Source organism: Ambystoma mexicanum, chromosome 14 (assembly GCF_040938575.1).
Source record: "Ambystoma mexicanum isolate Mex_15411 chromosome 14, UKY_AmexF1_1, whole genome shotgun sequence".
NCBI lineage: Eukaryota > Metazoa > Chordata > Amphibia > Caudata > Ambystomatidae > Ambystoma > Ambystoma mexicanum.
This window is the reverse complement of record NC_090940.1, coordinates 79,960,738-81,114,170: the sequence shown is the minus strand read 5'-3', so window position 1 is coordinate 81,114,170 and position 1,153,433 is coordinate 79,960,738. Positions and strand designations below refer to the sequence as shown.

Here is a 1,153,433-nt window from a genome sequence, read left to right as displayed (position 1 = left end):
ATGCAAGGGCTTCAGTCCTGAACGCCATCGGCTGCAGGCAGACGTATGCAAGGGCTTCAGTCCTGATCACATTGGCTTCAGGCAAGCGCATGCAAGAGATTCAGTCCTGAACGCCCTTGGCTGCAGGCAGACGTATGCAAGGGCTTCAGTCCTGAAAGCCATTGGCTGCAGGCAGACATATGCAAGGGATTCAGTCCTGAACGCCATTGGCTGCAGGCAGACATATGCAAGGGCTTAAGTCTTGAACGCCATCGGCTGCAGGCAGACGTATGCAAGGGCTTCAGTCCTGAGTCCTGAACGCCATCGACTGGAGACAGACGTATGCAAGGGATTCAGTCCTGAACGCCATCGGCTGCAGACAGACGTATGCAGGGGATTCAGTACTGAATGCCATTGGCTGCATGCAGACGTATGCAAGGGTTTCAGTCCTGAACCCCTCGGCTGCAGGCAGACGTATGCAAGGGATTCAGTCCTGAACCTCATTGGCTGCAGGCAGGCGTATGCAAGGGCTTCAGCCCTGAACGCCATTGGATGCAGGCAGACATATGCAAGGGCTTCAGTCCTGAAAGCCATTGGCTGCAGGCAGACGTATGCAAGGGATTCAGTCCTGAACACCATTGGCTGCAGGCAGAGGTATGCAAGGACTTCAGTCCTGACGTCATAGGCTTCAGTCCTGAATGCCATCGGCTGCAGGCAGGCACATGCAAGGAATTCAGTCGTCAATGCCATTGGCTGCAGGCAGGCGTATGCAAGGGAGTCAGTCCTGAAAGCCATTGGCTGCAGGCAGGTGTATGCAAGGGATTCAGTCCCGAATGCCATTGGCTGCAGGTGGGCGTATGCAAGGGATTCAGTCCTGAAAGCCATTGCTACAGGCAGGCGTATGCAAGGGATTAAGTCCTGAACGCCATTGGCTTCAGGCAAGCGCAGGCAAGGGTTTCAGTCTTGAACGCCATTGGCGGCAGGCAGATGTATGCAAGCGCTTCAGGACTGAATGTCATTGGCTGCAGGCAGACGTACGCAAGAGATTCTGTCCTGCACGCCATTGGCTTCAGGCAGGCAAATGCAAGGGATTCAGTCCTGCACTCCATTGGCTAAAGGCAGACATATGCAAGGCATTCAGTCCTGAATGCCATAGCCTGCAGGCAGGCGTATGTAAGGGGTTCAGTCCTGAAAACTATTGGCTGCAGGCAGGCGTATGCAAGGGATTCAGCCCTGAACGTCATTGGCTGCAGGCAGATGTATGCAATAGATTCAGTCCTGCAGGCAGGCGTATGCAAGGGATTCAGTCCTGAACGCCATATGCTGCAGGCAGGCATATGCAAGGGATTCAGTCCTGCAGGCAGGCATATGCAAGGGATTCAGTCCTGAATGCCATTGGCTGCAGGCAAGCGTATGTAAGGGATTCAGTCTTGAAAGCCATTGGCTGCAGGCAGGTGTATACAAGGGATTCAGTCCTGAACGCCATTGGCTGCAAGCATGCGTATGCAAGGGATACAGTCCTGAACACCATTTGCTGCAAGCAGACGTATGCAAGGGCTTCAGTCCTGATCGCATTGGCTTCAGGCAAGCGCATGCAAGGGCTTCAGTCCTGAACGCCATTGGCTGCAGGCAGACGTATGTAAGGGCTTCAGTCCTGAATGCCATCGGCTGCAGGCAGACGTATGTAAGGGATTCAGTCCTGAACTGTTTTGGCTGCAGGCAGACTTATGCAAGGGCTTCAGTCCTGAACGCCATTGGCTGCAGGCAGACATATGCAAGGGCTTCAGTCCTGAAAGCCATTGGCTGCAGGCAGACATATGCAAGGGCTTCAGTCCTGAACGTCATTAGCTTCAGTCCTGAATGCCATCGGCTGCAGGCAGACGTATGCAAGGGCTTAATTCCTGAATGTCATTGGCTGCAGGCAGACAATGCCGGGATTCAGTCCTGAACGCCATTGGTTGCAGGTAGGGAATCAGTCCTGAACGCCATTTGCTGCAGGCAGGCGTTTGCAAGGGATTCAGTCCTGAACACATTGGCTGCAGGCAGGCGTATGCAAAGGATACAGTCCTGAATACCATTGGCTGCAGGCATGGATTCAGTCCTAAACACCATTGGCTGCAGGCAGGCATATGCAAGGGATTCAGTCCTGAACGCCATTGGCTGCAGGCAGATCTATGCAAGGGATTCAGTCCTGAACGCCATTGGCTGCAGGCAGGCGTATGCAAGGGATTCAGTCCTGAATGCCATTGGCTGCAGGCAGACGTATGCAAGAGCTTCAGTCCTGGATGCCATCAGCTGCAGGCAGACGTATGCAAGGGATTCAGTCCTGAACGCCATCGGCTGCAGGCAGACGTATGCAAGGGCTTCAGTCCTGAATGCCATTGGCTGCAGGGCAGACGTATGCAAGGGCTCCAGTCCTGAACGCCATTGGCTGCAGGCAGACGTATGCAAGGTATTCAGTCCTGAAGCCTCGGCTGCAGGCAGATGTATGCAAGGGATTCCGTCCTGAACGCCATTGGCTGCAGACAGACGTCTACAAGGGCTTCAGTCCTGAAAGCCATTGGCTGCAGGCAGACATATGCAAGGGATTCAGCTCTGTACGTCATTGGCTGCAGGCAGACATATGCAAGGGCTTCAGTCTTGAACGCCATCGGCTGCAGGCAGACGTATGCAAGGGCTTCAGTCCTGAATGTCATTGGCTTCAGTCCTGAATGCCTTTGGCTGCATGTAGACATATGCAAGGGCTTCATCCCTGAACGTCATTGGCTGCAGGCAGACTATGCAAGGGATTCAGTCCTGAATGCCATTGGTGCAGGCAGGGAATCAGTCCTGAACGCCATTGGCTGCAGGCAGGTGTTTGCAAGGGATTCAGTCCTGAACGCATTGGCTGCAGGCAGGCGTATGCAAGGGATTCAGTCCTGATCGCCATTGGCTACAGGCAGACGTATGCAAGGGATTCAGTCCTGAACGCCATTGGCTGCAGGCATGGATTCAGTCCTGAATGCCATTGGCTGCAAGCAGGCGTATGCAAGGGATTCAGTCCTGAACGCCATTGGCTGCAGACAGGCGTATGCAAGGGATTCAGTCCTGCAGGCAGGCGTATGCAAGGGGTTCAGTCCTGAAAGCCATTAGCTGCAGGCAGGTGTATGCAAGGGATTCAGTCCTGAACACCATTGGATACAGGCGGGCGTATGTAAGGGATTCAGTCCTGAATGCCGGTGGCTGCAGGCAGACGTATGCAAGGGCTCCAGTCCCTAACGCCATCGGCTGCAGGCAGACCTATGCAAGGGCTTCAGTCCTGAATGCCGGTGGCTGCAGGCAGACGTATGCAAGGGCTCCAGTCCTGAACGCCATCGGCTGCAGGCAGACCTATGCAAGGGATTCAGTTCTGAAGCCTCGGCTGCAGGCAGACTATGAAAGGGATTCAGTCCTGAATGCCATCGGCTGCAGGCAGACGTATGCAAGGGATTCAGTCCTGAACGCCATCGGCTGCAGGCAGACGTATGCAAGGGCTTCAGTCCTGAACGCCATCGGCTGCAGGCAGACCTATGCAAGGGATTCAGTTCTGAAGCCTCGGCTGCAGGCAGACGTATGCAAGGGATTCAGTCCTGAACGCCATTGGCTGCAGGCAGACGTATGCAAGGGCTTCAGTTCTGAAAGCCATTGGCTGCAGGCAGACATATGCAAGGGATTCAGCCCTGAACGCCATTGGCTGCAGGCAGACATATGCAAGGGCTTCAGTCCTGAACGTCATTGGCTTCAGTCCTGAACGACATCGGCTACAGGCAGATGTATGCAAGGGCTTCATCCCTGAACGTCATTGGCTGCAGGCAGACTATGCAAGGGATTCAGTCCTGAATGCCATTGGTTACAGGCAGGGATTCAGTCCTGAACGCATTGGCTGCAGGCAGGCGTATGTAAGGGATTCAGTCCTGAACGCCATTGGCTACAGGCAGACGTATGCAAGGGATTCAGTCCTGAACACCATTGGCTGTAGGCATGGATTCAGTCCTGAATGCCATTGGCTGCAGGCAGGCGTATGCAAGGGATTCAGTCCTGAACGCCATCGGCTGCAGGCAGACATATGCAAGGGCTTCAGTCCTCAACGTCATTGGCTTCAGTCCTGAACGCCATTGGCTGCATGCAGATATGTGCAAGGGCTTCATCCCTGAACGTCACTGGCTGCAGGCAGATGTATGCAAGGGATTCAGTCCTGAACGCCATTGGCTGCAGGCAGGCGTATGCAAGGGATTCAGTCCTGAATGCCATTGGCTGCAGGCAGACGTATGCACTAGCTTCAGTCCTGAATGCCATCGGCTGCAGGCAGACGTACTCGAAGGGATTCAGTCCTGAACGCCATCGGCTGCAGGCAGACGTACTCGAAGGGATTCAGTCCTGAAGCCTTGGCTGCAGGCAGACGTATGCAAGGGATTCAGTCCTGAACGCCATCGGCTGCAGACAGACGTATGCAAGGGATTCAGTCCAGAACGCCATCGGCTGCAGGCAGACGTATGCAAGGGCTTCAGTCCTGAGTCCTGAACGCCATCGACTGGAGACAGACGTATGCAAGGGATTCAGTCCTGAACGCCATCGGCTGAAGACAGACGTATGCAGGGGATTCAGTACTGAATGCCATTGGCTGCATGCAGACGTATGCAAGGGTTTCAGTCCTGAACCCCTCGGCTGCAGGCAGACGTATGCAAGGGATTCAGTCCTGAACCTCATTGGCTGCAGGCAGACGTATGCAAGGGCTTCAGCCCTGAACGCCATTGGATGCAGGCAGACATATGCAAGGGCTTCAGTCCTGAAAGCCATTGGCTGCAGGCAGACGTATGCAAGGGATTCAGTCCTGAACACCATTGGCTGCAGGCAGACGTATGCAAGGACTTCAGTCCTGAACGTCATAGGCTTCAGTCCTGAATGCCATCGGCTGCAGGCAGGCACATGCAAGGAATTCAGTCCTCAATGCCATTGGCTGCAGGCAGGCGTATGCAAGGGAGTCAGTCCTGAAAGCCATTGGCTGCAGGCAGGTGTATGCAAGGGATTCAGTCCCGAATGCCATTGGCTGCAGGTGGGCGTATGCAAGGGATTCAGTCCTGAAAGCCATTGCTACAGGCAGGCGTATGCAAGGGATTAAGTCCTGAACGCCATTGGCTTCAGGCAAGCGCAGGCAAGGGTTTCAGTCTTGAACGCCATTGGCGGCAGGCAGACGTATGCAAGGGCTTCAGGACTGAATGTCATTGGCTGCAGGCAGACGTACGCAAGAGATTCTGTCCTGCACGCCATTGGCTTCAGGCAGGCAAATGCAAGGGATTCAGTCCTGCACTCCATTGGCTAAAGGCAGACATATGCAAGGCATTCAGTCCTGAATGCCATAGCCTGCAGGCAGGCGTATGTAAGGGGTTCAGTCCTGAAAACTATTGGCTGCAGGCAGGCGTATGCAAGGGATTCAGCCCTGAACGTCATTGGCTGCAGGCAGATGTATGCAATAGATTCAGTCCTGCAGGCAGGCGTATGCAAGGGATTCAGTCCTGAACGCCATATGCTGCAGGCAGGCATATGCAAGGGATTCAGTCCTGCAGGCAGGCATATGCAAGGGATTCAGTCCTGAATGCCATTGGCTGCAGGCAAGCGTATGTAAGGGATTCAGTCTTGAAAGCCATTGGCTGCAGGCAGGTGTATACAAGGGATTCAGTCCTGAACGCCATTGGCTGCAGGCATGCGTATGCAAGGGATACAGTCCTGAACACCATTTGCTGCAAGCAGACGTATGCAAGGGCTTCAGTCCTGATCGCATTGGCTTCAGGCAAGCGCATGCAAGGGCTTCAGTCCTGAACGCCATTGGCTGCAGGCAGACGTATGTAAGGGCTTCAGTCCTGAATGCCATCGGCTGCAGGCAGACGTATGTAAGGGATTCAGTCCTGAACTGTTTTGGCTGCAGGCAGACTTATACAAGGGCTTCAGTCCTGAACGCCATTGGCTGCAAGCAGACATATGCAAGGGCTTCAGTCCTGAAAGCCATTGGCTGCAGGCAGACATATGCAAGGGCTTCAGTCCTGAACGTCATTAGCTTCAGTCCTGAATGCCATCGGCTGCAGGCAGACGTATGCAAGGGCTTAATTCCTGAATGTCATTGGCTGCAGGCAGACAATGCCGGGATTCAGTCCTGAATGCCATTGGTTGCAGGCAGGGAATCAGTCCTGAACGCCATTTGCTGCAGGCAGGCGTTTGCAAGGGATTCAGTCCTGAACACATTGGCTGCAGGCAGGCGTATGCAAAGGATACAGTCCTGAATACCATTGGCTGCAGGCATGGATTCAGTCCTAAACACCATTGGCTGCAGGCAGGCATATGCAAGGGATTCAGTCCTGAACGCCATTGGCTGCAGGCAGATCTATGCAAGGGATTCAGTCCTGAATGCCATTGGTTACAGGCAGGGATTCAGTCCTGAACGCAATGGCTGCAGGCAGGCGTATGTAAGGGATTCAGTCCTGAACGCCATTGGCTACAGGCAGACGTATGCAAGGGATTCAGTCCTGAACACCATTGGCTGTAGGCATGGATTCAGTCCTGAATGCCATTGGCTGCAGGCAGGCGTATGCAAGGGATTCAGTCCTGAACGCCATCGGCTGCAGGCAGACATATGCAAGGGCTTCAGTCCTCAACGTCATTGGCTTCAGTCCTGAACGCCATTGGCTGCATGCAGATATGTGCAAGGGCTTCATCCCTGAACGTCACTGGCTGCAGGCAGATGTATGCAAGGGATTCAGTCCTGAACGCCATTGGCTGCAGGCAGGCGTATGCAAGGGATTCAGTCCTGAATGCCATTGGCTGCAGGCAGACGTATGCACTAGCTTCAGTCCTGAATGCCATCGGCTGCAGGCAGACGTACTCGAAGGGATTCAGTCCTGAACGCCATCGGCTGCAGGCAGACGTACTCGAAGGGATTCAGTCCTGAAGCCTTGGCTGCAGGCAGACGTATGCAAGGGATTCAGTTCTGAACGCCATCGGCTGCAGACAGACGTATGCAAGGGATTCAGTCCAGAACGCCATCGGCTGCAGGCAGATGTATGCAAGGGCTTCAGTCCTGAGTCCTGAACGCCATCGACTGGAGACAGACGTATGCAAGGGATTCAGTCCTGAACGCCATCGGCTGCAGACAGACGTATGCAGGGGATTCAGTACTGAATGCCATTGGCTGCATGCAGACGTATGCAAGGGTTTCAGTCCTGAACCCCTCGGCTGCAGGCAGACGTATGCAAGGGATTCAGTCCTGAACCTCATTGGCTGCAGGCAGACGTATGCAAGGGCTTCAGCCTTGAACGCCATTGGATGCAGGCAGACATATGCAAGGGCTTCAGTCCTGAAAGCCATTGGCTGCAGGCAGACGTATGCAAGGGATTCAGTCCTGAACACCATTGGCTGCAGGCAGACGTATGCAAGGACTTCAGTCCTGAACGTCATAGGCTTCAGTCCTGAATGCCATCGGCTGCAGGCAGGCACATGCAAGGAATTCAGTCCTCAATGCCATTGGCTGCAGGCAGGCGTATGCAAGGGAGTCAGTCCTGAAAGCCATTGGCTGCAGGCAGGTGTATGCAAGGGATTCAGTCCCGAATGCCATTGGCTGCAGGTGGGCGTATGCAAGGGATTCAGTCCTGAAAGCCATTGCTACAGGCAGGCGTATGCAAGGGATTAAGTCCTGAACGCCATTGGCTTCAGGCAAGCGCAGGCAAGGGTTTCAGTCTTGAACGCCATTGGCGGCAGGCAGACGTATGCAAGGGCTTCAGGACTGAATGTCATTGGCTGCAGGCAGACGTACGCAAGAGATTCTGTCCTGCACGCCATTGGCTTCAGGCAGGCAAATGCAAGGGATTCAGTCCTGCACTCCATTGGCTAAAGGCAGACATATGCAAGGCATTCAGTCCTGAATGCCATAGCCTGCAGGCAGGCGTATGTAAGGGGTTCAGTCCTGAAAACTATTGGCTGCAGGCAGGCGTATGCAAGGGATTCAGCCCTGAACGTCATTGGCTGCAGGCAGATGTATGCAATAGATTCAGTCCTGCAGGCAGGCGTATGCAAGGGATTCAGTCCTGAACGCCATATGCTGCAGGCAGGCATATGCAAGGGATTCAGTCCTGCAGGCAGGCATATGCAAGGGATTCAGTCCTGAATGCCATTGGCTGCAGGCAAGCGTATGTAAGGGATTCAGTCTTGAAAGCCATTGGCTGCAGGCAGGTGTATACAAGGGATTCAGTCCTGAACGCCATTGGCTGCAGGCATGCGTATGCAAGGGATACAGTCCTGAACACCATTTGCTGCAAGCAGACGTATGCAAGGGCTTCAGTCCTGATCGCATTGGCTTCAGGCAAGCGCATGCAAGGGCTTCATTCCTGAACGCCATTGGCTGCAGGCAGACGTATGTAAGGGCTTCAGTCCTGAATGCCATCGGCTGCAGGCAGACGTATGTAAGGGATTCAGTCCTGAACTGTTTTGGCTGCAGGCAGACTTATGCAAGGGCTTCAGTCCTGAACGCCATTGGCTGCAAGCAGACATATGCAAGGGCTTCAGTCCTGAAAGCTATTGGCTGCAGGCAGACATATGCAAGGGCTTCAGTCCTGAACGTCATTAGCTTCAGTCCTGAATGCCATCGGCTGCAGGCAGACGTATGCAAGGGCTTAATTCCTGAATGTCATTGGCTGCAGGCAGACAATGCCGGGATTCAGTCCTGAACGCCATTGGTTGCAGGCAGGGAATCAGTCCTGAACGCCATTTGCTGCAGGCAGGCGTTTGCAAGGGATTCAGTCCTGAACACATTGGCTGCAGGCAGGCGTATGCAAAGGATACAGTCCTGAATACCATTGGCTGCAGGCATGGATTCAGTCCTAAACACCATTGGCTGCAGGCAGGCATATGCAAGGGATTCAGTCCTGAGTGCCATTGGCTGCAGGCAGATCTATGCAAGGGATTCAGTCCTGAATGCCATTGGCTGCAGGCAGGCGTATGCAAGGGATTCAGTCCTGAATGCCATTGGCTGCAGGCAGGTGTATGCAAAGGATTCAGTCCTGCACGCAATTGGCTGCAGGCAGGCGTATGCAAGGGATTCAGTCCTGAAAGCCATTGCTGCAGGCAGGCGTATGCAAGGGATTCAGTCCTGAACGCCATTGGCTGCAGGCAGGCGTATGCAAGGGATTCAGTCCTGAACGCCATCGGCTGCAGGCAGACGTATGCAAGGGCTTCAGTCCTGATCACATTGGCTTCAGGCAAGAGCATGCAAGAGATTCAGTCCTGAAAGCCATTGGCTGCAGGCAGACATATGCAAGGGATTCAGTCCTGAACACCATTGGCTGCAGGCAGACATATGCAAGGGCTTCAGTCCTGAATGCCATCGGCTGCAGGCAGACGTATGCAAGGGCTTCAGTCCTGAGTCCTGAACGCCATCGACTGGAGACAGACGTATGCAAGGGATTCAGTCCTGAACGCCATCGGCTGCAGACAGACGTATGCAAGGGATTCAGTCCTGAATGCCATTGGCTGCAGGCAGATGTATGCAAGGGTTCCAGTCCTGAACCCCTCGGCTGCAGGCAGGCGTATGCAAGGGATTCAGTCCTGCACGCCATTGGCTGCAGGCGGGCGTATGCAAGGGATTCAGCCCTGAACGCCATCGGCTGCATACAGACGTATGCAAGGGCTTCATCCCTGAACGTCATTGGCTGCAGGCAGACTATGCAAGGGTTTCAGTCCTGAACCCCTCGGCTGCAGGCAGACGTATGCAAGGGATTCAGTCCTGAACCACATTGGCTGCAGGCAGACGTATGCAAGGGCTTCATCCCTGAACGTCATTGGCTGCAGGCAGACTATGCAAGGGATTCAGTCCTGAACGCCATTGGTTGCAGGCAGGGAATCAGTCCAGAACGCCATTGGCTGCAGGCAGGCGTTTGCAAGGAATTCAGCCCTGAACACATTGGCTGCAGGCAGGCGTATGTAAGGGATTCAGTCCTGAACGCCATTGGCTGCAGATAGACGTATCCAAGGGATTCAGTTCTGAACGCCATTCGCTACCGGCATGGATTCAGTTCTGAACAGCATTGGCTGCAGGCAGGCATATGCAAGGGATTCATTCCTGAATGCCATTGGCTGCAGGCAGGCGTATTCAAGGGATTCAGTTCCGAACGCCATTGGCTGCAGGCAGACGTATGCAAGAGTTTCAGTCCTGAATGCCATCGACTGTAGGCAGACGTATGCAAGGGCTTCAGACCTAAACGTCATTGGCTGCAGGCAGACTATGAAAGGGATTCAGTCCTGAATGCCATCGGCTGCACGCAGACGTATGCAAGGGATTCAGTCCTGAATGCCGGTGGCTGCAGGCAGACGTATGCAAGGGCTCCAGTCCTGAACGCCATTGGCTGCAGTCAGACCTATGCAAGGGATTCAGTTCTGAAGCCTCGGCTGCAGGCAGACGTATGCAAGGGATTCAGTCCTGAACGCCATTGGCTGCAGGCAGACGTATGCAAGGGCTTCAGTTCTGAAAGCCATTGGCTGCAGGCAGACATATGCAAGGGTTTCAGCCCTGAACACCATTGGCTGCAGGCAGACGTATGCAAGGGATTCAGTCCTGAACGCATTGGCTGCAGGCAGGCGTATGTAAGGGATTCAGTCCTGAACGCCATTGGCTACAGGCAGACGTATGCAAGGGATTCAGTCCTGAACACCATTGGCTGTAGGCATGGATTCAGTCCTGAATGCCATTGGCTGCAGGCAGGCGTATGCAAGGGATTCAGTCCTGAACGCCATCGGCTGCAGGCAGACATATGCAAGGGCTTCAGTCCTCAACGTCATTGGCATCAGTCCTGAACGCCATTGGCTGCATGCAGACATGTGCAAGGGCTTCATCCCTGAACGTCATTGGCTGCAGGCAGATGTATGCAAGGGATTCAGTCCTGAACGCCATTGGCTGCAGGCAGGCGTATGCAAGGGATTCAGTCCTGAATGCCATTGGCTGCAGGCAGTCGTATGCACTAGCTTCAGTCCTGAATGCCATCGGCTGCAGGCAGACGTATGCAAGGGATTCAGTCCTGAACGCCATCGGCTGCAGGCAGACATATGCAAGGGTTTCAGTCCTGAATGCCATTGGCTGCAGACAGACGTATGCAAGGGCTTCAGTCCTGAACGCCATCGGCTGCAGGCAGACGTACTCGAAGGGATTCAGTCCTGAAGCCTTGGCTGCAGGCAGACGTATGCAAGGGATTCAGTCCTGAACGCCATTGGCTGCAGACAGACTTATGCAAGGGATTCAGTCCTGAACGCCATCAGCTTCAGGCAGGTGTATGCAAGGGCTTCCGTCCTGAACGTCATTGGCTTCAGTCCTGAACGCTATTGGTTACAGGCAGGGAATCAGTCCTGAATGCCATTGGCTGCAGGCAGGCGTTTGCAAGGGATTCAGTCCTGAACGCATTGGCTGCAGGCAGGCGTATGTAAGGGATTCAGTCCTGAACGCCATTGGCTACAGGCAGACGTATGCAAGGGATTCAGTCCTGAATCCATTGGCTGTAGGCATGGATTCAGTCCTGAATGCCATTGGCTACAGGCAGGCGTATGCAAGGGATTCAGTCCTGAATGCCATTGGCTGCAGGCAGGCGTATGCAAGGGATTCAGTCCTGCACGCCATTGGCTGCAGGCAGGCGTATGCAAGGGATTCAGTCCTGAAAGCCATTGCTGCAGGCAGGCGTATGCAAGGGATTCAGTCCTGAACGCCATTGGCTGCAGGCAGGCGTATGCAAGGGATTCAGTCCTGAACGCCATTGGCTGCAGGCAGGTGTATGCAAGGGCTTCAGTCCTGAACGCCATCGGCTGCAGGCAGACGTATGCAAGGGCTTCAGTCCTGATCACATTGGCTTCAGGCAAGCGCATGCAAGAGATTCAGTCCTGAACGCCCTTGGCTGCAGGCAGACGTATGCAAGGGCTTCAGTCCTGAAAGCCATTGGCTGCAGGCAGACATATGCAAGGGATTCAGTCCTGAACGCCATTGGCTGCAGGCAGACATATGCAAGGGCTTAAGTCTTGAACGCCATCGGCTGCAGGCAGACGTATGCAAGGGCTTCAGTCCTGAGTCCTGAACGCCATCGACTGGAGACAGACGTATGCAAGGGATTCAGTCCTGAATGCCATCGGCTGCAGACAGACGTATGCAGGGGATTCAGTACTGAATGCCATTGGCTGCATGCAGACGTATGCAAGGGTTTCAGTCCTGAACCCCTCGGCTGCAGGCAGACGTATGCAAGGGATTCAGTCCTGAACCTCATTGGCTGCAGGCAGACGTATGCAAGGGCTTCAGCCCTGAACGCCATTGGATGCAGGCAGACATATGCAAGGGCTTCAGTCCTGAAAGCCATTGGCTGCAGGCAGACGTATGCAAGGGATTCAGTCCTGAACACCATTGGCTGCAGGCAGAGGTATGCAAGGACTTCAGTCCTGACGTCATAGGCTTCAGTCCTGAATGCCATCGGCTGCAGGCAGGCACATGCAAGGAATTCAGTCGTCAATGCCATTGGCTGCAGGCAGGCGTATGCAAGGGAGTCAGTCCTGAAAGCCATTGGCTGCAGGCAGGTGTATGCAAGGGATTCAGTCCCGAATGCCATTGGCTGCAGGTGGGCGTATGCAAGGGATTCAGTCCTGAAAGCCATTGCTACAGGCAGGCGTATGCAAGGGATTAAGTCCTGAACGCCATTGGCTTCAGGCAAGCGCAGGCAAGGGTTTCAGTCTTGAACGCCATTGGCGGCAGGCAGACGTATGCAAGCGCTTCAGGACTGAATGTCATTGGCTGCAGGCAGACGTACGCAAGAGATTCTGTCCTGCACGCCATTGGCTTCAGGCAGGCAAATGCAAGGGATTCAGTCCTGCACTCCATTGGCTAAAGGCAGACATATGCAAGGCATTCAGTCCTGAATGCCATAGCCTGCAGGCAGGCGTATGTAAGGGGTTCAGTCCTGAAAACTATTGGCTGCAGGCAGGCGTATGCAAGGGATTCAGCCCTGAACGTCATTGGCTGCAGGCAGATGTATGCAATAGATTCAGTCCTGCAGGCAGGCGTATGCAAGGGATTCAGTCCTGAACGCCATATGCTGCAGGCAGGCATATGCAAGGGATTCAGTCCTGCAGGCAGGCATATGCAAGGGATTCAGTCCTGAATGCCATTGGCTGCAGGCAAGCGTATGTAAGGGATTCAGTCTTGAAAGCCATTGGCTGCAGGCAGGTGTATACAAGGGATTCAGTCCTGAACGCCATTGGCTGCAGGCATGCGTATGCAAGGGATACAGTCCTGAACACCATTTGCTGCAAGCAGACGTATGCAAGGGCTTCAGTCCTGATCGCATTGGCTTCAGGCAAGCGCATGCAAGGGCTTCAGTCCTGAACGCCATTGGCTGCAGGCAGACGTATGTAAGGGCTTCAGTCCTGAACGCCATCGGCTGCAGACAGACGTATGCAAAGGATTCAGTCCTGAATGCCATTGGCTGCAGGCAGACGTATGCAAGGGTTTCAGTCCTGAACCCCTCGGCTGCAGGCAGGCGTATGCAAGGGATTCAGTCCTGCACGCCATTGGCTGCAGGCGGGCGTATGCAAGGGATTCAGTCCTGAACGCCATCGGCTGCATACAGACGTATGCAAGGGATTCAGTCCTGAATGCCATTGGCTGCAGGCAGACGTATACAAGGGTTTCAGTCCTGAACCCCTCGGCTGCAGGCAGACGTATGCAAGGGATTCAGTCCTGAACCACATTGGCTGCAGGCAGACGTATGCAAGGGCTTCATCCCTGAACGTCATTGGCTGCAGGCAGACTATGCAAGGGATTCAGTCCTGAACGCCATTGGTTGCAGGCAGGGAATCAGTCCTGAACGCCATTGGCTGCGGGCAGGCGTTTGCAAGGAATTCAGCCCTGAACACATTGGCTTCAGGCAAGCGCTTGCAAGAGATTCAGTCCTGAATGCCCTTGGCTGCAGGCAGACGTATGCAAGGGCTTCAGTCCTGAACTCCATCGGCTGCAGGCAGACGTATGCAAGGGCTTCAGTCCTGAGTCCTGAACGCCAATCGACTGGAGACAGACGTATGCAAGGGATTCAGTCCTGAACGCCATCGGCTGCAGACAGACGTATGCAAGGGATTCAGTCCTGAATGCCATTGGCTGCAGGCAGACGTATGCAAGGGTTTCAGTCCTGAACCCCTCGGCTGCAGGCAGGCGTATGCAAGGGATTCAGTCCTGCACGCCATTGGCTGCAGGCGGGCGTATGCAAGGGCTTCAGTCCTGAACGCCATTGGCTGCATACAGACATATGCAAGGGATTCAGTCCTGAATGCCATTGGCTGCAGGCAGACGTATAAAAGGGTTTCAGTCCTGAACCCCTCGGCTGCAGGCAGACGTATGCAAGGGTTTCAGTCCTGAATGCCATTGGCTGCAGGCAGACTTATGCAAGGGATATAGTCCTGAACGCCATCAGCTTCGGGCAGGTGTATGCAAGGGCTTCAGTCCTGAACGTCATTGGCTTCAGTCCTGAACGCCATCGGCTACAGGCAGATGTATGCAAGGGCTTCATCCCTGAACGTCATTGGCTGCAGGCAGACTATGCAAGGGATTCAGTCCTGAACGCCATTGGTTACAGGCAGGGAATCAGTCCTGAATGCCATTGGCTGCAGGCAGGCGTTTGCAAGGGATTCAGTCCTGAACGCATTGGCTGCAGGCAGGCGTATGTAAGGGATTCAGTCCTGAACCCCATTGGCTACAGGCAGACGTATGCAAGGGATTCAGTCCTGAACACCATTGGCTGTAGGCATGGATTCAGTCCTGAATGCCATTGGCTGCAGGCAGGCGTATGCAAGGGATTCAGTCCTGAATGCCATTGGCTGCAGGCAGGTGTATGCAAAGGATTCAGTCCTGCACGCAATTGGCTGCAGGCAGGCGTATGCAAGGGATTCAGTCCTGAAAGCCATTGCTGCAGGCAGGCGTATGCAAGGGATTCAGTCCTGAACGCCATTGGCTGCAGGCAGGCGTATGCAAGGGATTCAGTCCTGAACGCCATCGGCTGCAGGCAGACGTATGCAAGGGCTTCAGTCCTGATCACATTGGCTTCAGGCAAGAGCATGCAAGAGATTCAGTCCTGAAAGCCATTGGCTGCAGGCAGACATATGCAAGGGATTCAGTCCTGAACACCATTGGCTGCAGGCAGACATATGCAAGGGCTTCAGTCCTGAATGCCATCGGCTGCAGGCAGACGTATGCAAGGGCTTCAGTCCTGAGTCCTGAACGCCATCGACTGGAGACAGACGTATGCAAGGGATTCAGTCCTGAACGCCATCGGCTGCAGACAGACGTATGCAAGGGATTCAGTCCTGAATGCCATTGGCTGCAGGCAGATGTATGCAAGGGTTCCAGTCCTGAACCCCTCGGCTGCAGGCAGGCGTATGCAAGGGATTCAGTCCTGCACGCCATTGGCTGCAGGCGGGCGTATGCAAGGGATTCAGCCCTGAACGCCATCGGCTGCATACAGACGTATGCAAGGGCTTCATCCCTGAACGTCATTGGCTGCAGGCAGACTATGCAAGGGTTTCAGTCCTGAACCCCTCGGCTGCAGGCAGACGTATGCAAGGGATTCAGTCCTGAACCACATTGGCTGCAGGCAGACGTATGCAAGGGCTTAATCCCTGAACGTCATTGGCTGCAGGCAGACTATGCAAGGGATTCAGTCCTGAACGCCATTGGTTGCAGGCAGGGAATCAGTCCAGAACGCCATTGGCTGCAGGCAGGCGTTTGCAAGGAATTCAGCCCTGAACACATTGGCTGCAGGCAGGCGTATGTAAGGGATTCAGTCCTGAACGCCATTGGCTGCAGATAGACGTATCCAAGGGATTCAGTTCTGAACGCCATTCGCTACCGGCATGGATTCAGTTCTGAACAGCATTGGCTGCAGGCAGGCATATGCAAGGGATTCATTCCTGAATGCCATTGGCTGCAGGCAGGCGTATTCAAGGGATTCAGTTCCGAACGCCATTGGCTGCAGGCAGACGTATGCAAGAGTTTCAGTCCTGAATGCCATCGACTGTAGGCAGACGTATGCAAGGGCTTCAGACCTAAACGTCATTGGCTGCAGGCAGACTATGAAAGGGATTCAGTCCTGAATGCCATCGGCTGCACGCAGACGTATGCAAGGGATTCAGTCCTGAATGCCGGTGGCTGCAGGCAGACGTATGCAAGGGCTCCAGTCCTGAACGCCATTGGCTGCAGTCAGACCTATGCAAGGGATTCAGTTCTGAAGCCTCGGCTGCAGGCAGACGTATGCAAGGGATTCAGTCCTGAACGCCATTGGCTGCAGGCAGACGTATGCAAGGGCTTCAGTTCTGAAAGCCATTGGCTGCAGGCAGACATATGCAAGGGTTTCAGCCCTGAACACCATTGGCTGCAGGCAGACGTATGCAAGGGATTCAGTCCTGAACGCATTGGCTGCAGGCAGGCGTATGTAAGGGATTCAGTCCTGAACGCCATTGGCTACAGGCAGACGTATGCAAGGGATTCAGTCCTGAACACCATTGGCTGTAGGCATGGATTCAGTCCTGAATGCCATTGGCTGCAGGCAGGCGTATGCAAGGGATTCAGTCCTGAACGCCATCGGCTGCAGGCAGACATATGCAAGGGCTTCAGTCCTCAACGTCATTGGCATCAGTCCTGAACGCCATTGGCTGCATGCAGACATGTGCAAGGGCTTCATCCCTGAACGTCATTGGCTGCAGGCAGATGTATGCAAGGGATTCAGTCCTGAACGCCATTGGCTGCAGGCAGGCGTATGCAAGGGATTCAGTCCTGAATGCCATTGGCTGCAGGCAGTCGTATGCACTAGCTTCAGTCCTGAATGCCATCGGCTGCAGGCAGACGTATGCAAGGGATTCAGTCCTGAACGCCATCGGCTGCAGGCAGACATATGCAAGGGTTTCAGTCCTGAATGCCATTGGCTGCAGACAGACGTATGCAAGGGCTTCAGTCCTGAACGCCATCGGCTGCAGGCAGACGTACTCGAAGGGATTCAGTCCTGAAGCCTTGGCTGCAGGCAGACGTATGCAAGGGATTCAGTCCTAAACGCCATTGGCTGCAGACAGACTTATGCAAGGGATTCAGTCCTGAACGCCATCAGCTTCAGGCAGGTGTATGCAAGGGCTTCCGTCCTGAACGTCATTGGCTTCAGTCCTGAACGCTATTGGTTACAGGCAGGGAATCAGTCCTGAATGCCATTGGCTGCAGGCAGGCGTTTGCAAGGGATTCAGTCCTGAACGCATTGGCTGCAGGCAGGCGTATGTAAGGGATTCAGTCCTGAACGCCATTGGCTACAGGCAGACGTATGCAAGGGATTCAGTCCTGAATCCATTGGCTGTAGGCATGGATTCAGTCCTGAATGCCATTGGCTACAGGCAGGCGTATGCAAGGGATTCAGTCCTGAATGCCATTGGCTGCAGGCAGGCGTATGCAAGGGATTCAGTCCTGCACGCCATTGGCTGCAGGCAGGCGTATGCAAGGGATTCAGTCCTGAAAGCCATTGCTGCAGGCAGGCGTATGCAAGGGATTCAGTCCTGAACGCCATTGGCTGCAGGCAGGCGTATGCAAGGGATTCAGTCCTGAACGCCATTGGCTGCAGGCAGGCGTATGCAAGGGCTTCAGTCCTGAACGCCATCGGCTGCAGGCAGACGTATGCAAGGGCTTCAGTCCTGATCACATTGGCTTCAGGCAAGCGCATGCAAGAGATTCAGTCCTGAACGCCCTTGGCTGCAGGCAGACGTATGCAAGGGCTTCAGTCCTGAAAGCCATTGGCTGCAGGCAGACATATGCAAGGGATTCAGTCCTGAACGCCATTGGCTGCAGGCAGACATATGCAAGGGCTTAAGTCTTGAACGCCATCGGCTGCAGGCAGACGTATGCAAGGGCTTCAGTCCTGAGTCCTGAACGCCATCGACTGGAGACAGACGTATGCAAGGGATTCAGTCCTGAACGCCATCGGCTGCAGACAGACGTATGCAGGGGATTCAGTACTGAATGCCATTGGCTGCATGCAGACGTATGCAAGGGTTTCAGTCCTGAACCCCTCGGCTGCAGGCAGACGTATGCAAGGGATTCAGTCCTGAACCTCATTGGCTGCAGGCAGACGTATGCAAGGGCTTCAGCCCTGAACGCCATTGGATGCAGGCAGACATATGCAAGGGCTTCAGTCCTGAAAGCCATTGGCTGCAGGCAGACGTATGCAAGGGATTCAGTCCTGAACACCATTGGCTGCAGGCAGAGGTATGCAAGGACTTCAGTCCTGACGTCATAGGCTTCAGTCCTGAATGCCATCGGCTGCAGGCAGGCACATGCAAGGAATTCAGTCGTCAATGCCATTGGCTGCAGGCAGGCGTATGCAAGGGAGTCAGTCCTGAAAGCCATTGGCTGCAGGCAGGTGTATGCAAGGGATTCAGTCCCGAATGCCATTGGCTGCAGGTGGGCGTATGCAAGGGATTCAGTCCTGAAAGCCATTGCTACAGGCAGGCGTATGCAAGGGATTAAGTCCTGAACGCCATTGGCTTCAGGCAAGCGCAGGCAAGGGTTTCAGTCTTGAACGCCATTGGCGGCAGGCAGACGTATGCAAGCGCTTCAGGACTGAATGTCATTGGCTGCAGGCAGACGTACGCAAGAGATTCTGTCCTGCACGCCATTGGCTTCAGGCAGGCAAATGCAAGGGATTCAGTCCTGCACTCCATTGGCTAAAGGCAGACATATGCAAGGCATTCAGTCCTGAATGCCATAGCCTGCAGGCAGGCGTATGTAAGGGGTTCAGTCCTGAAAACTATTGGCTGCAGGCAGGCGTATGCAAGGGATTCAGCCCTGAACGTCATTGGCTGCAGGCAGATGTATGCAATAGATTCAGTCCTGCAGGCAGGCGTATGCAAGGGATTCAGTCCTGAACGCCATATGCTGCAGGCAGGCATATGCAAGGGATTCAGTCCTGCAGGCAGGCATATGCAAGGGATTCAGTCCTGAATGCCATTGGCTGCAGGCAAGCGTATGTAAGGGATTCAGTCTTGAAAGCCATTGGCTGCAGGCAGGTGTATACAAGGGATTCAGTCCTGAACGCCATTGGCTGCAGGCATGCGTATGCAAGGGATACAGTCCTGAACACCATTTGCTGCAAGCAGACGTATGCAAGGGCTTCAGTCCTGATCGCATTGGCTTCAGGCAAGCGCATGCAAGGGCTTCAGTCCTGAACGCCATTGGCTGCAGGCAGACGTATGCAAGGGTTTCAGTCCTGAACCCCTCGGCTGCAGGCAGGCGTATGCAAGGGATTCAGTCCTGCACGCCATTGGCTGCAGGCGGGCGTATGCAAGGGATTCAGTCCTGAACGCCATCGGCTGCATACAGACGTATGCAAGGGATTCAGTCCTGAATGCCATTGGCTGCAGGCAGACGTATACAAGGGTTTCAGTCCTGAACCCCTCGGCTGCAGGCAGACGTATGCAAGGGATTCAGTCCTGAACCACATTGGCTGCAGGCAGACGTATGCAAGGGCTTCATCCCTGAACGTCATTGGCTGCAGGCAGACTATGCAAGGGATTCAGTCCTGAACGCCATTGGTTGCAGGCAGGGAATCAGTCCTGAACGCCATTGGCTGCAGGCAGGCGTTTGCAAGGAATTCAGCCCTGAACACATTGGCTTCAGGCAAGCGCTTGCAAGAGATTCAGTCCTGAATGCCCTTGGCTGCAGGCAGACGTATGCAAGGGCTTCAGTCCTGAACTCCATCGGCTGCAGGCAGACGTATGCAAGGGCTTCAGTCCTGAGTCCTGAACGCCAATCGACTGGAGACAGACGTATGCAAGGGATTCAGTCCTGAACGCCATCGGCTGCAGACAGACGTATGCAAGGGATTCAGTCCTGAATGCCATTGGCTGCAGGCAGACGTATGCAAGGGTTTCAGTCCTGAACCCCTCGGCTGCAGGCAGGCGTATGCAAGGGATTCAGTCCTGCACGCCATTGGCTGCAGGCGGGCGTATGCAAGGGCTTCAGTCCTGAACGCCATTGGCTGCATACAGACATATGCAAGGGATTCAGTCCTGAATGCCATTGGCTGCAGGCAGACGTATGCAAGGGTTTCAGTCCTGAACCCCTCGGCTGCAGGCAGACGTATGCAAGGGTTTCAGTCCTGAATGCCATTGGCTGCAGGCAGACTTATGCAAGGGATATAGTCCTGAACGCCATCAGCTTCGGGCAGGTGTATGCAAGGGCTTCAGTCCTGAACGTCATTGGCTTCAGTCCTGAACGCCATCGGCTACAGGCAGATGTATGCAAGGGCTTCATCCCTGAACGTCATTGGCTGCAGGCAGACTATGCAAGGGATTCAGTCCTGAACGCCATTGGTTACAGGCAGGGAATCAGTCCTGAATGCCATTGGCTGCAGGCAGGCGTTTGCAAGGGATTCAGTCCTGAACGCATTGGCTGCAGGCAGGCGTATGTAAGGGATTCAGTCCTGAACCCCATTGGCTACAGGCAGACGTATGCAAGGGATTCAGTCCTGAACACCATTGGCTGTAGGCATGGATTCAGTCCTGAATGCCATTGGCTGCAGGCAGGCGTATGCAAGGGATTCAGTCCTGAATGCCATTGGCTGCAGGCAGGTGTATGCAAAGGATTCAGTCCTGCACGCAATTGGCTGCAGGCAGGCGTATGCAAGGGATTCAGTCCTGAAAGCCATTGCTGCAGGCAGGCGTATGCAAGGGATTCAGTCCTGAACGCCATTGGCTGCAGGCAGGCGTATGCAAGGGATTCAGTCCTGAACGCCATCGGCTACAGGCAGACGTATGCAAGGGCTTCAGTCCTGATCACATTGGCTTCAGGCAAGAGCATGCAAGAGATTCAGTCCTGAAAGCCATTGGCTGCAGGCAGACATATGCAAGGGATTCAGTCCTGAACACCATTGGCTGCAGGCAGACATATGCAAGGGCTTCAGTCCTGAATGCCATCGGCTGCAGGCAGACGTATGCAAGGGCTTCAGTCCTGAGTCCTGAACGCCATCGACTGGAGACAGACGTATGCAAGGGATTCAGTCCTGAACGCCATCGGCTGCAGACAGACGTATGCAAGGGATTCAGTCCTGAATGCCATTGGCTGCAGGCAGATGTATGCAAGGGTTCCAGTCCTGAACCCCTCGGCTGCAGGCAGGCGTATGCAAGGGATTCAGTCCTGCACGCCATTGGCTGCAGGCGGGCGTATGCAAGGGATTCAGCCCTGAACGCCATCGGCTGCATACAGACGTATGCAAGGGATTCAGTCCTGAATGCCATTGGCTGCAGGCAGACGTATACAAGGGTTTCAGTCCTGAACCCCTCGGCTGCAGGCAGACGTATGCAAGGGATTCAGTCCTGAACCACATTGGCTGCAGGCAGACGTATGCAAGGGCTTCATCCCTGAATGTCATTGGCTGCAGGCAGACTATGCAAGGGATTCAGTCCTGAACTCCATTGGTTGCAGGCAGGGAATCAGTCCAGAACGCCATTGGCTGCAGGCAGGCGTTTGCAAGGAATTCAGCCCTGAACACATTGGCTGCAGGCAGGCGTATGTAAGGGATTCAGTCCTGAACGCCATTGGCTGCAGATAGACGTATCCAAGGGATTCAGTTCTGAACGCCATTCGCTACCGGCATGGATTCAGTTCTGAACAGCATTGGCTGCAGGCAGGCATATGCAAGGGATTCATTCCTGAATGCCATTGGCTGCAGGCAGGCGTATTCAAGGGATTCAGTTCCGAACGCCATTGGCTGCAGGCAGACGTATGCAAGAGTTTCAGTCCTGAATGCCATCGACTGTAGGCAGACGTATGCAAGGGCTTCAGACCTAAACGTCATTGGCTGCAGGCAGACTATGAAAGGGATTCAGTCCTGAATGCCATCGGCTGCACGCAGACGTATGCAAGGGATTCAGTCCTGAATGCCGGTGGCTGCAGGCAGACGTATGCAAGGGCTCCAGTCCTGAACGCCATTGGCTGCAGTCAGACCTATGCAAGGGATTCAGTTCTGAAGCCTCGGCTGCAGGCAGACGTATGCAAGGGATTCAGTCCTGAACGCCATTGGCTGCAGGCAGACGTATGCAAGGGCTTCAGTTCTGAAAGCCATTGGCTGCAGGCAGACATATGCAAGGGTTTCAGCCCTGAACACCATTGGCTGCAGGCAGACGTATGCAAGGGATTCAGTCCTGAACGCATTGGCTGCAGGCAGGCGTATGTAAGGGATTCAGTCCTGAACGCCATTGGCTACAGGCAGACGTATGCAAGGGATTCAGTCCTGAACACCATTGGCTGTAGGCATGGATTCAGTCCTGAATGCCATTGGCTGCAGGCAGGCGTATGCAAGGGATTCAGTCCTGAACGCCATCGGCTGCAGGCAGACATATGCAAGGGCTTCAGTCCTCAACGTCATTGGCATCAGTCCTGAACGCCATTGGCTGCATGCAGACATGTGCAAGGGCTTCATCCCTGAACGTCATTGGCTGCAGGCAGATGTATGCAAGGGATTCAGTCCTGAACGCCATTGGCTGCAGGCAGGCGTATGCAAGGGATTCAGTCCTGAATGCCATTGGCTGCAGGCAGTCGTATGCACTAGCTTCAGTCCTGAATGCCATCGGCTGCAGGCAGACGTATGCAAGGGATTCAGTCCTGAACGCCATCGGCTGCAGGCAGACATATGCAAGGGTTTCAGTCCTGAATGCCATTGGCTGCAGACAGACGTATGCAAGGGCTTCAGTCCTGAACGCCATCGGCTGCAGGCAGACGTACTCGAAGGGATTCAGTCCTGAAGCCTTGGCTGCAGGCAGACGTATGCAAGGGATTCAGTCCTGAACGCCATTGGCTGCAGACAGACTTATGCAAGGGATTCAGTCCTGAACGCCATCAGCTTCAGGCAGGTGTATGCAAGGGCTTCCGTCCTGAACGTCATTGGCTTCAGTCCTGAACGCTATTGGTTACAGGCAGGGAATCAGTCCTGAATGCCATTGGCTGCAGGCAGGCGTTTGCAAGGGATTCAGTCCTGAACGCATTGGCTGCAGGCAGGCGTATGTAAGGGATTCAGTCCTGAACGCCATTGGCTACAGGCAGACGTATGCAAGGGATTCAGTCCTGAATCCATTGGCTGTAGGCATGGATTCAGTCCTGAATGCCATTGGCTACAGGCAGGCGTATGCAAGGGATTCAGTCCTGAATGCCATTGGCTGCAGGCAGGCGTATGCAAGGGATTCAGTCCTGCACGCCATTGGCTGCAGGCAGGCGTATGCAAGGGATTCAGTCCTGAAAGCCATTGCTGCAGGCAGGCGTATGCAAGGGATTCAGTCCTGAACGCCATTGGCTGCAGGCAGGCGTATGCAAGGGATTCAGTCCTGAACGCCATTGGCTGCAGGCAGGCGTATGCAAGGGCTTCAGTCCTGAACGCCATCGGCTGCAGGCAGACGTATGCAAGGGCTTCAGTCCTGATCACATTGGCTTCAGGCAAGCGCATGCAAGAGATTCAGTCCTGAACGCCCTTGGCTGCAGGCAGACGTATGCAAGGGCTTCAGTCCTGAAAGCCATTGGCTGCAGGCAGACATATGCAAGGGATTCAGTCCTGAACGCCATTGGCTGCAGGCAGACATATGCAAGGGCTTAAGTCTTGAACGCCATCGGCTGCAGGCAGACGTATGCAAGGGCTTCAGTCCTGAGTCCTGAACGCCATCGACTGGAGACAGACGTATGCAAGGGATTCAGTCCTGAACGCCATCGGCTGCAGACAGACGTATGCAGGGGATTCAGTACTGAATGCCATTGGCTGCATGCAGACGTATGCAAGGGTTTCAGTCCTGAACCCCTCGGCTGCAGGCAGACGTATGCAAGGGATTCAGTCCTGAACCTCATTGGCTGCAGGCAGGCGTATGCAAGGGCTTCAGCCCTGAACGCCATTGGATGCAGGCAGACATATGCAAGGGCTTCAGTCCTGAAAGCCATTGGCTGCAGGCAGACGTATGCAAGGGATTCAGTCCTGAACACCATTGGCTGCAGGCAGAGGTATGCAAGGACTTCAGTCCTGACGTCATAGGCTTCAGTCCTGAATGCCATCGGCTGCAGGCAGGCACATGCAAGGAATTCAGTCGTCAATGCCATTGGCTGCAGGCAGGCGTATGCAAGGGAGTCAGTCCTGAAAGCCATTGGCTGCAGGCAGGTGTATGCAAGGGATTCAGTCCCGAATGCCATTGGCTGCAGGTGGGCGTATGCAAGGGATTCAGTCCTGAAAGCCATTGCTACAGGCAGGCGTATGCAAGGGATTAAGTCCTGAACGCCATTGGCTTCAGGCAAGCGCAGGCAAGGGTTTCAGTCTTGAACGCCATTGGCGGCAGGCAGATGTATGCAAGCGCTTCAGGACTGAATGTCATTGGCTGCAGGCAGACGTACGCAAGAGATTCTGTCCTGCACGCCATTGGCTTCAGGCAGGCAAATGCAAGGGATTCAGTCCTGCACTCCATTGGCTAAAGGCAGACATATGCAAGGCATTCAGTCCTGAATGCCATAGCCTGCAGGCAGGCGTATGTAAGGGGTTCAGTCCTGAAAACTATTGGCTGCAGGCAGGCGTATGCAAGGGATTCAGCCCTGAACGTCATTGGCTGCAGGCAGATGTATGCAATAGATTCAGTCCTGCAGGCAGGCGTATGCAAGGGATTCAGTCCTGAACGCCATATGCTGCAGGCAGGCATATGCAAGGGATTCAGTCCTGCAGGCAGGCATATGCAAGGGATTCAGTCCTGAATGCCATTGGCTGCAGGCAAGCGTATGTAAGGGATTCAGTCTTGAAAGCCATTGGCTGCAGGCAGGTGTATACAAGGGATTCAGTCCTGAACGCCATTGGCTGCAAGCATGCGTATGCAAGGGATACAGTCCTGAACACCATTTGCTGCAAGCAGACGTATGCAAGGGCTTCAGTCCTGATCGCATTGGCTTCAGGCAAGCGCATGCAAGGGCTTCAGTCCTGAACGCCATTGGCTGCAGGCAGACGTATGTAAGGGCTTCAGTCCTGAATGCCATCGGCTGCAGGCAGACGTATGTAAGGGATTCAGTCCTGAACTGTTTTGGCTGCAGGCAGACTTATGCAAGGGCTTCAGTCCTGAACGCCATTGGCTGCAGGCAGACATATGCAAGGGCTTCAGTCCTGAAAGCCATTGGCTGCAGGCAGACATATGCAAGGGCTTCAGTCCTGAACGTCATTAGCTTCAGTCCTGAATGCCATCGGCTGCAGGCAGACGTATGCAAGGGCTTAATTCCTGAATGTCATTGGCTGCAGGCAGACAATGCCGGGATTCAGTCCTGAACGCCATTGGTTGCAGGTAGGGAATCAGTCCTGAACGCCATTTGCTGCAGGCAGGCGTTTGCAAGGGATTCAGTCCTGAACACATTGGCTGCAGGCAGGCGTATGCAAAGGATAAAGTCCTGAATACCATTGGCTGCAGGCATGGATTCAGTCCTAAACACCATTGGCTGCAGGCAGGCATATGCAAGGGATTCAGTCCTGAACGCCATTGGCTGCAGGCAGATCTATGCAAGGGATTCAGTCCTGAACGCCATTGGCTGCAGGCAGGCGTATGCAAGGGATTCAGTCCTGAATGCCATTGGCTGCAGGCAGACGTATGCAAGAGCTTCAGTCCTGGATGCCATCAGCTGCAGGCAGACGTATGCAAGGGATTCAGTCCTGAACGCCATCGGCTGCAGGCAGACGTATGCAAGGGCTTCAGTCCTGAATGCCATTGGCTGCAGGGCAGACGTATGCAAGGGCTCCAGTCCTGAACGCCATTGGCTGCAGGCAGACGTATGCAAGGTATTCAGTCCTGAAGCCTCGGCTGCAGGCAGATGTATGCAAGGGATTCCGTCCTGAACGCAATTGGCTGCAGACAGACGTCTACAAGGGCTTCAGTCCTGAAAGCCATTGGCTGCAGGCAGACATATGCAAGGGATTCAGCTCTGTACGTCATTGGCTGCAGGCAGACATATGCAAGGGCTTCAGTCTTGAACGCCATCGGCTGCAGGCAGACGTATGCAAGGGCTTCAGTCCTGAATGTCATTGGCTTCAGTCCTGAATGCCTTTGGCTGCATGTAGACATATGCAAGGGCTTCATCCCTGAACGTCATTGGCTGCAGGCAGACTATGCAAGGGATTCAGTCCTGAATGCCATTGGTGCAGGCAGGGAATCAGTCCTGAACGCCATTGGCTGCAGGCAGGTGTTTGCAAGGGATTCAGTCCTGAACGCATTGGCTGCAGGCAGGCGTATGCAAGGGATTCAGTCCTGATCGCCATTGGCTACAGGCAGACGTATGCAAGGGATTCAGTCCTGAACGCCATTGGCTGCAGGCATGGATTCAGTCCTGAATGCCATTGGCTGCAAGCAGGCGTATGCAAGGGATTCAGTCCTGAACGCCATTGGCTGCAGACAGGCGTATGCAAGGGATTCAGTCCTGCAGGCAGGCGTATGCAAGGGGTTCAGTCCTGAAAGCCATTAGCTGCAGGCAGGTGTATGCAAGGGATTCAGTCCTGAACACCATTGGATACAGGCGGGCGTATGTAAGGGATTCAGTCCTGAATGCCGGTGGCTGCAGGCAGACGTATGCAAGGGCTCCAGTCCCTAACGCCATCGGCTGCAGGCAGACCTATGCAAGGGCTTCAGTCCTGAATGCCGGTGGCTGCAGGCAGACGTATGCAAGGGCTCCAGTCCTGAACGCCATCGGCTGCAGGCAGACCTATGCAAGGGATTCAGTTCTGAAGCCTCGGCTGCAGGCAGACTATGAAAGGGATTCAGTCCTGAATGCCATCGGCTGCAGGCAGACGTATGCAAGGGATTCAGTCCTGAACGCCATCGGCTGCAGGCAGACGTATGCAAGGGCTTCAGTCCTGAACGCCATCGGCTGCAGGCAGACCTATGCAAGGGATTCAGTTCTGAAGCCTCGGCTGCAGGCAGACGTATGCAAGGGATTCAGTCCTGAACGCCATTGGCTGCAGGCAGACGTATGCAAGGGCTTCAGTTCTGAAAGCCATTGGCTGCAGGCAGACATATGCAAGGGATTCAGCCCTGAACGCCATTGGCTGCAGGCAGACATATGCAAGGGCTTCAGTCCTGAACGTCATTGGCTTCAGTCCTGAACGACATCGGCTACAGGCAGATGTATGCAAGGGCTTCATCCCTGAACGTCATTGGCTGCAGGCAGACTATGCAAGGGATTCAGTCCTGAATGCCATTGGTTACAGGCAGGGATTCAGTCCTGAACGCATTGGCTGCAGGCAGGCGTATGTAAGGGATTCAGTCCTGAACGCCATTGGCTACAGGCAGACGTATGCAAGGGATTCAGTCCTGAACACCATTGGCTGTAGGCATGGATTCAGTCCTGAATGCCATTGGCTGCAGGCAGGCGTATGCAAGGGATTCAGTCCTGAACGCCATCGGCTGCAGGCAGACATATGCAAGGGCTTCAGTCCTCAACGTCATTGGCTTCAGTCCTGAACGCCATTGGCTGCATGCAGATATGTGCAAGGGCTTCATCCCTGAACGTCACTGGCTGCAGGCAGATGTATGCAAGGGATTCAGTCCTGAACGCCATTGGCTGCAGGCAGGCGTATGCAAGGGATTCAGTCCTGAATGCCATTGGCTGCAGGCAGACGTATGCACTAGCTTCAGTCCTGAATGCCATCGGCTGCAGGCAGACGTACTCGAAGGGATTCAGTCCTGAACGCCATCGGCTGCAGGCAGACGTACTCGAAGGGATTCAGTCCTGAAGCCTTGGCTGCAGGCAGACGTATGCAAGGGATTCAGTCCTGAACGCCATCGGCTGCAGACAGACGTATGCAAGGGATTCAGTCCAGAACGCCATCGGCTGCAGGCAGACGTATGCAAGGGCTTCAGTCCTGAGTCCTGAACGCCATCGACTGGAGACAGACGTATGCAAGGGATTCAGTCCTGAACGCCATCGGCTGAAGACAGACGTATGCAGGGGATTCAGTACTGAATGCCATTGGCTGCATGCAGACGTATGCAAGGGTTTCAGTCCTGAACCCCTCGGCTGCAGGCAGACGTATGCAAGGGATTCAGTCCTGAACCTCATTGGCTGCAGGCAGACGTATGCAAGGGCTTCAGCCCTGAACGCCATTGGATGCAGGCAGACATATGCAAGGGCTTCAGTCCTGAAAGCCATTGGCTGCAGGCAGACGTATGCAAGGGATTCAGTCCTGAACACCATTGGCTGCAGGCAGACGTATGCAAGGACTTCAGTCCTGAACGTCATAGGCTTCAGTCCTGAATGCCATCGGCTGCAGGCAGGCACATGCAAGGAATTCAGTCCTCAATGCCATTGGCTGCAGGCAGGCGTATGCAAGGGAGTCAGTCCTGAAAGCCATTGGCTGCAGGCAGGTGTATGCAAGGGATTCAGTCCCGAATGCCATTGGCTGCAGGTGGGCGTATGCAAGGGATTCAGTCCTGAAAGCCATTGCTACAGGCAGGCGTATGCAAGGGATTAAGTCCTGAACGCCATTGGCTTCAGGCAAGCGCAGGCAAGGGTTTCAGTCTTGAACGCCATTGGCGGCAGGCAGACGTATGCAAGGGCTTCAGGACTGAATGTCATTGGCTGCAGGCAGACGTACGCAAGAGATTCTGTCCTGCACGCCATTGGCTTCAGGCAGGCAAATGCAAGGGATTCAGTCCTGCACTCCATTGGCTAAAGGCAGACATATGCAAGGCATTCAGTCCTGAATGCCATAGCCTGCAGGCAGGCGTATGTAAGGGGTTCAGTCCTGAAAACTATTGGCTGCAGGCAGGCGTATGCAAGGGATTCAGCCCTGAACGTCATTGGCTGCAGGCAGATGTATGCAATAGATTCAGTCCTGCAGGCAGGCGTATGCAAGGGATTCAGTCCTGAACGCCATATGATGCAGGCAGGCATATGCAAGGGATTCAGTCCTGCAGGCAGGCATATGCAAGGGATTCAGTCCTGAATGCCATTGGCTGCAGGCAAGCGTATGTAAGGGATTCAGTCTTGAAAGCCATTGGCTGCAGGCAGGTGTATACAAGGGATTCAGTCCTGAACGCCATTGGCTGCAGGCATGCGTATGCAAGGGATACAGTCCTGAACACCATTTGCTGCAAGCAGACGTATGCAAGGGCTTCAGTCCTGATCGCATTGGCTTCAGGCAAGCGCATGCAAGGGCTTCAGTCCTGAACGCCATTGGCTGCAGGCAGACGTATGTAAGGGCTTCAGTCCTGAATGCCATCGGCTGCAGGCAGACGTATGTAAGGGATTCAGTCCTGAACTGTTTTGGCTGCAGGCAGACTTATACAAGGGCTTCAGTCCTGAACGCCATTGGCTGCAAGCAGACATATGCAAGGGCTTCAGTCCTGAAAGCCATTGGCTGCAGGCAGACATATGCAAGGGCTTCAGTCCTGAACGTCATTAGCTTCAGTCCTGAATGCCATCGGCTGCAGGCAGACGTATGCAAGGGCTTAATTCCTGAATGTCATTGGCTGCAGGCAGACAATGCCGGGATTCAGTCCTGAATGCCATTGGTTGCAGGCAGGGAATCAGTCCTGAACGCCATTTGCTGCAGGCAGGCGTTTGCAAGGGATTCAGTCCTGAACACATTGGCTGCAGGCAGGCGTATGCAAAGGATACAGTCCTGAATACCATTGGCTGCAGGCATGGATTCAGTCCTAAACACCATTGGCTGCAGGCAGGCATATGCAAGGGATTCAGTCCTGAACGCCATTGGCTGCAGGCAGATCTATGCAAGGGATTCAGTCCTGAATGCCATTGGTTACAGGCAGGGATTCAGTCCTGAACGCAATGGCTGCAGGCAGGCGTATGTAAGGGATTCAGTCCTGAACGCCATTGGCTACAGGCAGACGTATGCAAGGGATTCAGTCCTGAACACCATTGGCTGTAGGCATGGATTCAGTCCTGAATGCCATTGGCTGCAGGCAGGCGTATGCAAGGGATTCAGTCCTGAACGCCATCGGCTGCAGGCAGACATATGCAAGGGCTTCAGTCCTCAACGTCATTGGCTTCAGTCCTGAACGCCATTGGCTGCATGCAGATATGTGCAAGGGCTTCATCCCTGAACGTCACTGGCTGCAGGCAGATGTATGCAAGGGATTCAGTCCTGAACGCCATTGGCTGCAGGCAGGCGTATGCAAGGGATTCAGTCCTGAATGCCATTGGCTGCAGGCAGACGTATGCACTAGCTTCAGTCCTGAATGCCATCGGCTGCAGGCAGACGTACTCGAAGGGATTCAGTCCTGAACGCCATCGGCTGCAGGCAGACGTACTCGAAGGGATTCAGTCCTGAAGCCTTGGCTGCAGGCAGACGTATGCAAGGGATTCAGTTCTGAACGCCATCGGCTGCAGACAGACGTATGCAAGGGATTCAGTCCAGAACGCCATCGGCTGCAGGCAGATGTATGCAAGGGCTTCAGTCCTGAGTCCTGAACGCCATCGACTGGAGACAGACGTATGCAAGGGATTCAGTCCTGAACGCCATCGGCTGCAGACAGACGTATGCAGGGGATTCAGTACTGAATGCCATTGGCTGCATGCAGACGTATGCAAGGGTTTCAGTCCTGAACCCCTCGGCTGCAGGCAGACGTATGCAAGGGATTCAGTCCTGAACCTCATTGGCTGCAGGCAGACGTATGCAAGGGCTTCAGCCTTGAACGCCATTGGATGCAGGCAGACATATGCAAGGGCTTCAGTCCTGAAAGCCATTGGCTGCAGGCAGACGTATGCAAGGGATTCAGTCCTGAACACCATTGGCTGCAGGCAGACGTATGCAAGGACTTCAGTCCTGAACGTCATAGGCTTCAGTCCTGAATGCCATCGGCTGCAGGCAGGCACATGCAAGGAATTCAGTCCTCAATGCCATTGGCTGCAGGCAGGCGTATGCAAGGGAGTCAGTCCTGAAAGCCATTGGCTGCAGGCAGGTGTATGCAAGGGATTCAGTCCCGAATGCCATTGGCTGCAGGTGGGCGTATGCAAGGGATTCAGTCCTGAAAGCCATTGCTACAGGCAGGCGTATGCAAGGGATTAAGTCCTGAACGCCATTGGCTTCAGGCAAGCGCAGGCAAGGGTTTCAGTCTTGAACGCCATTGGCGGCAGGCAGACGTATGCAAGGGCTTCAGGACTGAATGTCATTGGCTGCAGGCAGACGTACGCAAGAGATTCTGTCCTGCACGCCATTGGCTTCAGGCAGGCAAATGCAAGGGATTCAGTCCTGCACTCCATTGGCTAAAGGCAGACATATGCAAGGCATTCAGTCCTGAATGCCATAGCCTGCAGGCAGGCGTATGTAAGGGGTTCAGTCCTGAAAACTATTGGCTGCAGGCAGGCGTATGCAAGGGATTCAGCCCTGAACGTCATTGGCTGCAGGCAGATGTATGCAATAGATTCAGTCCTGCAGGCAGGCGTATGCAAGGGATTCAGTCCTGAACGCCATATGCTGCAGGCAGGCATATGCAAGGGATTCAGTCCTGCAGGCAGGCATATGCAAGGGATTCAGTCCTGAATGCCATTGGCTGCAGGCAAGCGTATGTAAGGGATTCAGTCTTGAAAGCCATTGGCTGCAGGCAGGTGTATACAAGGGATTCAGTCCTGAACGCCATTGGCTGCAGGCATGCGTATGCAAGGGATACAGTCCTGAACACCATTTGCTGCAAGCAGACGTATGCAAGGGCTTCAGTCCTGATCGCATTGGCTTCAGGCAAGCGCATGCAAGGGCTTCATTCCTGAACGCCATTGGCTGCAGGCAGACGTATGTAAGGGCTTCAGTCCTGAATGCCATCGGCTGCAGGCAGACGTATGTAAGGGATTCAGTCCTGAACTGTTTTGGCTGCAGGCAGACTTATGCAAGGGCTTCAGTCCTGAACGCCATTGGCTGCAAGCAGACATATGCAAGGGCTTCAGTCCTGAAAGCTATTGGCTGCAGGCAGACATATGCAAGGGCTTCAGTCCTGAACGTCATTAGCTTCAGTCCTGAATGCCATCGGCTGCAGGCAGACGTATGCAAGGGCTTAATTCCTGAATGTCATTGGCTGCAGGCAGACAATGCCGGGATTCAGTCCTGAACGCCATTGGTTGCAGGCAGGGAATCAGTCCTGAACGCCATTTGCTGCAGGCAGGCGTTTGCAAGGGATTCAGTCCTGAACACATTGGCTGCAGGCAGGCGTATGCAAAGGATACAGTCCTGAATACCATTGGCTGCAGGCATGGATTCAGTCCTAAACACCATTGGCTGCAGGCAGGCATATGCAAGGGATTCAGTCCTGAGTGCCATTGGCTGCAGGCAGATCTATGCAAGGGATTCAGTCCTGAATGCCATTGGCTGCAGGCAGGCGTATGCAAGGGATTCAGTCCTGAATGCCATTGGCTGCAGGCAGACGTATGCAAGAGCTTCAGTCCTGGATGCCATCAGCTGCAGGCAGACGTATGCAAGGGATTCAGTCCTGAACGCCATCGGCTGCAGGCAGACGTATGCAAGGGCTTCAGTCCTGAATGCCATTGGCTGCAGGGCAGACGTATGCAAGGGCTCCAGTCCTGAACGCCATTGGCTGCAGGCAGACGTATGCAAGGGATTCAGTCCTGAAGCCTCGGCTGCAGGCAGACGTATGCAAGGGATTCCGTCCTGAACGCCATTGGCTGCAGACAGACGTCTACAAGGGCTTCAGTCCTGAAAGCCATTGGCTGCAGGCAGACATATGCAAGGGATTCAGCCCTGTACGTCATTGGCTGCAGGCAGACATATGCAAGGGCTTCAGTCTTGAACGCCATCGGCTGCAGGCAGACGTATGCAAGGGCTTCAGTCCTGAATGTCATTGGCTTCAGTCCTGAATGCCATTGGCTGCATGTAGACATATGCAAGGGCTTCATCCCTGTACGTCATTGGCTGCAGGCAGACTATGCAAGGGATTCAGTCCTGAATGCCATTGGTGCAGGCAGGGAATCAGTCCTGAACGCCATTGGCTGCAGGCAGGTGTTTGCAAGGGATTCAGTCCTGAACGCATTGGCTGCAGGCAGGCGTATGCAAGGGATTCAGTCCTGAACGCCATTGGCTACAGGCAGACGTATGCAAGGGATTCAGTCCTGAACGCCATTGGCTGCAGGCATGGATTCAGTCCTGAATGCCATTGGCTGCAAGCAGGCGTATGCAAGGGATTCAGTCCTGAACGCCATTGGCTGCAGACAGGCGTATGCAAGGGATTCAGTCCTGCAGGCAGGCATATGCAAGGGATTCAGTCCTGAATGCCATTGGCTGCAGGCAGGCGTATGCAAGGGGTTCAGTCCTGAAAGCCATTAGCTGCAGGCAGGTGTATGCAAGGGATTCAGTCCTGAACACCATTGGATACAGGCGGGCGTATGTAAGGGATTCAGTCCTGAATGCCGGTGGCTGCAGGCAGACATATGCAAGGGCTCCAGTCCCTAACGCCATCGGCTGCAGGCAGACCTATGCAAGGGCTTCAGTCCTGAATGCCGGTGGCTGCAGGCAGACGTATGCAAGGGCTCCAGTCCTGAACACCATCGGCTGCAGGCAGACCTATGCAAGGGATTCAGTTCTGAAGCCTCGGCTGCAGGCAGACTATGAAAGGGATTCAGTCCTGAATGCCATCGGCTGCAGGCAGACGTATGCAAGGGATTCAGTCCTGAACGCCATCGGCTGCAGGCAGACGTATGCAAGGGCTTCAGTCCTGAATGCCGGTGGCTGCAGGCAGACGTATGCAAGGGCTCCAGTCCTGAACGCCATCGGCTGCAGGCAGACCTATGCAAGGGATTCAGTTCTGAAGCCTCGGCTGCAGGCAGACGTATGCAAGGGATTCAGTCCTGAACGCCATTGGCTGGAGGCAGACGTATGCAAGGGCTTCAGTTCTGAAAGCCATTGGCTGCAGGCAGACATATGCAAGGGATTCAGCCCTGAACGCCATTGGCTGCAGGCAGACATATGCAAGGGCTTCAGTCCTGAACGTCATTGGCTTCAGTCCTGAACGACATCGGCTACAGGCAGATGTATGCAAGGGCTTCATCCCTGAACGTCATTGGCTGCAGGCAGACTATGCAAGGGATTCAGTCCTGAATGCCATTGGTTACAGGCAGGGATTCAGTCCTGAACGCATTGGCTGCAGGCAGGCGTATGTAAGGGATTCAGTCCTGAACGCCATTGGCTGCAGGCAGACGTATGCAAGGGATTCAGTCCTGAACACCATTGGCTGTAGGCATGGATTCAGTCCTGAATGCCATTGGCTGCAGGCAGGCGTATGCAAGGGATTCAGTCCTGAACGCCATCGGCTGCAGGCAGACATATGCAAGGGCTTCAGTCCTCAACGTCATTGGCTTCAGTCCTGAACGCCATTGGCTGCATGCAGATATGTGCAAGGGCTTCATCCCTGAACGTCACTGGCTGCAGGCAGATGTATGCAAGGGATTCAGTCCTGAACGCCATTGGCTGCAGGCAGGCGTATGCAAGGGATTCAGTCCTGAATGCCATTGGCTGCAAGCAGACGTATGCACTAGCTTCAGTCCTGAATGCCATCGGCTGCAGGCAGACGTACTCGAAGGGATTCAGTCCTGAACGCCATCGGCTGCAGGCAGACGTACTCGAAGCGATTCAGTCCTGAAGCCTTGGCTGCAGGCAGACGTATGCAAGGGATTCAGTCCTGAACGCCATTGGCTGCAGACAGACTTATGCAAGGGATTCAGTCCTGAACGCCATCAGCTTCGGGCAGGTGTATGCAAGGGCTTCAGTCCTGAACGTCATTGGCTTCAGTCCTGAACGCCATTGGTTACAGGCAGGGAATCAGTCCTGAATGCCATTGGCTGCAGGCAGGCGTTTGCAAGGGATTCAGTCCTGAACGCATTGGCTGCAGGCAGGCGTATGTAAGGGATTCAGTCCGGAATCTATTGGCTGTAGGCATGGATTTAGTCCTGAATGCCATTGGCTGCAGGCAGGCGTATGCAAGGGATTCAGTCCTGAATGCCATTGGCTGCAGGCAGGCGTATGCAAGGGATTCAGTCCTGCACGCCATTGGCTGCAGGCAGGCGTATGCAAGGGATTCAGTCCTGAAAGCCATTGCTGCAGGCAGGCGTATGCAAGGGATTCAGTCCTGAACGCCATTGGCTGCAGGCAGGCATATGCAGGGGATTCAGTCCTGAACGCCATTGGCTGCAGGCAGGCGTATGCAAGGGCTTCAGTCCTGAACGCCATTGGCTGCAGGCAGACATATGCAAGGGCTTCAGTCTTGAACGCCATCGGCTGCAGGCAGACGTATGCAAGGGCTTCAGTCCTGAGTCCTGAACGTCATCGAATGGAGACAGACGTATGCAAGGGATTCAGTCCTGAACGCCATCGGCTGCAGACAGACGTATGCAAGGGATTCAGTACTGAATGCCATTGGCTGCATGCAGACGTATGCAAGGGTTTCAGTCCTGAACCCCTCGGCTGCAGGCAGACGTATGCAAGGGATTCAGTCCTGAACCTCATTGGCTGCAGGCAGACGTATGCAAGGGCTTCAGCCCTGAACGCCATTGGATGCAGGCAGACATATGCAAGGGCTTCAGTCCTGAAAGCCATTGGCTGCAGGCAGACGTATGCAAGGGCTTCAGTCCTGATCACATTGGCTTCAGGCAAGCGCATGCAAGAGATTCAGTCCTGAACGCCCTTGGCTGCAGGCAGACGTATGCAAGGGCTTCAGTCCTGAAAGCCATTGGCTGCAGGCAGACATATGCAAGGGATTCAGTCCTGAACGCCATTGGCTGCAGGCAGACATATGCAAGGGCTTCAGTCTTGAACGCCATCGGCTGCAGGCAGACGTATGCAAGGGCTTCAGTCCTGAGTCCTGAACGTCATCGAATGGAGACAGACGTATGCAAGGGATTCAGTCCTGAACGCCATCGGCTGCAGACAGACGTATGCAAGGGATTCAGTACTGAATGCCATTGGCTGCATGCAGACGTATGCAAGGGTTTCAGTCCTGAACCCCTCGGCTGCAGGCAGACGTATGCAAGGGATTCAGTCCTGAACCTCATTGGCTGCAGGCAGACGTATGCAAGGGCTTCAGCCCTGAACGCCATTGGATGCAGGCAGACATATGCAAGGGCTTCAGTCCTGAAAGCCATTGGCTGCAGGCAGACGTATGCAAGGACTTCGTTCCTGAACGTCATAGGCTTCAGTCCTGAATGCCATCGGCTGCAGGCAGGCACATGCAAGGAATTCAGTCCTGAATGCCATTGGCTGCAGGCAGGCGTATTCAAGGGAGTCAGTCCTGCACTCCATTGGCTAAAGGCAGACATATGCAAGGCATTCAGTCCTGAATGCCATAGCCTGCAGGCAGGCGTATGTAAGGGGTTCAGTCCTGAAAACTATTGGCTGCAGGCAGGCGTATGCAAGGGATTCAGCCCTGAACGTCATTGGCTGCAGGCAGATGTATGCAATAGATTCAGTCCTGCAGGCAGGCGTATGCAAGGGATTCAGTCCTGAACGCCATATGCTGCAGGCAGGCATATGCAAGGGATTCAGTCCTGCAGGCAGGCATATGCAAGGGATTCAGTCCTGAATGCCATTGGCTGCAGGCAAGCATATGTAAGGGATTCAGTCTTGAAAGCCATTGGCTGCAGGCAGGTGTATACAAGGGATTCAGTCCTGAACGCCATTGGCTGCAGGCATGCGTATGCAAGGGATACAGTCCTGAACACCATTTGCTGCAAGCAGACGTATGCAAGGGCTTCAGTCCTGATCGCATTGGCTTCAGGCAAGCGCATGCAAGGGCTTCAGTCCTGAACGCCATTGGCTGCAGGCAGACGTATGTAAGGGCTTCAGTCCTGAATGCCATCGGCTGCAGGCAGACGTATGTAAGGGATTCAGTCCTGAACTGTTTTGGCTGCAGGCAGACTTATGCAAGGGCTTCAGTCCTGAACGCCATTGGCTGCAAGCAGACATATGCAAGGGCTTCAGTCCTGAAAGCCATTGGCTGCAGGCAGACATATGCAAGGGCTTCAGTCCTGAACGTCATTAGCTTCAGTCCTGAATGCCATCGGCTGCAGGCAGACGTATGCAAGGGCTTAATTCCTGAATGTCATTGGCTGCAGGCAGACAATGCCGGGATTCAGTCCTGAACGCCATTGGTTGCAGGCAGGGATCAGTCCTGAACGCCATTTGCTGCAGGCAGGCGTTTGCAAGGGATTCAGTCCTGAACACATTGGCTGCAGGCAGGCGTATGCAAAGGATACAGTCCTGAATACCATTGGCTGCAGGCATGGATTCAGTCCTAAACACCATTGGCTGCAGGCAGGCATATGCAAGGGATTCAGTCCTGAACGCCATTGGCTGCAGGCAGATCTATGCAAGGGATTCAGTCCTGAACGCCATTGGCTGCAGGCAGGCGTATGCAAGGGATTCAGTCCTGAATGCCATTGGCTGCAGGCAGACGTATGCAAGAGCTTCAGTCCTGGATGCCATCAGCTGCAGGCAGACGTATGCAAGGGATTCAGTCCTGAACGCCATCGGCTGCAGGTAGACGTATGCAAGGGCTTCAGTCCTGAATGCCATTGGCTGCAGGGCAGACGTATGCAAGGGCTCCAGTCCTGAACGCCATTGGCTGCAGGCAGACGTATGCAAGGGATTCAGTCCTGAAGCCTCGGCTGCAGGCAGACGTATGCAAGGGATTCCGTCCTGAACGCCATTGGCTGCAGACAGACGTCTACAAGGGCTTCAGTCCTGAAAGCCATTTGCTGCAGGCAGACATATGCAAGGGATTCAGCCCTGTACGTCATTGGCTGCAGGCAGACATATGCAAGGGCTTCAGTCTTGAACGCCATCGGCTGCAGGCAGACGTATGCAAGGGCTTCAGTCCTGAATGTCATTGGCTTCAGTCCTGAATGCCATTGGCTGCATGTAGACATATGCAAGGGCTTCATCCCTGTACGTCATTGGCTGCAGGCAGACTATGCAAGGGATTCAGTCCTGAATGCCATTGGTGCAGGCAGGGAATCAGTCCTGAACGCCATTGGCTGCAGGCAGGCATATGCAAGGGATTCAGTCCTGAACGCCATTGGCTACAGGCAGACGTATGCAAGGGATTCAGTCCTGAACGCCATCGGCTGCAGGCATGGATTCAGTCCTGAATGCCATTGGCTGCAAGCAGGCGTATGCAAGGGATTCAGTCCTGAACGCCATTGGCTGCAGACAGGCGTATGCAAGGGATTCAGTCCTGCAGGCAGGCATATGCAAGGGATTCAGTCCTGAATGCCATTGGCTGGAGGCAGGCGTATGCAAGGGGTTCAGTCCTGAAAGCCATTAGCTGCAGGCAGGTGTATGCAAGGGATTCAGTCCTGAACACCATTGGATACAGGCGGGCGTATGTAAGGGATTCAGTCCTGAATGCCGGTGGCTGCAGGCAGACGTATGCAAGGGCTCCAGTCCCTAACGCCATCGGCTGCAGGCAGACCTATGCAAGGGCTTCAGTCCTGAATGCCGGTGGCTGCAGGCAGACGTATGCAAGGGCTCCAGTCCTGAACACCATCGGCTGCAGGCAGACCTATGCAAGGGATTCAGTTCTGAAGCCTCGGCTGCAGGCAGACTATGAAAGGGATTCAGTCCTGAATGCCATCGGCTGCAGGCAGACGTATGCAAGGGATTCAGTCCTGAACGCCATCGGCTGCAGGCAGACGTATGCAAGGGCTTCAGTCCTGAATGCCGGTGGCAGCAGGCAGACGTATGCAAGGGCTCCAGTCCTGAACGCCATCGGCTGCAGGCAGACCTATGCAAGGGATTCAGCTCTGAAGCCTCGGCTGCAGGCAGACGTATGCAAGGGATTCAGTCCTGAACGCCATTGGCTGCAGGCAGACGTATGCAAGGGCTTCAGTTCTGAAAGCCATTGGCTGCAGGCAGACATATGCAAGGGATTCAGCCCTGAACGCCATTGGCTGCAGGCAGACATATGCAAGGGCTTCAGTCCTGAACGTCATTGGCTTCAGTCCTGAACGACATCGGCTACAGGCAGATGTATGCAAGGGCTTCATCCCTGAACGTCATTGGCTGCAGGCAGACTATGCAAGGGATTCAGTCCTGAATGCCATTGGTTACAGGCAGGGATTCAGTCCTGAACGCATTGGCTGCAGGCAGGCGTATGTAAGGGATTCAGTCCTGAACGCCATTGGCTACAGGCAGACGTATGCAAGGGATTCAGTCCTGAACACCATTGGCTGTAGGCATGGATTCAGTCCTGAATGCCATTGGCTGCAGGCAGGCGTATGCAAGGGATTCAGTCCTGAACGCCATCGGCTGCAGGCAGACATATGCAAGGGCTTCAGTCCTCAACGTCATTGGCTTCAGTCCTGAACGCCATTGGCTGCATGCAGATATGTGCAAGGGCTTCATCCCTGAACGTCACTGGCTGCAGGCAGATGTATGCAAGGGATTCAGTCCTGAACGCCATTGGCTGCAGGCAGGCGTATGCAAGGGATTCAGTCCTGAATGCCATTGGCTGCAGGCAGACGTATGCACTAGCTTCAGTCCTGAATGCCATCGGCTGCAGGCAGACGTACTCGAAGGGATTCAGTCCTGAACGCCATCGGCTGCAGGCAGACGTACTCGAAGGGATTCAGTCCTGAAGCCTTGGCTGCAGGCAGACGTATGCAAGGGATTCAGTCCTGAACGCCATTGGCTGCAGACAGACTTATGCAAGGGATTCAGTCCTGAACGCCATCAGCTTCAGGCAGGTGTATGCAAGGGCTTCAGTCCTGAACGTCATTGGCTTCAGTCCTGAACGCCATTAGTTACAGGCAGGGAATCAGTCCTGAATGCCATTGGCTGCAGGCAGGCGTTTGCAAGGGATTCAGTCCTGAACGCATTGGCTACAGGCAGGCGTATGTAAGGGATTCAGTCCGGAATCTATTGGCTGTAGGCATGGATTCTGTCCTGAATGCCATTGGCTGCAGGCAGGCGTATGCAAGGGATTCAGTCCTGAATGCCATTGGCTGCAGGCAGGCGTATGCAAGGGATTCAGTCCTGCACGCCATTGGCTGCAGGCAGGCGTATGCAAGGGATTCAGTCCTGAAAGCCATTGCTGCAGGCAGGCGTATGCAAGGGATTCAGTCCTGAACGCCATTGGCTGCAGGCAGGCATATGCAAGGGATTCAGTCCTGAACGCCATTGGCTGCAGGCAGGCGTATGCAAGGGCTTCAGTCCTGAACGCCATCGGCTGCAGGCAGACGTATGCAAGGGCTTCAGTCCTGATCACATTGGCTTCAGGCAAGCGCATGCAAGAGATTCAGTCCTGAACGCCCTTGGCTGCAGGCAGACGTATGCAAGGGCTTCAGTCCTGAAAGCCATTGGCTGCAGGCAGACGTATGCAAGGGATTCAGTCCTGAACGCCATTGGCTGCAGGCAGACATATGCAAGGGCTTCAGTCTTGAACGCCATCGGCTGCAGGCAGACGTATGCAAGGGCTTCAGTCCTGAGTCCTGAACGCCATCGACTGGAGACAGACGTATGCAAGGGATTCAGTCCTGAACGCCATCGGCTGCAGACAGACGTATGCAAGGGATTCAGTACTGAATGCCATTGGCTGCATGCAGACGTATGCAAGGGTTTCAGTCCTGAACCCCTCGGCTGCAGGCAGACGTATGCAAGGGATTCAGTCCTGAACCTCATTGGCTGCAGGCAGACGTATGCAAGGGCTTCAGCCCTGAACGCCATTGAATGCAGGCAGACATATGCAAGGGCTTCAGTCCTGAAAGCCATTGGCTGCAGGCAGACGTATGCAAGGACTTCGTTCCTGAACGTCATAGGCTTCAGTCCTGAATGCCATCGGCTGCAGGCAGGCACATGCAAGGAATTCAGTCCTGAATGCCATTGGCTGCAGGCAGGCGTATGCAAGGGAGTCAGTCCTGAAAGCCATTGGCTGCAGGCAGGTGTATGCAAGGGATTCAGTCCCGAATGCCATTGGCTGCAGGTGGGCGTATGCAAGGGATTCAGTCCTGAAAGCCATTGCTACAGGCAGGCGTATGCAAGGGAGTCAGTCCTGAAAGCCATTGGCTGCAGGCAGGTGTATGCAAGGGATTCAGTCCCGAATGCCATTGGCTGCAGGTGGGCGTATGCAAGGGATTCAGTCCTGAAAGCCATTGCTACAGGCAGGCGTATGCAAGGGATTAAGTCCTGAACGCCATTGGCTTCAGGCAAGCGCAGGCAAGGGTTTCAGTCTTGAACGCCATTGGCGGCAGGCAGACGTATGCAAGGGCTTCAGGACTGAATGTCATTGGCTGCAGGCAGACGTACGCAAGAGATTCTGTCCTGCACGCCATTGGCTAAAGGCAGACATATGCAAGGCATTCAGTCCTGAATGCCATAGCCTGCAGGCAGGCGTATGTAAGGGGTTCAGTCCTGAAAACTATTGGCTGCAGGCAGGCGTATGCAAGGGATTCAGCCCTGAACGTCATTGGCTGCAGGCAGATGTATGCAATAGATTCAGTCCTGCAGGCAGGCGTATGCAAGGGATTCAGTCCTGAACGCCATATGCTGCAGGCAGGCATATGCAAGGGATTCAGTCCTGCAGGCAGGCATATGCAAGGGATTCAGTCCTGAATGCCATTGGCTGCAGGCAAGCGTATGTAAGGGATTCAGTCTTGAAAGCCATTGGCTGCAGGCAGGTGTATACAAGGGATTCAGTCCTGAACGCCATTGGCTGCAGGCAAGCGCATGCAAGGGCTTCATTCCTGAACGCCATTGGCTGCAGGCAGACGTATGTAAGGGCTTCAGTCCTGAATGCCATCGGCTGCAGGCAGACGTATGTAAGGGATTCAGTCCTGAACTGTTTTGGCTGCAGGCAGACTTATGCAAGGGCTTCAGTCCTGAACGCCATTGGCTGCAAGCAGACATATGCAAGGGCTTCAGTCCTGAAAGCTATTGGCTGCAGGCAGACATATGCAAGGGCTTCAGTCCTGAACGTCATTAGCTTCAGTCCTGAATGCCATCGGCTGCAGGCAGACGTATGCAAGGGCTTAATTCCTGAATGTCATTGGCTGCAGGCAGACAATGCCGGGATTCAGTCCTGAACGCCATTGGTTGCAGGCAGGGAATCAGTCCTGAACGCCATTTGCTGCAGGCAGGCGTTTGCAAGGGATTCAGTCCTGAACACATTGGCTGCAGGCAGGCGTATGCAAAGGATACAGTCCTGAATACCATTGGCTGCAGGCATGGATTCAGTCCTAAACACCATTGGCTGCAGGCAGGCATATGCAAGGGATTCAGTCCTGAGTGCCATTGGCTGCAGGCAGATCTATGCAAGGGATTCAGTCCTGAATGCCATTGGCTGCAGGCAGGCGTATGCAAGGGATTCAGTCCTGAATGCCATTGGCTGCAGGCAGACGTATGCAAGAGCTTCAGTCCTGGATGCCATCAGCTGCAGGCAGACGTATGCAAGGGATTCAGTCCTGAACGCCATCGGCTGCAGGCAGACGTATGCAAGGGCTTCAGTCCTGAATGCCATTGGCTGCAGGGCAGACGTATGCAAGGGCTCCAGTCCTGAACGCCATTGGCTGCAGGCAGACGTATGCAAGGGATTCAGTCCTGAAGCCTCGGCTGCAGGCAGACGTATGCAAGGGATTCCGTCCTGAACGCCATTGGCTGCAGACAGACGTCTACAAGGGCTTCAGTCCTGAAAGCCATTGGCTGCAGGCAGACATATGCAAGGGATTCAGCCCTGTACGTCATTGGCTGCAGGCAGACATATGCAAGGGCTTCAGTCTTGAACGCCATCGGCTGCAGGCAGACGTATGCAAGGGCTTCAGTCCTGAATGTCATTGGCTTCAGTCCTGAATGCCATTGGCTGCATGTAGACATATGCAAGGGCTTCATCCCTGTACGTCATTGGCTGCAGGCAGACTATGCAAGGGATTCAGTCCTGAATGCCATTGGTGCAGGCAGGGAATCAGTCCTGAACGCCATTGGCTGCAGGCAGGTGTTTGCAAGGGATTCAGTCCTGAACGCATTGGCTGCAGGCAGGCGTATGCAAGGGATTCAGTCCTGAACGCCATTGGCTACAGGCAGACGTATGCAAGGGATTCAGTCCTGAACGCCATTGGCTGCAGGCATGGATTCAGTCCTGAATGCCATTGGCTGCAAGCAGGCGTATGCAAGGGATTCAGTCCTGAACGCCATTGGCTGCAGACAGGCGTATGCAAGGGATTCAGTCCTGCAGGCAGGCATATGCAAGGGATTCAGTCCTGAATGCCATTGGCTGCAGGCAGGCGTATGCAAGGGGTTCAGTCCTGAAAGCCATTAGCTGCAGGCAGGTGTATGCAAGGGATTCAGTCCTGAACACCATTGGATACAGGCGGGCGTATGTAAGGGATTCAGTCCTGAATGCCGGTGGCTGCAGGCAGACGTATGCAAGGGCTCCAGTCCCTAACGCCATCGGCTGCAGGCAGACCTATGCAAGGGCTTCAGTCCTGAATGCCGGTGGCTGCAGGCAGACGTATGCAAGGGCTCCAGTCCTGAACACCATCGGCTGCAGGCAGACCTATGCAAGGGATTCAGTTCTGAAGCCTCGGCTGCAGGCAGACTATGAAAGGGATTCAGTCCTGAATGCCATCGGCTGCAGGCAGACGTATGCAAGGGATTCAGTCCTGAACGCCATCGGCTGCAGGCAGACGTATGCAAGGGCTTCAGTCCTGAATGCCGGTGGCTGCAGGCAGACGTATGCAAGGGCTCCAGTCCTGAACGCCATCGGCTGCAGGCAGACCTATGCAAGGGATTCAGTTCTGAAGCCTCGGCTGCAGGCAGACGTATGCAAGGGATTCAGTCCTGAACGCCATTGGCTGGAGGCAGACGTATGCAAGGGCTTCAGTTCTGAAAGCCATTGGCTGCAGGCAGACATATGCAAGGGATTCAGCCCTGAACGCCATTGGCTGCAGGCAGACATATGCAAGGGCTTCAGTCCTGAACGTCATTGGCTTCAGTCCTGAACGACATCGGCTACAGGCAGATGTATGCAAGGGCTTCATCCCTGAACGTCATTGGCTGCAGGCAGACTATGCAAGGGATTCAGTCCTGAATGCCATTGGTTACAGGCAGGGATTCAGTCCTGAACGCATTGGCTGCAGGCAGGCGTATGTAAGGGATTCAGTCCTGAACGCCATTGGCTGCAGGCAGACGTATGCAAGGGATTCAGTCCTGAACACCATTGGCTGTAGGCATGGATTCAGTCCTGAATGCCATTGGCTGCAGGCAGGCGTATGCAAGGGATTCAGTCCTGAACGCCATCGGCTGCAGGCAGACATATGCAAGGGCTTCAGTCCTCAACGTCATTGGCTTCAGTCCTGAACGCCATTGGCTGCATGCAGATATGTGCAAGGGCTTCATCCCTGAACGTCACTGGCTGCAGGCAGATGTATGCAAGGGATTCAGTCCTGAACGCCATTGGCTGCAGGCAGGCGTATGCAAGGGATTCAGTCCTGAACGCCATTGGCTGCAGGCAGACGTATGCACTAGCTTCAGTCCTGAATGCCATCGGCTGCAGGCAGACGTACTCGAAGGGATTCAGTCCTGAACGCCATCGGCTGCAGGCAGACGTACTCGAAGCGATTCAGTCCTGAAGCCTTGGCTGCAGGCAGACGTATGCAAGGGATTCAGTCCTGAACGCCATTGGCTGCAGACAGACTTATGCAAGGGATTCAGTCCTGAACGCCATCAGCTTCGGGCAGGTGTATGCAAGGGCTTCAGTCCTGAACGTCATTGGCTTCAGTCCTGAACGCCATTGGTTACAGGCAGGGAATCAGTCCTGAATGCCATTGGCTGCAGGCAGGCGTTTGCAAGGGATTCAGTCCTGAACGCATTGGCTGCAGGCAGGCGTATGTAAGGGATTCAGTCCGGAATCTATTGGCTGTAGGCATGGATTTAGTCCTGAATGCCATTGGCTGCAGGCAGGCGTATGCAAGGGATTCAGTCCTGAATGCCATTGGCTGCAGGCAGGCGTATGCAAGGGATTCAGTCCTGCACGCCATTGGCTGCAGGCAGGCGTATGCAAGGGATTCAGTCCTGAAAGCCATTGCTGCAGGCAGGCGTATGCAAGGGATTCAGTCCTGAACGCCATTGGCTGCAGGCAGGCATATGCAGGGGATTCAGTCCTGAACGCCATTGGCTGCAGGCAGGCGTATGCAAGGGCTTCAGTCCTGAACGCCATTGGCTGCAGGCAGACATATGCAAGGGCTTCAGTCTTGAACGCCATCGGCTGCAGGCAGACGTATGCAAGGGCTTCAGTCCTGAGTCCTGAACGTCATCGAATGGAGACAGACGTATGCAAGGGATTCAGTCCTGAACGCCATCGGCTGCAGACAGACGTATGCAAGGGATTCAGTACTGAATGCCATTGGCTGCATGCAGACGTATGCAAGGGTTTCAGTCCTGAACCCCTCGGCTGCAGGCAGACGTATGCAAGGGATTCAGTCCTGAACCTCATTGGCTGCAGGCAGACGTATGCAAGGGCTTCAACCCTGAACGCCATTGGATGCAGGCAGACATATGCAAGGGCTTCAGTCCTGAAAGCCATTGGCTGCAGGCAGACGTATGCAAGGGCTTCAGTCCTGATCACATTGGCTTCAGGCAAGCGCATGCAAGAGATTCAGTCCTGAACGCCCTTGGCTGCAGGCAGACGTATGCAAGGGCTTCAGTCCTGAAAGCCATTGGCTGCAGGCAGACATATGCAAGGGATTCAGTCCTGAACGCCATTGGCTGCAGGCAGACATATGCAAGGGCTTCAGTCTTGAACGCCATCGGCTGCAGGCAGACGTATGCAAGGGCTTCAGTCCTGAGTCCTGAACGTCATCGAATGGAGACAGACGTATGCAAGGGATTCAGTCCTGAACGCCATCGGCTGCAGACAGACGTATGCAAGGGATTCAGTACTGAATGCCATTGGCTGCATGCAGACGTATGCAAGGGTTTCAGTCCTGAACCCCTCGGCTGCAGGCAGACGTATGCAAGGGATTCAGTCCTGAACCTCATTGGCTGCAGGCAGACGTATGCAAGGGCTTCAGCCCTGAACGCCATTGGATGCAGGCAGACATATGCAAGGGCTTCAGTCCTGAAAGCCATTGGCTGCAGGCAGACGTATGCAAGGACTTCGTTCCTGAACGTCATAGGCTTCAGTCCTGAATGCCATCGGCTGCAGGCAGGCACATGCAAGGAATTCAGTCCTGAATGCCATTGGCTGCAGGCAGGCGTATGCAAGGGAGTCAGTCCTGCACTCCATTGGCTAAAGGCAGACATATGCAAGGCATTCAGTCCTGAATGCCATAGCCTGCAGGCAGGCGTATGTAAGGGGTTCAGTCCTGAAAACTATTGGCTGCAGGCAGGCGTATGCAAGGGATTCAGCCCTGAACGTCATTGGCTGCAGGCAGATGTATGCAATAGATTCAGTCCTGCAGGCAGGCGTATGCAAGGGATTCAGTCCTGAACGCCATATGCTGCAGGCAGGCATATGCAAGGGATTCAGTCCTGCAGGCAGGCATATGCAAGGGATTCAGTCCTGAATGCCATTGGCTGCAGGCAAGCATATGTAAGGGATTCAGTCTTGAAAGCCATTGGCTGCAGGCAGGTGTATACAAGGGATTCAGTCCTGAACGCCATTGGCTGCAGGCATGCGTATGCAAGGGATACAGTCCTGAACACCATTTGCTGCAAGCAGACGTATGCAAGGGCTTCAGTCCTGATCGCATTGGCTTCAGGCAAGCGCATGCAAGGGCTTCAGTCCTGAACGCCATTGGCTGCAGGCAGACGTATGTAAGGGCTTCAGTCCTGAATGCCATCGGCTGCAGGCAGACGTATGTAAGGGATTCAGTCCTGAACTGTTTTGGCTGCAGGCAGACTTATGCAAGGGCTTCAGTCCTGAACGCCATTGGCTGCAAGCAGACATATGCAAGGGCTTCAGTCCTGAAAGCCATTGGCTGCAGGCAGACATATGCAAGGGCTTCAGTCCTGAACGTCATTAGCTTCAGTCCTGAATGCCATCGGCTGCAGGCAGACGTATGCAAGGGCTTAATTCCTGAATTTCATTGGCTGCAGGCAGACAATGCCGGGATTCAGTCCTGAACGCCATTGGTTGCAGGCAGGGATCAGTCCTGAACGCCATTTGCTGCAGGCAGGCGTTTGCAAGGGATTCAGTCCTGAACACATTGGCTGCAGGCAGGCGTATGCAAAGGATACAGTCCTGAATACCATTGGCTGCAGGCATGGATTCAGTCCTAAACACCATTGGCTGCAGGCAGGCATATGCAAGGGATTCAGTCCTGAACGCCATTGGCTGCAGGCAGATCTATGCAAGGGATTCAGTCCTGAACGCCATTGGCTGCAGGCAGGCGTATGCAAGGGATTCAGTCCTGAATGCCATTGGCTGCAGGCAGACGTATGCAAGAGCTTCAGTCCTGGATGCCATCAGCTGCAGGCAGACGTATGCAAGGGATTCAGTCCTGAACGCCATCGGCTGCAGGCAGACGTATGCAAGGGCTTCAGTCCTGAATGCCATTGGCTGCAGGGCAGACGTATGCAAGGGCTCCAGTCCTGAACGCCATTGGCTGCAGGCAGACGTATGCAAGGGATTCAGTCCTGAAGCCTCGGCTGCAGGCAGACGTATGCAAGGGATTCCGTCCTGAACGCCATTGGCTGCAGACAGACGTCTACAAGGGCTTCAGTCCTGAAAGCCATTTGCTGCAGGCAGACATATGCAAGGGATTCAGCCCTGTACGTCATTGGCTGCAGGCAGACATATGCAAGGGCTTCAGTCTTGAACGCCATCGGCTGCAGGCAGACGTATGCAAGGGCTTCAGTCCTGAATGTCATTGGCTTCAGTCCTGAATGCCATTGGCTGCATGTAGACATATGCAAGGGCTTCATCCCTGTACGTCATTGGCTGCAGGCAGACTATGCAAGGGATTCAGTCCTGAATGCCATTGGTGCAGGCAGGGAATCAGTCCTGAACGCCATTGGCTGCAGGCAGGCATATGCAAGGGATTCAGTCCTGAACGCCATTGGCTACAGGCAGACGTATGCAAGGGATTCAGTCCTGAACGCCATCGGCTGCAGGCATGGATTCAGTCCTGAATGCCATTGGCTGCAAGCAGGCGTATGCAAGGGATTCAGTCCTGAACGCCATTGGCTGCAGACAGGCGTATGCAAGGGATTCAGTCCTGCAGGCAGGCATATGCAAGGGATTCAGTCCTGAATGCCATTGGCTGGAGGCAGGCGTATGCAAGGGGTTCAGTCCTGAAAGCCATTAGCTGCAGGCAGGTGTATGCAAGGGATTCAGTCCTGAACACCATTGGATACAGGCGGGCGTATGTAAGGGATTCAGTCCTGAATGCCGGTGGCTGCAGGCAGACGTATGCAAGGGCTCCAGTCCCTAACGCCATCGGCTGCAGGCAGACCTATGCAAGGGCTTCAGTCCTGAATGCCGGTGGCTGCAGGCAGACGTATGCAAGGGCTCCAGTCCTGAACACCATCGGCTGCAGGCAGACCTATGCAAGGGATTCATTTCTGAAGCCTCGGCTGCAGGCAGACTATGAAAGGGATTCAGTCCTGAATGCCATCGGCTGCAGGCAGACGTATGCAAGGGATTCAGTCCTGAACGCCATCGGCTGCAGGCAGACGTATGCAAGGGCTTCAGTCCTGAATGCCGGTGGCTGCAGGCAGACGTATGCAAGGGCTCCAGTCCTGAACGCCATCGGCTGCAGGCAGACCTATGCAAGGGATTCAGTTCTGAAGCCTCGGCTGCAGGCAGACGTATGCAAGGGATTCAGTCCTGAACGCCATTGGCTGCAGGCAGACGTATGCAAGGGCTTCAGTTCTGAAAGCCATTGGCTGCAGGCAGACATATGCAAGGGATTCAGCCCTGAACGCCATTGGCTGCAGGCAGACATATGCAAGGGCTTCAGTCCTGAACGTCATTGGCTTCAGTCCTGAACGACATCGGCTACAGGCAGATGTATGCAAGGGCTTCATCCCTGAACGTCATTGGCTGCAGGCAGACTATGCAAGGGATTCAGTCCTGAATGCCATTGGTTACAGGCAGGGATTCAGTCCTGAACGCATTGGCTGCAGGCAGGCGTATGTAAGGGATTCAGTCCTGAACGCCATTGGCTACAGGCAGACGTATGCAAGGGATTCAGTCCTGAACACCATTGGCTGTAGGCATGGATTCAGTCCTGAATGCCATTGGCTGCAGGCAGGCGTATGCAAGGGATTCAGTCCTGAACGCCATCGGCTGCAGGCAGACATATGCAAGGGCTTCAGTCCTCAACGTCATTGGCTTCAGTCCTGAACGCCATTGGCTGCATGCAGATATGTGCAAGGGCTTCATCCCTGAACGTCACTGGCTGCAGGCAGATGTATGCAAGGGATTCAGTCCTGAACGCCATTGGCTGCAGGCAGGCGTATGCAAGGGATTCAGTCCTGAATGCCATTGGCTGCAGGCAGACGTATGCACTAGCTTCAGTCCTGAATGCCATCGGCTGCAGGCAGACGTACTCGAAGGGATTCAGTCCTGAACGCCATCGGCTGCAGGCAGACGTACTCGAAGGGATTCAGTCCTGAAGCCTTGGCTGCAGGCAGACGTATGCAAGGGATTCAGTCCTGAACGCCATTGGCTGCAGACAGACCTATGCAAGGGATTCAGTCCTGAACGCCATCAGCTTCAGGCAGGTGTATGCAAGGGCTTCAGTCCTGAACGTCATTGGCTTCAGTCCTGAACGCCATTGGTTACAGGCAGGGAATCAGTCCTGAATGCCATTGGCTGCAGGCAGGCGTTTGCAAGGGATTCAGTCCTGAACGCATTGGCTACAGGCAGGCGTATGTAAGGGATTCAGTCCGGAATCTATTGGCTGTAGGCATGGATTCTGTCCTGAATGCCATTGGCTGCAGGCAGGCGTATGCAAGGGATTCAGTCCTGAATGCCATTGGCTGCAGGCAGGCGTATGCAAGGGATTCAGTCCTGCACGCCATTGGCTGCAGGCAGGCGTATGCAAGGGATTCAGTCCTGAAAGCCATTGCTGCAGGCAGGCGTATGCAAGGGATTCAGTCCTGAACGCCATTGGCTGCAGGCAGGCATATGCAAGGGATTCAGTCCTGAACGCCATTGGCTGCAGGCAGGCGTATGCAAGGGCTTCAGTCCTGAACGCCATCGGCTGCAGGCAGACGTATGCAAGGGCTTCAGTCCTGATCACATTGGCTTCAGGCAAGCGCATGCAAGAGATTCAGTCCTGAACGCCCTTGGCTGCAGGCAGACGTATGCAAGGGCTTCAGTCCTGAAAGCCATTGGCTGCAGGCAGACGTATGCAAGGGATTCAGTCCTGAACGCCATTGGCTGCAGGCAGACATATGCAAGGGCTTCAGTCTTGAACGCCATCGGCTGCAGGCAGACGTATGCAAGGGCTTCAGTCCTGAGTCCTGAACGCCATCGACTGGAGACAGACGTATGCAAGGGATTCAGTCCTGAACGCCATCGGCTGCAGACAGACGTATGCAAGGGATTCAGTACTGAATGCCATTGGCTGCATGCAGACGTATGCAAGGGTTTCAGTCCTGAACCCCTCGGCTGCAGGCAGACGTATGCAAGGGATTCAGTCCTGAACCTCATTGGCTGCAGGCAGACGTATGCAAGGGCTTCAGCCCTGAACGCCATTGAATGCAGGCAGACATATGCAAGGGCTTCAGTCCTGAAAGCCATTGGCTGCAGGCAGACGTATGCAAGGACTTCGTTCCTGAACGTCATAGGCTTCAGTCCTGAATGCCATCGGCTGCAGGCAGGCACATGCAAGGAATTCAGTCCTGAATGCCATTGGCTGCAGGCAGGCGTATGCAAGGGAGTCAGTCCTGAAAGCCATTGGCTGCAGGCAGGTGTATGCAAGGGATTCAGTCCCGAATGCCATTGGCTGCAGGTGGGCGTATGCAAGGGATTCAGTCCTGAAAGCCATTGCTACAGGCAGGCGTATGCAAGGGAGTCAGTCCTGAAAGCCATTGGCTGCAGGCAGGTGTATGCAAGGGATTCAGTCCCGAATGCCATTGGCTGCAGGTGGGCGTATGCAAGGGATTCAGTCCTGAAAGCCATTGCTACAGGCAGGCGTATGCAAGGGATTAAGTCCTGAACGCCATTGGCTTCAGGCAAGCGCAGGCAAGGGTTTCAGTCTTGAACGCCATTGGCGGCAGGCAGACGTATGCAAGGGCTTCAGGACTGAATGTCATTGGCTGCAGGCAGACGTACGCAAGAGATTCTGTCCTGCACGCCATTGGCTAAAGGCAGACATATGCAAGGCATTCAGTCCTGAATGCCATAGCCTGCAGGCAGGCGTATGTAAGGGGTTCAGTCCTGAAAACTATTGGCTGCAGGCAGGCGTATGCAAGGGATTCAGCCCTGAACGTCATTGGCTGCAGGCAGATGTATGCAATAGATTCAGTCCTGCAGGCAGGCGTATGCAAGGGATTCAGTCCTGAACGCCATATGCTGCAGGCAGGCATATGCAAGGGATTCAGTCCTGCAGGCAGGCATATGCAAGGGATTCAGTCCTGAATGCCATTGGCTGCAGGCAAGCGTATGTAAGGGATTCAGTCTTGAAAGCCATTGGCTGCAGGCAGGTGTATACAAGGGATTCAGTCCTGAACGCCATTGGCTGCAGGCAAGCGCATGCAAGGGCTTCAGTCCTGAACGCCATTGGCTGCAGGCAGACGTATGTAAGGGCTTCAGTCCTGAATGCCATCGGCTGCAGGCAGACGTATGTAAGGGATTCAGTCCTGAACTGTTTTGGCTGCAGGCAGACTTATGCAAGGGCTTCAGTCCTGAACGCCATTGGCTGCAAGCAGACATATGCAAGGGCTTCAGTCCTGAAAGCCATTGGCTGCAGGCAGACATATGCAAGGGCTTCAGTCCTGAACGTCATTAGCTTCAGTCCTGAATGCCATCGGCTGCAGGCAGACGTATGCAAGGGCTTAATTCCTGAATGTCATTGGCTGCAGGCAGACAATGCCGGGATTCAGTCCTGAACGCCATTGGTTGCAGGCAGGGAATCAGTCCTGAACGCCATTTGCTGCAGGCAGGCGTTTGCAAGGGATTCAGTCCTGAACACATTGGCTGCAGGCAGGCGTATGCAAAGGATACAGTCCTGAATACCATTGGCTGCAGGCATGGATTCAGTCCTAAACACCATTGGCTGCAGGCAGGCATATGCAAGGGATTCAGTCCTGAACGCCATTGGCTGCAGGCAGATCTATGCAAGGGATTCAGTCCTGAACGCCATTGGCTGCAGGCAGGCGTATGCAAGGGATTCAGTCCTGAATGCCATTGGCTGCAGGCAGACGTATGCAAGAGCTTCAGTCCTGGATGCCATCAGCTGCAGGCAGACGTATGCAAGGGATTCAGTCCTGAACGCCATCGGCTGCAGGCAGACGTATGCAAGGGCTTCAGTCCTGAATGCCATTGGCTGCAGGGCAGACGTATGCAAGGGCTCCAGTCCTGAACGCCATTGGCTGCAGGCAGACGTATGCAAGGGATTCAGTCCTGAAGCCTCGGCTGCAGGCAGACGTATGCAAGGGATTCCGTCCTGAACGCCATTGGCTGCAGACAGACGTCTACAAGGGCTTCAGTCCTGAAAGCCATTGGCTGCAGGCAGACATATGCAAGGGATTCAGCCCTGTACGTCATTGGCTGCAGGCAGACATATGCAAGGGCTTCAGTCTTGAACGCCATCGGCTGCAGGCAGACGTATGCAAGGGCTTCAGTCCTGAATGTCATTGGCTTCAGTCCTGAATGCCATTGGCTGCATGTAGACATATGCAAGGGCTTCATCCCTGTACGTCATTGGCTGCAGGCAGACTATGCAAGGGATTCAGTCCTGAATGCCATTGGTGCAGGCAGGGAATCAGTCCTGAACGCCATTGGCTGCAGGCAGGTGTTTGCAAGGGATTCAGTCCTGAACGCATTGGCTGCAGGCAGGCGTATGCAAGGGATTCAGTCCTGAACGCCATTGGCTACAGGCAGACGTATGCAAGGGATTCAGTCCTGAACGCCATTGGCTGCAGGCATGGATTCAGTCCTGAATGCCATTGGCTGCAAGCAGGCGTATGCAAGGGATTCAGTCCTGAACGCCATTGGCTGCAGACAGGCGTATGCAAGGGATTCAGTCCTGCAGGCAGGCATATGCAAGGGATTCAGTCCTGAATGCCATTGGCTGCAGGCAGGCGTATGCAAGGGGTTCAGTCCTGAAAGCCATTAGCTGCAGGCAGGTGTATGCAAGGGATTCAGTCCTGAACACCATTGGATACAGGCGGGCGTATGTAAGGGATTCAGTCCTGAATGCCGGTGGCTGCAGGCAGACGTATGCAAGGGCTCCAGTCCCTAACGCCATCGGCTGCAGGCAGACCTATGCAAGGGCTTCAGTCCTGAATGCCGGTGGCTGCAGGCAGACGTATGCAAGGGCTCCAGTCCTGAACACCATCGGATGCAGGCAGACCTATGCAAGGGATTCAGTTCTGAAGCCTCGGCTGCAGGCAGACTATGAAAGGGATTCAGTCCTGAATGCCATCGGCTGCAGGCAGACGTATGCAAGGGATTCAGTCCTGAACGCCATCGGCTGCAGGCAGACGTATGCAAGGGCTTCAGTCCTGAATGCCGATGGCTGCAGGCAGACGTATGCAAGGGCTCCAGTCCTGAACGCCATCGGCTGCAGGCAGACCTATGCAAGGGATTCAGTTCTGAAGCCTCGGCTGCAGGCAGACGTATGCAAGGGATTCAGTCCTGAACGCCATTGGCTGCAGGCAGACGTATGCAAGGGCTTCAGTTCTGAAAGCCATTGGCTGCAGGCAGACATATGCAAGGGATTCAGCCCTGAACGCCATTGGCTGCAGGCAGACATATGCAAGGGCTTCAGTCCTGAACGTCATTGGCTTCAGTCCTGAACGACATCGGCTACAGGCAGATGTATGCAAGGGCTTCATCCCTGAACGTCATTGGCTGCAGGCAGACTATGCAAGGGATTCAGTCCTGAATGCCATTGGTTACAGGCAGGGATTCAGTCCTGAACGCATTGGCTGCAGGCAGGCGTATGTAAGGGATTCAGTCCTGAACGCCATTGGCTACAGGCAGACGTATGCAAGGGATTCAGTCCTGAACACCATTGGCTGTAGGCATGGATTCAGTCCTGAATGCCATTGGCTGCAGGCAGGCGTATGCAAGGGATTCAGTCCTGAACGCCATCGGCTGCAGGCAGACATATGCAAGGGCTTCAGTCCTCAACGTCATTGGCTTCAGTCCTGAACGCCATTGGCTGCATGCAGATATGTGCAAGGGCTTCATCCCTGAACGTCACTGGCTGCAGGCAGATGTATGCAAGGGATTCAGTCCTGAACGCCATTGGCTGCAGGCAGGCGTATGCAAGGGATTCAGTCCTGAATGCCATTGGCTGCAGGCAGACGTATGCACTAGCTTCAGTCCTGAATGCCATCGGCTGCAGGCAGACGTACTCGAAGGGATTCAGTCCTGAACGCCATCGGCTGCAGGCAGACGTACTCGAAGGGATTCAGTCCTGAAGCCTTGGCTGCAGGCAGACGTATGCAAGGGATTCAGTCCTGAACGCCATTGGCTGCAGACAGACTTATGCAAGGGATTCAGTCCTGAACGCCATCAGCTTCAGGCAGGTGTATGCAAGGGCTTCAGTCCTGAACGTCATTGGCTTCAGTCCTGAACGCCATTGGTTACAGGCAGGGAATCAGTCCTGAATGCCATTGGCTGCAGGCAGGCGTTTGCAAGGGATTCAGTCCTGAACGCATTGGCTGCAGGCAGGCGTATGTAAGGGATTCAGTCCGGAATCTATTGGCTGTAGGCATGGATTCAGTCCTGAATGCCATTGGCTGCAGGCAGGCGTATGCAAGGGATTCAGTCCTGAATGCCATTGGCTGCAGGCAGGCGTATGCAAGGGATTCAGTCCTGCACGCCATTGGCTGCAGGCAGGCGTATGCAAGGGATTCAGTCCTGAAAGCCATTGCTGCAGGCAGGCGTATGCAAGGGATTCAGTCCTGAACGCCATTGGCTGCAGGCAGGCATATGCAAGGGATTCAGTCCTGAACGCCATTGGCTGCAGGCAGGCGTATGCAAGGGCTTCAGTCCTGAACGCCATCGGCTGCAGGCAGACGTATGCAAGGGCTTCAGTCCTGATCACATTGGCTTCAGGCAAGCGCATGCAAGAGATTCAGTCCTGAACGCCCTTGGCTGCAGGCAGACGTATGCAAGGGCTTCAGTCCTGAAAGCCATTGGCTGCAGGCAGACATATGCAAGGGATTCAGTCCTGAACGCCATTGGCTGCAGGCAGACATATGCAAGGGCTTCAGTCTTGAACGCCATCGGCTGCAGGCAGACGTATGCAGGGGCTTCAGTCCTGAATGCCATTGGTTACAGGCAGGGATTCAGTCCTGAACGCATTGGCTGCAGGCAGGCGTATGTAAGGGATTCAGTCCTGAACGCCATTGGCTACAGGCAGACGTATGCAAGGGATTCAGTCCTGAACACCATTGGCTGTAGGCATGGATTCAGTCCTGAATGCCATTGGCTGCAGGCAGGCGTATGCAAGGGATTCAGTCCTGAACGCCATCGGCTGCAGGCAGACATATGCAAGGGCTTCAGTCCTCAACGTCATTGGCTTCAGTCCTGAACGCCATTGGCTGCATGCAGATATGTGCAAGGACTTCATCCCTGAACGTCACTGGCTGCAGGCAGATGTATGCAAGGGATTCAGTCCTGAACGCCATTGGCTGCAGGCAGGCGTATGCAAGGGATTCAGTCCTGAATGCCATTGGCTGCAGGCAGACGTATGCACTAGCTTCAGTCCTGAATGCCATCGGCTGCAGGCAGACGTACTCGAAGGGATTCAGTCCTGAACGCCATCGGCTGCAGGCAGACGTACTCGAAGGGATTCAGTCCTGAAGCCTTGGCTGCAGGCAGACGTATGCAAGGGATTCAGTCCTGAACGCCATTGGCTGCAGACAGACTTATGCAAGGGATTCAGTCCTGAACGCCATCAGCTTCAGGCAGGTGTATGCAAGGGCTTCAGTCCTGAACGTCATTGGCTTCAGTCCTGAACGCCATTGGTTACAGGCAGGGAATCAGTCCTGAATGCCATTGGCTGCAGGCAGGCATTTGCAAGGGATTCAGTCCTGAACGCATTGGCTGCAGGCAGGCGTATGTAAGGGATTCAGTCCGGAATCTATTGGCTGTAGGCATGGATTCAGTCCTGAATGCCATTGGCTGCAGGCAGGCGTATGCAAGGGATTCAGTCCTGAATGCCATTGGCTGCAGGCAGGCGTATGCAAGGGATTCAGTCCTGCACGCCATTGGCTGCAGGCAGGCGTATGCAAGGGATTCAGTCCTGAAAGCCATTGCTGCAGGCAGGCGTATGCAAGGGATTCAGTCCTGAACGCCATTGGCTGCAGGCAGGCATATGCAAGGGATTCAGTCCTGAACGCCATTGGCTGCAGGCAGGCGTATGCAAGGGCTTCAGTCCTGAACGCCATCGGCTGCAGGCAGACGTATGCAAGGGCTTCAGTCCTGATCACATTGGCTTCAGGCAAGCGCATGCAAGAGATTCAGTCCTGAACGCCCTTGGCTGCAGGCAGACGTATGCAAGGGCTTCAGTCCTGAAAGCCATTGGCTGCAGGCAGACATATGCAAGGGATTCAGTCCTGAACGCCATTGGCTGCAGGCAGACATATGCAAGGGCTTCAGTCTTGAACGCCATCGGCTGCAGGCAGACGTATGCAGGGGCTTCAGTCCTGAGTCCTGAACGCCATCGACTGGAGACAGACGTATGCAAGGGATTCAGTCCTGAACGCCATCGGCTGCAGACAGACGTATGCAAGGGATTCAGTACTGAATGCCATTGGCTGCATGCAGACGTATGCAAGGGTTTCAGTCCTGAACCCCTCGGCTGCAGGCAGACGTATGCAAGGGATTCAGTCCTGAACCTCATTGGCTGCAGGCAGACGTATGCAAGGGCTTCAGCCCTGAACGCCATTGGATGCAGGCAGACATATGCAAGGGCTTCAGTCCTGAAAGCCATTGGCTGCAGGCAGACGTATGCAAGGACTTCGTTCCTGAATGTCATAGGCTTCAGTCCTGAATGCCATCGGCTGCAGGCAGGCACATGCAAGGAATTCAGTCCTGAATGCCATTGGCTGCAGGCAGGCGTATGCAAGGGAGTCAGTCCTGAAAGCCATTGGCTGCAGGCAGGTGTATGCAAGGGATTCAGTCCCGAATGCCATTGGCTGCAGGTGGGCGTATGCAAGGGATTCAGTCCTGAAAGCCATTGCTACAGGCAGGCGTATGCAAGGGAGTCAGTCCTGAAAGCCATTGGCTTCAGGCAAGCGCAGGCAAGGGTTTCAGTCTTGAACGGCATTGGCGGCAGGCAGACGTATGCAAGGGCTTCAGGACTGAACGCCATTGGCTGCAATCAGACGTATGCAAGGGCTTCAGTCCTGAACGCCATTGGCTGCTGGCAGACGTATGCAAGGGCTTCAGTTCTGAATGTCATTGGCTGCAGGCAGACGTACGCAAGGGATTCTGTCCTGCACTCCATTGGCTTCAGGCAGGCAAATGCAAGGGATTCAGTCCTGCACTCCATTGGCTAAAGGCAGACATATGCAAGGCATTCAGTCCTGAATGCCATAGCCTGCAGGCAGGCGTATGTAAGGGGTTCAGTCCTGAAAACTATTGGCTGCAGGCAGGCGTATGCAAGGGATTCAGCCCTGAACATCATTGGCTGCAGGCAGATGTATGCAATAGATTCAGTCCTGCAGGCAGGCATATGCAAGGGATTCAGTCCTGAACGCCATATGCTGCAGGCAGGCGTATGCAAGGGATTCAGTCCTGCAGGCAGGCATATGCAAGGGATTCAGTCCTGAATGCCATTGGCTGCAGGCAAGCGTATGTAAGGGATTCAGTCCTGAAAGCCATTGGCTGCAGTCAGGTGTATACAAGGGATTCAGTCCTGAACGCTATTGGCTGCAGGCATGCGTATGCAAGGGATACAGTCCTGAACACCATTTGCTGGAAGCAGACGTATGCAAGGGCTTCAATCCTGATCGCATTGGCTTCAGGCAAGCGCATGCAAGGGCTTCAGTCCTGAACGCCATTGGCTGCAGGCAGACGTATGTAAGGGCTTCAGTCCTGAATGCCATCGGCTGCAGGCAGACGTATGTAAGGGATTCAGTCCTGAACTGTTTTGGCTGCAGGCAGACTTATGCAAGGGTTTCAGTCCTGAACGCCATTGGCTGCAGGCAGACATATGCAAGGGCTTCAGTCCTGAAATCCATTGGCTGCAGGCAGACATATGCAAGGGATTCAGTCCTGAACGGCATTGGTTGCAGGCAGACATATGCAAGGGCTTCAGTCCTGAACGTCATTAGCTTCAGTCCTGAATGCCATCGGCTGCAGGCAGACGTATGCAAGGGCTTAATTCCTGAATGTCATTGGCTGCAGGCAGACAATGCCGGGATTCAGTCCTGAACGCCATTGGTTGCAGGCAGGGAATCAGTCCTGAACGCCATTTGCTGCAGGCAGGCGTTTGCAAGGGATTCAGTCCTGAACACATTAGCTGCAGGCAGGCGTATGCAAAGGATACAGTCCTGAACACCATTGGCTGCAGGCATGGATTCAGTCCTAAACACCATTGGCTGCAGGCAGGCATATGCAAGGGATTCAGTCCTGAACGCCATTGGCTGCAGGCAGATCTATGCAAGGGATTCAATCCTGAACGCCATTGGCTGCAGGCAGGCGTATGCAAGGGATTCAGTCCTGAATGCCATTGGCTGCAGGCAGACGTATGCAAGAGCTTCAGTCCTGAATGCCATTGGCTGCAGGCAGACATATGCATGCGATTCAGTCCTGAACGGCATTGGTTGCAGGCAGACATATGCAAGGGCTTCAGTCCTGAACGTCATTAGCTTCAGTCCTGAATGCCATCGGCTGCAGGCAGACGTATGCAAGGGCTTAATTCCTGAATGTCATTGGCTGCAGGCAGACAATGCCGGGATTCAGTCCTGAACGCCATTGGTTGCAGGCAGGGAATCAGTCCTGAACGCCATTTGCTGCAGGCAGGCGTTTGCAAGGGATTCAGTCCTGAACACATTGGCTGCAGGCAGGCGTATGCAAAGGATACAGTCCTGAACACCATTGGCTGCAGGCATGGATTCAGTCCTAAACACCATTGGCTGCAGGCAGGCATATGCAAGGGATTCAGTCCTGAACGCCATTGGCTGCAGGCAGATCTATGGAAAGGATTCAGTCCTGAACGCCATTGGCTGCAGGCAGGCGTATGCAAGGGATTCAGTCCTGAATGCCATTAGCTGCAGGCAGACGTATGCAAGAGCTTCAGTCCTGAATGCCATCGGCTGCAGGCAGACGTATGGAAGGGCTTCAGACCTAAACGTCATTGGCTGCAGGCAGACTATGCAAGAGATTCAGTCCTGGATGCCATCAGCTGCAGGCAGACGTATGCAAGGGATTCAGTCCTGAACGCCATCGGCTGCAGGCAGACGTATGCAAGGGCTTCAGTCCTGAATGCCATTGGCTGCAGGGCAGACGTATGCAAGGGCTCCAGTCCTGAACGCCATTGGCTGCAGGCAGACGTATGCAAGGGATTCAGTCCTGAAGCCTCGGCTGCAGGCAGACGTATGCAAGGGATTCCGTCCTGAACGCCATTGGCTGCAGACAGACGTCTACAAGGGCTTCAGTCCTGAATGCCATTGGCTGCAGGCAGATGTATGCAAGGGATTCAGTCCTGAACGTCATTTGCTGCAGGCAGGCGTATGCAAGGGATTCAGTCCTGCAGGCAGGCATATGCAAGGGATTCAGTCCTGAATGCCATTGGCTGCAGGCAAGCGTATGCAAGGGATTCAGTCCTGAAAGCCATTGGCTGCAGGCAGGAGTATGCAAGGGATTCAGTCCTGAACGTCATTGGCTGCAGGCGGGCGTATGCAAGGGATTCAGTCCTGAAAGCCATTGCTGAAGGCAGACATATGCAACAGCTTCAGTCCTGTTCGCATTGGCTTCAGGCAAGCGCATGCAAGGGCTTCAGTCCTGAACGCCATTGGCTGCAGGCAGACGTATGCAAGGGCTTCAGTCCTGAACGCCATTGGCTGCAGGCAGACGTACGCAAGGGATTCAGTCCTGCACCCCATTGGCTGCAGGCATATGCAAGGGATTCAGTCCTGCACTCCATTGGCTGCAAGCAGACATATGCAAGGGATTCAGTCCTGCACTCCATTGGCTGCAAGCAGAAGTATGCAAGGGATTCAGTCCTGAACTTCATTGCCTGCAGTCAGGCATATGCAGGGGATTCAATCCTGAATGCCATTGGCTGCTGGCAGAAATATGCAAGGGATTCAGTCCTGAACACCATTGGCTGCAGGAATGCATATGCAAGGGTTTCAGTCCTGAACACCATTGGCTGCAGGCAGACATATGCAACGGCTTCAGTCCTGATCGCATTGGCTTCAGGCAAGCGCATGCAAGGGATTCAGTCCTGCACGCCATTGGCTGCAGGCGTATGCAAGGGATTCAGTCCTGCACTCCATTGGCTGCAAGCAGACGTATGCAAGGGATTCAGTCCTGCACTCCTTCGCGCCTTGAAACACTTGTGTATAGGCGCGTTACAAATGCCATATCATATCATATCATATCATTGGCTGCAAGCAGACGTATGCAAGGGATTCAGTCCTGCACTCCATTGGCTGCAAGCAGACGTATGCAAGGGATTCAGTCCTGAACTTCATTGCCTGCAGTCAGGGATATGCAGGGGATTCAGTCCTGAATGCCATTGGCTGCTGGCAGGCGTACGCAAGGGATTCAGTCCTGAAAACCATTGGCTGCAGGCAGAAATATGCAAGGGATTCAGTCCTGAACACCATTGGCTGCAGGAAGGCGTATGCAAGGGATTCAGTCCTGAACGCTGCTGTCACAAGTCTAGGCAAAGAGTACAGGGCAGATGCTATCTCTCACTGTATGCAAGTAGATTAAGTGAGATTCCGGAGACAATGTTAGCATATAACAGATTAAAGGTACATACCAAGCTGTTAGTTGAAACAGGTATTCACAGGAACTGCAGGAGCAGGCTGTAACCAAAGAGACACAGAAAAGGCACAGACAAGCAAGTACACTGGGCAATACGGATTGATCAGAAATAAGGATGTACTGGAATATGATAAGGGGTCTCCAGGGATTAAGGAAAGCCCATGGGATAGGTACCAGCAGATTACTCTTAACAACAGTCATACAGCAGCGTCATGACTTGGGCATGCTAAGGAAACTGTTGTACTCAGTGAAAGGGTAAAACTGGAAGACCATATACTGAGGCAGGTACGACTTCAACAGACTAGGTGAAGGCAACAGAAGTCTTCCCTTATCTGATCTGAACGGAGACCAACCCAGGGTCGCACTGTAAAATGGATTCAAGTGGAGACACTACAGTGGACCAAGATGTATACAAGTAGAAAGCAGTGTTGAAAGAAATAACCAGGTAGAAGATTGGATAGGATATCAGAAGCTAGAACAGGCAGGTTACAAGGCAAGGAGCCCGAGGAACAGGGCGAAAGGCAGAGGAGTGTGGCAAGGCTGCCAGGCAGGGAAGCCCAGAGGAGAAGGTCAGAAGGCAGCGGAGTGCGGCAAAGCCATCCGGCTGGAGCCCAGAGGAGCAAGGCGGAAGGCAGCAGAGTGTGGCAGAGCCGGCAGGTGGGATCCCAGAGGAATAGGGCAGAAGGCAGCGGAGTGCGGCAGAGCCTCCAGATGGCATATTCCTGCTTCAATCTTTCTATTTGCTCCAACGTTCTTTCTTTTAACTTACGCAACTCATTAGGAACCCAAATGTCATCAATAATTAGAGCGAGAATGTCTGGCTCAAGGTGACATGGGTTATCTGAAGATGAAATGTATCCCTCTCTTATGTTTAGCTCGTACAGTATGGCATAGTCGTCATTTAAATCCATAGATTGCCTCTTTAGAGCAAATAGCTGTTTCTGGATATTTTCCAAATCAAAGACGTCCTCGGGGGACTTAGCTGGTCTTTCTTTAACATAATGTTTATTGGTAGAAGGCTCAGTATCTGCTGTTATCTTAGCATAAGACTCTGAGGTTTCAGAGTAGATCTGTGGAACAGAACCAAGTCTAGAGACATGAGTGGCATTGTTGCGACTACAGGCTTGTTTGTCAGGAAAATGTATAGCACCAACATAAAGCATCTTGGAATCTTGCTTCATGATGTCAGCCCTAACACACTGAATGCCCCTAACACAGGGCAATACTTTACAGGTTCACTGGAACAGTACACAGTAGGAAGACTTTTCACAGAGGTCTACGTTGAAGCCTCCCAACCAGCCCTTGTCTTGGAGGGGCATGCCAAGGACTGGGTCAAATACCTATTTTCTTCCTGTAACTGTTCTGTGGTCATCAAGTCGGGATTAGCAGAAAGCACAGAGTCCCATCCCGGTGTGCTTGGTTTAGCAGAAAAATTTGAAAAAAAATTAGCACGGAGATACCCATTCTCTTTGAGGACGGTAGCTTCATTATGGGTAAAAGTCTCAAGTAACTGGGTGTTGGCAGTTTGTTTTTCTTCAGAGGCATCTTGGATCGAACAAACATTGGCCGAAGAATCAAAATGTTATTTTTGGTCAGTCAATCTGTCCGAAGTCTAGGTGGAGAGTACAGGGCAGAGGCTATCTCTCACTGTATGCAAGTAGATTAAGGGAGATTCCGGAGACAATGTTAGCATATAACAGATTAAAGGTACATACCAAGCTGTTAGTTGAAACAGGTATTCACAGGAACTGCAGGAGCAGGCTGTAAACAAAGAGACAGAGAAAAGGCACAGACAAGCAAGTACACTGGGCAACACGGATTGATCAGAAATAAGGGTGTACTGGAATATCATAAGGGGTGTCCAGGGATTAAGTAAAGCCCTTGGGATAGGTACCAGCAGATTACTCTTAAAAACAGTCATCCAGCAACGTCATGACTTGAGCGTGCCGAGGAAACTGTTGTACTCAGTGCAAGGGTAAAACTAGAAGACCATGTACTGAGGCAGGTACGACTTCAACGGACTAGGTGAAGACAACAGAAGTCTTCCCTTATCTGATCTGAACGGAGACCAAACCAGGGTTACACTGTAAAATGGATTCAAGTGGAGACACCACAGTGGACCAAGATGTATACAAGTAGAAATCAGCGTTGAAAGAAATAACCAGGTAGAGGACAGGATAGGATATCAGAAGCTAGAACAGGCAGGTTGCAAGGCAAGGAGCTCGGAGGAACAGGGCAGAAGGCAGAGGAGTGTGGCAAGGCTGACAGACAGGGAAGCCCAGAGAAGGGCAGAAGGCAGCGGAGTGCAGCAAAGCCATCAGGCTGGAGCCCAGAGTAGCAGGGCAGAAGGCAGCAGAGTGCGGCAGAGCCGGCAGGTGGGAGCCCAGAGGAGCAGGGCAGAAGGCAGCGGAGTGCGGCAGAGCCGCCAGGTGGGAGCCAAAAGGAGCAGGGTGGAAAGCAGCGGAGTGCGGCAGAGCCCAAAGGAGAAGGGCAGAAGGAAACGGAGTGTGGCAGAGCCGCCAGGTGGGAGCCCAGAGGAACAGGGCAGAAGGTGGCGGAGTGCAGCAGAGCCGTCAGGTGGGAGCCCAGAGGGGCAGGGCGGAAGGCAGAGGAGTGCGGCAGAGCCCGAAGGAGCAGGGCAGAAGGCAACGGAGTGTAGCAGAGCCACCAGGTGGGAGCCCAGAGGAGCAGGGCAGAAGGTGGCGGAGTGTGGCAGAGCTACCAGGTGGGAGCCCAAAGGAGCAGGGCAGAAGGCTGCAGCAGAGTGGAAAGGGAGCTGCAAGCATCAACAGCAACAGGAATCAAAGGCCAAAATAGGATTTCCAGGAAAGGTCAAAAACTGGTAACAGGAGCACCAGCACGAACTCCCAGTGGAAGCAGTTGACTGACAACTGCTTCTGTTCAAAGTGAGCCTATAAAGGCCCTCCCGCCAGCAGGCTAGCAGGGTGGAGCTGATTGCAGACTCTGGCAGCTGTGTTCAATTAAGCCCAGCCCTGGCTTCAGTAGCCTGCAGCAGTATCAGCAGTGGTTTCGAATCAAGTGCTCTCCAGCTCTCTGCAGCCTAGCCTGCAGTAGCTTGGAACAGATGAATGCAATCAGGCCCTCTGCAGCTCTTAGTAGCTTGCTGCAACAAATGTATTTAGTATGCCTCCTCCAGCCCTCTGCCTTTTGGACAGCATACATGTCCCAGAATGTATCTGCTGGTTTAACCCAAAAGCTGGAATGGAACATGCAATTAGATTAGTCCAAAACAGAAGCAGTAAAACAAGGAAATAAAGGCTGAGACGCATGTAGCAGTGCTGGGTGGCAGGCGAGTAGGATCGTGACAGCTGCAGGCAAACGTATGCAAGGGCTTCAGTCCTGAACGCATTGGAAAATGTTTTATTCATGTATGTAACCATTTCTTGCTTAAATTATGCGCCCAGATGCCCCAGGGCAGGGTGCGTAATATAAATAAACAAATACAAATTGGCTGCAGGCAGACGTACGCAAGGGATTTAGTCCCGAACGCCATTGCCTGCAGGCAGGCGTATGCAAGGGATTCAGTCCTGAACGCCATTGCCTGCAGACAGGCATATGCAAGGGTTTCAGTCCTGAATGCCATTGCCTGCAAGCAGTCGTATGCAAGGGATTCAGTCCTGAATGCCATTGGCTGCAGGCAGGTGTATGCAAGGGATTCAGTCGTGAACGCCATTGCCTGCAGGCAGTCGTATGCAAGGGATTCAGTCCAGAACGCCATTGGCTGCAGGCAGGCGTATGCAAGGGATTCAGTCCTGAACGCCATTGGCTGCAGGCAGACGTATGCAAGGGATTCAGTCCTAAAACGCCTTTGGCTGCAGCCAGACGTATGCAAGAGATTCAGTCCTGAACGCCATTGCCTGCAGGCGGGCGTATGCAAGGGATTCAGTCCTGAACGCCATTGGCTTCAGGGAGGCTTATGCAAGGGCTTCAGTCCTGAACGCCATTGGCTGCAGGCAGACGTATGCAAGGGCTTCAGTCCTGAACGCCATTGGCTGCAGGAAGGCGTATGCACATAATCAAACACCTGGAAGCACTTCTCATTGCTCAGACATTACAATTCAAGCAGAGCCACGTTGTTCAACCAATGTTGTGCATGTCATGTGTAATGTGTCCAAACACTTAAGCACAACAAGCCTAATAAGTGAAACCCAGTATGAAAACAACAATGCTATTCTAAAGCTATCCCAAAATGTTCTATTCAAAGGCACACCGTTTAAGAAAGAAAGACAATGCTTTTTCGCACCTTCTCTGCGCACATGTATAATGGTTTTACATTTCCAATGTTTCAGCCATCCTCACGTTTTCCAACCAGAATGAGTATCAGCATCTTCCTGGCAGCCACATCCTGCGCTCAGCCTCTGTTTCATCATCTTCACTCTGTGGTCATCAGACCAGTTCTATCTTGCATGCGGTCTCAGATACACGCTCCTTGCTTCCCATCTCTAGCAGCTCTGTTTCTGTCTGGTCCGAAGTTTGCTTCCCATCTCTAGCACCTCTGCTTCTGTCTGGTCCGAAGTTGGCTTCCCATCTCTAGCAGCTCCGCTTCTGCCTGGTGCAGAGTTTGCTTGCCATCTCTAGCAGCTCTGCTTCTGTCTGGTCTGAAGTTTGCTTCCCATCTCTAGAACCTCTGCTTCTGCCAGGTCTGGAGTTTGCTTCCCATCTCTAGCAGCTCCGCTTCTGTCTGGTCCTAAATTGGCTTCCCATCTCTAGCAGCTTCGCTTCTGCCTGGTGCAGAGTTTGCTTCCCATCTCTAGCAGCTCTGTTTCTGTCTGGTCTGAAGTTTGCTTCCCATCTCTAGCACCTCTGCTTCTGTCTGGTCCGAAGTTGGCTTCCCATCTCTAGCAGCACCGCTTCTGCCTGGTGCAGAGTTTGCTTACCATCTCTAGCAGCTCCGCTTCTGTCTGGTCCGAAGTTTGCTTCCCATCTCTAGCACTTCTGCTTCTGTCTGGCCCGAAGTTGGCTTCCCATCTCTAGCAGCTCCACTTCTGCCTGGTGCAGAGTTTGCTTCCCATCTCTAGCAGCTCCGCTTCTGTCTGGTCCGAAGTTTGCTTCCCATCTCTAGCACCTCTGCTTCTGTCTGCTCCGAAGTTGGCTTCCCATCTCTAGCAGCTCTGCTTCTGTCTGTTCCGAAGTTTGCTTCCCATCTCTAGCAGCTCAGCTTCTGTCTGGTCCGAAGTTGGCTTCCATCTCTAGCAGCTCTACTTCTGTCTGGTCCGGAGGTGGCTTTCCATCTCTAGCAGCTCTGCTTCTGCCTGGTCTGGAGTTTGCTTCCCATCTCTAGCAGCTCCACTTCTGCCTGGTCTGGAGTTTGCTTCCCATCTCTAGCAGCTCTGCTTCTGTCTTGTCCGAGGTTTGCTTCCCATCTCTAGCAGCTCTGCTTCTGCCTGGTCTGGAGTTTGCTTCCCATCTCTAGCAGCTCTGTTTCTGACTTGTCCGAAGTTTGCTTCCCATCTCTAGCAGCTCTGAATCTGTCTGGTCCAGAGCGCGCGCTTCGGGCTGCCCTGGCCTTCCCAGCTCTTCATTATCGCCACTTCCAAGCTCTTTTATGCGCCTCTTAACCCTCAATTGTCTCTAAGTCATCAACACCATTGTCGTTCTCCATTTCCAAGCTCTCCCTCTGAAAGTCTTCAGGTGGCCCTAACTTCCCAGCAGCATTGCTTGCAAGTCTAGTATCCAGGGGTGTTAGGTCTGGAAAAGATCTGGTGCTGCGCTAATGTCGGGACTCGGGGATAGCTAGCCTTTTGGTTTTAGCCTCTGAGCTTCTATCCGGGGCTGCAACCAAAAGACCTGAGGCTATAGCCCCCTCCACTCACCCAACCCCCTCTGCTGGTGTCCCTGCATCCTTGCCACTGCTTGGTGCTTCCCTGCCTCCTGTCTGCCATTGGTCAGAGTTCAGCATGCGCACCTCTGCTGCCCATGCCCCTCCGGGGTCTGTGCCAGTTCTGCCTCAGATCGTCCTCAGGTAGCAGAACCAGCACCACTAAGGCCAAGCAGCGGCAGCTTTTAACTTGCCAGACCTTGGGAGACAGCCTCTCTAGTCACTTCACCTTCAGCTCATCGCAAGATTGTGGTCTTGAAACTCTGTTGCCACAACATCCGTTTCCTCGGCATCCAATGGGTGGATCTGCTCCTCTGCACGCCTGAGCTCACTCTGCTTCCATGTGCAGCATTTCACAAGGACTCCTGGTCCATTGGACCCACCCCCCCCTGGAAATGCCCGAGCTCCTGTGCAAAGCCAGACCTGCTTATTCAGTGCGTTTAATAGGCCACTCTGCCTTCGCCTGTTGCATGGTGCCTGTTCTAGGCTGGTGGAAGTGCCAGTTCCTGCCTGTGACCTCTTAAGTGGGCACTGCCTGCTTCTGTCTATTCCTAGATATTGGGCCTCATTACAAGTCTGGTGATAGCCCAGCGGTAAATCCACTGAGATACCGCTAAAGGGATTTGCCGTTACCACCACCTGGTCGGGCGGAATTACCGCCAGATTACAAGTGGTGGTAGGCGGGTAGCCCCCATTTATTGGAGTCCATAGGGGATTTTGGTGAAATTACCACTAGCGGTAACTGCGCCAGCTGGTAATTCCACGGATTTGGCCCTTTTTGGCTGTTAACACTGCATTACCGCTGTTTTTGGCCACACCATCAAACTCGGAATGTGCCCCATTGTTCCAGAATGATTTTGTTGTTGTCTGTTATAAGGTATATGGCAACCCTAGCTCATCTGTCATTAGTGATCCCCCTTCTGAGGGGGAGGGGGACTAAGGACTAGGAGTATAAAAGTCACCACGGTGAGTCATTTGTAATTTATTTTGCCAATGGTGTGCATAGTCGTTCTTTCAATCCTGTGTGTGTGTGTCTCTGTTTGTGTGCGCTGTTTCTACGCGTGGTTATTATTTCCCTAGGGTGCTGCAGCAAACAATGCTCTGTTTTTTCTCAGCTGTATGCAAAAGCTAAAAATTACTACCCCCACGCGCCCCCCCATTCCCCCATTAGGGGCATTGAAGTAGCAGCAAAGACAGCCTGCACCTGGAATTGCTGCCTGTTTTAACCCTGGCTTGATTAGTGGCCTGGTGGAAGTGCTAAGTGCAGTATTTTGTACGCTACCGCATACAGTAATTACCACCAAATTATGAGGACAAATGTTAAATGTTAAATGTTAAAGGTATTTGTACCGCGCACCGTCACCAACGGAATTGGTCCCCAGGCGCTCTGGCGGATCTGTAAATGATAAGGTGGGATGGGTTAGTAAGGTGAAGAGGGAGTAGGATAGTGAGAGGAGTGGTGTTCTGTTGGCAGCTTCAGCTCGGTATACACCAGATACTGAGCTTTGGTGCAGGTATTGGATCGGTGGCAGTCCGCGTGTGCTGTTGCTCCGGTTTATGTGTTGTTGCAGTCTTGTGAAGTGCATGCGGCTTGTGGTGCGAGAGATGGTTGTGTGAGTTTTGAGTGAGATAAGTATGCAGAGTTATATATTGGTTAGTGGGTTACCTGACCTTTAGCATGCTAATATTCACAGTTTTCTCTAAGTGATCACAGTCTTATCTAGAAGCGGCGCAGGCCAATGTTCACAGTTCTATCTAGGTGTGGCCATGCTAACATTCATAATGTTATCTAGGAGTGGCGCAGGCTGGTGTTCACAGTTCTAAGTGTGGCACATGCTAATATTCGAGTTTCATTTAGGCGCGAGCATGCTATCCTTCAATCAAAACCATTCTAGATGCGACGCAGGCTAATGTTCACAATTCTATCTAAGTGTGGACATGCTAATATTCACAATTCTATCTAAGTGTGGGCATACTAATATTATGGCACTCTATGTTATTGGGAGGTAAGATAGAGTGGTGGTGGTTTTCTGGAGCAGAGTGATTGCTCTACTCCCCACCCATGCCACACTCACAGTTTTTGTTGGTGTCTGTTGACTGCTGGCTTCACTGGCTTCCCCTGCGGACACCTGCAGACACATCTTGGAGCCGCCGAGGTCAGAGCCGCCCTTGGCCTTGGGGCCCTTAGCCACAGGGGCTGCCGGGCAGAGGGCTGCCCTGAAAGGGTCGCTTATGACAGCCAGATAGTCCAATCAGGGAGGTGGGAGGGTTGGGGAGGCGGGAAGAAGCACACGAACAGGGACATGGAGGCAGGGGAGGGGGCTGGGAGATGGGCTGCACACGGACACTGGGCCACATGGAGGCCTTTAAAATAAGTACAGTGTGGCCCAGGAGGGCCGCTGAGGGGACTGCCAAGCCAAACGCCGCGTTTGGAATGGCGTTGTCCCACGGTGCAGCTGAACTCCTGCAAACATTGCTGGCCCTGGAGGACCAATCACGGGTGGGGAAAGAATTTGGAGGCGGGAAGAGGGACGGGAAGAGGAAGGAGGGGGTAGGGAAACAGAGGCTGCACGCGGGCCGATGGGCCCACGGAGACACGGCCCAAAAATTTAAATGGGCCCGGAAAGGGTCGGGGGCACTACAACTCCCCTGGGAACGCTGCGTTTGGAATGCCTATTTTTTTTTAGAACACCGGTTTTTACCTCTACCCAATAGGAGTGAGTGCCATGAAGTTTTTGCTGGGTGCTTTTTCCAGTACTGAAGTGAGGGACGAGTACTTTGTTGCAATGCAGCAAAAAAAAGATTTTCCCTGGGAACAATCAGGGGCATATCTGATGCCCGCCATCAGACCAGCTTTGCCATGCAAAGCACAAAGGGCTACGAATTGACTCTTTTGTGCAAAGCTATTCTACAGCAGCAGGTTGCACTACCACTGTACTCCATCTCCATCCTTCTCAAAGTGAGGGTGCAAGCGTGGTTCCAACTGCCAAACTGGCAGACTTTTACTAATCCAGTAGATTTTCAGGACTGGCGCTCGGTTCTTCAGTGTGGTGGTGAATAAAGCCACTAGACCAAATCTTCTGCTGTATGAGCAATAGCCACAAGGTGGCGGCCGCCTATCAATTATTGCGAGCCGGAGTGCAGACCCGATCACGCTGTTCCTGGTGTATGCATGACGCATCGCTCGGGCCAGCTTTCACATTACATGACTTGGAGAAATGAATATAGGGGGCACGTTTTCTTTTTTTTCTTTTTCAATAGACACGTTCTTTGGCATAAACAAGCGTTGAGCCCTTCTGTTTGTGTAGCATCCTGGTGATGTGCGGATGTGCAGGAAGGCAGCAGCAGGGTGGTTTCTTAAACAATAAGGTGCCTGGGGGAAAGCAACTAAAATGCACCCCCGCCCCACATATGCAGCTCACTGCCACGCCTATGCCGCAGAGCCTGCCCCACCGCTCAACCCTGCATGGGGTCGGTGTTTCACTGCTCTCCACATATCCCTTCCTTGATTGTTGTGCCTGTTTTTCCTTCTTCTCTTTCTATCACATCATCACTCACTCTATATCTCCTATTGTTTTATTTTTGCCCACTTCATGCCCATTTTGTTCTAGATATTACCTTCCTTGCAACTCTCTCCCCCACTTTCTCTGTCCACTGGCCGCTCTTTCCTGGCCCTCTTCGACTGTCCTTTCTCCCCCACTTTCTCTGTCTACCGCCCGCTCTTTCCTGGTCCCCTTGCTTTCTTGCATTCTGCTCCCCCACTTTCTCTGTCTACCGCCTGCTCTTTCCTGGTCCCCTTGCTTTCTTACATTCTGCTCCCCCACTTTCTCTGTCTACCGCCTGCTCTTTCCTGGTCCCCTTGCTTTCTTGCATTCTGCTCCCCCACTTTCTCTGTCTACCGCCCGCTCTTTCCTGGTCCCCTTGCTTTCTTGCATTCTGCTCCCCCACTTTCTCAGTCTACTGCCCGCTCTTTCTTGAGCCTCTTCTACTGTACTTTCTTGCATTCTCCCCCACTTTCTCTGTCTACTGCCCACTCTTTCCTGGTCCCCTTGCTTTCTTGCATTCTGCTCCCCGACTTTCTCTGTTTACTGACCACTCTTTCCTGGTCCCCTTGCTTTCTTGCATTCTGCTCCCCCACTTTCTCTGTTTACTGACCGCTCTTTCCTGGTCCCCTAGCTTTCTTGCATTCTGCTCCCCCACTTTCTCTGTTTACTGACCGCTCTTTCCTGGTCCCCTTGCTTTCTTGCATTCTGCTCCCCCACTTTCTCAATCCACTGCCCGCTCTTTCTTGAGCCTCTTCCACTGTACTTTCTTGCATTCTCCCCCACTTTCTCTGTCTACTGCCCACTCTTTCCTGGTCCCCTTGCTTTTTTGCATTCTGCTCCCCGACTTTCTCTGTTTACTGACCACTCTTTCCTGGTCCCCTTGCTTTCTTGCATTCTGCTCCCCGACTTTCTCTGTTTACTGACCACTCTTTCCTGGTCCCCTTGCTTTCTTGCATTCTGCTCCCCCACTTTCTGTGACCACAAAAGTGATGGGTGGAAGGTTTTGAACAAATCTGTACCATTGGCAATGCTCTGGGCAACCTTCCACACCACCGTTTTTTAGCCCGTCTGCGCCATTGCAAAAGGGGTCCAGCCATATGCAAATCAGTCAGGTACTGCCACCAATGGCAGATATTTACTTCATTACGTATTACAAGCTTTACACACATTAAATCAGAGCACTGGGTATCAGCCTCCTCAAGCACATGCTTACGCGACTTTAGACCCATATTAACATTCCTCCGCGCGGGTGACCTCTTTTACCTTTCTTTGCAGTGATTATTTCTGGATGCTAATGCCCATGTATCTTCTAAGAAAATAATATCGCACAGTTTTACAAAGTTTTCCCAGCCAGGATCTTTCTTCTTACTTTCCAGCAGCCCTGCAATGTTCCAGGTTGTAATAGTTTGTGTCATTGCTCTGTTGGCAGTATTCTTTTTTCCATAGATTGGATGTCATTGGGTACATTGTCTTCAAGAAGTGGTTCCAGAGACATATTACTTAAACATGGTATCACACCATGTGACATGGAAATCAAAGGGTGAGACTTGCTTTTAGGGTCAACTCCGCCATGATAACCTTGATGATCAGTTTCCTGCATGGTGGAGTGTGGGAGCAGGGTCAGACTCCATGAGGGCGTAGAGGAGAGCTTCGTTGACAAAAGCTAGTACTTAAACTCCCCACAAAAGATCAACTATGGGGGAATATCATCGTGGACAAATTGTTCAGTCAATCGGTATCCTCAAGCCCTGATAGAATTTGGAACCTGTTGTTGAACACCAAAGGCAGACCGTTCCCCCATAAGCACCCTGCCCCCATACCTGCGCAGATGCACCAAAAGGCTTTTGGGAACTTTTATAAGTGCTGAAAGAGATATTGCTCCTTGAAATTTGGGAAGAGCACAGACCCAAGGTAGGCACCACTGGAATACAAACTTTGAGGGATCTCTTCAGCAATCAAAGGATCGCTACAGATTAACACCACACAATCACCTTCCAATTCCTCCCAAAGTCCAAAACAATAATCCGTCTGTGTCTAAACCTGTGCTTGCCCTCACGCTTTACAAAAATGTGCTAGGAAGTCTTTAAAAAGGTAAGATAGTGGTTCAAAGAAAAGGAAATGTAAACCACAGTTGGTTTTGGATAGTCTTACCAATGGGTGTAGTTCTGCCAGTGCACGATAGTTCAATTCAAAAGGAGAGCCCTTGGAACCTTCCACGCAGGGCTCCTGCAGCAAATTAACAAAGTTCACAATATCCCCGGGTCTCTTGGGGTTCCCTTGCCAAGCTTGGACTGTTCCAGTTAAAAACAAAACAAATACGCAGTTCTTGTCAGGCCTCTCGGGGTACCCTTCCCCAAGCTTTACAAGCCACTCTTACACAGTTCAAAAGTTCAACAATGTATCATGTACAACTCTTGGTATACCTCTCAGGGTTCCCTTCCCCATGCTTAGGCCCCTTCCGTCTTTTAAAAAACAAACAAAGTTCTTCTGGTCAGGATGTACCTTTTGTTTCTTACACAATTCTTCTGAGGCCTCTTGGGGTTCCCTTCCCCAAGCTTATGCCCCTTTCATCTTTAAACAAAGTTCTCCTAGTCAGGATGTACCTTTCACTGTACAGTTCTTACATGGTGTAGCATCAGAGACTTTCAAGAATGCTGGGCTCTTTGCTCCTCCCAAGCACGACCACTCTGACCTTTAACCCTTCTCCTTATTCCTTGCACTTCCTTTTTAACCTTTCACCTTCAGGCGCTTCCTGCACCCCTTCTTGCTCTCCTTTGTTTCCTTTGCTTTATCGTGCACACTTACACTTTTCTTTGCTTTATTTTCTCTGTATGGTTTTGCTTGAAAGCATTCCTCTTTACAGTGTGTACACTTGCACCCATTTGTTTGTTTCTTTCCAACCTTTCCCTTTCATTGGTTTCCTTTATTTCACCATTCACACTTGCATCCTTTCCTTCACCGTGCACACTTGCAACCCCCTTTGGTTTCTTGTCTTTATATGATGCCACTCGCACACTTTCCTTTCTTTATCGTGCACACTTGCACATGTCTGCTGGTTTCTCATGCCTCTTGCATACTTCACATGCTTTTACTCTGCTTTACTTTCTTTCAGCGCCACTAGCGCCCTTTCCTTCTTTCTGTTTTCCCTAGTTTCATTATTTCATACACTTTCTGTACTTCTTGCTTTCTCTTTCTTTCGTTCCATGCCGCTTTGCAAACTGTGTCTTTCTCCCGCTACACTCCAGTCAAGCGCACGTTCCCGCCTTTTTCTCTCTGACTTTCACAAAACTCACCAGGTTTTAGTCTTTCGCTAACCCGAGTCTTCATCAGCAGTTCTTCTGTGGTGTAAATAAGGCCTCTCCTCTACCGATGCCAGGGCTGTCTGGAAGAATGCAGACTGGCATGGAAAAGGGAATGAAAAACCCAAGGAAAAACTCCTGTGGGAGTAAAAAAATCCTTGGTGATGTTGATGTGCTGGAGAAGCTGGCTGGTTGGCAGGAAGGACCTCAATAGAAGTCAGAGCAGAAGTCCTCAAATAGGTGAAGGGTGAATAGCAGGGTAGTGCCAAATACAGGCTAAGCAGAAGACAACAATTACTGGAGGCAAAAGGATAGGGCGGTCCCAAAAGTAGGCTGAACAGAAGCCCACGAATTACTGGAGGCAATGTTGATCAATAGGGTACACAGAGCAGAAAGATGCGAGGAGGCACGGTAGGCGCGATAGCAGGAGACAAGGAAATACAAGGAAAGAAGAGTGTCACAAAAGGAAAGAGGGAGTGTTACCGCAAGGGGAAGTTGCAACACAAGGTGTTGTGTCCGGGCAAACGTTTTGTGTGTCGGCAGGCGAGGCTCCTCCCCCGAAAGCTCATAACCAGATTCGAGAGCCGACGCCATGTTGTGATTGGCGGATCTGGTCAGGTTCCTGGTTGTCATCCTGCACGGAACGCCATGTTGTGACTTGCAGACCCAAACTAATTTAGTAGTTGCCATTTTGCGCAGCGCATCTCAGTCTTACTGGCATTAAGGCAGAGATCATTGGTGGAAGACCATTCCTGATTTGCGGCCAGACAGTCTGGTATGAGAGAAGAAGCAGAGGTGGCTGAGGGGAGGCTGAAAGAGAGCTGAGTGTCATCAGCATAACATTGAAAATTGGAGTAGAAAGTAGCGATGCAGTGGGCAAGAGGTGCCAGGTAGTGGTTGAAGAGCCAGAGAGAGAGGTTAGACCCCTGGGGAACACCACAAGTAGAGAGAGAGAGAGATAGAAGAGAGGAAAGACTAAAGACACCAGTTGGACCTGAGAGGGTCGGTCGGTGAGGAAGGAGGTCAACCAGGCCAGGGCCAGATCAGTAATACCAAGATTGTCCCGGAGATGATTGAGTAGGATGGCATGGTTGACTGTGTCAAAAGCAGAGAATAGATCAAGGAGAATGAGGACAGAAGAGAGATTGGAAGCGTTGGATGGTTCCCAGGTTCTTTCGGAGGTTGGATATCCTTTCCAGTTTATGAGGTACTGTAGATTTCCTCGAAGGAAACAGGAGTTGCAGATTTGTTCAACTTCATATTCCCATTATTGTGGGGTACAGAAGGAGGTGGCAGAGTCCGATGATATGATGAAACATCTGGCAGAACAGGTCTGAGGAGGGATGAATGAAACACAGGATGTATGCAATGCCAGAACTGAGGTAGTTATAGTTTGAAAGCCACTAGGTTTATTTTCTTGGATATCATAAAAAGGTCCAAAGTGTCTAGGGGCAAGTTTGCCCCTGTGAGGATCGGTTGGCAGATATTTGCTGGACAACCAGACTTGATATCCCATTTGATAGGAAGGGCCTGGGGTTCGATGTTGATCGGCATAGTGTTTGGCACTTTTGTGTGCTGCAGCCAGGTGTGGCAAGGCTTTTCTCTGTGTTTCGTATAACACTTATATGGTTTCTTCAACAGCAGGTATGGATGAACTGTGAGTAGGAAGAGAGGGAATCCAGGTGGGGTGAAATCCATAGTTGCAATAGAAAGGTGTCATACCTATCAAGCTGTGTAGGGAATTATTGTACGAGAATTCAGCAGATTGTAACAAGTCGATCCAATCATCTTGCAAGGCACACAAAATAAGGAAGGTTTTGCTCCAAAGTTTGAGTGGTGCGTTCCCTGACACCATTGGATTGGGGATGATAACCTGATGACATGGAAGCTGGATTCTCAAGCTTTTACATAAGGCTTTCTAGAAGGCTGAGGTATATTGAGATCCTCAATCAGAGATAATGGATTTTGGCTGCAGAAGGAATTTTAAGTCAAGGTCTAAAGTGGGCCACCTTGGAATGATAATGATAATGATGTGTTATTTATATAGCGCCTTAATCCGAATACGTGTCCACTGTCACCATGATGATGGTGCAGCCCTTTGAAGGAGGTAGATCAACAAAAAAATCCATGGCTATAGTTTCCCATGAACATGATGGTACTAAGGGTTGTAGAAGTTTACCATCAGGTCTTTTTCGAGGTGTCTTGACTTGTGCGCAGATCAAGCAGGATCTAAGTACTGTTGTACTTGAGGACGTAATTAAGGCCACCAGAAGTGACACCGGATCAGGTGTAAGGTGGATTTAATGCCTCTGTGGCCTGCAAGTGTAGAGCTGTGACACATCTCCAGTACTTTGTGCTATAAAGCCTCTCTAGGCACATACAAAGTTCAGTCTTGGAACCATGACACAGAGTGGAATCCGTTTCAGAGTACGCTTGTTGAATTTCTTGTAAGAAGGTTTGCCCGAGACCCACAAAGTTCATGTGAGGAAACATTTTCTCATACGATTCTACTTTTTTAGGAGATAAAGAATCCATACATGATAAGACATCAGCTATGGTGTTTTCTGACCCGGGGATGAAAGTAAGGTGCAACTGAGAGAAAAAATATGCCCAACACACTTGATGGCTGTTCTGACACTCAAATGATTGTAAAAGGGCAAGGTTGCAATGGTCGGTTCTCAATTCTGTTTCTTGTTTGGCTACTAATAAATGATGTCTCCACTCTTTACAGGCTTAGAGAGGCACAGCTCCACCTCACTGATGAGGCCCGACTAGGCCAAAACACGTGTCTGGGGTCGCTGTTGGTATTCTTGGTCAAAGGAGAATTACCTACCATTTCGGTGCTGGACTACCTATGGGTGGGACAAAGACGGATATGTGTATGGACATTTCTCCTCTGTGGAAAGCATAGTGAGCTGAAGCGTGGCTGAGACCCTCCCGGGGGCCATACACCCAATAACAGGTCAATGGCCATGTTCTAACCGGTAGAGGTTTTCCCAGACCTCTTTATGCAAATTCTAGGTAGTTTGGGTTCTCACCCTAAGTTATCAGGGCAATCCAAGGGTGGACCTCTTGCTTACTGTGCTAGAGAGGCACAGCTCCACCTCACTGATGAGGCCCGAATAGGCCGAAACACGTGTTTGGGGTTGCTGTTGGTACTCTTGTTCAGAGGAGACTTGCCTACCATTTCAGTGCTGGATTACCTATGGGTGGGACAAAGACTGAAATGTGAATGGAAAGTTCTCCTCTGTGAAAAGCATAGTGAGCTAAAGCGTGGTTGAGACCCATCCGGGGGCCATACACCCAAGAGCAGGTCCATGGGCCATGTTCGTACCGGTGGAGGTTTTCCCAGACCTCTTTATAGAGAAAGAAAGGAAGGCATCACATGACCCACCTCACAGCCAGTGGTACAGTCCTCAAAAAACACAGTCAATAATCACCACCTAAGATGATGGATGAAGACAACCCGACAGGGTCACACCTGACAGTGCCCTTCACTCCAGCAGCGGCCATACCCTCAAGATTACAAGGCAGCCTTATCACACAATTACCCACATACTTTGATCTGTCAGAGACCAGCAGTTTGGGCCCCCGATGGAAGAGATGGGTCAGGGATTTCGAGGTGTACATTAAGGCCATCGGAACTCTGGAGGAAGACAAAAAACACAGCCTCCTCACACTATCCATAGGCCCCAACTTAAGAGACATTGTGGACAAATTCCCAACGGGAACAACGGATACCGACACCAATCTCAAGACAGCCCTCATTGAATATTTCACGCCGCACACCAACGTAGATTACGAAAGACACATTTTTCACACCACCAAACAAATAAACGGGGAATCAATGGACACATATGTCATGCGACTACATCTAAAGTTAAAACATTGTGATTTTAACAACTACTCAAATGACGAAGCATGGAGGTCACAGATTATAGCAGGATGTGAGTGCGCCGACTTCAGAAAGAGATTGCTACAGAAGCCTTGTTCCCTGGAAGAAAGACTGCGCCTCACACGGTCAGACGCAACATTGGCATCTCAAGTGGAGGGGCTTAGTGACATCAAAATCTCCCATGGAAAAGCCAAGAACATCCACAAACTAGACTTGACACAAACAAGCAAAGGGAACAGTGAACCATTTTGCTACAGGTGCGGATATGAATTCCCCCATGAGGGCGCCTGCCCCGCCATTGGCCAACAATGCTCGGCATGTGATGGAGACAACCATTTTAAAGTGGTATGGTGCATGTACTGCAGCCAAGCAAGAGGTGAAGGCAAAGGAGGAAGATTTTCACATGGCAGGGAGAGACAAACACAAAGTCCCCCAAGGACGTCAAACCAATCTTACGAGCCACCTCATCGATGACACATAGAGGACAGTGAAGAAAGGAAACCACAGGAAGGACATTGGGGGTATGGAGATCAAGCAAATCAACAACATCCAGATTGAGGAGAAGACCCAAACGATATGTGCGATACCTCGTTGAACAGTCACAGATAGACAGTAGATCCAGTGCATCATCAGAAGAAGACTCTAGGACAAAGGAAAGACCCAGAGAAGAGCCAAAGAAGACAGGATGCCTATATGCACTGGGCAACCCGAAAGCAAAAAACAGAGCCCAGTTTTGCTCCTCCAGATAAGCGAAATGGCAGCTGAATTTCTAGTAGACACTGGAGCGACCGTAAACATCATAATGAAAAGGTCTACAACAGTCTACCCCATTCCCTGCGCCTCCGACCAGCAGAGGTACACATCTACCCATATGGATCGAAAACACCACTGCCATGCAAAGGATATTTTATGGCAATATGCAGATACAAGGTGCAGACAAAGAGAATACCCATGCATGTTCTAGAAGCAGCAACAGACAGTGGCTGCATCCTAAGCTTTAAAGCTGAAATTGACATGGGTCTCATGCATGTGGTCTACAGACTCATGGCAAACAAATATCTAGACCCATCTGCAAAAATAAACAACTCTTCCCATCATTGTTCAAGGGTTTAGGTAAACTCGAAGACCGACAGATTGCTCTACATATTGACCCACTTGTATCACCAGTAGCTCAACACTACAGTGGAATTCCAGTAAACATACAAAAACAGGTGGAGGAAGAGCTATACCAGCTAGTAGATGCAGACATCATAGAGCCAGCGGAAGACACTACACCGTGGGGATCACCCATTGTCCCAGTACCCAAGAAGGACACCTGTGACATCCGAACATGCGTGGACACTTGCGACGACGAAACAAAGCATTACTAAGGGAATGACATCAAGCCCACCACATTATTGTCATGGTGCACCTGCTAAATGGTGTTATGGTATTCTCAAAATTAGCCTTCAACAGAGGATACCACCAATTTGAACTAAGCAAGGAATCGAGATACATAACCACGTTCGTCACCCACTTAGGGCTTTACAGGTACAAACGCCTCAGTTTCGATGTGTCCTCAGCCGCAGAAATCTCCCAGGCAGAAATACATAATGTCATAAAACATATCCCCAACTGCCTGAATTACAGTGACGATATCCTGATTTTCAGACAAGATGCAGAACAGCATGATAACACTTTCACCCGTGTATGCATGGCACTGGAAGAAGCCCACCTTACACTGAACAAAGAAGAATGTGAGTTCAGAAAACACACGTTTCGATTTTTTGGACACTTATTCTCTGTGCAGGGCATGACTCCAGATCCTGAGTAAGTAACTGCTCTCACTGAGGCGGAACCACCCACAAACATCTCGGATCTACGATCCTTCTTAGGGTTTGCCAGCTGCTGCACACGATATATTCAAGACTTTGTGTTTGTAAGCGAACCACTCTGAGCACTCAGAAGCAACAAACAATCTTTCAGTGGACAAGGGAGTGACAACAGGCATTTGAGAAAATCAAACAGAGAATAGCAAACGCCAAAAACATGGCCTTTATGTGGGGGGTCGTTTAGGCCCCCCTCATACATTCAGCACGATGTAAACCACTTGCTCGCACAATAATGGGGAAAGCTTCCATTTGCTCGTAGGCATGCTAACAGTAGAAGATGCAGGGTTGTTGTGCGGGACACTTGGCCTTCCATTTTGTGTACCCTCGACTCCAACTTTGGACTAGGCCTCACTGCGACAATACGAAAAGGCTTCTCTCCCCTCTGCAGCACCGCGCACACCGCGCTCAGGGTCCCCACCATTTTTCACTGTGGGCCTCATTACAACTTTTGCGGAATGGGTTAATGGGTGCCACTAATGGAGGCAGACCCGTTAAACCCATTCCGCAAGATTACGAGGTTCTCTCGTGGGACCCGGGAAGGACTCCTGGTAAAACCCCTATGGGGGCTCAAATGGGAATGGGGAAGGTCCGGGCCGGGTTCCCTGAAGGAGGAATTACGGGGCCCTCCAAACTCAGAATGGCCCGGTAATTCCCCATTCAGAGAACCCGCACCCGGTTTTGGTGGCAGCCATGCCCCTATTAAGGGCATGGCTACCGCCAAAGTCGTAATGAGGCCCTGTATCTGAAAGCTTTGCAGCTCCATGCTCCATGCTCATGGATGAGCCGGAGGTAATTGTAACAAATACACCAATGTAACCCTTCACTCTTCCTCTGAGATCACTGTCCTGTGTCTGAACCAGCCTGAAACATGACTTTTAGTCCGTCCATCTCCACAAACCTGCCTGTGCCCCTTAAACCCCGCTGTTGGAAAATTACTGCCACTATAACCCTTTCTCCCCACATGGTATTCTCTCGATGTACCAGACGTGTGACCCTGCTGTGAAGCCCACCCCAGTGTGCCCCCAACTAACATCAGTCCTCTGTCACAGTATATTGCACCCTAGAACTAACAAATGTCAGAATTTCTTATAGCCTCTTTGATGCACCTAGACCCACCCCACAGCCAATGTTATCTTATGGAACAAGACCCTAAGCCTGGTACTTCATATAAGTCCCAATGAATAATGCTGTGATTATATGTGCACGATTTTTACATCTATGATGATATACTAAAAGGAACTGTAGTGACCATTATTTAGTGCATGTCTAATGGTAGTATCTCACGTTAGCTTAGTTAGGGCCCGCCCTACCTCACTGCGACCTGACCCTCACCCCGCCTGGACACTGACAGATGGACCTTGTGACGCTCACCCTCCCGCCAACCAAGCAGCCAACCAAGGAGGAGTAGCGCCTACATCTACCTATACATTCTGGTCTTGTGTACAATCATAATGAACTTTTGTAACATTCATATCTGACATCACTGATGACGTTTTCTGCCTTCTTAATCAATTGTAAGTGTGTTGTTTGCCATACCGTTCTCTAGATGCCAATTTTACATAAACAAAACTGAACTCTCACAGCCTGTTCTCTTAGTCTCATTCCCCATTGGGGCGTGTCATATTCATTTGTACTTGCACGTATAAGTCGGGGAGTAGGCCTTTACATTTGGTGACCCCGACGTGATTGGGACAGGTGCCCCGAGGCCCTGTGCCGTGCGGTGAGATCCGGAACACCCCCAACAAAACTATCTCCTGCGCGGTTGACCAGTTTGCGCGCACAAACAAGAGGTTCCACGGGTTCCCATTTTCCAAATACCCAACTGAAACTGCTCGCCAAGGCGGGTCACGGCTTGGTTGGGGTGCGGACCAGATTTTGGATAGACCGTGAACGGTGGCTCTCGGACCACCCTACTGAGCACGTGAGTACTGGTTGCGAGACTCTCAGGGGAGGAAGGAAAAATTGGCAAAGCGGTATAGAAAAGTAAAAGGGATAAAATAAGGGAAAATAAAAACAGAAACTGAGGGTATAATTAGGTTTGTGTGAATGTGACTGAGGCTTTTTCTTACCTATCCTTTATATGGCCATTAGGTTGTTGTGGAAATAGAAATAAAAAGAGTGTTACATGTTGGTTTGTCAGTAAGTATCTATGTATCTGTATATTGACAAGAATAAGGTCTGATGAAAAAGGTTGGTAAATAATTTGTGATTCATTGTTGAAAAATAATTTGTGATTCCTGCAGAAAGGTGTAAGTAAAAGAGGTTGTGGAAATTATTTGATGTTGAGAGTGAAATAAGGTTGAACAGAGGTGGTATAGAAAGGAGATTACTCGGTAATTGACCGTGTGTAATTATACAAAGAGACGAGGTCAACACAAGTAAGAGCAACAAATACGGTATTATGGGAGGGACTACACCATTAGCACATATCTGTCAACATCTTCTTTTGTATAGTGACAAAATACAGAAATATCATGATCAATGGGTGGTGGAAATAAAAGGAGAGGGTGGATCGCCTATATGGTCTGAAGGAGGGTCATTCGATAAATGTGTATTGGATCCTGTGCCAACACATCTGCTACGTAAATACAGGGGAAAGCAATTGTAGAACAGAAGGGAGGTACTAGATTTATGGTGAATGTTCGAAGAGGTAGTGCCTAGCGGTGAGGTAAGTAAAGACACAGTAACCGAGAAAGAGAAGGTCCCGGAGGGGGGAGAGGGTACTGCAGGGGAATAATGCACAGTAACGGCAAGAGAGAATGACCTCACTAATATCTACCCATTGTTGACAAGGCCTGCAGGGGGCAACAGTGAGCCCTGGTATGTGCCAGCGCCCACCACACCAACTACCCCGGCAACAGCATCTGCCACCGCCCCACCACCATATGAAACAGGAGGGTTATACAGGCCAACTAGTGCCCCTCCAGTGAACTTGGCATGGCTAACAGGAGACTTAGACAGACAGCTCACACATGCACAAATGGAAATAACACAATTAAGAGCCCTGTGTGATAGAGGCCAGATGTTGCCAGGGGGAGGGGAAGTACCACCATTGACAAAAGTTGACCTCACCCCTCCACCAAGTGTCACGGGGGGATCCACACCATCCCTGCCGCCACCGGCACTGATACCAAAAGGGCAGGAACAAGAGTGGCAATCAGGAGAGTTCCTGTCCCATTTCAATGGTAAACCTGTAAGAATAATAAGGCCAGCAACCCCAGACAGCCAAAGAGGGGAGGGGCAAGGAGAAAGGGAGTCAGAAGAGGAGATAGAGGAAGCACGGAGTGACCTAGATGAATATGAAGAGGGAGTCGCGGCAGTGGGATCTCCACTGCCATTCCCATTCCACCAAGAAGATGAAAGGGCCGCGCCAAGGTGGCAAGGAAGGTTAAGACAAAGAGTAGGGAACATGCTGGTGAGTAAAACAAAAAAGGGAACGGTAAGTAAAAAAGGAGGCAAGGCGAAACTACAAATGCCGCTGATGCACAAGGGAGCAGGGAGACCGCATTGCATACCATGGGCACAAATGGACAAGAATGAAACTTCTCCCTCCACGTTCGGGTGGGGCGGGGAAGTGGATACATGCATTTGAAAAAAAGACAGCAGGGGTGCCATTAGCTATAGGGGATGTGAAGAGTTTACTGGTGTTCGCCGTTGGTGACCAAGCAGACGCAGTGTGGGTGAAGGCAGGTTTCCCGGGAGTTACAATGAACTGTGACCGCCATGATAGGTCATCATTTAATAACGTCAGAGCACAAGTATGGGATGCATTGCGGAGAACTCTTCCAGAGACTCCAGATTTACACTTAGTGATGCAATGCACTATAGGAGAGGAGGAGGAGCCTGCGCAGTTCATCCTCCGGGTGCAAGACTTGTGGAGATCTGAAACAAGCACGACGTGGGACCAATCCACGGCCTTGTTCTACTTTATAATTAAAAAAGGGCTCCCGAAGGAGGTACAGAAGGCCTTGGATAAAATAGCTGGGATAGAAGCCAAAGGTTGGCCAGAGATTCAGAGTATAATTGTGCACCATTGTAGGAGGATCAAAGAAAGAGAAAGAGAGATAGTATACAGAAGGTTGGTAGACGAAGTGAAGTTAGTACAAAATAAATTAGTGAAATTAGGAAATACACCAGCAAGGATGGCCGCAATGTGGGCTGCAAATTGACAGGAGCAATGGGACGGAGAGGATCAGTATGGAGGGCCCCAGTGGCAAGGCAGGCCCGCAAGAGGACAAGGTGGGTACCGCGGATCGAGAGGGGGATTTGGAGGAATGGGAAACAGAGGATTTGGAGGGCTAGGCATGAGGGGAGGAAAACAAGGGTCATGTTGGAATTGCGGGAGGTGGGGACATTTTTCGAGAGAGTGCAGGATGCGACCAATGGGTTATTACCAAGGGCAGGCCCCCCAGGGGAAATGAGCAGCAGTATGGTCACCCACACCCAGGCAGTCCCTTTGGATTACCTATGGGAGGGAATGGGCAGAACGAGCAGTACTATAATGAGCCACAGCAGAGAGAACCACAATTGCAACAAAGGCAACAACCACAGCAGAGAGGTATGCAGCAACAAATGGCAAGGCAGAACACTATGGGAAATGCAAACACTAACATTTTTGCAACGTCTGCAAACGGCGTGCCGGCACCTTTTCGCGGTGCAGCGGTAGTAGGGGAGAATGTATTCTCTGTTCCAGGAACGGAGACATATGCAGACTAGGACAGCCCACAGAAAGTACTTGCGTGTCCAGTCCTATCGACTACCCTACGTGCAGAAGAGGGACCACTAGTGGGGGCGGAGATAGGCAACAAACAGTTCATCTTTATGGTGGACTCGGGAGCTGAAAAATAGTGTCTCATGAAAGGGCGGTTCCTGCTCTCAGGAAAACATTTGGAAATGCAAGGGTTCTCTGGGGCTATTTTAAAAGTTTGTTACACAACCGATCTTGACATAACGGTGGGGGGAAAAACGGTGCGAGCACCTCTACTATATCATGAAGACTCGCCAATAAATTTGTTGGGAAGAGACCTCCTGAGTAAATTGAATATGACCATCTCCTTTACTGAGCGGGGAATAGTGTGTTCCACCCCAGGAGTGTGCCCAGTAATGGCAATGCTAATGATTTGCACAATGACCAATGAAATTGCTGTAAGAAGGGTGCCCATAGACATGGTCATGTTTGTATACGGTATCAGGGTACTTGCCAGAGAGGTGCCAGAGATAACAAGAAAAGAATGAAAATTCCCTTTTTGTCTTCCAGCCAATTTTAAATACAGATGTTGTACCAGGCATGATTTTGTCTATTGATCTGGAAGGGGTACGGGTTTCGAGTAAACGTATCGCAGTAATAGAACTGGACACACATGGATGTGAATGGAGAACAGTATTGTGCATAGATCCAAATATAATGTTGCACGATTTAACTGATGAAGAATTGTTCACTGACAATGAGAGTGATGGGGAAATAATGGAAATAAGTTACCATGTGACATCATGATCCAACACAGAGAAGTACACAACCCCCTCATGGCTAGTGTTAATGTGCCACCCACCATATTTGAGGAAGATATGGAAAAGGCCCTGCCAGAAATATGGACCACTGGCCCCCATGTTGTAGGGCTGTTACAAGAAGTCACGCCAATCAAAATAAAATTGAAACCAGGTGCAATACCCCATAGAGTAAAACAATACCCACTATCAAGGGAGGCAGAGGTAGGGATACGAGAAACAATAAATGCATTACTACAACAAGGGATAATAGTGTCATCCAACTCGCCATGTAACACAGTGATTTTTCCTACCAAAAAAACAAAGGGTGGGGCTTGGAGGATGATCCAGGACCTACGCCCACTTAATGACATCATACAGAAAGAGTTTCCATTAGTACCTAATCCCGCATCCATTTTGTGTAGCATACCTAAAGATGCTATTTGTTTCACAGTGGTGGATTTGAAGAATGCCTTCTTCTCGATACCACTCGACCCAAGCTGTCAGTACCTCACAGCGTTCACACTAGAGGGCAACAGATATGAGCACTGCAGGTTACCCCAGGGATATTGTAAAAGCCCAAGCATTTTCAATAGAATTTTGCACAAAGATCTTGGCAAAATTGATGTAGAGAGCACGATAATACAGTACATGGATGATTTACTCGTCTGCAGTAAAAGTGAAGTACAGTGCAGGGTCGATTCGATAACATTGTTAAATTTACTAGCCAGAAAAGGATACAAAGTGGACAAAGGTAAACTTCAATATTGCCTAGCAGAGGTACTCTACTTAGGACAGCTAATTTCAAAAGACGGGAAGAGAATTTTACCAGATAGAGCAGCAGCAATACGCCACCTGATGATACCAAAAACAGTGAAGGACATGCAAACATTTCTCGGCATCTGCAATTACTGCCGTGCCTCGATACTTGATTATGCAGCATACACACGCCCACTGTTACAAGCCCTAATGGAAGCGCAAAATAATAATGTTCCATTGAAGTGGACAGATGAGATGATGACACAATATTTCAAATTAAAGGACCTTATTGCACACACACCAGTTTTAGCTAACCCTGATTATGATCGGAAGTTTTACTTGTTCTCACACTGCAATGGCATTTTAATGACTGCAGTTTTGACACAGAAAACATCACTAGGTCACAAGACATTGGCCTACTACAGCAGTACACTAGATTCAGTAATGCAGGGCCACTTCGCATGCGAACAAGCTCTGGCTGCAGCAGCCTTTGTAATAGAAAACAAGCGCCACCATCGTGATGGGATGCTCAGTGACATTATACGCAGACACTCACTATTTGCGATTCTGAGAACGCAAAGGGCAACAACATATGAAATTATAATATCCAGCCCAAACGTTCATGTGGTTAGATGTAAAACAGTAAACCCAGCTATATTCATTACCGAACCATGCACAGTAAAAGACATGCAGGTGCATGATTGCGCTACATATGAGGGAGAGGAAGATGATAATCCCAAAGCAAGTGAAAATGCACTACAGGATGGGGAAATATACTTTGTAGACTGGTCAGCATCAGTAGACAGTGAGATGGGAGAAAAGCACGTAGGGGCAGCAGTTGTAAGAATGGAGGAAGAAGGGTATGAGATTATTGTGCAGAAACGCCTCCCCTCTCATTACTCGGACCAAGCAGCGGAACTGACGGTGCTTATTGAAGCGCTGAAACACCTGTGTATAGGCGCGTTACAAATACCATATCATATCATATATCATAAAAGGATGTGCTGTTACAATATACTCTGACTCAGCATATGCTACAACAACAGTACACTCAGAGTTGTCACGTTGGCGACGAAGAGGGTTTCGAAGGGCAGATGGTTCACCAGTACAACATGCAGCCATAGTAAATGAACTGATAGAAGCACTAGCAGAACCATCAGTGGTAGCATTGGTGAAATGCCAAGCACGCACCAACAATACGGATGCGATCTCATTGGGAAACGCAGCAGCGAAAGACGCTGCATATTTCAATATCCCGCAAGCAATAGAGTGCACTGTTAAAACGCCCAGTACAGAAACACCAGAGGAGGGATACTGCCATACACCAATTGCCAAAATAATAGAGCTGCAAAAACATACAGCTATAGAAGAACAAGAGTTATGGGGGAAGACAGGTTGTAAACAGTCCCCGACATATTTAATATGGAGACAGGAAATAACTGGGAAGGTGGTAATGCCAGTGGAGTTATTAGAAGTAGCATTCCAACAACTACACTTCCCAACACACGTGACTAAATAACACATTGCAGCATAAATACAGGAGCATTGGTTTGTTCCGAAATTTGCAGGAACACTTGTCAAAATTCACAGTAGAATGTACAACGTGCCAGACGTACAATTCAGGAATGACAGTGAGGACGCTGTGAGGAAGGCTGCTACGTCCTGTGGGCCCGTTTAGAGAGCTCCACATTGACTATGCGGATATGGGGGAAAGGTGTAAGGGAGCAAGGGATCGGATTGTGATAGTTTGCCCATTCTCAAGGTGGGTGGAAGCTGCACCATGCCCCCTCCCGGACGTGAAGTGTGCCGCAAAGTTCCTAGTGCGGGAGGTGTTCTCAAGGTGGGGCATATGTGATGTAATAAGATCAGACAATGGCACTCATTTTGTAAACAATCTATTTAAGGAAGTGACCACCTTACTGGGTGTCAAGCACAAATTATGTTCGATTTATGACCCACCGGCGAATGGATTGGTAGAAAAAATCAACGGCCTACTCAAAAGCAAACAATCAAAGTTGTGTAACACGCTTAAGAAAAACTGGGTGTATTGGTTGCCCCTAGCACTGTTCCAACTCAGAACGCAACCGAGTAAAGACCATCATTTGAGCCTGCATGAAATAGTGACGGGTAGACACATTCATACGCCACTTTCCCCAGTAAGAGGAGCCTCAGACGCGCACAGAGCTGCCACAGTGCTGGGGGATGAATTTAAGGAATACCTTACCCAGCTGACGCGCGCAGTGCATAGCATAGCGAGACAGATCACACCACCATTTACACAAAATGCTGAGACAGACACTACAATGCCAACACAAGACAGCCCAAAGGGTCAATTAATGCCAGGTGAAAATGTGTACATGTGAAGGTTTGTGCGGAGATGGAACTCTCCAAGATTTCATGGGTCCTACAAGGTTATCTATTGCACACCCACTACTGTTAAGGTAAAGGGATTGAAATACTGGGTTCATCTGTCAGATGTGAGAATAGCAATTCCTCAATGTCAACAAGATAATAGTAACAAAGTTGCGAGTGGATAAAAGACAGGTGTGCAAAAAACAAAAGGAAAAACATAAAGGACAAAATTAAGAGTGGTGAATAAGAAACAGTTCATAACAAATGAAAAGAGAAGTATACAAATAAGGATACATATGTGTATATAAAAAAGAAGTAGGGCTCTCTCTGTTTCTCTCTTTCTATCTGTCTCTCTCTCTCTCTCTTTCTGTTTCTTGCATTATCGTGATTGACATTATGCACGAAAAAGTGACTATCATTATTAACATTTTCTATGATGAAAAATTGAGTTTATGTTGATACAATTTAAATGAAAGTAGTAGAATAGAATAGAAGTGTGCACACTAAAAGTATCATGAATTAAATAGCAAATAAGGTGAAAACTAATTGTGATGACAATTAAACAGAAATTAATGTGAGTAATAATAAAATGTATGCATGTCACTTAACAATTTTATATCGCCCCTCCAGGTGGAAAAATGGCAGAAAGGAGGGCATTTACTGACAACACCACAAATTTAGATAGTGATAGGGTAGATAGTAGAATAAAGAAATATTATAATTTAGAGTGTGGCCTTAAATATGCAGCAATATTGTTTTCTGTGATGTTATTTTTTGCAGCGTGGTACTGGACTGTGGCTTTCATAATTAAGGATATGAAAGAGGGGGAGGGGGGTACACCTGATACGAGAGGGCTCAACGCTCATATGGGCTGGAGTTAAAACTATGTGGAAACATAATCACGCTGCAAATAGCAATCTTACTACGTTGCATAAAAATCGTGCTACCACAGCCCCACTTTTTTTACTTGCTGCTATTAAATCAAGTAAAGATAACGAGACCAATCAGTATGATGGGGATTGCTCCTGGGACGGTGAGCCTGACCTGATAAAAACTAATGTTCAAACAACCACAGAACCTACCTCACAAGGCACTATAATGCACTTTAATCCTGCTACTACATTTACACAAGAAACTCCTGAACCACAGGCCTGGCAAGCTGCTAGTGAACCCAATGACACAACATGGGCAGATGTCTTTCCCATAAAGTAAAGAAGGGTGAAAATGATACACAACAGGGAAGGGGGAGGAGGAGACGGAAAAGGGGGGTGGCAGGGAAAAGATATGATGTGTACCATGGCCTGGTATTAGATGAAATTGAAGACCCCCGCCACCCAGACCAGTCAAACAAATGGTACTCAGACATGAGCGCAACAGCAAAACAAGCCACAAACGAGAGCTGCTATGTTTACTCTCTCATACTGCACACACCAGGCACACCTAAAGTACTTGTACCTCAAGATGAGCCCTTGTCAGATGCCCAATGTTTAATTCATCTTGTATTACGTAGAATTCGGAGCACCTTCCAGTCACACACAGTTACAATACAAATGCTGCAGAACGAGAAAACCTGCACGAGCAAGCCGCAAGGAGTGATTTGCATCAAAGAACCATTTTTTGTCATCAAAGGGACAAGGCTTACAGAAAACTAGTGGCATGACGAGACGATAACGTGCAAAGCTGAGGCACTACGAGGACTAACTGAAGAAAACTTTCAATGGGTCAAAGAAACGTGTGCTCGAGTATGGTCCCAGCATATTGCAAAACTTACGTGGGTTACTGCTCTAGAGAAACCTATCAAAATCCAGAAGGAAATTCTGCATGAACTTTGTTTTCACGGGGAAGGAAAGGTGCAGATGGGTTCCAACAAGCAATGCAACAAGACAATAATCATCCCAGATATGAAAAAAGGTACAGCCGCGCTCATGGACATGTACTGGGTGTGCGACAAACAAGCCTACCTGCCTCTACCAGCATCATGGAAGGGTACTTGCGCCCTAGCCACCCTTTATTCAGCGCTAAAGGTGATTTCAGAAAGTAATATCCAAGGGGGGAGAGGCTCGACTGGCATATCGGCAGCAGGGCACTCGGCTGGCAAATCGGCAGCAGGAGATTCGGCTGACACATCGGCAGCACTCCAACCAGCAACCACAGAGCCTTCCACATATGATATTCTGTCTGAAAATGAGCTACAAGACAGAGTGTTCCGCAAAAAGATGTCATCAAACTATATCTCCAGCGAGTCATACAACCTTCTTGCTGAGATTCCTGCAAAATACAAGTTGTTCAATTCAGCAGAAACTTTCTTTGCCTCCCTCCTAACGCCAGGACTTCAGGCGCGAACGAATGCCAAATGGCTGAAAATAGTGTGCTGGGAACTGATCCAACTGGCCAACGACACTGAAGAGGGGTTCAATGTGATCAAGGTGGAACTTCGCGCCTTGCGCCTAATGACAATGCAGAACCGGTACGTCCTGGACCTTCTCACAGCAATGGATGGCGTTGTTTGCCAAAAAATCAGGAGCGCATGCTGTACATTCGTGAAGATGCGAATAATGGAACCCTCTCTCACGTCATCTCGGCAGTACACAGCTTGGGGGAGAGAATGCTGAAGGAAGGAGGAATAGAGCCGAGCAACTATTATCATGATGAACATTTTTGTTCCAGTCGTCGTTTTTATTTTACTATTTTTCTGTGTGTGCCAACTAGGTATCCGATGCTGTGCAAAATCAATGCCTAGTTCAACAATGATGATGGTAACAATGGGCAAACAGACAACGGTACCAACCATGATGGATGCACAAATACAGACTGGAGAACAAAACCCACCAAAATACCACATGACAGCTGTCTATCGCTAACATGGGGACGGGGTAGATAGTCTATATCACACAACAATTAAAGAACCACAGGAGCTGCAATTGTACAGGGAAGTGTGGGTGGACCTGGATGGGGATGGAAGAATATATATGACATGCACCCCTGATGAGTACGCAAGAAGAGGGCAGAGCCTGGGAGGCGTATCTAGGGCTTGGATGCCAATGAAGCAGTAGCAGAAGCAGAGTATTATCGGAATGAGAATAATAATTAAAAGTAGTTTGTTACTTTAGATGTAACGAAAGGGAGGAATGTGTGGGAGGGAGGGGTCGTTTAGGCCCCCCTCATACATTCAGCATGATGTAAACCACTTGCTCGTACAATAATGGGGGAAGCTTCTATTTGCTCGTAAGCATGCTAACAGTAGCAGATGTGGGGTTGTTGTGCGGGACACTTGGGTTTCCATTTTGTGTACCCTCGGCTCCATCTTTGGACTAGGCCTCACTGCGACAATACGAAAAGGCTTCTCCCTCCTCTGCAGCACTGTGCACACCGCGCTCATGGCCCCCACCTTTTCTCACTGTGTCTGAAAGCTTTGCAGCTCCATTCTCACGGATGAGCCGGAGGTAATTGCAACAAATACACCAATGTAACACTTCACTCTTCCTCTGAGATCACTGTCCTGTTTATGAACCGGCCTGAAACATGACTTTTAGTCCATCCATCTCCACAAACCTGCCTGTGCCCTCTCACCCCCGCTGTTGGAAAATTACTGCCACTATAACCCTGTGTCCCCGCAAGGTATTCTCTTGATGTACCAGACGTGTGACCCTGCTGTGAAGCCCACCCCAGTGTGCCCCCAACTAACATCAGACCTCTGTCACAGTATATTGCACCCTAGAACTAACAAATGTCAGAATGTCTTATATCCTCTTTGATGCGCCTAGACCCACCCCACAGCTAATGTTATCTTATTGACCAAGACCCTAAGCCCTGGTACTTCATAGAAGTCCCAATGAATAATGCTGTGATTATATGTGCACGATTTATAAATCTATGGTGATATACTCAGAGGAACTGTAGTGACCATTATTTAGTGCATGTCTAATGGTAGTATCTCACGTTAGCTTAGTTAGGGCCCGCCCTACCTCACCGCGACCTGACCCTCACCCCACCTGGACACTGACAGATGGACCTCTTGACGCTCACCCTCCCGCCAACCAGATTGACCCAAAAGAAAACAGCATGCGCCACATTGTCTCCTATGCCAGCAGGAACTTATCAAAGTCAGAGCAAGCCTACTCACAAGCAGAAAAGGAGATCCTCGCTGTGGTGTGGACTTGTGAGTATTTTCATCTTTTCCTATATGAAAACCATTCACTGTGGTCACCGACCACCAAGCCTTACTCTTCATATATGGAAACTCTCAATCAAAAATGCCCCCCAGAATGGCCAGATGGGCACTAAGGCTCCAAGATTTAAGTTTTTGCATCATGCATCGCCCAGGGATGGACAACAATCCAGCAGACCTCCTATCACGATACCCTGGCAAGGAGTCCAGCTCACACCCTCCATACCGGACCAATACATACACTACATAGTGCATGAGAGCACACTGAGAGGTCTAAGCTCTATTCACATTGCACATGAAACTGAAAATGACCAGGCACTACAAGTGTCACAGGTTTCCCCCCTACTCACCTGTCTTAGTTGTTTGTTGGAGTTCTTCGATGGAGTCTTCTTCGTAGAGTTTGGGTCTTGTATAACCCAGTGTGCAGGTACTCGGGTTCCAGCATGCGTTCAGCGTTCCGAGTCCTGGGAACGTTCAGATGTCCGGGAAGTCCGAGGAAATCCAGGAAACAGCGAAGAGTGCACACGGAAGACGAGTGCACGGAGATCCGGAATGCACGGAGGACAAAAAGGAGGGGGAATGAAGGAGGGGTAATTTAGGGGAACCAGGAACCAGGAATAAAAGGAAAAACACAAGCGAACTACGGCAACACGTCTAGCCACGGCAAGTGGTAGCGTTGAGACGCGCAGGGCCGTGGGGGCATGTCCGCTTTATAGAACATAATGCGTACGGCGCAGAAACTAGTAAACAGTATTCCGCGTTTGGTGGCCATGTTGGGAGTACTGATGAGTGCAAGCCCCTATGGGTCAGGGACCAGGAAGTCCAGAAAGGACATGTCCGATGGTTCATGACAACAAGTCATCTTCAGATGCCCAGAGACGGGACGATGGAAACGAGCCAAGCAGACGAGAGAAATCACAAGTCCTGAAACTCATCAGGACATCAGCACCCTGGTGGCTGTGAGAGATGAGCTGGCTCAAACCGAGGAAGAACTACTATTGAAAGGAACCAAGATAGTTATCCCTCAGACGCTGCAAACAACTGGCACATGAAGGACACCGGGTAATCGTGTGCACAAAGAGGATGTTAAGGCAGAAGGCATGGTTCCTACAACTTGACTCCCAAGTAGAAGAACTGCTCAAAAAATGCCCCACATGTGTAGTCATCAATCCCACTGCGCATGATGGACCTCCCCGACAAGGCCTGGGATGAGATTGCTATAGACTTCTTTGGACCTCCAGAATGGGGAGAATACATATTTTTGGCCATAGATGAATACTCTCGGTTCCCGGATCTACAGCTGGTACCATCCACGTCAGGCTACCACACCATACCTGTGCTATACTGGATGTTTGCCATCTACGGAATACCTCAAACAGTAAAATCAGACAATGGTCTTCCCTTTACAGGACAATATTTCAAGGTCTTGTGGAGTACATGAGTTTTGCATACAGAAGAATTACACCACTCTGGCCACAAGACAATGGCACTTGAGCAACATAACATCAAAAGAAACATACAGATTGCACGCCTGACAGGGGAACACATAGAGAAAGCCCTATATCAACTACTGGGGGACTATCGCAAACACACCCCACAGCACAACTGGGAAAACACCATCTGAGGTAATATTTGGAAGAAACATACGCACAAGAATCCCTTATGTTACGAGCATGTATGAGAGATATAAGGGAGATGCTGAGATGAGGGAACGTGACGCAAAAAGTAAGGAGAACAAAAAAGGAGAGCGGGTGAGAACAAAAGAGCCCAGGAAAACAATTTTAAAGTAGGAGATATTGTGATATTGTGCCAGCCGCAAACCATGAAACATGTGACTGCATTTGACAAAGAACCAATGACCGTAAGTCATGTGAAAGGATCTCTTGTCTCAACTGAAGGAGAAAGAAGAGAATTAACACGAAACTCTTCACAATGCAAAAGGATGCCAGGACTCATCCCAGCCAGTTTGTCGGTTGCAGAAGCAGAACCCCAAGGGTGGGACCATTCCTACAAGGGTGATGGTGAAGACTCCAGTGAAGAGTAGACCATCTCACCTGAGAGAGAGAAAGAGAGATGGCCCTTTATCTCTGCATGAGACAGAGAGGCCACAGAGGGCCAGAAATAGGACCCAGAAACTCATAGAAGAAATTAACTGAAGTACATTATGTTAAGTAAAAGGGGGGTGACATTGTTGAAGCCCATGTCCTTGTCACGCAGAAAGGGACAAAGGCTTATGGGCAAGGGATGGGGCGGGGACGGGAAGTTCAGTTAGACTGGAGTTGTAAGGAAATAAAGAAGTACATATTATCCCTCCTCTTGTGTCCACCTCTTTCTGTATTGCTTGCGGCGTAGAGGGTGGCCGTGTGGGCCATATGCATCAGTGGGACCGAGATGGGGCGGATTCTACACTTGGGAGTAAAAAAAATCCTTGGTGATTTTGATGTGCTGGAGAAGCTAGCTGGATGGCAGGAAGGACCTCAATAGAAGATAGAGCAGAAGTCCTCGAATAGGTGAATGCTGAAAGGCAGGGTAGTCCCAAATACAGGCTAAGCAGAAGCCACTAATTACTGGAGGCAACAGGATAGGGCTGTTCCAAACGTAGGCTGAGCAGAAGCCCACAAATTACTGGAGGCAATGTTGCTCAATAGGGTACACAGAGCAGAAAGATTTGTGGACGTGCGGGAGGCGCGATAGCAGGAGACAAGGAAATACAAGGAAAGAAGAGTGTGACAAAAGCAAATAGGGAGCGTTACCGCAAGAGGAAGTTGCAACGCAAGGCCTTGTGTCCTGGGGCAAACGTTTTATTTGTCGGCTAGCAGAGGCTCCTCCCCCGAAAGCTCAGAACCAGATTGAAGAGCTGACGCCATGTTGTGACTGTCAGATATGGTCAGGTTCCTGGTTGGCATCCAGCGCGGCTCGCCATGCTGTGACTGGCAGACCCAAACTACTTTAGTGGTTGGCATTTTGCGCAGCGCGCCATGTCTTGGTTGAATCGTTGCTCTTGTTGGTTGGCGAATCGAACACCACCTGTTGAACAGCGACAAAGGACAAAACCGGGATCTAACACTGGCAACGTCGCGTTGATAGGCGGCCTCCCTCTGGATATGCAGGGTTAAGGTCAGGGTCTCACCACATGCCCCTCAGACACCCTTGGAACCGGCACAGGTCCCAAGAGAACAAGCACTTCACTGACCATTGCCAGCAGGATGCAGGCTGCGTCACTCTGGCTCCTTGGAGGCACGGCTCCTTAGCCATGCTGAAGCCACTCACAGAAGCCAGACCAGCGGCTCCGACCGCCACTCTCCCCAAGGCTTCAGCTCCTGCTGCTCTCTCCTCCTTGACTTCTCTGGTCCAGACAGCATACCCAACTTGCTTGCTGCTTCTGGCAGAACTCCACCTTTTATAGTGTAGGGAACAGTCAAGTTGAGTCAGGTGTGCACAGTTGGGAAAAAGTGCCTGACCTTACCTGTCTCTATTAGTGGGACACAATAGTGGTAGTTTGTAGTAGTAGTAGGCCATGTCTTGTTTCCCAATGCTTTTCCTATGGGTAATCCTCATTGATCTTAGTTGCATCTTCCTCGTCTCATTGTTTGTTGGAAATGGGGAGGGGGATATGGGACAAGACCAATGAGGTTTCTTGTGGGGCAATGGGTAATATGATGGTTGATATTGGGGAGAAGGGGAACACCCAGCTTGATTTGTATATGTTCAGGGCAATTCCCTTTTCCCCATTAAATCTTTCGTTATTGGTGATTTGTCATATTTGGACTGATATGGATAAGAGGTTCTTTGATTTGAGTTGGGGAAGGACCCGTTGATGTTACAGCCAACCAGAATCTGGTTCCTCTGGTTCCCATATTTCCCCACCTTTGTCATTTTATTATGATTGGACTTCTCTTCCTTATTTAAGAGAGATAGACCGCAATATCCTATAAAAGTGTCTGGATGTCTTCCTTACCCCCTGGCATCCTAATTGGATACCGCATCTCGCCTGAGTGTCTCCCGGATTTATAACCCCAGAATCCCCAACCCAGTTGATCCTCCCTCGCTTGTCCACCCCCAGGGTTGGGATTCTAAAGTGATGGCCCTCCCCTGGCCACCTGAGAACAGGAACTTCTGGGCCTATCTGGGAGAATACCCTCAGGTTACTCACTAGGACAGCTGCTAAAATTAGATAAATGCTTGCTTGAGAGTGCATGCTTGTTTTAGTTTCAAAGTACTTATAGCGAAAGGCTTTGTATAACACAAATCAAACACATACATCTCCAATTTTAAAAGAAAATGCAGTTTGGCACAGATTGCTTTTCCACTCGGTTTTAATTTAGGAACTCCTTGCTTTGGCGTTTTGGTAGATTTATTTGAATTGGCTAAGTCGACCAGCAGGGCTTCAACCAGGAATACACTCCCGCCCACATCGTCAGGAGTCAGTACCACAGATGGGCTAACTACAATGACGGTGGGCGGTGGAGTAACAGCAGGAGCACAACTACCGGACACTCTACATGGGTGATCTTGCTTTTTTGATAACATATTGAGTTTCTGTTGACGGCTTAATGTCTTGTTGCTGTACATAAACGCATGATGAAATGGGGCGAATAATGGTACCCACGTTTTTTTCCAATATTTCTTATTCACCGGATTCGCCACTGCGCTAGATTCGCGCGGTGATCTACAGGACTCACCACTACACGCAACATGGCAATACCCACGCATATTCTTATGTATAATCAGTGACTGAATATTGATCTTTTTTTCCAAATTGTCACATTTTGAGATTAACGTTGTCAACAAATTTTCGAGAGCATAGAACATGTCATCAGAATTCATGCTGATATCATTTGGGCTTTTCGTCTGGGCTTCACTTGGATCATGTATTGCCTTGGTGATAGGAAAAAGGATAATAGGGTTGTTTGTGCCCTCCCCGTCCTATACGTGCAAAAGAATAAACAAACACTCCCCGGACAGGGAATAAGGCAAAGAGAGCAGGCTGCGAGAGTTCAAGGAAAAGTTTATCAAGATCTCTGAGAGCGCTCTGACAAGTTATCGTTCCATTACATTTTTATACAGCAGTATGACGCAATTAACATAGGATACTATGTCGATCCCGGATTGGTCAGTTGCATGCTGTCTCAGGTGTGGGTGGCATCTCTTCCTCCGGGTTGGTTGGTTGGCGGGAGGATTGGCGTCAGACATCTGTGCTCCGGATGGGTGAAGTTCAGGTTGCTGTGAAACACGGTGGTCACTAAATAAGCTAATATAATTCATTCTCCATAATGCATGCACTAAATATTAGTGGTTCAAAAAGACTGTCAGTAGTTTATCATGTCTTCTATAAAAGTCATTCAGGCGCCTATATTATCTATGGTATTTAGATTTACACAAGTCATAGGTTAAGGGTCTTGACTACTATAATACAATGACCAGAGTGTATCTTACATGTGCAAGAATCTCAGGTATGTGGTATATGTTAGTACTGGGCACGATATACTGCAGCAGGGGTCTAGTGTTAGTCAAAGGTTTGCCGCGTGGGCATCACGGCATGGTCAGTGGTCTGGCACATGAAAGGAATATCTTACAGGGACACAGGGTTAGAATGGCAATAAGTTTCCACTGGCGAGGGTAAGAGGGCAAGGACACTTTGGTGGAGATGGACAAGCTATGTGCTTAGCTCTTGTTGGTTCACATGCAGGGTAGTGATCTCAGAGGAAAAGAGATGTGTTACATTTATTATTTGTTGCAAGCACCTCCGGCTTCAGCGTGAGAATGGAGCTGCAGAGTTTTCCAGTCAGAGTGGGAACAAGGGTGGGGGCCATGTGCTCCGAGCCGGGCTGCTGTGAGGAAAGGGAGAGAAGCATTTTGTACTATCGCAGTGAGGCCTGGTCACCAAGATGGGGTCGAAAGGGGGTACAAAAATAGATGCCCTGTGTCCTGCTCAGTGGTCCCATCTACGCGAATGTAACCCAAAGTTAACATTGCATAAGTGCAAGGGGCGTACCCACTACTGGAGGCACTTGGTCCGAGTTTTGTACTGAGAAGTGAAGGCTGCGAGGGGCCCACACAGGGTTCCTCCCAATATCAGTAGAGTGGAAAGTAAAGTGAGATGCCACGGGCGGTGGGCATTCAACCTTTATGTGTTTTACTGTATCACCACAAGAATCTTGCGATTTCCCATCTCCCAGTGGTACTCGTGGTTTGCTAGGGGGGGTAAAATACATGGGAGTCGATACCACCTCCATGAATGATTGTTCTGGGTCGAGACCCATGTATTCAACCTCCAGTTCATCCAATGACATCACAGATAGATCAATGGGGTAATTCGCCCTTTCCGGGTGGGGGACATGCAGCAGAACTTTAGCAAGACCAGTATCGCATTCATGCCCCACAGGTACACTAGTACATCGAGCCGGTGAGAAGATATTAGCTGTAGGGTCAGGTCTGCTTCTCCCAATACTTCCAATCTCACTGCCAGATAGTTGTTCAATTGCGACATTTCCTTCGCAAACCACGTTGTTAGCTATAGGCATATTAAGAGATAGACCACATAACACATCACTCAACAGTTTGGAGCTCACACAACCCAATTCTGTTGACAATTCGGTGACAAGAGCCTCTTTTACAGAGTTTAAGGCTGTGGCATCCATTGATGCGACTGACGCTTTGCTGTAATATTCGATAATTTGCTCACACATGGGTATCACTTTCTTTGGATTAGTTATGATCTTTGGGATGCATATCCATCTATTGCGAAGATTTTTATGGAGAGCAATCTCTTTCTCATATGCATCCATACTGATCACGCTACCACGCGCCAACGTGGTAGACGCAGGCCAGAAAAGTTTGGAGGGAGTATGGAAAGAGGGAGTCAACACGACTTACGAAACTCACAAGATAAATACAAGTGGACATACAAGCCCGAGAGCCCCAAATGGGAAAGCAGATTCAGGCAGAAACAACGCGGTTGTGTTGGAAAACGCTGCGGTTTTTCTTTCCGAGTTTCTCAGGCTCCTCCGAGCCGGAGGAGCCTGAGAAACTTGGAAAGAAAAACCGCAGCGTTTTCCAACACAATAACGTTGTATTTATGTTTGGGGTCACTTCAAAAGCGACCGCAAACATAAATACAACGTTTTTAAAGCTGCAGATTTATTTCTAAGTTTTCCGGGCTCCTCCAGCCCGGAAAACTTAGAAAAAATAACGCAGCTAGTGCTTATTTTTAAAAAACAAAAATAAATAGCACTTACCGAGATTCAGCTGCAGCTTTCCTGCTCTGGTCTGCGGTCCCCGTCCTCCGCCTACAGCACTAATGAAGGGAAAGCCACCGAGCAGTAGATTTTGTTTACTACAGCTGGCTGGCTTTTCCTTCATTAGTGCCGCAAAAGCCAGCACAGGCGGGGCATCCATTTCACAAAATGGATGCGCCCATGTGCTTGCTTTTGCGAATTTTGAGCTTGAATAGCTCAAAATTTTACATAGGAAGTTTTAAAACGGAGAATGCTAGTATTTTTTTTTATGTTGCCTATCTATTTTTTAAATAAACATTTTTACTAGACCATCCCTTTAAGCAGAAAAATCAGCACAAGGACAACCTTACTCGTGCAGAACACAAAGCTTTAAAAGATCTCGAAAATAACACTTCTTTTGTAGTAAAACCTGCTGATAAAGGAGGGGGGATTGTGTTGTGGGATACCAATGCATACAACATCGAAATTGAGAAACAACTGGGCAACCAACTCTGCTACCGTGATTGGCAGGCAATCCCTCTGCGGGACTTGCGGAGGAAATCATGAGCCTTATGAACCATGCGTATGATCAGAAATGGATCTGCAGAGATGAACTTAACTTTTTGACTAGACCTAACTCCACCATTCCGGCGTTATACTTACTACCAAAAATGCACAAGAATGCGACCCACCCACCAGGCCAACCAATTGTTTCAGCAATAGACTCATTGTTAGAGCCTCTCTCTATCTATGCAGATTCGTTTCTGAGACCTTTTGTGGCCAAGATGAAATCATATATACAAGACACGACAGCTATGATTCACACCATTGCCAGCTTACATCCCCGTGCCAATGACATTCTGGTTAGCCTTGATGTAGAATCATTATACACAAATATCCCCCAGGATCATTGTATAGATGTACTACATCAATATCTTGAGAAAAGGGTTGATCTCACAGTGCCTTCAAACTTCATCATTGAATGTGTGAGGTTAGCCTTAACAAAAGCCTTAACAAAAAACTGTTTTCTTTGTAAAAAAAATGTTTTACCAACAAAGGCAAGGTACATCAATGGGGGCCACATTTGCACCGGACTTGGCTAATTTGTATATGGATCATTATGAAACCAACTTCATTTATGCGGCGACCAATCCGTTCCATGAGCACATCAGCTCATGGCACCGCTATATTGATGACGTCTTCATGCTATGGCATGGGAGCCGAGATGCACTTGATCAGTTTCTTATGTGGCTCAATAGACAAACTCCAACCATCAAATTTACCATGTCTTTTAGTAGTGAAAGTATAGCCTTTCTTCATCTGACAATTTTCAAAAAGGATAATCTTCTTGGCACCACACTTTTTAAAAAAACCACAGACAAGAACACGTTACTACTTTTCAGTAGCTTCCATCCGTCTAGCCTATGGGAAAACTTACCTTATGGACAATTTCCTAAGAATACGACGGAACTGTAGTGAAATTGCTGATTTTAAAACTAACAGTCAGGAACTGAGCGAAAAATTACGTCATAGACAATACCCCCGGAAGATTATTAAGAGATCTCTGAGAAGAGCACGTAATGCCAATCGTGAGGTCATCCTGCAAAAATACAAAAAACCTAAAGATGAGAGAATCACATGTGTTTCTTCCTTTTCCCCCCTAAGCAATGATCTAAGGAGGGTAATACTAAAAATCTGGAAAATTGTTCATACTGAAGATTTCTGACCAAATTACCCAAGATTTGCCTTCAAACGAATGCCAAATCTTCGAGATAAACAAGTGCACACCCATCCGACTAACAATAATGAGACACCAACTCAGCCCACACTATGGGGCCTACCGCCAGTAAGTGGACATTATGTATGCGGACAATGCTCAGTCTGCCACTTAACCAAAAACCTTAAACAAATCGACCTTAATGGCCGGATGTGGAAATATCGATCTTTTTCAAACTGCTTGACCAAATGGGTGATTTACGGGATCAGATGCCCTTGTGGGCTGATATATGTGGTTAAAACCATTAGGCCTGTAAAGTGCGAATTTGCGAACATCGTTCAGCTATCCGAAACGGTACCCCTGACAAACCGCTTGTGGCCCACTATGCAGAGGCTAAACACACGTTTGAAGATATGTTCTGGTTTGTCATTCAAACTACTAAAGCCCACCCACAAGGTGGCAATAGGGATTTGTCCCTCAAAAAACTGAAACAAAAATGGATTTACAATCTAAAAACAGCCCAATCCGGCTTAAACATTTCCGTGGAATGGAATTTGTTTATCCACTAATGGCTGATACACACACCAAAGTCATAGCTGACTTAGACTTGTCCCACACATCACATCTCGATGAATATTTTATGCACGACCCAAGATGGTAGACACTAATGGTGTAGGGTAACACTATGTGAGATATCATTATCCAACAATAGATGAATATTGTATTTCATCTATCGATGTGTTGTTTTATTTTTATTTTTTTTTAATAGATGGGCCTCCACTAAGCGAGGCGTTGTTTCTTTATAATCAAGGTTACTAAGAACAATTAATAAAATTTGATAATTACAATACAGACACAACACACAGTGGTAGCCATATAAGTAATCATTTGAGGGCTTTCTTGCCCTCACAGGGATCACATTGCTGCCTTGTGTTTGCAATCAACACATGTATTCACTCCAAGATGGCCCCCCCTCTTGACCACAGGGGCCTATAGAACTATACTGGCAGTCCTTCTTTGAGGTTTATAACCTCAGACTATCAGGTTAGTCCACTTTCTATTTCGACACCACTGGGCTCTGATAGAAGTGTGCAGGCAGTCCCTCCTTGAGGTACATGTTATTGAAGCTGTGCCCTGCAGCGGTAGTTTTTCACTGCGTGAACTGACACATAAGGTAAGCTTCTTTTGATTTTATGACACACACGGCTACCCGACAAATAACTAGAGGGCTGACCGTCTCCTTTGGCTCTTTCTGCCCCCATGCAGGACTTGATTCCCTGGTCTGGTTGACAATGCGAGCTGACATTTAAAAATAACTAAAATAGGAGAAAAAAAGCAAGATAGCGTTTGGGACATTCTTTGTGAAGTAAGTGCTGAGTGTATGTAACCTACACACTTTTTAAATTAAACCAGCACAGAACTGATATATTCTTTTTTTTCCTTTATAGATTCCATGTTGCATTATGGGACATGTAATGCCCAAATGATTACATAACCTATGCTCACGATCAACACGCCGTGGGGGAACTTATAATTGAATTGAGGTCCACGCCAAACGGTAAATATTTAACTTTGATATACCGTATCGTGATTAGTATCCCTTGAAAATCGTATTATTGATTGACTAAAAACATGTATTGATCTACAACTGTTACTATTTGGACGGACTTGTCGGCCGCCATTATAAGATTGACTAGTGCAATCGGCTCACTCATCACACCAAAAGAAATCACCATAAGGTTAGCGAATTGGCTACTTCTCTGTATTACACTCACACCACGGATACAAAGGTTTTTACTGGTATTGAGTAAATCTTATATTTGCTTAAATTTTTTATTTACTGTATAGGTGACTACACTGCTACATATGCGTCATGGTGACAGTGTAACCGCCCTCTTAACACACTGCGTCCTGAAGACGGGTCCTGGGACACTACTGACGAGCCTTTGACTGCAACAGTGCTGCCCTTTGCCCCAGAAACACATCAGATTGTAGACGCCATTATACCATATTTGTGTATAATAGTTATGTGATTCAGTCACACTATTACTAACATCACGCTAAATTACCAATGTTGATAGATTGTAAACATTGTGATGTGAACTACAGCCATAAGTGTGAAGTGTTGTTTTCTCTTCATCTTGTCCATTACGGCTTTCGTAAATGATGAACACTCTATATGGCTTTTTATGTTGTTTTTACTGTTATGTTTGGAGTAAATATTGATTAAAATATGTTTAAGATAACTTTTTGACTGCGGTGGTAGACAGAATTGTATGAAAATTCCACTGTGAGGATAATTTCTGATAAGTAGCCTTCCCCTTGGGTGTGTTAGAGGTGGGTAGCTAGTGGTTAATGTACTCTCTTGTTTGATGTATCCTTCCTCATATACCACAGCCCCCTTTACAAACAATTGAGGAATCTTGTGTGCTGACAACATTTGTTTACCGAGATACCAGCACAGAAAGAATTTATAATGGCCTTACTTGAATTCACAAGTAACAACTCTTATTTTCGATACAAAGACCGCTACTACCTTCAAGTAGCTGGTACCGCCATGGGGGCCACCATGGCTCCATCTTATGCAAACTCATTTATGCATAAATTCGAGACAGAATACATACTACAGAACCAACAATGGCAACAAAAGTTAGGCTTGTGGATCAGGTACATCGACGATATTTTTGGAATATGGAAAGGCACAGAAGAAGAACTGTTAACATTCTTCCAATACCTCAACAGTAAAGATGCACGTATTCAATTTACACATGAATATTCTCAAGAGAACATCCATTTTCTGGACGTAAATATCAACAAAACCAACACAGGATATCACACCACCATCTTCCGTAAACCGACAGACCATCACAATCTACTCCAACGTTTAAGTTTTCACCAACCTAGTCTCATCAAAAATTTGCCATACAGCCAAATACTTAGAGTGAAAAGACTGGTCAGTGACCCAGAGGACTATGATAGTGCAATCAGAGAAATGGGGAAAGAATTTCTTGATAGAGGATACTCAGAGCAAGAAGTAAGTGAAGCGCAGTCACAAGTAGCTACTCAAAGTAGGGAAGATCTACTGAAAGTGAAAACCAAACAAGATGTTGCCCCCCGACTGGTATTTGTGTCCAAATATTCCCGACAGAGCAATCGCATTAAATCCATTATCAAAAAACAATGGAATACATTGTTATGCGACCAGTGAGTTGAACATTTGTTTAAGGAGGTTCCCACATTCGCATTTCAGCGAAGCCAAAATCTTAAAGACAAGCTCGTTCAAACCAAACCAGCAACCAAGAAGAAGATCACAGAACGAATTGGTACATTCCCTTGTTTGAGTTGTAGCAATTGTGGATACATCATGAAAGGGGAATAAGTGAAGCACCCATATACAGGAGAGACAATAAGACTCAAGAGCTTTGCTACGTGTGACTCTCACAATGTTATTTACGCCATTAAATGCCCGTGTGGTCTTTACTATGTGGGCCAAACTCTCAGGGTGGCCAAAAGCAGATGGAACGAACACAGGTCTTGCATAAAAAACAATAATCCCAATTCAGCTGTGGCCAGACACTGGCAGGACAAAAAACACAATTCAGCCCAGATACAATTTGTAATTTTGGAGGTGATGGAGAAAAGAGACCTCCACGAAAAATTTCCAGAAAAGGATGGACCAGAGAGAAACATTCTGGATTGATCGATTGAGCTCCTTAACACCAAGGGGGCTCAATGAAGAAATCAATTATATGTGTTTTTTGTAAACAATTATTGGTTGAAAGAAACGTTAGTACACTGCAAATAGACCAATGTGATTGTATAGTATCTATCTTGTAGATATATGTTAACTATGATATTAGTAGCCAAACTGACTCTACTACAGACTTTGTGAGCTTTACCCCAATTTTTCCTTTTTCTTTTTTCTTGTTTTATTTATGATTAGTAATAGCTAAGGTTGTACCGTGTTTAAAGTGCATTACTACTTAATTCATTCTGTTCCACTGATTACTACACATTTAGCCCACTACATTCTGGCTTTGTATTTTCTAAATACACACCTCTCCCGTCGCACGTCATGCGGTGGTAGAAATGTGTGTTCTTACAAAAACTTGGTTTTCACCATTTAGAGCATTTCATTATAACCACTTGGCTTATTCATTAAATCGGTAGCATACCCCAGCACACCTGTGGTGCTTGCAGGCTAAACGTTAGTTTTTTCACTTACATATTAGTTTGACTCTACGTTTCTTTCCAGCTCTAGATTAAGCGTCCTACAGAACATGGTCTCCATGGAGACATCCCCGCCCCAGGGCGCACACCCGGGGGTGGGGCGCGAGGCGTAGGTGCTCCAGCTGGACCACGATGCCTCACATCGTCTCCATGGAGACCTACAAAAGGAATCTGACGCCGGCACGTGCACGCTTGACAGCGGCTCATTCGGCTAATGTTTCTCGTGCGAACAAGACGTACGTTAAGAAAGGGGTCTGGGAGAAAACACTGGCATAATTTTAGTGGATCCAACAGTCTAGTCAAAGTCTGTTCTTTTCTCTACAGAGACTTTATGAGTACTAGCCAGCACATACATAAGAAAATTACAGTAACCCAGGTAGGACGAGCACCTCAGTTACATTTCTCCATTTAAAATGCAAACAATATTTACCACCATGTCAGCTAACTGAAAATGTGTTTTCATTTTGTTTTCTGTCTACTATGGGGCGCACTGATTATTTCTACACAAAATGGTATGTGATTCTTTATTGGTTAAATGTTTACTACATGGTTTGTTAATACGCCTTAAATGAAAAAGCATATGTTTTTTATGGAAAATTAGACATATGGCACTAAATTACTGCCTACATACTGCCCTGAAGAAGGTTAAATCCGAAATACATTGGCAATTAAGTATTATGGGTAACTTGGGATGAAAACTCAAATCTTTCATGAACAACGTTACTGTAAAGAAAATAACAGGAATATGAATTAAACATATCCCGTTACTAAAAATCTATTTCTTGATTGATTTTTTATACCCTGAGCAATTTTGGCATAAAACGTTTTTTATCTACTATTGATAGCAACCTTATGGGGCAAACTGAGAAGCGCCATTCCTAACAAGGTGTTTTTCACTTTGTTTTTTTTTTGTTTTCATTGTTTAAATGCCTGCCATTCATGTGAAAGGGACTTCTGTTTGGGGCCTTTAAATACACCCCACGTGATGGAAATTGAACTGGTCTCCTGCAGTTCTGCAATTGCTTAAAGAGGACTCAGTAAACATGGGTGTTAATGCTGTCAACCTGCATATTAGCTACATATATAATGGTGGTCTCGGTAAAGAAAAGTGATGTGAAGCTCTGATCCTGCAGTTTGTAGGTGTGCTCTATATGGTGCCTGCAGCTAACAATGGTGTCATTCAGTGGTTGCAGTTCCACACCCCAAGTTAATAAAGGGTTTTGTAAAATGTGGTAGAACTGCCACCATTCCACCAGCGGTTCACCAACTAGGACAGTCACCCGCTGAGTATGTTTAGAAAGTGTATGTGTTATGGCTTTAAAAATCTCAGTAGCTATGTATGTGTCAGTGGCATATCCTACTATTTGTCTACCCCACAATTCCCAAGTGATAAGTATTGTCATTCTGAAACAGAGGGGTGGGGGGGGAGGCAATCATTTATGTCTCAGCAAAGTTTGTTTTGTTCGTTATGAAAAAGGACGAGTGTGATCCTCCCATGTGTGTTACCCTTTTAAGGGGCTGTGTCCCTCCCACGTGTATTGCCCTTTTAAGATGGGCCATGACTGTGCCATGGCCCAAGCTAATAAAAGGAGCCTCTGCAGGCACGTGTTTCAGAACGACTGCAGACTCCAACAATGGAACTCCTGTTATCTGTCTCTCATTGTGGGCTTGCAGGCCTACACCGTGTGATCACGGTCCTGCGGCCCTGGCCTGCAGGCCCCACGTCGTGTGTCCACGGCCCTGCAGGTGCCTGCTGGTCTGGGCTCCCCAGACCAGCCTGGTGCCCTGGGTCCAGCCCAGGCACCCACCATCCAGGATGCTACCGGCATCCAAGGTGCTCCGGCACCCAGACCGTGCCCCACAGTCTCACAGTGCCCTGCCCTGCATCTACCTATGAGTCCGGTTGACCCTAGCACACCAGCATGGTGCTGGGCCCCCAAGCACCAGTGAGGCTGGCAGCATGACGGCTGCCCGCCTCACAATAGAGCTATCCTGCCGGTTACCTCATTTCATCAACAAACATCAAAGAAAGCAACCATGGGCCCTTCGGAAATTCTGCCATTGCCAGCTCCACGAGGTCCCATTGCTCAGGAGGCAGTAGACCCCAGTGCTCTTGGATTTGACGTTAGTTACTGTCTTGATGACCCCCTCCCCCCTCCTCCCCAATATGGCACTTCCCTGTTAGTCGCCTAGGGAGGAAGCATCCCTTACCCCCCCCCCCTCCCTCCCCACGCCCCCCCCCCCTCTCCGTCCTTAAGGCTGTGCGTGTGTGCTCTCCAGGCCTCCCCTCTGCTGCTGCCTTGGCGAAGCTGTCACTTCGCTTCCCTCCGGCAGTGACTCACCCCGGCTCATCCGATGTAAAAATACATCCCTTGACTCACTGTTCGTCGTGTGGCAAGAAGCACCGGGATGTGACAGCGCCAGGGACGCGGTGTGTAATCTCGGGCCCACTCAGGGCCGACGGGAGGCGAAGTGCATTGTTGCTTTTAGGAAGCGTGCATTCTTGCTAAACACACAAGCACACAGAAGACGAGGGAATGGGCTGTTGGCCTCCGAATTTCAACCACGTGATTTTAGCGGGACTACGGTGGCAGTCATTAAACCCACTTGCAATTGCAGGTGGAAATATGCAAGCCCCGTGTCACACTACACACCACACAGCTTCAAATGTAGACTGTCATTCCCTGATCCCTAATTCACAAGCGGGGGCCTGGCCATTCACATTTTATTTGAAGAATGCACAGTATTAAATGTAAAATATTAGCCACAAGAAAGCAAAGTAGGGGGGTCCGCTCGCGGTGGAAAAGCCACGCGTGGCTATGATAGCTCAGTGGGTCGATCAGCTACTGAAGTGATCTGCGATTAACCTGTTGTGCAAGGGTGAACATCGCAGCACGGCTTACCCAGCCTTTCATCCTTTCACAGGCTATAAAAATAACCCTAATTTGTGTTGGATGTTAGCAGATCTGTAAAAAAAAAAAACGTTGACAAGCACCGACACCGCGCCCTGTAGATTGGGTATAGGGCTGCCACCTTTTCAGAAAAAAAACAGTGACAATTAGTTTCATTTTTCAAAAATATTTACTGAGCGACACAACGATGCAAGGGAGTCCAAAGTCAACAAGGAGGGCCGAGGGAAAGGAATGGGAAATACGAGGAGGAGGTTCTCTCCCCCTCCCGGATATAACAAAAAAAATTGGGTGTTTTTGCAGCACACTTTTTTAAAATAAATTGTGTTCCATGGGGTCCCAAGTGAAAAAATACACTACATAGAAGCATTTTCAAAATGCCTTTTCCTACAATATATGTGAAAGAGGGGTTGACGGGGCACTCCTGAAGTAGAATATTTGTAATTATATTTAAAGAAAACACTGTTATTTTCAAGGTTCAGGGGAGGGAAAATGGCCCTGTCACAGAACCACCATAACATACAAGCACAGAAAAAAAGAGGATCCAAGACAGAACCCTCCCGTCCCCTGCACACCTTCAAATCCCGTCACTAGACGGTTAAATAATTATTCAATGTAGAATTCACATGACATTTTTGCATTGATTATCTAGAAGAGATTGAAAGCAAACAATGCTTTGTGCATTTTATACAAATCGTCAATGATTTAATCAAAGAACACATATAATAACTAGGTTAAGTTCAAATGTGGGTGGCTGACGCGTTTCGAGATTGCTCTCTTCTTCATGAGCCGAAAAAACTATAGATAGAGAAATAAAAAAATAAAGGGGACAAATAAAGCTCTGTAAGCATATTGTGTGTAGAGCCAATGCAAGACATCAATACACCTGAACCACCTAAAGACAAACAAATGCTGTTGAAAACACGGAAGACTGGGACATTCCCCTGCCTGTGCTGCACACATTGCAACAATGTGGTGAAAGGAGAAACAATCTCATATCCGTGGACAGGGAAGAAAACCAAATTTAGAGACTACGCAACCTGCATGTCCACAGGAGTAATCTATGCCATTAAATGTCCCTGCGGCAAACTCTATGTGGGCCAAACTACAAGACCAGTTAAAGAAAGACTGACTGAGCATAAATCTAACATCAGATGTAAGAATACGAAATCACTGCTAGCGAGACATTTCACAGAAAATAACCGCACTGTGGCTCAATTCAAATTCCAGGTCCTTGAAGTAGTTAAAAAACCCTATAGGGCAGGTAACTATCAAGCAATGTTATCCCGTAGAGAAAAGTACTGGATACATTACCTTGATACATTGATCCCGAGAGGATTCAACGAAAGAATTTTCATTTAAATGTTTTGTGTGAAGTGTATTTAGGGCATCAATGCATGCATGAGCCACTCGCATCCCCAAATCTCATAGTCTATTGGCACCCTTCCTAACCACCTCTTCAGTGATGACCGAAAGATATGTATGGTTGCTAGTACCTGGTATCATCTTAAAACTGATGTCTATACATTGATGGGATTCCTGGATTTTACTGCATTATGTTTGGAATAGATGGGACCACTTACTTTATTACCCCAACTCAAGGCTCTGCAGAGCTCGGGAGCGAGCATTGACCAATGTCCAATGTTTCTTTTGAGATACTATTGTACATAATATGTATTCTTGACATTCTGTTTTCTATCGCAGTCTGGCGATGATTATGTATCGTTTTCCAGTATGGACTTCTATGTAAATTCTAGGCCACGACTAACACGTAATGCTTTCCCCACAGGATGACTGGTCCTTTTTCAGTACCCTACAATTTATGGAGTACTAGAACCTTAATTGAGTGCAAATTTGGTCTTCCTCCAATGTTCAGCTTTCACAAACAATTTTTTCTATTCTGGTCTATACATTCACCTTCCCAACTAATATAAATCCACATTAGAATACTTACCTGTCAGCTTTCCCTAGGCTTTTTTATGCACTCTATTGAGTTCCCCATTACTTCTATTCATTCCAACATGGATGCCGCTGTCTGCAGGTATGAAGCGGCTCACAACCGCTTCTCCATGTAGTCCGTAGTCTATTTCTACTGACTAGGAGGCCTCAGAGGAACTGAAAGTTAGGCTTGCGCGCCGTGAGCTTGGTGTCTTCCCCATAGTGAAAGTGAGAAGTCCCCAAATTACATCCGATCTCCCAAAGAGAGTCAAAAAAGGACACAACCCAGAAGGGATGAGACCAAGACCAAGTGCGGGTGCAAGTAAAAAAGAGTCTATCTAAAATAGGGTAAGCAAAGAACTAACTCTGCAAACTCTGAGAGCGCTCTGCGATTAACACGATACAGCATAGGTTTGTTACAAACTGACGTCATCAATGACGGGGGAAACTAGGGGGCACATGAGTAGATGGGATTGGATACTAAGGGCAGGTCAGTATAGTTGCTATAGGGCCGGTGCTTCATGATTGGGGGAAGTTCACATGGTGCTTTGGTGATGCTCCCCAGGTCAGCTGGTTAGCTCATCGGGTTGGAATGTGGTATCGGATGTCGTCCCGAGTGATACATGTTGGTTATACTAATATTGCTAACATTTGCCCTTGTGGCCACACATACTTATTCATCTATTACTACAATTCATTGTGTCCTGCAAATCCTAGAAAATCGTTAATCTAACATCATAAGAGAAATAACACATAAATTCAGGTGCTCTTGTCGTGGGACATAGTTTGAGGGTGCCTTCACGGGGTCTAGTGTTAGATCTACTGATGGACAGTTAATAGCATGTTATTGCACCAAAAGATACATCGTTCTTGGGGTCTCACAGGTTCAGAGTGGGTACTTGGTCTTTGGGGCACAGGCCTGGCACTTCAAAGAGGGCACTGGGTTGGGGGGTCTGGGGCTGTATATCATGAGGAGGTTCATTTGTTTTATAGGGTTATGTAGATGGATGGGTTTTTCCAGCTTAATGAAGCGAATGTAGCAACTATAGCAAGAGCGGTCATTCTGTCACGCCTTGACTACGGTAACACCTTACTGATAGGAGCCACGAAGAGGGATATACAAAAGTGTCAGGTCATGGAAAATGACGCAGTTCGAGCAACCAAGAGAATCACAAAAAGGGAGCATGTGACTTTAGGGAGAAGATCCCTTCACTGGCTAAGAGTGGAAGTGAGAGTACACTTTAAGGAGATGACCATAGTTCACAGATGTCTGTATGGAGAAGCCCCGAGATATTTTAAGAAGCAATTTTCTTTGTAACTGCCTCAAAGACACCTTAAATCAGAGGATAAGGCTTATCTGAATATTCCTAGAGCTAAACGTGTGCAAGGGCGGGGGAAATCCTTCCCAGTGAAGGCAGCAAAATGCTGGAACGAATTGCCACTAACTCTACGACTAGAAGAGAACTACCGGAGTTTCAGGAAATCGTTGAAAACCCAACTCTTCCAATAATAATCTCATTATCTTTCCGCAGACCGCCCTCTACAGCATATAATATTATGCGCACTGAATTACTCCCGTGCCCCGATGCCTGTGGGCTATTGGCGCGTTATAAACAAACACATAACATAAACAAATAAACACATAGCTGTAGGGCTCATGGCTCATGTCATGTATACAATAATGACTGTAAGCTTTAACTGCTGGGTATGGGGTTAGGGTCAGTTTATCTAAACACACTTTCTAGTAGTGTTCTTGCCTGGTGGGTGAGGAGGAAGTGAGGGTAGGGCACGCCTAATGCGCAGCTCTGCAGAGGGTGGGAAAGGAGGGTTCTGTATCTATAACACTAGGCCTTATCTAAACCTCTTTGAGTGTGGATTCTAACACATATTCATTACGTTATAGGTATAGCATTTATAACAGACATTTACATCGTCGTTGATACATGTTTCAGTGCTCATATTAATATTGTGCTTAAAGGATCATATGTGTGTACACATGTGTATTTTACATTAGCTAGTGCCATCTACTACCGTCGTCTGTTTCCACATCACACGATATACAACATAATACATTATACATTAGGTGAGTACGTTTTAGCAGCTGATATTAATTGTGCCACATAAGAACATTGTTCATATAAGAAATTATGGGCTGTAATTTGCTCAATTATGTTATTAACCAAAACGTGGAGGGGCACTTCATGGGACAGAACAGTTCTTGAATGCTTTGTCGGCGGGGGAATTTACAACTGCACACTAAACATAAGGCACTGGGGCTGAGGCTCAGGCTGGATGGTACACAACAGTGAGTCTCTATCAGTTGATCATGCAAGATTAAGGGTTATGGGGGTCATATCTGTTATGGTCAGAGTCTGCATGTTTGGGAGGCAGATTTGTAGAGACAAATGACTTTCTGCTCGACCAGGCCTTAAGCCGGGCCATTCTCGGGTCAGTGAGGTAAGGCGGAAAGTAGAAGATACTGGGCCTCATTACACGTTAGGCGGTAAGGGAATAACGGTACCGGTAAGGGATTACCGGTATCGCTACATTCCCTAGCTAATCACGACCCGGACTGGCCGTTATTAGCGCTAAGAACGGTGCCACTAATAGCAGCCAGTCCGTGGGCGCGCGACCCCTCAGGTCAGAAATAGCAGCATGGCGCTAATAGCACACCATTACAAGGCATGCGGACATACAATAGCGGCATGGTATTGGCCGAAGAAGCCCATACCGGCATGGAGGAAATACCAGCATCGCAAACCACGCGTTAAGAGAGCTGAGTAGTGTCCCCACCTGCCACAGGTGGCCACAACAGCACAGGTGGAGGCAATGGAGACTGGGGCAGCAAAAAAGGAGCACACCACACCCCTTCCCACACCCCTTCCCCTTGCAGCATTACATGGGCTGGAGGACTTGATTGCATTGCAGCACCAACAACAACAGGCAGCACAGAGGAGACGCAGGGGGAGGAGTATGGCGATACTGGCTCAGCAAGCCACACCAGTGCACCCAGCCATACCACAGAGACAGCCAGTAATCCCCAGGATTCTAGCCATTCCATTCAACCTAACCCCTGGGCAGATACACACCCTGTGCCGCCTGGACCGGGATACCATCACCACCATGGTGGACATGAATCACAATGACATAGTGAGCCACATAGACATCCGTACTGCCATCCCCCCTCTACTGAAGGTGGTAACTGTGCTCCACTACCTGGCCACAGGCACCTACCAGCATACGGTAGGGCAGATGCATGGCATTTCACAACCAGTATTCACACGCACGGTGACCCAGGTGCTCGATGCCCCCCTGAAGCACACCAGTGAACACATATCCCTGCCACGGTCAGCCCAGGAGATCTCCAACGACAAAGTTGGCATCTATTCACTGGCATGCATCCCAAGTAGCATCAGGGCAATCAACTGTACCCATGTGGAAATGGTGCCCCCACATCACATTGAGGCTGTCTACCGAAACAGAAAGCATTACCACTCCATCAATGTCCAAATGGTATGTGACTAAAAAAAAGAGAATAACACATTGTCGTGACCGATACCCCTGATCAAACCATGAATCAATGGTCCTGCGGAACTCAATGATACCACGCAATATGGAGCGCCATGCTGGACAAGGTTTGTGGCTACTTGGTGAGTAGCAGGGCAGGCACATGGCAGTGTGATGTGGGGTGTGTTTGGGGGGGAGAGATGCATACTCCAACTGCTTGTGGACTGTCGTCCGTACAATAAAGGGACATACAGATGTACACCAATGTCCACCAACGCAGCCCACAATGGAGAGGACACGAAACCACATGCAAGTAGTAAACTGCACAACAAGACATCAATCCATAACGCAATACATGTCACATCTATCCGTGATCCGCGTCGTGATTGAGCAGACATTTGGCCTTCTGGAGACACGGCTCTGGTGCCGAAGCTGGCCGGGTGAGGCTCTCCTGTACGGCCATGACAAAGTGCCGAAGATAACCATGGCATGTGTCATGCAGCACAATATGTGTATCAGACGGAATGTGCCTATGCCCCCTGACATTGACATGCAACCACCTGATGAAGATGATGTTGATGGGGATGAAGATGGGGGGAAATGGGCTGGCAGGACATGCAAGAGGCGATGGCCAGGAGGGAAACGATGTGTGTCAGCATCTGATATATCAAATATTCTGAGAGACAAGGGTCAACTCTTTTGGATGGAGATGGGTATTGTTGCCCTGCTGTATGTGGTGAGGCGCACAATGGGCCCTGTCCCCAATAAAGTACACATACACAATGATGAAGACCAAGCCTGTGTTTCAACTTGTCAACAGTGTATTATGATTAATTCGTGAACAAAAAGTGCATGGCCCCAACTGTGCAAACACCCTTTCCCCGCTCCCCCCACAACACTCCCAAAAACAGCCTTTCCCCCCTCCCCACAACACTCCTAAAAAAACCTTTTCCCGCCTCCCCCCACAACACTCCCAAAAACACCCTTTCCCCCTCCCCCCACAACACTCCCAAAAACACCCTTTCCCCCCTCCCCCACAACACTCCCAAAAACACCCTTTCCCCCCTCCCCCCACAACACTCCCAAAAACACCCTTTCCCCCCTCCCCCACAACACCCCCATGTGTGGCTTGTAGTGCGTAGGTGTCCTGCTGCACATGTGCCAGCTAGTTCTTGCTGGCCCTACTTCTCATTGTGTCCACCACCATTGGGAGGTTGGGATGGCGTGCACCTCATGGTGCGCAAGGAGCAGCGGCGGGGGCTTGTCTGACGTGAAATCGCAGAGGAGGAGGTGCCCTGTTGATCCTGTGGTGGGGGGATATTGTCGCTCCATAGCGTCCGTTATGCATGTGAGGACTTGCCTCAGTTGGGCCATCTCCTCGCACAACCTGTTTTTGCAGGCATCCATGCCTTCTCTTGTCTGGCTTGCATTCGACCTAACCTCCTCCCTCAGACGGGCTGCCTCTTCCACATGCTGGCAAACCAGCGCTGTAATTTCCACCTGCCTCTGGCTGATGGTTGACAGGTCATGGCGACTGCGTCCAGCTCTTGGGGTGGCTGCTGCGCCCTGGTCCATGCGACGGCCATCAGATGAGGACACCTGAGGGCTCCAGCGCCCTTCCACCGTGTCGTTGCCAGATTGTCCATGGCTACTTGATTGCGATGGTGGCCGTGGGCTTGGCTCAATGGATTGCGGGGGGCTGGAGGTCTGCCTTTGCGTTTCAAGGTCAATGGTCTCCTCCACGTCTGACAGCGGCACAGTGGCTGCTGCCTCACCAGTGGAACTGGTGGCAGCAGAGAGCGGGCCCTCCGTGCTTGTTTCCAATGACGGGGGGAACACTGCCGTGGGTGCAGCAATTGTAGCAGCCGTGGCTTCAGGCCGTGTTGAACTGGCGCTCTTGCTGCCTTTACCCCTCTGCTGGTGCTCACTCCTCCCTGTGCCCCTTGAGGTGGTGGCGGTGTCCCCCGTCTCCTGTGTCCTGGCCTTTTTCTTGGCTGGGGGAGCATGTGTCACAGTGCCTTGTTCATCACTGTCTGTCTGTGATCCTGTGGGGGACAAAAATAGGGAATATCATCGGTGATGGTTCTATGTGCCTTATGCAGAATGATTACGTCATGCCGCTCTATGCATTGGGACCTCTTTAGTTGGGAATCCGGTAATGGGGATGTCGGGTGGGTCATGCATGAATGGGTCTGTGTTGCACGTGTATGTGGTGATGCGTGCATGTGTGTGTGTTGGGGTGTGACACTTACATTGGCAGTGTTGTGTGCATATATGTTTGTGGCTGGATCCATGGGCTGATTCTGGACTCAGATTTGGGGGGCCCCTCACCCTTCACAGTGCATTGTTTAATGTGTACACTCACCTCCATCTGATGAAGTGGGCGCACCGCTCCATGTCTCCGACTCCCTCGATGGATTCCACGCCAATTGTGCTGGCGCAGGTCTGCTCCCACTCCCGGAGTTTGATTGGTGAATCAGCGCCACCTCCTGTGGCCATAGCCAGGTTGCGATTTGCAGCCAGTATGCTGCGGACCCAGAGCCGTAGGTCGTCCCACCGCTTTCTGCAGTCCTTGACAGTGCGGGTGGTGGTGCCACCGCACTGACTTTGTGGGCCACCTCTGCCCAGATGTCCTTTTTCTTCACGAGGGTCTCACGCCGCATGTCATTGGCGAATACAACATTGGCATTTGCGGCAAGGGTCTCGGTTAACATGATCAGCTCCTCGCTGGTGAATTTTTCTTTGCGCTGCCGATCCGCGCCTTTCTTGATGGCCTTTGGCATTGTCAGGGTATCCGGGATGATTTGGTGTTGGAGTCGTGTGGAAACAGGTCCTGGGTGCTGAGGATGGCAATGGATTGTGTTTTTAAAGATGGCAGCCGTGCTCTTTCCCGTTCCTGTGCGATGACGCTATTTCCGGTTCCGCAATTTTACGGTCACCACTAATAGCGGTGAATGCTAATAGCGGTCACCGCTATTAGCGGTGACCGCTATTTGCATGTAGCGGGAGGTCGGAAGTGCTATCAGCGCTTTCGTCGATGCCGGTAAGGGACTTTTTGGGGTCTTTTGCATGGCGGTAGGGTCATTACCGGCATGGCGCTGTGCTCGTGTCCGCGTACTCGTTATGCCACGCTATTAGCGGCATCATGCCAAGCTGGACACGTTAATAGTGCCATGCCGGTAATGGCCGGATTTTACCGGATAACGTGTAATGAGGCCCACTGTGTAAAGCTTGTTTACTTTGCATGCCCAATGCCCCATGAGGACCGGACGGCTACAGAGGCGACAGAGGGGAGGAGGTGGTGGGAGGTCACTGGCTTACTGTGCCTGGCTCAAAGGGGAGAGCTGCAGCCGCGCTAGCTGACTGTGATGTTAGGCCTGTTATTGAACGACAAAATGGAGTCAGTGGTCACACAAAATGGAGTCATGATTGGCTGTCATCAGCGTTACTTATAATTAATACACTTCATTGGTGCGGTTCTCCCACAGGTGCCCTGTGCCCGTGGCCACAAGCCCAGGGCAGTAGTGACGCAACCATGGAATGTACGTGGGTTAGAATGGGTGGGGGTGGCTCATCGTCCCCTCCTCCCATACAATAGCAACGGTCTCTAGCAGCAACCCACACAGCAGGCTACCAGACAAAGCCAACCGCGCTGGATCGACTGTCTATGTCATCTCGGATTGGGCAAGCACCAAAGTGAGTCTCTGTGACCGCGCCGCCTTTTACAACATAAATATACTGTTCTTAAGACCATACACCTGCTTCTTACACACATTCCCATTTTATTTTTAGTTCAAATATCCCGATACGAGATGTTCTTTGGTTCATCCAGCTTCAATAGCCCTTCCACGGCTCCAACGTGCTTACCATAAAGATTAGGCGTCTTGCCTTCCCTTTTTTTCCACAAGGGTGAGTTTCCCATACTTGTTACTTTTACCATGCTGCCAGATCCTCTAGCCTTACACGAGCTAACTCTAGACACTTGATTACAGAGAGCTGGATACTAAACATCCACATATGAATCGCTACAAGTGACTGTTCCCATATGGGCACTCTCAGCCACAGACATTTCGTGATTTGACTACACACACCGCAGATGGGTATTTTCTCTTAAAGTTAGGAAACTTCGGCGAGTCCAATATACCTTTTGCTTCTCTATTGGCCAAGCTAACCCTGCATAATATGCTCTCTTTAAATTGGAAAGTGAACATATGTCCAAACATTTTCAAGTAATCTACAAAGTCTCACATAGTATGAGCCGGATACTCAAGTAGTAGAATATCCGCATGACCCGTCAGTATGAGCCGGATACTCAGGTAGTAGAATATCCGCATGACCCGTCAGTATGAGCCGGATACTCAGGTAGTAGAATATCCGCATGACCCGTCCCTGTGTTTACCATAACTGTGTTTTTTGATGGCTTAGAATATATCTAAATATACATCAGGGCAAATTGCGGTCTCTTCCGACCGTAAAGCATTCGTACCATCCCTAACCGTAGGGTTATAATAGTTCACAAAAGACGGTTACTCCAGGGAACAATTCTACATTGGGTTTGATTACCCTTTTTATTTCATTTGATTGCAAAAGTCCTAACCAAAGGACGCTGGATAGTAGGTATATCCTGTAGAAAAAGGAGAGAGACAAACACCCGTTGAGTCTTAGATTGCTACGAGATTGAAAAAATGTTTTCTTCGTGATGTCATAAACGTCTTGTGACTGGCATGAAGATATTTCAGAGATATTTGGATTTCCTGTTGACCTTTATTAACCCAAAAAAACCCAAAAAAAATCTATTTCATGCGGGTGATTGTCTACATAAAAGAATTGTTAAAATACCAAGTGATGAGAGTCATCACTTCGATAGTGATTTTTTGGAAGCTATGCAATGCTCCTTATGCACTTGAGGTGCTAAAAAACCCATAAGTAACTGGGTTGTGATCTTTCGTATTAGGATCCCTCCTCTTTGTTCAGGAGTTATCTTGTGAAGTTGTGGAGAAGCCACAACTGTCAGGTCGACCGGTTTCGATGGTTAAAGGATGTTGTGAACCATCTTCTTCAGGACAAGAAGTAGTTTAGATGGTGGACTAATCAAAAACCACCCTCGGGTGTAGGGCAGTTTGTGCACACCACGGCAGGCTCTATCGTAAAAAACCTGCAGAGGGGGACAAAAAGGGTAGGGGAAAAAACATTGCAGAGTGAAGTCATCAGATATCTCTTCTAGCAATGTAGTATCATACATAATGACATACCATGCTAGATCCAGTCTATATAGTTATTATTACTCAATCTAAATGCTCATTGCATAAAAGAGCATAGCCCCATCTTTGGGGGGGCTGAAATGTACCGCTAGAACCCTAAATCCCAAGTTGGGAGAAGTGGATGGTGTTAAGGGAAAAACAACCACATCACCAATGAATGTGGCGTGAAAGTGAAAACCACAAGGAGAATACTGTCCTGGGGGGTGTATGTAGGGTGCCAACTCAGTCTATTGCTAGACAAGCGCTACCGGTGCTTGGGGGGTAACGGCAATGGCCTGATGGACAGACATGCCCTGCCTATGGTCAAACAATCCCCAGCATATGGCCGGAAAAACATAAAAGCAAACCGCCGTTGTGAGTTACTACGGCAGCTGGACGAACGTATCAGGATGAAACAGAAAGTAAAGAGGGGGTCGCTCAAAACCATGCACATGGGAATGGTGTATAATATGTCCATGGAGTGCCTTCGTGTGGCCTAAAGTTAGCGGTCCTCTGAGGGAGGAAAAAAAACTGCTTACCGGGTATTCAGTATCAGAAACAGCTGTCTGCTGGCGCGGTATTCGCCGTCTCTATGAATCGGAGGGAGTGCAAGCCGCTTCCGTGTATCTACCTGAGGGCGTGGTGTATAGACGCCAAAGTTGGAATCACATCTATCGCGCCGGGATCCGTGCGTGCGTCACCATTGGCCACATCGAATGTCTATGGGTGTGGTCATGGGTGTACGCAAGTCACGTGATCCTGCGGAGGCGTGCCCAGTTGTAAAGATAAACAAGCCACGTAATCGGGCTGTGTGGTGCCAATAAGTCTAAAAAAATGGCATTTGGAAAGGCAAAGTCATAGTGACTTATTGCGTGAGCTGGGGATAGATCACAATGGTGAATATCTGGTGGAGAAAGAAAGGTGGGCCCTGTCTGTGTGAGTGAGCATCACTGTATAGAACTGCTCAAATTTGGTGAGGGCAAATGAAGCTCGGGGGCTAATGAAAGTAAGAAAACGGGGGCTAATGACAATGGGAGCAACATTTGCACCAAGTCTGGCAAACCTATATGTTGACTATTTTGAAAACAGGTACATCTACCCGGCCACCAACCCTTTTCAAGAAAAACTTCTCTTTTGGCGTCGCTACATAGACGACATTTTCATCATCTTCAGAGGGACGGAGGAGGATGTCATGGCTTTTCATGACTGGATTAACAGACAGAATTTGCATCTACGGTTTACAATGGAGAAGAATAGAGCACAGACTCACTTTCTCGATATATCCATTGAAGCTTCAGAGGGAGGATTAATTTCCAAAGTGTACCGAAAAGAAACAGACAAGAATGCTTTATTAGCATATTCCAGCTATCATCCGCAATCTCTGAAAAACAACCTTCCTTTTGGACAATTCCTAAGATATAGGCGTCTATGTAGCAGAACAGACGAATATACTCACCAGGCCAAAACTCTCAAGAATCAACTAACACAACGTGGGTATCCTAAGAAGATCATACGAGACACCTATAAAAGGGCCAAACATATCCCTCGTTCATGTACTCTTGAGCAACATCACAAGCCATCAGAAGCAGGTCATGTCATTACAGCAGTATTCAGTTACTCGCCTGCTATCAACAAACTCAAGAGAGGGATAAAATCTTTATGGCCAATATTGAACACAGGTACCTCAGACATGGCACTCCCACGTTTTGCGCTCAAAAGGAGACGTAATTTGAGAGACGTTCTTGTAAATACAATCCGTCCGGAGATCAATACAGCCCGGACTATGCAAAATGTCCTGTGGAACCAAGCACAACCAGTGGGACATAGCCCGTGTGGACAATGCTCTATGTGCACCCAAACTGTTCGTAGCACTACAATCGACATTGGCTGGACTACCCTATGGGTTCAGAGATACTTTACAAATTGCAACACTAAAGGGGTGATATACATGATCACATGCCCATGTAAGCTAAGGTACATTGGCATGACAATCCGGGAAGTGAAGAAAAGAATGATTGAACATAAATCATGTATTAGGACCAAAAAAATGACAGCACCAATGGTTCCTCACTTCATGACAGAGGGCCATACATCAGAGTCATTCCAATGGACCATCCTTGAGAAGATTAAACGACCGAAGAGGGGAGGGAACTATCATGCAATGTTGTTCAAACAAGAACAGAAGTGGATTTTTCGCCTGAATACATGCAGTCGAGGTTTAAATGAAGCCATGCAATGGCAAGAACTTGCAGTACTTCAACTCTAAATCCACCTCAGTTTGTATTCCACATCTATACACTAGAACATGTGTGACTTGAACTTGTTGTTCACACCCTTGTGGCCCCCCTTTAGCAATTTTCAAAATTCTCTTTTAATTCAATATATAGCTCAATATACAGTTTCAAAAGGCACGACAGGATTTTGTTGCCAACATCCCCGGGTTTTCTCTCCCTCCGCCCTTTTTTTAAATTTAAACATCCTGTGCAACTCTATTATGAACGCACGTCTTGGGTGGAGAGTCATCTTCATTGGAGAGGGCCTTGCTCCCGTTTAGTGTGCAGACTAGTCAGGACTCTGCCCCCCCTTCACTTCCATGTACTTTTCACTGTGCCCCGCAGTTTTTATTTCCTTCTCCATTTTGGGCAGCTCAATACAGTGTTGTCCATTCACCCTGATAGGGCATTTCTTTTCCAATAGGACACTAACCATTGCGATCTATCCCCCAGGGCTCATGCATGCCTTAAAGGCCACAAGGCCCTTGCCTTCCCTTATGGTGCTTCCACGACGAGGATTTTCCTTTCCCATTCCAACACGACCTGTGCAATCCTGCTACAATTGTGCAAACCTGGGTGAAGAGTTTTCTCCACTTGAGAGGGCCTGTTTTCATTGAGCGTATAGACCAGTCAGGCACCTGCTCCCTCGTTTTTTTATTTTCATTAGCCCCCGTTTTCTTACTTTCATTAGCCCCCGAGCTTCATTTGCCCTCACCAAATTTGAGCAGTTCTATACAGTGATGCTCACTCACACAGACAGGGCCCACCTTTCTTTCTCCACCAGATATTCACCATTGTGATCTATCCCCAGCTCACGCAATAAGTCACTATGACTTTGCCTTTCCAAATGCCATTTTTTTAGACTTATTGGCACCACACAGCCCGATTACGTGGCTTATTTATCTTTACAACTGGGCACGCCTCCGCAGGATCACGTGACTTGCGTACACCCATGACCACACCCATAAACATTCGATGTGGCCAATGGTGACGCACGCACGGATCCCGGCGCGATAGATGTGATTCCAACTTTGGCGTCTATACACCACGCCCTCAGGTAGATACACGGAAGCGGCTTGCACTCCCTCCGATTCATAGAGACGGCGAATACCGCGCCAGCAGACAGCTGTTTCTGATACTGAATACCCGGTAAGCAGTTTTTTTTCCTCCCTCAGAGGACCGCTAACTTTAGGCCACACGAAGGCACTCCATGGACATATTATACACCATTCCCATGTGCATGGTTTTGAGCGACCCCCTCTTTACTTTCTGTTTCATCCTGATACGTTCGTCCAGCTGCCGTAGTAACTCACAACGGCGGTTTGCTTTTATGTTTTTCCGGCCATATGCTGGGGATTGTTTGACCATAGGCAGGGCATGTCTGTCCATCAGGCCATTGCCGTTACCCCCCAAGCACCGGTAGCGCTTGTCTAGCAATAGACTGAGTTGGCACCCTACATACACCCCCCAGGACAGTATTCTCCTTGTGGTTTTCACTTTCACGCCACATTCATTGGTGATGTGGTTGTTTTTCCCTTAACACCATCCACTTCTCCCAACTTGGGATTTAGGGTTCTAGCGGTACATTTCAGCCCCCCAAAGATGGGGCTATGCTCTTTTATGCAATGAGCATTTAGATTGAGTAATAATAACTATATAGACTGGATCTAGCATGGTATGTCATTATGTATGATACTACATTGCTAGAAGAGATATCTGATGACTTCACTCTGCAATGTTTTTTCCCCTACCCTTTTTGTCCCCCTCTGCAGGTTTTTTACGATAGAGCCTGCCGTGGTGTGCACAAACTGCCCTACACCCGAGGGTGGTTTTTGATTAGTCCACCATCTAAACTACTTCTTGTCCTGAAGAAGATGGTTCACAACATCCTTTAACCATCGAAACCGGTCGACCTGACAGTTGTGGCTTCTCCACAACTTCACAAGATAACTCCTGAACAAAGAGGAGGGATCCTAATACGAAAGATCACAACCCAGTTACTTATGGGTTTTTTAGCACCTCAAGTGCATAAGGAGCATTGCATAGCTTCCAAAAAATCACTATCGAAGTGATGACTCTCATCACTTGGTATTTTAACAATTCTTTTATGTAGACAATCACCCGCATGAAATAGATTTTTTTTGGGTTTTTTTGGGTTAATAAAGGTCAACAGGAAATCCCAATATCTCTGAAATATCTTCATGCCAGTCACAAGACGTTTATTTTTTTTAACAAATTTGTTTATTGGCATTTTTAATAAAATCTTTTACATATTTCCATATTGTGCCTTATTCTCATGCAAACCAAGATATATTTGATTTAATTTCAACTTTAACTAACGATAACAACCGTCTCCTTATGGTGTCCTCTTGTGTGGCTCATCACTTCACTGAGGGGTCGGGGTGTTGTGGGGAAGCATTCATATTGTTAACAGGGTGTGAGGGGGAAGCTTCCCAGAGGTCTGTGGTGTCTCTTGGTGGCTCTCCTCTAGCCATCCTTTATATCTCTCAGGCATATCCGTGCTAGCCGCTGTTTCAGGGGGGCTTGTCATCCGACGGGAGAAGCATATGTCCAATGAGTTCCTTCCATGCTTCCAAGGCTCCGCTGGACTCTTCAGTTGATCTGGCCACGCTTTCTTCCCAGGCCTTGGTCTCAGCCGGGAGCCATCTTATCATTTCTCCATGCCATGCTTTGTATTGTGGTCTGGCTGTTTTTTTCCAGGACATGGCTATGGACCGTTTGGTTAAAATGCATGTTATGTCCATGAGTCTGGTTAAGTGTTTTATCTTGGCCAATCTAGGGTAGGTTCCCAGTAAGCACTCCTCTGGCGTCCATCTATACTTGGTCATGCCTGCTTTCTCGCATGCTTGTTTCACCTTTCCCCAGAGTGTCTTTGTTTTGGTGCATTCCCACATCATGTGTATTAGGTCTGCTTCCTCCTTGTTGCACCAAGTGCAGTTCGGTTGTGTCTGTTTGTTAAATTTGGCTATCCGCTGCGGTGTTAGGTAGGTTCGGTATAGCGTGTTCATCTGTATTTGCCTAAACCTGTGATTTCTCGACACCTCCTTGGGGAACGTGAGCGCCCGGTTCCACTCCTCCTCTGTCATCTCCCTGCCTATATCCACTTCCCATTTCCTTTTCATGTCCGCGCTTCGGGGATTAGGTGTGTCGTTCAGTTGCCTGTATATTTGGGATATTGGTCTACTACCCTCCCCCAGGTTATATAGCAGTGTTAGTAGTGGGTCTGTGTCCGGTTCTTCGGGCCATGTCTCCCATTTGCTTCGCGCAGTGGCACGGGTCCTCTGGTACCAGAGACACTGACCCGATTGTATGCCCTCTCTATCTCGCAGCGTGTCGAAGTCCTTGAATGTGCCTTCTTCGTATAGGTCTCCCCAGGTGTAGACCCCTTCTCTTTCCCATAATCTGATTGTCACAAGACGTTTATGACATCACGACGAAAAAAATGTTTCAATCTCGTAGCAATCTAAGACTCAACGGGTGTTTGTCTCTCTCCTTTTTCTACAGGATATACCTACTATCCAGCGTCCTTTGGTTAGGACTTTTGCAATCAAATGAAATAAAAAGGGTAATCAAACCCAATGTAGAATTGTTCCCTGGAGTAACCGTCTTTAGAATATATCTACCCATAAGGAGAGAGTGATCTCAAATTTGTCAGAAACTGCATACAGTATGTATTGATGTCTTGCATTGGCTCTACACACAATATGCTTACAGAGCTTTTTTTCTCTCCTTTATTTTTTTATTTCTCTATAGTTCAAATGTCTTTTTCGGCTCATGAAGAAGAGAGCAATCTTGAAACGCGTCAGCCACCCACATTTGAACTTAACCTTGTTATTATATGTGTTCTTTGATTAAATCATTGACGATTTGTATAAAATGCAGAAAGCATTGTTTGCTTTCAATCTCTTCTAGATAATCAATACAAAAATGTCATGTGAATTCTAAATTGAATAATTATTTAACTGTCTAGTGACCGGATTTGAAGGTGTGCAGGGGATGGGAGGGTTCCGTCTTGGATCCTCTTTTTTCTGTGCTTTTCCTGCATGTATATGCCAGCATTGTCACTGTAAAGCGCACTGCATGATTCCTGTGGGCACACTATGCCAGCACTGGCAAACACATGATCATGACGCCTCTGCCCACAATATAAGCAAGCAGTGGCATTGCAAGAACACACTCACGTTGGCATGTTCCCAAAAAAAGCCAGAATGGCCATTGTAAGAAGACAATAATGTGATGCTAGGTGTGACTAGTATTGCTACCGTAAGAACACTCACATGTGTTGGCTAGGCCCAGTGACGACGCTATCAACATGTTTGCATGCTGACTATGCACATATGTGCCAGTATTACCACTTTAAAAACACACTCCCAGTGGCTTGCAAAATAAGTCGCCACTTTGAGAACACAGTGACATTGGCTATGCTTAATAAGGCCATTTTTTCTTTTAACGTATTCATCCTAGTGTTAATATTGCGATGCTGCTATTGCAATTGGGCGATGAGCAAGTGGTTTGGAACATTTTTCGGGAATTATCTATTTTAGTAGTAGTTGTGTTTTGTATTTTAACTGTGCTAATGAGTTTCTATGGTATTTTATCTGTTTCGTTTAACGTTTGAAACTATATCACACTATACGTATATACAAATAAATCAATAAGACCAATATTGGCACTGAAAGAACGCCGCCACATTGTGTTCGCAAGTCCTGCGATGCCAGTTAAATAACACACTCACATCGATTTTGCACAACAAAGCCATTATTGCACTTTAAAAAACACGCTTCTGACCCTTCCCAATAAAAATAAGCCATGCACTGGCACTATTAATACTGCTGCGAAAAAATAACTCCGCATTTCCCTGCAGCAGAGCAAACCCCCTCCCTAGGCGCACCCCTGTACCGCAGGCAGAGGCACCCCTTTCAACTCATGACACCTACCCTCTGCCTGCCGGCGCTTCCCAAAAATCAACTTCCCTCGCCGCGCAGCGGCTCTGCACCTATCCGTGATTCACTCGCATGCAGCCGCAGCACACACCGTGACCTACGCACGCAGACACACACATACATACATGCACGGGTCTTTTGACAACTTTCCTCTGCTCTGCAGGGGGCCTGGCCTGAAGCAAGTCAGCCAACCTGCAGTTCAACCAGGTGAACACCAGAGAGCGCAAGAGGACTGAGGGCAGAAAGCAGGGGACGGTGTCCATCAACACCTCCCTCTGAACCTTGCAGCCTGCGCCGCCCCCCACATCTACCCCCGCCTGCGCCGTGAAACCTGCGCCCGCAAAAGCACACACGTAAGGCAGGGTTACGGAAGGCAAGAACGTTAGGTTCTGAGAAAGGGCGGCATGTGATGTTATTAGCATTAATGCCACGCGCCGCTGCCATTGCCATGGTCTCCATGGGCTCAGGCGGATCCGGAAGAGAGAGGGTGTCTGAGGTTAGTTGGAAGAGAGGGAAATGCAAGATAGCATGGCTGTTGGGTTAATGTGTGCAGATCTGTTTCTATGGGTCATGTGTTGGAAGCACACGGAGATCTGTGCACAGCTGGAAGCCCGCGGTGCTGGAATGCATTGGCTGGACTGGGTTATGTTGGTTGAGTGTAGAGGTGCAGTATCCTGTTGTTTATTTACTTATTTAATTTATGTAGCGCCCAAACCCAGAGGTATCACGGCAATTGTACAGAGTAAGTGAGGACATGGTGAGACAGTGAGCGTACGTATTACATAAGCGTGATACGTATACTTGTTGAATAACCAGGTTTGAAAGAGTTTTTTGAAGACATGGTAAAATGGTTCATTTCTGATGTGTCGGGGAGGCCGTTCCACAGGGTGGGCGCAGTGACAAAGAAGCGGGTGCCCCCCGCTCGTTTGAAATTTAATCTGGGCGTTGACAGGGCGAGGCTGGCGGAAGAACGGAGCGGTCGTGCCACTGTTTTTGCTGAAATGCGGGGGACAAGGTAGGAGGGGGCGTTCCAGTGCAGAGGTCGGTGAGTGATAGCCAATGTTTTGAATTCGATTCATGCTTTTATAGGTGGCCAGCGCACCTCCCTTCTGACGGCAGAAATTTGGTCAGAGAGTTTTAAGCTCAGTGCCACTTTAAGGGCCTTATTTTGTAAGAGTTGAAATTTGGCAAGGTTTTTGGAGCAGGTACCTGAGAAGAGCACATTGCAGTAACTGAGGATACTGTCAACGATGGCTCGTGTAAGAGTTAGGCAGTTCGCTGGGAAAATTAATTTCATACTCAGGGGTAATGAGCTTGTCCGTGTAGGCTTTGGCAGACGCAAGTGCATTGACATGGCAGGATATGTTGAGTTCGGCATCAAGATGAACACCAAGCGTTTTCACATACTTGGAAACCTGGGTGGTGCTTCTGTCGATGAGGAAAGAGAAGTAAGAGGGATTCAGGGTGCTTTGCCGATGTGAGGAGCCTACTATGAGAAGTTCGGTTTTCTCATAATTGAGACAAAGGTTGTGGCAGGCCAGGCATGCAACGTCATTGAGCTGACCGGGCTGAAGGCCCCCCCTTGAAATGTTAGCTGAGGGGCAGGGCTTCCGTGCTGAGCCTTTAACAGTTCAAAAGATCAGGAACATAGTCCCGTTGGCGCATTTTCTTTTTTCCGAGGCAAATCTGCTCGGTTCGGATGATCAAGCACTGCCCGTTTCACCGAATCACAGCCCCCCTGAGAGACACAGGCTGTGTCCCTGGCTCTGCAGCCACCCTGAGACACACAGGCTGCGTCCCTGGCTCTGCAGCCAGTGCCATAATGAACTCAGCAACAGCTTTCTTTTGTCAGCAGCAGCATAGCCTGTCTTATGCATGATGGTGAATTTCCAACCGAAAGCCTACCAGTCACTTTGTAAATCTGTGACAGTTAAAGAGAGCAACACAATAAAGCACCCTTTGAAAATGTGTTCACACCCATAACGTCTAATAGCTTGATGTGCTAAAAAGTAAAGTTTGCTTTGATGTCCTTAGTTGAATGTTCTTAAAACCACACATAACAACACACTGGAGGATTCCTACGAATCTCCAAACCTAAGTGAGCTTATTACACAACTTTTTTTATTGTGTGTCTTAAAGCGCTAAAAATAAAGTGGGCAAATAGATATTTTGCCTTTTGCATCTTATAGTTTTGCATTCAGGATGTGGAAAATAAAAGGTACACTAGTATTATTTTGGCTCAACATGCTGCTATAAGGATTTACATGTTGTCATGATACTTTACTATGCAATGTGTGTATTGTGCAAATAAACTCTATAGGACCGTATTATTGTAGTATAAAGAGATGCCACCACGCTATCTATGCCAGTTTACAAATGTTCTTTAATTGTCTAGTTAGAGTTCTTGACTCAGAAATGCTTAAACATAACAGGTGTCCAGTGTTCTTGACACGTGTTTCGGTCTGTGGCCTTCTTCGGTACTGGACTAATGTACACAAATTGATTGTTAATACTGAACATAAACACCAAACCAAAATTGTTCAAGTCAAAAGCAGTTAATCATGTATCAATAGTTCGATCAATGTCATCCATTTACAATGATAGACACATCATATATATCATCATGATATAAGTTAAAAATGAAGTAGTGCATTAAATGTAGATTCCATAATTCCAAAACAAGAGACAGAGATTAGAGGTTTTGGACTAAGGTACGATGTGTTGGGTAAAAAAGCGAACACAAAAAAAGACAATAAATTAAGCACACACGAGAAAATCAACATAGAAACGTATATTCACATATTAGAACATACTTATAGAATTTCTAGAATGTATCTTTCTTCCTCTGTTTAGCTAATCTAAACAGCAATTCATATGTCTATGTACCAATCATTCATTACCACTTAGTATAGAGTACCTTTTATTTAAATAGCCCATGCAAGAGATGGTTGTTACTGTGCTGACGTAGTTTGTTGTTAAAATGTATACTTTGCACTTGCTTGTTAGCCTGTAAGTGGTCATGCCATAAATAGTCATGTTGATCTGTGAAGTATAGTGAACTAAGATTGGTACTCATCACTTTGGTTGTTAAAGGTGCGATCGATAGCACAATCGTTCAATTTTCAAGTGTGAATCACCTTGTCTGCAATTGAAATCAAAACAAGAAAGTGCTACTCACGTTGCGCTATGTGACTCTGGTTAAATAATGTTTCTGCATGGCATACTTGGTGCCATTTCATCCTTGTTAATTCAGAGATGTTTAGCTCTCCCACTTTTACATGTTGCTATCACTTGCTTGTATTGCGAGTCAATGGCCCTTATGTATTATTTGGAGTACTTTGGTTACACTTGGAGAAGCTGTTTTAATGATATGGTAACTTGTGGGAAAGGAAATAAACTATCTGTTATTGGGGTACTAACATTTCAAAACTGTATCGTTAAGTGAGCTGTAATTCTTTCCTAATTTACTGGAGACTAAATGATTTTAAAAATGTGTTTGTTTGGATGTAACCGCCAGTTCCGCATCATAGGTCGAATACTATCCAAAAGAGAAAGTGAGTCGAAATGATTAATTAGTATGTTGCAGCTGATCTTAGATCATGTATTGAATGCTATCCTCTACATCAATATTTACCCGTGCCAAGAACTGTATTGTCAAGCTATATTAGCCAGCATGATTGAAAACAATCATCTATTGTACAAAAAACACAGAGTGCTTTCTTGCGTTAGAATACGCTAACTTCTTGTTCTGCATCTACTGAAATACTTCTTTGACACAGAGCACCGTAAAAATTATTTTGTATAATGCTGCTGATTTTACATCATAAATCAACGCTATCCTTTGCATCAATATTTGCCTGTACCCCGAGCTAAAATATGTACATACCTTCCCTCACAAAATGAGAGGCAAAATCAGATTCAAACCCCTTTGCAATTGCATAAATAACACTCGGAATTGATAAATAATTGATTTACATGTGCGGTCGAATAAATGAGGTAAACATGAGTTATAACAGTATCAAAGATGTGAGAACACTAGCAAGTACAATGCAAGGTACCAACAAGGGGCATACACTTCAAAAATCAACTTTGAAGTGACAACACAGTGCAGCCGAATCACACGCATAGAAATTGCCGTTTCTTACTTTCATGGGTTTAAATGTCAAAACGGTTTGAAAAATGGGTGAAATAGACATAATCGGAATGCGGTTTTTATGCTAAATGACAGATACACATCACAGGGATAATATGAAAGTGAAAGAGTGACTTTAACTTAATGACAGGATGAGATTCTCAAGGGGAAAGTAAATTTGGTTTTAAAAATAAAAGCAATTAAAAAAAAATTGTTTTGGAAAGGAAAGGAAAAGTTTCACTTAAACTAGATTTAGTGGCTAGAAAAGAGAAACGCCACCCGTGGGTAGAGAAGTTATGCTGCAGTTGTAACCCTTCATGGAGTATGCCTCTTTTTTAGGGAGAATTAATTAAGTTAATCAAAATATTACTAAGGACTTACAAAGGACAGAAATGAGTGGAAGAATGGTGCTAACACTGGGAAATCAAGGACAGGATGCACAGAGAATTCTGACCGTTTTAAACAAGTGATCAGGGTATTGATTGGATTACTTAGAGAGTGGAACAAAGAGAAGGTATCAAGATGGGGTATGCTATGTGTTGATATGGGTTGGGGTGATACTCACATTAGCACTTGAGTTTGGGATTTGGGACAGCGACCAGGTTTCTGGACACCAAGGCAATATCTGGTCACTGGTCACTGCGGCTGGGCTCTCCTAGGAGGAAACATCTGGGCTTGTTTGGTCACTGGATAGCGAGGGTACAGCTGGCATTCAGGTAGTGGGACAAGAAGCCGGTCTGGTCACAGGATACTCTCAAAAAGGGTACCACAGCTTTCCCCCCTTTCTCCCCGAGTTATTAGGATTTTCAATGGGGTTTATTTTTGGATCAGTGGTCCTGCCTGGATAGGGTCAGCTATGCTCTAGCCTGGCAGTGGAATCTTGTAGAGTGAAGATGGAATATCTGGATGTGCAGGTGCTGGAAAATTCAGAAGAGTGGGTCCCTTGTCTCTGTGAGCTTTCTCCTTTTATAAGGTGGGTGACATCACAGGATCATACAATGGGGTCAGCTTTGGCTGGACATGCCTCTAACAACGGGATAGGTCAGCCTATGTATGTCGCCTCCTGCCTAGAAGCAGATTGGACTGAAGGAGAGGACTCAGTTTTATGGGGTGTGTTGTTATGAGGTACAGAGCCATCCCACAGTCAATTTTGCCAAAAATCAGTCATGACATAAATCGCACATTTTTACAGTTGTGGCACTCTTGCAAATCACATAGACAAATGACATATTTCATACCAAGCCTAACATTCTAATTCACAGGTCTGTAGGACATTGTTTTGTCCTTCTAATAAACTTTCGCCATTTTTGGTGGGAAATGTTTCACCTACAATTCTATAACTTTATACATGTGTACATATTATCATATAGCATGTTTGCATTAATTTTTAACGTTCCACCATGGATACATTCCCCCCGATTTACCTTTTTCTGCTGTTTGTGTCCCCTACCTCCTAGGAAAAGCTAAATTTGTCTTGTTTTAACGCCCGCAAAATCATATTTAAACTGTTAAACTTTTGCATTACTGCGTTGTCTGGTTGCAGAAATAAAAATCCAAAGTTTATTAATTCAGAACAGTCTTTTGCCCCCAAATGGGCTAGCTTTTGTCTCCCATATAAGGAAATACTTCCAACCCCCCAGCAAATGTCAGGCACTATTCCTGTAGGGCCATGGATTTGCCTATGAAGCTCCTCAGTTTAAGTTGAGGGGAGGTGCTGCTTCAAAAGTCACACCCAGGTGTCCCGGAATCTATTGTATCAGCTTGAAGCACTGCCACACAGTCTGATGAGCGTATTACATTCTCCCTCTTGGTCCATTCATAGTTTTCAAGGGGCTGGTCCCCTTGGGGGAAGGCAGATCCTGTTCCCATAAAGCAAATGTCCTTTGAAGCCAGGCCAGGGAAAGACCTGTTCTGTGACTTCAGCACAGTAAATGCATTTATTTATTTATTTCTGAACAAGAAAGCAAATCTGTTGGAATTAAATATCCCATATATGTTTACCAACAAAAACACCATCACATTCTGTGCAAAGACAGGGCCTTAACTCAACATTTCACTTTTAAACAGCATTGTCTTTGTTTGTCAAAAGCACATTTTACACGTGGGTTAATTCTGCTGGGGTGTCACTTTTAAATGTGTCCTTCTCACATTCATTTTCTGAATCTTTCCAGAGCCCCAGTCATGTTTCTAATGCACAGGCATCTGTCGAAATAAAGATCCCTTGAAACCGACATGAGCTAGGAGAGAGAGAGGGTTTTTTTTATAAAGAATTAAGTTGTGTTATTTTGTTGCAAAGTAAAGCGTTCTGTGCACTGCTTGAAGTGAAGTTTCTTTGTTATTTCACAGATCTTGCCTGATACATCCTGTCATTCAGTGAGAAATGCTTTCTGTTGCTGGAGCACTATCTGAATATGGCTGGACATAGCTGGGTCTCACTGGAACCAACTGTGTACTGTTGAACAGATGAAAAAGAGCATCAGGCGCAGTCACTTTAAATGTAAAATATTTCCTTTTTCAATGGGAAATTTTGAGCTAGCAGCAAATCAGCGCTGCTTTTCAATTCTTTTCTTTGGTGCACATAAGGAAAACACTGGCAGCCATTCTCGGGGTGTTCCATGTTCCCTCTTGCTCAATAGGTGCTTGACAAAGACAGCGCAGCCATCATTTGTGTAGCTGCAAAACGCAGTTTCGATGCGAGGCAATGGTGCTCAATAGAGCCAGTGCAGCCATTCTGCTGGTACTGCTGAATTGCAGCTTGGTGATGGAGGGGAATTTCACTGGGTTGGTAAATGTACACCACAAGTGAAATCCACAGCGGCTCTTTATGGGTGTTTAAATAGACTCGCTTCTACTTCCTGATTTGTTACAATTTTGATTTGGTGTTTATGTTCAGTATTAACAATCAATTTGTGTACATTAGTCTAGTCCGAAGATGGCCACAGGCCGAAACATGTGTCAAACACACTGGACACCTGTTATGTTTAAGCATTTCTGAGTCAAGAACTCTGACTAGACATTTAAAGAACATTTGTAAACTAGCATAGATAACGTGGTGGCATCTCTTTATACTGTACATATCGAGAGTGTAGTGGGGTCCCTCTTTTTGCCCGCACACGCTGGGACAGGTGGTAATAACTTCACTACAAAACCACATTACTATACACAGATTATGTCGCACTAAAATCTTCCCGAACCATCCCACACGTTTTTTCCCCATCAGTATTATTGTAGGACCTGACACAAAAAACGAAAGTATTTGTTCCAAGTAAAGCGTGGAAGAAGGTGGCTGTGCCCAAATTGCAGAGTTGGTAAATATCCCTGCTTCGCTGTTTAGTGTAAGTTTGTGATCCCAGGCACATAATGTAATCTCACCCTGACTCCAACGGCATACATTGGAGTGCTTATAAGTGATTACGTTTACACCTTGCCAATAGGACAGTTTTAATAAGTGTAGGGACAAATTGGTGTACCCTAGTGCTGCTCTGCTAGTGGCTCCAATACTGTCACATAGAATTGCATTATTGCTGCACTGACTCTCCCCCAGTCTCGTATCACTTGATTTGACAGGCAGACATAGTCTCACCAGCAAGTCAGTGCACCAGAGATTCTAGGATAATAGACTAACTGTGGTAGAACCAACATTACATGTTCTCCCCTGTTGCTCCCAGCCACGGAAGTTGCCTGGGCCGTCCAGAGTACTGCCCAGACTCTGCTATGTCCTGTTATGCTATGATATTGAGTCTTTCATTGCACACTATATGCCATTTTCACACTTTCTAGGACCTTCAGGATCTGCAAGAAGTGGGTGTTTTCAGACTTAAAGGAGAGAGTTAACTGATTGCAACATTGAAGCTGCACTAGAAGGTGTCCAGTCATACTTCCAAAAAAAAAGTTTCGATATACAAAAGTTCCTAATACAAAGTTTCGAATAAAAAAGTTTCAAATGCATTTTTTTCATGTTATGTTTTTTTTTTTAGTTTTGTGTAGAAAAAAAGTTTATTTTAAAAAGAAAACGGGGGGTTGGGAGGAACCCCCCCCCCATTAAACAAAAAAATGCATTCAAAACATTTTTTTCCGATGCTTTTGTGTCGGAACTTTGGTATGTCGAAACTTTGACTGTCGAAAATATCACTATAAACCGCACTAGAATAGTCTAATTACAATGAGTAAAGAAGTTAGATGCCCCCACACATGTACATTTGCCACTCCTCCACTGTCTCTGAAGTTAGTGCCTCTTTCAACATTTGAAGGGTTAGCCCCTGCCTAAATTTTTGCCTAGGTGCACCCCTGGATGTGCGCACTTACATTTTGTTAGACAGAGAGGTATGGGAAGCGTTTCCCGAAACTGGCTATGTTAAAGTTTTACTGTGTTTGTTCAGAAAAATGTACTTGAACAAACGCAGTAAAACTTTAAAGCTGCTACTTTCAAGAAAGGCATCCATCGCCTCTCTGCATATTGCACTTTAAAATATACTATTTGATAGTTGGTTCCCATTCCAGACCATGGGGAGGTAGAACAGTGGGGACGGAGCCTCCAAGTTTGCCCTGCCTATTTTGTGAAGTGGCCCCTTCCATCACCACTTAGCCCCGCCCCCCGAAATGTAGGTTTCGTTGCGCCTCTGTGGAAGGCCATCCAGTTCTGACTGACAATGTAGGTCTGGTTAATCGTTTTGATGTCCTGAGCACAGTTCCCTGATATCGGCAGTAAAATGTGCGTGTCATCAGCAAAAATGGTGTAGAGAATGCACAAGGCATTGAGGCTATAGAAAAGATGTTTGGTATAAGTGTTATAGAGGGCAGAGGAGATGCAGGAGCCCTGCGGAACTCTGCATGGGACAGGGATGGGGTCAGCAGTAGAATCACCTATGAAAACCCTGGAAGTATGCTCACTCAAGACTGATTTGTTCCATAGGGAAGCCTGCTTGGAGAACTGGAAGTTTGTCAGGAGGTGTTGGCAGAGGACATTGTGATTTACGAGGTCAAACGCTGCTGAAAGGTCCAGGAGGAGCAGGATGGCAGTGTTGCCAGAATCTCAGATGCTGTCAAGTTGGATTTTGAGTTCCAAGAGTGCTGGTTCAGTACTGTGTTTGATCTGAAGCCAGATTGTCTGGAACCTAGAAGCTGGTGTTGTTCGAGGTACGTTTGGATCTGGGAGTAGGAAATGCGATCTAGGATTTTGAGGAGGAAGGGTACTGTAGTGATGGGTCGGTAGTTCGTAAGGAGGGTGGGATTAAGGGAGGGTTTCTTAATGAGGGGGGAGGTCCAAGCTGTTTTTAGGCAGTTAGGGACATCTGTTTGATATGTTTGATATCTTTGGGGGAATTATTCAAGTTCAGAATGCCAGTGACTCAGTTCGTATGAGTATAGTTTGTTTGATTGAAGATAATGAAAGGGGCTAGTCGGGGAGGATTAGTGAGAGGCTTTGCATGCTGTTTGGGATAGCCAACTAGTGTTGGCATGACTGCATTGCAGAGTGGTTGTGGGAGAGGCAGTATGGCATTGCCATTATGGAAATCTCAGGCATTCACTTCACCGTCATTGGTATGATGGTTGGCAGGCTAAGCAGCTTCTCAAACTTCACTCCAAATTGCTCTGGTGCTGTGTTCAGTGCGGATAGGTGGGCCTTTTGCCTGTCACGGCAATGCCTGTCACTGCTGTTTCTCTGGCGTTCCTCAGGGGATTGAAGCAGAGTTAAGAATTCCAGGTTTTTTTCCCCAAAGTCCGCTCTACTCTGCCCAAAGGTCCTCAAACCACTCTCCCACGGCATATAAAGCCTCTGGCCTGAAATTAATCCCCACACCCACTCACCTGGTGTGAAGGTAGCTCTATAACTTCAGTTTCAGAATAATGCTGAAACCCTGCAGGGGTTCTTCATGAGGAACTTGATAATATGAGGAACGGGCAAAATAAAAGGTGGAGTGTGGATTTCTTAAAGTGGAGCACAAAGCTGGGGTCACAATCCACTCACCTAAAGGAGGTTCTGTTACTGAAAGAAGGTGAAGAGAAGCATGCTGAAAACAAAGGCTGTGCGGTGAAGGGGGTGGCAGGGGTAGGAATGTAATCCCACAAAACTGCATTCTTGTACTTGCAGTATCTCTGGCTCCTTACTGGGTACTGGTAACGAGCAGATGTCATTGGACATTTCTGCGTAGGATTTAGAAAATGGACCGTGGCAGAAGGCACTAGAACAGATGGTTCCATCACAAATCAGAACACGATTTGTTACTCCACAGGCAAGTATTGGGAAGGCTGCTCCCATCTGGTGTCAGATTGTGGCCCTAGCTATAGCAGGAAGGAGGGTCGTCAACGACAGAGCAGGGTGTTTCATTCCTCGGCCTAGGGGTCCCCAGTTCTTAAAAGAAGCATGCGTGCACTGCGGAAGTGCCTGACGAAGTGTGTCTGCTGAGGTCTGCTGCTCTACCCTCTTCGTTCTGGACATTGTGCTGAATTCATTTGGCCCCGCCCCGCCTACCTTCACCTAATTCCTTAAGTATTGGCGTGCTCGCACATCTGCGCGCGCATACTGCAGAAGTGCCTGACGAAGGGTGTCTGCTGAGGTCTGCTGCTCTACCCTCTTCGTTTTGGTCATTGTGCTGAATTAATTTGGCCCCGCCCCACCTACCCTCACCTGATTCCCTAAGTATTTGCGTGCTCGCGCATCTGCGTGCGCGGACTGTGGAAGTGCCCAATAAAGTGTGTCTGCTGCTCTACCCTCTTCGTTTTGGACATTGTGCTGAATTCATTTGGTACGCGCACTCTGTGCTCTCCAAGGACTTACATCTGAAGATTAATACTATTGCAAACTTTTAGTGTATAACTAGCTGTTTTTAGCTTTTTTTTTCTGTTGCTAGGCCCCGCCCCGCCTACCCTCACGTGATTCTTTAAGTATTGGCGTGCTCGCGCATCTGCGCGCGTGCATTGCGGAAGTGCCTGACGAAGTGTGTCTGTGTTCGTGAGCCGCGAGCTGTGCTTTGCTTTAGTTTATTATCCTGGCCGTTGTGCCAGACTCCCTCCCTAACTCTACCCAGTCTTACCTTCATTATTACTCTTTGCCTGTTACGTCTTATAGCTAAAGATGCAGGGAGAAGCAAGATGAGTACTCCCCTGTGCGAAAGAGGGAACCCAAGGAAAGTGACCCAGAGAGCCCACAGTACCACAGAGAGGAGAAACTAGACCTCCTGATTCTGGGAGAGACTACCAAGCTCAAAGAATCAGGGAGCACCTAGAGGACAGGGAGTGAACCACAAATAGTAGCAGCTCGGAGTCTGAGAGCGTATGGACTCAGGTGCAGCGGTAAAAGAAGGCTGCCAAACAAAAGAGAACTCTCGTAAAAGACCCAATTCAGCAAATAAAAGTTATCAGAAGCTTCATGACTCCCTACCACAAAAATGCAAAATACTCAGTGTGGGAGCATCTGGAGATGTATGACCAGATGATGAGGTAATTTGGCATTAAAAATTATCAAAATTCCACAGTGTTTGTCAAGTGGACATTCTCCCCGGAATACTCCAGCTTCTTTGCTGGGCTGGAAGATCAAGATCATTCAAGATGGTCTACCTACAGGCGGCCATCTTGAAATAATTCTCTCTGCACAGGAACCCTCAGGAGGCTCGCAAGGTGGCCTACAACCTGCAGTGCGGAGAGAATCAGGCACATAGAGAGTTTGTGCAGGAACTGAAGCAGGCCTTTGCCCAGACCTCTAGAAGGGTGTGCACAAATAGTAGGGAGTTTATTAATACATACTTCCATGCCTTATAACATGACCCAATTTGTTAGGGACTTCCATGAGCAAAGGGCCCTGGATTGGGTAATTGAGCAACTACTCAGATCTATGAGATCCAAAAGCCTGTTGAAAACAAAAACAGTCCCAAAATTCCTATACCATCCAACACACCCGCTGCTGCCAAGGTGGCGGAGGTGAAGAATACCCCATTCTGGATTTAGAAATGGGGGGGCAAAACACTCCTCCCTCTAAAAAGCCAAATGAGAGGCAGAGGAGACCCTCTGGTCAATCCCAAGTGGGTGGTAGCCAGGCAGGGTGTCCAACAAATGCATCACCTGACTCTGCCACCTACATTAGCCCGAGGTACAAGGGTAACAGACCCATCTTGGAGTATGTATGGACTCCCCCGGCTAAAGGGGGGGGATCCAATCAGGTAAGTACGCCCCCAGGAAACTTCCCTCCTACCCTCCCTCCAAACTTCCCATGAAACATCCCTCACGAGGGAAGTACTATTCCACCCTCCAATTTAAGTTTCGTCCCTAGGTACCCTCCAAACCCCAACTTCCAGAATAATCCTCCTCTCTCTCCCCGCTTTCAGGATTCTAGGCCCCCAAATCAGGGAGAAGGGAGACCAAGGATGGAGCGCTACCAGGGAAACCCTCAATACCCAAGCTACTCTGGGGGAAGGACAGCTAAGCAGCAAAGGTATGACTCTAGACCCCATACCAACCAGAGAGGATGTCGCAACTGGAGCGCTAGGTCCAAAGTCTGACCCAAGACCTGAGTCACATGTTGAGGGCTCAGCAGGGCCTCAAATGAACATGGCTGCCCAGAACAGCTCAAACCCAGGGTCTGGTACCCCAGAGCAATGACGGGGTGGAAACCCCCAACAACCAACAGGGTCCAGAGGAGGAGGTCTGAGGACAAGGGGGATGCAAAGCCCTAGAGGAAATGTCCTTCCTTACCTGAGAAAAAACCCTATTAACCTCTGAACCTGAACCCAAATCTCCTAACCCCGAAAAGCTGCAACCTATGGAACAGAGGGTGAGTAGGAGAAACCAAGTGACAAACAAAACCCATTTCGTGGAGGAAGTCTGCATCATCCAGTTTGAAAGGGAAGAATCCCTGGAGGATTCAGGGAAGAAAATCTTCTCTTTCAGGGATGGAGGGATTCCTCCCAAGGAAAAATTGGTCCCAAAAGAGCCTAACTCAGACTGGGTAAGTGTGGGGACTGACCCAGAACCACCAATCCCTGAACCCCAAACATGTCACCCAGATGACTCTGCAACCAATGAGGGATCCTCCCCCCCGCCCCCCAAACCGGTCCAAGTGACTGTATCCAGGAAAAGAGGAACAACAGAGAATCAGGGAAAACGAGGATTCAGCAATCCCACAAATATCTGGGTGCCAATTATTTTTTTACAGATTCCCGGACTCCGATACATAACACTGCCCAAGATCACACTGTGTTGGAGTTAAAAGTAAAGAAATTAACTGCCAGATTGGCCCAAAATGCACATTTCCTTTGCCCCCTTTAGGAGAGGGAAGGCAGGTGTTCGGCCTCCGCCGAGGTATAGGGCCAAGGTGCATTTTCAGCGCTGGTGGATACAGGATCCGAAGCCACCCTTCTGTCCAAAAAGTCATTTGACCAAATTAATTCAGGAAGGGGGGAGAGTCTCCAAATTCCCTTCACACCTCTTCCTGGACAACTCCGAAACTTTTATGGAAATTACATTTCCATCGAGAGGACTGCAGATCTGGAGATCAAAATTCAGCGACATAGGGTGAAACACCTGGTAATAGTCGTCACTCCAGAAGGCACAGCTTGTTTCCCTGGGAATGACCTCCTCCAGAGGTTGTCACCACTGATCAACTGTGTGAACAAGGTCCTCTGGACACAGACTAACCGGCCAATAAAACTAAAACAAAGCACAAACTACATAAGTCTAAATGGCATATGCCACATGATTGAACAGCGGTCTGACAAAATCCAATTCCACTTTAGGAACAATCAAGTCCCTGACATCACTGTAATCTCTGTAGGAGAACAAACTGGTGATGGGAACCCTTCTCCATTATTGAAAATCAACCTTCCTTCCAGTTTCAAGTGGCATGCCATACTGGAAGGAAATACCCTGAAATTGTATACTGATCCACAATTTGAAGAGGACCCAAATCCCATGACAAAAGTTGATGAAAACCCAGCTCTGAGTTTGGCTGATATTCAGAAAAAGGGTGAACAGTTGTTTTGCCCCATTCAGGTAAATGAGGGGGGGGGGGGGGTTGTTCTCGTCAGAGTATGCCTGAATAATGGAAAAAGCTTCATCAGCAAAGCATTATTCAGGAAACTCCCAAAAGATCAGACAATTCCCACATTTAAGTTGATTAACAAGTGGGAAATGGGCCTGGAAACTCCAAATTCCAGACATCTCCTGATCTCCTGCTTAGCAGGTGCATGCTAAAAATGTCCATTGGTGACAAAAGCATAGATCATAATCGTTGGGTTGTGAGAGATGTACCCTCTGCATTTTACTTAGGCAGTGACATTCTCAATCGATTTGCAATTAATTTGGACCTAATCAATTCCAAAGTCTGGTCCCGACTGGGGGGTAATACCATGGGCTTTGACAATCCTGAGAAAGCATTTTGGTCAGTCCAATTGCTGCAGCATGCAAATGAAGTTCAAACTGGAGAAGAGGTCACCATCCCAGGACTGGTCTGACAATTCACTGTTCCCCTAAAAATTATGCGAGGACAGAACCTCCAAAACCCGGACGCTTATATAAATTTAAATGATCACCTCCAACAGCAAGGGTTGTATTTGAACCCGACACCACTAGTTGACCTAGAACACGACACCATTTGAATATTGGTGGATAACAGCGACCCTAGGAGTATCAGTCTGGGTGCAGACACCTTTATTGGAATGGCGGTTGATGTCCAACATTTTCCATTGACTTGGGGAATGAGATCATGGGACAGATTCCAAATGACTGTTACCTCTGTGACGATGAAATACCTCCAGAAAATATGTTCACCCGGCAAGGGGGGATTTCTTGGTGTACTCTTACTGCCCTTATGGGGGGAAGAGGTAACCTGTGACATTAGGAAGGATGAGGTGGTATTTCAAGTCAACAGTGACTGCCTCCCCTCCTTGAAACCTCCTGTCCAGGCCAACACCATAACAAGAGATCTCTCCACGCAACTGGAGAACACTGCAGAAATTGCAAAACCGGAGGTATTTCTGGGCTTCAGGCAAATGGTTGAGGAACAAATCAACCTCGCTGATGCCTGTGAGATCGAGGAGCAAAAGCAGAAGCTGAAACAGAAGCTGAAACAGGTGTTTTGGGATTTTCAAGAGATGTTTGCTGTGGACTCGTATGACTGTGGTCGCGCCGAGATACATTCCACCTCCATACCAACGGACCCTGGAATGGCTCCTGTATTCGTGAAGCAATACCAGTTGCTCCTTGCATCTATGGAGTCACTCACGGAGATTATAAAGAACTTAGAATCCCGTGGGATAATTCGTCCAGTCCACAGTACCTTTAATAACCTGGTACTGGGGATACTAAAACCCAATGGCCAATGGAGACTTTGCGCAGACCTTAGGGAGTTAAACAAATGGGTCCACATGTCCTGAAGGCCTCTTCCCTACATCGATCAGGGAATGGCCCAGATCCAAGGGTCAAAGGTGTATACCGCCATTGACCTGACCAATGGTTACTGGACAGTACCCGTGAGTAGGGAAGACCAGCACAAGCTAGCCTTTACCTTCGGGGGCAGCAATACACTTGGACCTGAACCCCCTTTGGATATATACACTCCAGTAACAAATGTAACATCTTTCTGCCCAAGGCCATGCCCGACTTGGGTGAAAGGGGAAACCTGGCCTATGTAGATGACGTTCTAATCAGAAGCTCAACTGTGGAGGAACACATAGCTGAAATACGCTATGTTCTGTGCCAGTTGAAGGAAGTCAGAGCAAAAATGACCTTCCAGAAGGCACAATGGTGTAAGACCCGCATGAACTTCCTATTGCATGGAATCACCCGTGAGGGTCTCAGTCCTCAGGCGAAAAAGGTGGAAGCCTTATTAAAATTAAATGACTGTATGACTCTGCATGAAATAAGAAGCCTTCTCTGTGGACGAAACATTCAACGATTGTGAAAAGGCACTCCTGGCAATGGTGTGGGCATTAAAAAATGACCGCCTGTTCATCCAGGGGGAGTACATCATTGTCGAGACTCCTCACCAGCCTTTGCAATATCTCCAAAGTGGCCGAATCTGGGCAGGGAATGTGAGTAATTCCAGAATTACTTCCTGGATTCTCACCATGCAAGGCTTTCCTGTGGAGGTCAGATATGGGCAAAACAAAAAGAGTCCGCTCGCGCAAGGTTTGGCCGACTTGTATGATTGTGCTCAAGAAAACTGTCTCAAGGACGAAAGTCTAAAAACCAAAGACAACATGGAGGCATACCTGACTTCCTTGCACAAAGTCTATGAGGAAAACACGTGCCAGGGGATACCCACAGTGTATGTGGATGGGTGCTCCTACCATGTTGACAACAACGGGGAAAAGGAACTGGTGGCTGGCATTGGGAATGCCTGGGTGAATTGATGCCCCGGAGCCCTCTGCTGGGTACAAGATCGGTCCCCGAAGTAGTCAGGTGGCCGAGTTGATGGCGGTACATCAAGTCATCCTCACTGCCGTGCAACACCAGCTCCACAAACTGGTCATAATCACTGATTCAGATTATGTCTGGAATGGGTTCGTGGTACACCTGATTAATTGGAAAAACCGAGGCATGCTGTGTGCAAACGACAAACCGCTCAAGCATGGGAAATTAATACAAGCCATTGATGATCTGTCACCTTTAAGGAGATGACCATCTACTGGAAAAGATCAAGTGTCACTCTAGAATAGAGGGACCAGACAAAACCGGAAATGACTTGGCTGACCTGTTGGCCAAAACTGGAGCTATCCATGGGGATCTCATAAAGATCGAGTTCCTGTTGGGGGAAATCCAGGTAGCTGCTGTCACCAGGTCCCAAAAACTTGCCCAAAATGAACTCTCAACTGCCCAGTGGAGTAAGGAAACCCCGGATGCTGATTTAATTACGGCACAAAAGGGGGATCCGATTATTAGGACATTTTATCAACACATTGAAGACCCGTGAAGTTTCCTCTGACCTAATCCAATTACATCAAGAAAGTGGATCTCCAGGGGTTGATTACGTTTTCCAAAATGTTCCGAATCCAAGACGGTTTGTTGGTACAGAGATCCATCTCTGGATGTGACCAATGGGTGGTACCTACCTCATTCCGAAGCCTGATGTTAAGTCATGACCATGACACAGCCAGAGCCGGTCATAAAGGGTTTCATACAACTTTGGAAATATTGCGAGAGGTCACATACTGGCCACACATCGGCCAGGACTTCGACCTATACTTGAAGGGGTGTCCTGTGTGTGCACAATTCCAGCCAAGTTCCCTCACACACCAAGCTCCCCTACAGAAAAGGGGATGACACTGCCTTGGTCAGATTTACAAGTAGATTTCATTGGGCCTGTGATTCACTCCTCTACAGGAAACAAGTACATGTTAACCGTTACATGCTTGTTTATCAAGTGGGTGGAATGTGTTCCGGGCCCAAATTGCAAGGCAGAAACAGCAGCTGCCCTGATGATCAATCTCATCTTCTCATGTTTCGGCCTTCCCCAAAGGATTGAGTGGACTGAGGAAGTCACTTTACCAGTAAAGAGAAAACTCCACATTGCCTACTGCCCAGTGATAACAATCGTGGGCATCCTAAAGAAGTTTGTGCCAGACTCTGGGCCTAGTTAAGACATCAGACTACCGCTTGTCCTGATGGCCATCAAGTCTACACCATCTTCTGTGACAAAAATGTCTCCATTCCAGCTAATGACTGGATTAAAAACGGTGCTACCTCAGCATCTGCTCTACAGAACTCAAGAGCAGACCCTGATCAACATGTCCACGATACATAAATACATTGAGAATTTGTGATAAAACAACTTCAGCATGCTTTTGTGTACGCTCAGCGAAATCTGGAAAAGTCAGCAGAGGGGATGAAAACCCACTACGATTTAAAGACTACTAAGAAAGAATACCAAGTAAGAGACGTCTACTTGTACAAGGAAACAGACCAAAGAGAGGAAGTTCCACCCCTCCTGGCACGGCACTTTTTAAATTGTAGATACAATCTCACCTGTTGCCTATAAGATCTGCATCCCAAAAGGAGAACTGACATAAGGAAAATGGGTCCACATTAATCAATTGAAAAGCTGTCATCCCAGGCATGCTTTGCAACTGATTGATAAGCCAAATGAAAGTCAAGCAGAGGGACCATCTGAAGAATGAAAAGGAAGGATGAAAAATCAGATGGAAATGCCGGAGTGCTGCTACGCCACAGACTGGGATACAGTCCTTCTTGTTTCTAATATATATAAAGATTAAATATTAATATAAATAAATATAAATATAAATAAATATTATATATATATATATATATATATATATATATATATATATATATATATATATATATATATATAACGGGGAGTAATTTACTTGATGTAATTGTATAAATGCAGAAAATAAAAAATAAAAATTGTTTATGAAATAAGAAGGTCATGTATAACTGTAGGTTATTGTCTTAGTAAATTCTTTGTAAATCTTCCAGGAAAAATGTGTGTAAAAAGTGCCATTGGATAGGGGCCTACCTGGCATTATCAATGGACAAGCAGCAGTTCAATCTGCAAAAGTAGGAGGAATCAAAGAATCCTGTGACATGGAAAACAGGATTTTTCAATATTGAAAGCAGAAATGGGCCTGCACGTGTTTGCAAATAAAAACAGCTTTAAAAGCAAAATGGGAAAATATCAGTGCTCACAGAAAAATGTCAGGAAAGCAAAACATGATGTGTGGGCTGACCAAAGCAATGTATATTATGTCTCACCCACAAAACTCCAGTGACATTTGAAGAGACACTTAGTCTTCAGGAAAACCTGTTCCGGGCTGAGGGCAACACTTTACAAAGGAAAGCCCCACTTCAGCCTGGATGTCGCATCTCACATCTAATAACCCCACACTAAAACTTGGCCCTGCTAAACGCGTCTAAACTTAGTATCCTCCAGACCTGCTGACTAGGGAAGCATGGACTTCAAAAGAAAGCCATCATTGGCTGGAGCAAGACTAAAAGGTGTTAATCCTTATTGCACACACTTCAAAGAGCACACACTAACTTCAAAGAGACTCATAAAAACCTGTGGTCACAGGCTGGCCCAGGGGGACATATGGCTGTGCGGGATGAAGCAGCCATCCCATTTGCTGAACAGGAACACTCACAATTAATTTAAAAGACTATTTTGTTTTTATACCCTTTTCTATGTAATTTCTAGGCGGTTCTGTGGATATAAAATGCATCTACCTTTGACTCTGGGAACTGTAATGGCCAGTTAGACTAGGTGTTTAGCTGATCTGAACATGTTACAAATGTGAGAGTTTGTGAAAAGGTGGCAAATGAAATTAGGGGCATGCTTGATAACTTACATACTCATAACCGTTGTATATTTTATGAAAACAACAAAAAGGTGACTGATGGCCATGCTACATCATATGGATTTGGCGGTCGGCTTATCTAATTCCCCGTGATCAGCTAAAACAGAAAATATGTTTAGTATGGCAGTTGCTAGTACAACCATGAAGTTGTGATACATAACTAGTTTTTGCCAAAAGTTGAAAGGAGAACAAAGGATGATGACAAATGGGGAAAGACAGATGTTGCTCCAAACCCCTAAACCAATCCTGACTAGGGGCAGAGAGAGAGAGGTTAACTGTCCAATACTAGCAGAAGGGATTATTGCAGGGTACATCCCCTAGATTGTAAAATTGGTGATGTCAGTTCTGCTATGTAAAGGGGACTGCCCTAGGACTGGGGGACAGACAGAAACTGGGGAGACAGAAAAAGGAGAAAGACAGGAGGACGGATAGAATGCTGCTGAAACTTACCATCTTTGAGAGTGGAGTTACCAGACCCCTGCACTATCTTTCCAGAGTGTCCTGGGATGCAGCTGGCTTTCCTGAACCATAACCAAAGGCTTGCTATGTAAGTAGCAATAACCCCAGCCCTAAATTGCATAAGCCCTTCATTCTTGTAGCAGTGCATCCAATATTTCCCCATTGAAAATTCCCCATTGGAAACCTCAATTGCCAGTGCATTTTAGTCATCTCCCCATTGAAGAACCCTTTGCTTACCTGTGTAGTTCAGTCATCTCTCCATAGATATTGATATTGATATTTTATTTCTATCGTGCTCGTACACAAGTGTTTCAGAGCACGACAAGGCAAGGGAGGGGAGGGGAACAGGGGAGAACAAAACAGCGATCTTACTAGGCCCAGTGACATTGAAAATGCGCAAGTGCATGGGAGAGGGGGAGGGGAAAAGTGCATGGAAGGGGGAGAAGTAGAAAGTGCGAAGCAGAGGAGAAACAGATAAATAACAATACACGAATAATAAAGGCAACAAACAGTGGTAGTGCAGCCAGCAATTTGCAAGTGCTAGGATTAAGGCAGCAGACAGGGTAGGTCTGATAAGTGCAGGAAGAAAAAGGGGGGCTGTATGGGTACAGATACAGACCCCAGTGCAAGGGGGGGCCCGGAGGCAGTGCGGGAGGGTGGCAGGGTGAGCAGGTACCTGGGCTCGGAGGACAGAGGGGGGCCAGGTGCACGGTGCCAAGAGATAACATATCAGCAGGAAAGAGGGGGAGCAAAGGCAGAAGAAAAGAGGAAGGTCTGGAGGTGCTTCCGGAATCGGAGATGGTTCTCCTCAAGTTTTAGAGTGGCAGGGAGGCTGTTCCAGATGGAGGCCACAGACAAAGACAGAGATCTACCCCCAGCTCGTTTCTTTGAAAAAACGACTGACCCTGAGGGAGTTGGAGGTAGAGGAGCAAAGAGCTCGAGAGGGGAGGTATTTGCGGAGGGATAGCTGAAGGTATTTTAGACCCAGGTCCCAGAAAGCCTTGTGGACAATGCAGAGGGTTTTGAATTTTATCATTGCATCCACTGGGAGACAATGAGAGATTTCAGAGCTGGAGAGATACGATCCCAGGGCTTGAGGCCAAGGACACGTCTCGCAGTCCTGTTCTGGATTAGTTGCACAGAGCGGAGAGTAGAGGCAGGTAGATTTAGAAAGAGGCTGTTATAATAGTCCAAGCTAGAGAGAACTAGAGCTTGGGAAACCATGAGCTTCAGGGGGAAGGAGAGGAAAGGCAGAGTACCTCTGAGGAGGTGCAGTAGGAAATTTGACTTTTTAGAGACCTCAGAGATGTGGGTGGAGAAGGAAAGGGTGGAGTCAAAGATGACCCCGAGGTTCTTAGCCTCTCAGGTGGGGGTAGGAGGAGGGCCAAGCGAGGCCGGCCAGAGAGTGAGGGGAAAGGATGGTGAAGGTGTGCAGATGAGGAGGATCTCTGTCTTGCAGGCATTCAGACAAAGATCATTGTTGGCACACAAATCTTGAATGGCAGTTAGGCAATCAGAGATGAGAGAGGGAGAGGAGGTCGCAGAGGGCAGCCTGAAAATGAGTTGAGTGTCGTCAGCGTAGCACTGCAAATTTGAGCAGAAAGTGGCAATGCAGTGGGCAAGAGTTGCCAGGTATTGGTTGAAAAGCTAGGGCGAGAGGTTAGACCCCTGGGGAACATCACAGGTAGAAAGGAAGATAGATGAAAGGAAGGACCCAAATTGGACCTGGGAGGGTCGATCTGAGAGGAAAGAGGTCTGCCAGGCCAGAGCCTGATCAGTGATACCCAGGTTTTCACGGAGACGGTTGAGCAGGATGGTATGGTTGACCGTGTCGAAGGCAGAAGAGAGATCGAAGAGGATGAGGACAGAGGGAATGTTAGAGTCAAGGTTGGAGAGCAGATCTTCGGATGTTCAGGAGAGCAGTTTCCGTGCTTCTGGCAGCTCTGAAGCCAGACTGGTGGTCATGGAGACAGCCAACAGAATTGGAATGAAGGTTAAGCTGAGAGATGGCCAACTTTTCCATGAGTTTGCCCAGAAAGGGTGTAATGGAAATTGGGCAATGGTTAGCTGGACAAGAAGGATCAGCTGTGGGATTCTTGAGAAGAAGATGCACAAAGCAGTGCTTCAGAGTGGAGGGGAAGGATCCCGAGGCAAAGGAGTGGTTGCAAAAATCCGCAAGGGCTGGAGCGAGGGTGTCAATGTGGTCCTGCGTGGTTTTAGAGGAACAGGGATGAACCTGTTTTGATGAGGATTTCATAGATCGGACTTGTCTAGCGACCTCGTCAGAGGAGAAAAGAGGAAAGGACGAGAAGGATGGTGGGGGGTGGCTAAAGGAGGGTCAGCAAGCACAGATGGAGAGGGGAGAGGAGGGGTGTGGGTGGAGAAGGTGAACAGGATGTCATGGGTTTTTTAAATGAAGTGCAAGGCAAGGGCATTGCAAAGAGCCTAAGAGGCAACAGGAGGGGTAGAGACTGCAGCAGGGTTGGCCAGCTCCTTGCAGATTTTAAAGAGTTCGGCCGAGTTGTTAGATGCCGCAGAGACACAAGCTCGAATGTGGACTCTATTCTTGGTGAGGACAGAGAATCGGTATTGCCTTTGTAGCAGGCGACAGGCCAGTTTGTCAGAGGATGAACAGGAAGTCCTCCATTTCCTCTCAGCCGCCCTACAATTACGTTTAGGTGTAGCTAGGTCAGAGTCATACTAGGAATTGCACTTGGCTTTGGACTTCAAACGGATCCTCATGACAGGGGCAAGAGCATCAAGCGTATCAGAAATTGAAGAGTAGAGCAGAGACAGGGCTGTGTCAGGGTGTGTGACAGCCAAAGGTGGAGTGGGGGGGAGAAAGTGATGGGAAAAGCCTCAACTGACACATGCTTCATGGGCCGGATGTCCGAGAAGGTAGATGGCAGTGTTGAGGTAGGCTTGGCTTGTGGGGAAGAGAGGGAGAGATGAGAGGAGAGGAGGGAGTGATCGCTCCAGGAGAGAGGAGTGGTCAGAGGGATGTAGAGGGGGAGGTCAGAGGAGATCAAGACATCGAGAGTGTGCCCTGCAGAGTGAGACGGGCCAGAGGGGAGGATGGACAGGGAGAAGGAGTCGCAGAGGTCACGGAAGAGTACAGAGGAGGAGCAAGGACAGTCTAAATGTATATTGAGGTCACCGAGGAGGAGGAGTTGAGTGGTAGAGGCCAGAAGGGAGGAGGAGAGGTCTGCCCACTCAGAGAGAAATGAGGTGATTTGACCAGGAGGCTGGTAGATGGTAACCACAGTAAGAGAATGGGTAGGCGAGAGAGAAAGCCTACAGACAAGGCATTCAAAAGAGCAGTAGGTCTGAGTGGGAATGATAGAGGCAGGAATCCACTCAGGAATATCAGGGCTACCCCCACCACCGGACCAGGAGGATCTGGGTGCTGGGAGGATCTTGTAGCCATCAGGGTGGAGAGTGTCAAAGCTCATGATAGAGCTGGCCGTGAACCATGTCTCAGTAAGACCAAGGACATCAAGGTCTAGTTATTCAAGGAGGTGGCAGATGTCAGAGGAGTGTTTGACAGCAGAGCTAGAGTTGAGAGTGGCAATATGAAGAAGGTTGCCAGCCTTAAATACCTTCTGGGGAGGGGTACAGATAGAGGTACGCCCTGCAGAGGAGAAAGAGCCCTAGGAGGGGCAGAGGAGGAGGAGGAGAGAGAGGGCAAGGTAGCCAGGGGGGGAGAGGAGGGGACAGCAGGAGATGAGAGGAAATTGATGAGGCGAGGGAAGCGCCTATCAAAGAGGAGGAGATTTGCCTGAGGGCTTTGGACCATGACAGTGCCATTTAGGTAGACATTAATGATGACTTTAGAGAAGTCGAAGGAAGCCATGAGAACTTCCCAGCGAGTGCCATCATTTATGGGAGAGGAGGAGATAGGGCAGAGCACAGAGACCATATGAGGAGTCCATAGATCTGGCAAAGGATCGACAAAAAGGATGTCGGTGAGGGTCTGTCTGGCGGAAGCATTGGAGTAGGTGTCGGTGATAGGAAGACCAGGGTTAGAGGCCAAGATATCCTTCTTGAACTTCTTCCTACCAGACTTAGTGAGAATGGAAGGATAGTCAATGGAGAAGCAGTTGGAGAAGATAGGAGAAACAAAGCGCCATTGGGGTGGAAGCGAGGAGAGGATGGAGATACTAGGGGGGCTAAGGCAGGTAGGTGTGGAACAAAAGAGAGTAGTGAGGTCACTGGGCTGGCAAGTTACAGAGAAGAAACAGTATACAAGCAAAATACAGAGAATTTCGCAATGGGCAGTGTCACGGCTCCAAAGTCCAGGTGCAGGAGTGGCGCGAACCAACCACCCCCGCTGCGGTCTAGGCACCTGCAAGGCAAGGCTTACACAGGCCGCCGAGACCCCAGCAGGGAAAGAGGGTTAGGGTCTCGTTGGTTGGATAGATCTCGAACAGAGGGAACCGGAGCGAGGGTTAGGAGAGGGGATGTGGACAGGCAAGGGAACACATGGGAGAAAATGACAATAACAAAAGCACTAACACTCCCCACACACACACTCTGTGTTTTACATTACTTTGTAAATTCAAAAGGCTAGATTCAAAAGGCACTTACCTCTGTGGTTGAGTGCTGGCCTCCTGCCTGCGCACTCTCAGGTCCGGAGCTCGGAGCAGTTCAAATGCTGCAAAAGAGTTTCAGTATTAGTGACCTGTGTTAACTCACATAGGGGTAACACAACATCCACTCTATCCACAGTGAGGGTTGGGGTAGTGCTGGTACATGCACATGCACACTAAGGTACGCCTACTCGCAGAGCTCAACAATACCCAATCATTGGGAGTGCATTCAGAACATGTGACCCAAGTTTGCTGCATGTGGCTTAATGGAAATGAGATCCATTGTGCCGCCAAAGTTTGCCGCACGTGGTCCAACTGTTAGACACCCCGTGTTGCCAAAGTTTGCCGCACGTGGCTGCGATCAGGAAGTGCTCTCCATGCTGCCAAAGTTTGCCGCACGTGGCTGACAATGCGTTTTTACACAAGCGCTACGCGCGTTAGTCGTGATGGGTCAAGGTCGCCATAAGCGGCGTTGGTTAATACTGGACAAGCGCTAATAGGCACTTAGCTTTTGCCCCTAGCAGGGGACATACGTATGGTTGGGCGGTGCCCCCTGCGCGAGCCCCTCGGCGGAATCCCAATGCTTCCTGGTTGGTTCTGTACTCTCCCCCAGTGGCTGCGCTTCTAATTCGTTCGCTACAATGTCGCTGCACTTATCTGTGTTATGCGAGGGGCCGGAATGCTGGTTCCTTGGGGCGTGGCCCCTCGCGTGATCCCCGTCGGCAGGAGCTCTGCTGGATGCGTCTGTTCCGGTCGGGAGCTTTAGCACAAGCCCCGTGCCTTCATTCTTCGCGCGTGCGTGAGCCCCTCCCAACCTGGGAGTGGAAAAGTAGTTCCTGGCCCGGAGGCTGCTGGGAATTGTGGTCCGGTGAGCCGGTTGCCTGCAAAAGGGACAGAGAAGCCTTCTATAAGGCTGGCAGCTGTTCCTTTGGGGTTGTTTAGTTTTAGGGCTGGTTCTTCTGCGTCCTGGACTTCTTTCTACGCCCTGACTCCCTCTGACACCCCCCCTGCACCCTGACAGGCAGCAAGATTAGATTTTTTTAGAACGAAGCAAAAACAGTAAGATTTGACTTTTTAGCACAAAGCAAAAACAGCAAGATTTGACTTTTTAGAACAAAGCAAAAACAGCAATATTTGACTTTTTAGAACAAAGCAAAAACAGCAAGATTTGACTTTTCAATCTTGGAATCAGATGTTAGCAAAGGGTTTTAGGAAGCACTGCGCATCAGGATGACAACATAGGAGTAACAAGCAGAAAGAACAGTGATAGTCAAATTCGTTAGGAGTGAGTCCATAAGGAGGGAACTAACCCATAGTTCTGGAGGAGGCAAAGTCAAGGCAGTCTGGATTTCTTAGAGGAGTGAGGTGGCAGCATCATTGTGGTTAAGGTACACGGAGGACCTCAATTAGCGTTCCGGAAGCAGACAGGGAGCAGACAGGGGCCTTAGAAGTGGGCCTTTGCTGAGAGGGCTGGCTGAAGTCTGCCAGTCCCTGATTGGATGGAAGAAAACACTCAGCAACCAATGGGAGTGCAGCACATGGAGAGGTGGTGCAGCACAGCCTGCCTACACAACAAAGAAAACCACGGTGGCCATCTTGGAAGGGCCAAAAACAGTCAAATAAGCAGGCAACAGTGGGAAAAAAACTTGTGCTTTCAAAATAGAAAGACAGCTCCAGGTATTAAAAAGCTTAGAAAATGGCAGCACGATGAAAATGCCAAATAAAACAGTCCTTTCCAACACTTATATGCAAATTTTGTTTTTTTCTTTTTCTTCTCTTTTTTCCAATTTTGATTTTTCAGGTTCAATAATTCCCCTGGAGGTGCAGTAATGCACAGAAACTGCACCTACCTAATGGAATGGTCAGCAGCCAGGCAGAAGAATCTCTGTGTATGTTAGCATATCCCCATTGCAAAATGCTGAATTTGTCTGTGTAAATCCCTAGTGTATTTTTGTAAGTAAATCAATGAATTCCCCATTGAATTTCATGGGATCGGGATTGGTGGAATTAGAAACCAGCAATCTTTTTCCCAGTGTTCTTGTTAATTTTTATAGTTATAAAGTGTTGCCCGAAAGACTTAATCCCATTGTGATCTGAGAAAAGAATGTATCCCTGTGTTTAAATTAGGCCCTGATAAACGAATTTCCATTTGCCACTGTCATTCCTCTTGGCATTTGCTATCCTAACTCAAAACCAATTTTCCGTTTGTGAGATAACCCCTTTCCCAGAGCATACCTGTCATTTGCAGCTTCTGTAAAAACGAATTTTCTTTTCCATTGAAATTGAGCTTAATATCCTAAAAAACGATGTTCTCCTTGTGTGCTGATTAGTATTCTCTAAAAGCTCTGTCGGTCGTTTCTAAACATAAGCAAGCAAATTCCTTGTTTTTCCATCTCTTTCCCCTTGCAGTTGTGAGAAATAATTTTAAAAAACAGTCTTCCGTTGGTGCTCCAAAAACGGATTTCCCCCTGATTTGATGGCTCCCCATCTTGTTTCTGTGGGCACCACACCAAAACCGATTTCCCCCTGTATTCTTACTCCCTGCCACTGCCTTCCATTCAAATGAATCAAGTCCAATTGATGTTTGGGGGGTTCAGTGTTGCAGGGGGATTGCTTAGCGGTAGTGCTTTCATTGTCTGGTAAAATGTTCTTCTTCTGGTCTAACATAAAAAAAGGGAAGTAACTGTGACAGTATATCTTAACCTGGTTGTTTTGTTGAGATTATTGCATTTTGTGTTGCCCCAACATTGGTGGCTGTTGTAATTGGTTGATTTTCCTTTGACATATAAATAATAAATTAATAAATATCTTGTTGGTACACATCGGCCTGATTCCTGGTCCATTGTGACACGGGGTGTTTGTGGAGGTTGGGTGCGAGGCTGGTTGGAGTCCTACTCAAAAAGAATCTGTGGTATACTAAAAAAATAAAAAGTGTTTTATTGTGCACCACATTCATTGTAGGGGAAGGAGTTCCCTGGCTTGCGTGTGCCGTGTAATAAACCGTGACAATCAGTGTCCGTTCAGGAGTTACTTCCACGGGTTCAGGTCCATCGATGGTACAGTTCAAGGCCGGCAAAGCCGCACCTGGCAGGCACCAAGGACCACATCGGCTCAGTCCCTTGATGTTGGGGCAGGCAGTGAGACGCAAGTAGTAGGGCGTCCAGTTTGCACCACATTCAGGCTCAGTCACTCCCTTCTGATGTTGGGGCAGGGCAGCGAGATACGGGTAGCGGGGCGCATAGGCTGCGCCACATGATGCTAACAGGGCGTGGGGTGACATGATAACACTCATGCCCGTTTTTGGCCATGCTCCCCCAGTCAGGAGTGTCACTTTTATACAGGGGCACAGGAGGGCGCACTCGTGAGGAGCTGCAATCCTTACCTTGCCGGTTGCACCGCTTCTTGGTGGTGGCTGTCAGGGCCGCATGTGTTGGTTGGCCAGACACAAGTTGTTGGCTCAGCTCAGGGGACCGGCAGGTATCTCACCCAGGCGGACATTGGCCTGGTCCTTAGATGGTATGACAGACAGGATGATCCTGTTCCTGGTGCAGCACCAGCCACAGACGTTCTCCCCCCTTTTCCCAGGGGTTGGCATTCCTCATAACTGGCCCATAGTGCAGGAGTAGCACCTGGATGGTATGGCAGGCAGGGGACATTAGTGGCACGGTGTCAAGGCCACCTGTAGGGCAGGCAGGGTGACTTTAGTGGCAGGGTGTTGGGGCCACTTGCAGGACAGGCAGGACGGCATCAGTAACAAGGCACTGAGGCCACTTGCTGCATGGTTCTATCTCCCAGGCAGGTGCTCGCACACCAGTGGTAGAGTGACACTGGTAGCAGGGTGTTGGGGCCACCTTCCTCATTCAGCTCCTACAGAGCTCTTTAAATGTGACCACTGTACAGCCCGGGATTTGCAGAGGGCCATATACATTTGTTTCTATTGCCCCAACATGGAGTGCTGCTCCATTCACCTTGCTCCCATGTCAGGAGCACAAATACAGCACAACCGAGAGGCCGAGATCCGAAGGGTCTCATATATTGTATTTTTATTATAGCGCTGTCACGCAGCGCTTGATTCTTTTTGCCCAGCGCCAGCTAGGCCCGGCATTCTTCTGGGGCTTCCTTTCATCTTTGCTCCAGCATGGGGCACTGCATTAGAATCACTGCCAGAGGCCCGGGAATCACGCAGGGGATGCATTCTTGATTTGCATTGCTCCGACACAGAGCTGCACATTTTATTACCGCCATTGGGCCCGGGATCAGTGCCGGAGGGATGCGGGCGGCCAAACCTACGTCATCTTTATCGTCACTCCGGATTGGAGCAACGATCAGCTACAGCCCGACAGCCCAGGATCACGATGGGGGCTGCCGGCACACACAACTAACACGCATTGTCGGTGCCACATACGGGGTGGCGGCGGGCACTCGACTCTTCCTTTGCTTGGCAGCGATGCCGCTTTCCTTCCCCTTTGCCTTGGCAGCTTCAGCTCACTGTTGGGGGCACAACTCCTTCCTTATGCGGTCACACACTGTACCTTTCTTCTTCTGGCGGCAGATACCGGGGCGATGCAGGCTGGCTCCCTCCCTAGCTGCACAAGCACCCTCCTCGCAGAAGGCTGTGGCCAGGTAGGATCCACCGGCAGGGCTCCTACCGTGCCACTTCGCTTCTCTTTCCCCGGAGGGGGCAGCACAACTCTTCTTTTTCTCGAGCCAGAAGCCACGCGGGGGTGCGTGCCAAGGCTGTGCCAAATGTGCAAGGACATCCCTTCTCTTCTCCACGGCAATGACTGCCACTCCTCCCTCCCCCTTTCTCCCTCCTCATTCTTCCCACAGGAAGAGAAAAAAAATGAGGGATAGCAATGGAGCAGGGACACCGCAGGGGTTCCACTCCCTCGTCGCCATTATTGTGGGGCTGGCAGCAGTCAAGCGACCGGCCTCACTGGTGCTGGGGGCCCAGCACCATGCTGGTGTGCCAAGGTCACCTGGATTTATAGGTATTTGCAGGGCAGGGCCCTTTAAGGCAGTGGGGCACAGCTTGGGTGTCGGAGCACCTTGGATTCCGGTAACATCCTGGAGGGTGGGTACCTGGGCTGGACCCAGGGCACCAGGCTGGTCTGAGGGGCCTAGACTTGCAGGGATCTGCAGGGCCGTGGTCACACAGTGTGGGGCCTGCAGCCCAGGCCAGCAGGACCAACCATGATCACATGGTGTAGGCCTGTGGGCCCACATTGAGAGACGGAGACAACAGGAGTTCCATAGACGAAGTCTGCAGCCGTTCTGCTGCATGTGCCTGCAGAGGCTCCTTTTATTAGCTTGGGCCACAACACAGTCATGGCCGATCTTAAACGTGCAATACATGTGGGAGGGACACAGCCCATTATAAGGGTAATACACATGGGAGGGTCACACCTCACAAGCTCCACGTGGCATTGCACCTGCAGCAGAGATCTTTGTAACCTGTGCGTATTCAATTTGGATACAGCAGTGCTGACTCAGTCATCATGCAGTGGTTCAGAAAACGAGAGCTTCGGGAGGCAGTGATCACATGGTTAGTTGGGGCCGAACCACGGGGTCTCGCCTCCGCCTGCCTCTTGGGGCTGAACGCGAGTGGAGCCAGGAAAACAGCTGCAGCACCAGGAATCGGTTTGTATGGTGGGGCTGGGACTCAGGGAGATAACAGAGGGTATGTGCTAATAAGAAGAAATAAGGGGCTGGCGGCACTGAAGCGGGGGTCATGGTGGGAATTAGAGCAGATATCTAGTGGATGTTAGCATGTGGATGGTGGGCGGTGGTGGTGGAGCTTGGAAGGGACTGACACTGATATTTAGTGGATGATGGCGTGAAGAGGCGGGGTAAGGGGAGAGAAAAGGGGATGGCAGAGCTGGGGGTTGGGGAAGCCTGCACTGCAGAATACCACTTACTATGTTATCTTGATTTATACCGCGCACCGCAGCTACCCAGAGGCAGTCTCCAGGCACTCTACTATATGAAGCAACATGCTTCAAAGTCGCCACTACTCTCCGCCATAACAAGGAGGATGGAGACTGCCTGTCCCATCCCAGCTGACCAATGAGGGGTGGAAGGGCGGTTGGTTAATCTGGCGGCATCACTACTGTACATCCTAACATCACACCAGGGTAGAGTTTCTGGTTTTCGATTTTATTTTCTGGGCAGGCACCTCAGGCAGCAGGTGGGGCACATGGTCCGCCCCTGCTTTGGGCAGGCACTGGCCCGAAACGAGGTTCAGGCCAGAGCCACAGTTTTGTCCCGGGCTGGCTCGAGCCTCACCTGACTCGCCCCATTCTAGATAAAACAAGTCCTTTTGAATAGGATAATACTTGTCATTAGGCCGCATGACAGTATTTCCATTAATTTGCTATTCCAGCCAGGGCACGCTGAAGATGCATAGGGGCCCATTTCAAAATGTTGGGGGGCTCCTTTGCAGACATCTGGGAAACCCATTCCTGAGGCAGCTGTGAGGTACATAGATTGTAATGGGCACATGGGCATACCTTCGGAACGTCCTTGCGGCTACATTCAGTTGCAAAGGCATTTCACTTGTTAGCTGCATATTCTGGACAATCTTATCTCTATCCTTCTAATCCCTCCCTCCCCATCTCTACCCCCACAACCCCTTCTATTACTATTAGGCTTCTAAATCCACGCTCTTTTCGAAACAAGTCTCATACAATTCTAGATACCTGTCATGTCGCGTCGCTGGAATGTGTGGAGGTGAGGGTGGCTAGGGTAGGACTGTTATGTTACGCTTCACACAGGAAACACAGCCAGCGTTCTAGTCCTTCTCCCAAGATGGCCACCCACTGTTTATTGCAGTCCCTGACCGGCAGCCCACTCCGTTGCAACTCTTCCTCTCTATGGGTAAGACACTAGCTTTTTGCTTTCCTGATATGCTTCTTTCCCTCTTTGCCTTTGCATCTCTTTGCTCGTCACTTGCTAAATTTCCTTCCGGTCGGAGCTTCCGCTTTTTCTCTACCTTCCACAGAGCCCCTTCATAGCTCCAATACGGTTTTCTTTGCTCCATCTACAATGGTAGCCACTGTAAAGAAGGCATGGTATCAACAGTAAGATAGACACAAGTGACCACAGTTCAAGAGTGTTTATTGAACTTCTAAAAGGGTTTGAAAACACCTACCTAAGCCTAAATCTACAGATTGGAGTAAGCTACGATCATCAAATAATAATAACGCAGTCCTCGTAGTGTCTTGTCAAAATAAAAGGGCCTATATTAATACACCTATTGCCAATCCCTATCTCTAAATACAAATAGTGTCGGAAACAATGTTACGAAAAAGAAAGAAGTGTTCACAAAATGATGGATGTTCAGGCCATTGGCCTCCCTTCCCCACGTTTACAGCACAGGACAAGGCGGTACACTTGAGCTTAGCACAGTCTCTGGCTTCTCTAGCACAAGGATACCGTTCAATCATTAGCATCAGGGCCTTCCGTGCCCAAGTCTCTTTACCTTTCAAAGTGTCATCACTCAAAGGGCCTGATGTGAAAAAAAGTAATTTTCCTCTTTCAGATTATCACAAGTGCTCAAGTTCTTTGGCGATTCACTATTCACCTCGGATCCCCCTCAGCCGGGCTCAGATCGTTTCACCACAATGTTCGAACATTGGTTATGTATCTAATTCCTCATAGGTTAATCTTTCTCGGCCGACTAACGGTTCACCCCGGATGCCCCTCAGTCGGGCTCAGATCTCGGATCCCCCTCGGTTGGGCTCAGATTCCTTTTGACACAATGTTCATAACTTTACACAAACTTGCTTTATCCACAAAGCTTTTGGGTGATCTCCCTCTGCCGGGCTCGGACCAACTTGCTTTACGATTTCATCAACTATTAAAGACTTTTCGGATAGGCATTGGGTTTTTGCTTGACCCGTTGCAGGAGCACTTTGATTTTACATTTCTCTATCACTCTTCACATTTGCCACCCCTCAGCTGGACCAATCGGTCTACGGTATTGTATCTTAGCTTCAAAGTTCAATCACTCATCCGTTGATTAATTGTGTTTGCGTTGCTTGCCACAAATGCTTCATACACTTTTCTCTTCAGTTTTGATTATACAATGTTGCCACTTGCAATATTGGCTTACACACAGACCAGTATGGTACCAGTCTCCCCATCTCACCAGCTGTGCTGACTTCACTGGTGATGCTTTGTTGTAGGAACCCAGGACAGTACCACAGTAGTACATTATTCTATCCATCTTAACTATCGATGCGGTAGAGCCCCAGGTACCTCCGACACACAATGCAGCTTTCTTGAGCCCTGATTCCTAGACTTACATTTCTTATTGGCAAAGGTTCCTGAAAGTAACAGTCTTTCAGTGAAAAGGTCAAGAGCACTTCCCTCCTTGCAATCCTCTTTGGTTTTGCAGTCTTTAGCCTCGTGTTAAAATGCCATCTTGGAACCGCTGCTTCCATATGTGCTTTGCCTTGCTCAGAGTATGCTCTCGTGCTCCGCCTTTTATCCGTGTGGGGAAGTGTGATGGAAGTCAGGTATACATAATGATCAGTAATTGCCTGACCATTATATTGGGACATGTCATGTATACAGCTCAGGTGTTAGTCTGTTTTCTCTCTCCGTGAGCTGCCCATGAGAAAGTGTTTGTGTTGGGAAAGGGATGGGGGTGTATTCCTAAGTATCCTACCTGGTAGGATGGGGTAAAGGTGTTAAAGGGAAGGTTATACTGCATTTTGCCATCGGGTGTCCCACTTCCACTCCCCGAGCACCCCTCACCCAGGTGATTCTCCTCCACTGGTCCACACCCAGGAACGGGATCCAAAAGCGATGGCCGTGTCCTGGCCACCTGGATGACCTATCCCTAGGGACTAGCAGTAAGACACCTTCAAGTTTCTCACACCGCCCAGCTTTCCTTCAAGGACGCCTCCTGCTACAATCAAGGAAGGGTGCCACTGCCTCCGGTGTTTTTTCTGCCACAAGGATTTTTCCCCTCTCGGGTTGTCTTCCAGTGGTCCGCCATATTTGGGTTGTTTCCTCAACCAAGCCCGGTGGCCTCCAACAGGGACATACCGTATCTCTACTCCGGCAGTCGGACTGCCAAAGACACAAAGATTAAGAAGAAGAAATTGCCAGAGGCCTCGCCAGATTCTTAAGGTGAGGACACTAATTCTTCTAAGGATGACTTTGAGAGTTTGCAACGCCCGAAGATTGCCAGTTTGGAGCAGTACCAACAGTTGGTAGCTGCAGTTCAAGGGCTCACACATGAGATGCAAAACCTGCAGACCGAAAACGCCACATTACGGCAGCTTTTGGCAACCAGGGAAGATCAGCAAGGCAACCTTCCAGCTTTTTCCTTTCCTTTTGGGAAGCATGATTGGTCCCCTCGCAAACTCAATGAATTCCTGGATGCATGTACGGTATACTTTACCTTTAGACCAAGGGTCTACGACTCAGACCGGGCGAAGGTGGGGTTTCTGGTCTCCAATCTTGTGGGCAATGCTGTGTCATGGGCAACTCCTTTGGTCACAACTGCCAATTTGGCTCTTCTGGACTATCCTGCATTTGTTCACCTGTTCAAAGATAGTTGTGAGGGATCAGAAGTCCTTTATTCAGCCTATGAGTCCCTTTTGGATGTTCGTCAAGGGTCCTCAGACATACAGTCTTATGTAACGACTTTCCAGCAAATTGCAGCAGAAGCTGGTTGGCCAGAATCCGCTTTGCAGACTATTTTTCAGATGGGACTTAATGATGAAATAAAGGACACCTCTCTCTCAGGATTTACTCTGTCTCTCTCTACCGGTGGAGTTCTGGATGATGGAAAAAAAAGGTGGAACAACAAAAAATTAGAGGTACTCCTAGCTTGCCATCCCCTCGCACCTCTCCGGCGGACATCAGTCTTACAGAGGAACCTATGCAAATCGGTACTGCTTGGGGGCTCTTGTGGTCCTCCTAATGCAAGAGGTGATGCAACCTGTGTCTCTTTATGTACTATGGGTCACATAATCACCTCCTTCGCAATTGCCCTGAAGGGCTTTCTCCTCGGCAGGGAAATGAACCACCCCAGGCCTAACAGGGACCATGGTTCGGGGATTGGCAGCACAGTCCCTGCTATATCACTAAGAAGGCTCAGGAGCTGGGTGATAATCGATTGATGTATTAAGAGTCCTTCTTCAGATCCGTCAAAGAGCTCCTTTCAAGGTCTTAGCCCACCAGGACTGCGGAACAGTAGGTCACTTCATGGACATTACCTGGGCTGAAGAAAGAGACATGCCTAGAAAGGATAAGACGGAATCAGTGCTTGTTGAAGGCGTAGATGGTTCACCCCTGGTATCAGGGCCAATACTGCAGGACACCCAATCCATACAGATGTCGATGTTCATTCACAAGGAGAAACTTACCTTTGATCTTATCCATACTGTGCATTTGCCCATTATATTGGGGATTACATGGTTGCGCAGGCACAATCCCCTTATTGATTGGTCTTTGAATACCATACTGTTTCAGTCAGAGTACTGCTCTTCCAACTGCAAGCCACAAGGTAAGGTGGTTCGAGAAGAAGTGGTGCCTATAGACCTGTCTACTTCAGTGGTCCTGTGTGTACCAGCCAGATATAAATCAGGGATGTTTTTGAAGAAAAGAATCCCAAGGAACTGCCATCACATCGGCAAGAAGACTGTGCCATAGACTTGATACACAATGCCCCAGTACCTTTTGGCAGAATGTTTTCTTTGTCTCTACCAGAGAAGGAAGCCCTTAAGGAATACCTCGCAAATAACCTCCAAAATGGTCTAATAAGAGAATCCAGGTCAGCAGCCGGGCCGCTCTATTCTTCATTCAGAAGAAAGGATCAAAGGAACCGTGTATTGATTATCATGGCCTCAACGCTGTCACCGTTCGGGACCGCTGTCCTATGCCCCTTATTAAAAACATTTTGGAGGCGGTTCAAGGAGCACTAGTTTTCACCAAGTTGGACTTATGCAGTGCCTACTATCTGCTGTGCATCCGCACGGGAGACGAATGGAAGACCGCCTTCAGAACACTTTTGGGGAACTTTGAATACCAGGTTATGCCCTTTGGGGTGGTTAATGCGCCTGCGGTCTTCCAACGATTCATGGATAAGATTTGTGCTAACATTCTCTTCCATACAGTCGTACTCTACTTGGACGATATTCTGTTTTTTTCTCCCTCCACATCAGTCCACTTTCAGCATGTGACTGAAGTCCTACACCATCTACGTCTACATAAACCTCTGGTTAAACCAGAAATATGTATCTTTGAGACTACTTCTGTTCCCTATTTGGGATTTATTCTCCCTAAAGAAGGGATCCTAATGGGCCCCCAAAAGACCTGTGCCATCATGCAATGGCCTACACCTCAATCGGTCAAGGACATACAACGCTTCCTCAGATTGGCAAATGTCTATCTAAAGTTTATAAGAAATGTCTCTGACATTGTCTTACCAATTAAGGCGCTTCTCGAGAAGAACATACGCTTTCAATGGAATACTGAAGCAGATCTAGCCTTCCAGCAACTGAAATCCAACTTCTGCTCCTCTCCCATCCTTCTGCAACCTAATCAAGCAGCCACGTTTATTGTGGAAACAGATGCCTCAGCTGGAGCTATAGGAGCTGTACTTTTGCAAATGGGTACCGACATGGAGGAGCATCCTGTTGCACACTACTCCTGGACACTTACCGCCAGTGACAAAAACTGCTCTGTTTTAGAGAAGGCATTCTTAGCAATCTGACAGGCCTGTATGGAGACGTGACATCTTCTACAAGGGGCCACTCACCCCTTTGAGGTCCGGAAGGATCATCAAAACCTACGGGTAGTCCAACTGATGGATTGCCAACATTCCAGGCATGCTAGATGGGCATATTACTTTTCCCAGTTGGATTTCTACATTACTTATCTCCCAGAAAACAAGAACATTCTATCAGACGGTCTCTCCAGGAGTATCAGGTATACACCAGAAAGGATCACCGCTAAAGAATACCTGCTACCAGGAAAAAGGTTTGGTTTTGAAGTTAACATCTTTTTACGGGACGTCAAGAATGCTTCCAAAGGCAACCTGCATTCACAACGTTCGGGACCACCGTTCCTTCTGAAAAAGGAACACGGCCTTTGGTTTTTAGACAATCAATTGTTCATGCCTACTACAGAAGACATGGCCTCAGAACTGCTGGACAAAAGGGCGTAGCAGCTACACTTGATCTGGTTTCTCACTCCTTCTGGTGGACTACCATAAAGAAGGATATACAAGACTACTTTTTTTCTAATCCACTTGTGCCCAAAGGAAGTACTCAACAGCTCAACCTATGGGCCTCCTTCATTAAGAACCTCCTTCGCAAGGACCTTGGCAACAAGTCTCTACAGATTATATAGTTGACTTACCCCCCTCCAGTGTTTGTACAGCTATTATGCAGACCATCGATTTTTTCAGCAAGATGGCACACTTCTCTCCCCTTCTTGGAACTCCCACTGGTCCTCAAACTGCTTCTGTATTTCTCTGTAGCATCTTCAGATTACACGACTATAACAGACTGTAACATCAGACAGAGGTCCTCAATTCACATCATTGTTTTGGTCTACCTTGTGCAATCTTTTGGGTATCCGTAGAGCTTCATCATCTGGCTATCATCCCCAAAGCAAAGGGCAGATGGAGAGACTGGATGTAAGAGAACCAGGTCCAGAGGTGTACAGGGTCTCCCGCATTATCGATTGCAGGTATTTTCGCAGAACACTACATTACCACATCCATTGGAAAGGTCTCTTGGAAGAAGAGAGAACTTGGGAACCATTACATCACATCCATGCACACTTTTTGATACAACGGTTCCATCACAGACATCCCTGGAAACCTGGCAACCCCAGATTAAGGAGGGGTCATACTGTTATGCTGCGTCGCTGAAGTGTGTGGAAGCGATGGCGGATAGGGTAGGACTGTTCCGTTATGCTTCACACTGGAAACACAGCTAGTGGTCTAGTCGTTCTCCCGAGATGACCACCCACTATTTATTGCAGTCTGCGACTGGCAGCCCATTGGGTTGCAACCCTTCCTCTCCTCTACGAGTAAGACACTAGTTTTTTGTTTTCCTGATATGCTTCTTTCCCTATCTGCCTTCGCCTCTCTTTGCTCTTGACTTGCTAAATGTCCTTCCTCTCTGAGCTTCTGCTTTCTCGCTACCTTGCACGGAGCCCCTTCATCGCTCCGTTATGGCTTTCTTCGTTCCATCTACGAAGGTAGCCCCCAGCCTCCCTTCAAGACACCTTCTGCTACAATCAAGGAAGGGTGCCACTGCCTCTGGGTTTTTTTCTGCCACAAGGCTGTTTCCCCACTTGGGTTGTCTCCCAGGGGTCCACTGTCCTTGGGTTGTTTCCTGAACCAATTGCAGTTCCCTCCAACGGGGACAGACGTTATCTCAACTCCAACTGATGGACTGCCACGGATACAAAGAAGAAGAAATTGCCCAAGGCCTCACCAGATTCTTTAGGCGAGGACACTAAGTCTTCTAAGGACGACTATGGGAATACTATCTCCATCTTAACCTGCATTTCCTCTGTATTACTGAAATGTGGAGTTCTCCCTGAGACACAAGTACTTCTGCCTCTCTTTCTTGCTCTTTAACTTCTCTCACTTTCCTCATACCTCTAGCTGAAGGCGGTGGAAGAGGCATTGTATTGAATTCCTCCTACAGCCACGCCCCTATTTACAGACACTTCCTCTTTTTCCTCATTCAAATACCATCATATTTCCTTCTCTAAACCTCATTCTCTTACCTTTCTTATTATATTCCGCCATCTCCTCTTTTTGCAACAACCTGGACTCTCTTCTCGTCTCCCCTTCACAGCCACCTCCTTCCTTCTTGGTGACATCAATCTTTATCTTCTACCTACATACATCTCCTTTATATCCATTACTCAACTCCTACAATCTTACCCAGCTTCCTTCCCTGCCTTCTCACATTTTGTGTTCCTCCCATACCTAATGATTTCTTCTGTTTCTCTCTCCTCTTCTTTTACCTCTCTTCCCTTTCCAGCATCTGGCCACTTCTTTCATTTACCTTTTCTCCTCCCACTCATTCGAACCCCCATACCCATTGCTTTCATTTTTTCTCATCATAACCTTTCAATATTTAACACTTCAACCTTCATCTCCACTCTTTTACCTGCCCGTCCCCACACTCCCTGGCATTTCTCTCCTCTCACCAAATGGCACACTTTATTCTGGCCTTGTAGCAACTAATGATTCTCTTTATCCTACAAGGCGATTCCATCCTTCGCAAAAGCCCTGCAACCATGGCTCGCTCCTTCTCGCCTATCCCTTCGCTCTTTTCTGCACCAAACGGAGCAGCAATGAAAAGAGCACCCACCTAAACTCAATCGTTTCCTTCTTTCTTCCTTGTACTCCTCTTGCAATTCTTCTCTACTTCTGGCAAAAAAGATGCACTATTCTTATCATATTCCCATCACCGTCGTCATGAAGGGAAATCTAATTCAAAGTAAAGATGCAGAGCGAGGTGTCATGTTCAAAACAAACATGTAAACTGCAGCCTGCACACAGCATTTGAAAAACACATGTGCAAGCAAAGTGTACAATATTTTCAAGTCCAGTCATATCAAAAAAATAGTGACAAGGCCCTAGCTAAACATCTTAAGTACAAGAAAATATCCTGCAACTCTTAATAAAATGGATGAACCGCTGTGTTTTTGGTAAAAATGTAAAATCTAGAGGCACAGAAACATGTAGCTTTAAAATTGGCAATTGCGAGAAATCAACCTGAATCAAGCACCAGCTATAGGTCTGAACTCTGACATCGTATTCCAATTAACCTGCCCCAGATATAAAACAACAGAACTGATCTGCCTTGTCCTCTTTCGGGCGTTGAAATTTGACTGAAATTCAGCAATAAAGATAATGACGGTCTCTCGAACTAGTCCACGGGAAGGCCAAAATTACTATCAATTTTAAGGTGGTGTTTTTATGGCCTGTTGGGCCATATTGGCCTTAAGATAATGAAAAAATCATGGGAGTTCAGCTTGACCAGAGGGTCTGTTTGGCCTAATCTGCTATTCCAATCTCCCAGGCTCCTGAAGGAAAAAGAAATGCCTGGAAAAACAGTGTTTATCTAGGATCTGCCAGGCCTTGGAAACTACAAAGACTTTAAAGACCTTACAAAACCACCAGACACTGGGTCATAAATCCTATACTTCCAGCTCTGGATCAACAGCAAAAATACTCGACATCCTATAGTGGGCAGAAAAATGAATGACTGCATGTAATGTGTGTAAAAAGAGAAAAAAGTGTGTGCATTGGGATTTACTATTTTGCTCATAATTCTCACAGGGAATGTCGTAGAAAGTTAATATTTCTCTTGAAATATTCAGTTTAGGTGCTCTATTCGGTGGTATAATAAATAAATAAATTGTGTAAGGCAATTGTCAGTATGAAAATTAGGTGAATTTGCATTTTGTTGCACAGAAACGGAGCATCCCAGGGATACACATATCCAAGCCTCCGCAGTCTTGAGCTGGTTACTTTGAGACGGGAAAATAATTTGTTTATAAATGTATAAGTGAGTTAAATGAAAATTTAAATGATTAACCAATTATGCTATCATGCATTGTTTCATTCGTGCCAGAGAGAGAAATCTGGTGAGCCGATTTGTAAAATGGTCATATGTGTGGAACTTACTATTTTACAAAGTTAAATGCAAGACAATTCTGAGATGACATCACATTAAATGTTAGGGAAACTGTGTGTAGAGGTTACTCCCATCAGACTGCCCCTTCAGTAATATGCCTAATGGCCACAGAGGGGTATGTCTACTGTAATGTCACTTTTGAATGTCACTGTCCAATCACATACATTGACCAATTAGAGAGGGTAAATAAAAGATTCAACACACCGATTTGGGAAAGAAATACACAGACAGACTCACTCACTGATGGAGAGGAAGAAGAAGATTTGATAATAACAAGAAGGAACAGGAATAGATTGTTTTTTCTGGACCCAATGATGGATTAATAGCAGAGACTTGTAAGGAACTCATGGTGGCAACAGTAAAGACAGACACAAGTCATCACAGTTCAAGTGTGTTTATTAAACTGTATAGGTAGGTTGGAAAAAGTCCTAATCTAAATCTAAGATGGGAGCAAGCTATGACCATCGAATAATAATAAGGCAGTCCTAGTGGCGTCTTGTCAAATAAAAACAGTCTATAATAAAAAATACCATAGCCAATACTTACAGCTAAATACAAAAAGAGTGTGGGATAATGAACACAAGAAAGAAAGACGTGTTCATCAAATGATAAGTCGGGATGTGGTAGTTGAGGGTCTCCCTCCTCCATGTTTTTAGTACCGGACAAGGTGGGACACTGTCGAGCTTCCCCAGCACAAGACTACATTTCTGTTCTCAGGTATCAGGACCTTCAGTGAGCAAGTCTCCTTTCTATAAAAAAAAAGTCTCTTGCTTCCGAGGACCTGATGTGTGAAAAATAAAAGAAGAAAGTTCCTCACTGTATATACGTTGGGTGATGACTTTTCACCCCTGACTCCCCCTCTTCCGGGCTCAGACCCTTAAAGGTTCCTAGCAATATCATGACCTTTGGTGGTTAAAACTGTTGCTTCTGAGGGCTTTATATGCTCAAAATAACAAACAAAAGTTCCTTGTGTATTACACCTTGGGTGAGGATTTTTCACCCCTGGGTCCCCCTCTTCTGGCCTCAGACACTTCTCGAATATCAGCCTCCCTCATCGGGTTCACTATGGCTTGTATTCAAAAGATTACATCTTCTATATTGACTTGTCGTTGGGTGATGGGTTTCTCATCCCTGGATCCCCCTCTTCCAGGCTCAGGCCCATCTCGAATGTTTGCCTCCTGCCGTCGGGTTCATTGTGGCTTTTATACCAAAAAGATCTCAACTGTTGCCTTCACAAATCCTAATGTCTTTTTCATCAGTTCACTGTGGACTTCCCTCTGTCGGGTTCACTCTTGTCAACACAATGTTCATTGGGGCATCATGCTTCACCCCTTTTTGTCAGCATCCCTCTGTCAGGTTCATTCTTGTCAACCATACAATTCCTTCTCCTTTTCTTATTATGTGGGATTCGTCTCCCTTAGCTTTTCATTTGCGTTTCAGTCAAAGACTTTCAACTGTACAGGGCGTTTTGCTAGACCCCTGTACGACCATTTTTACCTTCTTTTTCCGGCTCTCCTACGGCCTTCTGGTTTCGGTAGTTTCAATAGTAGGGGAATTAAGCACAGTTTCCTGAGTGAGCACCCACGTGGTGCTGAACCCCTCTGCAGCTGCTTTTCCCCTGGAGAGTAAACAGTTCTTTGATTTTTCTTTAATATGCCACTTTCAACTTTCGTTCAACACAGTTTGGTTTCTTATCGGCTCTCCCCTCGACTCACCAGCTGTGATGAACCGATTGTGTTTTCTTGTCTCTGGAGTCAAGGACGGTACCACGGTAGCAAGCGTCTTTCCCTGGCTTGGTTATCTGCAGAGGCGGGTTCCATGTACTGTTGACATCTACTGCAACACATGCTGGCTATTGTTTGTGGTTTTATGATTCTCTTCACAGAGGTTTTGCAGATCTGGTTCGGAAAGGGCAAGGTTGCTTCTCTCCTTGTCGCCCCTTTCGGTTCTCACTGCCTTTCTCTTCCTCTTAAACTGCCGTACTTGGATAGCTGTCTTGTCATGTGATCTGCCTTGCTCGTAGTGTGCTCTCATGCTCTACCTTTTATCCCTGAGGGGAAAGGAAAGGGTATCAGGTATGTGTTGTTATTATCACTATTAATTGCCTGACTCTGCCTGACCCTTGGTTTGGGACATATCCGGTAAACGGCACTGTGGTTAGTCTGTTGTTTTTAACAGTATGGGAAAGTGTTTGTGTTGGAAAATAGGGGGTGGTAGAGTTTCCAAGTACTCTACCAGGTACGATGGGGAAAAGGTGTTATATGGAATTGTAGACCCCGTACTAGGAGGGTTGGTAAACTCAGAAGGGTGAGATTGGTGGGGTTTATGAAACAAACGGGAATGACCGGGATTATTATTGTGAAATTAACAGGGACGATTGTGGGAACGTAATGTTTTGTTAAAATACCCTTAGAGCTTGGAAAAGAATAAGCAGAGGGACGTGGAGAAGAATGATTGGGAATATTCGAGTAGCAAACAGGAAAACAGGGATTCTGTGAGTTGTGGTTTTTGAGTGCAACGGGGTTTCGGCTCCTAGGGGATTTCTCAAACATGGAGGGGTCATCGGATTTGGATAAGGGAAATTCTATGGGTGGAAGGGAGGTAGATGTGGAACAACCTACAAAAGCCACAGGGACTTCGTCCTCCTTGCCTTCGTCCCTTTCTCTGGTATAATACAGCTCCTCACCTGGGGCATTCCCCCGAGCATAACCCCAAGCTCCCCTACCCAGGTGATCCACCCTTGCTCGTCCACCCCCAGGGTTGGAATCTGAGAATGCAGCCCTTCCCTGGTCACCTGAATAAGGGATTCCCAAGGTCTACTTGGGAAAACGCCCTCAGGTTTCTCACAGACTGTGATACCTACCAGTTATTTAAGTCCCAGGCCTTCTTCAGTGAAAGAAATAGCAGAAAGGATGTGGAGAAGAGCTGATCCCATCTTGCTGATGGATACCCACCTATTCCTCGAAGGGGAGAATGTAACAAGTCCTTAAGAAGTTGCCCACCTGTTTCTGAGACAGCCAAAGAAATTCATATGCGGGTATAATATAAAGAGAAAATAGTCCTGAGGGAGCGAAACTATAAAGGGAATTATATAAAAACCTGGCCCTGTTATTTGTCAGTACTAAGGAGTGGGAATATATAAATTGATTTTGCATCCGTGAAGTTAGGGAATAATCACTTTGCTCCACAATACCACGTTGTGGGCTGAGTTGCACCTAAAATAAAACTAACATGAAACTAACATACTAATTTACCTTATCCATTTAACATATAAATGATTCCCATACTAACATTTAGTGCAAACCAGTCCATGCTGGTTATATAAACTTGGCTTGGTGCAGATTGCTGGAAATGCATTGTAGTTTGGAAATGAAATAAACTAAATGTGCAGGCTTAAAGCTGCGCTGTGTCTAAATGGGGACATGACAAATCAGAAGTGTGTCATGTGAGATCCGTTCTGCTAAAGACATTGCATTGTTTAGAAAGCTTTCAGAGCAGGAAGATAGCACTGAGATGTAGCTATTATTTCCACTTCTAGGCGGTGAGGATGGACATGTTCAGAACATTCTTGGATTGGCTGACAGACAAAAAAGGCTTGCAGCAGAAAGGGCTCGGTCACTCACTCACTCACTGGCTCAGGAGTTGGCAGCTGCCTAAAGAGGGCTCGTTCCAGGCACTTTTCCTCTGGCCGACTTAAGGAGCAGATAAAATGGTAGAGGCGAAAAGGGAGTGGATGTCACACGACTGCCTGATTGGTTCTTGTGGAGGCTTTGGAGATATAGACGTCATTGATCGAGCACATCACATTCCAAGCCAGTGTATTTGCTTTTATTGTATTTATATAGCGCCTTAATCCAAGGCGCTTTACAGTTTAACAACAAGAATACACCAAACATAGAAGAGTAGAAGCAAACAATATACATGAATTAGACTAAAAAACAATATGCAGAACAATTTGCATATGAGAAGGAGGGGAAGGGGAGGGAGGTGAGGAAGGAAGGATGAGGGAGAGAGATTGGGGAGTAAATTACAAACTAGGAAGAGGGGTCATAGGAAGGAAGGGGGAGAGTGAATAGAGCGAAGATGGGGGTACTAGAGGGAAAGAAAGAAAGAAAGAAAGAAAGAAAGAAAGAAAGAAAGAAAGAAAGAAAGAAAGAAAGAAAGAAAGAAAGAAAGAAAGAAAGAAAGAAAGAAAGAGAATAGGGTGTCAGGGGGGATGAAGAAGGAGTGATTTCAAGGAGAAACGGAATGAAGAATAGGTGGGGATGGAGCGGATAGAAAGAGGCAGGGAGTTCAAGTGTAAAGGGGCAAGGAGCTGAAAGGAGCGGAAACGAGAAGAGGCATAAGGGGGTGGGTGAACAGAAAGTAAGAAGAGATCAGCGGAGTGAAGGGAGCAAGAGGGAATGTGGAATGAGAGAAGAGATGAGAGATATGGAGGGGCAAGGTCATGGAGAGATTTAAAGACAAGACAAAGGAAGTGAAATTTAAGTTGAGAGTGGAAAGGAAGCCGGCCTAGGTTGGAAAGTGAGTTAGAGATGGAGTCAAGGGGAGAGAGAAGGCAGAGGGTGTGGATAGCAGAGTGGTAGATGGATTTGAGGGGGGCAAGGTGGGAGGCAGGGAGGCCAAGGAAGAGGGAAGTACAATAGAAGAGGCGAGAGAAGATGAGGGAGGAGATTAAAAGTTTGGTAGCATGAAAGGTGAGAGAGGAACGGACTTTACAGATGTTAAAGAGATGGTAGCGACATGCACGAGAAGTAAGGGAGATATGATGCGAAAAAGAGAGGGAAGGATCGAAGTAAATGCCTAGATTACGGGCATGGGTGGAAATAGGAAGGTTAGAAGGGGGAAAATGAATGGAAGAAGGGGGAGTGGGGGAAGGAAGTGTGTTAGAGGCAAAGAATAGTACTTCAGTTTTATCAGTGTTAAGAGAAAGATAGGGAGATGACATCCAGTTTTTAATCAAAGAAGCATGCTTTGACGGTCTAGATTCCGACTGTCATGGCCACCGCTGACGGCTTTAACTCACAATTCAGCCAGAGCTTGGCGCATTGCAACCCACAATTGCTGCTCCCCCCGTGCTTTGGGCTTCAATGCTGTTTTCAGTTCTCTCCAGAGCCCAGTCTATGCTCTGCTTTCTCTCTCGTTCTCTCTCTGTGCTCTGGCCTACCTTTCCACGCCTTTGCTGCTCGCTTGCTGCTGGCTCTCTCTCAGAGCTCTGCTCTGCAGCCTCTCTCCATCGGCTTCCTTCGCAGTGTCTGCCTCTACACAGCGCTGTTTTTTCTTCACAGCTCTCCCGCTCATCTTCGCAGTTTCCCTGCTCTGTTCTTTCCTCTTACCACCCTCGGGTCTCCCGTGAGTTTGCCTCAGGATTCTCTTGCTGCTGAGTTCTCTTACCTACGCTCCCTTGTGAGCTGGGCCTTTCCGCCTTGGAGTTTTCCTCTTTGGGGATACCCCTCTGTGGCGCTCAATTACCCACACCTCGGGGGCCAGTATTCTTCCATCCATCCAAAGTCTCCTCTCTACCAGTTAACCTCAGAGAAAAACCATGAGTATCTTCTTGGGGGTCAACACTTACCAAGGATTATATTTCCTCTATTCAGTTACCTGTGATACCCATCTCCCAGTTGCTACATCTTTGACCCATATGGAGCCACTACATCAAGAGGTTTTTTTCCTGCCTATCAAGGCTTTTTCCTCTTCATTGGCTTTCTCAAGAAGGAGCCCCTAGCTGGCTTCTTTATAGAAAGCATGCATAGTGGCTTCCCTCCGAGGGAGACCATATCTCTTGAAGAAGAAGGCGAAGGAACAAGAACACCCCAACCAGCTCCAGTGAATCAGGTGAGGAGGAAGGGAGGTTGTCGGATATAAGCGATGATCCGGGGGATCATGATAGTGGACCAGATAAGAGTTCTTCTGTCCGACAACAAGATGGAGGTCGCAAGCAGTTTAAGACATACACATGATTAAAGATTTCTTTGGTAAATTCAGTCAATTTGAGGAGCGAGCTGATGTGCGAATGCTTACTGTTAGATAGTATAGAATAGGGTAAGTCATTCCATTTGTAGGTGCTGCATAGTGACATTTTAAATGTGGATGTAAAACTGTGTTCAAGTTTCTCAAGGTTTTGCTGCGATAAAACTCAGATGTGACAAAGGCCTGTGCTCTGCCAATTTTTGTTGCGGCGTTCCAGGCAAATGGGACTGAGTGTTTTGAAACCCATTGCAGGAAAGGCTTTGCTTATGTTTGAATTACAATGTGGATGCACATGCCATTCTGTGTAACTTGCATATTTCTAACTTCTGATAAAGAGTAACAATTTGAAAAAGGTGAATTAGCCTCAGTGCACTTATTCTGTGCTCAGCCTTATTGGGTTGGTGTACAGAGAGATGCAGAACGTGCAGTAAAAAATATAAAAGCAAAGTTAGTCATTGTAAATTGTGTTGCTCAGAGAGGCTCTGAATTAATGTTTATTTTTCATTTGAATGGTTAATTTATTATGGGATGCACGCCAAAAGGGCATAAGGTGGTATTGTAAATAAGATATCATAGGAGGGGATGTGTTAATTGTTTAGAGTGTACTAAGTCCCGTATTTGATTACCATTAGTGATTCCAGTAAAAGAATAATTATCAGGCGGAACTCTGAAGCAAGGCCCACCACTATACCAAAAATACCACTATACCACAAAGTACCAAAAATACCAACCAAAATACCACGCGATATCAAATATATAGCCAGAAAGATCTCCAAAATCTTGGTGCGTTGGCCAGGAAGTGGTAAAATAATTATTGGGCATGGCCTTGCATCATAGAGCATAACCATATTGTGCACTCATTCTCTGAATTAGACCTGTGAGGTAGTGCAGTACTGTGTACTAACTTGACTCTTGTTATAGCGTTATTGGCAATAGTACCACCATGTCCCAGATTCAGGCTGAATATTCTGAATTATCAGATTACCTCGAGGTGAAGCTTTATGCTCACGCAAGCTGGTCATCTGAAAATTTGACAACATGGAAAAATAGCATTAGCACAGAAGTAGAAAAATAGGCTTTGAAGGTATTTTTGATGAAGGAAGTATTGTGCAGGTGTGTCTCCTTAGATTGTTCTGTGCGCCAGAACGCACAGAGGAGAAGAGTTGCATCATCAGATTGTACGCAAAATGTTGGTTTCTGCTACACAGAGCCATAAAGATGCAAGGGGAAGACAGTGAGGTAATTTGCAAATTACAGTGTAGTATGGACAATGAATGTGATCAGGTGCAGCAATTGAAAGCAAAATTAAAGCAGAGAGAGCTAGACACGGTACTGCAAGCCAAATGTAGCAACCTTGCTGCTCAATTGGCTCAGAGAGATAAACAACTTAATGAGAGTGAGCAAAAATTAACCCATTTAAAAACAATATTGGATGATATAAGGCAAGATAAACCCCTTATAGAAGATAACAGTGAGAAAGATAAGCAGTTCCATGCTAGGGAACAGGAGACATTTAAATCACTCGATGAAAATGAAAGAAAAGCTAAAGCACTTGATCATTGTCAGACACAGATCAATGCATTGCAAGCAATAATCAATAAGGTCAGGGATGAGAATTCTGCTCTCTGTCATGAAGCAGAACAGCTTCATGGACAGTGCAAACACCTGGAACAGCAAATATTTAATCTCAAATCTCAGGAAAAGGGAGAGTGTACTACATTGGCTGCAGCTGACTTTAATCACAGCTCTAGCCAAGGAAATGTACCAGCAGCTGTCCACATGAGAACAGGAATGAGCGATGAAATGACACCTACCAGAATGCACCATGTAGTCCTTTAAAAATTCTGAAATCTATCAAGACGTTGATTAAATCAATCAAAAGGGCAAGGGACTGTTGCATGGAAGAACATTTAGAGGCAGTTCATGATATCTTCAAGGCTCTTCAGATTCCCAGGGACCAATATGGACGGTATATTCACCTCACTCTAGATGCAACATCTGCTAGTATCATTTGTGGTCTCAATGAACAAGAATATTTGTCATGGGCAGAATTTGAGAAGGAGATTAGACACCAATTCTCACCCTATCAGTCTGAACTGGAAGCCATGAAAGCTGCATATAGTATGGCAGCACAGCAAAATGAGTCCCCTCGCCAGTTCTTTCAAAACTTAAAAAGAGCATTTTCATGTTTTGATGTGACCTTTAACCCTAACTCAGTAGAATTTTAAACTGCATACTTTTATGGGCTCCAAAAAGAAACTGGCTCTGAATTAATCTGTGAAATAAACAGGGAAAACCACTAGAATTGATAATAGAACAGGGAACCAAACTGTATGAAGTGATATTTGGTCAGAAAGGGGAATAAGAGGCAAAACCAAAGTCTACAGAATCCAAACCAGTGATTTTGGAGCTAAAGTCTGTAAAGATGCCGCTAGAATCAGCCCAAACTCAGGCAAAGAACGACATGACACATAATCAAAGGGGTGTGGCTACACAGGGGACATCACCCCAGACCTCTATGTTCCAATCGATTGATCCCAGCGACAGAAGTTCTTACATTAGTCCTAGATACCTTGGTAGTTATCCCAGGGTGGGATTTCGTCATGATATTCCAGGTCTCCATTTCTGAGAAATAGGTTTTATATGTAATTATGAGCAGTCATTTTAAGTCATCATGTATTGTATTATTGTATATTGTATGTGTTTGATGGATCCTTTTTTGATCCGAATAAACATGTTGTTGACTGACTGATATTCCAGGCCTAAGTAACAATCAAAATCAAATGTACACGGGCCCATACCTGACACTAGGGGCCCCAGTAGATTTGACTCTAATACAATGGTGTATGATCACCAAGAAAGGGCAAGATATGTGGATCGATTCATTGAAAATGGAAATTAGCATAGGGGACAGTTCCCACCAAATGAAAGACAAAATATGAATTATGTACCTTGCCAATATGATCAGTCCCCAACACAGGTTGACCATGTTCAAAGGATGGTCACTCCACTTTCTCCACCTCCTGTGTCACATGAATTCAGGGGTAACACAAATAGAAATCAATCTCCTGAAATATTTCAAAACAGGCTTAATCAGGGAGAGTTTAATCATTACCGGCCCAGACAACAAAGAGAGGAATTCAGAGACATGGACAGGTTTCAATGCTTAGAGATCCAAGTCAAATTGTTGTCTGAACAGATAGGAAAATAATGTGCAGTTCAAAAGCAACAGCCAAGTGAAGGTGCAGAAGGTCATAGGAGTGATCTTGTATGTAGCGACAAGTGACTAGCTAATCAACTCTGCCCTGATGAAAACACAGATGACTATGAATAGCCTTTGAATAAAAATACTGAATTGCTTGCTGATTTAAAAACAAGAAAACAAACTAATTAAAGTGAGACAGGGAATTATAACACACAGAAAAAGGGAATGTGGTTTAATTTGGTGTGTAACCAGACCATTCAGGTGTGTGAAGATGAAGCGAAAAAAGGGAAAATTAACAAGGAAAAACCCAAAGAACAGAGAAGCAGATTTAAAAAGAATATCCAATGTGAAAATGAAACACACAATGAAGAATTAGGATCAACAGATGGGTTATACTTACTTGATAATCTAAATACTATTGATACCCCCAACGAGGAAAAAATTGCCCAAAAAGCAGGTGCAGGTCAGTCACCTGAGGAGTATTTTGAGCCACGATGTTCCAAAGGACAGAAATGACAGGCTCCGTACAAAATGCAGATACGTGTCACACACCAGAAACTGACGTGCTGTCACGTGACACTTGTGAAAATACACATCCAATAGGTTGCAATGTGGAAATAAGTAGAGAGGACCAAGACAATGTGAAAGGCACAATGAGAAATTGGGGTGTGAACAATAGTGGTCTCAAGTCAGTGGGGCAGTCAGTGACTACACTCCAAATGGGTTCTGAGCCCAGGAAAGTAGACAAAGAAATTCAAAATGAAATGGGCAAAAAGGTGAGTAAAATTTAATTTCATATGCCCATTTGCCTAGCAAAAAGTAAAAATTATCTAAAAAATGTAAGCCCTGAAATTAGTAAAAGAATTGCATTTTTATGTGTACTAGAAGAGGTTGAGGGTAGGGACTATGCTCCTATCACTATTGAAGAAAAATGTAATGCATTTGCAATGATTGACACAGGTGCCCAAGCAACAATAACATCAAAAGAACTGGTGAAAAGTATCCATGAAGAGAGATCCCCACACCATAATGTAAAGGTGAGGCAATGTGAAGGCCCTGTGCACAATTTAAATGGGGAAGAAATACCTATCGAAGGTGTCACTGAGGCTGACATAAAGATAGGGAAGCATGGGATGAGACAGGAAGTGTTGGTCACACCCATTAATGAAATACCCTTCCTCATAGAAAAAATTGCCTCAGGAGATTATTGCCCCTTATTGATATTGTAAATGGGTTATGGTGGTCCTTAGCTAAAAAGCCATTGAAACCTAAGAAAATAATGACCCAAAGCAACAGTGTAAAAGAATTTCACACCGTTGCGAAATCAGAAAGTGCAGTCGAAGTATATCTTCACACAATGGCTGTGTGTCATTCTCATGTGTCAGGATGAAGAAAAATACAAACCAAATATTACGCCAGAGTTAAATCAGGAAAAATGCATTTCAACAATTGACAGAGATGAGATCCCAAATTTTAAAATAATAAAACAACAAATCTTTGGCCTAGATGACCCCGAGTTGGGACAAAGAATTGTACGAAGATGCATGCTAAAGATTACATTTGGCTCTAAAAGCATTCATCACAATGTGTGGATCAGGAGCGGAACACAAAATAAATTCTATTTGGGAAATTACATCATGCACAGAATGTGTATGGTATTAGACTTCTAAATCAAAAGGTCTGGTCCAGATTGGGTGGAGCTGCACCTAAATTTGAAAACAAGAGACACGCTTATCATTATGCCCAAATGACGCCATATGCAATTGAGCTTCAAGTGAAAAACAATGTTAACATTCCCGCATTTACCAGACAATTTACAGTAGCATTAAAATACAGAAAGGGACAACAGATAACAGATTCTGATGCATTTGTGTGCCTAAATGAATGCATAAAGCAGCAAGGATTAGAATGCGAATATACAACATTATTAGTGATTGGGGATGGACTCATTCAAATCCTGGTGGACAATAAAAGGTGTCAAGACATTCATTTGGAAGAGAATACAGCATTAGGAATGGCAGTACAGAAATCTTACTAGACTGAGTTCAGTAACCCAGTGATCCGGAACATCCCTGAAAGCTATGCGACTGCACAGGGTGAATTACCAGAATACTTGGAGTCCAAGCCTCAGGGAATCTTTAAAGCTCCGTTTGAGTACCCTTATGAGCCAAGTGACATGGTATGCAGTCATCAGGATTATTGTATCCTATTCAAATTGGTTGAATCTAAAAGAGAAAAGCAGCATATTGAAGTGGGGGTCAATATTAAAAAATATTTGAGTGTAGCAACTCTCCAAAGAGACACTGCCACACGGTAAGAGGAAAGTACAGAAGTTGCTCCTTTGCAGGATTTCCCAGAGTTTTCTAAAATGGTAGAGGAGCAGATTCAAGCTGCAGATGCTTGCACAAATGAAGTAGAAAAAGACCAATTGAGGAAAATATTTATGGAGTTCAAACAGGTTTTGTTAGAACTCTCACCAGTTCCTGGTCTGTTTGGCAGCGCTGGATGCACAGACACCCTACAGGCATCTTCGCTCCTTCAAAATGGCGCTATCTAAATGGAACTTTCCGTAGATCTTGCAGGCTTTCAGCTTTTCTCAAGATGGCTGCCGCTGCTCATTGCCAGGCAACAGAATGCCTAGCTGGGACTATATCAGCATGCAAACAATTCTGCCTGCTGCGTTGCTTCGTGCTCCTTTGACCTCGCCAAGCCCCCCTATGTTCTTTTGATTCCTTCTAGCCTTGGCTTCTCCTTTGCCTTCCCTGTGTGCTACCTGGCTTCCTAGTCTTTTGGACATTTTGCTTCCTTGTGCATCATTTTTCCAGTTATTTGCTTCGATATGCTGGTCGGGCTCCTCCCCACCAGCTGCCGATTCCCATGCAGCTTTCTGTACGGCTTCGCTGGGTTGTGCTTCTCCCTATCACAGCTGCTTCACTTACCTGGTTTCCGGCTCCTCTGGTGCTAAGTGCTTGGCTTCGCTGGGTCTGGCTCCTCCCTTCTCGCAGCCATTCCACTTACCTGGGTTCCGGCTCCTCCAGAGCTCAGTGCTTGGCTTCGCTGGGTTGGGCTCCTCCCTTCTCACAGCCGTTCCACTGACCTGATTTCTGGCTCCTCCGGAGCTCAGTGCTTGGCTTTGCTGGGTCGGGCTCCTCGCTTCTCGCAGCCTATTTTCCATTTTGTGATCTGGCTCTCTCAACACGCTGCCCTTACTTCTTTGAGCAAGATTCCTTTTCCTTAAAGTTTTCCCTCTGCTTCTTTCCTTTTCCTCCTGGGAGAGCTTTTCTTTCCTTTCCCTGGTTTTCATCTTCCTTCTCTGTTTCCTCGAGTTCACATGTTCCCCCTAAGGATGTCCACGCTGGTACTATAGATCATTACTGGTTTACACATCACGGCCAGACTTTTGGAATCTTTGACACAGACTGCTGCACTCGTTGAGGTTTTTTTTGCTGCTGTGGTTTTCCCCTTCTATCTGGGCAGGGACTGGTGATTACTACCCCGTTCATTGAAATAACGAAGGGGTGAGTGGTCACTTGGGTTTTGTCACATACCTCAATCTCCATCGAATATATTCTTCTCATACGGATCAGGTCAGTCATTTCCTGTTTATTGCATGGTTTGCTATAGTGGTCGCATTGTCACAGTAATTGTCACAGTTTTTGCCAAAGATGCCTATGACTATGGGCTGACTGATTTGCATGTTGCCACACTACCAGAAGGACATTGCAGGGAGCCGGTATCTGGCCTGCAATACAGGTTTCCCATGGCATGTATGGAGTCACTGGCTGAAATAATGAGAGATTTAGAATCTGGAGGAATCATTAGGCCTATTCATAGTACATCAAATACTCCTATATTAGGTGTGCTAAAACCCAATGGCCAATGTAACTTGTGTGAATATTTACAAGAATTCAACAAAAAGGAACCTGTTTCAAGGTGGCCCCTTCCATTTACTGATTAGGGCCTTTCACAGGTTCACGGGTCAGGGGTATTTACCACCTTAGATCTTACAGCTGGACACTGGTGTGTGCCACTAGCTGAAGACATTCAACATTTATTTGCATTTTCATTTGCCAAATCACAATATGCATGGTCCTTGATCCCTTTTTGGGTATGTTAATAGTGGGAGTGAGTTTGGGATATTCCTGACCAAGGCGCTCCTGGATGCACCTGAAATAGTTTACGTGGATGATGTGCTAATCAAAAATGAAGATTTGGAAAGCCATTTCAATGAGATTAGACATGTACTCAGTCAGCTACAAAAGGTTAGGGCAACAAAAGTATCTTTACAGAAAGCACAGTGGTACAGAAAAAGGGTAAACGTCCTGGGCTGTGAAGTACCGGAGCATGGATTAAATACACAAAAGAAAAAGGTGGAAGCGATTCAGAAGGTAAAAGACCCCAATAACTTGAAAAGTTTAAAGAGTTTGTTAGGAATGACAAATTACAGCAGAAAGTTTATTGAAAATTATGCAGAAATTAAACAACCTTTGACGAGTTTACTGAAGGAGGGTGTACCTTCGAAATGGGAAAAGGAACAAAGTGAGGCAGTGGCCATGCTAAAAGGGTGTCTAATGAAAGCACCATGTTTGGCATTTCCAATGAAAAACCAGGATTTTCTGATTGAAATAGGATTCACAGATCAATGTATGTCAGCAGTGTTATATCAAAAACATGATGCAAATAACAAAACCATTGCATATGCTAGCAAGGAACTGTCACATGTAGTTATCAAATTTACTGAATGTGAAAAAGCACTTCTGACCACTGTCTGGGCATTACAACATCTGCGTCCCATAATTCAAGGGGAGCGAGTGATTGTTGAAACCAATCACCCTCCTCTGTAATTTTTGCAAAGTAAGAGGATCAGATCAGGGAATTTGGCCCTGTCAAGCATCACTTCATGGACATTGGCACTTCAGGGATTTCCAGTAGAAGTAAGATATGGACAAAAAAAAGAGCTCAGTTGCTCAAGGGCTAGCGGAGTTGCATGATTATGCAGCTGTCTGTGCATCTGATGACACAGAGCTAGAAACAATCTTAAATGAATTTGAGCAATCCCCACACAAGGCTTTCAACAAAGAAACATATAAGGATGTATCAATTGTGTATGTAGATGGATGTGCATACCACATAGAAAATTATGCTGAGAAAGAACTTGTGGCAGGAATAGGAAATGTGTGGCTTAAATGCGACAGCATTCCAACAGTAAGCATGAGGATAGGCCCCAAAAGCAGTCAAGTTGCAGAATTGGCTGCCATTTATAAGGCAATATCTACGGCAGTAGAAAATAGACTTAAATAAATAGTTTTAGTCACTGATTCTGATTATGTGCAAAATAGTTTTGTGGAGCATTTGCCTGGCTGGAAGATGAAAGGCATACTCACATATAACAAGAAGCCACTTAAACATGGCAAGATGATTCAAGCTTTAGACAAAAAATGACCCGATAATCCATTGGAGGAAAATACGTGGTCATTTGAAAACACCAGGTGAGGATAAGGAAGGAAATGATGAGGCAGATCAACTAGCCAAAAGTGGAGCTGTAATGGGGGAATTGTTATCTATTGAACACCGTTTGGTGAAATACAGGTAGATGCGATAGCATGCTCCAAAACTCTGCAAACAGTTGAACAGCCTGTGGTACAATGGAGTTTCAATAGTCCAGATCAAGACTTGATTAGGGCACAAAAGGACGATCTTATTCTAGGCCCATTTTGCAACCATTTGCTAGATGCAGAACAACATCCTCTGAATGAAGAGGACTGCAAAGGGAAAGAGGAATTGAGGGTGTTTTATTAGAAAACAAAAAGAGAATTAGGTTACAATATGGACTGATGATTAGAGAATCCATGACAGGCCAAATCCAATGGGCAGTGCCTTTGTTATTTCAGGGATTGATGTTACATCATGCCCACTATGCCATAACTGCAGGCCACAGAGGTTCACAGAAAACTTTGGATATTTTAAAAGATTATGCCTATTGGCCACACATGCCTCAAGATGTGGAACTCTACACCAGAGGGTGTTTAGTGTGTACAGTTTCAGTCTGCATCACCAGATCATACAGCACCCTTAATGAAAAGGGGTTTGACTGTCAGGATTAGGGGTTGGGGCAGAAAGAGACCCCTTGGGCATGGAAGATGCTGAGGGTTGAACACAAGTAAAGGAAACTACATTTCCCAGTGGCATTGGGAAGGTTTGGTAGGTCTTAGGTATGCACCTCACTCAGCTGCGCCTAATGAGGCTTGGAGTATTTACATGCCGGCCATCTGTGCTCAGGTGCAGAATTTTAAGCGTTTGCACGGGCGGACGCAGCGTGTATTGTGGAGGAAGCAGGTTGGAGTAATGGAGACAATGGAGGACTGATGCAGGACGAGATCTCAGACCCAGGTCCCCGCCCCACCAGTTGCACACCTGCACTGCCCCCCTGGCAACCCTTGCACTCAGCGACTGTTATTAGCACTTGACACCTGATGTCTGCACTTACCCTTGCACTGCCACCATCTGGCTACACTTTTACTGTCTTTATTTATTTTACTGTTATCCTATGTACTGCACTGCCCCTCCTCTTTCCTCCCACACTTTTCCCTTTCCCTGCACTTGCACAATCTTAATGTCACCTGGCCTAGTAGGATCGTTTTCTCTGTCTACCCTCCGCTCCCTTCCCTTGCCTCATCGCGCCTTGAAACACTTGTGTATAGGCGCGTTATAAATGCCATATCATATCACGGTTTGCTTTGCCAATAGGCCATGCATTTGTCCATTCATTGGGGAGACACCCTTTATATGTTTTCATACTGTTTGCTCAGTGTTTCATCAGTGTTTTTTGTGTATCATCATGTGTTCATGCTATGTGTCTAGGGTTTTCTGGGCATGTGTCGAAAATAGGAATTGAAGAGGTACAGGGTGGAATAGGGTTCAGGAGTCAGGTCAGATCAGGATTTGTGCAGGCATAGTTTGTTACGTGTGTGTGTTTTTATGATACTCACCCATACCTATTCAATTACCTTACCCTACATCTCTTTCTGGTTTTCCTACTTTCCCCTTCCCTATCCACAACATCTTCCAAATCCCTCTACCCCCCTTCCGTATCCACAACTTCTTCCCTAATCCCTCTACCCCATTGTCTGCCACGTGGTTCCCTGTGACTTTGACATCAGGCGCTCATGCCAACCAAGGTGGGAGGGTCAAATCCATTCGGCTTCTGTGGTTCAGGGGAGAGTGTCGATACTCTCTTCCTCACATAGTTTTGACATTACACTCCCATGGTCCAATCTGCACATAGATTTTATAGGGCCTGTGAGGAGATCAGCATGGGGAAATGGGTACATGTTAACAGTCATTTGTTGAATGTCTAAATGTGTGGAGTATATTCGATCTCCAGACTGAATTATTCAAACAGTGGCCCCTTTACTTGTGAATCATATTTTTTCAAGATTTGGTTTACCTCAAAGAATAGAATCAGACTGTGGAAGTCATTTCACTAGTGCAGTAATGACTAGAATGTGGCAAATCTTGGGTGTAAAGAGGAAGCTACACATTGCTTACCGGCCCTCTTCTTCACGGGGAGTGGAACGGTGTAACAGATCAATAGTTGACATGTTGAAAACGTTTGTAGCGGAAGCAGAATCTAGTTGGGATCTGCGGGTTCCACTGGTACTAATGGCTCCCAGGTCGACGCCATCTAAATTAACAAATATCAGCCCCACTAAATTTTGACAGGTAGGAAAATGTTTTTGCTGCAACACTTGCTGTACAGAACAAATGAACAGGTTCACAATCCATGAATATGTGGAAGAACTGAGAAATCACATGCCATATGCTTTTGCATTTGTGCAGCGAAATTTGGAAAAGGCTGCTGACAGTGCACAGTCATATTACGATAGGAAGACATCTGTGTGAGAATATAAGATAGGAGACCAGGTCTACAAATTCAACTTTGGGAAAGGTAAGCATAAAAACTCGAATTTCTTGCAGCATGGCACGGGCCATATAGAATTGTAGATAAGGTTTCACCGGTGGTCTACAGAATTGCTAGAAAGTAGGGAGAATAACAGTTTGTCCACGTTAATCAGATGAAGCCCTTCCACCTGAAACATGAGGTGAAAAGTCTAGAGCGCATTGAGACTAGCAGGTAGTGAAACATGTGATGGTATGAAAGTAAAGAGTTGACATATTAAATAGACTTACCATAGCAGGTGAATAGGTGTAAATGGTTTGAAGATATTAAAATAGGGTTTTAAGGGCTAAAAGGGGAAATAAATATCAAATTAGTTAACAAAAGTATAAATAGGTATCTAAGAGAAAGGGGCATTGTAAATAGGTAAAGGCTTTGTTAATTTGCACTATTTATGTTAGATGTTGTGTTAAGATTGGTTGTGTTTGAAACAATTGCCTGAAAAAGTGCTGTGTTGTATTAGTGTGTTTAATTTATGTTATTTGTAGACGGTCTTAAAGAGAAGTTTTCACTGCATTGTATGGTATTTTGTGTAGAATGTGCCTTTGTGTGCATAATTAATTTTGATTTCAGATATGCAAATGAAAAGGGAAAAGTAAATGGATTAATGTACTTGATTCTTAAGTTGTCTTTTTCTTTTTATCTTAGAAAATAATTAATGTTTCCGTTAGCGCTCTGGGAGTTCGAGTGCGCTGGATCCCTGGAAGCCCCCGATCCCTGGAGGATGCCACTGGAATGGAGTCCCCTGGAAAACCAACTGAACCGAAAAAGGGGTGAAGATGATGACCCCAAAAGAAGTCCCACCTACATAGCATGGAAGTTCACTTCACCAAGAACAGTTTCCTGAACAAAATCCGACTTCACAAAGGATAGAAGTCACTTCACCAAGAACAGTGTCCTGAACATTTTTGACTACACTGTTAAACATCATATTTTATTTTATTATTTTTACAAACATTGATATTTGTATCAGACTGAGGCCACTGGCAAACTTGTATGGACTTATGGTTGTTTTGAAATTAATAATATCTTCCTTTAATGTTTTATGAAAACAAATACAACAAAAAAAATCTAAAAAACAAATAGATCACCAATCAAAAGAGGATGACATATAAAGGTTATCAGAAGATTATAATATAATGTTTTTATTAAAATAGCACAAAAAGAATTATAATAATTTAAAAAATGATTTAAAAAATAATAGTATACATATATATACTGTTTTGTGTATGAATGTCATCAATTACATGCTGTTTGATTATTATAGCTCTATTTGATAGGATTAACTGTTAAGATCAAGGTAAAATCATGCCCAAAATCACACATCGATTACGTGTTGAAGCTGGGATTATTGCATTTTGGTTTTTTCCTGCAGTGATTTTCATTGTGTCCCAGCAGAAAAAAAGGAGGCTGTCCAGGGAAGTGTAATAGGGAAATTCTTTTCCCTATTCTGAATTTCAACAAGGGCAACTCCACATATCATCCACATTTTAGCAAAGGTTTGAATATTAACTAGGGCCAAGGGTGTGCGACTAATGTTGTGACTCAAGGGTGTGAGACTCAGACTGAATCTAATAGATGCCAATGTTGGGAATGCACAAAACACATGCTAGAAAAATAATCACTTTGCTCCATGATACCACGGTTGTGGGCTGAGTTGCACTAAAATTAAAAATTACATGAAACTAACATACTAACTTACCTTATGTATTTAACATGTAACAGATTCCCACACTAACGTTTAGTGCAAACCAGTCCATACAGGTTATATAAACTTGGTGCAGATTGCTGGAAATGTGTTGTAGTTTGGAAATTAAATAAACTAAATGTGCAGGCTTAAAGCTGCGCTGTGTCTGAATGGGGACGTGAAAAATCAGAAGTGTGGAATGTGATATCCATTCTGCTAAAGACATTGGCCCTCATTACGACCCTGGCGGAAATCGAAAAACGATGGCGGAAATGCAATACCGCCATCGAATAGCGCTCGGTGCGACTATGACCCGTCACCGCAAAGTACGAAGCCATTAGCGACACCGTAGTGAACGCCAACGCTAACTGCACCAAGCACGCACGCGCGCGCCATGCCAAACCGTAAACACCACCATGGCGCAAGGGTACGCCAATTCCGACCCTAGCGGACATGTACCTAACGCCATCAAGCATGACGGAATGTACCATTCCGCCATGGTGAGAAGTACGGCATCGCGAATCAACCGTAAACGGCCCCACTGAGTGCCTGTACACCGCTCCCTGCCCACAAAGTACAACTCCCCGTAGGTGCAATGAAGTCACAATGCAACCAGTGAAATGTACAAGTCACCCATGCATGCCAACGAACAAATGAAACACAAGAGGGGCCAATGGGAGCTGCAGGGCACAGATGGCACGAATACAGAAGCCATCCCAATGGACATGACCACAGTCCCCCACCAAGAAACGCACGCAAACACAGGCACCTGTGACCAGCAATATTCCGAAAATCACATCATTCCACCAGTCCACCTGGCTGACCGGCATCTGTTACACAAAACCCAATCCCCCGCCCCTGAGCATGACAACATTCAAACAGTCATATTGGCAGCCCCCATCCCTGACCTCACGGGCTTCGTAGGCAAACGCGCCCAGTACAGTACCACGCAACTAAACTCCGAAGCTGGAACCCAATGCAGATCTCCTCACAATACATCGCTCCCCAAATAGGAATATGCCACATCACTTGCAAAGAAGAACGCTACACGGGCCAAATCAGAATAGAAATTTAATGCACAACAAAATCACCAAGCCCATACAGCCATCAGGCCATGAACTCCAAAACACATTTCACCATTGTGGGCTGCATCCGCAAGAAATGACCAGCCACTACTTGTGTGACGCCCTGTTCCATCATGGTACACAGAGCCACATTCACGTACGAAAAGGCAACATGGAAGCGCACAGAACCGCAGGGCCGTCCCAATGGGGAGGCACTAGTCCAGCTGAAAGGCCGAAATGTTGCTCCGAGCCACCAGTACTGCGTAAGGGCATGTGGCCCATTGGCGATCGTCCCATAAGATCGTAATGCTGCTCCACTGATTAACACGAAGCAGCAGGTGTCGGGAGTAAAACCCATCTGCAGGAGTGGCATACAGATGGCAGTGGCAAAAGGGGAGGAGATACCTGTCAACCAAAAGAAAAGAAAAAGAACAGAATGGCCATCAGAACTACATTCCAACAACTCACTTCAATGATCACACTAAATCCACAGCCATATGCATGCTAGCCCACTCCAAAGGTTCATCACCACCCCAAAACCACTTGCGACTCATAACTATCTATATCGAGGTGTAAACACCATCACAAACGAGTGTACCTGTGCATGCGTCTGTCAAAACAGAATCCATCAGATGGGATTGGTAACGTGCATGGACACAAGTGTCTGAGGGCGCGTCGAGACAGGGAGGGCTCAACAAGGCCAGATAGACGATGGTCCCACTATGGCAGCCCTGCATCACATAGCGTAGGGGAGGCGGATAGATCCCAAGAAGCCCTGTACATGGCAAACTCTGTATCAAATCACCTGCCCATGCATCCATTCATCATTCCCTCATCCCGGGATTAAAACGCCTGAATATTTACTCACATAACATTAGAAATATCCATTGAGTCTGTGCGTTATGCAGCCTGCAAAATCCACAGTGCCCCAGCCCGTAATTCCAGTGTAGTGAAGTAACATGTATTTGGGAACGTCCGGCCTCTTCGCCCACGTCGCCATTGCGCATCCCAAACCATTCATATCAATCATTGCATCCTCGCCATGGCCCCTGTCCCAAGGACATTGAACAATAGTACGTTATATTTGCAGACAGACCTGTGGGCATTTCCTCGCCGCCAGCTGAAAACCGAAAGCGCCGCCCTTCGAATTCCTCATTTGCAACATCACGTCGAAGAGGCATCTGTGGCCGTTTGGAATCACTAATTAATCCATCGAGTGCGGCTGTGTGTGAAAATGGCAACTGCCTTCACCCACAAATGGGACGCCCCGCCCGTCGTTGCAACTCGGTACAGTGATGCATGAGGGTCCACCGTTACTCGAGTACTACGTTCCACTGACCCTTCACAAGTCTGTTCGCGACTGCACAGATAGAATGTGAAACAATGGGACCACAGCAGAATGAACATATCAACCAATGTTACACGGCCATCGGGTACAAATACATGATTGCAATAGCAAGATGCCATTCCCCGAATTGCAGCGTTGTGTGCGGGACGTGCTCGGCCAAAGGGGAGAGCAGTTTGCACAGGTGGAATGAATCACCACAGGTGGAGGCCATACAGCCTGAAAACACATAAATTGCACACCCAGTCTCCTCCCACAACCACACCGAAATGCTACCGGCAGGACTCGCGATGTTGGCCCTGGGGGACATGATAGCACTGCAAGTACTCCAACTCCAAGAAGAAGACGAACACCAACTACAACCGGCCGCACGGAGGAGACGCAGGAGGAGGAGGAGGGCAAGGCAGGGCCAGCAAGGGCCGCCAGCACAGCCACTACCACCACGCAGGCAGCCCGCAATCCCACGCCTCCGAGCACATCCGTTCAACCTCACTGATGAGCAGATCCACACCCTCTACCGTCTGGACCGGGACACCATAGCCGCCATTGTGGACATGACACAGGCTGACCTTGTCAGCATGATAGATAGCCCAACCGCCATCCCACCCCTACTGAAGGTGGTGTCTGTACTCCACTTCCTGGCCACAGGCACCTACCAGCACACAGTCGGACAGTTGCATGGCATTTCTCAGCCACTGTTCTCACGGACACTATTGCAAGTGCTCGATGCCCTCCTGCAGCACGCAGACGACTACATCTCCCTACCACGCTCGGAGCAGGAAATTACCAACACAAAAGTGGGATTCCATGCACTTGCCGGCATACCGGGTTGCATTGGTGCCATCGACTGCACCCATGTGGAATTGGTCGTCCCACATGCCATGGAGGCCCAGTACCGCAACCGAAAACAATTTCATTCTCTGAATGTACAAATGGTGTGTGACTCCAACAGGATCATTACACATTGTTGTGCCAGATTCCCTGGATCAACCCATGATTCTATGGTCTTGAGGAACTCTACAATACCACGCTACATGGAGCGACACGCAGGGAACAGATCCTGGCTACTCGGTGAGTCACATTACATGCATGATAATGTGGGGTATGTGATTCGGCAATGACCTGGCAGGAAGGGGGGGGGTGTGCGTACGTAGCAATGGCATTCCACATCATACGTTTATCGTCCACATACAGGTGATGCTGGATATCCACTGAAGAGATGGCTCCTCACACCAGTCCGGAACCCACGGGACCAGCATGAGGAGGACTACAACCATGCCCACTCACGTACCCGTGTAGTCATTGAACAGGCATTCGGCCTACTGAAGGGTCGTTTCCGCTGCCTCAGCAGGTCTGGCGGGGCACTCCTGTACCGCCATGAGAAGGATGCAAAGATGGTGATGGCATGTGTCATGCTCCACAACATGTGCGTACGTAGAAATGTGCCCATGCCCCCTGACGCAGAACTGCAAGCACCTGATGATGGTCATGATGAGGGTGGGGATGTGGCAGCACCTCAAGGAGTCTGCGAGGCACCGGAGGGCCGTGACATTCGTCAGCATCTCATTGATGTATGCTTCTAGCACTCATGCCTGGTGGCTGATACATGGACACGGGACTCGTGGCACTGTGTGTGTCTGGGACATGCACAATATGGACTGTACGCCTATGATGGCCTAGTACACAAAGATCAATGTCCACACATCTCATTGGTTGATCGTGCACTGTTTATGGCATATGTGATATCATGTTGAACACCCTTTCGACCCGCCACCCAAGTGAGCCCAACACACCCCCTCCACCCTCCTACCTCCCCCCCGAACACCAGTGTCCAAAGATGCTCATTGTCAGTGGGCAGTCGCTATTGCAAGCCCCCTCTGCGGGTATCAGGGGCACCCCTGCCTGTGGAGCGCAGGTTCCTCCCAGATCTACGTTGGGGGCTGCCCTGGACGGAACTTGCAACGGATGATGTCTCTGCCTGCTCACGTCCATGCATGTCCCTAAGGGTTTGCGAGAGCTCAGTGAGCACACGGCGCACTGCGGCAAGTTCGGCACATACGTCCTTGGACGTCGCATGCAGTTCCCCCCTCAGGCTCTCGGTGCTTCTCTCCATTTGTGCCCTTAGTGTCTCTGTGCCTCTCTCCATTTCTGCCCTAAGTGTCTCAGTTGATGTTTCTATGTCTGCCTTAGTGCCCCCACATTCATCGGCATGGTCCTTGAGGAGCGTGGCCAGTTGCTGCTGTTGCACGATTAACTGGTCGAGGGACTGTTGCCTCTGCTGGGCCATGGCCATTTGCGGGGGTGTCACAGAGGGGCTGTTGACCTCATGTTGCCTTGCCACAGGGCTTGTGGGGGATGGCCAGTCGTCGTCTTGTGGGTGCCCCTGCGTGGTATCCTCATGTTGTACGGGATGGGACAGACAGGGGGATTGGGACAGGTCATGGATGGATCTGACTTCGACATCCCCGTCTTCTGTGTCGGAGCATGCTGCCATCAATGGGGTGTCACCTATGGTGCTGCTGCCACCAGAGGCAGTGCCTTCTGTGGCATCCGTTGGGGGGACCTGTGGTGGTGGTGGTGTGGGCATGCTGGCTGCTGGGGTGCCTGTTGATGTTCCCTCCTCTGTGCTGCCACCTGATTTGTGCTGCTGCCGTGTCTTGATGCGTGCAGCTGAGGTGGAGGGTCTTTGGCCGTTGGTCTTGGCCCTCTTTGCAGGTGTGCTGGTAGGGGTGTCCTGATGCTCGTCGTTTGGATCGGACCCTGTGGTGGAGTAAAGGAGGGCGAGGGTTATTGATGGGTCTGTGGGAATTGGAATGGCATTGTATCACATGCATTGGGGTGGTACCTGAGGGTGATTTGGGTCGGGGCCTTGGAGGTGCTTTCATTTGTGTGTGGAGTGAGGGTGCAGTTGTTTGGCAGCCTGCAGTTAGGGTGTGCCTGCTGCACGTGTAGTGCGTTTTTTAGGGGTTTTTAATTATTTATGTATTTATTGTGGGTTTTAACGTGCGCTATCAGGCCGATGTGTGTGGACGTTCTCCTGGACATGTGTTTCTGTTGCACTATGTGGACACATGGTACTTCACATGGATGGACTTTGTGGATTTGGCATTGTTTTATTTGGCCCACCTACCTGAATCTTCGGATGTCTGCACTCCTTTCTCCATCCCTCCGACTCCCTCTATGCTCTCCATTCCGATGGTGGAGGCACAGATTTCTTCCCAGGGGGTCAACTTGATGGGTGATTCAGGGCCTCCCCCGGTGGCTGTGGCAATGTTGCGGTTGGCAGAGAGTATGCTGCGGACGCGTATCCGCAGGTCGTCCCAACGCTTTCGGCATTGCTGTGGGGTGCGGGGTGCGGTCCCCACCGCACTTACCCGCTGTGCCACCAGAGCCCATATGGCCTTCTTGTTTGCAAGTGCCGTCCTGGTCATTTGCGTGCAGAAGACGACGGCAGCATTCTCCTGGAGGGTCTCTGTTAGCACGGTGAGTTCCTCACGGGAGAAGTGGACCTGCCGCTTGCGGTCGCACGCTTTCTTCGCTACTTTTCCCATTTTTCTTGGTTTCGCTAGGGTGGATGACGGGTTGGGGTGTGTCTCTGGGTAGTGTTTTTAGTGGTTGTGTGGTTTTAGTGGTTTTATAGGTGTACGGCGGGATGTTTCCCGTTCCGGGCCCATGTTTTAACTTCCGTTTCCGTATATTTCCGGTCACCGTACTTTCCGGTAGGCGCACACTGCGGTGTCCGCTGTGATGGGTGGCGGTATTGCACCTAGGGCGCCGTACGGCGGCGGTGTGGGCCGTTTTGGGGTCATTTCCGCCATCGCGGACTTTGCACTTCCGCCATGCCGTGGTGCTCGTGCCCGATGGGTCGGAATGGGCCGCACTTTGCTCCATCGTGCAATGGCGGAAACGCTATTTACGCTGTGGCGGTCCGGTCAGTCACTTTCCGCCAGGGTCGTAATGAGGGCCATTGTATTGTTTAAAAAGCTTTCAGAGCAGGAAGATAGCACTGAGATGTAGCTATTATTTCCGCTTCTAGGCGGTGAGGATGGACACGGTCAGAACATTCTTGGGTTGGCTGGCAGACAAACAGGGAAGTGGTTTGAATGACATACAAGGTCTTAGAAAAAAACCTGCAGTGGAAAGGGTTGGGCCACTCACTGGCTTGGGAGCTGGCAGGTTTCTAAAGAGGGCTTGTTCCAGGTGCTCTTTTCCTCTGGCTGACTTCGGGAGCAGAAAGAATGGTAGAGGGCACATTCCAAGCGAAAAAGGGATAGGACCCAAAAAGAGTTCTTCTGTCTGACAATTAGATTAGGGTCGCAAGCAGTTCAAGACATACATACGATTAAAGATTTCTTTGGTAAGTTCAGTCAAATTGAGGAGCGAGCTGATGAGTGAAGGCTTAATGTTACATAGTATAGAATAGGCTAAGTAATTTCATTTTTAGGTGCTGCATAGTGACATTTTAAATGTGGATGTAAAACTGTTCAAGTTTTTCCAAGTTTTACTGCGATAACACTCAGATGTGACAAAATCCTGTGCTATGCCAATTCTTGTTGTGAAGTTCAAGGCCAATGTTCGCAAATAGAATGTTTTGAAACTCATTGCAGGAAAAGGTTTGCTTATGTTTGAATTACAACGTGGATGCCCATGCCATTTTGTGTAAATTGCATATTTCTAACTTCTGATAAAGAATAACAATTCGAAAAGGTGAATTAGCCTTTGTGTACTTATTCTGTGCTAAGCTTTCTTGGGTTGGCATACAGAGAGATGCAGAATGTGCAGTTAAAAAATGTAAAAGCAAAGTTAGTCATTGTAAATTGGGTTGCTCAGAGAGGCTCTGAATGAATGTTCATGTTTCATTTTCATGGTAAATGTATTCTGGGATGCAAGCCAAAAGGGCACAGGGTGGAATTGTAAATAGGATACCACAGGAGGGGATGCGTACATTTTTTAGAGTGTACTAAGTCCAATATTTCATTACCGTTAGTGAATCCGGTAAAAGAACAATCATCACGCGGTACTCTGAAGTTAGGCTCACCACTATACCAAAAATGCCACCAGACCGCAAAAATACCATGGGATATCAAAAATATAGCCAAAAAGATCTCTAACATCTCCCAACACCTGCAAACAGCATGAATGGGAAAGCCATTGAGTTTCAAACTCAACACAGAGCAGAGAGTGGAACGCCATTGCTCTGCGGATCCGAAGCACGAGAATGCTATGGGGCCAAGGCCAGAGAGTAGATGGTGGTGAGACCACGGAACAAAATCCGTGTTGGACCAGGGATCCACAAAATTACACCAACACCATTGTGCGTGCAAAGCTACAGGGTGTGCAGTCCCATAATCAAGTACCGGAGCACTAAAGAGTGACGAGAAACCAGGAAGAGAGAAGGCACTGTGAGAGAGCAGGTGCCAATGAAGGAAAGGCACCAGCGGTCCACAACATGTCAGAGGAATTCAGAGGAGCCAGACTCCAGAAGACATTCCCTGTTAAAGATAAAGGTAACCAGGTGAACAGGAGTTGTGGGTGACCTCACAGAGGGAACAATTATACTGTGCAGCCTACTCATCTCAGTGTTCATCATGAAATCAATTTAAGCTTGAAACAAGTAAATCTAAATTGTGATAATACTGAAGAGTGCATTGCTGCAAAGCTGAACATAGAGAGAGGATAACCAGTAATCCCAATACTTGGGAAAAGGCAACCAAGCTTAGGTTCAACCTGAATCTGATGAATAAAAAGTATGATAATATGTAAGAGCAAATTACATAAAAGCTACACATCAAGCATGTCAATGAGGTTCAAGGACATCTACGCAAACATCAACTGCTTGCCAAACCCGAGAAGTGCCTTTTTGATGTGACCTTGGTCCCTTACTTGGGATTTATCCTATCCAAACAAGGAGCCCAAACGCACCCACGCAAGATAAGGGCTATTTCACAATGACCTGAACCTCGATCCATTAAGGATGTCCAACGGTTCTTAGGGCTGGCCAATTTCTACCGGAAATTGATTCAGAACTTTTCGGATATTGTGCTACTCATCACGGCTTTGCTGAAGAAGAACATTACTTTTATTTGGAGCACTGAGGAAAAAGCAGCCTTTCAAACACTCAAGGAATTCTTCTGTTCTTCTCCAGTCCTCAACCAGATCAGACAACACCTGTCTTCCTGGAGATCGATGTCTCAGGGGGAGCTTTAGGAGCGGTGCTACTTCAAAAGGGTCCAGACCAAGAATAACATCCGATGGCCTATTACTCACGCATGTTTACTCCCAGTGAAAGGAATTACTCTGTGTTGGAAAAGGAGCTTCTGTCCATTCCCCAAGCCTGGCTTGAAATGGTATCATCTTCTCCAAGGTGCTTCTCATCCTTTCGTGGTATGAACCGATCACCACAATGTATGCGTCCTCCAACAGATGGAATGTGAGAACTCCCGACATGCCAGATGGGCTTGTTGTTACTCACAGTTTGATTTCATCATCACATACATCCTTGGCAAGGACAACATAGTTGCAGATAGTCTCTCCCGTAGCTATAGGGAAGATACCAAGGAAAGACTTTTCTCAAACAAGATTTATCTTAGAAGCTAATACTTTTGTAAAGGACGTCCGTGAATCTTCCAAAAGGGTGAAGGATTTGCCACAGGGCATCAATCAATCTGCCACTGAGCTACATGACGTACTTGTCTTCCATGATAATAAGCTGTATATTCCAAACAAGGATCTCCAAATGCAGGTCATGTCCTGGTGCCATGGCAGCAAATCAGCAGGCCAGAAAGGGATCTCAGCAACGTTGGACTTAACAGCTTGTTCTTTCTGATGGCCTGCTATCAAGAAGGATGTGTGAGAATATGTGATTTCCTGTCTACGGTGTGCCCAAAGTAAATATTCAACTGCAAAACCCTTAGGACTTTTGCAACAAGAAACCACACCTCGGGGACCTTGGCAACATGTGTCGACAGAGTTTATTGTAACTTCCAATGGATTCACAACTATAATGGTTACTGTGGACATATTCAGTAAGATGTCTTTTTTCTTGTTTAAGGGGTGTTCCCACACCCCCTCAAATGGCGAACGTTTTTCTACAAGACATATTTAGACTATGGTCTTCCAAAAACCATCATCTGTGATTGAGGGTCACAGTACACTTTGTTGCTCTGGTCCACCTTGTGTAACCAAATAGGAATCCTTTGAGCATTAACCTCAGGCTATCAGCCACAAAGTAACACCCAAACAGAAAGACTATACCTCAGGTTTTTTATCAATAAAGAACACAACAATTGGGCCAAACTATTGCCCATAGAATATTTCGTTTATAACAACACCAAACCTTCTTTTCCACCTATGGATATCATTCCAAACATCTTCCCATGACAGCCTATCTACCGTCCAAGGTACCATCAGTGAACGTCCTGCTTGAAAACCTGACACAAGCTCATAAGTAAGGTTTTCAAACCATGGAAAGGAGCAAGGAGAAATATAAGACCTTTGCAGATCAAAATAGAAGAGAAAACCCTCTCTGAGATGTTGGAACTCTGGTTTAGCTCTCAACCAAAAGTCCTCCCAGGTGGATAAGTTCATCCAAGTTCTCTCCTCGCTACCTAGGTCCCTATGAGATTGTTTCTAAGATCAACCCTGTAGCCTTCAAATTGCGGCTTCCAAAAATGATGCATCACCTTCATCTGGTTTTTCTTCTTCTTTGTTAAAGACCTACCTACCTGATAGGTACGGCCGAAAGAGAACAAGAACCACTGTACCCGCCAACACAGAGCCAGAAGAATACCAACTCTCATGCCCCATCGGTATTTAGTCCACTGGAAAGGATATTCAAAGGCTAGGACATTGGAACTAGTGCAGAATAACCATGTTCCGCAGTTACTTTGACAATTTCATCTTCGCAACCCCGGAAAGTTTGGAGGAGCCAGGTTAAATGGGGGTAAACTGTCACATTGTGCCAATATAGTTTATGGAGGCGTTGGCGACTACCTTCCTGGTTGGTTCCATCATGTTCCCACTGAACATGTCCCTGCGGTCTAGTGTTTCAACCAAGATGGCTGCTACACTATTTCAACACAGCACTGACGTGGCTCGGAGCATTGCAACCCTCGTAGTTAGCTTGCCTGGCTAGATACTGTTGGTTACTCCATTCAGGTACGCCTTCCCCTCCTCGCTTCCCTCTTTCCTCTGTGCTCCTTCCCTGGTCCTGCCTTCTACTCTATGTGTGTTTCACCACATGGACTGTCTTGCTTACTCTCTTGTTTCTTGCCCGGTCATTCCTCATTCTATTTTCCCTGGTACATGCTTATCTTACGCTGGAAATGACATTCTGCTATGGAACAACAAGCAAGATATTCAGGGTTTATTTGTGCGATGAATGGCCTTTTCCCCATCCAAGCTGTCTTCCCTGGGATCCACGCCGCGAGGTTCTTCCCCAACTGGGCACCATGGCCTCCAAGGAGACAGACCCTATCTCTTCTCAAAAAAAGAAAACAAGGAAGAAGAAGAAGAAGAAGAAGAAGAAGAAGAAGAAGAAGAAGAAGAAGAAGAAGAAGAAGAAGAAGAAGAAGAAGAAGAAGAAGAAGAAGAAGAAGAAGAAGAAGAAGAAGAAGAAGAAGAAGAAGAAGAAGAAGAAGAAGAAGAAGAAGAAGAAGAAGAAGAAGAAGAAGAAGAAGAAGAAGAAGAAGAAGAAGAAGAGTGTTACGTTTCCCACGACACACCCTGTTCCTGCCAGTCAACCTACAGGCACACGTACTAACCCCTTTACACTTCAAAACAAGGGTATCCCACGCAAACATTCTGGCATACGGAGGTTGCGGCTTCTCACCCGTCATGCCAGAACATTGTCTTTTGGATCAGGTGTTTACCGGCCTTCGCATCGCTGGCGTCTACAATGGAGACATCTGCTGGCCCGCAACGTTCCATATTGTCAACGAAGATCTACACATAACGTGATCGGGCCAAACGTCACGTGACAACAACACCTCACGTGACTGCATCACCTGACGCACGTCATATGACAATTCCAGCATCAGGTGACCTTCCCTATTGGTTTAAAAGGCGTCCTGAAATCGATAGCGTTGCTTCACACCTGTTTCCCTTCAGGACTTTACGGCGCTTGTTCGCATGCTTGAATCTCGTTACTACGACCTCGAATATTGTCTACTTGATTGCCTTATCTACCGGATTGCTTTGTCTACTTCTTGCTTCTTACACGTTACTAGACCTCGGACTCTGTTTACTGGATTGTTCTGTCAACCCCTGGCATTTGTTACCCGACCTTGGTTTTTTGGAATTGGACTGTCTTACGGATTTCGTTTTTGGATTCAGTGACTTTGGCCATTGGCCTCCTGCTAGGCGTTTGCCTGACCTACATTACCACAAGCCTCTTGTGTGCCGCCATCCAGGGTTTGTATACCACCCACCTTCCACACCGAGAAGCTCACCAAGCCCTCTGTCCCGGGTTTCACTGCCTTTTCCATCAGGGTGCCACCTCCCGTATTTCTAGGTAAGAGGTGCTTTATCTCCTTTCTGGGTATACCTTGTAACAATCGCACATTATCTGATAACCACTCATTGCCTTACAGCGCTCAAGGGGTCCTTCTGGCAGTTCCCGGTTCCAGACCTGACGGCTCACAAAAAAACCTGTGGCCTCAAAGACTGCACAGGCATTCTATACCAATTGTCTGTGTGGTACTTGGGGACTGAGGCATTATTAATCTGCACGACCATCAAGATCTTAACAGTCTGTGAAGCCTTCTGGTCGTGCTGATTATGGAGGCCTCCGCCGGGGACCCTGTGACCACTTTAATGCAGGCTGTCGCGGCCCTTAGGACCGACATGGCCGCTGCCACCTCTGCTATCCACCATCGTCTCGACGCCTTACAAAGCACACACCAACCACTGCCCGCTGACGCCGAGATTGGGGATCCCAACCCTCCTGTTCAGCCTGCCCCTACTCCAGCTCCTGCTCCCACTCCTGTGTTACTCCCGACTTCTTTTCCTCTGGCTGCCCCAGAACGCTATCAAGGCGATCCCCGTAAATACCGTACCTTCATCAATCAATGTAAACTTCACTTCTTATGCAGACCCCAGGCCTTCCCTGACTCTGTTACCAAGGCCGCCTTCCTTCTATCCCATCTATCTGGCGTGGCAGCCACATGGGCAAATCCATTCTTGGAGAACGACCATCCTGTTTTATACGATTTTGAACTTCTAGTGACTGAAATGGCGAAGGTGTTCGATACTCGTTATAGGGCACAATCACGAGACCTGGAGCTTTTAGAATTGTCACAGGGTAAACATTCCCTAATTGAGTACATCACTCGGTTTAACCAACTCGCCGCAGACATATCCTGGCCAGAACAGAAAAAGGCCATTGTCTATTACAGAGGGTTATGCAATACCATGAAAGATGCCCTCGCCGTGGTTCCATCCCTTCCTTCCGTTTTCTCTGACCTGGTCGATCTCACTTTACAGCTAGACGCTCGTAGAACCGAGCGTAAAACAGAGACGTCCTTTTCTAGCCTGCCTCCTCCGGGTTCGTCTGCCACTGGCGCTGAACCCATGCAAATCGGTGGCATTTGAAGTCCTATAACCCCAGCTGAGCGAGAACGCAGGAGAACCAGTAACGCCTGTTTTTACTGTGGTATAAGTGGGCATTATGTAAAAGAATGCCCCCGTCGACTTAAAAACAAGACTCCGGATTTTCCGAAGGCTCGCCCTTGAGAGCGGGGGCACCGGCGAGCCCATCACTGACCCCCACTGAGCCCATGTTCGGCTCCATCAGGCCCATAGTGGTCCATGCATTGTTGAAACCCACTAGGGACATTGTGCATGATGTACGCATCGTGATTGACTCAGGGGCCACTGGCTGTTTTATAGACATCACATTAGCTCATCATCTCAATCTGCCCCTGGTTCAGAAAGAACATCCTGAGCATGTACAAGCAGTTGACGGCACCTCCTTGTCTTCTGGCCCGATCAGATACCAGACTGCTCCTTTGGAAGTGGTGATTCAGAATACCCACAAAGAAACCATGACTTTCGACCTTATCACCACACCCCAATTCGGCATTATACTCGGTATTCCCTGGTTAAGACAACATAATCCCTTGATCAATTGGGGAACTGGGCAGGCAACGTTTGAATCAGACATATGCCAACACTTCTGCTTAACAGAACCCGACTCACTAACTTCTCCCTCCACTATTCTTGGGGCCATGGCTTCTTCCCGACTGGAAGACGTAGTGCTGTGCACTCCAGCACATACCATGGGGGCTGTGTTGACCAGCATTCCTGTTGAATATCACGACTATGTACAGGTTTTCGACAAAGCTACGGCGGAGGGTCTACCCCCGCATAGGCCTTACGATTGCCCCATTGATCTGATTCCTGGCGCACCTATACCAAAGGGCAGGATATATTCTTTATCTCCGTCTGAAGAAACGGCTTTGAAAGATTATATCCAACAAGCCTTACAGTTAGGCCATATCCGTCCTTCTTGTTCTCCCGCTGCCAGCCCTATCTTTTTTGTGCCCAAAAAGGAAGGCCACCTACGTCCATGCATAGACTATAGGCGGTTGAATGCCATCACTATAAAGAATAGGTACCCTATTCCGCTTATATCCACCCTGCTAGATAGGCTGACGCGTGCTTCCATTTTCACTAAGTTAGATCTAAGGGGGGCGTATAATCTAATCCGTATGCGCCAAAGGAGACGAATGGAAGACAGCATTTTGCTCCCGACAAGGGTTGTATGAGTATACGGTAATGCCCTTCGGGTTATGTAACGCCCCTGCCACCTTTCAGCGCTTCATTAACGAAGTCTTCTCTGACATCCTTGACATATATGTCGTGGTGTATCTGGATGACATACTGATATTTTCATCCTCCCTTCATCGTCATGCATGTCAGAGAGGTCCTATCTCGCCTCAAAGAAAACACCTTATTTGCTAAACCAGAGAAGTGTTTGTTTCACTCGAAGGAGGTGGACTTCTTGGGGTTTCATATTACGCCCGGCGGTCTTTCCATGAATTCATCAAAAGTCAGAGCCGTTGTAGAATGGCCTGCCCCGACCACCATAAAACAACTCCAAACCTTCCTTGGTTTTGCTAATTTTTACCGGCGTTTTATCGCCGGTTTTTCTGCCATTGCTTCCCCACTCACGACCTTAACCAGCCCTCTTGTTCCGTTTTCTTGGACACCCGACCATCAGAAGGCGCTTGATACCCTCAAGTCTAGGTTTACCACGGCTCCGGTGTTGCAACACCCAGACCCAGAACTCCCATTTATCCTAGAAGCCGACGCCTCCTCTTTCGCATTAGGGGCAGTTCTTTCACAACCTTGTCCATCTACCGGCCACCTACATCCAGTCTCTTATCATTCCCGGAAGTTCACATCAGCCGAATCCCATTATACGGTAACCGAAAAGGAATTGCTAGCCATAAAAGACGCCCTCCAGACATGGCGTCATCACCTCCTCGGGGCAAAACATCAGACAGTGATATATACTGACCATAAGAACCTGCAAGATCTAGCTACATTGAAGTGCACAAACAGCAGGCATGTGCGTTGGCATCTATTTTTTGCTGCTTTCGATTTCATCGTGAAGCATAGGCCTGGCCTCTCCCATGATAAGGCGGATGCACTTTCTCGTTCCCCTGGGGGGATTCTTTGCCTCTGTTTCCTGATGCAGTGTTAGAAAAAGGTCACGCCATCTGTGTATGCACGCCATCCCCTCCCATTCTTACCACTATCAAACACTGGGTCTCCCAACACCCCCATGCCTTAACAGAGTGGGACGTTCTACTTCAGGAGGGGTTGCCATGTATTCAAGGTAAACTTTTCCTCCCCACTAGTGAGGTTCGCAATCAGGCACTCGCCTGGTCTCATGACGCTGCAATCAACGGTCACCCGGGGCAAAAGCGCACCCTAGAATTGCTACAGCGCTGGTGCTGGTGGCCTTCAATGAGGAGAGATGTTAAGAATTACGTTAACACTCGTTCGATCTGCGCTCAATGCAAACCATCTAGAGGGCGACCTCTGGGATTGCTTCAGCCACTACCGGTCCCACCCAAGCCTTGGCACACAATCTCTATGGATCTTATCACTGATCTTCCCCGCAGACGGGGTTACAACACAATCTGGGTTATCGTTGATTCCTATACAAAAATGGCCCGCTTTATACCTTGCACAGGAATACCTTCTGCCCCCACATTGGCCCGTCTATTTTTCCAATCCGTTTTCTGTCTCTTTGGTCTCCCACAGGTTATTGTTTCAGATCGGGGTTCCCAGTTCACGTCCTGTTTCTGGCGTGCCCTTACTGGACTACTGGGTATTGATTCTCGCTTCTCCTCCGCCTATCATCCTGAAACTGACGGGCAAACTGAGAGGGTGAATCAGGCCCTGGAGCAGTATTTACGCTGTCTTACTCTCCAGTACCAGGATTCTTGGCTTGACCTACTCCATTTAGCTGAATTCGCATACAACAACTCATGGCACTCGTCTACTGGTTTTTCCCCCTTTTACTCTTTGTATGGCCAACATCCTCGTACCCTTCCCCTTCCTGATTTGCCCTCCACCACTCCTGCTGCCGATGCCTGCGCTCGCAACTTGGCCACAGTCCATGCCCAGACTCTTATCCATCTACGCGAGGCTCAGGTGGTAATGAAAGCCAAAGCGGACAGGAAGCGGGTGGCAGCCCCTGAGTATCGTGTGGGGGACCGGGTTTGGCTCTCGACTCGCCATTTGCACATTCCTGGATGTCGCAAACTGCTGCCGCGTTTTGTTGGCCCCAACAGAATTACTAAGATCCTGAATCCTGTGGCTTTTCGCCTTTCCCTTCCACCTGCTTGGCGGATCCACCCTGTTTTCCATGCCTCGCTCCTCAAACCCTGTCCTGCCCCTACCCGAATCAATGCCCCTCCTGCCTCTGTTTCTGTCTCCTCTCCCGATGAGTATGAGGTCAGTGCCATTTTGGGTTCTCGTTTATTCAGGGGTCGTCTTCAGTATCTTGTGGACTGGGTGGGTTATGGCCCTGAGGATCGCTCTTGGATCCCTTCCTGTGATGTACACGCTCCGGTTCTGGTTGCCCGTTGTCGTAGGGATAACCCTTCCAGCCCACGGGGTCATGGGCCTTTGAGGGGGGAATCTGTTACGTTTCCCACGACACGCCCTGTTCCTGCCAGACAACCCACAGGCAAACGTACTAACCCCTTTACACTTCAAAACAAGGGTATCCCACGCACACATTCTGGCATACGGAGGTTGCGGCCTCTCACCCGTTATGCCAGAACATTGTCTTTTGGATCAGGTGTTTACCGGCCTTCGCATCGCTGGCGTCTACAATGGAGACATCTGCTGGCCCGCAACGTTCCATATTGTCAACGAAGATCTACACGTCACGTGCTCGGGCCAAACATCACGTGAGGACAACACCTCACGTGACTGCATCACCTGACGCACGTCATATGACCATTCCAGCATCAGGTGACCTTCCCTATTGGCTCAAAAGGCGTCCTGAAATCGATAGCGTTGGTTCACACCTGTTTCTCTTCAGGACTTTACAGCGCTTGTTCGCATGCTTGAATCTCGTTACTACGACCTCGGATATTGTCTACTGGATTGCCTTGTCTACCGGATTGCTTTGTCTACTTCTTGCTTCTTACACGTTACTAGACCTCGGACTCTGTTTACTGGATTGTTCTGTCAACCCCTGGCATTTGTTACCCGGCCTTGGTTTTTTGGAATTGGACTGTCTTACGGATTTCGTTTTTGAATTCAGTGACTTTGGCCATTGGCCTCCTGCTAGGCGTTTGCCTGACCTACATTACCACAAGCCTCGTGTGTGCCGCCATCCAGGGTTTGGATACCACCCACCTTCCACACCGAGAAGCTCACCAAGCCCTCTGTCCCGGGTTTCACTGCCTTTTCCATCAGGGTGCCACCTCCCGTATTTCTAGGTAAGAGGTGCTTTATCTCCTTGCTGGGTATACCTTGTAACAATCACACATTATCTGATAACCACTCATTGCCTTACAGCGCTCAAGGGGTCCTTCTGGCAGTTCCCGGTTCCAGACCTGACGGCTCACAAAAAAACCTGTGGCCTCAAAGACTGCACAGGCATTCTATACCAATTGTCTGTGTGGTACTTGGGGACGGAGGCATTATTAATCTGCACGACCATCAAGATCTTAACAAAGAGAGTATCTCAAAATGACTCTCCAGATTCCTCATGTGAGAATGTAGAAGTCCAACTTGAGGGTGAGGGTGAAGCGAGTGAGTGCGATCCAGCATTGGTCGAGCAGCATGAACCATCTAGCTTTGAGACCTCATGCTAAAGAAGCCAGTGATTGTGCTACGTTCAAATGAACCACCTTGTCCCGTGCTGAAAACGTGGGAAGGGAGGCCAACGGCCTGAACATTGCAGAGTGCGAATAATTGTTTCTTTGTGTTTTACACTACTGCTAAAACCTTGTTTGAAACTACTTTGTTCTAGTGTATTTTGCCTACGCTGCCCCCACTGCATGCAAGTTAGTACTTGCTTTTGAAGCAGCTTGCACCTTCTGTTGTTCTGGGTTAACTTCCAGCCTGGGTTAGCTTCCAGCCAGAGAACTACATGTCCCAGCTGCCCGAGCACAGCACAAATTGGGCTACCTGTCGCACCTGCGCTGGCGTACCTGCAACACGTCGATCTTCATCGGTCCGTGCAAAGCCGTGACGGTGCAACGCCTCTCTGAGTAAACTTCATTCCAACTAAATGTGGTAAGATCAACTTCTGATTTTATACATTATTCTGGGTATACCAAGATCCCAACATGACACTGTGTACTAGCGTATGGGTTACCTTGGTAGCTGTCACCAGGATCGGTGATATCCTCGCCAGAGAACGTAGAATCCGATTCACCACACTCCCCTAACTCCTCACCTTCGTCTCTTCTTCCTGTACCCTTCTTTCCTTTACTTCTTGGTCGCTCCTTTTTTTTATGTAGGTAGGGGCGCCCACGGAAGGAAGCCACCGTGACACCCAAAAGGGTTTCTGGTGCCTCCTCCAGGGAACGCTGGGAAGGGGAAAAAGCCAAAAGGCACAAAAAACCCCTAAGCGACCTGTGTGACTCTCCTAAGGAATGAGCTGGAATGCTGGGAGAATGCAGTCGGCTGAAGCTGAACTCCGTGGTAGAAAGGATGAGGCTCCGGAGGAAGGTAGACAGTAAATAGTACGGAATCTCACAAGGAGAACCAAGTCCATAGGTGGAGCACATATGAATGGGCAGTCCTTAAACAGGCCGGGATCTGGTACACGGGAGATCACAGAGGAAGGTATCCGAATCAGAAGAATCAGCAATCCAAGAAAACAAGCCTAGGTTGGTACACAAGGAGGCAGGCAGGAGGAGAAAAAAAATAGGAAGGGGAAAAATAAGGAGGAAGGACGGAAGCAGAGAAGGGACGGGAGAAGGAGGGTGGCGAGGAGAGAGGAAGGGAAAATAGAGGAAGGAAAAAAAAGGGGCAGCAGGCAAGACAAGGGGAAGAGGACAAGGACCCGATAGGGATCGGGTATACAGCAGCGAGTGTGAGCGAGGGAAGAGCAGGCAAAAAGCCAGACAGCACTAACGGAGGAAACCGGAAGCGTTGCAATGCGTACACAACCCGGAAGGAGCTGTATTTATACTCCGGGCCGCGTAAGCGCGCATACGCACGGGCAGAGCTGCAGGTGGGCGTGACAGGCTACCAACGTGCACAGCAGAATAATGTCCGCGCCGCCAGCGGTTCCACAGGCGCCAAGAGCCGCATGGCATGACAGTATGCCCCCTCCCAAGGGATCCTCCCCCTGGTTTGCCTGGATGGTAAAAGTGGAACTTGCGCAACAGTGTAGGGGCAGAAATATGGGAGATGGGTTTCCAGGAATTTTCAGAGGAGGGGAAGCCCTTCCATCGTACAAGGTATTCTAGTTTGCCTCTACGATACCTGGAGTCGCATATTTGAGCTACCTCGTATTCTTCCGGAGGGGAATCCTGAGGAACAGTTACTCTCTCAGCTTGACGCCTCCAGGTATCAACATGAAAGGGCTTAAGCTGAGATGCATGGAAGACAGGATGAACTCTGTTCAGGCTGGCAGGGAGTTTAAGACGGAAAGCCACAGGGTTGATCCTTTGTACAATCTTATAAGGCCCTAAAAACTTCGGGGATAGCTTGGATGGATGGGCCCAACAAGGTAAGTATCTCGTAGAAAGCATTACTCTGGAACCAACCTCCCAACCTGGTACGGGTTGACAATGTCTGTTGGCTTGGGACCTATAGCGTTCCTGCGCTGCCTGAAGGCTTTCGCTAGCCTTCTTGTGTATCTCTCTAAGGCGGGTGAGTGAGGAATCTACAGATGGTATATTAGTAGAAAGACAGGAGACAGGAAGAATAGACCGGGGATGGTAGCCATAATTACAGAAAAATGGACTAACCCCTAGAGCTGAGTGCACGGAATTGTTGTAGGAGAATTCGGCCAGAGCCAATAACGAGTGCCAGTTGTCTTGTTGGGAATTAGTAAAACACCTTAAGTATTGTTCTAGAGTTCCATTTAGCCGTTCAGTTTGTCCATTAGACTGGGGGTGAAACCCCGACGTGAGAGCTCTTTCAATCCCCAGCCGCTCACAGAGAGCCTTCCAAAAATGAGAGGTGTACTGACTTCCCCTGTCAGAGATGATCTTAGAGGGCATACCGTGCAGTCTAAAGATGTCTTGGAGAAATACTTCGGCCATGTTGGCTGCAGTGGGAACTCCGGACAAAGGGGAAAAGTGAGCCATTTTAGTAAATGAATCAACCACCACCATTATACATGTGCACCCCTGTGAGATGGGGAGATCCACAATGAAATCAGTAGAGATTGAGCTCCAGGGGCCGTCAGACACAGCACATGGTTCGAGTAATCCAATAGGTCGTTGACGAGGGGATTTACTTCGGAGGCAGATGATACAGGATTGAACATAACGATCCACGTCCTCCCTCATTCTAGGCCAGTAGAAGTGACGATGAAGGAATTCCAGGGTGCCTGTACCGCCCCGATGACCAGCAAGTTTTCTGTCGTGACACCAGTTCAAGGCCATCTTGCGAAAGGCAGGCGTGGGTAAGTAGAGTCTACCCTTGACCAGATAAAAACCATCTCTAATCTCGTACGCCAAGCCTTTGGGATGTCTCTCTACTTCAAAGCGCCCTCCCGATTCATTTTTTACCTGACTGAGGAACGTCGAAACCATTCCGATACTTCTGGGTCGGGGAAACATGTGTTCACGAAGAGACTCGGAATCGGGTAGGTAATCACAACGCCGTGAAAGGGAGTCAGCCAACACATTCATCTTTCCTGGGATATAAGTGATGAGAAAATCAAATTGGGCGAAGAAGTGAGCCCATCGGGCCTGTCGGGTGTTGTAGCACTCGAATTGCCTCAGGACTTGCAGGTCTTGTGATCAGTCCGAATTGTAAAGGGATACCTGCCTCCCTGAAGGAGATGCCGCCATTCCACACAAGCCGATTTCATTGCTAGTAATTCTCGTTCAATGACAGAGTAATTTCTTTGACTGGCGTTAAGTGTCTTCGAGAAGTAGGCGACAGGATGCTCTACTCCCCAAACCTCTTGGAGAAGGGCAGCTCCTATGGCAGCAGCAGAGGCGTCGGTCTCCAGGATGAAGGGCAGCTCCTGGTCAGGCTGTAGTAGTATGGATGCAGCACAAAAGGCATTCTTAAGATCCCCAAAGCTATCCTCAGCCTCAGCTGACCATCTGAACGGCTCAGAAGATTTCTTGAGGAGAGTAGTGATGGGCAGGATCTTCTGGGAGAAATTGGGAATGAACCTACGATAGAAGTTCGCCAGACCCAGGAATCTTTGAATTTCTTTCACTGAAGAGGGTGAAGGCCATTCTAGGATGGATGACACCTTGTGGGGGTCCATTGAGATACTCTGACTGGACAAGATATAACCCAGATAAGGTATGGATGAAGCGGAGAACACACATTTAGCAAGTTTGACTGATAAGTGATTGTTCTTAAGCCTACGGAAAACTTCCTTGACATGTTCCTCGTGTTCTTTGGCATTGTTGGAAAATACTAGAATATCGTCAAGATACACTAGAGTTGTTTGGCACAATAAATCGGAGAACAGTCTGTCCATAAACCGTTGGAAAATAGAAGGAGCATTAACCAACCCAAATGGCATGACCTGATACTCAAAGAGCCCGAACGGAGTCCGGAAGGCAGTCTTCCATTCATCTCCTTTCTGTACTCAGAGAAGGTGGTAGGCGCTCCTTAAATCAAGCTTGGTAAACGTTGTTGCACCTTGGACGGCTTGTAGGATATCAGTTATCAAAGGCATCGGATAATGATCCTTAACAGTGACTTTATTTAAGCCTCGATAATCAATGCAAGGTCTTAGGTCCTTCGAATCTTTTTTGGAAACGAAAAACAAGGAAGCTCCAGCAGGAGACTTTGAAGGTCGGATCAGCCCATTAGCCATGTTATCGTCCAGATAACCTCTGAGAAATTGCTTTTCCTCCAGTGACAGAGGGAACATTCTGCCGAATGGTACTAAAGCTCCCGGAGTTAGTTCGATGCAACAGTCCTCAGGCCGGTGTGGAGGTAGTTCAATAGGTATCTTTTCTGTCACAACCTCTGTGAACTCCCTTAGGTAATGGGGCAAGCAATGGACAGACTTGGTCTCACAACTATTAGATGTCTTTACAGTCTCAAATCTTGGCTCGGGTAAACACTCAGCTCTACGGAATGAAGATTGAAAATTCAATAGATTTTTAGACCAGTCAATGCTGGGGTTGTGCTTGCGTAGCCAGCAGATTCCCAGAATGATGGGGAAGTGCGCGGCTCTGATGATGTCAAACATAATTCTTTCTGTGTGCTGTTGTATCGACAAGGTGAGTTCCTCGGTGGTGTGGGTGATCATGCCTGAGATCAAGGGCTCACCATCCACTCCTTCAACCTTCTGGTCTTCCTGTTTGGCATTTCTTTTAAGACTCTTTTGTTTGGCCCAGTGAGTGTCGATGAAGTTGCCAGCAGCACCACAATCCAGTAGAGCTAATGTGGTCACTTCTGTAGATTCTAGTTTGAGGGTAACAGTCAGCACCATAAGACGAGAGTCTTCAGGGATTTCGGGAGATGACACAGATAGAGAAGCGTAAGGACTTGGACCAGCCCCTCGGTAGTGAGTCCCAACACTTACCGAGGGCGAGCCTTTCCCGGCCTTCTGGGTGGAACCTCTGGACAGTCTCGTAATATATGAGTAGAAGCTCCGCAATACATGCACAGGCAGCCGTCCCTGCGCCGTTTGTGTTCCTCAGGGGTGAGCGGAGCACGCGCTGTCCCAATTTGCATGGGCTCCTCTTTGGAGGAGCGTGAGAAGGGTACAGAAGGAGACGGGTGTGTTTCCAGGAGAGGGGGAGCATTTGTCCTGGTCTTTCTTCTTTCCATCCGTCGTTCGGTCAGGCGGAAATCTATCCTGAGGGTAGCTGTAAGGAGTTCCGCAAAGGATCCAGGTCTTTCTATCCTGGCTAACTCATCCTTTAAGTCTTCTCTCAAACCCCGCCGAAAGATTGCATATTGAGCCTGCTCCTGCCACCCAGCTTCAGCTGCCACCTGTTTGAATGTTGTAATGTAGGTTAGCAGATCCGAATTCCCTTGACGGATGTCCAGCAGATCTTCTGAAGCCAAGTAGGTGCTTTCGGTACGTAGAAAGGTTTGTTGCATCAAACCCTTGAAAGCATCATAATCCTGTAAGACTGGATCCGGCAGGTTCACCAACGGAGTGGCCCATGCCAGGGCATTACCTGACATGTGTGTTATCATAAACCCCACCTTGGCATGGTCCGAGGAAAAGGTCTGAGGGCGGAATGAGAAGTGTAAATAGCACGCATCCAAAAACTCTTTTACCTTTTTTGGAGTGCCATCAACCTGCCTGACACAAGGGGGAACGGTGGAAGATCGGTAGAAGGTCGTTCTCTCTCCGTTATCCGTTGCTGTAGGGTGGCATTGGCAGCCTTGAGATTCTGCATTTCCACATTTAAGCTCTGGACTGCTGCTACAAGTTCCTGTACTTGCTGTGGCGTAGCCATTTCAACTTCAATTTGGCGTTGCAAACTGTCACCAGGATCCGTGATATCCTCGCCAGAGAACGTAGAATCCGATTCACCACCCTCCCCTAACTCCTCACCTTCGTCTCTTCATCCTGTACCCTTCTTTCCTTTACTTCTTGGTCGCTCCTTTTTTTTATGTAGGTAGGGGCGCCCACGGAAGGAAGCCACCGTGACACCCAAAAAGGGTTTCCAGTGCCTCCTCCCGGGAACGCCGGGAAGGGGAAAAAGCCAAAAGGCACAAAAAACCCCTAAGCGACCTGTGTGACTCTCCTAAGGAATGAGCTGGAATGCTGGGAGAATGCAGTCGGCTGAAGCTGAACTCCGTGGTAGAAAGGATGAGGCTGCGGAGGAAGGTAGACAGTAAATAGTACGGAATCCAACAAGGAGAACCAAGTCCATAGTTGGAGCACATATGAATGGGCAGTCCTTAAACAGGCCGGGATCTGGTACACAGGAGATCACAGAGGAAGGTATCCGAATCAGAAGAATCAGCAATCCAAGAAAACAGGCCTAGGTCTGGTACACAAGGAGGCAGGCAGGAGGAGAAAAAAAACAGGAAGGGGAAAAATAAGGAGGAAGGACGGAAGCAGAGAAGGGACGGTAGAAGGAGGGTGGCGAGGAGAGAGGAAGGGAAAATAGAGGAAGGAAAAAAAAGGGGCAGTAGGCAAGACAAAGGGAAGAGGACAAAGACCCGATAGGGATCGGGTATACAGCAGCGAGTGCGAGCGAGGGAAGAGCAGGCAAAAAGGCAGACAGCACTAACGGAGGAAACCGGAAGCGTTGCAACGCGTACACAACCCGGAAGGAGCTGTATTTATATTCCAGGCCGCGTAAGCGCGCATACGCACGGGCGGAGCTGCAGGTGGGCGTGACAGGCTACCAGCGTGCACGGCAGAATAATGTCCGCGCCGCCAGCGGTTCCACAGGCGCCAAGTGCCGCGCGGCATGACAATAGCCTTCATTTGTTACTAGCAGCCCTAAAAGTGAGCTGACTGGCTATCGTGGAGAAATATCTCTCAATGAGATTAGAGCCTGCAGCCGCTCTGCTTTCAAAGCGTTCTCCTCCTACTCTCCCACCCCCACTGCCTTTCACATAACTCCATTATGGGGCCTTCTGGAAAAGGTCTCCCTACTGAAACGCCTCCTTCCATGTCACAGCCAGAAGCTCAACACCAGCCTCATCCCTTGCCATCTATATCTCCACCTAACAATCTGCTCCTCCCATCAGTTACACGACAGACTGAGAACGAAGTAACCAGTCTGCTACATGACTAGCTAATCTTCCCCACACCTCTGGCCATAGAACACACTGCAGACAATAATCTAGGACCCCCTGTGCAGCTGGTCAGAACTCCAATAGCTAGTCCTCCGGAAAAAGCCCCTACCATTGAAAGACAAGCAGTAACAAATCTAAAATACACTGTATTAAACACACACTCTCTCCCAAAAGATACGGCTAACATCTGAGATTAAATTATTGAGAAAGACTTAGATCTTTGTGCCTTACTGAGACATGGATCAACAAATCCAGTGGCCTAATAATCGCTTTAGCCTCACTTGCAGGCTACACCACGATATGCCAGAACCGCACCTCGGAGAGGTGCAGCCATTGTTGCGAAAGATCTCCCTGTTCCTGCACTAACTGTGAAATTCTTCATGTTAAAATGACGCCTGCAGAGCATAGTTGTATTAACTTTGTGTTAGTATACCGCCCCTCCCTATAGACATGCCTTACTTTGAGGACTACCTTGTTCAAATCCTTAATAGACTACATGGTCCCAACTGCTCTACCCTGTTAGTAGGGGATTTCAATAGGTGGTGTAATGAAAGTACTGACAGCCAAGCTATTGCTTTGGAAAAATCATTAAACATCATTAACTACCATGTGCTCAATAACACACCTACCCATAATAAAAGGTATTCCCTTGACTGAGTAATGGCTACAAATCTTTAAGTCAATATTGTGGATACTCTTCCCTGCATCTGGTCCGACAACTATTTCATCTTTTTTGATATCTTTATCCAAAATCCACCATCTAAAGTAAGAACCCAGTGAGAATGGTGAAGAACCGTAACTTTAAGAAAGCCACAGTGAAAGACCTGGAAGACTGCCTGGATGATATCATGACTGCAACTTCAGACCTAAATACCCTCACCCCAAGCACATGAATGGATTACTTTACCCAATTGATGTGTACCATGTTGGACAAAGTAGCCCCTATCAGGAATAAAGTAGTAAGAGGCAATGCCTCGCATAAGAATTGGTATACCCAAGACCTAAGAATAATAAAAACAGGGAAAAGACAAGCTGAGTCAAAGTGGCTCAAATGCCCTACCGAAGAAAATAAAACTCTATTGAAGGCTCTAGGCAAAGTGTACAGATCAGCCATTTACAAAATGAAAAAAAGTCTACAATAAGCAGATTGAAGAGGCTAGCAATAACACCAAAAAGCTCTTCAACATTGTCAAATCCTTAGAGAAACCAAGTACTCTTTCCATGCTCATCGATCTTACTGACCAAGAGTGCCTTGAAATACAATGTGCTTTTCAAGCTAAAGTGGATAATGCATGTTCTAGAATTAAGACTGAACCCCCTAAAGACCCGCAAATGCCTTCTCTCCATCGAGGCTTAGACACTGAAGATAAAAACTGGAAATTCAGTTTCACACCCATCACTGTTCTAGACATGATGAACATCCTGTCCTCTTTGCGCCCTTCCCAGTGTCTGGAAAACATTGTCCCGCCCAACCTTATGTTGGATCATAAGAAAATCTTTGTACTTTTCGTTTGTTCGACTGGTTAATTCATCATTTGCCAATAACCAGGTCCATGATACCATTAAAAAGGCCACCATTACCCCACTAATCAAGAAACCCGGCTTAGATCCTAAATCCTCTAACAACCTGCGCCTCATCATAAATGGCCAGTTTCTTCTAAAAATACTAGACAAATGTGCCACCACCCAACTTCAAGCCTTCATTGAAACATCTAATATCCTGCACCCCAGGCAGCCTGGTTTTTGGCCCCACTATGGCACAGAAACTGCACTTCTGGACCTTCAAACCCATATGTTGGGAATCAGTGACATAGGTCACACCGGCATGCTGGTCCTATTGGACCCATCAGCTGCATTCAACCTCCTAGACCACGACCGGCTGCTGCTAACCCTAGAAAACACTGGTCATTGCAGCTTAAAGACCATCAATGGATTCAATCTATCCGCTCACATCGCTCCTGTATGTTGCAGCAATGCCACTTCACCTCTCACCGCCATCTCTTGTGGGGTTCCTCAGGGAGCGAGCATGTCTCCCCTAGTATTTAATTTCTACATCTGGCCTTTTTGCGACCTTCTAGATGAACTTAAAGTATTTTTCACTAACTACGCTGACGACACCCAGTTGGTTGTTGAACTTGCAGGAGATTACCATCAAGATGCAACCCTACTTCAAACCATCTACGGTCGCATCGAAGCCTGTACGAACATCAACTGGATGTGTCTCAACAGTAATAAAACCGAGCTATTCATATTTGGTTCTGAACTCTAGATCCAAGCTTGACCCCATATTTCAGTCCTTCCACATCCATGCATGCCCCATCCACGTCTCAAAAGTGTGTTAAGACTTTGGGTTTCTATCTGGACTCTCTACTACAGAAGCAGTAGTCTTAGCTGCCATTCAAAGGATTAAATCTCTTCTTCATCTGATACCATCCCAGTAGAGATTATGAAAGAAATTGCACCAGCATTCTTAGAAGCATTAACTACTGCTGTAAATGACTCATGTCAATCTGTGGTTGTTCCACCCCAGCCGAAATCCGCTAGGGTTGTTCCGCTTCTTAAGAAGCCATCACTTGATCCGACTGTCCTTGCTAATTTCCATCCTATCTCTCTGCTTCCTTTTCTGTCAAAACTACTCGAATCCTTGGTTGCACCCCTACTCTCTTCTTTTCTCCAAACCTGTAATGTCTTTGACTCTGCACAGGCTGGTTTTAGACCTGGCAGAGGCACTGAGAGTGTGCTTGTATCCGTCCAGGATGACATGGCCAGGCTAGCGGAGTCAGGTGGGGTGGGGGCCCTGATCTTACTAGATCACCACCCCATCCTGTTGTCTCGTCTTGCCCAGATAGGAATATCCAGTCAGGTACTGGCCTGGTTCACCTCATTCCTGGCAGATTGCACGCAGATTCTCTCTATGCCACCCTTTCTTTCTACCCCTTGTCACCTCACTTGTGATGTCCCACAGGGTTAGTTTCTGTCTTCAATCTTGTTTAACATCTATATTTGGGCCTTGGTGTGCCTCATTCGCTCCCACGGTTTGAATTGCTACTCCTATGCCGACGACACCCAAATCCTTATCCGCCTTGACCAGGATCGGGATGAGGTATCGTCGCGCCTCCAGGGTTGTCTGACTGCCGTTGGGGAGTGGATGAACTATAACTGGCTCAAACTGAATGGAGACAAGACGGAGGTCCTGGTACTGGGGTGTCCCCCTGAACCTTCATGCTGGGTTTCTTCTTTCTCGCCTTCTACTTTCGGTCCCCTCCCCACTCTGGTCATTAAAGTGAAAAATCTCGGGGTCATTCTCTCAGCCTCTCTGTCTATGGCGAACCAACTTGCAGCAGTCTGTCAGGCAGGCCATTTCCAACTTAGGGTCTTCAAGAAAGTGCTCCCTTTTATACCCGAGCCAATCCGCCCTCCGGTGGTTGCGGCTCTGGTTCTATCTCGTTTAGACTACTGCAATTCGCTGTATTTAGCCCAATCCAAGGGTCAGACTGAGCGTTTACAGTATATTCGAAAACCTTGCCGCCCGGATGGCCACAGGCACCCCTGATGGTGCACATATATCTCTGGTGCTTCGCTCCTTGCACTGGTTGCCTGTGGACCAGCGTATTAGATTTAAAGCCCTGTGCATAGTTCACAAGGCTCTCCGTTCTCAAGGCACTGGATTCCTTCAGGTCAAAGTCACTCGTTACCACCCTGAGTGCCTGCTGCGATCCTCCTCTGCGGATCTTCTTATTGTTCCTAGGTTCCGTCACACGAGGATAAGCGGTCGTGCCTTTTCCATAGCTCCTGCCAACTTATGGAACGGACTGCCACTATCTATTAGGAAACTACCGAAACATCTGGCCTTTAGAAAAGCGATTAAAACTGCGCTCTTCTAGGTATTGCCTACTACCTTGTTGACACCCAGTCTGAACTCTGCTTCTCTCTCTAGCGGCATGATACCCTTGCGTGACCGTCCGCTTACGAAAACAGTACCTTTTACCTCAGGCTTCTGAGGAAACTCTGCCCCTTTCTGACTGAATCCAACTGCTCGTCGGTGGCTCGGCTAGTCATTCTACTGAGACGTGACTACGGAAATGCGCTCCTGATTGAGGCCCATAACAGGAATATCCAGGCATTACAAGTGATTCAAAATAATGCTGTCCGCATTGTGAAAAGGAAATCTAAAAGAGATCACATCTCAGATAGCCGTAAAGATCTTCACTGGCTCCCTGTTGCTGCACACCTAAAATTCAAAGCAGCCTCAATAAAGCCGTAAAGCCCTAAATGGCACACCTCCGCCATACATCAAAGAGCTTGTCTCTCCTTACGATCCCCCAAGAAAATTGCGCTCATCAGCATTAGCACTGGTTAAAAACCCTAAATTCAATTCTGCCAATAGTTTAGGTAGATCTTTCCCTGTGGTGGCTGCTAAAGACTGGAACATCCTCCCCCTAGATCTCAGACTTTTGAAGGAATTCAATAGGTTTTGTCGGAAACTGAAGACCATTCTGTTTAACTAATTCCCTGTAATGACTCTCCTGCTGTCCTGATCTCCTTTGATCTATGTGTTTATGTTTCAGCACCCTGATGCCTGCAGGTTACGGTGCCATACAAATAAATAAATTAAATAAAAAATGTAAACTATTGGATTATCTCAATTTACTTAATTCCTAGCGATTTTGTAACCTTGATACTAAAGATTATACCTTGTTTTCCTCTCCTCATCAATCCCTATCGAGGATATAATATAGTTTTATCAATGACTCATTAGCTTCTACAGTAATTAATTCAGAAATTGGTTGTGTAACTCGCTCTGATCATGCCCTAGTTATTACCACACCAGAATGGGAACATTTCCTCAGTGGTGTCACTAGTGTTGGTGTTACCCCCTCCTGACTTTCTCCAAGGTTGGAACCCTAGTGACGCCACTGACCCCAGTTACGCCGAAGGGGGAGAAAAACCCTAGACGCGTGTCACTATGTACCATAGTGAAAATACTGCAGATGAAGTGCGCATCACCAACCTGAGGACACGCAGCCAAAGACATGACATGTTGTCCAAAGCAAGCAGTGGCGTGGGAGACTGTAATCAAATCACACTGTAGCATTTATAATGGAAGAGCAAAGGCAGAGCCGGAGACTAAGCAGAGTCTGCGGCTCTGCGGCAGGGCATACATTTTGTTCTTGGTAGGTGGGGCGGGGTCCTGGGTAGGATAACAATCGCAAATGTTTAGTTTGAGCTGAAGTGGCATCGACCTAGCTGGGAATGCTGCATAAAGAGTGCCTTTGAGGACTGCCCTACTCAACAAGTACAAGAGTAGAAATAATGCAGAAAGCCAAGTCTTCACTAATGCGGGAGACCGCGGGCCATGCAGGAGGTATGCCAGAGAAATAAGGGGGTAGGCCAGTTCTTATGTGGTGTGTGTGGAAGGAGAGATGTGTGAACTTCCTGCAGCTAGCCAAGCTGAGGTATTGCCGATTCGGGAGGCACCTGAAACGACAGATAGGGTACATATAATGTACAGCGCTTCTTCTGTAAGCAACTTATGGTGGCAAAAGTGAAGGCAGACACAAGTGATCACAGTTTAACGGTGTTTATTAAACTGTATGAATGGGTCAGAAAAACGCCTCATCATAACGTATATCTGATGGGAGCATGCTATGAACTAATAATAAGGCAGTCCTAGTGGCGTCTTGTCAAATATAAAGGGCCTATCCTAAAAAAAAATATTGCCAATCCTTACTGCTAAATTACAAAATAGTGTGGGAAAATGTTCACCAGAAAAGAAAGAAGTGTTCACAAAATGATAAGTCATGATAGTATAGCTGGGGGTCTCCCTTCGGCACATTTTCAGCACAGGACAAGGCGGGACTCATGAACACAATGCACAAGTGGGCTTCTACAGCACAAGGTTACAGTTCTTTTCAGCGATATCAGGACCTTCGGTGGCCAAGTCTCTATCATACAAAGTCTCTTGCCTCGGAGGGTCTGATGTGTCAAAAATAACAAAACAAAAGTTCCTTTCCGTAATCTTTTACGTTAGGTGATGATTCTTCACCCCGAGATCCCCCTCAAACCGGGCTCTGATCCTTCTTGAATGTTAGCCTCCCTCCGTCGGGTTCACTACAGTCTTTTACTCAAAATGTTTTCACCTCTAGTTTTTGCGAGTCTCAATGTCCTTTTAAACAACCTTTCACTGTGGACATCCCTCAGCAGGATTTGCTCTTCTCAACACAATGTTCAAGGGGTTATTATGCCTCACCCCAACTTGCAGGCATCCCTCAGCCGGGTTCACATTTACCAGATACACAGTTCACTTTTCTTTAACACCTTGATGGATTCACTTCCCTCAGCTTTTCCCTTGGCAACCCTCTGTTGGGTTCACATAGCCATTCTAACACAGTTCATGATTCTATCATCTCATCAGAAAAACTGGGTTCCCTTTCCCTGGCTTTCTTTCAGCATCCCTCTGTTGGGTTCACTCTAGACCCCTTAGGTTCTCTTCTTACCTAAGCCTGGGTCTCAGCCCTCAGTCAGACTTTACACAAGACAATTAATATAATGTTCTCGGGTGTGTTACTGGTCACCCTCATTCGTAGGCATCCCTCAATCGGGTTCACATTTGCCACAACATGTCAAAGACTTTCAATTGTACAATGGCTTTTCACTCGACCCTTGTATGACCACTTTGACCTCTTATGTCAACCTCTCCTAGGGCCTTCTGGTATTCGTAGTTTCAACAAAAGGGGACCAGCGAGAATCTTTCGAATGAGCACCCACGTGGCGCCGGACCACTCTGCAGCTGGTCTTTCCATGTGCTTTAAAAGTTCTTTTTTCATAAATTCTTTCAAATCGTATCTAGTTGCCGTTTGCAACTTTTGCTCAACACAGTTCGGTTTACTATCGGTTCTCCCTCCAACTCACCGGCTGTGATGAACCACCTGGCATTTCTTTTCTCGGGAGTCAAGGAGGGTCCCATGCTAGCAAGCACCTCTCCCGCCTTGGTTATCAGTGTAGGAGGGCCAGTGCACCATTGACATCTGTTACATCACAAGCTAGCTGTAGTTCCCAGTCTTATGATTCTTTTCACGGAGGCTTCGCGGGTCTAGGTCGAAAAGGGCAAGGGCACTTCCCTCCTTGTCGTCCTTTCAGTTCTCGTCGCCTTTCTCCTCCTTTTGAACTGCCGCCCTGGAATAGTTGCTTCCTCGTGCATTTTGCCTTGCTCAATGTGTGCTCTGGGGGGAAGGGAAAGGGCTGTCAGCTGTGCATAGTTATTGTCAATTGCCTGACTCTGCCTGACCCTTGTGTTGGTACATGTCAGTTATACCGCTCTAGTGTTAGTCTACACAGTGTAAGAAAGTGTTTGTGTCGGAAGAGGGATGGGGGTTTAGAGTTTCTACGCATGCTGCTAGGTAGAATGGGGAAAAGGTGTTAAAGGAAGGGGATACCGCGTCTCAACCTTCGGTGTCCCACTTCCACTCCCCGAGGACCCCTCATCCAGGTGATCCTTCCGCACTGTTCCACCCCCAGGAACTGGATCCAATAGCGATGACCAGTCCTGGCTACCTGGATGACAGATCCCCGCAGGACTAGTAAGTGAGACACCTTCAGGTTTCTGACACTGCACACAAACCAACGCAGACAAATGAGGCAGTGGAGACCACACACACAGAGCACAACACACGCATGAACGAAATAAAGTGTCACCAGAGGACAGGGACCGGTCCCACATGGGCTCACTGCACACGCAATAAGGCTTCCATATTAACGCTTCCATATTGCTGGAGTAGTTCATATCACACAGCACAGGAACTACTGTGAGCAGACAACTGGGGCAGTCCTGGTCCCGTAGAGCATGCACTCACGTATGCAGACGGCTCAAGTATTCTAGAGGAAGGTCATGCTTAATGTCGTGGCCATGCCATGGTCACTCTTAGCTGGCCCTGGAGAAAACATGGAAACCATGACTTGCCAGGGGTGCTTGGACACAACACCAGAGTGCTCACTACTCCACCTCCCACAGCTGGCAGTAAAGCATGCAACTCTAGTAGCCCTCAAGTGCTGGCAAATGAGCAACCTTGGGTAGCGAAAGAACGATTCTGATAAGCAGTGGTGTAATGGAAAATAAATTAGCTTATGATACTACCAATGTCCTTTCTTCCGACCGAAGAAGCAGCATTTTGTCACCAGTGACGGTGGGGGAATATGCAGTGGTTCTTAAGAGAAACAAATAAATAAATAAAAACTTTTCGGGTCCAGTAAAGGCAGTACAAGTGGGATGGGGGGTGGGGGTCTTTGAACTTGTTTTGTAAAAGGGTATTTGTTGAAGGAAATGGGTCTTTTTGGGTATGAACTTGTTCTCGCAATGCATGCACACTTTACTACTGGGCGTCTGCTTTGCCTTGGACCTATCAGACCATTAATGCTCCCCACACAGCACATCAGGTCTAATCAATTCCCGATTTGTCATATAACACTTTGTTCTGGTGTTAACCTATTTGGCAACTAAAGGAACCATGACATTTGGTCAAGTGAGCTATGGCAAAGTTGGGATCAGAACTAGTCTCCTGGCTCCTAGTCGACAACTTAGCCAATGTCTCATAAGATGACAGTATTTGTCCAACTTGCGAGCAAGCACTGATGAGACTCTTTTCTCTTGAAAATGTTGGCTATGTACTGAACAGCATTTAATGGTCTTTTGAGGAGGACCTGTGTGAATGCATGGTTGCAACACTGCAGCTCAGTAATATAATGTTGCTGCTCACTGGTGTAAATCCTGCAATCTAGATGCTTCAAACTGTTACCAAGTCATGTATTTGTTGCCAAATGCACAAGTGTCCTTTTACCAGGGCCGGCAGAGGCACAGCTTCTACCTCTGGCCATGCGGGTGGCACTGGGAGAGGCCAATCGTCCCCTGGGGGTGTATGTGCCCCTTTCCTGGGAGTGTCAGCTTCTACCTTTAGCCATGCAGGGGACACTTGGGAGAGAGGCCAGTCTTCCCTTGGTGGGTGTGTTGGGGACACAAGGGAGAGGCCAGTCCTGCATGTGGTGACAGGGGGCTGCTTACCTGGCAGAATTATGGGGGAATTCTGGATGGCAGGCCGATTATGGCCAGAAAGGATGAGTAGGGCGGCTTGGCATAGTGGTGTTACTTCTTCCTCTTGACCCTGTGCTCAGCCCTTCCTTTTCCTCGGCTACTGAGCTGCACCTGACTGGTGCCAACCGCTCAGGCTGCAGGGCATCCCTCGTGACCGGTCCCATCACCAAGGTCTGGTCCATGGTGGTGTGTTGGGGTGCAGAGAGTCTTGGCGAGAGGAGGCTCCTGACTCGCCAGCAGGGAGAGGAGGTGGTGCCCTCGGTGGTAGAAGAGGAAGGAGCTGGGCACATTGCAGCAAGTGATGATACATTACGTTGTGCTGCTCTGTGCTTGAGCTTTGTGCACAGCATCTGCAGAGCAAACTGTTACAACTGTAAACGTTTACTCTTTGCTTTGCAGATGCTGACTGCACAGAGCAGCATGAGGTACATCACTTGCAGCAAGATTCAGGCTGCTGCCTGGCTACTGACCTGGCTCCAGGGCTTACAGTGTACTATGTACTTAGTTAGCAGCACTCGGCTCGCTCGCCTTACAAGCTGTGTTGCAATTGCTAGTGCCTGCTGTGCACTGCATGGTGTCACCCCCTGAAATGGTGTCACCCCGTGCAGTCCGCACCCCCCGCACTCCTCTAGTGATACCACTGCATTTCCCCAGACCATCTTCTAGGTGGCTGTTTAAATCCTTTCTTATGAAATATGCCACCTTTATTGAAAAAAACCAAAAGGTTTTCATTTCTACCACATTAATCACATTAATCACCCAAAACATACTTCTGTTCGTAATAACTGATGCTTTTAAAGTGGCACTGCAGGGGTTTATTGTTCAATTTGTAGCATCAAAGAAAATACAAGCTGAATTTATATCCAACACCCTATTGGCTTCCATAAAAAAAACTTGAAATCTCTTATTATAGTAAACCAGATCCCAACATTTTCAAACCCCTTCTAGGTAAACATATTGAATTCAATAAATTAAGCATGTATAAAGCGGCTAATTCTCTACTTTGATCTAAAACTAAATTTTACAGTGGCTCTAATAAAGCTGGCAAAATACATGCCTTCTATTCTTAAAATGAAAACGAGAAGCCCATCATTACTACTATTACTGACCATGACGGAGGAGACTTACCAAAGAAAATGGCATTAGTAAAACCTTCTTAGAATTTTATTCTAACCTACACTCTGAAGATCCTGATATTAAACAGCCCGATATCAAATCCTTCTTTGATAAATATAAGAACAATTCTCCAGATCATATGGATTTTTCTTCCCTAAATAATCCAATTACTCTACTTGAAAAAAAGCCGGTCATTTCAGACCTTAAATTAAAAAAGCTCTTGGCCCAATGGTTTTTCAATTGACCTTTACAAATCATTCATTGATATACTCTCTCCAAAGCATGTTGAACTCTGCAATCACTTCACAGAGCTGGGAAGTAGCTGTGGGTCTCCCAAACCCGATACAGTCCCCTCCCATGTTAAAAACTATAGACCGATCTCCCTAATTAGTTCAGATTCAAAATGGTTTGCAGAAATCCTTGCTAAAGGACTAGAGATCTTTCTTCCCAAACTCATTTATATTGATCAATCTGGCTTTATCAAAGATCGTTTTGCATCACCTAATACTAGACTGCTTTTTAATATTCTTTCTCATTCCCAAAAATGACGGATGACTGGATGTTAATGTTTGAATTCATTAACTTTATTAAAATCCTTTACTCCACGCCTTCTACCAGAATTCATATAAATAACTCTTTGTCTCAGTCATTTTGTGTAACTAGGGGTACTTGTCAAGGATGTTCTCTTTCGCCTTTGCAAAATATTAGATCTAATGAAAGCATATCTGTTATCCATTTAGGCAATAGAGATGTCAAAATCTCTGCTTACGCGGATGATATCTTACTTTGCTTATCTAATCATACCTTGTCTATTCAAAATTTAATTTCCACCATTGCTGAATTTTATCTTGTATCTGGATATAAGGTAGACCGTGATCAATCTGAAATTATGCTTGCACATTAGCTAACACTCAGTTATTTGGGATGATTTGGCATCCTTCTTCTATTTAATATCTAGCCTTGCACTTCTCAAAAGATAAGTCAGATTACTGTCACTCTCAATGGTAACATTATGCTTAAAAAAGCTAAGAGTGTGATATCTAAATGGTCACCATTATTTCTATCCTGGTGGGGACGTCTTGATTCCATAAACTTTATGCTCAGCCCTACAATATCCTTATAAAATTTCTTTGGAATCAAAAAACAACAGGAATTGCAATTAATAAACTGAAACTTGCCAAGCATGTTTGGGGTTTAGATTTCCTGATTTCTTGTTATATCACAGAGCATTTGCCCTTAAACAAATGACCTGGTTCTTTCACTATGAAAAACAATTACTCTATGCTCCCACATGGATTAAGATTGAAGCCGAATTAATTACTCCACTCAATCTTGACCATCTTTTAATAACATCTTCATCATCAAATATCACTTCGTACCCCTCTTTACATTTTTTCAAATCTACTTGGGGCAAACTCTCAACTAACTACTTCTCTCAAGCTCACCTAAATTATTGTAGTTTAATAAATCTATATCTACCAAAATAAACCCTAGTATCTTCAATAGATGGTACTTTTTAGTTATAACATAAATAAACCACCAATTCCATAACTTTCTTGAAATTCCTTGTCATGGCCACAGGCCCCAGAACACAAAAAGCACACCATTTAGTGATGGAGGCAAAGGGTCACTTTACTCACTTATGTCCCTTTGGGACCTATAAACACAGGGGCCCTGGTTTGACTCAATCCTGGCGCCTTTGGTGCCAGGCTCATATAGAGATGTGAGCAGGAACACTTTATTTCAGTGCAGGAGTGCTTTTACTTTATTTCAATGCAGGAGTGCTTTTATTTTACAAGAACTTTCCAGGAGCTGAAAGACTTTATTCCAGAGAACATCCTCATGTGCTGACTCATCAGGTGTGGCTCCCTAGGCCTGGTCTTCATGTGCTGACTCATTGGGTGTGGCAGGCAGGCTGAACCTGGTGGGCGTGGCTTCAGAAACTCAGCTATATAAGCTGCTCCATCCTTAAGGCCGGTGCTTCGCATTACTGTGCACTTGCGTGCAATGTGACGCTCACCACCGCATGAACCAGTTTACTTACCTTTGAAACCAGGCGTTCTCCTGCATACTCACTGACAGGAAACCGGTGCTTCATCGCTTCATCTGCAGACTCATCTCCTGACATCCAGTGATCTTGATACTGACGCCGCAGCACCGCTCTCTGCATCCACGATCCTGGACCCTGTGAAGAAGAAAGACAAGGTTAGAACATCTGTCCTAGGGCCGCGCTGCATTTGAACCCCGCGCGCCCCCTAGTTAACAATTTACCAGCTACTGTACCGCTGCAGCTTCGTTCCTCATTCCCTCCGGTTGTCGCCTCGAGCTCCGCAGCTTCTGCCGGGCCGGCAACATCACCTGCAAGGGAAGAAAGCAAAAGAGCAACATCAAAAGTGGAACGGACAGCAATATAAGACAACAAACTTTACAATGCAACAAAAACAGATGAGAAAAGACAAAGGCAAACAGGAACAATTACCTGAAGTATAGTGGCTTAGTCGAAGCAGGACTGGACTACCACTTGCAAGGGACCAGTGAAGGAACTCAGTCCAGATCATACAAGTGCCCCTGCCAGAAGCAGCAGGACGGAGTGCTCGCCAAAACTAATCAACAGGTGAGCTTTCCAGGGACAGCGCATCCCATGTGTACCATGGTTTGGGAGAAGGGGTCTGGAAGGGGATCAGGCGCACGAGCTGGTATACTCACGCCCCCTATTCTCCACGCCGGAGCAGTCCCGAGCAGCATCACCTATTACCACCAGTCACCACATAAGCACAGCGGGCGAAGATGGACCCGAGCGACCTCACCCCCGGGAGGGCTGCAACCTTGCCCTAACGCCTCCACAGAGACCAGGTGAGCGTATAATGTGAGTGATTCGGACTTTACTTTTCACTCTTCTCTAAATCTTTTTTTACTTTAACTCGGAAATCTACTTCGCCATTACTAATCCTAATGCCTAATGAATACACCATTAGAGCCACCAAACTATGTTCCTTTTTAAATGAAAGAGAAGATAGAAGTTTGTCCATTACCACTATCATTAGGCAATAGGAACTAGATTGGAATTGTCAACCCTTCCCTGATCAATGTACCAGTATGTGGAAGATGTATTATTCCGATTCTATTGCTGCATATTTGATCCAAACATAGTTCTTCATCCTGTATTGTGCTTTTCTTACACCCTCTAGAATTGCCAAACTATCATCTAACTATCCCAATAATTGTTGGTCATGTCAAACTTCCAAGCTGATTTTTTACATTTAATTTATAATTGTAAATGTGTTAGCTCTTTTTGGTCCAAAATATGGAAATAATTCTCAATTATTTTTCATTTTCAGGATTCATTATTGTTATGCAATCTAATGATCGGATCTAATGTGAATTTCTGTATGCAAAATATTGTTTCTTCTAATGCATTTAATCTTTTTATTTGCATTGCTTTTCATATCATCACTTCTAATTGGAAACATGACAGCAAGCTCGCTTACACTGCATGGTGGAATGGTTCTTTGTTCACTCAACCCCATTTTTTGTGCTGCTTTTTTGCCAAAGAAATTCATCGAATTACACCCCACCCCTTATATGCCCTTACCCCCCAAAAACTCCATATTTGATGATTTTTTCGGCAAACTTTTCCAGCAAAAAGCGGCGGGGAAAAACAGTTGATGGATGAACATCATACCAGTGGAATTTCATCTGCTCTATTCATTGCATTGAAAAATGGCATGCTTTACTACTAATAATCAATCTTGATAAGTTTAATAACAAGTGGGATATATTTAATCAATATTGTAGTATTCCTTTATACTATTTATGAACTTACCCTCCCTTCTTCCTCTCATGTCTTGTCTGTCTCCCATATCCGTCAATAGCATCCATTTAATAAGATTCAGACTAGTAACTAGTTAATATCTCATTAATCTTTGTTATTTAACTATTTTAGTTAAAATGTGTTTCATTATATCATTTCTTTTAATGAATTCACTTGTCAAATTATGCTGTCAACTTAAATATGTACGGATGTGGTTTATAATGAAATAAAAATGATTAAACAAGAAAAACTTGGATACGCATTTTCAATGGTTTTAAATGGCAAATCAGTTTTGGATGATTGATAGGTGGAACTGGAAAAGGTGGTTTCATATTTTAGACAAGGCAGACCAATATTGGAATGTTGGCCTACTGGTCTGGAGGAAAGGGTTTCCCTAGTCTTCACAGGAGGATGAGTAGTTGTGTGATAATGGACCATGAGAATATTAGATTTGGGAGGGTTATTTTCAAGGGAAAATGGGTGATACCATGTCTCATCCGCTCAAGCCATGACATCTTCCTGGAAGTTGTCTCCCCCCATGTGATCCTCCATCATAAAGCCACCCCCATGGTCAAAATCAGGTAGCAGCTGTTGTCCCCTGTCCACATGGAAATCAGTGAAATCAGTGCTGATGCCTTCAAATTCATCACATACCCTTTCCCCAATGCTGCTGGTTCTATCAGCACCTATTCAAACATGGGAAAAGAAGTCTACATTGCCCAGTTCTCTTCCTTTTTGGTGTTCTACCATGAAATGAAACAATAGGGCTGCAGGTCTAAGAACCAGCGCATGATTTGTGCATTGGTGTCCTTGCAGAGGCTCATCCATGTAAATGGAGCGTGATCTGTGACCAATCTAAACTTTCTGCAAGTTAGGTAGTATTTCAGATAGGTTATCACCCACTTTATTGCCATAGGCCTCCAATTCAATAGTGCCCTGAGATATCATCCATATATACTCCACAGAACGATCCTTAAGGCCAGAGGACTTGGTCCATTAAACTTTGAAAGGTGGCCAGAGCCCTGTGTAGTCCGAAAGGTAATAACATGCACTGAAAGAGCCCAATGGGGTTGGAAAACATGTTTTTCTCCTTGTCCTCTGAATTAACAGGGACTTGCCAGTATCCCTTTCTCAGATCGATCGTGGAGAGGAAACTGGCAGCTCCCAATCAATCAGATTGTCTATCCTTGGCATAGGTTAACTGTCGATTTGGGAGCCTGTGTTTACCTTCCTGAAGTCAATACAGAATCTCCACGACAGATCTGGCTTGGTAACAAATACTATTGGAGAGGACCAAGGGCTCTTAGAAGGTTCGATGATATCAGTTCTCAGCATCGTTTCTACCTCCTCTATGATGATATTGTTTCTAGACTCTAGTATCTAGTAGGGCTTTAAATGGACCACTTTCCCCGGGGATGTACAGATTATAGTGTAATTGCCCCTTAACTCATCCTGGCTGAGTTCTAAAGACATCAGGGAATTGTTCTAGGAGGTCCAACAGATGTTCCTTCCGGTTTTGAGGTAGGTCGGAAGGAATCAGGCTGTTCCTATATGATTCGTCAGACAACAGACTGGTCAATACTACTGTGGTATCTTTAACAGGGTTCTCCCTCCACTCCTTGAGGAGGTTGCGATATTCGATAATCATATAGTCCTGTTTGTTCTATCACTTCATAGGGACCATTTCATTTAGACAACATCTTATTTTCAGATGAAGGAAGGCGAACAAGAACTTTTTGTCCAATGGAAACTGACCAAAGCAAAACTTTCCTGTCATGGCAACCTTTCTGATGTTCTTGTGCTTTCACAATATGAGCTTTAACTATTGTCCTGCCAGTAGCCATGTGTTCCTGTAATCGTTTGGCTGTTTGGTAAAGAGGCAAGGTGGCTTTCTCTCACTCTTTGCAAGTCTCCCACAGCATGTCAAGGAAATCCCGTGGTTCTCTGCCATATAATAGTTCAAATGGAAAGAATCCTGTTGAGGATTGTGGGGTCTTGCAAATGGCAAAAAGGACCTAAGGTGTCATGATATCCCAGTTTTGCCGTCAGCTTCAACTTACTTCTTTAAGATACATTTTAAGGTCGTATTAAACCATTCTTCTAATCCATCAGTCTGTGGGTGGTAAATGGAAGTTCTACGTGTTTTTATATGTAGAGTTTCCTTCTGACATTAGTCTGCTTATGAAGGTAGTTCCCTGGTCCATTAAGATTTCCTACGGGAACTCAACTCGTAAAAAATATGGGATCAAATGTTAGAGAATTTGCTGGATCGTTTTATTGGGTAAAGGGGATGTTTCAGGATAGCTTGTTGCATAGTCCACTATTACTAGTATGTATTGGTTCCCTAGTTTTGATGGTTCAAGGGGCCCAAATATGTGCATACCTATGCGTGGAAAGGGCACATCACTATTTGGTAACGGTTGTAATGGAGCTGGAAGGAGCATCTGAAAATGTGTGCGTTCAAGGTACGGCACCCAGGTATCTGGTGTCAAAAATTCAGCTATATCAGCCTTCTCGAGCTCTGCACTCCTCTGTCCAAAATCTGTTGGCTGTTCACCATGCTACTTGTGGGGACAGCCATTTCTCTACTAGTGGGCCCGCCTCTAGAACTCACTTCCAGCTGAAATGTGGAACATCTCTTCTATCGCTGTTTTCTGCTCAAAGCTGAAAACGTATTTGTTTCAATGAATCAGGAACTCTGTGACTATACTCTGAGCAAGTAAATTAACATCTGCGGCTAGATGCAGGTTCCTACTTGGTTCCGTAAAGATTTGCATACAATAAATTTGAAATTAAATCAATCAAATTAGTCTTCTGGCATAAGGCACAAGTAAAGCAAAACCTTTTTCACATCGGCATAGATCCATAATCAATAAAAACAACTTAACATGTGTGCTTGGGTTTTAGCCCTTCCCAGGTCACCGCCTGTCAAATCGGAGTGGCAATCGATAACAATTATTTTGTGACTTTTGGGCACCATTATTTGGGACCAAGGAGTACCATTGTGACCAATGTCTCCTCTATATAGTAGTCCAGTTTTTAGAAGAAAAAAATGCCTCCCCTTTCTCTCTGCCCTACTCCTAGGGTAAACCTGAAGGACAGGTTCTGCAAGGGATAATTCCTTTGGGCAAATTCCAAGTCCAGAATCATTTCAGCTTCTTCCCAAGGGCTTTAGGTGGGGTTGTCTCAGATGTAGTGGGGAAATCTATATCTGCCTCCCCAAAGCCTTTGCTCCCCCTCTCAGTTTTAACAGAATGTTTTATTTCCTTTATTTTAGGAAGTAGAGCACTCTCTAGAATCCCGAGGGCTATTTTTATTCCTGCCTTTACTTGATATGCCTTATTTCTGCTGTTCTCAATCAAGACTTTTTTGCCACTTCTATAATCAGGATCTATGACGCCTGCTAAGACATCCAGGCCATATCGCCAAGCTAGGTCTAATGAAAGTTCTGGGTGGGGGCACAATGATCAAATCAGTTGGTATTATTTGTTTATTTATTTTCGCATTTATATGATATGATATGATATGATATGGTATTTATAACGCGCCTATACACAAGTGTTTCAAGGTGCGACGAGGCGGGGGGGGGGGAAACAAGGGGAGACATACAACGATCCTAATAGGCCAGGTGTCATTCAGATCGCGCAAGTGCAAGGGAGGAGGGGAAAGGGAGAAGTGCAAGGGGAAAGGGAGAGGGGAAAGTGCAGTACAGGGTAATAGCATACAGGAAAGTAACAAGGGCCAGCTAGTGGCAGTGCAAGTAAGTGCAGATAAGTGCTGGGAAGGAGGGGCTGTAGGGATACAGACACAGTCCCGTAGTGCAGGGGGTGACAGGGAGGCAGTGCAGGGGAGAGTGGCTGGGCCAAGGACCGAGAAGGTGAGTGGCCCAGTTGCAGATTCGTTGCAGTTTAATAACTTTAGCAGGGGAGAGGGGGAGAGAAAGCGGAGGCGAAGAGGAAGGTTTTGAGGTGCTTCCGGAACCGGAGATGGTTCTCCTCAAGTTTCAGGGGGGTAGGAAGGCTGTTCCAGAGGGAGGCCCCTGCAGCAGAGAGAGATCTGCCACCAAAGCTCAACAAACCCTTGGGCATCAGGGCACAGAAATTACAGAACTGCATGGTTACTGAATGTCATCACAGTCGGAAGGTCAGACTTTTGGGTAGAAGTGGCTCATGTGCAAAAAGTAGAGCCTTGAGGTGGTTCCTGAATGACCAACAGAATTGATCTGCTCTGAGTGCATGGGCAAAGAGTTCCAGTATTTGGAGGCGATGACACGGAACCTGGATCCGACCAATCTTTGCCAGTTATATCGAGGGGTGGTCAGCTTGAAAGTGTTGGCAGTTCGGGGGGTCTTGGGGATTGCATTTTTAAAAGTGTGCGTGACAAGTAGGCAGGGGCCATGGTGGAAAGGAATTTGTGTGTGATGGATAGAGTTTTTAAAATGATGCGCTCACATATTGGGAGCCAGGGGGCCGTTTCCTGGCAGTGAATATGTGTTCCCGCTTAAGAATGTTTGGTGTGGCTCTGAGAGCATGGTTTTTTATGACTTGAAGCTTGTTAATGATGCAAGAAGAGGTGCCTGCAAATAGGGCATTGCAATAATGAAGCCTTGAGCCAATGAGTTCATGGGCAATGTGTAGGCAGCTGTCCCGGCATAGAAAGGGTCTGCTGGCATTGATTAATTTTGTGGTGTAGGCTGCTGAGGAAGCAATGGCGTTATCCTGCTATGTTAGCAAGATGGTGCCATCAAGGTAGACGCCCGGGGTCTTTATGTTGCTGAATACTGGGATGGAGATCCCCTCGATGGTGAATGAGCTAGAAGCTTAGTCAAGTTTGTTAAGGCCCGTTTGTGAACCGATGAGAAGGATTTCGGACTGAAATCCATGCCTTAATAGTTTGGTATACTGCTTGCAGCATGTCTCGAGTCAGATGCATAGTTACCAGAGAGGGGGATGAGAATCTGTGCGTCTTCTGCATAGTTGGCGTATGAGACACTGTGTTCATCCAGCAGATCGAATAGCGGTTTTGTAAATATGTTGTATAATGTGCGGGAGATGCAGGAGCCTTGGGGGACACCAGAGGTGATTGGGGTGGGGGTGGCAGCATTGTCTGCGAACACTCACATGGATCTATCAGCCAGGAAAGAGAATATCCAGTCAATGGCCTCCAGTGGGAGTTTAGCTACTGTAGACAGGTGCAGTCACAGGATTTGGTGTTCGACCATGTCGAATGCGGCAAACAGGTTGAGCAGCAACAGGACTGCAACCTTGCCTGCATGCTTGATATCGGTTAAGTGATTTTTCAAATCTAATAGAGCAGATTCGGTTCCATGGCCAGGTCTGAAGCCCGATTGGCATAAGCCCAAGATGCCGTTTGCTTCAAGGTTTTGTTGAATCTGGAGTTAGGTCGCTCGATTGAGGATCTTCAGAAGAAACGAGACAGTGGTAATGGGACAGTAGTTAGTGGGGATGTCTAGGTATTGGGTGGGTGTCTTCAGCAATGGGAGAACCCATGCTTAGTTCAGGCTAGAAGGCACTTGACTGGTCGCGAATGATGAGTTGATGAAAGAGGTGATAAAGGGCATGAGTTCTTCAGTGTAGTCTTTGACGATGGTGCTTGGACAAGTGTCCCCTATGCAGCAAGTGGGGTTAAGATATTTCACGAGTACAGAGACCTCTGCAACATCCACAGAGCAAAAGTGGATAGGGGCTGGTTGGGTTTGGCTGCGGGCACTGGGGTGTACAGTGAGTGATTGCCCAGGGCGGTCTTTTTTAAGAGGATTTTTTTTTAAAACTCAGTCTCCAGGTTGTATCAACTCTCCCCTACTCTTACATAAATCAAACCCAGTGGAATGTTCTCTAGCCACTGATGGACCGGAAGTTCGGTTGCCAAGATTCTCAAACCTGAGGATACCCCAGGTTGTGTCAACTGAGGCCAATCCCATTTCTGACACCGAGGAATGAAACTCGGACACAAGTTGGCCATGATTTTGGTTAAAGACTTTTATTGAAAATAAAAGGCGTTAGAAAAATGCCTCTCTGACCCTTCTATAAGAGGAATTTCCCTACCTAAACCAAAATCTAAGGATCAGGTTGTGTCAGAATGTCTAAAGCAAAAACTGTCCCATGTCCAAAGTTCTATTCTGAGCCTCACACTATAAACTAAATTCTAAGATGAAGATGAAAATGTCTTTAACCTTGGTGGTTTAGAAAAGTGTTCTTGAAAGAAGAATAAATGGCTTCAACACAAAGGTTCTTCATAGATAAAGGTCCTTGTTCCAGAGGGTAGTTCCCTACCCCTGGATTCCTCTTGACTCTCTGAGGTTTCCCACACAACAGTTCCTTGTGTCTTTCTTGAACAACAACAACACTGTTGCACAAAACTGACTGGCTTTGTAGTTTTGACTCTCTCAGGACGCCTTGTATATTTTTCTGCCAGGATTTTGCTCCTTCTCCTTCGATTAACAGAATTCCTTTTCCTAGTCCTGATATTTCTTCTTATGGCTTCTGCAAATCTTGCACACTTCTTGTGATAGCTTGGCATACTCTTTTGCCAAGGTTTCTTGTGTCCACACACTTGTATGCACCTGTAATGATTCTTGTATTCACACATTTGTAATTGACTGGTATACTCTCCTGCCAGGACTTCTCTTCATACGGGATATCTGCCCTCTTCCAGAGTTGCACATATGCTCCGTTGGATGATGTAACCTCTTGATATATTATCCTGTTCAGGCTTCTCATGTACTTGCAATTCAATTCTCCCCTTTTCAATAAGTTCTTTCGCTTTTTGCCTGTTACTTTAATTGTAATTATTTGCATTTGGTGCAGCCGCTCATATGCCCCGGTGTACCTGCTGTCTCTGGGTGGACTCAGCGGCTCTTGTTGGCATTCATGAATTCTCCCATGGTCAGCCGGAGAAGGTTCTCTGTCTGTTTTCTTTTCACGACCATTAACTCTTTGTTCTGCGGCCTCTCGCAGCTTCTGCTGACACCTCTGCTTCGTTCCAGGCTCAAGTAAGTGAAGTTCCTTCTGTCACCTGCGAATGCCCAGAAGTCTATCACAGCTCCTGGCATTCCTGCAGTGTGGGCTGCTTGCGTAGCAGCTCAGTTCCTTTTTATCAGTGGGGGGTTTAGCTCCACTACACCGGTCTTAGCCTTTCGGTTTCTAGATCCTCGCAGAGGTGCGGCTCTCTCCCGCCAGCAGCAGCTGATTTTAACTCTCTGCTTCTGCTTTTTAAAATTCCTGGGCATAGGTGTATGTGAGCAACCGCTAGAGCACTCGCTGGGCTTGTGGTCCCCGTTGTTCTGCATTGCTTGATCACTATTCCTTGTCCCAGTTGTTCGGTAATTCTGGTTATGGTTTGAAAAGCTTGGATAAGCATTTTCAATGGTTTTAAATGGCAACTCAATCTTCAATGATTGATAAGTGAACTGTAGAAGGTGGTGTCATAAGTTTCACAAGGCATACCAATGTTGGAAGGTTGGCCTATGGGTCTGGAGGAAAGGTTTCCCCCAATTCTTCACAGTAGGATGAGTAGCTGTAAGACAATAGGCCATGAGGGTATTAGATATGGGAGAGCTATTTTCAATGGAAATTGGGGATACTATGTCCCACCCGATGAAGGTTGTCTCCTGCCATGTGATTCTCCCCCATACAGCTGCCTCAAGGGTCAGGTAGCGGCTGCCGCCCCCTGGCCATATGGGAGGAGGTCACCGCTGGGATATCAGTGATGGGTCCATTGGATTCCTCACAATGACCAAAGACTCAAGAAATGTGTTGGTGGCCTTGAGTGATGCTGGATTCGCAGTGAGCCAGGAAAGGTAAAGTGAAGTTATGTGTGAAATGAGTTGACAGCAGAACGTATGATGCCTGCATTCAATATTGTTGAGGCATTTGAAAAAAGGCCATCATTGCCCCTCAGCAGGCAAGAGGTAGTGTCATTCCAAAGTCAAATAGAGTTCAACATCAAATGTGTGGCATTGAGGAGATGATCAAGGGATAGCTTGCCGTTTGATTGCTTAGAAGACTGTGTACAAGAATTTGATGGCATAAAGCAGGACATTGCTGGGCTCTGAGGCTTGATGAGTTTCAAGGAAAATGCTGAAACCATCATCTATGCAGACATGAGCAAGTTTGGGCTTGGAGATGTTTTAAAGCAAGTGTGATATGGGAAGGAAAGGACAATAGCATATACATTGAGAACATTTACATGCGGTAGAAGAATGCTACTCTGTAACTGAGGAGACTTTTGGTTGTTGCAAGATGTATGGGTAAGGACATTTTTGGTCAGACCCAATCCTAAACCTCTGGTGGTAATGTTCGAGGGGTCAATGACGTCCTGGTACATTGTAATCCAGTAATGAGTCTACAGGGTTTGAACTTCACAATAGAGCATGCTATGGTTAAGAATCTACGTGGGAGCAGATGCCCTGCTGAGGAAACCAGCACAAGATGTTAGCATGAACATGATGTCAAGAATCGTGTACCAAAAAAAATAAAAGAAGTGTTTCAGGATATGAATTGTATAAGAAATAAAGGTGACGGCTTAGGTGACTGACTGTATAAAGGACAGAGTTGGAATTCCTGCACCAGAGACCGTCAAGTGTATAAGAAGGTGTTGGGAGCGTGTGAACAATAGTTGGTCTAACAATTAGCAGGATATGAAGTCTAGACGATATAAGGGGGTGAAAAATCTTTGAGAAAGTTATGTTGTTTTAAGGGGTAATCTCCCAAAATATCGAATCAAAAATGCTGAATGCGCTTTTAAGGCGCATTCAGCACGAGCGAAAAATTACGAATCATATTATAACGAACGGGGGCTGCTGGGCTGTCCCCTAACCCCATGTTGGGTATAATGTGACTTGTGAGCACCTTTCCACGCTTGCACTGAGGAAATCTATGGGTTCTTTAAAAACATGAACGCCAGAAAGACTTAAGTTTGCTCCCTCGATTCCCACTCTTGTGTAGTGACAAGTGGGAATACAGCGAGCTGAGAAAGAACATAGAGCGGCTACACGACATGAAAAAGGTAAATATATGTGGTTGTACGACCATGTGGTAATGGTTTAGCGATTTTGGACTAAAATTAATGTGCACAACTTCCTTGCATCGTAAACATACAGGGATTCAACGTTTTTGAGGCATTGTGCCTGGGCGTTAACTGATGCGTTGTTTTCGGATACAAAATTTCAACATAGAACTGTTTTAAGGCAGCAGACTGATACCACCTGAAGAAATGTGTGAGATGATCGCCAATGTGGGACACAAAGGACATCTGCGAATGTCAAAAACTAAGCAGTTGGTACAAGAGCATTTCTAGTGACCTTCAACGGAAGTCATGATATAAAGGATGATTGATGGGAGTGTGCGCAGTGTTAAGAAAGAGATAGAATCGTGGTGGCCAGAGTGAGCCCTATGTTAGTGTCAGAGACACTGATGATACAGTGGGAGGAGGTGGGTATCGATGTTAAAACAAATGGCTCCTTAACTTAAGGCACCTTCACCATGACCCACAAGACCGGAAAAATCCTATTGCATCTCAAGAAACCAACACTGGACCCTGATGACCTCAGCAACGTCTGCCCCATCACCCATCTTCCCTTTCTAGGTAAGATCCTTGACAAAGAAGAAGCCACAAAATTCTTCCAAAACATTGAAGCCAGCAACCTCCTTAAGTCCTACCAATATGGCTTCAGACCCAGATGCAGCACAGAAACAGCTACCATCCAGGTGATTGACAATGCCCTTAAAATTATCGATGGCCATTTTTGCCTTCCGATTCTCCTTGACCTCTTGGCAGCATTCGACACAGACCACCAGACACTCAATGACAATTTACATACCCGCATAAGGTTCCACAGGTTCAAATCATGCCTTGCCATCAGTTCATGCAAATGGCTTCCTCCAGATCCCCAACTCTACCCATCACCTGTGTAGTTCAAAAAGGATCCATTCTCTCCCCCGTGATCTTCAATATTAACATGGAAACTCTTTGACCGCTCCTCGTTCATCTCAACATCCACCAATATGCAGATGAAACACAGCTCTACCTCAAGACATCCTCCATTATAGACACCCATGGTCTCAAGACCTGTCCCACATTGATCCAGTTGTGGATGTTCAATGCTTACCTGAAGCTTAACCCCTCCAAGACTGAATTTTTACTGTTGACCAACACCACTAACACCCAAACATCCAGACATGGCTCTCTGCTATGAACCTGGAGGGCTTCACACCCCAGCTGGCCACCTGAGCCAAGTCCCTTGAGTGCAACAGCAACATCGACAGACACTTCACCTTCAAACACCACATAGCAAGAAAGACACACATGGCTTGGTATCAACTTTCTCTCCTGCAGACAAATCAAGCCCTTCATCCCAGAAAACAACTTCAGATCTGTTGTCCAAGCCATGGTCCTCTCCCACCTGGATGGTGACAATGCCCTTTTTTAAGGCCTTCCGGCAACTACCCAGCACCCCTGAGATGTGTCTTGCATGCTGGAGCACGCCTCACCAAAAAAAGCTACTCTTCACTGAATGGCTCCTCCCTAACAACTAAGCATACACACCCTTGATTTCCCACTCTAGCTGAGACTGGGTGACCTGCTCCTCACTCTTCCCTACCCCTATTGCTTGTAGATCCCTTAATAGCAAACTACCCGGCTTCACCCTCACATTAACTCCCTGCACCCTTTTTTATCTGCGCCCCTCAACATGTTCTTCCTCTATGACTGTAAAGTGCTTGGTTTCTTCCTGAAGATATATCTGTACGCAATACACTAACAATATTACACTGTGAGGAAGTATCACACAAATGCCAATAGCTGTGTAGAATGCTTTCAACATGACTCAGATAGAAGGTGGCAGGATGGTGGCAAGCAAAGATGAAGGTTGTGTGAAATCAGGGATGGAGCGGATTTTCAATACAGGCTGGCTTCACACTCTTTAAACAGATTTTCTCCAGCTGTGGTGCTCAGGAGGGAGAAGCCCAACATCAAGCTGTGCCAAGTTGCAAGGGTTGAGCTGTTGTGGTGGCTTTGCTCTGAACGGCAGAGACAGCAAGAGTCATGTGAGAGCGAAAGCTAGATTTGATAAGACCATTCATGCAAAAGTTAGGCGGTTACACTCCTGGAAGGATGGTCACATTTAAATGTCCTAATCATGCAAGTCTGAGTGGTCCAGAGTCTCCAGTCCGTAGAAGTCCAAGGAGGATGTACGAAACGTGCTGAGGATGGAAAAGGACAACGTACGAGCAGCCGCTGTGAGAAAAGTACAATGAAATAAAAAGACAATTTCTCTTGTATCTCTGCTTGGGAGTGTAACTGTAAATGTTGTATATAAAGACGAGTGAAGCGCTTTTGCCTTGTTCTCCAGTGATGCTCCTAGAGTTGCTGCCACCATTCGTTTCTCTCCAGCTCTCCCTTCCTTTCCTGGGCACGACTTCCTAAAGTTGCATATTGGCTCACAGAAAATGTTGGGATATGGGGATTTTCACTGGTTACATAACAGAACAAGTTTGGGATAGAAGAGAATACATGCATTTCTCTGAACCAAAGGGAAAGTTTTGTCTTCAGTGTATGTATGGGGTCAGCATTTTTCAGGCCCTGCCATAATGGCACACCCTGGCACTAAAATGGCAACAGCTGGTCAATTATGGTAGTTCCTGGGCATACTGTGGCTTTCCCTGGCAAATGCCAAAAGAGCCAAAACGGTAGGCTTTACTGATACCTGTTTTTAAGGGGAATTTAGGTGGGATGGACACAGTATCCAGGCATTGCATCAAATACATATTATCGAATGCAAAAGTTTTGGAAAGAAATGCATCGAAAAAATGCATTTTTTTGTAGGTAAAGGTTTTTGATTTTTTAACTATAATGGGTTTTAAGGGGTAAAAAACAGGGTTCGGGGGACCCCCCAAATCAAAAAATAAAAAATAAAAAAAATGCATTTTTCCGATGCATTATCTTTCGAAACCTTTGCATTCAATGCTTTTGCATTCGATGCAACCACTAGGAACCGATGGGGACACATGTTTCTAAATCAAGGGGCTGAAAACACAATTGGTTAAGACATGTTTACACCAGGAGCTTATTTACAGTTGCAACTAACCCATAACATTAATAAGACTACATAGAAAATAACAATGCATCCTTAACTGCACAGAACTAGCTGAGAGAGATCTGTGAGGGGTCAGAAATGTGTGGTGGACAACTTTCAGATGCCATTTTATTAAATTCAAAATGTCAACCAAACGCCTCACTTGCCCTACTATAATGGTGCCTAAATAAACTAAGGCAAATACTCTAACATAACATTTCTGGCCCTCACACTTGTACCTAAATAAAAACAAGAAAATATATGGCAATTCACATTGTCAATGTTAATATTCACAGCACTTTCAAAGTCCCGGATTGTAACCTGAGCAAATTCCCTTTCCCCAGGATTTCAGTCAAAGTCAATTCTGTGGTGAACACAAAACAGCAAGGAAATCCTGGGTTGAAACAGAGTTGCAACACAGTTAATGACAAAGTCGGGATGTTAATGAAAACAATGCCACTACTCAGTTCAACATAGAAAGGATTCCTCTCTTCGGGAAATCTAGGAATTATTGGTCAGGATGATCTCTTTTGAAACTTAAATGCTTCACAAAACACAAATAGGTTGAAATTGGCTTCTCTTCGTAGGGCTTCTATCTCAGCACCATAAAACAAAATAACTTCTTCTGTTTCTGGAATGCCACAGTGTTTCTTTCGCAGCACCATAAACACCAATGACTCTCTTCACAGTGATTCCCTCTCAGCACCATGAAACGAAAAAACGTAAGAATATTCCATTTCTACCGGAGTGGTCCACACCTGGTCCTCTACTTCTACTTCTGTCTGGTCCACCCTCCTGCCAGACCTACCTCCTACAATGATACACCATGTAGTTCCACTTCTTTGCTTCACAGTGTTTTAATTGTACTGCTTCTGAAGTCTCACTCCCACTGATACTTCTAAAGTTGGTTACTTCTTTAACTTTAAACAGCTTGAAACAGCTTTGTAGCAAAGACAATATTTATACCAACACCCTTTTAACTCTGCCAGAAAGGCAATGTCTCTTTCTCTTCTTAACGCCAGCTTTCTTCTAGGGCCGTTCTTCCCCCACTCTCAAGCCACCAACCAAGTACTTTCAATTTAAACCTCTATTGGCTTCAGCAATGTGAGTTCATGACTAACTATTGGTTCTTTTACATTATAGTAATTAATTTATAAGCTCTACCTTCTGAGATATATTAGTCCCTTTCTTCTGGTAGCAACAGTTATTTCGTAAGTCAAGAGAGAAGGAACTGCAGCCACGTTGTTGATACCAATGCACTGAATTTAGGCAAACTTTATTGGTATCAAACAGAGTATAGGATGGTAATCTGAATCCTAGTAAAGAAATGTTCATCTGCCAGAAATAACACATACACAATCATGGGTAAAAGAACAAATGTATTATTATTTTTCCAAAGAAATTAGATTTGAGATATAAACTGAAGTCATTCATTGCATTCTATACACATGTTCAACTCAGAGTAGTAATACATTTGTCATTAGCTAGAAATATTGGTATGAGACAATAGTGTGGGGGAGCCACACTTAAATCATGGAGAGAAAGTAAAAGAAGACCAGTGTGTGCAACTGGATAAATAAAACCCAGTGCTAAGGAGGTTGTGAGTGGTCAAAGAATTTGTCTCAAAGGAATTCAGAAAGTAGAGAGTTCTGTGAAGTTTAAAGACAGAGAATCAAGCATCTTTTATCAAGATGGACAAAGTAGTTCAGCAGTTAGAGGCTGGAAGGTTCACTTATGTGATTATAGTTCCATTTCCTCATCCAGCTGTCATTCACATTTTCTTGAAAAAAAATTCAGAAGCATAAACATTGCCTACTAAATAGCTAGAGGTCAAAACACTTCCTTATACTATGTGCTTAAATGTTAGTTCTTGGAAGTGGACCCCCATTGGGTCTGCCAACGCGGTTAGGGGAAACGGGGCATTGAACAAAGTTCTTGACAGATGTCCACAGCTGATGAGGGTGGGCGTGGATGTGTAAACCACCACTGTCCCCTTTTGCTGTCGCGTTTAGGTGGCACAAGAAGGAAGTGAAGCCACCTTCTTCAGGGCGTGATTATAGGACCCCGTAGGGAGTAAATCGGAAAGAAAATTAAAGAAAAACCAAATTAGTGGGTTGTGTATGGGTGGAAACAAAAAATGGGCATGAGTCAAATAAATAATGTGTTGTAAAAAGGTCGGGCAATCAAAAGGTAACCCCAGTAAACAGCGGATGAGTCTTACCGGGAGGGGTAAATGAACCCTGGATTTCAAGGCTGGTCTCTGACGCAGTGGTGGAGGCAGATCGACAGGCCTGGCAAAATGCCTGTCAGTAGTCCTGATTGTTCAAGCAGGAACGGTCTTCTGTTGTTCAGTGGGCTTAAGTAGCCTCATAAGCTACAGTGCACTGAAAATCAGAAAAAAGGCAGGGCGGGATGGTGGGGCAAAAGTGCACACACAAAAGGGAAAACAGGGGAGGGGGGAGAGAGAGGAGACACACAATAAGTATGTGTAAAGAACGTGTAAGGATTGATACGTTAAGGCTACAGGTAGCCTGACGTGATATGAAGTACAAAAAGTCCAAGGGTGTGTGAACTGGGGGATGGGCAAAGTCTCTGTGGCACTTACCCGATGTCTAGATATGTCTGGTTCAGGAGGGGGCAAACGGGGTCCCTCTCTTCGTGGGGTCTTCATTCCCCCGTGTCTGCATGCACCCGTGTGGCCGATCAAATTACCAAATGGCGGCCATTCCTGTTGCAAAAATCCACAAACCGGAATGCTGCGTTATCTGGAACGACATGGAGACCCAAGTCACCATAAATGGGCAACCAGTTCTGCAAATGTTTCCAGTGTCATGCATGCTAGCACATCGAAACCCGATGTGCGGGAAGTAGAGGCCATAAAATGCTAAAAAACACACTACCTGGTGTGCTCGAAATGTTACGTCAAATCAGGGTATAGGTGCAAAGTGGCAGGGTGGCGGCGTCAGAGCATGCTGTTCTGTAGTCCAACGGCACGCTAAATGTACAGATGAAACGCTGCAAGAGCGTAAGAGTATTCACTTTCCCAATCCTCTCCAAAGGTGGGCGTGGGTACTATGAACGCGATGAGGCATTCTCGTTGCCATGGCAGACTAGCCCTAGCATTAGCGTTGCTAGGTGACCGCGCATGGCCAAACGGTTTGGCTACACGGTGTGCCATCTGTTGTCCAATGAGAACCTTGCTTCGTCCTGAGCGGTAGGGTGTGTGTTGAATGCCCAATCCACTCTCTCTCAGGGTAGCGAGCTGTGCCCGTTGTCGGCCTTTGTCCTGCAACAAGCGTGTGTACAGGCGGATCTGCTTAGGAAGCAGAGACATTAGGTAGCACGCACAGCAGTCGTCCTGGTGTCCAGACATAGAAATGCGAGGAGTGTCCCATAAGTACAACTTCAACATTAGGCAGCATCAAAACAAACATCCTGGTATTTAGACATAAAATCATGTGGAGTGTCCCGAAGGTACAACTTCAAAATTAGGCAGCATGCAAAACAAACATCCTGGAATTCAGACATAAATTATGTGGAGTGTCCCGAAGGTACAACTTCAAATCATGGTGTGTCGTATTGCGTTACTTGGGTAGTCAACAAAAAGACCTATGAAGTTATAATAATTATGGACACAGAAAAATGCTGGATATGCCACAAGTATAGAAATTAGCTCCAGATCACGAAAAATAATCCCAGTTGTTGTGAGGGGGAGGGGGCGACAGAGATCATGTTGAGACCTCGAGATATAGGTTAGAAGGACGGAGGTAGGTGCTGCTCATTAAGCCCCCTACTCACACTGTCCAGCCTAAATATCCACCTGCATTCAAGGTCCAGTAAATGTCGTTGGATATTGGGGCCACTGTTAACTCTCTCTAACACCCACCAGAGTAAGTCATCTGGTGAATGCCCAGCCGTGAGGTAATGTTCCACTAGGGTTGAGGAAGCATTCTTACAGCGTATCCTGGATCGGTGCTCTGAGATCCGGATATTAGCATTGTGCATGGTCTGCCCCACATACCGAAGCCCACAAGGGCATTCGATACAATAAATTACCTGATTCGATTTGCAGTTGGTGAAATGTTTAAGGGTCCAAGTCCTGTTCCCAATTTGGAATTGTTGCATTTTCTTGGTGTACTTGCAGACTGCAGGAACCACATGGGTGGTGGCCTGCTATTGCTCGCAAATTCCAAGGGCACGCTCAGGGAGATTCTCTAGTGAACATTGAATGTACTAGGTACTCCTGCAAATTCTGGGATCTTTTGAAGGCAAACTGTGGCAATGGTTCCTCCGGTAAATTCAATTTTGCCAGCGGCCAATATTTCCAGATGATGTTTCTAGTCCCAAACGTATGGGGGCCATGCGTGATCACACAAGTCTAGTTTCCTGTTCATTGTGGGGAGATTCAGGTGGGTTCAGAAGAGTTTCACTGTTAGTGAAACATGCCTGTTTCTTGGATCGAGATACACATTTCCTGGGGTATCCTCTGCGTCTTAATCATTTCCCTAAATCGGATGCATTTTCATTGTAGTCCTCAATAGACGTACAGTTTCTCCGCAACCTTAAAAATTGCCCATAGGGCAAATTTTCTTTGATGTGTGTTGGATGGTTGCTCATAAAGTGCAACAGGGTATTACGGTTGGTTAGTTTCCGAAATAGGTTGCATAGTTTCTCGTTAGTATGACTGATATTCAAGTCTAGAAAATGGATGGTTAGATTATTGTAATCCATGATGAAGCGAATGTCCGCGTCACAAGTGTTGAGCCAGGAGAAAAAAGCTGTAAGATCTTCCTCACTGCCATCCCAAATGAAGATAATATCATTGATGTACCGTCGCCACCACTTGACCTGGGGCAACCAGGCAACCAGCCAGGGATTCTGTTAATTGAAAATGTATTTCTTCTCATATGCGGCCATGTAAAATATCGCCAGACTGGGGGCAAAAGTTGCGCCCATGGCGGTTCCTTTTATCTGCAGGTAGTATTGGTTGTTAAATACAAAAAAGCTCTTGCAGAGAGCAAATGTTAATAGCTCAATGATGAAGGTAAGTGGGACCCAAGATTGTAAATTAGTCTCAATAAGGTATTCATATATACAGTCAACGGCTGCCGTCTGGGGAATGCTGGTATACAAGGGCTTGATGTCCATTGCTACCAGGAATTCATTTGCGGGATCACAATCTAAATTTTCATAGACCTGAATAGTGTGGTTCGTGTCTCTCAAATATGAATCTGTGGTGATGCGTATGGGTTTGAGGAAGGCATCAATAAATGTACATAGGGGCTCCAAGATGGAACCGCACCTGGGCAAAATGGGCCTTCCTGGGGGGTTTTCGGCATCCTTATGTATTTTAGGTAATGCATAGAGGCATCATGTTCTTCCTTGTGTGGTTGTAAGGAAGGGTGCCTCTTTTTGAGTAGCCCAGTCCCTCTCCAAGGCAAACAAAACCATTTCTGATATTTCTAATTGCATACTTTGGTGGGATCTTTTTTGAGGGCTCGGTAGCTCTCGTGGTCATCTAACAGTAGCATGACCATGGTCTTATACTGTTCAGTGGACATAATGACAATTCCGCCCCCTTTGTCTGCTGGCTTGATGATTAAGTCGTGGTTGTCTGACAGTTAAATGCCTCTCTCTCTGCCTTGTTACAATTCTGTTGTAGGGTTATTTTTCACCCCGCAAGCTTCGCAACATCATTGAGAATGCAATTTTCAAACGTTAGTAAGTCACTAGGTACTTGATTGCCGGCTGGGGAGAAAGACGACTTGGGATGTAACCCAGTGTCTGGTTCCGATTCATTTGCATCTGTATCACTGAAGAAAGTTTGAAGTCTGACCGTCCGTAAGAAGCGTCATATTTCCACCTCCGCATTGTACCAGTCTGTGTTAGCAGATGGCACAAAGGAGAGGCCTTTGGGCAAAACAGAAATGTGTGCCTTTGTCAAATTAGTCTTGGCCAAGTGGAAAATTGGAAGGTCCCCTTCTGTGGTTAGTGCAGTGGTTACCTCCTCCTGTGTCTTGGTCTTCTCCGATTGCCGTAAAAGGGCATGCTCCAAGTCGGAGGTCCCCATCCTCCCCCTTGCCCGCCTCTGCCTAAAAAAGGGGGTCGGTGGCACGAAAGGCTGTCCTAATTGGTTGTATAGCCCAGGTCAGTAATTGTATCCCGACCCAACGTCAGAAGAGTTACTACTTGACCCCGAGAAGTTAACCCACTTCCTTCTTGTTCCTGATCTTTGGGTAGGTTACATTCGGTTTTAAAGTCTTTGATATCTTTCTGCAGCTTATTAGTTTTTCTAGTCAAAGTATTTGACTTAAAGATTTCAAACTGTTTATTGATATCCCTTAGCTGATCTAATGCATTGGCAATCACTGTGCTTGTTGACAATTTGGCTTCTTCAGCGTCTAGTAATTTCTGAATATCAGCGCCAATCCTTTGTGCTGTTGAAATCGTAAGGACCATGAGGTCCCTACTACACTTGGTCGCTAGCTGAAATTCGTTGTGTATTCCTTGTCATTAAGGAACAAAACTGGTTTGTTCCGGATTATCAGGCCTCCCGGTATAATACCTGCCTTAAGGTATTCCCGAAGTGCCGATGAAGTTCAGTCCGGAAACATTACTTTTTGAGCTTTAATAAATCCTCTCCAATGTTGGTCGGTAAATTAGAGGGGTTAAAAAAGGAAGGTCCTCGAGTAATTTCTTGGATTTGTTCCTCTGTGTAATTTAGTGTTGCACTTTCTGCCATTTTACAAAACTCGTCATCCACCAGACCAGGGAGCCAACAGGGACTGGCATTGAAAAAACACTCTATGACAAAAACTTTGAAACAAAAAAGGGGATTGCCCAAATGTATATTATTTTCATACGTATGTAGGGGACTTGTTTCTACCTAACCTCACTCTCTCGTGTCCTAAACCCAACTAAAACAACCTTGGTTGTTGAAACCTTTTCTGTAGTCGCTTTTGAATGAGGGCAATGCTTGTTCAGCTCTGGGCTTAAGGTAAACCTTGTTTGTTCTCTTTGGTTCACAATATTGAGGTTTAACACTTGTTTTCACAGGATACAATGTTATTGCGGCTTTACTTAGGTTGTGTCTTTGTGTTAGAGTCCCTTCTATGTACACACAACTATTAATGACTTTGTTAAAGCGGTATCTGTAATTTATAACGTTCGGAAACCTCTTCCAAAGTGTATTTCTCTATATGCGAGTGCTACAATTGTTACACTCCATTGTCTGACACATTCCAGTCGGCTTCAGTCAATTTCACTCCTTCATGAATGAAAAGCAACTGGTCACAGTTGCCCGCCTGCGATGCCTGAAGCCTTGGGAGCACGCAGAAACACTCACTGGCTTCTCGGCTTCTGTCACAGGCTGCAGGACTTCTACTACAAATAATTTCTCGATCAGGCATGCTTCTCACATCAAGGTGCCTTCGGTCCCACAACACAGGCACGTAGGTCGGATCACCACGACCCCCTGGAGCATGCCAGCCTCCAGTCACAGTTTGCTGCACGCTTCCCGGTGCTAACACTACGCAATCAGGTTCACATGGGGGAAAACCTTCGAACCTTACACTTCCCGCTGCACAACCTCTGCAATCCAGACTTTGGGGAACAGGACCAACTCAGGACTGGTAACTGGAATAAACGGATGGAAAATCCTGGCATCCTTCCGTTCCTCCAACTTCTGTGGATTCTGCCAGCAATGTGCTTTCTTCTGCCACTTTCTCCTGCAGCAGCTGCTTCTGCTGCTGCTGCTACTGCTACAACTGCTACTACTCCTCCAGCCATGACCACAACTAATGGCCTGCACCTGAGGGCGCTTCTTAAGCTTCTCAGCCTCCTTTAGATGTGAGCTCTTAAGCATAATTGCCTGTCCTTCAGACCTGTATTGCTGTTCTGTTCAGCCCTCTTCTTTGTCCCAGTACACTTGGGATTATGGGATTTTTAGGTCCCCAATGAAAAACCTAAGAGTTCTTTACTCTTTCTGTTGTCAATATGCCATCAATGATGTGGGATTACAGGAAAATGTGTGTAAGGAGATTTCCCAGTCTACCTGACCTGCTCCCCCCTTGTGATCCTCCCAGAGAACACTACCCCCAGGGTCAGGATGTGTCTGTCTTTCCCTGGCCAAATGAGAAGGGACCCAGGGCAGGTTTGTGGGGCAAACCATGGATGATTCATCACAGATCCCAATTGGTGTGTTGCGTGTGGGGAGGGGCAAGTAAACCCCTTCCTCACATCCCAGCCCTCTCCTAGCTTCACCTACAGTGCTATCAAATAGAACTAAAAAGGGACTGCAAAAATTGCATTATCTTATAGCGATGTCATATCCTCTGAAAGATTCCTCTGATGTTGCACTTGCCATATGCTAATGAGCACTTTCACTTTTTTGTTAGTATTTGTCCCCGGCTTGCGATTCACCTTTCTCATGTATGGAAGAACGCAAGGTTTAACATCTGTGCTCCAGAACCTGAATAAGGTCTCTGGGGGCATATCTAAAGTAAACACTCACTCATTGGTGAAAGCAAACTTCTTACCCAGGATTCAAAGGAACTATCATTCAAGAAAAACAAGTTATTTTTCATTTTGTCTGGAAATATTCAGAAAATTGTAACAAACAGATGTATACAGGTTTGTTCATACTCAACTCAAAACCTAGAATTACATCAAGGAACCAATCATTAACTTGAAAGTTAGTCTGGTTAATGCCTCTGCTTCAGAGAATTGTGCAGACTGCATGTCATAGATTATGATGTTATATTATTGGGCATTTGTATAGTGCCTTTTAACATTGGTATGATTCCAAAGTGCTGTGGGTTGAACGTCCTCAGGGACCGTCGTCCAGGTAAGTGGAGCGAGTAGTGCAGTAAAGTGCTTGGAGGCACTTGGAATGTGTGAAGTCAGGGTGGATTAAGTGATGTGTGTCTGCATTCAAGTGCTAGGCATGGTGCGAAGGTTGTGTGAGATGGAGAAATGACTTTCCGTAATGTTCCTTCTATGGATTCTTCTCCCACAGATCCTCATCTGATAGATATCCTCATCCAGCTTTGCAGCTTGGAAAATTCTTCGATAGAGGGCATAAAGTAGACCTCAACTCGGCCATCGATCCACCTTGCTTGGTGCTCGATTGTCAGCTCCGGGCGTGACGCCGGGCATCGCATATATACCACATCACTGTGCCCCATACCTCAGTTGCCCCTTTTTTCCTTGTGCTTGATCGCTGCAGAGGAAAACGATGGGAGAAAAGGAGAACCAGCCAGTTAAAGTTTAACAATGACAACATCCCCATGAGATGAAAAACAACTTGAAAAGTTTTCCAAGTACCAGAAAACAGAAACATGTTTTTTTTTTAAACAGGAAGAAAAAGAACATGCGACTAGCCAGATAGAAGCGGTCACCCCAGGGCCATCACCAGGTGTCCCCTCACGTTAGACAGATGCACCACAGCCGCCAATGCTTTCTGAGCAGGGATGGATGGGAGGGATGTTGAGGAATCTGCAGGAGAAGAATCCATACAAAACGTTACGGTAAGTAAATGGATTACCTTACTCCTACATCCTGTCCTCTTTCCTCAATACTTTTGGGACATTCCGTTCCTGTGGGACGGGACCAGAGCACTTTTTGTAAAAAAGCATCAAATAAAAAATGTGTCCTTCTCTTCTTATGTGGGGTACCGCACGCGGCTGTAACCTCACCCTCCTTAGCTACGCCCCACGCATCGCCCTTCAGTCCTTTTCTCCACGCAGTCAGGTCTGGACGCACTTGCATCACCGGGAAGACCTTTTTTCCTTCCCGTTGTCCTTCTCTCCTGCTCCGTCTATGCCGGATGATTTGGGATTTGCTACTTGATCCTCTTGCAAACGTTGCTTCGCTAGGGCGGATTCCCATTCTCTCTGCTTGGAGTGTCTGGGACCGGATCACCGTTGGGACTCGTGTTTCTACTGCGTCTCCCTTTCTGTCAGGGCACTTCAGCGTCGTCTTCGTCGGTGGGAGGAGATCTTCCAGAACGTTCCTCCATTGCATTTCAAACTCTTCATCAAAGGAAAGAAGAGACGCCCGGTAAATTTGTTACTTTTCAGGGCTCCTCGGCTGGGGGCCTCCTTCCCAGGGTACTCCAGGTCCGGGAGGGGCTTCAAAAGCTCTGCTACCAGGGTTCTCCCTGAGGTGCTTCGCAGGCCTAATAGGCATACCAGGGTTTTCTCGGAGGGTTTCCGCGAAGGTCCTGCCTATACCGTATCACGATCCAAGGTTCACCGATCAGGTGCTAATAGCCAGCAGAGTCGTGCTGAGGAGTTGGGTACCGGAGTTCGCTCAGAGGTCTCCTTGTCAGGAGCTTTCCACGCAAACACCGGGGTGTGCCCCGAGGTCTCTGTTGAGGCTTTCTGTACTGAACCATGGTTCGAGGCCCCTCTCGGGGGAGCTATCAAGACCGAACTAAGTTTCGAGTTTCCTCTTAACGAGACTAAGGTGTGTACCAACAGAACTGAGAGGCCTGTTGAGACCTTGTCTGTGAGGTGGATTCCTCAACTTTCCCGCGCTCACGGAGTCACCGGTTCTGTTGAGGGGGCACAGGGAGTGGTCGTCGACCGGAACTCCTCTGTTACCGGCATTGCTGAGGTTCCTCCTTTGGAGGCTAATTCAAGGGACAGGATGTCCAGTAAACATCCAAGGCCCCAGAGTACTGGCTCTGCCGAGGATCCTTGTGTCAAAGCTAAAATTTCAGTCAAGTCCCCTGACCAGTCTGTGGAGTCAACTGCCTCATCTACTCATGTGACACAGTTCTCCTCAGATGTTCACAAAATTTTGGATTCTTCCCTCACACCCACGCTCTTGACGGCGGGTGCTGGGAATCTTCTTTTCGGTGGACAACCTTTTCCACGCGACTGTGTGAATCCATTCCGCCCTTCCTATGACCGGCGTGCTCAGATGCCACTACCTCATTCGGTCTCGCCCATTGGTCTATGTAGACCCGGTTGGTGGCGGGTCCTCTTGGCAGCCCTCCTCATTACGTTTGTGGGGTTATGCTCCTCATGAGAGGCCTCTGACCACTCGAGCACCTAAGGTCTCGGCAGAGGATGCCTTTTTTGGGAAATGTCCTAGTCTAATGAACTCTGATCCCATACTTTAAGGGCCTCTTTAGGGAAATCTGCCCTCAAACTCCTTTTCTTGCCCCGGCAATTCCCGTCACGGCACCTGTCGCTCCGGCAGTAGCACCTGCTATGCCTCCCGGATCTCCTCCGGCTCTTGTGCCTCTGCTTCCTTTGACGCCGGTGGACAAGATTTCAGCAGAGCGTGATGTCAATATGACGCCGGTCACGTTGCAGCCGGTGGATCTGGATGCTATAGCCAACCCTTTGGCAGATCAGGACAGTGAGGACCAGCCCTGCTCTGTCCGAGCATTTCACGACCGGGTACTGGATATGATGTCACTCCTTGACATACCAGTGCCTGAGGCACCCGCTCCACAGGAAGGGGTGCTTTCGGGGGTGCTAACTTTGTCTCCACTGGAGCGCACCAGCCTGTTCCTTCAGAGGGACGTCCTGGTTGAGGCCCGCAAGGTCTGGGATAAACCCCACACCGGGCTGCACATAAATAAAAGGATTGAGGCCAGTTACAGGCTTCACACCTACGAGGAAGTAACCTTGGCAATGGTAGCGGCCACCACTCTGCAATCCAAGCGACTTCCGCAGCTGTGGCTCAAATTCTGTCCGAGGAGGACAAATTGCTTGATTCCTTGGGCAAGAAGATTTTTGCCAATTCGGCGCTGCAATTGCGTCAGGCTAACGCAGAGCTCATTCTGGCGGTGGCGAATATGAAATTGTGGAGAGATTTGGCAGACTTCCAGGGGTTCATTCCTGTTGATAGGCTAGAAGACTTTAAAGGCGGCTAGTCAGACACCAGGGTGATGGCGCAGGATATGCTGCAGGTTGCTGTGCACCATGTTCACACCTCGGCTCGTGGCCTCATGCTGGGGGTGGACACCTCTCGTCAGGCTTGGCTTCATGCAACAAAGTTTTCGAAGGAGGTCCAAGATAAAGTTCTGGACCTGCCTTTTGATGGCAAAGAGTTGTTTCATTCTTCAACGGATGACGAGCTCACCAAGACTAAGGCGAGCACGCAAACTGCCAAGTCTTTGTCGCTGCTCGTGAAGACCCCAGCCAAAGCTCAGAGATCTGGGTCCCTACCTCGATCCTCTTCAGGCTTCATAGGGTTCCAAAAAGGCAGGTCGTGCAGGACTGATCCTCCGTTGGGTAACTCCCACCGGAGGCAGCAGTGTGGCCGGTTTTTCTCTCGGTCGTCAGCCTCCTCTTCAGGGACAGGTAGTCTCTCCACTGAAAAGTCTGCAGAATGATATTTTTTGGCGCTTACACAAGACTCTGGTGGGAGGACGAATCTCGTCTCATCTGGAGGCGTGGCAAACCATGTGTTTTGTCCATCGCTCGGGAAGGCTTCCGCTTGCCCCTCCACCCTACCCCACCTTTTAATCCTCCCTTTCAGCAGTCAGGGACGCCCTCCCTCAGAGTCGAGGTCCAGAAGCTTCTAGATCTCAAATCGGTGGAACCCACTCTCCTAGTGGAACAAGGGGAGGGCTTCTACTCTCGTCTGTTTACGTGGCAAAACCCAACCAGGCTGGCCTGCGCACCATTCTAGACCTTTCCCAGTTCAACCTTTCTCTTCCCCAAGAGAAATTCAAGATGATTATGCCCTGCCAAATAAAGTTCTCTCTTCAAAAGGGCGACTGGCTCAGCGTTGTGGACCTTCAGGATGCTTATATGCATATCCTGATTTGGAGTCCGCATCGGAAATATCTGCGGTTCTCCTTGAAAGAGGAGCACTACCATTTTCGAGTGCTCCCTTTTGGTCTCAGCTCGGCGCCATGTGTCTTCACGAAGATGATGTCAGTCATCGCAGCCTTTTTAAGGCTACAGGGTATTCATGTTTATCCATATTTGAACGACTAGCTTCTGCGCAGTGCTTGTCCAGTGAAAGCCTTGAGCAATCTTCAGTTTCTCCTTCAGCTGCCGTTCAGTTTTGGGCTGTCGATAAACTGACAGAAATTCTCCATGACAATCTTTCAGGACCTGATATTTCTGGGTTTCCGTTGGGACACGATCGACTGCAGAGTGTATTTGACAGTGGACAGGATGACGGATCTGTTAACCACGTGTCAAGTCTTCATTCAGCCGGAAAGCATGTCTGCCTGGTGGTTCCAGAGGCTTCTGGGCCTCATGGCCTTGTGCGTTCTTGCTCTTCCCCTTGCGCGTCTCAAGATGCGACTTATGCATTTGGCTCTTCGGAGCTCCTGGCTTCAGGCAGTGGACCCAGACACCAAAATGGCTCCTGTTCCACCCTGCATGATGAGAGATCTCCTATGGTAGTCTTCTTACAGCAATCTGTCGGTGGGTGTGCCTTTTCAGGAGCCCTCCCCTCAGCTGACCATTACGACAGACTCCTCCCTTATCGGGTGGGGTGCAACGGTGGATCATCTTCAGGTTTTTGACCTATGGTTGCCGCAGGACAGACAATTTCACAAATTATCTGGAGCTCCTGGCGATTTTCCTGGTGCTCAAAGCTTTCAAGCCAGGGAATATGAACAAAGTGGTCCGAGTCTGCACGGACAATGCGGTATCCATGTTTTACATCAACAAGCAGGGGGGGTACCAGGTCACCTCCCCTTGTAGATCTAGCCATTCAGATTTGGGAATGGGCCATTCAGCGCAGTGTTTGGCTGTTGGCGGTACACATTCCGGGCCAGCTGAATGTAATGGTAGATTCTCTCAGTCGGCGAGCAGTGGTCAGCTACGTGTGGGAGCTGAACACAGAGATCCTCTACGACTTTTTTCGCCATTGGGGCACTCCAGTAATGGACTTCTTTGAGACCTCATCGAACAGGAAACTTCCTCTTTATGCTTCCAGGAACGGGCCCGGAGCCTCTTCCCTGGGGGATGCTCTCGAGATTCCTTGGCACAATATGAGGGCCTACGCCTTCCCGCCTCTTCCTCTGATTCACCCGGCGCTATGTAAGCTCAGGAACACGTCGAATTGCACTCTCCTGTTCATAGCCCCGTGGTGGCCAGCCAGATTCTGGTTTTCGGAGCTTCAGCATCTGTCAGTCTGCTCACTGATCAGGCTTCCGCTGATTCCCAACCTGCTTCACCAGAGTGATCAGCAGATGTGGCATCCCTCCCCACAATCATTCAGCTTGGCGGCCTGTTGCCTGAGTTCAAATCATTAGAAAGATTCAATTTGTCCGCAGATAATATGCGTATCATTCAGGCGGCTAGAAAACCTTCGACCAGGTCTTAGTAGAGGAGCAAATGGCTCAGTTTCTGTCACTGGTGTTGAGCAAAAAAGCTGGACCCCAGAGAAGCTGCCATCGACACGGTGCTGTCCTTCATTTCCCATCTGGCAGCTTCAGGCATGCATGTTTTGTCTTGCAGGACTTATTTGTCGGCTATTGCCGCTAACCTGTCTTCGGACTCTTGCTCTTTTTCTTTGACAAACCCTGTCATTAAAAGGCACTTTGCAGGTCTATTGGATCTGTATCCACCTGTGCGTAACCCGCATCCTAAGTGGGATCTGAATGTGGTTGTTACTGCTTTATGCCATAAACCCTTTGAGCCCATGGCTACGGTGGATTTGAAATTCCTTTCATGGAAAATGGCTTTTCTGATCGCAGTGACTTCGGCAAGGCGTGTAAGCGAGCTTCAGGCCTTGTCGGTAGAACATCCATTCCTCACCTTTCACAAGGATAAGGTTGTCCTTCGGACCAATCCTTCTTTCCTTCCAAAGGTGGTATCCTATTTTCATCTGAACATGTCTATTTCCTAACCAGTTTTCTTTCCAAAACCGGCCTCAGATGCAGAGAGGGTTCTGCATAATTTGGATGCAAGGCGAGCTTTTAAGTTTTATTTGGACAGAACATCTAATCTTCGGAGCTCTTCCCAGCTCTTGGTGACCTTCGGCAACCCGAGAGGAAAGCCAGCCTCGAAATCAACTATCTCCCTATTGCTTCCTGTATCTCTGAGGTGTATACCATTCAGGGCCTTCAGCATCCGAAGGGAATTCATGCCCATCTTGTGCGGGACAAGGCAGCTGCCATTGCCTTCCAAAAATATGTTCCCTGGGAAACCATTGCCAAAGCAGCTACGTGGGCTTCCCCATCAGCTTTTGTGAAAAATTACTGCTTAGACCTGAGCTCCAGGGCTGATGCTCAGTTTGGGCAAGCTGTTCTCAAAAGCCTCTTTCAGTAAAGGAGTTGCATCCATTCGTTATCCTGTAAGGAGTGCTTGGTAATCTCCCAAAATATGGAGGAAAGGGAACGGGACGTAGGAGTATAACACAGTTACTCACCGTAGTGACTACCTTACTCCTAGTCCATAGTCCACTTTCCTCCATACGCCCGCCCACCGCCCCCTCTAATAAGTATCCTCTAGTATTGCTTAAATGGTCTCAGACCTGGCGATAGAAAAGGACTGAAGGGCAATGCGCAGGGCGGAGCTAAGGAGGGCAGGGTTGCGGCGTGTGCGGTACCCCGTGTAAAAAGAGAAGGGCACATTTCAATTTGAAGCTTTTTTACAAGAAGAGCTCCAGTCCCGTCCCACAGGACGGAAAGTCCCAAAAGGATGGAGGAAAGGGGACTATGGACTAGGATTAAGGTAGTCACTACGGTGAGTAACTTTGTTATTCTCCCGCAGATTCCTCATCTGATAGACTCCCCAAGCAGTTACATCATGGAGGCAGGCAGAAAGTCTTATAGTAGCAGATTTTGCAGCTCTGCCAAAATGCACATCAGCCCTGTGGGCAACGTCCAGACTATAGTGCTTGGTGAACGTGTATAATGAAGACCATGTGGCAGCACAACAAATATCCCTAATGGGCACTCCCCTCTGCATGGCCGTAGAAGCCGAGACCCTCTGGTCGAGTGCGCTCTGATGTCGGGAGGGAGCTCCCTGCCTGCAGATTGATAGCACTCTGCGATGCAAAGGATAGTCCACTGGGATAGAGTTTGCTTTGTTACTGCCAGACACTTGCAGGCTAGAGAATGGGCCCTGAACAGTTGGTCCGACTTGCGAAACTCAGATTTTCTAGCAACGTAAAAGCTCAAAGCTCTTTTTGGGTCCAAACGATGGAACCGCTCCTCTTTAGAAGGGTGTGGTGGAGAGTAGAAGACTGGCAGGTCTATGGCTTGAAATAGGTGAAACTCAGATACCACCTTCGGTAGAAAGACAGGCCTTACTTTAAGTGAGACCTTTCCAGAACAAAATTGCAAAAACGGGTTTGCAACACAGAGCCTCTAGCTCGCTAACCCTCCTGGCTGAAGTAATCGCAACCTAGAAAGCTGTCTTCAGGTGGGGCATCCATAAACAACAGGAATGCATGGGCTCAAAAGGAGCAACCATCAAAAAAATAAAAACTAGGTTTAAATCCCAATCTGCAACAACAAAAGGAGTTGATGGGAACTTATTCACAAGCCCCTTCAGCAATTGGGTCATAACCGGGAATGTAAAGAAATAACCTAAATCCGGGGACCTATTGAACACAGACATGGCCGCCAAATATACTGGAAAAGGATAGCTCTTGTCCTGAGCTATCTGTGGTAACCTGAAGGTCTGCTGAGGCTAGTGATAGAAGGAACTCCACCACTGTAGTGGTGGGGCAAGAGATGGGGTCAATCTTGCGTTCTCTGCACCAGACCTCAAATCTTCTCAACCAGCACGCATAGAGAGATCTGGTAGATGGTCTGCGTGCAGACAGCAACACCTCAAGCACATCCTCAGAGAGGTCCCAGCCCTCATACATCATCCTCTCAAGAGCCAGGCATGTAGGTTGAGGGATTCCGGGTTCGGTGGGGTACCTGACCTTCCGACTGGCTCAGGAGATCTGGGCGCTGAGGCAACCAGTGAGGTGGACAGATGGTCAGATCCAAAAGGTTGGAGTACCAAGTTCTCCTTGCCCAATCTGGGGCAATAAAGATCATGGTTGCTCAAAATCTCTTCAACCTCCTGAGAACCCATGTAATGAAAGGAATAAGAGAAGGTGTGGTGGAGATGAAATGTCCAATCCACCAGAAACGTGTCCCCTAGCACACCTTTCGCTGGGAATTCCCTTGAACAAAACTGCTTGCACTACTTGTTGGACTCCGTGGCGAACAGGTCCACTGCTGGGGTACCCCATAGAGAGAAGACCTCTTTTAGGACTTCCTGGCACACTTCCCACGTGTGTGAGACCATGCTCTGCTTGCTCAGAGCATCTGCCAAACTGTTCTCTGTCCCCGCCAAAAGAACTGCAGAGACTGGGATTTGGTACTCCAGCAACCAGAACCACAGCTGCATCGCCTCTCCGAAAAGGGGGACGGAGCACACTCAACCCTGCTTGTTCAGGTAGTGCATGGCCACTGAATGGTCCATCAGAATCAGGACATACTTCCCTTTCAGAGACAGGACCGAAAGCCCCCAGGGCCAACCTGATGGCTAGCAACTCCAGCCTGTTGATGTGCTTCCATTGCTGACCAAAGACGGATTACCTGCAAGTCTTCGCAGTGAGCACCCCAACCCTTCAAAGACGCATCCGTGACCACTCAGGCCTGAGGCCACGGAAGCCAGAAGGGTTCTCCCACCAGTAAATTGCTGCAGTTGGCCCACCAGCCAAGGTTGTCAACCACTGACCTGGGCATCCTGATTGAATCCTAGAGGCCTCTGAGATACTGGACCACTGACTTCACAGGAGCGATTGAAGAGATCTCATGTGCAGCCTGGCCTCTGGCACCATAAAAATACAGGAGGCCATGAGGCCTAAAAGGCAGAGGAAGGAAGCTGCTGGTAAGGCTGTGTGGTTCCGGGACAAATTCACCATCTGCGCGATGTTGTCGACTCTCTACTTGGGTGGGAAGGCCTTCCCTACCCGGGTGTCTAGGACAGCTCCAAAATCTCTGGACTGGCGTCACATGGGACCTACAAGTTCAGGGAGAAACCCAACTTGTGCAGTAGCAGGCAGGTGTCCTCTAGGAGACACACGACCTGCCCTGCCAACATCCCTTGGATCAACCAGTCATCCAGGTATGGGAATACATTTATTCCAGATCTCCTGAGGTGAGCTGCGACTACTGCCATGAGCTTGAAGACCCTTGGAGCGGAGGTCAACCCAAGCGGAGCACCTTGAACTGATAGTGCGTGTCCCCTATGAGGAACCCCAGGAACTTTCTGTGCTTGCAATCTATAGGCACGTGGACATAAGCTTCCTGCAGATCTATTGACACCAGCCAGTCCTGCAATGTCAGAGCGCAGATATTATTCTCAATGTCACCACCCTGAATTTGTCTTTCCTCAGGAACTTGTTCAAGTCCCTGAGGTCCAGAATGGGTCAGAGACCTCCTCCCTGCTTTGGTACCAGGAGGTACCGGGAATACCAACCCAATGCGCTTTGTTCGGGAGGAACCTCTTCCATGTCACCCTTCAACAACAGGGCTCGAAGTCCTTCCTAGAGCTCTTGTCCCGGTTGGTTTGGAGGTGGTGGGGGTCTGTGCAGTGGTTTCCTTAAGAAGGGCAGACAATAACCCCAACTGCACGAGCTCCAGGGCCCAGGCATCAGAGGTAATATCCTGCCATTGGGGCCAATGCTCTACCAGCCATCTAACAACCATTAAGTTGTGGGAGGGGAAAACAAAGTGGCTTAGAGGGTGGAGCCACTCCTGCCGCCGGGAGCCTCTCTGCACCGTACAGAGTGCGAGAAATGGTTCTGCCCCTGCCTGGCTTGCGGGAGCTGTGCCTTCCTGCCATAAGGCACATAGCGCCTATAGCCTCTGCCTCTAGAGGCAAAGCTGAAGGCAGGTTTGTCCGGCTGCGCAGCTAGGCCCAGCAATTTTGCAGCTAACTTTGACTCCTTACATTTTTGCCGGGAGGAGTCAGCTTTCTGACCAAAAAGAAACTCCTTCAAAAGGCATGTCCAGCAGCCTGTTCACGACATTCGGAGAGAAGCCGTAAGATCTCAGATAGGCTTGCCTCCTTAGGGCTACCGCCAATGCCATCAAGCAGCCAACGCAGTCTGCCATGCCCAGACTCGTTTGTAGCGACTGCCTGGCCACCCCCTTCCCATCTTCCACCAGCCGTGAGAATCCCTCCCGCATTTCTCCTTCATTAATGTATTGGGTCACCTGCTCCACAGCCTTCCACAGGCCGAAAGAATACTTTGCGAACCCACAGGCATGCTGCCAAAAGTAAACACTTTCTTAACAATTGTGTCCAACCTTTCACCTTCTCTGTCCAGGGGCAGATTTGAGGTAGAGGCTGCAGGTCTGGTGGAGATTGTGGCTGCCTGCACAACAAGACCTTCTGGAGAAGGCTAAGAGCCAGAAATTATGGATCTCCTCTTCCCGGCCTGCATTTCTCCACCATAGCAGAGCTGACCAGGGAGAATGGAGCAGGGATGCTGCCACAAGGAGACAATGGGATCTACAATTGCCATATTCAGTGGCATATTTCTTTCTGTAACCAGGCCCTCATCCAAGATGTCTTTTAGGTTATAGCCCTGGGTTGGCACTGCTGTGGATTTTAGTCCAAGGGTGTCTACCACCCTTTCCACCAGCGACCCAAACATAGCATGGGTATGTGGGTATGGGTGTAGGGCTGACCCTGCTGAAATTCCACATCTGGAGATGTGTCTAAGCCACTGGCCTCGTGGAGCCCTTGTGCCAGTGGCAAAATATCTGCCTGATCGGCAAAACAAATCGACACCTCTTGACCCTGTATACATAGGATCGATGTACCCATGGTCATCTCCCTGGTCAGCGCCAAAAATGGATGACATGGAGCCAAAGAATTCGGTCTTGGAGAGCGGGGCAAAGGATTTGGTACCGAGGGTCGGTCTCTTGATGTCAACAGAAAGGCCACCGGCGTCGCACAGGGTGTAGGCACCGAAGAGGCATCAGGGATGTCTGCACCTCAATGCTCCCAGGAAGTTTCCGGCATCAACTGTTTATGTGTCCTTTCCCGCGTTGAGCCCAAAGGCTTCTCCGACGTCGATGGCGTCGGCAAAGGGGCTTGCATTGGGGTTGAGAGTGCCGAGTGCTGATAGTGCCGCAGAGGCTCGCTGTGCGGGGGACATAGCCACACATGCAGCTGCCTGCTTTTCAAACATACAGTTTACTGAAGAGAGGATCCAGAGGACATCATTTTTAAGATATCCAAAACGTTTATTTAAATTGATACAAAGTCATAAGACGCAAGAAATCATGAATTAATCTAGAGAGCAACAATTCAATGCAGGTAAAATCACAACTGTGACAAAACACAAGGAAATAGGTGACTATTCATTCACACCCATCAAACAGACAATCTACCCAATACATTCATCCATATACAATTCAACATTCATATTTACACAACACACTAAATAAATATACAAACACAGTTGTGAAACCTAAATCGTAGTAGCATACCCATGACAGAGTTGAATCATTGCTTCCCTCCATCAGGCATACACTAGGCTCCACTAGGCTCTCAGGACAAGAGCTATCCTTTTCCAATTACCTCGATCGACTCTGCTAGACTCGTAACCCAAGCACCAATAGCAATTATGTACCTATGCCATGACCGCCTCTGATAATCACCCCCTCCAGATATGCACTGCACTATCGTTGATGCCCATGCTCCTTAATCTTACCCATCTGGAAATCAAAGCAGCATTTATGTTCCTTCACCTTGACCGAGCCGATTCATTGCCTTCCTTCACCAGGGATACACTGCGCTATGAGGCCTAGAGATATTGTCCTCCGATTATTTGGACCGGCTGTGCTCGTAATCTAAGCACTAATAGCACTTGTGTACCAATGTGACAGCTGAGCTTGATAATTAGTACATCCAGATATGCAATACGCTAACAGGCAAGGAGATACCCATCTTTGCAGATCTTACTCACCTGAAAATCTCTGAGCGAAAATTCATACCGTGGGCACTGGCTCCAGAAAGTCGGAGATGGGTAACTTCTGGCTTGGGCCTATTGAGGGAGTGCCCATATTGAAGGGCTACCAAGCCATTTCTTGGATGTGGTGGTAAGTCGTTTGGTCAGGGCGGTCCCTTGAGTTTTTAGGGAAAGTGCCAGGTTTTGAGTTCCTTCCAGAAAGCCATGTAATCTTGGCTGTGTCTGATGCGTGGAGGTAGTGAGTTCCATAGAGTTGCCGCCAGGGTTGAGTAGGCGGTAACTCCAATCCTGGCCGAATTTGCAGGACACAACCACTAGGAGGGCTGTGCTTGACCTTAGGGTGCGAGTTGGGTGGTAGGGCGTAATTGTTTCTGGTAGGTATTTGGGGCCTGTTTTGTGCACCACTCAGTGTGTGAGGATTTTGAAGGTGGCTCTACTTCCAATTGGGAGCCAGTGTAGTTCAGAGGGCGGGTGAGATGTGATCCCTTCATTCCAGTGTGAATAGCATTCTGGCAGTCAAGGTTTGGACTCTTTGGAGTTTGCTTAGTTGGTATGCCGGAGCACCCAGGTAGAGGGAGTTTCCATAATCAAGTCTGGACATGACAATGGACATAATTGCAGCCAGTCTGTTGGGGTAGTTGAGGTAAGGGAAGATGCGTTTCAGAAGCCTAAGGTGAAAATGACAGGATTTGGATGCATTGTTGATTTGCTGAGAGTGTTAGATTCAGGTCCATTGTGAAGCCGGAGAATTTGACAATGATGGTGGTCGGGGGGTGGGGGTTTGGGGGTTGCGGGTTTGGGGTGGACCGAGTGAGGGTGGCCAGGGAGTCTGTTGGGCAATGGAACAGTTTTGCCACATATGATCTCCGTTTACCCTGGGTTTAGAAGGAGATGGTTAGTCGTCAACCAGTGTCCAATGGCAGTGAGACATGCTGCTTGTCAGGGCGAAGGTCAATTTAGGAATTCTCAAGATGATTTGTGTGTCATCCGCATAGTTATAACATGTGAGGTTGTGCGAGCGGATGATCCTGGGCAGAGGGGTAGGTAAAGGTTGAAGAGAAGGGGTGAGAAGCAGGTTCCTTGAGGTACCCCAGTGTTCACTGGTCCTGCGGTGGAATGAAAAGGGGCAGGACAATGAGTTGCTGTCTGTTAGTGAGGAATGAGCCGAACCAGGCGAGCGCTGACTCTCGTATTACTAGAGAGTGTAGTCTGTCAAGGAGGATCATGTGATCATGTGGTTAATGGTGTCAAATGCTGCTGAGAGGTCAAGGAGAATGAGTGCTGCACTTCCTTCTGAGTCTGCATTGACTTAGAGGTCATCCCAGAAAGAGATCAGTGTAGATTCTGTTCCGTGGCACGGACGGAACACTGATTGCACGAGGTCTAGGAGATTGATTAATTCCACAAAACCATTGAGTTGTGAGTATGCAGTGCGGTCGATGAGCTATGCCAGGAATCGGGTTGTTGGAAACAGGCCTGTAATTAATTGGTAGGAGAGGGTCGAGGGATACTTTTTTGAGCAGAGGTTGTACATGACTGGTTTTGAAGGCTTCTGGGAAGTTGCCAGAGGCGAGGGAGTCTTTAAGAATGGACCTCGCCAATTCTCCTGCACACGTGGAGGTGAACGTTTCTTTGGGGAGAGAGGCGCGACAAGGATTAAGTTACTGACTTGTCACTCCGGTTCTCCAGCATTGGTTTCTTTCATAGAATCACATGCTATGAATATTCCCAGTCGTCAGGCTGGGCATCCTCAGTAACATAGCAGTTTAAACTTCAACTGAAAACTTTCAGGTACGTTTGTGCTCTAGTACAATCACTATGGGTCATACTATGGGAAACACCTCCCTTAACTCCGACACAGTAGAAGCTGGTGAATGTATGCACTGATCTCCAGGTGGCTGCAAGGCAGGTGTCAAGCAGCGGGATTTGGGAAAGGAAAGCAGTAGTTGCAGCCACTGCTCTGGTGGAGTGAGCCCAGGGCCTGCCGGGAAGCAGCCTGCTGGCCTGTTGATGGCAGAATGAAATGCAGGCTCTAATCCATCTTGAGATGGAGGACTTCAAATTAGTCTTCCTGGGCCCAGAAGGTCCAAATGAGACAAACAATTGATCTGTAACACATAACGACTTAGCACGCGCCACATAGTACTTGAGGGTGTGCACCACATCGAGCATGTGCAGTGTTCGCTCCACTGGAGACATCCGTTTGCCAAAGAATACAGGCAGAACCACTTGTTGATTGAGATGGAAAGAGGACGGCACCTTAGGCATAAAGGTTGTGTTAGTATGTAGACTAGCTTTGTCCTTGTGAACTGTCAAATAAGGCGGTCTGGAGTAAAACACCTGGAATTCTCCCACTCGGCTTGCTGATGATATGGCCACCAAGAACGCTGTTTTCCAGGAAAGATGCTTAATGGATGCTTGATGCATAGGCTCGAAAGGCGGCCAAAGAGCCTTGCAAGTAGCACATTTAGCTCCTATCGCTGCAGCTAGGCAACGGGCAGGTGGGAAAGACTGAAACAGCCCACGTAAGACCTCTTTCACCAGCCAATGGGACCACAGGGTTGGCACTCCTGCGGATCAGTTGTCCCTGAAGATTGTTACCAGGTGCACCTTAATTGAAGAATGCGTCAAGCCAGACTGAGCTAGGGAGAACAGATAAGGTAACAGATCTTCCATCCAGATGGTCTGAGGTTGCAACTGATGGTCCCTGCACCACACCTGAACATTTCCACTTGTTCTTGTAGCACTTTAAGGTGGAATGAGCCAGGACCTCCTGGCATACTTGCAGAAGGAACAGAGCTCTAAATTCTAAGAACAAAGGAGCCAGGCCGTCAGATTGAGCGTGGCCGGGACGTGGTCTAGCACCACCCACTGGTTCCTGTACAGGAGCGTCTGGTGTGAACGTAGCTTGAGAGGAGCCGCTGACGAGAGGGCGAGGAGGTTGGAGTACCAAAACTGTCTCGGCCGGTTAGGGGGCACTATTATCAGTTTGCACCAATACAGTCTGGAGGTGAGTAGGACACAAGGAAACAGAGAAATTTGGGGAAATACATACAGAAACATGCCCTCCCATGGAAACGCAAAGGTGTACCCCATGCTCTCTGGATGGGGGAAGCAGCTGGCAAAGATCTTGCAGTGACTGTTGTCATAGGTGGCAAAGAGGTTGATATCCAGAGTGCCGAACGTTTGAAACAACAGGTGAAGTGCATTCTCGTGCAGCACCCTCACGTGGCAAGAGTGCAACTCCCTGCTGAGGGAGTCTGCTAGAGTGTTCTGAATTCCTGCTAGATTAAGGGGAATGAGAAACATGTTGTGCTGTAAATCCCAATGCCAGAGGGCTTGGGCCTCCCTGGAAAGCTGTAGGAACCTTCTTCCTCCTCGCTTGCAGACATAAAACATTGATGTTGTGTTGTCGGTGTCAATCCAAACCACCTTCCCTGCCAGGAGGGGGATGACAGACTTCAGGGCCCAGAAGATTGGCCGCAGCCCCAGCAGGTTGATGTGCTGGCACTTTTCCTCCTCGGACCAAAGGCCTCTGGTGCGTTTGTTCCGACAGTGGGTGACCCATCCTTCCAGTGAAGCATCCGTCGTGCACCAGATATTCCCTCACTGACCACCACCGAAGGCTCTGCCTGGAAATCTGTGTCAGAACAATGCGGTAGTCCCAGGACCCTGAGGCTTGTATCCAACGGGCATCCAGGAATTGCTGCACCGGCCCCATGTGTAGCTGGCAGTGAGTGATCAACAGGATGCACAATGACAACATCCCCAGCAGAGATTTGTAATTGCGGACTGGGGTCACCAGAGCACTGCTGAGACAGCGCACCTTTTCCAGAAGAGCCACCACCCTCACGTCTGAGGGCCTAGCGGTGCAGGTTTGGGCATTGAGTCTTGCTCCGAGATAGATTGCCTGTTGTAATGGAACCAGGCGTGACTTTGGGAGGTTTATGGAGAAACTCAGTTGCTGTAGACACTCAGTGGCTGCGGGGTTGACTTCTGCCAGCGGGTAGGAGAGGGCTGAAGAACCAGTCTAGATACAGGTATACATGAAAGCCCCTCCGCTGCAGGAGCACCACCACTGGCGCAAGGCACTTGGTAAACACCCGTGGAGCAGAATGCAGGTCGAAGGGAAGGGCCTTGAACTGATAATTCACTCCTGCCACCACGAATCCTAGGTAGCGTTGGTGTCAGCGACGAATAGGGATGTGAAAGAGGTCAGGGGACGCCAAGAAATCTCCTTGCTGCAGTTGAGACATTAACTGCTGCAGTGTGACGATACAGAAAGTTTGTGTCTTTAAGAATTTGCTGAGCACCCTCATATCTAATATGATCCTCCAACCTCCTGACTGGTTCTACAGTGACTTCTTCCTTACCAGGAAGTAGCAGGAGTAGACTCCTGTGCCCACTTTGTCCTTTGGAACCTTCTTCACTGCCCCTTTCTGTAGCAGAGCTCACACTCCCTGCAGCAGGAGGTGTCGCAACTTTTCTGGCTTGTGTGTGGGAGTAATGTCCGGTGGATACTCTATAATCTCCAGCGAGTGGCTCTGCTGGAGGAGGGATAGCACCCATTCATCAGTTGGGATTTTTCCCCATTCTTTGACGAACCTTGACATTCGTCCTCCTACCGGGGTGCTGAAGCCGGCGAACCCAGGACCAGGGCTGGTCATTGTTGTTTGCCGGACTGGCCCCAAGATCGGGCGGAGACACAGCGGAGCTGCAAACCCCTGTAGGATTAAGACTTCTTTTTATACTGGTCCCCTGGTGAGTACAGGGTCTTGTATGAATCGGAGGACTGGTATGTGGAGCAGTTATCCCGCAAAGTTCTACCACAATGCCCTTTCCCAGAGCGAAAGGACTGGTGTCGTTGCTGAAGCATGCCCAGGGACACAGACAGTTTGCGTGTCTGTTTTGATGGACGGTCAAGAATCATCCACCTTCTTCCCAAATAGGTCAGTTCTGTCAAAGGGCCCTGGACTGGACATCAGTTCAAAAATCCATGGCCTTGAGCCAACCTTGCCTGCGCAGAACCGCTCAATTTCCAGGCTGGCGAAAACCAGTATCAGCGATATCCACCGAGAGCGTGATGGTATGGTCTGATGCCAATTTACCCTCATGGAAGATGTCCATGCCTCCTGTTTCTTGTCATCCGGCAGAAACTCTTGTAAGGGACCCATCTTGTACCACAGCTCGTGATCATACAGTGTGAGTATGGCCATTGCATTTGCCAACTTGATAGTCGTGACTGCGGCGGTAATAACCTTAACCTTCTTCCCGAAGGCGTCAAGGCATTGTTCCCCCTTGTCTGGAGTGACGGAGCAGGAGGACGATGGATTAGCTGACCTTTTTCTGGCAGCAGCAGACAACAGAGTCTGGCGTGGGTTGGGGGCAGAGGCAGGCAGGCAGGCGTGCTCTCCGTGGCCCTGTATTTTTTGTTGAACCCATCCATTATTAGCGGGATGTGCCAAGGTGACCAAGCCATCCTCCCAGATGTCTTCCAACAGTGGGGTGGACATAACAGATTTTCTGCGCTAATACAGCAGACTGCCCTTGAACTGCTCCTCCACCATAATGTACGAACATCTTGGCCGCTCTCAACATAAGCACGTGGCAGGCACTTACCTCATCAGGGGGTGAGTTCCTGATCAGAATATCATCCAGTTCCCCATCACCTGTGACGAAATCCTCAAATTTGTCAGTGTGGGACGAATGTGTGGAAACCACGTCCTCCAACTGGTCGGCATGTGTGTCCATCCCTGTATCCGACAGCTACTGTGGCCTTGACCGGTGTTCACTCCTCCTGGGGAGAGGGGGGGTGATGAGGGTGTGGGATGTCATCTTCTTCCCTCGAGGGCCCACGGACATCTACGTAAGTCTGTCTAGGAGGTACTGGGGTACTGGTACCTGGGCTCGTGCAGGCAGCCTTTGTAGCAAGTTGCTACCAGCATGGTCAAAGTAGACAATGTCTAGTGACCTGTCTCCTTGGGGAGGCAGCAATGGAGCCGGCTGCATTAAAGGCAAATTGTCCTGTGCCTGAGATGAATACAGAGGAGGTGAAGGTGGCAGTCTGATCAGGCTTGTCTCAACCCGCGGGGAACTAGATTGCCTGCTGCAAGGTGATGTCCTGCATGATGACGAAGATGACGGTGACATGAGGGCTTCTTCTTCTGTGTCCTCTACACCCTCTGATGAGGAAAAACGTGGCTCTGGTACGATAGTACCTCCTGGTAGCACGGCCACCCAAGGCCAGGGTATGATGCCCGTGGATGAGCTGTCAATGCAGACACTGTACTGGTCTGCGTGTCAGCGACATTTGTAACAATGGCAATAGTAAGAATCCTATCGGGAAAAAAATGCAGTTTTTCCCGTCTATGGGGTCATCGATGGCGGGCATCACAGCAGTCGACGTGGTTGCTGTCGACAAGTCTCGTTGACAGAGCAGTCATGGTCGTCGCTGTTTGACGGTCTCATTGGCGAGGTGCCAGTGGATGGCATTGACGGCCTGGGAGTAGACAACCTGGAGGGAAGCTTGGTCATCGACGATGAAGTACTTGCTGCCGATTTCGAAGTCTATGTCAACGGGTTATCTTTCACTGCCAAAGAGTGGGCACCAGATTTAGATGTGAATTTGGCAGATAGAATTGCTTCATTAGGGTAATGGAAAAGGCCTTGGCTGTCCTTCCCTGCAGACACCCCCAAACACTGACCTTTGGTGAAGACCGGTCCTTGTGAGATTATCTGGGTCCGTCGTCAGAGGTTTCTTTATACTTCCTCTTGCTGGTGGCGTGAACCTCATGCAACCTAGACCTCTTACTCAAGGTGACTCGCTGAGCTGTCCTGCCTTGCTGTAACAAGGAATGGCTCTGTACAGACACAGAGTCAGAGGCCTCGCCAGCATCCTTGTGCCGCACAAAGAGACAACAATGATGATCCCTCAGCGTCTTGTTGGAAAACGATTGGCAGATTTCACAGTCCTGAATGACGTGATGAGGATGAAGGCAGTAGAGGCAGTGTTCCATGTAGACATTTTTCAATCCACAGCTGGCACAGGCCATCCTCGTCGCTTCGGCCATGTGGTAGGCCCAACTATGCAGACAAAAGTTTGCCGAAGATTATTGGCGGCAGGAATGATCCAGCACCTTCGCCACCAATGCTGGTCATCGAGTAGACATCGAAAAAGATGAAATCCTTCATCGAAATTATGTTAAAAGTCAAAATTCTTTTGAAGATAAGTTGAAGAGAGAATATTTGAGGACTACTTAGAAACGTGTGGTAAATCTGAAGATGGCTGACAGGGGAGGAGTTAAGGGAGGTGTTCCTATTGGCTGTGAGCAGTATGACCCGAAATGACTGTACTATGTGAGATGGGCATGGTAACAAGAGATGACACAGACAATAGATATAAAGTTTCAAATGTTTTATTTCAAATATCAGGATGGATTAAGGCCTAACTTGTTCTTTGGCTAAGGTAGGGAGTTCTTCTGCCTAAATAAAACTAAGGGAAGTCTGTGTTTGTAAGTCCAGATCAAAAGGTCTGTGTGTCAAAAACCTATGCTTATTCTCCCATCTAGAAAAAGTCTTGGTATGGGATATTAGTCAACAGAATAGTGTTCAAAAGTAAAGTCTGAGCTGTTCTCAACTCAGAGTTCTTTCTTGGATTCCATTCCCCATGTTCAATACAATATCGTTCACACAAAAAGGAGGTCTTGAGGTTCCCTTCCTCAAGACAGTGGCTACCAGGTCTTTCAACTCTCAGGGTTCCGTTACCCAAGATTTCACAGCAGTACTTAAACTGCTTTCTTTCGCTTAATCTTCAATACAAGAAAACAGTATGTCTACTTGACCCACCTTCTGACTTGCTTTACCAAATATTTCACAGTTATTCAGGAATCATTTTCAATGTCCTTTGATTATCATAATTTAGGGGTCTCTGGTCTAGGCGCAGTTGCCAGACCACACGGTCCTCCCATCACAGGTTGCACAACCATGAGTTCCATTAACACTGTTTGCGCGCACCCTCAGCGAAGTACCTTTGGTTAAGTACTTCTTTGCCCGCGTAAGATGCTGTGTCTGTTTCTGGACGTTGTTGACTCGGATTATTGTATTCCTGTGTCCTGCTGAGTGCAGACATTTTCAAAGTGACAAGCAACGCCCACAACAGGGCTGGACTTGACCCTGTTTGCATAAGAACGCACTCGCCCACGCACCCTCGGCGAAGTACCTTTGGTTAAGTACCGCTTTGCCCGGCGTAGCTGAGTGTAGCTGTACCTTTTGATTTCATTTGTTAATTGCTAATGCTGTTAAAGTATACAATACAAGTTTTTGCTTAAGTTAAGTGACTTTTGAAGTTTTTATATATTAACATCTATGTTTAATCATTTATATTCTCTAAAATCCGGTATGTCTGACCATGCCTTCATTCATCAAAGATGGCAGTCACAGGCAATTTGCACGCAATGTGCAGAACGCATACTTCGACTATGCCAACTCCTAGCCTTAACACCAAAAATACCTCAAACACATTAAACGCGACTATAAATGTGAGTCAATTAGAGTGCCTTAATGCTTCCAATGCGCATTCATCTAACAATTTATTTTCATCATTTGGAAACACACGCTTGCCAGGCTTCTTGCTTCCCCCTTTTTGCAGCTTTGAGCGCTCCCTTTGAACCGCTCACACTAAGGCTCTCTCCCATAATGTTGTTTCCATGCCGCATTTGCTTTCTGACTCTACCTTGCTCGCGGCTGATGGTTTAAGGAATACAAAGTCTACTGAACTTCCAATACACATACCAAACATTAATAATGCCTTTTGTGAAGCTCATGAATCGCCGAATGATGACAATATATCAATTCACGTGATGCAATGTGCATCACCCATATCTATTTGCAGTGATTCTGCACAACATCAGAACGACATTTCATCAATAAGTAGCGTTTCCGACGATACCTAGCAGTATGTTCAGCCCACCCAGTGCCCACGTTCCAAGACATTCCCAGAGCAGCTTCCTTTATCGGCGACTCCTATGATATTAGAAATTACTCTTGCTGCCATGCACACTACCATTCTGAGTGTTTTTAAATTACTAGAACGGTTGCATGAAAAGACCTCCAAACAGAATCTTCAGATTGACTCCATATGTGAATGGATGGCTGCTTTAAAAAGCTTGCTCCCCGCTCCAAGTCCCTTGTCTTGTCTAGTACCGATTGTTATTGCAGAAGACCCTGTCATTTATCCTATGGTACTGTTTCACCTGAGATTGTAAACGGGTCAAGTGATGCTGCTCCTGAGAAGGAAGTACCCTCTCCACTTGCATCCCATAGTGCTGATCCTCCTCTTAACCCTCGCAAAGGCAAAAGGGATATGAAAAAGAAATTGTTCCACATCAGTCTTTGATGAGAGAATCTAAAAACATGGTTGCCCCTAAGATACCTAAAAACTCTATTGCAACTTTCTTTAAAGTGGTATCTACAAGCTCCAATACAGAGTCTGACATTACTAAGAAAATCTCTTTGAAACCACAAGAAGTTCCCGCAGCACACTCAGTAGCTGCTGCAACTCACAGTCTGCACTACTCTCCATTAAGTAATCTTGTTAATGCCTTGGGAAACCCTATCGTAGAGACTTTACCAAAAATCCAACTCACCTTAACATTATAGCCGATTTCCAAGACTGTACAAGTTGGTACTGCTCATGATTCCATATACAATAAGGGCCTCATTACACGGACGGCGGTAAGGGTTAACGGTCACCGTTAATGGCAACGGTGACCGTTAACCCTTACCCCCGTACTACGAGGTCCCTTAGCGGGTTGGTGCTTTAACGCCTGCTTTTTGCAGGCGTTAAAAACCAACCCGCTAAGGGACCTCGGAGCTAATTACGGCACCGCAAAATTGCGGTGCCGTAATTAGCGCCTTCCCCATTCCCATAGAGCCCTATGGGGCAGAAATGGGAATGGGGAAGGGCAATGGCGGAAGGGGGATTTACCGCCCCACCAACCTTGGAATGGGGCGGTAAATCCCCTTTCCGCCAAGGCGGTGCCGGTATTTTACCGGCATGAGCCATGGCGCTAATAGCGCCATGGCTCACCGCCTTCCGTGTAATGAGGCCCTAAGTCTCCTGTTTCTAATGATCACTTTGCTCACATAAAATCAACTATTGACGAGTACTTGAATTCTAAAATTTCAGTGACGAATGCCCCTTTTGGAAAAGTTTCCCAAACATCATCTCTGGACAATATGAGAGAAATGGTTGACAAATATTTGCAAAACAAGCTTGTTCCTATTGTTCCATCCACTTTGAACTCATCAAATGCCCCTTCTAGAATTGTTCAATTTGTTTCTCCTCCGGTTTCTTCATTTGATGTTGGTCAACCTGTGCACAAAAACACTGTTAATGATTCTTCCCACTCTAATATGTTTGCACGACAGATAAAGAATATTGTTGACGCTTTTTTTGATAAACAAGTGAATATGAACTTGGGTATTACCCAGTTGGCTCCAATGATCGATGGTTTGGCCCATATTCCTTCATACCAACAAACAATGAGATCTGTTGACCCTAATATCAAAGCCACTGACTCCAACCTAGCTCCATGGACAGCCAGGTTGTTAGGAGCCACAAAGTCTGATAGACTGCCTTCTTCGAGGTCCCATGATTCAAACACCAGGCCAATTAATAAGTTCACCGAAAGGAAATTGCCCCAGTCTTTAAATAATCCTGCCTTAAATTGTCATTCTTGTTATGAAGTGCAGAGGAGGGAAATTTCCTTTATACAATCTCAACAGACAATGTATATTAAATATACTTAACAATGTTGATACTTTAGAGAATGTGACTTCAGATGACATTGATCTTGTGGAATTTATAGCTGGCCCGGACCTTACCGCAGTGCGATTATGGATCCCCTCAGTGATAGTGGCAAAAACCACATGGAATGCCAAACTATCCATTTTTAACATAGGATTCCTCATCTCCCAAGATCCTGACAGTTCCCAAACATTGTTTGTTCCTATGATTCCGTCATTAACTGGGCCAAATTCATCCATTTCTCAGACACGTACGTATCACTCAACCAAAAATTCTATTATTTCATAACCACAAAATGCACGAAAGACTAGTTCTGTAACCTTATGTAGTTGGAATACGAGGGGGTATGTACATCTTCAGACTTTCATTGATAAATGTACGCACCCCTATGATGTTCTGGTCTTCCAAGAGACCTGGTTGATTATTCCTCCAGTATGGGACAATTACACTATTTCTCTTGTACCTGCTTTGAGAGGAGACAAGGGACGACCCACGTCAGGCCTTTTGGTGGCCGTCAGTTTAAGCTCCGGCTTTTCTATTGAACCTTGGGTTATCTTTGATAACTTTATACAACTGGTCAAATTAACTGGTTCTTGTGGCGATATAGCCCTATTCAACATCTACCGTAACCCATTGAAAATTGCAAACCATTCATTTTTTCAAGAGCTCTCTGATATGTTAGAGATAGTTACCCTTGCTAAAGACATTAAAGCAACCATACTAGCTGGCGATATTAATATGGACTGCATAAAACCAAAAAATTATGTTGCCATACAGGCAGCCCTGACGTGGTCCGCCTTTATGTCGGAACAAAATCTCAAAATGGTCAATGGAGCTGTGCTAGGAGATTTACCAGCTGCTACTACATGGCACAGAGATAAACTAGTCAGTATGATCGATAGATTTGAATCTATTTCAAGATATCAATTCCTTAGTTATTTTGTCTCAGCTCAACAGTGATCACAATCTGTTGTCTCTCACTTTTTCCAGGCCAGTCCTGCCAGCAATTACACATAGACAATGGTATTGACAACTACTTATGATTATCCGAGCTAGAACCCGGTTTTCTTGGTCCCCTAACAAGCTATATGATCTCAATAACCTTGTTGCCCATTTACCATTCAACAGTACGAAGATGGAATATACCCACATTCTTCAAACATTTCAAAACAATATTTTAATTATGAAGTCTAAGCCAATAAACCATTTGCATTCTTTCGATATTGAGTTGCATAACAAGAGGGCCATGTATTGAAAAGAACGTAAGACACTGCTCTCTTCTTCTTTCATATATCGATTTGATGCTCTGGAAACGCCAAATGTAGATATATGAATTGGGTGCGTGCATGTAGATCCACTCTTTTCCAGCACGATGGTGAAATTATGCTGAACACTCCTGTTTCCAAAAACTCGGCGGGAATTTGGAAACTTCTTAACTATGCAAACTGTTCCAACCAACTTGGTTCCCAGGCAAACAGAGTACAAGAGGATCAATGGATCTTGCACTTCTCTAAAATGTATGCTGATCCCCTGTTTGACAATTTTTATATACCATGCAGACCAAGATCAACTGGCTCGTAGACTGCGATATCAAATCCATCATTTATTATATAAAACTTGCCAATGAATCTAGGCCGGCTGGACCAGACAGTCTAAGTAATAACATGCTAAAGAACAATCCGGAGCAGTGGGTGGGAATTCTGTTACATCTATTCCAGCATATACTAGCTACAAAGAGTCTACCTACTTCTTGGCACAAGTACATCATTGTGCCAATCTTTAAAAAAGGGAATCGGTCTCTACCAATAAATTACAGACCCATTGCTCTACTTGATTTTCTGGGAACATTTTTTGCCAAATTTGTACTCAAGAGATTTCTGTGCCTGGACATTGCGTAATCACCATCGAGTTCCTCACCAATCGGGTTTCATTGCAGAAATGGGAATGACTGTAAATCTGTTTTTTCTTAATGCATTCAAATCACAATGCAATTCGCAGAATCAACTGGTCTACTTTGCCTTTGTAGATTTACATTCAGCATTTGACTCGATCTCTAGAGTCATACTTCTGACTAAACTTTCTAGAGATGTGTCCTTCCACGCTTTCTGATATAATTTACAGTTTCATTCTTTTACATCTGTCCAAATCAGAATTAATTTCAATGGTTTACTCTCAAGACCCATTCCTGCTTATTGGCCTCCGCCATATTTAACTATTTTATCCACAACATAAAATACACTTTTGAATCAGTGATGTCTGACTCTCCCAGAATTAATGGAGTTACGATAAAGGCCCTCATGTACGCAGATGACATTGTTTTAATATCAAAGACTCCTTGTGGATTGTAAAAACTCTTATCAACTTTTGAAACTTACATGGTTGAAAACGAACTTAAAGTAAAAACTGCTAAAACACAAGTGGTTATGTATAATCCTAATCGTGGATGCCACATCATGAAGCAATGGACCATTGATAATGTAAAACTATTAGTTGTCCCAGCTTACACATACGTGGGTGTTATTTTTGAAGCCATACCTAACTCTACCAAACATCTAAAGCAGATTGACTCTAAACTTATATCAGCAACCTCTCAGGCTCACATTCCCCTTGACCAATGTAGTCCAATTTCGTGGTTACATTATGAATTGGGCATCACCTCTTTATCTGCAATTTATCATTGTAGACAATGTGCATTCTTGAGAAAGTGCCTCATTGCAACTCAAATAGAATCTCTGTTAAAAATGCTCTCAAATTACATGTTTAGTACTGGACATCCATTTTTACAAAAATGGTTTATTTCTACATATAAGATTTTGGTACATGCAGACATCACCATTGACCTTTTAATTTTAAATGCAGATAAAGCTAAACAAAAAATGTATCAAATGGACTGGATTGACAATCAAGTCAAATGTTTGACCTATAGAAATGCATTTAGCCAATGTTTTCCACCAAAATCAAGAGGGGTCATGGAAAAATAGCTGTCCAAATCGCCATCTCTTTATTATAGGCAATTGATTTTGCGCTTTCTTTTTCACATATGGAAGACTAGAGATTTGCTGTGTTCTTGTAAAATTATTTCCATTGCCCAGAACATGTGTCACTTTTGTTGTTAACTTGGTACTCCCGAATCATTAGAACATCTTATCACACAATGTCCCTTGTTATATACTAGGAGACAAACACATTTTTAATAAATTGTGTTCCACATTCGCCATTATGGAACCAAATCAATGTTGGGCACTCATTCACGGTTCTTCTTCTTTAGCTCTCCAGACCGCAACTGTACATTTTTTGACATCATTACAATTAAACATTGTTTGAAAACCTTTGGTCTGATGGACTTTTATGTCTATGATACATTGTCTTTAATATTGACATTGTTTTCCATATTGTTAAGTCATAGTTCATTGATTTTTGTTTGTTTTAGATAATATCTTTTGTAAACTTGCATTGGCTTATTTTAATGTTATATTGTGTTTATATTTTGGTTTCTTTTAAAATGTAAATTGTAAAATATGAATTTTGAGATTTGTATAATTGTATGTATTTGTATTGATTTTTCTTTAAATGTATATTGAAAAGTTGATTGGATTTAACTAAATCAATAAAAACATTTACATTAATATTGTTTGGCCCCTTTTAAGGTTCTTCTGCCTCAGGCTTCTGACTTTTCACACTTGTATGCACTTTGGTTATGATAACACTCTTCTGTTAATGAAACATCATTCTGTTAATTATTAGACTCTACGGATGCACTTTGCTATTTGTAACACTCTTCTGTTAATGTAACCCTCTTCTGTATCAGTCTTGTTTTACCCTACTTATGTTTTTTTCACACTGTTAGAATTCTTAAAGCATTGTTCAATACTCCATATGCTTTTTATTTTGCTCACGATGCTACTAACATACAGTCTGATATTCAATAAGTCTGTGTGACTTCAAATATTCGGTCTGTGTTTAATACGCTGTGATTTTATTCAAATAGCACTTGTTAACTTCCAATGTTCAATCGTTATTCAATACGCCATGATCATATTCAAATAGCATTTGTTAACTTCAGTTCGGGGTTCAATGTACTCCATTAGTAGTTTAAATTCTGTTCAATATTAAACATACTCAATTAGTAGTTTCAACTCAGTTCAGTATTCAATATAGTTTACATTCACTTGGACAGTAACTTGACTGTGTTCCCAGGAGTGCTCTGGTCTCCCTGTGTCCTCTGACACTGCCAGCGGCTGCTCCTGTTGCTCTCGCTCACCTTCTCTGTGGTGGGGAAGTACATTGGCATTTTCGTCGAGCACGTCCGATTGCACTTCTTGATCTCCGACTTGGAAAAGACGTGGACCGCGTCTCCCCTGCTTCTGGTTGCTTTTGCAGCTCCAGCTGCATCCGGGTCTCAGTACGGGTGGCGTCTCTCTCTCTATCTTTAATTTGGCAGCCCAGCTGCCTGCCTTTGAGTTTGAGGATTCTTGGTCCTGCACCCACCAGCTGCAGGTGCTGCGGGATAGATGCCGGCATCCAGACTTTTGAGTCTCTTCCCAACACAGTGTCTCTACTCCTCATTCCCCGCTCCTGCTCCTCCTCCTGGCCTTCCCCTTTTATACAACTGAGCCCTATTAAGCGGCCGCAGGTGTGAGTTCTGAGCTTGTCTTGCCTGACCATACTTAATCCAATTAATGGGACATGCCTGACCTTCAGTACTGGATGTCTTCCTACCCCTCTTCTTCATCCCAGTACTAGAGTGGTGTTTGTAATAGGAAGTGTGTATTATTACTAGTTGCTTCTTCCTCTGCTGTGTACTTGGTGGGTATTTACAGGGTAATCTAGGACATGAATGAAAATAGCCTCTCTTCCCTCAACCTTCATGGGCTAAATCAGTGTTAGAAAAGGGGGGATACCATGTCTCACCATCCGACCCCCTCTCCCCAATCCTCAAGGACTCTCCACCCAGGTGATCCTCCCTCGCTTGTCCCGCCCCAGGGTTAGGATCCAAGAGCAATGGCCTTTCCCTGGCCACCTTAACAGAAGATCCCTGGGGAGTGGTTGTCAGAGTACCTTCATGTTTCTCACAACTCGAGCATAAATGTGACGGAAAGTTTTCAATTTAAGTTTAAACTGCTCTATGTTACCAAGGATTCCAAGCCTGACGACGGGGAATATTCACAGCATGTGAATATATAAACGATCCAATGCTGGAGAAGGGTCGAGGTGGAAGCCGGCGGGTCAGCTGTCGGATAGTAGTTTCACAAACCTCTTGCTTGAGATAGGGTTGTAAGAGCCGAAAGAAGGGTTCTTGGGGGGGATGGAGAAGGGTTGTTTCTTGTAGAGCGGGCGGACCAGTTGGAGAGTTTGGGGTTGCGGGCGGCCGTTCTGTCTAGGGTTGTTTTGTGGAAATGTTCAGAGAGGGAGTTGCAGAGTATTTGCGAGGAGGCATTCGGTGCTGCGGTGCAGGGTGTGTTCAGGAATTCTGTGATGATCTCGAGGAGCTCTTTGTTGCTGCTACGGCAATTCCGGATCCTTTTATAAAAATAGCCTTTTTTGGCCTTTCGGATCTCTGATTTGTAATTTGTGGTCGTGGGTGAATACTGATTTGCTTTGCAGGGTTCTGGAAGCTCACCATTTGCGCTCAAGGGAGTGGTTATGGGGATTTATTTATTTATTTGCATATGGTTAACCAAACCTTTGCAAAACCAAACACACAAAATGTTTCACTACAATTCAATACAATTAACACTCAAATTACTAAAAACCTTCGATAGAAGATGTAAAATCTTCAAATTTAGAAAGATATAGCAACAATTTATTACGTACAGTACACGTTTAAACATTTTAAAACTGCTATATCCAACTCAGGCTCACAGCTACTTAAAATCCTTACCCAAAAGCATTCGGTCATGAGGCAAGGACTCAGGTGGTCTTTGTGGCAGCGCTGGAGACACACTGCAATGGTTTCCCTATTCACCTCCAAGATGGCGGCCGATAGCATTTGCAGGAGTCCAGTCCTCCCACTTCCATGTATGCACTGAGCTACGCCCCCTGTGCAACTGTGATTCATAGGGAACAACAAACAGAGGGACTTTGCGTAGCTACGCTCACCAGCAAGCATATTGTGAGTTTGCTCCAAGAGAAATTGACTTTCATTCTCCTTTCCTTCTACTGTGCCTTTCTAACCCTAGAATTCTATTCCAGGCTCCATCTCTAGCACATTTAGCCCGATTGATCCCCGCAGCGGAATCACCCAGACACTACAGTTCCGGGTAGGATTCCGCATCCGCGTTCCCTAGGCAACCCGCGCTCACACACTCCTTCTAATCTCCTTCCTTGTTTTTGCGTTCCCAAATTAGCAGTTACGTTCCTGCATTTACAAGTATCCTGTTCGGTACGCCCAGATTGTTATTGCTGCCTTTCTGCGCAGTACCGCTTTGAATGCTAATGAGCTCCATGATTAAAACCCAGCAAAACCAAACTCCTTCTTGCATCCCCAGACAACAGGTAGGCAGAAAGCTCCTCTCTCCACCTACGAGCTTCCTTCCTCCGCTTACTTTCAAGTCATGCTTGTTCAATCTTTTCTAAACAGCTTCCCAGAGGGCAGTCTGTACTATCAAAATTGCACGCGTCCTTCGCCCATTAGAAATCCTTGCCTGCGACTACAGAACCCTCGACTCTCAATACAAGTAATCCAGGGTAATTATAAGCTCAGCTTGACATTACAGGGAAAGGGGATTCTACCACTGTGACTAATTCCCTTCTTTCTTGTAGTTTCACAATCCCATCTCAACTCTGAAGAAGACACTGTGTAATCAGACTGCTGAAACACCATAGCCACCACACGTGAGGCGACACAGGGTTTTATTCCCCAGAGTGTTCCCCTGGAAACCCTGCTCCTCCCTAGCTATCAGCAGCTGGAAGAAACAGGCCGACCAGGGGGATTCTCATATCATCTGCTGCTGCATCGACCCAGGTCAGTGCTTAAACCTTTACTATTATCAGTCAATAATTGTCTATGCATTACAGTTAGCTACACCTAAAAAAAATAAACACAAAACAAAAAGGAAGACAGCACCATGGATCAAATGCAGCAGTTGATGGCCACGGGTTCAGTCCCTAATCACAGAGGTCCAGACATTGAAACAGGAAAATGCGGTACTATGCCAACAGATGGTTCGATCACCACAAAGCTCATATTCCTCCGGGACCCTTGCTGTAGTAGGTTTGATGGGAACCCACATAAATTGAAGGAATTTATTGAAGCCTGCACTATCCAGTTTACGTTTAAAGCCGCCTTTTTTCCCCACTGACAGAGATAGGGATAGGGTTGGCCACTCACCTCACTGGTCCAGTCTTGGCATGGGCAACACCCCTAGTCATGACTAACAATCACATTTTAGATTCTTACATTCGTAAACAGTCTCAAAACGATGTTCGGCCGGCAAGAAATCACAGTGGCCATTCAAGAGGATTTATTGGACTTTAAGCAGGGGTCCCCGGATGTGTTGTCTTACATCACCCAGTTGAAACAAATGGCCGCCGACACTTCTTGGACTGATGAGGCATTAGTAACATTGTTCTGCAGATGGTTAAATATGGACCTAAAGGACGAGGTCTCCCGGGTACCTAGACCACCCAATCTCACAGAGATGATTGCATTAATCATGCAATTAGATTATCGTTTGCGTGAAAGGCTGGCCAAAAGAAGAAAGTATAGATCCCACAGGCCCTTGTGAGAACCCACTTTGAACCCGGTAAAACCCTCAAGCACAGGAAAGACTCTTCCACCTGAAGAACCCATGCAGTTGGGCATAGCACGTGGTCCTCGGTCTGTCGGGAGGATAGCTCAGGGGCAACGTGCTCGCCTTGGAAGCAATATGGCATGGAGCAACACAGGTTCGATCCCGGGTCCGTGCTTAGAAACCTCTGGGTAATAAGCGTGTTATAAATAAACAATCATATCCCAAAGAGCGGGCACGCAGGCGAATGCTAGGACTCTGCATGTATTGTGGGGCCAATGATCACTTGATCCGTGAATGTCCTGTAGCCCCCTTAGAAAAACAGGACACCCCAGCACCCGACTGTAGAGGGAACCAAGGATCAGGTTGGGGCAGACGGCTCCCCATCTACTAAGTTAGCATTTCATAACACGGACCTACCAGAAGCACTCATGGTGGTGATCTTAGTCACATTCTCATGGGGAAAGACAAGAATTGTAAAAATACCAGCTCTCATAGACAGTGGGGCCGCAGGTAATTTCATTGACAACAGATGGGATCTCTAACATGGAATCCCTCATTCATCAAAGAAAGTATCGATCCCTGTGGAAAGCGTCGACGGTAGTCCTTTGACCTCTGGCCCTGTATGTGTATTCCTGAGAGATTGGTCGAAGAATTTAATAAAATCATGACCACTTCCTTGGATAAGATTGCACCTGCAAAACTAAGACCAAGCAAGCAGAAAGCCCATCTAAATAACTAGTATACATTGTTCCTAGAAAATGTAAGACAACAGAAAAGAAACCGCGAGGCTACCTGGCTTAAACATCCTTCTGAAGCCAATAAACTCAAGCTCACCAAAATCTCATCTCTATATAAGAAAGAAATATGCCTAGCAAAACGGACATCCTTTGACTCACACATTTCTAATGCCAAATCCAACATAAAGGAACTTCACTATTCTAAAAGAAATAGAGACCCCAATAGCACCACCTGACACTAGCATAAAAGATAAAAAAATGGTGTGAGGACATCCAATCTGCCCTAGCTAACAAAATAGCCACACTGCAAAATAAGATTTCATGCAAAAGAACTACCTTAAATGATCCCCCAGCCCTTAGTACCACCAACAATAACAGCAGAGAAGATTCTACGCGATTCAATTTCACCAAGGTCTCCATCCAAGAAGTGGAAAGAATTATCCTGTCCCTTAAACCCTCGAATTGTCAGGGAGACTTATGTCCTGCACAGCTTATTAAGGACGCTGCCCGTGATCTATCCCCATTCATCACCAAACTCATTAATGCATCCTTCAGGACAGGCATCATTCCCACTAACCTTAAACAATCATGGGTACTCCCACTTTTAAAAAGATCCACCCTCGACCCATCCACACCCACTAATTATCGACCCATTACCACTGTGCCTTTCGTTCTAAAAATCCTGGATAAGGTAGCATATACTCAAATTCAAAAACATCTGGAACAACAACATCTGCTAGGAGCCAGACAATCAGGATTCCGTCCCCAGCACGGCACAGAAACTGCCCTCATCGATTTGAAGACCCAAATCGACGAGCTTAAAGACAGGGGGAAATCAGCACAACTCCTCCTCTTAGATCTCTCAGCTGCCTTCGATTTAGTCGACCACACCATCCTCTGTAACCATCTAAATACCGCAGCTCACTTCTCTGAGGAAGCAGTGATCTGGATCAGATCCTTCCTAAATGGCAGAACAATGAGGGTCTTCTCACCACTAGCTGCCGCAGACCCCATACCCATCACCTGCGGCGTGCCCCAGGGATCATGTGTCTCGCCTACACTCTACAATATCTTCACAAAGCCCCTATTCGATGATCTGGATCATCTCGGTATCACCTACACTAACTATGCAGATGATACCCAGATCCTCCTCCCGCTTTCTGGGGATTATGAACAGGATTTGGCCTTGGTGAATAGAGTGTATATCATCATCCAGCATGGATGGCCACACACGGTCTATGCCTGAATGACGATAAAACTGAACTCATTATCCTGGGCACCAAACCTAACTTAAAAAAAACTAGGCCCCAAATACGTTTCATTTATCATTGATGGCAATACAATAAAAGTAGAGCATGAGGTAAAAACACTTGGTTTCTACCTAGACTCCCACCTGTCAATTCCTTAGCATCCTCAACAGCCTACACGTGCAAACTGATCCACACTGGCAAACCATTCCTATCTGAAAACAGCTGTATTATCCTAGCTAGAGCCCTCATCCTGTCTTGCCTGGACTACTGCAATGCCCTCTACCTAGGATCATCTAAAGCCATCACTAAAAGAACCCAAATCTTACAAAATAATGCCCTCCGAGCAGCCTTAGGCATTTCTAGAAGAGACCATATCTCAGAGACCAGCCGTCAGTATAACTGGCTGCCAACCCACGACAAAGTTATCCTAAAAACCCTATCATTGACATACAAATCTCTCAACAATGCTGCACCTATTTACCTGGCTGAGAGATTTCACAAACAAACCTCCACCAGACCAGTAAGACTTGCCAACAAAGATCGTCTGATTGTACCTAGCTTCAAACGGTCCACAATTGGAGGTAACAGCTTCCCGGTGAAAGCGTTTAAACTATGGAACACCTTGCCCCCTAGCATAAGAACAGATCAATCTTACCACAAGTTTAGAGCCAATACCATCACATGGCTAAAATCCAACAACCAGTATTCCTAACCACTTACGACCCTGGACCCTAATACTCTGACCATAACAGCGAGTATTTACCGCTTTGCTAGACTCCACTCTACGTATACTACCCTGGGAACATATGCTCTCTCACTGTGCACCTTGCGTTTAAATATGCAATAGGCCTTCTTCTATATAACTATCATTTGTATATATCCTACACAACCTCATGCTTTCTCACCGTGCTTGCAAATATGTAAATATGTTGTCTTGTATATAACTGTCACTTGTATGTATTCTGTATAACTGTGTGCAACTAAGCTTCGCATTTACGTATATCTGCTGCGCCCTGTTACCCCCGGGTATGATGCGCATTACAAATAATAAGCAAACAAACACACCAGTTTGCTGCTGCATCGACCCAGGTCAGTGCCTAAACCTTTACTATTATCAGTCAATAATTGTTTATGCATTACACATTCAGTATTAAACAAACATAAATTTGCCACAAAACGATTAAAAAGGTTAAAAGGAGGCTCAGACATAAAAGTGCATTCAATTACAAGGTGACGAGTTGTTTCTACATGCAGGGCACAATACCTACAAAGACGCAGAGAACGTTGAATTCCCTGTCTAGCACCAATAACTTCTCTACCAGGCAGTAGGTTCAGTTTGATGAGCAACATTTCAAACCTATGCTGCCTCGAAGGATGTTGTTTCTGGTAAAAAGGCATCTCATTAAAGGTTCTTACCTTGTGATTTAAATAGTAAAACAAATGATAATTCATTACTGAGGTTCTGTTCTTAATCCAGTCCCAAGCTTCTCAAGATCTAAATCATGTTCAAACAAAAGCTTTACAGACTCCTGAAACCATTCAATCAACACTTTACAATTGTTATGAAGCAACACAGAATGTAATTCATACAACAGGCATTTGTCAGGAGGTTGCCAAAACGCTTGGGGTTTAGAGTCTTCCAGTGTGGGGTGAACCATTTGGGGGTAGTTCCTTTGCGGGAGGGGGCAGACTTGGAAGGGGTTAAGGGAATGAGCGAATCGTTTAGCCAGGAGTCGAAGAGCTCTATGGGTAAAGGTTTATCTGTGGTGGGCAGTGGGGGAGGCGCGTTGCAGTGCCTTGGCCAGGATTGGTAGTACTTTGACCTTGTTCCAGCACTTGAACTGAGATGTAGGGGTAGAGGAGGAAATATGGGGTGATGCAGAGATAGATAGGTATGGCAGAGTGGTCTGTCCAGATGAGGGGTGGACGTGGAGAGGAGGTCGGAAGAGCTGAAAATGGCGTCGAGTCAGTGTGCGTGGGTGGGTCCTGTGATATGCTGGGTGAGATTGAGTGCCTCTAGGCTGTCAACCAGGGGTAGAATCATGGAGTTGTTGGGCACGTCGAACCAGATATTGAAATCTGACAGTAGGGTGGTTAACTGGAGTGGCCATTAGTGAGTCGCACAGGCTGTTTGCGAAGTGTCTGTCGTATACGGGGACCTGAACATGAGTAGGAAGCTGTGTGAGAGAGTAGGCAGGAGAGTTTGACTAGAAGGGATTGGCAGTTAGCTGTGCTGGGTGGAGGAGATAGAAGTATGAGGTTTGTGGAGGATGGTTAATGTGTCTCCTCTAGAAGGTCTGTTGTGGATGAGCGAGTAGCCGAGAGGTAATGCTTTGTGAGTGATAGGCTTCAGATCGTCCGAGAACCTGGTTTCCGTGATGAAGTTAAGATCAGGCTCCTCTGAGGTTAGGAAATCATAGATGCTGCATCTGTTTTTGGCCACGGAGTGTGCATTGAAAAGGAGGCAGGTGACTTTGTGAGAGGTTGTGGGGGCGGTGGTATTCCAGGAGTCTGGGTATGGCAGGGCTGTGATGGCCGGAGTCGCTGGTAGGTTGGTGATAGTTATGGGGGAGATGGTCGATTTGGTAGGGCTGGGTAATTGGAAGGGTGGATGTGGTCGGGAGGGGATACTGTAATTGGGTGCATAAAGAGTTGTGGGTGGTTCGGGACCGGAAAGAGAGGGTGGGCGGTTGCAGGTCTACGACATAGTAGTGGCATGGGATGGGCAGTATGGTTGGTAGCGAATGGCTCGTAGGATTGAGGCGTGGTGGTGAGAGGTGCTGAGTCATTCAGAGGAGTCTGTCTAGGAGTTGTTACGGATTGGTGCACGGAGAGAGGAAAGGGAGAGGATGAGGGTTGAAGGAGAGGGTAGGGGGAGAGGCTGTCTTCATGGAGGGAGACTGGTGGTAGAGGGGATGTGGTAATGGGGCTAGGAGAGAAGAGGTGGATAAAGAGATGCAGGGCTGGCGAGGCATGCAGAGTTGAGGGTGAGGGGCGTTGTCTACCTGTGAGTTGTGGGCGTTTGGGTGTTGAAGGAGTGTGAGAGGTCTGCGGGGGAGAGGGTTGAGGCAATGGTTCGGGAAAAGGCAAGACGTGTCAAGCTGAGCAAAGGGGTTGGCCTTCTGGTAGTGAACGGTGGGATGGAGAGGGTGGGAGGTTGGTGGGCAATGGTTGCAGAGGGATTTGTGGTCAGGGCGAGGGAGGTGGGGGTGGTGCCAGAGTTGGAGGTAGGCCTGGGAAGGGGAGGGCTCGGATTTAAGCTGTCACAGCATCCCTGGGATTCCTCTGGGGTGGTTTTGGATACAGTGCAGGACAGGTCGAGAGTGCATTTGAGAGAGGATGTGTGGTTGGGGGCGGGAGGAGTGGTTTTGGAGAGTGTGGGACAGGTTGAGAGTGTGGTAGGTGGGTACGGGAGGTGAGAAGGGGCTTTTGGGCTCAGGGGGGCTCCCCTCATGTGATAGACTGAAGTATGGTAGTCCCTGGGGTTGTAGCTGTGAGGGCGAGGGCCAGGGGCGGGGCGAGAGAGGTGCAGGGTGTGTTCCCCAAGGTAGGCACAAGGGTTGAGCTGGCGATGGGGAAATGTTTTTGTGAATGCTGGAGGGCTCCTCTGGTCTGGGAGTTGTAAGCTGGGTGGTGGGAAACTTTGGGTGGGAGAAAGTCTTCCACCTGGGGAAGTGGAGAAGGGAGGTGGGAGAGTGGGAGGTGGTGGGCAGGGGTTGTTGAGAGCGGCATAGGAATCAGTTGTTTCTGGGAGCACCAGAGTGCACTTCTGGTCTGAGAATTAGAGGGTTGGCTCTCAGAGGATGTGGGAGACGCTGTGGGTTCGGAAGTGACAGATAGATCAGCGGGGGTAGTTGGGAGGGGGAAAGCAGTGGGCAAACCTCTGGTCTGAGAGTTGAAGGCTGTGTGGTGGCAGCCATGGGCCAGTATGTGTGTGGGGCTCAAGTGGAGGGTTCAGAGGTGGAAATGATTTGTGGGGTGTAGCGTGGGTTCAGGAATGGGGGTGCGAGGGTAAAGGATGTAGAGTAGATGGGGTTTATTCGGGAGTGTCTGAGAGTCCTTGTGTACGTCAGTAGGGTAGTGTGTTGTGAGAAGCGGTGTGAGGGATTCTGGGTGCATGTGGTACTAGGTTCAAGAAAAAGGGTGCAAGGGTGAAGGAAGAAGAGTGGATGGGGTGCATTACCGAATGTATGAGACCCCTTGTGTATGTGAGAAGGGAGGTGTGTGTGCGCATGATTCTGGGTGAGTAAGGTACTGGGTTTGAGAATGAGTGGTCTAAGGCGGGTGTGGTGTACTCTGGAATGCCTGAGAACTGCTCCTGTATGCGAGTGGGGTGGTGAGTGGCAGTGTGTACGCGAGTAAGTCTGGGTGAGTGCGTTACTGATAGACGGGAAAGGGGTTTGGGGGTAGAGATCTTGGCTTGAGTGTGTGCTGATCGCCATGGTCGTATAAGGGTGTGGCTGGAAGTGGGTGGGTTGGGGAGTCTGAGGTTGAGATACTACCGTAGATGGGAAGGCTAGATGTCACTGAGGAACAACTATGCCTTTCAACCTTTGGAAGGAAGAACACAAGTCTATCTTCGGTACAAAATTACAGAGTTGAATGTAGTGAGCACTGTATAAAGGCAAGTTATATAATGTTTTATTATAATCCTGCTGAGGAGCGCATTGGCCAGGACATTGGCACAGGTCTGCTGTGCTATTCGAATATGAATCAATGTCTTCCAGGTCAGCAATGAATTTAAAGATTACCCATCAAGTTGAAAAAGCATCCATCAGTCGAGCCCCCACATTGCATAAGGCTGAAACGAAAGACCAAAAGAAAATCACAGAATACCACGGAAAAAAGAAAGCATGGCTCAAAATGTTTAATTCATTATTGTTTTAATCATAAGTAACCACAGGGGGGAAAACATTAAAACTGAAACTGTTTTATTATGATATTGTTATTTGATATGTCAAATTACAGGGGTATGATGTAACAAAGTTACAAACTTATATATGCATATTTACATTATATAGGCGAAAGTAACAAGCTATAATCTCATACATTAAAAGGAAATGCACCAATGGCAAAGGTTAGAAACAAAATCATACTTCACTTGGTAGTAATAAAAAAGCCTTTTAAGATTTTAATGGTAATAATATACAAGTGAGGCACTTTCGAGGTCACTAAGATGAGGGACCAATGGCACTGTGCAAGAGGTGAAGGAGGGGCAGTGTTTGTTATGTACCGTTTACACAGCTGCATTTAACACAAATAAAACCATTTACACTTTTGCAGAAGAGAAAGATTTAGGAGTCTCAAAGCTAACATCTGTTGCTGTTTTATGTTATACAAGAGAAAAAAGGGGCAAAATAATGTCAAGTTATGTGCAATTATATGTGAGAAAATCCTACTGGGGCAATGACTTGCTTTGTGAATACACGGTTCTGGACTCTGTACAGATGTTGGGGAGCAGTTGGGTTAAATAGTCTGTCAGCGGAACAAAGCAAACAGCATCAGATGGCATATATTGCACCACTGCTGGGAAATTTGACACAGTGTAGGTCAGTGTTACATTGCACTGGGGGATCAGATCAAAAGTTGCATTTGCACTGAATGACCGAAGGCGCGTTGCACCAGAGTCGGTCTGTGAAAATGTCTGCCACAAATTACCCAGCACTGCAGTAATTTATGTAACAAGTCCAACAGGTTTATTTATCAGGCTGCCAGAAAGATGATTTCAAGTGGATGCTGGTTAGATTAGCATTACAGTATATTGTTTTAGGCCGGTACTCGGGGGAACGCTGAAAAGGGTGCACAGAGGTATGATGAGTGGAAATATGAGGAAGCACTTGCACGCGACAACACATGATTTACACTTGCACACCAGGTATCTGTTGGAGACTTTCATTCATGGTGAAATCTAGGAGCCACAAATGGGCGAAGAATTCAATTAGTGCACAGGAAGTGTTACTAGATTCAAAATGGGTGAATAGAAACTCTTGCTAGATTCAAGGAATGAATGCACTGGAACTGTTGCTAGATTGAACAAATGTGAGCAGAGGAACTCTTCCTAGATTCAAGAATAAGGTGTAGAGAAACTTGCTAGATTGACGAAATGAATGCACAGGAACTGTTGCTAGATTCAAGAAAGGGGTTCAGAGTAACTTGTGCTAAATTCAGGAATTAGTGCAGAGAAACTCTTGCTAGATACAACGGAGTTGTTCCTCTGCCACTGCAGATTGGGAGGCCAAATGTTTATTCACTGTGTGCTCTGCGGGGGAAACACTGGATCTCGCCAAGCAGCCAAAGAGAAAATGCCCGGCAGGCCATGTGCTATGCACGGATCTTCCAAAGAAAATGGCCAATAGGCCTTAGCAGTCCAAGCGCTTTGAATCAAACCCATTTGGTTTTCTGGCAACAACGTGGCATCACCTTAGTCCTATTGAAATAACACTTGGCTGCTTACTTAATAATTTAAACAGCTCCTTCACCCCAAGGAGCCAAGAAAAAGCCTTAATTGGGGTGAGGAGCACTGGATAAAAGAGCACGGGTTGGTTGTTGCATTGTTTCAACTCAACTCTTCTTTGCGACGTGGGCAAATAGCCACCTTGCTTCACCGACTTAAAACTTGTAGTAGTGGTGGTGCTCACCCAAACATCAAGCAACAAGACATAAGGACTGCAGAACTATAATGGATGCATGCTTGTGTGCTCCGCTAGAGGGTCTAAATGCAATTCGCTGCCACAGTCCGCTCTTGCCTTCTAGAACGTTCTTCTCCCGGAAACAAAGCATTTGAGGTCCCTCGTTTTGGACAAACTGCCTCTCCCGCCAAGAGAGCAGGCCATTCTTCGGGTGAGATTTAAAACTATGGAAAGGTTTTGTGGGATCTGCCCCTGTACTTAGCAAAGCTGTTGCTCGGGTTGGTTAATCCTCTGCAATTACCATCAAATTCAATATATGTGTGGGCGCTTCTGTATTCATTTATTTGGAGTTTTATAATGCACTACCACTATACAAAGTCCCACCAGAAACTAAACTGCCCTTCCCGCAGAGTTACGCAACATCATCTTCCTACCCCCACTTTTTGCTGGTCTTTGAAAAAGTAAAAGGACGTCTCTTGTCATTTAGTTTCATGGGGAAACAGCGCATGTGAGTTGCGCAATGCCACATTCCTGAAGAAAAGAACAAACTACTAGAAGCCCGGACGAAGGGCGCAGGTGCTCATAAACAACACCATTACAAGGGTGGAGAGAGGAGTTACTGTCCCTGAGCCACAATGAGGCCCAAGCTAAGCTCGGGCTGAACCCCGGCCCTGAAAGTCAGGGTAATCGTTATACTAGTAACTCACTTCCCCAGAAATCCATTAGCAATTGAATAAGGGCTGGCAGAGTACTAAAAGGAATGGCTCGATCCCATGCACCTGTTATGGCAGTGGGGGATTGTTTTCAGCTCTTTAATGCCTTTATAAAGTTAAAGACAAAGCAGGCTGGCTGCTCACCAAATGATGTCTATTTACATTGGAAAATTTGACATAGGAGGTTTGATGTCTGGAATCAAGTGGACAAATAAAAGTATAATTTTAAAACAAGATAAAACCGAAGGTTCAAAGTAATAAAGTGAAAAGGTATGTAGTTCGTGCACGGACACCCATAGGAACTGCACTGGGAGGAGACCAAACATAAGGGGATCTTGGAGTTAGAAGATGGTTAAGAATTCAGGCATTGAGCAATGAGAGAAGGCCACAGAGAGACATATTCACAGGGACATATATGTTCTGCAGGGGGAGGCTTGAACATCAAAATATGTTTACACTGAAGGAAAGGTGCAGCTGGGGACTGTGAAGAGATATTCAAAGTTCTGAAGACATTCATCGGACAACCAAACCACAAATTGCTAATAGTCCCACCAACCAATGCCTTGTAAAAGTAGCAGAACATGTTGCTTACCAGATGCCTCAACTATATGCACCTTAGGTTCTCGCTGCTGCCTTTGAGTGAACGGAATCCTATATGCTTGTCTGTTCCTGGAGGAGGTGAACCCGAGTGGAGCACTGAAGAGGCCTTAACTATTGCAAGGTGGAAACTTGGATCAGCACCTTATGGGCAATCAGAGGGACACCAGTATCATAACCACCATTAGCCCATGACCAACTAAATGTGTCATAGTAGTATATATTGTGCCAGCACTTACGTTCACTGTTTCTGGAAGCCATCTGCAGCCTACTTCACAATCTTTAAAACTATAAAATATACATTAGTCAGCAATAAGGGTGTGGCAACACTTATTGCATCCACTTATCATAATCCACAAGATACACAGGACAGTCAAGAACACGAAGCCTTCCCGGCACTAGAATGCTGTGGGTATTGCATCGCCAACATCCAAATCTACTTTACAATCAGCCTTCTGCAGGCTTTGTTTGCAGATCTGTCATGAGGAAACGCTTCGAAGGCCACAGCTGCTTTGCGTTTCAGAAGACATCCCGTTTGTCAGAGCACATGACGGACTGTGGATCGCATGATCAAGGTGAAGGCCAAATTCCAGTGTGTCGTTTTGGGGGCCTTAGAAACACAGCATATGATGCCAGAGGAGAGAGATTATGGCAGAGCTCAGATACGTGTTTCAAACTATTTGTGAACGTTTGCGATGATGCACAAACATATAATGCTTGTGAAATAGAATGCTGTATGTTGAAATTAATTTGAAACAAACTAAAGCCATCACATCAAAACAGTGTGGTATCTGTACTTTTTTGTTTAGTCTCTATGACATATTTAATTCCTGGCCTTAATATGCTAAAGAAAGCCTGCAATAATGTTCAGTGCCTGGTCCGGTTTTTTAAATCAATTCCTGTGTGCTGGTGAGAAATGAACTTCAAGCTTGTATATAAATTACAGATGGGTAGCAATACACTATGGGGAAATATTCCATGGAGGGGCTCCGATGGACCTCTGCTAGACGAGAAGCAAACTTGGGCGGTCCATGAGGTCACTGGGAATTGAGGTGCAAACACCCAATAGTTGAAAGCTCCCCATCTATACGTTTATGCTGTGTATGCCCCACGAACCTGCATTCCTTTTCCACCCCTCCTGCACTGCCCCCATGGGCAAAAATTGCAAAAGGTTTAGAGGGCAGGTGCGTGGGAAATATATAAAACATTAAAAATACTAGGATCCCAGCCTTCACTGCTTAAAAGTCCCAAAAAGGTGAAGACGACACTGGCAGAGAAAATGTTGTATCCTCCTGCTGTGAGATCACAGTTGTGGGTTATGAACTACAAAATCCTCTGCCAGGATGCCATAGTAGGAAGGGGGAATAGTGGCATCTGATACACAACACATGAACCTCCCGTTAAAGGTTACAGTGGGTAAAACCCTGAGCATGTTTGCAAAATATTTAGATTGATTTTTATCCTACACCTCTTCAGATGTAACGTCAATAGAACCACAACTGACCCTGCCCCAAGTAAAAGAACGCTTTCATAGTGATGGCATCACTGTTCCAGTCAATGCAAAATCGACTGTTCCGTGGAGTCCACTGTCCTGTGCACAGTTGACTGTCCTCACTAGCCCAGACAAGTTCTATGCAGTTAATGCTTGCATTTCAAAGTCCGAGGATTTCTGGTATTTCCTCATCATAAATCATCACACCCAAAAGGTAAAAGTAATGTACAAATATTTAGAAGAACAAAATACCATGTCGCTGGAAACTTTTAAAGGTAGAAAGATTGCGGGGTTGTTCAACACAGCACCTTTTAGGCAAAGCCCCATTCCACCGAAAGTTCATTCCAATCTAAAAAGGATGTAAGAGATGAAAAGGTCCTTTACTTGTACTTTGAGTTGTCAATAATGGGTACCTTCACTCAATTCATAAATACGGAACAGCCGTGCTTATTGGATAGACCTTGCAACACTTTTCTTTTATTAACTTTTGTAACTGCTGTCAAACTGCCATTATATTATCTGTGCCTTCAGAAAAAATACATGGAAGAAGGAACTATCTAGGAATCTACACATCCATAGAAGAAAACACCCTCTCACTTGAATGCAGCCAAGCTGCACCAGTATCCCTTCAGTAGTCAAGCAACAGTTCTAATCCTATGTATGTTTCTATAAAACAAGACGTTAGTATAGACCTATTAATTTCACCTGGTTTCAATCAAAAAGTGGGAAAGTTGTTTGTGAATTTAATGAGCACACCCAGTATGGAGCACTAAGATTATAGGTAAGTAACTTCTCTTTCTCCATTATGGGATCTTCATTAAAATTAATGAAGAACAAGCACAATATCACAAAGTCGCAATGGCCATCTGAAGAGATTGTGTGAAGACGATGGTGAAGGCGATGGCCTTCGTCGGCTTCCTACCTTGCATCCAAATCCAATCAGTAGTGCATTGTAAACTTTGCGGGCTAGGTTCCACGTTGCAGCTTTGATTATTTCAATAATTGGGATATTCTGTGGAATGAGTCTCTTCTGGAATGAGCTCCGAGTCTACCCACGAGGTATTTCTTAGCTTTTTGATAGCGTGTATAGATGAATGTCATTAATGATATAGAAATAGATTGGTTTGAAGCAGATAGCCCTCTGATGAATGAGCCACAGTTGTACAAAAGGTTTTGAATCTCTGCTTTCCTTTGTTCTATCTGGACAGTATGAGACAGCCCATCTTTCGTTTGTCGTTTGAGGAAATCCCTGAATGAATTTTGTTTACGTGAATGTCGATGATTACTTTTGGTCAAAATTTAGGATGATTTCTCCACAGAGCCTTATTCCAACAAATTGCACTTGCCTTTCTGGCCGAGATAACCGCTACAAGAAAAGTGGGCCCTTTAATTTTTAAAGTACGTTTAATGGTAATGACGGTCTCCTTAATAGAGGGTAGGCGTTCTTAAAGGTCTCCAAAAAATCTTCAACAGAAAGGTAAATTAAAAAAAAATAGGGAGATCCTCAGTAAGCAGTGAACGTTGCTAAATGGATTTTTAAATGGGTGGCGGGGACGGCCCATTTTAGGCCGATTAAGGAGATATAATACAGCTTTTGCCTCTTAGTGGGGACATGTGCTTTCTGCAGGCTCCATAAGAAGAATCATTTCCCCACTAATGCACACAATCCTCTAGTAGATCTCCTTGCCTCATATAGGATGTGCACACAGATCTCAAACAGCGTTTTGTGCCCCTACTGTGTGTGCTCACAAACCGTGAGGTTGAGCTAAGCGATGCCAAGTCGTGGTGGGACGCACTGACTTAACAGGCCTGGGCTGCACAGAATCTGGTGTGTGGTTCTTAATAATACAAAATAAAAATACAGATGGACCAGGTCCCACCATTAGCATCGCCAGCCTGTGCCATTAGAATAAATCCTTATCCAGCCGGTCATGGGCATTCTGCGTATAGCTTTCAAAAATGACACGCTTATGCTCTCCACCTGAAAGTTCTGCTCTACAGAGATGCAGAAAAGTTCCTTTGCCAAAGTCAGACAGTCTGGGACTGCTATGTCAGGGCTCTGCATCCTATACCTCTCCCCAGTTTATTCGGTCCATATATTGCGAGTGTGACAATTTGTATAGCGTCCACTGCGAAGTGAACTGCCTCGAGGCGTTGGTCATCAATGTAAGAGGAGCAGTGACAGAAAGGAAAAGGGGTCAGTGAAAAAATAGGCAAGCTTTCAGCATAAATCTAAAGTGCAAGTGGTTGGGCTCTAACCAAAGGGAAATCGGGGCAACCGAACCCCGAGTGGAGCAACGAACTCCAGGGATAAGGAGCCACAGATGAAACGATATAATGATTTTAGTATCAATGTGATGCTATGCCCGTTTGGATGACGAGAGTGCTTGAGGCGTTGTCTGGTAGAAACGTCTTTAGAGCTGGGTGCACTGCCTTCCTTTCCAGATGGATGACGTGAAAGGTTTTCTCTTTATCCGACTACATTTCTGAGCAGACATCTGGCCCATGTGTCCCCACAAGCCTTCCAATGGGGAATCGGCCACCACTGACACTGTTCCTAGAGGGGACAGACTTATGTATCTGTAAAGCAACAGAATGCTTTAAAACGGAGACAAAGTTAAAGAAAATGAAAATGAGCCATATATATTGGTTGTTGAAATGTTTAACTTTCGTTATAAAGACAGTGTGTTCTTAGATCCCACCTATGAGTGGATGGAGCAGCAGAGTGACGTATCCCTAGCAGCAAAGTCAGATAATGATAAAACTCTTGACATTTCTGATTATTCCAAATTAAGCGCAAGCGCTGCATGCACAAAAACAGCAAAGGTACCCAACATTACACTACGCTGATTAGTGATTAGGGAACTTTTTAACATGGTTGTGTGTTAAGAGTATGCGGGTGAAATAGTTCTACACCACCATTTCCCTATCGAGCCAGCCTTTCAGTCCCATTTCTTAATAAACCACATATGCTAAAATAATTTTAGAATATCAAGGATAATATGATTTTGTCATTAACTAAATAGCAAAGCTTCCCACGTATCAAAGCGTCTGGATTTTTGCAATGGGAAAACGAGCACAACATCAGAAGGAATAGACAGAACATACAAACTGTCCACTGTGCCTTAAAGTTAATGAGAATCTTGAGAATTAGTGCATTAGGGTGGATCTCCTAACACAGGGTTCTGCAACCTTTGGCCTTCCAGATGTTTTGGACCACGACTCCCATGACCCCTTACCATTGACTCCTCGCTAGAGATGAAAGGGTTTGAAGTGTGAAACATCTGGAGAGCCAAAGGTTGCAGACCCTTGTCCTAACACAACAGTGCATCCTTCATGAGAGTAATAATGCAGGCTGAAACGAGCATTCTATTATGTATACTTCTTCAGAAGCGATACATCACTGTGTATCGAAATCCAGGCTACAAATCTAAAATGCAGTGTATTTATTTCAATAATTTTAAATATAAAACAAAGAGTTTCATTTTTATTACTAAGTTCTTGCTGAAAATAGTCTCTAACCTCTGCCGGGCTGCCGGTCGGAATAGCAGCTTCAAACATAAAAACAAACAAAATCATCTTATGCTGCTGAAGTTGTGTTCATAAAATCACCTCATCTAGCCAATTTTTTTTTCAAATCTATTTTTTTGTTTTCAGTACAAAACTAGAGCGAACTTTCAATTGTCACAACTTCTATAGTTCTCCACAAATGCCCTTCTCTTCTTTTCAATGTGAAATACTTCAACATGAGCTATGTACACAAAGTTGTCAGTTCATCCTGACATAAATATAAATGCTATATTTTAGGGTAAGCATATTACACAAAAGAGGGGATAATTTACAGATAGCTATTTACATTGGTAATATGTTTGATACGTGGGCTACACAATGACAGTAATATACACTGCAGAACTACCAGTACATACACCAATACATAAAATACATTAACTAAACAAAAAAAAAACTTGCATAGAAAAAGCACTGGAAAAATAGTGGATTTTTCGCCTTCAATTTGTTATTGAGCAAAACAAAATGTGGTTGAACATAGTCTCTCTCGCTCCCTTTAATGGTTCCACTCTGCCAATTTCTCATTCGACTATTAAAATAATGTGTTTCAGTAAGCTGCCAGAAGCTGGTTCACTCCTGAGGAATTTCACAATACCTTTTGTCCTAAAGGAGATTTGTATCGTTTGTATACTCCTTCAAATAAGCTCAGCTTTAGTTGTAAATTTGTCGATTTGAGAATACCCAACCAGTTGGCAATAACTACGATATCTGACAATGTATTTTTTTTCTCTAAAAAGTAATACTATTTTGCCTCCTTATCTGAATATGTACATCACGCAGGGTAAAAACATCAACACTCAAGATGTGGCAGCACCACTGCAGGAAAAAATTAGCCCTCTAACATGGCTATACTGGAATTCATAAACTTTAGAAAAATGAAGATTTTTTTTAAAGTGTATGCTTCTAAGGAAGGATTCGCTGCGGATAAATACAGGAAATATTTGTTATTTTAAAACAATGCTATTTAATATATGGGAAGTAGACTTAAACATTTAATATCACAAATATACAAAAGGACTAATTTCGGAAAATGTATTTCACCAATAGGCGTTCTAGCGCCTATGTTAAAATGTATTCAAAACACACTGATATTTCTGCATTGGAATTTTATTTCCTTAAACGACTGCGGTTGTTCAGAGTTTTGGTAATCATTTCTGGTTAATTTGGTGAATCTACTTTTTTTAATTTATGTTCATTTACCAAATTTGGCAGTTTGTTCATAGAGGGGAATTTGCCCCAATTCCAAGTTGCTGTAAATGGCAGCAAAAATTCACAAATCTTAAAGGGACTGGTTTTGACGTCTCAAAAAGACACCATACAAAAAATAGCCTTGATGGGTTAGGGGAAAACAAATTAGAAGTCACTATTCATGGGAAATGTGAATATTTAAACTTGCAGAGGTTACCGCTTTATTTGTGGTACAGGCTTTTCTTAATTACAAATCAATATTGTAATGCTATCCTTTGAAAAGCATCGGTATCAAATTATTTGCCCGAATAGACCAGTTAGCATGGTGTCCAGGTTCTTTTCAAATGATGAACATGAGAACTAATGTGAAATCTTGTAAATCACATAAGGCTAGGCCAATCCTAAGCAGGAACATTTAAAGGCTACCGCTTTCATATGGTTTTCTGCATTAAGACTGATGATAGAATCCACTTGGAAAAGATGTATGCAGGCTGCTTTTCTAAGGAAACGTGCTTTTGAGATGATGTGAAGAGAACAGTTTTGGGTTTACGTCCAAGATACGTCATCCTCCAGGGGGTTAGATTTACTCTTGGATTGGAGGAATCTAATGCGGTTATGTTTGAAACCACTGTTTGTGGGAGTTTGGTAGTGAGGTAATAACGCAGAATTCCGGAAATACAGCTTCTTCCTTTTGGGGCAAAGTAAAGGATCTTGGAAAGCATCCCATCTTGATGGGGGCCTCTCTAACAAGAGCTTGTGTTTTCTCTTTTGCTGTAGCACAAAGTAAGACCATCCCCCCAGTGTGGTCGTCATTCCTAAGGGTGTTGCACATCACTAACTGTGGCCCCGAATTAAGGGAGTTGTGTTAGTGTGAAACCTCTGCTGCAATGATAAATATTAGTTTACTGGCAATACATCCGGGTTCTGAACATTTGTCACACTTAAGTAAATACTTTCATCAAGTCAAGAACATTGTTAGTACCCAATAATCTTTAATGTGGTTGGCTAGTACATTTTGCTGACTGATATGAATCCGAACATTCATTTTGAAATAAAGGTTAAGTTATCCATGGCAATGGAGATTAAATATATTGAATGATGTTAGGACAACACAAATCAGAACACTTTTCTTGGAGAAATATTTTCCTAACTTGATTTGTGATTTTAAATATAGGTTTAAAATGTATGGATTCATTATGTTACATATTTGTATAGAGGTGCTCCCTTTCATGGTGACTCCAGGTGAGATGTACTGCAACTTCCTGATGAAGTAAAGAGGAGGCTAGGTCTTGCACCTCACAACGCCTTAGATGTTTTATAGTCTCTCAGATATGGAAAAAGTCTGAATCTATTTCAGGTGTGTATGATTTTTTGTGCATCACATTGATATCAATGCATGTGTTGCAATAACATTTCCTTTTGTGATAATGAGCTGTCATAATTTCATCAATACTTTCACTCCCCCAATTCTGAATAAACAATTTAGGAATTGTGAGAGAAAAACAAATGCCCTCAGTGGTGAAGAAAATGGGAGCGGCTTGATGAACACATTTTGGCCAGATGTCAAAGGAATTCCTTCTCAAGAACCATGATGAGTTACAAAGTCACTTCGCGTTCACACAAATACCTGTGTGTGCACAAATAAATGCATGTATGTTTTCTACACATAGCTCATCCTGATCTTTTCATCTACACCAAATGTTATACATCCATTCAAACTTGTACTATAATGATCCAGTCAGAGGAGTGGGGTTAAAAAAACAATGCTGCATGCTCGTATTCTGAGAAGAGTAACGTTCCGCCACTGGATTTGTGTGACACATGCTTTGAACCTGAATCAGCTTTAGGTGAATAGTATGTCTTATCGGCCGATGCTGAAGTGGAGATGGGTGGTTTATTAGAACCACCAGTTTTTAAAGAGTTCCTTCACGGTTTACAAATGGAGGACAGCGTTCACCCATAACAAGATCTATCACGAGCTATAAAAGACGCTGCACTTATTTGTGAAATTGAAGACGTTCGTAACTACCAACAGACATGATGTCATACAGAATCTCAAGTTTTGGCAACATGAAACGAACATGTGAGGATCACTGACTATACAATAAGTGTTAAAAGCATACCTCACTTGCATACAAAACTTTCTAGGGAAAGAGACAAACGTACAGTGTAAACCATGTAAAATAAGTAGTAAAAGCATACTCCAATATTACGTCTATTCAATGTATGGATTTACAAACTGCATTTTTCAAACACGGTTTAAATCGTTGAGCCACCCATTTTTCCAGGTCTGATCACAAGTGATGTTTAAGTGCAAACCAGTCTTGAACTGCAACCGGTCATGAACCTTAAGAGTTTATCCCAGGCAATGCTAAAAAGGAGATCACTGCTAATGAATACCATTATAACTGTGCAAAATAAACTATCCTTATTTAAGTGTTTTGGGGTATAGTAAAGTAAAATACCAAACTTGAAACTGGTTCGCCAGTCAGCCCATGTTTAGTTCGTCTCTTAAAAAATGATGATTCACTATAGTTTGTGAACAAAGCGGGAGGTCCTCTACTGAAAAAGAATAAAAGCTAAACTGGTTTGTTCTTTCTGCCCTAGCCCACTCATGAAAACCTCAATCACAATAAAAATCTGTAAGCCCTACTAGAGGGGAGTATCCAATTGCATATCAGTCTGCTCCTGTCCATGAGGGCAGTCCAGCCCTAAATGCCAGGCAAATTGCTGTGGAGTAGGGAGGAACAGCAGCAACTCACTGCTCTCCGTGGCGAGAGGGCCTGCAGCATCTCACTCATGACAACCAATGATGGTGTTGACACTTGCTCAGAGATGTGCCTTACATTACGGGCTGGACTGCCTTTGCAGGCACTGCAAACATGGATATTATCCACGGGTATGGCCATCAATTCAAAGAACATGCTATTTTAGTTTTTTGTTCGTGCTCAATTGGGGATTTCAGCCAAGATTTTGAATTGCTTGGTGTTTCACCCTAAGGAAGTAGAGTAATCCAGGTGTAGACACCTTGCATACTGATGACGGCCAAGGGCGCAGAAACTCTTTTCTGTGGCTGCAGTTGGCACTCGCACAGAGATGTTTGAACCGGTATTTTGGAACAGACCACACTGGGATGGGACAGCCATGGAAATGGATATTCCGCTCTTGTAAGGAAGAAAGCTAAAATGTGGGAAGAAAAGACACGGTAGGGTGTGGACTATAGACCAAAGAAGCAGCTCTTGCTTATTCATGTGCGTTACCTCTCATTTTTTGGACTATAATTTGAGTTGGAGGTCTGTTGAGAACATGCTAGGATCCCTGCGCCCCCCCAATTAACAGCAGCCAATGTAACAGGCAGAATATCTTCTGTGTGCAGCTCAAGAGTCTGCAGTGGGTCCAGAGAAACGCTGCAGCGGGACAAAGAGAAAAACTCTAACGTCTTATTGGCGAGTAAGCTGCAGGCATGACGGATTGCGTGTAATGTTTTATTTAACCTTGTCTTTCTTTGTGATGTTCCCTTCCATATTTTGAGCTTGGGCCCAGCGAACCAGGCTAGGGGAAAGGAGTGGACAATGGTGAAAGGGCGTCTATTTGCAGCACATGTTATGTTCTTATTCTCAGCAACCCTACAATTTAGCGCACATGGTTATTTAGGAATTGTACTGTTAGGGAAGTTACAGATTTTAGAACCCAGCCAGGCATAGCCATCCATTCATTCATTCATTCATTCATTCAAAATAACAGCATGCGAGTCCTTTTCAATAAAAGAAAACGCGGAATAGTTCATGCCATGGGAAACCCCCCACAAATGACAGACAGAGGACTGCCATTCACCAAAGCGGCGATATAACCAAACAGATTTCATGAAATACTGCTCTCCCCTTTATGACGCATTGGCATACACAACATTGCGGCGGGGTCTAGCTACAGTGGGTGCATTGTCTCTGTACAGTAGGAAAGGGTACACCTTGCTAAGTGCTGGTTGGAACGACGTCGGAGGGAAACCCCGAAAGTGATGAGATTGCTGACTAAGCATTCGCTTTTTATTTCTTTTTGCTATCATGTTGAAACTAAAAGGCATATTTATATAAAAAATAAATGTTGTGTTCCTATTAAGAACATTTTAGACAGTTGTATCTGTGTTTTACAAAAATGATGACCTCCATACCGCTGAGCCAAACATCTGAAAGGTCACTAGAACGGAGCAATTGGCTAGAGGCATAGTAAATGAATACAAATATTGTACTGGGAAGCAGTGTACCTATTTGAAATAGATAGTCGTCACTGGACACCTTGGAATGTGGGTTTGCAGGCCTGGCCGTGGTCTACATTAGTGGCTGGACAACGAGAAGGGCAAACAGAGGGGAAAGGAGCGGTTCAATGTGGGTTCATTTGTACCGTACATTTAGTTAAATATAAACATTTGTTAATTATACTTAAAATTGCTTCCAAAAACCTAATAGCTAATACATGATTTAGTTGCTGTTTAAAACCCATTTCCTTTATCCATTGTCAAGTACTCGCTGCTTTCGATCTCATCCTCATGGCACTAGCGCACGTTCAAGGCCACTTCCACGTTGACAGCAACAGATCGTTTTTTTCTCTTCATTTTTTTAAGCGCCACTATCACCTGGACACTGCAAATGTACAAAAATGCAATTAAAGAATGAATCCCTTTTAGTATGTTCCCAGACAATGCGCGTTTTCTCTTTTGCCAACAGAGAAAAAAAGATGGCTTCCATCGCAATCCTTCTTCAGAGCCTAAAACGTGAAGCCTGGTGCCCAAAAGTGAAAGTTTAGCATAATACAGAACACCAAGGTCCAATGGTTCACACGACTTTCTCGACGCACCTCGGCTTTTCTTACACCCGGTTAAGATTCCCTTTCTGTTTCGCCCAAAAAAGACGCAGAAAATCCAGGCCTGTTTCCGCCTGGACCAAGGAAAGACATTTCAACTCCTGACTGGCAGGGTGGCCCTGGTCATCCAGCAGCTTTGTGTTTCCCCCCGCAGCACCCGCATACTTCACCGCAGTGGTGGCACGCTCTCAGTGGGAGGTAGCAGCACATACAGGGCGCGATGAACGACAAGGCCACCAAGGCTAGCCACCGGAGGCAGAACTTGTCGTCGCCAGTGTCACACGAGCAGGGGTCGGAGAAGTCCCCCTCGGAGTCCGACATGCAGTGGTAGAGCATGCTCTCCGCGCACAGCATGCAGCTCACTTGATAGATGCACCTGCGGATGGGGTCGGGCGCATCTTGGCACTTGCCCCGGCTGTTTTCCTCATGGTTGAAGCGTTCCTGGCAGTAGATGCACCGTGACCTTTCGCCGTCCTCTTTCCTGCGCTTGGACTTCTTGAGCTTTAGCAAGGACGGCTGAGTCTTAAAGACAACGGACCCTTTGGAGTCTTTGATAGAGTTCAGCTCTGTTCCATCTACGCCAGAGTAGAGATAGTCCGATTTCTTCTGCTCATGCTTGGACCTTGGGGCGCTCGGGTCCAGGTCCTCCTGCTCCAGCTCATTTTTCCACATGTCAGGGTGTCTGTAGTCGGCATACCGCCGGATGATAATGTCACGAGGATTAATTCGAACTATTTCTTCTTCGTCCTGAAAGCTGACATGCCGAGTTGACTTAAACGGGACCTGTAGAAAAAAAATGGAGTCTTTAAACTTAGCTGATTACACCTAGAATATAGGTATGCACATGATTAAGGCATGGAATATATATATATATATATATGTATATATATATATATATATATATATATATTGTTTTTTGTTTTATTGGTTAAACAAGTCGACGTTTTATAATTTTCAAAGAATTAGGTACGGTCAATCAGCAAAATTAAAAACAAGAGTAGAATAAAAAAAAGCAAATAAAAAACAAAACAGATTAAAACATCACAAAGTGTTACAGAGAACGAGTTATAAAAAGAACACTTCCGTTTTCCATATTCCCAAAGGAATTTCAGATATAACGGACCCCTCAGAACCACTGCTAAAGTTTCAAAGAGACCAGGAATACCACCACTGCATTAACCATTGATGTGAGGGTCCTGGACAAACGGCGGTACCAAATTGAATCCTCTCTCTCAGTACTTTCTTCTATAAATGTATACAAATATTTAGTCCGAGCCTGTACCAATGCAGGACAACCCATCAACAAGTGCCGAGTTGTTTCTTTGGCCAACGCACTCTTACTAAACCTACAATGGGACCCTGCCTCATTGACCAACCCATATCTTAATAGAATCTCTCGATTTAGCCTAAATCTTAGAATGCAGAACAGGCCCCTCAACTAGCATATATCAATAAATCGGGGGCCAGGCAGCCCTGCTTTTTATGATCCAATACAAGATGGGATGCAACGGGGTGTGTATGGAAATCTGCAACTGTATGCGCCCAGTCGGCTTTAAAGAACAGTGTTTTCACCCCTTCAGGATACGCAATCAGATCTTTTTCAGAGCAACCAACCTCCGGCCATGCCACATATGCACAATCTTTTATTTCCACCAAGGCACTTGATCCCCTCCCCTCCGCCACCTCCCCAAACATCTCCCACAGAGACTTTCCTGCAGGAATAAGTGACTTCCTAAAAAAAAAGAGATATATTGCCACAATGCCCTGGCTTTAAGAGAATCCAACCCCAGTTTGTATCTGATACTAGAATGCGGGACGGAAGGAGGGAGACGCAACATGCGCCCGAGTGCTTCCAGAATCAGTAAGTATTCAATCAATCTGGGATTATAAATCTCCATTCCATAGACTAATTTTGGAATAATCTTGCCCATATAGAATTGAATGCAAGGCAACAAGGAAATCTTGCCGAATCTGGCACCCACATGTTGCATTTGCGTAGCAAGCTTTACTGCCTTAGAGTGAAGCCATTCCTGAATCTGAGTCAAAGAGGATTTGGGTGTGATGAAAAAACCTAAATAGATCAGACTCAATTTTCTCAACTGGGGTGACTTGTGTGTTCCAGCTATAGGAAGCTGGCCTCCGCCTATTTGAGAATTCCATAACTTTGGTGTTATCTGGATTCACCTTCAAAGCATTCTCACATACAAATTCAGTGAAGGCATTGAGTACCCGCTGGAGGCCCACAGGAATAAAACCAAAAATAAGAAAATCATCTGCGTTCCCTGTCCACACCACCTTGTTTTGAGCTATCTTGGGTGAAGCCAAATCCGCAGCTTGTAAATGTGGGCCCAGATATGCCATGTGTACATTGTGGAGGAACGGGCCAGGACACACCCCAGGCTCACTTCTCTAAAGGTTTTAATTGGGCGAGATAGCTTGAATAGCTGTTTCCTTGTGTATCCCTATCAGAAGTCTTAATAACCCCGGAGGAATTCCCCATCTCTGTAGCTTACTCCACAAAAGGGCTTGGTCTACCGAATCAAAGGCCACAGCCAGATCTATTGAGGCCAGGTATGCCGGTCGCGCCCCCTGAGCCCATGCCAGTCCCTGTAAACATTTCACCAGCACGCCATTTAGGAGCATCCCCATTCCCTTCTTAAAGCCTGTCTGCCATTTTGGCAGTAGACTAATACTGTCGCCCCAACCCTCAAAGTGTTCGAGGAGTAGTATAGAATTTTTTTTTAGAATCCGCTGGAATATATTTATATATATTTAAACTTATAAGCAACACAACATTTTGCCCTATTTCCGTACTCTTCTAGCCCACTCTCTTAAGCCTAAAGTGGCCGTCTTCAGCCCTAGGATTATTCTTTCCATAAAACAGCACCCATAGTAAAACCCCCGAAACCAACCCTCATCCATCTTATTATATTTACAACAAAAGGCGCTATATAAACGACTACTACTAACGGGGAGCACAAACATGTCTTAGAAGGTTGTGCCAAACAGCATGCAATTGTCCCCTGCAACTTACTTCCTTTCAGAAACAGCCGGAGCTACCACCAAAATGCTACTCAGCGGTCTGTGTGAGGCAGGGGGCAGTGACACTCATACCTCCACACCTCGCACATGCGGTCAATTGTAGGGTGCAGGTCACAGGTAGGTACTCCCACAGCTGCTAGAATGAAAGGGTGGGTAGGGACGCCGTAATCTAAAGAAGATGGTTACAATCTTGAGGGCACTTTTCTCCTTAGGAAAAACAAATGGGGTTTGGTGTAGTTATCTGTAAGTAGACTTTCTGGAATTCGGTTAGGACTGACATAGCCTGCAAACTCTCCATGGAGATCAAATCTGCTTTTCAGTGAAAACAACGAAAATGCACATTAGGTTTATTCTTTGTGTGCTTTGCATTTGCTGCAATTTCTACGGGGGATAGGCCTGGAGCAGAGAGGCTTTAAACGAGCCTGCAGGGGACATGCCCCGATTGTTGCTGTGTGCCCAATGCATCTACTTAAGTTTGTCACTCACATATACACTCATCTATGGGAAAGGCTGCTGCTGGTGTTTTTACTTGTTCTTTCATTACTTTATGTCCCATACTTTCACAGTACTAACATTTCACATGCTTCTTTTTCAGTCACCTTTGCCCCCTCCCCCAAGCATTGCACCCACATTTCTCTAATGCACCCCTCATGCTCTGACAGCTTTAACTTCACATGGGACACATATGGCTTCACCCTATATTTAAGGGAAGACACTGCACCAAAGGTAATTTTTTAGCCACTCCATCTCCTTTCCAATGTTAATGAAGAGACTATGAGTAATTGAGGTTAGTGCCAAATGAGAAGATATACTTAGAATAAAAGCAATAATGTGGTGGTATTTGAAACAAAAGACATTTCAAATATCACTTATTTATACCATTACCATCAGTCGTACAGCCAAGTGGCGTACCTGCCATATTTACTACCTAAAAATAGAAACCCCCGCAAAAAATATTAAAATCACTCCTAACTAAAAAGGAGAATACAACACAAACCCATAGAAGCCTGTTCCCAGATACAGCTCCACAGATGTTAGGATTAGTGGTATCAGCAGAGCAGTGCCACGGCAAAGCGCGCTATTATTATGGTCCGATTTGAAAAGGAACTTTAAGGTCAGCATTAGGCTTTTAGATTGCAGGGTTATTCAGGTGCATAGAAGAACAAGTTACTTCTTACCTGGTAACGTTCTTTCGATGGGATGTTCCTCCGATGTATTCCTTATCTTAGATAATTCGTCTCCAGCTTGCTGGCTGGAGACGAATTATGTAAGATAAGGAATACGTCGGAGGACACAATGGATTACTAGAAGTTAAACGATTTAAATATACCCCCATTTGCAACAGCAAACTTTATTTTATTATTTCATTTTAACCCCAGCTTCAAAAAACAGGCAGTAAATTACTCGAATTTCTAAATCTTATCTGGAGCCTCTGGTACCACTATTATTACAATGAGGCCCTGAACCTCCAGAAAACTGGGAGATTTATTGACTGCCATTAAGTCTAAAACAAGAGGGGAACGCCCTACTGAACTTAAAACTAGAAAGACACCCGATTAAATGTTACAACATTCTAGTCATCCAGGCAGCCAACAGCTAGAATTGTTTGCCAGGAAAAGTGGCTGCCAGCTCATCAGAGGGACGCTTTGCGCAGGCTTTTGATGCGCTAACGAGGGCTTCATTATAGTGGTGGCTGCTGTTGCACAATAGGTAGACCCTCAGCAATGCCCTGCAGGTGAAGGTATTCAATGCGTGGGACTCCGGTTGCAATTTATTTACATTTAACTTCCCCTTAGCAATGGGAACTGAAGCTACAAGAGCGTAATGGGAAGCGATGTAATATCCCAAATTCTTATGCTACCAAGGGGTTGAGTTCAGGCCACATTGTGTGTGGCTAGAAATTGTTTTTCCTGGGCTGCATCTCTGAGAACTAATGTTCATGATTGGAATTCAAGTATTGGGATGAGCTTCTCTGGTTTGAGTCCATCGGCTGCCTTCCATTGCTTCATTTATCGAACCAGTTTCTTCCACCTGCCCTTCAGTATGAAAATCATAACACCAGATGCAGAAATTATAGAAGCTGCTCCCCTCATGGTATTTCTAGAGACACAGAGGTGGGCACCTTTACCTGGCTATGGAAATAGGCTCTTCTAGAGTTCAGATCTTCAAACGGTGAGGGCCTGATGGTCGAGCTTCTATAAGGATCATCGGTAACTACAGAGTTGTGTCGGAAAAAGTGTTCTCTTGTTAAAGAGTTGGAAGGATTGTCCATAGGTGCCTGAAACGGAAATACAAAGCCCATGTTAGTCATCATTCGAATCATACTTCCACATATTAACATTCTCAGAAAAGGTTCAACCACCCAGTAAACAGCAGCTAACCCATAGGGAAGATCTAGCATTTGTTAACTACCTTAATTTCCCATGGACGAGGAGGGGGGAAAACACTATATTTCCCATAGCAAACTGCATCAATGGGGGCGTAAATCATGTAAGAAAACAGTGTTTGGAAAACGACAGTCAAACTGGGATGTATAAACCACAGGAAACTGCCATATGTTGCAACAAACACCACAACAAGGACATGTATTTGATATATTTTCTTTGAAGTGTCAGGATAGTAGAGCACACTACATGAATTCTTTCTGGAATTCTTCCTTAGTTAGTCCCCAGGTGACCGTTCTCTATACACGTCTTCTCCATGGCTCAGTCCCCAGGTGACCTTGTTGTCTTACTCTCCCTTTCTTTGTTGCCAGGGCCTCTGCCCACTCTTCCTCTTACTTCTTTGAACCTTTCTTTCTTTCCTCGCTCAGTGTGTATGCCCTTCTCAGACATCCCCTTGGGCGAGTGCCATCAAACTTTCTTTTTCTGACCCTTATTGTGCATTCTCTCTTCTGGTTTAAAGGCTCTGTCCTCTTTTTGGCCATTCTTCCTTTCTCCTACGTTAGTGCCATCACACTTTCTTTCTCTGCCCCTTATTGGGAGTGCTCTCCTCTGGTTAAAGGACTTCAATCCGTTCTTTCTCAGTCCTCTCCATGGGCATTTTCTTTTTTCTGAATCATGGTCGCTGCCCTTTGTTTCTCTTGCATTGGCCTCTGCCCTCTCCTTTCTCAGAACCTTACTCGTCAATGTCTCTGTCATTTGTGGTGTTATGGTCTAGATCCCCGTTTTCTCTGCCCCATGGCCATGCCTCGCTTCACCTCCTTTTTGGCCAGGGCTTCTGTCTTCTACCCTCTCTTTGGCTGAGGATTCTGCCTCCTTTCCCTCAGTCCCCTCCTTGGCTCAGCCGTACTGGCTTTCCTTTACTCCTATGTCACTACTTTCTCTTCTCTGCTTCACCTGTGTCTGTCAGCTCTCCTTCACTCCTCCGAGCGTGTCCACTACTCAGTACTGGTCCCTCTCTCCAGACCTTCCATGATGCATCTCCTTCACTCCATCAAGGGCATTTAGCGGGTTCAGGCTCAATGGCGAGAGGATTGCGAAGATCATATTCAAGTGAGTGGAGGCCTTCTACTTTAGCCATATTACACAATTGTTTTTTCTATGTTATAAAGGATCTGCCTCACCCTTCAAGTCATTCACAACCAGTCCCGGTCCAGGGGAACCTTTGATGGTCCTATGGAGGATGGGGTGTCTTGGGGGAGGGAAAAAGGAGTGGACAGTAGACCATCTATGGTAATATCCCCTGTTGGCAGCTTTCTAGGCTAGGACTAGACCTACGAAAGCAATGCTTGAGGCCTCATTACCATGCTTCTTACCCAAGGTTCTCCTCAGGAATGGGCAGTCACCACTGGGCCCCCACCCTAGAGCCTGCTCTCTTGGTGGATGTTCTGGTGGCTAGTGCAATAAAGAGCTTCCTCTTGGTGTGAAGCTATCATGACCCTACAGATTACAGACTGGAAAAGTTGTGTTGGACGATGCAAGAAAACCTACACCTGTGACCTATGCTGTGCTGCCTGAAGACTTTTCAAGAACTTTCTTGGGCATTTCTCGCCAAATCCCTTATTTCACAAAGTCTCTCCAGGTGGTGCATTGGAGGTTCATATGCATCCCACTGAACAGCAGGCCCTCTAATGCCCCTACAGTGGAGTCTGGGCTCAGACCGCCAGCCATCTTTTCCACAAAGTCAAGAGTCTAGAATCCTCAGGTTCAGTGTATGAAGGGACAACACACCTCTTACTGTTGTCTTGTCTCATAAGGTTAACATTGCCGACCTAAATGTCTACCTGAATCCTAGAATGAGTGCCCAGCCCTCTCTCGTGTGTTCGTGCTCAGTTAGGAGCAAGTTACTTACCTGTAACTGTTGTTCTCCAGCATGGGTCTGGCATGGATTCACATGCTCATGAATATTCCCCGTCGTCAGGCTGGGGATCCTCAGTAAAGATAAAATCAGTTTTGTTTCTGAACTGTCTTTCTACTAGTAACCAATCACTGGTCTCTGCATCATACTGCCCCCAGCCAATGACTGCCCTCTACCTAAGCCCCTCCTCTGGCAGCCATCTTCAGATTTGGTAGCACGTAAAGTGGCAGTAGGACCAAGTGAAGAGCCGCAGAGGGGTAGGAGGGTGGGTTTGCATGTGAATCCATGCCAGACCCATGCTGGAGAACAAGAGTTACAGATAAGTAACTTGTTCCTTCTCCAGCATGGGGTCTGGCATGGATTCACATGCTCATGAATATAAGAATACATAGCAGTACACACATGCACAACCAGGGGAGGTGGCAAGGGTCAACATTAAGCATTTCATTAAGCAACTCTTACCTCCTCACCAGGCCCACCTTCAGGCGAACAGGTTGCGCAGCACTGCCTGGCCGACCCTGGACGCCTCCCTGGAATCCCAGTCAACGCAGTAGAATCTCGTGAAGGTGTGCGTCGACCTCCACGTAGCAGCCCTGCAGATGTCCAGCAGGGGCACACCAGACAAGAACGCCGTGGTAGCAGCGATCGCTCTGGTCGAGTGGGCTCTCGAACGGCCGGGCAACGGTCGGTTAGCCAACCGGTGACAGTGCACGATTCAGCCGGAGAGCCATCTGGAAATGGAAGCCTTCGAGAGGGCCTTCCCTTGGTTCACAGTGCCAAAGTTCACAAACAATTGTGATGTCTTCCAAAAGCTCTTCGTGCGGTCCACGTAGAACTTCAGCGCTCTAGCTACCTCCAGCGAGTGCAAAGTCCTCGCAGCCGGCGACGAAGGCGATGGGAAGAACACAGTTAACACCAAGGGCTCGTTGAGATGGGAGTCCGATGGCACCTTGGGCATGAAGGAGGGGTGCGTCCTCAGCACCACCCTCGTCTCGTGTAAAGTCAGGTATGGAGGTTTACAGGAGAGGGCCTGGATCTCTCCCACTCGTCGTGCGGAGGTGATGGCCACAAGAAACGCAGTCTTCCACAAGAGGAACTTCAACGGTGCCGAATGCAGAGGCTCGAATGGCGGCCCCATGAGCCTGCTCAGCACCACATTGAGCTCCCACGCCGGGGCTGGAGCCTTCACCAGCGGGAATGATCGGAACAATCCTTTCATTAACTCTTTCACCAGACGATGGGACCACAAAGATGATCGTCCTGGAGTTCTGGTGTAGCGGGAGATTGCCGCTAGATGTATCTTGATGGAGGCGTGCGCTAGCCCCACTTTGGCCAGCGACAGTATGTACGGCAGCACCTGGGGGGCCGTAATCCGCAGAAGGTTAATCTTCTGTGCACGGCACCAGACAGAGAACCTCTTCCACTTATGTCCATAGCACTTGAGAATCGAGGACGCCCTGGAGTTTGCAAGCACCTCCTTGCAGTCCGCCGGGATATCGTACCCTCCAAACTATAGAGCTGCAGGAGCCAGGCCTGCAAGTTCAGCAACTCCAGGTCATGGTGGAGGATGGCGCCTCCTTCTCTGGTGAGGAGATCCGCGTGCGTCGGCAGTTTGACTTGGGGGGCGGGGGCGCTGACATGTCCAGAAGGTCCGGGAACCAGATCTGTCTTGGCCACGCCGGTGCAACGAGGATCATCCTGCACCGGGACCGTCTGAGTTGGTTGATGAGTCGCCCATGCTCTCCGGCTGGCGAAACCTGCTGGCGAACCTCCGACACTTAGTGATCGTTGCCGTCGCGAATAGATCGATCTGGGGATGACCCCATCATTGGAATAGCAGATCCACTTGATCCCGTCGTAGTTCCCACTCGTGGCACGAGCGCAGCTCGCTGCTGAGTGAGTCGCCGATGGTGTTCTTTATTCCTGCCAGGTGGAAGGGTACAAGAAACATCCCTTGGGCGACGGCCCAGTGCCACAGATCCTGTACCTCCTTGGATAGGGCTGGGGATCTGGTACCTCCCTGCTTCCGGATGTAGAACATTGTGGTGGTGTTGTCGGAGAAGATCCTCACCACCTTGCCCTTGAGGGACGGAAGGAACGACCTGAGGGCCTAGGACACGGCCCGGAGCTCCAGTACGTTGATGTGGAGTGACCTCTCCTCCGGGAGCCAAAGGCCTCTTGAGTGGAGATCTCCGGTGTGCTCACCCCATCCCTTCAGGGAGGCGTCCGTCGTCACCGTCTCCTGATGTGCCGGGGTCTGGAAGTCCATAACCGCCGACAGATCCGGTGGTGGGGCACCCACGCGCATTGCTTGGCGGAAGGTCTCGTTGAGCGAGATCCTGTCTTCGAAGCTGCCCGCCGCTTGCATCCAGCAGGCGTCGAGGAACTCTTGTAGTGGCCGCATCCGCAATCTGCGCAGGTGCACTAGGAAGATGCACAAGGACATCATGCTGAGAAGGGACTTGATGGACTTCACCCTGGCCACGTCCGTGGTCACAGCAGCTGCACCTTTCCCATGATGGCTTTCGTCCTTTCCTCCGACGGCGAGGCCAGTAGCGCTACTGTGTCGAGCTTGGCTCCCAGAAACAGTGCGACCTGCGACGGAACCAGGTGGGATTTGGCAAAGCTGATGGAGAATCCCAGATCCGTGAGCAGTTGGACGGTGTTTGCTGTGTGCTCGATGGGGAGATCTCTTGTCTTTGCTCGGATGAGCCAATCGTCCAGGTAGGGGTAGACGTGGATCCCCTGCAGGCGCAGCCGCACCGCCACTGGTGCTAGGCACTTGGTGAATACCCTGGGCGCCGACTTCAATCCGAAAGGAAGGGCCTTGAATTGGTAGTGCCGTCCTTGGACTACGAATCTGGGAAACTTTCAATGTCCTTTTAGAATGGGGATGTGAAAGTAGGCATCCTCCAAGTCCAGCGACGATAGAAAGTCACCTTCCTCCAGCTTCCCCAGCACTTGCTGGAGGTTGACCATCCGGAACTTCTGGGCCTTGAAGTACTTGTTTAAACGACAAAGGTCCAGGATGGGTCGCCAACCGTCGGTCTTCTTTCTTACAAAGAAGTATCGAGAGTATACTCTGGAGCCTCTTTGGGACGAGCTTGATGGCTCCTTTCTTCAGCATCGCCCTTACTTCCAGCAGCAGTTGTGGGACGTTGTTTTCCTTCCTGGCCACGGCTGGAATGCGGGGGCACTTCTTTAAAAACTCGAGAGTGTGCCCGTGGGCCATGGCATCCAGCACCCATCGGTCTGTGGAGATGGACTCCCACAAGCTGACAAACTTCACCAGCCGGCCTCCCACCGGGGTGCTCAGGTAGGGGCCCGACGCTATGGCCGGTTCAGTCCTGCTTGGCAGCGGCCTGGCCTCCTTGGCAGCGGCCTGGCCTCCTTGGCGACGACGACAACGAGCTCCTCCTGACTTGCCGCGTCCTCTGTAGGCCTCCTGCGACGAGGAGCGGGCCGCCTGGCGGTACGTCAAGGAGCTACCGCTGAATCCTTTGGAGGCACCTTGCTTGCCTCTGGAGTTCCGAAAGGGTGGCCGTCGTTGCTGCAAAACCCCCAAGGCCCGGGCCGTCTCCGTGTCGGCCTTGATGGCCTGCAGTGATTCGTCCGTTGTCTTGCCAAACAGGTTATTCCCGTCGAAGGGCATGTCCAAAACTCTGGTTTGCACGTCCTGGTGGAAATCGGTTGCCTTGAGCCAACCACGCCGTCGAAGACAAACACTGTTGCCCAACTGACAGAAACCAGTGTCAGCAATGGCCACCGTTATGGTGTGGTCCGACGCCACCTCTCCTTCCTGCAGGATCTCCAGGGCTTCTGCCCTCTTGTCGTCCAGGAGGAAGTCCAGCAGAGGAGCTATCTTAAACCAAACTTCCCTGTCGTAGCGGGCCACAATCGCTAGGGCGTTGGCCGCTTTAATCGTCGTCGCCGCCGACGAGATGACCCATCGACCCATGGCATCCAGTTTCTTCCCCTCGCCGTCCGGGGTGGGGGTAGGTTGAAGTCAAAGCCGCAGCCCCCACTACCTTCTTCTTGGCCGCCGCCGAGACGACCAAATCCAGGGTGGGCTGCGCCCTAAGGCACAAAGGGGCGGAATCCGGGACCCGGTACTTCTTCTCATACCGGTCTCTCTTGGCAGGGGTCGTGGACGGATTCTTAAGGAGCAACAGCCCCTCGTCCCAGATGTCGTCAAGTAACAGGACCGAGAGAACCGTCTTCCATTTGGCCTCACACCGTAGATGGAGGAAACCTTCCTTCTTCTGTTCTTCAGGGCAGAGCTCGAAGAGCTCGGATGCCCTGGCAATCATGGCGTGAAAGGAGCCAATTTCATGGGGCGGGGAGGCCCGAGGGGGTGGTGATGAAAGGCCAATCCCGTCGTCACCACCGTCGTCATCCGTCCCCGTCGTGGCCGTCTTTGTACCCGTGTCCTCCCTAGGATCAGGGGAAGGAGATTAAGGCTGTGAGGGCCGCGAAGGCTGAAAGGGCGGGGCTGGGGGGGTGAACTCTCCTCCGCTTGCTTGGAGGGCTCCCCGATGGGCCACGCTCCGCTGGATCATCCGTTGGGGGTAAGGGCAACCTCGTCCTTCTCTCCATACATAAGGCCTGGATCGCCATTAAGATGGCTCCCGAGTTGTCCTGTGGCTCGGGTACCGGCTGCGACGGGCGCGACGTTTGGGGAGTGGAATCCCCCGCCCCCACGGGAACCCCGTCGGCACCACCATCGCTCTCTTCGTCCGCCTCGTCGGGATCCCTCCCGTGGGACCGGACCACCTCGAACTTCTTGAGGATCTTCACGACTCCAGCCAGCTCCTCTTCAGAGGCTGTATCAGGGTCCGTGATGGCCACCAGCCCCCCCCCCCTTCTTTTTCCACCGGGGCTCTCACGGGGGTCTTATTGATGGGCTGAAAAGAGTATTCCCTCCGCAGTGGCAGGGAAACTCTGGGCCCCGAGGTCGCCTCCACTGGGGGAGCCTCCACAGGCTTCGCCAGGGCCGCCACGACTCCCTCGATAGAGGCCTTAGTCAGGTGAATCAAGGCCTTCCCGACTTTGGGTGCGCTTGAGGCCTTCACCTTGGGGGGAGGGTCACCGCCTCGCTCCCACTCGGCTGTTTCCGTCGGGATCGACCGGGGCTTCTCCAGAAGCATACCCGGGTTCTCTGATTTTCTCTTCCCGGAGCCAGAGTGTTGGCTCGTGGTTGATGGTGTCGGTGAAAGCGCGCCCTGCCTGGCAGACGATGGGCCCGACCGTTCGGCGCTCCCGGTGCCCGCGGACTCGCTGTGCTTAGCCTTCTGTTGGGCTCCCATCGCCAAACGCCCTCAAAAGACTTAGAAGACCACTCGGACCTCTTCTTCTCACCTATCGCTGGGCTCTTCCCTTCCAGCCAGTTGGTGAGGCGGATCCGCCTATCCCTCATGGTCCGCTCCGACATGTTCTTGCAAATGCACAGTCCTTCTCCATGTGCGTTTTGTCTTCGTGAAGGCAGTAGAGGCATCTAGAATGCTCGTCCTCCTTGAACACATTCTGCAACCCGCATCCAGGGCAGTTCCTAAACAGCTTGGATCCGGGTGTCGAGCTTCCTTTGTCTTGGGCCATGTCCACGGGGTAGGCCTCAAGGTCTTCTGGAAGCCTCCAAGAAGCGTAACTCGATGAAAACTTCGCCCTTGAGGGGCGTAGAAAATTCCGAAACGGATCCCCGTTGATCGGAAGCAGAAACGGTGGAGCTTGAGGCTCGATTGACCGAAAAAAATGAGATTAAACTCTTTGAAAAATCGCAAAACGCAGTAAAAGCTCGAGAGCTATAGCACGAGGACTCCCAACACTTGAATGTGCGGTAAAAATCAGAAGATGGCTGCCAGAGGTGGGGCTTAGGTAGAAGGCAGTCATTGGCTGGGGGCAGTATGACCCAGAGACCAGTGATTGGTTACTAGTATAAAGACAGTTCAGAAACGAAACTGAAACTGATTTTTTCTTTACCGAGGATTCCAAGCATGACGACGGGGAATATTCATGAGTACGTGAATCCATGCCAGACCCCATGCTGGAGAACTTATAATATTTAGTGTGCACACAGAGTTGTGTCCTATAAGTCAGATTCCTCTACCCTACCATTCCCTATAAGGCTTGTCTATGCTAGATGTCAATCAACTGATTTGCTCAAGTCAACTATTATCCTAGGCATCCTTTATATTTTAATTTGATATTTTGTATTTGTATATTGTAAACCTTGCATTGCAGGGGAGTGGTCTCTACATTGAACAGGCATACACTGGATGGCTCGTATTAGGCAGGTACTTCACATTGGTGAGACCAGTTGTAAAGAGAATGTCCACACAACATATTAGTTGAACATGTATGCATCTTTGCTGTGCAGGAAAAAGGCAATGCATAATTACAGGATATTGGCTATCTTAAAAGGGTAAAGTTCAATATCTGAAGATGTGGCCCTGCCAAGACAAGTTCACCAGGAGACTTCAGAGTTAACCGGGCCTCTGACACAACGTTAACCAAATGCAGCTAGTGTGTTCCAAAGTTAATGTTTATTCTAAAGGGAATCAAGGCCTCCCACAGAAATCAATGTGTGCAGTGTTAGGACAATATGCACACGATTTAAATTATTGTAACTCAAACAAGGTGTCAGAAAATTTGGAAAACTGTTTGTAAATCAAAGTTCACCAGCTGTATAATTCTGATGGTAAAAGAAGAAGACCCCTACACAGGAAGGACTGTTTTAAAGTTACCAGATGTGGTGACTAGCCATAGACAAAGAATGTGATGCAAGGGTACCATGCAGCGGTCCAGTAGCCAATAATAACCAGGTTACTCACCGTAGTGACCACCTTACTCCTAGTCCATAGTCCCCTTTCCTCCATACTTATAGACATCTCTCCGTCCTGTGGGACGAGACCGGAGCACTTTGTAAAAAGCATGCAAAAAATGTTCTAAAAATGTGTCCTTCCTCTCTTTCTTGCGCGAGGCCCGGCACGCGGCAGTAACCCCGCCCACCTTGGCTCTGCCCCACGCATCGCGCATCAGTCTTTTTCTATCGCCAGGTCAGAGACCTATTAGCAATAACAGAGGAACCTTATTAGAGGGGACGGCGGGCGGGAGTATGCAGGAAAGGGGACTATGGACTAGGAGTAAGGTGGTCACTACGGTGAGTAACCTGGGTATACTCCTACATCCCGTCCCCTTTCTTCCATACTTATGGGAGATTCCCAAGCACTCCTAACAGGAACTACGGGTGGATGGAAATACCCCTTAGTGAAAAAGGTTCTTCAGCACAGCCTGACCAAACTGAGCATCAGCTCTTGAGCTCATGTCAAGACAATAATGCTTACAAAAAGCAGATGGGGAGGCACAGGTAGCTGCCCTAGTGATGGACTCCCAGGAAACATATTTCTGAAAAGCAATCGCGGCTGCCTTGCCCCGCACCAGGTGTGCATGAATACCCTTAGGAGGTTTCAGCCCTTGGACGGTGAAAGACTCCGTGATGCAGGTGGCGATCCACCGAGAAATAGTCGCCTTAGATGCCTGCTTACCCTGAGGGTTACCGAAGGTCCCAAAAAGTTGAGAAGAACTAAGCTCGGAAGTCCTGTCCAGGTAGAATTTAAGAGCTCTTCTGACGTCAAGACAGTGCAGAACCCTTTCAGCCTCCGAGGCAGGGTTCGGAAAAAAGACTGGTAGGGAGATCGACTGATTCAGAAGGAATTCAGTTACCACCTTCGGTAGAAAGGCTGGGTTTGTCCGCAGGACTACCTTGTCCTTGTGAAAGACCAAGAAAGGATGCTCCACTGACAAGGCCTGGAGCTCACTCACTCTCCTCGCTGACGTAACGGCGACCAGAAAGGACACTTTCCGGGATAAGTACTGAGGTCCACCGTGGCCATTGGTTCAAAAGGTTTATGGCACAGCGCCGTCAGGACTACATTTAGGTCCCACGGCGGATGCGGACTACGAACCGGAGGGTAGAGGCGTGTCGAGCCTGCAAAATGTCTCTTAACCACTGGGTTACTCAGAGAATAAGAACATTGGTCTGTAGAAAGATAAGCGGAAACCGCTCAAAGGTAAGTTCTGCATGACAGAACGTGAACACCCGACTCTGCTAGGGTGGACACGAAGGACAGTACCGTGTCAATCATAGCCACCCTTGGATCCAATTGCTTCTCCAAACACCAATGACAGAACCTGAGCCATTTACTCCTGTATTGGGATCTGGTTGAGGGTTTCCTGGCTGCCTGGATAATACGCATGTTATCCGTAGACAAGTTAAGATGCTCTAAAGACTTGAACTCAGGCACCATGCCGCCAAGCTGAGCGATTGTGGGGAGGGGTGCCACATCTGCTGTTCCCCTTGATGAAAAAGATCGGGAGTTACTGGTAACTTGATCGGCGGATACACTGACAGGTGTACCAAAACCTGGCCGGTCACCACAGGGCTATGAGTAGAAGCGAACAGTTCACAGAGTTCTTCAGCTTCCAAATTGCCCGATGGACTAGAGGCAGAGGCGGGAAGGCGTAAGCTCTTATGTTGTGCCATGGAATCTCGAGACCATCCCCCAGAGAGGAGGCTCCCAGCCCCCCTCTGGAGGCATACTGAGGAAGCTTCTTGTTTACCGCCGTAGCGAAGAGGTCCACCTCCGGTGTGCCCCAACGCGAGAAAATCCATTAGAGGCCCTCCGCCTTCAACTCCCACTCGTAGTTGAGCACTGTCCGCCGGCTGAGGGCATCCGCTGTGACATTCAGCTGGCCCGGGATGTGTACTGCAAGCAGCCAGACACCATGAAGCACGGCCCACTCCCATATCTGGATAGACAGGTTCACGAGAGGGGGAGACTTTGTTCCCCCCTTGCTTGTTGATGTAATACATTGACACCACATTGTGCATATGCGGACCACCTTGTTGGCAATGAGCGGTCTGAACGCCTTGAGCGCCAGAAAGATCGCCAGAAGCTCCAAATGATTTATGTGCAGGAGCTTGTCCTGAGGCGACCAGAGGTCCGAGACCTGAAGAAGATCTAACATCGCACCCCACCCCAGAAGGGAGGAGTCTGTCGTGATCATCACCATGGGGGCTGGGTCCCGAAACCCCGCACCCCCTGACAGGTTGTTGAGAGATGACCACCAATCCAGGTCCACTCTCATGGAATCCGGAATCATTATCCGCTTGGAATCCGGTTCCACAGCCTCACGCCAGGAACTCCGAAGAGCCATCTGGGTCCATCTCATCTTGAGACGAGCAAGAGGAAGAGCCAGCACACACGAGGCCATGAGGCCCAGAAGCCTCTGGAACCACCAGGCCGACATGCTCTCCGACTGCGCAAACATCTGACATGTGGCTAACAGATCCGCCATTCTGTCCCCGGTCAGGTACACTCTGCAGTCGATCGTGTTCCAGCGAAAACCCAGGAAAATCAGGTCCTGCGAGACCGTCATGGAAGATTTCCACCAGTTCACCGACAGCCCAAGATGGAACAGGAGCTGAAAGAGAGACTGAAGATTGCCCGCTGCTGCCAGCGGACAAGGGCTGCGTAAGAGCCAGTCGTTCAAATATGGATACACATGGATACCCTGGAGACGAAGATAGGCCGCAATCACTGACATCTTCGTAAAGACACGCAGCGGCGAGCTAAGGCCAAAAGGAAGCACTCGAAACTGGAAGTGCTCCTCTCCCAAAGACAAGCGGAGATATCTCCTGTGTGGGTTCCAAATCAGGAAATGCATGTACGCGTCCTGAAGATCCACAACGCTGAGCCAGTCGCCCATCTGCAAGGAGGAGCGTATCTGGCTGGGCGTGATCATCTTGAATTTCTCTTGGGGTAGGAAAAGATTGAACTGGGAAAGGTCTAGGATGGTGCGCAGGCCAGCCTGGTTGGGTTTGGGCACCGTAAACAGCCGGGAGTAGAAGCCCTCCCCTCGCTCCCCAAGGGGAACTGGTTCCACAGCTCTGAGGTTCAGAGGTTTCTGAACTTCGGCTTTGAGGGAGGGTGAGCCCGACAGCTGAAAAGGAGGGTTGATGGGTGGGGTAGGGGTAGAGGTAAGCGGAAGCCCGCCCGAGCGACTGACAAGACCCATCTGTCTTCTGTGATGGTCTGCCTCGCCTCCCAATGAGACACAATGCGTCCTCCCACCTGGGTCTCGTGCGAGCGTGGAAAACCCTCATTTAATAGGTTTATCGGTGGCGTTGCCACCTGAACCAGAGGAGGAGGCTGAAGAGCGGGAGAAAAACTGCGTCCGTTGTTGCCTACGACTGTTATTCCCCGCAGGGGTATCCACTCTGAGATTTGCGGTCGAGGAAGCCCCTAAAGCCAGAGGAAGGTCGACTTTGTGACAACAGTCTCTGGGTTTTGAAAGGAGCCTTAACCAGGACAGACAATGACTTAGCTGTCTGTGTGCTATCCTTCGTGGTGAGCTCGACATCTGTTGTAGAATGAAAGAGCTCCTTACCATCGAACGGAAGGTCCAACACCTTGTCCTGCACTTCTTTTGAAAATGTAGTGGCATGCAGCCACGCCTGCCGTGAGGAATCAACCACCAGCATAAGGCCCCGAGCCGAGGTGTCTACGTGATGAGCCGCAGCCTCCAGGAGATCCTGGGCCAAGACCCTGGCGTCGGATAGGCCACCTTTGAAGAACCTGAGTAGCCGTCGTGGACGAGGATGCTGCAGGCCTGGACTGCAAAGTCCACACAGTGGACAGCCACCACTGTGGAGGAGGGAGGCGGACAAGACGACAGGGCCACCTCTTCTGAAGAATGCAGCCTGTATCTTGCGTCAATTTTCTTATTGACAAAAAGTCCAGAGTGTGGCTTTTCCCAGACTCTGCGGACCTCGGCCAGAACATCCTTCTGCAAGAACAGGCCGGTACGCTCCAAGGGAGACAGGGTGAACGCCCCAGAAAGCACGCCCTCCTGCGGAGAGGGTGCCTCGGGCACCGGAACATCTAAGAAACTCATCATGTCCAGTACCTGGTCATGAAAAGCTCTAATAGAGCGGGGAAGGTCCTTGTTGTCCTGATCGCCTTGGGCGTCATCGGACAAGTCAGGATCCTGCTGAGCCGTGTCAGGCGCTGCCTTGTCCACCGGGGACAATGGAGGCAAAGGCGGAAGAGTCGGGGAAGGCACCGTAGGCAAGGGAGGCGCCGGCGGAACCACCGGAGGAACGGGTGGAGCCGGAGGTGCAGGTGGACATATCTCCCTGAAAAGCCCTTTGAAATATTCCCTCATGGGGTCGGTACGCATAAGCGTTTGAAATTTACAGAAAAAGACATCCTCCGGGGACTGTTTCGGAACCTGAGGAGGCCTCCCATGAGGTGGACAAATCCAGGGACGTAACAGGGAAGGGTGCCACATAGGCCCCTCCGCCGACGTATCCACATAAATCAAAGGTGCCGACCCCGCAGGCAACGAAACATTGTGCGGAAGAGGCATCCGGGCGTTCCAATCGTAAACTGGCCGATAAGGATGCGCACAAGGGACTCTATGTTCACCCAAGGGACCAAGCCCTACACCTGAGGCCGATGGCGTAGTTGTAGGGTTAGCACCTAAAATGGCTGCTGCGGTCGTGGCGGGAACGGGCGCCATTTTGTCCTCATCTGAGGGGAACTGCGGCACGTGAGGAAGTGAGGCAGGGGTCCCCGTCGATGGATCAGGGGTCTTAACTTTAGCCTTAACATAAGGAACCTCGGCAGAGGCCTGGAATGTTTTTGTGACATACCAACCGCCAACTCAGCCTTCGAAGGAAGGACCTCGGCACTGCCGGTAAAAGAAGAACTTTGCTTCTTTGCCCCCTCAACAGGTCTGGTATCACCGCAGGAGCGGGAACGGTGAAACAGCTTTCACCGACAAGGCCTTGTCAGGCCTCTCAGAACTGTTGGTAGCTTTAGCCTCTGAACGAGGGACCTCGGACCCAGGTCCGGTAACAGCCTTATCTACTCGGGCCTCGAACATCCGTTCGGTAACGACGAGCCCACCCAAGGCCTCGGGGCGCACCCCGGTCTTATTTTTGAGGGAAGCCGACAGAGAGGCCTCAGAGCGAGCGCCGGTACCCCACAACTCAGTAGAACTTGGTCTACAAACAGCTCCCACAGGAGGGGCCTCGGAGCGTACTCCGGTATCCACAGGCCCCTTACGGAGACCCTCGGAGAAAACTCTGGTAGAATTATTAGGCCCAATGGGCACCTCAGGGCGAACCCCAGTGACAGAGCGATCAACGCCCCTCCCGGCCCGAGAGGAACCCGGAAAAGTATCCCCCGGCCGGGGTGCTCTGAAAAGTAAAGAATTTACCGGGCGTTTTTTCTTCTCATCGATGAACGCCTGAAAATGTGAAGGAGGAGTTCCCCGGAACACCTCCTCCCACCGCTCCAACCGACATTGAAGTGCCCGGACCGAAAGGGAGTCACAGTAAAAACAGGAGTCCCAACGGTGATCCGGAGCCAAACACTCTAAGCAAAGAGGATGGGGATCCGCCCTCGCGAAACGACAGTGACACGATTAACAATCTGGAAAGTCTAGTTTGAACGACAGTGTCAGGTTTCATGGGGTTTGGTTGAATGTGGTGGAATGAGTGATTGATTAACATAAATTATGGTTTGAGCCTTAACTTTTAGTGCAGAGTGTGGAGAGCTTCTCAAGCCAATAGGGAGACTTCAAAAAGGATCATTGCTTGGTCAGAAGTAAAAGAAAGGCATTGTTAGAACATTCTAAACTGCCTTTCATTGTCAGCAGCCCAGCAGGAAGGTCTTATGTTTGAAGCTCTGAAGATTTAGAAACTTTAGCTAGGCCCTTGTGCCTAGGATTTGTTATTTGGATCAGGAAAGTGTTGGAGAATTCAAGAATAAAGTCAGAAACGTTCCGGTAAAAGAAAGAAGCAAGTTAAGTGACTTTATAATTTTTAACTGAACTTTGTAAAATTCAAGAAGGAGTTATATTTCTATACAATGTATTAACCAGTTCCTGTTTTCTTATTCTTTGTTTAAAGAATAGTTAGTTTTGTTCTTAAAAGACATTATTTTTGGATTTCTTGAACAGTACTCTTATTTAATGAACTGCGCAACATATTTAGCGCGTGGCAAGTTGGTGTGTGGAAGCCTGTTCATTTTTTCAGCGTCATGTGTTTTTTCGGCCATATAGAAATTATTGAGCACTGTTCCTTCTTACGGTAACAGTGTTTTCTTTTAACGTCGGGTTAGCGCTAGAAATCTTACACTGTCTGCGCAAGTGACAGTGTTATAGATACGCGATCCTGAAACGTTATGTTTTATTTACTAACATTCTAACCTGGCGCGCGTACCTCATTAAGCTGCCTTTTCAAGGATCAGTGTCCGGAGCTCAGTAATTTCCTCTTTCCTACTTTAACAAATAAAATGAAGGAGGGAGAAATACTGATCTACTACGCATGCGCATATGCTATTTTCTAACTCTATTTTCTGTTCCTATGCGCACACCATTTTAGAAGGAAAAGAAATATCTTCAAGCATGCGCATAACTCTAGTCAAGTGAACGCTTCCTTGAAGAGCAATATTTTTACGCAAGCAAAAGATCCAATTAGTGAACACTACTTTCTTTCCACATGCACAAACAATTCTAAAAGGAAGAAGCAAGTGTGTCATATTTGGAATTTGTGTTAAAGCTAGAGATTCACACAAAAGACGGACCTAGCATTTCCAGATGGGCGTGTGTGTGTTTTGGAATTTGAACTGCTAGAAGATTAATTCATGGAACTGAGAGAGTGAGCTAAAGATAGCAGTTTTCCAATTCTGAATTGAAGAAGTTAGTAATAGCCTCAGAGACTATTTTTTCTTCAGTAAGAAAACAAACACTTCCTCTAAGTTATCAATAGAGGATATTCAGGTATGGTGGCATGTTTATTTACTAAATTCGATAAAGAGAAGTCAGAGCCTAGGAAAAGAAAGGTTAGTGACAAGTGTATTTGTTGTTATTTTATCTACAGTTTAAGAGATATAAAGAAGCGGAGCAAAACCTGAAGTTTATTATTTTGTCCCATTGTCCCCCTTTCCCTTGGGGAAGCTCTCAACTGAACTGTTTGTTACCAGTTAAGAGGTTAGCATCCAAAGGGGACTGTGGGGGTTCAGCAGCTTCCGCAGACAACATCCTGATTGAAGATAAAGCCTGACAGTATGAAAGGCCAGAAAAAATAGTCTGCCCAAGCTGTCATGAACCCCGAGTCCTCAATGGAGGCGTTAAGTGTTTTAGTCAGGGAATTACAGGAGGAATTAAAGGTGGCTTATCAAGAGAACAAGAATTGAGGAAAACGGGTAGATGAGTTATGTGAAAAGATGGCACAGACTCAGGGAATTGGGAGAGAAGTTTCAGAAGAATTCCCCCTGGAATTGGTAAGGGCTGGTGAGGAGAGAAGTGTAGGTAGAGGTGACGGGGCAGAAGGAGGTTTTAGGGCATTAGTTATGCCAGTACCTTTGGCAGCTCCAGAGCGTTACTATGGTGATTCCAGTAAATTTCAGACATTTTCAACTCAATGTGAGTTGCACTTTCTTAGTCGGCCAGAATTATTTCCTTCTGATGCTTCCGGGGTTACTTTTATTATGTCTTATTTATCTGGAGAGGCTTCTACTTGGGCAGGGTTACTGGTCAGACAGTATAGTTTGTCTTTAAAACATTTTTCTCTTTTTATGGAAGAATTTAAGAAAATGTTTGATAAAAGACGAATCTCCTAAGAAGTAGATGGAGAATTGTTAGATTTGCGTCAAGGAAACAGAGACTTGGTCACGTATATCACACAGTTCAGGTCTTTGGTTTTAGAATCTAAGTGGCCAGAAGGTAAGAGGTCTTCTCTTTTTTATCGAGGTCTCAAGGAGGAGTTGAAGGATGCCTTGTCCAGTGTAGTTCAGCGCCCTTCCTCTTGTGATGAATTGATTGATTTGGTGGTTCAGTTGGATTATCGCATAAGTGAAAGGAGAGCAGAAAGGCGTCGCTGTACTCAGGGGGAGGTAAGGTCAGTCCTTAGAGGAGATTGTTCAAAGTTTGAGGTGGGTAGTAAAGAAGTGAAACCAAGGGTAAATGATCAACAGATTAGAATAAAAGGTCCTTTATCTAAAGAGGAAAAGGCTAGGAGGTGTGAAAATAATGTGTGTTTATATTGTGGTAGGGGGGGGGTCACTTTTTAGGAAATTGTCCCTTTACACCCAAAAGATTTTAATCAGCCGGTGGAAAAGGACAGCAGATTGCAAATACTGTTCAGTCAGCGGTTCCACACATAACTGTAAATGTATCCTTGTATCTGAAGGAGGAAAAGAAAGGGTATGGACCGGTAGTGATTGATTCAGGGGCCACCGGGAACTTTATGGATTGGGAAATAGCTAAGGCTTTGGGAATACCACTTGTGAGGAAGGAAGTGGTGGAACAGGTTCGGGCTGTAGATGGAACTTCTCTTTCTTCAGGTCCTATAACTCATAAAACTGGTGTCCTGGTTATGGATTTAATTGGAGGTCATAGAGAAGAAATCTCATTTGATTTGATTGATACACCACTTTTGAAAATAATTTTAGGCATGCCATGGCTTACCCACATAATCCTAAAATTGATTGGAGTAGGCGAGTGGTAGAGTTACAGTCTAGTTTCTGCTTAGAAAACTGTTTTTTGAAAGGTAATCCTGGGAGGGAAGAAATACAAGGTTTGGTTTCTTCTTTTCTGACAGACGCAGGAATTACAGGCCATAATATAGGAGCGGTGCTAGGACATCTTCCGGAGTGTTATCAAGATTACAAGGAGGTGTTTGATGAAAGGAAGCAGGAGAATTACCTCCACATGGGAGTTTTGACTGTAAAATTGATTTGGAGCCCGGTGCAGTTTTACCAAGTAGTCGAGTGTATGCATTAACGGAAAAGGAGAATGATTATCTTAAAGAGTACCTAGCAGAAAATTTGGCTACGGGTTTTATTCGCCATTCTCAATCTCCAGCCGCATCTCCATTATTTTTTGTACCAAAGCCTGATGGGTCTATTAGAACATGCATCGATTATCGAGCTGTGAATAGGATTACAATCAAAAACCGGTATCCTCTCCCTCTAATTTCGGAAATCTTGAATCAGGTCCAGGGAGCCATGATTTTTTCCAAACTTGATTTACGTGGTGCCTATCATCTGGTGCGAGTCCAGGAAGGTGATGAGTGGAAAACGGCATTCAAAACCTGATTTGGTCTTTATGAGTACCTGGTAATGCCTTTCGGTTTATGCAATGCACCAGCTGCCTTCCAATTTTTTATGGATGAAGTTTTGAGAGATTTTTTAGATATATTTGTGGTAGTATACATCAATGATATTTTGATTTATTCTCAGGATTTAGAGTCTCACAACATTCATGTTAGTAAGGTTCTACAAAGACTCAGAGAATCATTTGTTTGCTAAATTAGAGAAATCTCAGTTTCATACGAATTCTGTGGAATTGTTGGGATACATTGTTTCACCCAAGGGGTTGGAGATGAATCCGAACAAAGTTCAAGCCATCACGGATTGGCCAACACCAACGAAAGGAAATTCAAAGCTTTTTAGGTTTTGCAAATTTCTACAGAAGATTTATTGAAGGATTTTCTCGGTTGGTTACTTCCATAACAAAACTTTTAAAGAAAGGTGCCAAATTTGTGTGGTCTACAGAGGCAGAAGAGGCATTTCAAGAATTAAAGAACAGGTTCAGTTCGGCCCCTATTTTGGTTCATCCAGAACCATCTCAGCCTTTTTAGGTAGAAGCTGATGCATCGAATCTTGCCATGGGCGCTGTTCTCTCTCAGACATCGAGATACGGGACAACTTCATCCAGTTGCTTACTATTCTAAAAAAAAAATCTACGGCAGACCAAAATTATACAATTTCAGATCGTGAATTATTGGCAATTAAGTTTACTTTCGAAGAGTGGAGGCATTTTTTAAAAGGAGCAAGACATACAGTGACTGTTAACAGACCATAGAAATTTGCTTTTTTTTAAAAAAAATCAGCCAAGACTCTCACACTAAGGCAGTCAAGATGGTCATTGTTCTTTGCTGATTACGATTTTGTAGTGACATTTAAGCCAGGTAGGCTTAATGGAAAGGCTGACGCTTTATTACGTCAATTTCCTGGAAGTGAGATGGAATCAGAGAAGGAGATGATATCAATTATCGATCCATGTTGTTTTATTTCAGCCGGAATACAGAAAATTGAGGATGTTGAGGAAGAAGTTCGAAAGTCCATGTCAATAGCAGAGATGGAGGAGTGGGTCAGAAAGGATCCAGTTCGAAAAATTGAGAAAGGATTGCCGTATTTTGAAAATAAACTTTACTTACCTATTTTGGAGTTGAGAGAGAGAGTAATAAGTGACTGTCATGAATCTATGCTGTCCGAACATCCAGGTTTCAGAAAGACACTAGAGTTGGTTAGGAGGAGTTTCTGTTGGGAGAAGATGCGTCAGGACATCTTAAATTTTGTAAAGACCTGTACTGTTTGTGCTCAAATGAAGAATCAAACCGGAAAACCAGTTGGTTTGTTGGAGCCGTTGCCCATTCCACCTCGTCCTTGGCATACAATTTCCCTGGACTTCATTACAGATCTTCCTTGTGACAAGGGTTGTACATCTATTTTAGTTGTTGTGGATCTCTTTTCAAAAGAGGCTCATTTTGTTCCAATGGAGGGAGAGGTTACTACAGACAGTTTGGCCAAAGTCTTTTTGCGGGAAATAGCTAGACTGCGTGGTCTTCCTAATCAAATTATCTCTGATAGAGGTCCTCCATTTATTTCAAGATTCTGGAGGGTTTTTTGTAAGAGTTTGGGAGTGGAAGTAAGGTTATCATCCCGAGACCAATGGACATGTAGAAAGGGTGAATCAAGAACTGGAGAAGTATTTGAGGTGCTATCTACAGGCAGGTGAAGAATGGGTGGATTTGATTTGGCTTGCCGAATTTGCTTATAGTAATTGTGCTAAAGATTCAACTAACATGTTTCAGTTTTATCTTGGAAGAGGTTTTCACCCACGGTTTTTAAGTTTTGAAATTACTGAAGAGTCAGCGAATCCTGGAGTTGAGGTTCGATTACAAATTATGAGGAAGAATTTGGAAAGAGCTAAAAAGGTACTTTTTGATAGTAAGCAGAAGTACAAAAGATTTGCAGATAAAAAAAGGAGATTGGGTCCTGAATATATGGTTGGTGACCTGGTTTGGCTTTCGACTAGGCATTTGAGAATTAAGGGTAAAAACAAATTTAGTCCACGTTTTGTAGGCCCATTTGAAGTTGAAAAGGTGATTAATCCAGTGGAAGTACAGTTAAAACTACCCACTTCCTTGGAAATACATCCAACCTTCCACATTAGTCTATTAAAACCTGTGATTCATTGGACTAGAGTTGTACCACCACCTTCACCAGTTCAGTTAGAAAATTCATCTGAGGAGTTTGTGGTTAAGAGAATTGTAGATTCCAGGAGGTTAAGAGGGAAACTAAAATATTTGATAGACTGGGAAGGGTTTGGACCTGAGGAACGTACATGGGAGGATGATGTGAATGTGCATGCACCACAATTAGTGGCAACATTTCATAGAAAGTATCCTTCTAAAGTTGCCCCTGGGACAGGGCATTAAGGGGGCAGGGGGTACTGTCAGGTTTCATGGGGTTTGGTTGAATGTGGTGGAATGAGTGTATGATTAACATAAATTATGGTTTGAGCCTTAACTTTTAGTGCAGAGTATGGAGAGCTTCCCAAGCCAAAATGGAGACTTCAAAAAGGATCAGTGATTGGTCAGAAGTAAAAGAAAGGCATTGTTAGAACATTCTAAACTGCCTTTCATTGTCAGCAGCCCAGCAGGAAGGTCTTATGTTTGAAGCTCTGAAGATTTAGAAACTTTAGCTAGGCCCTTGTGCCTAGGATTTGTTATTTGGATCAGGAAAGTGTTGGAGAATTCAAGAAGAAAGTCAGAAATGTTCCGGTAAAAGAAAGAAGCAAGTTAAGTGACTTTATAATTTTTAACTGAACTTTGTAAAATTCAAGAAGGAGTTATATTTCTATACAATTTATTAACAAGTTCCTGTTTTCTTATTCTTTGTTTAGGGAGTAGTTAGTTGTGTTCTTAAAAGACATTATTTTTGGATTTCTTGAACAGTACTCTTATTTAATGAACTGCGCAACATATTTAGCGCGTGGCAAGTTGGTGTGTGGAAGCCTGTTTATTTTTTCAGACTCGTGTGTTTTTTCGGCCGTATAAAAATTATTGAGCACTTCCTTCTTACGGTAACAGTGTTTTCTTTTAACTTCGGGTTAGCGCTAGAAATCTTACACTGTCTGCGCAAGTGACAGTGTTATAGATACGCGATCCTGAAATGTTACGTTTTATTTACTAACATTCTAACCTGGCGCGCATACCTCAATAAGCTGCCTCTTCAAGGATCAGTGTCCGGAGCTCAGTAATTTCCTCTTTCCTACTTTAACAAATAAAATGAAGGAGGGAGAAATACTGATCTACTACGCATGCGCATATGCCATTTTTGAACTCTATTTTCTGTTCCTATGCGCACAACATTTTAGAAGGAAAAGGAATATCTTCATGCATGCGCATAACTCTAGTCAAGTGAACGCTTACTTGAAGAGCAATATTTTAACGCAAGCAAAAGATCCAATTAGTGAACACTCCTTTCTTTCCACATGCACAAACAATTCTAAAAGGAAGAAGCAAGGGTGTCATATTTGGAATTTGTGTTACAGCTAGAGATTCACACAAAAGACGGACCTAGCATTTCCAGACGGGCCTGTGTGTGTTTTGGAATTTGAACTGCTAGAAGATTAATTCATGGAACTGAGAGAGTGAGCTAAAGATAGCAGTTTTCCAATTCTGAATTGAAGAAGTTAGTAATAGCCTCAGAGACTATTTTTTCTTCAGTAAGAAAACAAACACTTCCTCTAAGTTATCAATAGAGGATATTCAGGTATGGTGGCATGTTTATTTACTCCATTCGATAAAGAGAAGTCAGAGCCTAGGAAAAGAAATGTTAGTGACTAAATTTTATTTGTTGTTATTTTATCTACAGGTTAAGAGATATAAAGAAGCTGAGCAAAACCTGAAGTTTATTATTTTGTCCCATTGTCCCCCTTTCCCTTGGGGATGCTCTCAACTGAACTGTTTGTTACCAGTTAAGAGGTTAGCATCCAAAGGGGACTGCGGGAGTTCAGCAGCTTCCGCAGACAACATCCTGATTGAAGATAAAGCCTGACACATAGACAGACTAGTAAACGATCGCTAGCGAGAGCCAGAGAGGAAAAAGGGAAGAAAATCTTCCAAGGATGCAAGTGCGTCCAGTCCCGAACGAGCGGAGAAAAGGACTGATGGGCGATGTGCAGGGCGGAGCCAAGGTGGGCGGGGTTACGGCCGCATGCTGGGCCCCGCGCAAGAACGAGAGGAAGGACACATTTTTGGAAACATTTTTGGATGCTTTTTACAAAGTGCTCTGGTCCCGTCCCACAGGACGGAGAGATGTCCATAAGTATGGAGGAAAGGGGATGGGACGTAGGAGTACAGGATGAACCTGGGCTTCCTCCAGTCAAAAGGAGCTTTTTGTATGCTCCTACAACTTCAGTTCCTTAACAGTAGGCTGCTGGCTCTAAAGGATATCAGCTCTTTAGATGTCAGGCAGCCCAGGTCAAGCAAGAAAGTGTCTTCTGGGAGTAGAGGTGTCTTGTAGGGTTGTAACCTATCCGATCCTGCCGGGTCAAGGGGAGGGAGCTCATGGCTGCCTATGGTCTGTTGAGAAGGCTGGAATAGGTAGATGCCAGTGAGCATCGACATCAGTGAGTGTGTGATCTTGGGTAAATTGGTAAAGCAGATCTTCCACAGGTCCTCATTGATTTAGGTTTGCTTCTCAATGCTTTGGGACTCGTCCTAGGGATTGACAAGGTTTGGGGTCAGAATCCTGACTCTTAAAAGTTGTATTTATTTATTGGTTGCTTGTTAGGCACATACAGTAAAATACTGTTTCAAAGCGCCCACAGGGGGAGGGGAGGGAACACTGCAATGAAATAAATTACAAAACACAATATTTAATAAGAGCAGTGGAGGGGAAAATGATGAAAGGACGAATCTACTATGCCTTGTGAGTATTCAGAATGTGCAAGTGCAGCAAGGAAGAGGGCAGAGGGGGTAAGTGCTGGGGAGTCTGAGCTCAAGGGTGAGCCATAGATGAAGTGCTTGGGTTTATGAGTGCTACACGGCCTGGAGCCACGTTAGGTGCAAGTGTGAACCTCCAGGGCGGAGGCAGGGCCAAAGCAAGTGCTGAAGGTAGACAAGAGCTGGGCCGATTGAGTGAGGGAGGTCGGGGACCTATGGATGCATAAGGGGCCCGGACACCAATCACAGCAACTGTGGGTTTAGCAGAGGGGAGACGAAGGGAAGGAGGAGGTAAAGAGGAAAGTCTTGAGGAGCTTTCAGAATTTAAGAAAGTCCTGCTCAAGGTGCAGAGGCCAGGCTGTTCCATAGGAGGAAGCCAGCTGAGGAAAGAGATCAACCACCTACCCTCTGTTTAGCCAAATGCTTTGCACACAAAGAGTTGGTGCCAGAGAAACGTAGTGGTCTAGAGGGAGAGTATTTAGTGAGATAAAGTTGAAGATAATGTGGTCTCTGAGCCGAGACAGCCTTGTGGATGATGCACAGGGATTTGAATTTAATCCATGCAGCAACCGGGAGCCAATGAAGACTTTTTAGGGCAGAAGAGATGTGGTCCCTGGGCTTGAGGCCAAGGATAAGTCTTGCTGCCCGATTCTGGGTTAGCTGGAGAGGTCGCAGAGTGGAAGAAGGTAGATTCAGGAGGAGGCTATTGCAATAGTCAAGCCTAGAGAGAACCAGGGCTCGGGTAACACCGGGCCTGTGGGGGAAAGTGAGAAAAGGGAGAAATACTTTGAGGAGGAAGAGCTGAAAGTGGGACTTCTTGGCAATGTCCTGAGTGTGAGGTAGGAAGGAGAGAGATGAGTTGAAGATGAATCCAAGGTTTCTGGCTTCGGAAGAAGGATCAGGGGGAGAGCCCAAAGAGGAAGGCCAGAGTGAAGTGAAGAAGGAGGGAGGGAGCAGGGGACCCGATGGGAAGGATAACAGTTTTACAGGCATTTAGTCAGAGATCTTTGGAGGGGCACAGGACTGGATGGCAGAAAGGCAGTCGGGGATGATGGAGGGCGCAAGAGGGTGAAGCAGGAAGTTTGAAAAGGAGCTGTGTGTCTGTTGTCTGCGTAACACTGGAAGTTGGAGGAGGAGATGAGGCATGCAGGGTAGATGTTAAAAAGCCAAATGGAGAACATAAAACCGTGGCGCACACCACAGATGGAGAAGGACGTACGAGAGGAGAAGGTGCCCAGGATAACTTGGGAAGAGTGGTCAGTTAGGAAGGATGTTAGCCAGTACAATGCCCGTTCCGAGATTCCAAGGTTATCGTAGAGCCTTTGTATGAGTTTAATCTTAATATGTTTTTATTGGCATTTATATAAGTACAACCAAGCATTTCAATTTTGCATATCCAGTTCTCATTACGTATTGTGTTAATGCATTGAACAATTACAATTAACAATAAACAAACAATTTCCTACACATGCTTTACTGTGAGCTAGTATTATCAGTTGGAGCGAACAAGTCTTGGTCCGGGGTTCAGTTTTACCTTTCCACCCTGAGATTTCAGGATGGTTACTGTCTGGTTGGGTGCGTTAGGGTGACCGCCCAGTCAAAAAATTAGCGTCTCTTGTCTTAACAGACACGCTCAGGGGGGGTTTTCATCGGATGGGTGGAACATGTCCCAGACCAGCGCCTTCCAGGCCGTTAACTTATCGTTTCTATCGGGATCTGATCTACTAGCCCCTTCCATCCACACCTTTGTTTCTGCCTCAGCCCAGCGTTCGAACTACCTGCGCCACTTTACATATTGTGGCCCCCCCAGCAGATTTCTCAGCCATGGCAATAGTTCTCTTGGTCAATATGCAAGCCATGTTCATAAATTTGATCACATGTTTATGTTTACTGATTCTGGGGTATGCTCCCAGCAAGCATTCTTTCGGTGACCACTCATATCTTGCTATCCCCGCCTCCCTGCCGGGCTGCTCTATGTGCACCCAGAACCCACGTACATGCTCATATCCCCAGAACATGTGCATCAGGTTTGCATCTCTACTCGCACACCCCGGGCATTGTGGACTCGCATCTTTATTGAACATGGCAATCCTGTGCGGGGTCATGTATGTGCGGTATAACACATTCAGTTGTATTAGCTTGAAGCAATGGTTTCTGGATACTTCTTTGGGGTACCCCAGTACCCTCTCCCATTCCCTCTCTGTTATCTCTACGCCCAAGTCGCTTTCCCATTGTTCTTTCAGTGTTGTACCTTTAGGGTTGGGTATATCTATTAACATGCTATATAGCCTTGACACCGGCCGCCAGCCATCACTCAGGTTATACATCAGGGTTACCAGCGGGTCCTCCGGTGGTTCCTACGGCCAACTTTCCCACTTGTCTTTGGCCGCTTTTCGGAACTCTTTGGTACCAGAGAAACTGCCCGCCCGGCACCTCCTCCCTCTCCCGCAGTGAGTCAAACTCCCTGAAGACCCCATCTACGTTTACATCGCCCCATGTGTATATTCCCCATCTCTCCCACTTACTCGCTACCGCCATGTCTGTGCTGCCTTTGCATGTATCCACTACTATCGGCAACTCCGGTGAGTAGGGGTGTGCGGGTTTCAGTAAGGCTAATGCTCTCCTCCATATCTTCGTTCCCAACACTACCATGAATGGGGTATGTTCTAGGCCTCCTTGCGTTACCCATAGCAGTTCTTTTAGTTTGATGGGAGCCACTAGTTGTTGCAACAGTTCAGGTTCTGAAGTGTGTTCGTCCGCCAGCCATTTAACCACATGGCTTAGCTGGGCTGCCAGGTAACACCTTTCAAGGTTCGGGAGTTCACCCCTCCCTTATCGTATGGCAGATATATGGTTGTGAGCGAGAGTATGTCGGGCCGTGCCCCACAAAAATCCTCGGAGAAGCGCTTCCAGTGTGCGGAAAAAGGATGCCCTGACATAACAGTGCACATTATTGAAGTAATACAGGAATCGTGGCAGAATGACCATTTTGGTGATGGCTACCCTTCCCAACAGCGACAGCGGCAGTTTAGACCAGAATTTCATTGATTTCCTTATACCCTTCACCACCATTGCCGTGTTACGTTCGTGCGTCTGTTCTGGAGTGTGTCTTATGTTTACCCCTAGGTACTTGAACAAATCCAGCTCCCAACTAAGTCCCACCAACGGTAGTTCAGCTATACTCTTCCCCCGGAGCCCAGCTATCGGGAATATGCAGGATTTGGTTCTGCTGAAGCGGATTCCCGACACTTTCGCATAATTATCCAGTATATCTAGGATCACTGGGACATTTAGATGCAGGTCTCTCACGTATAGTAATACGTCGTCTGGGTAGAGCGACAGCAAGTGACCAATTTCTCCGACCCGGATACCAGCATCCAGGTATTGCTTCCTAAGGTAAATTGATATTGGCTCCAGGCCAAGCACATACGGCATTGGGGATAGCGGGCAGCCTTGTCTAGTCCCCCGTTTTATGTCCCAGATCGATGACACCATCCCCCCGGTTTTTACCCTAGCTCTTGGTCCCTGTACAGTATTTGTACCCATGTGCGCCCTGAGGCCTACGGGCATGTGGCACGTTATAAACATTTAAATAAATAAAATATCTAATGAATTTTCCCCCAAAGCCGAATTCTTTCAGTGTCGCCAGAAACAACTCCCAATATATGGAATCAAAAACTTTTGTTGCGTCCAGGAAAAGTATAGCATATTTTGCCTGGGATACAGCTGTCTGTGTGAGGATATGTTGCAGTCTGCGCAGGTTCAACTCAGTGCTGCACCCTGGTATTAAACCGTTTTGATCGCTGTCTATTAAGCCCCCCATTATTCTACTTAGGAGCTTGGCTAATATCGTGGTCAGGATCTTAACATCGCAGTTCAGCATTGCCAATGGGCGATAGGAATCGCATTCGTCCATTCGTTTCCCAGGTTTGGGTATCGGTATGACTAAGGTTTCTCTCATGGATTCTGGTAGCACCCCTTTGGTGTACACCTCTTTGAACACTTCGAGCAATACCGGCATCAGAACAGCCTCATATGTCTTATAGAACTCCGGGGGGTGGGGGGAGAGTCCATCACTTCCCGGCGTTTTGCTTGACGCAAGTGATCTTATTGCCTCTGACACATCTTCCCCCGTTATGTCTGCCTCCAATGCCTCCCGCTGTGGTGGCCCTATTTTTGGGAGACCTATTTTTTCTAATGTGTCTAGTATTTCCACCTGAGACACTTGCTGATCAGGACTATAAAGGCGGGAATAAAAGTCCTGAAATATATAGTTAATTTCCCGTTGTGATTTGTGCACATTGCCTGGATGTTCCCTTCTACACAGCCACGCTAGTAGCCTGCTTGGCCTGTCACCCTCAGCGTGCGCTTTGGCGGTTTTCACTGTGTAATCAAATTTAGAGAGCCTTCCCCATGCCTCTTGGCAATTCCCTCAGCTGTGCCAACTCTAGCTCCTCCTCACGCGTCCCTTGTATATGAGATACTTTGTGTTTTAGCTCCAAACCTCAATGTTTTCCGGATGCCTCCCGCCCCAGCATTAGACTGCCCCCTCACCACCACCTTCATTGCCTCCCAGATTGTGCCCCACCTCTCGACACTGCCCACGTTTCTCTCAATGTACTCCTCTAGTTTGCCCCGCAGTTCTTCCTTGAAAGCCTGGTCTGTTAAGGCATCAGGCGCCATGCGAAACAATGGTATGGGTGGTCTAGGGCCCTGTATTTTCCAGGTCATCAGTAACAGCAAGTGGTCTGATACCAACCTGCCCAAGTACTGTGCAGATTCTATATGTGTCAGTTGATCTCTAGCCACTAACAAGTAGTCGATCCAGGTGTGAAGGGTGTGTGGTTCGGAAAAGTAAGAATAACCTCTATCTGTCGGATGCAGTTCCCTCCACACATCCACCAAGTCCAAGGCACCGATCAGCGTGTTTAGTGCCCCCATTGCTGCCTCGTTCCTAGCTGGTTGTTGGTTTAGACCTGTCCGGTTCCCAATCTCTCACACAATTGAAGTCACCACCCCATATGAAAAAACATTCTCGACTCTGGGCTAACTTGGCCCCCATTACGTCTAGATGTTGCGGGATCCCGTTATTTGGGGAGGTACAAGTTTATTATGCACACCTCCACTTGTTCAACACATCCCCTTAATATCAGGTTAAGGCCTTCTCGATCTACCACCCAGCTCAGCAATTTGAAGGGAACCGCCGGGTGTATCCAGGTGAGGGACCCCCCCCCCAAGCATATTTGGAATAGGAAGCACCATAGCACTGCCCGTCCCAGTCCGCTACCACCGCCAAGGATTGCTGTGTCAGGTGGGTCTCTTGTAACATTGCAATAGCCACCCACTTCCTGTTGCGATAGGATTTCACCCGATTCCTACGTAAGTATGTGCCCAGCCCCCGAACATTCCATGTCAATATCTTAATGTCATTGGCCATGTCAGTGTTTGAGGACCCCTCCCCCCGCCACTCCCTCCTTTTGCTCCCAGTATCCTAGCTTAAGTTTTTCCAGTTTCTCCACATCCCGGACAACCGCGGTTCCCTCCCATTCACAACACAACTCATGCGCGCAGTTTTTGGCACATCACTTGTTACGTGCAGGATTCAGAACATTACAAACTACAAACCAAACCAAAACTCTGTGCTCAGCAGTCACTTCCCAACTGCGGCACTCGAGCACCCCCGCATCTGCTTGACCCATCCGGGCCATGGCGTGCGGGCTATGTGGCGTCAGCAACTGGCCAACGCCGGACAAATTGTAGGGTATGTGTTCGCCCTGGTCGAGGTTCCGGCCTCGCTCCTGCCGTGTAGTAGAACACAGTACTCCTCTGTTTAGTTGCTGCTCACCCCAGGCCCTTTTATGCTTTCGTCATGCTCCCCACCCCTTCTTCTGGCCGGCCGCTTCTCATGGTATTGACTCATCCCCTTCAGCCAGATTGTTATGTATTTGAGGTTCAGTGTCCTAAGCTTTGTCTTGATTGGCACAAACGAGTTTCTTGTTCTCTGCACTGCGGGTATGTAGTCGGATATATGGCTATGTTAGCGTTGTCGCGCCGGATCATCCCCCCTTCTCTAGAGAACTTCAAGATGGTCTCCCTATCGTGGAAGTTCAAGATTTTTGCCATCATTGTGCGAGCTTGGGATGGTCTTTTTTGCAGGGATCTATGGGCCCTCTCCACTACAAATTCCTGTGATAGAGCTCCTGCCCCAACTTCATGCAGTATCAGGTTCTCGACAAAGTGCGTTGGGTTAGATCCTTCTGGAATTCCCAGCAATCGTACATTGTTTCGCCAGGCTCCCCCCTCCGCGTCTTCCGCCTGAGCCTCAAGTGCTGCGTTCCTCCTTTCCAGCTCCGTCAGACGCTTTTCCAAATCTTTGGTGGTTTCCGTTGTTTCTTTCAGTTCAGTTTCTGCCGAGGTGACTCTCTCTGTGAGGTTGCGGACATCTTGCTGCATCAGTTGCACATCAGATTTGACCTCTTCAATTTTTTAACTATGAAGGATCAATTTTTGTATCTATGAGGGATTGTAGGGAAGAAATTGCTTCTAGCACCTGATTCTCCTTGGTGATAGTCTCTTTGGATGCTCGGCTTGTGTTTCTGAGCCACCCTGTGGCTGCCCTTTAGACTTAGCAGCGTTGAAAGAGTCTATGATCGTGGGGTCCTTCTTGTTTTTAGTTGAAGGCATGTTCGCTGTGGCTCTTGGGAGGTCACTGGGATGTTGACCGTTAGGTGGTTGTACTATTTCGTGTATGTATCCCTCATGTGGAGGGGGGCCCTCAGATCAGCTCAGCAGCTTGCCACCAGGCACCCGGCCCATGTATCTCGGTCTTTATGCTTCACTTTTGTCAGCCATGCTTCGTGCAGGCCTGGCACCACTGTACGGAATCAGTGCATCCCTCTGACAGTGTTGTTTAGCTTCCCTACCGTGCCCAGTTCTCTGCTTGCTTGGTCAGCGTGTTTGGGGAGGTGTCTCAGTGGTAGCGTATGGTGGTTGCTGTCTAGATTGTTCACCTCCGCTTACTGGGTTCCTCGTTTTGCTACCCCGGTACCCTGCTTTTTATTGGGCCTGACCCACTGTCAGTTACCACCACACAGGTCCACCAACAGTAGGATTACTGTGTCTCCGTGTTTTTTCCTCTTTCTGTAGTGTCCTGGACTCCCACCCCAGGTCTTCTTCCGTGTTGTCCTCCGGGTGCCACTACTGGGGCCCTTTAACTTTGCGTCTCCTCCGGGCACCACTGGGTTCCGTAGCCTGCCTGCTGCCAATTCCGACTGTTCGTCGTTACCTCCAACCTGCGTTTCCTAGCTCCCTTGCACGCGCGTTGTTTGCAGCACTCTTCCGCTAGTCCCGTCTCCAGGCAGCGCCTCCTCCAGGCACCCACAACCTGCGGGTGCCCAGAGGAGGCGCTGCCTGGAGAAGGGACTGCTGATGGAGGGCATCCAGAGTGTGTCCAGTTGAATAGGTTGGCCCAGAAGGGAGAATGGAGAGGGAAAAAGAGGGGCAGATGTCAGTGAAGAGAGAGCCAGGGGAGTCCACTTGGATGTTGAAATCATCCAGGAGGAGGCTGGAGGTGGATGAAAGTAAGGAGGAACAGAAATCAGCCCATTCAAAGAGGAACAAGGTGCTAGTGCCTGGAGGCCGGTAAATGGTGGCAATGGTCAGGGTGGAGATGGGAGGGTAAGATGGAAGCAGGAACCCACTCAGGGAAGATTAAGGGAACCCCCACAGGGAATGCTTGTCGTTCATGAAAACATTCTGCAAACCGCAGCTGGTGCACAGCTTGAAGAGGGAAGCTCTGTCCTTCTAATCCAACATGATCCGGCGTGGTGTAGGCCTGATGGAGAAACACTCTACAATTTCTGCCCTTGAGCGGCGATGAAAGATGCCAAAAAATGGCTCCCCGTTAATCGGATGGTTAAATTAAGGAGCACTGAGGCTCGATTGAACCGAAAACAGAAAAAGCTTAAAAAAACACAGAAATCTCAAAGAGCGAAACATGAGGACTCAACACTTGAACGTGCAGTAAAAATATGAAGATGGCTGCCAAAGAAGGGGCTTGGTGAGAGGGCAGTCATTGGCTGGGGCAGTATGACCCAGAGCTCAGTGATTGGTTTATAGGAGAAAGACAGTTTATAAACAGAAGTGAAACTGTTTTTTCTTTTACTGAGGATTCCCAGCCTGACGATGGGGAATATTCATGAGCATGTGAATCCATGCCAGACCCCATGCTGGAGAATTATATCTTTCATATGTCGGGCCACCAACCCTTCTCCAACTGTGTTCAATGTCCCAGCTCCTTTGTGTGGGTTTTTGCTCTTTACTAACGGCATGCGGCATCCGCTCTGAAGCACACCAGCATCCCAATCTCCTCTGGGCATACCAGTCTTCTCGGGCAGTTTTGGCAGCCCTCGAGTTTCACCGTTTCCGCTGCTGTTTGTCTATTGCCTGGGAGCACATCTGTCAGCCGTTCTGTTCACGCCTGGCCTCCTCCTTCGCTCACTCTTCCGCCTCACTTCCTTGGAAGCTGTCCTTGCCAGCTTCTTCGCTCAGGTCTGCAGCTTCCTTCCTGTGTCCCAACCAGCATCGGGAGGACTGACCCTCGTTCTGTTAAGGTGTTCCATATTTGAATGTCCGGGTACCTGTTAACATCTTCCAACGACTAGAACGCAGCGTTGGTTTGCCACTTCTAGTGATCTTCATCAATCCATCCCTCTTCCGTACTTGTTGTTTCAGTGTTATTAAAGGGAGGATGATGTATGTAAGTCCTAGCATTTGTTAACATCCTCCAATGATGAGAATACGTTTTGGGCTTGCTGCTTCTAGTAATCTTAATTTCCCCCTCTCTCTTTCTCATCTCAGAATTAAAGGGGGAGGTATACATATAAGGTGGCTGACCAGTAAACAACACATTCTTTATCTGCCCTACAAGAATGGGGAGGTGAAGGAGTGTTGTTAGGTGCTATGAAAGAGGGGGATGCTATGTTTGACCTAGCAAGTCTATCCCACTCCCATGAGCGTTGTCTCCCCTCATGCGGTCCTCCCTCAGACAGCCTCCCCCAGGGTCACGGAGCATTTGCCTTTCCCTGGCCACATGAGTAGAGACAGTGAATTTGAAATATTTATAAATGCGCACACAGCGAACTTAATCGCATCCTGGCGCAGCTGGTAGCATTTATAACTAAAAGCTAAATCATACTGAGAACAGGTACCACAGAATTTGGAAGTTAAACTGGACAATCATCAGACATATTTAAATAGATAAGTCTTTAGACCTGCTCTAAATTTCAGCAGGGAGGTTGCCTGTCTCAGGCACAGCGGAAGACTATTCCATAGCCGGGGTCCAGCCACTGAGAAACATCAATCACCTCTTGATCTATAATTTGTCCTTGGAATAACAAGACAAAGTTGATCTTTAGATCTAAGAACTCTGGTTGGTTGGTATCGCTTCAGTTTCTTAGTCAGATAGGTTGGCGCCAGCCCATTCAGGCATTTGTAAACGAAGCACCCTGGTTTGAATTAGATCCGATCATCCACCACCAGCCAATGCACTGATCGGCAGAGACAAGAAGTATAGGTGTTTTTGGTTGCACCAAAAACCAGTCTTACACCTGCATTTTGAGCCTTTTGGAGGTGATGGATCTGGTTGGAACTCCAGCCAGAAGTCAATTGCAATAGTCTAGGTTGGAATTGACTAAGGCCCCAACCACCACGATCCGTAGTTGGTACATAGCATAGTGCTTGACGCAAAAGGCGGATGTTGTAAAAAACTGATTGAACCTTGGCAGAGACCTGGGCATTACAGCCCAGGTCACTCTGCCAGATACAACCAAGATTCTTCACTTTCGAGGAATTCTTAAGGCTAGTACCCGGAAACTGCGGCAGAGGAGGACTTTTGTTTCCTACAAGGAGATGCTTTGGACCAAACGGTTGGAGAGGAATGAGAAAATCCATCTTAGATTGGAATCCCTGATGCCTAAAGAGCTGGTTCTATCCGCGAGGGTGGAGTGGTCGACAGTGTTGGAGGCAGCAGAGGATAAGTGATTACAAATGTCAATAAATAAATAAAGAGTGTTTTTTTCTTTTTAAGGATAAGTGCAGCACAGCCTTCAGAGTCAGCTGTTCTTGCATGTATGCTGTGCGATCTAAGAATTTGGCAATGAAGCGGGAGTTTGAGATATGGCGGTAATTGAGATTAGGTGGGCTTTATATGAGAGGTTTTGAAAGCCTCGGGAAAGATGCCTTTAGTCAGAGAATGGTTAATTATGAATCGTGCAGCGCTGCCTGCCCAGGTTTACTTATTACATTTATAGCAGCGCACCAAACCCTCAGGCATCAGGCCGCTAGTTACACTAAGTGCCAAGTCACATTCTTAAAAGTGCAAGACCACACATACAGGTTACAACATACAGGGGGTTCTTAGTAGCATAATCTGGCAAGCCATGCCTCATGGTGCGGGGCTACATCAGGTATACAGATACATAAGAGACACAATTAGAGTAAATGCACAAACTGGCAAAGCCACGACCGAGACATACAATGTACGTCATTAGGTAGGGTGCAGACAACGTCGATAGACAGCAACATGCTACATAAATGCCAGATTTGGACCGTACACAGCAAAATGCAGCATGTAAAACAGATAGGGTAGGTTCCAGGTAAAATCCAAGTGCAGTAAGGAGCTGCAAAAGTCAAAGTAGGTGGCTTGCAAGTCGGATGTGTGCACCATATGGAAGAGCCTGCCCTCGTAGAGCAAAGGGCTGCTTCCAATGTGCGGACAAGCTAGGTAGGTAAAGCAGTGAGTAAAACATTAATTTGGGCTCCAAGTTAGAAAGATGGTCATGGATGTCGAGGCCATTGGGAGTGAGGAGCATGGGCGCCATCTGCTTAGTAGATAAATGTGGCAGGATTGATCAAATGAAAGGTGGGAAGCAGGTTAGGGAACATGCAGTTCAAAAACCTGTGATGAGGTGAAGGATAGTCGAGATCTAGCTTTGTCTGCCGCAAGGCTTGCACAGAGGACAAAGAAAGGAGGTCTTCAAGAGTAGGCTGATGATGGGCTTGTTATGAGACAGGCTCCTATTAATAAAGCAGCAATGGGTGTGGGCAGATGCGAATGCCGGCAGCCACGCTTACCTGGCATGCTATGAATGAATGAAGTGCGTACGCAGCCGATGGGGCACATGCCCTTCCAATGTGCAGGGGTGAGCGACAGGTGAGGGCTGAGTGTAGGTGAGGCGATTGTGGGAGGCTTATGCAGTTGCAGACAGTGGCAATGCAGCGTACACATACAGGAGGTATTAATCTCCTTACCTTCAGTTCGTGGATGTTTGCACAGCAAAGAAGGTATGAATGGGCAGGATACCCTGACGTAGTCCTTTTGTGCATGATGGAATATTGGCAACCAAAATGTATGGACAGAAGAGAGATCTAGTCTGATGCACCCTCACGTGCCCGGACAAGCCCAGGCAGGGGTCTGAAGCCTTCTATGCTGGCATTTGATGTCAGACTGAGTCGGCTTGCCATTGGTGTGGATAGGATGTTCTTAAGGAATGAGGGGGGACAGGGATCGCCATGTGAACCAGAAGGGCGGCATTGGGATAGTAGTTTCGGGAATTCAGGATGAGAAATGGGAGTGAAGGAGGAGAGGACCATCAGTGTGGACAGAGGAGGGGCAGAGACAGGACAAGGAGGAGAAGAGCGGGGTGATGAGTGATGCTAATTTGGGATGGAGTGATGTCTTTCAATAGCAATGTTTTAAAAGTGGCTCGGCACGGCATCGCAGTGTTTGGGAGTGGGGGGAGGGAGGCGTTGAACAGCTTGAAGTCTTGAATTTTGCGATGATCCAGCGGAGTTCCCTGCTAGGGTTACGGGAGCTGGATATTTGGATTCCATAGAAAATAGTTTGGCTTTTCATATTCCAATCCTATAGGCCCTGGTCAGTCTTGCCTAAGTGGTTCTGTTTTGAGTCGAGGGGTTAGCCCTCCAAGTGAACTCCGGGCGATGGTAGAGCTCAATTAAGAGTCGATGGTATGTCCCGATATGCGAGTGTGCTGCGATATCAGTTGGGTCATGTTGAGAGCTTCCATTTATCGATGAGTGGACGGGACATAGGGTTGAAGGGAACTTCAAACCAGATGTTGAAGTCTCCTAATATGGTGAGGGACGGGTGCAGTATCAGAATGGCTGATACAGAGTCACTAAGGAAGTCTGCAAAGTTTCTACTGTAGCCAGGATGTCTGTAAAGGAGTACGAAACTGTGGGTGAAAGATGGAGAGAGTTGAATTGTTATTAGCAATGATTTGCAAACCGTGTTGCATGGTTGTTTCTTGGTGCATAAGCCTGAGAGGTGTTGTTTGTAGGGAAAGGGTAATCCTCTGGCTATGCTGGACCTCTGTGCACGGTCAGGGTGTAGCCGGGGGGATCCTTGTGTCCGACAGGTTCGTAGTCATTGGAGAACCAGGTTTCAGTGATGAAGAGGATGTCATCAGAGATGAAGTCAAAAATGATGTGTTTGTTTTTGGAGCTAGATCTGGTGTTGACGAGGATGCAAGAGATGGGAGGAGGTTGTAAGGTGGAGGAGTGTTGGGTAGAGTGGGGTGGAAGTGGCAAGGGCTGTGCGTGTAGGTGTATTGGGAGAGGAGGGGTAATGGGGCAGGGGTAGAGTGACGGAAATAGCTGATGGTACTTGTTTCTGGAATGTCTGCGTGCAGTTCTATTCTGAGATGTGGTAGGCGTGATTTGGGATGGGAAATGTATATTGGGGAGAATGGGAGGTGGGTGTAAGATGGAAGGAAGAGGAGCGCTGGGCAGAGTGGGATGGATAGGGGCGAGGAGTGTGCGTGTAGGTGTGTAGGGAGAGGGTGAGGTAAAAAGGCAGAGAGGGTCAATGGTCTGGTTTCTGGAACGCCAGTGTGCAGCTCTATTCTGGGATGTCTGAGATATGGTGGAAAAGAAGCTGCCTGCTTTATATGGTGGGGGAGACGCCTGGTGGCAGGTGGTCTGTGTGTGTACTAAGGCATGAGAGGCCCCAAGGGAGGCAGGTCAGATGTGCGGGCAGGGGTGGAAGAGTTCAGGGATGGCATAGGTGGGGGAGACCTTGGAGTGGAAATGTCGCTGTACGAGTATCGCTATGTTTTCATGTCAGATGTGATACTCAATACAGCTAGAATTTAGAGCAGGGCCTGGAAAGCAGCTAGGATTAAAAATATGAACAGTGCCTGAAAAAGCAGCTACATTCAGAGTAAGAAAGGACCTTAAAAAAGAAAAAAAAAGAAGCTAGAATTAGCGCATATGCAGTACCTAAAGTCTACCAGGACTTAAACAACACTGAGTCTCTGATTTGGGATACACTCTGATCCAACAGTGGCTATGTAGTGGGAATAACCTTGATGAAACAGAAGCTGTATTGTGATACCTCACCTGGAATTACCAGAAGCTAATTGTAAATTCAAACCTGTTTGCAACACTCTACGTATTGTGGGAATAGCCTATATTCTAAAGAGGCTCTGCTCCAGCATTTCACCTAGATTAAGAAGTAGCTATGTTTCAGAAAACGTGCCCTGATTCACCTAGAGTGGAAGATCATGCGCAGCAGAATTTGACCCGGCGGCTAACCAGGAAACACAGCTAGGTACAGCGTAATGGCAATTCTATCAAAGTGGGATACAGTACTATATTAGGTTCAGGTATTTGTGATCTATAGAAGTGGTGGTGTTTTCTGAAGCACAGTAATGGTTGTGTTCCCCACCCCTTCCACCTTACCTGGTTGTAGCAAAAGAGTTGGTCATTTTCAGGCTTTCACGGGTGAACAGGAGCAAACGGGGGATGGGAGTTGCCCTAGGGTGGTGCCTTTTGGCATGTGGCCCTTAACCGGATGCCCAGGCAAGGCTGCCCTGGGGCAATCGCAGAAGTCCTGGAGTTACAGATACGTGGGTGGAAGATCCACCAATCAGGAAGGGGAATGGGCGGCAAGGGGAGTGGCGGGAGGAGGGTCTGGATGGAGGTGGATGCCTAAGTAAGCAAGTGAAAACAGAAGCCTGGCTGAGGGTCAGCAGGCAGCAGGCACGCTTACCAGAGTGGAGTTAGCTCTCCAGCTATGATAGTTTTACAAAGGTAGCGGGCGCCCCTCTCTCGCAAGAACAGACATGATAACCTGTTCAGTGGTTATTAACCACTTGAGAGTTCGCAGCCACTGCTTTTACTCACTGTGCCTTTCACAGATGGGAAATATCCAGCTATGATGTCTACAATGGAGCCGGTAGGTTTGTTTGATTGCAGCAAATAGCCATTTCATTTTTTTTTCACATAAAATTGTTGTTTTTCTAAAGATTTCATGCGCACAGTCGTATTTATCCACATACTGAAATACAGATCCAATGCCATGAGATGTTGATAGGGGCATGTTATGCAAACTAGGCTATTGAATGGTTTCCTTGGGCTAGCTTTGGCCAGGCCTGGGTCCTCAGAACCCACCCCCAACAGCTTGTAGACATTGCATTTGCCAATGGCATGCGCCCAACAAAGGCACCTGTAGAAGGCAATGACCTCGGCCTGTGACCATGATCAATGGTCACTTTTTCTGATGCATGACCATGCCATAGGAGCCCCATGCCACCCGTCGTGGGGATTAGTCATTTTGGCCGGATGGGTGGGTTGATTGATTGCAGGGCCTGGCATTCACTTTTGGAACTGGGCACCGCTTTTTGAGAACATTCTAAATAGATTCTTCCAGCGGCTCAGGTTGTAGATGAGAGCAAGCCTTCACCCATAAGAAGTTGAATAGGAAATGCACGTTTTGGGACCTCCCCTGTAATTTGACCCCCACCTACTCCTTGACAGAACGTCCTGAAACTTTACAAAAATATCTAGAGTTGTCTGCATATATTTTAGTGAAATTTTCATGAAGATGTATAGATCACTGTCAAAATTCTGAGCATCTCAAAAAAAGCATTTCTCAGAGTCCAGCTTAAACATAACTAAAGAGATTCTTTCGCACGCAGTAACATACATCAAATGAAAACGCATGCGTTAGGCACGGTTACATTCACCAATGACGAGAACTGTTAATATAAGGACTTCTACTACCACAAATAAAACATACACAACAAGGAACAAGTTACTTACCTGTAACTGTTGTTCTCCAGCATGGGTCTGGCATGGATTCACATGCTCATGAATATTCCCCGTCGTCAGGCTGGGAATCCTCGGTAAAGAAAAAACCAGTATCAGTTTCGTTTCTGATCTGTCTTTCGTAGTAATAACCAATCACTGGTCTCTGCGTCATACTGACCACAGCCAATGACTGCCCTCTACCTAAGCACCGCCTCTGGCAGCCATCTTCAGATTTGGAAGCACGTGAAGTGGCAGTATGACCAAGTGAAGAGCCGCAGAGGGGTAGGCGGGAGGGTTCGCATGTGAATCCATGCCAGACCCATGCTGGAGAACAACAGTTACAGGTAAGTAACTTGTTCCTTCTCCAGCATGGGGTCTGGCATGGATTCACATGCTCATGAATAAAGAATACATAGCAGTACCCACATGCACAACCACGGGAGGTGGCAAAGGCTCAACATTAAGCATCACATCAAACTCAACATTAAGCAATCTTACCTCCTCACCAGGCTCACCTCAGGCGAACAGGTTGCGCAGCACTGCTTGGCCGACCCTGGACTCCTCCCTGGAATCCCGATCGACGCAGTAGAATTTCGTGAAGGTGTGCGTCGACCTCCACGTAGCAGCCCTGCAAATGTCCAGCAGGGGCACACCAGATAGGAACGCCGTGGTAGCTGCGATCGCTCTGGTGGAATGTGCTCTCGGACGGCCAGGCAGCGGTCGGTTTGCCAACCGGTGACAGTATATGATACAGCCGGAGAGCCACCTGGAAATAGAAGCCTTCGAGAGAGCCTTCCCCTGATTGACAGGTCCAAAGTTCACAAAGAGTTGTGACGTCTTCCGAAAACACTTCGTGCGATCCACGTAGAACTTCAGCGCTCTAGCCACATCCAGCGAGTGCAAAGTCCTCTCAGCCGGCGACAAAGGCGACGGGAAAAACACAGGCAACACCAAGGGTTCGTTGAGATGGAAGTCCGACGGCACCTTGGGCATGAAGGAGGGGTGCGTCCTGAGCACCACCCTCGTGTCGTGAAAAGTCAAGTATGGGGCCTTGCAGGAAAGGGCCTGGATCTCTCCCACCTGTCGTGCGGAGGTGATGGCCACAAGAAACGCTGTTTTCCACGACAGGAACTTCAACGGGGCCGAGTGCAGAGGCTCGAACGGAGGTCCCATGAGCTTGGTCAGCACCACGTTGAGCTCCCACGCCGGGGCCGGAGCCTTCACCGGCGGGAACGATCTGAACAGTCCCTTCATGAACTCTTTCACCAGACGATGAGACCACAAGGACGTCCGCCCCGTGGTTCTAGTGTATCGGGAGATCGCAGCAAGATGAATCTTGATGGACGCGTGTGCCAGTCCAGCTTTGGCCAGCGTCAACAGGTACGGCAGTACTTGGGGAGCCGTAATCCTTAGAGGGTTAATCTTCTGTGCGTGGCACCAGACAGAGAACCTCTTCCATTTGTGTCCGTAGCATTTGAGTCGAGGACGCCCTGGCCTTTGCAAGAACCTCTCTGCAGTCGGCCGGTATGTCGTATCCTCCAAACTCTAGCGCTGCAGGAGCCAGGCCTGCAAGTTCAGCGACTTCGGGTCGTGGTGGAGGATGGCGCCTCCTTCCCTGGAGAGCAGATCCGCGTCCACTGGCAGCTTGATTGACGGGGACGCTGACAAGTCCAGAAGGTCCGGGAACCATATCTGCCTCGGCCACGCAGGTGCGACGAGGATCATCCTGCACCGTGACCTCTTGAGCTGGTTGATGAGCCGGATCAGTAGTGGCAATGGAGGGAACGCGTATAGGAACAGGCCCGCCCAGGGGAACGAGAAAGCATCGCCCATGCTCCTTGGCTGGGGAAACCTGCTGGCGAACCTCCGGCACTTGGAGTTCGTCGCCGTCGCGAACAGGTCGATCTGGGGTGTGCCCCACCGTCGGAAGAGGCGATCCACTAGATCCTGCCGTAGTTCTCACTCGTGGCACGAGCGCAGCTCCCTGCTGAGTGAGTCGGCGATGGTGTTTTTTATCCCTGCCAGATGAAACGGCACCAGAAACATCCTTTGGGCGACGGCCCAATGCCACAGGTCCTGCGCCTCCTTGGACAGTGCTGGGGACCTGGTTCCGCCCTGTTTCCTGATGTAAAACATGGTGGTGGTGTTGTCGGTGAAGATCCTCACCACCTTGCCCTTGAGGGACGGAAGGAAGGACCTGAGGGCCCAGAACACTGCACGGAGCTCCAGGACGTTGATATGGAGGGACTTCTCCGTCGGGAGCCAAAGGCCTCTCGCGTGCAGATTTTCGGTGTGCGCTCCCCACCCTTCCAGGGAGGCATCCGTGGTCACTGTCTCCTGGTGGTCTGGGGTCTGGAAGTCCATGCCCGCCGTCAGATGCGCGCGGGTGCCCCACCACCGGACCGCTCGGCGGAAACTCTCGTCGAGTGTGATCCTCTCCTCGAAGCCGCCCGTCGTTTGGATCCAGCGCGCGTCCAGGAACTCCTGCAACGGGCGCATCCGGAGCCTGCACATGGGAATGAGGTAGATGCAAGAAGACATCATTCCGAGGAGGGACTTGATGGACCTCACCTTGGCCGCGTCGGAAACCAACATCCGCTGTACCTTGCCCAGGATGGACCTGGTCCTTTCCTCCGACGGGGAGGCCAGAAGGGACACTGTGTCGAGCTTCGCTCCCAGAAACAGTGCGTTTTGCGCGGGTACCAGGTGGGACTTGGCGTAGTTCACGGAGAATCCCAGGTCCATGAGAAGTTGGACGGTCCTTGCTGTGTGCTCCACGGCGAGCTCCCTCGTCTTGGCTCGGATGAGCCAGTCGTCCAGGTAGGGGTAGACGTGGATCCCCTCGCGGCGCAGCTGCGCCGCCACCGGTGCAAGGCACTTGGTGAATACCCTGGGTGCCGACCGTAGTCCGAAGGGGAGGGCTTTGAACTGGTAGTGACGCCCTTGGACCACAAACCTGAGGAATTTTCGGTGCCCCTTTAGGATGGGAATATGGAAGTAGGCATCCTCCAAATCCAACGACGACAGGAAGTCTCCTTCCTCCAGCTGACCCAGGACGTCCTGGAGGGTGACCATCCGGAACTTCTGCGCCTTGATGAACTTGTTCAGACGTCGCAGGTCTAGGATGGGGCGCCATCCCCCCGTCTTCTTCACGAGGAAGTATCTCGAGTAAACTCCGGAGCCCCGAAGCATCTTTGGGACGAGTTCGATGGCGCCTTTCCTGAGCATCGCCTTTACCTCCAGGAGAAGCTGAGGGACGTGAAGCTCTTTCCTGGCCACGGGGGGGACGCGCGGGCACCTTCTTTGAAACTCGAGCGCGTGGCCCCGGGCTAAGGCGTCCAGCACCCAACGGTCGGTGGAGATGGACTCTCACACGCTGACGAAGCTCGCCAGCCGGCCTCCCACCGGGGTGCTTCGGTGGGGGCCCGACCCCACGGCCGGTTCAATCCTGTTTCGACGAGGCTTTGCCGCCTTGACCTCCTTGGCGACGACGGCGGGGTCCGCCAGACTTGCCTCGTCCTCTGTAGGCCTCCTGAGACGACGAGCGGGCCGCTTGACGGTAGGTGGAGAAACCGCCGCCGGAACCTTTGGAGGCGCCCTTGCCTCCGCTGCTCCGAAAGGGCGTCCGTCGTTGCTGCAGAACCCCAAGGGCCCGGGCCGTCTCAGTGTCCGCTTTAATGGCCTGAAGGGAATCGTCCACTGTTTTCCCAAACAGGTTGTTCCCATCGAACGGCATGTCCAGGACTCTGGTCTGTACGTCTTGACGGAAGTCCGTAGCCTTGAGCCATCCACGCCGCCTAAGGCACACGCCGTTGCCCAACTGGCGAAACCCAGTGTCGGCGATGTCCGTCGCAATAGTGATGGCGTGGTCCGACGCCACCTCACCTTCCTGTAGGATCTCCAGGGCATCCGCCCTCTTGTCGTCCGGTAGGAAGTCCAGCAGGGGAGCCAGTTTGTACCATAGCTCCCTGTCGTAGCGGGCCACGATAGCCAAGGCGTTGGCCGCTTTAATCGTCGTCGCTGCAGACGAGATGACCTTGCGTCCCATAGCGTCCAATTTCTTTCCCTCGCCGTCCGGTGGGGAAGTCGATGTGGAGGCCGCACCCCCCCCGCTTTCTTCCTGGCCGCCGCGGAGACGACGGAGTCCGGGGTAGGCTGCGCCCGGAGGCACAGGGGGGCCGCGTCCGGGACCCGGTACTTCTTCTCGTACCGGTCTCTTCTAGCTGGCGTCGTGGAAGGGTTCTTGAGGAGGGCGAGGCCCTCATCCCAAATGTCGTCCAGTAGAGGCACCGCGAGGACCGTCTTCCTCTTGGCCTCGCGCCGTTGATAAAGGAATCCTTCCTTTTTCTTCTCCTCAGGGCAGAGTTGGAAAAGCTCGGATGCCCTGGCGATCATGGAGTGGAACGATCCAATCTCGTCAGGCGGAGAAGCCCTGGTGGGAGGTGACGACGGTAGATCCTCGTCGTATACCTCGTCGTCCGTACCCGTCGCTGCCGTGTCAGTCCCCGTATCATCCCCTCGGGTGGACGGGGAGGAGGGCTGGACGGGGCGCGACGGCTGAAAAGGAGGTGGAGGGTGAATCCTTCTTTTCTTGGGCGGGGGAACACCAGAAGGTCCCGGTTCAGGATCCCCCGACGGGAGAGGTTCCTCCGTCGGCAACGGTAGTCTCGTCCTTATCTCTGAGCATAAGGACTGTATAGCCAACAAAATGGCCGCCGAGTTGTCTTGCGGCGCTGGCAGAGGGGAATCCGACGGGCGATCAGGGGCCCCGTCGGCACCCTCGACGATGTCGTCGTCACCTGCGTCGGGATCCATCCCGACGGGCCGGTCTTCTTCCACGCCAAGGCCGTGGCTTAAGACCTCGATCAGCTCTTCCTCCGAGGTTGAAGCCGAATCTACGACGACGCCCTGCCCCCCTTTTTTCTTCCCCGCCGGGGATTTCACGGGGGTCCTATCGATGGGCACAAAAGAGGACTCCCTCCGAGGTGGCAGGGAGACTCTGAGCCCCGAGGTCGCCACCACTGGTGTAGCCTCCACAGGCTGAGCCAGGGCCGCCGCGACAGTTTCGATAGAGGGCTTGGCCGGATGGATTAAGGCCTTCACCACCTTAGGTGCGCTCACCGCCTTATCCTTGAGGGGGGGGGACACTGCCTCGCTCCCCCTCCGATGGGGCCTTTGAGCTCGACCGGGGCCTCTCCAGGAGCTTCGCCGGGTGCTCGCCCTTCCTCTTACCCGACCCAGAGCGTTGGCTCGTGGTTGAAGGTGCCGGGGAGGGTGCGCCCTGCCTGGCGCCCGTAGAGCCCGACCGTTCGGTGCTCCCGGTGCCAGCGGACTCGCGGTGCTTGGCCTTGTGTTGGACCCCCGTCGCCGGGGCGTCCTCAAAGGTCTTAGAAGACCGCTCGGATTTCTTCCTCTTCTTCTCGCCTGACGTTCCCTTCCAGCCAGTTGGCGAGACGTTGATGGCGGTCCTTCATGGTCCGCTCCGACATATTGCCGCAAAACGCACAGTCCTTCTCCACGTGCGTCTTGTCCTCATGTAAGCAGTAGAGACAAAAGGAGTGTTCGTCCTCCTTAAAGACGTTCTGCAGCTGGCATCCAGGGCAGACCATGAACAGCTTTCCGGGCGTCGAGCTTCCCTTCTCCTGGGCCATGTCTGGGCCTGAGAAGCTTCTGGAATCCTCCAAAAGCGTAGCTCGACGAAATCTTCACCCTTGAGGGGCGCAGACGAATCCGACACGGGTCCCCGTTGATCGGATGGAGAGTCGGTGGAGCTTGAGGCTCTTTTGACCGAAAAAAACGAAGTTTTTGAGAAAAAACATGAAAAAATAGCACTAACGCTCGAGAGCAATAGCACGAGGATCCCAACACATGAACGTGCGGTAAAAATCTGAAGATGGCTGCCAGAGGCGGTGCTTAGGTAGAGGGCAGTCATTGGCTGTGGTCAGTATGACGCAGAGACCAGTGATTGGTTATTACTACGAAAGACAGATCAGAAACGAAACTGATACTGGTTTTTTCTTTACCGAGGATTCCCAGCCTGACGACGGGGAATATTCATGAGCATGTGAATCCATGCCAGACCCCATGCTGGAGAAATGCAATATGTACTCACACACCATTACTTTACAACACTCCCTTTAACACTAGCATTGTGTAAGGGACTTAATATTTCAGTGAGGGTTGTAAATCAGTGGTGCAGTGTGAGTGAAGATTTAATTTTGGTGTGATGGACTTTGTGCACTTTACATCTGTTCCAAGTAGAGGCCAGATGTATGCTGAAAAAAATGAAAATAAAAGCAAACAATTTTCGGATTTCATTTTCGGTATGCGAGAAACCCAACATAAGTCTTGCTTTCAGTCCTTCACACATTTTTTACACCTTTGTTTACATGAATTTTCCTGTATCTCTATGTGAGGGAGTTTTACCCTCCAATCGTACTTATGGTAATTGTTTATATGCAATCCTTCCGTATCTCCCATTTCAAGCGTTTTACCCCCAGCTACAATTAAAATGTGATATCATGTATTTGTTTACATGCAATGTCTCTGTCTCTCTCAGTGCAGGAGATTTACCCTAAGTTGCACCTGTAATGCGATGTAACTAATTTATTAACATGTGCTGTGTCTGTATTTCTCAGTATCAGATGTATACCACTACGTGTTGCTGCTATATTTCCGGGTTAAAAAAACAGAAAAGACATTTAAAAAAAATAATATTAAAAGAGGGCATATGTAATGCACAATAATGCAGGACCATGATGTGTCGAGACAGTCAACAAAAATGGCGGAAGATTACATTTTCACTTTAATAGCAGGACTTCAAACTCAAACCCAAGGGCACTGGAAGCTCACAGGGATGGATGTACTGGGACTACAGGCCTAAAGGAGGGATAATTGATTCTAACAATATACAAAGCCATAACATCAAACACATACACCAGAAGGTGGCTAATTTGCACCACACAACATCTCTCTCTTTACCTCAAAATGTAATTTTGACACGCTGGGTGGACGGCTTTGCTCTGTTAGAGGACTCAGAATTTGGAATGTCCCCCCCTGGCTTCCTTCAAGTGTTTCAATTTTCGTAGCCACCGTGGACAAAGATACCTAAAGAAAACGTAGGCACAGTTAAAAATAGTGCAATGATGGAAAACTATTATTTTTGTTTCATTTAAATTGTATTTGTTTTAATCTTGAACAAACAATCCAATTGAACAAAAATAGATGGCTCCAACATTGTGCAACCAGACCCATTGAATGACATGTTTGTAGCAGATAACACCATCATCAGTTTGTTTTGGGGGGGAGGGGTAGTCAGATTTTGAAAACGCGTCACATTAAGAGAGGAAAAAATAGTAGACAGCAATGGGAAACCCACAAGAACATACATGGTATCCAACAACCACCACAGAATAGCCTTTTATCCAGACTTATGTGGGGTCCTGGCCATAATGTTGCTTAACCAGCAAGAACCTGCTGTTAAATAGGAAGATGCTCAGCTGCAGACTCCATTCCCTACAGGTTCACCAGAATACTGCACGCCAGTAGAGCTATCCTCATTCCTATCCTGTATGATGAAGACAAGATCATACTTTAAAAGGATGTTATTTTGCCTCATAACACTACACGTATCTTTTCATGTGAATCTGCATTTGTTTCCTGAAAGCCTCATGCACTTTGGACCCAGCCTTCCTTATATATGCTAAAAAGTCCTCTGAACCCATGGCTACGAGTAACATTAAACGAGCCAAGAGAATTAATTTCTGGAGTGGTTGGGCGGGTTAGTGTCAAATCAACTCGAAGGATTAGCAAGTTCCAAGCTCTTTCCCTTCCTTTGACCTTTGAGCCAGATACTATCTTTTGTAAAGACAAGGATGTTTCTTCACCCAAGACTTCAATCTATTTTCCATGTTGCCCAGAATATCAATTTGCTATCATGGCTTATGGATTAACAGAAGACTAGAGACCATTAAAATTGTAATGTCAGATTCACCTTGTTCACCTCAAGTAAGATCAAGTTTAGTGCAAACATTTGGGGTACCTCCAAAATCTCCATAGGTACGTGGTCAGGAGTACATCCTCCCCTTGACCCTACTATATGTCGGCTTCTCCCTCCTTGTCAAGCTTTGGCAAATAGTCTTTCGGACCTCTGATCCACTACTACAAGAACTGCCATCTTTTATGGGTGTCTTCTCTACTCTTCTCTTTTTTCTCCAAACTCTCCTCTTCCTCTCTTGATTTTATCCACCCCCTTCTCTTCTCCTCCTCCTTCTCTGCATCAGGTCCTCTCTGCATGCTCCCCTCTTCACCGTCAGACTTAACTCGCAACCCCCTTTCCCCCTGTTGTTGCACTTCCCTATATAATAGCAAGGCTGTGGCCGGTAGCGTAAGCCTAAGATTGCGGTCAAGATATGTGAGCAGGAGGATCATGTGTGGTGACTGGGTAGGGCATAGCAATCAACAGTTTCCCAGCTGGTTTGAGGTGTCAATGTTAGAAAGTAGAGGTTTTCCATCTTGGGAATAGTTCCCCCGCAGGTCCCAGTCGGCTGATTCCATATGAAGGCGGCCAAGCTGTCAACCTCCCGTTCTTTTCTTGACATGATTTTGGTCTCCTTCTTGACAACCATGTGTGCCTGCGAGCTGAGGTAAGCAGGTCCCAGGCAAGTATCGATGAAAACTATTTGCAAGATTGTTTCTTGCTAAAATACAAGTATCGTTATAGTCCATGTACGGCTTGCCGACACCTACGATGCAGGCTCAGGACCAGTGCAACTTTCACTCCTCCAGCCACTTGTTTCAGTATCTGTAACATAATTCACAGGCCATAATTAAGTTCTTGGGGATGTCAGGAACCCCTTACAGATGGATGGAATTGGGAACATGTGGGATACTCCAAATACTGCCTCTGAGGACTATATCATAGACGAGTGGTGCTACCCTTTCCCCAAAGTCACCCCCTCCAATCTTTTAGCCTCACGTGTGTGATATTGTCAGATACCCTTCTACTTTTCAGAGGGCAAGAACTCTGCATAACTTGGGTGTTTGGAGATCTATCAAATTATACCCAAAGCGTACAAAAGATATTTCTAATTGTTTTTAACTTATAATGATTATGCTTCTGGCAAAATACGCAGCAAGGCCTCAATTGCTCTTTCGTTTGTTTCTTGCATTATATAGAACATGTTATACAAAAGTGGGAATCTTTCCTGGTGAGATGCTTAGCTCACGCAGGGTGGGACAAGGCTACTAATGTAGCCTAACAGCACCAGGTACATCACAAAACCATTGGTCAGAAAGCAAAATGGGCTGCATTCGTTTTTATCAGATGCACAATTTGGTCAAATGAGAATCTTTGGATTAAGTGGGCAAATATATAGGCTGCTCCATCCCCTCCCCAAAATCAATATTCATGCTATCAAATCTTCTCATGAGCTTGTAGGCAGGAGGACTGCACATACTACTACTAGGTTAAATCACTGCATAGTAGTACTTTCTGAGCCAGTGATGCAGATGCAAATTAACTTCCAAGGTTGTTCCATGATGCTTTGTCGTCATATGATACTAAAGGGCTGCACACGTAGCAATCCAGGTCCTGATGAAAAGATGGGAAGGCTGATAATTCCACCCATCTCAATACGCTGAAGTATTTGTCGACCTGCAAAGTGTACAGAATTTGGTGGGAAAATGCAAGGGGAAATATATGTAACAATACATAAAGAGGTGCTGGTGACAAAACTGCAGAAGAAAGAAAACATTTTATGTAAGTGAATTGCTGAGTGAAGAATGAATGAGCTATGAATGGTGGTGGCTTAAAAGACGCCATCATTCTGCTATTTTCATTAAGTAAAGGAATCGTTTTAGTAAAAGATTAAGAAACATTTGAAGCAACCAACCCGGAAGCAGTAAAATAGCCTCCTTTGGATCAACACGGTTGACGGCCCAGGATCCTAGCTCATTAAGGGCAAATCCCAATTGTTGGTTCTTAGAGTTACCAATAAGTGTCCTTAGGAGCCTGGGGACTCGAGACAGATCCAAGTTTGCTCACACCTTTGAGTCATTCCTTTGAAGCACAACCTGTTTTTCTTTTCACACCAAATGATTATGCTACTTTACATACGAATGGTGAAAGAATTAAAAAGGAATACATTTTTGGCTTCACACTTTGATTTATCGATATGTATTTGAAGTTGATCCTTTACATTTCCAATTGCTGAATGATTGATTTTATTGAATTATTAATAAAGCACAAGTTTGCCTTCAGGCCTCTTAGCGCTGGAGAAAGTAGAAGTAAATTAAATGGTGTGTAAGAGGCACAAAAATAATAATGAGAAAACATTGATATAATTTAAAGAAAAAAAACGTGATACATAGAAAGAATGCCCAACTGGATCAATAAATGGTCAAGCAGAAGAGTGATGCTCCCAATGTCATGGGCCACAAGGACATCCTGCTGGGGTGCTCAGTCCCGCCAGACCCTACTTGCCTGCAGCTTGAAAATAAGGTGGACAACTCTCAAACAGTCCAAGGAGGAGGAAGAGCCATCAGAGTGGCATCCATACGCTGCACCGAATCGTTGGATTCATTTCATGCCGGAAGCCCAATCCCAGACCAGTTCTATGACCGGGTCTGGACCTTGACCGTCTCAACCGGGAGCAAGAGGCCCTTACAGTGTGTTTGCCAGAGCCAGCCCTACTCCAGAGGAGGGGTGAGGGAGTTGGAGGGAGGGCAGTGTATGTCTCATTATAGGTAAATGGTACCACACTCAATCACCCAATGCCAGCCGCACCCCATTCTGGTCAGTGTTCTCTCTTTTCCTTTTTAGGACCACAGATCCCAGAAATTCCTGCTAAAGAAAAAGCCAGGGAAAACAGCCTATGAGGGCCAGAGTGGTGCTTCTAGAGGACATCACGAATTTAGTGGCTGGAGGAAGATGAGGAATCATTCACAACACCCAGATGCCCCCTCTGAACACCCATAACTGCGGCTATCAGAGCACTCGGTACTTGCCTAAACATGTCCCAAGCCAGTATCCACCCCCGGTCCTGTGCCCATCACATGTAGGTCACTGAGCGCATCAGGACCAGTGCACCTATTGTAAAGAATGGGGTCACTGGGAGTACAACTGTCCTCAGTAGATTCAGCATCAGCAGAACAAGACCACAGCCCTGTCTGCCCAGAACAAATCACAGCTCCCAGCACCATGCTCGCCTGGTCCCTTTCAGCTCCCCGCTTAGCCTAGAGCACAATGCCGGTTCTGGGCCAGAAACCCAGGCTAGATCCCAGACCAATCCCCCAGCCAGTAGTAAAAACAAACAGTCAGGGGGCCTCTTCTGGCACCGCCTTGCTGGACCCAGAAGATGTAACCCTGGCACCCCAACTCCTTGCCCCAATATCCCCTTCCCACCCAGCGGCCCCTATGGGACAGCACAGATAGGCAAAAAGTGTGCCAGGATGCTGCCGGATACAGGAGCCACCTTCAGCACACTGGGGCTGGGGGGAGGTCCCGGATTCCCCATTGTCCGGCCTGACTGTCACAGCTGTAGGACTAGAGGACATCCCATCTAAGGTGCCTGTATCATTGTGGTGCACTGTGTCCTCTGGCCCACTACATCACTCCACTCGACCCTGTTGCTGCTGTCCTAACCTTTTGTCTGCATTCTGTTGTAAATTCTGTGTCCCTGGCCCATCCACCCCAGTTCTCCTGTACAAATTCCATTAACAAAACTGACACCATTGGTCCACACACTGCAGGCTACCCTAGGGATGAAATAGAACGCACAGTTTGGGGAAAAGAGAAAGGAAGAATGGGGAGCTTCAAGTTGGCAAATGTGGGCGCACAGACAGGACAGGACCGGGAGGGTAGCTCAGCGGCAACGTGCTCGCCTTGGAAGCAACACGACACAAAGCAACACAGGTTCGATCCCCGGGTCCGTGCTTAGAATCCTCTGGGTATTTAAGCGCGTTATAAATACGCAACTAAGACAAAAAACTATTAAGCAACTGAAAAACGAACAATTCCTGTAACAGCGCCTCGATGCCCACGGGCTGTCTGAGCGCTTTAAAAATGCAAATAAGTTGGCCAGATGCTTTGCCCTTTGCCGTCATGTGCATGAAAAGTATGTCCAGCAGCTTTGCTGGACTTTCTATTTGAGAGCATGGTGGCAAGAACACTGCCTCTGCCCACTGCATCCCCACCTCTGTGAACAGGTTGCTTTTGACACGGACTGATGATTCAGTTCTGACATATTTGAAACACCTTACTTCAGTCATGAGACAGATCTACAGCCAGGTCAGCGAGGCACAGCCTGTGCAAAGGCAGCCAAGATTACATATAGTGCAGGAGGGAGAGCTAGGAGATTGCATCCCAAAGAATGGACTATTTTCCACCAAAATCTGTCCTCAACCCCGCTCAGCAACTCTGCTGGCATGGGAACAGTCCATTAGATATTTCTTTGGACCCTTGAACTGTGATTTTATTTGACCTTAATATTTTGATAGCACATTTTGTATTTTTTTAATGTTTTTGAATAATTTCTGCCATTTTTTAACTTTAATGTTATATTTATTTTAATAATTGAGTTTTCATTTTTTTCATCTTTCAATTTGGGATTTTGTTCTTGAATTGAATTTATTTTAAATTGTTATTTCGGCATTTTCTATTTTAATATTTTCAACATTTTAAAAATAATTGTACATTTCAATATTTTATATATTTAGTTTGTCTCTTAATTTTGGATTAAGTTTTAAGCTTTAACTCTTGAAAGCAAATAGTTTTCCCATTTGTTTTGCTTTGGCATTTGTGAGTTGCGATATTTGGAGTATTGTATGTTTGGAGTTCGAACTGCAATTAAGGAGTAACAGTTCCGCTTTTGAATGTCACCTAGTATCTCAATGCGACCATCATATGTCTAGGGTGTACCAATCTCACTTTGTTATAAGTTTATTTTATTTTACATTTTCTGTTCCTGCATAAGAGCCTTGCCTTTCATCTTTCATTTTTGCACTATGCCATCGTCCTGTCTTTATGTACTGGCTTTGAACTTTTCATCTGCTTCCCAAGGAGTTGGAAGACAGATACCCTGACTCATCTGTACACGCTCTGCTCCAACTGGGTGTTCTTGCTCCCCATGGGTCCCCAAAGCCAATCTGTAATGTCTGCCATCAGCCAGTTCATCACACTTGCTCTGCTCTTCTCTCCTGCGTTAACAGACTGCCTCTATATCCACCATTTGGCGGCACACAAACTCCTGGATCTCTGCCCATATGCCTCCCCATCAGGGCGCAGAATTCCCGCTCCAAGTCGTACCTGCCATCATCTCTGAACTATTCCTCTGCCATCCCGGGAAGCCCAGTGTACACCTGGAAAAAGCAGTTTTAACTGTACCATACTAGGACACCATCCCTGTGTGCGTCAAGTGAGAAAGATAAGGGGCAGAAAATGTGGGCAGCACCACCAGATGCCAGTCCACGGTGCTCGGGTCGTACGAGTGCCCCTGCCTATGCAGCAAACTAGACAGCCTCTTCCTGCAAGACTGCCTTCTACCTTACACTGCCTGCCGGGTATGGAAGATACCTTTGCCTGAGTGCCAGCTGACAGACACCTGGTTGGCACCTGAAGAACTCTTCTAGATCTGTGGTAGCAAGGCCTAAATGCAGCTGCCTAATGTCTGGAGCAGCAGCTGTGCCCCGTTGCTATCAGGGTCACAAAAGAAAGCCACCCTGGAAAGATCCAAAATGCCCGTCACCTACAATAAGCCTAATGAACACTGACACTCCTGATGGACGCACAGCTGTATGGCACCGCATTAATACCCCCAGATGGATGTCATGAGAGTAGGTTGGGCTAAATATTGGTTGCAAGCAATTCTGGAAGTGGTGGTGAATGAAACGGTCTTACTGTGAACATTGGCCGCCGAGCAGAGGGAGTTAAAAAATTGCCTCTAAAAGAAAACAAAAAAAAAAAAAGAAAAAAACCACATATGATATTGGCTTCTGATGGCAGAATGGGTGGATGGCAGAGTGGGTGCACTTATTGGATTAGAGCAGTGTGTATGTGTTGCAGGCTTCTCTGACATCACTTAATTGGAGCCACCCCCAAGGATACAGCCAAAGACTTTCTGAATGGAATAAAAGACTGGTTCAGCTCCTTCTGGGGAAAATTGCTTTCACATATCTTGTATGCTGTTGGGGGCAGGGTTGCTTGCACTAATTGTCATCTGCAAACTACTCTGGTGCTTCCCATCAAACTGTTGCCAAACTCTTGGACACTACTTTACCATGGCTCATATCCCCCTCACATCCTGGAATCCAGACTCAAAGCAAGAACTTTCCGGATAAAGGAGTGGCGCTGGTCATCAGCCCAGTTGATGTGCCCATTTTCAGGAGCAGAGGGGAGCTGTGGAAATGACAGTTTCTATGTCCCCTTTTATTTGCAATGTAGTACATTACTTTTAATGTTGCCACTGTATTCAATGTATTGCACAACTTCATTTTCCAAAGTATTGGGTGACTTATTTTTCTGAAATGTATGTTCCTCTGTGTCCCCTGCACTCTGTGGGTGGGGGGTTGTGGACCTAAGCCATGATCCCTCAAAAGAACCAGTTATATCTGTTGCTCAGCTACAGCCTGGAACCCCTTTCAACTCGTCCTCTCACTCGCCCCACCCTATTAGTAATCTCCCCTTTGTCTTGGCACGAAGCCTCACTGAACCATGCAAAACCCGTTCCACTTATTTTGTCCATCATGGTTGGAGAGCTCTGCAAAGCAACTTGTCCACACAATGGAATTATCCTGAGTCACCAAACTAGCCCCTGTTCTGGGAATCTCCTCCATTCCTTAGTCCAACAAGTAACGTCCCCATTTGGCCCCAACTACCCAGCACTGTATAATTTCATCTCCCCATACCCTACAATTAACATCCCTTCTGGGCTCAAACTGCCAACTCCACTGACCTGGGAATCACATCGAATACCTGAAAGTGTGTGTCCCACTCTGCATCCCAAATCCCCTGGAAACAACACTGGCAACACTTGCCCAAACAAACACTTGCCTGGGTGAGAGGCCGGTCCTGCAGTGGGAGAGAACAACAGCCTTATATAAGCCTGTGGAGAGAGGACTGGGAGTTCTCTCTTTTTTCCTTGGCTGCTGGCAGTGTGGTGTGCTGACGTGGGTAGGGGGCAGAGGTCCTTCTGGTAGGTACCCTTCCCCCTGTCTGGCCTTATCCTTCTCCTCTGGTTCCCTTCCACCCCAACCCTGCTCTATTTTTTCCACCAGTGGGTCTCCTGACCTCTGTCTCTTCTTCCCTGGCTTCTCTCTGCCGGCCTCTCAGTCTCTGTTCCCTTGTACCTTTGTCCCCTTTCCCCCCTGTGCCCCTGTTCCCTCTGTCCCCCTGAGTTCCTGTGTCTGCCCCCCCTGTGCCCCTGTTCCCTCTGTCGCGAGTCCGTGTCTGCCCCCCTGTGTGTCTGTTCTGCTGTGTCTCTCTTTGTGCCACTCTGCGCCGGCCTCTCTCATTTTCCCCCTCACCATCGCTACCAGCCCCCCCCCTTCTCCAACTCTTCCCTTTCTCCCTTGGTGTCCCTTCCCCCCTTTGCATTCAAGGGCACTCCCAGGCCCTAGGTTCCATGTCAGTGGGTGTGCCTAGCTAGACCAGTGTGTCAAAGGTATCCTGCTGACAATGGGTTTACTCCTCTTCCTGTAATAAATGTGCTCCTGGTTTCTACAAAGACTTTGGTGCCTTCATTGTGTTCCCACTTTTCAGTGTAGCTTACCTGTTATTACCGGAGGGGAGGGGGGGCAGTCCGTCTGCATACACAACACATCCTCATCGGGTCTGTTGACTACCCTAGTCCAAAACTGTGGCCCTGTCTGGGGTCTCCCTCACGGCCTCCCCCATTTTGGCCTGCCTCCCACTTCCACAAAAGTGTTAAGGGTGTGTCCTGCTTTGTGAGTGGGGCGGGATATCAGCTGGGTCATGCTCAAAGCCCCCAAGTTATGGATGAGTGATGGGTCACATGGTTGGAGGGAACATTAAACCAGATGTTGAAATCTCCTGATATGGTGAGGAAAAGGTGAGAGATTATGATGGCAGACAGGGAGCTGCTAGCCAGGATGTCTGTAAATGAGTAGGAAAAAGGGAGATGGATTTTTATTAGTACAGATTTGCAGTCAGTGTTACAGGGTTGTTTTTCAGAGTGTAGAACTGAGAAGTGTGGTTTGTGAAGGATGGCTAATCCTCCAGCTCTGCTGGACCTATTATGAATGATAAGGGAGTAGCCAGGAGGGAAGGCCTTGTGTGCAATGGGTTCGAAGTTGTTAGAAAACCAAGTTTCAGTGATGAAGAGGATGTCAGGGTTTTCCTCAGTGATAAAGTACAAAATTATGTGTTTGTTTATGGAGACAGGTCAGGTGTTTACGAGGATGCAAGAGAGCAGGAGAGGATTGTGAGGGAGGGTAGCTCTTGGAGTGAGAGTAGGGATTGGAGGGGGAGGGTGATCTAGGAAGATATGCACAGGGTTGTGGGTGGGGCGAGAGAAGGGGTGTGGGAGAGGATCCACGGTGGGGTGGGTCCAAAGAGGGCAGGTTTGGGGGAGTGGAAAAGAGAGATTGGATGGGGTTGGGAGTTGGAGGGGGACAGCAGGGTGTAAGGAAGGGGCGCCTCTTTCGGGGCAGAATGATGGAGCGATGTCATGCAGAGGAAGTGGCCTTTGTGTTCAGTGGGCAACTAGAAGCCAATGGAGTGTGTGTGAGTGTAGGAAGGGCTTTTGAAAGTGACATGTTAGCCAAGGCGGCCTGAGCTACACTTAGGGAATGGAAATGTGAATTTGGGAAGATGGGAGGAGGAATTGAGCGGGAGGGAGTTGGAGGGTTGGGAAGAGGGGGGTGGAGTGGGCTAAAAGGAGAATGTGTAGGGGTGAAAAGAGGCGAGGCACGATAGAGGAGGTAGGGTGTAGAGGGAGATAGGGCTGAAGCTCTAGTTTCTCGAACACCAGCGTACAGCTCTATTCTGGGAAGTGTGGGATGCACTAGGGAAAGGGAATTGTGAGGATGGAGGATGAGAGGAGGGTGTAAGGTGGAGTGATGAGGAGATTTGGGTAGGTTTGGGAGGATAGGGGTGAGGGGGTGCACGTATGGGTGATGGGAGAGTGGGCGAGATGGAGAGGCCGGAGGAAAAGTGCTGGAGAAGGAATATTTGTCAGGTTTCTGCAGCACCAGGCCACAGCTCTATTCTGGGACGAGTGAGGCATGATGGGGAGCTAGAGTAGCGTATAGGGCCTGGAATGTAGTTGGAATCAAAGGAAAAGTGCCTGAAACATGCAGCTAGAATGAGAACAAGAGCAGTGTCTGACAGAAGCAGTTGGATGCAAAAACCTGAACAGAGCCTGAAAGAGAGCCTGAACGTAGCTAGTTTCAATGCAAGAATGGTGCCTGACCAATGCAGCTAGAATGAGACCATGAGTGGTGTATGGCTAAGCTGTTAGATGCATAACCTGAACAGAGCCTGCAATTTCCCCCTGTAATTGCGCGATCTGAATGACACAAGGCCTAGTAAGATCGTTTTGTCCTCCTTCTGTCATCCCTTCCATGTCTTGTCATGCCTAGAAACACTTGTGTACAGGCGCGTTAGAAATGACTTCTCATATCATATATCATGTAGCTACAGTCAAACAAGAGCAGACACCGAAATGCAGATCGCTGTAAGCATGCAACATTAGCTGAGTGTGAGGTACCTCACCTGGAGTAGTTGGGGGCTATCTGCTTTTTAAAAACTGTGTCCAACAGTGTAAGTGAAAAGGGATTCGCCAAGGGGCTACACTCCATACAATTCACCAAGAAGTGTATATGGCTATACCGTCACGAGCATGCCCTAATTAACAAGGTCTGCAACCTTTGGCTCTCCAAATGTCTTGGACAATTCCCATCAGCCCTTGCCCGCATAAGCAATAGGGAGGGATCATAGGAGCCCTAGTCCAAAACGTCTTGTGTAGTTCTTCCTCATATCCATTACTCTTGTATGATAGAATGTTGTATTATGTTATTAATCTAACAATACCATGAAGCTGAGCACACGTTAACTTCCTCTACTACACATACTTGACCAAATTTGACCATCTTCAATTGTCTAACCTTTCCAAGAGCATTTAGATATTGTAGCTGAATTATTAAAAGGAATGTGAAATTAAAGACTTATCTATGAGACAGTCTTGGCATTTTGTGGGGGGTGCGGGAGGGACGGGAGACCACTCATTCTCACAGCAGTTCTTAAGTGGGTTCTTTTGGACATAAATGAGAGTTAACTGCCTGTAACATTGAAGCTGCACTAGAAAAGTAACATTCAAATGTGTAAATAATGCTCATGAATATTCCCCGTCGTCAGGCTGGGAATCCTCGGTAAAGAAAAAATCAGTATCAGTTTCGTTTCTGATCTGTCTTTCGTAGTAGTAACCAATCACTGATCTCTGCGTCATACTGACCACAGCCAATGACTGCCCTCTACCTAAGCCCCGCCTCTGGCAGCCATCTTCAGATTTGGTAGCACGTGAAGTGGCAGTATGACCAAGTGAAGAGCCGCAGAGGGGTAGGCGGGAGGGTTCGCATGTGAATCCATGCCAGACCCATGCTGGAGAACAACAGTTACAGGTAAGTAACTTGTTCCTTCTCCAGCATGGGGTCTGGCATGGATTCACATGCTCATGAATAAAGAATACATAGCAGTACACACATGCACAACCACGGGAGGTGGCAAAGGCTCAACATTAAGCATTACATCAAACTCAACATTAAGCAATTCTTACCTCCTCACCAGGCTCACCTTAGGCGAACAGGTTGCGCAGCACTGCTTGGCCGACCCTGGACTCCTCCCTGGAATCCCGATCGACGCAGTAGAATTTCGTGAAGGTGTGCGTCGACCTCCACGTAGCAGCCCTGCAGATGTCCAGCAAGGGCACACCAGATAGGAACGCCGTGGTAGCTGCGATCGCTCTGGTGGAATGGGCTCTCGGACGGCCAGGCAGCGGTCGGTTTGCCAACTGATGACAGTACATGATACAGCCGGAGAGCCATCTGGAAATGGAAGCCTTCGAGAGAGCCTTCCCCTGATTGACAGGTCCAAAGTTCACAAAGAGTTGTGACGTCTTCCGAAAACACTTTGTGCGGTCCACGTAGAACTTCAGCGCTCTAGCCACATCCAGCGAGTGCAAAGTCCTTTCAGCCGGCGACGAAGGCGACGGGAAGAAAACAGGCAACACCAAGGGTTCGTTGAGGTGGAAGTCCGACGGAACCTTGGGCATGAAGGAGGGGTGCGTCCTGAGCACTACCCTCGTGTCGTGAAAAGTCAAGTACGGGGCCTTGCAGGAAAGGGCCTGGATCTCTCCCATCCATCGCGCGGAGGTGATGGCCACAAGAAACTCTGTTTTCCACGATAAGAACTTCAACAGAGCAGAGTGCAGAGGCTCGAACGGAGGTCCCATGAGCTTGGTCAGCACCACGTTGAGCTCCCACGCCGGGGCCGGAGCCTTCACCGGCGGGAACGATCTGAACAGTCCCTTCATGAACTCTTTCACCAGACGATGAGACACACGTCCGCCCCGTGGTTCTGGTGTATCGGGAGATCGCAGCAAGATTAATCTTGATGGACGCGTGCGCCAGTCCAGCTTTGGCCAGCGTCAGTAGGTACGGCAGTACTTGGGGAGCCGTAATCCGTAGAGGGTTAATCTTCTGTGCGTGGCACCAGACAGAGAACCTCTTCCATTTGTGTCCGTAGCATTTAAGAGTTGAGGACGCCCTGGCCTTTGCAAGAACCTCTCTGCAGTCGGCCGGTATGTCGTATCCTCCAAACTCTAACGCTGCAGGAGCCAGGCCTGCAAGTTCAGCGACTTCGGGTCATGATGGAGGATGGCGCCTCCTTCCCTGGAGAGAAGATCCGCGTCCACTGGCAGCTTGATTGACGGGGACGCTGACAAGTCCAGAAGGTCCGGGAACCATATCTGCCTCGGCCACGCATGTGCGACGAGGATCATCCTGCACCGTGATCTCTTGAGCTGGTTGATGAGCCGGATCACCAATGGCAATGGAGGGAACGCGTATAGAAACAGGCCCTCCCAGGGGAACGAGAAAGCATCGCCCATGCTCCTCGGCTGGGGAAACCTGCTGGCGAACCTCCGGCACTTGGAGTTCGTCGCCGTCGCAAACAGATCGATCTGGGGTGTGCCCCACCGTCGGAAGAGGCGGTCCACTAGATCCTGTCGTAGTTCCCACTCGTGGCACGAGCGCAGCTCCCTGCTAAGTGAGTCGGCGATGGTGTTTTTTATCCCTGCCAGATGAAACGGCACCAGAAACATCCCTTGGGCGACGGCCCAATGCCACAGATCCTGCGCCTCCCTGGACAGGGCTGGGGACCTGGTTCCGCCCTGTTTCCTGATGTAGAACATGGTGGTGGTGTTGTCGGTGAAGATCCTCACCACCTTGCCCTTGAGGGACGGAAGAAAGGACCTGAGGGCCCAAAACACTACACGGAGCTCCAGGACGTTGATATGGAGGGACTTCTCCGTCGGGAGCCAAAGCCCTCTCGCGTGCAGATTTTCGGTGTGCGCTCCCCACCCTTCCAGGGAGGCATCCGTGGTCACTGTCTCCTGGTGGCCGGGGGTCTGGAAGTCCATGCCCGCCGTCAGATGCGCGCGGGTGCCCCACCACCGGATCGCTCGTCGGAAACTCTCGTCGAGTGTGATCCTCTCCTCGAAGCTGCCCGTCGTCTGGATCCAGCGTGCGTCCAGGAACTCCTGCAACGGGCGCATCCGGAGCCTGCACAGGCGGATGAGGTAAATGCAAGAAGACATCATTCCGAGGAGGGACTTGATGGACCTCACTCTGGCCGCGTCCGCAATCAGCATCCGCTGCACCTTGCCCAAGATGGCCCTCGTCCTTTCCTCCGACGGAGAGGCCAGAAGCGACACTGTGTCGAGCTTCGCTCCCAGAAACAGTGTGTCTTGCGCGGGCACCAGGTGGGACTTGGCGTAGTTTATGGAGAATCCCAGGTCCGTGAGAAGTCTTGCCATGTGCTCCACGGCGAGCTCCTTCGTCTTCGCTCGGATGAGCCAGTCGTCCAGGTAGGGGTAGACGTGGATCCCCTCTCGGCGCAGCTGCGCCGCCACCGGTGCGAGGCACTTGGTGAACACCCTGGGTGCCGACCTCAGTCCGAAGGGAAGGGCTCTGAACTGATAGTGACGCCCTTGGACCACGAACCTGAGAAACTTTCAGTGTCCCTTTAGGATGGGAATATGGAAGTAGGCATCCTCCAAATCCAACGACGACAGGAAATCGCCCTCCTCCAGCTGACCTAGGACGTGTTGGAGGGTGACCATCCGGAACTTCTGTGCCTTGATGAATTTGTTCAGTCGTCGTAGGTCCAGGATGGGACGCCATCCTCCCGTCTTCTTCTTCACAAGGAAGTATCTTGAGTAAACTCCGGAGCCCCGAAGCCTCTTTGGGACGAGCTCGATGGCGCCCTTCTTGAGCATCGCCTTTACCTCCAAGAGAAGTTGAGGGACGTGATGTTCTTTCCTGGCCACAGGGGGGACGCGCAGGCACCTCTTTAGAAACTCGAGCGCGTGGCCCTGGGCTAGGGCGTCCAGCACCCAACGGTTGGAGGAGATGGACTCCCACACGCTGACTAAGGCCGCCAGCCGGCCTCCCACCGGGGTGCTTCGGTGGGGGCCCGACCCCACGGCCGGTTCAGTCCTGCTTCGACGAGGCTTTGCCGCCTTGACCTCCTTGGCGACGACGGCGGGGTCCGCCTGACTTGCCTCGTCCCCTGTAAGCTTCCTGCGACGACGAAGGGGCCGCTTGACGGTAGGTGGAAAATCCGCCGCCTGAACCTTTGGAGGCACCCCGTTAGCCCCCGCCGCTCCGAAAGGGCGGCCGCCGTTGCTGGAGAACCCCAAGAGCCCGGGCCGTCTCCGGGTCTGCCTTGACGGCTTGCAGGGAATCGTCCACTGTTTTCCCAAACAGGTTGTTTCCGTCGAACGGCATGTCCAAGACTCTGGTCTGCACGTCCTGACGGAAGTCAGTAGCCTTGAGCCATCCACGCCGCCTAAGGCACACGCCGTTGCCCAACTGGCGGAATCCAGTGTCAGCGATGTCCGTCGCAATCGTAATGGCCTGGTCCGACGCCACCTCTCCTTCCTGCAGGATCTCTAGGGCATCCGCCCTCTTGTCGTCCGGTAGGAAGTCCAGCAGGGGGGCCAGTTTGTACCACAACTCCCTGTCGTAGCGGGCTACGATAGCCAAGGCGTTGGCCGCCTTAATCGTCGTCGCCGCAGACGAGATGACTCTGCGTCCCATCGTATCCAATTTCTTTCCCTCGCCGTCCGGCGGGGAGGTCGACGTAGAGGCCGCGCCCCCCCCCCTCTTTCTTCCTGGCCGCCGCGGAGACGACCGAGTCCGGGGTCGGCTGTGCCCGAAGGCACAAGGGGGCCGCGTCCGGGACCCGGTACTTCTTCTCGTACCGATCCCTTCTAGCCAGCGTCGTGGATGGGTTCTTGAGGAGGGCGAGGCCCTCATCCTAAATATCGTCCAGTAGAGGTACGGAGAGGACCGTCTTCCTCTTGGCCTTGCGCCGTTGATAAAGGAAACCTTCCTTCTTCTTCTCTTCCGGGCAGAGCTGGAAAAGCTCGGATGCCCTTGCGATCATGGAGTGAAACGATCCAATCTCGTCGGGCGGGGAAGCCCGGGTGGGAGGTGACGACGGCAGATCCTCGTCGTAAACCTCGTCGTCCGTACCCGTCGTGGCCGTGTCAGTCCCCATATAATCCCCACGAGTCGTGGACGGGGAGGAGGGCTGAACAGGGCGCGATGGCTGAAAAGGAGGTGGAGGATGAATCCTTCTTCTCTTAGGGGGAGGGCTCCCAGAAGGGCCTGGCTCCGGGTCCCCTGTCGGGAGCGGTTCCTCCGCTGGTGGTAACGGCAGTCTCGTCCTTATCTCCGAGCATAAGGACTGTATAGCCAACAAAATGGCCGCCGAGTTGTCTTGCGGCACTGGTTGAGGGGAGTCCGACGGGCGGTCAGGGGCCCTGTCGGCACCCTCGACGTTATCGTCGTCTCCTACGTCGGGGTCCCTCCCGACGGGCTGGTCTTCTTCCACGCCAACGCCGTGGCTTAAGACTTCGATCAGCTCTTCCTCAGAGGTCGAGGCCGAATCCACGACGACCTCCTGCCCCCCCTTTTTCTTCTCCGTCGGAGGTTTCACGGGGGTCCTGTCGATGGGCATAAAAGAGGACTCCCTCCGTGGTGGCAGGGAGACTCTGAGCCCCGAGGTCGCCACCACTGGTGTAGCCTCCACAGGCTGAGCCAGGGCCGCCGCGACTGTCTCGATAGAGGCCTTGGCCGGATGGATTAAGGCCTTCACCACCTTAGGTGCGCTCACCGCCTTTCCCTTGGGGGGAGGGTCACTGCCTCGCTCTCCCTCCGATGGGGCCTTCGAGCTCGACCAGGGCCTCTCCAGGAGCTTCGCCGGGTGCTCGGCCTTCCTCTTACCCGAACCAGAGCGTTGGCTCGTGGTTGATGTGCTGGGGAGGATGCGCCCTGCCTGGCGCCCGTAGAGCCCGACCGTTCGGCGCTCCCGGTGCCAGCGGACTCGCGGTGCTTGGCCTTGTGTTGGACCCCCGTCGCCGGGGCGTCCTCAAAGGTCTTAGAAGACCGCTCGGACTTCTTCTTCTTCTCGCCTGACGGGCTCTTCCCTTCCAGCCAGTTGGCGAGACGTTGATGGCGGTCCTTCATGGTCCGCTCCGACATATTGCCGCAAAACGCACAGTCCTTCTCCACGTGCGTCTTGTCCTCATGTAGGCAGTAAAGACAAAAGGAGTGTTCGTCCTCCTTAAAGACATTCTGAAGCTGGCATCCAGGGCAGACCCTGAACAGCTTTCTGGGCGTCGAGCTTCCCTTCTCCTGGCCCATGTCCGAGATGGGCCTAAGAAACTTCTGGAGTCCTCCAAAAGCGTGGCTCGACGAAATCTTCCCCCTTGAGGGGCGTAGACGAATCCGACACGGGTCCCCGTTGATCGGATGAATAAACGGTGGAGCTTGAGGCTCTTTTGACCGAAAAATCGAAGTTTTTGAGAAAAAAAAACATGAAAAAAGTACTAACGCTGGAGAGCAATAGCACAAGGATCCCAACACTTGAACGTGTGGTAAAAATCTGAAGATGGCTGCCAGAGGCGGGGCTTAGGTAGAGGGCAGTCATTGGCTGTGATCAGTATGACGCAGAGATCAGTGATTGGTTACTACTACGAAAGACAGATCAGAAACAAAACTGATACTGATTTTTTCTTTACCGAGGATTCCCAGCCTGACGACGGAGAATATTCATGAGCATGTGAATCCATGCCAGACCCCATGCTGGAGAACTTAGAGGACCCCATACAGGTATGTTTGCCCCAACCCCACTTTCTCGGAAGATAGTGCCTCTCCCAACATTTTAAGGACTCGACCCCTGTAATTTTAGCATAGGTGCACACCTTGTTCGGTGTCCACCATCTAAAAAAAGTAGGAGGATGATGTCCACCTGCGTGGTTCCTGTGTTTAGTTAACTATTGGTTTGGGAGTAAAAAGGAGTTGTGCGCAGTGTGATGAATCCGATGGCGTCATCATTCCTTGTACAGGTGTGGCCTCTTCCCATGTGGCCAAGGAACGGCAGCCGCTACCTGATTCTGACACTGGAGATGGCTACATGAGGGAGGGACACCTGGGGTGGGGGAGGTGACCCTCAGGGGGATGGCCTGGCATCATCGGATGAAAAGGCATAGCCCCCTTTTCCTTTTAGGAATATCTCCTCAATTCCTCATGCCTTTATGGCATACTGCCGTAGACCCCTTCAATCAACCATAAAACCTGCCAATAACATCTTTCAGTATTCTGGAATGAAATACGCCAAACTGCCTATTATTCCCATTTATATGGAAACACTGCGATGCGGGGCTCAACAGAGTAATGAAGATCACGGAAGCCGAGAAGCCCAGATGCTCTAGAGGTTGAGAGTGCATGATAGGTGTAAGGACCGCTGAGCCACTGTGGAGACCGTGGAGCTGGAAGGCTCTAGAAGTCTGCAGAGAAAGGACAGGACGACTGCAGAAGCAGGTTCGCTGTGCTGGGACCGTAGTGGGAAGCGACGAGAAGTCTTCCCGACGGCCACAGGAAACGGAAAGCCGTTCCACCGCCGCCCGAACACAGAGAGAGACTCAACAGCAAAACGGGAGCCTGTGACGTGGAGACGTGGATGTCGGAGAGCTGCTTCACGGGTACCGTGAGAGGCCCGAAGAGAGCCACGAAAAGCCAGTCGGTCTTAAAGAAAAGAGCAAGCAAAGTGAATGAAAGGGGTGTGAGATCCAATATTCAGGCTTCCTGAGTGGAGGATTGGGAGGCTGTCTGTACGAGGAAAACCCTTTGGATGATCTGCTCGATTTACCCCTGGAGGAGCGAAAAGACGAGCAATGCTGCTGAAGAGTGCCAAGGGAATGAGCCGTCTCCGTATACATCTTCATGGCTTGAAGGGATTCGTCGACTGCCTTCCCAAACAGATGTTTCCCGTCAATGGGCATGTCCAGCACCTTCACCTGAACGTCCTGCCGAAAATGTGTAGCCTTCATCCATCCTTTCCGACGAAGGGAGATGCTGTTTCCTATCTGCCGGAAACCTGTGTCAGTGATGTCCACTGCCACCATAATGGCATGGTCCAATGCCACCTCCCCTTCCTGAAAGAGGGCGAGAGCTTCCATCGCCTTGTCATCAGGGAGGAATTCCAAGATAGGGCCCAGCTTGTACCAAGGCTCCTGGTCGTATAGGGCCAAGATGGCCAGTGCATTAGCTGCCTTGATCGTGGATGGCGCCTTGTAAATCACTCTCTGTCCCGGCAACGGTTGTGACCTCAAGCACTTGGGCGCGGAGCCCGGCACAGTATATTTCTTCTCCAACCTGTCTCGCTTGGGTGGAGCCATGCATGGGTTCTTCATAAGGGCTAGGCCTTCCTCCAAAATTTCGTCCAGGCAGGGCACCGCCACGATCGTCTTCCTCTTCCGACTCATTACTGATACAAGAAGCCCTCTTTGCTGGTTTCTTCGGGTACCAGAGTGGAATGATCCCACCTCGTCTGGTGGAGAGACTCTAGGAGGGGCGTCCAGGTGCAATGAATCATCGTCTGGCATGACGAAGTCCTCATCTTTGCCGGTTCCCGTGGCTGTTGCGGCTGTGTCCGTACCAGTGTCCGTGTCCGCTGGTGGAGTCGGGGCCTGACGTGGTGGAGGAGACTGATGTGGAGGCATCTGATGACGCCTTCTCTTTTTACGCGGAGGGTGGTCAGGGGCCTGCGGCACCACCGGTGCAGGTGCTGGTGGCAACCTCTGCTGGATCTCTGTCACCAGGGTGTGGAGAGTCGACAGGATGTCCATGGGTATGTCCCGTGGTTGCACAGGGAACAATGGAACGCTAGGACCTGCGCGGCTATCGTCCTCGAACTCTGGAGTGCTGTTTTGGGGTCTCCTTGCCCCATCCCTTTTCTGCCCCGAGGGTTTTGGACTGGTGCCTGCAGCCTTCGCTGCTGCCTTGGCGGCCGTGTCGGGCTTTGGAGGTAGGGAAACCCTTTGGGTCGTAGGAGCCACCCTCGTGGGGTCGGCACCTTCTGCAGTTGTCACAGTAGGTGTTGCCGGAGTGGACGACTTAGATGGAGGAGCTCGATGGCAGGCTGGCTCTGGAGGCTGAAGGCAATATTGATCGCAGCCTCTCCAACCCGGGACCTGCATCAGCGGCGAACCTGGTGGAATCAGATTTGTGGTTCTGGGCCTTATCTTGGACCTCCACGGATGGGGCGACCTCAAAGGACTTGGATCTCTTCCCAGAGGGAGACCGCTCTTGAGACCGGCCAGTCCTGCTGGGAGACTGGGACAGGGGCCTTGTTTGAATTGAGCCATGTCGCCAGCCTGCTATGCCAGTCTTTCATAGTCTTCTTCGAGAAGCCCAGACATCTTTTGCACTTTACCTCCTTGTGGTCCACGTGTAGGCACTAAAGACATTGTAGATGTTTGTCCTCTACGAAGACGTTTCGTAGCCCGTATTTGGTGCAGGGCCTGAAGAGGGTCCTTCCCACCCTTTTCTCCTCTGTTTTGGTTGGTGGGCGCGACGTAGGTCCAAGACGGCCTTCCAGAAACTTTGACGAATCTTCACCCTTGGCGCAAAACTTCACCGACAATGAGTCTCTGTTGCCGACCAATGAAGAAAGAGCACACAAGTTCTGGTGGAAACAACAATCGAACTTTTCTGTGAAAAAACGTGGACAAAATTTACAAAAAGCTCAGATATCAATTCGAAGGCTCCCAATACTGAAGCGTGCGGCAAAAATCTGAAGATGGCTGCCAAAGGTGGCGCTTAGGTAGCGGACTGTCATTGGATGGGGGCACTATGACCCAAAAGACAGTGATTGGTTTAGATGAGAAATACTGTTTTAGAGTGAAAGTGAAACTTTCTTCTTTTACAGAGGATTCCCAGCCTGCGGAGGGGACTATTCATGAGCATGGGAATCCATGCGAGACCCGATTCTGGAGAGTAAGAACTATCAAGTATGCAATTGTGAAAAAGTGATTCATATGAGAAAGTCCTCGCAGGAGAGTATACCAGGCAAATTCAAGTTTGCAAGTGTGTCAAGTGAATCACATGAGAAAGTACTGGCGGGAAAGTGTACCAGGCAAAGTCAAGTTTGTAAATGAAAAACGTGAACCACATGGAAAAGACTGACAGGAAAACTATACCAGGAAAAGCTACGTTTGTGAGTCAAATTGCAGTAAGTGTGGAAAGCCCCTGGCAGGGGAGTAAACCTGGGGTCCTGCGAGGCTGGAGTTGTTTTGTTGAATATCGAATAAAGAATCCCAAGGAAGACTAATACCCTTAGGATTGTGAATATTTGAAAAGACTTGGGGAAGGGAGACATTCTTCCTAGAAGTGGATTGCAACACTAAGAGGAAGAAGATGTCCTCTTAGGTTATGAGGAACGTTGATTGTCTTGCTGATCTATCGTATTGGTGAAGAGAAACCTGGAGAAAGGAGCCCTTCCCTGAACTGTGAATACTATGCGTTGGGAACCTTTGTAATGGACTCACACCTTTCTTTGAACTTCAACATTTGTGCGATTCCAAGGCCAAAGACATTACCCTCAACACCTTAGAGTTACTTTTAGAATGGGAGGGCTAGAATAGGATTTCGGTTAGAGGAGATTTTTGCTTTGGACATCTTGACACAGAACAGACCCTTAGTTTTGGGTGAGGTAGGGAAATACCTCCTAGAGTAGGGATAGTGAGGCATTTTCCAACCCCCTTTTACTTTGAATCAAATGTTGTGACCACAATCATGAGTTCTCTGTGTCAGTCTCTCATTTATGGCTCTCCGCAATGGACAAATAAAGACATCCATGTGTAAAACATGGCAACTGGATATATAAAATCCAACATCATACTTTAATGCTTTGTGTTTGACGTGCAAAGCCACAAAGGCTAAGCCCAGCCTCTGCGACCCATGCAATCTCACATCCCATGTGAGCAGCCCAGGGTGAGGGGCTGGTAATTCTTGGCATAGGCCACTTCTGGTCAAGTCGGGCAGTCCGGGCCAGGTGGTCTCGTGACTTGTGTGCAACATCTGCATGCCTCCAGCCATGGGTCAGAGCTGCCCGAGCGCCTGCCCCCTCCTCGCACTGGAGCAGAAAGGCTGGAGACTGACTCTCCTGAGCCGCTCTGCTGCAGCACTCTCTGCCATATGACAGCTGTGAGAGTGGGTGGTGTGCGTGCGCTCAGAGGGCGGAGGAGAGCCTGAATGCACACCAAGGGCACAGGCCTTCCTATTCTTTCTTTGCCTTTATGTTTCTCCCTCTCCTTCCTCCGCAGGGGCCCTTACTTCTGCAGTCTTCTGGAGCCGGAGTGGCTCGCCCTCACCGCCATCAACTTCCACCAACCAGCAAAGGGAATCCAGTAATGGATGCGGGCGCTAGTCATGCTGCCAGATCCCAAACTCTGCCATGGGCCTTGGTGAAAGGCGGCGTTGTCTCCCTACTTCCCAGGCTCTCTTTCCTCCCTTGTTTACAGCCGTGGCTCGGTGGTGATTTATCTGTTTGACAGTTCAGTTTGCCATGGTTGCGCCCTGGTGCAGAAGCTCTACCACTTCCTCTGAGCGAAGTGCGGTCGTAGGTACTCATTCCATTGACAGCATTTAGAAACCCTTCCCCATAATGAGCATGCGCTCATTATATGCTGTGGAGTCCTTGCCGTTTTAGTTGCAGTATGTTGTGTCCTTGCAGTTTTAGTTGTACAAACAAAGTTTACACAATGGGCGCAATCTCTCCTTGATATTTGGGACCACTTTGTATTTTTACAGAGCACTGTACTGGCTGGAAGCTTATGGGGAACGTCAAATTAGGTGGGCGGAAAGCTAACTAGAGTGAGAGACAGCAGGAGGGTCGCCTATCACCAGCAGTGTTATGGCGGGTGCAGGGGACCTGCCATTTGTTTTTCTGGGGGAGGGGGGTTGCAGGAGTGTGTGGACAGATTTTTAGGAAGTCCCATTGAAAGCATAGGGACCTTTAGCACAGATAGCTTTTCCAGGGGGGGTGCCAAGGCCCCAGAGTGCCTTCAAACTTGGGGCCTCTGATGGCAGGGCATCCTGGGGAAACATGTTGGTTGTTCGGATCTCTGCAAGAAGGCGGGCTTCCCAATGTTTTCTAAGTGTCAATCATATGGTCAGGACTTTTAGACAAAAACTTAGGATTCGTGTTACTCTGCAGTAGATCCCATTCAACCTCAGACAACAACAGTAGGAGAATGTCTACACGGTTCCCTGCTACTGCTCATAGTGTTCCACCAAAGTGCAAGTGGGAAATCAGGAGCGCACTGCACAATGTCTCGCAGGGTTTATGGTGCATCTACTGTACAGGCAGTCTTATCCACCCTCAACACCAGGGTTTGCTCAGCAGAACCCCTGTTCAGAAGGTAGGACCGTAGTCACCAGCCAGAAGGCCTACTTGTAACAGACAAAAAAAGGAAGTGGCATGAGAGGACCATCTTTATACAACTTGTCCGAAGGGGTGAGGGGCTATAAAATCAAGAGATGTAATGGCGCTGCTTGCTACCAGAAGTCTGTCTTCAGGCTGGCACCTCTCACTTGTTTAGGACTGGGACCAGGAAGATTGGACGATGAGCTAATGAGATATCACAACTTAACATATCATGACATGGCTATGTCATGATGAGTGTAAGAGTCGATGGGTAGGTGTGACAGTGCAAGTGAGTCAGCATGAGTGTTCCTAGTACTCTGCCATCTCAAAGTGTGAATAAGGTAATTTGAGTACTGGTGTGAGAAACCGGACGGTATTCTCCCACCTACTCCCTCAGGATCTTCCATTCAAGTGGCCAGGGAACGGCCATCACTTTTGGATCCCGACCCTGCGGGTGGACAAGCGACGGAGGATCACCTGAGTGGAGAATTACGAGGGATTTAGAGAATACTGAAGGGTGAGACATAGTATACCCCCGGGCCCAAAAATACCCCAACCAACTCTTCCTCAGCCTTTATGGGGTATCTCCAATCTCACCCCATCTCCCCCTCCCCATATCCAACAAATACTGAGACGGGGAGGAGGCAACTAAGATCAGTAAAGATTGCCCATAGGAATAACATGGGGAAAGTAAGGGAAACCTACCCTACAACGAACTCAAGATGTCCCACTAATAGAGTAAGGCATGGCTTGGCATTTAATAGTGACCATTTACACCTGACTCCACTTGACTGTTTATTTCACTATAAAAAGGTGTGGTTTTACACAGATGGATGAGCGAGCAGGAGAGGCATTTTGGACCAGAGAAGATACAAAGCTGGGAGCTGCAAGAAGAAGGATCTAGAGAAGAGCGGTGTGCTGTGACGCCGGCCTGATGTGCAAGGAGGCCTGCAGCGTGGCTGGGGAGTCGTGTCTCCTGACAGCCGGAGCGAGGCAGCTGCGAGTCCTTGCATTTGCTTGTTCCCTGGGGTCGTGTGCCGGGCCCTAAGGTGTCTGAGGGGCGGGTGGTGAGACCCTGATTTCTACCCACAGCATCCCAGAGAGACCGTTCGCCTGCGATACGCTACCCGGTGAGTTTTGTATGACAGAGAGATAAACTAAGTATCGTGCATGTGGCTGGAGCGAGAAATGGAGGAAAAAGCAAGATTGGTAAACCGACACGAAGCGGGAGGCAAGAAGGACAGTTAAGAAACAAAGTAAAATGAGAGAAAGCGAGTGAAAGCAAGTAACAGAAAAGAAACAGTGAAGGAAAGTGACAGTTTAAAGGTGCGAGGACAAACAGCAAAGGAAAGAAAGTGCAAGGGTGCACGACCAAAGGCAGAAGTGAGTGGAAACAAACGGGTGCAAGAAGCACAATAAAGCAGGGAGGTGCAAGAGGCACAGAAGAAGTATAGAGTGGAAAAGAACAGCACAAGTGAGCACAACAAAGTGAAAGGAATAGAAGACAGTGCAAGTGTGCACAACAAGCAACTGAAAATGAAAGGTACAAAGGAAAGCGCAAGTAGGAAATAAACAGAGGGTCAAAGGATCAGCATGGTCATGCTCAGGAAAAGGAAAGAGCCTGGCGTTTTCAAAAGCCTCTGACTCTACCCCATGAGAGTATTGTGTGTAAGAAAAGCTATAAATAAGGAAAAGGCTCCTGACCAGCTCAATAACTGATATACTTCGGTGTGTGGCGTGAAAGCTGGAAGAGGCCTGTGCTTGGGAGGGGAACCTTCCCCAAGGATTGACTTTTTTGCAGACTTTTCATTAACCATGGCAAATAATATTCAAACTGCCTCTTAATTGCACCTTATCATTGTGCTTGCCTCCTCCTGGTTTGGCGTGCCCTGCATGACGCGCTTTGCGTGAAACCCACTTGGGTACATTGACAATCTGCTTTGTGTGCCGTATGCTGCCTCCATGCTTTGAGGCCCTCTAAGATGGGCGTCGTTTTTCTTGTACTGCCTGCATTCTGTTGTCCTGTTGTGGGCCAGCCCCTGCCCCCCTCCCATTGGCTGCCATGGCCCCTTTAGCCAGTGGCTGAAGCCTGGAGGCGGGAGCCAGCCACATCACCCAAGGTCCACAACGAAGGCCCTGTCTACCCCTGTCCACCACGGTACGCCACTAGCCCTCCCCTTATTATACCCCTTTGTGAACCCCTGCCAGTGTCTCTGTGTCCCCCTTGACCCCTGCCAGTGTCTGTGCCCCCCCTGCCCCTCGCCAGTGTCTCTGTGTCCCCTCTGCCCCCGCCATTTTGTGTCCCCCCTGCCCCCGCCAGTGTCTGTGTCCCCTCTGCCCCCGCCAGTGTCTGTGTCCCCTCTGCCCCCGCCAGTGTCATCCCCGTCCCTTCCTCTTCCCCCCTCTCCCTTTTCTCTCCTCCTTCACCCCCCCCCCAATCTGTCAAATCCTTGTACTACCCCAATTGCCTTCCGGCATTGAAATCCTTAGCCGGCTGTCTTGTCTTTCGTCCTGCCCATCCCCCTCCCTCTCTTCTTGACCACTCTTTGCAGTTACTCTTATCACTGGTCTTGACCTCCGATAACAGCTTGTCTGTCCCCCTTCTTCCCTTCTTGTTTTTCTCCTCGCCTCCCACCCCAGTACTATCTTGAGTAGCCATTGACTCTGGATAGTCTCTTGTTTTCTTCCTCACCTTCCCCTTTTCTCTCCTCTCCCCTACCTCCCCTCCTTCCCCTTCCTCTTGTCACTCTTGCACTGCCACAATTGTCATCTGAAATAGTAATGTTACTGCTAGTTTAGTTCTCCTTCTTTCCTCCCTATCCTCTCCCTTTCTTTTTTGTTCCATGCACTTTACTATCTGTTTATGATTTAATAGTTATTTTTCTCATTCTGTACTGTTTCAAGGACTTGTAAGAATGTAATTGTATTCTCCCATGTTCCCTCCCTCCTTGAAGCGCTTTAAAACACTTTGTGTATAGGCGCTATACAAATAAACAATCAATCAATCAAAACCCTAAGAGGCCTGATCAAATTGGAGACTTATTAGTTTAGTTTATTATTTGATAATGCGCCCCCAACCCTGGGGTAGCCGGGCGCAACGGTAGCAAGAATACTTGAACTTGGTTACATACAGTGGTACATACAGAGGGTACATTACAAGTTATTACAGTTATTACAGTATTTACAATAGAGATAAGAAATGTGGGTAATTCACAACACACTGGCAGTGGTGTAAAAGTCTATAGTACAGGTTTCATGAGGTTTTATTGGTTTGCTTTAGTGTTGAAAGGACTAAAGCGTGGGGAAGGGAATCCCGGGAAGCTTCAAAAGGAACTGTGATACATTTTTTTTGTGATGTTTGAAACTTGAATAAGTTGAAGATTGGGGAAGGGAACCCCAAGGAACTCAAGACATTGAAAGTATTTTGAATTCACGGGAACGACCCTGTGGCAAAGGTCTTGCAGGCAACCTTGTTTGATTGAACTCATTTTTGGTGAACTTCAAAACACGCATGGCAAGAAAGCCACCGGAAACCAACCCTGGTTTCCTATTTTTCTGTTGAACCACTACTTTTCAATTTTGACAGACTCCCTAATACATATTTATTATTATAGAGTGAGGGCAAGCATAGATTTAGACACAGACATACTTTTTATTTGGACTTTCAGACATCAACGGCCCTTACAAGCATCATTTCAGGGAAACATCCCTTTAGAGTTAGGGCCAGTTAGGTATTACACCAACCCTGAAACTTTAAATAAAGGTTTTGAAATCTTACTTTGAGTCTGTGTCTCTCGTCACCATGCCTGTCTCACACTGGGCAGACTAAACTGGTAACAGTGTAGTAAGAGGATCTGTTGGCAACCCGCAATTATGCGCTCAATCAGCATATTGTAAAACTAGTATTGATGTACTAGCTATACTTTATTGTGTACAGTGCTTCGTTGCTTCCTAGCGAGGTGTGTGCTTTAAAAATAACAAACACGTTAAATGAAGACTGTCAAACAAGAAATACAGCAACATTTATATTGTTAACAATGATTTTCTAGTGGTCCGAAACACTGAGATCTCCCTAGTTATTGGCAACCGTACTTAAATGCAATGCATGGCCAGTCAGGACTTAAGACTTCAAGTCTATGTATGTGCTACGTCAGTTCAGGTCACCTCCTGTGACATTAGAAACTCGGCCTCTAAGATCCAGGATTCTATGGTTCTCAGTTTACTCTCGTCCTCGAATGACATTGGAAAATCTGCCTCTCAACTTCCAGGATACGTTTTCAGATCAATCTCTTTTTGCAAATGTTGTTAGAAACTTTGCCTCCAAGTTTCAGGCTTCTCAGTTTAGTGTTTTGCGCTAAGTCCCAGGAGTCAGCGATTCTCGGCTCAGCTTCTATGAATTGGTGCTATGAACTTTTGCTTCTAAGTTGCAGGAGTTTTCCATTCTCAGCCCAGTCTCTTTCTCAAACAACGCCAGGAGCTGTGCCTCAAATTCAAGGTTTCAGTGCTTCCCCTGTCAATTTTGCTATCATGCATCCCAGCATTAGGGTTTGTATAACTGGCTAGCCATATGCTCTATGTGATTGGCCTTCCAACTAGATGATATCTCTGGGCATCCATGGCCTATTTTGTAGCCAGGCACTTCATTTACACCGTCCCGTTTGGTTTCTCTGGGAACCATATTCCAGGTGTCGTACAAGACCGGTCTTTCCTCTTCTCCTCACATCTGGGAGAAAAAGGTCCCAATCCTACTCGGGAAGAATCAGTTTGCTGAATGAATCTCTCGAAAGTTGGGATTAACCAGGAATCTAGGGTTACACAATGTCTCTGAGATTTTGAAAGGCCTTTAAAGCTTTGACCACCCAAAGGGCTTTAGATGGCTACTTCAGAGCATATTTATGAAAAGGTTGGCTTGGACTAAAAAGCATCAGAGATCATCTTCTGGTTGGCGGGTACCTCTGCATGGCTTGGAGTTTCGACACTTGAGCTTTTATTGTGCCATAGCGTGTCTGAATTTTGCTGGGTTCACGATCATGCCTGCTTCTCTTAGGGTATGGCACACTCAAAAAAGTTAGGTAGCTGTAACTACATACCTCCAGCATTGGTATTTTCCATAGATTCACATGCGGTTGAATATTCCCAGTTCAAAGGCTGGGAATCCAGAGTATGTTTACAAAGCACAAGAAGAACACAATCACATTGTGCTGTAGAAACACAAGACATTTATCTTGGTAGGGTTTTATTCTTAGTAGCCAGGTCTGACACATGTTTCAACCACAGTGTCTTCTTCATGGGATTGAAACAACACTTTATAAAATAGCACCCCCAGGGTGAACATAGCAAACTGATCTCACAATTGCATTATCCTGGCAGTGCGGAAAGTAAGATCTAATTATGCTCCGTGGAGCTTGCCCGAGCTAGTAGGCTCTGTTCTTCTTGTGTTTATTATTACAGGGCTCATGGGGCAAGGGGTTCTTATTCACACCATCACCTGCTGCTGTCATCAGTTCAATATTTTAGGATTTGACACAGACGTGCGCAGTGGTTCATCTCTAAAAACTGCCCCAAATAGTTCTCGTTCATATGTTTACAAAGCAGTTATACCTAGCAAAAAACTGCATTCACTTCAGTGATCCATCCACCTAATTTCACGCCTCTTATCCCCAACCACTGAGGTGGGTAGCCCTAAACTCCGCCCATGGGCGGGGGGGGGCGCATCCTCAGATTCTGGCAATGTAGCAGAGTGCACATAAGTCAATAGCCTCATAGAGGTAAAAACAATGGGTTGCTTGTGAATCTATGAAATACATTCATGTTGGAGAGCTGTAGAACCATGCAAGTTAAGTTGTTTTTCTTCAACATTGAATCTTTCATACATTGCATAGATGTGTGCCCATAGCTGCTCTGCAGACGTCTAGTGCTTGATGAATGGGTGACCTTCCATGTCGCGGCTCTGCATATTTCTTGCAGGTGAATACGGACAATGTTGTTGTGGCCACCACAGGCCTAGTTGAGCAAGCTCAGACTCTTTCCAGAAGAGGCCTTGCAGGCTCTTTGCAACAGAATATGATATATAAGCTGAAAACCATCTGCATACACCAGTTTTTTAGATTATCTTGCCAGTTTTTAGGTGCTGAATTACTATAGGGACTTTGAAATAGGAACTCTGATCCGGCGAATGCTTAAAAATAGAAAGCGCCGGTAGATAAACCCTTTACTGTGGAAACCTGAATCCCCCGATGGGCCAGATTTAGTAAGAATGATAGTACAAAAGGAGTTTTGAGATTCTGTTGCTGGCTTTCTTCCTTCCCCAGGAGACTGACTCCCTACTCACGGGATTCGGGTAGTGTGCATGACTCCCTTACCCCTGGCTTGCAGGTTCCACACAATATTTGCACAACTCCACGTTATGTGCCAGGAGAAGGACTCCATTCTCCTGGTACTGGTTCACAATAAGACTAGGGGAATTACTTCCTTACCCTGGCGTCTCTTGAATATGTCCTATGGGTTTGTGTAAGAAAAGGTATATGTCCCAACAGGAAAAGGATTCAAGGTATGGCAGTAAAAACTATTAACTGCATCCTGTCTCTCTGTATAAGCAAATCCCTCCAAACACTCTCCTAAATATGAAAGTGGTGTAGATTCTAGTTTTAGTTACTAGAGCATGGATCCTAGTCGACAATATTTGCTGAGCAGTCCAATTTCTTGAACTATCTGCCACTTTGTACTTCTAACAGAAAAAGTGCACAGATGTCAATGGACTTATCTTTGGCTCTCTGCCGAGGAAGTTCTCCTTGGCGCTTAGATCCCTTGTGTTGGGGTCCCAGACCCTTCTCTGGTGGTCAGTAGACTTATTACTGCCACTGCGACAAGGAAGTTCTCTTTGGATACTTGGTTCACTCTTGGTAGGGTCACAGACTCTTATCTGGTAGTCAGTGGGCTTGCTGCTGCCACAGCGATGCTTGCTTTACTGTTAGGGTCGCAGACACTACTCTGGTGGTCAGTGGGCTTATTGTTGCCAGTGTGCTGAGTGGGTTTTCCTAGGATGCTTGGGTGTCCAATAGCTACTTCATTACTGCTGGGACAAGGGCGTTCCTCCCTGATACACTCTACAAGTTTCTGTTCCCCAATAGCTCTATAGTTGCCACTGGGGTGAGGAAAATTGGGAACTACTCCCTTCCCCTGGCTTGCGGGTTCCACACAATCTTTGCACAACTCCACATTCTGTACCAGGAGAATGACTCACTTTCTCCTCGTACTGGTCTGTACAGTTCACAATGAGACCAGGGGGGAATGACTCCCTTCGCCTAGCATCCTTTGAATATGTCGCAAAGTTTTTTTAAATCATTCTCAGGATAATGACTCCCTTCTCTGGGTATTTGAAAGGTTCTTTTTCGTGTCTTTCAGCTTGATGTATGTTCTGCCACTCTCTCTAGGTTCCAGCAAAGTCCCAAAGCCTTCTCTCCTGGTTAATGGACTTATCTTTGCCACTCTGCCGATGAAGTTCTCAGTTCTCGAATCCCTTGTTTTAGGGTCCCAGACCCTTCTCTGGTGGTCAGTGGGCTTATGGTTGCCACTGCAATGGGCAAGTTCCCTTTGAATGCTTCCTTTTTGTTGGGGTCCCAAACCCTTCTCTGGTGGTCAGTGGACTTACTACTAACACTGCGACGAGGAAGTTCTCCTCGGATACTTGGTTCACTCTTGGTAGGGTCCAAGACCCTTCTCTTGTGGTCAGTGGGCTTGTTGCCACTGCGACAAGGAAGTTCTCCCCGGATGCTTGGTTCACTCTCCCAGCGTCCAGTACCTACTTCTTTACTACTGGGATGAGGGAGATCCTCTGATGCACTATACACATTTCAGATCCCCAAAAGCCCTATTGCACCATTACGCTGTGTTCCTCTCTCCCCGCCTCCACCGTATCTCTACCGGGTCTCCCATGCCTCCCTTTACCTTCCCGTAGGATGTGGTACATCACTGGTCCTTCCTGGAATGGGGTTCCTTGTCGGCTGCTTCCTCTGCTCTTATCATCCACTTCGATGGTCCTGTGCACCATCACGGTCCTCCGCTCCTTACTGTTTTGGCTTCGCTCTAGGACCCGACGGTCCGCGTTGTTGCGATCACGCCACTGCTTCTTCCCTTCGGCCTCGCAGTTGGGTCTGCTCCCTTCGAGCCCACAATGAACTCTTGCAGCTTGCTGCCAGCGTCCCCTGTACAGTCTTTCTTCCATCCCTCACTTGGAGTTCAAAACTACTGGGCTCCCGGCTTCTCTAGTCCCTCTTCTCTTTCCTTTTTATCGCTGGGACTCCGCCCCAGTGCAGAATCAACACCTACAGATTTCTCTTTGGCATTCCTCATACCTCTGGTGAGCCACCTTGTGGCAGTACTTGTTGAGTTGGTTACTCTTCATAGTTGCTGTGCTCTTCCTTGTTCTGGCAATTTGCCATGTGCTACAAAAATACATGTGCTTACTCTTGATGAAATGGCTTGGTATGGAAGGGGGGATAGGGAATTTTGGAAGGGACGTGGCTCAACGGGCTGTACCCTAGGTGATCGTCCTTGTCCTCAGAGGGGGAGTTCCTCCCCACGAGATCCTCCTGTATTAAATCACCCCTTGGTGTCACTATTGGGTAGCAGCTGCACTTCCCTAGCCTCATACGAAAGGGCTCCCCCCTGGGGAGAACTGATGAAACGTTGCAAATCGGAGGTGCATCTCTTGAGGTTCCCAAGAACCTACTGCGTACGAGTTCCCTCAATGAGCACCACATCTGTCCAAGGAAGCATCTTTAATTAGTGTAGTCATGAAAAAAAGGTCCCTGAAAACAGAGCTCCTGATGGCAGGTGTCATTTGGTTCTCCACTGCGAGAATGCACACCCGAATTACCATGTAAGAAAGTTATTGTTCCAGGTGCCGGAAACCAGTTTCCATCTAGCATCTAGAAATTCATGCAATCTCATGTGCAACTTGCAGTTCTGGATCAAGAGGTTGCAGCCAGCCCAGAAGAGATTTGAGATTGCAGACTGATATTGCAGGTTTTCCCTAACACAGCCACCACACTGGATACAATGGATCGAACCCTGCTATGTAAGGTCTCACTTCGCGGTGTGTGTTGAAAAGGCCTATAAGAAATACTAAGCCTTGGTAAGTCTGCAGTGATTACTTGTTCTACTTAATTGCAAGGCCCAAGCAGATCAGAGTGCTAGTAGTGACCGAGAAAAGCATGTTTGCTGCTTGTTAGGGACCCAAATCAGCTCATCATCCAAGCATGGATATACATCATCACACTTTCTTTGCATGTGGGCTGCAACAGGGAGAATCACTAAAGATTTCAAAACTGATTTAAGGCTGAATCGAAAAACGACCAATAGATAATGTCAGCCTTGAATTTCGAAGTAAAAACGCTTCCTCACTCCACCATGAATGGGCAGAGGAGAGCGGGGGTTGGGAATAAATTGTGCATCTGGAAGAGTGTCAGATTGCAGGAGACTCACCTTTTTGTAGTTGGGGCAGAATCATCTGCAACGCTCCCATGTGGAAAGTTGGCCTTGGGAGGAACTTGCTCTAATCAATGCAATATAAAATAGTTCTCCAACTACCCAACTTCTTTTAGACCAGAAAGTGGAATACAAGTATTGATCTACATGGGAAGTTTGTGCTCTTTCCACAGATTTTAGTGCCTGGCTACCAAGTAAGGACTGCGGGTGCAGGGGTGTTAGACTTTGCTTTTGCCTGCTCTTCCAGAAGCAATGTTGGGGCAGTAAATGTGTGTCTGGCACCAGTATTTGTGTCATGAAAGCCTTTCTTGGGACCTGTGAGATTGGCAAAGCGGAATTGTACCTACTTTCCTACTGTAATATGTTATGTTTTTGTATAGCGCACCGTCTCCACCGGAATTGGTCCCCAGGCGCTCTGGCGGATCTGTAAATAGGAAGGGCGGGTAGGGTTAGTCGGAAAGAGGGGAGAAGGAGAGTGGGAGAAGTGGTGTGCTGTTGGCAGCTTCAGCTCGGTATACACCGAGTGCTGGGCTTTCTTTGGTGCTAGTATCGGATCGGGCAAGGCCTCAGGTGCTGTGGGTGAAGTTTATGTGTTGTTGATGCGGTGTGGTAAAGTGCATGCGGATTGCTGGGAGAGAGATGGTTGTGTGGTTTTGTGTGGGTTTAAGTATGCAAAAGATTGAGGGTTGGGTTAGTGGGGTCTGTATCCTGATTCAGGTACTTATGGTTTCATTAGAGTTTTATACCTGTGGGTTGGGTTGTTGCTGGTTCCTCGTGGACCGACTCGCTTTGGTGGTGTTGCGCTGATCCAAATGTATCCTATTGAGTATAGTTTGGATTGGTCGGTGCGTCTGAACCTAATCTTCAGTTGTGGGCCGGGGTAGGTAATATCTATTCTCAGGTGATCTAGTGAGACCCTGGTCGGTTAAGGCTTTGAATGATTCAGGGTCGGAGTCGTGTTGATCTGTTGTCCTAGTGGATCAGTCTTGGTGAGCCTGTATATTCAGTCGTTCGTATCCTTCTGTCCTGACTAGTTCTTTGGTTTCCGTGGGGTGAACTTCCTTGGGACTATTGTGTAGTTGTAGTTTTTGTGTGGTGGGGCATTGTGTTTCCTGCTGTGTGTTGGTGGACAATGTGTAGTGAAGAAACGTTCTGTTTCTCACCCACTGGATTGGGGCTCGTCGTGCAGTGCTTCCTTTCCCTCTCTATATTTTGTCCTTAGGGCTGTTGGAGAATGTAATGGTTATGGTCATGGTCCTCTTGAAGATTGGTCCTACTGTTTTTTTTATTAGTTTTGTTATGTTTACTGTCTTTGATCGTATTGCGGCTGTCTCCCGTTTGGTCGTTTCGTATGTCGTGGGATATTTACCTTGGCTTTTCCCCATTGATTGATTGGTGTGAATTGCGGACGCTCTACGCTCGTTGATGTTTTAGTTATGTCAGTGCCCCTGTGACCGGTCTTTTCAGTTATGACGTGAAGAGCCAGGTTTTGAGTAATTTCCTGAATAATAGGTGGTTTCTTGTGTTCCGTATGTACTTTGGGAGGTCGTTCCAGGTTTTCAGGGCTTGTTGAGAGAAGGAGGATCCTCCAAGTTTTCTTTTTTTGTAGGGCTTCGGTTCCAGGCGAATGTCCATGCTTGATCTGAGCGTTCTTGTTGGTTGATGTAGGCCCAGTTTGTCTCTTAGGAACTCAGCGCCTTCGTTGTGTACTGCTCTGTGCGTAATGCATATTGTTTTGAATTTTATTCGTTGTTTTATTGGTAGCCAATGTAGTGTTTTCAGCGCTGGTGCGGTGTGTTCTCTTTGGGGTAGTTTCAGAAGTAGTCTGGCTGCCGCGTTTTGAATGTGTTATAGTTTTTTTTAGGAGTCGTTCAGGCATGCCTAGGTGTAGGCTATTGGCGTAGTCTACTTTGGACATGACGAGGGCGATGATGGTGGTTGTTTTGTTGGCGAACGATAGGAACAGTAAGATTCTCTTTGCAGCTCGCAGGAGGAAGAAGCAGTTCTTGAGGAGAGCGTTAACTTGTGGCTCTAGCGTGAGATTGTTGTCATCAGAACCCCTAGGTTTTTTACAATCGGCGCGGGTGCTGGGGTTGTCCCGAGTTCCCTTGGCCAAGGCATGAATTGGTTTTCTCCTCCATTTTTTGTGACTATCATTATTTCAGTTTTGCCTGGGTTGATTTTGAGGGAGTTGGAGTTCATCCAGAAGAATACATCGCAGAGGCAGTTTTCTAGCGTTGAGTTTCTTACCGGGTTGTCTTGTATTTTGAAGATTATTTGTGTATCGTCTGCGTAGTTGTAGCAGGTGAGGCCGTGGCTTTTGATGATTCTGATAAGTAGATACAGGTAAATGTTGAATAGTAGCGTGGAGAAGGATGATCCTTGTGGTACTCCACAGGTGGAATCTCTCGGGCTAGATTTGAAGGGTTTCATCAATACGCTTTCCGTTCTGTTTGTTAGGAAAGATTTGATCCATAGTAGGGCGCTGTCTGCTATTCCAAGTCCTTCTAATCTCGTTATGAGGGTGTCGTGGTCGACTGTCAAATGCTGCCGATAGGTCTAGGAGTATCAAAGCCGTGCTGTTGTCCGAGTCTGCGTTGAATTTCAGATCGTCCCATATTGAGAGTAGAGCTGATTCCGTTCCTCTCAGTGGTCTGAAGCCAACTTGTGCCTTGTCTAGTAGGCTGTGCTCTACTATAAACTCTTGGGTTGTTTTGTATATGTACGTTTGAGCAGCTTGGCTGTGTACAGGATGTTGGAGATGGGTCTGTAGTTGGTGAGGTCCTCTACGTTTCCCGCTGTATCTTTGAGTAGTGGTCTGATGTATGCAGTTTTGAAGGCTTGTGCCACTTTCCGAGTTGCGATGGAATGGTTGAGGACGTTCCTGTGATATTCCATGGTCGTTCCTCGTTTAAGAATCGATTTGTATATGACTGGTGGGCAGAGGTCTTCAGGAAACCCTGATTTATTGCTTTCCTTCACCAGTTTGACGAATGTCTCCACTGATATTTCTGGAAAGCTTTGTAGTTTGTTTGGGTGCCCCTCCTGGGTGTAGGTGGGGGTTGTGGTCAGATCAGATGGTCTGCTTTGTATGGTTTGTTAGTGATTTTGTTTTTGAAGTGGTCTGCAAGGTCATTGCAGAGTTTCGTTGACGGAGTTGGTGTGTCGTTACATCCCGGAGGGTTTTTGATTTCATTTATGATTTTGAAGAGCTCTTTTTGGGTATTTGGTGCTTCAAATATTTGGGTTATCGTAGTGTTTCCTCTTTGCTTTTTGTATTTCCTTTTTGTATGCCCGGTTGTGTTGTAGGAATTTCAGTTTGTTCACCGCCTCGTTTTGTTTTCTCCAATCAAGTTCTAGTCTTCGGTTTTTTCTTTTCATGGTGCTAAGTAGTGGGGAGAACCATCTTGCCATTGACTGTTTATCAGAAGAAGCGAAGGGTTTTTCTTTGGCGATGTTGTCATTAGTAGTTAAAATCCAGGAATGCAGCAGGATTACCTTTTTTTTTTTTTTTATTTAAAAGTTGTTTTAATCAAGTAAATCTTGATTTTTCAACATACAAAATTTACATGACGTATTTAAAATTAAAAGAAAACATATTATGAAAAATGAAATTAATATTAACAAAAAATTACGTCCATATACAAATTTACATAGTTAATAACAACAAACTAATTAAATACATATATATACCTAATCATTTTAAACAAAATAAGATCAATCGAAAAGCAAGTAATAAGATAAATCCTGTATCTAAAACTTGATTAGTGAACTCCTTAAGTGCGACTTTGCACACTAACTTTGCCTTTAAGTCCCAAACTATACAAAAAACTCAATATTGCATATCTAACAACTTTCAATTGACTATTAAATAGGAGAAACCAGCAACGTGTTTGAGACATGGTCATGTACCCAGTAAATAAATGTTCAAAATGCACAGTTCTTTTTGCTTGCAAACTTTGGCATTCCACACATAAGTGTTGCATTGTTTCAATGGCTAATTGGCAAAACCGACACAAAGCATCGTCTTTTCTGGTAATTCTGCGATGGCACAGAATTTCTTTTATGGGCCAAATATTTAATCGAAATCTTAAATAATCATCCCGCTGTCGGGAATGTGGGAACATCATTAAGTAACTTTCTGTTTCCCCATAGCGTTTTAAGGCAAATGGGTTTTTCTTAAACTTTTTGTATAGGAGACATGCAGATCTTGTTTTTATCCAGTCATCCTCCCATATCCGTTTTTTTGCCTTAGTTGGATTGCCTAGCAATAGTGCCATTGAAAATCCGATATTAATAATGATTTTTTCTGCGTGATTTCTCCAAGACACTGCAAATGGATCATCAGATCTTAAAAGATAAATAGCAATCATTCCTAACAACCCAGGATGATTAACACTTAATATGCATTTTCGATACAACGAGCATAGCCTCCACTTATAGATGGCATATAAAGACAGGAGTCCTAGCTCGTGTCGCAGGATGCAAATGGGTTCTGACAATGGGAGGTTGAGAGCACGCTTCCAATAGCATCCTTCCATAATGGCCCAGTATTGGTATGATTTTCCCAAGACAGCCTCTGAGCCGTAAAGAATTACCGGAATGAATTTTTGTCTGTAATAAATCAATAATGGTACTATTGAAAACTTACAATATTTACTCCTTATTAGTCTGCTTTGTGAGATAGCCGTCGTTAGACGCTGTTTTAGATGTTGATGATTCGCATTCTTATCTGGTGAATTACTTATGAAGACCCCCAAATAGATGTAAGAGGAAACTGAAGACAAGTTGACATTTTGTAAAGGCCATCTGTAGGTGGCTTTCCTTTGCATGCTTTTGCCAAACTGCATAACCTTTGTTTTACTTAAATTAAAGTTAATTTAATTTAAGTCCCACACCGTGGGAAATAAGCAGCGCTCAGATACCTGAGGGTTCGTAGCGCTATATAAATACACAAACAAACAAACAAACAAAGGCAATACAGTTCTTTTTGGTATAGGTATCCAATGCACACAAAAGTGCCCGTAATCCTTTGGGAGTCTTTGAGAATAACACCATGTCATCAGCATAGAGTAGGTATGTGACATTAACCCCATTAATTTTGGGTGGATCTGCCACAGTTTTACTAAGGTCTACACCAATATCTGAGATAAAAAAAGTAAATAAAGCAGAAGCTAGCAAACAACCTTGTTTCAACCCACATGCAGTCTTAATTGGATCAGACAGTAGTCCCTCACTAGAAAGTTTGATTTGTATCGAGGTATCTGTATGTAAGTCAATTATCCACTTGACAATTGACCAGGGACATTTTTTATCCATAAGTTTTTTAAAAAGGAGTTCACGAGGAACAGCGTCAAACGCCATTTTAAAATCTATAAAAGCTATATAGAGTGGCTGGTGTTGATGGGAAGCCTTCTGAATAATACTTGTAAGGGTAATAACATTTATAGTCGTCCCATTTCCAGGCAAAAATCCTGTTTGGAAGATGTCTCGATAGTTATTTACTTCCAACCAAATGTTAAATCTATTCAGGATTAATCGGGCGAAAATCTTCCCAGGACAATCCAAGAGTGCTATGGGGCGGTAGGCAGCTGGGTCATCACGCTCCCCTTTCTTAAATATGGGCAGAATGATGGACTTCTGCCACGATTTAGGAATGACCCCTGTCGAGATGACTTTGCTAAAGATCTGATGGAGGATCATTGCCCATTCTTGTGGGTGATCTCTAAGTGTGCTATTATGGAGACCATCCGGGCCTATCGCCCTCGAGCGACTCAAGTTTTTAATACATATCAGTATATCATTGGTGGTGATGGTAAAGAAATAAGACCAGCCTAGGGAGTAAGTCTTTGGAATCAAGTTCGAAAAGGACGATGCATAAAGCTTTTCACAGTAGATTTTCCAGATTGCATTTGGAATGGCATTTATTTGAACAGCGTCCTATGTTCTATGCGTAGCCTCATTTAGGCAAGCCCATATTCCACTAGTGGACTTCTTAATAATCTGGGACATCATGGTTCCCCATTTTGCTGATAGCACACAGCTCTCTGACCCTTTAGCCATGTTCTATAGGATGCTTTTAATTTTTTGTTTTAAAAAGCAAACGATAGGTTATAGGGACAAATTTTAAATTACGTAGGTCTCTTCGCAATTCAGCTTTCTTAGACTGTACTATTGGGTCAAAGGGATGACAATGTTTATAACGAACACTCAGGTCTGGCAGTTTTACCTGCTTAAACAAATGCACTACTGTAACATAACAGTCCGTTGACCCAGAAGACACAAGAAGGGCCGCATGAAACTGTTTTAGTCGATTTCTATTCCATCTCACTCGCGTGCCGCTGTTATTTACAAAATTTGGATAGGGATAGGTCTCAACGATAGACGAAATTACAGATGATGACCTTGAATATCGCATAGTTAACTTATTATGATCACTATGGTCGGTTGCAACCACTTGCATAGATTGTACACAATTTAAAAATGTCTTGTGGACAAAAACATAGTCAAGTATTGCCCGTTGTGACCCTCTACTCCATGTATACTCAGCAGGGATATCTCCTATGATGGCACCATTCAGCATCACAAATCCTCTCTCGTGCATCATATTTGTCCAGGTTAATTCATCATCAGTATGTTCAGTACAAGTTTGTGATAACAAATGGAGATTTAAATCCCCTACTATGATGGTTTGGCAAATGTTACCTTCAAAAGTCAGGCGATCGAGAATCGAATTCAGTGACCCAAAAAAAGATTCTGCGGTCATATTACCTCTGCTCCAATAAATGTTGACAATAACCAAGAGCTCACCACCTCTATGGAGTCTAACAATTTGGAAATATGAGGATGGAGAGACTAATTTTTCACTTACAAAGCCTGTTGCTTTCTTGATTGCAAGCAATAGACCACCACTGGGTCGACCTGTATGATGTTGTATGGCCGGTGTTATAATTATATCATAGGACGCCCAGATTGGGCAATCAACAAGCCAGGTTTCCTGTAAGGCTACCAGATCATAAGTTGCTAAATCTCTACTTGCGAGGTCAAATAAATGCTTATGGCCTCTCGTATTCCACGAGGGTAGGCTACCTGTACCTGCATTATATTATGATCTAGTAAGGAAGGCCTGGGATGCCACCATTCGTGGAGCAGACTTTACAACCTGATTCGATTCTTTATTCTTGATAGACTGATATGTTCTAATTTGAGCTTTGTCCATCACATTATTTGATATAAAAGGGTCTTGAAACAAATTAAAACCCAATTCATATAGGACTGTTTTAGATCGCCACAATATATTCATTACAATTGTCGATTGAAGATGGATTCTTGCTTCAGAAAGGTCATTTGTATTAGTAAATTCAACCAAGGTTATATCTGTTGATGATATATCAGTCAGGGACGGGATTTCACTGCATATGTTCAAAATGCTAGCCCGATTTAATACATATTTGGGATAAGGGTCTTCGCGACATCTAATCACTAGGCAATTAGACTTAGACTTGACTTGTAATTTATTACCATCCTTGAAATTCATATTGTGGGCTTGAGCATTTGTCTGGAAACAAGGACTTGATGGCATATCATTTCCTTGCGCTACTCGATTGCCCAGCTGTGCCGGACTCTTTAATAACTGGCTCACGTCAGGATAACGCAATAATTGCGTACCTCCGGCCCCTTGGTAACTTTGGCTGGCTTCGCCAATATAAGCTGCAATCGAAGATTTTATAATATCTCGAATGTCCTGGGTTTGAATAGCAGCTTCAGGCCACGACATCTGTTCATGTATTTGCAAGATGCCATGTTGTTGGGGCAAGGAAACACCCGATACATCTACTGATTGACGGGGCAGGGCAAAAAGCTCGGTTCGGCCAGTAGAGTCGACTTGCAATGGGAGAAAAGGGCCTAATTTTGTATTCACACCATTTTGTAAATGGGTTTCACTAGTTATTATTGTTTTTGGATTTTTCACTAAAGCAGACACCTTCTCCGCATTAATACCCTTGGTCAACATGGAACTTACACTGTTCAAAGGTTCGGTAGAGGCCCCGGGTATGTCTGACATGTATGATTTGATGGATGTTCTAATTTCCTCTCTGAGTGCCGCTAGATTCACTTGACTCAGAAGCCCATCACTCCCACCCGTAGGTGGCCTGGTCTGTGTGTCAACTTGTCCCACATTACATGATCCTACACCATCGGAGTTATTATCACTGGAGTCAAAATTATTTAATGTTTTTGGAGATTTAATCCACCGTGCCGAGTCTTGGGCACCCATACCAGTTGAAATAGTGACCAAATCGTCCAGGGGCCCGTAAGGCATGAAGGTTTGAATAGCTTCGATGGGGCCTGATTTTACCAAATTGACTTTTACAAGTTTTGCTGTTTGTTCACGTCTAGAGAGGGCTTTGATGAACTTACGGCCTGCAACCTGGGATCTGGCACCTCTGCCTTTCGTAAATAGTTTTCTGGAGGCAGTGGGCAGCGGGTCAGTAACTACCGCCGATGTTTTAATTAGATTCATCATAATAGGTTTAGATGAAAAAAATGTATTGTTTGACAATACTGTGGTAGGTAAGGTCTCTTTCTCCTTGATCAGATCATCAGGGTCATGGGTAACTATGCTATCAATACATTTGCTGGGATTATTTTGTACTGTATCTCTATTGGATATAGATGGATCAAATTCCGCAACCATTTGCAAGGCTGGTCGATTACAACCAATGGGATCTACCTCACACAGACTTTGGTTATTTTCTGTTTCAGCCAGCACACACACTTGTATACAATCAGCATTCATTGTGCTACATGAATCAGGCCGATAGCCTTGAACAGTCTCCACATTGGACCGCAAGGTCACTTGCTCAACAGGCGGTTTTTGTGAAAGCACCGCTATACCGTTGCTGCATTGCTCTAGTAGGATGGTTTGATGATTGAGCTTACCATCTAGTACTTCGTAAAGTTTCGCTAATGCAAGCAACGCAGTATTCATGGCGCTAAGAGTATTATTAAGCGCCGGGGCTTCTGGAAAAGAAAACCGCTTGGAGCAGTTCTTATTAATGAAAAAGTCAGACTCTCGATGGGGTTCCTCAAACCTTGTCCTTCGAGGTGTCGGAGCAATGAAAGAGGGCGATTCATCAATATAATTGGAGTTAGACATTTGATTATTGTCTGGGGGGGTTTGGTAACAATTTTCAGTAGACTTCACCACTCCTCTAGAATTGCTTACCTGGTTTTCTAACCCCATTGTATTATCTGGCTGTAATTGAATTAAATCCCCAGTATTTGAACAAATATACATAACATCAGCTAAGGGAGAGCTCGGTCCTCCCGAAGTGTTCATGAATTCCATGACTTCCACATCAATTTCCCCTGCTCGAACAAGCTCCTCATGGGCAGCACGCAAACGATGTTGGGCTGCTACTGTGCAGCAAATGGGCTCCAACATTGGCTGCGTGCACACATCAACCTGGGTCCGGGACTCTCCACCACCCTGAGGATCATCCAGAATACAGGCTGTCACAAGAGTCAAGTCTGTCACTTCGCTTGAAAGATTGGAAGTTACATGCACATCCGCGACAATCAATGTACTAGGGATTTCATTCATATTTTCGACTTCATCAACACCAATAGGTTTTATATATGTGCTAGTAATGGGCAAAGGTCCAGAAGTGTCACTCACACTGGCCTCAGCCAACATGGTCTCTAACCCAGTCTCCGAACATAGTGATTGTATTGGGGTCAAAAGTGTCGGAGGACTGGTTGACAAACACACATTAGACCCACTCTCTAAGCTGGACATGGTGTCTTGGGAATAATACAAACGAATATCAGATGAAAGTGACATTGAGCGCTGGAGATTATGCTTTTTGCGATTTAGTCTATTATTAATTTTATTCGCTGCCATCTCTAAGTTAAATAATTGGCCAGAATTAATTGCAGGCATGCCTGACGTTAATTTGAATTTTTTACTGACCGTAGTTGACATATTAAGTTGGTAAGCAGCTAATTAGGTAGAGCGAGAAAGCAGCCGCAGCACGCTTGCACGCGAGACAGCAAGACAGCCCACTCAGCAACCACTCTTGCTAAACGCGCGCGCTAAACGCGCAGCGTTGATGGTTTTGAAGAGGTTGCTGGGAAAGGGGCAGGCAGGAAGTCGAGAAATGACCCAATAATCGTCAATGACATGGACTGGTTACACAATGTACTATGGAAAAACAGAAAAAATAAAGAAAATGAGCCACTATTCGCTGGATAAAGTCAATCAGTTCCTTAGTAGACCCTTTTAGAAACAATTTGTACCAAAGTTCCAGTTCCACAGAAGCAAACAGAGTCCAATCCAAAGTCGATCTTTACACAGGGCACAGGATCAGCGTGGGAGACAGCAAGACAGCCCACTCAGCAACCACTCTTGCTAAACGCGATTACCTTTTTGTCCAGGTCATCTTCTTCCATGAATGTTGGGTATGGTTTGTTTAGCTCCAGGAGTTCATTCAGGTTGGAGTTTTTGATGGTTCTCCAATTTCTTTTCATGGTGTTTATTGTTTTGTCCGGTTGACTGTTTGTTGGAGTGGTCATTTTGATTACGAAGGGGATGATGAGGTGGTCGTTCCAGGGTATTTGAATTAGGGGTGCCGTGGTGAGGAGTAGTTTGTTCGCGAAGATTGCATCAAGTGTATGCCTTGCCGAGTGGGTTGCACCTTTGACTGGTTGTTGTAGGTTAATTGCTGCTAGTTGGCTGTTTAGCGATTTTTGTATGGTTATGGTTTCTCCTGTGAAACAGATGTTGAAATCTCTGAGGACTATCAGGTGATTGTGTTTGATGGCTAGGATGGGGATTGCTTCTGTGAAGGAGTCTACGAAGGTTGCATCGTAGGTTGGTGGTCTATATATTAGTATGAATTTCAGGTTTGTTTTGGGGCTTACTGCTAGACGTATGATTAGGGATTCGCATTTATCAATGTTTAGTGGGTCTTCCAGTTTGATATCCCGGTGTTCCTTGTGAATGATTGCCAGCCCTCCCCCTCTTTTGATTTTCTGTTTGATTGGACGCGTTTGAAGTATTCAGGCAAGCAGTTGTTGAGGGTGATCTTGTAGTTGTCGTCTAGCCAAGTTTGTTACAAATAGGATGTCGATCCCTCCCTCGCAGAGCAGATCGTATACCTTGGTGGCATGTTTGGACATTGACCTTGCATTGATGAGGTTGCAGCGGATCTTTTTGGTGTGATTTTGCTTGTTGGTTGTTCCTTGTTTTGGTTTGTGGTTGTTTGGTTGCGGTGAATCGTTATTGGCTTTGATTGTGGGTGGGTGAGGATCAGCGAAGGCTGCATCTTCATTGTAGGAAGGCATATGAGGATCAGCGGAAGCTGCATCTTCATTGAAGCGGTCTGCTAGATTGAAAGCTTGGCTATTCAATGGTGTTGCTTCTCCGTTTGTGCTGGTTAGGTGAAGGTCCGTGAAGGCTTCTGCTTCGTTGAATTGGTCAGTTAGGTTCATGTTTGGGTTGTTGGTTAAAAGATCTTCATCGCCGTTATGTCAGGTATGGCGCGAGTGTTGAGGGTGTCCTTCTGTTCTTGTGATGTCTGGGGTGATGAGGTCGGACTCTAGCCACATTCTTCTTGGGTGTTCCCGTCTTTTTTCTGGTTGTCTCGGGATGTTCTTTGTGTGTCTTGATGTCTCTGTGTCGTTGAGGTATCCTGGTTCTGGGGTTGTTGCGAGGTATGGTGTGAGATATAGGGAATTTTCCCTTTGGAATTTTGTTCACGTCGTTTTGGTTGTTGGCGTTGTGTTTCCTCCATTTGCGGTTGTTGCTTCGGTGGTAGGTTGGATTTGTGTGTCTGTGTCCAGTGCTGCCTTGTCTTGTGCCCTTTCTCGGCGTCCCTTTCTGGTCCTGGGCATTTTGGTGCTCAGTGCGGAGGCGCCGGTTGAGTAGTGTGCTGCTGTGTCTTGTGATGGGAGTGCTGGTATTTCTTCTTGTGTTGGTAGGCTTGGTGCTTTTTGTGCCGTCTGTACTTCGGGTGGGTTGGTTTGTGTATCCTCCGAGCGCTGTCTGGTGGGGTTTTGGTGCTGGGCGTACTGTTGTCAGGGGTGTAGTTCAAAGTTCAGTGCTCTCAGGAAAAGGTGAGGGCGGTAGAACTATTCTATCACGGTTTGGTCCTCCTTAGGATTATGTTAAGGTGGTTAAGCCAAGTTTGTGCTTGAGACTAGGTCTAATTGTGTTCTAGAGTCTCGTATGGTAGGAGGGACCCTAAGGAGTATTGTAATCCTTATGATGCAAATTTTGGGAGCAGAGTCCCTGCTAAATTTGGGAGACCTGCATAGTGGGAGAGAGGCCTATCAATGCAATCTGAATATCAAACAATGCAATTGTAGGGACAGAACACCTGCTAAATTTGGGAGACCTGTATAGTGGGAGAGAGGCCTAGCAATGCAATCTGAATATCATCCAATACAATTTGGGAACAGTGCCCCTGATAAAAAATGGGAGACCTGCATGGTGGGAGAGCGCCCCCCCCCCCAATGCAATCCGAATAGCACACATTACAATCTGGGAACAGAACCCTTGATAAATTTGGGAGGCCTGTATAGTGGGAGAGAGGCCTAACAATGCAGTCTGCTCTGGGAATGAGCTATGCACTCAAGTTGTACTTGCCATCAAGTCACTTCCCAGTCTGTCACTTGTGTAATCCAGTGTCCGGTACATCTCCAACAATGAGGGCACAGTCTGAAGTTAGCATTTATTGGGTCTCAATTCTTTTGCCATCTGGCAAGGATTTCAGCAGAGGACCTAAATAGTGCTAATACGAAAAACAGAAGAGTACTAGGGGGGACGTACGCTGCAATATGGATACATTACTAATTGTTAAACAATGGCTCAGAGGACCTTATGTCACCAAAGGAAGACTTTTAATGTGGATACACATGCTGATTAATTTCATGCACACTTGCACTTTAGGAAGGGTTTGTTAGATCAGGCCAAAATAGCCAGTGATTGTGTTGCTTCTACTGTGGTGGCCTCTGCAACCAGTACCTTGGTGTTGAAAGCATTTTGATGTGGAAAGCATGGAAGATATCCTGCGTGAACGCAGAATCCGCAGAAGGTTGACTGCACAGGAATTGGCATTCTCAACTTGTCCCATGTTCCTTGCTGCAGCAACATTCAGGCACGAGGTTTAAACTCTGATCAATCATGTATGAAAGGCTGCAAACTATATGGTGACAAAGGCCTACATGGTTGTTCTGCTGGTAAAGTAATTCTTCTGCCTCACACATTCATCATGTTCAAATGGCGAAGTAGAAAAGGTATCCTGGTTGAAACATCTTGCTCACTTGGCCTTAGATGTGACAGCCATTGCTCAACCCTTGTAGACAAAAGCCCACTCATACAGGAAGCTCTCGCAGATGTGGTTCTGTCATGGATGAGTCTGCTATGGATGAGGCTTACCAAAACGAGACCTCCCACGGACAAGGTTGTTATGGGACGAGGCCTAGAGTAATCCAGGCACCCTGTATAAAATGCCTCAATAACACATGACTTCCTTTAGATCAGGCTCCCACTGACAAGGGCTCTAATGGGCTCCCAAATACAAAGACCCCCATAGATTAGGCAATGTTGCAGAATACGCCCTGTCGCAAATGAGGCTATGCCACAGACAAGGTTCTGCTGTACACTAGGCTACATCATAGACAGAAACTGCCATAAACAAGGTTTGTCATGGACAAGGTCTCTCGTAGACGAGCCCTCTTGAGGAAGATGCTTCCCAAAAACATGGTTTCCCGTAGACTAGGCTACACATGGACGGGGCCTTTGCTAAGAGAAGGCTCATCAAAGACAAGGAATCTTGTAGACAAGAAATCTAGAAGATCTGAATCTAGTAGAGACGGAATCTAGTAGAGAAGGCTTCGCTCACAACCAGGAGTATGCTTACTGAGAAGGGTTGTCGATGAGGCTTCCGTGTGCAAGGCATCTGTTGACAAGCTATCTGCACATTGACGAGGAGTCTACTCACCTACAACTGCCATGCATGAGGGCCCAGCTGACAAAGATTCTCATGGCAACTGCCATTACTGCTGCTGATTAAACTGGAATCTAGCAGACAAATAACCCCTGGACGCTTGCTTGGTACATGGGCACAGCTCAAGGCTGGCCTTTGACCTAGCCCGATCAGGCTGGCACCTTTCATCCCTTTTATCTTCATCTCACATGGCAGACGGAGAAGGCTCAGATGTGATCTTTGGAGGGGCTTTGATTGCCTTTTACCCTTTTGTCCCCTTTTCCCTTTATCGCCCCTTCGATATGTGGAGGTTCCACAGGTCAAACCCCAATTTACTTCATAAGACCTTTGATAAAATAAAAGTAAACAGTATGATGAGGAAGAAAGAGCAGGTCACCCCCTCCGCCCCCCCCACCCCCAATGGATGCCCTCAAAAGGTTGGATAAACTCCCCACTATCCCTATCCGTACGAGGATTTTTCTGCCTAAAATAAAGCTAAATAAACACTAACAAAGGATCTCGGTGGCACACACTTATACATACAGTAACTCAATAAGATAATGCATGGCAGTTCAAATTCAATTAAAGTACAACATTTAAGTTCACAATATAATAACATTTTCTGCTTATGATCGGGGAGTATTTCCCTTCCCCAGATTCAAACAAGATTCTGTTACAGAGTTCCAAATAGAAATAAGGAAATCCTGGTTTGTAACAAAGTTCTGACCCAGTTCTTTGCGACTCCAACTTGACAACAAAAACTACCAATACTTCAGTGGTTCAACAAAAGGTCTTCCTCTTGTAATAGTAAGACTCAAAGTAATCCTCTTCACATAAACAAAGAATATTTCCTTAGTCCATCAGTATTAACATCAATTGTCTTCGTTCAGATGCTTTTTGTAAGAACCTATTATTTGGGAAGTTATGTAACACTTCTGCAGCAGTTTTACAGCGTTCTTGCTTCAGCAATAAATGTTTGTCAGGACAATTTGCCAACACGACTTCACAGCACTTCATCAACTTCTACCTGGTTTACTCCCGTGCCAGGCCTACTACTTCAAAGTTCGCTGCTCGGGTATACTCCCCTGCCCCAACAGTAATTTACAAACATGTGCCTCTGTGGTTAAGATCAGCTTACAATAACGTTGCCGAGTTCATTACTTTACAACATCAGGTTTTAAGCAATTCTTCAGGCAAGGGAATATTCACATTGGTGCTCTTAAGTACTCTCTGCAAGTTATGCTCCTCTCTTTCTGAAGAGCCCTTTTCAGAAGGTCACCCTTCTTGCCACTCTTGTTTCCCCACTGCGTTATTAACCAAACACTGACAAGGATATGGTTTTCTTCTGCTTCTTCTTTGGCAATGTGGCTTTATACCAGTTTGTGTTAGTTGATTCTTCAAATATGGGCAATACACTTTACAATCTTTGGAACTTTCATCAGTCCCCTCCTGACTTTTGCAATATCTGTTGGTTTTAGATTGCCATGCTTTTACTTTCTTTTGGCTTGGGTAATAGTTATTTACATTAGGTTCTAGTAGTATTGTCCCATTTTGTTGTTGGGTTCTAAATAAACACACATGCTTAAAGACAGTCATTTGGTTTTGCACAATGTTTTAATTTTTTTATTCGAGACTAAGTTTATTACAAAGCTTTTGTCTGTAGAAAAGGACAGAATCGACAGATTCTATTCCATAACACATCATTACAATCATATCTTTAAAAAAAAAAAGGAACACCCCGAAATAAGGCAAAGTTCACAAAACCAACTGTTGAAAATTTCACCAAAGAGAATATTGCTGAGTTGTCTCCTCAAAGCAGAAGGAAACGCCAAAAGTCTTGAGCTTCTTCCAAGTAAATATTGGCAATCAGTTTTCCCAAATGCCGAGTACTTAAGTCCGTCACACCTGTGCAGAAGAGGGCAATATGCTTTAGTGTTTTGCTCTTTCCCTTTTCGGTGCAAAATCAGCAATCCATGTTTGTAGATTGCTTTTAAACAGACAATCTGTTTAGTGGGATAAAGATTCAGTCTGAAGGCCATTTATTAGGCTCGGGACGCCAGTTGGGGAATTTGATCAAGCATTTTGGTATGGTGCCCAGCTGTTTGCTTTCCAATTTCAGAGCAGTGGGCAACTTTAGTCATTCTTGTCTGATTGGGTCTTGATCCAGTCCATCTGCCACATTTTCTGTTTTACCTTATTCTGGTTGTTAATTAGTTCTTTCTGCGTGTGTTTCCCATTTTTAGGGCTCCATTCAATATCCGAAAGGGATTGGCAGATTTAGGTAGCGCACATTTCCGATATAGAGCTAAGGTTTTCCACACAGTTCGAACCGGATGAAAAATCGCACCAAACCGAAACCTGATCATCGCGGTGGAGGTTCAGTAGTCTTAGTAGTTTCCTCCAGAAACATCCCAGGGAGTATAAAGAAATCCCTCCGCTCCGTATGTCAACATGGGGGTCACCTTCTGGTTGTAGAAAGCAATTTACGGCAGTAAGGAGACTTTTCCAAACTTTTCTGGATCAGTCTAGCTTGACCAACTAGGATTCTCACTTTTGTTTTTAGTGCCGCTTGGGGTGGTTAATCAGTCCTGCTGTTGTTGATCAATGTCCCTAGGTAGGTCACCTCACTTGTTTTCTTTAATGGGATTTCCTTTAGAAACCATTTAAAATCTGAAACTCTAAGCAAGGGCTTAGCGACGACAATCATGATGTTCGTTTTGGACATATTCACTTCCAGCCCGTTCTCAGACATGTAATACATTCAGCACCTTGAGATATCTCTGGCCAACAGGCGTTTTGTCAATGAGCACTAGTTCGTCCTCAAAAAGCAGTCTCGACAGAAATTGATCGCCAATCTTAGGTGGAAAGGTTCTAATCTTAGCCAAGTGTTTTCCCATAGCAGAGAGAAAAAGATTGAATAGGGTCGGCGCCAAAGGGCATCCTTGCTTCAGGTCGCTAAATGTGTTGATGGGACTGGTCAAGAGGCCCTGGGCATTCAATTGAATTTGCACTGTAGTAGATTCATATATCGTCTTGATTGCTGCCAGCAGATTACAAGGGCAGTTCCAGGCCTCCATTTTGGACCATAAAAGTTGACGGTCAATGCTATCAAAAGCTTTGCGCAAGTCCACAAAAGCCAAATAGATCCTGGTGTTGCTGTTAAAGGCTGTGCCTTTTAGTAGATTTAGCAGTAGCAAATTTAAATCGGTCCCGACTCCTTTAGTGAATACCATCGGCCTGGAATCTTCTTTTTCCATCTGCGTGATCCAAAATGTTTGTTGCTTTAACAGGAAAGCCCCAAATAATTTCCCCAAGGAGTCGAGCAAAGCAATTGGTCGATAATGTGCTCTGTCAGATCTTTTGCCTTGTTTAAAGATAGGAACAATTATTGCAGATTTCCAGGAGGAAGGAATTTCACAAACTTTTGTTATTCGGTTGAATAAGTCAAGGACGAGAAGTGCCCATAATTCAGTGAAGGCCTTGATCATAGAATTAGAAATCCCATCGGGACCAGGGGCTAAGAACGGATTAGACTTCTTGATAAGTAGTTGAATTTCTTACAGGTCAAGGGGGAAATTCCAGTAGGTATTTGACTTGGAAGTGAGAGTGGATGTTGTTGGTTGTCTAGGCCCAAATTTCCTGTAAAAGCTCGACCAAGACTGTTCAGACACCACGCTGGCCATAGAAGTGGAGCAATGAGCCACCGCCTCGTTTACCATTTGCCAAGTAGATCTAGAGTCTTTATTTGCAAGCGCTTTCAGCATGCGCACAGCAACTTGTTGAAGGATTGTTGCTTTATGGCACTTCAGCCAGTTCTTATATTTATGCTGTTTTTTTCTCCATAGTTGGATGTGCTCTGGACCTATTGAGCCACCAATGCGTCTTAAATCTTGTTGTAGAAGTTTCTTTGCTTGATTAAGCTCTTTGTCAAATACATGTTTGTCGCATTTGTTCGCATCACCAGGGTCTTTTGAAGTATGTATCCTAAACTCCTGTAGTAAAAGGAATATAGCTCACCTCGCCACTCGGATAGTTGTTCAGATAGGTTCACAGACAACTTTTTGAGGTCTCAATGTTTCAGTCATATTCGATTGAAACCTAAAGAGGGTTCAATGTGGATAAGACCTATATCTGGGTGCAAGTTAGAAGAGCCCATCCAGGACAGTAGTAGAAGAGAATGATTACTCAAGGACTTTGGAATGATCTCAAACAAGATACTTTCTGGAAGTAGAGCACTGGAAACAAAGAGGTAATCCAGAATACTAGTTACTTTACCATTAGACGAAGTAGGTATAGGAGGGCAGTCTTCGCTCCATTGTCCATGTAGGATTTGAAGATCGTATGAGGTCATCTCCAACCATGCAGTAGCTCTTTTATCATGGTTATAAATTGTCACGTTTTGCTGGAATAGGTCTATGGTCTTGTTTTTGACACAGGGGCAGTTAAATCACCCTCCATGATTATAAAATGCAGGTTATGCTGGTAGATGGCAGCGTCAATGGCGAGTCTCACAAGACTCATGAAGGCTGTAGTGGTTGTCCCCGTCTGGTTCCAGTATATGTTGAGAATAAATCCTCGCTGAGGTTTGTCATCCTGAGGGAGCGTCCAGTTAATACTAATAACTTGCAAGTAGGGACTAGGATTACTTGTTAGTCCAACTGACAGCCCCCTCCAGTTTCTCACGAGTGTCAGAAGACCAGAAGCTGGCCGACTTCTCGAGTCTTTATAAGCAGGGTTAAGGGGGGTGGTATATCCATCGAGGGTGGCTCATAGGAGAGCCAGGTTTCTTGGAGACAGACAATATCCAGATGTCCCGAGCACAGCGTGGTGTTCGCAGGCAAATGAGAATATCCCTGGGTGTTACAGAAGGCTAAATTCCACGTTCAGCCTAATTGTTTCCTCTGCTTTCTGATAGGTCGGTATTCAAAATAGACTTCGATGTCAGTTTAACACACACGCAAGTGTTTTCTAATCTGAAAACACCTGTATCGAGAACGCAAGCGGTCTTGGAGCGCTTCAGCGTCACCGGGAAAGTCGTGCGTGACCGATTTCCTCGCTGCTCAAAGGTACTTTGCATCAGCGGCTCCTCGCGACCCGGCAATCTGCGGATTTCAGTCTGCCACCTTCCTCGCTTGTACACAAAGCTCCTTTTCCACGGAGGCTCTCGGTGCTCGCCTGCCACTGTAGACAGCCTGTTGGGGAAGAAAACTTAATACACTTTTGCTTCCCACTGTGCAGCCTCTGCAAAACAGGTCTTCAGAGGGCAAGCTTTCCTCCTTCATGCGTCCCACTGCACGCCCTATATAATACAATGCTCCTGAAGGCAAAGACCCTCTCAGGACCGGCTACTGCTCGCTGCTCAACAGTGGTCCTGCTGTCTTCTCCCTCCTCCAATTTCTGCTGCAACGTGGAAAGTTCACAACTCCACCCACGGCCACTGCTCTGCTTCTTCTGCTCTCTAATAGCCTGCACCTGGCTTTTAAATGTTCCAGTCTCCCTCAGGTGTGGTTCATTCCCATTAACAAGCTGCACTTTGCAGCTGTGTTCCCCTTTAGCCCACTTCTTCATCCCAGTACTTCTGGGACTTGAAGTCCCTAATGAAAAATTGAGTAACTTTCTGTTTTGCCATAAGCCATTAGGAGGTTGGGGTCTCGGGGCAAACTGAACAAGTGGTATTCCCATTCATCCTGACCTACTCACCCACCTCATGTGATCTGCCCACAGACTCCCCCTGGGCCCTAGGGTCGGGTCAGAAAATGACTGCCTTTACCAGGCGACATGAGAAGGGTCCCAGTCCAAGATTTCTGGGGGAATCATCACTGATTCATCATACTAGTAGATGGGAATATTCAACAGCATTTGAAGCTATTAATGATCCAATGCTAGAAAAACATTGACGCTTTATGTGCGTTTCCGGGTTTGGATTGTGGATTAGAATGTTATAAGTATTCCGCTGCATACTCTCGATGCTCCTCCAGATAATGGCCCGTTATCAATCTAAGGTTGATGGAGCGCGCGATATGTAGTCCAAAAGGCAAGACTGCAAAAGGAACACGCTATTCCGTGTTGCAAAGGATGTTTTATTTTTATTGTCCTTGAAGCATAGGGGCACCTGCCAGTATTGTTTTGCTCTTTTTGAACATACTGATTTTAGACTGTCCTCATTTTTCAATTCAGTCTTGCATCATCCAGCAAACATCAAATTCTGAGATATTCACTTTCCTGGAGTTTAACGTAAATCCTCCAAGACGAATCTGATTTTGGAACTCGGGCAAATCGAGACACTAACTCACTACAGGATGTTTTAATGCATCCCTCCAGTCTTTAGCATTTTCTTTACTGTTTTCCAAATGACCTGCTGACTCGCTGATGGCAGTTATATCAATTAGATTATAAACGGATAACAGTAGAAATTAAACCTTCATATTCACCACAGGACAACGGCACAAGGCTCGGTGTAACTAGCTATCTAATATACAAATTGAGTGCTGTGAAGCAGTGGTGCATTCCGAGTTAAGGTTCATTGGAGAGTTTCCCAGCCTGTTAAGAGTAGGAGAGTCTTGTTTAGAAGACGCACTACATTTCCCAAGTTTCCTGAGAAAATAGTACTCCATGAAACATTCTGAACATGCTACATTAGTGGTCTTCAAACTGTGGGCGCAAAGGATGTCTGGGGGTGGTGGGTGGCAGGGAATAAGATTAGTGTTTTTGATTTTAAAAAAGGGACTGCTTTTAATAGAACATGTAAACAGTGTAAAATCTGCTTATATTTAAGAGTCTGGGGCTGTGATGTACATCCTTTGTTCCCCTTATGGGGGGTCAACCCTAAGGCGGGTGACACCAGAAACTATATTTTTACTCATGGGGGGCTTGGTAGGAAAAGGTTTGAATACCACTGTGTTACACTGTCCACTAATGTTGTCCTCTCACTGTCTTCTCCAGCCTCCCCAAAGCCCCCGCTTCCTCTTTCTTTGGTGTGAAACAGCAGGCTCAAAAACTGCAGTGAAACTGGAAGTGGCAAGACACTGCGGTAGCACTCAGGAGGTCCAACCATGGCCATTTGTCCCCTCCATCCGCCACAAAAACACAGACGGAATGCAATGACTCATGAAGGTTTCACTTCTGCTCCTGCAAGATGAGAAACAGATCTGCTATGAAGCGATATCAGGGTACTATGTTCATTACTCAGTGTACACATTTTGTGAAAAACCAAGTTGCACATTGCCAGATGTGTGCCAGCACAAACATCAAAACAAAAAAAGCCACCCACAGGCCACCGCTCCCCCCTCAAACCACCCCTGCCCCCCGTCGTGTGCTGCCAGCGGGTATAATGCTTGCCTCCACATCTAACAGTCTCAAGTCTGGTTTGGAAAATCACAATTCTCTGTCAAGATTGGTGTCAAACGTTATGCTTGTTTAGTGCTTACTTATCACCGACACAGTTCACAGCACAGTGGACTTAAAAAGTATGTTTTTAAAGACCGAGTATCCAGACTAATCAATGATTTTCATAATGTCCCCGAAGTGTACTTCCACTTGAAAAACCTTCAAGACCGTGGCCCTGCTTCCAAAGGAGCCCCAAAACGTGATGTGTTTGCCTCTGTCCGAGACAGGGTTTAGCGGACCCACCATGCTAATGTTAGGGATGAGTCAGGATCATTAAGCTTCCACACAGCAGCAAGTGAGCAACCACCTCTTGACCAGCGAAGTTTGTTGTGGCTTGCTGGCAAGCCTTCAAACACTGCACTACACACAGGCTAGGGTGGTCAGGGAATGCAGAATAAGTAAGGGCATGCGAGTTACATGTGGTGTGCCTTTTTATACAATAAAGGTCACACCTTTCCAGAAAAAAAGACCCTGCCTTCAATACACAGGGCACGTTTGTCTGTTTGGGCCTGTAAGGGCCTAGGGTAAGAGCCTCTGTTCATGGCAGGACTTTGCTTTGCTCACCCTTCACCCGACTCTGGCTTCTACACATAGGGATCTTTTTACCTAGTGACTCTCCATTCAGCACAGAGCTGCAATTACGTCAAAGGACCAAGGTACACACCCAACTACTCTCTACTCTAGCTGGACACATAAGTCTCTTGCACTACCACACTCTAGTAACCTCCCTCAGCACCAATGCATGTGCCTGGCCTCTTGGGTTGCTTACTGGAGCGTAGCCAGCCCACCTAATTCCTAATCTTGGTCAAATGCACACAGGCACTCCAAGCCTTTTTTGAGAATGTTTCCATACCTGAACGTATGTCCCCGACGGTGTTCACACCACAAGTCGTTCAAGCCATACAAATGGGAAAAGGTGCTATTTAAATGACTGCTACCACTTTACTTGCAATAATTATTTGACATTTTGTATGAGGGTCTGTTGTGAAATTCTGATCGTACTCTATACGTATGCTCACACCAAGCAATTTGTTTGTAGTTGTGTTCTAAGCAAATTGAATGTGTGTGTGTGTGTGTGTGTGTGTGGGGGGCATCCTATGCATATTCAGAGCATACTGTTTGTTGGTATGCATATTTCAAGCATATTGTCCATGTTTACTCACATTCCAAGCATACTGTATCTACATACCCTGTGGTGTGTGTACGCATAGTTTTGAGATTCCTGCGTGTTTCTATGTGGAGGGGGCAGAGTATTGGGGTGAATGAGTGTGGCTGTATTTTAAATATACTTACGGTCTGTGCTTACTCGGACTCAGAGCGTGTTGCGTGTGTGTAATGTGCTTACTTTTGTTCTGAGAGTAGTCCATGTTTGTATGCGTATTCCGCGTGTATCCTTCGTGCGTGCGTGTGTGTGGCGCGGTTATGCATAGACATTCTGAAAGCGCCGTCTGCATATGGCGCTTACAGCATTGCGTGTGCTGCGAGTTCTTGCGCGCGCGTTACTGTGCGTGAATGTGCATGCGCACTCTGAAGGACATGCATTTCTTTGCACTCTTGACCGACAGCGCACAGTGGGTTTCAAACAAGTGAATACCTTCAGTTTGGTCATTTGATTTTAGAAACATTTGCAGCATGATTCAATTCCAGATGTAGGCCAAGAATCGCAACAAAAAAATCAGTCAAGTTACAGATACCGATACCTGATCTTATTTTGATGTCTATGTAAAACCCAAAATTAAAGAAGACATTTTCGAGAGCATTGTTTTTTTTAACATGACAACGGCAATGAAACTTCTTCTATTCGGCATGTTGGTTTGCATGTGGCCGGCCTGGTTTTTGAGTCAATGATGTGAACATTTTTGGGAGATTGATAAATGTTTACTGGGAGTGTGATCACAAGGATGTTCGTGGGGGACACTACGGTTGGGGGGGGGATAAAACAGGCACAAGACAAGACAGCTGACGGGTATGGAAGAGACAATGCAAGAAACAGTAAGTTAGGGAAACCCAGATGAAGAACCATGGTTTGGCTCGTTTAACCCCCCTCCCTAAAATCTATTTAAGCTTTCTCGTCGCTCAAAACATGTTTTCGGTATTTAAAATTCTTGCAGTCTGGGGCCGGAGTAACCTGCATGGAGTGTGGGGTTGCGAACCTGCGTTAGAAGTGGGCACACCCTCATTTACATGTATTGGGGGAAAAAACACCTCGACCAGTTAGGACAGAGAAGAAAAAAGTGCACAACACTCTGGTGAATTAGATGACACTCTTTGTGAAGGCATGTCACACGATACCATAAAACGCTACTGTACATCGAAAAGTGAAGCCTTTATTTCTTCTTGCAGACATGAAATTGGGAGCTCGTTAAAAGTTACCTTTACAGAGAAGCCCGGGAACAATCGACATCCTGCCCGCCCGGAGCAACACACTGTAGACAATTCATATAAATCACGGGTCTCTTTTACCAACTTGGCACACGAGCTGCGCTGCGGTGTCCGGACAAAGGACGAGTCACTCAGAGGCTTCCCTGCAGCGAGAGGAGCGCCTTCGCGACACTCCCTTTTCCCAGGCCCAATGGCGTCTCATCTTTCCTAAGTCCCCGGGCGGGAAACGCGAGCGCTCGCTTGCATGCAACCCAGAGCCTGCTCTTAAAAGGTGCTCCAGAACAAGTTCCGAGAGGTACCAATAACACACTAGCGGGTAAAGCGCTGCAAACATTACAAAACCACGAAGTTTGACACGAAAAGTAAAGCCTTAAGTAAAGTCACTGCAGTGACGATGTGATAAATCTCCAGCACCACATGCCTGCGAAAATAAAGACTGCGAAGCAGAGCAGCTTTAGGGCAGGGCAAGCCGGGCTGCTGCCCAGGGCGCCCTGCCATTATACCCCCGCCATGACTAATAGGGCGCCACTCCAAAACGAAGCCTCGTTGCCTCCCGCAGCTGCTCCTCTATCTCCTCGTCAGGGACGCCCCCCCCCCCTCTCCCTGAGAGTCCCCGAACACCTTGCTATCACCAAAGACATAGCAAAACTGCTGCCCGCCAAATCACCCTCCTTCCAGATTATGGTGAAAGATGCTAGCACTGACTCTAGAGCCACTGCCGATTGCCCCGCTTTTGTGACCACTACCCCTAGAATTGTTGTGAAAAATGCTATTGGTGAAACTAGTGCCACTACCGATTGCCCTGCTTTTGTGACCACTACCCCTATGATTGTTGTGAAAAAAGCTATTGGTGAAACTAGTGCCACTGCTGATTGCCCTGCTTTTGTGACCACTACCCCTGTACCTACTAGGAAAAATGCTACTGGTGAAACTAGTTCCACTGCGGACTGCCATGCATGGGTGACCACCGCCCCTGTGACGGTACTGAATGAACTTGCTGTCACTAAACCTGCCAACCCACCAGCTTTGGTCAGCAGCACTGCACCTGCCCTGAAGTGTGCCTTAGTGAACGCCCGTTCTATCCCTGCCCACACTCTTGATGTACACGACCTGATCACAAGTGACCACCTAGATCTCCTCTTTATTTGTGAAACCTGGCTACAGGAATCATCCAGCCATGCCCTTTCCCTAGCCATCCCCAATGGTTACTCTATCTTTAGGCAAGATAGTGTCGGCCAAAGAGGGGGAGGTGTTGCCGTTATCGCTAGAGGCACTCTTAACATTAGAAGAATTCAAAGTGATTTAGGACCTAATGCTGAATATCTCCTAATCAAACTACAGACCTCGCCCACCTCCACCATAGCCTTCCATCTTGTGTACCGTCCTCCTGGCCCCTCTTCTGAGTTCCAAGAGGCTCTCATAAATGCACTGTCCAACAACATCAAAAAAACATCCAGGATAGTGCTATTGGGCGACCTTAATCTTGGCCTAAATGATAGTAACGATGCACAAGCATCTACTCTACAAAAAGCACTAACCACTTTAGGGTTCATCCAAACCATTACCGAGCCTACCCACACGAAAGGTTGAACGCTTGACTGGGTAGCTCATCATAACTGTCCCATCATTATCCCAGAGATTTCCCCTATCCCTTGGTCTGATCACTTCTGCATCAAACTCAACATTGCCACCACTACTGGGCCCACCAAACCCAATACAACACTGCCAGCAGCCTTCTCTAGAAGCTTGCGCAAACTCACAAAAGAAAATCTTCTTCCACATCTCCTAGCTCCTGCTCTCCAGCCTGCATTCCCCAATGATCCAAGCCTCCTCGCTAACGCCTTTAATCAAGTCATCACTTGCACAGTAGACACCATAGCGCCTCTCACACTTAAGAAAGCGAAGAAAACTAAGCATTCCAATGCTTGGTTCACCCAAGAATGTATGGAACTACGTTCATCAAAAAGGACCTTACGTGCAACCTGGAAGGAAAAACCCTAACGAAACAACCAAAACAGCATTTAAAAATGGTTCTAGACAATACAAAGCAGCCATCACTCAGGCTAAAGCTGCATCCTTCAATACGAGGATTCACAATGCCAAATCTGGGACCAAGGAAATGAACAAGTTACTTCTTACCTTGTAACGTTCTTTCGATGGGATGTTCTTCCGACGTATTCCTTATCTTGATAGATTACATTCCAGCTTGCTGGTCTCGGAATTTTTTTCGGTAGAGGGCGCTGCCGTTGACATCCCTCGAGCTGGTGTCCCTCGACAGCCCCCGCCTCGGCGCCGATGTCATTGTGCGTATCAATAGACTTGTGCAGCGGCCGTTGCTCAGTTCCATTTTGAAGCTTGAAATTAGCTGTGCATGAATTGGTTATTGACCTTGAAGGAGAATAAGCTGCAACTACAAGGGAAGTTTTACTGCGGGGATGGATGGGAGGGGCGATAAGGAATACGTCGGAGGAACATCCCATCGAAAGAACGTCACCAGGTAAGAAGTTACTTGTTCTTCAAAGGGATTGTGTCCTCCGACGTATTCCTTATCTTGATAGACTCCTATAGCAGTGGTGTGAAAGAGGAGGTGGGAGTAAAATTGGAATATTCCCCTTTAAGAATGAACAGAATGTAACACAGCTTTGCCAAATCTTGTCTCCTGGCTAGAAGAGGAATCCAGACTATAGAATTTGATATGTGCGGACGACCATGTGGCAGCCGCACATATGTCCCGAATCGGTACCCCTCTTTGGAGAGCCGAAGAGGCTGCGATACCCCTGGTTGAATGAGCCCTAAGGTGTTGAGGGGGCTCTTTCCCTGCCAATTTGTAGCATTCTAGAATGGCAAAAATAATCCATCTTGAAATGGTCTGTTTTGTGATTGGCAATCCTAATTTGTGTCCTGCATAACCTACAAACAGTTGGTCTGCTTGCCTTATTCTAGCAAGTCTGTTGATATAAAAACTCAAGGCACACCTTGGATCCAGCCTATGTAGCCTCTCTTCCTCTTTCCCTGGATGGGGAGGATAGAATGAAGGTTAAGGTTATTTTCTGAGTGATGTGGAACTCAGAGACCACCTTTGGGAGGAAATTAGGCTTCACTTGTAAAACAACTTTGTCTTTGTGAAAAATTGTAGGAGGAGGTTTGCAAGATAGAGCTTGTAATTCGCTCACTCTTCTGGCAGATGTTAGAGCCACTAGGAAGACTGTTTTAAGGGTGAGAAATTTTAATGAACAAGAATGGAGTGGTTCAAAAGGAGTACCCATTAGAAAATGTAAGACTAGATTTAAGTCCCACAAGGGAACTTGGAACGGCCTAGGGGGACAGACATTAGTTAACCCTTTCAGAAATTGGATTCTAGGGGTCATTTGAAACATGATGGCTCCTCTGCAGTGCGCTGAAAGATTGACAGCGCTGCAAGGTAGCCCTTAATCGTACCAACTTGAAGACCTGAATTCGCCAAGTAGAGCAAAAAAGATAACGCCATTGGTGTACTGCATGAAAAGGGTTCGATATTCTTTTCTCTACACCAGCTGCAAAATCTGTTCCCGAAGCAGCGGTATAAAGTCTTTGTTGCTGGCCTTCTAGCTGAAAGCAACACCTCCATGACGTCATCCGGGAGGTCCCAATCCTTGTATCTCAACCTTTCAGAAACCAAGCGTGAAGGTTGAGGGTACTGATGTCTGGATGGAGAACCTGATCTCCCTTCTGCGAGAGAAGATCCTCTCTTTGCGGAAGGCGAATCAGAGGGCAGATGGACATGTCCAGAAGGTCCGGGTACCACGTTCTCCTGGCCCAATCCTTGGCAATTAGGATCATAGTCTTCCGGAATCTTCTCAACCTCCTGATCATCTGAGGAATGACAGGGACTGGAGGAAATGCGTATAGAAGTGGAAACTCCCAGTCTACTACAAACGCGTCCCCTAGAGCTCCTCTCAGGGGAAATTCCCTTGAACAAAACTGATCGCACTTCCTGTTAATACTGGTGGCGAACAGATCCACTTGAGGGGTTCCCCAAAGGGTGAAGATCTCTTGAAGGACTCCCTGCGCTAGCTCCCACTCATGGGAGACTGTGCTCTGCCTGCTCAGAGAGTCCGCTGTTAAGTTCTTCTCTCCAGCTAAGAGAACTGCCGATATACAGATTCCTTCTTGAATTGCCCAAAACCAGAGCTGCATCGCCTCTCTGCACAGTGGCAGTGATCCTACGCCTCCTCTTTTGTTGAGGTAGGGCATGGCCACTGTGTTGTCCGTCATTATTAGGACATTCTTCCCCTGTACAGATGTCAGAAAAGCCTTCAGCACTAGTCTGGTTGCTCTCAGCTCCAACAGGTTGATGTGTAGTCTGGACTCCGATGGAGACCAACGACCGCTGATGGTCAAGTCATTGGCATCGGCTCCCCACCCCGTTAGTGAGGCATCCGTGACTACTGTTATCTCCGGCCGTGGTTGCCAAAAGTGTTCTCCTTTCAAGATGTTCTCCCGACAGGCCCACCACTGAAGGTCTCGAGCCACTCTATCCTGGACTTGAAGGAGATCTGACATTCTTCCTGAGAATTGCGACCATTGGGTTCTTAGTGCCCACTGGAGGGATCTCATTCCTAGGCGAGCCTCTGGCTCTAGGAAGATGCAGGATGCCATGAGGCCTAGCAACCTCAAAATGTCGAAGGCTGGTAGACGTTGGGCATTTTGAAACTTGGTGACCAACTGTAGAATATCTTGAGCCCTCACCTCTGGTGGCAAGGCTTTCCCCAAAGAAGTGTCCAGGACTGCACCAATGAACTGGAGTCTCTGTGATGGTATCATCTGAGACTTCTTTAAGTTGAGAGAGAAGCCCAGCTTGTGAAGAAAGTGGCAGACATAATCTAGCTGGATCTGAGCTTGTTCCGAAGATACTGTTCTGATCCACCAATCGTCTAGGTAGGGGTAGACGTGGATCCCTTCCCTCCTTAGACTTGCAGCCACTACTGACATTAGCTTGGTGAAGACCCTCGGGGCGGAGGTCAGCCCAAATGGCAGAACTTCGAAATTGATAGTTGCCAATTGTAAACCTCAGGTATTTCCTGTGTTTGAGATGGATTGGCAAATGGAAATAAGCATCCTGAAGGTCCAGAGATACCAACCAGCCCTGAAGCTGGAGGGCCTGGAGGATCTGAGAAAGGGTTACCATCTTGAACTTGTCTTTTCTGAGGAATTTGTTCAATTCCCTCAAGTCCAAGATGGGTCTCAGTCCTCTGTCCTTCTTTGGTATTTCGAAGTAGGGAGAATACCAACCATTGTTCTCTCCGCTACAGGTACCGGTTCTATGGCACCTTTCTCTAGCAGGTCTACAATCTCCTGCAAAAGGAGCAGGTCTGGAAACCTGAAAGAGTTGTTCCCCGGTAAATGACTGAGGGGTGTGTAGGAAGATCAGGCAGTAACCTTGGGCAACTGTTTCCAATGCCCAAGCATCTGACGTAATAGCCTGCCATTCTGCCAGATGTTGAATTAACCTGCCCCCTACTGGTGTCTTGTGAGGGGAGACCTCAGAGGGGTTTAGAAGCTGCTGACGCAGATGCCGAGGGTAAAGCGGCACCTGCTGCTGCGGTTTTTGTACCTTTTCCCTGTCCACCACAGGTGAATCGTTTCTGGCCCCTTTGAGCTGGCTGTCCTCTGCCTTTTCCGAATGCGGAGTGAAAGTGAAAGGACCTAGCCCTCCAGGAGGTTCCTGAGGGGCGATTCGGAGTCTGTCGGATTGCAGTCCCAAGAGATTTCGCTGCTGCCTTGGATGTTTGTAACTTCTCCAGGCTGTCATCAGCCTTTTTACCAAATAAAGAAGTGCCGTCAAAGGGCATGTTTAAAAGTCTGGCTTGTACATCTGGAGCAAAACCAGACTTCCGCAACCACGCAAATCTGCGGATTGTGGTACTTGCAGCCATGGCCCTGCTGATACTGTCAGCAGAATCAATGCCAGTTTGAAAGGACTCGCACATTGCAGCTTTCCCGTCTTTGATGAGGTTTAAAAATGCTTCCCTTTCCTCTCCTTCTGGGACACAGTCAGCCACAGATGAAGCACACTCCCAAAGTGTATGGCTGAATCTTGCAAGCGTGCAAGTGGCGGTAATAGATTTAAGCGCCATGCTACATGCCGAAAATACTTTTTTTGACATAGCATCAAACCCTTTATCGTCCCTGTCCTGTGGAATAGTAGGGTATGCAGATCTACTATTTGATGAAGTTGCTGCTTGTACAACCAAACTCTCTGGAGTTGCATGTTTGCTCAAGTATTCAGGACCTGTAGCAGATACCCTGTATTTGGCAGATAGTTTCTTGTTAATTGCAGGGATAACTTCAGGGGTTTCCCAATTAGCAGAGATCTTTCTTTGCAGAGCAGTATGAAAAAGGAACAGGATCTTCCTGTGGACCTTTAACTAAAATGTCAGTAAGGTCATCCTGCTGAAAAGAAGGTGTAGGTGCAGACCACCCCATGAATTCTATTATTCTAGCCATCAGAACTCTATAAGGGGTCTCAGCATGCTCCCCAGGGTCTGGTTTAGCAAACTCTACTCCTGGAGAAGTATCTAAACCACTTGCTTCATGTAAAGAGTCTTGAAGATCTTTTAACCTGTTCTCTTCAGAGATAAAGTCCTCTGGTATGGGTGTTGTGGTCCTTTGTAAACCAAAAGGTCTCTCATGGTCAGAATCCTCCCCTTCCACATATAAAGAGGACAACGCTCTAAAGTATCAGACCTAGTGTATGGTTTAAAACCCATTTCTAGAGCAGAGGGGGCCAAATTAGTGGTCACCGGTTGAGAAAACGTCGAAGTTGTCGACGTGGAAGTCAAAGGCTTCGACAAACCCGAAAAGGGTGTCGGAAAAAGTTAGAAGAGGCCTCGAAGTACTCGAGAAGATCGGAATCCTACTCGGAGTCGTCGAGGTTGTCGACGACATCCTCGAGGTAATGGCCGAGGTCCTCGACACCTCTACTGTCTGAGATGTAGTGACAGCTGTAGGTCTGTCTTTTATTGGCGTCGACATAGGCGCCGAAGACTGTGTCGATGCAACCGATTTATGTGTCGACGGACCCTTTGACAAAGGCGTCAATGTTGCAGATTTATGAGTCAAAAGAAAACTTTGACAACGACGTTGATGATGCAGATTTACTGCCTTTACTCGAGGGTTCATGACGCTCTCGGGTAGTTTCTTTCGCCGGGTGCAACGACTCGCAGCGTTTTGATTTTTCGGGTCTTTCACCCAGGGTATCACCTTTAGCCGTCTCCGAGGGGGTCGAAGATGCTAAGCATTTTTTTTACGGAATTCCTCCCACTTAGCTTGAGAGCTGTGTTTCGTGGGGCAGGTGACTCTTTCCGGGAAGACAGAAGAAGAAGAGGGAGATCTACGACGCCTCTTCTTAGAGTGTTTCGATCTTAAAGACTGATGGGAACAGCTTCGAGACCTTGAACGGGAATGTTTCCTGTGACGGCGAGGAGACGAAAGTCTCAACTCTGCCGAAGAAACTTTCGAGGGAGTAGAAGTTTTAAGAGTCTTACCTCTTTCAAGCTTCCCCTTACGCTCCTTCAAGGCTTTCGCCGTCATGGACATGCAGTCCTCGCATTCAGAACAGTGATGCTTCGATCCCAGGCACCACAAACAGATCCTGTGAGGATCCGTCAACGACATTTTCTTCCCACAATCATGACACTTTTTGAAGCCGGACCGTGGGGTCGACTGTTCGAATGAGGAAGCCATCGAATTCCACGATTCCGAGGCCCATGAAGCGCGGAAAAACGGAACTGAGCAACGGCCGCTGCGCGAGTCTATTTATATGCACGATGACGTCAGCGCCGAGACGGAGGCTGCCGAGGGACACCAGCTCGAGGGACGTCGACACGCAGCGCCCTCTACTGAAAAAATTTCCGAGGCCAGCAAGCTGGAATGTAATCTATCAAGATAAGGAATACGTCGGAGGACACAATCCCTTCAAACTTTGCAATATTCAGGGAACTTGAGACTCCTACTACCCCTCCATCTACCACCATCAAGGATGAGTCTTGGTGCAACACTATTCAAACTGCCATGTTAGACAAGCTGGACACTCTGCAAACTAAAATTCTAGCACACCAAAAAGCACTATTGTCCATCATAGACACACGTCCCCCTACTCCTCCGACCGCCATAGCTGAGGAGGTACCTACTTTTGACTTCTCTGACATGACTGAAGCAGAAGTTATAGATCTTATGAAATCTATCAAACCATCCAACTGCAAAGGTGATGCATGCCCAGCACACATCATTAAGGAATGCGCCCATGTCCTGGCTCCTTTCATCACCGCCTTCATTAACTCATCCTTCCGCTCAGCCCAGGTACCTACCTCCCGGAAGGAAGCCTGGGTCCGACCACTCCTAAAAAAACATCCCTTGATCCAATGGTACCAGGGAACTACAGACCTATCACTACAGTCCCCTTGCTGCTAAAGATTCTTGATAAAGCACCCTACCTGCAAGTTCAGAAATTCTTGGAAGAAAATCAACTCTTAGGTCTGCGCCAATCCGACTTTAGGCCACGGCACGGCACAGAAACGGCACTACTGGATCTCAAAAATCAAATCGATGATCTAAGAGATGCTGGTAGGCCAGCTCTCCCCCCTGCTAGACCTGTCTGCGGCATTTGATCTGGTAGATCACAATACCCTATGTCATCTTCTGTCCTCCACTGCCAACTTCTCCCCGAAAGCTTGTGAATGGATATCATACTTCCTCAAAGAGAGAGTGATGAAGGTGTTCTCAGACTCCTCGAGTGCTATCCCTAGTCCTATCAAATGTGGTGTCCCTCAAGGGTCCTGCATATAACCAACTCTCTACAACCTCTTCACTAGGCCACTGTTCCAACTTCTCAACGCCTTGGGCATCTCATATACCAACCATGCAGATGACACCCAGATGCTCATCCCACTGACTGGTGACTACCCTACAGATATGAATACTCTCAATCTCATCTACTTCACAATTCAGTCCTGGATGGCTGAAAACTGGCTGTGCTTAAATAGTGAGAAAACAGAACTCCTGCTAATTGGATCCACAGCCACACTGAGTAAACTGGGCACGCAATACAGCTAATTTACAATAGATAACATTCCCATTACTGTGTCCCAAGCCATCAAGACACTGGGTGTATACCTTGAACCTAGCATGACCATGGACAGACAGGTTAATGCTATTGCATCCTCAGCTGCCTACCATTCCAAACTGATCAATGCAGTTAGGCCGTTCCTGTCACAAGAAAACTGCATCACCATCGCGAGGGCCATTATCAGATCTAGGCTAGATTATTGTAACGCCCTCTTTGCCGGTACATCCCAAAAGAAATTGTCGAAACTTCAAGCAGCTCAGAATAATGCCTTGAGGGCCGCGACTGGTACAGCTTGCAGGGATCCCATATCTGGGGTTAGAAGGCAGGTTCATTGGCTGACCGTCAACGAAAGGATCCTTTTCGAAACACTGGCCATTGCACACAAATGCATCCATGGATTGGCACCCACCTACATAGCTCAGAGAATCATCAAAAAACACCTTCTAGACCTTCCAGATCTGCATACGTGAATCGCCTCTTTGTTCCTCATTGTGAAGGGTGGAATTATAGTCGGAGACAGGCAAGTGCTGAAACAATATTTATTCTGGCTTAAGGCAGCAGATGCTGAAATAATAACTATTAAGTCCTCCCGGTTAGCTTCACCGGTGTCTTGTCCTCCTGTAGTACAACGGCGTTAGGCCTGGCTTGGTCCTATCTCGAGCCGCTGTCCGGATAGGCCCACCACTCTGGTTCGCTCTCCTCTCTCCTCCCCATGTCCTGTGTAATGAGAACCAACCATTAGTCTCCCTGGGCGCTCTTTTATCACAGCTGGAGGTATCAAGCCCCCACCAATCACTGAGGGGTTGAGTTAACCCCCTTCTCATTGGTTCCTGGGACATGGTCCCACCTCTCTTAAGGGTTGCCATCCCAGTGTGTCGCTCTTCCCGATCCCCTGGTGGTGGAGGGCGGTGGTGTTGGCCATGCGGTTGTGGCCGCGATGCGTAGGGACGCATCCTGATGCTGGGCCCTCCCCCCCTGCAACGTGCAGCTCCGTCAGCGCCATGAGCAGCACGGGGCCGGCGAGCCGGGCGCTGCTCCCTCGTATCCTGGCGCCGTCGTGAACACTGCCCCCCCCCCGGACTGGGGCGAACAGGTGAGTGCCGAGCGGCCCCGCCGCGGCTGCACATAGCGGCTTCTTCCGCGGCCCTGCCGTGTCCACCCGTAGCGGTTTTAGCCGCGCGGCTAACCCCCGCGGGTTTCCCTTTCCCCTCACTTGCCGCGGACATGGCAGCGCCTCCCGACTCGTGCGGGCCGGCTACACGCCGCGGCCGCCGCGGCACCAGCCGAGGCGCTGCTGCTTCACACATCCCCACCCCAATCCCAGGCCGTTCGGGCCAGGGTGAACACCTAGACAGATAGTCAGCCACCAGCTGAAACCTGGCAGGCCTGTGCAACGTGACGAAATCAAATGGCTGAAGGGAGAGAAACCAGCGGAGGACCCTCTGGTTCGTGTCCTTATGTTGGGCCAGCCACTGGAGGGGTGCATGGTCGGTGTACAGAGTGAACCGGCGACCCAACAGATAGTACCGGAGCGAGTCAATAGCCCACTTGATGGCCAAACACTCCTTCTCGATGGTTGAGTAAGCCGCTTCATGGGGCAACAATTTCCGACTGATGAAGCACACCGGTTGCAGGTCCTCCCCATTCCTCTGCGATAACACAGCTCCCAGGCCCTGGTTTGAGGCGTCCGTTTGTAAAAAGAAATGTTTCTGGAAGTCCGGGCAACAGAGGACCGGGTTGGACGTGATCCTTTGTTTTAGGTGTGCTATGGCGTTCAAGGCCTTCGGGTCGTTGGTCAGGTTGGGATTCCCCTTGAGCCTCAATGCGTCCGTCAAGGGAGCGGCTATCGAGGAGAAGTCAGGGATAAATCTTCTGTAATACCCGATCAATCCCAGGAAAGCTCGTATTTGTTTCCTGTTGGTGGGAGTCGGTATATCTTGGATAGCCTGTGTTTTGGACAACTGCGGTTTCAGCACTCCCCCACCCACTATGTGGCCCAGATATTTGGTTTCATTGGTTCCCATCGTAGTATTCCTGGGGTTGATATGTAGCCCTGCCTTCTGTAAATCAGCCACCACTTGTTCTAGATGGTTCAGATGTGATTCCCAGGATTGGCTGTATACCACAATATCGTCCAGGTAGGCAGCAGCGTATCCAGTATGCGGTCTCAGTATGATGTCCATCAATCTCTGGAATGTGGCGGGAGCCCCGTGGAGACCAAAGGGTAGGACTTTATACTGATATAAGCCTTGTGGGGTGGAAAAGGCAGTTTTCTCCCTGTCCTGGGAGCGAAGGGGTATTTGCCAATAGCCCTTGGTTAAATCGAGAGTGCTTAAGAAACTGGCTGCTCCAAGGCCCTCCAGGAGTTCGTCCATCCGAGGCATCGGATAGGCTTCGTATCGGGACACCGCGTTCAATTGTCTGTAGTCCATACAGAAACGAACCGAGCCATCCGGCTTAGGGACAAGCACTATGGGTGATGACCAAACGCTGACCGAAGGCTCGATGATATCCATCCTTAGCATCTCGTCCACTTCGGAATTGATGATGGTTCGCCTGGCTTCGGGTATCCGGTAGGGTCTAAGCCTCACAGGTGGTCCGGGATCTGTTTTGATAATATGCTCAAGAACATCGGTTCTTCCAGGTAAGGCGGAAAAGGCGTCAGCATAAGGGGACAACCGGTTCCTGATGTCCGTCTTCATTTCGAGGGTTAGGGTGTCTCCCCAATTGACTGAATTCAGGGTATCAGGAACGGTGTTCAGGATCTCGTCCAGTTTGGCTTCCTCGATACATACAAAGGCGCCCAGAAGAGGCTCATTCCATTTTTTTAGAAGGTTGATATGATAGACCTTTTCAGGGGTGGTACGATCAGGCTGGTGTACCCGGTAGGTTACTGGGCTTAGTACCTCAGTGACCTCGTACGGCCCTCTCCATCTAGCCAACAGTTTATTGGTGCTGGTAGGCAGGAGTACCAATACCTGGTCCCCTGGGTTAAAGGTTCTCATACGGCTCCCCTTGTTATAGTTTCTTTCTTGAGTTGTTTGGGCACGTCCAAGGTTATCTTGGGCCAGTGTACGTAGTGCGGTTAGGTGTTCCTTTAATTCCTCTGTATACTCGGTTAAAGACACTTCTTCTGTGGTTTCCCATTCCTCTTTAACCAGGTCTAGTATTGTTCGAGGTTGTCTCCCAAACAAGAGCTCGAAGGGAGAGAAACCGGTGGACGACTGGGGGGTGTCTCTTAACACCATTAACACCAGGGGAATCACCCGATCCCAGTTCTTTCCGTCTGGTCCCGTCACCCTTCTTAGCATCTTCTTGATTGTTTGATTATAATGTTCTACCAGCCCATCAGTCTGGGGATGATATACTGAGGTTCTCAACTGGTTGATCTGGAACTGTCCACATACTTGTTTTAGGAGGGTCGACATAAAATTGGTCCCCTGGTCGGTGATTATCTCGGAGGGAATCCCCACTCGGGCAAAGAATGGAATTAACTGGTCGCATAACAACCGGGCCGACGTTCCCTTTAGGGGAAAGGCCTCGGGGTATCGAGTAGCGTAGTCGACTACGACCAGTAAGTATCTATAACCACGGCTGGCTGGTTCCAGGGGTCCCACTATGTCCATGCCGATCCTCTGGAATGGGATTGAAATGAGGGGCATTTTCTGTAGTGGTGCCCTTGCGGGTAGAACCCCGCTAGTCAATTGGCAGGTGGGGCAGTTCTTGCAGTGTTGGGCAACCTCCCCATAAATGCCGGGCCAGTAAAACCTCTTTAGTAGGTTTTGTTGGGTTTTAAGAGAGGCCATGTGACCTCCACAAGGATGGTTGTGGGCCAGTTGTAGCACTATAAGTCGGTGGCTCTTTGGTAGCACCAGTTGTTCCTTCATGGCGTCGTCGTCACCCTTATACCTTCGGTACAGGAGACCTTGTCGCAGTAGAAACCCTGGGCCTCTGGCTATGTTGGGTTCCCCTTCCCGGGCGGCCCTTTCTCTGGCCACTCGTAGGGTGGGGTCAGTTAGGGTCTCCCCCCTTATGGTGTCTTCGTTGCCTTCTAGCTTCCAGTCGATAGGCCGGGTCATATAACTGGCCTGACACCATGCCATCCGGGTCCTCCTCTTTCGGCCGGGTGGGGGTTCCTGGGAGACGGGGTCGGTTCCTGCAACATCGGATTTGGACGGGGACTGCCCCTCTTTTGTATCCCTTAATGTCTGACCGAAACCGGGGAGGTCGGTTCCGATTACCACCGGGGTTGGGAGACAAGGTAGGACGGCAACCCTCAAGGGAGAGGAGGTTTCATTTAAGTCAATCACTACATCCTTCATCGGATAACATTTGGTGTCCCCATGAATGCATCGGATAGGTACGGTTACGTTAGGTAAGCAGGGAGCGTTACTCACGGTTGGTGATATGGCGGTCTGCCTGCTGCCACTGTCCAAAAGTGCACGTGATGGTCTGCCGTCGACTCGAACGTCCACCACATATGGTCCTGGGACGCCGTTCTCGTCTATCGGGGTCAGATAGCCGATGTCCATGGGTTCGACTGTTCTTCTCCTGGGACAAAACCGGGCTATGTGGCCCCACTCGTTGCACTCATAGCACTGCGGTTGCTTGTAACCAGGGGTCGGTGCTGGGGCCTTCTCCTCGCTTCCTGGTCTCTTGTCTTCGGGTCTCCTGTTGTTCTCATCGGAAGGTCTCCATCTTATGGGTAAGGCTCGGTTACCCCTAATCATATGGGGGTCGGATATCGGGATGGCGATGCGGGCTGATACCCCTGTAGCTGGTAGTCGGAAGTGGCCTGCCTTCTGGTATGCCGATGCAATATCCACAGCCTCGGTCAGGGTGGGTTGATGGTGCTGTCTAACCCATTTCTGCATCTGGCCGGGCAGGGCTTCGACGAATTGTTCCAGAATGATTTTATCGATTAGGAGTTGGTTAGCGGGGTTTGGAGCCAACAACCACTTCTCTGCTAGGTCCTTTATCCTATAGTATAGCTGGCGTGGATTCTCCCCGGTCCTGAGCCTGGTTTCCCTCAGTCGGATCCGGTAGGCCTCATCGTCCAGGCCTAAGCGGTCTAGTACGGCAGCCTTGATCTCCCCGTACGGCGTGTTGCCGTTGGGGTTTACCGCCTGATAGGCGCCCTGCATCACCCCGGACAGTAGGGGGGCGACGTACTGACCCCACCGGTCAGGAGGCCACTGTGCGTTTCTGGCTATACGTTCAAAACTAGTAAAGAAGAAGGCGGGATCCTCTCCGTCCTTATACTTTTGTAGGAGGGCCGAGGGCACCAGTGGTTGATTTCTAGTGCTGGCCACTGCATCGGTGAGACGAGACATGGCCTCATGCTGGTTGTCCTGTGCGGTGGTCAATATAGAGCCCTGCAGCTGTATAGCTTGTTGAAAGGCTTGCCGATCCGCAGCTGCTTGTTGTGACTGCAGTTGTACCATCTGTTGCAATTGTTGTTGGCCCTCAGACAGGGTCTTTATCAACGACTCCATAGCGCTGTCTAAAAATCCCACCTTCGTCGCCAGTGTGAAGGGTGGAATTATAGTCGGAGACAGGCAAGTGCTGAAACAATATTTATTCTGGCTTAAGGCAGCAGATGCTGAAATAATAACTATTAAGTCCTCCCGGTTAGCTTCACCGGTGTCTTGTCCTCCTGTAGTACAACGGCGTTAGGCCTGGCTTGGTCCTATCTCGAGCCGCTGTCCGGATAGGCCCACCACTCTGGTTCGCTCTCCTCTCTCCTCCCCATGTCCTGTGTAATGAGAACCAACCATTAGTCTCCCTGGGCGCTCTTTTATCACAGCTGGAGGTATCAAGCCCCCACCAATCACTGAGGGGTTGAGTTAACCCCCTTCTCATTGGTTCCTGGGACATGGTCCCACCTCTCTTAAGGGTTGCCATCCCAGTGTGTCGCTCTTCCCGATCCCCTGGTGGTGGAGGGCGGTGGTGTTGGCCATGCGGTTGTGGCCGCGATGCGTAGGGACGCATCCTGATGCTGGGCCCTCCCCCCCTGCAACGTGCAGCTCCGTCAGCGCCATGAGCAGCACGGGGCCGGCGAGCCGGGCGCTGCTCCCTCGTATCCTGGCGCCGTCGTGAACACTGCCCCCCCCCCCGGACTGGGGCGAACAGGTGAGTGCCGAGCGGCCCCGCCGCAGCTGCACATAGCGGCTTCTTCCGCGGCCCTGCCGTGTCCACCCGTAGCGGTTTTAGCCGCGCGGCTAACCCCCGCGGGTTTCCCTTTCCCCTCACTTGCCGCGGACATGGCAGCGCCTCCCGACTCGTGCGGGCCGGCTACACGCCGCGGCCGCCGCGGCACCAGCCGAGGCGCTGCTGCTTCACACTCATACACAAAGAGTGCGAGCCGGTGGCTCCAGTTTCCCTACCTTGGCTGCAATTTACTGGAACACCCTCCCTGCCCAACTCAGAATGATTGAATCCCACACAACCTTCCGTAAAGCCTTGAAGACTAAGCTTTTTGTTTGACTCGCCTCCCACCTATCGCCATCATTTGAATATTGTACTGCTTACTGTACCGGACATGTAACCTACTGTAAACTATGTAACAGTATTAATCCACTGTACTGGGCCGCTATCCTGTAACCCTTAAGCAAGCCTGCATACATATTCTTCTCAGCGCCTCTATGCCCTTGGGTTGTAGCGTGCTATACAAATACTAAAAATAAAAATAAAACACGGCTCGGGGGAGTCTTTCAAGGTATCCCCAAGCTGGCGTGGTGGGAGAAGGAGCGGCAGGCGCCCAATTGAAATGAAATGCTCTCGGGAATGGAGCGCTTTTAATAACAATAGGTAGGGTGCCTGCCGTGCCCATTGAAACATTTGGCGCTACCCCCAGCCCCTGCGCCATGATTAGGGACCTGCAGGGGCGAGGTGCCAAATTTGTCATTTACTGCCCAGGGCACTGCAGCTTCTACGGCCGGCCCTGCTGGGAAGGGCCGATGACCTAACTTGGGTCCTTACTCTCTCTCATGAGAACTAAAAACATGCTGATTAACACATACCTACACCTCTCAGCTCACATGCTTTAAGTTACTCACTTGCCAAGTCACTTACCTGTCCATACATTGCAATGGGCTCCCAACCTCCAAAAATAAACTAGTTTTACCCGCTTTGGGTACCCAAAAGGGTAAGAGGTATGTGCCCATACTGAGAGTAGTTAAGACATGTCAAACATTGTTCCCCTGGTCAGCCTCCTCATGCGGTAACACACAAATTGACAAATGTCATTGTGGTCAGAAGGTTACACGAAAAATGAAGGACTAACAGGTTGTACTATGGCTTTATAGAATGGCTGATTATACATGTATTTCGATTATAGCGTTCTATGGTTCAAGTCCTTCGTCGGACTGCATGCTTCGTCACATTTTTCATACTCAACTGCCTCGGCTTCATTTGAAAGTGTATGTTACTGAGGCCAGTAGCCTCTGGGTCCTTTGTAGTACTTCCACAGTGGAATTAAATTGGATCTGGCCATCTATCCCTTATAAGCAAAAAAAGCTTCATACGCAGTCATTTCTGTGTGCAGCTATAGCTCTTAAGGCAGTCACTTTCCGTTCGAATACTGAAGGAGCTGCTAAGTAAGTGCTCTTATAAATCTGTTGGTACGCTCCACTAATCTATTGTATTGTGGAGGATAAATAGTGGTGCAATGACGTTTAATGTCTCTAACCATGGGTACTTTATAATATCCTTGGAGGTAAATTGCACTACACCGTCTTATTTCGGTAGGATGTTCTTCCCTTTGAAAAATACTCTCCAACACTTCAGTTTTTTCTGTGCATATATTGTCTGCAACATGTAGCGCTAACTATTTAGACATACGACATACAAGTAGTATGCCACATTGGTTATCATACTTGTTTTTTTGTCAGGGGATTCTAGGAGTTCAGGTCCTACCCTAGACCACCCTCCAGGCAGTATGGTCATCTGGTTTAATGGTCCTTGTCTTATCAGTCTTATCTCTGTGATACTGTGATAAGCAACCTTTTAGTGGATTTTCTAACTCATTGGCCATTCCTGGTCACCAAAGTGTGTTCCATAATCATCTGTTGGGCTGGGTGGCCGTAGGTGTCTTTGGTGCACTTTTTCAATCAGCATCTTTCCGATTCCCGATGGCGAAAAAAGGGGTGGTTCATTTAAATCAACTTGCTTTCAACTGTTCAATCTTGTGCCATCTTCTAGTAAGATTGTAGTTACACAGGTATGTTATTTTTTTTAGGCCAGGCTGTTATGAAGGTGCAAAGTGGTTTCATAAGTTCCTCCTCCTCAGAGTGGTTTGTTCAGGATTCTTGAGTAAAAACTCCTTTGCTTTCTCCTCCTAGGTTCTCAATGGATGCCACTGTGCACTCCCCTTCTAGGAAATCCAAACTCACGTCTTGTTCGATCGGTAAACACAACAGGAAATCTGCTTGATTATGGTTTCATTCTGCTAAATATTCCATCTGGAATGTAATTTGGCTGCTGAGCGACATCTTGGTGGTGCAGCCTTTGTTCCATTTGGGCCTCGCAGGTGTTATCAGCAGAATTGTGGTCTGTACACAGTTTACATTTTCTTCCCTAAAGGTATAGTATGAAATAGGATGTTGCCCAAGTGCACACCAACATCTCCTTTTCAATTATGGTGTAAATGAGCTCTGATGGAGTAAGGGTTTTGGAGGACAGACGACTAGTTGCTCTTCGAACCTCTTTGTTTGGGCGAGTATGACCCTACGCCATATGCACACGCATCAATGGTTACATAAGTGTCAATGTCTTTGTTGAACGATTTGAGAGAAACTGGTTAATGACAGCTCTCCTCATATCTCCAAAAGCACTTTTCGTATTGTCTATTCATTTGTATTCTTAGCCTTTCTTTATCAGCCATCTCAGTTATTTGGTCCAGGATGAGATGCACAAAATCAATTTGGCATAGTTTTCAGTAAGGTCCAGGAACTACCTTTGCTGGTCTTTGTTTGCAGGTCCAAGGCAATCACTGCAGCTTTGCCCAAGTCATGTTTAGGTGCAATACCTCTGCCCGAGATGCTTTATCCTACATAGTGTATACTTGCACGTATCCTTTTGCAATTTTGCTTTAGTTACAGGCTTGAACATTATGTCCAGTGTTTTGCTGCACTCCTTAGCATGTTCTCCATAAAAACAGATTACCATGAGTGTAGAATATATTTGGGACACCGTGCAGGAAACAGTGCATCATCCTTTGGAAACTGGCACGTTGAACAATAGTCTGTGCTTCCCCGCTGGGGTTTGGAATGCATTTAGACGTCTGGAGGAATAATGCATTTGGACCGGATTCCGCGTATCCAACTTCGTGAAGTGCTTAGCTTTTCTGAGCATGACCACTAATTCTGATATCTTGGGCAGTGGGTTTTCAGTGATGATCATTTTATTGGCTTGGTGCTTGCACTTTGAGTGTCCCTTTCGGTTTGAGTCTACACAATGGGTCTACTGCAAACACCCTGTTCCTTTTGCTGAAGATTGCCTTATTGTGTGCCACTATCCTTTCCCATTGATAAGTACTGATTTGATATACTTCTTCTGTCTCGCAGGGACCAAACTTCATTTTTAATGCCCTCCGTTCATGTCAGCACAAAATCCTAACTCCTACTGCAGTAGAGCATATCTTTTAGTTTGCTGTGCACTCTTTAAAGAGAATGTCACATTTCACGAATACTCTCCAGTTTTATTTCTGGTTTGCACGGCGTTACAGGTTTGACTTTCTCCTGCTTCTCGCATTCCATTAGTGTTTGTATAGTTAGTATTATCAGGTCTGATTCGGAGTTTGCCAATAGTTTCACCTACTAAAAATTGTATCTTCACCTAGGCAGTACGCTTTGCTTTGTTTTTTACCTCCAGTTTGTTGTACTGCTGGTACTTTTTGCTCATCATGCTCTGAACTGCAACTGCTGGGCGACATTTCAATTGTTCCAGACAACCTTTCTGATTGCATTGTGCCTGATCAGCGCATCTATAGCCTTTTAGTCAGTAAGTCGCCACCATTTTGTACTGTTGGTAGTTTGCACTGGAATATTTCCTTTCTGATATGATCCTTCTTGATCATGGCCTATTGACTGCGTTCGGTGGAGTGCTATATGAGACACTTTCAAACATTCTGTGCCCTTCTACTCACATGTTCTTCAATAAAGACGCCACCTGGCTGGCGGATTTAAAGTTAGACTCCGCCATTGCCGCTGTGTAATGAATTACCATTTACATCCATGGAAATGCCGACTACGCCGAGTCTCTTAAGAATAGCCATGGGACTGCGGCATGCTTCCTTTCCTTGCCCGAATTTAAACATTCTTTTTACCTTATTTTTTTATTTCCCCTTCCAAATATTTTCATTTGCAGTTGATATTTTCTTTCCTTTGGAGGGAAGAGACACGCCAAGTTGGCAATATTGTAGTAGGAAGTGCATGCACACATGAAATAAAAGACGGAAAGTGGTGCAATTGCTCTTTGGAATTCATAGGAGCGACGGCCACGGTGACTGTCCTAGAAGGTTTTTTTAATGGCAAGTCCCTTATGAAAAATCTAGAGGTGCGTCCCGGTTTAGCCAACATGTAGTAACTCCCAGCGAGCGATAGCCGAACAGTATTCATAGGCACAGCTACACAATATAGACACATTGATGACTCTTCAGTAGAAATGCTGGCTGATTTTGGGTTCACAAGCCTGGATGAGTAATTTATTTCATTTGTGTATGGTTGTTTTTGCAGTGCAGCACACATCTGGGGAGGTCCAGGTAGGGTGGAAAGAGGGAAGTGGTAGATGTAGCTGTCAATCGCAGCATAAAGCATGTTCCTGTTCACAAAGTGCACAATCGCATTTAAGATGAGTGCTGGTGGACAGAAGGCTATTCGACCAAATGAAAAGCGGGCGAGGCGCTCATGATAGATTAGAACATAGAGCTGTAGACCAACAGCACAGGCCAAGGAGGACCAGGGTTCCTCGACAGGGATCATCTGGAGGAAAGGGTATGTGGCTAGGAAGTCTTTGAGCAGTTTCTTGTATATGCCATCGTTTTTTCCCCCAATCTCTTCCAAGTTCTTAGGGACGTTATGCTAGTGGTTGGGTGGGATAACTGTAAATGTTTTTCCTCGTAAATCAATGGCAAAGCCAATATCTTTCGGTTGTCACGTATCAAGTGAGGCCTTAAATGCCAGAGTAATACCAATACCACCATTTGCCTGGCACAGTGACCACATGGTAAAGTAGAACATCCACATGTGCAGCTGCTACCGTCATGTGCCACCTCAAATGCCCCACTAAGGGACTACATGCAACTCCCAAATAGATAAATAGAAGAGTAGTCATGCATGGAGTCCTTTTGTAAGAGCATTTTGCCTGAAAGTATCTTCATCAAAAATCTATGAAGAAACTCACGATTTAAAGGTTTTTAAATCTTCTCTTTTTATAATCCATATATTTTACCCCCATAAGTCAGCAGAAGAAACAACTCTATTTCGGTAACTAACCTACCAACGAGCTGCTTGTGTTTCATGATGTCACAATTGTTTTAAATGTATATATGTTTAGATAGTCACAAAAGTCTTTTCGGCTGCCTTAAAGCAGCCGCTATACAAAACCTGGAGCAAGGAAAAGGGGGGCAGTGAGAACAAGGTTAAAAGTGGGAGAAGGGAGAGCAACCAGGCGGCTGCCAGCAGATATATACACAGAAAAAATGAGGGTTGTGCAGTGCATGGGTACAGAAAAATCACCAATGAAACTTTCTTCATAGCGGTTCCGAAGATGAGCAAAAACCCACTTGAGAGCAACTGGTTCCAATATAAATCATTTGCAAACAGTCAACTGGATGCTATGCAACGACATCCCATCTTCAGGTGAAAGATTTGAGACCGAAAAAGAGCTGTTATCTCGCAAGTGGCTCTGTGCCTGCTTCTACTAAATACAGTTGTGGCCTTGGGCCTTACTGAATACTATGGCCAATTCATTATGAACTTCTCATCCAGGATCAAACAGCTAAGGTGTCTGCCAAAGAATGGCCACAATTATTGTCTTAAACCGTTCAATGAACCACAATAGAATTCAATTCATACAATAAAAGTTTCCTTCATTACAATTTAGATGTATGAAAACCCATATGTCAGCAACTGGATCCAGCAAAATTCCATCAACTGTCCTGCCCATTAGCCATACAGAAAGACCACAGTCAAAATGTGTAATAGGTGTAGAACCTACATCCTATTATTGTATTAAAATGAGAATAACATGGTTCATTTAGGAATCTTCTTGCATGTGGCCGTTTTAAAAAAAAATACTAAATATGTACTAAAATGTACAGAAAAACCAACAGACCGGTTTGGCAGTCAGCTAACACGCATGCAGTGCTGCTGGGCATAGATCAATTTAACATAACAAGGAGGAATACCTGAACTACAGCATCAAGGTTCAACGGAGAGTGCTGCTGTGACGTACCACCAATGACTGCAATGGCACGAGTGTAGACACATGACCAAAGAACTGACATAGATATGTCCATACACAAACCGCATCTCCCCTATACACACCGTTTGGAGTATATAGTTGCAGTTGGGGACAACTAAGAGCCACAAGTTAAAAAGTAACACTGAGAAACAACAGGGGTTGGAAACAGAAGCCTAAGTACGAACTCCCAAAACAGACTTGTGTTCACTTCAACTATTCACAAATATTTAGGTGTGAAGACCTGTTGAGCGGAAAATGATCCACTCTATGGAAAGCTCTCCCTCCAGCTTCTGAATACCTATGGACTCACCTCTTCACACAATTATGTCTGCAGTCTACGTCACACCCCTTCCTTCACCCCCAAGGCATTCACAAATCACAGTGATGAGGCCGCCACACAGTGAAAACACTCTACAAACGGCTACAAAAAAACTTTAAAACACTGAAAAAATGGAACAGGGCACGTGGAAGACAATATGTTCCAAAGCACCCAAGAACAGCAACTCTTGGTGCTGTGTAACACGTACAGCCTGTGTCCGCATTTCCCAAAAGGGGATCTGGTGTCCTTTACGAGTGACTAGCAAAAAATGAAAGAAACTAGATCTCTGTGGCAACAGAGCAAGGTCAGAGACACATCTGCACCATAGCCGAACCTGGAATGTCCATTCATTCGCACAGGCAACAAGAAATGCCTTTGTTATGTGAAACTAAATGGAGAAATCTAGGACAAATGGCTCTTATTCTTGGTTTCTTTGTGAGGCAGGAAGTTACCTTCTGGGTTTTAGAGGGCGGTGCTGTGCAGAGTACTCGGCTAATAGAAGAACCCGTTTCTTCCTTGTAAACAGCTTAAGCCATAATACCAGGTTCTAAGGGCGTACAGGGATGTGATGGCTTGCGCCCCAGGTTAATGGGCCCGGCCCATTATCATCCGATACGGCACTTCCACTGTGTATTTATGTTATATTCTTGCATTTTGCAGGCCTTTATTACCCGAGGGTATTCCTAAGGTTGCTGATTACCTGCAAAATATAAGAATACTCGGGCTGCCCCAATGGTGCGCCCCGTGGATTCAATTTGTAAGGGGGAAACAGAATGGGCCCCATGAAAAAGAAGGCTGGGGTTAACAGACAAGCCCTTCTTTAATTTCCAAGGTATATGCAGCGAGGTGTATGCGCAGACAAAGATTAGATGGTGGAGTGGGGGTATGGAGTGCAGTATCTCTTGCAATGCAGAGGATTTGAAATGGGGAGGGTTCGGCAGGAGGAAGCGAGGAGGTGTTTATTTATTGGATATTTGTAAGGCGCCTATACAACAAATGGTGTTTCGTGTGGATCGGGCTAGGGCAGAAAAAGAGAACCCTAGTAAATACACCACTTGTGAACAGGTTCGATGCAGCATAGGCCTTTACTAGTAAAGCAGAGTCCTACACGCACCGACTGGCAGCAGCACGTACTCCTGGAGCCCAACCTTTCTTTTTTCGTTAGTTCTACAAACACGTTAAGTCGTCAATACACACTTCTGTGGCAAGGCTACATGACAGTATGAACCAAGAAGAGCCACAGCGGGGAAGGTGGAGGGTTCACTTGTGAATCCATGCCAGATCCATGCTAGAGAACAACAGTTACAGGAAAGTAACTTGTTCCTTCTCCAGCATGGGGTCTGGCATGGATTCACATGCTCATGAATACGAATACACAGAAGTACATCTACACAACCAAAGGAGGTGGCAAGGCACTACAGCCGCCCAGCAGATGTCAAGCAGGGGGACTCCAGAGAGAAACGCTGCTGTTGCTGCGATGCGTCTGGTGGAATGGACTCTCGGCCGTCTGTTGGCCAGATGATAGTGCATGATGCAGCCAGAGATCCACCTGGAAATGGAAGCCTTCGACAAGGCCATTCCTTGAATTACATGTCCAAAGTTGACGAACGGAGAAGTCTTGCGAAAACTCTTCGTACGTGCCACATAGAACTTTAAGGCATGAGCAATGTCCAGTGAATGCAAGGCCCTTTCCGTTGGCGACAAAGGATTCAGGAAGAAGACAGGTAACACCAAAGGTTTGTTGAGGTGGAATTCCGACGGCACCTTTGGCATGAAGGTTGGGTGTGTACACAGTATCACCTTTGAAGCGTGGAAATCGGGTAAGGCTGTTTGCAAGACAGGGCCTGAATATCCCGACCTGTCTGGCTGAGGCGATAGCCAAAAGGAAAAGTGTTTTCCACGAGAGAAACTTGAGTGGGGTCTGATGTATAGGTACGAAGGGCACTCCCATGAATTAAGTCAGCACAACATTGAGCTCCCAAGCCAGGGCAGGGACCTTCACCGACGGGAAAGTTCTGAAGAATCGCTTGAGGAACTCCTTGACGAGCCTGTGAGACCACAGAGAAGGTCTGCCCGGGGACCTGGTGTACCTGGATATGGTGGCGAGATGCACCTTGATAGAGGCGTGAGTCAGTCCCGCTTTGTCCAAGGAAAGCATGTATGGTAGCCGTGACACGCAGAGGGGTAATCTTCAGTCCGGCGCCACACAGAGAAGCATTTCCATTTATGTCTAGTACTTCAATGTTGACGAGGCTCTGGCCTTGGCCAGGATATCCTTACATTCTGTGGGTAAAGCATAACTTCCAAACTCTAGGGCTGTAGGAGCCAATCACCCCCCCTTCTCCGACGAGAAGGTCCGGGTACAGCGGCAGCCGCTGACAGATGTCCGGATACCAGATTTGACTCGGCCACACCGACTAGTATCATCCTGCAGCGACACGGATTGTGTTGATCACACGTAAGAGGAGTGGGAACAGCGGGATGGCGTACAGAAACCGTCCCTCCCATGGGAACAAAAACGTGTCCCCCATGCTTCTCGGTTGAGGGAACCTGCTGGTGAACTGCTGGCACTTGGCGTGAACAGAAAATCCACTGCGCCCTGACTAAGTTTCTACTCGTGGCAAGAACCTCTCGACTCTCGCTTGTTGAAGTGGAACTAGGAATATGCCTTGACGAACGGCCCAGTGCCACAGGTCCTGGGACTCCTTGGAAAGCACCGGTGAGCGGGCCCCCTCTTGTTGCTGGATGTAGAACACGGTGGTAAAGATCCTCACCACCTTGCCTTTCAACGATGGGAGACTTGAGGGCCCATAACAAGACCATGGCTCGAAGTTCCAGGACTGTGATGTGTAGGTCCCTCTCCTACGGTTGCCAGAGGCCTCTGGCATGCAACTGTCCGGTGTGGGCTCCCCATCCCTCTAGCGAAGCGTCCGTGGTGACCGTTTCCTGGTAAGAAGGAACCTGAAACGGAGCTCCCTGGACAAGATGTGGCCGTACACGCCACCACTGAACTGCCCGACGCAACTCCTCGTTGAGCAAGATCTTGACTGCAAAATTCCCCCGACACCTGCATCCACCTCGCATCCAGGAACTCCTGAAGCGGTCTCGTGAAGTTTGCACAGGATGAGGCTGATGCAGGAGGACATCGGGCCCAGCAGCGACTTGATGGACTGAACCGTCACTGTGTGCACCCAGGACAAGCACTGTAACTTACCCTGTATGGATCTCACACTCTCCTCAGAGGGCGACGCCAAACGCATCACTGTGTTGAGTCGGGCACCTAGAAACAGCGCGTCCTGAGATGGCGTCAAGCAAGACTTTGGATAGTTTATGGAGAACCCCAACTCAGTCAGCAGATGTACAGTCTTCGAAATGTACTCGCCTGCCAGAACGGGAACGCACCAGCCAGTCGTCCAGGTAGGGGTATATGTAGATTAAGATGTGCCGCCACTGGGGCCAGACACTTCGCAAACACCCTCGGGCTGATTTAGGGCCAAAAGGCAGAGCCCTGAACTGGTAATGCTGATCTTGAACTACGAACCGTAGGAACTTGCAGTGTTTCTTGTGAATGGGGATGTCGAAGTAGGCGTCCTCTAGATTGAAGGATGTCAGAAAATCTCCTTGCTCCAGCTGGCCAAGCACATGTTGCAACGTGACCATCTGCAACTATTGGGACTTGAAGTACTTGTTGAGACGACGAAGATCTAGGAACGGCCTCCACCCACCTGTTTTCTTTCGAAGCAGAAAGTATCTGGAGAATACTGGGGAGCCCCGGAGATGATGGGGGACATGTTCTACTGCACCTTAACATGGCCCACTCTTAGCAGTGGTCCATGTTGTTCTTGTTGCTGAATCAGCAGGATACGAGCACACCTGCATTGGAACTCCAAGATGTACTCCTGTCCAAGAGCGTCCAGCACCCATCTGTCCGTGGTGATTTTCTCCCACATGCCAACAAACTTCGGCAGCCGGCCTCCCACCGAGGTGCCTGGGTCGGGGCCCGTGGCCACGGCCGGTCCAGGCCTGCTTGGGGGTCGGCGTTCTGCCCTGCAGGCGGCGCCGCTGTTCTCCACTGCCTTGAGTGCGACCCCTGTACACTTCTTGAGAGGAGGAGCGTGGAGGCTGTCGGTACGGCGTATTATATCCTTTGGCGGATCTTCCTGGTTTTCCTCTGGAAGAGCGAAAGAACAACGGCCGTCGCTTCTGCAAAGTTCCCAAGGAGCGTGCCGTCTCCGTGTTGGTCTATCTCTTGCAAAGACTTGTTGACTGCCTTTCCGAAGAGGTTCTCCCCATCAAACGGCATATCCAGTACCTTCATCTGAACGTCCGGGCAGAAGTTAGTTGACGTCAACCAACCTGGATGATGCAGGGACACCCTGTTCCCCATCTGGCGGAAACCCATGTTCGCGATGGCCACTGCCACGTGATGGCATGATCGGAGGCCACTTCCCCTTCCTGAAAGAGTACCAGTGCCTCGACCACCTTGTCTTTGGGGAAAAAGTGCAGAATAGGACCCAACTTGAACCATAGCTCCAGGTCATATTGGGACAAGATGGCTACGGCATTAGCTGCCTTGATGGTAGAGACTGCGTATAAATTATTCTCATTGCATCCAGCTTCTTCCCCTCCTAGTCCGGAGCTACCATGGCTGCAGACGACTGGTTCGCTGAGCGCTTCCTGGCTGCTGCCGAGACCACCGAGTCAGGCGAGGGCTGAGACATTAAGCACCTCAGGGCTGAATCTGGGACCCTGTAATTCTTCTGCAGCCAGTCCCGCTTAGTAAGGCCGTACATCGGGTTTTTCATTAGCGGCAGGCCTTCCTCCCAGATGTTGTCCAGAAGGGAACAGACATGATTGTCTTTCTTCTTGACTCGCGCCGTTGGAATGGGAAGCCTTCTTTCTTGTCTGCTCAGGGGTTAACTGAAACAGTGCTGAGGCCCTTGATATGACAGAATGGAAGGATCCAACTTCGTCGGTTTGGAAGGCCCTATGGGGCTCATCTGCGTGCCGCGTCTCCCCGTAGGCCGCAATGAAGTTGCTTTCCTCGTTGGTGCCCGTGGTAGCTGTGTCCGTGCCCATGTGCGGGTCCAGGGCTCTGGTGGGGTCTTTTCATGACAAGGTGTTGGTGGTGTAGTCATCGGATGATGGCGAGGACCAGCACCCCCCTGTGGCCTTCCTCTTTCACAGGGGCGAGCTTAGCCTCAGAGGCTCCTCGTGTCCCGTGAAGGCATTGGTCCTGGAGGCATCCACTGCTGGATTTCGGGGACCTGTTTGTGCAGGGTCATTGGAATATCCAGCGACACGTCCCTAGGTGTAGGGGTGAACGGAGCCAGCGGAGTAGGGTTTGGGCTGGCACGCCGCCTCTTGCGAGCAGGAGACCCCTTGTGAGCTGTGTAGCAATCGTCCTACAGATCATTGTCCTAGTCAGTACTCGAGTAGATCAGCTCTGTTCTGTCTCGGACAGACCCCTGGTACACGTACCGGGGGGAGCTTCACCGGAGGGATCGTCTCTCTCTCCTTCCCAGGAGGCTGCTGGGTCAGCCGCATTTCGCCTCGGGGTAAGGCCACCCGTGGAGTGGCCGCCACCTCCTTCGCGGACTCACTCTCTTTCAGCACTATCACAGCAGTCGACTCGGGACCCGCATTACCGGCGAACCCAGCGACACAGAGCTTGGCATTCTCTTGGATCCCCGCGAAGGGGATGTCCTCAAATGATCTCGAAATCCTGCCAGAGGGAGTTTGCTCCTCGGACCAGCCGGTCCTAGATGAGGATTGACTCTGCCCCGCGGCTGAGTCACTCGCTGACAGCCTGCTGTAGCGGTCTTTTTTGTTTTTCTTCGAGAAACCATAGCACAACTCGCACCCCTCCTCATTGTGGTTCGGATGCAAGCAATATAAGCATTTATGATGCCGATCTCCCAAGAAGACGTTCCTTAATGATAATTAAGCAAAACACAAAATTAGCTCGGAGAGCAAACTTGAGGACTCCCAACACTGAAGCATGCAGTAAAATCTGAAGTTGGCCACCAGGGGTGGAGCTTAGGGAGAGGACTGTCAGTGGATGGGGCAGTATGACCCAGAGGACAGTGATTGGTTGAGAGGAGAAGAACAAGTTACTTACCAACTGTAACATTCTTTCAACTGGATGTTCCTCCCACGTATTCCTCATCTTATGATACACGTATCCTGCCAGCTTCGCCGCTTCAGAAAAAAACTTTTCGCTAGAGGGTGCTGTGCAAGAGGTCGTGGCGTTGATGTCCCTTGACGGGCTACGTACCGTGTCGACGTCACCATCAGTATAAGTAGCTTGTGCCGCGCCCGTTGGCTTCAGTTCTGTTTTTTCGGGGAAATGTTCGAGGAACACCCAGGCGTGCTCCATGACTGATACACACTCCTCTCAAGAAGGGTCTAATTTACGTAAACTGTACTGCAGGGTAGGATGGGGGGGGCGATGAGGAATACGTGGGAGGAACATCCAGTCGAAAGAACGCTACAGTTGGTAAGTAACTTGTTCTTCGAATGGATTGTGCCCTCCCACGTATTCCTCATCTTATGATAGACTCCCATTGCAGTGGCAATTTTGGAGGTGGGAGTACTAATTATTTCTCTCATGGAAGGAATGAAGTACCACCTTGGCAAATAAACCTTCATTGGAAGAAGAGACATCTAAGCAATAATGCTTGATGAAGGTATGCATTGATGCCCATGTTGCAGCCGAACCAATATCTGCTACAGGGACACCCCTCTTCAAAGCCGCAGAAGTAGACATCCCCCTAGTGGAATGGGCTTGAAGCCCATCCGGTGGGTTCTTTCCCACCAATCTGTAGCACTCAATTATAGCCAGAATGATCCAGCGGGATATAGTCTGTTTTGTCACTGCTATTCCCAATTTATGGCTTGTATAACCTACAAAATGCTGGTCATCTTGACGCAATTTTGACATTCTTGAAATGTAAAAACTGAGAGCCCTTTTTGGGTCCAAATGGACAGCGCAGCTCGATATCCTTTAATTGTCCCAATCTTGAGCCGCAGATTGGCTAGATGCAATAGGAAAGATAGCACCATTGGGGTGCCACATTGAAAAGGGTCCACATCCTTATCTTTGCACCAGTTACTGAACTTGTTCCGACACCGGTACAAAGATTCTGTTGCTGGCCTTCTGGCCGAAAGCAAAATCTCCATTGCATAATCCGGAAGATCCCAATCCTTGCATCTCAACCTTTCAGAAACAATGCGTGAAGGTTGAGTGTTTTGACCTCTGGATGGCGAACCCGACCTTCCTCTTCCGCAAAGAGGATCTTCTCTCGCAAGACGTATTGGAGGGCAGATGGACATGTCCAGAAGGCCCGGATACCACGTCCTCCTGGTCCAATCCGGGGCAATTAGGATCATGGTTTTCCTGAACTTTCTCAACCTTCTGATTACTTGAGGAATCACGGGGACTGGAGGAAACGCGTACAGAATTGGGAACTTTCAGTCCACCACAAACGCGTCTCCTAGAGCTCCTCTTGCGGGAAATTCCCTTGAACAGAACTGTTCGCACTTCTGGTTAACCGCGGTCGTGAACAGATCAACTTGAAGGGCGAATGGACTTCCTGAGCTAACTCCCACTGGTAGGAAACTGCTCTGCCTGCTCAGAGTTTCTGCTGCCGTGTTCTGCTCTCCGGCTAGGTGAACTGCCAATAGAGAGATTCCCTCTCGGATTGCCCAGAACCAGAGCTGCATTGCCTCTCTGCACAGTGGTAGTGATTCTACGCCTCCTCTCTTGTTGAGGTAGTACATGGCCACCGTGTTGTCCGTCATTATCAAGACATTCTTTACCCTGTACAGAGGGCATAAGGCCTTCAGCGCTAGTCTGATTGTCCTCAGCTCCAACAGGTTGATGTGTAGTTTGGACTCCGATGGAGACCAACGACCGCTGATTGTCAGATCATTGGTGTGGGCTCCCCACCCCGTGAGTGAGGCGTCCGTCACTACAGTTATCGCCGGCCATGGTTGCCGAAAAGATTCTCCCTCGAGGATATTGTTGTTGCAAGCCCACCATAGTAGATCCTGAGCAACTGCGCTCGGGACGTGCAGAAGATCTGACATACTCCCCGAGAACTGGGACCAGTGAGTTCTGAGGGCCCATTGAAGAGTTCTCATCCTCAGTCAAGCCTGTGGCACCAGAAAAATGCAGGATGCCACGAGGCCGAGCAACCTCAGAAAACCGAAGGCCGGTAGATGTTGGGCATTCTGGAACTTTGTTACCATCTGCAGTATGTGGAGAGCTCTCACCTCGGGAGGCGAGACTTTGCCCGAGGAAGTATCAAAGACTGCTTCGATAAACTGGAGCTCTTGGGATGGTATCATGTGAGACTTCTTGAAATTGAGGGAGAAGCCCAGTTTGTGAAGGAAGTGACAGGTGATTGACAGATGTTCCTGAGCTTGTTCAGAAGAACGCACTCTGATCAACCAATCGTCCAGGTAGGGGTAGATGTGAATCCCCCCTCTCCTGAGACTTGCTGCCACAACCGCCATCAGTTTGTTGAAATTCCTCGATGCGGAGGTTAGCCCGAATGGCAGAACTCAAAACTGATAGTGAGAACCGCCAACCGCGAACCTCAGGTACTTTATGTGCTTGGGATGGATTGGCACATGAAAGTAAGCATCCTGAAGGTCCAATGATACCAACCAGTCTTGGAGTGGAGAGCCTGAAGGATCTGAGAAAGGGTTACCATCTTGAACTTGTCCTTCCTGAGGAACTTGTTCAAGTTGGGTCTCAATCCTCTGTCCTTCTTTGGAATGAGAAAGTATGGGGAGTACCAACCCTTGTTCCTCTCCACTACAGGTACATGTTCTATTGCACCTTTCTCTAGTAGGGTTAAAATTTCCTGCAACAGGAGCGTATCTGGAATTTTGACAGAGTTGGTTCCCGGTGGATGGTCCTGAGGCCTTTTTAGGAAGGGAAGGCAGTAACCTTGCGCTATTGTCTCCAGTGCCCAAGCATCCGAAGTAATGCCCCGTCATTCTTTCAGATGCTGAGAGATTCTGCCTCCCACCGGGGTTTTGTGTGATAAAGCCTCAGAGTGATTTGGAGGCGGCTGCGGGTAAAGATGCCGTTCCGGGGGCAGGTTTTGTACTTTTTCTTCGTCCACCACGAGCGACAATTCTCTCGCCTCATTGAATGGCCTGTCCTCTTCCTCTACCAAAAGAGGAGTAGTACCAAAAAGAACGATCTCTCCAGGAAGATGAGCCCGAATAAGGTTTCTGAGGCTGTCGCATGGAGGCGCTAAGAGATTAGCCGCCGCTTTTGAGGTCTAGTTTTTCTAAGCTTTCATCAGCTTTACTACCAAACTGCCTCAAGCCATCAAAAGGCATGTTGAGTAGCCTGTCCTGCACGTCTGGTGCAAACCTTGACTTCAGCAACCACGCAAATCTGCGTAACACTGTGCTTGCAGCCATGGATCTGCTGATACTATCAGCAGTATCCAGTCCAGACTGGAGACATTCCCCCATTGCCTCCTTTCTTCGACAATATTCAGGAAGCCTTCCCTTTCCTCGACTTCCGGAATATGTTCAGCCGCCGCCGAAATGCAGTCCCACAGGGTATAGGTGAACCTGGCCAGGGTACAGGGGCCATTAGTTGACTTGAGTGCCATGCTACCCAAGCTAAGACCTTACGGGCCCAAGCATCCACCTTCTTATCCTCTTTATCCGGGGGATAGATGGATAGGCTGTTTGTCTTGACGAAGTTGCAGCCTTAATAACCAGACTTTCTGGAGTGGGATGCCTACTTAAATAATCAGGGTCAGAACTAGAAGTTCTGTACTTCTTTGCAAAATTACTGTTGACTGCAGCAATTGTATCAGGATATTCCCCATTTTTTTCTACTGTTCTCTGAAATACCCTATGGAACAGGAGAACGGGGTCCTTCTGGGGGCCCTGGTCAAGTATATTAGTCATATCATCCTCATCAAATGTGGGTCAGGCTCTACCCCAGCCCATGTATTCAACAACCCTATTTATTAGACTCCTGTACCCTGAATCTGCATGTTCTGCAGGGTCAGGTTTTGTAAACTATAGCTCAGGTGACGTATCAATGCCACTAGCAGAGTGAAGGGTGTCACACAGGTCTCTCATTTTCGATTCTGGATCGATTAATTCTTCTGGGACCTCTCTGGTACCATATTGTACTCCAAAATGAGAAACTACTTCTTCAGAGACACTTTCTTCAAATATAGAATACCTAGACTTAAAGAAGCCTGACTTAGGTAAAGGAGTAAATCTCCTTTCCTGTACTTGAGTTTGGGTCGAAGGAATCAAAGAAATCTTCAATGGTATCGAAGGAGTCTTCGAAGACAAAGGTGTCGAAAACACCTTTGGCTTCGATATCAAAGCAGTCGTCACTGATGGCGTCGACAAAGTCGTCGAGGGCTTCAACAACTTATGTTTTTTATTCGGTGTCGGGGAAACAATATTCTCGATGAATCTTGATGATTTGGCATCGACGCGAGACCTTCGAGGTTCGCCTTTACTACTGGATTTTTCCACAGTAGTTCCTGACTTCCCTGTATCGTCCAACGGTGCAACAGGGGTCTGGGTCCTTTGAGGCTTCTTTGAGGGGGTCGAAGCCATATTCTCAAAGACCTTCATCTTCCTTCTAAATTCATCCCATTTTCTTGGGAATCCGACTTAGTCAGGCATCGTACCAATTCGGTAGACGTATCAGAGGAAGAGGAGGGAGATCTATGTCTCCACTTAACCTTCTTTGAAGAGGAAGATGAAGAGTGTTTCGATCTACTGCGTGATCGAGACCTCTTGGAATGTTTACGGTGATCTGATTCTTCCAAATCACTCGATTTCCTATGTTTCTTTGACGAGGCCTTCCAGGAGGCCTTGGAAGCTTCTCGCCCCTCCGCCAGTTTACCTTTCGTCTCACGAAGGGCCTTCTCCGTCATCGACCGACAGGAGCCACAGTCGCCGGTTCGATGGTCTGAACTAGGCACCAAACACAAACGCGGTGAGGATCTGTAATCGACATCTTCGATCCGCAGTCGATACATTTTTTGAACCCTGTCTTGGGAGCAGAAGGGGTGGAAGAAGACATTTTCTTTAGAAAAGTTTCTAAGCGCGCCATTCTCAAGAGCGAAGCAATCCGAAAAACGGAATTAAAGCCAACGGGTGCGGCACAAGCTACTTATACTGATGGTGATGTCGACACGGTACGGAGCCCGTCGAGGGACATCGACGCCACAACCTTGTGCACAGCGCCCTCTGCCGAGCAAATTTTTTCAGAAGGAGCGAAGCTGGCAGGACCAATATCATAAGATGAAGAATATGTGGGAGGACACAATCCATTCCGAAATACAGTTTGAAAGTGAAACTGGTCTTTCTTTTACAGAGGATTCCCAGCCTGACGATGGGGAATATTCATGAGCATGTGAATCCATGCCAGACCCCATGCTGGAGAAGGGAAGTGATAGAATGTGAGGTGGGACACAGCATGTATGGCGTGATGTGGCTTATTACCCACCCACTGACTGCTGATGGCCTTGCTGGTACTTACGGCAATTCCCACCCATTATCTGCCCCCTCCCTGTCCAAACACACCCATCTATGGAATCTCTCTGAGCTAGATCAGTGTTTTTAAAAGGATACATATGTTATTTCAAAGCAGTCTAAAAGGTAATGGCTTAACTAAAGCTATAAACTAGCTCCAGGTGAAATACAAGACCATTTGCCAGCCGCTGCCATCTTATCGCTAAGTAGAACTATTTTGGCAATGCCAGCAAAATGCTTACCCCAATGCTCACACAAAAGTAAAAACTGATGGCTTTGCCAATGTTTATTTGGTTAATCAAAGGCTCTTAAATCCCCTTCTTTCACAAAATTTGCTAAAGAAAATTTAATGAAATGGGCAAAACCTATTTTGGAGAAGAATTGGTGTAAATCGGTCAAGAGTGGCCTAAACAACAGACCATCAATAATGTGCGCATAACTGGATAGGACATTTAACTTGCAGACTATGGTTCCATGAATACATGAATCCACCTTATCTGCCCGCTAAATAGGATTGGGAGCATAACAATCTATTGATGCATTTGTGTTTCTTTCGTGAAAAGAAAGCCTAGTAGCCTGGTGCAGAGATGGAGCAGACTACAGAAATGATTTTCCCACCCCAAGACTCATAATGACATTTGGCAACAACCATCATGCCTGGGTAAACTTTGACCAAAATCGCAGCAATTTATTTCAATATGTATACTAGTTTTACACAAGAAAATACAGTAATTTAGAACTCACCTGGAAAACATCGTCCGTCACATCAGTTTCACTGTGTGATGATGGGCAACCTATGAAAAATAAAACAAAAATGAATTATTCATCTTAGACCTAAAGATGCAGCAGCATGAAATGGAAAAAGAAGGAAAAGTGACTCATAACCCCAGATGTGCACCATGGGTACTGTCATCAAATTAATAAACACTGTATAGCTTTGCTTGTGAGCAGGATCTTCAAACACGTGTTCACAAAAATGTCATTTAAATTTCTGAAACCATTTAAATATATGTACATATGGGTTTATTTTCACTGATAAAATTCCCCTCCTCCCTCAACAAAATGCCTATATTGTACAGATTTTCCTAACTGATACGACCCCAGGAAGACAGTCCTCAATGTGTGATAGGGAGGTCCTGTCACAAAGAATCACGCTGACTAAAAAGAAGAACAAGTTACTTACCAACGGTAATGTTCTTTCGATTGGATGTTCCTCCCACGTATTCCTCATCTTATGATAACTCGTATCCCAGTTCTGCTGCTTCGGAACGTTTTCACCAGAGGGCGATGTGTTCGAGGCCGTGGAATTGTAGTCCTTCGAGGGCCGCCGTCGAGCGCCAACGTCATCCACTGTATAAAGGGCTCGAGCAGCGCCTATTACTTCAGTTCTGTTTTTACAGTGTTCATGGTCGCATCAGCTAATCAGGTCTTAAATCCTCAGGCTCTTAAGGAAATTAGAGGGCAACAGGCGTAAAATGTACGGAGGGGTAGGTTGGGAGGGTCGATGAGGAATACGTGCAAGAAACATCCAATCGAAACAACGTTACAGTTGGTAAGTAACTTTTTCTTCGAATGGATTGTGTCCTCCCACGTATTCCTCATCTTATGATAGACTCCCATAGCAGTGGTAAATTTGGAGGTGGGAGTACTAGAAATTTTAGTTATGGACTGAATGAAGGACAGCTTTTGCAAATAATCCTCCTTGATATGAAGTGGAATCCAAGCAATAGTGCTTCACAAAGGTGTGCATTGAAGACCAGGTGGCCGCAGCACAAATATCCTGTGCCGAGACACCCCTCTGAAGAGCCGTGGAAGTTGCCATACCTCTAGTTGAATGAGCCCTTAATCCATCTGGAGGCTCTTTTCCAGCCACTTTATAGCATTCAGAGATTGCTAGAATTATCCATCTGGGTAGGGTTTGTTTAGACACTCCAAGTCCCAATGGGTGCCCATTATACCCAACAAATAGTTGGTCACATTGTCTAAGATTTGCCAATCTGGAAATGTAGAAACAGAGCGCTTTTTGGGTCCAGTCTATGCAATCTTTCCTCTTCCTTACTAGCGTAAGGAGGAATATAAAAAGAAGGTAAGGTCATTTTTTGTGACAGATGAAAATCAGAAACTATTTTAGGCAAGAAAGATGGTTTGACTTTTAGAATAACTTTATCCTTATGGAAAATGGTGTGAGGAGGCTTACAAGGCAGTGCCTGCAACAGACTTACCCTGTGGGCTGATGTTATAGCCACCAACAGAATTGTTTTAAGAGTGAGAAGTCTTAATGGGCACGAATGTAAAGGTTCGAAAGGGGCACACATGAGAAATTTTAAGACTAGATTCAAATCTCAGATGGGCACCTGAAAAGGTGTCAGAGAGTATACATTTGTCAACCTTTTCAAGAATTGAATGACTAAAGGAACATTAAAATAGGATACCTCACTGAGGAGCGCTTAAAGATAAATAGCGCTGCCAAATATCCTTTTATAGTACGTGTAAGAGAAAAGAAAGTACTGTTGGAGCATTACAAAGGAATGGATCCACATTCTTATCCCGGCACCAGTTACTGAACTTGTTCCAACGACACTGATACTGGGAATTTGTTGCTGGCCTTCTGGCCGAAAGCAAAATCTCCATTACGTCATCCGGGAGGTCCCAATCCTTATATCTTAGCCTCGCAGAAACCATGCGTGAAGGCCGAGTGTCTGGACCTCTGGATGGAGAACCCGACCTTCCTCTTGCGAGAGAAGATCCTCTCTTTTTGGAAGTCATATTGGAGGGCAGATGGACATGTCCAGAAGGTCCGGATACCACGTCCGCCTGGCCCAATCCGGGGCAATTAGGATCATGGTTTTCCTGAACTTTCTCAACCTCCTGATTACTTGAGGAATCATGGGGACAGGAGGAAACGCGTAAAGGAGTGTAAATAGCCGGTCCACTACGAACACGTCCCCTAGAGCTCCTCTTGGGAGAAATTCCCTTGAGCAGTACAGTTCACACTTCCGGATGGCACCGGTCGCAAACAGATCCACTTGAGGGTTTCCCCAAAGGGTGAAGATCTCTTGAAGGACTTCCTGAGCTAGTTCCCATTCGTGAGAGACTGTGCTCTGCCTGCTCAGAGCATCCGCCGCCGTGTTCAGCTCTCCGGCTAGGTGAACTGCCGATAGAAAGATTCCTTCTTGCATTGCCTCTCTGCACAGTGGGAGTGATCCTATGCCTCCTCTTTTGTTGAGGTAGTACATGGCCACTGTGTTGTCTGTCATTATCCGGACATTCTTTCCCTGTACAGAGGGCAGAAAATCCTTCAGCGCTAATTCGATTGCCCTCAGCTCCAAAAGGTTGATGTGTAGTTTGAACTCCGATGGAGACCAACGACCACTGATTGTCAGATCGTTGGTGTGGGCTCTCCACCCCGTGAGTGAGAACTTTTAAGTAAACCTTTTGAGGCAAGAGGGGCCTAGGCTTGGGGAAGGGAACCAGAGGACCAAAGTAAACTACAAGAGACATTGTTGAAATGAGAGATGCCTGGACTTGGGGAAGGGAACTCTCAGGGGCCTAAAAGAAATTGTGAGTTCTTTTGGAACCAGTGGGGTCAGAGCTTGGTGCGAGGAACCTCAAGAGACCCAGAGACATTGTGAATTGTATTGTCTTGCTAAAAGAGCCCTACCTTGAAGATCCCAAGGACACCCCTTTTAACGTTATACTATTTTTCAAACTGGCAGAACTAAACCTGATGGTAAGGCTACCAGAATCCAGCTTGGGATTGCATTTCTTTTTGAATCACCATTTCTTTCTTTAAGAAGACCAACATCAGATTGGTTTTAAGAGTGAGGGCAAGAACAGCTTTGGACTTGGTCTTCTGGACATCGACGGCCCTCAGCATCATCAGTTGACGGAACAACCCCATTAGAGTTAGGGCCAGTTAGGCATTACATCAACCCTACAACGGTTTGTAATAAAGATTTTCAAACAGATACTTTTGAGTCTGTGTCTCTCTTGATACCATGCCTGCCTCACGTAGTAGGTAAAAATACTAGAGCTCCTTCCAACGACACTACATGTGCCCTGTACCACTAACATGTATTCCCAAGATAGGAGAGAAACAAGGGTCTGGGGGGCAATGATCACAAAAGCACTCCAAAATGATGATTTTCAAAAGGGGAACTTTTTAGACATTCACTTCTTTATTCAGTCCATGAACACTGTGACTTAACACGTTGTTTCTATATAATATATCTCTCTTTACTGAAGAAAATACAACAAACCTATTGTTGTATTATAAATCAATCTATAAACAGTTCATGAACCAAAATATGTACATAGACAAGACAAACCCGGAGTTAAATAAACTACAACATTTTGCATATATCAAAATAGACAGATAGCACTTACAAAGGAAAGAGGATGAATAGACCAATCTAAAAAGAAAGAACAGGAGGCAGGTTTTCCAGTGCATCTCCTATAATGTACAGTCTTCAATTCTAAATCATCATTTTAAAAAAATGTAATCAGTTTAAATCTGTTTATGATTAAAGAACAATACCTTGTGTGAGGTCTTCTATGGCTCTGCGAATGCCTCTATCAAAGGCTCTGGCGTCAGCCGGACTCTGGAAGGTGAGGCCGAACTTCTTGTCGTCGATCTTCCAGTGGTGAAACGTCGGGGTGACCTTGTTGTAGATGACGTTCTTCTGTAGCATACATTCCAGAACAACCTAGTTGGGATCAGAAGCAATCTTTTAGCCTCAGGATGAGAAGACCCATCTACACGTTGTAATCTATCAGGATACGAGTTCTGACAGAAGTTAAATAACAGGTTTGTTCAACCCTTATTTTGGAGAACACCGACATATCCCTGCTGCTCCTTATCCTAGCTGAGCCATTTAACAGAAGTTGTCAGTATATCATGTTCATCGCCACATTTATCCAAACTATACATGGTCAAAGGTCCAAAGAAAGGCACACATTTTCTTCTTAAGAGCACAGGGAGAAAATCTAAGCCACATGCTATTGTATTTGTACCTTGTGGATGACACTCTGAATGCTAGGAGGATGCTAATTATTTCTGTATACAGACCAACATGCTTGTAGATTAGCGCCATAGGAACCAAGTGGGCAAGGACAGCGATTGGGGATGAGGGAGGAGTACTAAACTTCTCTGCTTAGATAAAAGATCTAGTAGCATAGGATGAGGCTGTTTTACTAGTTGTATGACGTCCTCAAACGAAAATCTGGAAGCCACTTGGGAGTTACTAGAATCACCTCTGTAATCTCTGTAACCTGGGCTCAATTTACAGATCAAAGGAACTAGAGGGCAGGCATAATGACAATGATTTCTACGGTTGCTAAGGAAAATATCCCATAAGCCCAAGGAATCTGTTCTTTGCCCAACAGGATGGTAAAATGAATGCATTTTGCATTGTCCTTTGAAGCAAAGAGGTCCATTCTCAAAAACACCATGTTCAGAAGTTCACTGCCATTACACATATGTGACAGTTCCAGTCGTGGAGGGCATACATCCATAGGCTGACAAATATTTGACAAAGTATTTTGAAAGACCACCCGATGGCGGCAAGCCAACCAGTTGTTGCCAAAGGCCTACTTCCACATTCCCACTGCCAGCACGCTTAGCTATGAGAGGGAGTATTACCTATGATAGTTATTCTAAAACACAACAGCAGTATGGCCAAAGGAAGCAAGGACCTGTTTACCCTAGACCATAGGGAGGGAGGTATTTACATTTATGAAGATCACTTTACAATATGAGATGCTGATGTGAAGGGATGTGTCTGCTGGGAATTAAAAGCATGTGAACCTTCGATGATCCGACAGGAATCCACCACCGCTAGGCTGACAAATCTGCAGTAGGAGAGAGTACTGGATTCAGAGAGGGGAAAGAAATTCACACTAGCAGATGTGTTTCACTGCTCTAATTGTAGTAACCGGAACAGATGACCCTCCTGCTACTGCTACATGAAGTCATTCACACCACCTGTTTGCATACCCCAATGGAGGCTCAATCATTACAGACTAAACTAACTGGGAAGTATCCATGACAAAAACAAACAACTGGTACGATAATGCATGCAAAATAAAGTGGCAATAATATGAAATGCATCAATGTCTTCTCCTTGTCATAAGTATTGAAAATACATTACATTTAATTTAGAGCTCAAATTCATGTCCTTTTATAAAGGACACCTTGCAAGCATCGCATTTACAGTACTTGCCAGTTCTTCATACAATCACCATCAGTTTATGATACATTACTCACCGTAATCGTATTTCTGATGCTTGTATCTGCTTAGATTCACATGCTGTGCATAGGCCGACATCTAGTGAAGCTGCGGAGTATTACAGTTTGTTTTTCGAAACTCGAAAATGGGCATCGACCTAGGGCGTGCCAGTAATACTATCCCTAGTGCGACGTCCACTGTACCCATGATCCTTCACGCGTGTAGGACCCTCAGATTGTATGTTTTCTGACATGAGGTAGCATGAGGAGTAGTGCGAGTACAGAGTATCCAAGCAGATAAGATAGATAAGACTACAAGCATCCATGCACCTTCACTCAGAGGGGAGGAAGGGCAGGCGCATGTGAATCTAAGCAGATACAAGCATCAGAAATACGATTACGGTGAGTAATGTAACCCTTCTGAGGCTTGTGGAATCTGCTTAGATCACATGCTGTGCATAGATGAGCGAGCAGTAAGAAGGAGGTGGGATGTGAGAAGTGTCATGAGCAAATAAATGTCTTAGAACCGCTTGTCCCACTTGAGTATCTGTCTTGGAATGAGTGTCAATGCAGTAGTGCTGAGTGAAGGTGTGAATAGAGCTCCAAGTAGCTGCTTTACAAATGGTGTCAAGGGGTACATTTTCAATGAAAGCCAGAGTTGCCCCAGTGCCTCTTGTAGAGTGGGCCCTTGGCGTAAAAGGCAGAGTTTTATCTGAAAGGGAGTAACACAGCTGGATACATTTGACTATCCATTTTGAGATGGCACCTTTAGAGACGCGATCTCCTTCTCTGCCTGTAGCTACGGAGACGAAGACAGTTGATCTGTCTTCCTTAGCGGTCTGGTCTTGTCTAGGTAGTGTGCATAGTTTCACCTCAGCAGAGCTCTTGGGTTCTTGGAAGAAGGCCGGTAGCTCAATGGACTGGTTAACATGGAATTTTGAAATGAACTTAGGTGAGAACCTAGGGTGAGTTCGTAGAACCAGTTTATCCTTATGACCAGTAAAGAAAGGATCCTGCACTGACAGAGCCTGAATCTCGCTGACCATTCTTATGGATGTAATGGCTACTAAGAAGGCAGTTTTATAGGTCAGGTGTTTTAGACTAGCTTTATACATGGGTTCAAAGGGTGGGGCCCATGAGTTTAGCAAGCACCACGTTAAGGTCCCATCCTGGTGGTGGGTTCGAAATTGGAGGGTGGAGTCTCTTTACCCCCTCCATAAAGGCTTTAACCACTGGTACTTTCCACCACGACACCTTGTTATGTGAGGTGGTGTGGGCTGACAGCGCTGCCAGGTGTACCTTGAGTGAATTAAATACCAACCCTGCGTCTAGCAGGTGGAGCATGTAGGTGACAATATTGGAAGGAGTGCAATCAACCGGGTTGATTTCTTTATTCTGGCACCAAATAACGAATCTCTTCCATTTATCAAATTAACAGTGTCTTGGGTTTGGTTTCCTTGATTCCTTTAGGATATCCATACATCTCTGTGGTAGATTGAGATGGCCAAGCTCTATGGCTTCAGGAGCCATGCTGCCTGCTGGGATAGTAGGTTGTGCCAGCACGGGAGTCTGATGGGTTCGCACGTTGCCATCTTGCGCAGGTGCGGGAACTACGGTGGTCTCGCCCACATGGGAGCAACTAGGATGAGCGTCATTGATTCCCTGTGCATCTTGTTGACCACCTTCCTCAACAGAGGAGTTGGTGGAAAAGCGTAGGCAAACATCCCCGACCAGTTCATCCATAGAGCGTTCCCCATGGAGTCTGGCTGGGGGAACATGGATGCGAATCCTGGGCATTGTCTGTGTTCGCTTGTGGCGAATAGGTCTATAGTGGGGAAACACCACAGTGAGAAGAGGTCTCCTATGACAACTTTGTGTAGACCCCATTCGTGTTCTTTCGGGAGGGGGTCTCTGCTCAAAGCGTCTGCTAGTGAATTGAGATCCCCTGGAACATGTTGAGATGACAGGTAAATGTTCCGTCTGAGTGCCCATATCCAAATTTTCTGGGCAAGCCTGGACAGATTTGGCGAACGAGTGCCCCCCTGTTTGTTTATGAAAAACATTGCTGTTGTGCTGTCTGTTAGGATCTGCACTGACAGGTTCGACAGGTGGGGTTCGAACGCTTGAAGCGCTCTGGAGACTGCCAAAAGCTCTAGCAGATTGATGTGATTCTTGGCCACCGTGTGAGACCAGAGACCCTGAGCTGTTTGGTGAAGGAGGTGTGCTCCCCACCCTGACAGGGACACGTCCGTAGTGACCACAGCCTGTATCTCTGGATCGTAAAAGGATTTCCCCTTTGTCAGGTTCTCTCTTGTCCACCAGTGAAGACTTTCCACCAATGTTGGCGAAACAACCACTAGATCGTCCCACTGACCACTTGCCCAAGACCACTGTTTCGCCAACCATTCCTGCATGGGTCGCATGCGCAGGCGCACGTGGGGAACCAGGTAAATACATGACCCCATCATGCCTAGCAAACACATCGCTTTGCGCACCCTTATCTGGCGACCGGACTGATATGGATGAATTTGCAGTAGTATATTCCGAATTCTTTCCTCTGATGGAAAGGCCAACCCCTCTTGAGGGTTTAAGGTAGCTCCTAGGAACTGTTTGGAGGTGCTTGGCACCAGGCTTGATTTTTTCTGGTTGATTGAGAAACCCAATTCGAAGAGGAGGTCGATCGTTCTTTGGATGTTGGATCTGCAAATTACTGGGGTCTCCCCCGTGATGAGCCAGTCGTCTAGGTAAGGGTACACTGGGATTGCCTTCCTGTGTTACTCACCGGCCGGCGAGTAGACTGGGCAAGCGACCAGGATGGTTGTACTGGATGTTGCTTGAAGAGCTCGAGATGGAGCCTCCACCTGAGCCTCCTCTCTGTTAAGGGAAATAAGCTCTTTTTGGTGATATGACTCTCTGCTGCGCTTAATCGCAGACAGAGAGACCGATCACCCAAAAGAGCGGGGAGAACACACCGCCAAGGAACCAGCGGAAAGAAAAAGACAAATGGTAAATACTTGGTGAGAGAAAAGACCACCACAAGAAAAACCTCACAAAAGCAGGAAGTACCTGGGTCACCCACTCCCCTTGTAATTGAAAAGAACAAGAATGGAATTTCCCCTGTAAGTGTAGAAAAGATATAAGATTCTATTTTGACGGTTTCAGATAGGATATAATAAAGAAGAATTAAGGAGGTCTTACCAGAACAGGAATTGAAATAACCTAATCAATCCAGGCTAGAAAACAACGGAAGTACAAAACAATAAACAGGAAGGATAGTAGGGATGCTATACCCGGGCGGCACGTGGAGCACACTAGACACGGGTAGATGCACTTCTCAGCAAGGCGTCCCTGTGTGCACTTTTCAGAAATTAGTCCTTTTGTACAATCAGCAAAGCGTCCTTGTGTACACTTGAGGAAATAAATCCAAAACAACGGAATGGAGTCGGAATACACAAAAAGACACTTGAATTGAAGAAGGGTACAGTTCACAGTATACCTAAGGTGAAATATTGCAGGAGGCTACACAAATAAGGTAGCCATGTTTCAGTAGCTCAAATGTTCCAAATAGAAATTGGAACAGGAAGAACTCACCACCCTCGATTTTGAGAGATTGAAGCTGAGAACTTGGAGTCAGCTGGGAAGGTGAGGAAAACCAGGTGAAGGCGGTGGTTGGGTAATTCAGGACAGAAGTTTCTTTACGGGAAGAACAGCGAAAGGCAATCCAGTGGACAGGCAGCGAGGTCTGGTACACAGGCGGGCTAAAGACAGTACAGAATCAGGATGCAAGTAAACCGTAGGGCAGGCAAAGGTCCGGTACACGGGTAGGCAGAAGAATTGAGAAATCTCAAGGCAGTCCGTAAATGGAAAACAGGAACTGGTACACGGGAAGGCAATAATTAGGAAAGGCACAGAAGATGAAACTTCGGATGCCGGTTGCAACGTTAATCAGAAGCAGCGTCCTTCCCGCTGCAGTGCCTAATATTACCCAGGAGGCGGAGCGCCGTAAGCCCGTCAGAGCTCACGTTCCGCATACTCGGAACTACACGCAAAAGGTAGGTTTCCTGCGAGTTGTAGTCAAAGGCTGGGTTGTTGATACTTTTGATGTTGTTGACCCCAATCTCCAGGGTAACCGCCACCGAGAGAATTAAGGGGCTGAGCAATGTTGGATACTGTGGCGAAGCGTCACGACTTTGGTAGGTGCCTTGAAAGTGGTCTGTTTCGCCTGGCGTGATGAGGAGGCGAGCGGGTCATTCAGACCCCGATGTGACACTCTGCCTAGGCGTGCCGCCACCACCGCCAGTACCTTGGTGAATATCCTTGGAGCCGAGGCTATACCGAAGGGCAGCACCTTGACTGGTAGTGCCGACTGTCCACCTTGAAGCGTAAGAATCTTCTGTGCGCTGGGAACATGGAAATATGAAAATAGGTATCTTTCATGTCCAATGTTGCCATTTACTCTCCTCTTTTTAGGAGGGGGATTACCTCTTGGAGTGTAGTCATGCAAAGTTTTTGGGGCTTGACACTTGTTTGCAGGGAGTAATCCAAGACTGGGCACATTGTTAGATCTTTTTTTGGCACAAGGAAGTAAGTTGAATAAAGGCCCTTGTTTACCTGGTTGCCTGGGACGGGTTCTATCGCGTCCTTTGCAAGAAGATTGACAATTTCCTCGAGGAGGTTCTTTTGGTGGTCCAGGGAGTGTGTTTTTTGTCTTGGAGAGTGGTTGCGGGGACGCTCCAACAGTTCGATGCAGTATCCCGTGGACACCGTGGAAAGCACAGGTGATCCCTTCCCATGCTTGGGTGAAGGTGGAAATGCGCCCCCCTACTGGGGATGCATGGGAAGGGACCCTGAGCGGAGCGACACTGTTTGCTGGGAGGCGTACCGCCTCTACCTGGGCTGCCTCTCCCTCTACCACGGCCCCTCTTGTTACCTCTGGTGTAACTTTGGGTAGTCGTGCACCCCACAATGTACCCTGCCCCTGTGAGTAATTAGAACCCCTCTGGGAATTTTGGGCGCATGAGCGACGAAAATTCTCATTCCCTTATTTGGTTTGTGGGTTTGTTAGTTAATTGTCCCAGCGACCTTAGGGTATCGTATTCTTCTTTGGCAATTTTGAGTGCCTCCTCTACCGCTTTCCCAAACAAGACATTCGGTTCCACCGGCATGTCGATAAGAGTAGCCTGAGTCTCGGGTTTGAACCCTGACTGTCTGAGCCAAGTGTGTCTCTTGATGACAGTGCTCTCTGCAATGAGCCGGTCTGCATTATCTGCTGCATCAAAGGTCGCTTTCAGAATGCACCCGGACACCGATCTACCCTCCGATGCAATCTGGGCTAACTGGCCCTTTATTGGTTCTGGTGCGTAGGCAATGAGGGCAGCTACCTGCTCCCATTGGTGACAATTATAACTTGCCAACAGAGTGGTGGAATTTGCGATTCTTGCCTGGTAAGCGGAAGTGGAAGCCACTTTCCTTCCTAGACCATATATCCTCTTGCTCTCCTTGTCTGGGGGAGCTTCAGATAATGCTAAAGGAGTCCCCACTCTTCCTGGTGGTAATAACTACCAATGAGTCGGGCTTAAGCTGCCCCTTATGTAAAGTGGGTCAGAAGGGGCAGCCCCGAATAATTTTTCAATTCTGGGGTTGACTGCCCGTGTGAGATTAGGGGTGAGGAGGGAGGGGTCAATTCTGCGTTGGATAGACTTCAGAATTGGTATGGCTTGGGTAATGGACTTCTTGTCCCCCATGATTTCCTCTGCAAAGTCCCTTTCCTCTTGAGCCCCTTGAGTGTGAATCTGAAAGTGCTCTGCAGCTCTAGCTAAGACCTCATTCAGTAGTGGCTGATTATCCACAGGTGAGTCATTTACTGGTGGTTCTTTGGGGATAGGTGAGTCTAGATTATATGCCTCTGCCTCGTCTTCCTCCTCCTCAACCTGGTCCTCGTCGTCTCCATAATAATCAACCCCTGCATGGTCGTCCAGTATCTGTATGTCTGGATCCTCAGCATACTGATGGAAAGGTAGAGTAGAGAGTGGGTCTGAAATTAGGCCCTGAGCTGGAGTCTCATTGCGAGGTCTCTTATTAGGAAGCTGAGGGTCCTTGGATCCCAAAGGAGTAGAGGTGTCAGGGGTATTCTGATAGCTCAGAAAAATAATCAGAGTTTTTCTCATAGAAATTAGCCAAAGAAGACATTCTTGTCATCACCCTGTCAATGTCATCAGAGCTCCATTCCCTTGAACTGGGAATGACCACTTCTTGTTGAGGCTCCTCTTCTCCCATGTCATGTGGGAGGGATAACTTCAGGTCTAGTGACAGGGTCAGGGGTCTTAGATGTAACCTTATCTGAAGATCTATCTTGTCCTTCTGGACCTGGGGTACAGATGTTTTCCCTGATTACTTTTTCTGCTGTTTGTCCCCTTTTCCAAGAGTAGAGGAATGTTTCCATGAATGTTTGGCCTTCTCAGAATCTTTCGACACCTGGCGCCAAGATTCGGTGTGTTCGGAAGGTTCTGAAGCTTTCGAGGGCGAGAGTCGAGACTTGGAGGCAGACATGGAAGAAACTGCCGGAGCCGACTTTAAGCGTGCTGCTTGGGGATAGAGGTCGGTTTCGTCGTCCGACGACCATACCTCTGCAACTTTGGGGAGCGAGGCACCCATGGCAAGCGTGGACGGTTGCCGTGTGTCGTGAGGCGATCTCAACCTGGAACGCCCAGAGGACACCGTTTCTGTGGACTGCTCTCTTTGTGCCTCTTTCTTCCGATGACTCGACACACGTGTCGAGTCTCGGCTGGGGTTAGTGTGCTTAGGTGCAGTACTGTGTCTAGCACTCATGTCGCCTGGTGTGGTCCCCATAACTGCCCCACCGGACAGTCCTCCAAGGCCGGGGACTCGCGCTTGGGTGTTTATCAACGCCCCTGTGCCCTCGCCGTCCGATACGGCGACGTTGCTGCCATCACTGAAGGAACCCACTGCCTCCATGGCCTCGAGCTGCCTGGCGTAGTGGGCCCAACGTTTAGTGGAGCGGTCCTTTAGTGTTTTAGCCTTAAAAAGTTTACATGCTCTGCAGTTCGCTTTGGGGTGATCCCTGGGCAGACAGAGATTACAAGTGTTATGCTTATCCACCCAAGGAAACATGCGGTTGCACTTGGGGCAGAATTTAAATGGAGTACTCTCCATATGTTATTCTATGGCAGCGGGCAAGTATATGTAGGAAATAAACGGGTGTGAATATGTCCACCCCCCACTCTCCCTATTTGCCGGGCCGAGGCCAGAGGCCTTCCGAGGCCCAAAGTCCGTTGTGCAGTCTTGACGGCTATTCGTTCTTCTGACCGGCGTCGATCTTCGGAATCTCGACGTGGGATTTAAAGAACAGGGAATATTAGATGAATTATGACAAAAAGGCTGAAAGCCAGGGAACTCTGCAACTATGCTTCCGACAAGTATGGCAGAAAAAAACAATCTGATAGTCCTACACGCGTGAGGGATCATGGGTACAGTGGACGTCACACTAGGGATAGTATTACTGGCACGCCCTAGGTCGACGCCCATTTTCAAGTTTCGAAAAACAAACTAATACTCCGCAGCTTCCACTAGATGTCGGCCTATGCACAACATGTGATCCAAGCAGATTCCACAAGCCTCAGAAATATATATACGGAAAATCTGTTTGTTCCTCATACAATTCCACACGTTACACCAATCAGCAATAATTATTACACAGTGACCTTTAGGACCCTCCAGATGTCACTAGCTACATGACATTTGTACTTCTTACTCCTTTCCCCGAATTTCAGGCCCTGCACACATGAGATAATTGCATGAGTGGCAAACCATCAAGGTGGTCGTAGAAGGACCAATCGGAGCTCATTCAAGCATCTTAACGCAAGGCACACAAATAAAAACTTGAAAACCAGGTTTCAAGGCCCTAAGATGCACCGGTTGCAATATATTTGCACCGCACCGTTCTGTTCCTTATACAATTCCACAACGTTCCAACAATCTGTTAGGACCCTCTGGAAGTCACTGGCTACATTACATTTGGACACCCCACCCCTTTCACCAGATTGCAGCCTCAACAGTGCGTTGTAAGTCACTAAAAGCGAGGAACAAAACTGAAAGGTCCCTATTGGACCTGAAAAACCACGTTTGAAGTTCACAGGACGCACCATTTCTGAGATATTCTCACCACTCTCACCTTCCCTCCACGTCTGCTCTGGGTTATGTAAGCCATGTTTAAAGGCCCTAGGATTCACCGTTTTATTTGCAGCGCAACGCATTGCACCACGCCACATTGAAGCAACAGGTGGGGAGAGCGCACCGGAGGTCCCACTATGCTGCAGCACGCCAACTCTCGCTTCCCATCTACATCTGCTGCGGGGTATGTAAGCAAGCCGCACGTGCCCATTCTCAGGGCAGTTTACATTAAGCCAGGATCACAGATTTTTAACAATTGATGAGTGTTATCATGTCTGTCAACAGAACGCATGCAGAGTATGGGTACTTTCGCTGGTCATACATATTGTACCTCTTTATTCACATACGAGGTGCAGCAAGGGCTCATACAGCAAATGGTCCTTACGGTTACCTGTAGCTCTCACAATAAGCAGCCATACAGATAAGTGGTTTACCAGCCGCTTTCACTTCCTATAAACTGGCGAATACTACCATTAAAACGAAATGTGAAGTAAACTTATTCCCAACAAAATATAGGAAACAGCCAACACATAGGAGCCTAGCACCTGCTTGCAACGCTTAGCCCAACAGAGATGTTTGGATTAGTAGTACCAGCAGATCAGTACCAGAGGAACATTTGCTAATAGTAGGACTACCTGAACTGAAGAGAAACTTTAAGATAAAGTCCATCTTTCAATGCGCCTGAAATACTAGGTGCAAAGAAGAACAAGTTACTTACCCCTGCTAACGTTCTTTCGACTGGAAGTTCCTCCAGCATACTCCTCATCTTATATGATATGATATCTTCCAGCTTCAGCTGCTTTGGAAAAATAATTTCAACAGAGGGCGCTCTCCGTCTATGTGGTCTACTCAATGTCCCTCAAAGGCTTCCATCCCTGAGTCGAGGTCATCGTCGGTGTATATATAGCACGTGCAGTGCCCATCGGCTTCAGCTCCGTTTCACGCCTTCCTCATGCAGAATTACCAGCCTCCGTGAGTCCTAGACAGTACTAGACTCTGAAAGAGCATAACGTGTAATGCCTGGAAATTCTACAATGGGGTAGAGTGGGAGGGGCGATGAGGAATATCTGGGAGGACCATCCAGTCGAAAGAACGTTACCAGGGGTAAAGTAACTTGTTCTTCGAATGGATTGCATCCTCCCATGTATTCCTCATTTTATGATGGACACCGAAAGCAGTGTTAGGTTTTGGAGGAGGGAGTACACATTTTCAGTTTCAAGATTTGTCATGGATCAAGTATAAAACTGCTTTCCCAAATCCTCCTTTCTGGCTAGAGGGTAAATCCAAACTGTATAGATTCGTAGAAGTATGGATGGTGGACCAAAAGCTGCCGCACAAATGTCTTTTTTTCAGCACCCGTCTTTGAAGAGCTATGTCCCTTGTGGAATGGGCTCTTAGGCCTTCCGGGGGATCTTTCCCGGTCACTCTGTAGCACTCTGAAATAGCCAGAATTATCCATCTGGACAAAGTATGCCTTCTAACTGGAACACCCAGTTTGTGTCCAGTATACCCAATGAAAAGCTGGTTGTCTTGACGTGGCTTTGTCATCCGAGAAATGTAAAATGTAAAAGCTCAAAGCCCTTCTGGGATCAAGCCTACATAGGCATTTCCTCTTCCTTGACAGAATGAAGGGGCGGAAAGAAAGTTGGAAGCACAATTTTATGGGCTTAATGGAAATCCGACACAATTTCTGGCAAAAAAGACGGTTTAACCCTAAGGACAACTTTATCTTTGTAAAAAATGGTAAATGGAGGTTTACTAGATAGGGCTTGCAAATCACTCACCCTGCGAACTGATGTTAACACAACTTACAGAATGGTTTTCAATGTTAGCAGTCTTAATGGACATGAGGGGAGTAGCTCAAAGCGAGCACACATCAGAAATTTTAATAACAGATTAAGATCCCAAAAAAAGGGGACCTGAAAAGGTGTAGGAGGGAACACATTAGTGAGCCCTTTAAGAAATTGTACAATCAATGGTATTTTGAGATATGATACCTCTTTCGAGGTGCGTTTAAAAATTGAAAGCGCCGAATAGTATTCTTTAATGGTCTGAATCTGGAGCCAGAGATTAGCCAAATGTAACAAAAAAAGACAACACCAAAAGATGTATTGCATTGAAAAGGGTCCACATCCTTTTCCCTACACCAGCTGCAGAATATGTTCCATCGGCAGCGGTATAAGGATTTCGTTGTTGGCTTTCTGGCCAAAAGCAAAATCCCCATTACGTCCAGAAGGTACCAATCCTTATATCTCAACCTCTTAGAAATATGCGTGAAGGTTGCAAGTTTGACCTCTGGATGGAGAACCCAACCCTCCTCTCGCAAGAGAAGGACCTCTCTTTGTGGAAGACGTATTGGAGGGCAGATGGACATGTCCAGAAGGTCGGTTACAAAGTCCTCCTGGCCCAATCTGGAGCAATTAGGATCATGGATTTCCCGAACTTTCTCAACCTCCTGATTATGTGAGAAATGACTGGGACAAGAGGAAATGCGTACAGGAGTGGAAACTCCCAGTCCACTACCAACACGTCTCCTAGAGCTCGTCTTGGGGGAAATTACCTGGAGAAGAACAGTGCACACTTTCAGTTGACACTGGTCGCAAACAGGTCTACCTGAGAGGTTCCCAAAAGGGTGCAGATCTCTTGAAGGACTTCCTGAGCTAGTTCCTACTCATGGGAGACTGTGCTTTGCCTTCTCAGAGTGGCCACTGCCGTGTTCTCCTCTCCGGCTACTTGAACTGCTGATAGGGAGACTCCTTCTTGAATTGCCCAAAACCAGAGCTGCCTTGCCTCTCTGCACAGTGGTAGTTCTCTTGTTGAGGTAGTACATGGCCACTGTGTTGTCCGTCATTATCAAGACATTCTTTCCCCGTACAGAGGGCAGGAAGGCCTTCAGCGCTAGTCTGATCGCCCTCAGCTCCAAAAGGTTGACGTGTAGTTTGTACTCCGATGGAGACCAACAACCGCTGACTGTCAGATTGTTGGCGTGGGCTCCCCACCCTGCGAGTGAGGCAACCGTAACTACTGTACTCTCCGGTTATGGTTGCCAAAAAGGCTCTCCAGGGCCTGTTCAGAAGACCACCCCCTGATCAGCCAATCGTCCAGGTAGGGGTAGACGTGATTCACCCCTCTCCTGAAACTCTCTGCCACCATCAACTTGGTGAACACCCTCGGACGGAGGTCAGCCAAAATGTCAGAACTCAAAACTGATAATGAGAACCGTCAACTGAGAACCTCAGGTACTTTCTGTGCTTGTGAGGTATCAGCATATGAAAGTAAGCGTCCTGAAGGTCCAATGACACCATCCAATCCTGAAACTGGACGGTGTGAAGGATCTGAGAAAGTGTGACCATTTTGAACTTGTCCTTCCTGAGGAACTTGTTCAAGCGTCTCAAGTCTAAAATGGGTCTCAATCCTCTGTCCTTCTTGGGGATTAGAAAATAGGGAGAGTACCTCCCTTTGTTTCTCTCCGTCACAGGTACTGGTTCTATAGCACCTTTCTCTAGCAGGCTCAACATTTCCTGCATAAGGAACGGATCTGGAACCTTGAATGAGCGGCTCTTCGGTGGATGATCCAGAGATCCCTTTAGAAAGGGAAGGCAGTAAACCTGGGCTACTGTTTCTAAGGCCCATGCATCTGAAGTAATGCCTTGCCATTCTTTCAGATAGAGTGAGAGTCTGCCTCCTACCGGGGTCTTGGGGCTTAAGGCCTTAGAGAGGTTTTGAGGCAGCTGAAGCAGCGGCTGATGGTAAAGTAGCCGTTTCTTGGGTGGGCTTTGCACCTCTCCCTAGTCCACCACGAGGGAATCTTCTCTGACCCCCCCCCCCCTGACTAGCCAGTCCTCTCACTCTTCCAACTGAGGAGTAGAAGTGAAAGTACTTACCTCTACAAGATGATCCACTGGGAAGAGGATTGTGGCTGTCTGATGGTGGCTCCAAGAGACTTGGTCGCTGCCCTTGAGGTCTGCAGCTTCTCTAAGCTTTCGTCAGCTTTGCTGCCAAAAGCTGGGTTCCGTCAAGGGGCATGCTTAGGGCCCTGGACTGCACATTCGGTGCAAAACCTGACTTTCTCAACTATGCAAATCTGCGTATTACTGTGCTTGCCGTTATGGCTCTGGTGATGCCATTAGCTGAGTCTAATCCTGATTGCAGCGACTAACACATAGCCTCCTTGCCGTCTCTTACAATGCTCAGGAAGCAATGCTCAGGAAGCAGTCTCTCTCTTCCCCTTCGGGAATATGGTAAACTGCCGTAGCTACACAGTCCCACAGGGTGAATGTAAATTTTGCTATAGCTTAAGTGGAATTAGCGGACTTAAGCGCCATGCCTCCAGCAGAAAATCGCTTTCTCGTCCAATCGTCAAAACGCTTATCATACCGATCTTGTGGGATGGTAGGGTATGCAGTCTGTTTTGAGGTTGACATCCCTGCCTGAACTAGGTTTTCAGGTGATGGATATTTTGACAGGTAGCTAAGGTCTCTACTAGATGGTCTATATTTTTTGGTGAGGTTTTTGTTCATCGCTGGGTTCCACACTCAGGATCCTCCCAATTTGCCATAACCCTTTTCTGGAGAACCACATGAAAATTAAATATGGGATCCTTTTGGGGACCTTTATCCAGGATATCTGTTAGGTCTTCTTGCTCAAACGGTTTGAGCAGGTCTGCCCCATCCCAGAAAATCAATGACTCCAGTCATCAGATGCCTATAAGAGGCATCAGCATGATCTACTGGACCCGCTTGTCAAATTTCATGTCAGGTGAAGTGTCGACCCCACTTGCCGATTGCAAATTTTCTTATAAATTATTTATCCTGGATTCTTCAGAAACAAGGCTTTTTGGGACATAGGTGTGCTTAATTCCAATCCAAATGGTGGAGTATTGTGGTCTGAAGGTTCGTATTCCTCATACATTGATGATAAAGACTTATTCTATCTTTGGTAGTGGTTTGTAAGATTTCTGAATTTCCTTATGCTTGGAAGGTAAAGGTGTTAATGGTATTGACAAAGGTGTCGATCTCGACACTAACGCTGTCGATGACTTTGATGTTGATGGCGTCAACTGTGTCGATGCTAAAGACGTCCACTTTTTCGACAACTTTTTCTGTCAATCTTATCTTCGACTGACCTCTCGAAGTTCTTGACCCTGGACTCTAAAGAGTCTGACGATTTCTGGTTGCGTCGAGATCTCAAAGGATCTCGAGGGGTTTCCAGCTTACATAACAGTGTCGAGGGCGCGCGGGATGTAGCTTGAGGCCTTTCCCTTGTCCGTCTTAGTTAGCTCGACAGGAGCATGGCTTTTTACCTTCTCCTTCGAGGGGGTTTGAGCATCTCTCTCGAAGATTTTCAGCATTTCCTGCCTGAACTTTTCTCACTGTGCTGTAGTAGAGGATTTAGTTGGACAGGTTAGATTCCTCTCCAGGGAGGAATTATATGAACTCAAAGTTGGCGATGTATAATTCCTGGTCTTCGACTTTCTCAAAGATGAGGAATGATGGGACCCGCTCCCGGCACGTGAGTCTTTTTTTGATCTTTTCCTTCGAGGAGAGTCACCTCTCCACTTGTTCGGATGATTGTTTCTTCAATGGAGTCATCAAAGGGGATTAAGTAGGGGGTCTACCTGCCGCTAATTTCCCTTTATGCTCTTTCAGAGCCTTACTCGTCATTGAATGACAGGATTCACAGTCCGCTGTCCTATGCTTGATGCCAAGGCACCACAGACACACCCGATGGGGGGGGGGGTCCGTGAGGGACATCTTGGTGGCGCAGGTGTAGCACTTTTTGAACCCAGTGTTCGGGGTTGAAGGTGCCGAAGACGAGGCCATTGAGGCCATTTCTAACAGAATAAACGGAAGCGTGTCGTAATTCTTAGAAGCGTTACCTATCGCGGAAAACCGAAACTGAAGGCAATGGGTGGTGCATGTGCTGTATATACCGACGATGATGTTGACTCAGGGATGGAAGCCCACGAGGGACACTGAGTCGACTACATCAATGGACAGCGTCCTTGGTAGAAAATAAATTCAGAAGTAGCTAAAGCTAGAAGAGATCATATCATAAGATGAGGAATGCGTGGGAGGACACAATCCATTCGAAGTATAGATTACAAAGGGGTTTTTGTTTTAGATTTAAAGTAAGATGTTATTTGCCTAAAATATACCAACATTGGAAATGGGAATTACTTTTGTATTCCCAACTTCCTGGATAAGAGATGATGGGAAATGCGAGAGGGCACTCCATTGCTGTTTTCAAGGGAACGACTATTCTTCAGGGCCATCTGTGGGTAATCTATCATTGAATTGTATAGGTTGTGTGCATATCAATAGGGATTACAATTAATGTCTCTAGAAGGCTGGTGCAATTGTGGTCTTATTTTTAAAAAAAGCTAGGAAACAGATTTTGTCATTTTTACTCCCTATGGAAAGGGTTATCGCGGAACATATAGTGAGGTTGCATGGCAGACATGCAGGAAGGGAGTGATGCTGGAGTTTTGCCTGCTGGTGCTATCAAGCTCACTGAAGGATGGACAGACAAGAGAAATGGAGCAGGGATAGGAAATATAGAGCAATTATGGAAGGAGGGTCTGGGAGTGGCCTGTCCACTAGACGATTGCTGTTCAGAGGTTGCACGCACAGTTCATGTTTCTGTACTCAGTAGTTGGCCCTTCGTCAAAGTCCATGCATGGCTGAGAGGTAGGGAGAAACACATGCACTAAGGAACAATGGAAGGTAGTTCTTACTTGCACTCTTAAAAGGACCATCCCAATGACGTGTCTATCACCTAATGAGTATAGAAAGTTAGTTAGGAACATTTACTTGACTAAAGCTGTGCTGCTTTAGTACAAGCATGGCCCACAATAGCATGTGAAACTCACAAAAAGGTGGAAGTAGAGTGTCACTTAAATGAAGCCTTAATCCTTATGAGATAATTATACCACATCTCGTTTCCTTTATATGAAGCTGGGTTAGTTGCTGCATGGACTAACACCCCAACTACAGGGATCCGTTTGAGACTTATTCTTGTTATCACAGTGACATCTACAGAAGTGACAGTTTATCACCTAATCTAGTAATGGGCCAGACAATTCCGCCAGAACATTCCTGGCAGCACAACACCGGTCCGACACCCAAAGTAACAAAGCAGACAATGCACCTTTGAGACACCCAAAATCTGAAGGCGCCTCATGGTCAACTAGGATCAGCCCAGGAGCGCTTGTACCTTAACAATTCCAAGAAGGACAACCATACCCAGCCACTGAGTGCCCTGTCTTTCTCCTCTTAAGCACAACAGCGTTCCCCCTACCCGTCATTGATTATGTCATATGAAGACTACAACCCAATTACTGAAACTAAGAACCTCCCGGTGGGATACATCAATGCATGGCTGCATCAAAAAATGCCAATAGCATTAGAATCCTTGCTTGAATGTGAAAATCTATTATGTCCATTGATCACTGAAAGGTTTGGTTGTCCATGATTACACTTTTCTACATACACTCATCCGTGATCATTTCTAAATCTTGGTGAAAAAACAAGAGGGGACCAGGTCTGGCATGGACTAATCCAAAAGAGCTCAAATGTTACATGAATGTTGACGCCTCCAACTGCTTATATGAATCACTAATAGCAGCATTGGCTTGCAGATCATAAAAGCACCGAACTCTAGCACTTTGCTCATTGAAAAATGGCTCAATATGGTGGCCAATGCAGCAAATTCTTCCAATAAAATCCTGGTGCTGGGAGAATTTGAATACGTGGATAGAAGACTTCTTGGCTAACATGATAGACTAAGGCTTTGCCCCAATTCATTCAGGGCCCACCCTCTCGCATGACCATATGTTAGACGGTCTGTGCTCCCTAAATTGATATTTCTGACATTGCTATTTCTCCCTTACTCTCATCAGACCATCAGAAGCTTTCTACGCTCAAAGGTCTGCATCCAAAGTCCTCTAGGCCACACATTTCCAGTTCTATAATGGGGATATGTGGATGACACTGAAGACACTTCGATCTAAAGATGGCCTTCAGTATGTTTCTTACTGATCATACAAACTTGGGCCTGTTGCCAGAACAGATATTTTGCCCTGCCCTCAAACCTATGGGGAGTCTAGGGGCATAGTCGAGAATGGTACCCTGATCGGTGATTGCTGAGCACTTCTGGGAATAATCTGCATAAACACCACACTGTTCCAACCACTTTCTAAGCTGCAGTTGTCTAGTTAGCTTAACGGGCAATGAACCCAGTGTGACAGTCGTGAGAAGGGAATAGTTTCTTACCTGTAACTCCATTTCTCCAGCATTGGTATCTTTCATGGATTCACATGCTTTGAATATTCCCCGTCGTCAGGCTGGGAATCCCCGGTACATTATATAGACCCTTTCCCGTAGGAAAACTTTTTCGACGCTTATGCGTCCTATCCACCTCGTTTTGTATCATGCGTGCCCGTGCCGTCAGGACGTCATGATATAAATACAGGCCCCGCCCCCGCGCTCCCTCAGATTTCGGCCCCCAAAGTAGTGGGGGAACCGGTTTGCATGATCAGGGGAGGCAGGTGGGCGCATGTGAATCCATGAAAGATACCAATGCTGGAGAAATGGAGTTACAGGTAAGAAACTATTCCCTTCTCCAGCATTGGATCTTTCATGGATTCACATGCTTTGAATAGATTACATAGCAGTACTACCCCCAAGAGGAGGTGTGCATGCAAACCCCTATACATTCTTCGCAAAAGGCCGTTCCCTAAGATTATGTATACATCAGTAATAGTTTACATAGGGAAAAACGGACCACATACAGTCATAAATTCCACAGGATGCCACCCCGCAGCCGGGGCTTACCTTACTGGAATAGGTGTCGAAGCACCGCCTGTCCCATCCGGGTGTCTTCGGCATGTTGCTGCGACAGGCAGTAATGGCGGGTAAAGGTGTGTGTAGTCGCCCAGGTAGCCGCCATGCAGATGTCCCCTAGAGGGACTCCGGCCCACAGTGCCGTCGACGATGCCGCTGCTCTAGTTGAATGAGCTCTTGGCCGTCGTAGAAGAGGCTTCCCTGCCTTGGAATGGCAGTACGAGATGGTAGATGACACCCATCTTGAAAGTCCTTGCTTTGAAATGGCTTTTCCTCTAGCACCCAACCCATAGGCCACAAACAGCTGTCTCGTTTCTCTGAACGGTTGCGTACGATGAAGATAAAACTTGAGAGCCCTTTTTACATCCAATGTGTGTAGCATGCGCTCCGCTCCCGAGCATGGCTCCGGAAAAAACGTAGGCAACACGATAGAAGAGTGTTTATGAAACACCGAAGGAGCTTTTGGTATGAACTGTGGGTTAGTGGCTAGGACTACCTTGGTCTTGAAAAATCGTAAGTATGGTGGGTCCACCATTAGAGCCTGAACTTCTGAGATACGTCGGGCTGAAGTGATGGCCACCAGGAAGGCCAATTTCCACGACAGAAACTTCAGAGACGATGATGACATTGGCTCAAACGGAGGTTTCATAAGAGACGTTAAGATCAGATTGAGGCTCCACTCCGGTGGAAATTTCTTCTCTGGAGGGAAACTCCGAAAGAGGCCTTTAAGGAAGTGCTTAATCAGGCGGTCGCTGAACAATGGTGCCGAGTGCCGTCGACGAGTAAACCTGGAAATGGCTGCTAGGTGTACTTTTATTGACGACACCGACAGGCCCATTTGAGCTAATAACAGCAAGTATGGAAGGAGCTGTTCCGGCCTAATCGATTGCGGGGCCAAACCTGGTTGATCCTCACACCATTGACAGAACCTTTTCCATTTGTACGCGTATGAGGCGTTTGTGGAAGGTGCTCTTGCCGCTTGCAGGATACGTCGACAGTCCTCCGGAATCGTTAGCCGACCAAATTCGGCGAAGTCAGGAGCCAGGCCGTCAACTTGAGGCTGTCCGGGTCGTGATGCCAAACGACACCCTCCTGTCGAGACAGAAGGTCGGGGGTCTTCTGGAATCTCATCGGTTCCGCCGCCGCTAAGTGTAGTAGGTCTGAAAACCACACTTGTCTGGCCCAGTATGGGGCCACCAGAATTACCCGACATGGGTACCTGAGGATCCATTGCAACGTCCTCCTGACAAGGGGAAAAGGAGGAAATGCGTACAGGAATTTGTTCGTCCATGGGAATGAGAACGCATCCCCCAGTGAGCCCTGCTGAGGCCATCTGCTTGCGTACTGATGGCATTTCTTGTTGTTCTTCGTTGCAAACAGGTCTATGGAAGGGTGTCCCCATTCCTTGAATACTTGTTGAAGTTGTTGGTCGTTCAGCACCCATTCGTGAACTTCGTTCATTTCTCTGCTGAGGGCATCGGCTTCCACGTTTTTCACTCCTGGTAGGTGAAATGCTAAGATTTGTATGTTGTGTTGAAGGGCCCAATGCCAGATTTTCTGTGCCTCTGTCGATAGGGACCTGGAACGTGTCCCTCCTTGTTTCCTCAAGTAGAACATCGTAGTGGTGTTGTCCGTCATGACACGCACCACCGAGTCCCTCAGTTGCGGAAGAAAAGACTTCAGAGCCCATCGCACTGCTCTCAGTTCTAGCAGGTTGATATGCAGGGAGGACTCCTGCAAAGACCACTGGCCTTGTACCTGTAACATATCCAGATGAGCTCCCCATCCGCTCAGCGATGCATCCGTCACCACCGTCTTTTGGAACTCTGGTTCCAGTAGAGGCATCCCTCTCGTTAGGTGAGTAGACACTTTCCACCAGCCGAGTGCTTGAACTAGTTGTTCGTCGACGACCAGTCTGTCGGACCAGCGACCTCTGCTCTGTGCCCAACGGTCCGCTAGAAATTCCTGGCAAGGCCTCATAAACAGACGGCAGTTGTTTATTAACGGAATGCAGGACGACATGGTCCCTAGCAGGGACATGTACTTGCGCACAGAGACTCTGGTACCGCCGCTCCATTCCGACGCCTTGTTTTGAAGTTTCTGAATTCTTTCGCTGGATGGTTTCACCAGGCTTGTGTGCGTATGAAACTCCGCTCCTAGAAAGACCAAGGTCCTCGAAGGCTCTACTGAGGACTTGTTGAAGTTTATTGCGAAGCCCAGTTCCTGTAAGATGGACATTGTGGCTCGTAGACTGTCTCGTGTTTGTTCCTTGGATGACCCTCTGATTAGCCAGTCGTCTAGATATGGATAGACATGATGACCATCCTTCCTTAAATGGGCCGCTATAGGGGCCAAGCACTTGGTGAACGTCCTGGGGGAGGACTTGAGCCCGAACGGGAGGACCTTGAACTGAAAATGCTTTCTCCCGACGACGAATCTTAAATATCTCCTGTGTCGTGGGCGTATTGGGATGTGAAAATAAGCATCCTGAAGGTCTAGTGAAGAGAGATAGTCCATGGGTTGCACCGATCTGATAACCTCTTGGAGTTTTAGCATTTTGAATTTTTGGCTCTTTAGCCACTTGTTGAGTACCCTCAGGTCGAGAATGGGCCTCCATTTGCCGTTTGGCTTTTTGACAACAAAGAACCTGGAATAAACTCCTTGGCCTTCCTGTGCCACAGGAACTCTCTCTACCGCCCCTTTTCGCAACATAAGCTCCGCCTCTTGTCGTAGGATTTGGAGGTGGGGCTGTGTCGAGAATAAAGGAGGAAGACGCGGAGGCTTGTCTTTGAATTGCAGCGCATGACCCATGCGAATCGTGTCTAGGACCCATCGATCTTTGGTGATGCATTTCCATCGGTCGAAGTGATGAGAGACTCGACCCCCCAGGACGTTCCGAAGGCCGTCATTGGTTGCTGGTTTGCTTGTTCTTCGTTGACGACGGACCTGAGCCTCGCCGCCTGGAGGCTTGATAGTCCCTGCTTCCACGTGCCGACTGGGACGCTCGTCTGAACCCTTGTGAAGAGTACGAGGGCCTGTTAAATCCACGGTCCCTCGAGGCTCCAAAGCGGGAGTTTCCAGAAGCACCTCTGAAAGGGCGAAAAGAGCGAAAATTTCTACCCGTTTGAAGGGCGCCGAGGGACCTAGCAGTATCCGTGTCTTCTTTCATCCCTTTCAGCGCTTCATCAACCTTTTCGCCAAACAGGTGCTCCCCTTCGCATGGCATGTCCAGGACTTTGTACTGTACTTCAGGACGGAAAGTAGTACATTTGAGCCACGCTTGTCGACGAAGCACTACTCCATGGTTGATTTGTTTGAAACCAGACTCTGCTAGGTCCACTGCGATATTAATAGCGTGGTTCGAGGCCTCCTCGCCGTCCCGCACCAGTAACATAGCTGCTTTTCGGTGTTCGTCTGGCAGGTGTTCTAGGATAGGGGCTAATTTGTGCCACATTTCCCTATCATATCGTGACACGATCGCTAAGGAATTGGCTGCTCTTACTGTCGTCGCTCCGACCGAGAGCACCTTCTTTCCAAATGCGTCCTGCCTCCTAGCCTCGCTTTCCGGTGGCGTTGAACATTTTTGCTGGACCCTGGCCTTCCTAGCTGCTGCCGCCGACACCACCGAGTCAGACAAAGGCTGTGATGTTAGACATTTTGGAGTGGACTCCGGAGCTTTAAACTTTTTCTCGATCCGTCCCTTTATGGCTGGTTCCGAGAACGGATGGCGCATCGTTTTGAGACCTTCTTGCCACACGTGGTCAAGGATTGGGATGGCAAATACCGATTTTCTCCTTTGACCCATATGGTCAAAAAGGAAACAGTCTTTCCTCTGCTCCTCAGGAATCAAGCCGAATTCGGAACACGCTTTCCCCATCATTGCATGGAAGGCTCCCACATCATCAGGGGGAGATGGCTGTGTCTGGCTCCTCGTAGACTCCAATTCTACATCCGAATTCCATGTCGGGTCCCTCGACGGTGACAGGGAGATGTCTGACCCAGAGTCATCATGTATAGAGTCGGACTCCGACAACTCACCCTCCTCCTGAGCTCGAGGACGATCTTTTACCGCCTGGGGAGCCGATGGGTGATTCGTCGACGAGCGAGCCGTACAAGTTTGCTCGTCGACGGAAGGTACAGACAGAAGTGACGATGACGTCCCAGGTTGAGGGAACTGGGTATCCAGCCGCTGTAGTAGCTTCTGAAGAGTATTAAGCACATCCAGAGACAAAACTGTCTGGGGGTTCAGCAACGTGGATGATATAGGTACCATACCCCCGCTCGCACTCGTCGCCGTCGTCGTCGACGTGGAAGGCCGTAAGCCTAAATCCAATGGCTGCAGAACCATGTCACCTTCCCCTTCCGCCGAGCAGGCCGTGTCTGGCTGCAGTAAGACCTCAGGGGGGATCGGGTCATAGACCTCAGGCAGCCAAGCCATAGACTGAGTTTCCGTCGACGAAGGAATCCCAACCGCTGCTGCTTGAACGGTAATAGGCATCGTCAATGACACCGAGGTCGACGAGGAAGTCGTCGTCGTCGAGCCTTTAGACTTCGTTGTCGATTTTGATGCCGACTTCCCGGCTGAAGCTTCTCGACTCACGGAAGACCTGGGACGGTCCCCTGAGGAGGATTTAGACAGCGCCAGCCTCTCCGTCTTAGATGATGAGGAGGAGGAGGGCTTTTTATGAGATGAGGAGGATCCAGCATGTTTCCCCTTATGCTTGTCCTCAGGGCGAATTTCTGCTGGCCGCACCTTCTTCGATGGAGGCTCCGACTTGCTCCTGGAGGCCGTGGAGCCAACTTCCAAAGCCGGGTAGGCACCCGCTCCGTCATTAAGCCAGTCGACCAGCCTTCTTTTACGGTCCTTAAGGGTTTTTTGGGAGAAACCCTGGCATATCTCACATGTATCCGCCGTGTGGTGCGGGTGGAGACAGTAGATACAGTCCATGTGGCCGTCTCCTTCATAAACCTTTTTGAGGCCACAGGTTGCACATGGGCGAAATAACGCCTTTCCAGACATAATTCTCCAGATTTGAACTTCGCTTACGCGAAACAGACAAAAAAAACAATCTAGTTATCACTAGTAGTAACACGAAGATCCCACTGCTTTGAAAGACGGTTGAAATCTGAGGGAGCGCGGGGGCGGGGCCTGTATTTATATCATGACGTCCTGACGGCACGGGCACGCATGATACAAAACGAGGTGGATAGGACGCATAAGCGTCGAAAAAGTTTTCCTACGGGAAAGGGTCTATATAATGTACCGGGGATTCCCAGCCTGACGACGGGGAATATTCAAAGCATGTGAATCCATGAAAGATCCAATGCTGGAGAAGGCATGGTATCAAGAGAGAGACAGATAGAAAGAGGTCAATTTCAAAACCATTATCTACTAAAGCTCCTGGGTTGGTGTAACGCCTACCTGGCCCCAACTCTAAAGGGATGGTTCCCTTAACTGATTTTTCTAAGGGCAGTCAATGTCTGAGAAGTCCAAAACAATAATCCATCTGTGTCTAAACCTATGCTTGACCTCAATCTTTACAAACATGTGTTGGGAAGTCTTTAAAAAGGGAAAATGGTTCAACAGAAAATAGGAAACAAAGGTTAGTTTCAGGTGGTCTTCTCACCAGGTGTAGTTTGGTCGATGTCACAAAAAATGAGTTCAATCAAAAAGGGCTATTTGTATGACCTCCGCCACAGGGCCCTTGCAATATTCTCAAATACTTTCAATGTCTTTGGTTCCTTGGGATTCCCTTCCACAAGTTTCAACTTGACCAAGTTCAAACACAACAAAAGAAATAGAACAGTTCCTCTTTCACCTTCTCTGGGTTTCCTTCCCCAAGCTTCAATTTCTTCAATATCAAAATTGTTAGGCCTCTCAGGGTTCCCTTCCCCAAACTTAGGCCGCTTCAGATTCAAACACAAAATTCGACTCGTCAGGACGTACCTTTTTCTCTTTATACAGTTCCTTTCTCAAATAACATTTGAATGGGGTAGAATCAGAGGACTTTGAAAACGACAGGTTCCTTTGCTCTCCTAGCTTTGGCCCCTCCCTGTATTTCCTGTACTTGCTTTTCTTCTATCCTTTCAACCTTTTGTTATCTTTCACTTCACTGTGCCCACTGGCACCTTCTTTGGCTTTCTCTTCTATCACCTTGTTGTGCCCCCGGCACCTTCCTTTGATTCACTTTACTTTTTTGTACCCTTGCACCTGTTTTTCCTTATCGTGTTGCTAGCACACTCATTTCGCTCTTGCACCTTTCCTTTACTTTCGGGTCACTAGACCCTTCTATTCACCTTCATGCCTTTCTTTGAAACAATACTGGCTTTCTTTAGGCCTAAGCAATGCTTGTGTTTCAAGTATTTGTTCTTCTTTACAACATGGGTCCCAGACATGCGGCTCCCACACCCCTTTTGCTTTTCCTTATAAATTGGCTTCTAACTATAAATACCACAATGCCCCTCATCCTATGGACAATAGTGGACTTTAAGTTAATAAAAGGAATATTTTCTCTTGCTTTCCTGCTTTGTGTCACTTTACACTCTTTTCAGTTTCATGCCCAATCTATCTCGTGCTTTTCATTTTGTGCCGCTTTACAGTTTGTGCCTTTCTCCTGCTCAGCTACAGTCATGCGCACGCTCCAGAGTTTCTCTCTCGTTGACTTTCACAAAACTCACTGGGCAGCATTGCATTGACAGGCGATCCCTTAAGGAAACATGGGCTGAGGTGGTCAGGGTCTCACCACCTGCCAGACACCCTTGGGGCCGGCTCTGATCCCAAGGCAACAAGCATTTCACTGAACGCCACCAGCAGGATGCAGGGAGCCTCACTCTGGCTCCTTGGAGACACTACTCCCTCGCCACGATGCAGCCCCTCACAGACACCGGGCCAGCGTTTCGGCACTGTTCTTCAGCTCTTGCTACTCTCTGCTTCTTAGCTTCTCTGGTCCAGATAGCATCTCTAGCTTGCACTCTGCTCCTGAAACAAATGAGACTGAGAAGGCATCCCCTGCTGGACTCAGCCACACAGCCTCCCTTCTGCTAGGCCAACTGCTGCTCCCTCTGCTCTCTCAGGAGTCTCCTTTTATACACCTGTGTTGTATCAATGGGCTGCAGGTGTGTGGTCAGGGCTGGGTTTGTCTGACTTCCAATACTCCAATTAACAGGACATGCCTGTCCTTCAGTCCTGAGTGAGTTCGTTCTTAAAGGTGCAGTGTACCTTTTCCTTCCATACTCTTCCTTTCTGACAATCTGTAGGGGAGAGTCGAAGAGTCAGGTGTGCATAGTTTTAGTCAAGTGCCTGACCTTGCCTGACTCTATTAATGGGACAGCATACTGGTGGTATGTAGTAGGCCTCTTTTGCATCTCCATGTTGCTCCTGATCGCCTCTTCCTAGTCCCAGCACATGATGGAAACGGGAAGGCGGGGAAACGGGATGAGATTGAAAATACCCCCTAAAGGCTGAGGGAGAGTGTGATGTTGTATGATATCAAATGAGTGGTGCTTCTTTTCTTCTGATGGGGAGTATTGGGGTAGTTGTAATGAATGGGTGTTTGTTCCAGTTTCCCTAGTCTTAAGAGTCTTATTAAAGGAACATGACCGGGAAGGAGAAAGTTTGGTTTACAGAATACCCACTAGGTTTTGAGGGAACAGAGAAAAGGTTAGCGTCATGTTTTGGAAAGAGGTGTGGTTTACCTCTAGATCTGGGGTTATCTTCCTTCCTTTTGAGAGAAAGTCATTGGGTAAGATGGGGTCTGTAGGACAATATCCCATGAAAGTAGAGGGAGGGTAGGATGGAAAGGGGCAAGGTATGGGGGAGTACTAGGTCTCACTTTCAGGCGCTCTCCCCTCAGTCCCCCAAGGACCCCCGGGCCAGGTTATCCTCTCTCACTTGTCCGCCCACAGGTTTGGGATCCAAGAGCGATGGCCTTCCCCTGGCCGCCTGAACAAAGGATCCTCTGGGATTATTTGTTTCTCACACAGTGTAAACATGCAGACGGCCACCGTATCGGCGCCGACATCATCATGCCCATAAATAGCCACGCGCTGTGTCCGTTGCTCAGTTCCGTTTTGTAGCATAAGGAAAGTCATGCCTGAATTGGTTATTGACCTTGAAGGAGCGCAAGCTGCAACCACAAGGGAAGTATCACTGCGGGGATGGATGGGAGGGGCGATAAGGAATATGTCGGAGGAACATCCCGTCGAAAGAACGTTACAAGGTAAGAAGTAACTTGTTCTTCGAAGGGATTGTGTCCTCCGACGTATTCCTTATCTTTGATAGACTCCCATAGCAGTGGCATGTAATTGGAGGTGGGATGAGAATGTTATGTATCCCTTTAGGGATGGACCGAATGTAATACGGCTTTGGCAAATCTGGTCTCTTGAGTAGTGGAGGAATCCAGGTTGTAAAATTTTGTGAATGTATGTGCGGACGACCATGTGGCAGCCGCACATATGTCTCGGACCGGTACCCCTCTTTGGAGAGCCGAAGAGGCTGCGATACCCCTGGTTGAATGAGCCCTGAGATTTTGGGGTGGCTCTTTCCCTGCCAGTTTGTAACATTCCAGAATGGCCAAAATAATCCACCTGGAGATGGTTTGTTTTGTTATGGGTAGCCCCAACTTGTGACCCGAGTATCCTACAAACAGTTGGTCTGGTTGCCTGATCCTAGCCATTCTGTTGATGTAAAAGCTGAGAGCTCGCCTTGGGTCCAGCCTATGTAGCCTTTCTTCCTCTTTCCCCGGATGGGGAGGAGGGTAGAACGAAGGTAAGGTAATTTTCTGAGTAATATGAAATTCAGAAACCACCTTTGGGGGGAAATTAGGTTTCACCTGTAGGACAACTTTGTCCTTGTGGAAGATTGTATGTGGGGGTTTACAGGAGAGAGCTTGTAGCTCGTTCACTCTCCTAGCAGATGTTAGTGCTACCAATAGGACAGTTTTAAGCGTGAGAAATCTCAGCGCACAAGAGTGAAGTGGTTCGAATGGAGTGCCCATTAGGAAGTTTAAGACTAAATTTAAGTCCCACAGGGGATCCTGGAATGGTTTTGGAGGATAAACATTAGTTAATCCCTTGAGAAATTGTACCACTAGAGGAAGTTTGAAATACGATGGTTCCTCCGTAGTGCGCTTGAAGATACAAAGCGCTGCGAGATAGCCTTTTACAGTGCCAACTTGAAGGCCTGAGTTTGCCAAGTAGAGTAGAAACGATAACACCGTTGGTGTACCACATGAAAAAGGGTCGATATTCTCTTCCCTACACCAGCTGCAAAATTTCTTCCAACGGCAGCAGTATAAAGACTTTGTTGCTGGCCTTCTGGCCGAAAGCAACACCTCCATGACGTCATCAGGGAGATCCCAATCCTTGTACCTCACCCTTTCAGAAGTCAAGCGTGAAGGTTGAGGGTTCTGGTGTCTGGATGGAGAACCTGACCTCCCTTCTGCGAGAGAAGATTCTCCTTGAGTGGAAGATGGGATTGGAGGACAGATGGACATATCTAGAAGGTCCGGGTACCACGTTCTCCTGGCCCAATCCGGGGCAATTAGGATCATGGTTTTCTGGAATCTTCTCAACCTCCTGATCATTTGAGGAATAACAGGGACTGGTGGGAATGCGTAAAGGAGTGGAAACTCCCAGTCCACTACGAACGCGTCTCCTAGAGCTCCTCTCGGGGGAAATTCCCTTGAACAGAACAGATCGCACTTCCTGTTGGTGCTTGTGGCGAACAGATCCACCTGAGGGGTTCCCCAAAGGGCGAAGATCTCTTGAAGGACTTACTGAGCTAGCTCCCACTTGTGGGAGACTGTGCTCTGCCTGCTCAGAGCGTCCGCTGTCAAGTTCTTCTCTCCGGCTAGGTGGACTGCCGATAGAGAGATTCCTTCTTGGATTGCCCAAAACCAGAGTTGCATCGCCTCTCTGCACAGTGGCAGTCATCCTACGCCTCCTCTTTTGTTGAGGTAGTGCATGGCCACCGTGTTGTCCGTCATTATCAAGACATTTCTCCCCTGTACTGATGGCAGGAAAGCTTTCAGCGCTAGTCTGATCGCTCTCAGCTCCAAAAGGTTGATGTGTTGTCTGGACTCCGATGGAGACCAACGACCGCTGATGGTCAAATCGTTGGCATGGGCTCCCCACCCCGTGAGTGAGGTGTCTGTGACTACTGTTATCTCCGGCCATGGTTGCCAAAACAGTTCTCCTTTCAAGATGTTCTCTGGATAGGCCCACCATTGAAGGTCGCAGGCTACCTTGTCCGGAATTCGGAGATCTGTCATTCTCCCTGAGAATTGCGACCACTGACTTCTCAGTGCCCACTGAAGAGATCTCATTCTCAGGCGAGCCTCTGGCACAAGGAAGATGCAGGATGCCATGAGGCCTAGCAACCTCAAAAAGTTGAAGGCTGGGAGACGTTGGGCATTTTGAAATTTGGTGACCATCTGTAGAATACCTTGAGCCCTCACCTCTGGTGGCGAGGCTTTTCCCAGGGAAGTGTCCAGGACCGCTCCAATGAATTGGAGTCTCTGTGATGGTATCATCTGTGACTTCTTTAAATTGAGGGAGAAGCCCTGTTCGTGAAGGAAGTGGCAGACATAATCTAGCTGGGCCTGGTCCTGTTTCGAAGATACCGCCCTGATCAGCCAATCGTCCAGGTAGGGGTAGACGTGGATCCCTTCCCTCCTTAGACTCGCCGCCACTACCGACATCAGATTGGTGAAGACCCTCGGGGCGGAGGTCAGCCCAAATGGCAGAACTCGAAATTGATAATGAGAGTCGCCAATTGCGAACCTCAGGTATTTCCTGTGTTTGAGATGGATTGGCACATATAAGCATCCTGAAGGTCCAGAGATACCAGCCAGTCCTGGAGCTGGAGGGCCTGAAGGATCTGAGAGAGAGTTACCATCTTGAACTTGTCCTTCCTGAGGAACTTGTTCAATTCTCGTAAGTCCAGGATGGGTCTCAGTCCTCCGTCCTTCTTTGGTATGAGAAAGTAGGGGGGGAGTAGCAGCCCTTGTTCCTGTCCGCTACAGGTACCGGTTCTATGGCACCTTTCTCTAGCAGGTCTACAATTTCCTGCAAGAGGAGCAGATCTGGAACTTTTAGAGAGCTGTTCCCCGGTGGATGACTCTGAGGAATGTGTAGAAAGGGTAGGCAGTAACCCTGGGCAACTGTCTCCAATGCCCAAGCATCTGACGTTATAGCCTGCCATTCCGTCAGATGGTGAGTTAACCTGCCCCCTACAGGTGTCTTGTGTGGAAAGACCTCAGAGTGGTTTGGGGGCGGCTGATGCAGATGCCGAGGGTAAAGAGGCACCTGCTGCTGCTGCGGCCTTAGTACTTTTGACCCGTCCACCCCGGGTGGATCTCCTTTGGCCTCTTTGAGCCGGCTGTCCTCTGCCTTTCCCGAATGCGGAATAATAGCGAAAGGACTTTCCTCTCCCAGAGGTTCCTGAGGGGCGAAAAGGAGTTTGGCGGATAGCAGCTCCTAAAGATTTTGCTGCTGCTTTAGAAGTCTGCAACTTTTCCAGACTGTCATCAGCCTTTTTCCTGAATAGTGAAGAGCCGTCAAAGGGCATATTCAAAATTCTGGCCTGTACATCTGGAGCGAAGCCAGACTTTCGCAACCACGCATGCCTGCGGATTGTTGTACTTGCCGCCATGGCCCTGCCAATACTGTCAGCGGAGTCGATGCCAGTTTGAAGTGATTCGCACATGGCATCTTTGCCATCTTTAATAATGTTAAGGAAGGCTTCGTTTTCCTCTCATTCGGGTATGCAGTCAGCCGCTGATGAAGCACACTCCAATAGTGTGTGACTGAACCTGGCGAGCGTATAGGTGGCGTTGAACGCCATACTACAAGCAGAGAAGACTCTCTTCGCCATAGAATCGTACCTCTTGTCATCTCTATCCTGTGGGACAGTAGGGTAAGCGGTCCTACTGCTAGATGAAGTTGCCGCTTGAACCACCAGGCTCTCTGGAGTCGGGTGTTTTGATAAGTATTCAGGGTCAGCAGCCGCTACCTTATACTTGGCTGACAATCTTTTATTGACCGCAGGGATAACTTCAGGAGTTTCCCAATTAGATGTAATTTTCCTTTGTAAGGCTGCATGGAAGGGGACCACAGGGTCCTCCTGTGGACCTTTGTCTAATATGTCTGTTAGGTCATCCTGTTGAAAAACAGGTGAAGGCGCAGACCAACCCATAAATTCAATAATTCTTGCCATAAGGGTTCTATAGGGTGTTTCGGCATGTTCTCCTGGGTCTGGTTTAACAAATTCCACTTCTGGGGAAGTGTCCAGCCCACTTGCCTCATGTAGTGACTCCTGTAGGTCCTTCAGCCTTCTTTCCTCAGAGGTGAAATCCTCTGAAATAGGCAGTGTGGTCCTCTGCAAACCAAATGTTTCCTGGTCAGAATCTTCCCCCTCTTCATAAAATGAAGATAGTCCAGGGTACTCTGACCTCTGAAATGGTGTAAAACCCATCTCTAAGGCAGAAGGAGCCAAACTCGTCATTATTGGGCGAGAAAACGTCGATGTCGTCGACGCCAATGTGACAGGCTTCGAAGGCGCCGAGAACGGTGTCGAAAAAACTGGAAGGGGTCTCGAAGAACTCGAGAGCATCAGGATCCTACTCGAGGACATCGACGACGGTCTCAGCGTCGTGCCGGAGGCCCTTGGAATCACCGTTGGCTGTGGAGTGGCCTTAGTCTTCTCTTTCATCGGAGTCGATGTCGGCGTCGACGATGGCGTCGAGGAACCCTTCGACAATGACGTCGATGGCGCCAATCCGTGCGTCGAAGCAATCTTCGACGACGGCGTCGAAGACGGTGCCTTCTTACCCGGTGGCTCGTGGCGCTCTCGGGTGGAATGTTTCGCCGGGTGCTGCGACTCGCGGCGTTTTGATTTTTTGGGTTTTTCACCCGGGGTATCACCCTCAGCTGTCTTCGAGGGGGTCAAGGCTGCGTTCTCGAAGACGCTTAACATTTTCTTTCTGAATTCCTCCCACTCAGCTTGAGAGCTGTGTTTAGTGGGACAGGAGACCCTTTCTGGGGACACAGAAGACGACGAGGAAGGGGATCTTCGACGTCTCTTTTTTGAGTGTCTTGATCTCGACGAATGGTGGGAACTACTTTGAGATCTAGAATGGGAATGTTTTCGACGGCGAGGAGACGAATGCCTCGACTCACCCGAAGAAACCTTCGAGGAGATTTTGACTGAATTACCTCTCTCGAGCTTCCCCTTGCGCTCCTTCAAGGCTTTCGCTCTCATGGACATGCAGTCCTCACACTCCGAACAATGGTGCTCGTTCCCAAGCACCACAAGCAGATCCTGTGTGGATCCGTTATCGACATTTTTTTACCGCAGTCTCGACATTTCTTGAATCCGGATTGCGGCGTCGTCGGTTCCGATGAGGATGCCATCGAGAACGAGAAGGTATATTCAAGTAGATATAGTAGTTATCCTGACTGAACTGAGCAACGACGTTCCGTTTTTCTGCGCTTCGTGGGGCCTCGGAACTGAGCAACGGACGCAGCGCGTGGCTATTTATGGGCATGATGACGTCGGCGCCGATGCGGTGGCCGTCGAGGGACATCGACTCGGCGGATGTCGACACGCAGCGCCCTCTACAGAAAAAATTTCCGAGGCCAGCAAGCTGGAAACGTATTATCAAAGATAAGGAATACGTCGGGAGGACACAATCCCTGCGAGAGGTTTCAAGAGGAGGATGGGAAAAGCCAGGTTTCGAGGGCTTTTTTCAGGAATGCCAAGTGATTGTCAATACTGCAGATGTGCAGGGGTAGAGAGTTCCAGATGATTGGCGCTTGGACGGAGAAGGAGGATCCCCCCCAGTATGGTGGAGTTGTAATGTGGGACAACTGGGAGAGATGTTGTACCAGATCCGAATGTCCTTGAGGGGCGGAAGCGAGTGACTTTGTCTTGGAGGAATTCCTCTGGGCTGGTGTTGTGGATGGCCCTGTGAGTGATGCACATGGCTTTAAAGGTAGTGCGTCGACCAATAGGGAGCCAAGGGAGGACTCAGTGTAGGGCTGATGTGTTCTTTGGGAGGTAGGTTAATGAGCAGGCGGGCTGCAGCGTTTTGGATTCTTTGTAGTTTCCTTAGCTGAAACGCTGGTGTTCCTAGGTGAAGGCAATTATTTGATTTATTTTATTGAGCATTTGTAAGGCGCGTTATACAACAGAATTGTGGTTCAAAGCGGCACAAGTCTAAATGGGAAGGAAAAAGGGGAAATAATACAAATGGCAAAGCAATAAATATACAGTTGTAGTCTTACTAGGCCTTGTGGCATTCCGACGCGCAAGTGAATTGAGGAGAAGTGCAGGAGATGGGGGTGGAAGGAGAAGAACAATGGCAAAACAGTAAAAAGTTTGCATAGTCTAAGCGGGAGAGGATGATGGAGATGGTGGCAGAGAAACAATGTGGATAGGTGAGTTATGGGAAGATACACCGGAGGATGCGTAGATGGAAGTAAAAGGTTCTGGATACACAGTTGATGTTTTGGGAGGGATAACAAATCTGTATCCAGTGTGCATCCAAGATTTTTCACTGAGGTGGTGGTTGCTGGTGGGGGGGCCTAGGGATTGAGGCCAGGGAATAGGTTGGGGGAAGGAGCTCTGATGACAGATCTGGACAGTTGGAGCCTGGCGATTTTAAGGATAATCTGGGTGTCGTCTGTGTAGTTGTAGATGGGTGAGATTGTGGAAGCGGATGGGTGCAGGCAGTGGGTTCAGATAGACGAAGAGGAGGGGAGATAGGCATGCTCCTTGTGGGACCCCTTTTGGAGGAGCATGATTTGTGAGCGATTAGATATGAAAGGCGAGATCCAAGAGAGGGCAGTGTCTTTGATTCCTAATGAGTGTAGCCGGTCTAGGAGGATGGTGTGGTTGATGGTAACAAAGGAGGCATTTAGGTCAAGAAGGACGAGTACAGCGCAACCTTCTGCATCCGCTGTTCTTTTTAGGTCGTCCCAGACGGACAATAAGGAGGCCTTTGTGGTATGTAAGATGGACATCTTTGACTTGCCTACTCCATCACTCTTTATTTTCCACACGATATGAGGGATGTCAGTTCAGCTATCCAGTGTCGGGACTGGCGTGACGTATTCCACAGGAGTTGTTGCTGATCTCACAGACCCTCACCAAGAGTTCCCTGCTCAACTTAACTAATATATATAGCTGAGAAGAAAACCCCAAGGAAGGGAAAGGGGTAGTGGAGAAAACAACAAACAAGAAAACTGCAGACTCTCAACCTCCAGACTGTCCTTGGAATCTGTAGTGAAAAAATATGTACCTGGTTATAATTAAACTGTGTAACTAATATCTTTCGGAATAAATGTTACTTAAGTGAAAGACTTTTACCTGCTCAGCCTCTGATAACTGCTTAGATGCTGAATTATTCACTTTAGACTTTTAACATGTGAAAAATGAGTTTCCAGTTTTTTTCTGTACAAGAAATTATGAGTTCAAAGGTTTGACTAAATACACACAATATTAAAAACTGGATACGTTATGTAACTGTGCATTTCAACCAGAATGAGATTGTAGAAATTGAATACTCTACTTATCTTTTGCTTATAATTATGAGCAGCCAAAGTTCTTTTTGTTTTCTACTTCTGTTGAATGAACTTTTTGTTTTCTGCTTAACATCTCTTCTGGTAAATGCATAAGTAATGTCACTTAAACCTGAGAATAAGAAACGCTTTTAAAAATTGCTGTCCTCTTTCTTTTGCTCTGCTTTCATTGTTCATAGTGAATCATTTAGAAGGTATCTTGCCACTGCAGCAGTTTTAGCAAGATGATAAAAGTATATGAGAATTTATTTGCACGTAAAATGTATAATCCGTGGAAAAGTAGAATGTGCGCAAAACAAATCCTCTCAAAGACACGCGCACAAGAAAACCATGCACTACTTAAAAATAATGTTCAATTTACACGCGCCTCTTTCTTGCGCTGCCAAAATACGTAGCCTCGTGCTTGCGACGACTCAAAAATTCCCACGCTTAAGAAACACGCGCATTTAATTTTTCCGAACTCGCGCTCAACTTTAGATGGAACACGCGCACATAAAACACACGCGCTTCTCTCTCGCGCTGCTAAAATAACGTTACCTCGCACTTGCGATGGCTAAAAAAATTCACACGCTTCGAAACACACGCATTCAATTTGTTCCGAACTCGCGCTCAACTTCAGATGAAGCACGCACTTGAAAAAACACACGCTTCAAGTCTTGCCAATGTATAGAGTAGATTAAGCAGTAGCTGCCGACCACAAACTTCTCAGCTTCAGTCTCTTTAAAATATAGATTCAGTTTCTTATACTTTTAAATGAACTCTGATCTGCTAGTGAGATATTACTTCCTCTGATTATTTGTATTCAAAAAGTAACGCTCCCACCTGCAGTCTTCAGGAAAACAATTTCCTCAGCTACTGTTGATTTCTTACTTCTAATGCATTCTCTGGTCTCTGGATAAGGCCTTAAATTAAGGAAAATTTTAACACACAACCTGTTTCTGAGATTCTAGGGAATGGAGAGGGGACAGGCCAAATCTGTTTGCGGGAGAAATAGGGAATCCTAAAGCAGAATACTGCAAAGACGGCTCAACAGGTTAGGTGACTTTCTGAGAAGTTACATGTTTGGACTTGCCTATAAATCCTATGGCTTTTTTCCAATCCCTACTTCTAAATGAGCAGTAAAATGTATTGTTTTGACCTCAGAATGGTACACTTCCTCGCTTCACTTGGTGTGGGTAATTCTGCATGTGTAGCAAAAATAAAAAGTTGACTCTGCCTCCATAGCAAAACACAAAAATTGGCAACCCAATGCGTGGGCAAACATGACGAGGCCGAAGATTCAGGTTCGGGGACACCCCTTACCTACAGCCGGGAAAACCAGTTTGAGGTAGCTGTATGGTATAGTGCACAGATAATAATTGAGATGTTTCCTAATGCAAATTTCAATGGGGATTTCCCTGGTTGCATCATGAGCATCACCTTGAAGTTGATTATAATCCAAGCACATTCACTGCCCCCAGACAAAGCGCTGAGAGAAGGTTAAACCATGCCTGCAATAATTTGTGTTCGGAAGGGGGACTGGGGGTGATCGTTCCAGGCCCCCCCGGCCCTTTCAGATGAGGCATAGGCCTGTGAGTGTGCAGTAGGAGCTCGACAGTTACAGGGGGGAGGAGGGTATTGCTAGGGGCCATAGTGCGGGGAGGGTGGTGTACACTTTTGCTTTGGTATGCATGGGGAACCAAACGCCATCTTAGATAGTAGCAGCCATATTGGAATAGAGGCCTAGTTTTACGCTGAGGTCAGGGCCGCAGGCCTGAGCCTCACACACAGAAATAAAACGTATGAATGAAGGAATAGTTTGTAACCTGGGCATTGGTGTGAAAGGCCAGAGCTGCAGAGATTCATAGACCCTTCAATGTTTCACGTTACCAACATTTCATATCCCAGAAGGAATGCACCCTCCAAGGCCACAGGGGGCTTGAGAGCTCTCTGTGAAAAGCGGTCCCACAAGGAGTGCACAAGCCTCTGAACTTCCCTCTCCTAAGTAATAGCACCCAAAAGCCTCCGTCCCAAGACCCCCAGCATTCCAAGGTACCAGTCAGTCCCAGAACACCAACCATAAAACTGTTAGACCCCCAATCGATCAGGAAAGATCAGAAAGCAGGGACCAGTTGCCTTCACCATAGGTCACATAATTTGTGCTCAGAGGTGCTGTGAGGGGTAAAACAACATAGCTAATACTAGAGTGGGAATCTGGATGGGCGCCGACGTGTCTAGAATCAAGTTAGTGTCTGCGATGCAATGGCCTTAAAGTATCCTCTTAGCCCTTGTCTGCAGTACCTGGTGCACATCAGGTTAGAGATAGAGCCTGCATTGTTTTTCTTCGCCTCATAACCAATTAAGTGTAGCTTCATGTCTGATGAGGCACATTAAAGAAGATGGGCAGAAGTGGCTGGGACCAATGGCCTGGAGCAGGTAGCCTATATACCGACCATCTAGATTTGTACATTATGTAACTTCACTCATGACGCTGTGTGCCTTCATAAAGTGTTGCTCATACTGATTTTTGAACATTCTATGGCAGCAAAGTTCTTTGCTGGTGCACTTCTATTTTTGTGGAAATAAATCTTTGTTCTCCTTCCAAGAAGTGTGCTGGGCCGTTTTCCCAGCGTGGTGCATTTTTTCTGCTGTGAGCTTTGAAGGGTTTCTCTACAGTTGGCACCTTGTAAAGAGCTCTTTTGTCAGCAAGCACACATTTAAATTGATGCAGCCAGCCTTCAGTAGTTGTGAAGACTGGTGCTCATTCCCTCGTCAACCCATGTGTGGTTGCCCATTTCAATTGAAAACTTGAGCCAGACATGCTCCGTTTTCGGATTCACATCGTAGCCCATGACTGCATGAATTCTAAAGGTATCCGCCAGGCCATTTCCCTCAGACCTGAAACTGAAATCGCAATGTTTGCACAGTTTTGAAATGTCCACTATCACTTGGGGCGTGGAAATTCACTGCATTTCACACTCACGGGACGAATTGGGCCAGAACGCTCTGGCAAAAATTGTCTTGAGGGAGCACTGTCTCATGTACACCCTTTTGCTCACCAGGACAGCCCAAACTCAAGCAGTTAAACGGTCCCATTTATACCTCGTGCTTTGCACACATGTTACTGTTATGGGGACTATTTTGACAGCTGAAATGAACACCATGCCAAGTGTGCACACTCATGCACGTTTGGATTATAATTACAGTCACGTTTGATAAATTGGTGGCATTCTTTTTCGCCAAAATGTACTTTGTTGTTATGCAAAGCAGCCAGCATCCTATATTCATGGCACCCACAACACTGCCAATCCGCCCCACCTACTATCCCCTTCTCTGCGCACTGGGACTTCTCCCAGTAAATTCAAGCACTGCGCTCGCGTAACATCAGCCAACGGATGGATCTATACAAAGTAAAAGCAACACGCGTTTCGTTTTTGTAATCAGGCGTCCTGCACGCGCATCTGGCCTCATTGCCGGAGAGTGCTGCTTTTGAAAGGCATTACGCCAGGGTAGAGTTGTTATCATAAGTGGCGCGCGGAGCTGCAGGGCACGCGCCGAGTACTTCCTGTGCCCCGCCGGGCAGCCACAGCACGCCTCCGCTCACCGCAGCCGCGCGGAGAGGGTAATTATCCCGTCGTGTCCTAGCCGAGCCACGCCCTGGGTACACCCGACACCTGTGCCACAGCTTGCCTGCCTTGCGCAGATATGTGCCACGCAGTAAAATAGCCGCCCCCCTCCCTAGTTACACAAGGCGGGAACAGTGTTCCGGAGCGAAGCCGGAAGGATTACACGGAGACATCCGCCCCTGCGCTATCTCCCTGTTACCATGGCGACCACATAGGTTTCCAAGCGGGCCTGTTCACTCCTTAACAAGACTTCACTAAAGGTCGGAGCTGGTTGGGATCTTTAGCCTACTGTGATCTGCTCACACGCACAGCTTCACGTGCGTCCAGGCCGTGGAGCATGTTGAGGTTGCAAAGAACATTATGCTATTGAAAAATCACGAAACGTCGACTCGGGCAAGTAGGGCTGCAGTACACGGAGTTTACAATAACGCCGTCCCTTTTTCCTCGCCACCCGCTGACAATCTGCGAGTTCCTTTCACCCAGAGGTAATTTCAATTCCATGCCACAAGCATAATTTAGCTCTATTTTTCCCTTTCGCATTTTACTCTGAAATCTTCGGCAGATTTCTTTAACCTTAGATTTTTAAAACCTGTGCTTCCGGCTGACTGCTGAGGCGGTCTCCAAGGCTTGCTGCTAGAGCAATATTTTGTTCCTGTTCCGTCGCCCACGAATTATACGTGTGTTCTCACAGAATATAAATCCAAACTAGCCCATTTCTGCGACCAACTCGCGCACAACAAATACCCACACTCACACATGCCACAAAAAAGCAGGAACTTTTTCCAAAGCCCAGCACTGGGGAGCCTGAGATTTGTTGGATAGAGTAGAGCTCGGCGGCCTAGCTGAACACGGCCCTAGACCGCAAAAAGATGCGTAGCAGACCTTCTGTTTCCCCATTCACAAAACCCATACGTACCAACGTTTTTTTCTCAACTGTGTCCCATGGGGACTATCACCGCAGTTTAAAAATATTTTTCTAACGGAATTGCTAAGAGTAAATGAATATTGCTGGATATCGGATAGTCCTTTCTGTTGCATGTCACCCCTTCGGGGGGACATGGTACCTACCAGTTGGTGTGTCATGGTCACATGGGGTAAACATATTACCATTGAAATAAAAGGGATGAGCCGCTTCCGGCTCGTTAGTCGATCCAGACCGGACTCCTGTGTCTTTGTGCACCATGCTGGTGCAGCGCAGCGTGCCGTGGGCCCACCACGTGGACCGGCACGAAGACGGTGCCCCTGCTGGGCAACACCGCCTCTATTTAGTGGTAATGCTGTGTGATCACGGCGATCGCTGTGACCCGGCCTGGGTGCCCCCAGGGTCGGGTCTGATTGGTGTGGGGCTCCGATGCCCCAAAGCCCAGGGGGCTTCAGGGCACCCCTGCGGTCCACCAGGAGTTGAATATCGCATCCGGTGATCCGGATGCATGAGGGTGCCCCCTCTGGTCCGCCCATTTGCAAGGATGCAGATCGGGCGGGGGGTTGGTGATCCAGGCCCCCTCAACACTTTCCACCGAAATATTCTAGAAGGGGATAATTTACTGCTCCAAATCTAGTCCTAGAACATTTTGGTAACGTTTTGGATTATGGATCCCTGTGAGAGGTTTCTGGGGAGACTTCTGAGAGAACACTTGACCTTAGTGGGCACAATCCCATTCAAGAAATGCTGGACCAGTGTTTATTTTTTTTCTTTCGGGTTCTGAGACATGTAGTCGAAACCCACTGTGTATAGGCGCATTATAAAAGCCCAAGAAATAAAATACAAATTATAAATCCCTCATTAAAGTCCCACAGCACAAAGGGATACACCAGAATGCACTACCGTCTCCTGAATGGAATGGGGTATGTATACATAAATGGCATTCTGTTCCCATGATTTCTGCAATGCGAAACCCATACCTGGCATCTTCTTGCCTCCCCACCTCGCATAACATCAAACTTGTACCTGGCATCACACTTTTGGCAGGTACGGCAAAGTAAGAAAAAATGATCTACCCAGGATCACACACTTTATGGCCGGAAGACAGGATCCGAGCACAGACTGTACTTTAGGCACTTCACTACATATCATTGCACTTCCAGCTGATATAAATATGTATCTTGTTGCATGCAGATGCCTTGAAAACTACACATACCACATTATAACCCATTGTAAGAAATCTATACCACCTTTTATACTGCATACATCACACCACAGTGGTGTTAAACCGCAGAGCAATGTGGCTGTAGAGCAGCGATATTCAAACTGTGGGGGTGCCCACGCAGGGGGCCGCAAATGCATCCCTGGGGGGCCGTGAGAGCCCAGCATGAAATGTAAAAAATTAAAATATATATATATTTTTTTTTAGCTTGGAAGAAATGGGCAGGGGCGGCTCACATGGTCGGGCTGAAGCATGAAACTGTCTGAGGCACCAATGAAAAAGTGTCCTTAGTTGTAAATGGATATTCATTCCTTTAGTCAAAGGCTGTTTCAATAGTACCCAAGGAGATGCTTTGTGTTAAAATGTAAGTAAATTGTGATATTTAAAGAATATTTCTTCAGCAACAATTTTGACTGGCCCACATTATCATTTTTGGTACAGACATTGCCCTATTGCTCTATAGGCTAATGGTGAGGGGGCATACACCCTGTGGCCCCCTCACCCATTATGGAGTAGCTAAGGAGCCAGCCCAGTGAAACAGTGAGCACTCCCTCAGCTGCTTTTTCCAGCAGAGGGAGTGCACTTGGGCTGGCTGAACTGTCAAAGGGAAACACTATTTCCCTTTGACAGTTGAGTTCCCCAGCCACACATGCTCAATGGGCCATGCAACGCTGGGGTGTTTTGCTTCGCCAGCATTGCATAGCTCATTGGAAATGCTGGCTGGGGCACTGCATGTTTGTATGTGCGACGGGGAGCTCCTGCGCCTCCTCGCACATACGGACAGAGCAGCCTGGAGCAGGGCATTTCAGCACCCACACACAGGTCAATGCTGAAGACACATTTATGTTCATATTTTTAAATTAAAACATGTGTATGGATGCATGTTTGCTTGCGTTATGAGTGAATGTATGTGATGGATGCTCATTTGAATGATCGTGATTGCTGTATGAATATATGTGTGTGTGTGTGTGTGTGTGTGTGTGTGTTAGTTTGTTTTGGTCCATTGAGCTCATTTTGGCAAGTGGTGGATAGAGGGGGGAAGGAGGGTAGTACAACAAAGGCATTTAGAAAATGCGTAAATGTCTTTGTTGCACAATCCCCCTACCCACCTGCCAAAATCAGCTCTCCTTCTGAGGCGCTGTGGAGCTCAAGGGACAGGTATTGTATTTTTTTTACTGGATTTCTATCATAGATGTCCAGTCAAAAATACTATGCTCTCCCCCTTGGCACCCCAGTGCCTTGCATACACACATAATCATGTTGATTGTGTTAGGCCCAGTGGCGCCCAGGGGACAGGGTTGGTATCTTTTTACAGGATATCTATCATAGCCCAGCGACTGTGATGGGAGCAGGTGACGGTGCGCAATACATACTGTCCATTTGGCATTTTTGGGGGGGCCCGGCCTGCACAAGTTTGAAGACCACTGCTGTAGAGGCAAACTGCAATGCCAGCCAAAGTGGCATCCAGATGGTTCAATTAATACTGCAGTAGATAGTGCACTGAAACAGCACTACCTCCCTCACTACTGGGCTCCAATGTCACTTGTAATCAAGCAGGGGTAAACATTTCAAGTTGCAAGCAACTAGCCAGCGATTAAAAGTTACTTGTGTCTCAATTTTACACATACACACAACTTCTTGCTTGCCAAGAGCCATTCATCACTAGCCAATGACTACCGATAAGTTACAATTTTTAACCCTGCCCTGAGAGTACAGGTAGCCTTTTTAGTGCCAAATGAATGCCAGTTTGCTGTTCCGATTCTTTAGGTGTACAATTTCCATAATTATTAACTATAGTGAGAAAAAAAGGTTAGCTTTTTGACAGCGGTCTGCACTATTAAAGCTGAAGACACCTTTGTGTATCTCTGCTGTTACACTTTATAAAGTATTCATAAAAAGATATTTACATATCACGTATCCATGATAGTTACTGACTCAATTGGAATAATAATCAATGTATTTAGCTCTATGGCATTTGTTATCCATTTCAATAAAGCATAAGCGTGCATATGCTGCACGCTAAACACGCTCATCATGTCCCCAAAGAAAATTATGCCAACTGTCCTGCACCTGGGTGCTAGCCCGAACAGTAACATTGCTCACAAAAATTAAAGGGAAACGCTTTTAGCCGTGTGCCAGAAAGGGGTGTGTATAAATAGTCACAATTGAAAAGGTTTTGGCACTTTGCATTACACTCTGCTTAACATGCACATTCATTCCACTGCCGCTGCTGTCCTGGCGTCCTTTTCATTGTATTCCGAGATATAACGCACCTGGTTGTTTGCGGGTGCAGGGGTCGAGTTAGTGGGTGTGAAAGCAGCATGCTCCTTGTTCATTGTATCGCTTTCTAACCAATTCTACCGAGCAGTCTAGCACAAATCTGCCCAGTATCTGGATAATTCCAGCCACAGTGAAATAAAGCCTGCAACTTCAGGAACTCTACCGTCATAAAACCAACTTCATCAATGACTTAGAACAGACATCAATGACACCGAAAAACATGTGCTTTACTTACAACCAAGCATCAAACATGCGTAGTTTATGGACTTATGCAAGCTTGGGGTTTAGCAAACGTTTTCACCATTATACCCCCAATGTTATAAAATGTATATATTTCATTTGCTTTTCCCTTACAAAGAATTTTCATTACATTAAAATGTTGCAATAGATTGGCTTGTGGCAATGGTTGTTTCTTGCCCAACTTTCGGACATGTGTATAAGGCAGGACTGAAATGTGCTGTCTTGCAGAAATTGGAGCCAGGGTCTTATAGACACCCATGTGACTGTATAAACTAGTTGTGTACTGTACAAAGTAAGGATTGTTCAGAAAGCAATGGGAGGTGTACATACGCCCCTCGGCAGGATGCATCCGAGGAGGTCTGCTCATGTTTTGCGTAACCAGAATGGAAGTGGATATCAAAGAAGGTCTAAATGTGAATGAAAAAGAAATGTTGTGTTTACAGGAGGCAGGACATTGGGTAGGAAAGCCTAGTGAGAGTTTCTTAGGTTTTGAATCTGCCAGCTGACTAGTGGCATATACAAGTGAGGCGGTCTGAAGGGATGGTAAGGGTTACAATGGCCAGTTTCTGGTTAGTAGGATACCATGTTTCCATATCTTGCAAGAAAACAAAGCTGTCTCAGGTTGTCATCTAAAATTGATGCATGAGCCTGGTTTCTCCGACATACCTTGATAAAACGTGGTAGTGTGAAAATGTGTCTGCTTTTTAAAGTTTCCATCAGCTTTTTCAAACTTTCAAACTTTCACAGTTTTATATGTGGGCTTTCCAATATCCCAATGCATGTTAACGTGTGACAGTCTTACATTAGGAAAGAAACTACTGAAACAAAAGGTATGCACAATATCACAAACAAATACAAACCTTGCATACACGATAATTCTCGCTGCTCAACAATTCTTAACAAGCAAATTCTAAGATTGAAAATCTGAGCCAAAAACTGCCATGATAAAGACGTGAGAGGTTGAGTGCCAAAACATTGTAGGCAAGAAATCCTTAAATCTATTCCTACCTCACTACAGCCTCAATCAATGAGGAAATCAAGGGAGAAGCATGCACGTGCAACAAAATCTTTGCCACTTCCCCAAACTAGTCATTTCCTAACATCATTTCGCAATTTGGCATCTTAGCCAGAGTATGAAATAGTTGTAGAAGAGGAGAAATTGGAGCCTTAGCGGGTGTGAGAAAAGATACATGGCAATCAATTTTCTGAAATCAGGCAAGGTAGGGGAGTTTTTAGAAAGCTATCGTTCAATCTCCTTGTTTGAGCTGCATTATTTCAAGTGTGTGATCAAGGAGCAGAAGGGAGGCACAATTCTCAACAAACGAAGTGCCAATTTCCATGAGGAAGAAATTTAATTCAAACAAGAAATCCTGAACTTTTATTAATATCACCACAAGACTTCTGGGTAAATCATGAATAGCCATTAATAGAAATCAAAGGTTTTGCTTAAGAGCAATGCCGCAACTTTGTCATAAGGGTTAGGTGGATTTAGTAGTAAGTCAACAGGAACCAGGAAAGTTGAATTATACCAAGCATTTGTATAGGACAGATAGGAGTTCTGCTTGCCAAATGAAGTTATCCCAGTCAATCATCAGTTCCTTAAACTGCACAAACTGGCAGGGTTTAAGAACAGACCAATGTTTGGATATATCAACCGTACATATGTACGCTAACACTCACTGCACATGCGATTAAGAGAAACTGCATGCTCTAATGTCCCCCATGGCACAAAACCCACACCCATAGGAAGGCAGTGACCCTGATGGCCGTATGTATTATCCAATGAATGACTGTGAACCTTAATTACAATCCAAAACAGAAAAAAACAACAATGCAAAATATGTGTCTATAGAGCAGGGCTTTTAGAAACTAGGCGCTTAAAATACAATTCTAATAATAACAAAGACAGCGTTTGTGCTCCCAACGCAAATAAACACCCTACAATGAAACAACTTTCCTTCCGTTCCAACTCCCGGTTTAAAACCCAAGACAAATAAATAGAAAACCACAGTGTTTTGGAAATAAAGAAATGTTTGGACCCACACCAAATTTAAGTGTTGGAGAATTGCATACAAGACAGGGAAGGGCGCTATTCTTCTGTCAAATGTTCAAAGGCTTACTGATAATACTTGGTGGGTGATCAGGTCAATCGCTAGCCTTGCTTGGTTTTTTGGGCGACTTCCATTCTAATAAGTTAAAATGTTAACATATACGTAAATCACATTGCATTCATGTGTGTCCTTCTATAGCTGCTGTGCCAGGCACCATGAAAAGATTTTAACTTGGTTAACAAAGTACCAAAAATATGTTCATGTTCTACGACCAACAAACCAAAGGAGAGGGCAAATGGTTAAGTTGCCCCATTTCCATGATTCTTAACTTGGATCCCAGGTGCATGTGTACGGGGGTGACTTTTCATTTTGTCAAAGCATTTCAATCGGACGACAGATCCACATTAATGTTATGTGTTCATGAAAAATAAGCAATAAATAGCATTTGCTTTATTCAAATAAATGTTGACAGTATAGTTTTAGTTTGGTCAAAAACAAGTGAAACGGAACGCATGGCCAGCATAAAACAAGTTTTATTTTATTTTTTTATTGTTTAAAGCGCAGACCTGGCTTGAGAGAAGCTGCGCGCTGTACAGAGTGTGGGTAGTCACCACTTGGACTGACATCTTTTAACAGTAGCGCAGTACTGTGTGTCCATTGGAATTAGTCTTTGCCCAGGTGTTGTTGAGAGCCATGTTTTGAGAGATTTGAGAAACTAGAGAATTGTGGGGGCATTACGAGCCACCACCGGGATCGACTTCCAGAGGGTGGGTGCATTACAAGAGAAGGATTGTTTGCAGATCCTCTCTTTGTGGACGCGTTGTGATTCAAGCCGATTGATCGATTTGCTGCGAGAGGAACATTTGCCACCAGATGAACAAGTTACTTCTTACCTTGTAACGTTCTTTCGATGGGATGTTCCTCCGAAGTATTCCTTATCTTTGATAATTCGTCTCCAGCTTGCTGGCCTCGGAAATTTTTTCAGTAGAGGGCGCCGCGCGTCGACGTCCGCCGAGTCGATGTCCCTCGACGGCCACCGTATCGGCGCCGACGTCACCATGCCCATAAATAGCCGCACGCGGCGTCCGTTGCTCAGTTCCGTTTTGTAGTATAAGAAAAGTCATGCATGAATTGGTTATTGACCTTGACGGAGCGTAAGCTGCAACCGCAAGGGAAGTATTACTGCGGGGATGGATGGGAGGGGCGATAAGGAATACGTCGGAGGAACAACCCATCGAAAGAACGTTACAAGGTAAGAAGTAACTTGTTCTTCGAAGGGAGTGTGTCCTCCGACGTATTCCTTATCTTTGATAGACTCCCATAGCAGTGGCATGTAATTGGAGGTGGGAGTAAGAATGTCATGCATCCCTTAGGGATGAACCGAATGTAATACGGCTTTGCCAAATCTGGTTTCTTGACTAGTGGAGGAATCTAGGTTGTAAAATTTTGTGAATGTATGTGCGGACGACCATGTGGCAGCCGCACATATGTCTCTGACCGGTACCCCTCTTTGGAGGGCCGAAGAGGCTGCGATACCCCTGGTTGAATGAGACCTATGATTTTGGGGTGGCTCTTTCCCTGCCAATTTGTAACATTCCAGAATGGCCAAGATAATCCACCTGGAAATGGTTTGTTTTGTTATGGGTAATCCCAACTTGTAACCTGAGTATCCTACAAACAGTTGGTCTGCTTGCCTGATCCTAGCCATTCTGCTGATGTAAAAGCTTAGAGCTCGCCTTGGGTCCAGCCTTTGTAGTCTTTCTTCCTCTTTCTCCGGATGGGGAGGAGGGTAGAACGAAGGTAAGGAAATTTTCTGAGTAATATGAAATTCAGAAACCACCTTTGGGAGGAAATTAGGCTCCACCTGTAGGACAACTTTGTCCTTGTGGAAAATTGTATATGGGGGTTTACAGGAGAGAGCTTGTAGCTCGCTCACCCTCCTGGCAGATGTTAGTGCTACCAATAGGACAGTTTTAAGCGTGAGAAATCTCAGCGAACAAGAGTGAAGTGGTTCGAATGGAGTGCCCATTAGGAAGTTTAAGACTAAATTTAAGTCCCATAAGGGAACCTGGAATGGTTTTGGAGGATAAACATTAGTCAATCCCTTGAGAAATTGTAACACTAGAGGTAGTTTGAAATAGGATGGTTCCTCCGCAGTGCGCTTGAAGATTGAAAGCGCTGCGAGATAGCCTTTTACAGTGCCAGCTTGAAGGCCTGAGTTTGCCAAGTAAAGTAGAAGCGATAACACCATTGGTGTACCACATGAAAAAGGGTCGATATTCCCTTCTTTACACCAGCTGCAAAATTTGTTCCAACGGCAACGGTATAAAGGTTTTGTTGCGGGCCTTCTGGCCGAAAGCAACACCTCCATGACGTCATCAGGGAGGTCCCAATCCTTGTACCTCACCCTTTCAGAAGCCAAGCGTGAAGGTTGAAGGTTCTGATGTCTGGATGGAGAACCTGACCTCCCTTCTGCGAGAGAAGATTTTCTTTGAGTGGAAGACGGATTGGAGAGCAGATGGACATATCTAGAAGGTCCGGGTAACACGTTCTCCTGGCCCAGTCCAAGGCAATTAGGATCATGGTTTTCTGGAATCTTCTCAAACTCCTGATCATTTGAGGAATAATAGGGACTGGTGGAAACGCGTAGAGGAGTGGAAACTCCCAGTCCACTACGAACGCGTCTCCTAGAGCTCCTCTCGGGGGAAATTCCCTTGAACAGAACAGATCGCACTTCCTGTTGGTGCTTGTGGCGAACAGATCCACCTGAGGGGTTCCTCAAAGGGCGAAGATCTCTTGAAGGACTTCCTGAGCTAGCTCCCACTCGTGGGAGACTGTGCTCTGCCTGCTCAGAGCGTCCGCTGTCAAGTTCTTCTCTCCGGCTAGGTGGACTGCCGATAGAGAGATTCCTTCTTGAATTACCCAAAACCAGAGCTGCATTGCCTCTCTGCACAGTGGCAGTGATCCTACGCCGCCTCTTTTGTTGAGGTAGTGCATGGCCACCGTGTTGTCCGTCATTATCAGGGCATTTTTTCCCTGTACTGATGGGAGGAAAGCTTTCAGCGCTAGGCTGATCGCTCTCAGCTCCAATAGGTTGATGTGTAGTCTGGACTCCGATGGAGACCAACGACCGCTGATGGTCAAGTCGTTGGCATGGGCTCCCCACCCCGTGAGTGAGGCGTCTGTGACTACTGTTATCTCCGGCCATGGTTGCCAAAACAGTTCTCCTTTCAAGATGTTCTCAGGATAGGCTCACAATTGAAGGTTGCGGGCTACCTTGTCCGGAATCCGGAGGAGATCTGTCATTCTCCCTGAGAATTGCGACCACTGAGTTCTCAGTGCCCACTGAAGAGATCTCATTCTCAGGCGAGCCTCTGGCACAAGGAAGATGCAGGATGCCATGAGGCCTAGCAACCTCAAAAAGTCCAAGGCTGGGAGACGTTGGGCATCTTGAAACCTGTTGAGCATCTGCAGAATATCTTGAGCCCTCACCTCTGGTGGCGAGGCTTTTCCCAGGGAAGTGTCCAGGACCGCTCCAATGAACTGGAGTCTCTGTGATGGTATCATCTGTGACTTCTTTAAATTGAGGGAGAAGCCCAGTTTGTGAAGGAAGTGGCAGACATAATCTAGCTGGATCTGAGCTTGTTCTGAAGATACAGCCCTGATCAGCCAATCGTCCAGGTAGGGGTAGACGTGGATCCCTTCCCTCATTAGACTCGCAGCCACTACCGGCATTAGCTTGGTGAAGACCCTCAGGGCGGAGGTCAGCCCAAAAGGCAGAACTCAAAATTGATAATGAGAGTCGCCAATTGCGAACCTCAGGTATTTCCTGTGTTTGAGATGGATTGGCACATGGAAATAAGCATCCTGAAGGTCCAGGGATACCAGCCAGTCCTGGAGCTGGAGGGCCTGAAGGATCTGAGAGAGTGTTACCATCTTGAACTTGTCCTTCCTGAGGAACTTGTTCAATTCTCGTAAGTCCAGGATGGGTCTCAGTCCTCCGTCATTCTTTGGTATGAGAAAGTAGGGGGAGTACCAGCCCTTGTTCCTGTCCGCGACATGGACCGGTTCTATGGCACCTTTCCCTAGCAGGTCTATAGTTTCCTGCAAGAGGAGCGGATCTGGAACTTTTAGAGAGCTGTGCCCCGGTGGATGACTCTGAGGGACGTGTAGAAAGGGTAGGCAGTAACCCTGGGCAACTGTCTCCAATGCCCAAGCATCTGACGTTATAGCCTGCCATTCCGTCAGATGGAGAGTTAACCTGCCCCCTACAGGTGTCTTGTGTGGAAAGACCTCAGAGTGGTTTGGGGGCGGCTAATGCAGATGCCGAGGGTAAAGAGGCACCTGCTGCGGCTTTAGTACTTTTGACCCGTCCACCTCGGGTGGATCTCCTTTGGCCTCTTTGAGCCGGCTGTCCTCTGCCTTTCCCGAATGCGGAATATTAGCGAAAGGACTTTCCTCTTCCAGAGGTTCCTGAGGGGCGAAAAGGAGTTTGGCGGATTGCAGCTCCTAACGATTTTGCCGCTGCTTTAGATGTCTGCAACTTTTCCAGACTGTCATCAGCCTTCTTTCCGAATAATGAAGAGCCGTCAAAGGGCATATTCAAAAGTCTGGCCTGTACATCTGGAGCAAAGGCAGACTTTCGCAACCACGCATGCCTGCGGATTGTTGTACTTGCCGCCATGGCCCTGCTGATACTGTCAGCGGAATCGATGCCAGTTTGAAGTGACTCGCACATGGCATCTTTGCCATATTTAATAATGTTAAGGAAGGCTTCCTTTTCCTCTCCTTCGGGTATGCAGTCAGCCGCTGATGAAGCACACTCCCACAGTTTGTGACTGAACCTGGTGAGCGTACAGGTGGCGTTGATGGACTTCAACGCCATACTACAAGCAGAGAAGACTTTCTTCGCCATAGAATCGTACCTCTTGTCATCTCTATCCTGTGGGACAGTAGGGTAAGCGGTCCTACTGCTAGATGAAGTTGCCGCTTGGACCACCAGGCTCTCTGGAGTCGGGTGTTTTGATAAGTATTCAGGGTCAGCAGCAGCTACCCTATACTTGGCTGACAATCTTTTATTGACCACAGGTAAAACTTCAGGAGTTTCCCAATTAGATGTAATTTTCCTTTGTAAAGCTGCATGGAAGGGGACCACAGGATCCTCCTGTGGACCTTTGTCTAATATGTCTGTCAAGTCATCCTGTTGAAAAACAGGCGAAGGTGCAGACCAACCCATAAATTCAACAATTCTTGCCATAAGGGTTCTATAGGGTGTTTCGGCATGTTCCCCTGGGTCTGGCTTAACAAATTCCACTTCTGGGGAAGTGTCCAGCCCACTTGCCTCATGTAGTGACTCCTGTAGGTCCTTCAACCTTCTTTCCTCAGAGGTGAAATCCTCTGAAACAGGCAGTGTGGTCCTCTGCAACCCAAAGGTTTCCTGGTCAGAATCTTCCCCCTCTTCATATAGTCCAGGTTACTCTGACCTCTGAAATGGTGTAAAACCCATCTCTAAGGCAGAAGGAGCCAAACTCGTCATTATTGGGTGAGAAAACGTTGATGTCGTTGACGCCGATGTGACAGGCTTCGAAGGTGCCGAGAAAACTGGAAGAGGCCTCGAAGAACTCGAGAGGATCAGGATCCTACTCGAGGATGTCAACGACGGTCTCGGCGTCGTGCCGGAGGTCCTTGGAATCGCCGTTGGCTGTGGAGTATCCTTGGTCTTCTCTTTCATTGGCGTCGATGTCGGTGTCGACGATGGCGTCGAGTCGATCGACCGATGCGTCGAAGAACCCTTCGACAACGGCGTCGATGGCGCCGATCCATGCATCGAAGGAATCTTCGACAACGGCGTTGAAGATGGTACCTTCTTACCCGATGGCTTGTGGTGCTCTCGGGTGGAATGTTTCGCCGGGTGCAGCGACTCGCGGCGTTTTGATTTTTTGGGTTTTTCATCCAGGCTATCACCCTCAGCTGTCTTCGAGGGGGTCGAGGCCACTTTCTCAAAGACGCTTAACATTTTCTTTCTGAATTCCTCCCACTCAGCCTGAGAGCTGTGTTTGCTGGGACGGGAGACCCTTTCTGGGGAAACAGAAGACGAGGAAGGGGATCTTTGACGTCTCTTCTTTGAGCGTCTTGATCTCGACGAATGGTGGGAGCTACTTCGAGATCTAGAATGGGAATGTTTTCGACGGCGAGGAGACGAATGCCTCGACTCAGCCGAAGAAACTTTCGAGGAGGTTTTGACTGACTTACCTCTCTCGAGCTTCCCCTTGCGCTCCTTCAAGGCTTTCGCCGTCATGGACATGCAGTCCTCAAACTCCGAACAATGGTGCTCGGCTCCCAAGCACTACAAGCAGATCCTGCGTGGATCCGTTATCGACATTTTTTTTACCGCAGTCTCGACATTTCTTGAAGCCGGATCGCGGCGTCGTCGGTTCCGATGAAGATGCCATTGAGAACGAGTTGGCATATTCGAGTAAATATAGAAGGTTATTCTGACTGAACTGAGCAACGACGTTCCGAGGCCCCACGAAGCGCGGAAAAACGGAACTGAGCAACGGACGCTGCGCGCGGCTATTTATGGGCATGGTGACGTCGGCGCCGATACGGTGGCCATCGAGGGACATCGACTCGGCGGACGTCGACGCGCAGCGCCCTCTACTGAAAAAATTTCCGAGGCCAGCAAGCTGGAGACGAATTATCAAAGATAAGGAATACGTCGGAGGACACAATCCCTTCGAAATGTTGAGATTAGCAGCCAGGTATGCTGGTGTGCTACTTGTGACTGCTTTGTATAGAATACATGCAGTCTTGAACAGTATCTTGGCTTGGAGTGGAAGCCAATGTAGTTCGCGTAGGATGGGGTAATTCAGTCAAATTTCTGTGCTCCCGTAGTAAGACGTGGTGGACTGCTTTTAGGGGAGCCAAGTGAACAGCTGGGAGCCCTTTCAGGAGAGCATTTCCCCTCATCGATGTGCGAGACCACCAGCGCCTGCACTACTGTCCGGACGTCATGCGGCGGATGAAAGGTTTGATTTTTCAAAGGTAAGAGATTCTGAGCCAGGCTATTTCGGCCTTCTTGGCTATGTGTTTCTGGAAGGACAGGCTGCTGCCAATGGTGAAGCCTAAGGATTTTGCTGAGTCAGAGTTGTGGATCAATTCCTTCTAGGTGCACATCATAGGTGCACATTGAAACCTTTTGACTTGAGATTTAGCATTGCCATCAGCCCTGATTTGAAAAAGACACTGGTGTGTCGAAACACGTGTCATCCGTAAAGGGCACCTTCAATTCAATCTAATAAATTAACCAACCTTTCACAAATACCCAGTGTGACGCTTTTTTGAAGTGTGGAGAAGTCCATTCGACCTTCAGGTCTGTATGAGGCTAGCTAATCGCAGACAAAGTATGTCCTGCATGCTATTTACTCTCATGTACATGGAGTATCGTCCTAGTTTTCTATCCTTCTTACCAATAACATGTACCTTTTAGCCATGGCTTAACGTATTTGATCTAAAATGATTCCTTGGATTTTTCTTAAGATGTGCGCTATGTAACCTTCCAAAATAGATAATGTTTAACTTCTATTATTCTTTCATCATTAGCCTACAATACAGCATTATTTAGGATCAATTATTTGAGGTAGGTTGATGGCATCAACATTCTTGTACAGTTTGATGGAAATCCAAACTCAATGGATCACCAACTATTAGCGTTCTTTTGAATACTTTAAAATGGAGGTGTGCATATTTAGTAAAGGCACACTTATTCAGTGAGGCCATTAGGCCTTCACCACCATATAGAACCGTCTATCTTTTGAATCTTCTTTTTGATCAATTCAACCAAATAAACATGCAAATGTTTAATATAACCAGGGTTTGAAATTGAGGGGAGCTATTTAGCCCTTCTTTGTAGCCTAAAAGAGCTTTGTTATCTTGACACCAACAGCTGCCAGGAGTACCATTTGGCTGAGAGAGGAAGGAAGCCTGAAGCAAACTGAATTTATCCCCGTCAACACCTATGTGAATTTAAGTCTGTGCATTTTGGGCAATCTACAAATAAACATGAGGAAACATCTATATGACATTTAAAGCATAAAGGGTCATACATAATGTAAAAAAATAAAGTTTGCATCTTAGGCAGAAGTTAGATTTGCAGACCTATGTACGAGCTCTGTGTTCCCGAGTGGTAGCTCCTGGTTTCTCGTTAATGCTGGATACCCAGGAGCTTCTTTTAGACCCTTCTTATCCTATCTTCATTTTGATCCCTTTGTATGTATGTAGGGGGGTAGGTGAGGCAGGGGAGTAAGGAGGCTTTAATACTTAAGGAGGGGCTTAATGCTTTAATACTTCTTTTAACTAAACGGCAAACAGTGGCCACCAGCTAACCACTCCAAAATGGGATAACTATCTTTGTAAATAAAAGAATGTGTAAAAACTTAAACACTGTCATTCAAATCACTGTGCTCTCAGTAATCCCATTTATTCCTATTGCACCAGCCCCCCAAAAAACAGGTTTCACACTGTAGCCGACGTGGGACAGATGAGGTTTGATCAGAATGGCTTTGCTTAGATGTCTTCTGGCCTCAGCATGTAGTAGGGTCATAGAAAATCTGCAGGACAGAGCAGGTTAATGGTCGTAGCTGATGGGCGGTATACAGATCCTGGTGGGAGGTGACAGCCTCTCCACAACGTTTCCCCTAGTTTAGGAAATCTTTGGTATTTGCTGCCAAATTCTCCTTTCAGGCAAGACAACATTTGGCTACCACAAAGGCCGGAAGATGCCCACATGGTGCTCTGGCATTTGTTGGCCCACAATGCTTTTCAATACCACCCCATACCATACCCCAGACAGGATTCCAGCATCCCTACAGAATATGGGTGTTTCAGCCACTTTTAGTCCCTAAAAATAGGCAAATACTCCCCAAAATAAAACTAGAGAGTAAAAATATTCCAACATAAAATAGGAAATAGAATAGACCCTTATTTATATATTTTTATGTCAAAAGTTTGTTTAATTCTGGATGATGTACCCTTATATAACGCCCCTCTCTTTGAATTCCCCTGGTCTCACTAAACCAAGAAATAGGTTTGTTTTGCAAATTAAAAGATTTATTTGAAGAATTGAACAATATATAGATTACACTTTTATGAATATGAATAATATCTGAATGTCACACTTACGAATATGAACAATGATCAGCAATGGGTAATATTACAATATCAACAATCTCTTTAACCACTTAGGAGTAGGAATAGGAATATTAATCTAGGAGAGAATACTTTGTATGGGTTCAAGAGAATGCATTGATGTGAAAGAATGCAACACAGAAATAAACTTGATATCAATTTAACCAAACACAATGTAATCACTCTTTCCCCCTGTTGTTACTCACTCCCCCCAACATGCACTATGGAGATATGGAATGAGGGCACACAGGTATCAGGAATAAGAATCAACAATGCAGTTCAATCCCAATTCCCCCAGCAAGTTTAGAGAGAACAGGTATGATTTTAAAACAGGTCAATTGCTTTTAAATGTGGTTTGAATTGAATGGGAAAAATGCTAAAAAAGATTTTAATTCGCTAAATGGGATTCAGAGCTAGTGAGAGTGGCTTGGGATAGGTTCAGGTCAACACTAGCAATTATTGTAGAATGATTAGCAGATGCAAAACGAAATTCAGAAGTTGAAATCAAGAAATAGCTATTTTTACATGTGGTGAAATTGAGCCAAATGCGAAATCGCAGCAACTTTTCCACGTGCGGGAAACGCGATTACGGAAAAATATAAGGAATTGTAATGTTGTTTTGGGTTCGTTTGAAAGCTGAGATGTTAGCTTCAAAATGACATTTAAATTTTGTTTCTAGGACGTACGGTTCAAAAGGTAGAGGTTTTTGTGAAGGTAGATTTTTCAGAAACAGAGTCAAGATTCAAAATGAAAGATGCGCTTTAAAGATTGGGAACCAAAATGGAATTATAAACTAAGGAGCTATGAAAGTACAAGATACCCAACGGGACAACCACCAGAACAGGGCAGCATCCGCTCTGATTGCTGTGTGCCAGGACACTTGACTTTCTTCAGAAAATATCAGCACACAGATGATTATCGCTACAATTATCACAGACTATATAATGAGAAGAATTCAGGATGGACACAAGATTCTATAATGCAGTTCTGGATAGGTTGAAATGGATTGAATAGGATTACTTTAAACTAAGAGATGAGTACGGACAGTTCTAGACTAAATACTCACTCCTATGGCTTTGGAATGGAATGGGCCCGTCAAAGATCTGGTCATGGGTTTGGACTTCATTCGCCACCGGACAGGATCAGGGCACCTGGACTCTGCTCTCAGCAAGGCACTCTGGTCTGCGCAGCCTCTTGGACTGGATCTGACGGGTTTCTTCTGGGTACAGCTCTGCTCTATGGGTCTGGATCTTGGTTCTAGCACAAGGTTCTTAGCTAGAAGCAAAACAGCTCAGCCAGGATGTTGGATTTTATGGTGCCCCCTGGAAGTTTAGGGGTTAAAATCAGGTTTGCAAGATTTTTAAAGGCCTGTTGAAAAGGGCTCAGCTTTTTGTATTAGGCCTCTGCTTTAGGGTTCTAGAGTCTGGATCTGGAGTCTGGTTCTTCCTGCAGGGAGCTTCGCCAGGGGATCCGCTGATGAGTGAGAAAGTGTGTGTCTGTGGGTCCTCAACAGTCCCTATTTATCCATTTTCCAAAGTTGGTGGGGAGGATGATTGTCTATGCCCAACCCTCTAAGGATCTGATAGGTCAGAGAATTCTCCTTCTCCTGATTTGACAAGGGAACAGTGTGTCATCATGTGTCATAGTGATGCTGCCATTTACAATCTAGAGAAGAACCTCCCCTTTGCTTTTACTTAGAAAATATATTTTTCCCCAAAAACATATTTCCCATATGCACAACTTGTTAATATTACATATACACATCACAGATTAATGAAGGCATGCCTCTGTTCAAGTGCCATGTTCCTAGGAGCTTCGGTTCACAAATGACAGTTTTTTCACGCTTTTGGTTGGTTACACATTTTCGGATCTCTATACAATTTTTTACATATACATACCATCTGGTAATACTTCTGTAATTTTTCATGTTCCTAGCACCACCACAATAGCTACCATATTAAAAACGTTCGTGGTTCAGTCTCAGAACATCGCACAGATTCCAGATTAGTTTTATAATGTGAGGGAATTTTTAATTTTAATAATCTTTAAGTTTCATATTTTTGTCAGTACCATACAATTTGTTATAAGTCTTTTCCTTAAACATATATTTAGTCCAGTTTTAATCCCCATTTTCAGTCTGGCCCGCCTCCAAGATCTTGGCTGAGTCAGAAAGTCACATGGCCTTCTTCCTGCCAGGGCAGTTTCTATTGACGCCCCAAATTATTAGCATTTCCATTCAGCTCAAGGGAGCCCTTTGTCTGCACTCAGAGCAACAGGCCAGGGTGCCCCTCCCAATTCCTTTTCACACCAGCCTGCCAGTTTCTTAGCAGAGCAGAGGAAAACAGATTCCTTTGTTTAGGGAGGAGGTGTGGAAAGTGTTTGAAGCCCAGTGTGGTAAGCTTTAACTTTAATTTATTTATTTATTTATATTTATTTTGGTTGGTCAAATTAATTTAACCTTTCAAAACAAAACTTTTCTAGAAAATTAATACATTAAAATACATTATTTTCATTTACAATGACCATAATATACATTCTCATCACAAATTCTCAAAATACATAGATGAGCAATAATTTCAATTTAGTAAAAACTTTAACTTTAAACACAATGTCTGAAATTGTCTTGTCTTAAAATATAACTTACATTTTTAACAAATACATCAACCAAGTTCTTACTTCAAGCCTTTTTAGAATATAGTTTTCAATTGTATCCACCTCTTAGGCTTCTGATAGCAAGTCTTTCTTTGGCATAGTTTGAGTTAAATGTACAACTTTACACATAACATGTTTTAAATCGCCAGCTTCTGACAGAGGTGAGTAACAGTACTACACCCATTTTTGACAGATTTCTTCCAGCTCAACCATCCTCAAAAGTGGACTTTGTTCTGATAACATATACTCCTGCTGACATTATATTTAGGTGGATTCTTGAAGTAGAATGATGTTCACCTCCCAACAAGGAGGTTGGATCTTTTTGGGTGGTTTGTGAGCCATGAGTTTTGCAAATTTGACAGCCAGGGAAAAACAGATTTTTAAAACAGCTCGTGTTTCTTTTGCAATGATTTTGCTCTGTGGGCTGCCAAATGATGGGCTTTGGCAGTGGTCTCCTGTGTTCCCACTGACAGGCAAAAGTGGATGGCGGCCTATTTTTCAGGTTTTTACTGCGCACTTTCTGGTGATTTCTGGCGAGCAGCATGCTTTCCGGCGGCCATTCTGATGTTCCTGCTGCAAGCAACGCACAGTAATGTTGCAGGGCCTGGACTAGTGGGTTGAAACATCCCACAAAGCTAAATCTAAGATGGGAGCAAGCGTTGACCATGAAACAAAAAATAGGCAGTTCTAGTGGCGTCGTGTCAAATAGATGGGTTTATACAAAGAAAAACATATTGCCAATCCTTACAACTAATACAAAAGAGTGTGGGATAATGTTCAGGAGAAAGAAAGAAGTGTTCACAAATAATATGTCAGGATGCGGTAGCCTGCGGCTCCCTTCCCCACGTTTTGAGCACAGGGTACCATAGGATCTTGGAGCACAGTACACTCTCGAGCTTCCCCAGCACAAGACGACAGTTACGCTCTCAGCTTTCAGGGCCATCAATGGCCAAGTCTCGTTTCTCTTGGGCACTGACCCTTATTCCTCGTGTCCTTGGGTAATAGCTTTCCCCACCCCCATGATCTTCCTCTTCTGGGGTTGGATCCTCAAAACCAGTTCCTATCAGTATCAGGGCCTTCAGTGGTTTTGCCTCCTGGCTCTGAGGACCCGATAGGTTTTCAACAAAAAAGGATTGCACTTGAGATGACTTCACTTCACCTCTGGGTCCCCCTCTTCTGGGCGCCAACCCATCTCAAATATCAGCCTCCCTCGACCGGGTTGACTATGGCTTTTCTCCTTCACAAATCTTATTGTCTTTTCAATAAGTTTGCTGTGGACGTCCCTCTGCCAGGTTCACTTTTGTCAACACACTGTTTCTTGGGACTTTTAGACTTTGCCCGTTTTTACGTATAACCCTTTGTTGGGTTCACTCTTGCTGTTCACAATTCCTTTTGCTTCAATGTCTGAGGGATTCACTTCCTTTACTTCTCTCGATGCAGGATTCCCTTCCCTTGCTTCTCTCGATACAGGATTCACTTACTTTGCTTTCTTTATAATGTTGGTCAAAAACTTTGACTGTACAGGGATTTTGCTAGACCTCCTGGATGACCACTTTGACTTGTCTTGGCAGTTCTCTTTCGGCCTTCTGGTATCTGTAGTATCATCAATACAGGATAGACCAGGGTTTCTCGAGATAGCACCCATGTGGTGCCGGCCCCTCGGCAGATGGTCTTTCTTTATCAATTTTACAGTTCTTTGAACTTCTTTAAATGTGCCACTTTGCAACATTCATTCAACACAGCCCAGCTTTATTGGTTCTCCCCTCGACTCACCACTTGTGATGAACTGCTTGGATTTCCTTCTATCTGGACTAAGACCGGTACCACTTTAGCAGGAGTCTCCCTCGCTCCGGCTTATCGGCGTAGGAATGCCCTGTGTACCGTTGACATCTGCTGCAGGACTGCATAGCTCTTGTTCTCGGGCTTACATTTTGCTCCTTGAAGGTTTTGCGGGTTTGGGTCAGAAAGGGCAAGGTCGCTTCTCTCCTTGTCACCCTCTCAATTCTCGCTGCCTTTCTCCTTCTCTTGAACTGCCGTGGGTGGATTAGCCGACTCATTGTGTGGTCTGCCTTGCTTGTATACTGTGCTCTCTTGCTACACCTTTTTATCCTTGTGGGTACGGGAAAGGGCCATCAGGTGCGTGTGATTCTGGTCAATTGCCTGACTTTGCCTGATCCTCGTATTGGGACATGTCAGATAAACGGCTCTGTTGTTGGTCCGTTCTCTTGCGTGTTGTGCGAAAGTGTATTGGAAAAGGGGGTGGGTGGGCAGTGTTTTTGAATGTCCTAGATGGTAGGATGGGGAAAAGGTGTGGAAAGAAGGGGGATACAGCATCTGATACGTCGGTGTCCCTCTCCCACTCTCCGAGGACCACCCCCCCCCATCCAGATGATCCTCCCTCACTAGTCCACCCCCAGGAACTGGATCCAATAGAGATGGCCATGTCCTGGCCACCTGGATAACAGATCCCCGAGGTTTAGCCAGGGAGACACCTTCAGGTTTCTCTCAGTAACTAGGTACAAAGGAATACGTATTACAAAACATTTCTGTTTTTCAGTTAAAACATTTTTACTGACTTATAAACTACTCCTATTGGGAATAAGTTGTTACCCCCTGAAAGAATCGTTATACCCCCACTTCAAAATCTTATCTGGAGCACTGGATGCCAGGTTATACCAGAAAAGACAACTGGAGGACAGTCGAAAGAAGGTGAAACCCACTTTGAGTGACCTACGCTCAAACGCTTCTAGTGGTAAAAAATAGGTTTAGGACAGATCCCACAACAATTTAGGGTTCCAAGAATGTTCAATATTGTTCAAAGTAGTGCGGCACTGCAAGATGTCGCAAAGGGAATTCTCCAGGAGAGAGTGTTCAGCATCCAAGTCCATAAAGTATCTATGATCGAATCACCATAGAAAGGACACCCAGCCCTTTTCAGAACAGCACCCCCAATGCAAGAACTGGGGAAGTGTGTGTACTGTAAAACCAATACCACCTCTGTGATTTAAATCAATTTCACTGGGTACAGTACCACCCCATGGCATTGTCGGATGCTCAGCACACAGCCGGCAACAGAATCTGTAGGCTAATCCAAAACAGTCCTTGATGAAGAATGGATTATTTTGGGAAGGCACAGTCTTCGCCTATATCAATGGCTAGAAGTTGCCATGAAAAAGGCCAGAGGTTCCCCCAAGCAGGCTTGGATTTGGGTTTTTATTTGGCGCAGGTAGACACACAGAGCAAACCAAAAAGCCCCAAGATTAAAAAAATGTACAATGCTGTTGATTATGAAGAATTGGGATTGCAAGACTGTTGAAGTAAATTGACCAACTAAAAAGATCTTTAATGTTTTTGTAAAGAAGGAGTGATTCAATGTGACGAAAAAGCAGTGGAAGTGGGTTTCTGGCGTTAGGTGCCTGGGCAGATAAATGACTAGCTGGTTAATCAAGATGAAACAAATTACTTTCCCGTGGTAACGTTCTTTCGACTGGATGGCCCCCCCCACATATTCCTCATCTTATGATATCTTTGTTTCCAGCTTCAGCTGCTTCGGAAAAATGTTTCTCTCACCCTTGGGAGCTGTGCGTTGAGACGGTTGACTCAATGTCCTTTGAGGGCTTCCATCTCGGCTGACGTCATTGTCGAGTACCAACGAGCAATACAGTGGTGGGGCATGCGCTCTCATCTCACGCATGGTGCTCCATTGCAAGTCCCTCCTTACCAGGAGACGGTCCACAGATGCTTCTCTTGAAAGTTGGGAAGCACACACCGGACAGTTGCATGCGAGAGGCCTCTGGCTGCCAGAAGAAAAGACTCTTTATATAAACATCCTGGTGCTTCGGCCCATCTTCTGGACCCTCAAGTCCTTCCTGCCGTTGCTAAGAGGAAAGGTGGTGAGGATCTTCACAGACAACACCATCACCATATTCTACATCCGGAAGCAGGGCGGGACATGCTCTCTGGCTCTCTCCAGGGAGGCCCTGGGCCATTCGTCAAGACATGCTCCTTGTCCCTTATCACCTAGCGGGCACCAAGAACACCATTACAGACTTGCTCAGCAGAGAGCTGCGGTCTTGCCACGAGTGGGTGCTTCGCCAGGACAAAGTGGATCTTCTATTTCACAAGTGAGGTCAACCCGAGATCAACCTCTTTCAGATGGCAATGAATTCCAAGTGTCAAAGGTTCTCCAGCAGGTTCCCACAGCCAAGGAGCATGGGGGATGCGTTCTCGTTCCTGTGGGAGGGTCTTTGCCTGTACGTGTTTCCACTGTTCCCACTCCTGCCATGAGTGATCAACACAGTGTCACTGCTGGATGATACTTGTCGCATAGGCATGGCTGCGGCAAATGTGGTATCCAGACCTGCTACATGCATAGGCGGCTCTGCCAATCAGGCTGACACCTCATCCCAATCTTCTCACCAGAGAAGGGGGGTGGCGATTCTACACCACGAAATGTCGCTGATCCTCAGGCCTGGGCTCCTGCAGTCCTAGAATTTGGGCATTATTATTTACCAGCGGAATGTATGGACATCCTGGCCACAGCCAGCGCCTCTTCAACTTTAACGTTTTACGGCGATAAGTGGAAGCTGTTCCCAGTGTGGTGTCGCGCTCAGAAGATTACCCATCTGCGTGTCACAGCCCAACTGCTCCTACTATATCTGCCAGCCTTGGCCAAGGCTGGACTGGCCCACGCCGCTATTAAGGTGCACATGGCCGCCATATCCCGTTACACCAGGAAGGCCTTCCCTGCGGTCACAAAGGCTTGTTCCTCAAGGGCCTCTTCAGGCCTTTTCTGCCAGTGAAGGTGCCTGCCCCAGCTTGGGAACTCAATGTGGTCTTGACTAAACTCATGGGGCACATTTGGAGCCGATGCATCAAGCCCCACTCAAGTTTCTCCAATGAAAGACAGCTTTCCTTGTGGCGATCACCTTGGTCAGGTGGGTTGGAGGGATCCAAGCCCCGTCTTGCAAGCAGCCGTACTTGCCCTTCCACGCTTCAAGTGTTGTGCTGCGTACACAACCCACCTTTATGCCAAAGGTGCTGTTCGAGTTCCATCTCAACGAGCATTTGGTGTTGCCGGTCTTCTTCCCAAATCCGTCATCACTGGCAGAGAGGGCCTTGCATTTGCTAGACATTGTTCGTACCTTTAAGTTTTACGTGGCACGCACAAAGGGGTTTCGGAAGACTTCTCAATTGTCAATTTTGAACCTTGAATTTGTGAATCATGGGAAGGCCTTGTCCAAGGCTTCCATCTCCAGATGGCTCTCGGGCTGCATCATGCACTGTCATGGCTGGTCAACCGACCTCTTCCAGGCCGTCCAAAAGCCCATTCCACCAGAGCCATCAGAGCAACAACAGCCCTTCTCTCTGGTGTGCCCCTGCCCGACATCTGCAGGGCTGCTACGTGGAGGTCCATGCACACCTTCACGAGATACTACTGCTTGGACAGGGATTCCAGGGAGGATTGCCGGTTTGGCCAAGCAGTACTGCACAACCTGTTCACTTGAGGTGAGTCTATTCGAGGGGTCAGTGTTTTACTTCTGTTGAGTGTTGTCACCTCTAGTGGTTGAATATATGTACTGCTGTGTAATCTTTATCATGAGCATGTGAATCCATGCCAGACCCCATGTTGGAGAAGGAACAAGTTACTTGCCGGTAACTTCTGTTCTCCAGCATGGGGTTGGCATGGATTCACATGCAAACCCTCCCGCCTTCCCCTATGTGGCTCTTTTTGGTTCATACTGCCACTTTATGTGCTACCAAATCTGAAGTTGGCCACCAGGGGTGGAGCTTTGGGAGAGGACTGTCATTAGACGGGGGCAGTATGACCCGAAGGGCAGCAATTGGTTTAGAGGAGAAATTCAGTTTCCAAGCTAAAGTGAAACCGTTTTTTCTTTTACAGAGGATTCCAAGCCTGACAACAGGTAATATTCATGGGCATGTGAATCCATGCCAGACCCATGCTGGAGAAAAGGCATATCCTGCAGCGCTTCCTGCATTATGAAGGTGTTTTCATTTGTTTGTTTAATGCAGCTTAAAGAACTCAACGGCAGCCCTACAGATAAAGGGTGTATTGACCACTTTTACTCCCTAAAAATAGGCAAATACACCGTAAATTACTACCAACAAAAAATAGTAGACACGTAGGACCTGCTTTCATCCACACAGCTCCATTGAAATGTTTTGACCAGTAGTGCACATAGTACCACAGGAAGAAACTATTGTTACTGCCTGATTGAAAGACAAACATATATATTTTTAATGTGTATGAAAAACTAGATGCAAAGGGTTAATTATTACTAAATATTTCAGTTTTCCAATGGAAACATGTTTACGCACTTATAAAATACTCTGATTGGGAATTGAACTTGCAATGTTACTCCACAAAAAATTATTTTACCCCCAACTTTAAAAAACAGGGAGTACAATATTCTTGCTTCAAAATCTCTGGGGCACTGCTCGAGGGTATCAAAGCGCTTTACATATACCAAACAAGAGGTCATCATTCAGGAGATACAATGAGGCTTCGCAAAAAAAAAAAATGAATGAAGAGAAAGATTAGAGGAATTAAAGAAGAAAGGGAAATGTGAACAGGAAGGATGGCCTAGGAGAAAAGAGCAGGTCACAGTTGGGTATTTGCGAATACGGCAGCTTTACAATTTTATGGGACCTCAAGATGGTAGGAATTTGTCTGAATGTCTACTAGTAATTTCACATTTTTGCTACAACACCGGGAAGGGTTAATTGGTTGTTGTTGGGAACCGGTTATACTTCTAGCAGTCTTCATAACACACTGTCATCAGGTATTGGGCCTCAGTATCCGATATCCACATTTAAGATCTGTAGTTCGGACCAGATTTTGCGGTCCCAAACAATTGTACTAGTTGTCCTTTTCAGCTGATAGTCCACAGGTACGGTGGTCCCTGCTAATACCTCTTAGGAGAGTGCCCTCGTTCTGAAAGGTCAAGATGCCGGGAAAACATGGCTGCTTCAGGATAACCCTTCGATGTTGCATCTCTGATGGCAGTACACACAATGACCCTCTCCATAGAGAGAGTACCCTGTCGGTGAAAAGTTCCCAAACCTCTGAAAAATTAAAGAGCTAATATAAGGTTTTCTAGAAATGTCTTTAGTAGAATTTTCTTCAAAAACGTCAAGGGAAATAGCAGCTAGTAAAGAGGACTGCCAAGACATGAATGTGCTGTAAAAGATCTGAAGATGGCCTCCATGGGAGTGTTCAGGGTGCTGGCGTCTAATTTCTCCAAAATCCAAAAGGCCTGAAATGATGTTGATAGAGCACTAAAGTGATTGCAGTTTTTGCTAAATGTATGTAAACTGCTTTGTTATTTGTGCCCCACGTTTCCCAGCCTGTTAACGGGGAATATTCCACAACTTGTGACTCTATGAAAGATCCAATACGAGTGAACTATAGGAGAGACACCCCCACTGGTAATCCATTACCAAAAAGAAGTGAAGGAGTGACTTTGTTACTCTCCTTTCCACTCTTGTCCAATAAAGACAGGAATTATGTTGTGGGTAAACAAAAAAATGCACGTGTGGCAAGCCGCTGTTCTGTTCTTAGGTCCATCAACGTACACCCAGTTCTCCGGTGCCTTGATTCCCCACGTTTATTTGAATGGATAGGGAGGGACAACACTGTTTTCCCCATTAAGCTAAGCGCCCACACGGCTCATTGCCCCAATTAAATACAATTAAAGTATGCACAAAATAAATACACAACTACCGCCTGGTTAAAACGATACTTCCTATCCCTGCACACAATTCACAACCCCCATATGTGGCAACATGTGCCATAATGCAAGATAATAGAGGCACCATTGGGATAACTAAATAACTGCACAAAAGCATATGTGGGAGGGTCTATGCATACAAGTCAGAACGTGCCATTGCAAACGAACTCTGTTCCTTCCAAGACTGCCCCACACACAAGCCCATAAACACACTCACCCTTAAACCACAATAGCACAGTTAATACATTTTGCCATACACCAGAGAGCCTGGGAAGCCACAATGCCCTTGGGGAACTACACAACCACCAAATCGCATCCTAGCAGATTAATTCCACTGATGCGTAACACTGCTCAGACCTCCTACATGAAAAAGCAGATGCAACCCTTTCACAACTCTCACCATTAGACAGACACACACACAGTCACTGGTAACTATAGGGGTCCTAAAACCATATATTGCAGACACCATGCAGGCACGTAAAACAATTGCACCGGAAATCATGCGAGACTTTGGGAAACCCCTACTGTGAAAACAACACATATCAGACCTGCCATAGACAAGATCACGAGTCTCAGCTAGACCATTATGGGTGGCAAAGAGCCACTACTCCTTTTTGGGAGACCCTAGGTCCCACGAAGCTGTTAACTCTGCATTATAGAGCAACGGTCTTGCTCTCGCTCCATAATGCAAAGTATTTGCATTTTCAACTAATCTAAATGTATTTGGATTCTGTGAAAACGCAAAGGATTGTTCTCCCTGTCATCTTGCATAGTGCAGTGCATGAGCCAGGGCTGGAACAATTACAAAAGAGCAGGCGTCAAGCAGAACAGAGCACCAGTGGCTACATACTCTGATGGGACACAATGAAGGTGCCCCTTTCCCCACCTCTTGCTGCCAGTCCAGTGCTGAGGGTGGAATCCGAATGCTGCCCCCCTCACTTGGACAGATTGAAAAGCAGAAAGTGAGGGGGCTGATAGCAGGCTCCCACTGTTGACCCCCTCACTCCTGCATGCTGTAGTCTGCCACAAAGAGGGGAGCTTCTAAGCCAGATAGAAGAGAGGTCACTGACAGGAAAAAAGAGAATTACAAAATATAAAAAGTAATTGTGTTTGTGTAACTGTATATGTGTGTTTATTTGGGTGTAAGTGTGGGGAATGTAATGTATTTATTTTTATTTATTTTAGCATTTATAAAGCGCACTAAGCCCCTCGGCATCAATGCGCTAAATACAATCAATAACTCAACTTGACATAACAATCATTAACACAGCTTAAATGGTGCAGGAATCAGTCTTGTGGGGTGTGTACGGGAAGCGTGTTTGGCAAAGAGGGATGCATCGACCACCTCTAGGACTCTTGGGAGAAGAGCAAAGTTTTGAGCTGCTTGCGGAATGCCCAAGAGGAATGTTGAAATCTCAAGGACGGCGGCCGGGCCTTCCAGTTCTCGGCAGCGATAATCGGGAAGCTCGCCCTCCCAGCTCTTTGGAATCGGAATCTTGGGGTGTTGAGGTGATTTCTGTGGGACGAACGGATAAGTCTGGTGTCAGAGGATTTGATGAATTTGGATGCATGGTATCTTGAGGCAGAGTTTGAGATACATTTATGAGTTCTGGGCAGAGTTGTGCAGCGGATGCGCCCTTTGGTAGCCAGTGTGCATTTCTTCTGGCTGGCGAGATGTGTTATTTTTTTGCAATGTTCAGAACCTTGGAGCATTGTTCTGTATGATTTGAAACTTGAGGTGAACGGCAGAGGTGCCTGCGAATAGGGCATTGCAGTAGTCTAGTCTGGATCTTATCAGTGCCCTTGCAATAGTGAGGCAGCTTTCTGAGGAGAGGAACGGTCTACAAGCATAGATATGTTTTGTAGTGTGGGCTGCTGATGAAGCAATGGCATTGACTTGCCTGGATAGTGAACGGTTGGAGTCTAGATATACACCCAAGGATTTTGATGCTACTGGCTACCTGGATAGAGATGCAGAGTTCGTAATTGAGGGGAGCTGGGAAGTATTTAGCTCCTGCTCCTAGCAAAGTAGATTAGCTTGATCAACAGCTGATTTTTTTAAGTTGAGTAAGGCTGTTTACGTCCCGTGGCCTGGTCAAAAACCTGATTGAGGCAAGCCTAGGAGGTTGTTGGATTCCAAGTGTTGTTGGATCTGTGGATAGGCTGCTCTGTTCAATATTTTCAGAAGGAATGGTACAGTTGTGATGGGGCGGTAATTAGTAGTGACATAAGGGTCAAGTGTGGGCTTTTTTAAGAGCGGTAGAGCCCAGGTATCTTTTAGGTTGGCCGGCACAATACCTGAGGAGAAGGAGACATTGATGAGGGAAGAAATGAATGACGCTAGAACTTCAGTGCAGTCTTTGATGACTGGGGCTGGGAAGATGTCTCCTTGACATCTGGATGGCTTGAGACCCTTTATGATGGTTATGACATGACTTTCTGAGACAGGTTTGAACTCAAATAGAGGGACATTGAGCTGGTTGACTTGGGGGTTTCAGGTCAGGGAGGTCATTGGTGGTAGGCAATTTATTTTTCTTTTGCTGGATTTTTCCTTGAAGCATGGATAATTTGCTCACTAAGGCATGTTGAAGGTCTGTACACCAGGTGGTATCTTTGGTACAGTTGTTGCTGGGTGGGGCTGGGGATTCTACTTTCAGCAAAATGGAGAAGAGCTCTCTGGTGCTAAAGTTGGCTTTGGCAATTCTGCCATTGTAGGTGGTGCTTGTTGCTTTGAGTGTGGCATGTTTGTAGGCTTCTGTTGTGGCAGTAAAGTGGGTTTTGTTTAGCTGTTTAGGGTTTTTCTCTAGGAGGTTTCTGCTATGCGTTTCGAGGTGCAGAGTATTTCCAGGCCTGGGGTGAACCATGTGTTGATGTGAGCAATGGGTTTGGCTTTTCGATTGGCCAGCGAGGCTACCGTGCCAATGGCAATAGCCAAAGTTTGGTTGCATTTCAGGATGGTAAGGTCGCTGATGGGTGAGAGGTTTCAAAAAGGGCAGAATGCTTGCATGGGTAATGTTTCTGGAATTTCTTGTTGGTATGGCAAGCAGGAGGGAGGGCTTGATGTGCTCTGCCTGGGGTCTGGGTAGCTGGAAGGTGAAAATAGTGTGGTCTAACCAATGTCAGGATGCATTGGATAGAATTGTGATGCCACAGTTTAGGTCAGCCAGCCAATCTAGGATTCAGCCTTGATTGTGGGTAGGAGTTGTGATGCGTTGTAAGAATCCAGCAGCATCCAGGGTGTTGGCTAGGGTGAGGGCATTAGAGTAGGTGATGTTGTTGAAGCCTAAATTTAGGTCCCCAAGTAGTATGCTTTTAAAGGTGGGTTTGGAATTTGTGGAAAGGATAAGTGAGATGTCGTCTTAGAAGGAGAGTACCGGGCCCGGATCCCGTAGATCAGGTGGATGGTTGCTGTGGTTGTGTGTGAGAGAGTACATTTGAAAGTTAGTATTTCCCCAGATTGTATGGCGTGGGTGTTGCTATCTCTGATGGTTAGGGAGTTCTTGGCTATAATAGCTAAGGTATCGGTGACAGAGCGCATAAAATGTGTTTTACAGGGAACTGCTGGCATATTTTATTGCACAATGGCAGCATGAAAATATATTTTACAGCGAAAGGCTGGCATGTTTTGTTTCAATACTGGCAGCCTGAAGACAAGTTTTAAAGGGGAAATACTGGCATTTACTGGGCACAGGCAGCACGAAAATGAGTTTTACAGGGCAGGTTCGAACCTAGGAGAGCCTGGTTAGCTTGAAACCCAGAGCTACTTTTGGCACCCCAGCCAAACGGTGTCATACACACGCATGTGCGACATTAACATTTCATATATGAGAATGTTAATAATAACCAGGTTACTCACCGTAGTGACCACCTTACTTCTAGTCCATAGTCCCCTTTCCTTTGTCCTGTGGGACGGGACCGGAGCACTTTGTAAAAAGCATCAAATGTTTCAAAAATGTGTCCTTCCTCACTTTTTACGCGAAGTACTGCACGCAGCAGTAACCCCGCCCTTCTTAGCTCCACCCAGTGCATCGCCCATCAGTCCTTTTCTATCGCCAGGTCAGAGACCTTTAAGCAATAATAGAGGAACCTTATTAGAGGAGACGGCGGGAGGGCGTATGGAGGAAAGGGGACTATGGACTAGGAGTAAGGTGGTCACTACGGTGAGTAACCTGGTTATACTCCTACGTCCCCTCCCCTTTCCTCCATACTTATGGGAGATTCCAAGCACTCCTCACAGGAACTACGGGTGGATGGAAACCCTCTACTGAAAAAGGTTTTTCAGCACAGCCTGGCCAAACTGAGCATCAGATCTGGAGCTCAGGTTCAAGCAGTAATGTTTACAAAAAGCCGATGGGGAAGCCCAAGTAGCCACTTTCGCGATGGTCTCCCAGGGGACATACTTTTGAAAGGCAACAGCAGCTGCCTTGCCCCGTACCAGATGTGCATGAATCCATTTAGGAGGCTGGAGACCCTGAACAGTGTAGGACTCCGTAATACAGGCAGCAATCCATCTGGAGATGGTCGCTTTGGAGGCCTGCTTGCCCTGCCGGTTACCAAAGGTCACCAATAGTTGAGAAAAACTCCTAAATTCAGATGTTCTGTCCAGATAGAACTTAAGAGCTCTCCTAACATCCAGGCAATGCAAAACCCTCTCAGCTTTCGAAGCCGGGTTTGGAAAGAAGACAGGCAGCGAGATTGATTGATTTAGATGGAAATCAGAAACCACCTTTGGTAAGAAAGAAGGATTTGTCCTGAGGACAACCTTATCCTTGGAAAAACCAAGAAGTGATGCTCCACCGACAAAGCTTGGAGCTGACTCACACGCCTTGCTGAGGTAACAGCGACCAAGAAAGACACCTTCCACAAAAGGTGCTTAAGATCTACCGTAGCCATTGGTTCGAAAGGCTTATGGCACAAGGCCGTAAGAACCACGTTCAGATCCCACGTCGGATGCGGTATACGAAAAGGAGGGTAAAGACGCATTAGACCAGCAAAGTGCCGTTTAATCACTGGATTTGACAGTGAAAAAGAGCACTGGTCCGTGGATAGGTAGGCTGCCACAGCCGAAAGATAAGTCCTGCATGACAGGACATGAATGCCAGACTCTGCTAGATGAGAGACTAAAGACAGCACTGTGTCAATCGTAGCCACCCTGGGGTCCAGCTGTTTGGCTAATCACCAGTGACAGAACCAAAGCCACTTGCTTCTATACTGAGATCTCGTTGATGGCTTCCTAGCTGCCTGAATAATAAGCATGTTGTCAGCAGACGGGTTGAGATGTTCTAAAGATCTGAACTCGGGCACCATGCCGCCAAGCTGAACGATTGTGGGAAGGGGTGCCACAGCTGTCGATCTCTCTGGTGAAGCAGGTCGAGAACCAACAGAAGCCTGATCGGTGCACACACCGACAGATGTTGAAGCTCTGAAAACCAGAACCTGGCCGGCCACCACAGAGCTATGAGCAGAAAAGAACAGTTTACCGCGTTCTTCAGCTTGTAAATCATCTGATTAATCAGAGGCAGAGGCGGAAAAGCATAGGCCCTCATGTTGTGCCATGGAAACTCGAGATCATCCCCCAGAGAGGAGGCTCCGAGCCCATTTCTGGAGGCATACAGAGGAAGTTTGTTTGCCGATGTTGCGAAGAGGTCAACTTCCGGAGTGCCCCAACACAGGAATATCTGCAAGAGGACCTCCGCTTTCAATTCCCACTCGTAACTGACCACTGCCTGACGGCTGAGGGCATCTGCCGTGATGTTCAGCTGGCCCGGGATGTGAACTACTACCAGACAGATACCATGCTGAACCGGCCATTCCCAAATCTGAATGGCAAGAGCCACAAGAGGAGGAGACTTGGTGCCCCCCTGCTTGTTGATGTAAAACATGGACACCACATTGTCCGTGCAGACACTAACCACTTTGTTGGCAATGACCGGCCTGAACGCCTTGAGCGCCAGGAAGATCGCCAGAAGCTCCAAATTATTTATATGAAGGAACTTGTATTGGGGCGACCAGAGGTCGGAGACCTGAAGAAGATCAACGTTGCACCCCAACCCAGAAGGAAGGAGTCCGTCGTGATCGTCACCATCGTAGCGAGGTCTTGAAAACCTGCACCCACTGACAGGTTGCTGAGAGATGACCACCACACCAGGTCACTCTTATGAAAGCCGGAAACGATATTATCTTGGGAGTCCGGATCCACAGCCTGACACCAAGAACTCCGAAGAGCCATCTGCGTCTGCCTCATCTTGAGCCGAGCAAGAGGAAGAGCCAACATGCACGAGGCCATGAGGCTCAGAAGCCTCTGGAACCACCAGGCAGACATGCTCTCCGACTGTGCAAACATCTGACACGTGGCCAACAGATCCGCCATTCTGTCCCTAGTCAGGTAGACTCTGCAGTTGATCGTGTTCCAACGAATCAGTTCACCGACAGCCCAAGGTGAAACAGGAGCTGGAGGAGAGACTGAAGATTGCTCGAGGCTTTCAGCGGGCAAGGACTGCGCAGCAGCCAATCGTCCAAATACGGATACACATGAATGCCCTGAAGCCGAAGATAAGCTGCGATAACTGACATCATCTTCGTAAAGACACGCGGTGCCAAGCTGAGGCCAAAAGGGAGCACTCGGAACTGGAAATTCTCCTCCCCCACGGAAAACCGTAGACATCTCTGATGCGGATTCCAGATCAGGATATGCATATACGCATCCTGGAGGTCCACCATGCTGAGCCAATCACCCTTCTGTAAAGAGGTCTTTATTTGACCCGGCGTGATCATCTCGAATTTCTCTTGGGGTAGAAAGAGAGATTGAACTGGGAAAGGTCTATGTTGGTGCGCAGGCCAGCCTGGTGGGGTTTGGGCACCGTAAAACAGCCGGGAATAGAAGCCCTCCCCTCGCTCCCCTAGAGGAACGGGTTCCATCGCCCTGAGATCCAGTAACTTCTGAATCTCGGCTCTGAGGGAGGGCGACCCCGACTGTTGGAAGGGAGGATTGATGGGCGGGGTAGGGGGGAACGGGTAAGCGGAAGCCCGCCTGAGCATCTGACAAGACCTACCGGTCCTCAGTGATGGTCTGCCACACCTCCCAATGAGACACAATGCGTCCTCCCACCCGGGTCCCGTGCGAGCGCAGAAAACCCTCATTTAGCTGGTTTCTCTGTGGCAGCACCATCTGAACCTGAGGAGGAGGCTGAGGAGCAGGAGAAAAACCAACTCCGTTGCTGCCTTCGTGGGAATTTCCAGAAGGTCAACCCTGCAGGATTTCCGATCTAAAAAACCCCTGAAACCAGAGGAAGGCTGAGTGTTTGACGACGATCTCTGTGTCCTGAAAGGGGGTTTTACCAGGACAGACAAGGACTTGGCGGTCGGAGTGCTGTCCTTAGTTTTGGTCAGCTCCACGTCTGTTGTAGAATGAAAAAGCTCCTTGCCATCAAAAGGCAGGTCCAAAACCTTATCCTGCACCTCCTTAAAGAACTTGGTGGCGTGCAGCCAAGCCTGACGAGAGGTATCCACACCAAGCATAAGGCCCCGGGCCAAGGTGTCAACATGATGTGCCGCAGCCTCCGACAGATCCTGTCCCAAGACCCTGGCGTCTGACAATCCCGCTTTGAAATCTTCCAGCTTTTCAGCGGGAATAAACTCCTCAAACTCCGACAGACCTTTCCACATTTTCATATTCGCCCCCGCTAACACCAGTTCTGCATTGGCTTGACGCAGCTGCAGGGCTGAATTCGCGAAAATCGTCGTCCTCCCAAGGGAGTCGAGAAGCTTGTCCTCTTTGGCCAGAACCTGAGTAGCCACCGTAGAAGAGGATGACGCAGGTCTGGATTGCAAAGTGGCTGCAGCCACTAGCGTGGAGGAGGGGGGCGGACACGATGCTAAGGCCACTTTTTCCAAAGAATGGAGCCTGTAACGCACGTCAATCTTCTTCTTAAACAGTCCAGAGTGTGATTTCTCCCAGACTTTACGGACCTCGGCCAAAACGTCCTTCTGCAAGAACAAGCCAGTACGCTCCGAAGGAGATAAGGTCATTGCCCCCGAAAGCATGCCCTCCTACGGAGGGGTTGCCACAGGTACTGCAACATCCAACATACACATGTCCAGCACCTGGCTGTGAAAAGCTCTGACAGAGCGGGCTGGTCTTCGCTGTCCTGATCGCACTGCACGCCGTCTGAGAGGTCCGGATCAGGCTGAGTCACATCCGGCACCACAATAGCCTTGTCCACTGGGGATAACAGAGGCAGGGGTGGAAGAGTTGCGGGAGGCCCAGCCGGTAAGGGCGGCGCCGGCGGAGCCACAGGATCCGCAGCTGGGGCCGTCGGCGTAGGCGGGCATATCTCCCTAAACAAGCCTCGAAAGTACTCCTTCATGGGTTCGGAACGCATCAGCTTTTGAAACTTGCTGAAAAGGTGTCCTCCGCCGACAATTTTGGGTGCGACAGGAGGAGGCCTCTCATGAGTGAAGTAATTCCAGGGGTGTAAGGGAGAGGATTGCCAAGAGGGCCCTTCCCCACTGGTGTCTACATAAATCAAGGGCGCTGATGCCGCAGGGAGCAAGACATTGTGCGGTAGAGGCATCCAAGCGTTCCAGTCATAAACTGGACAAAACGGATGTGCACAAGGAAACCGATGTTCACCTGAAAAACCACCCCGTACAACTACGGCCAATGGCATAGTTGTAAGGCATGTATCCAAAATGGCCGTTGTGGTCTTGGCAGGAACAGCGCCATTTTGTCAGCACCTGAGGAGAACTGCGACACATGTGGAAGTGAAGCAGGGGTCCCCACAGGTGGGTCAGGGGTCTTCATTTTAGCCTTAACACAAGGATCCTCAGCCGAACCGGTACTGTGTGGCCTAGAATGTTTCTGTGACATGCTAACAGCCAAACTAGCCTTCAAAGGAAGGACCTCGGCACTGCCGGTAACGGAGGGATTACGGTCCAAAACATCACTCCGTGCTCCCTCAACAGATCTGGAATCACTGCAAGAGCGGGAACGATGAGGCACACACCTCACTGACAAGAGCTTAACAGGCCTCTCAGAACTGTTGGTCACCTTAGCCTCTAAATGACGGGCCTCGGATCCAAGTCCGGTAAAAGCCTCTCCCCAAGATGCCTCAAACTTACGTTCAGTATCAACAACCTCAACTGAGGCCTCAGTGCGTACCCCAGTGGTTTTACGAGAAGCTCCAGCCAAGGAGAACTCGAAGGAAGCTCTGGTACCCAATGCCTCAGTAGAACTGGGCCCACAAACAGCCCCCACAGGAGGGGCCTCGGAATGTAATCCGGTGTCAATAGGCCCCTTACGGAAAGCCCTCAGAGAAATCTCAGGTACAGTTTTTAGGCCTGGAAGGCACCTCAGCCAAGCCCCGGTAATAGAGCTTTTGGGGCTCCTCCCGGACCGGGACGACCCCGGGAAGAGATCCCCCGGCCCGGGTGCCCTAAAAACTAAACTAAAGAACTCACCGGGCGTTTCTTCTTCTCATCGATGAAAGTTAGAAAATAAGCCGGGGGAGTATGCTGAAACACCTCCCACCACTCCAAACGTTGAAGTGCCCGGACCGAAAGGGAGTCGCAATAAAAGCACAAATCCCACCCGTGGTCCGGACCCAAACCACTCTAAGCAAAGAGGATGGGGATCCGCCCTAGCGAAGCGTCGCTGACAAGAACAACAATTTGAAAAGTCTAGCTGAAACAGCATAGACGGACTACCACGCGACCGCTAAGCCAGAGCAAGAGAGGAGGAACTGGAAGGAAAAAACTTCCAAAGATGCAAGCGCTTCCAGTCCTGAGCGAGCGGAGAAAAGGACTGGTGGGCGATGCGCTGGGCGGAGCTAAGAAGGGCGGGATTACTGCTGCATGCGGTACCCTGCGTAAAAGGAGAGGAAGGACACATTTTTGAAAACTTTGATGCTTTTTACAAAGTGCTCCGGTCCCGTCCCACATGATGGAGGAATGTCCAATAAGTATGGAGAAAAGGGGACGGGACGCAGGAGTAAGAAGAATTAGGACGCATGTATTAATTTGAAACATAATGGATCATTGAAACATAATTTCGAAACATGGAGTGCAATACTCCTGGCATAAAGTACTGGGCACTAGGAAAAATTAAAGGGTGCAGCACTAGCATATCTCTGTTGCCAGTCCTCATGATCTGTTTTGGGCAAAGGCAGCATGGAAATGGCTTGATTACTATCGGTAATCTTCAATACTCAAAAGTCTTCCTCACCAAAGTTCTCAACATTCCTCATAGTCCAAGGACTCTGGAGAAGAAGACTGACAAAGAGGTACATGTTTTGGGATGGCAGAGATGGCCTTAATTGGGCACAGCCCACATGCAACTGTGGCTTATAGGCACACGCTGGCAAATTCTGTTAGCAGTACTCATGATCTGTTTTAGGCACAAGCAAAATGGAAATGTGTTTGGCATAGCAATTATGGTGTAAACTCATCACAGCGAGTATGCAAATGTGGCTCACAGGCTCATGCTGGCATATACTGTTGGGCACTAATCTGGCAGCATAAAAATTGTGCAGCGCTGGGTTATAAATTTGACGGGCCTCATATTCTGCTCTGTACATGCCTTGCATGACAACGTGTTGCGTAATATCGGTGTAGGTTCGTATTGAAGCTTTTCATGTTCCCCAGAACCGATTCTATATTGTATGGATTTTTTTTTACTCCATTGTTTCGGAAATGTGATCTGGAAAACGCACGGTTTCAACCCATTATTTAAGTAATGTGATTAGGGGTACAGCCATTCACGAACTGCTCCATGTGGTTTGAGCTATCATTCTACTCTCTATCAGGAATATTTTCGCCCCATGACTTTACAAATTCACCAGCTCTCACTATGTCATCTAGGTAGAGCTGTGAAGTGTCCCGTGGACATTCAGGAAAAGAGCATCTAGCTCCGAGTTTTCCCTTTGGATTCCGGGATTGTTTTTACTTTTCCAGTTGAAATTTAGAACTACAAGTCCCAGAATTCCAAACAAAACCTGGACTGGGGGTATTTTTACACATGGGCACAGGAAACTTCAGAGCTCTATCCAGGCCATCTCTAGCCTTCCTGTAGGGCAGGAAACTGCAACCTTCGGCTCTCAAGATGTTTTGGACTACAAGACCTCATCAGCCCTAGCCAGAATAATCGAATGCAGGGGATCACGCGAATTGCAGTTCAAAATATCTGGAGAACGACGGGTTGCAGACTGCTGCTGCAGGGGAACTCACAATTCGAGGACCACAACCTGTCACAAAATCTGCGAGACGCATCACTAAGGGCAGTTTACATGGCAGACCTTGTACTTTAATAAATATAGAACTCCCAATTATCCAGCGACCATGCGTGGGATGACCATCCGGTCCTAGTTTTTCGTGGAATTCTGGGATTTGTAGTTTTCCCAAATTTCAATTGCAGAAAAAAAAGACTCGTTCCAGAATCCAAGAGGATTGAAGGGTGGTAACAGGAAAATTAGGAGTTCTGCAAATACCAGTTAATATATAACATTGCTTTTCTCTGCAACTCTCCAATTCATCCACGCACACATTAAATCCATAATCGAAAATACACAACCCGTCTACACGAACATCAGGTAATGACAAGGTTTTTCGCGACAGACACTAATAAAACCCAAACGTAACATGACATTTCTAACGGCAGCACGCAACTCTTCTGCATCTATGCCCTCTCTACAAGGAGAAGCATAAGCATCACGTGCTAACAAATCGCGCTAATAAATCTTTCCTCCCTAAAAAGCACGGGATGAATAGCTAATTCGGATTAGAGTGTCTTCCTGCAACCTCAATCACGGGCCACTGTTAGGGGATGGGAGGCGGGAAAGGGACCCCTAGTCATCCTCTCCTTCGCTTGGGTTAGGACGGTAGTTGGCAATCAAGTAAAACAGGCAGGGGTTAGAAACAAAAGAGAGACGAGTCTTTTAATTATCTGTGTATTCAATGAAAAAATGTCAATGGGCCACAAAGCAGCATTTAACCTATTGATTAGCAAAATCAGCGAGGGGTGGGGGAGTAGGGGCCACCCTCCAATTCGTATCAATAACTGGATGTCTGATACGGCTGGTGCCTTGCGCTCTTTAAAGGCCCCTTCTGTTAACATTTCACCACTGCAGTAAAATGTTAACTGCTACAAAGTTGAACGGTAGCAGACGGAAATAAACATCTACACCTTCCTATAAGTACCAACATTTCTACACACACGTGTAAAATGTCATGCACTTACTCGGGAAGGTGCGTCTGTAACCCGTGGCTCTCCAGATGTGTTGGGCTACAACTCCCATGATCCCTCACCATTGATTAATAAGGGATGGGATGTGTAGTCCCAAATGTCTGGAGAGCCAAAGGCTGCAGACCTATCTAAAATATACATCTCAAAAGTTCTTACACAAAAGGCATACTTAAAGCACAATAGTAAGGCAGTAAGCAGTATACCGGATGGGTTTTTTTTATTTTATTTTTTATTTAACTTACATCATTTTAATGCAGGGGAAAAGAAACACCAAACACAGGTCAGTCCAAAATGAAGCATACGTATCCTAATTTAACAATATGACCCAGGAGCAAAGATTGAATAAATAGGAATATAGCGACCTACCAATACATATTTTATATAGAATCAACGAATTATCAACATTCTCTGAAAGAGTAACCAAGTGCAACCTAATAAAGTGCATTGTTAAGAGCATGATCAAACTAAAAAGTTGGAGGTGCTAAAAAGTGCCTGTGCTTCATAGAAACAATGCTGGCTGGAAGCGCTGTTGAAAAGATAAAAATGAGGGTTATATACCAAGTGCAATTTTTGCTTGAGGTGATAAACGGCGATGTGACCGTTTCTCAACTCGAGAAAAAAAATGTCCGCCAGTGATTGGGAAAAAAGGGACTACATGTAGTCCCTTCTCCCTTTCCATGGCGGCAATTAAAATGAAAAACAAAAGTATACAAACAAAATGGCCACCATGGTAGAGGTGAAGGGACTACATGTAGACCCTTCTCCCTTTCAATGGCAGCCACTCGCGAGAAAGAGCTCCTAGACGCTGCAGCGTCTGAGCATTGTAGGGCAACAAGCTCATTGACCGTCCCCGGGTACTAATGATAAAGAGTGTGGAGTCAATGTGTCTTGATATTGAGTGCCAGAAGTGGGACGCTATCCCTTAGTGAATCCCTGACAGCATTGTTTCTATGAAGCTCCTGTAACCCACAGTGGTCATCCTCTGTCCACGACAGGTGGGTGCATGAATTCAATAACTCTGTCAACCTCTTCACATTTCACAGCAATAGTATTTCACTAGATGAGGCTAATCCTCATTTTTTCTTTAGATGGATCCCACTTGGTGACATTTCTCCCAACTTAGTGCGAATAGAAGGTCAGTTTTTCTCATAGGTATTATGCAAGTCATTTCTGATAGTAGTTTTATGACACTGTTACACAATATCACTGAAGACGGATTTTAGTTACCTGATGAAGGGGCCCACTGCCCGAAACGCGCAGTAAACGCACAAGACGATAAAATAGGATATACCACTCCTATCCTATGAATCAACTCTGTTGATGCTCATATCTGTTGATTTCAAAAAGTAACCCACTTCAGATTGAGAAGTTTTTGTGAATTCTGCAAACATCTTTACCCCTTTTTTCTAATGTTCATCAGCACATGTTGAGCACTGATTTGTGTATTGCTTAAAGCACTTATGGAAAAACAATGCGTTACATTTACAAATATATATTTTATGTTTCTTTTGTAAAATATGCTTGGAATGTACTTACAATTCTGTATTAAACACTACACCATCTAACCTTTGTTATGAGTTTTACCAGGCGGTTTGCCTGATTGAGTGCCCGGGTCTTTTCCTCAATCCCGGAGAACATCAAATCACTACAATTGTGGCCAAGAAGCCAAGGCCTGACCGGGAGCATTCTAAAACACTCACAAATCTTTCTTAGACTTTGGTTGAACTACCATTGAATCTGTTGCTAATTTATGGTGTGCATCCCACAAGCCTCTTTAAGCCGGCTCGCATGGCCTGCAGACTGTACAAACATACATTCAACTTAAAGGCAGCATTTTAAGACCACGAATACAAGACTAATAATGGCTGTTAAGAATAGAAACTATATCATATGCTAAATATAGCATTAAGTTACAATATGACCGCCAAAAACAAATCAATATCTCATAAATATCCCTTATTAGGTAGCCCCGATAAGCACGTCATTGAGAAGTACAGTAATGGGTTATATAAGAGCACCCATTTAACACATAATTTAGCCGTCATTTTCAGTTTAACAAAACAACATGTGGCACTTTGATCCCCACAAAGGAAAAATTCTATTTGTTTTTCAATTACTTTATTTAGGTTATAAACCATAAAAGTTCCAAACAGTAATAACAACAGAAACCCAGTAAAATACAACAATTGCACACCTCATTCCGTAAACAATCCAATACCCCAACATTATTACCGCAAGATAGTTAATCAATACAAAATGAGGTTTAAAACCAAGTGTCCTACCGGACTGTAAAACTTCTTTAACAATATTGACTATAAGTATTCTCTCTTCTCCACCATGTCTTCCCAAATATCTCGAAAAGGCGAATATAATGTCTGTGGTATTTTCCAATTTACATATTTTTTCAGCTTTAAACTGAGCAGAACCCCTGCCCCTTTTTTTTCAAACAAGGTTTTAGAGTTTTCTTACGAATGTCAGCATATAAAGGACACAGAAAAAAGAAATGCTGCACGACCTCGACGACCGCAGGACAGAAAGGACAGTGGTCAGACAGGGTTGCTCCACTTTGCCATAACTGTAGCAATCGGTAATATACCCAGACAAACCTCCATAAATAATGCTCTCTGGGTGGGGTTTGCGACAAGGTGCAAGTACTCTTCCAGCAAACCACTTTGCTTAATTAACAAATAAGTATGACCAGTAGCGCACTTCAGGCCCTTGCCTATACATTTTCTTCTACTGTATTCCAGGTAAGCATCCTTTCCAATTTAAATCTATGGGAAGTTATTCTACTAATGCATTTCAATGGTAATGCTCCCAACATGGACATTTATGGGGGCCTGGGTACAATTACTACCAGTAGTAAAGGCATTGCCAACATCAATCGCCAGCGCAAATTACACAACGTAAGCCGTAATGCAGTGTACCATTCATCACTGCCACCTGGCGTAGCAGTCGATTGGTCATTTACCGCCAGTGGTATTCATTTTAGAATAAGGGATTCTTTACGGATATCTCCTTGTATGTTTTACATTTTTATTTATATCGCATCTCCCTTTACACATGTTTTCTCTCTCCTACTCGTGATTAGTAGAGAGTTACACAGTCACAATTCTATTAACTGACTCCAAGACATGACAACTCATTCAGCCAAACCTGTTTTCGAACCAGCTGCATGCTGGGGAATGCAGGACACTGGCCATAATGTGAAAAAGAAATGTCTAGTCCCATAGATTCAAAAGTACTGCTGACGAAACAGCCTGGACTGGCTGTAGGTGAACCTCACTGCACGCCGTTGGCTATTTGATGGATACGAAGCAAACAATACGCACTGGTATTCACTGAAAACATTTATGAAGGGGAGTACTGAAGGATGAACTGGACCAAAAAATAGAAAGTTACCCACCTACCGTTGGAGTAGTATACGAGGGCATGACAGCAAAAGGGCCATGTAAACGCACATTAAGTCAGTACCACCAAAGCTAACAGCTACACGGTGCACTAAGTGATCAAACTGTCCCAATTTGGCTCACATATCCGAACCAGGCTGGTTTGTTGGCCTACGTCTTCAGGAATCTTAGCTCGCTTTTATCTCCATTGTTTAAACAAACCACAAGGAAGGTTTCAGCAAAAGTAACTCTCAAATGGGGGCGGGGGGGGGGGGGGGGGTGAGGGGATCTAACCACTCTAAAGAGACAGCGCACCGTGGGACTGAGCTACACCTGTTATCAGCTCGGGTGGACTGGCCTATAGGGAACTCTGGAGATTTCACGATGGGCCTCTTTTGTGTGGTAACTTATTTTATTTCCACATTTTCTCATAGAAAAGGGGTAGGGCTTGCTGAAAATGTGTGATATGGGGCCACTTTGGGAATTATTTCCCAGACCTCTTTTTGGTTTCTAGTCCACCCCTCGTTATCAGCAAGGGTGCCGTTCCCAGCTCTGGGGGTGGGAGGAGGGTGAAGGGCGATGAGCTGCAGAAGCTACACCGGCTAGCTTGTTGCAGCAGACAGGCTGGAGCCGGCTGGAGGAAGGTGAGGGTTATGGAGGAGGAAGTGTGTAATTATGTTCAAGGGTATTTTGCAAAGGGCCTGCATTCCTGGGCAGATCAAGACGAGCCAGCCATGCCCGCTGCGGCCCGTCTCCTCTTCCCTATCTGAAATCGATACCGCTGGTGCCGCTGCCACCGTCTCGGCGGCGGCCAGATCCAGTTCCCCACGCTCTGCAGTCCCCACGGCAGGCAGGCAGGCATGCATGCATGCATGCATGCCAGCGCCACTTTTATAAAAGGCCAATGCCAAGCTGGGGACAAAATAACTATACATCATATTTCATTTTTTGTTTCGTTTTTGCTAACCGACAACATGCCTTGACTGTGTTGTACCTTCAATGGTCTTGGTCCCTTTCATCGTGGTGGGTAAATGTGCCCATCTGACTAGTGACTAGGGCTACCCAACCTCTGTTGGTGGGGGCGAAGGGAGGAAGGAAAGGGCGCGCAGGGGACAGGCCCATATCGACAAACAGAGGACCACTGCCTTCTAACAAAAAAAGGCAACTATCTTTTGGAAAATCACACATGCTAACTCGTCACTGTATTGTTTCATCAACAGCTGGTGGAGAGGGAGATATGACATTACATAACTACACAGGCGTTATGTCATTATGTAGATGTATGAAACACAAACAAATACATGCATGTATATCGCTTTGTTGGAAAGCTAAAACTGCATCGGACACATTTTTACATTAACCATGACAGTTTATGTACAGTCAGTCACCTGTTGGGGATCACGGTCAGTATGCGGGTCAAGTGCTAGGCGTTAACTGAGAACCAAGACTGCAGTCCGCATTTTATGTTTTTAAACCCAAGATGTGTGTTTTTTCATGTCAAAATGCTGGCAGTGACGGTGCCACCTTAAAGGAGGAAACATGCATTTGTGAGTTATGGTAACGGGAGTGAAAGTTGAAAGGTACAGGTCATGTTTTAGTTTTGAAAATGTTTTGCCTTTTAGAAATAATGCGACAAAAATGATATAATTTAGTTCATTATTTGTATAGAGCGACGAGCCCTAGGGCATCTGGGCGTTAGAGCTTAGGACCTGTTACAGGCATACAAAGTTTACAAAATCAAAGGTAGAAATCGACCAGGGTTTACAGACTAAGTCGATTTTGCACAAAAGTACAATCAAATATACAAAAAAATACATGAAAGCGGGATGTACTGATGTCCATGGTTACAGCTTGGACTTGACTTGACTTTATTACATTCATAACGGGAGTACAATGGAAATAGATGTAAAGCAGGCAGCGCAGGTAGAAGATAAACACGTCTGAAGTGTGTATATAGAGGTGGCAGAGCAGGTAGACAGTGTTTTTTTTTTTTTTATCAAAGAGACATCTCTCGACTTTGGTTCTGAAGATCCAGAAGGAGGGTTCTGCTCTGAAGGTGGGAGAGCGTTCCAGCATTTGGCTGCAAGAACTGGGAAACTAGCTCCTCCCGCTCTTTAAAGTTTGTATCTCGGGATGGTGAGGCAGTGCAAGTAAGGAGTTCTAGTAGGTCTATATGGTTGATGTTTAGTGAATTTGTCCGATAAATACTTTAGGGGCAGAATTAGATAGGCATTTATGGGTGATGACTAAGGTGCAGAGTGAAATTCTATCGTGCACCGGGAGCCAGCGGGTGTTCTGTCTGAAGCTGGCGATATGGCTGGAACTAGGGATACTTAATGCTGACCTTGCAGTGTTTTCTTTGTAGGACTTGAAGTCTGTTGAGGTTCCGTTCAGAGGAGCCCAGGAAAAGGGTACTGCAGTAATCTATCTTAGATAGTACTAAGGCCCTGGCAAGCGTGATGCAGCTATTAGGCGACAGAAATGCTTTGCAAGCATTGATCAGTTTGTTTGTATAGGCAGTCATTGATGCAGTGGCACTCACTTGTTTCTTGAGTGGAGTGCACTCCCAACTTTTTAATTCCCTTAGCCACTTTGATGGAGTTCCCATTAATATCGAATGCCGAGTATCAGGGGTCAAGATTTTTTTATTCTTATTTGTGAGCCGACGATCAGGAGCTCAGTCTTCTTGTTGAGACAAAGGCAATGGGCTGCCATCCATGCCTGGATTTCGAGGTAAATTTCATTAATTTGTTTAGTGTCATCTTCATAACACCCAGTCAGCGTGATGAGAACTTGGGTGTCATCGGCGTAATTTGTGTATGTGACACTCAAGTTATCAAGATAGTCAAAGAGGAGCTTTGTAAAGATATTCTAAAGTGTAGGGGAGACACACAAGCCTTGTGGCACCCCACAGTGGATGGGAATCGGGTCCGCTGAGGCCGACGGGGCGAAGACCCTATTGGTTCTATTGGATAGGAAGGAAGAATCCAATTAGAGGCGTCAATGGAGAAGGCAGCAGCTGAGGTCAAGTGGTCTGTGAGGATCTGGTGATCCTGCAGAAAGGTCCAACGGGAGGAGGATGGCCAGGTTACCACTGTCCTTAGCCTCATCCATTTGGATTTTGAGGTCAAGAATGGCCGTTTCCGTGCTGCGTTTCGGCCTCAAACTAGATCATCTGAGCCCAAGTAGGTTGTTAACCTCCAAATGTTGCTAGATTTGGAGGTACACCACTCTGTCTAATATTTCTAAGAGGAAGGAGCGGTGGGAATAGGCTGATAATTAGTCTGGATATTAGGGTATAGGTTTTTTTTTTAGGGGGGGCATGACCCAGGTTATTGGGGACTGTACTAGTCTGGAACAAGGAGTTAAACAGGGTGGCAATGAAAGGAGCCAAGTCCTTAGCGCCTTCCAGAATACTGGTGGCAGGACAGAGATCTCCTTGGCATCTAGATGGTTTTAAACCTCCGATGACGATTTCAACTTGAGACGGTGAGACCGGTGAGAAGGAACGTGGAGTGCAGGGAGGGACACGGTGAACAAGTGGTTGACTAGTGTTGGAGCTCCTGACCAGGCTATTCATCTTATCCTTTATTTTGGATTGAAGCAGTTTGATTTTGTCAGCAAGGGCTTTCTGTATTTTGGCACACCAGTCTGTATCCTTTACGCATACTTCTGTGGGTGGGGTGGGATTGGGGACTCCAGTTCCCTTAGGATGCTGAAGAGCTCTTTGGTCCCAGATTTGGCATTGAGTATTCTTTTGTTATAAGTCTCTTTTTTAGTTGCTATAATGGCAGATTTGTAGGTGGCTGCAGCCGAGGAGAACAACACTTTAAGGGGCGTAGGCCATTTTCTCCAAGTAGATTTGGCAACTCTTTTGGCATTCCGTAGGGTTTTTGATTCGCTAGTGAACCATTTGTTGAGATGGGCTGTTGGTTTGGCTTTTTTTAGTTTGATAGGGGCAATGATGTTTAGGGCTGAGTCTTATGTATTGTTATAGAGGTCGACTAATTTGTTAGAATCTAGATCTTTGTAGTTGGAAGGGTCCAAGATATCATGGATCAAGGGGCAAAGTTTTCGGGGCGTTATGTTCCAGTTGTTTCTGGCAAGAACTTGGGGGGCAATAGCAGGATTAGTGTTGCAGGATGCATTCTCAAGTATATCGAATGAGATACAGTGGTGATCAGACCAAGCAGTAGGTTTGTTCTGGAGGATGGTTGTGGAGCAGTTGAGATCTGCAAACAAGTCCAAGGTTCGTCCTTTATTATGCGTAGGCCCGGTAATATGGTGCTTAAAACCTAGCTGGGAGATGGTGTTCGCTAATGATGTGGCATTGAGGTCGTTCGGATCATGGAATCCTAAGTTAAGATCTCCTAGCAGAATTATTTGTGAGCTGGGTTTGGTGTTTGTTAGTAGGTCAGTGATGTCCTCCTCAAAGGAGGAGATAGGACCTGGGGGTCGATAGATGAGATGTATGAGGATAGTTTGGGTAGCTGAGATGGGGAGCTTAACTGACAAGAGTTCTGCCAATGGGAGGCAAGTCTGGGATATGGTTCCGAGACCCAGGTGTTTTTTTTGCTATGAATGCTACTCCGCCTCCTTTGCCCGAGTCTCTGTCCGATCTGAGAATGGTATAACCCTCAGAGATGGCCAAGGAAAGTGCTGGGCCTGCGGCCTGGTGTAACCAAGTTTCTGTAGCGGCGAGCAGGTCTATGTCATTAGTTGCAATAAGGTCGGCAATATTAAGGGCGTGTGCAAACAGTGATCGAGCATTTATAAGTGCTCCTTTGATAGAGGGGCAGGAGGTGTGAAGCTCAGTCGGGAGCTGGGCAGTAGGAGGTAATGTGCTAGATGTTTCTGCCGTCTCGGTAGATTCTGTCGGGCAGGTGGCAGGAGGGACCGTAGTTAGTTTAGATACAGCGGGCTGCGCCAAAGGCCTGGTGAAAGACCTGTGCATTATGAAGCGAGAGCCCAGTCTCTGATTTCTTGATCTCACTGGGCAAGGGTTCAGTGGTGTGGGTGGAGTGGCAAAGTGCTGGATCCATTCTCAAGGACTGAGTGGGTTGTTGGGTAAATCTATGTTGGCAGTGGCTAGTGAGGTGGTGGTGGCTTTGTATAATGTTGGTGATTGGAGTGAGGGTGAGAAGTTAGTCGGGGTGGAAGAGTGGTAGGATAGTGGCCATAGCGATGGTGACTCAGCGGAAGGAAGCCATGAGGCCTAGCCTAACAGTAGCGAGTTAAGTAGATTAGGCGGAATATGCCGGTAGGTGTAAATCAATAGAAAAGACAAGTTCAGAACAGTACAATATATCGGTAGGCAAATATCATGAGTTCGGCAAGTTCAATGTGATACAGCACACTAGTGTGCATGTGTGTGAAAAAAAATAGGCACAATCACTGCAGCAAAATATTCCTACAGGGCGGTACAACAGCTGTTAGGGCAGGATCACAATAGTACCATGTACTGCTAGGTTTGTGAAAGCCAAGATAGGCGGATTCAACACAGAACAATATGTAAGTGGGCAAGTACAATATGTGGAGGGCAGGTACCAGTAATTGGGGCAGATACAGTGCAATATGGTACGAAAGTCAGCAAGTATTAGCAACAACGGGCATAAACAGAACAACACAATTTGGGATGACAAATTCAAAATGCAACGGTACACAGTGGGCAGGTATTCACAACAATAGGCATTAGCATGGCAACAGAATTTGCAAAATGGCAGTTTTTAGCACAATGCGATGCGCCATGGGGCAGGTATCCACCACAATAGGCAAAAATGACATCACACAATTTGTATAGGCAAATACCAGTAGGTAGGGCAAAACGATGCATGCAGTGCATCAAGGGCAAGTGTTCGAGCGAGACGGCGAATAATGATGGCTGATATAACGTCTCTGTTGCTCAGAAACGAGACACAGCTTCGATGTGGCGCCGCATTGCACCTGCCATTTTGGGGACAGGCCAGGTGAGCAATTCGTCGGTAAGTGGCGAACAAGGGCGAATGGCAGCTCTTACAAACGACTTCAACATTGAAGCCTAAAGTCCATATAAGTTAATGTTTTAAGGTTATTGAATTATTTTAATGTGAGAGAAGAGTGGGGGGGTGAGGGACTCCAGCCGTACATACACCATTTAAAAATTAAGCAAAATGATCCAACAGAAGCAGTTCTACAGGTGGCGGCATTTTGTTCATTTACTGATCCGTCTGCAGGCTTCAGCAGAGAAAACATCGTGGGTACCAGCAGCAATTCTGGCCCTTTTCAAATAGATATATATATATTTATAGATGAGCTATTGAAGGAGCTGAGCAATTGTGGCACTTGTAAAAGTTACTCACCACAGTGACTACTGTACTCCTAGTCTGTGGTCCCATTGCATCCCACAGAGATGGAGCCAGAGCTAGGAACGTAGTCAACCCCATGTTTCATGCTGATCCACTGTTTCTATGTAATTGCAATGAAATACATTACTTCGTTGTAATTTACTCCTTTTACATTACTTCGAATTTTACTTCAATTATTTTTGGAGGGGTGGGAGTCCCCTTTACCCTCTCTTCCCATTCACTACCACCCCCACCCTAAACCACTTTCCACCCCCTTTTACACCTTAACCCACAAATAACTACAAACATTTAAAGTAATATACACACAGTAAATTACAACAAAGTAATTTACTTTGTGAAAACAACAGTAGACCGATCCATTGTGCTTGCGTGTAGCCATTCCATGTGCCTGCATGCTCCTCCCTCAGTAACTACCCAAGTCCTTTTGCATCCACTGATGCAGGGACTAAAATTGATAAGATTCACTGGGAATGTGGGAAGGCTCATGGAGGAAAGGAGACAAGGGGAACAGCAATTGCTGCTGTTCAGTAATTGTTCCACACTTCTCCGTCTCCTGTCCTCCAGTAATAGTAGGTAATTCACAAGGCAGTAAAATAGTAAGAGTGGTTAGAATTCAGACTATTACCCCAAAAGGTTCATGAGCACGTCTTGATCAAACTGAGCACCACTCCATCAACTTACATCCCTTAAAAAGCGGTTAAGTAGGAAGTCTAAGACCAAGTGGCTGCCCTGCAGATAGCATCAACTGGTAGATGCCTTTGAAAGGTTGCCAATGTAATTTTAGCGCGGACCCCGTGAAAGTGAGGACCTTTTGCAGGTGCTATTTTTTAGAACTTTGTGTATTCTTGCAATATGTAAGAAACCACTCTCCGAGCACTGGAGGCTTTGGAGGCCTGTGCTCCTGGGTGAGGCCCATAAATGACAATGAGTCTGCCAGAAGTCATGATTTTGTTCCCGTCTAGGTAGAACTTTAACAATGACCCAACATAAAGAGAACTCGAAACTCTTTCTGCATCCAAGAAGGGCCCAGAAAGAATGTAAGTAGATACGTCTCTTATTTCATATGAAACTCTGATAAAACAGTTGACAAGAATGAAGGATGGGGTCGTAAAGTAACCTTAACTTTATGAAAAATTGTGTGGATGGAGCTCACTTGACAAAAAGAGACAAACTCACTTTAAAGCAGACAGAAGTGTAAAAAGGAAAGTACTTGTTAGGGTGGCCCCCATGCAGACAGAGCCTTTTCTAGGAGTCCAGGGATGCCGAATTCGTTGAAGGCGTAACTCCTTCCCTTGCTCTAAAGAACGCAAGGTCCACACAAGTAGCAAGGTACAACTGGGGTTTATTACAGCCAACAAACCACAGGGATTACATGCACGCAGGGAAGTCCAGGCACATCTCGCGCGCATTCTGGCTCGCAGGCCAGTTTTGGTGACGAGTGGCGTCACAGCTTGCATCACGTTCAGGGCCCCTCTCCAAAACTCCACTTTGGGTAGGTTGCCGAGTGGTAGTTCCCCTATAGGAGCCCAAATGGAAGTTAGTTTATTGGACCAGGCTGCATCAGGAGTTAGGCTTGGGCCTTCCCTGAAACTTGCTACAAACTAATAGTTACTGTGTGCGGACCCCGTGACCTGACTGCCTATGAACCAAATAAACCTCACTGTGAGCTTCTCCGGGGTCTCCAGTCTTCTGATGATTATTTTTTTTTAAAAAAAAACGTTATTTTTCGGTTGCAATTTACAATACACACGCATGAACCACTCCGTGGTAATGGATATACATGTTATACACTTTGTTTTCTCCCATACATATACCTATATAAAACAACATCACAGTTTATGATATTAAACGTTTGTTGCCGGAGTTAAGGCACACATTTCAGTCGGTATCATCCTCTTCCGAGTTAGGTGAGGTGGTGCGAAGCAAGTCCTGAACGCTGACCAAATGTCTTTGGGTCTGCATGGAGAGGGGACCAGACCTATGTACGTTTATTCACATTCGTGCACGTATGCCAGTGATTTTAAGAATTGTTCTGCACAGGGGGCGTGGGGACTCTTCCATTTTAGCAAAATACAATTTTTAGCCACCACACATGCGACGTTGAATAGCCTAGTTTTTTCCTGGGAGTTTTCCGATATCGCCAAACAGATATTTTTTGGGAGTAAGTTGTGGGGGAATTTGCGTAATGTCTTCCAGTATATTTGCTACTGTCTTCCAGAATCCCATTATTTCAGGGCAGGCCCAGTACATATGGTATGAGTCAGCTTGAGGGTTATTGCATTTGGGACAGTTCGTGTTTGTGGGCACCTTGATTTTAGCCATCTTAACAGGGGTATAGTGAAGTTTATTGAGCATTTTGAATTGTAGGAGTCTGAGCCCCACATTGAGGGAGACCTTCTTTGTAAGGAGGCAGTACCTGGACCATGTTCCTTCCTCTATTGTTGTGCCCATGTCCTCTTCCCAGGTGGACTTTATATTATTGGAGGACTTCGTATGTGTTTGGACTATGTTGTACAGTATGGAGACGCCTATATGAGGCTGTGAGTGAAGTGCCTGGTAACAAGTATGCTCGGGCGGCTCAGCTGGGAATGATGGCCAGCGTTTCTTGAACGCCGCTTTCATACGATGATATTGTAACGTGACAAGTTGGCCCCTCCCTACTGTGTCAACGAAGTCTTCGGGGGTGACGAAGCTTCCATTGGGGAACAAAGCCTTCATTGTAATGTCATAGTTTGGGATCCAGGCTTTCTGTATACCAGGGTCATACGAGGGGGCAATGCCCGGAAAGTTCCACAATGGAGCTTGGGAGTCATAGGGAATATCGGTGTGGAGGCGCTTGCCAATTGCAGCCCAGGCTGCAATCGTGCAAGCTACTGGGTCAAATTTACAGTCGTCCTTATAAGATGGCGCAAAAATAATAGATCGCAAGTCCGTTGGGCGGTCCGAGTGCCGTTCAATGGGGACATGAGGTGCTTCTGTTGTAGGGTTCTGCCAGTATTTGGCATAATGAGCCTGAGACACAAGATAGTACAGCTCATAATCGGGCGCAGCGAAGCCACCCGTGTCGTAGGGTTCCACCAGTTTTTCCCATTTGAGCCTGTTAGCCCCACCATTCCAAATGAAGGTGGTTGACAGGGACCGCAGGTTTTCAAAAAAGGGTCTGCCTGGCCATATCGGGACGTTATTAAAGATATATAGGAGTTTGGGGAGGATCACCATTTTGAGCACTGCTATCCGACCAGCCAGTGATATGGGCAACTTGGTCCAGATCTGGAGTTTGGTGTGGATCGTCTGTAAAGTGGATTCGCAATTATCTATGTATAGTGACTGTTTGTCTCTAGATACAAGGATCCCCAGATATCTGATGTAATCCGGGGACCATCGCAGACCGTGTGTGCGTGAAGGGCAGGGGGTGGACTGTGTCAATGGAAAGATTTCAGATTTGGCTGTGTTGATTTTGTACCCTGAATGAAGAGTGAAGTCCTGTATTACTGCCAATATGGGTCCTAAGTTGTTTTCCGGTTTACGTATATACAACAGAGCATCGTCTGCATATAATGAGATAGATTGGTAGCTGCCGGCCAACTTGATGCCCCTCAATTCTTGTTCTCTTCTGCTTGCAGCCGCCATTGGTTCGATAGTGAGTGCGAACAGGATGGGGGAGAAGGGGCAACCCTGTCTGGTGCCCCGATGCAAGATAAAGTGGGTAGAGAGGGTGCGGTTTGTTAGGACCCTAGCCTTGGGAGAGGTGTAGAGCAGCCTGACGCAGTGTGGGAAGTACGGGCCAAAGCCGAATTTTTTGAGGACCTCGAACATGTATGCCCATGAGACGGAGTCAAATGCCTTCTCGGCATCCAACGAGACGGCCACTGCCTGCGCATCAGGCTTGATCTGGGCCATAATTCCAAACAGTCTACGCAGGTTCAGGGCAGTGGATCTCGTTGGGATGAAGCCACATTGATCAGGGTGTATTAGGGAAGTCATTTTAGGGAGAAGTCTATTTGAGAGCACTTTCGCATATATCTTGGCGTCTGTATTTATCAGGGAGAGTGGACGATAGGACGATCAGTCATGGGCCTAGGCTTCAATAGGACAGTTATGACTGCGCGGTTATGGCGTCTGGGAGGGAGCCGGAACTCAAGGCTTCCTCCCACACACGAGTTAGAATAGGGGATAGTATTGGTGTGTATGTTTTATAGAGGTCCGAGCTTAGGCCATCGGGGCCTGGGGTTTTTCAAGCTACCAGTGCTTTAAATTGCCTCAGCAATTTCATCCTTGGTTATTCCTTGTTCAAGGATAACATTGTCCTCAGGTGAGAGGGTAGGGAGATTTATCTCGTTCAAGTATGTTGCAATGTCTACAAGACTCTGTGTATCATGATTTGCGTATAGGTTGGTGTAATATTTAGCAAATTCGGCATTGATTTCTTCCTCTCTGTGCACGGGATCGCCACTGTCTGTCATTATACTTGCGATGGGGGCATGATTGTGTTCATTTCGTAATATACGTGCCAAGTGGTGTCCTGTTCTATTTCCTTCACCGTATCTGCGGGCCCTGGTCGGAGTGGACATATATTGTAGTTCTTGGGTTGCGAGCTCATTAAATCTAAGGAGGTGTGCATTAATATCAGCCAATATGTTCTTGTCATGCGTTACACTATAGTTGTTTTCAAGAGTTTTCAGGTGTGTTTCGGTCTTACTAAGGTTGGATCTGACACTTTTTAGGAGACCAGTGGTTTTTGACATAAGATGACCCCTCACCCAGACCTTAAACGTTTCCCACACCGTAGCCCAATCCCCCACCGACCCAGTGTTCAGCTGAAAGAACTCCTCCATCTCAATTTGCAACGATTCAACCACGTTGGGGTCCTTCAGGATGTTTGGAGGCATTCTCCAGCGCGGGGACGGACGTTTAATATTCTGGAGCGATATCTCAAGCGTAACTGGGGAATGATCAGAAAACGTGCGGGGGAGGATTTCACAGCCCACAACAGAGCTCAGCAGGAGGATGGATATGAACCAGTAGTCAATCCTGGACTCAGAATCATGGGCTGACGAATAGAAAATGTATTGACGGTCTGTGGGGTGTACCCCTCTCCAGGCATCGGTCAGCGCCCTGTCCTGTAGGGCCTGATGGATGGTATTAGCGGATCTGGTGAGTGACCTTTGTCGACTGGAGGACCTGTCCAATAGCACATCTAGGATAGTATTAAAGTCTCCACCCCACAGCACCCATGTGTCAGTTGTTGTGTCGATTTCAGTGAGGAGATGGGCATAAAATTCGGGGTCGTTCGTGTTTGGACCATAGGAGTTGACCAGCACCCATCTTTCCCCAGCTACTGTGCCCCATACCACCACATATCTACCCACCGGGTCGGATTTACTTTTTTCGGGGACGAACCCCCAGCGATGGATGTATTAGTGTGAGGACACCCCTGCTCTGTGACGAGTAGTCAGTGTAATACCTGTTGTTACCCCATTGTTTCAAGATCTTCTCGTTAGTCTCTCTGAGAGCATGAGTCTCCACATGCGGACGGTGCCTGTTGATGTATGCCTCCACCTTACTGGATTTTGCTCTATTGTTCAGACCCTGGATGTTCCAAGTTAGCAGCTTCAGCAACAACCTGCTGGAAGTGTGGGGTTTATGTGCCATGTCAATAGGTGTAAAGACAATCTTGGGAGAGCAGGATGACGATTTGGGGGAATCAGCGCATGACTTGTGACTGCATTTTTAACATTAAACACAACAATAAACTGTTTCGCAACTTGCCCAACTGGGGCTTTCAGCCATACCTCTGGCCGGTTAAACAGACCCAAATTCCCGGTTCCCACCCCCACCCACACCATTTGGCCCAACTTGATGATGAACCCCATTTAAAACCCTGTGGTTTCACTCGTGGAGGGGGGCGAGTGCTGCAACACCGCCTTTGTAGCCGAGCGCGTCTCATCCGACGGTCCTTGAATGTTGAAGAGTAATAAGAAGCACAAATAAAAGAACAATCCTGCCTGTCCTTGGTGAAACGAGGGTAGATGATTCGTTTTAGGTAGAAGGTGGTTCATAGCTGCGGTCGGACAATATGCCGTGTAGATTACTATACCGGCTGCTGAAGGAGATTTTGATCAGGTTCGTTCCTACCAGGAGGTAGGGGAATAGCAGATTCCACATAGGCCAACGCAGCTGCCAGAGAGTCAAAGAAGTGCACACGTCCGCCATGTTGTATCTGTAGCTTTGCTGGAAACAACAGCGCATATGGAACCCGTCTCACCCGCAGCTGTCGTTTGATGGATTCGTAGGAACGTCGCTGGGTTTGGACTCCCGCAGAGAAATCCGGATATATGTGTATGTTGTCGTTGCCGTGTCTCAAAGGACCGTTCTCCCTTGCCAACCTCAGAACCGCGTCTCTGTCTCGGTAATTTAAAAGCTTTGCCACTATCGTGCGAGGGGGGAGGGGGCCGGTTTGGGCGGTGGAGCCAGGGTGCGATGTGCTCGTTCGACCAAAAATTGTGAAGGGAAGGAGTCAGCACCTAGGAGGGACCTCAAAAGGGCTTCGATTTGGGTCTCCATCAGGCCTTTGCAAAAGGATTCTGCTAAGCCGACAATGCTTATATTGTTCCTTCTAGACCTCGACTCCAAATCATCACACTTATCACAGAGTTTATTCATTTCGCTTTTCAAGCCAGCTATGTCTCGAGTGTTTTGATGGGTCGAGTCTTCGTTTGCACTTATTCTGTTTTCGGCATCAGTGATTCTGGCACTTTCCTTGTCTAACCTGGCTTTAAGGAAGCCTATCGTGGAGACAATACCGTCCAGCTTGACATTTATCGCCAGGAATCCGTTCTGAACCGTCGTCAAAAGATGGTTGAACTTGGGGTCTTCCGTGGCGGGGGGGTCAGATGTTGTCGAAGGGCCCGAGGCCTCTGCGGTTGCTTGCGAGTTTGTGAAAGAATCCATCGGCCCTGTCTTCCTGCCCTTGAGTGTGTTTTTTCCAGCCATCACACGGGTGTCCCAATATTAATATCCGTTGTAGTGACGGTCGTAGATGGCCACTGGGGGATGGTTCACCTCGGACTGTGAGTGGGCCTGCTGTAGCAGTTGGTCTCGGAGCCACGAGATAATACTAGGGCGCTGTCGGCCCGAGGAAGGCACCGTGCGTGGGACGATCGCCGTGGGACGGACTGCTTCTGGTTCAACAGGAGCTTGCCTTTGGGGGCCCACGTGCAGATACCAAGCAGGGTTGTTCACAGTGTCCCCGCTCACAGGCCGGCCACTGGGTTGGCGTCTGTGACGGCTCGTAAACTTTCCATTTCGTCCCCCCCCCCTTCTTTATGGCGGTGTTCGAGATCAGTGGGGATTCCGCCCGACCAGGACCGCCCAGGGCCGCGTAGGAGAATACGGGTGATTCAAGCGGGAGGACGGGACAGGGCGCATGCAGCTTAGGTCTCAAGGCACTTCTCCTACCAGATAGGACACCGTCCTCGATGAGCGAATGTTGTTTCCTATCGGGTGTCGTTCGAGGCAGTCCCGCTACAGGGAGTCCGTTCCGCCCGCGGGGCCGGACCCGCCCACTGCAGGGCCCAGGCTCCACCCAGAGCCGCGGCCCTCGCGTAGGTTACTCCGGAGCTGAGGAGCGGCCCAAGGCCCCCCCCGCCTGCCACCCCGTCCGTATCTGGGCATGCCGGGTCCGATTTCGCCCGTTGTTTCTTCCGATGGGTGCAGGATAGGCACAATGGTCGAATCCGCTGGTCCAGTAGCGCGGATGAAGGCAGATACAGGATATAATTTTAGAAGGATAATACGCCGGAGAGGAGCTCCACTCTTAGGCGGCCATCTTGTTGCGCGACAGCGCCCCCTCCCCCAGTCTTCTGATGATTCTTTTTGTGGCTGTGAAGTTTGTCATCCTTCTGTCCCATACGCCCCACTGGCACTGCTCTTTTGTTGTAAACATATGGCTACCATTTGTTCACATGCGTTGCACAGATTTGATTGGTTGTTTCTGCTGTTAATCTTTCAATAAAGTGAAAGCTGTAGCTTACACTCTTTCCAAAAAAAGTGTGACAGCAGAAACATCCCATACAAAATGGCCTTCCAACCTCCCGTGAATCCAATGTTTTTAATATTTAAAAAAAATGTTTACGAGCACTTTAAAAGCCGGGGTGGACTTGCAAGGGCTTTTTAAAAAGGACCGTTCGAGTTCTGTTAGACAGAGAAAATATTTTGTCTAATATGACCAAGAACGGCCTTAAATAACATGTTAAGAGCACTGCAGGGGGTCTTCTTCTCCTGCAGTCTTACAATAATTTAGCAAGTGCTGATAAACATTTTTCAAGTTTGCTTTGTGTTAGAAATATTTTTTTTTTGTGCGCTTGCATGGGGCAACTATAACTTAAAATACACGTTTATCAGATGGCCCCTGCAAGACTTTCAGGAGCCGATAGACAGAGATTTCTAGTTCTAAAAGGACTGTGAAGGTCCTTTAAAAGCAAGAAAAAAAAAAAAAGCTCTGCGGAGGCCTTTCTTCCACCCTCTCCTGGAGTCTCAAAACAATGCTTCAAGTGGTGCAGCACCTGCCGTATGTTGGCAGCGCCGGCGAGGCTACAGTTCTTGAGAGTAATGTTTCTACATAATGCTTTTTTTAATTTAAACCCTTGTCTTGCGTTCCTGTTCTTGGTCCCCGAGTCCTGAGCTGTGCCCTGCATATGAAGATATATACACAGAATGTCCACATTGGTCATGGGAAAGGGACGCAATAGTACATCTCCCGAAGGTCTGAAACTACAAGACACTATAGCCACATGCCTACAGTACATTTGCCTTCCTTTTCCCAACTGGTAAACAAATGTAACGCAATAAACATAGGGCCAATTCAAAAAAAGGGGTTGGCGGAGGTGGTATTCAAAGTCCGCTCCAGAAACTCGTCCTCATTCAGATGGGTGTGCCCGGACCCCTTCACAATTCAACGCTGCACGAGTGAAGCCCATGGAAGCAGAGGTAAGTGTTAACACACCCCTATTTGTCACCATGTGGTCCGTCCCAACCTTACACATGGGTAGCACGGTTTCAATCTAGCTTCACACTATGAAGTGAGGTGCAGTTACTTTCTCCCTTGACAATGGAAACATTAAAGAAATCCACCACAGGTTATTTGCCGAGACAACAGTTCTTGCGTGCAGCAAAGGGTGAGTCGTGTGTCAAATGTCAAAGGCAAGTAGTGTATATATTTTATATAGTGACCAAAACAGTGATGTGGTGGCTGCCCCAGCACATGTGGTATCATACCTTAAAGTATGGTGCCTGTACCAGGCATATAATGGCATTATCGGGGCATTTGAGAGTGGACTTTGCATATAAAGTTTGCAACTGCACGGGGGCGTGGTCTGGCGAGCATGGCATGAGGTTGCAGTAACAACGAGCTCCAGCCAAGATCCTGGATAATGATCCTCTGAGCGGTGAGATGGCATGAAACAACCAACAAGTCGCACCGGAGAACAGACGGGGCGCTTTCCCCACTACTGGACTGCAAAAGTGGCCTCAACGGGAACCGAAAGACCACGAAATTGTGTTTTACTTACTTGAGCGTCCCCCTGCGGGCTAAGATGGCGGACGAGGCTGCGTGAGAAGGAAGAGTTGGGGGAAGGGCTGCCAAGCGCTGCGGATATTCAGCCGACACAGTGAAAGACTGCATACGGGAACAGCGCAGTACGCCGGCAGAGGTATGCTACGTCTCCTAGACTGAGGCTCGGAGAGGCGTGGAAAAAGAAGCACTGGTGGAAGGCAGCGACCGGGGTGCAGTGCATCGAGCCGTACTGCGGAGACGAGCCCTGCGCCTCCCCCAATGTGAGCGGAACAACCCGACGGCAGCAGAAGCGGAGGCGAGGTGAAAGGAGTTACCAGCGTGGAAGAACGGACACGGGGCAGCGCCGGTGAGGATTGCAGCAAGAAGGTGCAGAACGAATAACATCGGGCCGCTGCGCCGGAAAACGAAAGCACTCACGGTGTGCTAGGAGGATGACTCTGGAAGTCACGGGACGACTGAGGCCACAACTGAAGCCGTGACAATGAAGGCCGCTGGATCAAGCACCTGCAGCAGCCCCAAGCCAGAGCGGAGAGCACACGTGATGAGAGGTCAGTGATCCGGGGGAAAAGGAGATAAGGTAACAGCAAAAGCTGCGCAGGTCAGCTGTCAGAACACATATAGAATAAGCGCTGTGACGAAAGACGATCCTAGGTGAAGGAGGGTGAGGATATTGGGTCCCTCAACCTGGGGCGCAGAGCACGAAATATAGGTGCAAAACTGAGAGTCCACGGAACTGGGGAGACACAAGCTGCCGCACAAGAGGCACAAGAACCCCAAATGCGTGGCTACCACGGGGGAGGCAACGTTGGCGTGGGTCGCACTAAGCTGCATTGTGACTGCCACAAAGGGGGACAATAACGAAAATTTAGGAGTCTAACACACCTATGGACCAAGGAGACACGTATAATAGCAGCAATAGGCGGTGGGGAGGAGGTGCGCACATCTTATCCCCCTATTGGTTGAGTGGATCAGAGTGACCCCCCCCCCAAACAGATGGGAATAAGCAATAGGATGTACAAATGAGCCATGAAGAAGGGTAGCCCAGCACAAGGATTAGCACGCACTGTAGCAGTGAACTGAACATAGTGGTACAGATAGTACCAAAAAGCTGAATAGAGAACAGGTATCCAGGCACTAACGAATAAGGTGATATACCACAACTGATTGGAGGGCCTGGAAACTGGCTAGAAAGCCTGATATCAGAGAGCCCACTACTTCTATAGGTTCTGGAACCTGTTGCAGGTACAGTTGTGATATCCAGGCTAATACAAACGCTGGTGCTTGCTATAACAGATCAGTTACAACACAGTGCAAGTGCTACCATGCCTTCGAACAAGGACAAAGAGAAAACTAAATCGAGTATTATGGATTAATTTGTGGCAGCTAAACCGCGCTCTTCGCAGCAAGAGGGGAAAACCACAGTGGAACCAGACAGAGCAGCAACAGCAGAAAAATGAGGCGGACAAGCACTAGAGGCCATAGAAGCCCGAAGAAACCTTTATTGACACCAAAGTAGATGAAGTCAAGACAGACATGCAGCTAATGAGACAAGATGCAAGTAACCTCGCAGAAAGGGTGACCAACGCAGAGGCGGGACTTACTCGAGACTACGGAAACTGCAACGGATGTGAAAACTAAGGTAGCTGAACTGGAAAGGAATGTGGCAATACTGGAAGCAAGAGCCGAAGAGGCCGAGGGAAGGTCAAGACGCAACAACATCCGGTTGCTCAGGATTCCGGAAGGCACAGAGGGCGTACACCCGACTAGATTTGTGGAGTCACTACTACAACAAGAGATCGGAGCAGGCAAGTTGTCACAGGGTTTCGCTGTGGAGAGAGCCCACAGATCCCTTCAAAATAACCCACCACCAGGGTCTTACCCCCACCCGATGATCGCGAAGATCATCAACTTCCAGGACAGGGAGATCATACTTAAACACTCCAGAGAGGGGGGGCTGATCGAACGCGGAGGCTCCAAAATAACCATATACCCGGACTACACACTGGCTGTACAAAGAGCCAGGAACTCTTATGTACCAATGAAGGCAAGGCTTCGGCAACTGAACATAAAATACATGTTGCTATATACCTCCAGAAAAAGGGCGTGCCATCTTCCTAGAGACACGAGTGGCAGCCAACATGTGGCTAGACCATAATAACCTGGCAGAGGACAAGGAAAAAGCCACTTAAAACAAGAGGGCACTGAGGGATGAGAGGACACTAGAAACCATAGCTATCTGTGAACAACCTAGACGAGATAAACCACTGAAAAGATGTGACCACGGAAACTTCGGTATGCGTAAATGGCTGGAAAAGAAGACCTGACAACTAGCCTGCACACGGAGGCCTACCCCATTTAATGACCAGTGCGGACCTGTTGTCAGCACATAAACACTTGCGCTCGATGCCCTGGAAGAGGCAGGACAGCGCGAGGGTGCTTGAGCACAGCAGTTGCATTGCAGTCGCTGGGTACGATTGTTTGGTTTGTGTTAAATGTTGTGGTTGTTATATAACGTTTCAAAGTCTTCAAGATGGGAAAGGGAAGGGGAGAATTGTCCAGGTATATTATACACAAAGAGGTAGATATATGACGGGACGGGATGGAGGCGAACAAGGCCAGGATTATTGGAAGTGGGCACTGGGGACAAAGATGGGGCACCTGCGAGAACCAAAGACTGATCATGCAATGCAACTTAAAATCTTGATGTGGAATGTGCACGGGATGGGCTCCTACTTACGTAGGAACAGAATTAAATCCTACTTACACAGAAAACGAGTGGATATAGCTCTACTCCAAGAAACCCATCTCACAGCGGAGGCCATGGTCAAATTGAAAGAATGCTGGGGGGACAAGGACACGGGGCCACCTACTCTAAATATGCAAGGGGATTGTATACCTGGGTCAATCCAGGGGTACCGTTCCAGCTGCTGGGGACGGAGACAGACAAAGAGGGAAGGTACCTAGTGCTGTGGGGAGCCATTGAGCAGACTTGAGATCTGCAATGTGAACTCATACTTCCCTAACCATGGAATACCGGCACATCTGAAAATGCTCCATACTAAAATACTCCTACATAGGGCAGGTTTATATATTTGGAGTGGAGACTTCAATTGTGTAAGAGACATGGACCTGGACAGATCTGAGCCCCTGCGAGATACAACGGAAGCAGCCCCACGGGCGCTTGTCGCCAAGATAGAACAACTAGACCTGGTAGACGCCTGGAGGGAGTCCCCTGCAGTTGGAGCATACTCGCACTACTCCTCACCACATAGTCTGTACACAAGAATAGATTATTTCTTTGTTGATAAAATGCACTTGGCATAAGTAGAATCAATACAATACATGGGCAGATCGATCTCCGACCACTCGCCTCTACTCATGCAATGGGCGAAGATGGGCCCCAGTCCCCCCATACCTTTATGGCGAATGCCCACGGAAGCACTCACTGATCGGGCTTTCAGGGGGGAACTAGATGATAAACTAAAGGAATATATTGTGACCAACCAGGGTAGCGTGGAACACTGGAGTACGGTGTGGAAAGCTCTGAAAGTGGTAATGAGGGGGGAGGCTATTGCGAGTGCAGGGGGCATAAGGAGACTGTTGAGGAGGGAACTGGAAGAGACGGAGGAGGGTATAAAAACAACTGGAATCTGTCACCCTAGGGATCAGGGAGGAAGAAACGAAACTAGCAGAGGCTAGATTTGCTTGTCAAGAAGCATGGGGGAGATTATCCAAATTCGACTATATACCGAGAACTGCCAGAACACATAAGGAGGGAGATAAACCTAGCAGACTGTTGGCATGGCTATGTAAGCAGGAACACCCACGACACCCAATGACCACACTCAAGGGGACGGGTGGGGTGCTACGCAACACACAGCATCAATTAACAACGCTTTTGCAACTTATTACGCCGAGTTATATGCTCACAAAACTCAGGTCCAATTGAATGATATACAAGATACACTAGAAGAAATTGAACTTCCGACACTAGAAGAATCACAATGAGAGGCCCTGGATGAGGTTATCACTTTGGAAGATATCATAGATGCAATTAGATCACTATCCACCTGTAATACCCCGGGTAGCGACGGACTCCCTTCCTCAATTCTATAAAGCGTACAAATCAACACTGACCCCAATACTGTAGGAGGTATACCGGGAGGCATACGAAGTAGGAACAGTGCCGAAAAGTATGAGGGAAACATTGATAGTCCCGATACCCAAACCAAATAAACCAACAGATGACTGACTCATACCGGCCCTTGGCTATGTTAAAATATTGACCACCATACTAGCTAACCGCCTGTCCAGAGTAATAGGGAGTTTGATACACGCAGACCAAAACGGCTTTGTACCAGGCCGCAGCACAACAGCGAATCTACCCAGGCTACAGCACATCATGGCGCAAACACAACAGGAACAGGAACACTTAGCAGTGATGTCATTAGATGCCATCAAAGCGTTTGACTATTTATTGGGAATGACTGATAGAGGCAATGCGGAAATTTGGGTTTGGGGAAAGCTTCGTGGGATAGATCCGGGTGCTGTACACAGACCCGACGGCAAGGGTTAAGACAGGAAAGATGGTGTCTGCAGCCTGGGATATACAAAGAGGCACTAGACAGGGATTCCCATTATCGCCCATGCTTTATATCCTGGGATTGGAACCCATTGCAATATACATCAGGAAGCAACACTTTGATGCTAGAATAAGGATAGGGGGAAAATATCATAATATTGTACGCAGATGACGTCTTGTTCTACTTGAGGGACCCGCAACACTACGCCCCGGCAATACTAGAAGTACTGGAATATTTTGCATGTTACTCTGGGATACGCTTTAGTAAGCAAAAATCTTGCATGTTCCCACTTGCAGGACTGAAAGGGAAAGACGCTGAGAAATTGCTGGAGATGGGAATACAATGGCAGCTGTAAACATTTAGATACCTGGGGGTACGTATCTGGCACACACCAGAACTTACACACACGCATAACACTGTGGCTGTGACACAGGGCCTTCGTAACTCTGAGGTTTTGGTCTAAGCTGCTGCTGTCAATGATGGGGAGGGCAGCAATTGCCAAAATGATAACTCTGCCAAGGTTCTTGTATTACTTCCAAAACATTTGCTACTACATTGGTCTGTCTTTTTTCCGTACCCTAGAGGCAAGGATCAGGGATTTTCTTTGGGGAAATGCACGCCATAAAATAGCGCTGACTACACTAACTCTGCCGCATAGAGAGGGAGGCATACAGCTACCGGACTATTAAAGGTATTATCTGGCAGCACAGCTTAGCCATATAACCAAATGGCTATCAGACAATGTAACTGCAGAAACAGGGCTATTGAAAAATCTGATAACGTCAATATACTTGAAAGAAATCCTATGGGCCCCACACAACCATAAGGGACAGCTACCCATGCTGGTTACACTAGGTAGACAAGTATGGAACAGGGCTAAATCGGTGCGCCATCTGGTGCACCCGTATGCACCTGAAATGCTGCTAAATGGCAGAGTTAGGAACAGGCAATGACCTCCACACCATAAGAACCTGGGAAAGGCTGGGTTTGTACACCTGGGAGGCCTATCTGAGGAGGGGTCATTCAGGGAACTTGAATCTTTATATGAGAAGGAGGGGCTACCAAGGGGACAATTCTTATGGTACCAAAGGTTGAAAAACGCTGCTAAAACCAACTGGGAAGAATGGCGAGAAGAACCAGAAGCAAATCCGCTAATGACGGAATTATATAAAGGTGAGTGATGGGTGGAGGCCAGTATCGAGAATATATGCTCAACTGAATGACAGAGCAAATCCCTGCACAACAACACTGAAGGTAAGATGGTAGAAAGACCTAGGTGTAGATATTACAGAAAGAGAATGGGAAACGGCATTACTGCACCCCAAAGAAGTGTCCAGGAACGCTAGGTTCAACAAATATACTAGTTCGTCATGCCCATGGTGTGGCAATGAGGAGGCTGACTTGGTGCACATGTTCTGGGGGTGCGTAAAAGTGCAACGCTTATAGGCAAAAACTAAGCAAATGTGTACAAGGGCTGGGGTCACCAGGTATGAATGGTCCCCAAAGGAATGTCTACTGGGCACCTACCCCAGGCTAAGCAAAATCAAGCACATAGTAAAAGTCATGGGTATGGCGTGCATACTGGCAAAAAGGGCAACAGCAATGGCATGGAAATCGAAGGCGGGCCCACAATATGATAGGTGGAAGAAGGAAATGGAGAGATGGGCAACAGCTGAAACAGAGCTTTGGGGTGTGGGGATGGCTGGAAACATGGATGATATCAGTGTCACATTTGAGGCGTGGAAGGCCCTAATCTGAGATATGTTTCTTCCGTCTGATGACACGCCCCCCTGAGTGCAGAAATGTGGATGAACAAACACTGGTAAATGCTGAGTTGAGAAGGAGACACTGGCCCGTCTATAAGGTCGACACCTGGCTTTGTTAAAGGTAAACTGGACCTATACCCCCATAAAGGCAGATCACACAACGAGATCGGACATGCAAAATGAAGACAGTTATTGTTTGTTGTTGCACTTCTATTATAGAAATGGCACTGTAATAATGACCATAATTAAACAATAAAACGTATTGTACGGATTGAAAAATGGCAATAAAAATATATATTTTTTTTTTAATGAAGTTTGCATCTGCACATGTTTTGCTGTACCTTACATATGCAGCGTTCGAAATCGCATTGTGGATCAATGAGCAAGAGCGAAAACCAGCTCCTATGTGTTGGGCATCACCCAGGAGGCAGAAACTAAAACTGGGGGACCAGGAGCTCGTACATAGTGCACCGCACATCTAACTTCCACAGGAGTGAGAAACAAACGTTTTGTCTGTTTTGTATGTTCCATTATGTTTAATTGTGCACTAGATATGGCCTAATTCTTCCTTATTAACATTCTCAAATACTCAAAGTTAGTGTTGCATGTGTATGTCTACAAGGCATCAGTTGGCCTAGGAGGCAAAAGTAGCTCCTGGTAGCTGTTGGTTTCAAGCCAACAGGCTCTCCTGAGTTAGAAGCGCAAGCTAAATAGCTCCCGGCAATTTTGAACCACGCATATGGTGATCATATGGCCGGATGCTCATTACCATCATCTGCCTAGTTACTCATGCCATTTGGGGTATAGAGGTGTTGCAGGCTGTCCACTCATTCAAGCAAACCTCAGATGTCATTGGCTTTACCAACGTTGGTACTACTTGACTATATGAAGGCATCAGCTTCCAGATGATACCCTGGCATGTGCTTAGAGTACCCGGCAAATGCCTCTCAAATAGTATACAAAAGTCAATGCTATTTGGCTTTGCTTGTGCTTGTTTTTACACGGCAAGCTGCCTCATGGTTCTCCTTTTTCCATTATTGATGAAGTGGAAAGAAATAGTTTAATTGAAAGCCACATTAATGTGCTTTCTGGGGAATTAACGGTTCATTATATTTGGGGAAAAAAAGTAAAAAAAGAAGCTATGCAAGTGGGTATCGCGTTCTTTTGCCGAAAGTTATTACTTTGTGGTATTTACCACAAAGTAATTACTTTGAATTCTCAACACTTTTTTGATTGGAATTGTGGGGTCAAGGGTAAAAAGGGGATGGGAAGGGGTTTGGGGTAAGGGCAGTAATGAAAGAGGGAGGAGGGCATAGGGAGAACCTCCACAAATAGAAACAAAAATGTAGATAACAAATTCAAAGTAATAACTTTGGTAAAGTACCAAAAAGTAATTGCCAGCAAAAGAATATAGAACCGTGCAAGCGTTCCGATATCCTGCACCCAGGCAGATATAGTCATGGTATATGAAATCAATCAAGATCCCATTATGGAGAAATGTACATATTTTACCATGTGTGTATTCTATTTCCAAATCCCCTATTGCCTTTAACAACCTAAATTCACAGGAGTGAAGTTGGGCCTCGAGCGCACTTGGAAACACACAATCCAACAATTACATGATGTGCAGTCTTCTATTTTATGTTCAGGTCATTGGTGGGTTTTGATGACATTTAACACTAGGCCATGGTATTGGCGAGGGAGCTGGTCACACAAGTTTGGCGATGTCGGATTTGGGGACACATTCGTCCTCCCGCTGCTTTTGTTAGAAGATCCTGTATATTTTCTGTAGCCTGACATGGGGAGCCATGTAAAGACGTGCAAGGTCCAGCACCCAGAATCACTGATAAGAAATTGCAAGATAGTATGTTCAGTAAGCATTTCAGGTCCCTTAATGACAGGGAAGCCTGCTGGGAGCTCTGAAATCATCTGCTGTACCATCAGGCACCGCTTCCCAAAGGGCGCATTCTCATCAGACTCACCTTCTTGATCACTCCAATAACGTGAGCATTGGTCTAGTACAGGGGTCTGCAACCTGACTCGCCAGATGGGTTGCACTACAACTACCATCAGCCGTAGCCAGCACATAATCAATGGTGAGGAATCATGGGAGTCAGGAGAGCGGCAGGTTGCATAACTCTAGCCTAGTAGAGTGCTGGCCTTCTCCTAGACTATTGAAACTCTTAAATGGTGGAGTAGGGTTACTGTGGCTTGTAACGCTTCAGATGATCTGTGGGCACTTTCATAAAAACCAGTGGTTCAGGTAAGAGATGCCATTTACCCACTGGGCGCACTACCAAGCCTCTGCTAGAATCAGGCGCTTTCTCGAGGAACCGCCTGCCTTACGGGTGAGTGGAAGCATGTGGCAGAAAGGGGTTCCTAGTCATTGCATCAAATTCCTACCATCAAAATACCATTCCATCTAAAAAAAATGCAGTGAAAAAGACTGCATCGAATGCATTTATTAAAATTTTTTAATGGGGGGGTCCCCACCAACCCCCCTTTTTTTTACCTTTGAAACCCATTATAATTAAACTAAACCCTTTACCTTTTTTTAAAAAAAAAAGAAATGCATTTAATGCTTTTTTTCGATGGTAAGGCATTCGATGCAATGACCAGATACCCAGAAAGGTCTAGTACCATCATGACTTGCATTGCGATTTTGTTGAGCTTTTGCACTGGAACGTCGCCATTTTGGGGCACACTTTTCTGAGCACTGTGGTTATTTTCCAGATGTCTACAACCGGTCCCTTTACTGGACCTTTCACCTGCCACGAGGGAGTTGTGCTATTGGGAGAGTGGGTGCAGTTGCTGCGCTTAAACACATTATTTTTGTGAAACTAAGAGAAATCGTAAAGGAGTCCAGGAAATTCCTGTTATTAGCATGTTGGGAGGATTAATGTCTTCGCCTATGTAGATAAAAACTAACACATTGTGAGTTTTGCTATTAAACTGCACGAACATTTAAAAGTGCATCTCTTCTCCGGCCCCACACGCTGCACTGATTCAGAATCTATGCAAAGCAAGCGTGTATGTCAAAATCTGGTAGGTCTGGGAGTTTCTCCATTCCTCACCGGCCTGAAGAACGAACAATGGACGCTGCTTTACTAGAAACCCCAAAACAGCCTTAATTCATCGTCTCGTCTTGTGTCCTGATGTTGCTCCCTCTGAAGCGAGCCTGGGGGTCTAAATCTCATAAGAAACCTTTTATTTGAAAGCGGGAACATATGCAACACACTGGCAAACGAGGTCACAGACACTCTACCTGTACTTAAGTGTGGGAGAGACAAAGTCTTACAATGATTTCCTCAGCAATTCAGAATGAACATATACATCCTTAGCATTTAAGGGCGTCTGTAGGCTAAGTGGGCTCCCGGGGTGTTTCCAGATTATGGCGCCTTGCGAGCCGTGGACCCACCAACTGGCACACTGTCCAGCAAACACAAGCCCTCCCGTGGCGTAACAAGCCAAATCATCATTAACAGAACATGATGGAATATTAAAAAATGAACGTTACCAAACAACATGTTGTATGGGCTGGTTCCTTGTTTGTGTACACAAAAGTACATGCAACGGGTGATTAGCCAGGCATCAAAATTTGTACTCGCCATTGACTAGTGATAATTGACACTTGGCGAGTAAAAGAATGGTGTGCAGTGTATATGTAAAGAACTCAGGTGCTTGCAACTTAAAATATTTACCTCTGATTGAGCATTTACAAAACTAAGTTGTAGGAAGAGCCCAAAAGGGTGTCACGTTCCTATTTATGTTTTGGAAGTAAAAAACGATTTGACCTATCAATAAAATGTAAAAATCGACTTTGTCACCATGTTGTCCTTATTAAAGTGTTGAGTGATGATAAAATATTAACAAAAGGAAACAATGAATGCACGTTTGGTGCCCTCCTATCCAGTGGGAAATTATCTATGGATTGCAACTGTCAGATAGAGCCTCTAAGGGCACACATCCTAAAAGTAAATGTGAGGAATCTGAGGGCGTACCCGCTTCTTTCCCCAACATATCCTCCCCTCAGGTGGCCAGGGAAATGCCAAAGCTACCGTACCCGGACCGTCAGGGTGGATATGCGAGAGAGGACTACCTGGGTGGAGGAGACTTGGGGAGTGGAGGTGAGACACGGTAGCCCCCATTTCCCTTTCATAAGGAGTCCACCATCCCCCAGGCCTTTACAGGCTATTGCCAGTGCCTTCCCAATGTGCCCAGCAAAACATACCCCCATAGACATCAATTAAGTACTGGGACGAAGAAGAAACCAACCAGAACAATACATCCTCTTTTTATTGACACACGTACACACACCAGTTTGGTACTGGGACGAGGAGGAGGCAACCAAGAGCAATTTGGAACTGTAATGAATACTGATCTGAATGAAAGCAATTTTGTGGAATCACACGCAATAAAAGGCATGTAACTTGAGAGAACAAGCATTGGGAAGAGCCATAAAAGCATATGAAATTGCAAGTGAATAGTGGCAAAATAAGCAATGGCAATACATCATGAGGATGTGAAAGAAAAATAAACCCAGTGCCACTGTAGAGCTGAAACAGTGGCAACGTTCGTACAAAGAGGCAAATAAGGTGTGTGACCTGTAATTGGTGAACCATGTGGTCCAACAACTGCGCATAGACCGAGTACATCTACCTATAGAAAAGCCACTTAGTATTCCTGAAAAGAAGTTTGTGATTGAAACTAAAGGACATTTAGTGTGAACTGAAATTAAACAAATAAGTTGTGAAATTGGTGAAAGGTAACCAAACCAAAAGAGCTGAGAAATAGCCCCAAAAATAGTGTTTTGAAGAAGTTGAAAGACTTGAACGCTTGGGGAAGGGAATCCTCTTGCATTGTGAACTATTTTGAAGCTTGGAGAAAAGAGTCCTTGATAAACCAAGAGCTGAAAAAGCTCTGAACTGTTATTTGAACACTTATTATCTTGACGCCAACATTCCTTCACATTCTATACAAATAGATGGGAGGGCAAGCATAGGTTTTGGACACAGAGAGACACTTTGGACTTCTTGACAGAGACTATCCTTAGTTTCATTTAGGTAGGGAAATCTCACCGTAGCATAGGGCAAGTTAGGCTTTCTACCAACCCTTGTTTTGCTGAATAAAAGTTTGCAGGCCAAATTTCTATTCAGTTGTCTGAGTCTACTTCATGATGCCTTCACACAAAGTGGAGAGGGACTCTCCAACATACACAATGGGGAGTGATGTATTGGGAAGCGACGACATGGTAAGTGCACTATGCACATTCAATTGAGTAGGCCCTTTGTATTGGAAGAAAGTACGCAGATTAAATGGACATCTGCCTTTCAGATAATTTATCTGCATATGAAAAATAACCAGAGCAAGGAGATTCTCCTTTAACGTTGCAGGGTAAGTATTAAAAGGTGTGCACCTTTTAAACCCAACCAAGAATCTGCATTACCTGCAAAACAAAATCCTCCGCGAGTCATTTTACAAGAAGCGTCAAGCCTGGGTTCGAAAACATGAATTGAATTAACAGGAGCAAGTTACCACTTTTTACTGCCTGCCTCAAAAACACCCGGGAGGTAGGTGAGGGGGAATTTCTCCCTTCTGAAAAGGTGGGCAGATGCCGCTCACACATATGGACCCCTGACTTGTGCCCAGACTACCCGTCGAAAAAGGTAACTTATACGGCCAATTGATGGCCCAGGTTGATGGAACTTGTTACCTATAGAGTTACAAAAAATGTATACCCTTCAAAACGAAAAACACGACACCCTCAGATCCATCGCAGCAAAGAGAGCTTTGCATGTACGAGTGACTCACACTGAAGTCATTCGATGCTCCCACCAACAGTCTGTCTCATCTCCTATGCAGTGCAGTTAATAATTCCCTACTTGAGACATCAAGCTGTTGTCATGGAGACAACCGTAGGGCAACAAAAAATGTGTGTGTATGTGTGTGCTGGGAGGGAGTTGTGCCAGAGCTGCGAGCAATTGCAACCCTGAATCAGACATCACGGCCGATGACTGAGCTCCCGCCGGCCCCTTGCTCACTCACACACACCGCCACCGCCTGGCTCCGTCAACAGTAATCATTCCTTCCACGTTTCCCAAAACTGCACAAAAAACGAAAGAGAAGTGCGCATAAAGGGAGGGGCGGAAGTCGGCGGTGGAAAAGCTTAGCGCTGCACTGATGCAAAGGCGCCCGTGGTACTTTGCGAAAGCAGCCCCTTGGGGAGGGCTGCATTCTGAAAGGTTTCTGCTGGACGTAGCCAACCATTTCTCCGTCTTCTCATCCAGCTAGCCACAGGGTGTCCAGATGTGGGATGGGTTAACACGGACAGAAGACACAGAGGTATTCTGAAAATAGAGCATGGTCCGCCTCAGGGATGAAGTAAGATACATACAGGTATTAGAAACCCTGGTGTCACACAGACCAAGTGCGGTCCAGCTGTGGGATGGAGTAATGTAGGTAGTAGGGCACATGTCATGTAATGTGGCATTTTTATAGCACCTATTCCCATTTAGAATTCCCAATGGGAATTGGTATTCCCATTGGTATTGGTATGGCCTCAAAGCGCTGTAGGCGAATACCCTTTGGGGACCGAAGTCTGTGAAATGACAGATTCGTCAGGAGTTTAGAATGCATGTGTGCATTTAGGCCAACACTAGGGGTGGGGGGCGTCCCTGCTAGAGACCCCCAATGAGCTGGCTTATGGATGGGTGCTGTGAGGTTATAGGGTGAGTATGTAAGTCAAGGTGACACTGGTGTAACACAAACATGGGACTGTGCAAATATAGAATGGAGTAACACGGGCAGTGTACTCGCACAAATACGCTCAACCGTGGAGTGAACAAACTGAGGTTGGTCCAGACATGGTATGGAATAACACTGGCAGTGGACTCCCACAGATCCTCTTAAAAGTGGTGTGATGAACCTGGCCACCAGGGGGCGCACGGATGCTCGCCTCTTCTACGTGAGCTCCGCGCCTCGGGCCCTGTAATGCGGTAAAAGCCCCCACCGCATGACCCCCCCCCCGGAAGCTGCAAACTACACGAAGCAGGGTTGGACGTGACCCCCCCCACCCCCCAACTGGGTGAAATCCGGGTGAAAATTGGCCCAGAATTCGAGGAGTAAATAGCTGTCTTTTGCAGCGCGGGCAGCTGCGACACACAAGCCCCATCCCCCGCCAGCACTGGCGACTCCGGCCTCCTCCAGTGGAGTACAGTGCCCGGGAGGAGGACGACACTGAAGAGCTCTGCTGAGCAACGCTGGTCACAGCTACAGCGAGGCGGGCTACAGCGCACGCTGAGCGGGATTGAGTTGGAGATCCACCCGCGGCAGGCCCAGGCTCTGCGCGCCCCTCCTACCCCTCACATTGCGCCCCCACCAACGGACCTGGTGTTAGCACACTCTGAATCAAGGGGCGAAGCGGTGTCCCCACTAGACCCCCAGGGAAGGGCAAGGCGTTGGAGGCACGCCCCGTGCCCAACACAGACATCACCCACACTGCGGGCCAGAGAGACGGCATTTCCTCCGAGATTAGTCAGAGGGCAACACACACCAGAAGGTCCTCCACAGGACACCAAAGCCCACGGGACTACCCAGCAACCACGAGGCCCACCCCCAACAGGGCACACAGAGAAAAGCGGACAGGGAAGGAGACCCCAGCCCCCACCACACCACCGCACAAAGCACAGGGGCCACTACATTCCAGTATTCCAGAACGGGCCCACTGGACTACCCAGCAACCACGAGGCCCACCTCCAACAGGGCACACAGAGAAAAGCGGATATGGAACGAGACCCAGCCCCCACCAAACCACCACACAAAACAGAGGGGCCACTGCATCCAGTGCTCCAGAACGGGCGCTCAGGACTCTCTCCCGAGATGACCGGGCACGGTTCTCCCCCTAAACACAGGCACCAGATTTGAAGAAAGTAATTGCACCTGCCGGATAAGGTGCTGGAATAAGAGAAACAACATCATAAAACCAGGGAGGGGGGACGCAGCACCTTTGGCCTGGACCATTAAATCTATGCTCATACTTCCTGGAAATACGCAGGGGTCAGCCATAACTGAGACTACGTCTGTGGAACATTGGCCCAATTGACATGGACGTGCAAAAGTAAGTAGAAGCAATACAGGACTAAAGAAGAGAAAACCGTCCAACTCACAGGCACCATACACGAAGTCAAAGAACCCACTGATCACTCCACTGCAACTCCAACAACCAGACGCTTGGGAGTCAATTCCCGTGACAAAGACACAGGTCGGAGGCCACAGAGACTCAAAGCCTCTATGGGAGGACCACTATGAGCAGAAGCTACCCCCACCTAAGTACTTGGGCACCCCACCCTCCCATCCAGTAGCATTCAGGCCCTCCCTGGAACACCAAAAGGTGGCATCGGAGTTATATGAACGCACAACAGAAACTGGCCATCTTTGCCTACGCCCCGACAATCCACTGCATCACCAACTCCAGTATGGCAACCACAATGACCATGAATGTGGAAACTGCAGCTACAAAGAGCAACATCGCTGTTCTATTGAGTGAGATAAAGAGCAAGGGGGCTAACATCGGTGGCAAAATCGATAGGATTACACAGCGCTTGGACAAGATCGAAGACAGGTTAGATGGAGTCGAGAACAACCAGTCCTCGATAGACACTCTATCTCTGGATAGAGATAGCTGGAACACCGAATATTTGACCTGGAACAGAGGGAAGAGGAGTTCAAGCTCAAAATGGACGATCTGGAAAATCGCAAAAGGTGGAACAACCTGCGCATTTTCGGAATACCGGAACAAGACGATGAGACGGAAGGGGACCTTAAGAAAACTCTCCACGACATAATTAAGCTGCTAGTCGCTGACGACGCCATTGATGAGCCCAGAACGGAGCATGTTCACAGAGCCGGTGGCCCCCCAGGAGGCCCAAGGTCGGTCCTCGCCCGGTTTCATAGTTATCAGGACAAGGCCAGGGTGTTGGAGAAGGCAAGGAGTGGAGGCACGATCACCCTGGGAGGGGCACAAATAACGACATACCAGGACCTTTCCTCCCTGACGTTAGCATTCAGGAGAATGTGTGGACCCCTTACGAAATGGTTAAAGGAATGAGACACTCGTTACAGATGGGGATACCCCTTCTCCCTTTCTTTTGAACAAGGAGGTACGAAGGTCAGACTGAGAAATGAGAAGGAGATCAAAGCATGCATAATGGAGCTGGTTGACCCAAACAGACCAAATAATGATTGAGTCGACCCACCAAAGGAGGTAAGAGAATGGCGCACATAAGGCCTAAACAGAAGATGAGTGAAAGGGTCGAGAAAATATCGCAGGGGCAATATTTCCCCAGTCGGGGGCCACTAGGTCTCAGGAGCCTTGGCAAATACCAGCAAAAAACGTTGCAGTGCTGCAAAGTTCGAGTAACGGTTATTAGACTAACAATGACTCTGATGATAGTTGGTGCCCAAAGAGATATCAGGAGAGTGGATCAAGTTAATACCAAAGAGGCAACTTTCCCCCGAAGGGGACAGGTAAATCTGAACGGATGGAACGTATTAGAACTAGCTTGACTACAAGAACACCAAAGGCGCATGGACCTACATGGTGATCCACGATTTCTCTTGAGATGTAGAGTTGGAACGGGAGGGAGGAAGTGGGGGCTAATGTTATTTTGATGTCATTTTTGCTTGGGACCATGAGGTTACGGTCTCCGCTGGTGGTTCGTTGTTGGGTCAGTGCCTTAAACTGGACTCGACCGGATGCCACCAAATCAGGGAGGGGGATGTGGGGAGGGAGGGAGAAAGGGGCACAGGGTAAGGCTAGGATAAAGACCAAAGTAAGATTTTTAATGGCAGAAGACGGAGGGATTGCATTGAAGTTTGCCGAAGGGATGGTATATAGGTGGCTGCGGCGTAAAACTTTACATACTCTGATACTGCATAAACCTGACCACCGCTAATTCAGGCAAACGGGACCTCTTAAGAGTGGGAATACTTAATGTTAAAGGTCTCAGCTCATCAACCAAGAGATCACTGCTACTGAGGGAATTTTGTAGAGCAAAAATTGATGTCCTTCTACAGGAGACCAAATACATGAAGGAAGATGAGAGACCGATCCTGGGGAAACGCACCGGCATAGAATTCTGGGGCTCTGGATTACTGCTTAAGGGGGGAGTGGGAATCCTCATTTAAAAAGGAATAGACTTCCAAGTCGCCAAAACTTGGTCTGACCCAGAAGGCCGGGCTCTGCTAGTAGTCAGAACCATTGTGGGCGTGAAGGTTACGATAGCCACAATCTATTCTCCTAATGTAGGCCAAGTCAGATTCCTCTCCAAAACCATCCCCAAAATAATGTTCGAAGCCACAGGGCACATCATCGTACTGGGGGATTTCAACCTATGGGCAGATCACGATCTGGACCGGAAAGCGGGCAATCCAGTCTCTGATGATATGATAAGAAGCGTACACAACGAGTTTGCAAAGATGATGCAAGTATATGAGATGGATTATGTATGGAGGAGGATGCACCCAGATGTAAGAGGTTACACCTTCGACTCAGCCCCGCACAACACCTTCACCAGAATTGATTATATCTATTTTTCACACGAGCTATACCACGTCACGACACACACAGAGATCACCCCAGTTACATGGTCAGATCATTATATGGTTATAGCCGATACACAGTGGGAACATCTGCCAGTCAGGGGAGGAACATGGAGATGCAATGAGGCCCTATGGAAAGATTCAGTCTTTAAGATTGAAATGGAAACAAAGATCATTGAATACTTCAAAATCAATAATACCGGGGAGGTCCCCAAACAAGAGGTATGGGAGGCGGGCAAAGCTACCTGGAGAGGAGTTCTCATACATGAGGGGGCCCGAAAAAAAAAAGAAAGAAAGATCTCTGATCGAAAATAGACTCAAAGGAGAAATATGCCGCCTAGATATTGAAGCCAGGGAGCGTACTACAATACACCCCAATAAGATTCAGGAGGAGAAAGAGAAAAGAGAGGAACTCCACCTATTAGAACACGATCAGATAGAGCGCAGGGTGATAGAGATAACTGATGAAAGACCAGACCGGCAAACAAGCAAACCACCATCCCTGAAGCTTTCACTGATTTCTATTTAACACTATATACCCCAGAGGCAGACCCGGATCCAAGTAGGAAAGAGAAATGCCTTGCAGACATCAATATCCACAGGGTGGGGACGCTGACTCGCGCTACTTAGAATCTCCCATAACAGAAGAAGAAATACAGAATGCAATCAAAAGGCTGACATTCGGTAAATCTCCAGGAGAGGACGGATATACAGCCGGCTTCTATAAAATCTTCAGCACTCACCTCACACCATTCCTGGTGGAGCTATTCAACGAGATCCTTGAATCGGGGAGCGCTCATAACGGTAATTCCCAAAGAAGGCAGAGACCCCAAGCAATGCAGGCCGTACCGCCCTATATCTCTACTCAATGTAGACGCGAAAATCTATACAAGAGTACTAGCTGCTAGACTGGAGACACTCATGCCCCACCTCATTCATACTGACCAGGTGGGATTCATAATAGGGAGGCAGGGAGCGGAAACCATGCGGAAAACCCTCCACCTAGTCGCAGCCTCTCAAGATATGAATAATGAACCCACCTTGTTTTCTGTAGATGCCGAGAAGGCCTTTGACAGAGTGGAATGGGACTTCCTAGCAGCAGTTCTGCACACGGTGGGAATAGGTCCGAAGTTTAGAAGGGGGATTCGGCAGTCTATACAGCACCCAAGGCCTCTGCATTTGTAAATGGGGAATATTCAAGATGGTTTGAGCTAAAACGTGGCAGTAGGCAAGGATGCCCTCTCTCAGCCATCCTCTTCGCCCTCCCGATGGAACCACTGGCTCAGAAGATGAGGGAGGACACCCAGGCCGAGGGAATGCGAATGGGACAGACGGAGTACAAGGTGGCACTATATGCTGATGATATGCTCCTCCATGTGACGATCCCGAACTCGTCTGTCCCCAGAGCATTGTGCCTCCTGGAAGAATACAGCCGCATATCAGGGTTCAAAGTTAATAAAGCTAATTCAATTCTGTTCCCCCTACAAGGGTCCACAGAAACAAATGACGATAGATACTCCCCATTAGGTCTCACGATCAAACATAACAAGTTGAAATATCTAGGAATACAACTCACGAGAAAACTAGAAGACCTGTATGAGGCCAATTTCCCGATGCTCCTTCGAAATGTTCACGCTGACCTTGCTCGGTACGTCTCAACGTGATCAAAATGATCTGCCTCCCGCGGTTTTTGTACCCCTTCCAAATGCTCCCCATCAAGATGCCCAGCATTTCTTCTTCGAAGTTAAGAAAGCAATCATAAGGTTCCTATGGCAAGGGAAGAAGACTAGAATAGCCTACAACACTCTGACACTACCGAAAGATAAGGGGAGGGAGGTGGGACTCCCAGACATTCGAAAGTATTATGAAGCAGCCCAACTAAGAGTGCTCATCCCGGACATCCGCAGCCAGAAAGAACCCCAGTGGATCTCGATGGGCAACCACTACCTATCCCCAGCCACGGTCTCTGAATGGCTGTGGGCACCAAGCAGGAGAGTACTCAGGAGGTCAAAGGCGCACCCGATATTGGAAACCATATGGGAGATATGGAGGGAATGTTCAGAGATGAAGAACATTACCACATGGCCATCACCACTGAGCCACCTGTGGTCCCCACGTATTAATGACCACATCCCCAATGTGGAAAGATTTCAGTCCTGGTACGAAGTGGGATTGGAACGGGTAGGCAAGCTCCTGAAAAATGACTCCTACAGCACGCTCCCAGAGCTAGAGGGGGCCTTGGGAATAGGGGTACTGTCCGTATTTCATTTCTTGCAGATCAAAGGCGTCCTGATGAGAACCGAGTGGAAAGACAAACTGAGGAGAGAACTCGCCCCCTTTGAAACGCTACTGAACTCTAGGGCAGAAATGAAAGGACTGATATCGGCCCTGTATAAAACATTAATAGAGGCGGGAAAGGGAACCACAGAACCTCTCAAAATGAAATGGGAAAGAGAATTGGGGGAGAACATTGACCCTGAAGTGTGGGGGAGGATCTGCCAGGCGGCGCCTAGAACTTCGATTTAATGCCAATATAAGCTAGATCCCATTAAACTACTACATCAGTAGCAATATGACCCGCACAGACACAAAATGTATCAATCGTCTAGTCCACTATGTTGGAGAGGATATGGAAGCGTGGCGGATTACTAGCATATGTGGTGGGGCTGCCCCCGAATCAAAGTATACTAGGATGAGGTGCTGAGGTGGATTAGGAACCTGGATGGGATTCAGAGAACTGCAGAACCCTTCCTTATCTTGTTTGGTTTTGAAAAGATTGAAGATGAGTGGAGAAGGGTCAAAGGCCCAGTAACGCAGTTGTTGCTAGCCGCGCAGGCCTTACTAGCCACAAAGTGGAAACCCACTGCAACCCCGACCGAGAAAGAGTGGGTCAACGTAGCATCCAATATATGCATCATGGAAAAAATAACATCTACCTTACACGGGAAGTCAACGCAATGTGATATTCTGTGGATGGAGTTTCTCAATAAATACGTACCACAAGTGACACAGTGATCGGAAATTATGTGTCCGAGAACTGCATCTGTCAATGGCTAATGGAGTAAAATTGCATTTAACTGGGACAGTGCTGGATAAGCGATCCTACCTAAGACGGAGACACAAAAGGAGTTGTTCCCCTTCAGAGAGGTCCCCTAGAACTCGGAACGCAACTGACCAAACACAATACAATGCAACCCTCATAAAATGTAAACCTAGTCTTGGGGGGAGGGGGGAGGGATGAAGAGAAGGGGGTGAGAGAGTTGGAAATGTACATAGTCACTACAACGCTTACAGACTGAGGTCTGACAGATTACAAGGTATATGTTGAAAACAGATTTTTGAGTACAACACTTTCAGCTATGTAATATGAACAAATGTTTATCACTTTCTTTTTCACCTTGTTGTCCAATATTTGTGTGACTTTCTTGTTTTGAAAACTAATAAAAACAAATAAAATAAAAAAAGTGGTGTAACACAAACTAACGCCGGTCCCAACTTTGGATGAAGTAAGGTGGGCTGTGGGTCCACGTAGATTTTCCCAAAGTGGTCCCACACAATCTAAGGACCTTTCAGCTGTAGAATGGTGCAACGCGAGCTCTGGCTTCACAGACATCTTCTCAATATTGCAGTAACACAAACTTTATGAATGGAGGAAAGTGTGCAGTGGGCTCACACACATATTACCGCCAGCGGTGTGACACAAACTATGGGAGTCCCTAGAACAATATGGGTTAGGGCAGCAGAGTTCCTGTCCATCTGGAGCCATGCAAAGTGCTTGGGCTGATGGAGCCGCAGCCCCGAAGGCTATTGGGGATCGCCGTACCGTAGAGGTACATATGGCGCCCTTTCTTTCCAGTATCTGTGAAGTATATACCGCCATCCAAGCAGTAAAATATCAGAAACTGTAGAAAATAAAAGTTCTGTAAGCTGTATCTTCTGAAAGATCACAATAAAATGACACTTGGGGGGCATTCATGTTTGTACACACGCCCATGACTGTACATTGGCGTGTACATGTTGTGGATTATTTCAATTTAGTAGCTATTTCGTGGATCTGGCCACCACACACTTGTTTTCATGTTAGCCTGGTTTTATTTTTAAATGTGCTTTGTAGAGATACGGTCAAGGGTGGGAATAAAGGGTAACTTTTCTGTTGTTCACACAAGTGCCAACATGAAAATTAAATTCCATCGAAAAGTAAAAGTGGCGATCTTTACACACACTCATATTTGTGATGTTTCAGCTGGAAGGTGCAGCTGTCCAGTCAGACACGAGAATGGCTGCTGGATACCTAGGCCTACAGGTATTGAGGGAAACTGAAATGCCTGTTTGTTGTGGAATTCTGTGGCTCTCCTTTCAACAAACCAGTTGTCTGGCCATTACTTACGATGGAGTCGCTGGCAGATACAAACTAGGGGACATCTATATTTTGGTTGCACCTTCCTTAGAGCCGGTCAGACAGCACAACCAGCGGAGCGCTCGTTTCCAACATCTGTGTGCAGCCTGCTGATGCAGGTTCGAATCCCAGCATGGCCAACTCCACCTTTCATCCTGCAGAGGTCGATAAATTGAGTACAACGCAATACCATGCTGGGGGATAATATTATCAACTGTTATCTCAGCGCCCAGATGCCTGCGGGCTTGCAGCGCTATATAAAACTAGATATTATTAAAAGGATTGTATCAGGCAAAGCAAATCTTTGCACCAAACAATTGATAGGCTCACACACTAACTGCCAGGATGTCCACAGGGCAGCAGCTTAGGGGTTTAGCCAATATTAGAGCAAGTATTATGTATTTCCCAAAATGCTGCATTCAATTCATAAAGTGGTTTGTATGAAACAAAAATACGAGGAAAATTGCAGCTCTTGAGGTGGTGCGTGGGTATTATTTCATTAGAGGAAAACAAAACAAGCATTGGCAAAGCCAACATGTTTGGGTTTTCTATGGCCAGACATGCCTCCCCATTTGAAATAAACATTTCAACTATTATATATAATTTTTTCCAAACGATCCCAATAATCAAATGAATGACACGTTAGTACCGGTCTTCACCTTGTCTGTGCAAAACAAAATAAAAAACAGAGCACTACTACATTTTCTATAAGAAAAAAAACGTAGACAAGCTACGTACTTTTAATCAGTGTTGTGCATCGAGATGCTCTACTGGTTAAAAATCAAGTGGCAGAAACACACTTTGTTAAGAAGTTTAATTACACTAGAAGCTGCTTGATAACACCCCCCCCCCTCTCTCCTTCCCTCTGGTCATGCACTTGCACTAGTAGAAATGCCTCAGGCCTAGTATGCTAGTTAATTTTGTTAGATCATTCGGAAACTTCAAGGCCTAAGAATGACTACTGTTTTCCCTTCCCGCCTTGAAGCACTTCACTTGTGTATAAGCGCTTTACAAATCAACAATTAAGCCATTGCCTTGCAGAAATACACATGTGCCGGGAGGAAAGCAGAGGGACAACGTCTTTGTCTTGGAAGCAAGATAACGCAGAGGAACACCGGTACGAATCCCAGTCCCGCGCTTAGAGACTGGACTCCGTTATTAAGTGCGTTATGAAAGATTAATTAATTCAATATACTTTAGCAGACAGAAATGGCTGTTAGGACTCACCTAAATGTGACAACCCCAGATAAGGAACAGCGTAATGGCTGCAATTATTCCATTACGTTTAACTTTCGAGATAGCCCTTGCATAGCAAAAAGCACAGCAAATACTAGGGGATTCCTCTCAATTGGGTGTGAGAATGGTCCATTGACGGTCCACAGGGACCATGTGATTGTCCATCTGGCAGAGTTAGTTATCACTGTTGCTGTTGGTGTCAACATTGTGAACCACTCTTTGAAGAGCAATTTGTTCAGTCACGTCAAATCGAACTTTGGGCACTATTTCCATGTCACTGCCTTTTTTTCCCCACCAAGAATCCTATGAGCTGGGTTTTCGACAGTAGGCTCTCCTCTCGAGCCCCAATTAGTCATCTCTCTTTATGACCGGTCTTCGTTCCTGCAGCTACACGCATGGTTTCCTCATACCACGCTTATAGTATACGGAAACACCTGGCTGAGCTCTGGCAGGTTAGCTCCCACTCCCTCTTATCCTCAGCAATCGGCCAACACTGATCACCTGGTCTTCCCAGGTTCTGCAGCAGCAGGACTATCATCCTCACGGACAACTGCTTTAGCCTCAGACATCCAAGCAACCCTCTGGCCTATGCCTTGGTTTTTGGAGCTACCAGACAGCTGGCAGCAAGCAAGATACACACTGATACTCCAAGTATAGGAAGTTGAATAAGAGGTTTTAAGACTACATTTCACTACAGCATAAAGAATATGGGTAAGAACCTTGCTATATAAGCTACACAGTTTTATTTAATGACACTATTGTGCGTGTTCAATAATAAAACTTATACATATTACGTATTGTTCACAGAACTTCTAAACCTTGTATTTTTTACTATTCTCTTAATCCCAGACCCTGCTTTTCTTAAAATTCCAAATAATCCTACCTAAAATAAATGGACCAGATTGCCAAAGTCAAACTACTAATGACATCTTCAATTGCAGAAACAGATGGTCGAACAGTGATTACGCAGAATATCATGATGTTGTTCTTACTTATATCAGGGAAGTAAGATATCTCAGCTCACTTCGAATGAGCGGGCATCACAGCTCCTTAGGAATTCTTCACGCCAACTTCTAGAACAACATGTTACAAATATCTACCCTCTTCCACAATGCTTTTTTACTCCTTGCAGCATCAACACGTGGAGCTCCCACGTGCAGAACTCAAGAGTCAAAATCAAGTAAGAACCTGCAAATTCTCTAGGACCCAGAAAAAACCTGTGCATCAGCAACTTGCATTTGTGGTACACAATATATTTTGCCCCAAGCGTAACAGAGCCACAATCATTAGATTTGTTACACCCACAATTGTTTAGCGAGGCCCCCACAAACCACAGGCCAATTGTTTGGCCAATAGTTCAGACAACAGACCATTTCTGAACCACCGTAACCCTGAGCCTTTGTGTACACCTTTGGCCAATCCCTACATCTTCATTAAACCACATACCTTATGTGGTTGTTGGTTACAAATATCCCATCATTATTCAAATAGATTATAAACAAGTTAACAATATTAAAAGCAGCCATTAATCATGCATGCCTTGTTGCCCTCTTACTCTATAAACCTCCACTGCTGCCAGTGTAACATAATAACTGTGCCTTTATAAAACAAAGGAATTCTTGATTTCAAAAATATTTTTTCAACCCAGACTGAAGTTGTTAGCATCTAGCAATATGAGGACAGTTTTATTTGGGCACTGCAAAACCTTAAATCAAAGCAGTGGGATCAGAAGGTAGACTGGCACACATTTAATTCCTATATAAGACGCAAACATATTTGAGTGACTTTTTTTCGAGTTATCATTTTCACGCATTGGAGCACTAATACTATAGGCAACATCTAGCTGAGCACCATTTCCAGCAGAAAAACCCAATGATACGTTCTAGCAAACATGCCAGAGTGAGCGTACAGCCATCCCACTCAAGCGCAAGATCTGTTATAGTATACCCCGATAAGTGTGCTGATTTCCTGTTCCTATTTATACACTTGAGAGTGCAAATCCAAAAATCAATTAGCCATTTCCCACTCCACCTCTTGGGTGTGTGCTACCTGCAATCTCATTCCATCTTGCTGTACTGATTATTTACAATAGGTCTAAGCAAAATGCATGGTTGTTTGTCCTCGGATGGGTGTAGGAGAATAATAAGGTTACTCACCAAAGTGACCACCTTACTCCTAGTCCATAGTCCCCTTTCCTCCATACTTATGGGACATTCCTCCATCCTGTGGGACGGGACCGGAGCACTTTGTAAAAAGCATCACATTTTTCAAAAATGTGTCCTTCCTCTCTTTTTACGTGGGGTACCGCACGCGGCCGTAACCCGCCCTCCTTAGCTCCGCCCAGCACACCGCCCATCCTTTTCTATCGCCAGGTCAGAGACCTTTAAACAATAATAGAGGAACCTTATTAGAAGGGACAGCGGGCGGGCATATGGAGGAAAGGGGACTATGGACTAGGAGTAAGGTGGTCACTACGGTGAGTAAACTTATTATACTCCTACGTCCCGTTGCCTTTCCTCCATACTTATGAGAGATTCCCAAGCACTCCTCACAGGAACTATGGGGGGATGGAAACCCCCTACTGAAAAAGGTTTTTTAGCACAGCCTGGCCAAACTGAGCATCAAATCTGGAGCTCAGGTCCAAACAGTAGCGTTTACAAAAAGCCGATGGAGAGGCCCTTGCATCCGCTTTCGCAATGGTCTCAAGGGGACATACTTTTGAAAGGCAACAGCAGCTGCCTTGCCCCGTACTAGGTGTGCGTGAATCCATTTAGGAGGTTGGAGGCCCTGAACAGTGTAAGACTCCATAATACAGGTAGCAACCCATCTGGAGATAGTCGCTTTGGAGGCCTATTTACCCTGCGGATTACCAAAGGTCACCAATAGTTGAGAAGAACTCCTAAATTCAGATATTCTGCCCAGATAGAACTTAAGAGCTCTTCTAACATCCAGGCAATGCAAAACCCTTTCGGCTTCCGAAGCCGGGTTTGGGAAGAAGACAGGCAACTGACTGATTTAGATGAAAATCAGAGACCACATTTGGCAGGAAAGAAGGATTCGTCCTCAGGACAACCATATCCTTGTGGAAAGCCAAGAAGGGATGCTCCACCGGCAAAGCCTGGAGCTAACTCACGTGTCTTGCCGAAGTCACAGCGACCAAGAAGGACACTTTCCACGAAAGGTGCTTAAGATCTACCGTAGCCATTGGTTGAAAGGGCTTATGGCACAATGCCGTAAGGACCACGTTTAGATCCCACGTCGGATGTGGTTTGTGCCTTTTAACCACTGGATTTGATAGTGAAAAAGAGCACTGGTCTGTGAATAAGTAGGCAGCAACAGCCGAAAGATAAGTCCTGCAAGAGAGGACATGAATGCCCGACTCTGCTAGGTGAGAGACGAAGAACAGCACAGTGTCGATCGTAGCCACCCTGGGGTCCAATTGTTTGGCTAAGCACCAGTGGCAGAACCAAAGCCATTTGCTCCTGTATTGAGATCTCATCGAGGGCTTCCTGGCTGCCTGAATAATGCGCATTTTATCAGCAGACAGGTTGAGATGTTCTAAAGATCTGAACTCAGGCACCATGCCGCTAAGCTGAACGATTGTGGGGAGGGGTGCCACAGCTGTCGATCTCTCTGGTGAAGCAGGTCGAGAACCAACAGAATCCTGATCGGTGCACACACCGACAGATGTTTAAGCTCTGAAAACCAGAACCTGGCTGGCCACCACGGAGCTATGAGCAGAAGAGAACAGTTCATTGTGTTCCTCAGTTTGCAAATCGTCCGATGAATCAGAGGTAGAGGTGGAAAAGCATAGGCCCTCATATTGTGCCAGGAAAACTCGAGAGCATCCCCCAGAGAGGAGGCTCCCAGTCCGTTTCTGGAGGCATACAGAGGAAGTTTCCTGTTGGCCGATATTGCGAAGAGGTCCACTTCTGGAGTGCCCCAACACTGGAAGATTTGTAAGAGGACCTCCACTTTCAACTCCCACTTGTAGCTGACCATCGATCGTCGGCTGAGGGCATCTGCAGTAACATTAAGCTGGCCTGGGATGTGTACTGCCACCAGCCAGATGCCATGCTGCACCGCCCATTCCCAAATCTGAATGGCACGATACACAAGAGGAGGGGACTTGGTAACCCCCTGCTTGTTGATGTAAAAGATGGACAGCACATTGTCCGTGCGGACACAGACCGCTTGGTTGACAATGACAGGCCTGAACGCCTTGAGCGCCAGGAAGATCACCAGGGTCTCCAGGTGATTTATATGAAGGAGCTTGTCTTGGGGCGAGCAGAGATCGGAAACTTGAAGGTCCAACGTTGCACCCCACCCCAAAAGGGAAGAGTCCGTCGTGATGGTCACCAGCGGAGCGGGGTCCTGAAAAGCCAAGCCCATCGATAGATTGCCGAGACGCGACCACCACAAAAGGTCTGTTCTCATGAAAGCTGGAATCGATATCATTTTGGAGTCCGGATCCACAGCTTGACGCCAAGAACTCCGAAGAGCCATCTGCGTCCGCCTCATCTTGAGCCGAGCAAGAGGAAGAGCCAATACACACAAGGCCATAAGGCCCAGAAGCCTCTAGAACCACCAGGCCGACATGCTCCCCGACTGCGCAAAGACCTGACACGTGGCCACCAGATCCGCCATTCTGTCCCCAGTCAGGTATACTCTGCAGTCGTTCGTGTTCCAACGAAAACCCAGGAAAATCAGGTCCTGAGAGACCATCATGGAGGATTTCCACCAGTTCACCGACAGCCCAAGGTGGAACAGGAGCTGGGGGAGAGACTGAAGGTTGCTCGAGGCTTTCAAAGGACAAGGACTGCGCAGCAGCCAATCATCCAAATACGGATGCACGTGGATACCCTGAAGCCAAAGATAAGCTGAGATAACCGACATCATCTTCGTAAAGACACGTGGTGCAGAGCTGAGGCCAAAAGGGAGCACTCGCAACTGGAAGTGCTCCTCCCCCACGGAAAACGGTAGGCATCTCCAATGCAGATTCCAGATCAGGATATGCATATGCGCATCCTGGAGGTCCACCACGCTGAGCCAATCGCCCTTCTGCAAACAGGACATTATTTGACAGGGCATGATCATCTTGAATTTCTCTTGGGTTAGAGAGAGACTGAACTGGGAAAGGTCTAGGATGGTGTGCAGGCCAGCCTGGTTGGGTTTGGGCACCGTAAACAGCCGGGAATAGAAGCCCTCCCCTTGTTCCCTTAGGGTATCGGGTTCAACCGCCCTGAGATCCTGCAACTTGTGAATCTCGGCTCTGAGGGAGGGCGACACCAACTGCTGGAAGGGAGGATTGATGGGTTGGGTAGGGGCAAGGGGTAAGCGGAAGCCCGCCCGAGCAATTGACAAGACCCACCGGTCCTCTGTGATGGTCTGCCACGCCTCCCAATGAGATGCAATGCGTCCTCCCACCGGGGTCTCGTGCGAGCGCAGAGAAACTTCATTTAGCTGGTTTTTCGGTGGCGGCGCCACCTGAACCTGAAGAGGAGGCTGAGGAACGGGAGAAAAAACCTCTCTGTTGCTGCCTTCAGCGGGAATCTCCCGATGGGGTATTAACCCTGCGGGACTTTCGGTCCAGAAAACCCCTGAAACCAGAGGACGGCCGAGGCTGCGAGGACGTTCTCTGTGCCCTGAAAGGCGGTTTCACCAGGACCGACAATGACTTGGCGGTCTGGGTGCTCTCCTTAGTTTTGGTCAGTTCCACGTCCGTTGTGGAATGAAAAAGCTCCTTGCCATCAAAGGGCAGGTCCAAAACCTTATCCTGCACCTCCTTAGAGAACTTGGTGGCATGCAGCCAAACCTGAAGAGGTGTCCACGCCAAGTATGAGTCCCCGGGCCGAGGTGTCGACATGATGCGCCGCAGCCTCCAGCATGACCTGCGCCAGGACCCTAGCATCTGACAAACCCGCTCTGAAATCCTCTAGCTTTTCAGCGGGAATAAATTCCTCAAATTCCAACAGACCTTTCCACATTTTCATATTCGCCCCCGCTAACACCAGTTCTGCGTTCACTTGACGTAACTGCAGTGCTGAAGTAGCGAAAATCCTCCTCCCCAAGGAGTCAAGAAGCTTGTCCTCTTTAGCCAGAACCTGTGTAGCCGTTGCGGAAGACGATGCAGCAGGTCTGGATTGTAAAGTGGCAGCAGCCACTACCATGGAGGAGGGGGGGCGGACACGACGCTAAAGCCACCTCTTCAGAAGAATGGAGCCAATAACGCGCGTCAATCTTCTTGTTGACAAACAGTCCAGAGTGTGGTTTTTCCCAAACTTTACAGACCTCGGCCAAAACGTCATTCTGCAAGAACAAGCCAGTACGCTCTGAAGGAGACAAGGTGAACGCCCCCGAAAGCACACCCTCCTGCAGAGCGGGTGCCTCGGGTACTGGAACATCCAACAGACACATCATGTCCAGCACCCAGTCGTGAACGGCTCTGACAGAGTGGGGCTGGTCATCGCTGTCCTGGTCCTCTTGTGCGTCGTCCAACAGATCCGAATCAGGCTGAGTTGCATCAGGCACCACTCTAGACTTGTCCACTGGAGACAACGGAGGCAAGGGAGGAAAAGTCGGGGGAGGTCCAGCCGGTAAAGGCCGCGCCGGTGGAACCACAGGTGCCGCTGCTGGGACCTTCGGCACAGGTGGGCATATCTCTCTAAACAAGGCTCGAAAATACTCCTTCATGGGGTCTGAATGCATAAGTCTTTGGAACTTACCGAAAATGACGCCCTCCGCCAATGATTTAGGCGCGACTGGAGGAGGCCTCTCATGAGCGGAGTAATTCCAGGGACGCAAGGGAGAGGGTTGCCAAGAGGGCCCTTCTCCACTGGTGTCCACATAAATCAAGGGCACCGATGCCGCAGGAAGCGAGACATTGTGTGGTAGGGGCATCCGAGCATTCCAGTCAAACTGGACGAAAAGGATGTGCACAAGGAAATCGATGTTCACCTGAAAACCCACTCTCCACACCTAGGGCCGATGGCGTAGTTGTAAGGGAGGTATCCAAAATGGCCACCGTAATCTTGGCGGGAGTGGCCGCCATTTTGTCAGCACCTGAGGAGAACTGCAACACATGTTGAAGTGAGACAGGGGTCTCCAAAGGTGGGTCAGGGGTCTTCATCTTAGCCTTAATACAAGGAACCCAAGGCCGAGCCGGTACTGCGTGGCCTAGAATGTTTTGGAAAAACCTTCAATGGAAGGACCTCTGCACCGCCGGTAACGGAGGAATTGTGGTCTAAGACCTCACTCCATGCCCCCTCAACAGGTCTAGTCTCACTGCTTGAACGGGAGCGATGAGGAACACACCTCACCGACAAGACCTTAACAGGCCTCTCAGAACTGTTGGTCACCCAGCCACCAAACGAGGGGCCTCGGACGAGCCTGGTATCTAAAGCCCCTTCACCACAGGCCTCGAACTTTCTTCCGGTACCAACAGCCTCAACTGAGGCGTCAGGACGTACCCCAGTGTTTTTACGGGAAGCTCCAGACAAGGAGACCTCGAAGCAAGCTCCGGTACCCGCCGCCACCGTAGAACTGGGCTCACAAATAGCCCCCACAGGAGGGGCTTCAGATAGTAATCTGGTGTCAATAGGCCCCTTACTGAGGCCCTCGGAGAAAACTCCTGTACACTTCTTAGGCCTAGAAGGCACCTCAGGGCAAGCCCCAGTAATAGAGCTTTCGACGCTACGGGAAGACCTCGGGAAGGAGTCCCCCCGCCGGGGTGCTCTAAAAAGTAAAGAACTCATCGGGCGTTTCTTCTTTTCGCCGATGAAAGTATGAAAATGCAATGGGGCAGCGCGCTGGAACACCTCCTCCTAACGCTCCAAATGACGTTGAAGCGCCCGCTCCAAACGACGTTGAAGCGCCCGGCCCAAAAGGGAGTTGCAGTAAAGGCAAGAGTCCCACTGGTGGTCCGGACCCAAGCACTCTAAACAAAGAGAATGGGGATCAGCCCAAGCGAAGCATCGCTGACAAGAAGAACAAGTAGGAAAATCTAAATGAAACGGCATAGACGGACTCGCCGGAGCAGGAGAGGACGACACTGGAAGGAAAAAATCTTCCGAAGATGCAAGTGCGTCCAGTCCCGATCGAGCGGAGAAAAGGACTGATGGGCGATGCACTGGGCGGATCTAAGGGGGGGCGGGGTTACAGCCACGTGCGGTACCCCGCGTAAAAAGAGAGGAAGGACACATTTTTGAAAAACGTTATGCTTTTTACAAAGTGCTCCGGTCCCGTCCCACAGGACGGAGGAATGTCCCATAAGTATGGAGCAAAGGGGACCACGGGACCTAGGAGTAAAATATTTTATATGAGCCCCCCTTTAGCTGGGATGAACCTCCTATTGGCCATTGCTCGCTTTTTAGTTTGCACTATTGGGTGGCACTTAAGCAAAGCCGTTTTAGCTCATGTATAGGTATCAGACATTTGCCAAGTACTGCTATCCTATGCCCAGGTAATCACACCATCTTCCAGCTGTTGCAATCATATGGCCAGGTAGTACCCTTACGGCAGTGCCTGGAAAATTCCTATCCCATGTTCACACAAACCAAAATTGTTGGCTTTGGCAATGCTGGCCTTAATTAGTTTGCGATCTAACAAGGCACAAGCTGTAAGGTCTTTAAGGCACATCTCGATTGAAGGAACCTTCAAACGATTTGCTGGCCCGACTATTCTCCCATCTACCATTAAGCGGTTAATAAATTAGGCTCGTTTTTTCCCTTTCCCGTTTCCATTTTTTGGAATAACTGAATTGGTGAAGGACATTCAACTGGTTAAACTAGATTGGTTTTCAGTTTTCCAATTTGACATTTTAAGACTCTTGAGTAAACCTGTTCCCCCAAGAGCTCCTCTGACAAGACCATCCCAAGCCCTTCTACTTATTAGTTTGGTCGCCTCTCTGTCCTCTACTAAGAGTTCCATTTACCGGCGATTAGACAACACCCCTTTTCACTTCCTTGAATGTCTTTAGGGCGGCTGTTTTTGAGCAGCTCAGAGCATTTCCAGAGGCATCTAGTCTTCCTCGTCGCTAACACATGCTCTAGAAAAGGTGCTCCTGCCATGGTTAAGTTTAAATTTCATTTCTTCCAACGTGCAGAAAGACTCTACAGTTAACAGTGAACTGAGCGTTAAATACAACCCCTCAAACAACTTAACAACCCACAAGGCCGGTTTGAATTCTTGCAAGTGAAATGGAGTACAATTTTAACCATTTACATCCTTGGGCCAAGTCAATTTCATGTTGGCTGCATTAATATTGCCACTGTATTGCATACTATAGTCGTGTAGCATAGAATCAAAACCGCATGTGCAAATGTTGTTTAAATGTATACGCCACTCCCCGTGCCCCCTTCCCTGCCCTCAACAGCCTACACCAGGGGCCTGCAATCTTTGCCTCTGAGAACGTTTTTGATTACAACTCCCATGACCTATGCCTGCTATGCCTGATGTGAGTTGTAGTCCAAAACATCTTCAGAGCCGACGGTTGCAGACCCCAGGACTACACAAATACTGAGCCAATTCTTAGAAGTACATTTCTATGTATATCCGGGTTCTGGGAAACAAATATAGACGTTTCAGGGGTTTTTCGGTTTTACTTGGAACCATAACGTCCCTTTAACAAAGTTTTTTCATGAATTTCATAGGTTTTTACCAGTGCATGCTATTTTCCTACAATTTACTAATATCATACTCACCCAATATAGCAATATTTGTGTCCAATTTCCAAAGTTTCACCTTAAAACTGCCATTTCACACCATCTGGAATAATTTTTAACACTTATACACACTTCGTGCAACTATTTCAACTAGTTTTGCATCCATAGATGTCTACGAACATCTGACTTCAAAGCGGACCTTCCGGACAGTGCCATATGACCATACGCTGTTGCGCGGCATGATGACGTGTCTGAGAACCCGTCCGCACTTCACGATAAGATCTCTGCTTGGCGGACAGTTCGGAACTGCATTTTCTACTGATCTAGGAACTACCAACTTCAACATTTCCCTTGCACAGCTCCAACACCTATTCCTACTCATTATCCATTAACAATCTAGTACACAGTACATACTTTTAGCAAAACTGCTATTTATCTTAAAATGGCATCAGTTTATGCCATCCCTCCTCACCAAGAGCCACCACCACTGCTGTAATCAATGAGCATGGGAAACAGTGCCGCCTAACTTAGAAATAACACACGCGCAACATTTTCCCTTGTCCACCTACTCCTCCATATTAGTGTTTGGTTGCTGTTCCCTCATTTCCCTCCCCACCTTTCGTTCTCAGCTCTCCTGCCAAAAAAAATACATCCAAAAACAACAAACAACATATTCCTTTAGGAACCACCTTTCACAGTTAAAAAACAGAACTAAAAAAAAAAAAATGTATAGACTCCATGTACTTTATATTTCTCAGAAAAGTACATAGACTAAATAAGATTTATCCAACATTTCCATTTGCATTTTGTGCTATGCTAATGGAAATATTGTAGCGTTCATCCTCTGTTCCAGGGACTGGAACGGTGGATACCGGCCCAGCAGCCCAAGTTATCAGCCCAAGCGAAGCGAGGGTGGATAACGAGGTCTCTGGACCATTATCCCCCCCATTCCAGCCCATGAAATGGGTGATGAAGGCCATAAGCACCCTAGGTTCCCGAAGCGGGAACCCGGAGTGCAAAAAAATAGGATTTTTCTTCCAACACCGGGATGCGCGGTGTAGGAAGGAAAATCCTTTTCCAAGATGGCCACCATGGAAAGGGAAGGTGAGGGTTCTATACAGGGCCCCTCTTCGCTTTCCATAGCAGCCTAAAGAAGGCAAAAAGAGAACCCTATGACCATATTATCACGAGCACATTTTTCTTCCCTTTCAAATCTATCCTAATTTCGAATAACTTTACCACAAAGCCAGACCCAGGTGGACATGGCCACTTTAATCCTATGTTTTGGCCCTTGTTGTCATGGCCAGTAGCCAGATTGTCTGGATCATGACCTTATTCCATGACCCGGACAATCTGGCCACTGCCCATGGCCACAGGCTACCCCTCAGTCACTAAAGGTATACCGCTATTTTTTGTAGCTACATTATGACACTCGTCAAATAATAAAACACTGGCACATTTGCAAAACCATGCTTGTAGGCACTGGCCAATGCTCCTTACGCAAGTTTGCTGGAAATCCACCCATGTTTTATTTTTTCAAAAGTGTCAAATCTATGCACATACAATCATCATATAACCTAGCCCCCACTTGACAAAATCCATTCAGACTTTACGAAATTATCTAAATCTAGATCTATAATCTTTTTGCAAACCTGTGTGTAGATTTGTCAAATGGCACCACATTTATAAGCCGTTACATTATTTTGGGACCCCCCCTCTAATTTTGCCCCCTCATGACAGAATCCCACTTTGCATACTCACTCAGAACCAGCCCAGGAATATACATGCAAAATTTGCATTTGCCCAACCCTGTAATGCTAAGGTGTTCGCAAACTTTCACAGGACATCAGGACTGTTCGCGGACTTTCGCGGCAAAAACACCCTTTTTTTTGCTATTTGCAGCCATATCCCATCCCATCCTCATCACCCCTCACCTCCCCAGAGATTATTTGATAAGTTTGACAAGTGGAATGCTGTGTTTTTTATGTTTTTACCACAATGTCCGCGGACATTGGCCACTGTCTGCGAATCCAAGATGGCGGGCGTTTCCAAAAATCTGACACACTTCACGCTCCTCACCATCCAATCGGCGAACACATTGCATGTCCGCGGACATGACGCAAGCCAATTAGCCAATCAGAACACTGTCCGCGAAGCGAACACGGAAGTGTGTCCGCGGACCGGACATAGATATCACTAATTTTTTGTGACCTACTTTTTGGTCATTTTTAAAAAAAACTACTGGATGGATTTTCACCAAATTTACAAAAGCACACTTTCGGGACAAAGCCGCTGCTCCTGCCGCAAATTTGGTGAAAATCCGTCCAGCGGTTTGGGCTATAGGCGTGAGCACATTTTCTTCCTAATTCAGTCTATGGGAAAAAAAGAAATGTTGGGACCCCCCTGGACCAAACCTCAACAAACTTTGCAAAAAAATCAGAGTGGGCCATATACTTTTTTTGCAAAGTTTGGGGAAGATTCGTCCAGGGAGAGCAAATATTATAAGCCGCCCAAAAAGTGCTCTTCCTATGGGATTAGCAACTTAACCATAACTACACGGCCACTACCGTGGCCGTGTGATATATGAATGATATGATATGGTATTTGTAACGCGCCTATATACAAGTGTTTCAAGGCGCGACGAGGCAAGAAAGGGGGACAAGGGAAAGAGCACTCCAGGTCAGTGGTGGCAGTAGACCAGACTACTGGTGGAGGTGTGGGAAGCAGGGGAATAGCGAGAGCACCAGGTGTGAGCCCCTGGAGGTCCCCCAAAGCAGAGCCGCAAGCACATGGAGACCGGGCCCACAGAGCAGCGGGTGGGGTACACAGTGGGGGCAACTAAACATGACAACTGAACTGGTTGGCTGGCAAAACGACTGCTATTATAGGGGCACCAAACAGGGTCCTATTACCCACTCATACGGACAAGTCCGCCCATGTAATAACGACCACAATTGCATAATATCAGCGAATTGCAGGGCCCAGGGGCTGGCCTGGCACTGTACAAATTGAAAGGGCTCTGATCAGCAAGCGAGGGGTGCTGACCCACCAGTCAGAAGCAGCTGGCAGGTGAGGTACCCCCCCCCAAACACAGTTTCACCATCCTTGAGAAGCAGAAACCGGTACAGGGAGACGGTGTGGACCTCTGGCTTGCCAACACATTCGGGTAGGTCCCGACCATGGTTCAACAGAGAAAGAACCTAAGTCAGGGGCTCGGTGGTGCACAAAGAAGGTGGAGCTAGCACAGGCACTCGCTGAGTACAGGGACAGATGGTGGTTGAACACCCGCCGCCTACACAAACTTCAATGTCTAGGAATAAAGGGAAAGAGATGCCGGCCACTGCTAAAACCCCAAGAAACGCGCAAAAAGTAAAACTACAGAAACCTTGGAGGAAGGAAGGGGAACTAGAAACATTCATGTAAAAAAGGGAGCAATCCCACATTCATTTCCAGCTACAGAGTCAGCGGCCACCAACTGAAGACTTCAGACAGTGCTTTCATGAATTCAGTGAGAAAATTACAGAAACGCTCCAAACTTAGCTGAATGTCATAAGGGCAGAATTGACCCAGTCGCTACAGGAAATGAAGTGATATAGCTAGTCTGAAAGAACGAACTAACGTGACTGAAAACGACCTACAAGAAATAACGGAAGACACAAGAAAGATGGATGTCCTGATGCAACACCTGGCAAGGGTCACGCAGAATTTAGACATGCAGAGTGAAGACCTGGAAAACTGATTGAGAAGCAAACATTCAAATACAAAATCTGTCAGAAGGAGTGGTGGATAAGGACCTGTGGGAAGCGGCCCAAAAAGTCTTTGCGGACTTACTGGGAACAGAGGAGAGGTCAGACATACAGATTGACCATATTCATCGAGTAGGTCCTAAACGACTGGGACCGCAGGACGTGGTGGTGGCACGAACGGCTTACGGGCAAAAAGAACAGATTCTGATCGCTGCCCGGAAATCAGGCCGAGTAAGGGTTAACGGAACAGAGATTCAGTTGTTTCAGGATTTGGCACAAACTACATTAGTGAAGAGGATGATGGGCCCAGTAGTTAGAGTCCTGGCACAAGCGCACGCAAGATGGGAATAGTTTCTTACCTGTAACTCCATTTCTCCAGCATTGGTATCTTTCATGGATTCACATGCTTAGAATATTCCCCGTCGTCAGGCTGGGAATCCCCGGTACATTATATAGACCCTTTCCCGTAGGAAAACTTTCTCGACGCTTATGCGTCCTATCCACCTCGTTTTGTATCATGCGTGCCCGCACCGTCAGGACGTCATGATATAAATACAGGACCCGCCCCCGCGCTCCCTCAGATTTCGGCCCCCAAAGTAGTGGGGAAACCGGTTTGCATGTTCAGGGGAGGCAGGCGGGCGCATGTGAATCCATGAAAGATACCAATGCTGGAGAAATGGAGTTACAGGTAAGAAACTATTCCCTTCTCCAGCATTGGATCTTTCATGGATTCACATGCTTAGAATAGATTACATAGCAGTACACCCCCAAGAGAGGAGGCGTGCATGCAAACCCATATACTTTCTTCGCAAAGCCCGTTCCCTATGATCATGTATACATTAGTAATCGTTAACATAGGAAAACGAACCACATACAGTCATAAATTCCACAGGATGCAACCCCTCAGTAGGGGCTTACCTTATTGGAATAGGTGTCGGAGCACCGCCTGTCCCATCCGGGTATCTTCGGCATGTTGCTGCGACAGGCAGTAATGGCGGGTAAAGGTGTGTGTAGCCGCCCAGGTAGCCGCCATGCAGATGTCCCCCAGAGGGACTCCGGCCCACAGTGCCGTCGACGATGCCGCTGCTCTAGTTGAATGAGCTCTTGGCCGTCGTAGAAGAGGCTTCCCTGCCCTGGAATGGCAGTACGAAATGGTAGATGACACCCATCTTGACAGTCCTTGCTTTGAAATGGCTTTTCCTTTAGCACCCAAACCATAGGCCACGAACAGTTGTCTCGTTTCTCTGAATGGTTGCGTACGATGAAGATAAAATTTGAGAGCCCTTTTTACATCCAATGTGTGTAACGTGCGCTCCGCTACCGAGCATGGCTCCGGAAAAAACGTAGGCAACACTATAGAGGAGTGTTTATGGAACACCGAAGGAGCTTTCGGTATGAACTGTGGGTTAGTGGCAAGGGCTACCTTGTTCTTGAAAAATCGTAAGTATGGTGGGTCTACCATTAGAGCCTGAACTTCTGAAATACGTCGGGCTGAAGTGATGGCCACCAGGAAGGCCAATTTCCACGACAAAAACTTTAGAGACGATGATGACATTGGCTCAAAAGGAGGCTTCATAAGAGACGTTAGGACCAGATTGAGGCTCCACTCCGGCGGAAATTTCTTCTCTGGAGGGAAGCTCCGAAAGAGGCCTTTAAGGAAGTGCTTAATCAGGCGGTCGCTGAACAATGGTGCCGAATGCCGTCGACGAGTAAACCTGGAAATGGCAGCCAGGTGTACTTTTAGTGACGATACCGATAGGCCCTTTTGAGCTAAGAACAGCAAGTATGGAAGGAGCTGTTCCGGCTTAATCGATTGCGGGGCCAAACCTGGTTGATCCTCACACCACTGACAGAAACTTCTCCATTTGTACGTGTATGAGGCGTTTGTGGAAGGCGCTCTTGCCGCTTGCTGGATACGCCGACAGTCCTCCGGAATCGTTAGCCGACCGAATTCGGCGAAGTCAGGAGCCAGGCCGTCAACTTGATGCTGTCCGGGTCGTGATGCCAAACGACACCCTCCTGTCGATACAGAAGGTCGGGGGTCTTCTGGAGTCTCATCGGTTCCGCCACCGCCAAGTGTAGCAGGTCTGAAAACCACGCCTGTCTGGCCCAGTACGGGGCCACCAGAATTACCCGACATGGGTACCTGAGGATCCATTGCAACGTCCTCTGGACAAGGGGAAATGGAGGGAATGCGTACAGTTATTTGTTCGACCATGGGAAGGAGAACGCATCCCCCAGTGAGCCCTGCTGAGGCCATCTGCTTGCGTACTGATGGCATTTCCTGTTGTTCTTCGTCGCAAACAGATCTATGGAAGGATGTCCCCATTTCTTGAATACTTGCTGTAGTTGTTGGTCATTCAGCACCCATTCGTGAACTTCGTTCATTTCTCTGCTGAGGGCATCGGCTTCCACGTTTCTCACGCCTGGCAGGTGGAACGCCAAGATTTGGATGTTGTGTTCTAGGGCCCAATGCCAGATTTTCTGTGCCTCCGTCGATAGGGACCTGGAACGTGTCCCTCCTTGTTTCCTCAAGTAGAACATCGTAGTGGTGTTGTCCGTCATGACACGCACCACCGAGTCCCTCAGTTGAGGAAGAAAAGATTTCAGAGCCCATCGCACTGCTCTCAGTTCTAGCAGGTTGATATGCAGGGAGGACTCCTGCAATGACCACTGGCCTTGTACCTGTAACGTATCCAGATGAGCTCCCCATCCGCTCAGCGATGCATCCGTCACCACCGTCTTTTGGAACTCCGGTTCCAGTAGAGGCATTCCTTTCGTTAGATGAGTAGACACTCTCCACCAGCAGAGTGCTTGTACTAGTTGTTCGTCGACGACCAGTCTGTCGGACCAGCGACCTCGGCTCTGCGCCCAACGGTCCGCTAGAAATTCCTGGCAAGGCCTCATAAACAGACGGCAGTTGCTTATCAATGGAATGCAGGACGACATGGTCCCTAGCAGGGACATGTATGTGCGCACCGACACCTTGGTACCGCATCTCCATTCCGACGCCTTGCTTTGAAGTTTCTGAATTCTTTCGCTGGATGGTCTCACCAGGCTTGTGTGTGTATGAAACTCCGCTCCTAGAAAGACCAAGGTCCTCGAAGGCTCTACGGAGGACTTGTTGAAGTTTATTGCGAAGCCCAGTTCCTGTAAGAGGGACATTGTGGCCCTTAGACTGTTTCGTGTTTGTTCCCTGGACGAACCTCTGACCAGCCAGTCGTCCAGATATGGATAGACATGGTGACCATCCTTCCTTAAATGGGCCGCTATAGGGGCCAAGCACTTGGTGAACGTCCTGGGGGAGGACTTGAGCCCGAATGGGAGGACCTTGAACTGAAAATGCTTTCTCCCGACGACGAACCTTAAATATCTCCTGTGTCGTGGGCGTATTGGGATGTGAAAATAGGCGTCCTGAAGGTCTAGTGACGACAGATAATCCATGGGTTGCACCGACCTGATAACCTCTTGGAGCTTTAGCATTTTGAATTTTAAGCTCTTTAGCCATTTGTTGAGTACCCTCAGGTCGAGAATGGGCCTCCATTTTCCATTTGGCTTCTTGACAACAAAGAACCGGGAATAAACTCTGTGTCCTTCCTGTGTCACAGGAACTCTCTCTACCGCTCCTTTTCGCAACATAAGCGCCGCCTCTTGTTGTAGGATTCGGAGGTGGGGCTGGGTCGAAAATACAGGCGGGAGACGTGGAGGCTTGTCTTTGGATTGTAGCGCATGACCCATACGAATCGTGTCTAGAACCCATCGATCTGTGGTGATGCATTTCCATTGGTCGAAGTGATGAGAGACTCGTCCCCCCAGGACGTTCCGAAGGCCGTCATTGGTTGCTGGTTTGCTTGTTCTTCGTAGACGAGGGACCCGAGCCTCGCCGCCTGGAAGCTTGATAGTCTCTGCTTCTACGTGCCGACTGGGACGCTCGTCTGAACCCTTGTGAAGAGTACGAGGGCCTGTTAAATCCACGGTCCCTCGAGGCTCCAATGCGGGAGTTTCCAGAAGCACCCCTAAAAGGGCGAAAAGAACGAAAGTTTCTACCCGTTTGGAGGGCGCCGAGGGACCTAGCAGTATCCGTGTCTTCTTTCATCCCCTTCAACGCTTCATCAACCTTTTCGCCAAACAGGTGTTCCCCTTCACATGGCATGTCAAGGACTTTGTACTGGACTTCAGGACGGAAAGTAGTACATTTGAGCCACGCTTGTCAACGAAGTACTACGCCATGGTTGATTTGTTTGAAGCCAGACTCTGCTAGGTCAACTGCAATATTAATTGCGTGGTTCGAGGCCTCTTCGCCATCCCGCACCAGTAACATGGCTGCTTTCCGGTGTTCGTCTGGCAGGTGTTCTAGGATAGGGGCTAGTTTGTGCCACATCTCTCTATCATATCGTGACACAATCGCTAAGGAATTGGCTGCTCTTACCGTCGTCGCACCGACCGAGAGCACCTTTTTTCCAAAGGCGTCTTGCCTCCTAGCCTCGCTTTCTGGTGGAGTTGAACATTTTTGCTGTACCCTGGCCTTCCTAGCCGCTGCCGCCGACTCCACCGAGTCAGACAGAGGTTGTGATGTTAGACATTTTGGGGTGGACTCCGGAGCTTTAAACTTTTTCTCAATCCGCCCCTTTATAGCCGGCTCCGAGAACGGATGGCGCATCGTCTTGAGACCTTCTTGCCACACGTGGTCCAGAATTGGGATGGCAAATACCGATTTCCTCCTTTGACCCATATGGTCAAAAAGGAAACAGTCTTTCTTCTGCTCCTCAGGAATCAAACCGAACTCGGAACAAGCTTTTCCCATCATTGCATGGAAGGCTCCCACATCATCCGGAGGAGATGGCTGTGTCTGGCTCCTCGTAGACTCTACCTCTACATCCGAGTTCCATGTTGGGTCCCTGAGTCACCCGGTATAGAATCTGACTCCGACAACTCACCCTCCTCCTGCGCTCGAGGACGATCTTTTACCGCCTGGGGAGCCGATGGGTTTTTAGTCGTTGAGCGAGCCGCACAAGTTTGCTCGTCGACGGAAGGTACAGAAAAAAGTGACGATGAAGTCCCAGGTTGAGGGATCTGCGTATCCAGCCGCTGCAGGAGCTTCTGAAGAGTATTAAGCACATCCAGAGACAGAACTGTCTGGGGGGTTAGTAACGTTGATGATATAGGTACCATACCCCCACTCGCACTCGTCGTCGTCGTCGACGTGGAAGGCCGCAAGCCTAAATCCGATGGCTGCATAACCGTGCCACCTTCTCCTTCCGCCGAGTAGGCCGTGTCTGGCTGCAGTAAGACTTCAGGGGGGATCGGGTCATAGACCTCTGGCAGCCAAGCCATAGACTGAGTCTCCGTCGACGAAGGAATCCCAACCGCTGCTGCCTGAACAGTAATAGGCATCGTCAATGACACTGCGGTCGACGAGCAAGTAGTCGTCGTCGAGCCCTTCGACTTCGTCGCCGATTTCGATGCCGACTTCCCGGCTGAAGCGTCTCGACTCACGGTAGACCTGGGACGGTCCCCTGAGGAGGATTTTGACAGCGCTTGCCTCTCCGTCTTAGATGATGAGGAGGAGGAGGGCTTTTTATGTGATGAGGAAGACCCAGCATGCTTACCCTTATGCTTGTCCTCAGCGCGGTTTTCTGCTGGCCGTACCTTTTTCGATGGAGGTTCCGACTTGCTCCTGGAGGCCGTGGAGCCAACTTCCGAAGCCGGGTAGGCACCCGCTCCGTCATTAAGCTAGTCGACCAGCATTCTTTTACGGTCCTTAAGGGTTTTTTGGGAGAAACCCTGGCATATCTCACATGTATCCGCCGTGTGGTGCGGGTGGAGACAGTAGATACAATCCATGTGGGCATCTCCTTCATAAACTTTTTTGAGGCCACATGTCGCACAAGGGCGAAATAACGCTTTTCCAGACATAATTCTCCAGAATTTGAACATCGCCGAAGCGAAACAGAAAAAACAACCTAGTTTCTACTAGTAGTAATCACGAGGATCCCACTACTTTGAAAGACGGTTGAAATCTGAGGGAGCGCGGGGGCGGGTCCTGTATTTATATCATGACGTCCTGACGGTGCGGGCACGCATGATACAAAACGAGGTGGATAGGACGCATAAGCGTCGAGAAAGTTTTCCTACGGGAAAGGGTCTATATAATGTACCGGGGATTCCCAGCCTGACGACGGGGAATATTCTAAGCATGTGAATCCATGAAAGATCCAATGCTGGAGAAATAAATGGACCTTCTCTTTTGGATTGTTATTCTCCTGGAACAGGAAGCCACACCGCATCACCACATGCAAAGAAGAGGTGTAAATATTGAAATTGGAAGAAGAGGAGGCCCCACAAATGGACCGGAGGCAGACAAGAGAGTCCCACAAAGGAAGGGTATGGGAACGGTCAATGATAACAATGATCGCTCAAATCCTGTAGCTTGTTGCTCGGGAGATCATTAGGATGTTTGAGTCACTCTGGAGACCAGTTGGGTGAGGGAAAGGGGGGGCTGTTGGGGGAAATTGGTAAGGGGTTCAGGGGGGAGGAAATAGACACACTGCACAACATAACGGATCAGAACATGAGGGGCACGAACAAGCAAAGTATACTAGAAGACATTCAAACTACTGGGTTGAACTCCACAACTAAATGAAAAAAAAAAGCAGAGCACTTCCTTGGAAAGGAGAAGCCGGATATCATTACACTGCAGGGGACACATATACAGAGGAGGGACAAACATAAGCCAATGCTCAGGGGAACACGTATAGCCATCAGTGAGATGCTGGAACTGCACATTATATACACAGAACAGGATGTAGATGGTAGATCTGTTTTGGTGAAACTTCAGTGTTGGGTGGGGCTAAACATGGTAGTGTCAATATATGCACCAAATACAGGACAGGATAGTTCCTTGGGATTACTGCTCAGTGAAGTAGAGCGGTTCGACAGTGGCAACATAATACTAATGAGGGACCTCAATATGGCTTGGGATCCTCGAACGAATACAAGTGCACGGATATACCACGGTCAGGTAGCCCCATCGAAAAAACAGAGATAGGATGACACGTCTGGCACTAACAGACAGCTGGAAAGCTATACATGGAGACGAAAAAGGCTAGATTTTTTATTCACATCGGGGCGATTGCCATATCAGATCACGCACCTGCTACACTCACTATACATCAAGATGGAGTTGGGCCAGAGCTCTAGAAAAGGACATTTCCTGAACAGTTACTCAAAGATAATGTGATTCGTGGGGAGATTCGTAGTAAAATTATGAAATTCTTTGACCTAAATTCGACACCAAATATGCAGGAGCATATAATATGGGCCGTATTTAAAACGACCCTCAGAAGGGAACTAATTGCCAAAAAAGCTGAGAGGGACAAGCAACTAAGATAACTACAATTAGAGTTAGAAGCCCTGCTTAAAAACGTAATGGCCAAAATGGAAACTGATGCGAGTAATGTAAGGAGAGAATAAAAAAAGATTAAGGGCCAATTAGAGGTATTTCAAACTAAAAGGACCGAAAAAGCCATTCTACACATTCAACAACCATATTACGTTAAAGCTAATAAAGCTGATCGTTTTAGCGGGACAAGTGAGGAAAAAAGAGGCGCCCCGGATGATATTAAAAATCAAAACGTGTCAGGGTATGGAAAGCTCAACCTCACGCGACATACTAAACACCTTCATGGAATTTCCCACCTCACTTTATACCTCAGAATCCCCAGACTTGGATACACAGGGCCCTTAGTTACTAAACTGCCCCCTGCAGAAGAATACACCAGGTGAGAGGGAAGAATTTTAAACCGGCATAACACCTGAGGAAGTTCGAGCTGCTATTGAATCGCTGCCACTTAACAAGTCCCCAGGGCCTGATGGCTGCCCCGCGCTTTTTTATAAGGCCTTCAGAGAAACGCTTACCCTGAAATTGATGTGCCGATTTAACGGGCAGAATTACCTTGTTCTTGGAGGAGGCAAAGGTGATGCTGTATCCCAAACTCAATAAAGACCTTACGCAATGTGGGTCTTATCGCCCCATCACTCTAATTAATACAGATGCAAAATGATATGCTAACATTTTAGCAACCAGAATTGAAAATATGTTGCCCACATTGATTGATCCTGACCAATCTGGTTTTATTAAATACAGGCAAACATTCAACAATGCAAGACGAATATTTCACCTGATAAAGAAAGTTCATAAAAAACAGACACCTGCTGTGATGCTCCCCATAGATGCTGAAAAGGCGCTAGATCACTAGAATGGTAATTTCTGTTCCACACAATGTACGTTATCAGATTTGGGTCCAAATTCCTACAGAAAGTGAAAGCTATCAGAAACCTACCTTACGGCTGGCAATCAATGCACCTCTCCCAAGGGATCAAAGTTTCTCGAGGCAGCAAACAGGGCTGAACTCTATCCCCGCTCCTCTACGTGATCTATTTGGAACCACTACTCGCGCGCATAACCTCAGTGCAGTATACCGCACCTACCTAACCCCAAGCAAATTGGCTATATTCAACAATTCGACGCAACCGAACTGCACCTGGTGCGGGACTGATAATGCAGACCTAATCCACATGCTATGGAACTGCACCAAGACTCAGACCCTCTGGTCAAAAATAAAGCAAATGTGCGAAGAGGCGGGTTTGACCAGGTATGAATGGACTCTGCATGAATGCCTTTTGGGTACCTACCCCAGACTAGCTAAATTCAAGCACTCAGTTAAACTTATGGACTTAGTATGCATATTGGCAAAAAGAACTATGGCTATGTCATGGAAAATGCCCACAGGTCCGATCTTCACGCTATGGCGTAAAGAACTTGAGAAATGGGCGAACGCCGAGACAAGGGCCTGGGAGGATAGTGTAGCCAGATCTTCCGAAGACTCGAGTATGGCACTAGCTGCATGGAAAGACACCATGGCAAAACTGTTCCACTGTCCAGACGACAAACCCCCTTGAACAACTCGCTGGGACGAATCTCTTGTCCACGCAGCCAACTAAGTTACCTGGAACTAGACCATCACGGCCCAAGATGGCTCCTGAATTGGTTTTGCCCTCCCCTCCTCCCCACAACCCAAACATCCACCCTGTCGGTGACCAGTAGAACACTGTTCTGGACGACTCAGGAGACAGTTAATGTTAATTTGTTGTTTGTAGTTACTGTTTAATATGTTGCTGTACGACTATGAAGAAAATGTGCTCATTTGATACTGACGGATGCACCCGCTGGTGGTGTTGTTTTGTAACCCTAACTAAATGCCAATAAACACATTTCAAAATAAATAAGGGGAATTCATTGCAGGGGTGAGGAACATGAAGCCATGGCTTTCGCAGACAATATGCTACTTACGATTACAAGCCATGATACAATGTTACCAGCGACATCCAAGGAGCTTTGTGAATTTGGGTCTATGGCAGGGCTGAAAATCAATGCTCACGAAGAACTGTCCCTATACCTGGGCAAACAAACATATCCGTTCCCTAGGGGTATACATTACTAGCTCGGTAGGTTCTCTGTATCACACAAAAGATACCCCCCTACCGGAGACCGTGAGACAACTCAAATTCCTGGGGATCCCTGTCAATCTCTTGGCTGGGAAGGATCAACACAAATAAAATGGTGATTCCCCCCAAAATATTTTATCACTTCCAAGCCCCTACCGATATCAGTCCTGCAAACATTCTTCAAAACCTTTCAGAATAACAGTTTCATTCATCCAGAACAATAAAAAGCCAAGGGTGGCCATGAAGACGCTAATAGCGACACTTCACAAAGGAGGTCTAGTGGTACCGAACTTCCACCTATACTATTTAGCGGCCCAAATACAGGTCGTCAAACATTGGTTCATACGAAATCGAAATAAATTATGGCAAAGGATGAACAGAACCATTGTGGGGAAACCCCTAGAGGAAATATTGTGAAGTAGAAAATCAGATCGGCCCAAGAATATGTATCTAAGCAATATCACCAAGTTAAAGAAGTATGGGCCTCCTTAGTAAATCCGGTGGCATTAATATCTTCCCATCACCGATTACACGTTTGTTTTGTCACCCATAATTGAAGCCAGGAGAGGAGCGTGGGGAATTTACAAAGCGGGAAGTGGCTGGCTGTCACAAGTTGATAGATATGATAGAGGGTCACGATATTAAAACTTTTGAGCAACATAGCAACATAAAGAAAAGTTTGCTTCAGGGGAGGGGGCAGCAACACAGATATTCACCACGGAGGCACCGACTAGTAGACCCGACAAATAGGAAAGCAGCGTCTGGAGAGTGAACACCATTTGAAAGGTAAAGTGACAACTAATTCAGCGGATAAGCACATGGTATCCACATTATATAAAATATTTTCTGATTACCCCACTTTGACGGAGTGGTCATATAGGAAACGGTGGTAGACCACTTAGGGCACTCCGTAAGTGAAGATCAGTGGAAACAACTATGTGGTAATATACCCAATCTTTACAAGAGCAATCCAAATCCGGGAGATGTGGATCAAAGTGATTGTCCAATGGAACTTTACAGTTGAGAAACTACATGCCTATAATCCATCAGTCTCCAGGGAATGATGTTCTGCAGTCTGTTTGGGTAAAGACGAATACTGCTATGAGACATTTGTGGAACAGGTTAAAATTGAGTATGAGGATGTTATGTTGGGGGGTGTAAATGAGGATCTAATGACGAAACCACAACGCAAAGCTTACATGATTCTCAGCATCACAGCCCTCTTATTGGCGACACAAAGGTAGAAATGCAAACAGCCCTTTTCAGAACATGACTGGATTGTAAAGGTTTGGAACTTCGTGGCTCTTGAGTGGGTAACCTACTCAATTCAAGGGAACCAACTACAATTCAGGTCGGATTGGGGCCTGGTTCTTACATTCCTTCACAATTACTTTCGGGAATCTATGCGCCCACAAAGACTAAACCTGTGGGACTGTTATAGCTATTGCTGTAATCTATTGGTTGAATGTAAGATGTCTATTCTAACGAATTGGAGGTGGCGGGGGGACTAGGGATGAGGGATGCGTGTTATAAATTGGACATACCAATAAAATATATATTTTATTAAAAGTCCAGGGAGCAGGATTGCACCGGCCAAGGCCATTACACCATCACAGAGAGAGAGAGAGAGAGAGAGAGAGAGAGGCGGAGGCACAGACAGAATTCAATGGCTCATCTAAATGTGACGCATACCCTGACCGACCTAGACAACAGGACCCACTAATGGCATTTCATACCAGTTAATGCCTCGGATGCTTGGTATGTATTTTTAGAGGCCCCAAAAGTACTCACACACTATCAGCCAAGTATGCCGATGACGCTTAACAATTCTTATTTGGAGAAGTCTGAAAGGGGGTTAATTATTGGGGCGGGTTCAGTTACAAAGATCAACTTCCTCCTCCAAAGGGTTAAACAAACTACATTCTTAAAGGGAATTCAGAGTGGTTTACGAGTACATAAACTATTTTAACCCAACATGTTAGCCAGGAGAGGAAAATGGCATAAATGGCTGTGTTCTGACCGGGGGGTCATAGAAGGGCAACCAAAGTCTAAATCTATGTGCTACGTGGTTTACATGTGCCAAATCAAGCTGAATACCAGTATTTTCCTGACTGGAAATCGTGGCAAAGTGAGCAAGTGAAATTGGGAGCATTGCCTGTACAGAGGCAATGAGCCATATTAGTCCTTTATATGGCCTGCTATGCCTTTTTAATGCTTTTCTACGTTTGTTATTTATTTATTTAAATTCTTGATAACGTGCCAAATCGCCCGAGGGCCTCACGGCGCAAATAGAAAAAACAAGACAAAAACTGAACAAGAAAATTGAGAGGCAGGCCTTTATGCTTGGCCACATGTACCTTCTTGACTGTTTGCACCACTTGCTAAACATTCTACTTTCCACCTTATGCTAGACACACTAACTAGCCACTCACACACTGCAGGTCAGCACCAGCTAACGGCCCCTTTCAATGCACACATTAACAGCATCCAAACTCTACACCTGCCCTCCCACCTTGTCAGACACAGCTCTCCAGCAGCACTCACCTTGTCCTTGCTCTAAGGGCAGACCTTGTTAATAGTAAGCAAGCAGAATAACTACACCTGAAACTTCCCTATGGGTATAAATACCCCAAATGGGTTCACCAGAGCTCACCCAGAAACATACCAGCACACAATACACAGGTTATTCAGGTATGCGCTCATCAAGACTTCAGATTCTGCTACCTTTGTTGTCCTTATTCCCCAATAACTTTCCCCCTCTCCCTACCGCCAAGAGACAACCAAAATGGCAAAAGTTGTGCTATAAACAATGTGAAGAATCCTGCAGAATCCTCACAAAATCCCTGCCTAAAGTCTCCTCCCAGGTGGCGAGGGGAAGGCCGCTGCTATGTGATCCTAACCCTGGAGGTGGTAATAGCTGGGTGGATCACCTGGGAACAGAAGTCCCCCAAAGGGATAGGAGGGCTCTGTTAGGAGAGATGCAGTATTTGCCCTCCACATAGAGGTAGATTTCTATGGTGCCAGAATATTTAATGGTTTGTTGTCAGAGTAAGGCAAACCTTTACAAATAACACACGTTAATGGTAGAGGAAACTGTTGTAATCATCAGGGAAGCAATACATGTGGGGACCGTAATATTAACACCCTGACCTCTAATGAATATAACTCTCACTAAATATGAACCAACCATTAACCCCTCTAAAAGCCTTCCCTAGAGATCCTTTCAATAATCAGAGTAAATCTAGTAATGTTGAAGTATGTATTCATGAAGGAAAAGATAACCAGAACAATGGGGACTTCAAGTCCCACAATGCCCTAAGTACTCGGATGAGAAAGAGGTATTCAGATTCACTAAACTGCAGTATGCAGTCTAGTGATTCTAATGACTCACACCTCAGCAGGACTATGGAATATTTAAGGCCCCCTCAGATGCAGGTCATTAGAAGTAGGAGGTGGAGTGGTTGCAGAGACGCCAAGTCGCAGTGGCAGCAGAAGAAGGGAAACCAAGACGGTGGAGCCGCCGCTATACTCAGAGCGGATGGCTATATCTAGAGGGTCTCCAACATTGATGGCATTGAATGCAAAGGTTGCGCAGCGTTTCTCCTTATTGTAAGTTGGGCTCCGGTGGCTGGTGAGCACCAGTGTGTTTCAGGAGCAAGGAACGCTCCTTTCCTGACTGGCGTGAGCCACGGGAAGCAAACCGAAGCAGTCTGTCGTGCAGGAGGGGGCAGAGGAAGCAAAAGGAACTGTGGCAGCGCAGTGAGCAAACGCGTATGCAGAAACCGGTGAGTTCACCTGTGTTAGGTAATCCTGGTATGCTCCATACTCGACCGTTGGACACTAATAATAATTCTGAATACGAAACTAATATAAAGAAGTTGAATTGGCATAATGAAAAGACAACAAAGGAGAGGTTATAATTGTTACTATAAGACCAATGTTATTGCCAAGAGAGCAATACTGAACAATGCCCGTCACTGCCAAAACTAAGAGAGGGCAATACTGAATGAAGTTAACAGTAACCATTATTGCCAAAGCCAAGAGAGTGCAATACTGAAGCAAGCTAATTATAACCCTCATTGCCAGAGTGAGGAAGAGGCAATAGTTGAACGAGACTTCAACAATCATTGTCTAAGACAAAAAGGAGCAAGTGTAATAGAGACATTGTCAGCATGTGTTTGATGTAAAAGTGGGAACACAAAAGTGGCAGGAGAGAAGCCCTCTTGATAAAAAAGCATTCCGGTGGAGAGGAGCATAGCCTGCAATGCATATGGCAATCATAAGAGTGGAACAAACAGCACCAATGTGTATTATATCTTTCCCGAAGAAATAGTAGAATTTGAAGTTGATGAAAGTCAAAGACTTTTCCAAAAGGTCTGAAGTAAACTTTACCACAGAAGTACTTGCAGTAGTGTTAGGAGCTTTTTGTCCTGGCAGGCGAGTATACCCGGATAGGGACCTTTTAGTGGTAGTCCTGGCAAGTTCGTGGACCACGAAGAAATCATAGAAGTACTGTGCTGTGGTTAAAGATTGTGAAGAAGAAGTGGCAAGTCTACTAAAGTGCTACATGAATTGTTGTGACATCAACCTGACAAAACATTGTTGCTGATACAAAAGAATTGTGAAGGTGTTCTGTTTCCTAAGAAGTCATCGTGTGGAACTCTCTGCTATACGCAAAGAGAGTTATGGAATCATGTACAGAGGAATTGTGCAAGTGTTTTGTTTCTTAAGAAGATGTTGTGTTGAACTCTTTACTACAAGAGGAGAGATAAAGACTTGTTGTCTACTTGAACTGTTGGTTAAAATCCAAGTGAGGGACTTTTGGAGCAAGAAGAACTTTATAATCAGAACTTGTTTTCCAAACGAAACTCTCTGGTTTGAACTTATGATTGAAAATCTGATTTGAATCTGGAGAAGGCGATCCAACCCAGGTTACAAGGATATACAGTTATTAGGTTTATGTGGAACATAACTGTTATTTCTGTTATATTTGAATTGCCATATATTCCCATTATGAGTTTGATAGATGCATAAGTGTGAGGGACAGATTCATTTTGCTAGAGTGTTTCCTTTATTTTATTTTGATAGGCAGGGCAATCCTCTTTAGGGAAGGGATATTGAGGTGTTTGTCAAACCCTTTTGAGTTAATAAAATAGCATCTTGTGAAAAACCTTTACAAAGTTGTGCGCCTCACATTTCTGACCCCTCACAAAGACCACTTTATATGACATGTTTTATGAGCAAGTACACAAACAGGCACATCAACCAATAACATTGACACATGAAAGATGTTCATGTTCCTACCGCTTTATCCCTGAGGCGCTCTCCACGGACAAGGAAATCTGCACAGCCATTCTCCTCCTGCCCAGGGGATTGGAAAACAGTGACAAAGCTGAGTCCGCCACCTCCAAGTGGTACCCAGCCACCACTTGAGTCATCTCGGGTCATCACCACAGCGCGCACACGTGCATAACTATTACTGAAATAGAATATAGAGTATTAGGATTTGCACAGACAGAAAACTGAAGTAGCTGCTGCAAATGTCAAGATAGCAAAATACAATTAATCTGTCTTATTCCTTCTGTACAAGCTACATGTGTTATTTTCTGTATTAACCCAACATGGGTTGTGCTGCTATCAGCTTGATACCAATTGCATAACATGGCATGTAAGCAATAAAGCAAGCCCCCATATTGACAATGCCTACTTTGTTGGTGGAGGCTGCAAAATATGACTCACCACTAGCCAATGGCGAGTTATATGGACTCTTGGCGAGTAAGAAATGGTGTTTGGTGTGCAAGTGGAGAACTGTGGGAAGGGGGTGACTTTATGCATGGAAAGTACCTTGCAACTGGAAATGTTTACCCCTGGTACAAGAAGTATAGAAACATGGTACCAATGAGTAATGTTAAGAGTAGAATAAGATCTAAAACATGTTGATTTTGATCGCTCTACGTCCTGATAATACAGGCTTCTGCCATTATGCTTAATTTCCCTAAAAGCAACCGCATTCTGCTCTGGTTCATGCAATCAGATATGTGGAAATGATATCCATAAGGAGACTTGAAAACTCGATGTATCCCACTCCAGGTGGAGCCAAAATTCCCCCTTGGTGAAATAGAACTGGAATAGGAAAAAGTTTGTTTTCCGAACAAACAGACTGCAAATGGCTCCGAAGCTGAGATTTCTGCGACAAGACCTTAAAACGATACAGCAATCTCACTGTGTATGCATGGGGAAAATGGCTGGTTTAGAAAACCAATAACATTATAAAGAACATAGAGCAAGCACATACAAAAAGCAGATCCTCATCCCAAGGTTATTCCATGAACCATCGCATCCACATCGTGACATGTCTGAAAACATGGACCTAGTGGGAGGAGCCCCGCTCCCCAACCCCAAAAAATTCACCCATTTTCAAAACAGAATGGGTCTCTATTCATTAAATGAATTTCTGCAAGTATAATTAATATATTGCTACTTAAAGACTAAGTAGATGTATTGTATTGTATGACTGTCAAAATTCTAATGAAAATTATTTAACAAAACAAAAAAATAGCAGAACGGGCCATGGTGGCAGATCTCCTGGACAGGAGTGAAAAGCAGCCATTGGACTATTTCATGAACTGTAAACACAGGGAGAGTTTGTAATCTTATTTGCCCTGCAACCAGAAAGCTTTTCATTGTAATTTCTGTAACCTACGCCATGATAACCTAGAGTTTGGGCGTATAATCGAATGCAATACATAAATAAATAAAATTCAACTCCAGTTCCTGGCCCAGCAACAAGAAGTCCCTGAGTTGCGCCTGACCTTGTTTTTGACCCGACACTCAAGGTGCAATGCCGGGTCGACTTGATATGCATACGTGTGCTGTGGACTCTTTATCTCTTTTTCTACACCAGGTATTATGATTTATTGCCCATTGCTCTAACTGATTTGTTTTTTTTAAATCCTGGTTTGAATGCTGTTTTTTTGCAGCAACCTAATATTGTTATTTGAATTGACGAATGAAGAGAACAACTTGCTATAGTAATATTCGTTCCTATCAGCAGGGGTCAGTAATATTTGTCTCTCCACATGTTTTGGACTACAACGCCGATAATACCTAGCCTGTAGAGTCAATGGCGAGGGATCATGGGAGTCCTAGTCCAACACAAACATCTGGCGAGCCAAAGTTTGCACACTTCTGTTATACGGTATTCGCTCTACAGACTTCTCTCTTAAATTCAACCCAGTGCCATCAATGCGAGCGTAAATTGTAAGCCCTCAACTGCTGTCAGCACTAGGCACCGGAACTATTAGGCCTTGGGGGGGGGGGGGGTGGGGGTGAGTGCCTCTAGCAATCTCACAAAACCTGTTGCCAGAAGAGACGTCATGGGGAGTTGCATATCGTTTTCCCTGCTTCACTGAGGGTGGCTACATGCCATCACGTTTATGCATACATGCGCACTCAACGAGGCACGTTCAAGGGTCCATAAGCAAATTGTGGGCAGAATACCATATGCAACAGAGGTAAGCTATGAATTTTAGTTTTATTATGGTTACTTTCGCTCAGCGAGTCCCCCTCTTTTGAAAAACTCAAAGCATTAACTTAAACGGAAGGTGGGCAGAGATTAGGAGGAGCCGGTTACCTCAGATAAGAAATTGCTGATGGTCGGCGCGCCCACAACAAGCATCTTCTCCCTTAGAGGTATCTAAACAGTTGTGCATGGCGTAAGTGACATGAGAGGACCGGCAGGAGCCTGGTAAACTTTCAAGAAAGGAACACTCCTTTACAAAGCAGACGAAGATGCCTGAACTATGGCAGAATGGGCCCAATTCCTTCAGGGGTTTACTTGTTGGACAATTCTTAGCAGGTCTTTGTGCATAAACCAAGCAAGCTACAGATCATTGGTTGACTAACAGCCTTACCCTAATGCGGCCGTGGGAAAAGGCTGGTCATCAATTCCATACCCTGCAGACCTGTGATGGAGGGGGTTGTTGTGCCAGTACCCAGTCGAAAAACTCTTTGCGGGACACACAGGTCAGAGGTAATTGCCTCCCAATCTAGAAGAAAGAATTGCACCCTCGCCCCCTCCCCCCCCCCCATTGGAGTAAAATTGAGTAAGTCATCTTTATTAAAAGGGCTTGGGGTGAACGCATCACTGGGAAACTTAGATGGTGGACTCTCTGTATCTTGAACAGCAGAAGTAACGTTGAGGCTGCTGGCCCTGCCATTGCTCTGGCCTTGACCTCTGCTGGAAGGCCTGGCGTGAGAATACGAACCCGTGGAAATAGAGTGTGGTTCAGCTGGCACAGGCTGCCCCAGTGCCACAGCAGCAGTGCAGGCATCCAGAACCTTACACAGGACTAGCCTGCATGAGCACTAGGAAAGATGTTCGCCATCAACCATCCTGTCAAGCAGCGTGCTTGAACATCCACAAAAAAGGGTCTCCTGACGCCACACGGGTACAAATGCTGTGCACCTGCCAGGCAGTCTGCCATGTTCAGGGTTCTAGCAGTATCTTTGTGAAAATAGAGAGGTATGCATAGCAATGGGTGCGTGAGCTGAAGCCAGACCGTGACATCCCACGTGATGTGGGCATACCTTGAAGGTTCAAGTGGTAGTCGCCCTATCGTGCCCCAGGTTTAGGAAAGCAAGCCCTTACCTGGCACAGAAATCCAGCCTCTTGTGTGCTCTGCCTGGCGAAAGATAGGGAAAGGTAGTAAGCAGAGACCTAGCACTAGGCGTCTAGACTACCAGACTCTCGAAGATTGCTCGACAGTGGAAACAGAGCCCCTTTGCACATATTTAACGGACACATTATTACTTACAGAAGGGACAGACATTTTGTTTTCATTAAGCAAGCACCGACTCGGTGATGGGAGGGAGAACTAGAATCTCTGCTTTTGCCTTCGACTTGGATGTTGGTGAAGACATGAAGTTTCCTTTTACCAAAGGAGAAACCAGCCCCAAAACATTGGAGGCCGAAACATCCTATTAGTAAAGGGCGAGAACTAATCAGAGCCCAGGCCGGAGAACAAGGAAGAGCAGGTCACTGAATGTGTCCAATCCACTGGTCTCCTCAAGGCCTCTTGACAGATCCTCATAATTACGCTGGTCAAGGTATACTCTAGGTTCCGATGCCACATGAATAAATATAAAAATAGGCCAAGACCAGCTTTCTAGACACTTTTCTCTGTCCAATGACAACTGGCTTCAGTGGGTGGGACGCACCCTAAGCCAAGACCAACACCACAGGTAGTGTCATTCATGGCAACGGTAGAGGGGAAAGCCTTGGCACCGGCCTCAGTGGCACAGGCCGAGTGCCAGCTCTGCTGTAATGGGCGCGTCGCCAGAGGCATATTAGCCCTGGGGCCAGATGTTGAAAACACGGTACCGGGGTTTGGCTTCACTGTCTGATCCAGTAAAGAGGCAGAGGGAGCAGGGAATGGCGAGGCCAAAGGCATGGCGGTTGCGTCTTTTCCTCAAAGATCTTGAGCATGGCACTTCAGAAGGTTTTACACTCTTGAGCGGAGGGGGTCCTTACCTACCTTTACCAAGGATGGTCCTGGGAAGCCCCTCACAGAATCTGGCCGGGGACACGGAGGTCAGAATTCAGCTGTGCAGATTCCTTGCAGTGGATGATCAGTGCCTCAAGTAGAATAATTCGAACTTGATTATAATCTCTTTTCATTTGGCTTTCCTTTATCCAGCTCCTAGTTGGAAAACACAGTGTCGGATCACATTGAGTGAGGCAAGCAGGGCTCAAGTCGAGGGTAAACGCAGGTGGACAGAGTCCACCCACTATTTTAAGAGGGTGGACTCAGTCCCCCCAGCTAAAACAAGAAACATTAAATGTCCTCTTTGAATTTTTGAATTAAAGCTGACCTCAAGGATTGAACCGCAGTCTCAGGCTTGCAGGCTGGACACTTCACAACTGCAATATATAACCTGATGAAAAATAACAAACTAAAGGTGTACTGCTCCATTTAGGTACTGCAAGTTCCAGGGAAAACATTTGTATTGGTTCTTGGGAGTTTAAAACATGCACACCTTTTAACATTTTCAAAAACACTATTAGAAGAAAATATCCTCTCTTGGTTTTGTGTGAATGTTGATTTTATGAAAGGCAAATGCCATTCGTCCTGTCCAATTTGGGTGGTTATGCAAAGCCAATTTAATGAGATGTGCTTATTTCACCTTGATATGCTAATTTCTCATCACGTTTGTTGATGAGTCCCCCCCACTTTATTTATTAGGACTTGACCCCTGGGGTAAAGCAGAGATGTAGGATAAACTGTAATCAACCAGCAATCTCTCAATTGCCCAAATCTTGTTTAGCCACTATTTAGACCGTAGGAATGCGAGGAGTTCGCCGACCTGGGAATTAGCATTATTAGGGAAGTAAAACTATTGATGAGCTAATTTTTTTAAATGTGGAGGGCTTTTCAAAAAAGATGGGAATGGCTAAAAGACTTAAATTGTCAGATACAAAATATATTTATATATAGGCCTGTAAAAACTACAGCAACCAGAAGTCTTACTGCAATTTATGGCACTATCCATATAAGCCTGGACTAGCTTCGATTTAAGATTCCATCCTTAAAGAGTGGATAACCACAAAAACGTTTGGAGAGAAGAGAACTGGTTTGTTTGGTGAAGTGAGTAGGAAACCAGAGTGTGCTCCTTCCCCCTTGTCAAAAGAAATATATATAAATGTATATTTTTGAAAAAACATTACTTAGGAGAGAGTTACGTTGAAACAGTTGAATGTAATAACCCTTGGAATTCAGTGAAAACACTTTAGATGAAGTGATGTAAAGGGGATGGTTTAATGCTACAAAAGCCTTGAAATTTAACGTTTTGCAAATTACGCCACCTTCACTGAGCCCCTCGCCCCCGCTGTGCAGCAAATGAGCACACCGATGACATCACACATGATATCACTTATGATGTCTGTTAGGGAGAATTCTCTGTTTAGGCTGAATTTCCTAACCTAGTGAGTCGCCCAGCAGCTTTGCTGGATTTCTGGAGTTTGTTTTTTTCTCCTGCCAAGAGTGAGACTCTTTTCCTCACACTCTTGGACATGATTTGAGGGGTTCCTTTGACTGTTAATGGGCTATGGGGTCTTTTACTCCCTAGGGTCTCATGTGTTTTTACTATGTGTGTTACACAGCACCCTCAGTGCCGTGACATAGGGGTGTCATAGTGACACCCCACCATAGACTCCATACCCTGGGACTGACTACTGTCTCCCAGGGCATGTAAAGTCACCATTGGCTTTACTAGTCCCAAATTATGAACAGAAACCAGTACAAACCATCATATTGTGGACGTACTGGTCAGGGCAATTCGATTGCCCCGGGGTCTGTTATTCGGGGGGGCATGTCTCCGTCCCCCCTGATCGAGTTTTGGCTGGTGGCAGTGGATACTACTTTTTATATTCGACCGCAAATATATCTCTATGGGATTTTCCCATTGTTCGAGGCTACCAACTTTAATTATTTAATTCTTATAGCCTCGAACATACCACCGGGTTATTTATTTAATATTAATTCACCGGTTGGTATTTTTTGCCAGAACTCGATTCTAAAATGGCGTTTGTGTTCTCTTCTGTGACTCCAACCCAAGTCGAGCCCTTTGCTCCACTTTTTGGCGGGCTTCTCCACAGAAGCCTCCAAAAGTGGTGCCACTCTGTCTGGGTACCACAGGTGGTGTGGGAGGGGGTTTAGGCACCCTGGACTGAGTTGCCTTGGCAAATCAAGTCGCACTCTTGTGTGATTGGCCCAAGTGGTGAGCCAGCCGGCTTAGCATGTTTGATTGACAGCGAGGCTGAATGAATGGGGGTTTCTTGCATAAAAGCAGGGCTTTTGGGACTGGAACTTCAGATGTCGCCACAGGACCTGAGAATCTGAAGAGGGAGAAGCTGAGCCGACCTGCAACGACGACACCACCGGTGGAGCCCTGCTGAACCGTCTCATCACTTCCCGACGACAGAAGAGATCTTCTTGCCAGAGAGTCTCTTCCCCTTGAGCTGGTGGGGACAACCAGTTCGCTTTCCTTTTCGCCTACCAGGACGTCTAGTGGTTTGATTCTGCCTTCCTCTCTTGCTGTGTTCTTTTGAAAGTGTTGGGATCTGTTTCAATTTATGCTCTGCCTTTCCCTCCCTTTTTAAACCGAATTATTATAGTGCCATCTGCGTTAAGCGCTCACCGCTGTCTGAAAATAAGTGGGGCTTTACTTAAGACTTGTCTAATATTCTTTTAAGGGAGTGTATATACTTTAGTGACTGTGTTTTTGAACTTGCTTGAGATTAGTGCCAGTGTGTTTTCTTAGATGTGTTTTTAAATAAATAATTATATAGCTTTTACACCAAAGCTCTGGTCATTGTTTGCTGGTTCTACTGTGTTTACCTGCCCTATTGTGTATGCTCTGTATACTGCCTAACTCTTCTTGAGAGAAGTCTGACTGCTCAACCACAGCTACCAGGTAAATCTGGGTGGTGCAGACTGCTACCAATTGGGTTTACTGCTAACTCCTGTAGTCCTAAACCTTTAGCAGTGGTCCCTAAGGGAACTGCACAGGTTTCTGCCTAACAATGTCTTTGGTGTCATGTCGCACCCGCTCTTAGTGTATACAGCAGTGGTTTACAAACTTTTTAATGCTGAATCACCATTTGAAAAATGGTGCCCATGTCCCCCAAATGCCAGTAGTTTATATTTCCCATACACAATGAGTGCCCCCCGGACATTTTCTAGCCCCCTCCACACCCCCTCCCCCCCAAGGGGGCCAGCTCCACAGCTTGAAGACCACTGGTATAAAGGGACAGTAGAATCATGGAGTAACTGTTGGACTGCAGTATCACAGCTTCCCTGCCCAGTGCTCTGTCCAGCCTATAACACTGCCTTCCAATGAGAAATGATAACGCAGCCAATAAGCAGCTACACTGTCAGTTCCAAGCTATTAGCCAGGCACACAAAGTCACTCGACTCCCGAGTTCTCCTCATGCACACAACACACAATTCCTTACTGGCCAAAATTATCACTCACCAATCGCTAGTGGCAAGTGCACAGTCTGACCTCTGGCTGCAGCATTACCATGCTGACAGATACCAGCATGGGTCAACGTACTATGCATTGCCAATTTGTTTTGCTATTATGCATACAATATTACGTGAAAGCCCAATACAAAGGAAAACATGCACCAGATGCCTATCATTCTGAAATGCTGTAATGGCACTTCAAAATCACAGGTACCCCACCATCAAGAACACGCCCCAACCTCACTGAAACACACCACTACACTCCTTTGAGGACCTAGGGATCACTACATGCCCCTGCAGCCCTATATCACAGCCCTTCAGTCAGGAACAAACAGCAATGCAGAAACATCACCTGACTGAACCAGACCGCGAGGTGCAGGGAAGCACCACTAGGTCTCCAAACTGCACCAGGACCTCCCCTAACGAAGCCGGGCTGGAAGATGAAGGGAGAAACCGTTAGGTCTTCAATACCACGCCACGAGCGCCCCATTACAAACCTAGACTGGAAGGTGAAGGGGGATGCTAGGTTTCTGACCCCCCTATTGTGGGCTTCCCCACCACCTCCACAAAATACACCAGGAGTGGTCAGCACATCCAATGAACTCACTGATCAGGCTAGAACATTGGCAGCGCCACAACCATGAAGGAAGTGCGATACAAATCCCACATAACATGCTGACTCCCTTCACCACCTTTGCAGATGTTTTCACACACACTTTTCCTGGCAGCACCGCCCACGAAGAAATATTCACAAACAAAATATTTGGATAATTTCCCAAATCTACGTTCATTAAGAAACCTGTGTTTTCTGTGGAGCATTTCTCTGCCATGGATTTTGGCAGTCCCAGCTTATTAGTAGGAAACATGGCAAGTGTCTTACAGCTTCTCACTGTGCAAACAGCAGGTGGTACTATACAGTTTCATGGTACTCGTTCTATCCACATTAGAAAGACGAAAGGCTGAGTCTGCCCACCAGGACGGGTACCTCCGTTTACATTCAGCCCAGCAGAACGGAAGGATGATGGCTGGGACTTTTTTTTAATTAAGTCATAACCTTTAGCATTACTCTGGACAACCATCCACACCATCGTTTTTCAACCTGCAGTTCCATTACAGAAGGTGAAAGACCATATGGAAACTAGGCTTAATCACACTCCAAAATGGGCATGCCAACCCAAAATGCTTGATCACATCCCTTCTGCGTGAGAGTGAAAGCAACCCCCAAACATGTTCCAGCTTCATTGGCCATTGTCAGAGACGCGTACCTGGGGTCTCTCTAGGCCAAGCAGGCGTGGTATCCACATTTTGGCATGTCCGTGCAACTCGGGGTGAATATAAGCAAAACTGAAGGCCTATGGGTAGAAGGCTTTGAATTAGTCGTACTCACAGACATTGCTCTGGGCAACCCTCCAAACAATCGTTTTTCAATCTAGGCCAAGCCATTACAGAAGCCATGAGACCGAAACGCGTCTGAGGTTTCTTGGGGTCTTGTGCAAAAGGGAGGTATCCAAGCATTTCTGGCTGCACTGCCCCTCTTGGGGTGGTACCAAGCCTGATTTGTAAATGGCCTCGCCTTACCTTGATGGCTTGGCAGGCTGAAGAATGGTTATGGAGGGTTGCCAGAGGTAAACAGAAATTCCAGCCATCACTCTTCCATTCGTGCTACTTTCAGCCCCTCATACAATATGCACGCTGAGCTATGCAAGGCCTGAATGACCGGGAGCTCAAAGTTAGATCCCACCATTGCCATTCCCCTATGCTTCTGGTGTATTCCTTTTACAATTGGCCTTTGGGGAGAATTATACGCCACTTTAGTAAATAAAATATGCCATCGATAGCAAAGAAAGAAAACTTTATTAAAAGTCTCTACTTCTTTGCCCAGCAAATTTCACCATTTGTTGTGCACCCCTGTACATGTTTGTGCCTGTGTATGGCACCAAACATGTCTAATAGCAAACGGCACCATAGAAGGCTAATTTTTCCGAATGTGTTAAATCAGAGGTGTGCACCAGATGTGTACTCAAATTCCCATCGGCCCTAGTCAAAATAATCAATGATGAAAATATCACGTGAGACAGTCCGAAGCATCAGCAGAGCCGCAAGTTGCAGACCCTTGCGTTAAACGGCAGTGGGGGAAATTACTTTTCAAAAAGCTGCAATACCAGGTGGTACGTTTCATATGTGTACATTTCATGAAATGACAACGCCTCAATGATATTGCAGACGACTCCAACTGGAAAACAGGTCTCCAAACTAAAACTCCACCTTGCGGTTGCTAACTTTGCAAGTCACGCATCTGCATGGGGTGGCAGCACCAAGAATGAAAGCCAGAAAAGTCTGTGCTGCCTGGCAATCACAAACAGAGAGTGGTGTACCTTCAAACCACACAGAGGACCTTTGATGCAGGTAGAAAAACAAACCGCAAGCCCCGCTCATTATTACTTATAAGGTAAGTCAGTGAATGGATGTCACGTCCGGAACCCGCATAACACTGCTTTGGTGATGGGCCATTTTACCACATTCTTTGCAACATATGCAAGGGGAAATTATGGGTAAAAGGTTACATTTAACAGGATTTAGAGTTGTGGTGGCGTAGAAAGATGGTGCCCCCTCCCCTCCATATAAATTCCCCAAGAAAAGTAGGCCAAATGGTCACCAGAGTGAATTGTACCAGATCCATTCTGGCACCAGGGATCTAATTAGTTGCTAAAAGTGGCATTGTCCCTATGACCACATAATATGGAGAAAAAAACATGTTTACCAAGCATTAAGATTCCACCCAACGTAGGAGGAATCGAGCACCAGCCTCAGATGTTTTCAAACCTCCATTTTCTGTGCATTGAAGATATTTTCCCCAGTTATTTTCTGCTGTAGCTTGGGTTGCTTTCCAGTCCTACAGTACATTGCGTTGCCATGGTAAAAGGCCCGCGATGCTCAATGCAGAAATAGCACAGGGAGGGGGAAAAACAGAGTAACTAGTCCTTTGCACAAGGTCATCCAGCGACAACGTACGCTTGCTGGATGTTTTAAGTGTATGGCTATCCAAAGGCACAGATGTTATTAAATTCGGATTCTTGTAACGTTGGGGGTTTCCCCGATAGTTGGGACGATGGAGGGGTGCATGGGAATCATGTTGCAAGTTCTATTCACACGGATGCTACTGACAAACTGTGTAGTTTTGCATTTCTCATCTCCAAAAGGATATCTGCTTCCTCGCTATACCACCACCCTCTCCTGCACAGTCTACTGCCATTCCACCGGTCTGCAATATTCAAGCATCAGGTGCTCTTATTACCTTAGACCTATATTCTCACGGTTAAAGAATAATCATTCGTTATTGCAATGCAATACTCGTATACCTGCAGGACTGGCACTGCATGAATTTGGCTGCACAATTCCATCAAGGCGGGGGCGCTATACAGAGCCACTGGTGGGGTGTTGAGGTATAATAATTGGGGGGGGGGATTGTGGGGGGAGGTGTGTAGAGTAAAGCGATAGTTGTCAAGTCTACCTAAATGGAGTTTCAGACTGTCAAAATTGATGGCTGTCTACCTCCTCCTTTAGTCCGCTTTTTTATGTTTGTCCTCTGTTGATCTCATGGGCATTCTCTGAAGAGCGCACATGCAAATAAGATGCAACTGTGCCTATATTTTTTATTTTGTTTTATTTAACAGCAGGCCCCCTTCCTTGCTTGTGGAAGGCTTTTATGTTGACGTGTGGAGACATTTCCTGTGAATTTCAGCTGGTTGATGATTTTTTTTTTTTAAATCAAAGAATTTCCCATAATCTTGGTTATCTGTTGCACCAAATATATTCTACAGTTGCAGCACAGCTTTTGTAGGCTGCAGCAAGAGATGGCTCAAAGTAAAGATGCATGACTATGCCTGGGCAAGGATTTCCACCCACCTGCCTGGATTAACTGCATTTTGGCTTGTGGGGTATTTTCAGCCAAAGACAAAAAGAAACTGCATTTGGCTATGTTGGGTCCAAAATGCAGACAATTGAAAACACACAGAGAGGACTGCCAAACTGAATAAGCAAGCATTTAATTGTTATCTGCCACATACCAGAATGCTGCTTTCAAAGGAAGAGAAGCGCACTAACTCAGTGGGCCTTGCATGCAATTGTCAAAACGTAAAACCCAAGGCCTACTTTCACTTGAAAGGGTTTGCATTTGCAAACACAGAAACGGCTATAATGGAATTGTTCAGCCTAAAATAATGAACACATGGAGTCAAAATGTCCCCTGCCAGAGTTATGTGAACATATCATGATGAAAAAATAGACACCAATGGCAAGACCCAATTATATTAAAAATGAACACAATGCTTCATCTATAATGTAATTGTGCCATTCAAACACCAGTTTCCGTTTCCTGAGAAATGGCTTCAGCTTCTATTCAGAGCACTCTGGCAGTGATCAAGAAGGCATTTTTGCTCTCCAAGATAAGCAACAAAATGACTCTTAAGCCTGGGAGAAAAGAGGCTGAAGGGTTAATTGCAGGTGAAAAGTCAACAAAGGTAGCAGATGCCCATATCTTATACAGAAGGGAAATGCACTTAAATGTGAAACTGAAAGACTCGGAAGTATATCATTATTTTGCCAAAGATTTATATTGAGAATCACATTTTGCCCATTAACTTTGCAAACGTGATCCTTCCAGAAAAGGGACCTATATTATTGGAGCTGATCTGGTGGCGTAATTCTCATTAAAATCTGACCTTGGGAACCCAGAGCTACAACCTGAAATGTGGTTATGGCTCCCCAGAAATTGTTACAGAACAGAAATTCAGGGAGATCATATCTTAGTGTGTCATGTAACTGTATGTAGAATTTGGTGATCGTGAAGTATTATTTTTAAGAAATTCACAAAAAACGAACTCAACCCTGCAAAGTGTGCCAAAATGGGAGTCACTTCATTAAGTCCGCCATGATTAGATTAATCTAAATATACCATTTAGCGCTTATTTGTAAAATAAATTGTTTGGTGATGTAATACCTTTTCAGAAAAACATTGACATGTGCGAAAATGTAAATCCCAGTGGGTGGTTTGATACTTCCCCTAATCTAAACCTCATAGCTCTAGGAGCCTATCCACAGAGAGAGAGAGGCTAGGCTTTGGGGGGAGGAGAGGACCACAGGTGTCTAGTCAAAACCAAGAACCAACAAGCTTGCACATCATAATTTCAATACATTTGGGGGGTGGTTAAGTCTGTATAAGGTGTCGTACAATGGGGAGAAGAGCTGCCAGGCAAATTAATGATTAAAGTTGCCTGATATCATCTGGGTGGAACTGCTAACCAGCAGAAGTGACAATCTTTAGCCAAAGGAGAAAGGAGAATATCCAAGACTGATGTTCAATGTCTGACCGGATTCCTGTCCTGTATGTACCTGTAGATGACCTGAGCTTGATGATGTTTCCTATGCGCAAACCCAGAGATGATTATGTAAGCTAACTGGTCCAACCAACTTGTCTAACTAAAACTAGTCTTGTGGAGTTCATACCTTTCCCTTAATGAGTGGGCAGGGCAAACTGAGTAGACCCATAGCATTTTATTAAACAATGTAATGAATTTGCATATAGCCAAAATACACAGGATGATTTTGTTGGAATTTGAAATCAAGAACATTATTCCAGTGTGGATGGAAATATAGTCTGTAAAATAATTAGGTACTTCTATTTAGTTTTGCCAGGCCCAAAATTCCCTAAAGTGGGAGGGTGTGGGGAGGCAGGGAGCATTAAAAAATTAATTCCTTCACCATTCCTCAGAACTTGCCTTTATGCAGAGACGTGCTGAATGTAAACTGAATGTCTGAGTTTTTGGAGTTGGGCAGAAAGGTGTATTGCTAAATGAAATAAAGTGAAGTCCCTAATTGAAATTGACACGCTCTACAGAGAGTGAGAAAGTGACTCCTGGTAGGAGAGATTCTGCGTTGCATAGGGACGAATGAAGAAGGGTTCTATAAATCAAAAGCGTTATCAAAAGTCTGTTGTGCTTTCAAAACTACTAGCATTTTCAAGTGTGCAGAGAATTTAAATATGCAAAGCGCTACATGTGTGAAATTGCATTTGAAAATAAAAAAAGTCCCTTTGATTTACATTTAAACTTCAAAGGATTGGCAATGCTCATGATCTTGTAATGTTCTGCGGTACTGTCCGATTTTGACATTAAGGAATTTTGTTATTTGAGCAAAGGTTTGAACTTTCATTTGACCTGTGTTCTATTTCCATGTGACCCAAAAGTGAAAACACACAAGTGATGCAATTTCAGATTTCTATTCTTAATGTTAATTCCCAAAAGGTGAGTCTTTGTATTCAAGTTGTTTTGTGCCAAAGAGAAAGTGGCGCATTTAGTGAATAATAAATACATATTCTTCTGTACACCACCTGGTTCTTGGCTTATCTGTGTCAGAGGGGGAAGGGTCTACATGGCTCTAATTGTGTCATAGACAGAGCTAGAGTGAACATCTTAGTATATCAGTGTGGTGCTTTTAACTGGGGAGGGAAGGAAAACCCCATGTTAAGGCTGGTCTTTAGATACATCACAACATGCTCATGACTTTCCATTTATCAGATTGAGAGCTCTCCATCACCCGAGCAGGAACCCAAAGGCTGACTAGTAAACCCGGAAAAGGAGCACAACCTCTCATTGGCTGGCTTTCCTACCATGTACATACACATTAGCCTTTCGGTCACTAACACAGCGTGTATACGGTACTGAGGAAACATGGTCTCGCTACAAATGGGTACAACCTACTCATAAGTAAGGAGTGGGCTATCAAAGTATCTGTCTCACTGTGAACTAAAATGAACTCTAGCAGGACACAACATGGAGAAAACTATTAACAATACCCTTTTTGCAAGGCTTTTTTTCTCCATTTTACAGTATTAGTTTGACCACTACATTACCTTGTTACCAACAACTTCCACTCTAACACATGGTCTATTTTTGACTAGGCCACCCTTCACCCGGGCTTTGCAGTCCCCAGAATTAACATTCTGGAGTTTCATTTGGGGTAGAACAACAAAAAGCCTGGACGAATAAGCCACCAAACTTCCAAGATTCCCAAGCACATCTCTAGCCGCTAATTCACCCAAAATGTACATATACACTCAGAACATCTCAACTCTTTCTTTTAGCACTAGTTTACGTTCCTTGGGAGGGACTGAATGCTTCTTAACTCTGACAAAGGTACGCACTTTGAGACCACTGCAGCAGTGAACTGGCACAGTATAAAAAACATATAATAATAATTCCCTGTGAACACACCCTCAAGCCTCTCTTTAGTGAATAATAAATACATATTCTTCTGTACACCACCTGGTTCTTGGCTTATCTGTGTCAGAGGGGGAAGGGTCTACATGGCTCTAATTGTGTCACATTCTGTGCTAATTTACAATTCTCCAGATTTGCCTTGGAAACTCAACCTAATTACCACAACACTTTAGGGCATGTCCTCCTCCTCTCCTTTGGTCCACCTAACAGGATTGACATACACATGCGATCACAAAACATTCTTAAATGATGCACCCCCGGCAGCCCCATGTGTTTATGGCATCCATTTCCTGCTTTCCCAGCCTTTTATTACCCCCTTTATCCTTTCCTTCAGCAAACTAAGGACCGGGTGCCCCTTGCAAGATCAAAGTAAGCTGTTATTTAGTGCAATATAAAACTCTATATTAAAATAACATTTGACCAGATCTGTGTTTTCAAATAAAGTTGATGGGCTGAGGTCAGTCAACCCGGGCTGCCAGCACGGAGTGCTTGGAAAATCGTACAGCCTACTAGTTTCCTTCCTCATCCTCACCTCCACTCTACTATGCCCTTGTGGCAATGCAAGCATGGTAGATTCAGGCTAGACAAAACACCTTCATCCCCTTTAACTATTGTGTGAAATACCTGCTTGCTCCACAATTTCTTGCTCTCTCTTTAGAATTGCTTTTCTTTGTAGAACAAGCAAATGCAGATGCCTAAGGAATGGCTTTTAAAGTGGATTACAGCTAGTGACTCATATCAGAGGGCTTCTTCTCAATATCACTATAGCACTACTATTTGGATGACAAGTGTTCTCCCGCCCGAATCAATCCCTGACCTAGCTTTTAGAGAGGTATCCTTATTAGATTTCCTCTCAACCCACTGGTCTCCTCTACCTACGACTCCTCCCCATCTCGTAACTTCTTCCACAGGCCCTAAAATGTGGCCGTGGGTTTCATCGTTACGGTTCCCTACTCTTCACCTACCCATTTGACCCTCACTATCTCCCTTCGACCTCCGAATCAAGAACTTTATGGGGCCCTTGGGTTTAGCTATGGTGGTTCCCAGACCTTCACTTTTCAACTTGCCCATCTCTTTTCCCCTTCTCTCCCCAAATCAGGATCTCGAACATGGCCTCTGGCATCAGCTGTGAGGGTTCCCTGACCTTTTCCCATCTTCTTGACCCTTTCAATCTTATTCTCCTCAAATCAGAAGCTAGATCGCAATGCTTGGGTTGGGCAGCGACAGGTCCCTTGGTTTCTTTTTTTTTTCGCCCCTCGCCCATGCTTTGAAGCTAGGAGTCTATCGCAAGGTAGCGCATTATCAAGCAACAAATGAAGACCGTGGACAGTGCATAATTGATCCCATAATTACCAATCTGATAATTCAAACGACTAGGTGTATTGGCAAAGAGCACATACAACTCAGGAGAGGAGGCTGAAAACGTCAACTGTTTCAGGAAGACGTACATTGGACCTACCGCCCAAGAGCAACTATGGAAGGTCTCCACACAAAGCAAAGTGGCCCTTTTTCCACTTTGAACAAAATGCTGTACTCATTAATTGTGTACATCATTAACTTATATGTTCCATCTATATGACTCTATTGATAAACTATAAAAAGAATGTTGCAATTTAAAAACATTTAGTTCTTCAATGATCGACATAGTCATTTAGGCACCCATGTTCAATAAGATCAACTTAAATTATACTGTTTGCTATTAAACAATTATGCTGAAATTCACATTTGTAATTATTGTGCCAAATACTAGCCTAAGAGGACGTGTAAAAAGGTTGCAAGTAAACACTAATTACCAATGGTTATTTCCTCAATAAACAGCATAGGATATGAACTCTAATACATATGTTACGCCTCGGAAGGCTGGGCACCTTCCACGAGACCAAACCATTTACGTGGTGAAGTAACGACATTAAATGAGAAAAATCACCTTCAGCTCTTAAGTATACTGTATATGATCTGCTCAAGATTAGGTTATGGCATTTAGCTAAAAAAGCTATCGCTTTACAATGCAATAATGCTGCAACAAAAACAATCATTTTAGTCTACCACACAGAACAGGTTGTCTAGACTTGGCACATGTGACACACTCGAGGATAGCAAGCACATTTAGCAAGCAAGCTTTTGTATAGAGTCTTTCACCATTGGTATGGCCTCAACGTGCTGTAGGGTGAACGCCCATGGAGACCGGAGTCAGCTGTTTCAAAGGTAGGTAGGTAGGGATGGCCAAGTCCTGCTGGTCACCCGTGTTGAGCAGGCAGGTGGGTGGGTGCCAACAGGTAGATTGGAGAGTTTGCGAGAGACATTATGTATGCAGCTAAACCACATTTTCTCGTGGGGGATAGCTGCATTCTATTGAAAGGGTGATGTGCAAGATATGTGAGCAGGGGGACATTAAGCCGCAATAGCTGCATTATGCCAATAACCTCTATCTTCCCCCCAATAGATAATCTCCTATGTAAAAAGTATATTGCTATTAGTGCGTGCACACCCACCTACATTCCCCCCTCCAACATTTCAAGTTGCAAGCTACTACCAGCTCAATTCTCCAGGTACACAAAGCACGGCATTTCTTACTCGCCAAGAGCCAATTATCACTAGCCAGTGGCGAATGCAAATGTTTAGATCTGACACCACTGAGAGTTGCTTTGAAAAATGTATGCACTATTCGTATAAATAATGAGGGCTCTAATTTTCATTCACTGCATTTCATTTTACTTGAAGATGGTTACACCGCATTTGGGATTTAAAGGGCACTACAAATTAATTTTCTCGTTACCCCTATACAGTCATATTTCAAAATATGATATCCCCCTTCTAAAGTGCTAGTATGTGCACAATTGTTAGTATATACTTGGCATTACACTTATCCCAGTTTATCAAAATGGGCAATCTACGGAACGAAAATCAGGAAGTCACCTAATTATTTCTTGCAACCACGTGTGCCTACAAATGCAGCCACTGCTCAGATCAGAAGAGGACGGATTACTAAAATAACCCTCTCCCCCCCACCAGGTATCTGTTTGTGGCCAAGCCTTTACCCAACTGTCAGACAGAATGATTGAGACTGACTGACACACAGACACATACCCCTCCCCTCTTTTTTTACTCCTGCCACTAATTATCAGGCTGCTCATTACATTTAAAATGTTTTTTGTATTTAAATAGGATATGTTGCCTTTCAAATTGATAATGTATTTGGGCTCTCAAAAGTGAGGTATTATGGGATAACCTTGCTGGCCCAGCAACGTGATCTTTCAGTCTACTGCCAGCATCACTGGGGCCTCATCAGAAATCACAATACCTTGCAATTCAGCTTCAATCATATCATTCAAGGCATAGGATGATGCCAGAAAAGGGTAAATGCACGAGAGGAGTCAAGCAGCTGGGAAATAAGTAGGTCACTACTTTCAGTCCCCCCCCCGTGCTGTATAGCATTCAAGGTGGAGTCTGCTGTGACAGCACAAACCACCTACTATTAGGCTATCAAGACTTCCGCTAGTACCAATCAACCCACATGGTTGATTACTGTACTCCCCACTGCGTTCATATCTCCAGATTTTGCACACAAAAAAAATATAGTCACCCTCCTGGACTTTTAGTCAATGCCGCTAGAGAGGTAAGAAATGTGAGGTGGGCAACTCTGAAGATTTTTCAAAAAATTCCATTTTATTAACTCAAAATGTAGGATTAATACCTCACTATCCCTACCCGGGCGAGGATCTCCCTGCCTAAAATAAACGAAAGGAAACACTCTAACAAAAGGTTTCTGTCCCTCACACTTGTATATACAACAACCCAAGAAGGTAATTTATGACAATTTCAAAACACAAATCATATAACAGTTAAGTTTGCATCAGGATAACTGTCTCTCCTTATAATCTGGGTAAATTCCCTTTACCCAGGTTCAAGCAGGATTCTGTTCAACAGTTCCAAAAAGAATCAGGAAATCCTGTAACTAAGTTCTAATGCAGTTCCTTTGATTTCACGTTAGCAACAACAGTTCAAATATTTCAGAATTGTTCAATGTGTTTCTTCTTTTCACTTGTGACACAAAGAACTAAAAACATCTTCTTATAAGCCAAGAACACTTTCTTAGTTTAATCAGGATCAACAGAAATGGTCTTTGTCAGGATTATTCTGCAACAGTTCATATAACATTTGCTTAGACAATGTTAGATAATTCTGCAGCAGTTTATACAACACTTGTTTCACAAGACATTTTAGTGGTTCTACCTCCTCTTCTTTAGGACTTTTCACCACCACATCACTGTACTTCATCAACTTCCACTTCGTCCACTCACCTGCCAGGTCTACTCATGCCAGGCCAGAATACATTGTTACAAAGTTCTCTGACTAAGTGTACTCTCCTGCCAGGCCAGAATACATTAACTATAAGTACTTCTGTGGTAGAGGTTAACTTCCAACAAATTAGCAATGTCTCTTGCTTCACAATATCAAGTTTCAGAATTTCTACTGGGGAAAAGAGGAACCAGACTGATGCTGTGTGTTACACACATGTGATTGCTATAAGCAAGGCACATTATTCTCCACTCCCTCTAAATGCCTTTTACCGGAAGAGCAACCCTCTTGCCATTCTTGTCTCCCCACTTCTACTCCACAACTTCAAATTCAAGTATTATTTTGGGGTAAACAAGAAACACACTGCTGCTGTTTGGTACACCCTTGTGTTCGTCCCACGCAATGCAGGTTATAAGGGCACCTTTCCTGCCACTCTTATTTCTCCACTTCTGCGTTAACCAAATGCTGACAATGAATCTGCCTCACTTTAACACTTCTTTCGCTTTGGCAATGTGGGTTTAAGACAGTTTCTCTTATGAGCTTCTTTACATGTTGGCAATAGGCTTTACAAACATTTGATTTGTGAATTGCCTTCTTTTGGCTTTTGCAATAGTTGTTTGTACTGGTTTCTTTAACTCTCGTCCCTATCTTACTGTTGGCTTTTATTTTGTCCCATACAAGCACATCTTTGTGGTCTGTTTGTAAAATTCTGCCACCTTGTCCTCTTTACATCAGCTTTGTTTTTAAATAGTTTAGTGTTCAGCTTTACTTCAGTTTGGTATTCAAAATATGTTTGGTTGTGCCCCTGCACTCTCTTCACAACAGGTTTAGGCTTAGGGCACTCTGGATTGGCAAACGGGCGATTAAGAAGCGCCTCAGTGTCACAACAGCCTAGTGTACTCGCTGGGTCTGGCGTGCATGTCCACTTTCTGCGCTACCTCAGGTCTTCTGCTTCTTTGCGTACCCCGGCAACCTCCTCTTTTCCACTTCTGGCGGCTCACACCACTCGCAAACTGAGTTTTCCCTGCTCCATAGGCTCTCTAGTGCTCGCCTGACACCGGAGACAACCTCGGCTAGGGCAAATCTTTTAAAATGAACGCTTCCCACTGCGCAACCTCTCCAATTAGAATTCCTAGAGGAAGAGACCCTCTCAGGACCGGCAACTGGTCGACCTCCGACAGTGGTCCCGGTGTCTCTGCTGTCCTCCAGTTTCTGCTTCGGCTGCAACGTGGAGAGACCACGGCAACTCCATCTCCTGCTGCTACTCTTCTTCTTCTCCTTCTCCTTTCTTATGGCCTGTACCGAGGTGGCCTTTTAAGCCTCCCAATCTCCCTCAGTTGTGGATCATTTTCACTAATTAACTGCACTTTGCAGTTTCGTGCCTCTGCAGCCCTCTTCTTCGTCCCAGTACTTTGGGAATTGTGGTACTTGGTAGTCTACAATTTTCCTAGGAAAACATTAACACCACGTTAATTTCTTTCTTTAATTATATTCCCCAAAGGAGTATCATGATGATTTAATGAAAGATTTATCTTTACAGAGGAATAAAGATCTTTAGGGCCTACATTGGGAATGTTTAAAGACTCATCTTTATTATTCCTTTGAAAGTCATGGGAGGCTTCATCTTTCTGAGTTTCCTTGGTTTTAAAAGGGGTTTCATTTCTCCCAATGTATAAGCGGTTAGAAATGTTTTCACCCACCTTAAGATAGTCAACTTGGGAAGTTAAAAGCTCTCTCCGACAGCAAGCCATTACATATTTTGACACCACTGATATTTCTCCCCTGGAGGAAGACAAATACTGGGTTTCACCCAACTTGGTCCTCCTGTTCCCCTGAGGCCCTTCTCCTCCCAGGTGATCCTCCCGGGTTAATACCACCCCTAGGGTCAGCAAGCCTCTGCCTTTCCCTGGCCACCTTGGAGGAGACTTTAGGAAGGGTCTTTGTGAGAACTTCACAGGATTCATCACAGAGGCCAACACTGTACATCTTGTGCAGGGTGGAATCTTTGGCTAGGCGGGCCTCCTACAGAATGCTTAAGTCATCCTAACGCACACCTTCTTCTGTTTAATCAAACTATTTAGGCCATTCAGATTCCATGTGAGCGGGGGTACAACATTCAAGCTGCAAGCTACTAGCAAGGCATAAAATGTCACTTGCCACCTCAAATTTCATCAGAGAGACAGCACACAATTTCTTATTCACGAAGAATCAATTTTCACTATCCAATGGACTGATATGAGTATCCTTATCACCTCAGTCATGTATTCAAAATATAGTAGGCAAAACGCATAGAGGCTCCAAGCATCACAGAAGAGATGGGAAGCAACGTTTTTCTCTCCCCTACAGCAAACCATGAGACGCTCAGTAGTTTAAATTTTGATCATATACATTTTATATGATAGTGAGCGCGCCAGTGAGAAACGATTCTTAGGCCACCAGACAGTGTCTTTTGGGCATCACTTCCAATGAGTAGCACATCATAATAAAAGTCACAACTAACAAAAGATACAACAGGTACACAACACATAAGGACAAACACGGGACTAGCATACTCTATTAAGTGAGAAATTAGGTCCTTGGCCAGAGCCCCCATTGCTATAGTACTAAAATATGTACAACAAACATGAAACAGTCTAGACTGTAACACTGCACAAGGACTGTACCGCTTCTCACCTTGTTGACTAAAGAGGCCATGTATCAGTCGAAGATGAGGATTTCGGAGTACCAGCAACCATGAACATGAATAAACAAGTGTGTGTTTGTGTGTGTGTACACACACACACATATCTATTAAGACGGGACCCTGTGCACCCGTCATCCTGAGGGGCACTCATTATGAAGGCAGAGTCCATTGATCATCCGACATAGTCTGATAACATGTAATTGTGAAGCCTACATAGAAAATCCTGGAATGATACCATCCGCCCCTGCATTTCTTATAGTAAAAGTCACACCCATTTTTCACACACAGGTGTACAGGAAGACAAGAAGTCAAAGATACAGTAACATTTTGGTAATAACTTGGAAACTGTCCCTCTGGAAAAGTGTGGGACTCTTAAGGTGACAATGCAGGGGCGATTCATTAGTTACTCAGCTTTCACGAGCACCGTGAGGATATGATATAATTTATTTATAGCGCACCTATACACAAGTGTTTCAAGGCGCAACAAGGCAGGGGAGGGGAACCGGGGGTACAAAAACGATCTTACTAGGCCTAGTGACATTGAGATTGCGCAAGTGCAGGGGAGAGGGAAGGTGAGAAGTGCCAGGAAAAGGAGAGGAGGAGCAAGTGCAAGACATGGGATCAAACATTGAAAACAAGAAGTGCGGCCAGCAGGTGGCAGTGCAGGGTTAAGTGCAGACAACAAGTGTTAGATAAGTGCAGGTAGGTGGAGTTGTAGTGTTGCAGATAAAGCCCCAAGTGCATGAGAAAGAGTAGCCAAACTTGAGGCTAAAATAAACATGGGTCGAGAATGAGTTTGTGAGGCAACCAGGTTTGAATGTTAATGCACGCTAAGGAAGAGGGGGAGATGGTACTAATTCGATCTTTTGGGAGCAGGGGGATAACGTGGTAAAACGATTGTAATGGAAACTAAAGGCTGCGAGGAAGACGAGGACAGTGACCAAGTGTATGACATGTGTGCTCCAGATCTACCAATCAAGGTATAAATGCACGTTTTTACACATTTCTATGAAAACCTATACTCTGGTACTTTGCAACCCTCACCAGAGCACCTGGACTCCTTCCAGAACGTTGAACTCCCCACCATGAACCAGGTGGATGCTGGAAAACTAGAACGTGGGGAGAGAAATTCATGCAATAACTGGTGCTGTGGGACAGATTCATTTGGGTGAGTCGGCAGATATGGACAAGCTCCCAGTGGATTTTGAATACAGCCTCTGCTGCCATCATCTTGCTCCAGTACTCTGCAGTCTTCAATGAATGCACGCATGGGACTCTTGCACAAATCGCGGTTATCATCCCCCTTCCAAAGCACAACAGGGACTGCACCCACAGTGGTCACTATAGAACTATTTCGCCATTAGCTCTGGATACTAAGGTAAGGGCAAAGATATTGGTCATGCGGCTAGAAGCTATTATGGGATTACTAATCCACCCTTCTCAGGAGGACTCCATGTAGGGCTGTTTGACATGGAAAATATAAGACTGTTAGTGCCATTTTACAAAGCTGAGACAGCAGAGCGGATCCTGTGGCAGAGATCGCGGTTGATGCGGAGAAAGCCTTCGATAGATTAAACTGGACCTACTTGAATATACACTTTAGAAATCTCGGTTTAAAGACGAGTTTGGAAATAACGAGTTATTTTTCCACTGCTCACATGGGCACTTTGTAACCTGGGAGTTTGCAATTCGACAACCTCCTTTTGGGATTTTAGTTACTTCTATTCCATCAATTTACATAGAAGTGTTTTTCACATGTATCTCACTTCAAATTATATTTTCAGCACCAAGGCAATGTACTTCGTGTTTTGGCGATGCGCCCCCTTCATCAAGACCTGAAATCAAAACACAACTAAAAAAGCAGGATAAAAACTTGGCGCTGTTAGCCAAAGTTTGAAATAAAGGAATACGAATTAAACTTAAAATACAGTAGATCATGACTTCAACGTGGACTTCTCACTGAATTCATTGAAGGGCTGGAAATTCTGCATATGCGGATAAAGCTCACTGGTGCCAAACGATCAACAACGGAAGTACAATACCAGAGTGTTTTCAGGGAGGTAAAACAGATGCAAAGGAAAAGACAGGTTTATAAGCTCAGTTGAACTGAACTGATTGGTTCAACAGACTTTCTAGAACTCTGGTCATGGTCAATGGCACTGTGCTGGCCTCCATACATGCAAGGAAGAGATCAAGCCATCGATTCCTTTGACGCCCCTTTTCTTTATATTGGCCATTCAGCAGCTGGCGGCATTGATACATCCAGAGGATGGGATAAGACAGCATGGAAAGGAGAGACTCGACACAATTTGTTGTTGTACCTAAACGATATAGCATTCTTTTTTGAGACCCCGAGGACACATCGAACCTGCTGACGGGGATGATGTTGGATTTATGAAAGTCTCTGGGTGTAGGATTAATGGGGGGGGCAGGGAGGAGGGGGGAGATCAGACGTTTTCCCAGTCATGCATGCTTATTTTACAGCCCACTTATGGACGTGGGGACTATATGAGATTAAGGCAAGCACCTGGTGAGGGGTTAGAAGAGAATTGTGACAACATTGATGAAGTCTTGGCAAATATTAAACTAGAATGTTTGCGACGGGACAGACAATCTCACCTATGATATATGATGTGGCATTTATAACGCGCCTGTACACAAGTCTTTCTAGGCGTGACACAACAAGAAGGGGGAAACAAAGGGAGGACAAAATAACGATCTTACTAGGCCTTGTGTCATTCAGATCGCGCAAGTCCAGGGATGTGGAAGTGGAGATGTGCCAGGGAGGTTGGGAAGCGTGAAGTGCAGTTAACTTACAAGTGCAGCCAGCGGGTGGCTCATAAGTGCAGAGAGAAGGGAGTGTAGGGTTGCACATACAGACCCTTAAGTGCTGGGAAGCCCGGAGGCAGTGCGGGGCCTTATGAGGAAAGGTGAACGCAGTGAAAACGTGTTTGCTCTCTAGGCTACTCTATATTTTACAGAGCCTACCAGCCTCAATAACTGAGAAGGAATAAAAGAGGATTGTGGGGCGAAAGCAAAAAAGCAGCAGAAACCATACCATACCCATGTAAAGGAGGATAAGCCGAGGGCTGGAGAGATTGGTTTGCATTGATTAGAAAGTACAGTCAAGCTTTTGTTATTAAATCGGCACACTTCCACCTTGTAATGTAGGCAACGGATCAGGGCGTTGGTTAGAGATGGAGATGCAGATAGTAAATAAATCTGGCCCTTATGGAGTGATCTTGTGGGGGCTGCCTGGTTCCAACTGAGTAGAACAGGGCTCCAGGCCTCCCCACCGATTCCCCCCCTTCCCTGTGCTTACCTGCATTCCCTGGAACTTTCCCTCGGGCCTCCCCTTAGCACTTGCACCTCGCCTCTTCACCCTTTTCCCTTCCCACCTTAGCACTTGTTTTTCGCAGACCGGCACTTTACACCAGCAAGCTAGCTCTTAAACTGAAGTTTATCTAGCAAGTGTCACATTTAGATGATACTGGACTCCCTGGAAGTGAGACTATTGGCAAGTAATGCCTGCTGGCTATGCGTTCAGCTGATAGAGAAGCTAGCGCGCATGTTGAGGGACTGCATATAAATGTACGCATTCTGGGATAAGGCACTCAAGTAGGGTGGAACATCAATTCACAAAATGTATAGCAATTATCAGAGGCACATATGTCTATTGAGTTGGGGGTTCATGTGGGAGGGTTGACACCACTATACAGTACCAGAGGGATTGTCTCATAGCAGTCTTGAAATCTAGCACTGAGGGCATGTTTTTTAAAATCGGGGGGCATCCCAGCGGTGGGTAGCGGGGAGGGTAAACGATCGAAAACAAGAGGCATAACAGGCTCTGCAAAGAACGGTTGCGATGACACTGGGATTAAATAGCGTGATAAGCATAGTGGCAGGCAAGGCATACATTCGTTTTCAAAAATGTATTTGCATAGTTTGCTCATTCAAATTTTCTTGATTAGCAAACAAACCCATTTCATTAGCAATGTCATGCTAATACTTTCAATGTCATCGGAAGTTATTTGTACCCAAGGCATAAAATGTGCATCAATACAGCATTTTTGTGTACCGCTGAAGTAAGACATTTGTGATAAGAGTCAGGCCTTGCAAATTTAAAAAAATTCCACTAGACCTGCAGGTAAAGTAACTTAGTTTACCTACTCTACCTAAAAGAAATGCACTCGACCCATAGCAGCAGATGACAAAAACGTAAATGCGTTTTCTGTAAAATGGTGCATGTTGCCACAAACCCACTTCCTACTTGGCCCACTATTGCCACGAAGAGGCAGGCCATGCACAGTGAAACCTTTCTTTGACATGTATTGCAATGTAAATGTTACATAAAAGCTTCAAACATCCCCTGCAAATCGTGACTTTAAAGGGCGTTCCTCCAGCATCACCATCCAACACTGTGGCTGCACATGGGCATGCCGACATGGCAATATACTAGGATTGTGAATGGTGAGAAAGAAGGGCAATGTAGTTACTGGGCTCAAGACCTGGTCTAAGCCACGTATGGAATCTTATAGTCTGCCTGTTTACATACAATCCAATGAGCTCATAAGTACCTGCAATGATTTCTTGCCTGGTCTTCAGTTTGTCGAGTCCCACCTACCCTTTATGCCATTTTCCTGTAACGGGTATTTATAGACCTGCTGTACTCGAAGCATTGCTTGTGAAAGCCATGCTTGCTCCGGTTTCTAAAACTCTCTCAATTATTGTGCTGTTGGGCTTCAGTAATCTATTACACTGTGTTTTGTTGAAAACCCTAATAGAAATCGTTTTTTAAAACATCGTGTTGGCTGTATTATCAATATTTTTAAATATGACGCAACTGGATAAACTGAATTATTTATTTTTTTGTTTCGCCTACACTTTTGTCTCCATACTTCTTTTTACACAAAACTGCTAACTTGAATGTAAGCGAATACAGAAGTGACGGTTCTCTAACCTGGAGAAAGTGCCCAGAAGAGCACACTCTCCCTTCAGACATGTGTCTGAAGCAATACGCAGAATGAAGATCCTGTTCTGCAAGAATGTGCCCTGAGCCAGAGAGCCGCCTCCAGCAGAGCTCGGCACCGCAAGCTTTCGGGTTATCCCAGTTTTAGCAGCGAGTGCAAATAAGGCACAATGAGATTGAGGGATTGGTCCGCGATGACAACATGTGGCGACGTGAGAACTCTGGGATTTGGTAAACGATCGAAAACAAGAGGCATAACAGGCTCTGCATAGAACAGTTGCGATGATACTGGGATTAAATAGCGTGATAAGCAGAGTGGCAGGCAAGGCATACATTCGTTTTCAAAAATGTATTAGCATAGTTTGCTCATTCAAATTTTCTTGATTAGCAAACAAACCCATTTCATTAGCAATGTCATGCTAATACTTTCAATGTCATCGGAAGTTATTTGTACCCAAGGCATAAAATGTGCATCAATACAGCATTTTTGTGTACCGCTGAAGTAAGACATTTGTGAGAAGAGTCAGGCTTTGCGATTTTAAAAAGAATTCACTAGACCTGCAGGTAAAGTAACTTAGTTTACCTACTCTACCTAAAAGAAATGCACTCGACCCATAGCAGCAGATGACAAAAACGTAAATGTGCTTTCTGTAAAATGGTGCATGTTGCCACAAACCCACTTCCTACTTGGCCCACTATTGCCACCGAGAGGCAGGCCGTGCACAGTGAAACCTTTATTTGACATTTATTGCAACGTAAATGTTACATAAAAGCTTCAAACATCCCTTGCAAATGGTACTCGCGCTTCATAAAATCTACTTGGTTATGCGGGTGGCCGAGTAGATTTTGCAAACCCTAGATGAGCGTCTGTAAAATGTAAAACATTAGATGCATGAATGGACACAAATAGATATGATAAAAAGGATCTGAAAACAGTTTGGCCAGTTCTCTCCCAGGTGCCAATATATAATGTACTCATGATCATAGAGCAAAGCGAGCTCTGGAGGCTAACTACAGTGTATGCTATTGCAGCCGATCTGTAGATGTACAGATTGGATGGAACTATCGATTACTACTTTGCGTAAACATCTAGTTAGCTTTTTGTATTCATTATGTAAGAAGAAAGAAAGTAAGGGAGTAAGCAGAGCGCATGGTGTAGCAGGCAGAGATTTGATAGATAAAATATCATGGGAGTATGCCATCAGCTCATGGGTTGAGCACCAGTTGCACATATATGCAACCAGCAGGTCACAGAACTAGGGTTGCAATGAAAAGCATTTTTCTGTGTGATCATGTACATTTTCAAATATTCTCACTCATCAGTGTGATGCATCGGCCCCAACAAAATGAAATATAATTTACATTATGAGATTGAAATACACTACAAACTTTACTGTAAAGCATGGAGACAATGCAGTGTTTTACAGCAGCAATACTGTAATTATGTAAGAACTTATATTTTTAGGAATGGAATTGCAGGACTTTCTTTTTAAAAAAATGAAGTTGCACAAACTGGTCTTTGCCAGACAAGATACAGTTGGCTTATTAAAACATATCATCCCGATTACTGGTTTTCATTTATTTAAAAAAGAAAAAACCTAATTCTTGCCTAGCAATCCTGCACATGCCTTTGGCTCTTGAGAGTGGGGAAGATGATTAATGCTACGCTCAACCTCCATTAGCCCCTTTGAACTTGCCATGAACAGAGAAAATAGGGTGGAAAGGGTACTGAGAGCATGAGAAGAATGCAGGGGGAGCTGTGCTTTCATTGAATGGTTAACTTAAATAGCCATCTTTGCTACACAAGCATCAATTTAATTAGGAAACCCACAGATTTGCATAGCAAATTGTTATGCAACAATTGCTTATTTTATGCCTTGGGCAGGAGATGTGGATATGATATGGTGTGGCATTTATAACACGCCTGTACACAAGTGTTTCTAGGCGTGACAAGACAAGGAGGGGGAAACAAAGGGAGGACAAAATAACTATCTTACTCTGCCTTGTGTCATTCAGATCTGTGAAGTGCAGGGAAGAGGGAAGAGGAGAAGGGAATGGGGAAGCACAGCCAGCGGGTGACTCCCAAGTGCAGAGAGGAGGGACTGAAGGGTTGCCTATACAGGCCCTTAAGGGCGGGGGTGGCCAGAGGCAGTGCAAGGGCAACTGGACATGCAGGAGCCAGGGTTTGAGTCTCAAAGGGTGACCAGGTGACTAGTGCACGGCGCAGTCAGGTGCATCAGCAAGGGAGAGGAAGAGAGAAAGTGGAAGCAAAAAGGAAGGTCTTGAGTTGCTTCTGGAACTGGAGGTGGTTCTGCTCAAGTTTGAGAGAGGCAGGGAAGCTGTTCCAGAGGGAGGCCCCAAATGACCAATAGATGGATTTCAAAACATAGGAATAGAATTTTAAGAGCAAGTGATCACACATAGAAAAAAGCTTTGGATGAAGTGTTTCAAGGTATGCCACCAGTAGAAAAGTGATTAGGATTCGTGCACGAGGAGTCGCCCAATATTTACATTTTCCATACAGAAGTCTCTCTTTGTAGGTTGGAGAATCAAACATAGCAACATTCCATCTGCTTGACTTGCTTGGCCGGCCTAGGGTTAAGTGCAAATGTTGAGTGGCAAGTGGTGCCAATATAGCCAAACAAATGGCAGTTTATTAACTTAAAGCGGTTAGTCATTCTTCATTCTGGTTAAAAATGTCAAATTGCCAGCTATTAGTCTGGCATAAAAAGTCACTCGCCTCTTCAATTCTCCACATGCACAATGTCCATAAACACGAGCCATTGGCCAGTGCACATTTTGAGGTCCGATTCACTACTTGCAGTTATCTTGGTAGGTACAGGTTGAATTGAATAATTATGTTTTACTCGGTTGAACTAACCTGAGTATATAAATGGAGGTTACATGTTTGAGTGGTGAACCTTCGCATTAGGCGAGTATGTTGCAAATCTATTTGTAAAACAGACTATGACACTGCTTCAAGGTCCCATGGCAGATCTAATGTTCACACACAAGGCAGCTTTTAATGTAAAGAACTAGTGGCTATTTCGCTCTTGCTTGTAGTCTAGCTTGTGTCACATAAACATATGCATTTTTTTTTTCTTAAACTTTTATTTTTATTCAGCTTGGTAGCACAGATACAGGTGAGCAACAACAGAACATATAAAATCAAAACAACTTAAAACATCACAGACTTATACAATAAGTCGAGGGACTCGCCTCGCGAACAAGGGAGGGTACATAGCAGGACAGCACGAAACTCGGTGGAGGGCCATACAAGAGACAACTGGGGATTAACGAGAAGAGGTGGCTGGGGATGTAGGACCTGAGTCGGTGTCGGGGGGGGGACATAAATGAGCGGAACTTCAACCAGATGTCTCTGGGTCTAGAGCAGGCGGGCTGTTGTACCGCCCATGATTCCTCCGTATCGGAAGCCCAAGTGACTGCTCTGAGCCACTGTGCGTGAGTCAGGGTGGTAGGCCTAAGCCAGCAAAGTAGTATAGTCCGCACAGCCAGAAGCATACAGAGGCCAGCCAGTCTCCTAGAATCTCGGTGGAGCTCAGGAAAGTCGTGGAATAAGCATTTCATTGGGGTTGGGGAAATAGGGTGATCAAGAATAGACGAGATAGTGGAGCAGACTGTGTCCCAGAATTGGGTGAGGCGGGGGCATGACCAGATCATGTGGATATAGTCGGCGTCATCATGGCCACATCTAGGGCATCTAGGGGAGGAACTATTAGAGATACGGTGTAGTCTGGTTGGGGTGTAGTGGTATCTGTGGAGTAGCTCAAATTGAATTAGCTTGAATCGGGAGTTGAAGGAGACCCTCTGGATACATGAGCACATATGGGACCAACGGTCTTCAGTCATTTCCAATCCGAGATCAGACTCCCAAGCGAGCTTCAATTTGGAGAATGAAGGGGGCGATCTGGATTGTACCAGGGTGTATAGTCTGGAAATTTTCCCCCTCTTAGGGAAAGGTGAGGACAGTTCAGTGATCGCCAGCTCATCAGGTGGCAACGCTGGGAAGCATGTGTACTTATGTTTGAGGACTCTACGGAGGGATGAATATTGAAGCCACACAGAGGGTCTCTGTCTGAGGGACGGTGGGAGGTCAGGCCATTCTATGAAATTACCACCTTCAAATATGTCTCGGAGCAATTCGAATCCCGCCTCAGCCCATGTGCGAACAACCGATGGGGGGACCTGTGGGATCCCCGGGACAAAGTTCCAGATCGGGAAGTTACCATGGAAGGGATGGGTGGTGCCCAATATTTGCCACGTTTTGGATAAAGCCAGGGATGTGCACCTCAACGGGTCTAGTGAACCCGAATCTATTGGCAAGGGTGCGATCACCAGGGATCTGATATCGCGGTCACCAACCGATAACTTTTCTAGTCTGACATGGGGAGGGGGGTCAGATATATTGAACCAATGTGCAGTGTGTTGAAGTTGAGCTGCCAGCCAGTACTTGAGGAAGTCAGGTGCACCGAAGCCACCCACTTCCATCGGGGAAGCAAGGGTCTGGAACTTAAGGCGGACCGCACCAGAGTGCCAGAGGAAAGTATTGAGGGTTCGTATCAGTGTCTGAAAAAACTCGACTCCCGGCCACTGCGGGATATTAACGAATCTATACAATAGCTGGGGGAGTACCACCATCTTCAGTATTCCCACCCTACCTGCCAGTGAAATCGGAAGTTTGTCCCAACCCTGAATTTTTAGCATAAGATTTGTGAGGTATACTTGATAATTCTTCTGGAAAACCCGATCAACGTGACGCGACACCACTATACCTAAATAGGTAAACTCAGATTGGGCCCAAGTGAATCCCAGGCTATCGGGAGAGGGGAGTGTGCTGGGGGTGAGCGGGAAGAGTTGATTTAGCGCAGTTTACCGTCAGGCCAGAGATGCGACCAAAAAGAGCAACATCCTCCAGTATTGGGGCAAGGTTGATTTCCGGGGAGCGAATAAAGAGTAGAGCATCGTCGGCATATAGGGAGACTATATCAGAGAAACCGGCGGTGCGTAGGCCTCTATGAGAATGAAATTGGCGAAGCATATCCGCGAACGGCTCCATTGCCACAGCAAAGATCAATGGAGAGAAGGGACAACCTTGTCTAGTACCCCTAGCTATTTGGAAGAGAGAGGAGCATTCGGGGTTTGAATATAGCAGCCTGACCCAGGAAAGAAACGTGGGGCCGAATTTGCATTTGTGGAGTACCCGCCAGAGATACCTCCATGAGACGGAATCAAAAGCTTTTTGCATATCGAGCGTGGCGGCTACTGCGTGGACATCCGGGCTCACCCTGCTTATAATATTGAAAAGGCGCCTCAGATTCAGGGAGGTAGAGCATCCCGGAATAAAGCCCGCCTGGTCCGGATGAATGATATGTGGCATGAAGGGGGCCAGACGTAAGGCAAGTAACTTTGCATAAATCTTGACGTCGCAATTGATTAGCGAGAGTGGGCGGTAAGAGCCGCATTGAGTGGGGGATTTACCAGGTTTTAACAGGACGGTTATGGTGGCTTCGCGGAGCGTGGGAGGGAGCTGACCCACCTCCACCGATTCCTCCCAAAGCGCGACCAGACGAGGGAGTAGAAGAGACTTGAACCGCTTATAGAACTCAACAGGTATACCGTCAGATCCCGGGGATTTGCCTGATGAGAGGGAGTCTATGGCCTCCGAGAGTTCCAGGGGAGTGAATGGGCTCTCAAGGGCTCCGATGGTATCGGAGGAGAGAACCGATAGGGGAAGCTTGTCAAGAAAGATGTCGATTTCTGATATAGTGGCACTGTCCGCGTTAGCATACAGGGATTGATAGAAGGAGAGGAATACGGAATTGATATCACCAGGGGAAGTGGCTAGGGAACCATCAGGTCTCTCGACGCCAGGAATGGGTGGGGCACCAAACTCACGGCGGAGAAGCCTAGCCAGGAGACGGGATGGGCGTTCACCCTCACTGTATTTTCTCGCTAGCCCAGGGTTATCGAGAAATCTCTGCTCACGGTCCGCAAGTGCGCGGAAGGTATCTAGTTCCGTGCCGATCAACGCAAGGGTCTAAGGAGTTTGATTTAATGCATATTGGGCCTCCAACTCGGACAGTGTGGCCTCGCTCTCGGCGATCTCTCTACGGATGGTTCTAAGGATGCCATTTTCCTTAGAGAGAGCGATGCCTCTGATGTAGGCTTTAAAAGATTCCCAGAGGGTGGCTTGTGATGAGACAGAGCCGGTATTGGTTTCAAAGAACTCCTCAATCGCCGACTCCAACTCCGAACTGAAGACCGGGTCGAGGAGGGAAAGTGGTTTCATCCTCCAGTGTCTAGTACGGTCGTGATCCGAGCCCCAGGATAGGGTGATAATCACTGGTGAGTGATCGGAGAGAGTCCTGGGGAGGATCGACAAGCTTGAGACACTCCTTATGAGTATATCAGACACTAGCCATCAATCAATCCGGGAGAAGGAATCATGCACCGAGGAATAAAAGGAGTAGGCGCGGGAGTCGGGGTAAAGGAGCCTCCATGTATCAAACAGGGCCAGGCGAGGAAGTGAAGAGAGTGTAGTATATGCAGCCCTAGTGAGTTGACGGGGACGAGAGCCAGATCCATCGAGATCCACATCAAATATCGTGTTAAAATCGCCTCCCCAGAGAATCGGTACCAACGGGAAGCCATCTAGGAGAGACGTGAGATGTGTAAAAAATTCCGGATCGTCGATGTTGGGACCGTAGATATTTAGTAGGACCACTTCCCTATTCTGTAAAGTGCCATGAAGTAAGACATATCTGCCCAGAGGGTCTATTGTCGTGGCTATGGGGTTGAATCTAATACTCTTGTGAATAAGGGTCATAACCCCCCGGCTCTGTGTAGAATAGGAGGTATAGTATCTCTGTGGTCCCCATGCTTTAGCAAACTTCTCACAATACTCAGTAACCGCATGTGTCTCCTGGAGAAAGAGGATCTTAGTCCCATGCCGTTCAGCCTGAAGCTGTAGTAGTCTCATTTTCTTGTAGTTCCCCAGCCCCCGCACGTTCCAACTCAGGAATGTCAGGGTTTCCTCACTCGACACTCCCAAAGTAGACATAGAGGAATACAGGTGGATGGAACAGTGCCCCCCATAACCAGTCCCTATTGTAGTCAGATCTGTGATGACATTGAGACCATGGAGCTCTGAACTCTACCCTTTCTGCAATCACCAAGCCTTTTTTAACGTAAACTCCCCTACCCCCCACCCACTCCCACATCCCTCCCCCAATCAGAGGGATGAACACCCCATATACAACCAACCAAATCCAAAACAATGGCATCAACGCCTGGGGGGCCTGTAAGTCGGCCTGGCGGCGATGCTCCGTACCTTGAGGCAATTTTAGAATAAACTTAATGCCTGGCAATGATAGCAAGTCTCATACAGGGATGGACCCGCGGGGGGAGGGAGGGAAGGCACGGCCATCTATAATGAACCAATGTAACGAGATTATATGGAGTAACCATCCGAACAGCTTGATCGGGATGGTGTATGTGGTCAGTCCCAACATTAGGAACGAGGGATTACCACAGAGTTCCCGGACAATCAAACGGGCAAAGGATGTATGTGGTGAATAGCTGGGACGCACCGACGGAGAGAAGACAGTGCCGTCGACCGTTCAGCAGCCAGAACCCACTGTAGCATAACCCAAAAACCAACAGATGCATCGCATAGAGAGAAAACAAAGACATAAACATTCTCCATCACAATGTCAACAGGACAAGATGGGTGGCATCCCCTCGGCCCAAAAGCCTTTGTAGATGGCGCAACCGGGAGTGACGAAATGCTACAAGTCCAACTGAGTTCTGGGTTAGGGCTCAATGATGTCGCCTCCACAATAAAAGCATGTTATGTTAGGCCCGAGACACAGCGAGTGGTTCAATGTAACAAGACCTAAAGCAATGGTAGAGATTGTTGCGAGTACAGTTCAGCCGGGAAAGTGTTCATCTATAAACTTAGAGGCCTCCTCCGGTAGCGTGAAGAAGTATACTCGGTTTGCATGTTCGATTCGGAGTTTGGCGGGATATAGCATAGCGTATTTGACCTGGAGCTCGCGCAGTCTTCTCTTCACCGCCAGGAAGGACTTACGCTCACGTTGGACCGCCATCGAGAAGTCCGGGTATAGGTGGATTCTGGCTGCGCCCAATAAAAGGTCTCCCTTGACTCTCGCCGCCCTGAGAAGGGCATCTCGGTCGCGAAAATTTAGGACCCTGGCTATAATCGGGCGAGGAGGAGCGCCAGGCCTGGGCTTCGCTGTAAGTGCACGGTGGGCTCTCTCGATTGCAAATTGTGAGGAGAGTTTTGGGGAATCAAGGAGTCGGAGCAGCAAGCTCTCCACGTAGTCCTCCATGGGTTCTTGTATGCCATCCTCCGGCACCCCGATTATGCGGAGGTTGTTGCGTCTCGAGCGAGACTCAAGATCCTCATTCTTCTTTTCCACCTCTGTCACGCGGGCGGATAGTGTGGAGACCTCCGCCCGAAGGGAGCCCAGACCATCCTCAGCGGTGCTCACCCGTGATTCAATCTCAGTCACACGACCATCAGTCCTCTCCATGTGTGCCTTAATAGAGGATATCGTACCATTCATGTCGTCTAGTTTGCTATGGATTGTGGTGAACCCCTCACGGATGTATTCCATCATTTTCTGAGATTCGGATGGTTCCAGTTCATGTGAAGTGGATGGTTCCTGTGCAGGTGTCTCCGCACCGGATCCCCCCGGAGGCTTCGTAAACATATTGATGGAGGATTGTTTCTTCCCCGTCCGCGTTGACATGATGCCGGCAGAAGGTGAACTCAAAACCGGTGGGCCGGACAGGGGGGGCGAGAGGGACGCCAAGGGAGGGCACCAGGTATGTGTGGGGCCGCAGTCGGCCAGCAACACGAGATGCGGTGTTTCAAATCCAGATGGGGAGGGACCAATCTATGCTGGGCTGCCGGGTCTGGGCCAGGAGGATCGCCCAGGTCGGCTAATATGTGTAGTAGCCAGTGAAGTAGACCTCCGAAAACTTGTAGAGGCCAGGGCCAAGGAGACAGTGTCTAATAAGAGAAACAGGAGAAGCCTCTGGTAGCCATTGCAATGAGGTGGGACCGGGGAACACCACTGTGTGCGGCTGCAAGGCGGTCAGCACTCTGGTATACTAATAAGGCGAGTATGTCCCGGATCAATGGTGCATCCGTATGGGAGATTCGGGGGTCAGAGCGTACCTCGGCACAATAAAATGACCAGCAGTAGGTAAGTAGGGAGGGACAGATGCCTCATGCCGTCCCCCGGCTAGTCCATGAAGCAGGCCGATGGGCCCGGGAAGAGATCCGCCGGGGGGGTGGGCTCCGGAGCAGCCGGGCAGCGCCACACAGGGTATCAGGATACCGGAGGAATGTAGTTACTGCCGCCAGACAGGGCCAGGTGTAGCGCCCGAAATCATGAGAGGGAGTCCAGCATAGAGAATGTGATACTGCCGGGCCCAACGCGCTTCAGTGACGACCCCACGCCGTGCAAGGCCGCCCGTCAGCAGGGTGTATGCGGCGGAGACCAGGGGCCCAACTCACCGCCTGGAGCCAGGAATGGAGGCTCGTTCCAAGTCGGCACGCCGCCTAGGTCGGGGCAGCGGAGCAAAACGCTCTCGAATCCTGTGAAGGTCCAGGGGACAGGCCGCCGCGCCGGTCAGCCGCTCTCCCGTGAGGCAGTAGAGAGCGGTCGCGCAGGGCGGGAAGGACGCCCCTCCCCCCACGGAAGGCCGCAAGCCGCGGGACACGGCCGCGATTCTCCGGAACCCCGAAGGGGGTCGGAGGAAGCACTCGCTCCCGCCTCACCCACGGAGGCCCGCAGCTCCGCGGGAAAAGAAGTCCGGGAGACGGGACGAGGCCAGCAGAAGCCCAGTCACACCAGCTTTCCCCTCCGTTGGTTGGTTGTTGAACACGCCGAGGCAAACAGGAGGATATTAACACAAGGAACGCCTCGCGGCTCGGAGCTGATCAGAAGGCGGCCATCTTCGCCGAGCGCAACAGCGCCCCCATAAACATATGCATTTGACATTACAACTGCCTTGGTCAATTGGGATTTCCATAAATATGCATCTGAACCCTTTAAGAGCAGCATGCCAGGGGCCTAGAGTGGCAGGAATAATATGAATCTTATAGTGTGATTCACAAGTGTGTGCTTTTTGGGAACTTCAATACTTCAAATGCAGGTACTGGCCATTGTCCCAATAGTCAGCAGGCACCCATGCAATCACTCTTACAGGGGTCGGCAACCTTTGCCTCGCAAAAGGTTTTGCACTACAACTCCCATCACCCATAGTCAGCATAATCAGTGATGAGGGATCGTTGGAGTCCAAGACCAAAACCTCTGGAGAGTCAAAGGTTGCAGAACTTTCCTTTACATTGTGACAAAACTATTAAGAACGGAACTGGAAATCTCTCGCTTTGTTCACATTACTAGACTTAACCTCCTCTAAAATGCTTTCTGTTGGATGGAGAAAGCGACATTGCTTGAATCTGGGGTGCACGATGGATGTGTTGCCCACCAAGTGTACTACTGGCTCCGCTTTCTCCAGAGCTGGTTCCTGTGCCATACCCAGCAGCTAATTTCAGGTCCTTCTCACTAAATAGTTCAATCCTTGAAGTACAGGGGACCCTTTTAAATGTCGCCTGTTGATTCAGAGGTGTCAAATCCAGTCTTGGACTGTGCACAGGGCAATGTCCGAAAGGCCAGGCCAACAAGATAGCGCGGGCCAGTTTTTGGGGACAGAGGACCCGTTTTATGAGTTACTACACTGCATAGCTGGTAGTTTTGATCAAATATTTAAAATGAGCTATTTTCAACACATTTCACCAAAACCGGCCCCTCAGGAAGCAGTCCAATGGTTATTGGTAAAGGTAAAAAAATGGCCATTTGAGATTATTGCCCACTTTATAAATGGTGCCAGAATCTAGTCAATGTCTCAGGTGGACGCAGAGCAAATATAGCCGTAAAAGCTATGTAAACACATGCTGCTTTCTTACCAAGCATTTGTATACAACATGCTGCTCCTGTAATCTGAAGGGGCCGAAAACGAAAATGAAGAACCTGTTCGGCACAGCACTGTAGCTCACATGGCAGTGACACCGAATGCCAAGACACAAGAAGCAGCGCTGCATTTCTGAGCTGATTGGCATGCTCTATTAGTTACATATTTATTTGCGACATCCATGTCCCATTGCTAGTTGGTACATAGATTGCTGGTGTGTTGAATTACTGTCCCGATAGAGAAGTCCCTCTCTGTTAAACTTGGGATTGGGATTGGGGGTAGGGCTGGGTTCCTTCCCTGTACACTGACGTGTATTTAAGGCCAAGGTGTTACGAGCTTTGTAGACAAAGGCCACTCTGACTTCGATGACTGTGTGGTGGGGTTTCAGAACCAGTTGGAAAGAGGAGTATTTAAGGTTATCAGAAGACCGCCCGTCACAGGGACAGCCTACTCTATTGCTGGAGGCCTGTATTGTTTTTTTATGAAAAGCTTGTTATGAAAAAGATCAAAAACAACATGTTCTGGAAACTGGATTTCGAAAATCAGTTTAGCAAGGGTCCCCCCAAAAAATAAATAAGTTTAATGAATCTGATGATTTCATCACTCCTTTCCCAGCAGTAGCCTCTCCCAATGTAGCCAGGAGATGGCAGCCGCTACCTGATCCTGACCCTGGGGTCGCTATTTGAGGGAGGACCACATGGGCCCCAGAGTGGTGATGCATCATCGGATGAGACACAGTATCCCCCTTTTCCTTTTAGGGACACCCCTTCCATTCCCCACGCCTTTATGGCATATAGTAATGGCTCCCTTTAACCACCCATGGAAACCACTGAGAATGCCTTTCAATGTTCTATACATAAGTTACCAAGAACTGTATCGTTTCCGTACATGGGAGAGTACTTTGACGACAAAGCTGAATGGAGAAATAAGGATCAGTAAAGGAGAAAAGCACAGTTCGCGCTCTAGTTGTTGTGAGCACATGATAATTGCCGGGGCATTTAAAAATCCTAACCAGCTGACAGATGGAGGACGCTGCCTGTGAAAGCCTTGTTCTCTCGATATCGACTGAGGGACTGCTGTGCTGCAGAGAAGCCTGTGGAGCCAGCCGGCTCAGGCTGGCAGAAGAGTGCAGAAGCTGGTCCGCAGCATAGAAACTGTGAGAGGAAGAGGGAAAACCTGCTGGTGATCACGGGAACCTGAGGGCAGTATCCACGCCAACCGAACACGGAGAAACACACAGTAGGCAAGCAGGAGACGCGAGGGACGAAGAAGCCAACAAGCAAAGTCGGCGTGCCTGGGAAGTAGGTGCGGGACACTGAAGCGATGTTTTGCATTCACTCCCGGAGAACCAAAAGACGCCACAGAAAACCGGCGAGTCCGCAAGTGGGAAGCTGGGGCACCGGGGCATTTCAGCAATCTTACCAAGGACAAATAAAGTAAATGAAAAGCATAAAAGGGAATATGAAACCCAATATTTCCAAAAGGGAAATATTGGAATGAATGCAAGATATATGCAAGTTTGCAAGTGTGTCAAGTGAAACACAGGCCAAAGCCCTAGAAGAGAATACGGCAGGCAAAGTCAATTTTCCATGTGTGTAAGGTGAATCACACGAGGAAGTCCTGGCAGGAGAGTACACCAGGTAAATCCAAGCTTGTGAGTAAAAAGTTACATTAAAAGTGGAGAATAAACGTGGCAGGCGAGTACACCGGGTATCCTACGAAGTTGGGACTAACAGCCAAGTTATTTTCTATACAAGTTGTCTTTGTTGTTGATCAGAGAAGTTCAAGGAAGGCTCACACCCTTAGGAGTTAAAAGTATATTGAAGAGAAACCTGGGGAAGGGAGCAATTCCCTAGAAGTGTGAACTGTTTCCATTTGAAACTTTTGTTGGAGTAACACCTTTCCTTTTTCAACTTGAACATGTGTGCCCTTTCAAGGCCAAAAACATTACCCTTTTCACCTTAGAGTTAATTTTAGAATGAGTCGTCCAGAGCATTGACCAAGTCTCTCCTGCCTTGGCGTTGCAGCGCAAAGACAAGATGGGCCGGAGCAGGCCTCCCATCCTGTGGAGGGTCTGGGTAAGGTTTTCCTGCCATCTCCTCCCCTGAGAGGTCATGGTGATTTGACGCGGCAATGCCGAGGTGTAGAGGAGCTGAAGCGGCTGGGACAATGGGTGGAGGCTGAATGGAAGTGCTGCCTTACCCTTCCATGAAGCAATACAATGGGGCCCGATGCCACCAGGCCCGGTGCTGAGTGCAGTAGGGTCTGCCTAACAGACTGAAAGACAGATGTTTGGTCTGCCCAAAGTCTGACAAACCTACTTCCGGGCCACCAGTGGTCCAGGGATGAATATCAGTTTCTAAACTATCAATCAGCCCCACACCTCTAGTACACCAGAAGGGATCAGAAATGATTGGAAACAAAAGTCAAATATAAACCTCCTTGTCCAATGTTGGTAATGTGGCCGGAACTGCACTTATAGCCGCAAGGTTGTGGATCGTTGGTTAGTTGCAACACAGCGAAAATACACTTATTACCCAAATGATAAAAGGAACTGTCCCATTAAGGTTGTATAAAAAGATCTACTTTATTAATATTCAACAGACAGTTCTAGCACACTACAAAATACAACCCAACCTGTAAAGGAATGCAGGGTACTGACAGTTTAAAGAAGAAAAAGGGATGCACTCTGGATATTGACATGAGGGTAGTTGGTAAAGTAATAAATCGCAATAGTTCAAGGATACTTGGTTTCAGCACAAAGGGCGCAAGGCGGCGTAAAATGTAATTAGGCGGCCTTCAGAGAAGGACCAGGTGGACAAAACCACAATGTATCTTGTGCTTGTAGAGGTTCTTTGTGCTCGATACTGTAGAGTCGGTTTCAGGACACTTTGCAGCTTCTGAGACAGAGTTCAAGACAGGAGACAGCTGCGGGTATCGGGCACCAGGAAGTTCGGCGAGCGAGGCTTGACGGATGGCTGCAGACAGGCCTACACGGTGGCTCAGCATCAGGAATCATTGTCTCAGTGGTGGTTGGCGGGTCTGAAGCACTGGTCGAGGCATCTCGGATGATGTGAGCGACTGCGGCAGGCAGTCGGTTGCAGCTCACGGGGGCTCAACTGACTCGAAAATGTCCTTTAAGGTGGATGTTGGTTGATGCTTGTCGTTGCATTTCTCCTACCCTCTTTGCTGGGCTTGTGTCGTCCTTTAAGGTGGACGGCCCAAAGCTGAGGAGTGCGTTGCAGGTAACAGCCTTGCTCTTGTTTTGGTTCAGAGACTCTCTGGCACTGGCTGGGTACTGGTTCTGGAGCTGCTTGGAGGGTTCTCTGGATTCAGCATCTCCCTCTGTTCCCTAGGAGATGTTTAGGCGAAAGATCATTCTTCCCTCTTTGGAAATCCTAGCCTTCCTTCACTGGCGGAAGCGGTAAGGCAGACCGTACCTTCAGCCTGGGTCCAAATGAGTTATTCTTGTTACTCCTTGCAAAGTCTTCAGAGGATTTGCCAAAAGAGGGGCTCAACCCTCTTTTAAGGCCAAATGGGCCCCTAACCAACAATCTTCTGCTATGTGGGAGGTCATAACCGAAGTGCTTTGCAACAGTAAAGTTAAAGAGGTTAAAACATGTACTACTAAGTCTCACCTATCTTCCTGTCTATTGTGGATCAAAGGGCCTCTCTGGTTAATCAAGCTATCTGTGGTTCCCGATTAAAGGAAGGTCTCCCTTGAAGTTGTGTGGAGACAGACTTTCTGTCTCCATCAAATCACATACTCAAACCCTCTGAATGGGGTCCCCCTGCAGGGGTTGCCTACTGTAGTAGTCAAGGATACTTGAGGGGTTGCCTACTGTAAATGCATGTACCAGACAAGACAGATCACTGTTATTGATACTAAGAGGCGGGAGCTGGCTTCAGGTTGACACAGATGCATATCAAAGGGGTTGGGCTTTCCGGTCTTTTGTTAGCCCTGCAACCAGGCCTCTAGTGGGCCTGCTTAAATGAACTCATCAGTATGCGTCACTGCCATCAGCAGGGCCAACAAAGGATAGGGTGGACCCATGGAGGCTGTGTTATTAATTCGGCTGGCCATGGCAGGAGGAAGGTTTTGCCCTCCTCGTTTTAGATGCCTTGATGTACTCCTGGGTGTCACATTCCAACTAAATGTGACAGGGAGGACTGCGCCTGTAGGCTGTGTCCACCCAGAGTTCACAGGTCTATGTGTATGTCGTGCGGTGAGCATAGGAAAATGTGTGCAGATTAGCCCCACACATTTTCCAGAGGTTGATCTACCATCATTCAATTTCATATAAAATGTCAAAAAAGTCCAGGTGAGCAAACACCTGGGGCGCGAACACCCACCATGTGGATGGTCGGATTCCTCACACGAAGAGCTGTAGTACGGCAGGCTATTGCCTGATCAGTGTGGGGATCCATGCAGGCATGCCCCCCCAAGGGGGGACTGAGAGAGTCAATACAATAATTAGCAGCGGAAGCTATAGCCAACGCTACAATGGCAAAAGCACTCTCCAAGCAGAAAGGGCCATAATATGGGGATATTAAAAGACAAATGCAGGCGCAGGACAACTCCAGGAAATATCAGCAGCAGATTGCAGTGCAGGCTCACCCCCCACTCAATCAGGTGTGGAAGATGTTCCAGCTACAAAAATGGATTAGCAGTTCATGCTTCTGGAGCTTAAGAAAGCAATAAAGGAGAGTGCAACAGACCTGGCCAAATCTATTGCTGACTAGGATAACCATGTGCAGGCGGTGTAAAGAAGGGTAGAGGAGATTGAAACTACGCTGGTGGCCAGGCACATGAACAGGCAGTGATGGCAGAAAGGCTGAAGCACCTGGAACAGCAGATGAAATTTGTCCTTACAAAGCAGGAGGATGCGGAAAACAGAATGAGACGCAACTCGGCTGCGTTTGACTTGGTTAACCACAGAGTACTCTTTGATCACCTCGCCACTGCAGCATATTTCTCCCAAAAAGCAATCGCATGGGTTGAATCATTCCTAAACAATAGGACCATGAGAGTTTTCTCCCCGTCTGCTGCTGCTGCTGACCCAATCCCCATCTCTTGCAGGGTACCTCAAGGCTCCTGTGTGTCCCCTACTATGTACAATATTTTCACAAAGCCCCTATTTGACAAGCTGGATCATCTGGGTGTCATGTACACTAACTATGCTGATGACATCCAGATCCTCCTACCCCTAACAGGAAACTATGATGAAGATACGAGGCTTGTGAATAAAATGTATCTAATCATTCAGGCATGGATGGCCACACATGGCCTATGCCTGAACGATGATAAAACTAAACTGCTGCTCCTAGGTTCCCCAACTAACCTGAACAAACTCAACATAGAATACACCTCCTTCAATATATATGGGAACAATATTCTTGTGGCTAAGGAGGTAAAAACGTTAGGTTTTTACCTAGACTCCACCTTAAACTTACACAAACAAGTCAACGCTAAGGCCTCAGTTATAGCCTATACGGAAAAACCGATTAGGGCCTGCAAACCACTGCTCTCCACAGAAAGTTGTCATATACTAGCTAGAGCCCTTATTCTGTCCAAGTTGGACTATTGTAATGGCCTATACTTGGATGCAAGTAATTTCGTTCTCAATAAACTTCAAATCATGCAAAATGATGCACTCAGGATGGCCCTGAGCATTCCCAGGAGAGAACACATCTGAAATGAGAAAACGGCAGAAATGGCTGACAATCAAGGAGAAGATCCAATTGAAAACGATGTCCCTTGCATTCAAATCTCTGAATCAGGCCACCCCACCTTACCTTAGAGAGAAACTCACCATCAGATCTTCTACCCGGATCACTAGATCGGCCAACTCCTCCAGTCTGGTAGTCCCAAGGTATAAACTAGAAAAGTAAGGTGGGAGTAGCTTCCTAGTTATGGCTGCCAAGCTTTAGAACACCCTCCCACCTCACCTCAAAATTACCCAATCCTCTCGAACTTTAAGAAGAAAGCTATCACTTGTCTTACATTGAAGAGCTAACCTTGACGACAAGAGCTAAAACATCACTGTCACCTGTATGATTATTCTGCCTGCCCAACCTTATGCTCTTTAACCTGTGCAACTAGCACAGTGCTAACTTGTATTTATATATCCTTCTCTTCTGTAAATATTGTCTTAAACTGTAATTTGAGATTTGCCATCTTGTATTTTGTGTTGTACCTGATTTGGCACAACTGTATAACTGTACCCCTGTACTACTGTAACAATTTTTAAATGCGCCCAGATACCCCCAGGTTCGGTGCGCTATAGAAATAAATAAACAACATCCGTATTACGTACGATCCATAGACTAATTGCCGATGGGGACCTACAAAGTTATGTGATGCAACCATCTTAACCTATCAAGACCTAGCACAGGCCACATCGCAGAAGAGGAAGGGTGAAACATTGAATGCTCGCTTGGTGTGGTTATAGCTGGGGAAGAATGCAAAATGGGTGGGATGGTGGTCTAGCAGAACTCTGTTGTTGAACCTTGCATTTGACTATGTTAATGCACTATGCAGGGATGATGTGGAGTGCCTGGGCGGGGAGGGGTGGGTTTGGAGAAACTGCCCTTGAAATAACAGAATGTTAGGAAGAGACAGGATGGGAGTTGTTTATATTTTGTTTGAGTTTAGTTTGAATAAAGTTAAGTTCTGTCGACATATGCGGGTGGCAAAAGAACAGGAGAAGTCTCACCTAGTATCTAGGTGAGACGCTGGAATGATATGTTGTACCCATGGGTCAATGACTGACCCTAAATGTACGTGGTCTCAACTCCCTCAGAAAAAGCAGTCATATTAAGGAGACTAAAGGAAATGAGGGCTAGTATGGCTTTTATACAGGAAACACATCTCTTGGTCCAGGATGAAGTGAATTTGAAATACAGGGAGTACTTTCTGCAATACGTTACTTCTAGTGGTGAAAAGAAGCATGGGGTGGTGATTCTGATCTGCCGAGGGGTAAGGTTCACTAAACAATACGCTTTAGAGGCCCAGGGGCTGGGGGTGGTATAGATACCTAACTGAATCGCGTCCCTCGCTGAAGGAGGGTATTGTCCAGGGCAGGATTTCAAAATCAGAAAAATCATTGGGTAGGGATGCCCTGGAAGACAGACCTCCTTATATGATACGGTGGGAGCAGGAGAAGGGGGTGAATATTGCACAAGACGACTGGGAACACATCTGGGAGAGAGCGCATATGGCGTCTAAATACACTAAAATTAAAGAGACAATCTGCAAAATGTTACAGATGGCACCTCACACCCCAGAGAATCAATGGAATCATGGCTGACTCCTCACCTCTATGTTGGAGGGGCTGTGTTGAAATAGGTACCTTAGGCCCTATGTGTTGGACATGTCAGAAATCCCAGATATTCTGGATAGAAATCCTAGCCCATATTAAAGATATAACTGGAATCAAGTTGCCTCTGGATCCACTGATGTTGGTGCTGGGAAATGTGATGGAAGGGGTCTATGCAATGAGGGGGTCTGGAGCAACTTTACTGACTCCTTTATTGTATGCGGCAAGTTTAACTTTGGCCCAGTTTGGGAAAATGGAAGGGGCCCGATACTTGCACAATTGTGGGTCAAGATATGTAGGCTCCTGGCAATGGAAAAAATGGCTGTTAGCTAATGGAAACTTTCAGAGGTTTGTTCAAGTGTGGCTCCCATTCCAGGACTACATGCAAAAGAGAGAGCAATACAATTATAAGCCTGGACTTTGGCAAACGTTCTCCATCTGGTGAGTAACGAAGACTAAGAGAAGGTTCAAATAACGTTAGCGAAGCGGGGAAAGGCAGGTGAAGAGGAAATGCTTAAGTTTCCTTGGAACCCAACCGGGTGTCGACTGGTTTGCTGGTTTTAGTTTAAGTTGTCATGAGACATGTTAAAATAAAGCCTAATATTCTAGTCAGGGCATCTTTTCTACGAACCAGGGGAATGAGTCAAAATGTATGGAAGAGTATGTTACAGAAGAATGAAAATGAAAAGTTTAAAAAATAAATGAACGCATTTGAAAAAGAAATACTAATAGGACTCTGAAGCAGGGGTGGACAGGAAACCAAAAGAGAACCTAGAAATAATGTTGAAAGTGGCCACATATTACACATTTTCAGCAAGCCCTACCATTTTCCTATGAGAAAATGTGAAAATAAAATAGATTACCACACAAAGGTCCCAGGGTGCAGAAGGTTACTGACAAAACTCCAGAGTTCCCTATAGGCCAGGCCACACCCTGCTCTGAAGTCATTAAAACAGCACACAGATCCATTCTAAGACAATATGTTGTATTCAAGTGGTTTTAAGACTACAAATCAGAGAATGCATAAGGGGCACAATGAACGCCTAGGGTCTGGTGCTTGTTAAAACCTTGGGCTTACTCAAAGTTGTACCCTTCAGGCCATTTTTTCTTTTTTTCTGAGAAATGTGTGGAAATGTCCATCTCTTTGTCTCGACCATGAAGTATCGCGAGGAGACCCCGCTCTGCCACAGGTACCGGGTGTGTTCCTGTAAAATGAGGTAGTGCCCAGGAGTCACCTTTCTGTAAGGGTAAGGGAAGGCTTGTGGACTACTTCTTGAGATTTTACGTTTCCCACTGCAGGGGTGAAAGGAGGGCCAAGACCCATTAGGCAGGAGGAACCATAAACCTCTGGCAGATTTCAGGCAACGAAGGTGGCTGGGTGTCAGGTGTGGCCTTTCGCTGAGCTCTCCTCCCAACCACCTGGCACTCTGCCAATCAGTGCATAGAGCAGAAAGGAGATGCATGTTGCAAGACCTGTTTTAGATGGGGGTTTTTGAAGCATGTAACTTTGTGGTATTCCTTTTGAGAGGAAAAAAGCATGAGCCTTGATCTTCAGAAATCTTTCCATGACTCGGGCCAATTGCCAATGACTGGCATGGTATGCATGGCATCGTAACTCATGTGGTTAGCATGTCATGTCAATGAGATATGTTTTTTTCATGGAGTTTGTGGGAAGTAAATATGCTATCTTAAATCGGGCATTATAGATCGACATGAATTCCTAGTCTCATTTCTTCTAGAGGGCCAGCTGCATACAATACAAATCATGCCGAATGCTGGCCAACATCCAAGTGCGGTTAAAGGCAAAGCCAGTGGCGCGGTAAGCAAACTGAAACATTCAATATAAGTATGCCCTGTGTCGGCCCCCCAAACCCTCCAGAGAGGCGTTGGTCAATATCCCAGTGACTTGCTGCCACCTGGCATCCAGAAATTCTTGGAGGGGTCTCATCTGAAGCCTGCAAAAGGGGACCAGACGGGTGCAGGAAGACATCATCCCCACAGGGACTTGATGGGCCAGATTGTTGAAAGGGACACTGTCGACAGCCGTTGGCCTTTTCCCGGGACAGCCTTCACCCTCTCTTCCCTACCAAAAGCTCTCTCATCTCTTCCTCTACCGATCCACATCCCACCTGACACTCTCACCTACTCTTCTTCAGCTAGAAATCTCAGCATCATCTATGACCCTTCCCATAGCTTCTCTACTTTCATCTCCAAAACTGGAACAGCAGCTTGCCTCAACCTCCTAAATGTTAGGAAAATCAGGCACCTCCTTCCATTCAACACCACCAAGCCTCTCTTAACCACTCGTCTTCTCTAAACTGGACTATTGTGCTAGCATCCTAACTATGCTTTCTGTCCTCTCGACTAAATCATTAACTTCGCTACAAGGACTCTGAACTCCCTCACTTCACACCCGTCTTCTCCTGGTTCACATATCTATCCTTGGTAAGGTACCACTGTATATATCCCCTTCTATCCAACTCCACAAACGTAATAGTAATCTCTGCTCTGCCTACTCGACTACCTTCGAGGCTCCTTGCCCTCCCTGTGCTTCCTCTCGCTTCTTCTCTCTTCTTGCTCCCCTTGCATAGAATTCTCTGCCCCCGGACATCTGAGAAACAGTCCACACTGATTTGTTCAAAACCAAACTAAAAGTCTACCTCCTAATCTCTGAATTGGTTCTATGTCATTTCATGGACGGGTGTAATTTCAATGGGTTTTACTGAAAAAGTTAATTGAAAATGATTTATTTATATTTTCCAGGGGTTCCCCCACCCCCAAGCACACCATCCCCTATGGTTTTTTTACCTATTCCCGACCCCCCACCCAATATATATATACTTTTGCAACCTCCCCTATTTATTTCGATTTGTTTTTTCAGTAAACTGTACTTTGAAAAAAACAAACATCGAAAATTACACCCCTCGATGAAAGAACGCTATACTCTCTGAATTACCCTCTTAGCTATCTGACAGGTGAGAAGTAGGTTAGCATGTTTCCCTTGCCTCTGTCCCTCACTTCCTCGGCCTCCACTCTAGCACTTCACTCATCATGGTCACATCCCGAGCACAGCGGGCAGTACCGCCTACCTGCACTTAAAAATGCCCAATGTTTGTTGCCCTTAATCTATGTATGTCCACAAATCTATTGTCCCCGGTGACTGATTCATTTACTCCCCTCCACAATCTGGTCATAATGTCCCTCAAACTCACCCTGTTGTATGAAGCTCACGGCTTCCCGTCAAATCGGATGTCCCTGGTTTTAATAATACCTGTGTCTGCTAGGAAACTGCTGCAGTAGCCTTGTTGGCAAGGGAGTCTACACCTGTGTAAGTGCTTCCAGGTTGAAAAGATTAGTTTGTTTTTTATAGTGCATGATACTGGCAGTCTGACTGCGCAAGTTAGCTACCAATCCACACCCCCTGCAATGCTTCGATTCCACTGGGCCCACCTTCTCCATTGCCCACAAAACGGCTTCTACTTTGCAGGCTACCATGAAACGCCCATGCGCTGCTCATGCCCATTACATTTCATTTGTCTGGGATAAATAGTATGACACTGTGTAACGTGTGATTAAGTCTAGACATGTTCCTTCCTACGTGGATTCTGTTGTGTGTCTGAGAAGTGGCGGCTCCTGATTAGGCCAAGGTACCCCGTGCTCCCAGATGTAGTCACAGCAAGCTCGCTTCCAGTGGCATGTGCCCAATGGACATCTCCAACAGCAGGCGAACAGCTTTAACAAGCTAATGAACAGCTTCAAATTCGCATTTTCCAGAGCGGCTGCTTTGTAATAAAATAATATGTTACCAATGTAAATAGCAGTGGTTTCTACCTTGCTTTGTTTGCTATTCTCCACCAGAAGTCATCTCTTCAGCACCCTTAAACCGCACCCTCCCATCCTAGACAAGGCCTGTTATGCTAATATACTCTCTACGGGTCTGGCCGTTCTGTGGCTCCGACTAGGCGTGTTCATGCATCGAACCAAGTCTTCTTTTGCATAAACCTCTACTCACATAGGCACTATGTCCCCTGGAAAGGATTTTACTTGTTACTTGTGTTCTGAAGACCTTGGATAAACTCTGGCTGATGGTAGAGGCCTCGATTTCTTTTGTTTATTTGAATGTATGTATCGCTTTTATCTAACGTGCTGGACAGGAAAAGAGCGGTACACCGTTAGTTGAAACGACATTGATGTATTGATAATAAATAAAGATACGTATGGCAGTCCACAATACACTGGCATTCATGCACAGTTAATTGAAGAGAAGGAAACATTCAGCAAATGGTCTTTGGAGTGGGGCTTAACCAGAGCCAGCAAGGAGCACTGATGTGTATCCAAAGGCAAGACATTCCATAATTTAGGGACAAGTAACTGAAAGGATCCAACATGAGAAGGAACGTGAGGTTGAGAGGAGTGACGAAGATGTCGCTTGGGGTGATGAATAAAAATGTGATTAGAGCAATAGGGTGAAGGAAGTTTTTAAGGCTTAAAAATATCACATAACTAATGGAACTCAAATAAAAGTACAATTGGAAGCCAATGGAGACACGCAAATCAGGATAACCTTTAGAAAAGCTCCACTGGAAGAGAACCCGAACCCAAGAAGGAAGAATGGACTGACATGTGACAAACCTGTATCTTGGTGAACCAAAATATAAAGAAAAGCAAACATTCACATATCTGGCACTTAAGCGTTCAAACCCATTGTGCATAGGCGCTACATAAATAAACTATCATATCATATAGTGGAGAAACTGACTCAATATTGAAAAGAATTGATACTGTCGTCTTTAGAGACTTGTCGAATTCCTTTGCTCTGAGAGTTGAGTGTGTTGCCTACAACTAAGAAATTGCAGTGGGCATCTGTGGGGCGGTTATCGCCATCCTTGTTAAGCACCAAGTAAAAAGGTCTTGATTTCCCAAATAAAAGCATCTTGAAATTGTAAAGCATTGTTTAAAGTGAACATGCGTAAGTCCTTCCAAAGGCGCATCTTCACTTTCCTCATACGCACCGACATCATGGGACCATTTGTTGAAGGCCAAAGCACCGGGCTGCCGCCCTCCTTCCCTGTTTCATGTGCCCACTCGGGTATGGTCCTCGTCTGTTACTGGGCGGAGCTCTACTTGGCTAAATTCATGTCCCATTCTCTGCTTGTCAATGTTTTATAAATGGTCAACCATTTTAAAAAGACACACAGTGCAAGTATTTGACATTTGCCTTAGACATGCGTCTGCACACACACACAGGGCGTTTCAGACATCGGTTTTACCTTTGCATTAAATGTACTGTGTTAAATAGGAGTTCCTAGTCTTCAGTGTACAACTTTTAAAGTGATTACTTTTGAAAAGCTTTTTATTCATACTATCTTGAGTTTAGGTTTTCCATATGTATAGTTTATTGCATTGCATCTTCTCTACCTTTTTGTGATTTAACTCTGAGGAAATGACAATATATACTGTATATGTAGATATTAGCCAATTTAACCACGTCTGGCACAGCGCCACGCAGTACCCAAAGGAAGCTCACCTCCTGTTCTGATCCAGATGTGCAATGACTAAAGAGTACACTCCAATTGGCTCAATTGCCAAATACATTCTACCAGAGCAAAGGTTTGACATTTGATCTAATTAGAATATCCACAATGTATTGCCCATATGGCTCTGAAGAGGGGGTGAACTACCAGTGACAGCTACTGTGTGACGCTGTGCTGTGTGTGACTTGAAATGGCTAATTCTTCACGTCTCAGGTGGAAGGTTTTTTAATCCGTTTAAACCCACAATACCTTATCTGGTATTTGAACACATTCATCAAAAGAATTCATCCAACACTATACCACTAATTTGTTGCGATTTCCCACTTCTGTGCTGCATCAAGGTTGTGTCTTTTGGATCTGTAACAAGAAGCCACCTTTGCTTTAGAATGCTTCGCAGCGTTAGGGAATACTCCTACTTCTTGTCGCCAGAGATTTTTATTGTGCAGACTCATTTCATTACATTTCTTGGATTTAAATAAGCGCCTTTACAAAATATTAGGAAATGGTACATTTTACATGACAGCAAAAAAACTAAACGGGGAGTGGAGAGAAGCAGAAACTCACTAAGTACAAAGAATGGAGAGAAGATGAGTTTTCAGGTTAGATTGAAAAATACGAAGAGATGAAGAGCAGATAGGGAGAGAGAAAGAATGCTGTTGTTTAGGGGCCAAGAGGGCAAAAGATCGGAAATGGGATGAAGCACAGGGGGTTTTGAGACAGTGAGAAGAGCATATTCTGTGATCGGAGAGTCTGAGAGGGAGAATACAACAAGACTGGCGAAGAAAGGTAATGAGGAGCCAGACCGTGGGTACATTTAAAAAAAAATATAAAGAAAATGGCAGAGAAGACATAATTCAAAGGGAAGCAGTGAAATAGACAGTTAACAAGATGTGACAGAGGAGCGAAAAAGTTGAAGAGAAGACGAACAGAAGAATTAAAACAGATTGGAGAGGAATATGATGTGAGGCAGGAAGGCCAAGAAGAAGAGAAGAGCAGTAGTCGATACGAGAAGACACCAGGCAGAACAGAAGACGTTTAGTAGCATGAAATGAGAGATATGGGCGAGCACAATGGATGATAGAGGGCATATTGTCAGGAGCAAGCAATGTAAGAGAAATGCAGTTTAAAGAAAAGAAAGGGATCAAAGATAACCACCAAATAGCGTGCAGAAGAGGAAAGGGGCAGAGATGAAGGAGGAAGAAAGGGAAACAGATGAAAGAGTAGACGGAATAGTTGAAGCCGGAAAAAACAGAACCTCAGTCTTAGAAGGATTGAGGTGCAGAAAATGAGCAGACATCCAGTTTTGGACAGCAGAAAGGCAAGTTGATATAGTGGAGTGCAGAATAGAGTCAAAGGAAGAAAAAGAGAATGATTGGTGTATCATCTACGTACAGATGAAAGGTAAGATTAAAAAGAAATAGGAGCAGAGAGTGGGGCAGTGTAGAGAGAAAATGAGAGGACCAAGTACACCGCAGAGAAGAGGAAGTGAGGAAGAGGTGCGTCCAGACCAAGTTACAGAAAACGACCGCTGAGAAGATAGCAGCAGAACCATTCAAGGACAGACCCAACAATACCCAAAGAAGGGAGAAAATAAGAAGAGTGTGATCAACAGTTTTGAATGTGGCAGATAGATCGAGAAGAATAAGTATAGAGGAGAGCTTAGAATGATGAGCAGAGAGAGAGAGAGAGACATGCAAAAGAGCAGTCTCAGTAGAATGAGAAGGGCAGATTCCAGATTGGAGGTGCTAGAAAAGAATTAAGATTGAGGAAACTAGCAACCTGGGAATATGCAGCCCGCTCAAGAATGTTGGAGAGAAAGGGAAGAAGTGAAATTAGGCAAAAAATAGCAGGAGTGAAGGGTCAAGCGCCCGTTTTCTTTTTTTCTTAGAATCGGGAGAATAAGAGCATGCTTAAAGGTAGCAGGGAAACAACAGTTAGAAAGAGATGATTTAATGAGTGAGGGAAGAAGATGGGGATGGATATACATGTGGAATAAGAGATGCGGGAAGGGGATCAGAAGGAGATGCTGTTGGATGAACACAGGTATGAAGGGCAGAAGTATCAGAATCAGTAAGAGGAGAGAATGATAAAGAGTATGAAGGTAAACTGGAAGAAGAGGAAGCAGGAGGAGTGGGCGAGAAAGCAAAATCAGGGTGAGGATTAGCAACGTTAGATGTGAAGTAACTAGCAAAGTCAGAGGAAGAAAGGTGAAAGGAGGAACGGGTCAAGACATTCAGTTGATAGAATATTGTGAAGAAGTTGGAAAAGATGATGCAGGTGGTGAGAAAGACAAACAGTAAAATCCGAAAATACGATTTGTTTGCCGCAAGTAAGGCAGAATCAAAGGAAGATTGTAAAGAAGAAAAGGGCAGCAAGATCAGACGGTGATCCGGATTTTTTCCAGTGCCTCTCAGCTTTACACAGACGGCAGCAGAGGGAGATAAGATCAGAAGTAAGCCAGGGCGGAGGAGTTTTACAAGTGGGAGTAAAAGAACAAAGAGGATAGACAGAACCAAGTACAGAAAGCAAAGTAGAATGAAGGGTACTAGCAGCCACATCATGAGACAAATGAGGAAAAATAGTAATAGATGGACTAGAAGAGTGCAGAGAAGAGTAAATATACAGAGTCAAAGGAACAAAGATTACAATGAGAAAGTAGGTGAAGGAGGAGTGGTAGTAGCAAGGGTAAGGGGAGAGAGAAAAGTAAAGTAAAGAGTGATCAGAGACATAGAAGGGACAAGAAGACAGGCTTGGCTGAAGGAAGTGAGGAAAAGATTAGGTAAAGAGAAGGGCCAGTCTGATGGGGGGTGGCGGAGGGGAATGGGAAGGTAATAGGAATCAGTAAGTGAGATCAACTGAGAGCAGGAATGTTTAGAAGGGGGATTAAGAAGACACCCAAAAGAATTCATTGTTGCGGGACTTACTGATATTTTTTAATTGGTTCGTTTGCTATATTGGCCCTTTGAAGCTACGATGGTGGTCATCCGGAGCAGTGCAAAAGTATACTAACATATCATTACTTAGTGTTATTGAGGGTGGAAGCCCGCCATGCACTATACTGGCTGGGTTCCGGCTTCATAAATAAATACTGCCTCAATAAAGATAGTAAAATGGGAAATTAAGAGGAACAAGAAAGGGGGTCATCTCTGCTTTGAGCAAACAAACTATTCACGAACCCACCTTAAATGGTCTCTGCTGTGCCTCCTGTTGCATCAGAAACCTTGAAACATACTTTGAGGAATGGAAACCAGGCTTCACTAAAAATGATCGCCACAGTTTCTACTCACAAAAAAAATGCTAGGGGAAGTTTTGGTTCAAATGATGTCCCGTGTAAGGGCTATCAGGAAGCAATCAACTAGAAGAATGCCTTCAATTCCACGTCCTGACCAAGCATGCATGGGAAGTGCTATGAAACCTTCCGAAATGACCCTTACTCGCACTACAGCCAAAGCCGCACAATCACCCAGTGTTCAGTGCCCTCCAGATGTATTCTGCAGCTTGTGGAAGTAATGTGAGAAAGGAATGTGCGTGTGGTGGCATAAGTTTCTTCCTACTCCCTACGTCAACAAGCCGTGAGTGACCTACGGGCGACAGGACCAGACAGTGACTAATCAACTGTCTGACCAAATGAGGAAGAGAAGGTTCTTCGTTAAGTAATCAATACTCGGAGAGTTGCGTCGGATTCCGTGCACAAACTTAAGTCTGCGGCCATATTCTATGTAGGCTACCACATGGCGTTACTAGGCCCACAAAGAATTCCTGTAGGATTCCCATTCCCAAGCCACGCATTCATGAGCACATCCATGCTTCATATCACTTTTACCTGTAGCTGCCTTTTCAGTTTTATCTCAAATTTAATTCCATGAACTTTCAATACAAACAACATTGGTCGACATGAAAAGCCGCCAGCAAATAAACAGCACTCGAACGAACGCCTTAAGGCCAGTCCAGTAGCTATGAACTACAATGCTAACATTCATTTCTGGGAATGATGGCCTTCCACGTGATTTCCTTGCAAGACGTTCATTCCTAAGTCTCTGAATTCTAAAGCTCGCACAGGGCAACGCCTGGTTCCATGACGTTCTTCGATGGTGTCGGTGGTGGGAGGAAGACCAAGGGCACGCCGCTCGTGGTCCTCAGTGGGGACGCCCAAGAAGCATGAACTGCCACCACTTGTGAATGACTTCAGTTCCACCACAGACATGTGATCCATTGGGATACAGGGTTAGTCGAGCAGGTGGAAAGCGTTCCAGAAAGCATCCAAAGGTTCGACAAGGGACTTTCTCATTTCCCTTTAATATTGTTCATAAGGCCTTTCACCGGTCTGCAAAGTAGAACATTTGCACAGGAAACCGTATTTTTCACACGCGATTAGACCACGGTCTCTTTGACACCTTCTCTTTCTGTTGGTCTTCCCCCCCTGCCCCCCCCCCCCGCTTCCTTTCTTCTCTTGATGCCTCGAGGGTGCAGGGTTAGAAATTGCTGGGAGCTATTTAGCTACTACTTATGCAAGGAGCTACTTTTGACCCCCCCACCCCCACAACTGGTGCCATACAAAACTACCTACCTGACAGTAACTCAGTGTTGGGAATGCGACTACATAAGCATACAAACCCACTTATAACACATTTAAAGCAGAATGGGTCATACTTAATAGTGCGTATCTCATGACGAAGTTGGGCATCTTTTGTGTTTAATTTACTTCTCTTTCAATATTTTTATCGTTTATCCTTCTGTGGGTACTATTTCCACTCCATGTCTGTATTCTTTCACCCATTTCCTTTTTGCAAGTCACTTTATCTCATCCTCTGGATAATTTTCACCTTCTGCAAGTTCTTTCTGGATCCTTTCTTCTGTGTTTCTGTGTCTCATTCACACATTACCTTTGTAGGATGTATTTTTTTTTAAATATCCCTTGTTGGGTCTTTTCATCTCCCTTCCTATTTTTAGGAGTCGTTGGTCCTATCCATATGTATCATTCTACACGTGTCTTTTCTGAGAGTCACTTTCAGCAGTCCTCTTTCTGGTTATGTGCACAGTCTTCATGTGCTCTCTGCTCGGGTCTTTACACCTTTCTCTCAGTGGTCCTTGTACCCACTGCTTTCAGTGTGAAGGAAAATGCAGAGAACGCCCTTAAATATCATGAAGCCACATTTATGTGAAGGGGCCTCAAAAGAGTCTACAGTGCACAAGCAGGTAGAAGCAACCGAGACACCTTCACAAGAGGTGGCCTGTGGAACCTCGATCACACGTCATGCCAGGCCACTCCAAATTCTAAGCATGCGACCAGGTATCAAACCTATGCTGCATCATCTTGTTCCAAAGGTGGGTGTATTGCACCGAGCTACCCCCCCCTAACTAAACTAAAGGGGTATGCAAAAAAGGCAAAATGACTTTTTTGATTTAATACAAAGTACACATGTATGTAGGTTTCCTGTATACTGCCTTCAGCCATTTCAAAGCATTGGAAGTGGTAGGCACAACATTGGGGGCGTGAGGGGGCGTAGCAGAGGGGAGGGTGGAGAAGGCATCATGAGATGACACCAAAAAAAGAAACAGGGTCTGATAGTGAGTTAGAATTTAGGGAGCAGTGTGTGGCAGGGATGGTAACAGATCTCAGGCAAGCAGGTCACTCCTCTCCCCTTGCATGAAATACATAAATTATAAAACTCGTGGGAAAAGCCAACAGTTGGATTTTGTGCACACCTGGGATAGACATTTGCGATGCATTGCTATGGTACTACCTGGCCACAAGATGGAAACAGGTGGAAATGGTGGGAGTACCTAGATATATAATGTCAGGCCTGGAAAATGCCTATTTCATAATGCCTATACACAAGCCAAAACTGTTGGCTTTGGCCAATGCTTGTTTTTAACATGACTTCAGTGTGAACAGATGTGGGAACACATACTGCACATACTGCTTATAAATTAAATGTTCAAAGTCACACGTGGTTAAGACATTTCTATTACACAGGAGCTCATTTACAATTGCAATTAAGCCATGAACTCTATGAAGACTTAGAAGAGACTTCGAAATATCACTGGCAGGCCCTCTAAAGCACACAGTTTGAGGTTACAATGAGATAGAGCTAACTCAAAGAGATCACAGGAGGATGGGTTTTGAGGGTGGCGAGACAGCTAGTGGGTTGGTATGGCCAAAGGGATTCGCTTTCCAAAGGGCAGTCATTGGGTGGATAAATAATCAAACAAAAGCACCACCTATTAGCCAAAACTAAAAACCAAGCTCTGCCTTCCCTGCCTACCTCACTTGTACTTACGCCTTATTTGAGAAAATCCCTGATAAGAATATAGCATAATAGCCTTTTCTTTAAACTGGGACATTTGACTGTTCAGTAGATGCTTGTCAAACAGGAGAACATGCAGCGAAAATACATGACTGTCCCCCAAAACCGGTACGTCCGATCCTCCTAGTTCAAAAAAATATTACTTCCCCTAGTAGGACCTAGATCTATTTGGATCCAAACAGCGAGAGATCTTGAAATATGCCAAATGACGACACATCAAACCTTTTTGTGTTCTTTCTCTTTGTCATTTTGAAGGCCTGCAGATATATCTTAAGTCTAAAGCCCTCTCTCTCTTCCTCAGGAAAAGGAATCTCTTGCAAGATGAACAAAAGGGATAGTGCTGGTTTAGAGGGACCACTGGCATCTCGAAGTGTCCTAGCATGCGATGTTGAAACGATTGCGCCCAATAAATTGGAAGTGTTTCCCATTTACAGTCCACTACATTATTATTGTGATTGTTTATTTACAACGCACTTAATGCCTGGAGGTTTTGGACCCGGGGATCGAATCTGCGCTCCTTCACGTCACGAGCGCATTGCCCCTGAGCTATCCTCCCAAGACAATTACAGTCACTTAGATTGACAGACAGCGTGTTCAAGTCAAACACGGAGTATATTCTGGCATGGTGATGAAGTGTATTTAAATCTTTTGCTGTACCGACTTCCATTTTGGTAGAAGCATAGTATGCAAATAGGACACATTAGAAGTGATTTGGTGAGAAGACACAGAAAGCTATCCCTAGTTGGCAAACCAAATTTCCATAATCTGTAGAATTCTCCATGTGCAATTTGAGTAGAAAAATGGGCTGCTTTGAAGGCATGTTGATGGCCCCGGTAAACAATGCGAGATCTACAGTTCATTGGCAATTCGATGCATGAGAAAACATGAGATGGGCCCGCATGGCATCTAATAAGCTGTCAAAGGCATGTAGGCAGGCATCTGGCATACTATCCATGTCCTCTCTCTGTGCTTTGAGTGGCAGTTGGAAGGGAAAAGTAAAATGAATCCGGAAATGGCCCATTACATCCACGCCACTTCCTCCCCTCGCCCTTCCTGCCAGACGCACCAGTGCTCAGGCTCTTTCAAAATAAGTCTTGGGGCTCAACAATAAGTGCCGGGGCTGAGCTACTGGCAGCTCCAGGACAAGCGAAGCACCGGCTTTAGTCGGGTTGCCGGCTGGTATTGTGCAGCTCATCCCACTGACGATGTGTCTGAGACAAATGCTCCAGAGTAAATATCCAGAGTCAGCAGGAGTTTTAGGGAGACGTTTTGGCAGTTCAGCTTAGTCTAAGGTCAGTCCTAACGTCTTACCAATTGTACTAGGCTTCTGCTGTCCTCGGATCGAACCGAATAGCCAAATATGCCCTACAGAAGGGAGCTCCCCATGATTGGGGCAACATTTGCAGAGACAGAAAACTACAGAGCAGACAAGCGGCGCTCCTAGCAACTGGTGGCAAAGCGCTCGTGGGAATTCCCTTCGACCATTCATCCAGTCAAGGTACAATGTGATGACTCCTGTAAAGTGCAAGCCAGCATCGGAGGAGTGGGTGTGATCTCAGGAAGATTGCAGCCAGGGACATCTCCTGATTGATTTGCAAGTCTGAAGGCACTATGTGCAAGAAGGAGGAAGGAGCCCTAGCAGCCACTTTCTTACTGTGGGCCACTGAACCTTGGGTGCAAAGACCTCACACGCGTGATAAGAAATCAAACCAAAAAGGTAGTGTAGCTAGACATTAGCTGAATACCTCTCGTCAAACAGCGGAATATCTCGTATGCCGACATGTCATAGCATCGATTATAGACCAAGTGTACTAAATATATAAGAGTACATTAGGGAGGGGGTCCCTCAGAAAAGGTGAGCAGGCGCAGGTGCATGAGGCCACCAAACTGCACTCAGAATTCAAGCAACAACAAAATGATGCTCAAGGCAGAGTTACCGTAGAAGTTCCATAGCAGTCTAAAACATCTGCCAGGGTCACCTTGCACCATTGATAAACATAGGCAATGGTGATAGGAATGTTGCTGCCGATAGGACTGCAACAGCCAGCATTATGTTACTTCTCAGAGACCCCGGGCACAGCAGAACCACAGCTATAGTTGGGGAGATGACGCAGTGACAGATTGGACTTGCTGGCACGCACACGAGAGCCCATAAGACTGCGCGGCTGTGACGCTGTTCTCTGCCTGATGCACGGGTATGCCTGAGTAATGTGTGAGATATCACCAATGAAGTTGGATTTACCTGCCTGAGAGCCAGAAGAGGGATCACGTGTGTGTCAGAGACCAGATGGGGCTTATTACTTGTAACAGAAAGATGTGCTAGAGGCTGAGGATTGCATCAGGTGGGTAAGCAGGGCGGAAATGTGCAGACCTCACATGATGCTGTCAAACCATGCTCCTGAAGGTTGAAGGATGTTAATATAATCGACAACATGTGTCTTACTGACTCTTCTGTATGAACCTCGTGTAAAATCCTATAAAAACCAAGGGTTGTGGGCTCCGTGGCTGCAGGTTTGGGACAAGAATACTCTGCCAGTTTCCCCGCCCATTTCTGCCCACAGCCTTATGCAAACAAATGTTGACTCTACCTTTGCTGCCTGGGTTTCTTGTTCGATTATTGGCTAACCAGGCTTCCTCAGGACCAATGAGCTTGTTATTCTCTCAAAACAAAAAAACGAAGTTACTTGTTCTTGTATCCTTAGCAAAGTACATCCGAGACACTTGCATGCATGTTTATTCTTTGAAAAGCTTTTAAACAGCACTCAACGCCTCCATAGTGGTCTTACAGCACCAAGCCGCCTTGTTTGGATAGTTGGGCATTGATGAAGAAAACAAGTTAAATTGATAATACAGCCTTTCTGAATCAGTTTCAGCAGACAGATGTCGCTAAACCACAGCTTCAGAAAAATAATCCTTAAATCACAGGGGGGAGAGATTTCAGGTGGTCACCCCCAACTGAGAGGAAAAGGCCCACCAGATGAAGATGCAGGACCCTGGCCCGAACCAATTTTGGCAAGCCCGCTTGAGGGCTTGCATAGTCATCGTTCGAAGGACGCTGCTCTTGCGCAGAGCAGGAGAGCGAAAGAACCTAGGAGTGTCGAAGGGGGGACGGAGGCATAGAGCCATTTGCATTTCCTGTGCAGAATAAGGGCACCCTAAGTGTTTACTTTTCATTAAAAAAAATCAGAATGAAGCACTTTCACAGGGGCCATCTGGGTCCTGAAGATAGCACGCTCTGGTGGGGGTTCAAGTTTGCAAAATGGTTGACAGGCAGGCAGATTCCCTGGTGGGGTGTCCAGTTCCAATGGGTAAATATAAGTTACGGATTTCATAAAAGATTGGCTTTATTTACAAAGAACGCGCTGGTCCGCTCGTTGATTTAGATTTAGGTATACTCATTGGGACGAGAACTGCACTTTAATTAAAACAAAAACTTCATGTACTCTCTCGCATTCTACTTGTGCAGCTCTTCAACCGTTCATGCGTGTTTGGAACTGCTCACCACTTCCCTGTTGGTGGTTATCGCAGGCTGTGATGTTCTGGAGACTTGCCACCACATGATGGCCATGCGGAAGATCCAGATATTCCAAGTGTCCTTCAACATCAATTATGGGCTGCCCAGTCCTTTTCATTCCTGCACGAATACCTACCTTCTCTCTCCGCAGGACCCTTGGACGACTATGCCACTCGGTCCAGCACACTAGGGATTAAAACTCCCATACAGTGCACACATGGCTCCAGATACCACTTGCTGCTAGGAGTGTTTACCCACTATATACTGATTTCAAGCTACTAGCCAGGCACAAGGTATTTGCCTATCTCACGGAAAACAATTGACCTAATGACCGATTTGGTTGAATTTTACATGGGTGATTAGGCCTTCGGGCCAATTTGGTCACATATATTACAATTTTGGAGGTGCGAGTGAATCCCCCGTTACCTTAAAATTGGAGGCAGGGGACCAAAAAACAAAAAAATAACCATACGCGTTTAAATTGGGCACAGACCAAATTGATTTGCGGTCAGTTTGCCACGACCCAAAAGAATTTGGTCAAACATACCCAAACCAGGCACAAACATGACTTGCCCACTGACATGAATGACGGTTCTCCTTGCGCTCACAGCACACCATTTCATACTCACCCTGGGTATACGTTTCTCGACCTAAGAGTAAAAGATATTTTAGACTGTAAAAATGCAGTTTGCATTCATGTCAGGAGTATATTAGACAAGCAAAAATAAAATGTCATTTCCAAACCTAGGTATGTTTCTTTGTACATTGTGTGAAGAATTCGATGGATCCCTCACTGAAACCCTGTCTAAAGTCTCCTCCGAGGTGGCCAGGGAAAGGCAGACGCTTCCTTATCCTAACCTTGGGGGTGGAGTACTGCGGGAAGATCACCTGGGAGGAGACAGGGCCCAGGGTAGTGAGGCGATCCCGTGGGATGAGACAGAGCTTGTCCTCTGAAAGGAAGTGCCTTTCTGGGTTGCCAAAACATGTAATGCCGTATTGCCACTATAGTGTCCCTGACCCACATATAAGATCTGCGACCCGGGGTACACGTTCTGTTAAATCCAAACAAACCTTGTTAACAGAAAGATCTTTTAAAGCATTTCAGGATGAACACTGTCCTTACTCCCAAAGGTATAAAGGAACATGATTGGGTAAATGTGCCTTAGGTCAAATATCTTCCTCTGTAACCACAAATTCTAAAAGTTAATCTTTCAATACGTTTAAGGGAAATAAATCTACCCTTAAAATCAACTCAATTGTCAAAAGAACTAACTTTGTTGAAGGGGACTACAAGTCCCATAATCCCACGAGTACTGGGACGAGCAAGAGGCTGAAGAGGCATGATGTTGCAGTAGTCAGGCAATTAAGTTTAACAGCCCACACTTGAAGAAACCTGGGAGGTTTAAAAGCCCCCCCCCCCTGATGCAGGCAATTGGAAGGAGTGGAAGGAGCTAGAACTGTGACTAGAATGTGAGCTGTAGTAGAAAGAAGAAGGTACAAAGCTGGCAAACCAAGCAGAAGTGGGAGAACAAGAGGGAGGCTGGAACGTAGAGACAGCAGATTTCACCTGCTTGTTCTGAGGTGTTCACCCAAACTCTGAAGTGCTGAGGGTTGTTCAGCAGAAGGAGTGAAGGAGAGCTGTCTTTCCACATGCAAGCCTGATTGCTGTGGTTGCCATGCAGCAAACGTGTTGAAGACCAAGACGAGGTGCGGTTGTCAAGCCGTGGGTCTCAGGAGCGAAAGTGGCTCCAAAACATGTGGCTGGACCAGAGACACCTTCAGAAAAGAAGGGTGCGCGTACCCAAGAAGCCGGAAGCAGTATAAGTTTGGCAGAAGTCATGGAAGCAGTGCAATCCGCAGAGCAAGTGTTGAAGAAGCCAGTGAGTGAAGCCTGGCGTTGTAATACCTTGGCACGAGATTTGCCGGCAACAGTATCCAGTTCCCTATTCACTTGTGTGTGATTTAAAGGGGGCTGAAGTTGTTAGTTGAAGTTATAATACATGAACAATGGGATAGTAGCACTCGCGTATATTAGGAGAGAAAATGCTGCTTAAACCCATTTTTAAACCATTAACAGACTGTATCTACCTGAAGGAGTGGTCGCATGTCACTAATTAAGAGTGAACGTTGTGAAAGTTACTACTGAATACCTAACCTTGATAAAACATCGATTGAAGTCTTTAACGTGTAAAAACTATATCAAAGAGTGGTCATGTGTGCCTAATTGTGATTCCCAAAAGAACTCTATACTTTACTTTGCACGAGAATACAATTCAATACAAGTCTTTAACCTTTGAAAACTACCTTAAGAAGTGGTTGTGTGTGCCCAATTGTGATTCCTAAAGAAAGATTGAACTCTATTCTTTACTTTAACACAGCACACCTTTGCATATATAAGAAGTTCAAGTGTATCTACTAATGAAGACGAGAATAAGCATTGCTCAAGCCAAGAGCCTCCCTATATTAAAAGTGAAACCAGCCTAGAGTTGAACAACAATCTGTCATTGTGAAGTTAATAACAGTTCAACTGGCCTAAGATACATGCGTGCAAGGAGAGTGCCACCAAGGCTTCTGGGTAATCACTTGGGCTGAGAACGTTGGTGAAGGGAAACTGGCTGTTTGTAAAGACTATTTTGAAGTTGATACAACTTGTAGTGCCAAAGACTGTGGAAGACAGAGATAAATGAGTCTTAAAGGCAAACCCAGATTGTTATTGTGGCAGACAGACAAGACGGGCAAAGAGGCTGCCCCTTTTGAAGAGAGATGTTCAGAGGAAGTGTGCCTTGCCTACTTGAAGGTGTGGAAGTACTTTAAAGTATATCTTGTCAAAGCCCGTCTAGGAAGTACAAATCACTGAAGCTGTGGAAGTAATCCAAAGTACTAAAACTGTGGTGGTATATCTGGTTGTCAGTAGATGCAACATTGTAGTAGCCTAAACAAAGCGGAGCACTGCGAGACAAAGGTGACTGTTCTCATGGTGAATAAATAGAAGTGAAGTTGTTCAAGTGAAATCAGCAGCACTGTGAAGTCATCCTGGCAAATATACCATTGTGAATTCTAAAACTGTAAGTAAATACTATTAACCAAGAACTGTTTATCACTGACAGTTGTGGATACTGCATTTCTTTTGAACTGTGGCAAGTTTTCGGGAAAAGGTGACAAATCATTGTGGTTGAGATTACCATTGGTGCTATTTGTTGGAAGTGGCAAGTGGATATTTCCCCAAGAAGAAGGGATTTGCTATCACGGAACATTGGTTAACAAACCTTACTTTGGAACATCAAGAACTGATTTGAGACATTTCTTTCATTGGTTGAACATTAGCAGAGTTGACCCTGGGGCAGGGAATGCACCGAGGACATCAGAAGGTTATTCAGAAACTCTCCAATGTGGTTTATGTTATATGTTGTAGTGCCATATATTGTCTTTGTGTATTTGTTGCTTAGTGTGAGGGCCGGATATCCTGTGTTAGAGTGTTTCCCTTAGCTTTTGCTAGTCAGGAAATTCCTCAGTAGAGTAGGGATAGTGAGGCAGTTTACTACATTTATTTTGAGAATAAAATTGCATGTTTTGATAAATCATCAAACAGTTGTCTACCTCACATTACTGACCCCTCACAATGGCAATTGATAAAACAATGGACGTTAAGCTATATTGTGGACCAGGTATAACATAGCGCTTTGTGAGACCCGCTGCCGGAGCCACCGTCAATAGAGCAGAATGATGCATCAAGAGGCATGCACTTGCATATCTCTCCCACCCGGTTTTAAATTATTTCCAATTGTATTATTTTTATAGTTTTTTTTTAGCAAGTTTTACCCTGCTACTAGAGTGTAGAACAGAGCGGTATGCTGCCACGTATCTTAAAGCCCTCCCTGCCTCGATGGCAGTACAACAGCGTGATCTTAATTTTGGGAAATGTAATCTAAATACTGAGTGCAATAGGCGCTACTGCATTTTCTGGCTTCGGCAGGATATGCATTCCAGTATGATTACACCGGTGCAAAGTAAAACAGTAGCTAATCCTGCTTACAGTAATTCAAAGTTTAAATGGGTTCAGCAGCTAATACATTTCACTTTTTAGTTTTTTTAAAAAATCAGGTCAGGCGAGGGAATTAGCGGAACAAAAACCATTAGAGAACTGAACTAATTCATAAAGTGATACCCCCCCACACCCCACTAGAAGGCTTGAGTGCGTACAGAATCCTTGCATAACAATGGTTAGAGTGACATCTCGGACACCGTATGTGCTCCGTGAGGTGTCTATCACCTGGTGCTCTTCAGATGTGTTGGATTGTAACAGCCATGATCGCTCGCCATTGACTACTCTGGTTAAGGTCGGATAGGAGTTGTAGTCTAAAGCACATTGAGAGCCAAAGGTTGCAGACTCCTGTAGCTACATAATCTTGAGCACATTTGGGGGATCTTCAAACTTTCCTTAGGCTGTAGCCAAACAACTGAAACGCAGGAATATCATATTTGTACCCTCTTCCATTTCCACCATCATCATTGTTCCAGTATCTTGCACTAGCATCTGAAAACTCAGGGCAGTGCAGAGGCAGTCGAGGCGGGGTACCATCAGTCTGCCATTCCGACACTTTGTTTTGCTGAAAGACTTATTTAACAGAATGTTGCACACCTAACTGTAACACGTAAGGATAGGTTACGAAGGTGGTCTGTGCCGTTGAAAGCAGAGTTATCTGCGCATACATACCAACATTATCAATTTGGTAGATATTAGTCCAGTGCTGTTTTTACCGTTGCATGCTGGAACGTGTAGTCTTGAATGTCCCCATTGTAAATCCAGGACTACAAGTCCCAGAAAGCAAAGTTAAAACCAGGACTGGACTAGTGTCACCCGAATGGAATGAATAATGTTGCCATGCATGACAGAACACCAATGTGATTTACAATAGCCTTAAAATGCACTTTACCGGATACATTAATCTATGCATCATCAAATAATAATGGCTATTGTACCTATGAAGCAGTCCACAACTGCCTTTATATTAGTAAACCGTGGCAGTATTAAAAGAGGCGCTTTTTGTTTTTTTTTAGTAAGAAAAGGTGTCTGAATAGCACACCAAAGGGCAGATGAGGCACCCAAGGTCTCAGAGACACCCTCAAGCTTTCATTGACCATTAAAAGTGTTAACTGGAATATAAGCAGCATTAGCACTGAGAGAGGGGAAGCAACCAATCAGGTTGCTGTTCTTCGGATCACAGGCTGAATCCACTATGCAAGCCCACGTTCTGAGCAACCTGGCGGTTGCTTCCCCCGCCCGCCGTCTTGCCCCACCCATCCTTGCCTCAAATTCGTTTTCCCCGTCCATCCCACCTCCATTTACCTGATGGATGTGGCGGCGGCAGCCTGCCGCTGCTGCTCCGTCTTCCTTCTTCCGGCCACCATCGAAATGTAAGGGGGCTCCTCTTGGAGCCCCATCTTTCAACTCTGTGGCGGCCATCTCTAGACAGTCTTTTTTAGGAATGAGCGGGACACCACTAGGCGTCCTGTTAATTCTTAGAAAAAACACAGCTGACAGCATGCTGGGCTACCAGATTGCGAACAGTGGTGCTAATAGCGTTAAGTACCCGTTCCACGTGCTATACCTTTGAGGTATGAAAGACTGAATATGCCCTTCTGGGATTCAAACCTATGACCTGCAGGTTACACACAGACAGATCACTTGGGTTGAAGCGATTCACCAAATTAGCACAGAAAATAAAGCAGATGACCAACGCTTTGAGCTGTGTTATTATCTGAGCAGCAGTTTCTGGTCTGGTCCCAACTCTCCACATGCTGAAACTAGGACAGAGCTAGTTTGAGAGCAGCCACACTGACTTCCCAGCACAATTCACCAGTGGCACGAGGTTGTGTAATGGCAGAGGTTGCTTTGCAATTCCAACAGCCTTTACCATAAGATATGCCAACACTGCATCCACTAGCACTCATTCTGCACAACCTGATTTTTGCTCTTACATCTGTCGGAGGGTGCGCCAGTACAAGATCCCCCTCCGGTTATCTGTAGGATGGAGTACAGGAAGATTTTTGCTTTTAGAGATCCCCACAACTTCCAGGCCATGCCTTCAGCACACACCAAGCTCCTCGTGAACCCATCACCTGATCACCTGATTTAAAGCAATACCTCCACACATTTCCTCCACAAATTGCCTGTTTGGGTGTCTGTTTAATGCTCGCAGCCCCCCAACTCCCCAATGCCCAGTTTATCGGCTAGATTTCGCTTGGTTGAATATGCACATTCTTGCAACTAAATCACACTTTGTCTTCTAACGCCGGGAAAGCAGAATTGTATTAACGACAGCTAGCTAATCAAACAATGATACATCTCCTATATCGCCCAGGGTATATGCAGTCAAGTTTTGTAACGATTCGTTTTTTTAACAAAAAATATTCATCGAAAAAACTCGGTAAGGACACTAAAGGGGTAGGTGGTTAGTGATAGGGTTTAAATAATAGGGGTTTTAAATTTAGTTAAAAAGCTCATAAAAAAAACTGGCGGCAAAAGAACATAGAACCATTGCCCAGGAGCCAACTAAACCTTGTGACCTTTATGCTGTCATACTGTAGCAGGGTATGATAAATCCTTCATCTATGTGTATAATAGCTATCTCACAGTTTAACAACTACTAACCTCTCAGACCTAGCTCACCTTTGTTTCCTGGTACCTTCCCCTTCCCCCGCCTCATGTCTCCCAAGCGGTATCCAGTGATTACAGAGAAAACAATTAGAGCGGGAATTTATAACAAAACAAAAACAGTAAAAGAAAACACCAAATGTTTGTGGAAACAAAGATGAGGTGGGGTAAGGGGATACAACTGGTGGGGAGGGGTTTGAGGTGGGCTTATACACATAGGGAAACGGAGTCCCCCCAAATAGAAGAAACAATAATTCAATATTTTTTTCTGGCTGTTTTTGTTTTCTCTATAATCACATATAACCCTCCCAAGCATTCATCTATACACAAACTCTTGCGCCGACACATCTGCCAACTAGCTTGGCAAACCAAAATCTCTCCCCGACACAGGGAGGTGCCTCACATCACTAATTTATTGAAAGCCTCCATACTTTGGGTAAAGGCGGACCTCGCTGTCTGCAGGGTCTGTGGCTCTTCACATTTGCCACTAGGACTGTACGTGACTGAGGGAGTCTGAATTCAACCTGCCCAGTTGTGAGGGCGTCAGTAGCACTTTTTACCTTCAATCTGTTTGCCCGCCCGCTCCTCCGGTGCACAAACTGGCATTCCCTGTTGCCAGGCAACGCTCGTGACCACTCCTCCAGCATCGCTCTCACCGGCTCTGCCTGCCTGACAACATCGGGCCTGGGCGAAGCTCAGGTGTAGTCGGGTAAATTCACACCTCGCTATCTGCGGCTGCCCCCAGTTGAGTTGCTGTCCTACTGCAATTTCATCAGCTCCTAAGTGCCTTACTCGGCCTCCATCTCGAACGGCCATGACAGCTCAACCTTCCTTCCGTACACCAGCACAAACATCTCTGCAAATTGCTGGTTCAGCAACCTATTCCATTCTAGTGCTGGTAACAGATTTCTTGTTCCTTCCCATTCTTAACTTCATGCCTCCAGAAAGCAATCATTCTGCTCCTAAACTTACTTCCACTCAAAACTTTGACAATCTTATCTATCCTCCACTTACTCCCAATGCTGCAGGTATTGACCTTTGATTATGGAATACAAGATCACTTTGCAATAAATCCATTCTCTCCCAATCCTCTTTCTCACGTATCTCTTCGCCCTTGGCTCTCCCTACCTATTCTCCCTTTGAATTTTCATACAACATCTTTTCAAAACCCTAAACTATTTCCTTTCTGCTCATCTATCGATCTCCTAGCCCAGTTGGTTCCTTCTGTGATATTGAGCATCTTCTTGCCTATATTCTTCCTTCTTCCACCCCTCTTATACTGCTGGGTGACTTTAATCTTCAGCTCTTGTCGACACACTCCACTCTCCCTTTTCTCTCAATTCTCGACTCTCATTTCCTTTTCGCGCTTCCTACTCCTCCATTTCACATTTCTGGTTCTTGTCTTTATCTTATGTTTATCTCTTACTTTTCTGCTTCTTCCATTACTTCACTTCCAGTTTAGCTTTCTAATCACTATCTTCTCTCTGTTTCACTTTTTCCTCAACCGTCTTCACGTTCCCCTGTCGTCTCTTCCGCGTCATCTATCAGCGTTATTTACGCCACTTTAACTCTTCACTTTTTACTTCTTCTTGTATCTCTGCTCTTCCTCCCCCACTCCTCTTTTGCAACCCTACCTGCTGATGAGGCTGCCTCTACCCTCTCTGTCTCTCTCTTCTTGTCTGTCCGCCCACCCTAGGCGTCTTTTTCAAATTCTTTCTCGTCTTCCATCTCCTCCCACCCCTGACTATTCAGCTAGTTCTATTCTTTCAGCCTCTGACTTCGCTCCATACTTTTCCTTTAAGGTAGCTTCCCTCTGTTCTGATATCAAAGCTTCCATCTCACCTGCACTCCCGACACTCCTGCTTCCTCTGCCTCAATTTCCTGCTTTCAACCAATCTCCAATGCAGACACTTCGATTCTACTGGCTAAGGCCCACCCCACGGTTTCTCCAATGATCCAATTCCTTCTGCACTCATTCTTGAAATCTATCCTTCTCTGGCGTCTTATCTCACTTCCTTCTTTAATATCCGTCTCTCGACCAACTTTTCCCTCATCATTTAAGCATGCCTCCACCATCCCAATTTTAAAGAAACCTACTGCTGCCCCATTGCTTGTCTCAAATTTTCGTCCCATCTTTTACTACCCTGTCTCTAAAAATTACTTGAACGGCTGGTTTACTCTAAAATTTCTACTTTTCTTTCTAATTCCTCTATTCTCCCACAATTCCATTCAGGCTTTCACCCTCACCACTCTACTGAAACTGCTCATCTTTCTGTTTTGAATTCACTACTTACTGCATGCTATTCTAAACCTTCATCCCTTCTTATTGTTCTGGTTCCGTCTACTACGTTCCACACCGTTGATCACTCCCTTTTATTGGCGTCCCTCTCTTCCTTTGGTTTCACAGATTCTGTCCTTTCCTGGTTTCTTACATATCTGTGTCAAATAACGTTTGTCTCGTGGGCCGGCAAATCTCTGAATCTTTTCTGCTTGCCCTGTTCAGGGCCTTTTTCTGTTCCCCCTCTACAGTTCCCCCTCTTGCCGCGGTCAGTTCCTCCTTTGGTCTTTCACACCACTTTTATGCTGATGATACTCAACTTTTTCTCCCTCTTCTTTTTCCTCTGATATTCACCACACGCTTTCTGCCTGTCTCTTAGCCATTACATCTTGGATGTCATCTCACTATCTCACACGTAATGCTGGGAAAATAGAGATTCTCTTTTTCCCTGCTAACTCTCTTCCCCCTTTTCTTCCTCCGTCCTTTATTTCCTTTCCTCCATCCCAGCTACTAATCTCTTCCACGGCTCGAAATCTGGAGCTTTATCTTGACTCTGTCCTTCTCTCCCCACATCCCTTTAACTTCACACGCCTGCCGCTTTCATCTAAACAACAACCGCAAAGCTCGCCCGTTTCTTACTTTTCATGCTTCAACTGTGGATGTCTTCCTTGATTTTTTCCCCCAACTTTTCAACTGCTCCTCTGCTCTCTTTGAGCTCCCAATTTCTCATGTTGTCCCTCTAAAATCTGTCCTTAACTTATCTGTTTGTCTTATTGGTCTTCTTTCTCGCAGATTCTATCTCAGCCTCCCTTGCTACTCTTGGCTGGTTATCTTTTCGCTCTCAACTCAAATTTAATGTCTTGTTTCGTCTTGAAGTCCCTCTATGGACTGGCTCCTGACTATCTTTCTGTCCTGGTATCCTTCTATACCCCTTCTCGTTCTCTTCGCTCTTCTTCTCAATTTCTGCTGGTGGCAGCTGGTCCCCATGTGCTCAATCTTGCTTTCGTACTTTCACTCTTTTAGCTCCTCTACATTGGAACACCCTCCCCCGACTCGATTCGTTCTATTTCTGCCTATCCTCTATTTCGTAAGTCATTGAAGTCTCATTTTCACCAACATGTGTGATTTATTGTTTTTATTGTCTAGCTTGCTCATTGTTATTGTACCGCTCTATGTTTCTCTGTACAGCGCCTTGTCTTAAGGCGCTATATAAAATATAAATACAAAAATACTTGAAATGTTTGCTTAAGCACCTCTCAAGTCCATCAAGCAACCACACACTACCTCTAGTACCATGCATCGACTTGTCTAGAAATTGCCATCACAGTACAACCTTCTCCTAAACAGAGCTTCTCCTGGTACTTCTCACATGCTTAACAGACAATCCCACCACCCCCAAAAAATGACAGCTAAGAAACAATCATCCCAGCTATCGCAACCATATTCCATACCCACTTTTCCAACCTGCTCTCTCCCACCAAACCTCCTATCTACAGACGAATTCTTTATTCCCATCGCCTCCCTGCCTCATTTGCTAGCCTTTCTTACCGTCAGACTAGAGTCATATGACACCCAGGTGGGGTCACAATATGCCATTTAACAGGCAAGGCCTGGCACCGTAAGACCACTACGGTGGTGACGGGCACAGCATAAATGCTCAATATTGTATGCTCAATATCGTAACTTCGCATAGCCCCCACCAGTTAAGAGGCACTTAAGAATATTGACAAATGTTTATTTCAGAAAACTCTGTTGATCTGCTTTGTGTTGGATAGTAAGAAGCCAGTGGCATGCAAGGGATTTGCACCACAAAGTTTACCTTTAGAAGTGTGGACGTTTTATGGCTGAGGAGTGTGTAGCTTCTTCTGAGCAAAAGGATTTGTTTTACTGCCGCTAGCAGAAGGGTCCATATGCTATTGATGTTTATGCTCTGTACATCCTTTTTCAGAAGTCTAGCTTTGAGATTGAAAACATTAACCTCTGCAATGCAGTGGTATCAACTTTATGATTCTCTTCTCTCACCAGTCGCCCCTCAACCCCTGCCGTTAAAGTATTGCTTCTGTCCCCTCCCTCACAAATCCCAAATCCAAAATGCCAGAAGTGCTTATTTTTCTATTTAAGAGAGTCATCGTCATCATACTCCTTTCAAAGAGCATTGCGCCCCTCTGGCCATCCTCCAGGCCACGCCCCACATAATGGCTCATAACAGTGCAGATGTTTTTATTTTAATATTTTTTTTTATAACGCGCTTAATACCCGAGTTCGGTTTCTGAGCGCAGATCCGGTTTCGAACCTCTGTTGCTCTGTGTGGTCTTGCTTCCAAGACCAGCATGTTGCCCCTGTGCTATAGTACAAGTCCTAAAACTTCAATCCACTACAAAGAGGCAGGCGCACTTTGTTACCAGAGTGGAGGTTCTAGAAGGTAAGACTAGCTTGAGGTGAACACCACACGAATATCCCTCAACAACATATTTCATAAGGAACAAAAGAAATGATGTAGCCCCTCAGTTGGCAGCCATGCGGCAGAATTGTCAGACTCTAGCTGCCCACATAGAGGGCGACATGAGAGCTTACATATTCTGGCAAATTATGGCGGCTGTGGCTCTGAACTTTCTTCCCACTGCACTCGGAGCATTAATTAACATGACAGGGTTGCCAGTAGGAAAGCAGAAGGATGGGAGACAGGAGTCTGAAATGAGGGCCCCTTTTTACTAGGAACTTTACTGAAGAGAACTCGCTTTTATACAGCACTTGCCGCACTAGCTATGGAGGCTCTTAGTCTTGCAACAAACATCTCCGTCCCCCAAATCTGCCTCGATTACGTCGACCTTGGAAGAATGAAAGGTCGAGGATTGTCACCGATTTCTCTCTGCGGCACATACATTAACCCACAGTGCTATATTATTTACTCGCGTGTTTTACTGCTAATATGTTCCTAGAAACGAAGTCCTGCCTTCAGCTCAGCGATCTGTTTGAGCTTCTGTAATGTTAGCAGTCATTTGAGCTTTGCACGAAAGTTTTATTAAAAGAGGGCATACCTGTTTTTAAAACAAAAATAACAGGTTGTTCCGAACCTTTAATGTTTTTCTTTCTGCCTATTTTCAGCTTTTGTTGCCCCATCTATCTTATTTTCAACCTTTAAAGCATCTTTCATGCTACACGTGCCCTCCTTTTTTTAGCTGGCTTCAAGCCCTTAAAGGGGAAGTGACATCACAAGAGGAGAGGAAGTGCATCATCACGTTTAATTGAATACAAATTCAGATCTGCATTCCGTCTGATCCACTGCCCACCATTTCCCTCTACCTCAAGACAATTGGGTCTTCCTTAGAATCAACTCTGTCCGTTCCTTTCCTAGGCCCCCACCACCCCCCACAAGTTTTCCCTTTTTCATCATCGACAGACCGCTGTCTGGGTACACCAGTAATGGACAATTTCTCTGACAACGTAACAGCGCCGTAAGAACACTACAGCAGGGATCGGCACAGTATAAAAGCTCTGAAACACAATATAACAAACAGTAGCATTAGTACGAATATAGTACTACCAGTGCCAACTGCTAACAATATTCGCACCACTACAAGCAGCATTAGTACGATTACAACTACCAATACCAGCACGGTTGAAAAATATTAGTTCTATTACTGCTTCAATACTATTAGAAACAGTAATACGAGTAGTAGTAGTACTTGTGCTGAAACTACTTATATTGTCAGTACTAAACAAAGTAATAGTACTAGCAGTTTTACCACTACTACAGTCATTAGTGGTAGTGGTACTTCGAAAGATGTTTGCAATATTAAAACTGCTACTACTATTGGTAGTAGAAGTAACATTCATACTGCTGGTAATTCTCTACTGGTGGTACTACAACTATTCCTACTGATAGTACTATTATTGTTGCTAAAAGTACTACTACTGATAGTAGCAGTAATAGCATTGCTTCTAGTAGTAGTGTCACTACTGCTGGTAATAATTGTACTCCCTTCACAAATCACTATTACTAATAGCAGCACCACTAGCACTACTCGTACTACTACTATTGGTGGGCTAGAATTAAAAGGCAAGCGAGGCTGCCCATATAAAGTAAGAGAAAATGCGACCTTTCACTTTGCCCCTTCTTGGCTATAATCTAGACTGAGACTGTACATCCACCATTCCTTTGATGTCACTTCCTCTTTATATGCTTGACAGCCACGTACAACATGGAGGATAACCATGGCAAGAAAACACTTTCAGAAATGTTCTAAATAAAATAGACGGGGAAGGGTTTTTAGATGGCTGGGGGGGACCTGCTAATGTTGGTAATGTGCCAAACTAAAACAAAAGAAAAACAATCTTATCAGGAAGGTGTATATTCAACTTTGAGGGAAAACTAAAAACTTGAAATGCGACCTTGCATGGGCGCCGTGCTGTGTAGTGTGGGGGCAACCATGGGGTCTGCATGGTTATCGACACATTGCTGAAGTAGACTCAGAACAGCAATAGGAACCATCGCATTCTTGAAACACAGCGAGGCGAACTACTCAGCTAGGATTTGCTTCACTTCCGGAGCCAACTAAAAAAGGACATGTGTGTTTCTTTCCAGTGAAGTCCCTTAAGGAATGTTCTTTTATAAACAATGGCCAAAGAATGCTGGAAAGGGTTTGGGCCGATTTCTTTTCTTGGCAGTCGATGACAGCCTGGGGAAGAGGAAGGTTGCAGGAGGCGGACAGACAGGACATCAGTGGCAGGCAGGAAATGTCTAACCTGCACAATCCGCAAAAGAGGAGGAAACAGCTGTCATGTTGTGCCTTGTTGCGAAACTATATCCTATGTGACGAATCACCGGTATTCGTCCCTTCTCCCCAATGGGGAGACTCCCTCTGAGTCTACAGAGGTGAGCCCGCTTCGCAAGACACTCAATAGGAGTTCAGGCAAGTGGGACCTCACCGGAAGAGACTTCCCCTTTGGGAGAAGGACCCCTGTTCCTGTGAGGCACTCCTAAACCACCTACTATAGCAACATACATTGGAATGCCTATTAGAACAAATAAGGTGACATCTTTTCATTTGGATGAAGGCAATGCAAAGAGAAACCCATGTGGAAAAGAAAAGGAAGATGTGTCAACAAGAGATGTATATTTAACGGAGACAAGTCTGATGAGAGGAAGAGGAGAGCCTTGTGTGCAGGGGTAGTCCCCTGAACTCATCACACTATGTGGAGGTGGAGCTAAGGCAATTCTAGGAGCCTGCAACGTTCATTGTGTTAGAGAACGCAGTCCGAAACGCGAGAGGTCATGTGTGTGCAGATGCGAGGAAGCATTGTGTGAAGGAAAGAAGGAACAAGGTATCCAGCGGTGGCGTAAGCATAAGTGCGGTGTGGTGTGGTGGGCAGGACGCCTGAACAACGATGCAGCGATCACCATGCTGGAAAGCATCGATAGCTTCTGATCATCCGTGTCGGTGTATAGCAGCGACCCAACGAGGAACTGAGAACGAGAATCTCACAACCGAGAAGAGGGAGAAAGCATACCTGAGTGAAAGCAAAGCCACCCCGCCCCCATCCCTTCACCTTCCCCTGCATACAGAGAAGTACCAGAACAAACTAGAGAAGTGGGAGGCCACTGGGGTTCCATTATAGATCTGATGAAACTCGTCTCTTATAAGACTGCATAATTGGAAATGTAAAAAGCAGAGAAAACCAGTAACAAATAATCTGGTTGGGGAAGAGGGTCATCGGAAGAGAGAAACTCGTCCCAGTCGGGAGGATGAAATATTCAAAGTGAAACCAGTTAACAAGAGAAGTGAAAAGAATATATAAAGGGGCTTTACCCAACTCAGGTGGAGAACAAGCAGAGACTACAAACAAATCCCCTGGGAGGAAGGGAAGATGCCCTATGAACAAGATAAAAGAGGAGAAAGTTTAAGACGGAGAGAATACATTATAAGGAAAGCCTTAAAAAAAAGAAAAAAAAAGGGTCAAGATAAACCCAACTCGGCAAAGCCTGAAATTAAAGACTGGGAAGTGTCTACAAGGAATGACAAGGGTGTGAGAAACCACCGCCAGAGAAAACAAATACACGAACACAGAAAGTACGAAAACCAAGCATGTCTTTGAAGACCCATAAGAACTGATCTCAAGACTATCTAAAGAGATTATGTCACAACATTTCTCTACCACAGAGAAAAGTTGTAAATAAAGAGATCTGAACAGGAGAGAAGACCAGGCGAATATAACACACTCTCGTGGCCTATTTAATTTACTTAGATATAGTGGTAGGGTTAGATAGCTAGTTTGGACAGAGGACACATTTACTTTGGACATCCTGCCAACTGACAAGGACCTTTAGATAAGGTAGGGAATGTTGGGCCTTTAATTTATCATTTAATTAAAGATACTGAATAATGTCCTCAGCGTGTCCGATTCCTCCTTCCGACCCGCGACATCTACTAGACTCCACACCAAACATTCGTCAACGAATAGTAAGGTTAGGGCCTTTGCTGCAGCTAAATAATCAAGCAAGCGCTTTGTTGGTTTTGCGATGATAGGACACGTCCATGCATCCTCAATTCCGGATCTGTGCTCTCCAGTGCGGCTAGGGCAGGGGTCTGCAAAATGTGTCTTTCCAGATGTTTTGGACTACAACCACAATCAACCCTACACAGCATATTCAATTGTGAGGGATCATAGGAGTCCTAGTCCCAAATATATGTATCACCACAGGTTGCAGACACCTATAGTGAGTCGCACAAATGGGTCCTACGCTAAAGCTTTTCAGATGCTAATGGTGGTGAGTGAGGAAGAGTTCCGAGCACGTTCCTTAAGGATAGGAGCAGCAACGGCTGAGCTAGAATGTTACATTACTGTGATTTATACAGTGCGCCGCTGCCATTTCCATGGTCTCCAGGTACTCTGGGGGATCTGAAAATGAAGGAAGGCTGGCAGGGCATAGTTGGTGGGATTGAGAGGGAAAAGTACAAGAGACTTTGTACTTGGAAATACACCAGGAGATGGTGGCCATGATGGGAGACACGGACCGAACCACAGTAGCCTAGCCACACAGATAGTACTCTTGTGTTGTGTTCTCCCGCCCTCCAGCAAGGAGTGTGCCAGCAAGCATGCAAGAAGGAAGTACTGAATCCTTGTATATAGGTCAGTTACATATTCAGGTTTATTCAGGTGACCTCAGGGTTGTAGGGGCTCGCAGGTTAGAAATAGGAGATTTCAGGGTGACCGGCTTCTCAGTATACCGTTCTCAGACGGGGGTCTCTGGTTGAGCAAGGCTTCAGGGTGTATGTAGTTTCAGGGTGTGCTGGTTTACTCCAGGATTCTGGTCTCCTTGGGGGCTGCTGGGTTCCCAGTGTGTACTGGGTCTGAGGGACTAATCAGGGTCTCAGGCTAGTTAATGAGCTTGAGATCTTAAGGTGGGGCACCGGCTCTCAGGGTGCCAGCGGAGCAGTGAGGATGACGTGTTCGCGGAGGAAAGAAAGGGGCGCAAGAGAGGGAATGTGAAGAGAGAGAGATATGAAATGGGACAAAGATCTAGCAGCTTCGCCTCGGCAACACAACTTACCAGTCTCCCCTGTACCACGGGCTGAGGGGCACCGTTTATCGCCCTTTCCACCCTGCAGCCACTGCTGGAAGTACATTTCCAGATACAGTGTCGCCTTGGGAGTGATTCTGATTGCTACAGTCAAATTATCCCTCGGTTAGCTATATATTTTTTTTGAGGGGTGTCGCAGCCACAGGATCAAGGACCATGGGCTCCAGGGATCACCAGCCGCTGCTTGTGCCACTGTTTGGGCAGGAAGCAGGTGTCGAGGGAATTCCCAAACTCACCTATTCTCAGGGAGGGGGCTCTGGGATCCCTACTGAAGGTGAAGAAGGGGACAAACTTGGCTGAAACATGACAAGATGGCTGCACAGAGGCTTGGGGTTAACTGGTTAGGGGAGACAGGTGAAGTGCAGAGGGACCAACCACAGACAACCAGGGACCGACATCAGACTGGCAGATGGAGCAGGGGTGAGCTGAGCATGCCAGACTGCATATGATCATAGCGTGATACACACAAATATAGCAATATATACAATCTATAACAATGATGAATCTAGTGCAGTCAGGAATATTTGATACTACCAAGCCTAAACATTATGTATACCAAGCTACAGGCTACACGTGTAGACACAGAGTGTCATCCATGCGTTAGTAAAACAGGTATTCCCACAAGAGCTTTGATGTGCTGTTGGTAACCTCAGTCCGGAAAACGGTCACTGTGTGCTGGTTTGTTTTTAGTTGTTAGACTTCATGTGGTGTTTGGTCTATGAGTGTGTATGGGGTGATATGTGTAATTGGTTTACTTTCCTCTTGGGTGTTGTGGAGTGTGTGCCGTTTGTGGTGGTTTTAGGTTGTTGCTGAGGTAGAGGTACAAGTGTGTTTTGTTCAGTGTTTGAGGGCGAGTATGCACAATATTGATGTTTTTATTAGGGGTAGTGGAGAGATGTATCCGTGTCCTTTTGTGCCATCGTTATGTTGATCTGTCGAGTTCATATTATTCTATGTTGATTTGTGGTAGAATGCTTCATTTTGTTGGGTAGCCACGTTTCCGTGGGATGAGGATCAGCAACTTGCTGAGATGGGCAGCATTACTTACCTGTGACTAGAGTTCTGAGTAACAGCTTTACATGCCTTGAATAATTCATGTAGGTGGCTGGAACTCTTTGGAAGAAATTAAAACACAGGTGTTAAAGAAAATATTTTCTATACAAGAGCCTACCACGCTCACAAAGGCCTTCTCTGCGTCAGTCAATGAGGTGGGCCAGCCCTAAGCTCAGCCACAGGACAGATCCTGAGTGCACCGGCGAGGTAGCATGGACTAACATCCTTTAAAAAGAGGTAGGTAGGCTGAATCTGGATCCCACCCTTACAGAGGAGGAATGGTTGCACGAAAATGCAAGAAAGATACCCAAAATGAAGGATATGTTTTTCCTTCTCCGGGCATTGAAGCTTAAATACAAGCTCAGCAGCAACACCCTATTACCTCCCATCCACCCACTCACCACAGTCCTCACTGAAGAACCTCTGTCCCCAGACAGCCCTACCACAGCCTTTTCTTTCTTTTTTCTCCACTGCCATTTAGTTCACACCTTGCATTGTGGGGCTAATGGCGGTGACAGCATAAGCCCATGATGCACTGCTGTGGACCCCATAGGGACAGGGCCGGCCTCAGAAGCTGCAGCGCCCGGGGCAGCAAAACCAACATTTTGCACCCCTCCTCTTCCCCCGCGCGTCAATGGTCATGCAGGAGGGTGTGGGTCGGGGGAACAATTTTCAATATGCGCGGCAGGCGCCCTATTGTTATTAAATGCGCTCCGCTCGCATTTCATTTTAATAGGCCGTCTGCCATGCCAACTCCAACCGCGCCCGCTCGGGGGAGCCCTTGAAAGACTCCCCCCGAGCTGGCGTGGCGGGCGTGGCATGGCAGGGGGCCCTGGGCGGCCCTGCCCTAAGGCCGGCACTGCATAGGGACTGGTTGCCCAGCTCACGGCCCTGTAGGGCATCCAGGTAATGCAGCATCTCACTGGAGGGTGCTGTTGCGGGTCGTCAACTGAGAGCCTGGCTGTTGTGTGCCGTCAGAAAAATGCTTTGACCACCCCCCCTAATCTTGTCAAACTTGCGCTGCATTACTAAGTGTAGTCAGTAGTAAGCGGATAAAGCAGCCCGTCCTGGTACCAGTATGATAAACCAACTAGCTCGTTGCTCAGCCCCCATTAGTAATCCCAGCACCCACAGGGGGGGGGCAGAGGAAATGAGGGGGGTGACTAGACCCCAGTGAATGAAGCAAGGGAAGCAGCTGCTATTCCTGCTGGGAAATCTATTAAGAAGGAAGACTTGAAAACCATACTACCATATGAGGGATAATTTGAATTTTCCTGTCCCAGCAGAAGCAGTGGCAAAGAATTTCTTTAAACAGTTCAAGGGGGTTCCAAGATCAAACATTCCCTTTAATGACGACATCAAGCTGCTGCTATTAAAGGAATGTAAGGCCACAGGAAAAATACCCTTCCCTTGATATTTACATAAGCGGTATCCAGTAAAGCGATGTGGTGAAAAGCATCCAGGGAATGCAAAAGCTGTTCCCCCAATTAGGCGAGTGGATAGACGACTGTCTTTCCCAAAGGACCCATGCCTTGAGAGGTTGTGTTAAAAAAGCCCTCAATCGGATTTACTCAGCAATCAAGCGGACTGCCAGAGCAGGCTCATACTCGGCATATGCCGGCCGCACAATCGCCGATGATTGCTTTCCAACGAACTGTGAAGCACGTTTTTAAACCTATATAAAGCAAATGCATCAAGATCCCTCAAGCTGTCCCACAAAAAGAAGCACACCCTGACCCTGTCAGGGAGAGCTCTCCCTAGGTCCCTGGGTATTAGGGACAGTTTTCTCCCGTGATCCCTTTTAGAAAGGCGGCGCACCACCGGCAACCCAGGGAGAGCTCTCGCTGACAGGGTCAGGGTGTGCTTCTTTTTGAGGGACAGCATGAGGGGTCTTGATGCATTTGCTTGCACAAAAAGGATTATGCATGTTTAAAATAAGGCTTCACAGTCCGTTTTTGATGTGTTAAAAAGTTATGGGATATTACGGCAGAAATTGGTTTCCCATTTAGATTCTTAATGTTCTACCCTGTTTGTTGTGCATTGGTTTCCAAAACCTGCAGGCAGAATAGCAGGAGGTGGGAAGATATTAGAGTTCCTGGATAAACAGGGCCCAGTACATGTGGGACATTAATTGTGATGTGTTACAGGGTGCATCATCGGCAAGGAGCTCAAGGATGGCAGCTAGAAGACATCTATCCTGAAAGAGTTCCTTTCAAAGCGTGCCTTGTTAGGTCCATACAAGGGGTCATCAATTGCAGAATAAATTAGCACTTTTCCAGAGGGCGACACATTCTGATAAGTGGTGAATCAGCTGGTACTAGGCTGGTTGAACAGACGTGCAGGACAAATGGGTCCTAGACATTGCGACATCAGAATATGCAATCAAGTATGCCCACGTGCATTTGGAGAACAAACTGAACTGAAGATCACTCCTCTGCCCCGGGAAGCCTTGAAAAGAAAGGTCTTGCTGGAAGGGGTCCAACCATCTCCAGAGTGCGACAAAATCAGGGGATTTTTATGCAAATTGTTTCTGGTTAGGAACCCAAATATGAATATAGACTGGTGATGAATTTAAAAGACCTCCAGTTTATCACCACAGATGTTTCAAGATATATGATATCCTTGATCCAACCCAGTGACCATCTGACCCAATTGGATGTGCAAGATGCATAGAAACACCAACCCTTCCTGCATTTTCGGGTTGCAAGAGATATTCAGAGATCTCCTGTTCTGACTCTTAACAGCAGCAAGAGTTTTTACTAAGATCCTGGTGACCATTATGGGTCACTTCCACGAAGACAGCATGAGCGTTGTTCCATAACTGAACGTCATTCTCATTCAGTCATCTCCTGGAAGGAAGCAAATTGTCAGACCACTTGAGTTTTGCGAGACTCTTGCAGCATGGGTTCCTTGTAAATTTCAACAAAATCACACCACCAGAGGACCCAAGATCCGATGTACGTTGGGAAACAGTTTATGGCGGCAAGGAACAAAGCATACTTCCAACCCCAGAATGTAGGCCCTCCAGACGCATTTGCAGAACTTACTGGCTCAGGATTAGACCGCAGGTTACAGTCTCACAGTGACATGGCAGCCACTCTCTCGGCAGTCCCATACGCCAGATTGCACAGGTGTCCCCTCCTTACCCATGTGAGCTCCATCTGGTCCCCAGTAACAGGGGAATATGTGTGGATGATCCCCAATTCCAAACTAACCAAACAGTTGCAATGGTAGATGGTAGTTCAATTAACAGAATCCATTCAAAGCCATGGAACTGGAAGCTGAGACTCCAATGGTTCATACAATGGATGCCAGTGAACTGGGATAGGAGGCAACCGTTCAGGAGTGGAAAGGGACACCAATGAAGGTAAATCATCCAACTGGAGGGAATTTCCAGCAGTCAAGCGCACTCTTAGCATGTTCAGGCTATGGATGCAAGGGAAGCGGATTCGGATATACACAGACAATCGGGTCACAAGACGGTATGGAAGCAAACAGACGGAGCTATGTCTCTAATTACAGAAGGTTGTGGCAGACAGTGGGGATTGGGCACAGAAACACTTGCCCTCTGAGCACAGTATATCTACCAGGCAAGGAGAAAACAATTGCGAATCGCCCGAGTAGCCGGTTCCCTTCCTCTGTGAATTATCATTTCAGTCCAGGGGCTTTCCAGTTATTGACCCGGAGGTGGGGAGTTAGACCCGTTTGCCTTGGTGCCTGTCATCAAAAGCTAGGGTTGAAGGTCTTGATCCAGGATTCAGTGACAACACAGTGGTGGGCAGGGTTACTGTACGTATTTTCTCCTTTCCCAGTCATGACCAGAGTCCACAGTAAGATTATTCAGAAAGGCTCCTTAGTGTTGCTGGAAGGGCAGGCCCATTTTGGGATGGAATGCCATAGCTTCCACTACTACGACTATTGGCAGTAAAACTGTCTGTTTCCATTGGATTCAGCTCCAATAATTCATCCAGTATTGCCATACGACACCATGGGAATGTTGTACCTAGTGGGATGGGCTCCAGAATTTAGGAATGTCGAGATCCACAGCATAATCTATCTGCATTAGCATATTCTCACTACTGAGCCTCATTTACCATATGGTGCTGCACCAGGAATCTTCATCCGGCATCGGCTTGCCAGTGGCAGGTGGTGGATTTTTTAAATGAAGGGTTCAAATTGGGCATCGCTCCAGCCAACCTCATTTCCAGTGGGCATTTGACAAAGTGTTCCCAGAGCCCTCTGCACCACTCTTGGGAGTAGTTACTTATGTCAACAAAATGATTAACTGTTTTTAGCTTGAAATAGCTTAAAATAAATGGCTTAAGTTTTCCACAAAGGGATCTGCCACTCATTCTAGACCAGCTACAAAGCATACAGTTGAACTGCTACACTAGGTGCATTCCAGTGTTTTGGGGCCTACGGTGGCCTCAACATCTCTCCATCTTTTGGAAGAGTACGGTGCACAAGTACTTTCGCTACTTTGGTAGAGGACAGCCGTCGTTGCACTGTGTAACCCACCTAGTTATTCCAAGGACGAAAAGTCTAGAGGAGCACTTCAGAAGAACAGGATTCTTCAAAACTGCACCTAAATCTCAAAGAAAAGTATTTGTAGAACAGGAGTCTGCAACCTTTGGTTTACTAGTGGTCCTTAAACCTCTTCTCTCATCATCCCTAGCCAGCATTGTCAAGATGAGGTAGTCCGAACATCCGGAGAGACCACCGTTTAAAGACAACGACTTATGCTTTCTCCACCAAGAGGGTTCATTGGATCACAGATGTCTTCCAAAAAATCTCAACATGTGCAACTGTGGAATGCCCGCCCAGAATCTCTAGGCAAAACCTAAAATCGTTTGTGATCCACTTTGAGGACTGCCTAATTGCTCACATCTTGTGTTAGGTCATTTGGATCTCTTAATCTTGTGGACTGGTCTTGCTTTCTTTCCACTGCCCCTTCCGACCACCTTTCCACTAAAATAATCCCACGTGACCCTAACCGTAACCCTAACCTTTCCTCCTTGGCCTTCTCTTTGATTGCCTTTTCTGTTTTGCTTTGTCATCCTAGTAATTAGTATTGATGATAGTTCGTCAGAATGGTCATATGTCGCACCATTAACTATACAACTCGTCAAACTGGAATTTTCAACCATTTGTCATAAAAAATGTGTGCTAGGAATTGAATACACCAAATAAAATCTGAAATTGAGAAATATCCCGAAAACAACAGCCTTTTAACCATCCCCTGAGCCAAGGCCAATTCGGGGCACAACTCTGTCTGCAAGCACCCAAAGGGCACTTAGTTTGCACTATAAATAACAGCGTGGTGTGCGCTATTTTCTTTAAAGAAAGGTTTGCACCACACTCGTAGCAAGCAGTTATTTTTGTATATGTGTTGCTGAAAGATCCAATGCAATTATCCTCTTTGAAAAGTGAACAAGAATCCTGAAAATATACAGAAACTTCGTAGCACAGTGGTCTACCGCTAAAGTTTGCTTCATTTCTCCTGCCGCTTCTCTCAAACCCCAACCTCATCTACTGGACGCAATGGGAGCTTTTTAAATACAAAAAATGACATTTAAACGCTGGAACATTGGCTAGCACAAAACCACTGCCAGACAAATCATCATGGGAACAACTAAAATGGGTTACGTGTTCCCCACCCCACATCACAGATATTCCAATTTTAGGTTCTGTGGGGAAGAGTCTTTGGAAATGTTATCACGGGCTGTTGTGTCTGTTCCGACTCAATTGTTCTGGCACAACATACAGCCGATTAGGGTTTTTTTCTGCTCAAATGCTTATTCTTAAAATGCCGGGGGACTTCCATCAGAATTGCACCAATAAGCGGAGGTCGGTGACGACACTTAATTCAGTGACCATAAACTGAAACCCTCCAGCCTGACACAGTATTCCTGAAAGTCATCTTCTGGGAAGCCACTTACAATGCGCACTTGTGAGTTTTTGTGGATGGCTCCAAGGCAGCCGGCTTCTCTGGAAACTTTGAGAAAACTCCCAGGCCACACTTGGAAAGAATGAGAAAATTGCCAGGCGCCACAACTTCCAGCTCATAAGGAGGATATGTGGCTATGTTGTTGAGTATTTTAACTCGTAGGTTATCCCCCCCTTTTCTTCGCCTAGAAAAAGAAGGCCGGGACAGGGGACCTCCCACAAAGTGAATGCTAAGAGAAGTGAAAGACAGGAGAATACAAGGTAAGGAGAAGTACAGATGTCGAAGTGAATGCAGGGGAAGCAAAGTCATACATCCAACCAGTATATATATAAACGCCAGCTTTACATTATGACCATATATGGTGGCCATGAGCAAACAATGCATCATGTCATGTGCGAGGTTCCGTAGCTGTCACAGTTGTCAGCACGTTAGACAATGGCCAACGCAGACGACGAGGCCTCAACTCTGGCTCCGCTCTGCCCTGGTGAGCGTTCCACGTCCCGCTCTATACTCTTGGGGGTGGAATATTCCTGCGCCGCAGAACCACTCGCTTGTGAAATTGTTCTTTCGGTGATTCATAACCCTCCCACTCACAACATGTGCAGTGCAGAACCACAGTCCAACTGGCATCCTTTAACATTCCCCAATAAACGAGCCAAACTAGAAGAAATTGGCTGCAGCTTTACATTAATCCCAAACACGGGTTGCAACACATCTCCCAATGTTCTTTTGTGGATGGGAATGATGCAGCAGGGGCTTTCAGCCATCGACCATGTGAAGTCTTCGATTAAGGAGCAGGGTCGGTGGAAGGAAAATGACCAGGTTCATAATACCTTCAGAAGGAACGGACGAGGCAGAGCAAGGAGTCGAGCAAACACTCCGCAGCCTGCTAGCATGTGCACATGTCACCCGCTTCATGCTTCTCAGTGGCCTGGTCTATGCCCGCAGCCGTTGTAGTCAACACACAGGTTCCAGGGGCTCTAATGGCACCTTGGGAAACGCATAGAAGTCCCAGGCGCCTCCTCTAAAGACTTGAGGCGCCTTTTGAAGGAACAAAAAAACCATTGGCGCCGGTGGTGGGGGAGGGGGGCGGCGTCAGCAATCAGCTCTCACCAAATGCAGGTTCCGATCTCAGCCCGCATTCTGATCTCTCCTCGTGCCCGTCCGCCATGTTGTTTAGCTCTCTTTCTGCACTGGAGCCCATTAACTCTGACTCCGGCCATTACCACACTGTACAGTCATTGAAACCAGAAAGTAATACTGAAATGCTTTCGGCTTCCTTCTGTGTGTCAGAAGAAATACTTTAGTTACTGTGTCACCCCAAGACCAGAGTTATACTCCTGGCTTACTCATTTTTGTAAATTAAGTTATCCAGAGAAAATATATCTCTCCCTCGTTACTCAGATCAACTTTGGCAAAATGGCGAGTGCTTAGACTTGCAATCTCAGATCATACCCATGGTGTGTTTATGAGGACCGCCGGAGGCGCAATCTTTTCCATTTAGACACATTGGGTGCTTTGTTAAGAAGTATTTTTGCTTCTCCCACAAGCCATGCAGCTAAGCTCGCCATGCTAGCTGTGATGGAAGCCCTGACATTCAACGGGGTCAGAAAATCAGCTAAGCGCTGAAGTGTCTTCTGGGGCCTTGGACCAAGGGCAGAATGTCTCGGCTGAGACTATTTTCTATAGTACCTGGGTGCATTGTTTTCTGGGAACACTTAGGAGAGGGCACATTTTACAGGACATTGGTCCATTAACATTGGATGAACTGACGAGCACCAAGTCATTAAAGTGACCATCATAGTAGCTCACACAGACCTCCTAAGCCAGAACTTTGTGTATTGTGCTTTTACTGTTAGGACCAGTCTGAGCTCATGTACAACCGATTCCAACAGTAGAAATCAAACAATTTCCAGGTATGCTCGAACAGGAAAATATACTTTTCGTGGCATGTACATCTCTGGCCACCCCCTACGTACACTGGACCATAGCAAATGTGAGCCTGCTGTGCATTATTCCATGGACCATGAAACTTAGACCCGCCATGGTGCATATCATTATAACCAAAACATGTGGTGGGTGGAAGTCCTCATAAACGCTTGCACCAGTCTGAGGAATCTTCTATGCCATTGTTATTGTCTCTTCTCAAGAGGGACCTGGCCTAGCAACTTGGACTTTGTGCTCTCACTCAAAGCACGCCCAAGAATCCCTTGTATAGGGCTGGTCCTCTACTGTCATGGCGCAGAGGACATAACAATGATGAAGTGGAAGCTGCACACAGCAATACCAGTGCTTACCATTCATCCATTCATCCATGGCTTTTAATGAAGCACTTTTTGGTGTTTATAGGAGATATTTTTGTTAAGCGTTCAAGGTGTTCTTGGCTACCAAACGGAAGTGGAAAAGCACTATTGAAAAAAAGAAATCTGGCAAGACTGCCATACTTGTGAAAATAGGCTGTAAAACCTCAATTTTCTGCGTAAATATGGAATTGGGACAGAGGACATGTCAAGAGATCTAACTGCATGCAAGGAGATGTCAGGTCCAGGGGCACTGTTGCCCCACAGGTCATCTCATGCAGAAAGATTCAAACCTCAACATAAAAAGAAAGGTTACTTAAAGTGTCCACTGCTGTGACATACCATCAGCAAGTTTCAGACTATGATTGTGGCCTTTCACGCGCTGCAAATTAACTTACTGCTACCCAACAACGAAGTCACGAACACCTTAAGCTAACTGCACAACTGCAGATGGTTTGACACATATATTGTTTTTCTAAAGGACAAGGTTACCGCACACCACATCCTCTAAATTATTGTAGGGGTGCAGTGACTCTGCAGATCTGGTCGTAGGAATGCTCTGCTGCCATGGTAACATGGTCATCCCAGATGTTTGGAGACTGAACACCTTCAATGGACTGTATGTACAACAAATGCACCTCTACGATGTGTCTATAGGATTGTGCCAATTACATATGTCCAGTCTCTGCCCACCACATCTTAATTTCTGTAACCCGGTTGTCAACTCTAACTACCTACCTTCAACCCAACACAGAGACACATATGGACATCCTCCAATACCGTCCCTTGTATCACACTGCAAGGTCATGCTGAAGCTACTTTAAGTGTCCCATCTAAAGTACCCTGTTGATCCTTGGATCCACAGTGTATACACAACGAATTTATCCATTTTTGACAATGATACAGAACAGAAAACAGAGTGTTCGCGAATCATGTTTGCATGCGATTTGTAAATGTCACCAACACCAACCAAAGATGGCATTATTGAACCAGAATGCGTGTTAAGCACTTTTAATATATGTGTCCCATTAGTTGAATCCATGAATTCGTAGGCATGCAGCGAAATCACAGCATTGTAGCATAATTTGCTGTATAAATGAACACAAAAATGGTGCACACTGTTTTTATATAATAAGCTATTACTTCAATGGATCTTTGGCAGGATCCTAATCTTAACAATATCTAACCCTGTACCACATATCTCTGGTGGGGCTCCCAGACGCACTCCAAGCGGAATACAAACAAGCATTCAATTGAATACCATCATACAGACTCACCAATCTACATAAATGCTTATATTTACAAATATTGTAATATAAATTAAAGATTTATTGATTATTGTCATTTCCATTATCACAAAAATATTCTCGCTTGTTAACCAATTCTTTAGTACACAGAATAATATAGAATCATTTTTAAAAATGACTTCTAATTCTCAACAAATTTCACAGAACGTTCTCTCCTCTCATTTTACACTCCCTGCCGCTCACTCTGCTCTGCTGACCTCTTCTTACTCGCTGTACCCCCTGCCCCATGCGCCTCCTCATGCTTCTGTTCCTTTCAGCTCTTGGCCCCCCCTACATTGGAACTCCTTACCTCTTTCTATTCGCTCCATTCCCACTTACACATCCTTCCGCACCTCCTTGAAAGCCCTGCGTCTCCACTCCCCCCTGACTTTCCTTCCCTACCTTCTCCCCTCTCCAACTCCCCTGTTCCCTTCCCATCTCCTTTCCCTCCCTTGCCCCTTCTCCTTGGTCTCACTTCAGCTATTTGTAACCTCCTACCCACCTCCTCTCCCTCTCCCCCTCTCCCTTCCCCTCCACCTAAGTAAATTGTTCTACATACTGTCTCACTGGTTTGCTTCATTTTTTTTTTATTTTACATTTATAAAGCGCTCACACAGCCCGCAGGCATCGAGGCGCTGTTACAGGAATTGTTTGTTTTTCTTAGTTGCGTAATTGTGTTTTTTTTGTCTTAGTTACGTATTTATAACGCGCTTAAACACCCAGAGGTTTCTAAGCGCGGACCCGGGGATCAAACCTGTTGTTGCTTCGTGCCGCCTTGCTTCCAAGACGCGCACGCTGCCGCTGAGCCATCGTCCCGGGATTCATGATTGTATATATGCTTCTTTCTTTATTGTACCTTGTTGTTATGCTGTAAAGCGTTTTGGATTAAAGCACTATATAAACCCAATAAACATAACATAACATGCCAGTTAAATCTTCTGTCTGGATAGTTCTTATCCTACACGTTTTGGATAATAAATCCTTCTTTAGGAATATCCAATCCAATTTCCGACAATCCAATATTATCTGATTGATTCATATTGCATATTACTTTTATCATATCTTATCTAATCCTCAAATTCAATATGCAATAGTGACTTGCAAGACGCACGACCTTGACATTCTGCAGGGTTTGGTTATTGTCAGCTTAGCATTACAAAAGAAAAAAGAAAAACATACTAAGAGCCGGAAGCTTAAGTGTCTTGTGCCCGATCTGATCTTTCTTCTCTAGTAAAGTCAATAAGACATATACTTCATTTAGTCAGTAGGTGGGCGTTTCGTGCAGGCGTGCATTTGTCTGTAAACCACATCCTTCCAATCATGTTTTTCAGAAGTGGAGGGCTGTGCAGCTGTTATGTCCACAATGCAGATTGGAATGCTTATAGTTAGCTTTGTGTTCAATAGAAGGCATGCTAGGAAGGCTGCTCATTAAGCACTGGAGAATGATCACAGTCGTGCCCAGCTCTGCTCTGCAATGTCCAGCTAACAACTTGCAGCACCGCGTATGCAGTGTTTTATTAATTAAATATGTAGTCCTGCTTTGAAAAATATAAGTCTCATTGACCAGGGTGATGTTGCTGACGTCCCATTGCTTGGAATCCATAATTCTCAGTAAGGCAGTCATTCCTCTGAGGCATATTCACAGCAAAGAAAGCATTCACATAAAGTATAACGATTGCAACTGCTGCTATATGTTCAATAAACATAGTAAAACATGTAACATACAGACTGTATCTGCAGCCCCGCTGCCGACCCAAAGGACCACCGAAAACAAGGTAAGGGATGACACAATTTACTCACAAAAAGTTTGAATCCATCATTTGTCACCACGTTTAGCTCTACCTGTTTTGAATCCTGCTACGGTGAAGTCTCACCACTTGGAACTTGTGTGGCTTCAATTTTGCCACAACGTTTTCTACTGGGATATTTGTATCATTTTGAGTTCTGTTGCTTATACATTTTGCCATTTTGGATTTTGTTACTTACTGTTTGGTTTCACCACATTGAATTTTGCTAATGTGAGGTTTGCACCATTCTGATGTCTGCTTTTGAATTTTGTCCACTCTGAATTCTGCCACTGCGATGTTTCGCAACATTTGAGTTTTGTACTGTTGTTTCACCACTTTGAAATTTTCTCTACTGTGAGGTTTCAACACACTGAATTTTGCTTCTGTGAGATTTTCCATTATACCACATTTTACTGCAATAACGAGATGCTACTGACAAGAGGACATATGCTGGTGGTATCTTTGTCTTAGCTGACAATTGTGCATGTAATTTCCTTGTTGACTGCATGTTAGCCATCGATGCATGTGTTCTGCATGTAAAGTATAGCGCAGCCCTCAACTGAAAACAGTTGCCCTAGGGATTGATAAGACTATTTACAATTCGCTTGCCCGCTATTGCGCCATTACCCAAAGAATACAGCAAAGTCCCATGAAAAAAATAGGTCCAACTGTCACATAGCCACTCGTCGCAATATGCTACGCATGAAATATGCATTGCACGATTTAAAATGCTTCAACCTAGTAATCGTCTGCTTATCACAAAATGCCAATTGCTGTTCACTCGCATTCTATTCCTCCTTTTATTTGCATGTTTGCACAGACCAAGTTCTTGCAAAGGGCGTCCATCCAATGCAGCGCTTTGAGGCCATGCCAAAAGCAGTAGGCACTATACAAATATCAAACATAATATATGCAATATCAATGACCCAGAGTAAAGTCAATCGTTCCTAACCAGATTAAAATAGGCTATGACCATAGGATACATATTACATCCTACCTGGGGGTCAATTTGACTTGAGTCCATACTTTATGATGGCACAGTGATTTATTTTCACTAGAACATACACGTTTAACACACTGAACTGAAAAAAAATAGGCCTGTCCATTGGAACGAGAAGGCGTTCCCCATTGATCCCTTCTGGTGCATCCTGCTGGCGGATTGGGCACATTTTGCGTTTTCCTTCATTGCAAACAAATCGATTCTTGGCCACCCCCACCTGGCGAACAGTACATCCAGTTCGCCGTCACACAGTTCCCACTCGTGGGATTGGCTGGTCGCCCTGCTGAGGCTGTCCGCAATCTTGTTGTTCACCCCAGAGAGGTGAAAGGCTTGCAGAGTTATTCTGTTGGAGATGGCCCAGTGCCAAATTTGTTGCGCTTCCTGGGATAGCGTTGGTGACTTCCCTGCTTCCCGATACAATACATGGTCGTATTGGTGAGAACTCTGACAGAGTACTGGTAGAAACGACTTTAGGGCATAACCCACCGCCCTGAGCTCCAAAATATTTATGTGGCGACTGGTTTCCTCTTTTGTCCACTTGCCCTTGATGTGTAGGTATCCCATGTGCACTCCCCATCCCGACAGGGAGGCATCGGTTATGAGTCTTTTGTCCAGAATGGGGTCCTAGAATGGGCACCGCCATGTGATGTTGTATCGTTCTGTCCACCACTGCAGTTGGTGCGTGAGCTTCTGTGTGATCCGCACTCTGTCCTCCACGATCCTGTTGTTTGGGCCCGATTGGTTGTGAAGAACTCTTGTAGCAGGCATATGTTGAGCCTGCAGTTGGGTATGAGCGGAATGCATGAGGACATTGTCGCCAGTCGTTTCATGCATTGCCTTATGATGAATTGTACCCCTGGTTTAAATTGAGGAACCAATGACTGGAGTGTGTGCACTCTGACCCAGAGAGAGGCGCACTAGAGCCTAAGATGTTGTAAATTGGGCTCCTAGAAAAACCAGGATGGTTGCAGCAAGGATTTCTAAAAGTTTATCTCAAATCTGAGACGCTGTAGTAAGTGCTTAGTTTCTGAAACTGATGTGCGTGCCTTTACGACGTTTGGTGCTCGCACTAACCAGTCGTCGAGATATGGCTATATGTGCTGTCCTCTTCTTCGGAGGCTGCTGCGACAGGCGCAAGGCATTTGGTGAACATTCCTGGGGCAAATTTGAACCCAAACGGGAGCAAACTGAACTGATAATGCTGCTTTCCTATTGTGAACCGCAAGTACTTTTGATGTTTGGGATGAATTGGTACGTGCAAGTATGCGTCTTTTAGATCTAATTGGGCTAGGAAGTCGTTTGGTTGAAAGTCAGTTCCACATTTCCCAGTCATTGTTGAGGATGGGGATCAATACTACTAATTTTATTCTTTTGTGTATGTGATCAAAAGGAAAACATTCTTTTTTGTCCTGAGTAGGCATTATGTCAAATTCTTAGCAAGCTTTCATTATTAGTGCGTGGAATGCTCCAATCTCGTCTGGTGGGGTTGGTGTTTCTGAGGCTACTCCACCGGGTCATCCATTTGATCATCGTCCGTGTCCCACCGATCATCCGGGGGTAGAGACCCAGTACCGGTTGTAGATTCTGTAACTTGAGGCTCTTGGCTATCAAGCAAAAAGTGGACCAGTAGATCGGGATGACACTCACTAAGTTCAATACATATCAAATTTTATTCAATAAACTCATAACAAGAAAACTCAATCTTTGCAACATAAAATACAATAAAAAACAGTCAATTCATTCCTTCAATCACAACCACATACAAAACTCATTCAGACATTCATCTATAAAACACCAAAGTAATTTCTAAACCAGTAAGCATTGATAATATTGCTATACCAATTATTTTCAGTTATCACATTAAACAGTGACCCAGTCCATAGTATCAGGTGTTGTTGTATATCCGGTAATATATTCAACCAGATGATTCACACAAAAAAAGCGTTGACACGTATTTCGGTCGGAGACCTTCTTCAGGACGTAGTGCACAGTTCACTGATGTGTGTGCGATTGGAGCCGAGCGACCTACGGAGGTGCCGGCATTTGTATTTTCCATGCAAGGGGGCTTCACGCTCAGATTTATGCCTCGTGAATGATCACTGATGGATACATACTAGGAAGATAAGGCAATTCCACTAAGAACTACACGTGGCTCTAGGGGGGGCAACTGGTAGTCCCATCCTCCCGAAGATATCCACTTTGCACCATGGGTGCTTGTTCAACATATACATTGATTCCAGTGGAGGATTAATTTCCGCTGTCCCGTTCACCATTCCTTGAGTGGGAACTTGGGGACTGACTACTGGCCCATATACGTTGAGAACAGGGCTGAGTCATTTCTCTATGCCCTACGTCCTGAAGAAGGTCTCCGACCGAAATATGTGTTGACGCTTTTTTTTTTCTGTGAATCATCTGGTTAAATATATTACCGGATATACAATGACACCTGATACTATGGACTGGGTTACTGTTTAATGTGATAACTGAAAATAATTGGTATAGCTATATTATCAATGCTTACTGGTTTAGAAATGACTTTGGTGTTGTATAGATGAATGTCTGAATGAGTTTTGTATGTGGTTGTGATTGAAGGAATGAATTGACTGTTTTTTTATTGTATTTTATGTTGCAAAGATTGAGTTTTCTTGTTATGAGTTTATTGAATAAAATTTGATATGTATTGAACTTAGTGAGTGTCATCCCGATCTAGTGGTCCACTTTTTGCTTGATAGCTATGTACTATACCTGAAGGATCAGGGACTTGAGTGCAGGTCTACCCCTTTATTTATAATTTTCTTGAGGCTCTTGGCCAGTGTCCATGGGCGTGAATTCCCCTTCCTCCTGGTCCACTTGTCTACTTATTGGTACAAGTATGCGTAAGCGCTTCCCCATGTTTGTTTTTTGCAGGATGTCACCACAGGAGGAAGGTGACCTGCCGACATGCTTGCGCTTCATGGTGGATTTGTGCAGTGGAGTGACATTTGTGTGCTTTGTCTTGGTTGGAGATGTTGATCCCTCTCTTTGGACGACTTCTAGCAGCTCCTGGGTTGGTGCTCTAGGTGCTTGTACTGCAGTTGGAACCTGCTACCCAGCTGGGACAACAGATTTTAAGTGTGGACAACACTTGCAATGACAGCACAGTTTGCAGATTTAATAGCAGTTTTGGGGTCTGCATTTGAAGAATCGGCCAAGTGGATCTTTAGGATCATGTGGAAGACGTGGAGACCCGAGTGGCGTAACTTGGGGTCGTGAAACGCTCTCCATTACCACTGAATCCTCAAAGACCGAAAAAAACAGCTGACTCTTTATAGAGTTCTTTGAATTCGGAATCCACTTCATACTGTAGAATCTCTTCACGCATGACCTGGCAGTATTTTATTGGGGAGAGTCCCGCACTCTTCTCCTGCGTGAGGCTGCAGTGTTCGGGGCATTTGTGCAGTGTCCTGGGTCTGCATGGCCTCATCTGTCGGTTTTGGTAGAGTTTTGCCATGTTTTATCACTTTACCTGTTACTAGCTGTTGTAATTGCTGAAATTCGTTGTGCGTCGATGAGCACGTTTCTCCCATCATCGACTGGCTATGCCCGGGTGTTTCCTGGTCCTCTTTCCTAGAGCTTTTGCTTGTTGACGAGTTGTTGACTTGTTGACAAATCTTTTCTCATCGACAACCCTGTTGATGAGTGCTTTCCAATCAGTGAATGCCTATCCGTCGATGGGTGACTCGCCGGCGAGGGCTCTTCTGTCGTCATTGAGGCTTTTTCTGTATACGAGCGTGGCTTGAGCTTGTGCTCGTCGGGCTTGTGCTTACCGAGGAGCGCTGCTTGTCTGTCGTTGGGCTATTGCCCGTCAACGAGCAATGTTTTTCCTCCGACGAGGTTAGCCCTCGTGGCTGTCGACTGACCGTCCATCGGCAGTTTGTCTTTGGGTGACAAGTTCTTTGTCGGCGACGAGTTTGTCGTTCACGAGTCCGTAATTAGCCGATTACTGCAGTTGACAAAAGCTCTATTAAAGGCTCCTTTAGCGATGACTGCATCACCTGGGGTTTTGTGTCCTTTTTGATGCTCAGTTTTGGTGCCCCAGCGGGTCTTTCCTCCGATCTAGCCCTTTTTGGTGTAGGCTGTTTCTTTTCTGAGTGCCCTTGGCCTGCCAGGCTTCTAGAAGATTCTGCTTCTGAATGGGGTGTGTGGCCTTCATTTAGCCAACAGACCAGATGTCTGTGCCTGTCTTTGAGCGTTTTTGTGCTAAACCCCTTTCAAATATTACAATCCTCAACAGAGTGATGGGGGTGTAAGCAATAAATGCATTCAGTATGCTTATCCCCCTCATAAAAATTCTTTAAGCCACAGGTGGCACAGGCTTTAAATAAAGATTTCTTGCCCTTCATCCTTTCCCTCACTTATCTTTAAGACAGGTGAAATAAAGTTTGTGGAGGTATCTTTCAACCAGCTGAAGTTGTGGAGATTTTCCTGAGGAGAACCAACACGAGGACTCCTTCCAGCCTGATACGCGGTTAGAATCGGAAGGGAGGCTTCAGGGTAGGAGCTACACATTTGACGTCCCATTGGTGGAGGCCAAAAGCACCCAGAGAAAAAATAGTCGTCTATTTTGTGGTCCAATTACTAAATCTAAAAGTTAAGCACGGATTCCCAGCTTGACAGGGAATGTTCATAACATGTGAATCTAGAAATATCCAATGCTGGAGAAATATTTATTACAAAAACATTTCTGCTTTACAGTTAAAAAATGTTTAAATCTCAGAGAAAATACTCTCAATAGCAACGGCACTTAATATCTGCTCCCTAAAATCATTTTAACAAGACCCCTGCTACAGCTGCAACAAAGTTTAATTCTAGATTAGCACGTGGATACTGGCAAAGTGATCCAAGTATGACCACCCATACACGGTCATGCTGTGATCGACATCATGGTGTCCTGACACCATCATCAACCACAAGACCAGGCGTCGAACCAGTAATCATGCCACTGCAACCTTATGATAGTTATTACTTACTTAATGAAGCGTTTGTCTGGTGTGAGCGTGGCATGGTATCACAAGTAGACACCGACACAAAGAGCTGCAAGTTTTAAAATCTTTTTTGATGGTTTAAAAGGGGTTGGAAAACTCCTATCTTGCCCTATAACTAAGATGGGAGTATTCTCGACCATCAAACAAAACAGTTCTAGTCAGTCCTTAGTCAAAATAAAATGGCCAATACTAATACACCTAATGCATGGCCTCTTTCTAATAAAATAAATGTGTAAAGGGAATGTGTAATGCAAAAAGAAAAATCAGTGTTCAAAAGAAATGTCAGTATGGCTGAGTAAACTCCCTTCCCCATGTTTTGTAGCACGGGGTAAGGTGGCACACTTGGACCTTGCAACATCTGGCTTTGGGCACAAGGGTGGAGTTTGTTTCGTGGACCAGGGCCCACTTGGCCTTCCACGAAAAGTCTTGTAATACAGTTCAACAAAAGTTAGTTTCCTTCTGGTTACCACAATTCAGTACAAGTTCCACCGGGCTCAAACCTTTCAATCACAATTTGTGGGGGTTCCCCTCTCAAAGCTTCAATCACTCCTTCATAGGCTCCAATCCCTCAGGTTCAAGTCTCTTTTCACTTTTCTTCCACTGTCAAAGACTTTCGAAACTGCAAGGCTTTTTCCCTTACCTCGGCATGACCACTTTGACCTGCTTTCCTCAAACATCACGTTTTCTCTCCTACACCAAGGCCTCTTGGTAAATGTAGTTTCAAGCACCGTACTCATTTCAAAGTTCAAAGACAGCTCTCACGTCCAGGTTTCCCTCATTCGGGATCAAACCTAATAAAAGATCAAATCTTCTATCTCAGTTTCTTTCCCTTACTGCCGCTTCAATGGCATCAGCATTTCACAGAGACATTTTCGATTGGGCAATCTTCTTTCGTCAGATCACTCTGTTACTTTATATCTTAAATTTACAATTCTTTATAATGCTTTGCTTTCTCTTGGGTTTTCTCAGCACATGCGCAGCCTTCATTCATCGGATACTGTTGCCATTGAGTTTCATTTAACACACTTTCATTGCTTTCATCAACTCACCGGCTGTGCTAATTCATTTTCGTCTTTCGCGGCTTTGATCCTGAAGTCAAGGCTGATGCCACAACTGCTGCTGCACCTCCCCTACTCTGCCGTTCACCCAGAAGGGTGGCTGGTATGCTTGAAATACAAAAGAGATAACTATCTCTCACCATGGTGCCCAAGGTTTCTCCGTCCCTCGGTTCCATCCCTCAGCCTGTCACTCTGTTCCATCTGGTTCGTGGTCACCCTGGATGAACTGCTCCTTCTCGTGCATCACCTTCCCCAGAGTGTGTTTCAGTGGTCCACCTTTTAACCATGTGGTGCGGGCTAATAGGTACCAGGTGTATGTATATATGATCAAGTGCCTGACCCTCTCAATCTTACTGGTGGAACATGTTCAATGTATTGTAGGTACTCCTTTTAGCCTCAGACCTCTTCTTCCTCGGCTCAGCGTTTGTATAGGAAAGGGGGGGTCTTGGAAGTTGGAATATCCTATAAATAGGAAGGGACAGGGGTATTTGGAAAGGGGGGGATACCATGTCTCGCCATCAGGCGTTCCTCCCCCACTCCCCGAGGGACCCTCACCCAGGTGATCCTCCCGCACTTGTCCACTCTCAGGGTCTGGATCCAAAGGCGATGGCCGTGCCCTGGCCACCTGAGTAAGGGATCCCTGGGGTTTAGTCAGTGAAACACCCTCTGGTCTTTCACACTGGCAAAGGGACTTCTGTGTTAAATGTGATTAGTAACACAGACGGAATGACGTGCACAGGCAAACTAATGTTAACTGCTATCATTTGTACTGGTAGCTGGACATCCGGCACAAAAATATACTATGAAAATAGCCACGCCTAAGGGTTTTAATTGTGGGTGCATGCAGTGTTTCCTCTGTCTTCTCACACACAGAGAAACAATCAACACACCGTGATCCTAAGAAAAAGTACCAAGCAACCACCATGGCAGAAAAAAAGAAGTGTGTCCATCTAGGGAGTTTCATGGGTTATTTTCTTTTTGTATTATTATCGACCTATGAGGGTGGTGGAGGGCTAGGGCTCGCTGCCCTTAATGTGTAGACTATTTACAAGAAGCAGAGGGATGCACGTGTTTTGTGAAGATCACTGTAAATACCCCTGAGATGTTAGTTCTTGAACCTTGCAACTTCCGGTCTTTGTCCAGGATGCATTATTGGAGACCACACAAATCCTCTGGGACACAAGTAAAAAAAAAAAAAACTCTTGCCTTGCGCGTAGAATGGCATTTGACTATCGATGTCGCCTATGACTGTCGTTGAGAGAAAGGATCTTTCAGCATTCAGCAAGTGATTGAAGCCTCGCCTTGTTTTTATGAAGTCACAGTTCCAAAGCTTCAAATATTCATCCTTTATCTAGAAGTGTGTGCAAGCCACAACAGTGTGTATGTTTAAAACAATCAGTGTGCATTGCGAACATCCTCAACCCTATGAAATACCTTCTGGCTGCATGCTGCTTTTATCAGTTTTTAAAATTAGCCAACATCAAGATACCTAAAATAGCCCTCAATGAGATATCCTAAACGGACAAATTAAAAAAGAAAAGTGATTATTGATAGTAATTGCAATACTCCTGAGCTGCTAGATTCTTTCAAATTGTTAATATACCAGGACGCTAGCCCCTGGCATTACGGAACAGTTGGACAACGGGGACCATGAAAGGTTGCTTTCCTCATTTTGGGCTCCATCATACAGGCTTCGAAAATCTAGCTGGCCTTTTAAAAGGACTACTAACGGGTAATGTTCAGGTTTATAGTATAGTTTCTTCTTTCCCCGAACGTCTGGACACAGATTAAGAAAAATAAAGGGAAGAGTGAGAGAGAGCGGGGAATGGGAATGGTGAGGGGTATAGGTGTGGAGAACAGACACCAAAACATTGCTTGGCGAGCACAACTTGGGAAGAACCAGTTTACCTGAGCACTAAAGGTAAAGTCACTGAATGATCTAGCGTCTACCAGGTGGCAGCCTATAGCTCCACAAGCAGCACGGAACAAAGTGCTAAACACGAGAATAAACATCTTTACCTCGCTTTCTCATCACTCTTATTTTTATTTTAAGGTGGATTGTTTGAACATATCAATAGCTACGCTAAGAGTGCTGTTGCCCCGGAACAATGAGCGGGGTGGCTTGAAGGATTTGTTGTGTGTCCTCAGAGTCTCTTGACAATGAGCTGAGTAAGTGCAGTAAGTCAACTGGGAAAAAAGTGAAGTTTTTAAAGATTTCCTGGAAAGCAAGGTTAATGGGATTTTAAATGTCTTAAAATGAAATGAGACAGATGTCCAAAGTTGGGATACCAGGTCCAAGTACACACAACAAGCTCCAGATTCTTTTCTTTCCATAGGAAAAGACCGTCATCAGAATAAGTGCCCCAATGCAAAAGCTCTGCGTGACACAACGTAAAGAAGAGGCATAGCTGAAGAGAAGAACAATGTACCATAAAAAGGACAGCACTTGCACTGTGCAATTCAATAGTAACGCCTGAAGAAAACAGTTGGCATAGAGCCTTTTGGGCTCAAGTAGATGATGGGAGGAGGAGTCCTGAAAAACGATGAGCAGGCCCTCGTGGCGGTAGCTTCTGCTAAACGCTGTCCTGCCATTGCCATCTACTGCCGGCTAAGTAAGTAAGCAGGAAAAAGGATCTGCCCAGGCTCTGCAAGGAGTTTGCCCAGTGCAATGTGGTTTAAGGTGGTGGAGGGAGGAATATGAGTGTTACTTGTCAAATACCAAACGCGGAGCCCTAGGACTGGGCAGGATGCTAGAGTCCCTTCTCAGGGTGCTGGTGGCGCGTTCTGCTGACAGACTGCTGTACCATTTGCCTGTAGCGCTGGCAGGGGGATCCAAATTATGTCTAGTACTTTCTGTAAATGATGCTGTGTGTGTATGGTGGGGGGTGTGGCCCTGGCATAACGGAGACCAGGACGTGGATTTATTTACATGCAGGAGGAACAATGCTCTTTTGATCACAAAAAGAACGTATAATAGATAAGAAAACAGATTTAACCGGAAGCAGTGAGCTTCTTAAATGGGGTGAGCTTGAGGGACATTCTGACCAGGTTGTGGAGGGGAGTAAACAGAACAGTCACCAGGGACAATACATAAGTGGACATAGATTAAGGACAACCAACATTGGAAATGTTTAAGTGCAGGTAGGCGGTACTGCCAGCTGTGCTCCGGACATGACCAGGATGGGTGAAGTGTTAGAATGGAGGCAGAGGAAGTGAGAGACAGAGGCAGGTTAGAGGCGAAGAAAAAATATTAGCTAGCAGGCAGATGAGAGGTAGATTAATACGGTAATTCAGAGGCGAGGAGATAGGCTTTTAGTTTTGTTTTCAACAAATCCGAATGGACTGTTCATCGGATGTCCGGGGGAAGAGAATTCCATGCAAGTGGAGCAAGAAAAGAGGAAGTACGGGGAGGGTGAAGAGCCACAAGGGTAGTTGAGGAGGCAGAGCGGAGATTACTAGAAGGCATATAGAGTTGGATAGAGGAGGATAGATACAGTGGTGCCTTAGCGTGGATAGATTTGTGAACCAGGAGGAGACATTTAAATCTGGCTCTGTTTTGCATCATCAGCCATCCAGCCTGGGGACAGTATAAGGTGTGTGGAGTGAGGAAGTTCAAAGAGAGTCCTGGTAGCCAAGCTAATAATCTTGTCGAGAAGACAAAAATAATAGTTGGGGAGACCAAAGAGGATACTGGCCCAGTAGTCCAGTTTAGAGAAGACAAGAGGGGTTAAGAGATGCTTGCGATTTTGAAAGGAAGGAGGGTTCCTGATTTTCCTAATATTTAGGAGGTTGAGGTGAGCTGGTGTTCCAGTTCTGGAGTTGAAAGTAGTGAAGGTGTGAGAAGGGTCATAGATGATGCCAAGGTTTCTAGCTGCAGAAGAGTAGGGGAAAGTGTCAGGTGCGAACTGGCTAGGCAAAGGAAGAGATGAGAGAGCTTTTGGCAGGTAAGAAGAGTACCTCTGTTTTGGTAGAGTTTAACATCAGAGTGTGAAGCCATCCAATATTTAATGGCAGTGACACAGTTGCAAATGTTGATAGAGAGATCAGATGATTCAGGAACAGAAAAGAAGATTTGGGTGTTGTCCACGAAGAGTTGGTAGGAGAAACCAAAGGAGGAGATTAGTGCCCCAAGAGCAGAAGTGTAGAGTGTAAAAAAGGAGCAGACCCAAGACAGAGCCTTGTGGAACACCAACAGTTAGAGGAGTGAGTTGAGAGGCGTTGCTCCAAGAGATAGAATTGCCAAGGTGCAAGGTAGGATTCAATCCAGGCAAGTGCTTGATCACGAATCCCAAGAAGAAAGAATATTAAGGAAATCAGAGTGATCGACAGTGTCAAAGGTAGCAGACAGATCAAGGAGAATAGGACAGCGGATAGGTTTGACTGCTTAGCAGATGCAATGAAGTTGGGCAAATTCATGAGAGCAGTTTCCGTGGAGTGAAAACCTGCTTGTAGGGGGTCTCGAAGGTTATGGATGTCTAAGAAATTGGTGAGACTGTTAAATACAACCCTTTCCAGCACTTTAGAGTAGTGCGGAAGGAGAGACACAGGGTGAAAGTTAGCCGGTAGGTTCGGGTCAGCCCTTTGCTTTTTTAGGAGAGAGATGACGGTGGCTGTTTTCAAAACAGAGGGAAAGCAAGCAGAGTCGGAGGACAGGCTGAAGAGTTCAGCGAGGGGAGAGTCTACTATATGGGAAATAGGCTCAACTAGCTGAGCAGCAAGAGGGTCTGATGGGGCACAAGAGGGGCTAGCCTTCATCAACAGAGATAGCACTTTGTCAGTATTAGTGTGACTAAAGTGGGAGATGGAGGCAGAGGATGATGATAGAGTAGGCAGAGTGTAAAATGCAGGAGGAAGGAGTGTGAGGAAGGTCAGGAGAGAGCCTCTAATTTTGGTAATTTATGCAGTGAAGCATTCAGCTAGGTCATTAGCTGTGAGAGTGGATTTGATAGTCATAACCTTAAGAGGAGTGAGGAGTGAGTTTAGGGGGCCTTGAAGCCGGTGAGGATGGTTGGAGTAGGAATCAATGAGGGTTAGGTAGAGTTGCCTTTCAGCTTTATCAAGAGTGGACTTGAGAGGGTTCAGGGTAGAGAGGTAGAGTTGCAGGTCCTCATGTGAGTGGGTACGCCTCAATTTTCGCAACAGCCAACGCATGTCCAAAATACCTTCAACTATCCCTGCGTAAATACCTCCCCTCTTGAGTTCTTTTGCTCCTCTACCTCTAACTCCCACAGGGTCAGTCGTTTTTCAAAGAAACGAGCTGGGGGTATATCTTGGTCTTCGGCTGGGGCCTCCCTCTGGAACAGTCTCCCTGCCACTCTGAAACTTCAGGAGAACCATCTCCGGTTCTGGAGCACCTCAAGACCTTCCCCTTTGCTTTGGCCTTTGCTCCCCTTCTGAACTGGTTTTTACTTATTTAATTTTTTCTCTCGGCACTGTGCACCTGGTCACCCTCTGTCCTCCGTGCCCAGGTACCTGCTCACCTTGCCACCCTCCTGCACTGCCTCCAGGCCACCCCTTGCACTGGGGTCTGTATCCGTACCCATACAGTCCCCCACCCCCTGTCCTTTCTTCTGCACTTATCCGACATACCCTGTCGACTATACTCAGCAATTGCCACTTGTTGGCTGCACTACCACTGCCTATTGCCTTTTTTATTTAATTTATTATTATTTATCTGCTTCGCTTCAGTTCCGCACTTTCCACTTCTCCCCTCTTCCATGCAATTTTCCCTTACACTTGAGCATTTTCAATGTCACTGTGCCTAGTTTAATCGTTGTTGTGTTCTCCCCTATTCCCCCGCCCTTACCTAGTCGCGCTCTGAAACACTTGTGTATGAGCACGATATAAATAAAATATCAATGCCTGTGCGGAGAGAGTGTATGATTGGGATGGCCAATAGTTGAGGATTCTGAGACTTAGGGGTGAAAGTAAGCAGAGGGAAGTGAGAGAAGAATGAGTCATTTAGCAGGGATTGGAAACTGGAGAAGGCAGGGTTAGTGGAAGAGGTATCAGGTGTGAAGGAGGAGAGTGAGAACTGTAGGTTGGAGAGAAAACAGAGAATGGCAGAAGGTTTAAATTTCCTTTTATTAATAGGTGAAGCAAGTGGTGAGGAAAGGTCAGAGGGTGAAAAGGAGATGGTGGTGGAAACCATTGAGTGATAAGATACGGACGGTGTGACAGTAGTTTTAGTGGCTGAGAGACAGGTGGAGATGAATAAAATATCCAAAGAGTTACCCCATGTGTGGGTAGGTAGGTTTTGGATAGAGTAGAGAGCGCGGTCACTAAGAAAAAAATCAAGTTCAGATTTCTGAGACGTGGTTGGAGAGAGAAGGTTAAAGTCACCTGTGACAATGTTGTGATGTTTAGTGGTAAGAGAATCAAGGAGTTGCCTAAGGACATGAAATAATGGTCCAGTGGGACCAGGTTGGCTATAGATGGAGATGATGTGAACCGAGTGAGGCAGAGCAATAGCTGAGATGGTGAATTCAAAAGAGGTAAGAGAGGACGTGGCGTTGGGGATTTTTGCGGCATTGAGGCGGGAAGAGAGTAGGTGTCTGACGCCTCCACCTATGCCGCCAGTCAGTTGAGGAGAGTGAACGCAGGATAGTTCTAAGTCGTGTAGGGATGCCAGTGTGGCAGTGTCAGATGAAGAAATCCAGGTTTCCGTGATAGCAAGAAAGTCTAGAGAAGGAGAGCCTGAGTGAAAGTAGTCTGTGATAAAGGACGTTTTGTTGCATACAAACTGAGCATTCCAGAGTGCAATGTTCAGTTTATGAGGTAAGGAAGAGTAGAGAAGTTGAGTCTCAGAGGAAGAGAAGTGAGGTGGATAGGTTTTAGGAGGAGGTATGGTTAGCTTGTCGGTTTTGTTTGTTGGAAGGAGGTGGAAGAGAAATGGAGTAGTGGGAGATACGACTGGTGAGTTTTATAATAGGGATAGCAAAGGAGGAAGTTGTAGCGTGATTGGAGAAAACGTGGGGAGAGGTTAAGTAGGAGCAGGAGTGAATGCATTATAGGTTAGTAACACAGTATGCCGAGACAGCATAGTAATTAGGAAGCTTTGGGTACTCGCAGATGCAAGAGGGAGAAAGGCAAACAACAGTGAGAGGAGACACTACTCCCTCCTGCCTCATACTCCTCTTCTCCCCATATCCCAGGGATACTGAGACTGACATTCCAGGGAAAGGACGGCATGTGGCCGTGCTTCCCTGGAATACCCTCTCAGCTATCTTGGGAACCGTGACATTGGAAGTAGAACACAGTGACATTCCTATGCCCAACTGGGCCCTCCGTTTAGGAAGTCCTTTTGCCCCATTAGGTGACTTTCTTCAGAAGTGGGCCCATGCTCCCTGACGTCTTGTCACTATAGATCCCAAGATTATTGACTGATGGATACCCCCTCCATTGTCCGTCATCCTAGTGGGTCTCTATTGAGTGATTTTCCACCATGAGGGGGTTTTAGCTGACATTATGGACTGTAATTAACTATTGCTTTTGTTGTTTATATTTTTCAATATAATTGTCTATATATTTCAAAATGTGCACAACTTCCTTCAAGTGCTCCGATTCCTTTTTCAGCAAACAGATACTCTTTCAGATAAAATGCCAGATCATAAACCTGATGACAGAGTTCTTGGGTTAAGACGGTAAAACAGAATTAACTTAAGGAACCAGACTATCAATCTTAAAATCAAGATTCCAGACTATAGAACTGTGACTAAAAGAGTACCCAGGACACAAGGAAAGTAGGGGACGTAACAGAGTTCTCTGCCCCTCTATATGATCAGTATAACCTCAGTTCCCTTACTTAACTGAAGCCAGTGCAGATTCATCTGTCATCACTGCTCACAGAAATGTACTTCCCGAGCATGCAGGTCACCTTCCCATCCAAATGATGTGTGTCGTTCACGGCAGAGAAGTATAAATGAACATTGGACAAGCTGGGCTGTTTCAAAGCCTTAACAGAGAAGGAAAGAAGGATTTAAGACCTGGCATAACTCTGGGGCAGAAGTCACAGCAATTGACCACATGCAAAAAGTAGGACAGGACAGAGACTGCTCTCTAAAAAATTTGCTGAACAAAGTCAAAGCTGTGTCTAACAGCCCTGCTTCCTCTGCAAGGCAGAAAATAAGCAGTGCCGCATAGCAATTTGCTATGCAATTCTGTAGGTTTGCTTATTAAATTGACACTTGTGTAGCAAAGCTAGCTATTTAAGTTACCCTGCTCAATGACAGCACAGCTCACCCTACATTCCTCATTTTCCCTCATGGCTCTCGACACCCTCTTTCTTTCAGTTCACTGAAAGTTCATAGGAGCTAATGCAGAGAGAGTGCAGCTGTAACCATCTTCTCCACTCCTACGTATCAAAAGGATGTGTCGGAGTGTTAGGCAAGATTTTATTAACCTAACTATAACCTGTCTGGCAAAGACGAGTACGTGTTAACTTTCTTTAGTTTTTTTTAAAGACAGTCATGCAATTCCATTCCTAAAAATGTAAGTTATTATATAATGTACACTTACAGTATTGCTAATGTAAAACACTGTATTGTCTTCATGCTTTACAGTAAAGTTTAGGTTAGTGTATCGAAATCTCAGTGTCATTTACATTTTATTTTGTTGGGGAAGAAGCATCATATTGACGAGTGAACACTTTTGAGAATGTACATCACACAGCCAAATGCTTTTGAAGTCAAACCTTGTTCTGTGACCTGCTGGTTACATTCATCTGCACAACTGGTGCTCAACCCACAAGCTGCTTTCCTACTCCTTGGCCTTCCATCTTATCTCCCTGTTTCTTTATACTAGCTAACCTGTAAGTGAGATAGCCACAAACTACACTATAACACCAAGTTATCTGCCTGCTACACCATCCACTCTGCTTAGTCTTATTTTCTTCCTTTTACATAATACAAAAAGCTAACTAGGTGTTTACACAAAGTAGTGATCAATAGTTATTTCGAGTCTGTACATTTACAGATCTACTACAATACCATAAACTGTAGTTAGCCTCCATAGCTTACTTAGCTCTATTATTATTATTGCATTTTATATTAGCACTTAGTTCAAACTGTTTTCAGTGCTGTGTTATCATATCTACGTGTCCATTCATGCAGCTAACATTTCACAGACATTCATACGGAGCTCGCAAAGTCTACTCACCCACTTGCATAGTCTAGTAGATTTTATGAAGGGAGAGTACCATTAGCAGGGAATGTTTAAACATTTTATTTAACATTTACTTTGCAGTAAAGGGCAAGCAAACATTTCACTGTGCATGGCTAGCAGCAGTATGCCAAACATACCCCATTTTACAGAAGAACAAGTTACTTACCAAACTGGTAACGTTCTTTCGATGGGAGGTTCCTCCGACGTATTCCTTATCTTTGGCGTTATCCATTCCAGCTTACTGGCCTCGGAAACATTTTTCAGTAGAGGGAGCTGCGCGTTGACGTCCTTCGAGTCGGTGTCCCTCGACAGCCTCCGTATCGGTGCCGACGTCATCATGAGTATAAATAGACTTGCGCAGCGTCCGTTGCTCAGTTCCGTTTTGAAGTTCAGATTTGCTTTGCATTCATTGGTTAGTAACCTTGAAGGAGTGTAAGCTGCAACTACAAGGGAAGTTTTATTGCGGGGATGGATGGGAGGGGCGATAAGGAATACATCAGAGGAACATCCCATTGAAAGAACGTTACCAGTTTGGTAAGTAACTTGTTCTTCAAAGAGATTGTGTCCTCCGGCGTATTCCTTATCTTTGATAGACTCCCATAGCAGTTGTGTAAAGAGGAGCTGGGAGTAAAGATGAAATATTTCCCTTTAAAGATTTACAGAATGCAACACAGCTTTCCCAAATCTTGTCTCCTGGCTAGAGGAGGAATCCAGGATGTAAAATCTGGTAAAAGTATGTGCGGACGACCATGTGGCAGCCGCACATATATCTTTAATTGGGACCCCTCTTTGGAGAGCCAAAGAGGCTGCGATACCCCTGGTTGATGAGCCCTAAGATGTTGAGGGGGTTCTTTTCCTGCCAATTTGTAGCATTCTAGAATGGTTAAAATGATCCATCTTGAAATGGTCTGTTTTGTGATTGGCAATCCCAATTTGTGCCCTGCATATCCTACAAACAATTGGTCTGCTTGCCTTATCCTAGCAAGTCTGCTAATATAAAAACTCAAGGCACGCCTTGGATCCAGCCTGTGTAATCTCTCTTCCTCTTTCCCTGGATGGGGAGGAGGATAGATCGAAGGTAAGGTTATTTTCTGAGTAATATGCAATTCAGAGACCACCTTTGGGAGAAAATTGGGCTTCACTTGTAAGACAACCTTGTCTTTATGAAAGATTGTATGAGGAGGTTTGCAAGATAGAGCTTGTAATTCGCTCACTCTTCTAGCAGAAATTAAGGCCACTAGAAGAACTAGTTACTCTTACCTTGTAACGTTCTTTCGATGGGATGTTCCTCCGACGTATTCCTTATCTTAGATAGAAATCCTTCAGCTTTGCTGGCCTCGGAAAATTTTTTCGCCAGAGGGCGCTGCGCGTCGATGATCGCCGAGTCGATGACCCTCGACGGCCTCCGTGCCGACGTCGACGTCATCCTGCCTATAAAGGCCGCGCGCAGCGTCCGTTGCTCAGTTCCGTTTTGTAGTCCCCAGTAATGTTTTTGGATTAGACTAATCACCTTGAAGGAGCATAGGCTGCAAACCCACAGGAAGTCATACTGCGGGGATGGATGGGAGGGTCGATAAGGAATACGTCGGAGGAACATCCCATCGAAAGAACGTTACAAGGTAAGAGTAACTAGTTCTTCGAAGGGATTGTGTCCTCCGACGTATTCCTTATCTTAGATAGACTCCCATAGCAGTGGTATTGTGACTGGAGGCGGGAGTAATAAAAGTTATGTTACCCTTCCAGAATGGACAGAGTGTAACACAGCCTTGCCGAATCTAGTTTCTTGACTAGAGGAGGAATCCAGGCTATAGAATTTGGTAAATGTATGTGCGGACGACCATGTGGCAGCCGCACATATATCTCGAATTGGCACCCCTCTTTGAAGGGCTGAGGATGTTGCGATACCCCTGGTAGAATGAGCCCTTAGATTTTGAGGAGGCTCCTTTCCTGCCAATTTGTAGCACTCCAGAATGGCTAAAATAATCCATCTGGAGATGGTTTGTTTTGTTATTGGAAGGCCCAACTTATGTCCTGCATAACCTACAAAGAGTTGGTCTGCTTGTCTGATCTTAGCCAATCTGCTGATATAGAAGCTCAAGGCTCGCTTAGGGTCCAGCCTGTGCAGTCTCTCTTCCTCCTTCCCCGGATGAGGAGGAGGGTAGAAAGAAGGTAATATAATCTTCTGAGTGATGTGAAACTCCGAGACTACCTTCGGGAGGAAGTTAGGCTTCACCTGAAGAACAACTTTGTCCTTGTAAAAGATTGTATGTGGAGGTTTACACGATAAGGCTTGCAACTCGCTAACCCTTCTAGCAGATGTCAATGCTATTAGCAAAACAGTTTTGAGGGTGAGAAGCTTCAATGAACAAGAGTGTAGTGGTTCAAAAGGGGCACCCTTTAGGAAGTTTAAAATTAGGTTTAAATCCCATAAGGGAACTTGAAAAGGTTTCGGGGGATAAACATTAGTTAATCCTTTTAGGTATTGTATTACCAATGGAATTTTGAAGTATGAAGGCTCCTCTGCAGTGCGCTTAAAGATTGATAGCGCTGCGAGATAGCCCTTAATTGTGCCAACCTGTAGGCCTGAATTAGCCAGGTAAAGTAAGAATGACAACACCATAGGTGTACCACAAGAAAAGGGTTCAATATTCTTTTCTCTGCACCAGCTGCAAAATTTGTTCCAACGGCAGCGGTATAGAGTTTTAGTTGCCGGCCTTCTGGCCGAAAGCAACACCTCCATAACATCATCCGGAAGGTCCCAATCCTTGTACCTCAACCTTTCAGACACCAAGCGTGAAGGTTGAGGGTCTTGATGGCTGGATGGAGAACCTGACCTTCCTTCTGCGAGAGAAGATCCTCTTTGTATGGCAGTCGAATTGGAGGGCAGATGGACATGTCTAGAAGGTCCGGGTACCACGTTCTCCTGGCCCAATCCGGGGCAATTAGGATCATGGTCTTCCGAAACCTTCTCAACCTCCTGATCATTTGAGGAATGACAGGGACCGGAGGGAACGCGTACAGAAGTGGGAACTCCCAGTCCACTACGAACGCATCTCCTAGAGCTCCTCTCGGGGGAAATTCCCTTGAGCAAAATCTGTCGCACTTCCTGTTGATACTGGTGGCGAACAGATCCACTTGAGGGGTTCCCCAAAGGGCGAAGATCTCTTGAAGGACTTCCTGAGCTATCTCCCACTCGTGAGAGACTGTGCTCTGCCTGCTCAGAGCGTCCGCTGTCAAGTTCTTCTCTCCGGCTAGGTGAATTGCCGATAGAGAGATTCCTTCCTGAATTGCCCAAAACCAGAGCTGCATCGCCTCTCTGCACAGTGGTAGTGAGCCTACGCCTCCTCTTTTGTTGAGGTAGTGCATGGCCACTGTATTGTCCGTCATTATTAGGACGTGTCTTCCCCGTACAGACGGCAGAAAAGCCTTCAGCGCTAGTCTGATGGCTCTCAGCTCCAACAGGTTGATATGTAGTCTGGACTCCGATGGAGACCAACGACCGCTGATGGTCAAGTCGTTGGCGTGAGCTCCCCACCCCGTGAGTGAGGCATCCGTGACTACTGTTATCTCCGGCCATGGTTGCCAAAACATTTCTCCTTTCAGGATGTTCTCCCGACAGGCCCACCACTGAAGGTCTCGGGCTACTTTGACCGGGATCCGAAGGAGATCTGTCATCCTTCCTGAGAACTGTGACCACTGAGTTCTCAGTGCCCACTGGAGGGATCTCATTCTCAGGCGAGCCTCCGGCACGAGGAATATGCAGGATGCCATGAGGCCTAGCAACCTCAGAAAGTCGTAGGCTGGGAGATATTGGGCATTCTGAAATCTGATGACCATCTGCAGAATATCTCGAGCCCTCACCTCTGGTGGCAAGGCTTTTCCCAGGGAAGTGTCCAGGACTGCTCCAATGAATTGGAGTCTCTGTGATGGTATCATCTGTGACTTCTTTAAATTGAGGGAGAAGCCCAGCTTGTGAAGGAAGTGGCAAACATAATCTAGTTGTCTCTGAGCCTGTTCCGAAGATACAGTTCTGATCAACCAATCGTCTAGGTAAGGGTAGACATGAATCCCTTCCCTCCTTAGACTTGCAGCCACAACCGACATTAGCTTGATAAAGACCCTCGGGGCGGAGGTTAGCCCAAATGGCAGAACTCGAAATTGATAATGAGAGCTGCCAATTGCGAACCTCAGGTATCTCCTGTGCCTGGGATGGATCGGCACATGGAAATAAGCGTCCTGGAGGTCTAGAGATACCAACCAGTCCTGAAGCTGGAGGGCCTGAAGGATCTGAGAGAGAGTCACCATCTTGAACTTGTCCTTTCGGAGGAATTTGTTCAATTCCCGTAAGTCTAAGATGGGTCTCAGTCCTCCGTCCTTCTTCGGTATTATGAAGTAGGGGGAGTACCAACCCTTGTTCCTTTCCGCTACAGGTACCAGTTCTATGGCACCTTTCTCTAGCAGGTCTAAAACCTCCTGCAAGAGGAGCGGATCTGGAAGCTTCAAAGGGTTGTTCCCCGGTGGATGACTCTGAGGGATATGTAGGAAGGGCAGGCAGTAACCTTGGGCCACTGTCTCCAGAGCCCAAGCATCTGACGTAATAGCCTGCCATTCCGTCAGATGGTGAGTTAACCTGCCCCCTACTGGTGTTCTGTGAGGGGAGACCTCAGAGTGGTTTTGAAGCGGCTGATGCAGTTGCCGAAGGTAAAGTGGCTCCTGCTCCTGCGGGTGCGGCTTTCTTTCCCCTACCCCGTCCACCACGGGTAAATCTTCCTTGGCCTCTTTGAGCCGGTCGTCCCCTGCCCCTTCCATATGAGGAATAGTAACGAAAGGACCGTCCTCTCCACGATGATCCCGAAGGACGAAAGGTATTCTGACGGATAGCAGCTCCCAATGACTTGGCTGCTGCCTTGGACGTTTGCAGTTTCTCCAAACTGTCATCCGCCTTCTTTCCAAAGAGGGTAGAACCGTCAAAGGGCATATTCAAAAGCCTGGTCTGCACGTCAGAGGCAAAACCAGACTTCCTCAACCACGCATGCCTGCGGATTGTGGTACTTGCCGCCATGGCCCTGCTGATACTGTCAGCAGAATCTAGGCCAGTTTGTAGGGTCTCGCACATCGCATCTTTACCATCCCTGATGATGTTTAAAAATGCGTCCCTTTCCTCTCCTTCTTGGAGGCAGTCAGCCGCTGATGAAGCGCACTCCCAAAGGGTGTGGCTGAACCTAGCGAGCGTACAGGTCGCGTTAATAGACTTTAACGCCATGCTACAGGCAGAAAAAACCTTCTTAGCCATGGCATCATACTTTTTGTCATCCCTATCCTGCGGAGCAGTGGGGTATGCAGATGTGCTGCCTGATGAGGTTGCAGCCTGTACAACCAAGCTCTCAGGAGTAGGGTGTTTTGACAAATATTCAGGGTCAGAACTAGCCACCCTGTATTTTGTTGACAGTTTTTTATTTACTGCCGGGATAATTTCTGGCGTTTCCCAGTTTGTCAAAATCCTTCTCTGTAGAGCAGAGTGAAATGGAACCACAGGATCCTCCTGTGGGCCCTTGTCCAGTATGTCAGTGAGGTCATCCTGCTGAAAGGCAGGAGAAGGTGCAGACCAACCCATAAATTCTATGATTCTAGACATCAGAGCTCTATATGGAGTCTCCGCATGTTCTCCTGGGTCTGGTTTGATAAATTCTGCTTCAGGAGAAGTGTCCAAGCCACTAGCTTCCTGAAGTGCATCCTGAAGATTTTTTAATCTTCCTTCCTCAGAGGCGAAAGTCTCTGGCTCTGGTGATGTGGTCCTCTGTAAATCAATATCTTGGTCTGAATCCTCCCTTTCCTCAAAAATCGAGGTTAAAGGGGGATACATTGGTTTTTGGAATGGTATAAACCCCATTTCCAATGCAGAAGGAGCCATCATCACAGGCCTTGAAAACGTCGATGTCGTCGACACCGACGTGAAAGTACTCGAAGGCGCCGTGAAAAGCGTCGAGAAATGTGTACTAGGCCTCGAAGAACTCGAAAGGATCGGAGTCCTGCTCGAGAACGACGTCGACGTTCTCGGCGTCGAGTCGGAGGTCTTTTGTCTAACCGTTGGCTGTGGAGTAGCCGTGGTTCTTTCCTTCACCGGCGTCGATATCGGCGTCGACGTCGGCGTCGACTCGATCGACTGATGCGCCGATGAATCCTTCGACAACGGCGTCGATGGCGCCGACCTCTGTTTCGAAGGAGTTTTCGACGATGGCGTCGATGATGCTTTATCTCCCGATGGCTCGAGGCGCTTTCGGGTTGACTTTTCCGCCGGGTACTGCGACTCGCGGCGTTTAGATTTTTTGGGTTTTTTACCCGGGGTATCACCCTCAGCTGTCTTCGAGGGGGACGAGGCCGCTTTCTCGAAGACGCTTAGCATCTTTTTCCTGAATTCCTCCCACTCAGCTTGCGAGCTGCGTTTTGTGGGGCAATGAACTCTCTCAGGAGAACTCGACGAAGATGACGAAGGGGATCTCCTACGTCTCTTCTTCGAGTGTCTCGATGTCGACGAGTGGTGGGAGCCACTTCGTGATCTAGATCGAGAGTGTTTTTTATGGTGAGGAGACGAACGTCTCGACTCTACCGAAGAAGCTTTCGAGGAAGTTAAAGTTGACCTACCTCTCTCGAGCTTCCCCCTACGCTCCTTCAAGGCTTTCGCCGTCATGGAAAGGCATTCCTCACACTCCGAACTCTGGTGCGTGATTCCCAGACACCACAAACAGACCCTGTGAGGGTCCGTCAACGACATTTTCTTCCCGCAGTCTCGGCACTTTTTGAAACCGGACCGAGGGGTCGTCGGGTCGGAGGAGGATGCCATCGATATCGAGGTAAATAGTAGTTATTATATACGTTATCTTGACGAGAACTGAGCAACGGTGTTCCGAGGCACAACGAAGCGCGGAAAAACGGAACTGAGCAACGGACGCTGCGCGCGGCCTTTATAGGCAGGATGACGTCGACGTCGGCACGGAGGCCGTCGAGGGTCATCGACTCGGCGATCATCGACGCGCAGCGCCCTCTGGCGAAAAAATTTTCCGAGGCCAGCAAAGCTGAAGGATTTCTATCTAAGATAAGGAATACGTCGGAGGACACAATCCCTTCGAAAGACTATTTTAAGAGTGAGAAACTTTAGTGAACAAGAATTAAGTGGTTCAAAAGGAGTACCCATTAGAAACTTTAAGACTAGATTTAGGTCCCACAAAGGAACCTGAAAAGGTTTTGGTGGATAGACATTTGTTAACACTTTCAGAAATTGGATTACTACGGGTAGTTTGAAATATGAAGGCTTCTCAGCAGTATGCTTAAAGATAGACAGCGCTGCGAGGTAGCCCTTGATCGTACCAATTTGAAAACCTGAATTTGCTAAGTAAAGCAAGAAAGATAACACCATTGGTGTATTGCATGAAAAGGGTTCAATATTCTTTTCTCTACACCAGCTGCAAAATGTGTTCCAACGGCAGCGGTATAAAGTCTTTGTTGCTGGCCTTCTAGCTGAAAGCAACACCTCCATGACGTCATCCGGGAGATCCCAATCCAACCTTTCAGAAACCAAGCGTGAAGGATGAGGGTTCTGATGTCTGGATGGAGAACCTGACCTCCCTTCTGCGAGAGAAGATCCTCTCTTTGCGGAAGACGAATCGGAGGACAGATGTACGTGTCTAGAAGGTCCGGGTACCACGTTCTCGTGGCCCAATCCGGGGCAATTAGGATCATGGCTTTCCGGAATCTTCTCAACCTCCTGATCATTTGAGGAATGACAGGGAATGGAGGAAACGCGTGCAGAAATGGAAACTCCCAGGCCACTACGAACACGTCCCCTAGAGCTCCTCTCGGGGGAAATTACCTTGAACAAAACTGATTGCACTTCCTGTTGATGCTGGTGGTGAACAGATCCACTTGAGGGGTTCCCCAAAGGGTGAAGATCTCTTGAAGGACTTCCTGAGCTAGCTCCCACTCGTGGGAGACTGCTCTGCCTGCACACAGCGTCCACCGTCAAGTTCTTCTCTCTAGCTAGGTGAACTGCCGATAGAGAGATTGCTTCTTGAATTGCCCAAAACCAGAGCTGCATTGCCTCTCTGTACAGTGGCAGTGACCCTACGCCTCCTCTTTTGTTGAGGTAGTGCCTGGCCACTGTGTTGTCCGTCATTATCAGGACATTCTTTCCCTGTACTGATGGCAGAAAAGCTTTCAGCGCTAGTCTGATTGCTTTCAGCTCCAACAGGTTGATGTGTAGTCTGGACTCCGATGGAGACCAACAACCGCTGATGGTCAAGTCGTTGGCATGGCCTCCCCACCCTGTGAGTGAGGCATCCGTGACTACCGTCATCTCCGGCCATGGTTGCCAAAACTGTTCTCCTTTCAAGATGTTCTCCCGACAGGCCCACCACTGAAGGTCTCGAGCTACTCTCTCCGGGACTTGCAGGAGATCTGACATTCTTCGTGAGAATTGCGACCACTGGGTTCTTAGTGCCCACTGGAGGGATCTCATTCTCAGGCGAGCCTCTGGCACTAGGAAGATGCAGGATGCCATGAGGCCTAGCAACCTCAAAATGTCGAAGGCTGGTAGACGTTGGGCATTTTGAAAGTTGGTGACCATCTGTAGAATATCTTGAGCCCTCACCTCTGGTGGTGAGGCTTTTCCCAGGGAAGTGTCCAGGACTGCTACAATGAACTGGAGTCTCTGTGATGGTATCATCTGTGACTTCTTTAAGTTGAGGGAGAAGCCCAGCTTGTGAAGGAAGTGGCAGACATAATCTAGCTGGATCTGAGCTTGTTCCGGAGATACTGCTCTGATCAACCAATCGTCCAGGTAGGGGTAGACGTGGATCCCTTCCCCTCCTTAGACCTGCAGCCACTACCAACATTAGCTTGGTAAAGACCCTCGGGGCGGAGGTCAACCCAAATGGCAGAACTCGAAATTGATAGTGAGAGTTGCCAAATGCAAACCTCGGGTATTTCCTGTGTTTGAGATGGATTGGCACATGGAAATAAGCATCCTGAAGGTCTAGAGATACCAACCAGTCTTGAAGCTGGAGGGCCTCAAGCATCTGAGAAAGGGTTACCATCTTGAACTTGTCTTTCCTGAGGAATTTGTTAAATTCTCGCAAGTCCAAAAAGGGTCTCAGTCCTCAATCCTTCTTTGGTACTAGGAAGTAGGGGGAATACCAACCCTTGTTCCTCTCCGCTACAGGTACCGGTTCTATGGCACCCTTCTCTAGCAGGTCTAAAATCTCCTGCATAAGGAGCGGTTCTGGAAACTTCAAAGAGTTGTTCCCTGGTGGATGACTCCGAGGAGTGTGTAGGAAGGGAAGGCAGTAACCTTGGGCAACTGTCTCCAATGTCCAAGCATCTGACTTAATAGCCTGCCATTCTGCCAGGTGTTAAGTTAACCTGCCCCCTACTGGTGTCTTGTGAGGGGATACCTCAGAGGGGTTTAGAACCGGCTGACACAGATGCCGAGGGTAAAGTGGCACCTGCTGCTGCGGCTTTTGTACTTTTGACCCGTCCACCACGGGTGAATCATTTCTGGCCCCTTTGAGCTGGCTGTCCTCTGCCTCTTCCGACTGCGGAGTAAAAGCAAAAGGACCTACCCCTCCAGGAAGCTCCTGAGGGGCGATTTGGAGTCTGCCGAATTGCAGCCCAAAGGGATTTTGCTGCTGTCTTGGATGTTTGTAATCTCTCCAGGCTGTCATCAGCCTTCTTTCCAAATAAAGAAGGGCCATGAAAGGGCATGTTCAGAAGTCTGGCTTGTACATCTGAAGCAAAACCAGACTTCCGCAACCACGCAAATCTGCAGATTGTGGTACTTGCCACCATGGCCCTGCTGATGCTGTCAGCAGAATCAATGCCTGTTTGGAGGGACTCGCACATTGCATCCTTTCCATACCTCATGATGTTTAAGAATGCATCCCTTTCTTCTCCTTCTGGGAGACAGTCAGCCGCAGATGAAGCACACTCCCAAAGTGTGTGGCTGAATCTTGCTAGCATGCAAGTGGCGTTGATAGACTTAAGCGCCATGCTACATGCCGAAAATACTTTTTTTGACATGGCATCAAATCTTTTATCATCCCTGTCCTGTGGAATAGTAGGGTATGCCGACTTACTGTTAGATGAAGTCGCTGCTTGTACAACTAAACTCTCTGGAGTTGGATGCTTGCTCAGATATTCAGGATCTGAAGCTGATACTCTGTATTTAGCAGAAAGTATTTGACTTACTGCATGGATAACTTCAGGAGTTTCCCAATTAGCAGATAGTTTTCCTTGCAGAACAGTATGAAAAGGAACAACAGGATCCTCCTGTGGACCTTTATCTAAAATATCAGTAAGGTCATCCTGCTAAAAAGAAGGTGCAGGTGTAGTCCACCCCATGAATTCAATTATTCTGGCCATCAGAATCCTATGAGGAGTCTCAGCATGCTCTCCAGGGTCTGGTTTAGCAAACTCTACTTCTGGAGAAGTATCTAAACCACTTGCCTCATGTAGAGACTCTTGAAGGTCTTTTAACCTGTTCTCCTCAGAGATGAATTCCTCTGGCATGGGTATTGTAGTGCAAACCAAAGGGTCTCTCATTGTCGGAATCCTCCCCTTCCTCATATATAGAGGACAAGGCTCTAAAGTAGTCAGACCTAGGATATGGTTTAAACCCCATTTCTAGAGCAGAAGGAGCTACATTTGTTGTCACTGCCTGAGAAAAAGTCGAGGTTGTCGACGTGGACGTCATAGGCTTCGACAATCCTGAAAAGGGCGTTGTAAAAGTTTGAAAAGACCTCGATGCACTCGAGAGGATTGGAATCCTACTCGGCGTCGTCGAGATTGTCGATGGCATCCTCGACGTCATGGTCGGAGCTTTCGACACCTCTACTGCCTGTGACGTAGTGACAGTTGTAGGTTTGTCTTTTATCGGGGTCGACAGTGGCGTCGAAGACGGCATCAATGAAACCGATTTATGCGTCGAAGGGCCCTTCGACAAAGGCGTCGATGACGCAGATTTGTGAGTCGAAGGAATTTTCAACGACGGCGTCAATGACGCGGTCTTATTGATTTTACTCGAGGATTCATGACGCTCTCGAGTACTTTCTCTCGATGGGTTCAACGACTCGCAGAGTTTTGATTTTTCAGGTCTTTCACCCAGGTTATCACCTCTAGACGTCTCCAAGGGGGTCGAGGCCGCTTTCTCGAAGACGCTAAGCATTTCTTCATGGAATTCCTCCCACTTAGCCGGAGAGCTGTGTTTCGTGGGGCAGGTGACCCTTTCTGGGGAAGTAGAGGAAGAAGAAGAGGGACATCTACGACGCCTCTTCTTAGAGTGTTTTGATCTTGAAGACTGATGAGAACCGCTTTGAGATCTTGAACGGGAATGTTTCTTTTGTCGATGAGGAGACGAATGTCTCGACTCAGCCGAAGAAACTTTGGAGGGAGTAGAAGTTTTTAAGTCCTTACCTCTTTCTAACTTTCCCTTAAGCTCCTTCAAGGCTTTTGCCATCATGGACATACAATCCTAGCATTCCGAACAGTGATGTTCCGATCCCAGGCACCACATACAGATCCTGTGAGGATCCGTTAACGACATTTTCTTCCCACAGTCACAACATTTCTTGAAACCAGACCATGGAGTCGATGGTTCGGATGAAGAAGCCATCGTGTAATGGTAATAATCTTCGAGGAATAAGAAGGTTTTTCTGAAGAAAGGAACCGAGCGTTACGTTTCCGAGGCCCACAAAGCGCGGAAAAACGGAACTGAGCAATGGACGTGAGTCTATCTATACTCATGATGAGGTTGGTGCCGATATGGAGGCTGTCGAGGGACACTGACTCGAAGGACGTCGATGCGCAGCGCCCTCTACTGAAAACTTTTTCCGAGGCCAGCAAGCTGGAATGGATAACATCAAAGATAAGGAATACGCCAGAGGACACAATCCCTTCGAAAGTGCATTTACAGTTTTTGTCAGCCGTGGTCATGGGTCGAGTGGATTTCTCTTAGGTCGAGTAGGTTAACGAAGTTGCCCAAGCTGCAGGTTTAGCGTAATTTTATTGTAGCCCTGTCTCATCCTCAGAGGATAAAATGGAAGTGGCTTTTGCATCAGGCTTTATGCCCCTCCAGCAGGGTGTTCATTGTTCCTCCATGTCAAGTACTGGAGGTTCATAAAATAGAACCATTGGGTTCTTTCTGTCGGAAGTCAGGGCTTCCAGATTACTATTATTCCCCCCCTCTCTCCATCTGCCCACCTCTCCCTTCCTCCCCACCAGACATGTTTCAGGCTTGTTGGACCTCATCAGTGAGCAGTAGCTTCTGTCTGTAAGCCTATGACCATAACCATCAACTTATTCCTGCTCTGCAGGGGGTGTGACTCTGGGAGATCTAGTTGCAGACTGCTAAGAACCGAAAAGACCACTTAAGTGTGCAAGAATCTCTAGCGCACAGAACTGTCCTTGCCAGTGGCCTGGATATTGATGGACAACTCCACTGTGATGTACTATGTGAACAATGACGGGGGAATTAAATCACCCCCTCCCCTTGCTTGTCTTCTGCAGTTGAAATGAGGGGAGTGGGCAGCAGGTCATGGCAGATCTCTGCAAGCTCTCCACCTTTCGTGCAAACAATATGACAAAAGCAAACGTCTAGAACTGTCTTATGCGCGAACCATGAAATGCAATTCCAGGCAGAGGTCAACTCGAAGTTGTTCCATTGCTAGAGTACTGTTCAGGTGGACCTGCATGCTTTATGTCACTCAACAAACACACCTTGGAGATCAAATAAGAGAAGATGCCTAAACACCAGCAGACACAGCATTGTTCTCTCATTCCAATAGTGCCCTGGTGGTTTAACAGATTCTGGTTTTTGGACCCGATGTCTCTTACAATGGACCAAACATTTCAATTTCCCATTTGGAACGACCTCCTGGTCAATAGGGGGAGGGAGTAGAATCCTACACCTCTCCCTTGAACTGATGCCCCTAGCAGCCTGGTGTTCGAGCAGCTTCCCCTGGGGCATCTGGGGTGATTAGCTTAAAAGATGATCATACAGAGAGCTATGAAAGACCGTAACTGCGCTCAGAGGAAAAAGCAAATGGACCAGGTTTGGCTAATGGCATCTTGAGAAGAGGAAGAACTCTCTGGGTTGTTCTTTAGATTGTCTTTCATTTCCCAATTGTCCTATTCTGACCACACAGATTGACTCCTGTAGGTTCTACGTTATTACAATAAAGTAAAATTACTTTGTGGTAATTTCACTTTGTTGCAATCACGTCGATTTTCTTCAAATGTCTTTTCTTTTCACGTCGGGTGGGGGGTCCCACCCCATAACACCCGTCCCCTTCTAACCTTACCCCAAACACCCAAACTCCTGTTCTACATGTACACATTTCAAAGTAATTTGAAGTGTTTGCAATTAAGTACATTACCACCAAGTGATTTACTTTGTTGAAACAACGGGAGACCCTCCAGGTTTTGCACCAGTACTTTGCTTTCACTCTTGTTTTTGCTCCAGTGCCTCCGTGATTTACATGTGCTCCTGCTCTAGGGAATTGTGTTTACTACAGGTTGTGGGTCACTATTTTGCTTTGACTTTAGGTTCTGCTCCAGTTCTTTGCCTGCCGAAGTCCCGAAAGTCTGCCTAGCTTCTATAGTGGGGCTATTGGTGGGTATAGGGACACCCCTTTTTTTTATTAGCTAGTATTCCCAGTCGTCCAGGAATGAATATCAGTTTCTAAACCATCAATCAGCCCCACACCATTAGTACACTAGAAGGGATTCGAACCAAAAGGCAAACACAAGCAAATTATAAACCTTCTTTTCCAATTTTGGTAATGTGGACGGAACGGCGGGCCTATCAGAGCAAGGTCATGGATCGTTGGTTATTTGCAACACAGCGAAAATACAATTATTACCCAATGATAAAAGGGACCCAGTCAAGGTTGTATACAAATATCGACTTTATTATTATCACAAGAGACAGTTCTAGCACACTATAAAATACAACCCACCCTGTAAAGGAATGCAGCGGAAAGACATTTTCAAGAAGGAAAAGGGATGCACTCTGTCTACTAACAGGAGGGTAGTTGGTAAAGTAATTATTCGCAATAGTTCAAGGATACTTGGTTTCAACACTAAGGGAGCAAGGGGGCGTAAAATGTCACCAGGGGGCTTCGGAGAAGGCCCAGGGGGACAGAACCGCAATGTACCTTATGCTTGTAGAAGTTCTTGGTGCTCCACATGGTCGAGTAGGTTTCAGGGTGCTTTGCAGCTAGTGCGACAGAGTTCAAAATGGGAGACAGATGCGGGTATCAGGCAGTTCAGTGAGCGAGGCTGGACGGACGGCTGCCAGCTGGCCTACACAGCAGCTCAGGGTCAGGAATCATTGTCTCAGTGCTAGTTGGCAGGTCTGAAGCACTGGTCGAGGTGTCTCGGGTGATGTTACGGACTGCCGTGTGACAACATTCAGTGGTGCAGTCTGGTTGCAGCTCGAGGGGCTCGACTGGCTTGATAATGTCCTTTAAGGTTGATGTCGGCGGATGCTTTTTGATGTACTCCTCCTATCCTCTTCACTGGGTTCATGTCGTCCTTAAAGTCGGACGGCCCAAAGCTGCGGAGAGTGTTGCAGGCACCGGCCATGTCCTGGGTTTGGTACAGAGACTCTCAGGCACTTCCCACTTAGGAAGCTTACTTGCAGAACCTAGCAGGGCATGCTGTATGCTGGCTGGGTACCGGTTCTGGAGCTGCTGGAGGATCCTCTAAAATCAGAATCTCCCTCTGTTCCCTGAGAGATGTTTAGGCGAGGGATCTTGCTTCCCTCTTTGGAAATCCTGGCCTTCCTTCACTGGCGGAAGCTGTAAGGCAGACTATACCTTCAGCCAGGGTCCTTGAAAAGTCTTAAGATAATCTGCCAAAACAGGGGCTCAACCCTCTTAAAGCCAAATGGGCCACAGTGATTGGTGAGGCTAAGCCTACCTTAATTAACCAATCCTGGGTGTCCACCAACAATATCCTGTATGCATGAGGTCATAACCATTGTAATCTGTGTAAACTGTATATATTGTACAAACTGCACGAATGTATAACTGTAAATTGTATATATTGTATTTTGTAACTTGTCCTGAAGCACCCTTTTACCTCTGGGTCTGGAGCGCTATATAAATAAAATAAACAAACCAGAGTGCTTTGCAACAGAAAAGGTAAAAGGATGAAAACATGTAAATACCAAGTCCAACACATCTTACTGTCTGTTGTGGATCAAAGGGTCTCTCTGGTTAATTGAGCTCTCTGTGGTTCCCGATTAAAGCGGCAGGTCTCCCTTGAAGCTGTGGCGAGACCAGACTTGGTCGCCGCCAAACCACATATTCGTACCTTCTGAATGGGGTCACTGCCCTTGAAACTGCGGGAGCTGGATTCGGATTGACACAGTGCATATCAAAGGTTGTTGGGTTTTCCTGTCCTTTGTTAGTCCTGCGACCAGGCCCCCTGTGGGCCTGTTTGAATGAACTCTAATTAGTATGCAAGTAGAAGGAAGGTTTTGCCTTCCCCCTTCTGAGATGCATTGATGTACTCTTGGCCGTCATATTCCAACTAAATATGACAGGGGGATGGTGCCTGTAGGCTTTGTCCGCCCAGAGTACACAGATATATGTGTATGTCGTGTGGTGAGCATAGGAAAGGGTCTGCCGATTAGGCCCACACATTTTCTGGAGGTTGATCTACCATCATTCAATTTCATTTAAAATTTCAAAAAAGCGTAGGCAAGCACACACCCAACGTGTGGATGGTCAATTTCCTCACATGATCCCTACAGACTAAACCAACATCCTGTCATGGATAAGTTGGAGATGTTAAGCCTGTCTTCAATCCCCGCCTTGATTAGAAAAGGGAACAGCCTGTGCTCTTCAAATTCAAATGCCCATTTAGGAAGGGCACAGGAAGTTTCCAATTGCAATGCAGCATTATTAGTGCCTGGTTTATCTTTTTGGACCGAATGCCACAGACTAAGTTTATCAGTCATCTGCGGCAGATCATCTCCACGAACATGGGATCCATTTGTTCGCATTCTCATTAGTCATGGACCTTAATCTTGCACTTCTACTGTCATAATCTACTCTACAATGCTCTTCTCATATGCTTTGATTTACAAGGGCTATCCTGCATACTAAGGGATGGTGTTTATTAATCTTGGTGTCCATTCAATACAAGTGTGCCCTTCTCCCATCACCCACAGCCTCAAGGCAGGCACAAGGTATGGAATCTCCTGTCCTGGATTTCCCGAATAGTATTGATAGGCCCATTCATAGCAACCTGCAAAGGAGTGCAGCCATTTCATAATAGCCTGCAGACTTTAATCACATAGCTGAAGGCGGCTGGTAGGCTGCAATTTCTCACCTTTGTGAAGCCCTGCAGAGGAACAATCAATGGCCATTCTACGCATAGGTCCATCTGCAAGAGACCAAAGAAAGGAAGGTACCAACAATGCTGGGGAATTTGAGCTCAGAACACATTTTCTACGGTAAAATGCCTGCTTTCTTTCTCACACTATCCAGAGCAATGCAAAATTCATGTTCAAACAAAAAACACGCGTTTGTAGAAAGGTAATCCAGCCAGATCAATGTTGCTTTTCGAACTGACTGTTGTGTAAATGGCATATCGGTTTCTTTGGCAGCTGATGAAAGGAAAGAACCACTGTACCGGTGAGACTGCGAAACTGGGGGGCAGCAGTACAGGGTTCACAGTACATGATAGCGAGCCCGGTTATGATGAATTTGGTGCTATTTTCACCACATCCAGCAGAAGTGGGAAAAATGGATTTCTCAAACCATAATTGTGAGTAGTAAAACATGCAGAATGTATTTATTTAATTTATTTATTGGACATTTGTATGGGGAGAGGGAACAGGGGAGAATAAACAGCAGAAAATGGTCCTACTAGGCATTGTGATATTTGGATCGTGCAAGTGCAGTAAACCAAGTTTAAAAGATGTTTAAGGGGGCGTGGGGTCAGGGCTGAGGCTGGGTAAGTACGAGGGGAGTTCATAGAAGGCAAATGCCCTGGGAGACAGGGGAAAGGGTAGAAGTACGAGAAAGGGTGGCCCGGACTCAGTGAGCTATTCTGGGAAAGGTGCCCGAAAGCAAGTGCTGGTAATGAGGAACTGGGGAAGACTGGTGAGAGGAGGGCCTAGCCCCTTTAAGACTCAGAAGGGACCAGGCAGCCAGTCATAGTAGCAAGGTAGAATTTAGCGGGGGAGAGGGAAGGAAAAGGAGAAGAGGAAAGTCTTGAGGAGCTTCCAGAACTTAAGGAGATCCGGCTCAAGTCTGAGAGGGGCAGGGAGCCCATTCCAGAGGGAGGCTCCTGCCGAGAAAAGAGATCTACCCCTGCTCTCTACTTGGAGAAATGTTTGACCTGCAGAGAGTTGGAGCTAGAGGACGGAATGACTCTAGCGGGGAGGTATTCAGGGAGAAAGAGTTGGATATAAGCGCAGTCCCAGGCCCCAGAAAGCCTTGTGGATGATGCAAAGGGTCTTGAATTTGATCCTCACAGCCACTGGGAGCCAGTGGAGAAATTTTAGAGCTGAAGAGAAGCGGTCCCTCGGCTTCAGGCCAAGGATAAGTCTTGCAGTCCTATTCTGGATTAGTTGAAGAGGGCGGAAAGAGGCAGATGGAGGAAGAGGTGGTTACAGTAGTCCAGCGTGGAGAGAATCAGAGCTCTGGAGACATCGATTTTCCGGGGGAAGGTGAGGAAGGGGAGAATGCCTCTGAGGAGGTAGAGCTGAAAGTGTGCCTTCTTGGCAAGGTCTGAGATATGAAGTGAGAAGGAGAGAGCGGAGTCAATGATTTTTGCCTCACAAGAGGGTGGGGGCCGAAGGAGAGCAGCCAGGCTGGAGGGAAGGGGCAGGCGGTCCAATGAGAAGGATCTCAGTCTTACTGGCGTTAAGACAGGGATCCTCAGCAGCAAAACATGCCTGAATAGCAGTCAGACAATCTGGAATGAGAGAGGAAGGAGAGGAGGTAGAGGAGTGCAGCTCAAAGGAAAGCTGTATGTCATCCGCATAACACTGGAAATGAGGAGAGAAGGTGGAGATCAAGTGAGCAAGAGGAGCAAGGTAAATGTTGAAGAGCCACATCGAGAGGATAGTGCCCTGAGATATGCTGCAGGTAAAAAGTGAGGTAGAGGAGAGACAAGGACACATTTGAACCCGAGAGGGCGGATTCAAAAGGAAAGAGGTCAGTGAAGCCAGTGCCCGGTCCGTGATGCCCAAATTATCGCAGAGACGATTTAAGAGAGTCGTATGATTCACAGTGTCAAAGGCAGAGGAGAGATCAAGGAGAATGGGAACAGAGGGAGAGCAGGAGTCAAGGCTAGAGAGCAAATCGTCACAGGTGTTCAGGAGAGCAGTTTTCGTGCCTCTGGATGGTCTAAAGCCAGACTGGTGGTCATGAAGACAGTCCACAGCTTCCGTGTGGTCGGTTACTTGGGAGATGGCCAACTTCTCCAATAGTTGGCCCAAGAAGAGTGTAGTGGAAACTGGCCAATAATTAGCCGGGCAGGAAGGGTCCGCAGACAGCTTTTTTTATGAGGGGGTGCACAAGAGAGTGCTTGAGAGGTTGTGGGAAGGAGCCAGTGGCAAAAGAGTCGTTGCAGAACTAGGAATTCTAAATACTGCATGGGTGGGGGCTGCACCAGTGTCCCCTGCACAAGACAAGGGCGGGGGCAAAAGAGAGACTGAGAGGAACAGCAAACTGCATCACAGCAAATGTTGCCTGCAGGCAAATTTCATAGAACTGGTACTAGGCTTAGCCACAAGGCTACCGCAGGGCTGGTGGAAGACTGATGCGATAAGGGGAGACCTAGAAGCCTTGTGGCATACATGCCATACCCTTCTGATTTAGGCGGGAGACTCATGATTTCTCTATGAAAAATAGTGCTGTTTTTCCAGTTTCTCCTGCCTAACATAAATATGATCCCAAAGCATTTGTATGGGAAAATTAAGTTCACCTGATTTTGCTGAGGAAATCTACCTCCCAGGTGCTTCAGAATGTTGGCATGTATGCTGTGGTCACCCCAGTATCAGATGACTTCTCTCCTAATATAGGAACCTCGGGGTTGCTCCAGGTATCCAGATTAGCCCCTTGACAAGTAGCTACAGGGTTTCTTCTGGTGTCGTCAGGATCAACACTGTCCCTTCTGGGACCAACACCTCCTGGAAAGGACTGCTTAGCTTGACCTTCTTAACCCTGATAAATTCTTGAAAGTGGGAAGCTCGCATGAATCTGTAGACTCCCAGCCACGGAATTGTGCATTTGCATTCTATGTGGTAGTTAGATATGCGGAGCTCTATTTACTACTTCCACATTCCCTAGTGATAGCTCCTGCTCACTTGTTAATGCTGATACTCAGGAGCTCCTTTTAGCTCCTTCGTATCATATCTTAATGTCATTCAAATGGGCGACTGATAGCAAGAGATTGAGAGAGAGAGAGAGAGAGAGAGAGAGAGAGAGAGAGAGAGAGAGAGAGAGAGAGAGAGAGAGAGAGAGAGAGAACAAGAAGATGAAATTTGCAGAGTTAAAGAAAAAAAATGAGGTCAAGAAAGAATTTAAGGCAAAAAAAAGCTGGGTAGAACAAGGGAGATGGAAAGAAGAAATAAAAAGGGACATTGATGGAAGAAAGTGTTGGAAAGTAAATAAGAGAAGGAGAATAAAAGAGAAAGATGGGGATGGAAGAAACGAAAACAAAGCGTTTTCTGCAAATGTCTTGCTAGCAGTTTCTGTTGTTCGAAGGTGCTGTAAATGATATGATAGTTTATTTATATAGCGCCTATACACAATGTGTTTCAAAGTGCTTCAAGGCAAGGGATGGAACAAGGGAAAATACAACATTCTTACAGGCCATGAACAGTAAGGATGTGAAATTAACTATCGTACTCGGCCTGACGACATTTCAAATAGTGCAAAGATAAGGCAGTGAGGGGGGAGTGGGAAGGAAATGGAAACAGACAGGCGACTACCGTACTAGGCCTGACAACATTTCTGGTAGAGCCGGAGGAAAACAAAAGGTGAGGGAGAGGGGTGCAGAAAGGGAGGGGAGGAACAAAACAAGCGGCTATCTTACTAGGCCTGACAACGTTTCAGATAGTGCTGGAGGGAGGGGGGCGGAGAACAGTACGGGGATGGGGGAGCGACAGACGAGGTACCAAATAACCATTGGTACACACTTGTGATATGAAATGGCACTGAATTGAACAGCTTCAGATGGAACCACAGCCAAGTAGTCCCTGGTGGTATTTAAAATGGTTATCCACAGGGCGAACACAGATCTATTCAGCAACCGCTCAATACACTGAGCCATCTTTTTGTCTCAACCCGGTATACCGTGGTTTCATCGGCAGAGATTTTTCCCGAAGTGTTTTTTTCGATGCATTTTAATCAAAAAAAATTCTTCTAAATATTTTGGAGGTGCGGGGTAGAGTTTACAATATAGGGAGCTATTTGTGGTATGATATATTTGAGGGGCACCCCCAAATATAAAAAGGGTTTAGAAGAGTTTTTTTTATAGAAATACAGCGAAAAAGAATGCTTCAAAGAAAAAGTGGTCGATGAAACGTCATAGAACCCACGAAGACACCAAAGGTCATAAAAAGAAGAAGAAAAAACAAATTTTTAAAATCGAAAATGAATAGAAAGGCACTGAAAAAAAGCAGACATTTAGAGGACAGGAGAAAGAAAGGAGGAGGAGGGGGGCAGTATGGGTGGGAGGTGTGTAGGTAGATGGAGAGCTTGGGATGCTGGCAATATGTGCTGCTGGGCATTGGGGGGGTCGAGCGGGCTGAACACAGCTGCTGTTGGAAAGTGGCTGGCTTTAGTTTAACTTTTAGGGGCTATTGTGAAGGAGGGTCGTGCCTGTTAACAGACATAAGGATGCTACCATGTCTGTTTCTGGCCATGGGGAAGCAGACCATACCTGCTGCTGGGTATGTGAAGGTATGCCTAAAGTGCTGCTCAGAATGTGGGTTGCTGTGTCTGCATTTTAAGTGGGAAAGGGGAGTCTGGGCCTACGTGCTGCTGGGACCTGCAAATGTATTGTCTTTGTCTTCCAATCATCAGTGCTGCACAAATCTGGAAAATTGAATGCCCTCTTAAATGTTTGGCAGGTCATTACATATCTTTCGTAGTCCAGGTGGATGCTGGTGTTACCTGCTGCTGAGCATGTTTGGGTCAGTTTAAAACGTGCAACTTGGCCCCAATTTTCAGAAATCTGTCTTGTGGGAACAGATGCTTGAAAAATCAATTCATAAAGTGGTCCTGAAATCCTTTTGATTAAAACAGTGTTACGTATTCAAATTTCATTAAAAGACGCAATTTGGCATTATTTCTGCTAAATATTCCTTGGGGATATAATGGAGTGGTGGGTCTTGGGGGTGGGGGCTGCAAGCCTCAAGCAAACCAATAGCTAACTGTTCTGTCAAAGTTACTGTCCCCATTCACTTTCTAAAATCATATTCACACATCAAATCGGTAGATTTAATTGAATGACATTTTAGGGGTGGCGGGGGGTCCCACTGACATTAAAACTGAGGATTGGATGTTTTTCTGGGGAGGACAACAAGCAGTGAGTAGTCAATGGTAACCTGAAGGTGTCTCACCCGCTAGTCCCCAGAGATCTGTCATCCAGGATGCCAGGACACAGCCATCGCTATTAGATCCAGTTCCTGGGGGTGGACCAGTGGGGGAGGATCACCTGGATGGAGGGTCTTCGGTGTGTGGAAGTGGGACACAGACAGGTGAGATGCGGTACCCCCTTCCGTATAAAACATTTTCCCCATCCTACCCCTAGCCCTCCCCCTTTCTGACACAGTTTCTTACACTGTGAAAGACAACAGACTAGCACCAGAGCCTGACGTGTCCCAATACAAGGGTCAGGCAGAGTCAGGAAATTGACAATAACTACACACACCTGACGGCCCTTTCCTTTGCCCACATGGATAAAAGGCAGAGCATGAGAGCACACTTTGAGCAAGGACAAACACACACGGAAGCAGCTATTCCAGGACAGCAATTCCAAAGGAGAAGAAAGGCAACAAGACCGGAAAGGACAACAAGGAGGGAAGTGCCCTTGCCCTTTTCGACCTAGACCTGCAAAGATGCCATGAAAAGGAATCATAAGGCCGGGAACTACAGCCGACGTGTGGTGTAACAGATGTCTACACTGATAATCGAGGTGGGGAAGCACGCTTGCTACCGTGGTATCGTCCTTGACTCCAGAGAAAACAAACATGGAGGTCCGCACAGCCGTTGAGTCAGAGGGAGAACCAATAGGAAACCGGACGTTGTTGAGCGAAGGTTGCAAACGGCAACTTGTTATGAACAAAGAACTTGTGTGCTAAGTGAACTTTTAAAGCCCAGAGAGAAACTAGCTGCAGAGTGGTCTGGCGCCACATGGGCGTCCATTCGAAAGACTCTGGCTGGTCCCCTTCTCTTGTGAGCAATATAGTAACAAGAGGCCATAGGAAAGGCCGGAAAAAAGTTAAGGTGGTCATACAAGGGTACAGTCAAAACCCCTTGTACAATCGAAAGTCCTTAACCCATTACCAAAGTTTTGACATTGTAAAACAGGCATTTGTGCCCGGCTGAGGGAAACGCTGTGCAAACGGCTAGGTTGAAGCCCGACGGGGGCTAAGGTGAAGCATAACTGGGGGCTTAAGAGAAAGCCTGATCAGGGGCTGGAAAAAGTAAAGGGAGGTAAATCCTGCAAGGTGTTACAATGTTAAACTGGCAAATGCGAACCCGGCTGAGGGATGCCCGCGAATGAGAGTAAAACTTAACACCCCGTAAACATTGTGTCGACAAGTGTGAACCCGGCTGAGGGATGTCCACAATGAATGGTTGATTAAAAAGACATTGAGACTCTTGAATGTTACAAGTTGCGGATATCTTGAATGAAAGGCAGTAGTGAAACCGATTGAGGGAGGCCAACGTTGCAAAGAGGGATCGCAGCCTGGTTGAGGGGGATCCATGGGTGAAGGGAAATCACCCGACGGGAAAATTACTGAAAGGAACTTTTTGTTTGTTGTTTATAGTACATCAGGCCCTCTGAGGCAAGAGTCTTGGTGTAAAAGAGACTTGGCCAGAGAAGGCCCTGATATTTTGGAAACTAACTGTAAGCTTGTGCTGGAAAAGCCCACGAGTGTGCTCTGCTAAAAAACATGGGAAGGGAGACCCCAGTTATACCATCCTGACTTATTATTTTGTGAACACTTCTTTCTATTCTGGTGAACATTATCCCACACTATTTTGTAACTTAGCTGTAAGGTTTAGCAATTATTTTTTTTGTAAAGCCCCTTTTTATTTGACAAGACACCACTACGACTGCCTTATTATTTGATGGTCGTAGCTTGCCCCCATCTTAGATTTAGGTTTAGATTAGGCGTTTTTCTCACCTATTTATACAGTTTAATAAACACCCTCGAACTGTGATCACTTGAGTCTGTCTTTGCTGTTGTCACCATGAGTTCCTTACAGTGGTTTCTCAGTCAAACATCAGATCAAAACTTTTGGCAGGCAGAAAATCTGTGTGTACCCCGAGCCGAGACGGGTGAACTTAAGCAGACCAGGAAGATGGGGTAAGGAGTATGTTGCTTACCTGCAACTACTGTTCTCCAGCATTGGTAGCTTTCATGGAGTGACATGCTTTGAATATTTCCCGCCGACAGGTTTGGGATCCTCTGTATGTTTTTATTATAGCTTACAATAATACGTTTAGGCTAACCTGTAACAGGAGTTACAGCTAAGCAACATACTCCTTCTCCAGCATTGGATCTTTCATGGATTTGCATGCTTTGAATAGACTGCCATAGCAGGTTAATTTGTAACACGAGGTGTAAAGGGAGAAGGCATACCTTATTGAAACAAGCGTTGTATGATGGCTCTTCCAACCCTTGCTTCATCTTCACGGTTCCATGTAATAATGTCGCCACAAAAATCTCGCCATGCAAAAATATCGCCGAAAAATTGCTGTTTTATGTGGCGACATTATTGCATAGAACATGCAGGGGACACCCCCGCAACCCCAAAACTCTCTTTCTTTTTTAAAAAATTATTTTTTTGCCCCTGTCCCCATATATATGGTCACCCATATAATATCCCCACGACCGTTTCCCGGCGATATTTACGGCGACCATATATATAGGGATAATATTACCCGATACCATCTTCACCTTGTCCCTCCATGCAGTAATGCTTGACAAAGGTGTGCGGAACTGCCCAGGTTGCTGCGCGGCCTATAGCCGAAAGACAAACCCCTGTTCATAGAGCTGCTGTACAATACCACTGCCCTAGTGGAATGAGCACGCACAGGTCCTTGCAGTGGTTGGCTGGCCTGGGCGTGCGCGCCGTGGAAATTGCAGTGGAAACCCATCTGGCAATACTTTGCTTTGAAATAGGCCGAATTGTGTTAGGAGGGCCGAATGTCACAAACTGTTGAGATGTTCGTTCAAGGTTTTTGGTTGATGTTACTGATAACTGGTTTGTGTGCGCGACGCATCCTGTAAGTGAGGCATCCATGATTAGGGTTTCCTGGAATGGGGGATCCCTGAACAGGACCCCTTTCGGGATGGGAGGTGGGCTGGTATGAGCCACCACCGCAAGCTCTCTGTGATTTACCTTGTTACTATTATCTTGTCGCTCACATTCCCATTAGTTGGGACCACTGATCTGCTTGGAATTCTTTAAGCAGTCTTGTTTGCAAACTGCAGTGTTGGGTTAGGGGAATGCAGGAAGACATGTTGCCTAAGAGTTGCATGACGGTCCTGACTGTGTTCCTGGCTCCCGCATGACTAGGGGGGGTATGGACGCTGCCCTTTCCACAGAGAGGCACACCCGGCACTCTGTGGTGTTGAACTGTGCCCTTAGGAACACTAGCTTGTTTGATGGCCTGAAGCAGGATTGAATGTATTGCAAAGCCAAGGCGTAACAGGATGTTGGACACCTGCTGAATCACTGTTTCCGCTGCCAGGGGCAGTGGAGCTCATACTAACCAATTGTCGAGATATGGACACACATGATATCCTTTTCTCCAGAACGACACGGCTATTGGGGCTAGGCATTTTGAGAAAGTTCTTGGGGCCAAGTGAAGACCAAATGGGAGGACTTTGAATTGATAGTGATTTTTGCCCACGACGGGAATTATTCTGTGGCCTTTGCGAATTGTAATGTGAAAATATGCGTCTTTGAGTTCTAGTGACGCCAGGAAGTCACCCTCCTTTATTGACTTTATGACTTCTGCCAGAGTGACCATTTTGAATTTTTATTTCTTGACATATTTGTTCAGACTTCTTAGGATCCGAATTTGCCTCCATCAGTCATCTGTTTTTTTTTACTACGAAGAATTGTGAGTAGGTGCTTTTGGCCCCTCTGATGCTTCGAATCCTTTCCGATTGCGTTTTTGTGAGCAGTTTTTCTACTTCGCACTTTAAGATGTTTAAGTGCGGTTGGTGTTGAAATATTGGGGGTCATCAGGGTTCTAGGACATGCCCACTTTGTATGATGTGTATGATGTCTAACACCCATTTGTCTGTGGTCACTTGTTGCCACTGCTGTAGATGATATTGTAGATTGCTCCCCACTTGCTGCAGTTGGGCTGTGGGTGCTACTGGTTGGTGCATGTCAGGCTTGTTTTTGCTGCCTACCCCTAGAGGCAGATGTTGTCTGTTGCCTTCTTGGAACTTGCTTGTAGTGTTTTTGTTTGTATGGGTACGCCCCGCGATATATCCCTGGTAGTATGTTTGTGAATACAAGGTTCCCTTCCAGTACCCTTTGACGCCTGGGTTTGTTGCAGTGGAACGACCGTAGGCTCCTCTGAAGGAGCGAAAAGGGCATCTCGCTGTTAGCAAAGTAAGCGGCGATCTTGCTGTTTCTGTAACTGCTTTTATGGTTTTAAGGGCATTGTCAATTTTGGTACCTGGTCTCCCTCGAAAGGCATGTCTAATACCTTTCACTGAATATCTGCCTGCATCTGTGCATTTTAACCATGCCCGTCTTCGTAGCAGAGCGCCATTATTGACTTGTTTAAAACCGGTCTCTTCTATATCGACTGCTATGTTGATTGCATGATTGGAGGCATCTTCCCCTGTTCACAGGAAGTCTAGGGCCAGATTTTTTTTATCTTCTGGCAAGTACTCTAATGGCAGAGTCAATCGGTTCCACATCTGGTGGTCTTATCTTCAGAGTATTGCTAGTGAATTTGCTGATTTTACTGTTGTGGCTCCTATTGGCTAGAATGTTCTTGCCAAATGAGTCTTGTTTCCTGCTGTCATTGTCGGGCAGAACGGAAAATGTGTGTGGCCTGTTCTATGGGATGGTACCCACTCTAGAGTCCGCAGCCACATTTTAGCTCACTGTACCTTTCACATATGGGAAATATCCATTTGCATATCAGTATTTGTCCCGCCCACATGGGCAGTCCAGCACTAAAATGCTATGGCAATTTCCTTCTGAACAAGAGTACCAACAGCAACCCCATACCCATAAAACAGGCAATTTTTGCCGTGTTCGTTCTCATTTAGAGGCACCCATGACTAATCTTTTGATTTTTTTCAAGGGCCTTCGGTTTAGTCACCCAAGGTATCTAGGGTCATCCAGACGTGGACCCCTTGCTCACTGTGCTCAGAGAGGAACAACTCCACTTCACTGATGATGCCAACACGTGTATGGGGTTGCTGTTGGTACTCTTGTTCAGAAAGGAATTGCCATAGCATTTCATTGCTGGACTGCCCATATGGGTGGGACAAAGGCTGATATGTAATGGATATTTCCCATCTGTGAAAGGTACAGCGAGCTAAAATGTGGCTGCAGACTCTAGAGTGGGTACCATCCAATAGAAGAGGCAATTTTTGCCGTGTTCGTTCTCATAGAGGGGCGCCCATGACTAATCTTTTAAATATGTTACTTGCTTTTACTGTTTTTGTATGCACAATAATGTAATTCTCTATTTCACATAAAGTTGATGTTAGAATATTTGAGATACTCCCCGTGACTTTTTGTACGCTTTGCTTTACCTGAAATAATTGCAATGTATACAATGAATTGAGTTATTTACAGCGTGGACCACTTTTCTTAATAAGGAGAGGTGTTGGCGACATTCGATGTACCGTCGCTGCCAACATCAATGTTGTTTCGACTTCATGGACGGTACTGTCGTCGAGGGAGCAGCTGATGCTGCTGACGTGGCCTTTGAAGGCCTGGTTGATGTCGATGGGTATGTAGGAGATATCGTCGTCGACAAAGATTTTGCATATTTTGGCGTCAACAAGGTTGTTGACGACGGCTTGATGGTCGTCGACGGTGATGAAGCCGACAATGAGTGGGTCACGGACAAGACAATCGTGGACCTGCTATCGATGGTTTTTGGGTGGCAGCAGGCATCGCCACGCTAATTGGCGGAGCATTTCCGGTGAATTCTTTCGTAGTTTTTGTTCTAAACAGGTCTCTCGTTGGCGAGGTCGTCGACAGATTTTTCGGTTTTTGTTCCTTTTTTTTTTTTTTTTTTTTTTTTTAATAGCAGACGACAACATTATGTCCTCTGACCTGGCCCTTTTATGAGTTTTCGGCCTGTCTGATTTGGCCTCCACTACACTTCGAAGATTCAGCCGCTGAAGGTGGGTACCTACCTGCATTCAACCAAAGGGCTATTCTCCTTTTTATATCCTTGAGAGTTTTTAGGCTAAATGTGGCACCCATTTTACAATCCTCCTGTGTGTGATTTGGATATAGACAACGAATGCATTCAGACAGCTAGTCTCCTTCATATACATTTTTAATGACTTTTCTTCAAAATTTGAAAGGTAAAAGCACCTATCTGTTTTTGAAAAAAGATTTGAGTTTTGAAGGAAGTATGTTGGTTTCTGGCCTTATTTCTCCAGGAGAGAAAGCCCAGAGGTCTGCCCAGCATGATGTGCGATAAGAATCTGAAGATGGCCTCCTGGGTAGAGCTTGTCACTCGACGTCCCCTTCGCTGAGGCAGAATGCACCCAAAAATACATGGATGGGCTACCAAAGTAAGCCTTCAAGTTCTATTATAAGCTATGATAAAATGTTACTGAAGATTTCCAGCCTGTCGGCAGGGAATATTCAAACCATGTGAATCCATAAAAGATCAATGGCTAGAGAATGTTTGTTTCTGTTTGAGTGTTGGTTATCTTGTGACTGGTGGCTTGGTTGGGAGGCGTTAGTGAGGAAACCGGTAACCCTATTGAGCCATTAGTTCGTAGATGTTTCAGGCAGGCCTATACACTTCATTAAAAGGTACCGGAGGAAGTGAGTGGTTACTTGATGGCCCTTATAGCATGGAGGGGAGGATTGTAAATTAGCGATGACCTTAATATTGTGTATTTTGTTGCTAGATATTTGCATAGGGCGTGGTTAATGAGGATGACCATGTGCCGAAATGGAGGGGTTGAATCCATTTGGTGGTTTTATACTGTTTTTAAAAGGCATGTTATTATCCTTTTTATATGCTTTTAAGAAATGTAATTCCGATTTTATAAACAATTTTTACAGTATGTACTCCGCTTTTGATGGCACAAATGCAGAATAAAGCTAAAACTTGAGAATCTTGGCTTATGCAAGGGCCAGGACCCCTGGAAACAAACCTCTGTGGCAGCGACAGGGTAGGACCCGAGTAATCGAAGGCAGAAACATTAATGAATGGTGTACATCATGACAGCTGAGTAACAATATTGTATTGCAAGGCTGTGATAAAGTGGAATGTCTGCTCGGCTTGGGGCGAGGCTGGAAATATGCAGAGGTTACGCAGAGCGGGGTACTCTAGACATCGATCAAAAAGGGCCCAAATTAAAAACTATTCTACTGGTGCAGGAAAGGACCAAGTTAAAAAACCTGTGGAGCTACCCAACAGGGAGGTAGTTACCTGTGCTTGTTAAAAGAGGGCACTGGTGTCATCCTGGGTCCCCCAGGTATTTTACAAAAAGGTCAAAAGGGACTAGATATGCTAGTTTCCACTGAACTGCTTGACAAGGAGCTGGCCAATCCTGCTGCAGTCTCTACCTCTCCGGTTTCCTCCCAGACCCTATGCACGGCCTTGGCCTCTCATTTCACTACTAAAACACAGGACATCCTGTCCACCATCTCTTCCTCTATCTCCTCTTCCTCTACCACTCCTGGCCTATCTGAGGCCGTCTCTCCTCCCCGTCTCCTGTTCACCACTGACGATGTTTCTAGACAAGTCTGATCTATGAAAGGCTCATCAAAGCAGGTTCTCCCTTGCTCATCCAGAACAATCAAGGACCACATCGACACCCTTTCTGCAATCACTCCTTTGCCACTGGTACATTTGCCTCCCCCTTAAGCACTTTCTTGTGCACCCCCTTCTAAAAAAGCCCTTGGACGATCCTTTCTCTGAGGCCAACTATCGCCCAATCCCCATTACTCCTTTCCTGGGAAAACGCTTGGAAAAGCTTGCCATCTCCCAGCTTAATCTGCATACTAAATCTGTTGGTTTCCTCCATGACCACCAGTCTGGCTTCAGAGCTGCCAGAAGCACGGAAACTGCTTTCCTCAACACCCTTGAAGACTTGCTCTCCAAACTTTAATCTCCCTTGTGTCCTCATTCTCCTTGATCTATCCACTGCTTTTGACACAGTCAACCATGCCATCCTTCTCAATCGTCTCCGGGACAACTTTGGTATTTCTGATAAAGCGCTGGCCTGGTTGACCACCTTTCTCACCGACTGACCCGCTCCGGTCCAACTGGGGTTTTTCCTCTCTTCTAGCTCTCGCTCTACTTGTGGTGTTCCCCAGTGATCTAACCTCTTCAACCACTAAACCTGGCACCTCTTGCCCACTGCAGCGCTACTTTCTGCTCCAATTTTCAATGTTATGCGGATGACACTCTGCTCTCTTTCAGGCTCCCCTCAGCCACATCTGCTTCCTCTCTCATACCAGACTGCCTGGCCACAATTCAGGAATGGTGTACCACCAATGATCTCTGCCTTAATGCCACTAAGACTGAGATCCTCCTCACTGAGACACCCGCTCCTTCCTTTCCTCTCTCTCTCTCTCTCTCTGGCTGCCCACTCTGGGCCCTCTTCCTGCACCTTCCTGTGAGGCTAAGAACCTTGGTGTCATCTTTGATCCAGCTTCTGCTTCTCTCGTCAAATCTCTGACATCTCTAAGAAGTCAAACTATCAGCTGCACCTCCTCAGAGGTACTCTTTGTTTTCTCACTTTCCCCCAGAAGCTCACCGTCTCCAGAGCTCTGGTCCTCTCTAGGCTGGACTATTGTAACAGCCTGTTTCTAAACTTTCCTGCCGTTACTCTTCAACCTTTACAACTTATCCAGAACAGGACTGCAAGACTTGTCCTTGGCCTCAAGCGTAGGGATTGTATCTTTCCAGCTCGGAAATCTCTTCTTTTGCTGGCCGTGGCAGCAAGGATCAACTTCAAAACCCTCTGCATTGTCCACATGGCTTTCTGGGGCCTAGGACTGCTGTACCTCCAACTTTCTCTTCCAAAACCTCTTCCTTATGGAGCTCTCCGCTCATTCACCTACAACTCTCGGAGGGCCAGACGCTTCTCCAAGCAGAGAGTTGGGGGCAGATCTATCTCTTCGGCTGGGGCCTCCCTCTGGAACAGCCTCCTTGCCTCTCTCACACTTTAGCAGAACCACCTCCTGTTCCGGAAGCAACTCAAGACCTTCCTTTTCACTTCTGCTTTCTCTCTTCCTTTCCCCTGCTGATACACCCGACTTCTCCACGCACTGGTCACCCTCTGAACATCGGGCCCAGGGTCCTGCAGGTCCAGTTGCCCTTGCACTGCCTCTGTGCTCCCCTGCACTTAAGGGTCTGGATCTGCAACCCTACAGTCCCTTCGCTCTTCACTTATGAGCCTCCTGCTGGCTGCACTTGTGAGTTAACAGCACTTCCTCCTCCCCACTGGCACTTCTCCCCTTCCCTCTTCCCTGCACTTGCGCGATCAAAATGACACAAGGCCTAGTAAGATTGTTATTTTTTCCTCCCTGGTTTCCCTCCACTTGTCTTGTCACACCTAGAAACACATGTGTGCAGGCGCGTTATAAATGCCACATATCATATAATACCCCTTCTCAAATGTCAATACAGAGATATTTGTTATAGAGCACAGCTGTTCTAGATTGTTTAGTCCAGTACCTTTGTCGACACTGCAGAGCCTGCACAGCTCTGCTATCTGACAGACTCGAGTTTGAGGTTTGGATGGACAGTGTCTTGGATGTTATTGTTTGTAGGTGGTGACTGGAAGGTGTATGTAGGTTCCGAGGGGTGCTCCGAACTGGTACTTTAAGCTTGTTACTGTGGCCAATTTGTCCAGAGCTAGGATGTGAAGTCAGTTGTGTGTGTGCAGGCCAGGACTCTGTAACAGGTTCCTCGTATTCCCAGAGTGCGGTGCACAGTACCCGTTCAGCAGAGCACAGCCGCATTTGTGCGGGCTGGTGGTACCTTAGAGATGGACCTGTCGGTTTTGTGTTTGGGGAGAGTGCTATGCACATGACCCTCAATAATACCTATATGCATTGTGGGCATGCATAATGGCCAGTGCGGCCCCTGCAAAAAGTAAGAGTTAAGTGGAGTTAACCAATGTAATGATACAAGACAATTGAAAAAAACATGTGGTGAGGCATGCAAATTGACCAGCACCAGCAAATATAACCAACCCAGTTACCCAACAAAGCGAATTTAAAAGTACCTCTTGAACGCCCACTTGACCCCATCAGGACTCCCCCCTTTAAGGAAAGTGTGTTCCCATGGCCTCATGTTCTTGTGTAGCTTTGTTACCTTGGGTGGGGTGGGGGGAGGCCATGCCATTGGGTTATAACTGCGTGGGGTGGCATGCAGAAGCCAAGAAGATTTCCTAATGCTTGCAAGAGAGGGGCAAAAGATCTGTGTCTAAATGGAGAGGAACCGCACAAGAGCTGACCTGTGATGTTTCCCGTCATCCTGTTTTCACCAAAGCAGTTTCCAGAACCCGGTTTCAGTGCTGCATAGAAACTTTTTCTCTGTGCATGTGCCCCCTCCATGCCCTCCTCTGCAACCCCTGTTCTCCCCCTCACCCTTTCCGCTCCCTTGCCTTGTGTTCTGCAGTAATAGCTGCGCAACCTCTGGTCTTCTGACATGCTCCCCTTCCAGCTTCATTCCCCCCACACCACGCATCAACACACACCTCACTGTGGTACCCCTCATTACCTCATATGCTATCAGCTGCCACTTCCTGGTCTCCTCGCGGATGCACAGTAACAGTGGAGTCACTTTGCTGAAAATGATGAGGGGGCGGGGATGGGGGGAATGCCATCTAAATGAAAGGGGCCCTTGCTAAATAAGTGGGACAAAATGGTGTTCCACAAAAATGGGACGGGGGACAAACCCCCCCTAAAATGACGGCCATGCACAATAAGCGCATGTGACGTTTCCCGAGAGGGCGCCATTTGGAGATGGCCGCCTATTGAGGAAAGGTTTTTGACCAAAGTGGCCAGAACGATGAGAGCATTGATAAATGTAGTGCATAGCTCTCAACCATTTGTGTTGCAAAGGCGGGTGAGACGTCCATTGAAATGAATGGGTGTGCAGGAGGCTTGGCGGGTGAGTCAGCCCTTTAAAAGGCGGTTGACACCCGCCAAAAGTGTGTGAGTTGAGAGCTATGTGTACTGACTTGTAAAGTGCTCTCTTGCTACAAAAATAATAATACCCCACCCCAACACAGGGATGTAAACTGCCCTGTTGCATAAAGGGCTGCTGCTTTTCTGCTACTTTTTTTCCAAGCAAATCAGTTCTGCAGCGTTCATACATTCATTTACCTGGTTAGTTCAATTTTCCAGTGGATTTCAAGCTCGACAGTGGGGGATATTCATCAAAGCATGCGAGTCTCAAGAGATCTCATGCTGAAGACATAGCTCTCAACTCACCCGCTTTTGGCGGGTGTCACTCGCCTTGCAAAGGGCTGCCTCACCCGCCAAGCCTCCTGCACGCCCATTCATTTCAATGGGCGTTTCACCCGCCAAAACAAAATCGGGTGATTTCACCCGCCTTTGCAAGACAAATGGTTGAGAGCTATGGCTGAAGAACATGTGTGCTCTTGGTTCATCCATAGAAAGGAGCGCTGGGAAAGCCCCCCCCAAGGATCGTCCAAATATGTCTCTTCTAATCCGGTCTGGCCTCTCCCCAATGCCGCCCGGACGCTGCACGCGCTGCGGACAGGAAGTGACGTGGGAACCAGGAAGTGCGCGGCGGGACTGTGTCGGGCGTCCTATTCATGCAGCTAGCACAGATTGGGATCGTTTCGTGATTCCCGCTCCCCCACATCCGGTCACGCTCCCAGTCGGAAAGCAAGACCTGATAAGTGGACTCCCGTGTTAAATCACCAAGTACACGCCAAGGCTGCTCTTCATTGCCGTGTAGTACACTCGGCCCATTTGGAAGAAACATTACACAGTCAGGAACCCTTGTCATCGCAATAGTAAAACAACTTAGCAAACATTTCATGCTCAAGAGGAATGTGGGTTTTTGTGAAAGTCCATACTAGGAAAGTAAATTTGGATTTATTTATTTTTATTTATATAGCGCCAAAGCCATCAGGGTGCTCCATAAACTGATAGACCAATCAGCTAAACCTGACACAACAATGAAGAGAAGGCCTTTCAAACAATTTAAAGTGGAGAGTTTTTAGGCGTCTCCTGAAAATCGGGTGTCTTTCTTCCAGACACAAGTTCATGGGGAGATAATTCTAAACTTGGATGCTATGGTACACAGTCTTGATTTTTGGAGGAAATACATTCGAATCATGTGCATTTCCAAATACAGTCGTTGAGAACGTCTCTCAATATCGCAGATGCATAGCTCTCAACTCACACGCTTTTGGCGGGTGTCACCCGCCTTGTAAACAGCTGACTCACCCGCCAAGCCTCCAGCACGCCCATTCATTTCAATGGGCCTCTCACCCACCAAAAACAAAATCGGGTGTTTTCACCCGCCTTTGTGATACGAATGGTTGAGAGTTATGCAGATGTCACACATTAAAAAGGGTTCAAGGTAATTCCAAGTATTCCTGGTTCACAGTGCTTTTTGCTGCTACGGCTTTCACGTACTTTCAATCGGAGGAGCGAATGAGCTTCAGAACCACCTCCATGACAAACAGTCACATGCATACATCCCTACATTATCCATGCACTCGCGAGACACTAGTCCAGCCCTAGCTTTGACTCTGCCTTCTGAGTTTTTTTAGTCCTGAATAGTTCCCCATTAAAAATGCATAACTTCCAGAATGCAAAGTTAAAATCAAAATTGCACTAGTGTCTCCCAAATGCATTGGATAATTGGCATGTCCTTCGCGGACGCCTTTTCATTGGAACGTTAAGAGTCGGTGCTGAGCGACTTTGGAAGGACGGAGAAAGTTGTGTAGATGTCGCCTCATGTACTTCTTGAAATGTTAGGGATCACAGAAAATGTACTGTTTCTCTTACACATTTCCATAATCTCAACTGAAAACCAAGTATTTCCAGAAATGGGACAGGTGGCATACATATGCTACAACACTATGGACGGGATGAAAGCAATCTGCTGTAGAATCAACAGTGCACACAAACATAGGATGCAAAACAGCCATGGAGACGGCTTATGGCTTTCCGCAAAGGAGAAGCTGCTTACCAAAGCAAACAATATGGCTGGTCTCTTCTGCTATATGAGAAAAGTTGTTCAATAGTAGAAACTTCAGAACCTTTTGTAAATCATCTGTCAAAGTCCAGAACACCTCCATGATTAATTTCCTCTTCTGATTAGTTTTCCTCTCTGCTGTTAGTGCCAAGACGTCTTTGGCTTATATGCAATTAAAAACTGAAATAACTATCTTCCATTAAAACAAGAATGCAGCTGTTCCACAGTATTTCCCAAACAAGAAGGAGCCCTGGTGAGGTGGGTGGGGTTTTGAGGGGCTCTTCCTCAACAGGTATTGGTCAAAATAATTGCCATATTTGATGAGCAAGCAGCTGATTGACACATGGGTATAGGACCCTTCCTCTTCACATAGCAGGAGAAATGGTCACACATTCAGCTGGTGGGAGAAGATCCAGATGCAGAAATTCTTGGCCGCAAGAGGAACAAAACGAGGTTTCTTCAGGCACTTGGCGCCATTCAGTTACCACATCTGCCATGGTTAGTATAGGCTTCAGATTATAAGTCCCTGACAATCACATCGTTTAGTAAAATGGAAGCCCCCCCCCCTAATCTATTGGCTCTTCATTTTGAGGATACGTTTGCTTGGCCTGTTAGGGACCCAAACAAGAAGAGAGGCAAGGGATCGTAAGCAACCAAGGTTTGAACAGGCAGGCAGGCTTCCTGAAATGTGGATGGTCAAGTCTTGGGATCTGTTCCTTGGACATGCATTATGCCACCAACCACACAATGCACACATGTTAAATCACTGGCAAAACCATAGCCTCTAAATGAGCCTAGGTTGGTCTTATTGAGGGTACAGCGATTCCAGGGCTGCCGACCTACAGAGAAAGTGGCCGTAAACTCAGCCCACGAACGAACACCACAAGATGGGGGAATCCAAAGACCTTTGGGGACACCTCACCCAAAGAGGATTGCCAGAGGCAAAACAGTAATGGATGGGGGCGGTGGTGAGCAGTAAAGGAATTCAGGGCTTGAAGCATCAGAAACCACAATATAAGGTAAACTTCTACTCCATACAAAAGGCAACCTCCTATTGAACAATTCAAAGAGTGCATCACTGAACACCAGATGTGCTACACTGAAAGCATGCCCTCATGCATTTCATTAATGCAAGTTAAAAAAAGTAGGCACATTGTCTCTTAAGATCTTCGGCATAAAAAAAGACCACCTCCCTGCAACCAACTCAATGATGGAACTGTATATATATTATACTATATACTATTACACGGCCACGTAGTTATGGTTAAGTTGCTGTTTCCATAGGAAGAGCACTTTTTGGGCAGCTTATAACTTCGCTCCCCCTGGACGAATCCTCACCAAACTTTGCAAAAAAAGTATATGGCCCACTGTGAATTGTTCTGCAAAGTTTGGTGAGGTTTGGTCCAGGGGGGCAAGGTTTTAGGGGGGGTCCCAAAATTTCTTTTTCCCCCATTTTCAATGACATTTGTGATGTTATCTTTGATATCCTGGTTGTTAGTCTTAACAGTGCACGGTGGTGGCGCGAGTTATGGTTGCTTAGCTTACCATAACTGGTGAATTTCAGGGGTTTTTCGGTTTTACTTGGAACCATAACGTCCGTTTAACAAGTTTTTTTCTTTGAATTTCATAGGTTTTTATTAGTCCAACTTAACCATAACGTCCCTTTAACCAAGTTTTTTCAGTGAATATATATTAGTACCAAGTTGCCCAATATATACACACATAACCTTTATCATTTTATGTAATCTGTACACATAGGCTTATCCTTCCGTGCCACTGGACAGTGATAAATGCACCACCCTTAGTAATTAATCTTCTAGGATGGTCGACCAGTTTCAACAAATAGCTAAGTATTTCAAGTCTTGTCTTCATGAAGACCAAAACATTGTTTCACTGGTCTATGCCTTTTTTTAAAACCAGGTATAGAACTACTTAGATTCCATTATGCGCATGTGTACTGACATTCTCAGTGTAATTATCCCTTGCTGCTATATTATTGATTTCTGCCAATCGATCATGGTGTGCTTATCTAACAGACACAACCCTCTTTGCTACAGAGCATCGTTATACAGTCTATAATGACTGTCACTCTGAAAGTTTAGACCGCTCCCCCACTCCCCAACAGCACATCACAATATATTATTCCACCTCAATGTCAGCTATCTCCTGGCCAGCCTTCTCGCCATGCTCAACGGTACGTTTTGCATAACCAATGGCTCTTGGCTGCAGCATGTGCGTGTCTCCCGGCGCTCAAGGTTTGCTAAATTGCTAATACCCATGCTTTCGCTGCACAAAAGAGAAGGTGTTCAAGCTGGCTCTTCAGGTTTTCTGTCTGTATCCATCACCTGGCAGTGTTCTTTTCAAAAGAAAACATGCACACACTTTATCCAGGAAAGCCTCACCAGCTATTTAAAAGAAAGGCATTTTGTATCACTCAAGAAAATGTACAAGAATAGCCCCCAAGTGAGATAACTGGGTAAAGGAAACGCCCATTACAGCATTCGCGATGTACGCCACACCTGCCAAACAGCAAGATATATGTATTGTATTTATTGTTCGCTTGTTAGGTGCTTATACAGGAAGTAAATACTGTTTCAAAGCGCCCACAGGGCAACAGGGAGGGGACAAGGGATGGGAAACAATTAAAATACATACAAAAATATTAACTACAGTGGCGGGGGGCGAACCTACTATGCCTTGTGAGTGTTCAGAACGTGCAAGTGCGGAAGGTAGAGGGGAATGGGATGGGTGCTCATGGTTGAGCAACAGGTGAAGTGCAATGTAAGGTAAGTGCGAGCCTCGAAGGTGGAAGGTGTGCCGAGGCAAGTGTTGAGGATAGACAGAAGCTGGTGTGATTCGGTGTGGGCATTCAGGGCCCCTGAAGATGCATAAGAACCCTGGACACCCAACAAGCAAATGTGAGATTAGCAGAGGAGAGAGGGAGGGAAGGAGGAGGTAAAGAGGAAGGTCTTGAGGATTTTCAGAAATGTTATAAAGTCCTGCTCAAGATGAAGAGGGAGGGGGAGGCTGTTCCAAAGAAGGGAGCCAGCTGAGGAAAGCGATCAACCTCCTGCCCTCGGTTTAGCGAAACGCTTTACACACAAGGAGTTGGTGCCAGAGGAGCGCAGAGATCTAGAGGGCGAATATTTAGTAAGAGAGAGTTGTAGATAGTGTGGTCCCTAGCCCCAGACATCCTTGTGCATGATACAGAGGGATTTGAAGGGAGCCAGTTAAGACTTTTTAGGGCAGGAGAGATGCGGTCCCTGGGCTTAAGGCCAATAATACATTTTCCTGCACCCTATTCTGGATTAGATGGAGGGGTCACAGATTGGACGAAGGTAGATTCAGAAGGAGGCTATTGCAATAGTCAAGCCTAGAGAGAACCAGTGCTCGGGTAACATTGAGCTTCTGGGCGACGGTGAGAAAAGGTAAAATTCCTTTGAGAAGGAAGAACGGAAAGTGGGACTTCTTGGCAATGTCCTGAGTGGAAGGAGAGAGAGGAGTCGAAGATGACTCAGTCTTCTGGCTTCAGAATGGGGGTTGGGGGGAGCCCATGGAAGAAGTCCAGCGTGAAGGGAAGAAAGAGGGAGCAGGGGACCCGATGGGAAGGATCCCAGTTTTACAGGTATTGGAGGCAGAGATTGTTGGAGGTGCACCAGGACTGGATGGCAGATAGGCAGTCAGGGGTGACGTAAGGTGCAAGAGGGTCAGCAGGAAGTTTGAAGAAGAGTTGTGTGTCATCAGCATAACACTGGAAGTTGTGGAGAAGGAGGAGATAAGGAGTGCCAGCTGAGTAAGGTAGATGTTAAAGAGCCAAGGCGAGAGAATAGAGCCATGGGGACACCCCAGGTGGAGAAGGAAGTAGGAGAGGAGAATGGCCCAGAATGACTTGGGAGGAGCGGTCAGTACAAATAATGTCCACAGTTTATACAACAAAAACAGGTATGGTTTAAGGGGGTTTACGCAGGGCTCCAGTTGAGGGAACACGCGGGTGGACCGAGTTCAACTATTTTTTTCAGAGGGTGGGAGCCATCCTCACCTTGAGTTTACAATTAATTTTGAAAAAAAATTGAAAGTGCGCCCGCCACTTGATAATGAAAGCCATGGCCAGGATTCGAACCCAGGTTGCACGTTCAGAAGCAGATGGCTGTATAACACTCGTATTGACTTGCTGCTGTACAGGATACATTTTCTTACACATTTTATGACAAAGGTGTGCACCTTTTTTATTTACAAGCAGTGTTTTAACATGTTATCTTGGCAAATGCTCCTTTGTGCTGTGCACTTTGAGTTGAGAAAGACACCCTAAACTTAAATATGCACATTTCTTTCACATTAAATTCACTGCCTGTGACGTCACGTCTCACTGCATACGTGAGAGTTTCCCCACTTGTTAGCACTCGAGCCCTGGGTTTATGCTAAAAACTGAATCCATTGCAAACTAGCAAAACGGGGCGATTCTTGGCAGAGGTCGAAGTGGGCGGGAGCGGTGCTCCTATACTTTTATTTTAAAAAAGAAACCGTTCCGGAAGGGTTTAGTTTTAAAATAAAAGTGTAGGAAGAAGTTGAAGCTTTCACTTCAGTGCAGTGCACTGAACATTCCCTTAAATAATGGGCGTGTTTGTTTGGGGGTTTGGACTGTGTGTAGGAGGGGCGCAGCGATGGTGTTTGTGGGGAGTGGGGCAGACCAACAGGGAACATAGCTCCACTACTTCTTTTCGTACACTTCGACCACTGATTCTTGGGCTCCGGGTTCCCAGTGCATCTACAATTATCGCCACGTGAAAACTCGCTGCACCAGGCAGTGGGACCTGGAACAAGTTCCTATAAATATAGTTAGCTTGAAAAAAATAGGCATGGCGTGTGCAGCAAATGTGCATCCTGAGCCCACCAAAATACATTTCCAGAGTGGCACTGGCCACCGGGCCGAAGCAAGGCGGTGGCATATACAGAGAGGAAATGCTTAGCGAGTGTTTGCTAATGGGAAAACACAAGGGCGAGGAGTACTCGGCAACCATAGCGGTGTACTCCCATCACGCATAGATAGCACTGTCTCTCTCCATTCCCAATGTACAGGAAGACATTGCAAAGCGCTGAAACCAGGCCATTGCCTGCTCCCGCGCGAGCATGTCAAGAAGGGATGATTACAGAAGGCAGGTCGGCTTGCCCATGATTGCGCTCCTCACCTCCTCCGCTATGGGCTGCAGGCCGCTGGGTGCTGAGGGGGATGCTCACAGCAGCGCTGGAAAAAGATGGATGCACAGTAGAGCGACGTGCTTCCTCCGAGGGGAATGCAGAGACAAGCAGCGCCGGGCGGGCGGGCGGGCGGAAAACAGGCAAGTGTCATTAGAGAGGGGGCAGAATGGGAGGGCTGGTGCGGTGCATGAGCGGGGCAAACCTCCCCGGCAATGGAAGGGTTGAGACAGAGTGGCCTTGGAGAGGGCGGCCTTTGGCAAGCGTCCCTGTCCAAGTGTTTTTGTGAGCGATTTTCACTCGTAGATCCCGTTTCCGTGACTGGGGCATATTTTAGAGCATGGGCCTCTCCAGATGTTTTGGACTGCTGACCCTTCAACGGTGACTATGCTGGCTGGGGTCTGGGTGTTCAACTCCAAAACATCTGGAAAAGCCAAGGTTGTAGACGCATGTTGGAATATATAGGTGCAGCCTGAACTCGAATGGTGTGAGCAAGAATGCCATGTGAATGAGAAGTCCTTTTATTGTTCTAGCAACGTGCAGTTCATGTTCCCAGGCCTGTGGGTATTGTTCTCAGGGAATGAGTGGACTGCTGTAAAGGCGCACCACTGCGTGGGGCCACAGAGAAGAACACGTCCACTGTAGCAAGCTGCCCCTTATATATTCTCCAAGACATTGCTCATGTAAAGTGCTGGCTGGGTTTTCTGCAGGCACCTCTAGCTCTGGGCAGTGGCCAGTATTAATGTGCCCCTCCGATTTGCAGCCAGGTCATGTGGTAATACCATTAATTCTGAAAACCTTTTTTGTCCAGCAGGTGGAAAGAAAGTAGAACAGTAACTTTTGAGCAAACTGTGCCAACCTCATCTCCATAGGGCGAAAAAAAAACCAGGTTCATCCAACCTGCTTTCTGCCTAAGATGTAAATCTACGTCTGTAAAGTGTTATCACTGCTCTACAACCTGTGCCTCTGCTCAAGACATTGGGGCATGTGGCCCATACGAAACAATTTCTGGCCAAAAAGCAAAAGAGCTGGACATAATTAGTGAGCAGCAAAGCACCAAAGATAAAGAAGGAGAACAGTGCCCTTGCATAACGTGCATAACGTACCCAACTCGTCGCTAAAGCGCATGGCGCCAGCTGCAGAATATGAGTGGCAGGTAAGGCTAGGATACAAGGCTGTGTCTGGCGCGGTTATCGCAATTCAGAACCTATTTGTCCAGGTTTGCTTGCTCCAGCCAATGTCCAAGTCCACCAAGCTCATGGTTCCTTTTGTCCTGGGACCGCAACTTGCACACACCCCTCACCAAAAAGTCTATAAAATAGAAAAACTCCACTAGAAAGGGTAATAGGTTTTTGGATATATAGTACAGCACGCGTATGAACATATTTTAGTGTTATTGTGTGAAACATAAAACCATTTGTCAATCATATTCACATGGGAGAATGTGAATCAGAAAAAATCCTCAGCAAAAGCAAAAATATTATAGAAAAATAATGCTGAGACAACAACTAAACCATGCTATTGTATTTTACCACCCCCACTCGAACTTCTAAACTCGCAGTACAGTAGAACAGAAGCTACAGGCCCACCCCCACCCCCAACCCACCCTGCTCCCTTATAACAGGATGTAGTCAAGGAAAAGTCACTGTAGACGTTAACCTTGCCCAAAAATTCGGAAGCTGCACCCAAGTCTCTAAACATATTTTGCCCCTTTGCCGGTCACCTTCAGCCTACAGCAGGGGACGGCAGCGTGCAGCACTTGCGATGTTTAGGCCTACAACTCCCATCAACCCTATCCAGCACAGCCAATAGTGAGGGAGCATGGGAACCAGAGTCCAAAACACAGGGCAAAGCGTATCTTGCAGTGCCCTGGAGCCCAGGGTACCTACTAACATTGACAACGTGAATGACAAGAAAATCCCAGAGAGGAACATTTCTTTTTTTCAAGTGTCTGAATATCAACTGGAGGGCCCATATCCGTTTTGGGATTGCTTGGTTTACATATGAGGAATGTTGGTCATTATTTAGGCGAGGACTGTTCTACAGCAAAGGGAAAGACAGACATAGACTTGTGACTCCAATGCAGGACCCCTGGGCAACCTAGAGCAAGTGTTCACACAGCCAGAGGACTGCCAGTTGTAGACCGTGGCCAAAATTGGGCCCAATCGGGTAGGTCTGCATGTCTTCCACCCTATACCCGCCAGGGATGTCTAGCAATAAAGGCACAAACACCAGGGTTTGGATTAATTACTTTATTTATTGTAGTGTTTGTTGAGGTGACTGTACTCAGATTGAAGCATGCAGTCCACCAAGGGGCTGCATGGAATGTTAAAGGAAAAGGAGGAAAGAAAGAAAACATAAAGGAAGCACTCCCCTTCCTTGGTGTTTTCCCTCGCCTCCAACCTGCCTCTGCCCCCATTCTAGCACACCACCTGTCATGGTCACAATCCGAGCACAGCTGGCCGTACCGTCCACCTACACTTATAAATGTCCAATGTTCATTGTCCTTAACCTATGCATATCCACCTATGTATTGTCCCCAAGGACCGTTCCATTTACTCCCCTCCACAACTTGGTCAGAATGTCCAACAAACTCACCCCATTGTAAGAAGCTCACTGCTTCCCGTCAAATCTGATTTCTTATCTGTTGTACATTCTTTAGTGATCAAAAGAGCATTGTTCTTTCTGTATATAAATACAAAAAAAGGCCTGCAGGAGCCGGGAGGTGAAGATTGTAAGATTCTAGAGGAGATCCTGGGGGGTGTAAGAGGACGAACTTGTGGTTCTAGTGTTGGGACGTTGTCCACTAGGACTCCAAGATTTTTAACTGACAGTGTGGGCGCTGTTCCTAGTTCTGTGGGCCATGGCATATAACGGTTATTTTCCTGGTCTTTCGATAGAACCATGATTTCTGCCTTGCCTGGGTTGAGTTTGAGGCGGTTTGTGTTCATCCAGTGATAGAGTTCTATTAGACAGTCTTCAAGTCTTCTTGTGCATCTTCGATTTTATAGATGATTTGTGTCTCATCGGCGTAGTTATAGCATTTAAGGCTGTGTCTTTTGATGAGCTTGATTAATGGAGTCAGGTAGATATTGAAGAGCAGTGGGGATAAGGACAATGCTTTTGGTACTCCACAGTTGGTGTCCAGTGGAGTGGATTTGAAAGGTTTTATCCAGACGGTTTCCGTTCTATCAGATAGGAATGATGTGATCCAGAGCAGGGCTAAATCGGTTATTCCTATTTCTTCTGGTCTTTTGGTGAGGATGCCATGGCTGACTGTGTGAACGCTGTGGGGAGGTTCAGTAGTATCAGGGCTGAGTTTGTGTCAGTCTGCATTTGTCTTTAGGTCATCCCAGATAGACAGGCACGCAGTCGCTATTCCTCTCGAAGGTCTAAAGCCGACTTGTGCCTGGTCCAGCAGCTGCCATTTTTCTACGTGCTCCTGTGTTCATCCGTAGACGTATGTTTCTAGCAGTTTTGCTGGGTAGGGAATGTTTGAAATAGGCCAATAGATAGAGAGCTCTTCCACGTCGCCTGCCATGTCCTTGGGAAGTGGTTTGGTGTACTCCGATTTGAATGATTTTGGTACTTTCCCTGTTGCGAATGATAGATTAAAGAGGTTTCTATAGCATTCCAATGGTGTGTCCGGTGTGAGGATTGATTTGTAGATGTCTGGAGGGCATCTGATGTTCTATCTCGTTTCAGCAGGAAACGTTTTTCAAGGCCTGTCTCAGAGCCCCCAGGAAAAATGTGCCATTTTCGATATAGTGGTGGAAGCTGGTGTTCCCTACCAGTCACCTCGGAAGTTGGAGAACAATCGCTCATGCAGGTGCAAGGTCCCTCTACAAGGAGAGCTATGGCTTGTTCAAAGGGCTGTGAAGAAAATGAGCCCACTGGTAGGGTGGGGAGAGCGCAGCAGGATGATAGAGATGCAGATCATGAAATAAGTAAAATGGGGAAAAAGGTAATGGAAAAATCATAGAAATGTGGGTTTTTAATTTTTTTATTGTTATAGCTGATAAATCAACTTTACAATATTTTTATATCACAAAAGTGATAAATACATTACAATTAAACAAACTGTTAAAAACTACCCCAATACACACTGGGTCAGGTAAAAGCACTGACATTTCTTAAGATATGATACATATAATCCAATTCAATATGCATAATTATCGGTGACCAAAACAGAACATTTAACAATCTAGTTGTTCTACTTTACACCTTAGCCAATCTGCATTTCATGCTGGTATACGGTGTCATGTTAATTTTCATTTGACTGTTTATACATTTAACACGGCTTCCAAAAAGTTCTTAATTGCAATACATATTGACATTCGGTTTGTTGAAAAGAATAAATTCCATCTTTCATTCTCCTCAAACGTGTTAAAATGTATATAATATTTACATAAATAGAATTCTCTTTTATCCCTTACAGCGGCATAGTCCATGAACATGTGTCTTAGTGTTTCTTTCTGCTTTACGTTTTTACAAAATTGACAGAATTGTAAGGACATAGGGATGAGCTTCCGTTTTGCCAATACCGATCTGGTTGGCCAAAGGTTAAGTCTAAACCGTAGAAAGGCAGATCGAAGGGCGACCGATGGATATCAGATCAAATATGGTTGACATATTCCGAATCTCTTCCTTGCGAAGGGATTCTCCTTGAACTCTTGGTATAAACCACATTGATCTCTTGTTTTTATCCAATCATACAGATCTAATTTCTTCTTTGCTCTATCTGGATTATATAGGAGAACATCTAAGGAGATGTCCGCAGCTGCCATTATGTCACAAGCTGCATTTCTCCAATCCACAGCAAAGCCATGATTTGATGTAAACATGTAACAGGAGAGAGGCAAGAGGCGAGAGTAAAGTGTTCGGGTTATTAGATAAAATGCATTTGCTGAACAGAGCACACTGTGGCCATTTATATTTCATAGTCAAAGAAATAAGGCCAATCTCGTGCTGTAATAATGCGATTGGTACACATTGGGGCAAGTTCAGAATCTGCCTCCAGAGTTTGCCTTATAATGTTTGCAACATTGTGTTCTTTAAATTGGGCCATGTTCCCAGACCTTATAGAAGTATTGGAGTTGTTTTCTGGTTGCAGTATGTAACTTCTGATTGTAATGAAAATTTGCCATATTTCTTTAGAATCAATTTGGTCTGTGAAATGGCAGTTTTCAATCTTACTTCTAAGATTGTGCTCTGTTGTCATGCTGGTTATCAATTTGCATGCCCAGGTGCGTGTATTGCTCCACTACCTCTAACTCAGAGGGCCTCGTTACGGGTCGGGCGGTCCGGAAATAACAGTGGCGGTAAACATGCCGCCACTGTTCTTTCCGGACCGCTCGATCTCGAGTCCTGCAGGCGGGAGGTGGCGTTCCCGCCTGCAGGCAGACGTGGAAACACCAGCACCATCACGAGATTTATCGAATTCCGCCTCCGGAATTCCAGGGTCACCGGGGTTGTAATGCCCCAGTAATTCTGGGAATCACGGAGGCGGAATGGTAATACGAGTCCGGCGGTAACCGAGCTGGAAAAACCAGCAGGTTACCGCCGGACTCGTAAAGACACCCAGAGTCTTTAATGTGGGTTACAGTATCTTGCCCCCGCCTGGCCTTTTACACAAAACAAGAAGGGAGACAACATTGTACTAAAGGTTTTTCCAGTATGAGCAGCACTGAATAAGCAGGGCCTAGGAGACACAAGCCTCCCCATCTATGTAGATAAATGAGCGATGCAATTTGCCAGAGATCTGTTTAAATGCATCTCTGCTGGTGCTGTTCAAGGTGGCATTTGTTATGAGCTCCTTTGACACCATACACATCAGCGACCTGGTGTCTGAGCCAAAAATCAGACACTCGGTAGGAACTTCAGGAACAGGTGACGTCAAAGTGAATGAGGAAGGGATCGGGTTAACTTAAGACGATTGAGATGTGCCAAAGGAAGAACAGTTAATGTGAACACAATAAAGGACTAGATAGAGGTCCCCACCACCTTGCTCTCGCAATAACAAACTGTCACTGGTGGTGGAGGCTAATGATTGGTGCACAAATGCAGCATCCCACTAACAATGTTCCAATGTAAGGTTACAGCAGCTGCTTTCAGCAGAAGTGGGCACAAGAGGCCAGTGTGGGCCTCACATTCTCTTGGGATTGAGCCAGCAACTGCTGCCTTTAAGGAAGGTTTGTTTTGAGAAAGGTATGGCTCCAATGGACACAATACATACAAGACTGCCGTTAAGGGAAAGAAGGGGCCAGAGAGTGCCCAAGCTTTCGTGTAAAGGACTAGAATGCATGTACAATGTGATCATGTGCAAGAAACAAAAGCTGAAATGGGTGACTGCCTTAAGAAAAGAAGAAGAACATCCAGCACAAATGTGCGATAAAATAATTTGAAGAACATTGTTATGGTGTTGCACAAGAAAAACCATAAAGTAATTCTTTAAGTATTGCTCTAATTTATGCCATATGCAATGGTGTACTTATCTCATTGTAATGTAATTTGTCATTTGTATAGTGCCTTTTCGCAATGGTATGATCTCAAAGCGCTGCAGGGGGAGCACCCTTAGGCGACCAAAGTCTAATGTATGGGAAGATGCATGGCAGAGTTAATGTGTGGTCCTAGCGGAGGAGGAAAAGCCACCCACAATGCATGGCAGAGTTAATGTGTGGTCCTAGCGGAGGAGGAAAAATGTTGCGGCTGAAAGTATCTGTGATGCTTACCCTTCGGCAGACTGGGAATGGTATGATGGGCGTAGTTACCCATAAAGAAAGTTGGGCTTCTGATTGCAGAGTGGCCTGAGTGACAGTCCCCCTATGGGAACGAATGGGTGGTTAGTGGTAATAACTTAGCCTAAGGAGTTAGCCTGTTAGCGACCTATCGATCACTCTCAAGCAATTAAAATACTCAAGACTGACATGAGTCACCCATATGTAAATAGAACACCTGGGAATGACAATGGTCATCTGGAGGGCACACCGATTGATGGCCTTGTTCACTTACGGACCAGGCAGCACTAGGATTGTCTGCAAGTTAACTCATGTAGAAGAAGCATGCAGACTCTCTTTCCTTCACCCGTTCGGTCTGAAGGATTAGCCATGTAGTAGGCCTCCATAAGGTGGCCATGTTAGCGGCTAGCCTGGCCTTGTGGAGGATATGGAGGGATCACTGAGTGGGGGAAACCTCTCAGAAGAAAAACAAAGAGCTATCTTAAGTGCCACCCCTGCTCCTAGGTAGGAGAGCTTCCTGCTGCGCCCCCTTATGCCCTAACCCACAGCCCAAGCTGATATGTGGAGAGAGAAGAAAGAGTTCCTAAGATAAGATACCAGCAGCCTCAGGGTAGCTCCTTATGCCTGGTGTGTGTGTGTGGCATGAAGGGCCAGATAAGCGGGAGCGGTCAGAAATAAATCATCCTTGCCCCCCTGCCCCACCTCTTTGTTGAAGGAGTGTGGTGCATGACATTCGAAGAGGGGAAGATAGACTGGAGAATGAACAGCTTGGCGGGATCTGGTAGCTCTACCAGCGACAGCCGAGGTGATGGAAAGTGTAACAAGCAAACCACAGGTGACAGATGTCAAGCCAGGTCCCCTCAGTTGGATACAAACCCATTATGCATGAAGATAGTGGCCACGGTTGCCATCTTGAAGTGGAGCCCTCCTCGGCAATGTTGAAGCAGATGAGTAGATCTGCAGTGATTCACTTGGCTAAGAGAGGGCTTAGCGGACGTGATGCAATTCCTCGCCTAAGTTTTCCAGCACGCAAGTGAGATCAGTGTGCACCCGGGAAGACACCAAATATTTAATGGTGGTAAACGTCAAAATGACAGAACTCCTTAGAGTAAGGCAGTGTCGCGAGATGGGGTAAAAGTAAGGAAAAGCCCATCGGGAAAGTGCTGAAAACACTGGAGGTTCGGGTCTTCGTGGAGAACGTGCCTATGTGGAGTGCCCCATTACACGGGGGTGGTGACTGTGCACACTTCTTTATCCATGGAGCAGAAAGACTCAGTACCCTGCAAACAGAGATGTTACTCGTTTATCAGCACTGCAGAAATGGAGAGAGCCGCCAGTATTAAGCAAAGAGGGGCACCATGCAGGTCCTAAGGGTATCGGGTTCCATCAAAGGGGTACCGAGTTAACTATGGCTGGCTGCAGAGGATCGCTGAGGTCACTTGGCCGGACTGTGGGAGGTCATGTGTTGCTTGTTTTGGGACCCTGCTATCCTTGGTGCAGTGTTTGCTGCTTGAGGCAAATTACTTTCGTCGTTAATCATGTATGAGGGTGTGTTCTTTGTTTTTACGCATTCCCCTTCTCTCCTCTTTCAGCTTTGCGGGTGGGAGGGGGAAGCCGGCAGAGCATACCACAAAGAGGCAGTTCTCAAAATGTGCACTCGCCCCTAGCCACTGGCGAGTGAGAATAGACTCTTGGCGAGTTAGACATGGAGTGCTGTGTGCACGCTAAGAATTGAGGTGGCGAGTGCCTTTTGCCTAGCTAGTAGTATTCAGTGTGTAAGTTCTGCCCATTGGGGAGGCTATAATAGAGGCGGGTTGCGTTAATTATGGAAGTCAAGGTCTTTCTAAGTCAAATGCTGGACTAATTCACTGATGTTATGTTGGGGCATAACCTTCATTTGGGGACTACAGGCGGTGGGGGTGGGGGGCTATGCGTCCATGCACTTTGTGTGCAGATTCCTTGTGTGAGAACAAGATCTGAAACAGAAATTCTGCCCCGTGCTTAAAACGGAGTCACGATGCCTCAGCAGTCCCATTACGTTTAATTTTCGGGTACTTTATCAAGTATAATCTGCATTCTTTTCAGTCTTAAATACAATCGGGGAAACATCCGGAATTATAAATAAAAGGAATACGGTGCACAAGCCTGCGTTGTAATGAGCTTTTAATGAGCCAGTGGGGACAGGAAAGAAACCAAAAGAAAGAACACATTTCACGCCAGTATATAACAAGATATGGTGTTTGGAATATGATGCCATGCAGAAAGGGCAAGCCATCTGAATGACATAAGGGGACACCAAATGCCGATCCAGCACTCCATTCCCCTTTCTCACACTCTCTCAGAGCTCTTTTCCCCCCTCTCACTCTATGTATGTGTGTCCATTCAGGTGAGTCATGCTGCCAGGTGCACGTTGCATAACAGCCACACCAGCCATTGGCGACAGCTGCGCAACCACACAAAAAAACGCAGATATCTTTTGGGTGGTTACGGGGGGGGGGAGCGATCGTACATAGGTACATTATTACGCTAACGTTGTAAACTTCCAGTGAACATTTTAAGACCATTACACATGCCCTACTGTTCAAAGTACATAATCAGAGCCTAAAAAATCGCCACATAATTACTTTGATAGGTTATGATTCGAAGACGGACAGGCCATTACACTTATAGTACTCTTTCAAAATAGCCGTATGAGAAATAGGACAAAGACAAATAGCATTAATGTGGATTCCTGGCTTGTTTGCATAAAATCCAAGACCATTTTGGAAACATAGGAAATGTCCACCAATCTTTATATTTGACAGATAGCTCTGTGATAAAAGTGGTGTAGGCTTCGATCACAAAGCACTTAATGCACACTAGGCCTGGTGTTCATTTTTGTCCATTTAATTTTTTAAAACACTCCCCCGAACATTCAAATGAAGCACTCCACCGTATTTAAATATTCGGACAGATTTAAATGTAAATGTGAGGATAACGTGTCTATGACATCGGTCTATCCACTGGGGTCCAAGGTCTATCTGGTGCGGTTTACTTTCCTGTGCAATTTATAGCCAGGGTCTCATGGCAAGAACATACCCGATATATATATATATATATATCAAATAAACAATTCGGCACAATTCATGTGTTGGCACGTCTTGTAGTTCAGGGCCCTGTCGTTATTGTCCAGCATCTGTGAGCGGTAGTTTTGTCTGTCCTTGACCAGCTGTTAAAGCAACACTGACATTATACCATGCCTTTATTTCTAAATGGAAAGGAAGGATGCATAGATTTCTTCGAAAATATTTCCTTAATGGAGATTTCACCGAATCCATATCACTGAAAAACGAAATCTATTTTTACTCTTTCTACTTTAAAAAAATATATATAATGCGCCAAAAACAATCTATTTTTACTTTTTCTACTTAAAAACATATATATAATACGGTGGAAACCCCCGCGTCCTCCCTCACCCCTCCCTACCCTAACTTATATCCTTACCCCCACCTATTAAGCATTACACATATACCATATTAGGTGAAATGGTACTGGAAGAAATCTACGGTAACGCCGGGAAAGGGAGGATATTAGAAGTGGATGTCCCGGCGGCGAGTAAACGTGCCTGCTCAGGCCCATGTCATCTGCCTGCTGCCGGCATCGATGGGCAGGGCAATTCAGAGACGCACAGGGCTTTCGGGAAGCCACGTGTACAAGAGCCCCGGGCTTCGGAGCCTCTGTGCTGATGACCGGATGTCTAGACGGAAACGCGAGGCAGTCCAGTGAACTGTGGGTCACGGCATGGCAGGGCTTGGGCATGCAAGGCACGCAATTTGAGCCTGCCCTGGAGGGATGAACTCTGACCTCTTAAGTGACATCTGGCCTTCCACAAGGCCTTCCACAAGGAACAATCCCTCTTCACAAGGCTCCAGCCCTCCTGCAAAAGAAGCGCGAGTCTGTGTGACCCTGCATGGGCGCGTGCAGAGAGTCAAAATCACGGCTTTATTGCAGAAAACGCGACAACACCAAATTATGAAAGGCAACACCATTTTATGCACACTATTTTTATATTCAAAACCAAGTCTTTAAACACCTTATGTACCCAGTGTACCACGGGGGCGTGTCCGGGCATTTTCAAAACCCCGTACTTCGCGGTTCTGACATTTCCCAAAATTACAAATTAATACCCCAGCGGTCATTGTCCGCTTACCATCTTCCCATTGGTCCTGGTACGGGGGTTACGTGCTCCGGAATCCCTCTCCTACTGTTGTTCGCACGCCCGACGCTTCTCAAGGCCCCTTCCTTTTCCGTGACCCGCTGCTGCCTCACCCGCATCTCCGTATCTGTGCGGTTTCCTCTTGGCTAAAAAAGGTTTACTCCCTGCAGCGATCTCTGCCCATGTACACACCGCGGCCCACAATTGCCCCCACGGAAACGTCACAACACGTCTCCCTTCGTGACCACAAGCAGCCAATATTTCCTTCAGCCTAACTGGGCCTCTCTCCCGCGAGGAATGGCTGGACTACTCCTGCCTATCAAGCAAAGAAAGACTCCCAAGGTCTCCCACACTCCAAAGTCGCTTTCATTTAAGCAATTTCTCTGGCTGTAGTTGGAGACATGTTTCAGTGTGCACACTTTGGACACCACTGAACTCAATAAATCTGAGCTTAACACACAACCTGACACGTTCGAAGGTTGAATTACTCAAAACGGACCATCTTCCTGCCTTTGAACTCAAACCTTTTCCTGTGTTAGCCTCCCTTTTATGTCAACGTTATGCGGAGGTTCGTACAGTTTCTGGTACGGAGTACCAACCTCAGAGTTTAATTTCTCTTTGCTCCGCTCTCAATCGCCATCTAAATATATCTCCCTTTGGCCAGAAAGTGAATATCACACACAATGAGCAAATGATGTCTGCAAACAATGTTTTCATCAGCATAATTAAACATCTATGTCGCGATGGGAAAGACCTAGCTGTGCACAAAGCTCCTATTTCTCGCCCTGACCTTACCAAACTCCGTTCCTGCAGCATTTTCAATTCTAACTTTCCTTACACCCTTCAATTTAAAGCGGTGAGGTTTGACATCCCAAACCATTTTGCATGCCGTGCTGGTCAAGGTCTTCGCTTTTTACCTTGCCAATGTTTCTAAGTAATTTCCAATGAAAGTGGGAAACAATATGCGACCCTTACTTTCAATAAACTCACCCCTCCTTTCTCGAACGTCACTGCAATGACTTGCGTGGCCGCATGTATGCAGTCCCCTCTGACCCAAACTGTCCTGTGCAATCCCTTCTCCTGTATATGTCTAAGCCCTCTCCTGATGCTCCATGTATCTTTGTTATGCCACAATAATTTCCCAACAGCAAATGTTCCAAAGAAACAATTTGGTACACCAATCGCTCTTTAGGAAAAAACACTTTGGGCTCCTTCATGCAGAAAATCAGTCACCATGAAGGACTAACGCACCATCTACACTAACCATTGTATGGGAGCCACTGCCATTCAACTTCTTTCTAACGCCAGACTTGAAACCAGACAAATAACGTCTGTAGCTGGTCACCGTAATCCATCCATCAACAGCTACTGGCAGCCGCAAGCCATTCAACACAAAGGACTGGCTTCCAATTCTTCACAATGGTGAACCACCACGACACTGTGCTCCTCCGAGTCAATCTCTTCCATGCAACGTATCCATGCTAGCCACTGTGGGCTCCCCTTTACCCAATTCCTTTACTCCTTTTTTCCCCACCATGTCTAGAAGTAGTTCTACTCCTCAGTTTGCCAATTGTTCTTTCTCTTTCCTTGTCAATGTGCAATTTAACTTCAAGTAATCGAAATAATATTTGTGCGCATTTCATTTGCATATTCTCAGTATTTGGGAACCACTATTGCCAATCCTTTCCATGTTTTCCATTACTCATACTATTATTACAGAGTTTTTCTTGTTGATTTAATTAAACCTTTTTAGTGTAATGTTGAAATGCTTTCGAGAATCTCTTTAGCCAGTGGAACATCCTTCCAACATTGCTCCCTTCAACAACATACCAATGAACTTGAAATCAGCAGACTAGTCCTTTCTTTCACACGTAGCCAAGCAACACTCGCGTTCATCCGCTTTCAGGAGATCCGACGTGGCTGAGCTTTCCAACCGCTTCTACGCAATTACTATTTCAGGGATTTTACCCCAGGATACTAATAGCAATAAGCCCCTCGCTGGGGGGCATTTCCACTTCAGGATAATGCCCCGGGGCCTGCGTTAAGGCCCTTCCATCGCTCGGGCCTGTATCTTTGGGCCCGAGACATTACCTGAAGCAGTAATGCCCTCCCACCCCAACTCAGAGCTTTATGCTTAATTACCAACGGAAAGGTGGGGTATTTTACACGCTTAATGTATTTTTTGCCCAGTGATCTCAAAAGATAATCTCTGGGACCTGGCGACGTTGCCAAACCACCCGACTACATACGGCTCTGCAGTAAATTATGTTACAATCATTCTCCAGTGCCTTTAAAAAACATAGTGCACACGCTCTTCCTGAATATATCCTAAATATTTATACTGGAGACCTTTTAAAGTATTAAAAACAAATCTGAAAATAAAATGGTAAACATGTAACTATAAATCAGGATCCTTGCCATTACTAATCAACATAACAAATTGAATGAGGGTTTCATAGTTTAGCAAAAGTGTGGGGGGACCTCTATTGAGAACGACTGCAGCCAAATAGACTGTGCTACAGGAAGGCTCCCCCTCAAGAGGGCATACATCCAGGTTTTAGCTCACTGCACCTTTCACAGAGGAGAAATATCCATTTGCATATCATTCTTGTCCCGCCCACATGGGCAGCCCAGCATTGAAATGCTAGGAAATTCTCGTCTGAGAAATGTACCATCAGCAACCCCAGACAATGTTTCAGCCTTGTTGGGCCTCCTCAGTGAGGAAGCTGTGCCCTTCTAAGACACTGTGAGCAGGGGCACCACGTCGAGATTGCCCTTAGTAACTCATGGTTAAAGCCCAGGTTTTTCAAAATTAGCCCAAGTGCAGAAGCCACTCTTTTTTGTGGTTCACTGTCATATTACACGGTCTGCTTGAAATGAAACCCCGATTCCCCCTGTGACACAAAGCTCGCCCTCACTATATTTCAGCCATCACCATGTCCTCCATTTCCCAACGTATACTCTTTCATATGTTGCATTGCATAGCTAGGCCGCTTGTTCTTGGGGGCAAGCCATCATAATGCTGACTCTCAGCAAGTAATCATTACACCTTCTCTTTGGCCAGAATGTGGTAGAGTACCCTTCTTCCAAAAACATGCTCAGACGTCAGAGGGGGAGGGGCAGCACTAGACCCCTTTTTAAACAGAAAGCTCAACCTCTTACTCTTTGCATGCTGAATTCTTTGCAAAACGCACAGCTCCATGTACTACTGATCTGTACGAATCAACAAAAGAGCAAAGTAACTTTGCATTTTCCCTCTGGACCCACCAACCTCAACCAGCCATGTTCTTTCAAATCCATCAGAGCACCTGGAGAACGTGCAAATGGCAGCAGTGTACAGTATAAATCCGAATAACAGAACGTTAAATTACATACTTTGTACACATTTGGTTTCGAATGACACTGCAAATCACAGCAGCAAAAAAAAGAACAGCTATTGCAACAAGAGAAAAGTAACTGAAATTACATACCCTGGGGCCACATCGAAGAATATAAGGCAAGGCCTGAGACTGAACATAACAGTGCGCCAGACGTGATTTAGTTGAAGGCCACTGACCAACTGCTGTAGCTGCCTTGGCAAATCGGAGATTTGTCAGCATTTCCTCTTTAGTTAGCTACCCCCCAGGGGACTTTTCTCAGTTCCTTTATTTTTCCATTTACATCACTCGTCTCACTTCCATCATCTCCACTTTCAACCTTTCTTCTCACTTTTACCTTGATGAGACTCCAAGTTGTGCATTTCTCCTCTTTTATATTGTACTGTATTCGTTAATTATTTGGCTCCCTTTCCCCATTTGTATGGCATCAATGTGCTGTGTTGCTGGAACACCATTGGCGACCGCAGTCAGTGTGCAGGAGGTTCTAAGAGTTCAAATTAAAAGATGCTTGTGTGCAGTTTTTGGCCAGGTTAGGATTTAGGTGAGCTGGCTATGCTCCAGTAAGCAGCCCGCAGGTCATGCACGTGGGTGGGCCCTATTGGTGGTTTAGGACAGAGTGCTAGTGCTGATGATTCGATGTGTGCCCACCTAGACAGCATTTTTGTTAGTTGGTTCTAGCTGTATACTAATGGCAGAGGTGTTGAGGTACGTCAGGGGTTTCAGTGTGGACTGTTATGTGTGCTGCTAGACCGGAATAGCATGGCTGCATTCTAGGGTGCGTGGATGGGTGGCTGTGGCCTGTGTCCACAGACGTGGTGTAGGGTATACATACCGTATGCTTGGATGAAGTCCTGCTGCAGTGTTCTTTTTCTTAGACCAATGCGATTGGCTAGTCTCGCTATTCGTGGTCTCCCTGGAACGAAAGTCTGCGCATTGGCTTTTCTGTTCAAGCTCCATTTCCTTCTATGCGCCTCGTTGCCATCTTCGCTCTCGCTACCCGGTTTTGTGTTCCTTCGCCCCGATCCCCTTGTACATCGGCTCTCTGGGCCACTTTTCTCCAGCATTTCCTCTCGCTCCAACCCTGAGCATTTTTGGCCCACTTGCTAAAATATATCAATCTCTATTGGTAGAATGATCTTTGGCATCAATTGAGCTGTTAACATCTTATTTGTTTGACCTTTTTTAAAACTTTTTGATAGAGCGCTTTGGCAAATGTGCTTTATGAACGCAATGAAATGAAAAGTAAGCGAACTCTGAACTTGGAACCTGCTAGAAGTGACCTCTGACCCAGCAGAACGGTGCTCCAAACGTGAAGCATTTCCTCTGGGAAGTTGTTCAAATAAAACGAGTGCAATGCCCCACTTCAGTCAACATTCCAGTGCCGATTATTTATGGACCGCGTGAACTTTTTAAATTAAAAGGAGTGATCAAACTTGCGGCCCACTAATCTTCCCACACGTAAGGTTCCGCGTCTTTTCTTGAACCAGTGGGCGGCAGAGTCAAGAATCAAGTTTGGTTTCAAACTGGTAAGCATGTTTAGGACACATCCTCTGTTTCAAAGAATGAGCAGTTGACTTTTCCGAAGAACAACAAACGGGTCATTCAGTCCAACGGCCCCACTACACAGAAATCAGATTGGAGGCACGCAAGATCAAAAGAAAGAAGGGCCCCTCGTGAAGATGGGGGGGGGGGGAGTACATACCACACCACCATGAGGAACATAATTATGCCGGAATCATTCATTCATCTTTCAGAACGCGCTAAATACCAGAGACCCGTTTCTAAGCACCGGACAGGATTCAAACCTGTGTTGCTCTGCGTGGTCTTGCTTTCAAGGGAAACCCGTTGCCCCCGAGCTATCCCCCTGGCCTGCATAGTCTAGAACAGGCAACATAAATTGTTTGCTCGAGTGTGTATCCCGAAATTGCTGGGCCTGCCATAACAGTGGCCTTTTTTTGATTGCTACAATGGGTGCACAGCATAAAACGTATAATTTTTAGGTCGGAATGGACAGAGCTTTAGTTCTCCGTCCAGGCTCCTGAAGATACATCAGGGAGAGGATCCTTGGTGCTAGTCAGCTGCTCCATGTAGCAGAACAGGAGCATCCTGGTGAAAGCTCTCTTAGAGAGGCAGCCATTGCATAAGAACGGCTGGAGCTGTGCAAGTTGTGAAGACATTTGTAAATGATGCTTTCAGAACCATGTTTTGTTTCCCTGCTGATTCATTGATTAGTGTGCATTGCTATTTTTCCTGTTTTCTAAAGCCAGACCTTCACTCATGGACAAAGAAAATCTACATTTATGAAGTCAGACCTATTGGCTTTGTCAATGATTGTTACCATCAGTTGCCCACTATACGATGGAATAACCACAGCACCATCAAGTAGACAAACAAATCGCCAACATTACACTTTTCGGATTTACTTCTTCAAATAGAAGTGTCAGGTCATTTAAAATGGCTGGCTAGTGAATGTTGTCAAAACAGGCCTCACAACCTAACCAAACATCAGACAAAGGAACATTCTGGAATCCTCACTAAAGGTTAGAGTCCATACCAGAGGCAGCACTCTTAAGCGTCCAGTACCCATGCGCGAGAAGGCCACCCAGTCCTCTTTTTTCCCCCTTCGGATTCTGGGACTTGAGCCTTTTCTTTCCAAAATGAAATAGTTGAAAACTACAAGTCCCAGAATTCCAAGCAAGACCAGGACTTAATTTGAGATGAGGTCGCCCTAAGGACAGTTTTGTGACCCATCCAAACCTTTGACCACTTGTACAATTGATTTTGGCCATGTATATTGACTGTACAGCTTCTTTCTATAACAACTAAACTGATGAATTGTATGTTATGACTTTTTTTATAGGATTGTATCTTATACACATTGTTGTTTGGTATGAGTGTATGGATGCATGATGGACGAATGAATAAACGATAGAATGATATGGATTTTATTTAACTTGTGTGCTCTTAATTTTCCTGCTATGTGAAGTGTAACTTTAGTGCCGATTAAATCATGATTCGACTCATATATTAAAATAATATATCAGGTTTCATAAAATCCTTTGATACTTTGTCTTTAAATTGCATCCTCTGGACTTTTTTCCGAGATCATTAGATATACTAATACCCTAACCCAGAGTGTGGGGTCCCCGGTGGCTTTCAGAAATATCCAAAACAACCATGACATCCTCAAAGAATATTGCAAGACCCGGGCCCTGGTGATAAACCTAAATAAAAAGACCAAAATCATTATATTCCAGAATAAAGCAAAGAACAAAAGCAACTACTTTAAACTATTCCGTAATGATACAGAAGTTGAGGATGGTGTAGACCACACCTCACCTAGGGCTCAGAATAAGTGTATCTTGAAGTTTTAAAATGGTGAAAAAAGCAGTACAAAATAAAAATAAGCTCTAACTGCATTGTATACTATTCAAACTAAAGCACTGGCAATGCTCACAGTTTTGGCTTTCGTTTAGGCCTGGGAAAGACATTTGCCAGGCAGGCACTGCCGCAGTGGTATCAACTGTCCTTTGATGATAGCAGCTGCTAAACGGTGGGAGGACCCGAGTATAAAATAGCAGTGCCTGGCAAATGCCTAATACTTATTCACAAGCCAAAACGATCAGCTTTGGAAGCGCTTGTTTTAACAGAACTTCGTTGACGACACGCATAGTGCTAAAAAAAATTAATGGAGTGGCTGTTGGCAGACCTGGTTAAGACATTTTTACTCCAGCAGTAGAAGGTTTACAGCTCCAATTAAGTAATGAACTCTCAGAAGACTGCTTTGAAGAAGAAAGCTGGCAGGCAAGGTTTGATGTTAAGGCTTGAAAAACCTAGCTCAAAGAGATCCCAGGGGGAGGTGTTTTGGGCAGGGAGGCACGTGGGTGGTAATGAGCATAAGTATTAGAAAGGCCATGGGCAGTCAATGTGTGTGTAAATAACCAAACACCTATAAGCTTTCTGTCCGTCCTAATATGCCGTTTCACCATAGCTGTACTCAAATGCAATCGTTTTAGCGAGCTAAAAGACAGTATGCGCATGGAACAAATCTCCCACAGGAATCCAGAACCTCCAGGTCTGCAACAAGTGCTGTGTGTGTCTAGACACTCCCCAAACCAGCATATAGAACAGAGCTAGCGAGGTTCCCTGTGCTGTCCAACACACAAAAGCCAATATTGAAATTCAGGATCAGTAAGCCCAACTCCTTTCCCTAACAGGGACTACAGCAACAAACAGTAAATGCCCGTAACAGGCCCATTACTTGTGGCAGTGTCCCACAGATTCCCAGGATAGGAAACCAAGCACAAGAGGATGGATTGGCTAGGACCCAAAGACACAATAGACAACATACTGGAAAGCAGGACTCGATTACCACAACAAGCTAGAATGCTTCAGATCACCGAGGCAAAACACGAAACTTGCATAGTACTCATCCGAGGTACATCAAAGGCAAACAGTCACCAAATACAATCAACTAGCAGGAAACGCAGGCTGGCTGACAGGGCTCAGACTGGACGCTCGGGTAGGAGAGAACCTACCAACCTTCTGACTTAGGAGAAGTAGAGGGCCATTTTCTCCCACACTATCCTGCTACCCAGACACTCGGGACACATTTCCCCAAGCTCCAGAGCAGCTCTGCACAATCCTCATACAAACACTAGAGTTAGCAGCAACATATGCTAATGTATGCTGTCAGATAAGAAACATTGCAAAAAGCAATATGGCTGCTGTGCAGCAAAATGGCTCACAGGAGTGGCAACATGTGGAAGGCAGCAGCAGAATGGCTCACAAGAGGGGCAACATGTGGAAGGCGGCAGCAGAATGGCTCACAAGAGGGGCAACATGTGGAAGGCGGCAGCAGAATGGCTCACAAGAGGGGCCACATGTGGAAGGCACCAGCAGAATGGCTCACAAGAGGGGCAACATGTGGATGATGGCAGAAGAATGGCTCACAAGAGGGGCAGCATGTGGAAGGCGGCAGCAGAATGGCTCACAAGAGGGGCAGCATGTGGAAGGCGGCAGCAGAATGGCTCACAGGAGTGGCAACATGTGGAAGGCAGCAGCAGAATGGCTCACAAGAGGGGCAACATGTGGATGATGGCAGAAGAATGGCTCACAAGAGGGGCAGCATGTGGAAGGCTGCAGCAGAATGGCTCACAAGAGGGGCAGCATGTGGAAGGCGGCAGCAGAATGGCTCACAAGAGGGGCAGCATGTGGAAGGCAGCAGCAGAATGGCTCACAAGAGGGGCCACATGTGGAAGGCACCAGCAGAATGGCTCACAAGAGGGAAAGCATGTGGAAGGCCGCAGCAGAATGGCTCACACGAGGGGCAACATGTGGAAGGCGGCAGCAGAATGGCTCACAAGAGGGGCAGCATGTGGAAGGCAGCAGCAGAATGGCTCACAAGAGGGGCCACATGTGGAAGGCACCAGCAGAATGGCTCACAAGAGGGAAAGCATGTGGAAGACGGCAGCAGAATGGCTCACACGAGGGGCACCATGTGGAAGGCGGCAACAGAATGGCTCACACTAGGGGCAACATGTGGAAGGCGGCAGCAGAATGGCTCACACGAGGAGCAACATGTGGAAGGCGGCAGCAGAATGGCTCACAAGAGGGGCAGCATGTGGAAGGCGCAGCAGAATGGCTCACAGGAGTGGCAACATGTGGAAGGCAGCAGCAGAATGGCTCACAGGAGTGGCAACATGTGGAAGGCAGCAGCAGAATGGCTCACAAGAGGGGCAACATGTGGATGATGGCAGAAGAATGGCTCACAAGAGGGGCAGCATGTGGAAGGCGGCAGCAGAATGGCTCACAAGAGGGGCAGCATGTGGAAGGCGGCAGCAGAATGGCTCACAAGAGGGGCAGCATGTGGAAGGCAGCAGCAGAATGGCTCACAAGAGGGGCCACATGTGGAAGGCACCAGCAGAATGGCTCACAAGAGGGAAAGCATGTGGAAGGCGGCAGCAGAATGGCTCACACGAGGGGCAACATGTGGAAGGCGGCAGCAGAATGGCTCACAAGAGGGGCAGCAAGTGGAAGGCAGCAGCAGAATGGCACACAAGAGGGGCCACATGTGGAAGGCACCAGCAGAATGGCTCACAAGAGGGAAAGCATGTGGAAGACGGCAGCAGAATGGCTCACACGAGGGGCACCATGTGGAAGGCGGCAACAGAATGGCTCACACTAGGGGCAACATGTGGAAGGCGGCAGCAGAATGGCTCACACGAGGAGCAACATGTGGAAGGCGGCAGCAGAATGGCTCACAAGAGGGGCCACATGTGGAAGGCGGCAGCAGAATGGCTCACAAGAGGGGCCACATGTGGAAGGCACCAGCAGAATGCTTCACAAGGGGCAACATGTGGAAGACGGCAGAAGAATGGCTCACAAGAGGGAAAGCATGTGGAAGACGGCAGCAGAATGGTTAACAAGGAGCAACATGTGTAAGACGGCAGCAGAATGGCTCACAGCAGCGGCAACATGTGGAAGGCAGCAGCAGAATGGCTCACAAGAGGTAAAGCATGTGGAAGACGGCAGGAGAATGGCTCACAGGAGGGGCAACATGTGGAAGGCAGCAGCAGAATGGCTCACCAGAGGGGCAACATGAGGAAGGCGACAGCAGAATGGCTCACACAAGGGGCAACATGAGGAAGGCGGCAGCAGAATGGCTCACAAGAGAGGCAGCATGTGAAAAGGGGCAGCAGAATGGCTCACAAGAGGGCCACATGTGGAAGGCTCCAGCAGAATGGTTCACAAGGGGCAACATGTGGAAGACGGCAGAAGAATGGCTCACAAGAGGGAAAGCATGTGGAAGACGGCAGCAGAACGGCTCACAGCAGGGGCAACATGTGGAAGACAGCAGCAAAAACGCTCACAAGAGGGGCAGCATGTGGAAGGCAGCAGCAGAATGGCTCACAAGAGGGGCAGCATGTGGAAGGCGGCAGCAGAACGGCTCACAGCAGGGGCAACATGTGGAAGACAGCAGAAAAAACGCTCACAAGAGGGGCAGCATGTGAAAGGCAGCAGCAGTATGGCTCACAAGAGGGAAAGTATGTGGAAGACAGCAGCAGAATGGCTCACAAGAGGGAAAGTATGTGGAAGACAGCAGCAGAATGGCACACACGAGGGTAAGCATGTGGAAGGCAGCAGCAGAATGGCTCACAAGAGGGGCCACATGTGGAAGGCAGCAGCAGAATGGCTCAGAAGAGGGGCAGCATGTGGAAGGCAGCAGCAGAATGGTTCACAAGAGGAGCCACATTTGGAAGGCGGCAGCAGAATGGCTCAGAAGAGGGGCAGCATGTGGAAGGCAGCAGCAGAATGGTTCACAAGAGGAGCCACATTTGGAAGGCGGCAGCAGAATGGCTCAGAAGAGGGGCAGCATGTGGAAGGCAGCAGCAGAATGGTTCACAAGAGGAGCCACATTTGGAAGACAGCAGCAGAATGGCTCACAAGAGGGGCAGCATGTGGCAGGCAGCAGAATGGCTCACAAGAGGGGCAGCATGTGGAGGGCGCAGCACAATGGTTCACAAGAGGGGCAGCATGTGGAAGGCAGCACAATGGTTCACAAGAGGGGCAGCATGTGTAAGGCGGCAGAAGAATGGCTCACAAGAGGCAACATGTGGAAGACGGCAGAAAAATGGCTCACAAGAGGCAACATGTGGAAGACGGCAGAAAAATGGCTCACAAGAGGCAACATGTGGAAGACGAGGGAAAGCATGTGGAAGGCGGCAGCAGAATGGCTCACAAGAGGGGTAGCATGTGGCAGGCAGCAGAATGGCTCACAAGACAGCCTACTGACTGCGATTGGAGCAGAACTGCAAGAAACGTAGGTTGCATGAGTGCCCTTAAGAATTCGGCCCTGTTTTGCGAGAAAAGCTTGTGTCACTGTGGACGGACACACACACACACACACTCCCCCGCCCCCCAAGACGGCACGGCCCGGCTTCACTCTGCCCAGCTGCTTTGAAACGTTGGTAAAGCCGGAACGGAAGAAGCCAAGAGCGATAGGAAATCTGCCAAGCATCAAGCAACGTCAACACAAACTTTTGATAGGAGGAAGGAAGACTATTTCGGTTCCCCGTTGCGCAACGCCCAGGGGAATCGGCTGGCAAACTGAGATCAATTTTCCTTTTTATGACCACGGATCTGGCTGCTTTGAAAAATAGGATGTTTGCTTAAACAAATGAGGCTACCGTGCCAATCTGTAACTTTCGCCTTGCCAGTAACTGGCTTCTCACATAAGCTGCCCCCCACCCCTCCATGGTCAGCCCGCGCGTGCTAGAGAGCAATCTTGGGCACAGTTTAAGGGTGATGGGATTCTCGCGGCAGATATCTACCAGGTTATTGTGTCTTGACCTTTCCAAGGGCAAAAGGTCCCGTTTTAGGGCTTGTTAGGACTTTGACTTCCCAATGAGGCGACAGTCATTATTGCTTGGGGAAATCGCACAAATATGCCAGAGGGTGTCTGCACTGTAGGGAATTACCCCACCTGAGGATTAAGTACTTCCCCTGGGAAAACATGCGCATTTTCTGAAAAACTGTGCGCTATTTCAGAAAGCTGCACGTCACGTTTTGTCGCCCCTAAGAATGCATTTCCATCCCAGTTTGGGGGAAGACAACGAATATGGTACAGCAAGTGATCACCTATACTTTGCCACGTACCATAATGCAAGTAGGGCCTGTACTGACCCTTCTGTGCGTTGCACGGCAACGGGGGTGACTGCGCGCCTCAAAGATGCCCGGGACGCTGTAGACTGACTTCCGGACTCGGAATGAGGCCCAATGTCTCACGTATAACGAGGGCCTTGGCCATGCCACTTTGCAGTGGAGTAAGCAACATGGTTCTTTCACTGACTAGTAGTAAATGGGTAACTGCCAATGTATAAAATAGGAGTAACACAAAGACAGCGGCCATCACCACCGTAGTGGTTTTAGGGCACTTGACTGTGTCTGAGAGGAGGTGTATTGTGATCTCGCCCGTGTATCCAAGACCTTGGTCTTTGGATAAGAAAGTAGAGGATTGTGGGTGAAGTCAAAGGAAAAAGAGGCTTAGACAAGGCCCTGCCACCTTAAATGAAGAATTAAGAAAGAAGTGCTTAGGCAGCCAGACCTGCATTAAGTGCAATTAAAAGTTATCAGCCCATAATTGCTGAAACCTAAGGCCACCAATGTCAACCCTACACGGTTAATCCCCTGAAACCCTCTACTCCGGCTTCCCAGCTTTGGCCAAGTTGCCCATGTGAGGCGTAATCACAGTTGTACAGTAGCGCGATGACTCTCGCACACCCAACCGTGTTCGCATTGTTACAAATATTAACAGTTGCACACCAACAATGGAACAATCTCGCTGTGCTTAATATAAAGAGGTGATTTTTAAGAAGGGCCGGCCTTAGGGGCAGCAGCTCTCTGGGCGAATTGGCACGCCCTACCCGCGCACCCCTGCTCAACAGGAGGCAGGGCGGAGGGGGAGGCCGGGCCAGGATGTGCCACTTTTCTTTACCAGGAGGTAATGATGTGAATAGGGCGCATCAGCACCCAATTGTTATTAAATGCACTCTGCCGCCGCGGGCGCATTTAATGACAAAGGGGCACCTGCCGCGCCTTCTTGCACTATGTCAGCTTGGGGGATCCCTTGAAAGACTCCCCAGAGCTGGCGTGGCAGGGGCTAATGGTGCCCTAGGTGGCCGTGGCGCCCCGGGCGGTCGCCCGGCCGCCCTCCCCTAAAGCCAGCTCTGTATTTAAGAACACAATTTTATAACAAGTGACCTGAAGGTTACCAACAGTTCTGCAGCAGGTAGGCAATTTACTGGGCAACCTTTCTTACTAGCAAATGACTATACAACTGACCTTGAACCCCCATGTACACACGAACACAAGGCGCACTTCCTCTCCGAAATCTCCACATCCGTTTGAGGTCAATGTAACTATATAGTGTAGGAAATGCATTCCTTTTTTCTCTTCGGCGTTTAGAGGTCTTGTCGTTCTAGACCACACCTGTCCTTGTTGGATACCGACAATACAGGGTTGAGTATGTGTGCAGTGGCTAGGCCAGTGCTGTCAAAATCCAAATGACTTCTACCCCCTACGGCCAGCCAGCTCCTGCTCAAGATCTGCTACGAATGCGTCTAGTGTTTCTCCCTTAAAAATTGCACTTTCACTAGAGCAGACTGCACCTAGAAACTGCCAAGTGCAGCTTTCTCGCCTTTCCCTGGTGGAAAGTGCGGCACATAGTGTTTGCTACGGTGGCAGAAATTGCAGGTGGGTACCAAAGAGGGTTAGTCACCTAAAAAGTAGGGAAATTGCCAATAGACCTTATGATCTTCGTTAAGGTCATTATCAGGAATAGTTGGCACGTCACAATTAAAGTTGCTCATCCAAGCCCAGGTTTAAAACAAGCATTGGCAATGCCAACTGTTTGGGCTTTTGTGTAGGCATGCTAAAGGCACTTGCCAGGCACTGCAATAGTGGTATTAACTGGCTATTGATGGCAGCAGGTGCAAAATGGCATGAGTACCTGGGCATCTAATAGCAGTCCCTAGCAAAATCCTAATATCTACTGCCGAGCCAAAACTTGGCTTTGTCAATGTTTGTTTTTAACAGAACTTCAGCGAATGACACGCAGAGTGCTTATAAACCGAGTGGCTGAAGGCAGACCTGGTTAAGACACTTATTACACCAGTCACGTGTTCCTAGCTCCAATTAAGTCATTAAATATCAGAAGACTGCTTTGAAAAAACACTTGCAGGCACTTCCAGTGCAAAGTTTGATGGTAAGGCATGATTAAAGGAAGCTCAAAGAGTTCCCATGAGGAGGTGTTTTTGACGGGCGGGAAAGGGGTGGGAATGGCCATAGGGATCAGCACGGCCATGGGCAGTCAATGGGTGGGAAAATAACCATACACCGCCAACACTGTGTGTCCCTCCTCATATGCTATGTCTCCCTATCTGCACTCGAATGCAATAGTTTTGGCTTATAGGTGTGGCAAGCGACACCCAATAGCCCAAACTAAGGAAGAAAAAAAAGATTGGTCAAGCAGGAGCTGGTTCAGGAGAAAGAGGTGCTTGTGCAAAGCATGACTGAAATCTAACTTCTGCATTAAATGCAAAGTATAACTTTGTCAATTATACATAACTCATTATGCTTTAAATATCGTGTTCCTTTATGCACAATACAGACAGTTAATGTCACATATTCATTAATTGGGTATTTATAAGGCGCCTATACCGCAAAAGGTGTTTCAAGGCGCATAGTATATTTTTATTGTACCAATTGTCTTGGGGGGTGTCAAAAGTAGCTCCTAGTAGTTGTAGGTCAACCTAACCAGGCCCTTCGAGGGTACAAGCAGGATCGAAATAGATTCCAGTCATTTCAAACGCTGCAAGCCCAAAGCGTGTTCCATCAAACGTCAGCAAAAACAGTGGCCAGAAATGTCCCCTAAACCCGATCCAACAACGCCCACCAGTGGCCCTGCATCTGACGTGAAACGGAAGCCCCGCCTAAGGATACGCCATCACCACCACTAAAGGGGAACTGCCACAAAACGGCATATACTAAAATGATTGCGCTTGGTTCTCAGAAATACCAGGGCCCTGCCTTTTTTGGTGTTATATTATCAAGTTTTAAATTGCTCCATAATGTGTGCTGTTCACGTACACCAGGCGTCAGCAACCTATGGCTCTCAAACTGTGTTGGACTACACGTTCCATGATCCCTTGCTGTTTAATATAGGGCTAAGGAATGATGGGAGTTGCAGTCCACAAAAGGTTGCAGGCCTCCCGATCTACATGTTGAGAGCCTTGAATGTCGGTATGGCTTGAAGACCCATATCAACCAGCATGTACATATTGAAGGAGTAGGGGAAGGGAGGTTAATGGCCAATGATCTTGAGTGGCACTTACATGTAGCAGGTGCAGCGAGTCCACATGCAGGGTTTAAACAATGTTTTCAACGATATGTCCTCATACCACCTTAAACTTTGGGCTGAAGTGAAAAATGGTGATCGCCAGTTTACTGCTTAAATAAACTCGTATTTTTAGTGCATTATACTTTTATTAATTTGGCGTTTTAATTTGGTGATCACTGTAGCCATTAAATCCACACCAGTACACAGGATTTAAAGCCAAAGAATGTTTGAAGGTGCTGGGTAACTAAAATAATAATTAAATGTATTCATGGGTCTGCAACCAGTGCTCTTAAAATGTTTTGCACTATGACTCCCATGATCCCTCACAATCGTCTATGCAGTCGCAATCTAATGATACTGGTAGTCCAACACATCTGGAGAGCCAGAGGTTGCAGATCCCCAGTCTAGAAGCTATCACGCACCCACTTAACGGCCGGGTACTTCCAAGAGACAATGAGGTATAGTTTCTATAGATGCGCGCCCCCACTTACAATGCATCTAGTGCCTAGCAGTAAGCCCCGAGGCGCCCCAGAGCATGTACATCCTGCAGCAAGCCCTCGGATTCAGAGCCCAGGAATAGCAGCACCAGGCGGTCCCAGAAAAGAGTACTATCGTTCAAAAAATAAATACACGGTTATCTGCCGCTGCCCTACAAGTCATCCATATTCTGCTGGCCAGCCGGCAGGAACAGATGGAAAATACGCACTCTAAAACCACAAGGATACGCGGGGCAGGAATTGGCACGTCTCGTAGAGGTGATCTCACTAGGCAGCCGGTGTTTCACTGCAGACATCAAAAATCGAGAGTCGTTCCATTACACCGCTCGCCGCCGTGTGTGTGTGTCTGCCACACCTGTGGGCAGAGGAATGTTGTGATAGCTAAAATAAACTCCTTCCTGCGAGCGGTGGTAAAACAAAATACGTGACACGATCCCGTTATTGGGCTCGAACCTCTTGCCAACACCTGGTCCCAGTCCCCCTCCTGCCCTTACTGGAGCAGGTTCCGCAAGATACAAAGCAGCAGTAGTGAGAGCCTGGGACATTTATTAAGATACTTTGACCCTTCTAGCAGTTCCTAAAGGAATCAGAAAACATACCAGACAGGGATGGCAAAGCAAGGCCCTGACCTCATTTCTTACATTAGCTGAAAAACAAGATTGCCCGCTGGCGTGGTGGTCATTTCTGCACAGTTTTGGTTGGAGTAGTTTCTGGTCCCGTCACTAGTCGGTGCCAATCCCTGCCAGTTAGTTAAAGGTCATGGGAGCCATTCGTGCTTTATAGGAACTTCACACGGAGGCTTTTTTTGACAAAGCGAGAGCAGGGTTCATAATTGAGAGGAGCCGGGAGCTATTAGCTCCTGCTTGTAGCCTAAAAGAGTTTGGGTAGCTTGACACCAACAACTACCAAGAGATACTTTCGGTTCCTCGGGCCAACTAATACCCAACTACCACACCTAGGTGAATTAAACTCTGGGCATTTGGCACCATCTATAAACACATATTAGGGCACATCTCAACTACATTTCAAGCATACAGGGCTATAAATGATGGACACAATGATAACTTAGCATTTCACAATGTACTAGCTCCTTGTTCCCCAGTGGTGGCTCCTGGTCACTGGTTAATGCTGAATACCTAGGATCTGCCTCTAGCTCCTGCTTATAGAATCTTATTTCAGTCCCTGGAGAGTAGTTGTCCCTACTCCCCAGGGGGAAATCACGCCTTTTGAGGTTAGTGAGGTAAGGCCGCTCCGCAAGACCAATTCCTAGGGGTCTGGTAGAATGGGGCCTCAATGGGAGTGACTCGCTCTAAGGGACAAGGACTCTAAAGAGCAATCAACAACACCGACACTGGAGAGAGCGGGAGAAACAAAACCGCCAGTCGGCAGCCATACGCAGAGTACATCGACACAGCGAGATGCAGAGAACTAATCCACAGTGGAGAAAAGAAGAGCCCACGAGAGGAGGAAATCAACCTGTGCCGACGCCAAACCCCAAAAATCCCCCCACCAGAAGGGTGGAACAGAGAAGGGGGTGGCAATCGAGACCAAATATATTCATTGAAAGGAACTGCAAAGAGGACAGTAAATCATTGAGAAAGTGTGAATGTGGATTTGATGAAACCACACGAAAGCTGCCAGGTATAATTGTGGAGAAACCCTGAAGGCCATTACTAAGAGACTTTGAAAACCACTCAGTTTTAAGTCTAAGTAATAATCTCCAAAATCAAAGTTAGAGGAAGGGGAGCCCAATAGAGAGGCCCCAGTACTGGTGGTGCCACACAATTGTTAAGGCTATACCAAACGCCAAAAGGAAAAAAAAAGAGTCAAGTTTAAAGAGTCTAAAGGGCTAATAATAAGAGGATGGAATATACAAGACTACATCCCAAAGAGATAGCAAGAAGGACATTGATAGGTCCCCCACACTCTGGGATAGACGACCAATGAATATACAGCACAAACTACAGAAACTCATGAGACAGACACTGGGAAGCAGGATCCATAGTTCCTACTAACTCGTTTTCAGTAAATGGCCAAATCAGACTTGCTGGAATTGAAAACCGAGAAATAAAGCTCCAAACAAGATGGCCAAAAGGACGGTCACAGACGATATACATTTTATCAATCTTAAGTTATGAATTCTAGTGGTAGGGTCAGTTAAAGCTGGGTTTTGGACTGAGAACATTTTTTCTTTGGACTTTTGATGACAGACGAGCACCCTTAGTTAGTTTGGTTAGGTAGGGAACGTTCCCATAACAATAGGGCCTGTTAGGCATTTTTCTTATTTTTTAAAAAAAACAGTTTATTTATTTTTGCATTTATTAAGCTCACAAAAACCATGGGGCACCCAGGCCTTGTTACAACCAGTTAAATACAAATGAATGTCAAAGACAGCAAGGCTGACTCGCAGGGCCTTATCTTAAACAGCCAGGTTTTTAGGGCTTTTCTGAAGGCCCAGTAGGATTGTTCGGCTACCCAGCAAGGTGGAAGAGAGTTCCATTGTTTGGTTGCCACAGTGTGGAAGCGTCTATCACCCCCTTGAACTCAGTGGAACAACGGTTGGATGAGCCGATGTGCATAGGCCTGTTTTACCGGTCTGGAAGACTGGGCGTTCGTGACGTTCTGCGAAAGATAAGGATGCACAGAGTTGGCAAGGCACCTATGTGTAATAGATCAAGTCTTGAAGGTGATTCTTTCTCGGATTGGCAGCCAGCAGGCATCTGGCCTGGCCCTTGAGATGTGCTCTTGTTTCGGAATGTTAAGGGCAGCACGAATGGCGTTATTTTGGATCAGCTACAGCTTGCAGATGTGTGCTGAGGTTCCTGCAAAGAGTGCATTGAAGTAATCAAGCTTTGACCCAATGAGAGCTCTAGCAATGGTAAGGCAGTTTTAGGGGATGAGAAGGGTCTGGCAGCATTGATTAGCTTAGTGGTGTAGGCCGTGGAGGAAGCAATGGCGCTAACCTGGCGAGTCAGGGAGAGCGTGGCATCTAGATAGACACCCGAGGTCTTCACCGAGGGGGAGACTGAGATCTGGAGGCCGTCAGTGTTGAAGGTGGAATACGCAGAGTTCAAGTTCTTGATTTCTGCTGGTGGCCCCACCAGCAGGATCGCCGTCTTCTCATCATTCAGACAGAGGCCATTAGTGGCCATCCAGGCTTGGCTGGTTCAGTAGTGTTTAGTGTGAGCGAGTCTTCAGTTTAGTTGCCAGAAAGGGGTATGAGGGTCTGGGCATCATCAGCATAGTAGGTGTACGAAATGCTGATCGAGTCCAAGAGGGACTTGGTGAATATATTGTAGAGGGTAAGGGAAACGCAAGAGCCTTGGAGTACTCCACATGAAATGGGGGCAAGAGGGCACAAGCTGTTTCAGCACTCTGCATGTTCTGCCCGCAAGGAAGGACGCTACCCAGCTTGTGGCTTCCTGTGCAAAGTTGGCAGCCGACATTAGATGGTGGCAGAGAATTTTGTGGTCGACCAGTTAACAACGTGAGTCCGACTCCTTCTTTCGACTTGCCACTCTACAGAAACAACATTCAATATTATTCAACCGATTGCACAATTTTAGTGGCGAAACGTAATGTCGATCATTAGTACAGCTGTCACTAAATTGAGCAGACTTTCCAACATATAGTCAACAATAGCAGACATCCATTTTTGGGGACACTTCCGCCTATTTGTGCCCCCCCGACACCGTGACGGGTGGCTGTGAATCTGAGAGCTCCAATTTGTCCATTTAATCCCCCCACCAAAGATTAAGGGAATCCAACAGAGAAAACGCGAAATACAATGGTGGCTACTAGAACATTTTTCAACCTGGCCCAAACTATCAGAAAGCCATTAAGAATGTGTGTATTTGAAAGTCGCAGACACGGCATAGTTCACAGACCCACAGGGCTTAGAGAAGCACTGTGAAAGTTCACAAATTTGCCTGCAAGCTCGAAATATTACTAACTCAATATTGGAAATCTTTGGCCAACGGCAGTATGGCTTTTCAAAGAACCAAGTGACGATCACGAGCGAGACCAGACACCAGGTTATCATGCAGCTTTGGTGCCAAAGCAACCAGCAGTTTTTATTGCCGCTAACTACTATCCTTCGTTTCTATTGGAAAAGCAACTTTTGGGACACCACCAATAACTTTCCACACTCACTCAAGATGGAGAAGTTCACGAAACTTTCCAAGATTCAGATTTGCATTCATTTAGGAATGTTTTGTGCAGTCAGATAACATCAAAGATACAAGCATCTCAAAAAGTGCTCTTACTGGGACTTCAATACACCTGCGCACCTATACACACGACACAAAGTGCGTGTGTGTTTCTGTGTGTGTGTGTTTCTGTGTGCGAGTGTAACGTGTCAATCTAGCCGATGCCACCACATGTCTATTTCAACCAGGTTGCCACCTACTGAACTGCACTGCCACCTAGTGATCAAAGTGTGTGCCAGCAACCATTTCCCCCAGGCAACCTAGGTCTTTTATACGCATGGATGGATTTGTGTGTGGAGATGTAGGGGGAACCCCACCAGGCTTCTCCTCGCGGGAAAGAAATAGACAGTGCGGCCACGCTCTCTCCACCCCCTTATTCACCTCCAGTTGTAGGCTGCCTCTGCAAGATAAATAAATGCCAATAAGACATCAGGTGAATTGCAAAACAATTAAGAAGGCATAATAGGAATTTATTTACACCATGTTACGCGTTCTGAAAAACGAAAGATCATTGGAAGGCCACCTGAGCGAAGACACGTTCATCATCAAATTGTACCTAAATGGACACTTGCAGGGTTTTTTCCATCTGAAAAAATACCTGTGTGGTATGCACAAAATAATTGTTTTATTTTAAGTTTTTGCATAGCGCCAATTGCCACCATGAAGTCGCTTCAAAGCACTTCAGTGAAAGTAGATCTAGAATAATAGCAGAAAGGTCATGCAAAAATCCAGAAAATTAATTTACGATCTATATTCAGTGAAGGACAAGTGGAACTTCAGTGCACATAGGAACCTTATGCAGTCTTGCGGCAAACGCAAATGCATCAGGAGTGTTTACCAGAGGGAAAAGCCTTGTTGGTGGAAAGATCCACAACTACAACTGGCTTAATTTAAGTCTAAATTCACTTTCAACGTCATTATCATTACATTGTCTTGTTCACAGTTTCCGATGCGGAGGAATCGGCACATACGATGGAACCATCAAGAAGGGGGAATTGGAAATCGGCCAACTAACTACTCTGTCAAGTAAAACGCTCAGACAAAATATGTTGTCTGCACTTGTAAAATAATTATTTGGTCCCACCTCCTCTTTTTTATTTCTTACTGCCACAACTTGAAATATGATTAAATACAAAATTCTTGACACATGGTTCTGGGTTGTTCGTCGTGGTCTTGAAATCTACTATGAGCTTGCGAGTCTTCCCAAAACTCATACAGCATTTAACGTTATGTTATTTAGTTTCTATTCTGCGCGAATCACCACCGTAGTGGATTTAAAGCGCAGAGTCCTTATCAGTGGTTGAGTGAATTGTGACCCCCGCCCCAGGGTGTTAAACCAAATCGTAGTCTGAGGGATGAGAGGAAAATGTAAAGTGAGAAGAGGGGAAGAGCGAGTTGGGGAGAATGCGTGAATGAAATATGGCAAACTAGGAGTAAACAAACATTTGGGTAAAATGACAACAGGTGGAATGCAGTTGTGAGCAGGTATGTATGTATGTATGAGATATGGAGTGGTTTGTTGGAAAATAGAAGGTAAAAACCAGGAGGAAGAAGGAGAGGACCTTGAGGGATACCTCCTCTTTATATCCTTCACAAATATCTTAAATGTGTTGGGGAGCTTTATTAGCACAGGATATGGGCGCCGGATGCCCTTGAGATGTGCTCAAGAGCTCCAGATTGTTTTGTTGGCTGTTTATAATGAAAGGTAATGTCAAGACTCTCCCCTGATACGAGGTCTTGTAGGCTGCATAAGGCAAGTAAATGCAAGGTAACTCTCCCAGAGAAGGCAACTGACATGTCTGAGCAAAGCAACAGGCTCCACGCATACATCTCTGAAATGTCTCTTACCTGTTGCACTTAACCACTGTAGGACACCCTACTGAGCTCTGCAGATGTTTTGGGCAACCTTTGGCTCTCCAGAAGTTTTGGACAACTCCCCACAGTCCTAGACAGCATAGTCAATAGTGCAGGATTATGGGAGTTGTAGTCCGAAATATCTGGAGAACCACGGGTTGCAGACCCTTACCCTACTGTCTGCATAGCAGATGCAGTGCCTGCACAAAGACAAGCCCTGAACGTTACCAGACAGGGTTCATAAAACTGGATTTTTTTGCCAACCCCACCCATAAAAGAGGGAAGACCCTTTATCTGTTATGATATGATAATGATATGATAGTTTATTTATATAGCGCCTATACACAATGTGTTTCAAAGTGCTTCAAGGCAAGGGAGGGAACAAGGGAAAATTACAGGTCATGAACAGTAAAGATGTGAAATTAACTATCGTAACTATTGTACTCGGCCTGATGACATTCCAAATAGTGCAAGAGCTAAGACATAGATAAGGAAGGGAAGGGGAGAGTGGGAAGGAAATGGAAACAGACAGGTGACTGCCATACTAGGCCTGACAACATTTCTGGTAGAGCTGGAGGTTAACAAAAGGTGAGGGAGAGGGGTGCAGAAAGGTAGGGGAGGAACAAAACAAGCGACTATCGTACTAGGACTGACAGGAGACAGACGAGGTTGCTATCATACTAGGTCCAGCGACAATTCTGATAGAGTAAGTGCATAGAAGAAAGTAAGGAGAGGAGATAGGAAAAGAGAGAAGGGAAAGGAGGAGAGAACAGATAGTTAGCAATCAAAAGAGTGGAGAAGCAAGAGGGCAGAGCGCATACAATTGCAGAAGTGAGTAGTAACGCATAATGTTGCAAGCCAGGGTACAGGATGAAGATGGGAACAGCATGATTCAGGGCCACCATGAGTACATGATGCAAAGGAAGTCCAGCATGAGAGTTGAGAAAGGGTACAAGCATAGCTCAGAAAGGGAGCGTGCGACACCCTCTAGACCTCACCCGGGCTGTGCACTCGACACAGCTCATACGCACAAGCAACTAAAGGGAGTTTGGCCACAATGCCAAAACAGGCCCAGGGTATTTTGACTGCCAAGAATGATCAACTTGACACGAATAACGCCTGACGGGTGTTACTTTCCCGCCTCCTTTCTTCGGCGCTTTCAATTGGCTTGACAGGGAGAGTAAGCGTTAACTGGCGGTTGCCCGAGGACGGATGAATATTCAAATATGTGCGTGTGGGTTTTTAACAAACTTCATCAGAGAAGCCCCCACGGGCAGGTATACCTCTTAACCATTTCCGATAACAATACGGATTCCTTTTTTGCTGAAACAATTTGCATGATACGTGACGACTTGTGCGTCAGGTCTGTCTTTGCCGAGGCCGTGGGCCATGTAAACTGGATGAAGATGTTGGTGTATCCCTTAAACGGTTAAATGGCAGAATAGGAGCATGTCAGCTTAGGGCGGACCTGGTTCAGAAAGCCCGTTCTGAAAGGCGGCACCGGAGCATGTCTCTTTTACCTACTTCCCGAGTGCTGATAATGAGAAAAGGAGGCGCCTCCCTGGCAGACTGGTCCTGCCGGTTTCACGCATGACATTTGCATTCTTTAAACTGAACTTGAAGAGCAAAGATGGCTGCAGGGAACGAAGTACTCTCAGCCGTCCCCGAACGATTGATGGACGCGCCACTCGTTTAATAAACGTTGCCTTTTCCAGCGCGCAAATGCACAACTAATGCGTGCACAGCTCTCGCACTGAGGTGCAAGGTAATATGCAATGAGGTGTCGGACTGGGAAAGGGCTGCGTGTGCGTGCATGCCAGTGGAAACCTAGGAGGTCCACCTTTCCTGGGTTCATTTACACTAGCTTTCCAAACCGGCTAAGCTCACCTTAAACATTCCTCCTTTTAAACAGGTGATCATTAAGAATTCAAGAACCCGCCCGAGGGCCATAGCAGGATTTATTGGCCCTGAAGACCGGTTAAAGGCCTGAGTGCATGAGTGGTGTTTAACGAGGTATGCAAGTCCATAACCCCCAAAAAGGGCCTTGGCACAGGGTCTATAAACCTATTAGAACCCGCACCACCCAATTCTACATAACATGGTTACTCATTATGAGGTACTCTATAGATGTTTTAAGGTCAACTACCATGATCAGTTGCCAGCATAGTGAAGAATCATGGGAGGTTTGGTCTAAAACAACTGGAGGGTCAAGTAATGAGTAACCATGGTATATAGTACATATCAGAATATAGGCGTGGTTAGAACATAAATCGCCTGGGGTGTCGCAGGGAATTGGCTTTAAATACTCCCGCCTTGCATGAAACTTTGGAATACAGCTTCTGAACAATTGGCTGGAAGTACTGGTTCGTAAAGCCGTCAGATTGTCCAATGCGAAAGCTCTTTGAGCAGTCGAAGGGACCTTATGGGTATTATTAAATGAATCTGCATACTAACTCCTTAACATCTCAGGTGACTCTTAACAAGCAATACTCCCAAAACCAGCCTACACTGTCCTAATTCACAGAGCAAACCCTTCAAAAACACAGACATCTTGAGAAAACCTCTGACCCATACGTTATTTCCGCCATGCATAAACTCCTGTGAACATGAGACTGCGCCAGGAGGAGCCGCGACTCTCATTCATGGGCGTTTGTGGGCAGCCAATCAGAAGGGTTTTATTTAACCTTCCCCGAAAATAGGAGAACTGCAGGGATTATATGCAGGGATTAGAAGTAGCCACCAAAAAGTAAGCTTCCGTATAGCCATGTTGATGGTCTACACTTGTTTTATGATTCAAGAAACGACCTAGCTTCAAATCTGACCACACATTCATTCAACACACCTCCATATACGTCACATTTATTCTGTACAAAATTGAATTCCCTTGTAGGACAACATTCACCATCCGTGGATACAAATACAAACACGCATTTGCCTGGCACTGTCATAAGGGTAGCTAGCTATAGAAAGAAACAGCTGGCAAATGGGGTCACTACCAGGGCATGCCATGGTAGTGCCTGGTTATTCACAGGTATTCCGTGCAAGAAACGGATGTGAAAACACACATCTTATCAATCAAGCGGCCGAAGGCACATTTGCTTAAGACATTTTTATTACACCTGGAGCTGGTTTACAGCTGCAATTGAGCCATTAACTTTCAGAAAACTGCTTAGAAATAACACTGAATTTCCTTGATAGCACACAAGTTCAACGACATCCAAGAGAAGAGGGAATGGCCATTGGGACTTGCACAGCCATGGGTCATCGATAGGTGGGTAGAAAGCCAAACAACACCCACAGGCTGGATGTGCCTTCTCACACCCTTCCTCTCTTCCATCTTCACCTCCCATGGCAATAGTTGTGGCTTATAGACAACTTGAGAGTGCCACCTAATAGCCAAAATTTAAAAAGCCCTCTTTGGATCCATCTTCTACTTCAACAACATTTTAATTCCCGATGTTTGGCGCAGGACATTTGTCAGGGGACTAGATCTTCAACTATTAGTTTGCTTATCGATTGGAATAGTGGCTCCTTTCTTTCTGCTATGGTCGAGTATTAAAGGCCAATGCTCTGTAGATTATATACTAAAAAAATAGATGATTAATAACTCAAAGAGTAAGTTTCAAGCTGCCTACCAGACATAAAGTCACTCGACCCGTCATTTGGCCACCTGCACACAGAACAACATTTCCTATTCGCCAAGAGTCTGTTATCACTCGCCAATGGCTAGTGGGTGGTGCACATGTCGTGTCAGATCCCAAGGCAGGGATAAAACATATGCATGTAGACATTTAAAAGGGCATTTTCTGCAATATTTGTTTTGAAGGAAATTGGAATTCCAGGCTAATGATGTCAGGTGCTCTGTATTCTGGCATTTGCCAACTTCCGGGCTTCTCATTGGTGCTGGGCTTCACCAAGCAAGGCATACTTTATGCACGTCCCCATATACATGAATATGAACAAAGTCTAAATTATTTTTGAATTTGCAAATGTTCTTGCTTTCCATCCTTTTGAACTGTTTAATACAGTACATTTATTTGTGTGTTCCCTACACCCCACTTGTGAAAGCCTTGTGCTTTGCACAGTTACCAGAAAAGTGAGCAGCTTGTTGATTTTAAGAACTTACTGCTAACAACGAGGTTAATATAAACCGGACATCAGGTCAGGACATGCTGAAGCGCAACTTTACAGGATCTTCTGGGCCCCGTAGACTTACAGTGCACCTGTTTTTTCATCCTGACTTTATATCAGAAGCGGCTCTTGTTAGCGGAAGAAAAGAAATCAGTTCAATATCCGATAGTCTGGTGGACTATATAGTACCCATCATCCTGGATCTTGTGCAAAAGGATCCTGGAAGAGGCCAATTGTCCTGTGGCTCAGATGGTTGCTGGCTTTGTCAGCATATGTCTTGACCAAGGCCTGGCTGTCTCCATCAAAAATACACTGCCGATTGGCCAAATAGCTGCAGAAGACATCAGAATGTTACGATGACTTACTTACGATGATCGCCAACTTTTCCATTTTAGTGAGTGTCATGCTGGCATCATTCTGAAGGTCATTGGATTCCCAAACGTGGGTCAGGCCGGGTTGATACATTTCAACAAGAGTGAGAATGCTCTGACCTGCCGGGCACCTATTCTTCACTATGAACAGGGTCCGCGTTTATGTTTTGCACCCGTGTGGACCCTACTGCGCTACTGATCCAGGCAGTGCTGCTGCAATCTACCAGGCATCTTGCGTACGTGGGAGCTGTCACAGACTCCATCGTGGGAATTTTCCTTATATTCATAGATTGGAATTTCCCACAGGTCAATAATAACGATTCAATTGGAAATCAGTTATATTTATCTTATTGGACTGTTTGCGCACCCAAAATTCCTTGTACAAGCCCAGCACACACTGCTTCATTTTAAAGCCCAACGCAGGATGCCAGCTGGTTCTCACAGAACAGTGGATTTTCAGTGGGTCAGTAATGTATCGAGTCATTTGTACATAGCGCAGTCACCCTTTCCGGCATCTTGGTGCTTCAAAGTCAAGAGGGGGATAAATACTCAGTAGAAGTGGTAGGAGGGAAAGGAAGGGGGCACTGCAGAAATCAGGTGAAGCTACACAACCATGTTTTTATTTTCTCTCTGAAGGAGGGTAGATCTGGAGTGGATCCGAATAGATTCGGGAGAGAATTCTAGAGGCGGATGGGCGTCCCAGGCGTGGATGGGCATAGGTTATGAATATGCAGGCATGTACTGGAGAACAAGCATTACAATGATTCCTTCTCTATCATGGATAACTGACAGGGTAGAACAGAGAACAAGGTGCCCAAGAAAACCAGAAGGCTGCAAGCCAGATACTCGAACTAGCGAATCAAATTCATGACAGCAGCATGTTTTACCCGACTAACAGGACTGGTATCAGAATTGCCATAAGGTACAAAAAGGTTTCTAAAATGTGTTATCAGGCAGTGGCAGCAAAGCAGATTTCTACAATAGGTTTGTTGCCAAGCAGAGCCCTCTGGAACCCTATCCTCCGACTGAGCAAGCCCTCAGGCAATCGGGCAGAGAACAATTAGCTTTTTTTACGCAAGAAAATCCATCCTTCAATAGATGGCTCATCCAAAAGGTACTAGGCAAAGAGATAGTAACTAGAAGGACCGAGAACTCAAACTAGATAGAGGAAAACCATCAGATACCAGCTTAATAAGAGTTATTTTCAGCAAGTCCCTAAATCCTTGGTGTTTTTTCCAACCTAGGATGGCGATTTCAAGGCTATAAGGAAGGCCAATTGCCACACAATGTGCTTCAGTTCAGCCTTGTCCATAAATTACAAAGAAGCTAGGCTCCATACTGCAAGAGAAAACATCAGTTTCCAACCAAGTAATGGCCTCCTAACAGATGGAAACATTATATCCAAAATGTGGTTAATGGCGAATCTGAGAGAAGGAAGTTGTGAGGAACCTGAGGGCATTCTCAATTCGCGCCCCCCCCTGAAATCCTCTGCTCAGGTGGCCAGGGAAAGGCCATCACTTTTGTATCCCGTCCCTGGGGGTGGATATGCGAGGGAGGATCACCTGGGTGGAGGGAAGGAACAAGTTACTTACCTGTAACTGTTGTTCTCCAGCATGGGTCTGGCATGGATTCACATGCTCATGAATATTCCCCGTCGTCAGGCTGGGAATCCTCAGTAAAGAAAAAACCAGTATCAGTTTCGTTTCTGATCTGTCTTTCGTAGTAATAACCAATCACTGGTCTCTGCGTCATACTGACCACAGCCAATGACTGCCCTCCACCTAAGCACCGCCTCTGGCAGCCATCTTCAGATTTGGAAGCACGTGAAGTGGCAGTATGACCAAGTGAAGAGCCGCAGAGGGGTAGGCGGGAGGGTTCGCATGTGAATCCATGCCAGACCCATGCTGGAGAACAACAGTTACAGGTAAGTAACTTGTTCCTTCTCCAGCATGGGGTCTGGCATGGATTCACATGCTCATGAATAAAGAATACATAGCAGTACACACATGCACAACCACGGGAGGTGGCAAAGGCTCAACATTAAGCATTACATCAAACTCAACATTAAGCATCTTACCTCCTCACCAGGCTCACCTCAGGCGAACAGGTTGCGCAGCACTGCTTGGCCGACCCTGGACTCCTCCCTGGAATCCCGGTCGACGCAGTAGAATTTCGTGAAGGTGTGCGTCGACCTCCACGTAGCAGCCCTGCATATGTCCAGCATGGGCACACCAGAAAGGAACGCCGTGGTAGCTGCGATCGCTCTGGTGGAATGGGCTCTCGGACGGCCAGGCAGCGGTCGGTTTGCCAACCGATGACAGTACATGATACAGCCGGAGAGCCATCTGGAAATGGAAGCCTTCGAGAGAGCCTTCCCCTGATTGACAGGTCCAAAGTTCACAAAGAGTTGTGACGTCTTCCGAAAACCCTTCGTGCGGTCCACGTAGAACTTCAGCGCTCTAGCTACATCCAGCGAGTGCAAAGTCCTCTCAGCCGGCGACGAAGGCGACGGGAAGAACACAGGTAACACCAAGGGTTCGTTGAGATGGAAGTCCGACGGTACCTTGGGCATGAAGGAGGGGTGCGTCCTGAGCACTACCCTCGTGTCGTGGAAAGTCAAGTACGGGGCCTTGCAGGAAAGGGCCTGGATCTCTCCCACTCGTCGTGCGGAGGTGATGGCCACAAGAAAAGCTGTTTTCCACGATAGAAACTTCAACGGGGCCGAGTGCAGAGGCTCGAACGGAGGTCCCATGAGCTTGGTCAGCACCACGTTGAGCTCCCACGCCGGGGCCGGAGCCTTCACCGGCGGGAACGATCTGAACAGTCCCTTCATGAACTCTTTCACCAGACGATGAGACCACAAGGACGTCCGCCCCGTGGTTCTGGTGTATCGGGAGATCGCAGCAAGATGAATCTTGATGGACGCGTGTGCCAGACCAGCTTTGGCCAGCGTCAGCAGGTACGGCAGTACTTGGGGGGCCGTAACACGTAGAGGGTTAATCTTCTGTGCGTGGCACCAGACAGAGAACCTCTTCCATTTGTGTCCGTAGCATTTAAGAGTCGAGGACGCCCTGGCCTTTGCAAGAACCTCTCTGCAATCGGCCGGTATGTCGTATCCTCCAAACTCTAGCGCTGCAGGAGCCAGGCCTGCAAGTTCAGCGACTTCGGGTCGTGGTGGAGGATGGCGCCTCCTTCCCTGGAGAGTAGATCCGCGTCCGCCGGCAGCTTGATCGGCGGGGACGCTGACAAGTCCAGAAGGTCCGGGAACCATATCTGCCTCGGCCACGCAGGTGCGACGAGGATCATCCTGCACCGTGACCTCTTGAGCTGGTTGACGAGCCGGATTAGCAGAGGCAAGGGAGGGAACGCGTAGAGGAACAGGCCCTCCCAGGGGAACGAGAAAGCATCGCCCATGCTCCTCGTCTGGGGAAACCTGCTGGCGAACCTCCGGCACTTGGTGTTCGTCGCCGTCGCGAACAGGTCGATCTGGGGTGTGCCCCACCGTCGGAAGAGGCGATCCACCAGATCCTGCCGTAGTTCCCACTCGTGGCACGAGCGCAGCTCCCTGCTGAGTGAGTCGGCGATGGTGTTTTTTATCCCTGCCAGATGAAACGGCACCAGAAAAATCCCTTGGGCAACGGCCCAATGCCACAGGTCCTGCGCCTCCTTGGACAGCGCTGGGGACCTGGTTCCGCCCTGTTTCCTGATGTAAAACATGGTGGTGGTGTTGTCGGTGAAGATCCTCACCACCTTGCCCTTGAGGGACGGAAGGAAGGACCTGAGGGCCCAAAACACTGCACGGAGCTCCAGGACGTTGATATGCAGGGACTTCTCCGTCGGGAGCCAGAGTCCCCTTGCGTGCAGATTTTCGGTGTGCGCTCCCCACCCTTCCAGGGAGGCATCCGTGGTCACGGTCTCCTGGTGGGCTGGGGTCTGGAAGTCCATGCCCGCCGTCAAATGCGCGCGGGTGCCCCACCACCGTATCGCTCGTCGGAAACTCTCGTCGAGCTTGATCCTTTCCTCGAAGCTGCCCGTCGTCTGGATCCAGCGCGCATCCAGGAATTCTTGCAACGGGCGCATCCGGAGCCTGCACATGGGAATGAGGTAGATGCAGGAAGACATCATCCCGAGGAGGGACTTGATGGACCTCACTTTGGCCGCGTCGGCCACCAACATCCGTTGCACCTTGCCCAAGATGGTCCTGGTCCTCTCCTCCGACGGGGAGGCCAGAAGGGACACTGTGTCGAGCCTGGCTCCCAGAAACAGTGCGACTTGCGCGGGCACCAGGTGGGATTTGGCGTAGTTCACGGAGAATCCCAGGTCCGTGAGGAGTTGGACGGTCCTTGCCGTGTGGACCACGGCGAGCTCCCTCGTCTTGGCGCGGATGAGCCAGTCGTCCAGGTAGGGGTAGACGTGAATCCCCTCGCGGCGCAGCTGCGCCGCCACCGGTGCGAGGCACTTGGTGAATACCCTGGGTGCCGACCGTAGTCCGAAGGGAAGGGCTTTGAACTGGTAATGACGCCCTTGGACCACGAATCTGAGGAATTTGCGGTGCCCCTTTAGGATGGGAATGTGGAAGTAGGCATCCTCCAAATCCAACGACGATAGGAAGTCTCCTTCCTCCAGCTGACCCAGGACGTGCTGGAGGGTGACCATCCGGAACTTCTGCGCCTTGATGAACTTGTTCAGACGTCGCAGGTCCAGGATGGGGCGCCATCCTCCCGTCTTCTTCCTCACGAGGAAGTATCTCGAGTAGACTCCGGAGCCCCGAAGCCTCTTTGGGACGAGTTCGATGGCGCCTTTTCTGAGCATCGCCTTTACCTCCAGGAGAAGTTGAGGGACGTGAAGTTCTTTCCTGGCCACGGGGGGGACGCGCGGGCACCTTCTTTGAAACTCGAGCGCGTGGCCCCGGGCCAGGGCGTCCAGCACCCAACGGTCGGTGGAGATGGACTCCCACACGCTGACGAAGCCCGCCAGCCGGCCTCCCACCGGGGTGCTTCGGTGGGGGCCCGACCCCACGGCCGGTTCAATCCTGCTTGGGCGCGGCCTTGCCGCCTTGACCTCCTTGGCGACGACGGCGGGGTCCGCTAGACTTGCCTCGTCCTCTGTAGGCCTCTTGCGACGACGAGCAGGGCCGCTTGACGGTAGGAAGCGAAACCGCCGCCGGAACCTTTGGAGGCGCCCTTGCCTCCGCCGCTCCGAAAGGGCGTCCGTCGTTGCAGGACTCCAAGGGCCCGGGCCGTCTCAGTATCCGCCTTGATGGCCTGAAGGGAATCGTCCACTGTCTTCCCAAACAGGTTGTTCCCGTCGAAGGGCATGTCCAGGACTCTGGTCTGGACGTCCTGCCGGAAATCCGTAGCTTTGAGCCATCCACGACGTCGAAGGCAAACGCCGTTGCCCAGCTGGCGGAACCCGGTGTCGGCGATGTCCGTCGCCACGGTGATGGCGTGGTCCGAGGCCACCTCACCTTCCTGCAGGATCTCAAGGGCCTCCGCCCTCTTGTCGTCCGGCAGAAAATCCAGCAGGGGAGCTATCTTGTACCAGAGCTCCCTGTCATAGCGGGCCACGATAGCCAAGGCGTTGGCCGCTTTAATCGTCGTCGCTGCCGACGAGATGACTCTACGTCCCATAGCATCCAATTTCTTTCCCTCGCCGTCCGGCGGGGAAGTCGATGTGGAGGCCGCACCCCCCCCCCGCTTTCTTCCTGGCTGCCGCGGAGACGACGGAGTCCGGGGTAGGCTGCGCCCGGAGGCACAGGGGGGCCGTGTCCGGGACCCGGTACTTTTTCTCGTACCGGTCTCTTCTAGCTGGCGTCGTGGAAGGGTTCTTGAGGAGGGAAAGGCCCTCATCCCAAATGTCGTCCAACAGAGGCACTGAGAGGACCGTCTTCCTCTTGGCCTCGCGCCGCTGATAAAGGAAGCCTTCCTTTTTCTTCTCCTCAGGGCAGAGTTGGAAAAGCTCGGAAGCCCTGGAGATCATGGAGTGGAAAGATCCGATCTCGTCGGGCGGAGAAGCCCTGGTGGGAGGCGACGACGGAAAATCCTCGTCGTATGCCTCGTCGTCCGTACCCGTCGCTGCCGTGTCAGTCCCCGTATCATCCCCTCGGGTGGACGGGGAGGAGGGCTGGACGGGGCGCGACGGTTGAAAAGGAGGTGGTGGATGGATCCTTCTTTTCTTGGTAGGGGGAACACCAGAAGGTCCCGGTTCTGGATCCCCCGACGGGAGAGGTTCCTCCGTCGGTAACGGTAGCCTCGTCCTTATCTCGGAGCATAAGGACTGTATGGCCAACAAAATGGCCGCCGAGTTGTCTTGCGGTGCTGGCAGAGGGGAATCCGACGGGCGGGCAGGGGCCCCGTCGGTATCCTCGACGATGTTGTCGTCGTCACCTGCGTCGGGGTCCATTCCGACGGGCTGGCCTTCTTCCACGCCTAGGCCGTGGCTTAAGACCTCGATCAGCTCCTCTTCTGAGGTTGAGGCCGAATCTCCGACGACGCCCTGCCCCCCCTTCTTCTTCCCCACGGAGGGTTTCACGGGGGTCCTATCGATGGGCACAAAGGAAGACTCCCTCCGAGGAGGCAGGGAGATTCTGGGCCCTGAGGTCGCCACCACTGGTGCAGCCACCACAGGCTGAGCCAGGGCCGCCGCGACCGTTTCGATAGAGGGCTTGGTCGGATGGATCAAGGCCTTCACCACCTTAGGTGCGCTCACCGCCTTATCCTTGAGGGAGGGGGCACTGCCACGCTCCTCCTCTGCCTTAGAGCTCGACCGGGCCTCTCCAGGAGCTTCGCCGGGTGCTCGGCCTTCCTCTTACCCGACCCAGAGCGTTGGCTCGTGGTTGATGGTGCCGGGGAGGGTGCGCCCTGCCTGGTGCCCGTAGAGCCCGAACGTTCGGCGCTCCCGGTGCCAGCGGACTCGCGGTGCTTGGCCTTATGTTGGGCCCCCGTCGCCGGGGCGCCCTCAAAGGTCTTAGAAGACCGCTCGGATTTCTTCTTCTTCTCGCCAGACGGGCTCTTACCCTCCAGCCAGTTGGCGAGACGTTGATGGCGGTCCTTCATGGTCCGTTCCGACATGTTGCCGCAAAACGCACAGTCCTTCTCCACGTGCGTCTTGTCCTCATGAAGGCAGTAAAGGCAGAAAGAGTGTTCGTCCTCCTTGAAGACGTTCTGCAGCTGGCATCCAGGGCAGACCCTGAACAGCTTTCCGGGCGTCGAGCTTCCCTTCTCCTGGGCCATCTCCGAGACCGGGCCTGAGAAGCTTCTGGATTCCTCCGAAGTGTAGCTCGACGAAATCTTCACCCTTGAGGGGCACAGATGAATCCGACACGGGTCCCCGTTGATCGGATGTAGGATCGGTGGAGCTTGAGGCTCTTTGACCGAAAGAATCGAAGTTTTTTTGTGAAAAAAGCGCGAAAAATAGCACTAACGCTCGAGAGCAATAGCACGAGGATCCCAACACATGAACGTGCGGTAAAAATCTGAAGATGGCTGCCAGAGGCGGTGCTTAGGTGGAGGGCAGTCATTGGCTGTGGTCAGTATGACGCAGAGACCAGTGATTGGTTATTACTACGAAAGACAGATCAGAAACGAAACTGATACTGGTTTTTTCTTTACCGAGGATTCCCAGCCTGACGACGGGGAATATTCATGAGCATGTGAATCCATGCCAGACCCCATGCTGGAGAACTTGGAGAATGGTGAGAAGACATGTTTGGGTGAGACATGGTATCCCCCTTTCCCTTGTCAAAATGAATCCGATATAATAGCTTACAAAGGCAGGGGGGATAATTCTTTGTCCCTTTCTGCCACCAAAATGTCCCACAGCCATTTCCTTTTAAGATGGGGGCGAGGAGGAAAAAAACGGGAGTTATGCACACATCCATTCATTCACACCACTTTGGTACTGAGATGAGGAAGAGGGCTTTGGACGAGTTCCATTATAATAGCCAGGCATGTGCAGCTAATAGATTTCCCCATGGCCAGGCAATTGAAGTGGAGGACTCGCACCTCCAAACATTTAACAAGGTACAGGTGTAGAAGAAGGGCAACCGCCCAGCAGAAAGGGAGAGACGGCCTTGAGAGAAGGATGCAGCTCGTAGAAGCGCCGCCGGCTTCAGAGGAACTGGTTGAATGAAGCCATGCTGAGCAAGAGTGAGACGCCAGGGCCAGAACCGGCTGTGAGAGGGTCGGAAAACCTGCAATCCTCTTTGCCCGGTGTCCACAGCGGGAGCTGTGGGGCACCAAAGCCTCCTGAGTGCTGCAGATCGCTGCCAGAGTGAGAGGTGCTCTCGTTAGCTTCTGTGGTGGCAGAGCGGAGCTATGCCTGGCAGAGGAAGGCAAGTGCTGCTCACTGTGGCTGCTGTGAGGAAAGAAGGGAACGTTTGCACTGGGGCGTTCAGGGGGCTGCAAACAAGAAAGGCAGAATGCCAAACGAACCAAATACTATTACAAGGGCTATAGGAGGCCAAACTAAGTGATTTTGAATACAGAGCAAGCTGCAAGGTATTAGAAATACTTTTTGAAAGTTGCAACAAGCATCATTGAATCTATTTATTTTTGGGCATTTGTATGGCGCCTATATACAAGTGTTTCCAGGCGTCAATACTAACTATAAGATATGATGAATATATTTGAATATAGCACAAGAGAAAACAAACGGTGAACATTTATGAAGGAAGTTAAAGCAAGGTGGTGCAAAGTTGTAAACACCACAGATTGAGTTGTGTGAGAAATAAGTTGTGGCAAAGCCAAAAGATTGCCAAGAATGTGAAATAAGTATTGGCCAAATATTAAGAGAAAACCTGTGTTGGCAAAAGCTGAAGAATACAGAAGCATAACAAAGTGCCTAGGGTTATCGGTTGCATGACGTGTAATGGGTGGACGGTGTAAAGGAGCTGGTATGTTGCAACAGTTGCTAAAGTGAATGATAAATGCAAACCATTGAAGAGCCTGATTGACCAACAGTTGAACTGGTACTGTTTTGAAAGGTAGAAGATGTGAACTGATATTTACTTTTAAAAGTTGAAAGAGCCGAGTCCTTGGGGAAGGGAAACCCAAGACCTTTTTGGAACTATTATGAACTTGGGGAAGAGGAAGAGGAGGATAAGCCAAGAGTTGGAAGAAGCTCAGAACTTTGTTTGAACACTATTTCTTTTGCTGCAGACAACCCTACACATTGTATATAGTTAGTTGTGAAAGCAAGTATAGGTTTTGGACACAGACAGACTTTTGATTTGAACTTACAGGTCTAGGGAAATCCAACCTTAGCACAGGGCAAGTAACGCATTACTCCATCCTGACATTTAAGTAAAATAAAGCTGTCATTTAGAAAGTTGACTCTCTTGTCTGCATCTTACTTCATGATGCCTTCACAAAGTTCAGAAAGATTCTTCCTAGAAGGTGTAATGGATGCAGGGTAAGAAAGGAGTTGTAAACTGATTTCACAGGAAATGTAAGTAAATAATGTAGCTTTTATTGACAAATAATCAGGTCAGAGTTTTAATAAAACACAACAAATGCAAATTCACTTTTTGGCTCGCCTCTCCGAGCATGGTCAAGCAATATTACAGCAAGTCTAAGTGTCCATACTAGAGGACCACAGACGCCAGACCTCCATGCTCAGAGATGTAAGTGCGTTGCTAATTCTTTTGTTCTAGAGCCAGTTCAGGGGGACATAGCTGCACTGCAAAATCTAACATGGCTGGTCCGGCAGGGACTGGAAGTCTGGGCACCGTCAGGTAGCAATGATCAAGATTATTTGGGGTAGAAATGCTCTGTGATACTTTAGGGATTAGACATATGGTGACCAATTATGTGGCCATGCAGATGCTTCAGAATACAACTCCTATAAACCTTCAACATTGACTTTGCTGGCTAAGGCCGATAGAAGTTGTAGTCCTAATCATCTGGAGCACTACATAATGAGTAACCATGGAAAAGACTTTCAGACATTTACCTGAACAGTTGAACAAGAAGGCATTAATTCTCTGGGTAGTTTTATTCTTGGAATCTGGAGCCTGGCAATTCTTTTTCTGCTGTCTATGTGTGAAAAAATGTTGTTGGAAACCTCTGAGCGCACAACTTAACTGTCCCATTTCCAGAGGACTCTGCTCAGTTGGCCTGTTGAAGAACCATCTACTCCTGGCAGACACAATGCCCCAAAAGACTGGTTGTACTTCAGCGCCCAAAGCCATATCACTTAGGTTTCCCTGGACAGGGGTCTCGCGATACAAAAAACTATAAAAATAGAACAACAAAATACAAATATTGACATTTCTTGTTTTGTTATGTAATACACCTTTGTTGATTTGTCACTTTAGAGTAGAACTTATTTCCCTCGAAACATGTAGACGCCTCCGAGTTTCGATGCCTTTAAATGTAACATGTTACTGGTTATGTTCAGGTATGCTTTCCAGTGGGGAATCTAAGACAATTGTGGCTTCTGACGAAGCACCCCGACAAGAGACATTCTGCATCAAACTTCTCCCGATGGTTCCCCATGGGGAGGGTTTTTCTACCCTGTTGAAAAAGAGAATGTGTCCTTCATATTGCTACAATTCCTTCTTCCAAAGTTTTTATGTGAACCTGGTGTTGGAAAGGGGGAGAAACTGTTTCTTAAAAAGCGGATTCCTCAGATAAGTAAGGAAAGTCACTTCAGAACTGCTCCAGGATACAATACTCAATAGACCTCTCCACATTGACACCCCACCTGTGTAAAGGAGGTGTTGCCTAGAAACAAAAGTCTTGTGCTCATGCAAAGGAGCTTGGTTTTAGCGACCAGTGTGATTAGGCAAGAGTAGACTAACACCTTGCTTTTTAGTTTGGGCTATTAGGTGGCGCTAAAGCACCGCCTATCAGTCAAAACTATTGCATTAGAATACAGCTAGGAAAAATGGCACACGAGGAGGAACACAAAGCTTGTAGATGTTTGGTTATTTACCCAGCCATTGATTGCACATGGCCACGCTAATCCCAATGGCGATTCCCACCCACTTCCTGCACCTCCTTTGAAGGATCTCTTTGAGTTATCTTTAGCAATCCTTAGCATCAAACTTGCGCCCCAAGGGCCTGCCTGTGATGTTTGCCTAGTTATCTACTTAATTGGAGCTGAAAACACGCAGCTGTTGGAATAAAAATGTCTTAACCATGTCTGCCTTCAGCCACTTGATTTACCAGCACCATGGGTGTCCTTCAAGGAAGTCCTGTTAAAAACAAGCATTGGCAAAGCCAACAGTTTTCCATTGTGAATAAGTATTAAGAATTTACCAAGGACTGCTATGAAATTCCCCATATGATCCATCTTTAAATAGTATGTTGAGAATGGTTGCTTCCTGCATGTAATATAGTAGCAACAGAGGTAGCTCAAAGTAGTATGCATTTCATTATTTTGAGCATACAAGGTAATGCCTCCCAATGTTATAAAGGTGCCTGCTCAAGTGTAGTTGAAGATGTAAGGTATCGGGCACAAACCACCACGATTCAGGCTCTCGCCCAATGAAACGCTCCTAAAGCCCTTGCTCATATGTGCTCCCTCGATGAAAGATGTTTTTTGTACCTAGGTGAAACGGATTCGATACAACTGTGGCCGATTTCATGAACTGCGATGGTCAGATGTGGAATCCCGCTCACCACTTGAAGTAACCATTCGCCAAACAGAACGGACCCTCACGAAACAAGGCGAAGCCCCAATCTCAGGGACACACACGTCAATCAAGCAGCCACCAGTGCGCTTCTCCACCCCCGTGACCGACCACACAAGCCTAGCTTTTGGGGTCCCACAGACAGGCTTAAATTTCCCCTGCACATGCTCGGTCTCTGCTCCGATGGGATTATAAGCACCGGAGCGCGGGACTCGAGAGACCATGCCAGCAAACAAGGAACATGGATTGCAACACCAGCACCGTCCTCTACTGCACCACTTGCCCATGGGGACTATATGAGAAAGGAAATTAGGTAAATCAAGACATGGATCACAGAACATAAAGTTGGATTAGGAAGCAGAACATCACGTTCCCCCACACGTCATCGATAAACAAGCATCAGACAACCCATCATGAAGGCTAATGGTCCATACCCGAATACCAACCTGAGACTACTAACCACACAGAAACAATACCCAATTTTACTGCACAAGAGGCCACATCACAGAATTGCATCAGTGTTGACATTAAAGCCCCTCTCTCCTCCCCCGGAGAGAAAGTCTCATGCAGGGGAGCAGAACCGAATTGCCTACCCCACCCGGGACGAACATCTCGCCTACATCTCGTTATCCTACAGCATTACAACACTAAATGCGCAGATCAACCCAAATACCTGTGAAATCGGATGGTTTAATAATACATAGATCAATCCTTCCTTCACATGAATCCATCTCTACTACCTCAATCATATTACATCCCCCATATTCCAGGTACCTTTGCTTTTCTGTGTTTGTTCATCTGCTCGCTACACCCCTTTCTCTCCATCCCAACCTGACCCACCCCTTTACTACCCAAAGACCAAGGTCTGGCGACAACCTGACAAAGTCGCAATACACTCTCTGACAAGGATCAAGCATCGCAAGACCACTACTGTGGGAATGAGTGCAGAATAAATATCCATTGATATGACATCTGGAGCTGAACCAATAGGGTGCAAGTGAATTGCTACCAGGGTAGCCCAGGAAAACCAGCAGGTCCACCAAAACACCAAATATGGCGAGCCTGTCCATGCAAAATAAAATTAAATGTAATATTAATAGTTCCCCAAACAAAAAGCACTGTTGATAGTATGCTACCATATAGATATCAAAGCACATCCCCTTATGTCCCAATGACTTCATAGCATTCCCCCCACGAGACGCATAACAAGCCCCCCTCAGCACCTATGCACGACACTCGTTGACCATTGGCCAACAACATCTGATCTTCCCCAGAACCCCCTTAGAACAATGTCCTTTAACTCGGCTCTTACAGACCACAAGCGAGGCCAGGTGCCACATCCATAACAGCCCAGGAACAGAAGGAATAAACGGCGGCCTTGACATTTGCAAGTTGCCTTGCTCCCTGATGTGCCCGAGGTAGGCCCCTAGTCCTATGTGAGTTACTTCTACAACACAGTGAGCTATCAGTGGCGTTGCAAGGGCGGGAGCAAGGTCTACGTTCTCCAGTGGTCCACAAGCATTAGCAAACAGAAGCTTGCTTACTTATTGCTCCCAGTCCCATGGAAAACGCTGCTGCTGTACTGTGAGCCAACACAAAGGAGTACTAACAAGGGATTGATTTAAGGTTTGAGATCAAGATTAGATGAGCAGGAGCTAAAACCAGCTCCTGGGTGTCAGGCATCACCCAGTAAGCAGGAGCTACTGCTGCAAAACCAGGAGCCATTACACAGTGCAGTGCAAAACTAAACTTCCACATGAGATACACGCTAACAGTTTCCCATCATGTATGAGTTCTGTTTAAATGTGTACTAGATATCTCCAAATTCTTCTTTATTAACATTCCGAAATATTCAAAGATAATGTCACTTATGCATGTTTGTTCGGGGTCAGGTGGCCTGGAGAGCCAAAAGTAGCTCCTTTAGCGGTTGATTTCAAGCTAACCAGGATAGCTCAGGGGCAACGTGCTGGCCTTGGAAGCAACGCGACACGGCGAAACACAGGTTCAATCCCTGGGTCCACGCTTAGAAACCTCTAGATATTAACTGCGTTATAAATAACCTATCATATCATAACCAGGCTCTGCTGGGCTGGAAACTCCCAGCAATTTCCAGCCACGTTGACTGTACCATTTTATAGATTTTACCCAAGCTCCAGTTCCTGATTTTGCAATGAGCCACATCACTCATTCGGGAACGGTCAGCGCAGGAATAGCACTTGGTGCAGTCACTCCTTCCTTCCACACTGGAAGCCCAATGGCACCCCACCCTGACAGCAATCCCCCAGGCCCCCTCGCCCCCACAAAACCATCTTTGAACCACACAGAAGATAAATAACAAAAATCCCTGCTCGGATGTTTTTTTTTTAAACTTCTTGTCTAGTGACCTTGAGACAAAGTAAACATTACATGTATGTGGGCTGCTCAAAACAACGTGGACTCTGACTCACACTCTGCACTAGTGAGCGACCACGGTGCTGATGGTGGCCACTTGATCAGGGCAGTGTACAGAGAACAAAAACATGCATACTACATGCAGAAATAAAGAGTGTGTACACTCAGATGAGTAATGCTGCATGTTTATGGGAACATGGGGTCACGAACATGCTGAATTAATAAGGAGGGGTTAGGCAAGCCACCCCCTGCAGTTCGAGGTGATTGGCGCAACGCCCACACCACCAGCCTTACACTTCTCTGCCACTAAAGTACGCCAAATATCCACTCACACCCAGACACCCTGAGCTACCTGGACATGTCCTCTGTACTCTAGCCAGCCAGCCAGCTAGCTGGCTGCCACCCCATGGGGGGGAGGAGGGGAGAGGGGGACACGATGCTGCCCCCAGACATTATCTGGCATGAAGCAGCACACCCATGTCCTATTTCACAGTTCTTACCCGCTTTCTCGCGAGGAGAGCACGGTTTCACCAGTCTTCTTCACAAACAATAAAAAGGCAATTACTAGATTGCGTGTGCACCCGGAACTTTGTAAAACAAGCAATGGCAAAGCCAACACTTGGTTTTTGTGTAGGCATGAGATAGGCATTTGCCAGGCACTGCCACAATGGTGCCACCTGTCCATAAGATGGCAACATCTGGAAAACCGCGTGATTACGTTGGCAAAGGAATATCCAAATACCTACACACAAGCCGGAACTGTTGCTTTTGTCAATGCTTGCTTTTAACAAGACATCATGAATCAATTGGCTGAAGGGACAATTGGTTGAGGCATTTTTATTACATCAGTAGCATATTTACAGCTGCCGTTAACCTCCACGGGCTGTTTAGAAATAACACTGGCACGCCAAAGTTCGATGTTACTGCTTGATAGATCTAGCACAGAGATCCTAGAAGGATCTGTCTTGAGTTGGGAGGGGCAGGAAGTGAACGGAGATGGCCATAGGGATTAGCTATGAGCAGTGGGTGGGTAAATAACCAAGCAAGGCCCCCCCAAGTAGTGTGGCCCTGCTCATATGTCCTTTCCCTCCTAGCTGTACTCCAATGAAAATACTCTGGGTTTATAGTCTGGGGAGGATAGCTCAGGGGCAACGTGCTTGCCTTGGAAGCAAGACGACATGGACCACCACAGGTTCGATCCCCAGGTCCGCGCTTAGAAAGCTATGGGTATTAAGCACGCTATAAATAAACTATCATAGTTGGAGCTTAAGCGTCGCCTAAAAGCCAAACTAAAAAAGACGTTATTAAAAAAACATGTGAATACTTTGCGTTTGTATATGTTCAAGAAAAAAAGGTTAGGTAACATATCACAATTATGGAAATTTCCGATTTCCTCTAAACAATTTCTTTGGTTCTGTCACAGCAATCATAGCAAGGACATCCGTTTCTTTCGAGATTTTCAATTGTCTTTTTCATGGGAAAGTTTCAAAAATCATTCATTCGGATTAAGAATTGAAACGTGTTCCACTGGACTACACGTGCAGGTATGGATATGGCTGTAGACCGAGAAGGGTGTCTCAGTGATCCAAAGAGAGATGGAAAGGCGCAAAACATCCGTTTTACTGTGCACATATTGCATGAGCAGTATTGTGCATCATCTATGTGTTTATGCAAAAAAGAACAGCAGCTGTGTAAGGGGACTCCTAAGCGACCTTCCGTCACACCACCACCATGGACAACTCCTTTTCACGGAGCCTTCAACTCTGCACCAGCCAGTGCCCAGATGAAGCCAGTCCATTTCTAAAGTTCGAAACGTCCCCTTTCTTGCACACAGAATCACACTGCCCGGGACCAGGAAACATCCTACAATCGGAACTCAAATGACGCAATCCACTGCCGGCACCTCACTTCATGCCAGAGCTCTGCAACCCGTGGCTCTTCAATGTTTTGGACTGCAAATCCCAGGATACTTCACTATTAACTATGCTGCTGGATAGGATTGATGGGAGTTGTAGTACAAAACAGGAGGTGAGCCAAAGAATTGAGCCACCCGATACATGCAAATGGGACAAACTAACGCCTGGCACCTTTTAAGATGGACTGCCAACCCAAAGCTGAAACACAACCCCATGAAATGACAGCAACTCTCCCTGCATGCAGAATAACACTTAACAAAACAGGGCCATGATACCTCTGGGTCTGGGCGCTACCAACAAATACAATAAATAACTAACTAACTAACTAACTAACTAAATAAATAAAATAGGGAACCATCATACACCAGAATGCAAATGTGACAACCCACCTCTTGACAAGTTCCTAGATCCAAATGGGACAAACTAACCCCTGGCACCTTACTAGATGGACTGTCCACCAATTGCAACAGTTATGTATGTAATGTAACATAAAGTTGTCTCTTATAGCGCGTTGGCCACTCTGCACCTCGCTCTGTAGCAAAGGAGGGCAGGGTGTGTTAGTCGGATAGTGGGAAAGCAGATGCAGAAATCTTTGGTGTTGATGGATGCAGGTCGGAAGTACCGGTTATTACCTGTATGTCGATATGAAAATATCTGTTTTTTGTGGTTGGTACAGACTGGGCAGGTTAGTCATATGGGCAGCCCTCTGATTGTGGAATGCAAACATTAACCACATGGTTGTTAATAGAGGATGGATAGGGTCTGAATCTGTTAAGCACACTAGACCTAGGAGATCGTCTGTAGGAGTGTGGGAGGTGTAAGGATGCAAGATTTTAGTAGTTAGGAGTTAGTTGAGCGATGAAGGCTTGGCAAGAGTGGGCGTTAAGGTTGTTGTCACTTCCTGGCTCGTAGTGGTAGATTTCACTGAGATTAAAAGGTGCGGACCAGTGCCATGCATGAGAGGTTCTATGAGTCAGCTTGGTTCCCCACAGATGGTAATGCCTAGAGTTTGGAAAAATGATTACGTTAGCCCACGTTTCTGGTGCACAAGCCGAATCCTAACCCTATGAAATGGCAGCAGCTCTCCCTGCATGCAGAATAACACTTTAAAGAACAGGGAACCACCCTACCCCAGAATGCAAATGGGACAACCCACCCCATGACACCTTACTAGATGCATATGGGACAGATTTTCCCCTGGCACCTCATTAAATGGCCTTTCCACCCTTACCACTGTGAGCTGAATCCTAACCCTATGAAATGGCAGCAGCTCTCCCTGCATGCAGAATAACACTTTAAAGAACAGGGAACCACCCTACCCCAGAATGCAAATGGGACAACCCACCCCATGACACCTTACTAGATTCAAATGGGAGAGACTAACCCCTGGCACCTTACTCGATAGACTAGTTCCACTTGCAAGGTGAATCCTAAATGGCAGCCAAGAGTCATCTGGAGCTTTATGAAACAGTCCAGGAGAATTGCTACGTTGGTTTCTTTCTTACCTTCTGAAGGGGCCACACAAAGGACAATCTTCCTTTTCCCACTGTAGGAAATGAGTGCATCAGGAAAGGGAAGAGTTTTAGAGCTGCCTAAACTACTCCGCAACCTGCCAACAATAAAATGTTGACTTACTCAAAATGTACGTAAACCCATGTACAATAGAAACAGCGCAAAAACATGTTCGTTGTAACTTACACTCTATGTAATGATGGTCTTGCCATGTTGTGTCCAGGGTTAAAGAAAAGATTTTGAAGTGTAAGTAGGTTACTCCTTATGTTTAGGAATAGGCTGTTAAAGTGTTGTTTATAAAAAAAATTATGTGTACGGAGTATAAACATATTTTCCTCAAAATAGATCCTCCTCTGCACTCCATACTTCACGGAGCCTATATATAGGTCATGCACATTTCAGGATTCATTGTAAGCTTCACATTCCTTTTCACAGGAATAATGCTGAAGCTCATTCCTTTGGCACTGCTCTGCTGCAAGCACTGCTCTGAACATGTGTGGAGCCATCTTGGTTGGAGCAAGGGGCAGGCGCTTACATGTTCGTTTCCCATTTAGTTGTTATGGGGGCGTTTGCCCTGTTTTAGGAAGTGAAAAGGCTTGCGTGCCACTTATTGTGGGCTGGTTACGTTAAGTGGCATTGGTTAAGTCCCACATTTGCCAATTCCAAGACTTATTGGGGTGACCGGTGTTAAGAAGGTAATGGTGTTGCCTTGCACCTGGTGGGTTGCCATCAGCAAATATATGGCTGGCTGAGGAGGTGGTAGGGGCACCCGTGCTGCATCCCTGACAGGAGAGTCTGACTTGAGTAAATCTGTGGCTATGGAGTGGTCTGGATTTTGAAGCCATTACTAACACCTGGATGTTAGTGTGGGTGTTTTCGAACAATGAACTGTAGCACTCTGGTTTCGTGTCTTAATGACTGGACATTACATGGTGTGTAGCGATACAGTGGTGGATGTTATTTTGGTTGTGTAAAGGGTGCGTTTTTGTTTACATTGTTGCGAGATCATGAAGTTGTTCGGGTTGATTTGTGGTTGTGTTGAGGTTAGTGGCTGGTTGCAGGTGTTCAGCAGTGACTGTGGGTGAATGGTTGGTTGTGCAAGTTTGGAGTAACAGTTGATGGGTGGTTAATCACGTTGGTTCATGGTAGCGCTGTATGCCACTTCTCTCCATGCTTTGTAAGCTTCTCTGCTAATGTATGATATATGTAAAACACAACCACCTATGTACTTGCTTCACTTCACTCAGGTGTTTGCTCTCTGTAACCCTAAGCAAAGCCTTCTTACCTGTAACCAAGACACGTTCTTGCAACAGCGCCTCGATTCCCTTGGGCTGTAGAGCACTTTACAAATCTAACCAATAAAATAAATAAAATACATGGATGGCAGTGCAGGTTGGCGAGTGGCAATTAAGGCTGACTGCAAATGATATGCCGCATGCCACCTTGCACCCACCTAAAAGTAGTTGTCCGCTTGTGGGCAGTGTTGAACCAGGCTTGATTTTGATTGGCTGCGCTGATTGTCCTATCAGCAGAGGAATCATTTCATCTGTAGTTTGAAGAACACCAAACTGGTAGACTGTTCTGCCATTGGAGGGATCTGACACTTCAACCAAGTGTGGGCTGAAAGATGTGCTTTGGTTCTACCTGAAAAAGACACTTCAAGAATTGCGGTATTTGCAGGTCCAAACAGAAAGGGGCATTGCGGTATCTCTCTTAACCACAACATACTTAGCCAAGAGCATCATGCCAGCTCTGGCAGGAGAAAAGGGCTGTGCTGAGCTCTGGCAGAGCTCAGGAAAAAGGGGAATTACGTGTCCTACTCACTCGAGAGGCTACAAATAGCCAAGTGTAATGGGCAGAGCAGAAGAGTGGAACTAGAGGCACTCTTCAACGGGGAGGGGCGAATGTGGCTCCTTCTGGTGCCATGCCTCCAAGGAGCTTTACGAGGATAGCTATGGTCACGTGGGCGGCTGGGACCCTATTGTCTGAGGCTGTGCTGTTCTGGCCGTTAGCTGCCTATTTCAGCCATTTCAATTGCAGTGACCTTCTCCTGTGAGAGGGCAGCAGCATTAGCTGGAGCCCCGAAGTGTGAGCGCCTATGATATTCGTATTGTCCGATCAAGTCTCCAAACTCCAGGAAGGCGACGCCCTGGCTACCTGTTGTACATGGGATCTCACGTAAGATCCTGTCCCTGGACTACAAGTGCTGGTCTTCCAGGGCCCCCGGCTGTCTGAAGACACCGCTGTCCCTCGATCGTCCAGCACGTCCCTTGCGTAGGGGAGAGCTATACAAATTCAAACAGCCTCGCTTTAAGCTGGCAAGATTCGGGGGGTGAGAATGGAACTCCCTCCCACTCACAATAAGGACTATCAATGCGCTTTCAGGATTTAAAAAAAAGCTTTGGAACCCCCTCACTTTGGCTTCATCACTGGCTCACTTCTGACTTTCTCCTGCTTATATTCGGCTTCTTTCATGTTACTTGTTTCGTTTGTATTGCCTGTTTTTGTGCGCCCCGAGGCCCATGGGCATGTGCTGCCATACAAGAACTTAAATAAATAAATAAGTGCATGGTATTGAGCAAGTCAGGCGGTTTGGAAGTGGGCAGGGCATACTCTGGGTGTAGAAAAGGCTGATAGTGTGTGGGTTGGTACGTGAGAAAAGTCCATTAAGGGGTTATGCAGATTAAGCTGTATCACTCTAGAGGACAGAAGCAGAGCAAGAGCATCCATACCTGGTCCCCTACAGCCCTCGGTGTTCTGCCTAACGACGCCCCCATCAAGTGGAAACCAGGAATTATTAGATTCAGATTTCACCGAATGTGAAAATGTGCAAATTATAATGGGGTGCCAAATGAGTGCGCACTTTGCCGCATGGTCTGCTAAACTGCTGGTGGACGTCCTACTGAGTCAGTGTGTGGTGGTACGGCATCAAGGCTCGTTTGATGCAGTGAGTAGCACCTTATGGATTAGGGAGTTTTGGGGAAGGCTGCGGTTACCTTGTGGCCTTAGGTCGGCAACCTGTGGCTCGCCGGATGTTTTATACTGAGACTCCTATGAGCCCGTACCATTGACTCTGCTGCTTGAGACTGCCGGGAGGTGTAGTCCAAAACGTGGCGAGACAAAGGCTGGAGACACCATGCGGCAGGGAGTTTTGGACTCGTGGTATAATTCAGATGTGGCAGGGGAGCTGTGGCCAGCATACTGTCCTGTGATTGGTGGGACCTAGCCTCTCTGCAAAAGGGGTGGTCCCTGTCCAGTCTGCTATGCGTATGGGAGGTTTGGGGTTAAAGGTGAGGGTAGGGCCCCCTCCCCACTGTGGAGCAGGCTGGGACGGAAGTACTAGTGAACCAAGTGGTTAGCAAATTAGCAACGGCAATATTAATGTTATGTCGTATTGGGAATTGTGGGATTACAGGAGGAGGGGTTAGAAGAAGGTCATGGGGAACCCCCCCCCCCGCCCCCAACACATTGCACCAATTTGGATTAGTAACATACGTAGATTCATCAAAAAAGCAACTTACAAGTATCAAATCTAGTAGGTTAAGATTTTGTCAGCCCTCCTATTAAACGTGCATTGACTGAGGAACATTGTATGTTTTAGTCAATTTCTTTCATTTTCACGGTTCTCAGAAGCCGAAAAGCACAGGACTGGCCTAGAAATACAACCCTTCCGTCATGTGCGTGGTGAGCAAAACGTGCGCGCTCCTCTGTGAATGTGTACACGTCTGTGCGTACAGTACAGGCCGTTAGTGCAAGCAGCAGAGCTATTGTGTGTTTGCACCACCTCCCGCGCTTTACGCGGCCCAATGCATTGGGGGGGGGACATATGTACGCCCACCCTACTCATTGCCTGCCATTTCCATTGGGGCATCCAGGTCAGTCGCGTATCTGATTAAACCGCATTACACAGGACTAATGCCAACTCCCGGACGGCACAGAATGCGCGTACACGCATTGGGGGGCAGAAACCAGTTCAATGTGCCCTAAGGTTACATTTGTTTACATTAAGACGATGGCGGGGTACATGAATAGGGTGCCCTCGTCACTATTCCTATATAGCTAGCTATATGTTGGTTCGCATTGTTCTTCCGGTTGTTACCGCCTGGCCCTTGCTTTTTTGGTTTTAGCAATACCTTGCTCAAATGACCATATAAGTATGACATTAATATAAGTGCTGGCAAGTCCACGGACACACAAAAACAAAGCCCACTACCCACGTGTGTTAGGGAAACAGTGGTAGTGGCATAAACGTTGCCAGTCGGTGGTAGAAGGGACTTCAGTGTATAAAAAAGGAGAGGGTGTGATCAGGATGGACACGTATAGACGGTATTACCACAGTACTTAGCACATTTAGTAGCAAATAAATGTTTCAAATCCAACCAGTCTTGCCTTGCTTGGTTGTAGAAACTGGTGATTCGTGTAGGCAAAGCACCTAGAAGAGGCCACCGCTTCGACATAGCACTATCCCCGTATGCAATCCTTTTTGGGGTTTGGGGCGCCTGATCGAGCATGGAATACTGAGGCAGGTGCCCCTGTTGGAGGCTCGGTGATTGGAGGGGGGGGGACTTTACCCTAATAGTTCTTTGAACACAGATTGCTCCTGGGGGAGCATTGGTTCTGGACTCTGCATGAATCCGAGCCGCATACGTGTGTGAAGAGCACGGACTGATTTCCACCTGGCTGCTTTGACATTTTTACCCGGCGTGGGTTGTTGGGATCTGATAAAAGATTTTTAAAACCTCAGAAAGGGGAATACAAGAGTTACATAAGAAAACATGTTTTCCAAAGACAATGTTATAGTTGCCGCTTTAAGCAGCCTCTCAAAAGGAGTAAAGATTCAAAACAGAGAATGAATAAAAAGGACAGAACTAGAAGAAGTTAACAATAGCAGTGAATAAGCGATAACGCTTCAGGCCATAACAGGCTGATTAAAGGGCAAACAAGAAATGCTTATATTGGAAATTTTGCATTGATGCAAAGTGCAATTGTGCCCTCATCTTTCAATGCATTTTTGCTGCAGGGCAGTTTGCCCTGGGGATTAACGTGTTACATTTAAACCAACGAAAGCAGGCCATCGGGCAAAAATGTCTTGAAAAAAAATAGATTTCCACCGAGGCAACTTTACACCGTCCAAAAATACACTTGCGTTGGTACAACGTTTCGGCACTGAGGCCCCTGGATTCAAATGCCAATTTAAAGGTTGAGGTATGATGGCTGTGAAGCGGAAATGAGGGTTTGGCCAACAAGAGAGACGTCATCCATATGCGAGTCAGTCTAACAACAGGGTTTGGTCCTGTGTGCCAGAACTACATGTAAGGCAGACACCACTTGTGGAGTCCCTCTGGGATAGACATGTTCCCAACCATGCATGAATAAAAGAAGTCATCATATATATGCCTGGCTATTGTGACTGCAACACAACACATGAGGTCAACCCCGCCCCACTCTTGGCACGCGCGGTTTCAGTGGGAATAACAGACCAACAGGAAGAGAACCCATGTCCCATTTATGCGCATGCGCAATTAAGCAAAAGTCGATACGGACAAAACCATTCATAAAGAGTTATCAATACAGAATACATTCAACACATGCAAAAAAAGTTAATGTCTCATAGGTCAAAGTGAAATCAAAATAACACAAAAGTTCATTAAATACAATTAGGACAACAAATAAGGGGTGATTGCTAGTTGCCCCTGACAAAGCACCCTCCAAAAGCCAGCTATACTGTCAAATATTCATCCACATTCTCACTTCAATCATCCAACAGACACTATAAATACCTCAAACAAAGAATACAGCAATCATATTTAAAAACGACAGGTAAATTCATGTCCATCTGCGCCATCTTAATATATACTATGTGCCACTCTTGTACATTTGCGCAGTGTATGTGTTATATGAGCCTACATACATGCTAATAAAATATGGTACAAAAGATCACTTAATTTTTTTCCATGATAGTGGCGGCTGCCAACTCGAGTTTCGGCCAAGGACTGCAGCCGTTTCCAAAACGAGCCCAGTCTTCTTCAGGGCAAGGAGATTTGTTAAGTAGGGTGACATTGAGCGTTTTCACAATTTCATGCTATTTAAAAAGTTAACAAAAACTAGTCTTACAATGTGCGAACACCAGTAATAATCAGCAGTCAGAACAACCTAGTGCTATGGTTTTTGTAGGGGTCCTAGACCAATACAACTTATAAACAAATAGAAGGGAACATGGCGTAGGTGCAAGCCCTGATCGTTACAACTTCCAATCCCAGACCAGTGAAAGACACCACTTTAAAGAACATTCATCAAAGATTGCTGCCCAAGAACCAAATTGAACAAATCCTCTTCACCAGAGTGCCAAAAACTAAAAAGGGAAAGAAGAGGAAAGGACCATAATATCGACAAAGAAAAAGCCCACAATTAGCCAAACAAACACACACACACACACACGTGTCACTGGCCCACCCCTTATAAACCCTTTGCCACATGTTCGATCTAAACAGCTTGTTACCTTGCTAGGTAATTGGAGCTACATTCAGCAGCTGATTACTATTATCCCAGAGTTCAAAGGGATTGCTTGCTGCCATCCGCTATTTGCAATTCTATGGATCCAACAACATAGGACAAACATGCATATATATTTGTACTCTATGGAGACAAACAAATGTGCTGAAAGTTGCCCCCAAGGTCGGGAAAACTGTCCCTGCACTTACCTCATAGAGATAAAAGGGTCATCTCCATCCGCTCGCTCACCTGCTGGTTAGGGCTCTGTTGAGCACCGATCCCTCCTCCAAACATTTCAAAAGTCCAACAGTTCCAAGGAATATGTAAAGGACATGGGGTAGGTTACCCCCCCTGCTCTGCTGGTGTATAGCCATAACCCTTTGACTATCTACCACATTTTAGTAATATATGGTACAGCTACTTTCCTACTCTTTCTTTTGTCGGCGCAGTATCGGCCGACTCCCAATGTCGGTTACATTGGAGGTACACAAAGTTGAGAGCTCTAACACAGGCATCCAGGCTCCTATCTGGGTTAACAGATACTCAATGAAAGTTTGGTGGCCACATTGCTTACGTGCTCCCGTCCGGCTCGAGTCTGAGTAGTCAGATGCTCAGTGAGAGCTTGACTTACGTCCAGGTTATTGAGTGTTCAGTGAGAGCTAGGCAATCATTCTTTCTGCAGTACATGGCCAGTAACAAAGCGGCAATCTTGCCTAGTCAGCGTACTTCACGTACAGGGTATAACAAGAGGATGGAGCATTTTATTTGTTTTTTAGTTTGTTTCAAACCTTTAACAAACATCTTTCTATACAATTCATGTGTTCTTTCTTTAAATAAAAAAAAAAAATCAACGAAACAGAATACTGAATTGAATCAAGAAAAGAAAAAGAGTAAAAAAGATCCACATGACAGAAAAAACAAAAGCAAAATTCAACATAACCCTACTACACATTTGGCCAAGTTCCCCATCTGGTATCCCTGGCAATAAAATGCATTTGATCCCAGTCCACAATCCACTGTTCCCCCAACATCCTCATCCATTTTATGATCAGTTTAGCAATCCCATGTAGAGTATCGCCTCTCTGCTATTAAATCAAAGTTATTACCATCCATCCCATGGTCTAGCCCCCAATCAATATTCTCCTTCTTCCATAATTCCCTTAAGAAACGTAACCACTGCAAAGACCAAGGGCAGATGCTCACCCAGCAGAAATCTCCTCCACCATTCATCCCGGGATAAAGTCGGTGACTTAACAATACTGGGACCCAGAAACCGAGTACGGCAATCCATCAGGCCTTTACAAGCGGTTAGCAGATGATTTAATGACTGTTTGATGTGGTTATTTACAGTACCTACACGAAATTTCCAAATTACTCAGCTGTTTCAGAGTGGCTAATACGTCTCTTGTCGGGTATAGGTTTAAGCGCATTCTCGAAAAAATTCCCCTTGATCACTGGGCAAGGGAACCTTTCGAGATATCTAGGTATCTGCCTTAGAGATGAACATTCGAAGCATAATCTTTCATCAGAACCAGGTTGTGCCGCTTGGACTGAGTAAGTATCCAGTCCTGTCGGCTCAGCTTTAGAACCAGGTTGTTCCGCTTGGACTGAGTAAGTATCCAGTCCTGTCGGCTCAGCTTTAGAACCAGGTTGTTCCGCTTGGACTGAGTAAGTATCCAGTCCTGTCGGCTCAGCTTTAGAACCAGGTTGTTCCGCTTGGACTGAGTAAGTATCCAGTCCTGTCGGCTCAGCTTTAGAACCAGGTTGTTGCGCTTGGACTGAGTAAGTATCCAGTCCTGTCGGCTCAGCTTTAGAACCAGGTTGTTCCGCTTGGACTGAGTAAGTATCCAGTCCTGTCAGCTCAGCTTTAGAACCAGGTTGTTCCGCTTGGACTGAGTAAGTATCCAGTCCTGACGGCTCAGCTTTTTCTTTACTGAGACAGGGTTGGATATTTAGATTTGAACAGACGAATCCAGGTCCAGCAAAATGTTTGCACATCAAATGATTGTCTGCCACACTATTCCTCTTCATGCAATGTGTTCCTGTGCTAATATCATGACAGTGCAGACCTGTCAGGAAGACGCATGTCCCATAGTGTCATGATCATAGAAGCTGTACTTACTAGACGTTACCCGCGTTGTTAGTCACATTTTGCATTTTAGCTTTATGTGGGACCCCCTTTGTTATAGTGAGTAATCTTGAAATCCAGGCGGGGACCAGAGAAATGCCACTAGAGGCTGATCAAGCTGCCCAGTGTATTTCAGATCATGGTGCCAAAAATCGGCTTGATGTGAACCGTGGTTTTAAACATAAACCACATTTAGTCCATCTTCTTCTTATTGGAGCAGTGTAGCAAGGCAATAGCACTTTAGGCAAGTAGGGTTGCCCAGTGTATTTCGTCATCTAAACCCGAGCAATGATGGGTGTCTAGTCTATGATCCCGACCTGCTCAAACCTATATAGGCGGGCTAAGGTAGAGAAACCCAGAAGGTTTGCTTGGACATGATCGATAACAAGCCATTTTATGTCATGGGGTGATGCTTATGCTCTATATAGTGTGGCACTAAAGGGGCAGCCACGCTACCAGCCCCGATTCTGTTGCTGTGTTCGCCAATACATAAAGAGATCTTCCAGGTGGTCATGCCAACATAGTTGGCATGTAATGGCATAGATTCAATTTGTTTGTGTTGCACGTAGTGAATTTTCGCAGCTGCCATGTGTGAAATCAATTGTTTTTTTTCCCCCGTGAGGGATGGTGGCCTACAGCCATCCGGAGAGTTTGGCCATCTTCCGCTAATGTAGCTTGAAACAACTGAGAATCTCTAAGCCCAAATCGACAATGGACTAGTTTGTCTTTTAAATTAAAGCCAGGCTTTAGGGCAAAGAGTGGCATTTGGGACGTGCATCCAGTGGACAGCACTCTACGCCAATGTTTTCTGACCAAGTGTCAGATCTTGTTAGTGAACTGAGAGAAGGTGTTAGTGCAAACTATCCTATCCATCTTTTTTACTGACTCACGATGTGCCAGAAGTTTTTCAGGGTGCGTGTGTGTATGGCGTGCACTTTTAGATATTGTAGCTACACACACCCACCTCATGGAAAGGGAGTCATTCCCATGCATTACAGAAAAAGTGTGAATATGAATATATAAAAAAGTTTGGTTTGAAAAACCCAGGTAAAGGTACATTATGGTCCTATAAAGGCACCGTGTGATACTTATATATGGGTCGTGTGATTGTGTCACCAATACTCTTCGATTGAATTAGCAGATAATACCTTCAGTGAAACACACGCCTAAAGCCCCTCCTTCCATGCTGAGGAGATCCATACAGTCTCAAACTGTCAATCTTAAAAATAATGACGAAATACAGATACATGCTGCCTTTTTTTAATAGCAGTCTGTATTGAAAGCGCCTCAGTGTCCAAATTAAGGGAAAGTAAAATCCTGGGCCTGCTGGGCAGCCTTGTTTACTGCAGCCTTGGCATGGAAGACCTCACAACCAGGCTACTTACTATACGTGTTTCTTTAGACAATCAAATCCCAGTCACCACTGCAAGGTCGAAAACCGGTGCAAAATAGAATTGTGCAATGTGGCCCTCTTTAAGAGTTCTGAAAAAGCGAGCCCGGCAATTACAAACATCTAACAAATACACCGCTCAACCGGCTGAGGACAACAACCAGCAGCTCTCATCGCTGGAAACACCAGATTTGGTAAAAAACGAAGCGAAGGGGAATAAGGTTTTCCAGGGGGATATAACCGAATGTTTTAGAGCTGGATTCACTTGGCCCTCAAGGCAACGGATACAGACGAAACAACCACCATCTCATCCACAACCAATTTTGGCCTGATTCATGGAAGTGTTTTACAATGGCACAATCCCATAGGAAAACATTCCATGAATCAGGCCCTCTGTGTGACCCTCTATTCAATAAGGAGCATGTATATGCATGGGCGTATTGCCGTGCTACGCAGTATACATCATTCACTCCGGGGTGTGTAGTAATTGCGCATATGAGACACACAAGATTCATGGAATTATTTGGTGAAAAATGGCCTTGTGCGTGCCATTCTGCGCACAAATCCCTGCTCGACGAATGGGGATTTGCGGCAGACTGGTCCGCAAATCTCCGTTTTACAGGCAAATAATTCCATGAATCAGCGCCTTTAAATGCACAACTGAGCCATTTAACACACTGGTCTATTCGCGAGGGTGGTAGATAACGCAATCTGTATGCAGCAGTGTACAACATGGACAGGCATTTTACAATATAGACCAAGAGAAACGTGGCAGCAATGAATAAAATAATGCCACGTTTCTTTTTACATGCGACAATTTTGCGAATTGTGTATATCAACGTTTTCTCTTGCATATATTGCAAAACGATACCATCGTTGGCCTTTCGAGCCGATTTTCTGAATGAGCGAGGACCGTTGCCTCTGGATGCACCACTGGAGCTTGTCTGTGACTACTGCTAATTAATGCCCCCCCCCCTTAAATCGTGCTTTCTGAACTGGACGTGTGTGGGTTGGCTCTGCCTCCGGATGGAATGGGAGCGATTGCAGCTCAGATGGGGGCTTTTACAAATCCTGAGCCAGATATAGACAGGAGGGGGGTGGGCGTGCAGCCCCACCTCCCACTCGCGCATGACTCACCGCTGGAGTGCTTTCAGAGCTGCGCTGCAGCGCGGGCAGAAACACCCTTCACTTCCTTCATTTTCCAGGCCTAAAAGAGAGAGGTGTCTCCTTCCCCGGCCTGACCCAAAAAAAAAACAACATTTGTCTTTTTGCTTCCCATGGCCTGGGAGCGGCTGTGCCCAGTGTACTTCCTCTCGTCTATCTCTCGCCCCCTTTGATAAAAAAAAGAGGCTATTTTTGTGAATGCCTGCGTGCTGCGAGCGCAGAGCGCACACACACACACGGCACCGCGCACAGTGAATGGACACGGCAGGTATTTTATGAATGGAGGGAGGGGGTCACGTGACGCCCGCAGCCTCCCTGAGCTGCCACAGTATTTCCCACATGAACTGTGTCAACAAGGCGGCGGTGGCGGCTCCGGCTCCTCTGCACCGGCCCCGGGCCCTGCCGCCCCAGCCCGTCGCCGTCCCACCCCCACCACTAAGCCTCGCCGCCGCGGCCGCTCCTTCACTTTCCTTTCCCCATGAATGAAGGCTGGCCATGCAAATTGCTGCTATTCACAAAAAATAACATGGCGGCGGCCGCTGCTGCCTTTTCGGATGCGGTCTGTTTCCATTAGCGGGTGTGGATTTCCCGTGCATTGTGCTGGCGCGTGCCCCGCGCAGACCACGCTTGGAAGTGGGGGAGAGATTGAACCAATACATTATAAAAGAAGAAATGGGGTCCATTCAGCGAGTCTCGAAGCTGCTCCGAAAGAGAATGGTTCTACAAATACTAACACGCCTCTGCCACACATGTCAGATGTGTGCCACAGTGGGGGTTACACTCCTATTTCACATCTAGACACACTCTGTTCAGAAAGGGAGCCCGATAAGGGAAGAAAAGACACAGGGAAATAGGCATGTTTCAAGGAATCGGGTTTAACAGAAACGGTACAACGCAAAATGTAAAAAGCCAAGCGGCGCCTCCTATCTGCTTGCACTGAAGCTCGGCCGGCCACCGCCTTGCTAGAAGCAGCATTCACGCGGGTTTCGGGAGTCCATGAACGCGAAGCACACGATTTCACACCATTAAGCCAACATTGAGAGCCTGGGATGCAAGCGATCGACAGCAAACACGCGACTCTGCACATTTTATTAAAGCCCCCGACAAATAAACACTGCAACACCGATTTCCACCGTCCACATTTACCCGACACCCAGAGAAGGCATATCCACCTGAAATAAAATATCGAATACACAACACCCGATTGGCAGCAACTGACTCACGAGTGACCCTTCCTGGCACTAGGAGGCGGCTTGTACTTAACCACACGCTGGCCCTCATCATTAGGTTGGGGGCGGCATTAAAAATGGCACACCAACGCTTTGCGACACATGTACCTCATTAGAGCAACGACTTGCACACCAAACGCGAAGCCCATCCATCACACGGTGGTAAAAGAACATAACAAAAAAACATAGTTTGAATGAGTTTAAATCAACACAAAAAAGTGCCCCATCCCCCTCGTCTAAACACTGGAACAGATGCCCTGTGGGTGGTGGTGGGCGTTGGCAGTCATCCCTAGCATAAAGGAATCCAGATGCATTTTCAAACATCGGGAGCAGGGCCTACTCCGACCCCAGTCCTAGGCGTCTTTCCTGCATTCGGGTCTCACTCTTCGGCCAGGGATCATGTGCTCCGATACCCTCAACACGCAGATGAGCCATGATGGGGCAGGCGCATGGATGCCGAATACAGGAGGCGTCTCTGTTAGCTATGCAGGTGTGTGGGGCAAGGCACAGGGGATGGGTAGTTACGTTAGTTGAGAAAAAAATGTGAGTATTCTTGGGCACAACACCACATGGGCAGGATGGTGTGATTGGACCCACCACCAATACATATGTTTTAGGAGGTGCCCGGTTTGATATCCCAATAGTGGCATAGTTAGGCACCCACGACTTCCTGCTGATCACCTGCTTCCATCAATCCATAGCACAGGTTTATAGACTGGTGTCAGGGACCTTATGAATGGATGGACATTACCAATACCCCCTGTCTCGTACATGAGTAATATTACCAAGGCAGTATGTGAGATTCATTGCTGGACACCGAGGCCCGGTGCACGAGGGGGGAGGTTTGGCTTGATAGCCCTCCCCCCTTCCATGCCCTGTGTCAGGGATGCTTGGCTGAACAGCTGAGCCATAACGCGTGGCACATCTAAAAGTCTGGCTTCAGCAGTACATAGGTGGACGTTACATGCACTGAGCGGCTAACAGATGGGTGTTGGGGGGTTTCAGCATCTTACCCCAGTCCCAATGTATGGACATCTTTAATGGACGTGGCTGATGGATGCCGGGATAAACAGCTCAATGCATACAGTGGGTTGACAGAGCAGTGTCTCTTCCTTCTGCACCTTCACATGCATTCATAGCAGTATAAGTGTTGCTAGGCAGAAACCTACATCCCATGCATGCAGCATATTAACACAGCGTCAACTGTACCAAGGCTCACTCTGCCGAGGTTTTCCCCTCTCCATTGTGGGCCTCAAACTGGCCCCTCGAGCGCACCTACTTACACATACATGCTAAGCTCTGGCCTAGTTCTACTCCACATTTTTGATACATGGGGCACTAGGGAGAATACCACCAGGAATCCTTCATTATGCACAGGCGGTATCCAAGCCACAAAAACAACTCTATGGGTTGTACATGCCCAGCCCATGGAAGGTATCCTCTGGGAAGAAGCAATAGATAGAGGATTCTCTTTGGACCAGAGATGGCCAACACATCAAGGCTTTCTTCGTGGCTGGGGATAACCAACCCATAAAAGCTTACCCCTCACCCATATCAGCTCCCAATTGCACTCAAAATATCAGGCTCATTGATATTACTCTGCAGTGTGGATACCTAACCCATAAAGGCATTCCTTTGCAATGGTGCTACCAAACCTTCAAAGAAATCCATGTAGACTTGAGATACACAACCCATAAAGGCATCCTTCTGAGCTGCAAAAACCCATTACAATAAAGTAACCCTCTGGGCTGGAATGCTCCACTAATACTGGAACGGGGTGAGATAACCAGCCTGTGAAGGCATATCCCCAACAGATAAAAGCATCCCAAAAGAGATGGGGATAATCTGTCCCGCGAAACAGGAGATACCCAACCCGTAAAGCAATCTCAATGTGCTTGACATACCCACCCAATAAAGGTATCCTACCCGGCTAAAAATAAGTTACCCATAAATGTATCCCTATGTAGTGGAGGCACCCACACTCTAAAGGCTTCCCTCCCGGTTGGAGACACCCACACCATAGAGCTAAGCCTATGTGCTGGAGACACCCAAACCGTAAAGCTATCTCTATGTGGTGGACACCCAACCCCCAAAGGCATCCCCCCTAGGCTGGAGAGATACAACCCATAAAGACATCTCCCTAGGCTGGAGAGATACAACCCATAAAGGCATCTCCCTAGGCTGGAGAGATACAACCCATAAAGGCATCCCCCTAGGCTGGAGAGATACAACCCATAAAGGCATCCCCCTGGGCTGGAGAGATACAACCCATAAAGGCATCCCCCTGGGCTGGAGAGATACAACCCATAAAGGCATCCCCCTGGGCTGGAGAGATACAACCCATAAAGGCATCCCCCTGGGCTGAAGAGATACAACCCATAAAGGCATCTCCCTAGGCTGGAGAGATACAACCCATAAAGGCATCCCCCTGGGCTGGAGAGATACAACCCATAAAGGCATCCCCCTAGGCTGGAGAGATACAACCCATAAAGGCATCCCCCTGGGCTGGAGAGATACAACCCATAAAGGCATCCCCCTGGGCTGAAGAGATACAACCCATAAAGGCATCTCCCTAGGCTGGGGAGATACAACCCATTAAGGCATCCCCCTAGGCTGGAGAGATACAACCCATAAAGGCATCTCCCTAGGCTGGAGAGATACAACCCATAAAGGCATCTCCCTAGGCTGGAGAGATACAACCCATAAAGGCATCCCCCTGGGCTGGAGAGATACAACCCATAAAGGCATCCCCCTGGGCTGGAGAGATACAACCCATAAAGGCATCCCCGTGGGCTGGAGAGATACAACCCATAAAGGCATCTCCCTAGGCTGGAGAGATACAACCCATAAAGGCATCTCCCTAGGCTGGAGAGATACAACCCATTTAGGCCCCCCCCCTATGCTGGGGAGATACAACCCATAAAGGCACCCCCCTAGGCTGGAGACATCCAACCCATAAAGCCATCTCCCTAGGCTGGAGAGATATAACCCATAAAGGCATCTCCCTAGGCTGGGGAGATACAACCCATTAAGGCATCCCCCTAGGCTGGAGATACAACCCATATAGGCATCCCCCTAGGCTGGAGAGATACAACCCATAAAGGCATCTCCCTAGGCTGGGGAGATACAACCCATTAAGGCATCCCCCTAGGCTGGAGATACAACCCATATAGGCATCCCCCTAGGCTGGAGAGATACAACCCATAAAGGCACCCACCTAGGCTGGAGAGATACAACCCATAAAGGCATCCCTCTGGCCTGGAAACAACCAACCCGTAAAGGCATGCGCAGTCCTGGTGACATCCAACCCGTAAAGGCATGTCTTGGTGCTGGAGATGCTATCCATGCACACTGACCTAGGGGCTAAGGATACGCCCCCATCCCCACACCCCCTCAGTGCGGCTTGTAACCGCCCCATGTACACAATCCCATACACCGGAGATACACGCTTTCTTCTCGGCTGGGCATACCTCACAGTGCAGACCCGATATGAAAATACCACACACCGCTCCCTGATCCCCTCCCTCGGGTAGAAGGTTCGCCATGCATGCAACCGGTTGAACATGCCAGCCCCCGCCACCCACGGGTTAGTTGCCCACTACCACTCCACCCTCTACATGCTCCCCTCGCCCCGATCTGAATGTGACACTCACTCGTTGGTAGAAGCCGCCGTCTCCTCGCTCATTTTTCTCTCACCGGGATCCGGTCTGGGGCAGAGCGTGGGGGGCCCCACCCGCCCGAAAACCCATCGTGGGTCAAAAGAAAATGTAAAAAAAACACAGGAGCTCCCCTCTCCAGAGGGAAAGGCAATCCAAATCCAGAGCCAACACGGCGGCGACAGGGCCCCTCCTGCAGCCAGAGTCCTGCACTGTAAGGCGAGGAGAAGGGCCCCCCTGCACTCTAGAACGGGGAGGGATAGGGAGGCTGGGACCCCTCCTGCAGTCAGAGCCCTTCTCTCTAGGGGGCGGAGGAGGCGAGGCTCGGGCAGCAGCCGCCGCCTTCAGCACGGGGCGCCCAGCGCCGCATCTCCCCGGGCTCTGGGGAGCAGGCCAGGCGGGGGAAAGCACGGGAAGAGAGGGGTGTCCTGAAGGAGCGAGCCCTACGGAGCAGGGAGAGGCCCGAGCACCGAACAGCGTTCACTGAGTGAGCAGGGGGGCGGGGGAGGAGGGACAGAGGAGGGAGCCGGGCAGGCAGAGGGGGCGCGTCACCGCTCCAGAGAGGGAGGGAGGGAGCGAGAGGGCGGGGGAGGGGAAGAGGAAGGAAGGGACGAGGGCCCAAGGAAGGAAAGGCAGCAGATAGTGGGACGGGGTCAGAAAGGTAAGTGGAAGGGGCGAAGATTAAAGGGTGCAGGAAATACGGAGATCCGAAAAGAGGCAGGCACGGGGGATGAGTGCCAACGAAGAAAGGGAGAGAACAAGGGCAGAGCGACAGCAAAAAGAGGGCATGAAAAGGACAGCAGTGGGCGAGATAGAGCCCAGTATGAGAAGTAAAAGGTTCCGAGGATGCAGCATGGAAACAAGAGAGTGGCCAATGGCGGCACGGGGAGGAAGGGCCCTGCAGGGGGAACGAGAATAGAAGGCAGAGAGGGGGCATGATGTGGGCAACACGCGGTGGGGAGTATGGGTTCCACTGGAATATGTGTCGGGGGAGTATAGGTGCCCACTTTTGATTTTCACTGCAGGGGCAGAAAAGTCCTCCCGAATGTGAGCAACTGACAAGCAAGGGAATCGCTTGTTCCTCAGAGGGTGGAACCTTCCACCAAGATTTAAAAAATAAAAAACTGGTTAAAATGGTCAGTGTTCTGCCAAAAAACCTCCCGATTTTCGCTCTGTCACGCATTATGCGTGAAGCAAAGGCATACATTCCAACATTATCCATTCCTTTCGGGAGACACTAGTCCAGTTCTGTTGTTCACCTTATGGTTGATTTCGCAACCTTTCAATAAATATAGCTCTAAGAAAGTACAGATTAAGAAGAAGGATAACTAGTAACACAAATAACAATAAAGCAATAGGATTCAAACTCGCAATAGAACAGTTTCTCAAAGGTGCAGGCAGTTTGGCTCTTAATTACACACCATGAGTGCAGTTTTTGTGCTTCTTTGCTAGGTTATTCTGTGAGTTAAAATATACTATAATAAAGTGCAAATTGCTAGTTCTTATTATACAATCACACCTTTTGTTACTAGATTAGAATACCTATTCAAAAGCATCAATTTCTGACAGTTTCAGCATTAATAACAATGTAACACTTACACCACCACTGTTAAAAATCATATACCATAACATCTCTTGGGTTAGACTTCTGTTATCTTGAAAGAGATGGTGAAAAAGGTTTTTCCTCTGTAACTGCAGTCATGGCCATTGCCTGAGAAGTTGTTTTTGTGTTTTGTGGTTCTAGTTGGTCAATACAAAAGCGACAGAAGTTAGCCGCCTTTGTGATTAAACTCCGTTTTGCCAGAACGTCTCTTGTTAACCATAAGTCCAGTCGAAATTGAAGGAATAGGTGCAACGGCTCGGGTGTATGAAGGCTTCTGAAATTTCCATTCTTGAACTGTTATGTCATGCAATGTTGGCGTGTCAAAATCCAATCACGGTGCCATCATTTCTGCTTTGCTTTTACATGATTAGTTTCTGCAGCTTCCATTACAGTTAATACTTGATCTTTCTAGATTGATATAGAATAGTCTTTAGTTGTATTCAAATACGAAGCCAGTATATATAGGAGGGAATCTGGTTTGTTCGCTAAAATACATTTCGTAAATAAATTGCACATTTTCCACATGAAATGAGCTCCAAGAGAGAGAATTCCCAGGTCGTTTCTCACGATGCACATCGATTGGTTTGCTGGCAGAGACAGCACTTTCCTCCAGAAGTGGCCTTCGTGCCTGAGCCAAAACGATGCATTCTTCCAAGTCTTAGTTTCTGACCCATATGTAACTATTGGGACAACTTTTTGATTATAGAATTTTAGCAGAGGTTCCATAGAGAATTTACAGTATTTTTTATTTATAATACAAGCTTGCGCAGCTGCAGTTTGTATTTTCTTCTTTAGCTCTTCACAGCATGGTTCATCTATGGGATGGTTGTTGGTATTCAGAAATAGCGATATTCATTCACCACTTCCAATGGTGATTCATACTATCGCCATTTGAATGAACATCTTTCAACTGGGATTTGCTTGCACATATCATTATCCTAGTTTTGTCCAAATGTATTGGTAATCGGTTTGCTATAGCATATTGTTCTAGAGCCGATAGAAGATTTTGTAGGCTCTCAGAGTGTTTGAAAACAGGACGAGATTGTCCGCACAGAGAAGCCATGGTACAGTATTGTTGCCAAGTTTCGGTAAGTCAGAAATAACCTGCCTCAGCTTTTTGCCAATATCAGCTATAAACATATTAAACAAGGATGCAGCCAATATGCAGCCCTGCTTTAATCCTCTGTATGTGGGTATCACTTTGGACAGTCTGCCATCAAGGGATAGCCTGATCTGGATTCTGTCCTAGTATTGCTGCAAAAGCAAGGCTTGGATGTAGGGGGGGGGGGCATGCTGCCTCTGCCAGCTTGTTCCACAACAATTCTCTTGATACAGAGTTAAAGGCTAATCTGAAGTCTACAAAGGCCATATAGTATGGTTGTTTTCTTTGGTGTTCATGCATCTTGATAGCTGACATGGTTGCTAAATTCACAGCTGTGCCTAGACCTGGGACAAATCCTGTTTGCAATTTGTCATGTAAACCCTCCTTTGTCATCCACTGATTAAATTCCCTTAGGATCAGATGGGCGAAGATCTTCCCAGGTATATCTAATAATGCTATTGGGCGATAGTTCATAGGGATGCTCTCAAATGCCTTTTTAAAAAATTGGGATAATGATGAATTCTGTGGTATCTGATTATACTTTACAACCTTGAAGAAGATGTTCGATAAGACATTCGCCCATTCTTCCGGGTAGGTCTTTAGCATCATATTAGTCAGGCCTTCTGGCCATGGCGCTTTAGACATACTTAGCTTTGAGATTATATGTATTAAATAGTCTCAATCAAAGTGCATCTGTGCACTTGCTATATGTTTTGGGGTATTTTCACTATTATGTGGTGACTCCCAGGCATATACGTTTTTATAATGTTCTACCCATTTATTTGCGTTCATGCACAGCGTTAATTTGCGTCGGTATCTGTGTGTCGTGCAGGGCACGATTTAATAGGGCCTAGATTGCCGCCGAGTTTTGTCACGCTAGAGTTTTTAGCATTAGTTCTGCATCTTTTTGTACCTGTTAGGCAAGATTGTATGTAGTAACCCTGTGGGAGAGTAGACCAGCCTTGTCCTCTTGGCAATAGGTAACCCAACCTTTGGTATAGGCCTGTACTACACAAGTTGCTAGAGTGGCTGAGCAGCCAGGCTTATCTCAAGAGGGGTCAGTATGAGTTGTAGGGTTGCAGCATAGTTTCACAGTGACATGTATTCAAATAACACTTACACTCAAGGTTTCTTGATAAAATAATTATTTATTAATGTAACAGTCCATTTTAAAATAAGCCTTCTTTAGAAGGGAGCAATATACAACACTTAAATATACTTCAAAAATACACACTCTTAGTTTCAGTAAATAAGTAGATCTTTGGGATGGCACACAGACACTTCCTACACCAAGGTGTGACTTCAGTAATTAGGACTCTGTGGACATTAATATATCACTTGAACATTTAAAGCAGCACTGAGGCTTGTATCAAAAAGGAAAAGAGGTAAGGGGAGGATGCAAGCTACACACAACTAGAGGTAAGTACCCCTAGTTACAGTACCTTGAGTCTGAAGAAAAAGGTTCCATCTGGCATCTGTTCCTGTTGTAGTTCCTGCAGATCCTATTGTTCCTGGGCCTCAGTCGTGGGGACAAGAGGGAGGATGTCTCGGGACTCCTGCACTACGGTTTGAAGGTCGGCGGCAGCAATGGGCACACTTCAGATCAGCGGCACTTCGCGGTTTTAGCTACTCGCAAATAGCACCACTGCGGTTCTCTGATACTTTGTGGGCTCCCTTCGCTTCTGGGGTCCAGCACTCTGTTGAGGTGGCTAAGGCCTGGGATGTCCTGCTTTGAGGGAGTCTGTAAGATCTTCCTGGAGCTCGAGTCCGACTTAAAAACGTTGCACTCGAATCTGGTGTTCCTGTCCCCTGGCACTCAGTTCCTGCAGTAGCAAAGAAGTACAGCCAACTGAGAGAGGAGTTTCAGTTGAGTTCGTCTTGGGGCTGATTGGTCCCCCCAACCCAAGGGGAGACGTTGTCCTTGCAGGGCTTCTCTTGTCGATCAGAATTCAGAGCTTTAGCAATGCAGCAGGGCTTCACCGGGCAAACCAACGGTGCAAGAGTTACAGCAAGCTTCTCTTCCAAGTTCTTCTTTGGATTCGTTTGACTCTGCCTTCCTTGCAAAAGACCTTGCGCCTCATTACGAGTCCGGCGTTAACCGAGGCGGTAAAACCGCCTGGTTAACGCCGGACTCGTATTACCATTCCACCTCCGTGATTCCCGGAATTACCGGGGCATTACAACCCCGGTTTTCCGGGAATCACGGAGGCGGAATGGTGTAAATCCCCATTCCCATTGAGTCCTATGGGACTCGATGGAAATGGGGATCATGGAAACACCGGCAGCATCTCGTAATGCTGCCGGTGTTTCCTCGTCCGCCTGCATGCGGGAGGGAACATCACCTCCCGCCTGCAGGGGTCGGACTCAGGCGGTCCGGAAACAACGGTGGCGGCGGGTTTACCGCCACCGTTATTTCCGGACCGCCTGGGTCGTAATGAGGCCCATTGTCTTTTATGCAGGTTTTTCCCATTCATCCGCAGCCTAGCTGTCACTCACACAGCAGGGTGGCTGACCTCCATGGACAGCCAGCCAGCCAATCACCTTTGGGTGCATTATTATTTTAACCAAGGAGACAAAGCACAGGGAGTTTCGAGAACCTCCCTCACTTTTTGCCCTGCCAGACATGCTAGAGCCAGAGGCAGGCTTCATCAGAGAACTCTGCCAAAGACAAAATGAACAAAGGGACCAAACCTGGTTTGGCAAGCAGAGTAAATCTCAAGAAGGGCCTTTACAACAAGAAATGGCGAAAAAAGAAGACCAGGGCCATTTTGACAAAATGGGCACCCATGGGTGCAATACTGCTGCTGAGGATTCAGTCTACGCTAAAAACACACAATGGTAGGAAAAAGTAAACCACTGCCACCAGCCATTAATTGTAGAAAGGGTGACATAAAAATGTTACATGAGAAAGTAGACAAAGGCAATACTAAGTAACCCCTCCAGCACTCTATGTAAGATAGTGTGTGCTGGGTCTACAAAGTTATAAAAGGTAACTAAAGTCAATTTCACTTTACTGCTCCTGGAAACAGTAGTTTATCCAAGAGAAGGCATTTAAACATTTGAGAAATCCAAAGGACTTCTCTGTCACACTGCACTGAGGGTGCTGTGTGTCACCATACAAAAAGTGATGCCTATGGAGTTTGTCAGGCTCCAAAAACAAAGAGAATATAGAATCCAAATCAGATCAAAACACCTGGGTGAGGGAGAAAAGGGGCTCACTCACACCAAGGTTAAAATGAAAACGTCCCAAAGTCAAGCAAAATAACTGGGGATCTCTAAGGAGAGAATTAGCACATTTCTGAGAATTCTCCCTAACAGTATGGTAAGATATTTATTCGTTTTTAATCAGTTTTTATGGTGCATTTTCAGTTTTCGAATCATAGTTGATCTTTTCTCGGAGGCAGAAGTCTCCACGTTCCTAATATCTTTACGTAACTGGGTTTTTCTCTTATATAGTTCATGATCATACATGTGCTTATGCGTATATCGCGGTTTATGTTGGCTAGAAGGAATTAGTTTAAAAATCTGCATATCCGCTACATATACTCCATCAGTTCTGATGAGGTCACCATTTAAAGATTCAGGAGGATCTTGTACACGATTGGCCAGTTAAATTAGTGAAGTTAACAAATAGTTAAAATCTTGAATAGTAAGGAACAATTGATCATCAAAGATGATGACACAAGCAAGTTCAAAGAGATACAAAAGAAAGAACTAAAGTCCTCTAAGGTTAAAAAAAAACTAAAGGTGTTAAAAATGGGGAGGAGGAAAGCACTGTGGCACAAAGAAAAGGAAAAAAAGCTGGGAACATCGTAACAGACACATCACAAAATCGGGTAGCCCCGGCTAAAGAAAAGGAAAAGAAGGTCAGTGTGGGGTTGATCTACCACAGGACAATCTGGAAGATGTACATGAGGCAAGTTTGGAAATTAGCGACTTACCAAACTCATTTGAGCTCGAAGAAATCAACTCAAGGAAGACTGTCACAAAGACGTGCCCACCTAAAAGGTCCCCCATGGGCCCCAATGTTTCTAAAGTAGGGGGCTAACAGCATGGCAAAATAAATCCTTGCGCCAGCTGTCGAACCAAACAGAAAAATTGCGCCAATCTTTTTGCAACACTCTCGGCAATTCTGGTCCAATTCTGCCCACTCAGATGGTTAGCAAAAATGGTCAAGGCAAAAGAAAGGAATTGGGAGTGGAAGCCAAAAAACAAGAACAGAAGACTCCACAAGAGCCCTGTCAGGGGGAAACAGCTCAGCACCAGGCACAGCCAACGGCGGAAACTGCCGATAATTATGAATATGCAATCCCAAGATTATGGCTTAAGGCGACAAATAAAATCCCACAACACAAGTCACTCTGCAGAAGTGCAATTTTGGGCTACGTCAATAAGATCCCTAATCTCTTCCTTTTTGGGACAGGTGAACTGGAATACGTAAAGTTCCCAAATAGTAGCAACCCAAAATTGGCAGAGGTGGGGTTCACATCGCTGAAAGCATGGAAGGCAATAAAAGCTAACAGTAAAGAATTAGAGAAAACTCACCTGGTGGTCTCGGAGAATCTGCCGGAGGAAGAGGATAAAGAAAAGGACATTGGTAATAGTAACCTCAATGAAGCAAATATAAGAACAACGAGTGCATTGAAACAACATACCTCCTCCGACCCTAACACAAATAATATTGACTCTAAGGGCTGCACACTCGCCGCACTTCCTGAAATCCTTACACAGGTACTCCAGAAACTAGGTCTGGGGCCTCCGCACCTTTAGGCAAGACGAAATAAAAATTACAAGTTGGAATACCAGTGGTCCAAACACCTTCACTACAAACAAAATGAAAATCACTCTCTTCCATAACATCGACATAGTTCTACTTCAAGAGACCTGGCACACATATCCACTGCAAATAGAAGGATACACGGTCATCACAGTGCCAGCAATACAAAAAGCACTGGGCCGGCCATCGGGTGGGCTGCTGATTGGGATCAGTAATTCATTGAGTAGAGACGTTACAATACTACATAGTGATATTGTCCTAGCATGCAAAGTCGGGATCAATACGATGGAGGGGCAGGTACAACTAGTAATAGTGAATGTATATTGGAAACCGGCATGACTGAATCTTCAAAGTTTTCAGGCCTTGCTAACCACAGTAATGGAAATAATATTGCTAACTCATAGCGATGCAAATGTGATCCTCAGAGGCAATTTAAATGCCCAATGTATAACAACACAGAACAAGGAAAACAACTCAAAATGGGCTAAAAAAAACAAAGGTAGGTTCCCAATGGGTAGAATATCTTAGCTCATGGGGCCTCTGTATGTTAAATGGATCAGTTACAGGGGACAGGCCAGCAAAACCAACCTGGTCGCGGGGCAACTCCCTCTCAACATTAGACTACTTCTTTGCATCTGAAGCTCTACAGGCGAAAGATATTTAGATGGAAACAATATGGGGAGAAGGGAGCGATCATGCCCGCATTAAAAACAACATACCTAGTATTAACAAACTTGACCAGCAATGTACACACACAACCTCTCTGTGAAAAAAGGGAGAGCAACGATGGTAATGTATAAGAGAGAGGGGAAGAAATTAAATGACAAACTGTCATGCCTCACTGCCACGGACCTAAGGGAAAACTGCAACCCCGAAGGCTTTAAGAAATTCATTTGGGCTATACATCCTCCAAGTACAAGTGGGCCTGTGAAAATAACTCACCATCAGCACTTATTTGATGAAGACACTTGGGAGTGCAAAAAAGGTTTAAGAAGAGAAAGTAGACGTCTGAAAACGCTTATAACAAATCCATTAATACTACACAGAGAACTAAAAAATCTAGCGAGAAACTATAAACAGTGGTCTCGTGCAAGAAACCTCCAGCGACATCAGCAAGACAATGAACAGATGCTCAAAGTTCTCTGTGAAGATAACTCCCGCAATTTTTGGTCCATTATAAATAACTTGGGCAAGAAACCAGATGATAACACTACCCAATGTAACTTAGTCCTGGAAAAGAACTGGGTGGACTATCTCACAAACAACTTTAAAAATACATCTAAGAACCCAAGAGGAGAAGAGGTTAACACAAAATGGGAGCTTAACTTTGATTTACAAATAATAGAGGATTTCATTCTAAAATCTTCACCCTCAAAGGCAGCAGGCCCAAATGGGTTAACATACCAGGTACTAAAAAACAATGTTAAAACCCGGGCGAACCTCCTATACATCTTATACATGGAAATATTAGAAAATCGCATTTCCCCACCGTCCTGGCGTCCTGGAAACAAGCAGTGATCATACTATTCTTCAAAGTGGGAGATCGGTCGCTGCCAGAAAGCTACAGGCCAATTGCCCTCCTCGATATCGAAAGTAAAAGTTTCATGAGACTGATCATGATAGAGCTAGAGGACTGGGCCAAGCATGCAAAATCAATCTTTAAATTAATTTCAAACTGGATTCAGAAAGGGAATGTCCACTACACTAAATGGGCCAACACTGTCCTTGCTGATAGAACACTCTAAAGCTTCAGGAGAAGGTCCCATATATGGACCATGGATAGATCTCCCCAGGGCCTTTGGCCTAGTGAGTAGAGAACACTTGTGGGAGAAGATGAGAAACTGGGGAGCACCGAAGGGCTTGCTGGCCATTCTATCTGAATTACACAAAGACACATCATTGATGGTACGCCTGGACAAGGCTGGACACCTAAGTAGCTCCATAAAGGCCGAGCAAGGAGTGAAACAAGGATGCTTGGGAGCACCGTTCTTTTTCAACCAGTATCTATCGGATCTAGGGCCCTTCTTGGAATCATGGGCAATGGCAAGCCCGAAACTACATGCTACCAAGGTTTTGTGGCTCGCCTATGCGGATGACATAGTCCTGATCGATAGAACAGTGGTAGGACTACAACATCTCCTGAATGGCCTAACCGAGTACATCAAAGAGAATGGTGTTCGAGTAAACCCTAAGAAATCAAAAATCTTGATAATGAAGCAACCAAACAAGCGCATAAACTATGCAAGCTGGTTTTTTGAAGTTGAGGTGATCCAGAGAACGGAAGAGCTAGTGTACCTGGGGTATGTGATACACGCTTCTCCTTCAATGATTAAAATTGAAGCCGAAATAAGAACAAAAATGGAGAGAGCAATACCGCAGATGAAATAAATCTTATGGGAGCTCTGTAAATTCTCTATTATAACGCTTGTAAAGTTTTACACTGCAAAAATAAGACCCGTGTTACTATATGGCTTGGAGGCCAACCCAATCCTCTGGGAGATAGATTGGCAAAAAGTTGAAGGTCAGGTATGGAAGAGAGCATTAGGCCTGCCAAATTGTTTGCCCATGTCGGCCCTAAGGTTTGAGCTCAGGTTGAAATCCCTGGAACAACAAGTAAACTGGAGATTGCTATCACTCTATAGGCTGATAAAAGATCCACAAGATAACTCGCTATATGAGGATATAAAACTCCAGATGCAAATCAAGAAGTCGAACTCACTTAAATACCTAGAAGCGAAAGTTTCAGAAACTCTGCTGGCAGTGGACAGTCCGACAGAAGTGTTGATGCTCAACCCCCTGAAATTAAAAAAGAAACAGAAACACTGGACTGGATGAGAACACGGGCTAAAATGAGGCAAATAAAACCTAAAAATAGTTTCCTCACAATGGACAAAAAGCTGGGGCAACTGCCGAAATGTCTACAAAAACACCCAAGTATTGACTCACGAAACAGATTTCTGAGGGATCGCCTAAATCTAATACATACAGGAGAAATCTTAACTATACAGGGACAACACTCTAAAGCTACCACTTTATGCGATAAAGTGCAAAGCCATCTAAGCAAAACCCATTTCATCTGCTCCGGGAGTGCAACGGGACATGGCATATATTTCGATACATTTGTGGACAAAATAGAATGGCTGACATCAGAAATCTTCTGGAACCTAATGACTTCAGCACATAACACTGCCATAACTATTGCAGTTAGTCAGGTCCTAGTAAAAATTGGAGTGTTCCAACAGGAGGCACAAATTGAAAGTGGAAGTAAACGAACTTTGGGGGTTTGGGGTTTGGCAGCAAAATAATCTTGGGGCAACAATGTGTAGGTCTATCATCACAGACTGAGAATTAGCAAAGAAATGGCAACTGTAGTCATTAAGGCATAGATGGCCGTGTAGTTACAACTTGGCTATTCTCATCTGCCTTATCTTTCCCCCACACCCCAGCTGCATGCTTTTCATGTTTTGCGATCTCCTGGTTTCTTCTCCTTTCCTTTTCTTTTTCTTTTCTCTTCTCTTTTCTTCTCTTTCTTTCTTCTTTTGTTCTGTTCCGCTGTGTAGTAACTGCCTGTTTAAATCCTTACATTAACTTTTACTGTTTTTTTTTCTCATTGATCTTTCTGTTTTTTTGTATGGAATACTTTTTTAAGCTGTAAATATTGTTTGATGTTTTTGTAAAAGTCAGAGTTGACCCAAACAAAAAAAATAAAAATAAAGATTAGTGAAGAAGCAGTCCACTTGAATCTATTCCATCCTTCCAAAAGTTGGAGGAAGGGCTTGTTAAACTGGGCTGGAGTCACTGAGTACAACCATGTCCAGGTAAGCGATAGAAGTTCGTGGTCACTATGGCTTTGGGGGATGACTTTAAAAGTGCTAATATTTGGAAACATATCTCTGTGAACAAAGACATAATCAATAATGGCTTTTTGGGTGCCCCTTTTCTAGGTCTCTTGCAGTGGGATATCACCTTGGACCGCCCCATTTAGCATAATGAATTGTCCTTCAGTCATAAATTGTAACCATAACTTTGCTGTACGCGGAACTATATGCTGGTTCATTGGAAAGCAACATATATTAAGGTCGCCTGCTATTAAGGTGTAATTGACAGCAGTGTGGTTAACAACTAAATCAGGGACTTTTATTTAGGTAAATCAATGGTCCTATCAGATGTCGATGTCCATAGGCTACCTCTTGCTGTTTTTGTTTTCGTTCTTCAAGCTTATCCTGCTACTGTTGGGCACAGTGTTGATATACACATTTTTCTGCACGATCCTGAAAATGACCCCGCAATCAGGTGGCTGCTTGTGGCAATAGTTGAACAGATCCTGCAGTTACCTGACAATCTAATAGAGCTGCCTGATTAAAAAGGTTTTTCCTTCCTTAAAAGCAGTATACAGGCACAATGAGGAACGCTGAGAATGGTACCGTTTCTGAAATTGAGCAAACCCAACGGCGTTCAGAGAATCGTAAATGGTGGGGGCTAATGTGTTTGTGTATAATATATACATGCACACATTTATCATTGTTTTCCTGAGTCTTTTGGTCCACACCGTTTACTTTAATGGTCCGAGCAAACTAGAAGTTCCTTTGATTCTTCCCACTTCAGTGACTCATGCAGAATTATGTTACTAAAAGAACAAGGCCATTTGTGATTTTCTCCACACCAGTAGCTCGTGTCAGGTTGCCTATTTCTATGACAAGTGTTCCTATGATTTTCCCCTGTAGGAAGGACCATTACTGATATACTTCTTGAGTATTATGCAAGCACTCACTTTATGAAAGGGAGACACAGGAGAAGCACGAGGGAAGAGTATTATGAATTGAATAATTATTTAGACAGTACAGCACATTTGGGGAATAACATGCGGTATCAGCGCATGAAAAAAAATATGGGAGATAGAACGTCCAAAGAGAGTTGCTATGTTTATGCTCTCATACCATAGGCCATGGTTACGTCAAAGATATTCAAAGCTATAGAAGTAGCAGTCCAGAAAGCTCATTGCCTGACGCACCTTGCACTCTGCCAGACAAGAGGACCGTTCCAGGGTCAAACAGCATCCTTGGTATGGGTGACTGTGAAGACATCTGCAAAAGAAGATAACTATGTGCAAGAATAAAAGACAAAAGAGAAATCAGTGACAAGGAATCAAGTGATACGATAAGAACAACCTGGAATGAATGGAGCAGGAAGCAGAAGAGAAGAAAACAAAATGCTGAATTGCCAAGGCAACAATCACAAAGAAATACGCAGATGCAAGGAAAGAGCACAGCTGCAAATCAAGGGAACAGTGCTGACTCCAGAAGGATGGGATGAAGGCCTGATTATATGTAGAGCACCAGCATTAGCCGGAAAACCTGAAGCAATTGTATGGCATGCAGACAACAAATGCAAACATCATTGGCCGAAAATTGTGAAGTTACAGACATGGTCGATGATAGAGGAGGACTGTTGCAGATAGTGCCCCTAGCTAGTGCAGATCTATGTTTCCAAAACAATGGCACAAGAAAGGTTGGAATGAATCAGCAGTGTGGTCGAATTTTTGATGTGCCAGGCATAAAGATTGGAACGGTAGTGTTAATGGACCACTACTGGGCCTGTGGATCCAGAGCTTATATGAAGCTGCCCAAAGATTGGGGAGGGCTGTGTTCCATACTACTTATTCATGTTCCAGCATTAGTGATTCCAAAGAGTGACCTGAATATTGGATAGTTTCCAAAAGCAGACGTACTTCTGAGGAAGAGGAGATCACTTGAGTTTCTCTATCGGACAAAGAGGGAGAATTACTTTTCAGCTAAATCGATAGAAGACTTCGACTCTACTCCGTATGAGCACAGGTCTTTCAGTCAGACTTTGGCAATATTTGCGACTATTTTCATGCCAGGAGTCCAGACGATGGTGAATGCGAAGTGGTTTCAAATCAGTTGCTGGGAGCTCCTGCAGACGATCAACACTACTATAAAGGGATTAAACGCTATCAAGGAAGAGTTGAGAGCCATAAAACTGATGACTATCCAGAATTGGTACGTCCTGGACATGATTACAGCGATAGATGGAGGTGTTTGTGCAAAAATCTGGGAATCATGTTGCACATTCATACCTTCTCACGATGACGAGAATGGGACCTTGACAGAGGCCATAATGTTGCTGATGAACTTGCACATCAAAATGGAAGATGAAGTCGAAGATATTGCAGATGACAGCTGGTTTGCATCGATCTTCTCATGGGTTCCACAATGGATGGCGAACATCTTCAAGTTCCTTGGAGCACTATTGGTGATGATCATGTTTGGATTCTGTGTGATCAGGATAATAATCACACAGTGTAAGAAGACAGCAAAGAAAGCAGTAGGAATGAAGATCATGATCGATGTTGAATCAGGATTTGGATACGAGGAATTGACAGATGAAGAAATCAGAAAGTATATAGAAGCCAGTATTCAAGCACCTGAGGGAACGAAGTTCCTGCATCAGAGGAACCACAAAAAGTATGTGGGAAGATGGGTTTACTGTAGCCCGAATGGACAATGTAACCACATGACCTGAAGTGTTGATGACCAGGTGACGTCAGCAGGATCTTTGAAAGGAGTACTGAAAATATGTACTCCAAAGAAACAGTTCTTCGGGAGAGGATGTCTAGATGGGAAGACAGGTGAGAGTGGTTGATGAATCAACTAGAGGTGGGAGTATAGAGGAGGAGCCAAAAGCCTCTACCAGAAGTCCCACCCCAATTTTTCCTACATGTTGGGAACCAGAAATTGCGACATGCACAACACCAGTAATGATGCCTATAACACGAAAAACCTTTGGAACAAGGTATCCATTGAGAAAACCTTTATTCATGTATCTGCAGAGAGCTGACAGTCTCTTGAGAGAGATCCCTCAAGACGTGTAAAGGTAAATGAAAGAGAAAATTGGTGACGTCATACGAAGCAAAGATGACGCGCCAAGAAGAGATGCCAAGAGAGAAGTTGAATGGACCTTATAGAATCTGATGATGAAGTAAAGGACCCTTTACGTGCGGAATGAAGAAGCACTGAAGAAAATGCAAGCTGTTTTATAATTGTACAGATGCTGTAACGCAAGTAGACTAAGTAATCATGAAGGCTGGCTATACGTAGTGAATAGACTGCAGGCGGTGCCGCCATTATATAGAATCTGGAAGTTCCACGTTGTGTTTTAGCAAACTAGAACCCCATGAACAGAAGGGCTGGAAGTGTGGCGCAGCAGAAGAAAAACAGCTGACGATGGAGGAAGAAACAAGAAGGTTTGTCTGGCCCAGTGTCGAGGGTTGGGGCAGCCAAGAAACTGGTTATCTATCATGGAAAGATACAATGAACGCGAGAAGCGAGATGAGCCCCTGTTAAGGTGCGACGGAAAGATCAGTGCCAAGTTTATTCATTTTAATAGTATTACATTCGAAGAAAGGAGCTAAAATGCGGTCTCCTGTCACATGGTCTAGATGGAAATAGACTTTGGGCAAGCTACGCCGAGGCTTGAAGATAAGAGCATGCTCAAACTCCCTTCTATTCACAGGAGCAGTGATACTTTGCAAGGCCAAGGTCAAAGACAATTCAAATGGCAGACAACATGATGGATGATGGGCTAATTGGGTGGGGAGGCATGGACAAGTCTGCCCACCGAGCACCTGAGGTACCAGCTTTGTGCTGCTAGCGAGTGGAATATTCTAGAAGGGTACAAGTATGCCAACCAATTATAGAGGGCCACGTAGCAAAGAGCCCTATAGTTTGAGAGCCAATTAAACGTTGTGTTTTTTTTGACAATGAAGATGACTTGCACTAGGGGTGGGCATAGTTGTCCACCTGACTGTAGAGACCCAATCACAAACCTATCCCCCATAGAAAGTATACCTAGATGTTCCCTGTTGTCCTACCACAATCTCACTTAGGTTTTCTTAGTTTGCCACGTAGTATGGTGTCAATGATGACAAGTTTTTACTATATAAATGGGATTTTTTATGAAAGGCTTCGAGAGCGAGCTGGTGGGACGTCCGTTGATGTTCGATGTACTCCCTGTTTTAGACAATTGATATTAAAACAGTAAAGTTTTGCCAACTTCCTGAGTCAGTCTTATTATTGGTGTAAGAGTAAATTCTGCATCCCCATCCATCCAATAAAGCGCTATTTCACTTAAAAAGGGCCTACGGGTTAATTACATAAGCTATATTTAATGTTTTGTTGATTCATTCCACTAAGTCATCTAAGGTCTAAACAAAGGTGCATATGATTTGCAGTTTCCAAAGTTGTTTTAACATCCTCTATGAATTTGGACATGCAGTTGGATGCATGATCTTTAAGAATTTCTTTTGAGACTTCTTTGGAGCATGAAGAAAAGAATGTTCTAGTATTTTCGGGATGGTGTTTTTATTTAAGTGTTTTACATTTTACAAGCAAATTGTAAAACTATATTATAGTTCCAAAGAAAAATACAGAAAATGAAAGATAATGAAAGATAACAAATAAATGCAGTTAATTGGCATTCATACCAAATATAAAATATCAGTTTAATATTAATCAAATGCCTACCCATAATACTCTATGAAATGCACCCCTATAGGGCAAATAAATCCTAAAACAGTAAAGTTGCACGGATCAAAGAATGATCTTCTCCTTCCATCAACATTTTCCAGAATTGTTCATTCTTAATATCATTAAAATTCTGAACACAGTGCCCAAAAATGGACTTCATCTTTTTATCTAGATTTGAGTATTCAATAGAATCAAAAAATTTGGGAGGGGTGGGTAAGGGGATATAAGGGGCAGAGGTATGTGGGGGCATACAGACTAGAAAATAGATATGTGGGGAACCCCCCCAAATATATATATAAACACATTTGATGAGTTTCTTCGGCTGAAAATGTTCAGCAAAAAACTCAACGAAAAAATAACCTGGCGATGTAATAACATAGAATCAGTCGAAAGTTGCTTCATAACCACATCTTGATTGAGATGGAAAGATGCACAAGTACGGGGCAAGGTGATTGGCTGTTTTCAAAATGTTAACATATTCAAATCTTTTTTTTTACATTGTAACATTTTACTGATGACGGCCCAATGCCACTGTTCCAGTCCCAATCTAAGCACCACATTATTTGAGAGCTTGTGATCCCTTAAGTCCTCCCCTAATGTCCCCATGGAGAATTTAAATACTCTCACATCTATGTTACACGGATCAAAATTAAGATTGGAAAAACAGGAGCCAAAAAAAGCTCCTGGGTATCCAGCAATGACCAGGAGCTAGGACTGTCGAACAAGGAGCTAATACATAGCGTTCTGTGAATCTAACTTCCACATAAGATGCAAACATCATTTTGGCAATTATTTATAACCCCTTCTACTTTAACTGTTATATAGATGAGTGCTGAGGTTTATTTATAGATTCTCCTAAAGGTGTAGAGATGAATTCACAAAGGTGTGTTTATCCTGGGGAGCTAAAAGTAGCTCCTGATAGCTGCTCCTGGCAGTTGTTGGTGTCAAGCTAACCAGGATATTCTAGGCTATAAGCAGGGGCTAAATAGCTTCTAGCTCCCCTCAATTTCAAACCCTGATGTTAAGTCGAGAACCCCTCAATCACGAGTTACTCATAAAGTAAGTAAAAGACATTTCCATCCTCTGCCAAACAATGTTTACATGCAAATTGAAGAGTTCTAATACAAACCAAAGTCTTCCAGGTGTTCGAACCCGGTTCTCCTTTAATAAGTACAACCAGGGTGGATTGAAGAATATCAGAGAATCTTCTGTAGACATTTGCCTCCAGTTTTATCAGCCAATCCAGATGACTAACGGCCCATATATCAGTCCATACAAAACCATACGTATTCATTTCTTTTTTACAAATTGCAGGAGTGGTCTCGTAGAGAATCCATGTTTTTTTAAAGTCAAATATAATCACCATTTTTCACAAATGCAAGGCCTTTAACTTGTCCTGATTTTGATGGATGATTCAAAGCAAGTTTTATTTGGACGACCACAAGGTAGGTTTATTCTGATACTATTTCTATTTTCTTATCTCTTACGTACCACTGATAGTACATTTTCGTCACTTACTGGATGGTCTTATTTTAGATGAGGAATGCCACTTGGTACAGGTGGCCTAATCCATGATTAACAGTACATACCAGTTCCCCATTCTGGAAGGTGCTAATGGGCCTATTATATCCATCCCTATTCTGAAGAAGCGTACTTTGAGTATAGGACAAGTTCGTGGGGGTACGAAATTATAATTGTTTTGTATGCCTTTTGGTCATGAACAATAAGCATACAAGATGGCAATAGATCGTAGCATTACTGTGAAGCCACAGCTAGCAGGGCTGCTGGCTCTGTGAATAGAAGCTGACTTTGCTAGGTGGACCTTGGCACTGGTAAGTAGTACAGGGCGGACATTGGCAACAGTATAAGAGACAAAGGTGCGACTAGCATTTGAAGATGGAAATACTGAGAACGCCATGCACTGAAGAAGGTAGCAGATAACCCTCAAGGCTACCTCCGAGATGGATCTTTGCAAGAGTATTAACAGTTATGTGATCAGAGTAAGCGACAGGTGTAGCAACATTAATGATGGACAATGTGAGCTTTCTCCCTGAAGCAAAATAATGCATTTTCCCAGGAACTGTATCATTCTTCATGGTTGAATGGTTCTGATAACAGGCCCATTTTTAGCAGCGGAAAGGGAATAAAAGACAGAGACTGGTTCTATTCAGGGATTATTGCTGCTTTTTACCTTTAACAGGTTCATGCTGCAGGTTATTGTACTGTAATAACTTGCAGAAACTGACTATCTTGCGGCACTTCTAAATTTGTTGTGTGGATTTTGTTTCCCGTATAATCTGACACTGAGACCCATACCTGCTGATATCCCGGTAGTGCATCAACAGTCTTGTGGACTGCCTTAGTCTGAACCCTGTGGCACCCCATCTGACAGATTGGAGACCATCCAAATCTCTGTCTGGGCATCCAAATCTCCGTCGGGGTAATTGGAGGGAGGTTGACCATAAGTGGTGTTCCTCATTTGGGTTTAAGCAGCGGAACACATTTTTGCATTGTATCAGGTGTGGACACAGACTGGGGTGGGAAGAAGTGGTCTGTTCTATAATCTATAAATGTTGTGTCAGGTTAGGCCTGGTGCAATTTTCTCAATGTTTCCTCTAAGCTCTGCGCATGTGGGCTTGCCCAGCTTCCTTCTGGGTGCCGATTAGAAGAGTTTTATCAGCGCACACAGAACATTCCAACCATCTTAGAATTCACAAAGCACACGCCACAGCAGTTACCTGAAACTTGCTTTCTCTCGTAATAAAGCTAAATTATACAAACAAGTCCTTATATTCGGGTCTAGCCTATTTACATTACCCATCTATGCCTAGCATGACCGTAAAAACCTTAAAAACCTTAAAAACAGAATACATCCTCAAGAAGACATGAGAGCGTCGCTCCATGAACAGAAGATCTAACTAAGATATGCCTGACCACAACCAAATAACCTTCCCTCCCCACCCATGACTCATATGGTTTGACTTTTTTTGCCTAAGTAAATTACTGCCTTGTAGTTAATTTAATTTTTTTTTAAATCAGTAGCCCCATACCTCCCATCTCCCCCAAAACCACCACCACTCTCCAACCTCCCCCATACTCTAACCCTCAAAAAACATAAAAATTACTTCCCCAAAAAGTAGTGCGTTCAAAGTAAATTACAACAAAGTAATTTACTTCGGCAAAACCAAGGTATGCAGACTCCTATACTTTACTACACCTCTACCTTATGACTTCTGCCCCAGGCCACATTTAGATATTACCAGACAACCATCACCTGTCCAAGTCTGAGTCTGGTCAGGAGGTCATCGGAGGAGCAGGAGCTCCACAAAGCTGCCGGAGCAGCACCACGCATTTACTTCTTTCCAGCTGCCCGAGGTAAGCCACCAGGCTGTACCACTCACCGATGAAAATCCTGATGAGATTACTCTTAGCGCATTCAGTGCAGTAATCAGTGGCATTATTCTGCCATTATTGTGCTTAAATTCATAGTTTGCTGCAATTACTTTGTCCCAGCTGCCCTATGTCCGTGAAGCCTGTGTTTTATACTGCCACCATTGGGCTCCACGAGGCAGTATCCATTCAAAGATGGCTGCCCATTCTTATTGATATTTTCAAAGCAGCCCAGCCACTTGCTATCCTGGTCTGCAATTGGCTTCAGTATTCCATATGAGAACCAATCCTCGACCGGAGGCGCGAGCTGGCCCACCTCCTGAAAGGCTCTCGACTGCAAGGCTATCACCTGTCCGGAGCCGTTCGGACCCCGGCAAAAAAAGGCTGGCTCCACACCATTCCACGAAGTGAGTACAAGCTCACTATTTCCCCACTACCATTTTCTGCCTTGCATCCTATTAAAATCGCCTAGCCTTCGTGACCCGTACCACCATTACCCTGGATGACTGACCCACGTGTCACGTCTTCTTAGCAACCTCTCTCTGACTCTGGTGTACCCCTTTTGAGTAGCTCACTACCGGCTCCATTGTTCCGCCATACCGCATACTTGGTCCCATACCCATGACCATTATCAGGATACTTAACACAGCGATCAATCCTTAGATCCACTGACCGTCTTGCCTCACTCACTGTACCCGTGTCATGCATTAATACTTGTTCCGTTTGCTCTGCTAGCACTGCTTCCGATTTTGTATTCTGATCTCACCTGCCCAGCCTGCATTAGTACTTGCTCCATTTGCTCTGCTAGCACTGCTTCCGATTTTGTATCTTGATCTCACCTGCCAAGCCTGCTTTATTATTTGCGCCGCTCACTCTGGTAGATGCCTGTTTTCTACCTGCCTTCAGTGTGCCTGGTAGCAGGCGTGCCCGCTACCCTTGTGTATCACATCCTATAGGCATCTGTGTATTATACTCTAGGCCAGCTCTCACTGCTAGTCTGCCCGACTCATGTTTACAATGATGTTGTAGCACCTACCCATTGTGCCCGACCTTGCCAATGAATCCTAGTTTTGCTTTATCCACCTTACAGTGTTCTATTCCAAGTGCATACAGCCCTAACTCCCACCAACCGCATCGCATGCTCGATATAGTCCACCTACTGCCCCACAGAATTAACCTAGGGCCTATCCTTCCTAGGGCCATGGCCTCATTCCACAGTGTCACACTTGCAATGGTCTCCCTCCTACCATTAGTCCATACCATCACCCCAACCAACTTCCTACCACCATTCCTTTCCAATAATAGCTGTGCATCAGTCCCTCCCCATTTGAGTCCTGTAACCAGCTGACCTCTCAGCCCCATTGAATGGATACAGGGCTTCGCAGCTGCACCCACGCCACTTATTCCATTGCCTATCCACATCTGAAACAAGAGACTAGCCTCTCGCTTTTTAAACCACAAAACTACTCTAGGATTGAGCAGTCAAGCCACCCAGCCTATACTCTATAAACACAACCAAACCACCTGCGCAGCAACAGTACCCAAACCTGCTCAACCACCCCATCCACCTATCTCTTCCAAAACTCAGATGCCAACCCCCCACCACCTATCACCCCACCACACCTATCCAACACATGTAGTGGAGAACCTTCACCCGATCCTCTGCCTTCTACCATGATAGGGGCACTCATCAATGCTCGCTCTCTAGGTGCCCATGCCACCGAGATCTCCAACCTTATCCTAGCCAACCACCTAGACTTCCTGCCCATCACTGAAACCTGGCTCCACCCCGCAGCAGGCCCAGCTCTGTCATTAGCCCTGCCAGAAGGATACACCATCAGCACATCAAACATGATCTTAGGCAGAGGAAGAGGAGTGGCCTTCATCTCTAAAACCCATCTAGGTCTCAGGGCCACCACCCTCGCTAGCCTTCCCTCTGCAGAACTCCTATCAGCCAAACTCATGATCTTGCCCACCCAAACCATACTTATGCACCTCATTTACTCTCCCCGGGTACCGACCTCCTCCTTCGACGAAGACGTCACCAACCTCCTCTCTTCCAATACCAAACTTGGATCCCAAACCATCCTCCTGGGAGACCTAAACCTAGGCCTTCATGACCCTAACGATCCACAAGCACTAGCTGTGGAAAACTCCATCACCCAACTGGGTTTCAAACACAGAATCACTGAACCTACTCATTCCAAAGGTCGAATTTTGGACTGGGTGTCCGACCTGAACTGTTAAGTCACAATTCGCCAAAATGAACCAGTGGCCTGGTCGGACCACCACTTCATCTCTTTTTGCATCCAAGGACACATCCCACCGAACACTACCTCAGTCCCACCCGCACTCGCCAGAAACTGCCACAACATCTCTATCAATAGTATTCACCCACTTATCAACAGTATCCTTGACGCTTCCAAGTTTAAGGACCTTGATTGGAACAATCTGGTTGAGCTATATAATGGAACACTCAAATCAGCGCTCGACACCACCGCACCCCTTAAACTAACAAAAGCCAAACCCATTGCCCATCTCAACAAGTGGTTTACTGCTGAATTAAAAATCTTAAGAAATTCCAAAAGCACAGCGGAATCCATCTGGCGTAAATCACCCACCAGCCAGATTAAAATATCATTCACCTCAGCGGCTTTAACCTACAAAGCGGCTATCCTAGCTACCAAAAATGAAGCATGCAATACCAGAATCCACAATGCCAAATCAAGTACCAAAGAGCTCTTTAGCATCCTAAAGGAGCTCGAATCTCCAGCACCTCCATCCCAGGACTGTGCCAAGGACGCGGCCTGGTGCACAAAAATTCAACAAGCATTAGGTGACAAAATCACCCTATTACAAAGAAAGATTGAATCCAAAAAAATCAGCCTCTCAAACTGCCACCGTCCTAAACCTGAGTCTGAGAATAGGCACCCTCAATGCACGCCTTTCACATTCTCCCAAGTAACGCCGAAGGAAGTGGAAGACATCATCAAAATGTTGAAACCCTCCCACTGTCAGGGTGACGTCTGTCCAGCCTCCATTGTTAAGGAAGGAGCCAAAGACCTAACCCCCTTCATCGCCACTCTGATAAATTCCTCATTCAATTACAACCAAGTCCCTAATAATCACCAGGAAGCCTGGGTTATGCCTCTCCTAAAAATAAAACAACCTCGACCCCTACATCCCAACTATCTACAGGCCCATTACGACTGTTCCATTCCATCTAAAAATCCTTGACAGAGTCGCTTATCTGCAAATTCAGAAGCACCTTGAAGAAAACAACCTTTTAGGCCTCAGACAGTCCGGATTCAGGCCAAGACATGGAAAAGAGACCGCCCTCCGAGACCTAAAGATCCAGATGGACGAGGCGAAGGACAAAGGTAAGCTAGTGATCCTTTTGCTCCTAGACCTGTCAACGGCCTTCGACCTTGTTGACCACCAAATCTTAACCAGCCACCTCAACACTGCTGCAGCCTTCTCCACCAATGCTTCTGACTGGATCAACTCCTTTCTTTCCAATCCAACCACAAGGGTTTTTTCTCCCTCAGCCTCAGCAGACCCGAGCCCAATACTCTGCAGAGTCCCTCAATGCTCGTGCGTGTCACCCACGCTCTACAACATATTTACAAAGCTCCTTTTCGATCGACTGGACAACTTGGATGTCCTCTACACCAACTACGCAGATGACACCCAAGTCCTTATCCCACTTCCTGGTTGCTACGATCAAGACTCTAAAATAAAGAACGACATCTACCTAGAAATCCAAGCATGGATGGCTACCAACAGCCTATGCCTCAATGACGTTAAGACCGAGCTCCTAATTGTCGATCATAGGTACACATCCTTCAGTATCGATGGCAACACAATCAAGGTCTCCAAAGAAATAAAAACTCTGGGGGTCTATCTTGATTCAACACTATCCCTCAAAAAACAAGTCAGCTATGTGGCATCCTCCGCAGCCTACACCAATAAGCTCATCTACAGCTGCAAATCCTACCTGTCCTCCAGTAACTGCCTAACATTAGCCAGAGCATTAGCACTGTCAAAAATTGACTACTGTAACACTCTCTTTCTAGGCTGCTCCGAACTTAATCTAAACAGGCTTCAGGTCCTTCAAAACAACTCCTTGAGTGCAGCACTCAATTTACCCAGATCCAGCCATATCTCTACACTTAGACGTGACACCAACTGGCTGCCAGTTCGCGATAGAATCACGCTCCGTACACTGGTAATCACTCACAAGTGCCTCGCTAACACAGCCCCAAAATACCTGGCTGATAAAAATATATATATATTTCCTCTAGTCTCTCAAAGTGTTATATATGATAAATGTAGCAAGCACCATCCCTCTCGTACCACCAGATCTGTCCTTTCACATTGCCTCACAGTACCCAGGTTCAACCTAAAAACTGCAGGTGGAGCCAGCTTCCCAGTCCAAGCCGCCAAACTTTGGAACTCCATTCCCCCTACCTACAGACAAGAACCCTCTCTCCTGAAATTCAAATCTGGTCTAAATAAAAGGCTGAGCAACAAACCACTCCACTGAAAACCCTTGAGAGACTTTCTGACCTTCACCCATCTACCCAATGCACTTGCTCTCATTTCATTGTACAATTGTCAGACCTACCCTTAAAATATTGCCAGACCTATCTGTAACCTCCAGGTCTTCTAAACTGTTATCTTGTTATTATATTGTATATATGATAGACATTGCTGTAACCTCCGGTCTTCATACTGTTATCATGTGCTGCTCTTCTCCATGTATGTAACCAAGTTTTTCCAGCGCCCAGTTACCTCAGGGTTCGGAGCGCGATATAAATAATAAACAAGTACAAAATACAAATGACTCTTCCTACCTTGGCTCTGCGATAGGTTACCAGACTTGTACCTACATCCACTTGTTTTATGTCTGTTGTAAAAGGAACAACATTCAAGCACTAGAATTACTGTTACTCGTGGTGCCTTGGCCAGCATCGCCCACACTACGTAACCCAATTGTCAGCTAAAATATTGGATACTGACTGTAAATAAGCAGGTTAATTGCATATGTAACCTCATCCCATGCATCATATTCTTTGTAGATATGTCACACAAGCCCTTTGAAGTGGATCCCTTGCAAGTTAACACATTATAAAACTATTTATTTCCCTCTGTGAAGGCATCTTGGAGTGTGACACATATAACAGATTCCAAGTTCAAAGTAAACACTTTTATTAACTTAAATGTCATGATGGAAAAACACCTATCTTGCCCTATGCTATGGTGGAATATCCCTACCAAACCAAAACTAAGGAAAGTCATAGTCCACAAGTTACAATTATAATTGTTTTTTTATATCACGCTTAATACCGGAGATTGGTTTCTAAGCGCATGATCGGGATTCAAACCTGTGCTGCGCTGCGTTTCCTTGCTTCCAAGACAAACCCGTTGTCTCTGAGCTATCCTCCCTCACCTTAGTTCAATTTAGGAATCTCTCTGTGTCCAAAATCTATACTTGCCCTCACAACTAATCCTATACAATGTGTAAGGATGTCAGCAATCAACAAAATAGTGTTCAGCATAAAGTTCAGAGCTTTGTCGAGCTCACAGCTTTCTTTCAGCTTCCTTCCCCAAGTATAAAACAGTTCTAACAAATCTTTCAGTATTGCCTTAATTTCCAAAATAATATAGGATTAACCAGTACTCAGGGTTCCCTTCCTCAAGTTCCAAAATACAGTTCAAATCAAGTCAAAATAGTTATTAAAAAACTAAGAGTTGCCTTCCCCACGTCGTACATCCACTGATGGATTGATATTATGGTGTTTCCCAATTTTCTTAATGTTCTGTGCCACACTTGCACTCTTTGCATATGGATGGTCTGTGCACAACAAAATATCTTGGTTGAAAATGACAGTTTGTTTTAATTCACTTTTTAAAGTTCATATTCAAAGTTCCATTCACTTTATAATAGATATTGGGTTCGCTGGCTTTGTTAAAGTTCTACTAATCTTAGAGTTCAATATGCATTAGTTTCTTTGATTTAACACTTAATTGATTTGTGGATTCAATGTATATGAACGTTGCTTGCAATTTAAGTTTCATTCACTTTTGGACTTGGCATACAGTATATTTATTTAAATTGTAAAGCTTCATTTCTTTAGAATATTCATACGTTTTTAATTTTAATGTTAAAGAACATTTATGCCGTGCACTATCACCACTGGAGAAGTCCCCTGGCACTCTGACAGAACTGAAAGGTATGAGGGTAGGATTGGTTAGTAGAGTGTAGTGGGATAAAGGTAGAGCGAGATTTGTGATGTCCTGTTGGCAGCTTCAGTTCGGTTAACACCGTTCGCTAAGCATGGGTGCGGATTACGAATTGGTAGACTCCCATGTGCTGTTGTACAAGACTATGTGTAGTTTGTTTTGTTGTTGCAGTGTAGTGAAGTGCATGCGGTTTGAGAGGTGTATTCAGAGAGTTGAGGTTTTAGCAGAAGGGTTAATGGGGTTACCTCGTTGTTTTGGACACCTGTGTTAGGTCTCTTTGCATGTGCTGTCTTCTGGAGCATTCCTTTGTAGTTTATTTGCCTGGTTCTGCATGTGGCCGTGGCATGTGTCTATGACTGTCTAGTGATCTGTGGACAGGAAGGTGGTGAGGGCCTCTCCAGCCCAGGGTCGAGATCACTAAGGTTGTAGGCTCCTCTTTGGTCGTCAGTGGGGTCTCCCTGCCATCGCCTCCCTGAGCACTTGGGCGGGATCCCCTCCCTCCCTCTGAATCCTAGGTGCTCCCTGTCCTGTTGGGTGCTAGTTAATGATTAATGCTCATTCGTCTCCAGCTAGGGTTCCTGTCCCTTGGGCTTTGCCTAGCATAGGGGTTTGGCTTGGGAGAGGGTGAATCCTGGCCTCCCCCCCGCCCAGATAACTCCTGCCATGTGTGTTTTGTTTGTGACACTGTCTATTTCCATTGGTGTCTTTGTTCTTCTAGTTGATCTGGTTTTGAGGTGAAGACCCAGGTTTTGAGTATTTGAGTAGTTTCCTGAATTTTAGGTGGTCCTTTGTATTGCATATTTCTTTCGGAAGGGTGTTCCAAGTTTTTGCTGCCAGGTGATAGAACGAGGATCCCCCATGTTTTGTTCTTGTGTATGGTTTTGGTTCCAGGCGGATCCCGTTGCTTGATATGAGCGTTCTTGTCGGTTGGTAAATGGTTATTTTCTTTTGTAGGAATTCTGCTCCTTGGCCATGGATTGCTGTGTGTGTTATGCACATCATTTTGAACGTGATTTGTTGTTTGATTAGCAGCCAATGTAACATTTTTAGCACTGGGGTGATGTGGTCCCTTCATGATAGTTTAAGGAGAAATCTGGCCGCTGCATTTTGGATATGTTGCAGTTTCTTCAGCAGGTGTTCCAGCATTCCGAGGTAGAGGCTGTTTGCGTAGTCAATTCTTGACATGATGAGGGCAATGATTGTCAGTGTTTTATGAGTGAAGAACAGGAACGGTAGGATTCTTTTTATCAAGGGTAGGTGGAAGAAGCATTCCTTGATTATTGCATTTACTTGTGGTTCTAATGTTAGCACGTTGTTCATTAGAACTTCAAGCAAGTTTTTGGATAACAATAATTTCTGTCTTTGCGGCTGTTAGTGAAGTCTTTGTGACATTCTCCCAGCGTTGTGGTCTTTTGTTGTGCATCTTCGATTTGATAGATGATTTATGTGTCATCTGCGTAGTTATAGCACATAAGGCTGTGTTTTCTGATGAGCTTGATTAGCAGAGTCAGGTAGATATTGAAGAGCAGTGGGGATAGGGTTGATCCTTGTGGTACTCTACAGTTGGTGTTCCATGGAGCGGATTTGAAGATTTTTAAAAGACAGTTTCCGTTCTATTGTCTAGGGATGATTTAATCCAGACTAGGGCTAGGTCTGTTATTCCTATTTCTTCTATTCTCTTGATGAGGATGTCATGGCTGACTGTGTCAAACGATGCAGAGAGGTCGAGTAGTATTAGGACAGACTTGTTGTTGGAGTCTGCATTTGTCTTTAGGTCATCCCAGATAGACAGGAGTGATGTTTCCGTTCCTCTCGCGGGTGCCCTGCACACTTTTTTACACTGAAAGAAACAGTCAAAGTTAGATATATTCTGAAGACAGACTCTTAAATCAGTAGTTACACAGTTTTGAAAAAAAAGAGACATTGTTAAATTCCCATAAAAATGATTAGGTTTAATAACATCAAGTTTTCAAATGACAGTTATTAGGTCTGAAGGTAGCTGACACGTTTCAAGGTATAAAACCCTTTCTTCATGAGCAATTCGGACTGGAAAGGAAAATAACATGAAACTAAATGAGTTTTGTGTACTGTCTACTTAATAAATATACAATGGCCTACATGAGAATCAATCTCCATGGGTAAACAATATTGTAAGCAACAAGTTTCAGCAATATTTAAGTAAGACCATCCACCACTTCGAACCAGCTGGATGTGACCTCCTCTTAATGTGAGTAAAATTCCTCATGTAATATTTCCCCATTGGTGGTGACGTGCATCCCCATCTGATCCACCAATCTCATGAATTAATGATCTCTTAGTGTAGGGAGAGTCCATAGAAGAAAGGGGCTTACATTAACAGGATAACATACAATAGATGAAGAGAAGTGTTTTTGGGGATGAACTGGGAACCCATTCCTATAATGTAGGGGATATGGTAAGTAATGGTGTTGAACATCAGTCATAGCAGTCTCAGTAGTGTCATAGGTAAGTTCTACTTGTACGTGATCCAGTGTAACAAACCTGCAGTAGTCCCCTCTAATCAAGTAATCAATCTCAATAAGTGCTTCATAAAGCACAGAGGTACTGCAGTGGGCTGACTTGGGGATATTTGTTACTATGACATGTATACCTGGAACAACAAAAACACCTAATGAGTAGCGTGGGGTTATCTCGTAAAGTGTACCTTTCATACTGAATGTGTTAATCTGTCTACACACTCCTACTGCTATTGGGGACTATACTTAGGAAATTACTTACCCCTTCCAGGGGTCGCTATTCCATGTCTTCCCAATCGATAACAAAACATTGGGGGTCATTCCGAGTAGGGCGGTAAGGGTTAACGGTCACCGTTAACGAGACCGGTGCCGTTAAACCCTTACCGCCCTATTTCGAGTTCCCTTTGCGGGTTGGTACTTAACGCCTTTTTTGCAGGCGTTAAAAAACCAACCCGCAAAGGGACTTAGGAGCTAATTACGGCACCGTAATTTACGGTGCCGTAATTAGCGCCTTCCCCATTCCCATTGAGCCCTATGGGGCAAAAATGGGAATGGGGAAGGGCCCTTGGTGAATGGGGAATTACCGACCCCGCCAACCTTGGAATGGGGCGGTAATTCCGCCATTCACCATGGCGGAGTCGGAAAGATAACGGCGTCAACCAAGGCGCTAATAGCGCCTTGTTTAACACCAGGGTCGGAATGATGCCCATTATCAGTCTCTTGCTTTGAATACGGCCCCATGGACGTGATGACCTTGCCTTTTTTATAGTCAGGACTGTTGCGTTCCCATTGTCCGACAATTATAACTCTGTAGAGAATCCAAAACATGGAGGTAGATGATAGGTGCAATTTTCCCTCACAGCATACGCTAGATTATAGTAAGTGTATACCGCCTGTATTACCAATCTACCTGGCGTTCCTTACCTTCAAAAACAAGTATGAGATGATTCCAACAAGTGATAGGTTTGCGTCCATATGCCAAACGCATCCAAGTCCACTGTGGACTAACACAGTGCATCATCTTACACCCATGTTATGTCACCCCCGACATAAAGGACGGACTAACTGTTAATGCTGAATAATGTCATCCATTTTAGAACGGAACCCAAGTCCATTAAAACAAATTGAGCAGTGGCAAGAGCCTCTCTAATGGAGTCAAAATTCAACTCTCACTCGTGAATGTATCCGATCTAGTCGCTAGTGTGTATAAATCTTTAAAAATGGGAAAAAACAACAACAATGAATGAAAGCGATTCAAGGTGCGGGTCAACATCCAGAGGGTTCATATTGTGTCTTGGCTGTCGTGTAGCCGAAGAGTCCTCTGTCCACAAGTGCCGCACAGAGAGAATCAAAGTCACTCTCTGTGCCGCCTTTGAGGCCACTGGTGGGAGATGTTCTTTCCGGAACTGCGGTACTCGTGGAACCCCGAACCACTGTAAAGGAAACACCAGTTAAGTGTCAAGCCAAAACAGAATCAACAACCAATCAACAAGTAAGTGGAACGGTCTTACCAAAAGGTGTCTGTGGAGTGGTGGTTGTACCTATGGGGGAGGTTCCGAGACTCAGCAGGGCAGTTCTTTCAATATGTAAGTATCCCAGCAAGGTTGCAAGTGCCAGGCCCACCTGATGCCAGAATCCGCACAAGAAGGGCGGAAGGTAGTAGGAGTCCGTGAAGCAGTCCGTGGTCGTAACAATGATCCAAAAGCAAGTACCAAAGCCAAGGGTTATCCGTTGCCAGTCCGTGAAACAAATCCGAGGTCAAAATCCAAAAAAGGGGTGAAACAAAAGGTATGTAGCGCCGTACAGGAATCCGAAGAAACAGCTGTGAAGTACCGAAGCACAGCAACAGAGCCGTTTAAATACTGGTGCTGCTATTTCCTCCCGGTCACATGACCCGCAAGCGCATCACGTGAGTGTAATCCAGAAACACGTGAGCGAAAGGCGGCGGTCATGTGACGCGGAAGAAGTCGGTCTAGCAGCCGCCACGGAAGACGCCAAGGGGGCAGACGTCTCCGCGGGCAAAGAGCATGCCGACCCAAGCTTTGTGGCAGTCGGTGCCGTGGCAACTGGGGCGAAGAGAGAACCTGTGAGTCCCGGAATCGGGCAAGAGGGCGAGGGGTGTTCGGGGCACGGGGATGAGGAATGGGATCCCCAGAGGGAGTGGAATGAGTGACAGAGCCCCCCCCAAAGGCTCACGACCCCGTGGGCACGAGGGATGGTCCCTATGGAACCATGCCACCAAACGGGGAGCCTGGACATCAGTAGCCGGGACCCAGGACCGCTCCTCGGGCCATACCCGGACCAATCTACAAGGTACTGGAGACACCCCCTAGAGATACGGGAACCCAGAATGGCAGAGACCTCAAAAACATCAGGAGTGGATAGAGACACCGGGGCCCCAGGAGAGCAAAGCCGTGTGGGAGCGGGACAGGGTTTGAGCAGAGAAACGTGGAAAACAGGGTGAAGCCGCCAGGAACCCGGGAGAGCAAGTCGATAAGACACAGGGTTGATAACACAAGTAATCGTATAGGGACCCACAAAGCGAGGTAGAAGCTTGCGACAATCCACCAAGGGCAGATGTCGGGTGGATAACCAAACGCGGGATCCCACAGTATACAACGGGGCCATCACCCGTTTCCTGTCCGCCTGCGCCTTCATGGACGCCTGGGCCTCGACAAGATAAGTCGACACCCGAGTGTGGACGGAGGCCAGGTCCCTAACACATGCAAGGGCAGCTGGATTGGCAGAAGTAGGCAAATCCGTGAAGGGCAGAACACGAGGGTGCTGACCATAAAGTACGTAGAACGGGGAGAAACCGGTGGAAGAATGGACAGCGTTGTTGTACGCGAATTCCGCAAGATGCAGTACGCTCAACCAGGAAGACTGCAGCTGTAGGGTCAGACAACGTAAGTATTGCTCCAGCGTCTGGTCCAGTCGCTCGGTCTGACCGTCCGTCTCAGGGTGATATGCTGAGGAGAAACGGACATCCATTCCGAGCAACCTAGTCAGGGCCCGCCAGAAACGCGAGGTGAACTGCGAACCCCTGTCCGAGACGAGAACCGAGGGAAGCCCAAAAAGACAAAAGACATTCTCGAAGAACAACCGGGCCAGTGTAGGCGCCGAGGGGATGCCCTTACAAGGGATAAAACGAGCCATCTTAGAAAAGGAATCGATGACCACCCACAAGGTATCGAAGCCCCGGATCCGGGGTAGGTCAGTGACAAAATCCATGGTCAAGGTGTGCCACGGTTTGGGAGGGACAGGTAAAGGAAGCAAGAGACACACAGGGCGACCCCTACGGTGCTTACACTGTGCGCAAACCGCACATGCGTTAACGTAAGATTCAACATCCTTTCTCATAGACGGCCACCAGCACCACCTTCACAGCAGCGCCAAAGTGCGTTTTGAACCAGGATGACCATGAACCGGGGCGTCGTGAGACCATTCCAAGGCCATGTTGCGGGTGTCTACCGTGGGCATGAATAGACGATCAGAAACAAAGGGGAGACCATCGTGAACCACCAAATCCCAACCGGACAACTGGCCTGGGTGTGAAGTAACCCAATCCCGTATCGCGTCAAGTAAGGGCAGGGTTGGAGTACACAAACAAACCACCTTATAGACGTCCAGAAGGGTATCTGGAAACGTCGGCAAGGCCACTCCCCCAGGGGAACGCGATAAGGCATCGGCTTTGCCATGGGTATTACCTGGGCGATGTTTGATCACAAAGTCGAAGGTCGCAAAGAAGAGATGCCACCTGACCTGCCTGCTGTTGATACACTTCAGAGATGCCAGGTCTTGTAAGTTCTGGTGATCAGAATAAACCGTGGCACGGTGCTTAGCACCCAAGAGGTGATGCCTCCAAACGCGGAAGGCGTCCATAACTGCCAGTAGTTCCTTTTCAGTCACGGTATAGTGGGATTCGGCATCTGTGAATTTACGGGAATGGAAGGCCACAGGGTGAAGGCGACCAGAGGTAGGGCAAGTCTGTGACAATACAGCACCTAGGGCAAAGGATGAAGCATCAGCTTCCACTATGAATGGCAGTTCTGGGTCTGGGTGCTGCAAGATGGGGGCAGTAGTGAATGCTGTCTTTAAAGCCTCGAAGGCCTGTTGATGTGTGTCCGTCCAAAGAAAAGGTGTGCAAGGGCTAGTCAGGGAAGTGAGGGGAGACACCAAAGAAGAAAACCCGGAGATAAATCGCCTGTAAAAGTTAGCGAAACCAGGGAAAGACTGGAGCATCTTCAATGAATCGGGGACCGGCCAATCCAGCACTGCGCAAACCTTGGAATTGTTCATGGCTAACCCTCCAGAAGAAATGTGAAAACCAAGAAACTCTACGGAGTCGGCATGGAACTGGCACTTCTCGGGTTTGGCAAACAGGGAGTGCGTCCGTAGACGAGACAACACTTCTCTGACGTGCTGTACGTGGTCCTTCATGGTCTGGGAGAATATCAGGGTGTCATCCAAGTAGACCACCACAAAAACGTCCAGGACGTCAGAGAAGATATCGTTCATGAACCTCTGGAGCGTGGCGGGAGCGTTGCACAAACCGAACGGCATGACCGTATACTCATACAAGCCATAGCGAGTACAAAAGGCGGTCTTCCATTCGTCCCCGGAACGCACATGAACCAGGTTGTAGGCACCGCAGAGGTCTAATTTGGTAAAGACCGTGGCATGTGTGAGACGGTCCAAGAGGGGCGTGATTAGTGGAATGGGGTAGCGGTCTTTCTTGGTGATGGCATTGAGTCTGCGGTAGTCCACACAAGGCCGTAAGTCACCCTCCTTCTTGGGGACAAAGAAAATGGGACTCGCCGCCGGGGATGTAGAAGGACGTATCTGGCCCAGACGGAGGGACTTTTGAATGTACTCCTTGAGGGCTAGATCTTCAGTAGGAGACAAGGAGTAGATACAACCTGTGGGGATAGTGCTGTCCGGAACCAGATCTATCGGGCAGTCGTACAGGCGATGTGGCGGTAAAACTTCTGATGAACCATGGTCGTACACTTCTAGATAGTCTTGGTATTGGGCCGGAATGAGTGTGGAGACCAGTCCAACCGTGTGGTGTTCTGTGGAGGGGACAACGGGATCCTCTAGAGATAATTGAGCCATGACCCCCAATGCTTGAGCGGGTGTCTCAATAGTGGTGGCTGCGGTCAGACAGAAATGTTGACAGAGATCGGATTCGAAATGCACCGAACCCTCTTTCCAGTCAATTAAGGGGTTGTGCTCCCGTAGCCAAGGTATTCCCAATATTACACCTAACTGGGGCATTGAGATGAGATCGAAACTCAGGGTCTCCCTGTGTATAGCCTGTATGGTCAAGAGCATCGGGGCGGCCTGCTGTTTGATTGGTCCGGAAACCAGAGCAGTCCCATCCACTGCCTGTACTGGTTCCGGCCGGGTTTTGGCTAGAAGAGGTAGGTTCAGGGTTTGGGCCAGTGTGATGTCCATATAATTACCTGTAGCCCCGGAATCTATGATAATCGTAACTGGGTGTGAGATGTCAGGTGTGGGTTGTAAAATGGCCTGCACATATATGGGTCTGATGCGGCCGAAAGCAAACACAGGGTTCGGGGTATGACAAGGAGCGCTCAACCCGGTCCCCGAGTTTAGGGTCGAGCACTCCGAAAACCCGATGGTTTTAGCTTGTGGCGACGGGGACACTCCTTCACGTAATGGCCAGGTAGACCACAATAATAGCAAGCATTGTCCACCCTCCTACGTTCCCTTTCTATGGGTGTGATTGGGCTCCTGATGCCCCCGATTTGCATGGGTTCGGAACTGGTGTTTGAGGGGGCCGTGGTGGAAGGAGATGGGGCAGTGATGTGCAGGAAACCGGCCTCAGCCCTACGTTCAGAACGTCTGGCGTCCAATTGCAGAGTTAAATCGACTAGAACATGGTAAGAGGTCGGTAAGGAGGGAACAACTGCAAGGGCATCCTTCATGGCGTTATTTAAGCCGCGATAATACACAACGGCTTTTTTGGATTCAGGCCAGGAAGTCTCGGCTGCAAGCTCATTGAACTTAGTAATGTATTCGATCAAAGACCCCCTACCCTGCCCCAGGTCCAGGAGTTCCAGGTCTCGGGACTGGACTTTATGGCATGTATCGAACACTCGGGACATCTCAGTGACCAACAAATCAAAGTCGTAAAGGGCTGAGTTGTCATTTTCCAGGAGTGGATTGGCCCAGGCAGCAGCAGTGCCTGCTAAATGAGAAAGAGTAAAGGCTGCCTTAGAGGTGGAGTCTGGAAAAGCCATGGGTCTGCACAAAAAATGCAATTTGCATTGATTCAAGAAGGTTCTGAACTTGCCGGGATCCCCATGATACCTCTCAGGGGCAGCCAAAGGAAAAGGAGATGGCAGTACTACGGGGATGGGGTTAGGAATGGGTGGAATGGGAGGTTGGACGGGCGGGGGGCCTGGTGGGGTATCTCCAAATTCAGGATCTGAGGGTAGAGGATGTCTAGCACTCTGGATGGTATCCAAGCGTTGGTGAATGGCTGTATTTGCTGCGGCCATGTCCGCACGAAACACGGTTATGGCCTGAACCATAGTGGTCAAGGGGTCATCCGCAGCTCCCTCCATAGCTACACGACAGGATGGCTTCACAGTCTGTTGTGTCTTTGACTGTCATGTAGCCGAAGAGTCCTCTGTCCACAAGTGCCACACAGAGAGAATCAAAGTCACTCTCTGTGCCGCCTTTGAGGCCACAGGTGGGAGATGTTCTTTCCGGAACTGCAGTACTCGTGGAACCCCGAACCACTGTAAAGGAAACACTGGTTAAGTGTCAAGCCAAATCAGAATCAACAACCAATCAACAAGTAAGTGGAACGGTCTTACCAAAAGGTGTCTGTGGAGTGGTGGTTGTACCTATCAGGGAGGTTCCGAGACTCAGCAAGGCAGTTCTTTCAATATGTAAGTATCCCAGCAAGGTTGCAAGTGCCAGGTCCACCTGATGCCAGAATCCGCACAAGAAGGGCGGAACGTAGTAGGAGTCCGTGAAGCAGTCCGTGGTCATAACAATGATCCAAAAGCAAGTACCAAAGCCAAGGGTTATCCGTTGCCAGTCCGTGAAACAAATCTGAGGTCAAAATCCAAAAAAGGGTTGAAACAAAAGGTATGTAGCGCCGTACAGGAATCCGAAGAAACAGCTGTGAAGCACCGAAGCACCGCAACAGAGCCGTTTAAATACTGGCGCTGTATTTCCTCCCGGTCACATGACCCGCGAGCGCATCACGTGAGTGTAGTCCAGAAACACGTGAGCGAAAGGCGGCGGTCATGTGACGCGGAAGAAGTCGGTCTAGCAGCCGCCACGGAAGACACCAAGGGGGCAGACGTCTCCGCGGGCAAAGAGCATGCCGACCCAAGCTTTGTGGCAGTCGGCGCCGTGGCAACTGGGGCGAAGAGAGAACCTGTGAGTCCCGGAACCGGGCAAGAGGGCGAGAGGTGTTCGGGGCACGGGGATGAGGAATGGGATCCCCAGAGGGAGTAGAATGCGTGACAGTTCACCAGTATCTTACAAGAATTCATAGCTCTTTTGGTTTAAAACATAATCATGGTGCAATCATCTCTTGTGTTGAATACAGAACAATCTCGTAGTTTATAGCTAAAACAAAGTGTATTCACATTTTTCACAATCAGTAATGTGCATATAATACCGTGATGGAAACTGAACAAAGAGGCAAAGTAGTTACTTATGGTGGTGACACCTATGAAAGACAGTGTGTAAATGTCAATATTCATCATTCTTAGTCAAAGAATGACAAGGTCTAATAAATCCTATACTGTGATGTTCATTGAATATCTGCCATCCAAAAAGAATACTTCATAATATGTGTCAAAAATACCAGACATATGTTCATTGTGATGGACACTGCCCAGTATACCAATTGTTGCTTAGAACTATTACATGATGAATCCACTTACATCAGGCTCAATAGTGACCCTATCAATGAGATTAAGACCATTATAGAGAGGACGGTGGAGAAAGCTTTTGATAACGATTGGATCAGTAGCAAAACGAAGCCGCTTCTCATAAATCTTTTCCCTATCACTCCTGTGTTCTATGGATTGCCAAAGATCCATACAAATTGTACAAATCCCCCACTGAGACCCATTGTAGCCGGAATGGATAGCATATATTCGATCCTTTGGCTATCCTTTGGCTATCTATGTGGATAAGTTGTTACAACCTTTAGTTCAAGGGACCCCAACTTATTTGAGGGATACAATTGATTTCCTGAACACTTTAACAGACATCTCTGCACTGGGTCCTGACAGAATCTTGTTCACCATAGATGTTCGCAGTTTGTATACTTCGATCCCTCATGATGAGGTCTTAGAGGCCGTAGAATGGCTGTTGCTAAACTCAACTGGACTCAAAGGGAATGCACAATTTGTACTTGAATTACTCAACCTTATTTTGTTTAATAACTTTTTTAGATTTCAGGGTACATATTACATACACGCATCTGGTACTTCCATGGGGTCAGACATGGCCCCTAAGTACCAAAATACATTCATGTACATATTTGAGAGCAATTACATACTTGACCACCCTAAATTGTCTATGTACATCCTGGTATGGAAACGGTTTATTGATGACATTTTTGGCATCTGGTGTGGAAAAAAAGATGATTTGATGTTTTTTTGCTTACTTGAATACAGTACACTCTAGAATTAAATTCACCTTGGATGTTGGTTCTCCCTCAATACATTTTCTAGATGTATGCTTACAGATCAAAGAAGGTAATATATATATATTTTATTTTATTATTGGCTTTATCTGGTTACACAACATCGATAACCTTCTCTTAAAATTAATAGCAATATTTTCCATTGTTTTCATTAGATGCAAATCAAGTAATATAAAATATAACTAGTCCTTTGCCATTATCAAAACATAATGAACAGTTTTTCTCTGTCACATCTCATACACTTCAGATTAGCTACATCACTTTACGTAGATTCTTTAATGTATGCAAATATTTTTAGCAATAGTTTTATCAATGCTATTGTCAGGGGTATATGATCCCCCCCCTTAGCAGCTCAGCCCACCATTCTTACATCGTCCTGAAGCCATATTTTGTAGTAAATGCAGTTAATACCTTAATTCTTGTGTTTCTCATCGCAGAACAGTATACTAAATGCTTCAAGGTTTCATATGAGTCCTCTTCTTTACTCGATCTGCAAGTAATTATTTTTTCGTTCTTTTTTCCTCTGTTTAATATTTCTCTCGTCGGGAATAGGGTTAACCGAAATCTGAGGAACTGATCCCTAAAATACCAGTTCGGAAATGTCACTAAATATTTCGGCACGCTATTCAGCTTTCTTGATTCGTGAGTTGGTCTCCCGTATAATTTGAATTGCTGCCGTTCTTGTTGAGTTATGATCCAATCTTGCATGTACAGGTTTTTATTTTTAACCCTGTCCAGGTTCTCCCTCAGGCTAAATTCTGATTCACCTAACTGTCCCATGGTTTCTTGACACACAATTCACCATTCTGACAGTGTTCTTTCGTCGTTGGCCACAAGTACTTTTCTTAGGGCTGCAAAGCCCCCCCTTTGAGTGTCATCCATACAATTGTTGTACAGACATATGGATTTCCATATAACTGTTGTCCTCATGGCTGTCAGGCCTAACTCCATCCTGATCGATTGGACAGAAGTGCTTTAAGGCAATCAAAGCACTCTCTTCCAAAATAAACCTTCGATCTTCGCCCAATTTTCTTCGCCAAATGTGAAGGAGGTTTCCGCCCCATATGTAAGTATCGGAAGGGCCTTCATATGGTAAAAGGATATTAATGGCAGCATAGAAAATCCACATTTCTTCAGCAGTATTCTTCCCTGACTTGCAAGGTTAAATACTTTAGCTCTGAGTAGTTCAACTCTTGGCAAGTCCCTTTTATTTGTATTCCAACACAGTCCCAGATATATTAAAGAGTTCACATTTGGGATTTTTTGTCTTTGCAGAACCCATGCATTCGCTTTCCTGGACTGCCTCTTATTACCTGGTCGAAACTTCAGAATCTGTGACTTCGTTGGGTTGATCTTTAGATCATTCAACTCCAGGTACTTCTGCAGTGCATCCAATTGTCTTTGTAGTCCTACTGGAGTCTGGTCCAGCAGGACCACATAATCTGCATACAGAATACGCCGTTTTTTTACTGTGCCAATCTTAGGCGGAAAACATCGATGTCATGGAAGGCTGTTTCTAAATCTGAAATGAACAGTTTAAACAGTTCAGGCTCCAAAGGGCACTCCTGTTTAAGGCCTTTGTTAGTCCGAATTTACTTTGTCAACAGGCCCATTCTATCCAGCCTCACTTGTAAGGATGTTTCAGCATGTAGATCTTCTATTGCCTCTAGAATGTTTCCCAGGCACCCCCAGTGTGTCAGTTTGCCCCATCGTTTTGGCCGGCTGATGGTATCAAACGCTTGTGAAATGTCTATGAAGGTCAAATAGATGTATTTTCCACAATGTCTTTCTGCTTGGGCCTTTAAGAGGTTTATAAGAAATGTAATCAATGAAGTCCCCACACCTTTCACAAAGCCGGCTTGCCATTCGTCCCATGGGTTTGTTTCCATACTCCAGTTTGCCAAGGTTTTAAGTATGAGAGAGGCAAATACCTTCCCTGTGATGTCCAATAGCCTATCAGGCGGTAATTCCAGGGATCCAAACAAAGTCCTTTTTTATAAATGGGCACGAGCACAGCCTTTTTCCATGAAGCTGGAACTGCTTTGGTTTTCATTAGGTATTTGTATAAATACATTCAAAATCTTGGCCATTAGTCAGGATCTTCTTTGAGTAGGGCATTTGTCTTCCCGTCCGGACCCAGAGCTCTCGAATTTTTCAGTTTAAGTATAACTTCTTTTACAGACTCCAAGTTGATGTGTAAATCCTACCAAAGGATACTGCCCTTTTCTCCTTTCAATTGCTCCAAGATGTTACAGTGATACACACTGAGAAGCCGAAACTGGATTTTTAAATTTGTTTTATTTTATTTGTTTGTTTTGGTTTATTATAAAACTTTACAAAAATTCAGCAACGTTATTCAATCCAATAGCAAATAAAAGCTATAAAAGAAGACAATCACTCCGTTTTTAAACTAAAACAGAAGAATCACCAATGACACATAAATTACAATTTCACAAAGAAAAAAGATGCAAATCCGTAAAAAACAACAAAGAAAAACTTTGACTCAATTTTCATTTTTCTAAGTACATAACAGTCACAAGTGTCAAAAACAATGTTAACACAGATCACAAACGTTTCTCAGAAAAGAGGTTACACGTATCCTTAAAATAATAGAATTTTCATGCAACATTCTATTCCAAATGAATTCTCTATTAACTGTTTCAGTTGATTGTACAAATTGTGCAAAATAAGCAATCCTTTGGGTGCTGAACAAATGAGCAATATATGTTGAAGTGATTCCACAACCCCCTCAACTTTACAAAATCGACACCATTGCCATTCTTCAGAACATTGGTTTCTGATACACTTAATTTGATTAGTTTGGATCACATTAAATCTAAAACGCATAAAATCATTGCATAGCCTCTTACATGGATATTTGGTTAAGTATCCTTCCATGAAAGGTGACAATTTCCATATCGAACAAAACCAGCTTGTACAGTTTAGACTCTAGAATTCTATTCATTGTATTCTGCCAATCAAAGCCTTAAAGGCTTAATTTGCTTTTAGTTGGTCTGTTAAGCAATGTTGTGACAGACATGCCAAGGTTACTCAGGCATATAGTCATCTCATTGTGCAAAGTATTTATGAAAGGATTAGTAATTTATTTGCCTGCACATGCATACAGTTCCCCATCATTTGCAAGTTTGCATTTTCTCAATAGACACATTATTTTCCAAATTACCAGAGTTGAAAGGGAGTGTAGACCCATTCATACTTTGTAAGTTCGATTGGGATACATTTAGGTAAAAAAAAATAACACAGACCTCCAGATTTTACTCTCCAAACTCCTAAGGTAATCCGTGAACTCATTAGAAGATAGGTCCAGTCTCGGTACCACTTTCATGTTATAGAATTCTCTCAGGGGTGCCATAGAAAACGTACCAAATTTCGTTTCAATGGAGCGCATTTGTCTTATTGCAACTTCTGCTTTTAGTTTCATTTGACTTCTGATTAGGATGGTGGAGCCTACCCCCGAAAAATGGTATCCCAAGTATTTAAAGGCCGGTTGAGATCTAATCAGTTTGCCTTCACAGGACCAGGTAAAGGCACTTTGACTCTTATTTGGTCTACCAAAGCGAACAAAAATTGTCTTTGTTGGGTTGATCTTCAATGATAATTTGGATACAAACCCTTCAAAGACTTTTATAAGATGTTGTAGTCCCACCTTAGTATTGTCCATCAAAAGAAAGTCATCAGCGTAAGCCATCCATGAAAAACTAGTATTAATAAGTTTAGGTGAGACTAGTCCTTTGTTGGACAATGGTATTTCGGCGCCACTGACATAAAGGTTAAATATCATGGGGGCCAACATGCATCCCTGGCATAAACCATTCGGTATTATGAATTCTTTCGAAAGATGGCCCTCAGAATTAAACTAACCTTTAACCTGGTATCACAGTAAAGAGCAATCACTATGCCTAACAGATGTCTTGGCATGTCTAAATCTATCAACACCTGCCATAAAGTAATTCTGTCGACAAGATCAAAGGCCATACTTAAGTCCATTGATGCAATAAATGTTGGCCTAGCTCCTATTTTCATTGATTTCTCGGATAAACATTTTAAAATAAGACCCCTGCAGTCGGTACCAATGTTTTTTTTTAAGCCAATTTGTTTTGGATCCGGAATGTGGTTGTTCAAAATCTATTTCTGAATGTCAAGAAGTACCAAAGAAGCAAACAGTTTGGACTCAGGATCGGCTATAGCAATTGGCCGATAACTCGAAGGACTCAAACGGGAGCCTTTTTTAAACACTGGTATCACAATCGAAACCCTCCATGATTGTGGAATAAGTGTAAGCAACAAGATGTTATCAAAAAGCAGAAAAAAGATTTTAGCCCACAGTAATGGATTGAGCTTTAATATTTTATTGGATAGATTATTCGGTCCTGGAGCACCCGAGTTTTTAGATCTCTTAATTAAGTCCACAATATCGTCTAGGGAGTAATCCAGGGTCCATGTTAGTCTGTTATCTGTCACGATCCACTCCTTCTGCCCAGAACTGTTATAAAGCTTTGAGAAATGTCCTAACCAGGTATTTTCTGTGATGGGATTAAGAGTTCTTTCTTCATATGAATATTACGGTCATATACCTCGCTGTCTGTCTGGTGTTTGGGAGATTTATTTGACATTGTCCTCTTGGAAGAGTTGTCCTCCAGCTTTAAAATGTTAGTTGATATATATTAGCTGAAATTGGTTGCTGAATAGATATCAACCCGCTGATAATGACAAAATGTATCGTATTCTCTTGCCATAACTGTAGAGAATTTTACTGTTTTTTTGTTGGTCCACTTTATTCTATTATCCCTGATATTGCACATTATAACTTTGTTGTAAGTGTCGACCTTTGGTTGTTGGAAGTAGGCCGATAATTCAAGGGTAAGAATACAGTGATCACTACAGGCTGACTCCTTGACAACAATTTTATTTATTTTTTTAAACTCTTTTTATTACTGAAGGTCAATACAGATTAAACTTATTGCACTTGCATATGCCGGTATATACAATTCAACAGTTGTTAAAGACATAGCTCAGGTATCACAAAACAATGTACACAGACATTTCCTCTTCAGAGGCCATTTCACAGAAGTACACTCTAAACGGGGCCCATATGTCCCTGGGGCGACATCTCAGTGTCACAGTCATAGTATATTGTTCCTCACATTCGTTTACGTAGGCCAGATCACGAATAAAATGTTCAGTTTTTGGCGGAGAGGTACTTGTCCAACATCTCAGTATACACCTTTTGGCTACAACACATGCAACATTGAACAGCCGTCTGATATTTTCACCTTGTTTGCCTATGTCTCCGAACAAATATTTCGGTGGATGCATATCCGCAAGGATTTGTGTAATGTCTCCAAGTATCTCCGCCACTTCTCTCCAGAATGCAGCAACAGGGGGGCATTCCCAATACATGTGATATGCTCCCGCTTGGTTAGCCTTGCATTTAGGGCAGTCCCCAGAGTGAGTCGTTGAGAACTTGGCCATCTTTGCAGGAGTGTAGTGTAACCTATTTAGGATTTTGAACTGAATAAGTCTTAGCCCTGCGTTCATGGATACCGCTTTCGTAAGCATACAATATTTCGCCCATTTTTCATCCGGGATATTTAAGTTCAGGTCTTCTTCCCATTTGGCTTTTGCCTGAATTGTGGTGGGGGTGTGTAGTTGTACCAGTGCATAAAGTTTAGAGACTCCCAGCCCCGTACCAGATGTGGCGGCTTGTATACAAGGATGGGATGGTGGTTCGCCCGGAAAGAGTGGCCAGCGTGCACTGAATGCAGATTTCATCCTATGGTATTCAAGTGTTTTGGTTGGTCCCCCCCCTAATGCCTCCCTGAATTCCTCAAGCGTTACAAATCTGCCATTCGGGAACATGTTTCGCATTTGGATTTCCCTGTCTGGGTCCCAGTGCCTTTGTATTGTCTTATCCAATGTGGGTGGTATACTGGGGTATTTCCAAAGGGGTACATCTTGATCGTATGGGGTATCTATCTTCAGTTTTTTATATAATGCCTTCCATGCGCGTACAATGGTCCCAACTGGGTCAAAGGGACAAGAATCTTTGTATTGAGGATAAAATATTATAGAACGGAGGTCTATGGGATGTGCCGCAAACTTCTCAAGCCATACATGGGGCGATATATCCTCGGGGTCATACTAATGCTTTGCGAACTGCGCTTGTGCTGTAAGATAGTATAGCTCGAAATCTGGTGCGGTTAGCCCCCCTGTACAGTAAGGTTCAGTGAGTTTTTCCCATTTCATTCTAGGGGTTTTCCCGTCCCACACAAAGGAGACCACCATTGTTCTTATTTTCTCAAAAAAGGTTTTGCCTGGCCAGATTGGTATATTAGTAAATAAATAAAGTAACTTAGGGAGTACGACCATTTTAAGGATCGCAACCCTGCCATTCAGGGATATGGGTAACTCGGCCCACGTTTGCAATTTCGCCTTCAAAGTCTGCATTATTGCTTCATAGTTGTCTGCAAAGAGTGTTTTTTTGTCTCGGGACACCAGCACACCTAAATATCGAATGTGTCCGGTTGCCCACTTAAGGTTTCCAGTGGATCCCGGGCATGTGGTTTGAGGTGTCAGCGGTAGTATTTCGGATTTTTCATTATTTATTTTATATCCCGAGTATTTAGCAAATTCATTTATATCTTGCATTACAGGCATCAGGTTAGTCTCAGTGTTCTTAAGGTACAGTAAAGTATCATCCGCATATAAAGAGATCGATTGGGGTGGGCTGGACATTCTTATTCCTCTATCCCCGTGTTTTAGCCTAATCATTATGGCCATTGGTTCAATAGTCAGTGCAAATAAACCCTGCCTGGTACCTCTGCCCAGTGCAAAGAACTCAGAGACCACAGTGTTTGTAAGGACCCTCACCCTGGATTTTCTGTACAGTAATTTAACATAGCTAATGAAATTGGGGCCCATTCCAAACCTTCCTAATACTTCAAAGAGGTACACCCAGGACACCGAATCAAATGCTTTCTCGGTGTCCAGTGACACCGCTACAGCTTGAGCCTCTGGGTCGATCTGTGCCATTATTGCAAACAGTCTGCGCAAATTGAATGCAGTGGATCTTGTAGGGATAAATCAGTTCTGATCCGGATGAATCAGAGACGGCATGTTTGGTAATAGTCTATTTGCCAGGACTTTGGCGAAAATTTTAGCGTCAACGTCAATGAGTGATAGTGGCCTGTATGATGACATATCCTGTGGGGGACGGCGGGGCTTCTATAGTATTGTTATTACAGCTTCTTGCATGGATCCGGGGAGCTCCCCAAGTTTCAGCGCTTCCTCCCATACTTTTAACAAGATTGGGGCAAGTTCCTTTTCAAATTCTCCACCCCCAACCCATCAGATCCCGGGGCCTTTCCTGAATGTAATGCTTTTATGGCTTCTATAATTTCTTCCTCCGTGATTGGGCTATCAAGGGCCAGTTTTGTGTCTGGTGAGAGGGTCGGGAATTCCAGGTCATTCAAGTATGCTTGTATTTCAGATACAGTTTTCTCGTCTGTATTTGAGTACAGTTTCTGGTAAAATTTCAGGAATTCAAGATTAATGGATCTACCCCCGGTCACCATTCCACTCTCTGTGCTTTCAATGCATGTTATCGGAGTGTGTTGGCGGTCCGCCCTGATGATGTTGGCCAGAGGTCTTCCCGCCTTGTTCCCCTCCCCGTATCTGCGCGCCCTGGCTGGGGCTGCTATGTATTGCAGTTCTCTTGTGGCCAGCTTATTAAATTCCTTTAGGAGGTGATTTATTTAAGCTAATGTATCCTTATTTCGGGTCTCGCTATAAGAGTTCTCTAATTGCCGAAGTCGCGTCTCTGTTTCAGTTAGTTCCTGTCTCACCGCTTTAAGCAGCCCCGAGGATTTGGAGATCAGAGTTCCCCTTACCCAGACCTTGAAAGCCTCCCATACTGTTGAATATTTATCCACTGTTCCCATATTGTTATTAAATAATTCTTCCATTTCTATATGTAATGCCTCCGCAACATTAGGGTCTTTGAGTATATGTGTGGGCATTCTCCATCTCTTCTGCGGTTTCGGGACATCCCCAAACATTAAGTCCAGGGATACTGGGGAATGATCAGATAGTGTTCGTGGGTATATTTCACAACTTTCTAGCCCTCCCAGCATGTCTTCCGACACCCACCAATAATCTATACGAGATTCCGAGTCATGTATGCTCGAGTAGTACGTGTACTCCTTCGCACCTGGATGCAGTGCCATCCAGGCATCTTGTAGCATCAGCTGTGGCATAACCTGATCTAGGACTATAGATGCTTTAGAGCGCATCCTCTTGGCTCTGGAGGATCTGTCTAGATTTGGGTCTAGTATTAAATTGAAATCTCCCCCCCAGATAATACCAGTAGTATCAAGTGTAATCAGTAATTCCAGTATATTGAGATAAAAGTCCGGGTCATCTATATTGGGGCCATAAGTGTTAACCAATGCAATCAATTTTCCCGCAACCTCTCCCCAAACCAGTACATATCTCCCCAGGGGGTCCTCTTCTCTTTATGTCCTTTGGTCTGGAATCCCAGTGATGGATGGAGTATGGTCATGACTCCTCGTGCCTGAGTGGAATTTTCTGTGTGGTATCTTTGCTTGCCCCATGCGACTAGTATACTTGCGTTGCTGGGGCCCTGTGTATGTGTTTCTTGTAACATGGCTATATGGGGTGAGTGTCTGTTAATGTAAGTTCCTATTTTCCTAGTTTTGGAGGGATTGTTCAGCCCCCTGACGTTCCATGACAGCAGTCTAATTTTCATCCCTTTGCCATTGTCAGTGCCACCCGCCATTGTATCTGCTCACCATTGCAGTGTTATCCAAATACCGTTCAACAAGCATAGCGCAATTATCTGTTCGACCTTCAACAAAACAACTTTTCAACTGTTCAACAAAAGGTCCATCTTCCCCCCTTCCCCCCACCCCCATCATCCGCCCCAACTGGATGATTTAACCTTACAAACTGTTGGAGATCTCCTGGGGTTGCCATGTTGCCGCTGTATGGCCGCCCGCTCGAGCTCGCAGTCCGACTTCCACATTTTCCTGTGGTGCACCACCGCTTGTTTTGTCTTATTCCTGTTCCGTTTTTGTGGTAGGCATGTGCTTTGTTTCTTCTTGCATCAGAGTATCATCAGTCTGCCTCGTGGCGGAGTCCGCCATTTTGATCCGGGCCCCGGCCTACTGGGGGCAGAGGTATATGTGACTCGATATAGGCCATTGCAGCTGACGAATTCTCAAAGAAGTGTGCTCTTCCTCCGTGCTGAATATGCATTTTGGCAGGGAATATTAATGCATACTGGACCTGACATGCTCGTAACAGTCTTTTCACTGGTTCGTAGGATCGTCGGTTGGCCTGAACACCTGCTGAAAAATCCGGGTATGTGTGGATACGGTTCTCCTCATAGTGTAGTGTACCTTGCTCACGAGCTTTTTTAAGAATCGCATCTCTGTCCCTGTAATTTAGGAGGCGCGCTATGATCGTGCGGGTAGCGCCCCTGGTTTTGGTGTTGGAGCCAGTGTGCGATGTGCCCTTTCTATCAGAAAATGTTCCGAGAAAGCTTCAGGTCTGAAGAGGGTCTGTAGGAGAGCTTCTACTTGTTGTTCCATTGCTCCTTTGCCGAACTTTTCGGATACCCCAACAATTCTTATGTTATTTCTTCTAGAACGAGATTCAAGATCCTCGCATTTAGACTGTATTCTGAGAAAGTCATTTTTTAATTGTGTTCTGTCTCGAGCATGACTTGCAATAGTGTCCTTGTTGTTACTAATTCTGCCTTCGGCTTCTGTTATTCTGGAGCTTTCTTTATCCACTCTTGCCTTCAATGACCCAATAGTTGAGACAATGTCATCCAGTTTCACATTTATCGCAAGGAAGCCATTTTGTACAATCGTGGTTAGCTTGTCGACCTCGCTTACAACTTCAGTTCCGATGTTAGGGGCAGCCGATGTTTCTGCCATCAAGTCCGTCCCTTGGCTGTTGGTGAACGAGTCCATTGGACCCCTTTTCCTAGCCCCTGCTCCTTTTGTCGGTTTATCAGGCATTAGTGCTGTCCTCGTGGCTAGGGCCAGCAGTCTATTCAGCACCGCCTCCTCCTCGCAGCACTCACAACACGTGGCTTAATGGCGGTTTCGGTACGTGCCGCTTGACCGTCTCACAGGGTTAATGTGCCGTCCACACTCCTCTCCCGTTCCTGCTGCACCTTCACTGTTCTCCTTCCCACCAAAGACACGTCGGCCGCTTCAGCTTGTATGAAGCGTCCTTCGGTTCACTCGTTTGTTGGTGTCGGATCGCCGGACCTCTATGGTCTGCCGGCTAGAGCGTCTGCGGTTACTTCCAATATCTGCGTGGATCTGGGAGTTGGCCCGCGTCCCCCACTCTCACCGCCAACAGTTGCATGCACTCTATTTCCGTCCTACAACAGTGTTTTTCTTCCGGATTTCTGCCGTTGAGTGCAGGATTGTTCCGCTGCAGCCTCCAATCTTCATCCGCGGGGTGCTCCAAGTTAGGATCGTTTTATTAAGGATATTTGTCGGAACGGAGCTCGCGCTCTAGGCAGCCATTTTTTATCGCGCTCAACAGCGCCCCCCCCCCTTGACAACAATTTTTAACAAACGATTCATCAAGCCAACGGACAGGAAATGTAGTCGATTATTGAATCATAACCCCTAGCTTTCCAGGTGAAGTGTTCATTATGTAACAAATCAAGCCCACATATCTCACCAAAATGAGTCCATAACCTCCCTCGCAATTTGGAGTTTCCACCCATGCTGACTTGAGAGCCTATATTAGAGTATATCACATCCCCGGTCAACCGTTCAACCGAGCAATCAGCATTCATGTCACCAGCAACAACAAGCTGCCTCCCTGGGTTTGCTTGAATCCATGCTTCAATAAAGACCCCTAGACTTGTTACCTCATTCTCCAACCGCTGGTCGGAATGTTCACTGGGGTTCCAGTATACATTCACGATAAGTAGTGATACTGCTACTTTGTCCCCAACTATGAAAGACACCACCAGAAAGAAGTTTGAAAAAAAACATTCCCCTGTTTTACGTAAGAGATTGGAGTCTTTGGCTGCTATGATAAGTCTGCCATTTTATAACTTCCTCTCGAATTCCAACTTACCAACTTTAAACAACTTTGGGAGCTAGAGAGGTTTACCCAATTTTTTCAGTGTGTCAATTGACTCACGCAAAGACAGAGCCAACCATCTCCGATCCTGTTTTTCAGGTTTGACCTTTCATTGATTGCCTCTTTATAACTTTGTTCGTTATTTGTTGTACCTTGTGTGTGAATCGCAGCAGCGGGGCTCATAAAATTGTGTTAAAAAATATCAAAACCTCTACTCTGTAGTTGTTCTGCTTCTTTCAAAAGCAGTGACCTCACCAAGAGGGCGGGTATAACCAAACAAACATAATCATATAAAACTTTGTGAATGAAATCAACAACATATATGTCTGCAGAGGTGATTAAGCTTAGCTCAGGGATGAATGAAAGTAAAGACAAAATATATGGTCTATTCAGGGATATGTTACCAGAATCATTAAATAAACATTTGATGATAAGCCCAGGTAGCTCTGAATTGGATGGCTTTCTCAGATCCCACTCATGATTCGTTAAAAGAAACTGATCCCGTCCCCCGCCAACTTCGTTCATGAACTCATGAGAACCAATCTCGTTGTTACTAGAAGTAACATACCCTTTGCCTTTGTTTATACTGGTTTCAGTTGGTTTCATTGGCGGGTTCATATCAGCCAAATACAAGCCATTCTCTGTAGGGCTTTGTTTTTCTGCAAACATCTTAAGGATCAGATGTCTCAAATCATCTTCCTTTTGTTCCTGATCGTTTATGTCAGACCCTTTCAGAAGATCTTTTATTTCAGTTGGAGCCAAAGTGACTGTTTGCATGAGTGACTAGTCGGTCAGGTACTGTAGTTAAGTTAATACAGGTAGTGTCATGGGAAACCCTCCACTCCGCGTTGCCAAGACCTGTATTAACTGTGATACTCTCTACCTTTCTAAGAGAGTCAGGTGAATCACATATATTAATCGAGGGTTGGGTCGTATTGTCCTTCATAGCTGAAGTCATCGATGGATTACCATTACCCCTCAACCCCCAGTTGAAGTTACTGTTGTTCGTCTTGGAAACATTAACTATTTAGGTTGGATTTTTGAAAATATCGAAAAACATCCTCTTTTTTTTTTCATTACATCAGAGAGCACGTATTCACCCTCACAAAATATGCTCTGCGATGCTTGATCTGATGTTAACTTAGGCTGGGGGCCCTTCCTTAACCTTTCCACTGGACTCTCGAGGACCTGTACCACTTCAGCTGCCTCTCGAATGGTGTGCTTGAGGTTCGAATCCCTCAGAAATTTCCTTGATGATTTTTTATTAGCCTCATTTTTTTTCTTTTGTTTAGCAATTCTTTTACCCTGTCGTTTAGACATTTTAATTTGGAAATCATCACTGTCCACCTGACTCTGAATAACTTATCCTCCTTTGGATTGATTACTTTCACTTCCCAACATCTTTTTTGTCCCTACTGAGTGTCCCTCACTGGGGAGAGTAGACTGAAGCTCCTCCTCTCCCTGTGTTTCGGGAATAGTTATTGTTTCTCTGTTTGCAGATGAGATGTATCGCCCACTAGGTGTCTTAACTGCAATCCCACCCACCTCTTCAGCCGTGAGCCTGGCCATGAAATCCTTTCTAACAAGGAGTTCTAGTGCTTCGCTAATCCTATTTGGTAACATCCCCACTTCAATAGATAAATTGGTCTTAGCAGCCGTCTGCTTTCGTAATTCAAGCAGACTCAGCCTGTTAAACATACACAGCAGGACTGAAGTGTCTAGATCTACTACGAGTTGGTTGATATCAGACACGGAACCATTAATTTTACATTCAATGGGGTGTTCCTTTGAAAGAAAGGCACTCGGGGAGTCAAAAATATAGTCATAATTGGGGATGACAGGTTTGCATAGGTCCTCCAATGTAGGGCTCGTGTCTTGATTGCTTTTGATGGGCTCGGTTGACTCCTCCTCCACAAACAGTGGTTGGGAAGAGTCAATCAAGTCCTCAATGATTTTTTCAGCCAGTGAGCAATCTTGTGCCTACTGCAACGAAGCATCCTCTTCTTCATTAGACTCTGGTAAAGGTAGAGCTGCTGCTCTAGCAAGACTAGCTCGTCTTGTACTTACTGCGGCAAAACAATCTGCACCAGGTTCTTTCCTGAGCAGTGGAATTCTATTCTTTCTCATGATGATTTAATACGTTAAATAAAATAACCAGACTAATACCAAAATAACCGTGCTTATTCCACGTGGCTAGCACAATGACAAGCACACAAAATTGTAATCAAACGCTCACTTTCAGCAATAAATCCACCTCCTTCCTCCGTCAGCCGAACAGCCCAACAGCCATCACTTGCAAGTCACTTCCAGTGCGCGCGCAGTGCGCATACACGGAATAGATATGACTTGCAAGGACCAATGGCTGAACTAGGTGGGCAGGGCTAAGGTGTGTGTCACTGCAGGAAGGAGGGGCCGTGGGAGGTGATCTAGTAAAAAAGAAGAGAATGTTTTACTTTACTTTCAGTAAAGATATATGCATGCGTGCAGCAGCCACGCAAAGAGTTGACAATGTAACAGCTGTCCGTATAAGAGTCTTACAGCAATCTGAAGACAATTGTCCCACGCAGGTCAGTGTTATGTACAAGTTACTTCCTCTTGCCGACTAGTGTCCAAAAACAGCAAACAGCAGGCAGAATAGCGCTTCCAGCCCAACAGCCGTCACTTGCAAGTCACTTCCGGTGCGCATACAGGGAATAGATATGACTTACAAGGACCAATGGCAGAACTAGGTTGGCAGGGCTAAGATGTGTGTCACTGCAGGAAGGAGGGGCCGTGGGAGGTGATAGCAATCTGAAGACAATTGTCCCACGCAGGTCAGTGTTACGTACAAGTTACTTCCTCTTGCCGACTAGTGTCCAAATACAGCAAACGGCAGGCAGAATAGCGCTTCCAGCCCAACAGCCGTCACTTCCAGTGCCGAAACTGGATTAGCAATCAAGGCTTCCTGGGGCGCATCCAGTTCGTTAATTATTGTCCAAATCTCGGCTGTATTCTATTAGGCTTATTTTTTGTAACATGATTTCCGCATCTTTGCGAATTAAGTTTTTCTTATATAATTTACAACAGTTTCTGTAGTGTTGTTTTAACTTCTTGATGTTTAATTTAGCCACCGGCGTAGATTGTTTCTTTAGCTTGCGGATCAAACTATTCGTTAACTTCTTTTTTCAGTAACGACTAGATCGAATACATGACGATGATGGACAATAGATTTATTGACCCTATGTATTTTGATTTTGTACGCCTCCAGGAGTCGAGGATAGTTTACCATTTCTATTTTGCTTGATCTTAATGCGCGATGTATTTCCAACTTGAATGATTCTGTGAGATGAGCTATTTTCCTCCCTTTGATCCTCAATCTGTTTCTTCCTGGTATTACTTCCAAATTAATTGGATGGGTCTGAGCGTCAGCAGGTTTCTCCATTTTCCAAGTCATTGTTAACAGGTGGTCGCTGTGCTGTTTTCCTTCTACCCACAATGTTTGCACTAACCTAGAGAAATTGCGGGATATGAAAATATACTCTACGATGCGGCTTCCAGCCATTCCTGTCCACGCTACCTTCCCTGGCATATCTCCTTCGGTTGCTCCATTTAAGATTTGAATTTCTCTTGAGCTCATGGCAATCACCCAGCGCCAACCTCTGCTTTCAGATTCCGTTGCAAGGAACAAGTCTCCAGCAGATTCCTTTGCATTCTGGTTAAGACATTGAGAGGTCAGGATTTCACACATTAAAAAGTGTGGATCCCTCCATTTTGCTCTTAGACCGTCAATCAGACCCGTTACCTGTTCAGGGGAATTGTTAAATTCCTGCCTTTTAGGGTTCCAATACAAGTTCATAAGAATTAGGATCATTTCCGAACCATCAGGCTTAGTGGATAATCTCCCCACCAACACTTGTATAAATGGACTTGGGTTAAGCTCTTCAATTAGGATAAGTTGCAGCTGTTTGTTTAGCTATCAATAAGCCCGGCATAGGTCTACCTTTTGTACCTTTGATAGCTGGATTCAAGTAGATCGTATAACCATCCAATAAGGAACAAGTTACTTACCTGTAACTGTTGTTCTCCAGCATGGGTCTGGCATGGATTCTCATGCTCATGAATATTCCCGTCGTCAGGCTGGGAATCCTCGGTAAAGAAAAAATCAGTTTCAGTTTCGTTTCTGAACTGTCTTTCTACTAGTAACCAATCACTGGTCTCTGGGTCATACTGTCCCCAGCCAATCACTGCCCTCTACCTAAACCCCTCCTCTGGCACCCAATTTTAGATATGGCAGCACGTAAAGTGGCATAAGGCCCAAGAGAAGAGCCGCAGAGGGGTTGGAGGGAGAGTTTGCAAGTGAATCCATGCCAAACCCATGCTGGAGAACAACAGTTACAGGTAAGTAACTTGTTCCTTCTCCAGCATGGGGTCTGGCATGGATTCACATGCTCATGAATATAAGAATATATAGCAGTACACACATGCACAACCACGGGAGGCTGCATAAAGCATTTCACCAACTCAACATTAAGTATCTCTTACCTCCTCACCAGGCTCACCTTCAAGCGAACAGGTTGCGCAGCACTGCCTGGCCGACTCTGGACTCCTCCCTGGAATCCCGGCCGACGCAGTAGAATCTCGTGAAGGTGTGTGTCGACCTCCACGTAGCAGCCCTGCAGATGTCCAGCAGGGGCACACCAGACACGAATGCCGTGGTAGCAGCGATCGCTCTGGTTGAATGGGCTCTCGGACGGCGAGGCAACGGTCGGTTTGCCAACCGGTGACAGTGCATGATGCAGCCGGAGAGCCATCAGGAAATGGAAGCCTTCGAGAGGGCCTTCCCTTGGTTCATAGGTCCAAAGTTCACAAACAGCTGTGATATCTTCCGAAGGCTGTTCGTACGGTCCACGGAGAACTTCAGCGCTCTAGCCACATCCAGCGAGTGCAAAGTCCTCTCAGCCGGCGACAAAGGCGAAGGGACGAAATTCAGGTAACACCAAGGGCTTGTTGAGATGGAAGTCCGACGGCACCTTGGGCATGAAGGAGGGGTGCGTCCTCAGCACTACCCTCATCTCGTGAAATGCAAGATATGGAGGCTTGCAGGAGAGTGGATCTCTTCCACTCGTCGTGCGGAGGTGATGGCCACAAGAAACACTGTCTTCCACGATAGAAACTTCAGCAGTGCCGAGTGTAGGGGCTGGAATGGGGGACCCATGAGCCTGGTCAGCACCACGTTGAGCTCCCACGCCGGGGCCGGATCCTTCACGGCGGGAATGAACAGAACAGTCCTTTCATGAACTCCTTCACGTGGCGGTGAGACCACAACAACCGCCCCGGAGTTCTGGTGTAGCGGGAGATAGCTGCCAGGAGGATCTTGATGGAGGCATGCGCCAGCCCCGCCTTGGCTAGCGACAGCAAGTACGGCAGCACTTGAGGGGCCGTAATCCGTAGAGGGTTGATCTTCTGTGCACGGCACCAAACAGAGAACCTCTTCCACTTATGTCCATAGCACTTGAGAGTCGAGGACGCCCTGGCTTTTGCAAGCACCTCCTTGCAGTCCGCTGGGATATCGTAGCCTCCGAACTCTAGTGCTGCAGGAGCCAGGCCTGCAGGTTCGGCGATCCCGGGTCGTGATGTAGAACGGTGCCTCCTTCCCTGGCGAGAAGATCCCGCGTTCGTCGGCAGTTTGACTGGGGGGGAAGCTGACAAGTCCAGAAGGTCCGGGAACCATATCTGTCTCGGCCACGACGGTGCGACGAGGATCATCCTACACCGGGACCATCTGAATTGGCTGATGAGTCACAGCAGTAACGGCAATGGTGGGAACGCGTACAGGAACAGGCCATCCCAGGGGAAGGAGAATGCATTGCTCATGCTCCCCGGCTGGGGAAACCTGCTGGTGAACCTCCGGCACTTGGTGTTCGCTGCCGTCGTGAACAGGTCGATCTGGGGACTGCCCCATCGTCGGAATAGAAGATCCACTTGATACTGCCGAAGCTCCCACTCGTGGCAAGAGCGCAGCTCCCTACTGAGTGAGTCGGCGACAGTGTTTTTCACTCCTGCTAGATGAAAAGGTACCAGGAACATCTGCTGGGCGGTGGTCCAGTGCCACAGATCATGTGCTTCCTTGGATAGGGCTGGGGATCTGGTGCCCCCTTGCTTCGGGATGTAGAATATTGTGGTGGTGTTGTCGGTGAAGATCCGTACCACCTTGCCCTTGAGGGACGGAAGGAAAGACCTGAGGGCCCAGAACACGGGTTGGAGCTCCAGGATGTTGTGCAGGGACCTCTCTTCTGGGAGCCAAAGGCCAGATCTCCGGTGTGTGCTCCCCATCCCTCCAGGGAGGGGTCTGTCGTCACCGTCTCCTGATGCACTGGGGCCTGGAAATCCATGCTCGCCGCGAGGTGCGTGCGGGCGCACCACCACCAGATCGCTTGACGGAATGTCTCGTTGAGGGAGATCTTGTCTTCGAAGCTGCCCGTCGCTTGTATCCAACGGGCGTCGAAGAACTCCTGCAGTGGCCGCATCCGCAACCTGCATAGACGCACGAGGTAGATGCACAGTGACATCATGCCGACCAGGGACTTGATGGACCTCACCCTGGCCACTTCCATGGTCAATAGCCGTTGTACCTTGCCCAGGATGGCCTTCGTCCTTTCCTCCGACGGTGAAGCCAACCGCGCCACTGTGTCGAGTTTGGCTCCCAGGAACAGGGCGTTTTTCAACGGTACCAATTGGGATTTCGCGAAGTTGATTGAGAATCCCAGATCTGTGAGTAGACAGACGGTTTTCGCTGTGTGATCGACGGCGAGTTCTCTTGACTTTGCTCGGATGAGCCAATCGTCCAGGTAGGGGTATACGTGGATCCCATGCAGGCGCAGCCACGCCGCCACCGGTGCCAGGCACTTGGTGAAGACCCTTGGTGCCGACTTCAACCCGAAGGGCCTTGAACTACTAGTGTTGCCCTTGGACCATGAATCGTAGGAACTTTTGATGCCCTTTGTGTATGGGGATGTGGAAGTAGGCATCCTCCAAGTACAGCGATGACAGGCAGTCGCCCTCCTCCAGTGGTCCCAGCACTTGCTGAAGGGTGACCATTCGGAACATCTGGGACTTGATGTATTTGTTGAGGCGGCAAAGGTCTAGGATGGGCCGCCAGCCGCCGGTCTTCTTTCAGATGAGGAAGTACCACGAGTATACTCAGGAACCCCGGACCCTCTTTGGGACGAGTTCTATTGCACCCTTTTTTATCATTGCTCGTACCTCCAGCAGCAGCTGTGGCTCGTGGTTTTCCTTCCTGGCCACGGGTGGTAGACAGGGACACTTGTCCTTATCTCCGTACACGGGGTCTGTATAGCCATCATGATTGCTACTGAAATGTCCTGTGGCATGGGCATCGGTTGCGACGGCAGGGGCGCGGGGTCCTCTGTTTCCTCCGCGGCCCACTGCTCCTCGTCTGCCCCACAGTTGCTCTCTTCGTCAGCCTCGTGGGGATCCCTCCCGCAGGACCTGACTTCCTTGAACTTCTTGTCCAGGATCTTTTGGACGCTCGCCAGCTCATCCTTGGAGGTGGTATCTGTGTCCGTTAAGGCTACCGTGCCCCCCCCTCTCTCCTCCCAGGGTTTCACGGGGGTCTTCTCGATAGGCTGAAAAGATGATTCCCTCCGGGGTGGCTGGGAAACTCTAGGCCCAGCAGTCGTCTCCACTGGTGTAGCCTCCACCAGCTTTGCCAGGGCCGCCACGACTCCTTCGATCAAGGCCTTCGCCGGGTGAATCAGGGCCTTCACGACCTTGGGCGTGCCTGAGGCCTTCACCTTAGGGGGAGGGTCGCTGCCTCGCTCCCCCTCGGCTGTCTCCTTTGGGATCGACCGGGGCTTCTCCCGAAGCTTACCCGGGTTCTCCGACTTCCTCTTCACCGAGCCAGAGCGTTAGCTCGTGGATGATGGCGTCGGTGACATCGCACCCTGCCTGGCAGCCAAGGAGCCCGAACCATCGCGCTCCTGTTGCCCGCGGACTCGCAGTGCTTTGCCTTTTGTTGGGCCACCATCGCCAGATCGCCCTCAAAGGTCTTAGAAGACCACTCAGACTTCTTCTTCTTCTCACCTGCTGCTGGGCTCTTCCCCTCCAGCCAGTTGGTGAGTCGAACATGACAATCCTTCATTGTCCGGTCGGACATGTTCTTACAAAATGCAAAGTCCTTCTCCATGTGCGATTTGTCGTCGTGAAGGCAATAGAGGCAGCGGAAGTGCTCATCTTCCTTGAAGACATTCTGTAATCCGCATCCAGGGTAGCTCCTGAAAAGGGACATGCTTCCCTTGTAATGGGCAATGACCATGCGAGGTAGGTCTCAAAGATCTTCTGGAATCCTCCAAGAAGTGAAAACTCAACGAAAATTTGCCCTTGAGGGGCATAGAAAATTCCGAAGCGGGTCCCCGTTGATCAGAAGTAGAATCGGTGGAGCTTGAGGCTCGATAGACCGAAAATATAAGAATAAACTCTTTGAAAAAATGCAAAACGCAGTAAAAGCTCGAAAGCTATAGCACGAGGACTTCCAACACTTGAACGTGCGGTAAAAATCTGAAGATGGCTGCCAGAGGAGGAGTTTAAGTAGAGGGCAGTCATTGGCTGGTGACAGTATGACTCAGAGACCAGTGATTGGTTACTAGTAGAAAGACAGTTCAGAAACGAAACTGAAACTGATTTTTTCTTTACCGAGGATTCCCTGCCTGACGGCGGGGAATATTCATGAGCATGTGAATCCATGCCAGAGCCCATGCTGAAGAATGGAGGTTCTCTCATCCATGTTTCCTGGAGATAAATCATATTTTGTTTAAAAAATCTTCATTTGCAAACAAATGGGCAAACCCTGAGTGTTCCAACTTGCCACTGTCCTTTTGCCATCGTCAGTGCTTGTTTGGTGTTACGGTTTTCCCATTTTTTCAGCCAGGAGGTTCGCTAGCCATCGCCAGTTGTCTTCATCTCCTTCATTCCCTTTTGCTGTATTTCCCACTTTGTTTTGGGTCCATCTTGGTGTGGTCTGCCACGATGTAGGTGGCCTATCATTTTCTTCGTGCTCAGCTGGTCTTCTGGTATTGGTATCTTTACACCAGGCGGTCAAGGGTTGTTCTCGCTTTGATCTGACTAGATTCTGTTGTCAAACATTTCCGGTGAATACTTCATGAGGTCAAATGCCATCGGTCTTGGTTGGGCAGCCTCTTCCAGTAGAAGAACAAGTTACTCACCAACTGTAACATTCTTTCGATTGGATGTATGTAGAACGGCCTTAGCAAAAAGACGAAGTGGAATCTAAACAATAGTGTTTCACAAAGGTGTGCATTGACGTGCAAGTGGTCGCTGCACAAATATCTTGCACCGGGACACCCCTCTGAAGAGCCGTCAAAGTCATCATGCCCCTATTAGAATTAGCCCATCTGGAGGTTCTTTACCTGCCAGTCTGTAACACTCTTCAATTGCTAGAATTATCCATCTGGATAAGGTCTGTTTCGTTACTGCCAGGCCCAATTTGTGGCCGGTGTATCCAATGAAAAGTTGGTCACTTTGCCGAAATTTTGCCAGTCTAGAAATGTAAAAGCTCAGAGCCCTTTTTGGGTCCAGCCTGTGGAGACTTTCTTCCTCCTTACTTGCATGAGGGGGAGGATAGAAAGACGGCAATGTGATCTTCTGAGACAAATGAAAGTCAGAGACTATCTTTGGTAGAAATGAAGGTTTGACTTTATAACTTTGTCTTTATGAAAGATGGTGTGAGGAGGATTACAAGAGAGAGCCTGTAACTCACCCTGCGGGCGGATGTAATAGCTACTATTGGGATTGTCTTGAAAGTGAGAAGCCTTAGTGGACAAGAATGCAAAGGCGGAAAGGAATGCATGTAAGGAATGTTAGTACTAAATTCAGATCCCAAACAGGGACTTGAAAAGGGACCGGAGGGTACACGTTAGTGAGACCCTTTAAGAATTGAACATTCGGGACTTGAGGGTACACGTTAGTGAGAACCTTTAAGAATTGAACAATCAATGGATTTTTAAAGTAAGATACCTCTTCTGAGGAGCGCTTAAAAATAGAAAGCATAGCCAAGTATCCTTTCATTGTACCAATCTGGAAGCCTCAATTGTCCAAATGTAGTAGGAAAGAAAGTACCAAAGGTGTACCACACAGAAATGGATCCATATTTTTATCTTTGCACCAGTTACTGAACTTGTTTCAACGACACTGGTACAAAGATTTTTGCCCGCATTCCGAGTTTGGAGGTAACTAACGTCCCTTACCGGCATGGCGCAAATAGCGTGTCCGTGCTGGCACCAGTCCGCTAATAGAGGACTATTACGACTTTGCGGGCACGAGCTTTACGCCATACCGGTAAGGTATCTAGCGCCATGCCGTAAAAAAGGCTTCCAAAAAGCCCTACCGGCATCAAGCATAGCGCAGATAACACTACCGACATTGTACAATGCGTCATTAGCGGTGACTGTAAATAGCGGTGACCGTAATTAGCGGCTGTTGGGCTGTTCGGCTGACGGAGGAAGGAGGTGGATTTATTGCTGAAAGTGGGCGTTTGATTACAATTTTGTGTGCTTGTCATTGTGCTAGCCACGTGGAATAAGCACGGTTATTTTGGTATTAGTCTGGTTATTTTATTTAACGTTTTAAATCATCATGAGAAAGAATAGAATTCCACTGCTCAGCAAAGAACCTGGTGCAGATTGTTTTGCCGCAGTAAGTACAAGACAAGCTAGTCTTGCTAGAGCAGCAGCTCTACCTTTACCGGAGTCTAATGAAGAAGAGGATGCTTTGTTGCAGTAGGCACAAGATTGCTCACTGGCTGAAAAAATCATTGAGGACTTGATTGACTCTTCCCAACCACTGTTTGTGGAGGAGGAGTCAGCCGAGCCCATCAAAAGCAATCAAGACACGAGACCTACATTGGAGGACCTATGCAAACCTGTCATCCCCAATTATGACTATATTTTTGACTCCCTGAGTGCCTTTCTTTCAAAGGAACACCCCATTGAATGTAACATTAATGGTTCTGTGTCTGATATCAACCAACTCGTAGTAGATCTAGACGCTTCAGTCATGCTGGGTATGTTTAACAGGCTGAGTCTGCTTGAATTACGAAAGCAGACGGCTGCTATGACCAATTTATCTATTGAAGTGGGGATGTTACCAAATAGGATGAGCGAAGCACTAGAACTCCTTGTTAGAAAGGATTTCATGGCCAGGCTCACGGCTGAAGAGGTGGGTGGGATTGCAGTTAAGACACCTTGTGGGCGATACATCCCATCTGCAAACAGAGAAACAATAACTATTCCCAAAACACAGGGAGAGGAGGGGCTTCAGTCTACTCTCCCCAGTGAGGGACACTCAGTAGGGACAAAAAAGATGTTGGGAAGTGAAAGTAATCAATCCAAAGGAGGATAAGTTATTCAGAGTCAGGTGGACACTGATGATTTCAAAATTAAAATGTCTAAACAACAGGGTAAAAGAATTGCTAAACAAAAGAAAAAAAATGAGGCTAATAAAAAATCATCAAGGAAATTTCGGAGGGATTCGAACCTCAAGCACACCATTCGAGAGGCAGCTGAAGTGGTACAGGTCCTCGAGAGTCCAGTGGAAAGGTTAAGGAAGGGTAACACTGGCTCTGGCCCCCAGCCTAAGTTAACATCAGATCAAGCATCGCAGAGCGTATTTTGTGAGGGTGAATACGTGCTCTCTGATGTAATGAAAAAAAAAGAGAGGATGTTTTCCATATTTTCAAAAATCCAACCTCAATAGTTAATGTTTCCAAGACGAACAACAGTAACTTCAACTGGGGGTTGACGGGTAATGGTAATCCATTGATGACTTCGGCTATGAAGGACAATACGACCCAACCCTCGATTAATATATGTGATTCACCTGACTCTCTTAGAAAGGTAGAGAGTATCACAGTTAATACAGGTCTTGGCAACGCGGAGTGGAGGGTTTCCCATGACACTACCTGTATTAACTTAACTACAGTACCTGACCGACTAGTCACTCATGCAAACAGAGTCACTTTGGCTCCAACTGAAATAAAAGATCTTCTGAAAGGGTCTGACATAAACGATCAGGCACAAAAGGAAGATGATTTGAGACATCTGATCCTTAAGATGTTTGCAGAAAAACAAAGCCCTACAGAGAATGGCTTGTATTTGGCTGATATGAACCCGCCAATGAAACCAACTGAAACCAGTATAAACAAAGGCAAAGGGTATGTTACTTCTAGTAACAACGAGATTGGTTCTCATGAGTTCATGAACAAAGTTGGCGGGGGACGGGATCAGTTTCTTTTAACGAATCATGAGTGGGATCTGAGAAAGCCATCCAATTCAGAGCTACCTGGGCTTATCATCAAATGTTTATTTAATGATTCTGTTAACATATCCCTGAATAGACCATATATTTTGTCTTTACTTTCATTCATCCCTGAGCTAAGCTTAATCACCTCTGCAGACATATATCTTGTTGATTTCATTCACAAAGTCTGATATGATTATGTTTGTTTGGTTATACCCTCCCTCTTGGTGAGGTCACTGCTTTTGAAAGAAGCAGAACAACTACAGAGTAGAGGTTTTGATATTTTTTAACACAATTTTATGAGCCCCGCTGCTGCGATTCACACACAAGGTACAACAAATAACGAACAAAGTTATAAAGAGGCAATCAATGAAAGGTCGAATTGTATGCAAGACTCCAACCCTGAAAAACAATTGACACACTGAAAAAATTGGGTAAACCCCTCTAGCTCCCAAAGTTGTTTAAAGTTGGTAAGTTGGAATTCGAGAGGAAGTTATAAAATGGCAGACTTATCATAGCAGCCAAAGACTCCAATCTCTTATGTAAAACAGGGGAATGTTTTTTTTCAAACTTCTTTCTGGTGGTGTCTTTCATAGTTGGGGACAAAGTAGCAGTATCACTACTTGTTGTGAATGTATACTGGAACCCCAGTGAACATTCCGACCAAGGGTTGGAGAATGAGTTAACAAGTCTAGGGGTCTTTATTGTAGCATGGATTCAAGCAAACCCAGGGAGGCAGCTTGTTGTTGCTGGTGACATGAATGCTGATTGCTCGGTTGAACGGTTGACCGGGGATGTGATATACTCTAATATAGGCTCTCAAGTCAGAATGGGTGGAAACTCCAAATTGCGAGGGAGGTTATGGACTCATTTTGGTGAGATATGTGGGCTTGATTTGTTACATAATGAACACTTCACCTGGAAAGCTAGGGGTTATGATTCAATAATCGAATACATTTTCCTGTCCGTTGGCTTGATGAATCGTTTGTTAAAAATTGTTGTCAGGGGCGGGGGGCGCTGTTGAGCGCGATAAAAAATGGCTGCCTAGAGCGCGTTCCTGTTGTCCTGTACGAACTCACGCACGAGTTCATCCAGAACAGAACTGCGAGACTTGTCCTTGGCCTCAAGCCCAGGGACCGTATCTCTCCAGGACTGAAATATCTACACTGGCTCCCAGTGGCTGCGAGGATAAAGTTCAAAACCCTCTGCATTGTCCACAAGGCCTTCTGGGGCCTGGGTCCTAAATACCTTCAACTCTCTCTTCCCAAATATCTTCCTTCCCGAGCCCTTCGCTCATCCGCCTCCAACTCCCTCAGGGTCAGCCGCTTCTCGAAGCAATGAGCTGGGGGTAGATCTCTCTCCGCGGCAGGGGCCTCCCTCTGGAACAGCCTTCCTGCCTCCCTGAAACTTGAGGAGAACCATCTCCGGTTCCGGAAGCACCTCAAAACCTTCCTCTTTGCTTCTGCTTTCTCTCTCCCTCTCCCCTGCTGAACAGCTAATATCCTTCACTGAAACTGCACTGATTCTGCAACTGGACCACTCTTAACGGCCTCGGTCCTGGGCCCAGCCACTCTCCACTTGCACTGATGCACTGGAACCCCTCTGCACTGCGGGACTGTCTCTGTATCCCTACAGCCCCCCCCTTTCCCAGCACTTGTTCTGCACTTACCTTGCACTTGCCACCAGCTGGCCCTATTTATTTATTACTTTACGCCACTTACCTTGTACTGCACTTCCCCCCCTCCCCTTCCCCTTGCACTTTTCCCCCTCCCCCACCCCTGCACTTGCGCAATCTGAATGACACCTGGCCTAGTAGGATCGTTGTCTGTCTCCCCTTGTTCCTCCCCTCCCTGCCTCGTCGCGCCTTGAAACACCTGTGTATAGGCGCGTTACAAATGCCATATCATATATCATATCATAGTTAGCAGGTCAGCCCGCTGCGGCCCTGCGGGTGCACCCGTGGATGTATTGGGCCCCTGGCTGTCATGGCCCGCCTGCTCAACCTCCCCAACACTGAAAACTGGACTTAAGTGTCCCTCTGTGTGGTCATGGCCGGACTGCTCTGCGGTGCTGGCATTCCCGGTATCGAACAATGATACTTGGGGGGATGCAACTTGAGTTGGGGTATGGACCACACCCATTATATCGTCCTCCATGGTGCCCCAGATGTCCTCCTGTGTGTCATCCACAGTGAGGGGTGCCGTGGCTGCCACCTCCCCAGCCACACTCGACTCCTCCGAATGTGGTGGCTCGCAGGTGTCATCAGGCTGACCAGTGGGTGGAGGTGGTGGTGGTGATGTGCCCTCCACGGGCCTTGGTGGCACAGGTGCAATGCGTACCTGCAGTGGCTTGGATGCTGGTACACGGTGCCCCCTGGCTTGTCCCCTCGATGGTGACAGCCGGTTGCTGGCCTCCTGGGACCTCTTCCGGGGTGTGGCCTGTGCAGGGTTGCCTTCCTGCCCATCGCTGCCATGGTCAGTGCCTGTTGGGGTGGAAGAGAGGCACGGCATACGGCATGAGTGATGTTTTGATAGGCATCATTCAGACATTGGGACAATTGCTTATCCACACAATTGGGGGTAATAGGCATTTGTGTTTGGAAGGGCACGTCATTTGATACAAGGGTGGTAAATGCAGGCATATGTTGACATCAGTCATGTTGGCCAGGAACAGTGCTGTCTGACTTGCATACTATTTTGCACATGCACGCTGTGTGCCTCGTGGAATTTTCTACTTTGTGTGGTATGTGTCATGTACGATTTTGCCTTACAACAGGCATCTGCATGTGTCTGTCATGCATCGGCCTACTTTACGGGGAGTCTGTGTGTGTGGGCGACCTTAACGGGACTCTTCGGACTGACATTGGGGTTGACTTTTATCAGATATGGCATAGCAGTGTTTACTTTGGACACTCACCTCCATCACCCGATATTGTGGCGCCACACTCCATCTCGCCTACGCCTTCGATGGATTCCGTCCCAATCATGCTTGAGCATGTGTCCTCCCACGGGGTGAGCTTTATAGGGGAACTGGAACCTCCTCCTGTTCCCATGGCCTGGCAGCGATTGACGGAGAGGATGTTGCGCACCCTTAGGCGCAGGTCATCCCATCGCTTACGGCAGTATTTTACTGTGTGTGGTGTGTTGCCCACAGCACTAACTTTCTGGGCAACAAGTTCCCAGATCTCTTTTTTTCGTAGCACTGCCTCTCTCCTCATGTTGCTGGAGAAGACTGTGGCAGCATGCTCGTGCAGGGTGTGCACAAGCATATGGAGCTCATCCTCATTAAATCGTTCCTTTCTCAGGCAGGCAGATCCCTTCTTCAGGGCCTTGGGCATTGTGGTCTTGGAGGTGGTTGTTTCTCCAGCATGGGGTCTGGCATGGATTCACATGCTCAGGAATATTCCCCGTCGTCAGGCTGGGAATTCTCGGTAAAGAAAAAATCAGTACCATTTTCGTTTCTGATCTGTCTTTCTTAGTAGTAACCAATCACTGATCTCTGGGTCATACTGCCCCCAGCCAATGACTGCCCTCTCCCTAAACCCCTCCCCTGGCAGCCATCCTCAGGTTTGGTAGCACGTAAAGTGGCAGTACGACCAAGTGAAGAGCCGCAGAGGGGAAGGAGGGAGGGTTCGCATGTGAATCCATGCCAGACCCATGCTGGAGAACAACAGTTACAGGTAAGTAACTTGTTCCTTCTCCAGCATGGGGTCTGGCATGGATTCACATGCTCATGAATATAAGAATACATAGCAGAATACACATGCACAATCACGGGAGGTGGCAACAGGGTCGGCAAAGTGACCAACTTTTCATTGGATACACCGGCCACAAATTGGGCCTGGCAGTAACAAAACAGACCTTATCCAGATGGATAATTCTAGCAATTGGAGAGTGTTACAGACTGGCAGATCTGTAACATTAAGCAATACAACAACTCAACATAAAGCATCCCTTACCTCCTCACCAGGCTCACTTTAAGCGAACAGGTTGCGCAGCACTGCTTGGCCGACCCTGGACTCCACCCTGGAGTGCCGATCGACGCAGTGGAATCTTGTGAAGGTGTGTGTCGACCTCCACGTAGCAGCCCTGCAGATGTCCAGCAGGGGCACACCAGGCAGGAACACTGTGGTAGCAGCGATCGCTCTGGTCGAATGGGCTCTCGGACGGCCGGGCAGCGGTTGGTTTGCCAACCGGTGACAGTGCATGATGCAGCCGGAGAGCCATCTGGAAATGGAAGCCTTTGAGAGAGCCTTCCCTTGATTCACAGGTCCAAAGTTCACAAACAGCTGTGATGTCTTCCGAAAACTCTTTGTTCGGTCCACGTAGAACTTCAGCGCTCTAGCTACGTCCAGCGAGTGCGGAGTCCTCTCGGCCTGCGACGAAGGCGACGGGAAGAAAACTGGCAACACCAAGGGCTCGTTGAGGTGGAAGTCCGACGGCACCTTGGGCATAAAGGAGGGGTGCGTCCTCAGCACCACCCTCGTGTCGTTAAAAGTCAAGTATGGAGGCTTGCAAGATAGGGCCTGGATCTCTCCCACTCGTCGTGCGGAGGTGATGGCCACGAGAAATGCTGTCTTCGACGACAGGAACGTCAACTGCGCCGAATGCATAGGCTCCAATGGGGCCCCCAGGAGCCTGGTTAGCACCACGTTGAGCTCCCACGCCGGGGCAGGGGCCTTCACCGGCGGGAATGATCGGAATAGTCCCTTCATAAATTCCTTCACCAGGCGATGAGACCACAAGGACGCCCGTCCTGTAGTTCTAGTGTATCGGGAGATGGCAGCCAGATGTATCTTGATGGAGGCGTGAGCCAGTCTAGCTTTTGCCAGCGACAGTAGGTAGGCAATACTTGAGGGGCCATAACCCGTAGAGGGTTAATCTTCTGTGCACGGCACCAGACAGAGAACCTCTTCCACTTATGTCCATAGCACTTGAGAGTTGAGGACGCCCTGGCTTTTGCAAGAACCTCTCTGCTGTCAGCCGGGATATCGTATCCTCCAAACTATAGTGCTGCAGGAGCCAAGCCTGCAAGTTCAGCGACTCCGGGTCATGATGAAGAATGGCGCCTCCTTCTCTGAAGAGAAGATCCGCGTCCGTCGCCAGCTTGATAGGTGGGGACGCTGACAAGTCCACAAGGTCCGGGAACCAGATCTGTGTCGGCCACGCCGGTGCGACGAGGATCATCCTGCACCTGGACCTCTTGAGCTGGTTGATGAGACGGAGCAGCAACGGCAACGGAGGGAACGCGTACAGGAACAGGCCGTCCCAAGGGAATGAGAAAGCATCACCCATGTTCCTCGGCTGTGTGAACCTGCTGGCGAACCTCTGGCACTTGGAGTTCGTCGCCGTCGCAAACAGGTCGATCGGGGGTTTGCCCCATCGTCAAAAGAGCCGATCCACCTGGTCCTGGCGTAGTTCCAACTCGTGGCATGAGCGCAGCTCCCTGCTGAGTGAGTCGGCGATGGTGTTTTTTATTCCTGCCAGGTGGAAGGGAACCAGAAACATCCCCTGGGCGACGGCCCAGAGCCACAGATCCTGGGCCTCCTTGGATAGGGCTGGGGATCTGGTGCCCCCCTGCTTCCGGATGTAGAACATCGTGGTGGTGTTGTCGGTGAAGATCCTCACCACTTTGTTCTTGAAGACGGCTCGTAGCTCCAGGATGTTGATGTGGAGAGACCTCTCCTCCGGGAGCCAGAGGCCTCTTGCGTGGAGATCTCCGGTGTGGGCCCCCCATCCCTCTAGGGAGGCGTCCATCGTCACCGACTCAAGATACGCCGGGGTCTGAAACTCTGTGCCTGCCGTGAGGTGCGCACGAGTAGCCCACCATAGAATCGCCCGACGGAACTCCTCGTTGAGCGGGATCCTGTCTTCGAAGCTGCCCACCGCTTGAATCCAGCGGGCGTCGCGGAACTCTTGTAGCGGTCGCATCCGAAGTCTGCAAAGGGGCACAAGGTAGATGCATGAGGACATCATCCCGAGGAGGGACTTGATGGACCTCATCCTGGCCACATCCGTGGCTAACAGGCGCTGCACCTTGCCCAAAATGGCCTTCGTCCTTTCTTCAGACGTAGATGCCAATCGCTCCCAGAAACAGTGCCACCTGTGACGGAACCAGGTGGGATTTGGGGTCGTTGATGGCGAATCCCAGTTCCGTGAGCAGGCGGGCGGTCCTCGCCGTGTGTTTGATAACTAGTTCTCTTGATCTTGCACGGATTAGCCAGTCGTCCAGGTAAGGGTAGACGTGTATCCCCTGCAGGCGCAGCCGCGCTGCCACTGGTGCGAGGCACTTGGTGAACACCCTGGGTGCCGACTTTAATCCGAACGGCAGGGCTCTGAATTGGTAGTGCCGCCCCTGGACTACGAATCTGAGGAACTTTCTGTGTCCTTTTAGAATGGGGATGTGGAAGTAAGCATCCTCCAGGTCCAACGACGATAGGAAGTCGCCCTCTTCCAGCTGTCCCAGCACGTGCTGGAGGGTGACCATCCTGAATTTCTGTGCCTTGATGTACTTGTTTAACCGACGCAGGTCCAGGATGGGGCGCCAAATGCCTGTCTTCTTTCTGACGAGGAAGTACCTTGAGTATACTCCGAAGCCCCAAAGCCTCTTGGGGACGAGCTCGATGGCACCTTTCTTGAGCATCGCCCTTACCTCCAACAGCAGTTGAGGGACGTGATTCTCCTTCCTGGCCGCGGGAGGAATGCGAGGACACTTCTTTTGAAATTCTAGCGAGTTTCCACGGGCCAGGGTGTCCATCACCCAACGGTCGGTGGAGATGGACTCCCACACGCTGACCAACTTCGTCAGCCGGCCTCCCACCGGGGTGCTTCGGTGGGGGCCCGATGCTACGGCCGGTTCAGTCCTGCTTGGAAGAGGCTTTGCCGCCTTGGCCTCCTTGACGACGGCGGCGAGAACCTCCTTGCTTGCCGCGTAGGCCTCCTGGGACAAGGAGCGGGCCGTCTGGCGGTACGTAGAAGAGCCACCGATGGATCCCTTGGAGACTCCCTGTCTGCCTCTGGAGCTCCGAAAAGGGCCGCCGTTGCTGAAGGACTCCTAGGGCTCGGGCTGTATCTGTGTCGGTCTTGATGGCCTGGAGGGACTCATCCACCGTCTTCCCAAACAGGTTGTTGCCGTCGAACGGCATGTTCAACACTCTGGTCTGGACGTCCTGGCGAAAGTCTGTCACCTTGAGCCATCCTCGTCGTCGAAGGCAAACCCCGTTGCCCAGCTGGCGAAATCCAGTATCAGCAATGTCCGTTGCCACCGTTATGGCGTGATCCGACGCCACCTCACCTTCCTGCAGAATCTGTAGGGCCTGCGCCCTCTTGTTGTCCGGTAGGAAGTCTAGCAGGGGAGCTATCTGGAACCAAAGCTCCCTGTCGTAACGGGCCACAATCGCTAAGGCATTGGCCGCCTTAATCGTCGTCGCCGCCGACGAGATGACTCGTCGTCCCATGGAGTCCAACTTCTTGCCCTCGCTGTCTGGCGGGGAAGTGGAAGTTGAAGCCGCCGCACCCACCGCTTTCTTCTTGGCTGCTGCCGAGACGACCGAGTCCGGCGTAGGCTGGGCCCTGAGGCACAAGGGGGTGGCATCGGGGACCCGGTACTTCTTCTCGTACCTGTCCCTTTTGGCGGGTGTTGTGGAAGGGTTCTTCAGGATAGCCAGCCCCTCGTCCTAGATGTCGTCGAGCAACGGTACCGTGAGGACCGTCTTTCTCTTTGCCTCCCGTTGTTGGTAAAGAAAGCCTTCCTTTTTCTGTTCCTCAGGGCAGAGCTGGAAGAGCTCGGATGCCCTGGCTATCATGGCGTGAAAAGAGCCAATTTCGTCGGGCGGAGAGGCCCGAGGAGGGGGGGGGGTGATGAAGGAATGTCCGTTGTATCATTGCCACCGTCGTCGTCCGTCCCTGTCGCTGTATCCGTCGCCGTATTATCCCGAGGGTCCGGCGAGGGGGATGAAGGGTCCACAGGCCTCGTGGGCACGAAGGGCGGTGCGGGGTGGACTCTCCTCTGCTTGTTCGGAGGGCTTCCTGACGGTCCTGGATCCTCTGTCGGGGTCCGTGGTAACCTCATCCTTATCTCAGTACATAAGGATTGGATCGCCAACAAAATGGCCGCCAAGCTATCCTGGGGCTCGGGCAATGGCTGTGACGGGCGGGATGGCTGCTCCACTGGGCCCTCGTCGTTGCCATCGTCGCTATCTACGATCACATCAGCAGGAACCTTCCCCTGGGATCGAACCTTCTCGAACCTCTCGTTGAGGCCTTTCACGGTTTCCACCAGATCCTCCTCGGAGGCTGAATCCGAGTCCGTTATGGCCACCGGCCCCCCCTCTTTTTCCACCGGGGTCTTCACGGGGGTCTTAACGATGGGCTGGAAAGAGGATTCCCTCCGCGGTGGCAGGGAAACTCTGGGCCCGAGGCCGCCTCCACTGGCGTAGTCTCTGCTGGCTTCGCCAGGGCCGCTGCGACAACCTCGATAGAGGCCTTTGCCGGGTGGATCAAGGCCCTCACCACCTTAGGTGCCTCCTGGGCCTTTGCTTTGGGGGGAGGGTCATCGCCTCGCTCCCCCTCGACTCCCTTCGAGATCGACTGGGGCCTCTCCAGAAGCTTACCCGGGTTCTCGGACTTCCTCTTCCCCGAACCAGAGCGCTGGCTCATGGTTGATCGTGCCGGGTAAGTCGCGCCCTGCTTGGCAGCCGAAGAGCCCGACCTTTCGGCGCTCCCGGTGCCCGCGGACTCTCTGTGCTTGGCCTTCTGTTGGGCCCCCGTCGCCGGGGCGCCCTCACAGGACTTAGAAGACCGCTCAGACTTTTTCTTCACCTTCTCACCTGCTGTGCCCTTCTCCAGCCAGGCGGCGAGGCGGGAACGACGATCTTGCTTGGTCCGTTCCGATAGGTTCTTGCAGAACTCACAGTCCTTCTCCACGTGCGTCTTGTCCTCATGAAGGCAGTAGAGACATCTCGAATGCTCGTCCTCCTTGAAAACATTTTGCAATCCGCATCCCGGGCAGCTCCTGAACAGCTTGGATCCAGGAGTCGAGCTTCCCTTGTCCTGGGCCATGTCCGTTGAGGTAGGCCTCAGATCTTCTGGAACCTCCGAGAAACGTAACTCGACGAAAACTTCACCCTTGAGGGGCGAAGAAGAATTCCGAAATGGGTCCCCGTTATCGGAAGTGGAAACGGTGGAGCTTGAGGCTTGATTAAAAAATGAGAAAATCTCCTGAAAAAGCGCGAAAACGCAGTAAAAGCTCAAGAGCTGAAGCACGAGAACACCCAACACTTGAACGTGCGGTAAAAATCTGAGGATGGCTGCCAGGGGAGGGGCTTAGGGAGAGGGCAGTCATTGGCTTGGGGCAGTATGACCCAGAGATCAGTGATTGGTTACTACTAAGAAAGACAGATCAGAAACGAAACTGATACTGATTTTTTCTTTACCGAGGATTCCCAGCCTGACGACGGGGAATATTCATGAGCATGTGAATCCATGCCAGACCCCATGCTGGAGAAACAACCATCTCAAGACCACAATGCCCAAGGCCCTGAAGAAGGGAGCTGCCTGCCTGAGAAAGGAACGATTTAATGAGGATGAGCTCCAGATGCTTGTGCACACCCTGCACGAGCATGCTGCCACAGTCTTCTCCAGCAACATGAGGAGGCAGTGCTACGAAAAAAAGAGATCTGGGAACTTGTTGCCCAGAAAGTTAGTGCTGTGGGCAACACACCACACACAGTAAAAGACTGCCGTAAGCGATGGGATGACCTGCACCTAAGGGTGCGCAACGTCCTCTCCGTCAATCGCTGCCAGGCCATGGGAACAGGAGAAGGTTCCAGTTCCCCTATAAAGCTCACCCCGTGGGAGGACACATGCGCAAGCATGATTGGGACGGAATCCATCGAAGGCGTAGGCGAGATGGAGTATGGCGCCACAATATCGGGTGATGGAGGTGAGTGTCCAAAGTAAACACTGCTATGCCAAATCTGATGAAAGTCAACCCCAATGTCAGTCCGAAGAGTCCCGTTAAGGTCGCCCACACACACAGACTCCCCGTAAAGTAGGCCGATGCATGACAGACACATGTCTGTTGTAAGGCAAAATCGTACATGACACATACCACACAAAGTAGAAAATTCCACGAGGCACACAGCGTGCATGTGCAAAATAGTATGCAAGTCAGACAGCACTGTTCCTGGCCAACATGACTGATGTCAACATATGCCTGCATTTACCACCTTTGTATCAAATGACGTGCCCTTCCAAACACAAATGCCTATTACCCCCAATTGTGTGGATGAGCAATTGTCCCAATGTCTGAATGATGCCTATCAAAACATCACTCATGCCGTGCCTATCTTCCACCCCCACAGGCACTGACCATGACAGCGATGGGCAGGAAGGCAACCCTGCACAGGCCACACCCCGGAAGAGGTCCCAGGAGGCCAGCAACCGGCTGTCACCATCGAGGGGACAAGCCAGGGCGCACCGTGTACCAGCATCCATGCCACTGCAGGTACGCATTGCACCTGTGCCACCAAGGCCCATGGAGGGCACATCACCACCACCACCTCCACCCACTGGTCAGCCTGATGACACCTGCGAGCCACCACATTCAGAGGAGTCGAGTGTGGCTGGGGAGGTGGCAGCCACGGCACTCCTCACTGTGGATGACACACAGGAGGACATCTGGGGCACCATGGAGGACGATATAATGGATGTGGTCCATACCCCAACTCAAGTTGCATCCCCCCCAAGTATCATTGTTCGATACCGGGAACGCCAGCACCGCAGAGCAGTCCAGCCATGACCACACAGAGGGACACTTAAGTCCAGTTTTCAGTGTTGGGGAGGCTGAGCAGGCTGGCCATGACAGCCAGGGGCCCAATACATCCACGGGTGCACCCGCAGGGCCGCAGCGGGCTGACCTGCTAACTGCACTCGTGCGTGAGTTCGTAAAGGACAACAGGCAGGCCAGAGAGGAGTGGCGTACGGAGTTAGCTGCACTAGGCCGATCCATTACGGACAACACTGCCTCCCTGGTGAGATCTTTCTCGGACAACACCAGTCACCTCTGCGAGGAGGTCTCCGCCCTCCGACAGGTGTTAGGGCGCATTGCGGATGCCATGGAGGCAGGGCATGCCGCCACACAACCTCAGCAAGCGGCCACACCGTCAACCTGCAGTTCCACACAAACCGAGCCCGCTCTGCAGGTCGGCCCGTACACAGCGCCGACAAGACATTGCCACCCCCTGGGTCAGGGAGTGCCGAGTAATAGTTATGGCAGCCGCATGTAGGCTCCGGGGACTCAATGGAACTTGTGTGGGGAGTTGGGTGGGCTGAGGGTGTGTGGGGGAGTTGTGGGGGAGGGGGTGAGGGTGTGTGGGGGAGTTGTGGGGGGAGAGGGGGAAGGTGTGTGGGGGAGTTGTGGGGGGATCGGAGGGAGGGTGTGTGGGGGAGTTGTGGGGGGAGGTGGAGTGGGGTGAGGGTGGTGGAGGGTTTTGTCACTTAAGTTTATATTGTAATATCCAATACACCGGTTGTGTGAAAAACAAGACCTGAGTGGACATTCATCATTGCGCATGTGTCATTTATTCATTTACAGTGCATAGTGTAAATGTACCCCCACACCCAGTGCCCTCTGTCCAACCATCATGTCACCCTCTGCTGCCATGTGTGTCAGAAATATTGTGCAATCCTGTGCATCGGCACCGTGATGATGTCCAGCCACATCTTCTTCTTCACCTTCATCATCACCACGTGGTAGCAGATCAATGTCAGGGGGCAGGGGCACGTTCCGGCGGATGCACATATTGTGCAGCATTACACACGCCATGATGACCTTCTCATGCCTGTAGAGGAGAGCCCCACCCAACCGGCTGAGGCAGTGAAATCGTGCCTTCAACAGGCCAAAGGCCTGCTCGATGACCACACCGGTACGGGTATGGGAACGGTTGTAGTCCTCCTCGTGCCTGTTCTGTGGGTTTCGGACAGGGGTGAGGAGCCACGGCTTCAAGGGATAGCCACTATCATCTGCATTAGAGGGAAATAAAGGTAAATGTTAGGCGATTCATGATGGACAGCTTTACTAGTCACACATGCCTGCAGGTTATCGTTGCCCACACGCACATGTCCCTGGATGTATTGACGCCATTTTCATTCCCTCAATGTGTCCTGTGCCATGGACTAATGGTGTGGGTTGCAGCTTCAAGATGATACATGGTGTGCACTGACGTCTTGTTGCACATGCATCGTGTTTGCATACAGCTGTGTTAGTGTCAAATTAGTGAGGTGTTGTGTTCTGTCAGATTTACTTAGAAGGAGCGTTGGCAGTAGTCTGTGCAATATTGGGCAATCAGCGCTGATCATTCCCATGGTGACATGCAGCACTCCTGTGAGTGTGCCGGCCCTGTGCCAGACAGTGGATTCCCTAGTAGGTTCATTTTGATGCACTCCCAGGGATGCTGTCCTGTGTGGTGATATGCTGGAGACAGCAACATGGTGCACATGCACTGCATGGTGCAGGATGGCGTTACGGATGGTGAGGGTCGCTGATGAGTGGTGCACGTGTTGTGGGATGTGGGGTGGTTTCCTGTTAGTCATGTAGTGATAGGTGTCGACCTTACTTCATTCATATGGGATTTGGGTGTCATGTACGGTTTGTGATGGTTTGGGGCACAGTGTTCGGTGATGTGCACATCATGCAGTCACATCAACATTGGCAGCATGGTGGTGTGTGCATCTCTCCCCCCATTTCAATGCCATGTGCCAGTCCTGCAACTTACCAAGCAGCCAGGCACGTCGTCCAGCATGAAGCGTGGTAGCGTGGAGTTCCGCAGGACCATAGAGTCATGAGTTGATCCTGGATATCGGGCACAACAATGTGTGATGATCTAGCTGGCGTCGCATACCATGTGCACATTGATGGAGTGGTATTGCTTGCGGTTGCGGTACACCACCTCCATGGCATGTGGGACCACCAACTTCACGTGGGTGCAGTCAAGGGCACCTACACAATTTGGCATGCCTGCCAGTGCATGGAAGGCAACTTTTGTATCAAATATCTCCTGGGGAGTCCGTGGTAGGGATATGTAGTCCCTTGTGTGCTTGAGGAGGGCATCCAGCACTTGGTTCAGAATAAGGGAAAAAAAGGGTTGTGATATGCCATGCATGTGCCCCACTGTGTGCTGGTAGGTGCCTGTGGCAAGGAAGTGGAGAACAGACACTACCTTCAGTAGACGGGGTATGGCGATGCGTATTTCAATGAGGCTCACTATGTCGTCGTGTATCAGGTCCACTATGGTGGTGATGGTGTCCCGGTCCAGACGGTACAAGGTGTGGATCTGCTCAGGGGTTAGGTTGAAAGGACTGGCTCTGATGCGAGGGATTGGGGGCTGCCGGCGTGCTAACAGTGGCAGCACTGGTGGGGCATGCTGGGCCTGTCTCACCCTCCTTCTACTCTGCGTCGCCTCTGTGGTGGCGGCTGTTGTTGTTGTTGTTGATGTTGTGGCAATGCAAGCATGTCCTCCAGCTCCAGTAATGCTACTATTGGAATCATCATGGTGTGGGAGGGGGTGTGGTGTGTGGGTGTGCTCCTTTTGTACTGGGCCTGACTCCATTGCCTCCACCTGTGCTGATTGTGTGCACTTGTGGCAGTTGGGAACACTGCTCAAGGCATTTTACGGTAGGTCGGAAATGCCGTTATTTACGGTATGCCGGTAACCACTTTTTCCGCCTTCATGAGGCTGTTATTTGCATGTCCGCTTCACTTGTGATCTACTCCAGTTTACGGCATGCCACTAATGCCGGCATGGTGGGTTGCGTGCGCGCGCCCAGACCGCTATTAGCGGCATCATTCTTTATGATGCCGCTAATAGCGGTCAGCCTGGTCAGAATATCCCGTAGCGGTAATCGATGCTGGTATTCCTTTACCGGCATCGTTGTTCCCTTAGCACCAAGCTCGGAATGACCCCCTTTGTTTCTGGCCTTCTGGCCCGAAAGCAAATTCTCCATTACGTTGTCCAGGTGGTCCCAATCCTTATATCTCAGCCTCTCAGAAACCACGCCTGAAGGCTGAGTATCTTGACCTCTGGATGGAGAACTCAACCTTCCTCTTGCGAGAGAAGATCCTCTCTTATTGGAAGACATATTGGAGGGCAGATGGACATGTCTAGAAGTTCCGGGTACCATGTCCGCCCGGCCCAATCCAGGGCAATTAGGATCATGGTTTTCCTGAACTTTCTCAACCTCCTGATTACGTGAGGAATCACAGGGACTGGTGGAAACGCGTATAGAAGTGGAAATTCCCAGTCTACTACGAATGCGTCCCCTAGAGCTCCTCTTGGAGGAAATTCCCTTGAGCAGTACAGTTCACGCTTCCTGTTGACACTGGTCGTGAACAGATCCACTTGTGGGGGTTCCCCAAAGGGTGAAGATCTCTTGTAGGACTTCCTGAGCTAGTTCAAACTCGTGGGACACTGTGCTCTGCCTGCTCAGAGCGTCCGCCGCCGTGTTCTGCTCTGCGGTTAGGTGAACCGCTGACAGAGAGATTCCTTCTTGTATTGCCCAGAACCAGAGCTGCATTGCCTATCTGCACAGTGGTAGTGACCCTAAACTCTTGTTGAGGTAGTACATGGCCACTATGTTGTTCATCATTATCAGAACATTCTTTCCCCGTACAGAGGGCAGAAAGGCCTTCAGCACTAGTCTGATTGCCCTCAGCTCCAACGACCGCTGATTGTCAGACCGTTGGTGTGAGCTCCCCACCCTGTGAGTGAGGCGTCTGTCACTATCTCCGGCCATGGTTGCCAAAAAGATTCTCCCTTGAGAATATTGTCCTTGTAAGCCCAGATCTTGAGCCACTCTGGCCGGAACTTGCAAAAGATCTGACATATTCTCCGAAAATTGAGACAATTGAGTCCTGAGGGCCCATTGAAGGGATCTCATTCTCAATCTAGACTCTGGCACCAGAAAAATTCAGGATGCCATGAGGCCGAGCAACCTCAGAAAATTGAAGGCCGGCAGATGCTGGGCATTCTGGAACTTTGTTACCATCTGCAGAATGTGATGAGCTCTCAACCCGGGAGGCGAGGCTTTGCCCGAGGCAGTATCCAGGACTGCTCCGATGAATTGGAGTCTTTGGAATGGTATCATATTTGACTTCTTGTAATTGAGGGAGAAGCTCAGTCTGTGTAAGAAGTGGCAGGTCATTCTCAGATGTTCCTGGGCCTGCTTGGGTGAACGTGCCCTGATTAACCAATCGTCCAGGTAACGGTAGACATGAATCCCACCTATCCTGAGACTCGCTGCCACTACCACCATCAGCTTGGTGAAAACCCTCAGGCCGGAGGTCAACCTGAATGGCAGAACTCGAAACTGATAGTGAGAACTGCCAATCACGAACCTCGGGTACTTTCTGTGCTTCGGATGGATCATCACATGAAAGTAAGCATCCTGAAGGTCCAATGATACCAACCAGTCCTGGAGTTGGAGAGCCTGAAGGATCTGAGAAAGGGTTACCATCTTGAACTTGTCCTTCCTGAGGAACATGTTCAAGTTTCTTAAGTCCAAGATGGGTCTCAAACCTCCATCCTTCTTTGGGATGAGGAAGTATGGGGAATACCAACCCTTGTTCCTCTCCGTTACAGGTACATGTTCTATTGCACCTTTCTCTAGCAGGGTTAAAATGTCCTGCAACAGGAGTGGATCTGGAAATCTGACAAAGTTGTATCCCAGTGGATGGTTTTGAGGCCTTTTTTGAAAAGGAAGGCAGTAACCTTGAGCCACTGTTTCCAGTGCCCAAGCATCTGAAGTAATTTGTTCAGATGCTGAGAGACCCTGCCTCCCACTGGGGTCTTGTGGGTCAAGGCCCAGAGTGGCTTTGCAGCGGCTGCAGCAGCGGCTGAGGAGACGGATGCCGCTGCTTGGGCTGATCTAGCACCCTTTCCTCATCCACCCCGAGGACATTTTCTTTGTCCTCTTTAGCCTGTCCATTTCCTTTTTCAAATGAGGAATAAAACCGAAAAGGACAACCCCTACAGGAAGATGAGCCTGAGAAGGAGTGTTGCTGAGGTCGTCGTATGGAGGCACTAAGTGACTCCAAACTTTCATCCGCCTTGCTGCCAAACAACCTCAAGCCGTCAAATGGCATATTAAGAAGTCAGAAGTCTGGCCTGCACATCCGGTGCAAAGCCTGACTTTCTCAGCCACACACACCTGTGTAGCACTGTGCTAGACGCCATGGACCTGCTGATGCTGTCAGCAGTGTCCAGTCCTAACTGAAGGCATTCCCCCATAGCCTCCTTTCCATCTTTCACAATGGCGAGGAAGCTGTCTCGCTCCTCACCCTCAGGAATGTGTTCAGCCGCTGCACGGATACAATCCCACAGCGTGTATGTGAATCTTGAAAGGGTGCAGGTCACATTTGTTGACTTTAAAGCCATACTGCTCAAAGAAAAAATCTTTTGATACCAGGCATCAATTCTTTAATCATCCCTATCTGGGGGAATAGGAGGGTGTGCAGAGTGTCTAGTGAATGTAGCTGCCTGGACTACTAAGCTTTCAGGTGTAGGATGCTTAGTTAAATAGTCAGGATCAGCTGAAGAAGGTCTGTATTTCCTAGCGAAATTTTTGTTCACTGCTGGTCCAGATTCTGGGGTTTCCCATGCAACCATAACTTTCCTCTGAAGTGCTTTGTGAAAAGGAAGAACAGGATCCTTTTGAGGACCTTGACTGAGAATGTCTGTCATGTCATCCTGTTCGTAAATGGGTGAGTTTCTGTTCCACCCCATGAACTCCACCACCCTATTCATAATATCTCTATATGCAGAGTCTGCATGATCAGCAGGGTCAGGCTTACCGAATTCCAACTCAGGTGACGTGTCGATACCACTAGCTGTTTGTAGACAGTCATAGAGGTCAGACATTTTGGACTGAGGGTCAATTAGTTCTTCAGGAATATCCCTTGTACCATATTTTACCCCAAAAGGGGAAATCTCCTCTAAAGAGGATTGTTCCTCATAAATAGGGGCCATAGACTTGAAAAGGTCTTTTCTTGGCACAGGGTGAAAAATGTTACCAGTGGTTCGTGAAGGCATTATCCTTGGTTTCGTCAAAGGCATCGATATTTGTGCCGGAATCAATGTTGCCCTCGACAAAGGCTTTGATGGCGTCGATATTGTCGAGGCAGGCTTCGATAAGGTTGAAGGAGCCTTAGATGTAAGCGCTGTTGAGGAAGGTGTCGACGCTACCTTCGACACTGGCGCTGAGTAAGTCTTCGACAGATGTGTCGAGGAGACCTTCGACATAGACTTCGATACGATTTGTCACCTGACACCATTTTGTCTGCTGTCGCCTTCGGTTTATGCACCGATAGGCCTGTCTTGCTCTTCTTATAAGATGTCAGAGAGGTTTCTCTCGACGACACCCTCGACGATTTTTCACCGGATTTAGAATGTCTAGTCTCTGAACTTCCTCTGTCATTTTTAGAATGAGCCGGGGCATGATCTTTGCGCAATTTCTTCAGGGGGGTCTGGGCCGCATTCTCGAAGATTCACATCATCGAGGCTCTAAAAGCCTCCCATTTTCTAGGGGAATCGTGTTTTGATGGACAGGCGATAACCCCTGTATCAGAGGATGACGAAGAAGAAGAGGGAGATCAGTGACGCCCCTTCTTCACCTTCTTTGAACAAGAAGACAAAGACTTTCTTGACCGGCTCCTCGACCTAGATTTCTTCGAATTACGTCAGGATTTTTACCTGGACTTCGCAGAGTCCTTATTTTTCTTCGAAGAGGTCTTCGAAGATTCCTCCCCCACCGCCAATTTACCTCTTCGTTCCTTGAGAGTTTTATTCATCATAGCCTGACAGGAACCGCACTCGTCAACTCGATGGTCCAGACCGAGGCACCAGAGACAAACTCGATGGGGGTCAGTTCTAGACATTTTCTTCCCACAATTCTGGCACTTTTGAAAGCCAGTTTTAGGGGTAGAAGGGTTAGATGAGGGAGACATCTCGAAAGACTGAAGCGTTGTTTTTGTACACAGAAAGCAAAAGCTTTCAGAAAAACGGAACTGAAGCCAACGGGCGCAGCTCGAGCCATTTATACTGTGGATGACATTGACACTCTACGGCAGCCCTCGAGGGACAGCGACGCCACGACATCGAGCACAGCGCCCTCTGGAGTGAATATTATTTTTCCAAAGTAGCAAAGCTGACGATACGAATATCTAAGATGAGGAATGTGTGGGAGGACACAATCCATTCCAAGTTTAGTTATCATGGAGTTGCCAGATGCAAGATCACCTTGTCCGTCCTTTCCTCCTCTGGGAATTCGATTGTTAACAAATCGTTCGTAGAGAAAGGCATCCAGCAAGGGATGTGATGGAGAAGCCTAATGACATTGGCCCTGTTCAAAATAAGACTGTCGTTCATCAATAACAGCCTTTCTAATATCAACAATGTAGTTGGTTTACTTGTTTTATATACCTCGGGGCTGTTAAACATCGCCTTTGTGTTCCTTTCCTGCATCACTTGCACCTTGATCTTCTGTTCATGTATGATCCTAGGTTTTACAATTCTCAAGGGTGATATCCTATACTGGTCTTTCTGCCCATACGTTTCAGTTGCAACTAAACAATATTGGACTTTCAGCTGTTGTTGCCCAGTTTCCATCTCTGTTGATACTGGGTTGTTAGTCTGTTCTTCATTTGATTGATTAATTTGAGGAGCTCTTGCTAATTCCTCATTACATTTTCGATCTATAGATTTTTCTCCTATGACCAGGGTTTGACTAATCCCTCGCTGTCTTATATCTGGTATCACCTGGTTGATGTTACAAGAACATGGACAAGGGTTTCTAAATGGTATATCAAGTACAATAGCCTGTTTGCTGATTCTAGGTTGCTTGAGGCTTTGCTCTGAGATCAGCTTAGAGTTCAACGTTTTTCCCTGTAAGTTGAATGAGTTCCTTCTCTTTTGTTCTATTGCTATTGGACCAAGAGGCTTCTTAGACCATCTGTGATCTTCCTTTTCATAATTTTGTCCCTCCGATTCCAATGATACAGGGTCGTAAGTGGCGTCTTCTGTTTCAGTTCATCATCTTTGTTCTCTGAGATGGTATAAGTCGACAGATCTAGCAGCTCAACTGAGACCCCCTCATCTTGATCCTCTCCCGCTTTCGGTGTTTCCGCCATGGCTGGGCAGTTCTGCCTCTGCCTAGGTTCCTTGGTGGCCAATGCAGAATGTTTTATAGATGCTCTTGTTGATGCCAAACCCTTGATCAGTAATCAAGTGGTGTTTTTTATGAATGTTCTACTTCCGTTTGATTTCAGTTTGGACTTGGACGGTTGATTCTTAGTTCTTCTCTCAGTTGTTTTCTTGTCCTTAGGCCCACCCTTTACCATTCTTTTGGCCAAATTAAACATCACTTGCTTTGCACTTGTTTTATCTTTTCCAATGTCGGATTTCGGCCTTGTAAAGATCTCACACATATTTGGCGATGGGTCAGCTATCCAGATATCCTGCTCTCTCATAGTTCTTTCTACCGTTAGGCCACTGGTTACTGAATCTACCAGGACTAATTCAGTGCTTTTTCGCCACTTGGTGTGTTACTCGAACAACCGGTACAATTGGTCCCGTTCTGTAGATTATCATGGTCCTCAGTCCTAGAAGATGATAGATAATTCAGCCAACACGATTGTAGATGTTCCATCAAGCGTTCCTGTTTCAGGTAAGACCGAAGGCTTCATATTTGGATTAACGTGTTGATTCTGATTTTCCTTCAAGTTATTTGGACTATCTACAATGTCAGTTTGCGTCATCACGGACTCCTGTTGTTACACACACCATTTTGTTGTGTAAGCGAAGATATGTACAGAATGGGGGCCACTCCGTGGCCACAGTGGTCTGCCCCGGGGGTTATCATACCAGTAGGGGGCGGAATATATAATCTCAACAGAAAAAGGGTACTAGTATGTTGTGGGTTAGCCAATGTGAAGATAAGTGAATTAGAGTTGTTCACCAGTCTCAACCCACATAATCTTGATGGCTATCAATTTTGCATGCACATATGTGTACTGAAGCACTCCTTAACAATAAACAGATATTTGGAAAGATTGATGTAAAAACTTTATATAAAAAAATAGTACATGTAATAAAATCCAACTTGGAGGGAAATATACAATCAAAAACATAAATGTAGATCTTCCATTTGTGAATTGAGGATGGAAATTTTCAAACAATCAAAAAAGAAAATGAGAATTAGTGCATCAAAGAGAAAACATATACAGAAATGACATAAAGCAATTTTCAATATTGACAAAAAACAAAAAAAACAGTTATTTATCACTGGGATGCTTGATTAAATCAGAAAGCAAAGAAATATATACAGAGTGATGAGTAAAACTGTACCTCTATTCAACATAGAAAGAAAATAGAGCAAATAAACAATATTCTTTAGTATTTAGAATCAATTCCCGAGGCTGAGAATGTTGTGTGTCGGGATGGGGTCTGCCAACGCTACAGGGGGAATAGATAAGCAACATGAAATGTGGGTGCTTCGCATGGATGACATGGTTCCATCAGTGGATAATGCCACATGAGCAAGCAAGGTCCTGGTGATCCACAAATGTTGCTGTGAAGGACCTTTTGTTCCCCTCTGGTAGAAGAAAGCGTTTTGGCGGAACAGAATTGGTGAAAAAAATACTTTTCATGCGAAAAGAATGTACTCCGCCTTCATCAGGGTGACAATTAGCAGGACCCTGCAAGGGTGGAAAGGGGAGAGAAGAAAAAAAGGGAAAATTGAAGAAAGAAAAAGGGGGAATGAATCACCAGAATAAATGAAGAAGTGAAAATAATTCAAACATGGAAGTGAAACTGTACATAATGTCAGCGAAGATCCCTTGACTATCTCCTATGGGTATGCAGTAATAAAATTGCGGTAAAAATGTTGCCTTTACAAAAAATCACTGTGGTTTGACCCAGTAAAGGTTTACCCCATTATACCATTTAAGTGGAGCGGGGGTGTCCCCTGCTCCCCTTAAATGGTATAATGTGTCTGGGGGTTGCGGGAGGTGTCCCCTGCATCCTTTACATGTATTGCAGCAGCAAAGCCACAGCCTTTTTGCTGCGATTGTTTATGTAAACTGCCATTTTTGCCGCAATTTTAACACATGGAACCCTCCTGTGTTGCTTGTTCTTGATTATAGGGTCCAATATTTTATGCAATAAACTCGCAACTTTTGCTGTGCTGTTCTCTAAATTTGATTGTATTCCTAAAATAAATCCTTCCAGGTAGATAATTTTTGAGTGGAGCATAGCCAGCATAGTTGTTTGATCCTTCATTTGATCTGTCATTTGCTCATGTAACTTTATAAATCGAGTTACTATATCTGTCAATGTAGATACTAGAACAAAATTGGTGTCGTTCTGTTAGTCATTAGATGTGACAGATGTTAGATCAACGTTCTCTTCAGCTGTTTTAGTCGTTCAAACCATCTGGGTAGCTATATCTTTTAATGTGATAGGGCTCACATCTTGCTCATCGATACTTTCCTGCTTCCCTCTTTTCAGAGGTCCCTGTCGATTGTTTGAGGGACTAGATGCCACACGTCGTTGTATTTGTTTCCTTGATTGCACTCATCCGGTTTCTTGCCTCATTGAAACTGGTGTCCTATTGTCTATGGCAAGTTCCAGGCGATCATGAGTCACATTATCTGGCACAAACCTTCCTTTCGCCTTTATCACCTGGGGTTGAGGATTTTGTTCCGCTTCAACCGTCCACGACATCTCCAACAAAAGCTGGTCTGATATGTTTTTGATTGTACCCAGCTGTAAAGCTGATGTACTTCTAGAAGTTGTTGAAGACTGAAGTACTGTTTTTAGTACCTTCATAAGGGTTTAAGAATGTCAATTTCCAAATATTTCTTCTTCTTTCACCACTCACATTTAAGCTTTTGTCTCCCTCTCTAGGTAGTACTGTTTTTCTAGCTACATCCTTGGGGGTCCACCAGTCGTACTGATTAAACGTGGTCAGACCCTTAGCCGGCGTATAAGAGAACGCAGTTCGCTCTTTTAGATTATTTGGCTTAACATTTGATGGTACACTGAAACACATTACCTTAGGAATATTTAATTGTGCATCCAGTGTTTTGACTGTGTCTGTATCTGCTTGTTTTTGTCCTTCAATGTTCTTTTTAGCAGGAAAGACATAGGCCTAGCGTGGTTCAGCTCCCTCAGTCGCCATGCCCATGTTATGTGGTTTTATGGTGCCCTCTGCCAAAACTACGGAGAGGGCGGTGGTGTTGATAGTCTTATGTGCTTTGGCCACCTCCAGTGCTTCGCCCTCGCCCACTCTTCCCACCCCTTGGTTAATTGGTTCACTCAAACATTTTAAACCTTCTTCTGGGTCTTCCCCCCCCACACAGGGGTATTCAGTGAGCTGCTAACAGAGGTTTGTGCCTCATACAGCTGCGCCTGACAAGCGTCCATAGCTTCAATGGGCCTCATTACACGGTAGGCGGTAAGGGTTTACCGGTACCGGTAAGGGCACCGGTACCGGTAAACCCTTACCGCCTTACTACGAGGTCCCTTTGCGGGTCCTCTCTTAACGCCTGGTTTTTCCAGGCGTTAAGGACGGGACCCGCAAAGGGATCTCGGAGCTAATTACGGTACCGCAATTTGCGGTACCGTAATTAGCACCTTCCCCATTCCCATTATGCCCTATGGGGGCAAAAATGGGAATGGGGAAGGGCCTTGGTGAATGGGGAATTACCGCCCCCGCTCACCTTGGAGTAGGGCGGTAATTCCGCCATCCACCAAGGCGGACTCGGTACGGTACCGGCAGCAACCATGGCGCTAATAGCGCCATGGTTACCGCCTACCGTGTAATGAGGCCCAATGTATTTTGCGGTACTTGCCGCAATGGTAACATTCACATTCAAAGGGTGGGGTTGGGGCTGTCTCTCATCTCCACCTTGTAATAACATTGCATGGTTTAACTACTCCTCTAGCTGTTTCCCCTGTATATCCCAGTCTTTAACGGAGACATAATTTCCTTCTAACATTACTTGTGGGGTTATACAGCACACTCCTGGCTTACCCGTAATGTCTGCGGGCTTCAAGGACACTGGTCCATCTGCCAGTATCTCCATTCTCGTGCCTCAGTGTCTCCAGTGACTCCCGTCCTGGTCCTGGTTATCTTGCAGCTCCCCCAATGGAAGTGTGGCTCAGATTACAAAAGTTGTGAGGGCTGGCTGTTTGTTGTTCCTTCCTCGCCGCCCCTCGCTAACACTCGACAACACTCCACATTCGCTCTGCATTCGCGGGGGTTGCAAGTTTTATGCTGTCAGCTTTCAGCCCCTCCTCCTTGGCTGCAAATGCAATGGCCACTGTAGACAGGCTGTAGTTAGTCGCCAACACTCCACATATATGTCCACCTCTGAATATCACAAGCCTACAGATGCTAATAATTTACTGCATTACATGGGTTTCCACCCCAGGGCAGTGTTAAAAAGCCTACCATATAGCCAAATGCTTAGGTTGAAGAGGATAATATCTGACCCTGCAGGTTTGGATATAGAATATTCCACTTTAGTGGATACATTTAAGTCTAGGGGTTACCCAGAGGTGGTTCTTGATGAGGCAAAGTCGAGATCTAATGCAGTGCCTAAGGAACAGCTGCTCGTTACACAGAAAAAGACAAAAGAAATTCCTCTGTTGTTCATTTCTACGTTTTCACAACAAAGCTTCCAGGTAAGCAAAATCATTAAAAAACATTTGCGTATGTTACATAATGACCCTACCTTATATACTTTGTTTCCTAAAGCCCCCATGATGGCTTTCAAAAGAAGAAGAAATCTTAGGGACAGACTGGTGAGAGCTGAGAAAGCTCCAAAAGACAACCGTTAGTTTTGCAAACCAGAAAGAAGGGCACTTTCCCATGTCTGAGTTGTAGCCACTGCAACAACAATTTGGAAGGTGACACAATTGTACATCCACAAACAGGTAAAAATATCAAATTGAGGGATTATGCAATTTCCCGTACCCCAGGATTAATTTACACGGTTAAATGCCCCTCTAGACAACTTTACACTGGCCAAACTATGAGACCTGTAAAAGAACGATGGTCAGAACATAAATCAAACACCAGGTGCAATAACCCTAGATTACCGGTGGCAAGACATTTTCATGAACATCACCATACCACAGCCCAACTAAAGTTCCAGATTCTGGAAGTAGTTGAGCGCCCAGGTAGGGGAGGAAACTACCAGTCTCTACTTCTTTGCAGAGAAATGTATTGGGTACATCTTCTGGACACTGTACAGCCAAAGGGTCTTAATGGAGATTGTTTAAACTGCTTTGTATAATGTTGAATTCTTTTGACATACTGCCTTTGCATGAAATTTACTTGGATTAACACTGTGCAAGAACATATGTCTGGTATTTTCGACACTGTGTTTTTGAATGAACTTTACCTGGGTCATCTATATATGGAAACAAATGCTTTATATTTTGGAAATATTATGAAGTTTTCTTCTTTTTGGATGGCTGATATTTAATGAACTTCACAATATAGGATTGATTAAACCTTGTTATTCTTTGACAAAGAATTATGAATATTGACATTTAGACACTGGCCCTCATTCCGAGTAGGGCGGTAAGGGATACCGGGCACCGGTAAGGAGACCAGTGCCGGTAATCCCTTACCGCCCTACTACGAGCTCCCTTATCGGGTCCCTTACTTAACACCTGGTCTAACCAGGGGTTAAGGAAGGGACCCATTAAGGGACCTGGGCGCAAATAACGGGCTTAGCATACGCCGGCCCGTTATTTGCACCCTCCCCATTCCCATTTAGCCCTATCGGGGCTCAAATGGGAATGGGTAATTGTTTGGTAAATGGGGACCTACCGGTCCCTCCAAGGTCGGAATGGACCGGTAAGTCCCCATTGAACCAAACCGGAGTCGGTACCGATATGGGAGGCAGTCATGGCGCAAATGGCGCCATGACTACCACCATACTCGGAATGAGGGCCACTGTCTTTCATAGGTGTGAGAAAATGTGAATACACTGTTTTAGCTATAAACTACAAGATTGTTCTGTATTCAACACAAGAGATGATTACACCATGATTATGTTTCAAACCAAAAGAGCTATGCATTGATGTAAGATACTGGTGAACCTTCTGGATGTTGTCCTGCACCGTGAATCGTGTTCATTAATTGTTTTCCAAATGTTTTCAAATTTAAAAGATATATACACACTACCGACTAGACCGGATAGATTGACGAGTGAGAGTTGAATTTTGACTCCATTAGAGAGGCTCTTGTCGCCTACTCCATTTGTTTTCATGGATTTGGGTTCCGTTCCAAGCCGGATGCCGGATTATTCAGCATTAACAGTTAGTCCGTCCTTTATGTCGGGGTGATGTAACGTGGGTGTAAGATGCTACACTGTCTTAGTCCACAGTGGACTTGGATGCGGTTAGCGTGCAGACGTAAACTGATCACTTGTTGGAATCATATCATACTTGTTTTTGAAGGTAACGAACGCCAGGTAGATTGGTAATACAAACGGTATACACGTACTATAATCTAGCATATGCTGTGAGGGAGAATTGCACCTATCGTTTACCTCAGAGTTTTGGATTCTCTGCAGAGTTATCATTGTCAGACAATGGGAATGCTACAGTCCTGACTATAGAAAAGGTCATCACATCTGTGGGGATGTATTCAAAGCAAGAGACTGATAACTTTTTGTCATTGATTGGTAAGACATGGAATAGCAACCCCTGGAAGGGGTAAGTCATTTCTTAGGTATAGTCCCCAATAGCAGTAGGAGTGTGTTGACAGATGAACACATTATGAAAAGTACACTTAACGAGATAACGCCACGCTATTCATTGGGCATTTCTGTTGTTACTGATATACATGTCGTAGTAACAAATATGCCCAAGTCAACCCACTGCAGTACTTGGGTGCTTTATGAAGTACATATTGAGGTTGATTACTCTGGAGTGGATTGGAGGGGACTACTGCAGGTTTGTTACACTGGATCAAGTTCAAGTAGAACTTACCTATGACACTACTGAGGCTGCTATGACTGATGTTCAACACCATTACTTACCATATCCCCTACATTATAGGAATGGGTTCCCAGTTCCACCCCCAAAAACACTTCTCTTCATCCATTGTATGCTATCCTGTTAAGGTAAGCCCCTTTCGTCTATGGGCTTTCCCTACACTAAGAGATAATTAATTCATGAGATTGGTGGATGAGATGGGGATGCGGGTCACCACCAAGGGGGAAATATTACATGATGAATTTTACTCACATTAAGAGGTGGTCACATCCAGCTGGTTCGAAGTGGTTGATGGTCTTACTTAAATATTGCTGAAACCTGTTGCTTACAATATTGTTTACCCATGGAGATGGATTCTCGTGTAGATCATTGTATATTAATTAAGTAGAGAATACAAAAACTCATTTAGTTTCATGTGTTATTTTCCTTTTCAGTCCGAATTGGTCATGAAGAAGGGGTTTTATACCTCAAAATGCGTCAGCTACCTTCGGACCTAATAACAGTCTTTTGAAAACTTGATATTATTAAACCTAATCATTTTTATGGGAATTTAACACTGTCTTTTCTCAAAACTGTGTACCTACTGATTTAAGAGTCTGTCTTCGGAATATATCTAAATTTGACTGTTTCTTTCAGTATAAAAAAAGTGTGCAGGGGACGGGAGGATCCTACCTTTGGATCTTCATTGTCTATTGTATGTTGTTGTGATCTTGTGCCAGGATCATAGTTCCTCCCCTGCACCTAGAATTAGTTTAAATTCTTTATTTTGAACTTTAAATTTATGTTTATCTAAATTAGGTATGCACCAACGTTGCTTGGATTTGCTAAAGCTGACTTGTGCTGGTCCAGCAACTGGCGTTTTTCTACTTGTTCCTGTGTAAATTCATAGATGTAGGTTTCTAGCAGTTTTGCTGGGTAGGGAATGTTTGAAATAGGTCTGTAGTTGGGAGAGGCCTTCCACGTCACCTGCCCTGTCCTTGAGGAGTGGTTTGATGTGCACCAATTGGAATGATTGTGGTACTTTCTCTGTTGCGAGTGATAGGTTAAAGAGGTTTCTGTAGTATTCCAGTGGTGCGTATTGTGTGAGGATTGATTTGTAGATGTCTGGAGGACAGGGATCCATGGGGGAGCTTGCTTTGTTGCTATCTCTTACCAGCTTGACGAATGGCTCTGCTGATATTTGTGGGAAGCGTTGGAGTTTATACTGTGGTTCAACATTTGGCAGGGTTGGTTGTGTGTTTCGGTTGGCTGGTCGGCTTTGTATGATTTGATGGATGTCACTGACTTTAACTTTGAAGTGGTCTCCAAGGCCGTTGCATAGTTCCTTTGAAGGTACCGGGGTGTTGTTGCATCCCGGTGGGTTGCTCATTTCACTTATGATGTTGAATAGTTCTTTTTGGGGGTTTGGTGGCTTTGGTGATTCTGTTGTAATAGCATTTCATTTTGGCGTTTTTAATTTTATTTTTATAAGATCGTATTTGTCATTGGAATTGTGCTCTCTTTAACTGGTCGTATTCCTTCCTCCATTCTAGTTCGAGCTTCTTGTTGTTCCTTTTCATGGTACTGAGCAGGGGGTAAACCATTTTGCCATTGCTCTCTTTTCTGGTGGTGTTTCAGTGATGCATTTATGAAGTAGCTCTGTTTTTCTGTCGAGGTCAGCTTCATTCAGGTTAGCGGTTGGTGGTTTTGTGAGTTCAAGTTGTTCTATTAAGTTGCTTGCTTTGATGGTCTTCCAGTTTCTATTTGTGATAGTTGGGAGTTTATTGGGCTGCTTTAGTTGGTAGCATAATCATAAATGAAATAATGAGGTGGTTGCCCCAGAGTATCTGTATTGATGGTGCATGGTGATGAGGTTTTTGTTGGCTAAGATTGCATCAAACATGTGTGCCGCTGTGTGTGTTGCTCCTTTAACCAATTGTCACAGTTTCATGGTTTTTAGTTGCTTGATTAGTGTTGAAGTCCCAGAGGATTATCAGATGTTCATGTTGGATGGCTATGTTGTTGATGGTTTCTATGAAGTTGTTTGTTTTCGGGTTCACTGTCAAGTGAAGGACTAGGGATTCACAGTTTTTGGTGTTTAGTGCATCGTCTGTTTTTATTTTCAGGTGTTCCTTGAATGCTACTGCAAGACCTTCTCCTTTTTTCTGCTTTTCTGTTTAACTGTGTGCACTTTGTACGGAAGGCATGGTATCAACAGTAAGGCAGACACAAGTGATCACAGTTCAGAGGTGTTTATTGAACTTCAAAAAGGGTTTGAAAAACGCCTATCTAATCCAAAATCTAAAGATGGGAGCACGCTATGACCATCAAATAATAATAATACAGTCCTAGTGGCTTCTTGTCAAAACAAAAGGGCCTATACTGAAAGACGTATTGCCAATCCTTACCTCTAAATACAAATAGTGTGGGAAACAATGTAATCTAAAAGAAAGAAGTGTTCAAGAAATAATATGTCAGGATTTTCAGGCCGCTGGCTTCCCTTCCCCACGTTTTCAGCACAGACAAGGTGGTACACTCAAGCTTAGAACAGTCTCTGGCTTCTCTAGCACGAGGGTGCAGTTCAAACATTAACATCAGGGCATTCCGTGCCCAAGTCTCTTTTCCTTTCAAAGTCTCTTCTTTAAGAGGGCCTGATGTGACAAATAAACAAACAATACATTATTTTCCTCTCAAGATTTCACACGTTCTCAATTTCTCTGGTGATTCGCTATTCACCTCGGATCCCCCTCAGCCGGGCTCAGATCCTGTTTAACACAATGCTGGTAGGATTTTCATGAATCCAATTTCTCAGGTGATTCACGGTTAACCCCGGATCCCCTTGAGCCGGGCTCAGATCTGTTTTAACACAATGTTCAATCTGTCTCCTTCTGCGGGGCTCGGACCAATTTAATTCACTTTAACATAAACTTGCTTTAACCCAAAAGCTTTCAAATGATCCCCTCGTTCGGGCTCGGACCAACTTTATATACTTTGTCATCAACTATCTTGGCAGTATCAACATTGAAGACTTTCGATTTTGCACAGGATTTTGCTTGACCTGTCGTAGGACCACTTCGATGCACAGTACTTTGCCACTCTTTCACCTTTATCAATTCTCAGTTGGATACCTAATAGAGACCTTCGAAGGAGCACGGACGCAGTGCCGGACCACTCTGTCAAAGGTATTGTATCTTGGTTTCAAAGTTCAATCACTCATCTGTTGTTCAATTTTACTTGCATTGGTTATCACAATCATTTCATACACTGTTCGCTTTAGCGCTCACCAAACAATTTTGCTGCTTGCAACCTTGGCTTCAGTACAGACTGGTCTGTTATCGGTCTACCCAACTCAACAGCTGTGTTGATTTCACTGGCGCTGCTTTGTTGTAGGAGCTGTGGACAGTACCACAGCACCAGACGATTTCCCCCCGCCCTGATTAACGATGCAGGAAGGCCCCAGGTACCTTCAGCACACAATGCAGGATTCTTCAGCCTGGTTTCCTGGTCTTACGCTTTCTGTTCTCAAGGTTTTGTCAGAGTAACGGTTCCACGTCAAAAAGGTCAAAGGCCCTTCCCTTCTTGCGATCCCCTTCGGTTTCGCCGTCTTTCTCCTCGTGTTAAACTGCCATCTTGTGCTTTGCCTAGCTCAGAGTGTGCTCTTGTGCTCCGCCCTTTATCTGTGTGGGGAAGTGTAATGGAAGTCAGATGTGTGTGATGCCCAGTAATTGCCTGACTCTGCATGACCATTGTATTGGGACATGTCAGGTATACAGCTCGGGTGTTAGTTTGTATTCTCTCATAGCAAGCTGTCTGTGAGTAAGTGTTTGTGTTGTGAAAGGGGCAGGGGTTGGGTTCCTAAGTATCCTAACTGGTAGGATGGGTAAAGGTGTTACAGGGAAGAGGATCCCGTGTCTCGCCATCTAGTGTCCCACTCCCCAAAGACCCATCACCCAGGTGATCCTCCAGCACTGGTCCACCCCCAGGAACTGGATCCAAAAGTGATAGCCGTGTCCTGGCCACCTGGATGACAGATCCCTAGGGTATAGCGGGTGAGACACCTTCAGGTTTCTTACAACTTGAAATAGTTGGGTAAGCAGCTGTGGAGTGTGATTTTGTAGATGTCATCTAACCATGTTTCTGTGATGAATAGGACGTTGATACCGCCGTCGCACAGTAAGTCGTATATTTCTGTGGCCTGTTCGTACATCGATCTTACATTTGTTGGGTTGCAGTGAATTATTTTGGTGTGGTTTAGTTTCCTTTTTAATATCGGTTTTGTCTTGTGATTGTCGTGTTTGTTTGCTTCCATGTTGCTCTCAGGGTGTGATGGTTGTTCAGTGGTTCCGTAGGTCTGCTAGGTTACATATTAGGTTCCTGTTTTCTCCCGATTCCTCTTCTATATTTTGTTGTAGTTGAAGGAGGTGTCCCCTTGTTTTTGTGATACATGTTGTGAGGGCGTTGATTTTGTTCTTATACCTTCTGTGTGTTTCTGTTCCGTATTGACTTGTTCTGGTGGGTGGTTAGTTGCGAGGTATGGTGCTAGGTATAGAGACTTTTCTCTTCTCCTGGCGTTTTTTCCTTTGTCAATCGTGTTTGCGAGGGTGTGTTCCGCAGTTGTGACTATGTGGTGTGATTCCATTTGGATAATTCCTTCTCCCGTTTGCCCTTTGCGTGGTCCTTAGGAGTAAGTTGGTTTAGAAGTTTGTTTGCAATTAGGTTGCAGTGGCGGTAGCCCACATGCAACATCTTGCGGGTTGGGTTTGTGACGGTTCTTGGCTTCCTTGTGTTTGTGATTATAGGCGTAACAGTTTAGCGCTGAGTGGTCTTGTGGCTTGATATGTGGGCTGGTTGTGTGGTAGAGGTGGGCACGCTGTCGGGGGAAGTAGCTGGGGAGTCCTTACCTTACCTTACAGCTGGATTTACTCGGGGATGGAGTACAGTGGGGAAGTCCCAGGCTTGATAGAATTTGAGGCTTATTGTTTTATCTATCTCGATATAGGGTTGTCTAAGCTTCAAAATATAGCAGTTAATGAGAGGCACCTAGATTTGTGTTTCCTGGATAGTGGGGAAAAAGGCCTAAGTTTCAGAACACAGTAATTAGAGAGACAGCTCATGATTCCAGTTTCCTGCATAGTTGAAATATCTGGTACAATCAGGCTAAATGCTCAATATGGTTACCTGGCCGAGTCAGGCTGAATTTGAAATAAGGTTTTCTGGCACAATCAAGCTAAGTGTGAAATAAGGCTATCTGGCACAATCAGGCTAAATGTGAAAAGTGGCTATCTGGCAACATCGGCAAAATGCGAAACATGGACATCTGGTACAATCAGGTAAAATGCGAAATATGGCTATCTGGTGCAATCAGGCAATCTGGGATTATCAGGTTAAATGCGAAATGTTCACTTGTATAAAAAATGACAGCCTTTTAAACAGTGATGGCGCCCTCCAGTAATGTTTTTATAAAGATGTATGTTGTATGATGAGACAGAAAAATGCTGCAACCTGTACTTGCTCACAGGCTGAATTGGACTTGAATAACATGTAAACTAAAGTATATAAAGTCCTTAGGTTGCGCTTTTTCTACAATTAATGCAGTACAAATCTTTAAAGTTACAATGTTTTAATTATATTTATGGAAAGACACAATATTTCGTAACTACATTGTCTATAGGACAGAAGTGTAACCATCTGGCGTTTAGTGAATTAAAACTATACTGTTCATAAAAAGTACGAGGACTAAAAGTGACCCTTCTGACAATTAGTGAATCTTATTTTCTTAAGACACTATAGTTCAGATTAACTATATGTCAGGTGGTTCCACTTAGCTTATTGGACAATGTAATTGAAATTCCCTGATTGTCTGATATTTCCACTTTGCTCCTTGTATTGTATTGTATTTTTTATGGACAGTATAGTTTTAATTCACTAAATGCCAGATGGTTCCACTTCAGTCCTATAGACAATATAGTTGAGATTCACTAATTGTCAGAAGGGTCACTTTTAGTCCTCCTACTTTTTAAGAACAGTATAGTTTTAATTCACTAAATGCCAGATGGTTCCACCTCAGTCCTATAGACATAGTAGTTGAGATTCACTAATTGTCAGAAGGTTCACTTTTAGTCCTCAACACATGTTTCCCCGCTCCGTGTCATGAGCGGTTCTTCAGGAGGTGTGTTGGTCAATAGAACTCCTCATAAGGTGCATCATTACATTAGTGGAGATCCTTGGTCATTCACACTTGCCCAATTGATCATTCTCTGTTTTTAATAGATCCTTTTGTGTTGCTCTCACCATTGTTATGTTATGTTATTTTGCATTTATATAGCGCCTTATATACCATTGGTATGGTCGGAAGGCGCTGGTAGGTTGAACGCCCATGGGAACCGAAGTTCAGGTCAGTAGAGAGAGAAGGGAGAGTCAAAGGTGCGTGTGAGCACCGGATATGTGTGCAGCTGGTGTGGTATTCATGTGAAAGCTGCTTCTTAGCGGTAGGTGTGGTGGTTGAGAGATCAAGAGTATGTGTTTGTTCTGGCAGGATTTATCCAGTCCGATTGTGGCTGTTAGGCCTGAGGAGAACACCTGGCTGGGGGGTGTGTAACCAGCAGGGTTTAGTTAGAGTGATGGGGAGTATGAGGCAGATGTTGATATGAGAACAGTTATACCGAATGGTGTCATAGTATCTCTGTGTTCTAGTTGAATGGTGGTGTAAAGAAGAGAGCAAGCGTGGTGATGTGATATGGTGGGTTACATGATCTTCAAACCTTCCATGCATTCCAAACCATTCCATGTAAGTCGCGCAATTCTATGCACTCCAGTTCACTCCATGCATTCTAATCCGGTCCATGCATTCCAGTCTGCTCCATGCACTCCAGTCCGCTCCACGCACTCTAGTCCGCTCCACGCACTTCAATCCGTTCCATGCACTCCAGTCCACTTGATGCACTCAATCCGTTCCATGTACTCCGATCCGTTCAGTGTATTTCTAAGTTGTTTTATGCACTCGATCCACATATTTCACCCGTACCATCCACATACTTCCCAGTACCTTTCACATATTACACTAGTACCTTCCACATACTTAATCCGTTGCATCCACGTATTTCACCCCTTCCATCCACATATTTCACCCGTTCCATCCACATACATTGTGCCCTATTTTGATTAGGCTACACCCATTTTCCAATTGCTCATTCACTAATTTTAGTGGCTCCTTTTTTAATCACTATCACAAATGTGCCCTAAAGAATAAGACCTAAAATATATGAGGTGAGTACCTTTTCTATGATAAATGAAAGTTGATTGAGAGTGAAAGATAATACTCACTTGGTTTATATGGGCTTGTGGAATTATGACTCAGGAGGCTGGTGTTGCTGAAATAATATTTATTTCTTTAAATTAAATTGGACAAATTGGACTTTGCAATGTCCTCAAAGAAAATGTCCAAACGGTTCCTTCACCGTTGTTTCCTTTCTACTATAATATACGTGGGTATTGTTTTGGCTTATTCCGTGGTGTCCGGATAGGCCCACCACTCCTTTCTTCCTTCGCTTCCCCCTCCGGCGTGCTGTAAACAGAACAAAAGTCAATGTAAATTGGCGGGCTTTTGTTTACTCTCTCGGCTTCAAATTACCACCAATCATCAGGGCCCCTGCCTAGCCATCCATTCATTGGTTCATGAGGCTTTGACCTGCCTCCTTCAAAGATTGTCGTCCCGGCCTGCATACTATTCCGCCTCCGGCGTTCCTGGGGAAGTTCTGTGGTGTTCACACAGCAGTGTCTTCTGAGGCGCAGCCGCCAGGCTGCGTAGGGGCGGACGCTGGCGTCGGGGCCTCCCTCCCCAGCCGCGACCCACCCGCAAATATCAGGAGAATGGTCTGCGGTGTCGGACGCGTCCCCCACTCACCCCGTCACATAGTGTCCGTGAGGGCACTCCCTTCCACCTGCCTCAGCTCTGCCGCGATGTTTCATGCGGCCGCACAAGGCCACGTTCGTATGCAAGGGTTGACAGCCGTACATGGTGTTCATAACGACCCCTGACGGTGGTGTATGTATGTTGGAATTGGTTTACTGCATTCTGCTTTGCCCTTCCGTTGCTCTGCCCCTCTATGTCCCTTGTCCGTGGTGTGATCATTATGTTCTGCGGCTCCTTCCTTGGTGCTCCCTTACATGGCTTTATAGTCCTCAACTGGTAAATAGGTTTGCAGACAGTTTTTCAATAAAGTTTCAATTCCAATTGTCAAAACGTTTTCTTTTTAAGAAGCTACGTTTTTTTAGACACTCATGTTGCCCTAAAACAAAAATCTAAATGCTAGTTTGAGTGGCTAATTTGTGCAGAAATAGTCAAATACAAAAGAATAATATTAGTGCAAATGCAGAGTGGCTTTCTTACCGATTAGAAGGGAGCGCTTTGCCAGAGATGCTACTTGATGGTGCGATTGCCATGATTGGATTTCTAAAAATGTCTGCCTCAAATAATACGCAGTGACGTCATCACGTCAAACAATAGCGTGATGACATTACGCGTATGCGTGAGCCGCCCATTTTGTGACTCCTATCGCAAATGTTGATGCAGTCTAGCTTATGTTACTGTTTTTTGGATTGACTCCCATATTTGTATTGCTATGGTTGCGAGTTCTTCTTGATGATGTTGGTTACATTTAAAGGAGAAAATAATAGATTATTGCTTACAGTTAACATGATGCATGTGGGCCTAATATATAATATATGTGTGTTTTCTCTGGGCTGATAATGAAAAAAAGTCATAAAGATAATTTGTGCTAACTTTGTTTAAATCAAGAAAAACTCTTTGGATACAACAATAGGCACAATGTGGTTGCAGCAACCACTCAGAGGCAACTATAAATGTGGGCAATGCTCAACATGTCAGTATTCCAAAAATGCAAAAACTACCATCCAGAAACCCAATTGCACTAAATACCTCATCCAACCACTTATAATTTGCAATAGCAAAAATGTAGTGTATGGCATCAGATGTATATGTGATTGTCTCTACATAGGAAGCACAATACGCCAGCTGAAGATCAGAATTGGTGAACACATCAGGGCAATAAAGAATCAAGATCAGAGGTCACCACTAGCGGTGCACTTTCAATCACAGCATAAATCAGATCAACTTAAAACCTGAGGTTTTTCGCAATAGAAACAATAACATTACCCCCTAGAGGGGGCAACATTGAACATATCCTAAGGAAACATGAAGCTCGTTGGATCTGTTCTATGGACACCTGACATTCGGGTCTAAATTTGGATCAGGTACTCTTTCACTTTCTGTAAATATAATATCCGACGCAATCTGGTGACTTATTCATCATTTTCTTTCTAACTTCCACACTTTGAGCCAAAGGATAGACTTAATAAATCTTGATGTGATACTGTAACTTATTTACCATGTAACTGAGCCGCTTCTTCCCTTCAAGAAATTTGATAAGCAATCAATCCTTTTTAAACAAAGTTACCACAAATTATCTTTCTGACTTTTTTTCACTCTCAGTCTATAGCAAACACACATATATATTAGGCCCACATGCATCATGTTAACTATAAGCAATAATCTATTATTTTCTCCTTTAAATGTAACCAACATCATAAAGAAGAAATCGCAACCATAGCAATACAAATATGGGAGTCAATCCAAAAAACAGTAACATAAGCTAGACTGCATCAACATTTGCGATAGGAGTCACAAAATGGGCGGCTCACGCATACGCGTAATGTTATCACGCTATTGTTTGACGCGATGACGTCACCGCATATTATTTGAGGCAGACATTTTTAGAAATCCAATCATGGCAATCGCATCATCAAGCAACATCTCTGGCAAAGCGATCCCTTCTAGTAGGTAAGAACACCACTCTGAATTTGCAATAATGTTATTCTTTTGTATTTGACTATTTCTGCACAAATTAGCCACTCAAACTAGCATTTACATTTCTGTTTTAGGACAACATGAGTGTCTAAAAAAACAAAGCTCCTTAAAAAGAAAACATTTTGACAATTGGAATTGAAATTTTATTAAAAAACTGTCTGCAAACCTATTTACCAGTTGAGGACTATAAAGCCCATATAAACAAAGTGAGTATTATCTTTCACTCTCAACCAACTTTCATTTATCATAGAAAGGTACTCACCTCATATATTTTATGCCTTATTCTTTAGGGCACATTTGTGATAATGACTAAAAAAGGAGCCACTAAAATTAGCGAATGAGCAATTGGAAAATGGGTCTAGCCTAATCAAAATAAGGCACAATGGTGACAGCAACACAAAAGGACCTATTAAAAACGAAGAATGATCAATTGGGAAGCATTTGAATGACCAAGGATCTCCACTAATGTAATGATGCACCTTATGAGGAGTTCTATTGACCAACACACCTCCTGAAGAACCGCTCATGACACAGAGCGGAGAAACACGTGTTGAGGACTAAAAGTGAACCTTCTGACAATTAGTGAATCTGAACTACTTTGTCTATAGGACTGAAGTGGAACCATCTGGCATTTAGTGAATTAAAAATATACTGTTCATAAAAAGTAGGAGGACTAAAAGTGACCCTTCTGACAATTAGTGAATCTCAACTATATTGTCTATAGGACTGAAGTGGAACCATCTGGCATTTAGTGAATTAAAACTATACTGTCCATAAAAAATGCAATACAAGGACCAAAAGTGGAAATATCCGACAATCAGGCAATTTTAATTATATTGTCCAATAACCTAAGTGGAACCACCTGACATATAGTGAATCTGAACAATAGTGTTTTAAGAAAATAAATTACGAAATATTGGGGGTCATTACGAGGTTGGAGGTAACCATGGCGCTATTAGCGCCATGGCTGCCTCCAAAACCTCACAGACTCCGCCCTGGTGAATGGAGCTATTACCGCCGCATTCCAAGGTTGGCGGGGCGGTAATTCCCCATTCACCAGGGCCCTTCCCCATTCCCATTTAAGCCCCCAATGGGAATGGTGAAGGCGCTAATAACAGTACAGCAAATTGCGGTACCGTTATTAGCACCAAAGTCCCTTTGCGGATCCCGTCCTTAACGCCTGGTAAAACCAGGCGTTAAGGGAGGACCCGCAAAGGGAACTCGTAAAAGGGCGGTAAGGGATTACCGGTACCGGTGTACTTACCGGTACCGGTAATCCCTTACCGCCCGGGTTGTAATGAGGCTTATTGTGTCTTTCCATAAAAATAATTAAAACATTGTAACTTTCAAGATTTGCACTGTGTTCATTGTAGAAAAAGCGCAACCTAAGGACTTTATATACTTTACTTCAAATGCGAAATGTGGCTATCTGGCACAATCAGGCTAAATGTGAAATAACGCTTTCTGGCACAATCAGGCAGTCTGGCACAATCAGGCTAAACGTGAAATGTGGCTATCTGGCACAATCAGGCTAAAAGAGCAAAATATGGCTAACTGTAGTAACAATCTTATTTCAGTGCAGTATTCAGTATGTGAAGATATATTTGTCAAGCTTTGTTTTCAGTTTGGCATTCAATAATGTTCAATGGTTTTCATGTAAATCACTTTGTTGTTATTTTCAATTCACTTCGTTGTAATATGGCTTTGTAGTTTGCCTTTAAATATGCCCAGCACTCAGAGACTTTCGAAAGAGTGCTTTCATATACATGCAACCACTCCGTAACCAAGTATTCTAATTTGTTTAAGGATTAAAAAGTCTTAATATTTGCTGGTTTGGAAGGATTCGGCCCAGAGACCTTTGAAAACGTGTCTCACCATTCATGTGACCACTCTGATACAAAATAACCTTGCGCGTAGGATCAAACTATCACATACCGGGTTTCTTTTTGCTTAGAAACTCACCTGCCACTTTGATGCGAGTTCCTGCAGTGCCTTTTGCCCATTGCCTCAGGGCTCCACCTCCTGCCCCTTAGTCACTCCTGGATCGGCTTCTGGCCCCAGAAAAACAAGCAATTCAAGCAATAGAAAAAGGGGCAGTCTTCCGGCACGGTTTAACCAGGTTACTCACCGTAGTGACCACCTTACTCCTAGTCGATAGTCCCCTTTCCTCCATACTTATGGGACATCTCTCCGTCCTGTGGGACGGGACCGGAGCACTTTGTAAAAAGCATCTAACATTTTTTTTTCAAAAATGTGTCCTTCCTCTCTTTCTTGCGCGGGGCCCGGCACACGGCCGTAACCCCACCCACCTTGGCTCCGCACCACGCATCGCCCATCAGTCCTTTTCTATCGCCAGGTCAGAGACCTATTAGCAATAACAGACGAACCTTATTAGAGGAGACGGCGGGCGTATGGAGGAGAGGGGACCATGGACTAGGAGTAAGGTGGTCACTACGGTGAGTAACCTGGTTATACTCCTACGTCCCGTCCCCTTTCCTCCATACTTATGGGAGATTCCCAAGCACTCCTAACAGGAACTACGGGTGGATGGAAATCCCCTTACTGAAAAAGGTTCTTCAGCACAGCCTGACCAAACTGAGCATCAGCTCTTGAGCTCATGTCAAGACAATAATGCTTACAAAAAGCAGATGGGGAGGCCCAAGTAGGGGACATATTTCTGAAAAGCAACCGTGGCTGCCTTGCCCCGCAACAGGTGTGCATGAATACCCTTGGGAGGTTTCAGCCCTTGGACGGTGAAAGACTCTGTAATGCAGGCGGCGATCCACCGAGAAATAGTCGCCTTAGACGCCTGCTTACCCTGAGGGTTACCAAAAGTCACAAACAGTTGAGAAGAACCCCCAAGCTCGGAAGTTCTGTCCAACTTACGAGCCCTTCTGACATTGAGACAATGCAGAACCCTTTCTGCCTCTGAGGTAGGGTTCGGAAAAAAGACCGGCAGGGAGATCGACTGATTCAGATGGAATTCAGTTACCACCTTCGGCAGGAAAGCAGGATACGTCCGTAGGATTACCTTATCCTTGTGAAAGGGATGCTCCACCGACAAGGCCTGGAGCTCACTCACCCGCCTCGCTGACGTAACAGCGACCAAAAAGGACACTTTCAAGGATAGGTACTTGAGGTCCACCGTGGCCATTGATTCAAAAGGCTTATGGCACAACGCCGTCAGGACTACATTTAGATCCAATGGCGGGTGCGGACTACGAATTGGAGGGTAGAGGCGTGTCAAGCGTGCAAAATGCCTCTTAACCACTGGATTACACAGAGAGTAAGAACACTGGTCCGTAGAAAGATAAGTGGAAACCGCTGAAAGGTAAGTTCTGCATGACAGAACGTGTACACCCGACCCTGCTAGGAAGGATACAAAGGACAGCACCGTGTCAATCGTAGCCCCCCCTTGGGTCCAACTGTTTTTCCAAACACCAATGACAGAACCTGAGCCATTTACTTCTGTATTGGGATCTAGTCGAGGGTTTCCTGGCTGCCTGGATAATATGCATGTTATCCGCAGACAAGTTAAGATGTTCTAAAGACTTGAACTCAGGCACCATGCCGCCAAGCTGAGCGATTGTGGGGAGGGGTGCCACATCTGCTGTTCCCCCTGATGAAAAAGATCGGGTGTCACTGGTAACCTGATCGGCGGATACAACGACAGGTGTTGAAGTTCTGAGAACCAAAACCTGGCCGGCCACCACGGGGCTATGAGTAGAAGGGAACAGTTCACAGAGTTCTTCAGCTTCCAAATTGCTCGATGGACTAGAGGCAGAGGCGGGAAGGCGTAAGCTCTCATGTTGTGCCATGGAATCTCGAGAGCATCCCCCAGAGAGGAGGCTCCCAGCCCCCCTCTGGAGGCATACTGAGGAAGCTTCTTGTTTACCGCCGTAGTGAAGAGGTCCACCTCCGGTGTGCCCCAACGCAAGAAAATCCATGAGAGGACCTCCGCCTTCAACTTCCACTTGTAGCTGACCACTGTCCGCCGGCTGAGGGCATCCGCTGTGACATTCAGCTGGCCCGGGATGTGCACTGCAAGCAGCCAAACACCATGAAGCACAGCCCACTCCCAAATCTGGATGGACAGGTACACGAGAGGGGGAGACTTGGTTCCCCTTTACTTGTTGATGTAATACATCGACACCACATTGTCCGTGCGTATGCGGACCACCTTGTTGGCTATGATCGGTCTGAACGCCCCGAGCGCTAGGAAGATCGCCAGAAGGTCTAAATGATTTATATGGAGGAGCTTGTCCTGAGGCGACCAGAGATCCGAGACCTGAAGAGGATCCAACGTCGCACCCCACCCCAGGAGGGAGGAGTCCGTTGTGATCGTCACCGTAGGGGCTGGGTCCTGAAACCCTGCACCCACCGACAGGTTGCTGAGAGATGACCACCATTCCAGGCACTCTCATGGACGCCGGAATTATTATCAGCTTGGAATCCGGGTCCACAGCCTGACGCCAAGAACTCCGAAGAGCCATCTGGGTCCCCTTCATCTTGAGACGAGCAAGAGGAAGAGCCAACACGCACAAGGCCATGAGGCCCAGAAGCCTCTGGAACCACCAGGCCGACATGCTCTCCGACTGCGCAAACATCTGACACGTGGCTAACAGAACAGATCTGCCATCCTGTCCCAGGTCAGGTGCACTCTGCAGTCGATCGTGTTCCAGCGGAAACGCAGGAGAATCAAGTCCTGCGAGACCGTCATGGAAGATTTCCGCCAGTTCACCGACAGCCCAAGATGGAACAGGAGCTGAAGGAGAGACTGAAGATTGCCCGCTGCTTTCAACGGACAAGGGCTGCCTAAGAGCCAGTTGTCCAAATACGGATGCACATGGATACCCTGCAGACGAAGGTAGGCCGCAATCACCGACATCATCTTCGCGAAGACACGCAGCGCCGAGCTGAGGCCAAAAGGAAGCACTCGAAACTGGAAGTGCTCCTCTCCCAAAGAGAAATGGAGATATCTCCTGTGTGGATTCCAAATCAGAATATGCATGTACGCATCCTGAAGATCCACCACACTGAGCCAATCGCCCATCTGCAAGGAGGACCATATCTGGCTGGGCGTGATCATCTTGAATTTCTCTTGGGGTAGGAAACGATTGAACTGGGAAAGGTCTAGGATGGTGCGCAGGCCAGCCTGGTTGGGTTTGGGCACCGTGAACAGCCGGGAGTAGAAGCCCTCCCCTCGTTCCCTGAGGGGAACGGGTTCCACGGCACTGAGGTCCAGAAGTTTCTGAACGTCTGCTTTGAGGGAGGGCGAGCCCAACAGCTGAAAAGGAGGGTTGAAGGGTGGGGTAGGGGGTATGGGTAAGCGGAAGCCCGCCCGAGCGACTGACAAGACCCATCTGTCTTTGGTGATGGTCTGCCACGCCTCCCAATGAGACGCAATGCGTCCTCCCACCGGGGTCTCGTGCGACCGCGGAGAACCCTCATTTTGTAGGTTTTTCGGTGGTGTTGCCACCTGAACCTGAGGAGGAGGCTGAGGAGCAGGAGAAAAACCGAGTCTGTTGTTGCCTACGGCGGTTATTCCCCAAAGGGGTATCCACTCTGCGAGATTTCCGGTCAAGGAAGCCCCCTAAAGCCATAGGAGTGTCGGCTTTGCGACAACGGTCTCTGGGTTTTGAAAGGGGTCTTAACAAGGGCCGACAAGGACTTAGCTGTCTGAGTGCAATCCTTCGTCTTGGTGAGCTCTACATCTGTTGTAGAATGAAAGAGCTCCTTACCATCGAACGGAAGGTCCAACACCTTGTCCTGCACTTGTTTTGAGAATTTAGTGGCATGCAGTCACACCTGCCATAAGGTATCAACCCCCAGCATAACACCCCGAGCCGAGGTGTCTACGTGATGAGCCGCAGCCTCCAGGAGATCCTGGACCAAGACTCTTGCATCGGATAATCCCGCCTTAAAGTCTTCCAGCTTCTCAACCGGGATGAACTCCTCAATCTCCGACAGACCTTTCCACATCTGCATATTAGCCCCCGCTAACACCAGTTCGGCATTGGCCTGCCTGAGCTGCAAGGCCGAGTTGGCGAAAAATGTTCTCCCAAGGGAGTCAAGGAGCTTATCCTCCTTTCCCAGAACCTGAGTAGCCGTCGTGGAAGAGGATGCTGCAGGCCTGGACTGCAAAGTGGCCGCAGCCACCACTGTGGAGGAGGGGGCCGGACAAGATGACAGGGCCACCTCTTCCGAAGAATGCAGCCTGTATCGCGCGTCAATTTTCTTATTGACGGAAAGTCCAGACTGTGGCTTTTCCCAGACCCTGCGGACCTCGGCCAGAACATCCTTCTGCAAGAACAGGCCGGTACGCTCCAAAGGAGACAGGGTGAACGCCCCAGAAAGCATGCCCTCCTGCGGAGCGGGTGCCTCAGGCACCGGAACATCTAGAAAGCACATCATGTCCAGTACCTGGTCATGAAAAGCTCTAATAGAGCGAGGCAGGTCCTCGTTGTCCTGATCGCCTTGCGCGTCATTCGACAGGTCAGGATCCTGCTGAGCCGTGTCGGGCACTGCCTTGTCCACGGAGGAAATGGGGGCAAAGGCGGAAGAGTCGGGGAAGGCACCGTAGGCAAGGGAGGCACCAGCAGAACCACCGCAGGAACGGGTGGAGCCGGAGGCGCAGGCGGACATATCTCCCTAAAACGCTGTTTGAAATATTCCCTCATGGGGTCGATACGCATGAGCGTTTGAAATTTACCGAAAAAGGCGTACTCCGGGGACTGATTTGGGACCTGAGGAGGCCTCTCATGAGGAGGATAATTACAGGGAGGTAACGGGGAAGGGTTCCACACCGGCCCCTCCACCGACATATCCATATAAATCAAAGGTGCCGACCCCGCAGGCAACAAAACATTGTGCGGAAGGGGCATCCAGGCGTTCCAATCATAAACTGGCCGATAAGGATGCGCACAAGGAACTCTATGTTCACCCACGGAACCAAGCCCTACACCTGAGGCCGATGGCGTAGTTGTAGGGGTAACACCTAAAATGGCCGCCGCGGTCGTGGCGGGAACGGGCGCCATTTTGTCATCACCTGAGGGAAACTGCGGCACGTGAGGAAGTGAGGCAGGGTTCCCCGTCGATGGATCAGGGGTCTAAACTTTAGCCTTAACATAAGGAACCTCGGCAGAGCCGGTACTATGAGGCCTGACATGTTTCTGTGACATACCAACCACAAAATTAGCCTTCCCAGGAAGGACCTCGGCACCGTTGGTAAAAGAAGAACTTTCCTTCTTTGCCCCCTCAACAGATCTGGTGTCGCCGCAAGAGCGGGAACGGTGAGAAACAGCCTTCACCGATAAGGCCTTGTAAGGCCTCTCAGAAATGTTGGTAGCTTTAGCCTCTGTATGAGGGACCTCGGACCCAGGTCCGGTAACAGCCTTATGGCGCGGGCCTCGAACATCCGTTCAGTGACAACAAGCCCAACCAAGGCCTCGGGGCGCACCCCGGTCTTATTCTTGATGGAGGCCGATAGAGAGGCCTCAGAGCGAGCTCCGGTACCCCATGACTCAGTAGAACTGGGTCTACAAACAGCCCCCACAAAAGGGGCCTCGGAACATGCTCCGGTATCCACAGGCCCCTTACGGAGACCCTCAGAGAAAACTCCGGTACAATTATTAGGCCCAACGGGCACCTCAGGGCAATCCCCGGTGACAGAGCGATCAATGCTCCTCACGGCTCGGGACGGAACCTGGAAAGGTATCCCCCGGTCGGGGTGCTCTGAAAAGTAAAGAACTTACCGGGCGTTTCTTCTATTCGTCGATGAACGCCTGAAAATGCGAAGGAGGAGTTCGTCGGAACACCTCCTCCCACCGCTCCAACCGACGTTGAAGTGCCCGGACCGAAAGGGATTCACAGTAAAAACTAATAACAGGAGTCCCAACGGTGATCCAGACCCAAATACTCTAAACAAAGAGGATGGGAATCCGCCCTCACGAAGCATCGGTGACAAGATGAACAATCTGGAAAGTCTAGTTTGAATGACATAGACAGACTAGTACACGATCGCTAGCGAGAGCCAGAGAGGAAAAAAGGGAAGAAAATCTTCCGAGGATGCAAGTGCGTCCAGTCCCGAACGAGCGGAGAAAAGGACTGATGGGCGATGCGCGGGGCGGAGCCAAGGTGGATGGGGTTACGGCCGCGTGCCGGGCCCCGCGCAAGAAAACAGAGGCACGACACATTTTGGAAAAAAAAAATTGGGATGCTTTTTACAAAGTGCTCCGGTCCCGTCCCACAGGACGGAGAGATGTCCCATGAGTATGGAGGAAAGAGGATGGGACGTAGGAGTACCCCCTTCTTGGCTCCTTCGGTTCCATAGAGCCCAAGCTCCCGGACTGCTCTTCCCTGAACGATAGGCATGCTCCACATAGACAGCTCCCTGCTGTGTCACTTTGTCTCTATGCTGCTGCTGCAATTTCACCACCACTGCTCCTATTATTGCTTCCTCCTTCACTCTCATTGTATGTTTTTTTTATACACTTGCACCCCTTAACAGGCTGCAGGTGTGAGTTTACAATTAGCCCTCACTGACCATCATTAAGGGGACATGCCTGACCTCTACTGCTCTCAGCAGGCCTCTTCCTCATCACAGTACCAGAGTGGTAAAAGCAACTAGTCCTCATTACTCCCAGTTGCCTCTTTCTCGTCTCATTACTTTCTGTAGTTTTATATGAGGAAGTCAGGGGAACAATGTTCCCTCTAATTATTTTTCTCTAAGTGTGGAACTGGTTGCCTTTCGTGCGCACTTTATTTTCCATGTGTGCAACTGACTAATGAGGTAAGTCACTTTGTGTGCATGCGCAGTTAGTGAGCTACAATCTACGAAGAGAGTTTGGAAAGGAATTCCCCATTCCCAACCACTGCAAATCTTTACAAATCTGTATAAAAAGTGCATTTTACAACACTTTTTCCAAACACATAGGTTAAAAAACAAATATTTTATATATGATTATAAAGAGAACTCATCAACCAGTTCAAGACCTCAGGATCTCCCACAGTAGCTAGAAAAATACTCCTGTGCAGAGAAAAATATGTGCGTTATGCCACTGGAAAAACACTCATGTGTTTTACAAAAAACAAATATTGCTTATGATAACTGATGTGGCTATCAAAAAAATCAGACAGGATACAATATTTGCAGATGGAATAATGCAACTAAAAGGAATGTGTCAAAAACCATACGAACAGGAGTTAATGTGCCACTTCAATGAAGTAATTCAAGGGCCAGGAGAACATTCCGCTCATAATTTGTGTAAGGATGATAATTGCATCAGAATAACTGCACCACAGAATATGATGATCAAAATTCCCTGACTTCTGCTTACTATCCACAGTACGTTGAGCCAACCTCTGGCTTCTATCCACAAAACTCCATGATATTTTTTCTAAGTAGTGACCAGCAGGGCAGTGGCAGAGGAAGGAACTTTATTAATATGTCCACCCAATCTCAAGATTAATTTTAAGGGGAAAACATATTTTAATAAGCATAAGGTATCCCCATTGGCAAAGCTAATTGCTCGTTTACTCCCTGAGAAATCATGTCACTCCAAGTAGGGAGCAAATTCTTATCAGAGCCTTGCTCTTAACACTGACATAGGAAGTAAAATGACAGGGCACATAATACAGCCTATAGTTTTGCCCACCCTTCCTCACCTAGGCAAAATTCAAAAAACGCATTACTGAGGTTTCTCATAGAGCCCTGTTGAAGAAAATCACATATATATGTCTTTTAGATTAATGGCATTAATGCTCAGAGGTACAACAATGTGAGTGCCTTCTTCTGTAACTAGGGATCCCTCTGTAATTCATTGTTATCAGTTAAACAAGATGCAGGGGATGCTAGAGCCAATAAATGCAGAACACATGCTTATATTGAAATGTCCTCAACAGCTGAGCATAGAAAGAAATAAAAAGTGTAGTTCTCTAGACTGTTACTAGAGTTTCTGATCCTTTAGCAAACAAACACATTTTCTTCACTGTACTGTACTGCCAGTATAACTGACTTGGTTATTAAAAGTTACTGATTTGTTCATCACCCACAAGGCGTGTTCTCCTGTGTCCTTCCACCTGTACCCCTCCCCGGCTCCTATGTTAACCTCCAATACTAGTTGACTGGGTACTGTAAACAGTGAGGAATTGTAGCTGTAAATACTCACTAGGATATTTGCATACCCATAATACTTAGCAAGCAAAACATATGTAGTGCCTCGCCAGGATATTTCCATTTTAAGAAAACTTCATGAATCTTCAAGTACACAATTATTTTGCAGAGCGTAAAAGATTGCATTTTCCACATCCTTTTATCATTAGGTAGATTATACAACTGATAAGTGCAACTGTTTTTAGGGATTTTAGGTTTGTACAGTCATGCTTGCATGGTAGGGTAATGTAAATGAGCTAGCCAGAATATCATGATTAGGTTGTTTTTTTCAAGGGTAAGCATATGTCAGGTAATTGCTGTGGCTTATTCCTTATTAAATCTTTTTGCATAGGTGAGAATTGCCTGGATGCGCTGCTAAAAATCTTCTGAGCTGCACCCAGAAAGAAGCTGGGCAAGCGCACATGCGCACAGCTTAGAAAGAACAGTGCAGGAGGGTTGGTTTATAATACCCCATGAAGACGGGGGATGGGTTGGTTTGGTCATTAGTAGGAAAAGGGGATACCATGTGTCTCCCAAGGGCATGCCACTCCCCACAGACCCTCCATCCAGGTTACCCTCCCTCACTTGTTCACCCCTGTGGTCAGGATCCAAGACCAATGGCCCTTCCATGGCCATCTGTACAGAGGACCCATGGGGAATATGAGTGAGAATACCCTCTGGTTTCTCACACCTCTAAGAATTTTGAGTAGGCAAATGTAATTGTAATTGGTTATTTATAACACGCTTAATACCCAGAAGTTTCTAAATGCTGACTCGGGGATCAAACCTGTGCTGCTCTGCATCGTCTTGCTTCCAAGGCAAGCACATTGGCCCTGAGCTATCCTCCCGGCCCCAAATACCCAGAGTCATGCTCAGCACCTCCTACCTTAGAATTGCTAGCATTACCCTATAAGTGCAGAGCAACATTGTAATATCATTTACTTGACCTGCAAGGGCTAATGGGTATTGACTATGCCTGGAATTATTTGTACATTATATTAGGGCAACAGATATTCAAACAGCAAGAGTGCTTTTCACACAATTTGCATCCTTTCCACATTTTCAGAGTCCAGTGGGCGCACACCGTAACACATTTATATGGTAGTTCTCTGCTATACATAAACGGTTTCACTGAGCACTTGTAGATTGCTACCCAACAATATTAGGATGATGTATAATGCAAACAACCTTGTATCCACTGCACAATAATTAATACAATAATACATGCAGATTCATGACATTTTCTTAAATTGCCCATAATAGCATGGTGAGGCTTTACATTTATTTTTGCTTGCAAAGTGTTATGGGTATGCAAATATCCCAGTGAATATTTTACTGCTACAATCCCTCACTTTTTACAGATCCCTGTCAACTAGTATTGGAGGCTAGCACAGCAGCCTGGGAAGGGTACGGGGGGGAAGTATACAAGAGAACACTCCTTGGGGTAAAGAGCAAATATGTTTCAAAAGTGCAGTACAGTGAAGGAAATGCTCAGCTGCTGAAGACGTTTCGATATAATCATTTGTTCTGTGGTTATTGCCTCTGGTATCCCCATACATCTTACTTGATTGATAATAACTAATTAAAGGGGGTACCTAATTAAAAAAGAAGGCACTCATGCTGTACCTCTGAGCATTGCTGGTACTAACATAAAAGGCAAATATATTTGACTTTCTTCAACAAAGCTCCATAGGAAACCTCAGTAAGGTTCCTGTTGAATTTTGTCTAGGTTGTGGTGAGGAAGGGAGGGAAAAACGATAGACTGTATTATGTACCCTGTCATTTCACTTCCTATGTCAGGGTTGCAAGAAGGGCTCTTATAAGATTTTTTTCCCCATTTGGAATAAAGCATATTTTTCAGTGAGTAAAAAAGTAATTTGCTTTGCCAGTAGGTTTACTTTATGATGGTTAAAAGATGCTCTTTCCTCTTAAACTTCCTCCAGAAATTAAGCAGTAGTATTATTAAATTTTCTTTCTATGGCCTGGTCTGCTGGTCTCTGATTCAAAAATATCAGTGGAGGCTTGTGGGTAGGAGCATAGGGAAAGCTCCTATATGCTTGTTGTCTCCCATTTTTATTGGGCGCATTAACCTGTTTTTAGGGAATACAAAATGGGTGAGGTGTATGTCTCTTAGCTGTAAGGCTGATTTTGAGTAAGTGTCGTCACAGCTCTGTTCACATAATAATGTAATGTGGATAGTAAGCATAGGCACAGGAATTCTCATAATCATATTATGTTGCAATTATCCTTAAACAAATTGTGAGAGGAAAGTTCTCCTGGCCCTTGAATTACTGCACCTTTATACAGATTCGTACAAAATTGAGGGGTACATTTCCTTCCAAACTCTCCTTGGAAATGATTGGTCACTAACTACACTTGCTCACAAAGTACATTTCTACAGAGGCCCAATGGGTAAGATCAAGGATCAATCTAAATCTGAAGTCGACTACCTACCCATACTCGCAGTCTATCGATATAAAAAGGTAACGAGGGAACTCTCTTCGAAACTATATATTCATACGTACAATCAACAGCTAGTCGAAAAGAGAAGAATCCTGCCTCATATAAAGAGCACTGCAAGCAAAATAAGTTCTGGAGAAAATCCAAAAAGGCCAAGATGGCCGGAAAGGCCTGCAAAAACTGGCCTCTAAACCACTGTATCAAGTTATATACTTGATACAGTATACTTGGACGCAGACATTCTCCTCAAATATCATGACCCCCTGGGATAATCTCGTGGATTAAAGCAACCATCCTCATGGCGAAACATCCTGGCAACAAATGGCTGCAATCCCGAGCGGAATCGGGGGCGGGAAACGGACAAACGGACCGACGGCCCTCTGACAGGCAGGCTGTGCCATCTTGGAGACAGGACGAGAGCTGCAGGCACTCTGTGCCCACCCGCTGCAGGTGCCTCCGAGACCCATAGGACGCAAATCACCGCCCAGGGAACGTTAGGGCTGGCAAGGGGCTCGAGCAGACAAGAGGAGAAGGAGCCACCTACACATGCCGCCCTGCGAGACTCCGTCCGACACACGTACATAAAACCTCCTCCCCGCCCGCACAGGAGACAGAAGTTGGTGAGCCTTCACAGACATCACAGCACCAGCAACGAGGCATCCCGCGACAGAAAGGGATCCCCTCTCAGCATTTGCAATCCCCGCAGGGTCTGCAACACCAATGATCTTGGAGCCATATAGGGCTTCACAACTGCTTGGCCACCCTGCAGCCTCTCAAAGTCTAAGGCATCTGTCGTGTAGCCCAGCTGATAACGGAGCGGCCCCAGCATCCGGGCCCTGATTATTGTACGTGTGGCCGGAACAACCAACACAGGAAAGACCAGACACATGGACAAGAGCCCAGAGACTACACCCCTACCCCTGAGGTGGCACTGACACATGGCAAGTGGACAGAACCATAGTACCGGCCGGGGAACAGACCCACACACATGGGCTACAAAGAGGACGGAAAGCCCATTGCAGCCATTGTCTACCACCAGTCCCCTGCAGACACACAGACTCAGATCCCATGGCCCGTAAACCCCTACTATAGCCATCCGCTCTGAATGCTGCTAGGAAACCACAGCAAGATCTGCGGCTGCACCACGCGTACAGCGAGGTACAGGGGCCCAGGCATACGCTTCAAAGCACCTGAAACTGCAACAAGACCCACCCCAACAACATCCAGGTCCGGAGGTATTGCCTCGAGCACACCCTCACCGTCTGCAGCCCGGAAACACCCCAGAACGACACAGGTCCTGCAACACACCACTCCCCGGTGCCAGGTAGGCACCACCTGGCTGCTGTAAAACTCCAGGCCCAAGTTGCATGCAGTAGTAGCAGACAGCCTGCCAGAGCACGGGTGGCACAGCTGGGGACCCTCTACCATATCCCCTTCTATAAACGGTCACCTCAGGTGAGCTTCCATTGCCCACACCGCAGGGCCTTGACACCTTGCCCCTTGTCCTGGGAGGCCATTGCCCAAGAGTCCTGAACATTGGGGTGGCGATCCTACCCCCGCATCGAAGCCAATTGACACTAGCAATCGTCCAACCTGACGTGGAGCACTGGAACGGATTGCATCCTACCCTGTAGGGTCATAAACGTCAGTGCCTGCTCTCCCGCTGATAGGTGGACCAACCCCTGCGCCCCTGTGAGGGGCATACCAACAAGGGGAGACAGACAACTCGGACCCAGAGCGGCCGACCCTGCTGGTGGCACCAAGGGATCCACACAACAGAACGCCAAGCTCCTGGCCCCCCAGGTAACACTTGGCCTGACACGTTCAACTCCGCCCTCATTCCCTCGCATTCATCCATAGCTGCTTTGTCAGCTCCGGTGGGCTGGGCAACCAGTGTCTTGCATAATACTGCCATTGACACATTGAACCTACCAGGAGACCAATACAGGCACCAGCACCAGGACCCTTCCCCCCCATAATGTTCAAAGACAAGGTTAAACGGCAGGCCCTACAAAGTGAAATGGACCTATTCAGCTTCAGAGTTTCCCCTATACCCACAACACAAAGTCTGGGAGGTGAAGAACCGAGTGACGGAACCCAAGACCCCATCATCTCTCTCACGGAAGTCATGGAGGTGATTGGGGATGCAAGGACATCACTAGAACTGAAGATCGGGGGCATATCCACAGCTTCCTCGGCCAGGACCTTCGTAACCTAGCATCAAGGGTGGGGGAGTCACAGAGGACACAGTCCGACAAATGTAGAAGCGGCTCGCTGCAATCTCTAAAAAGGTTGACCAACGCGAATACTGCACAGAAGACAGTGAGGGAAGGGTGCGACGGAACAACCTAAGGATTCTCGGGATCCCTGAAAAAGAAAAGGGCCCCAGTGTTGAACCTTTTCTCGAGGACTGGCTCGCCCACCTCTTCGCCCCCAAAAAACTTTCCAAGTTCTTTTCAATAAAACAGGCACACAGGGTCCCAGCTGGACGCCCTGTCCCTGGGCCCCACCACGGATGATCATTGCACGGCTCCTAAACTTCCGGGACAGGGACGCAATCCTCCAGATGGCCCGTGCCATCAGCCCCGTCACCTACAATGGATACTGCATCGGCTATTACCGGGATTACACTAAGAGGTACAGAAGGCCCGTCAATCCATTGACTCCATAAAAAAGAAACTGCAGCCGCTGTCGATCAAATATGCGCTTTTATTTCCGGCGCTGCTGAAAGTCCAGCATGGAAGAACCACACACCGGTTCTATACACCCAAAGAGGCATGGGAATGGCTGGAGACTCAAATCCTCAATGGCGCTGGGCCGCGACGTTCTCTGCAAGGACCAATTGGGTGGAGGTCAAGTACGGAACAGTCTCCATCATCCATAACTCCCGTGGACCTACAACCAGGGACAGCACCGCTTCCCGGAGACAGAACCACGGATAATGGGTGAACACAACCACACCACGGCCCGTGAGCCGCGACGGACCACTAACCGACAGGGTTTGACATAGACAGCCGCTGCCTACTTGAGGTGAACATCACTACTACAGTCAGGGTTAAAGCCCTATAATGGTTTATGTTTGAGTTATGCGCCCAGTTGGAGATTGGTTTGGGTTACAGGTGCTTCTGGCTGGAGTGGGGGTACAGGGAGGGGGAAGGGGAAGACATTCTTCACGAAAGTCATTGAAGCAATCATTCTCACCATCCAGGAATGGGGGTGGGTCTAGCCCATGGGCGATTATTTAGGCTGCAGCAAGGTATGGAATAAGTTTGAAGCGGGTGAACACTGCCCACTGGGGCAATTGGGGTCCCAGACTGGAACTCGGGGGGAAACTACCCCCCATGGCAAGCAACCACCCCACTCATACCAATGGCGCAAGATAGTCAATTAACCTTACTCACATGGAACGTCAATGGGCTGGGTTCCTGGGTGAAAAGGCAGCTAATCCTCCAACAATTGAATAGACAATCACCGGACATCACTCTCTTGACCGAGACTCACCTCATGGGCATGGAATGCAAGTTCTTCAAGAGATCCAATTATGCAACCACCTTTCATGCAGGGTTCTCCAGTGGGTCCCGGGGTACCATGATCCTCATACATAAGTGGGTCCCATTCCAATTGAAAGGGCTCCACACAGACCGGAGGGGGCGCTTTATGGTGGTCACTGGCGATATTGGGAGGGCCTCCTGGGGGATCGTAGCAGTGTATGCCCCCCACACTAACCCTCAAACTCCTTAACGACCTCCAGGAGGAAATGTTGGGGAAACAGGCAGACAACTGTGTACTGGGGTAGACTTCAATGAAGTGGTGGATGTGCTTAAGGATAGAACTCATGTGGGTAACAGGAACCCCGGAACACAAACTAAGCTCCACTCCTTCGCATTGGCACTCGGGTGGGTGGATGCATGGCGCACTCTCCACTCCACAAACTCTGGATACTCCTCCTTTTCCAACACCTACAAATCCATGTCTCATATAGATTGTTTCTTCATCCCCAATGATATGTCACATGTGCTGAAATCCACCACCTATCTAGCCAGAGGTATCTCAGACCATTCCCCCCTTCTAATCTCTATAAAACAGACCCGAACCAAGCCCCCGCCCTCCTGGAGACTCAACACATTTATCTGGGGATCCCTGAGGTGAACGAGGGCCTTGTCCAGATGACAACTGAATACTTTTCCCTGAACAAAGGCTCAGTAGCCAGCCCCATTACACTCTGGGAGGGGTAGAAGGCGGTGCTCTGGGGGGAAGCCCTCTCTCTGATCACAGCACATCGCTGGCAACACGTCCGAGAGATCACTGATAAAGAGGAGGCCGCAGCGAAGGGCTGAGGAAGAGTTTCTCAGTTCAGGGACACCAGAGTCTAAGGAAGCGATGATAACAGCCCAAGAAATATTCAAGAACTAGACACTGCCAGGACTGCCCACTGGACCATGTACAGTCAGTTCTGTGCCACTGGGGACAAAGCCAGCAAGGCCCTGGCCTGGCTGGAAAGAAGGGGAAATAGCCAGCGACATTTCATGGCCATACAAGGGGTTGAAGGAGATCTGCTTCAAGAGGACGCAGGCATAGCGAACGCTTTCGCTGCCTTCTATGACAGTCTCTACACCTCCAGAGATGCCACACCAGGAGGGGTGACCCTGCACTACCTGAACTACATTGAGCTCCCCAGGCTCTCTGGGGCCCAGACTGGAAAGTTGGAGGCAGAGGTCACGGAGGAGGAGGTGGCCGTGGCCCTGTCCCAGCTCCAATCTGGAAAAACTCTGGGACTGAAGGGCTTCCCAGTGGAAACCTGTCAGCGAATGGGCGATGCAGTGGTGGGACACATGCACTGCATGTTGCTGCGCTCTCGGGCAGATGGGATGCTCCCTCGTGACCTCAGGCAGGGCACCATAGTAGTAATTCCCAAAACCGGAAAGCCTCACTCATCAATGGGTAGGCCAAAATTCTAGCCCGAGTCCTGGCACACAGGTTGCTGGGGGTTATTCAATCTTTAGTCCACCCAGCCCAATGTGGGTTCATGCTGGCAAAATCCACCAGGAGGAATCTGGGCAGGGTTCACTTTGCAATTAGTCAAGCTGCGGTGATCAAGGAGCCACTTGGTCTACTCGCAGTAGATTTTGAAAAAGCCTTGGACTCTGGGGAGGACTGCCCTAAGGAATATCATGGACTGCATGGGGCTCGGGCCCAGCTTCATATCATGGGTTAAGATACTGTACACCACCCCAGAAGCGGTGGTGTGAGTGAACAGGATCTCCTCCAGACCCTTTCCACTGGGCAGGGGAACCAGGCAGGGATGCCTCTTCTCCCCACTCCTATTCATACTGGCCATAGAGCCTCTCGCAATCCGGCTTAGGACTTCCCGAGGGTGGTCTGGGTTTGTGTGGCCTTCGGGGGAGGAGGGGGGACCGGGTCTCACTATATGCCGACGACCTGCTCCTCTATATGAGCAACCCTAGAGCCTCGTGCCCCGAAGTCACTGGAATCCTCACTGAATACCGGGAGTTCTGTGGGCTTAAAGTTAACAAACCCAAGACAATTTCTTTTCCCACTCCAGGGGGGGTGGATGCGATCCCACAGAACTGTCCATTCTCGGTCTCCATCCAGAGCTTTGTCTACCTGGGCATCCAGGTGGACCCCAATTCAGATGAATTTTGGCTTAACCTCCAACCAGAGGTGAGCAGATTTGAAGTGGATGTCACCCACTGGCAATCCCTCCCGGTAGGCCTGCTGGGGAGGGCTGCCCTCTTCAAAATGCTCTCTCTGCCGAGATTCCTTTACGTCCTGCAGAATGCTCCTACCCACGCCCCCCACACAACCTTCTTAACCATAGACTCTACCCTCTAGACACTCCTTTGGGGCGGGAAGCCACCCTGCATCGCCCTGACCACGCTACAGTGGTCAGTCTGGGAGGGGGGTTTGGGCATACCCTGTCTTAGGGCTTACTACTGGGCAGCACAGCTAGGGGTCCTGAATGACTGGCACCACGCATACCCGGCTCTGCCACATATTGGGAACGAGATCAGATGCATGGGCGAGAGAACGCCCCTCCAGGTCCTATACGGACCGGACACTGCAGTTGCTGACCTGCCAGGGATGATACACCTAACACACACAGTGTGAGTGGAGGCGCTCCAACACATTGGATGGGGTGGGTGGCCGACAATAGGCCAACCACTATGGGATAATGGGTATATCCCGGAAGTACTGACAATGGGCCGTTACCTGAGCTGGGAGGAGCGGGGATACTGACCTTGACAGAGGTCGTACAGGATGGACACCTGAAGCCGTTAGAGGCAATGTGTGAGGAGTTTGGTCTCCCTCCTGGAGACATATACAGATATATACAACTGACGAATGCCCTCCGTGCCCAATTCCCTGTGCTTTCAGACATTCCAAAATGCTCCCCCTCGAGGTAAACGTCCTTCAAACGAGGATTCTGGTAAAACCCACATCAACACTGTACCAAGTGATCATCGCATTCGGGGCCCGTGACTTAGCCTACCTGCGGAAGAGGTCGGAGAGAGTGGTGGGCCCCTTGGAGTCAGAGGAGTGGATGGAGGCATTGATGTTCCCACGCAAAATAGGTATAGACGCCAAGCTCGGGGTTATACAGTATAAAATACTCCACCAGGCCCACCGTTCCCGGGCCACGATGGCTAAATGGGGGTTGGTGGAAGATGCTGACTGTTTCAAATGCCAAAGGGTGGCGGGCACCTTATACCATATGCTGTGTGAATGTGAGGTCATACATGAATTCTGGTGTAAGTGTATTAACGAATTTAACGCGGTCCTAGACACTCCGGTTCCACTAGAACCCAAAGTGGCACTGTTAGGGATCTGGGGGGACGGGGACCACAGCAAGCTGAGAAAATTTTCCTTGCGGTTGCAGTGGGCCTAATCAAAAGGCTTGTCGCCACCACGTGGGGAGCGCCAGAATGTCCTACCCTAAGTAGATGGACTAAGGAAATGGACAGATGTGCGTCCCTGGAGAAACGTATATACATCGCCTGGGGCTGCCCAGGTAAATTCTTGAAGGTGTGGGGTAAATGGATCGGAACTGCATGATACGGTGCCAATTAAGGGTACCTGACTGGGGGACACAGATGCTGCTGTTCTGGACCCCATCTCTCTCCGTCAATGCTCCCCGCTTCTTCCTACCATGGACTGGGGATGTCCATGTGAACTGTATCGCAACCTGGCCTTGCTTGTTTTGTTTGTTTGAACTTTAATTTTGCTTCCTTGTTTTAGTTTGGTCTCTCGAACGCCATTCAGTTTGTTTTACATGTTTGAAGTGATGGGTATGCCTGTCCCTACCTGTTGTACACCAATAAAAAGAATTTATAAGTTTTAAAGATACTAACGACTCCCTTCAAAACAATGTAGGGGAACATCAGTGGGTGGAACATTTCACAAACCTATACAAAAGACCGACTGAGGACTGCCCTGCTTCCCAAGTTCCAGAACCTATAACTTGGGATATTCCTTGCGATACCAAGACGATCTTAACAAAGATCGCCAAGCTCAACTGCTCCCGAGCTCCTTGCCCGGACGGGATCACAAACATCGACCTGAAAAAACACCCCGGCGAGTGGGCCCTCTTCATTAGTGAAATGTTCAAAAACTGCATCCAAACTAAATCCATACCGCCAACCTGGAAGATGACGAAAGTCGTGCCAATCTTCAAAAGGGGCACAAAGGAAGATCTGCAGCATTACCGCCCAATCGCGCTCCTGGACGTTATTGGAAAGGTTTTGGATCACTTGTTTTGGACACTTTACAGAGCTGGCTCAAAGAGTCTGACTGTATCGATCCCTTTCAGGCAGGTTTCGTTAAGAACATGGGAACCACGGCTAACATTCTACTGCTGAGTACTGTGAAAGCCAAGGTCTTACAGGGCAGCCCAAGAGTCTTTATGGCTTTCGTTGACCTGGTCCAGGCCTTTGACCAGGTCACCCGAGAAGTCCTTTGGAGAACATTGTCCAAACAGAACTGCCCGAATCAATAATGCATCCAATAAAAGCCCTCTACTCCGGAACATCAATGCGAGTAAGACTTAGTCGTGCCATGCCACTTATCAACGGAAATTAAAACATCAAGGGGAGTCAAACAGGGCTTCCCGGTTGCGCCAGCTTTATACAACGCATACATGGCAGACCTGGAAGACCACAAACAAAGGATCAGAGCTTTCCCCCTGACAATAGGTGAGACGAAAGTTTTGCGCCTCCTTTATGCAGACAACATCATCCAATTGGACCAGACGGCGGTGGGCCTCCAAAGGCAATTGAACAACTTGTCAAACTATTTAAAGGAAAACAATTTGGAGCTCAATAAAGCCAAAATGAAAATCATGGCCTTTGAGAAAACAGCCAAGAGAACTGAAAAAACAAAATGGCATGTAGACAGTGTTCAACTGGAAAAGTTGAAAAGTTTCAAATACTTGGGAGTAACCTTGAATAACAACTCCTTAAAAACGCTGATGCAGGCAACCTTGCATGACAAGATCAGAGTCTTGACGGTTCTGGGGAAGGCCGTGGACCAAAAATACAGCCGCTTCTCGCTCATTTCCGCTTTGAATTATTAAAAAGTCAAAGTGGTCCCAAGTCTATCATACGGAGCAGAAGCAATGCCTCAAGTTCCATCAAAAAATCTGGCCAAAGCTAAAGGGTTACTTCTGGCGCAACGTTTTAGGCCTAACACAGTCGACTCAAGTTGCTCTTATCCATTGAGAATTGTGTTTGACGTCATTGAACGCATTGTTTGCGAGAAACACCATAATGTTGTACAGAAAGGTTATCCTCCCCTCACAGCCAAATATTTTCAACATCATCAACAAAGAAATGGAGGGAGGGAAAAACAAAATGCTAACAAAGTGAGCACTGGAGAACAAACGACTTCTGCATGAGACAGGAACCACGGAAGAGGAACTCCTGACCAATCCAAATAAAGTCAAAACTAAACTGATTGAATCTGACTTGATCAAGACCTTGGAAGTAGCAGCTAAACATAAACTAACTACAAGCCTGCCAATCAATACTAAGAAGGTAAATCAAGTTATGAGATATTTAGCAAATACTAGAAAACTTTGAAAAAGTGTCCGGAATCAGCTTCAGCAAGGAAAAATCTTGCATATACCCAGTGGCTGGGCTGGAAAGCAGGAAGGAGGGAGACCTCCCGAACGTAGGGATCCACTGGCAGCTGGATTCGTTCAGATACTTGGGAGTAAATGTGTGGCACACACCTGCACTGATGCATGAGAACAACACTGAGGCAGCGGTGAAGGGTTTGAGGAAATCCATGAAGTTCTGGTCTAAATTGCCACTATCAATGCTGGGCAGGGTTGCTATTGTCAAAATGATTATTACTGAGGTTCCTATATTACTTCCAGAACATCCATTACTACATCAAAACATCATTCTTTCACCTACTAGAGGTAATACTGAGAGAGTTTCTATGGGGGCCTACCAGACACAAACTATCCCTGGTTACACTGATCCTGCCGTATAGGGAGGGAAGGGTACAACTACCTGATATGGAGAGATCCTATCTGGCAGCACAACACAGCTTCGTGGCCAAGTGGCTTGCAGACGAGACCACTACGGAAACAAGGTTGATAAAACAGCTGGTGACACCAGTGCATTTAAAAGAAATATTGTGGGTCCCACTCGGGTACCTGGGTAGAGTGCTGATGATAGTAGAACTGGGCAGGCAGATATGGAAGAGGGCTCAGAGGTTACTGGACCGTGGACACTCTTACGCACCAGATAATCCAATTGCAGCTGATATTTGTAAGACCAGACCGGACCTAACAAGCGTACGGAGCTGGGAAAGATATGACATTTACACCTGGGGAGACATGAACAAAGAGGGTGCTTTTAAGGAATTTTAATCTCTGAGAGAAAAAGAGAGTGCTCCCAGCAGACAGTTCTTATGGTGTCAGAGAATCAGGAGGGTAGCAAAGGAGAAATGGGAGAGTTGGTCAGAGGAACCATCAGCAGACCCCCTGCTGACTCTGATGCACAACCTGGGGGAGGGTTGGAGACCGGTGTCCAGAGTGTACGGCCAGTTGCTGAACAGACCAAACCCCAAAAGTGAAACACTGAAACTAAGGCGGGAAGTAGACCTGGGGATTGACATAACCGAAAGAGGATGGGAGAGAATACTAATGTACTCTCGGGATGTGCCTAGAAATGCCAGGTTCAGACTGATACAGTTCAACGTCCTGTACCGAACGTACATGACACCAAGCAGAATAGCTAGCTTTAGCAACAAAACATGTCCACTATGCCTCTGGTGTGGTTCGGGCGAAGCAGGGATGCTGCACATGTTTTGACGGTGTCTGAAGGTACAACACTTCTGGGCCAAATAGAACAAGCTGGCAGAAACGCTGCGATAGTAAGGTATAACTGACGCCAATGGAATGCTTGTTAGTAGCCTACCCAAGAATAAGCAAATTTAGACATGTTGTTAAATTCATGGACATGGTATGCATATTAGCTAAAAGGTCCATTGCAATGGCATGGAAAGCACCAGCGGGCGCACAATAGACCAGATGGCTAAAAGAGCTAGAACACTGGGCGGAGGCAGAAACCAGAGTGTGGGGGGACGGGGTGTTCAGGGCAGGGGGTGACGCAAGCCCTGCATATGAAGCATGGAAAACATTGATCTGGGACATGTTTCTCTCATCAGATGATAAACCGCAGTGAATATAATGGGGTATGCTTGAAAAAGTTGTGACAGGATATAGAAGCCAGAGTAGACATGCGACTGCCAGTAGTCCCGCCCTCACGACCAGGCCCCCAGAAAATGTGATACACCGTGCACCTCACCACATATTCCGATCCTTATCACAAATGTACCTGCAGATGTGAAGACAGTTTGTTGTTGTTATGGTATTCTTTATTTGTTTACTGTTGTGAATGCAATACAATCATCAGCAATTAAAAGTGGCAAATAAGATGCAATTATATGTAAACCATAAATGCCAATAAAAATATTTTAAAATAAAATGGGATATTTAGCAAAATGTCCCAGCAAGATTACACGACACACCTTCCTACGAACTCGCCTAAACCTCGTAAAAAAGAATGAAATCTTGGTGATAAAAGGCAAATCAAGCACCAACAAGTGTCAATACTGCAATACACCAGAGCAAGTGGAAACAATCAGACACTGGGCCTCATTACAGGTCGGGCGGTCTGGAAATAACAGTGGCGGTAAACCCGCTGCCACTGTTAATTCCGGATCCCGAATCCTTCAGGCGGGAGGTGGCGTTCCAGCCAGGTCTGACCTGGCGGGTTTACCACCGCCCGCCTGCAGGCGGATGAGGAAACACCGGCACCATCACGAGATGGTGCCGGTGTTTCCATGATCCCCATTCCCATTGAGTCTCATAGGACTCAATGGGAATGGGGATTTACACCATTCCGCTTCCGGAATTCCCGGGACACCAGAATTGTAATGCCCCTGTAATTCCGGGAATCACGGAGGCGGAATGGTAATACGAGTCCGGCGGTAACCAGGCGGTTTACCGCCGGACTCGTAATGAGGCCCACTTGCTCTTATCTTGCCCAAGGACACTGGAAGCAAGATCTACCTACTTGGGCCACATTCTCGAGGCCACACACATAAACGAGGAGGAAGAATGGTGTTTTCGACTAATGAGCAGTGAAAAGACGTCTGTCTTGGGTGATCGCCGTCGCTTCATTTATCCATAACATTGGTTTGGAGCAATGAACAAATTATACCAGGATTGAAGGGAGTGTGTGGGGATGGGGGGATTGCACGAGATAAGGCAGACAGTGAAAGCAGCACCTTATATCTTGGAGGAAACCGAGTTAATCTTGGACCGAAACGCCAGATAATAACAACGAAGACTGGGTCATTTGCAGGGGCTTTAAGTGCAAGCCTCAACGACCATTTCGACTTTAGATTTCGTTGTCCATGCTTGACTGCATTTCACTGCTGGCTTCCTCAACTAATCTCAGTTTCTTGCTTAACCTTTCTTCACTCCTTTCTTCTTCTCTCCTTCTGCTCCTTGTTTGGCTTCTTTGCTCGTGCCGCCCCCCCCTTTCACAGTGTCCTACTGCTCCTTTTGCAGCATGAAGGAATTTTTGTTTTGTTTACATTGTATTTGCACTCGCTTGGAAAAGGCTGAGATGACATATGTCACAAAGAGTATTGTAAAAAAAAATTACAATTAAAACAAGTAAATAACAAATAAAATAAAAATGTATAAAGTACCAGCTCTGCACCAAAGAACCTACATTAATGCTTAAATTGAGTATTGGTTATTGCAGCATAGATACTCAAGGAACCAGGCATACTGCATTTTCCATAACAAAGGAGAATTAAAAAAATGTCTATGGGGGGTCATTACGACTTTGGAGGCAGTAGACTGAAAGATCTGAATGAAAAAATAAAAACCCAATCAAAGGGTTGACTAATTGAATGTAGATTTGGGACAGCACCCACTTTCCTTTATCCTCATTTAATAAAAGATAAACAGGAAAAACAAGAAAAGGAAAGAGCTCAGGACTTAATTGATTTCTTTAACAACTTCTGATGTGCCCCACAGCAGTCCACTCCATTTACCGCACAACACACTGGGCCTCATTACACGGTAAGCGGTAACCATGGCGCTATTAGCGCCATGGTTGCCGCCGGTACCGTACCGAGTCCGCCTTGGTGGATGGCGGAATTACCGCCCTACTCCAAGGTGAGCGGGGGCGGTAATTCCCCATTCACCAAGGCCCTTCCCCATTCCCATTTTTGCCCCCATAGGGCATAATGGGAATGGGGAAGGTGCTAATTAAGGTACCGCAAATTGCGGTACCGTAATTAGCTCCGAGGTCCCTTTGCGGGACCCGTCCTTAACACCTGGAAAAACCAGACGTTAAGGGAGGACCCGCAAAGGGACCTCGTAGTAAGGCGGTAAGGGTTTACCGGTACCGGTGCCCTTACCGGTACCGGTAAACCCTTACTGCCTAACGTGTAATGAGGCCCACTGTCTCCTAGCAAACTGTTCAAGCCCTGTCCCATCCACTCTGCAGCCACCTGTCACCTGCCAGCCAGTATACCAGAATCAGCCGGATACCCTGTACCCATCTCAGGTACAACCATATTCCCCGGCTCAGCTGTCAGCAGTGAGTTCTACAGTTTAGACTCCAAACACAGTCAATGGGGAGGCGGTCGTCCCCGGATTCACCACCATCCTTAGTAGTTCTTCTTTTCCCTTTGAACATTCCAACACATGGGTAGGTATAAACTACAGGAGGGGACAACGTCAATCCAAGCTTCCTTGAGACAACTCCAAGGATACCAAGATGAAGGGAACAACATAGTTACTGTGCGTGAACCATGTACACCATGGAATCTCAGAAATAGAGCAAATAAGAAACAGTGGGGGCGTGCCGAGCAACCATGAAGTGAGCGGCAGCTTCTTCGAGGTCCGGCAAGATCCTACATTGATCTGCCCTTAAGACTGCAGTAGTCTTGGTTCTGGAATGATATTTGGGCTCCTGAGGGTGCCCAGAACTGCTGTGAAGTAACGGGTCAACATCAGAATCCATTTGTGGCAAAGAGCGCGGACAGACCAAGATGGTGGCCACTGCCTCGCAGAGCGCTCAGTGACACGGGGGCACACCCGCGCATTGTGGCAAGAACCTGGCACAATCAGGAGAGGCGGCGCGGTGCGCCTTCTGCGGCCACACTGGAAGTGATTTTGAAGGGGTTGCCCATGTCCATGGACCCGGACGAGGTCCCTTCTTGATTGTTGTGGGCTATGGCTGTGAAGGTGCGGGACAACTCGAGGAGCCGCTGAGGAGGCAGGGCAGGTCCAGGCTGTGGCAGAGTGCCCAGGGAAGCACCCCAGAACTGGAATGATACTGCCGGTAAGCATGAAGCACCAACCCACTTGAGCCCGGAGTGAGGTCTTACTGATCCTGGGTGAGAGAGGAGGCCCTTGCAGGATCCCTCAAAGGCACACTGGATGAAGGGCGCAGCCTACTGCCCAGTTGAGGCACACAGCAACTAGCCAGCCTGACCAGCATATGTTGGAGGGAGCGAGATTGGAGTAGTGGTGTCCCCAGCCCCCCTGGTTCTCTATAGAGGTTTTGAAGGGATTCTTTATGGCTACTTGGGGTGAGGGTGCGAAGCATTGCTCGCCGTGGAGAACAATGAAGGGTAGACCCTCTGCCTTGGCCGTCGATCGCCAATAGTGGGCTCTGTGGTAGGTGTTGTCCCACAATTGACAACCTTGGTGCTTTTTAGAGTGGGCCTCAGGGGAGAGATCCTTGCAGCAGGCCATGCACTGTGCCTACACATGCTACCAGTTGGATGAAATGGGGATAAGGCAGACCAACAATGCTAAACAGGGGTTCTGCTGACTGTAAGATCTGTGTATTCTTGCCCTGTGTATATATATTGCCTCATTGGTTACATAAGTGGGTGAAGGAAGTATTGGATTACCACACTGCGGTACTCTGCCGGGGCTGGACTTTAATTGCCACTGTGATACCTCTATGCCTGGTGAGGTGAGGACACTGCTCACTCATTGTCGTTGGGTGGTGTTCTTGCCGCGAAGGGCCCTTGGGAAAATTGAAATTGATTTTGCGCTAGCGGCTGACAGGTACTAACTATAAATGCCGGACAAGAAGAGCAGGCACAAGGCCAAACAACCTGTTATGGAGGCCTTTGCTCGTGAAGAGGGGTGTAACATGGCTCCATCACCCCCAACTGGAGAAGGAGAGACAGCCTCAGTGCCCACGGGGCAGCATGGAGAGGGCCAGGTACTCGCAGCCATCACAGAAATATGGACGGTTCTTGAACACAAACTTGATGCGGTTATCGTAGATGTCCATCTTCTGTGATGAATCCAATGGAGTCATCACGGATTCCACGGCGGTAGCCTCCTCCCATGTGGCCAGGGGACAGCAGCCACCACCTGATTCTGACCATGGAAACAGCTATACGAGGGAGGATCACATGAGAGGCGATAGCCACTGGGGAGATGTCATGGCTTCATTCGATGAGGCGCGTTATCCCCCACTTTCCCATGAGGAACCCCCTGTTACCAAACACCCCAATGGCCTATTGCCATGCTAATTTTTGGAAAAGATGATCCATGTATTATACATCAGAAACCATCAATTGAGTTTGTGAGAAACCAGGGGTGTCTCACCCGCTAATCCCTGGGGAACTATCTCTCAGGTGGTCAGGGCACGGCCATCACCTTTTGATCCAGACCCTGGGGGTGGACCAGTGCGGGAGGATCACCTGGGTCAAGGGTCTTCGGGCAGTGGGGATGAGGCAGCCAATGGTAAGATGTTGTATTCCCACCTTTTTTGTTCATCTAACCCATCCTATTTTATAGGATTTTCTGAAGTCCCAACTTACCCCCCTTTTTTCACTAACACTGGGCCGAGGAAGAGGATGACTGAGAGCAAGCAGACTAACTCTCTCACATCGTACTGGACATGTCCCATTCAACGGGTCAGGCAAAGTCAGGCACTTTACACTACGTGCATACACCTGATACCAGTTAGTTCTCCTCACACAAATAAAAGGCAACACCTAAAGACACACTCAAATAGGCAATCGTCTATCTAAGGTACTATCTTCTAGGGAGGAAGTTCACACTTGCCACCGACCACTCACCTTTAGTATGGATAAGTCAATGGAAGGACTCTAACCCTCCAGTCATGCAATGGTTCTTAGGCCTGCAACCTTACTGTTTTACTCTGGAACACTGAAAAGGTAAAGAACAGGGGAACTTCGATTTCCTTTCCCAGTTCCCCTGTGAAACAGATTTGGCTAAATCGGATAGGGGAAGGGTATGTGAGAAACAGAGGGTATCTCACCCGCTAGTCCCAGGGGATCTCTGTCAGGTGGCCAGGGCACTGCCATCGCCTTTAGATCCAGACCCTGGTGCAGGCCAGTGTGGGAGGATCACCTGGGTGAGGGGTGGTCAGGGAGTGGGAGTGAGGCAGCCAATGGTGAGATGCGGTATTCCCCCCTTATTTTGTTCATCTACCCCATCTTATTTTATAGGATTTTCCAAAGTCCCAACCCCCACTTTTTCACAAACACTGGGCCGAGGAAGATCATGACTGAGAGCAATCACATCGTACCATTAAACGGGTCAAGCAAAGTCAGGCAAGTTACACTAAGTGCATAGACCTAATACCAGTTAGCTCTCCTCACACGAATAAAAGACAACACCTAAAGACACAGTCTGAGCAAGGCGGTACACAAGCACGAGCAGAACTGCCGGGACGAGGGCACACCTCCTGGAGCAGAGCAACAGACCAAGGGACGAGAGCAACAGGCCGAAAACCCCAAAGGTTCCCTACTGGAGGTCATTGCGTCCGACCGACAGATGCCGAATGACACGTGGAGAAGGCCAGATCCCATAAGTGAAGGTTGTATTGTGTTCTAAGGATGCCAGCAAACCTCCTGGGGGAACAGCAGAGTGGGGGAGGCGAGGCCAAGCCTTTGGTACTTACCTTGACTTGTGAATTGAAAATAGCAAAACAAGAAAGAAGCGCACACAGCCGGTGAGTTGGCAAGCGACCTGAGAGACCAGTGTGTGTTAAAGTGAATGAAGTAGCAACATTATATCACAAGTGAAGGCTGCACACGTGTGGATGGGATGCGAAGAAAGGCAGACCTGCGAATGAACTTTGAAATAAAAAGCAGCTGTGAGATCAGCGATACTAAGTAACAAAGTGGTCCGGTAAAAAGAAGTAGCCCATTCGATGAAAGGTACATTGTTTTGAAGTTATAAAACAAACAGATAGTGAAAGCAAATTACGTGAAAATAACTGAGCTTTGAGTCGAAGTGGTTCTGCAGTGGTCTGGTAAAAGCGCCACGCGCATTCGAAAGTCATTCGAAAGGGTTCAGAGCCCAATTGAGGGAGACCTGAAGTACAATAAACAAGGGGAAGGGAGCCCCCTTTGCAAGTTTGTGTTGAACTGTGACGTGAAAGGTCTGAGCTCGACAGAGGGGGACCTTTGTGAATTGTGTGCTGTAAGGTGTGAGCATGGCAGAGCGGGACCTTTGTGAACTTTATGTTGGAAATACCATTTTGGAAAGTCAAGAAAAAGACTTTAACGTGGAAGACGAGTCGGGCCTCAATCCACGGTTTGGAACTGCTTAGGTTGTTAAAAACCAAGCCTGACTGTGTCATCCTGCCTACAGGGACAGCCTCACACTGAGGTGTAATGTGAGGCGGAGAACTGGTTCAACTACCTTTATTCTGTTGAACACTGATTTCTCATTTTGCATACATTTCTCCCTTTACACTTGGTATATAAGAGATAGGGCAGGCATTAGGTTTTGTAAGCATAGGCCATTTTGATTTGACTAACGCCACTAGGACTGTGTCTTTATCGTTTGATGGTCGAGACTACGCCCATCTTAGTTATAGGGCCAATTAAGAGTTTCTCTGACCCCAACAATTTCAATAAAGGTTTTACAAATTGTATCCATTGTGTCAGTGTCATACTTGTGATACCATTCTTTCCCTACAACTTACATTTCAACAACCAGTACTGAAACGAGGAGGATGAAGGAATTGATACAAAGCAGTAAGCATAATGAGCATGCTAGTGTTTGGATGAAAGCACCTGTGTTCCGGGACCTTTAAAAATGTGAACCGAATTATGAGATGCAGCTCAGGAGAGGACGTGACATCTCCAGTGAAGGTGCACGCAGGTTGGAGGCACGAGTCTGTGTGCGGAAGCTGCAGGCACGAGTCGGTGTGCAGAAGCTGGAGACGCAAGCCAGTCAGGCGGAGCAAAAGAGCTCGCCTGCAGAAAAGGAAATAAATGTGGTGCGAGCAAGGTGGGCCATGGAGATGCAAGGAACCGCAAGAGGGTCCCTGGGTATCCCACAGCCAGTAGAAGCAGCGTTACCTTTACCGGGAGCCGAGCAGAAGCCGGCGTGCAGGAGTGGAACGCGCAAGATGCTGTGGAGACATCAAACCGCCAAGAGTGGCAAGAAAGCGACGAAGGTAAGCTATGCAAGCGCAAGCAAAGCCAAAAATGCTTTAGAAAGCCAGTGAGTCTGTGTGAAAAACCTGAAGGTGTTTTAGAACTCAGTCCCCGGGGATCCCTTATTCAGGTGGCCAGGGAAGGGCCATCGCAATTGGATCCCAACCCTGGCAGTGGCCAAACGAGGCGAGATGGAGGAGCAGCTGAGAGGTAACTGCTGAGAACCAGCCCATGGAGAATGGGATGCTGAGACGCTTTGAGGCTGCAAGTTGAGGTAGGAGAAAGTGTGTCGAGGGAGCCGTGTCTCCAAGAAGCCCAGAGAGTTCTGAAAAAGAAGCTGAAGAGCCGAATAATCCCTTTCCTCCATGTGCCAGCAAACTGCTTGTTTCCTCCCCAGTGCCGCAAGGCCGCCCAGGAGTGTCAGAGGGGCAGGTGGGCAAGACCCCGACCTCCACAAGCTGGAAACAGAAGGGTGCGCAAAAGCAATCACAGCCAGTGAGTTCAAAGAAAGGGAGAGCCTGGTTTGTGAAATGCGCGATTGTGGAAAACTACAGTGTTACACACAAGGCTATGCGTTGAAGGATAAAGACATTGAACTGAAAGCTTGAATGTATTTAGCTGGCGAGGAAGCCAATGAGAAACAAAGTAATGTGTGAGAAGGCACATTGTTAAACACTTCTTGAAAGATAACAGAACAGTGAATAATGAAAGCTAAATGTGTAGAAAACCACTGAAGGAAAGGGCACGAAGGAAAGAGCGCTTGCAGGGATCCCGAAAGGCTAATGTGAAAGGCTAATGTGAAAGCAAATTGATATTTTTGTGAAACCAGGAACGGAGTGGCCGTGGGCCCGTCCTAATGAACTATTTTTTAAAAACATTTTTATTTGATTTAATTGTAATACAATTTTTGCAAAACCAACTATCAGAGTTTCCATTTCAATGTGTCCGATGTCTTAAAATGTCTAAGAGCTTAGGGCCTCATTACACGGAAGGCGGTAATCCAGGGTGCTATTAGCACCCTGGACCATGCCGGCAAATTACCGGCACCGCCTTGGTGGAAAGGGGAATTACCGCCCTATTCCAAGGTTGGCGGGGCGGTAATTCCCCCTTCCACCATTGCCCTTCCCCATTCCCATTTTTGCCCCATAGGGCATAATGGGAATGGGGAAGGAGCTAATTACGGCACCGCAATTTTGCGGTGGCGTAATTAGCACCAAGGTCCCTTAGCGGGTTGGTTTTTAACGCCTGCAAAAAGCAGGCGTTAAAGCACCAACCCGCTAAGGGACCTCGTAGTAAGGCGGTAATGGTTAACGGTCACCGTTACCATTAACGGTGGCCGTTAACCATTACCGCCTTCCGTGTAATGAGGCCCTTACTGTGCTAAGCGTCCATGATCATATGCCTCTGCTGCCCATTTTAAGCTCCTGTACAAGACCAATTTGTTTGAAAAATAATACAACTGCCATTGCCCAGTCTGTTTTCTCCCCGCTCATCAATCGTGTCCACCACTGCTCTTCATCGACTGTACTTGATTTCCCCAAGAATTTCATTAAGTAGGTGTCCCGGGCTTCTTGAGTTCCCCAACATATCAGCAAAAGGTGACGAGTTGATTCACCATATTTGGCGTTACAGTATCGGCACTCATTCCAGGAGGATTCACCTCTAATGGCCAAGATCTCATTAGTCTTTACAAGGTTTAGTCTGATTCTCAAAAAGGTGTGAACCAGGTGCTTATCAGGGAATTTTTTCAGATAGCCTCTCACCTCGTTGATTCTCTTTGGGACAGAGGGGACGTTGTTGGTTAATTTATAAGACGTTGCATTGTCTTGTGTTGTTATCCAATCAAGTTCTGCTAGTTTTTTCGCCACCCTCATTGGGTTTTGTACAAGTGTTTCCCTCGTCAGAGCTACTTCGTTGAGAAGGTTCACGCAGCCTTCAGCCCAAGTTACTAGGATTTTGTTTTTACCTCCGGACAGTTTGTTGTTCAGAATTTTGAAGATAGTTGCTATGGGTCCCATGATGACTTTTCTAAAGAGCATCATGGTGTTCCTCATCACATTCCCCTTCAAAGAAAATAGGCATAGTTTTTGTCTGATTAAACAAATCGGAACTGATTGTGGAAGCCCCAACACTTTCTTTCAAAATAGCCCTTCAAGTCTGTCCCAAAGCTGGCTCGGAATTTGGGGCATAGCTTCTGTTCCATACGTTATGCACGGGACTACCTTAGCCTTGAAAAAAGACAGGACCGGAATCGGGGACTATCTTCCGGACTTCCTGTCGATCACCTTTGCTTGGGACGCCAGGGTCTTTATTTTGACTAATAGGGATTCCTGCATTTGAAGGGGCCCCTAGGGGATCCTTGCATGTGGAATCAAGGCACAATCACCACACACGAACTGATACGCCAGACACGAGGTTGTATTCACAAAATCTAGGGTTTATTGCAAAGCAAATAGTCTCAGTTGGCCAACTGGGTCCCACGCCCCGCGACGTGTGTCTACCAGACCTCGGGGGACGCAAGAGAGCGAGAATCGTACAACAGTTACATATATACAAAGCAAGCATCTTACAATCAGTAGTGACACCTCCAATACCGCCCCTAATGCATTTCCTTTGAATTGGGCACGATGATTGACAATGGTGACGAGTATGACATCTTCAAACATTCATTTAGCAACAGTTTGCAATTTCGCGAACCTACAGACATAAGTCTTTGTTTAAAAGAACACAATGCTTCTGTTTCTACAAGCAAGCTGTGCGTAGGGGAGAGCCACATTCCAGGCCTTGCTATCTCCTGGTTTCTATTTGTGTGCTGGCGGTCAACTTGCTCCCCAGAGCTCTACAGGGCTCAGAAAAGGGGGGACACAAAGTAGAGCAAAGAAGAGCATAATGCAAGTCATTTAATGTTCGCTTCTAGCATTTCTACTGTGTTTCCGAGACTAGCTGGCACCTGCTGTACTGATTAGAATGCCTTGCTGCTTTCTTTCCAAGGATATGTGAGGGAGGAGACCGGGCATTTCTGTCTGGGTTACTGTGTTATGTTTCAACATGTCTCGCACGGCCTTGCGTTATGCACCAGTGGAGCAGAATACTTTTTCAGCTAAGCAGTTTTGACATGAAGCAAAAAGCAAACGTTAGAGAAAACAAAATGGCGATTTCAGTCACCTCAAAATGGCCGACTTCAGTCAAGTTTATGGCTACATTTTTCTAATACTAAACACATGAGGCGGTTGGTCTTCGGCCAACAAAGTACATCGCCTTCCGATCGAGGGTTGTCTGTTTTTCTGGACTGACAAACCCTCCTTTTGGCCGTATGCCAAACGCCTCATCCATACATTGCATCCTCTTCTGACCAAGTATTTGAAACAGATTCTGAATCTTGCACACTACTGGTCTCCTCTTCATTGTCATCAATATCGATTGACATGAATTCTTTTACTGTCTTTGACTCATCATTACTAGGAGTGTTTGGTTTAGTAGTGTCTTTCCTTTCCATCATCTGTACACATCCCTTGCTTATTTCAGTGCATATTATAGGTAAGCAGTGTATGCAGCAGCAACATGTCATAAATATTCCTAGTACTTCTACTAGGATCGCAAATAATTTCCATCCCCATGATCGTAATACTTCCCAGAACCAGGAACTTATGTTTAATTCCCAACTGCCTTCAGGAGGGTGGAGGTCAGAGCTTAAAACGTGCAATTTTCTTATCGCTTTGAAAATCGTAGAGGAGGAGTCGCTTACAAACACGCAGCACGCTGATCCCACGATTTTGCAAACACCACCACGATCAACCAGAATTACATCATGAGCCACTGTATTTTGAAGTGACATTAATCTGATTCCTTTTTCCTCCAATGTCATATTATACAATATATCTGCTGTTCCATTTATTGTTTCCTCTAATATTCTGGACAGTCGTCTTATATTATAAGAGTTTATTACTTGACCCCAAAAAGGTATGAATAATTTTGCTATATCCTCTACGATCAAACCTCCTACCTTATTTTGTCGTGGTCTTGACCTGGCCAATTTGGCTATGTCTGCTGTTCTTGAGAGGAATACCCCAGGGAATAGGAATCCTAAGTAACAAGTACCTACCCAGTTTCTAGGTAACGAGGGATACACTTTTTCTCCACATACAAAATAAACAAGATCTCCTACATAAATTGTCTCTACCTCCTTATCAAGGAATGCTATGTTCATGCATTTAGTGAATGTCCCCACCGAATAAGAACCCTTCTTTCTCAAACAAAAGGGGACAGAACGTGGACTATAATTTACTGTCTAAGAGGGGGGCACTGCATCTTTATTTCCTTCTGGGTTCATATGAAACGCGATCACAGATGATTTATAGGGCACAGACAATCTATCTTGTGGCATCATTACTGGTGTAATCAATCGTGCTTTGTGGAATATGGAGCAACCTACTGGTTTCATAATGATTTCTTCGAATTCATTCATATTTGTTCGGTCTAGTTGACCAGATTCGCTTTCGTTCCATTTCCCATAATATAATGCACTCAAAGAAGCGTAGCATGCAGAACTCAATGGCAGGGGCTGCACATACCATCCAATTCCTTTACCACCATGCTGCGGCAAGTGGGCACAGACCCAGCAGTTATTTTTTCTTAATATCGAGTGTGTCATATTCATTATCAGCAGTAATGTGTTATTTCCATAACCTTCCCTGTGTCTTTCTTCTATTGGGGACAAGGTGTAAGTGATCACATGAACCGGGCTTTCAGTAGTGGAAATGTTTCCAACAGGCAAGAGCACTTCTAATGGGTGTATTTCTTCCAAGTACCATAATACTAATATTGTCATAATTGGGGCTAATATACTCATTATGCACATTATTATCGTTAAGATCAGCATACAATTTTTCCGACAATTTCCTTTTTGTAACTTTTCGTGTGCATTATCAGCAGTGGTGCAAGAGGAGGCAAAAGCTGGTTCCGGCATTCTTCTCTCTCGATTCTTCTTCTTCAGCAATGTTCGTCGTGAGTATCTCTTCTCGTTGCACTCGTTCGAATGTCAATAAGTTCGGTAATTGTCCTCAGTCTATTCAGCCAGTTCTTAGCAGCCTGGATTGCTATATGTTGGGCAAGATCTCTGTGCATTTGCACATTGTTCAAAGAACTCCGGAGCAGTTATAAATTGCCTTCGTACCATGTGAGCCCCTCTCGTCCCCAAGGGGTGATCTGCACATGGATTTTTTTTTTAGCACCGAGGAGCCTCGCTTTTTGGGCTGTCTGATTTGCACAACCCTCACGCCGCTCTCCTAAAGGCCTCCGGTTCCTACTTCATCTGTGATAGGAAACAGAGGCAACAAAAAGATCAAACGAAATTATGATTTGATCACTCCTTCTTCCGGTTCCGCAGATTATACCGCCTTGCTTTTGGTATCGTGTGATCGATGAATAGTGCAGATGCAAATCCAGACTCAAGCTCGGAGTCAGCTTGTGGCGCAATGACAGATGATGGCGGGCGCCCAAGTGATCATACAAATTTTGTTTCAGGCTGTGGCGCAACAATAGATGGTGGGCGCCAAAGCGGTACACGGTTTGTGTCAGTCAGCAGTGATGAAAATTCTGTTGGACAACGTTGGGGCATTCTTTGCCCTTCCTCTTTTACAGCAATCTTTTCAGGCTTTGTTTCAGGATCAGACAATTTTTGTGGCAAAGAACTGGCAACCGTCTCTTTCGTTTCTGGGACCGGTCTCTTTCTGGTCGTCTCGATCAGGCAGTTTTTCAGATGGTGACAGGACCTTTTTAGAGTGCGTCGCGTGAATCCACGCTTTTCTCCCGTCCACACGAATTGCGGTCTGCGTGGTCAAGAGGATCTGATAGGTTCTTGATAAGAACCCACTCTCCGGGTTCCAATGCATGTCCCGGACCAGTGTATCTTATTGGTAATGCCGCCTGCACCTGCTGATGAATCAAACGCAATTTTTGTATTAACAGATAACAATAAATGCTGAGCACACGGTATTCAAGCTCCCTCATCCGTTTTGGCTGCGGTGCACACCAAACATTTGCCTGTCTCCCCATGACTATGTCATACGGGGAGAGCCCAGTTCTTGCCTGCACAGATGAACAAGTTACTTCTTACCTTGTAACGTTCTTTCGATGGGATGTTCCTCCGATGTATTCCTTATCTTTGATAGATCATCTCCCAGCTTGCTGGCCTCGGAATTCTTTTTTCAATAGAGGGCGCTGCGTCACCACGTGTATAGACTCGCGCAGCGTCCGTTGCTCAGTTCCGTTTTGACGTTAACAGTTGTTTTACATGAATTGGTTGTTGACCTTGAAGGAGCGTAAGCTGCAACCACAAGGGAAGTATTACTGCAGGGATGGATGGGAGGGGCGATAAGGAATACGTCGGAGGAACATCCCATCGAAAGAACGTTACAAGGTAAGAAGTAACTTGTTCTTCAAAGGGATTGTGTCCTCCGACGTATTCCTTATCTTTGATAGACTCCCATAGCAGTGGTGTGCAATTGGAGGTGGGAGTAAAACGCCATGTTTCCTTTTAGGAATGAACCGAATGTAATACGGCTTTGCCAAACCTAGTCTCTTGACTAGAGGAGGAATCCAGGTTGTAAAATCTTGTGAAGGTATGTGTGGACGACCATGTGGCAGCCGCACATATGTCTCGAACCGGAACCCCTCTTTGGAGGGCCAAGGAGGCTGCGATACCCCCGGTTGAATGAGCCCTAAGATTTTGAGGAGGCTCTTTCCCTGCCAGTTTGTAACATTCCAGGATGGCCAAAATAATCCATCTGGAAATGGTTTGTTTTGTTATCGGTAGTCCCAACTTGTGCCCTGAGTAACCCACGAACAGTTGGTCTGCTTGCCTAATCCTAGCAAGTCTGCTGATGTAAAAGCTTAAAGCCCGCCTTGGGTCCAGCCTATGTAGCCTTTCTTCCTCTTTCCCCGGATGGGGAGGCGGATAGAATGAAGTTAAAGTAATTTTATGAGTGATGTGGAATTCAGAAACCACCTTGGGGAGGAAATTAGGCTTCACCTGTAGGACAACCTTGTCTTTATGAAAAATTGTATGAGGGGGTTTACAAGATAGAGCTTGTAATTCGTTCACCCTTCTAGCAGATGTTAAAGCCACTAATAAGACAGTTTTAAGAGTGAGAAATCTTAGCGAACAAGAGTGGAGTGGTTCGAAAAGAGTACACATCAGGAAATGTAAGACTAAATTTAAGTCCCATAAAGGAACCTGGAAAGGTCTTGGACGGCAGACATTAGTTAATCCCCTTAGAAGAACAAGTTACTTTCTTACCTGGTAACGTTCTTTCGATGGGATGGTCCGACGATGTATTCCATATCTATGACAGGTAATGTCCACAGCTGTGCTGCTTCGGAAAATCTTTGGCATCTGCGTCCTGCGTCGATGAAGTCGATGCGCCGTCCCCGAGGACCTCCTCCGACGGCCGACGTCATCCGATGTGATAAGTAGAACGCACGACGCCCATAGCCTCAGTTATAGTTTTTTCCCAGAACGTGTGCCACCAGTTTTCTTCCAGTCAGACACACAAGGCCTTGCGGAACGCAAGCTGCAATCGCAAAAGAAATTCTGCAGCAGGGAAGGCAGGGAGGGAGCGATATGGAATACGTCATCGGACCATCCCATCGAAAGGACGTTACCAGGTAAGAAAGTAACTTGTTCTTCGAGGGGATTGGGTCCTCCGACGTATTGCATATCTATGACAGACTCCCAAAGCAGTACCAAGCAAGGAGGTGGGAAAGAATTTAGAATACAAATTTAGCATGCCCAATCAAATTGCGGAATAGAGAACTGCCTTGCCAAAGGCCAGATCTTGCCCTCTGATAGAATCAAGGGAATAGTGACGTACAAAAGTATGCACTGAAGCCCAGGTGGCTGCATCACAGATGTGACGAATAGGAACTCCCCTCTGCAGGGCAGTAGACGCAGCCGCTCCTCTGGTAGAATGGGCCCGCAAGCCAGCCGGAGGGTCCTTACCCGCCAAGCGGTAACACTCAGAGATAGCTAAAATAATCCAACGAGACAAAGTCTGTTTCGTCACAGCTTGTCCCAAACGCTTCCCAGCGTAACCAATGAAAAGTTGATCGTCCACTCTGACCCGGGACATGCGCGAAATATAAAAGCTCAACGCTCTCCGAGGATCAAGCCTATGGAGCCTCTCCTCTTCCTTACCAGGATGTGGAGGAGGATAGAACGCCGGAAGAACCACCTTCTGGCTCAAATGAAAATCCGAAACCACCTTCGGAAGAAAAGAAGGACGAACTCTAAGGACAGCCCTGTCCTTGTGAAACACAGTGAAGGGTGGCTTAACTGAAAGTGCCTGTAACTCACTCACTCTGCGAGCGGAAGTAACCGCAACCAAAAACACAGTTTTCAGAGTCAACAGCCTCAAAGGGCAAGAATGTAAAGGCTCAAACGGAGCACCCATGAGAAACTTAAGAACAAGGTTCAAATCCCAACCTGGCACCAAAAAAGGTGACGGAGGGAACACATTAGTGAGCCCTTTCAAAAACTGCAAAATTAAAGGAATCTTAAAATAGGAACACTCTTCAGACGAGCGCTTAAATATGGACAGCGCCGCCAGGTAACCTTTAATGGTCCCCACTTGCAAGCCCCTGTGGGCCAAAGAAAGCAAAAAAGACAAAACCATGGGAATGTCGCAATCAAAAGGATCCACATTCTGAACTCTGCACCAGTCGCAGAACTTTCTCCAACGGCAATGGTACCGAGACTTTGTTGCCGGCCACCTGGCCGAGAGCAACACCTCCATCACGTCTTCAGGGAGGTCCCAATCCTTATACCTCAACCTTTCAGAAGCCAAGCGTGAAGATTGAGGGATCTGACCTCTGGATAGAGAACCTGACCCCCCTCCCGTGAGAGCAGATCGTCTCGGTAGGGAAGACGACGTGGAGGGCAGATGGACAAGTCTAGAAGGTCCGGGTACCACGTCCTCCGGGCCCACGCCGGAGCAATGAGGATCATCCGGGAACCGAAACTCTGTAACCTCCACAACACTTGCGGGATGACGGGGACTGGAGGAAACGCGTAGAGCAGTGGGAATGACCACTCCACCACGAACGCGTCTCCTTAGGCTCCTCTTGGAGGAAATTCCCGCGAGCAAAACCTTTCGCACTTCCGGTTGACACTGGAGGCGAAGAGATCCACTTGAGGGGTCCCCCAAAGGGCGAAGATCTCCAGGAGAATCTCCTGAGCCAGGTCCCACTCGTGAGAGATCGTGCTCTGCTTGCTCAGAGCGTCCGCCGTCTCGTTGTCGTCTCCGGCCAGATGAACTGCCGAGATCGAAACTTCCTGCTGGATGGCCCAGAACTCGAGCTGCATCGCCTCCCTGCACAGCGGAAGTGACCCTGCCCCCCCCCCTTTTTGTTGAGGTAGTGCATGGCCACCGTGTTGTCCGTCAGAATCAGGACACTCTTCCCGCGCACAGTCGGCAGAAAAGCCTTCAGGGCTGCCTGACGGGCCTCATCTCCAACAGATTGATATGGAGTCTGGACTCCGACGGAGACCAACGACCGCTGACTGTCAGCTCGTTGGCATGAGCTCCCCATCCCGTGAGGGATGCGTCCGTCACGATCGACACCTCCGGCCAGGGCAGCCAAAATGGGGCCCCCTTCATCAGATTGCCCTCGACGGCCCACCACAGAAGATCCCGGGCTACCAAGGGCGGCACCTGAACAGGGTCCGACAGCCTGCCGGAGGACTGAGACCACTGGAGCTTGAGTGCTCACTGCAAAGATCTCATCCGCAGACGAGCCTCTGGCACCAGAAGAATGCAGGATGCCATGAGGCCAGGCAGTCTCAAGAACTCGGACGCTGGGAGATTCTGGGCAAACTGAAACTTGTGCACCATCTGCTGAATGTGAAGAGCCCTCACCTGAGAAGGAAAACACTGCCCCAGGGACGTGTCGAGCACTGATCCGATGTACTGGAGCCGCTGCGTTGGTGTCAAATGTGACTTCTTTAAATTGAGGGAGAAGCCCAGCCTGTGAAGGGAGTGGCAGGTGACGGACAGATGATCCAGGACTTGCTCGGGAGAGCTCCCCCTGATCAACCAATCATCCAGGTAGGGGTAGACGTGAATCCCCCCTTTCCTGAGATGCGCTGCCACCACCACCATGAGCTTGGTGAAAACCCTCGGGGCGGAGGTCAATCCGAACGGCAGGACCCGAAACAAAGTGCGAGTCGCCAACCGCGAACCTCAGGTACTTCTTGTGCTTGGGATGGATCGGCACATGGAAGTAAGCATCCTTGAGGTCGAGAGACACCAACCAGTCCTGAAGTTGAAGGGCCTGGAGGACTTGAGAAAGAGTCACCATCTTGAACTTGTCCTTCCTGAGGAGTTTGTTCAAACCGCGCAAGTCCATGATGGGTCTCAATCCCCCACCTTTCTCTGAAATCAAAAAATAAGGGGAATACCATCCCTTGTTCCTCTCCGCTACAGGCACCAGTTCTATGGCGCCTTTCTCCAGCAGGGTTTTGAATTTCCTGCGCAAGGAGCGGATCCGGACTCTTCAAAAAGAGGTTCCCTGGTGGATTGTCGTGAGGCCTCTGCCAAAAAGGAAGACAGTAGCCATGGGTTATGATCTCCAGAACCCACACATCCGAAGTAATGGCTTGCAACTCTACAAGATGCTGCGCTAGCCTTCCCCCAACCGGCGAACCATGGGATCTGGCCTCATGACTGAGTGGTAGCGGCTGCGGCGTTGCCTGAGGGCAAAGAGGCAACTGCCCGAGCGGCCTTGGCACTTCGAGTACCTCCGTTTCCACCTCTGGCACTCTTACGATGGCCTCTTTGACTGCTAGCTCCTCTCGCTTTACTGAAGGACGAGTAATAGCGAAAGGAACCTCCCCTCCATTGCTGTCCCATAGGACGAAAAGGCAGAGGTTGGCGAACTGCAGCACCCAATGATTTTGCTGCAGCTTTGGAGGTCTGCAACCTCTCAAGGCTCTCGTCAGCCTTGCTGTCAAAAAGGTGTTCACCGTCAAAAGGCATGTTGAGGAGCCGGGACTGCACATCAGGAGCGAACCCAGACTTCCGCAACCACGCAAACCTGCGCATTACGGTGCTCGCCACCATGGACCGGCTGACACAATCCGCCAAGTCCAAACCCGACTGAACGGCCTCACACATAGCATCCTTGCCATCCTGAACCATAGCAAGGAAACCATCCCGTTCGTCCCCTTCGGGAATATGATCAGCCGCTAATGCAACACAGTTCCACAGAGTGTGTGTGAAACGAGACAAGGCATACATGGAGTTGGCCGCCTGAAGCGCCATACCCCCCGAAGAAAACACTTTCTTCGCCCAGCCGTCAAAACGTTTGCCGTCCCTATCCGGAGGGATGGTAGGATACGACGCCTGCTTTGCCGGGGCCGTAGCCGCCTGCACCACCAAACTCTCTGGGGTGGGGTGCCTAGACAAGTAGCAGGGGTCGCTACTGGCTGGATGGTATTTTCGCGAAAAAGACTTGCCCACTGCGGGGAGACTCTCCGGAGAAGTCCAAGCCGCCGCCACCCTTCTCTGCAGAGCCATATGAAAAGGCAAAACCGGGTCAGTGGGTGGACCGAGATCAAGGATGTCCGTGAGATCATCCTGAACGAACTCCCCTGGGGGAGCTGACCAACCCAAGTACTCGGTAACCCGAGACATAAGGCGCCGATATGACGAATCGGCATGAGTGCCAGACTCCGGCCGACAAAACTCCACCTCCGGAGAGGTGTCCAGTCCACTGGCATCATGCAGTGACTGCCTCAGATCATCAAACTGACTATGGCCAGAGATAAGGTCATCTGGAACCGGAACCAGTCCGCCATCAGAGCCTTCATCACCCTCTGAAATGTGCTCCAGGCAGGGAGAGGAAGACCTCTGCAGACCAAAGCAGTGCCGGACCTTAGCCATAGCCTTTTTAGAGGCAAACCCCATGCCACGGGGCCCCTCCGACACCATCGCCTCGAAAGACGTCGAGGGCACCGAACGAGTCGGCGCCGGGCATCAACAGAAAAGGCATCGACGTCGAGCGAATCGGCGTTGACGTCAGCTGCAACGCCTCCAGCATCTGCGGCGTCGACACAGTCCTCGAAGCCGGAGCTCCGAGCGTGTCTCTCGACAACCTGGGCGCCGACGGCGTTGACGACCCCCTCAAAGACGGAACCTCGAGAGAAATCGTCGACGACCTCGGCGCCACAGGCGTCGACGTCTTCTTCGAAGACGGCACAGGATCACGCGGTCTTGAGCGCGTCGAGGACCGGGACCTGGAACGGGCATGGCGAGAACGGCTACCCTTGTCCGAGCGGGACCTCTCCCGCGAGCCGTGCCGAGCACCCGAGCCCGAAGGCGTACGGGCGGTGTCTCTCGACCGGTGCCGACTGACCCCACTCGGAGGCGCAGACGGACCGGTGCCCTGCGATTCCAGAATCGCTAGCATCTGCTTCCCGAAGGAAGCCCATTCCTCCGGTGTCGCTTGCACGGAGGAATAAGCGACCTGCCGACGGGCGGAGTCCTCAGAAGAGGACGGGGAAGGCGACCTATGCCGGCGCTTCCTGGAATGCCTAGAAGAGGCGGAGGAGTGGCGAGACCGACTCCTGGAAGGAGACCCACCGGACTTCCGACGACGACACGGAGAGTCACTCCTCGAGTCATCGGTCGAAATCCCCGCAGACCTCGACTTCCGGGGCTTAGACACCCGGCCTACCGACAGCTTCTTCTTGCGTTCCCGCAAGGCCTTCGCAGTGAGCGACTGGCAGTCGACACAGTCGTCTGTATCGTGGGCCTCCCCGAGGCACCAGAGGCAGGCGTCGTGCGAGTCCGTGACTGACATCTTGGACCCACAGTCCCCGCAGTTCTTGAAGCCCGGACGCGGGGTCGAAGATGAGAAAGACATCGCCACGAACAGGTCTTCACAACCAACCGAACAGGTTCAACGAACCGAGAATAGAAAACAGCAACTCCAACGAGTCGAGGCGTACCGAGATTCACGAAGCGAACACGTCTGTGGAAAAAACGGAACTGAGGCTATGGGCGTCGTGCGTCCTACTTATCACATCGGGTGACGTCGGCCGTCGGAGGAGGTCCTCGGGGACGGCGCATTGACGTCAACGACGCAGGACGCAGACGCCAAAGATTTTCCGAAGCAGCACAGCTGTGGACATTACCTGTCATAGATATGGAATACGTCGGAGGACCCAATCCCCTCGAAATTGTATTACTAAGGGTAATTTGAAATACGAAGGCTCCTCCGCAGTGCGCTTGAAGATCGATAGCGCTGCGAGATAGCCCTTGATAGTGCCAACTTGAAGGCCTGAATTTGCCAAGTAGAGTAGAAAGGATAACACCCTTGGTGTACCACATGAAAAGGGGTCGATATTCTCTTCTCTACACCAGCTGCAAAATTTCTTCCAACGGCAGTGGTATAAAGACTTTGTTGTTGGCCTTCTGGCCGAACGCAACACTTCCATGATGTCATCAGGGAGGTCCCAATCCTTGTATCTCAACCTTTCAGAAGCCAGGCGTGAAGGTTGAGGGTTCTGATGTCTGGATGGAGAACCTGACCTCCCTTCTGTGAGAGAAGATTCTCCTTGAGTGGAAGACGAATTGGAGGGCAGATGGACATATCCAGAAGGTCCGGGTATCACGTTCTCCTGGCCCAGTCTGGGGCAATTAGGATCATGGTTCTCCAGAATCTTCTCAACCTCCTGATCATTTGAGGAATGACAGGGACTTGTGGAAACGCGTACAGGAGTGGAAACTCCCAGTCCACTACGAACGCGTCCCCTAGAGCTCCTCTCGGTGGAAATTCCCTTGAACAAAACAGATCGCACTTTCTGTTGGTACTGGTGGCAAACAGATCCACTTGAGGGGTTCCCCAAAGGGCGAAGATCTCCTGAAGGACTTCCTGAGCTAGTTTCCACTCGTGGGAGACTATGCCCGTCCGCCGTCAAGTTCTTCTCTCCGGCTAGGTGAACTGCCGATAGAGAGATTCCTTCTTGAATTGACCAAAACCAGAGCTGCATTGCCTCTCTGCACAGTGACAGTGATCCTATGCCTCCTCTTTTGTTGAGGTAGTGCATGGCCACTGTGTTGTCCGTCATTATCAGGACATTTTTCCCCTGTACAGATGGCAGAAAAGCTTTCAGCGCTAGTCTGATTGCTCTCAGCTCTGAGAGGTTGATATGTAGTCTGGACTCCGATGGAGACCAACAACCGCTGATGGTCAAGTCGTTGGTATGGGCTCCCCACCCCGTGAGTGAGGCATCTGTGACTGTTATCTCGGGCCATGGTTGCCGAAACAGTTCCCCCTTCAAGATGTTTTTCTGGCAGGCCCACCACTGAACGTCTCAAGCCACCTTGTCCGGAATCTGAAGGAGGTCTGTCATTCTCCCTGAGAATTGCGACCACTGAGTTCTCAGTGCCCACTGAAGAGATCTCATTCTCAGGCGAGCCTCTGGCACAAGGAAGATGCAGGATGCTATGAGGCCTAGAACCTCAAAAAGTCAAAGGCTTGGAGACGTTGGGCATTTTGAAACTTGGTGACCATCTGCAGAATATCTTGAGCCCTCACCTCTGGTGGCGAAGCTTTTCCCAGGGAAGTGTCCAGGACCGCTCCAATGAACTGGAGTCTCTGTGATGGTATCATCTGTGACTTCTTTAAATTGAGGGAGAAGCCCAGTTTGTGAAGGAAGTGGCAGACATAATCTAGCTGGATCTGAGCTTGTTCCGAAGATACAGCTCTGATCAGCCAATCGTCCAGGTAGGGGTAGACTTGGATCCCTTCCCTCCTTAAGACTTGCAGCCACTACCGACATTAGCTTGGTGAAGACCCTTGGGGCGGAGGTCAGCCCAAATGGCAGAACTCGAAATTGATAATGAGAGCCGCCAATTGCGAACCTCAGGTATTTCCTGTGTTTGAGATGGATTGGCACATGGAAATAAGCATCCTGGAGGTCCAGAGATACCAGCCAGTCCTGGAGCTGGAGGGCCTGAAGGATCTGAGATAGAGTTACCATCTTGAACGTGTCCTTCCTGTGGAACTTGTTCAATTCTCGTAAATCCAAGATAGGTCTCAGTCCTCCGTCTTTCTTCGGTATTAGAAAGTAGGGGGAGTACTAGCCCTTGTTCCTCTCCGCTACAGGTACCGGTTCTATGGCACCTTTCTCTAGCAGGTCTACAATTTCCTGCAAGTGGAGCGGATCTGGAACTTTCAGAGAGCTGTTCCCCGGGGGATGACTCTGAGGGATGCGTAGGAAAGGCAGGCAGCAACCTTGGGAAACTGTCTCCAATGCCCAAGCATCTGACGTAATTGCCTGCCATTCCGTCAGATGTTGAGTTAACCTGCCCCCTACTGGTGTCTTGTGAGGAGAGTCCTCAGAGCGGTATGGAGGCGGCTGATGCAGATGCCGAGGGTAAAGAGGCACCTGCTGCTGCTGGGGCTTTTGTTTTTTTACCCCGTCCACCTGGGGTGAATTTTTTTTTACCCCTTTGAACCGGCTGTCCTCTGCCCTTTCCGAATGCGGAATAGAAGCGAAAGGACTTACCTCTCCAAGAGGTTCCCGAGGGGCGATATGGTGTCTGACGGATTGCAGCTCCTAGGGATTTTGCTGCTGCCTTTGATGTTTGTAGTTTTTCTAAACTGTCATCCGGCTTCTTACCAAACAAAGAAGAGCCGTCAACGGGCATATTCAAAAGTCTGCTTTGCACATCTGGAGCAAAACCAGACTTTCGCAACCAAGCAAATCTCCTGGTTGTTGTACTTGCCGCCATGGCCCTGCTGATGCTGTCAGCAGAATCAATGCCAGTCTGAAGGGATTCGCACATTGCGTCCTTACCATCCTTAATGATGTTGAGAAACGCTTCCCTTTCTTCTCCCTCCGGGAGGCAGTCAGCCGCTGATGAAGCACACTCCCAAAGTGTGTGGCTGAACCTTGCGAGCGTACAAGTAGCATTGATGGATTTTAACGCCATGCTACATGCGGAAAATACTTTTTTGGCCATAGAGTCATATCTCTTATCATCCCTGCCCTGTGGAACAGTAGGCTAAGCCGATTTACTATAGTTATGGTGAAGACAGAGCTAAAGTGTAGATGCCACACATTTACAGGACTCCCAGAATCGGGAGACCACACAAAGACCAGTCGTTATTAAAAAGAGATAAACATCAAATTTAATAGGTTCAGAGTCTAAAAAGTGATTAAATAATGTGGTCCACAATACATACAATTCATAAACAGAGTAACAGAAAAACAAACAGGCGTTACGTGACAGGCTAAAATTTAGCTGATTTACAATGTATCAAACTGTAGACACATTCAGTGTCTGTAGGTACATTTTAACAAATAGTGTACCATACCCTACACTGGTTAGGTTTAGTTAAGACAAACAATTAGTAACTCTGGTGAGAAATACAGAGTATTAGCTCGACATGTTTCAGTTCCTACAATTTATTATGGAACATTCATCAGGAGGTATATGATTAACCACGTAACCAGGACAACAGTCAGTAGACAACTAATAACATTCGCGGAATTCGTAGCATCTATAAGATAAAAGACAAAACGCAAAACATAAACTTACAATTAGCAATTCATGTTGCAAGTTCAAAATTCATGAACTACGGAATCAAAAAAGAGGGGAATAGATACCTCCATTGATGCCGAGTGGGTGCTCTCTACTCGAGAAGTAGTAGGCGGTATGGGACCGAAAATCGTTCCTACCTAGAGTAAAAATACATACACATGAGCGCTAAAAAGTAGCTCATTAACAAAAGCAGGAAACGTGCTAAAGCTTAGCAGCTAATGACATAAGTGTAAAGTGTGAACCATCTAGAGATGGAAGTATAGACAGAGAGAGTCTAATGTGGTAAAATGAACAAACATGTCCACAGGGTGCCTCCTACGTAGCTCCGAGCTGTAGTGCATTGGGTAGCTCTAATCAAAGAAGATTCATCAAAGCGTGACACGGAGTCTCGTGCTACACCGTTAATAGGCCCTAAAGTAAGGGAATTGGGCGACTAGAGTGGCAGAAAATTAGTAAATGCCGCCATTAGAAACCAAGCAAGTCATATATCAACGGCGGTCCCCAAACAGGGAATCAGTGTGCATCAAGCCTTACCTACGAAATGTAAATAGCAGTGCCGGGCGAGAACGGATCTGGCAAACGGCTCCAGGAATAGATTTACTACCTGCTGAAGTAGCTGCCTGAACAACCAGACTCTCCGGAGTTGGGTGTTTGGATAAATATTCAGGGTCAGCAGAAGACACCCAATATTTAGCTGATAATTTTTTGTTAACCGCCGGGATTACCTCAGGGGTTTCCCAGTTTGCCAATATTCTCCTTTGTAATGCCGCATGAAATGGCAACACAGGATCCTCCTGTGGACCTTTGACCAAGATGTCTGTGAGGTCGTCTTGCTGAAAAGCAGGTGAGGGTGTGGACCATCCCATAAACTCTATTATCCTTGCCATCAAGGTTCTATAAGGGGTTTCAGCATGTTCCCCTGTGTCTGGTGTGGCAAATTCCACTTCTGGGGAAGTGTCCAACCCACTTGCTTCCTGTAGGGATTCATGGAGGTCTTTCAACCTACCTTCCTCAGAGGTAAATTCCTCTGGTGCAGGAGTTGCAGATCCCTGCAACTTAAAAGGTCTTTCCTGATCCGAATCCTCCCCTCCTTCATAAATAGAAGATAAGACTCTGGAGTGAACAGGTCTTGAAAATGGTATAAATCCCATTTCCAGAGCAGAAGGAGCCAAATTCGTCATGATTGGCTGAGAAAACACGACGTCGTCGACGCGGACGTTAAAGGCTTCAAAGCCATCGAAGCCATCGAAAAAGGCGTCGAGAAAGGTGGTAGAGGCCTCGATGAACTCGAGAGTATCGGGATTCTACTCAAGGTTGTCGACGACATTCTCGTGCTCGAGGCTCTGGGTATGGCCACTGGCTGTGAGGTGGCCGTGGGTTTATCCTTTCTCGGCGTCGACGTTGGCGTCGAAGACGGCGTCGACTTGACTGACCTGTGCGTCGAAGATGCAACTTTGCCTTTACTCGAGGGTTTGTGACGTTCTCGAGTGGCTTCTTTTACCGGATACTGCGACTCGCGGCTTTTTGATTTTTCGGGTGTTTCACCCAGGGTATCACCCTCAGCAGTCTTTGAGGGGGTCGAGGCTGCTTTCTCGAAGATGCTTAGCATCTTTTTCCTGAATAACTCCCACTCAGCCTGAGAGCTATGTTTTGTGGGGCAGGAGACCCTTTTTGGGGAAACGGAAGAAGACGAGGAAGGGGACGTCTCTTTTTTGAATGCTTAGATCTCGAAAAGTGATGGGAACTGCTTCGAGACCTAGAACGAGAATGTCTTTTGTGATGGCGAGGAGACGAATGTCTCGACTCCGCCGAGGAAACTTTCGAAGAAGTTTTAACTGCCTTACCTCTCTCGAGCGTCCCCTTACGCTCCTTCAAGGCTTTCGCCGTCATGGACATGCAGTCCTCGCACTCCGAACAATGGTGCTCGATTCCCAGGCACCACAAACAGATCCTGTGAGGATCCGTCAATGACATTTTCTTTCCATAGTCTCGACATTTTTTGAAGCCGGACCGTGGAGTCGTCGGTTCGGGTGAGGAAGCCATCGAGTACGAGTCGGTATTCACGAGAAATATATTGATATATTTGACTGAAGAACTGAGCAACGATATTCCGAGGCCCCACGAAGCGCGGAAAAATGGAACTGAGCAACGGACGCTGCACGAGTCTATACACGTGGTGACATCGGCGCCGATATGGAGGCCGTCGAGGGACATCGGCTCGAGGGACGTCGACGCGCAGCGCCCTCTACTGAAAAAACATTTCCGAGGCCAGCAAGCTGGGAGATGATCTATCAAAGATAAGGAATACGTCGGAGGACACAATCCCTTCGAAGTACGCATACACAGTAACGCTATTGGTAATGCGTCTACCCAACTTAACTTGTTCCCTGCACATATCTTGCTTATTTTGACTTTCAGGATGCCGCTGTGGCGTTCAATAAGACCGGCACTCATGGGGTGTCTAGAACAATGAATTTGCTTCTCAGTCTGGAGACCTGCGCAAATCTGTAATATTACTGCGCCCACAAAATGCAGACCGTTGTCTGACCATATGACACGGGGCAGACCAAAACGGGAGAAGTACTCCTTCAACATTACTTTTGCAGTGCTCATGGCGGTACAGTCTTTTAGTGGATATGCTTCCACCCATTTACTGAATGCACATATAACTACTAGGACATACTTCAAGTTTTGGCATCCCTCCATCTCTATGAAATCAAAATGGATTACCTCAAAAGGCATTGAGGGAGGGCCAAAACTGCCTGTTGGAGTCACCGTTCCCTTCTCCACATTGTGTTGTAGGCACGTGATACAGTTCTGAACCATCCTTTTGGCATTCTTTTTTATGTGCGTGTTCTCCCATACTGTGGCTAGATGCTGGACTATCTTTTTGGTACAAATATGAGTAGGGCTGTGGGCCATCGTGACCATTGCAGTTACATAGGAATTGGGCAACATCCAGTTTCTACTCTTGTCTACCCAACAACCCTCTAGATCTAATTCAGCAGAGCCCTCAGCCCACCCTTGTATTTCATCTTCAGTGGCTTCTGCCTGCATTTCTTTGACAGTAGCAATTCCATTTTCTATCATGCAGGGCACTTCCTCCGACTGTACTGTTAACATTTTGGTATTCAAGTCAGTGGCCGTTTGTTTCGCGATCCTGTCTCCAAATGCGTTTCCTTCTCCCACTTTGCATGTTACCTTTTTATGCGCCTCACATTGCACTATTGCTAGGCGCTTTGGACACGTGAGTGCAGACAGCAATCGTACAATCAAAGGGCCATGCTGAATTCTGACCCATGCGATGTCAAGAAACCCCTCTCAGCCCAAAGTCGGCCAAAGTTATGAACCACGCCAAAGGCGTATTGGCTGTCAATATATATGTTTACACTCAGATTCTCAGAAATCTCACAGGCTCTGGTCAAGGCTATTATTTCCGCCGCTTGTGCAGAGTTGTAGGGGATTCTTTTACTCTCTACAATGCTCTTTAACGTGGTGATAGCATTGGCAGCAGTTGATGTGCCATCAGGTAGTTTAAAACAGGAGCCGTCACAAAACAGTTCTCCGTCGGGCTCTTTTTGTGGGGTATCTCTTAAATCAATTCCCCCCTTCGTTTCTTCCTCAGTAACCATTAAGCAATCATGGGGAGGTGTATCATTCTCACCGAGGTCTTTCGTGGGAAGTGGCATTAATTCTGCAGGATTCAAAGCACTACACCTCATAATTTGGATGTGTGGCACAAAAGGGCAATTTCATATCTAGTCAATCTAGCAGAGGTGAGGTGTTGCGTCTGCGTTCTAGTTAGTAGAACGTATATGGCATGTGGCACCATCAAAATTAAAGTGTGCCCCAATACCATTCCTTCGGTTTATTTCACTGACGCAGCAGCCGCTGCAACAGCTCGCAAACATCTTGGTAGTGCGTGCTCTCCCCATGGTCCAGCGCGGAAGAAAAATAGCTGCATGGCCTATTTCTTCCACCTTGTTCCTGTGTTAAAACGGACAACGCACAACCTTCACTTTCGTGATCAAACAATCTGAATTTATTTTCATAATTTGGTGTGCCCAAAACTGGAGCAGAACAAAATGCAGTTTTGAGCAGATCAAATGCTCTCTGACATTCTTCATTCCACTGCAAAGGCACCACAACATCCTTCTTGTCAACTCCACCATTGGCTTCACAATCAATGCAAAGCTTACAATCCACTGGCGACAATAAGAAGTCATGCCTATTATGGATCTGACTCCTTTCTGTGTCTTTGGAATAGGCATACCAGAAATGCTCTCTATTCTTTCTGGCGTCAGTCTTCTCCCTTCTCTCGAAAGTAGGTAAGCCAAATAAGTCACCTCCTTTCGACAATATTGGAATTTCTTTAAGCTTGCTTTATGGCCGGGCGCTGCTAAATGGATCAATAACAACACCGTACTCTTTTTACAAAACTCCTCTGTGTCTGCTGCAATCAATAAGTCATCTATATACTGTAACAATACGCAACCTGACGGTAATTCTAGCATATCTAGTTGTTCTTTCAATGCTCTGCTGTAAATACTCGGACTCTCTGTGTAGCCTTGTGGAATGCGTGTGAATATGAATGATCGTCCTCCTAGTGTGAAGGCGAACAAATATCTACTTTCCTTGTGTACTGGAATTCTGAAGAACGCATTCTTCAAGTCAATAACACTAAAGTACTCAGCCGAGGCAGGTATCATTGTCAAAATTGTGGTAACATCTGGAACCAGTGGGAACTGAGGATCTACTACCTTGTTCAGTGCACGCAGATCAATTATGAAACGATACAGTACCTCATTACCTCCTTTCTTATACACCGGAAGAATGGCACTGTTACAAGTACTGGTCACACTAGGAACTCACAGTTTTTTTAGTGAAGTGGGTAGGGATGGATACATCTCTATCACTGAACTCACAAATGCAAGTAAGTACACTCTATCGTGCTAAAAAACACATAAAGCCGATCCCGACTATATGTGTGTCTGCCATTTTCCGGATGAAATTCTAAAATCTTTAATGAGCTTTCTCCGTTAGGCAGGTGCAGGGATGTCTATTAAAAAGACTGGAGAGTGTGCATTATATTCTCCAGTGGGTTCCTCTTTTGCATCTGAGCATTGAAGAATCTTGTAGGGTCCTTGATATTTGCTTTTCAGGATCCTAATAGGGAAGACCCTGCCTGTGCTATTTAATGGAGCACTAGGTCAGGTCTCCCAATAGCCGACCAGTTTCTGTGGTATGAAAGTGGTTACACCACATTCCTCAGGGCTTGAGGAGGCAGACAGTTGGGTTTCTCCTAGTTTTCAGTGGCAGCTTTGTCTGCATTATTTAAGGCCCTCTCCCCTTTCCATGTGGTAAATGATTCTGTGCACGGATGGGTGAGGCAGCCTGAGACCATTTGCCTTTTCAGCTCCTGACCCTCATGATCGTCTCCTCCTCCAACAGGCCACTGTCGCTTTCGGTCCGCTCAGCGCCCCTGTTTTTGCGGTCCAAATTATCTGCTTTGTTGTATTTGAGGTTGAATCCCACCTGAAAAAAGTCTGTTTCTTGCATCACGCGTTGGCTGTCTGGGACCGCTACTACTGTTACAAGTACTGCCTGTAATCTCTTCAATCACTCCCAATCTTACCAAATCAGAAACAATACTTTTCAATCCTTTCTCTCCTTCTGCTGAAATTTTGTACTGTGGAATACGCGGTAACATTACTCCTTCTTTCAGGGCTATTTTCACTGGCTCTATCTTCAAGCATCCCACATCATTGTCATTCACCGCCTATATACAAGTTGGCACTTCACTCAATTCTCCTGGCATTGGTTTGGACACAAATTCAGATACAAATTCAGATGTGGTGATATAGTCAAAAATACTCCATCTGGTGTACAGTGGATAACTGCACTCAATTTTTTCAATAGATTTAACCCCAAAAGGTTCTCCCCACAATTCTCTATTAAGAGAAATGGACAATATTTAGTGAATGGGCCTAATGTCACTGCTACTGGTTGGGACACGGGATTTATCACTGGGGTGCCTGCGAACCCTACTGAAATGTTTCTTTTGCCCTGACAGTGGTATCTCTGGAACCAAGTGATGATCTATTGAGCACTTTTGTGCCCCCGTATCTACGAGAAAGCTATGCTCTCCGTTCCCGACTTTCATTTCTACGTAGGGTCCTTTCTGATTCACGGGAATAGCCACTGGTTCCAACCCCTGTCTTGAGCTTTCCTATTGGGGAAACAACACATCATCCGATGTGTAATCGCTACTATTTCTATAGTACGCACCCAATCGGGTATCAAAAATGTTCCCGCCCCTACCTATATTTCCATTTTTTGTGTTTTGATGGCTCTGATTCGAAGTAGAAGTTTGATTCTGTGCTAGGTTCTGATTTTGGGTACCATTCCCATGACCATTTTGGTACTGTTGCACGCTATTTCTATTTTGCCCATTAGTTCCTGGATGCCGCCTATGCTGTCTTCTTTGGCCATACCCATTTCTATTCTACAGATGTGGACATTGCGCTCGCCAGTGACCTTCCTCTCTGCAGTATGCACACTGATTCAATCCCAGAGGCCCTCCATGCATGTTTAAATTACTTCTGCCTTGTGCATTTCCTCTCCCTCTATTGTGTCCCGCCACTTGCTGGAGTAGCACCTCAACCATTGTTCGTAGTGCTTCTATTCTCATTGGCAAGAGGTACTCCTCAAACATCTCATGTATTTCCATTGTGGGGATGCTAGGATCTGAAATCCATTTTAACACCTCTCTTACACATACTTTTAGTTTATCGCCTGTTTGTCTTGTCGACAGCAAATATCGCCGCTGTATATAGGGCTCTACCGCTTCCGTCCTATTTCTCCTGATATCTTTACTCCTATACCCTGGTGTGGCAAACATTTCAGCATATTCATCATCAAGTTCATTCTTAAGTTCAAAATGTCGGTATCAGGTAATATAATCGTGGCAAAAATGTCGTGGTAAAAACAGATTGCAGCAAAAATGCCGCCGTTTGACCCGGTAAAAGTGTGCCCCATTATAGCATTGAAAGAATGCGGGGGTTGCGCGGGTGTCCCCCGCTCCTCTTAAATGGTATTATGGGTCCAGGGATTGCGGGGATGTCCCCCACATGTTTTACATGGACTGCAGCGAAAAAACGGCTGCATTTTTGCCGCGATATTTTGTTACCACAGCAATTTTTGCTGCGATTATATCACATGGAACCAAAAAGCCAGTCTACATGTTCCCTTATTTCTTCCTCCCTCCCTCTACAACGTGCTAATGCATTCAAATACAACAATCGTTGCGGCGGTAGCTTTCCAATTAACTGTTTCCATCTCGCCACTAAATATTCTCCCATGCATTCCAACACTTCCTGTCCTTCATTGCTCCTTCTGAAGTCATACATCGAAGCAAGCGCTGACGTTGCATCATTCCCGTTTATATACATTTCAGCCTGTTCTTGCAACTCTCGCTTTCTCTCCTTGCTGATCGCACTACGGGTCACTCTCGCACATCCACTTTGTCCGGCCCCTTCTTCTGTTTCAACGAGTTCAAGTTCAATCACAGGAGGGGCAGATGGGACAGAAACGATCTCTGGGGAGGGAGGTGCAGATGGGACAACGGGAATGGGAAATTACTGTTGCGGCGCTGACGGGCTAATGGGAGGCGCTGATTGTGCGGTCTGTGGCTGTGCTGGGATTTGGTCAGTTGGGAGGGGTGGAGCAACTGGAGGGGGCTGAGCGGTGGGTACTGATGCAGTCTTTTTAGTCTCTCCCCTGGGGCTTCGCTTTGTATCAGTTAATATTTTATTTATTAATTCGTCTGATGAATGCAACTCGCGTTGTGGGTATATCTTTTCTATACTCAACTGGTCGCGTCTATTTGATTTCCTCAAACTATCATTTCACTCCTCCTCCTTCTTTTCTCTCACTCTCTCTGCTTGCGACTTATGCCTGCGCGCATGTTTCTCTCTACATCTCCACAGAGAGTGGATTACAGACAACGAATCCTCCTTGCTGACTACATCTTCAAACCGCATACCTTGCTTGTACGCTCTTCCTAAAATTCACAAAAACATACATAACCCTCCAGGCAGACCTATAGTCTCAGGATGTGGGTCTATCCTTGAACCATTAGGACAATTCATTGATCACTTTCTCAAACCTTTAAGCATCAAAACCCGATCATACTTGAGGGACACTATGAACACCATCCAGGTGTTTGAAAATTTGCCATTTAACAATTCCCAACAAATTTTGGTAACAATGGATATCAAGGCACTATATACCTCCATACCACAGGACAAGGCCATTGATTGTGCATATGAACATCTCACTCAAGAATATGCCCAACCAGGATCCTATCGAGTCCCTCCTGAATTCATTATTGAATTACTCACTTTTGCCCTCAACAAAAACTTTTTTACTTTTGACAATCAATTCTTCCTCCAAGTCAAAGGTACAGCTATGGGGGCCACCTTCGCTCCCAGTTTAGCCATTTTATTTATGGCTTCATTTATGGCTTCATTTGAGGACAAATACATCTACAACCATACGAACCATACGAACCAGTGGGAGGCACAAATCTCCCACTGGTATCGATATATAGATGACATCATCTTTATCTGGATAGGAGACACTACATCCCTCCAAAGTTTTCTAACATGGCTGAACTCCTGTGATAACAATATACAATTCACAATATACAATTCACAATGGAGTACAGCACCAAATCAATACATTTTCTGGACCTTGAGATTTCATGCGTGGTTGACAAACTCGCCTGCAATCTTTTCAGAAAACCTACAGACCGGAATGCCCTCTTACATTACCAGAGTGAGCACCCCACACACATAAAACAAAATCTTCCCTATGGCCAATTCCTGAGGATTCGACGTAACTGCACCCATCTTGAAGATTTTTATGCCAACGCAGATGCACTTGGCGCTAGACTACTCTCACGCGGTTACCCGACAAGACTGGTGAACACCTCTTCCAAAAGAGCTAGATTTACGAACAGAGATTCTCTGTTAACACCAAGGGAAGAATCCAATACACACACCAAGGAACGACTTACTTGTGTGGTCACATATGGTCCCAACACCTTTGACTTCAAAAAGGTCATTAAAAAATATTGGCCTATAGTGAGATTGCAACTGTCTGAGGAACCCACACCGAGATTTGCCTTTAAAAGAGCAAAAAATATTAGGGAACATCTGGTCCATTCCTCTTTCTCCAGACCCGCTCCACGTACAGGTCTTTGGGATTTGCGCAAAACCACAGGTCACTATCCCTGTGGTTCTTGCTCAGTCTGTAAATTTACTAAGAAGATTCTCACATTTAACATTGGCTCTCGGAAATGGACATTAAATACCTTATCCAACTGTAAGAGCAATCAGGTAATCTATTGCATCGAATGCCCTTGCGGCCTTCGTTACGTAGGCCAGACCATGCGCAAAGTCAGTACCCGCATTTCGGAACATCGCTCCCGCATTCGATGCAAAAACACGTCTCCGCTGGTCGCTCACTACTTGGCTTATTGCCACAGCCCAGATGATATCCTGTGGTGGGTCTTGGATAGAATCCAGACGGGACAAAACATACCAATCAGACTTTTGGAGTTAGAAAGAAGATGGATTTACAGACTCAACTCACAAGAACAGGGTCTAAATGAGCAAATCCCTCCCTTCTGAACGTCCTTGAGCCCATAGGGATCTCCCTGCTCATTCCCGCTGGATCCACACACATCCACCACACCCTGTACTAACCCCCTACTACTTATAAACCCCCCCCCCTGCCCCCCCCTTCTGGTGTCTACACGAGGTCCCACCCCCCCCACACATCTTCCTATCATGCCCACCACGTGTCCCACTTCCAGTCAGACCAGACGCGATGATCCCTGACATCTGGATACCCTCATGACTCGATAATCACATCCTCACCAGAGCCTCAAGACCGGGACACATCCGATCTCCTGATAGATCCACACCACTAAGGACACAAACACTGCACTGTTTGTTGCTCTCCATGGTTTTTACCTGCAACAACTGCCATCCTGACTTTTTCGTCCTCATAAGACGTACTCTGCAGAATTCCGGCAATCACTCGCCCATCAGGCGCACACGTCTCTTTACTGTAACGAAGACGAAGCGGGGATACTTTTCCCCGCCCCCCTCATACGACCATTGGTTAGCCGGATCTCTGACTCATCTGCCCATCATTTGGGTTGGCACCACTCTATTGGGCCCCATGCGAGCCACACCTTCAGCTCCCATGTGCCTCCTATCCACATCCAGTAGGCAGACAGCGGCACACCAACATTGGCTAGCCCCCACCCACACCCACCCGCCACTCATCTTGGCCGGCACCGTTTGATTGGGCCTGATCCTCTGTTCTCTTTTCACCTAGGGCCCACTTCCGACTGTCCGTGTCCCGGTGGTACTCATTAACATTGGGAAGTCGACCGAGATGTTTTTTCAGCCTTTTTCCACTTGATGGTTTCCGGTCTCTCTTTTACTACCTTCGGACCAAGGACACATATGCGAACCAGGTAATCTCTCCGTTTGCTCCTGGTCCTACCGGATAATTCTCCGAGTCATTGTGCACTTGCCTACTGATGAGTTCTCTCACCACGGCATCTAATTATGGTTTCCTACCAATTACAGGTCCCTCTTTTCTGCCTTTGTTGTACGCGAATCACCTTTTGGACCCTCGACGGTCGGACTCTGCGACACCAGCCATTAGTACCCCACGTCCATTGGCTCACTTAGACAGCAGCCCTTTTCAAGTAAGTATTTTTCTTCATTATTCAGCCATTCCTGCCCGGTCCTGTTGCACCCCCGGCTCCCTCCGGCGGGTGGGTGACACACAGGGACCCATGCATCACTCCTCCAAAGGGGACCCAAGGCCACAATTTATATTCTCTGCCCCCTCCCCGGGGGGAGACGCATCGGAATTACTTCCGAGTTCTCCCCGACTCCGTGTGAGGATTAATGAGTTTGTGGCCATGAGATACATCTACAGACTCGACTATTATCGTTGTCTGTTTTTGCATTTGTGCTTTACGCTTTACATGTAACAGGCATCCTGTACTGTCCCGCCTCCATGGTTGATCCATTCTCAAGTTTCAATCGCAATTTGTCTTTCAGATTCACTCCAGTTTTTCCCCCCCCTTTTTGTTTACAGGGTCTTGCCAAACACTGCCCTGATGAAGGCGGAGGACAATCCTTGGATATGAAAAACACTTTCTTCTTGTCTTTATCCAATCCTGTTCCGCCGAAACGCTTTTCTTCTATCAGAGGGGAATTACAGGTCCTTCACAGCATCACCTGTGGACACCAGGATCTCTCTCTTTTTTTGCCTATGTGACATGTATCCATTAATGGGACCATGTCTTTTCTGTTAAACATGTATCTAATTTTTTGCTTCCCCCCAAAGCGTTGGCAGACCCCATTCTCATCCCTGAGTCCTTGGGGATTGATTCAAAACACTGAAGAATATTCATTTTTGAGTTTCTATAATTTCAAATAGAGACAGTATGGTACTTATCACTATATTTACTCTAATGTTTAGAATATTCATTTTTGAGTTTCTATAATTTCAAATAGAGACAGTATGGTACTTATCACTATATTTACTCTAATTTTTTGCTATTTGATCTATTCCAATACTCTAGTGATAAATAACTGTTGTTTTGCTAATAGGAAAATTGTCGTATGTATTTTTATGTATGTCTTCTTTTTGATGCACTAATCCTTCTCCTTTTTTTCCCTTTGTGTTAAAATTGTCATTCTTTATTTCCACAAATGGAAGATTTGTATTTATGTCTTCAATTATATATGTACCTCCAAGTTGTTTTTATTATATGCACTAAGTTGTGATATAAAAGTTTCTTTTCTAAAAAACCTTTTTTTGTTCCATTATTGTGGAAGTTTCCAGCACACCTTCTGTGCATGTAAATTTTGATAAATTATCAAGACTATATGGGTTGAGACCAGGTGAACCTTTCCAATTTATTTAGACTTCACAGTAGCCAACCCAACACATACCAGTATCCTTTCTTTCTTGTTGAGATCATATACTTTGCCCCCCACTGGTATGTGAACCCACGGGGCTAATCACTGTGGCCACGATGTGGCCCATTTATGCATAGATCTCTCTACATCTCCAGCGAAGCATAGCTTCCCTTCTCCAGTCCCTAAGAATATCAAATGCTGCACGGCGCGTTTTCTTTTTCATCAACACCTTCTCCAAATTATCTATTCTCGTCATTTCAAAACTCCCATGATTCGGCCACTGGAGATCTTCCTGTTTTCTGGTTTGCTTATGCCAAATCCCACAAAGCATTATCGCTCCCACACCATATTTCACATACATATCATACGCCGGCATTCCCACGGGTGGTGCAACCTGCCCAGTTTCCAAAGATTGTCTACCGCAGCGGAAAAATCCCACTAGGGTGGACAATACCCCAGGCATGTTTTAACCTTACCCTTGGCTAATCAACCTTACACTGAATATCAGGATTACTTTGAATCGGGGCACGACTCACCTGATCAATCAAGTTGTCTTTTTCAAGACACAATTCGTCTGTATACCGACGCAACCAATGACGTTGTGTCTGTGTATCTTGGCTCACTCTGCCTCGTTTCGGGACCCTCGCCTCCTTGTTCTCTGGCCGGGCACGTCGATCAGGGATCAGTTGTGTGCAGATCTGCAAAGGAGTCTCTCATCGCTTTCGCAGGGGTGCCCCGAACACCTCTTGATCCCGGCTCGATCGTCCCGTCCTCGCCGTTCACTCCACCTTCCTTATCTTACAACATACACGATGGAACAAGTGGGGGAGGGTCCCTATTCGGGCGCCATCTTGAAGGGGCCCCTAAGGGAACCTTGCATGTGGAAACAAGGCACAATCACCACACACAAACTGATACGCCAGACACGAGGTTGTATTCCCAAAATCTAGGGTTTATTGCAAAGCAAATAGTCTCAGTTGGCCAACTGGGTCCCACGCCCCGCGACTTGTGTCTACCAGACCTCGGGGGACGCAAGAGAGCGAGAATCGTACAATAGTTACATATATACAAAGCAAGCATCTTACAATCAGTAGTGACACCTCCAATACCGCCCCTAATACATTTCCTTTGAATTGGGCACAATGATTGACAATAGTGACGAGTATGACATCTTCAAACATTCATTTAGCAACAGTTTGCAATTTTGCTAACCTACAGACATAAGTCTTTGTTTAAAAGAACACAGTGCTTCTGTTTCTACAAGCAAGCTGTTCATAGGGGAGAGACACATTCCAGGCCTTGCTATGTCCTAGTTTCTATTTGTGTGCTGGCGGTCAACTTGCTCCCCAGAGCTCTACAGGGCTCAGAAAAGGAGGGCCGCAAAGAAGAGCATTATTCAAGTCATTTAATGTTCGCTTCTAGCATTTCTACTGTTTCCGAGACTAGCTGGCACCTGCTGTATTGATTAGAATGCCTTGCTGCTTTCTTTCCAAGGATATGTGAGGGAGGAGACCGGCATTTCTGTCTGAATTACTGCGTTATGTTTCAACATGTCTCTCGCGGCCTTGCGTTATGCACCAGTGGAGCAGAATACTATTTCAGCGAAGCAGTTTTGACATGAAGCAAAAAGCAAACGTTAGAGAAAAGAAAATGGCGATTTCAGTCACCTCAAAATGGCCGCACTTCAGTCAAGCTTATGGCTACATTTTTCTAATACTAAAAACATGAGGCGGTTGGTCTTCGGCCAACAAAGTACATCGCCTTCCGATCGAGGGGTGTCTGTTTTTCTGGACTGACACATTGGTAAAAATTCTGCTGTTACTTAACGTAACTCCCAAGTACTTGAAGCTCTTCACTATTTCAATTTTCTCCTTCTCCACATACCATTTCTCTTTATTCGCTGTCCTAGTTGTTGTTTCAAACACCATGATCTTGGTTTTGCTCTTGTTTAGTTCAAGATTGTTCTTCTCCAGGTATTCAAGCAAGCTGCTCAGTTGTCTTTGAAGGCCCACCACTGTTTGATCTAGCAGGATGATGTGATCTGCGTACAGGATTCTATGGATTTTCGCTCCCCCAAAAGTTGGAGGGAAGCACCCGGTGTTGACTGTCTCCTCTTGCAGACCGGCTATGAACGCGTTGTATAGGGCCGGAGCAAGAGGACAACCCTGCTTTACTCCTAGAGAAGTGCGAATTTTCTTTGATAGGGCCCCTTCCCCATTCAATCAGACTCTCATAGAAGTGTCCTTGTACAAAGCCATGATAGGTGCCAGTATTTTGTCTGGGCATTTTTTGCATGTTAGTTTGTCCCACAGCCGATCTTGTTTCACTATATCAAAGGCCTGTACGAGGGCTACGAAAGCCAAGATTCTGGGGCCTCCTTATTGAACTTTGGCCTTGAGGGAACATAGTAAAAGGATATTCGCTGTAGTGCCTATTTTTTTGACGAAACCTATTTGGAACTGGTCGGTGTAATTAGATTCTTTTAGCCAGCCCTTCAGTCCATCCAAGGCACATGAGCCAAAGACCTTCCCTATGACGACAAGGATCGCTATTGGGCGGTAATTCCTCTGGCCTTCTTTGACTCTTTTTTTGAAAATAGGGACTACGTTTGAAGTCTACCATGAGGGAGTAACCATGTTGTTTAGGTTGAAGTTCTGAAAGATCTGACCAATGAAAGGCACCCAGATATCCACATTGGTCTTAAGATCGATATTGGTGATACCCTTCCGGACCCAGAGCTCTTGAGTTTTTTAGTTTTTTGATTTTCAATTTGATTGACTCAGTATCACAGGGGATTTCCCACGCTATCGCTCTTTGCTGAGGAATGTTGAAAGTCTGGCCTTCAGGATTTTTATACAATTTCTCGAAGAAGTCCACCCACTGCTCTTCACTTACATTGTTCTGTAGATCATTGTTGGTCTTTGAAGATGTCGAATTAATTAATGACCAAAACTTTGTGCTGCTTTTCGTCGCGATTGTTAGCAACATTTGTTGCGCATCTTGTTGAAGGAGATTTGCACGATGATGTCTCACCCAGTTTTTGTACTGCCGTTGTGCTTGATGACACCTGTTTTTCAACACGGCTGAGTTTGAATTTTTTGCCATCCGTCGGAGTTTCCTCAAGGTGGCTCTTTGAACTGCCAGCTCTCTGTTTTAACTGTGTTTGTGCGGTTTGCAGTTTCGCCCCCCTTGTCGCTTTGTTACACGATATACTTCAAGTAGAGGCACATAATCAACAGTCGTGCGTTCACTTGCTTTTCCTGTGGATTTCTTATGGTTGTCTTTATAGGCCTTCGTTATGTCACTTATGCTTTGGGCCGTTAGCTTTAAGCGATTTCCTCTGGGGCCTGTTTCTAGCCCTTGTACCATGTGTTCTTGCACCAGTCTTTGCGGATACCATGTTGTAACCAAAATGTTGTGGTCACTATTTTCCGTTTCTTCCACGTTAAAAGTTTTTATCAGGCTCAGGAGGTCCCTAGATACGATTGTATGATCAATAGTCCCTTTTTGATCGCATCTTTGCGACGTGGGAATCGCCTTGTTCTTCTTGGTTCTCAGCCAATGGAGGTTATGTAGATCCCATTTCTCCATTAGGTTTTCCCATCTCTTTCCTCTCTCCCAGGCAGCCATGGTAGTCGGGTTTGTTGGTTTATCACCATGCTCGCCAGTACAGTTTAGATCACAATTTATTATGATGTGATTCGCTTGATGGTTTTCACGCTCTTCTTCCAGCAGGTTATCAATGCCGTCTAGGTTGCAATCTCTGCTGGATTCCAGTAAGTATGGATGATCAAGATGTTCTGCTGGAATTTCTTTTCCTTCATTCCTCTATCGATTTGCCATCCAAGTCGGGTGGTGTGGATGAAGGGAGACAGGTGGAATTCTGCTTGGCGTTCTAACCCGCTCCCCGATCTTACTGCTGTCAGAAGGCCCGCCCTCGGCCGCCCTGCGCTTCCCTTCTGCGCTGGGGTAAAGGTTATAACATAGCCATCAGTATACAGTTTCGACACCAAGCATGTCTCCTGCAAACACAGGATGTCGAATTTTCCCAAATTCACGTCAGTTCTTGCCATCAAATGAGTAAACCCTCGGGTATTCCATGAGCCCATAATCAGCTGATTTTGCTCCTGCGGCTGGATCATCGAGGGTTTCTATCCACTAGTTGCTAGATCTTTCTTGGGTTGTTTGAAACTTTGGAAAAACAAGTCCACTTCTGCTGTGTGGCCAGACTTCCTTCCTCTTTGCCACTCTCCTCTCTAATATTTCTCCTAGGGCTTTGATCTATTGTGATCCTTATTTTTTTCCCCAGGACCTTTGGGCCATGTTTCCATTTTGCTCGGGGATTTCGCCTCAAGAGCTATCTTGTTATCCCGGTGTGGAGCAGCCCCCCCAGGCTCCTTCCTACGGGCCTTTTGTTTACCCTGCTGCCGGTGATCTTGCTGTTTTGCTGTTGGTGAATGTTTTCTACTCTGCCGATGATTATCCTCAGCTCTAGGATACTTCTTTTGTCTGGACCCAGCTGTCTCGTTGGGTGAGTATGACCCCCTCTTGGAGCTTCTTTGTATCGCCCATCCCCTCGGCATACTGCCTATCTTCATTTCCTTTAGGTCATAACCAAAGAAACAGAGGTTGTGTGACTCCTTCTTTAAGATGTTACTCATAATTGCAGATGATATATCTAAGTAAGCACAGTCCTTCCGTCCTTTCTCACAAGGTTCAATTATTTTGAGATCTTGTGAGGTCAATTGCCGTAAATTTGGCAGCTGGTCGAAGATGTGAAGCATTGAATTCCTACTTAGCGTAAATCCGTCAGATTTGTCTTTTATCCTCTCCAATTTAAAGATGCAACAGTTGCTCTTGATATGTTTGTTCTCTGATCTCCCCGTCCTTTGCCCACTTGCGTCACATTTCTCGGCTTCTGCTCCGTTCCCTTGCTTTACTTTGCTGGATGTAATTGGGAGGATTCTCCGACTTTCTCTTGTCCTCTGACTTCTTATGTAAGGGCCTGGGTCTCGCAGGGGTTTGCCCGTTTTTATGCTTTTCTGAGGTAGGATTGGTCTTGTTTCTCTTCTTTGTAGTTTTTGTAGAGGGCGGCTCCTGAGCCTTCCATTTTTCTTCCATGGTTCTGTATGATTCCTCACTATTTTCCCGTCCTCTCCTGGTCTTTGCGTTTTTACATATTTCACTAGGACGGATCTTAAAGCGCCCTCCTTTCGTGCTCTAGCCATGGACAAAGGTATGTCAGATTCAGAATCTTCAACCGTGTATGTACTTAAATTCATTAGAGCCTCCAAAGAGCTAACTTCTTCCTCCACTTTCTCTTCTTCTGAGAATTTCCTCTTTCTCGTCGCACTATTATTTGGTGGTATTTCCTTAGCGATGTCGCTGTTCCTCATCTTTCACTTAGCCACCGCAATGCGTTGAGACTGCTCTGGTGAGGTCAATGTTTGTAGGACCACTCTCTCTGCATCCCTTTTGGCCACACACTGCCCTACTTTTGGAGCCAACTTGTCCACAAATTTAGATTTCCTGGAAAAAAAACTTTCAAGCTTTTTCTGCTTTGTATTTGTGGATTTTTCCTTGTGATTGTTTACCAACGCACTGCTAGATGTGACCATAGTTATATCTGAGCAGTCCATAGTAATACAGCCATTGTCCTTCACACTCGCATTCTTTTCGCTGTCTTTTAGCACGCTGCTTTTGATTGCGTGATTATCACTTATCTGCTTTTCTTGTATCTTTCCCTCCAGGTCCATTGCGCACGATGTTCCTTGCTCCCTTGTGTTCTCTTTTCTCACTTCTCTAATCATTAGCTCCTTTTAGAGGTATGCTAGTTTAGTATACATTAGAGCAGCCATAATTGTAGATTGATCTCTCACTGACTCATTCAGAGCTTTATATAATTTGCTAAAGGGAGCAAGTGCAATCGTCACTGTTGATATTATTGCCATTAAATCTGGTTTCTCTTGTGGTGTTTCCTTTGAGCCTCCTTGTAATGAGTCTCTTCCTCTTCTAGACCAGCTAGGGGGTGTACACATCTCAAGTTAAGTTATTGGTTTTCTGTTACTTTTTGATGTTGTTTGGCTGGTCGTGAGTTTTTTGCCGAAGTTTGAGGCTGACTCGCCCTTGTAAGGGCTCCTTGAAACCTTCTGGTGGTCCTGGTGAATATGTACAGTTTCTTCTAGTTGGGGGTTGCCAGGTGCCGTCTATCAATTTCCCCCCCCTCGCTCTCTGATAGATGGCCCCCGATAGGCTTGCCAGCATTTAAGTTTTGACCCATTGCCTCCAGTCCTGTTTCCTGGGCTGGGGGTGGGAAGTGACTTGTCAGAAGGGGGTTTCCCAAAGTGCCATCTCACGGGAGTTACTATAGGTGTTACTTTTACTGGTGGCTCCAATACTGGTACCCCCGCCCCCTGGGGGGTTTTGATAATTTCTTCTGGCAGAATAGATTCTTCAACCACCACCCAGCCTTCTAACAACTCCACGTCCGAAATTTCTTTAGGGATCAGGTCAATGCTTACTCCCTTTAAAAAAAAAAGTTTGCAACAGGGTTATGATTATTTATCTTATTTGCCTTATTCTTGTGGCTAGTACCCCGATAGAACAAGTTACTTACCAACTGGTAACGTTCTTTCGATTGGATGTTCCTCCAAAGTATTCCTCATCTTAGATGTATTCCATCCAGCTTTGCTGCTCTTCGGAATTTTTTTCGGCAGAGGGCGCCGTGTGTCGATGCCGTCGAGTCGATGGTCCCTCGAAGGCCTCCGTCGAAGGTGACGTCATCGGGTATATAAGTAGCATGCGCGGCGCCCGTTGGCCTCAGTTCTGTTCTCCCCCTTTTTATCTTTGATCTTGTACTGTGTAGATTGTGCCGGCAGACGGGTATGAGCCTTGCGAGATTTGAGATGGCAATAACCCGGAAATATCTACAGAGGGGTAAACTGGGAGGGCGATGAGGAATACGTTGGAGGAACATCCAATCGAAAGAACGTTACCAGTTGGTAAGTAACTTGTTCTTCGAGTGGATTGTGTCCTCCAACGTATTCCTCATCTTAGATAGACTCCCAAAGCAGTATGGACAATTCCTCTGGAGGAGGGGGTAGATTTTTCGATACTCTTAGATGGCTGAGTATAGTACTGCTTTTCCAAAAGTTAGCTCCCTAGACTGGGAAGCATCCAGGTTATAGAATTTTGAGAAGGTGTGTAGCGAAGACCAAGTTGCTGCTTCGCAAATGGATCTTATTGGAACACCTCTTTGAAGGGCCGTGGAGGAGGCGATGCCTCTGGTGGAGTGAGCCCTTAACCCTTCCGGGGGTCTTTTTGAGCTAGTCTGTAGCATTCTGAAATGCAAAGCACAATCCAGCGTGAAATTGTCTGTTCTGTCACCGATTGACCCAGTTTCCTTCCTGTGTAACCTATGAACAGCTGGTTGTCCACTCTAAGTCTGGAAAGTCTAGAGATGTAAAAGCTTAAAGCTCTTTTCGGATCCAACCTGTGTAAACTTTCCTCCTCCTTCGAAGGATGGGGTGGAGGATGGAATGCGGGTAAGACAATTTTCTGACTTAAATGAAAATCAGATATTACTTTCGGTATAAAAGATGGTTTTACCCTCAACACAACTCTGTCCTTATGGAACACAGTATAGGGTAGCCCAGAAGACAGTGCCTGCAATTCGCTCACTCTTCTTGCTGATGTTAGAGCAACCAAGAAGGCTGTTTTCCACGTTAGTAATCTTAATGGATACATGTGCATAGGCTCAAAAGGAGCACACATCAAGAATTTTAGGACTAAATTTAGATCCCAGATCGGTACTTGAAATGGGTGAGTCCTTTTAAGAATTGTATTATCAAAGGAATTTTGAAGTAGGAGCATTCTTCAGATGAGCACTTGAAAATGGAAAGCGCTGCAAGGTAGCCTTTTATTGTTCCAATATTCAGACCTCTATCTGCTAGGGTCAGAAGGAAAGATAATTCTTCCGGGATAGAACATAGAAAAGGATTGACATTCCTTTCTCTGCACCAGTTGCAAAACTTTTTCCAACGGCAACGGTATAGAGTCTTTGTTGCTGGCCTTCTTGCCGAAAGCAACACCTCCATAACGTAATCTGGAAGGTTCCAATCCCTGTATCTCAGCCTTTCAGATACCAAGCATGAAGGTTGAGCGTTTTGACCTCTGGATGGAGAACCTGACCTACCATTTGAGAGAGAAGGTTCTCTCTCTGAGGAAGACGTACTGGAGGGCAGATGGACATGTCTAGAAGGTCCGGGTACCACGTTCTCCTGGCCCAATCCAGGGCAATTAGGATCATGCGGCTCCGAAACCTTCTCAGCCTCCTGATGACCTGAGGAATGACATGAATCGGAGGAAACGCGTACAATAGTGGGAAATTCCACTCCACCACAAACGTGTCCCCTAAGGCTCCTCTTGGGGGAAATTCCTTTGAGCAATAACTTTCGCATTTTCGGTTGATTCCGGTTGCAAACAGGTATACTTGAGGGGTTCCCCAAAGGGCGAAGATCTCTTGAATGACTTCCTGAGCCAGTTCCCATTCGTGGGATACCGTGCTCTGCCTGCTCAGAGCATCTGCCATCATATTCTTTTCCCCCTTCTAGATGAATTGCCGTTAAAGTGATTCCCTCCTGAATCGCCCCAATACCAGAGCTGCATTGCCTCTCTGCACAGGGGTAGTGACCCCACGCCTCCTCTTTTGTTTAGGTAGTGCATGGCCACTGTGTTGTCCGTCATTATCAGGACATTCTTTCCCCTGACAGATAGCAGGAAGGCCTTCAGCACTAGTCTGATTGCCCATAGCTCTAAAAGGTTGATATGTAGTTTGGACTCCAATGGAGACCAACGACCGCTGATTGTCAAATCGTTGGCATGAGCTCCCCACCGCAGGAGTGAGGCGTCCATCACTACTGTGATCTCCGGCCATGGTTGCCAAAAAGGTTCTCCTTTTAGGATGTTCTCTATACAGGTCCACCATAGAAGGTCTTGTCTGACTTGTTCAGAATCTGAAGAAGATCTGTCATTTGACCCGAGAACTGGGACCACTGAGTCTTTAAGGCCCATTGAAGGGATCTCATCCTCAAGCGTGCCTCTGGCACCAGAAAGATGCAGGATGCCATGAGGCCGAGCAACCTTAAAAAGTCGTAAGCCTGAGATTTTGGGCATTTTGGAATTTGGAAACCATCTGAAGAATGTCTTGAGCCCTCGACTTGGGAGGCGAGCTCTTTCCCAAGGACGTGTCTAATACACCTCCTATGTACTGAAGCTGTTGGGAAGGTGTCATCTGTGACTTCTTGAAATTGAGGGAGAACCCCAGTTTGTGGAGGAAGTGGCAGGTGACTTTCAGATGATCCAGTGCTTGCTCGGCAGAGCGCGCTCTGATCAACCAATCGTCCAGGTAGGGGTAGACATGAATCCCCCCTCTCCTGAGGTGCGCTGCCACCACTACCATTAACTTGGTGAAGACCCTCGGGCGGAGGTCAACCCGAATGCCAAGACTCGAAACTGATAGTGTGAGTCGCCAACTACGAACCTCAGGTATTTTCTGTGTTTGAGATGAATCGGCACATGAAAATAAGCATCCTGGAGGTCCAATGACACCAACCAGTCCTGGAGTTGAAGGGCCTGAAGGATCTGTGAAAGGGTAACCATCTTGAACTTGTCCTTCCTGAGGAACTTGTTCAAGTTTCTTAAGTCCAAGATGGGTCTCAGTCCTCCGTCCTTTTTGGGGATCAAAAAATACAGGGACTACCAACCCTTGTTTCTCTCCGCTGCAGGTACTGGTTCTATAGCACCTTTCTCCAGCAGGGTTAGAACTTCCTGCTGTAGGAGCGGGTTTGAAAGTTTCAACGGTTGTCTCCCTGGTGGATTGCTTTGAGGCTGCTTTAGAAAAGGAAGGCAATAGCCGTGGGCTATTATTTCTAGAGCCCAAACATTTGAAGTAATGGCTTGCCATTCTTGCAGATGCTACGACAGCCTGCCTCCTACAGGTGTTTTGTGGTGCAAGTCCTCAAAGTGGTTTTGTGGCGGATGTTGTAGCTGCTGTTGGCAAAGAGGCTGCAGCTGGAGCTGGTCTAGCACGTTTTCCTCGTCCACCACGAGTGGCTGTTCTTTGGCCCCTTTGATTGGCCATTCCTCTCGTCTTCCCGTATGAGGTGTAATAACGATAGGATCGTCCCCTCCATGATTGCCCTTGCGCACGAAAAGGCTGAGGTTGCCTAATAGCAGCTCCTAAGGATTTTGCCCTGCTTTTGAGGTTTGCAACCTCTCAAGGCTCTCGTCAGCCTGGTTGCCAAAAAGGCAAGACCCGTCAAAGAACAAGTTACTTTCTTACCTGGTAACGTTCTTTCGATGGGATGGTCCGACGACGTATTCCATATCTATGACAGGTAATGTCCACAGCTGTGCTGCTTCGGAAAATCTTTGGCGTCTGCGTCCTGCGTCAATGACGTCGATGCGCCGTCCCCGAGGACCTCCTCCGACGGCCGACGTCACCCGATGTGATAAGTAGGGCGCACGACGCCCATAGCCTCAGTTATAGTTTTTTTCCCAGAACGTGTGCCCCCAGTTTTCTGCCAGTCAGACACACAAGGCCTTACGGAACGCAAGCTGCAATCGCAAAAGAAATTCTGCAGCGGGGAAGGCAGGGAGGGAGCGATATGGAATACGTCGTCGGACCATCCCATCGAAAGAACGTTACCAGGTAAGAAAGTAACTTGTTCTTCGAGGGGATTGGGTCCTCCGACGTATTCCATATCTATGCCAGACTCCCAAAGCAGTACCAAGCAAGGAGGTGGGAAAGAATTTAGAATACAAATTTAGCATGCCCAATCAAATTGCGGAATAGAGAACTGCCTTACCAAAGGTCAGATCTTGCCCTCTGATGGAATCAAGGGAATAGTGATGTACAAAAGTATGTACTGAAGCCCAGTTGGCTGCATCACAGATGTGACGAATAGGAACTCCCCTCTGCAGGGCAGTAGACGCAGCCACTCCTCTGGTAGAATGGGCCCGCAAGCCAGCCGGAGGGTCCTTACCCGCCAAGCGGTAACACTCGGAGATAGCTAAAATAATCCAACGAGACAAAGGCCCTCATTACGACCCTTGCGGAAATCAACCGACCGGACCGCCACAGCGTAAATAGCGTTTCCGCCATTGCACGAAGGAGCAAATTGCGGCCCATTCCGACCCATCGGGCACAAGCACCATGGCATGGCGGAAGTGCAAAGTCCGCGATGGCGGAAATGACCCCAAAACGGCCCACACCGCCGCCGTACGGCGCCCTAGGTGCAATACCGCCACCCATCACAGCGGGCACCGCAGAGTGCGCCTACCGGAAAGTACGGTGACCGGAAATATACGGAAACGGAAGTTAAAACATGGGCCCGGAACGGGAAACATCCCGCCGTGCACCCATAAAACCACTAAAACCACACAACCACTAAAATCACTACCCTGAGACATTCCCCAACCCGTCATCCACCCTAGCGAAACCAAGAAAAATGGGAAAAGTAGCGAAGAAAGCGTGCGACCGCAAGCGGCAGGTCCACTTCTCCCGTGAGGAACTCACCGTGCTAACAGAGACCCTCCAGGAGAATGCCGCCGCCGTCTTCTCCACGCAAATGACCAGGACGGCACTTGCCAACAAGAAGGCCATATGGGCTCTGGTGGCACAGCGGGTAAGCGCGGTGGGGACCGCACCCCGCAACCCACAGCAATGCAGAAAGCGGTGGGACGACCTGCGGATACGCGTCCGCAGCATACTCTCTGCCAACCGCAACATTGCCACAGCCACCGGGGGAGGTCCTGAATCACCCATCAAGTTGACCCCCTGGGAAGAAATCTGTGCCTCCACCATCGGAATGGAGAGCATAGAGGGAGTCGGAGGGATGGAGAAAGGAGTGCAGACATCAGAAGAATCAGGTAGGTGGCCCAGATGAAACAATGCTAAATCCACAATGTCCAATCATGTGAAGTACCATGTGTCCACATAGTGCAACAGAAACACATGTCCAGGAGAACGTCCACACACATCGCCCTGATAGTGCACCTTAAAACCACAATAAATACATAAATAATTAAAAACCCCTAAAACACCCACTACACGTCCAGCAGGCACACCCTAACTGCAGGCTGCCAAACAACTGCACCCTCACCCCACACACAAATAAAAGCACCTCCAAGGCACCGACCCAAATCACCCTCATGTACCACCCCAATGCATGTGATACAATGCCATTCCAATACCCACAGACCCATTAATAACCCTCGCCCTCCTTTACTCCACCACAGGCTCCGATCCAAAAGACGAGCATCAGGACACCCCTACCAGCACACCTGCAAAGAGGGCCAAGACCAACGGCCAAAGACCCTCCACCTCAGCTGCACGCATCAAGACACGGCAGCAGCACAAATCAGGTGGCAGCACAGAGGGGGGAACATCAACAGGCACCCCAGCAGCCAGCATGCCCACAACACCACCACCACAGGTCCCCCCAACGGATGCCACAGAAGGCACTGCCTCTGGTGGCAGCAGCACCATAGGTGACACCCCATTGATGGCAGCATGCTCCGACACAGAAGACGGGGATGTCGAAGTCAGATCCATCCATGACCTGTCCCATTCCCCCTGTCTGTCCCATCCCGTACAACATGAGGATACCACGCAGGGGCACCCACAAGACGACGACTGGCCATCCCCCCCAAGCCCTGTGGCAAGGCAACATGAGGTCAACAGCCCCTCTGTGACACCCCCGCAAATGGCCATGGCCCAGCAGAGGCAACAGTCCCTCGACCAGTTAATCGTGCAACAGCAGCAACTGGCCACGCTCCTCAAGGACCATGCCGATGAATGTGGGGGCACTAAGGCAGACATAGAAACATCAACTGAGACACTCAGGGCACAAATGGAGAGTAGCACCGAGAGCCTGAGAGTCCAAATGGAGAGTAGCACCGAGAGCCTGAGAGTCCAAATGGAGAGTAGCACCGAGAGCCTGAGAGTCCAAATGGAGAGAAGCACCGAGAGCCTGAGGGGGGAACTGCATGCGACGTCCAAAGACGTATGTGCCGAACTTGCCGCAGTGCGCCGTGTGCTCACTGAGCTCTCACAAACCCTTAGGGACATGCATGGACGTGAGCAGGCAGAGACGTCATCCGTTGCAAGTTCCGTCCAGGGCAGCCCCCAACGTAGATCTGGGAGGAACCTGCGCTCCACAGGCAGGGGTGCCCCTGATACCCGCAGAGGGGGCTTGCAATAGCGACAGCCCACTGACAATGAGCTTCTTTGGACACTGGTGTTCGGGGGGGAGGTGGGAGGGTGGAGGGGGTGTGTTGGGCTCACTTGGGTGGCGGGTCGATAGGGTGTTCTACATGATATCACATATGCCATAAACAGTGCACGATCAACCAATGAGATGTGTGGACAATGATCTTTGTGTACTAGGCCATCATAGGCGTACAGTCCATATTGTGCATGTACCAGACACACACAGTGCCACGAGTCCCGTGTCCATGTATCAGCCACCAGGCGTGAGTGCTAGAAGCATGCATCAATGAGATGCTGGCGAATGTCACGGCCCTCCGGTGCCTCGCAGACTCCTTGAGGTGCTGCCACATCCCCACCCTCATCATGACCATCATCAGGTGCTTGCAGTTCAGCGTCAGGGGGCATGGGCACATTTCTACGTACGCACATGTTGTGGAGCATGACACATGCCATGACCATCTTTGCAACCTTCTCATGGCGGTACAGGAGTGCCCCGCCAGACCTGCTGAGGCAGCGGAAACGAGTCTTCAGTAGGCCGAATGCCTGTTCAATGACTACACGGGTACGTGAGTGGGCATGGTTGTAGTCCTCCTCATGCTGGTCCCGTGGGTTCCGGACTGGTGTGAGGAGCCATCTCTTCAGTGGATACCCAGCATCACCTGTATGTGGACGAGAAACATATGATGTGGAATGCCATTGCTACGTACGCACCCCCCCCCCCCTCCTGGCAGTTCATTGCCGCATCACATACCCCACATCATCATGCATGAAATGAGACTCACCGAGTAGCCAGGATCTGTTCCCTGCGTGTCGCTCCATGTAGCGTGGTATAGTAGAGTTCCTCAAGACCATAGAATCATGGGTTGATCCAGGGAATCTGGCACAACAATGTGTAATGATCCTGTTGGAGTCACACACCATTTGTACATTCAGGGAATGAAATTGTTTTCGGTTGCGGTACTGGGCCTCCATGGCATGTGGAACGACCAATTCCACATGGGTGCAGTCGATGGCACCAATGCAACCCGGTATGCCGGCAAGTGCATGGAATCCCACTTTTGTGTTGGTAATTTCCTGCTCCGAGCGTGGTAGAGAGATGTAGTCGTCTGCGTGCTGCAGGAGGGCATCGAGCACTTGCAATAGTGTCCGTGAGAACAGTGGCTGTGAAATGCCATGCAACTGTCCGACTGTGTGCTGGTAGGTGCCTGTGGCCAGGAAGTGTAGTACAGACACCACCTTCAGTAGGGGTGGGATGGCGGTTGGGCTATCTATCATGCTGACAAGGTCAGCCTGTGTCATGTCCACGATGGCGGCTATGGTGTCCCGGTCCAAACGGTAGAGGGTGTGGATCTGCTCATCAGTGAGGTTGAACGGATGTGCTCGGAGGCGTGGGATTGCGGGCTGCCTGCGTGGTGGTAGTGGCTGTGCTGGCGGCCCTTGCTGGCCCTGCCTTGCCCTCCTCCTCCTCCTGCGTCTCCTCCGTGCGGCCGGTTGTAGTTGGTGTTCGTCTTCTTCTTGGAGTTGGAGCACTTGCAGTGCTATCAGGTCCCCCAGGGCCAACATCGCGAGTCCTGCCGGTAGCATTTCGGAGTGGGTGTGGTTGTGGGAGGAGACTGGGTGTGCAATTTATGTGTTTTCAGGCTGTATGGCCTCCACCTGTGGTGATTCATTCCACCTGTGCAAGCTGCTCTCCCCTTTGGCCGAGCACGTCCCGCACACAACGCTGCAATGTGACGCATGGCATCTTGCTCTTGCATTCATGTATTTGTACCCGATGGCCGTGTAACATTTGTTGATATGTACATTCGGCTATGGTCCCATTGTTTCACATACAATCTTTGCAGTCGCGAACAGACTTGTGATGGGTCAGTGGGACGTAGTACTCGAGTAACGGTGGGCCCTCATGCATCACTGTACCGAGTTGCAACGACGGGCGGGGCGTCCCATTCGTGGGTGAAGGCAGTTGCCATTTTCACACACAGCCGCACTCGATGGATTAATTAGTGATTTCAAACGGCCACAGATGCCTCTTCGACGTGATGTTGCAAATGAGGAATTCGAAGGCCGGCGCTTTCGGTTTTCAGCTAGCGCCGGGGAGATGCCCACAGGTCTGACTGCAAATATAACGTTCTTTTGTTCGATGTCCTTGAGACAGGGGCCATGGCGAGGAAGCAATGATTGATATGAATAGTTTTGGATGCGCAATAGTGACGTGGGCGATGAGGCCGGACGTTCCCAAATACATGTAACTTCACAACACTGGAATTACGGGCTGGGGCACTGTGGATTTTGCAGGCTGCATAACGCACAGACTCAATGGAAAGTTCGAATGTTTTGTGAGTAAATATTCAGGCGTTTTTATAACAGGATGAGGGAATGATGAATGGATGCATGGGCAGGTGATTTGATACAGGGTTTGCCATGTACAGGGCTTCTTGGAATCTATCCGCCTCCCCTGCGCTATGTGATGCAGGGCTGCCATAGTGGGACCATCGTCTATCTGGCCTTGTTGAGCCCTCCCTGTCTCGACGCGCCTTCAGACACTTGTGTCCATGCACGTTAACATTCCCATCTGATGGAATCTGTTCTGACAGACGCATGCACAGGTACACTCGTTTGTGATGGTGTTTACACCTCGATATAGATAGTTATGAGTCGCAAGTGGTTTCGGGGTGGTGATGATCCTTTCGAGTGGGCTAGCATGCATATGACTGTGGATTTAGTGTGATCATTGAAGTGAGTTGTTCGAATGTAGTTCTGATGGCCATTCTGTTCTTTTTCTTTTCTTTTGGTTGACAGGTATCTCCTCCCCTTTTGCCACTGCCATCTGTATGCCACTCCTGCAGATGGCGTTTACTCCCGACACCTGCTGCTTCGTGTTAATCAGTGGAGCAGCATTACGATCTTATGGGACGATCGCCAATGGGCCACATGCCCTTACGCAGTACTAGTGGCTCGGAGCAACATTTCGGCCTTTCAGCTGGACTAGTGCCTCCCCATTGGGACGGCCCTGCGGGTCTGTGCGCTTCCATGTTGCCTTTTCGTACGTGAATGTGGCTCTGTGTACCATGATGGAACAGGGCGTCACACAAGTAGTAGCTGGTCATTCCTTGCGGATGCAGCCCACAATGGTGATATGTGTTTTGGAGTTCATGGACTAATGGCTGTATGGGCTTGGTGATTTAGTTGTGCATTAAATTTCTATTCTGATATGGGCCGTGTAGCGTTCTTCTTTGCGAGTGATGTGGCATATTCCTATTTGGGGAGCGATGTATTGTGAGGAGATCTGCATTGGGTTCCAGCTTCGGAGTTTAGTCGCGTGGTACTGTGCTGGGCGCGTTTGCCTACGGAGCCCAGTGAGGTCAGGGATGGGGGCTGCCAATGTGACTGTTTGCATGTTGTCATGCTCAGGGGCGGGGGAATGGGTTTTGTGTAACAGATGCCGGTCAGCCAGGTGGACTGGTGGCATGTTGTGATTTTCGGAATATTGCTGGTCACAGGTGCCTGTGTTTGCGTGCGTTTCGGGGGGGGGGGACTGTGGTCATGTCCATTGGAATGGCTTCTGTATTCGTGCCATCTGTGCCCTGCAGCTCCCATTGGCCCCTCTTGTGTTTCTTTTGTTCGTTGGCATGCATGGGTGACTTGTACATTTCACTGGTTGCATTTGTGACTTCATTGCACCTACGGGGAGTTGTACTTTGTGGGCAGGGAGCGGTGTACAGGCACTCAGTGGGGCCGTTTACGGTTGATTCGCGATGCCGTACTTCTCACCATGGCGGATTGGTGCTTTCCGCCATGCTTGATGGCGTTAGGTACATGTCCGCTAGGGTCGGAATTCGCGTACCCTTGCGCCATGGTGGTATTTACGGTTTGGCATGGCGCGCGCGCGCGTACTTGGTGCAGTTAGCGTTGGCGTTCACTACGGTGTCGCTAATGGCTTCGTACTTTGCGGTGACGGGTCATAGTCGCACCGAGCGGTATTCGATGGCGGTATTGCATTTCCGCCATCGTTTTTCGGATTCCGCCAGGGTCGTAATGAGGGCCAAAGTCTGTTTCGTCACAGCTTGTCCCAAACGCTTCCCAGTGTAACCACTGAAAAGTTGATCGTCCACTCTGACCCGGGACATGCGCGAAATATAAAAGCTCAATGCTCTCCGAGGATCAAGCCTATGGAGCCTCTCCTCTTCCTTACCAGGATGTGGAGGAGGATAGAACGCCGGAAGAACAACCTTCTGGCTCAAATGAAACTCCGAAACCACCTTCGGAAGAAAAGAAGGACGAACTCTAAGGACAAACCTGTCCTTGTGAAACACAGTGAAGGGTGGCTTAACTGAAAGTGCCTGTAACTCACTCACTCTGCGAGCGGAAGTAACCGCAACCAAAAACACAGTTTTCAGAGTCAACAGCCTCAAAGGGCAAGAATGTAAAGGCTCAAACGGAGCACCCATGAGAAACTTAAGAGCAAGGTTCAAATCCCAACCTGGCACCAAAAAAGGTGACGGAGGGAACACATTAGTGAGCCCTTTCAAAAACTGCGAAATTAAAGGAATCTTAAAATAGGAACACTCTTCAGACGAGCGCTTAAATATGGACAGCGCCGCCAGGTAACCTTTAATGGTCCCCACTTGCAAGCCCCTGTGGGCCAAAGAAAGCAAAAAAGACAAAACCATGGGAATGTCGCATTCAAAAGGATCCACATTCTGAACTCTGCACCAGTCGCAGAACTTTCTCCAACGGCAACGGTACAGAGACTTTGTTGCCGGCCGCCTGGCCGAGAGAAACATTCCATCACGTCTTCAGGGAGGTCCCAATCCTTATACCTCAACCTTTTAGAAGCCAAGCGTGAAGATTGAGGGATCTGACCTCTGGATGGAGAACCTGACCCCCATCCCGTGAGAGCAGATCGTCTCGGTAGGGAAGACGACGTGGAGGGCAGATGGACAAGTCTAGAAGGTCCGGGTACCACGTCCTCCGGGCCCACGCCGGAGCAATGAGGATCATCCGGGAACCGAAACTCCGTAACCTCCACAACACTTGCGGGATGACGGGGACTGGAGGAAACGCGTACAGCAGTGGGAATGACCACTCCACCACGAACGTGTCTCCTAAGGCTCCTTTTGGAGGAAATTCCCGCAAGCAAAACCATTCGCACTTCCGGTTGACAATGGAGGCGAAGAGATCCACTTGAGGGGTCCCCCAAAGGGCGAAGATCTCCAGGAGAATCTCCTGAGCCAGCTCCCACTCGTGAGAGATCGTGCTCTGCCTGCTCAGAGCGTCCGCCGTCTCCGGCCAGATGAACCGCCGAGATCGAAACTTCCTGCTGGATAGCCCAGAACTCGAGCTACATCGCCTCCCTGCACAGCGGAAGTGACCCTGCCCCCCCTTTTTGTTGAGGTAGTGCCTGGCCACCGTGTTGTCCGTCAGAATCAGGACACTCTTCCCGCGCACAGTCGGCAGAAAAGCCTTCAGGGCTAGCCTGACGGCCCTCAGCTCCAACAGATTGATATGGAGTCTGGACTCCGACGGAGACCAATGACCGCTGTCTGTCAGCTCGTTGGCATGAGCTCCCCATCCCATGAAGGATGCGTCCGTCACGATCGTCACCTCCGGCCAGGGCAGCCAAAATGGGGCCCCCTTCATCAGATTGCCCTCGACGGCCCACCACAGAAGGTCCCGGGCTACCGAGGGCGGCACCTGAACAGGGTCCGACAGCCTGCCGGAGGACTGAGACCACTGGAGCTTGAGTGCCCACTGCAAAGATCTCATCCGCAGACGAGCCTCTGGCACCAGAAGAATGCAGGATGCCATGAGGCCGAGCAGTCTCAAGAACTCGGACGCTGGGAGATTCTGGGCAAACTGAAACTTGTGCACCATCTGCTGAATGTGAAGAGCCCTCACCTGAGGAGGAAAACACTGCCCCAGGGACGTGTCGAGCACTGCTCCGATGTACTGGAGCCGCTGTGTTGGTGTCAAATGGGACTTCTTTAAATTGAGGGAGAAGCCCAGCCTGTGAAGGGAGTGGCAGGTGACGGACAGATGATCCAGGACTTGCTCGGGAGAGTTCCCCCTGATCAACCAATCGTCCAGGTAGGGGTAGATGTGAATCCCCCTTTCCTGAGATGCGCTGCCACCACCACCATGAGCTTGGTGAAAACCCTCAGGGCGGAGGTCAATCCGAACGGCAGGACCCGAAACTGAAAGTGCGAGTCGCCAACCGCGAACCTCAGGTACTTCTTGTGCTTGGGATAGATCGGCACATGGAAGTAAGCATCCTTGAGGTCGAGAGACACCAACCAGTCCTGAAGTTGAAGGGCCTGGAGGACTTGAGAAAGAGTCACCATCTTGAACTTGTCCTTCCTGAGGAGTTTGTTCAAACCGCGCAAGTCCATGATGGGTCTCAATCCCCCGTCTTTCTTTGAAATCAAAAAATAAGGGGAATACCATCCCTTGTTCCTCTCCGCTACAGGCACCAGTTCTATGGCGCCTTTCTCCAGCAGGGCTTGAATTTCCTGCGCAAGGAGCGGATCCGGACTTTTCAAAGAGAGGTTCCCTGGTGGATTGTCGTGAGGCCTCTGCCGAAAAGGAAGACAGTAGCCGTGGGTTATGATCTCCAGAACCCACACATCCGAAGTAATGGCTTGCCACTCTACAAGATGCTGCGCCAGCCTTCCCCCAACCGGCGAACCATGGGACCTGGCCTCATGACTGAGTGGTAGCGGCTGCGGCGTTGCCTGAGGGCAAAGAGGCAACTGCCCGAGCGGCCTTGGCACCTCGAGTACCTTTGTTTCCACCTCTGGCACTCTTACGATGGCCTCTTTGACTGCTAGCTCCTCTCGCTTTACTGAAGGAGGAGTAATAGCGAAAGGAACCTCCCCTCCATTGCTGTCCCCTAGGACGAAAAGGCGGAGGTTGGCGAACTGCAGCACCCAACGATTTCGCTGCAGCTTTGGAGGTCTGCAACCTCTCAAGGCTCTCGTCAGCCTTGCTGCCAAAAAGGTGTTCACCGTCAAAAGGCATGTTGAGGAGCCGAGACTGCACATCAGGAGCGAACCCAGACTTCCGCAACCACGCAAACCTGCGCATAACGGTGCTCGCCGCCATGGACCGGCTGACACAATCTGCCAAGTCCAAACCCGGCTGAACGGCCTCACACATAGCATCCTTGCCCTCCTGAACCATAGCAAGGAAACCATCCCGATCGTCCCCTACGGGAATATGATCAGCCGCTAATGCAACACAGTTCCACAGAGTGTGCGTGAAACGAGACAAGGCACATATTGAGTTGGCCGCCTGAAGCGCCATACCCCCCGAAGAAAACACTTTCTTCGCCCAGCCGTCAAAACGTTTGTCGTCCCTATCCGGAGGGATGGTAGGATACAACGCCTGCTTTGCCGGGCCGTAGCCGCCTGCACCACCAAACTCTCCGGGGTGGGGTGCCTAGACAAGTAGCAGGGGTCGCTACTGGCTGGACGGTATTTTCGCGACAAAGACTTGCCCACTGCCGGGAGACTCTCCGGAGCAGTCCAAGCCGCCGCCACCCTTCTCTGGAGAGCCATATGAAAAGGCAAAACCGGGTCAGTGTGTGGACCAAGATCAAGGATGTCCGTGAGATCATCCTGAACGAACTCCCCTAGGGGAGCCGACCAACCCAAGTACTCGGTAACCCGAGACATAAGGCACCGATATGAAGAATCGGCATGAGTGCCAGGCTCCAGCCGACAAAACTCCACCTCCGGAGAGGTGTCCAGTCCACTGGCATCATGCAGCGACTGCCTCAGGTCATCAAACTGGCTATGGCCCGAGATAAGATCATCTGGAACCGCAACCGGAACCAGACCACCATCAGCGCCTTCATCACCCTCTGAAATGTACTCCAGGCAGGGAGAGGAAGACCTCTGCAGACCAAAGCAGTGCCGGACCTTAGCCATAGCCTTTCTAGGGGCAAACTCCGTGCCATGGGGCCCCTCCGACACCACCGCCTCGAAAGGCGCCGGTGTCGACAGAAAAGGCGTCGAGGGCGCCGAACGAGTCGGCGCCGGCGTCGACAGAAAAGGCGTTGACGACAGCTGCAGCGCCGTCAGCAACGGCGGCGTCGACACAGTCCTCAAAGCCAGAGCTCCGAGCATGACTCTCAACAACCTGGGCGCCGACGGCGTCGACGACCCCCTCGAAGACGGAACCTCGAGAGAAATCGTCGACGACCTCGGCGCCACAGGCGTCAACGTCTTCTTCGAAGACGGCACAGGATCACGCGGTCTCGAGCGCGTCGAAGACCGGGACCTGGAACGGGCATGGCGAGAACGGCTACCCTTGTCCGAGCGGGACCTCTCCCGCGAGCCGTGCCGACCACCCGAGCCCGAAGGCGTACGGGCGGTGTCTCTCGACCGGTGCCGACCGACCCCACTCGGAGGCACGGACGGACCAGTGCCCTGCGATTCCAAAATCACTAGCATCTGCTTCCCGAAGGAAGCCCATTCCTCTGGTGTCGCTTGCATGGAGGGATAAGCGACCCGCTGACGGGCCGAGTCCTCGGAAGAGGACGGGGAAGGCGACCTATGCCGGTGCTTCCTGGAATGCCTAGAAGAGGCGGAGGAGTGGCGAGACCGACTCCCGAAAGGAGACCCACCGGACTTCTGACGACGCAGAGAGTCACCCCTCGAATCATCGGTCGAAAGCCCCGCAGACCTCGACTTCCGGGGCTTAGACACCCGGCCTACCGACAGCTTCTTCTTGCGTTCCCGCAAGGCCTTTGCAGTGAGCGACCGGCAGTCGACACAGTCGTCCGTATCGTGGGCCTCCCCGAGGCACCAGAGGCAGGCGTCGTGCAAGTCCGTGACCAACATCTTTGACCCACAGTCCCCGCAGTTCTTGAAGCCCGGACGCGGGGTCGAAGATGAGAAAGACATTGCCACCAACAGGTCTTCACAACCAACTGAACAGGTTCAACGAACCAAGAATAGAAAACAGCAACTCCAACGAGTTGAGGCGTACCGAGATTCACGAAGCGAACACGTTCGCGGAAAAAACAGAACTGAGGCTATGGGCGTTGTGCGTCCTACTTATCACATCGGGTGACGTCGGCCGTCGGAGGAGGTCCTTGGGGACAGCGCATCGACGTCATCGACGCAGGACGCAGACGCCAAAGATTTTCCGAAGCAGCACAGCTGTGGACATTACCTTCATAGATATGGAATACGTCGGAGGACCCAATCCCCTCGAAAGGCATGTTCAGGAGGCGGTTCTGTACGTCCGGTGCAAAACCCGACTTCCGTAACCACGCAAACCTGCGCATTACCTTGCTAGTGCCCATGGACCTGCTTACACTATCCGCAGTGTCCAATCCAGAATGAAGGGATTCCTGCATGGCCTCCTTTCCATCTCTAACGATGGCTAGGAAACCTTCCCTTTCTTCCCCTTCTGGTATGTGCTCCGCCGCCATTGCGATGCACTCCCATAGAGTGTACGAAAATGTTGCCAAGGCACATATGGAGTTGGCAGATTTTAATGCCATGCTCCCAGCTGAAAATACCTTCCGTGCCCAACCATCCACACACTTATCGTCCCTGTCTGGAGGGATAGACGGGTACGCAAGTTTGTTGGAAGCTGTGGCTGCCTGTATGACCAAACTCTCAGTTTGGATGTTTTGACAGATAGCCGGGGTCGCTACTGGCTGGGCGGTATTTTGATGCGAGGGATTTATTTACCGGAGGAATAGAATCCGGAGTTTCCCAATTCTTGGCCACCCTGTTTTGTAAGGCTACATGAAAAGGTAGTACTGGGTCTTCAGTGGGACCATGGTCCAATATGTCTGTTAAATCGTCCTGGACGAATTGGGCTGGTGGTCTAGCCCATCCCAAGTAATCTACCACCTTGGTCATTAACTGACGGTAAGATGGACTGGCATGCTCTCCTGGATCTGGTCTACCAAAGTCATTCTCAGGAGAGGTGTCAATGCCACTTGCATTGTGTAAAGAATCCACCAAATCCCTCATTCTGCTTTCCTCTGAGATCAAGCATTCTGGGACATTTAGGGTGCCATACTCCAATCTAAAAAGTACATTTTCCTCCTCTGATCTCTCCTGTTCCTCAAAAATTGAGGTCAAGGATTTGAAAAACTCCTTCCTAGGGAGAGGCTTGAAAACCTTCTCTGGGAGAGGAGGAGGAAAAGGTGTAGTACCAGGCTCTGAAGGAATTACATGTTTAACTTTTTCCTTCTCTTTTTCTGGCTGCCCTGGCTTGGTTGGAGCCTTTGGCGCCGAGGGTTTCGGCGTCGACAAAGGCGTCGACGGCATCTTTGACATAGTGGTCGTCGACAGAGTCTGCTTCGAGGGCACCAAGGCGGCCTTCGACGGTTTCCCCTTCGAGGTGTGATAGGTCTCGGACGGCGTCGGTGACCTTGAGCGGTCCACTCGACTCGAGCGTTTATCGCTCGGCGTCCTGGAAGGTTCCCTATCCTTCCTTGTTCGATCACCCGGGCTCGAGAGCGCGCGAGTATCGGAGCGATGAAGCTCCCGGCCGGCTTCCGAAGAAGGCACGGACCGAGACTTCGCCTTCTCAAACACCTCCATCATTTTGACCCTGAATGCTTACCACTCTTCGGTAGACAAATGTTTTGTGGGGCATTTAATTTTCAGAGACTCGTCTGACGACGAGGTGGAGGGAGACCTATGGCGTTGTTTCTTCGATTTTTTCGACGAAGACGACGAGCGATGAGAATCGCTTCGGGATCTAGATCGATGCCTTTCGCGTCGAGGAGATTTTTCCCCATGGGGTCTCGACTCGATGCTAGATGTTTTTCGATCCTTCCGACCTACCTGGAACTTTCCTCTCCTTTCTCGCAAGGCCTTCCCCGTCATCACCTGACACTTCGAACAGGCCTCCATGTCGTGGCCTTCCCCGAGACACCACAAACACTCGCGGTGCGGGTCCGTGATCGACATTTTTGAGCCGCACGACTTGCATTTCTTAAAACCCGATCTCGGGGTCGTGGTCGGCGTCGATGACGAGGACATAATTACTTCTCGTTATATTATATTTCTTGACAGAACTCGAGGCGCGCCGAATGTCCGAAGCAACGTAACTGCGGAAAAAACGGAACTAAGGCCAACGGGCGCCGCGCGTCCTACTTATACACCCGATGACGTCAGCCTCGACGGAGGCCTTCGAGGGACCATCGACGACATCGACGCACGGCGCACTCTGCCGAAAAAAATTCGAAAGAGCAGCAAAGCTGGATGGAATACATCTAAGATGAGGAATACGTTGGAAGACACAATCCACTCGAAATAAGGTTTCTTTAGATGTTTGCCTGCCTTCATTTTCTTTTGCTTTGTAACAGTCATTGCGCGTTCTCTACTTTTTAGCGATTTTTCTTTTCCTCTCGGCGGGTAGGTGCGGCCAGCAGGTGTCAGTGTCCTCTCTCAAGGGTTCAGCCTCTTTGGGCTCCGCCCCCTCACCCTCCGAGGCAACACTCTCTGCAATCACTCTCTCCTTCTCCACCGCTGGCTGCTCACCCGCTGCCAGCCGAGCGCTCTGCGGCTCCCTCTCCTCCTCCTGCACCGCATCCCTCTCTTCCAATGACGGTGGTGTTCGAACGCTCCCCGTCCTCCTTCAAATCAACCCCCAAGCACTCCTCGGGTACCCCCCCTCTCCGCTCCCTCTGCAACGCTCAGATCCTTGCCTCCTCCCACTGCGTGGACCTGGATCGCCACTGTCCGAAGCAGCAGCGCAGCAATGCGTGGCAAACCCTGAAGTGGAACGCCACCGATCAACGGCTCATCAAGTGGTCGCCAAACCATGACAGCTGGCGACCCCCAGGACAGAGCCACCTCTGACCTCCCAGCCATCGGAGCCACTTCAGAGGTAAGGGGAACCAATCATTGTGTCTTTTATTTCTGAATACCAGTTGGCATTAGTTGTTCCAGGCTTTCCAGGCACCCATTATCCTTTTCGCAATACTCTGCTGATAGAACCTTCAGCACAGCTACTGGCTCTCTGTCCGATTCAGGAGCACAACGCTGCTCCCGCCCCCCCTCTCCTCCACCGCCTCCTTCTCCTCCCTCAGCAGTGGAGACATGGTTCCCTCGACAGGGTTCATACGGGCCTTACCCCAGAAGTCAAATACGGGGCGCTCCTGAAGTGGGGTAGTTGAAAGAAACAGGGGGCGCTAACAACTGACTTAGCAGGTGAATAAGTGGAGTTATTGTTTGAGATCCTTAGAGCCGGCACACGTGGCAATCTGATTCTTGATACTGAGGCAGGAGGTGCAGCGGGAACAGCCCCTGGGCCTGCTCCCGCCTTCCTCTTACCTCCTAACGCTGCCATCTCCTCTGGTCCAGCCAGATCCCTGTTCTCTTTCTCCTGTTGGAGGACTCTATCTTGACGGGTCCTGCACTTCTCAAGCGGTGCTCTTCCGCCGCTGACGCTGCTGTCCTGCCTGTCATGACTGCAGGACTGCACCACTCAGCACCCACTCCGCTGCCGCTCCGCGGCCGGCAGTCAGACTGTGTTTTTATGGCTTACTCCTCCCAGTCAGTCAGCCAGCAGCATAGACAGAGTAAACAGACTCTGTACAGGAACGGACAGGTAAGGACTGCACCACTCCATGGCCGCTCCGCAGCCAGGCTGTGTTTTTATGGCTTACTCCTCCCAGTCAATCAGCCAGCAGCATAGACAAAGTAAACAGACTCTGTAAAGGAACAGACAGGTAAGGAGTGACTGCAGGACTGCACCTCTCAGCAACCACTCCATGAACTACATGATTTTGTTAAATAAGGAACAGGCCGACAGCCCGTTCTGCAAAACCAAGTGCAAGAGGCACGGACATTGAGAAATCAACCCTATTGTCAGAGGGGTCACGCATAGGGGTGAGAATACTGTGCGGATGCGAAGGTCTCCGACAGGTGAACATTTGGAAAGAGAAGTACAAAGGTTGTGAAAGGGAGTTCTTCCTGAGCTCTGTGAAGCGGAGCCGTTTAGCTGGAAAATGCAAATATAGGTTTCTGACACAGACTTTAACTTTGTTTGACTCACTGACTGACTTCAACTATTTTGTTTTACTTAGATGGTTGAGACTACTCCCATTATAGAATTAGGGCCAGTTAGGAAGTCTTCACCCCCAGTCAAACTTAATAAAGGTGTTGAAACCATTGGAAGTGCTTGGGAAGTGTAAGGCTGTTGGGCTGAAGACGCTGCTGCTCTGTCTTGCCTTTGCTTTTCTGCTGCCTTGTGTGGATGTAAGGACAAGAGGAAGGTTTCAACTTCTCACAGCGGCGAAACGCTACTGCTGCGTGTGCCTGGACTGCTAATACTGGACTTGGACTTCACAGCCCAGAATCCTGTGCGTGTTGAGGCCCAGCCCCCCTTTCCCTCCAGCCAGCCTACTTGCACTCGGGCTCGTGCGCATTGGAAGTGCCTGGGAAGTGTGAAGCTGTTGGGCTGAAGACGCTGCTGCTCCGTCTTGCCTTTGCTTTTCTGCTGCCTTGTGTGGATGTAAGGACAAAAGGAAGGTTTCAACTTCCCACAGCGGCGAAACGCTACCGCTGCGTGTGCCTGGACTTGAACTTTATAGCCCAGAGTAAACATATTTACTTTTCATAATCACTTATGCTTCCGTATTGAGCCAATTTGCGTACCTCTGGTGTGGAGCTCTGGGTGTGGAGCCACTGAGGGTGGGGGTGGCTTGTTCCTCCTCCCTGTTGTGTTGTTTTGGGTGGTTAATGCTTGCGAATTAGCATGTTAACGTTACTTTATTTTTTAATTTTTTTAAATCTTTCTGCAGATCCTGTGCGTGTTGAGGCCTTGCACCCCTATCCCTCCAGCCCTCCAGCCAGCCTACTTACACTCGGGCACGTGCGCATTGGAAGTGCCTGGAAAGTGTAAGGCTGTTGAGCTGTTAGGATGTGGGGATGTGGGTGACCTTAACATTATGCTTCAACTCATAATGCATTATTGACTGAAATGAGTGTATGGCTCTGCCATCAGGCTGTTGCTGACTCTGTGTTGATGCATTTGATATTTTCATGGTTGATGTTTAGTCTAATGTGATATATTGTTACAGTCAACTCTCCAACTCCTACTAAATCACCCCATCAAACACTTGATTTATTGTCAATTATGCTGAGGGTTAACACAGTTTATAATGGTACATGGTCTGCGCAGCGGGCGCAAACTCCTCACGGTTAAACCTAAATCCGTTTTACCCTGTATTCCTGCACCTAGTAATTCATCTGCGATATCTGACGTCCAGTGTACTGCTCCAGAGGTTAGTTTAGTTGGTATGTCTAATGAGCTGGTCCCGCTTCCAAAAGCTGAAGCTTCCACTTTTTGTGCTCCCCTTGAGCCTGAGAATGCTGGCCCTATTGTTAATATGTCGGCAGGCGAGTCTCCTCAGGTTCTTAGTGAGACCATGGAAGTCTCCATCTGTCCGCCCCCCGACATGAACAATGAGTCCTATGTCACACCGTCGCAGAAAACGATTGACTGTGACTTAGAGGCCCTGGCAGGCACGTGCGCACTAAATAACTACAGTAATCCCTTGGCCAGCTCCAACAACGAAGTGCAATTGCGAGTGTCACTATAGGACCTATTACAACTGGGCCTGTTACCCCAATGTAGTTCCCATAGTTGGAGAAATATATCACCCTAAGGGCACAAGTGACGAGAAATGTACTTTAAAACAAGCATTTCCTTTGCATGTCACTGCAACTCCAGGGGACCATACCAATGCCCAAGTTCACAAATATGCTTTAGGCTCTCTATCTCTAAAAGAGGCAAATAAAATCTCACCCATACGATGGGATAATGAGGTTGAGAAACTGGATAGTACTGCTGACAGGGAAAACATAAAAAGATTGATGGGAGTGGAGGGCCTGTATTAGTCATCATGCTGATTTCTCGATGCTTGCTCCTGCAATCGAATCGGAGTTAGGAAAGCGTATTAAGACTTTCAAATGAACCCTCGACTCCCGTCACTCAAAGGAAATATGGCATGGAACATGTTTTCCTCTATAATAACTTGCCAAATTATTCGTATAGCGCCCCATCACGCAAACTTCCATGCAGTGATGCGCATTCAGGTATACCTTCAGGTATAGGCAGTATTTTTAGTCCTAGAAATTCATTGACACCTCCTGCAGCTAGACAAAAAATTAGCCCCCCTATACTTGAAAAGCCTGCCTTTCATAATTCTAAGAGCTCTAACACATTTGAACAGTCATTGACTCATCATTTATCTGAAGGTAATCCCAGTAATGCCGACTCTATGCCTGTAATGGCAGCCAGTTTAGATGAGGTTCGAGTGAGTCCTGAAGCATTTCTGTTGCTCACCCGTATACTCAACTTGCTGGACAGGGGCCATGAACAAACACATGGTGAAATCAGGATGCTCCAAATGCAGATGTCTGAGGTGATTGGCAAACTTAGCAAAATTGAGGGGATGCTATTTACCTGTGACGCAATTTTAGTTCTTACCCAGAAACGCGATAACAAGACAGAGTCTCATTCTATTGCGACTCAGACTAAAACATTTGCTGAAATAGTGGCTCACAATTCTTACAATGAGCTGCCTCCAACTCCAGAATCGCAACTCCTCCTAGATTGCCACTAATGCAGCCAAAATCGCAGAATTGTCGTCAAAATCTGTCACGCCGGGTCCAACCCAGTTGGCTAATTCCTGTTCCGATGAAATAGGACTGGTGGGGCCTAATGTCCCTCGAGCAATTGTGAACTTGTACAGTCCCACGGCTCTAACAGATCTCATTGATCTTTCTGATGACATTGTAGAGCCTATAGAAGGCCTGGACCTGTCTGGGAACAATTATTGTACTAACGACTCTTCCAGGCCGGTTTTGACGCGTAAACAAAAAAGAGCTATCGCTAGAGTTGAGAAACGCAAAGCCTTTGAAAAAAGATCTAAGATCAAAACAGAAAAAAACAAAAAAATTACCATCAGAGAAAATTGATAGACACAACACACACATGAAGGATATCTGTAATTTGTCGGGGGGGGGGTGCAATCATTGATTTGAATCAGTTGAATGAAGAGTCTAAGCTATTGCTTAATCTCTCGATGTCCCATGTACAAGCTCATCTCTCGAGCAATTCTGTAACTGACACAAAAACAAAAAAACTAAAAAAAAAAATAATCCATCTCAGTATAATATTAGTGATTTATCTGGAGTACCTCCTCAGAGCTCAGGTCAGAATGTTAACAAAGGCCTACAAAAATCATCAAAAGGGGCTACTCTAGTCTTTAAAGGGACTGTTATTGGAGCCTTCTGTATTGTTGGAACAAACGCAATCCGTTCTCTCAAACTACTATCCGATTTTGGGCACCAAGAAAACTGAAAAGGTTATCATTGGTGCAATAAAGGAACATAGTGTTCAAAGCCCTGGCAAATTAGCATCAAACAAAGTAAACAGTGCACCATTACCTTATGCTGACTGTATGACAAATATTGGTGGGGTTGGCCTCAGTAACGGAGGAGTGCTCATTGGGCAAGTGCCTCCATCTGCAAAATCAGATGTATAGGCAACGATCTCCACCCCCTCTGGATGCGGCAAAGAAAAAGAAAATGGACCAGTATGTAATGATCCTCCTCCTACACCAATACAGCTCAACTCTGCCACTATGATGGGCTGGCTCAGTGACCCAAAGCGTCACGGCAAAGCCCGTATGACCCGAATGTTTTTTCTAAATGCTTTGCAGGAGATTCCAGCCCTACGCATAATTAGATCTAATGATTTAGACTGGATCAAATTAGCCTCTATGAATAATAACAGAATGATATGCAGATGGACCTCTCATTTTATTCTCAAACTCATTTAGGAGTATATAGAAGATTTGATTTCCATTGGTCTAATGACATATTTGTTTATCACAATTGAGGATGTCACAAGTTTCATTGAAACCCCCTTACCTAGTGTAGTTGAGACAGCACCAGGAGTGATCCAGGGTAATCCTGCCACGATAGATGAACACACAATGAAACAATTTATGGCTCTTGTATCAGCTATTAAAGGCATGTGTCACGCCCTCTCACACGACCTTTCCCTCTTCACACCCCTCCTCCTCAGGCGCCTCGCGCCGTAGTATTTCCCATTCGTACCACCAGCAGGGAAAACACGGCAGGCGGAATACCATGTTGGGCGGTTCTGCCTCGTTTCGCCCTTTTCCGCGTTGGCGTCTGCCATGGCGCCTCTTGCACAGCCGGCAACGTCAGAATACCAGGAAGTGCCGGCAGCTCCAATCGCTGGCCGCGTTGCGCGCCATGCAACGTACGCGAGCAGTCACGTGATACGTCACGTGATACCACTCGCCCCTTCAAAAGAAGCCGGCAAACAAGACTCTTTGCTTCACAGCTACTTCAACTGCTACGGAGGACTGTCACGCATTACCCTTGCTCTTGTTTGCTTCGACCTTGGAAATCTTTTCGGATTTGCTATTGGATTATCCTTGGATTTTGGCGTGCTCTCTGATTTTCTGGACATCCGACCCCTGTTATACTCTGGACTTGCTCTTGGATTGCCCTTCTGTTTTGCAACCTTCGGATTGCTTCAAGCCTTGTTACATATCTTGCCACACTCCACGAGGTACTGGGAAGGAGTGCCTATTACATCATTCCAGCTTGCCGTGGATTTCCCTGCGTAGGTGTTCTACCTACATTCCATCTCTACTAGGTAAGCTGGTGTCACTGCATCTTGTTTAACCCTTTTCTATCAATTGCCCATTGCCATTATAGAGTATATTCCTGATTATAACCTTTTGCCTTACAGCACTCAGGGGTCCTTCCGGCGTTCTCAATACCAGGCTGACGACAACACTCCTTCCTGTGGCCTCAAAGATTGCTCGGGCAGTGTTTATATTCTGCTCGAGCGGTACTTGGGGACGGAGGCATTTTATAACTGCACGACCATCAAGTCGGATCCACCAAGTCAGAACAGACTGTGAAGCCTTATGGTCGTCCAGTTATGGATGTTTCAGCCGGGGACCCTGTGACTGCTTTAATGCAAGCAGTGACATCGCTTAGGACAGATATGGCAGTTGCTACCACTGCCCTCCGCACTGATTTAGCCTCTGCCACCACTGCACTGAACCATCGTCTTGATGCCATGCAAAGCACCCGACATCCCTTACCTGCTGACGCTGAGTTCGGCGATGCTGCCTCATCCCAAAACATCCCCATCACTCCACTTACTTTGCCAGTCCCGTCTGTGGTGGTTCAGACTCCATTTCCCCTAGCAGCCCCTGAGAGGTACCAGGGAGATCCTTTGAAATATCGCACTTTTATAAATCAGTGCAAACTACATTTCTTATGCCGACCTCAAGCTTTCTCTGATCCTGTCTCTAAAGCGGCTTTTCTACTCTCCCATTTGTCGGGTGTAGCAGCCACATGGGCTAATCCGTTTTTGGAGAGCAATCATCCCGCTCTGTACGATTTCGAATTATTGACACAAGAAATGGCTAAGGTTTTTGACACTAGATATAAAGCCCAATCCAGAGACATGGAGCTCTTAGATCTCACTCAAGGTCGATCTACTCTCATTGAGTATATTACCAAGTTTAATCAACTCGCCACCGAGACTTCATGGCCAGAGAATAAGAAGGCAGTGATCTATTATCGGGGTCTGTGTGGTTCCATGAAGGATGCTTTGTCTGTAGTGCCCTCCCTTCCCTCGCTTTATCTTGATCTGGTAGATTTAACCTTGCAAATCGACGCCAGGCGGGCAGAACGTAAGGGGGAAGCAGGGATATCCCAGAGCTCACCTTCAACCTCATCTAGCACCTCACCTGAACCCATGCAGATCGGCGGGGTACGCAGTCCTATTACATATGCCGAACGGGAGCGCAGGAGGGCAGACAACGCTTGCTACTACTGCGGACTCAATGGGCATTTTGTAAAGGAGTGTCCCTGTCGACCAAGAAACAAAGCTCCGGGTTTTCCGAAGACTCGCCCTTGAGATCAGGGGTTGGGGCGAGTCCTATACCTAATACCTCTGATCTTACTTTTGGCCCCGTTCGACCTGTGGTGGTGCAAGCTTCCTTAAACCTAGCTGCAGGTGTTTCCCATGCAATACAAATAGTGATCGACTCTGGTGCTACTGGTTGCTTTATAGATATAGCACTAGCCAGTGCTCTAAACTTACCTCTGGTCCAAAAGAAACACCCCGAACCAGTTCACGCAGTAGATGGAACGTCATTAACCTCTGGGCCGATCTTACACCAGACAGCCCCTTTGGAATTAGTCATACAGGAAGTCCATAGAGAGACCATGACTTTTGACCTCATAGCTACGTCTCAGTTTGGTGTTATCCTGGGCATTCCTTGGCTGAAGAGGCATAATCCTTTGATTAACTGGGGTACAGGTCAGGTACTCTTTGAATCCGAGACATGTCAATACTACTGCCTGCTTGAGACACCTCAGGTTTCCAGTCCCGCAGACATCCTAGGGATAGTCGCTTCATTAGACATAGAAGACAGGTCCGATTCCCCAGACACACACATGATAGGGGCGGTCACAAATAACATACCTCCTGAGTATTATGAATTTCGGGCGGTGTTTGACAAAGGCTCTGCAGAAGGCCTTCCTCCACATCGATCTTACGACTGCCCCATTGATTTAATCCCAGACGCCCCTATCCCAAAGGGGCGGATATACTCCTTAACCCAAACAGAGGAGCGGGTCCTTCAGGATTACATACAGCAGGCTCTGCGTCTAGGTCATGTTCGCCCGTCAACCTCTCCAGCTGCAAGTCCCATCTTCTTTGTGCCAAAGAAGGAAGGGGATCTCCGTCCCTGCATTGATTACAGGCGTTTGAACGCCATCACAGTAAAAAACCGCTATCCTATTCCTCTTATTACCCCGTTGTTGGACAGACTTACTCATGCCACTATTTACACCAAATTGGATCTACGGGGTGCATACAATCTCATACGCATACGAGAGGGAGACGAATGGAAGACGGCTTTCTGCTCACGACAAGGGCTGTTTGAGTATACAGTTATGCCGTTTGGTCTCTGTAATGCTCCTGCTACGTTCCAACGCTTCATGGATGACATATTTGGCGATATCCTGAACACATACGTAGTAGTGTATTTAGATGACATATTGGTCTTCTCTTCCTCTCTCGATGAACACATCAAACACGTCAAGGAAGTGTTGTTACGTCTGCAAGCCAATGCGCTTTTCGCTAAACACGAAAAGTGTATTTTCCATACCAGCCAGGTTGAGTTCTTGGGGTTCCATATCTCTCCTGGAGGCCTCTCCATGAATCAGTCCAAAGTTCGGGCAATAAACGATTGGCCGATTCCGACCACACTCAAGCAATTACAGTCGTTTTTGGGTTTTGCCAACTTTTACCGACGGTTCATAGCTGGGTTTTCTTCTATTGTAACACCACTCACTGCGCTCACTAGTCCTTCAGTCCCCTATGTCTGGTCCGAAAAACAACAAAATGCTTTCGATTCTCTGAAAACAATGTTTACTACTGCTCCGGTGTTGCAACACCCTGACCCTGAACTCCCGTTTGTCCTTGAGGCAGACGCATCCTCTTATGCACTTGGAGCTGTACTGTCCCAGCCATGTCCTGCCACTGGTCGGCTACATCCGGTGGCTTTCCACTCTCGCAAATTCACAACAAGTGAATTACATTACACAGTCACAGAAAAAGAACTATTGGCCATTAAGGACGCCTTACAGACCTGGAGACATCACCTTCTAGGAGCAAAACACCAGACGGCGGTGTTCTCAGACCATAAGAATCTCCAAGACCTTGCCTCCTTGAAATGTACCAATAGTCGACAAGTACGTTGGCATCTTTTCTTTGCCGCGTTCGACTTCGTGGTCAAACATAGACCTGGTGTAGGGCATGGGAAAGCAGACGCCCTGTCTCGTTCTCCTGGGGGGGAAGTTCTACCATCCTTCCCTGAAACCTTGTTGAGTGATTCTCACGTAGTATGTGTTTGCACACCATCACCTTCATTGCAGTCCACCATACGACAATGGGTCTCCCGATATCCACAGACACTAACAGAATGGGATCCCGTTATGCAGGATGGGCTGCCCTTTGTACATGGGAAGCTTTTTCTTCCCACGAGTGAAACCAGGAATTTGGCGTTGGAATGGTCTCATGATGCTGCCATTAATGGTCACCCCGGGCAGCATCGTACCCTGGAATTACTCAAACGATGGTGTTGGTGGCCGGCTATGAAACGAGACGTACAGAACTATGTCAATTCCTGTCCCGTCTGTGCTCAGGGCAAGTCACGTAGGGGCCGGCCTTTGGGTCTTCTTCTTCCTCTCCCGGTTCCTCCACGTCCCTGGCACACGGTCTCAATGGACTTAATTACTGATTTGCCACGCACACAGGGTTTCGATACTATATGGGTTGTTGTCGACTCCTATACCAAAATGGCTCGTTTTGTACCATGTAAGGGAGTACCCTCAGCCCCGGTTTTGGCCAGGCTTTTCTTTAAGTCTGTCTTCTGTCTCTTTGGCCTGCCTCATGTTTTGGTGTCCGATCGTGGCACACAGTTCACCTCTCGTTTCTGGCGGGCCCTCACCTCTCTGTTGGGAATTGATGCTCATTATTCCTCTGCTTACCATCCAGAGAGTGACGGGCAGACTGAGAGGGTTAACCAGTCATTGGAGCAATACCTACGTTGCCTAACGTTACAATATCAGGACGCTTGGCTTAATTTATTGCATCTTGCCGAATTTGCTTATAACAACTCTTTGCATTCTGCTACTGGTTTTTCGCCATTCTTCGCTCTCTATGGCCAACATCCTCGTACTCTTCCTCTGCCAGATTACCCCTCTTCTGATAACCCCGCTGCCTCGGCCTGCGCTAGGGATTTAGTGTCAGTACATGCCCATACTTTGATCCATTTGCGTGAGGCCCAATCTTCCATGAAATCCACAGCTGACAGGAAGAGGGCGGATGCTCCTGCGTACAAGGTGGGGGACAGGGTTTGGCTCTCCACTCGTCATTTACACATTCCTGGTTGTCGCAAACTTCTCCCTCGCTTTGTGGGTCCTTACAAGGTGGCCAAGGTTCTGAATCCGGTGGCTATGCGTCTGGCGGTACCTCCTGCTTGGCGAATCCACCCAGTTTTCCATGTCTCCCTGCTTAAGCCCTGCCCTGGTCCTACCAGATTAGTTGCCCCTCCTGCTCCGGTCTCTGTCTCTTCTCCTGATGTTTTTGAGGTCCAGGGAATACTGGGTTCCCGTGTACACAGGGGTGGGTTACAATATCTGGTGGATTGGCGGGGTTATGGCCCTGAAGATCGCTCCTGGGTTGCTGCTCGAGATGTTCATGCTTCTCGCCTGGTGGCCAAGTTTCATCGAGAGCATCCTTCCAGCCCACGCGGTCGTGGGCCTTTGAGGGGGGGCTCTGTCACGCCCTCTCACACGACCTTTCCCTCTTCACACCCCTCCTCCTCAGGCGCCTCGCGCCGTAGTATTTCCCATTCGTACCACCAGCAGGGAAAACACGGCAGGCGGAATACCATGTTGGGCGGTTCTGCCTCGTTTCGCCCTTTTCCGCGTTGGCGTCTGCCATGGCGCCTCTTGCACAGCCGGCAACGTCAGAATACCAGGAAGTGCCGGCAGCTCCAATCGCTGGCCGCGTTGCGCGCCATGCAACGTACGCGAGCAGTCACGTGATACGTCACGTGATACCACTCGCCCCTTCAAAAGAAGCCGGCAAACAAGACTCTTTGCTTCACAGCTACTTCAACTGCTACGGAGGACTGTCACGCATTACCCTTGCTCTTGTTTGCTTCGACCTTGGAACTCTTTTCGGATTTGCTATTGGATTATCCTTGGATTTTGGCGTGCTCTCTGATTTTCTGGACATCCGACCCCTGTTATACTCTGGACTTGCTCTTGGATTGCCCTTCTGTTTTGCAACCTTCGGATTGCTTCAAGCCTTGTTACATATCTTGCCACACTCCACGAGGTACTGGGAAGGAGTGCCTATTACATCATTCCAGCTTGCCGTGGATTTCCCTGCGTAGGTGTTCTACCTACATTCCATCTCTACTAGGTAAGCTGGTGTCACTGCATCTTGTTTAACCCTTTTCTATCAATTGCCCATTGCCATTATAGAGTATATTCCTGATTATAACCTTTTGCCTTACAGCACTCAGGGGTCCTTCCGGCGTTCTCAATACCAGGCTGACGACAACACTCCTTCCTGTGGCCTCAAAGATTGCTCGGGCAGTGTTTATATTCTGCTCGAGCGGTACTTGGGGACGGAGGCATTTTATAACTGCACGACCATCAAGTCGGACCCACCAAGTCAGAACAGCATGCCATGGATGGATCCTTGTATTACTCAATCTGCTTTCAAAAACTAAACGATTGTTAGCCTTGCTAACTTTTCCATTATTTCCTGGAATTCCTGCGGTTTAAATAATTTTAGATCTTGGTGCAGGAACAAAAATAATTTCAAGCCAGATATTATTTTCTTACAAGAAACCATGTGTCTAGCCTCTTTTACAGTTGAGGGTTACTATACCTTCTTTGAGGCGGCAAAGCGTGGCTTCTTGGGAAGACCCTCGGGAGGCTTAGCTATTTTAATTAACACTGCATCTAGGTGTTCTTCTAAATTAATGAGCAGTTCTGATGCGTTTTTGGTAATTCAGTAAACTGCTGACGAGGATCCAACCATAGTCTTCCTGCTGATTTGTACTTATTGGAACAAGTATTCAAAGCCCTTGTTTTCTATTCTTGAGGAATTGACTGTGATTTTGGAAGTGGCCTTCATAGAAAACCCTGCATTAAATATAATTATTGGAGGTGAGTGCAATAAAGCCTTCAGCATTATCAAGGCGAAATGGTCAGGAGTGGGTGGACCTACTTCTAACTTGGGACATCCAATCACCACCTATGATTTTTGACTCCTTTAATTATACTTGGTCAACGGGAACTAGTTTTTCATTAATTGATTTCTTCTTTATTTCCTCTGGTCTATACCAACGTTTCGCTCCTGTTAACATACTTAATCCAGAGGTGGAATTGTTGCTTCAAATCCCAATTGCTCAGTTCTTAAAGGACCACTCGTTACTCTTGGTGGAACCAGTTCGGCAGCCCTCGTCTGTAAAATGGAACCCCTCTACTTGTCGCAGGCTCATTAAAAACATTAAACTAGACAGGGAAATTGTTATTCACTGTTGTGGCAATGGTTATTCACTCCTTGACATAGAAGCTAATAACTCCCTGCGAATTCAATCCCATGTAAGGAGGCTCGCATTTGAAAAATCCGACCACACAAAATTGTACTTGAATCATGTACACTCTTATAACTATAGTTTAGCTGCCTGTAAGAAAGAGAAACATTTCTTAATAAAGCATTTATTAAAACAAAAGCAAAATAACTTACATTGTGAAGTGTTGATCGAACAGTTAAGAACAATTAAACAAGCATATAAAAATAAAACCAAATGGTAGAGTAAACAACTGCACATCAATGATAACCAAAATATGATTGGTCATCTTATAAGACATGACACAAGGCACGTGTGGTCGTTTCTGCGTACATTAACCTCATCCTCGGCTACTGATGTGGAGTCGGTCATTTCTGCTGAGAAATGGTCATGCTGCATAAAAGATAAATACCACTTGCCTGAGCATTTTAAAGTGCTAAAAGGCACTGAACCAAAGTTAACTCTAGGTATGCAATCTCTATGGTCCTGTACAGACATTATAGCTGCCATGGGATCTTAACAATTCTAGGGCCTCGGGCCCTGATGGTCTGCCTCCCTGCTTGTATAAATCTGATCCTATTCTCTGAGCTCAGATTCTAAAATTTCGATTTGACCTGATTATGACAACTCGGACTGTTCCATTGTCTTGGTTTTCTGCACATATCATTCCAATTTATAAAAAGTGTCCTCCTGAATCCCCTCTTAATTACCGTCCAATTGCGCTCACAGACGCTTCTTCTAAGATTTTTTCTCTCCTACTCTTGGATCAATTACAAACATATATTGTCCAAAATAATCTTTTGTCTCCAAATATGGTGGGTTTTCGTAAATGTATAGGGTGTCCCTTGAATGCTACTATTTTAGCCCACCTTCAAGCTCATACAACTTCATCTAATATGGGGCCTGTCTACATGGCCAGTCTCAATCTCACTGCCGCTTTTGACAGCATGATCCGAGAAATTCTCTGGGCAAAAATGTTGAAACTGGGAATTCCAACTCATTTGATTGCACTAATCACCTTACTTCATAGTGACACCACCTACCGTATTAGATTGAATCATGAGGGAGCTCTGTCTAGCCCCATCCCAAATGAGATTGGGGTGAAACAGGGATGCACCCTGGCGGCAGTACTTTTCAACTTGTACCTTCTTGGCCTTGATGAACAATGGCTTAGTATGGTGGTATTCCCTGCTAAACTTGTGTCTATTAGACTGGATTGGGTCTCCTTTGCCGATGATCTCTTATTTATAGACAGAACACTGTTTGGTCTTCAAGAGAAATTAAACTGTTTCGGTAGTTTTGCCAAAGAACACAATATTCTAATAAATCCAAGCAAATCACATATCATAACTTTTGCAGACGGTAAACGCAAAACGGCACGTTTTGCTTCGTCTCTTAATGAGACTGTTTTAATCCCCACCCCCCTAATTCGATATTTGGGATATCCATTGACTGATTCCTATTCTTTGACAATGTGGAAGAACTTATTAAACGTCAAAGCTAAACCATTGATTTCAATGATGAAAATTATATATCACAAGTACTGTATGTTTTCTCTTCTTCCCCTTATTCAATTCTACTTACTGAAAGTGGAACCTGTTCTTCTTTATTCACTGGACATCTGCACCTTTGAGATCGATTCCTTCCTTGACATCATACAGAGTAGAATATGGAAAACTGTTCTAGGTCTCGCCCTTTCTATACCAAATACTATTATATGTCATGAACTGAATGTGTTACCACTCTCAGCTAAATTGAACTGGTGCTGTATAATCAATTTCATCAAAATGGTTGACCCCCCTAAACACAATCTTTATGAGAACCTCAAAATCTTAGATGACCCAAAAATTCCCTCTTTGTATAAATGAACGTCTAAACTAAAACTGTTACTTAATGCCATTAACGAAACCCCGGAATCTATGTGTGCGCGATTGCCAAGTCAAAAATTTAAATTTGAGCGTTACCATTGGTGAATTATGTTGGATTTGATTGGGGGTTACCCCTCATTCTCCAAATAAAATTTATATCGGAGGAAATGGGGTGACCGCCCGAAATATCTAATCCACTTCCCCTCCTCTTCAGCAAAAAAACTTCGCTTCAGACTTAACCAATTACCTGTCTATGCAAGAACTAAGTACTGGTATAGGAGTCAGGGGCAAATGGGTTCAGGTTATTGTCATTTTTGCGCTGGGAATGAAAACAAAGAAACTTTAAAGCACTTGTGACTTTGTGCCAATTTTTTGAGGATCATCGTGTACGTATTTTTGATCTAGGGATTTCATTTGAAACTCACATCAAAAGAGAATTTCTATGGAAACGATGCATGGAGGGATCCAGCCAACATTTCACCTTGAAACTGATCGAGTTCCTCGGATTAATAGAGGCTTGTCAAACTGAACTTGCTGAACTCCACAATCATTTATTGGAATTATAATTTTTCTTATTTGGAAACCTCTTACGTTTTTCTAATAGAGGCTCTGATGTATATTGTATCCATGTTAGGGCATTAGGTCCTGAGATTTTAATCTACTCCTGGTTCAAGATCCGTCACTACACATTGGATGTGTAATTGGTATTGGAATGTTGTTGCTCCAAGTTAAGGAGCTCACAAAAAAAATTGGGGTCAATATATCTTGTTTTGATGTACTGTGTGATGATGCTTTTCTTTGTTTAAGATGTGTATACAAGTACGTGGAAGATGTATGTGAAATGTGATCACTCTAAACATGTTAGAACTCATATGTTTTGACAGATAGAATCTTGTGGTATTTTCCGATTTTATTTGATGATTTCTTCTTTTTATCAAATTGGTTTTATGGACTTGTTTGAAGTGTATTTATCTCTGTATTGTAAAGTATTTTTATGTTTTGTAAAGGTTTTTCTTATAAATCATATGCAATCAAAAAAAAGGTATTGAAACCTGCAGCTTTTTGTCTGTGTCCTTACTTGTGATACCATGCCTGCCTCGCAGTCTGCAAGAGCAGGGTGGTGACACCAGGGCTTTTTCGGCGACCGCCCAAAAGAGACTTTGAACATTGTGAAATAACAGAAAATTCAATATTAAGAAGCTTGTTTCTAGAGGGCGGAGTGCCAACCCGAACCCCAATAAGGAATACATGCAAATATGGGGAAAGCTTAATATAGCAGTGAAACAAATAGATATGCCAAGTCCAGAAAGCTATATGCTACTTCGATGTAAAGAGGAACTTTAAGATATGAAAAGTCCTGGCAGGAGTACACCAGGCAGTTGTAAATACAAAAGAAGTCCTGGCAGGGGAGTACCCCAGGCACGTGCAAGAAAGTCCTGGTCGGAGAGTACACCAGGCAGTTGGAAGTGCATAAAGAGTCCTGGCAGGGGAGTATACCAGACAAACTGCAAACCCATGACATTCTGCTCAACCGTCTCCATGATAACCTGGGTATAACTGATCAGACTCTGGCCTCGCTGACTTCTCTCCTCTCTGACTGTCCCTCCCAGGTCCAACTTGGGTCCTTCCACTCCTCTATCTCTCTCTCCACCTGCAGTGTTCCCCAAGGGTCTAACCCTCTCGCCCACCGCATTGTGGCCTGTGTTTTCCAACTACCAGTGCGATGCTGATGAAACCCAGCTCGCTTTTAGGCTCCACTCTCCCGCCTCTTCTCCTTCTCTCATCCCGGATTGTCTGTCGGCAAACCAGGAGTGGTGCACCGCCAGTGATCTCTGCCTGAATGCTAGCAAGACAGAGATCCTCCTCATCGGCACACCTGCACCGTTCTTTCCCGCCACTCTCTGGTCGGCTTCCCTTGGCCTTCCTCCTGCTCCCACCTGTGTGGCTAAGAACCTCAGGGTTATCTTCCACTCCTCACTACCCTTCTCTCCTCATATTACTGACGTCTCTAAGAAGTCAAACTACCAATTGCACCTCCTCAGAGGTATTCTTCCTTTCCTCTCCTTCCCCCAGAAGCTCACTGTATCTAGAGCCCTGGTTCTCTCTAGGCTTGACTACTGTAACAGCCTCTTTTTAAATCGTCCTGCCTCTAGTCTCTGTCCTCTGCAACTCATCCAGAACAGGACTGCAAGACTTGTCTTTGGCCTCAAGTCCACGGATCGTATCTCTCCAGAACTGAAATCTCTCCATTGGCTCCCTGTGGCTGCAAGGATCAAGTTTAAGTCCCCTTGTATTGTCACCAAGATCCTCTGGGGCCTGGGACCAAAATACCTCCAGCTTTCTCTTCTGAAGTATCTTCCTACTCAAGCTCTTCGCTCATTCACCTCGAACTCCTCGAGGGTCTGTCGTTTTTCCATGCAACGAGTTGGGGCAGATCTCTCTCTTCGGCTGGCGCCTCCCTCTGGAACAGCCTCCCTGCCTCTCTGTTTTCTGCACTTAACCCTGCACTGCCACCTGCTGACCGCACTTCTTGTTTTCAATGTTTGGTTCCGTGTCTCACACTTGCTCCCCCTCCCCTTCCCATGGCACCTCTCTGCTTCCCTCTCCCCAATACTTGCCCAATCTCAATTAGTAAGATCGTTCTTGTATCCCCTGTTCTCCTCCCCTGCCTCATCGTGTCTTGAAACACTGGTGTATAGGCACGCTATAAATAAAATATCATATCTTATCATAACTACAAGGAGTGTCAAGCATAAACAGTGTTTGTTAAACAAAAAAGGAACTTTTGTTAAAGAAGAACTTACAAGGTTGAACAATTTTCATCCAACAGGATTGTTGTGGTCCAAGGAAGGCATAAAGAACTATTAGACCCATAGACATTTGTGATACCAGTGAAGAATCCAGGGGAAGGGAATAACTCTCTGGAATTAAAGTCTTTTCCATTTTGGAGAACACTTAAGTTGGCGCTATTCTATATTTATATGAGAACACATTTTGCAAATACCGGGTTAAAGACATTTCCCTTGTCACTTTATTATTTTGTTTGTAGCATGAGGGTCAGGATAGAACAACTGGACAAAAGGACGGCTTTTGATTTGTGACATTCTGACAAAAACAGATCCTTAGTGTTTGGTTTTATGCACGGCAACTCCTCTTAGAGCAGGGTCAGATAGTCATGTTCCCAAACCGTTTAAGTTAATAAATCTTTAACCAAAAACATTACAACTTTGTGTCTGGTTTTGATTTCTGACCCCTCACATATGGTGTCAGCTGTGGGATTGGACTCAGTTGACATAAACTGGGGAACCCTTAGATTTCAGAAAGTCAGAAACTCAATAGCCAAGCTTCAGATCCATCAATTGCCACAGAACACTCTATATGCTTTCACTTGTGCAGTAGCAGGGGAGAATTGATCCAACCTGGGCATCAAGTTTTAATATCCACAGACTTAGTCCTCATTACCGCACCCAAAACTTACATTAGTCTTGCCCCTAAAATATGTCTAGCCTGGCGGCATGTATGTCCTAGATGTCTAAGCAGACATTATGGACCATGACTATAGAGATGACCTAAAAATCCTGATGCAAAATAACAGAAAAGAGGCATATCAAGAGAAGGCTGGGGAGAGAATAGCCAAAGGGATTTTAGAAAAGGTACTGTTTCCCAAACCCATGGAAGTCAAAAGCTCTAATAAGAGCGACAGAGGAACCAAGTGTTTTGGGGATGCAGACATAGAGGGTCATTACAACCCGGGCGCAAAGGGATACCGGGCACCGGTAATGACACTGGTGCCGGTAATCCATTTGCGCATTATTCCGAGGTCCCTTTGCGGGTCCTTCCTTAATGCCTGGTTTTAGCAGGCGTTAAGGACGGGACCCGCAAAGGGATACCGGGGTCAATAACGGTACCGCAATTTGCGGTACCGTTATTGCCACCTTCCGCCTTCCCTTCCCCTTGCATATGCGGGTTCAAATGGGAATGGGGAATGGCATTTCAAATGAGGACTTACCGGTCCCGCAAAGGGCGGAATGGATCGGAAAGTCCCCATACCACCACGTCGGTGGCGGTACCGGTATTGGTGCTAGTCATGGCGCTAATAGCGCCATGACTAGCACCAACCTCGGAATGAGGGCCATAGTCTCATTTTACATCAGAGATAGCCCCACCTCAGATATCAGGAGAAGAGGCCGAAGTTATATCTGATCTAGTCTTTGCCCAGAGGAATGATCCCTTACTTGCTGAGCCTTTCCTTCAGGTCTTACCCGAATAGGAGGGTAGGAAACACATGGCTGTTTTTCTTTGTAAAAACTGGACTGTTCTACAGGGGATACAGTGGGCCGGATAGTACCCCCAGATCACAAATCATGGTGCTCAAAAGTCACAAAAAAATGGTATTGGAAATTGTCCATTCCCACCTGACAGGCAGCCGTCTAGGGACAACCAAAACCCAAGCACAGATTCTGAACCGATTCTATTGGCCCGGGATCTATGCAGATGTGAAGAATTTTGTAGTCACTTGCTCCCTATGTCAGAAGACCAGTTTCCAAATTCTCCCTCCAGCTCCATTACAGCCTTTGCCAATCATAGATATACCCTTTTCACGCACTGGCATGAATATAGTTGGACCCCATGAGCCATCAAAACTGGGAAACAGATGCATACTGTTGATATTAGTTTATGCAACCCGTTATCCTGAAGCATTTCCTTTACGGAATAACACGACCCAACACATTCTCAAGCATTTAATTCAATTCTCCTCGAGGGTTGGGTTTCCAAAGGAGATCTTGACAGACCAAGGATCTACATTTATGAGTAAATTCATGCCAGAAGTAAAGGAAATTCTTCAGATTAAAACACTCCATACTTCTATTTATCATCTTCAAACTGATGGCTTAGTGGAACGGTTCAACACGACTTTAAAACACATTTTAAAGAAACCGGGTGAAGCTGATGGTAACAACTGGGATGTTATGACACCATGGAACATTTTTGCTATTAGAAAGACCCCATAATCCTCAACAGGATTCTCCCCATTTGAGCTTTTATATGAGAGAGAACCACAAGATGTCCTGGATATGTTGCTTGAGACATGGGAGGAACGGGAAAAGGCAATTTTGCCTCTTTCCCAAGCAGCTCAGAGACTAAAAGAACATATGGCTACAGTTAGAACCAATTTACATGCCAACATGACTAAACCCAAGAACACCAGAAAGGCTATCATGATAGAAAAGCTGTATTAAGATAATTTTCTATTGGGCAAAAGGTTCTAGTTCTCCTTCCTTCATCTAAGAACAAAATGCTCTCTAAGTGGCATGGCCCTTGCTAGATAATAGAGCAGGCATGATTACCGGGTCTTGCAACCAGACAGAAAGATAAAGACTCATATCTATCATGTGAATATTCTTAAGGAGTGGAGCGAGAATCCCATCGAAGACACTACTGTGGTACTAACCAGTTTGTTATCTGATGAATCAAGTATTCACTTTGATTTCAGACGACCTAGCCCAGACACAAATGGAGGATTTAATGGACTTCCTAGAACAGTTCCCTGATGTCTTCAGAACGGAACCAGGTTGGGTATAATTAATGTACCATCACATCTGTACACCCCCAGGGAAGGTAGTCCGTTTAAAACTGTATCGGATACCTGAATCTAGAAAAGACAGCATAGAAGAGGAGATAGCAAATGTGTGAAGGGCCGATATCATTGAACCCTCTCAGAGCCACTGATCTTTCCCAATAGTGTTAGTTGCCAAGCCAGCTCAATCCTAGAGGTTCTGCATTGATTTCAGGTAGGTAAACACAGTCTCCCAATTTGATAGCTACCCCCTACCCAGAATTGATCTAATTGATAGATTGGGGTCCGCCGCTTTCCTCTCTACGATTGATCTCACAAAAACACAGTGGCAAGTCCCTGTAAATCCAGCAGACAGGGAGAAAACAGCATTCTCTACTCCCATTGGGACTTTTCAGTTTAAGGTGTTACCTTTTGGCTTGCATGGGACACCGGCTACTTTTCAAAGGTTAATGGTCAAAATCCTGCAACCCTATACATCTTTCTGTGGAACATGCATTGATGATATCATCATCCACAGCAGATCCTGGAAAGAGCATTTACATCATCTCTACTTAGTTACCAGAGCATTAAGAAATGCCGGCTCACAGCAAATCCAAAGAAATGTCACTTGGCAGGATCAGCAGTCATGTATCTTCGATTTTTAGTAGGGAACGGGTTGGTCCAACCTCAAACTGAAAAGGTCAAGACAGTCAAAGAAGCCCCAAGGATTAAGACAAAAAAGACCCAAGAGCCTTTTTGGGATTAGTATGATACTACAGACATGTTATCCCTAGTTTCTCATCCATCACGTCTTGTCTTACTGATAAACTCGAAAATGCTGAACCACAGAAAGTTTAATGGCGAGAGAAAGATCAATTATGTTTTGACAAGCTTAGGCACATTCTGTGTAGTGAGCCTTTTTTTATTATTATTATGGTGTTTACTAAGCGCGGACCTGGCTTTGAGAAGCAACTGAGCGCTTTACAGAGCTATACACCAATAAAGATACATAACTGAGCACTTTACAGAGGTGTACAACATTACAGATGCATAACAGAGCGCTTTTCAGTGGTAACAACAGAAGAACAAGTTACTTACCAACTGTAACGTTCTTTCGACTGGATGTTCCTCCCACGTATTCCTCATCTTAGATATAGTCTGCCAGCTTGCTGCTTCTTCGTAAAAAGAATTTGCCAGGGGGCGCTGTGCTTGAGGCCGCAGAGTCGTAGTCCCTCGAGGGCCGCCGTCGAATGTCCACGTCATCCGTCGTATAAAGGACTCGAACCGCGCCCGTTGGTCTCAGTTCTGTTTTTTCGGTGTTAATGGTCACATCAGTTGTATCAGGCATCGAAGGATGTCAGGCTCTTAAGGAAGTACAAGTGCAAAAAGCGTAAAAACTGTACGGAGGGGTCGGTTGGGAGGGTCGATGAGGAATACGTGGGAGGAACATCCAGTCTAAAGAACGTTACAGTTGGTAAGTAACTTGTTATTCGAATGGATTGTGTCCTCCCACGTATTCCTCATCTTAGATAGACTCCCACAGCAGTTGTAGTTTGGAGGAGGGAGTACCAGAATTTTTTATCATGTACTGAATGAAGGACGGCTTTTGCAAAAAGGCCTCCTTGGTAAGAAGTGGAGTTTAAAGAGTAATGTCTTACACAGGTGTGCATCGATGACCAGGTGGCCGTTGCACAAATGTCCTGCACCAGAACACCCCTCTGAAGAGCCATAGAAGTTGCTATGCCCCTGGTTGAATGCACCCTTAGTCTATCTGGAGGCTCTTTCCATGCCAATTTGTAACACTCAGATATTGCCAGAATTATCCATCTGGATAAAGTTTGTTTGGACACTCCTGTTTCCAGTGTAACCGACAAACAACTGGTCAGTTTGTCCAAATCTAATGCTAAATAACCTTTAATAGTGCCAACTTGGAGCCCCGAGTTGGCCAGATGTAAAAGAAGAGAAAGCACCATAGAGTGCTACATTGAAAAGGGTCCACATCCTTATCCCTGCAACAGTTACTGAATTTCTTCCAACGACATTGGTACAAGGATTTTGTTGCTGGCCTTCTGGACGAAAGCAAAATCTCCATAACGTCGTCTGGAAGGTCCCAATCCTTATATCTCAGCCTCTCAGAAGCCATGTGTGAAGGCTTAGAGTTTTGACCTCTGGATGGAGAACTTGACCTTTCTTTTGCCAGAGAAGATCCTCTTTGTGGAAGACGAATTGGAGGGCAGATGGACATGTCCAGAAGATCCGGGTACCACTTTCTCCTGACCCAATCCAGGGCAATTAGGATCATGGTTTTCCTAAACTTCCTCAACCACCTGATTACTTTAGGAATCACAGGGACTGGAGGGAACGCGTACAGGAGTGGAAATACCCAGTCCACTACGAACGCGTCCCCTAGAGCTCCTCTTGGGGGAAATTCCCTTGAGCAGTACTGTTCGCACTTCCGGTCGGTTTCGGTCGCGAACAGGTCCACTTGAGGGGTTCCCCAAAGGGCGAAGATCTCTAGAAGGACTTCCTGAGCTAGTTCCCACTCGTGGGAGACTGTGCTCCACCTGCTCAGAACATCTGCCGCTGTGTTCTTCTCTCTGGCTAGGTGAACTGCCGATAGAGATATTCCTTCTTGCATTGCCCAGAACCAGAGCTGCATTGCCACTCTGCACAGTGGGAGTGATCCTACGCCTCCTCTTTTGTTGAGGTATTAAATAGCCACTGTGTTGTCTGTCATTATCAGGGCATTCTTTCCCTGTACAGAGGGCAGAAAGGCCTTCAGCGCTAGTCTGATTGCCCTCAGCTCCAAAAGGTTGATTTGTAGTTTGGACTCCGATGAAGACCAACAACCGCTGATTGTCAGATCGTTGGTATGGGCTCCCCACCCTGTGAGTGAGGCGTCCGTCACTACTGTTATCTCTGGCCATGGTTGCCAAAAAGGTTCTCCCTTGAGGATATTTTCCTTGCAAGCCCACCATAGAAGATCTTAGGCCACTCTGGCCGGGACTTGCAGAAGATCTGACATCTCTGCCAAAAATTGGGTTCATTGAGTCCTGAGGGCCCATTGAAGGGATTGCATCCTCAACCTGGCCTCTGGCACCGGAAAGATGCAGGATGCCATGAGGTCTAGCAACCTTAGAAAATCGAAAGCCGGCAGATGTTGGGCATTTTGAAACCTTGTTACCATCTGCAGAATGGGGTGAGCTCTCTCCTCGGGAGGCGAGGCTTTCCCTGAGGTTGTATCCAGGACAGCTTCGATGAATTTGAGTCTTTGGCTTGGAATCATTTGTGACTTCTTGTAATTGAGGGAGAAGCCCAGCTTGTGTAGGAAGTGACAGGTCATGGTTAGATGTTCCCGGGCTCGTTCGGGTGAACTTGCCCTGATTAACCAATCGTCCAGGTAAGGGTAGATGTAAATCCCCCCTCTTGAGACTCGCTGCCACTACTGCCATCAGCTTGGTGAAACCCTTGGGGCGGAGGTCAGTCCAAATGGCAGAACTCGAAACTGATAGAGAGATCCGCCAACTGCGAACCTCAGGTACTTTCTGTGCTTGAGATGGACTGGCACATGAAAGTAAGCATCCTGAAGGTCCAATGATACCAGCCAGTCCTGAAGTTGAAGAGCCTGAAGGATCTGAGAAAACGTCACCATCTTGAACTTGTCCTTCCTGAGGAATTTGTTCAAATTTCTTAAATCCAAGATGGGTCTCAATCCTCCGTCCTTCTTGGGGGTGAGAAAATAAGGGGAGTTCCAGCCCTTGTTCCTCTCCACTACAAGTACATGTTCTATTGCACCTTTCTCTAGCAGGGTTGAAATCTCCTGCACAAGGAGCGGGTCTGGAATTTTGACAGAGCTGGCTCCCGGTGGATGATCTTGAGGTCTTTGATGAAAAGGAAGGCAGTAACCATGGGTCACTATCACTAGCGCCCAGGCATCCGACGTAATGCCCGGCCATTCGTTCAGATACCGAGTGATCCTGCATCCCACCGGGGTTTTGTGGGTAAAGACCTCAGAGTGGCTTTGCAGCGGTTGCAGAAGCGGTTGAGGAGGAAGTAGCCGCTGCAGGGGCTGATCTAGCACCTTTTCCCTTTCCACCTTGAGGGGGTCTTCTCTGGTGACCTCTTTGACTGGCCTGCCCCCTCCCTCTTCCAAAAGAGGAGCAGAAACAAAAGGGACGGTTTCTCCAGGAAGATGACCCTGTGTATATGAATGTTGTTGGGGCTGTTTTATAGCGGCGCTGAGTGATTTAGCTGCTAGTTTCAAGGTCTGCAGCTTCTCCAAACTCTCGTTCGCCTTGCTGCCGAACAGCCTCAAGCCGTCAAAGGGTATATTGAGTAATCTTGACTGTACATCAGATGCAAAACTAGATTTCCTCAGCCAAGCAAATCTGCGTAGAACCGTGCTAGACGCCATGAACCTGCTCACACTATCAGCAGTGTCCAGTCCTGACTTGAGGCCCTCTTCCATAGCCTCCTTTCCATCCCTTACTATCGCCAGGAAACCATCCCGTTCCTCACCCTCTGGGATGTGGTCAGCCGCTGCGTTCAAACAGTCCCACAAGGTGCATGTAAATCTAGCTAAAGTACAAGTCACATTTGTAGATTTAAGGGCCATACTGCCTGAAGTAAAGACTTTCCTCGCCCAAGCATCAATCTTCTTGTCGTCCCTGTCAGGTGGCATGGAAGGGTAAACTGATTGCCTATTTGCAGTCGCAGCTTGAATCACCAAGCTCTCAGGTGAGGGATGCTTAGACAGATATTCTGGATCTGAAGATGAATGTCTGTACCTTCCCACACATTTTTTATTGACAGCTGGTAAAGATTCTGGGTTTTCACAATTCACCATTGCTGTTTTTGTAGAGCTTTGCTGAAAGGAAGGATCGGGTCCTTCTCCCTTCTTCAATAATAGTTGTCATGTCATACTGGTTGTAACTCGGTGACACTGTCTTCCATCCAATGAAGTCGATGACCCTTCCCATGAGGTTTCTATACCCAGGTTCTGCATGGTCTGGTCTTTCAAATTCTACCTCAGGGGAGGTATCTAGGCCACTGGCCGACTGAAGGCAGTCATAAAGGTCAGCTATTTTAGTATTTGGGTCTATTAGTTCCTCAGGAACTACTCTTGTTCCAAATTTAACACCAGCTGATGTAATATCCTCATTAGAGGAGTGTTCCTCAAAGATAGAGGACATGGATCTAAAGAATTCCTGCCTGGGCTGAGGATGGAAGATTTTATCTGGTAAAGCTGGTGGCATTGATCTAGGTTTAGCGATAGGTGTCGCTGTGGGTATTGGTATTAAAGATTTTTTTGACAAAGGCGTCGATGGAATAGATGCTGGCTTCGATATATTGGAAGGAATCCTTGAGGTCATTGAGGAAGACTTTGTTAGGCCCAAGGGCTAAACTCAGAAGTGGTGGCCTGACACGTCGTGAAGCAATTGAGTCTTTCTGACAATATACCCCTTAAGAGTACAAAAGGACAGATTGAGGTGAGTATTGCCCGAAAATATTTGGTACACCCTGGTACCCACACAGCTGGCTGCAAAAGAAAAAAAACAAGGATTAATGCACCAAGGATTAAGGCAGGGGCGGAACTAGGCGAGATTAATAGCCGTTACTCACAAGTGAAGAATGAGAGATAGGACTAAGGTTTTCCAAGCTAGGATGATGAGTACCCTGGGAAAAACAGAGGTAGCAATTACTGGGGGCAAACAAGGTAGGGAAGAGCAAAGTACTCAAACAGTATTTAGCTTGCCGATTTTTTTTTTTAAAGTATTTTTTTTGGCATTTATATAAGTACATAATAACCATCAAACGGTAACATAACAAACAAACAACAACCAATTAACTACCACAGTCTTCATAGCTCAACGTATTGTTCTTAATTGTGGTGAGGGGGGCCGGTGGTCGGTGTACCCAAGGTCACGGGAGTTGAGTTTCCGGGTTGTCCATTCTTGGGGGTAAACCCCAGGCAAGTCTCTGGTAGGGGTGAGAACTCAAGGGGGTTTGTGATCCGAAGCGTATTGGATGTCGCGCAACAGGGCCCTCCATGATTCTAGGGTGTCATTGGAGTTATCATCGCTTGAGTTGATTCCATCTTGCCAGGCTCTGGTCTCTGCCTCTGTCCACTTTTCCAGGTCCTTAAGCCAACGTCCATGCCTCGGGCCCCCTGGTGATTTCCATGCCATAGCTATGGACCTTTTTGCGAGGATGCAGGCTAGGTCCATTAGTTTGACTAGGTGTTTGTATTTGCTGAGTCTGGGATGGGCTCCCAGTAAGCATTCCTTTGGGTTCCATTCATATCTTGTGAGTCCCGCTTTGGTGCAGGTGCTTTCTACCATGGACCAGAATTTCGCCGTTTTGGTGCAGGTCCAGAACATGTGGATCATGTCCGCTTTATCATTTCCGCAGCTTGTTTGTTAAAGGTAGCAACTCTTAGTGGGGTCATGTATGTTCTGTATAGCACATTCAGTTGAACTTGTTTGAATCTAATGTTCCTCAACACCTCTTTGGGGTATAGTAATAATCGCTCCCATTCACTGTCAGATAGTGTGATCCCCAATTCGGTTTCCCATTTTTGTCTCAGGGATGCGCCTTTTGGATTGGATCTATCGTTCAGTTTGATGTATAAGCGGGAGACCGGCTTCCAACCATCTGCTAGGTCGTACATTTCCTGGAGGAGGGGGTCCGGTGGGGGTTCCTCTGGCCAGACAGGCCATTGTGCCTTAGCTGTCCTCTTGAGGCGGTGGTACCACAGGAATTGGGTGTTTGAGATGCCTTCATTAGCTTGTAGCGATTCAAGTTCTCTGAACATGCCGTCTTCAAACAGGTCTCCCCATGTGTAGATTCCGGCTCTCTCCCGTTTCCTGGCTGTCGCTAGGTCCGCCTAAGTTTTGCATACATCCGCCAGAATGGGGGCGTTGGGATTGTACGGATGTTTTAATTGTCGAAGGAAGCCAGTTCTGGCCCATATCTGCCTGCCCAGGGTAACAATCATGGGAACTTCAGATGTTTGTTTCGTCGGGTTCCAAAGCATTTCTTTGGGGAATAGCTTGGAGGTCGCATGTCGCAGGAGCCCCACTTCAGCTGACGGGTCATCGGAGAGCCATTTCGTCACGTGGCTGAGCTGTGCAGCTAGATAGTACCTTTGCAGATCGGGTAGTTGTATCCCTCCTTCCTTGTACGGGAGCATAAGTGTTGGTAAAGAGAGCTTGTGTCTGGATGACCCCCATATGAAGTCCTTGATTAGAGAGTCCAGTTTTTTGAAGAAGGGAGGTCTGATGTAGAAGCAGACGTTCGTGAAGTGATATATAAAACGGGGGAGAACTATCATCTTGACTATTGCCGCTCTGCCCATCACTGCCAGTGGTAGCTTCGACCAAAAGTTCATGGATTTGCAGAGGGCACCCACTGCTTTTTCAGTGTTGTGTTCATGCGTGAGTGCAGGGGTATGACACACATCGACTCCTAGGTACTTAAACTTCTCTAATTGCCATTGTATCCCGACGTCTGGTAGATCGGACTTATCCAGACCCCTGAGTCTGGCCAGTGGAAACGCACACGACTCTAGCTTGCTAAATGTTATCCCAGAGTATCGGGCATTGTTGTCTAGGATGTCCAACGCGACTTGTGCATTGAGCTGAGGGTTATTTAAATACAGGAGGACGTCGTCCGCGTACATGGATATTATGGAACGGTCACTGCCCATCTCAATGCCCGCGTCAAAGTGTTGTTTCCTGAAATAGGTGGCCACTGGCTCCAGGCCCATTATGTATAACATCGGGGACAGCGGGCATCCTTGCCTCGTGCCCCGCTGTATCGCCCAGGCTTTGGACACCATCCCTCCAGTCTTCACTCTCGCTGCTGGTGAATTATACAGTACCTCGACCCATTTTACAAAGCCCTCGCCAAAGCCGAATTCCCTTAGTACTTCGATCAGCCACTCCCAGTAGATGGAATCGAAGGCTTTTATGGCGTCTAGCGATAGCACCGCCAGGTCCTCATCTCGATCATAGGTCTCCGACATGATGTGCTGGAGCCTCCTCAGGTTTGCGGTAGTATTGCGTCCTGGAACGAAGCCATTCTGGTCCTCGTGAATCAGGGTTCCTACCACCCTCGCCAGCCTCTTAGCCAGTATTGTGGTCAGGATCTTGCAGTCATAGTTTAGCATGGCGATTAGGCGGTATGATTCACAGTTGTCGACAGGTTTGTTGGGTTTAAGTATAGGGATGATAATTGTTTCTTTCATGGAGTTGGGTAGGATTCCGTTTTCGTATGCCTCCATATACACCTTGTGGAGTATCGGGGTGAGGGTCGCTTCATACGCTTTATAGAATTCTGGCGGAAGCCCATCACTCCCGGGGGTCTTGCAGGTGGCTAGCGATCTAATCGCCTCCGTCACGTCTTCTGGAGTGATTTCCGCGTCCAGTAGCTCACTTTGGGCCTCCGTCAGTCTTGGGAGCTAAATCTCTGCCAGTGGAGCCCTTATGTCCTCCACTGGTATTTTGGTGTCGTGGGCATACAGTTTGGAGTAGAAGGCCGCAAACGCAGAGTTAATATCTTGTTGCGTCCTGTGGGTTGTCCCCCTTTCATCAGTTATTTCGGTTGGGAGGTGTCTTGGGAACACGCGTTTAATCAGCCAAGCCAACATTCTACCAGGTTTATCTGCTTCTTTGTGCGCCCTGGCTATGTAGGCCGTGTAGTCGGATTTAGACAGTCTATTCCAGGCCAAAAGGCATTCCTCCCGGGTGCCCTTCAGTTCTGTTTCAGCGTCCGGCATGATGTCGATTTCGGATTCCAGGTGTGTAATCTTATTCTCCAGATCCTCCAGTTCCGACTTCAGATGCTTGCGGATGCCACCAGCTCCGGATATGACTTCTCCCCGTGTCACAACCTTCATGGCCTCCCATAGTGTGCTCCAACTTGACACTGAGCCTGTGATAATGTCTAGATATTCCTCGAGTTTAGCACCAAGTTCCTCCTTATATGCGTTGTCTGTGAGTGCTGCCGGTGGCATTCTCCATAGTGGGATTGGCGGTGTGGGTCCTGTAGGAGCCCACTGCATAATCAGCGGAGATCGATCGGATATGGTTCTGCCTAGATACATTGTTGAGTCTACTTGTTGAGCCAGCTCACGATCTATGAACAAATAGTCTATCCTCGTATGGACCTTGTGCGGGGCTGAGTAATAAGAATAGCTCCTCTCGGTGCAATGTTGTTCCCTCCAGATGTCCACTAGGTCGAGTTGCTCTATTGTGGTGTTTAGCACATTAGATGCAGGGCTATTTAAAAGACGGGGGGGCTCTGATCTGTCCATAGCTCCGTTCCTGATGCAATTGAAGTCGCCACCCCATATGAACGCACTCTCTATGCAAAGAATCATTTTAGCACTAAGCATTTCGAGGTGTGAGGGTATTCCGTGTTGTGGTAAGTATGAGTTCACCAGGCACACTGGCGTGGATTCAATAGTTCCCCATAGTATTAGATATCTGCCCTCTTTGTCGGCTTCATAGTCCAGTAGCTGGAAGGGCACTGTCGGGTTCACCCACGTGAACACTCCTCTAGCAAATTTGGAGTATGGCACCCCTCTTCCGATCCCAGCCCATCTTTCGGATAATTTGGCTGTGGATTCTTCCGTGAGATGGGTCTCTTGAAGCATCACTATCGATACCTTTTTCCTGCGCAGGTAAGAGTGGATCCGATTCCTTCTCAGGTACGTGCCCATACCCCTCACATTCCACGTCATCATCACCTTAAGTTGGAGTGCCATTGAGTTGGTGTCTTGGTTTCATCTTTCCGGTCGCCCCAGATTTCACGGGGCGGCACCTTCTCCAAGTGATGAGGCTCTCCTCCTGGGTTCCGGTGTTTTCTCATCCTCGGCCCCCAAGGACCTCCGGTCCCATGCTTCCCCTTTCTTAATATTTCGAGGACTGTGGTGTGAACCAAACGATTAACAAAACTGGAACTGGTGCGCCCAGCAACGACAAGTTCCTGCTGGTGCTCAGGCGCTCTCATACCGTCAGGACCCATCCGGGTGTCAGGCACGAGGGAGGTCGGTCAGGCAACTGGCCTGTCCTGAACTGTTGGTGGGGGTAGGGCTCTGTGCCTGGCGTGGGCCGAGCGAGGGCCGCATCTATGTAGCTGACTGTTGGGCGATTTTACTTTCTCTTTGGTCATTTGCCTTGCGTCTGAGTTAGCTTTATGAATCATGGATCCGTCCATGTCTCAAGCGCAGGGGATTCTTCAGTTTTCCGTGGGTTGAGGATCCTTATCTGCAGCTAGATTGTTGTCTTCCAGCCACATGTTGGCAGCTGCTGGGGATTCCAGGAAAATGACCCTCCCCTTGTGGATCACTTTCAGTCTGGAGGGGTATAATAGCATGTACTTTAATCGGCACAAATGAGTTCCTCTCTCGTTGGACCTTTGGGGTGTAATCGGGGTAGATTGTTATCCTGGAGCTCCCACGTTCAATGGGGCCCTCTTCTCTGGAGTGCCGGAGGATGGTCTCTCTATCCTGGAAGTTGAGTACTTTAGCGATTATAGGGCGAGGATGTGAGCCCGGCGGGGGTCTCTTCTGAAGTGATCTATGCGCCCTTTCGATCGAGAATCCTTGCGTTAGTCTTCCAGCGCCCACCTCCTGTTGTATCAGGGATTCTATATAGGCTGTCGGATTCGAGCCCTCGCTTCCTTCTGGGACCCCAAGTATTCTGATGTTGGCGCGTCTGGCCCCGCCCTCAGCCTTCTCAGCTCTGGCCTCAAGTGTGAACACCTTTCGTTCCAGGTCCAGCACCTTAGCTTTCAGCTCCACTGTGTCGTCTGACGTTTCATTTATGGTTGTTTCGGCAGTGGTCACTCTTTCTGTTAAGTTGCGGGCATCCTGGCGCATGAGTTGTAGCTCGGATTTGAACTCCCCGATTCTGGAATCTATAAATGTGCGCAGGGATGCAATTGCCTCCAGTACCTGGGCTTGATTTTCGGGGGAGTCCGCCGGTTTTGCTTGGGGAGGTTCGGGGGTGGAAGTGAGTGGCCGCGGGGGAGTTTTCGCTTTAGCAGATACATACGTGTCCATGGTGCTTGTTTTCGTCTTATTCCTGGCCGCCATGATGAGGGACGTTCAGAGACGCCACTCGGTTATGTGTGGGTAGATGATAGTGGACGTCGCCTCCTCAGCAATGCCCCCACCAGCCCGGTGATTTTAGTGTGCGGGCTGGGGGAGCTTATGGTTCCGGGGGTGGGGTGGTCAGCATGCAGCATGTGGGGACTGTTTTTCGCGGGTCTCCAGGGATCAACAGGGAGGCAGCGGGTGGGGGCCCCTCTGTAAAGGCCACATCAGCCTGTTGGGATCAGTGTTCAAGTTGTCGGAGGGGCATACAACAGCACGCCGATGGTGCGGCGCTGTGGTCCCCTATGCTGGGGGTGTTCGATTGGTTTATGCCCTCACCCAGTGCTCTCCTCACCTCCACCTTCTTTTGCTGTCGATGGTGGGGCTCCCCGCACCAAGGGGTCAGCGTGTCCACTCACGGTGTCTCTCCGGTTCTCACTCCTCGGCCGCTATGGATGCCGGAGCCCAGGGCCCAGGCGCCCGCTTGTCTCCCCGGTCAGCCCCTGCAGCAACAGCAGATCGGACCCAGGTGGAGGGGCAGGCTCCTCCTTATTTTATCGGTCGTGGTAGCAGCTTGTAGGTCGGCTTAGCTGCGAAGGCGGTTAGCGTTTTCCTCCGGCGCCGGCTTCAAGAGATGGCCTCCATCTTGGGTCCCGCCAGCAGTGGGGGGGGACCTTTGCAGGGGAAAATCCGTGGGTCTGGAGGTCCAAACCCAGGAGAAAACCACAGGATCGTGTCCGGGGCCGGTTCTCCTTCCATCAGAACCGGTTCTTTCTGTCTCAGATGTAATTTCAGGCTGTCTCAGATGTAATTTTAGGCAGGCAAAAGGATCGAGATACAGCGTCTCGGCCGGAGCACGGTGACTCAGCTTCCACTCGCCATGAGCTCCAGGCCACGCCCCCTTTAGCTTACCGATAGAAGGATGTTAGTTGTCTTGGAGTGTTTCTGAAGAGACGATTGCAGCAATAGAGGTGTAATCCCAGGAGCACAAAAGTCTTGTTGACTATTCCCGCCGGCACGAGGACACCTAAACACAGTATTTCGATCCTTGCGCCGTTACGCTAATGACCCCTGAGTCCTTTAAATTCTTCAGACAGGAGAAGAAGCGAAGATATGAAGAACCGTTGAAAGTTCCAGATTAGTGATGATCCAGTAAACGTATGCAGTCCAATAAGCGTTCCGAGTTGGCAGCAGGTAGGCGAGTTGTAGAGGGCTTTAAGCGTCTGCAGTCCAGTAAACGTTCCGAGTTGGCAACAGGTAGGATAAACGTAGCGGGCTTAAGCAAGCGCAGTCAGTAAGCTTTCCGAGTCGGCAACAGGTAGGTTATGTCTGGCAGGCTTAAGCGAGGGCAGTCCAGTAAGCGTTCCGAGTTGGCAACAGGCAGGCTACGTGTTGCGGTCTTAAGCAGGTGCAGTCCGGTAAGCGTTCCGAGTTGGCAACCGGCAAACAAGTCAAAGCAAAATCAGGAGACGAAGCAAGGAAGTCGAAATATGGACCAGAGGATCGAAGACTAGGAAAACAAGGTAACAGCAAGACGTAGAGCTTTCTGAACAAATTCAGAAGCAGCGCCATGCAGAGTGGCAGGGTTTATATTACAAACAGCTGACTGCACGCACACGCGCCGCCGTAATCTTGAAGTGCTTCTGGATAAACAAGTTTTCTGAGGGCTTAGTTTGAGTCCCAAATTCTTAGGAATACAGGCAGATTTGCTGGAGGCAGAGGAGTGTTTCCTCTTGTGTGTACCTAGTGCAAGACATGATGAGGAAGAACTGAACAGAACCCTGACAGACTTCGATGACGTCGAGGGAGGCTTCGACACTGTAGCCGAAGGTAGCGACGCCATCTTGGGTAGTGGCTTCGACGTAGTCGACGAAGGACGCATTTTGTCCTCTGTCAACCTCGATTTATGCACCGGAGGTTTTTATTTCTTTCATGAGGCGCCAGAGAATCTTCCTCCGAGGACGCCCTCAACTTATTGTCGGTTTAAGAGTTTAGTTTTAGATCTCCCTTTGTCACTTTTGAAGTGGACAGGGGCATGCTCTTCACACAACTTTTTTGAGGGGGTTGGGCTGCCTTCTCAAAAATGTTTAACATTGGAAGCCCTAAAGGCCTCCCATTATTTAGGGGGAATCATGCTTAGAAGGACATGAAATAAATCTTTTCTCAGTCGATAAGGGCGTCGATGGCGTCAATGAAATAGTGGCCATCGATGGAGTTTGCTTCGAGGGCGTCGAAGCGCTCTTCGAAGATTTGCCCTTCGAGGTGCGTTGGGTCTCGGACGGCGTCGGTGACCTCGAACAGTCGACTCGAGCGGTCCTTTTCGCTCGGCGTCCTGGAAGGTTCTCTATCCTTCCTTTTTCGATCACCCAGGCTCGAGGACGCACGAGTGTCGGAGCGATGACACTCCCGGCCGGCTTCCGAAGAAGGCGCAGACCGAGGCTTCCCTTTCTCAAACACCTCCATCATTTTGACCCTGAATGCTTCCCACTCTTCGGAAGACGAATATTTAGTGGGGCATTTCATCCTTTTTGGGAACTCGTCTGAGGACGAGGTGGAGGGAGACCTCTGACGTCGTTTTTTCGACTTTTTCGTTGAAGACGACGAGCGATGGGAATCGCTTCGGGACCTGGACTGATGCCTTTCACGTCGAGGAGATTTCTCCTCACGGGACCTCGACTCGACGCTAGAGGCTTTACGGTCGGTTTGCGACCTACCTGTTGTTTTCCCTTTCTCGCAAGGCCTTCCCGCGTCATCGTCTGACACTTCGTACAGGCCTCCATGTCGTGGCCTTCTCAGAGGCACCACAAACACTCTCGGTGCGGGTCTGTGATCGACATTTTTGAACCGCACGACTTGCACTTTTTGAAACCCGATCTCGGGGTCGTGGTAGGTGTCGATGACAAGGACATATTCGTTTATTTACTATTCTTCACAGAACTCGAGGCGCGCCGAATCTCCGAAGCAATGTATACTGCGGAAAAACGGAACTGAGGCCAACGGCGCCACGCGTGCTACTTATACACCCGATGACGTCACCCACGACAGAGGACTTTGAGGGACCATCGACTCGACGACATCGACGCACGGCGCCCTCTGCCGAAAAGATTTCCGAAGAGCAGCAAAGCTGGATGGAATACATCTAAGATGAGGAATAGGTTGGAGGACACAATCCACTCGAAATAATAATTAGAACCAAATATTCTTGTAAACATGGTTGGATCCCCTTCCCCAAGATCAAAGCAGAATTTCCAAATAAAAGTTCCAATGATTAAAGTGTATTTACAATAGTCAGATTCTACTTCAAATGACAACACTTCTGTTTCCAACACAACGTTCCTTCACTTTGGAGGGTTTCACTTATTGTTGTGATTGTATCATAATCCAATGAAGTTCATCATTCTTCCAATTAATATTGCAATAGGTTTTCTCTTCTTCTGAGAAAGATGACACATTTCTTCTTTATACACAACAATGTTTTCATCAAGATGGTTTTTACCACAGTTCATCAAACACATTAGTGGTGCTGCCACTTCTTTCCACCACAACCTTTCACCACAATTCACTACTTGAATGTCTTCTTCCTGGTTCACTAACCTGCCAGGACTACCACTAACAATCCCTTTCCTGGTTTACTATCCTGCCAGGATGAATCTTCTAACACTACTAAAAGTACTCTGTGGTGTGGTTCACTTGAAAACATCAGTAAAGTCTTTGGGCCTCATTACACGGTAGGCGGTAAGGGTTTACCGGTACCGGTAAGGGCACCGTTACCGGTAAACCCTTACCGCCTTACTATGAGGTCCCTTTGCGGGACCCGACCTTAACGGCTAGTGTAGACCAGCCGTTAAAGTTGGGACCCGCAAAGGGACCTTGGTGCTAATTACGGTACCGCAATTTGCGGTACCGTAATTAGCTCCTTCCCCATTCCCATTGAGCCCTATGGGGCAAAAATGGGAATGGGGAAGGGCCATGGAGAAAGGGGGAATTACCGCCCCACCAACCTTGGAATGGGGTGGTAATTCCCCTTTTCTCCATGGTGGTACCGGTATGGTACCGGCGGCAACCATGGTGCTAATAGCACCATGGTTTACCGCATAACATTTAATGAGGCCCTTTGACTTTCAATAACAGTAAACTTCACAACTTTTTCCTTAAGGATACAACGCCCATTGGTGCCGTTTGTTACAATAATTGATTGGCCACATGCAATGCAGGCTAGGTTCTTCTCCCCTTGACACTCTCCTCAAGGAGGGTAACTTTCTTGCCACCTCTGTGTTTCTACTCTCACATCAGGCAACTGTTGATTCAAGTTTCATTCTGCTAAAAAGCTGTTTCCCCTTTTCCTTCTAAAGACCTTTCCTTGGCCTAGGCAATGCTGGTTGTTATTTGATTCACTTATTGCCTCTTCTTTGCTTGGGCAATACTGGTTACAGTTTTGTTCTAATACTGCATCCGCTTTACATTGCTAATGGTGGTCACTCTGGATTTAACACTGCCCCCTCCTTCCTTGGGTAATGGTAATTACAGCCTTCGTTAAATAACACTCTTTATTTACTTGGATAGTGATCATTATAAACGTTCTTGTTTAGTTTTCTCTCAGCATGTGTGTTTAGCCAAACTTACTTTCTATCATTAATTCGGTATTCAACAGGTCTATTTACAGCAAGTTGTTTACGACGAGCGCCCCAGGGTCACCTGTCCAAGACCAACTCACTGGTCTCTCACTGCGCATCGATGTCTCTGCTGCTGCAACTTCTTTCTTCGCCAGTCTCGGAGCGTCTGGCAGCTCCAGTTGCAACTCTGTGCCTCGCGTCTTCCCCAACAGGAGCTGACATTGCTTTTTTCAGTTCTCGGTGCTTGCCAGCCACCGGAGACAGACACAATGTGCGGAGAGCTCCTCTCTCCCAAATGGCAACTTGCAACACAGCACTTCCCGCTGTGTGACCTCTGCAGTTCGGGCTTCTCCTGCTTATGACTCTCTCTGCACCTTTAACCGCCAAAGGCACGGTGACGGTCCAGCCATCTTTGCTCTGCCCCTGGTGCATACACAGCCATGAATAACTTCTTCTACGGCTACTACTGCTACTCCCTCAAATCTGCACCTCAGGGGGATTTAAATAGTCAACATTCCTGCTCAGGTGTAGATTGTTAGAAACACTAGACTGTGCTTTGCTATCTGTGCTTCTAAGCTCCTCGTGCCCATCCCAGTACCTATGGCATTATGGGACTTGAAGTCCCCAACATTGTCCCTCTTCATTTCATCACATATTTTAACTTCACTTAACCCAGTCTGTCCGCAAAACCTACCTCTACAAAAGGATCTTAAAGATGTTAGTTTCTTATTTTCACAGTTTAAACCAAAAGAAAGATCACATTTCTCAGAAGGGAGGGACTTAATGTTTTGATTCTTATACTGATCATAGTGGCTTTCATCATCAATATATTGGGTACCTTTAAGAAAGGGAGTTTGACTCCGACAACAAGCCATTAGATATTCTGGTATCTTGGATATCTCATCCTTTGAAGATGATGAGTTCTGTGTCCCTCCTAGTGGAACCCTCCTATTCCCTTGGGGGGCTTCTCCTCTCAGGTTATCCATCAGGCTAATACCACTAGCAGGGTTAGGATCAGAAAGTGTCTGCCTTCCCCTGGTCACCTGGGAAGAGATTTTAGGCAGGGATTCTGTGACAATTCCGCAGGATTCATCACAGTGCCAACCCGAACCTCAATAAGGAATAAATGCAAATGTGGGAAAAGCTTAAAAGAGCAGTGAAACAAGTAGATATACCAAGTGAAGAAAGGTATATGATGTAAAGAGGAACTTAAAGCTATGAGAAGATCTTGCCGGAGAGTACACCAGGCAGTTAAAGTGCATAAAGTGTCCTAGCAGGGGTGTATATCAGGCAAATTGCAAACCTACAACGAGTGCCAAACAGAAACAGTGTTTGTTAAACAAGGAAGGAACCTGTGTTAAAAGAAGGAACTTTTGTTAAAGAAGAACTTACAAAGTTGAACAGTTTTCATCTAACAGGATTGTTGTGGGCAAGGGAAGGCATAAAGAACTTGTTAGACCCAGAGACATTTGTGATACCAGTGAAGAATTCCGGGGAAGGGGAATCACCCTTTGGAATTAAGGTCTTTTCCATTTTGGAGAACATTTTCGTTTGAGATATTCTATTTTTATTTAAGAACACTTTTTGCAAATACCAGGTTAAAGACATTTCCCTTGTTACTTTATTATTTTGTTTGTAGTGTGAGGGTCATGATAGAACGTTTGGCACAAGGACGGCTTTCAATTTATGGCATCGACCTGCCTAAAATAAGAACCAGCAGGCTTGCAGGCTGGCTGCTCACAATCCATCCGCAGCCGGAGTGGCTGGCTAAACACCTGGGATGCAAATACCAGCTCTTATTAGGTAAGCCCTTTGGGCTGTTTGATTTGTGTTTGCCTGCTTTGCAACATCTAAAGTCTGTTACGCTCACCTTGTCTCCGCGGGGACGTCGGACGCTGGTGTGTGGCGTGTCTGCTTCTCTGGTTTGATGCGCTGCACGTCCTTTGTTCCTTGGACTCACCTTGGGTCAGCTCCTTGTGTATTTGGTTGGTGGGCTCTCCTTCCTGCTTAGTCTCAGCAGGGGCGCAATGTCCTGTAGGATCCAGTTACTTCACTGACCCTTGATCGTGTTGCTTGTGTTGCTCTGTTATTGCCCGTGTAATTCGTTGTATTGTATGTTCTCCATGTCCAGTTATCTGTGTTGCCCTTTGCTGCGTGCCGCAGTCCGTGCTCTTTTCACTGTTGTGGCTTGTGTCGCTGTTGTGGCATTAAGCGTTGGTTTGGTGCAACGCGTGTGAGCGGCTGAGCCAGTGGGCCAGGGTGGCCTGCCTTGTGTCCACAGGCCAGTGCGAGCTCATGTGCGGTTTGCGTGATCTAACCTTTTCTTTCTTTCTCTTTTCCAGGTACCTGTGAGCCGGCATGATGAATTATTCCGATCGATGGCGACGGGAGTAGTGAGTAATGCGCAGTGGTGACAGAGCGCGACGAATGAGCTCAGCGATTCACCTTGTTGTCCTTCTCTTACTTCTGCAGGTGCCTGCAACCGATGAAAGCTTGATTCCTCATAAAACAACCGTGACGTTGCTGGAGGCACAGGTAAGTCAGAGCAGGTGAGTATGCGAGGCCCGATGGTCTCCAGCTTTTCTTTGCAGGTTTGTGGAAGATTGCTGGCAGGAGTTCCTCGGAGAGCGTTACGCTGCTAACTGTAGAATAACGTGAAGCATGCCTTAGGGCTTGGGTGGGGCTTATATAGCCAACCATGCCCTGCCACTCCCAAGGTGTAGTGAGATCCAGAAGTTCTCTGCCACGCCCATGATTGCAAGCTAATGCAAAAGCTAATGGCTTAGAGCCACGCCCTTAAATGCAATTAGCACAGAAGTCAATCATTCAGTGGCAGACCGACTACACCTGTGTTTTCCTTGGGGTTAGCTCCATGAGCCTGGTACCAAAAGCGCCAGGACTGGGCCCAGGTGGCCCTCCTTTGAGGCTCGATCCAGTCAGGGCCCTTAATGTGCCCCAGTGTTCCCACTGCTGTTGGCCTGGGGCGATCTGGTCTACTCATCGTGACATATGGCCACCACCATCACAGGCTGACCTAATGCCTCTAATGTGAACCTGGAGCCCACCTTTTCTCCAGTACGATTGGCCTTAAAGGCCCACACTAAGCCCCCCTGTCTGAGCCTGTCTGGGGCTATAGGGAGAACCTCCCCTTGTAGCTCCTCAGCATCTCTCCCACCTGCTCTGATACTAATCTGGAGATTGTGCTGTCCACAATCATAATTCCGATGTTTGACTGGGAAGCAATTCTTGGATCTCCCAGGTCCACCTCCTTCATTGTCAATATAATACAGGTAAAGAAAACTCCCCAAAAATGCACTGCTGCTGAGGGAGACGTATCTCTACTGTCTGAGGTGGGCAGAAAATATATATGCACAAAGAAGGGATAGGAGCTACCAAATTTGAAACCTTATAGTGACTAACTCGTCTTCCTTACTACTGTTCAGTCCTGATAAAATTGACCCAGTAGTCAGTACCTAAAATCTCAATATCAAAATGTTTTTAATTTATTATCTTAATACAACATAATGCAAATCTAAAACATTACTATAAAAACATTCATCTAACAATACCCACCAGCTAGTTTACAACAACAAAAATCAGAGCATCAGATTCATCTACACGTTACTAACACAGCAGGTTTAAAACAACATCATACAAAGACACTATAGGACAAACAAATAATTGTACATTCTTGTTCCAGATTCTTGTATCTTGGGTGTAGTTCACACAAAGAGCGCTTTCTGTAATAGTGATCCCCGCATATATATATATAAAATCAAGGGAATAAAAAAGGGAGAGGGAAAAACCAAACGTCACTAATTGTCAGGACCGGCCAGAAACACTCATTGCCTTCTATGTCACCCGGCATTATCTCTGGCAGAACCCTTGCAAAACTCACGTCACGTTTGGATTCCCGTTACATCCACACCCTTTTCAGGACGCATACAGCTTCATTGCCATGGCGATTGTGGCGTCCCCTCCACAAGCGTAACGCTATCGGTTCCGCAGGGGAGGAGTCAAGCGGAAACGAGGCCGCGCTCACCCGCTATAATCCCTTCCGGGTTGCCGCACTCGTTGCTTCTGATTCTGATTCAAGGCTAGTTTGTTCGTTCCTTGCTCTTGTTCTTGACCCCCCTTTTGCCCTCTTTTGCCTGGTTTGCTCTCCCCCTGACCCACGACCCCGGACTGTCTTCTGACCTGCATTGTGGATACTTCTTACCTCTTGTTGATTACATGCTGCTGAATCCGGACCGTCCAACGACCTGCCTCCTCTTTCCGGATTATACCTGCGTTGCCCGCACACTGCTTGACCTCGGATTGTTCAACGACCTGCCTCCTTTTTTCGGACATTATCTGTATTGCTCACCCGCTGCCGACCCGGAACGTCCAACGACCTACCTCTTTGGAGATCATCTGCATCTGCCACACGCTGTCAACTGGGGAGCGGCTCCCAATCTGCTATGGCTGATTGGGCGGCCGTGTTTGCTTGCCTCCACTACTGCCTAGAGTAAACCTACACCATCCCATTCTCGGCGCCTGGACTAGAGACTGTGAACATTGGCGCATAACGCGTTAGGCATCCTCCTTTTGTAACGGGATAGTACCTTGGACTAGAGACTATTTCCGCATAGGCGTCCTCTTGTCGGCGAGGTGTTAGGGTTAGGTTGGATGGTGTACGAGTTCTTCGGTAGTATTCTCACCATAGACCCCAGTGGTAAGTGTACTACATTCCATCTCCTCGTTTCTTCTTGCTTCTTGCTGTTCAATGTTCTTGTTTGGTTCTGATATTCATGGTCTTGTATAGTTCTTGGGGACTACCTTGTTTGAACTCAGGTCTTTTCATTTAGGCAGTCATCAGTATTGGAGTTTCCAACCCAAGGTTAACAACAGTATTGGAGTTTCCAACCCGAGGCTAACAACGGTGTCTGAACTTGCCAAACTACGGATGCAGTGATCTCCATCTTTCGGCTAATAGATCCCTTTGTAGTTTTGATTATAAATACAAAGGGGTACATTGGTAGGAAGAACTCTACAGCGACGCTTCCAGTTCTTCTACCGGATTATTCTCAGGACCAGCAGCCTGACATAATCAGAAGCCACAAATACTGAAAGATGGATGTTAATGATACCTTGATTAAATGGGGACTCTGCACTGACCTGAAATATTGTAGCATTGGAAATGCCCAATCAAGAAATAATGAGCTTTTTGTGTGATGGCTGTGCAGCGACATTGGGATCCAAAATGGCAGCTGACAAAGGATTTTGACTAGGCAGAGAAGACGCTCTCACCCTGATCCGAGCAGCAGGCTGTGGAGGCTGGCAGAGCAGATGGCTGTCATGATGCCCGCTCCCGGGGAGCCGGTTCAAGCCCTGCGTCCCCGAAAGCGGACATCCAGTCCCCAAGGAAGGACCCAGCAACCCCATATAGGGGCCCTTTGGACAGTGTCCTGGCGCCTATGGCGCCAGGCTCATAAAAGACATCAGTCCTGGCGCCATACGCGCCAGGCTCATTATGGGAGTGCTTGGGTGCACTTACCTGATGCAGACCATGCTGCAGGATCCCGGCCTCCTTGAAGCCTGAAAGGAACTACTTTACCTGTGGGACTAATTTACCATCCGGGCGTGGTCGGGGAAGGATACATACCTGATTGGAGGAAGGATACATACCTGGAACTTCTTCCAAGGCTATTTAAACCCCACCCGAACAGCCACACGTGCTTCGCGTTGTTCTGCATCTAGCAGCTGGACGCTCACCGTGTCTGCTCCTGCATCCTGACTTCTGCCACGCCTGCCAGCATCCTGGATCACCTGCAAAGGAAGAGAAGAAGAGAACAGAAGAAGGAAAAGGCCTTACCTGCTAAATCCGCATCCCGGAGACATCTCGCCGACAATCCTGAAAAGGAAGACTTTTATTTAAAAGCTCATCGCGTGGATCGCTGCAGCGCCGCATTCCACTCACCTTTACAGGGCGCCTCCATGTCCAGCAGCGATCATCTGGATTCGCAGTCACGCCCCAGCGCCTAGGGAGAAAAAGACCAGAACAAAAGGTGAGAGAGAGAAGGGAATAAGGAAAGCTAAACCTCCATGTTAAGACTTACCTGTTGATTCATTCCCTCTTCATTTCGGGTCCGCGCCGCATCCTGGCATTTCCGGACCCCGGCCCCTAAGGGGAAAAAGAGACATCAGCGTTAATGAGCGAATGAAAAGACATTACCAAAAAACGCTCATTAAAGACTTACCTGATTTCTACAAGGATTTCACCTCTCATCTCGGGTCGGTGCCTGTTCCCCGGCATTCCGTACCCCGGCCCATATGGGGAAAAAGACACTAGCATTAGTACATTAATGCATGGAAACAAGGGGAACCTCTTATCAAAAAACTTACCTGGAAGCCAAGCAAGTTTGGTTCTCACCAATCCGAAAATCCAGTGAAGTAACTGGATACCAACGCGCCCCTGCATCAGAAGCAGGATGGAGAGCTCGTCCTTCCAGACCCTAAGGTGAGACGCTACGAGAAATCACAGAAGGGTTTCGAGGAGGGTGAGAGGGGAAAGTGGGAGGCCGATTGCATTACCCCGCAGACTGTTAATCCCCTATTTTCGCCCGCAGAAGGATACTTCTGCGAGCCAGACAAGCCAGATTTGGGGGCCCGGTCAAGTCCGTCTTCCGAACCCTGCGCATCACCTTAGAAGAGGTCACAGCAGCGCGAACCAGGCCAGCGACTCTGTGGGAGTCAGGTGAGCGTAACAATGGCAACATGTGGAGGCGGGTGCTCTCTGCGCCGAGCCCCCGCTGCAAAATATATCGTAATAGCGCGAGCGCGGCGCTCAACACCGTGGGCAGGACACTCGCGAGGTGAGGGTGCTGGTGGCCGGCAGCTGGGAGACCGAGGCGGTCCCGGCAAGGACGGTGGAGCGGTGCCCGGGCTGACTGGCACCTGCAGGAGGCTGATAGACCCGGCGCGGTCTGTGCAAAGTGCCTCAGCTGGGAAGCACACAGCTGACGGGCGTGAGTCGGGCGAAAGGCTACACTGTTGCAAGGCAGCGGAGGATCCGCGCTGCGTGAGAAACCAGCGCGGATTCAGAACTGTGATGCTGTAACGCTCACCTGATTCCCGTAGAGGCGCCGGTCTTGACTGGGCGTATACCGTATCTTCAAAGGTGATGTGTAACACACGGCTGGCTCTTTGGGCTGGACCTCTGTGCACTGTATGTCTGACTCGAAGGGTAAGATGTCTGCAGATAGAAAATATGGGATTAATGAACTGGGTTATTGAATGTCTCTCTCTTCTTCCCTTTCTCTTCTCCTGTAGAACCCCAAAGGTTAACGCTCTCAGCTTAGGTAAGTGAACGCTGTGCTCTCCATCTGCCTCGGGGCAGGGTGCTGTAACCAGTTTCTTCACTGGATAAGGGGAGCAGGCCTCTTGACTTCAGAGGACTGCTGTCCGTCGTTTACTGCACGAACGGTAAGTTTCGAGTGATTCTAATGTCTTTAAAAGTCTTTAGTAATGATGTCTCTTGTTTTGCAGGGTTCCGGCGATGGCGGATGACGGGCTGAAGTGAGTTGAAGATGGAACCCGTGTGATGAATAGAAGCGCCTGGAAGCACGTAAGTAAGCGCTTGTTGCCTGCTTCACGATGCGCTCTAACTGTCTTTTTATTTTGCAGGTACAAGTTCGGAGCGGCTGCAGGGTGCCGGAATACCCACTGGGTTAGATGTGGAAAGGAGTAATGGCACGTGAGTATTAAAGTTCCCCAATGTCTTTAAACGCACCTTGTTTTGTCTTTCAGATGCGGGATGCAGCGCCGAAGGCCTCCGGAGCATGCGAAGAGTTGGTAAGCTTTTGTCTTTCAGATGCCGGAATGCAGTGCGAAGACCTCCGGAGCGCACGAAGAGTAGGTAAGTCTTTGTCTTTCAGATGCCGGAATGCAGTGCGAAGACCTCCGGAGCGCACGAAGAGTAGGTAAGCCTTTGTCTTTCAGATGCCGGAATGCAGCGCGAGGCGTTGGTGACAGCCGATGGACCAGGTAAGTGAAGCGCTGTCACTGAAGACCGTAATGCTAACCTGTTCTTTCTTGTCTTTATAGGTGTTGCTGAAGACTGGATTCAGGATGGTAAGCCTTTTTCCTTAGGCCCAGGATCAGATGCAGAAGACACGATGAGCGTTCTGCTGCAGAGGATGCAGAATAACGCAAAGCAAGATTCATCCATCGGGTGTGGTTTAAATAGCCTCCTGTAGTGCTTAGGTGTCTCCTTCCACAGCCACGCCTAGGTAAGAAAAGAGTTCCTGCTTTCCAGAAGAGTTCCAGTGTTCTGAACCTAGGGAGTGGCTCCTGCCCCACCCAACAGGAAAAGTAGTTCCAAACAGAAGAGGATCAGAGGCTCAACTGGCAGGCAAGTAAGCAGCATGGTCTGCTGCAGGTAAGTCCACCCAAGCATTATGAGCCCGGCGCTTCCAGCGCTGGGAGTGGGCATATTTATGAGCCTGGTGCCACTGGCGCCAGGACTGGGTCCAAAAGGTCCCAATTGGGACTGGTTGGCACTCGGAACCTGGGTTATGGATCTGCTTCCAAGGGAGTTGGGAAAACCCTGACCTTTTGGAAGCAGAGATCATGACAGTACCCCCCCTCAAGGCCCCTCCCAAACCGGGCTTCTCCGGGGGTTTTGGCTTGTCAGGAAATGTTCGGTGAAATCTTTTGATTAGGCGAGGAGCGTGGACATATTCAGCAGGTTCCCAGGATCTCTCTTGGGGGCCGTAGCCTTTCCAGTCAATTAGGTAAAATAGTTTAGATTTGGAGATCTTGGAGTCCAGAATGCTTTTGACTTCAAACTCGAGTTCTCCATCAACTAGGATGGGTTTTGGAGATTTAGTTCGTCGGGTTTGAGGTTGCACGGGTTTTAATAGAGAGACGTGGAAGACCGGATGTATCTTCATGTGCGGGGGCAAGTCCAACTTGACCGCTACTGGGTTTACTATGGTAGTGATGGAATAGGGACCAAGGTATCTTGGGTTGAATGTGCGTGGCCCTTTTAGAGGTAGATATTTGGTGGATAACCAGACTTGATCCCCTACTTGATATTGAGGGGCTTCCTTCCGATGTTGATCTGCTCCTTTCTTGTATTGTTCTTTAGCCCTTTGAAGGTGAGAAACAGCTTCCTTAAAGGCTTGGGTGATTGTAGAATGCAGGTAGTCTACTGCTGGTGTTTCAAGATCTTGGAGGGGATCCAACTCCGAGGTTCGAGGGTGACTGCCGTATAAAAGAAAAAACGGGGTTTTCCCAGTTCCCGAATGGACAGAGTTATTGTAGGCATATTCGGCTATCCAAAGGGTGTCTTTCCAAGTTTTTTCAGTTTGTTGCAGCATGCAGCGTAAATACTGTTCCAGAGTTTGATTGGTCCTCTCGGTTTGTCCTTCGGTCTGAGGGTGGTGACTGGTCGATAGTCTCACATCAATTTGAGCCGACCGACAGCAACTTCGCCAAAAATGAGAAATAAATTAACTACCTCAATCCGAAATTAGAACTGAAGGAAAACCGTGCAGTCGGACGATGTTTTCGAGAAATTCTCGGGCCAGAGTTGCTGCTGTTGGCAAGCCTTTGAGCGGAATGAAATGCGCCATCTTGGAGAATAAGTCCACGATTACTAGAATCGTATTGTATCCGGAGCATGGAGGTAGATCGGTGATGAAGTCCATAGAAAGCATATGCTTTCAAGGTGGGATGTCAATAGGGCGTAAGAGGCCTGCTGGTCTTTCCTTTTGACTCTTGTTTTGGGCGCATACTCCACAGGACATTATAAAGTCTCTGATATCTTTTTTCCAAGACGGCCACCAGAAGTAGCGCTTGATCTTTTCTGAGGTCTTGGCCATACCGGGATGTCCTTCCATTAAAGAATCGTGATAACAAGAGATTACTTTTTTCTGTAAATCTGTGCTGGGTAGGTATAATCGTTCTTGGAAATACAATAAGTTGTCCTTTACTGCAAAGTCCTTTCCCTGCAGATGCCAATTCTGTATGTCTGCTGGAGATACAAGTTACCTGGCTTTATCCTTAACTTCCTCTATGGATTGTGTGGCGATTACACCCAGAATTCTTTGTTCGGGAATGATTGGTACAGGTTTAGGGTTGATCAAGTGTTCTTCCACTCCCATCCGAGAAAGGGCATCAGCTTTACCGTTTTTTGTACCAGGTCGATAGGTAATTATGAAGTCAAACTCGGCAAAGAATAATGCCCAACGGAGTTGTCTAGAGGATTGGGCTTTTGCGGTTTTCAAATATTGCAGGTTTCGGTGATCCGTAATCACAGTAACGGTGTGTCGGGCCCCTAGCAGATAATGCCTCCAAGCCTTAAAGGCAGACTTGATAGCCAGAAGTCCCTTGTCAGTAATCGTGTAATTGATTTCAGGAGGCGAGAATTTGCGGGACCAAAATGCCACGGGATGCAACTGATTGGTTACCGGGTCCTTTTGTGATAGAACTGCCCCCATGGCAAGGCTTGAAGCATCAGTTTCCACGATGTAGGGGAGTTTGGGGCGAGGGTGTTTTAAGATTGGTGCAGAGATGAATTTAGTCTTCAAATCCTGGAAAGCTTGTTCCGCCTCGGTAGACCATTCAAAACGTTTGTTTTTCTTTAACAAGGCAGTGATGGGCTGGACTATTCGAGAAAATTCGGGGATAAACCTGCGGTAAAAGTTAGCGAAGCCTAACATGCTTTGCACACCTTTTACGGAGGATGGTGATGGCCATTTGAGAACTGCATCGACCTTCTTTGAATCCATACGCACTCCGCTAGGTGATAATATGAATCCCAAGAATTCAACTTCAGTCACGTTGAAAACACATTTTTCCAACTTAGCGAAAAGTTTGTGTTGACGCAATCTTTCGAGGACCATTTTCACGTGTTTCCGATGTTCAGATTCCGATGAAGAATAAACGAGGATGTCGTCAATGTAAACAACAACACACACATCTATGAGCTCTCTGAGGACATCGTTCATAAAATATTGAAAGGCGGCCGGGGCATTGCAAAGTCCGAAGGGCATGACCTGATATTCAAATAGCCCATATTTGGTGTGGAAGGCCGTCTTCTATTCATCGCCCTCTTTTACTCGTACCAAGTGGTAGGCTCCTCTAAGATCCAGCTTTGTATATATGCATGCTTTTCTGACTTGGTCCAGGAGTTCAGGGATCAAAGGTAACGGATATCTATTCTTGACAGTGATCTGGTTCAGGGAGCGATAATCTATACAAGTTCTAAGGTCTCCTTCCTTTTTTGGAACGAAGAACAAAGCTGAAGAAGCAGGGGACTTGGAAGGACGAATAAACCCATTTGCCAGGTATTGATCCAGGTATTGTCGAAGGTGAAGGTTCTCAGGCTCGGTGAGGGCATAAATTCTACTACAAGGAGGAGTAGATCCAGGTATCAGGTCTATCTGGCAGTCGTAAGACCTATGAGGAGGTAGAGAGTTAGCCTGATCCTTCCGGAAAACATCTTGGTATTCTAGGTATTCGGGAGGTAACTGGGGAGTCTCTGAAGAAATTGCTGCCAGTGCAACACCAGGTGGAGGGTGACAAGTAGAGACACATTCTGGAAACTGGACCGTTCTTGCTCGCCAATCGATCAGAGGATTGTGTTTCTCTAACCAAGGTATTCCTAGAATTATCTGAAACTGAGGAGCCTTGATCACATCGAACACGATCTTCTCATGGTGTCCATCTTGACTTACTAGCGTCACTTCTTGAGTGGTATGGTCCGGAGGCTATCTCCGTTCCATCCACCGTAGTAATGACGTCCTTTACAGCCTTGGGACAAAGAGTTAGATTCATCCTCAAAACCATTTCATGATCCACATAATTGCCGATGGCACCGCTGTCGACGTAAGCTTCAATTGCATGTAATCGATCCGGATTATCAGGGCTAATGAGGACCATAGGTATCACGAAATGCGAGGTCACAGAACTGGTTTTCACGCTTGCCAAGAGGACCTCTATTCTTGTCGGGCGAGGTCGTTTCCCTGCTCAGAGTTTGTAACTTTGGTAACTGCAGCTCCTACTGCCTTCTTGGCAGGTTTCACCGGGCAGTCTCGAAGAAAGTGCCCTGAGTTTCCGCAATAGAGGCATAATTGCAGAGGCATAATTGCAACTGTTTTCTCCTTTCCCGCTCCTTTTGTGTTAGAGGACCTTTCAGGCCCCCTATTTGCATGGGTTCCCCGGAGTCTACTCCTTTGGAAGGAGTCGGCGGTTTGGAAAATACTCGAGCATCAAACTTGGAACGATCGGCCTTCCTGTTCTGCAGTCTGTGATCTATTTGAACGACTAAGTCTATATAGTCCGAACAATCTTGTGGGGGGTTCACTACTTGGGCTAACACATCTTTGAGCTCTCCACGTAGACCTCTATAAAACAGCGTGATCCTTTTGTCCTCAGGCCATTGAGTTTCCACTATCAGTCTGTTGAAAGACGCAATATAAGCCAAAAGGTCTTGATTACCTTGTCGCAACGAAAGAAGCTCATTGTCCAAGGCCTGCCCCTGTGAATGTCTTGCGAACAGTTTTTCCATACTGAGCTGAAAAGCTTGAAAATCATGGAGGACCGGATCATCTTGATTTACTAGAGGGATCGACCAGTCTGCCGCATTGCCACTAAGGTACGAAAGCACGAAAGCTACTTTAGCTTGATCAGTTGGAAAGGCTGCTGGCCGGCATAAGAAATGCAACCGGCACTGATTGATAAATACTGCAAACCTCTTTGGGTCACCAGAAAATCGTTCGGGCGGAGCCAGAGGTACATTCCCAGGTAGGTTGATCTGCACTGGATTCATAGAGGATGTAGAAGGAAGATTTCCCCCAGATGCGGGTAACGGGGTCTGTCCGGCTTGTGACTGTAGCAATTGTCTAGCGAGATCATCTGTTCGCTCCTTGGAAATAATCAGTTCCCTTCTTAGAGCGTTCGTTTCCTGACGGGCTGCATGCACTTCTGCCCTTAGTTCCCAAAGTAACTGGGCTAGCTGGTCGGTATCCGAGGTTTCCATAGCGCCTGGACGGGAGTTTTGCGGTAGGCTTTGCGTTCTGTAACGCTCACCTGATTCCCGTAGAGGCGCCGGTCTTGACTGGGCGTATACCGTATCTTCAAAGGTGATGTGTAACACACGGCTGGCTCTTTGGGCTGGACCTCTGTGCACTGTATGTCTGACTCGAAGGGTAAGATGTCTGCAGATAGAAATATGGGGTTAATGAACTGGGTTATTGAATGTCTCTCTCTTCTTCCCTTTCTCTTCTCCTGTAGAACCCCAAAGGTTAACGCTCTCAGCTTAGGTAAGTGAACGCCGTGCTCTCCATCTGCCTCGGGGCAGGGTGCTGTAACCAGTTTCTTCACTGGATAAGGGGAGCAGGCCTCTTGACTTCAGAGGACTGCTGTCCGTCGTTTACTGCACGAACGGTAAGTTTCGAGTGATTCTAATGTCTTTAAAAGTCTTTAGTAATGATGTCTCTTGTTTTGCAGGGTTCCGGCGATGGCGGATGACGGGCTGAAGTGAGTTGAAGATGGAGCCCGTGTGATGAATAGAAGCGCCTGGAAGCACGTAAGTAAGCGCTTGTTGCCTGCTTCACGATGCGCTCTAACTGTCTTTTTATTTTGCAGGTACAAGTTCGGAGCGGCTGCAGGGTGCCGGAATACCCACTGGGTTAGATGTGGAAAGGAGTAATGGCACGTGAGTATTAAAGTTCCCCAATGTCTTTAAACGCACCTTGTTTTGTCTTTCAGATGCGGGATGCAGCGCCGAAGGCCTCCGGAGCGTGCAAAGAGTTGGTAAGCTTTTGTCTTTCAGATGCCAGAATGCAGTGCGAAGACCTCCGGAGCGCACGAAGAGTAGGTAAGTCTTTGTCTTTCAGATGCCGGAATGCAGTGCGAAGACCTCCGGAGCGCACGAAGAGTAGGTAAGCCATTGTCTTTCAGATGCCGGAATGCAGCGCGAGGCGTTGGTGACAGCCGATGGACCAGGTAAGTGAAGCGCTGTCACTGAAGACCGTAATGCTAACCTGTTCTTTCTTGTCTTTATAGGTGTTGCTGAAGACTGGATTCAGGATGGTAAGCCTTTTTCCTTAGGCCCAGGATCAGATGCAGAAGACACGATGAGCGTTCTGCTGCAGAGGATGCAGAATAACGCAAAGCAAGATTCATTCATCGGGTGTGGTTTAAATAGCCTCCTGTAGTGCTTAGGTGTCTCCTTCCACAGCCACGCCTAGGTAAGAAAAGAGTTCCTGCTTTCCAGAAGAGTTCCAGTGTTCTGAACCTAGGGAGTGGCTCCTGCCCCACACAACAGGAAAAGTAGTTCCAAACAGAAGAGGATCAGAGGCTCAACTGGCAGGCAAGTAAGCAGCATGGTCTGCTGCAGGTAAGTCCACCCAAGCATTATGAGCCCGGCGCTTCCAGCGCTGGGACTGGGCATATTTATGAGCCTGGTGCCACTGGCGCCAGGACTGGGTCCAAAAGGTCCCAATTGGGACTGGTTGGCACTCGGAACCTGGGTTATGGATCTGCTTCCAAGGGAGTTGGGAAAACCCTGACCTTTTGGAAGCAGAGATCATGACAGATGCTCCTGAGCCTGGCGAGCTGAGAGGGGACGAAACCCACGCTGCTGCCGGCCTTGGAGAAGACACTGCAGCCCTTAAGATCAAAGGGCAATAAAAAACAGTGGATCGAGGTGCGCAGCATACGTTTGCTGTATGCTGATAACAGAAAAGGCAAAACACGGTGCGAGCCCTGGCCTTCTGATGATGTAACAGACAAGATCACTGCCCTGAGTGTTTAATTTATAGCAAAGAGCACCCTGGAGTCTCCCCTGGGTACGAAGGTACAAGTGGGGGTGCTGGCCTGAGGCAAGGTGGGAAGCACATATTAAAGGGGTCCGCCTGGGACCCCTAGGCTGCACTGCGCGTGTGGGACAGCGCATTGAACAACAGAAGGACAGGGGAGCATATTGAATAGGGGTGTCTGCTGGGCGTAATACGGACACTGCTAATAAACCTGGGGACCCAGCGGACGGAAGCTTAAGCCACTGGTTGCCACTGGGGTGAATCTAAGCGGGATTGCTGTGGATGCAGATGGCGGAGTGCAGCATGCAAAGAGCCTGGTAAACAGGTGACCTCTAAAACGCAATAAGACTCTCTGAACCATGGGAGTATGCAACCCACTCTAGGACTGGGCCGGCAAACACAAGTCTACGCTGGGGCCCCTCTGGGATAATAGCCTCAGACCTGACGAGGTGCACTGGTGACGTATCAACCCTGAGAAGTAGGATCAACACACCCGAGACCAAGCAACCTCGAGCGCACAACTGAGGCCACAAGATGACAGGACGAGGGGCCGTAAGCAAGAATAGAAACAAACTATCTACAATGGAGGCATTTGCAAAAACACAACAGTCTCCTGCTGCCATAGCACCTAAAGGCTTGACAGCACCAGTGGAGAGCACCGTAGGCACTGACAATCACCAAATACTAGCGGCCATCACGGAGTTGAAAGACACATGGGGGACAGCAATGTCGGACCTGCGCACTTCACTGTAGGCTAAAATAGACGCGGTGGGCATAGAAGTCACCCTGCTAAGGCAAGATGTCAAGGCGTTGGCGGAGAGAACGAGCAGCCTGGAGAGCGCAGTGCAAATCAACACGGACACTAGCACTAACAACGCAACGGAGGTTCATGTGCTGAAGCAACAGGTAGCTAACCTAGAGAACCGGGCGGAGGAAGCGGAAGGGAGAGCGAGAAGGAACAACATCCGCGTGGTCGGCCTGCCGGAAGGGGAGGAAGGACAAGACCCGACGGACTACGTTGAGAACCTACTTCTACAAGAAATAGGGGTTGGAAAACTTTTGCAAGGATTCGCGGTGGAGCGTGCGCACAGAGCTCTTATGAGGAAGCCGAAGCCTGGGGCTTCTCCCCGGGCGATAATCGCGAAAATACTGAACTATAGAGATAGTGAGAAGATATTGGAATACTTCCGTAAAGGGGGGACGATTGAAAGGGCCTCAGCACCAATACGGCGTATCCTGACTACACAATGCTGGTCCAGAGACAACAGTACAGCTATGTGGCGATTAAAAGGAGGCTGCGCATGGCTGGCATAAAATATATGCTTTTGTACCCCGCGAAATTGAAGGTGCTGCACAAGAGTAAAACATACTTTTGTGAGACTCCGGAGGAAGCAACGACATGGCTGGACCTGCAGGGCTGCCCGGAACGAGATACAAAGCAGTCTCAAGAGGAACACGATAAGTGACCAGGATACAGTATGTATATTGATGTTGTGCAGAGTGAGTACCCCAGCAGCGCCCAAGATAAAGATTAAGGTTAAGGGGAGCAACTAATTGAGGTTAATTTTGGGCTAGGATGCCAGTGACTGTAACAAACTCAAGGAACTTGTATATAGTAGCGCGTATACATATGCAAATTGAGTAGCAATGTGTGGTTAGACTGATGCAAAACAGGAGCGGCCGGGCGAAGGCACCCTACCCCCGAACATTAGTTGTAGTTGCAGCAGGTTAGCCAATAGGGTGACCTCACCCTGCGGAGCTTCGAGTACAGGCGAGAGCCAGACAGAGCTAGATGCGGGGGTGCCTGTGATCCAGGGATGGAGCTGGGCAACAGTTAAAGGGGGGGCTGTTGCGGATGGGAGGGGAGGTCGGAGGGGGGGAAGAGTTTGGGGTGTTTTTGGTTGTGGAGAGTTCATACAGGGGAACGAGCCTATATAAATGAGAATGGAACTTAAAGTTAGACTGCACCTGTGGGGGGAGGAATGGAAATCGAACAAGCCATGGGGGACCTTAAAATTGTTACATGGAACGTAAGAGGGCTCGATAGTTATTTAAAGAGGAATAAAGTTATGTTGTACCTGCGTAGACAAAAAATACATTGCATTGCTGCAATAAACTCACCTAACGCGGGAGAAAATGGATACGATTGCTGGGAAGTGGAGGGGGTGTTGGTGGGCTCATCATACTCTGCTTATGCCAGGGGTGTGCTTATTTGGGTGGCGCCACATGTCCCATTCCAGCGATTGCAAGTGGTAGCTGAGGCAGATGGGAGGATGGTTATACTGAGGGGACTGGTGGAAAATCAGGAGATAAGCATAGTAAATACGTATGCCCCGAACCAGAACACAGCGGAGTACATCAGAACACTGTGTACTAATTTGAGCAGGTGTGTTGGGAGCGCGGTGATCTGGGGAGGGGACTTTAACTGCGTACTGAACCCAAGGGTAGATAGATCAGATGAGAAGATGGATAGACCTGCCCCTGCCGCCAAAGCGCTACAGACATTGTTGAGCGACTTTGGCTTAGAGGATGCATGGAGATCAAGACACCCCCGAGAGAGGCAATATATACATTATTCTGCCTTGCAGCAATTATTCACGAGGTTGGACTATGTCTTTACTACACCTGAAGTAATGGCGGAGATCACACAAATAGAATATAAAGCTAGGGTTCTTTCGGACCACTCGCCCCTGATTCTCGAATGGCAATACTGCCCCCCAAGAGCGAGGATTCCGACATGGCGCCTCCCTTTTTTAGGGAGGACTTTTTTTTATTTTTTTTATTATTGATTTGGTTGAATTTAATCAACCTTTCAAAAAGACAAATAAAAATACAGCATTTAACATAGTTTAACATACATCAAACATCAAACATGTCACAATAAATAAAAACTTATTTGCATTATTTACATTAATTATGACATGAGTAAAACAAGGGAAGGAATAGAAGAAAATTCACATACAACATTTAATTAAATGCTCCCTTCTATTAAATATCTAATTTGAGACTGGTGAGAAAATTAACAGCTGCTATCTGGATTGCTATGTTATTTGACCCCAACAGGACCGACCAGCATTCGACCTGTGTGATGTTTCCGAGATATTGACAATGTCTTGCAAAGGCTATTTGTCTTTTGGAGGTAAGTGGGGCACATTCTGTTAATAGATGAACTAATGTTTCACCTCTAGGCGATTCTTGACAGAATCTGCAAACATTTTGTTCTGGGCTTACCAATCTACGTTTTGCCCTTACTTCCAAAGTTGCCAATAAATTAAAACGAAAACGCATTATTCCTGATCTATATTTTAGGGCTGGTGAACGTATTAGATACGGTGGTAATGTTCTAAGTTTTTTTGCTGGGAAGCGTGCAATGTCATTGTCTCGATACATTATGCATAATTCACATGTGTTGATCCAATCTATTTGATGAATTTTAGATTTGGCTTTATCAGGATTCAACAACAACAGTTCAATTGTAACTTCTGCTTTAGCCATTATCAAATACACACGATTTAGCCAGTCTTTGATGTAACTAGATTTCTTTGCTGAGAAGATGTAACAAGAAAGTGTTTTAAGCAATACATTTGCGGTGGTCGACCGCAGGCATTTCCCAAAAAGTGAACATAAACGCCAGTTGTAATGGGCTTCTAGAGAGGTTAGGCCAAGCTCATATCTCATCCATGAGGTAGGGACGCATTGCGGTAAATAAAGAATTGTGCGCCAATATTTTGCTTCCCACTGCTCGAACTTGAATGCAGTATCTGCGGGAAGAGTCTCCAAGCCATATAATAGCATGGGAATGACTTTCTTGGTCCAATAATGCCATGCTGGCAGGATGGAAAATTTGCCATATTTACACATGATGACACGGGCTTGTGAAATGGATGAAAGTAGCTTGGACTCAATCCTCTCCAGCTGCCCATGGGGTTTCAACTGACCCTCAAAGATCATGCCTAGGTAGCAATAACTTGGAGTTACGCCGAGTGGGGTGCAGCCTATAGACCACACAAATGAGACTGGGCCTGAGCGCCTGGGCGAATATTGAATGATCTGAGTTTTAGACGTGTTGACAGCTAGTTCATTAGATTGTACGTACTGATAGAACGTATCTAGAAGCAGTTGTAGCCCCACCTGAGTTCTAGAGATAAGCACTAGATCGTCTGCGTACATAAGCGATTGAACATCCTGAGTCAGCAGTCTGGGAGAATCGGAGATGACCTTTGAAAAGGCAAATTTAACATCGTGGATGTAATAATTGAACACCGCTGAGGCTAAAGAGCAGCCCTGTTTTAGACCACGATAGGTCGATATATTGTCTGTTAAAAGACCATCTAGTGTAATGCGTATTCGTATGGACGTGTCATGGTGCAACGAATGTATAATATCGTACAGGGTCGCTGGGCAATCGTCTCTCAAGAGTTTTTTTAATAATAAAGGACTACTCACAGAGTCAAAGGCTGCATTTAGATCAATAAAAGCCAAGAACAACTGTTGCTTTGTCTCTTGGCACTGAGCTTTGATTGCATTCAAGGTCATGAGATTGATGTTGGTTCCCATTCCTGCCATGAAGCCAGTTTGGTTGGAATCCCTGAATTTATTATTTCCTGTCCAAGTATTGAATTCGGCTAGTACCAATTTAGTAAAGATTTTCCCTGGGGCATCTAGTAACGCAATCGGTCGATAGTTTGCAGGTAGTGATCGGTCGCCTTTTTTAAAGATTGGAATTATGATTGAGGACTTCCATGATGTAGGAATCAAACGGGTGCGTAATATGTCACTAAAGATTGTGAATAAGATCTTAGACCAATTGTCTGGATGATTTTTAAACATATGGTTTGACAACCCGTCTGGTCCTTCTGCTCTTGAAGAACTCAATTTTTTGATTAAATCAAAAATTTGCTCAACCGAGACTTTTAAATTCCAACTAGATGTTGACACTGGCAAATATTTAGTGTGGTTATAACAAGGGTCAGCATATAGTGTTGAAAAATGCTTGATCCACATATGTTCAGAGACCCCATTCAGTTGAGCATCTGCTTGGTGATGGTATGAATGACTATTCAGCAGCGACCACATGCCAGCCGAATTTTTATTACTCATAGCCCTACTCATGGCTTCACTATCTCGTTGGAATAACAAGGACTTGCGCCCACTGAGCCAGTTCTTATATTGGCATTTTGCAGATTTTAAGGCCTGCCACTTATCCGCACTAATTGAGAGTAAAATTTTCCTTTTAAGCATCCTAAATTCTGTCCTTCTTTTGGAAACTACCAGATCGAAGGTATGTAAATGTTTGATCGAGTCGGATTTCGGTATATTTATAGTCTGAGCAAATGAACGTAGCAAATCTATGTATTCGATGCTATTACAATGGTGGGCCCTATTCATTATGAGATGTTCATACTGGTTCAGGGAGTTTGCAGTCCACTTGAGACGTGTGCGTGAGTTGTTTACTCCCACGTTGCCACAATAATAAGAATCTCTAGATGGCATTGTATATTGGAACGTGCACTGTAAGGACAGGAGGCAATGACCACTTTTAGGATGGTCAATAATCTCAAGGTGGTCTATTTGTTGGAAAAACCTGGTGTCGACATAGATATAATCTATGATACTATTTGATTGCCCTCTATGCCAAGTGTAATGCGGGGGGACATCATTATGTACTGAGCCATTCACCATGTGATAGTTGCGTTCGGACATAATCAACTCCCATTTGCGAGCAGCTTGAGTTTTGGCACCCATCTTCCAACAGTTGAGGTTCAAATCACCAAGTATGATGGTATACATAATTGATTTATCAAGTGAGATTAGATCAAGCATGTCATGTAGCCCTGCAAAAAAGGGTTCATCAGGCATGCTGAGCGGATTGCGGTAAATATTTACTACAGCAAAGACTAAGACTTTATTATGGATTCTTGCAAGCTGTATGTGAGCGCCTACAGATGCCCAGGCAGTGACTGAAAACCCTAATTTAATGTTAACAGCCACCAGCAATCCTGATGCCGGTCTGCCTGCAGTCAATACTGCAGGGATCAAGGCTATTTCATAGCTGTCCCATATCGGAGCTTTGGTGAGCCATACCTCTTGTAAAGCGATGAGATGGTATAACAAAGGCATTTCTTTAAAAGAGGAATGAAGATGTTTGTGCCCTCTTGTGTTTCAGCTGACAAATAACAATGTGTTTCTGATCTCTCCTTTTGGTGGTTAATGCCGAGAATTCTCAGATGTCCACGTTTCTCTGGATTCACCACGGGAGCCCTGATATATCTTGGGGATCATGACTGGAGTGTTCAAAGGCAAGCGAGCGAATTCTGGTTCCTCTACCAGTAAAAACCCCATATTGAATAAGGCCATTTTGTTGCGCCATATTGATTGATGCACTATGCCTGATGGAATCCAGAGTCTAACTATGGACAAGGTGGCCTCGGAGATAAATTCGACCTGATCGATATCGCGTGAAGTGATATTACGTAGTTCATCAATGTCACCAAAAATATTCAGGACACTTTTCAGATTAAGATCATACATTTGATTGTCACCTTCTCGACATTTGAGAATTAAAGTGTGGCATTGAGCTCGTCCCGAATTGGGTTGCCCGGAGGGCCATCGCTTGTTATTGTTACGCGGGGACCCTTTTATATAGGAGGGCCAACTTGGTCTGAGATTGTTTGCCACCTAGGGGGGTGCAATAATAGGGGTTTGATTCACATTAACTGGGTATGCTAGTGATCTTGTAGAATCGCCCTGAGCTTGCGTAAACACCGATACCACCTTGGCGGAAAGATATTCATCAACTTTCTTTTTAAGTTCATCTGTCAAAGATTGAATGCTATTGGCATTGATAGTGTGTGTGTCACTGGGCATAGGCGCAAACGTGACCATCTTGGAGTGATTTACAAAATCACAGGGAACTTGAGCAGGGGCGGGGAGTTGCTGAGGACATAACTTCACAGGGGACGAACCAGCACTACTTTTAATTGATGATTTAAGTGGTATCTGTGATTGCACTGAACGTGGAAGTAGAAGATTTTGAGCAGTGGTACTTTTATCTGAAATTAAAAATGGTGTAGATGTTTTCTGAAACACACTTAGAGCTTGTACCAATTGTGTTAAAGGTGACCGGGACACGGACGGGGCATCCTGGGTCAAGCCAATATTGGGGGAAGCTAGAAGAGTACCTGGCGCCTCTGTCCCTACAGGATGTATGGGAGCAACAGTTTCCATATCACCCAAGTCACAGTTAGCTGTAGTTGTTTTCTTCTTACTAAGGGCTTTAAAAAAGGCAGACAAGGTGCTCTTTGGGTGCTTAATTCCAATCATGTTTTTCGTTTTTTTTATTGGAATAAAGGTTTGTTTTTTATTATTTTTCTTTTTTGGTTTCTCAACTGTTGGACGTGTAAAATCGCTCAGTCCTTGTGTGTCCATCGAAACACCGCTGGATGGTGCAATTATGCCCTCTAAAGCCCCAGTTTTTGTTTTTGGAATCAAGATTGGAATAGAATCATGATTCTCAGGCACCAGGTCCCGGCCAATAATGCCTTGAATTAAGGGCAAGGGACAGGGTATCAGTCGGCGTGAGGGTGCTTCTTTCACTGGATCAGTGGAGGTTGGTAAAATGGGTGGGGTAAAATCACGAAGAATCGACGGGCTGGGCAACATAACCACTGACTGGTCTAACTTGTCTTTGTGGACCTCAGTTTTGGTAAGCTGTTGCATCGAAAGCCACTGCATCAGATCTTCGAATTGGGTTGATTGTCGAGCCACTTTGGTATCCAGTGATTCAAAGAGTTTACACAGACTATACACTGCTGTGTTAATGGCAATCAATGTGGGTTGAATCATTGATATGGTTTGAGCAGCATTGTTGAGCAGCTGTGGTTTGAGAGGGCGCGGTGTTGGTAGAGCAAACGAGTTGAGAGTAGGAAGAGCAATGTCTGAGGGCGGAACGGTAGAGTCATCAGGGACACTACTGATATGTTGCGGCTCGCTGTTCGTGTGATTAAACTCAGATGAACTTTCATGAATGGATATAACTTGAGGATCAGACAGTGAGAGTGGGAAAGCAATGGGAGAAATAGACATGTTCGCATCGTATACTTTATGACAGGACTTGATAGATTCAATCATGGTCCGATCTGAAATTGGGCAAGGATTAGAGCACCTCGATGGTGTACGCTGCGAGGTACTGATTATGCCAACTGTGAGAGGAGAAGGAGTAGAAGTCATACTTGAAGGGACAGCGACAGAAGACTCTAAAGGTGAGATACTTATACCGCCATTTATCTCTTCAAATGGAAAACGGGTTTGTTTGGACAGGTTTGCAGGGGTGACAGACATAGCAGTAAAAAATGTTTGGGGTGCCACTATAGATTCCGCTGTCTTTGTTGATGAAGTTTGGGGCTGTGACATCAACACCAGTGGGGCAATAGTTGGCATGTTTGTGGTAAGCTTGTATGCTGTGTATGGAAGCATGGCGAAGAAAGATACACTTGAAATGATCTAGGGTGAGCAAGGGCCCCACCGAGCAACAGCTATACTTGAATGCGTCACACCGCTCAACGTGAAAGCAAAAATCAATGTGCAATCAGCACTGAGCAATAGACAATTTTCAGTGACTACCTTCGCGTTTGATACTGTTGAAGCCACAAACAATAAAATCCAAATTCACTTCAGAAAAGAGTAATAACTGGCCCAGCACCGCGCTGCGCGCACCGCGAACAGCAAACAGTACTTAAAGTACTTGCACCGGTGCGCAGGCTCAGAAGCAGATGAAGGAAATGGAGAGGCGTGGTCACAAAGAGAGGAGGAGTTGGACAGTGTAGTCCTAGTAAATAAAAGAAAAGAAAGGTATAAACACGAAAAGTAAAAAAAAAAAAAAAACTTTTTGTTTTGGATATGTTACAAGGTTCAATGCAAGGACACTGTGCACAAAACGTGCTAGTGTGCTAGTGTGCACAATGCGTAAGTTCAAAAGCACAAAGCGCGCATAAGTTCACAAGCACAAACGTGCAAGTAGTCCCTCCAGTTAACAATAATAAAGTACACAGCTCTGCCGCCACAATCACCTTTCTTCTTTTCTAAGGCAGGCACTAGAGAGTGTAACTCTCAAAGACGTCCTCCGGGCCGTTGTGGAATCGAATCCAATGCAATGCAGGTCTGAGCAGGTCTGAGCAGTGAGCAATACAGCGAGTGCTTCCAGCAAACAGTACTTAAAGTACTTGCACCGGTGCGCAGCGTGGGTGCGCAGGCTCAGAAGCAGATGAAGGAAATGGAGAGGCGTGGTCACAAAGAGAGGAGGAGTTGGACAGTGTAGTCCTTTCTTCTTTTCTAAGGCAGGCACTAGAGAGAGTAACTCTCAAAGACGTCCTCCGGGCCGTTGTGGAATCGAATCCAATGCAATGCAGGTCTGAGCAGGTCTGAGCAGTGAGCAATACAGCGAGTGCTTCCAGCAAACAGTACTTAAAGTACTTGCACCGAGGACTTGAGAGAGGAGATTGTAAATTATTTTGAGACAAATACTAGTAGTGTGGACTCGGCAGGAACACTGTGGGAGGCTTTCAAAGTTGTGATGAGGGGAGTAGCTATAGCAAAATCTAAAGTCCTACAAGGTGGTGTTCTAGCCGATCTACAGGAGATGGAGGAGAAGCTGGAAGAGGCTTTAAAAGCAAATATGGTACAGATGAGAAGTTAGAACTGATACTCATGTTACAACAAAGATGTACGGAATATTGGGATAGATTGTGTAACCTCAACTATAAAAAATATGTAGAGAGACAGCACGCGGGAGGTGATAAACCTGGGAGACTCCTGGCATGGTTATATAAGAGCGAGATCCCCAGAGTCACAATTAGGACCATAGTGAGGGAAGACGGTAGTGTAGCAGACACCCAAGAGGGAGTCAATCAAGAATTTGCAGACTATTATAAGTTATTATATGGGGACGATGGGAAGGGTAGTCTCGATACGATAAGGGAAATGCTGGAGGACATAGGTTTGCCTAAGATAAGTGAAGTAGAGAAGGAGGGGCTAGGTGCACCAATTACCCTAGAAGAATTAAGGGAGGTGGTGAGGCAGTTGCCTACTAGCAAAACTCCGGGGGCAGATGGAATCCCGGGTGAGTTTTATAAAGCATATATGGAAGAGGTCCTTCCCCCACTGTTAGAAATGTTAAACGAAGCGTTTGAGACGGGATCTTACCAGAGTCGCTGAGAGAAGCAATAATAATACTGCTTCCCAAACCTAATAAGCCTGGGCACAGCTGCAGCTCCTATAGACCCTTGTCGATGCTGAATCAAGACAGCAAGATATTGACTGCTGTCTTGGCGAATAGATTGAAGAGGGTTATTGGTAGACTGATATACCCTGATCAAACGGGTTATGTCCCGAACAGGAACATCACCAACAACCATAGACGACTCCAACGAATCATTAAGAGGGGCGGCGAAAATGAAGATGAAATGGCTATTGTGTCCTTGGATGCAATAAAGGCCTTTGATTCAGTCAAATGGCCATGGCTGCTCGCGGCCCTGGAGTGCTATGGGATGGGGCCTGGATACGTACGGTGGGCAAAAATACTGTATAGCGAACCACTGACTAGAGTTAAGACAGGCTCAGTGATATCGGGAAGGTGGCAGCTTAGCAGGGGCACCAGGCAGGGATGTCCATGGTCCCCAATGCTCTACATACTGGCCCTGGAACCACTAGCCATATACCTGAGACAACAATATGACATCATAGGCATTGAGGTGAAAGGGGATCGACATCTGATCTCCCTGTACGCAGATGACATGCTGCTGTACTTGAGGTACCCGGAAGAGAATCTCCAATACATCCTAGAAGTGATGAAAAGATATGCCAAGGTATCCAGCATAGCAGTTAACTCCCAGAAGTCCAGCATGTTCCCATTAGGGGGGTACAAAGGGATGCCGGCGGAGCGGTTGCCCGTATTACAGGTACCATGGCCGGTCAGCACATTTCGGTATTCAGGGATTTTCTCATTGAAGACACCTACTACGAACAAATAGCTGGGACAGCTATGGGAGCAACATTTGCCCCTACCCTGGCTAATCTCTATGTTGCCTCCTTTGAAGAGAAACACATCTACTCAGGAAATAACCCCTACTTAAAAAACATCCTCAGCTGGCGGAGGTACATAGATGATATTCTCATGTTCTTTGAGGGGAATGAGAACACTCTGGCTGATTTTACTAAATGGTTAAATGGACTAGATCCACTTTTGAAATTCACCCATGAGGCTAGTAAAACTAAAGCCACATTCCTGGACCTTAAAATTCAAAGAACAGGACATACATTCGAAACAACTGTATTTTGAAAAGCCACAGACAGAAATTCTTTGTTAGAGTTTTCTAGTTTCCACCAAAGAACTCTCAGGGAGAATTTACCATTTGGACAATTCCTCCAATTTAGGAGGAACTGTACCACCCAAAGGGAATATGACATACAGGCCAGAACACTTACAGCAAACCTGAGAGAGAGAAATTACCGAAATTGTAAAACAGGCATGCAAAAGGGCTCGGAACATACCTAGAGAGATCACCTTGACTCAACATGAGAAAAAAGACAGAGGTGCCAATAGCATCACGGCAGTATTCTGCCACAAAAGAACCCGCAGGGGGAGGAGGAAACCTCAAAAACAAACCACAGACACGACTTCAACTAAGGAAAACTTAGTTATCAACATTTCTCATAAAACTTTAAGTAAGATGGAAGAAGATATACTACAGAAGGGCTTGATTTTTGTGCCCATGTACAGCACGACATTGTTTGATACGAAGATTGAATTGTATAAATTTGTGAGGAAACTCAAACTGAAAGTTTTCTTTGAAGAATTAGAAATCCATGAGAGCGCATCCAATGTCCCTGATTTTCAAGAATTTAGAGCTAAGAGTGGTTTTATACCACCAATTTCTGTACCATCCATTGACATCTTTCAAAAACTGGTGACTAGAGACCTTGAACGTATCAGCTACAGGATCCCACCTCATAAGAACCTCAAACACCATGAAATGAAAACCACCAGGAATCTTTACTGTGACAAAAATATAACAATACGACCAGCAGACAAAGGAGGTGCTTTGGTGATTATGAATACCACTGATTATGATGCTGAATGGATCAGACAACTACAAGATCGCACCATCTATGCACCTTTGGATCACGACCCTACTGTGTCAATCAAACAAAACCTCGAAACACTACTTGATAAAGCCATGGAACTTGATTGGATAAATGAGCACACTCGCAAATTCTTGAACAATAATCACCCGAGAATTCCCAATTTTTACACATTACCCAAAATCCATAAAGATTCAACCAAACCACGAGGAAGACCCATTGTCGCAGGTATAGACAGTATTAATCAACCGCTAGGGGTGTACATTGACTTCTTTCTCCAACCATTGATTCAGAAGACTTCTACTTACATCAGAGATACAACACATTTCCTACAGAAGCTCAATACCATCACTTTTCAACCAGAACACCTGTTATTTACTATATATGTCAAGAGCCTGTACACATCTATACCCCACGATTTAGGCATGGAATCAGTAGAGTGGCTATTATTGAAAACACCAGAGGTCCGTGCACAAAAATAATTTATAATGGCTCTCCTCCAGTTCATTGCAGAGAATTCATATTTTCAATTCCACAACAAGTTTTTTCTACAAGTCTCCGGGACATCTATGGGTGCCACCATGGCACCGTCTTATGCGAACTGCTTTATGCATAAATTTGAAATGGACAATATACTTCAAAAGCGTGAATGGAACAAGAGCATACATTTGTGGACACGGTACATCGATGATGTTTTTGGAATTTGGACAGACACAGAAGCCAGTTTCAATATTTTTTTCGAGTATTTGAACAGCATTGACCGTCGGATCCAATTCACCAGTGAAATATCCAAAGATAAGATCACATTTCTGGATGTCCAAATAACCAAGAGTGAGACCGGTTACAGCACTACACTTTTCCGCAAACCAATGGATCGCAATAATTTATTGCATAGATTGACAGGGTAATTCATAGAAATTCGCACAAAAGTGGCGCACGCGACTGGCGCACAGCGTGCCCGTGCGAATGTCTGCGCCAGCGGCATGCGCTAAAATTGATTTTCGCGCACAGCGTATTCATGGATTTTCGCATCCAAAACCAGCCGTGGCGCAGCCTGGCGCAGCGACCCTGCAGCAGCGCCAGTTAAGCCCCCAAGAACGCCCTCGCGCAAGGAAAAGCCTTCAAAATCCCCAAATAATCGCAAAAGGCTGCGCTAACCCTGGACCAGTTCACAGGGCTGGCAAACAGCAAACGCCAAGCGGGGAACGTGTATTTCAGTGGTTCGCGGGAAGTTCCACACGCGATTGTCCTGTGTACGTGTGCATTAGGGGTGCGCGGGAAGTATCACACGCAAAATCAGCAGGGTACGTGTATTTCAGGGGTGCCCGGGAAGTATCACACGCGATTCCAGCAGGGTACGTGTATATCAGGGGTGCGTGGGAAGTATCACACGCGATTCCAGCAGGGTACGTGTATAACAGGGGTGCGCGTGAAGTTCCACACGCGATTTCAGCAGGGTACGTGTATTTCAGGGGTGCGCGGGAAGTTCCACACGCGATTGGCCCCGTGCGAGCAGGGTACGTGTATTTCAGGGGTGCGCGAGAACTTCCACATGCGATTGGCCCCGTGCGAGCAGGGTACGTGTATTCCAGGGGTGCGCGGGAAGTTCCACACACGATTTCAGCAGGGTACGTGTATTTCAGGGGTGCGCGGGACGTTCCACACGCGTTTGGCCCCGTGCGAGCAGGGTACGTGTATTTCAGGGGTGCGCGGGAAGTTCTACACGCGATTTTAGCAGGGTACGTGTATTTCAGGGGTGCGCGGGAAGTTCCACACACGGTTTCAGTAGGGTACGTGTATTTCAGGGGTGCGCGGGAAGTTCCACACGCAATTCCATCAGGGTACGTGTATTTCAGGGGTGCGCGGGAAGTTCCACACGCGATTGGCCCCGTGCGAGCAAGGTACGTGTATTCTAGGGGTGCGCGGGAAGTTCCACACGCGATTTCAGCAGGGTACGTGTATTTTAGGGGTGCGCGGGAAGTTCCACACGCGATTTCAGCAGGGTACGTGTATTTCAGGGGTGTGCGGGAAGTTCCACACGCGCTTGGCCCAGTGCGAGCAGGGTACGTGTATTCCAGGGGTGCGCGGGGAGTTCCACACGCGATTTCAGCAGGGTACGTGTATTTCAGAGGTGCGCGGGAAGTTCCACACGCGATTTCAGCAGGGTACGTGTATTTCAGGGGCTCTGGGGAGTACTACACGTGAATTGGCCGTGCGGGTCCTCCCAGGTGTTCGCTCTACAACCTCCACGGCCCCTGCAGGCAGCCCACACCACGGGGGACTACCCTGCACCCCTGCTCATGTCCCGCAGGCAGCCCATCCACCATGGGCATGCCCCCCAGCCAACCCACATGTCACCTTGCACTACTGATCAACAATGCATGTCTCCCAGCACCCCCACCCCCCAGCAGTCAGGGGCACCCTCCACCAGGCCCCCACTCCTGTCTCCCTGCACCCCTACCCCCCAGCAGTCAGGGGCAGCCTCCACCAGGCTCCCACTCATGTCTACCACCACCCCCACGCCCCAGCCACCAGGGGCAGCCTCCACCAGGCCCCCACTCATGTCCCCTATTACCCCCACCCCCCAGCAGTGCAGGGGCAGCCTCTACCAGGCCCCCACTCATGTCTACCACTACCCCCACCCCCCAGCCACCAGGGGCAGCCTCCACCAGGCCCCCACTCATGTTCCCTATTACCCCCACCCCCCAGCAGTGCAGGGGAAGCCTCCACCAGGCCCCCACTCATGTCTACCACCACCCCCACCCCCCAGCAGTGCAGGGGCAGCCTCCACCAGGCCCCCACTCATGTCCCCTATTACCCCCACCCCCCAGCAGTGCAGGGGCAGCCTCCACCAGGCCCCCACCCATGTCTCCCACCACCCCCACCCCCAGCCACCAGGGGCAGCCTCCACCAGGCCCCCACTCATGTTTCCCACCACCCCCAGCAGTGCAGGGGCAGCTTCCACCAGGGCCCCACCCATGTCTACCACCACCCCCACCCCCCAGCAGTGCAGGGGCAGCCTCCACCAGGCCCCCACTCATGTCTCCCATCACCCCCACCCCCCAGCAGTGCAGGGGCAGCCTCCACCAGGCCCCCACTCATGTCTACCACCACCCCCACCCCCCAGCAGTGCAGGGGCAGCCTCCACCAGCCCCCCACTCCTGTCTCCCTGCACCCCCACCCCCAGCAGTCAGGGGCACCCTCAACCAGGCCCCCACTCCTGTCTCCCTGCACCCCTTACCCCCCAGCAGTCAGGGGCACCCTCTACCAGACTCCCACTCCTGTCTCCCAGCACTCCCACCCCCCAGCAGTCAGGGGCACCCTCCACCAGGCCCCCACTCCTGTCTCCCTGCACCCCCACCCCCCAGCAGTGCAGGGGCAGCCTCCACCAGGCCCCCACTCATGTCCCCTATTACCCCCACCCCCCAGCAGTGCAGGGGCAGCCTCCACCAGGCCCCCACTCATGTCTACCACCACCCCCACCCCCCAGCCAGCAGGGGCAGCCTCCACCAGGCCCCCACCCATGTCTCCCACCACCCCCAGCCACCAGGGGCAGCCTCCACCAGGCCCCCACCCATGTCTCCCACCACCCCGCCACCAGGGGCAGCCTCCACCAGGCCCCCACTCCTGTCTCCCTGCACCCCCACCCCCCAGCAGTGCAGGGGCAGCCTCCACCAGGCCCCCACTCATGTCCCCTATTACCCCCACCCTCCAGCAGTGCAGGGGCAGCCTCCACCAGGCCCCCACTCCTGTCTCCCTGCACCCCCTACCCCCCAGCAGTGCAGGGCCAGGAGAAGTTCCACACGCGATTTCAGCAGGGTACGTGTATTTCAGGGGTGCGCGGGAAGTTCCACACGCGATTGGCCCCGTGCGAGCAGGGTACGTGTATTTCAGGGGTGCGCGGGAAGTTCCACACGTGATTGGCCCGTGCGAGCAGCGTACGTGTATTCCAGGGGTGCGCGGGAAGTTCCACACGCGATTTCAGCAGGGTACGTGTATTTCAGCGGTGCGCGGGAAGTTCCACACGCGATTGGCCCCGTGCGAGCAGGGTACGTGTATTTCAGGGCTGCGCAGGAAGTTCCACACGCGATTTCAGCAGGGTACGTGTATTTCAGGGGTGCGCGGGAAGTTCCACACGCGATTTCAGCAGGGTATGTGTATTTCAGGGGTGCGCGGGAAGTTCCACACGCGATTCCATCAGGGTACGTGTATTTCAGGGGTGCGCGGGAAGTTCCACACGCGATTGGCCCCGTGCGAGCAAGGTACATGTATTCTAGGGGTGCGTGGGAAGTTCCACACGCGATTTCAGCGGGTACATGTATTTCAGGGGTGCGCGGGAAGTTCCACATGCGATTTCAGCAGGGTATGTGTATTTCAGGGGTGCGCGGGAAGTTCCACACGCGATTGGCCCCGTGCGAGCAGGGTACGTGCATTTCAGGGGTGCGCGGGAAGTTCCACACGCGATTGGCCCCGTGCGAGCAGGGTACGTGTATTCCAGGGGTGCGCGGGCAGGGTACGTGTATTTCAGGGGTGCGCGGGAAGTTACACACGCGATTTCAGCAGGGTACGTGTATTTCAGGGGCTCTGGGGAGTACTACACGTGAATTGGCCGTGCAGGTCCTCCCAGGTGTTCGCTCTACAACCTCCATGGCCCCTGCAGGCAGCCCACACCACGGGGGACTACCCTGCACCCCTGCTCATGTCCCGTAGGCAGCCCATCCACCATGGGCATGCCCCCCAGCCAACCCACATGTCACCTTGCACTACTGATCAATAATGCATGTCTCCCAGCACCCCCACCCGCCAGCAGTCAGGGGCACCCTCCACCAGGCCCCCATCCTGTCTCCCTGCACCCCCCAGCAGTCAGGGGCACCCTCCGCCAGGCCCCCACTCCTGTCTCCCTGCACCCCTTACCCCCCAGCAGTCAGGGGCAGCCTCCACCAGGCTCCCACTCCTGTCTCCCAGCACCCCCACCCCCCAGCCACCCGGGGCAGCCTCCACCAGGCCCCCACTCATGTCTACCACCACCCCCACGCCCCAGCCACCAGAGGCAGCCTCCACCAGGCCCCCACTCATGTCCCCTATTACTCCCATCCACCAGCAGTGCAGGGGCAGCCTCCACCAGGCCCCCACTCATGTCTACCACCACCCCCACCCCCAGCCACCAGGGGCAGCCTCCACCAGGCCCCCACTCATGTCCCCTATTACCCCACCCCCCAGCAGTGCAGGGGCAGCCTCCACCAGGCCCCCACTCATGTCTACCACAACCCCCACCCCCCAGCCACCAGGGGCAGCCTCCACCAGGCCCCCACTCATGTCCCCTATTACCCCCACCCCCCAGCAGTGCAGGGGCAGCCTCCACCAGGCCCCCACCCATGTCTCCCACCACCCCCACCCCCCAGCCACCAGGGGCAGCATCCACCAGGCCTCCACTCATGTCTCCCACCACCCCCACCCCCCAGCAGTGCAGGGGACACCTCCACCAGGGCCCCACCCATGTCTACCACCACCCCCACCCCCCAGCAGTGCAGGGGCAGCCTCCACCAGGCCCCCACTCATGTCTCCCATCACCACCACCCCCCAGCAGTGCAGGGGCAGCCTCCACCAGGCCCCCACTCATGTCTACCACCACCCCCACCCCCCAGCAGTGCAGGGGCAGCCTCCACCAGGCCCCCACCCCTGTCTCCCTGCACCCCCACCCCCAGCAGTCAGGGGCACCCTCAACCAGGCACCCACTCCTGTCTCCCAGCACTCCCACCCCCCAGCAGTCAGGGGCACCCTCCACCAGGCCCCCACTCCTGTCTCCCTGCACCCCCACCCCCCAGCAGTGCAGGGGCAGCCTCCACCAGGCCCCCACTCATGTCCCCTATTACCCCCACCCCCCAGCAGTGCAGGGGCAGCCTCCACCAGGCCCCCACTCCTGTCTCCCTGCACCCCCTACCCCCCAGCAGTGCAGGGGCAGCCTCCACCAGGCCCCCACTCCTGTCTCCCTGCACCCCCACCCCCCAGCAGTGCAGGGGCAGCCTCCACCAGGCCCCCACTCATGTCTCCCTGCACCCCCTACCCCCAAGTAGTCAGGGGCACCCTCCACCAGGCTCCCACTCCTGTCTCCCACCACCCCCACCCCCCAGCAGTGCAGGGGCAGCCTCCACCAGGCCCCCACCCATGTCTCCCACCACCCCCACCCCCCAGGGGCAACCTCCACCAGGCCCCCACTCATGTCTCCCACCACCCCCACCCCCCAGCAGTGCAGGGGCAGCCTCCACCAGGGCCCCACCCATGTCTACCACCACCCCCACCCCCCAGCAGTGCAGGGGCAGCCTCCACCAGGCCCCCACTCATGTCTCCCATCACCCCCACCCCCCAGCAGTGCAGGGGCAGCCTCCACCAGGCCCCCACTCATGTCTACCACCACCCCCACCCCCCAGCAGTGCAGGGGCAGCCTCCACCAGGCCCCTACTCCTGTCTCCCTGCACCCCCACCCCCCAGCAGTCAGGGGCACCCTCAACCAGGCCCCCACTCCTGTCTCCATGCACCCCTTACCCCCCAGCCACCAGGGGCAGCCTCCACCAGGCCCCCACCCATGTCTCCCACCACCCCCACCCCCCAGCCACCAGGGGCAGCCTCCACCAGGCCCCCACTCCTGTCTCCCACCACCCCCAACCCCCAGCAGTGCAGGGGCAGCCTCCACCAGGGCCCCACCCATGTCTACACCACCCCCACCCCCCAGCAGTGCAGGGGCAGCCTCCAGCAGGCCCCCACTCATGTCCAACTCATGTTCCCCTGCACCCCCACACCCCAGCACTGTGGGGCACCTGCCAGCAGGCCCCCACTCATGTCCAACTCATGTTCCCCTGCAACCCCACCCCCAGCTCTGTGGGGCACCTGCCAGCAGGCCCCCACTCATGTCCAACTCATGTTCCCCTGCACCCCCACCCCCCAGCACTGTGGGGCACCTGCCAGCAGGCCTCCACTCATGTCCAACTCATGTTCCCCTGCAGATCCAATGAGATGATACCACACATTGAAGTTTGATCAAAAAATATGTATTAAAGGAAACATGAATTGAATCAAAAATAAACTAACAGAAATGGGAATGTAAAAAAAGTAAAAAGAAGCATGTCCGTGAAAAAATGCAAAACCAAATATCAGAATCCAAAGGAATGGTGTCCAAAGTCACAGTCCACAAAAGAAAATCCACTGGGAAATTATAATTGAAAGCCATTGCTCCATGGGCAAATTGTAAAAAGAAAAGAAAATCCAACAGTGAACTATGTACAGGTGAACAAGCCAGGGTCCATGCGTGCGAGTCGCCAACCGCGAACCTCAGGTACTTCTTGTGCTTGGGATGGATCGGCACATGGAAGTAAGCATCCTTGAGGTCGAGTGACACCAACCAGTCCTGAAGCTGAAGGGCCTGGAGGACTTGAGAGAGAGTAACCATCTTGAACTTGTCCTTCCTGAGGAGTTTGTTCAAACCGCGCAAGTCCATGATGGGTCTCAATCCCCCGTCTCTCTTCGAAATCAAAAAATAAGGGGAATACCATCCCTTGTTCCTCTCCGCTACAGGCACCAGGCACCAGTTCTATGGCGCCTTTCTCCAGCAGGGCTTGAATTTCCTGCGCAAGGAGCGGATCCGGACTCTGCAAAGAGAGGATCCCCGGTGGATCGTCGCGAGGCCTGTGCCGAAAAGGAAGACAGTAGCCGTGGGTTATGATCTCCAGAACCCACACATCTGAAGTAATGGCTTGCCACACTACAAGATGCTGCGCCAGCCGTCCCCCAACCGGCGAACCATGGGACATGGCCTCACGACAGAGTGGGAGCGGCTGCGGCGTTACCTGAGGCCAAAGAGGCAACTGCCCGAGCGGCCTTGGCACCACGGGTACCCTGTCGTCCACCTCTGGTACCCCTGCGTTGGCCTCTTTGACTGCCGGCTCCTCTCGCTTTACTGAAGGAATTTCACAAACGAACAGGTTCGAAGAACCGAGAAGAACAGAACTCCAAAGACTCGAGGCGTTTAAACCGAGAAACACGAAGCAACACGTTCGCGGAAAAAACGGAACTGAGGCTATGGGCGTCGTGCGTCCTACTTATCACATCGGATGACGTCGGACGTCGGAGGAGGTCCTCGACGACGGCGCATCGACGTCATCGACGCAGGACGCCGAAAAAGTTTCCGAAGCAGCACAGCTGTGGTGATTACATGTCATAGATATGGAATACGTCGGAGGACCCAATCCCCTCGAAATGAAACCTATCTAACAACACTACCTAATAAAAAATAACTATATACAAAAATGTGGCCCATTGTCCAAAAGGTCCAAAGAAAATGCAAAAACAAAGGAAACCTAACACTAACTACATAACTATTTACATGGGCAGCGGGCTAGTCCAACGGCTCACTGGATGTTGTCATGGGCCAGGGCATCATCGAACTCCTGTTCAATGGCTTGGAGGCGGGCATGTTCCCTGGCCCCGAGGTCTCGCAGGGATAAAGCAGTGTCCAGCTCCAACTCCCTGCAAAGACCCTCGAGGCACTCAGCCTGCCTCAGCGCCCTCCGCATGGAGTTCTCCGCCCTGACCATTGTGAGCCGTTCCTCCTCTGCCCGCTGCCGCTCCGCACCTATCTGCTGGCCCAACCGCTCCCACACGAAGCCACTCCCATTCCAGGGTTCTCCTGCCCCCCGGCCGATGCCTGCACCCCTGATGTTGATGGCACCGAGCCATGATGCCTCCCACGTCGAGCCTGCCGCTGCCTCCGACGCAACTGCCTGTGCCAGCACGACGGCATCCAGGCTGATGGAATCCACCGACGCCGTCGTGCACGTGCCCTGCCCGATGATGCCGTCACATCTTCCATCTGCTGGGGTCCAGTTGCTGGTGTGTCCACCCCTGCTGGACCTCCGACTCCCGACTGTGGCAGGGATGGGATCCCCACCGAGCCGGCTGCATTGGTCGGGACAGGTCCACAGGGGGCCCTGGTGGCATCTGGGCCGGAAGACGGCATGGAGAACGACAGAGGAGGAGAGGGTCGCCAGATTGGCCGTCACATGTAGGAAACCCCCGACCATGGCCGATCCCAACTGGGCCACGTCGGCACGGTGCTCTCCGTGATGACGTGCATGCTCCTCCCGGGAAGCACGCACCTCATCACGAATTACACCTGTGCGCAACGCGACACCAATCAGGACCTTCTCCATACGGCCAGGGGTCCCCTCGTCCGCAGGTGGAGAAGAGTCAGATGACATGGACATCCCCCCTACCTGCGGACGGGCCTGGGATGGGGCATCCCTGCTGGTGCATGGTGGTGCAGTCACAGTATCAGGGACAGTGACATGCACAGGCCACTCCACGGCGACCTGTGCTGCCTCCTGCCCCTGCCCCTGCCCCTGGACTGCAACACTTGCACCAGCAGGGATGCCCCCACCAGGCCCCATGTGCGCCTCAGTAGCGGCCTCCTCCTCCTCTGTGGAAACCACCAACCTGGATGGCTCCACCCCGTCTTCCGCCATTGCAAGCCCCTGTGGGGGCTCACCCACCCCTTCCGCTGCAGCCGTGGGGGCATCCCAGCCGCTTTGCTCCACAGAGCCGTCTCCGCCCTCTTCTTCACGTGGCGCTGTGTAGAGGGAGACATAGAACACAAGCATCAGGGTACTGTACAATGGTCCCCTAGACAGGAAGCAATAGCAGATGAGTGGCACTGTCAAAGAACACTTCCATCATGTCCCTCCACAACACATGGCTCAGTGCAGGTAAAACACATGCGGTAACAGGCATGGTGCATGCTATGGACATTAGCATACATGTCCAAGTGATTATTGAAACATACACTATTGTTTTGGAACTCACATGCATCATGGGCCATGCCTATCACATGCACACACTTCACCCTAGTTTCATCCATCTGGCCTCGTACACCACAGACACAGTGGATACAAGGATGTCTAGGCTGCATCAGTGAACCTGAACATTGCGACAGACATGTGTCATGCATCCCTGGCATTCACAAGTCACAGACACGCAGGTCAGACACACAGACATGGACAGCATACATGTACATGGCATCAGCACCCATCCCTCACCCATGTCCAGGAACAGAGACTGGCATGCTTTCATGTGGCCATTCCGCATAGGGCAACCCATGTTGCATTTGAACACATGCACCAACCGTGTGGTTCACACATTACTGGTCTCACATGCATGACGTCCCTGCACACACACATGCATACATGGTCTATGTCACACATACAGGCAAGTATCAGACAACCAGCACACTGCGACATGCCTTGTCTCACACAGCAATGCTTGGCCACTTACCGCTCAACTCCAGACGGGTCTGCCTCTCAAGGATCTGGGCGTGGAGCGCTGGGCCTACGCGTTCCAGGACCCTCATCTGGATGGTACTCATGCGGCCCCGGCCCCCCTCCACGAGGCGCCGGGCCTTCAAGAGGGTCCTGGACCTGCAGTCATCCCAGCGCTTCTTGACATGTTGGTAGTCACTGACTGCCACCCCCTCGGCGTTGATGGCAGTCACGATGTCCGTCCAGATCCGAGTCCGTCCTTCCTTGTTGGCGCGCTTACTTCCGAAGAGGGCATCATACTGCCCCAGGACTTGCTTCACCAGGACACCAACTTCGGTGGCAGTGAAGCTGGTGCCCCTCTGCCTCTCTGGCCGGGGGTTGCCAGTGGTGCCAGATGTTGCAGTGCCCGACATGGCAACCCCAGAGGCAGGAGTGGGTGGGCAACTGGGTCCTGGGGCTGGGCTGTGGAGCGATGGTATCCCAGTCGGGAGTCTTCTGTTCCAGCAGGGGTGGACACAGCAAATGGACCCCTGCAGATGGCTGATGTGCAGCCACCAAATGGCAGGGCACGGTGGCAGCAGGCAGGCAGGCAGGCAGCAGCAGATGGCTCGTGGGAGGCTGCTCGGGGCTCTGGGGGGCAGTAATTCGGCCTTTTGGGCAGGAGCGTGGTCTTCCGTGTGCTTACGCGTGGCCAGCTTGATACGGAGTGATTTGGCACGTGAAAATCCTGCACGTCTGCGTGTAAATCGAGGAAAGGCCCTTAGCGCGTATGCACGTCAGCACGCATATGCGATTTCATTGGACCAAAGGGCCTTAGCGCGTGAGCGCGTCTGTGACGTGAGGCGCGCGGGTGTTTCCCTCATTACACGTGATGACACGTGGATTTCCACCAATCGCGTGTGGAACTTCCTGCGCACCCCAGAAATACACGTACCCAGGCCAATCGCGAGTACGCTCACTTCCCTCCGATTACACGCGATGACCCTCGGACGTGCAGTTTTACCACGTGTGCTCGCATATGCGATATCATTGGCCCAAAGGCCACCATGCGCAGCTGTGACGTCACGCGCATGGCCGTAGAGAATGGCGCGTGTAAAAATGAAGAGATACACGTCCGAGTGTCAAAGCGCGTAATTGGTGGAAATGGCCTCATCGCGTATGCGCGTCTGTGACGTGTGTATAAAAGGTACGTGTAGAACGCCATTTCCTTGTACGTGCTTTTCGTGGAGAGCGAGTGGGTGAAATCTGTACTTCTTGTCAGTTCACACGCGATTTACTTCACGGTGTTACTCCCTGTTACCTCTGACAGCTTTTTCTCTTTTCCTCTTTTTCCTGGGCCTGTTTCCTCAAACAGCGTTCCCTACTACTGTTGTCCTGTCTCCTCAGACAGCGTACAATTCTTCTTTTGGCGGGGGTGTTGCCAATGCGCACACGCGCATATTTTTCACGCTTTTGTTCCTGGCAGACGGTGAGTCGCACGTATTTAACATCTGTGCTTGCCCCGTGTGTCGCGTACCCCTTCAGAGGTCATTCTAGGCTGCGTGTGACACGCATACGTTCATTCTTGTGTTCCTGGGTGCCACAGCGTAGTGCAGGTTTATTTTTCCACGCACATGGTCTAGGAGGGGTTGCGTGCACCTGACTTCGCTTTTTTGGGGTGCCTGTGCGTTGCGTGACCCGTCATCTTTCCCCAGGGGTGACATACAGCCTTGCTAGAGCACTAGGGTACGATTACCATCTGGTACCCAACCCCTTTGACCCCCAATTGCCCAGGACAATAGTTCACATAGACTCCCATACGCACAATAACATCAGTGCCATGGCTGGGAGGCGACCAAGCCGTAAGGGTGGCAAAGGTGGGCGAGCCCCAAGTGGTGGCCGTGGTGGATCCAGTAGGGGACGTGGCTGTGACTTGCAGGGTGCCCCTAGCCCCCCATGTGTGGAGGAGCAGTAAGGGACACCCATGCCCCCCCCCTCCTGGTTGAGGTTACCGTGGCTGACACCATCCATGCTCAGCCCTTGTTGGACCAGCCCACTGTGGAACCAGACCTGGCACAGGGTGACTCCATGGCTGACTTCCAGGTCAGCAGGTCTAGGCCACGTGCGTCGGTGAACGTTGGTGTCATCAGGCCACGTGGATCAGGGGCAGCTAGGTCATCTGCTGCCCCGCGTAGGCAGGCTGGGGAGGCTGCAGGGGCAGCTGCGGCTCCATCCACCCCACCTCTCACACACCCATCCAGGACAGTGTCGGTCCAAGTCCATCATGCTGACATTCCGCCTGACACCATCACACTTGAGATAATGCCTGCACCAACTCCCATGCTGAGTGTGCAATCCCACGCTCCTGCCCCTAGTGTCCAGAGCGGCGTAGGACACTCAGGATCCCCACCACCTTCCAAGCGGAAGAGGAAGAGTGCTCGTCCAGTAGAGGCTGATGCCCCAGACACGGCTACACAGTCCGGCCCGTCAAGGAAGCCCAGCTTCAATGAGGCCGAACTGAATGCACTTGTAGAGTATGTGTCCGCACATGACCGCGAAATGGTGATTGTTGCAGGATCCAAGACCACACCTGCACAACGTCAGGCACACTGGCAGACCATTGCGGACATCATAAGTGCCCTTGGAATCGTGAGGCGCACAGCTAATGAATGCTACAAGCGCTGGAATGGCCTGAAGCGCAGGGCAAAGAATAAGCTGGCCTCAAGTCATGCCGCAACTCTAGTGACTGGAGGTGGGTCTCCAGCAGACGACATAGAACTCACTCCACATGAGCAGGTTGCTGGGACCTACGTCACGGAGGAACAGATCCAAGGCGTGGGAGAACTGGCAGATTACGAGGCATTGTCCGGTAAGTGCACATGCATGTGTGTGTCATCCATGTGCATGGTGTGTGTGGGAGGGCTTCTGTTTGGGTGCCAGGGGAGGGTGTGTGTGCCCGAGTGGTTCGGCTCACCCATGTGCCTCTTCCTATACATTCTTGGCAACAGCATTTGGGTATAGCAGCATCCCTTCGGCCAACATTAGACATCCAGCCCAACACCACGCCAGTTGCCCTTGGAGTGTCATCTTGCCACAACACTGTTGCTTATTTACCTCTGTTTATTCAGGCAGATTGTTTGCATAACACCACTTTTACTCAGGACTTCTCAGTCCTATTGTCACATGTCTAACATGGCTATGGTACAGTGGACTGGCTCAGTTTCGTGGACATGATTAGTTTGGACATGTCCCTGTGCTATAGGACCATTTTTGACTGGCAGCTGCAGGTTAAACATTTGAACCATTACAATGAAAATAATCAATTATATGAACAAACTGGACTGAATGAACAATTGGTGACCTCCTCTCCCTCTTCACTTCATGGCTAGGGTACATGCCATCTGTGTGATGGCATGTGTATTTGACCTGCCAATCACTGGCCAATGTGTGATGCCACTGCTAGGCAGCATGCAGCAAATGTGTTCATCTTCCATCTTGGTGTCATCAATGTGTGCCATCTGCCTCCCCATCACACGCAGTCACGGTGCATGCATGGGAGTGTTTTAGTCATCCGCGACATGTGTCAATCAAGTATTGTTTCTGTAGCCTCTCAGCCCTAATTGTGTGCCATAGTGCTAATGCCTGTTTCCATTTGTTTTCTTTTATGTCTTTGCAGGGGAAGACGCACTTGATACTGCTGGGGTTGTGGAGATGGTGCAGACCCAGGAGGGGTCTGAGGGCCGACTGACCACCAGTGAGGGACGTGGTGTGGTGGTGGGTGAGAATCCACAACTGCTGCAGGTCGTGCTCTCAAGGGGTGTCTCTGGCTGCACCTCCCCCGAGCTGTACTCAGGTGTCGATTCGGATGATGAGACCTACGTGCCGTCGCAGGTGAGTGTTCCTGGGAGGGATTCTGTTCTGTCCGACCCACCTGCACCAGGGTTAGAACCCTCAATGGGGATGTCAGTGTTGGCAGGTACGCCTTTGGTGGTTACGGATGCAGGGTCACACTACGCGACATCTGATCCTGTTCCTGGGCCAGCAGATCAGAGAGGGAATGCAGTCCTGCAGCCTCAGGCAGTGCCGGCACAGCAAGGCGCAGTTCGCCTTGCCCCAGACAGGTGTGGTGCCCGCCGACGTGGTGGCCGTACGCCACCTGGCAATACCGCATGGGAGCAATCCATTTACGGTATGGCAACCCAACAGGCAGCATCATCAGAGATGATGGCTCAGGCCATGGATAGGGTGGCCACTTCCATTGTCCCCCCCGAAAGGCTGATGGAGCGACTACAGCAGGCAACCGACTCCATCTGCCAGTCACACAGGGAGGACATGTTGGTGTCCGACAGGGACAGGCGGGCGGCACTGACGACTCTGCAGGAAGCCATCTCCATAGAGTCCCAGGGCCACAGGGAAGCCCTGAGGCTGGAACTCCTTCATCTCAGTACGACTCTTGTTGAGCTAGAGGCTTCAACAAACCGAAGGACAGAACAGCAGCTGGAGCGTCTCACCCGTACGCTCTCAGCTGAGATGCAGGCAAATAGGGCGGAGGTCCGGGCATCCCGTGAGTTGTTGCATGGGGACCTCCGCACACTTATCCTCCAGAACGAGACCTACCACACCCGCATGCTTGCAGCCATGGAGGAACAGACTAGGGCGTGGGCTGCCTCCCATAGTGCCACCACCTCCTGATGCAGCTGCAGAGGGTGAGGATAGCGACAGCAGTGATACTCCCACAATAGGGTAGCCGTGTAGGCCATGAGCCCATGGAGGTGTTTTTTTTTCCGCAAGATCCACACAGGTGGGTTTTGGTGTGCACCCTGTCCTCGGACCTCCTGGGTGGCCTCCCCCACACCCCCGGGCCCATTAATGGCCATTTTTTATTTATTCATTTATTTTTTGGGGACAGTGTGTTGCCTTGTGTGGCCCCCGTGGGTATACGCTGCATTGTGGCTGGGCACATGCAGGCTTGTCATGGATTTGGTTCAGATGCTTGGGTTTTTGTCACACACACCCCTCCTGCTTCCCGTTTCCATGGGCTTGCAAAGGGTGTGCCCAAGTGACATTGACGTACATGGTGACATTGGACTCCCATGAGCTGTGTGGGCAGTCTGTAGTCAATACTGTGTATACATTCATAGTGCATATTGTTGTTGTATTGTACACTGCGTGGTGTATTGATATGTGCCTCTGCATCCATCTAATCCTCCATATTTGCAGGTCCATTCCTCATGTCTTCACAATGCGGTCCACCTTGGAACTGGAGTCCATGTTGTAAGCAGTGCACCTACACTCTTGCGTGACGCTAACACTGTATACTTGGAAGTGTTCGGAGGGCTGTCATCATCAGGTGGTGAGTCTAGCTAATTTTTAAGTCTGTAAAGTCATGTTTAAGGTAGGTAGGAGGTTGTGTAGGTGATTGGTATTCTTGTTAAGTATTTGGTAATGTCGGTTGTAGGTCCTGCATTACTGTGAGCATTTCATGTGTGGACATGTTTCCATTAGGGACACTGTAGCTGCTGACACTTGGGGCATGTTGTGGGGATTATTTTCTTTCCTCTCACATTGCATGACATGCCATGGTGTGTTATGTGGCCGTGCCGGGGAGGGGGTGGGTGACATGGCACTGTTTTCATGTAGTATTTTGCAAGTGGGTATTCATTTCTGCAGCATGGAAGTGTCTTTTCATGACACTGCATTGGTGGTGTTTGTGTAGGTAGGTATGCACACATTGTGACACTTCCACATGAACAATCTCAGGCTGCTATGGTTCTGACAGTTGACAGTCCCTTTGTTCGTCTTAATTGTCAGGTCGAGTCATCATTGCTTATCAGATGGTATGTGCCAGGCCTGTGTGCACTCCACTGGGGTGTGATTTCAATGTGAAGTAATTAACCACCAGCTGCGTACGGGCTGCCTCACCCCGTGCCCTCTCCCCTCCCATGCGCAGCGGCCGTGCATGTGGTTGGGGATGTGGGGGCACCACCATGTCCGCAGCCAGGCCCCGGCGTGTTGCAATATTGTGCAGGACACATGCTGCCACTATGATCCTGCACACTACTGGGGGCGCATATAACAGCTGGCCGCCAGAACGGTCAAGGGAGCGAAAGCGTGACTTGAGCACTCCGAATGTGCGCTCCACTATGCCCCGGGTTGCAATATGGGCTGTGTTGTATCTTACCTCTGGAGGCATGATGGGGTTCCGAATTGGCGTCATCATGTGGGTGCTCAGAGGGTAGGCACTGTCCCCTGGTGAGGAGGTGATGGGTATCATTAGTGGGGTAGTGACATAACTCTGCATCTGACATGCATGCATGTGCAGTGGCATTCATACTCACCAAGCAGCCATGTATCGCCATGCCGCCCAGCTTCTAGGTCCCGGCTTAGGGTAGACATTCGGTAAATGAAGCTGTCGTGGGTGGACCCTGGATAGTTGGTATATACTGAGGTGATGATTCCCTTAGCATTACATACTACCTGCACGTTGATGGAATGCCAGTGTTTGCGGTTCCTATAGATCTGCTCAGATGCCCTGGGGGGACGTAGTGCCACATGGGTGCAGTCAATGGCACCTAGCACTTTTGGGAATTGTGCCACACCGTAGAAATCGAGGGTGGCAGCCTGCCTTTCTGCAGGTGTCCTGGGCAGGTATATGTGCCTACGGACTGATGGGCGTGCAGTGATGATGTTCAAGACCTGGTGTAGGCAGCGTGACTGCGTGGCCTGTGACACCCCACCCACTATGGCACTTGTCCGCTGAAATGATCCTGTGGCCAAGAAGTGCAGTACATTGAGGACCTTCTCCAGGGGGCTGAGTGCTTGGGAGCACAGGGTGGGTGATGTGAGGTCATCCTCCCACTCACTGACCAGGTCCAGTATTATGTGTGGGGGAAACCTGTACCTCCCATACACCTGGTCATCAGGCATCCCAAAAAGGCTGGTTCTAGGAGTGAAAATTCGGGCCCTCACTATCCTCCTCCTCCTCCTTTGATAACCCACGGCCACTGCTGCTAGGAATGGTATATTCATCCTGGCGTATGAGCTTGTTTGTTGTTTGCGCGCACTTTTATGCTGCGCGGGTCGACGTACGCCTGCTTCATGCTGGCGTACGTGTCTCAGGATTGGACCATTAATTTTTCGGTACGTCGTAGGCGAACGTGTGAATCTTCCCGCCCACCACAGGAATACACGTAGCACGCTCTCACAGGCACAGTCGCGGGTAAATATTACCGCCCACCCCTGGAATACATGTACCCCACTCTCACAGGCCCAATCGCGTGTGGAAGTTCACGCGCACCCCGAAGTACACGTACCCAGGGCAATCGCGTGTGGGACTTCCCGCGCACCCCGAAGTACACGTACCCAGGCTAATCGCGTGTGGAAGTTTTCGTGCACCCCGAAGTACACGTACCCAGGCCAATCGCGTGTGGGACTTCCCGTGCACCCCGAAGTACACGTACCCAGGCTAATCGCGTGTGGAACTTCCCGCGCACCCCGAGGTACACGTACCCAGGCCAATCGCGTGTGGGACTTCCCGCGCACCCCGAAGTACACGTACCCAGGCTAATCGCGTGTGGAACTTCCCGCGCACCCCGAGGTACACGTACCCAGGCCAATCGCGTGTGGGACTTCCCACGCACCCCGAAGTACACGTACCCAGGCTAATCGCGTGTGGAACTTCCCGCGCACCCCGAGGTACACGTACCCAGGCCAATCGCGTGTGGAACTTCCCGCGCACCCCGAAGTACAGGTACCCAGGCAAATCGCATGGCTGGGGGGGTGGGGGTGCAGGGGGACATGAGTGGGGGCCTGGTGGAGGCTGCCCCTGCACTGCTGGGGGGTGGGGGTGCATGGGGACATGAGTGGGGGCCTGGTGGAGGCTGCCCCTGCACTGCTGGGGGGTGGGGGTAATAGGGGACATGAGTGGGGGCCTGGTGGAGGCTGCCCCTGCACTGCTGGGGGGTGGGGGTAATAGGGGACATGAGTGGGGGCCTGGTGGAGGCTGCCCCTGGTGGCTGGGGGGTGGGGGTGATGGGAGACATGAGTGGGGGCCTGGTGGAGGCTGCCCCTGGTGGCTGGGGGGTGGGGGTGATGGGAGACATGAGTGGGGGCCTGGTGGAGGCTGCCCCTGGTGGCTGGGGGGTGGGGGTGATGGGAGACATGAGTGGGGGCCTGGTGGAGGCTGCCCCTGGTGGCTGGGGGGTGGGGGTGATGGGAGACAAGAGTGGGGGCCAGGTGGAGGCTGCCCCTGCACTGCTGGGGGGTGGGGTGGTGGTAGACATGGGTGGGGGCCTGGTGGAGGCTGCCCCTGCACTGCTGGGGGGTGGGGGTGCATGGGGACATGAGTGGGGGCCTGGTGGAGGCTGCCCCTGCACTGCTGGGGGGTGGGGGTAATAGGGGACATGAGTGGAGGCCTGGTGGAGGTTGCCCCTGGTGGCTGGGGGGTGGGGGTGGTGGTAGACATGGGTGGGGGCCTGGTGGAGGCTGCCCCTGCACTGCTGGGGGGTGGGGGGGTGGGAGACATGAGTGGGGGCCTGGTGGAGGCTGCCCCTGGTGGCTGGGGGGTGGGGGTGATGGGAGACATGAGTGGGGGCCTGGTGGAGGCTGCCCCTGCACTGCTGGGGGTGGGGGTGGTGGGAGACATGAGTGGGGGCCTGGTGGAGGCTGCCCCTGGTGGCTGGGGGGGTGGGGGTGATGGGAGACATGAGTGGGGGCCTGGTGGAGGCTGCCCCTGGTGGCTGGGGGGTGGGGGTGATGGGAGACATGAGTGGGGGCCTGGTGGAGGCTGCCCCTGGTGGCTGGGGGGTGGGGGTGATGGGAGACATGAGTGGGGGCCTGGTGGAGGCTGCCCCTGGTGGCTGGGGGGTGGGGGTGCAGGGGGACATGAGTGGGGGCCTGGTGGAGGCTGCCCCTGCACTGCTGGGGGGTGGGGGTGCATGGGGACATGAGTGGGGGCCTGGTGGAGGCTGCCCCTGCACTGCTGGGGGGTGGGGGTAATAGGGGACATGAGTGGGGGCCTGGTGGAGGCTGCCCCTGGTGGCTGGGGGGTGGGGGTGATGGGAGACATGAGTGGGGGCCTGGTGGAGGCTGCCCCTGGTGGCTGGGGGGTGGGGGTGATGGGAGACATGAGTGGGGACCTGGTGGAGGCTGCCCCTGGTGGGTGGGGGTGATGGGAGACATGAGTGGGGGCCTGGTGGAGGCTGCCCCTGGTGGCTGGGGGGTGGGGGTGATGGGAGACAAGAGTGGGGGCCTGGTGGAGGCTGCCCCTGCACTGCTGGGGGGTGGGGGTGGTGGTAGACATGGGTGGGGGCCTGGTGGAGGCTGCCCCTGGTGGCTGGGGGGTGGGGGTGATGGGAGACATGAGTGGGGGCCTGGTGGAGGCTGCCCCTGCACTACTGGGGGTGGGGGTGGTGGGAGACATGAGTGGGGGCCTGGTGGAGGCTGCCCCTGGTGGCTGGGGGGGTGGAGGTGATGGGAGACATGAGTGTGGGCCTGGTGGAGGCTGCCCCTGCACTGCTGAGGGGTGGGGGTGGTGGTAGACATGGGTGGGGGCCTGGTGGAGGCTGCCCCTGCACTGCTGGGGGTTGGGGGTGCATGAGGACATGAGTGGGGGCCTGGTGGAGGCTGCCCCTGCACTGCTGGGGGGTGGGGTAATAGGGGAGATGAGTGGGGGCCTGGTGGAGGCTGCCCCTGCACTGCTGGGGGGTGGGGGTGGTGGGAGACATGAGTGGGGGCCTGGTGGAGGCTGCCCCTGCACTGCTGGGGGGTGGTGGTGGTGGGATACATGAGTTGGACATGAGTGGGGGCCTGGTGGAGGCTGCCCCTGCACTGCTGGGGTGGGGGGGTGGGAGACATGAGTGGGGGCCTGGTGGAGGCTGCCCCTGGTGGCTGGGGGTGGTGGGAGACATGGGTGGGGACCTGGTGGAGGCTGCCCCTGCACTGCTGGGGGGTGGGGGTGGTGGGAGACATGTGTTGGTGATCAGTAGTGCAAGGTGACATGTGGGTTGGCTGGTGGGCATGGCCATGGTGGATGGGTTGCCTGTGGGACATGAGCAGGGGTGCAGGGTAGTACCCTGTGGTGTGGGCTGCCTGCAGGGGCCGTGGGGGGTTAGAGGGAAAACCTGGGGGGACCCACATGGCCAAATCACGTGTAGCATTCCCCGGCACCACCGAAATACACGTACCCTGCAGAAATCGCGTGTGGAACTTCCCGCGCACCCTGTAGTACACGTACCCAGGCCAATCGCGTGTGGAACTTCCCACGCACCCCCACCTACCCAGGCCAATCGCGTGTGGAACTTCCCGCGCATCCTGTAGTACAAGTACCCAGGCTAATCGCGTGTGGAACTTCACGCGCACCCAGGAACACGCGCACACGCTATTTTTCACACAGCGGGTGTCCGTGTTTGTCGGTGCCCCTTTGCACCTCATTTGTCCTATAGGGCCACTGTATGGGCCATTCATCATGGCTGTATATGGGTGCTTTTTGTTAGCGCACATTTTGGCGCACATTTTTTTCAGTCGCAGGGGCGCTACCGCCTGCTTTCTTGTGGCGTACTTGTTTGGCCCTGTGCGCGTCTTTGACCGTGCGCTGGCTTGCCCTATTCGATTCCATGAATACGGGTTGTAGGCGATCGTGTGGGCGTTCCGCGCACTTGCCTCCTGTACTTCCTCCGTGACGCCCATATTTTCACGCGTTGTTCCCCATTCCGAGTGTTACGCCCCGTGTTACGCCTACTTTTGTGATGTGCGCCGCGCTATGTGCGATTTCGCAGTGGCCGTGGCGCACGCTGTTGGATGACCTGTGCGCCGGCGTGCGCTGCGCACATTTTTAGCGCACATTCAATGTTTTTCTCGCGCACGGACTTCCATGAATTGCTGTGCGCTGGTTTTCCTGCGATTTTCGCACTTGCACTGCGATTTTCGCACTTTTCCTGCGATTCGCACGTTTTGGCACCTCTGCGCGGGAATTTTCGGCCCACATTAATTCCATGAATCGACCCCTGAGTTTCCACCAACCAAGTCTTCTGAGGAACTTGCCATATAGCCAATTGCTGCGTGTTAAGAAAATTGTGAGTGATCCAGAAGATTGCTTAGCCCAACAATTGATAATGAAGGAGAAATTTTTAGCTCGTGACTACAAAGAATCAGAACTAGACTCAGCATCTCAGAGAGTGAATGCCCTAGACCGCAGCACCTTGCTATCTAAAACTGATAAATCCCCAAGAGAACTCAAATCACCGGTATATGTTTCAAGATTCTCTGTTCAAAGTAATAAAATTAAAAATTTGATCAAAAAACAATGGAACATCTTCAAAAACGACGTAAGAGTACAGAATTTGTTTGACCAATTACCCTTTTTTGCATACCAGAGGAGCAGAAATTTACGAGATGAACTTGTTCACACACGACCACCGTTGAAAGAACCTATCACCCAAGGGACTGGGACATATCCCTGCCTTCATTGTGCCAACTGTAATCTGGTATTGAAGGGCAATATGATATACCATCCACGTACAGGCCAGAACATTTTCCTGAAAACATTTGGAACTTGTGATAGTACCAACATCATATATGGCATCAAGTGCCCCTGTGGGAAGTATTATGTAGGCCAATCCATGAGAGCAGCAAAAGCACGTTGGAATGAACATCGCTCCTGTATCAGTAATTCTAATCCTAATTCAGCAGTGGCCCGCCACTGGAGTGAAAAGAGACACAACCTAACCCAAATCAGATTCCTGATACCAGAAGCATTGAACAAAGTAAACCCACATGGGGCCTGCGGCTGAACAGGAGAGAAACTTTTTGGATAAACTGGGGAGCCTGTTTTCCAATGGGCTCAATGAAGAAATCAATTATCATTGCTAAATTTGATTCTGATATCGCGATATTATGTATTGTTTTTACAAACACTCAAGGCTTCGAACACTGTGTACTCATAATGTATTACTCTTAAGGTTTTTGTTTTGAGGCTCCGATGTATCATGCTTTTCGTATGATAGTTGTATACTGTTTATGTCACTCCAGTTGCTTCAATATCATGTGAGTTGTTTTCCCGGACTTGCTGTCTGGGACCCTAGGTGGCATCTATCATATGCCACCACTTGTGACATGTTTGCATATCTACCAGGTTTCATTGATCTGTTAATCTAGCTTTTTTGAATTCCTATTTGCATACTCAGTTTCTTGTTTACTCTGCATAAACATCTCGATACTATTTTTACACCATGTTGTCGCACCTCCCGGACTTGATGTCTGGGACCCAAGGTGGCACCCACCAAATGTCACCACCCGCGACATGTTTAATTTATTTCCCTTGTTTGACTGTCTTCCTTTCCCATGGTTGCTGACTTATTCTTTTGTCTATATGTATTATTTTTTCTTTACAGTTTTCATTTCGTTGCACCCATGTAGTATTTCCTTTATGTCTATGGTTTTCCTTATTTTCATTTTTCTGGTGTTATTATCTCCATTATTCCTTAATGACCATTAATAGGTCATACAAATACTTCGATCTGACAGTCATAGGGACTGTGCGGCGACAATGTATTGGCTTGGTCCTTTCGGAAAACATCCTGGAAATCATCGTATTCACTTGGCAAGGTATTAGTTGCTCCCATGGTTGATACTGTCGCTCCGGGAGTCATGGGAATACAGCCGTCGGGTTTCTCCTCTTGGTAATAGCAGGCAGGGGAGCAGTCACCGGGGAAGGTTAATTTCTGTGCCCGCCAGTCTATCAAAGGGTTGTTAGCAACCAACCATGGCATCCCTAGTATTAGCCTGAACAGAGGTGCCTTGGTGAGATCGAATGAAATAAACTCTTGATGTATGTCCTGGCACAGCAAGGTTACCCTGGCTGTGCACTGGGTTACTGGTCCGGAAGCGATTTCTGTCCCATCTACGGTGGTTACCTTGTCCATAGTTGGCTTAGAACACAAAGGAAGCCCAATCTCTGCTGCCAGTCCTTGATCAATATAATTTCCAACTGCTCCGCTATCGATGTATGCTTCAACGGCATGCATTCTTGACGACTGTTGGTGGTTAATTAAGATCACTGGTATTGCAAAGTGCGAGGTCAGCAACTCTTTCTTCTCACTCGACAAACTGACCTCTACGTTTGTCGAGCTTGGTAGTTTTCCGTTTCCTTAGCTTTGTCCTTCTCTGTGGCCCCGACTGTTCTTCTTGGGGGGTTTTACTGGACAGTCCTTCAGGAAATGTCCTGGTTTCCCACAATACAAACAAAGCTGTTGTTGTCTTCTTTTGTCCCGCTCTTGTTTTGTTAATGGAGGCCGTATCCCTTCAATCTGCATGGGTTCTACAACATTTTCAGGTACACGGGGTGTGTTTTCCCTTGGTCGAACATACACGGTCCGAGGGTCCGTCTTAGACGGGTCTGCCTTTCGGTCCTGCAACCGGTGGTCTAGCTTCACGACCAGATTTATGAATTCTGCACAGTCTCTGGGTGGATCAACCACCTGGGCTAAGACGTCCTTCAATTCGTCTCGTAAGCCTCGATGGAATAACGTGGTTCTTTTGTTTTCTGGCCACCTAGCTTCGGCAACCAGCCTGTTGAAGGTAGCAATGTACGTTAACAAGTCCTGATTCCCCTGTCGGAGGGACAAGAGTTCATTGTCTACTGCTTGTTCCTGGGTATGGCGAGCAAAAGGTTTTTCCATTTCTCTCTGGAACACCCCAAAGTCATGTAATAGAGGATCGTCATGGGTTACCAACGGCACCGACCAATCTGCTGCACTACCACTCAAGTATCATAAGACAAAAGCTACCCGAGCCTGGTCGTTTCGAAATGCTCCAGGCCTACAAAGAAAATGAAGGCGGCACTGATTGATGAATGCTGCATACTTCCGTGGGTCGCCTGAGAACCGTTCTGGTAGTGCCAGGGGCACTGTTCCAGGTAACGTGATCTGTACCGGAGTGGGTGGTATGGCGGGGTTTTGCATCGTTGGATTGTTGTCAGGTAGAGGCGTCGGTCCTGCCTGTGATTGCAAGTATTGCCTGCTAATCTCTTTTTTCGTTCTTTGGTCACTATTAGGTCTCTCCGGAGGGCATTAGTCTCTTGTCGGACAGAATGAACCTCAGCACAAAGCTCCCCTAGTAATTGGGCCAATTGGTCCATTTCTGATGTCTCCATGGCGCCCAGGTGGATTTGTTATGGTAGGCTTTGCGTTCTGTTACGCCCAACTGGTATCCCCAGGGACGCCACCCAGCCGGGTTACTCGCTGGTACTCTTCTCAGCTTTGTCCTGATGTGGTCTGCGGGGAAGGTTCTGCCTGAAAATACAGGAGGACTGTTTTCAAGACTGACCGACTAGGGTAAGTATTCTCCCTCCACCCCTGTATGATTTCAGTCTCTCTGGCGCCCTCTCCTCACCTTGTGGTGGAGTTAGGCGTGCTCTCCGTCCTACCTTCTTTGCAGGGGCGCATTGTCTTTCATGGGCGAGTGCGGTCCAGTTACTTCACTGACGCCAGCCCGTTTGATAGTGTTCAGGTAGGTCTTATTGCTGTTCTTTAGTTTTGTTGCTATCCTGCATGCTTTTCTTTGTTTACAATGTCTCTTTTTTCTCCCTTAGGTATGCAGAGCTTCAGCGCAGCGAACTGGCTTGGTTGAGCCCCGCTGGTAAATGATGGCACATTAAGAGCGCTATGATGCGGTAAGTAAGAGCTATGCGCAGCGCTGCCAAGTCTTGCCTTTGCTAACCTGTGTTTTCCTTCCTTGTAGGTCGCGGTGTTCTTCAGTGCGAGTGGAATGTCTGGAGTGGTGCCAGCCGAGAGGCGACCAGCCAAGAAAGCCTTTTGAGCAGTTTGTAATTTGTAAATGTCTCTACTGCTTTCTTTAATGTTGCCTCTATCTTCCTCTTTCAGGTTGTTCTGTCCGGGAGGCGTGCAGATTCGAGGAAGCTGTTCTCAGTAGCTGCGAGTGTTTAAAGATGAAGACTGCAGGTAAGATGCTGCTGCTAATGATGTTCCTTTTGTCTCCTTGCAGGTTCTGCTTCTCCGAGGTTCGAGGGAATAGCTGGACACGGTGAGCGTCACGTTGCAAGCTGCAAAGTAACGCGAAGCGTGTTGTCTTGCTCGGGTGTGGTTTAAATAGCCCCAACAAAATAGTCCAGGTAAAGTAGTCCCTAGGCTACCACACCCAAAACACTAGACCGCATGGCTTGGTTCTTAGGAACCAAGCTATGTGGATGCCTCCATGTTGACTGACAATACAATAAAGTAGTTCCCAAACACATTGTTTTTCATGGTGTATGAGCCTGGCGCCATAGGTGCCAGGACTGGCCCCAAGAGGATTCCAGGCTCTAGAGACCCGAGTCCTGACTCCACCTGGCCAATGGGTTTGCCAGAGGGGGTTTTGGAGAGGGTCGTGACAGGAACTGGAACATAATGGGCCTCATTACGAGTTTGGCGGCAGCCATGGAGCTATTAGCTCCATGGCTGCCGCCAAACCGGGCTCCTTTACCAGGTTCCCTGAATGAGGAATTACCGGGGCATTCCGCAATTCGGAGGGCCCGGTAATTCCTCCCTCAGGGAACCCAGGCCCGGACCTTCCCCATTCCCATTTGAGCCCCCATAGGGCTCAATGGGAATGGGAGAGGGAGCTAACGGGGTGATTACGACCGGCGCGTTGTTAGCTCCCTGGTCCCCTCGCGGGACCCGTTAACGACGCCTGGTTTTGCCAGGCATCCTTACCAGGTCCCGCAAGGGGACCTCGTAATCGTATGGAATGGTGTTAACGGGTCCGCATCCATTAGCGGAGCCCGTTAACCCATTCCGCACGGGTCGTAATGAGGCCCAATTACATATATACGGATATTGTGTAGAAAGAATAATATGGAGGATTATGTGAACTTACACTGTAGCTGAAAGCAGGAGACGCAGGTGCTTCTGCAGACTAGCGGCACCAGGAGACACACTACCATCCCCCCAGAGGTAGTTTAGTTGGGATACTGATAGAGCAGTATCCCCCTGCTGAGTACTGAGTACAGGGTCACAGAGAAAAGAGCTAGATGCGGGGTAGCCTGAGATCCAGGGATGGAGCTGGGCATCAGGTTGAGGATGTTGGGGGGCAACAGTTGGGGGAAGGGGGTTTGGGGAGGGTATCAGTTGGGGAAGGGAAGGGTGGGGGGTGGGAAGGGAGTTGGGGAGTTTGAAGGAGGGTTAAGACAAATGGGGAAGCGAGCATATACCTATACATCACTGGGCATGAAGCAGAAGACGAAAGAGGACAGGGGCGGGATGGGATATGGATAAGATGGGGGACCTCAGGATAGTGACCTGGAATGTCAGGGGGCTCAATAGTTACTTGAAGAGGAATAAGGTCATGATGTATTTGAAGAGAAAGAGGATCGACATAGCCCTACTGCAGGAAACTCACTTGACAAATGAAAAACAGGAAGTGGTGGGGAGAAAATGAAAAGGGACCACCATATGAGCTGCGTATTCGGCATACGCCAGGGGAGTAATCATGTGGATAGCACTGCATGTTCCCTTTAAGCTGTTACAGACCACCATAGAGACGGATGGGAGGAAGGTGCTAATAAAAGTACTAGTGGAAAACAGAGAACTGACCATTATTAACAAGTATGACCCGAACCAAGATACCACCAGCTACTTCAGAGCCCTGTACCGCAAGATAAGCCCATATTTAGGAGGGGCAGTTCTATGGGCAGGGGACCTTAATTGTATGCTGGATCCCAAGGATGACAGATCACGTACGAAATTGATGCAACCCACCCCAGCAGCTAGAGTCCCATGGGACAGACAATATTCTCACTACTCTGCCCCACAAAACCTACACAAATGGTTAAACTACATATTTGCGGCACCAGAGTTGGTCCGGGAATTAGTGCAGTCTGAATACAAAGCGAGAGTTCTATCAGACCACTCGCCATTGATTGTGACATGGCAGTACTTGCCGCCTAGAGCACGGATCCCGACGTGGAGACTTAGAGCCGAAGCTTTGAGGGATACAGGGTTTAGAGAGGATCTGAAGAAAGAAATAGTGGAATTCTTTGAAAATAACACTGGGAGCATAGAATCGACTGCCACCTTATGGGAGACATTTAAGGTGGTGGTGTGGTGAGGGGGGCTGCAATATCAAAATCCAAAGGCCTACAAGGTGGAATAACACAGAAGTTACAAGAGGCGGAAGGGAGACTAGAGATAGTGATGCGGAAGGAAGGGCACTCCCCTGAAGAGGCTGCAACCATACGAAAACTGCAGCAAGAGTGCAAGGAGCACTGGTGAGATTATGCAACTTGAACTATAAAAGGTACGTTGAAAGGCAGCACACGGAGGGTGACAAACCGTGCAGGTTGCTGGCCTGGTTGTATAAGAACGAGTCACCCAGACAAGTAATTAGAGCGATATAGGGGGAGATATAGGGGGAGTACGGACAATTGGTAGATACCCAGGAAGGGGTGAATAATTGCTTCTTAGAGTTCTACCGCGATTGTATGCAGATGTCAATGACGGAGAGGAGATTGATGTGGTAGAAACACTACAGGACATCGGACTTCCCAAACTAGAAGCAGAGGAGAGGGAGAACTTGGAGGTCCCATCACATTAGATGAACTGGAAGCAGTGATCAACCTCTTACCCACTAGTAAGGCGCCAGGGGCGGATGGAGTCCCTAGCGAATTTTATAAAACATACAAAGCTGAGTTGTTCCCCCCGCTCTTGGGAACGCTTAACGAGGCACTGGAAAAGGGAACATTGCCAGAGTCTCTGAGGGAGGCAATTCTCATCCCACTTCTGAAGCCCAACAAGCCATGCATGGACTGTGGATCATATAGACCGCTATCCATGCTGAACCAACGTAGCAAAATACTTACAGCAGTGCTGGCGAATAGGCTGAGACCGGTTATCAAAAAACTCATACACCCTGATCAAACTGGGTATGTTCCGGGCAGGAACATAACCGACAATATCAGAAGGCTCCACCACGTAATAGAACAAACCGAAAAGGACCCCTAAGAGGTAGCTATAATTTCGTTAGATGCGGTGAAGGCCTTCGACTCTGTTAAATGGACTTGGCTAATGGCGGCCCTAAAAGAATACGGGATGGGGCCCATATACTTGAGATGGGTCCAACTGCTGTATAGTGAACCACTAGCTAGAGTGCGGACGGGAGCGACCATCTCGAACCGATGGCAACAGGGAGGTCCATGGTCCCTGATGTTTATTTTAGCGCTAGAGCCCCTAGCTATATGCCTGAGGCAACAATACGGGGAGGTTGGGATCCGAACAAAGGGAGGGCAACACCTGATATCAATGTTTGCGGATGACATGCTGCTGTACTTGAGATACCCCGAAGAGAACCTACAATACATTCTAGACGTAAAGGAGCGATATGCAGTGCTGTTTGGCATCACAGTGAACCCCAAGAAATCATGCATATTTCCCCTGGGTAGATATAAAGGGTTACCACAGGAGGAATTGCCAGTATTACAAATACAATGGGAGATCAAGACCTTTAGATATCTGGGGATCGATGAACATCACAGTGTAGAGGGCAAACATAAACAAAACACAGAGAAGGCGGTGGCCGGCATTGAAAACAGCATGAGGTTTTGGGCCAAGCTCCCCTTGACCATGATAGGGAGAGCGGCACTGTTAAAGATGGTGGTGCTGCCTAGGCTGTTAGACTACTTTGCGAATATACCATATATGATTCCCAGGCGATTCTTTGCTAAAATTCAGAGTATATGCAGGGGGTTCCTATGGCACAATGCCAGGAACAGAATTGCGTTGTGGAAATTGCTAAATACATATGACCAAGGGGGCATTAAATTGCCCAACTTCGAGATGTATTACCTGGCCAGTCAGCTACAGTATGTGGCAAGGTAGTTATCCGAAAACCCCACGTCGAAGTCTAGGTTGTTGAGGGCAGAATGTGTCCCGTTTTTCCTGAAATAATGGATATGGTTGCCTAAATCCCAGTGTGACGGAGGGACAAGAATGTTAGACTTGGGATGGAAGATATGGTAACGGGCGTGCCGGGCTATGGAGAACCCACACCCGTGTTCCCCACAGATGCCACTAGCGGCACTGAATGGAGTGGATGAGCAAATGAGGAAGATAGTCCGGAAGCACTGGTAACCGTGTGGTATAGCAACACTTGGAGATATGTGGCAGGATGGGAAGGTGGTGGAGCTTGACACACTGGTAGGAGACAATGGATTACACCAGGGACAGTACATCACTACACTAGACAGGTACGGATGTTAAAAGACACCTGTTCGGAAATAGAGCTGGGAAGTCAGCCCGACGCGGCCGTGGAAACATTTTATGATGTGTCCGAGGGAGGCCACGAGGTCTCCCGAATCAACGAACTGCTGATGTCAAGGGTGGTAAAGGAGGTGATTCAACTGAGACAAGATTGGGAAGAGGACGCGGGGGGACCTACGAGCGATGGGCTGTGGCTGAGGGCACAAGGATACCACAAAAAAGTGTCCAGGAATGCGAGGTTGCAACAAATTCAGTTATATATTACCCACAGAGCGTGCATGACCACCCAAAAGGTTGCAAAGTTCAAGAATGCGGGAACACGAACATGTCCCAAGTGTGGAGAGGAGAATGCGGGACTGGTGCACATGTCCTGGGCGTGTCAGGAAATACGGAGGTTCTGGATGGAGCTGGCGCTCCGATTGATCGAGAAGGAGATTACGTTGGATGTGGAGTCATTGTGGGAATGCACGGTGGGGGAGTTCCCCAGGCCACGTAAGTTGAAACATGTGAGCAAACTCAAAGACTTGGCTTATATACTGGCGAAGCGCAGAATTCCCATGAGCTGGAAAGCAAGTAATGGTCCCAAGGTGGGAGTCTGGTGGTCTACCTCCTGAAATGGGATGATGCGGAAACAGTGGCGTGGGGGAGGCAGTTCATAGAGGGGGAGAGGAAGAAGCGGAGACACTGACAGCATGGAGGTACTTGGTAGCTACATTGTCCGGAAGAAGATGACTCCTCAGAGAAAGCAGAAGAAGGGGTGGCCCCAGAACAAAGGGGAGTAGGTGATAATGTGGGGTAAGCTCGAGACAGGCGAGGGGGGTAATCGGTAGGCGGTAGACACACAATGAGACTATACATGATATTAGCAATGTATAATTGTTGTTTACTGTTTGGCTTTGTTCTTTTTGGTTGTTTGTTGGAATTAATAAAAAATTGTTTAAAAAAGAAAAGTTGGTTTAACTAGCTCGCCTCCTCACGTTATACCTCACGGAGTAAGGCTGTCAGTTTCTGGCACTCTTAGCAGTTCTAAACCATGGATTGAGGCCTGCCTGGACTTCAACATTAAAGTCTCTTTCTTGACTTTCAAAATTGTACTCCAATGTAAAGTTCACAAAGGTCACCCTCTGCCGGGCTCAGACTTTACAGCACACAGTTCACGTAGGTCCTTCTCTGTCAGGCTCAGACCTTTTACGTCACAGTTCAACACAAACCTGCTGGGGTGCTCCCTTCCCCAAGCTAATTGTACTTTGGGTCTCCCTCAATCGGGCTCGCACCCCTTTTGGATGTCGAAGACTTTTGAATGTGCATGGCTCTCTTTATAGATCACTGCAGGACCACTTCGACTCAAAGTTCACGTTTACTCTCGCTTAATTCACTTTTGCTGTTTTGTTCGCTTTATAACTTCAAACAATGTACGTTTCACAGAGACTTTCAAATGGGCTACTTCCTTTTGCCGGACCACTCCGTTACTTAGTATCGCTGATCTCACAGCTGCCTTCTACTTCAAAGTTCATTCACAGATCTGCCTTTCTTCGCGTCTCATCTACACGCGTGCAGCCTTCATTTGTGATATAATGTTGCTACTTCATTCCCTTTACCACACACCGGTCTCTCAGGTTGCTTGCCAACTCACTGGCTGTGTGCGCTTCTTTCTTGTTTTGATATTTCCAATTCACGGGTCAAGATTAGTACCACAGGCTTGGCCTCACCTCCCCAACTCTGCTGTTCACCCGGGAGGGTCACTGGCGCCCTTGACACAATACAATCTTCATTTGTGGGATCCGGTCCTCTCCACATGTCCCTCACGCTCTGTCGAAGGCAACGACCTCCAGTAGGGAACCCCTGGGGTCCTCGGCTCTCGTGCCTTGGTCTGTTGCTCTGCTCCAGTAGGTGTGCTTTTGTCACAGAAGTTCTGCTCGTACTCGTGTTCTGCCTTGCTCAGACTGTGTCTTTAGGTGTTGCCTTTTATTAGTATGAGAAGAGCTAACTGGTATCAGGCATTTGCACTTAGGGTTAAGTGCCTGACTTTGCCTGACCCGATTAACAGGATATGTCCAGTACGATGTCAGACAGTTAGTCTGGTTACTCTCACTCACCCTCTTCCTCTGCCCAGTTTTTGTATAAAGAGGGGCGGGAGGAGTTGGGACTTCAGAAAATCCTACAAAATAGGATGGGGTAGATGAACAAAAAAAGGGGGAATACCTTCATCTCACAATCGGCTGTCTCACCCTCAATCCCCAAAGGCCCCTCACCCAGGTGATCCTCCCGCACTGGTCTTCCCCCAGGAATTGGATGCAAAAGTGATGGCTGTGTACTGACCACCTGGATGACAAGTTTGCAAGGACTAGCGGGTGAGACACCCTTTGGATTCTCACACATCCCTCTGCTGGGATCGAGCCAGTCTTTCTCTTTGTAGGGATCTCCTTCCTCACGTTCTATCCTTATCTCCTTTTTACTGTCGAAGACTTTCGAAACTGCAAGGATTTTACATAGACCTCTGCATGACCACTTAGACCTCCTTTTCAACAATTTGACAATCAACAATCTTCACAACACAAATGCTCTTTGGTACTTGCAGTTTTACTTTTGTCCTCTTGGCATCTTTCAAAGGTCATAGGTAACACCAGTGCCTCGTGGTACTTGTAGTTTTACCTTTTACCCTCTTGGCATGTTTCAAAGTTCATGTCCTCTTTACTTTTGCCCTCTTGGTGATTTTCAAGTTCATATAAATTGCTTTTCACTCAATCAACTGTTGTTCGGGATCGCGGTTACTGTCTTGAATTTGTTTCTTGCTGTTCATAACTCAGAAGATTTCACAGAGACTTTTGAATGTGTGATTCCGCTTCGCAGGACCACTCTGTTACTTTGTATCAATTCTTTCAGTCATTCAATGATTGTTCTCTTCATTAAGAGTTTTATCGGCACACGTGCAATCTTCAACTTCTGTTACACACCTTTTTTCTCTTAAGAGGCTTTTGTTTGCCTTCGATAACTCAATGGTCGTTTTAATCACGCTTCTGTCTTCAATGCATTTATCGCAGCAGTCAAGGCCATTACCAATGCCTCCTCTGTTCCTCCCCAACTCCGTCATTCACCCAGGAGGGTAGCGGGCCGTCTGGAAGCACTTTGAAGGTTTCTCTTTTCCGCTCACTTGTTTTCGGAACGATCGTAAGGCTTCCCGAAAGGATGGAGTTCTCACCTGGATCTCTCTCATTTTCCGCTGCAGCCGATCAGCCCCTTGCCATCCAACTTCCATATCCTTGTTCGCATCAGCCCCAAAAGATCTGTTTCTTCTTGCACCCTGGCTCGCTCGGAGTGTGTCTGTGCGCGCCACCTTTTACCCTGACAGGCAGTGTTAACAAGTGGCAGGTGTATGTAATGTGGATTACGTGCCTGACTCTGCCTGATCTGATTAGAGGGACAGAGCCATTGCAAGATAGTGAGGGTAATCCTCCTGGCCTCATTCCTCATCTTCTTCTGCTCAGTAGTGTTGTAAATGTGAAGTGGGGAGGAATTATGGGAGTTGTTGTTTCCCATAAAATAAGCAGGGATAGGGGTTAGATGGATTAGGGAAAAGGGGGGATACCATGTCTCACCATCATGTGCTTCAACCCCACTCCCTGAGGACCCCCTACCTGGGTGATCCTCCCTCCCTTGTCCACCCCCAGGGTCGGGATCCAAAAGTGATGGCCTTTCCCTGGCCATCTGATTAAGGAATCCCAAGGGACTAGGCCGTGTAACATCCTCTGGTTTTTCACCCCTGTATCGTCCATGAATGAAAACGTTTGAACTTCTACATGCACACTATCAAGGGTTTGTAAGGAACTCATGGTGGCAACAAAGACAGACAAGTGATCACAGTTCAAGGATGTTTATTAAACTGTAAATGCAGAGTGGAAAAATGCCTACTCTAAACCTAAATCTAAGATGGGAGCAAGCTCCGACCATCAAATGAAAAATAAGGCAGTACTTGTGGCACCTTGTCAAAGTAAAATACCTATACTAAAATACCTATTGCCAAACCCTTACAACTAATTACAGAAATAGTGTGGGCTAGAGTTTTCAATAAAGAAAGAAGTGTTCACAAATAATAAGTCAGGATGTGATTGCCAGAGGTCTCCCTTCCCCACGTTTTGAGCACAGGACAAAGTGAATCTCCTGAGCACAGCAGATACTCAAGCTTTCCCAGCAAAAGCCAACAGTTCCGTACCAGCTATCAGGTTCTTTGATGGTTAAGTCTCTTTTCAATAAAAATCTCTTGCCTTCGAGGGCCTGATGTATTCAACAGCACACAAACAAAGAGTTCCTTTTCAAATGGACTTTGGGTGATGACTTTTCACCCCTGCATCTCCCTCGGCCGGGCTCGGACCCAAATGACAAGGAGGACAATTCACTTCCCCTGGTCTTCAAATACTTATTGCATTCACAAATCCTAATGTCTTTTTAAACAGTTCTTCAGGCTTTGCCCCTTTTTGCCAGATTTCCTCTGCCGGGTTCACTCTTGCCATCTTTTACAAACAGTTCACTGTGGACACCCCTCGGTCAGGTTCACTCCTGTCAACACACTGCTCATGGGACTTCAGGCTTCTCCCCTTCTTGTTAGCATCCCTCTGCCGGATTCACTCTTGCCGACCTTTGCAACACACTGTTCATGCGTTCATTTCAACAAGCAGGATTAATTTCCCTTACCTTTGCAATCATCTGTTGGTCAAAGATTTACGACGGTAGAGAGGATTTTACAAGACCCCTGTATGACCACTTTCATCTCTTTTTGCAACTTCCCAAGGGCTTCTGGTTACGGTAGTGTCTAATATTGGGTAATCGGCCAGAGTTTCCTGCGTGAGCACCCATGTGGTGCCGGACTCCTCTATTGCTGGTTTTCCCCCTCTTTCATCAATGGTTTCTTTAAACCTTCCAAAGTTCAAATTAACTGTTGGCTACTTTTCGATCAACACAATCTGATTTCTTATCAACTCTCCCCTTGGCTCACCGGCTGTGATGAACCGCTTGGGTTTCTTTCACTTCGGAGTCAAGGTTGGTACCACAGAGACAGGCGTCTCTCCACTGCTTGGTAATCAGCGTAGGATGGTCTTGTGTACCGTTGACATCTGCTGCAACACACGCTGTTCGCGGTCTTATGATTCCTTCTGCAGAGGTTTCACAGGCATTGGTCGGAAAGGGCAAGGTCAATTCTCTCCTTGTCACCCTCTCAGTATGCGCTGTCTTTCTCCTCCTCTTTATCTGCTGTGCTAAGTTAGCTCTCACATTGTGCGGTCTGCCTTGCTCATCTTGTGCTCTTGTGCTCCACCTTTTATCCCTGTGGGGAAAGGAAAGGGAAGTCAGGTGTGTGTGATTCTGGCCAATTTCTTGACCATGCCTGACCCTTGTATTGGGACACGTCAGGTAAACGGCTCTGGTGTTAGTCAGTTCTCTTTTGTGTTGTGCAAAAGTGTTAGCGTTGGAAAAAGTGGGGGGCAGTGATTTGGAATATCCTACGTGGTAGGATGGGGAAAAGGTGGTGAAAGAAGGGGGATACCGTGTCTCACCCATCAGTGTCCCACTCCCACTCCCCAAAGACGCCCCATCCAGGGGCTGTTTCTCAAATGCATAAATTCACTTCCATGCCCGCCAAAACAGTGAGCGAAGGGAGTGTCTTCATCAAATGATTCCAGTCCATGTGCGACCACGGTACATAATACGCCTTTCCCTGACCCTTCTGAAGCAATGGAAATTGAGTTACCCCCGCTCTAACTGGGCCCGCCCCCATCTCTCCCCTGCTACTTAATACGACCATGCGAGTACCCTAGCACATCTTAAGACTCCATGCTGTACTCTCTGTCGCTGCTCCTGGAGCAGGAGGTGGGGCTGTTACACCATGTTCCCCCTGCTCGACATCCAATTCCCATTCCTCTTCATCTGCTACTCCTTTTATCACTTCTCCTGACACTTCTACGGGCACGGAAGCTTACTCAGCACTACTGTACGGTGCCGTCTCCATCCTCCTTGCTCGAACACTGTACCCATGGCAGTATTTCCTTTCTCCAGGTACACACTGGCCTCTTTAATAATCGATGTATCCAACGTAACAAGAACTTGTCCATGGCGCCACCTCATTTCTCTACATCCCTTGCCTGTCTATTCACTTCTTCCAGCTCTTCATTTCTCTACCACTGTAACAGTATTACCTTTTCCTCTGCTAGCCTCAGCACCTCTTTGATTTTTTCCCCACTCCTGTGTCTCAACTACCCATCACAGCCTATCCTCCATCTTATCGGAAAAAGGCATAGGGCCTCATTACAACTCTGGGTATAGCCGTGCCGTTTGTAACGGCACGGCTGCTGCCAGAGTTGCATTTTTTCCAGCACCCGTGAATGGGCAAGAACCGGGTCATGCCGAGTTAGGCGGACCAGGTAATTGCCCATTTACGGGTGCTGGAATCAAGGGCCTCTCCATTCCCATTCTGCCCCATAGGGCTGAATGGGCATGGGGACGTCGGATGCACCGGCACATTCTGAGTTGTGCCGGTACATCCGACGTGCTCTGCTCGCATGTGCCGTTACACCCGCCAGGAAAAACCTGTCGGGTGAAACGGTTCCCGCGAACAGAGCCCGTACTATGGTGGTCCGGGAAGTACGGTACCGGCATGCTTGCCAGTACCGTACTCCCCAGACCGCCATGCTTGTAATGAGGGCCATAGTCTCCCCTTTCTCCCTCATTCCCAATACTTCATCCACTTTTCTAGCAGCAGGCCTCACTCTCTCATTCTTCTATCCTTAATCTCTCTCCTAACTTAGCAATCAGGGTAGTTACTCCCTTCCCGCTATCCGTTTTCAACCTTTCTACAGCCCCTAATCATTGAAGAAGTTACCCTTTCACTTTCTTCAATATCCAATTTTCTAGAAATCGTAGCTAATGGAGGTGTTGCCTGTGTCCGTCTCACAACCACTGGAGTAGCTGCTGGGGAAAATGGAGGTACGAACTCAGGGTCTGTAAACCCTTCTGCGGGCGATAAAGATAGCACCGATATGGGGGCGGTGCAGAAGGAATTCCTGCACCCTCCCTTTTCAGCCCCTCCTCTGACGCTTTAACACTCTGGGCCTTCCAGCCTTTTTCATACATCCTCCATAACTCTAAGATGTTTAACTGCTTCTCTAATTTCGAGCCCTTGTGCCTTGTAGTTAAAAAAGTAGGCAGGTTCTCCAATATCCCCTTATCATAGGACCCCTGCGTAGGCCAAGAATTGAGCATGTTACCCTTAGTTTCCCACAACCATTCGCAATGGTGTTTTAGAATCTTCATCTTATAGCCAGGAAGTACCCGACACAAATGATTCAACAGAGACTCCATACTCCAACCCAATTTACCCAAATCAAAAAATTAACACTGAGGCCAAACCTGTGGCACAAAAACGTTCCCCAAAGAGCCCCCTTCTTTCCCCTTCACAATTTCCTAGTCATTACCCACAATCACTCACCTTACTCGCTTCTACCGCAATCACCTCGCTTAGCTATACCATTTAATTACACTTTCCGCTCTTAATCAAAAGACAGCATTTTATCAAAAACACACACCGGACAACATCTCAGAGATATCTCCTTCACTCGAACATAGAAGGAGAGCAATGTTTTCCACTACAACCCCACTGCTCGCTAGATCACTGGTGCAGTCTTCTCTACTACAAAGCCGTCTTTTCTGGACTACAGGAAGATACCCTTCACTACTTTAACTAACCAAGAAAAGCAAGGCAAGGGCTCTGCCCACACAGTCAATCCAAAATAAAGAGTGGCAAGAGTATACTTCAGGAAGGTATCTACGAGTGGACTTACCATAAGATGCAACCTCACCTCTAGGTGAGGGCTCCAGCCAACCAGACAAGCAAACTCAAGGGTATTAGGACAAACCTCTCAATGGACGTGCTGGGTAGCATACCATCTCACACCTCGAAAATAACAAACTAGGTACAAATATATACAGAGGATTTACAGCATAAAACACGCACTCCTTCAAAGCATTCGCCCTTTCCATCCCTGTAACCTCAACTAACTCCACACATACACTCCAATTCTACCCTTACCAAACCCCTTAAATCAAAGAAACAACTCTTTTTCCCCTATTATTTCCCTTCTTGCTTAACCCCCCAAAAGTGCACGTATATGAAACTGAAGCGCTTCGATGTGGTGCTCCGTGCACGGAAGACTGGTCCCCGCAGAGAAGTGCTGCAGCCGAGTTGTGCGGACAAGAGACCCACAACATCTCGTAAAGCCTGGGGCCCACCCAGGGATGCCAAATCTGCAGATGGGCCTTTAATCACATTAACCCAAACAGGTCCACCACTTATGGAGCGAGTGTACATGTGTATGCAAAGCAAGTTCATTGTACAATCATCCGGGTACGAGCTAGATGGCTGTTGTTATCTTGACTACCATCTTCAGATTGTATTCATAGCACACCCCTCTTTGAGATTCGTCCGTGGTAGGTCAAGACATCAGCACATGGTTACACATTCATATGCAAACATAATTTGGTACAAGTCACTACTTACCTGAACCCTCTTAACCCTAAACATAGTTGCCCATGGTTTGCATGGATACTTCAAATGACATGAGGAAAGCAGAATAAACAGGTTCCCTTTGAACTGTTGATAACTATCTCATCCAACCCAACTTTACTGGCATCCCGGAACACTCTAATCCAAATGACTATAATTTCAACACACATTGCACATCCTGAGAATACAATCGAAATCCTTTAGTATCGGTCATTCTGTCCTCAAGCATCACTTCGCCCCATGTTTATTGCTGGTCAAAACAAATGGCTGGGTCCTTCTGCAAACTCCCATGCACATAAACGAGGTTACATCTGCCTCCTGCGGAACTATCAGGCCACAAAGACCCTGGCTGGTTTGTTAGCTGAGCTGACCATCTTTAAAGGTCGTAGTTACTCATGTAGCCTTCCTCTTGCCTCTGAAACTCTGCAAAACCAGTTTCTCCAAGTCACTTAAAATTCATCTTGCGAAACCCTGACTGCTGAGTTGAATCCATTTATAAAAAAAGCCCACTACATGTAGATCTATAATTCCCGGTGTATGTATATCAGTGTGCATGCATGTTTAATAACTGTCATGTTTCTCCACAGTGGGTTCTCTATGACTAGTCCCATGCCTCACATGCGCATTATAAAACTCCTTGCTGCCCAGTCTCTAGGCACTTCATCGCACATTTTATCTGGATTGTGTTTTATAATTCATTTGGTGGTTATGGCATGACATGCATTACTTACCGTAATAGCATTTCTGATGATTGTATCTGCTTAGATTCACATGCTGTGCATATGGTCCGACATCCAGTGGTAACCGCAGAGTATTGCATCTTGTCTTTCGGGGACCGAAAGGGGACGTCGGCATAAGTGTGTCTGTAACACTATCCCTATAGTGACGTGTGTAGTACTAAAAATCCCTCACGCGCCGAGGTCCCTCCGATTGTATTTTTTCTGCCATGAGGAGCCCAAGGCTATAGTGAGTGAGTACATAAAGAGAGAAAGTAGTAAGAAGTCTATGTTCCTTCCACCCCAAGCGGGGCGGTAGGGAGGGCGCATGTGAATCTAAGCAGATACAATCATCAGAAATGCTATTACGGTAAGTAATGCATGTCTTCTGATGCTTGTTAATCTGCTTAGAATCCCATGCTGTGCATAGACTAACGAGAAGTACCCGGAGTTGGAGGTGGGTTGTGAGAAGGAACAGTAGAGAAAAGATGTATTAGTACTGCTTGTCCTACCTGAGAATCAGACCTAGAATGAGTGTCTAGGCAATAGTGATTTGTAAAGGTGTGTACAGAACTCCAGGTTGCCGCTTTGTAAATGGACTCAAGAGGAACATTTGCAATGAATGCTATGGATGCCCCAGTGCCTCGAGTAGAATGTGCTCTAGGCTTGAAAGCAGTTCTCTCTTCGCAAGAGTGTAACATAGTGAGATGCATTTGACAATCCACCTTGAGATAGCTGATTTAGAGACAGGATCCCCTTCTCTACCAGCTGCCACTGAAACAAAGAATTGTTTAGTCTTTCTTAGTGGTTTAGTCTTCTCCAAGTAAAACATGACTGCCCTGCGCACGTCTAGTGTGTGAAGGCTTCTTTCGGCCATGTTAGTAGGGTTCTGGAAGAAAGTGGGTAGTTCGATTGACTGGTTTACATGGAACTTCGAGATAAATTTAGACGCAAACCTGGGATGTGTGCGCAGAACTACCTTATCTTTGTGGACTGTAACACAGGGGTCTAAAACAGAAAGAGCCTGTAGTTCGCTAACCCTTCTGATAGAAGTGATAGCCACTAGGAAGGCTGTTTTATAAGTCAGGTCTTTCAGACTTGCTTTATGCATAGGCTCGAAGGGAGCTCCCATGAGCCTGGTTAAAACCACATTCAGATCCCATCCAGGGGCTAGGTGAGAGATAGGAGGATAAATCCTCTTAACTCCTTCCATAAAGGCTTTAATAACCGGTATCTTCCACCACAATAACTTTTGCTGTGATGGGTTTAGGCTGACAAAGCAGCCAGATGAACCTTTTGGGAATTAAAGACTAACCCAGAGTCCAACAGGTGGGTTAGATACAACACAATGTGTGAGGGTGAACAATCGATAGGATTGACACCCTTGGAATTGCACCAGATGACGAAACGTTTCCACTTGCTATCATAGTAATAACGTGTATTGGGTTTCCTCGCTTCCCTGAGTATGTCCATGCACCTCTGAGGGAGTTGCAAGTGTCCAAACTCTATGATCTCAGGAGCCGGGCTGCTAAATTCAGGGCTTGAAGGCACGGGTGTAGGGTTTCCCCCCTGTCCTGAGACAACATGTTGTACGGGCAGGGCAGCTTGACTGGAGGGGAGAGGGACATTTCCATCAGGTGAGCGAACCAGGGTTGGCGGGCCCACTAGTAACATGGTAACTGGTTCCTGGTGCATCTTGTGCACTATCTTGTTGAGAAGGGGACTCGGGGGGGAAAAGCGTAGACAAATTTCCCCGACCAAGTTATCCAGAGACGTTCCCCTTGGACCGGTTCTGGGGGTACTTGGAGGCGTAGTCTTGGCATTGGGTGTTCTCCTGAGTAGCGAACAGGTCGATCTCTGGGAATCCCCATTCTGCAAAGATGCTGGATACAATGTCTTTGTGCAGTCGCCATTCGTATTCTTCTGGTCGAGGAAAATCTCTGCTGAGTACATCTGCTAGAAGATTGAGTTCCCCTGGAACATGTTGAGACAACAAAAACATCTTGTGTTTGAGAGCCCATATCCAAATGTTTTGGGACAGCTTGGATAGCCCTGGAGAGTGAGTACCCCCCTGTTTGTTCAGGTAATACATTGCTGTAGTGTTGTCTGTTAAGATCAGCACTGTTTTCCCTTGCAGTTGTACCTGAAAGGCTTTCAATGCTTGAACACTGCTAATAGCTCCAGTAAGTTTATATGATTGGATGCTACTTGAGGGGACCCCACTCCGTGTGCTGTCTGCTGAAGCAGGTGAGCCCCCCACCCCGTGAGAGATGCGTCTGTCGTGAGAGTGGCTTCCACTGCAGGGGTGGTGAAGGTTTTCCCCTTCAGGAGGTTTTCCCTCGACCACCACTGCAGAGAGAGAACGAGGGCTGGCGAGACAACTACCAGATCTTCCCATTGTCCGCTGGCCTGACACCACTGGCTGTTGAGCCACTCTTGCATGGGACGCATGCGCAGCCGCGCGTGGGGAACCAAGTATATACATGACACCATCATCCCTAGCAATCGCATGGCTTTGCGTACCGTCACCTCTCGACTGGCCACATATTGAGGAATCTGAGAGAGCATGTTCTGAACCCTCTCGCTGGAGGGAAAGACAAGACCGGCTTCCGTCCAAATTAGTGCCCCCAGAAATTGTTTTACTTGGCTGGGGACTAGGGTGGACTTCTTTTTGTTGATTGAAAAGCCCAGGCTGAAGAGATCTACTGTTTTTTGGGTGTTCGAAAAACAAGCGTCGAACGAGTCCCCCGTAAGGAGCCAGTCGTTGAGGTAAGGGTAAACTGGGACTGATAGTCTGCGCAGGTGTGGTGTTGCCACTGCCAGGACTTTGGTAAACACCCTTGGCGCCGGGGCAATGCCGAAGGGGAGTACTTTGAACTGGTAGTGTTTGTCCTGGATCATGAACCTTAGGTATTTTCTGTGACCTGGCAACATTGAAATATGAAAGTATGCATCTTTCATATCCAATGTTGTCATGAAGTCCCCCCGTTTCAGCAATGGGATCACTTCTTGTAGTGTTACCATGCAAAACTTCTGGGGTTTTAAGAACTTGTTCGCTGGGCGCAAATCTAGAACAGGACGCATGCTGAGATCCTTTTTGGGTACTAGGAAGTACACTGAATAAATACCCTTGTTTAACTGAAGAATAGGGACGGCTTCTATAGCGTCCTTTCCCAGCAGTGCCTCCACCTCTTGAAGCAGGATCTTTAGATGGTCCGGTGAAGGGCGCCATGAGCGCGGTGGTTTGAACTGTGGAGGTCGGGAGAATTCCACGCAATAACCGTGGCGACCGTCTTTAGGACCCACTGGTCAGACGTTATCCCCTCCTATGCCTTAAGGAAAGATGCTAATCGCCCCCCGACCGGGGAGGCATGGGAGGGGACCTGGACTTGGTGGTCATTTCTGACCCGAGGCCGTGGCTCCTCTGGGATTGGGGCCTCCACCTCTACCATTGCCGCGTTTCTGACCCCTTGAGGGATAGTAAGCGGGGCTTCCAGATGATTGGTTATTGTTGAAGCTGCCCGTGCCGTAGTTGTTTTGACCGGCACGAGCTTGTCCTCGAAAGGACCGCCGAGAGTTATTACCCCTCTGGGACAAGGGTTTTTGTCTAATTTGTTGCAGAGACTTTAAGGTCTCATGCTGCTTCTTGCCTGTCTCCAGCGCTTCATCAACTGCCTTCCCAAAGAGGTTAGACTCTTCAATGGGCATATTAATGAGGGAGGCCTGAGTTTCGGGTCTAAACCCCGATGTACGCAGCCATGCGTGTCTCTTCAGAAGAGTCCCTTGTGCAAAGGCTCTGCCAGATGTTTCTGCAGTATCCAGGATGTTTTTGACCACATTCTGGTTAACCAGTTTCCCTTCCGCAACAATGGCGAGAAGCTTGGTCCTGGCCGGCTCCGGGACCTCCTGAAGGCCTTCTTGGAGCAGGTTCCATTGTGCATCGGCATAGCTTCCTAATAGTGTAGTATTATTAGCATCCCAAATGGTATATGCCGCTGCTGAAGTGACACGTTTGCCTAGGGCATACAATCTTTTCGACTCCTTGTCCGGAGGTGATTCTCCAGTGGCAAGGGGTACCCCTGCTCTCTTACGAGTAGTGGTCACCACCAGTGAGTCTGGGATGGCATGCCCCTTGATATATAGGGGGTCGGAAGGAGAAGGGCAAAATAATTTTTCGACTCTCGGGTTCACGGCCCTTGTCTGGGCAGGTGTGACTAAAGATTGAGCTATCCGCCTCTTAACAGAGTTAAGGAGGGGAATGGATTGACTTGCGGGAGGTTTTTCCTTAATAATGTCTTCCACAAAATCCTGCTCAGGCAAAGCCTCTTGAGTGGTAATTTTGAAGAATTCTGCTGATTTTTTCAACATGGTATTGAAAGCTACCTGGTCATCCACAGGGGAGGCCTGGCGAGCCGGAGTGGAAGGAGGAGAATCGACGCACAAAGTATCAGAGTCCTGATCTTGATGTGACCAAGGATCCTCTCCTTCTTGCTGGGTTTCCGCCCAGTTCTCCGTAGTCTCTTGTTGATCTTCTTCATAATTATCCAGAAAAGAGGATTCCTCTTCTTCAGTATAAATGTCCCTGTATGTGTCCATGTGGGCCACGTCTTCCTGTTGGAAAGCCTGAGGCTGCACATCTTGTATTTGAAGGTTAGGGTCTACCCGAGCCTTTTTCGGCGGAGGCTGGTCAGCAGAACTGATAATCTGCTCCAGCCGATCCATGCACTCCTCAAATTTTTCAGTAGTCCACTTAGAGGACATATAAGGGCCTAGGTGGGGAGAAACAACGTTCTCCGCCCTTTGGCGTCGAGAGGAACTTCTCAGGGAGTCTGAGAGAGGCTCTTGGCTATCCAAGTAAGAGTAATCGGAATTGCGGTCCAAGTCTGTCGAAAAATCTTTCCGTGGCCTGGCCCATAACTTTCTGCGGGACCGGGGTAAGGCCCACTGCCGCTGCGATCCTACCGATGCTCTTCCTGATAGTAACCGAATTGTCGTGGGACAAAGCCTCCGACGATGTAGCGGTAGCCGCAACGCCGTCCGCGGAACCAGAAGGCCCAGCGGTCGGAGTGCCGGGTAGAGGCCTAGTCGTAACTTTCGGGCCTATAGAGGCCTTGTAAATGGTCGAAGTTTCGGAATCCAAAACTTCGGCGCGTGTAGATTGGGGTGTAGCGCCCTTATTAATTTTTGTTTGCCCAGTCGTCATGCGCTGTTGTAGATGCGGGGAAGGCTTTGGATCTACACGATCCAAGGGAACTGTTGAAATTTTCGACAGACCCGTTGGCGCTTTCGCCTTTTTCGACGAAGACGTCGAAGATGGCGTAGGGGTTGTGTGTTTAGTGCAATGTTTATGTACGCCCTTGTCGCCGGGTGTAGTCCCTGTAGCAAGATCAGAGTCGAGCCTGAAAGGGTCAGGGACGGGCGTGGGGACCTAGAAGTGTCCACCTCAAGGTCTATAACATCTGCATTGGACGTTTGGTCATCCGAAGTATCCCCGTCACTTTTGGCTGGTGTTGCGGTAGGGGAGGGAGGCTCCACGCGTGACATGCCGTACGCGGCCCACCGCTTTACACGGCGATCCTTAAGTGTTTTAGGCTTAAGGAGCTTGCACGCCGAACACCGCTTTTCGTCGTGCTCTAGGGGGAGACAAGCGTTACAAGTCCTGTGCTCGTCCTTCCAAGGATATCTGACCCTACACTTAGGGAAGAATCTAAAAGGAGTCCTTTCCATAGCCAAAAGGAAGGATGACCAGACCAAAAGGGAAAGAAGTGGAAAGGAGGAAAGACATAATAACAATATGGCCACCCCAAACCCACTCTCCTTAATGTGTAAGTCTGCCAGAGGGCCGGACCACGTGGAAATCCAGCCGCCGGATCCTAGGCGGCGAGACCACAGCCGTAGACGATTCCTCCGTAATCTTCGGCGAAGATGTTCTTATTAGGCGAAGTGACTTAACGGGGCATAAACCGATTAAATTCGGTAAAGATAAACAATGTCTCTAGTAAGAGCTCCGCTGTAGGGCGACCAGTTATCTGGGGGGAAAAAAACAATCTGAGGGACCTCGGCGCGTGAGGGATTTTGGGTACTACACACGTCACTATAGGGATAGTGTTACAGACATGCCTATGCCGACGTCCCCTTTCTGTCCCCGAAAGACAAGATGCAATACTCCGCGGTTAGCACTGGATGTCGGACCATACGCACAGCATGTGATTCTAAGCAGATTAACAAGCATCAGAATTATATTTTCTACACACGTGCACATCTAATAAATATCAACTTAAAAAACAAAAAGTATCACTAAAGTAACATATCTCATTCACATTTAACTACACTGGATACAACTACAATATTGCAACCTCGCGCTAACTTTGCCGCACCCCCAGTCACCAATACGGCACGCACAATATGAACCTCTTTATCATTGGGACCTTTCCTGACCATCCCAACAAAGATATATAATGGGGGTCATTAGGAGGTTGGAGGGGGCGGTAATTCCCCATTCACCAGGGCAAATTGCGGTACCGTTATTAGCTCTAAGGTCCCTTTGTGGGTCCTGTCCTTAACGCCTGGTAAAACCAGGCGTTAAGGGAGGATCCGCAAAGGGAACTTGTAGTAGGGCGGTAAGGGATTACAGGTACCGGTGCCCTTACCGGTACCAGTAATCCCTTACCGCTCGGGTCGTAATGAGGCCCAATGTCTCGGGAGGATAGCGCAGGGGCAACGTGCTTGCCTTGGAAGCAAGACGACACACAGCACCACAGGTTCGATCCCCGGGTCCACACTTCGAAACCTCTGGGTATTCATTATAAATAACCTATCATATCATATCATAAATATGGAATTTACTTCTCACTCACGTTTCCACCTTTGATGTAGAGACGGGCCACCTTTATGATTAGTTGGGATGTCGGACTGGGACTGTAAGAGTAATTATATGTGTTGAACCAACTTATGCAAGTGACACTACCAGTTGCAGTTAGGCAGCGATTTACTCAGCAAATCGTCTGGCTCCCAAATGACCCTAGGATGGGAGTAGTTTCTTACCTGTAACTACATTTCTCCAGCGTTGGTATCTTTCATGGATTCACATGCTTTGAATATTCTCCGTCGTCAGGCCGGGCACCTCTGTCTTTTTTTTTTTAAATAGTGTTTTCCCTTGGAAAACTTCGACACTGTAGTGTCCTATCAACGTCCTTTTGGGGCGCTTACGTACCACCCAATAAGACGTAGGGTATAAATAGACCCACCCCCGCGGCTCCTCCTCAGATTTTAACCTCCAAAGTAGAGGCACCAACTAGGTTTGCATGCAGGGGAGGCCGGCGGGCGCATGTGAATCTATGAAAGATGCCAACGCTGGAGAAATGGGAGTTACAGGTAAGAAACTACTCCCTTCTCCAGCATTGGATCTTTCATGGATTGACATGCTTTGAATAGATTACATAGCAGTAGTCATCATGCATAGTGGTGTGTAATGCAAACCAATACATCAAGAACGCAACACATAATCCCAGCAAAGAAGACATTAGCAGTGGTAACATTGAAACAGATACCCCCAGGCTGTGGGGGCTTAACTTACTGAAACAGGCGTTGCAGGACTGCACTTCCCATCTGTACATCTGCACCATGCTGCTGGTCTAGGCAATAATGCTGAGTAAATGCATGCAGCACCGACCAGGAGGCCGTCTGACAGATGTCCACCAGCGGAATCGCCAACCATAATGCCGCTGATGGCGCGGTGGATCTCATCGAATGCGCCTTCGGGTGCCTCTCCAAAGGCTTTCCCGCCTTAGAATGACAGTAGGAAACAGCCGATGAGACCCAGCGAGATAGTCCTTGTTTAGAGATTGCTCTTCCCTTGACTGAGGGTCCATAAGCTACAAACAGTTGTCTTGAACATCTAAATTCCTGAGTACGACTCAGATAAAATTTCAATGCTCTTTTTACATCCAGCGTATGCAGTGCCTTTTCTGCCAATGAGGAAGCAGAAGTGAAGAATAATGGCAGCACAATAGAAGAGAGTTTATGAAAAGTAGTTGGCACTTTTGGAATAAAGTGCGGGTTAGTAGCTAACACCACCTTGTCTTTGAAGAAACAAGTACGGAGGATCAATCACCAGGGCCTGCAACTCTGATATTCTTCTTGCCAAAATAATGGCCACTAAAAACGCCACTTTCCACGACAAGAAGTGCAGGGGCGTTGACGACATAGGTTCAAACGGGGCTTTCATCAGACCCAACAGCACCAGATTGAGGCTCCAACCAGGAGGGAATTTCTTGGCAGGAGGAAAAGTCTGAAACAATCCTCTTCGAAAATGCTTAACCAGACGATCACTGAACAGAGGGGTAGCATGCCTCTTCCGAGTGAATCTAGAAATGGGCGCCAGGTGTACTTTTATGGATGAGAACGCCAAACCTTTCTTTGCCAAGTGCAATAAGTAGGGCAGAATTTGCTCCAATTAAATGCTTAAAGGGTCCATCCCAGGCTGACGCTTACACCACACACAAAACCTTTTCCATTTGCATGCATAGTAGATATTCGTGGACGGAGCTCTAGCTGCCTCCAAAATGCGGCGACAGTCACTAGGAATGTTCAGTAGGCCAAACTCGGAGAAGTCAGGAGCCATGCCGTCAGGCTGAGAGAGCCCGGGTCGTAGTGCCAAACTGCACCCTTGTCTTGAAACAGAAGGTCTGGCGTCACTTGTAAAAGCACTGGTTCCGCTACGGATAGATGGAGTAGGTCTGAGAACCACGGCTGCCTGGCCCAGTATGGGGCCACCAGAATCACACAGCATGAGTATTTCTGAATCCACTGGAGGGTCTGCCGAATGAGTGGAAATGGAGGGAATGCGTATGCGAACCTGCCCGTCCACGGGAACAAGAACGCATCCCCCAGCGAATCTGGCTGAGGCCATCTGCTGGCAAACTCCTTGCACTTTCTGTTCTCTCGGGTAGCGAAGAAATCCAATGAAGGACAACCCCATTTTCGGAAAATTCTCGACACCTGCTGTTCCTTCAGCTGCCACTCGTGGAGTTGGTTCATTTCTCTGCTGAGAGAATCTGCATGCATGTTCATCACCCCCCGCCAGATGAAACGCCACAATATTGATGTTTTGTTCGAGGGCCCATTGCCATAGTTTCTGAGCCTCTCTCTCGAGTATCCTGGAATGCGTGCTCCCATGCTTCCGGAGGTAAAACACTGTGGTTGTATTGTCCGTCAACACTCGCACCACAGAGCCGTGTATGCGCGGTAAAAGTGATTTCAGGGCCCAATGAACCGCTCTCAGTTCCAGCACATTGATGTGAAGACTCGATTCGACTGGAGACCACAGTCCTTGAACCGGGAAGGTCCCCAGATGCACTCCCCACCCTGTCTGAGAGGCATCCATCACAATTGTAGCTTTAAATTCCGGCTCCAGTAATGGCACTCCTCGAGTCAGATTGGCCGACAGCTGCCACCATCGAAGAGCTTCCTGTAAGTAGCTGTTCAATGCCAGCTTGTCGGACCATAACCCGCGACTTTGAGCCCACCTGTCTGCCAGAAACTATTGCACTGGCCTCATGAAGAGAGGACAGTCCTTCACCAACGGAATACATGACGCCATGGCCCCCAATAGTGACATGTACTTTCTGACTGACACTCTCGTTCCATCTCCACTCTGCCGCTTTCTGCTTGAGTTTTTGATTTTTTTCTTGACGGAAGGCTTCACCAGGCCTGACTGAGTTTGTAATTCTGCGCCCAAAAAAAAAGCCTAGTCGTTGCAACAGCCGCATGGTAACGTTGGGACTTGCCTGCGTCACCGCCGGAGACGGGCCGTGTATCAGCCAGTCGTCCAGGTAAGAGTAGACATGATGACCTTCTCGTCAGAGCCACGCCGCCACCGGCGCTAAACATTTCGTAAATGTCCTGGGGGACGATTTTAGACCGAATGGGAGCACTCGGAATTGGTAATGATTTTGACCCACCACAAACCGCAGGAATTTTCTGTGTCGTCGACACATAGGTATGTGGAAATATGCATCCTGCAGAACCAACAACGCCAGAAATTCTCCCGGCTGTACGGACCGAATGACCTCCTGAAGTGTGAGCATCTTGAACTTCAGGTGTTGCAGAGTCTTGTTCAGCGCCCGAAGGTCCAGAATGGGTCGCCACTTGCCGTTGGGTTTTTTGACCACGAAGTAACAGGAGTAAACTCCCTGACCTCTCTCGGGCACTGGAACCAATTCTATAGCCCCTTTCTGTAGCATAAGTACAACCTCCTGCTGCAAGATGTGAAGATGAGGTTGCACAGAATACACGGAAGGAATGGGAACAGGTGGGTCCTTGAATTCCAGAGAGTGGCCCAACTTCACCGTGTCCAATACCCAACGGTCTGATATAATTTTGTCCCATTCATCGACTTGTAGGGCCACTCTGCCCCCCAGCACATTTCTTCGAAGACCGTCATTACTGTGATTTTGTTTGTTTACCCTTGGCGGAAGAGGGCTGTCCTCCTCTCCTTCTGGATGCCTGAAAATCACGACTTCTTCGTGTAGACTGTACTGCCTGTCTATATCCTTGTGAGGAGTATCCAGACCGATTGTAGTTCCGGTCTCTGGAGGGAGCAAACCGGGTGTTTCCTGAAGCTCCACGGAAGGGGCGAAAGGGACGAAACGACCGCCCACTTTGCAAAGCTCCCAATGACTTTGCCGTATCAGAGTCCTCTTTCATGCCCTTGAGGGCTTCATCTATTTTTTCCCCAAACAATTATTCCCCTTCACAGGACATGTCCAGTACCTTGTAATGAACCTCCGGCCTAAAGTCTGTGCACTTTAGCCAGGCCTTCCTCCTTAGTACCACCCCATTATTTATCTGCTTGAACCCAGATTCTGCTGAATCTACAGCAATGTTAATGCTGTGATTTGACGCCTCCTCACCTTCACGAACCAGCAACATGGCCGCCTTCCTGTGTTCCTCGGGTAGATGTTCTAACATAGGGGCCAGCCGATGCCACATTTCGCAGTCGTAGCGTGCCATAATCGCCAACGAGCTAGCGGCTTTAACTGTTGTCGCCCCCGCTGTTAAAACCTTCTTTCCCAAGGCATCTTGTCTTCTAGTGTCGCTGTCAGGAGGTGTAGTGCATTTGTGCTGTGTTCTGGCTTTCCTGCTAGCTGCCGCGGACAGCACTGATTCAGGGGTAGGGTGTGCAACCAAACACTTTGGCGTAGAGTCCGGGGCCTTACATTTTTTCTCTAACCTGCCTTTAACTGCAGGCTCTGAAAATGGGTGGCGCATGGTATGTAGGCCTTCTTGCCAAACATGGTCCAGGATTGGAAAGGAGAAAACCGCCTTCCTTCTCTTTCCCAGGTGGTCAAACAGGAAACATTCTTTCTGTTCTTCCTCTGGGGTCAGACCAAACCCGACACAGGCTTTTGCCATCATGACATGAAATGCCCCAATGTCATCCAGGGGCGTTGGTTGCGCCGGACTCCTAGGAGCCTCTATTTCCACATCAGACTCCCATGTCGGGTCTCTTGATGGCGACGACGAAATGTCAGAGATGGAGTCCCAGGGACCCTGGTCGGACTCAGAGTCCTGAAGCTCACCCTCGTCCGGGTGGGAATGAGGAGGCTCTGTGCTCGTCGGCCGGGAAGCCGGCAATTCAGTCGTAGACGCTGAACGCTGAGGGGCACCTGCCGCGTCGACGACAGGTGTTACCAGAGGCATACCCACGGGAGGCAATCCTGCATCCAGCTGACTTAATAGGGACTGCAGTGTAGATAAGACCTGTAGAGACAGCACCGACTGCGGGTTCAGCAGAGGAGACGCAGGTGGAACATTCTGTACTCCCGCCGTCGACGAAGGTCCAACGCACTTTAAGCCAAGGCTTGTTGGGTTAACCACAGGCTCACGTTCCTCCTCCATCGAGGACACCGAAAGGAAGGACTCCTGCTGTAATAAGGTGTCCGGCAGAAGGGCATCATACACCGAAATCTGCCAAGCTCCACTCACTGGTAGCACGTCGAAAACCTCTGGCCTTCATCAATTGCCACCACTGAAACCGACGACACCACTGTGGAGACAGAGACTGTGGCCGGCAGTGAAGCCGTCGACGACGGGACTCCCGCCGACGGCGCTGGCAGTTGTGGCGCAAATTTGTCAGGCGATCCCACCTTTTTTGAATCTCTGGATAGGTGTTTCGAAGATTCTCTACTCGAGGAAGACCTATGATGCTCTCCTGAAGAGGAGTGTTTCGAAGAGTCCTTTTTGTCCTTTTTCAAAGAAGAAGAAGATTTCTCAGACCTTCGGGACTGGTCAGACTGAACATGTTTAGATGATGAAGGGGCCCCTTTCGTCAAGTGTTTCCCCCTCTTTTCTGTAGGCCCTGACTTCTTTGCCGGCGGTTCAGCCGACACCGAATGGCGAGGAACTGCAGGAGAAGGTCTCTCCGATGCTAGACTGCGCACCGATCCTACCTCCGATGGAGGTTAGGCCCCATCGTTCAGCCACGATATCAGCCGCCGATTGCGGTCGTTCAATGTTTTTTGCGAGAAACCCTTGCAGATGTCGCAGGGCGGAGTGATGAGGGTAGAGGCAATAGAGGCAATCCATGTACCCGTCCCCTTACTATACCTTTATCATTCCGCAAGTAGCGCAGGACCGAAACAACGCTTTTCCCGACATTGGGAAAGAAAATGACCACAACACACCAATGTGTAGAAAGCACGAGGTGATCCCGACACTTTGGAGACGGTTTAAATCTGAGGAAGAGCCGCGGGGGCAGGTCTATTTATACCCTACGTCCTATTGGGTAGTACCTAAGCGCCAAAGTTTTCCAAGGGAAAACGCTATTTAAAAAAAAAAAAGAGGTTCCCGGCCTGACGATGGGGAATATTCAAAGCATGTGAATCCATGAAAGATCCAATACTGGAGAAAGACACTGAACGGGCTGCTTGCATAAGATACTTTGTTTGCAATATTCCCAGAAGAGTGCCCAAGAAAATAGACAAGGAGAAAATGATAAAATTGCAAACTGAACAAGGGAAAATCTGGCAGGTTTAAATTGATATTTACACAACATTCTGATATAACAAATCTAGCAGGCACTATCCAAGAGGCTGTAGTTAACATATTTGTTCCAGAGATAAGGCCAAAACTGCAGCAGCAGCTGAATGATTTGTGTAGGGTGGCAAACAAAGCCTTTAAAGAACTGGTTACAGTTGTGAATCAATGGCATATAAGGAGCAGAAGTAAAAAAAGAAAGAAAATAAACTCATGGCTTTACAATTGCAAAACCTTCACTTCTCACCGCCTTCAAAGCGGACCTCGCAAAATGTTGACCCCTCACAATCTCCTGGATGGGACGCTTGAACGCCATCAAGATGGTTAGTCTCCCACGCATCCTATACCCCTTCCAGGTACTCCTGTGTCTGTCCCAGAAGACTTCTTTAACAAGTGAAAAGGGCAATAACTGGATTTCTATGGGAAGGTAAGAAACCCAGAATACCCTATGAAACTTTACCCAAAGATCAAGGAGGGGTCGGCCTCCCTAATAGAGCGATACTACCAGGCAGCCCAATTAAGAATCCTCATCCCACACCTAAGAGACAGGAAGGACTTGCAATGGGTCCAGTTGGACAACGACAACCTAACCCCCGCGACTCTCGCAGAATGGCTATGGGTCCCCAGACCACAACTCACAAGAAGACTACGCAACCATCCAATATTGGGGGCAATATGGAACACATGGAAGGAGGGAAAAGGGATGACGGGTGTGACCACATGGCCATCCCCCTTGAGCCACCTTTGGGCCCCAGGGATCAGAGAAGAAATCCCAGAACACCCTAGACACCAAACCTGGTTCGATGCAGGACTCAAAAGGGTCAGACAGCTATGGTGAGAAGACAAATTTGTACCAATCACAGAATTGGAGGAAGCCCTCCAACTGCATCAAATTCCGATCTTCCTATACTTATGCTTGAAGAGCGTCCTATCCAAACGAGAATGTGGAAAACCAAGATACGAAGAGAACTCGCCCGTTTCGAGAAAATCCTTGATACGACCTCCATGAATAAAGGCCTGATAGCATGCATGTACAGTGCACTGACCTGTAAAGACCAAGTCTCAAGCCTCCGACTTAAAGAAAAATGGGTAAATGATTTCAACAGATAATTCAACCAGCAGGCATAAGACGCAATTTGCAAAACACCATCCCGAATATCAATCGCTGCACAATACAAACTACACGCAATAAAATTACCCCACAGATGGCAGTACGACCCCGCAGACTATCGAAAATGTACCAGACCCACAGCCCAAAATGCTGGAGACAATGTGGAATGGATGCCAACTACTGGCACATGTGGTGGGGCTGCCCGAAAGTCTGCATGTACTGGAATGAAGTCCTTGGATGGATCGAACAAATAGACGGCATTGAAAGAGACCCATCTCCCCTCCTGACATTATTTGGTCTAGAAGAAGAAGATGACGAACTAAACAAGATAAAGGGGCTGGCATCCCCACTGTTACTAGCTGTGAGAGCCAGCTTAGTCATTAAATGGAAAAGTCAGCACCTTCCAGTTAAAAAAGAATGGATTAACATTGCAACAAATATATACACAATAGAGAAAATCACGGCGGCCCTTCATGGAAAGGCAGCACGTCACAAAGAAACCTGGTGTGACTTCGCCAACCTACATATCTCCAGCCAGATACAAAAACAACCCAAAGACCCTGAATCCCCGTAAGCAACACATCAGAACGAGAACCGGACACCACCCAACAAGCCACAAGCGAAGAGGCCTGTTGCACGACTTAAACATATGCAAACCAATTGAGATAAATGTCCCAGCCCGCACTAATCATAGACTAAGTTCTTGCCAACGAACTGGAAGAATCTGACACGCCGTCTTGGGGAGGGAGGGGATGAGAGGGACCAAAATAACTTAACGTAAGGGGAGGGAAAGACAAATCTGACGGCAGTTCTGTTTTTGTTCAGCTACAACAATATATTGATGTAACAATGTGAATATAACATGCACGTACTTCTGTACATTGCCCCTACGTTTCAAAATCAATACAATTCAAATTAAAAAAAAAACAATTGCAAAACCTTCAAGGTAAGTATTCCCATGTCACTGATCTCAATGTCACATGGCCGAGTAAGAGCGTTGTGTCTGTCCTCCCTTGCCTCGTTGTGCCTTGAAACACTTGTGTATAGGCACATTATAAATGCCATATCATATCAGGTATGATATGATATATGATGATATGATAGGTTATTTATAACGTGCTTAATACCCAGAGGTTTTTAAGCGTGGACCCGGGGATCGAACCTGTGGTGCTCTGGGTCATCTTGCTTCCAAGGCGAGCACGTTGCCCCTGAGCTACCCTCCCGAGACAGGTGTGAGGAAGATGTTTCGAATGGGGAGGCAAGAGAGGAATGGCACATAACCTTCATTGAATATGAGTTGGGAGCAGCACTGCTTGTAATTAATGCAAACAAGAGGATAACTGGAAATATGACTGCCCAAATAGACCTCATACTTTTCATCCACCACTCCTAGGTTAGACCCCATTCCAAAACCCAAGTGTTCTGGCTTTTGTACCAGATAACAAAGCACTGTGGCGTACCAGAAGAGAGACTCGGACCAGAAGACATATTCGATTTACAATTCTTATATTTAACTTAAAGAAAATGCCTTACTGACCCTACTGCTAATGGGGAAGTCCCCTACCTACGACACAAAATTAAGGGTGCTCAACAATATGAATCAAAATAATACATCTTGGCTTCTATCCAAAGCCTAAGTCCTAAACTGGCCCTACCACTTAGAAAAATAACCAAAAAAGGAAAATTGACAATATAGTTTGCCCCTGTGTTCTGCCTTCTCCTAAAACTTCCAGGAATCTCTCCTAGTGTCACTTTTCTTTATCAGGACATACGTTTTCTCAAGTTTATCAGTTCATGTCCATCTTGTCCCAGTTAAATAAAGAAAGGGGTTTTTCCTACGGTATAGCTATCAAATTCTCACATTCCAAAGAAAGTAAGTTCTCTCAAAGATTGTAGATGAATGGCTATTTCCTTAATCTTCCTCCACCAACTACATGGGTCTCTCCCCACGAGAGTCCAGTCTTGCTTGATTCTACTTTCCGTGTAAACTGATTCTTGCTTTGCTTTGCCTTATAGGGCCCTTCTGGCTCTCTTGTTCCCAGGTTCCATTGAATCCATAGGGGTATAAGTATCTCCTCCCGAGGAATCTTCCCCAGGTTTCTGCTTGTGCATTTGAGCCGTTTGGCTGATTCCAAGGTTCAGGTTTTCAGGGTTACCGTACCAGCTCTTATTATATCTGTTGAGTTTCCCTTCTGGGCCGGGTTCCCCCTCATACAGTTTTGTACTCTCCATTATCTCTCCCCTCGACTGGGATTGGTCTCTGTGCCCTTCTCGACTGGCAGCAACCTGCATACTTTCTCTTTAGCAGGTCCTGTTCCTGCAAGATGGCTCCAGTCCGCTGACGCTGGCATTCTCTGCGTCTCCTCAGCGTCTGCTCCGGTACGCAAGCAGGAGTGTTTATTTGCTCGCCGCCATCTTTCTCTCTTTCTGGATTCTCACGAGCAGTGATCTTGTTCCCCTCTCAATCGCCAGGTTCGACATTGTTTCTTGGGCTTCAAGCCCACCACATCCTCCACATGGTCACACCTTTCCTCTCAGTTCGCTCCACTCTGCCTTGCCAATGCTGCACAGCCCTGTGCCTCGTCGGCAAAGTTTCTCTCCCTCTCTAGCTTCTCTGCTGGAGTCTCGCCAGTCTGGACCTTTTTCATGCTACAGCTAGTTCCACTCGGCAGCGCAACTCGGACCCCAGTGATGTCAGTATGCCAGAGGCTTGCCTCTGCGTATCGTATCGTCTCTACTCCATTCAAGTGACAAAGTCCTTTAATCCTTGGTATGGGAAATGAAAGAGGTGCGGTTGATTGTCCAGGCCTTTGAAAGACCAGCATTGCCTTGAATCAAATTGGTAAATGTACTTCTTACATTGTGTGTAGTTCCACAGCTGGCAGACAGATCGACTTCTGGTATTCCCATATATGCAGACAATGGGCCTCATTACATGTTTGCCGGTCTGGAAACAAGGGTGCCGGTAAGCTCACCGGCACCAGCACCCTTGTTTCCGGATCGGCAAACTACAAGCACAGCGGCCACGGTAGGCAGACTTGTCACAGGAGCACCGGCAGCATTGCTAATGGTGCCGCTGCTCCCGTGTGCCCACTCCCACAGAGTCTTCTAGGACTCTGTGGGATTGGGGACTAAGAACTTTAGCAGCGCTTGACGTCCTGGCCACCGGACTTATAATAGCCCAGTGGCACCGGGAAGTCAGGCGCTGGTAAATTATTACGGGTCCGATGGCAACCCGCCTGTAGCACCCGCAGGATTACCGCCGGACCCATAATGAGGCCCAATGTATTACTGGAATGGGAGCCCCCTCTTCCTTGTTGGGGAGTCACTCCCAGTGAGGTCCAACTTTCCTAAACCCCTAGGGGGTGTTTTGCTTAGTGGGCTCAACCTGCTTGCTTCAAAGGGGGTGGCTCACCCCAGGGAAGAAGGGATGAAATCTCCAGGTGGTTCATCACATAACCCAGTGCCTTAAGTGAAGATCACTATTAGGACAAACTGAGAGATGATACTTTCAACCTAAATTCACCGAAACTCGTTAAACAATATGGTCTCCATGTACAATGTGTCATAGAAGGGAAATCTGCCTCATGTCTCCATGATACTGGAGCTACTGAGTCAGTGATCAGAAAGCTTCCCAACTGTCCCTCTTTCCACCACCACTAGCAATGCTGTTGATATCTCTCATACACCAGTACCACATCCTGTCCCTAAGATTGTGTCTGTCCCATAACCGATAAACACACATTTTTGTTGAATCCACCATCTTCTGTTAATTTGTTGGGATGGGATATGATAAGTCATTTATAACACGCCTTTTACACAAGTGTCTCTAGACGCGACAAGACAAGGGAGGGAAGACTAAGGAAGGACAAAACAAACAATCTTACTAGGCCTTGTCTCATTCAGATCGTGCAAGTGCAGCGGGGAAAGGGAGAGGAGATGTGCCAGGGGGAGGTGCAGTCAGGGCAACATTGCTCTAAGTATGTGCAGCCGGGCCAGCAGGCTCTGGATAAGTCCAAGGAGGCAGGGGGCTGTAGGGTTACAGATACAGCCCTAAGCGCATGCTTGGCCGGGAGGCAGTGCAGGGACTACTGATCATGGGGGAGCCTGGTGCCCATTGAGGTACAGAGGAAGGCCAGGCAACCAGTGACAGGGGAGAGCGGGCGAAAGCAGAAGCAAAAAGGAAGGTCATGAGCTTCTTCCAGAACCTTAGGTGGTCCTACTCACGTTTGAGAGGGGCAGGGAGGCCATTCAAGAGGAAGGCACCTGCATAGGTGAGAGATCTTCCCCCACTCTCTGTCTGCCTAGAGAAGCATCTGACCCTCCGAGAGTTGGAGGTGGCTGAGCGAAGTGCTCAAGAAGGAAGGTGTTTAGGAAAAGAGAGTTGGATGTAGTATGTGCTCTGGCACCAGAAAGCCTTGTGAACGATCCAGAGGGTCTTGAACTTGATCCTTGCAGCCACAAGGAGCCAGTGGAGAGATTTCAGGGCTGAGGAGATGCGATCCCTGGGCTTGAGGCTAAGGACAAGTCATACAATCATGTTCTGGATAAGTTGCAGAGGCCGGAGAGTGGAGGAGGGCAGATTTAGAAGAATAAGTTACTTACCAACTGGTAAAGTTCTTTCGACTGGATGTTCCTCCAGCGTATTCCTCATCTTTGATATCTCGTCCAGCTTTGGATGCTTTTGGAAAAAAATATATAGGGTGATGTCATTATTTATTAATTCATTTCAATTTATAAAGCGTACTACAGACCTTAGGCATCAAGGCGCAATGATGGACTTTTATGAAAGCTTGATTCAAGGTTACATGAATGCGGCCCAAGAGGTTACTTAATGCAGAGTGCTCAGTTACATTTAAAGGAAAACAACAGTGTGTACAGAAGCTTACAAGAGAACATGAGGAACATTCAAACAAAGAGCCTGGTTTTGGTAGCTTTCCTGAAAGCTGAGTGAGAGTTAATCTGTCGTAGTTCAGGGGGGGACAGAGTTCCAGAAAGTAGCAACCATATTAGTGAAGCTATTGCCACGCGTCTGCACGCTGCGTGTGATGGGTGCCGTTATTCTGTTGGAGTACGCAGCTCTCGAAGGTCTAGAGGTGGTGTGGTGGACAATTCTGTGAGCTAAGTAGGGGGGGCCAGTCCATGAAGACATTTGTGCGTCAGGGTGAGTGTTTTGAAGACAATCCTTTCCTTGACGGGTAGCCAGTGGACCCTCCTCCTGACATCCGGGATGTGGTCTCTTCTAGATATGTCTGTTGCGGCCCTCAGGGCGTTATTTTGTGCGAGTTGGAGTTTGGCTAGATTTTTGCGGGAGGTCCCTACAAAGAGGGCATTGCAATAGTCAAGCCTTGAGCCAATTATTGCCCTTGATATGATATGATATGATATGGCATTTGTAACGCGCCTATACACAAGTGTTTCAAGGCGCGACGAGGCAGGGGGGGGGGGGACAAGGGGAAGACAGACAACGATCCTACTAGGCCAGGTGTCATTCTGATCGCGCAAGTGCAGGGGTGGGGGGAAGGGAAAAGTGCAAGGGGAAGGGGAGGGGGGGAAGTGCAGTACAAGGTAAGTAGCGTAAAAAATAATAAATAAGGCAAGCTGGTGGCAAGTGCAAGGTAGATGCAGAACAAGTGCTGGGAAGGGGGGGCTGTAAGGATACAGTGACAGTCCCTCAGTGCAGGGGGGTGCCAGGGAGGCAGTGCAAGTGGAGAGTGGCTGGGCCCTGGACCGAGGTCACTGAGAGTGGCCCAGTTGCAGATTCAGAGCAGATTCAGTGAAGAATTAAAGCTGTTCAGCAGGGGAGAGGGGGAGAGAAAGCAGAAGCAAAGAGGAAGGTTTTGAGGTGCTTCCAGAACCGGAGGTGGTTCTCCTCAAGTTTCAGGGAGGCAGGAAGGCTGTTCCAGAGGGAGGCCCCTGCTGCAGAGAGAGATCTACCCCCAGCTCGTTGCTTCGAGAAGCGGCTGACCCTGAGGGAGTTGGAGACGGATGAGCGAAGGGCTCGGGAAGGAAGATATTTAGGAAGAGAGAGTTGAAGGTATTTGGGCCCCAGGCCCCAGAAGGCCTTGTGGACAATGCAGAGGGTTTTTAACTTAATCCTCGCAGCCACTGGGAGCCAGTGTAGAGATTTCAGTCCTGGAGAGATACGGTCCCTGGGCTTGAGGCCAAGGACAAGTCTCGCAGTTCTGTTCTGGATGAGTTGCAGAGGGCAGAGAGTGGAGGCAGGCAGATTAAGATAGAGGCTGTTACAGTAGTCCAGCTTTGAGAGAACCAGGGCTCGGGAGACAGTGAGCTTCTGGGGGAAGGAGAGGAAGGGAAGAATACCTCTGAGGAGGTGCAGCTGGTAGTGTGACTTCTTAGAGACGTCTGATATATGAGGAGAGAAGGAGAGTGTGGAGTCGAAGATGACCCTAAGGTTTTTTGCCTTGCAGGTAGGAGCAGGAAGGGGGCCAAGGGAGTTCTCTCGGGATAGGAAGGGTCTAGCTGCATTGAGAAGTTTGGAGTGGTACGCTGAGGCAGAGGCTTCAGCATTAACCTGTCTATTCATGGTTAGGTCAGGTTCGATGTACAAACCCAGTGTCTTAATTACTTGGGAGACAGCAATAGGGATGTTGTCAACTGTAAAGGAACAATATTTTATTTGTATTATTGTTTGTCAAGTTTACCCAAGGTGGGTGGGGATCCAATTAACAGAAGTTCGGTTTTCTCACTGTTGAGACATAACCAGTTCTCCGCCATCCAAGATTGGATTGTTGAGTAGATGGAGTTGAGGGTGTTGAGGTCGGCCAAATAATCACCCAAGAAGGGGATGAACACTTGGGTGTCATCTGCATTGTTAGTATATGAGATGTGCAATGTGTACACGATTTTGAATAGAGGCCTGGTGAAGAGGTTGTAGAGAGTGGGAGCAATGCAAGAACCCTGTGGGACCCTACACTTGATGAGACTAGGGCTGGCACATGAAGAATCAGAAAAGAGCTTCATCACTCTGTCCTGTAGGAAGGAGGTTATCCAAGCACAGGGCCTCGGGGAGAAATTTGCTGCGGTGTAGAGGTGGTGGCAGAGAGTCTTGTGATCCACCAGATTGAATGTGGCAGATAGGTCGAGAAGAAGGAGCGCAGGTTTGCCTGCGTCTCTAAGGTCGTCCATTTGATTTTTTAAATCAAGCAGGGCCGTTTCCGTGCCATGCCTAGGTCTGAAGCCGGACTGCCGGAGAACCAGAAGGTGGTTATCATCGATTAATTTTTTGACTTGCAGATGGGCTGCTTTGTCCAGAATTTTTAGTAGAAAAGGCACAGTCGTAATAGGCCTGTAGTTCCCAGGCACCAATGGGTCAAGGGATGATTCTTTTAATAGCGGGCGGACCCACGCTTCCTTGAGTGTCGCAGGGACAAGGCCCAACTGGAAGGAAGAGTTGATGAAGGCAGTGATAAATGGGATAAGGGATGGGGCACAGTCTTTAATGACCTGAGCCGGACAAGCATCCCCTTTACAGTTCGAAGGTTTGATGTATGAGGAGTGCACTGACCTCAGATTCACTCAGATCCCTGAAATCAAACACTGGGGATGGGTTTGATTGAGTGGTCGGATGAGCGATGTTGTGAGATTTAGCTAGTAGGTCAAAGAGGGCTTTTTGGTGGGTAAGGATTTTGGTGTGCATAATTTCTAACTTGTCCAGCATGACAGACTGAATTTTGTTGCACCATGTCGCATCCTTTAGCATATTAGGGGGAGGGGTTGCAGGGGACTCAATCTCCCTGAAGATGGAGAAAATGTCCTTTGTCGCAGATTTGGCATTTTCAATTCTGGTGTCTCTTTGGCCTGAATGATGGCAGTTTTGTAGTTTTTATAGATCGCCTTAAAAGCTGCTTTAGAGGCATCATTAGGGTGGCTTTTCCAAGTAGCAAGCGCCGCCCTTTTCTTAGCACAGAATTCCAGTAACTCTTGGGTGAACCAAGTGTTGGAATGTTTGGCTTTTTTCGCTTTTATGAGTGTAAGCGGTGCAACTTTGTCAACAGCTTGGGTGATAACCAAATTAAATGCTGATGCAAGAAGCTCCGGGTAATTTTTTAAATTTCTTTATTGAATTGGTTGAATTAAATCAACCTTTCAAATTTTATCACAAAACACAAAATGAAGAACATAAAGAAAAAACAAATACAGACAGATTAAAAACAGAAATCTGCACCATACAAACAAATTTCAAAGAAAATTGCGGTCAAAATTAACCACATTAATTAATTCACCTTAAATATTCGTTAATCACAATTAACTTTGCTGTACAAAATTTGCCTATATCTTATATCCATTCATTTCATAAAATATTTAAACTTGATACCACTATATACATGAGTAAAAATGAACATCACTTAGCTTAACCAATCTGGTAAGTACCTCTATATATTTTCCCTATTTGCAATCAAAATTTCATTGTCATTCTCTAAATTTAGGCTAACCAAAAAAATTCCCGCAGCCACTTGGATTGGCAGATAAGAGCTATTCAGTTTAATTGACCAATATTGGTCCACTTCCTGATTGGCCAGATATTGACAATGTCTTGAGAAATTAGTTTTTCTCATTTCAACTAAAGCTGGACATTGAATTAGTAGATGTTTGAGAGTTTCAAGAGTGATTTCTGAATTACAAAAACAGCAGTGGCTCTCTGGTCTTGTTATTATTTTCAGTTTAAAGAGTAAGGCTCGAGTTGGGAATATGTTAAACCGTAGTTGTAAAATGTGAGCGCAATATTTTGATGAAGGTGATCTAGTGAGATCTGCTGGTAAAAATCTCATTTTCTTTGGTGGAACGCGCTCAAAATCCCCATCAACATAAAGTCGACATGACTCACACGTCTTGATCCAGTCAGTGCTGTAAATTAAATTTTTTGCCTTATCAGGGTTATTAGTTAGCATCTCAATTGTTACATCTGCATCAACAAGAACAGAGTATACTCTGTTGGTCCACAGGCATAGAAACTTTAGTTGTAAACATGTGCACAGTCAGATCGTTCAAGATTACATTATTTACAGTTGATATTAAACATTTCCTGAACAATGAACATAATCGCCACTGATATAAGGCTTGGATGGAGATCAGCCCCAGCTCATATCGAATCCAGGTGCCCCGAATGGACGATGGTAAAGATAGAATTTCTTTCCAAAAGTGTGCTTCCCATTTATCGAAGGTAAATTTGGTAGTTGTGGCTAGAGTTTCTAAGCCGTACAGAATACATGTGATAGCCTTTTGGGTCCAATAGAACCAGGCTGGTTTAACAGAAAATGTCCTGTATCTGTGCATAAGTATCCTGGATTGTGATATTGCAGTGTCTAGTCTCCTCTCCACCTGCTCAAGATGGCCTGTTGGTTGAATTAAGACTTCAAAAATCATACCTAAATAGGTGTATACTGATTCTAGTTCTAATTTTATCTGACTTATATGCCATGCATATTTATAACAACCATTTCTTTTAGGCGAGTACATGATTATTTGAGTTTTGTTTGTGTTTATTATCAGTTCATTAGTCACTAAGTAAGAGTTAAGCACTGTAAGAAGATTCTGTAGCCCACTCTGAGTTTTTGAGATTAAGACCATGTCATCAGCATACATCAATGTAGGTATTTGTTGATTATTGATTTTAGGAGAGTCAGAGACCACCTTATTGAAAATATGGGTCACATCGTGAATATAATAGTTGAAAATAGAGGATGCCAGCAGGCACCCTTGTTTCAATCCACGAGCGGTTACAATGGGAAATGACAAGGTCCCATCCAAAGATAAGTGGACTCGTATCGATGTACCTGAGTATAGAGCGTAAATAATTTCAAATAGGGTAGTAGTGCATTGATCTGTCTTCAACTTATCAAACAGAAGGACTCGGGAGACAGAGTCATACACAGATTTTTAATCTATAGTTGCAAGATATAATGGTTGTTTACTAACTTGATAATAAGATTTTATGGCATTTAAAGTTACTAGATTAATTTGAGTGCCCATGCCCGCAATGAATCCTGTCTGATAAGGATCTCGATAGTTATTAGTTAAGGTCCACTTGTTGAAGGCATACAGCACAAATGCACAAATTTAGAGAAAATCTTCCCTCGGCAATCTAATAGAGCAATTAGTCTATAATTCTTAGCTTGCACTCTATCCCCTTTCTTAAAAATCCGGATGATTACAGAAGATTGCCAAGAGGACGGGATGGATTTATAGGCCACCACTAGCTTAAAAATGCAAAATAGAATACAAGCCTATTCTACAAGATTGCTTTTGAGTGTATAATTTGAAATGCCATCTGGTCCAGCAGCTCTGGACGTGCTGGCCCTTTTGATGGTATCTTCAATTTCTTCTAGAGTAAAGTTAAGATCGCAACTGCTCTCCGCTGATTGCACATAATTGTCTTCCCTAAATGTACCATCTGAATATAATGCAGAGAAATAGGCAATCCATTGAGCTTTGTTTACCGCATTGAGCTGGGCTTCGGCTTGTCTATTGTTCGAATTATTATCAAGCAGATGCCACATCTCAGCCGAATTCTTATTACTCATAGCGGCTGCCATATGTTCACTATCCCACTGGAACATTCATGATTTGTGGCTTGATAACCAATTTTTATATCTAGTTTTAGCCAATGTTAGTTCTTGCCATCGGGTCTGTGAGTACGAAGAGATAATCATTCTTTTTAGCTGTCTAAGTTCTCTTTGTTTAACCAAAATGGCCTGATCAAAGTGATGTTTATGTTTAACTTGAGCCTTAATAGGTAAAGTGATAGTGTTAACAAACGGCATTAGAATCTCAGTATATTGTAATCCTACTCTAGGCATATTCCAATACAATAGGCACTCAAATTCACAAACCCTTGGATTGGTCCATTTTATTCTTGTTCTAGCATGATTGAGACCAAATCTTACATTCTCTGTACGTTGTTTAGCTTGCAAATCATGCCAGTCAATGGCGATAGAAAGCAATTTATGGTCACTACATGGTTGCGCACTCATTTCTAGCTTCTGTATTTTTTTGAACAAACTCTTATCAACATATATATAATCTATAGTGCTAGAAGAATTATTACAAAACCACGTGGTTTGTGGTGGCAAATCATCACTAATTGACCCATTAACCATCTGAAAATGTCTCTCTGCCATACACCTTTGCCAGGTAGACACAGCATTAGACAGGCGCTTTGGGTTGAAGCAATCTAGATTGAGATCTCCCATAATGATCATATAAGAAGTTGAAGCCGATGTATTAATCAACTCCAAAAGTCTACTCATACCGCCATAAAAGGCGTCATCAGACCAAGCCATCGGATTTCTATAGACATTAAGGACACCCTAAGATTGAGCAGCAAATGTTACTTTAACTAGTGGTAAGTGAATATTTTCTTCAGCCCAGGGTAAAATAGATAAACCTCTTGTACGATTTACCGCTACAAGGAGACCTGATGATGGACGCCCTGTAGTTATCCGAGCTGGCGAGAGAACAATGTCATGTCCATACCAGATTGCAGGCACTGTAAACCATGTTTCTTGGAAAACCAAGATATCAAACTCAATGGCTAGGGATTGAATAGGTGATTCGAGATGAACATGCCCTCTCATGTTCCAACTAGCAATTTTCAACATTTGTTGGTCTGGTATGTTTAATGGTTACTGTCTTTGTAAATTTTGAGAGACCATAGCATTAGCATTATACACCGACTGGCTCAGGTAGATATTTGATTTGGGTATCAGACTCTTATTTGAATTTAAAGGCAATTTTGGCTCCTGGGCAAGCAAAAAGCCCATCTCGAATAGGGACATTTTAGCTTGCCAAACTATATTAGCTACCACCCCAGATGGAATCCATAATCTGACAATAGATGAAGATGTGTCAGAAATTAATTCAATCTATTCAATGTCTCTCGATGTAACATCTTGGAGTTCGACCACATCCCTAAAGATATTCAAGACGCTACGTCTATTCAAATCATATGTGGGGAATTGCCCTCTCAATTTCAAAATAAAAGAGAATGGAGCGGCCTTATCCGTCAAAGATGATGATTTAGTAGAGGGATTTGACCGCTCCAGCATCGTAACATTAGACCTGTTTTTTTTTGCATTTAGGTGGTGAGGCTGTTGAGACCACCTATCATTCATAGGAGTATCGTGAGGAGCACGACGAGACTCAAAAGAGCTCTTATGAGCATGGGAGTCGTTCCATTAAATATGCATCAACTGCCTGCTTTAGAAGGTCAGTAGATATAAGGCCTTGGTCCTTGGTAACTGAAGATGGTAACGCCTGAATAGTTTTGGATTAGCTTTTGGTCCATCAGGACCGGCAGGAACACACGTTTGAGGCACATGCTCCGATTGGGCAATCGTTTCCACGAGATTGTCTAGCGGGGCATAATCAAGAGTATTTTGGTTTATACTGGTCATTTCTTCGTCATCAGGCACAGTCATGGGAAGTACATGCTGCGCTGGTTCCTGTGACAAGAGTATTCAAAGTCACTAAAGCTGAAGGTGACACCCTCGGTTGTATCTTGGAAGTGTGTGCCAGTGGAACAGAGCCTCCTATAGCTTTAAAATAGGCATTGAGAGTGCTTTTTACTTCTTTGCGAGCCGGAAGAGTTTTAGATTTTTTCAACATAGAAAGGTGTATTTGAGGTTTTGGACGAGATGGTCTTTTGACTCTAATGCCCTGAATATGTTGGGTTTCTGGGGCTGACTCACATAATACTGATGTCTCAGGTGCCGCAGATATTGGAAGATCTTGAGACTCACTTTCCTGCACATTTAGATCATCTAATTCATTGTCAACAAGGCAAATGATTTTACTGAAATGTGGAATCTGAGTGATGGGTGGGCCAATGAGCGATTTATAAAGAGCCTGTTCATTCAAATTTCCACAGATAATCACAGATTGCTCGACATCTTTTGGAGAACTAGGAAGTGAGAGATCGGACATGACAGGCAAATGATTGTGTGTTTGGGTCCATGAGAGGATCAGCTCTAATTGGGCTGCCTGCTTCTGTAATTTTTCATCCAATTGTTCAAATAATTTATGGACACCCAGAACAGAAGTATTGATGGCAGAGAGCGCCAATTCAGTCATATTAGGTGTTGGAACAGTGGGATTTGGTTGTGAAGATCTCACGGCTCTTGGAGTTGGAAATACAAAAGATGCCACGGAGGAAATCGTCGTTACCGAGGATGAATCTGAACTTGAAACCTCACTTCCTGACGGACGACCACTGGGACACATAGAAATAGGTGATTCACACTGACTGGCATATATGGAGATACCAGGGCTATCTTCACACACACTCAAAGATGAAATAGGGGCAATAGGGGAGATATTCAATGAGGTGTTTTGATGCATTTTTAAAGAGTCCAAAATAGTTGTGTCTGATATAGTTTGAATAGATTGTCCATCCACCACAGAACAGTTACTTTCTCCCCATTTCAAGCCATTTGAACCCAAACCAACCATGTGTTGTGGTGGCATGGGAGTAGCATGATTGGGAGGACACACCTCTGGAATCAACTGAGCTTTAGGGAGAGTGGTTAAGGAAGTCTTATTTAATACTGATGGCAAAGAGGAACTCCTCGGAGTGAGTACACACTGAGGAATTTGGGAGTTAAACATTTAGGGAATGGTGCAAGGATGCTCCGATGGAACAATGTTCTTAGGCATACTAGATTTCAGTGTATAGGCTACAAACACCACACAAACAATTGCAATTTAATCACACTCTTAGCAGACTCACCCCAAAAAAAGAAAAACCAAACCGTTAAGAATCAAGCCCAAGTTTAAACAATGGGCAAGCCCCAGCCGTCGCCTGGGAGGTTGCTGGGTGGGCCAAAACAGCCTGTCAATCACAGGCAGCGTCGAAAAAACACAAAGAAAGCAAACAGATGGGACAATCAGGCAGAGTCAATCAGGTAAAAAAACGCCAGCAGGCAGAGTCATTAGTCTGGTGTTGTTGTCACTTAAATCACCTGAGAAATGCCACCGGAGTCGCACAAGTCCAGGGAAAACAGCAGTCAAGCAGAAACGAGCAGCAAAGGGTTCCAGCACAGAGTTCCAGCAGCAAAGCGGAACTTAACGTGAACTTGCTCGTGCGCGCTGGGTCATTTGGAAAAGGAGGTAGGAGGGCAGGCACTGAGAGGAGGGGCAAGATATTATCCATAGTGAGCTCACTAGAGCTTCTCGAGAGAGCAGCAGGGAGTGGAGTAGTCACTTTAGGAGCCCCCTTGAAGGTAGTGATGTTAAATTTAATGCAGTAATGGTCGTACCAGGGAATGGGTGCAATCTCGGAAACCAGGAGTGAGCAGTTATGCGAGGACACCAAGTCAATCGTGCAGCCTTTCTCATGAGTAGGCTGCGAGACAACTTGGGTGAATCCTAGGGTGGAGAGGCCTTTCTGTAGAGTGGAGGCATTCACGTCATTAGGGTAATTGAGTCCTAAATTGAGGTCTCCAAGGAGCAAGATTTTAGATAATTTCCTAAGATTGTCTGAGAGGGCATGAATTAAGGAGTCATGGAAATCTGTGGCAGGGACTGGCGGGTGGTAGACGAGATGAAGGGCAATAGTGCAGTTAGGGGAGAGATTTAGTTTGAGTGGGAGATAGTCAGAGTTTTGGCCCCGTTCGCATTGAACCTTCTGATGGTGAAATTATCTTTGGCTATGACAGCTACGCCTCCCCCTCTTTGACCCACCCGATCTTGCCTATAAATAGTGTTTCCGCAAGGGATGGCAAGGGAGAGTGTAGGGCCAGAGGTGTCTTTCAACCAGGTCTCACAAAGAAAGAGGAGGTCAAGATTGTCCTTGATGATGAGGTAATCGTCATCCAGGGAGTGTGCTGGCAAGGAGCGTGAGTTAACGAGAGCAAATTTGATGGACAGAACATTGCTGGCAGACGGACATGAGGGAGGGTGAGCAACAGGTATAGGAACATTGCTAGGCATATCATCAGAGTCAACAGGCAATACAGTGGGGTGAGCACCAAGTGTAGGCACATTGCTAGGCATATCATCAGAGTCAAAAGGCAATAAAGTGGGGTGAGCACCAAGTATAGGCACATTGCTAGGCATATCATCAGCGTCAACAGGCAATACAGTGGGGTGAGCACCAGGTGATGAAAGTATCTGTGGTGATGTCATAATCCCAATCCCGTACAGAGAGTCAATAGGGTTTATGAGCCTGCATCTGGGTGCAGTGCTACAGTGAGCCTGTCTGAAGTCAGTAGTTAGTGCATGTGCAGGCAAGGCAGTGGACGATCTATTGTTATCCCCGTGTGGCAGAGCCATGAAGCGGGGAGCCACTAGGGCATATTGCAACATCACATTGGGAAACAGTGCAGGCGGCACGCCTGTTTGGTGAGGCCGTAGTGCAACAGTGCAAATAGTAGTGCTGATGGTTCGTCGAGCAGCGGAGAGCTGAAGAGAGGGGTTGAGGCCTTGTCTCCTGGCCTTTCCTCCACGGCTTCGCCTCCCGGCTTCCATCCTCTTCATTTAAAGCCAGAGAGGAGGGCCGTGGAAGGTGTGGGGATGAATCCTGGCGTCGTCCTTCTGTTGTGTTGTTCGTCTCCACGGCAACATGAGCGGCGGCCATTTTAGCCCTGGGAAGCTCCTCGTGTCGGGCAATGGAGGAGCGTGAAGCGCTCAGGCACTGCAGTGCTTGTGCTGTTAATCCTGAATGTGCAGCTGGACACCCCCTCGCAGTAAAGCTGCAGAGAGGGGTTGAGGCCTTGTCTCCTGGCCTTTCCTCCGTGGCTTCGCCTTCCGGCTCCCATCCCCTCCCATTGGGTGTACAAGTAGCATGCGTGGCACCCGTTCTGTTTTTCCCCTCCTGTTCGTGTTGGCTGTAGTGTAGGCAATCAGTAGTCTGCCCTGCGAGAGCGGAAGCTGTAACAGCATGGGAAATTCTACAGAGGGGTAGAATGGGAGGGCGATGAGGAATACGTTGGAGGAACATCCAGTTGAAAGAACGTTACCAGTTGGTAAGTAACTTGTTCTTCGAATGGATTGTGCCCTCCAACGTATTCCTTATCTTTGATAGACTCCCAAAGCAGTATGCAGAATTTGGTGGAGGAGTAGAATTTGAAATTGTCAGCATTATAAGGCCGAATACAGTACCGCTTTACCAAAGGCAACATCCTGAGAGTGGGAAGCATCTAAACAGTAATGTGTTGTGAATGTATGGAGCGATGACCAAGTTGCTGCATCACAGATAGATTTAATAGGTACGCCCCTTTGAAGAGCTGCAGAAGAGGCTATACCTCTGGTAGAATGAGCTATCAAGCCTTCTGGCGGGTCCTTGTCTGCCAATTTGTAACATTCTGAGATGCCAAGAATAATCCACCTTGGTAATGTCTGTTTTCAAACAGCTTGACCCAATTTCCTTCCGGTGTATCCAATAAAGAGTTGGTCAGCCACTCTAAGTTTGGAGAACCTAGAAATATAAAAGCTTAAAGCTCTTCTAGGGTCCAACCTATGGAGCATTTCTTCCTCTTTACAGGGATGCAGTGGGGGGTAGAACGCTGGCAGAACAATTTTCTGATTTAAATGGAAATCAGATACAATCTTAGGTAGGAAGGAGGGTTTTACCCTTAACACATCCCTGTCCTTGTGGAATACAGAATAGGGTGGCCTAGAGGAAAGTGCCTGCAACTCGCTCACTCTACGGGCATATGTCAATGCAATCAACAATATGGTTTTAAAGGCCAACAACCTCAATGGACATGTGTGCAAGGGTTCAAATGGGGCACACATTAAAAACTTTAGAACCAGATTAAGATCCCAAAATGGGACCTGAAAAGAAGAAGGTGGGAACACGTTTGTGAGCCCTTTTAGAAATTGAATCACCAAGGGAATTTTAAAGTAGGAGCATTCTTTCGAAGAGCGCTTGAAAATGGAGAGCGCTGCCAGGTAACCTTTAATGGTCCCAACATTGAGACCTTTGTGTGCCAATGATAAGAGGAAAGATAACACCTCTGGAGTTGAACATAGAAAAGGATCAACATTCTTTTCCCTGCACCAGTCGCACAACTTGTTCCAACAGTACAGAGATTTTGTTGCTGGCCTTCTTGCTGAAAGCAACACCTTAATGACGTCATCCGGGAGGTCCCAATCCTTGTATCTCAGCCTTTCAGAAACCAAGCGTGAAGGTTGAGTGTTGACCTCTGGATGGAGAACCTGTCCCTCCCTTTGTGAGAGAAGATCCTCTCTCTGTGGAAGACGAATCGGAGGACAGATGGACATATCTAGAAGGTCTGGTTACCACGTTCTCCTGGCCCAATCCGGGGCAATTAGTGTCATGCAGCTTCCGAACCGCCTCAACCTCCTGATTACTTGAGGAATGACAGGGATTGGTGGAAACGCGTAAAGTAGTGGTAACTCCCAATCCACCACAAACGCGTCTCCTAGAGCTTCTTCCGGAGGAAATTCCCCTGAGCAATACCTTTCGGACTTCCGGTTGACTCCGGTCGCAAACAGGTCTTCTTGAGGGGTTCCCCAAAGGGCGAAGATCTCTTGAAGGACTTCCTGAGCTAGTTCCCACTCATGGGACACTGCACTCTGCCTGCTCAGAGCGTCTGCCATCGTGTTTTCCTCCCCGGCTAGGTGAACTGCTGATAAGGAGATTCCTTCTTGAATTGCCCAGTACCAGAGTTGCATTGCCTCTCTGCACAGTGGTAGTGGCCCTACACCTCCACTTTTGTTGAGGTAATGCATGGCCGCTGTGTTGTCCTTCATTATTAGGACATTCTTTCCCTTGACCAAGGGCAGGAAGGCCTTCAGCGCTAGTCTGATTGCCCTCAGCTCCAAAAGATTGATGTGTAGTTTGGACTCTGATGGAGCCAACGACTGCTGATTGACAGATCGTTGGCATGGGCTCCCCACCCCATGAGTGAGGCGTCCGTCACTACTGTAATCTTCGGCCATGGCTGCCAAAAATGTTCTCCCTTCAGAATATTGTCCTTGCAGGCCCACCACAGAAGATCCTGTGCGACCCTGTGGGACCCTGCTTGGAACCTGAAGTAGGTCCGTGTCATGACCACTGCCTCCAAGGTGTCAGACCTAGCCCAACATCCTTGGAAGCAGGGTCATGACCCTTATTCCAGGCACAAGCCGGCCCCCGTAGGGGCCTTTTGGACCTTGTCCTGGCGCCAGGCTCATGCTCATAAAGGGACCCAGTCCCGGCACTGGAAGCGCCGGGCTCATATAAAAAGGATTGGTGCTTGGGTGGACTTACCTCCTGCAGACCATGCTGCTTTCCTACCTGCAGGATGAACTCTTCATCCAATCCTGCTGGGACTACTTTAACTGCTGGGTGGGGCCAGCACCACTCCCAAGAATTACATACTGGAACTCTTTTCTTACCTCTGAAAGCTGTGGCCAGAAGACGCCTAAGCACTACTGAAGGCTATTTAAACCACACCCGATTGGTTTCACGTGCTTCGCGTTATTCTGCAATAGCAGCAGGACGCTCACCGTGTCGGCTCCAGCTGATCTTCTTCTTCTACACCTGAAAACAGGAAAATCTTCGACTTACCTTCCTGAATCCAGCTCCAGCCTTCCGCGACATCTGAAAAGGAAAACGAGAACATTAGAGTAGCACGAGACAGTACCAGAGCTGCTCTTACCACCTTCCGGCGCCTTCCAAGGCCTCGTGCCGCGATTCTTCGTTCTCCAGCCATCTGCAACTACAAAGAATACAGGTTAGCGATAACTCTGTGATATCTGCTTATCTGTGCCACGGTCTCCGCGAGCTCCGTTCAGCGCCATTTGTCCGCACCTGTAAAATACAAGAAGGACATTATTAGAGCTCAGGACTCCATTTCTACTCACATGCCTTAAGTGGTGATACCTGTCCATCCTCCGGCACGATCCTTCGGCATCAGTCTTCATCGCCGATTGCACCGCGACCTGAAAGAAAGGGGAAAAAGACTTTTAAAAGTGCATTTAACTTCAGATGAACTTTTTGCTTGCCTGCAAAAACTCCGGACTTCTCCACTTACCGGATCAGCATACCGGACCTGCAAAGAGGCAAGATTCTGAAAGGACAATAAAAAGACTCATATAAGGCACTCACCGTTCGTGCAGCTAACGACGGTCTTGCCTTCTGGACTCTACCTCCGCAATAAAAGGCTGAACTATCGTCCAGTGAAGTAACTGGCTACAGCGCCCTTGCACAGACGCAGGATGGAGAGCGCCGCTTTTACCTACCTAAGGTGAGCACGTGCGGCCTAGGAGAGTTGTAGGAGTGTCAGGAAGGGGAAAGGGCCGAAACCCCGTCAGGCAGACGTTAACCCCTGTTTCTTCTCTGTCCGCAGACATCTCACTCTCCAGATTAAGATCACAGTAAGGAGGGGGCCCTTCCAGGGTGGTGCCAAAGACCTGCGAGTGACTTTGGAAGGTTCGGAGAACGCCCAGACCAGACCCGCGCCTCCGAGGGATTCAGGTGAGCGTTACAGTCCGTCATCTTTCCTGAGAACTGTGACCATTGAGTTCTTAAAGCACATTGAAGGGATCTCATTCTCAGGCGGGCTTCTGGCACCAGAAAAATGCAGGATGCCATGAGGCCTAGCAACCTCAAGAAATCGAAGGTAGGAAGATTCTGGGCAGTTTGGAATTTGATAACCATCTGAAGAATGTCTTGAGCCTTCGCCTTGGGGGGCGAGCTCTTTCCCAAGGATGTATCTAATACAGCTGTGATGTACTGGAGCTACTGAGAAGGTGTCATCTCTGACTTCTTGAAATTGAGGGAGAAGCCCAGTCTGTGAAGGGAGTGGCAAGTGACTTTGAGATGATCCAGGGCTTGTTGGGGAGAATGCGTCCTGATCAGCCAATCCTCCAGGTAAAGGTAGATATGAATCCCCCCTCTCCTAAGATGCACTGCCACCACCACCATCAGTTTGGTGAAGACCCTTGGAGCAGAGGTCAACCCGAATGGCAGGACTCGAAACTGATAGTGCGAGCCACCAACAGCGAACCTTAGGTATTTTTTGTACTTGAGATAAAGTGGCTCATGAAAATAAGCATCCTGAAGGTCCAATGACACCAACCAATCCTGTAACTGGAGGGCCTGGACGATCTGAGAAAATGTGACCATCTTGAATTTGTCCTTCCTGAGGAACTTGTTCAAGTATCTCAAGTCCAAGATGGGTCTCAGTCCCCAGTCTTAATTGGGGATCAAAAAGTATGGGGAATACCAACCCTTGTTCCTCTCCGCTACAGGTACTGGTTCTATAGCACCTTTCTCTGGCAGGGTTAATATTTCCCACACAAGGAGCAGATTTGAAATCCTCAAAGAGTGTTTCCCCGGTGGATTGTTGCGTGGCTGCATTATGAATGGAAGGCAGTAACCTTGGGCTATTGTTTCCAGAGCCCAAGCATCTGAAGTAATGGCTTGCCATTCTTGCAGATGCTGAAATAGTCTGCCCCCCACTGGGGATTCGTGACGCAAGCTCTCAAAGAGGTTTTGGGGCGGTTGCTGCAGCTGCTGATGGCAAGGAGGCTGTAGCTGGCTTTGCACTCTTACGTCGTCCACCACGAGGGATTTTCTCTTGGCCTCTTTGACCGGCCATTCCTCTCTCCTTTCATAATGAGGAGAAGTAACGATAGAATCATCCCCTCCATGACTGTCCTGATGAACGAAAAGGCTGAGGTTGCCTAACAGCGGCCCTTAAAGATTTGGCAGCTGCCTTCGAGGTCTGCAACCTCTCAAGGCTCTCGTCAGCCTTGCTGCCAAAAAGGTGAGACCCGTCAAATGGCATGTTTAGAAGATGGGCCTGCACATCTGGTATAAAACCCGACTTCCGCAACCACTCAAATCTGTGCATAACCGTGCTTGTAGCCATAGACCTGCTGACGTGGTCTGCAGTGTCTAATCCAGATTGAAGGGATTCACGCATGGCTTCTTTGCCATCTCTAACAATAGCTAGGAAACCCTCCCTTTCTGGAATGTGCTCCGCCGCCATTGATATGCACTCCCACAGAGTGTATGAAAATTTGGCTAAGGCACATGCGGAGTTGGCCGACTTAAGGGCCATGCTCCCAGCTGAAAATACTGCACGCGCCCATCCATCCACACGCTTGTCGTCCCTATCTAGAGGGATGGTAGGGTATGCTGCTTTATTAGATGTAGCTGTGGCTGCCTGGACCACCAGACTCCCAGGAGTGGGGTGTTTGGACAGATAGCCAGGGTCGCTACCTGAAGGGCAGTATTTTCTCGTGAGGGATTTATCCACCGCAGGGATAGAATCTGGGGATTACCAGTTTTTGGCCACCCTATTTTGTAAGGCCACATGAAAGGGTAAGATTGGGTCTGTGGATGGACCTTTGTCCAGAATATCAGTAAGGTCATCCTGGATGAATTGAGGTAGTGGTTTAGCCCAACCTAGGTATTCAACTACCTTTGACATCAGGTGCTATGAGGAATCAGCGTGTTCCCCCCGGCTCAGGTTTACCAAACTCAGTTTCAGGTGATGCGTCAACCCCACTAGCATTGTGCAGTGTGTCAACAAGATCTCTCATCTTACTCTCATCTGAGATTAAACAATCTGGAACATTAGGAGTTCGAAACTCAAGGCCAAAGGGAACCTCCCCTTCCTCAGACCTCTCTTCTTCCTCAAAAATCGAAGAGAGGGATTTAAAGTACTCCTTTCTAGGCAAAGGAGTATAAACTTTGTCAGGAACCACCAAAGGTGTAGGCTTTGGGGGAGGCTTTGGTTTAGTATCTTTGCCAGTTTTAACATGCTCAGAAGGCAGAGTTGAAGCCACAGTCATTTTTGGCACCAATGATTTTGGTGTCGACATCGACAAAGGCGTTGATGGCATTGATGGAAATGGTGCCGACGGCGTTGAGGATTAAACAGTCGTCTTCAAAGATTTCTTCGAGGTATGTGGAGTCTTCGATGGTGTTGATGACCTCGAGTGCCCGTCGCGACTCGTGTGACTTTCTTTCATCGGAGACCTTGAAGGTTCTCGATGGGTCTTTCTTCCATCACCCCGGCTCAAGGGCGTGCAAGTGTCAGAACAGGACCGCTCTCGTCCGGCTTCCGAAGAAGGCACGGATGGAGGCTTACCCTTCTCGAAAATATCTAGCATTTTCATACGAAATGCCTCCCACTCATGCAGATGAAGAATGTTTTGTGGGGCACTTACATTTTCTGGGGGATTCGTCCGACGATGATGAAGAGGATGGTGACAGATGAATCCATTTCTTCGATCGTTTAGTCGAGGACGAGTGGCGGGAGCCACTATGGGATCTTGATTTCTTTTTGTCCTTTTTGCGTCGAGGAGAATGATCTTCAGACTCGACGGTCGAGGAACGATCTGTTTTAGTTTTACGGCCTACCTGAAATTTTCCCTTCCTTTCTCGCAGGGTTTTACTCGTCATTGCATGACACTTCGAGCAGGAATCTGTGTCGTGGGCTTCCCCCAAACACCATAGGCACGAGCGATGCGGATCCGTGATGGACATTTTCAAATCGCATTCTCTGCACTTTTTGAAACCCGAACGAGGTGATGATCTTTTTGATTTTTGAAGAACTGCGTAGTAAGTAAATACTAACGTGCCGTGCATAGTCTCCGAAGCAAACACGTTTGCGGAAAAACAGAACTGAGGCCAACGGGCGCAGTGCGTGCTACTTGTGCACCCAATGACATCACCCTCAACGGACGCCTTCGAGGGACACTGACTCGACGCCATCGACGCACAGCGCCTTCTGCAGCGAAAAAAATATGTTTTCCGAAAGCAGCCGAAGCTGGACGAGATATCAAAGATGAGGAATACGTTGGAGGACACAATCCATTCAAAGTGGCTTTTGCAGTTGTCCAGCCTAGAGAGAACCAGGGCCTGGAGAGTGTGAGCTTCTGGTGGAAAGTGAGAAAAGGAAGAATACCTCTGAGGAGGTGCAGCTGGTAGTGGGCCTTCTTAGAAAGGTCTGTGATGTGAGCAGAGAAGGAGAGAGTGGAGTCGAATATGATTCCCAGATTGTTTGCCTCACAGCAAGGCGTAGGGTGAGGGCCCAAGGGGGGCAGCCAGAGTGAAATAGGGGAAAGCGGGAGCAGGGTCCCCAATGAGAAGGATCTCAGTTTTACTGGCAATTAAGGCAGAGACCGTTGGAGGCGCACCATACCTGAATCGCAGATAGACAGTCAGGGATGAGCGAGAGAAGAGAGGAGGCTGAGGGGAGCCTGTAAGAGAGCTGAGTGACATCGGCATAGCACTGAAAGTTAGAGAAGGTAGAGATGAGGTGGGCCGAACGTGGCTAAGCAGACATTTAAAAGCCAGGGTGAGAGGTTAGAGCCCTGGGGAACACCACATGTGGAGAGGGAAGTGGTGGAGAGAAAGGACCCAAGTTGGACCTGGGAGGGTCGGTCCAGGAGAAAGGAGGTCAATCAAGGTAGGGCCGGATCCATGATGCCCAGGTTCTCAGAGAGACAATTGAGCAGGATGGCATGATTGGCTGTGTCGAAAGCAGAGGAAAGATCAAGGAGGATGAGGGCAGGGCAGAAGGGAGGCTAGAGTCGAGATTAGAGAGCAGATCTTCACTAGTGTCCAGGAAAGCAGTTTCTGGGCCTCTGGCTGCTCTAAAGCCAGACTGATGGTCGTGGAGACAACCAACAGATTCTGTGTGGCCCGCTTTTCCAGAGGTATGCCCACAAATGGAGTGATAGAGATCGGGTGGTAGTTTGCCGGACAGGATCGGCAGAAGACTTCCTAAGGAGGGGGTGCACAAGAGAGTGCTTTAGGGGGAGAGTAAAGTTCCAGTGGCAAAAGAGTAATTGCAGAAATCGGCCAAGGCTAGAGTGAGGGTATCAATGTGGTCCTTCATGGTTCTGCAGGAGCAAGGGAGCACCTGCTTGGACAATACTTTGATAGATCGGACTTGTCTAGAAACATTGCTAGGAGTGATTGCAGAGAAAGAAGAGAAAGCAGAGGCAGAGGCGGACAGAGAGGGGCCAAGAGAGTCAAAGGGGGATTAAGAGGAGAGAGAGGACAGGATGTCCGGAGTTTTAGTGGTGAAGTGAGAAGCCCAGGGCGTGCAGAGGGCCTGCGAGGGAACAGTAGACGTGCAGACTGCCATAGGATTGGCCAGCTCCTTGCAGAATTTGAAGGGTATGGGCTGTGTTGTTAGAGGCCGCAGAGACGTGGGCTTGGATGTGGGCTCTCTTCTTGGACAAGACGGAGAGTCTGTATTGGCTTTGGAGCAGGTGACAAGCCAGTTTGTCAGAGGGTGCGCCTGATGCCCTCCACTTCCTCTCAGCCACCCCCCACTTGTGTTTTAGAGTGGCGAGGTCGGAGTCCTACCAAGAGTTGCACTTGGAGGTAGGTTTCAGGCAGATTCTCACGACAGGGGCAAGGACATCCAGAGTGTTAGAGACAGAGAGATGCAGGTTAGAGAGGGCTGTGTCAGAGTGTAAGGCAGCCCCGGGCGTAGGAGGAGGAGAGAAAGTAGCTGCAAAGGCCTCCACAGACACATGCTTCATGGGCCGGATGGCCAGGAAGGTTAGTGGCAGTGCTGGGGTCGGCTTCACCTGGGGGACAAAGAGCTTCAGGTGGGAAGAGAGCAGAAAGTGGTCAGTCAAAGAGAGAGTAGAGCTCCAAGGAGGCATTAGAAGCATGCAGATTGATGTTGAGGTCTCTGAGGAGGAGAAGTTGCGAGGTAGAGCTAAGGAGAGAAGAGGAGAGGTCAGCCCACTCAGAGAGGAAGAAGGCGACCTGGCCAGATGGCCTGTAAATGGTGCCACAGTCAGAGATAGGCCATGGGAGATAGGGAGCCTGCAGACCAGGCCTTCAAAGTAGAACTAGACCTGCGTAGGAATAACAGAAGCAGGGACCCACTCCGGAAAGATCACAGCTACTCCACCTCCGGGACAGTTGCTTTTGGGTTTGGAGAGGATCTTGTAGACATCAGGGAGGAGAGTGTCAAAACCTGTGACAGAGCTGGCCATGAACCATGTCTCAGTGAGAGTGAAGACATCCAGGTCCAGTTCTTCAAGTAGGTGGCAGATGTCAGAGGAGTGTTTGACAGCAGGGCAAGAGTTGAGAGTAGCGAAGTGGAGCAGGTTGCCAGATTTGAAAGACTTCCATGTAGTGGTATAGAATTGAGGTATCCGCTGCGTAGGTGGTAGAGAGGCCCGAGAGTGGGCAGAGGAGGAGGAAGGAGATGGCTGAGTAGCCAGAGAGGAAGCGCAGGGTGCCAGAGAGGTGGCGGAAGGAGGGGTGGCGAAGGAGCCAAGGAGGTGCCAGCAAGAGAAGGAATTTGATAAGACACAGGAGGCACCTATTGAAAAGGAGGAGATTGGGCTGCAGGTCCTGGGCCAAGACGGTGCCATTCAGACAGACATTAATGATGGTCTTGGAGGAGTGAAGGAGGCCAAAAAGACCTCCCACCTAGTGCCACCATTAATGGGAGAGGAGGGGAAAGGAGAGAGAACAGAGACTGTGATGAGGCAGCCAGGCCCCCCTATGTATTCAGCGACCAACCTGGTTCTTGGAGTATTGCAACCCCTGCTTCTATGCTATGCAGGGATCGGCGCTGCGGGACTCTGTTTTCAGTCCAGGGAACCCTTCATCCACAATGGCCCTTCATATCATTGCTGCCGATGCTGTCAGTGTTTTCCAGGAATTTGAATGACATATTAACTCATGAACTCTTACCTACGGCTCTCGCTTTCCTCCGCTCGATAACTTTGGGGGCATTCGGTGGTCAGCACGCCAGGGGTGCTGGGCCATGAACGGCACACAAAGGCAGTTGCAGTGCCCCACTGCATGCGAAGGGGGCGGGTCTAGGGACGGTACCTGGAGCACAGGTATTATGACCCACATGGTTGGTCTGTTTCAGGCGACCTCTCTGTAAATACGAGTCTTGTCGGGGCTCCCATTGCTAATCGTTCTCCCTTCCACAGGAGATCGAGGTCGAAAGACCTGCCGACCAGACCTGGGCTTACGAGGACTGAGAAAGGCGCAGCTAGGAGACTACATCCTTACCTACCTGGAGCCTGTTTGAAGTACCGCTGGTAGAGTCTGAAGCAAAACTCAACGAAGTCCTAATTTTGTCAACCTGAATAAAGGAAGTTTTGTTTGATACCGCAAGGCTATGTCCCTCGTTACTTACCAAAGTGGTGGCAGCAGTGGGATTCTCAACACGCTATGGAAGGGACCATCAAGACTCTTGCCGAGGGGCAACAGCAGTTGCAGCAGCTTCTACAGGCCCGAAGCCATCAAGCACAGGCAGACTGTCAAGTGTTTCAGCAGGCAAAACAGATCCAGGCAGCTACTCAAGAAAAGAACCAACAAGCAATGAAGCAGATAACAGAGGTGATGGTGACCTCTCACGGACACCTGGTAGCCCCTACCTCGGTCTTGCATTCATACCGGCTGGGTGATGAGGCTGGGTTCTTTTTCACAAACTTTGAGCGAGTTGCACACAATGCCCAATGGCCAGTAGAACGTTGAGGTCACTACATCACTCCATTGCTAACCAGCCCTATGCAAGGGGCCTACCAGGCTGCCAACCCCTCTGGTCATACTAGCTACCAGAAATCAAGTGTAGCATCTTGGAATGTCTGGGAATGGATGAGGAAGCGTACAGGCTCCACTTAAGGGAAACCTGCCGCAGAACCAGCGAGACTCCTAGACATTTGTATTACCATATTCAAGATCTCACGAATAAGTGGTTGAAACCTTCAACCACCTCCCTGCCAGAGTTAATGAGACGAATCTGTTTAAAATAGTTCATCGAGGCGTTGCCAGGACCTATGCAGCGCTGGGTGAGGCAGCATCACCGGCCGTCCCTCACAGAAGCCGTTAACATCGCTTCGGCTTTTCAGAAGGCCGGCCTCCCTAAACAGCCAAGCACTGGAAATTTCCCTCCAGAACCCCTGAAGATGGGTCTCGCCCCTCCTGGCCCGTTGGAACCCAGACCCCTTTGATCAGCAATGAGGGGCACCCATTGGCCCAATGTCCCAAAGCAACCACAATGCTTTGATTGTGATGAATGGGGGTATATAGCCCGTTTTTGTCCATGACAACTCAAGGCCGAACCCACGGAAGTCAGGGTTTTACAGTCGCAAGAGAACCGCAGACGACGGACCTCATACAGTGGATATTACCACAGATGGAAGACCTTGTCAAGCCCTACCTGACTGTGAAGCCCTACCTGACAGCGGACGTCAGTAGCCTGCAATCAGACCAGAAGTAAGTGGTGTGAAGAAGGGTGGTGGGCATAAAATATAAGTAAAGTGCGTGCATGACGATGTCAAATCGTATCCTTCCAGGGTGGTTAAGTCAGGAATGGATAACAAGAATTTTCATATCAGAAATGCTATAATGCCTTCCTTGTCGTGCCTGATCCTACTGGGACCTGACTTTCCCGACCTTGGTGAATGCATGCAAGAGGAAAAGTGGTAGGAGGAAGCTCCTTTTTCAACTACGGAGGTGAACCCTCCCCCCTAGTCAAGGGTTGGAAGAGTCGGAGCGAGGTGAGGGCCGAGAAGAAGGAATGGGCTACCCGAGAGGCCCTTTGTTGACTTAACTGACTGGATTACAGAAGGTAGCGCAGATCCCTTCCGGAGCGAATCCCTTACAGACCCCTCCCTACAGATAGCACAAGAACGAGCTGTACCCTTCCAGGACCCTCAGGAACCACAGGGACCGTGATTCAAAGTTACAAGAGGCCTATACTATCGAGTTATTACAACAGTCGGAAACTTGGAGAGAGAACAGCTGTTGGTGCCGAAGGGTTTCCGTGATCTAGTCATGAGACTAATTCATGCTGAAGCCTCTGGGGTACACCTTGGGCCGGAGAAAACACAAGAGCGGTTTGTGAAGTGTAATCTTTGGACTCGGTGAGTATGTGGATGTCACCCGATACTGTCAGGCGTGTGCAACGTACCAAAAATCTAGTCTGTATGTAGCCCCATGAGCCCCATTGCAAAGGATGCCCTTGATCCGAGAGCCGTTCCAGTGAATAGGGATGGACATAGCGGGTCTTTGGAACCAACCAGCCATGGATGTCAGTATCTGCTGGTTGTGGATGGTTATGCCACTCGCTACACAGAGCCCTTTCCTTTAAAGGGAACCAGTTCAACTGAATTATGCAATCAGCTCATCTCCTTCTTTTCCCTGGTTGGAAAACCAGCAGAGATTGTTACAGACCAAGGGAAGAATTACATATCTACCATCATGAAACGGGTCTGTGAACAATTAAAGGTCAAGCAGATCAGAACATCAATCTACCACACCCAGATTGATGGACTGGTAGAAAGGTACATGAAAACACTGAAACTCATGCTTAAGAAAGTCACAGCTCCCACCGGTCAAAACTGGGATCGTGCTCTCCCTTGGGTTCTTATGGTGTCAAGAGACACGCCACAGTCTTCCACGAGATTCACCCCATTGGAGCTACTCTTCAGGCACCAGCCCAGAATCATTCTTGACCTGGTCCGGGAAGACTGGGAAGAACAGGAGGAGGAACCACCCTTGACACATTATGTTTCCGAGTTGAAGTCACATGTGGAGCAAATTAGGTCTTTGGCACACTCTAACCTAGGACAGGCACAGTTAGTTCAAGAAGGACAATACAACCACAGAAGCCGAATGCAGTCCTTCAAGACAGGAGACCGTGTCTTGGAACTGCTACCGACGAGTCACAACAAAATGGCGGTCCAGTGGATGGGGCCCTATACCATCACACCCGTCCTTTGACCAGTAAACTATTTGGTACATCAACCAGATCAATGCGAAAAGGAGAATAACTATCATGTGAATTTCCTCAACCAGTGGAGAGAATCACCCAAACAGACAACTGTTCTGTGCTCTGATAACATACCCGAGGAACAGTTACCTCCCTGTGAACCCTCTGGGTTCCCAGAAGTCGGACATGGCGAGTCTTTGAACCCTCATCAACTACGAGAACTTCATGAGAACCAACCGCCATATGCATCGTTTTCTGGCCTACCTGGTAGAACAAATCTAGTCGAACACTGCATTGATACCATCCCAGGCTAGATGGTTAGGGTTCGACCCTACAGGATACCTAAGCAAAAAGAGGTACAGTCCAGGCAGGACTGGAGGAGATGCTCAAACTGAACAATATAGAACCCTCGGACAGCCCTTGGTCCTCTCCAATCGCTCTGGTACCAAAACCCGACGGAACAACAAGGTTTTGTATGGATTTCCACCAGTTGAATCTGATTTCTACCTACAAAGCGTACCCAATGCCAAGGGTCGATGAAGTTCTGGAAGACCTAGATTCCGCATCCTATTTGAGTACCATCGACCTTACCAAAGGATATTGGCAGATTCCCTTGGGTAAAGCAGATCGTGGAAAGACCGCCTTTGCCGGTCCTCACAGACTCTTTGAATTCACGGTTCTCCCTTTTGGCCTGCACGGGGCGCCTGCCACGTTTCAGTCCCTTATGAATAAGATATTGGACCCTCACACAGAATATAGCTTGGCGTACCTCGATCACAGTTGTCTTCAGCGGAACCTGGTCCGAACACTTGTTGCATCTGCAAAATGTGATCGCGGCCTTGCATGCTGCCGGTCTTTACATCAACCCAAGAAAAAACATACTAGGCTCTACCCAGACTCGTTATCTGGGATACACCGTCGAAGGGGGATTGATCAAACCACATCTTGAGAGGGTGGAGGCAATCCTCCGACTCCCCTGTAGCAAGAAATCCATTTGGGCCTTTCTTGGGTTTGTCGGCTACTACCAGCGTTTTATTCCTATGTTTTCTACCATAGCGGCCCCCTTGACCGACGCCCTCAAAGCTTCCCACTTAGGGGACCTCACCACGGACGGGACTGCCATCCATGCCTTTGGGAAATTGAAGGAAATCTTCTCAGGCCTCCCTGCTCTGCGATGTGCGGATTTCGATCAGCCTTTCTATCTACAGACTGATGCGTCAGAAAATGGATTGGGTGCTGTGCTATCCCAGGGCTCTGAAGATTGTCTATACTCAGTCGCCTTTTATAAGAAGGAGGTTGCTTCTGCACAAACTACCTAATTCCACCATTGAAAAAGAGTGCCTGGTCATCAAGTGGGTGGTGGAAGCCCTCTGTTACTATTTGTTGGGTTGGTCTTTCACCATCTTTACCGATCATGCACCTCTCCAGTGTATGGCCATGCAGAAGGACTCCAACCACCGAGTGATGCTGTGGTTCCTGACCTTGCAGTGCTTTGTGTTTTGGACTGTGCATAAGCATGCTGCCTTCCAGTTGGTTGCTGATTCTGCCCGAGCAACCTGGTCTCTTGGTGGGGGTTTGTGATGGGGCAGCCAGGCCCCCTATGTATCCAGTGACCAACCTGGTTCTCTGAGTATTGCACGCCGTGCTTCTATCCTATGCGGGGATCGGTGCTGCGGGACTCCGTTGTCAACCCAGGGAACCCTTCATCCACAACAGCACTTCATGTCCTTGCTGCCAGTGTTTACAGGAATCCGAATGACATATGAACTCATGAGCTCTTACCTACCTACGGCACACAAAGGCAGTTGCGGTCTCCCGCTCCAAACGGAGGGTGGGGGCGAGGGGCGGTACCTGGAGCATAGGTACTATCGACCCACCTAGTTGGTCCATTTCATGTGACTTCTCTATAAATACAAGTCATGTCGGGGCTCCCATTGCTAATCGTTCTCCCTTCCATAGGAGATAGACGTCGAAAGACCTGCTGACCAGACCTGGGCTTACAAGGACTGAGAAAGGCGCAGCTAGGAGATTACATCCTTACCTGCCTAGAGCCTGTTTGAAGTACCGCTGGTAGAGTCTGAAGCAAGACTCAACGAAGTCCTAATTTTGTCAACCTGAATAAAGGAAGTTTTGTTTGATACCGCAAGGCTATGTCCCTCGTTACTTACCAAAGTGGTGGCAGCAGTGGGATTCTCAACACGCTATGGAAGGGACCATCAAGACTCTTGCCGAGGGGCAACAGCAGTTGCAGCAGCTTCTACAGGCCCGAAACCATCAAGCACAGGCAGACTGTCAAGCGTTTCAGCAGGCAAAACAGATCCAGGCAGCTACTCAAGAAAAGAACCAACAAGCAATGAAGCAGATAACAGAGGTGATGGTGACCTCTCACGGACACCTGGTAGCCCCTACCTCGGTCTAGCATTCATACCGGCTGGGTCTTGTGGCCAATGCTGGAGTTTACTTTTATGGACTTCATTGATTCAGGGTGCGTCACCCTTTCTCAACTCTCATGCTGGACTTCCTTTGCATCTTGTACTCATGGTGGCCCTGAATCATGCTGTTCCATCTTCATCTTGTATCCTGGCTTGCAAAATGATGTGTTACTACTGACTTCTGCAATTGTATTCGCTCTCCTCTCTTGTTTCTCCACTCTTTTTGACTGCACTCTCTGACCTCTCCTCCCCTCCCCTCTCCCTTTTCCCATCTCCTCCCCTCCTCCCCTTACTTTCTTCTATGCACTTACTCTATCAGAATTGTCCCTGGACCTACTATGAAAGCAACCTCGTCTATCGCTCCCCTATCCCCTTACTGTTGTCCCCCCTCCCTCTAGCACTATCTGAAACGTTGTCAGGCCTAGTACGATAGTCACTTGTTTTGTTCCTCCCCTCCCTTTCTGCACCCCTCTCCCTCACCTTTTGTTTTCCTCCGGCTCTACCAGAAATGTCGTCAGGCCTAGTACGGTAGTCGCCTGTCTGTTTCCATTTCAATCTGAAATGTCGTCAGGCCGAGTACGATAGTTAATTTCACATCCTTACTGTTCATGTCCTGTAAGAATGTCATTGTATTTTCCCTTGTTCCCTTCCTTGCCTTGAAGCGCTTTGAAACACATTGTGTATAGGCGCTATATAAATAAACTATCATAACATATCAAAGTCCTAATTTTGTCAACCTGAATAAAGGAAGTTTTGTTTGATACCGCAAGGTTGTGTCCCTCACTCCTTCACAGAGACCATATGAGGGGACCACAGGTCTGTAGAGGGAACGACAAAGAGGATGTTGGTGAGAGTCTGTGTTGAGGAAGCACTGATGTAGGTATCAGCGATGAGGAGGAGGCCAGGATTGGAGGCCAAGATGTCCCTCTTGAACTTCTTCCTTCCAGACTTGGTGAGAGGGATAGGGTAGGAGATAAAGAAGCAGTTAGAGAAGATTGGGGAAATGGAAAGCACCATAGAGGGTGCAAGGGGAAGTAGGAGAAGGGAGTGAAGAGAGTGGAGGGACTCACAGCACGGATGTGCAGAGGGGGGAATACACAGAAGAAGCAGGCAGGAACACACAACAGTACAAAGGTACTCCCAGGGGTGGGGGCCTCAAGAGTGGGAAGCCGAATGATACATTGTTAACAGAACCACAGTTGCCACAAAATATAGGTCTAGTTGTTCACACAGCAGCAATACAAAACACCCAGATTCGACTTTCCTAAGAGGCAAAAAAGGCCTCGTTTTTCACACAGCAGTAATGCAAAACACCCAGATTCGACTTTCCTAAAATAGGGAAAAAAGGCCAAGTATACTGACACAGCAGTAATGCAGAGAATTTGATTTTCCTGGTGAGGATGAGGGAAGGCTAAATAATACAATTCACTTGAAATGTTAGAAGGGGTGGGCGGCAAGTTAGTTAGTGCCTACTTGGTAGGTAGTTACTACCTTCAAAACCTGTCAGATCCTGACTCTGGGGGTTCAGCTATATCAGGGAGGATAACATGGGGGGAGGCGACCCTCAGAGGGGGAGTCAGGCGTCAACAGATGAGACATGGTATCCCCCCTTTCCTTTTAGGTATACCCCCTCTATTACCCCTCCCCTGATGGCATACTGGAGTAGTTCCCTTCAACAACCTACAAGACTTGCTTATAACATTCTAAAATATCCTGAAAATAGAATGACAAAAACTAACTATGAATCCCATCTATATGAATCCTTTAAAAATACTGGGACGGGGAGGGGGAATGGAGCTATGAAGATCACTAGCGCAAGAACCCCACACTGAGCTCTAGTTGTTGGAAGGAGACACGCATTTAAATTTCACACAGCTGATGCAGGAAAAAGAGAAATACCTGACACAAGCAGGCTGCTCGTGTCGGAAGAAGCTCGAGGAGACTGGCAGCAAGCGAAATCTAGTGAAGGGGGAGGAGCAGGCGAACCACTGCCCGAAGCTAAGGGGTTGCTGCCATTCCCGAGGAGAAGGAACTGAAGAGCTGATGCTCTGCTGTGGCAAGGCTGAGAGGAAGAGGCTCCTCTTCGATCGCAGTGAGTAGACCGAGAGCAGAGAAGCCAATAATTCTCTGGATCGACCACGCGAATGGCAACATTCACGGTACGACGCGAGGAAGAACGAAGCAGCCAAACACAGCCGGTGAACCCAGCTGTGGAAGATGGAACGCTGGGGCATTTCGGGAGCATTGCCGCGCACCGAGGAAAGAGCTGAAGGGCTGCTTGGGAAAGGCGAGAAGCCCTGGAGAGAAAGACAGACTGTTGAATGCATGGAAAAGGTTACAGCCTGAGAAACCATGTGAGTCTGGGACCCGCAACCTTAATGTGAGAGAACGGAGTTGTATGAGAAAGCCCTGGCAGCAGAGTATTCCACGCATAGTCAGTGTGCAAAGAGAATCCTAGGGAAGATCCTTGGGACTGTGAACTGAGTCATATGAGAAAGCTTTGACAGGAGAGTATATCAGGCAAAGTAAATTGTGTGAAGAGAATCCTGGGGAAGACCCATGCCCTTGGGATTGTGAACGGAGTCATATGAGAAAGCCCTGACACGAGAGTATATCAGGCAAAGGCAAGTCTGTGAAGTAAATTGCAAATTCGAAAAGAGGGAGTTATCCTCTTAGCCTATAAAGAACTTGGTTATTCTTGTTGAACTATTGTTTGTGGTGGAGAGAAACCTGGGGAAGGGAGCCATCTCCTGGAAATGTGAACACTATCCCTTCGGAACCTTTTTGTTGGAGATATACTTTGAACATTTGTGCACTTTCAAGACCAAACCAATACCCTTAGCAACTTAAGAGTTTCTTTTAGACTGTGAGGGCTAGGATAGGATTTCGGACACAGGACATTTTGTTTTGGACATCTTGACGCAGGAAAGACCCTTAGTATTTTGTTTCATAGGGAAATACCTCCTGGACCAGGGACAGTGAGTCAATTTACAACCCCTTTTATTTTGAATAAAAGTGTATAGCAATCACTCTACGTCCTCTGTGTCCGCGTCCCATTCTTGGTTCATCAGATATGGTGTCAGGTCTGGGATTGGGCTCAGTTGATACAAATGGGGAACCCTCAGATTTGAAAAGCGTATTAACAGAGCCTCCGATCCATCAGTAGCTACAGAAAACTATTGGGTTTGACTTATGCAGTAGCAGGGAAGAATGTGTAAAACCCAGAGACAGAATGCTAATACCCACTGACCTGGTTCTGATACCGCCCCAGGCACTTACATTACGTTAGCCTCCAAGTTGGGCCTAGCTTGGCGATATGGCCTAGACATCATAGCGGGCGAGAAAGAAAATAGCTTTTGGAATCCTGGAGAGAGCTTTGTTCCCAAGATAGAAACCATTAGGAAAGCAGACCAAACAGAGAGGGGGAAAAGGCTTTTGGGAGGCGGATAAAGATTCCCAAACAACATCAGAGGAGATACAGCGAAAAACCCAGCAGGAGGAAACTGAAATAATTCCTGATCCCACATTTGCCCAAAGGAATGACCCCTTACTAGCAGAGGGAAGTCTAAAAGGGGGACCATTCTACTTTCATAGGCATGGGATACTTTATAGAGCAGGACTTAGCCCTGATGGTACTCCTAGATCTCAGATTATGATGCCTAAAAGTCACAAGAGGATGGTGCTAGAGATCATCCACTCCCAACTAACAAGTGGTCACTTGGGAAAAGCTAAAACACAGGAACAAGTAAAAAACCACTTCTGTTGGCTGGGAACCTATGCTGACATAAAAATACCTTGTGCTTACGTGTGCCCTTTGTCAAAAGACTAGTTCCCAAATAACTCCTCCAGCTCCCCTGATGCCTTTACCTATCATTGATGTGCCCTATTCCTGCATAAGCATGGACATAGTTGGGCCTCTTGATCAATCCTAATTGGGAAATCACTACATACAGGTAATTGTAGATTATGCTACTCGATACCCAGAGGTTTTCCCATTACTCAATAATACATCCCAACAGATTCTGAAGCACCTGATCCCATTTTTCTCACGGGTTGGGAACCCGAAGGAGATTTTGACAGATCAAGGGACTACCTTCATGAGTCGTTAAATGGCAGAGGTGAAGGAGAGATCCTACACATTAAAACTCTTAGAGCCTCTGTCTACCACCGACAAACCGACGGACTAGTGGAACGTTTCAATAGGACTCTTAAAATGTCATTCAGAAATGAGTTGACTGACAGCAAAATTTGAGATTTTATGTTAATGTAATAAAAATGCAAGTTCAACGTGGTATAAAGGAACGCACTTATTAGCTGCGAAAGTAGCCCTGTAAAAGGGGAGGGGCTCTTTCTGATATCTGAGAAATAAAATCCTTAATAAAACGAATCCATAAATACAGGGGCACAGTTAAGTATAATCAAACTCAGTGATAGGACGAAATATGGTAAATAGGCCTTAAAAGCTTGCTTTTGCTTTCAACGTGTTAGTATTTTGTGCGCAGCAAAGGCCGCTGTGGCTGGTGATTTAGTGCAGAGTCTGTGAAGCTAAGCCTGACCTGATTGCCTACAAGTTAGGTGTGACCATGAGCCTCTTATCTCCACCTAATTTGAGGCTGCGAAAATAGACCCTTGACCATCAGTCATTTCATGTCCACATTCACTCTAGGCTGTGTCTCAGCGTTAAAAGACAGGCCTGCATGTTTGCTTGCTTACCAACATGATTAAACATACACAGCCAGGAATTGTAAAGTTCTTGGACTCAAAGAGATACCACTCTGACACATTACTCTGAATTATACACTTGGCATGCCAGGACTGCGCTGAGAGACGTACACAGTGGATTGTTATTTTTCGAGGTCATAGATTAGAGCTCACAGGTTTCGCTAACGAACAAGTAATATGACCATTTTATAATTCAAAATAATTTATGTAATACGATTTTCAAATGGAGCCAAAAAAGAACCACAGCGTTTTTAAATTGCCCTGTAGAATATTTTCCCTGGGAAACTGGTTAGAGTGTCCCCAATATGCAACCTTTGAATAGCAGTATGTCCGTGGTTCAAGGCTCTGGTGGTGTTATGGTGGAGTGCCATTCTCACGAAAAGGAGGATGAGGCGACCAAAGCAGTTGATTAAAGTTCCGCTGCTCAGCTCAAATGTTTCAATGACTTAACTTTGTGCTGTCGGAATTGGGGGTGGATTGTGATGTCACAGGGTGTAAATGAGGGCAGTGTGGGAAGGTTTATGGACCCGATTGTTGATTGCAATGAATGTTTTTCTATAAGGGTTCAAAGTGCAAAGTCCAATCAGATTTGTGTGGGGAGATTTTTTTCATGTTGCACGATCACGAATACTAATTAGTTGCATTGTATAAAAGTTCTAACCTCAGGGGCGTTTCTTTGACAGCGCCTTTTCATGCAGTTCTTTTCCGCGATCTGTTTGAATTTACTGTCCCAGCTGTTTCTGGAGTCCTGAATAAAACTGTGTTGCTTCTTCCACCGGCGTATGCTCCTTTTTGACTACTTTTGTAATTTCTTTTGGTGAGTTTTATGAGGCGACCCCGATACATTACCATGGGCCCATTATGTCATCCGGAAAATACCACAATCCTCAACAGGGTTTTCACACTTGTTGTATGGTAGGGTGTCACAGGATGTCCTTGACATATTAATGGAGACCTCAGAGGAAAGGGAGGAAGCCCTTTTACAACTCTAACAGACGGCCCATCGTTTAAAGGAAGACATGGCTACAGTGAGAGTGATCGTTCAAACCCACATGGTTGAGGCCCAGGAAAATCCAAAGGATTATCATGACAAGGAGGCTTTACTTAGATCTTTTTCTATCGGACAAAAGGTTATTGATCTCCTGCCAACATCCGAGAACAAGATGTTGTCTAAATGGCACAGACCCTACAAGGTAATTGAACAAACAGGGCCATATAACTATCTAGTCTCCCAACCAAATAGTCAAATTAAGACCCATATCTAACAAATAAACCTCCTTAAGGAATGGAGAGAGGTTCCTGTTGAAACCACAACAGTGGTGCTGACTATTCTCTTCACAGAGGAGTCCGAACAAAACACCTTGATTCCTTCTTACCTATTACAGGCCCAGAAACAAAATCTACAAGACTTATTGGAACAGTTTCCAGATGTCATTAAAAATTAACCCAGAAGAGTAAAGGTTTTTTTCACTCTCAGGGAAGGTTGTCCATTTAAAACCATATTGGATCCCCAAGGTTTGAAAAGGAATAGTCATAGAGCAAGTGGATAAGACGTTGAACTCTGATATTATTGAACCATCCCAAAATCCTTGGTCCCCTCTGATAATATTCATTGCCAAGCCAGATCAATCATGGAGGTTCTGTATTGATTTCATAAAGGTGAAAGCGATATCTCAATTTGACAGTTATCCTATGCCAAGGGTAGACAACCCGATTGATTGATTGGGAGCTGCAGTTTTCCTCTTCACGATTAATCAGACAACAGGATACTGGCAAGTACCTGTTAATTCGGAGGACAAAGAGAAAACTGCCTTCTCCACCACCTCTATTGGACTATTTCAGTTCAAACTGTTACCTTCCGGACTTCACAGGGCACCAGCCATATTTCAAAGGTTAATGGACCAAGTCCTTTGGCCTTACTCCTCTTTCTGTGGAGCTTATATCGAGGATATAAACATTCATGGTAGGACATGGAAGGAACACATACACCATCGCTACTTAGTCATTAGAGCCTTGAGGAAGACTGGCCTTACCACACACCCCAATAAATGTCACTTGGCACAGTCAGCAGTCAAGTATCTCTGTTTTTGTGTGTGAAATGAGATTGTTCAACCCTAAAGTGAAAAAGTAAAAGCTGTTCAAGAAATCCCAGTACCCAAAACCAAAAAGGATCTGAGAGCGTTATAGAATTAGTGGGGTATTATAGGCGATTCATCCCCAGTTATTTTCTATCGCCCCTTGCCTCACTGATAAGCTTAAAAAAGTGGAACCCCAAAGACAACACTAGGGCTGAAGACCAAAATTGTTTTGATAATCTCAAGCATGTTTTATGCAGTATCTTACAAACAGATGCTTTCCATATTGGGTTTGGGGGGCGGTTCTTTCCTAAGATCACAATGGTATTGAACATACGATCCTGTGTCAGTCAGAAGTAATATACCAGGGAAAAGAACTATGCCACAAATGAGATTGAGGCCCTAGCTATAAAGTGGGCAGTTTCATGCCTCAAGTACTAACTTACTGGCAGAAAGTTTAGGCTGCTCACCAATCATTCTCCATTAACGTGGATGAGCTTCCGTAAAGACACCATTGCGTGAGTCATGCGCTGGTTCCTAGACACGCAGACCTATTTCACAGTAAAACACAGAAAAGGAAGAAAAGATCAGGGAAATGTAGACTTTTTTTCCCCATTCCCAAAAAATGCTGAAAGAACCAGCAGCATTAGGGAACGGGAATGTGATGAATCTGACGTTATCACTCATCTCCCGGAGATAGCCTCCTCCTGTGTGGCCAGGGGACCGCAGTCGCTAATTGATCCTGACCCTGGAGGCGGCTATATCAGGGAGGACCACATGGTGGGAGGCGAGGGGGGTGTCCAACGTCATCAGATGAGACATGGTATCCATGGTTTTCTTTTAGGGACCCCCCCTGCATTATCCATGCCCTGATGGCATATTGTAGTAGTACCCTTCACAACCTACAAGACTTGATGAATGAACTATGAATCCCATGTATATTAATCCTTTGGAAATACTAAACGATGAATGGAGCTTCCAAGATCACGAGAGCATGGAAGACCATACAGCGCTCTAGTTGTTGGAAGGAGACGTTATCAGTACTCACCAAGGGAATGAGCCTAAGGGTAGTTGTGGAGTCGATTGTGCTGCGTCACTCGGACCAAGATGCCCTGAGTCTCCTCACTGAGGGTGACCTTTATATTTTCCCGGGAGGATATTGTCTTATGGAGTCGATGGTGCTGCGTAACTTGAACCAAGATGGTCCTAGTCTCCTCACTGAGGGTGACCTTTCTATTGTCTCGGAAGGATAGCTCAGCGGTAAACGTGCTCGCCTTGGAAGCAAGACGACACAGAGCAACACAGGTTCGATCCCTGGGTCCGCGCTTAGAAACCTCTGGGTATTAAGCGCGTTATAAATAACATATCATATCATTGATGCGCCCCTCTATTTGTTTAAGTATACACGAACAGAGGAGTAGATCAACTGAAAGAGCAAGAAAAGAACAGACACCACCAGGCGTGCGCCAAGCTGCAAAAGAAGAGCAGGTCTTACTATTGATTCGCAGATTTGAATATCCAAAGAACTTACAGTGTTAAAAGGAAACTAACCTATTTTAGGCGCTGGGGCTTCAACTATCTTCTGATGTTGGAAGTTAATTCCCAGGTTCGGTTCACACTATAGAATACAAAAAAGGGAGAATGGTAAGGCACCTAATGGAAGTTTAAAGGAAGGTTGTTTGTGAACAAAGGTTCCTTACCTATAGTATGAATGTGAGGATATCAACTGATGATGATGAGGGCTCAGAAGGGAATTTAAATTAATCGTCAAAAACTAAAGCGAATAGGTGAAGGAGGGTTAGAAAGGCTAGAAAGGACCTAAACCCTTGTCGGCACGAGGATACACCAACGACGGGATGGTGCACAGATGGTAATCAGCAAAGCGTGCTTTGGTCAGTACACTTAGTGAGTTCCCAAGGTAATATGGAAGGATTCCACGTCTGAGTGACAGAAGCAGATAAGTGGTCAGCAGAAAGAACAGGAGCACAAGGCAGAGGCAGTCCGTGACGGAAAAGACAGGATCGTAGAACAAGAACAATGGATTTCTTCAACAGTGCTAACTTCAATCAGAAGCATCTATGCCGGTGTCCGGCTGAACTTTATGGGGCAGGAGTGGGTGGATCTGACGTGGTGACGCGGTGCGGTCGGTCAGGTGACCATATTGAACCGCAGTCTGTGCGACAGCGGAATGCACCGCTGCAGGGTGACGTCTCTGCAACCTGCATCCACCCCGTCGCCGCAGCAACCTCCTATGCTGAAAAAATGGGGCGAGCGTCCCTGCCGGGATGAAACAATGACAGCGGGGCGCCCGTGCCGAAGTGGGACCATGACAGAAGTGCAATGCTGGGACATTTAAACTCCCCACTGCTAATGCAGGAAAGAGAGACACCTGACACGAGCAGGCAGCTGGCATCGGAAGAAGCTCAAGGAGACTATGGCGGCAGGTGAAATCCAGTGAAGGGGGAGGAGCAGGCGAACCGCTGCCCAACGCTAAGGAGTTGCTGCCGTTCCTGAGGGGAAGGAACTGAAGAGCCGCTGCTCTGCAGTGGCAAGACTGAGAGGAAGAGGGTCCCCTTTGACCACAGTGACCAAACTGAGAGCAGAGAAGAAACCGATTGTTCTCCCTATCGACTGGTGAATGGCAGCATTCATGGTACAATGTGGGGAAGAATGAAGCAGCCAAACACAGCCGGTGAGCCCAGCTGGGGAAGGCGGGACGCTAGGGCGCTTTGAGAGCATTCCCGCACACCGGGGAAAGAGCTGAAAGGCTGCTTGGGGAGGGCGAGAAGCCCTCGAAGAGAGAGATTGTTGAATGCATGGAAAAGGTTGCGGCCTGAGAAGCCGTGCAAGTCTGGGATCGCAACCATATTGAGGCAGAACTGAGTTGTATGAGAAAGCCCTGGCAGAAGAGCATACGAGGCATAGTCAAGTATGTAAAGAGAATCCTAAGGAAGACACATGCCCTTGAGATTGTGAACTGAGTTATATTTATTTATTTTATTACATTTGTTACTCGCCAAGACCCTCGGGTTTCACAGCGAGGTTACAGACAGCTTGATATAGAATTAAATAGCAAAGCATCACAAGGTACAGTGGTAGATGATCATATACAGACAGAGTAAAGAGTGGGTAAGTTATAATGCAACATATTGGCCTATGATGGTAGACAGGTCTTGTACGAGAACAGTTGAAAGTATGTGTTCATGGCAAACAGTATAAATACAGAATAGGGTATATTTACAATTAGGAGACAAAGAGAGAGTAGGTCATTTAATGGTCTTGATTAAACAACCAGGTTTTCAGTTGTTTTTTGAAGCCTGTGAGTGTTATCTCTTGTTTAATAAATGCCGGCAGGGTGTTCCACTGTTTGGGGCCTAGATATTGAAAGCTAGCGCCTGCTGCTCTAGTCTTTTTAATACGAGGGATGGCAAGTAATGAGAGGTTATCAGAACGTAAGGATCTAGTGCTTGCCTTTTTTGTTATGACATGATTTAAGTATATGGGTGCATTTTCATGAAGACATTTGAAGGTGGTACATAAAGTTTTGTATGAAATTCTATCTTTGATTGAGAGCCAGTGGTATTCTCTCCTAGTATTGAAAATGTGCTCTGATTTTTTTTATTCCCAGAGCTGCCCTGAGGGCTTTATTTTGGATTAATTGCAATTTTTTTGGATTGGTAGCTGAGGTGCCAAGAAAAAGTATAGTGCAGTAGTCGAGTCTAGATAGGATGAGAGCCCTTGCTAGTGTGATGCAGTTGCCCGGGGTCAGGAATTGGCGACTGAGAGAGATGAGCTTGGAAGTATAAGATGTGGACAATGAGAGAGAGCTGATGTGTTTGGTCAGGGATAGGTTGGAGTCCAAGTACATCCCTAGTGTTTTACATGTTTAAGAACTGGGATGATGGATCCATCTATGTTAATAGTGGCGTATTCTGGCTGGAGGGCGTTGATTTTGGCTGGAGATACCACAATAAGCATCTCTGTCTTTTCATCATTAAGACAGAGGCTATTTAGGGCCATCCAGTTCTGGATTATGGAGTAGATTTGATTTATAGTAGCGGTGTCTTGAGTGTAATCCCCTGATAGTGTGATGAGGATTTGGTGTGTCATCTGCAAAATTTGTATAGATGACACCCATATCATCCAGTGGTGAGAAAAGGAGTTTCGTGTGGGTGTTGTAGAGGGTAGGGGATAGACATGAACCTTGAGGTACACCAATGGGGACTGGTATTGGATCTGCAGCTTCTTTACTGATGGAGACTCTAGAAGTGCGTTCGGCCAGGAAAGATGTAATACAATTAGTGGCGTCTTCAGAGAAGTTAAAATCTTTAGCTAAGGTGGAGCATAGTTTATTGTGGTCGACTAGGTCGAATGCTGCGGATAGGTCTAGTAGGAGTAAGATACAGAGTTGTCCTGAGTCTCTGATGGAGTCCATTTGGATCTTAAGGTCCAGAAGGGCTGTTTCGGTGCTGTGGTTAGGGCGGAAGCCAGATTGTCTGGTGCTCAGGAGATGGTTCTGTTCCAAGTGTGCTTGCACTTGGTTGTATGCTATTTTATCTAGGATTTTTAATAAAAATGGGACCGTAGTTATAGGTCTGTAGTTAGTAGGCACAGTGGGGTTGAGGTTGGGTTTTTTTAGTAAGGGGGTAACCCAGGCTTCTTTGATCTTGTTGGTACTAGGTTTTTTTCAAAGGAGGCATTAACACATTTTGTTATGATGGTGTTAGTGCATGGGCACAGGATTTTACTATTTTAGCTGGGACGGAATCTCCCTTACAATTAGATGCTTTGAGTTTAGAGATGGTGTTAAATACTAGGTTTTGTGATACCGGTGTGAAGTGGAAAACAGGTTTGATGTTACCGGTAGAGCTGGGAGAGGAGGTGACAGTAACATCTTTGTCTGCTAGAAGTTGTTTTTTAATGTGGATGTTTTTTTGAAGGAGGTTGATCTTAGCGGAGAGTGCATCTTGGATTGTGGTGCACCATTCTTTACTGGTGTTGTTACTATTGGTGATAGAGATTGGATTTTCTAATTCTTTTAGTATAGTGAAGAGTTCTTTGGAGTCAGAGGCGGCATTATTGATACGCATGTTGAAGGCATTAGCTTTGTGTGAGATGATAGATTTTTTGTACGTTCTATTAGCTTCCTGGAAAGCGAGTTTGTTTTCTAGTGAAGGGGACTTTTTAAAGGTGTGTTCATGGGCCCGTTTGGTTCTTCTGAGAGCTACTAACTCCTCATTGAACCAAAAACATGAGCGTTCCTCTGAGCGCTTGGTTTTGGTTATAAGTGGGGCTACGGTATTAATGGTTGATGAGAGGCAGTTGTGATAAGCATCTGCTAGCGCGTTGGGGTTGTCATTAGGAGGGGTGAGCGTGTCTAGTGCTTTGATGAGCAAAGGTTCTAATGTTTCCGGCATGAGTTTGCAGAAGTTTCTGGTTTCATAGGATTTGGCAATACCTTCCTTAGCAGGGGGTGCGATGGAGTTGATGGTGAACATTATATTGGAATGGTCTGACCAGTCTAGAGGTGAGATGGAGTTGATAGTGATGTCCGTGTTGAGGGCGAGAATCCAATCCAGGGTTCTTCCTTTGGCATGGGTGGGGGAGTTCACTAACTGGGTGAAACTCAAATCCGTCATGGAATTCAACCAACAGAATATGAGGAAGCCCTGGCAGTGGAGTTAAGGCAGGCAAAGTTAAGTGTGTGAAGAGAATCCTAAGGAAGACCCATGCCCTTTGGATTGTGAATTGAGTGAACTATCTAAGAAAGCCCTGGCAGGAGAGTATACTGGGCAATACCAAGTCTGAAGTAAATAGAAAGTCTTTGAGCGACAGAGAATTGTGAAAGCTAAGGGAAGTGAATCCTGCATGGTGAAGACAAGTACATGAACAGTGTCTTACTAAAGTCGGCGAGAGCGAACCCGGCAGAGGGAAGCCGACAACCAGGGGCAAAGGCCGACAACCTGTTTAAAAAGACATTGGGCCTCATTACGAGTCTGGCGGTAACCTGCCGTTTTTTCCGGCTCGATTACTGCCGGACTCGTATTAGCATTCCACCTCCGTGATTCCCGGAATTACCGGGGCATTACAACCCCGGTGACCCGGGAATTCCGCAGGTGGAATTCGGTAAATCCCCATTCCCATTGAGTCCCATAGGAAACACCAGCACCATCTCGTGATGGTGCCGGTGTTTCCACGTCTGCCTGCAGGCGGGCAGTGTTAAACCTGCCAGGTCAGACCTGGCGGGAACGACACCTCCGCCTGCAAGACTCGAGATCACCCGGTAAGGAAACAACGGTGGCGGCGGGTTTAACGCCACCGTTATTTCCATACCGGGTGACTCGTAATGAGGCCCATTATTGTGAAAGCGTGAGCATTGAAAGACAAGGGGAAGGGAAGTGTCCCCATTGTCTTCTGGGGTCCGAGTCCTTCCGAGGGAGATTCAGGGGGGTGGAAAGTTACCAACCGAAGTTCGCTGAAAAAGGAACTCTCTTGTTAATTTGTTGAATACGTCTGGGGCATCAACCGAATGTGAGAACATATGAAGTTGGTCCAGGACTTAGTTTGCACTGACATGGAAAAGGCTCAAAGTCAACAAAAGGCCACTTATGACAAAAAAGCGAGTTTGAAATCATTCTCCAAAGTGCACTTACCAACCTCAGAGAACAAACTGGTCTCCAAATGGCACAGACCATATGAAATAGTGGAAAGAAACGGGAACCTGTACTTGTAGAGTAGCCCAACTGGACAGGAAACAAAAAAAATTCATTTATATTACGTACATTTCTTGAAAGAGTGGTGTCAGCCACCCACGCCAAAGTACTAGCCTGTCTGGTTCCGGAAGACATAGGTAACTTTGATTTAATTCCGAGTTAGCTTTCAACACCAACAAGATTTAAAGGATGTCGTAATTTCATTTCTCGATGTATTCTCGGAAAAACCAGGAACAGTGAAGAATACATACCAGCATGGGCTATCTACAAGAGACAGTCACTTGAGGACCAATTGGGTCAATTAGAGAAGGTAGCCGGTCTTGCAACTGGGGCGCAGCAGAACAACATTAAAGCCAATGTCAGTGAGCCACATGTCTCTGTACTGAGCACAATCACGAAAGACCTGATGTTGAGTTTTTTCTGGAACGTTACAGCTGCAGGTAAGACAATTAATATGTAGCCTGCTCAGAAGGGCAAGCCTTTGTCAATGAACAGTTGCTGAGTATCCATCATGATGTGGAACACCAGGACTGGCCCAGAGAGATAACAGAAGCTTCCGGCATTGCTCTTGAACTGTGTCAATGGTGATTGCTCCAGAAATATTCAAGTTGGAGCTGCCAGCATTCTCAATGTTCCTTGTAAGCTTATGTGCCCATCAAAGGGAACTGCAGGCCAGGAAGCCCTGCCTGGCCCTAGCGGGCCTCTGTGAGTGATTTCTGTGTTATTTAAAAAGAATTTTGCATTTGCGCTCCGAGTGCGTTGTTGTGCCTGCTCTCCCCTCCCCTCCCACTTCCTGGTCCTCCTCTCCCTCCCGCCTCCCTGCCCGCCCACACCCCCCTCCCCTTCCTCTCCTCCCTCTTCCTATTACCACCCTGCTCCTGGGCAGCCCCCTGCCCGGCAGCCCCCTGCGGCTAAGGGCCCCAAGGCCAAGGGCGACTCCTGCAGTTGCGGCTCCCTGTGTGTCTGCAGGTGTCCGCAGGGGACGCAAGGCGCAATTCAATTTCGCCTTCTCCACCTTCTTCCTGCCCACCCCCACCCATGCCTGGCCACTGCATTTGCACGGTGTCCTCACCTCACTGTGTTCCACAGTTGTGGTAACTAGGGTTTTTCTCTCCTCGCAGGATTCTCAAACTTAGGTGGCCTCTCCACTGTGTTCCTAAAACACAATACTGTTGTTGTTCTGAAATGTGGTAACCTGTCTTGCCGTTCCTTCCTGTCTGTGGGCTCTCGCATCATCTGTCTTCCCCCCCCCTCCCACTCCATGGTGCTCTCTATCTCGCCTATCTTCTCTAACTGCTTCTCTATTGACTATCCTGCTCTCCTCACTAAATCTGGTAGGAAAAAGTTTAAAAAGGACATCCTGGTCTCCAACCCAGGCCTCCCTATCGCTGACACCTACACTAGTGCCTGCTCTAAGGAAACTCTCACTGACATCCTCTTTTTCGTGCCTTCACCTGACCTATGGACCCTTCATATGGTCTCTGTGCTCTCTCCTTTTTCCTCTTCTCCCATTAATGGTGGCACCCGTTGGGATGTCCTCTTGGCCCCCTTCCGCTCCTCTAAGGCCATCATTAATGTCTACGCTAATGGGACCGTGTTGGTCCAAGGCCCTCAGGCCAACCTTCACCTCTTTGATAGACGCTTCCCTCGCCTCATCAACTTCCTTTCCTCCCCTGCTGTCCCCCCCTGTCTTCGGCTACCTTGCCTCTACCCTCCCTCCCTGCCCCCTCTCGCACTCCCTCTTCACCTCCTTCTTCTACACCTCCGCAGGGCGTACCTCTGATCTGTACCCCTCCCTGGAAGTCCTTCAAGGATGGCAACCTTCTCCACTTTGCCACTCTTAACTCTCGCTCTGCCATCAAGCATTCCTCCGATATCTGTCGCCTTCTTGAGGAACTGGACCTTGACGTCCTCGGTCTCACTGAGACATGGTTCACAGCCAGCTCTGTCACGAGCTTTGACACACTCCTACCTGAAGGTTACAAGATCCTCTCTGTGCCCAGGCCCAACCGTGCAGGGGGGGGTGTTGCCCTTATCTTCCCTGAGTGGATTCCTGCCACTGTCACTCCTACGCAGACCTACTCCTCTTTTGAATGTCTTGTCTGCCGACTCTCTCTCTCTCCTAGCCATTCCCTTACCGTGGCTACTATCTATCGGCCACCTGGTCAAATTTCCTCCTTCCTCTCTGAGTGGGCTGACCTCTCCTCCTCACTCCTGTCCTCTACCACTCAACTCCTCTTTCTTGGTGACTTTAACATCCACCTAGATGCCTCCTGTCCCCCCACTGGACTCTTTCGTGACCTCTGCGACTCTCTCTCACTCTCTATTCTTCCGTCTGGGCCTACTCATTCTGCAGGGCACACTCTTGATGCTCTGATCTCTTCTGACCTTCCCCTCTCTGTCCCTCTCTCCACTCCTCTCTCCTGGAGTGATCACTTTCTCCTCTCCTCCCACCTCACCCTCCCTACCCCACAGGCAAAGCCACCCTCATCATTGCCACCCACCTTCTCGGTCATCCGACCCATGAAGAGCGTGTCAGTTGCGGCTTTCGCTGCCACCTTCTCGCCCCCCCCCCCCCTTCGGCTGACTCCCACCCTGACACAGCCCTCTCCTTGCTCCACTCTGCTATATCTGATACTCTTGATATCCTTGCCCCTGTCATGAAAATCCGCCTGAAGCCCAAAGCCAAATGTAACTCCTGGTATGATTCGGATCTCGTCACCCTAAAACGCAAGTGCAGGGTGGCAGAGAGGAAATGGCGTGCTTCATGTTCATCCTCTGACAAACTGGCCTGCCGCCTGCTCCAAAGGCAATACCGTCTCTCTGTTCTCACCAAGAAGAGAGCCCTTATCCAAGCCCGCATCTCTGCGGCATCTAACAACTCGGCTGAACTCTTTAAAATCGGCAAGGAGCTTGCCAACCCTGCTGCAGTCTCTACCTCTCCTGTCCCCTCCCAGGCCCTCTGCACTGCACTGGCCTCCCACTTCATCTCTAAAACTCAGGACATCCTGTCCTCACTCTCCTCCTATCACCTCCCCCCCTCTCTTCCCTGCTCTTCCTCTGGCCCTTCTGCAGCCACCCCTCCTCCCTCCTTCTCTGCCTTTCCCCTTTTTTCTGCTGACGAGGTTTCCAGACAAGTCCGATCTATGAAAGTCTTGTCTAAACAGATTCACCCCTGTTCCTCCAAAACTATCAAGGACCACATCGACTCCCTGGCTCCTGCCCTGGCTGACTTTTGCAACCACTCCTTCGCCTCTGGAGTCTTCCCATCCCCCCTCAAGCACTCCCTTGTGCACCCTCTCCTTAAGAAACCCTCTGCCGACCCCTCCTGTCCGGCTAACTATCGCCCAATCTCCATCACTCCCTTCCTGGGCAAGCTCCTGGAGAAACTGGCCATCTCCCAGCTTAACCTCCATGCTGAAGCTGTTGATAGTCTCCATGACCATCAATCTGGCTTCAGAGCGGCCAGAAGCACGGAAACTGCTCTCCTGAACATCCGTGAGGATCTGCTCTTGAACCTCGACTCCAACACTCCGTGTGTTCTCATTCTGCTCGATCTCTCTTCTGCCTTTGACACTGTCAACCATGCCATCCTGCTCAACCGTCTCCGTGATAACCTGGGTATCACTGGTCAGGCTCTGGCGTGGCTGACCTCTTTCCTTTCCAATCGACCCTCCCAGGTCCAACTTGGGTCCTTCCTCTCTGACATCTTTTTCTCCACCTGTGGCGTTCCCCAGGGATCTAATCTCTCTCCCTGGCTGTTCAACCAGTATCTGGCACTCCTTGCCCACCGCATCGCCGCCCTCTGCCCCAACTTTCAGTGCTATGCGGACGATACCCAGCTCATTTTCAGGCTACCCTCGGCCTCCTCCTCTCCCTCCCTCATCTCTGACTCTCTGTCTGCTATCCAGGAATGGTGTGCTGCCAATGACCTCTTCCTTAATGCTAGTAAGACTGAGATCCTACTCATCGGCACACCCACTCCCTCCTTCCCTGCAGCTCTCTGGCCGGCCTCTCTTGGCCCTCTTCCTGCTCCTACCTGCAAGGCAAAAAACCTCGGGGTCATCTTCGACTCCACACTCTCCTTCTCTCCTCATATATCTGACGTCTCTAAGAAGTCACATTACCAGCTGCACCTCCTCAGAGGTATTCTTTCCTTCCTCTCCTTCCCCCAGAAGCTCACTGTCTCCCGAGCCCTGGTTCTCTCGAAGCTGGACTACTGTAACAGCCTCTATCTTAATCTGCCTGCCTCCACTCTCCGCCCTCTGCAACTCATCCAGAACAGAACTGCGAGACTTGTCCTTGGCCTCAAGCCCAGGGACCGTATCTCTCCAGGACTGAAATCTCTACACTGGCTCCCAGTGGCTGCGAGGATTAAGTTCAAAACCCTCTGCATTGTCCACAAGGCCTTCTGGGGCCTGGGGCCTAAATACCTTCAACTCTCTCTTCCTAAATATCTTCCTTCCCGAGCCCTACCCTCATCCGTCTCCAACTCCCTCAGGGTCAGCCGCTTCTCGAAGCAACGAGCTGGGGGTAGATCTCTCTCCGCGGCAGGGGCCTCCCTCTGGAACAGCCTTCCTGCCTCCCTGAAACTTGAGGAGAACCATCTGCGGTTCCGGAAGCACCTCAAAACCTTCCTCTTCACTTCTGCTTTCTCTCTCCCTCTCCCCTGCTAAATTCTTCACCAAAACTGCACTGATTCTGCAACTGGGCCACTCTCACCGTCCTCGGTCCTGGGCCCAGTCACTCTTCACTTGCACTGCCTCCCTGGCTACCCCTGCACTGCAGGACTGTCTCTGTATCACTACAGCCCCCCCCCCCAGCACTTGTCTGCACTTACCTTGCACTTGCCACCAGCTGGCCCTATTTATTTATTATTTTATTTCTATTCTACTTATTTGTACTGCACTCCCCCCCACCTCCCCTTCCCCTTGCACTTTTTCCCTTCCCCCTACCCCTGCACTTGCGCGGTCTGAATGACACCTGGCCTAGTAGGATCGTTGTCTGTCTTCCCCTTGTTCCCCCCTCCCTGCCTCGTCGCGCCTTGAAACACTTGTGTATAGGCGCGTTACAAATGCCATATCATATCATATCATTATCATAACATATCATATCATATCAAAGGAGTTTGAGCTCCTATCGGTCAGTTACTGCCTGGTTCTTTGGCAGGGTGTGTATTGGCCTGGATTGTCCACCGAGAGGTCTGGCAGTTAAAAACTGTCGGAGCCCAACAGGTGTTTTCAGTGCCCCTGTTGGGAGGTGACGTAAGGGTTCAGCATCCAAATGAAAATAGTACCTGGAGAATGTCTCCCTTCTCCTCGTAAGATGACTCAATCTCGATCTCTTTTCCAACAATCCTGTGAACTAGCTTCTGATTCAACACAGTGTATGGTCAGGAGAATGACGCCTTTCTCCTGACCCACCTCGCACAGGCTTGAGGCCTGTCTGGGAATATTCTCTAGCAATAGTCCTCAAAAGTCTCTTCACTTCTTCCCTAGGGCTTCTGAAAGCTTGCTTTACAATTCAAGCAATTGTTCTCTGTCCACTGACGTTATGAAGATTATTTCAAGATAGCACTTTTTGTCTAGGGTTCTCTTTAATCTTAACTAGATTACCACAGTAACGAGGAAGATGACTCCCGATGCACTCTTGACTCTTGGTTCTCCGAATATCATTACTGTGACAAGGGAGATTACTCCTGAGGCTTTCTTGACTCTTGGTTCTCTGAACGTTATTCCTATGACAAGGGAGATTACTCCCGAGGCTTGCTTAGTTCCCAATTCTCTGGGTGTCACTACTATGACAAGGGAGATTACTCCAGAGGCTTTCTTGGTTCTTGATGCTCTGGGTGTCACTAGTATGACGAGGGAGATTATGCCCCCAAGGCATGCTTGGTTCCCAATTCTCTTGCGTCACTACTATGAGGGAGATTACTCCCAAGGCTTTCCGGTTCTTTGGGTGTCACTACTGCGATGAGGGAGATTTCTCCAGAGGCTTTCTTGGTTAATGAGCTGCCCTTAAACCCTACCGGGTCTCCCGCTATTCCCGTTACCTGTTGCATGTGGGGACAGCAACGCTGGTTCTTCCTGAGTTGCTGGGCTAACTCGCACTGCTTCAGCGCTGTTTCCTTCACTATGCTCCCCGCTGCGTCCTTGCAGCTCTGAGGATACTTAGGCCACACGGCTCCGGCACAGTTGCAGGACACGGCTGGCTTCTTCTCCACTCTTCTTCCACTGGTTGGGAGATTGGCCTCCACCGTAAAGTTCTGTCGACTGATCCTAGATGTCCTCTCCACCAGGGATCAGCGTACTTGCAGCTTCATGTTCCCAGGTTCGATCGTCCCGGGCTGGGCGGGCTTCTCACCGGCTGTTCTCTCTATTTGCAGTCCTTTCTTACTCTTTATTTCCTGATGCTAGATCCTCCCCAGCGTTATGTCAGAGTGTTTCTTTACTGTTGTTGTAATCTTTATGCCTGCTTGGGTCTGTGAGAAACCTGACTGTGTCTCCCTAGCTAGTCCCCGGGGATCTGTCATCGAGGTGGCCAGGACAGGGCCATCACTATTGGATCCAGTTCCTGCGGGTGGACCAGTAAGGGAGGACCACCTGGATGGGGGGTCCTTGGGGAGTAGGAGTGGGACACCGTCGGGCGAGACTAGGTATCCCCCTTCTTTTAACCCCTTTTCCCCATCCTACCATATAGGATATTCCAAAACACTGCCCCCCCCTTTTCCACACAAACACTTTCGCACAACACGAGAGACATTGGACTAACACCAGACAGATTTACCTTACGTGCCCCAATACCAGGGTCAGGCAAAGTAATGCAATTGACCAGAATCACACACACCCGACGACCCTTTCCCTTCCCCACAGGGATTAAAGGTGGAGCACAAGACCACATGACGAGCAACGTAAGAGCTAACTCAACATGGCAGTTCAAGAGGAGGAGAAAGACGGCACAGACCGAGAGGGAGACAAGGAGCGAGTCAATCTTGCGCTTTCCGACCAAGGCCCGTGGAACCCCTGCAGAGGGAACAATAAATCCGCAAACAATAGCCACCGTATATTGCAACAGATGTGCCCAGTATGCGCGACCCTCCTCCGTTGATTACCAAGCCGGGGAGAGATGCTGGTCTCTGTGGTACATACCTTGACTCCAAGACATCAGAAATCCAAGCAGTTCATCACACCCGGTAAGTCGAGGGAAGCGTCGATAAGAAACCAAACTGTGTTGAATGAAAAGTAGCCAAAGGCTAAGTTGAACTTTAAAAAGAAAACGGATACTAATTAAGAAAGAGGGGGAAAACCAGACACAGAGGAACCCAGAACCACGTGGGTGCTCACGCAGGAAAATCTGGGCGATTACCCAACGGTAAAGACTACTGTAACCTGAAGGCCTTGGGAAGAGTCAAAGAACGGTCAAAGTGGTCATACAGGGGTGTCGTAAAATCCTCTGTACCGTCGATAGTCTTTGAGCGACAGAGAATTGTGAAAGCTAAGGGAAGTGAAGCCTGCATGGTGAAGATAAGTACATGAACAGTGTGTTACCAAGTCAGCGAGAGTGAACCTGGCAGAAGGAAGCCGATAACCAGGGGCAAAGGCCGAAAACCTGTTTAAAAAGACATTATTGTGAAAGCGGGAGCATTGCAAGACATGGGGAAGGGAAGTGTCCCCCTTGTCTTCTGGGGTCCAAGCCCTTCCAAGGGAGATCCAGGGGTGGAAAGTTACCAACCGAAGTTTGCTGAAAAAGGAACTGTCTTGTTAATTTGTTGAAAACGTCTGGGGCGTCAGCCGAATGCGAGAACATATGAAGTTGGTCCGGACTTAGTTTGCACTCACATGGAAAAGGCTCAAAGTCAACAAAAGGCCACTTATGACAAAAAAGCGAGTTTGAAACATTCTCCATAGTACTGAAAGTACTAGTTCTCTTACCAACCTCAGAGATCAAACTGGTCTCCAAATAGCATAGACCATATGAAATAGTGGAAAGAACAGGAACCTGTACTTGTAGAGTAGCCCAACTGGACAGGAAACAGAAAATCCAATTATATCATGTAAATCTCAGCCACCCACGCCAAAGTACTAGCCTGTCTGGTTCCCGAAGAAATAGGTAACTTTGATTTAATTCCTTCTGAGTTATCTATTCAACACCAACAAGATTTAAAGGATGCCGTAATTTAATTTCCTGATGTATTCTCGGAAAAACTAGGAACAGTAAAGAATACATACCACTTTGTCA

At 47.5% G+C, this 1,153,433-nt stretch overlaps 1 protein-coding gene and 1 long non-coding RNA gene across 3 annotated transcripts; one reads left to right on the top strand and one right to left on the bottom strand.

The window, feature by feature from the left end:
• Nucleotides 1–282,592: 282,592 nt before the first annotated feature.
• Nucleotides 282,593–805,081, bottom strand: SPRED1 (sprouty related EVH1 domain containing 1). 2 transcript variants are annotated; one of them, XM_069638550.1, is made up of 7 exons: nt 804,544–805,078; nt 588,099–588,273; nt 441,542–441,710; nt 437,749–437,798; nt 347,291–347,416; nt 301,940–302,089; nt 282,593–297,552 (listed from the first exon to the last, which is right to left on the bottom strand). In XM_069638550.1, exons 1-7 carry the CDS (start codon nt 804,573–804,575, stop codon nt 296,893–296,895), a joined length of 1,362 nt encoding a protein of 453 aa, XP_069494651.1. In that variant the 5' UTR covers nt 804,576–805,078; the 3' UTR covers nt 282,593–296,892. The 2 variants fall into 2 exon arrangements, with proteins under 2 accessions (XP_069494651.1, XP_069494652.1); XM_069638551.1 differs by lacking the exon at nt 588,099–588,273 and having other exon boundaries at nt 804,544–805,081.
• Nucleotides 805,082–957,896: 152,815 nt separating this feature from the next.
• On the top strand, nt 957,897–959,569 carry LOC138527426 (uncharacterized). Its single transcript, XR_011283925.1, has 3 exons — nt 957,897–958,586; nt 958,702–958,823; nt 959,222–959,569. It is a non-coding gene; the product is annotated as an uncharacterized lncRNA (long non-coding RNA).
• The last annotated feature ends 193,864 nt before the right edge of the window (nt 959,570–1,153,433 follow it).

Bases quoted from the DNA above. Each gene is read 5' to 3' on its own strand.
- SPRED1 (XM_069638550.1), bottom strand. From the start codon at position 804,575: ATGAGCGAGGAGACGGCGGCTTCTACCAACGA. The intron at 588,274-804,543 runs GTGAGTGTCACA...ATTCTATTTCAG, and splicing joins ACGGCGGCTTCTACCAACGA to TAATAGTTATGCACGTGTGC. The intron at 302,090-347,290 runs GTAAAGAGAGAG...TTTCCGTTTCAG, and splicing joins TGTCAAAATTACATTTTGAG to GCACCTATGGACAATCCTTC.